The sequence below is a fragment of the Lissotriton helveticus genome, chromosome 12, assembly GCF_964261635.1.
Source record: "Lissotriton helveticus chromosome 12, aLisHel1.1, whole genome shotgun sequence".
Classification (NCBI taxonomy): Eukaryota; Metazoa; Chordata; class Amphibia; order Caudata; family Salamandridae; genus Lissotriton; species Lissotriton helveticus.
In genome coordinates this window covers 231675037-232828469 of record NC_136073.1, presented here as the reverse complement: position 1 = coordinate 232828469, position 1153433 = coordinate 231675037, and the positions used below count along the sequence as shown (strand labels likewise).

General features: G+C 45.9%; 1 protein-coding gene across 1 annotated transcript; it reads right to left on the bottom strand.

Annotated features, from left to right (window-relative positions):
* Positions 1–327207: 327207 nt before the first annotated feature.
* Positions 327208–856212, bottom strand: ZC3H18 (zinc finger CCCH-type containing 18). The gene is made up of 19 exons (XM_078670778.1): positions 856047–856212; positions 817818–818455; positions 773568–773652; positions 735125–735273; positions 715348–715440; positions 696730–696881; positions 652808–652976; positions 635795–636057; positions 510840–511142; positions 477635–477760; positions 441071–441301; positions 431166–431327; positions 410478–410618; positions 391096–391104; positions 390144–390301; positions 386193–386407; positions 372042–372138; positions 368007–368100; positions 327208–328536 (listed from the first exon to the last, which is right to left on the bottom strand). The coding sequence occupies exons 2-19, from the start codon at positions 818433–818435 to the stop codon at positions 327951–327953; spliced, it is 3651 nt and encodes a 1216-aa protein (XP_078526904.1). The 5' UTR covers positions 818436–818455; positions 856047–856212; the 3' UTR covers positions 327208–327950.
* Positions 856213–1153433: the final 297221 nt, after the last annotated feature.

Here is a 1153433-nt window from a genome sequence, read left to right as displayed (position 1 = left end):
TTCTACCCTGGGCACTGTTGATATTGTATATGGTGTTGGTGGTAGGACATCTTGGTACCATGTATTTAGAGGTCTATAAGTATGGTGGTACATAACTATACCTGCAAGTCTCCTCAGGGCTGGGTGCCTGCCTTAGTGCTGTTGGGCTAAATGGATTATTGAAGTCTCAAGTTTAGATCTTCCTCGATTGAGCTTGTTTTGTTTCCTTCCCAGGTTTGCTCCTTGGCTGGTGACGGGATTGTTCTTGCGTCTGTACTACAAGCTAAATTGCTTGATTTTGTTCTGACTCAAGCGTTAGCTTACTTTCTCATGTAAAACATATTTGTAAATCTACTTACTTCCTGCTGTACCTCAAGAGGAGGTTAAAATATTGCTTCCAAGCTGCTGACTTTAGGCCTTTGATCAGTGCTTAGGTCTCTTACACAATTTATGACAGCAACTTATGCCGAGAGGCTGTGCTGAAAGTCTCCCTTCATCCCTTGATGGTAAACTTTCAAGTTCCTGCAAGACTTGTGGTTGAGGTATGAACATTTAATCATGTAAGTTTCATGTCTTGACTTCTTTCTTAAAAAAACAAAGTTAGAATATACTGTTTTAATAACCTAGGGCCAGATGTAGGTGTCTAAATACCGGTCGGAAACGGCCGAAAATACCGATTTTCGGCCGTTTCCGACCGGTATTTGGACATTGGTATGTAGGGCTTTGAAAAACATACAGATTCGGTAAAATTACCGATCGGTAAAATTACCGAATCTGTATTTTCTTATGTAGGTAGCACTTTAAACAGTGCTACAGGGCCTTTAGAATTCGTTATTTACCATGGAATACTATTCCATGGTAAATAACGAATTCCAGTGTACATGCACATCTGTGCATGTACACCTGTGCCATGTGACACACAGACATGCCCTTAGGGCATGTCTGTGTGCCACATGGCACACAAGCCAGGAACAGGGGTGCAACAGGGTGTCAAAGTGACACCCTGTCACCCTTGCAAATTCGGTAATTTTTCCGATTCTGTAATTACATAATCGGTATTTCCCATTGATTCCTATGGGCTTCAAAGCCCATAGGAATCAATGGGCAATACCGATTCGGTATTTACAGAATCGGTAAATACGGAATCTTAACGATTCGGTATTTACAGATTCTGAAATACCTACATCTCCCCCCTTCATATTTACCACTTCTTAAATACCGAATCGGTAAAATTTGGTATTTAAGAAGTGGTAAATAAGAATTACCTACATCGGGCCCATAGTGCTTAAAGCACCACAAGGACCCATTGACATAGTTAATAAATATTGTAAACCAGTGCGAAACACAGAGGCCCGGTGACTTTTTCCCCAGGGTAACTAGAACCTCTTCCGACCCTTTGCTACATCAAGGAAAAAATATGAGCATGCAACGCTGGGTGAGGCTAAGTACTAATCTGTCCCTGTCTCACGCCAAGCCTTCGTTATCCCCCACATCAACCCTGGACGGTTACTAGCTATGATGAAAGTGTGCTGGGTGGTCGAATGTCACCTTTATAGGGTAGCAAAGCTTAGGCTAGCCCTGCTCACACAAACTTTAGCATGCATACTCGTTTGCTGAGGTGTCCACTAGTCAAACAGTATGTCCCTGGGAGTTTTGGTGGCTGGGTGGTATTGCGATTCGTGCACTAGAATAACATTCACTGAGAAAGGCACACTGGAGGCCTATAAATTGAAGTATTGCGCAGGGAACTGTGTGAGCCTTAATTAAATGTGTGTTTTCAAACTGCCTCTGACGAAGGAGAAAGAATCTCTGAAACGCGTAAGGCAGAAGGATTTTAATGATCGGAATGAAAGTTCTGTTTCCTTTAAATAAAAGTTTTGGAAAATCCCTCCACGCTTGCAGAGCAGGTAATGGGAACACGGACTCCAATTCGTGCTGTAAATATATATAACCAACAAACCATATTAGTAAGTTTAATTTGGGGAATTTTCTAATTTTTTGTTTGGCGTGGATTGCACTTTTTACTGTTGCATGTTATTAGTATAAACATGTGTTAGACTTAAATGCTACATTGATCAGCAAGATGAGCCATCTTTAGGGATTTTTTTGCCGTTCCAAAATTATGTGCAATACGGTTTGGTCCAATTATTCTTGATCTAGCATGTATGCAGAATATAAACAAGGCAGGTTAACCACCATGACACAACGGAGATTAGTAGCCTTTCTCTTATCCTTTTATCCCAAAAAGCGCAATTTGCACATGATTAAATATAATGGTTTACAAATTTTGCAATTTTGCACAGTACGAAGCAAAAGTAATAATTTGCACAAAAATATATTGCGTTTTTTGCACATATAAAAATGAGATATGAAGTAGGCGTACATTTTGCACATATTTATTGCGTTGTTTGCACAAATAATTGCGATATATTTCCACATTTTCGTTTAATGCAGGCTATTATCTTAAACATGGAGTGGTTTTTATCTGTTTTTTATCTGATTTTAGGCCAAGATACTGTGAATTGATATAATATAAGCACATAGAAATTTTGATAATTGGATTTATAAGTTGTTGGTTATTTTTGGTGATCCCCCAAAACTAAGTTGCATTTATGCAGTTTAATTAACAACGCTTATTTTTAAATGAATGTAGCTAAAATCATGTTTTTTTCAATTGTCGGCTGATATTTGAATTACCAGAAAAAAAGACTACTGGCTGAGAAAATGTTAAAAAATATTTTTGCGCAGTATGTTTTCCATGTCTATGATCAATTGTGGTGTTTGAATAGCATATTTTAAAAAATGGCAGGCTAAGAATTGACAATCTGTGAGCAAGGGCCCGAAACGCATCAGATTTTCCTACTCCAAAAATAAATACCTGTGGCAGAAATTGGGAGTCGTGCTGTTCTTGGTTCGCCGAGAGGAAGTGCCGAGACAGCGTATTATTTTATATATATATATATATATATATATATATATATATATATATATATATATATATATATATATATATTTGTATTCCAAAGGCTCTGCAGCAAAGGATCACACGGCAACAGGCAAGTTCAAGGCTTGTATTTATTGCATTACAAGGGTGTATCAGCTTCCGTCATTTCCTCTCCTTATCCCAACGCGTTTCAGTGCTGTCTGCACTTTCTTCTGGGGAAAAAAGGGGTGTGTGTGAGGCAGTTTCCGCTATCTATTAGTAGTATAGTTTGGAATGCGCTAAGTAGCACATGATCCGTCAAGGATTTATGGGATCTGTAGTCATTATTGCCTTAAGTTCAATCCCACAGTGGGTCCCGCAAAGGCATACATATTGTCTAAGGTCGCAGGGGTCTGTTATCGACTCGCCGCTTTGTAAGGTACTTCAGTGTACCCTTGTTGGGACCCACTGTGGGATTGAACTTAAGGCAATAATGACTACAGATCCCATAAATCCTTGAGGGATCACGTGCTACTTAGCGCATTCCAAACTATACTACTAATAGATAGCGGAAACTGCCTCACACACACCGCATTGACATTTTTCCCCAGAAGAAAGTGCAGACAGCACTGAAACGCATCGGGATAAGGAGAGGAAATAACAGAAGCTGAAACACCCTTGTAATGCAATAAATACAAGCCTTGAACTTGCCTGTTGCCGTGTGATCCTTTGCTGCAGAGCCTTTGGAATATATATATATACATATATATATATATATATATATATATATATATATATATATATATGCCTAGCAGCTCCCCCAACAATAAAGTTTGACCAAACCAATGGCAAAATATGACTTGACAAACCAAAAGGCTGTCAACCAATGCCAAACCTATTCCTTTGTCAATCCTTGTTGCCTTGTGTTTACAGTTTTCAGGAAGTACCGCGCCAGCCGCATGGCCATGGCAGAGTGCCAAGTTTTCAAGGCCAGGCATTACCTTTGCTTCCTGGGGATGCGTGGGAAGAGTCAAAGTAAGGGCTCGGCTCCAAAGTAAATGCCGCTGTTGATCACCTGCACATTACGTCACAGGTGGCTGCATTCCTCTCTGCACACGACTCAGCATTCTCTCCAACAGACCAGTGCTGGGCTTGCAACACGCTGACGTCTTGTACGATTGGGAAACACTGGAAACCCTGGCATTCTGTCTAGGAGGAGCTACTGGTATCACCTAATCATGATTTAATTACCCTTTATTTTGATGGCCTGAAGGATCCTATTTGGTATATTTTTGTAGTTCTGAATATATTTTGGTTCCATTGTACGTGTGCTTTCTGGCTGGTGTGGAAAACCAGTGTGATAGGCCCACCTGATGGAATTATCTATCAAAGGAAAAATGAACTGCATAGAGATGCCAACTTTTATTTGTATTTACATTATATGTACACTGAGCCAACACAAGGAGAATGGCATTTGTGTGTGCCATGCAGCCCTAATATCAGCTATCACAAATTTCCCCCAGGACCTTAGATCCAGCGAGACCATAAGAATCTGGCTCTCTATGGCAGGATGGCTGCGGTCTATTGGAGCTCCAGACTTGCCCCCATTTTCCCCGGTGATGTGGTCCCCTCTGGCATCTTATGACTGTTGCAGTGGAGTGTTAGTGGATGAACTGGGCGCACGCTTTCCGATGGTGTTTTTGTGGTACTGCTGTGACGGAGGAACCCGCAGTGGCCTCCAAAGATCTTCCTTGTTTATTATCAGAACCCTGCTGAGTTGTGGATGATGAGAGAGGCAATGATGACTGTTCTGGTGTGGCCAAACCCCTGAGGGGAGGCTGGATGGCTAAGCTGTTCGGCACTGTGGATGTTGGACATTGGGAGAACACGGAGGTTGCTGTGTTAGGGCTCATGGCTGCCTCTTGACACTCATGGCTGCAGCCTATAGATAAGGAGCCCCTGGGGTGGCACGCTTGCCTGGAAATTAGCTTAGAAAGACCTAAAACTCCAGTGTTGATGGATGAGGCCCCTTTTTCAACTGGATCTGTTGGCCCATCTCCTCCAACGGGGCTTACGGATGTCGCATGGGGTGCTGTTTCCCCACCAACATTAGATGTAATGCAGTTACATTTTGTCTGCTGCGGTGAGACCTGGTTCCTGCATTCTCCTCCACTATGCTGTGTTTGGAACCACAATAAAATGACCGGGGCGAGAAGGGCTAACAAGGGCTTTTTTTCACACCCCAACGCATCACTGAATCTAGAAAAATTGAGTCTACTGCCGCACTCCCTGTGATTACGGAGTTGAGAATCTGCGTTTACACACTCCTTACTTCAGGTAATGCCCTTCTTGCAAATATGAGACTGGGGCAATAGAAGTAGTGATGAAAGGCAAACAGTAGAAACAATAATTGACGTGCTAGAAGGCAAGGTGTATAATCTGGAGGAATACGCTTCAATGAGTAGCGCTCTCGGGTTCCTAACATATCCGAGCTGAAGTGTTAGTGGACAAAATGGAAGGGATTCTGGCAGACCTGCTGGGTCAACAAGTGACCGAGGTTGATGGACTGGTTCAAAATGCTTATGGACTCTCCCCTAAATCAAGAATACCCACAACGGAAATTGCTGGCATGGTCTCAGTGCTGGTATGATCCGTAGGAAAAAAGTGCTGATGGGGGAGAGACATCTCTTTTTTTCCAGACTTGCATCCATTTACGTTTGCCAGAAAGATGGCCTTGTTTGAGATTAATCAGGACACAGGACCCCTGTTTCTGATTACATAGGATCCCTCCCTAAAAGCACAATCATTTGAGCTGCACTCATATGCATCTTTTTGCATTTAGAGGTTGTTAAAGAGAATCTAGGATTTATGAATTTTAAGCCTGATAGTATTCCCTGCCGGGATCTACAGAAATTGGTATAGCAGCAAAAGGTGATGGTGGAATGCTTGCAAAAGTCTTAGCTACTGCAATTTCTCGAGCTGAGTTAAAGTCTATTGTTTTTTGGCCCACTGCAGCACTCGAAACGGGAGACAACCATGTGCAATGTGATATCCTAAATTGAATTTGCCTATTACCTTTTGCCTAATGTTTAGAATATTGGTTTACCAATCTAACTTACCAGCATCATGGATTGTGCCTGTGTCTATTTTTTTGCAAGCATGTCTTACTTGGGGCATGTGGTGCTTGCTCTGGGGAAAATATAGAAGTTTTTGAAACGTCAACATAACTTTAATTAGACAAACCTTCGGCAGCCAGTTGGGATTTGTGAATCAACCCAAAAATGCTTGCCTCAAGAATGTCATTACTCGCAACAGTAGGAACCTGTGACCTAGAGAACACGCCTTATTTACCATGCTGCCTACCCACCTACCTAGGTTGTTATCCACATATAAACGAGTGAGTAACCTAGATCCTGTGGTTATTTTGAATATTAATATAGCGCAAAAGACTGAACTCATAGAGCGCTGGCACGTGTTATTAGTAAACATACCTATAACAACCAGCCTGATAGGCTGAGGATTGAGAGTACATTGGTCATAAATATCTCCTTGACCCTCCCACGCGTTGCCTCCCCTAACCTCAGGCACAGTCTGAGGCAACGACGGAGAGGTAAGGATGGGCTGTGATTAACATCTGGAGATGCTAGACAAGACTGATGAACAATGAAGTAACCTAATAAAGGGTACTCTTATAAGATTGGGGTGTCTAGTTAGTTGATAAGTGGGTGAGCCTATTGGCGAGCTAAATTTAAGGAGTAACTCTGGAGCTAAGAAGTAATGAGGATCTTGGTGTTGTGAATAAGGGCAACTTTGCACTTTTTTCACTCATAATGAGAAACCCCTCTTTTCACTTACCTTCATAGAGCGTGGCCTCCCTTATCCTGAGCTTGGTCCAGGCGAGGTGAGGTAATATCCCCTGTCACGAAGGGTGAGTAAGGTACCTCTGTTGTCCTTGATAGAATGGTACATCTTTATATTTTTCAATTTAAATACTGCCCAATGTGTTTATATTTTCCTGCTTTACATTGTAGGTGAGAATAACACCATCTGACACGGAGGAATAGAGAAATATATATCCTTTATAGTTTAATTTAATCACTTTATTGATGGTTGATGTAATTTGTAGCACGCACAAGCAGTGACAATAATATCTTTTAAGAACAGAGGCCCTGATGAAGCCGTAGGAGGTGTTTGTCCCCCTTTTTTGGCAGAAACATGTCGGCCCACATGCAGCTATTTGTTTAAACTGCATTTTTTGCACTGTTCCTGTTTTTAATATGAAAGAAGCATACAGTTATTAAAGTTTTTCACTGTATGTTTTCTATTCTAATTTTAATCTTATACTTCTTTCACTTTTGTTTCACTGCACTTAAATCCCATTGAGTGATCCCACGCATGGTCTACCGAGCGACTGCGGGCTTTGTTCCCTGTCCTAGAAGGTGGGTTGGAAGGTATCTCAATGACTCAGAGATGCCCCATCCCACCTTTTGGATGACCAAATGATAATATTATAAGATCACTTACAAGACATTGATGGGAATCCATCTCTGGACCTTGGGTCTCACCCACTTTTGCTGGGAAGAAAATGCGTTGGGCAGTATATTTGATATAGGACTCTCTAGGTTTTCTAACGAGCACCTGTAGGGCTTAGAGTCTTAAGAGATGAGAGTAGTTGTTTGACTCTCTCATTAGACCCCCAGGCTTTATGTGTTGAACAGTACGTTTATTAGGGGAGGATAGCTTGGGCAGGTCTTAAAAATTCCCTCAGACCCTCCACTACCTGTTTTGTGATTACCCACCTACCCATACAGAGGTAGCCACCTGACAACATGGATGACACCATAGAAGAAAGATGAAACAAATATTTCACATTTATAATGTTGACAGAACATCCGCAACCTCCCACTACTCCATTATACTTGTGGTACCACGATATATTTAAGTCAATGAGGTTAATCTATACTGTCCAAAACGAGAAGGCGATCGAGTCGGTCGGGATCTCTTCTCCCCCTCTCATACCTACTCTTATTAGGCTCTAGGAATATCAAATGAAGTCCACAGCTAAGACGCATTACTGTGAACATATATTGACATCTGCAAAGTAAAACTGAAATATGTGTAACAAAACCCCCACTGTATTTTCAAAACAACAACATATCCCTCGGCTTTAGGAGACCTTTTTTCTCAAATTGAAAACAATTACTTTGCAGGGAGCAGTACAGTCATTTTCTCATGAACTGGCACTGCTATTATTAGATATCCTGATGTCGTGGGCGTTAGCAGCTATAGATAGCTCCCTGTTCTTACTTGACTGATGCATTCGAGTGTAGTATGACTAACAGGACTGACTGGCGCTATAGATGAATGGGAGGTCAATGCACTTCTAGTGTATGGAATCCTCAGCATCTTCGGGGAGATTGGGGGTCTCTATTTGGTGGACTTTTTCATTCTTGTGGATGTTTATTAACATTATTTAATAAGAAAAGTCCACTAAGGGCAGATTTAGTACACCCATCATAAGGATGCTAGGGTCGAAAATGCAGTGAGACTTCAGAAATCAGGTGCGCTCTTATGTGCCTGCTTTCTTTTTCTTTACTGTGGTGCAGTGTTTGGCTTTATCTTTGATCCATTGGTAAGCTGTTGTAGTGGATGCAACAATAAATGGATATGGATTACGGCAGAACACACAGAATTCTCAGGCCAACACTCCCCCCGCCCCCCCCCCACCAACCACCCATCCAAGGCATAGAAAGCACTGTCATGATGACCAGGATGAACTGGGTAACCAGACATGTTTTTATCTGTAATAAGGACTGAGATTTTGCCCTGATATCTTCTTTGAAGGATTTTCTGAAGGTGAATGAATGTGAAAAAACTGCATCTGCCTCCTAATATGATTTCCAGTTCCAAGGAAATTGATTTTGTCATTGATAACTAGACCGGGAGCAAACTTAGTAAATTCAGGATCCAGATATATATACAGGAAAAATAGTCAAACTGATTGACTTCAGGTCTATTGTTGAAGGTATCTATTCAGCAACTGCAGTTTTACTTATTCTTTGAAGGAGGTAGTCGAGGGGTTAGACCTGGTTTTCAGAGGTATTGCGTTCCATATACTTGAGGCAAGACTGGGAAAGGAGCAGTTTTAAGTTTTCTCTTTGTTGAACTTCTGTGGCTTCGACAATAGAGAGTTAGTACTTCTTAGGGAACGACTCCCACCAGATAGTTCGAGTTTTTTTTGCCAGGTAGACGGGATGATGAAGAGCCTTATACGTCATGTAAGCTATCTTCAACTGAATCCTTGCTTCAACGGGAGACGTTTGATGTTTTAGATCTGGTGTAATGTGGCCACGCGATATGAACTACGTTAGAGTAGACCCTGTCCCCCTTCCACTGTGCTACATTACCCATCTAGAGTTTGACTATCTTCCTGATGGAACTCCACATACTAGCCCACAGGATTTTCACGACTATTTATCCTCTTCTGCTTGCTGGAAAGTTTCTCGGATGCTAAGAAACGGAGCATCCACACCATACCTGTGTCTGAATGAGGTTTTGAGGCGTGAAGCAGTGAGGTCTTGCTAAAGCGTGCTTCTACCTTTTTGCAAACTGACTCTGAAAGAATGAGATGGTTGGCTGTTGGTGCAAAATGATTTCACACATTGGGATAGATATGTTTGCGTAATTAAATAAATGAAGATATTATAGATCCAAACCTTTTCCAAGTGGCTTTGCGCTTTTGTTTGTTACTTTATGCACAGCTTCTATGAGCTTGAGCAATGATATTGAAATGAGTTGCCATAGAATTGTTTTAAAAAGTATAACCCAGTAGTTAAACAAGAGAGGTTCCTGATAATTGTATTTAATAGAGACACTAACGACACCCATATACAATCGGTGATTCTTAAGTTAGAAGGATGTCCGTAGCATAAGAGACACAAAGCAGCTTGTCAATTAAAACATTATTGGAAGCTAAATTGATATAAACTTCCTTATGTTTTCTAATTTTTTTGTAATGTTCAGCATAATTCAGTTTAATGACCAACTAGCCTCCTTAGGAGGGACAGCCATGTTATTGAGATTTGGAGAATTGCATTTTATGCATTTTCGCCTTCTCCTAAAGACATATACTCGGCAGTAGATGCCTTACATGGTGTATTTCACCAGCAAATTAGATGGTCATGCTTGAAATTCTGGTTGTGGTTTGTGGGCACAGTGTTTAATGTATTGTAAGGTATAACATCTTTGAACTATCATTAGACTTTGAGGTTTATGAACACAACTTGTTTTTGCTTGGTGGATTTTGGTTGGAGAATGCATTGGGACTTGATACCTATTGGCCGTACATATTGGGGTTTGCACATTTGAAGTTGTGAGTCTTCATTTGAACTATGTTCTCAAGTATATGCAGTAACTCGTCGTGGTTCAGAAGATGAGGGTATGTGGTTTTCTTAGGTTCGGGATAGTAACTTATGTTCGGGAATTAGAAGTGAGGTTGCCGAGTAGTGGTAGTTGTTTTCCCTATTTGCACTGTTGGTTTGTTATGCTTTGAGGCAAACTATTGCTGGTGTCAACGATTTGTTGGTGCCATATACCTTGCACGACCTGCTTATGGCTGGGTATGGATTACTTTCTTTGTATTGTCAGTGTGCAGGTGAATGAACCCCACTCCCTGGTTCTTGTCTCCAGATTATCTCTGAGGGACCCTGCTTTGATTCTTTCTATATTTCTGTCTATTAATATTTTTCATAGAGCCACTGCCCAATTTTCTCTCCAATCCAATCACCCTGTCCTTTCGCAAACGAGAGTCTTTATCCTCATCACATTTTTTCATTGCACCATGTACTCTTGGTTGTGTCAATACTGCTGCAATACAATGTCTATATATATATTATAAAGCAAATTGCGAGTGACTGCAAGCGTTCCCATTTCCTTTGCTGACTTCCTACTTCATTCCATCAAAGGGCGGTGACTCACTACTTCTTTTTATTCTTATTTGTCTAACCAGTGTTAATCCTTGTAGTGTGTGCCACCCTGCCCAGCAATCAAGAGACTGCTTCAATGCTGGTGATGCAACTGGGGACTTCACCATCCTGTGCGTGATTTGGTTTGCATTGAGCGCCGTATAAATCATCTGTTCGCTCGCTCACCTACCTCACCCTGCCAGATTTCATGTCTATTGGTTCACCCTCAGAGAAGCTTTGCCTCTTCTCTATCCGATTCCTGCAAAATCTCAGCCTCCCGCCTCCTCTCCCCATTGCTGGCTCCCTCTGTTTGCCCGTCCCACCGCATCTCTACGTTCAAGCTCTAGATCGCCTAAGAAAACAAGGCAAAAGCACATAATATTGGCATTTGATTCCACAAGAGAAAAAACAACTATAAAAACAATGTTCAAACAGCTGATAGTTAATTGCATTACAGAGACTCCCATGTTTTAATTTGAGAAGACAATCAGGAGGGACACCAATTGCTGGTAAAGTTATTGGACAGACCATCTTTTAAAACTAATTGGAAGCTGATCTAATATGACCTGTTTGCTTCTTTATGCTATTTTACGACAATGTAGCGTAACTCTCTATCCCTCATTTTAGGAAGTAACTATATGATTTGAAAGATTATTTACAAATGTTGTGTACTTTTCAGTTCTTGTAAAGCATAACGTTTGACAACTGAGAAAAACAGCTAAGCAAGTCCATTTTCTACTTCTTCTTGCCAAACCAATCCTGTTTTGTCTGCACGTTACCCTTTTTACATTTCTGCTGGAAGACATTTAGATTTTCTAATGTTGATCACCACACCTTTTCAGGTGCTAGTCCAATTTGCTTACGCTGTCTTGTTACTAACTCTCCTTTATTGAAATGTTTTCTTCTATACATTAGCTCCCTTTATAGGATTTTAGATTGATACAATTCCGTAATCTTGTAGAGCATGTGTACGATTCATGCATGCGTTAAAATGTACATTGGATAAACCTAACTAGGAAATAGTAGTGAGTTTTATATGGTAACGTGTAAAAGAAACTTTTCTAGATTTACAGGTACAGAGTGAAGGGAGAGACATCACTTTTCCGGACTGTCTCCAAACTCTACTTTTCCTTTTGGAATTTAATCCTCCAGAGCTAAACTCTAAACTTCTAGTGAGTCCTATCTACCAGCTGACAATACTCCAGACGAAGTACTTAGATCTTTGTAGAACAGTGCAGTGACCCTGCAACAGTGCTGTGTATACTGGTGAGACTACCTCCCTGTTACACCTCTCCTTATGTACCACATCATACTTCTCAATTACCTCCACTGTTAAAAAGCTTTAATGTGATCAAACATAAGCCCAACATCTCACAGCTGTTTAATAGTAATCAGAACATTGGAATGTTGGGAGCTCCATTGAAGACAATGGAATGCTCCAGGCTTCTAAAGCCCGGAGCATCAACATTCCAATGTTTGCCTTTGTTCACAGCTGTTGTTGTGAACAAAGGTCTCACAGAGCCCAAGGGGATGTCAATCCCTCCTGGCTTTGTGAGGCCTTTGTTTCACTATTTAAAACATTCTGCTCTCTAGGGGTGGAATGTTCTAATAGCCTTATAGTCCTCCGTAGTGGGCTTTACCGTCCATTAAATGCCCGTTCCCTAGTTAAAGGCTCTTGTTGAATGCTGGAACGGGCCTTTAAAGGCTGGAATAGCCCGCTACAGCAGGCTGTAAGGCTATATTAGAACCTTGAAATGTTGAGGGTTCCATTGAAGACAATGGAGTAAATTCAGGCTTATAATGGCTGGTATAAGCTCGGAGCTCCGACTTGTTTGTCTTCATGTTTCTGCTGTTTTAATTTTGAACATTCCACCCTTAGTGGGTGTAATGTTCTAATAGCCTTATAGCCCTTCTGCCTTGATTATATCAGTTGTTAAAGGCCCTCTCCCTTGTTCCTGGCCTGCGGTTTGGGCCTATAACTTGGGTTTAGGGCCTTTTACGACAAGTATAGCCCTCGGTAGAGGGCTACAAGGCTATATTAGAATACTTGAATGTTGGGAGCTACATTGAAGACAATGAAGTGGCTCAGAGCTAATAATGGCTGGTATAATTCTTTTGCTCCAACATTCCAATGCTTGCCTTTTTCTTTCTCCTTTTTTAATTCAGAACCTTCTACCATTAGTGGGTAGAAAATTGTAGTAGCCTTATAGCTATAATAGTTGTTAAAGGCCCTCTCCCTCGTTATAGGCCTTCAGATTCAGGGCCTTTGACAGCTGGTATAGTCCTTGGCAGCAGGTGTAAGGATATAGAACACCTTCTCTTTATACAGCATCATAGAGCACAGTACTGCAGCAGATACAGAGCTTAATTTGTGCTGGTGGTTGTGGGTGGAGGGCACTGGCACTCAGTTTTGGGATGGTGATTTACTTTTCTTCATCAGACTTTGATTCAGAGCAAGAGAAAGAAAGGTAGGGAAGGGGCAAAGAAGGAGGTACAGAAAGTAGGAAAACCATGAAAAAAGATGAGAGCAGGGATACAAAAAAATGCCTGCAAGATTGAGATAAAGAGAGGGGGTGTTAGAAAGAAGGAGGCATCAAGTGTATTCAAGACTAGGTAGCCATCATGTTCAACAGTGCTGAGCACGGCCTCCTGAGAAAAACATTGGGACTGTGTACTTATTTTACTGACCTCAGAAGGATGGAAGCCGAAGTAGGCCTTGACACAATTTGAACTCCTCACTTGCAAATCACTACGTTTCGGTGATAAGCCACCTTATTGGGCCAACTGACTGTTTATTGATGTTGTAAACTTTACCTACCTTTATTTCCGTTCTAAGTTTTTTTGTTTACTTTAAAGGGACCAACCAGTTGAAAGTAAAAAACATGTTCAATTACCTAATCTTACATCATCAACAATTTCCAACCATAGCAGTCCTGCAGTACCTCTTTGTGTTAGAGCATCTGTTGGATTGTTAAACCTACTCCGACATCATACACCAGATTGCCCCTTTAATTCCATGATAATATTACATTATCCACAATCTCCGACCATTGCGGTCCCAGAATGTCTGTTTCTGTTAGGACATCTGTTTTGGTTTTTAAACCTACTCTGTCATCATACACCAGATTGTCCCTTGCTGCATTGAAGCCAAGCTGCCACCTGCTAACCACTCTTCCACCTTTTTAAATGATGTTGTGATCTCCTTTCCCACTGCAATGCCTTACCTCTGACCTTTCCTACGGTCTACAACTTTTACACTGCGGTCAAAACACCGCGGTGCCATTATGACGCGTCTTTTACAACGCAAGTTGTTACCACGACTTGCGCTGGAGGGCACTCTAGACTAAGGAATAGTAGATTTACTATTCCAACACCTTCCCTACTGTACGTAGGCTGGAGTTGGAATAGTAAATCTTACTATTCCTAAGTCCATTACCCTACAGCGCAAGTCGTGGTAACAACTTGCGTTGTAAAAGATGCGTTGTGAAGTACCGCGATCATTTTGATCGCGTTGTAACATCGTACATCCCTTTCCTACTGTCTCATGTGCAGCTATGTATAAATTGAAGAATATCATACCATGGTCAATTCCTGTTGCACCACGTATATCACTTTTCTCCTTTCAGGGTGGACTAATTTTCCATCGCAATCTATCTTTTACTAAACTTGTTCCTTACCTATTTCAGCAACCATGCTCTCATTCCAAAGCTATTCAACTTGGTTCTCGTGCTGCTGGTCCACAGATAGAGCACGGCTGGGATAAAGATTTGCAAAAAAATGTTGAGAGACGAGCAATCTTTCTGATTTATGAAAATGCACTCAGTTGGCCAATTTTAAGACAAAAAAAACCTGTGATTTTGGTTTCCTATTTCGATTGATAGGGCAGTTCTTTTTGGACTGATCTCCTTGATCACAAGATACGTGACTTAGAATCAATATTGCAAGTTGGCGTCTATTTAAATATTCTAACGAGTTTCGGTCTGGAGACTGGGAATCAATCCTGACATCACTGTCCAGTCTTGTCCGAATTGAGCATCATATGGTTGTGAGAATCCTTTTACTAGAACTTAACCAAATTTCACCACGATGAAGATCCTAGTGCACAATATCCAGTATAGAAAGCTGCCCTTCCCCCATCTCTACCCATGGCATGGTCCACGGTGGTCACAATTCTGAACCTTTGAACATCAATACTACCTATGCACTGGTGTTAGTTCTTTGTAAGCTCTATTAATGGCCCCACATTAGAAGCAACAGCAAAACCTATAGCCACAAACTGTGAGCTGAACATAAGATGATTAAAAAGAAGTGATGATCTGCCAGTTACAACACGAAGCTCATGGATCTCAACGTGGACTGACTTCAGGACGAGGGTCCTTCCTATCACCACAGACATGAAAACACTCCCACATCTTGAAAACCATGCCAGTGAGAAATGTCAGGTGCTTGTTAAGAGTGATATAGAAGCCATTTTTCAAAAGCGAAGACACCAAACTGGATACTTTCCTAGGTTAATAAAAGCTCAAAGTCTTGAGTCAAATTAAAAATATATATATGTTCTTCAGCATGTGTCCAACAAGCCTTTGCGTTCAAAGGAAAACATTAAAAAAGTACATTGTGTAAGAAAGGAAGGCAAATGTATTACAGAAATAATGGGGCGTGGTTTTGGATTAAAAAATTCCTTCCTAATTTCCTATGCATTAAGACGGAAAGATGACAGAGTCTTGGCTGAATTGAGTAACCAGTAACTTTATGTTCACATCAACACCTTCGCGTCCGAGGTGTAGGAAGTCTCAGGCTTTTCCTTAAAAATTCTACAAGATTGCTGTTCTGGCAATCAAACTCTGGGTCACAAACCTCTATATTTACTGTGCTTGTATACTGTGAGACCTGACCCATGACAAAAGTAGGGCCCGTCTTCTTTTTTAGCCAGAAAAGTGTTTCACTCCAAAGAGACTCTGGAACTTCTCACTTTGTTACCTTGTCCACTTTGACAATCACAATATTCCTTTAACCATTTGCCAAGGTCCTCGTTGACCTAACTCTGGTTGGGGCACAGACCATTTAGAAAGACCAGAGTCGTTTTGGACATTATATTAACTACCCAGATGGAGGAATGTTGGTTGGTTCCTGTTGTTGCATTCCCTGTCAGGCAGGCATAGGCTGCATACAGTGAGGGTCATAATTACCCATCATCCCCTTTTCTGTGTGCTGTAATTCAGTGCACTGGTTTCATGTTGGTTTTGGAGTGACCAGGGTGAGCTGGATTTGTTTGGCACTGAAGGAATTGAATGGGATAGCTTTGTCTGTGAACCCGCAGTCTTCAGAAGTTCAGTTGTAGCTTCACTGTAGTCTGAAAGCCTGTATGCAGTTTGTGCCGTCTGCCCTCTGAATATCTTTACACGGTCAAGGTGGAACCTCATGTTCATCTTAAGGTCTTAAATAACCGTAGAGTTGTTGCCTCTTGAACTAATCCTCCCAGCACACTGACTTTTAAACAGTAGAAAGGCTGGCGATTAACAGATTGGGTTTCCCCATTTCTAATCCATTCTGCTTCCCTTCTGGCCCAACATCCCCACCTTTCCTCGTCTGGCTGGACCAATCCTGTCCTTGAATTAACAAAACCCTGTGGCTTTCCATAACTTTCACTGGAACCATCTATCCCGATTCTTCGGTTCCCATCCCAGTTCCTGGCTAGTGAGGTAGGCAGTCAGTCGCTAATGTATGGCCGCTGGAAACTGAACCAGGCCATAAGTGCCAGGGAACACCTACGACTGTAGCTTCTCATCCCTCAGCTCTTGTGAAGAATTCTTGAGCTCATTTTTCTCTTTCTGCTGCCTCCTCCTTCCGGTGCTCCTCTCCAGAACATCCTGGATCCAGCTCACAGGATGGGAAGGAGTAAGACAATAGAGTGCCCTTACAGTTGGTCAATTGAATGTTTGCTTCCCGGTAATCTTGGTTCTTCAGTGGGACCCACATTGCACGGAGTTAGGTGATAATTTGAAGTACATTTCTCATCTACATTTTTGTGTTTAGTTTCTAGGTGATACCTATCGCTATTGCAGAAACTTCTGCTGTCTATTTGGTGCTATAACTATCAGTTTGATGACGGATGTAGCAGAGATGACTCTTGGCTTCAACTAGAGAGTTTGCTGGCCAGAAAACCACTCAGGGTTGCATTGTTGGACACTAGTGGTCATGCATCTTAAAGCGCTGTATGGGGCCTTCACATGAGAGCCTGCCTGCTGGGTTAATCTTTTGTTGGAGTCTGATATTCTCCTTATCAGAATCCAACAGAAGATTGTACTGTCATACTCCTCAAATTGTCCCCATATTGTGCCCCATTTGTGACATATCCTTTATTTCTTAGAGGTACACAAAGTGCACACACAATTGTTCCACCACTTGGATGGGGCATAAAACCATTACTGATCCCCAATGAAAACAAAGGTGTAACAGACAAGCAAAAGTTAACTTCATGGACATAATTTACAGGCCTCAATCAAAGCCAATGACACTGGGGCGGTTCTGCATTGCTGATTATCTGTCCTTTTTTCCTTATAGTAATAGTGAATAATATTCTATTATTCACTGTTAGTGTAAGAAACAAGCGTTTTCAATGAAATAGGCCTCTCATTTCTGAGAGTTTGAGCTATTGGCATTGTAAATAACAATGCCTTTTATTTATGTGTTGCTTTTGAAACAGATAAATAAAAGACATTGTCATTTACAATGCCAATAACTTCATCTCTCGCAAATGTGTGCTATACATTTTTTAAAGAGCGTGTCCTGTCTGCAACAGCAGGCAGGACAACGCTATTTGAGAAAATAGTGCTCGAAGGCTGTAATTAAAGCCTACTGAGCAACAACACATGTAACAGGGGGTGTCGCCATGGGAGGTTGCAAAATGAGACAAGGCGGTACTAAGGAGGGACTACTAAGCTTTTTGACAAATGAACAGCCACATTTTACAGTGAACAATGGCACAAGCCAATGAAAAATGTGGGCAGAGAGTGGGTGGAGCTTCAAAACCCCAACCTCAATACAGCATGCCTTGCAGAGCAGCCCATGCGCTGCCCAGGATCGACCTAAAATAAATTAAGCACACCTAGCTGGAACAGGAGCTTTGATGGCAGCTGAAGTAGGTATAAATGATTTTAAATGTATGTTGTGTGCATGCCTGGGAGTAACAATGTGTTTATGTATGAGAGAGTGCATATATGTGTGAGCACGTGTGTCTGTATATGTAAGCATGTGTGTGCGAGTAACAGTAAGTTAGAGTCAGTGACAGGTAGTGAGTGAGATTGAGGCTTATATTTACTATTCTTTAAGGCAAGGCATCATTGCACTAAAGTTGCTGCACTGCCTTGCGGCAAAGAAAGAGTGAACAAATGTGGCATGTATCCTATGATATGATGCATTTTTTTTGCTAACTGTGCGGTGGTGCACTTTTGGCAGTAATGTGCCAATGCGCAATCACTTGTGCTATAGCGCAAGGTTGTGTGCTTTCTTTAAAGCATAGGTTATGTATTTAAAGGGTTCCCCAGCAGTATAAACGTTATGCTTTAAGGTTTTTCCTCTTAGTATGTGTGCTTTACAATGCAGTACACATGCAAAGTTGGAGAAACTAGGAGAAAAGAAAACATTTATCTATGCTATGTCTGCTTCAAGGAGGTCATTATTGCCTTATAGAGACACTCAGGGCAAAACAGTGATGCTGGCATACTTGTAGCAATCCTTAGCATGACAGACACCTGTGACAAAATACTGGCACTGGCACATGTTATGTTATGTTATGTTATGAGCATTTATTACGCGCACAGCTGCTCCAGCAAAGGAGCGTCCTGGCGCCCGACAAGGTACCAACATAACACAGCTTAAAAAGGGCAGACTAAAAGAAAACAAATGAGGGAAATAAAAAGGTCTTAACGGCCCTACGAAATGAGAACAGATCACCAAGGGCACGTATCTCTAAAGGAAGGGAATTCCACAAAGCCGCAGCACGTACTCGAAATGAGCGGCCGCCAGCACGGCTGCGCTTAAACCGGGGGACTACTGCAAATTCAAGGTCCGATGAACGTAAAGAGCGGACCGGAACATAGAGACACAAAAGATTCAAAAGAATCTGAGCAGGAGAGCCCTTGAGGATCTTGTGAGACAAACAGAGCACTTTAAATTGAATCCTCTGCTTAATCGGCAGCCAATGAAGAGAGCGCAAAGTGTTGGCAGCGGAACAAAACCTGGGTAACCCCACAACTGCTCTAGCGGCTGCATTTTGCACGCGTTGAAGATGAGTGATTTCGGCCTGATTTATCCCTACCAAAAGGGAGCTGGCATAATCGAGCCGAGAGATCACCGTCGCCTGCACAATAAGCTGCCTGGTCGAAGCGTCAAAACATTTTAACACAGGTCTTAAGCCACGCAGGACGCCAAAGCAGCAGGCAGCAGTACGCTTTGTGTGGCAGAAAAAGCTGAGGGTAGGATCTAACCACACCCCGAGGTTTTTTATCTCCGAAACCGGAGTCGGGGTGGGACCTAGCTCTGAAAGCCACCACATATCGCCCCAGAGTTCTGCTTGCTTGCCGAAGATCATAATCTCCGTCTTTTTTGCGTTCAACTGGAGACAGTTGGAAGTCATCCAGCTGGCGACCGCCCGTAGTCCATTCTGGAATCTTGGGGCATCCAAACCTGAATCCCCGCTGAGCGTGACCGCCAGCTGAGTGTCGTCAGCGTATGACACCATAGTCATACCCCACCGCTTGACGACCTCAGCCAGCAGTCTCACGTAAAGATTGAATAGCGTGGGGCTCAGCGAAGATCCCTGAGGAACCCCAAGATCCAGAGGATAGAATTTAGACTGAAGGGGCGGGAGGGCCACGCAAAAAGATCAGTCAGCAAGAAAGGAGCGGAACCACTGGAGAGCAGGGCCGACGATGCCAGCATCCTCCAGGCGCTGCAGAAGAATCCCGTGCGAGACAGTATCAAAGGCGGCGCTAAGATCTAATAAAGCAAGCGCCGCCGTTTGACCCGCATCGAGCACAGAGCGCAGGTGTTCCACCATAAAGAGGAGGGCAGTCTCCGTGCTGTGACCAGCTCGGAATCCGTTCTGCGTAATGTCTAAGATGTTGGCCCGTGAGAGATGGTCTGAGAGGGCAGTATTTACATGCACCTCCGCTACTTTTGCCGGCCAGGGGAGGAGTGATATCGGGCGATAGTTCTCAGGTTTGCTGGCGTCCAAGGACGGCTTCTTCAGAATGGGCATAACCACTGCCTGTTTCCACTTGGCGGGAACCGAACCAGATGCAAGCGAGATGTTAATCAAGGAACAGACCGGCAAAAGGTCGAAAGATGCCATGTCTCTAAACCAAGCTGGCCTTAAAGGGTCAGCCGGAGACCCAGACTTAACTTGCTGAGCCAGTTTCTTAAAACTTTCAGGTGTTAGGCTGGGAAAAGAGTGTAAAACATCCTGCACTGGGGGGCTGAATCATTCGGTGTAATATTTGACATAAAAGGCACAAATGGTGTTCAGGACACCTGTGGAAATATATTGGCATACTGTAGGAAATTAGTAGCATGTAGACACCAGTGGCAACATGATTAAAACTAGCACAGTTGAGGTAATTCCTGGCATAAAGGTGGGCAACTTGACATATGAGAGGGTAGCAATGAGGAGAAAATTCTGGCACTGACATACTGAGGGTAATGTTTTACATTTTCACCTATGGTATATGGATGGCATTATTAGCAAAAAATCTAGAACTGGTATATTTAATGTAATTTTTTTTATATATAGAGCAATACGAGAACACCCATATCAAAATGCTGGCCCTGGCAAAAAGATTGTTGTTTTTGACATATGGGGAGGGGGGGGGGCACCCACACCGCATTTTGAAAACCAAGATGGCGTAAACTTCTGTGCAAGGTCAGGTTTCATTGGCTTGGCAGGCCATGGAAAGATATGACTATTTGATGACTTTCCTTTCAGTGCTTATGGAATTTCAGAAAATATATGTGACAATGGTGCTTTAAAATACACTATTTCACCTCATTCTATAAAAAAATGTAAGAGGGTGCGGGTGGTGAGAAACCCCCTATAGGAGGTCCGGCTTACTAGATTTGCTCGCCTCACTACAATTCAGAGCAAGTATTATGCCCCAGAAACTTCGAAGATTAAGTCAGCATCATAATATAGGTGGTATCTAAAATAGGCAGCTGTCTGTGCTGTGTTATGGAAATTTAGTTATGTCAATTGGTGTGTTTTTACGGTCATGCGACATGCCTTCCTGGAAAAAATCTGGGTCAAAAGTCATGTAATGTTACTTCCAGTGTTGTCATTAAAGTCAAAGGGTTTATGATGTCACTTCCACTTCCCCTGACATTTGGTGAATTGACACCCAATGGTATTGACTTTCAACTACTGTAAATTCAAGACATGGTTTACTCAAAACAAGGCTGACTGAAAAACAAAAAGTAAATTATGAGGAATGAAAAAAAGTATTGGCAAAGTTTTGACCCAGCAACCGTGGCACTGAATTGTACTTTCTTTTAGGCAGACTAGTGCATGTGAATTAGCAAAATGCCATCACTGACGGTGCAAAAAAGCTTATAGCTGAATTGTGCCGCCCCATTCTCCCAAGCTGCACAATGAAACAAAATGTGAGTGACAGTTGCACAGACCTGTGGATGAAGATGGCTGATCCACAGACTTCTGTGTATATTTATGTATTTGTTTTTTTTTTTTTTTTTTTTTTTTTTTTTTTTTTTTCAAAAACCTTTATTGTACCTTCCAAGTTACACAGCGGAATGCCTACAACCCCACGGGCTGGCCGCTATAACAGTTCAACAAGCAGTGTGTAGCATGTAACTTGCCGTGGAGACACAATTGGCATTGGAGGATAAAGATGGCGATGCCACAATGAAAGGTACAGCGTTATGCAGGTTAAATCAAAAAGTATACAGGTTTTTGGGTTTTTTCTTCTCACGAAGACAACAATTAAACAGACAAAACCAAAACATCGGAATCACAATGCGATCATATGGTGAGTAGTGTTGATCGTTAACAGCTGCCCCCTGGAATGTAGTCCCTTGGTACCTCCCCCCACGCCCGCTGTCCCATCTGGTGCGAGCGGCCCTAAGAATGTGATCTCATCTGGCCCATGACCTCACACCACCCCCCCGTCATTTCCCCGTGGCAGCACGCTGTCCAGTGAGTCCCCGGCGACTAACATGCACCCCTTAATGTTGTGTCGCGGGAGTACTAGCTATCATCCTCCTCCCCTTCAGAGTCCTCTAGTTCCTCCTCTGCTAAGGGCTCACAAATATCCCCTCTGTAGGCATTCCACTTAGTCCAGATTTTGTTCCACTTCCCCGGGCAGGCCCTACTGGAGTAAACCGCCCTCTCCGTTATCATCACCCTGTCCATATTTAAGCACCAATGGTTCTTGGTCGGTACCTCAGCAGCCCCCCATCGCTGAGCAATATCTCGCTTGGCCACCATTAGACCCACCGTTGCCCAGATTTGGCCGTGTCTGGATAGATCGCTAGGTTCCCACACATTAAGTAAACACCGCCGTGGTTCGGGCAACAACGATGTCTCCAGTGTCTGTGAAATGGTGCGGAGGATCCGTGTCCAATATTCCCTGATCCGGGGGCAGTCCCATAAGGTGTGAAAAAATGTGCCCTCCTCCCCACAACCGCGAAGACAATAAGGGTGTTGTGATCTGTGTATGCGATGTAGCATAGTTCTGGTGTAGTAGACCCTGTGCAATATCTTCAGCTGTACTAGTCGCATCCGAGCCGAGATTCCCACCTCTTTAGGCGACGCTATGGCTGCATTCCACTCATGTTCGTCCATTTCACTAGTGTCTCCCTCCCATTTCTCCTTCAGAGATATCAGTGGGTCTGGCAGGTTGTTAAGTAATTTGCGATATGTGAGGGACGTCGCCCGTTCGGGCATGAATTCTGTGAGCAAGCGGTCTTCCAGCGGGGAAGATTCCGGTAGGTCTGCGTGAGGGGGTAGGACAGTGAGCAGTGCATGCTTTATCTGAATGTACCTATAGAGCTCCCGTTCGTTCAGGGTGTACAGTTCTCTCAATCTTGTGAAAGGTATTACCTCCCCTCTCTCCCAAAGGTCCCCCACCGTGGAAATCCCTATAGTATCCCATTGGGAAAAGCCCCGGCTATTTCTCATATTGCCCAAAGCTCGGGAATCCCATAACGGAGTGAGTTTCGTTATTTTCCCCTTCCAGCCCAAAGCCGCTGTCGAGGCATGCCAGAGCGTCACTGTTAGTTTGGTGGGGCCCACTAATGTACGGACTCGGCGTTGGTCATACAACGGGGCCAGCATGGTATCAGTACCCAGTTGGTCCCTGTCGGCCTGAAAGGCTGGTTCCGTTTGGGGGGCGTGGAGCCATTGGTTGATGGGTTTAAGGTGCGCTGCCCAATAGTACAGTTTCAGGTTGGGCAAAGCGATGCCCCCATCGTACCATCCCCTGTGCAACTTGGGCTGAGCAATACGAGCCGGCAAATTACCCCACAAGAGATTGGAGACCAGTGCCGCCACTCTTTGAAAGAATCTGGGAGGCACTTGGTAGGGCGTGTTATCAAGAACATACAAAAATCTGGGCAAGGCCATCATTTTATATAACGCGGCCCTGCCCAAAAGCGTTAGTGGGAGTCCCGCCCAGAATTTGACATCCTGTTTGAATCTATCCAAATGGGGATACAAGTTTTTGTCCAAAAATTCAGTGGGGTCTCTAGTCACGTGAATACCCAGGTATTTAAAGGAGGAGCCTGCCACCTTCAAAGGGCAGTCCGCCGCTAACACGGGGAGTTGTCCCTTCACGACATACAGTTCCGACTTGCTCCAGTTGATCGTGTACCCGGAGACCCTCCCATGATCATCACAGAGGTGTAGCAGGGCCGGCACCCCAGTATCCGGATCCATGAGATATACCAACATATCGTCGGCATAAAGTGACAAACGATCCTCCTGACCCTCCTTCCAACTTATTCCCTTCAGTAAGGGTGAGGTCCTAATGAGAGTGGCAAGTGGTTCCAAGGATAACGCAAACAGCAATGGCGAGAGGGGGCACCCTTGTCTCGTACCTCTCCCCAAAGAAAATGTTCTCGACATGTGCCCGTTCGCCACCACCTGAGCAACTGGTTCCGTGTACAGCAGTCTAACCCACGCTATGAAGCGGGGACCAAACCCCAACCGCGACAGTACCTCAAACAAGTAGTTCCATTCCACGAGGTCAAAAGCCATCCTGGCATCGAGAGCCAGCACCACTGCCGGGGACGGAATGGAATCTGCCCTGGCCAGTACCCCATGCAGCCGACGTAAGTTCAACGCCGTGTTCCTGTGTGGCATGAATCCGGACTGGTCCGGGTGGACAAGGGACGCAAGATGCGGTAAGAGCCTAGTCGCTAGGAGTTTGGCGAGGATTTTAGCCTCTGCGTTAAGCAGTGATATGGGACGATAGGATGAACAGTCCTCAGGTGGTTTCCCTGGCTTGGGGATGGCCACAATCGTTGCCATCCTCTGATCTGGAGGAAGTGCGCCCTTATCTAGACAGTCCTTATACATTCCTAGCAAATGCACGCTAAGAGTTTCCGGTGCCGCTTGATACCATTCTATAGGTATGCCGTTGGGACCCAGTGCCTTGCCTGATTTCAGGGCCACGATCGCCATTTGAATTTCGTCAGCGGTAATGTCCGCCTCCAACTCGTCGGACATTTCCGGCGATAAAGTTCGGATCACAATTGGCGCCAATGCTTCCCTAGCCGTCTCAGGGGCTATCACTGCTGTTGGTGTGTAGACCCCTTCAAAGTAACTTGCGAGCTGATCTACTATGTGCCGTGGGTTCGTGTACACCTGTCCCTGACCATCCTTTAATCGTGGGATTCCCTTGGAGTTCCCTTCCCTTTTGTCTAGCCAAGCTAGCATTCTCCCTGCCTTGTCCCCTACCTCATAAACCCGATCCTGAGTGTCGGTAATCTGTTTCCGTACCTGAATGCGCAAATGATCGTTGTATAGCCGCTGCTGTATGTCAAGTGCATGTAAGGAGGTTGGGGATGGGTGACGTTCGTGTGCTGTCTGCAAGGTGTGCAGTGTCAGTTCCAATTTATCCAACTCTTGTGCCTGTTCCCGTTTATGTCTCGTGATGGAGCTTATGGCTTGACCCCTCAAGACCGCCTTGTAGGCTTCCCAAAGTACCCCTGGTGAGCGCACTGAACCCTCATTCTCAGTAAAGTAATGTGTTGTCGCTCTCTTAAGGGCCTTGCGGACCTGGGGAATCTTTAGGTAGGTGGCGTGTATGGGGTAAATGCGTTTACGGGACCTTTCCTGGGAGGAGAGTGTGAGAGAGATTGGCGAGTGGTCTGAAATACCTCGGGGGTGGATCTCTATTGCGTCCACAAGTCGGAGCGCATCTCCCAGGGTTAAAAAGTGATCTATTCTCGTCATACTGCCGTGAACGGCGGAGTGAAACGTGTACTGCTGTAGAGAAGGGTGAAGGAGTCTCCACACGTCTGTTAGGCCCATAGCCGTAATGAAACGCTGTAGGCGGGGGGTCCATGTCGTGGGAGATGATGCCGGGAACCTGTCTAATTGTGTGTCCACTATGGCATTAAAGTCCCCCCCTAGGATAACCTCACCCTCGGGCAGAGATAGCAGAAAATCACCCAGCTTTGGAAGCTGCACCGAGTGTAGTGCCGGTGGGACATAGACGGATACTATATTAAGAAGCCTACCCTCCCACTGTCCCTGCAGCGCGGCAAAGCAGCCCTGATCGTCTTTCCTGGTTTGTAAAGGGATGAATTGCGAGGCCCTCCGTATCATAATGCCAGTACCCCTCGACCCAGACGTAAAACTCGAATGCACCATCATTTTGTATCCCTTCCTATCCATCGCTTTGGTAGCCCCCCCTGTCAGGTGTGTTTCCTGCAGCAGCGCTATGGTGGGTCTCTGTCGTTTAAGTGCGGTTAACACCAGACCCCGCTTCACTTTGTCCCCCAGCCCCCTCACGTTCCAAGACAATAACCTCAGGGATGAGCGCTGAGACTCCGAGGCTACGCCATCTGCCTCAGGGATCTGGCTCCCAGCCATTTGGCGGCGTGAGTTCTAAGGCATGACAAAGGGAGTGGGAGTCCTGAGCGTGTGGTACGTGTACCTGTGGTAGGACGTACGAGGGGTTCGGCCAAGGGGGCCAGTCTTCGTTCACCCCACCAAGCATCTGAGAATTAAGGTGAAAGCAACGTGTTTGTGTTGACCTTACATGTGAATTCCTAACTTTAACAAAACTTCCCTTCCCCTGTTCCCCCCTCCCTGCACCCCTGCCTAACGGACTTTCAACTGCCCGCCCCCCCAACTGAGCAGAGTGCTTAAACCTCCCCTTAACCAGTGTACTTGCGTGTGGGGGGAGAGTGTCTCCCCGATCAGGCGGCATCCCCACGTGCTTCCGGGGTCCACCCGTGTCAGAGTCTGCTCGCGGCTATTGCATATAACAACCATTGTTCAGCAGGTAATGCAATTCCAGGACCATGAGAGCGAGTCATTCTATTCCGCCTTTGCCGGTACGGCCGCGGGGTGGGGAGCCTCCCGCACCCCCCCGGCCCGACGTTTGGGAACCAGTTCCATTGTCGTCTCCTTGGCTGTGGTTGGACCGCTGGTGTCTCTTCGAGCGGTCGTCCGTGCGCCAACCCTCAAGCCAGTCGCGAGCCGCCTCCGGGGAATCAAAAAACCACACTTTCTTGTCCGCCACTACTCGCAGTCGGGCCGGGAAGAGCATCGAGTAGGGCAGCTCCTTTTCCCTCAGCGTCTTTTTAATCTCAAGGAACGTTCTTCGCTTTCTGGACACCTCGGCCGTGTAGTCTGGAAAGAAGGCAATCCGTGAGTTCTGTATCTGAATAGCAGGTGCCACTCTCGCCGCTTGTAGGATGGCGTCGCGGTCTCGGAAGTTGAACAGCCTTGCAAGGATCGGCCTTGGCGGTCCTCCAGGTTTAGGCTTTCCTCCCGGGACCCTATGTGCCCTTTCCACCGAAAAGAAGTTGGAGAGACCCTTCGGTTGGAGTCTGGTGTTGATCAGGTCCTCCACATAGAGGTCAAGAGCGCCCGTGTCCTCCGATTCCGGCACGCCTAGAATTCGGACGTTGTTGCGTCGTGAGCGCCCTTCTTGATCATCCAGTTTGTCCCTGAGAAATTTGTTGTCTGTTTGTAGCCTTTCTACCGCTGTTTGCAGTTCAGACACGTCTTCCACCAAGGATTTAGCGACTACCTCCACTTGCTTGACCCTTTCGTTGATTTTCTGAAGGTCCGCTCTTATCAATGTGACGTCCGTGGCCGTGGCCCCCACCGTGACCTGAACCTGTGCCAGCGCTGCCATTACATCTTCTAGCGTGACTTTTTTGGCGCTCTCCGAGTCCATCGTCTTCCCTGTGGATTTGCGCTGTTCCTGGGGAGGTGTCTGTTGCTCGTAAGCGAATCTGTTCAATTTAGCTTGCGCTGCCGTGAGCTTGGGCCCTCTGTTTGACATGGCCTTTCCTCCGTGGGCGGTGTGTTCCCCCACCTATACGGCAAGTCAGGGCCAGTAAAGAGATGAGTCCTGCAGCGATGGGTCCGCGACTAACACTCGGGCCCAAAGTCCCTCGTTCGGGTCTCAACAACTGTGGCCGTCCCAGGTGGCAATCGGAGGGCACGCAGTGTAGCTCGTTAGTGGAAGGCCAACCTGGGTGCAAGCAGCCGTGCTGTCCACCACGTTTGCGCCCGATGAGATGGCTGCCGGGAAGGCCAGGTGTGCCCCCTCCACTATCGTGTCAGCAATGCCTGGCCGAATGAGGGGCTACTCTTCCCACCGCCACGTGCGGTAGCAAATGCTGCTGTCTGGCGCTCTTCTCCGCTGTATCCCCGACTCCCCAGGTGCGCCCGTGGTCAGTTGTGCGCTGTGGAGCGTTGGGGGAGGGGGAGGGCTGCGCAGGACTCACCGATGGCTTCTCTGCCGGCCGCCGCTCACAGGGACGGGGGCACCCCTCTTCCCTCGTTCGCCGGTGCGGTGCCTCCGACCGCTGCGTGGATGGTGGGGGCTGCAGTATCAAGAGGGCCCGACCCTCAATATGGCGGCTGCCGTCCCCCGGGCGCCCGCCCCGTCGCTCCGGACCTGCCACGCCGGGGCTGTGGGCGAGTGTACCTCCGCCGGGCTCCGCAAGATGCCTCACCAAGTTCTGGGGGTTGAATTGTAGGCCCGGTCGCCGACAGGCAGAACGACCGCGGGTCCGGCACTTCCGCCCCGTCCCAGCCGCCGACGGCCGACTTCCGCTCGGGCTCCAGCCGCACTCCACACCGCAGCTTTCCGGAGGACAACAGGCCCCTCCTCCCCTTCGCTCCGCGAGCCGGCTCAAGGCGATCGCCTGTCCTTTCGGTCTCTGGAACGCTCCGATGAGCGCCGCAAGGGCTCTAGACACGGTCCGCCCCTTCAGACATTAATATTAGTCGGATGAAGATAGCGGATTAATGCGGGATGCCTCCTTCCCACGGGAGCCTCTCTAAGCTGCGGCCGCCATCGTTGGCTGCTAGCCACGCCCCCCCCATGTATTTGTTTTTTTAATGATTTTTTGTTCACATATGTCTTGCAAAGCAGCCAGCTAAAGCTGCCTCTAACCCAGACTTTAAAAATAACAAAGGAGATCTCTCCAGTTATTGATAGATGCTAAGCAGGAATAGGTTGTGCTCACTTACAGAGTACAAGGATTGGAAATTTAGCAGTTTAGACTCAGAGTCTTTACGGTCTCTGTTTTATTTCATCTACATCAAGACTGTGTCTGTTCTGGAACTTGCGCCCTTCTCCACCACAGTACACTAGACGCTGTTCCAAGTGCCACAGCTTTTCTTGCATGCCCTTTGGGTCGTTTTGTCAACATCTTGTGTATCTGGACTGGGGCTAAATGATGACAAAAGAAATTCTAGGGCTACTGCAAGACCTGTAGGTGTGTGCACATGAAGTTAGGATGTGCGCCCATCTGCTGTAAAGAACATATTTGACTTACAATATTCTGTGGTATTCCATTTACACATCTGAAAGAAAGAAGTCGGTGTCTGCTTACCCAGGATTTAAACTTACGACCTTCACATCAATGCAGATGTCAACAGTGTTACCTTGCTGAACCATTTGCATCTTTATCAACTTCCTTAGGGGGAAAAAAAAAAAAATATATATATATATTCCCAACACTGGTTCGAAATCATTCAAAACCGCTTTTTTGAGTGCACACAACAAAGCCATCCATGGGGTTGAAGTAGTTTCAAAAAGTTATTTATTCAAGCGCTTCCTGCAGCCAGTTTGACAAACGCGTTTCAGCGTTTCCGCCTTCATCAGTGTCAATCTGAAACTTTACTCATCTTAGTTTAAGTAAAAAACAATTGCTATGTTCATCGACATAGAAAGTTTTGTGCACTATTTACAAGTGAAAACATGAAAAGGAAAAATGGACTTGAACATTTCAATTGCGGCGGCCATCTTTGAATGGTGCGACTAGTTATAATGTGTTCTGTAAATTCTTTACATATCACTTGAAATTCATGATTATTCTTGAATACAATATCACAAACAATCCTGTATTGCGTAGATAATATCTCTATCGCCTTACACACATCATTAATGCATTTTATGGCCATTTCTCAAATACTCCTCGCATGTCAATTATCCATAATTTTTATCATTATGCCCTGAATGGGCAACGAGATCAGCATAATTCGCAGAAACATAATCCACCAATATATATTGCACAAATTCTGCAAATCCTTGTAATGCTACAATTATAAAGAAGATTTTCTTGATCAACTAGTGGGCTCAGATCTGGAGACCATACGTACACTTAACGATCTGAATACCACCACAGAGGAGATGGAGAGGGATAACATACAGCTGTTAGAGGAGACTGGAATCAGCCAAAAAAGCTGCAAAAGCAATATTCGAAAAAAATCGAAAATTATCCCGAGAACTCCATATGATGCTATAGACACTTTTCAAGAACTTGTGATTGAGGATTTGAAAAAACTGCAAACTGAGAAATTTAATGGCAACAAAAGAAATATGACGAAAAATCAATGGGAAGCAGTAAAAAAACTAAAGGAAGATGATACCATAATCTTCAAACCCTCGGACAAGGGGGGTAATGTGGTAGTCCTCAGCAGAACACAATACGAAGAGGAAGCTCTCTCCCAATTGAGAAATAAAGAACATTATACTCCCATTAAACAACAAGAATATCTGGACAGTATTTGGAAGTTCAATGAAATGATATGTAAGTGGAGGTATGAAGGCATCTTGGATCAGGAAGACTGGCAGTTCATTAAATGCGAACATCCAGAAGTGGCAACATTTTATCACCTGCCCAAGGTGCATAAAAGTAAAAACTGGCCTCCGGGAAGACCGATAGTTTCTTCCAAAAAAAGTCTTTTGGAGAACACTTCCATTTATATAGACGATTTCATATCTCCAATGGTAAAGGATCTGAACTCCTACTTGAAAGACACAAAAGATTTTTTACGTATCATTGATGGCACTAGTTGGGACTCGGAAATGCTCCTAATAACTTTGGACATAACAAGCCTATATACTTCAATAGACCATGAAAAGGGCCTCCATGCCATGAGCTTCTTTTTAGATCAAACTGGCACATGCATCAATATTGCATTTTGCGATTCCTTAATTGCGAAAAATAAGGAATCGCAATTAAGGAATTGCAAACTGCAATGCATCAAGAAATTGCTAAAAAAAATAGCGATTTCTTAAAATTCCTTAATTGCGATTCTCTAATTGAGAATCGCAATTAAGGAATACCTCCCCATCCATTCCTATGGGCCTAGAGGCCAATAGGAATGAATGAAAAGACATTCTTAATTTGCACTTCACCATTAGAAATTCGTAAATTAAGAATGCAATTTCAAGGGTGCAGGGGTGTCCAAAGGACACCCTGTTGCACCCCTGAAATATGCTTAGAAGTAAATTTTTGCACACTCACATGCCCCAAGGGCATGTGTGTGTGTAAAATGGAACTTTGAAAAATGCACTTTAGTGCATTTTTCAAAGTTTTCGCAAATTACCATAAAGGTCAACTTCTTGGTAATTTGCTCCCCTTATTTGCGAATTCGCAAAGTTTAAAAGTTTGATGCATTGCATTTAAGGAATCTCAATTTGAAATTCCTTAAATGCAATCGGGCAATTTAAGAAATCGCAATTTTACGATTTCTTAAATTGCGAAAATTACAAACATGTTAATGCATCCCAAACATGGAAATTGCATTCGCAAACGGCCGAATTTTGCGATTCGCACCATTTGCGAATGCAATTTCCTTTGATGCATGTGCCCCAAAGACCCTTAAAATTTTGTGCACAAAACTTTCTATGTCGATGAACATAGCAATTGTTTTTTACTTAAACTAAGATGAGTAAAGTTTCAGATTGACACTGACGAAGGCGGAAACGCTGAAACGCGTTTGTCAAACTGGCTGCAGGAAGCGCTTGAATAAATACCTTTTTGAAACTACTTCAACCCCATGGATGGCTTTGTTGTGTGCACTCAAAAAAGCGGTTTTGAATGATTTCGAACCAGTGTTGGGAGTGTAACAGCGCGTCTCACCACGCGCCGAGGAAGCACCCGTAACGAGTGGAGCAACGACGGGTGAAAAACGCGTTGTGGAATATATATATATCCATACTAATATAATAAAGAGAGAGCCCAAACCTTTGAGGCGGATAATCTCAGGAACCACAGCACCAATCACAACACCCAATACAGCGTTGGAAAGGGCAGTTGCAGCAGAAGGACATAGGCTATGCAGAGGCCCACCATATACATTTAAAAGGTAAAAGAACCGTGCCAGCAAAGTAGTCCCTAGTGGGCGTGTCTGAGTTGTGCTGTGGGCGTGTGCTGGGGGCATGTGGTACGTTCCGCCCTTCATGCCATGTCTCATATAGTGTGCTAATCCCACCCTGCTCCCTTTAAATACCCCTACACCTCATAATCATAACCCACCCTTACTCCTTAAAATACCCCAACATCCTTAAACACTAACCCATCTTAACCCTATAAATATACCCTGTACCCCAAAAGCCAAACCTATCCCTAAACCCTAAAAATACCCCTGTACCCCAAAACCCAAACCTAGCCTTGAACCCTATAAATACCCCTGTACCTCAAAACCCAAACCTATCCCTGAACCCTAAAAATACCCCTGTACCCCAAAACCCAAACCTAGCCCTGAACCCTAAAAATACCACTGTACCCCAAAACCCAAACCTACCCCTGAACCCTAAAATACCCCTGTACCCCAAAACCCAAACCTAGCCCTGAACCCTTATAATATCCCTGTACCCCAAACCTACCCCTGAACCCTAAAAATACCCCTGTACCCCAAAACCCAAACCTACCCCTGAACCCTAAAACTAACCCTGTATCCCAAAACCCAAACCTACCCCTGAACCCTAAAATACCCCTGTACCCCAAAACCTAGCCCTGAACCATAAAAATACCCCTGTACCCCAAAACACATACCTATCCCTAAACCCTAAAACTACCCCTGTACCCCATAACCCAAAACTATATCTGAACCCTTAAAATACCCAAACACCCCAAAACATATACCTCAGTACCCCAAAACATATACCCCTATACCCATACTTACCTTATCCAAACATTTTAAAAAACCATGCTTTTACCATTCATGCATTTACAACGAATTTTGTTGTAAATGTATGCGTGGTAAAAGCATATAAAATGTAATGCCATGCGTTCTAATGGCATTGTGGAGTCATGGTACTTTCGTAAGGAAAGTATGCGGAGTGATGGTATGCGGAAAGAAAGTTGCGGAATAATGGGTGTTTACCCTCCCCCGGTAAGTACATTGGTGGCACGGCGGCCCACATCTCCAGCAACATACTCATATTTTTTCACCACCCTTTTGAAAAATGCACAGGTTTCTCTCATTGATGGTTGTCTAAAGAAGATTCCCCTGGGAAACCAGTATAACACACCAATATGATACACCACTCTACCAATCACACTCAGCACCAAAAAGGATATCTGTAGAACACTCTCAGGTTTATTCTATCCTCGGGTGAACCAGAAAAACAAATCAAAACATACAAATGATATTAAAAAGGATAAGAAAGCAATTTATTTAAAAAAGAAAATTGGGACAACAATAGCTATATAGTTAAAAATTCATAATACAATATGAATAACAGGTTAAAAACATTACATAGAAACACAATAATCCTAACAGTGGGACAGAGCTACAGCAAGACACAGTGTAAATCAGATCAGGGAAACAGCACGGTAATAAGAGCAATGAATAAATGATTTTTGATGCAGAGAAGCTCTAGGTAGAAAACATTTTAAACTAGATACTCAAAAATGCATCCGTCACTTATCCGTGGAGTATTCCCAAATAAAAAGCATTGACGCGCTTCGGCGGGTCTCAAATAGATAACTGCCCGCCTTCTTCAGGATAACAATTTAATCTTCCCACATTGCATTATACATCTATTAAAAAACATAAAAAAGCACATCTCCAGCAACATATTCATATTTTTTCACCACCCATTTTAATAATGCACAGGTCTCTATCATTGATGGCCAGCACCGACATACACTTTTAGACACACCTCCCGCCACAAGTTCTAGAATTACGAACTTTAGAGCTGGGGAGCTACGTTCGAATCTCGGCATCAGCTCAACATCCTGTGATTCCAGGCAAATCGCTTTGTCTCCCCGTGCCTACCACAAATGAATGTGTTCTTTTGTAATGTAAATTGTGCTCATGCCATGTTGTCGAGTTCGCACTATATAATATTGCAAGGAAAAATAAAGTAGGGAAACTCGAGTTCACACACTACTGAACGCGCACTCTTAAGTGCATCAGCAGTGCACTGTGAATTGGAGCGTTTCACAGGCTTGTCACAGATAAGAAATGCTATCTAAACGAAATCCTACAAAACAATATACTACTGGCCGGCAGCAATTCATACCTGGACAACGTCGGGATGGGCTGCTAGTATATAATATTGTGATTTATAGGTTTTCAAAGCATTGATAAACAATCACAGAGGAACTTTAGTAAGTAATTCTATTACCTTTGCAGGTTCACGCTTAATTCGGTGAATGAAGCCACCTGAATCAGATGTTAATTTCACCACTCTCTCAGTTTTGAAATGTTTGAACTAAAACAAATTCCATAAAGTTCACATCAACAATTCAATCTGGTATTAGCAGGTACATAAGGTTTGTTATGAGTAGGTAAGGTGGGGGAGAGGGGGGCAGATGACCTCCAGTGAGTACACAGGGCATGTCATATCTATCATTAGTCTGCATGTGTGCCCATGTTTAAGAAGTCTGGGACAATAGTCTTCCAGCTGTTTGCTATGGGGTATCTCTGAAGTCTCTGGCATTATTCGTGTTCAGTATGGAGCTCTCTGCTAAAGCCCATTTCTCAACCTCCTTTTTCCACTTGCCGCGTGGAGGGCCCTCAGTGATTCCTCTGCCCGTGCATTTCCACTGCTCTCCTACCATCTAGTACTTATGCCAAGTCCAGAAATCTGTTCCATACTTAAACAAGCCTAGTGTGTGGGTATAACCCCGGAAGGCATGTACCGGGAGTACACGGGTCACATTTTCCATGGTTCGTTGCAGGTTGGATATCATTGTTCACCAAAATCGAACAACTATGGGGCTCCCAGACCATATGGGAGAAACCAGTGTCTGCTTGTTTGCAACGGGGGCAGCTCTTGATCTTTGTTCCTGCCATTAAGTTTAATCTTTGTGGTGTTAAGTAGGTTGTGTGCACAAAATTAAATAGTGTATATTTGTATCTTGTATTTCTCGAGCCCTTATGTGGGTATTCCAGTACTTGTATCCATTCCTTATCCTTATGTGGTCTATTAAGAGTTCCCTCCCGATTAGCTCTCAGGGTCTTTAGAGGGCTGTGCACATGGGTACTAGTGAATTATAAAGCCAGGACACCAGTTTGCGTTCTGTTCCTGATGTGCGGAAGGCATACCTGTATTAACTTCCTGCAACCAGGTTTGAAGGGGAGATTTAGTGAGGAAACTGATAAAGTGTTCTGGGGGAGCCTTGAAAATGCAAGGATTTATTTTCTTCTGCCCATAGGTTTCTAATTGTACAGTCTATGGCATATGATTGGCTGGTAGGGTGGAGGCATTCTGGTGTAAAATCTAAAACACTGACATAAAGTGCTGTGAGTTGTCACAGGATGGATCCTGATGTCCATATGCTCCTTGGTTGGAAGCCAGCACAGAAATGTAATTGCCTGGGAGAAATGGTCAAATCTCTGTGGACTGATGGAAAGGCAGTGGCAGAGCTCTGGCTAAGTTGTAGCTTAAGAATGTTTTGCAAGGATCCTCACATAATGCCAATGCAGTGGCAAAGCAAGGGCAACAACATTGCTTGGACCTGCATGAAACTAGCTGGTTGCCTGTACAGTGATTTCTGCCATATGCAAGAGGTGCCTGAGACTCCAGGTGTAGAAGAGTGACTTGGTTATAGTGTTCATTATGGCATTGGCACAATTGCCCACATGAATGTCTACTATTACTGTAGCAACTTAGGACCAGGTAAGAGTGGGACAGAAAATAGGCCCAGGCACCAAAATAAAAGTGGCCCGGTTTAGCGAATCAGATAGCTAAAAAAGTGGCCCACATTTGCAAGTCAGGACAGCTGTGAACTTGTGCAAACCTTCTATGCAGGTGTTTTGCTAGGGATGGGAGAATGAATGCACGTGTTCTTGCTGTAGTTAATGTTTGTCGTAATATCACGGAAATTATCTGTAAAAACAGGCCACCCAGACCGTAAAACAGGCCCATAAACAGCAAAATAACTCGCCCACACACTGACCTGTCAAACCAGCCCTCCTGGCACTGCCAGATTGCCCTATTTGGACTTGTGCATTCCCAGCAGCCATATCATAGAATGGAATTAGATCCACCAGCTCACAGGCTGGAAACTGCTTTTAAAGCAGGTCAGGGTGCCAGGCCTAAGGCTTTAATACAGTTGAAGTCTCTTGCAGTGTCGTGCTGGTTTGAACATTTGTGTAACGGCTGATTTTCATTTCAAATCTAAAAAAAAAAAACGGTTCTTACGGTGGAAGTGTAGCCCTAGACTTCCACGGCAGTAGTACTAGAAATAAGTAACCTTCCTTACAGGTAAGTTTGCTATGCTTTTCATTCATTTTATGTATATCCAACCAAACTCTTTGTAGCAAAATAACTTCAATTCTCCAAGAACTACATAAAGCAAATTCAATACAATAGGTGCCCCTATTAAGTGACGGCGCAGTGCAAGTGAATAAAGTGAGCATTCAGTGCACCAGTGTTATTTATAATGGCAATATATACATGTGACTGAATGATATGTTATAATGTTACTAAGGATACTCCTGATACAAGTGGCGGATAACCACAGTCAAATTTTAGAAAACAGTCCACAATAGAATTTTTGTAGACTTTTCGTCCCAATATGCTAAATTAATTAGAAGCGAGTCATCATAAGGGCATATTTGTAGGAGGCACCTACAATGAAAGAATCATGTATCAGCTTCTGAAAGCATATAGTAACAACATACAAATGCTAGGCTAGAGATGCCAAGACCTACCAGAGGAACATTGTAAAAGTCCTAAATTCCGGGATGTGTCTACAACTGGCGATGTATCACTCTCTCAGAGTACAGGGCAAGCTGAATAGACAGGTAGACATTATTATCATGCTGTGTGGTGTAAGAAGGAAAGATACTTAGACTACATACAATCGGTAGTAGCTTACCTTAATAGTAAACACAAAATCAAAAAGATAGGGAACACTACTACCCTGGGGAGTGTCAGGGTTCTTGAATGAACCCATAGGTTTGCTGCTGGAGAAGCTATTTATCTGTCATCCAAGTAACAAAAACTAGAGACCGCATTACAGGTGGAGTCTTACCACTCGGTATGTTGCTTAGTCACCCAAAATGTAGGTGGGAAATGGTAATGTAACTGAGTTCTCAATTACACCAATGTTGGACGATGGAATCATAAAACAGACAATCTTCAAGAAAGTTTGGCGTGTCCAGGAGAATCGATTTAGCCTGCATATATTAAGAAGCATCCTATTATATAAACCAACCAGACCATTCCCAGGTCAGAAAAGCCACTTGTACTTAAACTCTACTGTTGGTCTGGAAATGCGTCTGTTTCATATCAAGACTGGCCCTGAAAGTAATGGCATAAGAGGTGTGTTTTCAAATTACTTCTGAAAGTAAGATGGCTTGGGCCAGTGCTTGATATGGAAAAATATTACTGTAGGTAATCACAATCTTAGAATAGCTGTTTGCTACTAACAAGTGCAGTTTTCATTCGATATTTTTAGTCTAGTGAGAAGAGTCTATTTTTTGTATTACGGTAAAATACACAGTTATGATGGTAATAATACATAAATAAAGGTGTATGTTATTGTAATGGTACAATAGTGTTCCACTATTTAACAGGGTTCTGTGCTTTTCTTTTAATAACAATATATATTTTTTTAATTAAATGTATTTAAAAAGAAAAAAGGCCAATAGCAAGACATGGTATAATTTACGGTTACAACAGAAATATCTTGACGAGCTAACTTGTTCTATGCCCATAAAAATAGTTATACACTTTATCCTTACAAACACCTGTGCCCCTCAACCCTACCAACGAAAATATAAATGCACAAGCTCCAATAATACAGATTAGTCACCTTAATCATACCAGATGCCAGACAATTTTGAATTTGTACAACATGATTTTCTTACTAATTGGATGAATTAGATAACTGTATGAGTTAGCCTCATTTATAGTTTTGGATTAGGTCTTGTTTTACGATGATTTAGGATCTGATTACAAGTAAAGGTGCTATTAATGGCATCTGATAAATAATTTTTCCATGGGGTTTGATGTTTATCGAACGCAATAAAAAGCATCTATTACGAGTTTCTGGGAAATAACATGCAGATGTTGGTGTTTAACGTGATACGATAACTACCATATGCTTTTCCCTGTTATATTTCGGCAGGTTTAACCTGCTGAAATTTAATGAATGTAGAGTTATTTAACTCATCCGATAATTATCGGATGCGTTAAAACCAAACTCGTAATTCCTACCCATGTTTAATCAGGGGATTACACATGGGTTGGAATAATTTAATGTAATGAGCAACTCAGAAACAGGGTCTTAGTGTTTCTTTCTTAGAAGGTCAGAAGTAGTTTAAATTCTGATAACTGATAGATACATTGTTAATCCATATTCTGTGTCCAGTAATGTTGGAAGGTGCTTTGTGTGTTACAACCCTGTAACAAATATAGAAGGTACAGGTTTTACATTGAACTCTTTGACAAATAAGTAGGGAAGAGTTTTAAGTAGTGAACTCTGATACGTAAAATGAAAGAGATTTAAATTGTAAACTCTGTGACAAATACAACAGCAAGGGGTTATGCATTGTAAGAGCTTTGACAAAGGCCATAGGAATAGTCTTTACTTTGTTTAAAAACAAGACAGTCTTAGACAGATCTCTAATTTAGGCGAGGCTAGAAAGGTCTGGTTTTCATTGCACTTTTATGGTTAATACCTAATCGAATGTGAACCAAAGTCTGTTTTTTTTTTTTTTTTGTAAAAGCACTGACTGGCTATTTAGCTATTATATCCGTTGTGCGCTCTGCCGAATTCTGAGTTTCTACACCATACTACCTTTGTGGGTAAGCTTTGGGTAAGCTTGGACTACTCTACCGCAATGCTTTGATGATCGAGAGCAGACGCTGGGGAGAGGCTTGTGTGGGACAAGATACAGAGTCACAGAGCAGAAGGTGATTGTGTGTGAGCACTAAGGGTCAGGGAGGAAGGGGCTGAGACTGTTCACTAGTGTATCTAGTGCTCCAAAGTATGGTGGCCACAGGACATCAAAGGTAAACAAATTCCTACTATAAAAGTGGAAGCCTAGTAATCTCTGATTACCCAAGGACCCCATTCCCTGTAATGGAAGTACATTGTTATTGCCCACTGCACCAGAAGAAACCAGCCCTTTAACTATCCATCTCTCCAAGTGCCCGTACAGTGGCACAGTACACACTAACAGCTGCAGTTTCCATAGTTGCTGAAGTCCCATCAATAATACATCATGCCACATTTGCTAGCTGCAACAAGGCTAGTACAATGTGACAAGATGGGCTCTGGATTCCATACTCCTAAAATGGCCGTCATATCCAAATGTAATCCCACAGCAGCATATGGAGTGGGCTGGAGGGGAATTTGCATTGCATTAAACTAACAGCTGTCCCTGTGCTGTGCTTCTTGCTTCTCCCCCAGCAGTGATTGCATTATATATTGTTTTGGCCCTTGCTGGACTTCCTACTGCAGTGCTGCTTCTCAATTCAGGTGGACAATAACAGCGTTGAGTGAGATCTATTCTGAACGATGTGGGTTTAGCTAGTGCAAATATGTATGGCGATCTTTTCTGCAAAGCAAACACAAAGAGATGATGAACAGAGCGCTGAAACTTTTCAGACACTCACCCCAGTCACAGATCTGGGTTGAATCCATCAACGATCTTTAGCTCACTTTGCCACCCCAGTTCAGACTCAGCCATAGGAAAATCAGTCTTGACCCTGTGCCTCATGGTAACATTCCATCACGAACTGCCAAGCCAGGTCTTCCCTGGACCGGAAACAAGCATCCTTCGACCGGCTTCAGTGTAATACCGCTCATCAGATAGGCTTGCTTGAGTCCGGTGGCAAAGTGGGCAAGGGACTGACGTCTGGGCATACCCTGCCAACTTAAGGCGAACAAAGCAAACACAAAGAGATGATGAATGGAGCGCTGAAAATTTTCAGACACTGTGACTGGGGGTGAGTGTCTGAAAAATTTCAGAGCTCAGTCCATCATCTCCTTGTGCTTAATCATTTCTGCAGGCATGAGTATGTGCTCTCGCACAGTGTAGAGAGCTGCATAGTGTTTGCCTGGGCACAGTCCTTGCAATGCCAATCGCACAGTAAGAAACCATAGAGCCTGCCATTGGCTTTGGACAATGGTCAGAAGCACTTTCTCTTTCGGTGTGTGACTACGGAGCCCGCCCTCCGCCCAACAGAACCGTGTAGGTCTCGATACCTATTTCCCTTGCATGCAAGTATGATTTAACCGCATGAAACACGTTTTGTGTGATGTGTTCCAGCACAGTGTGTCATTTTTTCATGGGTGTGTGTTTACTACATCAGAGGGATTGAGTTAAGTAGTATCACATTTGTGGATGATTCTAGGTCCAAACCCAATTGGTTGGACTCTTCTGACATGAGGCAAATTGGATATAATTACATCTTCTTATATGTTTTATTTCTCTCTTCCTTCTAAGGATGCAAAGCATATATAGAGAAATACCATATCATAGTTTGTAAAAACCTGCTTGAATAAGTGTGAGATTGTCTACAATACTTTACAACTGGCCGGTAAAATGTTTACCAATATCTATTAGAGACTAAGTTAATAGTGGTCCTGATCTGGATGGGCTGAACCATGTCCACCTAAAGTTTAGGGGTCAGAATATACCCCATAAAAGCCACTGATCTAGTTTGTTTTTAACCTTGACAAGGTACTCATAATAAAGAGAACACATAGAGAAACCAGCAGGCAAGTTTAATTATTTATAATCCCTTACTACATAATTGCTCTGCTAAAAAATGTCATGAGCCCGCCCACCTATACTAAGTGTAGTGGGTGAGGATCCAATGATGAAGCATGCAGTGGTATCTGTGGGTGAGGATCCTACAAAATATTCTAAGAGATTTCCAGGGTCTTCCGACTACCACTCTGTAAGGTACAAGAAAAAAGTAGGTGCACCCTACCATTGTCTTGAATTTGATATATAAAGGGAAGCTGAGGCATGCAGCCGCTTCTCCCTCCCTCTCTGTGTATATGAACACTGCCTAAACAACCATCTGGGCTAGCTACCTTGCATAAAATGCTCCTTAAAGAGTTGACATATACACCGAATTTACTCAATGAAACAAAACTCCAAATTGTGTGCCTTTCCAGTTGTTCTGTGTATTTGAGGTGACATTCTGAGTCTGACTTTGTCTTTTTTTCTGTGCAATTTTCCCCTTAGAGGCCAGAACAAATATTTTGGACCGGATGCCAAAAATCCTTAATGTGCCTCTGCAGACGCTTACTTTCTTGTGGCAATAACCTGGCACAAGCACAGGGAAATCTTTCATTTTTGGCATTGCACCATGCTTGGGATTTCTATTATGTGTGTGCATATGCATGACATAGGCTGGAGCGCCACACTGTGAAGCAGCTGCACAAGCCATGAGTCGCATACCATTACAGAAAAAAATCACACAAGTCAACCTTTTATGAGCAAGGCAAGGACAACACTGAAAATGAGCGTAATCTGCTCTCTGATGAGCAAGACTATTTCGAGCAGGAAACCAAAGTTCCTGGGGGTGGAGGGGTTTTGGGGGAGTAGATGCAGGTGTTTGTCAAACGAACAGTTCCCTCTGGCGACAATGCCCACAACTTGCATAAGTAAACAATTGCCCCTGTTGCTGGTCCACATTGCAGTTTTTTTTTTTTTTAGCTCTGGCTTTACAATGAATTTGTACATATGCCTGTTGTTTACAATATATACATAGAGTAGTCTACCTGTCAGCCCTCTTCAACCATTGGGTTTTTTGCATCAGCCACCTTCAGCCACTGCTTTGAGACAGTGTCAATCTCAACCACATCTTGGATCAGCCAAGTTAAATATACATCTCTCACCTCTTGCTCTTGGCTGTTTGGGAATCATTGCACCTCTTAGGCCCTCGTTCCATTGCAGTGCATGTGGGACTGTTGTACATCTGAAATGTACATTCAATCATCAAATCAATTTGTTGTAACATACCTGCATTTTAAACAAAAAAAGAAGCCCTTTTTAGGTCGTGCCTGGGCAGCGCATGCTCTACTCTGCAAGGCTGCTGTATTAAGGTTAGGCATAGAAACTCCACCCATTTCACACCCATCTTTTCAATGGGCTCCTGTTACTGTCCTTGCGAAATCATTGCTTTTCATTTGTAAATAGGCTTAATAGTCCCTCCTTGGTACCGCCTTGTCTGCATTTGTAGCCTCCCATAACGACTGGACTTTTTACTAGTCCTAACACGGTCTGCTTTATAATTCAGTGAGCATTATTTTCTTTAATGATGTTTCCCTATTCCACCCACGACATCGCAGCACGCATTTAGTAATGTATTTATTTATATTACAGCGCGGTCCTCTTTAACTATAGCGGCCACGCTTATTTAATTATTTAATTTACGGCACGGTTTGCTTTCACTTTAGCGGCTGCGCTTTTTTTTTTAGGTTTCGCCTCGCCGAAAGCTGCGCAGCAGACTTTCGCGTAGGCGAAATCTTAGGAGTTACAGTATGGATGTTTGTGCCGCCTCTCTGTTCCATTGGCTAGCTCCATAAATGGAGGCTAGCCATTGGAACAGAGATCTGTCCGTCATGGCCGGACCAGATTCGTGGGCGTTCCCAGCAGTTTTTCGCATTTTGCCCACGTCATGCGGCGGTGGGCGTGTATTTTTTTTTTTTGGGGCTCTTGGCTTTTTTGGTTCATTGTCGAAGTGTCTTTGCAAGGAGTCGGCTGCGAGTTTGAAGTTGCCAAGGAAGGACTTTGTATTTGCGATCAGGTAAGCAGCTTTTTTTTTTTTTTATTTTGTTTTCACTTTGTATGTATACTCTGTCTCATGTTATCTCCCTGTTTTCGTATTTATGCTGCATGTTTTTCGTGTCTCGTTGCTGTCTTTTAGCCCGTGTTATGTTGGCTCTCTGTTTTCGAGTTTAAGGTAAGCTTTTGGTTGATGTATTTTTCTAGGCCCCGTGTCGTGACTTTTCTGCGCGTTTCACCGAATCTCTTTCCAGTGGTATGTATGCGTACGTTTCCTTTGACACTAATGTCTCGTGGTCGGCACCCTATCTTTAGTAATTTTAGTTAATGCGATGCGATTTTAGATAGCGCGAACAGTGCCCCTATCCTCCCGGGTGTGCTCCGATCGCAAAACACCCGTGACCGGAGTATGGGGCTAGTCAACACCCAGCCCGTTGCGTGTTGCGGCCCTGGGTGGGAACAGTATAACCCCTCTACTGTCGGCAGCCCCTGAGCCGAGGTACCTTCCGGTAATTGTTGCAACCTCTCTCGGGGCCTTCAGTTGTGTTGGGGCGGTCTGGCCTTACTCGGTTGCTCGAAGCTGGGCTGGCGATGCGAGGGGGGGTTCATATGGGGAAAGGGTGTAGCCTCACGGCCAGAGCTGCCGACTTCGGAGCTGGGACGGGCGCACTTTGAAATTGCGGTTGCTAAATTACATATGCGATTGCGGTCTGCTCCCCCCGCAGCAAAACCAAAAGGGGGGACCAGCGTCCGCAGTTTAAGCTATGTGGCTTCACTGTCATTTCAGTTCCCATGCTGCAGCGGGCTTGCCCTGTAAGCCTGCGGTGCTCTCCGTGCCGTATGCTGCAGTCGTTATTGTGCGAAGACCAGTGTGGCCTCGGAGCCTCTCAAGTAGAACTTTGCCTCCTAGCTCTCTAAGTTGGTAATGTAGCTCAGTGGGGTTTTACTGCAAAAGTTATCACAACCACATGTTTTTCCAACTATGGGATCAAATATATTAAGTACACAGTGGTGGCCAATGGTAAAATATGAGATCCGGGTGCCTGGAAGGTCAACGTGTGTAAGTGCTCGTCTCTGAAGTAACTATTTAAAATGGTGTTTATTTTGACCCTTTCAGTTCAAGTTCTGCTAGCTAGTGACCTTGCAGCGCCAAAAGCAGGAGTGAGGTTACTAGTGTGTGTTGAAGTAGTACATTTTAAGCACCATGGGATTTCCGGCAGACCGGCCCATCACAGACGCTGAATCTTGTGTCCGAACATTCTTAGAGTTGAAAACAGCACCACTCTGCTTGCCTGCAACATACCTCAATCTGGCATTCACTCAGAAATTGATCATGAATGTGTGTGTGTGTGTGTGGCTCTCTGTATGTGTGTGTGTGTGGCTCTCTGTATGTATGTGTGTGGCTGTGTGTGTGGCTCTCTGTATGTGTGGCTTTGTGTGTGTGGCTTTCTGTATGTGTGTGGCTGTGTGTGTGGCTCTCTGTATGTGTGTGTGTGGCTGTGTGTGTGTCGCTCTCTGCATGTGTGTGTGTGGGAGAGACAGCAGTGTGAGAGCAACAGCAGTGTGAGAGCGACAGCAGTGTGAGAGAGACAGCATTGTGAGTCTTCTAGGGAGAGCATGGTGTGTGGGAGAGCATGGTGTGTGAGAGGCAGCAGTGTGTGAGAGACAACAGTGTGAGAGACCTTTTATTTATGTTTTGGTTTTTGAAACATAAATAAAACGCATTGTTATCTGCAATATCATTAGCTCAAACTCGCGTAAATACGCAACCTATTGCATTGCAAATGCTATAGGTCTCGCATTTGCGAGAGATTAAGCTATTGGCATTGTAAATGACAATGCCATTTAATTATTTATTTTCAAAACCAACACATAAATAAAATTTTTGTCATTTACAATGCCAATAGCTCAAACTTTTCAAAAGGCGAAACCATTGCATTGTAAATGCTTGTTTTACAGTGCCGTCCACTTTCACATTAGTGGCTGGTGTTATTTATCTATTTAATTGGCGTGCTGCCAATTCTTGTGTAGTGAGTGGACTGGCACCGAGAGGACTCTTTGAGCCGCACATCACCAGTCAATTGAGCCAAACTATTAATTTTACAGCACGATTTGACTAAGTGCATTTAATAAAAATAGACTTTAAGTACAGTTCTGAAGAGAACTCGTGAAGTATTCCAGTAAGGTAGTGAGCATGTGCTGCAAAAAACTGCATTTCTTACATTTCTTAAGTGTTTTCATAGTACTCAGTGCTCAAATTACCAACCAGCCTCGGGTGGGTGTGTGTAGACCCTGTAATATTAAAGAAATTGCAGAAGATATTTGTGCAGGCCCTTCTCCAGTTCCAATTGTGTGAATACATGGTTTGCTCCTGTGCAGTGAAACAACGTATGTTGTCATTTGCACTGGTGTAACCCCACATGCTCACGAGTGCAATGCATTTTGCTTGGTCGCCAGTGCCATATAACAGATATAGGTGCGCACGTAAAAAGAATTTGGAGGGATGTGCTTATGTGTGTGCAAGACATGAGGGAGTGAACAATTTAGCATTGACATCAGAGCAGAGGCCCCCCTTCGGGAGGGTGCACAGTGAGACCTAGGGATTCTCCATGCTCCCTGCCCACGGGTCTTAGGTCTGTAGACCCCTTATAGCCTTTGATTAGCATGATTTCTCTGAACTGGAGAGGTGTATGTCTCTAAAAGAACATGGTGCACTCTGTTTCTGTATGTGGGCCTCTCCCTCTGGCACAATTTCCAAGTGACTCATGCGCTCCATTTGTTCTATGCACTTTTCATTTGGCACAGGGAGTCCCCTTGATCTTCATAGCTGCCCAGTGGACACATGTATTGTTCGACACCTTCACACTTTCAAATCCAACAGGAGTAGAATTTATTCTAGGATATGTAAGCCCACGCTTATGATGAGAAAGTAAACTACAAGTTCCAGAATGCAAAGTACAGAGGGTAAAACCTAGGACTGGCTAAAATCTCACACTTTATGCAGGCGGGGGGCGCTGGCATCTGTGGAGCATGCCGGGTGCCTCTTAACACTCTACATGTGCCCCCTTCAATTTTATTCATTTGGATAGAGATTGGTGAAGTTATGAAAGCTTTGATTAACCACAGTTAGCCGTTAGGCAGCTCAGTGGGTTGATCGGCTGGTGCAGAGGTTTTTGTATAAGTTGTAAATCGAGCATTCATCTCGACAAGGTTACTAAAAACCGTGCACCTAAATAAAGGTAAGCAACATATATTTTATTTAAACTAAAAGAGAAAATGTATTTGTGGTATGTGCTGTATAAGTGGTCAGGAGTTTAATTTCAGCACCCACCGGAAGCGTCACAAACATTGAACGATGTCTATGGTGTTATCCAAGACCTGTCAGGTGACTTCTGTAAAATGCATGCCTGCGGGAAGACTTGCATTTGTAGTGAGGAACGCTTTGTGGTTTGTGACTTCACACTTTTGAATGGGAAGAGAAAACACAGTGCTATCTGTCTAAAAAGCCAGGACTGTATGTAAGTGTCACACCTCAGTCACTGTTAGAGCTTAATTGTTTTAAGCAATGATCCTAGTTAGTAATTATAAATAAGTGCAGGAGCTCAAAAGTTTTGTTAGGAGGCTACTAAAACTACGAAATTCGGCAACACTAAGGTCGCCTTGTCCTGATTCCATCTCAGGCCTTTTCCTCCCCACCCCACACTGCCTGGTTCTGATCCCTCAGTCTTGCAGGTTCTTTTTAGGTCTCAGCCTGCGTAGGCTGCGCTTGCGCAGTCTCACCGGCGAGATATTATGTTTTAGAGTGTGGGGCTTGAACCCGCCCGTCTTCTCCATTGGCTGGCTTCCTAACCGGAGGCCAGCCATTGGAGAAGAGGGGAGTCGGTCCGTTTAAGCCCCGTCTTTTTGGGATTCAGGGGCGTGTTTTTTCATCTTCTTTCTCTCCTCTTCCCATTGGCTGGAATTTTACATTCCAGCCAATGGGAAGCGGAGAGAAAGAAAAACACGCCCCCCAGTCGGAAAATAACAGGGCCTTTTTCCGAGGCATTTCTGCATGACCTCGGAGAAACATGGCGGTGTGGAGCGCTCCTCTATTGTTTTTAACTGACAATGATGTGCTTTCTTTGTAAACTTCTCCATCTCTCTGTGGCCGTTTCAGCCTCGGATCATACTGTTTCTAGTTCGGATCTCTGCACTTCCCTTAGTATGTGCAATTTCAGTCCAAAACTCTTTACTTCACACACTCCTGAATTTCCCCCGGTCGGCTGTATTTACATGTAGCTCACCTCTATTTCCACCAGCCTGCGGTATTTTCCGCTCATATACCAGCAGTGCCCCCTGTCGGTGGCATTTCCAGCCTGGGCCTTAGGTATTGCTAGGTAAGATGGCCGCCGTTGCCTCTCTTTGAGGTGGCCTCGCGCAGATCTCCTCAGTGCCTGGTATTTCCAGTCCGGGTCTCTGTGTTCCTCTCGCTGTCCTCAGCTTCTCAACCCCCCCTGGGTCCTCGGGCGTGCGGGCGCCTTCAAAGGATGCCCTGTGTTTGCTCTTGGGCGGATTAGGCGCTATCTCTGAAGATCGGGCACATCGAGTACCCGCTGAGCCCGGCCCCGGTGCCAGCACAAAGGGCTGGTAACAGCTGGCAGGGCCCGGCGAGGAGGCACATGAGACTTTAACACAACACCAGCGCGGTCTTCCTGGAAGAGCGATGCCGATTAAGAGAGTCGGCCGTCACCCCTCATCTGCCCCCACCATCCTTATGGTTCCGGTAATTCCCCGCGTCCTCTGTTCTTTCTCACTACGTCAAATCCTCTGCCTGGTATCCTCACCTCTGCCCCTAATCGTTTCTCCTTCGCTCGTTCCACCACTTTCTCTGCCTTCCTTACCCCACCCCGTACCACTTTTTCTGTATAAAATTATTCTATCCCCCTTATGTCTTTTTACCCTTCTCGTTCCTTTCCCTGCAGCTTTACTTCTGCTTCTTTCTTCTCCCAATCATGCACTTTTTCCATCCTTTCTTTATCCTGTACCTTTACCCCCCGCCCCCAGTATTTTGCCGTTTCCACTTTTCATATACCTTCTGTTTTTTCCTCTCGGGCCTGCCCGCTTTCCCGCCTCTTGTGCATGGCATTTCTAAACATGTGTTTGTGAATTAAGTATTTTGAACAGTCCTGCTGTACTTGGTGTCGTGTAGGTGATACTGAGAAACTGGACAACATCTCAAGATCAAGCTTGGCAAAAAGCTTTTACAGGGCCCAGGCATAAAAAAACTACACGAGTTGCCCACTTCTACCGCACGGTGTGTAGGAACGACACACTTTCCGCATGTGTGTGTGTGGCTCTGTCTGTGTGTGTGTTTGTGTGTTGCTCTGTCTGTGTGTGTGTGTGTGTGTTGGGCTCTGTGTGTGTGGCTCTGTGTGGGTAGCTTTTTTTTGTAGGTGGGTCTGTGTGAGGGTTGCTCAGTGTGTGTGTAGGTGGGTCTGTGTGAGGGTGCCTCTGTGTGTGTGTAGGTGGCTCTGTGTGGGTGGCTCTGTGTGTGTGGGGGTGGCTATGTGGGTGGCTCTGTGTGGGTGGCTCTGTGTGGGTGGCTCTGTATGTGTGTGTGTGTGGCTCTGTGTGTGGGTACAAATGCAATATGTCTCGCATTTGCAAGAGATTAAGCTATTGGCATTGTAAATAACAATGCCATTTATTTATATGTTTTAAAAACAAAAACATAAATAAAAATAATGTCATGAGCAATGCCAATAGCTCTAACTTTAACAATGCCGAGGCCATTGCATTGTAAATGCTTGTTCAGCCCTGCTTCCACTCTTTCTCACTGTTTCCTATCTTTTTTTCTTCATCCTGCTTTTTACCGCTCATGTCTTTCTGGGTCAAAGTCTGATGATGAAAAATAGATTCTAGTCCCCCCACCTCCCTCAAAAATCAAAACCAGGAGTGGATGTAAACCACCAACCCTCTTCTAGGCTTGAGTGTTAGGTTACCACAAGACTAGAAGTTATTAGAAAAACCTTTAGCCAGTTCTTGGGGTTTATTGAACAATGCATTCTGGGAGTTGTAGTCCTGGTTCACCTTGGTTGAACCAATTAAACTGCATTTTCAGATTATTGAGATGTGTAGAGGACCTAATTGGCTGGACTAAGGTGTCCCCGATGATGTGGAGCCACGTGGTACCCCTAACTGTGCCATATGTATGGAATTGGGGCTAGTCTGAAAAAACATGTGTATTGTATCCACCAAGCGCCTTGCTCCGATAACTGTGTGCAGAACTATCATGTTTCCCAGGTACGTGCAAAACTCATCCAGTTGAGGTATATGCTTTCCGTTATGGAACATGTAGAACTGTTAACCCAATTATAAATTCAGGAGTGCAAGTCCCAGAATGGAAAGAGAAAAACATGCACTGGAAGACCTACTCAGGCATGGATGTAAATGGAAAACTTGAGAGCTTTGTGTGTGGTAAATACATCCATGGACATCATTTAGGGGGTCGCAGCTGCACTTCCTTTGCGACCCCTGGTCTCAGAGGTGGCAACATCAGTACCAGGAACACAGGGCATCTCTCCCTTATGGAAGTCGGTTGGGGGTACACTTTCATTGGTTTCAGTCAGTTTTTTTTTACTATACTAATAATGAATAACATGATATCATTCACTAGGAGATTCAACTGGCCGAAGTTAGGGGAGCGATCAAGCAGATGGCTAAGAATAAGACCCCAGGAGTGGATGGGCTCCCTATAGAATTTTATGTAAAATACATGGATATCCTAGCGCCCCGCTTAGTGGAGGTGTACAATGAAGCGGCAGAGCAGGGCCACCTGCCACAGTCCATGAGAGAAGCGCTGGTAGTCCCCTTGTTGAAGCCCGGGAGGGAGAGTAGTGATGTGACCTCTTACAGGCCACTGTCTATGTTGACGTTAGACTATAACATTTTGAGCCGAATATTGGCCTCGAGGCTGCTTCCCCACATGACTGCTCTAATTCATACGGACCAAGCGGGGTTTATTCCAACTAGGAATACCTCGGTTAATATCTGCCGCCTCATACATGTATTGGAGAGTGACCTAGATGTGAACATGCTGCCGGCTGTACTGTCGGTGGACATAGAGAAGGCGTTCCATAGCCTGGAATGGGAGTACCTTGATAGGGTGCTGGAGAAATCCGGCTTAGGGGAGCAGTTTAGGAGTTGGACAAAGGTCTTGTACTCCTTAGCGACAGCCAGGGCGAGACTGGGTACAGTCATATCCTCTGGGTATCCGGTACAAAGAGGTACAAGGCAGGGATGTTTGCTCTCGCCCCTGCTGTTCGCACTGGCGATTGAACCTCTGCCGACCCACGCTAGGACGGGGAGGGCATATAATGGCCTTATATGTGGAGGGATCCAGCACCACATTTCCTTGTATGCGGATGATCTGCTGCTGTTCTTGGAGGACGCGACAGTGGCACTGCAGGGGGCGGTGAACCTGCTCACGGACTTTGGGGCGCTTTCGGGCCTCAGAGTTAATTGGAATAAAACATGCGTTTTCCCTCTGAGGGCAGACATGCAACAACCACCACTGCCAGCTGGTCTGCTATGGGAGCGATCATGCTTCACGTACCTCGGAGTTCGGATATATTATGGTGCTGACAACATGCTGGAGGGGAATGTGGGACGCTGTATAAGGGCCTTGAGAGGCTGTATAGCGTTTTGGGCTACCCTTCCCTTTTCAGTGGTGGGGAGAGTAGCGCTGCTGAAAATGGTGGCTTTGCCTCGCTTACTCTATTACTTCCGTACACTGCCATTGTGGATACTCCCAAGGTTCTTTCGAGAATTACGTACGCTTACCATTGATTTTATATGGGGACACGGGAGGAGACGAGTGGCGCTGGATATGTTGCTGAGACCGAAATTGGAAGGGGGACTGGCTGTTCCTAACTTCGAACTTTATTATTCGGCAACACAGTTGCAGGTTCTTACACAGAATGTTGCACATGAATTTAGGGGCCCGGACCAGACCCGTGCAGTGGGAATACAGAGGCACGTTCTCTCTTATATCGTTATGCAACAAAAGCTTGAGTTACGGGATTTAACCTTAGAGGAAAAGACCCTAAGGTCGTGCTGGAATAAAAGCCGGCGGAGGGCAGGTGTAGCACACCCGTACGCGCCTGAAATCCCTCTGGGCATGTTGACGGCCTTACCGCATGGGGGTCACTGGTCCCCGCTACTGGAGTGGGAAGAACTGGGGCTTCACGTGATAGGGGACCTCTATGCTGAGGGCGAATTGTTGCCCTTTCGGGGAATGCAGGATCAATTTGGCCTTCCTGACGGGAGCTTCCTCTTGTATATGGCTGTCACTACGGCGATAAAGATGCATTGGAAGTCCGGGCAAACGGAGCCAAAGATCACGATGGCCTGCCAGTACGTGGTGATGGCGGCAGGCACCTTTAAGGCGGTCACTTGCCTACATTCTCGAATGTTGCATGAAGGATTCGAACCACTTACGGCTCTCAAGCAGAAGTGGGAGGAGAATGTGGGGAAGACCATACCGGACGCGACGTGGGGTCATATCTTGAGGAGGACGTGGAAGGGGTGCAGGAATGCTCCCTTTCAGCAAGTGCACTTTTTTGTGCTGCACAGAGCTTACCTTACCCCAGGGAAGATCAGGAAATATTTCCAGGTACGGGATGCAGCATGCCCTAGATGTTTGATGCCTGATGTAGAACTGGAACTCATGTTGTGGAGCTGTCCTAAACTGGGGCTCTATTGGTCCGAGGTGGGGGAGCTACTTAACAAGATTACTGACAGGCAGGTGGTCTACGACATGGCGACTTGTTTGTTGCTTTGGTTTCCTCACACAAAGAGGACTAAGATTACTAGTAAATTTATTGACCTAGGTCTTATGTTAGCCCAGAGGGAAATAACCTGGCACTGGAAATCGAAGGAGGGCCCGTCTAGTAGAAGATGGGCGAATGAAATGTGTAAATGGGCCTGTAGTGAAGGTACTATCAGACTTAGGCAGGCAGCCCGCACAGCTAATGAGAAGAGTCTAGAGATGGTGAGAGTGTGGGAAGACCTGGCACGAACGTTCAAAAACAGTTTAGCGAATGAAGAGGACTAAAGCGGGAGGGGTTTTGGAAGGAAGTTCCATGGTATACGCAGAAAGATAAATAAGGCTCCTATAGGTTTCTTCCTTTTGCAAATCGGAACAAATGAGGTAGGCCCACACCAGTTGAGGTTCAGGGGGAGGGTGGGGTGGGAGGGCAGGGAGACCTATTATTGATGCAAGGGCAATCTGACCTTCGAAGGCTGCGTGAGTTGATGTTTGCGTTGTGTAATTGATCTTCTTTTCCCCAATAGGATGGGAAAAAGCGAATTTAGCTCCCAGAGGGCGATTACTCCAGAGGACGAGATGGTTAGCGAGGGGAAATCAAGTTTTAATAGCGGTACGTGTTAGTATTTCCTGTTTGAGCTTCCGGACAGGTTGTTTGTTGAGACCAGGGGATGGGGCAATAAAGAAAAAGCAGATGCTAGATCTTCTGGCCGAGCAGAGGTCATTGCTTCCTTTTGCTATTACCAAGTTTGAGCACTTTCTAGCTAGCGCCGCCCGGCCTCTGGGATGTGGGCTCAACGGCTGTGTGATGATTGCTTAACGGTATATATATGGCATTTGTGAGTGGCAGGACTGTCGGAACAAACAACTGTATGTTTTCTAACTCTGCAATAAAAACACAGTTTCAAAAAAAAAAATGATATCATTCACTATTAGTAAATAATATCATATTTTTGTTATTGTTATTTGACATTTGTTAAGCGCATATATCACCGTTAGGTCTCTTAGCGCTGATACAATCTGTAGCAGTAGGTGACAGAGAGGACGAGCTGAGGGTGAGTGCAATTAAAATAATAGAGTTTTGAGGGGCTTACGGAATTTTTCATGATCGCTTTCTATTCGAAGTTGTATGGGCAGCGTGTTCCAGATAGTGGGGGTAATTTTGGAGAAAGATCTGCCGCCGTATTTGACGGCACAGGTCTTTGGTATGGTTAGGAGATGTTTACTGGCTGAGCGCAGGGTTCTGGTGGGTTGATACGAGATTAGTTTCTGCGCTAGGTAGTGGGGTCCCTTTTTGTTTAAGATGTTATGTACAAGGCAGCATATTTTAAAGGTGATCCGTTTTTTAATGGGGAGCCAGTGGAGGGACTTCAGACTGGGGGCAGAGGGCAAACGAGGGGGGAGTTTAAGGGCCAGTCTGGCTGCAGTGTTTTGCAGGACCTGGAGCTTGATTAGGTGAGCTTCATTTATGGATGCCAACAGAGCGTTCCCATAGTCAAGGCGGCTGATGATCAATCCTTGCACTAATGGCATACTTGAAGAGAGTTGTATCCATTTGAAGATTTTTCCCAGGCTGCGCATTAGCCCATAGCATGTGCGCACTACTTGGTTGACGTGGTCCGACATACAGAGTTTGGTGTTAATTGTCACGCCTAGGTTGCGTACTGCCGTTTTCGGAGGAGGGCAGGGCCCTAACTTGGAGGGCCACCAGTCGTCGGTCCACAGTTGCTGGGCCTTACCCAACAGTAAGATCTCTGTTTTTCCGGCATTGAGTTGGAGGTGGTTTGTAGTCATCCAGTCTTTAATGTCAATCAGACACTGTTTAAATTGGAGTTTTGTGTAGGTGGGATCTGGATCGAGGGGGATTAATATTTGGATGTCGTTGGCGTACAACACTGTATCAAGGCCGTGAGCTTTGATTATTTTGGCCAGGGGGGATAGATACAAGTTAAAAAGGGTGGGGCTCAGTATCTATAGGCTGGCTACTGGATGTGAAAGATCCTATTTGGACTTTCGAAGTACGGTTGGTGAGGTAGTTCTTGAACCAGTTTAGCGCAGTGCCCTCATCACCAAACTCATACAGTCGATCCAGGAGGATGCTGTGGGAGGTGGTGTTGAAGGCTGCCGGTAGGACTAATGGCACCAAGACGGCGGGTTGTTTGGCTTCGAGGGCGAGTTTGATGTTGTCAACCATCTCGAGTAGTGCCGTTTCGGTGCTGTGGGAGGCTCGGAAGCCGGACTGTGAGAGGTCAAGCAGGTTATTAATCTCAAGTTGCGCAGACAATTGCTTGTTTACTAGTTTCTCCAGTACCTTTCCGAAGAGAGGTAGGAGGGAGATGGGTCTGTAATTATTATGCACCTTGGGGTCAGAGTTAGGCTTTTTAGGAATGGGTTTTACTATGGCCTCTTTCCAGGTGTTGGGTACAGTGGACAGAGACAGTGAGTTGTTGAGTAGTTTAGTCAGTGTAGGAGTGAGGGCAGGTGCGATTTTGGATATATCTGGGCGGAGGCTGGGTCAGTGGGGGAGCCAGATTTGATCCTAGAGAGGGTTAGTAGGACTTCTTCCTCGGTAGTGGGGTGGAATTCTCTGAGGGGTGTGAGACAGGGTCTGGGGGTATCAGGAATCCTAGCTGAAGGGGGTGAGCTTTCAGACTGAGGGAAAGAGCTGTGGATGATGTTGATTGTATTCACAAAAAAGACTCAGAGGGAGTCGACCAACTCTTGTGAGGAGGTCAGAGTTGGTTGGCAGGAGGGGGGTTTGGTGAATTCTTTCAAGATTTTATAGAGCTCTTTTTGTGAGTTGGCTGCTCGGTTGATTTTGGCCCCTAAGTAGGTTTTTTTTGCGGCAGCGCAGATGGCTAGTTTTATTATCCAGCTTATCTGAGGAGCTTTGTGTGTGTCTCCGTTTGCGTTCTGCCTTTCTGGTTGCTAGTCCGTCATTCTTTAGGTCCAGTGTGAACCAGGGGGAAAGTTTGAGAGGGCATTTCGTATATTTGAACGGGTCGATTTTATCAAGTGTGGATGAGATGGCTTGTTCGAGCGACTTGGCCGCCTCATCAAGGCTCTCTGATTTGGGTGGTGGAAGGAGGGCGAAATTGGTGGTGAAAGAGTGTGAGTTAATTTTGTTCCATGGCCTGCTAGGTCGTGACTCCATTGGTGGATTAGATAGGGCTGCAGTACCCGGCATTTGAAACTTAAGGACATGATGGTCCGACCATAAAACAGGGACTGGTTGGGCGACCTTTACTTGGGGGGGAGTTAGTGAATAGGAGATCTAGGGTATGGCCTGCTGTGTGGGTGGGCCCAATTACCAGTTGGTCAAGGCCGAGAGTGTTGAGGCTTGTGACAAGATCGTCTGAGTGGGGGTCAGATGGTAGTTCAGCGTGGTAATTAAAATCCCCCAGAAGGAGGAAATTGTCTGCGGCGAGGACGTGAGGTGCAATTGCCTCCATTAAATGGCTGGTAAAGAGACTTTTGTTGCCAAGGGGGCGATAGAGTAAGGCCCCTCTCCATGTTCCTTTCTTGCTACTATTGATTTTAAAAATGCAGAGTTCTCCCCAAGACGCTTGGACAGTTTCAATAGTTTGTATGCCAGTGTTGGCTTTAAAGGCTATGCCCACGCCTCCTCCTTTCTTGCCTTTCCTGTCCAGTCTGGTCAACTGATAGTCCGAAGGGAGGGCTAAGGAGATGTCGGGTAGGGAAGCCTCGCGGAGCCATGTCTCTGTGATAAAAAATAGGTCTGGTTTCTCTGAGTCTAGTAGCACCCAGATTTCTAGAGCCTGTTTAGAGAGTGAGCAGGCATTACAGTATAGTCCTGCCCAGTTATTAAGGTGTGTGCTCCAGTGCGCGGGCCTGGCTGTGGGGTAGACACCCTAGGTTGGATGGAGTGCTTATGACCTGGTGGGCTCTTTGTCATTCTAATGGGGCTGATGTTGGCTGCACGAGGGGGCGATCGATTGATTGCGTGTAGTTCTTGGCTGTAGTATTGTATAACGGCCATGAGTGAGCGGAGGGGTGCTCGATGGAAGAACGGGCAGGGTGTCTGGCATCTGGCGTCGGCCTGGCGCTGACGGGCACAGACGGGCCTGCCTTCGGCACGCCGCTGCGTGCGTCCGCCCGGTGCCGTTCCTTTTGAGGACAAGTAAGTGGGCGGGACTTTGCAGCCGTGTGGGGGGGGTGGAGCGCTGACCTCTGACTTTCGGAGGCTCCGTGCTAGTGAAAGTGGTGTGCGTGACCTCTGCAGAAACGGCAAGCCGCGGCAGACCAGGGCAGCACTGGGGAGTTAATTAGGTGAGAGGCGCGGCGCTGTAGTATTAAAACAAGGTACAATTTTTAAAAATACAGTTTCCATAGTGCAGGTCTGATCTGTCTGCTCCTTCTAATGCTTATAGGCTGTGAGTCCGCTCGGTGCAGCTCCTTTGAGGACAAGGAAGTGGGCGGGACTTTGCAGCAGCGTGGGGGGGTGGAGCGCTGACCTCTGACTTTCGGAGGCTCCGTGCTAGTGAAAGTGGTGTGCGTGCCCTCTGCACAAACGGCAAGCCACGACAGACCGGGGCAGCTCTGGGGAGTTAATTAGGTGAGAGGCGCAGCGCGGTGGTATTAAAACAAGGTACAATTTTTAAAAATACAGTTTCCAAAGTGCAGATCTAATCTGTCTGCTCCTTCTAATGCTTATTATTATTATTATGCATATTATTCACTTTCAATGTAATAAAAATGGAGTACGATTAATTGGAATATTACTGTATGTGGCTGATGAGGTAAGTAAACAAGCATTTGCAATGCAATAGGTCTCGCAATTGCAACATTTTAAGTTATTGGCATTGTATATGACAGTGCCTTTTATTTATGTGTTTAAAAAACCTACAATAATAAAAGACATTGTCATTTACATTACCAATTGGTCAAAGTTTCTAAAATTAAAGACCTATTGCATTGCAAATGCTTGTTGATAATATTTCACTGCAAGACTTCCTGGGCCACTTTACAGCAAAACAAATTAATTACGAGGGGCGTCAAATGAGTAATGACCCTTAGTCAACCCAACTGAAAGCTACTCTGAAAATCAGCATGTATGGCACCTCCTCCGTTCCTTTCAGTGACACATTGCAAATCTACGAATAGGAATGACATATAGCTGAAAATATAAAACAGACTTGTTGACTTTGACAGTGCAAGTTTTCCATTTCATTTACTGCACCTTTATAGATTGTTACACTGTTGATGCCAATTCTTTTAAACCACAGTTTTCTTACAGCTACCTTTTTAGGTCTCCCATTAGTCAAGACCTTTTGATTTTACTAGATTTATTAGCATAATATAATAACTGTTGGGGCTTTCATCCAGCTCACTTCATCCATTGGACTGTAATTGTGTCAGTCACATTTTTGACTTACAACTAAAGTAAACAACATGGGGAAGTGGGGCAGCCCCTGGCTCACTTCACTGAATGATGCCATTTGCCATTTCGCAAGGTACACATCCAATGGCAGTGGTTGATTTTGATACAAAAAAATGGGTGGTTAGATTTGAGGGCCAGGCGACTTCCCCACAGTAACGTTTTGCAAAAAGCCTGACAAAACACAATCAGCATTGACAATGTCAAAAGGCTCCCGATAGAAGCCAGACCTATTGGCTTTGGCAATGCTTGTTTAAAGATTTTCCAAATATAGAAGAACCCTAAAATTTGTACAGCTGTTTGGAGGTCTAATGTATTGAATCTTAAAAGTATCTTATAAGGAGATGCGCGAGCGTGTCAAACAAGATGGCCGCCGCCGCAGCTGCTCCGTAAATCTAACGGCCCGATTTCTTTCTAAAAGACGATTTTTGTGTCACAATTTGAGCGCAATTGGGAGCGCTTGCCTCCTTACCTGATTTTTCGCTTCTGTGTCGTTTTATGGGCGAATTTACACAGCGGAAGCCTTGTTTCCAGCCTCCTGGTTCCTGCTCCCAGCCTTTCTCTGAGGTACTGCCTGCTTTGTGTCATCAGGGGGAGGAGTGCTGTTTAGAAAAGGGCCTGGCTTGGGCCTAACCACGCCCACAGTCCATTATAGCTGCTGCACCATTGGTTTTGAAGAGTTTTTCACTGCTCTTCTCATATATTTGCCCATTTACTCTACATTTGTGGGTTAATTTTCACATTGGTGTATTATTGACAACAAATTGTGGAATTTAAAAAAAATATTTTTTACCTCAAAATGGATAACAAAAATCCAATTAACAACAAAAGGAGGCAGCAAGTCTCTCCTCCTCCAGTCAAATCTAAGGTGGTGGAATCATCTGAACCTTCTCTTTCATTAATTTTGGATGAAATTCAAGCTTTACATATTAATACTGACACTATTGCCTCAGAAGTTAAAAGCGTGCGTAAAGATATGGCTTCTTTGTCAATGAAAATTTCTGACAATTCCATTAAATACAAGATAATAAAAATATAGTGGACTCTTTCACACCTTTAGTAGCTAAAATACTTCCTATGCATGCTCACCTTTTGGATATGGAAAATAGGAATAGACAGTACAACCTTTGCATTTTTAATTTGCCTGAAGAAGTTGAGGGTTCTAATTGTCGTTTATATCTGGAATCTCTGCTTCCTGGTCTTCTAAATCTCAAGTTTCCAGAAACATTTGAAGTGGATAAAGCCCATAGAATCCCTTCTCATCGTAACCCTCGGCATACTAAACCAAGGCAAATGATATTTAAAGTACTGCGTCATCACCATCTTGTCATGATAAGGAAAGCTGCAAGAGAAATTCCTTCATTAATGGTGAATGGTAATAACATTTTTATTCACCAGGACTTTGCAAAGGAAACGGTTGCTATACGTAAAGAGTTTTCTGCTTGTCGTCCACAGCTCAGAAGCCTTGGTTTTAAATATGGACTTTTTGATCCTTCTACAATGCGCATATGGAAAGATAACTTCTCCAAATCCTTTCAACGTCCTGAGGAATTGAGGCACTTTCTTGATCAGCAAGTTCCACCTGCAATGGATACTCATGACCCTAACACTTGACTCCTTCTTGTCGGAAGTTAATTGGCACATATTTGATTAATCTTATATTTGCGGGCTTCAGCGGTTCTGGCCATGCTTGTGGAACGTGTGTGTGTTTCTATGTTTCTATTTATGTATTTTGCTTGTTTGTCTTTCCCTATTTTCTTTTTCTCCTCTTCTGTTCCTACCTATAGAGTTATTATTCTACTCTGTATTTCAATTATGCTTTTCTTCATCTCTTCTTGTTTCTATATCTTTTTCTCTTATTCCTTTTTCTTATTCATAATGGCTACTGTTCACAATATTAAAATAGTTTCTGTTAATGTTAAAGGTTTGCGACACCCAGTTAAACGTACAAAAAGTTTGGATTACTTAGGTAGTTGTAAAGCTGATTTTTTTTTTGTTCAGGAAACTCATATTGATGATAAGATATTACAGTATATGAATAAAAAGTGGGTTGACACTATTGTATCTTCTCCTGATAATGGAAAGAAAAATGGGGTTGCTATTTTCTTTGTGAAATGGTTACACTGTCAAGTTTTAAATAAAATTTCAGATTCTGAGGGTAGGTATATAATAGCCAAAATTAAAATTCATGATTCTACTTTATTTTTACTTAATATTTACGGCCCTACGGCAGATGATCCCACTTTCTGGTCTACTATTACTACTGACGTTTTAAAGTTAGGAAATGTTCCAATGATTGTTGGGGGTGATTTTAATGTTATTGCTGACCCACTATTGGATAGGCTTTCTACAACTAGATTTTGTCCCCCTAAAGCTGTGGTTCCCAAAGTGTGCGCCGCGGCGCCCTGGTGCGCCGTTATCAGTAGCCAGGGGCGCCGCGCACGATGTTGGAAAGATAGGGTCTGGCCGCGTTTGGCCTCCTGTGCAGCAATGTCAGAAGCACCAGAGTAATAGTGCGCTATAAAAACAAAGAAAACACATGATCACACGCACACTGATGTATAAATAAACACACAAACGCCACGCACAGGCTTTATTTCCAACAAGTCAAGCCTCATTTTCTTTCTTTTCCTACACGGGGAGACCGGAATCAATCAGGGGTCAAAGACATTATGAATCGCCTGGCTGCTATTATTTAAGTTGATAATCAAAAGGTTGTGTATGCATGGACCATGCTACTACATCCCCACAGGTGGCACACCGGGTAAAGAATACTTCAATGACGGATTATCCTTTTAGTTGAATTTATTCAGGCGAGGGTTAATCCTCAACAGCAAGTTGATATTTAATTCATATCAATTATATATTCATGTTCAATCAAATTCATTTTTCAAATGAGGAACAATTAAGAAATGCGACTCCAATGCATTTCGGGCAGAGCCCTTTATCAAGGAGTGCTGTAAAGAAGGAGACGGGTAACAATCAGGTCGAGTGTCATAGAAAAACTAAAGCAAAACAGCGCACTGGGCTTAAATCATGTATGGAGGCCAAGAGGAGGTTAACGATTAAGGTGCCGATCAAAAAGAAAAAAAATATATAAGTGACGTGGCTCATGGCTAAAGGCTAAATGCGGGGTCATAACTAATGGTATGCTCGCAGCAACCATGGATATATCGTCTCCAGACCCAAAAGCCGTTTGGGTTAAATGATCGTTGTGAATTTAGTTGCTATTTATAATGTCTGTATCATGCTACATTGTCTTCTTGCCGCGTGTGTCTTCACATTTTTGATTCTTTACTTTTATTTTTATTTTCTTTCACCCTTTCATTATCATTAACGTCCTTTAGTACCTCCTTTGGTTGTTCATTTCCACCATTCCATCATGGCGCTCAAACACCCTTTTTTTCATCATCAGTTAAGTCCGTTTTTCATGTTCACACCTCTCGCCTCTCTTTATGTTCATCATTTCCGACATTGTGCCTCAGCGTTCTTGTTTGAATCCTGAACCTGCTAGTAACGCGCGGAGTTACATTGAACCCTAAGTAAGTTTTTGAATGGCACTTTGCTTAGCGCTAATACAGCCCTCCACGTCCGTTAAAGCTACGAGCACTTTGGTTGCTGCGAGCATACCATTAGTTATGACCCCGCATTTAGCCTTTAGCCATGAGCCACGTCACTTATATATTTTTTTTCTTTTTGATCGGCACCTTAATCGTTAACCTCCTCTTGGCCCCCATACATGATTTAAGCCCAGTGCGCTGTTTTGCTTTAGTTTTTCTATGACACTCGACCTGATTGTTACCCGTCTCCTTCTTTACAGCACTCCTTGATAAAGGGCTCTGCCCGAAATGCATTGGAGTCGCATTTCTTGATTGTTCCTCATTTGAAAAATGAATTTGATTGAACATGAATATATAATTGATATGAATTAAATATCAACTTGCTGTTGAGGATTAACCCTCGCCTGAATAAATTCAACTAAAAGGATAATCCGTCATTGAAGTATTCTTTACCCGGTGTGCCACCTGTGGGGATGTAGTAGCATGGTCCATGCATACACAACCTTTTGATTATTTCCTTATGTGTTTCGGACGGAGACACTACCCACGTGTGCACCCAAGACTCTCTCCAACTGTTATAACTGTTTTACAACACTGCTGTGCATCGCTTCACACCATTTATTATTTAAGTTGAAACATCTCATTTTAGCAGAGGAAGGATTATATAATTCTGTTTTATTCGAAGGGCCTTCAATGTTGTATGTAGACCAGCAAACGTCATATTGTCAGGCGTGCAAATGAAAAAATTGTACTGCGTGTATTTGGGATATGTCACAGAATAAAAAGAGATAAATGCAAGAAAGATACTAGAGAAAACGATATATAGCAGAGATAAAGGTAAACAAGCATTTGCAATGCACTAGGTCTCGTATTAGGAAAGTTAGAGCTATTGGTATTGTAAATGACACATTTTATATTTAGGTTTTGTTTTTGAAAATAGCGAAATTAATAGCTTTGTCATTTACAATGCCAATAGTTATAACTCTCGCAAATGTGACACCTATAGCATTTGTAATGCAATATGTGTTGTATTTACGTGACTTACATGTATTGATATTACAAATAACAATGCTTTTTAATTTTTTTAAATAATTAATACTTAAATAAAAGTTATTGTAATTTATAATGGCAATAGCTTAAACTTTTGTAAATAACATTTGTGAAGATTATGTTCAGTGTATTTTATTGTGACATATGTCAAATATTAACATCTTTTTGTTACATTTGTAATAAAGCTTGAAACATTGAGATAACATATTTGAACCAGTTGTTGTTGAATGGTTGCACAGATTGATGCTGTGGTGGAGCTCAGTGATGTGGTGCCACTGAGTGATGCTGTGGTGGTGCTGAGTGATGCTGTATGCTATTCTATGTTTTGTTTTGCTATCCTATGTTTTGTTTTGTTATGCTATGCTATGCTGTTTTGTTATGCTACGCTATGTTTTGCTATGCTATGCTATGTTATGCTATGCTATGTTATGCTATGCTATGTTTTGCTCTGCTTTGTTATGCCATGCTATGTTTTGTTGTGTTTTATTATGCTATGCTTTGTTTTGCTATGCTATGCTATGTTTTGCTGTGTTGGTATGCTATGCTGTGTTTTGCTATGCTATTATGTTTTGTTATATTTTGTTCAGCCATGCTATGTTTTGTTTTGTTAAGCTATGCTGTTTTGTTGTGTTTTGTTATGCTATGTTTTGTTATGTTATGCTATGTTTTGTTATGCTATGTTTTGTTATGCTATGCTATGTTTTGTTTTGCTATCCTATGATATGTTTTGTTATGCTATGCTATGTTTAGTTTTGCTATCATATGCTTTGTTTTGTTATGCTATGTTTTGTTGTGTTTTGTTATGCTATGCTATGTGTTGTTGTGTTTTGCTAGGCTATGCTTTGTTATGCTATGCTATGCTATGTTTTGTTATGCTATGCTATGTTTTGCTCTGCTATGCTTTGTTATGCTATTTTTTTATGCTATGCTATGTTGTGTTTTATTATGCTATGCTTTGTTTTGCTATGCTATATTTTGTTATGCTATGCTATGTTTTGCTGTGTTTGATATGCTATGCTGTGTTTTGCTATGCTATTATATGTGTGTTTTGTTAAGCTATGCTGTTTTGTTGTGTTTCGTTATGCTGTGTGTTGTTGTATTTTGTTATGCTATGTTTTGTTATGTTATGCTATGTTTTGTTATGCTATGTTTTGTTATGCTATGCTATGTTTTGTTATGCTATGCTATGCTTTGTTTTGTTATGCTTTGTTTTGTTATGCTATATTATGTTTTGTTGTGTTTTGCTATGCTATGTTTTTTTATGCTATGCTGTTTTGCTCTGCTATGCTTTGTTATGCTCTGCTATGTTTTGTTGTGTTTTATTATGCTATGCTATGTTTTGTTATGCTATGTTTTGTTATGCTATGTTTTGTTATGCTATGTTTTGTTATGCTAAGCTTTGTTTTGTTATGCTATGTTGTGTTGTGTTATGCTATGCTATGTTGTGTTTTGTTATGCTATGCTATGTTTTGCTATGCTATATTTTGTTATGTATGCTATGTTTTGTTATGCTATGGTTTGTTGTGTTTTGCTATGTTTTGTTATGCTATGTTTTGTTATGCTATGCTATGTTTTCCTATCCTATGCTTTGTTTTGTTATGCTATGCTATGCTATGTTTTGTTATGCTATGCTGGTGAGGGTGAGTGAGGGTGAGTGAGGGTGGGTGAGTGAGGGTGGGTGGGTGAGGGTGGGTGGGTGAGGGTGGGTGAGTGAGGGTGAGTGTGTTAGAGCGAGGGTGAGGGTGAGAGGGTTGTGAGGTTGTGTATCCTATGTTTTTTGTTATGCCATGCTATGTTTTGTTATGCTATGCTATGCTGATGAGGGTGTATGAGGGTCTGTGAGTGAGGGTGAGTGAGGGTGTGTGAGGGGGTGTGAGGGTGAGGGCGAGGGTGTGATGGTGTGTGAGGGTGAGAGGGTTGGGAGGGTGAGGGGGTGTGAGGGTGATATTCTCCCAAACCCTGATGTGCTGACCTCCTGATTAACACTCGACAATGAGTGGTGGAAAAGTGAATCAACCAATATGTGCACCATGTGCAGGAAACAAAATTGTAGAAGTGCCAATATAAGAACGGTCAACAACAGTCCTAGTGCTACAATATGGCAGTGAACCATATCAAATCAGTCAACTCAACATGGCCTTGTATGTAATAATGTGACCAAAACCCAGTGTCACAATAAACAAAAAAAGTGCCATCCATTAAGCCATCATTACCAACCGAAAATGTGGGAAAAGTAAAAACGTGTCGCAGTGCTTCCACGTGGTAATATAGGGCTCAAGCATGCATAATCGTGAAACTAAAAAGAAACGGGTGCATAGGCACTCGCATTACGATGTCAAACGGTAAACGCGAACTGCGCTGGTCTCTCGAAAGTGTTTCCAAGTCGGAGCATTAATGCTGCAAAGAAACAATGATAAATGAAACGTCACACTCTGTATTGCAAAGTGAGAGTGCTAACTCATGGATATGCCAATTACGTCAAGAAGCGCACGGCTGACAAATGTGCGGAGCACCATTTCAGTACTGAAACAACATTTGTAACGTCAGGCGGGTCAGCTGCGGAAGCTCGCCCCTGTTCCTGCACACTCGCCCCGAAGGGGGTGTTGTTTTAGGGACATCTACCAAGGGTTGACCCTGTCAATCAGGGGGCGGCATTAGCGGTGCATTACCCAGAGATCTGAAGGAAGCGGGGACAGGAAGGGCTCAGATGCACTCTGATCGAGAAAAGCAGGTTTCACTTAGGACAATAATAGTTGCCGCTCGAGAGTATTTCGTGCGTGTTTGTAGAGCTAGGCGCGGTGAGGAAATCCATGTTTGTAGAAGCGAGGCACGGCCTGCGGCCGTGAATAAGTGATGGCGGGGGGCGGGGCAGCTGAAGCCTTTGATGTGGCAAATGCTGCTGGCAGGGGGAAGCCTGAAGCGAGGCACGGCCTGCGGCCGTGAATAAGTGACGGCGGGGGGCGGGGCAGCTGAAGCCTTTGTTGTGGCAAATGCTGCTGGCAGGGGGAAGCCTGTGGGGAAATGCAAGCTCGTGCACGAGGAGCTTGTGGTCACGTGATTTCACGTGAACTGTTGAAAGTCCGGATCGTAAAAAGTCAGCTTTGTGGATGGACGGCATTAGGTCTCTCTACGAGACCTAAACAAGCATTTGCAATGCAATAGGTCTCGTATTAGGAAAGTTAGAGCTATTGGTATAGTAAATGACACATTTTTTATTTAGGTTTTGTTTTTGAAAATAGCGAAATTAATAGCTTTGTCATTTACAATGCCAATAGTTATAACTCTCACAAATGTGACACCTATAGCATTTGTAATGCAATATGTGTTGTATTTACGTGACTTACATGTATTGATATTACAAATAACAATGCTTTTTAATTTTTTTAAAATAATTAATACTTAAATAAAAGTTATTGTAATGTATAATGGCAATAGCTTAAACTTTTGTAAATAACATTTGTGAAGATTATGTTCAGTGTATTTTATTGTGACGAAAATCCAAGAACATATGTCAAATATTAACCCCTTCGATGCTCATGACGGAACGGTTCCGTCATGAGCGACGGTTGAGCTGTGCTCATGACGGAACCGTTCCGTCACGACCACACCCGTTTCTTAGAACGCTCAGCACAGCGCGAAAATTCGCGCCGCCCTGAAGCGGTTAACATCTTTTTGTTACATTTGTAATAAAGCTTGAAACATTGAGATAACATATTTGAACCAGTTGTTGTTGAATGGTTGCACAGATTGATGCTGTGGTGGAGCTCAGTGATGTGGTGCCACTGAGTGATGCTGTGGTGGTGCTGAGTGATGCTGTATGCTATTCAATGTTTTGTTTTGCTATCCTATGTTTTGTTTTGCTATGCTATGCTATGCTGTTTTGTTATGCTATGCTATGTTTTGCTATGCTATGCTATGTTTTGCTATGCTATGCTATGTTATGCTGTGCTATGTTTTGCTCTGCTTTGTTATGCTATGCTATGTTTTGTTGTGTTTTATTATGCTATGCTTTGCTTTGCTATGCTATGCTATGTTTTGTTGTGTTGGTATGCTATGCTGTGTTTTGCTATGCTAATATGTTTTGTTATGTTTTGTTCAGCCATGCTATGTTTTGTTTTGTTAAGCTATGCTGTTTTGTTATGCTATGTTTTGTTATGTTATGCTATGTTTTGTTATGCTATGCTATGTTTTGTTTTGCTATCTTATGCTTTGTTTTGTTATGCTATGCTATGTTTAGTTTTGCTATCCTATGCTTGGTTTTGTTATGCTATGTTTTGTTGTGTTTTGTTATGCTATGCTATGTTTTGTTGTGTTTTGCTAGGTTATGCTTTGTTATGCTATGCTATGTTTTGTTATGCTATGCTATGTTTTGCTCTGCTATACTTTGTTATGCTATTTTTTATGCTATGCTATGCTTTGTTGTGTTTTATTATGCTATGCTTTGTTTTGCTATGCTATGTTTTGTTATGCTATGCTATGTTTTGCTGTGTTTGGTATGCTATGCTGTGTTTTGCTATGCTATTATATGTTTTGTTATGTTTTGTTAAGCCATGCTATGTTTTGTTGTGTTTTGTTAAGCTATGCTGTTTTGTTGTGTTTTGTTATGCTATGTGTTGTGGTATTTTGTTATGCTATGTTTTGTTATGTTATGCTTTGTTATGCTATGTTTTGTTATGCTATGCTATGTTTTGTTATGCTATGCTATGCTTTGTTTTGTTATGCTTTGTTTTGTTATGCTATATTATGTTTTGTTGTGTTTTGCTATGCTATTTTTTATGCTATGCTGTTTTGCTCTGCTATGCTTTGTTATGCTCTACTATGTTTTGTTGTGTTTTATTATGATATGCTATGTTTTGTTATGCTATGTTTTGTTATGCTATGCTAAGCTTTGTTTTGTTATGCTATGTTGTGTTGTGTTTTGTTATGCTATGCTATGTTTGGCTATGCTATATTTTGTCATGTATGCTATGTTTTGTTATGCTATGGTTTGTTGTGTTTTGCTATGTTTTGTTATGCTATGTTTTGTTATGCTCTGCTATGTTTTCCTATCCAATGCTTTGTTTTGTTATGCTATGCTATGTTTTGTTATGCTATGCTGGTGAGGGTGAGTGAGGGTGAGTGAGGGTGGGTGGGTGAGGGTGGGTGGGTGAGGGTGGGTGAGTGAGGGTGGGTGAGTGAGGGTGGGTGGGTGTGGGTGGGTGGGTGAATGAGGGTGAGTGTGTTAGAGCGAGGGCGAGGGTGAGAGGGTTGTGAGGTTGTGTATCCTATGCTTTTTTTGTTATGCCATGCTTTGTTTTGTTATGCTATGCTGATGAGGGTGTATGAGGGTGGGTGAGTGAGGGTGTGTGAGGGGGTGTGAGGGTGAGGGCGAGGGTGTGATGGTGTGTGAGGGTGAGAGGGTTGGGAGGGTGAGGGGGTGTGAGGGTGATATTCTCCCAAACCCTGATGTGCTGACCTCCTGATTAACACTCGACAATGAGTGGCGGAAAAGTGAATAAACCAATATGTGCACTATGTGCAGGAAACAAAATTGTAGAAGTGCCAATATAGGAACGGTCAACAACAGTCCTAGTGCTACAATATGGCAGTGAACCATATCAAATCAGTCAACTCAACATGGCCTTGTATGTAATAATGTGACCAAAACCCAGTGTCACAATAAACAAAAAAGTGCCATCCATTAAGCCATCATTAACAACCGAAAATGTGGGAGAAGTAAAAACGTGTCGCAGTGCTTCCACGTGGTAATATAGGGCTCAAGCATGCATAATCGTGAAACTAAAAAGAAACGGGTGCATAGGCACTCGCATTACGATGTCAAACGGTAAACGCGAACTGCGCTGGTCTCTCGAAAGTGTTTCCAAGTCGGAGCGTTAATGCTGCAAAGAAACAATGATAAATGAAACGTCACACTCTGTATTGCAAAGTGAGAGTGCTAACTCATGGATATGCCAATTACGTCAAGAAGTGCACGGCTGACAAATGTGCGGAGCACCTTTTCAGTACTGAAACAACATTTGTAACGTCAGGCGGGTCAGCTGCGGAAGCTCGCCCCTGTTCCTGCACACTCGCCCCGAAGGGGTTGTTGTTTTAGGGACATCTACCAAGGGTTGACCCTGTCACTCAGGGGGCGGCATTAGCGGTGCATTACCCAGAGATCTGAAGGAAGCGGGGACAGGAAGGGCTCAGATGCACTCTGATCGAGAAAAGCAGGTTTCACTTAGGACAATAATAGTTGCCACTCGAGAGTATTTCGTGCGTGTTTGTAGAGCTAGGCGCGGTGAGGAAATCCATGTTTGTAGAAGCGAGGCACGGCCTGCGGCCGTGAATAAGTGACGGCAGGGGGCGGGGCGGCTGAAGCCTTTGATGTGGCAAATGCTGCTGGCAGGGGGAAGCCTGAAGCGAGGCACGGCCTGTGGCCGTGAATAAGTGACGGCGGGGGGAGGGGCAGCTGAAGCCTTTGATGTGGCAAATGCTGCTGGCAGGGGGAAGCCTGTGGGGAAATGCAAGCTCGTGCACGAGGAGCTTGTGGTCACGTGATTTCACGTGAACTGTTGAAAATCCGGATCGTAAAAAGTCAGCTTTGTGGATGGACGGCATTAGGTCTCTCTACGAGACCTAAACACGGAGGAAAGACAGAATCAGAGTGAATGGGAAGCTTGAAATGAGGTGGAAACGACAGAAAAAGTGCAAGAACGAGAGGAGGAATGATACAGAGGACACAGGAGAGTGAAAGGGGGAGATTAAGATGAGGGTAAAAAACGGAGGAAAGACAGAAGGAGAGTGAAGGGGGGAGCTGGAAATGAGGGGGAAACAGAAAAAGTGCAAGCAAGAGAGGAGGAATGATACAGAGGACACAGGAGAGTGAAAGGGGGAGATTGACATGAGAGTAAAAAACGGAGAAAAGACACAGGAGGAGTGTGAAGGGGAGCTTGAAATGAGGGGGAAACAACAGAAAAAGTGCAAGAAAGAGTGGAGGAAGGACACAGGAGAATAAATGGGGGAGATTGAGCTGAGGGTAAAAAACGGAGGAAAGACAGAAGGCCAGTGCACAAACTCCATAATAAAACTTGAAATGCCAATGGCATGAGGTGGGAGAGTGGGCCACCATGTCAAGTCAACCCAACAAATACAGGAACCACACAATATTTGAGTACATCCTGTATCTCGCCCTCCCTAATGTGCATCTATAAAGAAATATTTTTTGTGTTTACTTTCAAAATGAATAAAGTGCTGTAGATGTGCACCCCAGGTCTTGCCAATATGCTACTCGTCACCTTTAATTTAAAGAAAAGGTGAAAAATCATCTGTCCAGTGTTCCAAAATTTGCAATGTTAGGCTCTTCGCTTACTACTTGATGTGCTTACAACACCTCTGAGAATCACTAATGGTCTGCTGGTAGTTTGTGAATAGCTAGCTAGCAGCTGCTATCCTTTTTATCCCTAATACCTTGATTGCATCCCAATTAATTTAAGGAAGCCAATAGGAAGTATTCCCAAGGTCTTGCTTACATCTCCCCGATCCGCCCACTGGTAAAAAAAAAATTGGTGGGGAGCCATGGCCAACTGCCAATTAGGTCAAGGGAGCCACAGGTTAAAAACGTTTGGGAACCACTGCCCTAAAGTGTTTCATGCCTTTAAATCCTTTATTCAAACTACCAAATTAGCTGATATTTGGCAGCTGCATTTCCCTACTGAAAAGTGTTTTACCTTTTTCTCCAACCCCATGATTCACATTCTAGGATTGACTATTTTTTACCATCCCCATCTCTTATTCAAGCTGCAACTACTCCGGTCATTGGTAATATTGATATATCAGATCACGCTTTAATTTCCTCCGTTCTAAATATTTCCTCCACTTTCACTAAACAAAGCACATGGCGTATGAATACTGGTATTGCCCTCAATGAACGTAATAAACCTACATCATTACAAGCTATTCAGGACTATTTTTTGTTCAATCCAGAAAACGCTACTTCTATAGTTAATAGATGGGACGCATTCAAAGCTTATATTAGAGGTTCTACAATCTCTATTATGGCTCATGAGAATAAACTGTTTAACTCTTATATTAAAACCCTAGAGAAACAAATAGCAAAATTCAAACAACTATTTATTTCATCTAACGATCCCCAATACAAAATTAAACTACAAAAACTCTGCTATGAATTTAATTCTATCCTTAGTAATAGAGCTGGGGTTCAACTTGCTAAATCAAATGCTAAATTCAGGTTCAATGCCAACAAGTCGGGGAAACTCCTTGCTAATTACTTGCGTATTAAAAGAGATAAAACACAGATTATCTCTATTCGTAGTCCCCAAGGCAAGATTGCATTATCCCACAATGATATTGTTAAAGAATTTCTAGATTTTTATTCAAACCTCTATAACAAACCGGATCTTTGTGATAGTTCATTAATTGATGCCTTTTTAAATAATTGTGATTTACCCCAAGTTTCTCCTTCAGATTGACTTGGATTAGATATGCCTATCACTAATGAGGAAATTCTGAAAGCCATCAAATCACTTAAAAAAAAATCTCCTGGTTCTGATGGTATCCCTGCCGAATTTTATAAAGAATTCCAACCTCATCTTTTACCTTACTTACTTCAACTTTTTTCATATTTTGGTTCCTCTGGAACCATTTCAGGCTCTTTTGCTGATGCTTTAATTATTGTGCTCCCCAAGCCTGATAAAGATCCTACTCTAGTTTCTAATTATTGTCCCATATCCTTAATAAATCAAGACTGTAAATTATATGCTAAAATCCTTGCCTCCAGATTAGCTCCTATACTCCATTCTATTGTCCATCCTGATCAATCAGGATTCATGAAATATAGATACTCCGCTAATAACACAAGAACACTCCTACATGTTATTGAACAAAGTTCTACTCTTCTTATTCCCGCAGGAGTTATGGCTTTAGACACAGATAAAATTAATTGGCAATTTTTATTTAGAACTTTAATATCCTTTAATTTTGGTCCCTCTTTTATTCGTCTGATTTCTGCCTTATATTATGCTCCCACTGCGCGTTTATTTATCAATGGCCAAATTTCTACTCAATTTTCCCTATTTAGAGGTACGCGACAAGGTTGTCCCCTTTCGCCACTTTTATTTTTGTTGGGAATTGAACCTTTTCTTAATTATATATGTAATTGTGATGATATTCAAGGTATTACAATTAAAAATGTTACTATCAAAACTTTAGCTTATGCGGATGATGTGTTATTGTTTATTAGTAATCCAATTTCCTCTGTCCCGGCATTATTAAACATTATTGCCAAATATTCTATAGTCTCAGGATACAAACTTAATGTTAGTAAAACAGAATTTTTCCCTCTAAATATGTTGTGTACCTCTGATATGTTACCTGTGAATGATATTATTTGGCAACAAAATAAACTGAAATACCAAGGCATTTTATTTTCATCATCCTTACCTTCAACGTTAAAATTAAATAGTAATTTTTTATTGGACTACATTAAAAAATAAAACTGCTAGATGGTCTTTCCTTCATTTTACTTGGTGGGGGAGAATGGAATCTATAAAAATGAATATTGCTCCTAAAATTTTTTATTCCCTTGCTATGATTCCCACTCAATTTCCACTGACGTTCTATAAAGAAATTGATAAATTGTTATCTAAATTTCTCTGGATTAGCAAACCTCCTCGAATTGCTTACAAAAAATTTAAAATACCTAATTGTCATGCAGGATTTGGCCTTCCTGATTTTTTTCTTTATCATAAAGCATTCATATTAAAACAAAGCTCATTATGGGTTACTGCTTCCCCTGTAGTTAAACCTCCTATTTGGTTTTATATAGAAAAATCACTTGTGGATCCTTTTCCATTACCATCCTTGCTTACTATGTCTCATAAAGCTACTGTTGTACACCATTCGTCCATAATCAAATCTTCAAGATTGATATTCAATGACTTAGATTTAAATGTTGCTTCTCCGTTAAGTTCTACAATGGATTTATCAATATGGCACAGTGCTATTATTAAATTGAATATAAATATAAATTTCTGGAATCCATGGATTAAAGCTGGCATATTCTATTTTAAAGATATATTTTGTGATAATACTTTTATTCCTTTTGATAAATTACAATCGAAATTTAAGTTACCTACTACTGATTTGATTAAATATCAATTTTTATGTAATTCAATTTTAGACTCATTCCCTAATGGTGTTCCTTCTACGGTCACAACTGTTTTGATAATTTATCTTAACGCTGTTTCTAAATCTTCAAACGCTGTTTCCATATTATACAAAAAATTTGTTAACTCAGTAGGTTCCAATATCAATGTAATTTCTACATTTTGGAACACTGAGCTTTCCATTTCTATATCCAATGACTCTTGGAAAGTTATTTGGCTTAATAGTATTTCTGGTTGGTTGCCGGTGTCTCTTTATCAAACAAATACATATATTTTGTTAATTCATTATGGACCCCAATTCGTTTGCATCGTGCTAAATAACTTCCTTCAGATATTTGTTGGCACTGTAAATTACATCCTGGGTCCTTACGGCATATGTTATATGATTGTCCCATGATTATGAAATTTTGGTCTGAAGTTTGGGTCATTATATTGAAAATATTACCCATTCAAGAGGCTCTTTCTTATAAATTGTTAATTTTTAAATCAGTTGTGCTTACACACCCTCTTACTGATTCTGAAGCAAAGTTGTTTAATTTCTTAATTTCTGCTGCTCTAAAATCGATTACTTTTTGTTGGAAGGGTGCTTCGTCTCTATCTGTTTATGCTTGGTGGTCATGGATTATCTTTACAAGAAGAGGTGCCCAACTATCACTACATGGAATTAATCATAATGTGCTTTCTTATCAATCGTTCTGGTTACTATAAATTCATATTTGTTGTTATAATGATAAGTTTCACTATTGTTCTGTTTTAAATTTACAATCTGTACATACTCATTTTTGAATGTTAATAGTAACTCTACATTTCATATAAGATGATTTAACATGCACTCTCCCTCTTTTCCCTCTGTCCTTTCTCCCTCCCATGAATTTTTTTTCCCCTTGATTGACTATTATTTTATCTTAATCTAATGATCCATTATAATTTAGTGATAAATTGTATTAATCAATTAATTAGATTTTATTGCTATCTCATGTATTTATGTATTGTCTATTTATGTCACTTTTTGAAAATTCAATAAAATTATTCTGAACTAAAAAAGTGTCTTATAAGGAGACACACAAATAAGAAACATGTAACAGTTCTGCAGGGTGGTTTGTTGTTGCAAAGGGGTGCTGCTAACCTTGTGAACACCGAACAAACCCAACACAGCTTAATGAGATCACTTTTAACATGTACCTGCATTTGCAGACTAAAAGTGGTGCACCTTCTATTACAAGAAGTGTGCACATGTAGGATTATGTTCTGCTGAGCTCGGAATTACACCATTTGTCCAATAAATAAGGACATTGCATTGTTTGCTATGTTGACAAACCCTCTGTATTTGGAAACAATTTTGCATCTCTTCCCACATGAATTCTTATTAAATAATAGCCTGGTAATATTTCCAAATTATTTTTGCCTTTTCGGTTTCATATTATTTAGCAGATCCTGCACTCATAATTTTCATGTATTTCCCAAATTTATTCTAGCAGACCTGGATTTGTACGTTATCCTTCAATGATATCAGGACGCTCCAAACTCTCGTCCCCCTGCTTTCGAACAAAAATACTTTTCACATGTACGGTGCTATGCGGTGTAAAGCAAATTTGCAACACATTTTAGCGTGAAGCTCTTTGGCTCCAAAACTGGGGAGGTGCTGCGCGGTTCCGTCCTAAATGACCAGAAAGCACATGAATGTCCACATTCCACTGCTCATACTCATCACTTTTATTCAGATAACCCGGAGACCTTAAAAATGCTGCATCATTCTATGTCAGGACCCGGAGGCGAGGATTAGGCTGTTCTCTTTTCACTTTATTTTTCTCCAGTAGCCATTTTGAAGAAATCATTTACGCCATATTTCTACATTTCCCATGAACAACTGGGGGAAAAAAAACAGTCCATCCAATCATATCGCTGCCTGTAGTATAATGGTCCTTGTAACCCTACTATCTCCCTTTTTAGGTTTTGCCTGGCGAAAACGATGCGAAAGCATCATTTCACTAGGCGAAAACCTAATGAGTATAGTATGGGGCTGGGAATCCGCCCCTGTCTTCAATTGGCTAGCTCCATAAATGGAGGCTAGCCATTGGAAGACACATCTGTCCGTCAATGCCGGACCAGATTCGGGGGCGTTCCCGAGATTTTTTGGCTTTTGGCGACGTCACGCTACGTCAGCCGAAAGCCAATTCTCGGGAACGCCCCCGAATCTGTTCCGTGATTGACGGCACCCGGCACCCGGAAGAAGTCTAGGTGAGTGCTTGTTAGAACGCTGAAGCCGCGCACTGGGGTAGGGTGCAGGGCCGTTTTTACAGTGCAACCGAGCTTTCGCAGGGGGTGCAGGGCCGTTTTTACAGTGCAACCGGGCTTTCGCAGGAAGTGGTTAGCTGCAGGGTTGGACAGCTGCTCGGGCCCTTCCGTTGTTTAGCTCGAAAACACTACACCCAATGAAGAAATCAATGGCGCATCCACTTGTGTTATCTAACTGCTATCCTACCTGAAACCTTTCTTACGTATGTAAAATCCTAGGAAAAAAAGGGCAATAGGTAATTGCATCCGTATGCCGAACAGACTACCATTTTGAAGGATCGTTAGTCTTGTGCCAACACCTGCATGTTAGAATGTGTTCTTCTCTCAACTGAAGTGAATGCAGCGGCAATAGGGAGTGGAGAGTGGAGAGTGCGTGGAGAGTGCATAGGGAGTGGAGAGTGGAGAGTGCGTGGAGAGTGCATAGGGAGTGGAGAGTGCATAGGGAGTGGAGAGTGCATAGGGAGTGGAGATTGCATAGGGAGTGGAGAGTGCATAGGGAGTGGAGAGTGCATAGGGAGTGGAGAGTGCAGAGTGCATAGGGAGTGGAGAGTGCATAGTGCATAGGGAGTGGAGAGTGCATAGGGAGTGCAGAGTGGAGAGTGCATAGGGAGTGGAGAGTGCATAGGGAGTGGAGAGTGCATAGGGAGTGGAGAGTCATAGGGAGTGGAGAGTGCATAGGGAGTGGAGAGTGCATAGGGAGTGGAGAGTGCAGAGTGCATAGGGCGTGCAGAGTGCATAGGGCGTGCAGAGTGTATAGGGAGTGGAGAGTGCATAGGGAGTGGAGAGTGCATAGGGAGTGGAGAGTGCATAGGGAGTGGAGAGTGCAGAGTGCATAGGGCGTGCAGAGTGCATAGGGAGTGGAGAGTGCATAGGGAGTGGAGAGTGCAGAGTGCATAGGGCGTGCAGAGTGCATAGGGAGTGGAGAGTGCATAGGGAGTGGAGAGTGCATAGGGAGTGGAGAGTGCATAGGGAGTGGAGAGTGCATAGGGAGTGGAGAGTGCATAGGGAGTGGAGAGTGCATATGGAGTGTGGCGTGCATAGGGAGTGGAGAGTGGAGAGTGCATAGGGAGTGGAGAGTGCATAGGGAGTGGAGAGTGGAGAGTGCATAGGGAGTGGAGAGTGCATAGGGAGTGGAGAGTGCAGAGTGCATAGGGCGTGCAGAGTGCATAGGGAGTGGAGAGTGCATAGGGAGTGGAGAGTGCATAGGGAGTGGAGAGTGCATAGGGAGTGGAGAGTGCATAGGGAGTGGAGAGTGCAGAGGGCGTGGAGAGTGCATAGGGAGTGGAGAGTGCATAGGGAGTGGAGAGTGCATAGGGAGTGGAGCGTGCATAGGGAGTGGAGAGTGCATAGGGAGTGGAGAGTGCATAGGGAGTGGAGAGTGCATAGGGAGTGGAGAGTGCATAGGGAGTGGAGAGTGGAGAGTGCATAGGGAGTGGAGAGTGCGTGGAGAGTGGAGAGTGCATAGGGAGTGGAGAGTGCATAGGGAGTGCAGAGTGCATAGGGAGTGGAGAGTGCATAGAGAGTGCAGAGTGGAGAGTGCGTAGGGAGTGCAGAGTGCATGGAGAGTGCAGAGTGGAGAGTGCGTAGGGAGTGCAGAGTGCATGGAGAGTGCAGAGTGGAGAGTGCATAGGGAGTGGAGAGTGGAGAGTGCATAGGGAGTGCAGAGTGCATAGGGAGTGGAGAGTGCATAGGGAGTGGAGAGTGGAGAGTGCATAGAGAGTGGAGAGTGCATAGAGAGTGGAGAGTGCATAGGGAGTGGAGAGTGCATAGGGAGTGGAGAGTGCATAGGGAGTGGAGAGTGCATAGGGAGTGGAGAGTGCATAGGGAGTGGAGAGTGCATAGGGAGTGGAGAGTGGAGAGTGCATAGGGAGTGGAGAGTGGAGAGCGCATAGGGAGTGGAGAGTGCATAGGGAGTGGAGAGTGGAGAGTGCATAGGGAGTGGAGAGTGCATAGGGAGTGGAGAGTGCATAGGGAGTGGAGAGTGCATAGGGAGTGGAGAGTGCATAGGGAGTGGAGAGTGGAGAGTGCATAGGGAGTGGAGAGTGGAGAGTGCATAGGGAGTGGAGAGTGCATAGGGAGTGGAGAGTACATAGGGAGTGGAGAGTGGAGAGTGCATAGGGAGTGGAGAGTGCATAGGGAGTGGAGAGTGCATAGGGAGTGCTGAGTGCATAGGCAGTGCTGAGTGCATAGGGAGTGCAGAGTGCATAGGGAGTGCAGAGTGGAGAGTGCATAGTGCATAGGGAGTGCAGAGTGGAGAGTGCATAGGGAGTGGAGAGTGCATAGGGAGTGGAGAGTGGATAGGGAGTGGAGAGTGCATAGGGAGTGCAGAGTGTAGAGTGCATAGGGAGTGCAGAGTGCATGGAGAGTGCAGAGTGGAGAGTGCATAGGGAGTGCATTGGGAGTGGAGAGTGGAGAGTGCATAGGGAGTGGAGAGTGGAGAGTGCATAGGGAGTGGAGAGTGCATAGGGAGTGCATAGGGAGTGGAAAGTGGAGAGTGCATAGGGAGTGGAGAGTGCATAGGGAGTGGAGAGTGCATAGGGAGTGGAGAGTGCATAGGGAGTGGAGAGGGCAGAGTGCACAGGGAGTGCAGAGTGCACAGGGAGTGCAGAGTGCACAGGGAGTGCAGAGTGCATAGGGAGTGCAGAGTGCACAGTGCATAGGGAGTGCAGAGTGCATAGGGAGTGCAGATGCCAATAGCTCTAACTTTGGCAAAGGCGAAACCGTTGCATTGTAAATGCTTGTTCTTCACTGCTCCAGCAGCAATTCAGATATGTGCAGTCTCCTCGTGTTTATGGTTATGGTTATTGCCTTTGTATTTGCCATTGTTTTATGCGCAGCTGCTTAAACGCCGACCGCTAATGTGGTGATTGATTTTGCCTTGACCTCGGGAGCGATCTTGCTCCTATGCAGTTGTTTTATAATCTCTGCCAGCTCGCATGCGCGGTGCAATCTTATGACCGCCAGAGTGCCCTGCGCACCCTCTTTTTGTGTGCTGCGCGTCTCTTATCCCCCGGCAACCGGAACACATCAACTTCACTGTCTGATTGCAGTGAAGTCCTCCGGCTGCGGCTGTAACAGGAGGGAAGGTCTTGGCAATTACCGCTCACTAAAACGGACCAAGGTTTCTTTTGTCAGGGCAGAGTTTTGTTATGAGAGCAACTAATATTTAGCTCTGCAAGCCACCCCCTGAAGGAACCAACACCCTGCTAGGTAAGACTAGCCTAATCTTTGGAACATCCCAGGCCTTTTTTATCCCCTTAGATCACAGGGGTGCACGTTCCAATTTCTCTAGCTCCCCTTAGAAGGCTCAGACCCACCACATTACCCAATACTTGAACCTGCCTTTTTGCAGTGCCCCATGATGGAGTTTGTGGATACTGAGGACTATGTGGAAGAGGAGGAGGTTACCTACCTTTCAATTGATGTGCACTTTTGCGAAGTGATGGCGGCATCCTTCTTCAAAGCTGTTTCGCAGGTGGTAGCCCCGCTGGAGTAGATCATGGCTCTCCAGGCACACAAAGGGAAGATATTACAGGGCCACTGGTCCCCCCTACCTCCGGGGCAGCCTGCTATCCCTGCTCCAAGCCAGTCACAGTTCCTCATCAAGCACAAGCGCAGGGACGATCCTGGGGTCAATTTCGATGGTTTCTCCTGCCTCAAATAGGCGTTCCTGGACTCCCAGCCCTTGCTGGACCATCAGGTTCCTGGTCCCTTAGGGAATTCCCCAGCCATGCGTCCACTAACTGATCAGGGGCATGGGGATATCTCGCCCAATACCTTGGATGGTGATAACTCTAGTCCTTGGCACCCAATCACCAATCTATTAGCTGACACTGGCCCATCCACACACTCGGTACAGCCCTTGGAGGGTGTTTTGCTTGACCCTGATGATTTGCTACATCCGTGTTCAGCGGAGTGGGGCTCTGCACACAAAGTAGCGGCCTACATGGCAAGCCGCCTGAGGAATCCTCTTGATAAGGAGGTGAGGGGCTGCCTTAAGGCAGAATGCCCTAGGCCATCTTTGGAGGGGAAGGTGGCCGCCACTCCAGAGATAGACCCCAAGATGGCCACCTTCCTCACCAGATTTGTCCATGACCCCAAGAAGGGCATTGATAGGTCATGGCACTTGTGCCAGTATAAGCTCATAGATGTGGTAGGCCCCCTTGCGAAAATCATGGATATGGTGGAGGATGCAAAAGCCTCCACATCCCTCATTTCTCCTGACGCTGTTTCCAGCTGGGCTCAAAGGGCTATTATCTTCCTTGGAAAAGTGAACTGCTTGATTTATACCAAGCGGTGCAGATCGCTGTTGATTAAAATCGACCTCAAATTAGGAGAGCTCTCCATGTTGGAAGCAGGTACAATATCCCAAGGAAACCTGTTTGGGGACCCATTTATTTATGAACTATGCAAATATTTCAATACTTTTAACTCACTATTATGGGGCATATTCACCCCCGGGTTTTGCCGCAGCCGGTCGAGGTAGGCCGGCCGTCCCTTCCAGCAAGCTTCCAGAGCTGGTGACTCCCACCGGGGCCAGTGGCAGGACTCCAACAAGTTTGGGAACTTCTACCTGACCAAGCCCTACCCTTGCCGCCAGTGGGGCAGAGGCGGAGCCAGAGGCAGCAACTTCAAGAATGCACAAGGTGAGGATACAAGATACGGTGGGCATTCAAACTGGAGGTCGCCTGGCCCTTTTTCAGTGAAACTGGGAAAAGCTCTCCTTGGATGCGTGGATCCTTCAAAAGTAGAAGGTTTCCACATCAAATTTGATGTTTCGTGACCGCCAGCAGGTTCATGGAGGAAGAACCTCCATGATACCGCTAGCAGTCCTGAAACTCTTAATAAGCATGACGGTGCTGCAGCGGCACCGGCATGGAACGCGGTTCCTTGGCGGTTGCAGCGGTGCAATTGCAGTCCGACCACCAAAGTTATAACATGGCGGTTGGTGTGGTGGTGGCTTGACTGCCACGCACCGTGAGTCTGGCGGTCCTGGGACACAAAGGATGTACAAATCTGCTTATAAATGAACAATAGACATTAAGCTGTTCTATATGCTTAGATTGCTTATTTTTAGTCTTATTGATTGTTATTTGTGTTTTATTTTTTGACAGGTCTCCTATTGATTATAGGTGTATTATCTTCATATCTATTTTATTTTGTTGTGAGTCTACAAAATTCCTTGTCTTGATAAAGATGGCGATATAGGAGTCCATCGAAATGCGTTGACGCTTTACTGAAAAATACAGAATCTGTTTAGTGGCTAGACCGAAGAGTACTTCATAAATTGGACAATACCTGACACTATGTTGTAAAAGTGTTTTTCTTACGGATGTGTATGCCACTGATAACATAGGACAGTGTGTCTTGTGTTATGTACTCTCTCGCCTTATTAATTCTATCTTTTAGCATTGGTTTTTATAACATGTAATTAGGCCGGTCTTATGACTTTGACATAGTTGAATATTGAATATAAATGATTTGATGCATAATTGTTTTTTATACTATATGTATTTTTTAACTAATTTTTATCAATAAATTGATTTTGTACCTTTCTACATCTTCTGTTGTCAGGATTATCTATTAGGAGTATATGGTCTCACTTCCAATGAATGTGGATGGTATTAGTGACTAAGGATGAGTGGAACAGATTGATCTAATAGGTGATTCTTTTTCCAAAGGATGCAACTTTTTGTGATATTTTGATATACTACCCTATTCCTTTGGATAGAAGGGGGTTTCTCTTAATTCTTAAATATAAGGTACTGGGACAGCCAGACTCGTAATCAGGCCCTAAATATTTTATGGTGGAACAGATAGGAGAGAACAAACAATGTCACATATGAAAGCTGTTTCCTGTATCGGATTTATGTTCTACTTGTTACTTGTTATATTTTTATTTTCACTTCAACAATTGTGGTTACAGTTGTTGCCTGCAGTTTTTTCAATTTAGCAATTAGAAATTTGAGGATCCCCTTATATTTTACATCTGCCTTCCGGTCTTAGATTTTGTATCTTGGTTAGAGTCCCACTGTGACACCTGCTCAATAAATATATAGCATACATGCTTTTTTATAAGACTGTTTCATGTTGGAAATGTGTGGTTCCAGGTTTCCTGCAGTGTGAAGACACAATAAACTTTACACCAGTTTCCTGGAAATAGATTTTAAAAAACAGCAGGTACGGACTGAATGAAAAAATACAATATACAACATTTTAAGTCTTACACTAAATAAATTACTCTTTTTGGTGGCAAGGTCTTAGCAAGAGCTTCATTGAAAAACGATGCTCCTGTGTTTTTATTTAAGACAAAATTATAAACCATTGGTAAATAACATTTAGGACATCAGCTAAATATGTATAGTTTTCGTTTTTTTCAAGTAGCAGTACCGAAGTACGTGAAAATATCATGCTACCGAAATAATACATGATGCGCCACATCATTTTTCTTTAAACACATATAATAATTGTATTGTTTCATGCCACAGCATTCAGCAAACAGTAGAGCTTAGTTTGGCCTTTCATTGCCAGATAGCTCTACTGGCTCCGGGTACAATCAGTCGGTCACAGTAGCTCTACAAAGACTAATGAACAACATCAGATGATCTCACACCAATCCTGGAGCAAAAACATTCTCTCCTGGCTTCCCCACGAGGCAAGGATGGATTTCAAGATGACATGCACAATCTACAAAACAATCCATAAAGAACTACCCTTCTGCCTGAAGGAGAAACTAAAGCTCATGGGTGAGCAACGGAACAAAAAGAACAGAGAAACACGGATCTTTGAAATCCTCAAATACAAATAATCCAGAACGTCTAAACAGGAACTACTATACTTCTGCAAATATCTAAAAACTCACCTCTTAAAACTACATGTGGCATTCTAAGGTTCTGCACTTGTTGCAAGGTGTTAGAGAATGTTATGATGCAAGTCTGATCTGAGACCAGTTAGAGCCTGGCTTGCATCTGTGTAACAGCCTGTTTGTGGATGGGATCCTTTTCTGGAATAAACCTTTCTACTTCAATACTGTGTTACTGGATTCTTACACTATACTTAACAGACTGGACCTAATCCTATTTTTACTGTATTAGTCTGTACTCACTGTATATTTGTTCTTCTCCTGTTATATTTATATATTTACACAGGGTTTATGTGTCTATATTAGTTGATATAGCTTTATGTGAAGTACGCTGCTGCTCCGTGGCTAGGATGTGCTAGATAAATACATCAAATTATAATAATAAAAATATGTAGTGTATGCTTTTTAGATCAGCATTGCAGCAAAATACATTAGTGCAAAGCTCTAAGCCCTCCTTCTGACTGTGGCAGATTTTTGTGGTATGGGTAGTTTTACCAGGTTTTTTGAGTTTTGCATGACAGGCTGAGGGATAACATGCAGTTTCGGTTTTAACGACCAGTAAACTGCATGTTTCTCCCATATTTGCATATTTTCCCACATAATCCCTAGGCACATTGCCAACTCATACCTAGCTATGACATTGGGCAGGGCACAAGCACCGTTGAAATGTGATCCCTGGTTCACTGTGACACTTAGGGCCCGATTACGATGCCGTAGGAAACCGTTCCAACCCTCGGTCGGAGCCATTCCAAAGGCCTTGTAATCTACTGTTTGTATTAATTTCCGACCTACCCACTTGGATGGAGTCGGTTGGAAATTAATCCAAACAGGAATTTCAAATGGTTTACGATGGGCTCAGAGATCCCATGTCTGTTATTCGGGAAGGGGTCTGTATTCCCAAGGACCGCTCTTTCCGCCCGAGCGATTACGATGGCAGATTCCCACAGCCTTTCTGTGCCGGCCTTTCCGACACAGAAAGGTTGTGGGAATCCGACTTTGGGGCCTGTAGTGTGATAGCATGACATGAGAATAAGAGTTGTCACAATAAGGTTTATTAATAACAAGGGCCCGCAGGGACCGGGTGTAGCTGGCAGTCACCACGGGAGTCAGCTGTCATCTGTCACACAGATCACAGTGACGTCACTTAAATACACTCTGAACATTCTATGGTGACACTGAGTGACGCTATCTAAAGGAAAGGGAAAACATACTGGAAGCATAACCTTTTGCCCCACAACAAGTACAACGTGTACGACATCTCCCTTTCTCCATCAAAAACATAACATGAGTTTATTCCATAACATAGTCCTTAAACCTTGTCGGCAAGTTGATAACTCTGCCCCCTCTGGAAGACAAACCCCCAGTGAGATTTATTCCAGTGTCCCTCATGCCTGTTATCTTAGATCCAGTTCCCTCTATTTTGTTTTCTAACATAGAGTCTTCCTGAGTCGACACAATGTTCCCATTATCCACAGAACAACTTCTGGAACTGTCTCCCAATGTCATGGAACATCCTGGGCTGACACTGAGGTGCAACTGTTCTGTGCCATTAGACATGTCGTCCCATTCCAGAACACTTTCATTAAGACTTACATCTCCTTCTTCCATATTCTTCATTATTATTTTCTCTTGCCCATGTTTGAGTCTTACTACATCGTCTTTACTGCGCCATCCTTCCCCTTCTATGAACACTGCACCACCTGACGCCCTACCAATTTTCATGGGTTTACTGAGTTTAGACTCTCCTTTGTTTATCAAGCCAGGTTTCTTTACTAACAGCCAGTCTCCAGGTGCTATGCTTTTGTCTTTAGCTCTGTTTATCTTATCGGAATACACCTTGTTTTTCAATTGTTTATTCTCTATTTTCTCCTTTACCTTGAATTCTTTTTCACATACTTCTCTTGCTTCAACTGTTGCTCCTTTCCAACCACCTATTTTTGGTGTCATGATATTGTTACATTCTCTTCCCCTCATTAGAAAAAACGGTGTATACCCAGTTGCATCTTTTGGCGTATTGTTATACGCATTGATCTTTTCCTTAATGAATACTTTAACATCCATATCATTTGCAATGGCCATTTGGATTCCTTCTTTAAAGAATCTGTTTATTCTCTCAACTTGGCCATTGCTCTTTGGACTGTATAGGGGTGGTTTCTCCTGTACAATTCCATGTCTTTCCAAGAACTCGATCATTGTTCGTGATATCAGTTGTGAACCATTGTCCGACACCATGACCTTTGGCTGTCCTTCACTTTCAAATACCTTTTCAAGAAATTTTATGACCACTTCCGTTGTAACTACATTTACAAACTTGTAGCACACCCACTTGGTATAGTAGTCTGTCAAAACTATTAGGTACCTGCATGCATCAGGCAAAATGTTGAAAGGCCCTGCAAAGTCTATTGCTACTTTGGCCCAGGGCCCGTCAGGAATCTCCACCTTCTGCATTTCGTTCTTTTCAATTCTCCAATGTTTATCTGATTTTAAGCATTCCTTGCATTTTTCTACATGACTCCTAATTTCGCTGTCCACACCTGGCCACCAATAGTGCATTCTTAGAACATTTTTTGTGGCTGTGGTGCCTGGATGCCCTCTGTGAGCCATTTTTATGATCTTTTGTCTGAGCTCAAATGGCACAAAAACTTCTCCTCTTTTTAAGTAGTTATTCTCCAGTGTCAGTTCATCACTCACCTGCTGGTAAGACCTAAGTTCACTTGGGAGGTTTCTTATATATGGCCAACTGGTTTGTATATACTTTTTCACTTTGGACAAGATGGCATCTTTTTCCATACTTTCCTCCCATTCTTTGTCCGAGATTGACCCTTCGCACATAACCGTGGCATCAATGTGCGCTACTACGTATTCAGTGTCGTCTTGTTCCTCCTCTTTTTGTTCCTTTATTGGCAACCTCGATAAGCAGTCCGCCCTACTGTTTTTTCCTCCTTTTATGTGCTCAATCTTGAAATTAAATTCCTGGAGTTTAGACATCAGTCTAATCAATCTAGAGCTTGCGTTTCCATTGCCTCTACCCTTGCCATCCATCATATATATTAATGGTTTGTGGTCGGTTACAAGTGTGAAGCTCTTTCCCCACAAATAGTCTTTCAATTTATGCACTGCCCACACACAAGCTAAAGTCTCACGTTCGATTGTGCTGTAGTGGACCTCTGTGACATTAAGCTTCCTGGAAATAAAGGCAATTGTGTTCTCTTCACTTCCTTTTCTCTGGCAGAACACAGCACCTATTCCCTCATTGCTTGCATCTACAGTCACCACATTGTCCAGTTGTGGGTCATAAGGTTTCAGTGCAGGTGCATTCGCTATTTCCTCCTTGACTAACCTGAATGCTTTAATTTGTTCATCCTCCCATTCATACGCTACGTTCTTTTTCAATAGTTTCCTGAGAGGTTCCACCTTTTCCGCATATCTCTGTATGAACTTTGCATAATATTCACTGAGGCCAAGGAACGACTTGAGGGTTTCCTTGTTTCTTGGTTCCGGGGCCTCCCTTATTGCACATACTAAATCATCTTTAGGCAAGATACCTTCAGCTGATATGACATGCCCTAGGTACTCAATCTCCTTTGTCATGAATTTACACTTATCCTTTGAGACTGTCATGCCTTTCTTCTCTAATACATCTAGAACCATTCCAATCAACTTTATGTGCTCTTGTTCAGTTTTTGAATGTAAAAGAATGTCATCTTGAAAGGCTTCCACCCCTTTCATTTTCCCAAACAAGACATCCATGAGTTTCTGGAAAACCCCTGAAGATGATGCCAGGCCAAAGGGAAGCCTCACATACCTGAACGCTCCAAACGGCGTGATGAAAGTTGTCAATTTCTTAGACCTTTCTGACAGACACACCTGATGATATGCGGCTCTTAAATCGATCAGTGAAAAATATTTTGAACCTGATGTTGACTGAAGAATGTCTGTGATTTTGGGCAGGGGATGGCAGTTTACAATAATGTTTTTATTAAGCGACCTCAGGTCTACACACAACCTAATATCCCCTGTCTTTTTCTTCTTTGATACTACAATAGCAGAAACCCATTCAGATTCTTCTGCTTTTCCAATCACACCTTCTTCCTTTATTTTTCGAGCACTTCCCTCAACTCTTTCCTTATGGATAATGGTATTGATCTTACTTTGTGCTTACTTGGTATAGCGCCCTCCTTTAGTTTGATGTCATGGTTGAACCCCTTCACGCAACCAATTTCATTTTTGAACACTTCTTTGTGTTTTCAAAAACTGTTTCTAAATCCTCTTCTCTATTCTCTATACATATGCTGTTCATCCATTCCTCTCTCAAAATCACTGGGTCCTTAGCCCCAGGTACCAAAATCACCCCTAGTTGGGCCAGATCTCTCCATCCTACTAGTATCCTTCCTTTCTCTGCAACATAAATATTTGTTTCAATTACTCTTCCCTTGAAAGTTACAGTGTCAACGAAATATCCCAGCATATTTATTTCCTTTTCTCCAAATGCTTTCGGGTTTATATCAGATTCTGTCAGTTGTATACCTTTCCATTTTTCTTCAAAAAGAGTGTCAGATATAGTCGTAATGGGCGCACCTGAATCTGCAGTAAATTTTAGTTCAACCTCACCAATTTTCACATCACTGACAGGACCTTTTATCCTTCCTTCCTCTATCTCTACATATAAAACTATATTCGCGCACATTTCCTCATCAAAATTGCCTACAGTACTTATACCCATACTGTTATTCATTCTTTTGGTTTTACACAAGGTGGAATAGTGACCATATCTTTTACATTTAATGCATTTTTTACCTATTGCAGGGCAGTTTTTAAAATCAGCTAAGTGCTCATTTGATCCACATCTGAAACAGCGCAACTGCTTACCTCCCACCTTCCTTTCACTCATACTCTTGTCATACGTCTTACCATCAACCTTCTTCTTTTCCTGTAAATAAAATACATTAGTGTTATTCCCCGTTGAAGATAACTCTTTAGTGGAAATTAGAGACCTTTCTATACCCCTTGCAATGTCTATGACTTCCTGTAAGCTCGGTCTTTTGCATGCTAAGAGTCTTTCCTGCACCTTCTTTGTGTAGCAATAAAAAACAATTTGGTCTCTTATGTATACATCTGTCATCTCCTCATATTCACACTCTACTGCCAGAACCCTTAGACATGCAACGTAGTCTTCAATAGCCTCCGCTTCTTGTTGTTTTCTTTGTGCAAATTTATGTCTAGCAACCATAATATTGTTCTCCTCATCGAACTGCCTTTCTAACCTTTTCAGTGCTTCCTGATACTCATTTAAAGGCACAAATGTTCCAGGTGGACTCTCATACTCGGGCAAGCTGTCAAAAATGTCCTGACCCGCTTTTCCCAACAGTCCAAACAACAAAGAACATTTCCTTTCTGCATCAAAGGCTTTCCCATCTATTGAAACGATGTAATTTTCAAAGGCCCTCACCCACTTTTTCCACTTCATTGTGGGCTTACCAGGCTCATCCAGAAACCGAGGAGGTGCACATATGTTATTGCTTTCGGCCATGTTATTCACAATATGTTTAGTTAACTTTTCTCCTCACTGCAAACTCAATATTAGGATGGCCTCGCGTTTATTGCTTATATGCTTCACTTTTCGCCTTGCTTACTTGAGTATTGTCTGGTTTACTTATAGGCCCCTTGCCTTACCAAACGCGATGAATCATTAGCTTGCAGATCCTACGCTTTTCCAAACGCGATGTTTTAATTGCGTGTTCCAAGCTCTTTTCACTCGAATACGCACAGTTAGTCAATTTCCAAAATGGCCGCACGCTGTGCACGCACGGTGACGTGCGCTGTCCTGGACCAATCAGCTTATTCTCCCGGCATGCTTCACGCGGCACAGCTGAGGTAAATGACAGACGCCTCAACTGCTGCCTTGACACTGAAGCGCGCCGATAACTGAAGTAATACACAATCGATCTCACAGGTACAGCGGTGGATTTAAAAACTGTTACTTTTCAATTCAATTCCTCAGTCGACATGCTCATTCCTTCCATTCTGCTTGTTTAGAGTAATTAAGTCTTATTATTTATTTTACGCGCTGCCGATTTTCTTCACGTTAAGCTGTTTCTTCGATAATATTCTTCATTCGACCAGCGCTCACCATATTCCGCAGTGTACTCACTCAGTTTAACTTTATTGCTCCTCGGTCCGATCACGAGCTTAGTCACTCATTTTCATCCACCGATTTACTTCTGCAGGCCCTTGTTCCACCAGTCCTCGTCGCCAATTGTAGTGTGATAGCATGACATGAGAATAAGAGTTGTCACAATAAGGTTTATTAATAACAAGGGCCCGCAGGGAGCGGGTGTAGCTGGCAGTCACCACGGGAGTCAGCTGTCATCTGTCACACAGATCACAGTGACGTCACTTAAATACACTCTGAACATTCTATGGTGACACTGAGTGACGCTATCTAAAGGAAAGGGAAAACATACTGGAAGCATAACCTTTTGCCCCACAACAAGTACAACGTGTACGACAGGGCCCCCAGCAGGGCCCCCATTGGTGCAAGGCCTACGGATGGTGGCCTTGAGGGCACCTGTGGTTCCCCCCTGTTGATCCATGCGTCCCGTGGCAGGCACCTTGATGTCGTCCGACATCATAATCGGGCCTTTAGAAGGAAGCCATGAATATAGAGCTTTGTTGCTTGGGACAGTGGGAAATAAACCTAATTCTACTTCTGCATTCTTCTTCTCAGACTGACTCCAACCATTAAGTTAATTTTTAATCTTAATGATCAAAACACCTAAAATAGCATGTAGAAAAAGAGTCTGCAGAAAATCTATTGATCTTGTCATGCTGATAAAACACCTAGCCCAGCTAAGATATATATAGGTGTCATTGTAAAAACCTATATCATAATAAAAAGGTTTGTTTGATCTTCCATACATCAATTATTTTCAAATTTCAAATCCTGCGTTCACTTAAAAATCTACCTGCAATCTAATGGAAAGTGATTCCTTTGTAATCTCTTTGCTACTTCTGAGCTCTTTTATCCCAGGTTAAAATCAGAAATGTCTAAAGAATGGGAAACAGCAATCACAACGCGAATTTTACCACGCACTACCATTACATCGCATGCGTTACAACGCATGCGACGTAACTACGCATAGCCATTACTACGCATACCATTACATCGCATTCGCTTTTACAATGTAATGGCTATCCACGTCATTGTGAAGAAACTGAGTCTGTTTCCTCACAACGACGTGCACCGCCCCTCAGACAATGCTGAATCCGAAACCGGTCCCAGGATGCTTGTTTCCGGTCCAGGGAAGACATGGCTTGGCAGTTCGGGCTGTACTGTTCCCATGAGGCACAGGGTCAGACTGATTTGCATATAGCCATGTCTGAACTGGGGTGGCTGAGTGAACTAAAGAATGGTGATGGATTAAACCCAGATCAGTTGACTGGGGGTGAGTGTTTGATTTGTTCAATCGCTCCGTCCATCATCCCTTTTGTATCGCTTTGTTCGCCCTAAGTGTGGCAGGGTATGCTCAGACGTGAGTCCCTTGTTCACTTGGCCACTGGATTCAAGATAGCCTGGCTGATGAGGATTATGAATCCGAAACCGGTCCCAGGATGCTTGTTTCCGGTCCAGGAAAGACATGGCTTGGCAGTTCGGGCTGTACTATTCCCATGAGGCACAGGGTCAGACTGATTTGCATATACCCATGTCTGAACTGGGGTGGCTGAGTGAACTAAAGAATGGTGATGGATTAAACCCAGATCAGTTGACTGGGGGTGAGTGTTTGATTTGTTCAATCGCTCCGTCCATCATCCCCTTTTGTATCGCTTTGTTCGCCCTAAGTGTGGCAGGGTATGCTCAGACGTGAGTCCCTTGTTCACTTGGCCACTGAATTCAAGATAGCCTGGCTGATGAGGATTATGAATCCGAAACCGGTCCCAGGATGCTTGTTTCCGGTCCAGGGAAGACATGGCTTGGCAGTTCGGGCTGTACTGTTCCCATGAGGCACAGTGTCAGACTGATTTGCATATAGCCATGTCTGAACTGGGGTGGCTGAGTGAACTAAAGAATGGTGATGGATTAAACCCAGATCAGTTGACTGGGGGTGAGTGTTTGATTTGTTCAATCGCTCCGTCCATCATCCCCTTTTGTATCGCTTTGTTCACCCTAAGTGTGGCAGGGTATGCTCAGACGTGAGTCCCTTGTTCACTTGGCCACTGGATTCAAGATAGCCTGGCTGATGAGGATTATGAATCCGAAACCGGTCCCAGGATGCTTGTTTCCGGTCCAGGGAAGACATGGCTTGGCAGTTCGGGCTGTACTGTTCCCATGAGGCACAGTGTCAGACTGATTTGCATATAGCCATGTCTGAACTGGGGTGGCTGAGTGAACTAAAGAATGGTGATGGATTAAACCCAGATCAGTTGACTGGGGGTGAGTGTTTGATTTGTTCAATCGCTCCGTCCATCATCCCCTTTTGTATCGCTTTGTTCACCCTAAGTGTGGCAGGGTATGCTCAGACGTGAGTCCCTTGTTCACTTGGCCACTGGATTCAAGATAGCCTGGCTGATGAGGATTATGAATCCGAAACCGGTCCCAGGATGCTTGTTTCCGGTCCAGGGAAGACATGGCTTGGCAGTTCGGGCTGTACTGTTCCCATGAGGCACAGGGTCAGACTGATTTGCATATAGCCATGTCTGAACTGGGGTGGCTGAGTGAACTAAAGAATGGTGATGGATTAAACCCAGATCAGTTGACTGGGGGTGAGTGTTTGATTTGTTCAATTGCTCCGTCCATCATCCCCTTTTGTATCGCTATGTCTTTGTCACTGACATCGCGTAGTAATACCCGCGTTGTAATAGCACGCGTGGTATTGGTATGCGATGTAATGACATACATCCGTGTGGATCAGTTTGACACCTGTCAATTGGGACGGTGCTCAGGTCTCGTCCATTGACCACCAGGATTATTAATTTACATCTCTCTAAAGTTAACACATTTACTTAAAATAGGAACATACCGATTCACACTGCTGAGAGTTCACCTGCGCAATCGGAATTAGACTTTCCTCAATAATAAAACTTTAGATCAACATGGAAAGTCTTCCACGAAAAGGAGTTCCCTCGCCTCCTCCCATCCAACAGTGGATACCATTTAAAATACAGTTTTAAAAATATTCTTTTGTACGCACAACTGTGCTGTGAGAGTGTGATTAACATTTCATGTTTAATTAGTGGTGGTGATGTAGCTTTCTGCTTTGGTTGCTGTGCTTGTGACTGCTGTAAATTGTGGTCGGTGAGTGCTGTCTTTTGTCTGTATGTTGGATGAAACAATCTTGCAAATGCGTGGGATCGGTGTGCAGGGTGTTGCGTCGCTGCCATGGTGGGATTGGAAATCTGAGAGTTTTTGTGAAGAGTAGATGGTGATATTTGTTTACTATGTATGAGTGAACTTTATACTATGGAGGGTAACAGCAGCGGTTCTATTTAGGACCCCACTCTACACCAATCGACCCCACTCCAATCTAACTAACTGTACTCTACCCCAGTCTCCCCCCTACAATCTATCCCAATATTTCCCACTCTAATTTATCCCCCCAAGCTACCCCATTCCACTCAGTTCTACCCCACTACACTCTATATCATTCCAATCCACTCCAGTCTACCCCAGTCCACTCTACCCCAAGCTACCCACTCAATCTACCCTACTCCACTCTAAACTGCTCTACCCTGCTCCACTCTATCCCAATCTCCCAGTCTCCAACATACCCCAGTCTCCCTCAGTCCAATGTACCCCAGCTTACCCCACTGCTATCCACCCAATTTACACCTCTCCAATCTAACATACTCCACTCCAACACTTTCCACTCCATTCTGCCACAATCTACCCACCTCCAATGCAAACTATCCCACTCTAATCTACCCGATCTACCCCACCCCACTTTACCCCATTCCAATTTACCTCAGTTTAACCCACCCCAATCTACCGCACTCTGCTCCAACCAGCCCCACTCCAGTCCACCCCAGTCTGCCCCACTCCCCTTTCCCCACTCTACTTACCCAAATCTACACCAATCTACCCCACTCCACTCTATCCCAGCCCTCCCAATCTTCCCCATTCCACTCTCCCCCAGTCTTCCCACTCACCCCAACCCAATATACCCCACTCCAATCTTCTCCCTTCCAATTTACCCCACTCTACCCCACCCAATCTACCCCTCTGCACACCCCTCCGATCTACCCCACTCCGTTACAATCTACCCCACTTCATTACAATCTACCCCACTCTACTACAATCTGCCCCACTGCAATCTACCTCACTCAACCCCATTATACCCCACTACAATCTTCCCCATTCTTCCCACTACAATCTACCCCACTCTATTCTACCCCAATCTAACTCACTCAATGCAAATCCACGCTTCTACAAACTACCCCATTCCCCTCTACCCCAATCTACCCCACACCTTGCCACTAATGGTTGGTTTGCCATGCTGAACAGCAGCAACAGTGGTGTACAGCCTGGCTAAACCACATTGCCAAAGCCAGTAGCTTTTTCATACGCAAGACCTATTGGCTTTGCCAATGTTTGTTAGGCAAACGTCTCATGTGTAGGTGTTCCCCGCCAGGGAGCACTTGCACTGTACATCTGAGGGCACTAGATAGCAGCTGAAAACAAATCCTCATTTGGATTCCCCTCCATGTCACTTTCACCATCAGTTAAAACTAAACAGACATGTTCCGAATTTCTTAGTCGTTCAACAATTAAATATGAAGCATCCTTCATGTACTTTAAAAAAGGGAGGCATTAATGAAGTCCTAAACTAGAACAATTAAAAAATATATATTTTTAATGCAAAAAGCACAACAGCAGTACATCAGTGATACAATTGTCTTACATATAATCCAGTTGAAAAACACAAGAAAGTCCCTAATAGCTTGTATCTCATATATGTGAGTACTAGGCAAATAACAAGAGGTCTAACATGTACTTACAATTTTACAATCAATATATATTAGAGGGGTCAAAACAAACAAAAAGCAAGAAAATACAAAAAATTACCAATTCATAAAAATAAATATGACAATTTATTACAACACTTGGTTAAAAAAACAATTCATACATTTTTTTATTTTTTTAAATGTGTTTTTATTGCAGAATTAGAAACAAGACCACGTCAGAGGCCAGTCATTACACTTACAACATCGCAGCCTGAAGGATGACAGAAACACCATACACAGCCATTTAGCCCACATCCCGGAGGCAGGGCGGCATTGCAAAACTATCCTTCCCAGGATGATATTTCTGTGTATCCCCTTCCCAGGGTCCGGCCAGCATCACAGTTTAGTATCTGCTTTTACCCCCCTAAAACTCCCCCCCCCATGCATCAACAAGCAACCCCAAGATGCCCCAGGAAAGACCGCCATCAGCGCACATCCTGTTCAACAGATCTCGAGCCAAACCTTCCAGATTCCCTGTCCCAGATGTCCCCAGTGTGATAGCCAGAATGCCTTCCCACTATCTCAGGAACCCCCCGGTGCCCTGGTCTAACCTACATAATATCTGCCGAGAGCAATCCAGGCCGCTATGTCGAGCAACCCCCCTCCAGACCCCCTCACCCCCCCCGCCCTCCCAACTACCACTGCCGCTGCTGCCAATGCGGGTCGTCCAAAACCGTACCATCTCTGGGGCTCGCCACATACCAGGAGTCGTTCGCAATCGCTAATAGTGCATGGAATCCGCATGGACTATCACTCCTCCCCATCCTCTCCCACCATGTAATCACGCAACGCTTGCACCACCAATTCCCAGGCTCTCGCCATGTCCAGACAGCTCTCCTTGCCAAGTCTAGTAGCCTGCCGCATTCTAATAGTGCTTTCACTGCCCGCCCATTTCAACAGTTCATTCATCCACCTCCTCACGGAAGGGCCTTCTCTAGACTTCCAGTGCCAGGTTATCTCCCTCTGTGCTAACATAAGTCCTAGATCAATGAATTTACTCGTGATTTTCGTTTTTTTAGTGTGCGGGAACCAGAGAAGGAGACATGCCGCCATATCAAAGTCCACCTCCCTATCAGTCACCGCATTCAAGAGTACCCCCACTGCCGGCCAATATGACCCCAGTTTCGGACACCCCCACAACAGGTGATCCAAGTCAACCTCGGGAGCCAAGCACCTCGGGCACACTGCGTCAAGCACCTGAAAGCGCTCCGGGGTCAGGTACGGCCTGTGTAGGATAAAAAAATGCACCTGCTGAGACCGTGCGTTCCTCGTGCCCTTCCATGTCCGCCTCCGGATCTGGCTCCAGTCCGTGTCTGGAATGGGCTTGCCTATGCTATCTTCCCATCGCGATTTCAAAGCCAGCAACGGTGTCAACCCCTCGTTCAACATTCTCATGTGGAGACATGTCACAGCCTTAATAGTGCCCGCGGCCATCACCACATACTGACACGCCAAGGACACCTCCGGCTCAGCGAGCCCTACTCCCCAATGTTTTTGCAACGCCGCCACCACTGCCGCGTGCAGTAGAAAGGTACCGTCCGGTAACCCAAACTGCTCCCGGAGCACCTGATAGGGAACCAATGCTCCATCAACGTACAGGTCCCCCACCATCTGTAGCCCCAACTCCTCCCATTCTAGAAGCCTAGACCAGTCACCCCCGTGCGGCAGCGCAGTTAACATCCCCAGAGGTATCTCCGGTGCATACGGCCGAACTTTCTTTGCTCGTTTCATGCTCCTCTGCCAGCACGACCTAAGCGTCCTCTCCTCCACCGTAAGCTCCTTCAAATCCAGTTTCTGTTGCATAACTATATAAGAAAGGACGCACTTAGGGATACCAGCACCACGGTCACTCTCAGGACCCCTGAATTCCCGGGCAACATTCTGCGTTAGGATCTGCAGTTGTGCCGCTAAGTAATACAGTTCAAAATCGGGGACTGCCATTCCCCCCTCAGTCTTAGGCCTAATCAGAGTGTCCAGCGCCACCCTCCGCCGGCCCTGGCCCCAAATGAAGCCAGTCACCAGCGTCTTTAGTTCCTTAAAGATCCGCTGCGGGATCCACACCGGCAGTGTTCGAAAATAATAAAGGAGCCGTGGAAGCGCCACCATCTTTAGCAGCGCTACTCGGCCCAATACCGATAGGGGGAGCGAGGCCCAGAATGTCATGCTGCCCTTCAGTGCACGTATGCATCGCCCTGCGTTCCCCTCCAGGAGGTCAGCCGCCTCGTGGTAAATGCGCACCCCGAGGTAGGTGAAACCAGATGGCTCCCACACCACCTCCCTTGCCAACAGGGGACAGGGTGTACCCGCCCGCAGCGGGAATACACAGGTCTTAGTCCAATTCACCTTGAGGCCTGACAACCGACCAAATCCATCTAGCATATCCACCGCTCTCTCCAAAGACCGCTCAGCATCCGCCAAGTACAGAAACAAATCATCAGCGTATAATGATATATAATGCGATTCCGGCCCTTGCGCCATCCCTCCATACATGCCGCCTGTCCTCGCCTGTGCCGCTAGCGGCTCCATCGCCAAAGCGAACAGCAGGGGTGACAATGAGCAACCCTGTCTCGTCCATCTGCAAACAGGGTAGGCCGAAGATATCAGCGGACCGAGGCGCACCCTCGCCCTAGCCGACTTGTAAAGTACCCTCGTCCAACTCCGGAAACCCTCCCCAACTCCAAACCTCAGTAATACCTCGTCTAAATACCTCCATTCAAGGCTATCGAAAGCTTTCTCGATATCAACTGCTGTTAGACGGGGACCTGGAGGGTCGGCCGAGCACAAGGGGAGAGGCTTCCGGTGAGGGCCGTCTCCAACGATCGCACAGACAGGTAACTTCCCCCCCACAGATGGACACCACACGAAGATCAGATTAACACCTTTTATAGGCAGTTCTTGAAGTGAGGCAGTACGATACAAGGAGATCAGGACACGATGGTCCTCTCAATTCTAGTCTCTAGTAGGGAAGGGGGTAGCGGGACAGTCTTGGTACCTGCGGGTACTGGGGTGGAAACGGCGGTAGCTCACAATCCTCGAACTCGGCGTTCGGATGGATCAGACCGCGGCAGCGCCAGCAGGTCCCGAAGAGATCGTAGGTGGCAACGGGCCGCGGCAGCGCCAGCAGGTCCCAACGAGGATGACGGTTACAACGGGCCGCGGCAGCGCCGGCAGGTCCCACGAGGATGAAGGTTGCAACGGGCCGCGGCAGCGCCAGCAGGTCCCACGAGGATGAAGGTTGCAACGGGCCGCGGCAGCGCCAGCAGGTCCCACGAGGATGAAGGTTGGAACGGGCCGCGGCAGCGCCAGCAGGTCCCACGAGGATGAAGTTTGCAGAAGGCCGCGGCAGCGCCAGCAGGCAGGACAATAGTTCACAAGGCAGGGCTGCGGCAGCGCCAGCAGTCCGTCAAGGATGAGTTCTTCTCGGTGTCTCTCGACTCCAGGATACAACTGCCTTCCTGTTCTGGGGCTGCCTCAGTTATAGGTCTGGCGCTCTTTGATGTCCGGACCCTCGCTCTTGGAGGTCGGGAGGTCCGGGATGAGGGAGTCCAGACACCCAGCAGGGGGGTGGAGCCAGCGCCCGAGGAGGCTGGGGGTGATCGGCACCTGGCGGGAGAGAGCCATCGACACTTCTTACTCCCATTGACCTGCCAAGTGGTCCGTTCACCTCCTGGGTGGATGGTGGTGCCGGGATGTCGGGGCCTGGCCAGGCCCAGGGTTGGGGTCGAGCTGAGGCCGCGCGGCCGCGTGATGCCGTGTCCAAGATGGCGGCTGGGCCGGGCAATGGTGCTGACGGTGGCCCGGGCCCGTGACACAGGGACATCCGGGAGCAGGCGTCCCATAGGGGACGGGTTGCGGGTTGGTTCTGTGGGTAGCACCCGGAGAGCCGGTGTCTGGGCTCTGTCGTGCGGGGAGGGAGCGAGCCCGTCATGGGGCCTGTCCAACAACTGCCAATACCACGGAATCAAGAGCCGAAGACCCGGCACTATCCAAAATTCGGACCAGCCTTCGTATATTCATGGAGGTATTCCTAGTCGGGATAAACCCCGCCTGGTCCCTATGCACCAATGCTGTCATGTGCGGCAGTAACCTAGAGGCTAGTATGCGACTCAGAATCTTGTAGTCCACCGTCAGCATTGATAACTGCCTGTAAGACGTTACACTCAACGCATCCCTACCTGGCTTCAGCAATGGCACCACTAGTGCCTCCCTCATTGACTCAGGCAGGCAACCTCGCTGCTTAGCCTCTGAATACACCACCACTAGTTTTGGCGCCAGGGTATCAACAAATTTGGCATAGAATTCAATCGGCAAACCATCCACCCCTGGGGTTTTATTACGAGCCATCTGTTTAATAGCCGCTCTCACCTCAGCTAGCGTGATCGGACTTCCCAGTTCCTTGGCATCCTCACTATCCAGCACCGGCAGTGGGAGCAAGGCCAAGTGGTCGCCTATCTCATCCTTCTCCACCCCCAGGTGGCATTCATACAATCCCGTATAATATGACTGAAAGCGCGCCAGCACAGCTGATTGTGAATAGACCACCTCCCCTCCTTCTGTCCTGATACTCATGACCGGGCACCCCCTAGGCTCTGGATCTGCAAGTTTGGCTAGGAGTGCTCCCACTTTGTCACGTTCCTCATGCACCTTAACATTGTACAACTTATAGTCATAGCACCTCAACCGTTCAGTCTCAGTCGCCACCACCTCCCTCGCTTCCCCCAATCTCTCCTGCAGATCCGGCCGGTCAGGCCTCTGTCGCTCCAGGCTTCGCAACTCCACTTCCGCTTTCGCCAAATTATTCAAGACCGCCGTCCTTGCATTCGAGAATCTACCCATGCACACCCCTCTCACCAACACTTTCATCGCATCCCATTCTACCGATCGTGACGTAGCAGAGCCCTCATTCTCTGCAAAATAGCGGTCAACGCCCTGTTGAACCATGTCACTGAACACCAGATCTTCCAATGTCTCAGGCCTCAGCCTCCAAGATGGGACCGCCGACCCAGCCCTTTGCCACTGCACTGACACCAATAAGGGGTTATGATCCAATATGGTCCTAGCCAAGTACTCAGTATTGGTCACCAGCGTCGCCAAAGTGCCACTACATAGCACTGCATCCAATCTAACATGAAGTTCATGCACTGTAGAGAAGTAGGAGTAGTCCCTCATCTCCGGATGCTGTTCCCTCCACACATCAAGCAATCCCCATTTCTCCTGCCAGTCCTTCCTATGAGCCGCCAGCCTGCGAACTGGAGAGTCGACCAACGGCGGATGTGACCTGTCTAGTACCACATCCGTGATTGAGTTAAAGTCGCCCCCTAATAAGACCGGGCCAGCCAAAAAGTGAGCCAGCGAACTCGTTAAGCCATCAAAAAAACGGGCCTGATCAGAATTGGGGGCATACACACTGCACAGGACCACCTCCCTACCGTAAAGCCGACCCTCCACCGCCACATACCTACCCTCGGGGTCCACCCGCTGTGTCGTGGCTTGGAACGGAGTCACCGCTCTCACCCATATTAGCGTCCCCCTGGCAAATGCAGAATAGGTCGTGCCGAACACTTGTCCCCGCCACCTCCTCTGCAAGGCTCCACATTCTTTCTTAGTTAAGTGAGTCTCCTGAAGCATTGCTATCTGCACTCCCCGCCTCACCAAGTATGCATGCACCTTAAGACGTTTCACCATTGTCTGAAGTCCGCGGACATTCCACGTAACACATTTCACATTAGGTAATGACCCCATAATAGAGAGGTCTACACAGTGTCACCAGTAAACAATTGTCCCCCGCATTGCAGCAGTCGCCCCCCCCCTTCCGAACCCCCCCCCCAAAACACCCCAAACCCCACTCCCCAGGACAGGACCTAATAACCCAGCTTCAGTCCCGTTCCAAACCATCAAAACCACACACATACACTAATCTGTGGTCTCCACCACAGAAGGCCTTAAGGGCCGCAAGAGGGTGATAGGGCACCGAACCAGGGCGGGCCGAGCTCCCACCCCGCGCCCCAGTCCCATACTGCTCACTCAGCCCCATACCTGTCCTCAAACCAAAAGGCTGGAGAGCCAGTCCCAGCCGGCGCCCCGGAGTGTCAGAGCCATCGAAACATCACTCATTAAACATTCCATCCGAAGTCTGTGGGGTAACCACTGGACCCCCGGTACTCCCCGATTCCGACTCATCGCCTCCAGATTTCGCCCCCTCTTCCTCCGAGGCCGACCCCTCCGACGTTCTGTCCTGCTGTGATCCCGTAATGCTTGCCGTCACAGCCACAGCCCCCCTCCTGTCTTCCGCCATCTGGGCATCTTGCATGGCCCGCTGGAGTTTGTTTCGGGAGCGAATGCGCTGCGACTTCCTGATCCAGACCTGCTTTGGTCTTTCCCGTCCACTCTTATTCGTGCGGTCCGTTCCAGCACGGTACAGTTCTAACCACGACCAAGCCTCGTCCGGAGTTTGGAAGAAGTGTGTCTTGCCATCGAGAATAATCTGTAGTTTGGCAGGGAAGAGCAAGGAATACTGTAGTCCCTCTTCCCTTAGCTCTTTTTTAACTGACAGAAAGGATGCCCTGTGTTTCTGTACCTCCTGCGTGTAGTCCGGAAAGATCGTGACCTTGCTATTATCCACTTGGAAGGGACCCTGGGAACGTGTTCGCTGTATCAAGAGGTCGCGGTCCTTGTAGTGCAGCAGTTTTACCACCATCGGTCGGGGTGGTCGACCCTCCAGGGGTGGCCTAGCCGGGACCCTATGCGCTCTCTCCAAGGAGAAGAAAGGAGAAAGTCCTTCCGGCGCCACCACTGTCTTAAACCAGTCCTCCATGTACGCTACTGCGTCGTCTTTCTCGATCTTTTCCGGAAGGCCCACAACCCTCACGTTGTTCCGTCTGTTACGACTTTCCGCGTCCTCCGCCCGTCGTTCCAGAGTCGCCAAACGGCTAAGAATATCCGTTAGTTTGTGTTCCGCCGACACCACAGCAGGCTTCAATTCCAGGAGTAACTGTTCATGGTCCTTCACCTTATCCGAGAGCTTGGTGTGGTCAGCCCTCAGGAGACCGAGCCCCGTGGCAACCTGCGCAATATCCTCGTGCAGCGTGTCCTTTGTCGTGGTAATCGCGGCCAGGATAGCATCGAGACGCAAGTTCAGCCTCTGTTCCGGCGTAGCGTCATCCTGTGGGGCCCGGGCACCTCCAGTTTGAATCGAGGTGGACGCGTCGTCCTGGTCTGGCGGTGGGCCCAGAACCCCGCCCGCAGTGGCCATCTTACGCTTGGAGGACCCTCCCCTTAGTCCACCAGTTAAGGCCCTGCCAACCGCAACTCCCCCTCCAGGCACACCGGCAGTCGCTCCTTCCCGGGAAAGATAGCGGCAACACACAACAGGGCTCCCCACACCTCTGCAAAGTCCGTTCCTGTGGCCGTCCTGCGCCAGCCGTGACCCCAAAACGCACCGTCAGGCCGCGGCCATCACCAGCAACACAGAGGTCAATGCCACCAATAGGGCCCAGGGCCACTGTCCAAACCCAGGCAGCAACTGTCGTCCAGGCAAGGAGGCGGAAGCCCCCCCGGGGTCACTCACGCCGGCCGCCCGATCAGGGCGCCGCAACAGGCCAACAGCACAACCGCAGCCCTCGCTCCAGATATGCTCCACCACACAATCACCGCAATCCAGGCGGGCGAATCCCGCTAATAGAAGTGGTCCCTGTGGTCTTAGGGTGAAGTTAGGGCACCTCCCGGTCTCAGGAGCTCCGAGGCGTTGAATTGCCTCTCGAATGTCCGGGTCCCCAGCCGCTGGAGCACCGGCCCCACTGCTACCGCAGCTTCAATGTCCGCCGTCCGCCTGTGCCAGCTTATCCCCACGCAATCGGGCCACCTGCCAGCGCAGCCCCCTCCAGGCGGCTCAGGCCAGCGCTCTATGTGCGAGCTCTCCGCTCGCTACAGGCGCCACAGCTCCAGTTCCGCCCACCTCGTATAGCCTCCAGAACAGCAGGCGGGAGGGGCGCGAGGAATCACACTGACCGCAATCCGGGGGGGACAACGCCTCCAGCCCTTCGCTCGGACCCGAGGGCGTCCCCAAGCGCTTCTCCGCTGTCCACGCTCCATTCGGCGGCCACCAGTACACCAGCCGCAAGTGCCCACAGTCCTCGGTCCGCTCCGGAGCCTCACGCCGCCATCTTGCCTTTGTGCATGGCCGGGCTCCTCCTCGTCAAAGATCTCCGTCTCCTCTCGGCCCCCGAGGCACCGCCAGCAGCCAGACCCTCCACGCCGAACAGCATTCACCTCCCACGGCGAATTCTGGCTTTCAGAGGTCCCGCAGGCAACAACAACAGGATTAATGACGGGACTCGGCGCGGAGCTACACGCTCACACAGCCATCCCGGTCGGCGCCAAACCACGCCCCTTACAACAATTCATACATTTAAACATATCATATACAACAATCAAAATTTTACAGTTCATGGTTAAAGAAAACAGGAGTCGACGCTGCGTTTCGGTGATTGTCTATGATATTCACCTTCTTCAGGACGGTTTTCTATCTTAGCCCCAGGGCTAGATCTGATATCGGCTTTCAATTTCGATATGTGTAGACAGGAAAAAATGAGAATAACATTTCATGGATTCAATGTATTTGCACCCAGGGTAAATACGAATGGGTGAATGACATACATTTTAAGAGACCTACTATGGGGCCACCGTTTTTGTGTAGTGGAACGCTGGGGACAGCCTGGTATGAGGCCTATAAATAAGTCTGTTAACAGTTCGCGACTGGATAGCGACTGATCATCCACAATGGGAATCTTCTTATTAGTCTTCCAATTTTTGTAAGGAAATCTATTCTGCAGGCTGTAGGTTCTTCAATAAACCTTGGTCATATGGAACGGTCTCCTTGCACCCAGCGCGGCCTCTTCCTCCTTCAGAATACATATAATCCAGCCAGTGTGTTTACAGTTGTCTTTGAGAGGGTACAACACCACTAATAAGTGACACTCATGGTATGTCTAATACCTCCCCTCACAGCCCTCATTAAGCTTGCCACTGCCCCCAAATCTTTTCCCATTTCTTCGGGCCGCCTCTGCTTTGGTAAATAGTACGTTCTGCCAACCAATACCAATCTAGATCAGTCGGTCAGTCCTCAACATCTGGTGAGCTAGAACACAATTACCCATCTCTTTACACATATTAAATAATTACACTGTTGGTATATAAGTATACGATTTTAGGTCTCGCCTCAGTGCATGCGTGGTCTGTTGCAAGACATTTTGTGACATTAGAGTAGTTTTAGAGCCCGCCCATTACTTACCATTGTTTGGCTTCATAGTCGCGCTTATTTGTATTTGCCTGCTTCTTCTTTATCAGTTCTGTAGACTTTTCATTGTCTTCTTGTGTTTCACTCATCCCTCCATGAACACATTACTGTCTTTCCTCTGCTTGCTTTATCAGGCACACATTTTTTCTTTCTGCTTAAGCACTCTGACATAATGTGTGTTTGTTATCCAGCTACCCCCTCACGTACTTCTCCCCAGTCTGTCTTCTTCCTCCATTACCCTCGCGCACACTCTCCATTGTCCTTGTGCTTCACTCAGTCGCCTCTGCCAACCCTTAGTTGTCAGTGTGTTTCTCCTTTTTGCTTCCCCAGCCCCGCCCATCCACCCTCCATTGCTCATGTGCCTGCCCCTTCGGCACACCCTTTGTTGATAGTGTGCTTACCCTGACCCTCATGCTCACCGTCTGTTGTCCCTCTGCTTCCCCAGACCTCCCTCCATTATCTGTGTGCTTTCCCTAGCACCCCGCCGGCCTCAGTTGTCCGTGTGCTTGCCCCAGCCCCTTCTGCCTATCCTCACTTGCCTGGGTGCTTTCCACCCTCTGTTGACCATGTGCTCCCTGTATAACTCACTCCCAACCTCCATTGTATGTGTGCCCCCCACTGCCCCCTGCACCAACCCTGCTCTATGTGTTTGCAAAGTAGGTTGGGGCAACGCAATCACAAACACAAAGAATGGCGCGACACCAAATAGAATGACTCTGTGCATCTTTTGCAAGACCTGTGGAGGAGGTGTGTTGACCTCCATGCTACCGCTACCTACTTTTACTCCTAACTTTTGAGGCAATTCCAAGAATTGGACGACGATGGCTCACTCATGTAATGTGACATGCTTCATCATTTGCCACTTAGTCCCCCCCCCGGTAAGATGATAGCACCCAGGCGGACACAACCTCGGGCTGGGGCTTACCTGAGGGAGTTCTTAGATCTCTCTTTTCTGGATAGTACTGTGATCCAGTTGAGTGATTAAAAATATCTTAGGATAAACCACATAAGTATTGTTTATTCTGATGGTATCCTAGATATATTAAAAGGTTACTAAGGGCGTAACTACAGTAGGCATATATAGGTTCAATGGCCGATTTGCGTCTCTGTGTACAGGTAGATTTATGCCAACATGTTTCTGACTTTCATTGACCTATTCGCATATGGCATTCATCAGGGCTGTCTTTTTGGGTCCCACACCGCAATTTGTTCAGAATCCCCAAAGCCATAGAAAAAGAATATGTACAAGGAGAGGACCTACCTCTCAATTATGTAATATTGTCGTTGAGTAAACAACCTAGTTTGGTTGCAATAATAGCCTCGTGGTCTGTTCTGGGTGGGTCTCTCCTGTACCTGTAGTCACACTTTCGTCAAGGTAGAGCACCCATTTCATTTCCTACCGTGCACTTCCTAATAGACGACTGGAAGGCACAGGTAGGCATTTGATCTTTTTTACAGGAACAAACAAATGACTTGGACTATTAAAGCAGTCTCTGTGACTGCATGCATGTGAGCCACAGACACTTGAAAAAGCTACCTACACTCCACTCCACCACACTCCAACCGCTCTACATCATTCAAATCTACCCCTCTCCATTCCAATATACTCCAGTCAACCCCACTCCAATCTACCTCACTCCACTCTACCCCACCCCAATTTACCCCAATCTACCCCACTCTAATCTACCCCACTCAAATCTACCCAATACCACTGTACCCCAATCTACCCCACTCAATCTAACCCACTCCAATCTACTGCAATTTACCCCATTCCACTCAATTCTACCCCACTCTACTCCAATATTCACCACTCCAATCGACTCCACTCCAGTCTAACCCACTCCACTTGAATCTGCTCCGCTCTACCCCAAGACACCCCACTCCAATCTACCCTAGAGCACTCTACCCCACTCCACTCTAGCCCACTCCTCTCAACCCTACACCACTTTTCCCCAATCCCGCCTTTCCAATATACCCCACTCCCATCTACCCTACTCCAATCTACCCTACACCGCTCTACCCCACCTCACTCTACGTTGCCGCCAATCTCCAATATACCCCAGTTTCCCCCACTTCAGTGTACCCCAGTTTACTCCACTGCAATCTACCCAACCCCGGTCTACTCCACTCCACCCCAATTTACTACACTCCACCAAATATACCCCACTCCAATCTAACCTACTTCACTCCACCACTCTGCACTCAATTCTAACACAATCTACCCTCTCCAATACAGTCTACCCCATCTACACCCAACTCCAATCTACCCTACTTACCCTAATTTACTCAAATCTACCCCACTTAGCTCTATCCCACTCAAGTCTACTACCATCTAGCCAGGTCTGCCCCAATCTACCCCACTCTAATTTAGCCCAGACTAACCCACCCCAGTCTACCCCGCACCACTCCAACCTACCCAACTACAATCCACCCCAGTCTGTCCCGCTCAACTCTATACAATATACCCACCCCAAGCTACTCCAATCTACCCCAGTCTACCCCTCTCCAATTTAGCCCAGTCTAACCCACCCCAGTCTACCCTGCACCACTCCAACCTACTCCACTCCACTCCACCCCACCCCACTCAACTCTATACAAACTACCCAACCCAAGCTACTCCAATCTACCCCACTCCACTTTTTTCCAACTCTACACCAATCTACCCTACTCCACTCTCTCCCAGTCTACCAACTCCACTCTACCCCACTCCAATCTAACCCCGGTATACCCCACTCCAATCTACTCCACTCCATCCTTCTCCAGTCTACTCCACTAAATCTACCCTTCTCCACACCACTCCAATCTACCCCACTCCAATCTAACCCCGGTATACCCCACTCCAATCTACTCCACTCCATCCTTCTCCAGTCTACTCCACTAAATCTACCCTTCTCCACACCACTCCAATCTACCCCACCCCAACTGGCCACACTACAATATACCCTAACCCCCCACCCCACTATCTTTGGCCCATGCTGAACAGCAGTCACACTGGCATTATATCGCCTTTTTTAACATCCTGTTGCTGCTCCCTCTGACCCTCCCGTTGTTCATGTTACCTGTTCCCACCTTCTGTCTCGTTCTCTGTGTTGCCCACCCCGACAAGAAAACAAAGCACTATGACCACTTTCTACGTTACTTTTAGCCATGCTGTTGTACAATTTATCTATAACACATCGCCAATACCCCCTAATAGGCATGACCTATTGGATTTGCCAATGCTTCTTAGGTATGTCCCAAAAGTCATTTCCATCCATGGGCTGGATTATTGTGAGCAATGAATTGCACTAAGAAGCTGCGCAGATATATCAGTGTGCAAGAAAACACTCGACAACGCATGATTAGATGATCGTGTTATTTCCAGGTAAAGCACAAAAAAAGATTTGCAGAGAACTTGAGAAAATCTTGTAAAATAAATCAAATGCACGCCCTCCCCTCAGATGCCCTGAAACCAGTTGTGCGACATCTGTAGAGTATATATGCTCACTCTTATCTGAGTAGCAGGAAGGCTGACTTTAGGTCAGCAGCTAATTTGTGTTTTTTTTGTGAGCAATGTGGAGGGATGGAGGCCGATTGCGTGTACAAAGGGAGATCCTCCGTGGAAAAGGTTCCACTGCCTCGTCACGAACAGATACAATCTAAAATACACATTTAAAACACTTTCTTATGAATGGGCAGTTTAGAGAAGTGCAAGGAAATGATGTAATAGATTCTCCCTAAGCATGAAAGAGCATGCCCTTAGGCTCCGGAAAAGGACACTCAAATGTCAGAACGAAGACCTTTTTAAGCCAACACATTACACATCAAAAATTCCTGTAATATGCAAAGCTAGATTTAGGCAAAGGTTCCATGTGTGTGTTTCCACCGCCTGGGAGCACCTGCGGGCATCAGATTGCAGACGAAACAACATCCTTCTTTGGAAACCAAGGGTTCCCCTCCTAGTCACGTACACTATGAGACAAAGCTATAGGGACATTTTCTCAATTTCCTCTTAACTTTGTTTAAATTAGAGCCACGCAAGATAAAAAACTCGCCCCATATATTTTAAAAGGGGGGGAGCATTTTGGAAGTCCACAAATTAACAAATTTTAACTCAAAAGGAACCCTAACCTTCACACATAGTGTAAATCATTACACTCTCTGTGTATTTTTTTTTTTAATGAACGAATTTTTTTACTTAAAACCATTTGCAATACTACTTGTATGCCAATTATATAAGGTTTTAAAAAAAAAACAGCGGTTTATAAAAGAAAACATTTGTGTACAACAGTCTCGAAGCAATTAAAATACAATAAATATGTAAATATTTATGTCTGTCCATTGATGACATCACAAGGGTCTGCCAATGCGTCCTTTTACAAAGTTTTTTTGTGGCAAAAAAAAAAAAATGTAATACCTTCGTCTGATTCAGTGGGGGCACATATTACTTTTTAGGTGAAGTTAGCTTTAAACTCTCTGTGTATAAGTACCTAATTTTTAGGTCTCGGCTGGCGAAAGCAGCGCGCATGCGCTGCCTCGTCATACAAGAGGTTCAAGAATCAATACAGATTCCAAAGCTCTCGGAGGCGGATTTGAAGCCCCGCCCATCTTTCTAATTGGTTTGCGTCATGTTGCATGCAAAACGTAGGCTTCTCATTGTAAAGGAGGCTTCTTAGTCCCTCCTTGTTGCCACCTTGTCTCCTTTTGGCCCCACCCACCGGGATTTGATCTTTTACCGGCGGCGTAACACTCTCTCCTTCATTTGTCCCCACGCACTTTTTTCTCCTCACTCAGCTTTGGCAAAGGCAGCCACGTGTTTATTTTCGCATCGCACAAAGCAGGATGCAAAAGTAAACACACGACTGCCTTTGCAGTACTGCGCTTGTTTTTTCGTGGAGTTATTATATAGAAAGAAAGCCAATGCCTAAAATGGAATGACCCACTGCCCCATGCTCTAATTCGAGAAGCAAAATGTAAACAATTTAACATATCAACTGTTGAAGCCCACTGACCAAAAGTCCCTGTATGTAAGCATACTATGTATTTTTTTTTTACCGAAACATAGCAAACTTTAAAATAAGGCTTGCCTTCGTGTCCACGCAAAATGATTCTCAGCAGTTCATGTAAGCTGAGTCACTCCCCCAGAGAATAGTCAATTTGGTTGCCTTCAGTATTGCAAGCGACCTGGTGAGTGCTTCTGCTGCCATTTGTCTGTCAGGCGCCTCCCTGCTGCTCTAACTTGCCCGCCCCTACCAGGACTGATGCGACATGCAAGTGCCAGCACACCTCTTCCACAGCCGCCCTGGGGACCCCGAAAGATACTAGCATGTGGGAAACCTTAGCAGGATGAACAGGCAGAGCACCGAGGTCTTCCATAGCCGCTGAAAATGACGAAAGGGGGGACCATCAGCGCCGTGGTATCCGGGATCGTGTTTGGCGCCTTCGCGTTCCAGCATTTCAACTCCAGAAGCTGCACAGTAAGTAACAAAGTGATGCTGTTGAGTAGGTGTGTGCATAAACTCCTTAACACTATGTGTGTGGTGGGACCGCATGTTGCGTACCCTCACCCAGAGAGAGCCCCTTTCTCATTTATGCTTCACACACTGTGTACTGTCCTCGCTGTCTTCCGTATTTTGAGTTTGCAAAAATTTTGTAAATAGCCTCTCGTTAAGAGACATAAAAAAGGGACTGGTACATCTTGTCAAGATGGCGACCATCTTGAAGAATAGGGTTTTGATCCCATTATAGGCTGTGACTATTCCTGTTGTGAGACAAGGCGCTTTGTGTGCTCAGTAGCGTGAGTCAATGATGCTGTGTAGCTACACGTGTGTGCACCCATGACACTGTGAGTGTATTGTTGTGTCAGAGACACTGAGCACGTAGGGTGACTCTGCATATCAGTGATGTGCTGAGTGAATTGCTGCTTTAGTATCAGTGATATGGTGCTCTGGGGGGTTTGTGTCAGGGGTACTTTTGGCCATGTGCAGCGTGTGTGCCTGCATGTGCATGTGTACGTGATGCATTTTATGCAAAGTGTGTACGTGGTGAGACTATGATGCTTTGCATATTGTGTTGTTCAGTGTGGCAGTACAGCTGTTTGTTTGTGGGTCAGTGTTAATTAATAATGCTGTAAACATATACACAATGCTTTTTGGAGGTAATCTTGTAATGTGTTGTGAAGCCAAGCGATTTTATAGTCATTATTTATAGTCATTATTGCATTCTATTGTTTTTTGCCTGCATATTGTTATGGTTTTTATTAACTAAACAATAAACGAAACGAAACTAAATAATGCAGTGTGTGCTTTGTGTAACTGTCAATTATGGTTGTGTACAAGTGTCAGTGTCTTCAAAGTTGTTTGTGTGACTCTGTACTAATGATGGTGTAGATGTGTGACGCTATGCGTGCATGTATCAGAGGGCTGTGTTTTCGTTTTTAATGCTCTCTATGTGCACCCATGAGGTTATGTTGCTCCGTATGGCAGTACTGTTGTGTTAGTGTGTCTGTGTTGGTCAGTAATGCTGTGTGTGTGTGCATTGTGTCAGTCAGTTATGTGTTGGTGCGCCTGTGTCAGTGTTGTGAGAAGGTCTTTGTACTAAGGAAGATTTATACAGTTTGGTTTGAGTGATGCTGTGTATCATGTGTAGCTTTTTGAGCATGTGTTTCAGAGATGGTGTGTTTGTTGCGGGTCTCTCTATGTCAGAGGTCTTCAAACTTTTGGATGGCGAGACCCCCCTGTCAACATTTTGAGGCATAAGGACCCCCTCCTGACAAAAATGTCTAAACCTATAGGCAGGGCTACTAGAATTATGAGGCAGGTGAGTACAACATTTCACGACATGTGACTAAATAGTGTGGGAAGAAAATGTAAGTGATGTTATGTGATGCCGTGCATTTTGGGATAGCATTGCTTCATTATTTTGACATTTTTTACACACAGTAACACAGAGGAAAGATTTCACCCCATCAGTACCTGTTTATAACCAAAATACAGCAATTAACATCAGAAAGATTTCTAGTCAAACTTTGAGAAGGGCCTTCCATTCCGCAGGAATACCTGCTGCCAGATTAGAAGCTCACTTGGCCCTGGCCAGGAGAAGCAGGGGTCCCTAAAAACCTGGCAGTTTTGTGCAGAGCTAAGCAGTTTACCCATGCAGCTTTCCTCCACCCCTCCCTTCCATTCCTCTCCCCTAACCCCGGATCCCTCTCTCACTTTACAGGCCATTTTCTTTCACCCCTTTTTACAACATCTGAACTCTCCCCATTCAACCTCTCACTTTACCTTTAATCACCTCTTGCCATGTTGTCTTTTCACTGCCCTCATCTCACCTTTATCTCATGGCCTCTCTGGTCCCGTCACCTCCCGTGCCCCTCAGCACTTCTCATTCACCTCGTCTCTCCATTCAAATTTTTGTCTATTTGTATCTTACACCTCTCCAGTCCCCCCATTCAACTTTCACATCTCCCCTTTGTTCTAACAGAAGCCCTCACCTTTGGCTCACATTCACTTCTTGCGTGTCCATGCTTCTCTTTGGCAATTCACATTTCTCCTCATCCCTGTTCTCTTCAATCGAATTCTCTCACTCCCTTGCTGTCCTCTCTCATCCTCTCATCTCTCCTCACCAAGCATACAGGTCAGACTCTGCTTATTGTTCCCTAATTCAAGAAGGCATGAGTTGTCTGTCTCGCTGTTTTGGTGCAGGCCGCACAGTTATGGAACTTGCACCCTCCTTTGCTTTGCTCCACCAATAATCTATTATCCTTTAGGAAGATATAAAAACCTTACTCTATGCTATGTAGGTTACCCCATTTGGCTGGTTCTCCTTCTCCTTCTGTGTGTTTCTCATTTGTCTACAGGCAGCAGATGATTATTAGCCCCAGGACATCTTTTGGTAACAGTAGCGCACTACAAATGTAAATAATAATAGCCACAAGCAGGGGAGTCACTAGACCAGAAATTCGGAGGGAACTTACATTCCTAGCCAGGGCTGGCCCTAACACTGGTCGCACACGGTGCAACAGTTTTTTTTGGTGCCCCACCCCCTTTTCCTCCTTCTCCATGAATTCCTTCGCTGCCACTCACCAACAATGCACCTTTCTGACAAACTTTTCATTTTTTTATAGCGCTATTCATAGTTTACTCACACTCAGTTCTGTGATCTGCATGGTGCACGTTCTTTGTAGCAGGCACATTAACCCTCTGCAAACTGTGTGGGTGACAAGAGTGCATGGTGAGCGATGCAACAGTGCGAGAGTAGGGTGAGAGGAGTTACTGCAGGGTGAGTGAGGTGGTGTATGAATTTGGGTGCGGATGCAAGTTCAGAATGGGACGAATTAATGTATGATTACTGATGGGCTTGTTTGTGTGAGTTGCATATTGAGCAGTGAGGGGGTCAGGTGAGTGAGTGTCACATGAGTGCAGGATGAGTAGTGTACTCATGTGACTCCAGGGTGAGGTATAGGGTGAACAGCGCAAGTGCATTGTGAGTGCAGAGTGATCACAGTGAGTGCAGGGTGAGCGGGTGAATGGTGTGAGTGCATGGTGATCAGTGTGAGTGCATGGTGATCAGTGTGAGTGCATTGTGATCACTGTGAGTGCAGGGTGAATTGTGTGAGTGCATGGTGATCAGTATGAGTGCAGGGTGAGCGTGAAAGTGAAGGGCGAGAATGAGGAGTGAGTTGTCTGAATGCAGGGTGCATTCCCAGACACTTGAAGTAACTCAGCATGTCATTGACGGCGGCGTAGGGTTTAAGATCTAAGTTAAACTACTGCGGCATTAATCGGGGATCGAGGGTGGAGGAAATAAATAATGTGCTGATCCTGCAACAAACTTACAGTCCTATGGTTAGGGTTGCCAGCAGATTATTTTGATGGCCCAGCCGGTACAAAAATAAGCAGTCACCTAAAGCTGTATTTTCAGCACTTATGTGCATACTTCGAACAGCAAATATAAGCAGAAAGCACTTTTAATTGTCTTCTAGGGCTGCCTCAATGATACATGACTGACAAAGAGAAAAAAAGACAGAAAAGTCACATAACTAATGCATACATACTTTTGTATTTAAAAGTCTATTTAATGTCAAGAGGAGGTCTTTGCAGGCTCTTTAAACAAAACAGGCAGGCATTTTTATTTTGGCAACCCTACTTTATATTCCTTTTCATTAAATGCATTCTCTCACTACAGCAGTAATTGTAAAGTACAAATGTAAGGCACAGGCACAGTGGGGGCCCAGGGGGTACTGAAACCAGGAAAACAAGCATTTGCAATGCAATAGGTCTCGCATTAGGAAAGTTTGAGCTATTGGTATTGTAAATGACAATTTTTTTATTTATGTGGTGGTTTTGAAAATAGCGAAATTAATAGCTTTGTCATTTCCAATGCCAATAGTTTTAACTTTCGCAAATGTGACACCTATAGCATTTGTAATGCAATATGTGTTGTATTTACGTGACTTAGATGTATTGATATTACAAATAACAATGGCTTTTAATTTTTTTAATCATTAACACTTAAATAAAAGTTATTGTAATTTATAATGGCAATAGCTTTTGTAAATAACTTTTGTGAAGATTTGTAAATCCAAGAACAAAAGTGAAATAGTAACATCTTTTTGTGACATTTGTAATGAAGCTTGAAACATTGAGAGAACATATTTGAACCAGTTGCTGCTGAATGGTTGCACACATTGATGCTGTGGTGGCGCTGAGTGATGTGGTGGCTACGAGTAATGCTGTGGCGTTCAGTGATGCAGTGGTAGCGCATAGTGATGTTGTGGTGCCCCTGAGTGATGTTGTGGTGCCCCTGAGTGATGCTGTGGTGGTGCTGAGTGATGCTGTGGTGATGCAATAGATAGATAGAGTGAGTGAGTGCGATAGATAGATAGAGTGAGTGTGATAGATAGATAGAGGGAGGGCGATAGATAGATCGATAGATAGATAGATAGAGTGAGGGCGATAGATAGACAGAGTGAGGTCGATCGATAGATTGAGTGATGGCGATAGAGTAAGTGCGATAGATAGACAGATAGAGTGAGGGCGATAGATAGATAGATAAAGTGTCTTTATGTTGCATTGAGTAGAGTGTAAGTATGTGGCATGTAATTATGTAGCCCTGAGTGGTAATATGGGGAGTGTATGTTGTATTCAGTAGAGTGTAATTTTGTGGCGTGTAATTATGTGGCACTGAGTGGTATTCAGGGTGTATGTTGTATTCAGTAGAGTGTCATTTTGTGGCGTGTAATTATCTGGCACTGAGTGGTATTTGGAGTGTATGTTGCATTGAGTGCAGTGTAATTATGTTGCATATAATTATGTGGCACTGAGTGGTATTATGGGGAGGTTATGTTGTATTCAGTAGAGTGTAATTGTGTGGCGTGTAATTATGTGGCACTGAGTGGTATTATTTGGAGTGTATGTTGCATTGAGTCCAGTGTAATTATGTAGCATATAATTATGTACAAACGTGAGACTAGAGGATCTCTAGTCTCATCCCTGCGTAGGCACACACATGGTAGTCTTTCCTCTGACTACCATGTGTGTGCCTACGCAGGGATGAGACTAAAGATCCTCTAGTCTCACGTTTGTATATTACTAGTGACGTCGGCGGACCCTCGACGCCTCCTGGTTGAGCACCATTAAACTACTAAGAAACAATTTCGAATTCAAATATAAGCATAGCTGTGCATCAACCGCTTATTAGTTGCATATAATTATGTGGCACTGTGCTATTATGTGGAGTGTATTTATGGGAGAGGTGTGGCGCCGCGGCCAGGGCGACTGACGCTGGAATCTGGGGACCACGGTTCGATCCCCGGCTCCGGCGGCAGGTTAGCCCAGCACCATGTGACTCTGGGCAATAGCTCGCTTAATCTTCCCGACGGCCCCCAGCGCCTAGAGACACTTACGGGTGATTGTGCGCTTTACAAATGTGGTCTTTACTTTACTTTATGTTGCATTGAGTAGAGTGTAATTATGTCGCGTGTAATTATGTGGCACTGAGTGGTATTATGAAGAGTGTATGTTGTATTCAGTGGAGTGAAATTGTGTGGTGTGTAATTATGTGGCACTGAGTGGTATTGTTTGGAGTGTATGTTGCATTGAGTGCAGTGTAATGATGTAACATAATTATGTGGCACTGAGTGGTATTGTGTGGAGTGTGTGCTGCATTCAGTAGAGTGTAATTATGTGGTGTGTAATTATGTGACACTGAATGATATTTGGAGTGTATGTTTCATTGAGTGCTGTGTAATTATGTGGCGTGTACTTATGTGGCACTGAGTGGGATTTGGAGTGTATGTTGCATTGAGTGCAGTGTAATTATGTGGCACTGAATGATATTTGGAGTGTATGTTGCATTGAGTGCAGTGTAATTATGTGGCATGTAATTATGTGGTACTAAGTAGTATTTGGAATGTATGTTGCATTGAGTGCAGTGTAATTATGTTGAGTGCAATTATGTGGCACTGAGTGGTATTTGGAGTGTATGTGGCATTGAGTGCAGTGTAATTATGTGGCGTCTAATTATGTGGCACTGAGTGGTCTTTGGAGTGTATGTTGCATTGAGTGCTGTGTAATTATGTGGCGTGTAATTATGTGGCACTGAGTGGTATTTGGAGTGTATGTTGCATTGAGTGCAGTGTAATTATGTAGCATATAATTATGTGGCACTGTGTTATTATGTGGAGTGTATTTATGTTGCATTGAGTAGAGTGTAATTATGTTGTGTGTAATTATGTGGCACTGAGTGGTATTTGGAGTGTATGTGGCATTGAGTGCAGTGTAATTATGTGGAGCTGAGTGGTCTTTGGAGTGTATGTTGCATTGAGTGCTGTGTAATTATGTGGTGTGTAATTATGTGGCACTGAGTGGTATTTGGAGTGTATGTTGCATTGAGTGCAGTGTAATTATGTGGCGTGTAATTATGTGGCACTGAGTGGTATTTAGAATGTATGTTGCATTGAGTGCAGTTTAATTATGTGGTGTGTAATTATGTGGCACTGAGTGGAATTTGGAGTGTATGTTCCATTGTAGAGTGTGTGAGGGTGCAGAGTGTGTGAGGGTGCAGAGTGTGTGAGGGTGCAAAGTGTGTGAGGGTGCAGAGTGTGAGGGTGCGGTGTGTGAAGGTGCGGTGTGTGAGGGTGCTGTGTGTGTGGGTGCGGTGTGTGTGGGTGCGGTGTGTGTGGGTGCGGTGTGTGTGGGTGCAGTGTGTGTGGGTGCAGTGTGTGTGAGGGTGCAGTGTGTGTGAGGGTGCAGTGTGTGTGAGGGTGCAGAGTGTGTGTGGGTTCTAATTTTGCACAAAAAAATATAAAAAAGCAGTATTGTAGGAGTTGTGGAGGTGCGACACGAGGAGATTAAGTGGCGGCAAAGGTGTAAAAAACAAAAAGCAGTGTTGTGGTAGGGGGGCGTTAGCAACAATGTGCTCCGGACGAAGTGCCAACAAATGTGGCATACACCTGCCCTAGTGCACGAGTGCATGCTTAGACAGCCGCTTGCGCCTGCCGCAGTGCATCCTCTTACTCTTGGGATGATCAAAAACCTGCATTTCCTGAAATGTGCCAGTGAAATAAAAAAGCATTCGTTATTTCAGACTGTAAAAACATTGTTGTGCCTAAACTTTCTTAGGCTGTTGATTTAAGGCTCATAGCTGCATTGAATACTATATTATCACTTTTTAGAAATATTGTGTGTGTCCACTGTTTGCCAAATAACAACAAGCATTGACAAATGATGAGGGAGGTGTGCCTAGATTGAGTGACCACATAAGGGGGAGGAAAGAGGGAGGAACAGGAGAGGAGGGTGCAGCGGCCGGATGTGGCGTAACAGCCAAAGCAGCCGACCGTGAAGCTGGGGAACCATGTTCGAATCTCAGCGTTGGCTCAAGCATCCTGTGATTGTGTGCAAATCACCTAATCTCCCTGTACCTGAAAAAGGAATGTGTCCATCTGTAATGTAACTGGTGATCATATAAAGCGCTCTGATCCCTTCGGGTCGAGTTGGTGCTATATAACACTGCAAAGAAATATAATTTTAAATAAGCAGTGTGGTGAGCGGTATGAGAGGGTGGCTTAGTGGGGTGGCACAGGGATATTAAGTGGCGGCAAAGGTGCAAAAAACAACTGTGTTGGCTGAGGGGTTGAAAGGGCGAGATTTTGATCGATACCTTATATCTATTGATCCAAACCTCGATCTGGTCGACTGAACCTTTATTGCCTGTCTGTAAGGAAAGAAAGTGCACCTATTTCCAAGTTAGTTCACCCAAGAAAGGACTCTACTCTCAAAGATCACGGACAACTTCTAGTTTTCAAAAGTTTATTGTAAAGATATAATGAGCTGCAAATACAGGCATCTCAGAATGAGATTCACGAGATACACAGGTCCAATTACATACATGTGCTCTCGAAAAGCCCTCAGACGAGCGACAGAAATCACTAACACAAGTTCTAAAAATAGCAAAGCTATCAGCATAGACGCATATCTCTCCTTCATTTAGGTTGGAGGAAAAAACACACAGGTTAGGCGTCCCTACCCTGTTCTAGATGGTATCCCTACTTAACCAAATCCCAACCTAACAAAGGTGTCAGCAGTGAATGACCCCCAAGGGAAGTCACTCACTCTAAGTCTCTTGGTGAAAACCTAAAGTTCTCCAGTCATGACCCCTCTCTGCCTACCCATCCACTCTCTTAGGGGTCCTCAGGTCTCTGCTCTAACTCCACCCAGGGGTGCTGTCCCTAATACAAAACAGTCAACAACCTTTGAGACGCCCCTTGTGGAACGCCCCTCACGTGGTGCAACTTCAGGCTTTTTCCATGATGCTTTGTATTGGGCCTCAGACGTTAGAGTTGACCTTGCTTCTCAGATTCTTCTCCGGCCCGCTGATACCCCTTAAACATTCCAAAACCCTCCTCCATGTCTGGGCCGTCTACTGAACAGACCTCTATTCATTCATTTATAATTGGATCCCCCCTTTCCTGTTGCAGACAGATATCTGCCGCCAAGAACCCAACTCTCATAAACTTCTAAAAAGGCTTGCAACATTTCTCAGCCCAGACATGTACGTGTAAATCAATGCTAAAACATTTCAGGCCTACAATATTTCTCATTATGATTATAGCATTCAACTTCTTCATTTAATTAAAACATGTTAATACTCTTATTCTATTATTAAGTAAACAATTCTATAAATCATGGCCTATTTAATGCAATGACCAAAAACCTTAAAACAATCTGTGTCGTGAAAAGAACCACCTTCCCTTTCCCTCCAGCTCTGGCCCTGAGGCCTACCACGTTCTGCGTTTTACCGCATACCATCTTATGTTGTAACAGCTTCACGACATGGATTCAAAATAATCACGTCTAATAAAGTCATATAATGTCACACATTTCTGTATTAGTTCCACACCTACTTAAATCTCTACATTAGCTATACATTTAGGATATAATTGCAGATACTATTAGCACTCATGGCATTTCTCTTCATGAATTATGCTTACTACAGATAAGTGTGATGTACTCATACATTTATCAGTTTGCGCTCTCTCAGTTCCCCCCTTTGATGACCTCTCGGGGTCATCACTAACATTTAAACTGCAGTTATTGCTGGCATTCTCTGCGCTTCCAGAGCTCTCAGGCTCCTGTACTGATTATCTTGTATGGCAGCCAATCTCTGCAGCTGCTCTCTTTGGGCCCTTTCTGACTTTCTTGCTCTGTACCATTTGAATACCCTCACCAATCCCCACAATATTATCCCACAGATCAATATTATGATGATAGGCTTTAGAATATACCATATAAAGCTTTTTCCTAAGGTGGAAAACCACCCTCCAACTGCACTCATTCCGTGGCCCACCTTTTCCCAGACATTTTCTCTACTCAAGTCTTCGATCTCTTTGTGAATATTAGTTATGTTCTTAATAACTTTCTCAAGGGGTTTTGAAAGGTCTGGAATGTAAGTGCAACATTCCTGAACCTTCAAAGCCTTACAGACTCCGCCCTCTTTTGCTAATAGGACATCTAATGCAAGACGATTTTGAAGAACCATAGCCCTTATCGATTGCATCTCTCCTTCTACCAGCATTAAGGACTGAGCAGTGCTGGCAGACAACCTGTCGACAACTGTTGCCAGTCGTCTAATTTTAACATCATTAAGGATTATTCCCAAAAGAGGAAACATAGCTCCAAAAACATCTCCAACCATTTCTGCATCGCCTAAATCTCTCCTTCCCCTCGATGATGTCTGGCCCTCAATGATCAATAAGTCTTGTGCATGATATATTTTGGGGAAGACAATTGCCAAGTAACATGATCCATACCAGTTGTCAGGTAGTCTCACGTAAGCATTTCTTCCACATACAAAATACACATTTGGAATCACTTGCATTCCCTTCAGGAAATCCTTAGTGTAGTACTCTAAATTAAAAGCATGTTCACAGTCAACTTCACCCACGTATACATTTTCATAATACGTTTTGGCTCGGTGAAGACATAACTTTCCTCTCTGCGCTTTATCTAAAGCTATTGGACCACTACTACCCTTTCTCTTATGTGACTTCTCTTCCTCGGTCCAATCTATTTTCCCTTGTCCTGATTTCTTCAAAATCTTTTGTCTCCTGTAACGATCATCCACCTGCCCTATGAACTTCTTCTCGACTTCTGACACCTTGCATGTCAGGTTATTTCTACGGGCATGTGAAGTATCTAAGGTAATCCAAGGAATGAAGAACTTGGCCAATCTGTCTTCACTCTTCCAGTAATCCCATTTATTCATCTGCTTATAATTTGGGACTTCTGGCAACACTGAATCATAATTAGAGAAATAGTATTCAAAACTATCTCTCTCATAAAATATACTAAGCAATAAGCTACATGTAATGCCATATGTCAGAGGGAGGTGATGGTATCGAATTCCTTCATCTACAGACGCAGGCAACTGCATGCAGACGTAGCAATCCTTAACCTCCATGGCATCCACGTATTCATACAAAAGTTTAGCATAAGCATTTGACCTAAAGTCTCCTTGGGACTCGTCTACATGTAACCTGCGGGCTTCTGCAGCCAATAACGCTTTCTCTTGAGTGTTTTCCCTTTTCTCACCTGCAACAGTAGGTGTAAGCGTTCCTGCAGAACTCACATCAATTACCTTTACTTCTTCTTCATGTCCCTTTACATAAGAAATGGTTACCACTAAAGCTATTAATAATATCACTCCTACTATTAGTGTACCTATTATACATTTAGCTCTGCGGTTCGGGGTGCCGGCCTCCATTTCGTCAGACTATATAGTTCTCTCTTTATCTCCGCAAAAAGTTCTTTTCCTCTCGTTCCTTTACAGTCTCTTTTCAATCCTTTTTGTCTTTAGAATCCACACAGTTGGAGGCTGACAACCTTCTTCGCAAAAGTCCTTTAACAGTTCAAAAAGACAACCCTAGCCCTTCTCCATCAACTCAAGGGATTCCCTAAAATTCTCTGCTTCCTGGGCGCTAGGTAATCTTCTTTTTCTGCTTGCTTTATTTACAAAGTCCTTTAACAATCGACTATCAGATTTGTGGTTGCAGCTTCAATAGCATAGTTCAATATTTCCAAGCGAAGAGTGTGCTCTTCATGTGCTGTTATCGTTGTACCAAAGTCGGGGAATTGCAATTCTGTAAGAAACATGTGCTTTAACTTGCTGAGGCGGGGAGGTCTGGGGAGCACGAATGTTAGTGACCCTTCTTGTTCGACACCGGGTACCAACAATCGTATTTCCACGGTGATAATGGGCTCAGAACTAGACACCACCACCGCTCGGATCCTCCCTGTCTCCGGTTTCACAGACATTTGTCGCCAGATATGTCCACTCAGGTGTGGAGTATCTTCTGTTAGGCACACGCACTCTTCTTGACCTTCTTCGGTCCGGTGCTTCAGCGCCCTGAGCACCTTCTTCTGGGTCTGAGTCTTCTGATATCGGAGGAAGGGTTAACTCTGGAGTTGACCTCAGGCTAGAGCTCCTTCTTTGCGGCCAATTAGCTTCTCCACGTGCCCTTCTACTCCTTCTCCTTCTGGTCTGTTCTCGCTCTCTTTCAGACCTGTCAGGGTCAGACTCGTACTCCCAGCTATTTTCTCCTTCTGTAGCGTCGTCTGTTTCACTGTTGTACTGACCGTCCTCAGCTTGGTCAGACTCGTTCCCTGCTTCCGCTGGCACCTCTACAGCTTGGCTAGCCCCCTCTATGGCTTCTTGGTCCTCAGCTGGACGTCCATCCGAGAGAGGAGCTGTTTCCAGAGGTGCTGGAACCCTTTTCGTATGTGACGCGTGGATCCAATTGGGCAGGCCTCCCACCTTTACAGCTGTGTTGGTGATCAGGATGACCTGGTAGGGCCCACGCCAACGAATATCCAAGCAGCTTCTTCTCACATGTTTCTTCACCAGGACCCAGTCCCCAGGATACAGGTCATGGCACGGGCCCTGGCACGCTGGAACCTCTGCAGCCTGCACCTGAAGGGACACAGAACGCATGGCGTCAGACAGCCCCTTACAATAGTCCAGGATCATATCATCTGTGATATTTAACAATGCAGTAGCTGGAATAGATGGCAGCCTCATTGCTCTCCCCATTAACACCTCATGTGGTGACAACCCTGTTCTTCTGTCTGGGGTACTGCGAAGGCTCATTAGGACTAATGGCAGGGCATCAGGCCAACTCAGGGTCGTTGAGGAACAGACTTTAGCTATTCTGGACTTGATCGTTCCATTGATCTGTTCCACAATTCCTGAGGCTTCTGGTCGGTAACTGCAATGGAGCTTTTGGTCAATATTCAGTGCTACACAGATCATCTTCACAAGCTCGCTGTTAAAATGTGTTCCCCTATCTGATTCCAAAAAGGCCGGCACCCCGAAACGAGGGATAAGTTCTCTAAGCAGTAACTTAGCCACTGTGAGGGTGTCGCACCTACGTGTAGGGTATGCCTCAACCCATCTGGAGAACACACAAACAACCACCAGGACATAGCGAAGGCGGTTGCATCTTGGCATTTCAATGAAATCTATCTGCATTCTATTGAATGGACCTCCAGACCTTCCTATGTGACTTAGTGCAACTGGTGTTCTTTTTCCTACGTTCAGCTGCTGGCAGGTCACACAACGCTGGCACACTGCTTCTGCTGCTATTCTAAACTTAGGATTGTACCAAGTCTGTCTAAACACTCTCAGCATAGCATCTCTCCCTAAGTGTACTGGACCATGTATGAGTCTAGCCATTGGACTCACCATCTCATTGGGCAACACTGCTCTGCCGTCTGCTGAGACCCAAAAATGGGTCTCACCCATTACACATCCTGCCTTTTCCCATGTTTCCTTTTCTGAATCAGGAGCATTTTCTTGCATGGTTGACAATTCATCCCAAGTATCAACAGTTTCCAGTATCATGGCTAATTCAGTTCTTACATTTATTCCACCCACATCCACCTCTGTGAAAGAGTAACCTTGTTCTGCGCAATACCGCGCAACTTCATCAGCATATCTATTGCCTTTCGAAACAAAGTCCTCATTTTTGGTATGTGCGATGCACTTTACAACTGCGATACTTGCTGGACATTGCAATGCTTCTAACAACAAGCGCACAAACTCTCCATTGCGAATGGGAGAGCCTGAAGAAGTCATGAACCCTCTTTGAGACCATAACTGCCCGTAATCATGAACTACCCCAAACCCGTATTGGCTGTCGGTGTAGATGGTGACTCGAATTTGATTGCCTGCTAAGCAAGCACGTGTCAGGGCAATAATCTCGGCTACCTGAGCGGAGTTTACTCCTTCCAGGCACCCTGCTTCCACAACTCCTTCAATTGTACAAACAGCATACGCTGCTCTCAACTGCCCAACTTCGTCTCTTACACATGAGCCATCGACAAAGAAAACTTCGTCTGGGTCGGTCAGTGGCTCATCTACGATGTCGGGTCTGGGTTTGGTGCATAGTTCAGTCACATCGAGACAGTCATGGTCTGTATATTCATCATCATCATCAATATCATTTGGAAGTGGCATTAAGGTAGCAGGGTTCAAAACAGAGCATCTCTTGAGGGTCACGTTCTCTGCAGCAAGAATAACTTGCTCATAGCGCGTGAGCCTGCTGTTGGTCAGATGCTGTGTTTTGGTCCTGGTCATCAACAGTTCAACAGAATGTGGCACGCACACCTCTAACGGGTGCCCCATGACGATATTTTCACATCTCTCAATGCTGACACCCGTTGCAGCAACGGATTTGAGACATCCGGGCAACGCTGCGGCTACTGGGTCTAAAGTAGCCGAGAAATAAGCAACTGGTCTACGGGCATTCCCATGGATTTGGACCAACACAGACAACGCGCAACCTTCTCTCTCACATCAGTAAAGAAAAAATTGTTTATTGTAATCAGGCATTCCCAATGCCGGAGCACGACACAGGTCCTCTCGCAACTGTAGGAACGCCATCAAACAGTCTTTGTCCCATGGTACCGGATCACTCACCTCCTTGTGCGTCAGTTTTTGCAAAGGTTTTGCTTTCAGTGAAAAGTTCACGATCCACTGTCGGCAATAACCCACCATCCCTAGGAACATCCTGACCTCTCTCTGGGTCTGAGGCGCATTCATTTTCATGATCGCCTCTATCCTGTCTGGTGACACTTTTCGTTTGCCTTTCTCAATTCTGTGTCCCAAGTACTGCACTTCTGTCAGGCAGTACTGCAATTTTCCCGGGGATACCTTATGCCCATTGGCAGCTAGGTGATTTAACAAAGCAATGGAGTCTTCCCTGCAAGCTTCTTCTGTTTCTGACGCCACAAGGAGGTCGTCTATGTACTGGACCAGAACTGACTTCTGGGGCAGCACTAGACTTTCAAGATTTTTCTTCAAAAGCTGGTTAAAGATCGATGGGCTCTCTGTATACCCCTGAGGGATACGACACCATGTTAGGACGCGATTTTCCAGCTTAAATGCGAAAAGAAAATGGCTATCTTCGTCCAAAGGGATCGAAAAGAAAGCCTGGCAAAGATCGATCACAGTGAACCACTCTGCTTGGAATGGAATCTGAAACAGTATCACTGATGGATTCGGTACCACTGGACAACATGAAACGACTATGTTATTAATCTTTCGAAGGTCCTGCACTATCCGAAATTTCCCATTTGGTTTCTGTAGACCCATAATCGGGGAGTTGCATGGACTACCCACGATTTCTTTCAGTATTCCCTGTTTAATCATGGACTCGATCACGGGTTTTATGCCTGCAATCGTTTCTGGAGTCAATTTGTATTGGGGTGTTCTTGGGAACTCAGCATGCGGTTTCACTACAATTTTCACTGGGTCCACCCCTTTGACCAATCCAATCTCTTCCCCAGTGAAATCCCATACTTCTGGTGCCACTGTCTCTCTCAAGTCCCAGGGGAGCTCGTCTACTGTCAAAGTAGGGTACAGCTCCACGCATATTCTAGAGTTTGCGACTTTGAAATCTGCATCATCATCATTTGTCAGTACCTCCACTCCCTGAGGTGTACAGTATATAGTACAATTTAATTTACACAACAGGTCTCTTCCTAGCAGACACACAGGACTTGAATCGCAAACCACAAACTGGTGCTCATCGCTGTACTTCCCTATTTTCACCTGCACCGGTTCTGTCAATTGACTGGTTATTCTCCTGTTTGCGACCCCTACCACCTGTATGGTCTCTCCAGACATGGGCAGGTCTGGAACTGCAGCTGATCTGATCGTGGATCTAGTGGCTCCTGTGTCCACCAGAAATGTCGTAGGGCACCCTGCTACTTCTGCTTCCACATAGGGTCCCCTCTGATCTACCTCTAAGGCTGCCCCGAGGGTGCAGTCTTCTCTTTCCACTCTCTGTCCGGTTAATGGGTCCACATAATAGCATTCTTCCCCTTCCACAAACAGGGGCATTTGTCTATAGGTCTTACCCATACTCCCTACTCGAGGAGGTTGCGGGAACTGGGCTCGGGGAGGAGCCCCCCCCCCTTTGAGCACCTTTCCTTGGTATGGCGTCGCCCCTCTCATAGGTGCGCTCTGGACCTCTTCCTCCTCTATCTCTTGCTCTCCTATCTCTACATTGTAAGGGCACTCGCGTTTCCAATGCCCCAACTCGTTGCACTGGTGGCACCTAGTCGTTTTCTTCAAGGTAGCTATGTCTATTCTGGGTCTAAAGGTGGAACTCTCCTCATTACCCTTGTTCTGACTGTACTGCTTCTTTCCTCCGGTACCTGTCCCTTGCTGCTGTTGCTGTTGGCCCCCCTTTCCTGCTGCCTGCATCTGTACCACCATCAGCTTTTCTTTTAGTTTCTTAGCCTTGGAGTCTATCTCATCACAGCAGTACCTGGCATATCTCAGTATTTCATCTAGGGGTTTAGTTTGCCAACAAATCGAGTGTTGCTGAATCATTAAACTAATATCCGGTCTCAGTCCCAGGACGAACTTGGACACAAATTGCCCTATGTCTTTTGGATCCATTACATCCAAGCCGCTATACTGTTTAAACGCCTTCAGCAATCTCTCGTAATATTCATGAACTGTCTCTTTGGGTTCCTGTCTTGTTCGGTCTATTCTGACCCAATCTATGTCTTGCATTGGCACCTTCTCTTTCAGCCAAGTCATCACTCTCTCGTATTTTGCCATCACAATCTCGGACGGCCCATTAGTCTTGGCATCTCTCTCTGGCTCTGTTATGGGCCACTCAGCGCTAACCTTGCATGCTGTCCACAGGTCGCCTGGTACTACAATGTCAAACAGCGTGTTCAGATCTATCCAAAGGACCTTTGAGATTTTTACAAATCTCTCCACTTGCTTGTACCACTCCACTGGGCTTTCACGTAATTTGGGGAAAGAGGTGGTAAAAGCAGCTAAATCTCCCCTACTCCAAGGGACATGTACATAGTTCCCATTTGCCACTTCACGCAAAGGGTAAGCTTCTATTCCCTGCTGTCCTGGTGTCATACCAATCATGCTTCTCCTGCCGGTCCCTTTCTTGGACCACCTCTCTTCCCATTTATCTAGTGCTCTCCATGTCCTTATTCCAGTAATCAGTTCCCTTATGTGTGTTTTCAGCCCAATCGTTCTCCTCTCATCTAGGTCTCGATCTGAGTAATGTAGCCTGTGGTTACCCTGTAATGCCTTGGTTCTTGACAGATCCACCATATATTTGCCTGCTAGTTCGACTAACTTCTCATGGACTGCTCTCGCTTTTCGAGTAATGTCCTTTGCCATATACAGTATTTCATCCTGTTCATACATTTCCATTCTTTCTAAAGGCAGGGTACCATCTACCATGTCATCCAGATCTGACCTTAAACTGGAGACATCGAGTCTTTTGGCTTTTATCTCAGCTCGCAATATGTCTTTCGAAGGGGGTTCACTGGTCTCCCTACCATCCCAACTTCGAGCTCTGCGTTTGGGCTCGGGAGAGTTAATGGGTGGTCTCCCTCGCTCCCATCTCTCCAGGTCCCATGCTCGGCCATCCGATCTTGGAAGGTGATGGAACACGGGCCTGTTACCCCCACTCTCTCTCTGCCCACTCTCTTCTTCTTCCCTCCTCTCACCGCACATCTCTCTGTTATTTTCCCTCTGGTCGCTACACTCCCTTTGCCTCGTATCGCTCAGTATCCGATACGATCCTTCCTGGTTCCCCATATTCCCTGGGCTGCGCTCATTGCCGTCATCACAGGGACTATGGTGCGACCTCTCACAACTCCCATTCAGTTCTCTGGTGCCGGGCACACAGTGTGGACATTTAAAGCTGTTTCTGTACTCTTGTGCTCTCCTCTCCCCTTCTCTGAGTATTGGGCGCGCCACCCCTTCACTCCCGGGGCCCCCGTTTTCCAGGTCTGTTCTACCTCCACTCCGGGCCCAATGGGTGACTCCCCTACTCCCTCTACAGTCCCACTCCGGGCTACTCTCCCCAGCCCCGCAGTGAGTCCGTGCTCTGCTGTCCTGACTTTCCCTTTCTGCTTCTGCAGCATTGATGCACTTTTGAGCCTTCACTGCCTCATCCCACTGCTTCATGTACTCATTTAGCTCTTGAAAGGATTTTCGTCCAGATCCCCTCAGATCCATTGGCCATCTAGGGCCCCCAGGATCTCCTCCCGGGTCCCCTGCTGTGTGCATCTGTGTACTCCACTCTCTGGGTATCGGCATCTGACTTGGGGAATTAGTGGTATCGTTCCTCCTAGCCTTCTCTGCTCTTTCTCTGTCTTTCCGTACCCGTTCTTCCCCTCTTGCTCTTTCTTGGTCATATATCGATATTATAGGACCTATGGTAACAGGTACTTGTAGTGCATCTGGTAATGGGTAGGATGTGGCACTTTCCGTTTCCGGCGCTCTTTGTACCACAAACCTACCGACCACCTGCTGCACCTGACTAGGCTGGAACAGCTCTTTCTTTGGCTCAGGATCCCACTGTGAACTGGGAAGCGGTCTATGCTCTCCTGCAATGCCCCCCTTTACTCCTTCAGTATTCTCGACCTCTCCCCCTGCTTTATTATATGGGGGTGGCCTGTCTGTCAATAATCTGTTTATCAGGCTATCCTCTGTTTCGCTCTCATCATCTTCTTCTAGGGGGCTTTTATTTACTGGCGCCTCTAACACTGGGTACAGTTTATTTATTTCCAAATTATGCACTCTCCATCTTTTAGCATCTGCATCCCACCTGGCATCCTGTACTGCCCTTACCGATCGTTTCACCCTTTCTTGTCGTCTGTTCATATTCTTTTCATGCGCTGCCCTAATCCATGCTTCAAGAGCTTCAAACTGGGTTGGTCTAGGCAAGGGTCTAATTGAGGTCATGACTGATTTTAATCGATGTAACACCTCTAATCTGAACGTCCCGTACTTCGGGAACGTCAGTTCCTCGTTTCCTTCAGTAATCTTACTCCACTCTGATATCCACAGGATCGTATGCAACCCAACATTTACTGCCATGTAACGAGCTGGCGTACCCTCCGGCGGGGCTTCTTCCCCTTCATACGATCCCCGCTTCTCTTTCTTAAACAACGCTTTCAACCATTTAAAACACTTCATAATTATGCGCACAAAATCCAGCCTCGCTACTCTGTTTACTTCCTGATGACAATCCACCAATCCTGTCGCGGCTTTGCTAGCTTGGCCTATCACAGCGCGGTCTTTCTCCTGTCGGCCAATCACGTCGCGACCCTGTGTGACGTGTTCGCTAGCTGGCCTATCACAGCGCGGTCTTTCTCCGGTCAGCCAATCTCTGCGCGACACCACCTGACGTCTCTTTTCTCCGCTTCGCAGCAGCACCCCTCCTTTCTCAACTCGTCTCCCGGTTATGCATGCGTCCCATTCATACACCGAAAAATGACTACTTCCGACCAAGCGGTCACTTCTCTCGACTGTACGTCCACAGTCTATCTGTAATTGTCAACACAACTGACGAGATGTCTATCGTCCCTCTGATAGGTTGCTTACACACACAGTAACTTCCGACCAGCGTCCGTTACTCACGCACTCACTCTTACGTTCCCCCTATCTCGGTCTCTCGGGTGGTCAATGGTACCTCATGACCCCCTTCACACTAGTTGACAATTACTCTGGGTGTCCGATACACCCGAACCACTTAAGCTCTCCTTGAACTTAAGATTTCCACCGGTTGCGCGCGCTCACAACCTGTTCCACAGTCACTCTACAGACATTCAACTCCGCCAGACATTACAACATAGATACAATACAAAACACCGCAATCTAACACGCATAACCCTTTATACTCACTCTCAACCGATACTGCTGCTTTTTCTGTCTCACGTCATCCGGATCTTCTTCTGCGGGCTGTTCTTCCGATCATCGATTTCTAGGGGCCTTGGGGTAAGCTAACCTGGCCTAGGTCACCGTCCTCAAGAAGGCAACCATCCTCTATAGCTACCAACTGAAAGGGCGAGATTTTGATCGATACCTTATATCTATTGATCCAAACCTCGATCTGGTCGACTGAACCTTTATTGCCTGTCTGTAAGGAAAGAAAGTGCACCTATTTCCAAGTTAGTTCACCCAAGAAAGGACTCTACTCTCAAAGATCACGGACAACTTCTAGTTTTCAAAAGTTTATTGTAAAGATATAATGAGCTGCAAATACAGGCATCTCAGAATGAGATTCACGAGATACACAGGTCCAATTACATACATGTGCTCTCGAAAAGCCCTCAGACGAGCGACAGAAATCACTAACACAAGTTCTAAAAATAGCAAAGCTATCAGCATAGACGCATATCTCTCCTTCATTTAGGTTGGAGGAAAAAACACACAGGTTAGGCGTCCCTACCCTGTTCTAGATGGTATCCCTACTTAACCAAATCCCAACCTAACAAAGGTGTCAGCAGTGAATGACCCCCAAGGGAAGTCACTCACTCTAAGTCTCTTGGTGAAAACCTAAAGTTCTCCAGTCATGACCCCTCTCTGCCTACCCATCCACTCTCTTAGGGGTCCTCAGGTCTCTGCTCTAACTCCACCCAGGGGTGCTGTCCCTAATACAAAACAGTCAACAACCTTTGAGACGCCCCTTGTGGAACGCCCCTCACGTGGTGCAACTTCAGGCTTTTTCCATGATGCTTTGTATTGGGCCTCAGACGTTAGAGTTGACCTTGCTTCTCAGATTCTTCTCCGGCCCGCTGATACCCCTTAAACATTCCAAAACCCTCCTCCATGTCTGGGCCGTCTACTGAACAGACCTCTATTCATTCATTTATAATTGGATCCCCCCTTTCCTGTTGCAGACAGATATCTGCCGCCAAGAACCCAACTCTCATAAACTTCTAAAAAGGCTTGCAACATTTCTCAGCCCAGACATGTACGTGTAAATCAATGCTAAAACATTTCAGGCCTACAATATTTCTCATTATGATTATAGCATTCAACTTCTTCATTTAATTAAAACATGTTAATACTCTTATTCTATTATTAAGTAAACAATTCTATAAATCATGGCCTATTTAATGCAATGACCAAAAACCTTAAAACAATCTGTGTCGTGAAAAGAACCACCTTCCCTTTCCCTCCAGCTCTGGCCCTGAGGCCTACCACGTTCTGCGTTTTACCGCATACCATCTTATGTTGTAACAGCTTCACGACATGGATTCAAAATAATCACGTCTAATAAAGTCATATAATGTCACACATTTCTGTATTAGTTCCACACCTACTTAAATCTCTACATTAGCTATACATTTAGGATATAATTGCAGATACTATTAGCACTCATGGCATTTCTCTTCATGAATTATGCTTACTACAGATAAGTGTGATGTACTCATACATTTATCAGTTTGCGCTCTCTCAGGGTCAGCACGAGGAGATTGTAGTGGCAGAAGCCTAATAAACACAGAAGCAAAGAGCATGGTAATTGAAAGTGCAGCTGTAAGCCTTTCATGAAGCCAGTGCAGGAAGTAAACAGTCCACTGAGCAGCCGACAGGTGTGGGATAATGGCCAGAGCAGCCTACCTTCAAGATGGAGAACCAGGTTCGAGTATCGGCTCAGGCATCCTGTGATTGGTGCAAATCATTTAATCTCCCCATGCCTGAAAATGTAATGTGTCCATCTGTAATGCTGTTTATGTAAAGCGCTCTGATCACTTCAGGTCCAGTTTACGCTTTATAATTTTGGACCAAAAAAATATATACAAAAGCAGTGTTGTAGAAGCTGTGGGGGGGGGGCGACACGAGGAGATTAAGTGGCGACAAAGGTGTAACAAGCTGCCAGACACCCGTGTGCTGGGAGGGGGAGGGCTATTAAATGAAGTGGGATAAAGTGCTCTGATCCCTTCAGGTCGAGTTGGTGCTATATAACACTGCAAAGAAATATAATTTTTTTAATAAGCAGTGTGGTGAACGGTTTGAGGGGGTTGCTCTTGTGGCATGCGTTTTTCACTGTGGGTATTTAATTGTGGCATGCGTTTTTCACTGTGGATATTTCGGGCTGTTTTATAGTTTAATGTGGCTCTGTGGAGCAGTGGAAGAGACTGCAGGCATTTGTGGCGGTGACGGCGCACAGGAAGGAAGACTCGTTAAAGATAAAGATCGAAATGCAGAGGCCCATGAAAGGAAGGGGGCGGAGAGGAGCCGGCTGGCGCACGAAGTGGCTCACAGATGCAAATCAAAAGGCCATGAAAGGAAGGGGGCGGAGAGGAGCCGGCTTGCACACGAAGTGGCTCACATATGCATGGTGGCAAATGGAAGCATGTGCACAAAGAGCGTGATTGTGTGCGTAAGCGTAAGCGACACACAATCCGTTGGCAGCACTTACAAATGCCCCTCTTACTAAATCTCTCGCCATTGCGATTGCTTACGTGATAGGCAAGGCAAGACCTAACAAGAAGAGCTAGTAAATATGAGAATGTGGTGGGAGATGACCAAGAGGCACTGGTGATAAAAGAAGCGCGTGATTGGGAAGAGCGGCCGTGGGAGGTGGAAGGGAAGTAGGAGAGTGGTGGGGGGCGTGGAGCGGCAGACCTTGAAGTGTGATTGGGGACAGACAAATGGTGGTGTGCCGTGCACACGCGTCTCACACGAGTGCACCACATGAACTCGACGCTATCTGCTTGTTCAAGCAGTTTGTTTCCCCTGCTATAGGTTTGAGCTATTAATCCCTGCGGGATATAATAGTCGAGACCTAAAAAGAAGCCTCTGTAACCAGTTTACAAAGGCATGTAAATATGCAAATGGTCTTTAAAGACCTGTGAAAAACTCGGGCGTGCTGGAGATGACTTCGGACACTGCCCATCCGAGCCCCCAGCAGATCAAGTTGCACTGAAACAGCAGCCGGGCTGAGAGAAACGACGAGGGAGGTAGGGGGCTGAAGCCCTTGGGCCTGGCCAGAAGCATGACTGTGAAGGCGCGACCCCCTTTGCATCGCTCCACCGCCCCCCTGGGGGTCGTGCCCCACAGTTTGAAGCCCCCTGCTCTATGTGCACCAAAGAGTGTGTTGGTGTGTCTACATTGCTGAGTAATGCTGTGTGTGGGAGCGTGTTGCCACTGACAATTACGTTGTGTGTTGGTGCACCTGTCTCAGTGTTGTGTGACTCTCTATTTGTACCAGGGAGGCTGCTGGTGAGCTGCTGTGTGCGACGCTGTGTGCTGCGTAGTTCTTTCCGCACGTGAAGATCTTTTTGTGGCGTGTCTCTCTTTTGGACGCGCTATGCTTTGGGTGTGTTACCGTGTCAGGGAGGCGTTGCGCGTGTAGCATGGCCGTGTGTGGGTATTGCTGTGCGTGGGCATGTTAGTGCCTCTCTGTCAGTTGGTGGTGCCGTCTCCCTACCAGCAGCGCTCTGTTGTTATTTATTTTCATTTATGAGGCGCTTCTGTAGCTGGGGCAGCCGCCCCAAGCCTACCTTGGTGGGTCGGCATCTGCTGCTGCTGCTGCATGCGGCCTCATTCCTCTTTCCTTTTATCCTTCTCACATTTCCGTTTTCTTCAGCGGATGCCGTTTATCTTTGATGCATCATTTCCCCTCGGGAGTCTCTGTCTGCTGCAGAGCTTTGCCCCACCCCACTCCACCCCACCTTCCTCTAATTTTCCATTTCCACTCATTCCTTATCTTTCAGTCTCTGGCTCCACAACAGAATCCATCCATCCATCCATCCACCCACCCTTTCACTTATCCACGCACCCACCCATCCATCCATCCATCCATCCATCCCCACCTCAATACCCCAGTTTCTCTCTCTCTCTTTCCACCATCCCTCTCAACCTTCATTTGTCTCTCTATCCCACATCTTTCTCCTCCACTCCCCCCACACCTACCGCTTGTCCGCAGCACGTGCTATCTGCAGAGCTTCAATAAACACAACAGAGATGCCAATACTGAAGAACTCATTAATCACTATCTTTCAATGTACTTCCTTAACATGAAACCAGATTCAAGAAAGGGAATTTGGCTATTTAATAGCTTTTTATTATAAAGTTTCTTTTGTGCATTTTTCAAAATCAATACATAGTACAATAGCACTTATATCAAATACAAATGAACAATGGAGTTACTAACCATGCATTCAAGCAATCATTCAAAGAACCACACATATCACAAACGACCAAAAGCAATTCATGCATTTAAACCAAAGAGAAAAGGATTAAATGAAGTGCAATAAGACAACAAAGAAAGAGAAGAAAAAATAATAAAATAAAGTACAAGAAAGCCAAAGCCTACACAAGTTTTCAATAAGAATGAGATGTCAATCAAGGCAGTACATTCCTATGTATCAAACATTTTCTTTATAGTTCATTAACAATTTCTATTGCCAGGTAATGTACACAGGAATGAGTCCCAGGCTGAATTATTTGGAACACCCGGATACCCAAGTAGACTATAGATGGCTGGGCCTACACGTTTCGAATCCCTCTTGAAGTAGCATGGGGGATTCTCATCAGGGCCAATGGACAGAATCTGCAAAAATTAGAAAAAACAGGGGAAGATTCAGTAGGTCAACTGGTTATGGTTTGTTAAACGATACACAAAAGGAGCACATCGGCACACACTGCTCAGCAATGCGACGCCGGTCAATGACCCAGCTTACCGGGTTTGTAGTTAAAGCGGTCGCTTTACAGTGAAGATGGGAGTTGAACCATAGATGTCCTGTCCTAATTGGTGCAAGAACGATAGAGGAAAGGTTACAAGGGAACCTCAAAATAATAACGTTCTAGCGCTCGAGATGTCAGAAATACACAGGGTTTGCTACCAACCTTTAAAAAGCCTTTCGCGTGCATACCAACTGCTGGGTAGAAGACGCTATTTAAATCCGCTCTGGATTTTCCGCTATCAACGATGCCTGAGAACAGGAATAAATTTGTTTTATGCCCTATACGTTAAGAGCGCCTTACTCAATTATCAGCATGCTAGCTATGATCCCCCTCGACTAGAAGGGGCGATGGGAAGATGAATAATATTGTAGGGCTGTAAAAAATATTATAAAGCTGTAAGAATTACCACCCCAAAAGACAACAGGGATTTGAGGCTCGCTACAACCTGGGGTGTAAATAACAATCTTTTCGAAGACGGTAAGAAACATAGGCTAAGGGTTGCCATAGACCCAGATGTCCTGGGTAGTGCTCAGAACAAGCTCGCGTCGACCGATAATAACATCATAGAGAAATGAGTCTTACCAGTTAAACTAATAACGTAGCATCCGCCATATCTTGACGCAGACTTGGCGTTTTAAAGCTGGTTTACCAACTTTTTACCAACTTTTTAGGATACCCTCTATCACACAAAAAGTTGGTAAAAAATTGCAAGAAAAGGGCAAGATGGACACCAAGGGAAACCCTTTTAGAGTGTAGACCCAAACCAGCTTTAAAACGCCAAGTCTGCGTTACTACATTCTGCCCGAATGCCAATCAGTTGAAACGCATAATCGGACATAATTGGCATCTTGTAAAAAACCTAGATCCCTCCTTAAAAGAACTACCCTTATTTGCCTTCAAAAAGGAAAACAGTATAGCTAACCACATAGTCCGAGCAGCCATGCCATCTGAATCATTACCAACCTTGCGCCATCTCCTAGGGATGCCGCAGGTGACAGGACACCACAAATGTGGAACGTGCCTATGCTGTGAAGCCACAGTGGAAGGATCCCTATTCCAACATAAGGGAATCTCTTGGAAGCACAATGCGTTCAGCAATTGTAAATCCAGATTTGTAGTCTATGGGATAATCTGTCCATGTGACAGTCTCTATATTGGTAAAACCAATCAAGAAGTGCGCCAACGTATTTCCCAGCACAAGTCTAGATTAAAAAATAAAGTGGAAAATGCCCCTTTGGTCAACCATTGGATTAGGACCAATCACAAGATTAGCGACCTGAAATGGACTGTAATTTCCAAAGTAGAGAAAGATCCTAGAGGTGGTGACCTGATTTTAAAACTAGCAAAACGAGAGGCCTATCTAATAGTAAAATTTAATACAGCTCTATCAGGCCTGAATGAACTGAGTGAGATCTACAATCTATGAGTACGTACTGATCCCACTTGTTAAAGACTGAATTGTGGATTCCTAGGCCCTCAGATTTCCATTTCTATCTGATTTGCCTCGGACCCAACTATGGAATTCATTAGAATAGGTCCGCTTTCCCCCTCAGCTTTTCTGTTCTTAACCTGTGTTTTCTAGGAAACGCTTCTAGCATTTGATTAGGCTTTTCTAAGCCGTTTACCATCAGCGCTTAAAACGTGGTGAACGAATAATACGGCCGCATATGCTAATGAATGAGCCACCAGTCACGCCCTAAGAGGGAGTGCCCCCCGCCGTTGCAGCCTTAAAAGACACCGCGCATGCGCGAAAAATCAGTGCTCCGCCGAACGCCGTTTGTGAACGCGACCGCTGCATCCGACAGTAAGTTTGTCCCCATTCCCTGTGCTTTATAGCGGCTCCCCGCTTTTAATAATAATCCACTAATGGGTGTTCCTCTTTTGTCGTTACATCTTTTGATGGGGCAGAAACTAGCCGAAGACATGCCAGACTCGCCTCTATTTCTGCAAATCTTGGGAGTCACATACGAAAGACGTGATAGCCTCATCCCTTACGGTATTTATAATCGCTACCTGTGAAGATGGATGCCGTTCGCGCCTAGATCCAAGTAATAAATGAGTTTTCCTTGATTTTTATACCCCCAGCCATAATCCCTGTGAGGTGATCTAATTCAAAGTCAAGATATGGCGGATGCTACGTTATTAGTTTAACTGGTAAGACTCATTTCTCTATGATGTTATTATCGGTCGACGCGAGCTTGTTCTGAGCACTACCCAAGACATCTGGGTCTATGGCAACCCTTAGCCTATGTTTCTGGCCGTCTTCGAAAAGATTGTTATTTACACCCCAGGTTGTAGCGAGCCTCAAATCCCAGTTGTCTTTTGGGGTGGTAATTCTTACAGCTTTATAATATTTTAAACAGCCCTACAATATTATTCATCTTCCCATCGCCCCTTCTAGTCGAGGGGGATCATAGCTAGCATGCTGATAATTGAGTAAGGCGCTCTTAACGTATAGGGCATAAAACAAATGTATTCCTGTTCTCAGGCATCGTTGATAGCGGAAAATCCAGAGCGGATTTAAATAGCGTCTTCTACCCAGCAGTTGGTATGCACGCGAAAGGCTTTTTAAAGGTTGGTAGCAAACCCTGTGTATTTCTGACATCTCGAGCGCTAGAACGTTATTATTTTGAGGTTCCCTTGTAACCTTTCCTCTATCGTTCTTGCACCAATTAGGACAGGACATCTATGGTTCAACTCCCATCTTCACTGTAAAGCGACCGCTTTAACTACAAACCCGGTAAGCTGGGTCATTGACCGGCGTCGCATTGCTGAGCAGTGTGTGCCGATGTGCTCCTTTTGTGTATCGTTTAACAAACCATAACCAGTTGACCTACTGAATCTTCCCCTGTTTTTTCATATTTTTGCAGATTCTGTCCATTGGCCCTGATGAGAATCCCCCATGCTACTTCAAGAGGGATTCGAAACGCGTAGGCCCAGCCATCTATAGTCTACTTGGGTATCCGGGTGTTCCAAATAATTCAGCCTGGGACTCATTCCTGTGTACATTACCTGGCAATAGAAATTGTTAATGAACTATAAAGAAAATGTTTGATACATAGGAATGTACTGCCTTGATTGACATCTCATTCTTATTGAAAACTTGTGTAGGCTTTGGCTTTCTTGTACTTTATTTTATTATTTTTTCTTCTCTTTCTTTGTTGTCTTATTGCACTTCATTTAATCCTTTTCTCTTTGGTTTAAATGCATGAATTGCTTTTGGTCGTTTGTGATATGTGTGGTTCTTTGAATGATTGCTTGAATGCATGGTTAGTAACTCCATTGTTCATTTGTATTTGATATAAGTGCTATTGTACTATGTATTGATTTTGAAAAATGTACAAAAGAAACTTTACAATAAAAAGCTATTAAATAGCCAAATTCCCTTTCTTGAATCTGGTTTCATGTTAAGGAAGTACATTGAAAGATAGTGATTAATGAGTTCTTCAGTATTGGCATCTCTGTTGTGTTTATTGAATTGTAGGCTCAGCCTTACTGAATAGAGCCAACCCCCAGTTGTTTGTTATCTGCAGAGCTTGGCCGAGCTGCGCATTTACACAATGTACATCTTTTCCCACAGAGAACACGTTTCCTCGTAGAGAAACTCCTTCCATTGCACCCCATTAAATAAGGGGGCGCTCACTTCGATTTCTACTCGGGTCAATAAATGTACTCCTGCTTTTTGCAGGAGTACATGTACTTATGGAAATCGTCGTTGCAATGCTTGTGAATACACACAATCATAGGAGTGAGTCTCTGCGTCACGGGTCTGTGCATCCTTCATGAGCACCCTCAGCCCGGACCCTTCCTGCCCCCTCCTCCTCACTTGCCCCCACCGCCTGTCGGTCGGCAGGTGTAAATGTCCCCAGATTCAGGGCTGTGCGCTGCGCAGAGCACTTCCTTTGCGCAAGACCTACGGGAATGGGCTGTGAATGAGAAACAGACACTTACCACACGGACTCCTGGCGGTGGAAGTCACCAGCAGCTCTTTACCTGCACATGAATCAATCGTAACTTACTACAGTACCAAAAGATAACCTTGTTTTAACTTGCAGAGACAGGTTACGATCAGAGGGGGTGGGGATGTGAGACCTATTGCATTGAAAATGCTTGTTTTTTTATAGTTGTGGAAGCACTATAAAATGTCCCTCCCCCGCTCATCCTTCTGTTCTTTGGCTGACCTGCAACATGAAGTAAGTGAGGCAGTGTATTTATCATGATTTTTTGTGTTAATAATTGACTGTTGTAGATGCATGGTGTTTACCTTGGTACATGTTGATTTGAAACTATTCGTGATGCTTGATGGATGGAATTCTCTGCACCAACTGCAGATGTGCTCCCTGCTCGTGCTGGGCTGGAGTGGGGAAGCCACGTGGCTCTGGTATACTCAGGTCGTCAGGAACCACTAGTTTGGGTGCCTTGGTCCTCGGTGTTTTCGGATGCATGAAAGACTGCAAATACACAGCAAGGTTTTCCTTGGTGACTAGATCTTGTGAGAGTGGAATTTTGTTACTGAAGTTGCCGATATAAACAGGTAAAATGCTGCTACAATGCATTCTAATGCTGTTTGGCAATATGGCAGGCAAAAAGGCTACAGAAAAACGCCACAATATTAATGAGTCTAACCAATTAGAAGAAGATGAAGTCCTCCAGATTTCAAGATCTGATTTTCAGGCTTTTATTAGTGAAGCTGTAAACTCCTCCCTGACAGAACCTAGAGCTAAACAGCAGAGGAAGGAATTTGAGGATGATCAAAGTGCGGATCAAAGGGGTTAAAACTTCCAAACATCCCAATTAAGTGAGCTTCTCAAACACATAAGAGGATTTCTTGGTTCTGAGGAAGAATACCCAGTGGAGGAGGGGGTTTACTCTCAATACAATGGGCCTGCTGTGCAGAGTTTGCCGCTGCACATTGTCTGTAGGAGAGTAGGGTCTGCTTCCTATGGTCACCCCCACGTTTTGCTGTGATTCTCTGGTTTTTCGACTTTAATGTGGCTGTGCGCCTGCTAATCAGATCCACAGCCCCGATTGTTCTCTCTCTAAATTGATACCATGACATTTAGATGCATACCATATTGGTTACTGGGTCACCTTGTGATCCCCTGTGTAGTGTACCATAGGTACCCAGGGCATGGGTGCACCCTAGGCCTACCAGGGGCTGCAGCATGTATTGTGCAACCCCTGGTTTGCCTTCCAAACTGACACCACAGGTCTGGTCACACAGCCTGGGTAAGGTGGTGTAATCACCCCTTACTTAGATATAGTATACCTATATCTACCTTTACGTATAGACACATATACACCTATAAGCCACTCCTATGGTAGGCCTCGACAATCCTGGAGGCAGAGTGCTAGGTTTTATGTGAGAGGGTGCCCTAGCATGAACCTGAGCCCCTCTGCAGCTTTCGGAACCATCTCCTTATAGCTGTTCTATGATATAGCCATACCATATACTCTTAAGTGCACTATAATCCTCGCGGTTAATGCTAACTTTGGTTTGGCTTTATCAAAACATGCAGTGTAAGGTGTCAAACACTTTGGAATACTACCCCCCCCCCCGCCAATTCTGGTGGCGGGGGTAGCATTCCACCCTTCTACACCCTTCTAGAGGGAAAAGACATGTAGTTTACTGCTTTACCCGGTTAAAGTTTAACAGAGCCTCAGCATCACAAAATGGATGCTGCTGCCACAGACACGAGTCTGACCTCCCGTTGCTGGGGGAAACTCCAGCAAGGGCGGTCTGGACAATAGGTTTCCTGTCCATGGAGGTGCCAGCACCTTCCCAGACAGGGGTTTTGTGTATTGGGGCAGGGAGGGCTGCAATCAGTGAATGCATCTAGACACGGCCTGAGGCACACAAGGTGCTCCATGCATAGCCCGGTTCAAACCAATTGCTGGGGCACTCCAGCCCCAGCTCTGGCGCGAAACTGGACAAAGGGAAAGGGGTGTAACCACCCACTTCTCAGGTCCACCCATAGGAGGGACCTAGGCCCAGATGTAGGTAGCCCAATACCGGTCGGTAACGGCCGAATTTACCGATTTTCGGCCGTTACCGACCGGTATTGGGCATTTGGGATGTAGGGGACACAAAAACATCCGAATCAGTAAATGTACAGATTCGGAAACCTTACCAAATCGGAAAAAATACCGAATCGGGAAAAATACTGAATCGGTAAAGTTTCCGAATCGGTAAAGTTTCCGATTCGGTAAATATACCGAATCGGTAAATATACCGAGTCGGAAACTTTACCGAATCGGTAAATTTACCGAATCTGTAAATAAGAAATGGTAAAAATGAGTTTTGAGATGTAGGTAACCTCAGAAATACCGAAATTGCTTAAAAATCGGTATTTAAGAGTCGGTATTTACCATGGATTCAAATCAGGTGGTAAACACGTGCAGGTTATAAAAAAAGGCCCCAAAATGCAACATTTTCTCAACAATGGCGGCATTCTAGGTCATTGCGAGGCGGCTATGTCTGCAAGCAGAAGGAGGAGGGTCTGGAGGAGGGAGGAGCAGGTGTACAGGCAGAGGATCACTCTTTTCCAGTTAACTGAGCCAGAGATCCTGCAAAGGTACAGATTGGCTCCCCAAACTATCCTGGACCTTATCAGGGACCTCCAGCCACTGTTGGACCATCCAACCCCAAGGGCACATGCCATCCCACCCCATGTGCAGGTGCTGTGCAGCCTACACCTGCTTGCATCTGGGAGTTACCAGAGTGTGGTTGCTGCGGTAGGTGGGGTGTCCCAGAGCTGTCTGTCACGTTTTTTCCAAAGATTCCTTGATGCCATGCTGTAGAGAATGCACCACTACATCAGCTTCCCTGCAACGCATGCAGAACTGCTAAGGACAAAGACAGACTTTTATCAGATGGCGCATTTCCCACACATAATTGGCTGTATTGATGGTACCCACATACCAATATGCCCACCTGCTGCCACAGAGTACATTTATCGGAACAGGAAGTCCACCCACACCATAAATGTACAGGTGATCTGTGATTCTAAGTACATGATCACTGACCTAGTAGATCAGTACCCCGGGAGTACCCACGACTCCTACATCTTCCAAAACAGTGGGATCTACGCACGCCTGACAGCGGGGGAATTTGGCAAAGGATACTTGCTAGGTAACACACTCTGTGAAACTCCCTTGATACGTATTGCAAGTGGATGTGTGTGTGTGTGTGCATGCGAGTAATGTATTTTCTTCTTACAATTAGGGGACAGTGCATATGCCCTCCGGTCCTTCATCCTCACTCCCTACCTCAACCCTACTGCACCAAGTCAGAGGAGATACAACAGGGCACACAGAACAACCCGAAACATTGTGGAGCGCACCTTTGGCATGTGGAAGAGCAGGTTTCGCTGCCTCCATAAGAGTGGAGGTGCCCGCCAGTACACACCTGTAACCTGCTGCAAGATTATTGCAGCCTGTGCAATGCTGCACAACCTTGTGGTCAAGAAGGGCACAGCAGTGGAACTGTCAGATTATGAAGACCATGAAGATGAGGAAGCAGTGCCTGAACCACACGCATCTGGAGTTGCAACACCAACTGATGGCAGACACAGACGTGATGAGATCACACGCCACTACTTTTAAGTAAGTGATGAGACACAGACAGGTGGAGTTAGCACCAAAAGTAGTTTAATTTTGTTATGAGGTAGGTTATTAAATCACAAATGTGCAACAGAAAGTATTTAACTGCAATGATGTTAGTCCGGGTTCATCTCACCATGAACTGTAAAAGTTATTTCCTTCCACGCTTCCCAGTAGCACTTGTAGGTTGCTCACCCTGCTCACTCTCTTGCTGGCATGTGGCCTCAGCGTGGCGCCTGCTCCTCCTTGTTTCAGGGACAAGGGTGCTCCCCATGCTGCTCCTGCTTGTGCTTTCCTCACTTACAGGCACATCCAGAGCAGCTGTATGTGCAGTTTGGGCATTCAACAGCGCCTCAAGAGCACTGGTCATCCTGCCCATGCCCCTAGTGACCTCATTAGTGTTTTGGGTCATAGCCTCCTGCATGTTACTGCTCCTCCTGCATAACAGGGATGTGGCGGTGGCCAGGCGGTTGATGGATTTGCGTTGGCCATGTGCACGCTGCCTTTCCTTGCGCCTTGCCTCAAAATCAGTGTCTAGTTTGGTGCATAGCAGCTGCACCGAGTTGTGAATACCGCGCATCCCTGCTGCCATCTCTTTGTTGACTAGTACCAGCTCACTAATGCCCTTTCCAATTTCTCCAATGTTACTGTTCAGGGCCCTCATTTGTCGCTGGCATGCCTGGATGGATCTTCCCTGCATCCTCTGTATCCTCACCATGCTCCCCTCCAGACCACGGAACACACTTGGACCCTCAACTGGTGCATCTGCTGGCCTTTCTTGTACTCTGCGGCGTCTTGCACCACTATGGGACACCCCTGCACTGGAGTGCATAGTACCAGAGCTGACATCTGCAGGCAAGTTGTGTGTGTCGTCACCCTCAGTGTCAGCTGCTGCTGACTCCATTTCAAGGAGTGGTGCCACTACATGCCTCCTGCTGGGTTGTGATGCAGGTGTGGGATCGAGTTGTGATGCTGGCATTTCTGGGGATGACAGTAAGAGAGGGGATTGAGATCTGCCAGGGGAGGCTAGGAACTCTTGAGGCATTTCTGAGTCTTGTGCAGGAGGATGGCTACTTGATGCACCTGTGTCCTGTGGTACGTTGTAGGTAGTGGGACCTGCCTCCTGACTGTCTCCCCCACTCAGGTGGTGTGACTTCAGTCTCCTGCGAACGCCTGCGAGACGATTCACCTGTGGACATATGAGCATACATTAGCTAGGCGCTACTGTGTGACAGTCACTACAATTAAATATATGTCACATTTGCAATGTTCTCTATGCAGTCATTTCCTTAACTGGTTTGTTGGTGTGCTGTGTGACATGTTCTTACATTCACTGAATACATATCGCCTCATGCATTGGCCCTGTATAGTGCTAGCAGTACTGGACTGGGATTCACTAGCCCACTAAGGGTACAGGTAAGGATGATGGTATGGGGGGAATGCTGTGCATTTGTCTTACCTTTTTTGCTTGCAGTCCTGGCTGAGCTGTCCACTTCTCCCAGTCCGCAGACGCTTTCAGGTTCAATGGTAGAGGCCACCATCTCCTCCAGGTCAGTGAGGGGGGGTGCTGGGTTCTTGCCTCCGCCAGTTTTTGATGCCTGCTTGTGATGTTCTGCCATTTTCTTTTTTGTTTGGCTCCTGAGGTCATAAAATCGTTTTTTAAGGTCCTCTGTGTCTCTGGTGGTCACCCCAACTGCATTAACATTCTCCAAAATGTCCAGCCAGATTTTTCTTTTGGCAGATTCTGCCACAGTGAGGGACTGCCTGCCAAACAGTTTGTGGTGCACCTTCACAACTTCCTCCAGAAGGACCTGCAACTCCATGCTGCTGAATTTGAGTTTCGCCCTCCTCTCATGCTGCTCTTTTTCCTTGCTGCTTGCCATTTTCAACTTTTAAAAGTGCACCAAACCCTTTCTGCTGCTCAGTGACTCAGCTCTGCTCCAACTGCCTTTCCAGAAGCTTCTAATTAGTTGCAGCTGCCTGTATAGCCACTTCCTGGGAGGGAGGGGGGGGGGGGGGGTGGTAGCACCTGATTGGCTGCCTACAAGAGTTTCACTTTTGTTTGCTTTCCGATTCTGTATTTACCGATTCTGTATTTACCGATTCACAATGCATAGGAATGCATGGGGAATTCCGATTTGGTAAATACAGACTCGGTAAATACAGAATCAGTAAATACTGATTCGGTATTTTCCGATTGACCGATACCGAATTTTTCCGAATCTGTATTTTTTACCGATTTTTTATCTACATACCATTTACCGATTCTAAAATACCGATTCGGTAAAATTCGGTATTTTAGAATCGGTAAAAACGGATTACCTACATCTGGCCCCTAGTCAGGTAATCCAGCCCCCTTTCTTAGTATAAGTATAGGAGCTGTGTCCTCAGGACTTTAGATTATCCTGGACGAATCTTTGAAAGACATATCTTGGACCTTCGACATTCCATTCTGACTGGAAGATGGAAGACCTCTCCCTTGTGGTCAAGGAGTGACCACCCTGTGCAAACAGGCACCAACAGCAACTTTGCCGGTCTGCAGTTTCAAGGCTCCTGTCGGAACCCGAAGACTCTGCGACTCAAGAACTTTACTTTCAGACTTCTCTGACCCCGACCCACATCAAAGCTGAGACCCGTGGCGGACATGAGAGACGTGGGACTGGACATCTTGGACATCCTGCATTTTGCAACCTCCACTCCTTTTCTAAAGCCTCAGTAAGTTGTGCATTGGGGTACGAGAAGCCCCAGCCCCGAGCACCATTTGCACCGAAGTTCAGACCCCCACACTCCGCGAGTATCCCGTGGGCCCCGCCTTTACATTTGTGCTTGATGCATCTTCCCGGTTCCTTGCCCGTTGGCTAGTGAGCCCCCTGAAGACACCATCTTAAATTTAACTTACTGTCCTGGTTGCTCCAGGCTTGCTCCAGCTTCCCTAAAAAGGAGAAGCGCTACAGACCTTGCTGGTCTGCAACAGAGCCAATCTTGACATCCTGCGTGGGTTGCAGTTGCCAAGGCTTGATGGGTCCAATCCGGATACCAACATGGCAGTCATCTAGAACCATTGTGGGACAGCTCGAATCAAGCTCCTGGTCATCGTCGATGCCTCCTGGACCTCGTGGCTGAAGAGACAAACTCTCCTTCTTTACCTGCAAAGCACTCGACATCGCCTAGTTCCTTCCTGGTCACTGGCTAGTGACCCAGACTCTGTCTCCTCTGCTTTCAGGTTCTGCACATCTCCGATCTACCCTTGGATCCACGCGGACAATTTTCCTCTGGTCGCCTGCAGCACTTCTTAGCAGCTCTCCATAGAAAACGACGGACGAAACCCGACACGAAAAGACACCTATGCACCCGGCTTCCCTGGGTGAGGTAACATGAGTACTCTGGTGCTCCCATGGATGTTGACTCTCGAAGTATCCTAGTTTAAAAGGGTTCCATCCTAGTCCATCCGGAAGTGTCCTTAAACTGTAACTTTGTAACTTTTACGAACTCCATAGAAAGTCAATGGGAACCCGCGCCTGTGTTTAGACACTGCACGCGGCTCCCGTGGGTCTCCTACTTCCTAACCTTTGGTTGTTTAGTGTAGCCACAGGGACTCTACAGGCCCTAGGCCTGCTTTCTATCTCTCACGTGGTACTTATACCACTTTCTTAGTATATGGTTTGTGAGGCCCCTAGGGCATAACGTATACTGTGCAACTTATCGTATATTAACTGTGTGACTTGTATTTTTTATTTTTAACTCTGACCTCATAAAGAGTGCAGAGGGGTTGTGTTTAGATTAAATACATATATATTTGATATATACCTTGTGTGGTGTCCTTTTCATTTGGTATTCAAGGGATTATATATGGTAAAAAAAACGTGCTTAACTCGCCTACTGAAGTCTTATCCTGAAGACTGCTGGTTCATGCTACCACTAGGTTGACTTTACAACCACCATCAATAAGGGTAGATTAGACTGGTGCAAGGTGCCCACTAGAACTAGGTTATGCCAGGCTAACTTCTCACAATGTCATACAGGCAATAATGTTGAAGAGGTGGAAGGACCCTGACAAGTGATAATTTTTACAGTTTCTGATAACAAAATAGATACTTAAGGACTTAGGGCAATATGTATGAAGCTCAAATGGGTTCGCAAACGCCGAAATTCGCAGAATTTCTACGTTTGCGAACTCATTTTCGCTAAATGGTATGTATGTAGCAAATTTGAGTGCAAAATAAGGAATTGCAAATTTGCGATTCCTTATTTTGCGATTGCATTTATGGAATCGCACATTTTGCGATTCCTTAAATGCAATGTATGAAGCACCCAAGTTGTGCGATTTCTCATTAAGAAATCGCAAATTACCACCAACTTGAAGTTGGTGGTAATTTGCGATTTCTGTTACAAAAGCACTTTTTTGCATTTGTGAAGGTGCCATGTGGCGCACATACATGCCCTTAGGGCATGTATGTGCGCCATATGCGCACACATGTGAATTTCAGGAGTGCATCAGGGTGTCCTTATGACACCCTTGCACCCTTGAAATTATTCTCAATTTGCGATTCTCAATTTGCGAATCGCAAATTGAGAATAACTTCACATTCATTCCTATGGACCTCCTGGCCCATAGAAATGAATGGGAAATTATTCCTTAATTGCGATTCGCAATTTGCTAATCACAATTAAGGAATTTTAAGAAATCACAAAAAAAATGTGTTTTTTTACATACATACCAATTTGCAAATCTCAAATAGCGATTTCTAAAAAATCGCTATTTGAGATTCGCAAATCTCGATGTTGAAACATCTGCCCCTTAGATTCTAATTTCCCTCAAACACCTAAAGTCAATATCATCTTGGCTTCAATGGCATCTACATCCGCTATAGCCTCTGATGAATGTACACTACCAGCTGTGTTGGATATACAGGTTGAGGCAGCGCTCAAAAGATCATATGCCTCTGCGTATTATGCAGTCAGAGCTAATCCTTACACTGTCTATGCCACTCTGGTGCTGCTGAAAGAGGTGCAAGTATTGTATGATTGGATTCAGGAAAATGGAGACTCATCTACCGATTTGGGAAATCTGGCACAATTCCTTTCATATGTGTTTTTCAACATCTTCAACTGGTGCAGGTTTGATGAATCGCCATTTACTCTGGATGAAGTACTGGATACTTGATTCCAGTCCGAGGTCCTTAATCCAGAAACTGCCTTTTACTGGACCAAATATGTTCAGTGCAGAATTAAACAGAAGGCAACTGAGGAGAAGAAAATTCTTAAGCCTTTTAAGTTCTAATCTGCCATAAAAGTAGTTTGCTTTGAAGCGATCCGACAATCGCCAGTCAGGAAAAATATCAATTTCGTGACCTGTCCATGGTCGGGGAGCATCATTGGGCTTCCAAAACCGAACCCACCAATTTCAGAGATCAAACCGGAGGTCAGATCAAATATGACTAGCAAGAAATTGGAAGAAGGCTAAAACGTTTTTACAAGCAGTGGAATGACTGTATTATGGATCCGTGGGTCTTCTATATCAAAAATGAATGGTTATCTCAATCCCATTTCCCTTTGTTGTCCACAGGTCTCATTCACACCTACTATGTTATCAAAAGATCAATCAAAGCAACATGGATAGAAACTCTGCTAGACAAGAGAGCGGTAATTCCAGTCCGATACGCTCAGAAAGTGAGAGGGGTTTATTCAATGTTCTTTCTTGTACCAAAGGCACGTAGAAAAGTATGTCCTGTTTTGAAATTGAAGCCTTTGAACAAATATGTCCTAGTGGACTCGTTCAGAATGATTTTGAATCAACTCCTCATCCCATTAATTAGACAACACTCAACCTGCAAGATACCGGTTTCCATGTTCCAAATCACTGGGAGAGGCAGATGTTTATGCATTTCACTGTAGCAGACCAACATTTCCAGTTCCAAGACCTTCCTTTCGCCCTGGCGACTTCTCCCAAAGAGTTTACAAAGGTATTAACCACTGTTGTTGCATACTTTCATATGAGCGTAATAACTAGTTTCCTATATCTCAATGACTTTTCTGTTTTTTAAAGGCAGTCGAGGATTCGGAGTTTGTAACCAAAATGCTCCAGGAGCTGCGTTTTATAATCAACTTCAAAAAGTTCCTTCTGCAGCCAAATCAGGGCAAGTTGTTCATTGGTGCTAAGTTCGACACCCATGTTTGGCATTTCTTCCCCATATGAAGATCATGTCAGTTCAGAAAACTTTGAGACAGCGACGTCCAGGTCCTTGTTAAAGGTGCATGGGCCGATTGCAGCATTGACAGCAGTTGTGCCTTAGGCATTGTTTCATCTAAAACCCATGGGCGATCATCTGCTGGAGTGTTGGTCCCAGAGTTCACAACAGTACCAGCATCTGATTCCAAAAACACCTCAGATAAAGCAGAAATTGGCGTTGGGGTTGGGATGCAACTCTGGTCCACCTTCTGCAGCCAGTCTTTGAGCTACGGGAAGACTACGACCCCTGACCTCCGAAGATTATCTGTGACCACCGCCATTTCTTTCGTGAATTCGAGGGGTACTGGTGAGGCCAAAGGGAAGCACTGCAAACTGTTCTGTTCATTGTGAACCACAGGTAGCGCTTTTGGGCCTGCCGGGCAGGGATGTGGAAATAAGCATCCGCAAGCTCCAATGTATCCATTCTCCAGGGTCTAGAACAGACAAGTACTGGGCCAAGGTGGCCATCTTGAATGTATCTTTTTGCAGAAAGGCATTGCAAGGGTGCAGGTCTAAGATAGGGCGGAGGCCTTCATCCTCCTTCGGCACCAGAAAATAACAGGAGTAGAAGCCAGTTACTATTTCTGAAGCCAGGACCTTCTCTGTGGCTCCTTTGGTCATAAGGGCCTGCATTTCCTACTGCAAAACAGCCAGATGGTCTTCGGTCAGCTGAATTGAGGGTGGTGGAAGGTGCGGAATGGCGTAAGCCCATTAGGCTAGTTCCTGGACGCACTTATCTGAAGTGATCACTTACCAAACTGGGAAAAATGCTGGATCCTGCCTCCAACAGGGTGGGCTTTTTGTCTGGAAGGGAACACTAAAGGGGTGTTGTGGCTGCAGAAGCTGTAAGATGGGGGACTAGACTTCCCTCTGCCCCTGTTGTCCACGCTCTCTGTGTGAACCATGGCCTCGGCCACGAAATGTCTGTGGAGCCAACCAGAGTCAGGGAGGGGGTGAAACTGTTAGTGGAATTCTCATGTTGGAGTAGACAGGCCCAAAGACATAGCTGTGGCCCTGCTGTCTTTAAATATCTTGAGGTCTTAATATTTTCCTGAAAAGGTGAGTGCCATCGAAGGGCATGTCCTTGAGAGAAGATTGGACATGTCCAGAGTAGCCCAGGGACCTCATCCAGACATGTGTGTGTGTCACACTGGTGTCTGTTGCCTGGCCTAGGCATTCTTTAGTGTCCACATCTAAGTACAGATGTTGCCACATTGTGACTGTCTTTGATGGTCTGTGTGAGAGAAGGGCACAAGTCATCAGGGACCTCACGCAACACCTGGGCAACGGAGTCCAAGAATGCTTCGACAGAGCACAGGGCAAGGCTTATGGATGAGAACTTGGGCTTATCAAATGTGTTTTGCTTGAATTCATGGTCCAGTGAAGTGGTGTGGAAAGGGTTCTGGTTTATCTTTCTGATGGATCCCTGAACCACAAGACTTTCCGACATTGGATTTTGTACCAAGAAAGGCTGGATCGCCTAGAGCAGGCCGATTGAACAAAGTTAATTGCCTGTTTACTTGAGGGGCAGAATATGCTTTGCTCATGCCTCAAGCCTCAAGTAGGGTATCAGTCAGAATTCATAAAAAGGCAGAAGGGCTCTCTGCCTGTCTAACCAGATTGTAGGACCTTGGTGAGATAATTTGTGTTTACATCCATGGTAGGTAGTTGGAGATAAAAGACCCCTGCCACCCTCTGCGTCACCACAGCAAAGGAGGCACCTTCCTCATTGGCAGGCCCAGGAGTGAGACCAAGCCAGCATCTGTAGAAATTTCGAGACCACTGGCATGGTATAATTCCTTGTACCAAACGCCTGTTTATTGAGGTACTGGGTCATCCCCATTATCATATTGGTCGCTGCCTGAATGCATCCCAAAAAGATTGTGGATACTCTTTACTCTCTGCCCTCCCTGGAGGTAAGGGTAATGTGTTCGGGTCTGATGGCAGGATTCCAGTTGGAGGACCTCACAGGTCATTGGGGCCCGAAGGCATGCCATAAGAACCAGTGCCGTGTCAGAGATGCAGCTTGGCTTCTCGATGTTCCTGTATCTGCTGTGTTGTTGGCAATGGCCCTAAAACTTGGGTTGCCTCGGGACAAGAGTTGGAGTCAGCTCTGAAGAGATCAAGTTTGGGAGCGAAACCGATAGACATGTTTATGCTCTTGCGCTTTCTCAGGAGTTCAAGAGTGGTGGGAGGGGGCCAGGTCACAAAATTACTTCTTGTGGTTCATTCTTGAGTTAGAGGATTGTGACCGAGACGAAGATCTGGCACTGGAAGAAATTTGGGAGTGCTAACGGGACATAGTACTTGACCTTCAATGGTCACAGTGTTTTAGAGTCAAAACACTGGTCATAATGTGCGACCACTGTTGAATTTTACGAACTGACCCAAGCACTAGTAGGCCAGGTCACAAAATTCATATTTGAAGGAGGTTACAGTCCTACCTACATAATGAATTTTAATATGAGAAGGCCTAAATTGTGTCTTTCACTGATTGCATGCCAGCACATGGACGCATTTCAGTGATTGCATGTAAATACAGTATTTTTTTTTAAATGTAGCCCATTTTCCTTATAGGGAACTGTACTGCGTTAAAAAAAAATAGTTAACTTTTCTATAAAGTTTGTTTGAGAGTTGAAAGTGGTCCTGTTGACAATTGCCTCCTCCCCAACAAACTTTTTCTTTTTAATTCTCAAAGAGTCGGGGGTCTCATGGGGTCCCCTTCTCTTTTGTGAATGCATTACCACCCCAACTCAGGAGTCTGGAGATGTTCACTGTTTTGCAACCTGATTATGGCCCCAAAATGTTAATACATCACATCCTGGAAGGGGCATTTTCTCCAGCCCCTGCCTGGAGTAAATTTCTGGCCATTTGCATTGCAGGAAATGGTCAATTTAGACAAATGTAGAAGTTTTTTAATTCATTTTTGAATTCCTGGCAGGCGTAAGTGGAGGTATTTTCAGCCATAAACCCAGGTTTATGGTTGCAAACAGCTTTTTATTTAACACCCACAAATAATAAAATATAATACTAGGGGATCTCATTTGATTTTAATGGAATATAATCCAGCATATTTTGGCTTTTGTGTCGCAGCATTCAGCAAGGTATAATTCGGTCTTTCATTGTTACAGAGTTTGAGGTTCTGAATGGAAGGTTTACGGCTAAAAATAACTCTGTGAATCACACTTTATTTTCCAAAGCGTTTGCTATATATAAACACACAGGTGATATAAAAAAAATATCAGTGAAGTAAGGCCGCATAAGGATGTGTAATACGGTATGTTTTGTCTTTTTCATACCCCAGTATCCAACCCGAGATAATATGTCTTTCATTACTACATAGTTTCAGCTGCTTGGGGTGCATTCTGTAGTTTATTGTAGAATGTAGGACTTCAAGATGAGGTCACTGAGCAGCATACAGCTAGACCTATCTGGTTTGCTGTCTGCATACCAGGAAAACTCTCTTTTGCTAACTCGATCGCATCTCGAAAGCTCTGAGTACTGTGGTGAATTCCTAGAACTTAGTATGCTAGAAGCTGGGCCGGTCTTAGGAATTGAGGGGCCCTGGGCGAAATGGAAGATGCGAGGCCCCTCTAATTTTCATGTGACACCACATGAAGTGACATCATAGAAAACCGACATCCAGTGGCGCAGGAGGTTCGCCCCAGTGCTTTTAAGCAGTGTCACTTAAGGAAAAATGAAATTATAATATCTAAGTTATTTTATTTTTTGCTTGTTGCGGCACCTTTGCAGGAGGGACGGGGCGTGGCTGCTCTGCTGACAGAGCAGGGGAGTGAAGGAGTGGTTTGCACTCCCTAAAGTGCGCATGAACGTTTGGACGGCCATTGGGGCTGGCCAAACATTAATGCGCACTTTTCATGGTCTCCTTGCAGGCTGCATTACAGCCTGCATGGAGAACATGCCCAGCCTCCCATTCTCTAGCTGAGTGCCGATCCATGGTGCTCAGACCACTATCAGGAGGCTGGGAGTGGGATTCATCCTGCTTCCTGCCCTAGAAGTGGGGGAGAGGACCGAGAGGAGGCAGCGGTGATGGCAAGCGGCAGACAGGTAAGTGTGTGTTTTTTTAATTTCATTCCCTCTCCCCGCTCCGTAAAGTGTGTTTGTACTCAGTACGTGCAACAAACAAGGCTAAATAAGTGCAAGGCCTAGATCCTTGTGTGTGGTTGCTTAATTGAGTAACTGGATTGGATGGTAAACCTGTTGACCAACAAAGCCTGGAGAGGAGGCAAGCAAAGACCTCTGTATCTTCACAGATGATAGCAGAATAGTTTTGTGAGTTGCACCCATCTGTATAACTGTATAACGGCTGTATAACTGCAGATCAGTAGTTTGAATCTATGTGTTGGACAATCATCCTTCCAGGATCCAATATGTGATCCAATATGTGAGCGTCATTATATAGTATAATAGCAACTCCTTAGAAAAAGTGGAATTAAACACTTTTATATGGTAGTGGACAGCTAAAAATACCTTTATCACACCATTACATAGGTATTGTGTGTTTCACTACTGTGTTAATACCCAATGTGTTGTGTGCATCTTTTCACGGTATTCTTTACAAGGGCTCAGAATAACATAACCTTTAACCAGCATTGGCAAAGCCAATAGGTCTCGCCTATAAGAGCAATTGGTTTTGGCAATGTGGCAATGTGTATTTGGCATGTTGTACATTAGCGTGGCTGCTGTTCCTCATGGTTAAAAGTTAGTGCACAGAGTGAACTTGAGTGGAGTGGTGGGAGTAGAGTGTCAGACTGGATTTGATGGAGTGGAGTGTTGCAGAGTGGAGTAGGAGGGAGTACAGTGTCATACAGTTGAGTAGAGGGGAGTAGAGTTCAGTGGTTCAGTGGCGGTGCAGTGTCATATAGTGTAGTACGATAGAGCGGAGTGCCGTAGAGTGGTGTGGGTTGGAATCGGGTGAAGTGGGTTGGAGTGGATTGAGACAGTGGGTAGATTGGATTGGAGAAGTTAGGGGTGGATTGGACTGTAGAGTGAATTTGATTTAGTGGAGTGAGGTTGATTGGAGTGGATAGACTGGATTGGATTGTAGAGGGGTGGATTGAAATGGGGTGTGTTGGATTGGTTTGAGGTAGGGTGGATTGGATTAGGTGGATTGGACTAGAGTAGGGTGGTTTGGAGTGGGGTGAATTAGACTACTGGAGGGAGTGGATTGGATTGGACTGGAGGAGGTGGATTGGACTGGTGTAGTGGGGTGGAATGGACTGGATTGGGGTGAATTAGAATGTGGTGGGCTGGAGGGATTGGATTTAGTGGGTTGGATTTAACTGGGGCGGGGTGATGGATTGGAGCAGATTGGGGTGGACTGAATGGGGTGTATGGAGTGGGGTGGAGTGGAGCGGGGTGAACAGGAGTGTGGTCCACAGGAGTGGGGTGGACTAGACTGGAATGGAGTGGGGTGGAATGTTGTGAGGTGGGGTGGATTATAGTGGGGCGGATTGTAGTGGATTGTAGTGGGGCAGATTGGAGTGACCCAGATTGGATTGGAGTGGGGCAGATTGGATTGGAGTGGGGCAGATTGTTGTGGATTGGAGTGGGGCAGAATGGAGTGGGGCAGATTGTTTTGGATTGGAGTGAGGTAAATTGGAGTGGGACAAAATATTTATGATTGGAGTGGGGTAAATTGGAGTGGGGCAAAATATTTTGGAGCGGGGTAAATTGGAGTGGGCAAAACATTTTGGATTGGGGTGGGGTAAATTGGAGTGGGCAAAATATGTTGGATTGGAGTGGGGTAAATTGAAGTGGGGCAAAATATTTTGGATTGGGGTGGGGTAAACTGGAGTGGGGAAGATTGTTTTAGATTGGAGTGGGGTAAACTGGAGTGGGGCAGATTGTTTTTGATTGGAGTGGGTGTTAGAAAGGCGACCCCGGGGGAGGCAGAAGATGTCTGACTGACCACCCCTAGGTCCACCTCTCCTTCGAGAAGTAGCCGAGCGTTACCGAGAGGCCTCCTGGGTGAGGGTCCTCTCCTAGGATCGTACAGCAGAGTAATCACAACACTACAAACGGACACCACACAGGAGGTCAAATTCTTAAGCTTTTATAGATAATAAAGGTTGCTGGTTCTTGGCAGTATATACAGGCAGATCGAGGGATCCGTAAAGTCTCGTAAAGGGGGGTAAGGTAGCGGGACAGTCTCAACCGGGGAGGAAGAAGGGATACCCTACGCACAGCTCTCAATCCTCGAGCTGGGGGGTTCCGAGAGGTCGGGCCGCAGCAGCGCCAGCAGGCTCTCAAGATGGTCTCAGCGAGTTAGGCCGCGGCAGTGCCAGCAGGCTCTCAAGATGGTTTCAGCGAGGTAGGCCGCGGCAGCGCCAGCAGGCTCTCAAGATGGTCTCAGCGAGGTAGGCCGCGGCAGCGCCAGCAGGCTCTCAAGATGGTCTCAGCGAGTTAGGCCGCAGCAGCGCCAGCAGGCTCTCAAGATGGTTTCAGCGAGGTAGGCCGCGGCAGCGCCAGCAGGCCCTCAAGATGGTCTCAGCGAGGTAGGCCGCGGCAGCGCCAGCAGGCTCTCAAGATGGCTTCGGGTTACAGGAAGGATGAGTTTGTCTGGTGTCGGCCGTGACAGCGTCAGCAGGGCTTCCAGTCCAGGATACAACTGGGGTCCTGCTCCGGGGCTGGCCCAGATATAGGGCTGGAGTCCTTTGATGTCCGGACCCTCGCGCCTGGGGGCCGGAGGGGCCGGGATGATGGTGTCCAGACACCCAGCAGGAGGGTGGAGCCAGCGCCCAGGGAGGCGGGAGGGCGATCGATACCAGGCGTCCGGGGACGGCTGGGGACCATCGAAACTCCCCTTTCCTCCGGGATCCGTCGAGTGGCCACTCGACCACCTGGGTGGATCCTGGCGCCTCGATGTCGGGGCTTCGCTGGAGCCGGGGCTAGGCAGAGGCCACGTGCCCCTGACGTGGAGGTTCCAAGAAGGCGTCGGGGAAGGCCTCGTGTTCGGGCGTGATGGGCCTGGGATGGAGCTAGGCCAGTAGTGTTGATCCGGGATGGTAACCGGACCGGCAATGGTGGTCGTGCAGGGTCGGGCTGGAGGGGCTGCCCGAGGCTGAGTGGAGGGCTGATGTCGTCTGGGGCCCGCCGCGCGGGAGAGGTAGGACCACGCCATGAGGCCGGGTCCAACAGTGGGGTAAATTGGAGTGAGGCAGATTGTTGTGGATTAGAGTGGGGAAGCTTGTTTTGGACTGGATTGGAGTAAATTGGAGTGGGGCATATTGTTATGGATTGTAGTGGGGCAGATTGGGATGGGAGGATTGGAATGTGGTGGAGTGAGGTGAATTGGTTTGGTGTGGATTGTATTAAGTGGAGTGGATTGGTGTGGGGTGAGCTGGGGTGGGGTGGATTGGAGTGGGGCGGATTGGGGTGTACTGTACAGTTATGTGTCAAAGCATAATTTCTGAAAATGCACATGAGAAAGAAACTTACAGCTGGATTCATCAAAGAAAATTCGCCTCGCAAAGAATTCTTGCATTTGGGATTCATCATCCCAAATGCAAAAATCGCTAATTGCGAAATCGCATATTTGCGAGGAATTGCATTTAAGGAATCTCTACTTGAGATTCCTTAAATGCAATTCATCAACCATTTTCAATTTGCGAATTCGCAATTTCTGGGCGCTATTTACCACGAAGTCAGACTTCGTGGTAAATAGCGAAATCTCAGAAAAATGCACTTTAGTGCATTTTTCTGAGTGGTATGTTACACACACACATGTCCTTTGGACATGTGTGTGTGCAACATCTGTCTATATTTGCTTTTCAGGGGTGCTACAGGGTGTCCTTTGGACACCCCTGGCACCCTTGAAATCGCATCCTTATTTGTGATTAGCAAATTGCTAATCGCAAATAAGGAATAACTCCCCATTCATTCCTATGGGCCTTAGGCCTTAGGCCTTAGGCCCATAGGAATGAATGGGGAGTTATTCCTTATTTGCGATTAGCAATTTGCTAATCGCAAATAAGGAAGATGTAGGAATCGCAATATTTTTTGCAATTCCTACATGAATCCCGTTTTGCAAGTCCTTAATAGCGATTCCTTATGAATCGCTCTTAAGGACTCGCAAATCGGGACCATGATGAATCTGGGTGAATGTTGCTTTGCAATAACAATCCTCATCTTTTGAGAACAGTGTCCACAAGCAAAAACAAAAGGAAGCATGAGTGCAAATTAAGAAAAGAAGACTTGTCAAAATAAAAGAAACTTGACTATAGAAAATAAATCTTTGCAACCCTGCCCTGGGCCTCCCAGCACTACCTAATGGATATAACGCCCTGCAAAGGGGGCCCCACACAAGGACCTTGCAGCCTAGGCCCTAATGGAATGCTGCGAGGCCCACCTGCTCTGGGCTTCGCAGCACTGGATAATGGGCCAAGCCCCAGTGAAATGGGCCCCACAGATGGCCTTGTAACCTGATCGAGTGCTTCGAGGCCCATGGGATGGAAAAACACCTCCCCTGTGCCTCAAAGCAGCAGCGAGACACTTTTCTTAACACTGTACTGCTGTGCCATGCCAGTCTGATCTGGATGCTCCCTCCTCCCCTCAGCCACCTCTCCTTACCTGTTAATGTCCGGCTAGTCCTAGACACAAAAGAGCCTTCTGTTGCTGGGAAACGGAATACACAAAGGGCAGACAAGGTTTTTAACAGAGGTGCTGCCCCGCCCTTGTCCCGGAGAGGCGGCATAATTGCTGGCCTTGCTGCTATCACCTACTAGACCAAGCTGTTTGTTGTCTTCCAGAAAAGATTGGGGCCTGGCTTCTGGCCAGCCACTCTAAGCCAGCACTAATATAATTCACAACTGGAGGAGGAAGGCGATCAATTAATCAATACAATTTGGAACTGACCACGGTACGAATACTCACGGCTATTAGAATCACTGCCTGACATCCTTTAGGATTAATGAGGTAGCAACAGCGACAAACGAAAGATTCGTGTAAAGGTGTATTTTTTTACCCGGATCAAGTTGGCCGTTCTACGATGTCATTTTTTTTAAGTTGGATACGTCAGCTTGAAACAAACACCGATGTACATGTAGTGCACTGTTAGGTGTAAACGAGCCTTTCACTGAAAGCTTACAACCAACATGACGCGGTTTGTTGCACGTGTATGTACTTTCATAGAAAATTCAGGACAGGAAGCCAGGGATGCGATTGTGTTTATTTACATATGCGTAAGCGTGCGCACACACCCTTATCCCCCCATCCCTCAAAAAACCTTGACATTCACACATGAATAAAACACCATGCCGGGGCCGGTGGCGGGGCCCTCCTGAGAAACAAACACACTCTCGATATTATTGGAAGGACGGAAGAATGCACTGTGCTGTGCTCACCACTGCGCAGCGCTTTTCCCCAGGCCATCATCATTTATTATTCCCGCAACTGCGGGGCCGGCGGCGGGGCCCCCCTGAGCAAGAGGCCCTGGGCAGCTGCCCATACCGCCCATGGCTAGGACCGGCGATAAGTTTCTTACAGGTACGTTTAAATATTATCCCCACACTTTCCTTTCCTTCTATACTGATCCGGCCCATAGAGTTCAGAAATTAGAGATGGATGGCAAATCTTATCAGCCTAAGACAGTAAACTTTGGATGAATGTACAAGTTTAGATAAGAACCACTCAAGGTCCTTTCACCTTCATGAAGCTCTTGGAAGCAACACGTTTTAGGTCTCGCCTAACAATGCACATGCGCTGTTTCTACGAAGCGTATTGTATGCAGTAAAGGGCTTGGAGCCCGCCCGTTAATTAAACTTTGCAGGCTTGATTGTCCGCCTTTTTTAGCTGCCTCCTAATTGGCTACCTTCTGCCTTTGATCACTTCCTTTTATTTCTCTGAGCATGGACTAGATACAAATTTAATGTGTTTGATTTGTGTCCATCCTCAGCTCGTGCTGTGTTCAGGAACCTTTTTTTGCCTTTGACTTTGTTCTGGGTGACTTTTTGTGCTCAGTGCTTCCTTTTACCAACATCTTTGCGGTGCTTCATTTCTTTTGCAATTTGGCACTTTTTTCAGAAACAAACAAACAACTTGGACTTTTAAAGCAGTCTGTGTGACTGCATGTGTGCCACAGACTCTTGAAGAAGCTGCCCACACTCCACTCTACCCTACTCCAACCAATCAACCCCATTCAACTAGAATCTACCCCACTCTGCCCAGTCAACCCCACGCCAATCTACCCCACCCCAATTTACCCCATCTACCCCAATTTACCCTATTCCACTCAATTCTACTCCACTCTACACCACTCCAAACTACTCCACTCCAGTTTACCCACTCCACTTGAATCTACTCCAATCTACCCCACTCCCATCTACCCAACTCCAATCTACCCTACACCACTCTACTCCACTCCGCTCTTCCCCACTCCAATCTGCCGCCAATCTCCAATATACCCCAGTTTCTTCTAGTCCAGTGTACTCCAGTTTACCCCACTCTACCCCCACTCCAATTTACCCCTGCATAACCCACTCCTGTATAACTCACCCCAATCTTCCCCACCCCACTTCAGCCTACCTCACTCCAGTCCACCACAGTCTGACCCACTCAACGCTATACAATCTACCCACCCCAATCTCCTCCAATCTACCCCAATCCACCCCACCCCACTCTATCCTAATCTACCCCACTCCAATTTTCCCAACTCTACGCCAATCTACCCCACTCCATTCTCTCCCAGTCTACCCACTGCAGTCTACCCCAGTATACCCCACTCCAATCTACTTCACTCTATCCCACTACAGTCTTCTCCACCCAATCTACCCCTCTCCGCACCACTCCACTCTACCCCACTCCAAACGACCCAACCCCAACCTATCCCCAACCAACCACACTCCAGTCTACCCTAATCCACCCCACCCCACTAACTTTTGGGCATGCTAAACCGCAGCCACACTGGCATTATTTTGCTTTGTTTGTGGAAGAGGTGTGGCGCAGCGGCCAGAGTGCCTGACTCCGGACTACGGGGTTCACGGTTCAATCCCCGGTGCCGGCGGCAGGTTAGCCCAGCACCATGTGACTCGGGGCAATAGCTTGCTTAATCTTCCCGAGGGCCCCCATCGCCGGGACACCACTTCGGAGGTAGCTGTGCGCTTTACAAATACTGGTATTTCATTTCATTTTTTAACGTCCTGTTGCCGTCCCCTCTGACCCTCCCTTTGTCCTTGTTACCCGTTCTCACCCTCCCTCTCATTCTCCATGTTGCCCACCTCCACAAGTAAACAAAGAACTATGACCACTTTCTAAGTTACCTTTAGCCATGCTGCTGTACAATTTGGCTAAAACACATTGCCAAAGCCAATACCCCTGCATAGGCAGGAACTATTAGCTTTGCCAATGCTTGTTAGTTGTGTCCCAAAAGTCATTTCCATCCTTAGGCTGGAATAATGTGAGCAATAAATTGCACTAGAAGCTGCGCAGATATATCAGTGTGCAAGACAACCCTCGACAACGCATGATTAGACGATCGTGTTATTTCCGGATAAAGCACAAAAATTATTTGCAGAGAACTTAGGAAAGTCTTGTAAAAAAATAAACTGCACTCCCTCCCCTCAGATGCCCTGAAACCAGTTGGGGGACATCTGTAGATTAGAGTATACGGGCTCACTCTTATCTGAGTAGCAGGAAGGGTGACTTTAGGTCAGCAGCTATTTTCAGAAAATATGTGCCGGGCAGGATGCGTTTTGTTTTGTGGAACATTGTAGAGGGATGCCGCCTACGTGTACGAAGGAAGAACCCCTGCGGAAAAGGTTCCACTGCCTCGTCACGAACAGATACAATCTAAAATACACATTTTAAGCACTTTCTTATGAATGGGCAGTTTAGAGAAGTGCAAGGAAATGATGTAATAGATTCTCCCTAAGCATGAAAGAGCATGCCCTTAGGCTCCGGAAAAGGACACTCAAATGTCAGAACGAAGACCTTTTTAAGCCAACACATTACACATCAAACATACCTGTGATATGCAAAGCTAATTTTAGGCAAAGGTTCCATGTGTGGGTTTTCCCCCCCCACGGAGCACCTGCGGGCATCATATTGCAGACGAAACAACATCCTTCTTTGGACACGAAGGGTTCCCCTCCTCTTCACGTTCACCATCAGATAAAGCTAAAGAGATATGTTCGAGGCATGTGGGCTGCTAAATTCATATCTTTTGCATAGATCGCCGCCTAGTGTTGGGTCCGGATGATCGCACATTGTTGTCCTGGAAGAGTCTTTGAAGTATCCTGAGATAGGTGGCTCCTCCCCTGGACTACAGTGCGCATGGGCATCGACTCCATCCCCAGATTGTTTTTTTCCGCCATTGGGTTCGGATGTGGTCTCGACGTCTCTCTGTCGGAACCGAAAAAACGTACTTATTTAAGGCCAAAAGGCCTTCGTATCTGCGTCGGTATTGTTCGCGTGCGGTCTCGTGATTATCCCGTCTCTTCGAGTCGGAATCTGCGGAGTCGAGCTACTCTTCGGACATCGAGGCCCTCTCTTCGCGGCAAGACCCGACTTTTTCAACATGGACCGGAGTCCGTTTAAATACTGTCCCGTCTGTGGGTCCAAATACCCACATATCGACGTGCACCCAGTCTGTAACAAATGCCTCTCGCCGGACCATAACGAGGAGAACTGCATGGCCTGCTCCAAGTTCAGGTCGAAGAAAACGCTAAAGCTTCGGCGCGCGGTGCGCCTCGAGGCCCGGCGGACGGCCCCAGCGCACGACGACATCTTCGACGACCCCGAAGAGGAGGGCCTAAGCCATCATCTTCAAATCTCACCATCACCGGCGGAGGTCGAGGCCGATCCCGAAGAAAACTTGGGCCAGGACCTTGAATACGTCGATGAGGTAGGGGACGACGAAGAAGTTTATGGGGCCGCGGAAGATAGCTCAGAGGAAGAGCTATGCCCCGAAAGTTACACAGATCAGGCTCAGGTCACGGGATCGCCACTCGGCCTTACCCACGACCCTGCACCGCAAGCCACGGCCCCGCCTTCGGGCCCGGCCACGGACATACCTGCGGGGGCTACGCAGCACGGATCGAAACCGAAACTGAAACCTTCGGAATCCACTGCACCTAAAATGGCCGACGCAAAATCGAAACCGAAACCGAAACCAACGGATTCGAACAAACCTAAGATGGCGGACGTTCCATCCACGCCAGCAAAGCCTGCTACCTCATCGACTCCGTCGACCTCCGGGCCACCGAAGTCGAAGAAGACTGTCGACTCGTCAGTGCCGAAGTCATCGACAGGGGATGTGTCCTCACAGAAGGTCGTCCGTCAAGTGTCAACAAAGCCAGCTCTGGCAAAGACCACTAAGGTCGTCGAACAACATTCGGTGCCGACCGGGGCACCGTTAGGCGGACGCACGGTCGAGGCGGAATCTACCAAGACCCTCGGGCCAAAGAGCGGAGGCTCTACGCATAAGTCCAAAGACTCCGTACCTAAAGCGACGGCATCGACACCTAAGCCTACAAAAGGGCCACGGAACGTCGAGGGCGAAGGCACGTCGACGGCCGCATCGTCGGCAACAGGTGCCTCGGAGAGGGGCGCATCACAAATCGCTGGTTCCCTACAGCGTATTCGTGAGAAGGTTTCAGCGACGTCGGCTCACGCACCGTCGGCTCCGAAGCCGCTGGACATGCCTGCGAAGCCTGCTGCCAAGCTTCTATACGTTCTGCCGCCCAAGGAGGCACCGAAAGCCTTTGCACCAAGGTCGGCGCCAAAAACGTCGGACACTTCGACGCCAGGTGGAAGATTGGCTCGACAACAAGACTCAGAGGAAGAACCTGAGCATTATATCGACGCCGACACAGGCACACTGACCCTATATAAAAGGAAAATCACTTCCCAACCAGTGGATTCCTATGTCATTCCCCTAAACAAGAAGAGGCCTGCACAGGACATTCCAGCCCTGGTGGAACCTATCCAGCCTCCGCCTAGGAGAAGTCCATCACCTTCCCCCGACCGATCAGGGGGTGAGGAGGGGGAGCAAGATGACCAGTACAATTTCCCCATCAATGACTCTGATGCACAACATGACTCATATGATGACGCTGGTGACCAGGGAAGCCAACAAGTGGGACAGGACCCACAGCTCTTTAGTGCACGTGCATCCCCAACGGAGGATTCTGCAGGTTTTCATGCACTGATTGAGCGGGCAGCTGCAAATCATGACGTGGACATGCATGCTGACCCGGTAGAGGAAGATTTTCTCTTTGACACTTTTTCTGTTTCTGAAAGAACAGTTAAAACACTTCCTATGCTCAAATGTGTCCTTAGACATGCTGCTGAGATCTTTAAGGAGCCTACCAGGGCGAGAGTGGTCAACCCACGCATCGAGAAGAAATACAGGCCAGCACCTGTGGACCCAGCATATATTCGGGGACAGTTGCCTCTAGACTCCCTTGTGGTCGCAAATGCCCGCAAACAGGCGAACTCCCAGACGACGGGTGAAGCTCCTCCCCCAGACAAGGAGTCGAAAGTGCTTGAGGCAGGGGGCAAAAGAGTGGCTGCGCAGGCTGCCAATATCTGGCGTATAGCAAACACACAAGCGCTATTGGCACGTTATGATAGGGCGCATTACGACACCCTAGAACACCTTTTTCAACACCTACCTCCGCAGTTTCGGGAAGGTACCAAACTGCTTATAGAAGAGGGAAAGCTCATCTCAAACGCAGCAATAAAGTGTGCACTTGATGCCGCCGACACAGCAGCTAGGGCTATTAACACTAGCGTAATGCTGAGACGACAAGCGTGGCTACGCATATCGGGGTTTAAACCAGACATTCAAACAACAATACTCAACCAGCCCGTCAATCCTGATAGACTGTTTGGTCCTGATGTTGACACCACCCTCGAAAAGATTAAGAAGGACAACGAGACAGCTAAGTCTATGGGGGCCCTTCAGTCACAACAATTCAGGGGGAGCACTTTTCGTCGCTCAGGTGCACGCGGTGTTACCCGAGGACAAATGGCTCAACAATCACAATTTACTAAGGGTGGCGCACAGTCCTCGTACCCCAAGCAAAATAGAGGGGGTTATCGAGGGAACAGCACCAAGGGACGAGGCAGAGGAAACACCAACTCCCGTTCCTCTGCCGCAAACAAACAGTGACTCTCTGTAACTGCCCCCCGACCATTCAACACCTGTCGGGGGGAGACTCCAGCAGTTCCTGCCAGTCTGGACAAACATCACCACAGACAGGTGGGTAAGACAGCTTATCCAGTACGGTTATTGTCTGGAGTTGACATCCACTCCACCCAACATTCCACCAAGACAACGTCCTATGTCCGCAGAGCACTTGCACTTATTGCAGCAGGAAGTGGTGGTGATGCTGCAAAAAGGCGCGATCGAGCTCGTGCCAGTGGAGGAGGAAGGCACAGGTGTCTATTCCCTGTACTTCCTTATTCTAAAGAAAGACAGGTCCCTCAGGCCCATTCTGGATCTGCGCCCCCTCAACCTGTATATACTGTCAGAACATTTCCATATGCTTACGCTGCAACAGATTCTTCCCTTGCTTAACCAAGGGGACTTCCTAGCAACCTTGGACCTCAAGGATGCTTATTTCCACATACCACTACACCCATCCCACAGAAAATATCTCAGGTTCACCATCAACAACAGGCATTATCAGTTCAAAGTCCTACCCTTCGGAGTAACCACCGCCCCCAGAGTGTTTACCAAGTGTCTGGCGACAGTGGCGGCGCACCTCAGGAGGCAGAACATACATGTCTACCCCTACCTAGACGACTGGCTCGTTCAAGCAAAGTCGGAACAACAGTGCGCCGCAGACATGTCGACCACCATTCACCTCCTTCACAGCCTGGGTTTCTCGTTGAACTACCCAAAGTCGCACCTTCAACCAGCACATCTGCAACAGTTTCTGGGTGCGACAATAAATACCCTGACTGCTATGGCTCAGCCAAACCAGGTCAGGATAGACAACATCCAGTCTCTGATCCAAAGAGTCAGACAGCAACACTCGCTTCCAACGAGAGTGTTCATGCAGTTGATAGGCATGATGGCCTCCTGCATCTTCATAGTCCCTCACGCAAGGTTGCATATGCGTCCGCTCCAAGAATGTTTAGCAAATCAGTGGACACAGGCTCAGGGACAACTGACAGACCTAGTGTTGGTTACCGGTCGGGCGTACAACTCTCTGCATTGGTGGAATCCACACAACCTTTGCAAAGGCCGACCGTTCCAGGAGCCGGTGCCACAGATTATCCTGACGACGGACGCATCTCTCCAGGGATGGGGGGCTCATGTGCTCCATTACACGGTGCAGGGACTATGGACTACGCAGCAACAAAAGTTGCACATCAACTATCTAGAATTGATGGCAATCTTCATGGCGCTCAAGTCCTTCAAAGTACATTTGTGCAACAAAGTCGTGTTGGTCCGGACGGACAACATGACAGCGATGTACTACATCCAGAAGCAGGGAGGAACCCACTCGCCACAGCTGTCTCATCTGGCTCAGGGCATGTGGAAGTGGGCCATTCAGAGGAACATTTTCCTCATGGCAGAACACCTCCCGGGCAAGGACAATCAGATGGCGGATCTGCTCAGCAGATACAGCCATCAGATGCACGAGTGGGAGTTACATCCATCAGTACTCCGCCCGTACTTCCAGCAGTGGGGTCATCCAGAGATAGACCTGTTTGCCACAAGGGAAAACGCAAAATGCCAACACTTTGCCGCCAGGTTCCCTCACCCACAGTCGCAGGGGAATGCGATATGGATGAACTGGTCAGGCAGATTTGCGTACGCTTTTCCCCCAGCACCTCTCATACCGCTGGTGGCAAGAAAGCTAAGGCAACACTCGATGACACTCATCCTGGTTGCTCCAACGTGGGCACGCCAACCATGGTACACCACGTTTCTAGAACTCTCCGTGGTACCGCATCAAAGGCTGCGCCTAACACCCAGGCTCTTGACGCAGAACCATGGCGAAATTCAGCATCCAGATCCGCAACAGCTCAATCTGGCGATCTGGCTCCTGAAGTCCTAGAGTTTGGCTACCTTGGCTTGCCTCCAGAATGCATGGAGATCATCAAGGAGGCAAGGAAGCCCACTACCAGAGCGTGCTATGCTGCGAAATGGAAGCGTTTTGTCATTCACTGTACGGCCAATAACATAAACCCGCTAGATGCATCTATTCCTAACATCATTTGCTATCTGTTACATCTTTACAAGTGCAATCTAGCGTACGCTTCCATTCGGATGCATCTATCCGCCATAGCGGCTTATCTTCAGAACAGGCAGCATCTCTCTGTTTTCAAGGTGCCTGCCATTAAAGCCTTCCTTGAAGGACTGAAACGAGTCATTCCTCCAAGAACACCGCCAGCTCCGGTGTGGAACCTCAATGTGGTCCTCACCAGGCTGATGGCCCACCTTTTGAGCCACTGCACTCCTGTGAACTCCAGTTCCTAACGTGGAAAGTGGCTTTTCTTATTGCTATTACGTCACTGAGACGTGTCAGTGAGCTGCAAGCGCTCACAATCCAAGAGCCATTCATACAAATTCATCCAAATAGGGTAGTACTACGCACTAACCCCAAATTCCTTCCGAAGGTGGTGTCACAGTTTCATCTCAACCAAACTATTGACCTGCCCGCTTTCTTTCAAAACCCACAAACAGTAGCTGAAAGAATGCTCCATACATTGGACGTTAGGAGAGCGTTGATGTACTATATTGACAGAACACAACACTTTAGGAAAACCAAACAACTTTTTGTGGCCTTCTCGCCACAGCACAAAGGCAACCCTATTTCCAAAGCAGGAATAGCCAGGTGGATTGTTAAATGCATTCAAATCTGTTATCAAAAAGCAAAACGTACTTTAACAATACCCCCAAGAGCGCACTCCACACGCAAGTTGGGGGCATCCATGGCTTTCCTAGGGAACATTCCTTTGGAAGACATTTGCAGAGCAGCCACATGGGTTACACCGCACACATTTACCAAACACTACTGTGTCGATGTGCATTCCAAGCAGCAAGCAGCTGTAGGACAGGCTGTTCTCAAGACACTTTTTCAGGTTTCTGCAGCTGGCACGGGCAACCGCCGTTAATGGAGGGACTGCTATGTATTCTATGCAAAAGATATGAATTTAGCAGCCCACATGCCTCGAACTGAATATGCTACTTACCAGTATGCATCTGTTCTTGGCATGTAGGGCTGCTAACATTCATATCGCCCACCATCCTCCCCGGTGCCTGTAGCAGCTGCAGATACACTCTTGCATTCATTCATTAGCATGGACATCCTTTACACTATTTCACTCCATCTCTGCCACAATTGCTAAAAACAATCTGGGGATGGAGTCGATGCCCATGCGCACTGTAGTCCAGGGGAGGAGCCACCTATCTCAGGATACTTCGAAGACTCTTCCAGGACAACAATGTGCGATCATCCGGACCCAACACTAGGCGGCGATCTATGCAAAAGATATGAATGTTAGCAGCCCTACATGCCAAGAACAGATGCATACTGGTAAGTAGCATATTCATTTCTAAATGTCCTCTTAACATTGTTTAAATTAGAAAGAAATTTGAAACTCAGCCCATATATTTTACAACAGGGGAAGCAATATGGAACTCCAAAAATTAACACATTTCAACTCAAAAGAAATCCTGACCTATACACATTAAATCATTACACTGTCTGTATCTAAGTACCTGATTTTTAATTCAAATATTTGTAGGCGGGCTCTTCACATGTGTGGCTCATCACTTTAGAAAACCATTGCTTCTTACACAAGGCCAGGTTTCCTTTAATATATTTATACAGTGGTTTTATTAAATCTCACCTTTCTATTACTTCAGAGCGCTAAGGATTTTGGGATAAAATGAATTTCATACAGGGACGGAGAAGTTGAGAGATGAAATGGGTGAGTGGGGAACTTAGTATGATATAGTCTTCAGAAGTAGCCCCTGTTCTCCAGAGGGTTCCATCGTAGTTAAGCTTGAAAAACATTTTCAGGTGTTTCTCCTTGTCATTTAAGGACAGATGTACAAAACACCAGTCGCAAATTGCGACCAGTGTTGAATTTTGCAAAATGATCTATGTACTGAAAGATTGGGTCACAAAATTCCCATTCAGTGTGGGCCGCAATCCAACCTACCTCATGAATGGTAATGAGGTAGATCATAAATTGCGACCTACTCTGGACGCCCCTTTATTCCCAAGATCACCAAACCACCAATTCTTTGATTGCAACTAAATAAAGTAAACTTTCAGGTTTTTAAAAAAAAATACAGCCCATTACCCCCTCATAGCGTACTCCTCATCCCAGTCACAAAAATTAGAGGTGACTCCGCCTCCCTCAGACTAAAACACGCAGTCAAATCCATGATCTGAGTTAAGTTTTATTTTATAGTCATTGAAGCACTATAAAATGTCCCTCTCCCGCTCATCCTTCTGTACTTTTTACTGTTGTAGATGCATGGTGTTTACCTCAGTAAATGCTGATTTGAAACTATCCGTGACTTTAGACGGATGCAATTTTCTGCACCAACTGCAGATGTGCTCCCTGCTCGTGCTGCGCTGGAGCGGGTGAGCCGCGTGGCTCTGGTAGTCAAGTCGTCAGGAACCACTAGTTTCATTTTCATGGTCAGCAGCTGGTGTGTTTTCTAATGCGTGAAAGGATACACAGAACGGTTTTGCTTGGTGACTAGATCTTGTGAGAGTGGGATTTGGGTACTAAATTGACCGATATAAACAGGAAGAATGTCGCTGTATCGCATTCTAATGCTGTTTGACAATATGGCAGGCAAAAAGGCTACAGAAAAACTCCACAATATTAATGAGTCTCACCAATTATAAGATGATGAAGTCCTCCAGATTTCAAGATCTGACATTCAGACTTTAATTAGAGAAGCTGTAAACTCATCCCTGGCAGTATCTAGAGCTAAAAAGCAGAGGACGGATTTTGAGGATGATCAAAATGAGGATTAAAGGGATCAAAGCATCCAAACCTCCCAATTAAGTGACCTTCTCAAACACAAAAGAGAATTTCTTGGTTTTGAGGACGAGAACACGGTGGAGGAGGGGGTGTTTTAGTCTCAATACAGTTGGCCTGCAGTGGAGAGTTTGCCGCTGCACAATGTCATAAAGGCAATAACGTTGAAGAGGTGGAAGGACTCTGAACAGTGATCGTTTTCACAGTTTCTGAACAACAAAAAAAGATACTAAAGGACTTTGATGCTAATTTTCCTCAGACACATAAAGTTAATATCATCTTGGCTTCAATGGCATCTACATCCTCTTTATCCTCTGATGAGTGTACACTACCAGCTGTGTTGGATATAAAGGTTTAGCCAATGCTTAAAAGACCATACATCACTGCTTGTTTTGCAGTCAGAGCTAATCCTTACACAGTCTGTGGCACTCGGGTGTTGCTGAAAGGATTCAGGAAAATGGAGACTCATCTACCATTTTGTGAAATATGGACCTGTTAGCACAATTCCTTCCATATGTGACTTTCAACATCTTCAACTGGTCAGGTATTGTAAATCAACGTTTACTCTGGATGAAGTACTGGATACTTTATTCCAGTCCTAGGTCCTTAATCCAGAAACTGCCTTTTACTGGACCAAAGATGTTCAGTGCAGAATTAGATGACAGAAGGCAACTGAGGAGAAGAAAATTCTTAAACCTTTTAAATTCTAAACTGGCATACAACTAATTTGTTTCCAAGCATCCGATTCCAAGCATCCGATAATGGCCATTCAGGAAAAACACCCACCCATTTCAGAGATCAAAGCAGCGGTCAGATCAAATAGGACTATCAAGTAATTGAAGGAAGGCTAAACCTGTTTTAGAAGCAGTGGAATTACTGTATTAGGGAACAGTGGGTCTTCGAGATAAAAAAATAATGGTTATCTCATTCCCTTTGTCTCGTTCACATCCACTCTGTTATCAAAAGATCGAGCAACAGGGACAGAAACTCTGCTAGACAAGAGAGTGCTAATGCCAGTCCCATACGTTCAGAAAGGGAGAGGGGTTTATTCAGTTCTCTTACTCTTCCATCTGCCTTTGTTACAAGAATGTCCTGTTTTGAATTTGAAGCCTTTGAACAAATATGTCCTAGTGGAATCGTTCTGAATGATTTTGATTCTACTAATCATCCCATTAATCAGAGTACACTCAATGTGCAGGATGCCTGTTTCCATGTTCCAAATCACCAGGAGAGCCAAAAATGTATGCATTTCGCTGCGACAGATCAACATTTCCAGTTCCAAAAACCTTCCTTTGAGCCTGGTGACGTCTCCCAGACAGTTTACAATGGTATTGGCTAATGTTGCTGCATACCTTCAATTGAGCTCAATAACTAGCTTCCTATATCTCAATTTTGGTCATCAAGCTTACATCAACCTGGGATCAATAGGGTCCAAAAAAAGGACTTTAAACCAGGAAATCAGAAAATTACAAGCAAAAGACATGCCAAAGAGTGAAGACACCAAGCGAGCGACACCAAGCGAAAAATCCACACCCTAAGGGAAAAATACAAAAAAGACATTGGTTGGAAAAATCCAAACATCTGACAGAAATTTGGCAACAGCTATTAGAATCTAGAAAATCCAATAACAGGAAATTTTGGGCAGAAATCAATAAAGTAGCAAACGGAGCGGCTCATGTCCTGAATGCAAACATACTACAAGAAGATTGGGTCCAGCGTTTAGAGCAAAGCCAAGGGAACAAATCTCAAGTAAGGATTTTAGATCATCCCACTTACCAACAAAATGAAAATGTAGAAACAGATCAAGACTTTAGCGATAACTGGATCACGCCACCCCAAGTACAGATGATCTTAAAGAAACTGAGGACAAAAGGTGCGCCAGGCCCAAACAGTTTGCCAAATGGGCTCTTTAAACACGATCAACTGAATACCTCACCCCCTTGTATAACAACGCTTTTCAAACAGGAAGCATACCTCCATCATGGAGAGGGAGCATCTTGCATCCAATTTTCAAGGCAGGTGCTCGATCAGACCCAGCGAACTATAGGCTGAGCGCCCTCATCGATGTAGAGGCCAAAACATACGCAGCAAACCTCCTGAGAGCATTGGAAGACTGGGTGAGCTCGAGTAAATTTTTTCCAATCACCCAGACGGGATTTAGGCCTGGAACTAACACATCATGTAATTTTCTCGCACTAAATCTTCTTGTCGACAGAGCCAAGGAAAAGTCAACAAAATTGTACACCTGCTTTGTAGATCTAAAAGCGGCGTTCGACACAGTCCCAAGGGAGATCCTATGGCAGAAGATGGCTAACTGGGGCATACCATCGAAGTTGTTGCGGGCCATCATAAACCTATACACATCCACCTGGGTCAAGATAAAACTAGGCAATGGTGACAGAACTACAGTGAAAATCCCCACTTACATCGGCCTCAAGCAGGGATGTGTACTGGCCCCCACTCTTTTCAACATCTTCACCGCGGACCTCGATAAGTGTATTTCGGAGATACAAAGTGACCCCCCAAAGTTAGCTAACCTCAAAATAAGGAGCATGCAGTATGCAGACGATATCGTACTCTGTAGCCAGACCCCCCTGGGACTGCAACGTTCCATCACTAGGTTGCACGAATACATCATGGAGCACGGGCTGCTATTAAATTGCAAAAAAACGAAGATTGTCTGTTTCGCATCACGTACAGGGCGGCAACCTTTTAAATGGCATATCGCAGGCAACCTTATAGAGCAAAGCCTCTCCTACAAGTATCTGGGAGTAGTGGTCGACTCAAGGTGGACAGTAAAAGATCACTTACTACACAGAAAAGCTCAGTCCAACAAACTACGGTTGAAGGTGATCGCGGCAAAGTTTTTACCATCCCTAACGTACGGTTCCGATTTATTCAGAGGCAAAGATGCAAACTTCCTGAACTTACAACAGTCAGAGTTGTTTAAATACATCTTCCAGATTCCGAACTTTGTTTCACAAGCGCAAGTACGTCTGGAATTTGGGTTATTAAATCAGCATCTAGTCAGACAAGCGGCCATACTAAAAATGTGCTGGAAATTAAGAGCTGCACAAGAGGACACGTCAAAGCTCAACATGTAAGAGGCATGGAACACCTGCCACACCTTCGCGGCCTTCAAAAAAGTAGCCAACGGTGCGGCAAAACACTATTCCTGGATTGTAGACAAAGCCGAATTAGCAAAGAAAAAACACAGCTGGATGGTACTGGCCACATACGAGAGATGTGCCCCACAACCATATCTAGTCAACCATATAACACCATCCGTCCAACAAATGCTTCTACAAATACGGCTGGGAACTTACATTTCAAAAGACCAGATCCCTGCATGGAAACAAACATGGCCGTCATCTCTATGCAGACTATGTGGCGAAACAGAAGAAACTTTGATCCATATATTGTGTATTTGCCCATCCCTGACCAACCTGAGACGCTATTATCTATTACACATATTACACATATTTCGGTCATATCAAATCAGAACATGTCGGCCTGCTGTCATGTTAGCATTGAATAGTCAACAGCTGCAGACAGCTTGCAGAGCCACGAGATTTCTCCAGAAAGCGAGCCTCCTAATATTAAAAACCGAAAAAATGGCGACGAACGGCACAACACCAAAGGCCTGAAGCGCAACAAAAGTTTCAGAACACTGTCAATGTAAATTAGTTTTTTAAAGAAAAAGGACATCACTGAAAGTGGATGTATTTGTATTTAATGCCAGTTTGAACATTTCTTTTTTCCTTTCTTTGTAACAAAATTGTAAAGGTTTTAATTAACCATACGCAATACATTTTACTTACTTACTTACTGGTTATCATCTGTTTTTTAAAGGCATTTGAGAACGTGGAGGTGGTAACCAAAAAGCTCAAGGATCTGAATTTTATAATCAATTTCAAGAAGTTTCTTCTACAGCAAAATCAGGGCAAGTTGTTCATTGTTGCTAAGTTCGACACCTGTGTTTGGCATTTCTTCCCCGTATGAAGATCATGTCAGTTGAGAACACTTTGAGAGCCCTGCTCACATAATCAACAGTGACAGCCTGGTCCTTGTTAAAGGTGCATGGGTTGATGGCAGGATCCAAAACCCATGGGCAATCATCTGCTGCTGTACTGGCCCAAGAGTTCACAACAGTATCAGCATATGATTCCAATAGCACCTCAGATAAAGCAGAAATTGTGTTGGTGGCTGGTAGTAGAGAACTTATCTAAAGGAATACTACTACGTTACACTGCCTCCACTCACCTGATCACGAATGCCAGTCTTTGGGATTGAGTTGCAACTCTGGTAGACCGGGAAAGGACGGGCCCTTCGTACGAAGAGAAGAGAAATCAGCCGTCCAAGGGAACTATCGGTGATGTGAAAGGCACTCTGAGTGCTCACTGCTCATTTGGAAGACAAATAGACTACAGTCAGGAAGCACAACAGGTGACCATGTTAACTCAAGAAAAAAGGGGGCACAAAGAGTAAGAGTAAACATCTAGACCTGGTTGCGGGGCAGATATTTACCTGGGCAAAAACTCATGTACTAGCACTCACAGCAGTCTATAGTCGGGGACAGTTGAATTTCCGGCAGACAGTCTCAGCTGAAATCTACCATCATCGGTGATGTACCATCTGGCTCCCTAGGAGTTCAACCAAATTTGCTCTCACTGGATAGATCTGTTTTCACTAGAACATAACGCGATGCTTCCATTATTATTTGGTACAGAGATATGAGGGACCCAGGCTTGGGTGGTAGATTCCTTGACAATACCATGGCCTCAAGATTTCTTGCATGCCTTCACACTAATTGCCCTCCTCTCTTGCATGGACAAATTGCTTTTGGAAACCCGGGACCTCCCTTTTATTTCTCGGTCCCTGATTCATGCATCACCCCAAAACTTTCTAGGAAGGAGCTGAGGTGAATGTACTCTTTTTATAGAAATGTTTGTGAAGATTCATCAAATGGCACTGACGTTATTAGCGAAACTAGAAATCCACTTCCTATGGTGAGTAGGTCCTCACTATAACTAAACCATGAAGGCTGCCACTGTAATGTGTATGGGGTAAAGTACCCTCTGCTGAAAGAAATTCTTCAGCCCTGTTAATGAAACGAACAGTCCTTTAAGCATGTTAGAAAGACACTCATTACGGTTTTTCTTGTAAACAAAATCTTTAAAAAATATTTTCATGTATCTCCATACCACTAAATGCAAAACCAGTGTTCCTTACCATGGCTCAAGCAGTTCTAGCCTAAACCCACTAACTTCCTTTTTCTAAACTGTAAAGAACTATCATATGATCAGTTAAACAGCTATGCAAATTGTTCAGTTCCGTCCACTTCGAAAGCTTCTATATTTACCTCTTTCAGACCATGATAGCTCAAGAGTATCAGTAACTTTGCACCACAGGGAAGCGTTCATGTCAAACACTGGACCAACAGCCCATTAACAAAAATACAAGATACACTTACAATAGATCCAACACATTTTACAGGCTGTGAATCCTTCACACACCACCCTAGGTGGTTGGCTTCCCTGAGAGAAAAATGCTGACATTGTGTGTTCTTGACGCTGGTGAAAAGATCATGGCACGGTTTCTCCCCCATTCATTGAAAATACACTGCACCACCTCTGGGTGTAACTGACATTTGCGATCCGCTAGGCAACGCTGGCTGAATTTTGTTCGCTGTGGCGTTTAAAGATCCTACCAGGTGGTGTGTCACAAGACAAATTTCCAATTGCTTCAGCCACTTCCAGTGGCATAGTGCCTCCGGACACAGAGTCCACTATCCCGCCCGCCATGCTTGTTGCAGTTCCATGTGGTGGTGGTGTTATCTGTGAGCACCTGTACCACCCTCTCTTTCATGGAGAGCAGGAAGCCTTTCAACACCAAGTGGATGGCCCGCAACTCGAGCATGTTGATGTGGAGCTGGGGCTCCACCAGAGACCAGATGTCTCGGATATCTAACTCTCCCTGATGGCTAAAGCAGAAGTGATGAATCTGTCACTACTTTCAGCCCTGGATGGTGTAAGCGAGCGACGAGCTACTGACCCAATTGTGGTCCAGCAACCAACACTGTAGGTGTCTTGAAGACTCCTCTGAAATCTGCACTCGAACAGACAGATCCCCTTGGTGCTGTGCTCCATTGGACTTTAGATCCCACTGCAGACTCTGCATAGGCTCTCTGGCAAGCTTCACCAGCAGGATGTAGGAAGCCAGCAGCCCCAGAGTGATCTTCACTGAGATCCAGGACAGAGAATAAAACATTGGGATCATAACCCAAATGTCCTGCACTCTCCGTTCTGGGGAGAGAGGCATGAAACTGCACCATGTCCAGAATAGCTCTGATGAATGGGAGGGACTGCGATGGAGTCATGTGTGACTTTGGCACGTTGATAGTGAACCCCATCAATAAGAGGTTTGGCACAGTCTGGAAATGGGTGATGACCGCTTGGGACGAGTCCACCTTTCTCAACCAGTCATTAAGTTATGGGAAGACTGGGACCCCTGACCTCCGAAGATGATCTGTGACCACCACCATTTCTTTCGTGAACACGAGGGGCACTGGTGAGACCAAAGGGAAGCACTGCAAACTGTCCTGCCCACTGTGAACCAAAAATAGTGCCTTTGGATTGCAGGACGGGGATGTGGAAATAAGCGTCCTGCAGCTCCAATGTTACTATCCAGTCTCCAGAGTCTAGAACAGACAAGTCCTGGGCCATGGAGACCATCTTGAATTTAACTTTTTGCAGCAGGTCTAGAATAGGGGAGAGGCCTTCATCCTCCTTTGGCACCAGAAAATAGCGGGAGTAGGGGCTAATTACGATTTCTGATGCCAGGAATCTCTCTGTGGCTCTTTTTGGTCATAAGGGCTTGCATTTCCTGCTGCAAAACAGCCAGATGGTCCTCCGCCAGCTGAACTGAGGGTGGTGGAAGGTGCGGAAGGGCATAGCCCCATTAGGCTATTAACTGGACCCACTTATCTGAAGTGATCGCTCACCACCCTGGGAAAAAATGCTGGATCCTGCCTCCGACAGGGTGGCTTTGTGTCTGGAAGGAAACAATAAAGCGGTGTTGTGGCTGCCCAGCTGTGGGATGGGGTACTGGGCTACACTTTGCCCCTGTTGTCCACACTTTCTGTGTGAACCACAGCCTCCGCCACGAAATGTCTGTGGAACCTGCTGAACAGTTTGCACAGGTTGGTGCCGACAGTATTGGTAGCCCCTACCAGGCTTAGGAAGGGGGGGCAAAACTGTTAGTGGAATTCTCGTGTTGGAGTAGCCAGGCCCAAAGAGATATCTGAGACTCTGCTATTTTAAATCACTTGAGGGACAAATCTTTCCCCGAAAAGGTGAGCGCCATTGAAGGGCATGTCCATGAGAGAAGACTGGATGTTTCCAGAGAAGCCCGAGGACCTCATCCAGACATGCATTTTTTTTTTAAACAAATTTTTATTGACTTTTCTTCAAGCATCTTACAAACATACAGCATAAGAGGATCTCCATCATCGTGGGCCCATTTTCAGGACAAAAATCAACAGTAGTCCGTACCCTCTGACCCTATTCGAGTCCCCCTCCCCCCTCCCCCACTACCTCATCCAGACATGCATGAGTGCTTCACTGGTGCCTATTGCCTGGCCTATGCATTCTTTATTGTCCACATCTAACGACACATTTTGCCACATTGCAGCTGTCTTTGATGGTCTGTATAAGACAAGGGCACAAGTCATCGGGGACAGCAGGCAACATCTGGGCAGTGGAGTCCGAGAGTGCTTCGACAGAGCACAGGACAAGGATAATGAATGAGAGTTTGGGCTTGCCAAAAGGTGTTTTGCTTAGATTCATGGTCCAGTGAAGTGCTGTGGAAAGGGTTCTGGTTTATCTTGCCGGTGGATGCCTGAATCAGGAGACTTTCCAGCATTGCATTTTGTGTCAACAACAGCAGGGTTGCCGGGAGCAGGTCGATTGATCCAAGCTAGTTGTCTGTTCACTTGAGGGACAGAATATGCTTTGCCCATGCCTCAAGTAGGGTATCAGTCAAATGTCATAAATAGGCAGAAGGGCTCTCTGTATGTCTGCCCAGATTGTAGGACCTTGGTAAGAACATTTGTTTTTACATCCATTGTAGGTAGTTGGAGATCAAAGACCCTTGCCACCCTCTGCATCACCACAGCAAAGGAGGCACCTTCCTCATAGCCAGGCCCAAGGGTGAGACCAAGCCAGCGTCTCTGGAAATTTCCAGAGCACTGGCATGTTATGATTCCTTGTACCAACCAGCGGTATAGAGAGGTACTGGGTCATCCCCATAATCATATTGGTTGTAGTCTGAATGCATCCCAAAAAGATTGTTGACACTCTTCTCTCTTGGACCTCCAAAGGGGTAAAGGTAATGTGTTAGTCTGATGGCAGGATTCCAGTTGGTAGTCCTCAAAGGTCATTGGGGCTCGAATGTACGCCAGAAGGAACTAGTACCGTGTCAGAGACGCAGCTTGACTTCTCAAAATTCCTGTATCTGCTGTGTTGTTGGTAATGGCCCTAAAAACATGGGTTACCTCAGGACAAGAGTTGGAGTCATCTCCAAAGTAGATCAAGTTTGAGAGTGAGACCGATAGACATGTTTATAGTCTTGAGCTTTCTCAAGAATTCAAGAGTGGTGGGAGGGGGCCAGGTCACGGTTGTACTTCTTGTGGTATGTTCTTGACTTAACAGAGGCTTGTGACTGAGAAGAAGATCTGCCACTGGAACAACTTCAGGTGCGCTAATGGGACATTTTACTTGACCTTGGCTGATCACAGTGAGTCTGATGTACAAAACACTGGTTACAATTTGCGACCATTGCTGAATTTTATAATTTTACCTAAGTACTAGTAGGCCAGGTCACAAAATTCCTATTCGAAGGAGGTCACAATCCTACCAACCTAATGAATTTTAATATGAGAGGCCTAAATTGCGACTTACACCAATTGTATACCATCACATGGCGGAATTTCTGTGATTACATGTAAATACAGTACCTTTTTTGTAACTCATTTTCCTTATGGGAAACTGTACTGCATTTAAAAAGAAGCATTTTTACTTTTCTAAAAAGTTTGCTTGAGAGTTGAAAGTGGTCCTGTGGACAACTGTCTACTCCCCAACATACTTTTTCTTTTTAACTCTCAAAGGGTGAGTGGTCTCATGGGGCCCCCTTCTCTTTTGTTATTATATTACCACCCCAACTCAGGAGTCTGAACATTTTCTCTGTTTTGCAACCTTATTATGGTCCCAAAACTATGATACATCACATCCTAGAATGGACTTTTTCTTCAGACCCTTCCTGGAGTAAAATTCTGCCAATTTCCATGGTGGGAAATGGTCAGCTTAGAATTTTTTAATTCCGTTATGAATTCCTGGCAAGCATAAGTGGAGGTATTTTCAGCCATAAACTTAGGTTTATGGTTGCAAACAGCATGTTAAATTAGACTATCTTAATTTTATAATACTTTTTTTTATAATAAGTCCGAAAAATAATAAAATATAATATTAGCGGATATACCTTGATTTTAATTGAATATAATACTGCATATTTTGTCTTTTGTGTCGTTGAATTCAGCCAGGTATAATTTGGTCTTTCGTTGCTACAGAGTTTGAGGCTCTGAATGGATGGTTTACGGCTAAAAAAAACTCTGTAAATGACTCTCTCTTTATTTTCTAAAGCATTTGTTATATATCAACACCCAGGTGACACGTAATGAGGTAACAATGCGGGGGCCGTGACATCAGGAGCGGGCCCCCTGCTGCCCTTTCATCTTCCCCGGAGGACGCCCGCAGCTGGGGCAGCCCGTGATTGCCGGATCTGCAGCCTCCATCCACCTGTGTGGCCAGACCGCAGTGTGTGGATGGGGACCCGTGGCCACAGCGGACGGGCGGGACAGGTTACACAACTGGGAGAGGGTTTTAATTACAGTGCTCACCCCCTACATATTACGAAGCCGCTAACGTCCCCCTGGGAGAGCCAAGACAGACATCAGCTTTTTGTCGAGCATGAAAGCTGGGTGGAGACCTGGGGATTTGTTTTAACACCCCTCCAGCTAATGACACAGGTGGACTGTGGTGCCCAGTACAGGAGCATGGGAGCATTTAGACCAGGGATCATGTGTGTGCAGCAGTGGTGAAAGGAGGTGCAAATACTGAAGATGCTCCTCCTTTTGACTGTCTGACTCCTTTTCCCCTCTGTTCTTCCTCCGTTGGGTCGGCTCCCTGGTTTTCTTTGGACATGGCCCTCGTAACTTTTGGACTGGAACTCGTGTGCGCCCCACCATTTTGGGACCCTCTCCTGTAGTCCAACTTGCCCTGGGTGCATCTTGCCATGTGGAGATGGTTTCCATTGAGGCCCACGACCCGGGTCCGCCATTATGTTGATTCTTGTCCTTTCCTTTGGTCTCTTGATTTCCATCCTGTTGACCTCAGACATTTCTCCTACGCTGGACTGCCTTATCTCTTTCGCCCCCTCAGGTCAACCTCTCTCCTCTCACCAATCGCAGCCTCCAATTCTTCTCCCCCACATACCGCTCTCTACCCCTTTTTATTTTAATTTTATTATTTTTATTTCTCTTTTCACTCTGTAAATATGTGATATATACTTGTCCAAGCCGAATCGCTGGTAAAATGGAATCCTGTATATGGAGATAACTCTAACCACTAGTATATGTAGTAGACCTTTGTACTCACTACCATTCCTATGTGATTCTTAGAGTTTATCCATTTGTATCTCTTCCTTGAGTGACTTTACAACTTGTACATTTGCAATTTTTTCTATTTGTATCTCTTCCCTGTGTGACTTTTCAACTTGTACATTTGCAATTTTTTTTCCTGTTTGTATCTTTTATGTAACTCATGTAATCCTAAATCCTTATATATCGCAACTGGTTCTTTAGTAAAGCGCTCTGACACCTTTGGGTAATGTTCGCGCTATAGAAAATCGCACTAAATAAAAATAAAATAAAAAAATTAAGTAAGGCTACATAAGAATGTGTAATACAATGTGTTTTGTCTTTTTCATACCTTAGTATTCAACCCGATATAATATATCTTTCATTGCTCCATAGTTTCAGCTGCTTGGGGTGCAATCTGTAGTGTATTGTAGAATATAGGACCTCAAGACAAGGCACCTGATCAGCATGTAGGTAAACCAGTCTAATTTATTTTCTGCAGAACTGTACAACTCTCTTTAGCTACCTCGATTGCATCTCGAAATCTCTGAGTACTACGCTGAATTCATAGGACTTAGTATTTTTGAAGTAGATCAGATTCTCTCGGCTATGTTTGAAGAGTATCCCTACACTCATCCTCTGTTTTCCTTTCTGTCTTTACTGATCCGGCCCATAGAGCTCAGAAATTAGAGTTGGATGGCAAATCTTATCAGCCCAAGACAGTAAACTTTGGATGAATGTACAAGTTTAGATAAGAACCACTCAAGGTCCTCTCACCTTCATGAAGCTCTTGAAAGCAACTCATTTTGGGTCTTACCTAACAGTACACATGTGCTGTTACTACAAAGCGTATTGTATGCCGCAGAGGGCTTGGTGCCCACCCGTTACTTACTATTTGCTGGCCTGATTGGCAGCCTTTTTACCTGCCACCTAATTGGCTACAATGTGCCTCTTGTCACTTTCTTTTATTTCTCCGAGCATGTACTAAGTACCAATTTAAATGTGTTCGAGTTGTGTCCATCCACTGCTCATACTGTGATTCAGGACACATTTTTTTTTAAACATTTTTTCTGGCTGGTATTTTTTTTTCCTACCTTTGACTTTGTGCTCAGAGCTTCCTTTTACGAACACCTTTGAGTCGCCTCATGTGTTTTGTAATTTGTTGCTTTTTTCAAAAACAAACAAATGACTTGGACTATTACAGCAGTCTGTGTGACTGCATGTGCGCCACAGACTCTTCAAGAAGCTACCCAGGGGGAAACATAGCGGCCGGCTAACAGCGGGTCTCGGGTGTTTCGGAGTGGCGGTGTGAGCAATTGCAGGCGAGCACAGGCAGGGGATTCTCGGAGCGTTTCTGCTCATTTTTTCTCTCAGTTATCGGCTGGAGAGTAAGGCAGTGTAGTTGGGATTTACGGTAGGCGCTACTGCAGGCGGCGTCTCCTGCGGCGTCTCCCGCCGCGTCTTCTCCCCTGCGGGGAGAGGGAACTGAACCGAGGCGTGGTGGCGGCTTCAGAGGCTGGAGAGAGACTCGGCGAACTCAGCTCGTATCACGGGCATTCACTGCAGGCGGCGTCTCTTGCTGCGTCTTCCCACCATAGGGAGGCAGATCTGAACCGCTGAGGCTCCGGAGGTAGAGTCGGCGGAGTCGGCGTCCATCACAGGTGAGGGAGGACGCGCAGTCACGGAGCTGCAGGGCGGCAGGAGAGACTGTAGGACACGGGGACTGTGGCTCTTTTTTTTTGTAATGTAGCGGTAATTGCAGCAGCAGCAGCGGTATAAGGACACAGGGCATAGAGGCAAAGTGGACGAGGTGCATGGCGGCAGAGGGTGTAGATAGCCCTCGGTGTGAGGACAGACAAAATGAGTTGGTGGAGGTAGCGGGAACGGAGGAGTGTGGTCTGGGTTTAGTTGAGCCCTCGAAGCTAGCTGGTTGTTGGGGGAGAGCGGCACATGAACTTGGGAGGGGGCGCCGAGCAGCAGCAAGAGTAGGCTATAAAGGGAAAGGTGGCATTGGCAGAGGTACTGAATTAGGGACTGCTTTAGGTAAGTGTAATTTATCGACTAACAAACCCAATAATAAAACCAGTAATGGAGGCTCTTTGGACTTTAATGAGGAGCGTGGGGGTTTGTTAGAGCATAAGCAAGTAGCAGACCTAGGGGGATCTGTGGTGTCTGGATATAAATTGAGGAGTGCGGCAAAAATTACTGCAGTTCCGGATACCGTTAGAGCACAAGGGGAGGATAAGACTTGCACCCCCAGTAAGGGGAAAAATAAAAACTCACGCGAGGTTAATTTCAAGAAAACTATTAAGAAAAGAACAGTTAAATATAACAGCAAGAAACCTAATATTTTGGGAAAAAAAATCAAGACAACGCCCTCACTTAACTCTTTTTTTAAGGTTATCCCTAAAACCTTAGTATTGAAGCCCAACTTGCTAGATTCAGCTGAGACAGTGGCACCAGCAACAGAGGACGAGGGGGCCAGGGCCAGTGCCTCACCGATAGATACAAAAAGGGGGTGGTGATGGACAGAGTATCTGAGTTAATCAGAACACTCCTACCCAGTCAACAGATCAGGGCTTGATCCATCACCGTTTTTTAGCTCACTGCACCATCCAGTGCCTACCAAGCCAATTCTTCACTGGAAAGGAAACAAGCTTCCGGGGACCGGTTTCTGGCATTACAGCCGTCTTCGGCCCGGCTTGCTTGAATCCTGATGGTGCAATGAGCAAGGGACTCATGTCTGAGCATACCCTTCCACACTCATGGTGGCCAAAATAATTACAAAAAGGGGGTGGTGATGGACAGAGTATCTGAGTTAATCAGAACACTCCTACCCAGTCAACAGATCAGGGCTTGATCCATCACCGTTTTTTAGCTCACTGCACCATCCCAGTTCAGAACCTGGCTATATGCAAATTAGTCTGTCCCTGGCCTAGTGCATCATGGGAACAGGGCAGACCAAACTACCAAGCCAATTCTTCACTGGAAAGGAAACAAGCTTCCGGGGACCGGTTTCTGGCATTACATCCGTCTTCGGCCCGGCTTGCTTGAATCCTGATGGTGCAATGAGCAAGGGACTCATGTCTGAGCATACCCTTCCACACTCATGGTGGCCAAAATAATTACAAAAAGGGGGTGGTGATGGACAGAGTATCTGAGTTAATCAGAACACTCCTACCCAGTCAACAGATCAGGGCTTGATCCATCACCGTTTTTTAGCTCACTGCACCATCCCAGTTCAGAACCTGGCTATATGCAAATTAGTCTGTCCCTGGCCCAGTGCATCATGGGAACAGGGCAGACCAAACTACCAAGCCAATTCTTCACTGGAAAGGAAACAAGCTTCCGGGGACCGGTTTCTGGCATTACAGCCGTCTTTGGCCCGGCTTGCTTGAATCCTGATGGTGCAATGAGCAAGGGACTCATGTCTGAGCATACCCTTCCACACTCATGGTGGCCAAAATAATTACAAAAAGGGGGTGGTGATGGACAGAGTATCTGAGTTAATCAGAACACTCCTACCCAGTCAACAGATCAGGGCTTGATCCATTACCGTTGGTAGTTTGGTCTGCCCTGTTCCCATGATGCACTGGGCCAGGGACAGACTAATTTGCATACAGCCAGGTTCTGAAACTGGGATGGTGCAATGAGCTAAAAAACGGTGTTGGATCTAGCCCTGATCTCTTGACTGGGTGAGAGTACTCTGCTTAATTCAGAGACTCTGTCCATCACCACCCCTTGTTGTAAATAAATTTGTCCACCCTAAGCGTGGAAGGGTATACTCAGATGTGAGTCCCTTGCTCATTGCACCATCAGGATTCAAGCAAGCCGGGCCGAAGACGCCTGAAATGGCAGAAACCGGTCCCCGGAAGCTTGTTTCCTTCCCAGTGTAAGAATTGGCTTTTGTAGTCTGGTCTGCCCTGTTCCCATGATGCACTGGGCCAGGGACAGACTAATTTGCATACAGCCAGGTTCTGAAACTGGGATGGTGCAATGAGCTAAAAAACGGTGTTGGATCTAGCCCTGATCTCTTGACTGGGTGAGAGTACTCTGCTTAATTCAGAGACTCTGTCCATCACCACCCCTTGTTGTAAATAAATTTGTCCACCCTAAGCGTGGAAGGGTATACTCAGATGTGAGTCCCTTGCTCATTGCACCATCAGGATTCAAGCAAGCCGGGCCGAAGACGCCTGAAATGGCAGAAACCGGCCCCCGGAAGCTTGTTTCCTTCCCAGTGTAAGAATTGGCTTTTGTAGTCTGGTCTGCCCTGTTCCCATGATGCACTGGGCCAGGGACAGACTAATTTGCATACAGCCAGGTTCTGAAACTGGGATGGTGCAATGAGCTAAAAAACGGTGTTGGATCTATCCCTGATCTCTTGACTGGGTGAGAGTACTCTGCTTAATTCAGAGACTCCCGTCCATCACCACCCCTTGTTGTAAATAAATTTGTCCACCCTAAGCGTGGAAGGGTATACTCAGATGTGAGTCCCTTGCTCATTGCACCATCAGGATTCAAGCAAGCGGGCCGAAGACGCCTGAAATGGCAGAAACCGGTCCCCGGAAGCTTGTTTCCTTCCCAGTGTAAGAATTGGCTTTTGTAGTCTGGTCTGCCCTGTTCCCATGATGCACTGGGCCAGGGACAGACTAATTTGCATACAGCCAGGTTCTGAAACTGGGATGGTGCAATGAGCTAAAAAACGGTGTTGGATCTAGCCCTGATCTCTTGACTGGGTGAGAGTACTCTGCTTAATTCAGAGACTCTGTCCATCACCACCCCTTGTTGTAAATAAATTTGTCCACCCTAAGCGTGGAAGGGTATACTCAGATGTGAGTCCCTTGCTCATTGCACCATCAGGATTCAAGCAAGCCGGGCCGAAGACGCCTGAAATGGCAGAAACCGGTCCCCGGAAGCTTGTTTCCTTCCCAGTGTAAGAATTGGCTTTTGTAGTCTGGTCTGCCCTGTTCCTATGATGCACTGGGCCAGGAACAGACTAATTTGCATACAGCCAGGTTCTGAAACTGGGATGGTGCAATGAGCTAAAAAACGGTGTTGGATCTAGCCCTGATCTCTTGACTGGGTGAGAGTACTCTGCTTAATTCAGAGACTCTGTCCATCACCACCCCTTGTTGTAAATAAAATCACCGATAGATACCACTGCTATAGATTGGTCTGGTGTTTTAAGTCCTAACCGATATCAGCTCCTTACGACCGATATGGAGGGGGAAGACCCGGTGGATACAAGCAATGTGCCGGCAGTGCAAGGACTTGAGCAAGGACTTGAGGAAATAAATGAGATGACTGTGCCGGAGTCGAACTCAGAGGCAGTGAATGAGCTGATTTCCTCAGACTTGACTAGAGAGGAAAATTCTGATATGGCAATAATTGCCCTTTTGAAGAAACTGGATTTAGACATGCATAAGGGGTTTGAGGAGTCTAAGGCAATTCAAGAGAATATACGTGCTTCATGTTCTACCCTGGAGACTAAATTTAGTGAGCTGAGCTCACGTTTGGTAGTTTTAGAGGTTGAGGCAAAGAAACTTCAGGATTCTGTTGCAGACAATTATAGAGAGATTGAGGAAATTAAGTTCAGAGAAAGGGCGCAGGAAGAGCGAATGGAGAGACTTGAAAATATGCAGAGGCGCAACAACTTAAAGATATTGAAATTGCCGGAAGGAAAAGAAGGGACTGACATTAAAAAATTTGTAGCCCATCTGTTAAAATCTGAGCTGGAACTGGTAGAGGACGAAGAAACGATTTATGCAGACATACAGAGGGTCCACCGAGATCCTTTTAGATTAAATGCTAACCGCACCAAGCCAAGAAAAGTTTTGATAAATGTTCTGACATTTAGTTTAAAAGAAAAACATTTTGTCAGTCGCCTTGAAGAAAAAGAATCTCTTGGTTGACGGGGTTAAAATCGAGGTGAGGTCTGATCTGTCACCAGTCACAGCCAACAGGCAGTGGGAGCTAGGTAAAAGCATAGAACCACTTAGGGCTGTGGGAGCTACAGTTCAATTAAAGTTTCCAGCCTTTTTTAAAGTAATGTGGCAGAACAAGATGCACAACTTTCGGTTAGTAGAGGAGGTTGATGCATTTATTGAGCAATGTCAAGATATGACCCGGCATGCTGCCGTATAAGATACATTTTTTTTACATAGTGTTTACTATTAAGCCTGTGCTCATTGGTACAAATGTTATAATAAAATATGATGCACCGCCACGGTAAAAAACACCCACATGACCTAGGCCAAAGGGAGGATGGTAGGGTTTTCCATGGGAGAGGGGGGTTGGAGTAGTTGGGGGGGTAGGGATGTTAGGGGGGAGGGAAGGGGTGGGAAAAGGGGGAAAAAAGTCCTAAGAAGCTTAGCGACCACCAAAATATGTGACATGTTTTGTTTTAATGATCAATATGAGTGGGGCTAGTACAGAGAATTTAAAAATGTTGTCATGGAATGTTAACGGATTACGTACAAAATCTAGGAGACGAGTAATACTAAAATATTTAGAGGATTCAAAGGCCCATATCATAATTTTGCAAGAGACGCATTTGACCTCAATAGAGTGTAAGGAGGTCATGCAGGGTCAAAGGTGGGTTGCACATGGGTTCTGCACTCCGCAGACTATAGTTACAAAGGGTGTTGCTGTTTTTGTTAGAAATGGGGTCCACTTTTGTTTAGAAAATTTATCAGCAGACCCAAAAGGTAAATGGCTCATTTTAAGTGCAAGAATTGATTCCGAGTTACTAACCATAGTTGGGTATTATGGGCCACATCTTGATGAAGTAGACTCTCTGGACACTTTGGCAAGGGAACTGCTAGGATCTGCTGGTAAAATTATAATGGCTGGAGATTTCAATGCAGTGCTGGATTTCAAATTAGATAGATCTGTCAACTCACGTGGGCTCATGAATCCCAAAATGTCCAACAGAATAAGGTTGTTGATGACTCAGTTTGGGTTGTGTGATATTTGGAGGCTTAATTATGGAAAACAGTTAGGATTTACATACTATAATAAGAAATATAAGCACAAATCTCGGATCGATTATGTGTTGTTGGATTTAAGGTTACGGGATACTTTTGGCTCGTAGAGAGATATGCAAACTGTGGGTGTCCCTGTTATCCCCAGGGATCTTAGATTGGTTGCGAGCTATGAGATTCACAGCTAAAATGGATACTTTGGGTCCGACAAAAGATAAATGTAAATTTTGGTCACAATTTTTGGCACATTTTGGGTGAAAAGTCTGTTGTTTGGGCAAGGGATAGGTAGATTTGTAAATATTTCAGTCCAATGATTAAGGTCTTGGCCTATCTTGCCGGTGGTGTTTTCAACGTGACGGTGGGGTCCATCTATGCACCAATCTCTTACAAAGGGTGGCATATGTAGAGAGGTGATCATTGAGTGGCACTACTAGTGTGGTTGGCAACGGTCTCGGTATATGAGATAAAAAACCCATGGGCGGTATCGTTTGGTTAGAAATGGGTGGCGTAAAGGCTAATGAGGAAAAAAAAAAAAAGCTACCCACACTCCACTCCACCCCACTCCAACCAATCTAACCCATTCCAATTTACCCTTCACTACAATATACCACTCTCCACTACAATAAACCCGACTCTACCCCTGTCAATCCCACTCCAATCTACCCACTCCAGTTTCCCCCATCTACCCCACTCCAATCTATCCCACTCCAATCAACTCCAATTTACCCCATTCCGTTCCACTCAATTCTACTTCACTACAATCTACACCACTCCAAACTGCTCCACTCCAGTTTAACGCACTCTACTCCCATCTACTCTACTCCAATCTACCCTACACCACTCTACCCCACTCCACTCTTGCCCATGCCACTCTGACCCAATGCCCCTCTCCAATATACCCAGTCTCCTCTACTCCAGTGTACCCCAGTTTACCCCACTGCAATCTTCCCACCCCAATTTAATTCCACTGAATATACCCCACTTCTAACCTACTCAACTCCAGCAGTCTGCACTCCATTCTACCACATTCTACCCCTCTCCACTTCAATCTACCCAACTTTACCTCCTCTCCTCCAGTGTACCCCAGTTTACCCCACTGCAATCTTCCCACCCCAATTTACTCCACTGAATCTACCCCACTTCTAACCTTCTCAACTCCAGCAGTCTGCACTCCATTCTACCACATTCTACCCCTCTCCACTGCAATCTACCCTACTTTACCCCACTCTAATCAAATCTGCCCCACTCCACTACCATCTAGCCGATCCTCCCCCAATCTACCCCACTCCAATTAACCCCAATGTAACCCACCCCAATCTGCCCCACTCCACTCCGGCATACCCCAATCCAATCCCCCCCAGTGTGCCTGACTCAGCTCTATACAATCTATCCACCCCAATCTACTCCAATCCACCCCACTCTGCCCTTATCTACCCCACCCCACTCCACTTTATCCAAAATCTACCACACTCCACTCTCTCCAAGTCCACCCACTCCACTCTACCCCAATCTACCCCAGTATACTCCACTCTACTCTATCCCACGCCAGTCTACTCCACTCAATCTACCCATATCTATACCACTCCAATCTCCCCCCTCCACTCCAACCTACCCCACCACAACCTATCCCCAATCGACCACACTCTAATTTACCCTAATCCATCCCATCCCACTAACCTTTGGCCATGCTGAACAGCATTCACCGTGGCATTATATCGCTTTCTTTTAACATCCTCTTGCCGTTCCCTCTGACCCTCCCGTTGTGTATGCTACCTGTTCCCACCCTCCCACTCCGTGTTGCCCACCCCCACAAGAAAAGAAATCACTATGACCACTTTCTAACTTACTTTTACCCATGCTGCACAGCCGTATTGTTGTACAATTTGGCTAAAACACATGGCCAAAGCCAATACCACCGTATTGGCAAGACCTATTGGCTTTGCGAATGCTTGTTAGTTATGTCCTAAAAGTAATTTCCATCTATGGCCTGGATTAAGGTGAGCAATGAATTGCACTAAGAAGCTGTGCAGATATATCAGTTTGCAAGAAAACACTCAACAACACAATATTAGATTGATGATCGTGTTATTTCCAGATACAGCACAAAAATGATTTGCAGAGAACTTAATAAAGTCTTGTAAAAAAATAAACTGCACTCCCTCCCCTCAGATGCCCTGAAACCAGTTGGACGACATCTGTAGACTAGAGTATACGGGCTCACTCTTATCTGAGTAGCAGGAAGGGTGACTTTAGGTCAGCAGCTATTTTCAGAAAATATGTGCAGGGCAGGATGCGTTTTGTTTTGTGGAACATTGTAGAGGGATGCCGCCTACGTGTACGAAGGGAGAACCCCTGCGGCAAAGGTTCCACTGCTTCGTCACGAACAGATACAATCTAAAATACACATTTTAAGCACTTCTCATGTATGGGCAGTTTAGAGAAGTGCAAGAAAATAACGTAAAACATTTTCCCTAAGCGTGAAAGCACATGCCCTTAGGCATGGAAAAGGAGTCCCAAATGTCAGAAGTAACACCTTTGTAAGTCAACATATTACACATCAAAAATACCTGCGATATGCAAAGCTAGTTTGAGGCTCCATGTGTGGGTGTGCATCGCCAGGGAGCACGTTCACCATTGATCCAGCGGGCTATAGAAAATATATCATAAACTACGCTACCCAACTTCATAACCTATAAACAAAATTCTATACTAAATATGGACCCATTTATGAACCTGATATATTTTGGGCCTACTGAATCAGGTGGTCAGAATAAATCTATATACACATTATCTACACACTATATACATATTTATACATTTGCAGAAAGAATTTTGTCATTAGAATAAAACCCAACAATTTAGACGACCACCATAGGCGACGTGATCTAGCTAAAGGTAACCTACACTTCTGAATAACCAAGACCAGCTTGTTTGTCAAAAGTAAGATTTTATTTTCTAAATTATGGTATATAAGTTGAAAGTTTTATAAATGAAATTTATTTGCAATATAGCAAGCATGATGGTAAGAAATATGAGAAAAATACAATTTAAGCAATTGAATCAAATTTAAAGAAATTATATAAAGTTTAGCATTTCTAAAACCTATTTCCCTAACTGAGCTAAATAGACAGAAATTAAAGTAAAGATCTTTGAGGATTCTTACGTGCTCCACGCAAAGTCCAGCAGCACATCACCCTCATCGGAAAGTCAGAAAGCAGCAGCCAGCCCAACCCTAAGGGCATGACTTTTTATACCTTTCTACGCTAACTAAACTGGCAAAGGAAAGTTTTCAGAAATCTTCGACGTCCCATTGGCTGAGAGTGACAAGTGACATGTCACCCGATTCTTAAAAAGTTCCACAAAATCATGTCTTACAAAGACCATTGTCTCTTCCACGTGAAGCCAGAAGCTTCCTGCGATTGCAACTTTGTATTTTAGTCATCCTCGCAGCTTCCATAGCCTTTCAGTACAACTTCCGCGGATGCCAAGTTAAGGGCTGACAAAAAGTTCACTTTCGACCTTGGCCATGTCCGACAGAATGATGTCAGCTCATCAGTTTTTGCTTTGTGAATGCAGCCTCAATAAACGTTTTAATTCAGAATGGGCGTCTCGTGACTTTCTGCAGAATTATGGATCAGCTCTTTTTCTGAGGCTCAAATAACTAGGCCCAAAAAGCAGGCAACTTATGTTTTCTAGTATAAAACAAACACAAGAAAAGTATTAATGTAAGAAATAATGTATATTCTGTATCCACCCCATGGTTTACTAATTAATTTAACCCACCCGATTAATCAAAATGTTACCTAGCCAATGCAAACAAATAAAGCAGCGTTTATATTTACCAGTCTCCGTATTTCTATGAGACCCAAATGCACCTAGTATAGTAGAAATGACATCACACAGACAAGGAAAAGCAAAACAAGCACATGCTTATTTTAAGTTTGCAGCAGTTAGTAATGACAAAAACGAAAACAATAAATTATTTTATTATTTTGCACGAACAAAAAGATGCAACAAATATGCACGTTTATGAGCACACATGTTAATCCCCCCACGTGTAAAGTTTAATCTAAGTTGTATTAGTACGACATATCACAAATCATTAATAAATTTATTCATGTTATGGAAATGTGACTTTGCGAGTTTAAACAAAACCCTGTTTTCTATCTCGCTCCATCAACTCCCTCATCTGGTGATTAACAAATCACCACACCAGCACTCAAAATTTTGATAAACTAAATTTATTAGAAATTGATTCAAATTCATTTGTATCAGTAAACCTAAAAGTCTGTTTCAGCATAATCTTTGCAATTAACATGACGCTCTCTATGTAACTCCTGTAACTCGATCTCCCTTTCCTCTTCTTTTCTGAGTTTATAGATTCTTTTCTTTTCTCTTAATTGTTTCTTTCTTTTATGTAACAAACAACCTACTTTAGTCAAAATAAAAATGAATACTATTACAATCAAAGGTGCCAGAATCTTGCCAAGAATTGAACTTCCGATATTATGAAACCAGTTTTTAATTGCTTGAAACCTTTTTGAAAGTTTCCCTGTAAAATCTTCTTCTTCTAAAGGAATTATTTCTGAATGCATTTGTGTAATATTCTTAATATACATTTCAATATTTTTACTTTCATCCGGTATATATGTACAGCAATGTTGGACATGTAAAATGCCACAGACTCCTCCCTCTTTTGCTAGGAGTATGTCTAAAGCAAGACGATCTTGAATTACCATGGATCTAATAGCAATAACTTCAACATTCACTAATTGAAATCCATCAGCAGTGTCAGTTGATAATCTATCAACTATAGTGGACAATTTTCTGATTCTCCCTGCGTTTAGGGTTATACCAACAAAAGGTATTACAGCTTGAAAAATATCTCCCAGAACTTCAGTAAAAGTTTCTCTTTTAGCTCTATTTACATAATTATGAATTTTAAACAATCCTTCTGAATCTCTGTCAACATGAAACACTTTAGGAAAAACAATTCCCACATAACAAGTTCCATACCAATGGTCTGGAAGGTTGTAATAGGCTTTGTCACCACAAACAAAATAAATTCCAGGAAAGATAGGATCTTTTCCACCTTTAAATCCCCAACCTCCCATTATCAGATAAGTATCTTCACAGTTGCTTGCACCTACAAAATAATTATCAAAAAGTGTGTTATCTCTTCTAATGCAAAGCTTTCCACTAACAGGCTTGTCTATGTGAATTGCAATATTTTCAAGCATTTTGCCATTTAATTTCTCATCCTCTTTTTGCCAGAAGGATGACTTAGTCTGCTTGACTAATTCATTTCTCTTATAAATTGCTCTTCTCTCCTCAACCATATTCAAGAATTTCTTTCCTTCAGCACTTAATTTACATGTTAGATTATTCTTGTAAGCATACTCATAAGTGAGTTCGTTAGTAACAAGGAAATATTCTCTCAATTGTTTTGCTTTCTTATGCTTATTTAAAGCATTATCAATCTTAACATTAGCAAAAATTTCATCATAATTTGAATAGTAATATTCTAAACGACCAGTTTGATAAAATAAACTAGTTAATACACTACATGTAACAGCATAAGTGAGAGGAAGCATATTATATGTTACTCCCTCAGAAACAGAAGCAGGTAACTTAACACAAACATAACAGTCCTTTGCATCCATTACCTTGACATATTCACTCAAAAGCTTAGTGAATGTATTGCTTGAAAAGTCACCTATTGATTTATCTTGATGAATGTTAGGCTGATGATCAATAACTTTTGCAGATGTACTATGTTTAGTTTGGCTAACCAGAGCTTTGCTTGTTATGTTAACTTTGTGTAATTCTCTATTCATTTCTAAAGGTATAATCACAGCTAGTATTAACCAGAGCAGAACTAAAATGAGCAGACATACCAGAGTCATCTTACAACATCTTTTAAAAACAGAACATTTTGAAGTGTTCTCCTTAACGTAAGGCATTTTTAGGTTAGTTTTAGCCTCAAAAATAAAAATAAAATTTTAAAATTTATATACACCCCCCTTTTAAAATATATTTTTCTTTTATGACCCTAAACAAGATTTCTTCGACCTTATGTCATACATAAGTTTTCTTCAACTAAAACAGTTTTTCTTCGACCTTGTGTCAACTAACAAGATTTCTTCAGCCTTTTGCCAATTTAATAATTTTGTACTTCAATCATTGTCACTAATTTCTTGGATTTCGTTTTCTTCTTCACTACTATCATATATGTCAATAACAGGTGGAATTACTAAGTAAGTCCACTCAGGAGACTTGTATTTCTGGTTTGGTCTAATTATTCTCTTTCCTTTTCTCGATATCACTTCAATTTTTCTTCCAACTCCAACTTCCTTTCCTGGACTCTTTTGACTACTGATTTCTTCAACCTGTTCTATTGGCTTTTTGATCAATCTGACTCTCAATCTTCCACCAGGCCAGTAGTCTGCTTTTCTCACGTACTTCTTCTTTGGTTCAGAATTATTTGATTCTGACTTCCAAGTCCTTTTCTTTCCGTTTTCACTTCCACCTTCCACGTCACTTTCTTCAGTTTCGTAGTCTGAAATTTCAATTGACTCAGGAACTTCTCTATTCGGCAATTTCACTCCTTCAGGAACTTCACTTTGTCTTCCATCACTGGTACTCGGTAATTCGTTCTCCTCCTCTTCTTCAATTACCTCTAGCTTCCCAGATTTTGGATTTCCGTTCCTTACTTCAGAGCTTGTTCTCTGCCTTTCGATACTCTCCTGGTCTGAAATTTCTTTTGGTTCAGCTTCTTTGTCTTCAATAGAGACAACCGAATCCTCAGTTATCTTTCCTTTTAACAGATTCTCTTCACCTTCAGAATCTATTTCAATAATCTCTAAGTCTTTTCTTGTCAGATTTCCATTCACTGGCACAGTTTCCAGATGTCGACTTTCTTGTCGATCTTCAGAATCTGGAATTACTTCACCTTCTGTTCTGTCTTCTGCTTCAGAATCAGAATCATCTGTGGTATCACTTTCAACATCAGAACTCTCAGGAGTTGGTATTGGAATAGTATGACTTGGATGAATCCAGCGCTTCAATCCTCTACACTTTACAGCATTAGTAGTGATCAAGATTATCTGCCTAGGTTTCTGCCATCTAGGAGATAGACAATTCCTTCTCCGATGTACTTTCGTTCTGACCCAGTCTCCAGGTCTCAGATCATGTGTCAAAACTTTGTCATTTGATTGAGCTTCAGTTCCCACCTGATTAGACACAGAAGTTACTATATCAGATAACCTTTTACAGTAATCCAAAATCGCACTGTCATTTATGCTCAACAATTTACCTACAGGTACAAAAGCTTGCCTCATAACTCTTTCCATTATAATTTCATGAGGACTCAGACCTGTCTTTTTATCTGGTGTACTTCTTAATGACATCAAAACAAGTGGAAAAGCATCAGTCCACTTAACTCCTGTCTCAAGACACATTTTTCCAATTCTGTTTTTGATAGTTCCATTTATTTGTTCGACTACACCTGATGCCTCTGGTCTGTATGCACAGTGTATTTTCTGCTCAATGCTCAAAGCTTCACAAATTAACTTCAACAGTTTGTTATCAAAATGGCTCCCTCCATCACTCTCAATAGTGACTGGAAAACCGTACCTTGGGATGATTTCTCTGAGCATTAGTTTTGCTACTGTAATTGAATCACAATGTCGTGTAGGGAAAGCCTCTACCCATCTTGAGAATAAGCATACAATTACAAGTACATATTTCAAACAGTTGTGTAAGGGCATTTCAATGAAATCTATTTGTAACCTGGTAAAGGGACCACCCTCTCGACCAATTATTCCTGTCCCCACCACTGATTTTCTGTTTGGATTCATTTGTTGGCATGACAAACACCTTTGACAAAAAGATTCTGCAATGGTTCTAAATTTGGTATTGAACCATGTTTCTCTAAAAAGTCTGACCATAGAATCTCTTCCTAAATGTGCAGGACCATGATATAATCTGGCCATGTCAGCAATCAAGCAATTTGGTAAGACTATTCTGCCATCTTTGTAAACCCACACTCCATCTTCTTCACGTGGTCTACAATCTGATCTTAACCATAGGTCTTTTTCCTCATCATCTGCTTCGTTTTGTAAATCTCTAATCTCCTGCCATGTTTCTACAACAGTTGTTAGCATTAATGAATTTGAATCAGTTTCTGTACTTCTATTCCGATTGTAAGAATAATTTTTCCTTGCGCAGTACTTTGCTGTTTCGTCTGCGAAGGCATTTCCCTTGGAAATATAATCAGTTCCTCTAGTGTGCGCTGCACACTTGACTATGGCAATTTCTTTTGGCAATTGTATTGCTTCAATTAATCTTCTAATGAAAACTGCATTTTTAATTGGTGATCCTGTTGATGTCATGTATCCTCTCTGTGACCAGAGTTGTCCATAATCATGCACAACTCCGTATCCATACTGACTATCAGTAATGATGGTAACTCTAATATCCTTTGATATTTCACATGCACGAATTAAAGCAATCAATTCAGCCACTTGTGCTGAACGAACTCCTTCAAGACATGATGCTTCTTTAATATCTTCGACTGTACAAACTGAGTATGAAGCTTTCAAGACACCTCCTTCGGATCTTAAGCATGAGCCATCTACAAAGTAGACAAAATCCGATTCAGACAAAGGTCTGTCTTTGATGTCTTTTCTGGGTTTAGTGCAGAATTCCATGACATCTAAACATTCGTGTTCAGTCTCAATGTCATCAACAATTTCGGAATCAGGCAGTAATGTAGAAGGATTCAGATTCAAACATCTTGAAATCGAAACATTATCTGCTCCCAGTATGATTTTCTCATACTTTGTCAATCTGCTACTTGTTAAATGTTGAGTCTTACCTCTTGTCAGTAATATTTCAACTGAATGAGGCACAAAAACTTTTACAGGAAATCCCATAATGATTCCTTCACTTTGTTCTAGGCTGATACTTGTAGCTGCAACTGCTTTCAAACAACCTGGTAATGCTTTTGCAATTGGATCAAGAACTGCAGAGAAGAATGCAATAGGTTTCTTTAAATTTCCATGTCTCTGAATTAACACAGATAATGCACATCCTTCTCTCTCACTGCAATACAGTTCAAAATCTTTCTCATAATTTGGCATACCCAAAGCAGGAGCTTGGCATAAGCTCTTTTTCAGGTTCTCAAAAGATTCCATCTCAACATCATTGAGAATAATTGGATCTTTTACATCTGATTTGGTTAGTCTTTGTAGTGGTTTTGCAATTACTGAATATCCACTTATCCATTGTCGACAGTAACCTACCATTCCCAGGAACATTCTGACCTGTCTTTGTGTTTTTGGCGGTAACATTGCTTGAATCATTTTTATTCTCTCTATTGTTACTTGTCTTTTTCCTTTTGCAATTCTGTGACCAAGATATTTTACTTCTTGTTTGCAAAACTGTAGTTTCGCTGGGGACACTTTATGTCCTTCTTCTGCAAGGCGATTTAACAGAATTATTGTGTCTGTTACACAATTTTCTCTTGTCTTTGCAGCTATTAACAAATCATCAATATACTGCACCAGCGTAGACCTACCTGGTAAGTCTAAATCTTCTAATGATCTTTTTAATAATTCATTAAAGATTGAAGGACTTTCTGTATAGCCCTGAGGGATTCTTGTCCATCCAAGGGTCTTACCTTGGAATCTGAAAGCAAAGATTTCATAACTATCTGGGTGTAAAGGAACAGTAAAGAATGCATTGCAAAGGTCAATGACTGTGTACCATTCAGCATCATGTGGAATCTGAAATAGAATTACTGCTGGATTTGGAACCACAGGACAGCATGGAATGACAATTTGATTAACCTTTCTCAAATCTTGTACGATCCTAAATGTTCCGTTAGACTTTTTAACTCCCATAATTGGTGAATTACAAGAGCTACTCTTCATTTCCTTTAATACACCTTGCTTGATTAATTTTTCAATTACAGGTGTAACACCTTCAATTGTCTCTGTTTTCATTTTATACTGTGGAGTGTTTGGAAATTCCATTCCCTGTTTCAATGCAATTTTAACAGGATCTACGTTTTTCATCAGACCCATCTCATTTCCAGTAAAATCCCATATTTCAGATTTCACTGTTTCCCTTAGCTCTTCAGGTAAATCCTTTTCTTCAAATGCAGGAAACAATTTTGTTTCCTCTGCTTCCATCAACATCATTGTCATTCTGTACAAACCATCTTCCTCCATTGTTTGTAACTCAACTCCTTCAGGAGAACAATATATTCTGCAATTCATTTTACATAGGATGTCTCTACCTAATAGATTTACTGGACTACTATTACAAACCACAAATCTGTGTTTGTCTCTGTAATTTCCAATTTCAACTGGTACTGGATCAGTTAAGTCTGTTTTAATTTGCTGATTACTTACTCCTACAACTTGGATGGTATCCCCAGAGAGAGGTAGGTTTTCAATTTCCACTGATCTAACAGTAGAACGGGTAGCACCAGTGTCCACTAGAAAAGTGATGTCTACATCATTAACTTTCCCGTTTACATAAGGACCAGACTGGTCAACCTCAAGAGTGGCTCCAACAACACACTCTTCCTCCTCTCTCGGGCACCGTCAGCAATAATCATCAGAATCACTGTCTTGGCTTTCTGTTAATAAAAATTGTTGTGAAGCATTTTGCATTTGAACCCTTTGCTGCTTTTGCTGTTTTTGTGGTTTTATTACCTGTTCACATCCCTGAAATCCCACGTTTGGATTATATTTTTGAACTCCCCCACAATTCGGAAAAGGTGGTTGTGGCAACTAGTCTTGACGATTATTCACCTGTTGTTGTTGCTGTTGTTGTAACTGTCGCTGAATATTAAATTCATTTAACCCCTGTTGCATCTGTAGCTGTTGTTGCAGGTTAACACCATTCTGCATCTGTGGATTCAATAAGGGATTCTTTAAGTTTTTAGGAGGATGAGGACACTCGTCCCTCCAATGTCCAATTTCGCCACAATTAAAACAAGGTAATCTTTGTTTCAGTTCTTCTATCTTTGGGCTAAATTTCTTTGGGAAATTATTACCTTTAAACTTTCCTTGTATCTGGTTAGTATTTCCAGTTTGAACAAAATTAGTGTTCTTATTTCCCATGCTGGCAATCTGTTGCTCAGCCACCTTTACCTGAGCCCACATGGCTTTCTCCTTCAGCTTTTTCTGTTTTACTTCTAATTCATCGCTACAATATTTTGCTTTTCTCAGAATATCATCTATAGATAGTGCTTGCCATCCGACAATACTAGTTCTGATCATTTCTCCAATTTCGGGTTTTAGTCCGTAAACAAATCTATAGATAAAATGACTCATGTCTTTTTCATCTAATTTTTCATAACCACTGTATTGTTTAAAGATTAACAATAGTCTTTCATAAAAAGAATGAACTGATTCTTTTGTTTCCTGTTCTGTTCTTTCTATTTTAACCCAATCAACTTCTTTGGGTGGAATCTTGTTTTTCATCCAAACAATTACTTTCTCATAAAAATCCATTACAAGTGGATTTGGGGCACCTGTTTCTTTAATTCGCTCAGGTTCTGCTTTTGGCCAACTAATAGATATTTTGCATTCTGTCCAAAGATCAGATGGAACAACAATGTCAAAAAATCCATCTAAATCAATCCACAGAACTTTTGACACCTTAATAAATCTATCGACTTGCCTGTACCACTCAACTGGTTTCTCCCTCAATTTTGGAAAGTCATTTGTGAATAATAGAATGTCTTGTCTCGACCATGGAACATGAACATATCCTCCACCTGCAACTTCTCTCATTGGAAATTGTTTTGACAATTTTTCCAATCTCTCATCTTCCTTCTTTTTGGTCCATTTCACTCTCCATTTGTTCAGTTCTCCTAGCTTTTTGATATAGACAATCAAATCTTTAATGTGAACTATTCTTCCCATTGAGTTCAAACTCTCAATGTCACTTTCTGAAAAATCTAATCTGTAATGTTTTGCAAAATTCTTTTGTTTACTTACATCGATTTCAAGTTCTACAGCTAGATCCTCTAATTGATCATATTTATTTTTCGTTTTCCACTGAATACTTTTGCAAATGAATAGTAGTTCATCATCCCGATAGTAATTTAAACTATCTGGGCCAATTGTTCCAATTATTAATTCTTCTATATTTGCTTTTAATTTGGCCACATCAAGTTTTGGTGTGGTTACCCTAACTTCAGGACTTCCTACATCTGACATAGCACCCATTGGTGTTTTTGGAGATAAATCCTCATTAAAGGTTAAATCAGGCATTCTCGATCTAGAAGCGTTTAATTCAGTCAAGTCTGAATAAAATTTTTCAGTAGCTTTTTGAGTTTCTGTGTTTAAAGGAATAGTTAATCCATTTTTGTTTGTATCTCTTTGATCGAATACAGGCTGAACAGGGCCTATTGTTACTGGAACTGTGACAGCTTCCATGCCTTTTGTCATTCTTTTAATTAATTCTTCTTTAGACCTTAAATATTCATTATAATCAACATCCTCAACATTTCTTGTCTCTCTTGCATAATCTTTTGGAGGTTCCCTTGCTCTTGGAGTCATTGAAAAATGTCTACCTTCGTTTCGAGCATTTTCGAATTCTGATCTTCTAGGAGTTTCAGTGATTTCAATATTATTTGGATAAAGTTTAGGAGCTTCACTAATTGGAGGTGCACTCGGTGAAGTTTCAGTAGAAACCACCGGAGTAGACCATGATCTAGGAGGTCTCAAAGGCTGATTAGGCTGTTTATTTCTAGCAGTTGTATATATTTCTTCCATAACTGCATCCTCAGATTCACTTTCCATAGATTTCCCTGTAGGAGAACCCATTACCATTTCATGAATTAAATACAATCCTTCACTCATGTTTCCCTGTCTCCACATTCGCAATCTATCTTCATGAGTTTCTCTTTTCCATGATGGATTTTTAGAAGGTCTTTTAATTCCACTAGCTTCTCTTTGTAACTGATACATCTCATCTTCCCACTCAACTAAAGCTTCAAATTGAGTTGGTCTCGGTTTTGGAACAAGAGCATTCATTTTCTCTCGTAAATTTCTTAAAACCCTTACATTAAATGAACCATCATCAGGCCAAGCTAAAACACCGTCGTTTTTAGTATAGCGTTTCCAACTGTCGAACCATAAGACAGTATGATATCCGTATTCACCTTCCATGTACGCTGCAGGTGTTTTATACTTATGAAGTAGTTTACCACCTCGCGTTTCGATTTTCTTGTCAGGTGAAAATAAATTCTTAAATTTCTGAAATAATGTTGTCTTTTTCTCAACATGTTTAAAATGATAACTCATTTTCAAAAGTTAAATTTAATTCACAAAATCGTTCGTAAAATATTTCCGGGATGTTCCGCAAAACAACCAATCCGTGCGCGAAACACACCAACAAGCCAATGGCAGTTGAGCTACGTCAGTTTCCTGCTCAACCAATAAAATTGGAGTTTTTCCCAACGACCAATCAGCTCACAGGCCGTCAGAGACTCAAGAGCCAATCAGAATACAGTTTGTGACGTAGGTCACCCAATCCCAGCGCGGCTCTGTGACGTACACAGCAGCTGCGGTTTCTCGCTTCTCACTCCTGGCGCTTACCCCTCCTTCACAAAATCTTTTCACAGCGCCATTTTAAGAACACTTTTCAGTGTAAATTAATTCTTAACAATGACTTATAAAGACAACATCTGTTCGTTTCACTAATTAGGATAGTTTACATACATTCAAGTATCCACACTTCGGAATAGACGGCGCTATTCACACTAAGGATAATATTCAATTGTCAGTAGAGTAACCTTACCCCACCCTTCTAACACGTATAATTATGAACTCGTTTTGCTCTGAACCCACCGCGAAGTGAAAGTTCTAAGAGTTCCACTTGAACATAAAATACAATTCAAACTCGCACTTTTACACGGAAAATTCCCTAAATTCAAACACACATGAAATCCGTACAGGACTCTCACCTGTTTATAGAAATCATGCACCGTTAGCAAAATAACGACGTTATCCGTACAGGGCTCTCACCTGTTTATAGATATGAAACATGTACCCGTACAGGACTCTAACCTGTTTATAGATAATCATGCACCGACGCTAATTTTACCCTTCACTCAAGCTCGGAAATAACTAATACTCTCATCACAGTGAGTTTTATGGAAGGCGCTTTGTCCCTATTCTCATGCTGCTTTGATTTCTTAGAAAATCCTCACTATACAAGATTCAGACCTAGCCCTAAAACTGTGTTGCTCGGCGACAACACTATGGTACACGGCGATACCTCTTGTGATACTCGGCGATATCACTACAAACTGAACAGATGACTTGCGTGACTAATTTCTCGCCACACAATCTATACCGGTATAGCTTACAGATAGGCACGAAAAACGAACTTAACAAGTGTTAAAACATCGATCCTATTTGCATACCATGACGCAACCCTTAGCAACCAACATGTTACCTTGGTTACCCCTTAGCAACCATCAATTTCTGCTACCAGAGAATTGATCCAGCGGGCTATAGAAAATATATCATAAACTACGCTACCCAACTTCATAACCTATAAACAAAATTCTATACTAAATATGGACCCATTTATGAACCTGATATATTTTGGGCCTACTGAATCAGGTGGTCAGAATAAATCTATATACACATTATCTACACACTATATACATATTTATACATTTGCAGAAAGAATTTTGTCATTAGAATAAAACCCAACAATTTAGACGACCACCATAGGCGACGTGATCTAGCTAAAGGTAACCTACACTTCTGAATAACCAAGACCAGCTTGTTTGTCAAAAGTAAGATTTTATTTTCTAAATTATGGTATATAAGTTGAAAGTTTTATAAATGAAATTTATTTGCAATATAGCAAGCATGATGGTAAGAAATATGAGAAAAATACAATTTAAGCAATTGAATCAAATTTAAAGAAATTATATAAAGTTTAGCATTTCTAAAACCTATTTCCCTAACTGAGCTAAATAGACAGAAATTAAAGTAAAGATCTTTGAGGATTCTTACGTGCTCCACGCAAAGTCCAGCAGCACATCACCCTCATCGGAAAGTCAGAAAGCAGCAGCCAGCCCAACCCTAAGGGCATGACTTTTTATACCTTTCTACGCTAACTAAACTGGCAAAGGAAAGTTTTCAGAAATCTTCGACGTCCCATTGGCTGAGAGTGACAAGTGACATGTCACCCGATTCTTAAAAAGTTCCACAAAATCATGTCTTACAAAGACCATTGTCTCTTCCACGTGAAGCCAGAAGCTTCCTGCGATTGCAACTTTGTATTTTAGTCATCCTCGCAGCTTCCATAGCCTTTCAGTACAACTTCCGCGGATGCCAAGTTAAGGGCTGACAAAAAGTTCACTTTCGACCTTGGCCATGTCCGACAGAATGATGTCAGCTCATCAGTTTTTGCTTTGTGAATGCAGCCTCAATAAACGTTTTAATTCAGAATGGGCGTCTCGTGACTTTCTGCAGAATTATGGATCAGCTCTTTTTCTGAGGCTCAAATAACTAGGCCCAAAAAGCAGGCAACTTATGTTTTCTAGTATAAAACAAACACAAGAAAAGTATTAATGTAAGAAATAATGTATATTCTGTATCCACCCCATGGTTTACTAATTAATTTAACCCACCCGATTAATCAAAATGTTACCTAGCCAATGCAAACAAATAAAGCAGCGTTTATATTTACCAGTCTCCGTATTTCTATGAGACCCAAATGCACCTAGTATAGTAGAAATGACATCACACAGACAAGGAAAAGCAAAACAAGCACATGCTTATTTTAAGTTTGCAGCAGTTAGTAATGACAAAAACGAAAACAATAAATTATTTTATTATTTTGCACGAACAAAAAGATGCAACAAATATGCACGTTTATGAGCACACATGTTAATCCCCCCACGTGTAAAGTTTAATCTAAGTTGTATTAGTACGACATATCACAAATCATTAATAAATTTATTCATGTTATGGAAATGTGACTTTGCGAGTTTAAACAAAACCCTGTTTTCTATCTCGCTCCATCACCATCCGCTAAAGGGAAATGTTCACTTTGTTTCAATTAGAGTCATAAAAGAAAGACATTTAAAACTCACTCCATATATTTTAAAATGGGGGGGGGGGGGGGGCAATATTGAAGTTTTAAGATTAACAAATTTCAACTCAAAAGGAATCCTAACCTACCAATATATTTACGAACATTAAATAATTACACTGTCTTAATATAAGTACCTGATTTCTAATCCTGTAGCTGGAGTAACAAAAGTCCCGCCAACCTTAAAATATTTGTAGGAGGACCCCTCACATGTGTGGCTCGTCGTTTTGGAGAACCATTCCTTCTTAGGCAAGGCCAGATTTCCTTCAATATATTTATATGGTAGTTGTATAAAACCTTACCATTCTATTACTTCAGAGCGCCAAGGATTTTGGGGGGAAAATAATTTCATGCAGGGGCGGGGAAGATAAGAGTTCAAATGGGTGAGGTCAAAAGTTTGTATGACATATTTTTCAGGAGTAGCCCCTGTTCTCCAGAGAGTTCCATCCGTGGTAGTCAGGCTTGAAAAACTTTTTCAGGTGTTTCTCCTACTCATTTAGGGCCAGATGTACAAAATGCTAGTCGCAAATTGCGTCCAGTGTTGAATTTTGCAAAATGATCTATGCACTAATAGGTTGGGTCACAAAATTCCTATTCAGTGTGGGTCGCAATCCAACCTACCTCATGGATGTTAACGAGTTAGGTCGTAAATTGTGGCTTACTCTGTTTGGATGCCATCATTCCCAAGAACAGCAAATCACCATTTCTTTGATTGCAACTAAATAAAATAAACTTTCAGTTTTTTTTTAAATTCAGCGCATTACCCCCTCATCACTAAAATTTGAGGTGACTCCGCCTCCGACAGAGTATAACACACAGTCGGATCCATGATCCGAGTTGAGTATTTTTTTTATAGTCATTGAAGCATTATAAAATCCTCTTTAGCCTCTGAAGAGTGTACACTACCAACGTTTACTAAATTGTACATTCCTGTGTAATCATGCACATTACTTCCATGAAGTTAGCCTGCCAGAGCCTTAATAGCACTGTCTACAAAATAACCCCAGTCTTGAGTGTGTGGTTTCTGTGTATTCTTAAACATAACCCTGACTTGTTCAGTGGTTAAACCAAACCCATTGATGAGGGCACTCTTCAAGACTGTGTAGTTGTCATCATCTTCCTCCCTAACAGTGAGGAGTTTGCTAGCAAAGGAGAGCCACAGGATAGCTACCCACTGGCCTTGAGGGACCCCTTGTACTTTACAGACCCTCTCCAGGGCAGTGGTCCATTTATGGATATTCAACCCCTCCTGATAAGGAGGGACTATCCTGCTCAGGTTCCTAGTATAAAAGGACTGTTCCCTGATTCTAGGCTCGCTAGTGCTGGCACCATGGGGCCTTAGTCCCAAATTCTTCCTAACCTTTTGTACTTCTAGAGTCTCCTTCTTTTTAAGGCCAACTGCTCCTCCTTGAGCCTGAGCTTAGCTCTCAAGTTTGAGCAGGTGGTATTACCTTTCTAAGGAGTCCTTTCTCTTGCTAGAGATGGAGGTCACTATAGAAGTGTTAGAGGTATTGGAATGGATAGAGGAGGACCCTGGACTCTTTTGACCCTCCGAGGAGGAACAAAAGGGGACCTACCTCTAGGTGCCTCCTCTGGGTCATTTGACCAATTCTATAAGAGATCAGAGTTTACCAGTGTGGGATCTTCAGACTCCTCCTGGTCATGCTAAGAGTTGGGGTCACTGGGGTGAGCCACCCATGACCCTTCTTCTTGGCCTCCACCCGTACCAAAGTCACCCTGCCCTTCTGACCCTTTCTGGATTCTGAATGTCATACTGCAGGAGCAGTAGCGGCTCCTCGAGGGAGTGCTGATGGATGGGGGAGGGGCAGGGTGGGAGGTAGTAAACTCCAGCATATGGCCGATTGGAGGTAAGTAAATAAATAAATAAATAAAACAAATTACATTGCGCACACTGCATCGCCATTTGGCGTTGCAGCAGCGCAATGTAATTCATTTTATTTATTTATTTACTTAAAACACAGAGGAGCTCGACCAGAGAGAGAGATACAGAGACATATTTAAAATGCATACAATCGAAAGGTTGCAGTTAGTGGAGGGTATATCAACAAAGGGAGGAACCTAATGGGGCTTTTTTAATGGGGTCCAGTGTACAAGCCCAAATAGACTGTGACACAAAGGAGGTACAAAGTTCCCCAAACAAAATAGAATGGTAAGAGGAAGGGGAAAACCTAGCGTGAGAGAATAGAGGGGAAGGAGAAAGGGGGAGTCCCCTTTTCAGAACTAAAACCCTCACACACCCAGCAAGCTAGGTGTCATGCTTCATCATCTGGGGTTTGCTCCTCGTCAGAGTGGCGCTGCAATGTCTGACGGGCACCCGTGAAGGGGCTCTTTATCGGAGATCTTTTGTTCCTGCCATATTTTGCATGTGGGTATGAGGGTTCTAATAAAAAGGTGTGGATGTGTAGTCGTGAGTTATGTGTGAAATTATTAAAAAAGGTCAGGTAATCCACTGAGTACTTTAATATTGTGGTTAACTACCTTATTAAACAAGCATTTACAATGCAACGGTTTCACCTTTGTAAAAGTTAGAACTATTGGCATTGTAAATGACAAATTTTGTATTTATGTGTTGGTTTTGAAAACAGATATATAAATGGCATTGTCATTTACAATGCCAATAGCTTAATCTCTCACAAATGCAAGACCTATTGCATTTGCACACACACACAGAGCACAAACACACACACAGAGCCACACACACACACACACACACACAGAGCCACACACACACACACACAGAGCCACCCACAGAGTCATTCACATAGAGCCACCCGCACACACAGAGCCACCTACACAGAGCCACCCTCACACACACAGAGCCACCTACACAGAGCCACCCTCACACAGACAGAGCCACCCTCACACAGACAGAGTGGGGGGGGGGACCTGCACAACGAAGAGGAGCGGGGTGGGGGGGGAAACCAGCACAACCAGGAAGAGTGGGGGTGGGGGGTGACGGACACCAGCACAACCAGGAAGAGCGGGGGAGCGGGGGGACGGACACCAGTACAACCAGGAATAGCGGGGGTGGGGGGTGACGGACACCAGCACAACCAGGATGAGCGGGGGTGGGGGGTGACGGACACCAGCACAACCAGGAAGAGCGGGGGTGGGGGGTGACGGACACCAGTACAACCAGGAAGAGCGGGGGTGGGGGGGACGGACACCAGTACAACCAGGAATAGCGGGGGTGGGGGGTGACGGACACCAGCACAACCAGGATGAGCGGGGGTGGAGGGGTGACAGACACCAGCACAACCAGGAAGAGCGGGGGTGGGGGGTGATGGACACCAGTACAACCAGGAAGAGCGGGGGTGGGGGGGGACGGACACCAGTACAACCAGGAATAGTTGGGGTGACAAATATCTTTTACACAAAGGGGGCCTGAGGTTTTAAGACCAGTGTGACTGACTGAAGGACAGTGCATAAGCGGCCATTGTTCTGCTGGGAAGCCATCTCCACACTGCTGCCCATCACAACCAGGAAGAGCGGGGGTGGGGGGGACGGACACCAGCAGGACACCACACTTGCACCAGGATTGAAACCACATCCCGGCCCTTACAGCAGTCTCAGTAGCAGGGGCCCACTCACTGAGGATGCTCCAACCTCCTAATCACAAGTACATCCCGGGACAGAGTTTTGCAGCAGAATAGCGCCCCAGGGGAGATGTGAGTTTCCAGGAGATAAGGATTATAGATCTATGTATGCGCTTAGGGGTCTCGGCGGAGCCATCCTCAAACGTGAGTGCAAAGAAGGCTGAGAGAGAGAAACAGACTGTGATAACAATGGGGACCTTACATGCAAAAAAGTTGCAAACATTTCTTTATTTCAAAATGTTACACATTTAGGAAACAAAATATGGGTTTGAGAAAATAGGAAGTCAAGAAAAGGCGGGTATAGCCTGCTTTAAGGCGGACGTCTCAGACACATTGTTTGCGTTGGTTAGTGCTTGTGCTCAGATTGGGCCAGGAGATCTGCTCTGTGTGTACTCCCATCTGATCTTCATTAACCGTGGTAAACACCGTAGTGAGGTCAACCCTTCCCCCACCCACACCAAACAAGGCACCACAAGCTGCAGAGGCAGCAGCCTGGCCCTCATTGTGGCATGCTTCAGAGAGAAGACATAAAAGACGCCAGGAGAACCAGCACGGAGTGGCGTTGGGCCCCAAACCCGAAGAGCTCCTAGCTTTCCCGGACTATTTTACCCCCATTGAAGGGGAACAAATGGCAGAAAGAGGGGCCCGGGGCCCTGCAGAGCAGAACAACAGGAAGCACACAATCCAGGCATCTGTCACCTCCCGGGGAGAGGTAAATGGATTAGGCAAAGCCACAAAGGCACGGGACGTCCCCTCAAACGGGCCATTGATTAGCACGTCCACTCTAATCTGCAGCACCGTGGCCAGTCCCAAACACAGCGCAGGGGCGGCTGCATTTCAATGGCATTCCTGACAAACATTATCATTTTTAAAGCGCACACTGGCAACAACTGCGCGGGGCAAAGTGAACAGCTGGAAGAGCGACAGATAGAGGCGAGCTAAAACGGTGCGGTGCATTTTTAGCCACCGCACTTGAAATGCAAGAAGGCAACTCTTCTGAAAATATGCGTCTATGAGAAGAGAAAAAAAAATATATATATATATATATATATATATAAATATAATCCGACTCCAAACAGATGTGGTGAAAAGAGGCATCGTTTCAAAAAGAAGGAACTGGTACAATGGGCAACCTTGCAGTTGTTAAGTGGGAAATGTACAAACTCGGTGACTCACAATGGGGACTGTTGGACTCAGATGAGAGTTGAATGGATAGGCAGGCACAACTTATCATACATACACATCCTGAAATAAAACTGCAAATCCGTCCCGTTTTATGTAAGAACAGGCTTTACCCCTGACCACAGTAACCATTTGCTGGTGAAACCAGCCTGCTCGTTAATACATTATTTGGGGTTAGGTTATAGCCCCCCCCCCCCCCCCCCCCACAACCCAAAATCTCGAGGAAGTGGCCAGGCGCGGTGACCCCGGGCTCCTCTCCCACCGCAGCGGCCCCTGGTATGCATCTCGGAACATCAAAGTCCCCGATAGCAACCGGCGGTGGCGCCCTGGACGTAGCCCGGTGCGTAAGGGGGTCACTGGGGACTGGGTGCGAGGCTGGACTTCTGGAAGGGGTGAGCTAAGCAATCCAGCCCCTGACCCCGTGCCCCCTGCCTTAGTCTAGAATTCCAGACATCTGCGACGGGCAAGAGGCTTTTCCGGTTGCTTTCTTCAGGAAATGAGGGAGGTTTAATTGCATCCCAAAGTTTCGTTCCAGACTCATTCTCAGCACGTCTCTTAATAAATGCCCAGCCACGTTTCCCTGGTCACAGAGGTACATCCCAGCCTTCCCATGGAAGTGTGAAAGCAGAGCACGCTGTAAGGCGAGGCTCCGGGGTCTTACCTGCAGCTTTGAGCCGGAGGAGCGAGGAGGTCAGCAGCAGTCCGACGATAAGAGCCCCCAGGAGACCCCCGAGGCCCGGCCCCTGCCTGCACGTCAGCCACGAACAAATGATCAAAACATGCCGCCCCAAACAAAAAACAAAAAAAACATCCGCCCACCTCCAGAATGACGTTTACAAAGGGGCGGGATGAGTAAAAATCGCCGGAACGCCCACGAATCTGCTCTGGGAATGAGTGACGCATCTCTGTTCCAATGGCTAGCCTCCATTTATGGAGCTAGCCTATGGAACAGAGAGGCGGGACAAAGCCCCAGACTGTTCTCAAAAGATTTCACCTGCGCGAACGCTGCTGCGCAGCGGATGCCAGGCGAAACCTAAAAATATAAGTGAGGGAGAGATACGTGCTGGTGCTATGATCCAGCAATGTATCAGCTACCCTAAGGTCGACATGTTTCATGCATATGTTGCAATTCGTCAGGACCTAGCTGGTGAAAAACTGTACTTCACACAGAGCATAGAACTATACAACCTTAGTTGAGAACTTTGTACTTGTGCAGGCCACTCGGTCCTGCCCTCTATGATTCGACCCTAATGTAGTCCCTAGGGTGCCTCAACAGTCTGCTCCCGTGGAAATGGCACCTTGGAGTAGGTACCCTGCCCGATGCGCGGACTCCGCCTGCTGCACCTACCCCCACGAAGTTGGGTCAGGACAAGGAGCTCCTTGTCCTGACCCGACTTCGTGGGGGTAGGTGCAGCAGGCGGAGGCGGCGCATTGGGCAGGGTACCTACTCCAAGGTGCCATTTCCACGGGAGCCTTGGAGCCCTGGAGCCCTGGAGCCCTGGAGCCCTGGAGCCTCAGAGCCCTGTGGCCCCCGGGCCCTGGAAGGGCAGACGGGAGCCCTTCCGCGGAGGCTCGGGGCAGGCAGATTGGCGTCATTTCGGTCCCGGCCATCTGGTGGCCCCTCTCGCCTCGGCCATCTGGTCGCCCGCAATGCTTTTCTATGGGGCGACCAGATGGCCGGGTTTCCCTGGAAGTCCCGAAGAGGTGCCATTCGCTTCCCGCATCCCAGCCAGGGCTCCAGGAGGTCGGGCACGTTCATGCCTTGGGTCCCCTCTGTCACCTCGAGTGCACGGATTACAAGAAAGGGGGGTAATTTTCCTCCGGATTACTAGGGAGAGGGTCAGTCAGACCTCCGTGAGGTCTGGAGATTCTGAATCAGGGGAAGGCAGTCCTGCGGCCCTCCCGCCGGGGCCCCCAGGGGCCCGGGGACGCTCCAGCCTCTCAGCCCCTTGCCGATGGTCCTTTTTCTCCGAGTTTGCTCAGGCAGACCTCCGTGAGGTCCGGCCATGCTGAGAGGGGGAAGGCAGTCCCGGGTCCCGCCCGCCGGGGCCCCCTGGGGCCCGGGGACGCTCCTGCCTCTCAGCCCCTTGCCGATGGTCCTTTTTCTCCGAGTTTGCTCAGGCAGACCTCCGTGAGGTCCGGCCATGCTGAGAGGGGGAAGGCAGTCCCGGGGCCCTCCTGCGGGGGGCCCCCAGGGGCCCGGGGACGCTCCTGCCTCTCAGCCCCTTGCCGATAGTCCTTTTTCTTAGAGTTTGCTCAGGCAGACCTCTGTGAGGTCCGGCCATGCTGAGAGGGGGAAGGCAGTCCCGGGGCCCGCCCGCCGGGGCCCCCTGGGGCCCGGGGACGCTCCTGCCTCTCAGCCCCTTGCCGATAGTCCTTTTTCTCCGAGTTTGCTCAGGCAGAGCTCCATGAGGCCTGGCCATGCCGAGACGGGGGAAGGTGGCACCCGGGGCCCCCAGGGGCCTGGGAACGCACCTGTCTCTCAGCTCCTTCCCGATGATCCTTTTTCTCTGAGTTTTTTCCCTCAGTCAGACCTCCGTGAGGTCCGGCGATTTTGAATCAGGGGAAGGCAGGACCCGGGCCCCCCAGGGGCCCGGGTACGCACCTGATGCTCAGCCCCTTGCCGATGGTCCTTTTTTCTCCGAGTTTGCTCAGGCAGAGCTCCGTGAGGCCCGGCCATGCCGAGACGGGGGAAGGCAGCACCCGGGGCCCGCCCTCTGGGGCCACCAGGGGCCCGGGAACGCACCTGCCTCTCAGGCCCCTACCCGATGGGCCTTTTTCTCCGAGCCTGCTTGCCCCGGGAGCGGGCAGGCAGGGGATGCCTAGCCAGCACCCCCCATCCCTTGCGCAGGGCGGCCTGCCAGGGGATGCCCCGGCCGTACTCTCCGATCGATTGGGCACTCTTGGTCCGTTTAGGGATGGACTGCTTGGCCAGCCTCGGCTGTTGTTTCAAGCAAAGAGCTCCCACCCCGCATTGACCAAACCCGACTCGAGGGCCTGCCGCCTGGCGGGAGGCCCCTCTCAACCGAGCAGAGCGAAGGCCGAGCGGCCCCGGCAGCTCGTGCCCCCCAGTGGTCTGACTCGAGCAGGAGGGGTCGGGTGGCGCCAGGCCCTCGGATGCTGCTGCCCAGCAGGTCCGTAGGCCCCGCATGCCACACCGCCACCCCTCTCTGCCTCAGCACGTTTCCACAGCAGCTCGGAACGACCGTTCCGAGGGGTGCAGCCGCAGCCAGGCTCCGGGCACCCCTGCGTCTCGCTCAGGCTGCGCCTCGGCCCGCCTCTCCCTCCCGGGGGAGACGGCTGGGCCTGCTGGTGCCCATTCGACTGCGCCTTTCCGCACCCCTCCAGCGAGCCCTTCCGCCCAGGCGGGCGGGCTCCTTCCCCGGACAGGCTCCCGAGAGATGGAGGGGCGCTCAAAGGTTGCCGGTCGGGGAGATTGGCACGCGGTTCCCACCCCGTCGTCAGGTGCGGCTACCTGGTTGATCCTGCCAGTAGCATATGCTAGTCTCAAAGATTAAGCCATGCAAGTGTAAGTACACACGGCCGGTACAGTGAAACTGCGAATGGCTCATTAAATCAGTTATGGTTCCTTTGATCGCTCCATCTGTTACTTGGATAACTGTGGTAATTCTAGAGCTAATACATGCCGACGAGCGCTGACCACCCGGGAATGAGTGACGCATCTCTGTTCCAATGGCTAGCCTCCATTTATGGAGCTAGCCAATGGAACAGAGAGGCGGGACAAAGCCCCAGACTGTTCTCAAAAGATTTCACCTGCGCGAACGCTGATGCGCAGCGGATGCCAGGCGAAACCTAAAAATATAAGTGAGGGAGAGATACGTGCTGGTGCTATGATCCAGCAATGTATCAGCTACCCTAAGGTCGACATGTTTCATGCATATGTTGCAATTCGTCAGGACCTAGCTGGTGAAAAACTGTACTTCACACAGAGCATAGAACTATACAACCTTAGTTGAGAACTTTGTACTTGTGCAGGCCACTCGGTCCTGCCCTCTATGATTCGACCCTAATGTAGTCCCTAGGGTGCCTCAACAGTCTGCTCCCGTGGAAATGGCACCTTGGAGTAGGCGGAGTCCGCGCATTGGGCAGGGTACCTACTCCAAGGTGCCATTTCCACGGGAGCCCTGGAGCCCTGGAGCCTCGGAGCCCTGGAGCCCTGGAGCCTCAGAGCCCTGTGGCCCCGGAGCCCTGGAAGGGCAGGCGGGAGCCCTCCCGCGGAGGCTCGGGCAGGCAGATTGGCGTCATTTCGGTCCCGGCCATCTGGTGGCCCCTCTCGCCTCGGCCATCTGGTCGACCGCAATGCTTTCCTGTGGGGCGACCAGATGGCCGGGTTTCCCTGGAAGTCCCGATGAGGTGCCATTTGCTTCCCGCATCCCAGCCAGGGCTCCAGGAGGTCGGGCACGTTCATGCCTTGGGTCACCTCGAGTGCACGGATTACAAGAAAGGGGGGTAATTTTCCTCCGGATTACTAGGGAGAGGGTCAGTCAGACCTCCGTGAGGTCTGGAGATTCTGAATCAGGGGAAGGCCGTCCTGCGGCCCTCCCGCCGGGGCCCCCAGGGGCCCGGGGACGCTCCAGCCTCTCATCTCCTTGCCGATGGTCCTTTTTCTCTGAGTTTGCTCAGGCAGACCTCCGTGAGGTCTGCACAGACTGTCCCGCCCTTGTCCCGCCCTTGTCCCGGGCTTCTCCCGTGCAGCTCCCGCGCGCGACTCGCGGGGCGAGAGGTGTTCCGGTTCTTGTAGCGCCTCCGGGCCCGCTGCTGTCGTGAGGAGTGCGCGTCACAGCCCCCAAGCCTGCCGGGAATTGTAGTTCGTGTGTGGCGGCAGGCAAGTTGTGGGTCCAGCCGTTCCCCTCACGGCGTTTGAGATCGTGTGCAGTGCCGTTGCCCTCACGGCTAGCAGGTGAGATTGATGCTAAGGCCTCCCAGGAGCTCACGGTGCTCCGGCTTCTTGTAGCGCCTCCGGGCGCACTGCCGTCGTGAGGAGTGCGCATCACAGCCCCCAAGCCTGCCGGGAGTTGTAGTTCGTGTGTGTCGGCAGGCGAGTGGTGGGTCCAGCCGTTCCCCTCACGGCGTTTGAGAGCGTGTGCAGTGCCATTGCCCTCACGGCTAGCAGGTCAGATTGATGCTAAGGCCCCCAGGAGCTCGCGGTGCTCCGGCTTCTTGTAGCGCCTCTGAGCGCGCTGACGTCGTGAGGAGTGCGCGTCACAGCCCCCAAGCCTGCCGGGAGTTGTAGTTCGTGTGTGGAAGCAGGCGAGTCGTGGTTCCAGCCATTCCCCTCACGGCGTTTTAGAGCGTGTGCAGTGCCGTTGCCCTCACGGCTAGCAGGTGAGATTGATGCTAAGGCCCCCTCTGCAGCCATAAATAACTGTGCTTTTGTGCTGAAGAAAAAATGCTTGTACACTTTCCTTTACCAAACAGCAAGCCATGTTATGCAGTTTTGTTGACTCGCCTGGTGACGTCCTCTTAGTGGGTGTAGCATGTTTAGCAGTGCTGTTCCCAAATCCACTTTGTGATGACTCATACAGTGTGTATGCAGAATTAACATGCACTGAGGTAAAAAGTGCAACACTTTTTATCTCACATTTCTGTCAAATATAAAACTAAAATTAACAAGTATTACCCGTTTAAAACCTGATTAACCTAGAATTAACACACAGTTAAATTGCTGGCATTTCCACTTATATAATGTTGGTCCAGTAACTATTTTAAAAGAGCAGCATTCTTAAAATTGTGCCCACACACTTGAGGCAGCTGCACCAATTCCCCTTTTGTAAATATGCTTGGACATTCTTTCTTAACTTCTGCGCTAAAATTCACAGAGCTGCCAAAGCCATTCACCACTTCCTACACAAACAATGTATCCCTCTCTATCTTGCTTTCTATCTATTCTGCGCAGCTTACTCCTATCCACTATGCCACATAGTTCCACGAAACAAATACGCTCCACGCAATTCCACCACACAAAATTGCACAACTAACATTTCCAAGACAACCAACATATTTACACTCCACACACATCCACTACACTCCAAACAAAACACATACATAAAAGAAATTTTCATTTACAACACCAATAGCTCTAAGTGTCGTTTCTCTCTTTGTTTTATGCAAAACATTATCTCATGAATGCACAAATAAACCAGTTTGCCCAACCTCCTTTATGTAAAACCAACATCACTGCAAAATAGTTTTGCCCTTTCTAGTGTAACATTTATATAACGTGGTCTCAGCTGCCAAGAAAACAAAATCTCTGTTAGCTCTCAAGTGCTTGGCAATACTCCCTCCCCCCATCCAAAATTCGTCATCTCTCCCGGCCCGCAGCCAATGCTTGTTCTTTTTGTGACTTTGTTCCCTCTCGTCACTCTCCCCACTCTCCTCTCCCCTCTCTTCTCCTCAATCCTCTCTTCTCCTCTCTCCCCTCTCCTCTCCCTCCTCACTCTTCCCACTCTCAGCTCTCACCACTCTCCCATCTCTCACCACTCTCCCCTCCCTCTCTCACCTCCCCCTCATCTCAATCTCCCCTCTCCTCACTATCATCACTCTCCCCACTCTCTCCTCTCACACCACTCTCTCCTCTCTCACCACTCTCTCCTCTCCCACCTCTCTCTCCTCTCTCACCACTCTCCCCTCGCCTCACTCTCCACTCCCTCTCTCACCTCCCCCTCTCCTCACTCTTCCCTCTGCCCTCTTTTCACTCTCCCCTCTCCTCACTCTCCCCTCTCCTCACCCTCCCCTCTCCTCACCCTCCCCTCTCCTCACTCTTCCCGTTCTCAGCTCTCACCACTCTCCCCTCCCTCTCCTCCCTCTCTCACCTCCCTCTCTCCCCTCTCCTTACTCTCCTCTCCTCACTCTCCTCTCTCCTCCCTTTCCCCTCTCTTCTCTACCTCTCCCCTCTCCTCACTATCCTCACTCCCCCCACTCTCTCCTCTCTCAACACTCTCTCCTCTCTCACCACTCTCCCCTTTCACCACTCTCCTCTCTCTCCTCACTCTTCTCCTCTCTACCTCCCCCTCTCCCCTCACTCCCCCTATCCTCTCTCACCTCTCTCCTCTCTCTCCTCTACCCTTCCTCTCTACCCTCCCCTCTCTCCCGCCCAGCTCTCCCCTCCCCTCTTCCCTCTCTCCTTACTCTCCCACCTATCCTCACTCTCCCATCCCCCTCTCTCCTCACTCCCCCTCTCCCCACCCTCTCTCCACTTCCTCTATCCTCACTCTCCCCTCTCTCCTCACTCTTCCCTCTTTTCACTCTCCCCTCTCCTCACTCTCCCCTCTCCTCACTCTCCCCTCTCTCCCCTCTCCTCACTCTCCCCTCTCCTCACTCTCCCCTCTCCTCACTCTCCCCTCCCCTCTCCTCACTCTCCCCTCTCCTCTTTCCCCTCTCCCCACTCTTCACACTCTCAGCTCTCACCACTCTCCCATCTCTCCACTCTCACCTCCCATCTCAATCTCCCCTCTCCTCACTCTCCCCACTCTCTCCTCTCACACCACTCTCTCCTCTCTCACCACTTTCTCCTCTCTCACCACTCTCTCCTCACTCACCACTCTCACCTCTCCTCACTCTCCACTCTCCCCTCTCCTCACTCTCCACTCCCACCTCCCTCTCTCCTCACTCTCCCCTCTCACCACTCTCCCCTCTCACCACTCTCGCCTCCCTCCACTCACCCCTCCCTCCACTCTCCCCTCCCTCCACTCTCCCCTCCCTCCACTTTCCCCTCCCTCCACTTTCCCCTCCCTCTCTCCCCTTTCCTCACTCTCACCTCTCCTCACTCTCCTCTCCTCTCCTCACTCTCCTCTCTCCACTCTCCTCCCTTTCCCCTTTCTTCTCTTCTCTACCTCTCCCCTCTCCTCACTATCCTCACTCCCCCCACTCTCTCCTCTCTCAACACTCTATCCTCTCTCATCACTCCCCCCTTCACCACTCTCCCCTTTCACCACTCTCCACTCTCTCCTCACTCTTCTCTGCTCTACCTCCCCCTCTCCTCACTCTTCCCTCTGCCCTCTTTTCACTCTCCCCTCTCCTCACTCTCCCCTCTCCTCACTCTCCCCTCTCCTCACTCTTCCCGCTCTCAGCTCTCACCACTCCCTCTCTCCCCTCCCTCTCTCCCCTCTCCTTACTCTCTCTCCCTCACTCTCCTCTCTGCTCCCTTTCCCCTCTCTTCTCTACCTCTCCCCTCTCCTCACTCCCCCCACTCTCTCCTCTCTCAACACTCTCTCCTCTCTCACCACTCTCCCCTTTCACCACTCTCCTCTCTCTCCTCACTCTTCTCCTCTCTACCTCCCCCTCTCCCTCACTCCCCCCACTCCTCTCTCACCTCTCTCCTCTCTCTCCTCTACCCTCCCTCTCTACCCTCCCCCTCCCGCCCCGCTCTCCCCTCCCCTCTTCCCTCTCTCCTTACTCTCCCTCTATCCTCACTCTCCCATCCCCCTCTCTCCTCACTCCCCCTCTCCTCACTCTCCCCTCTCTCTTCACTCTTCCCTCTCCCCTCTTTTCACTCTTCCCTCTCCTCACCCTCCCCTCACTCTCCCCTCTCCTCACTCTCCCCTCGCCTCTCTCCTCACTCTTTCCCACTCTCAGCTCTCACCACTCTCCCATCTCTCACCACTCTCCCCTCCCTCTCTCACCTCCCTCTCATCTCAATCTCCCCTCTCCTCACTATCCTCACTCTCCCCACTCTCTCCTCTCACACCACTCTCTCCTCTCACACCACCCTCTCCTCTCTCACCACTCTCTTCTCTCTCACCACTCTCTCCTCACTCACTCACCACTCTCCCCACTCTCAACTCTCCCCTCTCCTCACTCTCCACTCCCTCTCTCACCTCCCTCTCTCCTCACTCTCCACTCTCCCCTCTCCTCACTCTCCACTCCCTCTCTCACCTCCCTCTCTCCTCACTCTCCCCTCTCACCACTCTCCCCTCTCACCACTCTCCCCTCTCACCACTCTCCCTCCCTCCACTCTCCCCTCCCTCTCTCCCCTCCCTCTCTCACCTCCCTCTCTCCCCTTTCCTCACTCTCCCCTCTCCTCACTCTCCTCTCCTCACTCTCCTCTCTCCCCCCTTTCCCCTCTCATCTCTTCTCTACCTCTCCCCTCTCCTCACTATCCTCACTCCCCCACTCTCTCTCTCTCAACACTCTATCCTCTCTCATCACTCCCCCTTCACCACTCTCCCCTTTCACCACTCTCCTCTCTCTCCTCACTCTTCTCCTCTCTACCTCCCCCTCTCCTCTCTCTTCCCTCTGCCCTCTTTTCACTCTCCCCTCTCCTCACTCTCCCCTCTCCTCACTCTTCCCACTCTCAGCTCTCACCACTCTCCCATCTCTCACCACTCTCACCTCCCTCTCATCTCAATCTCCCCTCTCCTCACTCTCCTCACTCTCCCACTCTCTCCTCTCTCACCACTCTCTCCTCTCTCACCACTCTCTCCTCTCTCACCACTCTCCCCTCTCTCACCTCCCTCTCTCCTCACTCTCCCCTCTCCTCACACACCACTCTCCCCTCACACCACTCTCCCCTCTCACCACTCTCCCCTCTCACCACTCCCCCCTCCCTCCACTCCCCCCTCCCTCCACTCTCCCCTCCCTCTCTCACCCCCCTCTCTCCCCTCTCCTCACTCTCCTCTCCTCACTCTCCTCTCTCCTCCCTTTCCCCTCTCTTCTCTTCCTCTCCCCTCTCCTCACTATCCTCACTCCACCCACTCTCTCCTCTCTCAACACTCTATCCTCTCTCATCAATCTCCCCCTCACCACTCTCCCCTTTCACCACTCTCCTCTCTCTCCTCACTCTTCTCCTCTCTACCTCTCCCTCTCTCCTCACTCTCCCCTCTCCTCTCTCACCTCTCTCCTCTACCCTCCCTCTCTACCCTCCTCTTTTTCCCTGCCCCGCTCTCCCCTCCCCTCTTCCCTCTCTCCTTACTCTCCCCTCTCTCCTCACTCTCCAATCCCCCTCTCTCCTCACTCTCCAATCCCCCTCTCTCCTCACTCGCCCTCTCCCCACCCTCTCTCCACTCCCTCTATCCTCACTCTCCCCTCTCTCCTCACTCTTCCTCTCCCCTCTCCTCACTCTCCCCTCTCCCTACTCTCCCCTTTCCTTACTCTCCAACCCTCTCTCCCCCTCCCTCTCTTTCCCCTCTCTCCTCACTCCCCTCTCTCCTCACTCCCCTCTCTCCTCACTCCTCACTCCCCTCCATCTCCCCTCTCCCCACTCTATCTATCGCCCTAACTCTATCTATCTATCGCCCTCACTCTATCTATCTATCGCCCTCACTCTATCTATCTATCGCCCTCACTCTATCTATCTATCGCCCTCACTCTATCTATCGCACTCACTCTATCTCTCGCACTCACTCTATCTATCTATCGCCCTCACTCTATCTATCTATCGCACTCACTCTATCTATCGCACTCACTCTATCTATCGCACTCACTCTATCTATTGCATCACCTCAGCACCACTACAGCATCACTCAGGGGCACCACAACATCACTCAGGGGCACCACAACATCACTATGCGCCACCACAGCATCACTGAACGCCACAGCATCACTCGTCGCCACTACAACATCACTCAGCGCCACCACTGCATCAATCTGTGCAACCATTCAACAGCAACTGGTTCAAATATGTTCCCTCAATGTTTCAAGCTTTATTACGAATGTCACAAAAATATGTTAAAATTTCACTTCTGTTCTTGGATTTTCGTCACAATAAAATACACTGAACATAATCTTCATAAGTTATTCACAAAAGTTTAAGCTATTGCCATTATAAATTACAATTACTTTTATTTAAGTATTAATTAATACAAAAATAAAAAGCTATTGTTATTTGTAATATCAATACGTGTAAGTCACGTAAATACAACACATATTGCATTACAAATGCTATAGGTGTCACCTTTGCAAAACTTATAACTATTGGCTTTGTAAATGACAAAGCTATTAATTTCGCTACTTTTAAAACCAACACATGAATAAAACATTTGTCATTTTCAATACCAATAGCTCAAACTTTCTTAATGCGAGACCTATTACATTGCAAATGCTTGTTAAAGGAGACCTCGAAACCCGTCTCTATCGGGCTTTGTTTTTGTTTTGTGCCCTGGCACAAGCAGTCTGTTTTTTTCCCCGGACTGCAGTGACAGCAGTGTAGTGTCGTAGAGTGGAGACAAATGACACTGACACAAGGTATGATTATGTGGGAGCTTTATTCTTTATTGGTCTGCCTTCTTTCCTGTCCTCATTCTATCTAACCTCTTAGCTCCTCCCCCGTCGCCTCCCTGCTCTCCTCCCACCTCTACACTTACTGTGCCGGTCCTAGTGCCCGTCACATCCTGCAATATTACATCTCTTCCTTCTTAAACAACTTGAAACATTTTAGATGTGTCTGTTCATGTCAGGAGAAACAACACAAGAAAAACAACATAGTTACAGTTCTTCAATGAGGCGAACGGGTCGTTGATGGAATCGCTGCGGCCGATGAGCCACCTCCTGAGTCTCCTGCTCTCCTTCACCCGGAGAGGTGGAGTGCCGATGCTCACTTCCTTTCTCAGGTGCGTCCCTTTCGATGCACTGTCAGGCACTGTCAACGCTTCTCTAACAGCGAGCGTGCATTTCGGGAAGTGCGCCACATTTCGTGTGATCCTCTTGTTCTCTGATGTAGCTGTGACCATTGTCCCTTTTTGTTTTGTCACCAAAAGTGGGCAAGCCTGATATCGACAATCTGCTTTTCTTTGATGTTCTTGCCATACCAGCACCCAATCCCCTTCCTGAATGGATGGCTGTGCAGCTTTCCTCCGACTGTCCGCGTATTCTTTAATCTTTTCCTTTTTCAGTCTGACTCTTGCTGCTAATTCTTCATGATCAGAGTTGTGATGATGACCACTGGCTATGTCTTCCCAGGCCGGTATTATTGTGCGCACTGTGCGACCCAACATTAAAGTGGCAGGACATCTGCCGGTGGTAGTATGTGGTGTGGTTCGATATGCTCGTAATACCTCATTTAGAGCCACTTGAAAAACACACTTTGAAAGTTCTTCTTGCTGAACAGTTTTTTTCAGAGTGGCCATAAATCTTTCTACCATCCCATTGGCCTGTGGCCACAGGGGGGTGATCTTCCGGTGTCTGACATTTAAGTGATTGGCAAATGCGATAAAGTCTTGCTCATTGAATGGTGAGCCATTGTCTGTTTTCCCTGCCGTCTGTATGCCCCATGCTGCGAAAACTTCATCCAACACTGGTATGGTGGTGTCAGCTTTGGTTGGTGATATGACGTGCGCAATCGGGAAACGTGAGTACTCATCCATTACTACCAAGATGTACTTCCCAGAATTCAACGGGCCAAAGAAGTCTACTGCGACATGTTGGCGACACCATCCGGCAACTCTGACATTTGTAGGGGCGCGTGGGCTCTTCTCGACTTACTAGCTGACACTGCGGGCAGTCTTTTAGTATGAGTTCAACCATCTGATCATTTGGAATGATGATATATTTGTCTCTTAGCAACAGACCATGTGAGGTGATGGACAATTCATCCTTCACGTGTCCGAACGAGGACAGTTCATGACAGTCAATTTGTTTGCTCTGTCCGGACTCTTCCAGATGTCTCTAGCTGTGTGTATGCAATGCTTCACATTTTGCAGGGTGACATCCTCAAGGATGGCATCCAAAGGAACTCCTGGTGGTTTAGCTTGAGCCACTACAAAATGGAGGTATTCCTCCGCTAATGATGGATTTGATTTGGATTTTGACTTAGGATGTCTCAACATATAGTCAGCTGGATTTGCAGCTTTTTCGGGTTTGTGAATGATAGTATAGATATACTCTTGAAGACGTAGGCCCCAACGGTCTATTCTGGGTGGCATTTTGGATTGGGGATTTCCAAAAATAGTTAACAGTTACATGATCCGTGATAAGTATAAAATGCTTTCCGTAGACGAAAATGTTCGCAGGGCACAGACTACCGCCAAGCTTTCCTTCTCGGGCTGAGAGTACGCTCACTCTGTGTCAGTTAGACTCAGACTGGCATAGGCTACGATGTATCGTTGATCACCCTCTCTGTCATACTGAGAAAATATAGCTCCAAATCCCACGGGACTCGCATCCACAGTGATTTAAATTTTCCGCTGAGGGTTGAAATAGGCCAGGTTATCGGCAGACTCAACAGAAGCTTTAATCGAGTGGAAAGCTTGGTCACATCTCGTGGTCCATTGGAATGGGTGGCCGTGTTTGGTCAACTTTCTCAGAGGATAGCTGATAGTGGCGTAGTCCTTGATATAACGTGCACAGTAGCTTACCATACCTAGAAAAGAATGCACATCCCTAGCGTCTCGAGGTCTAGGGGTATCGTTCAATGCTGCTATTTTTTCAGGATCACGTCTCATGCCCGAACCCGAGTAGATGTGTCCAAAGAACTTTAGTGTAGATTTGTGAAATTCGCATTTATCTTCATTTAAGGTTAGGTTGGCATCCAAAAGAGCATGACAAATTCGGTCCAGAGTTTTTCACCTCTGCCAGCTTCCATTTGCTTTACCTGTTCTTCCGCCTCATCTTGTACTCGCGTATTTTCTTCAATCTCATCAAGGGAATAACTTTTCTTTAACAGGCGTCTTCGTAACAACTCAGACAGACATAGTTCTATGATTCGCAGGCGAAGAGTATCTTCCGTCATGAACGAGTCATGCTCACATTACCGGGCCAAACGTCTGAGGCGCGTAATGAACGTTCTCATGGACTCATCTTTTTCTTGGGTTGCCAGATTGAATGTGTACCATTCATAATCAATGTTCCTTTTGTGAAGACATTTTCTGTTTAGAGCATCACGCACGTTTGCATAGGATGATGCAGCACCAGACGGAAGTACCTTAATAATCTGACCAACATCTTTCCCAATAAGGTTGCGTAGTCCAATCAGTTGCTGATCCTCCTTAGTCACAGGGGACCCTTTCATAAAGTCCTCAAAATCTTCTAACCATTCCTGCCAGCGAAGGCCCATTCCTCCGCCAGAAATGGCAACTAGAGGTTCCGGTGGTAGTAGAAAAGGAACTCCGAGCATGGCAGGTCCATGTCCCCCTGGCTGGGACTTTGATGTAGGGGAGTCTGGCCTGGTGCTGATGCCAGCTGAGTCTTGATGCTGAGGGGACTCAGACATAGTGTATGGATATGCGGCGTACAGTTATGCAACAAATTAGAAGAGAGGTGTCTGAATCCAGGAAGCCTCACTACACTTGACGCAGGGCACCAATGCAGGACCAGCAGCGAGGAACACAGTAGTGTAGCATTCGTACCAACTAGTATGCACAACCACTAATAGCATCACTAGTTTTTCATGCATCTGCAGCAGCAAAATGTATGTTCCGCTCCACCATTTATTCTCTGACTTTATGTTTCAGGAAATGGCATATATTCACGTCTGTATTACTGATTTAGTGTATTTTCGGCGCTTGCCTGGCTTCAGAATGGCCGCTGTACAATCCTCGCAGGGGATTGGCTGAGGCGCCTGACCTCAAGATGGCCGCAGGGGAAATCTCGCTCCTCCTCGCGAGAGTACAGGCCAAGATCAGATAGTGCCGGTAGCGCGGGAGTGAAGCAGGCCCTGGGAACCTACTTGGAGGAGGACAACCAGGCACTGGGTCCAGAACCAAGACCCCCACACCATTTTTCGATGCTCACCAGCAACGTGGGCACAGTATAGCCAGGATCCAGCGCGACAGGGGTGGGCTCCCGAGCCGCATCGATGTGGCTGCACAGCGGGAAACATCATTTACCACGAAGGCATTACCACTAATAACGTTTACCACGTGACACTTACCACGCAAACGTCTTTACAACGAGGGTGCCTTCCACGACGTCTTTACCACGGGCTGGGGGGGAGACGTGGTATTCCTTCAAGTCGTTCTGCGTGGGCTTGGGGGGGCAGGGGGAGGGGGGGCAGGGGGGGCGTGGGCTTGGGGGGCAGGGGGGGGGCTCGGAGGGGGGCTGGGGGGGTCTCCCCCCCAAAAAACAAACAAAGGAGCGGATTACTTAAATTAAAAAAACGAACTTCAGTACCACCGAAGAAAAAGGAAAGTGCCTCCCCCAAAGACGTGCCGTGTACGTGAAAATAGCAGTCCTTTTTTAGTTTTGGTAGACGTGTTTTGACGCTTGTTTCGATGGTGAATTGAAGTACGGGCTGCTGGTGAAAGACAGGAAGGTGTCAGGTAAGAAATTAATCTTTATCGTTTGTGCTTAAAGGACGTTAAAATGCGTGGTATAATCCTTCGTTGCAAATTCCAGCGTGGTAAAGCCACTTGCGAACTAAAATTCGCGTGGTAATGCCATGCGTGGAACTTGTAACCGTGGTAATATCATATATTCCTGCACAGCAAGCACCGCAGGAAACACACGCAACCGGGGTGAGCTCCTGGGTCGTGGCACAGCAGCTCCGATGCAGTGGAGCGCTCAACAGGACGTCCCTGCATAGACGGCAGGCACAGCAGGAACATGCAACCGGGGCGAGCTCCCGGGTCGCAGAATAGTACAGCAGCTCCACAGCAAACAGATCGCTCGATGGGGCACTCCTGCAACGAGTGAAAGCAGTCAGGGTCTACGAACACCCTCGTCGCCAGCTGTAGTGTCGTAGAGCGGAGACAAACTACACTGACACCAGGTATGATTATGTGGGAGCTTGATTCTTTATAGGTCTGCCTTCTTTCCTGTCCGCATTCCATCTAACCTCTTAGCTCCTCCCCTGTCGCCTCCATGCTCTCCTCCCACCTCTACACTTACTGTGCTGGACCTAGTACCCGTCACATCCTGCAATATCGCAAGCACGTGCACATGCTCACACTGCTCACTTCTCACTTGTGGAGAAGTTACGGCATGATGTCATGCCAGGTGAGTGTTGTAGGGGAAGGGAAATCCTTTAAAGAGAATCGTTTTCTCTCTGGATTTCCCTTCTCTCTTTGAAACTTGGGAGCAGCAGCATGTTCGTGGTGTCACCAGGGCTGTAAGTGGAAGCACTTCCAATATTATATACAAGCCATAGTTGCTGCCTATTTATCTTATGCAACTAACAACCATCGGCAAAGCTGATAGTCCTGACTTGTTGTAGGTATAATGTTACTTGTATCATATATCTGGATGCAAAGACAGAAACAGCAAAATACAAGTCGGGTGGCACACTTTGCTAAGCAAAGATTTTTAGCTCATGTGTTTTTAAGCCACTCCCTTCATTACATTGGCCACGCCCCTTTGAGAGACCTCCCCAGTTTAATCAGCCCACTTAAAGCCCTGAGTATCATCTAGCATATTGTAAAGAGACCGTCAGCAATTTTAGGGAGATGGAGTTGTGTGCAGACCCTTGACTAAACAAGCATCGGCAAAGTCAGCAAGTCAAGCGGACGCCTGCTGAAATATTAAGCATGGCGCTGTGTTGTTGCAAATGCTTATAGTTTAGTGTGTGCCTGGGGGTGAGGCGGTAATGAGGAGCAAGCTGCCGAGCGCCTAACAAAAGAACGCAAGGGGCGCAGCTGCTAAAAAAGTGTGATGTGCAATAAATAAATAAATAATACAGATTAAAAGGATCGAGTTGCAAAGAAAAAAGGTACGATGCAGATATAGTTACAGCGTACCGCGCTGCCAAAATAAAAAAAAATAAGGAAGATGAAAAGGTGCAAGCAAAGTGGCACCATTGCAGGAAAGCCGGCCATGCCTGCAGTAGGAGAAAATCATCAAAGAAAATAGTGCTCGCAGGCTGTGAATAAGACATACCGTGTAACAAGGAAAGTAAAAGGGCCAGTCGTCATGGGAGGTTACAAATGAAGACAAGGTAGTAGAAAGGAGGGACTGACAAGCCCATTAATGAATCAGAAGCCGACATTTAGAAAGGACAATGATACAAGCTAATTTAAAATATGGGCAGAGCTTCAAGGCCATCCCTGAATACAGCGTGCCTCGCAGAGCAGCGCATGAGCTGCCCTGGCTCGACCGAAAAAGCAAAGACGACCAACAGTGTAAACAGAATTATCAGCCCAAATATCCCGAAGGGAATGCACTAGATTCTGTCAACATTTTGTAATCCAGATTGCTCAACTACATCAACTTTAATCCCTAATTCCAATTTGATTTCTAATTCATTTTGGGTTAAAGAACTTTGTGACAAATACACCTAGCCCTTGCTTGAAATCCATCTTGTTTTTAACATCTGAATAGCTTTTGTGGTTTCTAATTGCGTTACTAAACCTGTCACTAAAGAAGACTATCAATCACCAGGTGTGGGGTTCCTAGCAGAAGGAGTGAGTTCAGTTTGGAAATCCAACCGGAAGGGGGGGATAGCTCCTATTAGGAGCAAGGGCCCTCACACACCCCAAGGGGTGTCAGGCTTCATCATAGGGCAGTTCCTCGTTGGGACGGCACTGCAATGCCCAACATGCCCCAAGCCGGAGATCTTTTCCCTGTGGTTTCAGCAGTAGAAGAAGTGGGTGTGTGGGCACTGTGGTGTATGCAAAAGAGTGAGTAGAGTGTGGGGCGGGGAAAGTTAAAAATAACTATAGTAGCTCGCTGTGTTCACTTTATTTAGCGGGTTCCATGTCATAATTAAAAACCTGTAATGCGTGCATAAAGAGATTGTTAATGGCCTCGTCAAGCGTTGTGAGTTAGGAAAGTGGTCAACATGTTTCATGCCTTGAGTGTCATAAAGATCGTGGCATTTCATCAGGACCTAGACACCGTATTAGCTACTCACAGAGGGTTGGTATGTATATATGTGTAAAAACTTACAACTATACCCTGACCAACATACACCAACTGCAACAAGGTTTATACGAGGGGATTTATAGCTGGATTGTGCAAAGTTGATTGAGTACACATCAATATCTACCTTAAAAAAATCCATGTATTCCTTCACATTGAATCACACCGTATGCACCCTGAATATCGAAACCAGAATATCAGTGGAACAGAATATTGAGGACTGAAAATCGAATACAAATTATGGACAGGCAAGTATAGATTTTTTATACCTTACTTCACATATATATATCTACATGATGTGGATATCTTCAAGGTACGTAGATGTGGCGTTAGAAATAGTAAATCTATTCTTCCCTATGTGCACTTACCTTTCAATATTCTGTCCCGAAATTCTTCTACTACGAAATTCTGTACAGCCTGGATTTGAGAAATATGCACCCATAGTGCGAAAGCTTTAATGTTTGTCACAGCCGAAGGCCATACTCCCTAGAACTTAACAATTATACAATTGGCTACGGGCCTCACTAGAGAGCTAAGAGCGGTGATGATGTGGCCATAACCTATGGTGCTCTTGGCAGCAAGTAACCAGAGGAATACATTTAAACTTGTTAAGAGACACTTTTTCCCCTGCAGATGTCATATGTAAATATCCCCACATGCTAAACTTGATGCAGACACCTGCTATTGGTCACCAGGTAGCATCCAGTGATCCCTTAGTAATGCAGGTGTGCAGGAGTTCTCACTGAAAGTGAGATACTTGGGGCTATATAGGTGCGGCCTATGCCCATGCCTTGGCTCTTTTACATGCAACATAGCACACATGCTGTGCTTGCAGCATCTCTTTCTTGATTTTTTTGTTTTATTAACTCTGTGTTTTCATATGGTCCTTTCAAAAAGTGTACCTGCATTTTCAGGCTTCAACCCTTGTTGTGACTTCAAGCACCAAATGTCATGGTTGGATCTACACCTACGGACTGCACGTTGGTCGGTGTTCGAACACAACTTTGGTGCATGGAGTTGTTCTTCGCACCCAAGGCAAACCTTTTTTTGTGCTGCACTGCCACAGTGATAGAGAGCCCCAGTCAAGCTATCTGTAGTGGAACTAGCCAGATCCGTCCTAGAGAACCCATCCTCAGAGAACCAGGAAAAGCATCACACCGATTTCTTTGACTGAAGAGGATTATGTGGTCCTTTTTCCAGTTGTCATCTTCATTTAAGCACCGCTCCAGTTTAGGCTTGAAACAGCCCCGGGAAAAGAAGGATTTGAATGCACCAAAGATGTTTTCTTCTGGGTTTGGTCTAATCCCAACTCTGACGAAAATCCAGAGAGTTTCCTGTCCCTTCTGTATCACTGCCCTAGTTTATGGATGCAAGACAGTTCATGCTGTAAGTGCTTACGGTAATGCCTCCTGAAAACCAAGAGGGGCTCTTGACACCGCATCACTGGAGGACATGACCCCCTGATGCGGTTCCTAGGGTTTGCATTTCATCAGCACCAGAACAGTTTGTGGATCCCATTAGAAAGTTCCAGTACCACTTTTAGTGCCATTGTAGCTAAGACGCAGTAGTCTATGTGGCGCCAATTCTCCTTATAGCACCATTTAAGCCCCAGTAGAAAATGAGCCCTATTCTTTCTGATTTGGGCCCCAGGGCTGAGAACGCTGCCCTTACATAGTGATTCAAGAGAAGCCAACCCCTTGCTTTCTCATCTTCCTTTCTTCTGCAGTGGTCACCTTGTCTTATAAGATGGCCTCAGGCTGACTCCTGATGTACACAAGTGATCTCGCTCTCCACTTAGCTGAGGATCTGAGCATGCCTGAGTTGGGACACTTCAGCAAGAATGAGGGACTGATGCCAAGAAGGAGCGAGTGGCGTGGGGGGAGGGAGGTGGTCAGAGGAAATGAATACACTACTGAAACAGAGGAACAACATGCTGTGGGTATATTGGCTTACTACATGCCAGTCATTATGAAGGGGCTAAACACTTTACGATGTGTACTGAAACATTTCATTGCTATTCCCTTATCTTTCCAAACCCCAGTGCCAGTTTCCACTTCTTTCTTGAAACTTCTCAGAGATCACTCTTCAAGGCTGGTTACTCCAACAAACTGAATCAGTTCTCTTGTGTGCTGTTCAGTATCTTTGCGCTCAGGATGCACCCATTCTAAGGTTCTTGAGTTTACATTTTCCCTGGCTAGGAAGAATTTTTGATACAGTGAAAGTTTATAAGTCTTGCTTTTTAACATATGTTTGTTCACCAGAGTAGGGCTCTTCGTTCACGTTTTTTCGCATTGCACAATTTCAGAACGGGTTGTTACGCCTCTCTTGTAATCACTTACCGTGCCCCTCCAACTCATGAAACCTTTCATTCAGAAACGACCGGATCTCAGTTTGGTACAAATTTCCTAATGTAGAACCCTTTGAGCCTTAACACTTATGTCCTCTGAAGTAAGTTACTGATGTTGAACAATGAGTTCCTCATTACAATGACTTCCCCAAGTAGAGTAGAAAACAACGGGCTCTTTGTGTGAATCTATTGTTTTTATCACTTCTACCGGACATTGTCGTTCCTACCCAACCAGCTTGTGGTGCGTGTTCCGCCCCTGCCTAAGGCCTAAGCCTCCCAAGGGTTAACTGATATTTGCTACCAAAAAAAGTCATTTGCCTCTCTACTTTCTCCTCCACTTCTGAGAAGAGACCGTATCATCTAGACCTTGAAATAGACTTTGTGCCTTATTTAGAGTTTGGAGGATGGTACTGTACCACAAACTGGACAGATATCCCATCCACTGTATTACAAGTTCCGTATATAATGCTCTTGTAACGTGGCAAATGGTATATTTGTTATGTTTGTGACGGGGTAATCTGTCCGCCAAGACAACCCTTCCATTTGATACACTCATTGCATCAGCTAATTGCTTGTATGTTTTGATGCCATTTTGGTTTGCTTACCATTCAAAATTGATGGGCAAGGGTTAGGTCCGTATATATTAGTCAAATGTATTGCTTTCCGTCCGCTGACTTGCAGATATTTTCCTAAAACATCCCAAAAAAAGACTTTACTATGCAAAACTTACCCACTAAATCAATCCAAATGCAGGGCCAGGTGCATACATTTATCTGAGCGAATGAACAATTTTCCTGGCGCATTTATAAATTCTCCAATCTCAAGTTACCATGCTATTAGTATTACTTGATAGTTGCATTAGTTTCCAAATTTGACATTCCAACAGTGTATCCAATGTTCTACGACTATGATTACTGAGCAGGTGGCACAACACCTGGCACACCTTTCAATATCAAGATACCTCCTTTATGAGGTGAGAGGTAGTCTGATCACTACCCTTTCTTCATTCAAGTTATCATTGGCGCATGCAACAACCAGAATAATATGATGGTCAATTTCCAGTGGTACCTATGCATGTGATTCTGATAAGTATTTGGCATTGGATGTACCATAGCATTCTAACGTGGCATAAATGCCATAGTGGCCAGGCCACTTCAGTTTATCAACGTGTTTCTTGTGAAGTGAGCACAAAATGCTGTTTTCTATCCCTCTGAGTTGAGGTAGAAGGCGTTTTGGTAAATAGACAAGTTTTATTTACTAGCGTTCTCCGATAATGGTCTTCCTTCCTACTCGCCAGCGAAGGACTAAAGTACCCGTTCTATGCTTCTGGCACACTTTTGCAAGCGCTCATTCCAAATGTTTTGCTTCACATCCTTGATCACTAAAGTGAAATTCTGTAGTGATGGTACTCGTAGAATTACAGAAAGTGCTAATGACTATATCCTTGTTACATCAATCTTAGCTCCCTCCTCCCCCCATTCGATTTTAGCACAGCACCTTTAAACATACTTTTATTTCTGTGACTTGCTCTTGAATTCAAAACGAAAACATCTTCTCCCATGATGTTCAGTTAGCTTCAGCCAGACATCTAAGGCTGCCCTGCTGGAACCAGAAGGGTCCCTCCACCTCCATACGGGCAAGAGAAAATGTGAGGTTGGTGGGTAGAGATTACGTCAACCTGTAAATGGCCCCACCAAAGTGTTTTTCCATTTCAGAAAAACTTTCTTATAGAAATGTTAATGCAGTAGCCTCAGTTGGCAGCATACCATCTTTCATTTATTTATTTAATCTTTCATTTATTTATTTAATAAAGCTCGTGATTGCCAACAGGTGTGTTGGCATTGAACATATGGGCCATACAACAAAAAGCTAAACGAAAAAAAATGAGTGATGAAAAAGCCAGGTTTTTAGTTGTTTTCCAGTGCTATACAGATTGGATTCGCAACGCAGAGGAAGAAGTTGAACCTTGATACAATGTGGGCGGGTGACGATGCAATGCTGTGTTACACGTAGCATCTGTTTGCCAATTTCAGAGGACACTCCGTTTCAACGTGAGACCCTATACGCGTCACTTCCTGTACAGCTGAGATCATGTTTTTTCCATTGTTGGACCATGTGTTACTTTCAGATAATGCCTGTTTATATTTGCAGATGAACTTCCACTTGTTACAACGCGTACACACTGCTGTTTACACACAGGCTAGTTATCGCTTTAACCAGGCACCACATTATGATTGAATTATTCCACACGACATAAGTGTCTCGTGTGGGAGTGGAAAATATATTAAATTAGACAGAGGGGACCCTGATTGCTAAGATCATTGGAACAAATGCGGAGACGGTTAAATGTATTTATTTTCCTTAATAGCAGCCTGTGCGATTTCTGACGATAGCATGGACCGGAGGAAGCCAATGAAATTTCTAAAGTGAATTATTTGGAGACACTGAATTGAATAGTCTGCAATACCTAAATAGAGAGCATTACAGCTTGGATAATGGAAAAGTGAGGTGATGCAGGTGACCAGAGAGAAGTTTCCTTAACAGCTGTCACTGAAAAATAAACATCGAGGTAAATGTATCAATCCGTTGTTGAAACGACATAAGGGTTAAATCACCCCAGAATTCATTACAGAACTTACTGGTTCAGGGGGCTGACCAAGAGAGAGAGAGCATTATATGAACGATCAAGGGGAGATAGAACCTCACAAAGTCCTCGGTTTTAACTAACTTTAGTCTCAGGTAGTAGTTAGGTAGCTAGTGCTACTTTTAAACCTCTACAGAATCACCACTCCAAGGATGATCCTGGTGTCACCTGCGTAGAACATGCAGGATAATTGAAATGTCCTCATCAAAGCGGACAAGGCAGCCACATACAGATTAAAAAGAGGTGGGCTGAGGGTAGATCCCTGTGGTACACCACTTTGCAAAGAGTGAGAAGAGGAGTGACGAAGACCCCTTAAAATGATATGAGGGCAACCAGTAAACAATTAATAAACAATCTGAGCTTGTCTGGCCAATAACATCAAATATCATGGCACACCGGGTCAAACGCTATAGGTATATTCAGAAAAAATAACTCTGCCCCCTCCCCTCCTTTTGTAGTTCATGTTGGACTTAGGGGTGGGCGGAATTTGCATAGTCACGCAACGCAAAGCTCCGCGAAACGGTAAAAAATCTCAGCGCGCACGCAAAAGTTCCGGGAACTTGCGGAATTGCTTGTTCCGCCCGTTTGAGATGTTTTTTTCCTGTACGTGAATGGTGTTTGCGTGCTCGGGGGGAAATATCTTGCAAACATGCATTTTGAAATCTCGAACAACCAAAAAATCCCGCAAAGCCACGGATCACAGAATTTCTGGCAATTCCGCATTTTCCACGTAACACAAAATTCCCCGAGCGGAACAGAATTTGCTGCCCAGGCCTAGTTTGGACTTCGCCAGTGCAACGAAAGGGGTGGAAACCTGTCTGGACAGGATCAAGCAAGGATCTTAAGGAAATGTGCTCCATAAGTTGTGTATTTGCTATTTTTCTGCAATTTTCATACAGAAAGGGAGCCAGGAAATTGGGCGACATTTCCTCAAAGCAAGAGGGTCTCGAGTTGTTTCTTTCAGTAACAGAGCAACTCAAGCCCGTGTCCACTCCAGGGGCACTACCCCTGACTCAAAACGTGTTAACAAACCGGTCGTTGAAATCGTTAACTGTAACTACTTCTCTTTCAACAGTATTCTTTATTGTAATAACTTTTCTTGCACTTATTGTACAGAACATATACGACCAAAAACTGCTTCTTATTAGAGCATGCTTTCAGCAATCTTTTAGTCACTGGCCTCTCGTTTCTTTTGTATAAACCCTTCCTCTTATTTCTGTATCTTGGCAAAATAAACAGTTTTGTACCCATTAGACAACACTTTCACACAACAGCGTTTTTAAGAGTTTGACGTGGATTGATTTTTGTTCTCTGCGGTTGCAGCCATTGGGTGCGCTTGCTCTTCTCCACAAAGGATGCCCAATTCACTGTTTAAAGAAGCATGCTCCGTTGCAATTTCAGTGACACTTGAGCGCTTTCAAATAAGCTACACAATTGAATACTACCATTTAATAGAACTGGTACCCAATAAAAGCAGATAAGAAAAATGCAAAGCTTTTGAAATCCTCATGGTGTCCAACTTTCATCTCTCTGTACCATTTGTGAACTCTACACTTTAACAGTTGGGAGGTTTGCACACATTTGCTTGACGTTTTTTTTGTCCCCTTTGGCTGCTAAGCTTTACCCCCCTAGAATTGTGAACCATTTTGGGGTATTTTGTAATCCTGGAATTTCTAAAGGTACTCGAGGTTTGTGGAATTACCTGTAGGTAACTGTGAAAATATGTATGTATTTTAAATGGTAACAAGCATTCCACAAAAAAGTGCCTGTTTTTTCCTAAAAAGGCATCAATGAAAGGTGTGCTGCGCGAAAGTCACCCTCTTCCCAGCATTAAGGTACATGCATAGCTGAATTTTAAAGAAGTTTTGGCCACAGTTGTGGCATTTTTCAAGGAGGTAACCCATTTTTACAAATGTTTGTGCTTTCAACCTACTTCCAGTTTGTGGTGGAAACTGGTGTGAAACCCAGGGGGATCCCAGAAAGCTATAGATTTCTGAAAAGTAGGACACAATATGAATTCAGAACAGGTCATTTGTGTAGATTCTCAAAGTTTTCCCAAAGAAACTGTTAAAATAAAATAAAATATCGAAAATGAGTAGAAAAAAACTGCAATTTGTGACATTTTCATCTGTAACTTCATGTCAGGATAGGTGGCATACAAAAGCAATATACCACTACGTAAGCTAGACCCTTCTTATCACAGGTAAATATAAGGTTTGTAGGTTCTCCATGAAACCAACCTACCCTGAGCAAACAACGGAGCTGCAGCTTACAATGATTTTTCTTTGTGTAACAACTATACAGCAATGTGTACAGTAAAATATATAGAGAGAAAAATGGGTATGTAGGAAACCTATGTATTTCTGAAATGTACACCAGATATTGAGTCAATGAGCAGGGGTTATTTGTACATCTCCAAATTTGTGGGGACCTATTCTAGCATGTGATTCAGAGGACATTTTTCAAAATGTATTTTTTCATATGCACTGGCTTACATTTGGACGGCATATAGTCAGAAAAATTCAATTGGTAATAACAAATGTTCTACTATTCTGTGCTCCCCTAAGTCTTCCGATAAAACTGGTACTTCACTTGGGAATCACATATTTTAACTGAAAAATGACTTTTATTTTCCAATGTGGATAGCTGTTGATTTTGGTCCCTAGCTCAGCCGGCACATAGAAAAACCTAGCAAAGCTGCACATGTTTGAAAGCTAGACACACAGGGGGAGTTCAGCATGGGGTTTTCTTACACACAAACCGTGGCTAAAAACACACATTTTCCTCACATTTCTGCGAGGAAACCTTTTGGAATTTGTAGGGATCCACACATTTCCTACCACCTGAAATTCCATCAAGTCTCTTGATTGACCCTGGTTTGATCCGATCCGGCTACGGGCACTAGGCCCAGCCACACAAGTGGGGTATCATTTGTATTGGGATAAGTGGGGGGATACTGGGTGGTCAGAATTTTGTGAATCCCTGCAGAGAAATGCAAGGAAAATGCTAAATTCTATGCAAAGTTTGAGGTTTACAGATCATTCTGGATAAAAAAACGCTGTGGGATCAATACCAGGCAAACCACACTGGACTCCCCTGGTTGTATATTTTTCAGAAATGTCTTGGTTTGGTAGGTTCTACTGGGAGGCTACTGAGCCCTGGCAAAACATCTGCTGTTACCCTTTTTGTTGATTTGGCCTCATTGCGTTTTGGACCCCTTTCTGCCATTGGTTCTAGTCCCACCCGCAAATGTCAGATATATTTTTTACTGGGAGACATGAAGGAATGCTGAGTGATAGGAAATATGTGGCTCCTGCAGAATCCAGTACTTTCACTCGCATATATATGAAGAAAATGTGTGTTTCAGCCAATGTTTGAGGTTTGCAGGGGCTTCTGGGTAAGTAATCCTTGTGGTATCCATGCAAGGCACACCACCCTGGTGTCTAGTTTACAAAAATATCTTGGGTTGGTATGTTTTCCCTAGAGACATTGTTCGCCCTAGCAGTTAAAGTCAGAAAAGATAAATATTACTGCACACTCATCTACTAATCAAGTACACATACTGGTTGTATTTGGGACAAGGGGAAGTTTAAAATGTAAATTTATTAACCAAAGATTTCACAAAAATTAAAATGCAGAAATCACTGTTAATAAGATAATTGAAATTTCATAATACTGAACCAGTTTTTCACAGCTTGTTAGCTGTAAAGCCACGACAAGGCGCAACCGCTTTGCAGGCCATTCATGCACATTTCATGAGTCACGCACTGAAAACCATTCACACCGCCATCCGCAGACCCAACACATTAGAACAACCACATCAACAATTGGTGCCATTCAATTGCCCATTACTTTTAGACAGCCACAGGACCGACACACTAATCACACCACCTGTGACTGGTGGAGTGTGTTGACTGAGGTTTGGCTGGTAGTGTGTGCTTAGTAACAAGCAACAAGTCACCACACACACACACACACACACACAGGCACACACACACACCCACGCACACTGCCAAGCGCCACTACACACACCATCAGTCAACTGCCACTGCGCGCACACTGCCAGCCAGTCACAGACACTGTGAGACAATTGCCACTATACACATCGCCAGCCAATCACCTGTCCACAGGCACTCCCAGCCAGACACCAGTCCCCATACAGTGCCAGACAGACACTAGTCCACACACCACCAGCCAGACTCCAATCCTCACACCTTTCAGCCAAACCCAAGTCCACACACAAGCTGCCAGTCCCCAAGCCACCAGCCAAATGTCGGCCCACAAACACCGCCAACCGGATGCCAAGCCACTCACACTGCCAACCAAATGGCAGACCATACACACTGCCAGCCAAACGCCAGTCCACATGCACTGGCAGCCAAACACCACTCAGAAATCACCATAAAGCTCTACATTACTTTCTTTTCTAAAACACTCACAGAATTAACAGATTTCATACACAATGCACATACAGAAAAAAATATAAGATCCATCTAAAAACACATTATTTTCAGTTTTGTTGACAAATTTAAATAACCCTCCTATTGATAGAAGATGAAAAAACATACATGATTGTATTCACACCAGATGTAACTAAACACAAACTTTTGGCAACCTGTTGTCTAAACAAAAAATATATAACCGTACAGACCATAGTCAGTTGCCTTTTACTTTTATGGTTGCTTCCAATACTTGAGTTGTTTATGGTACAGTTTCAAACGTGGACACATACCGGCCAGGATTAGACCTCGGGGCAGTACGTAGGACTCTCCTTTCATCCTCGTCTTCGGACACAGACTCTACGTTTCCAACAAGAAAAGTCTTTTTTTGGGTGTTGGAGGAATGTACTCAGGAAAGTGGTGATCTTTCAGTCTAGCCACATTTCCCTCCACTCCTATGCTAGGAGGACTTGCTTGCTCTACTACAACAAGGTTGCCTATTACCGCCTTCTGAAACTGTATAAAATACATCTTGGAATCTGGTAAACAATCTTTAAAAACAACGGAAGCATTGAAGGAGGCTAAATAAAATGTATAAACAGGCTATTTCTTGTACGAGATACAGGCTTTTTCAGAAGCACTGTAAGGTTCCAAGCTTTGATCTACTCTTTCTACACCTCCCATGTGCTTGTTGTAGTCTAGAATGCACACTGGTTTACACACGTCTGCTACCCAGTCACAGGCGCAGCACTCTAAACATGAATAGTGGTGAGCATGTGAACATCTCTTCTGTAAGAAAATTTTAATACGAGTAGTTCATTACTAAGCAAGGCACAACTCTGTCTCATCTGAAGTTTCTTACACACAAGCTCTTTAAAGTAGAATGAATTATGCTACTGTGTCCATTCTGAACAGTTCTTTAAATATTTGCACACCTGGGTAGAATTTGTCCATGTATAAAAGGTGACCTTTATAAAAAAGAAAGTGCTATGGTAAGTTCCTACATATGTTTTTTCACTGACTCCAAGAGTGGAAGGGCAACTGTGAAGGGGGAGGAGGGTTGAGGGGTCAAATAAAGAATCCCTACACCATGAAAGTATACACCTATCCAGTGGAACCTTCACACAACATAAACAGCATATTACCATACCATGCTCTTTTGCTAGGTATGTACAGTCTGAAAGCCAAACAGCCCTAGAACAGGACCAGAGATTCTTCCACAGATACATCTTAAAATGGAACATAGGTATCTGAGAAATGATCAACTAAATGGTCAAGGACAGGCCGAATTTTGAATAGAAGGTCATAATCTGGGTGATATCATGGCAATGCTGTAGCAATATCCACAACATGCATCATCTGCTGCAGAAGCAAATACCTATCTCTTTCCATGGCTGTTGGAAAAAAGCTATTGCCATCAAGGGATTAGTAGATAACTATAAAGACAATGATGGCTTACTTGGCAATCCCATCAAAAAAGTTAAGCCCCACAGATGCCTCATTTCACATGATTTGTAGGAGTCCACAGAGTAGCTGTAGAGTGGAGCTTAAGTGTGGGACTGTTGTCTCTCAAATACTGTTCTGTATGAAAATTGGTTTGTTCAATAATATCATCCAAAAACACAGCATCAGTAAATAGCTGGTAAAAATTGATAAACAAATGGTTTCTATATTAACCCTGCAACACCACGAAAGGCAGACAAAGCAGGCTGCACCATGTTGGGAGAAACTCAGGATTTAGCACTTCCAATGGGAAGGCTTCCAGCCCCTGGCTGCAAACCTTCTCTTCCATGCTGCATTACAGGTACATCAATATCCACCTCTAAATGAGATACTTCATCAGTGCTAATAGTGGATTTATCATCAGATGATTAACCTTGGACAGAAAATTCACTGCCAGAATAGGGCACGTGGTCTTCTGCCTCAGATGCAAAGTGAGTTTAAGTGCCATGTTGGGAGGCAGATTCAAAAAGCAAACTAACAACTGCTGGTTGGTCAGCCTGCGAGCAGCCGTGATTCATATTAATAAAATGGTCACAAAAAAGAAACAGACAACTATATGCAACACTGCATCAAATTAGAACTCAACAAACTGTGGCGGTATCAAATAGTAAATACAACTATTTAAATATAATGATCTGGAAAGAAACTATCTATGCAAACCACACAATGAACATTCTATTAGAAAAAGATACCTAGATGCCTCTTACTTGCCACAGACAGCTAGACCAGGGAGCAACTACATCTACTCTGCGTAGACACAGCAAGCACCAAAGATATCCCACTAGAAAGGAAAAAAGAAATTACAGTCAAGGCAGCACAATACTGATCTAGCACAAATCCAAACATGAATTTGAAACACAATAAAGCATAAGTAAATATGCTACAATCTGATAAGAGACGTCTGATACCTGGGAAATATTCTAAGGTTAGGAATCTGTGGCTAGATAGTCTCTCTACCAGATAAGGCATTACTGAAGGCAAGTAACTTGATCATTATTACAACAGTTTAAAAAAAACAATCAAGCAGGACAGTGATACTGATTTGAAGTAAACCTTGCCAGGCACATACAACTACACAAACGGCAGTTCTACTAATGTCGAAACTGCAAGCTGCCGTTGCCACCATGCAAAAGTTTGCCCTACAATAAAAAGGAGAAATAAAACATTAAGTTCACAAATGCAAATGATAACAATCAAGTTAACATTATAAAACAGAATGAAGTTTTCCACTGGGGGCAGATTGGCATCACAAACGTACAATCTGCCTCCAAGGGGGGGCACAAAGCAAAGGCAAAAATTGCCACCCCAGAGGGGAGTGACACTTATAAGAAAGTGCCCTTTTTAATGGCCATACACCCCCCACATACACTTTTTGCTCCAATGCTGATGGTTATGAATCTGTGACTCTGAAAGTGCACTGGAATCTGCTGCCCAGACTCCAGTGCCAGTGCCCTCTCCCTAAAATAGTTATGTGTAAATTGCAATCCCACTTGAAAAGGACTTTACCCCCCTTATAAGTCCTTAGGATATGGTACCAGAAGTACCCATGGGATGGATGGGAAAGTGGTCCCCAGGGCTTGCAGCACTGTTTGTGCCCCCATGAGTGACCCAAAAAACTACTGACAGCAGGCCTGCGATTGCAGACTGCAGGAGCAGTGCAAACAGCTCGAACTCGACTTTCCCCTCACCATGTGTGGCAAAGTCATTGCACTATCTCTGCTATATTCCAGTCTCCCCTAAGGAATGTTCCTAAAGCCCAGGAGATAGGGTGCATTATATCAAAGGTGTGGACATGTAATTAAGAGCATATATGAACTTATATTGTGCTCTTTACTATTAAAGGAACACTAAGTGATAGACGGTCCGTAGGATAAAATGGGCTGGCACCCAGGCAAACCCGAGGTTGGCAGCTCCACTATGGGACTGGCTAAACAGGTTGTGTTTGGTATCAAACAACGTGCCTTCTCACCACTGGCACGAATCTTGTGTCTACGGCGATGTGACATGCACCCAGGTGACTACCTTAGAGGTTGCCCACCTGGTTGCCCCAGCTTCTCTGTGCTCTGACTGGCAAACCTGCATTTCCAATGTTTGCTGCTGCCAAGACAGGATTCTGACCTCCTGCCAGGTAGCGTGATCACTCTCAGGAGTCCGGAACAACAGCTTGGGCTGGAAGGAGGTCACACCTCCCTCCTCCAAAGCAGGCTAGTGAAGTGGCAAATCAAGGCGGTGAACTTCAAATGCTGCACTGCCTCTGATATGCATCAGGGCTGACTCTCAGAGGAGGAAACAGCCCTCCCCTACCCCAGGCACATTGACACCCAGACAGGCGGGAAATTAGTTAGTCAAGAAGGTGTTCAGATCCAGAAGGGTAGCCACATCTCCAGGGTAAGCAGCTATGTTTGTACACTAAAATTACATTACTGCCATCTTTAGGAGTGACATGATAGAGGGTTCTAGGTAGATAAGGTGACCCACATCCCGAGATGTGGTCGACCTCGGGCGGACTAGCAGCCCATTGGTTACTTGCTCCCAGACCCCTATATCTAGGATTTAAAGGACACCTCTGATGCCAGAACCTCAATTCTGAACAACCTGCATCAAAGAGAATCAAAGAAGAGACCAGTGTCAGCACCAGCAGGACTTGCATAATGCATAAGACCTCTGGAACTGCCTGGTCAAGACTCGTCCTAGGCTAAATCTTGGTTCTCTCAGACATAAGGACCCTTGTGGAAGCCTGAAGCCCACTCAGTCTCCCCTGGAGTAGTGTAAATAGTCCCCTGCAAACTGCAGGCAAATTAAAGCTCAGGATATGAAGTATCACTGGCCATCGCCCAAATTTAGATGGTGAAATGCATTGTGAGAAATGTAGTCCTGCCTTCCACGAAGTTACAGGCAGCTACTGCGTTCCCTAGGACAATCGGACGTCGAAGTTACTTTCTGATCTACTTCCTGCTGCCAAGGCTAGATGGTCAGCAGCCCAGCAACCAACATCTTTTCTCGACTTTGCACCGAGAAAGAACTCCACTTGACATTCGACCATTGTCCGCAACCAACCCGCTGTGTTTTTCCCTACATCACTATTTCAGTGGTAAAAGCAGCTTCCCCATGGCTCCTATTCAGCACCAGGTACAGCCAGGACAACTCTGCACCCAAGCCCCATGGGTAAGGTAAAATTCAACTTACTGTTGTGGCTTGTTCCTGGGACCCGTATCACCTTTACCCTGCAAGGGTACCACGCAACTCGACCAGCAAGTGACCAATTGTCACTAGTGGTTTTTCCTGCTGACCACAATGATAAAAGTTTCACTGTACTATTTTGCACTTATTTTTATATTGCTTCAAAAATCAATAATTCCGGTTATATGTATGCTATTTTGTTCATTTGGTGTCTAAATTAAGAAAAAAATACACTCTGTTTTTATAAATTGGTGTCAGATTTTGCTCGAGTTTTGCCAATTATTTATTGTCCGTGTTGGTACTTTGAAATGATTAACACATTTTCCTCTAGTAAAGCCTTACTGCTCTTTGTCACACTACCAGGACTGAGCTAAGGATTTGTTAGTGTGACTCCAAGGACCATCTTTGGGGTACTGTGATAGTATTACATGGGGATGTCTAACTCCCACACAACATAATACTCCCCTTTCCTACAACCTTTACCCCAGGGCAGTTCCCCTCACATACAGAAACTTATTCCGCGGTGTCTAGTAGTTTTCTAACGCCCCGCCTGGCCCCCCCATTGGCAAATTGGCTGAAAGAAAATAGTCTGATCTGCCTCCGAGTGGGGCGGAAAACAAATAACATGGGTGGGTATTACAAGGGAGCTACCCTTGCCCAAGGGGTTGCTCCCCCAACACGCATAAAATAAATATTCCCTACTGTCTAGTGGTTTTCAGCCCCACTTGAGGGCAGATCAGCCATAAAAATGGCTGATCTGCGCCCAGTTGGGCCACAAGCAAAGGAGATGCCCATTTCAAAATAGGGGGCGACTCTTGCCAAAGGGGTCACTGCCTGACATCCATTATAAACTCGGTGGTGACTAGTGGTTTTCTGCCCCCTTGGGAGCAGATCAGCCTAAATAAAGTCCACTCTGCCTTTTGAGGGGGCGAACAGCCATAACATTATCACAAAGGTGGGGAATGACCCTTGTCCAGAGAGCTGCTCACAAAGCAAAAACAGAAAAAAAACTTTGCTGGATTCTAGTGGGTGCATTCCTGCAGCGTCATCGTGGTGCGACCTGCAATCCCATTGTAGGATTGCACGGAAAAGAGACACTGGGAAAAGGAAAACTTCACTTTCCCTTGGTGTTTCTCTTCCCAACCAATCCCACTCCAACAGAGGACTTACTTTGGAGTAGGTCCTCTTCACCAACCGTGCTGAAAGCAAATGGCTACCTGTGCTGCGCCTCTTGATGCCGTTGGCGTGCCATGCACTGATGTCATCAGATCACTGGGGGAGGGGGAGGGGTTGGCAGCGGAAGTTCTTTCACTGTCATCACCTATAAAATCGCATGGCGGAGGAGAACATGGAGGAGCGCAGACCTTCCGCCGTCAGGAGGGTGCTACAACGTTCTGGACACTTCCTCAGGACTGGAGCACCTGTGCTGAGAACGTGCCCAAAACATCCTTAGCACCTAGGAGATTATATTTAAAAAAAAGATACAAGCTAAGTTTTGTTCAGGACAAACAGCCCTTAGCATTTCCCAAAGCAAACCCTAGGTCTGTGTGTGAGTGTGGTTGTGTGTGTGGTTGTGGTTGTGTGTGTGGTTGTGTGTGAAGGTGTGGTTGTGTGTGAAGGTGTGGTTGTGGGTGTGGTTGTGTGTTTGATTGTGTTTGGGTGTGGTTGTGTGTGTGGGTGTGGTTGTGTGTGTGTTTGTGTATGGTTGTGTGTGTCTGTGTGGTTGTGGGTGTGGTTGTGTGTGTGTTGTTGTGTGTGTGGCAGCCAGTGAAGGTAGTTCGGAACCTGGGTGTTATGTTTAACAGTCATCTTACCCTGGAGGCGCAGGTTTCAAAGATAGGAGCAGGCTGTCTGGCCATTATTAGACTCTTGAGGAAAATCCTTCCACTGTTACCACCTCTCGCCCGGGTAGAGGTGGTGCGTTGCACCGTGCTCAGTAGGTTAGACTACTGTAATTCTCTGTTGTTGGAGTCTCCAAATTATCTTATGGATAGACTCCAGAGAATTCAGTCTGCGGCGGCAAAATTAGCCCTGGGGTGGCCAACAAGATCCTCCTCTTCTAGGGCTCTGGCTCAGCTGCACTGGCTCCCGGTGAGACAATCAATCAATCAATCACGGCATTTGTATAGCGCGCTACTCACCCGGGAGGGTCTCAGGGCGCTGGGGAAGAGGGTTACGTCACTGCTCGAACAGCCAGGTCTTGAGCTGCTTCCTGAAGGAGAGGTGGTCCTGGGTCAGCCGAAGGTGGATGGGGAGGGAGTTCCGAGTCTTGGCTGCAAGGTAGGAGAAGGATCTTCCTCCGGCGGTGGCTCGGCGGATGCATGGTACGGAGGCGAGGGCGTGGCTGGTTGATCGTAGCTGGCGGGTGGGCGTGTAGAAGGTCAGGCGGTCGTTGAGGTACTTTGGGCCCAGGTCGTGGAGAGCCTTGTGTGCGTGGGTGAGGAGCCTGAACGTGATTCTCTTGCTGATGGGGAGCCAGTGTAGGTCTCTCAGGCAGAGGGTTACATTCAAGTCTCTCTGTTTGGCTTTTAAAGCCCTCCATGGATTGAGCCCTGTTTGTTTACATAGGAAGTTCATGTGGCATGCGCCGGCCCGTATCCTGCGATCCTCCTCGGCTAGGTTGATGACAATACCTAGGTTCAAGAAATCTAAAGCAGGAGGAATATCGTTCGGCGTGGCCGCGGCAAAACTGTGGAATGCCCTTCCGGCTGAGCTTAGACACACCACCGACCTCCTCTTGTTCAGGAGGAGTTTAAAAACATGGCTTTTTCCGAATCCCTAGCTCGCCATCAGTTGGCCCCCATCCGATATGAGTCTGCCAGCTCCAGGATGCCTTTCTTAGGTGATAGTGCGCTTTAGAAGTGAAATAAATAACTAAATAAATAAATAAATGTGTGTGTGTGTGGTTGTATGTGTGTGTGTGTGGTTGTGTGTGTGTGTGGTTGTGTGTGTGTGTGGTTGTTTGTGTGTGCGTGGTTGTGGGTGTGGTTGTGGGTGGTTGTGTGTGGTTGGGTGTGGTTATGGGTGGTTGGGTGTGTGGTTGTGTGTGTGTATGGGTTTGGTTGTGTGTATGTGTGTGGTTGTGTGTGGTTGTGTGGTTATGTGTGTGCGTGTCGTTGTGTGTGTTGTGTGTTTATTCGTTGGTCATGAGGAAAGGCTAGGCAGGGGGTTGCTACAGACGAGGAGAGCTGCGTGGGGAGGGTTAGTGAGGGCTGCGCGGGAGGGAGTGGAGGAGCATGCTGTAAGGATTACTGAGCCATGAAAGAAGACCCGTGACTGAGGAGACAGATGGCGGCTGCGCGCATGCACGCTCGCGTGAACTCAAAACTGTAGCCAGCCTGTAGCACTTTGAAAACTCACCTACTAAATGTCTCTCCATTCAGCACATGCGCTGGCTCAGCGAGACCTAAAAAGGAAGAAAAGGAGAGGAAAAGAGTCCAAGCTAAACCGGTCACAGAAAAGTAAGAAGGAAAAAAAGACAGGAAAAGAAATGACTGTATAGGTACCTGTTGCGAACAGGGAGCAAGGAAGGGGTCATAGAGAGGAGAGACAAATGCCAGTAAGAAGAAATTTTAATGCCATTACTGCAGTAACATTGGACATTTTATTGCTGAATGCCACTTTAAGAAGAGTGATGAAGCGCACGGAGTGATAGGAATAGAGAGAGGGAGGGGAGCAACAAAATGCCAATACGTTAGGACCAGTGACTCAATGTGGTCCTTACCAAGATGTCCCCTACCCTCAACAACAAATAACTCCACTTCCACAATTTTATATGCCACAACAGCAATTTGCTAATATACCTGCCCAAGGGATGTCAGCACCTTTAGTACACACAGGAGGCCAGCCTCAGGTGCAGACTACCGCAGTGGTGAGTGCAGGGAGTCAAAACAAGGGTGAGCTCAGGGTGCAAACCCCTTTTATCATACAGCTTGATGGGATGCACCAGGGAATCCTAATTGCTCTGTAGTAGCTAGGACTCTTGACCCAGAGAAAGTACCAATGGTAGAAATTATCATAATGGGAAAGAAGCATGCTTTCTTGGTTGCTACAGGGACAACAAAATCTGGCCCCTCCAAAGGAAATGTTCAGTTGTCCTCTCCCACCATGGATACGCAGGGCTTCTCTGGTGAAGTACAGCGCATTCTGCATAAGACATATGTGCCTATAGAAGTGGCAGGAATGCAAACATAGGGGCATCTCCTTTAGTCTCCAGACTCACCAGCAAATTTATTAGGAAGAGATATCATGTTTAAATTAAACATGACAATAAGGTTTTCCTCTGATGGGTCTATGACCTGTGAAATACCAGGTCAAGCCAAATGTGGGATACATTTGCTAAGAATACCAGAGAAAATTGTGGTTGGAATTGCAGAGACCGTGCATTATATATTGCTAGCAGATGCAGAACCTAAGGTTCTGAAGACTGAGGAGATACTTTTAAAAAGATGGATGGAATTGCCACCTAGAATAATTTTCCGGAGGCAAGTTAGTAGTGACGAACTGGGACAGGTGAATACCCTTTACCTTGAGTGCATAGAAATAACCAGTAGGTGGGGCATCCTGGTGGCATCAGATAATGGTGGAGGAATTTGAAAGGTCCTGATTTTTCTTACACCTGGTCTGAGACCACAGGGCATTTCTGATTCAGAACTTTTTCAGACAATCCCACCAGGGCTGAGATAGTTTACACACACCGCACCCTTGCTACTGCGTGTTTACCATGCACAGACCACGTTACAAGTTGAACCATCCCCCTCCCATAATATTGAAGCACTTTCAGCGGTCCCGCTTTGTCTCTGGTCATCAGCTCCAGACGAGGTAGGACTGATTCTGTCTGCAAAACCATTTAAGATAAAGTTGAAGCCGGGTGCACAATTGCACCGTTTAAAACAGTATACACTTTCAAAAGAAGCAAAAAGAAGTTATTAGAGTGACAATACAAAGACTGAAGGATCAGGGAGTCCTGTATTCTTGTCCATACCCATGTAACTTCAATTTATCCTGTGAAAAAACTTACAGGTAATACTTGGATGATGGTACAGGATTTTCGCCCCCTTAATGTCATAGTATTAGCAGAGTACCTCATGGGCGAAACCCACCTGTGATATTGACTAATATACCAAGTGACTGCAAATGGTTTTCTAAAGAATGCTTTTTTTAGCTTACATTTACATCCTGACAATCACTATTAGACTGTTCAGTTTTGATGGTTAACAACTAGTCTATAATAAAAGAGAGGGACCCAATAATCCAAAGGAGCAGGGTACTAGTCTACTCTTGTCTTCCACAAGGCTATTATGAGTCTCCATCTGTGGTCAATAGTGTTGAGAGACGAATTGTTAAATTTTCAGTCAGACAGTATAGTCTTGCAATATGCAGACGATTTACTAATATGTAGTAAAATAGAATATGAATGTGTTTTGGACACTGTAAGTCTCTTAATGCTACTTGTTACTAAGGGATACAAAGTGGACAGGAAATAAGTGCAACAGGAAGTGCTGTATTTTGGCCACGTGTTGCCTGCAGAAGGCAAAAAGATAGCAGGTTCTAGAATACAAACTATACGTGATCAACCTCAGCCCAAGACAGTACAAGACATGAAAACATTTCTAGGCCTTTGTAATTTTGTCAGTGGGTATTTGATTATGCTACCATCATACAACTACTATTATATGCAATGAGGCAAGCTAAAACTGATAACAGAGACATACAGTGAACTGATGATAGTGTAAGTGCATTTCAGACATTGACACTATACAAAGATATGTTTTCTGTTCTCCGCTGCCACAGAGGATTCCATGATATCAGTCCTTGTTCAAAAATACCCGTCACCTATGTTAGTGGACTATTAGATCCAGTAATGAAAGGTCACTTTCCTTGTGAGTGAGCACTTGTGGCAGCAGCTTTTGCTGTGGAAAAGAGTAGTACTATTACAGAGGTATGACCAGTAACGCTGTACGCTGAGCACTCTCCATTTGCTGTGATGCAGAAAAGAAAAAGTACACAGACCACTCAGAGCGACAGGTTATGAAGTAATACTGCCAAATCCTTCTATCTGTTTTGAGTGAGTATACTCAGTCAATCCTGCAATTTATTTAGTGCACCCACTAGAGCCCACTGATCATGACTGTAGTGTAACATTGGAAGAGGACGATCACCTAGCACATGAGGACCCCTTGTCTGATGGCCGACAAATGTTCTTCGATAGTTCCTCATGGATAGACCAGGAGACAAGGTAAAAGACATAGAGGGGCCGCTGTTGTTGAGGCTATTGGTACAACTACTGATTCTACCTTACACACATTGCACCTCTTACCCTTACCATCCCAAGACTCAGTCCAAGGAGCTGAGTTAAAAGCATTGATAAAAGCCTTACAGCCTTGTCAGGGTCTGCCAGTAACAATATACACCGATTCAGCATAAATAGCTACCACAGTTCACTCAGTTCTGAAGAGATGGCAATGACGAGGATTTCTCAAATCTGATGGGCCACCGGTAGCACACCAACATCTCTTAGCTGACCTTATTTCTCCATTACAAATACCATGTCAAGTACCAGTGATTAAGTGCAGGCACATACAAAAGGAACAGACTTGGTGTCTAAGGGAAATGAAGCTGTTTATACAGCAGTGAAGGAAGCTAGTTTATATGCAATAAAAACATGCTGTATGCACACTTTAGTGGAGAAGCGTGGCTCAGTGGTTAGAGGCGGCAGACCCGGAAGCTGAGATCGGCCGTGGACCAGGGTTCGATTCCCTGCCTCGGCGGGTCTCGGGCTCAAAAATTCCACGGACTCGACAATTCTCGCTCCGGTGCCTACTCGACTCACGGGGTCACACTCTGCGACCCTGGGCAATAGCTTGCTTAATCTCCACTACGGCCCCTCGCGGCGGGATGCCTGGCTTTCACCTTGTGGATACCCTGCCGGGGTATCTCACAGGGGAATACCAGGACGGGTTCCCTAAGCAAGCTCTTAGATACCGGGTCGGTGATTTGCGCTATTTAAATACATGTACATTTACATTTACATAAAGTAGAGATCAAACACTATGAGTATATTTCTACAGAGGCATTATTAGACATTCAAAGTGCAGCACCACAACATGAGAAAGATCTCTGGAAATTGAGGGGGGGGAATTACTGGGTTTCCAGATCTCCTTAGTAGACCAGGAACTTTAGGTAAAGTGTAATGCCCCAGTCGCTACTTATAACAGCCCTTTAACAACTTAATTTACCAACACACAATTTTAATTATGCATCAATTAAATAAAAGCTGGGAATCATTAGTTGACGTATTCCTAGCTTCATGTCGTACGAGTTACTTACCTTCAGTAACAATGTATCTGGTAGAGAAGATTCTAGCCACAGATTCCTTAACCTAGAATTATCCCCAGGTGTAAGACTGGCTCCGGAAAAATGTTTGCCACAGCATCCCTGCGTGCTGGGGGGACGGCATCACAAGACTCCGCCCATGCGTTATCTGTGTACGTGACGTCAGCGAGGTCACATAAATCCCATCCTGGCGTGCCTATGTCAGTTTTCTTCTGAGAACTTTTCGGCCCCACAACGCGGAGCAATCAGACAAAACTGTGAGAGTATAGGAACAGTGTGCAGAAGAGGCAGAAAAATTGGAAAAAGGAATGGTGAGGTACAACACCATAAAGAGCAGTGCCAGGCACTGCAGTACCCAAAAGCAGGGAAAAGAATAGAGAACAGAGCCCAGCCCTGAGCAGCAACCCGGCCAGTACAGAGAAAGCCCCCCTTGGAGACAAAGAACATATGTAAAAACGTCTTGATAACATGTAGCAGGACTTCAACCCCTACCAATAGCACTAAAGGGGAACCAGTCCGGGACAATAAAGGAACGACAAAACTCCAAGACAGCCCCATCACAGAGTGTGACAACCCCCATAAGGAACAAAGGGCAGAGGCACAGCCAAAAGACCCCAACCTAGAGGATAGCAGAGGGTCCAGAACCCTAGTAATGAAGGGGAGAGGGAGGGGAGGGAGCAGGGTGGAGGGTAGGCCCCAACCTGGAGCAACCAGAGCATTAGGGCACAGAAGTACCTATAAACATATACTCCAATGCGCCAAAAGGGGAGGAAAAGGAACAAATAAACAGGACGAACATCCCGTCAAAAAGAGGGAAGGAATGCACTCACAGAAGACATAGCCAACCACAGGGAGGCGAGTGCAGAAGACCAAGCCAAAGGTCCTCGCAGAACGGGGAGGAAGGGCGGGCCGTGAAGGAATCTGCGGCTAGAATTGTCTCTACCAGATACATCGTTACCGAAGGTAAGTAACTCGTACATCTGATAGATTCCTTAATGTAGAATAGATACCCTAGCCATATCTAAGGGGAAGGAGGGTCTGCGAGAGGACCCCACTAGCCTGGACATAACAGAGGCCCACAGGGGACGAGGAGCCCTGTTCCCCCAGGCAAGGGGAACGCCTACAATCAGAAGACCACCGACCCCAAAGGGGATGCAGGAAAAACCAGAAAAGAGGGAGCCCATCCTCACTCAGCAGAGGAAATCAGGGCAAGGCGAAAGGAGGTCAAAGCACCCCACACCCATACAAGGTAACAGAACCTCTGCCCAAGGCCAAGGCAAGGAAGAGGAGCACCAAGGAAGAAGAGAAACATAGAGACTCCAAGGAGAAGAGGCAGAGCAATGGCAAGCCCCCTCACCGGGAACACACCCAGTGAAGAGGGCAGCCAGGCCTATCACAGCCAGAAGGCAATAAACCAGACAGAACGGCGCCCGTCAGCAGTGGGCAGGCAGAAGCAGAGAGAGTAGCTCGAGGGCACCCAGTAAGAACCGTCTAACGCTCCGCAGGGACAGCCTGCACCCGAAAGAGGGACAAGGAACCCAAGAACCATCTCATCCCCAGGGAGAAGAGGTAGAACTGCGAGCAGGACCCACTGGAAGAAGCCGACAAGGCAAGGATGACTGTCCCACCAAAGCGCCAAGAAGGTGTAGTGTAGTTCCTATATTCCCAATAGGCTCTGCGCATTGGAATAACAAACGATAGTTTAGATGTAGAACTGAGGTCATCTAGGTCTCTATTGAATATGTTAGACTTAATTAGGTATGCCAGCTAGCTCAGAGGTCACTAGAAACTTTCTCGAGTTAACAAGGAGGTGTTAACTTCCCTGAATAGACAAGAAGGGATTAGCTTCTGACAACCGCATTAACATGACAACTTTGCTCCCTCCAGAACAAGGAGTATATCTCCAGAGTCGTGTGAAAACAATAGACAGCTATTTCACTCAGTCAATCGTGCATGCATAGTTTCCCCAGAGTGCAGAGAAATAGAGAGACGGGCGTTTTCAATAAAAGTTGTTATTTATTGAGCAGTCCTCTTTCTCGTGCAAGAGAAGTGAATTGCCACAATTGCAATACTTATCATGAAGTAAAGTGCGTACAGTAAAAGGAGTATTATGAAATAATACTGTAAAAGAATTTATATGGTTTCTGAGCCATATGATACTTAAAATGGATAAAATATATACATACATAAAATCATTGACTAAACGTACTCAACTGGTGCTTCTAAGATTCGCCTACCCCGGTGTACCTAACCTAAGCCTAGTACGTGGGAAGGAGTAAGTGAGCTGCAGTTTAAGTTAAGTTAGTTTTTGCCAAGAATCTGCATCAAGAATTCTCTTAAGGATCTAATCAGCTCCGTACCTTGGGTATAGAATGAAGGAGGTCTTGTATCTCGTTTCTCAGGACTCGATCTCCCAGAAACCCGCAAGGGTGACTGGAAACACTGGGGCTGGATTTCTCGGCAGGAGAAAAGACAGCGTCTCTCTTAGTGCGTCAATGGGAGGGTCGGCTTCCATCGGCTCTCGCATCAGCTGGGCTTCGGGCAAGTAGATAGCCGCTCTGCTCCAAACCACCGTGTGTTTGCTTAAGGCAACGTTGGTATATTTATACCTGGAAGGTGCCGAGTTTGACGTAAGGTTGGACATAAGATGTCACTAAGAACTTACAGTTCTTTCTGGACTCCAGGAGTTCTTGTTCAAATCAAAACAAAAGCAGGGGGATTGCCCGGGCTGCTGGAGGCTTGGTTTGTTTAAAGAACCCGTTGTACTTTCTAGGAGTCTATGGGAGTAGCCTTGCCGTATTTGGACTGCATTGGCTATGACTAAATATGAGTATGATTCTTATGCCTTTATAAGGATATTATTTGTTATAACCACATAGGGGCATGAATCGGGAATATTTAAATAGGGTCCTAGATACGTTTACAACAAAGGCACAATGGTGCAGAAAAACAGGAAGTCGGCACCAGCAAGCACAGCCAGACACTGAGAACACCATGGAATGATGCACTCAGTGCAAAACCAGATGCCAGACGAAGACAGAGAGCAGGAAGGCAAAGAAGGGTCCGGACATGCCCAGGGAGGAGTCCGCACACACAACCCGAAAAGAAGTGGAACCAGACAGAGCCAGAACGCCAGGCCGCAGACAGCAGGCCAGACCAGACCAGGCGAACAGCGCAGCGACCCTGGAGAAGGATACCCGGGGGCGCAACTCAAGCCATTACAAGCCATCAGCAAGAGGATTGCATCTGCAACATACTGTAACACCACGGAGAACAGAGGCCCGAAGGCGACCACAGCTCCCCAGCACATGACAGAGCTATATAACAGCTACCACTGCCCCACATAGGGCATGTTACGTCCCAAGACATAGGAACCTCTTAGGAAAAATCTTCAGCAGCAGAGGACAACAGAAAAGACCTGCGAAAAAACCCGCAAAATGCTTTTCAAGCAGCCAAAGAGAAAAAAACAGAAGATTAAGAAGGGCCGGCCAGCAGCCAACAGAACCACAGTCCCAACAAGGAGGACTTGAATGCACGTGAAGCACACAGATCACACAACTGGGGCGACCCGCCCCAACGGAAGAACATCTCCCTAAAACCAGATCAACTCACAGGTCACTGAGGGGGAGAAGGAGGAGGAGGCGGAGGCCAAAGCCCTGCCAAGACCCTCTGAATGGCCGATTCCGCAGGGGCGTGGAACAAAAGAGCACCATCGAAAGGAAGGTCCACCAACCGTTCCCAAACGATCTCCGGGAACACACTGTTCCGAAGCCAGGCATGGCAACGAAGTGCAACCGAAGAAGCCATGGCACAACCAAGCACCTCCGAGATGTGCGGAGCGAAGAATAAACGCTGCCATCTAACGCATGGTGCCACAAATCAGCACAAACACCTTCCTGAGAAGCGGCAGACCCAAGGAACTCCACTGAGTCCCAAAACCAAGAAGTGGCCCTAGCCAAAACACACAGTGTGTTTAGGGCCCGCAGAGCCGAACTGGTCTAGGCTAACATATTGCGCCTCAAAGAGTCCAGCCAGCTGGCCTCTCGTGACAGGGGACACAACAGTGGCGGCAGGGAGGGAAAGGCAGTCTGTAAAAGAGGGCCTCTGGCAGAGAAGTGGAGGGAAAAACACACCGTGTCACACGGCACCAGATGGTGATGGTGCAGAAGGTGTTGGGGCACCGGGTCCCCCATGGCGGGACGACCCCAAGTCCCCAAAGGAGAAGAATGGAGGGAACCCTCAAAAGGAAGCAGCAGCTCCCTACCACCAGAGCCCTGATAAAGAACCTCCAGAAGATAATCCGCGGGGAAATGGGCAGCTGGATCACCCAGGCGCAAAATTCCCACAGCCGTGGAAACATCGTAAGCGAAGACGGCACCCACCTACTTGGGGCCCCATCGGAGGGGAGAGCAGCTCCTTGGTGGGCGACAACTGCAAGCTAAGGCAGCCTTCCCCCAAGCCAACCGGAGGGAGGAAGGGCCAGGTCCGGATAGGAGGAAGAGGGATAGAGGAGTGGGGTACCTGCAGCTCCTCCGGCCAAGACCGCGGCTGCGGTGGCAGCGAGGAGCCATCCTTAGACGACGTTGGGGGAAAAAGCCACGGCACGGCGGCCTGTCTCCACGAGGATGACACCAGCAAACGCCTAACCTCTGGAGAAGAGGAGGCGTCCGAAGATGAATCAACGACCCGATATCAGTCTGGCGCCGTAGAGTCCGCAATCTGAGGCAGGACATCGTCGTCCGGCGCCATGGGAGACGCCGGGCTGGCCTCCACCAACGCGCACAGCGCAAGAGACCGGGGCTGGGCCGGAACTGGCACGGTGAAGGAAAGGCGCCGACTCGACCCCCGACGAGGCAGCCGCCTGCGTGGAGGGACGAGAGGGACTCGGGGAGGGATGAGGTGTCCCCCGCCAGCCTCGACACATGACGGGATGAGAGGGGCCCTTGGCCGACCCCTGTGGCGCCACCAGGGCCAGCAGACACCAGCGCCGTAGCGGCGTCTCCTCGGCCTCAGACAAGATCGCCCCCTCTTCAGAGGGCCGAGAGGAGCCCAGGGATGCGTCCAGAGCCCCAGCGACCTCTCGTGACACCACAGGGACTCCCACAGAAGTTTGCGGCAAAGCAGAGGTGCTGTGGTCCGAAGGAGGGACCCCTGAAGGGCCGCACCCCAACGGCACCACATCCTCCTAACCTCGATCCGAACCAGTCAGCGCCGGGGCCGGAGCCGCCGGCGACGCAGCAGAGGGCACCGCACACTGCAAGGGATCCGCTGACGCCCCAGGAGGGGAGGGGAAGGAGGAGGAGGAGAAGCCAGCGAGGCCTGCAAAGCCGCCGCATATGACTCCATCTGAGCTCTAGTCACCCCCACACTGGAAAACGGCAGATAGGGGGATGACACGGGGGGCCGCATCACCCGCAAAGAGCCCACACCCCCAACAGGCCGGGGACCAGCCCTCCGGGACAAACTGCGACACTTACCAATAGGTGAGCGACGCTTTTGCGGCCTGAAAGAGGGACGATGACGACGACAGAGGCAGCGGCTTCCAAAGCCCTCTGCAGGGACCGGGTGAGGTGACGAAGCCGACCTGGACATCCGAGCATAGAGAAGTTTCATCTGGTGCTCTCGCCGGGACTTTGGTTTCATCTGCTGGCACGCCTCACAATCCGTGAAGTCGTGGTGTTCCCCCAAAAACCACATGCAGATGAGGTGAGGGTCCATCGCCGACATCAGGCGGCCACAAGACGAGCACTTCTTAAAGCCCGAAGGCGGCCGCACACTGTTCCCACACACACGCAATAGCGAAAGGGAAAGGCCTGAACAGGCCCGGAGTATGATCCAGATCAGCATTGCACGCGGAAAAGGAAAAAGACATCACCAAAAATGCCTTCATCCTCCATTCCAAGACCAATAGGTCTGTTCATAGACCTAAACATACTTTGTAGTTATGATACAAAAATGTAACTGATATAGGTACTTGTTAGTAGTGGTGTGTCCTTTTTCATGTTGGATTGAAGCGGACCCTGCTCCAGGTGTGATGCTGACCACACAGCCAAATTCCTGGAGAGAAAGGTCATACAGAGATGGGAGGTTCCAGCAGCAATAGGTAGCGATAATAGCAAACACTTCGCTATTGCAGTATTTCAGCAAATTACTAAACTACTAGGATTGGAACACCAGTTTACCTCAGATTACCACCCAGAGATTAAGGGAATTGTCGAGCGGATGAATTGGTTATTTAAGAGTAAAGTATCAAAGATTTGTGAGCCATTGAAAAATAATTGGCTTTATTGCCTTCCCCTTGCTCTGTATGCATTGAGAAATGCCCCTTCAAAGGATCATCGTTTGACCCCTCACCATGTTGTAACCGGTAGGCATTCTAATATTTCCATTAAACAAGATCAAATGATTTGTTCTGATACTAAATCTACATCAAAAAAGGTTTGGCAAGAAATGAATGCATACATGTTTGCCTTAAGCAAAGCTGTACAGGTTTATTCTAAACAGGTTCAGCTGCAAGAGGCCGATAGTACTGCACCACCTCTGCCTTTGTCTTCAGCATTAAGCATCGGTTCCTGGGTCTTCGTGCGAAACTTCTTGAGGACATGGAATGGCCCCAAGTTGCTAGGCCCCTATCAAGTAACAGAGCATGGCAACAGCAGTAAAAGTGGTGGGAATGCGGAACTGGGTACACCTAACTGACCTTATTACATTTTTGGCCCTATTACCACAGAGAGGGGAGGAGGCAATGATCCAAGAGTAAATGACAATGAAGAGACAGTTAAATTATATTTTTCATATTATAATGAAAAAGACCCAACCCATAGGAAAGAAATATTATGCCTTCGCAGAGCTGTTTTTATGAAACAGATATACATCCTTTGCATGATTCTTTACTTGATAATATGTAGTATAAAGATATGCATAATATTGGTACTAATGCACAAGAGTTATGAATGTTCTCTTATTCCCCATGCCATAGAAACGCTGCCTGTAGTATATCCTAAAGAAGTGCCGGTTAATATAATGAACTGTTTATTGCATTTTTTTGTGCAGAATAAAAGTACAATTACAGTCACTCACGTTAGTCCTGTCACTGCCCGAGATAATACAACTAGATTTGATACAAAGCCCTGAATTTTTGCTAAATTCTGACAGATAAAACAGAGATAATTAAAGATATTCAAAATGAAGGGAGCAGGGCAGAAATATAGTTATGTAAATTAGGAGGAAGCGGAATTGGAATGACGTATTCTAGGGAAATCTAATCTATCATCCACCTGTAGTAATTAATCTGCCAAACCACTGCCCCCAGATTGTGCAGCCGTACCAGTTTTAAGTATTGAAACATCAATATTTTCCACCAATAATAAATCGTTTACTGGAGTTAGGTTCACATGTAGGGCCATATTTGTCGGAATGGCACAGAAACAAATAGTCCTATGAGATTTGATGATGCAAAAGGATCATGTCAGCAAGTATGGGATGAAAACATACAGAGATATACATGGACTGGAACTAAAGAAAATCCTAACCCAGCTGTGAAACTAATGAAATTCTCTTTTTGCTTTCAGGGAAATGGGATTGTTAAAGTGGGACAGAATGCCAATTGCGGATCAACTGTACACAATGCTGATATGGAGGGTGGTCTTATGGATTTATTCTGGCAGTGTGGCGCTCGAATATACACTCAACTACCCCATCTCCCCCGACTGGAGTGGACCATACTCCTTGGTGACACTGCACACCCCATGTGGTAATACCAGCAAAAGGAATCGAAGATTTGCATTTGCATTCTATGAGTAAAGCATCAACTTTGCTGCCTCATCACAGAGGAAAAAGGATGGCTGAGTACTTTGGAAATTCAGTGTGGCAGAATGTGCTCAAAGAGTATAGGCTGTTCAGTGATGCCCAAACATTGTTGGGAGTCTATTTGTCCATGGTTCAAGTGAAAGCAGCTGCATGCTGGGTCCCAATTACCTGTTGGGAAGAATTGATGAAAACAACAAATGCAACTGAAGATGGCTTTAATGCATTAAAGAGGAACTATGTTAATTCAGATGTATGGTAATGCAGCATCGATATATATTAGACTTGATTACAGCGATTGAAGGAGGAGTGTCTAAGAAGATTGGCTCTGTATGCTGTACATTTATACCAGCAAATGATGAAAATGAAGGAAACATGACTCAGGCCATATTGACTTTGCATAAGTTGCATACACAAATGAAGATAGAGGGGGTGCTCCGGATGAGTGGATCACTGGCTGGTTTGACTATGTGCCATCCTGGATGTCAGGGTTGTTTAAGGCCTGGTTGCCTATTATAGTTCTGTTGCTATTGATATACCTAGTGTTTCAGATTATTTTAGCATGTTGCAAGAGGGTTAGAGATACAGTGGGAGGTATGTTTCCTATAATAAGAAAATAAAGAGATGCAAAATACAAAAGTGGGAGAAATGTACAGGGGTAGTGAAGAAGTGGTCGAAGAATTGACTAGAGAGGGGAATGAGAGGAATCAAAACCTTAATTTAGCTTTAGGCCCCAATCATTCTAGTCATTATTCTGCTTTAGCGGACTCTCACCGAGAAACTGCAAAGAATTATTGTATAAAGAAGGAAATTTTGTATGAGGCGGATTAAATGTGTGGTAAAAAGTGCACGTATAAGTTGCACATTTCTCTGATAAATAATCTACAGCCTACATTTAAAAAGGTTTAAATGCGGTCTGACTTTTAAGTGTTTTTTTTTCCTTCTGCACAATTTGTGTTTCTGGGAACCTTCGTGACTTGGAGATTTTGCAGGAAACTCAGAGCAGCAAAGGTTATTCTAAACTTAGATTTCTATAGGTAGCGTAACTGCTAGAGTCACGAAAACCGAAAAGCTGCACTGTGAGGAAGTGTGTGTGATTATGAAGTAGCAGACTGAGTGGGGAAAAACAGAAAAGCACAAAGCTTTTTCTATTGTGTTGGAGATATGGCTACTTGCCCAAATTAGCATTATAAGAATGGGCTCGCAGCGTGTGCAATTTGGGACCAACTTATTTTATTTTATTTTATGTTCTTATAAAGCGCCTGAATAGACACCCGAAGGGGTATCTCCGCGCTGTTGCTGCAAAGGGAGTGTTCTGGATAGGTATGTTATGATGATGGTACACAAGCAAGAGAGGCATTAATTACTGGGATACAAGTATGTTTTTAAGGTTTTCCGAAAGATCACGTGACTGGTAAGTGATCTTAGTTCGGGAGGCAAAGAATTCCAGAGTACTGGTCCAGCATAGGCCAGCGCACGGCCACCTTGTCTGGTCTTCTTTACTCTAGGTACCTGCAGTAACTGCTGGTTACTGGAGCGTAGAGAGCGCCCAGGGATATAGGACTGGAAAATTTCCGTCAAATATTTAGGGCCTTCCCCTATCATACTCTTGTGGATGGTGCATAAGGTTTTAAACTGGACTCGTTTCCTCACTGGGAGCCAGTGGAGTCTGATCAGCAGGGGACAGGAGGGAGTCCTCGGAGGAACGTTCAGGACAATCCTTGCTGCTGTATTTTGGATTACCTGTAGTTTGTTAAGTTGTCCCTCGTTTGCTCCAAGGAGCAAACCGTTACAGTAATCCACCCTGCTGATGACAAGAGCCTGCACTAACGTTTTCCTGTGATGGTCCGGTAAGTAGGGGAAGACTCGTCTTAACATCCCAATAGCACTAAAGCAGGTACCGGCAACTTGATTTACATGATCTTTAAATGTGAGTTGCTGATCAAGTAACACTCCCAAGTTCCTAACCGTACTCTTCGGGATAGGGACAGGGCCTAACTCTAAGGGCCACCAGTCAGATGACCAGTGTGTTGCCGCTTGCCCGAACAGCATAACCTCAGTTTTCCCTACGTTACACTGCAGACAATTTGATGACATCCATTCTGCAATGGCTCTCATGCCATCTGCAAAAGATCTTTTTATTGCAGGTGTAAGGTTTTTGAAGGGAAAAAGGAGTTGGGTGTCGTCAGCGTACGACACCGGGGTGAACCCGAAAGATCTTGCTAAGTTGGCTAGGGGGGCCACATACACGTTGAAAAGTGTGGGGCTTAAACAAGAGCCTTGTGGCACTCCCTTGTTGAGCTCCCTGTGGATGGATTTGTGGGAGCCCAGCCTAACTTCTTGGGATCGGCCAGATAGAAAGCTCTCCATCCATGCCAGAGCCCCTCCCTCCACGCCTACCTCCCTTAGGCGGTTGAGAAGCACCATGTGAGACACCGTATCAAAAGCGGCGGAAAGATCCAACAGCACCAGAATCATAGAGCTGCCGTCATCCAGTGCCATTTTGATGTTATTGGTCACTGTTTGAAGGGCTGATTCTGTGCTGTGGTTTGGCCTGAACCCAGATTGTGAGGAGTCCAGGCCATCCGTCGCTTCAAGATGCTGGGAAAGATGGGTGTTCACGTGCCTCTCCGCAACCTTGCCGATGTAGGGTAGGAGAGAGATAGGTCGTAAGTTAGAGAGGTCTGTCCATGGAGATGCCGCTTTTTTTCTTATCGGGTTCACCACCGCCTTTTTCCAGTCTGCTGGGACCTGGCCTTTCATAAGGGAGGTGTTAATCACTTCCAGTATGGGGGATCCCAGGAGAGAAATCAGAGGGCCAACCATTTTGGCAGGAATGAGGTCGTTGGGAGATCCTGATTTAATATGACTGCAGAGGGAGAGGAGCTCTGTATTGTCAATTGGAGGGAAGGATATCAGAGGAAGTTTATTGTATATTAGCGGGGTCTGAGGAGGGCATTTGTTGGTCTTATTTGTGATATTATTAGCTGCTACTATTCTTTCGTAAATAGTATTTATTTTGTCCTCAAAGAATAGTGAGACTTCATCGCATAGGGCCTGCGAGAAATCATCGGAGCTCTCACATGCAGTTGGTTTTATAAAATTCTGCAAAATTTTGAAGAGCTCCTTAGAGCAATTACCCGCTTCTGCTATCTGTTGCGTTAGGTGTTGTTTCCTAGCTAGCTTTATATTTTTATAGTACTCTGATTGGGCGTCTAGGAAAGCTACACGGCTATCCTCAGTTTTCCTTTTCCTCCATGCCTTCTCAGCTCGTCTGCATTTTTGTTTTCCTGCTCTCAATTCATGGGTATACCAACTTTCTTGCTTAGACGCAGGATACTGCTTATGCCGCTTTAAAGGAGCGAAAATGTCAATGGCTTGCTTAATGGAGACATTAAGCTTAGCTAATGCCATATCTGCTGTGTCTGTTGCCAGAATATCAGGACATGTCCAGACTTCCTGTACTTTATTGGCAGTCACTTTGTGCCATTGTCGTTGCCAGATAGAGGGGAGAGGAGCACTTTTAACAGGTCTTGTTGGAGTCAGTAATAGAAATTCTAACATGGAGTGATCTGTCCATGATATCTACTTTGCCGGGGAGCAGATTACTTTGGCGCAGTTGCAAAAGAGTAAATCAAGCATATGTCCTCCTTTATGGGTGGATCCATGGTTTTGTAGTTCTAGACCTAGGTTAGAAAGGTCCGTAATCAAAGCAGTAGATTCAGACAGTGTTGGCAGATCTACGTGCGTATTAAAATCTCCCAGGAGAATAAACTTGTAACTTCTCTTATGGTGCGGTCACTCTTCCAGCTGCTTTATTTTGTGCATATGCAATAAACATGTTTGTCCTCCCTTTGTTGCAGATGTGGTGATTAATGAATTGAGCTACATAAAGGATTTTTCCCGACAATACTTAAAATACAGAAAACCTACAAATGAACCAATTGAGCTGTTCGGTACATAGTCACCACAATTTAGTTAGCATAAAAGGCTTTACCAATAGTGCCAATATCGGCCCACTCACCAGCCCGCTCGCAGCAACATGCATGTCGCAGAAATAAGCAGACAAGACAACTTTTTGTTGGAGAAAAGTAGCTGCAGGTTTATTAGCATATACACATGCCAACAAGGTGGGTTATCTTACAGACGATCCAAAGGCAAGCCGCCCCTCGCGACCTACCACCTGATGGGCCAATTTGCAACGTGGCCTTAGCCAATCGTTGCTTAGCGGTTGTGGTGAGGAGATAGCCCCTCCCATTTCCGGTTAACTATTAGTCCACCCTCCTGCTCACGCCCCCCCCCCCCCTACGAGGGGCGGAGCGTTCAAGCGACCCCCGGTTGTACAGGTTTCCAACCGCCCATAGGATAGCGGGGCGCCGTCGCACCCCCAGGGTCCACCGCACACACTTCCTGGGGATATTAGGCCTCAGCATCCTATTGTGCTCCTGAAGAGGGTACTCCCGGGTACCTTTCCGCCTCTGGATCGCCCTGTAACTCCGCCACAGCCCTGGGTGTGGCGACCGTCGCAGCCAGGGCCCCCCACCAAGGCCGGCATACTTCCTACTATTTCTAGCTTGTTATTTCTAGGGCCTCACCCCTAACCAGCCAGAACAGTCCCAGCTAAATCGGGCAGGAGTGTCAAGGTATCCTCCCGAAGCCCCTTGCACATGGCGTAAGGTCTCCCAAGTCTAATGCGTCCTGTCTCTTCTGCCCTTTGAATTACACACAGCGCAGGACTTCCTGCGCCTGGGCTCCAGCGCCTCCCTTGACGAGCGCCTTGCCTACAGAGATTAAGACATGTCTGACCACTGAAATTTACCTGATCCCCACTGGTGGCAAAACCCACTGAAAGTTCAATGTGGTCGTTCTATCGGGTGCCGTAACATGCCGAGATGGCCAGTGCACAAAACGTAAAAAGATCCTTGGTGCACACACCAGATGTCACGTTCAGGAATGGGGAATTAAGAGTATTGGGTCCGATTAAGAAACACTGCAAAATTATGCATAGTGTCAACCTATACTGCTTGCTGAACCAGGGACTGGTCACAGATGCCTGGACCCTGCTAACCGCTTGCGACCCTGATCTATACACCAGGATGATGTCGACTAGAAAGATGGTGTGTCAACAAGGTTCCCTATATGGTGGACGGGGAGCCTCCGCTGGAACCCGTCTGTGAGCATGTCAATACAGAAATACACACCTCAGTCCAGAATACCCTTGCCTGAACCTCAAAAGGCACCTAGAGCCCGCTGCTCCCTGCAGCGCATGGCGAGGGAAACTGTCTCAGAACCACCAGACTGGGTTTTGAACACCATCACCACCACAGGCTCTAGCTAAAGATTGGCTACCTCTGACCTGGCAAGGTCTGTCGGAGGCCAGCCCCCCCCTTAGATTGACTACCTAGCCCTGGGGAAGTGAGCTTGCAGAAATCCGCAGGGGGGTAAGGACCAAAACATGCCAGCTCAGAGAGCAGAGAGATGCCCCACAAGCCGACTTCCAAGCAGATGTGCCAAAATAAGCTCTACCCCCCTGCTCCCTTCAACATAATGCACCCCACTAAGCAAGACAGTTGGTCGCGAGAGCCGACCGGTCCAAAGGGCAGGACTCGTAGACTGTCTAGGATGAACTAGATGAACCATCACATGGTGCAAGCCTGCACTCCCCACAGCCCATCTGTTGACATGGTCAATGCAGTTTAGACGCACAATAAAGAAGCCACACTTAAAGCTTACATGCATAGTCGACCACAAACTGGCCACCCATAACAGGGCTCGTGGTAAAGTTGCTATGTGTAGTATTTCCTTAGTTCAGTGCACCAAAGGGTGGCATTGGTTTAATCCTGTGGATAGTATAAATACTGATATGACCTGCCCCTACTGGGCCCTACAGGTACGTAAAAGTACAAAATACATCAACATACGAAGTGCCTCAAATGGTGCCGGGTGCCCAATAATATTATTTGGACAACTCACTTCGTGGCCGCAAGCTTCTCCATAATGCGTAAAAGGCCGTATATATTTTCGCATGGGCGACATCCCTTTTACACTGTGTAAGTTATCTCCTCGTGCCTGTCACAAGTCCCAAACGCCCCCCTTTGCCTGTCCTAGCGTTGGTCCCTGTGAAGCTTAAAACCAGCAGCCTAACCAACTGTGTATACTTGCAGTGCAGCCAAAGCAAACGTCTACATGGCCGCGTGGATGCCCACATGTGACCCCCGATATAAAAAGTAGAGGCTATAAAGTATCATCCTGAACCACAGTGGAGCCCGAGCTGGGAGGTCTAGGTGGGATCAGGCAGGAAGGGGAAAGGGTGCCAAAGCAGGCCCCAAAATTCTGAACAAATTGACAATGCCACACCATAGTGCCAATTTGCCGGGTTATAGAAAACTGGCGATGCTCTAAACAACTATGCCGTTGTCTATGCGTGGGCCAGAAAGAAGAGATAAAAGTGTGGCAATACAGGCACAATTAATCTGCAGGGCTACACAGCTTGCTCAGGCAAAGGCGCTGAGAAATGCGTGGAAGTTGGCCGCTATGCCAATGTCTCCCTATCTATACTTATGAAAGGAGCGCTCCCAAACAACAAGCCCATCTGTTGGATTAGTCAATGCTTCTTAGTGCATAAGCTAACTAAGCCACAATTATAGTTTTCGTGCATAGCCAACCAAGAACTAGCAGCCCCCACCATAGCTACCAAGGTGTCAACCGCTAAGTGGGACATGTACATCATTTCCGTGCACTAAGAGTGACATAACAAGGCCTGAATAACACTTTCTTGCCAGCCATCCAACACTCAAGCTGAGTGAGAACTAAATCAGAAAATACACCCAATTGACCAAGAAGAGACTCTAGAGGGCCAAGGAAAAGGGCTGCTTTTGTAGGTATACCCGAGCTAGAAGTGTGCCTGAGTGAAACAATAACATATATACGCTACTTTAGGGAGTCAAAGTGCCGGTATGGTAGTAAACTGCGTAGCTTAGGAGGAGCAGAATAGCACAAACTTACACAGTCAGTCTGAAAATGCCTGGCACCGTAAAACAGAAGATGGGCACCTGTAAAATATGCTTTGTGTGAAGACACCCTAGCGCTGAATGGGAAAAACGGCTTTGCCTCATCCTGAGCACGCAAACACAGTCTGTTATCAGATGGCGCCGACCAAGTCCGAGTCTCTTTAACTTCTTCTCAACCTTGTGAGAGCAAAACCCACCCCAATGGTCGCACTACCGACCCACAGTGATTGATAACCGAGCCTAGTATGCCTCCCTGCAAAGCTGCCTGCTGCGCCGCCAGGGCAATGGGTTCTACTCTTATACCATACCTAAAAGGATTCTATTAGATCAAAACTGAACCTCCAAGAGCAAGTTGGAAGAGTCACCCAATATCTCCATTACTATTAGTGAGCTGCTGCGTAACTAATGCAAACACGTAACCGTCCCCGAATAAAGAATGGAAGAACAATCTGAAATAGAAAGAGTATGCCCGGGCACTGTCGTTAACACTTCCCCAAAAGGGGCATGTAAGCGCTGGACTGTAACAAATACTAAGCTGATCCAACAGGGGCCCCCAACTAAGGTTCAAACAAGGACAACCGATAATACAACCACATGTGAAAAGTGCCGCGGATGCACTCCTGACCTGGTTTGGAAAGTATAAAAATGTGTCCCTTGTGGCGCCACCGCACCCTTATGTGACGTGGCAAGGGTGCCGATCACCCAGCCTGACCCTGTTGATTCAAACAGCCCCTAGCTGCCCTTGCCTGTCAGACACAGACCCTGCCAACCTACTGCCCAGTAGGGTGTTGGAGGGGGGGTCCCACGTACCGGATTGCTTATCCATCAGCCTGTATAGAGGCTCCAGATCGAGTAAAGCGTGTGTCACTGTTCAGGCAAGGCACCCGGTGACCCATCCCCATCTGAGAGAGTGGAATAAGAGATGCCGCTAGTTCCTTGGAAAGTGCAATACAATATTCGCTGAAAAGTGTTATCCAGGAGGCAGATACTCAAAGAAAGTTCCAGTTGACCAAAAGTGAAGAGCTTGGTCTGAATAAGGAAGAGAAAAAACATTGTAAAAGTCTCCCCCCAGTCACATACAAAATCATGTCGCAATCAAAGTTGCAAAGGACAAGGAAGCCTTCCCAGTGAGAACCTGTTGTAGGCAGTCTGCTGTATACTAAGAAATATCCTTCTACCTGTGAATGGTGCTCAAAGTATACGTGCCCATCGCTGTTCTCTTGTAACAAGCTGCTTGCTACCTCTAGCATAGTGATGGGTTCCGTTACCTGCAACAGAGCCACCAATGCCCACGTGACGTTTGTTCTGGTATTCGGGGTCCTCCAGTCCTCGCAAAAGTGTACCTTTCCTAGACTTAGAAAGCATGGAACTGCCCACGCGACCCATTTCCTGCTGTACAGCACCGTGAGCTGCCTCTAGTCGGAAAGTACACGAAAGCCACTTTCTATGTTACCTAGAAAAGGGGTAGCTCGTAGTGCTATAGTCACGGGTCTGTTCCTATTGTGAAGCGCTCAGACCCCCAGCGGGTACTGCCGCGCTAGGAGAAGGCAAACGCTTGCGCAGCGCAGGGCGGTGGAGTAGTGCCGTGTCTGGAACTGAGACAAACTCCAGATGCAAAGTCTGGTGATGACCACTGCACTAAAGTGCGATGCAGAGAATGCATCTAACTCGTACCATGCCATGTTACCTAGGAACAACACCTCGTCCCAGGCCATAAAACTGAACTAAAAGTTCTCAACCCGACGAGACACTTCCCAATTCCAATCATAGCCCCCACTAGGGTCACAGGGGAGCCTCGGAAGGAACGGTCTATACTCAATGAAAATGGAAGTATCTGCCCAGATGTTCCAGAGGTTTGAGAGGAGCAAGGATAGCCGAATAAACCTTATTTTTGTCATATGGAACGTGTGTAACCTGCACACTTCGCTTCAATCCGTAACACGCTGTAGCTATCTCTTAAGTCGCGTTAGCGCCAGGTACTCGCACAAGTACTTCAATTACCTACGTGACGTTTGTACTCGTGGTAAACTGTCTGCCCAGTCTAGAGGGCCACACCTCAACTTGTAATCTGCAACTACAGCGTGATGCGGTGAGCCAAAACGATGCTGAACCTGCTAGCCCCGCAACGAGGCCGACCGTTTAAGCGGTATGCCCCCCCAACCTCCGAAACAACGAGTGCCTAAAACGGAGCCCCACCTAGTCCGATTAGCCACCTGGAAACTAGCTGTGCGAACAGCCCGCTGTGCCTCAAAATAAAGGCCCTGCCCCCCCCCCCCCGCAGCCAAGTCGATCCCCTCCCCAGATCGGGTAAAAACCTCGAACCAGGGGGGGGGGGGGCGGGCACCGGCGAAAGACGTGTCCAAGTGGAAGGGGCAAGACGGACCGCTGCCGCTTGCGCCAAGAGAGCCCGCCTTGGTCGGAGCTCTTTAATCATGGACAACCCCAGGGCCCGAAAAGGAAAAGGAGAAACACTGACATAAAGATACCAGTTAAATAAGGCAGCACGAAGTCGGAGAAAAGAACGCAATGGACGCCACTGAAGTGAAAAGCAAATCCATCTCTCTCCGCTCCCGGTGAAATAACCACTGAACTACGTCCCCTGATGAAAGGACAGCTGCCTCGAACCTAAGCCAAATTAACCTACTGTAACAATCAGCCCGCCGGCTGGCTGGGACTCGAAACCGCAGGTCCTCATGATGAACGAGTAACGCGCGAACAGGACACGAACCTTCGGGTTGCCTGCGCATAAAATTTGCGCCCGATACAATAAGGAAGCACACATAGCATAGTCCAGAACCGGGGGAGGTGGACGCGAGTGGTAAACAACATCCTCCATAAAGAAAACCCCCAAAGAGTCATGGCATGCGCACGGTACCCCTCGGCACAATGGAGGCAAGATGGCAGGACCGTGTCCCCGTAGGCAGGAAGCTGCTCTGGTGCCAAAATGGCCCAACCCGCCGCCCTTGCCCACGTGGTCAGTAAACAGAAGCTGCACTGGTCGCCAAGATGGCCGAGATGGCCGCTACCCTGCGCCACGCCCAGGTAAGCAGTAACCCAAAGCTACCCTGGTCGCCAAAATGGCCTCTACCAGGCGCCATTAAGTGACTTAGGCTTAACATTACATAAACGTAGTCATAAATATCTGTAAGAGACGGTACTTATGCAGCTCGTAATCACAAAGTGACTCGAGGCGCAGGTAAACGCATTCCCTCCACAGCAAGCGAAACAGGCAAACCAATATCCTTGTGCATAAGACAAACCCCTATTGTCTGGCAAGTACGTTTACCCCATCGTAAAACACACAACGAACGACCGCAGATAAGCACGCTGTAAAAGTATGGACCACCAGTGTTACCACCAGGACTTATACTTGTCCGACCGGAAATTCCTCCGAGAGCTAACCCAGGGAAAAGTGCGCCCCCTGCCACCGCCACAATGGGGGGGTCCCCGTGAGAAAGTGGGGGCACCGGCAAAAGAAACAACAGATGCATGAGGTCCTGCCTCACTGCCCGGTAAGTCGCGATAGAAAAACCGACACCCCTTTAACCAGGAAAACACCTATACACGCAAGCTTGCACTCAAAGGGAGCTGGGGCCAAACCAGCTCGCCCCGATGTGACGACCGGGGAGGAGCACCCCGCTCTTTGCCCAGATCACCAACTTCAAAACGTGCCAAAACCCACGAAACTGAACCTTGCCATAAAACGAGAAAACGCCCTGCTTCAGCGGCCCGCTCTTAAGCAGGCCGCCTGGCCCAGCCCCGCCCCCAAGCTGTGTGGAGCAAGCATGAAAGGGGTAGGTAAAACGTTCACCTCCCATAAACAAATCTAGTACTTAACCAGCAGCGAGGCAGTAACGAGCAAATTCCCATAGCCTGACTGAATGCTATGAACCCTGGGTGTCCTCAACTGAGAGCTGCTCTCCTGCCCCAACTCAATGCGCCTTTCAGCCTGAACGCAACTTACAACTCTCACTACAGCGTAAACCTGCCCGTGCATCCAGCCAGCCGCAGAGCAGAGCTGGCGGAACTGCAAAGTCCTCACACTACAGGCCAGAATGGGCCTTTGATCCTGAAATGGTGACGATATCACACTGCTCAGGCACCTGGCTCCGAGTTACCCTCACTGTACACAGGCCCGACTGGACCAGTGTGTGCCCGGGAAGATCCTAAGCTGGGGGATGCGCGCCCGATCACGCAACCAGCCTTGGAAAGATGAACCACGGAGACAAAACACTCGCTCTAGGGAACGGGGCTGCGGATTGTACTAGAGTGAGGCCTAAAACTAACATTAAAGGACTAGGCCTCTGGGAAAGTCTCCGAAAAGCATCGATTCGGGTGTGTGCTAAGTGCCCCGAGTGACTCCCAAACCTTTGAACTCCCCGGCGGCCTAGCCAGGAAGTTCGCAACCAGGGGGGGGTGGGCACGTCCCAATCAAGCACAGTCCGAGGGCTGAACAACATGCTGCCTGTGCATACACCGCCTACTAAGGCCACACACACCCCCGAAGACAAGGAAGTCTGTAAAAAAGGCAGGTCCGCAGATGCGTCGGCATCGGTGCCTAGGCTGAAAGGACTGTCGCGGCAGAGTTACAAATCACAACACCATTGATAGGAGCCGCCCCTTCGCGCCAGGCTCACCGAGCCCCTACTGCCATCGCAAGAACAACAGACTGGACACACCAAAACTAAAGGGGATCGCAAAATACATGGAATGGCCTAAAGCCACGACCCCGAAGGTGTCCGCGCCATAGGCATGAACAACACACCCTGACTCACCTTCATAAACCTGACGAACCGAACGGCACAAAAACCCTAGGCGAACCGGACATCGTGTCCCGATCAGGTGGCTGGAGCGACGAGAAACAAACGGCGTCAGGGTGAGGGGACAGCGGACCAAGAGGCCGCTCGGTGGGCGGGGGAGGAATATATACTCCCCCCGCCCACCACAGGCCGGAAGTGATGCGCGGGACCCTCCGGGGTCACAAAGCGCTGGGCTGCCCCATGTGCCATCTTGTGGCACTACGGTGGCCGCCCTCTTACTTGTGTCCCCTGCGGGGACGTGTCGGTCGACCTGCAGAATAACAAATATTCTGAAAAGTACACAAGCCATTGGTTTTAGGGATACGTCACTTGTGTACCTCCCATAAACCTGAAGTACCCATAATGGCACAGGATTTGGGAATTTCTATGCATAATACTGTTTCCTCATTTGCTGAGAGTTATCCAACTAGAATCCTTCACAACTAAAGCACTAGCCAGGAGTGCATAACCGAATTAATCTCCTTAATTGTCTATTGGTCGCCAGGCCATACCACATTGTTATGTATTTTCTTGGATTATCACTCAAATATTTGCAGTGGTAATCGTCCATTTTGTCAGACAAAACATACATTAATATGACCTACGTTAAACCCCAACTAGCTAGGTATTACCAGCTTAACAGCCCTCACAGAGATTCCTGTTCCTGGATATTTTTTTTTAGAAAGAACATACAACTTTCTTTTTTTTAAGGTTCTTGGTTTTATATACTTTGTTTCTTATATTTAGTTGACAAAATTAGGCTTTTATACCCAGGCATTTCGAGGCAGTGGCATGAAAAGGGCACCATAGGTCCTCATGCATGCTATCAAATTGGGCCCCCAACAAACAGTTTGGTACTAAAGGAAAAAAGATGTTTGCCACAGAGAGCCCCTCGCACACCTGGTCCCCGGAGCAACAGCACCTAATGCACTATTGGTAGTAACACCCCTGTTTCAAGGTTGGTCTCCTCCTCAGGTAAAAACACAATTTCACTTATGTATTATTGGCTGCAAATATAAAATGCAGCTAACCAATTATAAATAAAGCACAAAATCTAACCAACACTAAGTCCTACCTCTATTCAAATCACAAACTCCCTTGCAGTTGTGTATTGTTTGTTTTTCTAATAAAAGCTAAAGTAAATAATTTAATAAGCTGAACTGTGGTCACTGAGTGCTGATATACATTAAGTATAGCCTGTATTGGTGTTTACATGTATCAGGAAAAAGCAAGACAGTTACCCAAACACCTGTGATGGAGAATCCGCAGGAAAAAGGAGAATGTTCCAAACATAAAAGCTACTTACCTTCAGTGACTTAATATCTTGTAGAGACACTGTCTAGCCGCAAATTGCTTAACTTTTGATTTTTCCCCAGGCGCCAGTCTGGATCCAGAAATTTTTCAGCAGTACCTCTGTGCGCCGGGGGATAGCGTCGTACGGCTCTGTGATGACGGCAATTTAGCCATATAAATCCCCTCGGCATGCGGACGTCAGTTTCTTCTGTGAAACCTTCCGTGCCAGAATTCGGAACCACAATAGAAACTGGTTGCGGAAACAGTGTGTCAAAAAGATCAAAATTCTTTGAAACATTAACCCCTTCCACGCTCATGACGAGCTGGGCTCGTCATGCAGTAGCCTGCTCACACGCTCATGACGAGCCCAGCTCGTCATGAATTATGGGTTTTTGAAAATCCCAGCGCATGGTCGTAAATCTGCGAGCATCGATGCGGTTAATCAAGAAGAAGCATCAAATGGTATGTTAATACCAGACATGGATTTGAAAGAACACCCCAAAGAAACAATGAAGCACAGGGCTATGTGAAACCCTGCACCCTGGTGAATAACCATCTTGTCAAAGAAGAAAACCTTACACTCCATATACGATTAATCAATGGAAATCAATGGCATGATAATAGCAAACTAAACCTATAAAAACAAAACCAAGCTGGTTATTAAATCACACCATTACATGACAGTGATAGTACCAATACAAGGTGTGATGATACCAAAGAAAGAACAAATAAATCAATACTGCTCACTGGTGTCTGATCCAGTATGAAATAAAAGACATCACCACCCTCCCAACTACACACATTTGGAAATGGATGGTATGGCAACATCTAAACAAAACCTATGTGGCCATGCCAAATGTTCTGTTAAGTCCCAACATAAGTAGAGAAAGTGATCACCGGTATATAAAACAAGTACTGAAAAAGAGTATAACCCTTACCTCATTGGTCGTTCGCAGAGTGGGGAGGAAGGGCAAGGGGTTAAGGAATCTACAGCGAAACTCTGTCTCTACCAGAGATTACGCTAAAAAAGGTAAGTAACTATTACATCTGATAGCAACATCTAGCCACAGATTCCTTAACTTTTGAATTAAATACCATAGCTATAACCGCAAACTAATCCTACGAAAGTACTTAAAGAGAATCAGCCGGTCATAACGAACAACCGACCAAATGTATTGTAGGAATAGCAGAACAAGAGCTTGGCTCTTAATAGAATCCATTATCACTGTCACAGAACATATAAATAATAAATAACCCTTCAGGCCCGAAAGCATTCGCCCTTGAGGGAAAAAGGGAAAAACCCCATAAGCACCAACTGTCAGTTACAAGACATTATCCTCTGTTAGAAAGGCGACCCCAGGGGAGACAGAAGATGAGGGGTTCCGGGAGGACTCCATGTCCACCAGATAGGTGACGGGGCTCTTGCGCTCCACCACTTTGAAGGGCCCCGTCCATTTGTCCTGGAGGGCACAAGGTTCGACCGGGGACATGACCCAGACCTGTTGGCCCGGCTCGAACTCTATTGACGAGGCGTTCTGGTCATACCAGCGTTTCATCTCCTCCTGACTGGCCTCAAGGTTGGCCTCTGCAAGTTCCCGGAACTTCCGCATCTGGTTGCGGAGGGTCAGGAGGTACCGGTAGACATCAGGCGGAGCATCTCGGACGTCGGTCTCCCAGCCTTCTTTGACCAGGCTGAGGGGACCTCGGAAAGGGTGTCCGTACAATAGTTCAAAGGGGCTGAACCCCAGGGACTTCTGGGGCACCTCCCGATAGGCAAACAGGAGGCAGGGCAGCATGACGTCCCATTTGCGGCATAGGGGCTCTTCCAGGCCCTTGATCATCCCTTTGAGTGTTCGGTTAAACCCCTCCACAAGTCCATTCCCTTGGGGGTGATACGGGGTGGTGAACTTATATGTGACCACGCACTGTTGCCACAGGGACCGCATATATTTGGATATAAAGTTTGTGCCCCGATCACTCACGACCTCTCGGGGGAATCCTACTCTGGACAAGATCCCCATCAGCGCCCGGCCCACCACAGGGGCCGTTATGGTCTGGAGGGGGATGGCTTCTGGGTAGCGGGTGGCATGGTCCACCAGGACGAGGATGAAGCGGTGTCCTTGAGAGGTGCGGGGGTCCAGGGGTCCCACTATGTCGATCCCCACTCGCTCGAAGGGGGTGGTTACCACGGTAAAGGGTTGGAGCGGGGCCTTGCCTTTTCCCCCCGCTCTTCCCGCTGGCTTGACAGGTCGGACAGGTTCTGCAGTGATTGTGCACATCGTTGCGCATTTTTGGCCAGAAAAAATGGGTCACCAGGCGGCTGTAGGTTTTGTCCTGCCCCAGGTTCCCGGCGAGGGGCACGTCGTGTGCCAGGTTTAAAAGGAAGTCTCTGAATCGTAGGGGGACCACCAACACTCGGCTGGCCCCTAGTTCGGCAATTTTCTGTTCGCTGTATAGGAGGTCGTGGTCTCAGTAGACCCAGTGGGACCCTAGTGTGTCCCCAGCGGCTTGAGTGGCGGCTTGCTGCCGGATCCCCTCGAGGGAGGGGCAGGTCTTCAGTTCCTGCCGGAATTGTTCTCGGGTGGGACCACCTTCATGATGCCATTGGACCAGTTCGGGGATGTCGCCGAGCCCGGGGAGGTCGTCGCGGGGGGGGGGCTCCGGCGGCCCGGACTCAGGGTCGGTTTCGTTCTCGACGGCGGGAGGCGGCGGCCCGGGCCACTCCTGTTCTTCAGTCGGGGCGGCCTCCGTTGCCGCCGGGGCCCGGGCTGCCATGGATCGGGTGGTGGCGCAGACCCACTCGGATAGTCCCAACATCCCCAGGTGTTCTCTCCGCTCGACTTGGGCCCAGGGAGAGCTCTCGAGGTCGTTGCCGAGGAGGCAGTCCACGGGGGCGTCGTCCTGGACGGTCACCTTAAGGGTGCTCGACACCCCCCCCCACTCGAAGGGGATTCGGGCCATCTGGCACCGGGTCTCGGAATTGTCGGAAGCCAGTACAGGGCATAGCACATTGGGTAGGATCTGTTCGGGGGTCACTAAGTGGCAGCGGACGGCCGTTACACTAGCCCCAGTGTCACGGAGTGCTTCGGTCCGTCGCCCATTTATGTTGACCCACTGACGGTATTTTTGGGTGTTGCTCGGGAGGGGAGCTCGGGGGATCATGTCTCTTTCGCCTAGACAGACTAGGGCCATGGCGGCCGGCTCCCACTCAGTCTGGTCCTCGTTGTAGGCCTCTTCTTCTTCTTCCCCTCCTTCCCCCAGGTTGGCGGCAGCGATCTGGCGGGTTGGAGGTCCGGTGGTGCCGGTACGCTGGTTCAGTGGGCAGTGGGGGTCACTGGAAAAGTGACCTGGTCGCTGGCATCTGTGGCATGTGATGTTCGGGCGGGGCCCCGGCCGTGCTGGGGGTCCCCTCTTCTGATCAGGGTCAGCGAAGTGTTATTTTGGGGCGACCCCCGGGGCGGACTCCGGGGTGGTGCAGACGGGAAGTCTCGGCTCCGGTTCTGGCCTCCTCCTCCGCCTCGCTGGCGGGGGTGCCCCTGGCCGTTCCGTCCTGATTCTCCTATCGGGGCCCGGGGGACCCGGGTGCTCACCCATCGATCGGCCTCGACGGCGAGCTTCCGTGGCTCGGTCAGTTTGCTGTCGAGTAGATGCTGTCGGAGCTCGACAAAGCAGTTGTTGGAGAGGTGTTCCCACACGATGAGGTCGAACAGCTGCTCGTAGGTGGACACCTTGCTGCCCTTGATCCACCCTTCCAGGGCCCGGCTATAAAAGTTTACGTACTCCACCCATGTGGTACCGGGGATATTTTTACAGTCTCGGAATCTCTGCCGGTACATTTCAGGAGCGAGACCATAACGGGTGAACAGGGCGTCCTTCATGTGATCATAGGAGGACATCACGTCGTCGGCCAGTTCCAGCTGACGAACTTCCCCCATAAGCCGGCACCCCAATCTTTTCGTGGTATGCGGTGCGCGGTCATGGCGACTTCGTAGGCCTTAAACCACTGCTGGATGTTGTCATTTTTATAGTACTCTTTGACGACATCCTTGGGGATGTGGACCTTCGTGTCGGTAGGAGGTGGGGGGCTTCGGTTCACAGCGGCGCCAGCTTCTTCGCTCTTGGCCTTGATCTCCAGTTCTTTGAGGCCACGCTCGTGCTCGAACGTGAGTTTCTTTTCTTCCAATTCTCTCTGTCTCCGTCTCTCCTCAAGGTCTCCTTGCAGCCGGAGTTGCTCGATGGCCATTTTCTTTTCTGCTAGTTGGAGTTCTCCTTCCAGTCGGAGTCGGGCGAGCTCCAACTCATGGAGTCGGCTTCTCTCTCGCTCTTAGGCGTCTTCGTGGGAGAGGCCCGGGTCTCTGTTGGTGGTTCTTTCTACCACGGGAGCTGCTATGGTTTCCGGGGGCACGTCTGGGACCGTGTCATCTTCAGTTCGGGGTGGCGTTGCTTCAGCCTCCACCCAGGTTTGTAGCGCTTCTTTAAAATCTTCTTTGGTGCTTAGTCCGGTGGTAGCGATACCTAAGTCTTTGCAAAATTGTTTGAGTTCTTTATGGGTGTACTCCTCCAATAGTTCCTTCTGGAACTGTAGGGATGTTCCGGCTTCTTTAGTGGTCATAGTTGCTGTGGGTCTTTGTTAGTAGTGGGCGAGTTACTCGTTGTACGATTTGCATCGGCTCGGATCCCGTCGCCTGCCACCAATGTTAGAAAGGCGACCCCAGGGGAGACAGAAGATGTCTGACTGACTACCCTGAGACCCACCAATCCTTATGGAATAGGCCGAGCGCCGTCGAGAGGCCTCCTTGGCGAGGCTCCTCTCGTACAATCGTACCTGACGAGCAAACACACCACTACCAAGGGACACCACACGAAAGTAGATACTTAAGGGTCTTTATATAAAGAATAAAGGCAAGTTCTCGCAGTAATAGGTACAAAGGGATCGAGGGATCCTTAAAGTCTCGGTATCAGGGGAAAAGGGGTAGCGGGACAGTCTGGGTACCAACTGGTACTAGGATACCCTGCGCACAGCTCTCAATCCTCGAGCTGGGGGGTGCCAGGAGCCGCGACAGCGTCAGCAGGGCTCCGAGGATGGTTCAGCGATGTCGGGCCGCGACAGCGTCAGCAGGGCTCCGAGGATGGTTCAGCGATGTCGGGCCGCGACAGCGTCAGCATGGCTCCGAGGATGGTTCAGCGATGTCAGGCCGCGACAGCGTCAGCAGGGCTCCGAGGATGGTTCAGCGATGTCGAGCCGCGACAGCGTCAGCAGGGCTCCGAGGATGGTTGAGCGATGTCGGGCCACGACAGCGTCAGCAGGGCTCCGAAGTTCCAGGTTCCAAGGACGAGAATTCTTGTTGGGATCAGCCGCGACGAGGTCAGCAGGGCGTCAACTCCAGGATACAACTGCCGTCCCAATCCAGGCCTTGCCCAGATATAGGACTGGAGTCCTTTGATGTCCGGACCCTCGCGCCTGGGGGGTCAGAGGGACCGGGATGAGGGTGTCCAGACACCCAGCAGGGGGGTGGGGCCAGCGCCCAGGGAGGCCGGAGGGCGATCGATACCAGGCGTCCGGGGATGGCTGGAGGGCCATCGAAACTCCCCTCCTCCTAGATCCGTCGAGTGGCCACTCTACCACCTGGGTGGATCTTGGTGCCTCGATGACGGGCTCCGCTGAGGCCGTGGCCGGGGTCGGGCCGAGGCCACGTGCTCGGGACTTGATGGGCCCAAGATGGAGTCGGGCCTGAAATGGTGGTCCGGGGTGGTAGTCGGAACTGCAGAGTTGGGGGCGAGTAGGGTTCGCCAGGTTCCAGGGGGGGAGAGCCGTGGGTTGTCAGGGTGGCTGCTCTTGTCGAGAGTTCGTGGAGAGTAGTGCCAGTGGAGGCGACAGCGGGTCGATGGGTGGCCGATGTTGTCCCGGGCCCGCCATGCGGGAGGGGTAGGACCACGCCACGAGGCCGGGTCCAACATCCTCTAATCCCCAAAGGGAAAGAAAACTTGTTGACCAAAAGGCCCAAGTGAAAGACAAAAGTCATGCAATCCGTATTGTTCATGATAATAAGGAAATAGAGAAAGAACTGTCTTGATAAAATCCAGAAGAGGATCTCCCAGAACTCATTCCCATTACACCAAGATGAATGAACACCAAAAGAAAGATGTACAATAATACCTCCATGGTATAAAGAATTTTGTTTTAACAAAATGACCACTCGGAGGTTACATAATGCACTGTAAAGAAGCAAAAATGACACCAAACAGTTTTGAATCTCATATAGACATTCATCAATTATGCCAGTTGTATAAAATCTGCCACAAAGAAGTATATATGGACACATTAATGTTTCACCAGAGACTCTGAGCGGCCCGACAACTCTCAAAATATTGCTGGCCAATATGAACTGCCAGACCGCAAGGATCAACAAAGCTTGTCCCACATGGCCTTCAGTGCCATGGTCTGACAGTCTGGACATAACTGCGAGCCGTGAACACGCTTGAAGCATCAAGGCTAGCAAGAAAAGAGATCCAACCACATCTCCCATTAAAATCTTTTTTTTTAAATCGTAAACCAAATATGTGTAACACATATGCACACAGCCATGTATACTCTGTATTCCTAATCGCTAAATAAAACTGAGAATTCAGTGCAAAAGTGCTTTATGTTATTGAAAAAAGAAACACACCTATTAGTGCAATACCAAAATATATTATAAAGAAAAATTGAAACATTAAAAAGAAATCACACATAAAATGAATCCTTATCAGCAACAAGCACATACAACCACACTTGTTATACAAAACAAAATGTGTTTGTTAGTCCGACAAGGATATATATATCCTTGTGCCGATATGCCGAGTGTCCAACACCATTCATAGAGCCTCAGTGAGCGAAGTCAGGATAAACTACAGCCGGTGAATCCCACACGAGTCTCATCCACCGCCCGCCCCATGGCAGGCAGTACTTAGGTCAATTAGGCCTTCACATTTTAGAAACTCGCCACTGTGGCAGCATGTTACATGGTTTCAGACAAATATCACTAACATAGGGTTCTTTGCTAAATCACTCATTCTATGATTTCTCTGACATTTTGAGTCTGTTTACTATGTTTGTCATTGATACAATGTCATCACTATTTGACTTACTGTCAGGAGTAAAGGAGCACTTTATGACATGTCGGGAAAAAAGTAGTAAAATGCCTACTCATGTTGTAACGAAATAGAAAAAAAGACTACTGCATGCATGTGCATATAAGTCACCCACTTTCTATCAGCGCACAATGTGATCAAGGCCGCATGTCTGGCAGCTGAAACACGTCATTTGGACCTTGATGTGTGAATAAACCACGTCTATACATTTTCTGTCTGTGCCCTGGTGTTGCGCCGTTGCGATGTGGATGCTTTGGCATTTCGTTGCGATATATATATTTTACACTTCAAGAAGCAGCAGCCTTGATTTTTCAAGGACTGTTAAGCACAGGGAAAATTAGATACATACCCAAAATGACAGGTAATATCTAACCTTCAGCCAGATGCAAAAAAGCATTGTAGGATAATAACAAGAAGCGCTTTCTATCAAGCCTAAAAACTCCTACCAGGACATGTATGACGGGAAACAGCTCAACTGTTTCAGACACTGCCTATCAGATAGCTTAAGATACAGAGTTCACAACGCTATGTTCCCAAAATTGAACAGAGGAATTACCTATCCCGCCCCACAAAGGAGGAGGTCACAGGCTCGTGTATTCCAAAGAATACACCCATAAACTCAGAATTTACCAGCATAACTCTTCAAAAATTGAAGCATTTATAATAATTATGCAGTCCACTCAAGAAGATAAAATGAACTGCACTGATTACCCTGGCTAAGATAAACCAGAGTGGCATTTAAATAACACAGAACCCCAAAAAGGGCATCAGAAGAGGAAAAGAACAGCTATTACCTCACAACAATAGCCCTTAAAAGAGCATACAACAAAGTCCAAGAAGGACAAAGCTCTGTAGCCGAGGGATGCCCACACAAGACAGGGTACTCAGAGAAAATGATTTAATAGCAAACAAATAGACTACGAAAGTAGCACTCTTAAAGAGCTATACAATAGCAAACCAATACTCCACGTAGAGTAAGATATACCCAAAAAAGAAAGGAACTCTTGAGACTAAGCTCCTCATCAGAGTAAAATAAAAGAACAAACCTGCTACACAGCTGCAAAGATAATCCGGAGATTAACCCCTTCACTGCGGCGGCTATTCCGCCGCAGTGCTAAGGGGGCGGGGCGGCCGCGCGTCGGCCGCATGCTGGTGACGGAACCGCTCCGTCACCAGCGTCGGTTGAGCTGTGCTCATGACTGAGCGGTTCCGTCATGGCCCGCCCCGCTCAATAGAACCCTCAGCGCAGGCGCGGAATTCGCGCCGCGCATGAGCGTTCTATCGAGCGGGGTGGGCCATGACGGAACCGCTCCGTCATCAGCACAGCGCACCCGCAGCTGATGACGGAGCGGTTCCGTCATCAGCATGCAAGGGGTTGAAATAGTCAAATCCAGAAACAGACACTCTCGCCATAAGAAAGAAGTAGTGCTTAATACTTCAACACCACAAAGTTGCAACAACAACAAAACAGGATTCAAATCCTTAAATCTAAAGATTCAAAAATGTGGCTGTGTAAAAGATAAGCAAAAGTCCTGATAAGGTCAAAATACAAGTGACCAGCTATGAGGCGTTGTATCGCAGAATCTGCATGGCTGTCAAATAAACAAACACCATCAAAGGACATATCTTTCAAGCGCTCCTGAACAGTATCGGGGAATTTCGACTCACACAACCAACCGTGTCTGCGGAGAACAACAGATCGAGCCATAGATCTGCCAAAAGAACCGGTGGCAAACATTGCCATCTCATGGCCATCTTGTGCAATCTGAAAGAGTTCCTGACCCCTCAGGAAGGGAAGGAAGGAGAAAGAGTCGCACAAAGCATATGAAGCCCTTCCTAAGACACAAGACATGTTTAACGACCTCAAGGCCGAACTAGAAGATACGAAGATATTCCAGCCACACAGATCTAATTACTTAGAATCTTTACCTGGTGGAAGTTATGGAAAAACATCAATATTTGGCGAAGTCATTGCAGCTTGCATGACAAATCCCTTAGCAGTAGGGTGTAGCGAAAGACAAGCAGGGTCATCCGGAGCAGGATGATGGCGATGGAAAATGGTACGATCAACAGGAACACCTAACACCAACCTCGCCCAAGTTCCCAGGAGAATATCACACAGAGACTTCTCATAAGGTAGTAAGGGTTCAAGACCTGTGACAACCTGGTGAAGCAGATCCAATAAAGGACCAGATGACAAAGTCACCAAAGGAAACTGCAATTTCAATACCTCAGCAGCTCACTTTATAACCTCAGCAAAAGCAGCACTAGCCTCCATCACCATTCGTGGCGGAGAAAGCAGATCATAAATAGGAGAGGGTTGCAGATTACTATCCTCACCCAATGCAGCCCAAGAACCTCCTGTAAAAGGCTGAACAAGCCTGACCAAGTGTTCAATGTCATCAGCCGAGCCACTTTGCAATGCTGGAGAAACAGCAACAGAGAGCAAAAAAACAATGGATTTAGGCCCAGATCTCTGTACTGGGGTGAATGTATGACAATGTTCTGCATTCTGTCCATCACCTGTTGTTTTTGCCTTTGTCGCCCCGAGTGGGATGGGTATGCTCAGACGTGAGTCCCATGCTCTCCACACCACTGGAGTCAAGCTATCCAGGCTGATGACGGCTGATAGCCAGAAACCGGTCCTTGGATGCTTGATTCCTGTCCAGGAAAGACATGACTTGGCAGTTCGGGCTGGACTGTTCCCATGAGGCACAGGGTCAAGGCTGATTTACACATGGCCATGTCTGACCTGGGGTGGTGTGGAGTGCAAAAAAACGATGGATTTAGGCCCTGATCTCTGTACTGGGGTGAATGTATGACAATGTTCTGCATTCTGTCCATCACCTGTTGTTTTTGCCTTTGTCGCCCCGAGTGGGATGGGTATGCTCAGACGTGAGTCCCATGCTCTCCACACCACTGGAGTCAAGCTATCCAGGCTGATGACGGCTGATAGCCAGAAACCGGTCCTTGGATGCTTGATTCTGGTCCAGGAAAGACATGGCTTGGCAGTTCGGGCTGGACTGTTCCCATGAGGCACAGGGTCAAGGCTGATTTGCATATGGCCATGTCTGACCTGGGGTGGTGTGGAGTGCAAAAAAACGATGGATTTAGGCTCCGATCTCTGTACTGGGGTGAATGTATGACACTGTTCTGCATTCTGTCCATCACCTGTTGTTTTTGCCAGATGACAAAGTCACCAAAGGAAACTGCAATTTCAATACCTCAGCAGCTCACTTTATAACCTCAGCAAAAGCAGCACTAGCCTCCATCACCATTTGTGGCGGAGAAAGCAGATCATAAATAGGAGAGGGTTGCAGATTACTATCCTCACCCAATGCAGCCCAAGAACCTCCTGTAAAAGGCTGAACAAGCCTGACCAAGTGGTCAATATCATCAGCCGAGCCACTTTGCAATGCTGGAGAAACAACAACAGAGTCTTAAAGTATTAAAGAATTAATCCCTTTGGGAAACAATCGTGATGCACACAATACTTCCTTTTCACTCAAGCTCACTTAACCACAGAGGCCACACACTAGCCAATCAATCAAAATATAAATGTTTATTCAGAAGATTTGTAAGAAGAATGTTTGAGTTCGATGGACCAGCTTGTCTCGGTAGAAGATAAGGAATGGAGGATAAGTAGGTAGTGCCTGTACCTCAATGACCATCTGGGCAGATGTTATAGCCAAGTGAACATTTGTGGAGCGGCTCGAAAGGTGCGCACATCAGAAATGTGAGAACCAGGATACGGTCCCATTGAGGCATAATAAAAGGCGTTGGAGGAAACATAATCCAGAGACTTTTTAGGAACCTATGTACAATAGAAGATTTGAAAAGAGATGGCTCATATAGCAGCCACAGAAATGGCAGAAAGGTAACTTTTCAACGTGACCAAAGCTAAGAATAAACAAAAGAACCTTGGAAAGAGGTGCAGATAGAGGGCCACAAACTTGCTCAAACAGCAGGTGTAATCCATCTTGGTGGAGGATCGCCTGGCTGCCAAGATAACAGCAGACTCTGGGTGGTCTGGTGTTCAGACTGCCCGCCAGATGATGAACCACTAGGGATATGCCCTAGTGTTCCAGCCCTGCCCAGAGGCGCAAGGCTTCTTGACAGAGGGTCCACAACCGCGCCCTGTTCGTTTCAGTCCCACAAGGCAGTAGTGTCCGTGAACACCTGTACCAGCCTTCTCCTGATTGAGAGAAGGAAGGTTTTCAATGCCATCCTGTTTGCCGCAAAGTCCAACAGATTGAAGTGGAGCCTGGGTTCCGCTGGAAAGCAAAGTCCTCTGATCTCTACCTCTCCCAGGTGGCCGCCGCAGCTTAGAATTGACACATCGGTCACAACATTCAGTTGTGTTAGGGGAAGGGAGAGGGGTCTGCCACTGAGCCAATCTTGTAGTTTGTCAGCCATCACTTCAGGTCTTTTGCAGTTTCCTCTGAGATCTGGACTATGTCAGAGAGATTGCCCTGATGCTCTGCCCACTGGAACTTCATGGCAATTGCAATGCGTGCATAGGCCAACAGGCATGAGTTACAAGCATAATGCAGTAGGCCAAAAGGCCCTACAACGTCAGGGTCATTCTCACTGAAATCCAGGATAGAGGCTGAAACATCAGTATCATATCCTGAACTTGCTGCTCAGGAGGATAGGTCTGAAACTCCACTGTGTCCAGAACAGTTCAGATAAAAGGGAGCTTCTGCGAAGGAGTCAGGTGTAACTTTGGCACATTAATAGTGAACTCCATTGAGTTCAAGTGGTTCGCCGTAGTCAGGAGGTGGGAGACAACTGCCTGTGGTGAACTAGCCTTCAACAACCAATTGCTGAGGTAGGGGAAGACTGGAACCCCTGACCTCTACAGGTGTGCTGCAACCAATGTTCCCTTTAATTTGTTTCCTCTGGATGTGGCAGTGTAAGGTCTCTGTGGGCTGCAGCCAAGGCTATGTGTGCCTGGAACCAGACTGTGCATGGGGGTGAGCACCAAATTTCACTCCAAACTTTTGCTTAAAAAGTGAAAAGACGGTGCATTTCCACACATGCAGCGCCACATGAAGGGTCTTAAGGCAGGTTTTCAATTTAGATACACACACCATGACATGAGTTGGTTACACGGGCAAGTACACTTCGGATTTAGAAAAGCACAAGACTCCAACAGTGGCACTGTTCATAGGGTGGGGAAATGTTGGGAGCCTATACTAGATTACATATATCCAATAAGTTGCACAATTACATAACATATTTACAATTTGATGTGCATGTGCAAGGTAAGGAGTAATTCCTGGATATCCCGTCACAGATAGTTTGGAAATGTGTGACATCCAGGTAAACAGACTGTGGAAGAGGCTGTTCACACAAGTCAAATGCCATGATTACATGGGTTACATGGTTGCTTCTCACGTCGATCCTTGCCATTTTTCCAGTGCTGTTTAACTATTGAGGTCACCTTTCCAATTCAGGAGGTAGGTCTTTGTCCTCATCATCAGCATACCCAAATGCTTATTCTCTAGTCTATTTCTCAATTTACTCTTTATATTGTTCATGAGGCTGAATCCTCATTCACAATCTGCACTAGATGCTTGAAATGTTGCGCAGATATCAACAAGCTGAGACACCACACTATACTGAGCAGCATTGCATACAGTGAATTATGCCATGTCTTGAAAGGTCGTAAATAACCTACCCTTTACATGTTCTGCCATCACATAGTTATTTTTTCTGTATTGTCGAACAACATCTTCTGGTGTTCCGCAATCACCCAAGACCACTTTTCAACAAGTCTTTGTGCATTCACAGTCCCAAAATTAAAATGTGATTGTGTTGCTATTGCCTGGAATACAAAGCCTGCCTGTTAGACCCGTCTGCTTCTGAGAGTCCCCTCACCACTATGATTTCTTTTGTTCCCCTGTACCTCCCAAAATTTGTCGCTTTTTATTTGTCTACCAGGACTTTTTATGTGTTGTCTCATGGGGTTAGATGTTCCTTGATGCCCAGTTGCTCACAAGGTTTGTGGCACCTATTTACAAGGCGCCTGGCCCAAACCTGTGGCATTACAAACTGGGGTTGTCAACCTGTATAAATGAACCTAAAATGGTGGACACCCTTTTTCCTCATGTGAAGTGACTCCCATTGGAGCCTTCATGAACCCTGGCCTTTTGAGGTTTTGGCGCCCTTTGTTTGGCGCGCATTTCTGACAGGAATTCCTTTATTTTCCTCAGGTACACAAAATGGCTGCTCTAGAACCCCAGTACGGTGGCTGTGAGTGTCCTAAATACCCCTCAAGAGTGCCTTGTCATTGTCACAGCCAGAGAAGGTTCTAGAACCTTCTGGCTCGTGCCAGTACCCCAGGGCACTGGCTATATAAGGCCCAGTCCCTGGCGGCCATTTTAGGATGGAGATTAGTTCAGATTTGAGAAGAAGAAGAAGGAGATTCCAGACTTGACACCAGATTGACACCTGCCCTGTTGACCCCTGAGGTGGCTGGTAGCGCAGGCAGTAGAGCAGCAAAGGGTTGCTGGCGTTGTGTCTGATTGGCGCTCCAGTCAGCTACGTGAGAAGTGATCCAGCACCTACAGCGCCTGCCCAGCGAGTACCTCATTGCCCCCAAAGACTGTGGCCAGATTCGTGTGCCTCCCCGCCCCACCGGTGGTGAACTGTGATCGATTTATCGAGTCGCGAGGCGAGAGCAAGTTCGCCGCGACCGCGATCGTCAGCTGTGCCCCCTTCGCGACAGGTGCCTCTAGAGGGGAGCTCGGACGTCTCCGAGCCCCACCAGCGTAGAGCGCTTCCTACGCAGATAGGTGAGGTGGTGCGCCGGGGCGGGGAAAGGCCGGCCTTCGTTGGGCGGGACTAGTGTCTCTGCCACTCCCCAGTGACCCGGGAGCTGTAGCTGTGGGCGGGAACCCCCCTGTATGCGGAAGTCGGAGGGAGGTCCGTGGAGTCCCTGAGAGCCCCGTCGCTAACGAGAGGAGTGCTGTGCCTGACTGAATCGTATCTTGACTGCAGCCGATGTGAGGTGGGCCCGTTTCCTCATAGTGAATGCAGCGTTGTGAAGGAACTGTGAACCGGCATTTATTTGACTGTGCGCGAAGGTTGTGTGACCTCTCCGGCAGCCCGTTCGTCAGTCTAATGACTTTGAACTGGTGCCGCCTGTGCTCAAGTGGTGCTAAAGCCCGTAGGCGCGCATAGACTTCACCGGCAAAGCAGAGATCCTATCCCGGTGACCGCCGAGTGCAAATGATGTATTTACTGTGTTTCCTTGCCTTCTAGATGTACGCGCATACGCCTTGAGTGATTATTAAAGAGTCTCAAACTTTATTTTGTGCTCAGAGAAGCCGTATACCTGGTCATTGAAAACAGCATAAACTGTAAGAGTTATCTTTCCCATTTGAAACGTATTGCAGATGTAATGATTCGAAAGTATTTAATTGGTGGCAGCGATACCAGAAGAAACATGTGGTTGTTTATGTAAATGAACCAATATTTATTCTGATATTTATTCTGATATTTATTGTGATATTAATTGTGATATTCATTCCTGAAGTTATTCTATTTATTAATACTATTTATTACCAGAACTGTATGACCAAAAGAAATGTATATGTGCTTTCCCAGACAACCCTATTTACAACAAAGAACTTTTATATAAAAGAATCGTATTTTTCTACAGCAGTGGTGTGGTGTCCTTCTTTTTGGTGTGGATGTACAAGGAGTTATTATTGGGTCAGAGCCGGCTTAACACTACAGCCTTCACTTGCCTTGTCACTTGAGCCAAGCTACCCCCTTTGTGCTGGGCTTGCCCATCGCAGGTCCAACATAAAATTGGTGCTCAGCGGGTGGGATTGCGAGCCGTGCTTGTTTTGAACCCCATAATAATTCAGTGTGCACGACAGGTACACACCCGGAGTTTTCTCCTAGCGGCCCTCCAATTCAACGTTTTGCTTTTTCCAAATTCTTTCCTGGAGGTGGGTGGAAGTGACCCTCAAAGTTCTTATCCTGGTCACCTACGTCGGGGTGGTGGTCCACACTTTTCACTGACAAGATGGAATTCGAAATGTCAGAGCTGGAGACCTATACTGTGGCACAGCTCAAGGATTTCTGTCAGGAGAGGGGAGTGTTTGTCAGGCGAGGGGCCAAAAGAGAGGAGCTCCGTACTAGTCTGCGAGCATGGGTGGAAGCACACACGGAGGGAACGGTGGAGGAGGAGGAATCGGACAGAGGTACTGTCATTGATAGGACTGCGGAATGTCCCCCGGGGGTGGGTGAGATGTCAATCAGCCCCAAGGCAACCTCACGGGAGGGCAGCAGTGTGTCATCGAGAGGGTTGTCAGAAACCGAGTTAGCTGACAGGAGAGAGGAAAGACTGTTAAGGTGGGAAATAGCAAAAATGGAGTTGGAAGAAAGGAGGGAGGGGAGGAGGTTGGAACATGAGTCCAAGCTGGAGATGGAAAGGAAAAGGATGGAACACGAGTTCAAGCTACGAGAACTCGAATTCCAGGCCCCTAACATCACTCCGAAGGGTGTCGAGTCAAAGTAATTTGCCAGGGAGCCCAGGCCCCATTTACCCAAGGACGTAGTCGCCAGTTATACCGCTGGAGACGACATAGCCAAGTGGCTGGCAGCCTATGAGGTCTCCTTAAGAGCCCATGGGATCCATGAGAAGCATTGGGGTGGTGAATTATACCGGTACATGCCTCCGACAGGTAGGGATGCCCTATTGGCCCTAGACCGGGAGGAACAGGTTAATTACCCCACCATGAAGGTGGCGCTCATCAGAAAGTTTGGGTTGACCCCCGAGAAATACCGGCAAAGGTTTAGGGGCAGCCACAAGCTGAGCTCACAGAATTGGGTTGACTTCCTGGATTTTGCTAAGAAAGCCCTGGATGGGTGGGTACAAGGTAATGAGGTGGAGGACTATCGAGGGTTGTACGACCTGATACTCAAGGAACATCTACTCGAGAAATGTCTTCCCGAGCTGAGGCAACACCTGGTAGACAGCAAACTTACTTGCCCCCGTAAGCTTGCTGAGGAGGCGGACATTTGGGCAAGTACCCGAGTGTCCACGAAGGGGACGGGAGGAGATTCTCAGAAGTCCGGACAGGGTGCTCCCCAGAAGAAAGAGGGGGGAGATAACAAGAAGCAGGAGTTCTCCAAAGGCCCCCAAAATACCTTTAAGGGGAAAAGTTTCTTCTCCACTTCTAAGGCTAACCCGCAGAAGAACCCTAATCCTGGCCAGAGTCAGCAGCCAAGGGTTATCCATTGCTATGAGTGCGGTGGTATTGGACATTATAAGGGAGACGTGAAATGCCCAAAAAAAAAGCCCACTGGAGGAAAGGCCCCGGGAGTCGCTAGTGTAGCGCTCAGGGAGGAGATGCCCTTAGTTAAGGGGGGGAGTCGGCGGGTGTCACCTTAGTGTCCCTGGGTGATCGGGAGGTGGTTCCAAAGATCCAGGTGCCCTCAAATACTACCAAGTATGGGCAATGGGTCACCATCAATGGCCATAGAGGGGAAGCTCTGAGAGATACAGGAGCCAGTATGACTATGGTAAGGAGTCATCTGGTGTCCTCAGAGCAGGTGATTCCAGGCGTACTTCATCCAGCCGCGATGGCTGACGGCAGAATGGGCCACTATCCTGTGGCCGAGGTTCCCTTTGAGTGGGGAGGGGTTGCAGGTTCACTTCGAGTTGCCGTAAGCTCGCCGTGCCAGTCGATTGTCTGCTGGGCAATGATATGGAGCACAATGCTTGGAAGGAGGTGGAATACCGGACTCATACTGAGATGCTGGGTACACCTGATTGGGCCTGTGTGAGTATCAGGTCAGCGGCTGCTCGGGAGGAGAAGTCGCGTGGGTTGGAGCCTGGAACAATGGCCCACCCAGCTGCTGATGAGGGAACATTTCGAGGACAGGAGGAGCCTGCCTCGATGTCCATGCCCCGTGAGACGGATAGGCCACCTGTGGAGGTGGACCCGGAGTCCGCGGAGGAGGACATGGTTCCGTTGGAGGACTTGCCTATCCCCGCTGAGTGGCGAGTGGAAGGAGGACCATCCAGGGAGGAACTGAGCAAGGGACAAAGGGAATGTCCCACTCTCGAGGGTCTGAGGCAACAGGCTGAAGCCCAGGCAGCAGGTAACGAGTCTGGGAACTATCGTGTTTACTGGGAGGATGGTCTCCTCTACAGTGAACCCAGGGCGCCAGTGCACGGATTGTCACGGGCCCTGGTAGTCCCACAGTGTTACCGAGCCTTCCTATTAGAGTTGGCTCATGAGATTCCCTTGGCAGGACACTTGGGTCAGGACAAGACCTTTGCCCGGCTTGTCCCCCACTTTTATTGGCCTCGAATGAGGGTGGCGTCCGACACATACTGTCGGTCGTGCGTGTCATGCCCAGCCAGTGGGAAAACAGGGACGAAGCTGAAGGCTCCCCTGGAACCACTTCCCGTCGTTGGCACCCCCTTTGAAAGGGTGGGCATCGACATTGCTGGGCCCCTAGATCCACCTACATCATCCGGTCACAGGTTTATCCTGGTCCTGGTGGATCACGCCACAAGGTATCCAGAGGCAATTCCTCTGAGAACCATTACTGCACCAGTAGTGGCCAAGGCCCTGATGGGGATCTTTACCCGAGTGGGATTCCCCAAGGAAGTTGTGTCTGACAGGGGGACCAACTTCCTGTCAGCATATATGCGGGCCATGTGGAAGGAGTGTGGAGTGACTTACAGGTTCACCACTCCTTATCAGCCACAGACCAATGGTCTTGTGAAAAGGTTCAACCAAACCTTGAAGGGTATGATCAGAAGTCTACCCGAAAGCCTGCGGAGGAAATGGGACGTCCTCCTACCCTGTTTGCTCTTTTCCTACAGGGAAGTGCCGCAAAAGGGAGTGGGTTTCAGCCCCTTCGAGCTTTTGTACGGGCTCCCTGTACCTGGACCTCTCAGCCTGGTGAGGGACTCCTGGGAAAAATCTCCCCGGAAAGTTCCCCAGGATGTGGTGAGCTACATGCTGGCCTTCCGAAGCCAAATGGCTAAGTTGTGGAAGCAAGCTTCTGACAACTTGGAAGCCAGTCAGGCAGTCATGAAAGCGTGGTATGACCACAACGCTCACCCAGTGGAGTTGGAGCCTGGCCAGAAGGTGTGGGTGATGGAGCCTGGAGAGCTGAGTGCCCTCCAGGACCGTTGGACAGGCCCCTATGAGGTATTGGAGAAGAAGGGCAAGTCTACCTATCTGGTGGACGTAAAGACCCCTCGGCATCCGCATCGGGTGTTACATGCCAATCGCCTCAAGCCCCACTACGAGAGGCCAGAAGTCATGTTGGTTATGGTGACTGACGGATCAGAGGAAGAGGACACGGAGCCTCTCCCCGACCTTTTTGCGTCTCAAGAAAAGGATGGGTCAGTGGAGGGAGTGAAACTCTCGCCAACCCTGACTCCTGAGCAGCAGGAGTAATGTCGCCAGGTCTTGGGGTCATTCGCTCCTCTGTTCTCCCTTGTCCCGGGTAAGACCCACCTGTGTACCCATGACGTGGACACAGGGGACAGCCCACCTGTAAAGTCAAAGTCTTACCGGCTGTCTGACAAGGTGAAGGCCAGTATCCAAAGCGAAGTAGCTAAGATGCTGGAGCTAGGAGTCATCGAACCTTCAAGTAGCCCTTGGTCTAGCCCGGTGGTGTTAGTTCCTAAAGCTGCCCCACCTGGCCCCACACCAGAATTGAGATTCTGTGTGGACTACCGAGGACTAAATTCGGTAACCAAAACGGATGCTCATCCGATCCCTCGGGCGGATGAATTGATTGACCGGTTGGGAGCTGCCCAATATCTCAGTACCATTGACCTCACTGCAGGGTACTGGCAGATTCCCATGTCTAATGGAGCCAAGGAAAGGTCAGCCTTCTCCACACCTGATGGACACTACCAGTTTTGCGTCATGCCCTTTGGGCTCAAGAACGCTCCTGCCACTTTTCAGCGGCTGGTGAACACGATCCTCACCGGGATGGAGTCATTCTCTGCTGCTTACTTGGATGACATAGCTGTCTTCAGTAGCAGCTGGGAGGATCACTTGCAGCACTTGCAAGCCGTTCTCCAGGCCCTGGAACGGGCTGCCTTGACGATCAAGGCCAGCAAATGTCAGATTGGACAGGGGTCGGTAGTGTACTTAGGACACTTGGTGGGCCGGGGAACGGTGCAGCCCCTTCAGGCGAAGATTGAGGCAATCATGGCCTGGAAACCCCCCAAGACCCAGACTGAGGTCCGAGCCTTCCTGGGCCTCACAGGGTACTACAGACGATTCGTGAAGGGGTATGGCACTATCGTGGCACCCCTTACAGAACTCACGGCCAAAAAGCAACCCAGGAGAGTCATTTGGACGGAGGCTTGCCAGCGAGCCTTCGACACTCTGAAACAAGCATTGTGTAAAGCTCCAGTCCTGAAGGCTCCAGATTTTTCAAAAGAGTTCATTGTCCAGACAGATGCATCCGACATTGGCATTGGGGTGGTGCTATCGCAACTCAATGAAGAGGGTCTGGATCAACCCGTGGTCTTTCTGTCACAGAGACTGCTTCCCCGGGAACAGAGGTGGAGTACCATCGAGCGGGAAGCCTTTGCGGTGGTCTGGGCACTGAAGAAGCTGCGACCATATTTGTTTGGTTCACACTTCCTTGTTCAGACAGACCACCGACCCCTTCGTTGGCTCATGCAAATGAAGGGGGAAAATCCCAAACTGTTGAGGTGGTCTATCTCCCTACAGGGAATGGACTTTCGGGTGGAACACCGGCCCGGAGTTGACCACGCCAATGCAGGCGGTCTCTCCAGGTATTTCCGCCTTAGTGTTGAGGACTCCCAAGGGGTTGGGTAGCTCTCCCCACTTTCAGCGGGGGGGACGCGTGTTAGACCCGTCTGCTTCTGAGAGTCCCCTCACCACTATGATTTCTTTTGTTCCCCTGTACCTCCCAAAATTTGTCGCTTTTTATTTGTCTACCAGGACTTTTAATGTGTTGTCTCATGGGGTTAGATGTTCCTTGATGCCCAGTTGCTCACAAGGTTTGTGGCACCTATTTACAAGGCGCCTGGCCCAAACCTGTGGCATTACAAACTGGGGTTGTCAACCTGTATAAATGAACCTAAAATGGTGGACACCCTTTTTCCTCATGTGAAGTGACTCCCATTGGAGCCTTCATGAACCCTGGCCTTTTGAGGTTTTGGCGCCCTTTGTTTGGCGCGCATTTCTGACAGGAATTCCTTTATTTTCCTCAGGTACACAAAATGGCTGCTCTAGAACCCCAGTACGGTGGCTGTGAGTGTCCTAAATACCCCTCAAGAGTGCCTTGTCATTGTCACAGCCAGAGAAGGTTCTAGAACCTTCTGGCTCGTGCCAGTACCCCAGGGCACTGGCTATATAAGGCCCAGTCCCTGGCGGCCATTTTAGGATGGAGATTAGTTCAGATTTGAGAAGAAGGAGATTCCAGACTTGACACCAGATTGACACCTGCCCTGTTGACCCCTGAGGTGGCTGGTAGCGCAGGCAGTAGAGCAGCAAAGGGTTGCTGGCGTTGTGTCTGACTGGCGCTCCAGTCAGCTACGTGAGAAGTGGTCCAGCGCCTAAAGCGCCTGCCCAGCGAGTACCTCAGTGCCCCCAAAGACTGTGGCCAGATTCGTGTGCCTCCCCGCCCCCCCGGTGGTGAACTGTGATCGATTTATCGAGTCGCGAGGCGAGAGCAAGTTCGCCGTGACCGCGATCGTCAGCTGTGCCCCCTTCGCGACAGGTGCCTCTAGAGGGGAGCTCGGACGTCTCCGAGCCCCACCAGCGTAGAGCGCTTCCTGCGCAGATAGGTGAGGTAGTGCGCCGGGGCGGGGAAAGGCCGGCCTTCGTTGGGCGGGACTAGCGTCTCTGCCACTCCCCAGTGAGCCGGGAGCTGTAGCTGTGGGCGGGAAACCCCCCTGTATGCGGAAGTCGGAGGGAGGTCCGTGGAGCCCCTGAGAGCCCCGTCGCTAACGAGAGGAGTGCTGTGCCCGACTGAATCGTATCTTGACTGCAGCCGATGTGAGGTGGGCCCGTTTCCTCATAGTGAATGCAGCGTTGTGAAGGAACTGTGAACCAGCATTTATTTGACTGTGCGCGAAGGTTGTGTGACCTCTCCGGCAGCCCGTTCGTCAGTCTAATGACTTTGAACTGGTGCCGCCTGTCCTCAAGTGGTGCTAAAGCCCGTAGGCGCGCACAGACTTCACCAGCAAAGCAGAGATCCTATCCCGGTGACCGCCGAGTGCAAATGATGTATTTACTGTGTTTCCTTGCCTTCTAGATATACGCGCATACGCCTTGAGTGATTATTAAAGAGTCTCAAACCTTATTTTGTGCTCAGAGAAGCCGTATACCTGGTCATTGAAAACAGCATAAACTGTAAGAGTTATCTTTCCCATTTGAAACGTATTGCAGATGTAATGATTCGAAAGTATTTAATTGGTGGCAGCGATACCAGAAGAAACATGTGGTTGTTTATGTAAATGAACCAATATTTATTCTGATATTTATTGTGATATTAATTGTGATATTCATTCCTGAAGTTATTCTATTTATTAATACTATTTATTACCAGAACTGTACCAAAAGAAATGTATATGTGCTTTCCCAGACAGCCCTATTTACAACAAAGAACTTTTATATAAAAGAATCGTATTTTTCTACAGCAGTGGTGTGGTGTCCTTTTTGGTGTGGATGTACAAGGAGTTATTATTGGGTCAGAGCCGGCTTAACACTACAGCCTTCACTTGCCTTGTCACTTGAGCCAAGCTACCCCCTTTGTGCTGGGCTTGCCCATCGCAGGTCCAACACTGCCCATTCCTTCATTTCATCTTCAGGGAACCTTTTTTGCATGTGCTCAAAACAAAAGGACACAAAAGACAAAATAGTCCCACTGTCGAACTCTTGTACTTCTCTGTACAACACAATCAGATCCCTTACCGTGCTGCTCCAAAAGACACTGTCCCCCAAGTACTGGTCCTTAATTTGGCCAATCTTTGTCTTGCATACTGTACAGCTTCAATAGTAGTCAAAGAACTTTTTTGGCATAGTTTCCACAAAGTTGCAAAGCCACCCAGAATGTCATTAAGTACTGCAAGGGAAATATGGTAGTTTGAGTCCGATAAACATGTCGAGCATGTAAGGTGCCAGCTTGTGCACTACACATTTAAACAACCAAGTGGGGAGCCTATTCGGGCCCGCCGCTTTCCCAGACTGCAAGTTACTCATGGCATTTTCCACTTCTTCCAGATGGAAGTCAGAATCGAACGACTCCCTATCCTCCGACCCGAGAGTTGGTAGAGAAATATCACGTAGGAATTCAGTACAGTCCGACTCCCCCCCCATGCAGCTTGAGATTGGTAAATGTTTTCGTAAGACTTGGGAAAAATTTCCGGCAGGGCCGCCCCGGTACCACCCTGTGTCCCCACTGTGGACCTAATCTCGGAAACCCAGTTGCGACACCTGTCCCTCCGTTCCAGGCACGCAATCAGTTTGCTGGCTTTATCACCCGATCATACACTCTGCGCTGTGTGGCGATTGCGTGAACCCAAACAGCGTTTTCCGAAAGGTCCCGAAGAGATTGTTCTTTGAGTTTGAGTGAGTGCTTGAGGCCACCAACAACCCCCAACTCTGCGGTTACTGTGCGCTCCAAGGCGAGTATCTCCTATTTGAGTTCCTCGCACTGGATTCGTTTTTCTTTACGTTGAGTACCTCTCGCCGCCTGTACAAAATCCCTCGCCATCACCTTGTATGCTTCCCAAAGGATACTGGCGAAGTGAACAGAACTGACATTTTCAGTAAAATATAGTTCAATGCGCTCCTCAAAGCACTCCTGGAATTCCTGAGCCCGGAACATAAAGGGATCTAATCTCGGAGGAAGGGACAAGTCGCAAGCCAGCCTGTGTAGCTGCACCGCCACCAGTGAGATGTCTGATATCCCTCTCGCCTTATAGTACCCACCCTGAAAAAGACCCGCTGAGGCAGTATGTGCAAATATATAATCCAGCTGAGCCCCACTGCCATGTGCCGCAGACATATGAGTGTATTGTCTAGACCTGGGATTGTGGCATCTCCATAGATCCACCAGCCCCAGCGTGTGTGCAAATGTGTAATAATAATAATAATAATAAAGGGATTTTTATAAAGCGCCTGGTACGCTGAGAAGCGTGTCTCCGCGCTAACTGAAAGAAATACAGACTCAAGCAGAATTAAGGAATGGACCTGACCGTGTACAGTGGACCGGGCCCTTTTACCCCAGGGGGGAGAATTTCTCTATCTATTTCAGGCATCAGTGGATCCTTCATGTCGCCCCCCAAAAGCAAAAGTCCCGGTGGGAGTTCCAGCAAAAGCTGCACTTGAACATTTTTGTGCTAACCGGTTTCAGCCTGCTTAGCCACAAAGCCTGCAAAATAAGGGAACATGGTTAGAGTCGGTGTCTATGCTCAAGAATGCAATCAGTTGTACAGTAGTGAGGCATTTCCGGCAAAACAGAGTATAATTATCTGGATTTTTCTGTTCTCTGCCCTGCCCTGCCCCTCCAAACTTATATGTAGCACTGTCCGTACAGCCTGCAATAAAAGTAAAGCTTATTACGACACATTGTGGTTAAGGTATGTTGTTATACTACAATGTACAAGATGCACCACAGTTTAACACTACCAAACAATTTCCTGTTGTGCTTGTACTCACGTATGCCCTTTCAAATATGTGTGGTAGTATCTGCGAAACCTGAAACAGAAAAAAACATGGGTAACTCTGCTAAACAATTACTGTTTTGTTCTACCTGTACTCCCGTCTGCCTGTGCAGTTGTATCGTTAGTACGATCTCACAAGGGCAGATTGCGCATCTTTTTACCCAACAACCCTCAAATCCTACCAGGAACGTAAACAGAATTACTTTGTCTTTATGGGTACTCATGCCTGACCTTTCAAATCCAAATACCCTACAGACTGCAAACCTGCAATTGAAGACAAGATCTTTAGCAAAGGCTCTAAGAGTTACAAACAATGTATGTGACTGTTCCAGAGACTCCAATAGGAAAAGCGACCATATAATTACCTGGGATTCCAATTTAGGCCAAACAGGCATGTGTGCCTGTGCTCATTATTAGCATCCATTATGCAAAACTGGTCTATAAATCTGCATTGTGTAGAACACCTTCTGTGACGTAGCTTTTCCCTGGCATTCAAACTGCACAAGTGGTTGAGCTGGGTGAACTAGGAAATTCACAATGAGGACTAAGCCGGACACATGTATTTGGTCCAGGGCCACCCGTTGTGGTTCTGGGCTGGATGCATTCCTTTTGCTAATAGCAGCACACTCTGGTGCAGATTGTGAGCCTTTTTTAAAGTATTCATGTTAATCGCAAACCCGTCATGCATCTACATGGGCTGCACGTGAATGGCACGGAGCCTGTGTGAAGACCGCAACTAATACTACTGCTCAGTAAAGTACAGCTTCACCTCCCAGTCTCAAATCGATGTCAGGTCACATGACTGGAGAGAGATGGGATCAAACTCGAAGATGAACTGCTTACACACCAATTCACTGAGCCATTAACTGAGAGAGCAGGTACGAACTTACACTTCAATGATATAAAAAGAAACACATGGCAGTATTATGTGACATCTCTTGAACCTTATTTTCATGACTCTTCAGAAGGAAAGCTCTGAGGGCCAACCACAGTGCCCTCCACTTAAACAGGGTGATACGCAGCATGGACACTTGTAGAGACCACTTTTAATTTATATACACATTGCCAGGTGGCTCCCCATGATACTAGGGAAGCATCTGAGACCACAGTTATTTAAGGCCACAGGGACCTACATGAATAAGATTGAAAAGGTTTGGGACAACAATCCCAACATTTGAAATCACATGGCAATGATTGGGAGACTATTCACAACGGAAAAAGGTTGCCCGTTATACAGAAATGCCCTCTCGCCTACCGTGGTGAGACTGTAGGCGGTGAGTAGATCACTCGTGAATACAGATCTAGTATTACAGGAAAGCCACTTACTTTATCTGTACATAGAGCAGCACTGACTAGGATGTCGACATTCTTGCAACCCCCATAGCATTGGTAGTATCGGTTTCAAAATGGCAGATAGGCACTTAGTAAGAAAGCAGTCTTCTAATGACGCCATTTTTCTTGACAGGTGACCTCCATCACCAGAAGCAAATTTAAAAAGAGAAGTATCCCGTAGCACCAAAATATCCAAAACGGGCAGTTCAACTATATTTTTAAGGTAGTTACTGGCTGGATTGAGTACTCTTTGATTCTCATATATGCATCGGGCGGTCACTCGCTTACTTAAATTTTATGTATTTCTGTACCCAGCATGTTAACAATATCCATGAAGTATATGTATTATCGCTAAAAGAGGAACTACAGTGTCATTTCTTCAATCTAAATCGATGAAGGAGTGTATGTGGGGAAGGTATGGTTCTCTTGCTTCTCCAATTGCCCGGTTGAATGTATTTAAAGCTAGGCGGATGGCTTAGTAGATATTAAGTATATCTTTATTCCTGCTTTGGAACCTAGGTCACATATGAATAGAGTTGACCCATGAAACGAACATGCAGTGCCATCACGCATTTAGAGGGTGTGTTCAAAGAGAAATAACCACCTCTCATTTCTTAAGAGGTATGTCATGAATGTCTATTGGACAGTATAAGTATTTTGCCACGATGTCATTAATGGATTAGTCTCTTGTGTCAACATATGCAAGTGTAATATGTTGAGAAAATATGTGGCCAAGTAAGAATTCTGTGTCTTAGGGTGTAGTTGAGACTATACCTAGGATTTTAACCAATGTAGTTGGAGAGCATGTCTTCAAAATACAGTTTAGTCTTTACGTTTAATGTGGATTATGACAAGTTTTTTTTTTTAATTTGTTTTACATATTGTCGTTTGAGTAGAACAGCACCTGTTATTTTATTAATAAGAGCATGTGGAGTAAATTTGTATATTCCTTTGTAGAAAAAACCCTGTCCTGAAGAAGGTGGCAGATCTTCAACAAAAGCACCGAAACGCCGCGTCGACCTTTTAGTTTTTTTTTGTGAAATGAACTGTTGATTTTTTAGTTTTTGTGAAATTAATTATTGTGTATTAATTTGTATATGTGATGTATGAAATCATGCACAAGGTTAATACCTTGTTGTTTAAAAAAAAAATTGAATCATTTTTAATCAAATATATTGACTTATGCATTATAACTCTAGTGCTCTTATGAAGGTGTTCTATGTTTTATGTTCTACAAATATTGTGTTTAGGAAGAGGAAGTGTATACTTATAGTTTTCCTGTAATACTAGATCTGTATTCACGAGTGATCTACTCACCGCCTACAGTCTCACCACGGTAGGCGAGAGGGCATTTCTGTATAACGGGCAACCTTTTTCTGTTGTGAATTTTCACCAGGTCCTTCATTGGATTTGAGGGTACCTCCCTTTGTGTTTCTTTAATGATTGGGAGACTAAAGATCCAACCCTCCATTTGGCCATAAAACTGGGTCCGGAGAGCTACTGCAGAGTATGCATATTAGAACAGACCTGAGGTACTCTAAAAATGAAGGATGCTATTGTAAAATAATTTAATGAATGAACAAGTTGCTAACTGTGCGTAACGATGTATCTGGTAGAGACATATGTTAGATGTAGATTCCTTACCCTAGAATTTTTCCCAGGCGTCAGTTTGGATCTGGAGATTCTTTCTTCAGTAGTACCCCTGGGCATCAATAGGTGGCGTTGGTCGTCTCTGAGTCCGTCGTTGGCATTGGGGGCGCCGGTATAACGTCGCTGGACCTACCCAGACGCAGCTCATGCATGCTAATGTTGGTTCTTGACACGACTTTCCATGCCAGAAGTGCAGAGCCATGAAAGGCATTGACCACTGGTGCGTCAAAACTAGGGCCCTTTAGGGGAGTCCCTATCTCTACAAATCAGTTCGCAGAGCGGGGAGAATGGGTGGTGCGGTAAGGAACCTACAACTAACATATGACTATCAGATACATGATTACAGAAGGTAAGTAAGTTGTTAATCTGATAGAGACAGTTAGTTGTAGATTCCTTACCTTAAAATAGATACCCCAGCCAAACCATCCCCCGAGGAGGGTCTGAGAACTAAGATCACACCAGAAAGTCCTGGAGGACCAAATGGACAAAGTACCCATCCCTCCAGACTTTGCTACCCAGGCAGTAGTGACTGTTAAACGTGTGCAGGGATGCCCACGTTGCTGCCTGACAGATGTCAAGTACTGGAACTCCATGTGCTAATGCCGTGGTTGCTAACGTTGCTCCCTTCTTCCAAAAACATAGCCTATTTTGATGCAAAGGACAACCATCGGGAGAGGGTCTGTTTTTGAACAGCCTGACCTTTCTTCGCAACCACATAGCCAATGATAGGTTGAACATCCTCCTGGAAGTCTTTTGCACGATCAAGATAAAAAGGGAAAGCACGCTTTAGGTCCAGACAGTGGAGGTTCTCCTCCTCCTTGGAGGGAAGCGGGGGAGAGTAAAAGGTGGGCAGAGTGATAGATTGTCCCACATAAAAAGGCGTGACAACTTTAGAAAGGAATGAAGGTTTCGTCCGAAGCACCACTTTATCCGTATTGACAATAAGAAAAGGGGGCTTAGAAGATAAAGCCTGCAGCTCGCTCACCCTGCGATCAGAGGTGATGGCAACAAGAAAGGCAGATTTGAGAGTCAGCACCGAGGGGACAGTTATGAAGAGGGTCAAAGGGAGCACAGATAAAGGTTAGAACCAGATTTAAGTCCCATTGGGGCATTACAAAAGGAGATGGAGGGAACAGATGAGTAAGGGCCTTAAAGAATCTGTTAACAATAGGAGTTTTGAATAAAGAAGGCTGATCTGGCAGCTGAAGAAAAGCAGAGATGGCTGCAAGATATCCTTTAAGAGTGCCCAAGGCAGAACCCTGTTTGGCCAAAGAAAGTATATAAAAGAGAACCTCTGGTCAACAGCCTTTGCTGTGCACCATGCCACACATTTTTTCCATCTAAAGGCATATACAGGTTTAGTGGAGGGATGCCTGGCAGCTGAGATAACACAGACTTGGGGTGGAAGGTCGAAAGTTGTCAACTGCTGCCACTCAATTTCCACGCATGGAGGTGGAGTCTGGACTGGTTCGGGTGAAGAAACCTCCCCGGCTGCTGTGACAAAAGGTACTCCAGCAGAGGCAGGCCGGTTGGAGCATCGATGCATGCTCAGAAGGTCGTGGTACCAGACTCTTCGTGCCCAATCTGGTGCTACAACAACGACTGGAGCCCGGTCACGCTTGATGTTCTTGAGCACTCTGGGCAGAAGTGGTACAGTTAGGAAGGTGTACAGGAGGCCAAAGAAAAAAGTGTTGACGAGTGAGTGCCGTCTTGGAAACTCCAATGCGCAAAACTGCTGACATTGCGCGTTCTGTTTGGAGGTGAGCAGATCTAACCAAGCCTCTCCCCACCGCTGAAAGAGACATTGCGCCACCCCAGGATGAAGATGCCATTCGTGATGGAGTAGGCAGCGACGGCTGAGTTTGGCTGCCCCCATGTTCAGGGAGCCTGCCAGGTGTTAAACCACCGGGTCATATCCTGATGTTCCAGCCATGTCCAGAGGCGGAAAACCTCTTGACAAAGGGTCCACTTGCCCCGTTTGTTGCAGTACCACATGGCGGTGAACACCTGCACCACTTTCCCCCTGAGAGAGGGAAGGAATGCTTTCAGTGCCAGTCTGATCACCCAGAGTTCCGAAAGGTTGATATGGAGACCAGACGCCTCTGATCTCAGCCTAAACCAGGTGGCTTCCCCATCCCAGAAGTAATGCATCCGTCACCACTGTTAGATCTTGTTGGGGAAGAGAGCGGGATCTGCCTCTGACGCAATCTTGGTTCGTGAGCCATCACTGCCGTTGGTGCACAGTTCCCTCCAAGATCTGGACGTCGTCAGAAAGATTCCCCTGATGCTGCTCCCACTGGACCTTTAGGCCCCACTGCAAAGCCTGCAATTGCCTTCTGGCATGATCCACCAGCATGATGCAGGAGGCTATGAGGCCCTGCAGCCTCAGAGTCATTCTCACCAAAATCTGGGCTAGAGGCTGAAACATCAGTATCATAGCCCGAATATCCTGGACTCTCTGCTTGAGATAGGCCCGAAACTGCACTGTGTCCAGAACCGCCCTGATGAAAGGGTGCATCTGAGAGGGAGTCAGGTTTGACTTTGGCATGTTGATAGTGAATCCCAGTGAATGCAGGAGATCCGCCCTAGTCTGGAAGTGGAAGACAACAGCATGGGGCAAGCCAATCTTCTACAGTCAGTCGTCGAGCTAGGGGAAGACTGGAACCCCGATCTGCGCAGATGAGCTGTGACCACCATTACCTTTGTGAACAGCCAGAGGGTACTGGTAAGGCCAAAGAGGAGCACTGTGAACTGAAAGTGCTCCTGGCCCACCGTGAACCGAAATTAATGTCTGTGGGCTGGCAGGATGGGGATATGATAATAAGCATCCTGCAAGTCCAATGCCACCAGCCAGTCTTATGGGTTGAGTGCAGACAGCACTTGGGCTAGGGTGAGCAGTTTCTCCAACCTCGGCTCTCCTCTGCAAAGTCCCTCCTTCCCATTAATGAAGCCCTTATGGACATTCTCCCAGGCCCGCACATGTGTACCGGTGCATTAGAGGATAGTTTGTCGCCATTGCTCTGCACCTGGTGGTGCAGGCATTGGCTGTCAAAGTTAACACAAGTGCATTCCTTACCACTACACCAGGCAGGGAATCCGAGAAGCTGGATACCTTCGGGAAGACAATTGTTTCTTCCACCAGTCCAGCATTGCGGTCGGTGGACACTGCATGCCTCTTGGGCCATACTCCTACACACCTTGTGGTACTCTGGTTTGTTCAAGTCCTGCCCTTATTCCCAGACGAAGGCCTGGGCTATAATCAACCTGGCCATACCTGATGACCGGATGCAGCAAAGTTCACCAGCCAGTGTGGCTTTGACACTAGGGACTTGCTGGGAAAGGCCATTACGTCCACGGTGGCACTCCGCCGCCATGCCCTTTGGGATCTACTGGCTTCTTAGGGAATGTCCTGTTGGCACTGATCGACATGCTCTTCAATAGTAAACGCCTGTTCAGCAACCAGGCTGATACAACACGCAATCACTTCTAGGATAGTCGGGAACCTCCCCAGTGCTGCACCAAACACTCCTCTTTTCACCCTATCGTGGCTAGGGTAGGCCGTCCTGTATCTGCAATATCAACCCTACCCCCAGGCTTCCCATGCCTTTTGGTGTCTGTGAATGTGGTTCCCCCAGATGACGTGGGCCTCCAAACCAGTGTACTTTACAATCCTCTCACCCCTTTAGCTTCTGCAGCCTCAAAGTCTCTTCAGCATGCCCTCAACACAGCAACAGTCTGTTGGCTGCAGGATCAGGCACCACCTGCTCCAATGGCAAACAATAACATCAAACAAGTAGTGTTGTGTAGTTCCTAGGACTCCCCAGGACCTGCAAGTTTTGGATGACCTAAACTCAGGGCCTGGTGTCCCAACCTCTTCCGGACACGCCCACAGGATATGTCAGCCATTAGACCAGCTAGCGATACAGTGCCACTACCACCCCCCTGTATCTTACAGTGGTGTAGGTAGTTTCTGGCAACCACTGAACATTACAACCCTGACTCCTCAGGGATCGTGGAAAACAGTACAGTACTTTTCGCTCAGTCACTCGTGCTCAATTATTCTCAGAAAATACAGATTGGCGAATAGCACGTTTCAATAAGTTTTTATTGGTCCAGCGTCAGTCTTGTGTAAAACATAGTTGCTGTGACAATCAGGAGACAGAAGCATACGAAAGAGATTGCTAGTACTAATATAGTAAATAGTAACATTTCTACCATAGTGCTAACAAGATGAACATGAGCAGTTCGGATAAAAAGAGTAGCACTTGCATATTCCTAAAATGCGCGCCCTAAGTAACGTGGCCTAGATCTGTATGTTTAGCATGTATATGCGTATATGTCTGTATGTAGCCAAGAAACCCCTAGGAAAGAACAATCCCCCTCACCTGATGGTAGAGAACGAAGGACCTCATCTCTGCTTCGAGGATAACACCCCGCAAGGGATGTCAGACCATTGCGAGACAAAGATCAGCATGCAGGACACCGTGTCAGCTTGGAAGGAATTATCCTCTAATTTGTAGGGGGGAATAAGGGTCTTATATACTAGAGTGGTCACCCCAGGGTTTCTTCTAGAATCCATATGTTTTGAAAACAATCATAAATGTTTTTCCAAACAAATGTGATCATGCACAGCGGGCTGTTGGCCAAGGATGAAAAAAGTGGTGACCCTTATACAGAATAATTATGCCATGCCTGATGACATGTTTATGTATGTCACGTACAAGGATCATGATAGAATACTAAGAGCCTGGTCGCGAAGAGACAGGAGCAAGCTACTACGTAAAAGGTCACCTCTTCAGAACCGTTATTGTTGTGTGAATGGGACCATGTATGTAAACAGGGGTATACATGATAGGACTAGCCTAAAGGACATGACAGTAGGTGCCTCAAATTTTCTGTCGGGATTACGCCCTGCCATTTTAGGAAACCCTTGCCACTGTCCTTATATTGGCTGACTGAGGACCTCTCCTTGCTACGTCAGAAGTGCAGACGATTTTGGCTAAATGAGCCATTGTGAGGGTGTCGGCATCAGAAAAAGGTAGTGGTGGCTTTTTCCGATACTTGCTAATTCCAAAAAAGGACAAAGACCTCTGCCGTATCCTAGATCTTCGCCCTCTCAACGCCTTCCTATGAAAGGAGCAATTCAAAATGTTCACCCTGGCCCAGGTTTTATCTGTCCTGGATCCTGGATAGTTGGAGCTCCAGGATGCCTATTTCCACATCCAAGTCCTACAGGTGTTACCTGCAGTTCACACTTGTTCAGGACCAATTCCAGTTCACTGTGCCCCCTTTTGGCCTCACGTGTGCTGGTATGATTTGCAATGTACCCTAATATGGGCCTAGGCAGTCTCCTAACCCTTCATCTACATTTACCCTGCCATTGTACTACATATTGGTTTTGGATTTTGGTTCGGACCTTTCACCTAGTTAGATGTTGCATAAATGTTGTGCAGGTTTTTCCCAAAACTAGCCTCATTTATTATGCAAGAGGATTCTCAGAATCACAGCAGGATTACCATCTTCTGCATAACTGTGTAGAAGGGCACAGTTCATGTTATGTTATGTTATGTTACGTTGTTTTTATATAGCGTACGGCTACTCGAACTGGAGTGTCCCGACGCTTTTTTTCCACCAACGGCTGATAAAAAGGTAACAACACAATAAAAACAGTAAACCACACAAAAAATAAAAGAACCATTTAATAAAGAAACAGACTAAGAGTTAAAAAGCCACGTCTTCAGGCTCCTCCTGAACTGAAGCAGATTGGGAACGCTACGTAAAGAAAGCGTAAGCGAATTCCACGCCTGGGGAGCTCGACAGCTGAAGGATCTCCCTCCAGCACAAGCCTTCCTTACCCGTGGCACCACAGCTTTAAAAAGGGATTCCGAGCGGAGAGAGCGAACTGGGTGATAAAAGTTCAACCTCCGCTGCAGGTATCCCGCCCCTGATCCATGCAGAGCTTTATGCATCAGGGTCAGGGACTTAAACAGAATCCGCTTCCTAATAGGGAGCCAATGAAGCTTCTGCAGCAGCCCCGAGGCACGGGCTCGCCTACCAAGACCGAAGATTGCCCGGGCAGCAGAGTTCTGCACCACCTGGAGGCGCTGGACCAGGTAATCGGGAAGGCCAAGAAAGAGAGCGTTGACATAGTCCAGCCTCGAACCGATCAAAGCCTGAACGGTAATCCTCCTGTGCTCTTCCGATAGTAAAGGCAAAAATTTGCGGAGCATCTTTAGGATTCCGAAACAGGTACCGGCCAGGCCAATAATGTGGGTTCGTAATGCCAACTGGTTGTCTAACTTGACGCCCAAATTTTTAGCAACCTGGGAGGACTGAGCGGGAGGATTCATGTCGGACGGCCACCAAAGCTGCCAATCCGGCTCGACGACGCAACCAAAAAATAAAATCTCAGACTTGCCCGAGTTGGCCCTCAGACTGTTCCGTTGGAACCAGTCGAAGACCCGCGCCAGGCAGTCCCGGATTCTCTCTCCATCAAACTCATGATCTTTTCTGCAGGTGAAGAGGAGTTGCGTGTCGTCGGCATAGGAGACGATCTGGGCCCCATGCGCCTCCACCAAGTCCGCCAAAGGGGACATAAAGATGTTGAATAGTGTGGGGCTCAACACAGAACCCTGTGGAACCCCAACTCCCAATGGCGGCATCTCGGCGGAGCTCTGAGAGACCCAGACCGTCTGACGGCGGTCTTCAAGAAAGGAGGTAAACCACCTGAGCACCGTCCCCCTGAGGCCGATGTCAAAAAGCCTCGCTAGAAGCGCCTTATGGGGGACGGTGTCGAAAGCCGCCGACAGGTCCAACATGACCAGCATGGCCCTTCCGCCAACATCCAGAGTCTCCCTAATAATCTCAGTTACCTCCAACAGGGCTGTTTCCGTGCTAAAATTGGGGCGAAAGCCCGATTGCGATGAATGGAGCAGATTGTTAGCTTCCAAAAAGCTCGACAGGACACCGTGGGCATGTTTTTCCGTGATCTTCGCCAGTGCAGGCAAAAGCGAGATGGGCCTGTAGTTCGCCAAAACCTCGGTGTCAAGACCCGAGTTCATCACTATCGTCATCCTCGGCCGACATGACACAGCAAGGTAGAACCCCTGAGGGTATCTTTTTGGGTATATAAGCACCATATCTTTGTTGGGGCAGGGAGAGAATAGACTTCAATGCGGACACACAGATATTCCAGCACTCGTGGTGTCCATCTCGAGACCAAGACGGGGTCCTTAGTTCTCTCACATCAGGTAATGGGTTTGGCTTTGTCCTAGGGGATTCTTGGCTATACGCCTACATACATGCCAGGTACATTTAGGTACATCTAGTTAGGGATAGCATTGTAGGAGTACAAATTATTACAGTCATGTATTTATATTCCTGCATATATTCATTGTTTTAGCACTATGATAGAAATCTATCATCTATTTACTCTGTTGGTGCTTATAACCGCATACATCTGTTTCTGTCTTATGGTTGTTGCAGCACACATATTTTATACTGAATGACGCGGTTTCAATAAATGCTTATTGACAACGTTTACAAAAGGATGATCAGCACACACTTATTTCCAAGCATGAGTAAATTTACTGAAATTATCATCATCATGAAGCAAAGTCCAAGAAATGTCATGGAGATATTTTCCATAATGTATTTGGTAATCCTTTATTCTCTTTTTATTTTATTCTTCACAGTGTAGCCATCGCGTTTCGTACCTTCTCGGACTTCTTCAGGGCTCAGTCACGTAATGCTTTTTTAGGTCTCGTCCTTTTCCATTGCGAAGCAATGGGAAATGGGGGAGAATTCAAGTGCTCCATCGGATAGTCAAACCACCGCTTTTTTCCGTGGCGTTTTCTTCGAGTGCACGTACAGGCACGCGCATTTGGCCCATACACTTTCATGGCCATCTGTTCCTGTTCCTAATGGCCCTCCCCCAGCACAGAGCGCGCATCGCGGCCGCACAGCACATCAAAGGGCTTCTCCCAGCGTGTGCTGTGCGGCTTCTCCTCCCCTAATTATGTGGCCGGCCGTACTTGTGTTTCCTGGCCGCTTCCCGTCCGATCAACTTGTATCAGTTTGCTTACATTACCATGGTTTAAGGCACACATAATTTCCTGTATCATGCCTTGCACTCCCTACCTTCTCGGGACATTCTTTGCACTTGTAATCATAGCAAACAAGGCAACTTTCGGATCAGCTACGGTCAGACAGCTATCTTGTTCGCTGTCCTTGTTTTCGACGTTTTATGTTCTCTTCCTAAGCCTTACATCAGTGACGGCCCTTCACTAGCCTTGCACACCAAAGCCTGTGATGTCACTTATATCACAGTTGCTTGAACTAGATTACCTACCCATGCCACCTGAATTTGGCACACATTTTATATTCTCTTGCTGGACATCTCATGCCGTATCGTTATTTTTACTCCTCAATTTCCACACCTGGCAGTTTCTTTTCATGCCTTGCACCATTTTGTCATGCTTTACTCTACTCATGCCTTGCAAGCCCTGAACCTATTATCTTCCCTACCCAATCTTTCCACCTGATATCTTCACATGCCATATACCTGTATTCTCCTCCTATGCATATGCACCCGTTATCGTCTCTCACATCAGGAAGGTTTTGTTTCCCATGCCTGCTCGTTGCATCAATCTCATGCTCTGCACCTGAAATGTCACATCAAAGGCTCTGTGCCACTTTCACCCACACAGCAACACAGACACACAACGCCACTCACACCCACGCAAGCCCACTATCATCCACGCAACACCACACTCACCCACGCAACGCCACTCACCCAACCAACACCACTCACACACGCAACGCCACTCATCCACGCAACCCCACTCATACTCATCCACGCAACCCCACTCATCCACGCAACGCCACTCACCCACGCAACGCCACTCACCCACGCAACACAACTCACCCACGCAACGCCACTCACACACGCAACGCCACTCTCACACACAACGCCACTCACACACACAACGCCACTCACACACACAACGCCACTCACACACGCAACGCCACTCACACACGCAACGCCACTCACACACGCAACGCCACTCACACACGCAACGCCACTCACACACGCAACGCCACTCACACACGCAACGCCACTCACACACGCAACGCCACTCACACACGCAACGCCACTCAGCCACGCAACGCCACTCAGCCACGCAACGCCACTCAGCCACGCAACGCCACTCACACACGCAACGCCACTCACACACGCAACGCCACTCACACACGCAACACCACTCACACACGCAACGCCACTCACACACGCAACGCCACTCACACACGCAACGCCACTCAGCCACGCAACGCCACTCAGCCACGCAACGCCACTCACACACGCAACGCCACTCACACACGCAACGCCACTCACACACGCAACGCCACTCACACACGGGTGCAGATTGTGGGTGCAGATTCAGAGAAAACTCAGCAGCACCACCACCATTGCAATGCAATAGGTCTCGTTTTAACGCAAATTTAAGCTATAGCCCTTGTAAATGGCAAAGCCTTTTATTTATGTTCCAAAAACCAGAACGCAAAAATAAAGGGCATAATCATTTACAATGCTAATAGTTCAGACTCGCGTTATTGCGAGACCTATTGCATTTTCAATGCTTGTTTTAATATACAGTGGCACATAGTCTCCAAAGTTTAAAAACACAAAATGTTTGTTCTGTTTACTTCTTAGATGAGTAGTAAGTCCAAAGCTGTTACATCAAGATATTACATTTTATCTGTTATTCAGACAAATGTCGGCCGGGCACCAGAGAAGGGCAGTCAGGGCAGCCATCCGCACTCCCTCCGAGTGGTCACTGAAAATAATAATAGATAAGAGGGGTACGTAGTGGCACTGTGAGCTAGCTGGTACACAGGTGAACATATCCGGGGGGGTATCTTGAATCAGTCTGAACACCAGTCCAACAGTTTATGTTGTCTAGACCCGCAGATCCTATATAGATTCATAGGAACTACACAAGATGGCGCCGCCAATGTTGGTTTGTATGGTGCTATAAAGATTTCAGAAAATGTTAGAAATACACTAACTTTAAAACTAGCAGAGTTTGGAGTCTGAGCATTAGGTGGGACCGTAACATTTGTGATCAAGGCACACGAGTCATTCAGGACGGAGGTATTCTATTCATGGGTAAAATTTCCACATGCAGATGCACGCACAAATACATTTCATTCTTAGAAGCAATCGCAATGGAGCGCACACCGTTAGCCCCTCCTTCGGGTCGCCCCTAGGGACTCTGGTACATGGAGTTCTTGAGTGGGTCACCCCAGTGGGTGCAAGTCAGTACTTGTAGAACTGATGATCTCTAGGACCGATACATGTCCCGGGTTTATGGATATCGCCCGAGACATGGCTCGGGTTTCGGGATAACTTCCCTCATCAGTAGAGAAAATAGTTAGGGGTGGAAGAGAAGGCCGCCAAACAACCGTCAAAGGCCTCGATGCCAGAACCGGCACGCAGGTGCGTCGTCCAGGAGCCCGTCGGCTCAAAGCTCAAGGGAGCCAATTTGTAGAAGCAATCGCAATGGAGCGCACACCGCTAGCCCCTCCTCCGGGTCGCCCCTAGGGACACTGGTACCTGGAGTTCTTGAGTGGTTCACCCCAGTGGGTGCAAGTCGGTACTTGTAGAACTGATGATCTCTAGACCCGATACATGTCCCGGGTTTTTGGATATCGCCCGAGACATGGCTCGGGTTACGGGATAACGTCCCTCATCAGTAGAGAAAATAGTTAGGGGTGGAAGAGAAGGCCGCCAAACAACCGTCAAAGGCCTCGATGCCAGAACCGGCACGCAGGTGCGTCGTCCAGGAGCCCGTCGGCTCAAAGCTCAAGGGAGCCAATTTGTAGAAGCAATCGCAATGGAGCGCACACCGCTAGCCCCTCCTCCGGGTCGCCCCTAGGGACTCTGGTGCATGGAGTTCTTGAGTGGTTCACCCCAGTGGGTGCAAGTCGGTACTTGTAGAACTGATGATCTCTAGACCCGATACATGTCCCGGGTTTTTGGATATCGCCCGAGACATGGCATCAGGGCCTGTGACGGTTACTTGGCGGCCTTCTCATCCACCCCAAACACTGCTCTGCTGACGAGGGAAATTGTCCCGAAACCGGGGCCATGTCTCGGGTCCAGAGATCTTGGGGATAACGAGTAACTACTCGCACCAACTGTGGTGAACTACTTTTTACTCGTCCATCTACATGCACTACATGTACCAGAGTGCTAAGGGGCGAACCGGAGGAGAGGCTAGCGGTATGCGATCCATCTTGGTTGTACTTAAACGGCTCCCGTGAGCCTTGAGCAGACGAGCTCTTGGAGACGCACCTGCGCGCCGGAGAGGCATCAGGGCCTGTGACGGTTACTTGGCGGCCTTCTCATCCACCCCAAACACTGCTCTGCTGACGAGGGAAACTGTCCCGAAACCCGGGCCATGTCTCGGGTCCAGAGATCTTGGGGATAACGAGTAACTACTCGCACCAACTGTGGTAAACTACTTTTTACTCGTCCATCTACATGCACTACATGTACCAGAGTGCTAAGGGGCGAACCGGAGGAGAGGCTAGCGGTGTGCGATCCATCTTGGTTGTACTTAAACGGCTCACGTGAGCCTTGAGCTGACGAGCTCTTGGAGACGCACCTGCGCACCGGAGAAGTATCAGGGCCTGTGACGGTTACTTGGCGGCCTTCTCATCCACCCCAAACACTGCTCTGCTGACGAGGGAAACTGTCCCGAAACCCGGGCCATGTCTCGGGTCCAGAGATCTTGGGGATAACGAGTAACTACTTGCACCAACTGTGGTGAACTACTTTTTACTCGTCCATCTACATGCACTACATGTACCAGAGTGCTAAGGGGCGAACCGGAGGAGAGGCTAGCGGTGTGCGATCCATCTTGGTTGTACATTTCATTCTTACACCTCGGATGAAACACCGGAAGAATACTGTACGTACGAGGACATTGAAGTTCGGCTGTTACCAGGAGCATATAAACTGGTTTAAAGGCGCCCTCCCACACACCACAGAAAAATTAAGACTCGGTCAGCTCAGCAGACGGAGCAACTTGGCCGGTCCTAGCTGCTTCCATGCTGCATACAGACGTTGACACATTGCCAATAGCAGACTTACGTCCACTTCACAGAGAAATAGTAAAACTTTACAAAATTTGACAGTTCGTTATGAGAACACTCACACATCAACCTACAAGGGTTACACCAGCAGGTCAACTACAAGGGACTGCAACTAAAATCACCCCACAAATGCTGAACTCGGTTATGGGAAAAATGCCCACTATACGTGAGCAAATGCCATTCTGGATAGCACAGAAAATTACACAGAGTCAGTGTTTCCACATACATGCCCACAAGAAAAACACAGAATACTGACAATATGCTTGCCGATGGGGACAGTTCCTCTGATAGAGGATTGTACCTCTTGGGGTACAATTTTCGCTGCCATCTACACCAGAACTCGTGGTATTCCCTCAATAGCTGTGATGCCATAAGTATTAAGACAAATACAGAATGAATGTGGAGCAGAACCCGCTCTGAACTCCGGCATGAAATTATTAGACAATTTTTCCCAGGTATCTACAATTATGTTAGGAAACATAAAATGGGAGGCAGCAGCAGTTGCTATATGCCAACACGTGAGGGTATGCACTCCTGCACAACAGGAGCAAAAATTACCTAAAATTATTGAAGATACATACTCCTAATTAGGTAGAGATAATTTGTGAGCTACAGCTACAAAACTGTAATGGGTAGTCCTGAAAAGGATAAATCCAAGCAAGCACCCGATTCTTCAAAAAAAGAAATATGAAAATACACAAAAGAAAAAAAAATAGATCACATTCAAGGAGCGGGTCTCCTCTACAGGAGCCCTCCGAAAGGAGGTATAACCTTAGAAATCGCGATAACATTAAAAAACCAGACAGGTATCAGGATACTGATACACATTCCTCTCGTTCCTTTCAGAGTTCATCAAAAAACTCAGAGAGGGAAAGACGGTCAGAACACAGATCAGAAGAGCAAACAAAGTCCAGAGATAAACATCGTACTTCGGACTATATAAAAAAAGAAGATAAACCAAAATCAAAACCTTAATTTAAAAAGAAAAAAGTAGCTGGCCTTAAAGTAAGAAACGCCCAGGCTGCTGAGGAATCAACTTCTGATTGGGGAATGGGCTCTGAAGATCCTAGACAGTGCAGTAGAAGTAACAATAGCTCGCCAGAACCTGATAGAATTTCTGGTGACAGCGGCGTTGAATGAACATATCACAATGGAGACACCTGATACTAGGGTAAGTGTTCCACACCAGTTATATGAAATAACACTCCAAATGGAGTGTGACAAACCCAGGAAAGTTGAAAGTCTTTTGGGAGAACCTGAGTTTTGGTTATGACATTCTTTTGGCTGAAAAAGATTGGCCACCTGAGTTAATTACGGATTGCCCAAAATGAGAAACAGTAATTTTACCAGCTTTCTCTGACCCTCGTTCCAGAATCACCAAAATACTCATACATGCATGTGTGGGCGGTAGCATTTGCTCCTGCATTAAACCGCAATCATGTAGGGTGGGAATGCAGAGTCACCTCACCATGTAATCCCAGTAAAAACTACTCCAACATTACAGAGACAATACCTAATGAAACAAGATGCGAAAAAACAAGTCAGGGAGATCTTAGATAAACTTGAATACCAAGGTGAAATAGAGAATTTCACCTCTTCCATTAATAATCCTTTGTTTTCTGTAATGAAACCCAATAATTCATATTCTCTAGTTTTACACTGCAGGCATTTGAACACATACACAAAGGCATTTGCAGTACAGACTGCACACAGTGCCGCATTGTTGAATAACATTGTGTGGGATAAATACAAAACACTAGATATCTCAAACAGATTCTTTTGCCAAAATATAGCGCCTGAAAGCAGGTATTTGACATCATTTTCAGCCCTAGGCTCTTATAGTCAATTGGGTCGACTGCCCCAAGGGTACAAGGATAGCCCTGAGTTGCTGTCAGCAAGGGTAACAGAGTTGCTTCAAACGTTTGATGAAGAGGCATTGTCCTATGTAGATGATATTCATCTGATGGATTATTGGATCACTTGACCAGGGTGAACAACATAATTTTTGGAATCGCCTCCGAGGGCTGTAAATTTAACTTTCAAAAATCAAAAATTGCTCACCTCAATGTCCTATTTTTGCAATATGATCTTTTTCAAGTGAAGGGAAAAGCCTGGCAGCTAACCTTTTAGGAAAGTATGTGCTGCTCCAACTTCCAAAGACTGAAAAATCTACAATCCATTTTAGGATTCCTAAATTTTAGCAGAACATACATTTTGGATTACACAGAAAAAGTAAAACTATTCTACGAATTAATCAGACCTGATTTTTCAGGTCACCATTGGTCACAGGAACACACAGAGACAATTCGTTCTCTAGAAGCAGACATGATAGCTTCAAAACACTTACACGCACGTAACCACCACAAATTGGGTAATCCGTGTAGTTGTGGGTCAATCCGGGTACATTTACTTAACCTTCAATGAAGACAAAACTGTACCCATTTAATACAAATCTCATCTGTACACAAACGCTGAGATGCGCTTTGCATCCACTGAAAAGATTCTAACAGCATGAAAGAAAGAGCACTGGCACAGGGGAAACAACTAATTGTCGTGACTCCAGTACAAGCCTCAGAGGTGGTTACAAAAGCTAGAGTTCCAAACACAAAAGCACTGCATTCACGATGGATACAATGGGCTAATTTTCTCACTGCAACAGATGGAGACTATAAATTTGATTCTACATTAAAAACACATGCATTTCTGCAGTACGAACAAGAATATCCTCTCCCGAATGAAACTATGCCTCTAGATCAGTATGAATACATTATTTACTCTGACGGATCTGCTCAACCTGCCAAGGGAACAAAACAGCAATACAGTGCAGCATGTGCGATTGTAAAGGGTCGTATGTGGAACAGCAAGTTTCGTCCTAGCAATACACAGACAGTCTCTAGGAGATTGCACAGCTCAGCTGGCAGAACTAAAAGCCCTAGTACTGGCACTACAAAATATGGTTCGAGAATTCCCCACACTTATTGTGAGCGATTCATTTTAATGTGTCCAGTCATATCTTCACTACTGAGGTCAGAAAGGTTTTAAAGACTCAAAAGGTTGCACAAGTTGATGTGGGAACAAGTGCCAAAGCTGAAAAAAGGCTTGCTTCAGACTTACGTGTTTCATACGCTGAGTCATCAATGTGTTGGCGTGCACATTGAAGGGAATTCATTGGCTGATGAAGCCACCAAGGCAACAGTGTGAACTGCTGCCGTAGCTGCAATCACTCGTTCAAAAACGAGTATAGACAGACAGATCATTGTGGCTGTCATTGCTTCACGCAAAAACAGTTTAGCTGTGCCAAAATATTTCGACTTAAGTACTCCTACAAGTTAGATGTGCAAAATATTCTGTATGCTCACATTCCAGGAATGGGGGATAGAATGATACATAACCTGGATCGCAGATTAGGTTTAATTATAGCTGCACATGAGAGTCTGGGTTCAGCACACGCAGGGATTTCTGCAACAGCTTCACTATTGATGGCCAGGTTTAACAAAATAGACAAAAGCATTTGTCCTTAAGTGCGGCTTCGGTCAGCAGATGAAGGGTCCCATTGTAGCACGTCCACCGTAAAAACCACTACTGATATCAGGCAGACCTCTCGCTTGTGTCTATTTTGACCACTGCGGCCTCTTACAATCTGATGGGGATTACAAGTATATCTTGGTGGCAAAGGATTTGAGAGTCTTTATAGGGACATATGCAATTGGCACATTACATTCTGACCGTGGCCTCGCGTTTAGGTCTCAGGCTGGAAGCCATGGGAAGTTTGGGTGTTGCACTGCGGTACTCATCTCTGTATCATCCAGAGGGAAATGCAAATGTGGAGAGGAAAAACGGGGTGTTAAAGCAATGCTTAACAACAAGGGTATTAGACTTGGGTGGTAGTTGGATCAATCACCTATATGGGGTCCAGAGGGCATTTAATAACATGCCAAGAAGTTCTGTAGGAGGCCGTACTCCATATGAGGTCCCATTTGGGACGAGAACGTGGATACACTACCTGGATTGTGGCAGCACAGTGGTGGATGAAAAACCATTTGACATTGATAACCGCTTGGCTATTTCACAGGAACTCAATGAATGCTGGGCACTACAAAGCAACGTCCAAGTAAAATGCACTGCCACTGGGGAAGTAAAATCAGTAACGGCAAGACCTGTCTGGATCGCAAAAGTCAGGGATCGGGTCAGAGAAAAGACAGTGGACAAGAAAGAATTTGGGCCATCTTAAAGAACGCCTGTCCCTGTCCTGGCTGTCGAAGGAACAAGAACAGTACCTCTTCCACATCTTGCCGCTAAAAAAGAAACGAAATTAGTCTCCATTGATCTGATCAAACCACACTATGTGTCCGATACTGAATAGCAGGCCGTGTGAACGCCTGCGTAGCCACTGATTTCCTCTCACTGCCATACAGGAGGTTCAGACAGAAAGACTAATAACATTTGAGGATTCTACTCTACAAACTAACGGAGTTGCCAATAATTGAATGGAAGTTGTGCCTATTGAAACTGAAGAACAAAGCACAAAAGAAAAAGATCTCAATTCGGCCTAATAACGACATCTATGTGAATATGCCTCAAAAGAAGTCATCTGCCAGTTCAACAAAACCTGCTGAGCTAGCAAAGATAGTTTGAACTGCATCTGGCTATTTAATCGATTTTGATACCTTCTTTCTGGATAAGAGTGAACCAGAGTCACCGCCAGCACCAGTTTCCTGCAAATAACAACTTCCTGATTTCTACCATTGGCTGAAAAAGACTTACCTTGTTTCACCGTGGCTACAGATTTGGAGAGAACTTGGTCTACTGTTCAGAGTCCCCTGAGTAGGTTTAGTGGCTGTCTTTTTCTTGCTTCTGAATGGACATTATCTCCCAGAACACTCTGCAGTATCACATGTGAACTTGATATGAAACTACATACGTCATCTCATCGTGAACAAAGAGACCTGTCCTTTGTGAACATAACAGTAGTTACCGTTCCTGAAGGAATAGTTTGGGATAGGGTTTCACATGATGCATTTGGTTCCACTGAACTTTTGAAAATACCACATGTATTTAAAATGTCTTTAAATGATATAATCGCCTCCAGTACATACTCTGACAATTGGGACTTTGGAATTGTAGCTAGTATGTGGTCTGATTTAGAACAATCTACTGCATTCTCCAAAAATGAAATGTATGATGATGTGTCTGATTTTGACACCATGTACTGTTACCAACATTATGGTCATCATTTTTTGCATACAACAAGTATCCCACGTAATGTTTTCACATACCACCAATGGGAACATTGCCCAACACCACCAAAAGGTGGTTCACAACCATTTGCACAAGTTTTCTTATTTTTCTCGATTTAACACATTAGATCCATGCTCATATTATAAGCTTGCATTTACATCTGCAAAGAAAAATATGCTCACCAAAACGAAACAGATATACTATGCTTCTTTTATCTCCCAACTGTCTGAACTGGGTTTCCACTTATGGAAAGACACTATAGACATAAAAATCAGTCTGGGGACTAAGGAATGACAGGTTCAGGGAACTGTGGCACTATTTAGAGCATGCCTTGTTAAAATCTAGATTGCGGCGTAAACATTATCGGCGCCATCTTGCCCCCTTTTCGGGCTCATATGTGCGCGTAAGTAGCAGCCATTTTGAATGCCATGGCCTCTCTGCCCACTGCCGATAGCCAGCGCGTCTCTCTCTCCCTCTCTGACCTCGCAAGCATCCCCGCGCACTGACAGCCCCCGCTCTCACATGCTTGGGCCATAAACCACCCCCTTCAGCGCGGCCCTGCCTCAGAGCCACATCCCGTACCCGACTAACACCTGCCTCCGTCCCTCTCATGATCACACATCCTTTGATGAACCCCCTTCCTCTGTGCCCGATTGTCCGGCCCGATCCCAGGCCATCACCTGGCCCTGCGGATGCAGTTTATTGCCCCTTACAGTAGAAAGCTGTCCCTCTTCAAAGGATCTATGACTGATCAAAGCCCCCACCCCATGAGATCCGATCAGCCGCACACATTCCGGGAATCGGCGGAATATCCAGCTGCGCGATAGTCATCACCTACTGAGATTGGGGTGGGGACTTCTACTGTAAATGTGTGTGGGAACGGGCTTGAAGCGGGGATTCCGAGGATGTCTTTCCGTACTTCAAAGTATTGTCAAGAACATGTTTCATACAATAAAGCCATAAACCTGTGTATAAGAGGCCAGGCCTCAAGAGATGCGGTTAGAGCACCTCGAGAAGATACCCTGTTGTCTGATTTGATGTGTTCTGCTCCGTCGGAATAAACTTCTGTTTCCTGCCTTCCAGTCGCCAGCGCCTGCCTCTTTGTTTGGTAATTTCGAGTGGTATGAGAGGCGACTAACGCCGGGCAATACTTAAAGGTTATCGGTTGAAATCTGCCTACCCTTTTACAGCCTCATTCCACAGCAGATTATTTTCCTGAACGACACTGTGCAACAGACGTCCTGTCTTGGGTTAGCCAAGATTAAGGACTAAAACACACCTCGTATTCCCTTGCGGTCACACTTTGAGGGATGGCAGATTTATACAGAACACAGTGAGGGTACGCTAGGTGATATCATACATGACGTTTCATACAATTCATCAGACCCCAATTGGAAGGGATGATTAGTTTGGCATATCGACACAAATAGGTGTCAGTCTACCACAGAAGGATTTAGTAACCATAGGCCTGACCTACGCTATGTACGAGAACATCTGGGAGTGGTGACATCATACAGTGTTGGGAAGTTATGCTTAGCTTGTCCCAGGTGAAACGCGTGTCCTTACTCTCAGTTGACATGATTTAAGGGATTTTTGCTAGGTCTCCGGAAACCATGTTGTAAACGCTTCTTGTACGCCATTTACAACGAAGTTTGGAAAATAACTCAACAGGAAGCCGCAGAGAGATTGAGTGAAATTGACAGTTAACTTAGAAAATGCTTTGTCATGGGTTGATAATGGAATGACCACCGCAAAACACAGGATTTATTCACTGGGCAACATTGTGTCTTCTGATATAGATATAATGGAACAGGATTTGTCCATCCTACAACATGGGCAATCAAAGTTGAGATCCATTCTATTATTAAGCTGGACACTACAATCATTGCGCTCTGGTTACGTGCCCTGGCGATACATTAACAGTATGTCTCTATTCTCCACAAAGAGATGCAAAATATACAATGCTACACATTTAAAAATTAGACCATTTCCCTTTCACAGTGGCAGAGTCACCATCCACAGAGTGGTTAATTCATGGCCATATAACATTGCCAGTAACAACTTTCCTATTTCAATATTGCCTTGAATACCAACAGGGAGGTAGGTATGAAGCTATGAGAAAGGAATCCATCCACGAATCTTGGGAACTACTGTATGGATTTAGATGCAGGAATGAGGACGCTGAAGTGTTTCAAGACTTCATTAAGTGGTTCTCTAATTTGCCAGGATATTATGCTTCACAGGGCCTGTAATGGTTCACTTGCAAGCTTATCCTGTCGTGTATAGGGATCCACAGCTGCCGTGGTTAATCCAGTATTCAGACTGCTCTTGAATGAGAGTTACTGAATGATCAAGGTTGTTGTGGGATGTTTCCAGGCATCACATATCTAGTAACAGTAAGTTCCACTGTTACTTGTTGCATGCAAGTATTGTTTCTACTGACCCACACAGTCAGGGAGGCACCGTTATGGCCTTCATTGAATGTTTCCTTTATAAGGTTTGATTCTCTGAGCTGACTGAAAGCCATGCTTTTACAGAAGGTCGTGCCCTTAACCTCAGCCGCGAGAAACTTTTGATCTACAGCTGAGATATAGGCACTGGTACGAACTAACTGCCCTTTCCATTTCGGAGAAATGGTACAGTGTCTCTTTAACACGTCTGATACAAAGAGTATTGTACACCCATTTAAGACCATAGGTTCTGCACTGCTAAGCACCTTTCAGACAGACTCGGAGTGATTCCAGCTTTTATACACTCTGTATTGGGAAGTGTTTTAGAGGGCTTCCGCTAATCCAGCTACTGGTAGTGGGTTTCCGGATTTAAGATTTTCTGCTACGTAATGGACGTCCTAATCACCAAAGAGATGGAAAAAACACTCTTGGAGCGACGTTGCCGTGATCGCATGGTACTCTATCTGGGCACCCCTCGACTTTGGGAGCTAAGCGAATCTTGGTTCCTATCATTCCGACCAGTCTGGATTGACAGTGTTCGGCCTGTTCTCTGCTGCTTATTCTGCGGACAGGAATGCTTGTTGGACCTCTGTCTAACACTTCTATCGGTGGTGCCTCCGGACGTGGATGTATTGCTGAACCTGTTAAAGGCCTACGTATTGAGGTGTCCTCGGCATATTCCAATGTTGATGTCAGCATTCTTAGAGTGCCCACGGGATGCTTCAGCTGTTGGATTGGACACTGGCTCTACTACAGGCACACAGGCTTTGGATGTTTCAAATGCTTCCTCAGCATCAGCTTTGCTTGATTGACCTGATCTGTGAGGTGGTACAGCGACCATCGTCTAAGAAGGCAAGCAGCAGTAATGTTGAGTCTCCCACACAGGACCCAAACATTTGTCTCTCCATGTGCTGAGAAGAATTCAGCCTTTTTCCAAAAGAACCAAATTCAGAATTTCAAAACAAGTGCTTTCTCTTCTTACTTTTACTGAGCACCATGGCTGTCAGATGTACTCAGTTGCTCAAACTTCTTTTAAAGGATTTCTATGGCTTTTTAACATAAATAATGGACTTATAGGGTTTACGTATTATTTTATAACTTTTTAGAAAAGTTTATTAACATTGTTTTTATGATTGATTATAAGGGCATTCTTTTTCTTATGTATATATATATATATATATATATATATATATATATATATTGTGATACATGTTCCCGTCGGATGAGGAGTGGGTGTTCTGATTCGCAATGTACCCCAATATAGGCCTGGGTAGTTTCCTAACCTTTCACCTACATTTACCCTGCCATTGTACTACAAGCCAGTTTTGGTGCTGATCTTTTTCCTAGTTAGGTGCTGCATAAATGTTGTGTGGTTTTCTCCAAAAACTAGCCTCATTTATTATGCATGAGGATTCTTAGAATCACAGCAGGATTACCACCTTCTGCATAATAACTGTGTATAAGATTCATCACTATCGTCATCCTCGGCCGACATGAGACAGCAAGAAAGAACCCCTGAGAGTACCTTTTTGGGTATATAAACACCATATCTTTGCTGGGATAGGGAAAGGAGAAAAGACTTCCATGCTGACACGAGCCGCTGAGGTCCCAGCACGCAGTGCTATGACATCCCTCACGGGGTGTCCATCTCGAGACCAATACGGGGTCCTTCATTCTCTCACATCAGGTAATGGGGTTGGCTTTATCCTAGGGGGATTCTTGGCTATACGCACAAGTTACTACTTGTGTAACGATATATCTGTAAGAGACATTAGTTCGTGATAGATTCCTTACCTTAGAATATCCCCAGGCGTCAGACTGGATCCGGAAATTTTTGCGTAGCAATACCCCTGCGCGTCGGTAGGCGTCGTCTGCGGCTCCGCGTCCGTCGTCGGCGTCGTTAGCACCGGAATGACTGTCGGAGTACTTAGACGCCGCCCATGCGCGCTGTCGTCAGTTCTGATACACAGCTTTTCCGCGCCAGATACACAGAGCCATTATAGAACCAACACTGGTGCCAAGAAACTAGGGCCCTGAAAGGGGGTGACCTTAACTCTAGATATCGGTTCGCAGAACGGGGAGGATGGGTGGGTCGGTAAGTAATCTATCACTAACTAATGTCTCTTACAGATATATCGTTACACAAGTAGTAACTTGTGCATCTGAAAGAGACACGTTAGTGATAGATTCCATACCTTAGAATAGATACCCCAGCAATACCAACCCCGGTGGTGGGTCTGCGAACCAATAATCACACCAGAAAGTCCTGGAGGACGGAACGGCCAAAGAAGCCATCCCTCCGGACTTGACTGTCCAGGCAGTAGTGTCGTGCGAGCGTGTGCAGCGAGGCCCACGTAGCTGCCTGGCAAATTTCCTGTAAGGGCACTCCCCGGCCCAGGGCAGTTGTAGTCGCCGTGGCCCGAGTGGAATGAGCCCTCAATCCAACAGGGGGCTCCTTCTTAGCCATGGAGTAACATGCCTGGATACACAAGATGATCCACCGGGAGATGGTCCTCTTGTGCACTGCCTTCCCCTTCTTAGCACCCACGTAGCCAACAAAGAGTTGGTCATCCACCCGGAACTGGCGTGTGCGATCCAAATAGAATGAGAGCGCACGTTTTGGGTCCAGACGGTGGAGCCGCTCTTCCTCTTTTGAGGGATGCGGAGGCGGAAAGAAGGTTGGCAAGGTGATGGGCTGCCCGATGTGGAAGGCTGAGACAACCTTGGGCAGGAAAGATGGTTTGGTACGCAACACAACCTTGTCCGGATGGACAGAAAGGAAAGGTGGAGTACAGGAAAGGGCCTGGAGCTCACTCACTCTCCTGGCAGAGGTGAGGGCAACCAGGAAAGCAGTCTTTAGAGTCAGAAGACGAAGAGGACAGTTGTGAAGCAGCTCAAAGGGAGCGCACATCAGGAAGGTAAGAACAAGGTTCAAGTCCCACTGGGGCATCACGAAGGGAACATGTGCGTGATGCCCTTAAGAAATCGATTTACAATAAGAGACTTGAACAAAGAAGGCAGATCAGGGAGCCTTAAGAAGGCAGAAAGGGCAGAAAGGTAGCCCTTGACAGTGCCCAGAGCAGAGCCCTGCTGGGCAAGAGAAAGAAGGAAGAGGAGAACCTCAGAAAGGGGGGCAGAGAGTGGATCCACAGTCTTTGCTGTGCACCATGCCACAAATCTGTTCCACCTGCAGGCGTATACCGACTTTGTGGAGGGCCGCCTGGCTGCCAGAATGACATTACAGACTTCAGGAGGCAAGTCAAATGGCCTCAACTGTCGCCGCTCAATCTCCAAGCTTGTAGGTGGAGACTGGACAGGTTCGGGTGGAGGACCATCCCCTGCTGCTGCGACAGAAGGTCCTCCCGAAGGGGCAGACGAATCGGGGGATCTACTGACATGCTGAGTAGCTCGGGATACCAGTATCTTCGTGCCCAGTCCGGAGCCACAAGGATGACTTGGGCCCGGTCGCGCTTGATCTTCTTCAGCACTCTGGGCAGAAGTGGTATAGGCGGAAAGGCGTACAATAGACCGCAACTCCGCTCGCGTCGAAAAGAGTCTCCGAGCGAGTGCCGCCTGGGAAATTCCAACGCGCAGAACTGATGACATTGCGCGTTCTCTTCGGTGGCGAATAGATCTAACCAAGGCTCTCCCCATTGTTGAAAGAGGCCTTGCGCCACGTCAGAGTTCAGACGCCATTCGTGATCCATCATGCGCCGACGGCTGAGTTCGTCCGCCCTGGCATTCAGAGAACCTGCCAGGTGTTGAACTACCAGGGTCACACCCTGACTTTCCAGCCACTGCCAGAGGCGCAGAGCCTCCTGGCATAGGGTCCACGACCCCACCCCGCCCTGTTTGTTGCAGTACCAGATGGCGGTGGTGTTGTCCGTGAACACCTGCACTACACTCCCCCGGACAGAGGGGGGGAATGCCTTCAGCGCTAGACGAATCGCCCGTAACTCCAACAGGTTGATGTGGGGCCGGGCCTCCGCTGGAGACCAGAGTCCTCTGATCTCCGCCTCTCCCATGTGGCCACCCCAGCCCTGGAGGGACACGTCCGTCACAACTACGTGCTCTGGGTGTGGTAGGGAGAGGGATCTGCCACTGACCCAATCGCGGTCCATGAGCCACCACCGCAACTGTCTTGCAGTGCCCCCCGAGATCAAGACGTGATCGGACAGGTTGCCCTGATGCTGTGCCCACTGAAACTTCAGGTCCCACTGCAGAGCCCGCATCCGCCACCGGGCGTGACGCACCAGTAGGATGCAGGAGGCCATCAGCCCCAGAAGCCGCAGCGTCAACCTGACCGAGACTCGGGATAAAGGCCGAAAAATGGGAATCAGAGCCTGAATATCCCGAACCCGCTGTTCGGGAGGGTAAACCCGAAACTGCGCCGAGTCTAGAACCGCTCCGATGAAGAGGAGCTTCTGAGAGGGACACGGGTGCGACTTCGGCACATTGATGGAGAACCCCAGCAAATGCAGGAGGTCGGCTGTAGTCTGGAGGTGGCTGACGACTGTCTGGGGCGAGCCCGCCTTCAACAACCAGTCGTCGAGGTAGGGGAAGACTGACACCCCTAACCTGCGCAGATGAGCTGCGACCACCGCCATCACCTTCGTGAACACCCGTGGGGCGCTGGTAAGGCCAAAGGGGAGCACGGTAAACTGAAAGTGCTCGTGGCCTACCGTGAACCGCAGGTAACGCCGGTGGGCCGGCAGGACGGGGATGTGAAAATAAGCGTCCTGCAAGTCCAACGCTACCATCCAGTCTCCGGGGTCCAGGGCAGCTAAGACCTGAGCCAAAGTCAGCATCTTGAACTTCTCTTGGCGGAGGAAGCCGTTGACGTTCCGTAGGTCCAAGATCGGGCGCAGGCCCCCCTTGCCCTTCTTGGGCACCAGAAAGTAGTGGGAGTAACATCCACACCCTACTTCTGGCCCAGGAACGCGCTCGATGGCCCCCTTGGCCAAGAGGGCCGTGACTTCCTCTTGCAGAAGTTGCAAGTGATCCCCCGACACGCGGTGGAATTGCGGTGGCATGGCTGGAGGGGTCGCCTCGAAGGGGAGGGAGTAGCCCCTTCGGACGATTTGCAGCACCCACCTGTCCGATGTGACAGTGCGCCAGTGGAAGTGGTGATGACGAACCCTGCTACCCACAGGCGTCACATGGGCCTGAAAGCTCGGACTAGGAAGGCTTGGAGGCAGGTGCTGCGGAGGGAGGTGTGGACTGGACTCGCCGCTGACCCCGACCGCCGCCGCCACGGCGGTTTCCACGGCCGCCACCGCGCTGGGTATTCTGCGGTGCGTGGCTGGCAGCACGTGTGGAGACGCCCCTTCCGTGGCCACGAAAGGAGCGAAAGGCACCCGATTGCTGGCGCGTGGCCGAGAGGCCTAAGGACTTGGCCGTAGCCCTGGAGTCCTTAAAGCGCTCCAGCGCATGGTCTGCCTTGTCGCCAAAAAGGCGACGGCCATCGAACGGCATATCCAGGAGGGTTGCCTGGACATCGGCCGAGAAATTGGAGGACCTCAACCAGGCGGGCGGCGAACCGCCACCGTCGTTCCCATCGCCCTGCCCAGTGAGTCCGTGGTATCCAGCCCACACCGGATAGAGTATCGTGCTGCATCTCGACCCTCCACAAGGGCTTGGGCGAGTTTAGCCCGGACCTCCTCCGGGCATTGTGGCAGCACGTCCGCGACCGTGTCCCACAGGGTGTGGGTGTAGCGGCCCAAGAGACACGCGGTATTGACAGACCGCAGTCCCAAACTCAGGGACGAGAACACTTTCTTCCCGAACTGTTCGTATCTCTTGGATTCCCGATCGGGCGGGGCCGTCGGGAATGCGGTCTGGGAAGTGGAGGCCTGGATAACCAGGCTCTCGGGGGTGGGATGGGTGGACAAAAAGCAAGGGTCGCCCGGAGCCGGGCGGTAGCGTCTGGCCACGTTCCTATCCACAGGCAGACCCGTGGCGGGCTTGGACCAAGCTCCCACAAGAACGTCACATAAGGCTTCATTAAACGGCAGCAGAGGCTCACTGGAGCTTGCCTGCGGTTTAAGAACCTCAGTGAGGAGGTTAGTCCTCACGGCCGCAACGGGGAGCTCAAGGCCCAAGGCCTTGGCTGCCCTCGTTAACACTACACTATAAGCAGCCCCCTCCTCCGTAGCCACGGTGGGAGGGGAGACAAATCCAGTGTCTGGCGAAGTGTCAATACCACTGGCCTCCCCAAGCTCATATGTCCAGTCCTCTTGAGACTGGCACTCCTGTGCCAGAGGGTCCTCAGACCCCTCCCAATCACCTCCGTCACCAGTCTCCTGTAACTCAGGGTCAACAGACTGGGCCTCCTCATGGAAATAAAAATCTCCAAAGGCCGTCGGAAGCGGCGCCCAACGGCGCCGGTCCGGCGCCAGAGTCGGACCAAAGGGAAGATTGGGGACAGCGCCCGCAATGGGCACCGGGGACGACACCCTCGGGGCCGGCGCCGGTGAGGTCGTGAGGTCGACCGGCGACGACCCGGATCCGGAAGCGGGTCCGGTGAGGTCCTGCAGAGCCGGGACCGAAGTCGCCGGCGGCGCCGGGGCCGAAACACCCGGCGGCGTCGGGGCCGAAGCGCCCGACCCGCTAGGGCCTCCAGCCGGGACCGCTGGGCCCGAAGGTGCCGCGGGGCCCGGCCGAGGAGGGAGGGACTTCATGGCCATGAGGTACGGCTCGACCTCCTCCGGCGTCGCGCCGTGCCCAGGGACCCGAAGGTGTGGGGCAGGCGGCGACGCTTGCGACTCTCTCGGAGCCGCGTGGGCGGTGTCGCCCAAACCCCCGGCCGCATCGTGCGAGCATCGGGGTGGGTCGGAGGAGCGATGATGCCGCTTCGACCTTTCATGCCTCTTACCTGAGGACTTGGATCCCGACGACCGATGTCCACTCCCGGAGCTGCGAGGACTCCGACCCCATGCCAGGTCCCTCGACCTCCCGTGGGACCGGGACCTGGAACGGCGCGGGGCCGACTGCCGGAGCTCGAGCCGCTTGCGGGACCGCTCCCGCCTAGCCTTCGACGTCAGGGCCCGGCAGTCGGAGCAGGTGCGGTCGTCGTGGTCGAGGCCTAAGCACTTCAGGCACCGGCGATGGGGGTCCGTGACCGACATCAGTCGGTCGCACTTCGAACAGGGCTTGAACCCGGGCATCCCTACCGGCACCGTTGGAGTTGAAGACTCGAGTAGAAAAAAGATCAAAAGTTTTAGTCAAAAATGACTAGGGGTAGAGCTTCTCCGGATCTGCGCTAGCTGGCGCGGAAAAAAGAAGAACTGACGTCAGCGCGCATGGGCGGCGTCTAAGTACTCCAACGACGTCATTCCGGCGCTAACGACGCCAGACGCGGAGCCGCAGACGACGCCTACCGACGCGCAGGGGTATTGCTACGCAAAAATTTCCGGATCCAGTCTGACGCCTGGGGATATTCTAAGGTAAGGAATCTATCACTAACGTGTCTCTTTCAGATACTTCCATACATTCCAGGTACATCTAATTAGGGTGAGCATAGTAAGAGTACGCATTATTACTGTCACGTATTTATATGCCTGCATATATTCATTGTTTTAGCATCATGTTAGAATCTATTTACTCTGTTCGTGCTTATAACCGTACACATCTGTTTCCGTCTTATGGTTGTGCAGCACACGTATTTTACATTGGAATGAGGCTGGTTCAATATTGAAAACACTTATTGAAAACGCCACCATCATTTATTCTGTGTATCTCTCTGAGACAAAGTGTGCACGAGTGACTAGGTGAAAGGTACTGTACTGTTTCCATCATCCCCAAGGGGACAGGGATGTCAAGTTTGATAGTGGCCATAAACTATTTGATCCTGGGTAAGAATGGGCACCAAGTAGCAATGTGAGCTAGCTCGTATACAGGCGAACATATCCGGTGGGGGTGTCTTGAATCAGTCTGGACAACAGTTCCACAGTTTATGTTGTCTAAATGCGCAGATCCTATATACATTTATAGGAACTATAAAACAGTGCCTCTTGTGTGTTCACAAAAGTGATGGCGGTGGTTGCTGCACATCTTTGGAAGTCAGGGATTCAAGTCTTTCCTTACCTCATCAACTGGCTGCTGAAGATGGGCTTGCTAAAGGAAGTTATCTCCCACCTCCAGACTACAGTGAACCTCCTCCATTCGTTGATATTCATTATCAACATGCCGAAGTCACACCAGACTTCTCCTCAGATGCTCCCCTTCATTGAAGTAATTATGGACACAGAGCAGTTCTACGCTTACTCTCCGGAACGGAGATCCGGGTCATTTGGGCTATGAACCCAAAGCTTCAGCCTGGGTCCTGGATCTCAGTGAGACAAACTGAGGCTGGTGGTCTCCTGCGTACTGCTGGCTCAGCACACCAGATGGCACATGCAGGCTCTGCAGTGGGATCTGAAGTCCCAATGGGTGCAGAACCATGAGAACCTTTCTGATCTGGTCCATATCAGGCTTGAAAAATCTACTCACCCACTCGTGAGTAAAATTTTATCAGGTTGAGCTATTTTTAGCACTTACTAGTCCCATCTGGCAAGTAAACTTACGCTGGAAAGGAACATGTTTCTGTTCATTCAAAAAGTGATTGAGCAATAAAGGTGCATTTAAATGTGGTTTTTAACTTGACACATTTGCTGTCTGTTCAAGGAAAGAGGTTAAGTGTCAGTTTGTCTTTTAACTATTTGTTGCTTGGAAAATGAGTTTTTTTATTCTTGTTACTAGAGTTGGAAGTTTCTGTCAAGTGTGCTGTCTGAAGATGTCAGTTATTTTTGGCTAACACATAACATTTGAATAAATGGCCTGGAAATTAATATTACAAATATTTCTAAATATATCAGGAATTACAAAAGCACCTTTTCTGTGATTAAGACGTTTGATGTAAACAAAGAGTTAAATAGGAACAAAACAGACCAGAACACTTTACTTGGTGATGTGCAAATGACACATTTGCAGAAACTCTGTTTCCAAACGTACACTATATAATGTTATCAGTAAAGCTGCATTTCAATGAAAAAGATTGTGGCCATTTCAATGTAAAATCTGCTGATTACAAATGACTTTGCTACCACTTCATGCTTTAGTTATGTATTTATTAAAAGTGATAGTTTTTAAACATGATTTGAGAAAAATTCTTGCCCCGCCTTGATGACAATGCTGTTAATGAACTAAGAGGCAAGTCAGGGGTCATGTGTATCCTTTATGTGGCTATATTTGTATTATATATGGAAAAAGGTTAGTCTATTAAATCAAACAAACGTTTTTTGTATAGCAGACATGCTAAACTTGCCGATTTGGAGGTACTCTGATAAGTGATAATGAAGAAAATGGCGGCTCAATGAATCAAAGTATTTCCCTATGATCACATCATTTTAAACCAGTTTATGGGTCAAGAGCATTACAAATAGGTAGAGTAGATTATTTAAGTCGCTAGACCTGCAGGTCTAATAAAAATGTTATGGTTTTTCGAGGCCTGCATATTTCGGAGACTGCAAGAGATCTGCTGTTGCTGAACCACAACTGGGTCAGCAGCAGTCTCCTCTTCTTCCCGACCCAGAACTGACATTGGTGACCAGTGAATCACTTCTGGGACAGGTGGCCTTCTGGGAGAGGTGAAGATTAGAGGTATCTTGTCTCAGGTGGGGTCCCTGTTCCACGTCAGTTTTCTGGAGAGAACGGTTATGCGATTGGCATGCAAAGCCTTCCTTCCATACGTCAAGGGGAGGCTGGTTCAGGTGTTCACAGACAACACCACAGACGTTGTTTTGCAACATCTAGGGCAGAGTGGGGTTATGGAGCCTATGCTGAGAGGCCTGCGCTTTTGGACATGGATGCAACGTCAGAACATATTCCTGGTTGTACAACATCTGGTGATATCTCTGAATGTCAGGACCGAGAAACTAAGATGTCTGTATCCAGTGGTGGTGCAAGGACTCTTCGGAGAATATGTCAAACTTTGGCGCGATCAATTTTCCACCAGCAAGAATGTGCAATGTTGGTGCTTCTGCACTTGGAGTTTTAAAATTGCAATCGCTTGGAGCTGCCTTTTGTTTAGAATGGGACTCTGGACTCGTGTATGAAGTTCTGCCAATATCCCATCTCCCCAGAGTTTCCAAGAAGATCAAAACCGACTGGGTCCAAGTCATCCTCATGGCGCCAAACTGGGCACTGAGAGTGTTATGTTAAAAAGGATTTGTAATGCTCTCGTACACCGGTTGGTTTCATGGCACTGGTACTAGGGGGATGCCGACCCGGAGCAGTTCATTCGTATGCTTGGATGTACAGCCACGTTTTGAGGGATTTCCTGAATCTCAGTAGGTCAGGGCTTGAACTGATTTCGACGGGGATAGAGTACCACAATCTTGGAGCCAGAGTTGAAAACCTACAACCCCCCTTGGCGTTTTAGCTCGAAAGTAGGCATGGTCAAAAGTTGGAGCTGTGCCAAGTGGAGATTACGCAAGGGGGTATAGCGAGATGTGAGGTTGTCTATGAAGTTAGGGCTTCGGGCATTCAGGGATATAAACACTAGGCAGCCAATTTTGAATGTGCAGCGTTGGGGGAAGCCAGTGCAGCTTCCTAAGAAGGGGGGAAGCATGTTGCCACCTGGGTTGTTTGTATATCAGTCTGGCTGCTTGGTTCTGCACCAACTGTAACCATTTTGTGAGGCCCAATGGTGAACCATGATATATTGCGTTAGCGTAGTCTAGTCGTGATAGGACCATGGTTATCAGGACCTGTTGCAGAGCTGCTTGGGTCAGAAGCCTGCTTATCTTCCTGATTTTACGCAGCTGAAAGAAGCAGGTGGAGAACACAAAGCCTACATTGAGTTTTAAGTGAAAGGTCATTGCTCATGGTGACCCCCCGGCTTTTCACTGAGGGGGAGGGAATAGGGGCAGGTCCAAATTAGTTTGGTCAGTAACGTGGGCCCCACAAATTGCGACCAACACCTATCAGAACCAATTCGGTTTTGCCTTGGTTTAGTTTTAAGTGGTTGGGTTTATCCAGGGCAAATTAATTTCATGGTGGACTGAAAGTCAGATATTAACTGGGAGGAGTTATCAATTGTGAACAGTAGTTGGAGGTCGTCGGCATAATTGAAGGTGACCAATCTCCTTTCCTTCAGAGATCTGATCAGCCGGAGAAGGTAAAGGTTGAACAGGTGCGGGGAGAGCGAGGAACCCTGAGGAACCCCGCACGTGGTTTTCAACTTGGGGGCTGTAAATTGGCCAATATGGACTGCCTGAGAGCGGTCTTTCAGGAAAGAGCTGATCCAGCTAAGGGCTGGGCCCTGGATGCCTGCCTCACTGACACGGTCTGCCAATATGACATGGTCGGCCGTGTCAAATGCGGCCGAGAGATCTAGCAGCACCATGGCCGGGGGAGTGCCTTTGTCAGCCTTTTCGCATAGGGAGTCCAGTACCGCTAGTATCACCGTTTCCGTGGAGTGGGCTGGACGGAAACCTGCTTGGCATGGATCAAGAAAATTTGTTTGTTCCATGAAGTTGGACAAACATTTTGCAACATGGGCTTCCAGTACCTTGGCCAGATACGGGAGCGAGGAGATGGGGCGGTAGTTTGACAGCGTCTGGGGCTCAGCCCCAGGTTTCTTTAAGAGGGGGACCACTATTGCCTCTTTGAAGGCATTAGGGACACAGCCCTGGGACAGGGAGTTGTTCAGGAGGGCAATAACAGGGTCCGGGAAGGCGGTGAAAGCCGCTTTTAAGACATGTGGGTGCAGTGGTCCATGGGTGATCCAGATCTGACTATTAACAGTAGATTGCGAAAGGTCTGGGTGTCAATGAGCGGAAAAGACTCGAGGGAGTCGGGGTTCCTGGGCTTGGAGGAGAGATTTCTGGAGAAGAATGAATGGGAATACTGGCTTTGATGGAGGCGCTTTTATCAATAAAAAAGGTGTTCAAAGAGTCGCAGAGAGCCTGAGACTGAGTGGGCTTGCTTGGTACTCTCCCTGGGTTGGACAATTCGTCTACCATTGCAAAAATGTCCTTAGCTTGGTTGTTAGAGGTTAAGATTCGAGAGGAGAAGCGTGCTGCCTTAGCTGTAGAGATTGCCTTTTTATATTCCTTAATGGCCGTTCGTATTTGATTTTTCCTTTGTGGGAGTAGTTCTGCCTCCTCTTCTTTTCCTATTGGCGGAGGGTGAGAATTTGTAGTTTTAGTTCAGGGCAAAACCATCTCTGCGCCTCATGACAGTGGGCTAGTCTAGTTTTTTTTACATAGGGCATGTTTATTGCTGGTCGCTAGGAGCCAAGCTGAGATAGTTTCCTCATGAAGGTTGATGTCAGGTGTGGAGTAGGGAACTGTGTTGGCCAGTGTGGTGTGGAAGTCGTTATTGTCAATGGAATTCCATTTCCTTGCCAGGCCCCCCTTATTAGTGGGGATTTTACTGGTGGTCAGGTTCTTGAAGGTGAATTTTATCAGGTGATGGTCAGACCATATACAGGGTGTGATGGACATTGCGGATACCATCAGATTGATGGTCCAGCTTTGGTCCAGGATGTGACTTTTATATGAGTGGCTGAGGAGACATGTTGGGTGAAGTTCATGTTGTTTAGTGATTCAGTCAACTCGGTAGATTGCGGCCCTCCTTGGGGGTAGTTTGCCCGGTAGTTGAAGTCGCCTATCAGCAGGATTCTGACGTGGTTTGTTACCAGGTTTGCGATTTGTTCCCCCATAGAGTGAGAGAACAGGGGTATGTGCTGTGGGGGCTTGCAGAGTAAGATACATATGAGAGGGCCGAGTTGGACTCAAGTTTTATCACAGCGTTATCTACTGCAGGAAGGCAGAGTGGGGTGAGAGCAGTGAATTTGAGATCCTGGTGGATGATAGCCTCTACTCCGCCGCCAATCTTGCCTGGTGGGCGGTTAGTTAGCAGAATATAAAATTCGTTAGGTAGTGCAGCTAGGATATCGGGCGAGGATTCGAGTTAGCCAGGTTTCGGTGAGCAGAAGGATGTTTTTCGGATTCTAAAAGAGTAAACATTTCCAGCTGGTGTCTGACTAGGGATCGTGTGTTAAGATTGAATATTGATATCGCCTTGCATCAGTCTTTTTGCAGTTGCCGGTGGGTTGGGCTATGGGCTGCCTGACCTCAGGGAACGATTTTCGTGGCTTGAGTATGTCATTGTGGTGCAAGCATGCAGTAATAGCACAGTTAGGCGGGAGTGAGGCAGAGTGGAGCAGTCTAAGTTCTTGGGAGGAATACTTGTGGAGTTGGGCATAGTGACTGGACGCCGGGCACGTATGGGCGCAGACGGGTTTGCCTTTGACGCGCCCGCTGCGCTGCAGCCGGCATTTGTGCCAGCTGATTGCCTAAGCCCCTCCTTTGGCCCACATGATTGGATGCCCCGGAGGGAGGCAGGAAGTAGCTGGAGTGCTCTAGATGGCGAGTGCTCAGTGTGGTATCCGTAACTCCCGGACACAGTATCAGTCCTCCAATCAGGCTGCCCTTTCGAGATGATCTCCTATGACAGCAACAGGGCAGGGTCTTGCACCCAAACCTGTGCACTCTCCTTCTTCATGCTTGGAGACTGTGCTGCAACAGTTGAGGGTCTTTCATCTTCGTGCTGAGTTCTATGGTGTCATTCTCACTGCCAGGCGACCCTCAACAAAAAACATATATGCCTGCCATTGGGACACGTTTGTGTCATGGTACTTCTCACAATAGGTTGACCCACTTTCTGCCTCTCTATCGGAAGTGTTGTTGTTTGGGTAGTCTCTGGTCCGGCAAGGCCTTGCCCTGGGCCCTATAAAAGGTTTCTTTCTGCCATTTCGTCTTTATTTTTGTGGGTGCCAGATCAGATCTGTTTGATTCAGCCACTTATTGTGACACAGTTTCTTAAGGGCTTACAGCATCGGATCCCACCTATCCCTTTTGTTATGCCTCAGTGGGACCTTAATTTGGTCTCAATGTGTTCATCATTCAAACACAGCCAAAGCTTTCCTCTGAGAATCTGATGCTTAAGACAGTCTTTTTGATGGCAATTAGATTGGACAGGAGGGTGAATGAGATTCAAGCCCTCTCTGTTAACTTCCCCATACACTAGCGTCTACTCAGACAAACTTGTTCTTCGGACTTGTGCCTTATTTCGGGTGAATGTTGTGACCCATTTCCAAATCAGCTAAAACATCACACTGCCGACTTTTGCTCCACCTCATCCTTCCAAGCAAGAGGAGAGACTCCATTGTTTGGACCCAAAAAGGGTTATCCTTTCATATTGATAGTACCAAAGAACAGCAGATGGACGTTCAGCTGTTCATTGGGTTCGCTGGAGCGAAAAAATGCAAGGCAGTGCAGAAACAGACCATCTCTCGATGCATTATACTTTGCATCAAAATCTGCTACACATTAGCTACGAAGCAGCTCCCTGAAGGAGTACGGGCTCATTCCACCAGATCCAAGGCTACTACTACTGCATTAGAATGCAAAGTGTCCATTCTTAACATTTGTTATGTTATGTTATGTTATAAAAACTTTTACAACGCGCTCTGTTTCTAGCAAGTATCCTGGTGCGGAGAGTGAGGTAGCACAGATAGCAGGGAGGAGCTGACAGTTATAGAATCAAATTAAACAGATGAGTTTTCAGCCCTTTCTTAAAGGCGGTGATGGTCGGGGCAGCCCTAAGATGCAAAGGAAGAGCATTCCAGGCCCTGTTAGGCTGTTACATGGGCGTCACTACACACGTTAAAAAAACACTACTGGCTGGACAGCCAGGTTGTCAAGACAGGCATTTTCCTGCTCGGTCCTCCAGGATTTTCTGGTTTGAACCAGTTTGCAGACCCACCTCTGGTGAGGTATGAGTTTGGTGTCTAGTCTCAGGTGAGTAATCTGCAGTTAGAAGAGTCTATCAGAAGAACAGGTTACTTACCTTTGGTAATGCTATTTCTGGTCGCAACTAACCGCAGACTCCTCACCAACCCTGCCATCCTCCCTATTCTGTGAGCCGGGCTCTTCACCTAAAGATCCCTTTAGATTCTACACCCTAGCCACCAATTATTCTGGCGTGGCTCTGCAATTTTGGTGCATAAATAGTCAAAAAAGAAACTGATGTCAGTGTGCTGTTGTAGTGCCTGAACATGTCACTTCCGACAAGCACGTCGACGTGGTGCTGTTGATGTCACATACCGGAGCACAGAGGTAAAGCTTAAGATTTTACTGATCTAGTCGAACGCCTGGGGAATATTCTAAAATGAAGAATATACAGTTAGATAGAGACTGCACCAGAAAAAGAGTTAGAAGGTAAGTAACTTGTTCATTTAACCACACCCTCACATTTAGCATCTACTATAAATGCCTCAAATCTGCAGCGGTCCTACCTTTACTTAAAATACCTACTTTCCTACCTTTACTTAAGAAAAGGCCTACTGCTGACCGTTCACTGCCTTCCAAATGCGTTCAACGCAATCATTAATTTATCAAATATGAATCTTGTATAAAGATACTAGGAATCTCAGTAGTTTTAGTGGTATAACAAGGTGCTCCTAATTGATGATGGAGCAGTGAACATGGAACAAAATGAACAAATTGTGTGCACGTAATATATACAAATAAATATATGACCGATATGGATTGTATGAGGTTATACACAGCACTGGTAATATGAATGTCTGAGATCCACAATCACACAAAAAAACAGTCCATAGAAGCAATTTTGTCAACGTTTCGACCCTCAGTGCTGACCTAATTAGTGATGGGCCATCGTCAGGACAAAGTGTTGTAGGAGTCACCAGACTAACCGTGACAAAACGATTGGCAAATGAAGAGATAAACTCCTATGTCCGTGCCTAGGCATGCGCCGTCTTGGGCATCAGTGGTGCGTGGCTTGGCAAGCCAACGCGTCCTGCACCGACATTGGGGAGTATCTCTTTATTTGCCACTAGTTTTGTCGAGGGCTTCAGAAACTGTGTTTTGAACAATGACACACTCTTCTCATATGATTAAGCGCACAGGGAATAATAACCTTGACTCTCACTTCATTTGGTATAGTATAGCGCTTTATCTTACCATTAGCAGCTTCTCTACAGTAACAAGCCAGAACATGCCCATATTGAGTCAGACATGCCCAAGACTGTAGGACTCTTGCCACAGTTAGTCTGGAGCCTCCTAAAACACTTAATCCTGATGATGACCCATACCTAATTAAGTTAGCACTGAGGGTCAAAAAGTTGACAAAATTCCTACTGTGGACTATTTTTTTAATTTGACTGTGGATCACAGACATTCGTATTATGAGTGCTGTGTTTAACATCAAACTATCCATGTCAGTCATGCACATATTTGTATATAACAGTTGCGCACTATTTGTGCACTTTCACTGCGTCATCAACAATTATGAGCACCTTGATATACCATTACAACTACTGAGAATCCTAGTATCTTTATATAGGATTCATATGTGCTAAACTAATAAATGACCTGAACGCATTATAAATCTTATTTGTGAGAATGGTTCTTTACAACTATTGCTGTGGAAGTTAAGGGTTACACTTTCTCCATAGGGATCTCTTCATACCCTAAGCATTTCAGGCTGAACCCTTAATTTGTCAATTAGTTCTTCTCCTCCCTTCAAGCCATCCCTTTGGTACCATGAGAATCAAAATTATACGCCACAACTTCACTACCTGTTGATGTACGTCAAAGCTAAGCTTGGGCAATGTCCTGTTCTTCGCCACTCAGTGACATCTAATTTAGTGTTTCTTACCATCTATATGTACATACCCTTGTACCTTTCAGCAAGAGTAAAAATCATTAATTCAACCCACTGGCACTTAACTGAACTATTACAATAGTCTATTAGTAACTTTCCTCTAGCAATCTTTTCTCCCATTTGACAATGTCTTAATCTTTGCAATTGGAACATTGTACAGCCTGGCAAAAGACACTCCCCACCCTCTGCTCGTAACAAGGCTCTCTACATGCATATAAACAGTTTTTTAAAGCCACCCTTCAACTATACCCAGATTACCTCCAACTCCCTGGTCTGTTACGCCTTAAGTGGCAATTTAAGATAAACTAATCATACGCCCCAAGTAGTCCCTAAATCACCACGAGCGGCATCTAGATTTCGACTTCCACTCGAATGCACTCCCATCAGTCATCGGAATGAGCATCTCTCTCCAAGCCTTTTAAAAAACCCTGAAGTGTAACCCCTACTCATATACTGTAAATATACTTACTGCTGCTTGTGTCTTTTGCTAGATTTAGGTATGTTCATCTTATACTGACATTACTGTTTTAACATTCACACAATGACACATTGAGTCTCACCGCTGTACTACATTATGGCCTATGAAAACCAACTAGTTCTGCTAGCTGTAGCAATATTATCTTTTTTTTACAGGGTTTCTGATGTAATGCGTTGGTCCTCAGTTATAACAAATTACATTCCTGTACTGCAGCTTACAAGTCGGTAAACTGCAATATAAAAGTACACTGACACCATACTAAGCCACAGAGTAAACCAGAACTGTTTATCAAAATACTTTATTTCTGGAGAATCTACCCACTTCATCCCCAAAAAAGACCCTCCTTGTTGGACAAACACCCTAACAATACCTTTAAGTTATTTTGTTTCCCTCTCTTTGAAAGAAATAAAACAATCTTATGTTTAAAACAAAAGACAGGCATAATTTTCATTCAAAAGTCAGCAAGAATATATATAATACATATATATATATATCTTCATTCCTTGTAAGAGTGGAAGAGAAGGAGGGGAGGAAGAAGGGTAGATATGCCAGTAGTTCACAGCAGATTTCTGTTTCTGTTTTGGGCAGTATAAAGGACTGCATTCTGAAGCCACGAATACACAGCAAGGATAGCTAAAATACAACTCATGGCACTGCTTGGAACAGGAGCAGATGGGTAAGTATCCTTTACAGAGACGTAAACTGTTTCCTCCATGCATAAGTTACAATGACGAGTCACTGAAGCCTTAAGTCTTTATACAAGTTTGCTCTGTTTCTCTGGTGCTGTGTGCTTACATATGGAGGAAGGTGATCACTGCGTTCTGAAGCTGCTTTAGCCAGATCTGCCAGCTTTTCCCCTTCTGGTTTGAAGACACTGGCTTTTTTGTACATTTTATTAAGTTTAAAAAGAACTTGCAGCCAAAATAAGACAACTCCAAAAACCCCAAAATGGCTGTTCTTACACTATTTATAAAAACAACAAATAGTCTCTCTATTCCATAGATGTTCGCTCATAGGTTCATACCCGTGTGTTATACTTTTCCTGGAATTTTTGCTCGTTTGCGAGCAATGGCATCTTCTACAGCTTTCAGTTGTTTCAGAAGCTCCTCGCGTCGCGTCAAGGTGCTGGTCTTGCTAGATTTTGCACTCGTTGATGCTACCTGCCCGGCATCAGCTGGTTTGCCTGGTACACTTGTAACCTTGCCAGGAACACTAGTCACCTTGCTGGGCCCACTTGTACTCTTGCTTGGTCCACTTATACTTTTGCTGGGCCCTCCTATGCTCTTGCTGGGAACACTTGAAAGTTTGACAGGACTGCTCTGAACTTTGACAGGTCCACTTGGAATTTTGCTGGGACCGGTTGGAATTTTGTTGGCACCGGTCAGAACTTTGCTAGCCCCACTTGGAACTTTGCTTGAACTGCTTGGAACTCTGCTGGAACTACTTGGAACTCTGCTGGAACTGCTTGTGGTTCTTGTCGGTCCACTGGGTATCTTCACTGGCCCGCTCACAGTCTTCCCTGACCCACTTGTGGTCTTGGCTGGCATGCTTGGGCTTTTGCCTGATATGCTTGTTCCCTTGCTTGAGCTCTTCGGTGGTGGCGATAACGTCCGCTTCCTATAGGAGAAAAGAAGTCCAAGCATTATTATTAGAACAAACTGGCCAGTGTGAAACATTTCACAAAGCTACTAAAACATGGAGCGCAGCCCGGCTTTATCAAATCTCGATTAGTATTTTTCTTAGTAACTGTGAAGGCAAAATTTGCAATGTCTAGAATATAATTGATTAAACAGGGTAGGAAGGTTCTGCCTGAGGTGTTAGAGACTAGAGCGGGATACACACAACAACAGGATCGTGGATGATCCTTCAGGTGAGGTGTTTATCGCAACTGGTGGAGTACGCTGGAAAGGAGGGACTCTATTAGTTGCAAACCTATAGAGTGGGTTTAAACAAAATGAAACTGGCCTATTTCCGAGACTGAACAATTTGCACATTGCTTAGCCAGGTGCAGGCATAAAAAAATAAGTTACTTTCCTGTAACTACGGTTATCCAGTATTGGTATCTTTCATAGATTCGCATGCCTGAATCCTTCCCCGTGGTCGAGATGGGAGTCCTACAATACCATAATAAAGCAGTATGTAAATACTGCCATAGGCTATAATGGTCTAGAGCCATGCTCTATATAGCCTATGTCCTATTTAAAAAAGGACCAAATGTTGAATGCAGCCAATCATCTGCTAGCACCCTCTAGAACCTTCGCAGCAGAGGCAGTTTCCCTCAGATTTTCCCAGCACAAGTGAGAAGTGAGTGTCTTAATGATTAAATGGAAACAGCCTCTACGGGGAAGGAGGGTGGGTGCAAGTGAATCTATGAAAGATACCAATACTGGATAACCGTAGTTACAGATAAGTAACTTATTTCCTTATCCAGTATTGGGGTATCTTTCACAGATTCACATGTCTGAATCACAGTAGCAAGCAGTCACATCCAATTTTTCGTTTGTCTGTTGCAGATAGTGTGTGATGTCTAACCCAAAAATGTGAGTTAATGTGAAAAAACCCTCAAGGGCTATACCTGTGCACACTGTTATGTTTATCAATGCAAGGAATATACTCTTAAAAGAAGGGTAAAATATCACTTTTATACTAGAATTTCCATATTCACACAGAATTAGCTAGGGGAAAGGAAAAAGAAACAATAGCGTAACTAATAGTACACTTAACTTAGATATGCTTTATATATTTCAATATATGCTAGTAAATGAAACCACCATAAGGACAAAGACTCTTTCCAGTGGCTAGAAAGAGGCTTACCTTAATGGAAGAGATGGCGAAGCAGCGCCTGGCCTACTGCTGCATCTGCATCCTGTGCGGATTCCAGACAGTAGTTCAGCGTGAAGGTATAGGTAGTCCTCCAGGTTGCTGCAAGACAGATCTTTCCCAAAGTCACTCCGGGCGAAGAGGGCCTTTGACGCAGCAACCGCTCTGGTAGAGTGAGCCTTTGCTGCCCTTTACAAAGATTTGTTGGCTTTGACATGACAGAACTGTATCGCAGCCGATATCCATCTTGAGATAGTGGCTTTTGTTATTGCAGTTCGTTCTCTGTCTTGGCCATAGGCAACAAATAATCGATCAGTCTTTCGAATGCCCTTCGTTCTCTGAAGATGGAACTTGAGGCAACGTTTGACATCCAGCGCATGTATTGCCTGCTCTGCATTCATTGATGGTTGCGGAAACAAAGGACATGAGTATTACCGGCTCATGGAGGTGGAATTGTGGTGCACTTTTGGGATAAATGGTGGATTAGTCCTTAGAATCAAAGTGTCCTTCTTAGATATTAAAAAAGGTTTCTTAATGGTGAATGCCTGGATTTCGCTTACCCTTCTGGCTGAGGTGAGGGCCAGCAGAAGAGCGACTTTCTAGGTTAGGAATTTAAATTCTGCTTAATTAATGGGTTTGAATGGTCTTTTCATGAGTTGTGCAAGGACCACGTTGAGGTTCCATTCCGGTAGAGGTGCTCGCATTGGAGGGAAAGTACGGAACAGCCACTGTATGAATTGTTTGATCAGGTTTGAGGCACAAAGAGAAGTGGCACTGAAAGCTCTTCTATAGCGAGAGATGGAAGCCAGATGCACCTTAACCGAAGCGAAAGCTAAACCCAATTTTGCCAAGGAGAGAAGATATGGTAAAATCTGTTGCGGTGATACATGAAGTGGACGCAGAGCACAAAAAACAGAACCTTTTCCATTTTAGTTTGTACGTCTTGTTGGTCTTCTCCGCTCTAGATTTCGTAAGGATATCTCTACACGCTTGTCAAATGTTCATGTCTCTAAATTCCAAGATTTCAGGAACCAAGCCTAAGTGCAGTGACACCAGATTTAGATGGCGCATTTGACTGTTTTCCCTGGACAGGAGAGGAGGAAACAGCTGAAGACGTATGGGTCGGGCTTCTGAGAGGTGAAGAAGTTCCAGGAACCAATGTTGCCTGGTCCACCTGGGCGCAATGAGAATCAGGCGACATCCTTTGAGCTTGATTTGGTTAGTATCCTGGGAATCAATGGGATGGGGGTAAAGGCGTAGGCATATATCCCAGACATTGCATTGAAAGGGCCCCTGGGAGGAGGAACCTACTGGCATAGGACCAGCATTTGGCGTTGATGTTTGTGCCAAACAGGTCCAGAACGGGCTTTCCCCATGGAGCAAACACTCCATCCAGCTGGAATTGGTTGAGTTCCCGTTCGTGGCAATTGTCTGTAGCTCTGCTGAGAGCATCTGCTAGCGTAATGTGTAAAACTGGAACATGCTCAGCCATGAGAGAAATCCAGTGCTCTCTTGCCCAGCTCCACAGTTCTTGTGCTTCCCGAGAAGGCATGAGAGATTCGGTCCCTCCTTGTTTGTTTACGTAGAACATACTGGTCGTGTTGTCCATACAGACCACTACAGAAGCGCCTGCTATTCTCTGCAGGAATGCCTGTAAAGATAGGAATATGGCCTTCAACTCCAGGCTGTTGATATTACTTTATGTTTGGGATTTGGACCATCTGCCTTGAATTTCAAGGTCCTGCAAATGACCTCCCCAGCCTTCCATAGAGGCATCTGTTGTCAGGATGTAGTCAGGAATGTTTTGCAAGAAAGTAAGTCCTTTTGAAAGGTTTGGGATGTGGTACCACCATTGCATTGCTATCTACATGGCCGAAGTAATCTGAATGATGCCGCCAAAAGATCCCGATGTTTGAAGCCATTGCTTTTGCAATTCTTCCTGGATAGGTTGCATTTTGAGTCCGGCTAAGGGAACCAGTATGAACACATCCCTAGTAGCGACTTGTATTTCCTTATTGAAACTGACTTTTTTTCTTCAGATGACCATAGCCAATTGTCGACTGGTTTGACGTTCTTCAGACAAGAATGCTTTGCATTAAATTGTGTCCAATCTCCTACCAGGATGGGTATTTTTTGATTGGGAATAAATGACGATTATGCAATGGTGACTGTCAACCCCAGCTTGCTGAACAGCTGAAGACAAGCCTTCGTGGTCTTGGTTGCTTGCTTTGCCGTAGGTGCCTTTGGCAGCAGTCGCCCAAGTAGAGGAAGACTTGGTGACCCTGAGAACGTAGGGCCGCGGCCACCGGCGCCAGGCACTTTGTAAATATCTTGGGTGCTGACTTGAGGCCAAAAGGAATAACTTCGATTGGTAGTGGGTACCAGCCACCGTGAATCAGAGGAATTTTGGATGCTTCCGATGAATGGGGATGTGGAATTATGCATCTTCCAAATCGAGGGAGGTCATGAAGTCTCCTTTGCATAGACGCCGCAAGATCTTGGCAGAGTTACCATCCTGAAAGTTTGCTTCCTCAGGATCTTGTTTAACTTTCTGAGATCCAAAATTCGGTCTCCATTCCCCTAACTTCTTCATAATAAAAAAAAAATGGGAATTGAAACCTTGACCTCTTTGAAGAGTTGGAACATCCTTGATAGCTTCTTTTGAGAGCATAACATTTGCCTCTTTGTGCAATAAGTGGAAATGGAGGGGAGGGGCTTCCCTGGGTGGAGTAGTTGGAGGTTTCTCTGCTAACTCCAAAGTATGATAGAAGGCAATCAGATCCAGCACCCAGTGGTCCGTTGTTATACTCTCCCAATGCTGGAAGAAACTGGAGAACTTTTCACCTACAGGAGGGGAAATGAAAGGGGGAGATGGTACCCTGTTCCAATCATTGCTTTCTCTCGTTGTCTCTGCCTTGGGTTGATCCTCTTTCGGCCCCCTTGACGAGAGAAACCAGCCGTGGAAGGTTGACGGTAGGTGGCAGTTTGGTAAGCATGCCTGTATTGTGGCTGGTCGGGCGGATATTGCGTGCCTTCTGGAATCACGTCCTTTCACTCCCCTGAATAGTATTTTCCTGTACTGGAGGGAGCCTAAAGATTTTGCTGTATCCGTATAATTTTTTTATAATGTTCTTTTTATTAGGAAAAATTCCAATAATCACAGGTATAAATTGCAGACAGTTCAATCTTATAATAGCAGGCATTGATTACGGAACTTAATCATACAATAATTCAGTCATGCAAAATGTGAGATGTTTCCCCTTAGCCATTTCCAATTTTACAGTAGGAGATATACAAGGATTTCAACGGTATGCATTCCACCCACTCCATTTTCTGTCCCATTTCTTAGGGCATCCTCTGCATTTGAATACTTTTTTTTCTGCTACCATACATTTGTCCAGCTCAGCCGCCAGACATTTATGGAGGGTCACCCTGCCACCCCCCACTTCATCGGGATGGCTCTCGTAACCAACACATAGCCCAAGGTAACTAGTAGTTGTTCTACTTCAGTAAGATTGGTTAGCTCCCAAATGTTGAGGAGCCCCAGTAGTGGAGTGAGGCTGATTGTTTTTCCCAGTGTGTCTTGCATGCGTGTGGTTATCCCCTCCCACATGGGACGCAGGAATAGGCAATCCCAAATAGTATGGTAGAGGTTGCAGCTTGGGTGACACCCCCTCAAACAAAATGCATCCTGTAACATCCCAATTTTGCCCAATGTCACCCCGGTGAGGTACATTCTATGCAGGACTTTCCGTTGGATCAACCGAAAGCGAAGTGAAATGGCTGCCTCCCTCGGCAACATTAGTGCAGTTTGGCAATCGTGATTCAGAAAGTAGACGGTCCTCAAGTGGAGACTATTCGGGAAGGTTGCTCAAGTCTGGCAGACCAGTTGTTAGAGCATGACGAACTTGCAGGTAGTGAAACACCTCCCCCTGGGCCATTTCGTATTTCTCCTGCAGTTCCGGAAACGAGAGTACCTTGCCCATCCGTATCATTTTTGATGGATAGAAGTGCCTCATCTATATGTTTCCCAAACAAAGCATCCGCATCAAACGCCATATCCAGGACCTTTGTCTGGACCTCCAGCCTAAAAGTGGCGGCTTTCAACCACCCTTGGCGCCTCAAGACTGACGCACTTGCCAATTGGCAAAACCCTGTGTTGGCTATATCCATAGCGCAGGCGACTGTTTCAGAGGCGGCCCGTTCTTCTAATACTATTTTCTGGCTTCCTGCCTCTTGTCCTCAGGAATGAAGTCTAGTAAAGAGGCCATGTCTGACTACATCGTTCTATCATAGCGGCCGATGATAGCCAACGCGTTGGCCGCCTTGATGGTAGTTGCAGCCATAGGGGAGAAACGCTCCACCATGATGTCTAGCTTATGCGCTTCTTTGTCCGGAGGGGTGGATATGGGGGAGCCGGATTCTTTGATCTCCTTTATGCCGCATGAGAAATAAAAGTATCCGGCTTAGGGTGGCCTGTCAGGCAGGAAGGCGAATCTTTTGGGGCCTGTCCTCCTTCTCTATGCGAGAGAGCACTGGTGGTATCGGGGCAGGGGGCTTAACTATCTTCACTCCCTCTTGCCAGATGTAGTCTATTATTGGTACTGTTCGCATGGACGTCTTGGCTTTCTCTTTAAAATCATATAGGAACCAATCAGTATTTTTAACCGTCATGGGGAGATGGAATCTATTAAAAGCCTTCTCCATTAAGTTATGGAAACCCCTATGTCTTCTGGAGGGGAATCCGCTGGATGGTGTGACGGAGGAGAGGGAGTGGGAATGATGTAGTCCTCCCAAGGATCTGCAGGCGTAGGTTCTGGAATTTCACCTTCTATCCTTGTCCGAGGAGGAAGGGTCAACCGGATCAGGCTCCTGTATAGGAGGGCGTAGTACTGTAGGTGTCACTGGCGAAACCAGTGTTTCAATGGACTATGGTTGAACCTGAGACAGCTCCCTGTGAACATTTTGAGATGGAAATCTTTGTTTGTATTCTGCCGGCACAGCTTGAAGGTCATGCATCAAGGACGGCAGAAGATGAGCCATCTTTTTAGGGAGAGATTCACAAGTATATTCATAGTGTTGATAATGACCTGGTGGTGCCAGATAAGGTTGATGGTATTGTTCATCTTCATAGTCCTTGTCATGTTCCTGGTACTTAACATGCAACTCTGACCGACTATGTGCCAATCCGTATTCTCAAACATCATCCTTATCTTCTGCCGACTCCTATAGGTCCAAAAGGTACGAAGGAGGCAAACGGGAGATCTTACTGTATGCTGACATTTCCGGCTGAAATTTTTTTTCCGGCACTTTAATCATCGTTGACGGTGCTGTCGGCGGAATCCTGGCCACCGCAGATGGAATTCCGGTTGCCGACGGTGTTGTTGCAATCGACGGTGTTGTCATAATCGTCGATGTCATCGTCAGCAAAGTTGCCATCGACTGTCAGTGTTGACGACAGTAGGGATGTCGACTGTATCTTTGCCGACTTCGCCAAAGAAACCTTCGTTGACTGCACAGATGGGGTGGTCGTCGACTATGATGGTGTCAACAATGCTCTCATCTACAGTATGGGCCCGGGGATGGTTACTGTCGTCATACCTGCAGTCGATGGGACCGACGAAGTAACAGTGTAACTGGTCGTCGATGATCTAGTGACTGTCGTCGACAGAGGTGTCGTTGATGGAAAATATTTTCTGTTCTGAATTTCCCTGGATCTGATGAGGAGGTTCTATGGGGCTTCTTGTCTTTCCTCACTGGAGTAGAGGAGACTGAAGATGAAGGCTCAGAGAAGACTTTAGAATCTCTCTCCTGTTTTGAGCTCTTGCTCTCTGGGGAGGGTTTAAGGTGTTTCCTGCCCTCTCCGGAGTCTTTCTCCTGAGATCTTGGTCTCTTGTGAGGCTTGGACGAACCACCACTGACGATTTCCGGTGCTTAGTGGGATGAAGCCATAAAAGCAGCCTCCCTTCTCTATTTCAGAGTTTTTGAAGAGAAATTAAGACAAATGTTGCTATGCTTTACCTCATGGGCTGGGTGGAGGCAATAATGTAGTCCTTGTGAGGATCATCAACATGGACCCTTTTCTTGCCACCGGTCTTGCAGGCATGGAAGAGTCCTTTCTCATCAGACATGATGAAAAAATCCTAGAAGGAAGAAAACTGAGTAGAACTCAGGGAGACTCCCTTCACACATGACGTGCAGTGAAAATCTGAGGGAAATTGCCTATGCTGGGAAGGTTCTACAGGGTGCTAGCAGCTGTTTGACTGCATTCAATATTTAGTCCTTTTTTTATCAAAAATGTTTATTAGCATTTTATCACGTTACAATGCAAACTGACAAATGGTACCTCAAGATAAGTGCAGAAGGCGTGGTATGCTAAGAAGACAAAAAAGTGATGTACGCCACTAGCTATATACCCCCGCCGGCATACCACAGAGACCTAATAGAGTAAGTACAGCTTCTTCAAATGAAAGGGCAGAGAATAGGCCTATACTGAAGTAAAACATACCACTCGTCCGTCTTTCTTTTGTGACAAGGTTAACCCAAAGCCTTCCAATGGGGAAGGTATCCTTCAAAGGGAGAAAGTCCCTAAAATAGAACTCCCAGGATATAAGAAAGACAAAAGAACCCCCCCCCACCTCCCCCACAATACGGGTGGCGGCTATCCAACTACAGCGCGGTTTCGAGTCATGGCATTGAAAAAGATGCATATCTCCGACTGATGGAGGGCAGACTGCTAATGGTAATCCCCTTGTAAGGAAGGCAACCAATGGGCCACATCTATATTCAAAGCTTTTATAGTCATCTCTGAATATGTCGGCCATCCTTTTCAAGGCACAGTAATTTCCATAGTCTGGAGTGCCATAATGAGATAGTGGGGACCTCCTCCTTCTATGCGGCCGCTATTGCTACCTTCGCAGTCCCAATGCAGGTCCACATAATGGCCTTATCTGCCTTGGTTTGATGTTTGAGTAAGTGGGTGAAGGCCCAGTAGAATTTCTGCTATAGTGGTCGAAATAGGGTACCCCAATATATCTTTAATTTTCCTCCCAGAAGGGTCGTATAACAGGACAGTCCCACCAAATATGTTGAAAATCACCCAATAGCCCACAGCTCCTCCAACACATCTGATGAACTGGGAAATATTTCCTTGATCTTAGTAGGGTACAGGTGCCAGTCCATCATAGTTTTTAGGTGGGGCTCCCATAGCTCTATGAAATGATTGAATTTCGTGATGTCCGACCATAGCCCCGACCATTCTCTATCTGGGATGTCGCGCTGTAAAATTCCCTCCCACATGTTCATGCAGCGGAGCCTCGGAGTGTGCATAGAAGAAGATAGTTATACAGATAGGAGATCGCTCCTTTCATAGAATCTACTTTCTGTACATAGGTTTCAAATTTTCTGAAGGGGCGAGTGGCTGCTTCGTAAATGTGAAGTGTAAGAGCCCAGTGTTTCAGTTGAAGATAGTAAAAACTTTTCAGTAGGCGCCAACCAATAACCCATCTTGCAGTTGTCAAAGGTGAAAATGTCGTAATTATGGAAGAGGTGTGTCAGCGCTCTGCAGCCCCCCTCCCACCATTGGTCAAAGGGTCCCTCCTGTAGGGCCGGATTAAAGTGGATGGGTGTATAAGGTGATGGAAATGTGGTCCAATGGTTATTGCTTGATATAGAGTCCATACTTTTAGGGTAGTCCGGGTAGGCATGCTGAGATAGGCATTCTCAGGCCTCTCCCTCCTGGGTCTCCATACGAGTTCCCAGATCGTCCTCCCTGCAATAGCTCTATCCATATGGAGCCAGTGTTTCTCCGATTCCCTCTTGGCCCAAGTCCTTTTTTTAAAGGACTTAGGTAGGCTACATAGAACATGGCTCAGGGCCATTATAGCCTATGACATTTTTACATACCTATTGATTATGGTGCTGTGGGACTCCGATCTTGACGACAGGGAATCAGTCAGGCATGTACATCTATAAAAGACACCTTGTAGTGTGTTTATCTAGGTACCTGAATCGATATTCCTATTCTTTGCCCTTGTCTGGTTATAAATCAATAATATCCCTACAACGGCATAGAAACCCTTTTTATAATTCAGTCATAGCGCATGCTGTCACATTAAGCAAGCCTATCCGACGGCCCCCAGCGCCTAGAGACCCTTACGGGTGATTGTGCGCTTTACAAATGTGGACTTTACTTTACTTTATTCCTCCAGCCCCCTAGAAAGCACACCGAGTTCTTAAACAAATCCAAGCCTCCAGCAACCTGGGAAATCCCCGCTGCCGTTGTTTTGATTTCGTCCAAGAACTCATGTAAAACACTGTAAGAACGACCAGTTCTTAGTGACATCTTTATTGACGTCTTATGTCCAGCCTTACGTCAAACCCCGCACCTTTCAGGTATAAATATACCAACGTTGCCTTAAGCAAACACACGGTGGTGATGAATCTGGAGCAGCTACTACTTGCCCGAGAGCCCAGCTGATGCGAGAGCTCACGAACGCTGCCCCTCCCTTTTGACGTGCTGAGAAAGACGCTGTCTTTTCTCTTGCCGAGAAATCCAGCCTCCGGCGTTTCCAGCTTACCCCTGCGGGTGACTGGGATACCGAGTCCTGAGAGAGAGATACCAGCCCTCCTGCCTTCTAATACCCAGGTACTGAACTGACTAAACCCTTACAGAGAATTCTTGAGTCAGATTCTTGGCAAAACAAACTTAGCTTAAACTGCTACTTACTTACTCCTTCCCACATATTAGGCTTAGGTCAGGTACACCGGGGTAGGCGTAGTTAGAAGCACCAGTTGAGTACGATTAGTCAATGTATATATGTATGGATCTATTTTATCCATTTTAAAGTATCATATGGCTAAGAAACCATATCAATGCTTTTACAGTATTATTTCATAATCCTGCTTTTACTGTATGCACTTTACTTAACTATAAGTATTGCAATTGTAGCAATTCATTTCTCTTGTATGAGGAAAGAGACTGCTCAATAAATAACACCTTTTATTGAAAACGCCCGTCGCACAAGTTACTACTTGTGTAACGATATATCTGTAAGAGACATTAGTTAGTATTAGATTCCTTACCTTAGAATATCCCCAGGCGTCAGACTTCTTGTGCCTCTTACCTGACGACGACTTCGACCCGGAGAAGTGCGGCCTACCCCCGGAACTGTGGTGGCTCCGAGCCCGCGACCTGTCCCTCGACCTCCCATGGGATCGGGACCTCTCGCGGCGCGGGACCGACTGCCGGAGTTCGAGTCGCCTGCGGGACCGCTCCCGCCTAGCTTTCGAAGAAAGGGCCCGGCAGTCGGAGCAGGCCTTGTCGTCGTGGTCGACGCCCAGACAAGATAAACAGACGCGGTGAGGATCCGTGACCGACATCAGGCGGTCGCAATCGTCACAGTGCTTGAAGCGGGGCATCCCTACGGCACCGTTCGGAGTCGAGAGACTCGAAATACAATCAAAAAGTGATCAAAAAAGTTAGTCAAAAATTGACTAGGGTTACTACTTTTTCCAGATCTGCGCCTGCTGGCGCGGAAAAAAGAAGAACTGACGTCAGCACGCAGAGGCGGCGTCTAAGTACTCCGACGACGTCATCACGGCTCCCACGACGCCGACGCCGGACGCGGAGCCGCAGACGACGCCTACCGACGCGCAAGGGTACTGCTACGCAAAAGTTTCCGGATCCATATTCTAAGGTAAGGAATCTAATACTAACGTGTCTCTTTCAGATTCTCTTTTTCTCTGCAATCTGGTGAAACTAAGTACGCACTTATTGACTGAGTGAAATAGCTGTCTTTTGTTTTCACACGACTCTAGAGATATACTCTTATTCAGGGAGAGCAAAGTTGTCATTTTTTATGGTTGTCAGAAACTAAATCCCTTCTTGTCTATCCAGGGAGGTTAAACTCCTCCTCGCTTATTCGAGAAAGTTTCTAGTGAACTCTGAGCTAGCTGGCAAAAAACTTGAGTCTAATATAGTCAGTAGAGACCTAGTTAACCTCAGTCCTACGTCTCCACTACTGAAGATATTATTCCAATGGGCAGAACCTATTGGGACTATAGGAACTACACTACATGGCGCCCAACGTTTGGTAAGGCGATAAATCTAACGCAAGACGTTAGAGTAACTCAGTCGTGCTTTTTCACACAGACCCTTTTTTTCCGTAAATACTCCAAAGACGTCTGGAGTGGGTCAAAGGTTAAAATCCGCCGGAACTTAGTAGGAAGAGATTTCTATGTATAATTTTTGGTTTATTCAACGTTGAAGGATACAGTGTTCCAAAATATTGTGCAACTAATCTTTGTTTCCTTGAAACTTGATCTGCAACAAAAACCTTCCAGTCAGTAAAATGTCAGACGGTGAAGAAGAAAGGGAGGCAGCTAGAATAGCAGCTCAACTCCTAGCGGATGACACAAGTCTCCTGCAGACTGACCCGGATGCAATACTCATCCCGGTCAACATAAGACAAGCATTGAAAATGCAATAGGTCTCGCAATAGAAGAGTTTGACCTTTTTCATTTTGCAAATGGATGAGTGGCGTTGCGTGGATGAGTGGCGTTGCGTGGATGAGTGGCGTTGCGTGGATGAGTGGCGTTGCGTGGATGAGTGGCGTTGCGTGGATGAGTGGCGTGTGTGAGTGGCGTTGCGTGTGTGAGTGGCGTTGCGTGTGTGAGTGGCGTTGCGTGTGTGAGTGGCGTTGCGTGTGTGAGTGGCGTTGCGTGTGTGAGTGGCGTTGCGTGTGTGAGTGGCGTTGCGTGTGTGAGTGGCGTTGCGTGTGTGAGTGGCGTTGCGTGTGTGAGTGGCGTTGCGTGTGTGAGTGGCGTTGCGTGGATGAGTGGGGTTGCGTGGATGAGTGGGGTTGGAATGCAATAGGTCTCGCATTAGAAAAGTTGTAGTTATTGGTCTAGTAAATGACATATCTTATTTATTTTTTGGTTGTTAAAATTGCTAAATTGATGGCTTTGTCATTTACAATGCCAATAGTTATAACTTTCGCGAATGTGACACCTATAGCATTTGGAATGCAACATGTTTTGTATTTACGTGACTTATATGGTAGCTCTGGTCGTTATGCCACATCTCTAGAGAGCAGGAGAGTGCAGCAGGGGAGAGAAGCACAGCAATGCAATAGGTCTCGCATTAGGAAAGTTTGAGCTATTGGTATTGTAAAGGACACATTTTTTATGTATGTGCTTGTTTTGAAAATAGCGTAATTAATAGCTTTGTTTTTTACAATGCCAATAGTTTTATCTTCCGCAAATGTGACACCTATTGTAACACAATATGTGTTGTGAGGGTGAGTGAGGGTGAGGTGTTGATGGTGAGGTGTTGAGGGTGAGTGAGGGTAAGGTGTTGAGGGTGAGTGAGGGTGAGGAGTTGAGGGTGAGTGTGAGGGTGAGTGTGAGGGTGAGGTGTTGAGTGTGAGGCGTTGAGGGTGACTGAGGGTGAGGGTGAGTGAGGGTGAGGGGTTGAGGGTGAGGGGTTGAGGGTGAGTGAGGGTGAGGTGTTGAGGGTGAGTGAGGGTGAGTGAGCGTGAGGGTGAGGCGTTGAGGGTGAGTGATGGTGAGGGTGAGGGTTATTGAGGGTGAGGGTGAGTGAGGGTGAGGGAGGGAGGGTTTGAGGGTGAGTGAGGGTGAGTGAGTTTGATGGTGAGTGAGGAGTTGAGGGTGAGGAGTTGAGGGTGAGTGAGAGTGAGTGAGTGTGAGGGGTTGAGGGTGAGGTGTTGAGGGTGAGGGTGAGGTGTTGAGGGTGAGTGAGGGTGATTGAGGGTGAGTGAGGGTGAGGGTGATTGAGGGTGAGGGTGAGTGAGGGTGAGGTGTTGAGGGTGAGTGAGGGTGAGTGAGGGTGAGTGAGGGTGAGTGAGGGTGAGGGTGAGTGAGGGTGGGTGAGGAGTTGAGGGTGGGTGAGGGTGATGAGGGTGAGTGAGGGTGAGGTGTTGAGGGTGAGTGAGGGTGAGGGTGAGTGAGGGTGAAGGTGAGTGAGGGTGAGGTGTTGAGGGTGAGTGAGGGTGAGGGATTATTGAGGGTGAGTGAGGGTGAGGGCTTGAGGATGAGGAGTTGAGGGTGAGTGAGGGTGAGGGTGAGTGAGGCTGTGGGGTTGAGGGTGAGTGAGGGTGAGGTGTTGAGGGCGAGTGAGGGTGAGGGTGAGTGACGGTGAGGCGTTGAGGGTGAGTGAGGGTGAGTGAGGGTGAGTGAGGGGTTGAGGGTGAGGAGTTGAGGGTGAGTGAGGGTGAGGGTGAGTGAGGGTGAGGTGTTGAGGGTGAGTGAGGGTGAGTGAGGGTGAGGTGTTGAGGGTGAGTGAGGGTGAGTGAGGGTGAGTGAGGGGTTGAGGGTGAGGAGTTGAGGGTGAGTGAGGGTGAGGGTGAGGTGTTGAGGGTGAGTGAGGGTAAGGGTGAGTGAGGGTGAAGGTGAGTGAGGGTGAGCGGTTGATGGTGAGTGAGGGTGAGGGTGAGTGAGGGTGAGGGTGGGTGTGTGGGTGAGGGGTTGAGGATGAGGTGTTGAGGGGGAGTGAGGGTGAGGAGTTGAGGGTGAGTGAGGGTGAGGAGTTGAGGGTGAGTGAGGGTGAGGGTGAGTGACGGTGAGGCGTTGAGGGTGAGCGAGGGTGAGTGAGGGTGAGTGAGGGTGAGGGTGAGGAGTTGAGGGTGAGTGAGGGTGAGGGTGAGTGATGGTGAGGGTGAGCGAGGGTGAGTGAGGGTGAGGAGTTGAGGGTGAGTGAGGGTGAGGGTTAGTGACGGTGAGGCATTGAGGGTGAGCGAGGGTGAGGGTGAGTGAGGGTGAGGTGAGGGTGAGGGTGTTGAGGGTGGGTGAGGGCGAGGGTGTAAGGGTGAGTGAAGGGGTGTGAGGGTGAGGGTGTGTGAGGGTGTGTGCGGTTGAGGGCATGTGAGGGTGAGGGTGTGAGTTGTGAGGGGTGAGGGTAAGTGAGGGGGTGATGGTGTGTGGGGATGAGGGTGTGAGGGTGAGGGTGTGTGAGGGTGGGCGAGAGTGAGGGTGTGAGGCTTATTGAGAATGTGTGTGGGTGTGTGAGGATGTGTGAGAGTGTGTGAGGGCGGGTGTGTGTGAGGGTGGGGGTGTGTGAGGGTGGGGGCATGTGAGGGTGTGTGGTTGAGGTCATGAGGGTGAGTGAGGGTGTGTGAGGGTGTGAGGGTGAGTGAGGATGTGTGAGGTTGAGGGTGTGAATGTGTGTGAGGGAGGGTTGGGGTGGGTGAGGGTGTGTGAGTGTGAGGGTGTGTGTGTGAGGGTGAGTGTGTTGTAAGGGTGGGGGGGTGAGGGTGGGTGTGAGTGAGGGTGTGTGAGGGTGAGGGTGTGTGAGGGTGAGGGTGTGTGAGGTTGTTTGTGTGTTGTGTATTTGTGTGATTGTGGTGTGTGTGCTTGTGTGTGTGTGTAGTTGTTGGTGTATCTTTGTTGTATTATATGTTTTGGAAATGTTAAATAGCAGAAGTGTGACTGTCCCATAATTATATTAACGTATTTAAGTTATTGCGTTCTAGTTTTTTTTTGGAATCCCGTACTATTTTGATTGACGTCCGTGTCAGCCAATGAGATTTCAAAATCCTCTCACGTTGCGTAACAATTTACTCGCGTCTAATTGGAAATCCCCATATTGTTGAAAGCGGGTCCCATGTAAGGAGTGTTGGCTTCGTTGTCTGTTCCGTGCATCGTTCGACAGGTAAGTTGTTTTTTGTTGTTTGTTTTGTGTGTGTATAGTGTTATGAATTATTCGATTTGTTGTTTCCTATTAGTTTTATTGGCATAGTAGTGTCTTTGTTTTGCAACGAAGGATGTTTATTTTGAATTGTCGGCTCTTTATGTATGTAATGCATTGTATCCTATTGTTCAGATCTAATTTTTAAAATGTTTGCTTTTGGTTAGTAGTTGTGTTAATAATTAGAGCAGTGTTTTTTTTGTGTAATTGTGTAGTATGTTGTATATCTGCGTGAATATTTTATATTGTTTCAACTCTACGTTCTGTTATTTCAGTTATTATTAAATGTATGTTTGTATAGCTTTTTATTTTGATGTGTATGTAAATTTCGTGCTGTGGTTTGTGATACTTCCTCTTCGTTAATAATCAATGCAATGTCTCCGCTTTGTGTTACGATGTATTTTTAAAGCAATATTGTCTTCTTATATATGCTTTCTCCATGTTGCTATCAGAATTCTGACTTATGTCCACATTACTGTAGAGTAGCGAATTTTTTTTTTTGTAGATTTGATGTAATTTCGTGTGAATAAATGCTCGTGTTATATGCGTACGGCTTTTTGTGTAACTCTTGACAATTGTGTTTAATCCGTCCCATTCCCCGGGTGAATAATGCTTATTTATTCCCCCAATAAAAAGTAGGCTGTTTCACATTTGTGTTTGTACATCCTCGTCCTCGCTTCCTGCCAGATATTTTTTCGTTGTTTTGTTGGTGTTATATTGTCCGAATCATTTTTGTTTTGTGACCTGAAGCCTGATAAACATCCTTGCATGCTGTAGCTCACATTTGGGAAGTAGATTTTGTGTGTAACGTATCTGATGCACGACTCCGTTGACCCCCTTTATTTTTAATTTCGTCCTAAAATTTGTTTATGTCTCAGAAAATGGCATAAAATTTATCAATTTGTTAAATGCACAATCATTTTTTTTAATAGGGTGGAATAGGAGGCTATTTTTTGAGTCTTTACTTATATTGTGTTTTGTTTAGTTTAATTGTATTGTTTACTTGGCTGGTGGATTAGGATGGCGTATTTTTCCTTTGGATTTTGTTTTCTAGGATGTATTTCTGTTGCGTATCTTGAGGGTGTATTTGGAGGGTGAATTCGGCTGTTAGTTTATTAGGGTGGATTAGGACTCTGGATTTCTATGTTGGAGTTAGAGTGTGGATTAGGATGGTTTATTTCTATTCTTCCTTTGGATGCTGTATTTGTGTGTGTGTGTGTGGGTGAGGGTGTGTGAAGCTGAGGGTGTGTGACGGTGTGTGAGCGTCAGTGAGTGTGTTTGCTGCATGTCTGATGCTTGTGGATGTCTGATGCTTGTGGATGTCTGTTGCTTGTGGATGTCTGTTGCTTGTGGATGTCTGTTGCTTGTGGATGCCTGATGCTTGTGGATGCCTGATGCTTGTGGATGCCTGATGCTTGTGGATGCCTGATGCTTGTGGATGCCTGATGCTTGTGGATGTCTGATGCTTGTGGATGTCTGATGCTTGTGGATGTCTGATGCTTGTGGATGTCTGATGCTTGTGGATGTCTGATGCTTGTGGATGTCTGATGCTTGTGGATGTCTGATGCTTGTGGATGCCTGATGCTTGTGGATGCCTGATGCTTGTGGATGCCTGATGCTTGCGGATGTCTGATGCTTGCGGATGTCTGATGCTTGCGGATGTCTGTTGCTTGCGGATGTCTGTTGCTTGTGGATGTCTGTTGCTTGTGGATGTCTGTTGCTTGTGGATGTCTGTTGCTTGTGGATGTCTGCTGCTTGTGATGCTTGTGGATGTCTGACGCTTGTGGATGCCTGACGCTTGTGGATGCCTGATGCTTGTGGATGCCTGATGCTTGTGATGCTTGTGGATGTCTGATGCTTGTGGATGTCTGATGCTTGTGGATGTCTGATGGTTGTGATGCTTGTGGATGTCTGATGCTTGTGGATGTCTGATGCTTGTGGATGTCTGATGCTTGTGGATGTCTGATGCTTGTGATGCTTGTGGATGTCTGATGCTTTTGGATGTCTGATGCTTTTGGATGTCTGATGCTTTTGGATGTCTGATGCTTGTGGATGTCTGATGCTTGTGGATGTCTGATGCTTGTGGATGTCTGATGCTTGTGGATGTCTGATGCTTGTGGATGTCTGATGCTTGTGATGCTTGTGGATGTCTGATGCTTGTGGATGTCTGATGCTTGTGGATGTCTGATGCTTGTGATGCTTGTGGATGTCTGATGCTTTTGGATGTCTGATGCTTTTGGATGTCTGATGCTTGTGGATGTCTGATGCTTGTGATGCTTGTGGATGTCTGATGCTTGTGGATGTCTGATGCTTGTGATGCTTGTGGATGTCTGATGCTTGTGGATGTGTGATGCTTGTGGATGTCTGTTGCTTGTGGATGTCTGTTGCTTGTGGATGTGTGATGCTTGTGGATGTCTGATGCTTGTGGATGTCTGATGCTTGTGGATGTCTGATGCTTGTGGATGTCTGATGCTTGTGGATGTCTGATGCTTGTGGATGTCTGATGCTTGTGGATGTCTGATGCTTGTGGATGTCTGATGCTTGTGGATGTCTGATGCTTGTGGATGTCTGATCCTTGTGGATGTCTGTTGCTTGTGGATGTCTGATCCTTGTGGATGTCTGATGCTTGTGGATGTCTGATGCTTGTGGATGTCTGACGCTTGTGGATGTCTGACGCTTGTGGATGTCTGATGCTTGTGGATGTCTGACGCTTGTGGATGTCTGACGCGTGTGGATGTCTGCTGCTTTTGATCCTTGTGGATGTCTGATGCTTGTGGATGTCTGATGCTTGTGATGCTTGTGGATGTCTGATGCTTGTGGATGTCTGATGCTTGTGATGCTTGTGGATGTCTGTTGCTTGTGGATGTCTGATGCTTGTGGATGTCTGATGCTTGTGGATGTCTGATGCTTGTGGATGTCTGATGCTTGTGGATGTCTGATGCTTGTGGATGTCTGCTGCTTGTGATGCTTGTGGATGTCTGTTGCTTGTGGATGTCTGTTGCTTGTGGATGTCTGCTGCTTGTGATGCTTGTGGATGCCTGACGCTTGTGGATGCCTGACGCTTGTGGATGCCTGACGCTTGTGGATGCCTGACGCTTGTGGATGCCTGACGCTTGTGGATGTCTGCTGCTTGTGATCCTTGTGGATGTCTGACGCTTGTGGATGTCTGCTGCTTGTGATCCTTGTGGATGTCTGACGCTTGTGGATGTCTGCTGCTTGTGATCCTTGTGGATGTCTGATGCTTGTGGATGTCTGATGCTTGTGGATGTCTGCTGCTTGTGATGCTTGTGGATGTCTGATGCTTGTGGATGTCTGCTGCTTGTGATCCTTGTGGATGTCTGATGCTTGTGGATGTCTGCTGCTTGTGATCCTTGTGGATGTCTGTTGCTTGTGGATGTCTGCTGCTTGTGGATGTCTGCTGCTTGTGATCCTTGTGGATGTCTGTTGCTTGTGGATGTCTGATGCTTGTGGATGTCTGCTGCTTGTGATGCTTGTGGATGTCTGCTGCTTGTGATGCTTGTGGATGTCTGCTGCTTGTGATGCTTGTGGATGTCTGCTGCTTGTGATGCTTGTGGATGTCTGTTGCTTGTGGATGTCTGTTGCTTGTGGATGTCTGTTGCTTGTGGATGTCTGTTGCTTGTGGATGTCTGTTGCTTGTGGATGTCTGTTGCTTGTGGATGTCTGTTGCTTGTGGATGTCTGTTGCTTGTGGATGTCTGATGCTTGTGGATGCCTGATGCTTGTGGATGCCTGATGCTTGTGGATGCCTGATGCTTGTGGATGCCTGATGCTTGTGGATGCCTGATGCTTGTGGATGCCTGATGCTTGTGGATGCCTGATGCTTGTGGATGTCTGTTGCTTGTGGATGTCTGTTGCTTGTGGATGTCTGTTGCTTGTGGATGTCTGTTGCTTGTGGATGTCTGCTGCTTGTGATGCTTGTGGATGTCTGATGCTTGTGGATGCCTGATGCTTGTGGATGCCTGATGCTTGTGGATGCCTGATGCTTGTGGATGCCTGACGCTTGTGGATGCCTGACGCTTGTGGATGCCTGATGCTTGTGATGCTTGTGGATGTCTGATGCTTGTGGATGTCTGATGCTTGTGGATGTCTGATGCTTGTGGATGTCTGATGCTTGTGGATGTCTGATGCTTGTGGATGTCTGATGCTTGTGATGCTTGTGGATGTCTGATGCTTGTGGATGTCTGATGCTTGTGGATGTCTGATGCTTGTGGATGTCTGATGCTTGTGGATGTCTGATGCTTGTAGATGTCTGACGCTTGTGGATGTCTGACGCTTGTGGATGTCTGACGCTTGTGGATGTCTGACGCTTGTGATGCTTGTGGATGTCTGATGCTTGTGGATGTCTGATGCTTGTGGATGTCTGATGCTTGTGGATGTCTGATGCTTGTGGATGTCTGATGCTTGTGGATGTCTGATGCTTGTGGATGTCTGATGCTTGTGGATGTCTGATGCTTGTGGATGTCTGATGCTTGTGATGCTTGTGGATGTCTGACGCTTGTGGATGTCTGCTGCTTGTGATCCTTGTGGATGTCTGATGCTTGTGGATGTCTGATGCTTGTGATGCTTGTGGATGTCTGATGCTTGTGGATGTCTGCTGCTTGTGATGCTTGTGGATGTCTGATGCTTGTGGATGTCTGTTGCTTGTGGATGTCTGATGCTTGTGGATGTCTGATGCTTGTGATGCTTGTGGATGTCTGATGCTTGTGGATGTCTGCTGCTTATGATGCTTGTGGATGTCTGTTGCTTGTGGATGTCTGTTGCTTGTGGATGCCTGTTGCTTGTGGATGTCTGTTGCTTGTGGATGTCTGCTGCTTGTGATGCTTGTGGATGTCTGACGCTTGTGGATGTCTGACACTTGTGGATGCCTGACGCTTGTGGATGCCTGGCGCTTGTGGATGCCTGGCGCTTGTGGATGCCTGGCGCTTGTGGATGCCTGGCGCTTGTGGATGTCTGACGCTTGTGGATGTCTGACGCTTGTGGATGCCCGACGCTTGTGGATGCCTGACGCTTGTGGATGCCTGACGCTTGTGGATGCCTGACGCTTGTGGATGCCTGACGCTTGTGGATGCCTGACGCTTGTGGATGCCTGACGCTTGTGGATGTCTGACGCTTGTGGATGTCTGATGCTTGTGGATGTCTGATGCTTGTGATGCTTGTGGATGTCTGATGCTTGTGGATGTCTGCTGCTTGTGATCCTTGTGGATGTCTGATGCTTGTGGATGTCTGCTGCTTGTGATGCTTGTGGATGTCTGCTGCTTGTGATGCTTGTGGATGTCTGTTGCTTGTGGATGTCTGTTGCTTGTGGATGTCTGATGCTTGTGGATGTCTGATGCTTGTGGATGTCTGATGCTTGTGGATGTCTGATGCTTGTGGATGTCTGATGCTTGTGGATGTCTGATGCTTGTGGATGTCTGATGCTTGTGGATGTCTGATGCTTGTGGATGTCTGTTGCTTGTGGATGTCTGTTGCTTGTGGATGTCTGTTGCTTGTGGATGTCTGTTGCTTGTGGATGTCTGTTGCTTGTGGATGTCTGATGCTTGTGGATGTCTGATGCTTGTGGATGTCTGATGCTTGTGGATGTCTGATGCTTGTGGATGTCTGATGCTTGTGGATGTCTGATGCTTGTGGATGTCTGTTGCTTGTGGATGTCTGTTGCTTGTGGATGTCTGATGCTTGTGGATGTCTGATGCTTGTGGATGTCTGATGCTTGTGATGCTTGTGGATGTCTGATGCTTGTGGATGCCTGATGCTTGTGATGCTTGTGGATGTCTGCTGCTTGTGGATGTCTGATGCTTGTGATGCTTGTGGATGTCTGCTGCTTGTGGATGTCTGCTGCTTGTGATGCTTGTGGATGTCTGATGATTGTGATGCTTGTGGATGTCTGATGCTTGTGATGCTTGTGGATGTCTGATGCTTGTGGATGTCTGTTGCTTGTGGATGTCTGTTGCTTGTGGATGTCTGTTGCTTGTGGATGTCTGTTGCTTGTGGATGTCTGTTGCTTGTGGATGTCTGTTGCTTGTGGATGTCTGTTGCTTGTGGATGTCTGTTGCTTGTGGATGTCTGTTGCTTGTGGATGTCTGTTGCTTGTGGATGTCTGTTGCTTGTGGATGTCTGCTGCTTGTGGATGCCTGACGCTTGTGGATGCCTGACGCTTGTGATGCTTGTGGCTGTCTGATGTTTGTGGATGTCTGACGCTTGTGGATGCCTGACGCTTGTGATGCTTGTGGCTGTCTGATGTTTGTGGATGTCTGGCGTTTGTGGATGTCTGGCGCTTGTGGATGTCTGGCGCTTGTGGATGCCTGACGCTTGTGGATGCCTGACGCTTGTGGATGCCTGATGCTTGTGATGCTTGTGGATGTCTGATGCTTGTGGATGTCTGATGCTTGTGATGCTTGTGGATGTCTGATGCTTGTGGATGTCTGCTGCTTGTGATGCTTGTGGATGTCTGATGCTTGTGATGCTTGTGGATGTCTGATGCTTGTGATGCTTGTGGATGTCTGATGCTTGTGGATGTCTGTTGCTTGTGGATGTCTGTTGCTTGTGGATGTCTGTTGCTTGTGGATGTCTGTTGCTTGTGGATGTCTGTTGCTTGTGGATGTCTGTTGCTTGTGGATGTCTGTTGCTTGTGGATGTCTGTTGCTTGTGGATGTCTGTTGCTTGTGGATGTCTGTTGCTTGTGGATGTCTGCTGCTTGTGGATGTCTGCTGCTTGTGGATGCCTGACGCTTGTGGATGCCTGACGCTTGTGGATGCCTGACGCTTGTGGATGCCTGACGCTTGTGATGCTTGTGGCTGTCTGATGTTTGTGGATGTCTGACGCTTGTGGATGCCTGACGCTTGTGATGCTTGTGGCTGTCTGATGTTTGTGGATGTCTGGCGTTTGTGGATGTCTGGCGTTTGTGGATGTCTGGCGTTTGTGGATGTCTGGCGTTTGTGGATGTCTGGCGTTTGTGGATGTCTGGCGCTTGTGGATGCCTGACGCTTGTGGATGCCTGACGCTTGTGGCTGTCTGATGTTTGTGGATGTCTGGCGCTTGTGGATGCCTGATGCTTGTGATGCTTGTGGATGTCTGATGCTTGTGGATGTCTGTGGATGTCTGATGCTTGTGATGCTTGTGGATGTCTGATGCTTGTGGATGTCTGATGCTTGTGATGCTTGTGGATGTCTGATGCTTGTGGATGTCTGTTGCTTGTGGATGTCTGTTGCTTGTGGATGTCTGTTGCTTGTGGATGTCTGTTGCTTGTGGATGTCTGTTGCTTGTGGATGTCTGTTGCTTGTGGATGTCTGTTGCTTGTGGATGTCTGTTGCTTGTGGATGTCTGATGCTTGTGGATGTCTGATGCTTGTGGATGTCTGATGCTTGTGGATGTCTGATGCTTGTGGATGTCTGATGCTTGTGGATGTCTGATGCTTGTGGATGTCTGATGCTTGTGATGCTTGTGGATGTCTGATGCTTGTGGATGTCTGTTGCTTGTGGATGTCTGTTGCTTGTGGATGTCTGTTGCTTGTGGATGTCTGATGCTTGTGGATGTCTGACGCTTGTGGATGTCTGACGCTTGTGGATGTCTGACGCTTGTGGATGTCTGACGCTTGTGGATGTCTGCTGCTTGTGATCCTTGTGGATGTCTGATGCTTGTGGATGTCTGATGCTTGTGGATGTCTGATGCTTGTGGATGTCTGATGCTTGTGATGCTTGTGGATGTCTGATGCTTGTGATGCTTGTGGATGTCTGTTGCTTGTGGATGTCTGCTGCTTGTGATGCTTGTGGATGTCTGATGCTTGTGGATGTCTGTTGCTTGTGGATGTCTGTTGCTTGTGGATGTCTGTTGCTTGTGGATGTCTGTTGCTTGTGGATGTCTGTTGCTTGTGGATGTCTGTTGCTTGTGGATGTCTGTTGCTTGTGGATGTCTGTTGCTTGTGGATGTCTGCTGCTTGTGATGCTTGTGGATGCCTGACGCTTGTGGATGCCTGACGCTTGTGGATGCCTGACGCTTGTGGATGCCTGACGCTTGTGGATGCCTGACGCTTGTGGATGCCTGACGCTTGTGGATGTCTGACGCTTGTGGATGTCTGACGCTTGTGGATGTCTGCTGCTTGTGATGCTTGTGGATGTCTGATGCTTGTGGATGTCTGCTGCTTGTGATGCTTGTGGATGTCTGATGCTTGTGGATGTCTGATGCTTGTGGATGTCTGACGCTTGTGGATGTCTGACGCTTGTGGATGTCTGACGCTTGTGGATGTCTGACGCTTGTGATCCTTGTGGATGTCTGATGCTTGTGGATGTCTGATGCTTGTGGATGTCTGATGCTTGTGGATGTCTGCTGCTTGTGATGCTTGTGGATGTCTGATGCTTGTGGATGTCTGCTGCTTGTGATCCTTGTGGATGTCTGCTGCATGTGATGCTTGTGGATGTCTGATGCTTGTGGATGTCTGATGCTTGTGGATGTCTGATGCTTGTGGATGTCTGATGCTTGTGGATGTCTGATGCTTGTGATGCTTGTGGATGTCTGATGCTTGTGGATGTCTGATGCTTGTGGATGTCTGCTGCTTGTGATGCTTGTGGATGTCTTGATGCTTGTGGATGTCTGCTGCTTGTGATGCTTGTGGATGTCTGATGCTTGTGGATGTCTGATGCTTGTGGATGTCTGCTGCTTGTGATGCTTGTGGATGTCTTGATGCTTGTGGATGTCTGCTGCTTGTGGATGTCTGTTGCTTGTGATGCTTGTGGATGTCTGCTGCTTGTGATGCTTGTGGATGTCCGATGCTTGTGGATGTCTGTTGCTTGTGGATGTCTGTTGCTTGTGGATGTCTGTTGCTTGTGGATGTCTGTTGCTTGTGGATGTCTGTTGCTTGTGGATGTCTGTTGCTTGTGGATGTCTGTTGCTTGTGGATGTCTGTTGCTTGTGGATGTCTGCTGCTTGTGATGCTTGTGGATGTCGGACGCTTGTGGATGCCTGACGCTTGTGGATGCCTGACGCTTGTGGATGTCTGCTGCTTGTGATGCTTGTGGATGTCTGATGTTTGTGGATGTCTGTTGCTTGTGGATGTTTGATGCATATGGATGCTTGATGCAGATTGCATGTCTGCTGGGGTGACAGCGTCAGTACAAGTCAAGCTCTAAGTTGGTGTGTGCTGGGACGGGCAGTGTCAGAACTGGTTGCCTCGGGGAAAAATACAAGTTCTCCCTGTAAATAAAGAAAGAGGAGGTGAGAAAGGAGGGTCCGGCTTGGAGCTGGGAAAGAGGCTGAAAGGGAGGGGAGAATGCATGGAGCGCATTCCAATGAAGTCTGTTGCGAGGCGTGGGGGGTGGGGGAGGGGAGCAGGCATATGGTGTGTGTGAGCAGCCTTTGATGTGCGAGAGAGTGGCCGTGAAAGAAGTAAACAGCAGGCATGTAATTAGGGGGGAGGAGAAGTCGCGCTGGGGTGAATACCTGAGGCCAAGCTGCCCGCGGGAGGGAGGCTGATGGCTGTGATGTGGACGCGCGTCGTGAACTAGCCTCTTGTTGCCTGTGGGAGGGAAGACGGAGGGAAGGCAGAGAAGGGGAGGGGGGAGGAGAAATGCGACACGGCGGGCAGGGGAGGGGGCGGAGCGGGGAGAGGGTGTGAAAGCAGCAGGGGCCTGGAGTGCGGCTAAGGGAACTGAAGAAATGCGACACGGCAGGCAGGGGAGGGGGCGGAGCGGGGGTGTGGGAGGAGTGCGCCTGAGGGAAAATACATGCAAGGCAGGCGGCTGGGGGCATGTGCACGCGCTTTTAAGCTCAATGCGCATGCGCATTGAGCTTGAATTTCACGGGCACTGCAAGGAATCGCCACGATTCCTTGCAAGTTGGTTAAAGACTGTTTAAGCCCCCATAGTCTCGCAAGCTCGATGCGCATGCGCATCGACAGGCGAGACCTAAAAAACTATAACTATTAAACTTATAGAAAATGGACTAACATCGAGAGGTGGTACAGTCATATTCGTAATTGAGGCACATGAATATCGGCAGACAGAGGTATTCTATTCATGGATAAACTTTCCAGCAGCAAACGCTGTCACACGTGAGTTCCACTATTACAAAATAGAGGAACCTCCGGAAGAGTACACTCCTTTCGAGGAGGTGGAAATCCCATTAAAATACCAAGAGCACCTGCTCTGGTTTAAAGGCGCCCTAAAACATAATAATCACATCACCAGGCTCGGCCCACTAGGTAGACCAGGAGCAACATGGCCGGTTCTAGCCAGCTACACACCACATCCAGACATCGAAAAAATGTCGATACCAGAACGTCTAGTCCAACTAAAAGTACTAATTAAAATACATAGACAATTAGTCCAATACGTAATGCGGACTTCAACAGTTCAACCAGCTATTAACATTCCACAGCTGACCCCTCATCAGGGGAACACAAATAAAATTACACCACAGAACATACAGTCATGTCTGGGTAAAGTACCCATAAAACGGGAACAAATTCCATTCTGGCTAGCACAAAAAATAACTCAAATAGAGGCAGTATTTCCGGATACTACCCCTGTTGGGAAACACAGAATTCTGACTATCTGTCTTCCAATGGGGATCGCACCACATGTGGTGGACTGTGACACTTGGGGCACAGTCTTTGCTTCCATTTACACAAAAACACATGGTATTCCGTCCATAGCGGTAATACCCGATGTGCTAAGACAGATTCAAAATGAATACGGTCCAGAACCTGCTTTAACTCTGGGTATGAAATTACTGAAAGACTTCAAGCAGGTCTCAGCTTTATTATTATCTAACATAAAAGGAGAAGCAGCATCTGTGGCGATCCGCCAGAAATTGAAAGAAACAGATATAGCAGAACAACCATTTGAACTTGCCAGAATCATAGAAAAATCCTATGAAGAGCTAGGAAGAGATAGTTTGGGTGGGAAACCAGTAAAACCCCAACTAACTGAAAATCCTGAAAAGATATTTATTAAAAATAATCTAAACACTCCAAAAAAGAGCTGGGATGGAAATAAACAATCCACTCCCAAAGAAAAAAGATTCCAGTCCAGAGGAAGGTCTCCTCGGCGGAGAGAAAGATCTCCGGACCAAGGACACAAGTCTCCCCAGAGGGAGCCCTCTGAGAAAAGATACAACCTTAGAAATAGGGATAATTTGAAGAAACCTGATAGATATCAAGATATTGATACACGTCCCTCTCAATCTTTTCAGACTTCCTCGCAGAAATCGGAAAGAAGAGGACGGTCAGAACACAGGGAAGAGCACGTCAAGTCCAAAGACAAAGGAACCTGCTCATCAAAGTAAAAAATTTACAATTTCCAAAAAAGAAGGTAGCCAGTATTAAAATAATCAAACATGCCGAGGATCCTGAGGACACAGCTGATTAACGGAGAGTGAGCTCAGACAATGCTAGACAGCGCAGCAGAAGTGAGCATAGCTCGCAAGATCCTGATGAATCATCTGGAGACAGTGGACACAAATGAATACATTCAGGTGGAAACTGCAGATACCAGAGTTAGCAAACCTCATAAAATATACGAAATAACATTACGTATAGAGGGAGATAAGACTAGGAAAATAAGGGGTCTATTTTGGGATAACCTCTCCAAAGCCTATGACATCCTTTTAGCTGAAAAAGACTGGCCACCAGAGTTTGTCAGAGAGTGCCCTCATGGCGAAGAAATGATTATGCCTGCCTTCTCAAATCACATTCCAATTCATAAAAAATATACACTTGCAAGAAAGTGGGCAGTAGCCCAAGCTCCTGCATTATATAAAAACCATGTTGGATGGGATGAGGACTCTCCTCCTCACAAAATCCAGTTAAAATGTCAACCAACTGCACAGAGGCAGTACCCAATTAAGCAAGAAGCTAAAAAACAGGTCAGGGAGATCTTAGATCAACTTGAATACCAGGGGGTGATTGAAACTTGCACCTCACAAATGAACAATCCTTTGTTTCCTGTCTCCAAGCCAGACGATTCATATTGTCTAGTTTTGGACTACAGACATCTAAACTCATGTTGCAAAACTTTTGCAGTACAAAACTAACATAGTGCAGCACTAATGAATAACATCGTGCGCAAAAAATACAAAACAACATTAGACATCTCTAATGGATTCTTTTGTCAAAACATAGCACCTGAAAGCAGGTATTTGACCGCTTTCTCAATAATGGGCTCGCAGAAAAATTCTGTCGACTCCCACAGGGGTTCAAGAACAGCCCAGGGCTATTCTCAGCAAGAGTAACAGAGTTACTACAAATGTATGATGATGAGGCATTATCTTATGTCGATGACATCTATCTTACAGATGATGACTTGGATACTCACTTGAAAAGAGTGAACACCATAATACTTGGGTTCGCAGCAGAGGGTTATAAATTCAACTTTAAAAAGTCACGAATTGCCCATCTAACTGTCCTGTTTTTAGGATATGAATTATCAAGTGTAGGCAAAAGCCGGGCAGACAATTTATTAGAGAAATGTGCTGTAATCCAAGCACCAAGAACGCTGAAAAACTTACAATCAATTCTAGGTTTCCTGAATTTCGGAAGAACTTACATTCTAAATTATGCAGAGAGGGTTAAACCTCTCTATGAACTAATAAAACCAGATTTTAAAACAATCAATTGGACTCAAAAACACACAGAAATTTTGAGATGATTGCAAACAGACATGTTAGCTAAAACAAAATTGCAAACACGCGATAACACATGCAACCTTGTGATCCGGGTCATCCCAGGAAGATGCGGATTCACATACCTAACCTCTAATGAGGGAGAAACTGTACCAATAGCATACAAATCACATTTGTACACAGAAGCTGAAAAAACATTCAGTATTAAGGAAAACATTGTACATGCGGTTCAAACAGCTGTAGCAAAAGAAGGAGACCAAGCCGAAGGCAGACGGATTACTGTTATAACAGCAGAATCAGCCTTTGAGGCATTAACAAGCCCATGTAATTTAACTACCGTGGCATTAAATCCAAAATGGATACAATGGGAAAATTCTATTGCTACAGACAAAGTGAAATACTATTTTGGCCCAAACATGAAAAGATTAAAAAATCTAGAATATGAAAGAGAATATCCTCTGCCAATCGACATTCTGCCCATATAACAGTACGCCTGTGTAATATATACAGACGGACATGCACAACCCTCAGTTTGGGGAAAACAAGCCTATACCGCCACATGCGAGATGGTTAAAAATGTGTGGCGCGGAGGTAAATTGAGACCTCTGGTAACAAAATCACACTCTGTAGAAAACAATTCAGATCAACAAACTGAAGTAATAGCGTTAAAAATGGCGCTAGATAATGCCGATCGCGAATTCCCAACACTAATAGTGTGCGATTCGCATTACTGCGTCAAATCATACAATAACGACTTGCAGAAATGGGTTCAAAACGGTTACAAAGATGACACAGGTGCCACAATAAAGCAAAAATCACTTTGGGAACAAGTAGTTCTTTTACAGAAAGAACTACCAAAGACTCACGTGATACATTCATTGAGTCATGAACGTGATGGCGTTCACGTTACAGGGAATTCATTGGCTGAGACAGCCACAGCTGAAGCAACTAAGCCGGCTTCCGTAGCTACAAAAAAGCGTTCAGGAAAATACATAGACGGGGAAACGATGCTGGCGGTAAAAACGTCATCAAAAGGCGACTGTGCAGCGCTACCCGTCAACTATCCACTCAATTATACATACATAATCGATGCAAACTCCGTTCCTTTTGCTCAAATCCCTGGAGTGGGGGATAGGGTAATTCCAAACACGAACAGGAGAGTATTGTTAATAGCAGACGCACATATGGGTGAGGGTCTAAGACACCTTAAGATTAAGGAATCTCTGAAAGAATTACAATCAATATACTGGTGGCCAGGAATGAGCCTGCAACATCACAAATTCGCAATAAACTGCCCAGACTGCAACAGAGATCGCAGTGGCGAACCGGACGGTGTATTGCCATGGCCCTTCGCTTAGATAGGACAATGCTATCAATATGCAAAACCCAGTAGGAATAATGCGTCAAATTAACATAAAGAGACTAGTTTCACTTAAAATGTGGACCCCAGCTCTCGGCTGATGTTTGAACTGTTATAAAAGATTTGCGAGTCTATAGCGGCATAGACGCAATTGGCATGCTACATTCTGACCAGGGTCCTGCTTTTAGCTCTCGAGCTTATAAGGAGGCCATGACCAGCATGGGCATTGCATTGCGGTAATCTTATCACTTCCTTCCTGAGGGAAATGGGATGGTGGAAAGAAAAAACCGAGACATATAGCAATCTATAACGGCAAAGGTATTAGGTTCGGGGGTTGGGTGGGTCAAACATTTAATAAGTGTCCAACGTAGTCTTAACAATCTGCCAAGAAATTCTCTAAAAGGTTTCAGTCCGTACGAACTATTGTTCGGGACTAGAATGCATATCCAGGACCTCGATAGTCAAGACTTCAGTGGTAGAAGGAAAATGCTTTGATATCAAAGATCGTTTGGCTATTTTACAGGACTTAAATGAAACAAGAAAAGACACGAGCAACATAAAGTTGAAACAACAGCCAACAGCCACTGAAGAGAAACCACCTGTCCCAGCAAGGCCTGTCTGGATTCCAAAGATTGGGGATCTGGTCAGAGAGAAAATCGCGGTGAAGAAGGAATTTGGGCCTTTTTACAGAAAAGCAGTACCTGTCTTAGCTGTCAACGGAACAAGATCAGTTGTACTACCGCCCCTTGCTGGTAAAAAGGAGAACCGAGTTGTATCCATCGACCTGGTTAAACCACAATCATGTGGCCAATAATAAGTAGTAGGCCAAGTGGACTCCCAAGAAATAGCAGAACACCAAAGTTTGCTACAAATCAAGAGGTTGAAACTGAGAGACTAATCACATTTGATAAACCTACAGTGAATCAACAAGGACTATGCAACAAAGCCATGGAACTTATGCCTCTTAAAACTCAAATTGCAACAATTCGTCAAGAAACACCTGTCTACAACGATGTAGCCACAGACTATGCTAATGAAACAAAGAAAAATCCATAAGCAATTCCAACAATTGACAGAACTGCATCAGGCTACTTCATCAATTTCGATGAATTTTCAGAGGATCCGAGCGAACCTGAGGAACAGCCAACAACAACAAAAACTTTTAAAGACAAAGCTAAAGAACTCTTTCATCAACTACAAGAAACCTATCTGATTTCCCCATGGATTGAATTTTGGGTGGTGCTAGGTGTACTTTTCCTCCTGCTTTTGCTCATCATGGTGCTATGCTTGGGACACTTCATTGAGGGAAAATATATTACAATGGACACAGCAAGCCAGAATATCAACCTGGTCCTAAAACCACACAAGTCTTCACACATCGAGAAAAGAGAACTTTCTTCAGTAAACTTCACAGCCAATCCGATACCCGGTGGGGTAGCATGGGACAAAACAGATTACGAAATATATGGCCCGGTCGAGCTCTTGAAGTATCCTCATCAAGTTAAGGTTTCATTAAGTGACTTTGTAAAACAAAGCACATTCTCTGATGATTGGGACTTTCAAAGTATTAATGATATGTTGTCAGACTTAGTTATGTCAGCAAAATTTACAGAACATGATTATTTACAAGGTTCATCAAATTATGAACAGATGTACTGCTACAATCACTATGCTAACCATTATTTGCATAAATCTGCTCAACCTAGAAATGTTTTAAATTATAATCAATGGGAACATTGTGCAACTCCACCAAAAGGTAGTTCAAAAACATTTTATGAGAAATTCCCATACTTCACAGGGTTTAACACAAGTGAAGCAGAAACGTTTTATTTCAAACTGTTAAATAAGACAGGAATGAAAACCATGCTGACAACTACAAAATTAATCTATTCAGAATTTTTTTTTGAAAAAATGAATACATTTGGTTTTGATTTTTGGAAAAATAACATTGAAACAAAAACCATCTGGGGTACCAAAGATTTGCAAGTCCAAGGTATATAATCATTATTCAGAGCCTGCATGATCCCAGAACAAATTATATTTTTGAATGACAATTCAACAAACAACCTGTCTTGGCCTAGCCAAAATTAAAGACTTAAACAAACCGTCTATTCCAAAGCAAACACCTGACAGTAATAGCACTACAGAGGTTGAGATAGACGTATCTCATATTTTAAACCAAAACAGAACACATCCTGATTGGAAAAAATGGTTGATCTGGCCCTCAGACACAAATAACTGTCAAGATAGATTCCTGAACAAAATACAGGGGTTCAAATTGACCAGGCCAGACCCTAGATACTCCCAGAGACAACATCCAGGGATAGTAACAACATACAGTGTAGGAAAACTCTGCCTTGAATGGCTACAGACATCCACACTGGCAGAAATTAAGCAACACTTAACTTTACTTAAAGAAGGTGCTGACTTGCGTGATTTCATTATGGGACCAGGCAAACAGCGTCAAAAACGTTTCATAGCGGCCTCTATATATGCAGCTTATAACGAAGCTTGGAAAGAAACTCAAATTGAACCAGCAGAGAAAATACGGGAAATTGACCGTATTAATTTGGAAAAATCACTTTCTGTTGTCGACAATGGGTTAATGACTCTGTCTTCCAGAATATATTCACTGGACAGTATTGTATCATCTGCAATCGATATAATAGAGCAGGATTTACTAATGTTACAACATGGTCAGTCCCAATTGCGTTCTATTGTACAGCTTGGCTGGACGTTACAAAATCTGCGTTCAGGCTACGTGCCTTGGCGTTTAATCAACACAGCGTCACTGTTCTCTATCTTTAACCTTACTGATATACAAATCAGCTTGGCACAAAAAGGAGCAGAATATACAATTCTGAGCATTGAAAAACTTGAGAGATTACCATTGACAATGTCAGAACGGCCTGTCACCGAATGGATAATACACGGAATCATAACTATTCTGATAACAACTTTCCAATTTCGATACTGCCAACAGTATATACAGGCAGGCCAGTATGAAAGGTTGGGTAAAGGATACATTAAGTCATCATGGAAATTACCTTACACGCACACATGTTATAGTGAAAAAGGACAGAATGTATTTCTTAGTGGTAATAATTGTGAAAAATCACTAAGTGGTATACTTCTGTGTCAGGGTATAAATCTACATGGGGCCTGTGAGGGGACTTCAAATAACCTTTCATGTCACCAGCTTGGCACACCTGCAACCCGAATAGAGCCATTCTTTAGACGGCTTTCGAACGGGAGCTACATTGTAATTGTGGACCACAGATGTTGTGGCTTGATGCCAGGAAAAGCTTATCTTGTAAGCGTTTCGTCCATGGTCACTTGTTGTATGCAAGTATTGTATCCGAACGACACTCCAGACAGGGAAGGAAAAATTTGGCCCAGTTTGAAAATCTCTTCTATTCGAATTGATACTTTAAGCAGAATGAAGTCTGTTCTTCTAAAGACGCCTGTGCCCTTGACGTCATCAAAAGAAACGTATGATCTCCAGGTTGCAAGGACAACAACAGAGATACATGCACTATTATCAACAAATTGCCCCTTACATTTCGCAGAAATGCTAAAACAAATCTTAAACATTTCAGATACGAATGGTATCCCGAGTGTATTTAAGACAATTTTTTCGGGACTGTTGACACCTTTTAAAGCAGTCCTGGGCATCTTTCCTAATTTTGTCCATTCGATCTTTGGCGGCCTTCCACTCTTGTTGGGACTCGTAGCAGGCATTTTATTTTGATACCCCTGCTTCGTTATGGCAAGCCATGTCACAGACAAGACTCCAGCAACAATGGAAGAAACGATCCTAGCTATACGCTATCGGGACCGCATAACTAAAGTCCTTGGATTAGCCCGGCTAAGATATCTGAATATGACCTGGTTTCTTTCATTCAGACCCATCTGGCAGAATTGTATCTTACCTGTGTTAAGATGTATGCTGTGCGGAGATGAATGCGTGTTAGACGTCTGTCTCGCACTACAATCAGAAGTACCATTGGATACAGATACTTTGCTAAGTCCTGTAACGGCTCATGCATCGTGTTGTCCCCAGCGGTTACCCATCCTGATGACGGCATTCGTTGAGGCTTCACCACTGCGATTAAAGGGTAGTGAAGTGCAAGATGAGAGCAGCATCAACCAGGTACGACCTTCTGTGAGCAATGCTGATCAATACATCGATGATAGCAATCATTCTCACGACTGCACAGTTGCGGCATTTTCCAACTTGGTCGAACTTTCACCTGAAGCGGTAAACTGCTTTTTTGAAAGTCAGTCTGAAATGATGTTCTCCCCTGAACAAAAAGAATAACTTTTAAGCAAACGAGCACTCAGCGTTCCCTGAACTCTGAATTTGGCCTTCAGCTTTGAAAAACAAAAGCTTCTGGAAATATTTGGAACTGTTTTGGCTTCTTCCCCTGAAAAACTAAATTATTTTTTGCCCCGATTCCAAAATATTTACTTTTTTTTTTGGCACTCATCCTCTGCTTAAAGTAGAACTATTCTTAGAGAACAGAGCTTCTATTTTTAGGAACTCTAGAGACAATATATTACCTCAGCCTCTAGCATATTTACAAATAACTGTATTTATATGTGATGAAATGGTCTCGGACTTTTCTTTTCTGTATTAAGAGCCATTTCATGTGTAATTTTCGCTAAATCATTCCGCTGATATATATGAATCCTATTTTATGAATGATTACTCTGCTTGAAATACTGTACCTATACTCATTTTTCGTGTATTTCGCATATGCCATTTCAGATGCAAAAAATTTATTTTGGGGTGGATCGGTATACACATGCACCGTTAGATATGTTTACTATTGCTTAGTTTAGTATTATGGACATGAATTCGTGGAGTGGGTGTAGTGTGTTTATCTAGGTACCTGAATCGATATTCCTATTCTTTGCCCTTGTCTGGTTATAAATCAATAATATCCCTACAACGGCATAAAAACCCTTTTCATAATTCAGTCATAGCGCATGCTGTCACATTAACCTCTTGCATGCTCATGACAAGGTGAGCTCGTCATGAGGCACACTGGAGCTGTGCTCATGACAAGGTGAACTCGTCATGTAGAATGGGATCTTGGAAATTTCAGCACCCAGCGGGAATTGCCTTAGCAGCCAAGTGGTTAAGCAAGCCTATTCCTCCAGCCCCCTAGAAAGCACACCGAGTTCTTAAACAAATCCAAGCCTCCAGCAACCTGGGAAATCCCCGCTGCCGTTGTTTTGATTTCGTCCAAGAACTCATGTAAAACACTGTAAGAACGACCAGTTCTTAGTGACATCTTTATTGACGTCTTATGTCCAGCCTTACGTCAAACCCGGCACCTTTCAGGTATAAATATACCAACGTTGCCTTAAGCAAACACACGGTGGTGATGAATCTGGAGCAGCTACTACTTGCCCGAGAGCCCAGCTGATGCGAGAGCCCACGGACGCTGCCCCTCCCTTTTGACGCGCTGAGAAAGACACTGTCTTTTCTCTTGCCGAGAAATCCAGCCTCCGGCGTTTCCAGCTTACCCTTGCGGGTGACTGGGATACCGAGTCCTGAGAGAGAGATACCAGCCCTCCTGCCTTCTAATACCCAGGTACTGAACTGACTAAACCCTTACAGAGAATTCTTGAGTCAGATTCTAGGCAAAACAAACTTAACTTAAACTGCTACTTACTTACTCCTTCCCACGTATTAGGCTTAGGTCAGGTACACCGGGGTAGGCGTAGTTAGAAGCACCAGTTGAGTACGATTAGTCAATGTATATATGTATGGATCTATTTTATCCATTTTAAAGTATCATATGGCTAAGAAACCATATCAATGCTTTTACAGTATTATTTCATGATCCTGCTTTTACTGTATGCACTTTACTTAACTATAAGTATTGCAATTGCAATTCATTTCTCTTGTATGAGGAAAGAGACTGCTCAATAAACAACACCTTTTATTGAAAACGTCCGTCTCTCTTTTTCTCTGCAATCTGGTGAAACTAAGTACGCACTTATTGACTGAGTGAAATAGCTGTCTTTTGTTTTCACACGACTCTAGAGATATACTCTTATTCAGGGAGAGCAAAGTTGTCATGTTTTATGGTTGTCAGAAACTAAATCCCTTCTTGTCTATCCAGGGAGGTTAAACTCCTCCTCGCTTATTCGAGAAAGTTTCTAGTGAACTCTGAGCTAGCTGGCAAAAAACTTGAGTCTAATATAGTCAGTAGAGACCTCAGTCCTATGTCTCCACTACTGAAGATATTATTCCAATGCGCAGAGCCTATTGGGACTATAGGAACTACACTATACTGGATAACTCAAGGGATAACCCAATTTAACCACATGGACAAAGCTTGTAGTTTACTCAAACACGAATAGGAAAATATTGAGTTAAAACAGTTAAAAAAAAAAAGATAACGGCCCTAGCATCCCAAATCTCTAAGGAACGGTACTAGACCTGCAGAGATGCTGACCCAGTTCAAATCATGACAACAGACTCAAAAGACAAGCCAGGTCCTATAGGTAACTGAACACCTACTGATTCCAAGGAGGCTTAACTGAAATGTAATGGACATAAACCCCTAAAACGTCCTGAAGCATCAAACACTGGAAACTTGCAAGACGGAACTCACTCCACAGGACTCTGTGTTTTGCACCAAAGACTTTGGTTATACCTGGCAGGTACCTTTTGCCGTGGAGGTAGTGAAGGCATACCTATATGTAGTGCAGATTCATTGAAACATACATGTGACCTATGATCTCATCCTTATATTACCTGTCCTGCCAGAAACGTACTGGTTTTTTATATAAGCTACTCAGATCCCACCCCATGGTTAATATAAGAAAAGCATGTATTGTACGCCAGCCTAGTACAAACGTGTACACCAATGGTTAGAAATATCACAAGTGTATTGGCAATAGTGAAAACCAAAAATCTATAGAAAACTAGGTTATTACATCAGTGGGTATTTTTTTTAATGCCCTGCTTAGTGCTAATTGGCAAAGGCTAAATAATTTCCCATAATGTGAAATTCAGAACTAGGTGTTGCTCAGGACCCAAAAGTTCTCTGTTCTAAAGTGTGGGACTGAATTTCACCTAAATATTTTCTCACAGTTCATTTTCTTAGTCAGTCATTCCTAGCTGAGAAGCTGCTGCACAATCGTGCGGTTAACAACATTCTCAGGGAAGTGACCTTTGGCATTTAATAACACACAAACCGTCTATTTGATGGTGACGTCCGCTTTATCCTAACGGAGCCAGAGTCATCCCTGGCGGCCGTTTGCATGTGCTTAAAGGATTACGAAAAGATATCGAGGTTCAGGATCAACACTGACAAATTTGAGAACCTAAATGTGTCTCTTTTCCCAGTGATTACAAGAACCACCTAAGAAAGAGCTGGACAGTGAAATGGGAAAAAAATGCAATAAAAAAGTGGGCATCTATATCACAAACTTAGTTGACACTTAGGCCAAGGCCAACTGGCCCAGATTAAAGGCACAGTTAATAGACAATCTGACTAAGTTGAAGGGACAATTTATTTAATGGCTTGGGAATATAAATGTAGTGATAATGAACATACTCCCTCGCCTATTATATCTATTCCTTTTGATACCTATGGCCATACCTAAAACAGAGCTGCAATTCCGTCAGAATCACATTATAGAATAGTTCTGGGGGGGAGATAGAGTGAGACAGAACAAATAAATGTTGAAGACGCCCCTGGAGAAAGGTGGTCTGGGACTTCCAGACATCTCCAAATACTACCAAGCAGCCCATTTCAGAATATTAATAGAATGGCCAATGCACAAATTTGAAAAGCGGTTGCTCTTTATGGACAGAGCGGTGGCGGGAAGGGAGGTTTAGGACCTCCCAAGGCTACTTACATTTCAAAGACCAGGATTGCTTTATCTATTAGATGTAACTTAAACAACATTTGAACTATGGAATAATATATATGACAAAAGGTCTTTCCACATCTGTAGCACAATACATACCGATCCACACAAACACACATTTCCTCCAGGTCTTGACACAGACATATTACAGAATTAGAAAGAAGGGGGTTGCCTAATGATACGTTACATGTTTCACAAGAGAAGAATCAAAACCTTCAAAGACTGTAAAAGACTTTAAAGTGCCTGAACCGGATAAGCTGCAATATTTTAAAATAAGATATTAGGTGATGCACTCAGGGTAAAGGGACCACACAATTAGAACCCTCACATCATTTGAGTACATATGACACCACAAAAGGGCTCATGGGGACGCTGTACAGAATCCTGCTGGACAAACCAGTAGACTTGAAATGGTCCTACCAAAAAGCATGGGAAAGGGAGCTGGCACAAACATAAGGAGACATAATAGCCTCCGGGGAGGAGGGAGGGCACACGTGAATCTACAGCTCTTCACACTAAAAACAGATGGCTACAGGGCAAGTAACATTTCCTGTTCGTTCCAGGTGTGGCTGGAGATACATTATAAAGCAGACCCTCTTCAATGCAGTAGTTAGCAAGTAGATGATGCACATGTTTGAAAAAGTGCTCTTTGGACAGATTGGCCAGCGAAAACCTGGCAGCTCAATGCTTTGGTTCATGTGAAAAGGTTGAAACTACCTTTGACAGAAATTTCGGGTTGGTCCTTAGAACTATCCCATCATTGTGAACCTGGATGAATAGTTCCTATACTGTAAGAACTTGAAGCTCACTAATGCAACTGAAGGAGGTGACTGCAACTTTGAAAGCCACCTTTAAAGGCAAGAGCTGTAGGGAGCTCAAAGGGAGGGTGTGAGGACCACGTTAAGGTATGGGTAACAACCAAACAATCTGTCTGGGGATGCAGTAATGCATGAACCGTTTCCACTTAGCTGCATAACAGGCATGAGTAGTAGGCTTTTGCAGTTTCCGCAGGATATCCATGCATTCTTCTGGAAGACTACTGTAGCCGAACTCTAGGAACTCAGATGCAACAATACGAGTTTTAGCTGTTTGGGATTTGGGTGTCTGAGCTGACCCGACCCTTTTGCTCAGTGAGAAGGTCTGACCTGAGCAGGAGCTTCTCATAGGGGGACTGACATCTCTATGTGCACTGAATACCAGGGTTGGTTTGCCTAGGTTGGTGCCACTAGGATAGGGTCATAGGCACCTGCCTCATCACATACAGGATGAGAAGGGAGTGGTGGAAAAGTGTAGGCAAACATCCCTCACAGGTTCATCAATTGTGCATTGCCCATGGACTGTGGATGTGGGTATCACCGTTCTACAAAGCCTAGCCGCGATCAGGCTAGATGAACCTTGTGTAATTCAAGAACTGAAGAGGGATCTCAGATGTGCAGGGCAGGTTGCTCCAGGCTGTAGGAGTGAAGTAGGAGAAGGCACAACTGTTGTATTTGGTTCTGCGTATACATGGGATGTGTGGGTGAATAGGAGTCTGGCTGAACGGAGGTGTCTGTTAGGTTCGAGAAAGTTTATGTTTTTGTTGAGGCACGTGGGGCCAATGTTGCGCAAGGCTTTGTATGTGTGCTTCAGGAGTTTGGAGGGTGCTTGTTTGTGGATTGGGAGCCAGTGGAGCTCTTTGAGGTGCGAGGTGACATTGTGGGAGGTTGAGGGTGAGACTGGTTGCAGTGTTTTATATGGTCTAGATTCTTCCGGTAAGTTGTGTTGCTTTCAGCAAAGTGTGTTGCCGTAGTTCAGCTTGATGGAATGAGGGCTTAGGTGCGGTTCTGAAGTGTTGGTGGGAGCCATTTGAAGGTCTTTTTTTAGCATCATTAGTGTGTGGAAGCCTATGATTGAGACTGCATTCACTTGGCCGACCATGAAGTTGGTTGTCGATTACTCTTCTGAGGTTCTTTGTGCGGGCTGCCAGGAGGGGGGTGGGTAGAGTTTGGCAGGATACCAGGTGAAGTCCCAGAGTAAGATGTCTCTTCCTAATATTACTACTTTCTTCTTGTCTGCATTGAGCTTGAGGCAGGTGGCTTTTATCTACCTGGTGGCTTTGGTCATGCAGGTGAAGAAATTGGTCAGGGTATTTGGTGCCTCGTAAGAAAGAGTATGAACTGGGCATTGTTGATTTCATGTGTGCAGATGGTGGCAAGTGAGGTCATATAGGTGTTGAACAGAGTGTGGCTGAATAATCATCCTTGTGGAACTATATAGATGAGGATGATGGCGTCTGAATTGAAGGGAAGCAAGGCTGTCCAACTAATACCTTTTTTAAAGTAATTCACAGAACTACCATAGCTCTTAACGCAGCCTAGTCTTTCACAATTCATCTTGCCTTAGTCAGTTTAAGAGACAAATCAATGTTGTGGCTTATTAACAAATCGAAGAACAACATTAATAAACAACCCCCCTCACAAAATGTTGTATATATGCAAGGTAGAAACAATATTTTCTGCCCGGATATCATTTTGTCTTTCCCTTCACTGGCAATGATTCACTTCTTGTGATTGTAAGTAAAATCTGGTACTTCCTACTTGTGATGCCTTACATGGCTACATCGGGTTACCTTCCACCATGGCTGGTCGAATGTATGTAATAGAAGTAGACTCCAAAGGAGATAGTGGTGATGTCTTACCTGTCGGGTGGAGTAGCTGACAATTTTGCACTCAGTCCTCTTACACGGTCTTGCTTTGGTGAGGGTGGCCTTACAGTGATCTTTCTATCACGCACTGAATGAAGAGGAAAATAAAAAACAATCAGCACTTACTGTCTCTAGAAAATCGTCTGAACTATAACGGTCAACCCAGAAAAAATACAGTCATGCAAGATGGATTCAAAGCATCTCTTGCACTGGGAATCAGACATAAGAGCTTGCACCCACTGATGCAACACTAACCTAACACAGCAACCAGAGAGCACATGTGATGGCATCTTTGTAATGTGTATGAAACCAGCAAGAATAAGAACGGCACTGTTGCTGTTTGTGTGTAGTATATTTGTATTGGCAGTGACAGATACATTTTTAGGAAATGGTCTCTAGAGGCTGGACTGTTGACTTTGGAAACTGAGGACCTGGACTTCAATTGTGGCCTCAACTCAACACGAGACTGCTCAAAATCATTCCGTTTGAAATATGCAATCTCGCTTCACTTAAAAAATTGAATCTTTGGCCACCCACCCGAGGGTCACTCACTACTGCTAGTCGGTCTGTCCTTGCAGAGTATTTATCGAGGCTACCTAAATTCACATCAAGGAACAGCATCTGAAGATTTATAGCCTGACAATGTGTCTGTGTGACAGCAGCCTCAAGTAGACAACAGTTTGGGCAAAAGCCAACCAAAACATTCAATTGTGTTCTTGAGAAAACTGAATTTAAAAAAAACTTTTCAATTTAGCTCATGCATTGTCAAAAATACCATCACTTCACGATGGTACAGAGCCTTCCGGACAAAATCAAAACTGATTGATTACATGATCTACTTCCATCTTATGTAAGTTTAAGTAAATGCGCATCCAGCAAATATAAAAAAAAATGTAGACGTTGGAGAAATTGTCTGTTAGCATCTGTGCCCCCAGCTTTGTCCTCGTTCATTTAAGAGGGGCTGTTGAAGATCACATACTTGGTTATTGGAAATCCCAGCATGGTCGTTCTCCCGGTTTTCATTTCAGCAACACATGGTATACCATTACTATGTTGTACTGCAACAGACGCAATGTGGTCATAGCAAATCATTGTGAAACCACTAAACAGTAATTGAGTCAGAGTTTCCAAGTCCAAACATAAATAAGGCTCATATTTTTAATTAAGCAGTGTCACACTAAACCTACTTCATTGAAAAATATGATCCTGCGTTAATAAAAAAAATTAAACACTACACCCAATTACCCCGACCCACTCCAACCTGTACATGCATATTGAATCCTAAATATGTTTTTTAAAATTGCATGTTACGTTAACTACTGCAACTTGGCTCCTGAAACGAAAGAAAGGAAAAATGCACAGCAAACACAGAGCTTTTCGTTTTAACACAAGTAACTCAAACTGAGGCCTACATTATCTCTACCGCTTGAAAGAACTGTTCATTTATTCCTCCAACCTCCGAAATAACCTACAGTTGCTACCTCTAAACTATATCGTTCTTCTATTCCAACCTCTATTGTATATTATTATCCCGTATGCCTACTTTTTCTTGTGTATGCCTTGTAAATGTTGCCTAGGTTACTGTACAAACTTTGTAAAGCGCTCTGATACCCACTGGTCAGGTTCGCGCTATATAAAACTAAAAAACGAAATACATTTCTTGCATACACTTTGAATACGTTTAAACCAGACACGTCTCTATGTTTCTATTGGGAAATCTCGGCCGCAGTTCTATTTAACATGTATGATATTCTTTGCTTCACAACTCGCAGTACCCATGCATAAGTTAATATGACAGGGGCTTAAATCGAAATGACAGTGTCATAAAACATTTCTGACAGGGCCATAAATCATACACACAAGAGGTCCTAAATCACAAATGGATAACCGGTCATAAATCATCTCTGACATGTATCAATCCAGTCCTGTTATTTGCTTGTCATATTTTTGACACCTTTTATTTACTGAGGCAATCATACATGCTGTTGATGGGGTCATAAAGTGTCTTGATGGCTTTTCTTAGATCGCGTGTGGGTGTAGCCTCATACTGCTGCTACCTTGTCTGTCTATATTGCGCCCTGCCCTCCGGCGGGTCTCGGCTGCGAGTGCCGTGCTCCGTTTACACCCACCTTCGGTCTACTCAACCTGCCATAAGGCATCTCCAGGTAAGCGGCCTTCCTCTGGCACACCATCTTGCCAGTGTGCTTCCTTTACCAACAAATATACCCTTTTATCCGCTTCGTCTGCATTCCAACACTGCGACAATGCTGATGCTCGGTGTGGGTGGGTCTTGTTTGTCGAGTTGCGCCCCTAATTAGACTCAACATTTCTTGCCCCTGATCCTACCCGAAAAGATCCCAACCAATCATCCTGCCTGGCCTGCCAGCACCAACTTTCATGGTAACAGATTCTGGCTTTACACACACACAGGAAATCCTATACAGTTTCCTCCAAAGGAGAGTGTGTGAGACTCCTGTATAGTTAGTAGAGGATATATTTCCGTCCTCACGTGCCATACTATTAAACGCTAAACTGAGCATGGAAGGACTGCTCTGTGCCCCATCAGTGCCACAGAAGAGCCTAGAGGCCGGCGTAGGAAAGAAATAGGTGGCTCAGCCATTGTAACCAGCTTTGAAGAACGTCAACACCACCTGACTGCATGACTTGTTTGGCATGTCCATGATGATGTGAGGTCCCAGTGTCATCATCTGGTTGTGGAGTGCAAAGTGAGCACCACCAAGCTTGCATGGACTTGCACACGGCCCTGCTCCAGTTCTGGTGTGAAGATCAGAGTAAGACTCTTTCAACAGACCGCTGGGCTGGTCCCTGTGGAGGAACGTAAAGACTTCTAATGACTTCAACAAGTGGTGGTGGTGGTGGTGGGGGGGGGGGGGGGGTACCGCCACCACAAATTAAGTACTGTACACACTCCAAAGAATATAATCAAATCAGTCTCCAATGGCCTATCTCTTGCATTAGGATATGAATAAAACATGATCTTGCATATCCAGAGAAAGATTAACATGCACCAACTTAGGAATGAAATGAGAACTGAAAACTGGGCGTAGGCCACATTCTTAGACTGAATTAGATTGGGACAATAACTTACACCATTTATTTTTTAAGTACTCTTGAAAGAGAAGGCTAAAATGATGGCACCAGGGCCTCTGGTTGGATTGAATATAGTTGCCTTTGGATGTTTAACATTGCCATTAGCAACGTGACCTCCGTTTGATACTGGGTGGGGTCCATAGATTTTCAGGTAACTTAAATATGGAGCCAGGGTTTCAGTTTCTCCTAGGTACACTTCATGTGCCTAACCAAGGTTCTTTAATCCTACCAACAGGGACATGGCCCCGTTAAACCTGTGTGGTTTCCACAGAATTTCTCTGGTGGCTCAAAGTTGCAGATATGGCACTGGTTTCTCTTACTCCTGGGTAATTACATTCAGTATGTTACCAAAGGACTGTTTTACCCACATCCTTTGTGGAAGCCACTGTATGATTTAGTCCACCCTAAAAATGGTAAGTATTCACTTGCATCAACTCACACTCCTTGCAACACTCCATGCTGAAGTGCAATGCTGATGATTCACATTCTTTGGCGCAAGTCTCCAAAATTACTATACCTCACCCATTACCTCTCTTCCTCTCTTATAGGTCAAAGTACTCTCAACATCCTTTTTCCAGCATGCAATCTGAAACAGTACCCAGGACCCCAATGCAAATATGAGCACTTCGTCACCAAGTCAAAACAAAGAAATACAATTGTTCCAAATTAAAGACTGTATGCAGTGCCTGGAACGCTCGGTGCCTCAAGGGCCCAGTACATGATGCTCACCACTTGCAAAGGGCTAACATATTTGGTAATTCTAGCTCATCTCCACAGTCCCTCAACCATCACAGTGAGAACGGGAAGGTAAACTGAGAGGTGGGGACGGGGGTCTCCACTTTTCCCAGTCACCACTGTGAAAATGGGAAAGTAAACCATGAAGGCAAGGAACGGGCTGGAGGCACAGTTGATGCTCACCTCGGTCAGGTGAAAAGTTTGCTCTTTTGGCTGGGGGAGAGGGCTGCCGGTCTTTGTCTGAAGGCTCGTACCTCTTCCTACTTCCTTTATCAGCTGCCTAGAAGAGACAAGAAAACAAAAAGATTAAAAAAGACTCCACAGTAAGGCAAATGCGTGCAGCAGACAAGCAACAAAAAAGATTGGTTCTTTGCCGCCGAGGTAAGCAGAATCACAGGATACCACCAGTGTAAAGTCACGTGTGTCACCTGGCATGCCCTGCTGCCACCAGGTGCACCCGACTTCCAAGAATCACCTGTGCAGGTTAGCAGACATGAAAATGGAGATTGGTACCTTTATCCTTAAATGACCAGTGCCGTGAACATGTCCTGAGAGATTACCTAGCTAATACACTCCTTCTCTTGGCACGCATTGGATCTGAGTCTTACTTGGTACTTTAAAAGGCCCATTGTTTGTTTTGGCACTGGTCTGGGCTCGTTCCTGTCGTCTGGAGGTCTGCCAATCATCATACTACAGAAAATAACAAAATACTTTTGCCGTCCTTGCAAGCATTACCAAAAGGTTTGTTTCAATACGTGAAATAGTTTATGCCCTTCTTTGCCTCGAATTTGACCACGTATTAAATAGTGATCTATTAACTATTGCAATGCTGGTCTTCCAGAAAAATGGTGCAGCTCAAATGTACATACAACAATCAAACGACAATAGATTAAGCGGACGGATACAAAATCTCATGGTAAACTATACAGTAGACCAACGAAACGAAAGCGATCACGCCGCCCTAACGATCACGTTAAATCTAACAGTAGACACTCGCCACACTTTACGATGCATTGGGGCATCAAATGGAGAATTTACTATCAAGAAGAATCAAATGGGGGTCAGTGCCAATTAACAAGTTAGAGAAATGGAAAAAAATATGGGCTGGCTGTCAACAAAGCGAAAACAACAGGGGCGCCATAGACGAATGGGATCGGTCTGCCCGCAACTTAGCTTCACTGCTCCAAGGAGGCACAACAAGCAGAACCCCTCCATATCCATCACACACTTTTGGACGCGCCCCAGCAATTAAAGAGAGTGCCAAACAATTAAATGCCAAACGTAGGGCCTACCAGAAAACTGGCTCAGCATCTGCCAAAAGTCTACCTAAAGAAGCCGCAAAAATCCACTCGAAGGAGGTCTGGGCCGCGAAACGCGAATGCATTGAGGCAAAATGGCTGAAGATCTTCGACTTACTGAGACCCTGTAAGTCCCAAGAGTTTTGGCGTTATCTAAATATTCTAACCCAAGGAGACAACCATAGAGAGAACTCACTTGATGCTGGCACCCAAAGAGACAACCATAGAGAGAACTCACTTGATGCTGGCACCTGGGCCGCTCATGTGAAAACATTGTACAAAGAGGATGGAAGCATAACGTTGCCGATTAAAGACCTGAACGAGGGTGGAGAACTAGACATCACTGCCCATACCTCAAAAACTTTGGATGACCAAGCACCTCCAGGAAAACCTTTAGTTCATACAACCTTAAAAAAGATCAGACACAATGGGGCACCGGAACTCAACGGCCTGCCTGGCTCCCACTTCAGGGCCGACAGATTTCTGGACGGACAACTTGACCACGTTATATGCTGAATGCCGGTTCTTGGGGGACGTTCCAGATTCCTGGAGAGGGTCGCTATTGCACCCAATACATAAGAAAGGGCCAAAATCTAACCCACAAAACTATCGTATGATCGCCTTGCTTGACATTGAGGGCAAGGCCTATGCAAGCACCCTTCTTGTGGAACTTTCAAACTGGGTCAGTACTGAAGGCCTCCTGCCCTTTTTTCAAACAGGGTTTAGACCTGGAGCATCAACAGTGGACAATATAACAGTGCTCTCATATCTAGCTCAAAAAGCTGTGTCACGACAAAGCCTGCTGCATTTTGCTTGTTTTATTGACTACTCAGCAGCTTTTGACGGCGTAGACCGTTCCATACTCTGGCAGAAGTTGGCACGCTGGAACATCGATCCATCTTTACTCCAAGCCATTCACTCATTATACTCAAGAACCTGGGTAAGAATCAAACTTTCGAGCGTATCTGCTACAGGGAAAATCGACACGGATCGCGGCCTAAAGCAAGGGTGCGTTTTAGCTCCGATGCTTTATAATCTATTGTATTGTATGTATTGTATTGTATTGATGATTTGTAAAGCGCGTTGGCTACCCAGGGGCGTCCCAGCGCTATAGAAAAGAGTGAGTTGGGCTGGAGAGGCTGGAGTAAGAGAAGCTGAGTGAAAAGTTAGATTGGAATTTTGCTGAAGAGCCAAGTTTTTAATAGTTTACGGAAGGTGAGAAGGTTAGGTTCTGATCTGATAGGGAGGGGAAGGGAGTTCCAGATCCTAGCCAGGTTGTAAGAAAGCGAGCGGCCTCCACATCTGGCCTTCCTAATGCGTGGTACTGAGGCGAGGTGGGAGGTTGTAGACCTGAGTGGGCGGGAGGGTAGATAGGCTTTCATCAGGGGGGAGTTAATAGAGGGGCCTGTACCCCAGTAGGATCGGTGTGCGATGCACATGCTCTTAAATTCAATTCTGGATCTCACCGGGAGCCAGTGAAGATCCTTCAGTCTGGCTCTGACTGAAGTTCGGCGGGGGATATCCAGGAGGATTCTTGCCGCACAGTTTTGAATGACCTGGAGTCTGTTAAGTGTAGATTGTGGGGCCCCCAGATATAGGGCGTTTCCACAATCGAGACGGGAGAGGATCAGGCCTTGAACCATAATCCGTCTTGAATGGAACGGAAGGAGGGGGAGGATTTTGCGGAGAAGTCTCATCAGCCCGAAGCAGGTGGCAGCAAGCTTGGTGGCTTGGTAGTTGAAGGTTAGAGTGTGGTCGAGCCAGATGCCTAAGCTCTTGATTTGCTCCTTGGGTTGCGGGGGGCTTCCTAAGCAGAGAGGCCAGATGGGATTGATGGATTTCGAGATGTTATTTCCAAGGAGCATTATCTCTGTTTTGTCCCCGTTAAGTTTGAGACAAGAGCTAGACATCCAAGCAGCGACGGCTTCAAGGCAGATATGTAATCTGTGATGAGAGTTCAGGGGGGGGTCCAGTGCTACCACTAGCTGCGTGTCGTCCGCGTAGGTGACAATTTTCACCCCGAATGGGCGGACGACATCAGCTAGGGGGCGTAGGTAGACATTAAAAAGGGTAGGGCTCAGGGAAGAGCCCTGAGGCACTCCACAAGTGAGGGGTTTACTGGCTGAGGTGAAGTCCCTTTCAAAGACCTGGAAGGATCTATCCGTAAGGAAAGACTTCAGCCAAATGAGTGCTGTGCCTGACACTCCTATTTTGTTAAGCTGGTGAAGTAGGATGTTATGATTGACAGTGTCGAAGGCGGCACTTAGGTCGAGTAGGACGATGGCTGTGGACCCGCCATCGTCCAAGATCCTCCGTGCCTCCTCCGTCACTGCAATAAGTGCAGTCTCCGTACCATGACGGGGCCTGAAGCCGGTCTGAGAGAGGTCTAGTATGTTGTTGGCTTCCAGGAAATCAGTGAGAATGATGTTTACATGCTTCTCGAGAAGTTTGCTAAGCCATGGCAGAAGGGATATAGGTCTATAGTTAGCGGGGTTGGATTGATCCAGATTGGGCTTTTTTAATAGAGCTCTAACCATTGCCCTTTTCCATGGAGGTGGAACAGTACCAGTCTGGAGGGATGAGTTGAGCAGGTCTTGTATGGTGGGCGAGATCAGATGGGTTATCTGGGTGAGAGCGCTGGGAGGAGCTGGGTCGATGGGTGATCCAGATTTAATCTGGCTCATGAGTTTTTCCAGTTTGTTAAGTTCTAGTGGGGGAAAGCTATTGAGAACGCAGGAGGGAGCCGTCATGTGGTCTATGTTGACGGAGTCTGAGATCAGGGTAACGGTGGGGGGAAAAGAGGAGTTGATGGTTTCTATCTTTTGGTGGAAATACTCAGCTATTTCCTCGCAGTGGGTCTGAGTGTTATTGTGATGTTTTGGGGCCTCAGGAAGTTGCAAAAGGGATTTTGCTATCTGATAAATCTCCCTAGGTTTGGAGGCTGCCTTCTCGATCTTGAGTTCAAAGTATTTAGCCTGAGCTAGATGGATATTTGCTTTGTAGTTTTTGATTGCCGTTCGATAGCTTGCTTTGTCTGCTGGAAGGTAACTGAGGCGCCACTTCCTCTCGAGTCGTTTACAGACACGTTTGGCCTCACGTAGATCACTCGTATACCACGGGGTATACCACCTCTATACACCGCAGACATGGGTCAAGCCCTGATTGGAGCCACATTAGCAACACCTAGGATTGGGCACACTAAGATTCAATTAATGCAATACGCCGACGACCTGGTACTCCTAGACTATACTAAAATAGGCTTACAAAAAGCACTTACGGCCCTGGCAACCTATAATGCCAAAAATAAACTGGTTGCCAACCCATCCAAATAAATCTAAAACTATAATCCTTGGGCAATACCCTAAGAGAAAACTGGTAAAATGGAGGCTAGGCCAGCTGATTCCGGATTGCACACAACACTACAACAACTTGGGAGTTTGGTTCAGTGAAACAGGTCGCACAGGAGTCCATCTCACCAAAATGCGTACGAAAGGGAAATGCATCACTTACGCCCTCTGCAAGCTATATGCCACTCTACACAGCCCCACAACAACGGCTATCCAAAGAGTCTTGAGGGCGAAACTAATACCATCACTTAACTACGCACAACAGGCATTTTCAGGGAAACTAGCGAGATACCTAGAAAAAATCCACTGCTTAGCCTACAAAAAGTTATTCCACCTACCCGCATGCACCAGGAATATTCTGGTGCGGTTAGAATTTAACCTGAACCAACAAAATCTGGAAGAGATGGCCTCTCTGAGCAAATACTTCTATCTTAACATGGCGGCACCAGAGAATACAATGAAGTCTATTATAAAAAGCATCTTTCTGGAACCCGGCAATCCCTGGTCAGCCACCCTTTCCGCCGCCAAAGACGTGTTGAAACTTGCAACAGAAAACTGGGACCCCAAGATAATCAAGTATACTGCTATCAAAAGTACAATAAAAAAACAAGTCCGCCTTTGCTCTCGTACTTCAGACTTGGAATCATTGAAATCAAGAGGCTTTCACGAGTCCTAAAGCGTCCCACATACAGAATACAACCCCAAACTTCATCTCACGCAGGCAGTGGGGAGACAAGCCCTACACAGGATCGTAGCGTTTAGATTACATCCTCTCCCCCTTGAAGAATTATACCCCTCCGGGTCGACAAAAATGGCGATCGTGGAGTGTCGGCTCTGCAAATACAAACGTGAGACCTTGGCCCATATCCTATTTTGCTGCCCAGCCTTGCGCCTAGATCGCAGTCTTTACCTTAGGCCCATCTTGCTACAACGGGGGACTAGAACTGTAAAGGAGGCTGTTCATCAACTGTACACATTGGACACAGTGAAACATATGGCTATGTTTGGTAAATTTGTACAACAGACTCGTATGAAGCTGATGGCCCTTCCCAGCTAAGCAATTGGGCAAGTACCTGCACTGAGCTTCTATACCGTCTGGAACTAACGGCCTAGCTCAATGAGAGCAGCTCAACTGTTGGCCGAGCTCAAAAAAGCTTTCTTGGACTTAATGATCATTGAATTTTGGATTTTATTCACAATGTTTATGGTTTTAAATCGTTCCATTTTTAAAAATGGAATGTTTTTTTTCTACTTAGTTGCTTTATTGAAATGGTTTTGAGTAACCACACAAATAAATGTATTCATTCATTCACTAAAATGTAAAGGGCCTGTGTTATACACACGTGCAATGGGCAAGACACAAGTGCCAACAGTCAGCAAAAGGAAAGAAGCAACAATCAAAACGTTTGCCTATCCTAGCAACATCGCATTGGAAATGTGGATGAACAGGCAGTACAATATCACAGTTAGTAAATACAACCTAACTGATCTTCAGCTGCAATAAGCACGAATTTTGATTAGTGATTCAGTCCCTACCAGGACTTCGTGGCCACCAGCTGGATTGCTCAATACATTTCCATTTCTACCCCATAGCGTCTGGACTCTGGACTTCAAAAATGAAGGCTGGAATGAGAAGGAACGGCCCGACCAGCCGACGAGCAGCTAAGCGGGAGGAGTGGACCGTAGGGTGTGCACCATGGTGTTCATTGCCAAGGGGGCGTGGATTGAAAGCGGGGTGCGTGATTAAAGGCAGGGTAGGTAACCTGCTTACACCTCACGGGCTCCTCCTGGGCCAGCCGTCACAGAGTCCACCACTACACACCCAGTCGGGGCATTGCCCTGCCTGCCTTGGGCTCTCACCCATCCACTATAAAGGAAGCCTCCTTCTGTCCGTGTCTTACAAAGGGCCCAACCAATCTGCGTTTCGGCAAACGGTCCAGCTCAAAGAAAGCCTAACTCACTCCTGTCCAGTTCCATCGCATTGAAAATGCAATAGGTCTCGCAATAGAAGAGTTTGACCTTTTTCGTTTTGCAAATGGATGAGTGGCGTTGCGTGGGTGAGTGGCGTTGCGGGGTGAGTGGCGTTGCGTGGGTGAGTGGCGTTGCGTGGGTGAGTGGCGTTGCGTGGGTGAGTGGCGTTGCGTGGGTGAGTGGCGTTGCGTGGGTGAGTGCGTTGCGTGGGTGAGTGGCGTTGCGTGGGTGAGTGGCGTTGCGTGGGTGAGTGGCGGTGCGTGTGTGAGTGGCGGTGCGTGTGTGAGTGGCGGTGCGTGTGTGAGTGGCGGTGCGTGTGTGAGTGGGCGGTTGCGTGTGTGAGTGCGTTGCGTGTGTGAGTGGCGTTGCGTGTGTGAGTGGCGTTGCGTGTGTGAGTGGCGTTGCGTGTGTGAGTGGCGTTGCGTGTGTGAGTGGCGTTGCGTGTGTGAGTGGCGTTGCGTGTGTGAGTGGCGTTGCGTGTGTGAGTGGCGTTGCGTGTGTGAGTGGCGTGCGTGTGTGAGTGGCGTTGCGTGTGTGAGTGGCGTTGCGTGTGTGAGTGGCGTTGCGTGGATGAGTGAGGTTGCGTGGATGAGTGGGGTTGGAATGCAATAGGTCTCGCATTAGAAAAGTTGTAGTTATTGGTCTAGTAAATGACATATATTATTTATTTGTTGGTTGTTAAAATTGCTAAATTGATGGCTTTTGTCATTTACAATGCCAATAGTTATAACGTTCGCGAATGTGACACCTATAGCATTTGGAATCCAACATGTTTTGTATTTACGTGACTTATATGGCAGCTCTGGTCGTTATGCCACATCTCTAGAGAGCAGGAGAGTGCAGCAGGGGAGAGAAGCACAGCAATGCAATAGGTCTCGCATTAGGAAAGTTTGAGCTATTGGTATTGTAGAGGACACATTTTTTATGTATGTGCTTGTTTTGAAAATAGCGTAATTAATAGCTTTGTTTTTTACAATGCCAATAGTTTTATCTTCCGCAAATGTGACACCTATTGTAACAAAATATGTGTTGTGAGGGTGAGTGAGGGTGAGGTGTTGAGGGTGAGGTGTTGAGGGTGAGTGAGGGTAAGGTGTTGAGGGTGAGTGAGGGTGAGGAGTTGAGGGTGAGTGTGAGGGTGAGTGAGGGTGAGGTGTTGAGTGTGAGGCGTTGAGGGTGAGTGAGGGTGAGGGGTTGAGGGTGAGTGAGGGTGAGGGGTTGAGGGTGAGTGAGGGTGAGGTGTTGAGGGTGAGTGAGGGTGAGGGTGAGTGAGGGTGAGGCGTTGAGGGTGGGTGAGGGTGAGGGATTGAGGGTTATTGAGGGTGAGGGTGAGTGATGGTGAGGGTGAGTGAGGGTTTGAGGGTGAGTGAGTTTGATGGTGAGTGAGGAGTTGAGGGTGAGGAGTTGAGGGTGAGTGAGGGTGAGTGAGGGTGAGGGTGAGGTGTTGAGGGTGAGGGTGAGTGAGGGTGAGTGAGGGTGAGGAGTTGAGGGTGAGTGAGGGTGAGGGTAGTGAGGGTGGTGAGGGTGAGGGGTTGAGGGTGAGTGAGGGTGAGGCGTTGAGGGTGAGTGAGGGTGAGGGTGTGGGTGAGTGAGGGTGAGGGGTAGAGGGTGAGTGAGGGTGAGTGAGGGTGAGGAGTTTAGGGTGTGGTGTTGAGGGTGAGTGAGGGTGAGTGAGGGTGAGGGGTTGAGAGTGAGTGAGAGTGAGGTGTTGAGGGTGAGGTGTTGAGGGTGAGTGAGGGTGAGGGTGAGTGAGGGTGAGGTGTTGAGGGTGTGAGTGGCGTTGCGTGTGTGAGTGGCGTTGCGTGTGTGAGTGGCGTTGCGTGTGTGAGTGGCGTTGCGTGTGTGAGTGGGGTTGCGTGTGTGAGTGGGGTTGCGTGTGTGAGTGGGGTTGCGTGGATGAGTTGCGTGTGTGAGTGGCGTTGCGTGTGTGAGTGGCGTTGCGTGTGTGAGTGGCATTGGGTGTGTGACTGTGCTGCCTGTGGCGAGTGCAAACTACAATCAATTGGCACAGATTAAAATAATATTTTTAAAACATGAGTTTATTATGCCAGTTTCAAAACAACTAGTAGTTTCACTTAACCTGCATTAACAGTAGCACTTGGAATATAGGTATTTAAACTCTTTGATGTCGCACATACGGCATTGAGTTGGGAGATCAACAGCTGAGCTGTACATTTTCAGTTTTGCGTGTAATTGTGTTATATCTAGGGAGACGGACGGACGTGAAAGTGATCGGGGGAGGAGGGGGTGGGGAGCACGTGAGTGGTGTATGTATGTGCCTAAGCGAGGTGCTTGGGAGAGCGAGGCTGTCCAGGAGGGAGGGGGAAAAGGGAGGGGTTATGGCAAGCAGGGGGCCTGATTATGGCCACAGCTTGAAGTCTTTGAAGTCTCCGCATGCTGGCAAATGGTGATGAGGCAGAGAGTCTTTGATTCAGAGTTGTACTTCTGGATTGCTTTACTTAGGGAGGAGCCAGACAAGCATGAGGGCCTTTGAAAGTCGGTAGTATAGACGGTATGTGAATGGCGACTTTGGGTGATGTTATCATACATGGTTCATGGCCCTGCACTGCAGAGCCGGCATAGCGGAAACGCTTTATTATTTACTGTCAACGAGAACTGAAGGCGAGGGTGCTAGGCAAAATGCAAATCTGGCGGGCGAGACAGTGCAGTGGCCCGAAGATGGGGGGTTGGGTAGTGTGGGGTAAACAAGAGCCACCCAGCAGCACGTGAGCGGGAGGCACCACTTGTAGGGGGTGGATGTGAAGAGGACTCGTCCCTGTGCACGCGAAAGTGAAAGCAGCGGCCGCATCAAAAGTGTGCAAATTTAAAATACAAACTGCAACGAAGTAGAGCATCAAAAAGAACCTGCTGTAGACTTACTGCAATTTGAGAGATGCTGTCGCGTGAAGGGACAAACTGAGTGTGTTACTGCAGTAGAAAGTGAAGAAAGGCAAACCAAGATGAAAAAAAAGTTAAAACAAGAATAAGACCAAAAGAGACAAGACGGAGGGAAGGCAGAGAAGGGGAGGGGGGAGGAGAAATGCGACACGGCGGGCAGGGGAGGGGGCGGAGCGGGGAGAGGGTGTGAAAGCAGCAGGGGCCTGGAGTGCGGCTGAGGGAACTGAAGAAATACGACACGGCAGGCAGGGGAGGGGGCGGAGCGGGGGTGTGGGAGGAGTGCGCCTGAGGGAAAATACATGCATGGCAGGCGGCTGGGGGCATGTGCACGCGCTTTTAAGCTCAATGCGCATGTGCATTGAGCTTGAATTTCACGGGCACTGCAAGGAATCGCCACGATTCCTTGCAAGTTGGTTAAAGACTGTTTAAGCCCCCATAGTCTCGCAAGCTCGATGCGCATGCGCATCGACAGGCGAGACCTAAAAATGGAATGGTTTTTTTCTACTTAGTTGCTTTATTGAAATGGTTTTGAGTAACCACACAAATAAATGTATTCATTCATTCACTAAAATGTAAAGGGCCTGTGTTATACACACGTGCAATGGGCAAGACACAAGTGCCAACAGTCAGCAAAAGGAAAGAAGCAACAATCAAAACGTTTGCCTATCCTAGCAACATCGCATTGGAAATGTGGATGAACAGGCAGTACAATATCACAGTTAGTAAATACAACCTAACTGATCTTCAGCTGCAATAAGCACGAATTTTGATTAGTGATTCAGTCCCTACCAGGACTTCGTGGCCACCAGCTGGATTGCTCAATACATTTCCATTTCTACCCCATAGCGTCTGGACTCTGGACTTCAAAAATGAAGGCTGGAATGAGAAGTAACGGCCCGACCAGCCGACGAGCAGCTAAGCGGGAGGAGTGGACCGTAGGGTGTGCACCATGGTGTTCATTGCCAAGGGGGTGCGTGATTGAAAGCGGGGTGCGTGATTAAAGGCAGGGTAGGTAACCTGCTTACACCTCACGGGCTCCTCCTGGGCCAGCCGTCACAGAGTCACCACTACACACCCAGTCGGGGCATTGCCCTGCCTGCCTTTGGGCTCTCACCCATCCACTATAAAGGAAGCCTCCTTCTGTCCGTGTCTTACAAAGGGCCCAACCAATCTGCGTTTCGGCAAACGGTCCAGCTCAAAGAAAGCCTAACTCACTCCTGTCCAGTTCCATCGCTAGACATAGCCCACGCTTCGAGAGCTTCGCCGGCCCCTTGTCTGTTCACAGACAGCTATTGATATTTACGAACCAGTGTGGACTGCGGCAGCGGAGGAGATGCTACAGCTATCCTCTTCAGTGCTCGCGAACCTACGGCTGCCCAGATCTAGCGGTACCGCTTCTTTTCCAGAAGTGGCGGTTCGAAAGAGTGCTGCAACAGACCAGAGCCTTCAAACCAGGTCGCAGGATGGGCTGGCCTGCAGCTGCAGAAACCCATCACGTGAAAGGTCTCAGTTGGTCCCTAGGGGAGGCCGCGATCAGTTAAAACACCGCGCATCTGAAACAAGACCGACGGTACAAGGGCCGAGGGACCTGTACACGTGGCCTCCAGCAGACAATCGTCAGCCGGCCGCTTCACACTCTCTTCCGTCCTCGATCTATAAATGGCCGAAGCACCGCAGTTTATCAGAGGAGCGGACGGTCCCAAAGTTAGTCTGCATCTGTGCCAGAGGGCGGGACTATCCGCAGTTCACTACAAATCTCAGAACAAACCTGCAGACCATCTCTCTGGCGAGATTACAGATCTCCCTCCCACAGCTATTCTACCGACCCTGCATCTGCCGATTATCCAAGCTTTCCACTGTACTTGAGCGCTCGGAAGTTGCCAAGGCAACGTGCAGCGCTTTACAACGCCTCATAAACGTTGAAGCCACACCAGTCCGTGACCAAGAGATAAGGCTGCAAAAGTAGCCTCCGGAGCTGATAAAAGCAGACACTTCTACAACTTCCAGCGGCAGGTGGAACATACTGACTGTGGTCGAGTCCGGTCCCATTCTTGCTATTGTACATGCACATCCTTTGCAAGTCGCATTCTCTTTGCAACCTCGGGGAGAGAGGGGTGAAGAACGAGAGAACAAAAGACAATGGCCAAGTTGTAGATTACATGCATGGCTTCGCTACTCTACGGTTCAACAAAGGGATCACACAATTGATTTGAAGTGTGTTTTAGCAACCAATTAAAAAAAAAAATCTAAAAACTACATACTCAAAACCCACCTTATTAAAAAGACGAATATAAAAGGCAAAATAATTAAGGTGCTGCTTTTAGAACGATATGATAATGTTCAATAAACTCGAAATAACTTTATTTGTTAAGCTTTACACATACCATTGCTGACGACCACCTGGATGGTGAGAAATTAAAATCGTAAATTCCTGGGTATTGACACCCTCCACGTTCCATCTTAAATCGAAGTGCCTGGCAATTATAGTCTGTATATTGAATTACAAAAGTAAGCCACCTGCGCGCGCACACTGCACAGAATGGACAGTACAAAGCAGAGTCCCCAAATCACCTACTGGACGGGTTGAGAGCGCTCTTCAAGAACAAAGCACAACAGCTGTCGGATTCGACATGAAAGGCAACAAGGGAAACCGGTTAGTTTCAAAGTTGGGAGGAGCAAGTGTTCTCCATTGTCAGAACATTCAAAAGACGAACCAGGCAGTCTGTGTGGACCGGGGTACTAACTCCTCCCACAGAGCCAGAAAGAAATGTACTGCTTTCACTAAGGCCAGAGGGTTGTTTGCCTAGCTGTGAAAAAGGGGCGCATTTGCCCTAGAATGAGAGGCCAAAAAAGATCACCCCTGGGTTTGAACGTTTGAGATTGTTCTGCCTGCAGGACGTCGCCCCAATAGTTGCCTAACTTTGGCCAGTGCCGGAGGAGATGGCTAAGTGCATTCGTTGCTGCACATTCCCCTCTGCAGGTGTTCGGCCTCATTGGTCCCAGTCTGATAACCTCTCTGGAGCATGATACTAGTACATAATCAATATATGCTGGGTTTCCTACCCTTTTACAGTACGTAGCCGTGCAGGACTCCTCGCAGACTCTCCCATTCATTTGTGTGGACCGCTCATGCTTGTTGTCTGTAATCTCACTATCCAAATCCCTCTCCCAATGTTTGATAACTGGGCTTTTTCTTGGGGTCACACGGTTATAATCGGTATGTAGAAAGTTGGTATTACGTGCCTACCTCTGCTTCCAGTCTTTTATCCAACGTAGAGTTTCTACGGCATTAATCAAAGATTGCATTACCCAGTGTCTAAGTGTGAAACTCTTGCGCCTCTGGTAGGCCAACGTTTTTTTTAACCTCCTCTATTAAACAGTGAGCTTTGGCCTTTGACATTCTACTCTCATTTTTTTGGCGGAGCATTGAGCCCCTGGACCTTAACATGTATTATTTTTATTTTGGAGAATTGGCTCGTTGACCAGTAAATCAATTTGAGTAGAAAAGAACCCTATTTAATCCCCCCCAATCAGGTTTCCCTTCAAATGTGCGAGTACAGTGTCATGCCCTAGCACACAAGTCTCTCACATCTTTTTACACCAATCCCACATCCAAAGCCCCCAAATTAACTTCCAATAAACAGAACTAATGAAAACCATAACAGAACATTTCCACCCAATGGGTACGTCTCCTCACTTCACCGGACTGACAGAGGTCAACAGGTCCACTCAAGTCTGTTTGCCTCTCCCTGACGCACAGGAATCCTCTGCCAGGTCAGAGCTTGCACCCCTTGCCACAACATTGCTTATTTGCCGTAAAGGGAATCAGGCTGTTGCAATTTGATTCCAGAGGATCTTTGACGTGTCTTCTCCACCAGTTCCACTGATTCTTCTACCTCTTGTAGTTTCTCCAATGTAGGTTTCTCTATTATCTTCTCTGAGGGAAGTTTCTCCTGCCTCTACGGTGCAGCCTCTGCTTACTTCGGTCATTGTTCGGGCCTGCACCTGCACCTCCCCTGCCCCCTTTCCTGATGGCCATCAAAGGAGCCTGTAGATGCGCTTCCATGTCCTTGAATACTCCAGATGGACCTTGCTTCAAGCAGGTGTTTGAAAACATCACTTTTCATTGTCCCAGGTGAAGGTCTGGAGAAACGGATAGCCGCTTGACAAGGCACCTCTCAAGTGTGACACTTGTCTAAACTCCCTTCTATGTGTTTGCTGCTACTGAGTGTCACCTATATTGCAGACCAAGCTCACAATGTTCTCTTTGTCTTCCCACAAGTGTAGATGTGTTAAAATACCTGGTGGGGCTTCCCTCTGCAGACCATTCCCGACCCTATGTGTACAGTCAGGACAAATTGAGGGGGGAACCATTTGGATCCTGGTGTAGCGGAGGAGCTTTCTAATATATATTAGACTATCTTGGCGACTACCAAAACAATTGCCATTTTGAAACTTCTACAGACTGGTTTGCCACATTTCTAGCAGATGGTTGTAACTCATTTGACGGAGACGTAGCGTTATGTATGACCTTGTAAAGAGGTGGTCCGAATATCCATCATTCTACATTTTAAAAATCCGTTGATAGTCTCTTTTGGAATAGTCTGATTTTAATTATTCTTAACAAAAATCTGATTATATCTACTGTATATTCTTTCTTAACATACTATTCGCCTTTCTATAACACAACATTGTACTCCAAAATCGAGGCCTATTTTCCTGTTGTAAGCACAGTCTAATGATAATTCACTTCCTTAGCTAGCATCATTTCAAGACATAGGGCAGAAAGTAACTCATTAACAAAAAACTCTGATTTCTCTTACCTTATTCAAGAGCGTCAACTTGATCTCTTTGTGGGCACTGAAGCCACTCTGGGTTAGTGGCTGCTGCGGTGGAGGTGGCAGTATCGGTGGCAGCAGAGGTACTTTGCTACTCTGCTGTGACTTTGGTGCTTTCGGGGTCGTTTTCTGTGACTGAGATGCTGATTCCCGTTTCCGTTTTTCATCTTTACCACCGTCTTCTTTTTTTGCTTTTCCACCTAAAATGAAATATCAGAATGATTTACATGTAGTTTAAATAGCCTCTGAGCTCATTTTAATGTATGTTGTTAATTTAAGATGCCACAAATATGTGTAAAGAAATGGTAGAGCCTGAGCTTTAATTAAATACTCCAGAGAAGAGTCACTTTTCACATGTCTTTGCGAATCTTCTGTTCCAGTGAAGGTGGCTCTGAATGTGCGGTGTTCACTGAACAAGCAGGGTCAGTGGTAAACAAGCATGAAGAGGCTTCCGGTACCGTACAGTATACACTACTGCAGATGTCCACGCACTGGCTTCAGATTATAACTACATGATTACATACATTCGATCTTATAACAAGCACAGTTAGACGCGTTGCACTCCCAGCCGAAATGCCCTACGGTAGATCGCTACATACTGCTGCATAATTTTTTTTTTAGGTCTCACTTGAGACAGTGCAAGCACTGTTAGTTTCAAGACATTTTGTTACCATACAGGGGGCTTATAGCCATTGCTTTCAGTTGGTTGGCTTCATAGTCACTCTCCTTTCCTTGCTTCTCTTTGGACAGCATGTGCCAGCTTTCCCCCCTTGCTGCATGGCCCAAGTACTCGTTCCCGGCCCAGTCTTTTTCCACTGCTTGTGCTTTCAAAGTGACTTTTTTTCTTTTAGTTGCATCACTCCAAAAGATTGCATGTGTGTTGCTGGTTGTCTCTCGCCCATCCCCATTGCTTGTCCTGTCCCACCTGCTTCCTCTCCTGTGCTGTTGGTTGCTTGCCCTGTTCCAGCTGCTCTCCTTCCCACATTGTTGCTTGCCCCATCTCATCCGCCCCCTCCTGTGTTGTTGCTTGCTTGCCCGGCTCCACATGCCCCTAGTGCTGTTGCTTGCTTGTCCTGTCACTCCTCACCCTCCAAAGCTTTTGCCTGGAGGGTGAGGTGAAGCCCCATAACAGCATTGTTGCTTGCCCCACTTCTCCCGCCAATACCAGTGTTGCTGCGGCTTCCCCTGTTCCTTTGGCCCCCTCCTGCATTGTTGCTGCATGCGTCATAATTCTCCCCCTTCAGCCATGCTGCTGCACAACATGGCTAAAAGGCTGACAAAACCATTAGCTTTCATGTAGGAGAGACCTATTGGCATTGGCAATACTGGTTTACCCTACAAACTACTCAAAGCACTACACGTATTACCAGTTAACACTTTTCACCTGTTGTAGCATGTGCTGTGTAAAGGAGATTTACATTAACTACACAGTGCCATAGACAAAATGATCAGATTCAATGCATTGCAATCAACTGGCTTTTTCAAAAGAAAGGAAAAGTGGGGCAGGGCTGGACTGCATCAGTAGACCGGAGTTTTAAGTCAATACTAAGTGCAAATAAATATTAATGGTACCTGCTGCTGCATCACCAAACTTCCAGTTCCCAATTCATTTTCACCTGGAATTGCTGCAGGGCCCCACTTCATGTAATACTAGGCATGGCAGGATCCTTAACTCTCAACGCATTTGAGTGGGAGGTACCCTGCACTACCAACCTATTCCTTTCTGTCCAATTAATGCACTGCATTGGAGGTTGATGCAGACACACAATTCTCAAACACTGCAAAAGCAGGTACTACAAGAGCCTCAACAGATTTCGAATGGGCGTTTCTATTATTTTTAGCAAGGAAGTTGTCACTGGATGATTCCTATTGCATTTCCAAGAGCTCCTACAGGGTCCCAGTGATCCAACAGATTTTACTTGGAGATGCTTATGAGCCTCACAAATGCCCAAACAGTTTCAGTGGGAGCTTACTGTTGTCTGGCACATTTCAAAGAGGGTTTGAGGTAGATCCCTCTGGGAAGAAGCAGTTGGAATTGAAGACTTGCTATGCACAATCTGCAAATCAAACCAGACGATAGCAGCCAGGCTTGATAACGGCACTTCTGTAGCCTGTGAATAGACACCGAACTTGCCCGCCACTCAAACCAGAACACAGTCAGAAATCTAAGGCAAACTCTCAGGAGGAAGGGACCTTTGTTTCTTATCAAAAGACCGTTTTGTGCGAAGATATTCAACCAACGGCACTTCATCATTCCACAAAACTACACTCTAGAAAGGACACATGATTTTGCCAGATAATGGAAGACAGAAAAATGATCCTACCTTGCACCTCATCAGGATAGCTTTCACGTGAGAATGATCAGCTTACACACGAAGATGTAAGCGAGTACTCAATGTTTTGTTTACTGCATATTTTTTTGTCTGTGCACTGCACCGAATATTTTTAGATTGAGCCTTCAATATGAACGGTCTGCTTTTTCCTTTCACGAACATAAAGGTGATTGTGCCCACAACTAAGGACAGAGTTCACCCGGGGTCGAAGATTGGCCTAAAGACCCTTCCCAGTGCCGCCAGTTCGGTCCCTGGCTTTGTGCTGGCTGGAAGCTGGGTTGCGGCGGGGTAGGTAACATTGGGCATGTCTTGGCTGCGAGCTTGGTGCTGGCCGGGATTGATAATGAGTGCTCTCTCTGTGGATGCTTAGTTTGTGTTGGGACCAGTACTGTGTTTTCGGGACATTGTGCATATAATGAAGTGTTCCATCCAAAGAGTCAGAATATTTATTATCATTTTGGGTAGTTTTAGTAATTGTCAGTATTTGTAAGGACACTGGAACCCCGGACTTTGAACCCACCTTCATTCAGGCCACTATGGCCTGATGTCTCAGCTGTGCCTCCGACTCCTCCAATCACACGTTTTACCAACTACTCTGATAGGTGTTACGGAGGAGAACTGACAGCTGGTGTAGCCATTGAGCAAAGCCTGAAAATAGCCCACCATTACGCTATGGCCATACAGGCGGGGAGAAGTGAAGACGGGTGGTACTGCCCACGTATGGAGCACCATAACAGAACAGGAACCCTGCAATTTGTCTTCAAAATGTATGATGAGCACATAGCTCTGCAGCAATAGGTGGTTGGATCAAATGTGCAAATCTGCTTTATAATACTTTAGTGAGGAGATTTTGTGGACTGTATTCAATATCTCGAGGATTGCAGGGTACACTGTGTAAAGTAACACATGCAATGCTGACGGTTGCACGCCACAGTGAATGGTAGGCCTGGGCGGTGAACTTCACTCCGTTAGCGGCGTTTGCAGAGTTTTCTGCACTTCGCACTCTGCAGAGCTCACGGAGTGCAGAAAACTCCGTTTTGCAATGTGCAGCGGAGTTTTTTCCCCGCTTGCAATTGATCGTTAAGTTCACGAGCTGCCGCTCGGGTAGAATTTCTACCCGGGCGGCAAGAATTCCAGAACAAATAGCAGTTCACACTGCACTCCGCCACTTGCGGAACTTCGCACAGTTTTTATTGTATAATCACAGAGTTCCACGTAGCAAAACTCCACGAACTACGCCCAGGGCTGGTGAATGGCAAGAGGGGGTGCCACAAGGAGCAGCAAACATCTGAAATAAAAATTAACGTTAAAAACATTCCCCTGAACAAACCCAAAGTTGAAAAAAACACAAGAAAAGCTGAAAACAATGCCCAATTATTGTACATTGGTAAAAGTCTGCATATGCAGTTCAATTCTAGTCAGGATTGTCAGGCTTTTGCCAGTTACGAACCCATAGCCGGAGTATTTTTAACCTTTTTTTTCTTATTCGTAGGCTAAATGAGAGGAAACAAACGCCGATGGACTGAAAACCAACCCCCCAAACTTGACATGTCAGAGTTCATGCACATAAAGGCAACCTGCTGACTCGAGCTGCAAAAGATACCTTTATCCTTCTTGGTCTGCGCGGGAGTTGGGGACCGGGAGCTGGCCGACGAGATGGGACTGGCGAGGTCTGCGTACATGTCCTCAGAGTCGGCGCTTCGGACGGAGCTGCTGGAGGAGGCGCTAGAAACCGAGGACACGCTGCTCACACTCAGCGACCTGAAGCACACAAACCAGATAAACAACAATCAAGAGTTGCACAGGGGTAAGAACATCTAGCGACTATACAGGAAGAGGAATCAGCCATGGATAGAGACATGTCAATACAAATGCGAAACAAAAGGAATTGCCTAAGATGGCCCACCATGTCAATTTTTACTGAAACCTGGCCACCCTGACACTCATGATTAGGGTAGTGAGCTTAGATATCGAGAAGTTTAGTATCAGGGAAATGAAACCTAAACGTATGGAAACTTGGGGCAAAATCAAAATAAATCACTAAGCTAAGAGTTTAATATCTATCACCTTTAACAGAAAAAAATATTTGTGGAAACAGGTGGCAGAAGTTGATAATGTTATGTTACATTCTTTAAGCAAATTGAATGCTTAAAATCAATTTGGTACAAATTATAAGAATCCCGCTTCCTGATTTTGTTTTCCTTTCTCCCTTATGCTTATTTTTGAGTATCTCATTAGATACATAAAAGTGGTGGTCCTGTAATAAGGAAGAGGTATGACCTTGTGTTTAGTTAGTGTGCATTTTATCTTATTCTACATAGCGTACAAAGTAATGATTTCTATTCATTTTTTTATTTCGTTATTATGGCTATCGCTTAACATTTATACAACACAAATGCATATCCTTCAATAAAGCTCGCTCTACTAAACCAAAAAATAGAAGGCAAAAAAAATCTAATCTTGCAATTAAATGGATATTTCTGTTGTACAGGCAGGGCAGGGTTATAAGATTCAGAGGAATTGTGCTACTGGACTTACATAAGTAGTCAACATACCTGGACTTCCTGTACTCGGCACACAGCAATGGAAAGAGGAGAAAAACATTTGTTTACAAATCAATTCTCTGGCATAATGCACAACATTTATACAATGCCACAAACAGAACAATTCAAATGACAACAAGGCAAACATGTTAGAATGCTAATGTCAACATATCATCAAACTTCCCGAACTCCACCTTCTCCAAGTTACTCACCATTACAGCAAGGGTCATTTCAGGACAAGTGGCAGCATCTGTGTGGTAACTAAATGCAACCAAATACCTTGAGATCAGGCACTACTGTCAATGGATGCTCAAACTGCGCCCCCCCCCCCCCCCAGACAACATAAGGGCAACACCTGCATAAAGGATCATCTGCAGGGCTCACCTTCCTCCCTTTTGGAAACCTTAAAGTAGTGTTACATTAGTTCACAATGAAGAACTCCAGGACAGGATAGAGGGGAGGGACATTTCTGAATTAAATGAAGATACCTACAATGCAGGATTTGGAATACAAGTACTTTTTCTCTCTGTGTCACAGGCATAGCTGCCAAGATTTCAGTTTGCTTCACTGAGCATTTCCATGTTTTCAGAGTACTTCTGTTTGACATGACAATCCGTCATGTGCGACACTTGATAGTGAGCAGAATAGAGTATTTGCGTTCATGTAATGATACAAGTATCAGACATAACTCATTTTACCAGTTTTGTGAGACAGTTTCTAGACCACTGTAGTAGTCTAGAAACTGCCATAGAACATCTTCAACGTTCCTGAAGTGCTCATGCAATTTGAATAACCTATCATTTGACCCACTTTTTAAATTTGTTTTAGGTCTCGGCTAGGCAGCGCTTGTGCTGTCTCTTCCAGACATGCTTTTATAGGGATATGAGCATAAAGGGCCACTCACCACCCATCTTTTTAATTGGCTCCTGTTCCTGTCCTTTGTAAATGGTGGCTTTTCATTGGTCAATAGGCTTAGTAGTCCCTCCTTAGTACCGCCTTGTCTCTTCTTGTAACCTCCCATGAGGACACTCCCTGTTACAGGTTTTGTATTGTAATTGTATTTATATAGTGCTTACTACGCCTGACGAGGCATTGAAGCGCTTTTTGTAAGAGTAGCACGCTACTCCGGAACCCATAAAGGACTAGTGGTGATTTAGTATAGTGAAATATTACATTAATTTGAGCGGTGGATATGTTAGTCTGTTTTTTGGATTCAGAAGGATAGTGCAGAGATAGAAGAGGGAAAAGGTTTGCATTATATAGAGCTTGTAACCCCCAATGAGGTGTTGAAGCACATTTAGGTGAGTAGCAAGCTACTCGAGAACCAAAAAAAGAATAGTGGTGAATTAGTCTGGGGAAATATGAAATTTATTTGAAAGGTGGACGTTACTCTGTTATTTGGATTGAAAATGATGTGTTGTTACTAGCATCTATTACAACCACAGAGCACTATTTTCTTATAGGGCTTCAGGCAGGACACATGCTTGGTCCTAATTGGCTTGAGAGGAAATGGCATACGTAGTACAACTCGGAGTATAAAACTGCCTATAGAAAGTAGATTCAGGAATATAAGAGGAAGGTCACCACTGCTAAAACTTGTTATTTTAGAACCAAAATCAAGGCCTCTCTGAACATCCCTAAAGAACTTTTTGCAACTGTAAAAAAGTTGAGCGAGTTTCCTGAACCTAAAAACACCAAAGTCGATCAAGAATTTTGTAATTCTCTAGCGTTTCTTTTCCAGACCAAAGTAAAAACAGTTTATGTCTTCTAATTCAGTAGAAGGGACGCTTGTGGAGGGAACCACCCCTCCTAATTTGAAGGGGCCAAACTCCACGGACACACTAGTAAACAATATTCTCATCTTTGAAACTTTCATCCCCCTCTCTGAAATCACCGTTCAGGCCCTTCTATCTCAAATAAGGCCAGGTTCCCCCTGGGATCCCTGCCCACCAACGTTTCTTGACTTAGTGCCTGATGTTATGGCTAATCATCTTAGAGGAATCTTTAATGAGATGTTTTTTGACCGTTAATTCCCTAAAGAATGTAAGAGGGCTTCAATTATTCCATTGTTGAAGAAACTTAATCTGGACAGCAAAGACCCCAACAACTAAAAGCCAATTTCTCGGGTCCCTTTTCCCGGAAAAAATGCAGAGAAAGCAATGAATATCGAACTGTAACTGTTCATCAAGAATAACAATCTCCTTGATGTTACAAAGTATGGCTTTAGAAGCCAAACAGTACCGAGTTGGCTTTAATCACCGTCTCGGAGGAGATCAGGCATATTTTGGATAAGGGTGGGAACACAACCTTGATTGAGTTAGACCCCTATGCAGCGTTTGACACGGGGTCTTATTGATCGTCTTTTCGCCTTGGGCATCAGAGGTAAAGCTCTCGAACTTCTAAAAATCTTTTCTCTCGGATAGAGAGCAGTTGGTGTAGCTAGAGGGGTTTAGTTCTACCCCTTTCTCTCTTCTGTGTGGAGTACCTTAGGCCTCCTCGCTAAGCCCAACTCTTTTCAACCTTTATGTTACTCCTATTGCCACTCTAACAAAGTTACTTGGCTTTACAGTGGTGTCATTTGCAGAAGAGACAAACATCGAGGCATTACTGGTAGTCCTGATGACACAGCTTCCAGATTTCATGGTTGTTTGCATGAAATTGGATGTCCAGTAACGAATAGTTTTCTTACCTGTCGGTGTAGTTTTGCAGCTTGAAGATCTTTCTGGATTCACTATGCTGTGCATTATTCCGCGGTCTTGTGGTTGGGTCCGGATTCGTAGTCTTTTTTTTTTGTAGCCCAGGTGGGCGTCGGCGTCACACCCCCTTGGGTGTATTTCCGGTGACGTCGGCATGCTTCCTGCGGAAGCTCCCACTCTTGGGCGCCATCTTCGGGTTCTTTTTTTCCGTGTTTCTTTCGTTTCCGAAGTAATGGCAATGTTCTATGAAGGTGATATTTTACCGCTTTCGTACTTTTACGTCCTTAAATCTCCCTTTTTTTTTTTTTATATATATCCACCTCTTCTCTCTCCAGCCTCATCTTTCTGGCGGAGGTGGGTGGGTTCGCTAGTGAATCCAGAAAGATCTTCAAGCTGCAAAACTACACCGACAGGTAAGAAAACGATTCGTTTTGCAGCGTGAATCTTTCTGGATTCACTATGCTGTGCATAGATTTTGTAGCGGTTTCTCATCTCTGTGGCGGCTGGGTGGAAGATGAGCGTTGGGTATTGAATATGTGCTGTAGCACCTTCTGTCCAACTTGAGCTTCCTTGTTCATTTGTATATCCACACAGTAGTGCTTCGTGAACGTGTGCACCGAAGCCCATGTTGCCGCCAGGCATATGTCTTGTATGGGTGTGTTAGCCAGGAAGGCTATTGTAGCGCCCTTCTTCCTAGTGGAGTGGGCACGTGTCCCCTCTGCCAGCTCTTGTCCTGCACGCTTGTGGCAGAGTTGAATTGTCTGTGCAATCCATCGTGCAATGGTCTTTTTGGTTACTGCTTTCCCCATGAAGCTGTTGGCGAATGACACAAAGAACTGTTTTGTCTTCCTGTGTCCCTTCGTCCTTTCAATGTAGTGCATGACTGCCCTTCTGGCGTCCAGGGTGTGCAGAGCTCGCTCTGCGCTAGTTGTTGGTTTTTGGAAAAAACTCGGTATCTGTATAGACTGGTTCATATGAAATTTGGATACCACCTTCGGCATGAAGTGTGGGTCAGTCCTCATCACAACTCTATCATTGTGTATTTGTATGTAGGGTTCTTGTAGCGTCAGCGCTTGAAGCTCCCTTACTCTGCGTAAGGACGTTATTGCAACCAGGAAAGCTGTTTTCATAGTTAGCATCTTTAGGGAGGCCTTGTGAAGTGGTTCAAAGGGCTCTTTCATGAGTTCCGTTAGGACTATGTTCAAGTTCCATGCGGGTGGTGGCACCCGCTTGGGTGGTGCGATCCTTTTCGCTCCTTCTAGGAATCTCTTCACCACCTGTGATGTGAAGAAACTCCTGCCAGTTTCTCCCCTTGTGTAGGCGACTATCGCTGCCAAGTGAACTCTTAAAGAGGATGAGCTAAGGTTCTTCTCCAGCAAGTGCGTCAGGTACTTTAGCACTGTGGAGTCCCTCTTCATTTTATTGTGAAGTCTTTCTTGTCTGCACCATATTGTGAATCTTTTCCATTTCGCAACGTAGCACTTCCGAGTGCTGGGCCTTCTTGCCTCCCGAAGGACCCTCAGGGTGCTTTCTGGCAGTCTCAAATGTGCGAACTCTATGTCCTCAGGAGCCACGCTACTAGGCTCAGGCTCTCTGGATGTAGAACCTCTCCGTTCTGCATGGAGAGTAGGTCTTTCCTCCTGCTGAATCTGTGGGGTGCACAAGGTCATCTCCATGATCTGCGAGTACCATGTCTGCCTCGCCCACTGTGGTGCGACCAGTATCAGTGTCATGTTGCTCGCTATGCACTTGTTCAGCACTCTGTGCATCAGTGGTATCGGGGGAAAGGCGTAAGCAAATGTCCCTGACCAATCTATCCATAGGGCATTCCCCAGTGACCCCTCCTCGTGCTGCCTGGATGCGAAGTTTTGGCATTTTGCATTCTGGCGTGTGGCAAACAGGTCCACCGATGGTGTTCCCCATCTGTCGAACAGGCACCTTGTCTCCTGAGCATTGAGCTCCCACTCGTGGGATGCCGATGTCTGTCTGCTGAGCCAATCTGCTTGTATGTTGTCCTTCCCTGGTAGGTGTATGGCTAGCAGGTCTATCTTGAGAGGGATGGCCCATCTCCATATCTCCTGCGCCAGCGTTGAAAGCGGGGCTGACTGTGTGCCCCCCTGCTTGTTGATGTAGAACATTGCAGTGGTGTTGTCTGTTTGTATCAACACCTTTTGTTTGTACAGTCTTGTTTGAAAGGCTTTCAGTGCAAGGAAGATTGTCTTCAATTCTAGGTAATTGATGTGCTTTGCCGCCTCTGTTGGCGTCCACAGTCCCCTCACCTTGAGCTCCTCCATATGAGCGCCCCATCCCTTCAGGGATGCGTCTGTGGTGATGGTCACTGTTGGCGTTGGGGGCGTTAGAGGCTTTCCCCTTGTTATGTTCTCCATGGTCCACCATGCCATCTCCTTCTGCACTGCGTGCGTTACAACCACTAGATCCTCCCAACCGCCTGTAGCTTGTGACCATTGCTCCTGTAGCCATTCCTGAATGGGTCTCATGTGGAGCCGTACATTTGGTACCAGGTGGATGCATGATGCCATCATGCCCATGATCTTGGTCGCAGTCCTCACTGTCCGAGCTTGTCCCTTCCGGTAGAGGCGAGTTTCCTTCACCAGCGCCCTCGCCCTCTTCTCGCTGGGGAACACCTTGCCCTGTAAGGTGTTGATCTGTGCTCCCAGGAAGATCTTCACTTGTTCCGGCTCCATTGATGATTTCTTCCAATGGATGGAGAACCCCAGGCTTATGAGCGTGCTCGTCACTGTATGTGCGTGCTGCTTGCATTTCTGGTATGAGTTTGCTTTCACCAGCCAGTCGTCTAGGTAAGGGTATACGTGTATTCCTTGCCTTCGTAGGTGCGCTGCGACTGCTGCGAGGCACTTTGTGAAAACTCTTGGTGCTGATTTTAGTCCGAAGGCCAGTGTCGTGAACTGGTAGTGGCTTTCTCCAATGGTGAACCTGAGCATGTGTTTGTGCTTTCTGTTCATTGGGATGTGCAGGTAGGCGTCTTTGAGGTCTATCGTGACCATGAAGTCCCCGATCTGCAATTGTGGGAGCACCTCTTGCAGGGAGGTCATTTTGAATTTTTGCGTTCTTATGAATTTGTTCAGGAACCGTAAGTCCAGAATGGGTCTCATTGTCTCGTCTACTTTTGGTACCAGGAAGTACGTCGAGTATATTCCTGTGTTTCTTTCCTTGAAGGGTACCCGTTCTATGGCCTGCTTCCGCAGGAGTTCCTTTGCCTCCTCCTGAAGACACTGCAGCTGCTTGCTTGCTAGTGTTTTTCTTTTTGGTTTTCTGCTTGTTGGCCTCCCCTCCAACTCTATGCAGTATCCGAATTGGATAATGTTGAGGATCCATTTGTCTGATGTGATTTCTCTCCATTTTCGGAGGTAAAATCTTAATCTTCCTCCCACTGGTGTCATGTGGTCGTAGGTGTCTAGTTTGTCCTGACCCCTCTGTACGTGCTGCCCCCTGGGATCTTTTTTGTGGGCGGGCACACGGAGTTTTTTGAAGCCACTTTGAGGCGGGCTGCTGTCCCCCTCTTCTGTTCTGTCCACGTCCATTTCCTCTCCCACGAAAGGACTGGCCTCTTTGTTGGTACTGCCAGGACTGCTTCTGCTGCCCCTGTTGAGCCTGCGAGTCTGCCTGGTGCGCTTGTTTGAAAGCCTGGTGTGATGTACCTGGCTGGTTTCCACCTCTCCCGCCGGGCCTCCGTGACGGGGTGCCCCTCTTGTTGCCTCTGAACTGCAAAGCTCCCATGGATCTTGCTGTTTCGTTATCCTTCTTTAGTTGACTGAGCTTTTCATCAACTGTTGTTCCGAAAAGCGTGTCGCCGTTGAACGGTGTGTTCAGGATGCTGTGTTTCACCTCCGGTTTAAAACCTGAGATCCTGAGCCAGGCGTGTCTCCTTTCCGTGACACCCATCATCATGAGCCTGCTGGCGGTGTCTGCCCCATCTAGGGCCGTCTTAAGGCAAGAATTTGCCGCGTTCTTCCCTTCTTCAACCAGTTTTTCGGCCTTCTGCCTGGCATCCTGGGGCAGGTCCTTCACCAACTGCCCCAGCTCCTCCATGATCTGGTACATGTGCCTGTTTATCAGGGCGTTGGAATTAGCCATGCGCCAGTGGGTCACGGCATTCCGTTCGATCCTTCTGCCCACCAGATCCATCCTCTTGCTCTCCTTATCCGGTGGTGGACCCGAGGTAGTGGGTACGTTAGCCCTCTTCCTTGCTGTGGCCGTGATAATGGAGTCTGCGGAGACCGTGCCCTGAATGTAGGCTGGGTCCTTTGAGGAGTGTTTGTACTTTTTCTCTGTTCTGGGAGTTACTGCCTCTTATGTTGCGGGTTCCCTGAATGCTTCCTTCCCCTGAGCCAAGACGCTGTCGAGCATTGGAAGGTACTGGCTCCTTGTTTGTGTTGGGAGCAATGTCTCTAGAAGGAAGTCTGCTTTCTGCTTCTCTTCGTCGAGCTTGAGCTTGAATGCTGCTGCGGCAGATTTTATCACCGAGTTGTAGGCCCCGATGTCGTCCGGCGGCGAGGGCCTCGAGGGGTATGTGTCGACCGCCTCCGCCGGGCTGTCGGTGTCGACATTTATGTAATCTACCTCCTGTAGGTCAGAGGGTGCCGACTCTGCGTCCGTCCTGCTGTCCTCTTCCTCCCCATAGTTGTATCTATCGTAGGGATTCTCGTACCCTTCTAGGTCGTCGACCACCTCGACGTCCTGGTCTTGTTCCTCGGCGACCTCGGCGATCTAGTCTTCCTCCTCGACCACCTCCACCACCGGTGGCTTGGTCTTGTGAAGGATCGTGAAGGCTTTCATCTTAGCATCAAAATCTTTCTTCCGCTGCATGATGTTCTCCATTTCGGCCTCGAGGCACCTTCTCTTCTTCTCCATCTCGGCCGCGTGTTCCGCGTCGTATGGATCAGCCGTTCTTTTCGGCGGTTGGCTCGGTGCCGGGCTTTTCGGTGTCGAAGCTTTCGATGTCGAACCGGATTTTGGGTCTCTGGTCGTCGTCGTTAGTTTAGGGTCTTTCTCCCTCGGCGCCGATCGATCCTTTTCGGGGACGATTTTCGACGTTTTCTGCTGATCAGCAGCTCTCGGCGCTGGGTACTCCTTCTCGGAGGATCCGCTGGGCCTGTGAGTAGTTGCGGACGCCGCCTTTTTTGGCGTCGGCGCTTTCGGGGTCTTGCCCTCGATTTTTCGAGACTCAGAGTCTCTCGGGTTCTTGGGTGCCGAAGAGTCTCCTACCTTATCAGAAGTCTTCGTGTAATCTGTCTCAACGACCGTGTAGCTGTCGTCTTCGGCGGCAGCGTTGTCTTCTTCCTCGGAGGACATCCCCAGCTCGTAGAGGGACGGAGTCGGGGCCTTCCCTTGCAGGGTGGCGTGCGCTACCCTTTGTCTCTCTCTCACACGAAGGGTCTTCGGGGCGAAGGCGGAGCAGGCGTTGCAGTCCCCGCTTTCGTGATCCAACGGTAGGCAAAGATTGCATACCGGGTGCTGGTCCTTCTGCGCGTACTTGTGGTGGCAGTTACGGCAGAACTTGAACGGCGTGTTGTCCATCATCGAGCGTCCAGGGCCTCCCTGGTCGCGTGTTCGTCGACGGTCGTCGAGGATCTCGATGAAAAACGCCTTCTCCTTGCTGATTGTTCGTCGATGAAGCCCCCTGGAGTCTTCAGATGACTTCTCCTTGTGTTTTCTGTCTTTTCCTTTCTTCTTTCTCCAAAAATGTCTGGAGCCCAAACGGGAACGATCCAGACCCGACCGCGGAAAAAAAGAATCTGAAGATGGCGCCCAAGAGTGGGAGCTTCCGCAGGAAGCATGCCGACGTCACCGGAAATACACCCAAGGGGATGTGAAGCAGACGCCCACCTGGGCTACAAAAAAAAAAATTAAAATAAAAGACTGCGAATCCAGACCCAACCACAAGACCACGGAATAATGCACAGCATAGTGAATCCAGAAAGATTCACGCTGCAAAACTGTCAAGTTGAATTTGAGAAAAACAGAGGTTCTACTTTTTGGATGGGACAGATCTTTCTGGACACCCAATAGGTGGCCGCAGGAAATGGGAGTTCTTCCTATCCCAGTCACCAAGGTAAAATATGTAGGAGTTTATTTTGATGACAAACTTTCCATTGAAGGCCAAGTGAACGCTATAACTTTGTACTGTTTTCTTAGGATATAAACTTAGGAAAGTTTTACATTTTATCCCTTCTCACCTACACAAATCTGTAGTTTCAGCACTCATATTGGCAAAGATTGATTACTGCAGCGCACTCTTTTTCAACATGCAATCAAGATTTTGAAACAAATTGCAGGTTCTCCAAATTGCGGCGGCACGCCTTTTGCTTTTTGTCCCAAAATATCGATCAGTATTTCATGGCTTGCCATTATAGCATTGGCTTCCAGTCGGAAGACTAATTAAATGTAAGTCCCTCTGCACTGCCTTTAAAGCACTGCATGGGTTTGGTCTGGATTTATTTTACACTAACATTTCTTTGATATGTCCCGAACAGGCAGTTTCGATCGCTCTTCATTGGCTTTTAACCCAGTAATCCTCAGGGCCAAGACAAACTCTTGGGAACGATGGGGAGGGAGGGAAGAAGGGGAGGGAGAGTTATAAATTAAAATTTCATTTAATCAGATAAAAGTGCTCGTCCTGTCTGTTTTGTGAAATTTTCTGTAATGCTCATGGATTGGATTGTGCTACCCATGTATACCTATTCCAAGGGCATTGGATAATCTAGATGACGCAAGTGCTACTGCAATGAATTCAATGTTTGATATTCATGCTTGTTCTAGTGTGGAATGTTGTTGTTTTTTGCCAAATTCGTATACAGGACTGCAATATGTGACGAATACAGTAGCTTTTCCTGATAATTAGTAGGGTCATTTCTTCTGTCCACAAATTCTATCTGACATAGCAGATGCTTGAGATTTTTCGCATTCCTAAACCACATTTCTGGCACAGATGGCAAGTCTGTATTTATTGATGGGTTAATGGTCAGGCCCTCTAGAGTCTTTTGAGCATCTTTTTAATGTAATGATGTCCACTATGAAAATTAGTGAGAAACCAGATGGTGGGTTTCGCCAGTTTGTTCTTGGTATTAATGCCTGTTATTAGCTTTATTCAGGGTTTGAATCTACTTCTTTTAATGTTTGTTCCAAATCTGAGTGCTGGTAACTGCTTGATTCTGGCCTGTCCATAAGTTCTCGTGTCCTTTCTTTGAAGACTTAATGTATGCTGCAGGTACGTTTTGTTCATAGAAATCCACCCGAGGAATGTGGTTGTTGATGATTCTTGGCGAAGCAAGTGTCCGATATCGATACTGAGTTGGCAATAGCTTCTTTCATGTGGAGTTTTGTTTGAATTTGGTTGTGCTTGACTTATCTGGTAAGGCCAATTTGTTTTACTTGAGAAGTTTGAAGTTATTTTGATAACCCATTTGCTGTTGCCCAACATTTGCAGGTAGCTAGTAAGGGCTGTTTGCTGGTCCTTGCCACATGCACAGGATTGGGGGTTGAAGAGATTTTGTTGTCTTCAAATGTTAGTAAACCCAGCATGCATCATCCATCCCATTTGATTTTTAATAAATGAAGGATTGTTTAGTAGGGGGTGCTAGCAAGTTGGTATCTGTGAGTTGTCTCTGTGCCTCTTTTATATAGTCAGGGTGGAGTAGGAGAACATTGTCCTCCGTTTTTCAGCCTCTTCAATGATGCTTTGTGGATTCCATATTAGTTTTTGGATTGCCTGCTTTCCACCCTGTTGATATTAGGGGCAAACATTGCATTTTTTCTTATACCGTACAAATATTTTAGGCCTGGGCATGAAATTCCGCTCCACTTGCGGAGTTTTTTTCCACTCCATGCGAGTTCTGAAAAATTACGCTGGCCGAGTTTTTTTCCTTGCTCGCGCTGGCCAACATTAAGTGAACGAGCGAGAAAAATCTTACTCCAGACCACCTTTCGGCGAGATTTCGCAACGCGCTTGGTTGTGGATGGCCGCTACTGCTCGCTTTGAGAAACCTTTTGCTTGCGTTGAGGAAGATGCCGCTCGAATAGAACGTTTAATCGAGATGCAGAAAGAACCAGCGCCCTCTTGCGCTGCGCATGGTGCCATTCGAGCTTATTTTGCAGAACGGACAAACACTGGGTGCCAAAAAGTAGCGCGAACGGTGTGACCCACTGCACTACGCAGAGTGCAGAACTCCATATAGCACAGTGAAGTTTTTTTGGTCACTCTGCGAACTCCGCCAAGGCCTAAACTTCTTTTTGCACGTCCTTAAGGACAGCTACATAGAATAGGTCTATTGTGTTGCATGCAGGGAGTTGTGGTGAAAAAGGGATTTTATTCTTGGTAATGTTTGTCATGGTATGGGAAGTGTCAATACCCGGCTTCATAGCAATATTTAGAGTTGATTTGTTAGTCTCAATGGTTGAGTCCGATACAGTAAATATGAGGTGGATGCCCATGAAATCTCTCACTGCGAGTGGGAAGGTGACTGGTTGCGATGTTGCATATATTCAAAGAGGCTTGTCATGAAGAAAAACAAATACGTTTTAGTTTTCATTTTAATATATAGGTCTATTTTGGTGTTTGTTACACAGTGGGCTGTGGGGCAACATTTTAGAACACTGGCTTTGACCCGAACTTGGCCAGGTTGATTTGCAGAACATGCTGATTCAGAAGACCGGTTGTGATGTGAAAGTCTTCTTGGGTTGTTGACCTTCATAAGCTGTCTAGGTATGCAAGAATGAATATTTTGTGTTTTCTCTGAAATGCTGCTATAACTGCTAAGCACATACAAGATTCTTGAAGCGGACTTCAGTTTTCAAAGTAAAGTGTGTATCTCTGCCCTGAAAAACTCCGGAACCTTCTGTCCTTCCTTGGTACTGGAATATAGAAGTATGTGTTCTGGAGGACTACCGTAGCCATTGAATTTCCATGTTCCAGTCGAGGGCGTATTTGATGAAGAGCTAGCATTCCTACTTAAGCCCCTTATTTCGGACCAGGAACTATGTACAATAAATGTCTTTTCCGCTCTGAACAGGTTGAAGAGTTTTATTGCCTTTCAGGAGTATTGCTGTTTATATTAGCAGCTGTTTTAGATTAAATGTGGGTGGATTAGCCGGTGGAGGTGTCCTGAAACAAAAAGCATTACCATTCTCTACAAATAATCCCCACTCATTTATCATTGGTTATGTTTTGCCACTTGTTCAGATGAAACATAAGACTTCCTCCCATTAGAATAGTAGAACTAGGAGAGGGAGCTGTTTTGAATCAGATGAAAAATCCCAGCTTAGTTGGACTGCTGAGAACTCCTACTTCTGGCTGATGTTCTCTGCTACAGAGTTCACTAATGTCGATGTGGCGCTGATATTGCTCCGGGTAAACCACTGCGGGATCTGAACACTCTGCCTGTATTAAAATCTTCTGTTCCTCCTGTAGCAGTACTTCCTTTCTTGGTCTCTTCTTGATCTATTATCTTTAACGTTTCGGTCTCTTATTTCATCCTTTGGATCTAATCTTCGGCATGTGGTTTAAAGAGAACTGCATGGAGAAGGGAAGATTCATTATCTTCTTTTGGGCCAAGGGTGACCACCTGACCATTCTTAACATGGATCATTCCTTATTTCAGACGAATGTCTATTGCCCATGACCGTTCCTATAATGGAAGGCATTTCCTGTAATTTTAGAGCTTGCCAGGATGTGCCCCTGCCTTGTGCCTTTTCAGTTTATTTTGTCTGAGCTTCCTTCAGAGATTTCCTTCCAGGTAGGGGGGGTTTGTCAGCACCAGCCCCTTCTTGATGGCTTCTACTTACTTGCTTGTGTTTTTGGAGTCAAAGAAGTTGAGCAGGGTTTCACAAACATTGTAAAATGCTCTGTGATTTACCCGCATACTTTAAAAACATACTTTCAAAGTTACTTTGTTTGCATGGATGCTTCTCTGATTCACAAAATAAAGTTTAAAACACTGGCCGCTCCATACCCAGGGTATTGTTAAGGAAATACTCACTAAGCTGTTAAATGAGGATTGTAACTTCTGACCATTTTACTTAGGGGCTGGAATTCTGAATTGGGTAGAGTTTACCGCATGCAGTAATTAATGGATGTGATCAAGTCTGTGTCCTGCCTTCAATTTTAGCAGGCCAACCCTGTGGAATTCAACAGGACAAAAAAAAAAAAAAAAAAAAAAAAAAAAAAAAAAAAAGAGTACAGTATTTATTATGACATGCAGATTTTAGTACTCACCAACATCTGCATTCTATTCCCCCTAAACGCAGCATTGGAATTTATAGCACTCAGTAAATTCGAACCGAAGGTAGTCAGGCTTTATCAGGGGTGATAAATAGCACTACGCCCTCTGGCCAGGAACTGGTGGTAATCAGGGACTATACCACAGGGGGAATAGTACCGTTTTTTTTCTCCAAGGCATAGTTATATTCTTAAATATCACCTGGTTTACTAATGCAGAATGATCTTACTTCCTATGAGTTTTATTTAGGCTAAGGTATGCAGAATGATTTCATTTTAGAGGGCAGTATATCCAATGTGGAAAAAGGATTGTTTTGCGTCTGATACCATCATTCATGAGTAGCAGCAGTGCAGTTATTCCTCACATACAACTAACTATCATTCATGGTAAGAAGGCAGAATACTGTGGCAACTGTCCCTTATATCAGCTATCAAATTTTGATTAGCGTGTATATGGTTTACTTGTTTTTTCATCTTAAATATGCATCAAATGTTACATGTGAATATTTTCCTAATACTGCTATGTATTATACAAACCAAAGAACAAACCTATTTTGACTTGATTTGTGTGTAATATCTACTTACTTTCATGTCCTTGCTTGAGCTCAGATGCGTTTGTAACATTGACATCTTGTCCTAAATTTCTGTACTGATTTTTTACCATTCACCCTGATTTTTTTAATGCCACTGCCCAGAATTTGCCTGCATTCCAGACAATCGCCCTTGATGAGCCTCATTCTTTAATGATATTAGTCTCGGTCAAAACAATTAAGGTTTGCAAAGTTGGTCATAACCTCTTTGAAGGCCCTAACTTGAGAAACACCTGAGGCTCATATTGGTACTCATGTTGGTATTCTTACCCTTTATGAGGCTCCTCCTCTTATTCAACTACTACACACACCTCTAATAGTGCAGTTCGAAAGGCAGTGTCATACACTTGCTAGTGGTCACGGACCTCAGCTTTCAATTCAGGGTTCAGAAAGTGCTTTGAAATTTTTTGTTGGCGAATGTAGGAAAGCCAAAATCGGAAAAGGAAATTCGGCTGTTGTCAGGGCTGGCATTGCGGTAGTCGTCTTCCCATGAGGTGGCTGCATCCGTACTCACTGCCGTCAACATTAGTTGAACTGAGATTGCTGTTGACGAGGAGCGAATGGTCACCACAGAGATCGCAGACTGTGTTGTCAACTGTACTGTAGTCCACTGAATCTTCTTGGCCGTCAATGAAAGGATACTGCCAGATGACTTTGCTGGTGAGGTATCCGTCAACAGGATAGTGGTAGTCAACAAGAGGACCTCCCTCACTGACACTGGAGCATTAGTTGTCGACGAACTTCTGGTAGGACTTTATCAGCACTGAATTTTAATGCAACTTTTGGGCAGGTAACTTTTTGCTTTATTTATATGGCTTTTCTGTGGAATACTTTGTCTTTTGCTTGGAGGGTGTGGCCGCAGGCGAACATAGGTAAATTATAATTGGGAACGCACTACATGCTTCCTTTTTGGTTTCACCTTTGAGGAAGTGCTTTTTGGGGCACTTTCAACGCAATCTTCCCCAGATGAGGGGGGCATGCACTTTAGAAGGGGGAAATCGTCTATTTTCCAGTAAATACAGAACCAACCTCCTTTGTTGTTCCTGAAGCGCCTTAGAAGGGAAAGACTTACAAATGTCATGGCGAGACGCTTTGTTGTGGAGTACAGACAATAAATAAACTGAACCTGCAGACTGTCAGCATAGATGATCTTTTGTTTGTAAACGGAGTAAGACTTGGAAGGATAGCTATTTTCTTTCTCAGCTTAAGTGTGAGCTGGTGACAGGCAGCAGTCCCACCTGGGCCTGTAATGAGGAGAAAAATTACAGAAAACCCCTTAAAAACAACTAACAGTTTGATGAAAGCTGAAGTAAGGGCAGGCTGAAATCAAACGACGACAAAGATTACAGTGTAACCAGAATAAGGTGGACCATATGCCAAAGCAGAGCTCTTCACAGGGACTCCCTAACACAGAAGAAGGAGTAGAACCAGACCTAAGGTGACTTCCATGGGAGGAGTAAAGACCTCAGTACTTCCTTATCATTGGCTGAAGTTTGGGTTGCTTCAAATTAGGTTAATGTGTTAATACGCAAAACATTGATTTTGCCCCTATATCCATTTTAGCACAATTTAATGTTATTTAAAGTCACCTGGGATTCCCAGTATGATAGCGGATAATGATTCAAACATGTGAATCTATGACTGAACTAATACTTGAGAAAGTATGAATACAAAGATTGACAACTTTTAAAAAGGCACCTGTGCAGCCTATAAAATAAATATCCATGTTGACTTGTTATTCCTATTTTGCCAACTATAGGCCGTAAACGTTTTTTTATACCACTATTCTAACTGAAGTTCGTAAAAGAAAAAAAAGAAAAACAAGAAAAAGAATAAAAGATTTTTTTTAGAAACTGGATGTCTTTAAAAGCGTATACATACTCCCTTACAACAAATATAAGTGGGCATACTTCAGGTTTATGTCATAGGCAGCAGTGCATAACGTTTTCAAATCAGACGCACATCTAACTTAGAGTTTTAAAACTGGTATTTGAATGCAAGGACAGGTTCAGATTTACTTCTAACACCGAGGCCTATCCTGGAGCTTTGAATGGCTCTTTTAAGCGCATCGTACATAGTTTGCTCCAAATGTGAAAGGAAAAGGCTTCTCTAATGGGGTCACATTTGGAAGATGGCATTTGTGTGTAATTTACAGCTAACAGACGCCAAATATCAATGGAGCAGCAAAAACACAATTTCCCGATTTATGAAAAGGCATACACAGAAGGAAATGGGTTAGCAGTTGCTCGTAGTCCAAAGATTCAGATACCAACTAACCATGGTCCAAGAACCAAAATGTTCTAGTGGAAATGCAGCAAATGATAGATCGCATTAGAAAAAAAGATAGATTTTATTACACACCACCTCTCCCAAAAGTCAGATGATTGATTATTTTACACTTGCCCTCACCAATATAACTCATTGAGCCCCTATGGGTTGTATGTAATGAATGGCACTGTGCTTGCAGCATAAACCTGTACAAAAGGGGGTGGTAATGGACGGAGCATCTGAACCAATCAAACACTCACACCCAGTCAAAAGATCTCGGTTTAATCCATCACCGTTCTTTAGCCCACTCTGCCACCCCAGTTCAGACATGGCTATATGCAAATCAGTCTGACCCTGTGCCTCATGGGAACAGTCCAGCCCGAACTGCCAAGCCATGCCTTCCCTGGACCGGAAACAAGCTTCCGAGGACCGGTTTCTGGCATTACAGCCGTCTTCAGCCCGGCTTGCTAGAATCCAGTGGCAAAGTGAGCAAGGGACTCATGTCTGAGCATACCCTGCCACACTTATGGCGGCCAAAAGCGGTACAAAAGGGGGTGGTAATGGACGGAGCATCTGAACCAATCAAACACTCTGGATTCAAGATAGCCTGGCTGATGAGGATTATGAATCCGAAACCGGTCCCAGGATGCTTGTTTCCGGTCCATGGAAGACATGGCTTGGCAGTTCGGGCTGGACTGTTCCCATGAGGCACAGGGTCAGACTGATTTGCATATAGCCATGTCTCAAATGGGGTGGCTGAGTGGGCTAAAGAATGGTGATGGATTAAACCCAGATCAGTTGACTGGGGGTGAGTGTTTGATTTGCTCATACGCTCCGTCCATCATCTCCTTTTGTATCGCTTTGTTCACCCTAAGTGTGGCAGGGTATGCTCAGACGTGAGTCCCTTGCTCACTTGGCCACTGGATTCAAGATAGCCTGGCTGATGAGGATTATGAATCCGAAACCGGTCCCAGGATGCTCGTTTCCGGTCCATGGAAGACATGGCTTGGCAGTTCGGGCTGGACTGTTCCCATGAGGCACAGGGTCAGACTGATTTGCATATAGCCATGTCTGAAATGGGGTGGCTGAGTGGGCTAAAGAATGGTGATGGATTAAACCCAGATCAGTTGACTGGGGGTGAGTGTTTGATTTGCTCAAACGCTCCGTCCATCATCCCCTTTTGTATCGCTTTGCAGCATAAACCTGGCACGATTTCCAGCTTTGATAACAGAGGTTGGCAGCAGTGTTGCACATCTCTTACTCTGCTTGCATGAACTTTTGGCCTACCGGCCTTTTTGTTCACACTGTGACTCAGTGTTGATCTTCCTAACTCTATGTATACATGCATGCGCATGTATGAGGAATGTGATACTGCAAACCTAGCCAAAACGGCAGCAGGGCGCTGCTCTGTGCTTTCTCACACAACTGTGTGCTGAGAAGCTTGGTTACTGTGCCACCTCCAATATTTCCACTAAATTGGTTGCTAATAGGGACCCATCTATTCCATCTCTTTCAAGTAGGAGGTCAGCATGCAAGTCCTCGGAGTGAGAATAAAATGGTATTAATATTCAAAGTATAGTGTCGTTGAGTCGTTAAAGGTCATATTGGAAGAAAATTAGTAAGAAACGAGAGGATGCTGTGGACAGAAAGTTAACTGCAGTTAACCAGAGCGTTAGCAGACTAGAGGTTCCTGCCTATTTTGTTTAATATCCAGCTATTTCTGTATGCATATTAGATTTTGTAATTTTTATAGATTTTGAACAAAAAAATTGGCTTAAAACAGATCATGGTAACCAGAGGGCCTAATTCCAATGGAATACTAAACATTAATGTGGGTACTGAGGTAAGTTCTGGACAATTCAAAACTAATACTGATGACATACCTTTGCATACAACGAGATACCTGAATGAGAGGCATATGCACAGTCATTGATCATGCTGAAACTAGGCTTTATGAAAACATTTGAGATTGACGACAAGCACTAATGGTAAACCTTATCTACACTCAAAAGTTCACACTACAGAAAAGACAAATAAGAAACGGTAGGATACATTCCCTAAACTGGGTATAATGGTTAAATGATCCATTCCTACAGCAGCTACTATCTTATGCAATAGAAGGAGAACAAGAAGTGTAAACTGAGAAAAAAATATTTCCATTGCCTTACAGTTTGAATTTTTAAACGAAAGCAACATCATTTATGTGTAATTTCGCTGCTTTTTCAGCATTATTTGTCCCATTTTGAAGATTTCCTAAATGTTAAGTTTGGATAATTCTAATAGGATGCCTTTGTCTTAGCAGCGACAGGCGGTTATTTCAACATCCATCTCACATAAGACAATTGGAAGACAGGTCACCTCGACAGACATCAAATTCTTGGCTTCAATTTGTACATAACATCTTGAACACGGCTATAGAGTTGGTCATTATGGAGCACTTAAAGTACTAACCATCTGCATGCATCCCACAAAGCTCATATACGTTCAAAATAATTCAGATGCAAGATATCGAGATATACATTACTATCAAGAATAAAAATTTTGCACATCATATTGATTACAAGATCAAACTGTCTCTAAACACATGGAAACCGGTCCATTAATTAATGAGGGCCGATCAAGCAAGCAGTAAATTGGTTCGGGTACCTCTTCCTTGATCTGACTATCAAACTCGTAAGACAAGACTTAACTCAAATCCAAAAATATCCAACAGGACCACAGATGTTACTTTATATATCACTTCATCTACCAACCTCATACCCAGCAGGTTACACCAGTGTCGGTTGGACACTGATGAGAACAACCTAAGCATATCACCACAGGAACTTTAAGACTCCAGTATGTGATGAAAAGAATGCTGTCCGAGACATATCAGCGTTATAAAGGTAGTTTCTACAAATATATATATATATATATATATATATATATATATATACACACACATACATATATATATATGTGTGTGTGTCGCAGAGCTTCTATATATCAAAGCACAATGTCGTATAAAAAGTCATTTGTTTAATCATTTATCATACTGAATTTTGATGCAGTGCCATATATCATATTAATGCACGATTCTCAACATCGCAAAATGCCTGTGGAATAATTTGTATGCATTAATGAAAGATGTACCATCACTCAACAATGTGTCCGAATGTGTGTCATAATTATTTCTTCACCATCATAGCACCAGCTTTCAGTGGATATTTCTGTGATGCAATTTACAGAGATGGGGCCATTATTAAAATATTTGAAAGCTAGAGGTTGGTTCGCTTCTCGTCTCTATTAATCAATCTCAGTTATTTTTGTTTACGTATAAACTAAAGAGCAGTCAATGGGGAACTAATAAACGTGGCACAGGATTACCTCACGCAGTGCTGTTTGGTAAATGCAGTCATTACCAGCTGCCCCACTTATTAAACCTAAGAATGGAAGGACACCCCCTAAATCGGCGAGGGGGATAATTTGGTGCAACATTTCTCATCTTCATTCATCTCTTAGTTTGGAACCATTGATCATGAACCTCTGGTGTGCCCACTTGCTAGAATGATACTGGTTGAAAAGAAAGCAGAAAGGATTGCTTACCGAGACTTCTTGGACCCTGCTGGAGATGGTGTTACTGAGGATGAATGGGAGCGAGACCTTGAGCGAGAACGAGATCCTGAGCGGGAACTGGAGCCACTGTAGCTGCTAACACTACCAGTCGGGCTGCCACTGACCGTCCGCCTAAAAGCAAAACAAATATGATAAATACTGGGGTCAAACTGTAATATGCATTTTTCATGGAATAATGCAAAGGTGCAAAGCTATCCAACTGACCACTGGCAATGAATGCAATGTGAACATCACAGTCATATTTGCCTTTCAGTGCTTCATGGTCCTTCTACAGTTTTGGCTCTGTAGCTTGATTATGAAACTGTAGAAATAAGCTGTGCCTAATTTTTTTCTTTACTTGAGAACAAGGAGCATTGCGTGTGCCCAAAACTCTGCATGTTCCACAATCTTTTTAACAATCACCTGTGGTTTTTAACAGCAAACATGAGCAAGACTGTTTTATGTCCCTTAGCTACATGGATATGTCAATTTAATCTTTTAGAGTGGACAAAAAAACCTCTACTTCACTGTGCGTGCATCTTCGTCACAAAACCTACTCACAGAAAATGCTAAAACAAACATAAAAAATAGAGTTATCTTTTTTTATCTCTGGTCACACATGTAAGAATCGCAGATGCCTCCTCATAATATCCCCAGGAGACTCTCACCACCTCCACAAAAGTTGTATAGCCACATATATGAGCCACCTCTGCGTGCCTATGTCAGTTACTTCTAACTTTTCTGCGCTCTCAAGATGTGGCTCACCTGTGACAGATTAGAGATGACAGTCTGCCAAATATTTGGACCTTCGTATCAGTTATGAAAGTACACTCCACAAAATTTGAAGTAGGGAGGAATCTGTGGTTAAATAGAGTATCAGCCAGAAGGATTAGGTTACTTGTAAGCATCTATTCCTTGCAAGTAGCGCTATAGATTCACATGCTCTGCATACTCCTGCCATCTAATGTTGGGCTCGGACATCAACTTGTTTTTCTTCTGGAATCAAGCTATCCTGGCTGAAGAGGGAGAAACCCCGAAACCTGTCCTAGGATGCTGGTTTCCAGTCCAGGGAGGACCTGGCCTGGCAGTTCGGGCTGGACTGTTCCCATTGGGTGCACGGTCAAGACTGATTTGCATATGGCTGGGTCCAATCTGGAATGGCATGGTGATCAAAAAAAACGATGCACTGAGGCCCAGATCTCTGTACTGGAAATAATGTATGACATTGTTCTGCATTCTGTCCATCAATAGTTATTTTTGCATTTGTCACCCCGAGTGGGACAGGCATGATCAGACGTGAGTCACGTGCTCTCCATGCCACTAGAATCAAGCTATCCTGGCTGAATTGGGTGAAACCCCGAAACCGGTCCTAGGATGCTTGTTTCCAGTCCAAGGAGGACTTGGCCTGGCAGTTTGGGCTGGACTGTTCCCATTGGGCGCAGGATCAAGACTGACTGACATTAACTTGTTTTTCTTCTTGGAAGTCTTTTGAGTTCCGAGATACCGTGATGACTCCTCTTCTAGGTATTGCGCATGGTCATTGGCTCCACATTCAGACTGTTTTAAACACACCAGGTGCAGATATAGTGGAGCCAGAAAAAGCTTTTAGTAAGGACTATGCGCTGTGAATGTAACTTAATTTAATATATGAATTATCTAAATATTTGGAAAAATCAATAACATCCGGGGAGCTGGGTGGATGCATGTGAATCTACAGCACTGCATGCAAGGAACAGTTTCTTACAATGAAAGTAACAATCCATTTGTAGCATGTGGGGTTGTAGATACACAAGCTATGTATAAGCTTGATAGCAGTTCTCACCACACAGTTGCTAGTCACTGGGTGTTGCATATGTCTGAAATAAAGTTCTCAATACGATTGTTATATGTGTTCCTGTTGGCATACAAGAACATCCACACAATAGTGTTTTTGGTGAACGTATGTGGGTTTAACCAAGTAGCAGCTTTGCAGATTTCAGCTATAGGGATGTTACCCAAGAAAGCTACATAAGTACCCTTCATCCTAGCAGAATGCGCCTTTGGGGGAACTGGTAGGGTTCACGTTGCCATGGCATAACAGGTTAGAAAACCTCTAACCAATTCATCTACTAATACCGGTTTTGGATATGGCATGACCCTGCCTCGGGTTAGGAGAGGCTACAAACGATTGTTGTGTTTTCCTAAAGATTTGGTTATATCAATGTAGTATAGTAATGCTATATTAACATCGAAAACGTGAAGTGCTCTTTCAGCTACCATGTCTGGATTGGGAAAGAAAACTTTCAGCTCAATACTTTGATTGAGATGAAAAGATGCCAACTTTAGAAAAAAACTTTGGACAGGGTCTTAAGACTACTCTGTCGAGATATACTTGAAAGATGGGCTCTTGAAGAGTGGGTGCTTGCATTTCACTAACTCTTCTCAGCAAGGTAATGGTCACAAACAAAAGCAGCTGTCCATGAATAGCATTGAAGACAGGAGTTTAAGGACTCAAAAGAGGGACCCACGAGCCTGGTTAGTACCACATTAAGAATCCACACTGGAGCAGAGAGTGATCTTGGAGGAATAACACTTTTTAAACCTTCCATTAACGTTTTCCCAACTAGAATTCTAAACATTGAACAGCGTTCTATGTTTTTTAGGTATGCAGCAGAGGCTGCAGGCTAAAGACATAGATGTGTAGGCTAGGCCTGATCTTTGAAGCTGTAATAGGTCTCAAGTCTCTACCAGATAAGGTGTTAACGAAGGTAACTTGTCAATCTGATAGCGACATCAAGCCCCAGATTCCTGACATTTGAACAGATACCCAAGCAATATCATCCCAGGGGAAGCACTGTGGAAAGGTTTTAGACCAGGAAGTCCTGAAAGATAAAGCGGCCAGTAGTGTCTGGCACACGTGTGCAGAGATGCCCACGTGGCCGGTTGGCAGATGTCAGAAACCAGGATGCCACGCTGAAGAGCCCTGGTGGCTGCCTTTGCCTTTGTAGAATTGGCCCTAAGACCTTCAGGAAGTTGTTTCTTCACCAAGGCATAGCATATTTGTATACAGAGGATGACCCAGCGTGAAATGATCCTCTTCTGAACTGCTTGCCCCTTCTTTGCTCCAACGTACCCTACGAAGAGTTGGTAGTCCGGTAAAACGATAACACTCTTTTTGGGTCCAGACGGTGGAGACGCTCGCCTTCCTTGGAAAGATGCAGAGGTGTATAGATGATACTACTTCAGGCAGAAAAGATGCCCTAGTGCGAGGGTACTACTTTGTCTGGAAAGATGGTCAGGTAAGGAGGCTGAGATAACAATGCCTTTGGTTCGCTCACCCTCCTGGCAGAAGTTGCCACTAAAAAGGTTGTTTGGATAGTGAGCAGCGGGAGGGGAGAATTGGGCAGAGGTTCAAATGGTGCACACATCAAAATGGTAAGAATAAAATTAAGGTGCCATTGGAGCATAATAAAAGGTGCAGGGGAAACATATGGATAAGCCCCTACAAAATTATCTGCACAAGAGGTGATTTAAAAAGAGATGGCTCAACAGCAGCCGAAGAAAAGCAGACCGGGCCGAAAGGTAGCCCATCAGAGTGCCCAGAGCAGAGCCCTGCTAGGCCAAGGAGAGAATAAAAACAAGAACATCTGACAGGGAAGCAGAGAGGGCCAACAGACGGTTCTGTACATTATTTACAAAATGTTTGCCATCTGCAGGCATATACCAACTTTGTGGAGGGATGCTTGGCTGCCAGAATAACCTCACAGCCAGAAAGGTCAAAAACGGTCAACTGTCACCACTCAATCTCCACGCTAGGAGGCGGAGAGTGGATAGGTTTGGTTGGAGGACCCTCCCCTGCTGCTGTGATTATCGAAGATCCTACCTAAGAGGCAACCTGACGGGAAGATCGATGCTCATTTGGAGAAGCTCGAGATACCAGACTCTTCTTGCTCAGTCCGGAGCCATGAGGACGAGCACTCTGGGCAGGAGTGGTATAGGCGGAAAGGCGTATAGGAAGCCTGTGCTCCACTCACGAAGAAAAGCGTTGCTGAGCGAGAGCCGCCTTGGAAACTCCAGCAAGCAAAACTGCTGACATTCCGGATAGAGGCGCCAATCGTGATCCGTAAGGCACCGCCGGCTGAGTTTGTCTGCTCTGGCGTTCAGAGACTTGTCCAGATGTTGAACCACCAGAAAAATACCCTGTTGTTCCAGCCAAGAGCAGAGACGCAGGGCCTCTTAACAAAGAGTCCACAACCCCACTCCACCTAGTTTGTTGCATTACCACATGGCGGTAGTGTTGTCCGTGAACACCTGAACTAGCCTTCCTTTGAGAGATGGTAAAACTGGCTTTCAGTGCCTACCAGATCACACAAAGCTTCAACAGGTTGATATGAAGCTTTGCTTCCAGAGACCAGAGGCCACTGATCTCCACCTCTCCCAGATGGCTGCCCCAACCCAGAAGGGATGTATCCATCACTACTGTGAGATGTGGGAGGAGAAGAGAGAGGTGTCTGCTCTCTGACCCAATCGCGGTTTGTCAGCTGCTACCAACGCAGGTTGTACGCCGTTCCTCCCGCAGTTCTGAAAAAAGCAGACACAGGCCAGGTTGAGGGGGCGAGGACCAGTGACTTGGCCGTAGCTCGCGAGTCCTTGAAGCACTCAAGCGCTGCATCTGCCTGGTCTCCGAAGAGACAGGGGTCATCAAAGGGCATATCCATAAGATTAGTTTGGGCATCCACCGAAAAGCCAGACATCCTCAGGCAGGTGTGGTGCCTAACGGCCACCTTTGAGGAAGTCGATCTGCCTAGCGAGTTTGTCGTGTCTTAGCCAGATCATATGGTAGGCTTTGCTGCATCTCTCCAGTCTGTAATAGCTTGGGAGAAGAAAGCCCAGCCCTCCTCTAAGACTCTGGGTAGTACTTGCGCAACAGTCTCCCATAGAGAGTAACGGCCCAAGAGTCGTGCAGTGTTTACTGACCACAAGGCTAGGCTGGTGGAAGAGAACATCTTCTTATTGAAGCTGTCCAGCCTTTTGCATTCCCTACCTGGAAGTGCAGAAAGGAATGCGCCGTGGGAAGTGAGGGCTTGGACAACAAAGCTCTGTGGGGTGGGTAGAGAGGAAAGCTGGATCACCCAGGGCGGCGGTGACTGGCAATGGTTCTATTTACAGGAGCCCCTGTGCTGGGCCTGGACCAGGTGCCCAGTAGAACATCTGTAAAGGCCTCGCTGAATGGCAGCAAGGGTTCAGAAGAGGATACACTAGGCTGCAGGACCTCCATCAAGATGTTAGGCTTGACTGCCACCGTAGGAAGCTGCAGGTACAAGACCTCTGCAGCCCTACGCACCACCATTGCGAAAGAAGCTCCCGCCTACGTGGCCAGCTTAGGGGGGGGGACAGGATGCCAGAATCTGGGTGTCAGGCCGCTGGCATCAACCAAGTCCTCATACCAGTCCAGGTCTTAAGTGGGCTGTGGGATTTCTAAGGGATCCTGCTGCCCCTCGCACTCTTCATCATCCATGCCTAACCCTTCAGAATAGGACAGGTTGAACGTCATGGAGCCGTAAGGCTCGGTCGGTGCTGGTCTAGGCGTCGGTGGACGCCCGATCGGCTTCATGTCGTCTGCAATGGCGATTGGGGAGGCGCTGCTGATGCAGAGGGCCTCAACGTCAGTTGTGGGCCACGGGAAGGTCACAGAGGTACGACCAGCGCCGGTACGGATTAGGAAAGGATCCAAGCGGCCAGAGCTGTGGCCGTAGAGCCCACAGGATAGCCTTCAGCTAAACCTGCGGGCCTTAATGGCGCGCTGGCAGGGCCAGGCAACCCAAATATGGTGCACATGGCATCATAAAGCTATTTTAATTGGGCGGGAGCCGCTTCTGGCCCCAGAAAGAGAGGGAAACACAGAGTCGACCCAGGCACCTGCTACGTGGATCGGGGCCTCAAAGGATCAGCATCCTCAGTCTCATCGCGTGATGGACAGGGTGAAGTTGAAGCAACCTTGGACTTCTTGTTCTTTTTATAGTGCTCCTTACCTGACGGCGATTACTTTGAGGAAGACTCTGACCCCACAGAGTGGTGCTCGGAACTTCCTCTCGACTAAGATCCGACCTACGTGGTACAGGGTCGCGATCAGCATTAGGGACTGCCCCCTCTAAGCCTTCGGCGAGATGGCCCGGCAATCGGAGCACGACTGTCGTGGTTGCGCTCCAGGCACCAGAGACACACCAAATAGGGGTCTGTGACCGACATGGCGCAGTGACAGGTGCTGCACGGCTCCAACCCTGGGGGCTTCTTACTAGACATCCATAGCACACCAAAAGGAGTCGACAAAAAGTCTGTCAAAAAGCTCTTTTTGATGGATCTAGCCTGTCTGGCATGGAAAGAAAACAGTTGTGAACACGCCAGGGTGGCATCAATATTGATGACGCAGACATCATGATGATGAACACGACGCCTAAGACGTCATGCTGAGTTAACAGATGTCACCTATCAGCATGCAGGGGTACTGCTATCAAAAATCTTCCTTATCCAGTCTGACGCCTGGAAGTTCGAAGGTAAGGAGTCTGTGGCTAGATGTCTCTATCAGACATAATCATGAAGCAAGCTGGTCACTTTCATCAAACTAACAAAAAAAATGAATATTAAATATTACACAGCCCATCTCACATATTCTTATTAGAAAACAGGAATCTCGAACTGGGACTAAAATCACTGCATGGCTGTTAGAAAGCCAATCTTTTAAAAACATTATACTCGATCTGTCTGGTGAGGCCTTCATTGAAGAATCACCATCCACTAACCTAATCCTGGACTCATCCTTAAACAGCAAGGGGTAACCAGCCAGTGATACCAGTTTTAAGAGGATTCACATTCACAATGGACTGACACACTGCAACTCTGACAAGCCTTTCTGGTTAAGGCAGTTGAAACCACTTTGGGAAATTAAAGTTTGGACTAGCAAACCTTTCATCCAAACTGCTGCCTGCTCCCTCCACTTCCTTCCTTCAAATCATTTTATCCACTTCTATTTCTACCTACCACCCGCCCCCAAACCATCTGTGGTTTATATATCAGTCCCCTTGACACTAATAGCGCCCTGGGAGCCTCTTCCATTCGACTCATGCGGCTATTTACATAACTTTAGTTGGCTCATTACGATGTTTACTTTTAACTTTTTTATTATGTATACTTTTAATTTTAACTAGGTCATTTGTATAAATAATGTACCTCAAAGTCTGAAACAGCTTGCTGAAATAAAACATTGAAAAATATTGGTCCCCTCTCTTCCAACATTAGTATCAAAATGTTACTTATAACTAGATGGTTACCATCCTAATTTTCACCTAAATTCATCTGGGACTATGCTCGGACTTCAAATTATTGAATAAGTGAAGAATTTCCCTGTTCAAGGATTCAAGAAGCTGGCACTCACCGCATGAATGGAAGGGATTTCCATGTTACGCAGTGTGGGCATAGGAGGGCAGAAATGATGCAGTCCTGGAGATAAGAAACAGTCAAACTATTGCAAACAGCATGAAGGTTCACTGAACTTCCCTAAAGCAGTAGAAAAATGCCCCAATGACAGCAGCAAGTGCAAAATGAAAGAACTGGAAATACCACACTATTTAATCAATTACTAATTCCAACTGAGATCAGAAGCGCACATCAGCGGAAGAGGGCATTCTGCGGAAATCCCCTTCAAGTAGGCTCTAATGTTGGTGGGCTGGACGGGAAGGTAAAGCGCAAATGAGACTTCCCACGACGCTGTTGATTCTCATGAAATAGGTAGCATGTGAAGACTTCAAAGGTGACCTTGGAAAACATTAAAAAAAACTAACACAGCGAGGCAGTCCTACCACAGCGAGACAGGCAAAACAATAGTTGATACCTAGGCTCGGTACAAAAGGTGTCTAACAGCATAAACAGAAATACTACAAAAGATCCTCTCTCTACTTACACGAAGCGATCTAATGTGAGCTGAAGAAGGACAGCGTACTAAGTAGAAGCTTGCATCGAGTGCAGGCTCGTTTTTCTTCAGCACCTGGCCTTCCGTTTTGAGTGATGCAAACGGAGCATTTTATCAAGCATTACATTCATCTAACACAAGGTCATTTAGCCTAGTGTGTGTATCGCTGTAGACACTAGCAGTTTGGGCAAATTTAGTGTAGGAATACAGAGCTTGCAGAAGGTGCTAAATGGGGCTGCATGAAAGGTATAGTCTACCACAGCACTATATGGGCTAACTGGTCAAGATTAGCACCTCTGCACTGAATACCCAAGCAGCACTTTGAATGTCAGTGACAGAGAGCAAAATAATCACCTTTTTGTTTAACAACATACTTTTTATGTGAACTGTCAACATGGCACGACACTTAAAATCCACAATTTGGTGAGGTGCTGGAATCGATAAGTGTTTGCTTTGCATAGTCGTTCTAGTGATATTCAAGTGTGTTTAGCTTAAGAAAGGGAAAGACTGGAAGGCACTAAGGGGTTCTGAACACTTGGCGCCGCTTTTCGGTTGCAGCTGAAGCAGCCTCTTTCTGGAGGTGTGCTCTTTGCCATTTGTTTTTGTTTAATGCGTCGCTGTAACATCACTTACTAACCATTTGACTGGTTAAAAACAAACCGGCATTTTACCAATTGTATACTCAGTTTTTTTATGTGTGGAGATTTTATTATTTCAGCAAACATTACAGAAAAATAAAAGGATACAGTTCGTATATCAGAATCGTCATCTCTACAGTATCATGTACATGACAGACAGTGACATGGTACATTTCTAAACAGTACATTACAATTTATCATTAGGACAAACATCAATTCACTGGCTATCATGAAGAGCCTCTGGGTTTCCCAACAATTATGTTGTAAGGGAAGTCTTTATGTCCTTCGACCATGACGTCATAGGTAGTGCCAATGACTACATTGCTAAGGTGTCTCTGCAATATACCATATCTTTCACCATCGCTCATGTTCTAGTGCATGGTGTTGACCCCAGTGTATAGCCACCAGTCTTTTACCCACCAGAAGCGCAACTGCCACAAATCGGCGCTCCTGAGGTTTCAGCTACTTAACTAAACCCAACAAACATAACTGGATAATGCAATTCAGGGAGTCTGTCGTTATCAAGCACAGGTCCAGCACCACATTTCGCTAAAAACCCGGACCTCTGCAAAACTCCATGCAAGATGTCCAAAATCTGCATCTTGTTCCCCACATTGGACATTGTGCGTCTTCACGCAACCATATCTACAGAAATGGGCAGGTGTAACGTACATTTGCTGCACGTATATAAAATGTATAAGGTGTAGATTGCAGTTGAGGTAAGCATTCCCGTGTGTGTGTGTAGCAAAATGCCCAGTCCTCCTGCGTCAGGTGTGTATCTAGCACAATATTCCAACGCGCCAGCGCTGTTTCTAAGGACAGTGAACTATCTGCCTGTACGGCATTGCACAATTTAGTCACCAAATTTTTGCGTGTTGGACTAGTATTTATATCTGGAGTGCACCTAGTGCAGGGGGCTCCTCAAGAAACGATGGATAGAGGGCTCTGACTGACTTTTTTTTTTACTCTGTGGGCCACTACATATATGATTATTACTGGTAAGCATATGGCTCACGTGGCTACTTAACTTGCTGGGACTAAGAAACGAGAGAGACAAGCATTGAAAATGCAATAGGTCTCGCAGCATTAGAGTTAGTGCTTTTAGAATTGTTTATGGGTTTTTTTTGTAAATCTATAGCATTTTGTTTCCTGTAGCCAATGCTAAAGAATTTCAAAAAAAAAAAGCCATAAACATTTTTAAAAGCTCTGAAATGCAGTCTGAAATGCTGGATATATATTCAGTACAGATATACTATATTGTTAATGAAGACATAGGATATAATATGTTGTACTGTATACACACAATTAGATGGGAACGTGCTGTGTGTGTCAGCGATTGAAAGAGACTGCACTCAGAGTTGCTGTGCGCATCAGTAAACACCATACACATATACAATAGCACCACACCCAAACAGAGCCTCTCTCAGTCTGGTAGTGTCCCCAGGGCCAGAAGGGTCTTCAACCCATGCTGTCTCCCCTGGACATCATGCTTGGGGACTTTAGGGCTCTGATGCTAAAAAAATAAATATATAAATATTAAAGGATTTATGAAGTCACGTCACGTGCGGGCGCCCAGACTAGCAGTGTGTTTCAATAAAAGAGCCTGCGGCATGCTGAATTGGTTTCTATAGGTGGTCTTCATAATAATAGCTGACTGGCGTCCTCCCCCCATCCCCGCCTAAACCCAGAAGCCCCTCTTCATCCGCTAAGGAAGTGGTGAATAAAAAAAGTGAAATTACGGCCAGCGCAAGCCATGAATAAAAAAAGTGAAATTACGGCCGGCGCAAGCCATGAATAAAAAAAGCGAAATTACGGCCGGCGCAAGCCATGAATAAAAAAGTGAAATTACGGCCGGCGCAAGCCATGAATAAACAAGTTAAAAAACAAGAAGTGGGCAAAGAGGTGTCACCAGGGAGACGGGGAGAGGAAGGAAGAAGAGGGAACGTGGAAGGAAAGTGAATGCAGCAGGGGGCGGAGCGGATCGCTTTGAAGTACGTTTTCACAGATACATGGAAAATCACTAATTCCTGCACATTACAGGGGGAGCGGATCCCTTTGAAGCATGGCCTCGCGGCCGTGAAAGAAGTGTGTGTTAATTAGGGGGAGGAGAAGTGAGGCCGAGTGCGCTGGGGAAGCAACAGCAACAGATGCTTTAATTTGAAGCTCTCGGAGGCAGGCGGCTCGGATGATAACACCGGAGGGTGGTGGCAGTTATGCCAGTGAGTGCTGGGAGCACTGGCTGTGATGCTGGTGGCAGCAATGCTGACGGCACTGGCGCTGCTGCTGGCGAAGCTACCACGGATGCTTGCTCCAACACTGTTGATCCTGGTAGCACTGTTTATGGTATAGCTAGTACTGCTGGCAAAGATGCTGGGGTACTGGAGGTACGGATGGTGGCAGCACTGCTGGTGATATAGGCAGTAAGGCTGGCGGTAGGGGTGCTGGTGGCACTGACAACGATGCCGCTGATGGTAAATATGATAAGGGCAGTGATGCTGTGGAATACATACGGAGAATCCTGCTGAGAGGTATCTGAAGGGTAGATGTACTGGCAGTGAGGCTTGCATGCTGGTGGTCGTGGCACCGATAATACTGCTGAGAGGCGTCTGAAGAGCAGTGGTACTGGCAGCGAGGCTGTGGAATAAATACTGATAATACTGCAGAGACATATCTGGAGGGCAGTGCTACCGGCAGTGAGGCTTTCGGCAGCGACAGTAACAGTGAGGATTGCACGCTGGAGTCAGCGGCACAGAAAATACTCCCGAGAGGCAGTGGTACTGGCCTCAATGAAAGCATGCTGGCTCCTCTGATAGTAGTGGTACCGGTAATGCTGCTGAGAGAGATGACCGGAGTAGTGTTACTGGCAGTGACGGAGTTGGCAGCAGTAGAAGAGAAGCGTGCACTGCCGGCAGTGGTACTTCTGAGAAAAAGCATTAGGGCAGTGGTAAAGGCAGTGACGTGTTTGGCAGTGGTAGTACCAGCAGAGGTGTGTGCATGCTGGTGCAGGTGGCAGTCGCACTGCTGAGGGAGATGGCAAGGGCAGCGGTGCTGCCAGTGAGGCGTGCATGCTGGGGGCAGTAGTTGTGGTACTGATAATACTTCTGTGAGACATCGTAAATACAGTGGTACTCGAGGTGACGCCGTTGGTACCGATAGTGGTAGTACCGATGCTTGCATGGTAGTGGTACTGCTAGTAAGGGCAGTGGTACGGGCAGTGATGCTTTTGGCATTGACAGTACTAGCCGCGATGGTGGCAGCAGTACTGCTGAGAGAGATCGTAAGTGCAGTGGTACGGGCAGTGACGCTTTTGGCAGCGTGATAGTAATAGCGGTGGCAGCAGTACTGCTGAGAAAGATGGTACGGACAGCAGTACGGGCAGCGGCGCTTTTGGCAGCAAGAGTAGTGGGAGCAACGCTTGCAGCGCTGGCGGCGATGCTGCTGGCAGTGATGGGGATGACTCCGGTGCCAGTAATGACACTGACATCCAGGGAGACTGGCAAAGGGTGGGGGTGAGGCGGGGGGGAGGTACTCACGTGGGCTTCTGTGGGAAAATTAAGCCCTCGGCCCCCAGCGCGCACAGGGACAGCAGCAGGACCATGGCCGCCAGCGAATAAGTGCAGGAAGAGACGCGGCTCAGAGACCCCGGCAACGTCATCTTTCCAACAAGAGCAAAGAACAACAAGCCTTTCACCGTAACACGGCTGGCAGGGGAGGGGGCGGAGAGGGGAGAGGTGCGACACGGCAGTAGGAGGAGGAGGGGGGAGGAGGAGAGTAGGGGAGGCACGGCCTAGCGGCAGGCAGGCAGGGGAGGAGAGGAGGAGGGGGGAGGAGAGTAGGGGAGGCACGGCCTAGCGGCCGTGCAATCAAGTAGTGAGGGGGCGGAGCTGGGGGAGGCTGTGAGAGAGAGTAGGCAAGGCAGGCGGCTGGGGGCATGTGCACGCGCTTTTAAGCTCAATGCACATGCGCATTGAGCTTAAAAGTCACGGGCACTGCAAGGAATCGCCACGATTCCTTGCAAGTTAGATAAAGTCTGGATGAGCCCCTATAGTCTCGCTTGCTCGATGCGCATGCGCATCGACAGGCGAGACCTAAAAAAGGTAATGGAAAAGTAATTGACTTGCCAAATGGAGTGCAGAGACCACTTCGGGTAAAAAGAGTGGAATGAGTGCAAAGAACTAATTTATCATGGTAGAAAACTGTAAAAGGCAGACGAACTGAAAAGGCCCTAAAGTTCTTCAACCCAGCGAACAAAAGTAACCACTAGTAGAACTGTTTTTACAATCAGACGTCAAACTAGGCAACTGTGCATTGACTTGAATGGAGATGACATCAAGAAAGTCAAAACATGGTTGTCAGACCACTGAGGAACAGTACATTTTGTGGGAGGGAACAAGAAAAGCTAATCTTTCAGAAAACGCTACACAAGTGGAAGTTTAAACAGTAAAGATCAAGCAGCCACATGAAAGCAGACAGGGCTGTCTTGGCCTCTAACCACAGATAGGAAATCACAAAACCTCAAATAGATGAAATTTAAAGAGGCTGATACCTCACACATTCCCTCTCACACTACTGAACAAACATAGTCCAGCAGCGTACGCAAATGGATTCGGCAGCAGGCTTCCTGGCCACCGATATGATTACAGCAGCCACATCAAGCACAAAGGAGAATCTGGTTAGACTGGCACCGCTCAATCTCTACATGAGCAACCACAACAGCTGTAATTGTATCCGAGGACAGGACCATTCTGCTGCAAGAGCAGTTATGCATAAGAGAGGAAGGGGTAGCCTCCTTGTCTAGTCTGGGGTGAACAGGATCTGCTGTGCTTAATCCTCTTGCACCTTCTACAGGGCTCTTGACAGAATAGTCAAAAAGAGTACATCAGGCCTGAGACCAGTTAAAGAGGAAGGCATCCCCAAGGAAACCCTTCAGAGAGAACTGCGAAGCACAAAACTGGGGACACTTACTGTTCGGAGCAATGATGAAAAGAACCATGAACGGAAACCCAAATCTGGAGAATACTGCCTCAATCACCTCGGAGTGTACCTCCTACTTAGGGCCTTCCAGTGGGAGACAACTTAATGCATCTGCCGCAATAGTGAGGGAGCATATCAGGCGAGTCCCCAAGGGAAGATTCCTGGTTCTTGCACCTACTTCCCCAAATTGCTTCTACTTCGAAACATAAGATCAATGACCTGACATTCTGCTGGCTGTTGGGAAAATTGATTGTAGCGATGTTATCTGAGTGAATTGTTACATTGTTGCCCGAGATGGAAGAGAAAAAGACCTTCAGGCAGAACAAGCACATTTATATATGCAATTGCTGTGCTGAATAATAATAAACAGTTTATAAAGCGCCTGGTAACACCTTCCCGGTGTGTCCCCGCGCTAGTAAGGAAGAGCTAGACACTTTAGCATAGACAGCCCGCCCCGACGTGCCCCTATAGCCTATACAGGTGCGTTTTCAATAATGCTCTAAACTAGACTTCCGCGCTCTCTAGTCTCATCTCCAGAGGAAGCTTATTCCAGCTGCAGGCAGCCATTACACTAAAGGAGCGTCCTCCCATTCTTGATTTATTAGCCCGCTGGACCACCAACTGGCCCGATCCTCCCGAGCGAAGAGCCCTCGAGGGTTCATATCTGCACACTAGGTTATCCAAGTAAGAAGGGGCCCTCTTCCATACAAAACAATGGCACATCAGGAGGCATTTATATTGGACTCTTTTCTTAACCGGCAGCCAGTGCAGGGTGTCCAGAGCCCGAGTGGAGGCCGCTCTCCTAGGTCGTCTCAGAACCAGACGTGCGGCCAAATTTTGTAGGACTTGTAATCGCCCCAAACTTTTCTCGGTGGCCCCCAGGAATAACACATTCCCATAGTCCATCCGGGAAGTAACCAGCGCTTGAATCAAGGTCCGTCTAGCTGGCAGGGGGAGTAGGTCCAGCGTTTTATTCAATGTTTTCAGAACACCAAAGCATTTACCGACTAGTCGTCGGATATGTCCCTCATAAGACAGGGTGGGATTAACCCACACCCCTAGGTTTTTTGCTTCCTCACATGGTACCGGGGTGGGACCCAGACATGGCGGCCACCACTCTGATGACCAACTAAGACTATCTCCACCCACTATCAACACCTCTGTTTTAGAGCCATTCAGTTTTAAGCAGTGGGAGTCTATCCAATTAGCCAAAGCCTGCATACAGGCCTTAAAGTTGGATGCTGTCATTGCAGGGGCTTGGGACAGAGATAACAGCAGTTGGGTATCGTCGGCGTATGATACTAATTCCACTCCATACGCCTGAACGATCCCAGCCAGGGGGGGCCATATATAAGTGAAATAAGGTGGGGCTCAGGGCAGAGCCCTGAGGCACCCCTGGTCCAGTGCCATTTCAGCAGAGCGGGCAGACCCCAGTTGGACTTGGAAGAAACGGCCCGTGAGGAATGACTTTAGCCATCCCAAGGCAGCCCCGGTTACACCACCATCGCTAAGACACTGCAGCAAGATGGAGTGTGCTACAGTGTCAAACGCGGCACTGAGATCAAGCATCACCAGTGCCATGGTGTGCCCAGCATCCGCTCCCTGTCTCAACGTTTCAGTGGCTCTCAGAAGGGCCGTCTCCGTCGAGAAGCCTGCCCGGAAGCCCGACTGAGAGGAGTGAAGAATCTCAGCCCTCTCCAGGTGATCCACCAGTTGACGATTTACGACCTTCTCTGCCACTTTGGCCGAATAGGGAAGCAGAGATATAGGTCTCAGATTTTCAAGAACCTCCATACCCACATTCGACTTTTTCCTGATTGGCAGGACAATAGCCTTCTTCCAGTCGGCCGGGAGCTGTTGGGAGGTGAAGGAAACGTGAAGCACCTGCCTAAGCAGGGGTTCAAGTACCTCCAAACCCTCAACCAGCACCCTGGGAGGCGCAGGGTCGCGCGGGGAGCCTGATTTTACACTGCGGCAGATACTACGAAGGTCTTCCGACGGGGGATAACGAAATGCTCCAATCTCACCGTCAACCCTCCCCGCCCCAGTGGTTCTATAAACTCGAGGCCACTAGCAGGTTGTTCAGAAAAGGAAGCATAGATATTCTTGACTTTCCCAGCAAAGAATTCAGCCACCCGGTTACAGAGTGACGGGGCGTTTTGGCTCGGTACCTGGGATATTTCTTTAAATATTTTAAATAACTCCTTCGCGGAGTGCTCTGCCTCTTCTATCCGCGTGTGGTAATATGCGGCCTTGGCCCCTCGCACTTGCCTTTGATATTTCCTCATAGATAACTTGTAGCCATCCTTACTCCCAGTGCAGGATGTCAGCCGCCAACTGCGCTCCAGCCTCTTACACTCCGATTTAACCAGCTGTAACTCTGGAGTAAACCAGGGGGCGGTCCTGCTTCTTTTACTACAAGACTTAGAGCTGCTTAGTGGCGCCGTGGAGTTTAAGGCATTTAGAATGCGCTCTTCCAGCTTAGAGTTCGCACTCTCAATATCCGCACCTTCCAGCGGACCCCCGCTTAGTATACGTATATTAAAACTATTCTGGGAGAACTGCTTCCATTTGCGACACAAATATTTTTTTGTGTCAGCTATGTTCTTCTCATAGACTGGGCTAATTATCTCGAAGGGAACTAAATAATGATCTGACCATGGAATCGGGATTGGGGTATCCACAGTCACACCATCCCAGCTAGCAAACACCGGATCTAGTAGGTGACCGAGTGTATGCGTAGGGGAGTCGTTTTTCAACTCAAGTTGAAGTTAGAAAAAGAATGTCTAGCTTCTCATCCAACAGGAGATCCCATATTTGAATGGTGTGCTTACTCAGAGATCGACAGTTCAATAAGCCCCCTTTAACTCTCCGCCCATCAGCACAGCCGGCGGGTTCCCTAATGCGTTTAAAGGAGCAGTAGGGGCAATCATGCAATGCCATCGCCTCCATAGATCGTCTGCAGGGGGTTTTTAGTGGTGGGCATAGGTCACGAAGCTCCTGACTATCATAGTGGATGGGGACTCGCCCAAAATGGGCAGGGATTGTGGTCCCTAGCCCCGACCGGTCGCGGACGGGCGCAGACGGGCTTAACTTAGGCGCAACTTCGGCGCGCCTTCGTCGCGCCCGCTGCACGCGTCCGCTGCGCGGTCGCGGTCCCACACACATAAGTAAGCAGACGGAAATTAGGAGGGAGGGGCAGCTAGAGCGCTGACCTCCCTGCGTTGAGCCCGGAAGTGCTGGGCTCCTCCTCACCCTCCGCAGCAAACGCCCACACTGGGCGCAGCAAACGCCCACACTGGGCGCGGCAGAACGGGGCGGGAGTCAGGAGGTTAGTAACCCCCCCGGACTAGTATATCAGCCCCAGAAATCGTGCAGGTAAGTTAGCAAGCAACGCTGTAAGCGTAACAGTTAAAAATGGCCAGTTAACACACAAGCGGAGGGGGCCTGCCACTGCCACCGGCTAGCTCTTCTGACACAGACCAAAGGACTCAAACCATAAAGTCACCCAGATGAGCACACCAGCCGAGTGAATGGGTGTCTAACCACAGAATTCTGAGCTTGTAGGGGCTAAAAGGGCGACCACTCAGGAGACTGGAAGGACCCATCCACCAGTGAAGATTCTAATGCACTGACTGGAAGATCTGCACTTGAACTGGGAGGGTCCCTTGGGGTAGATGAGGAGAGCCAGGGGCACACATCAGTCTCAATAGCTCAAGGATGACCGGACTGGCTCAGAGACAGCATCTTTACCTGGTCTTGCTCGACAAACCAATTCAAAAGGTGGAAATCTAGCAAAGGTCCCCAAACTTCTTCGTGGCCAGAAAAAAGGGATTGAAGAGCACGTTAGTGAACAGGCTATACAGGAAGTGAGTTGGTATTGCTGGTAGAATAGAAAGGGAAGAGAATAACCACTGCGGATCAGCTGAACCATGCAGTGATTTGCCACCACCAACCTCCAGGTATGAAGTGAAAGTAGACCCAAATGAACAGGGGACAGTGACTGTTAGTTTCAACTTCATCTTAGGCACCAGTGCCAGAAGCCTGAGAAGGCATGGCGTTTGGAGTAGTGTCGGTCAGAGCCACTGGAATTGCAAAACCCGCAGAATGTTCCCATTGGGAGTGTTCAAAGGGGTTGTGGGGGCCATCCTGAAAACCCATGCAGTCAAAGTTATGGAGAACCCTGGTTTCAGCTATTTATCTACAGACGGTTCATCTGATGTCAAGGAAGAGTCCAATTCAGTAAAAAGTGTTGAGATTCTGAAGGTTCCGGGCAATGGGAGCGCTTCCTCATGGAAGAAGAGGAATTCTTCTTACTGCACTTTTTGTGGGATGATCTCTTAGGTGAACTCTTCCTTCAGCCACAAATAATTTTGCCGCCAATTCCCTTGTTTACTTTTGGTGCATGGTGGTGTAGATTCACAGATTATGATGCCATGTCACCATCCAAAACACCACATACAGTCATCATTAAGGTCCAAAATGAAAATGTTATGTATGCATCATCTGCAAGGCTTGAAGCCCCAAGCCCTTTTAGGAGACATTTGACCTAGTCTCTGTGGGAAGCTGAGAATGTCATCGTTGAAACACAGTGTGCTTTGAACCGTGTTGAGAAGGTGCGTAAAGAAAAAAAAAACAGAATGGACCTTTGTGCATTGATGGGTGCCCTGTGTACTTGTTGGTGTCACATCCAGAAGTGGATTCGCAGTTGGAATAATGAATTATGAGCTGTATTAATTGAACTGTGCTGCTCACAGGTTAGTCTTCATTATAGAAATCTTCTTTGAAGTCAAACACTGAATATCTCCACCCTTAATGCAAACCTACCTGAAATCAGTTCATTTTTAGAGACTTAGTTCTTAACTGATTCGCATATTATTATACATGTGGGGAAAGGGGTAAGCCTTTTAGAACTTCTATGAAGAATCCCACTACAGAGCAGATGGTATGTGACTCAGTGTGCTGGCAGGAGCACCCAACCTCCACCCTCCTGAAACACAAAGGTGGAAGATAAATGTGTTGCTTGAACAGTAATAAGGAGAAGAGCTAGTGTAAAGCAAGAGACTGCATAGTGCTAATGGACACAATCGGGGATGAGCCTGGAGGCCATGCGTTTGAAGAGCCATATATCCTGGACAAGAGCCAATGCACTTCTAGAATTTGCATTCGAAGAAATATCTTGGGGCTCTGTGCATCCTTTTTCTCAGGATTAACTGTCTCCAGGATATGTTTAAAGACTGTGATTGTGATAGTAATGTTTAAAGGCATTTGCACAACCTTTAGATCCTCATCTTTGTCACATTTTGACTAAAGGTAGTCAAAACTGTAGCAAGAGCATATCGTAAGCAAGACATGCATTAGGCTGAAGAAGAATCTTGCAATGTGAGATTCACCTTGCGTACAAGACCCCTCTCTTGATGGGGAACAGCCGCTTGAGTGGTGATGTACTCTCTTCTTTCTAGGTAACTTAAGAATGTGTGGAAACATTCTTTTTGTAGGTTAGTTTCTGTGAAACTAGTGACTTCCTTAAGGGCAGGTGAAGTATACTTCTGACCCCTGGGTCTTGTAGTGACTGGTCCTTGGCCTGGAATTCTCTTAAGTGCCTTCTACTTGTTAGGCAATTAATTACTAACCAGCATGTTGAAGCCACACTCAACGACAAAAAGTTATTCAATGCCAAGTGCATCTTTGACATCAAATGGACTCACAACTCCGAAGGATGAACAGGCAAACATGTCTCAAGTGAGCTCTTCTTTGACTTTAACACTCGAATGTTGATTAAGGGTTTAAAGAAGGTCCTGATCAGGTCCCTTTGTCTCAGATGTCCCTCTTTGGGAAAGTCAGGGGCAGGGGTGGCATGCTCCGAGATGGAAGAAGTGTCTTCTCTAGGGCGATTTGAAAGATATAGCTTTGATGAAGAATACCAGCGAGATAGTCAAGCTTGCAGTAAAACCTGTTAACTCTGTCTGTCCAAGACATATCTTCTGGCAATTTTTGGTGAAAGAAAATACCTCAACTAAATGACTCAGGAAAACGCCATAACAGAAAAAAAACAATGCAGCTTTCAGATTTTTTCCTCTTGCAGGAATGGCACATTACAAATTGTGAAGGCATGATTTTTGTGGACCGTCACAGAGAGCAAAAAAGAGGCAAGTAAGGGACACTTTAGTGCCAAATGACTTTAGCTCACATGACAACAAAAGAGTGGAGTCAAAACAATACAGGTTGAACACCTGAAACATTTTATTTGGGAAATATATGTTTTAAAGGGCGGGTAAGAGACCAGTGCTTGTATATCTTATTCATGAGTACAAAGAAAATGACTAAGATTGATTTTCACCTGCCACAATTGTGTCTTAGGGTGCAATAGGACAGCTTGCTTAATTAAAGGATAAGTGTTCCATTTCCTTGTTGTAAATGTTAGAGCTTATTCTCTAGCACTTATTTTCTTTTTCTTTTCCAAATAAAGAGAACGGCTTGGATCAGTTATTTTTTCCCCCCAGTTCGGCCTACTTACTAATGGGATTAAATGTAAACCAAGGTTTCTTGCACATAATGTAGTATCTCTTTGTAATAGTGCAATCATATTGAAATCATATTTAAGTACGAGGGAACCATACAAATCTGTAATCCTAATACATTTTAAATTGTATTATAAGTAGGAGTATCTAAAAAAACTGTGCTGATAATTTGAGTCCTTTCTATTTGCCTACATATATAATTTTTGTTTGCGACTCTCGTACATTTCCTACAAGGCAACATTATTTTCTGATCTTCATGGTAACACCGCTTTGAAGTAACAATATTCTAATACCATCTGCAAGAGTTACTGTACAAAAATAAATAAATCAAGAAATCACCCTTATTGCACTAATCCAGTGCTACAACTCACTAGCATGGTCCTTGTCTTGGACGAAGATGTTAAAATAAAGAAATCCATCAAAAATGTAATCACCAGGCCTCTTCGTACTAGCATGGTAAAAAATGTAAATCTTCTATGTAGTTGACATAGCAGTACGAGTGTTGTAAATATATTTTCTGCTCAAAAGAAAATACAGAAATTAAAATAAACACATCTTCTGCTTCCTCCTATTGACCAACATACATAAGTTTCAAACTCACCTTCGAGGAGGAGTTTTTGGCTTGACTTCCTTCTTTCTCCCTTCTCTTGTATCTGAGAGCGGAGGGACTTCGGGTGGAGGTGGTTTTGGGGGTTTCACAACTGGCGTTGGTGCAGGCAATGTGGCAGGCAATGAAGCTGGCTTCTTCACAACAGGCTTATCTCTGTGCAGAAGATGAAAAGCCAAAACTGAGGACTGGAGTTCTTCCCCCACTGTTTGGGGTGTTTTTGGTAACTAAGTCGAAATACCATTTAACAAGACAGATCTGAATATGAAAGGGCTTTAAAGGGCTATATCTCTGGAGAGACTATACTTTCAAAGAAGGTGTGACATGTTCAGAATCAAAGTAAATGATTAGGGTCAATACACCACTTCACAGGCATTATCACAGGATGCTTTACTTAAATAATTAATGAAAGTTCCAAAGTGTATGCTGACCGCTACAATGTACTTAAATGACTTGTCCTTGAGAAAACCTTTGCTGTAGTGCATCCAATCCTTTGAACATGCTTAATGGCAACTTGTTCGGGTACATCCCACACTCAGAAACTGGTTGTTCTGGTAGTTTCAAGTTTTGCACAAAATATTATGCTGCAAATCTCTCAAAAGAAACCTGTGCTTAAGAACACACACATTAAGAACTACAGAATCTGAGATGCAATTCAGAATGAAAAGGCAGAAGAATAAGAGGTAAATAGAGACAAAGGGTTCTGCATGGTTAACCTTATGGTTTGGGGAATTTAACAGCACATTTGCTAGTTTGTTTACACTTTTGTTAAGACAACAGACCGTTGAAGTTAAAGCTAGTCATAGTCCTACAACTAGTTATCAGCCTCCCCTAACCAGAAGTTACACATCGTATAATTCAACCAGTCATAAACTTGGACCTGACAAGGTGGCTGGCTCCAACAAGGTCTGCTTTTGTCGAAGGGTTGTTGTAGCAGAGTCTGGGGTCATTAGCCTATCAGATCGCGAAATCGCTAGCAACCATGGATAAGTCTCTTCAATCTCTGGGCTCTGGCAGCAAATAAAGTTGCTAAAAGGCATCTCCAACCCAATGCAATTTTCAGCCACATAAATAAATGAAGCCCGAACCTCAACTTGGGCTAAAAAAAAACTAAAATGAAAGTAAAGATCAATATATCCTCTGATTGGCATAGTAAATCCAACAATAACGAATAGTTTCTTACCTGTTGGTGTAGTTTTGCAGCTTGAAGATCTTTCTGGATTCACTCTGCTCTGCATTATTCCGCGGTCTAGTGGTTGGGTTCGGAATCGTATGCTTTTTATTTTTTTTTCCTTAGCCCAGGTGGGCGTTGATGTCCCACCTTTTGGTGTCCTTCCTGTGACATCGGCATGCTTTCTGCAGAAGCTCCCACCCTTGGGCGCCATCTTCGGATTCTTTTTTTCCCCTTTGTGTTCTGTTTCCGAATAGTATGGCAATGTTTCAATATTTTGTTTCACCGCTTTTTCCTTCAAAAGTCTGTTTAATTCTTTTTCATCATTTTCACCACCTCTTTCTCCAGTCTCATCTTTCTGGCGGAGGTGGGTGGGTTCGCTAGTGAATCCAGAAAGATCTTCAAGCTGCAAAACTACACCAACAGGTAAGAAACTGTTCGTTTTGCCGCGTGAATCTTTCTGGATTCACTATGCTGTGCACAGACTTTGTGGCGGTTTGTTATCACTGTGGCGGCTGGGTGGAAGATGAGCCTTGATTTTTAGGTCTCGACCTAGCGTACACTGCGCAGCAGTGTTGGCGCAGGCCGAGATTTTATGTTATCTCAATACTGTGTATTTGAACCCGCCCCTTCTTCCATCGGCTAGCTCCATAAATGGAGGCTAGCCATTGGAAGAGATGGGTGTCAATTACTCTTTCCCCCGGATGGATGCGATTCGTGGGCGTTTGTGTCTTTTTTTAAGTCCTGCCCCTTTTTTTGTCATGGCATTCTGTGGGCGTTTGTAAACTTCTTAATCCCGCTGTGGGCAGGCCCTGCACGGCCTCTCCCCCCCCCCCCCCCCCCCCTCGCCTCCAGATGGGTGACACCCCCCGGGCAAGTGGCACAGCCCGCACCGGCCCGAGCCCTGCTCTGATAACATGTACAAATCGGCATTTAGTTTGTTTTTGAGCTCGCGGTGCTCTCAGTATCACGCAATGTGTAGAAGTGGGGGAGCCGAGATTATACACCGGCTGGATGCGACTCGTGGGCGTTTCTGTGTCTTTTTTTTAAGTCCCACCCCTTTTTTCGTCATGGCATTCTGTGGTTATTATTCAGTGAATGTGTTCATGTATTTATTGGCGCCTAATTGAAAATACTGTAGGGTTGTGCTGCATCCTCAGCTCTGAGCTGTGACTGGGCAGTGCAGAAGATTTGAGACAGAGACTTATGCTGGAGCTGAGCCCCTCCAACACACAGCGCCAAAAACGGAGCGAGAGTCAAAAATACCACATGTACTAATCGCTATAAACATGGCTGCCATATTGAAATAGTCTTTCTTGGGTGTCGCTAATTTGAAATAGGATAACGCTTATTCAAATCATATGCCCATTAGGGATTTATGTGATCTTTTTTTATTATTTTTCAGCCCGTGGCAGTACGAAGAAGAAATGCACCATTGTTTCGTTCTTGCAGTTCACATGCCTCTTTTATCATCTAAAATACATTAGTGTTCTTACGTTGCCACTTTAAACATAAACATTAGGCCATGTTGTACTCTAGTAGAAAGTTCCTTCCTCGTAGCCACTGCCCTCGGTTAACGTACACACATTTATGTTTTGAAAAGATGTGGATGCAGCACCATTTTGTTCTTTAATTTGAGAGGTGGCAGTGCTAGCATATATCTTCAAGTGTAGTCCTGTAAGATATTAGAAAGTCACTGACATGTGGTATCAGCATTTTCAGCACGTGCTGCAGGCAGAGAGCTGGAGTAGACGGGCTGCTCCCCGGCATGGTTATTCCTCGTAGACTAGAGAAGAACGTGTAAATAAAATCAAGCATTGGCAAAGCCCATAGGTCTGGCGTTGCTTCCAACCTTTTGTTTTTGCGAATGCTTACTTTTTTTGTTGGGTTTTGTAAAACTTTATTTAGATAACCCTTTTTGCTTCATAGATCTTCAAAAAGCCTTCACCGAGCCACTAGTTGCTGAGATTACAGGACCTTACTTTTTCTAAATCAGTGCACATCGTGCAGGAGCTCTCAGTGAAGTTAGCCAATGGCTGAAGTGGGTTGACACGTTGCACTATTGCTGTACCAGTAGTGAATGAAAGAAAAATGGGAATGACACAAAATTAGATTAATGCACGAAGGTGACTGGTTTAAGGCACCACTAAGCAAGGCCTCCTTGAATTATGTGGCGGAGGAGGACCAAATTATGCGACATAGTTGACTAGGTTAGGCAGCCAGAAAAGCTATTGGCAATGTAAATGACAAAGCCATTTATTTATCTGTTTTCAAAACCAACACAAATAAAAAAATTGTCATTTACAATGCCAATAGCTCTAACTTTTGCAAAGTCGAGACCGTTGCATTGTAAATGCTTGTTGAATATGTGTTGAAGCACCTTCTGTCCTACTTGTGCTTCTTTGTTCATTTGTATGTCCACACAGTAGTGTTTTGTGAACATGTGCACTGAAGCCCATGTTGCCGCCAGGCATATGTCCTGAATGGGCGTGTTAGCCAGGAAGGCTATTGTTGCTCCCTTTTTCCTGGTTGAATGGGCCCGCGGCCCCTCTGCTAGTTCTTGCCCAGCTTGTTTGTGGCATAATTGTATTGCTTGTGCGATCCATCGTGCAATTGTCTCCTTAATAACTGCTTGTTCCATGAAACTGTCTGCGAATGAAACAAAAAATGTTTTTGTTTTTCTGTGATCCTAGTTCTCTCCAAGTAGTGCATGACTGCACGTCTGGCGTCCAGAGTGTGCGGTGCCCTTTCTGCGTTTGTCGTTGGTTTGTGGAAGAAACTAGGTATTTAAATAGTTTGGTTGATGTGGAACTTAGACCCCACCTTTGGCATAAAGTGTGGGTCCGTTCTCATCACCACCCTATCGTGAATCCGGTCTTCCTCGACGACATTCTCGACGAAGAAGGAATAATTAAAGATGAAATAGTAACACTATAATAGCAGAAGATACAAAGTATCGCAGAAGATCCCAGAAACCGTTAGCGTCGACGACGCGGAAAAAAGAGAACTGACGTCATCACGCCGACGTGGGTCTAATAAGGAGTCGCTGACGTCAGACGGAGTCGCGCGCGATGCCGTGCTCCTGTGACGTCGTCCACGCCGGCGTGCTACGAAGAAAAAATTCCGAATGTTGCTGACGCAAGGGGGATATTCACAAGGTGAGGAATCCACACGGCAGATGTATCTATCAGAATTTGTATGTAGGGTTCTTGTAGCGTTAACGCCTGTAGCTCGCTCACCCTGCGCAGCAAGGTGATTGCCACCAGGAAAGCTGTTTTCAAAGTTCGCATTTGTAGGGAGGCCTTATGGATCGGTTCAAAGGGCGCTTTCATGAGTTCCGTCAGTAATAGGTTGAGGTTCCACGCTGGTGCTGGTAACCTCTTTGGCGGTGCGATCCTCTTTGCACCTTCCAAGAATCTTTTTACAATCTGTGAAGTAAAGAAGCTTTTCCCTGTCTCTCCTCTAGTGTAAGCGACTATGGCTGCCAGGTGTACCCTTAGCAAGGATGAGCTCAGATTAGCCTCGAGCAGGTGCGTGAGGTATTTAAGCACTGTTGAGTCTCTTGTCATCTTGTTGTGCAGTTTTTCCTTTCTGCACCATAGTGTGAACCTCTTCCATTTGGCCACGTAGCACTTCCGCGTGCTAGGTCTTCTTGCCTCTCGAAGTACCTTCAGGGTGCTCTCAGGTAATTTAAGGTGTGCAAACTCTATGTCCTCAGGAGCCAGGCTGCCGGGCTGAGGCTTTCCGGCTCTGGATGCAACACCTCTCCGTTTTGAATGGAGAGTAGGTCTTTCCTTCTCCCAAATCTGTGTGGTGCACTCTGTGTCAACTCCATAATCTGCGAGTACCAGGTCTGTCTGGCCCATTGTGGTGCCACCAGTATCAGGGTCATGTTGCTCGTCCTGCACTTGCTGAGTACCTTGTGTATCAGGGGGATAGGCGGAAAAGCGTAAGCAAATGTCTTTGACCAGCTTATCCATAGGGCATTCCCCAGTGACCCTTCCCCTGGTTGTCTGGATGCGAAGTGCTGGAATTTTGCATTCTGGCGTGTTGCAAACAGATCTATCGATGGTGTTCCCCACCTGTCGAACAGTCTCTTTGTCTCTTGGGCATTGAGCTCCCATTCGTATGAAGCCAATGTCTGTCTGCTGAGCCAGTCCGCTTCCACGTTGTCCTTCCCTGGCAGATGAATCGCCAGTAGATCTATTTTTAGCGGGATGGCCCATCTCCATATTTCCTGCCCTAGTTGTGACAGCGGGGCTGATTGTGTTCCTCCCTGCTTGTTTTTGTAGAACATCGCTGTTGTGTTGTCTGTCTGGATCAACACTGTTTGGTTGTACAGCTTCGTCTGGAATGCCTTTAGTGCGAGGAAAACGGTCTTTAGTTCCAGGTAATTGATGTGTTTGACCGCATCCGCTGGTGCCGACAGACCCCTTACCCTGAGTTTTTTCATATGTGCTCCCCATCCCTTCTGGGATGCGTCTGTGGTGATGGTCACAGTTGGTGTTGGTGGTGCTAGAGGCTTCCCTTTTGTTATGTTTCCTTTGTTCCACCATGATATCTCCTCATGCACTGCGTGCGTTACAACCACTAGGTCTTCCCAACAACCTGTAGCTTGTGACCATTGGTCCTGTAGCCACTCCTGGAATGGTCTCATGTGGAGTCGTACATTCGGCACTATGTGTATGCATGAGGCCATCATGCCCATCATCTTGCTCGCCGTCCTCACTGTCAGAGCACGCCCCTTCTGGTAGAGGCGCGCCTCCTTCAACAGTGCCTCTTCTCGCTGGGGAACACCTTCTCATGTACGGTGTTGATCTGCGCACCCAGGAAAACTTTTACTTGTTCTGGGTTCATTGAGGATTTTCCCCAGTGGATGGAGAAACCCAGGGCCATCAGTGTATCTGTCACTCGCTGTGCGTGCCGTTTGCATGTCTTGTATGACCTTGCCTTTATTAGCCAGTCGTCCAGATAAGGGTATACGTGGATCCCTTCCCTCCTTAAGTGTGCTGCGACTGCTGCAAGGCACTTTGTGAATACCCTTGGTGCTGATTTCAGTCCGAATGCCAATGCCGTGAATTGATAGTGATCTGTGTTGATGACAAATCTTAGCAGATGTTTGTGCCGCCTGTTCATTGGGATGTGCAGGTAGGCATCTTTGAGGTCTATGGTGACCATGAAGTACCCGCCTTGTATCTGTGGAAGGACCTCTTGCAGGGACGTCATTTTGAATTTTTGTGTTTTTATGCATTTGTTGAGGAACATTAGGTCCATGATGGGTCTCATTGTTTCGTCTACCTTTGGTACCAGGAAGTACGTAAAGTACACCCCTTTGTTCCTCTCTATGGGAGGTAGAGGCTCGATAGCCTCCTTCTGAAGGAGTTCTTGTGCTTCCCTTTGAAGTAGCTCTAGTTCCTTCTTTGCTAGTGCTCTTCTTTTTGGTTTTTTGTTTGGTGGTGTTCTTTCCAACTCTATTCAGTATACGTACTGTATGGTGTCGAGAATCCATCTGTCTGTAGTTATTTTCTTCCACGCCTGGAAGAAAAGGTTCAGTCTTCCTCCCACCGGTGTTGCGTGCTCTTGGATGTTTAGTCCAAACCACTCCTCTTTGTTGTATCTGTGCTCCACCCCTGGAGTTTTTGAAAGGGTGTGCACTAGTAGCGTGGCAGAGTCACTTGGAGGTGGTTTGTTGTCCACCTCTTCTGTTGTTTCCACGTCCATTCCCCTTCCCGCAAAAGGACTGGCCCCTCTGTTGGTATTGCCAGTGTTGTTTTTGCTGGCCTTGTTGAGTCTGGGTGTCGCCCTGGTGGGACTGGTGGCAAGTCTGGTGCGACGTTCCCGGCTGGTTTCCCCCTCTTCCGGTTGGTCTCCGTGACGGGGTTCCTCTCTTTGTTGCGCTGAATTGTGAGGCCGCCATGGATGTTGCGGTGTCGTTGTCCTTTTTCAGCTGGGTGAGCTTTTCGTCCACTGGTGCTCCGAACAGTGTCTCACCGTTGAACGGGGTGTTCAGGATGTTGTGTTGCACCTCTGGTTTAAAGCCTGATATTCTGAGCCAGGCTTGTCTCCTTTCCATGATGCCCAGCATCATAAGTCTGCTGGCTGTGTCTGCACCATCCAGTGCTGTTTTTAGGCATGAATTTGCCACGTTCTTCCCCTCCTCTACCAGGTGCATAGCTCTTTGCTGGTATTATTGTGGGAGGTGTTTGACTAACTGGCCCAGTTCGTCCAGGATCTGGTATTGGTGCCTGTTCAGCAGGGCGTTGGAATTGGCCATGCGCCAGTGCGTTGCGGCATTCCTCTCGATCTTTCTCCCTGTCAGGTACATCCTTCTGCTCTCCTTGTCTAGAGGTGGTCCCGACGTTGTCGGGACATTGGCCCTTTTCCTTGCTGTTGCCGCAATGATGGAGTCTGCAGTGACCGTTCCCTGGATGTAGGGTGGGCCCTTGGGTGAGTGCTTGTACTTCTCCATCCTGGGTGTGACGGGTTTACAAGTCGCAGGCTCTTTGAAGGCCTCTCTCCCTTGTCCTTTGATGCTTTCGAGCATTGGCAGGTACTGGCTCCTAGTTTGTATTGAGAGCAGTGTTTCCACGAGGAAATCCGCCTTCGGCTGTTCCTCCTCGAGTTTTACTTTGAACGCTGATGCTGCTTTCTTGATGACTTCATTGTAAAGTCCAATGTAGTTTGTATTGAGAGCAGTGTTTCCACGAGGAAATCCGCCTTCGGCTGTTCCTCCTCGAGTTTTACTTTGAACGCTGATGCTGCTTTCTTGATGACTTCATTGTAAAGTCCAATGTAGTCAGGCGGCGAGGGCCTCACCGGATACGTGTCCACTCCCTCTTCTGGACTCTCGGCTTCGAGGACCTGCCACTCTAGGTCCTGTGTGTCCAAGTATGTAGAGCCTTGAAAAGTCCTCTGGTCGTCATCTTCCTCCTCTTCATAGTAGGGGGTCTCTTCTTCCCGATATTCCAGATCTTCCTGGCTTTCTGACAGTCCTTCGACCTCGAACTCTTCTTTTTCCTCGACGACCACGACCACTGGTGGCTTCGGCGGAATTGTATACGCTTTCATCCTTTCGTCGAAGTCTTTCTTTCGCTGCAGGATGTTCTCCGTCTCTGCCTCGAGTCTTCTCTTTTTGCTTTCCATCTCGGCAGCCTGTTCGGCGTAGATAGGTTGTGCCCGTCTCTTTGTCTGGCTTGATGGCGCCGAGACGGGTTTCGGCGCGGAGACTGGTTTCGGCGTCGAGACTGGTCTTGTGTCCTTCGTCGACGAGGTCTTCGGCGTCGAGCGTTCCTTTTCGTGGACGCTTTTCGACGACCTTGGCTGGTCGCCGCCCTTCGGCACCTGGGAATCCTTCTGTGAGGATCTGCTGGCCATGGGTGTTGCTGCGGACGCCGGAGCTTTCGGCGTCTGTGCTTTCGGGGTCTTGCCCTCGTTTTTTCGAGAGTCTTGGGCAGACTGTCGAGAGTCTTTCGGGCCTTTTTGGGGAGTCATGTCTCCTACCTTTTCTGGAGTCTTCGTATTATCGGTCTCTACGACCGTGTAGCCGTTGTCTTCTTCGGCGACGTAATCCTCCTCGTTGGTCGAGAGTCCCAAGTCTCGAAGGGACGGTGGTTGGCCCTTGCCCTGCATGGCGAAGTTAGCTCTTCTTTGCCTCTCTCTCACTCGCAGGGTCTTCGGCGTAAAGGCGGAGCAGGCGTTGCAGGCCCTGCTTTCGTGGTCGACCGGCAGGCAGAGGTTGCAAACTGGGTGTTGGTCTTTCTGCGCGTACTTGTGGTGGCAGTTCCGGCAGAATTTCAATTGCGTTCAGGGGGCCCCCTGATTGCGCATTCTCTTCTGGACGTCGAAGTTCCTCAAAGATCCTCTTCCTTCGTCGTCCTCTTCGATGATGTAGTCTCACTTCGTCTTTTCAACTCTTTTCTTCTCAAAAACTTGTCTTTTGGCTTCTCTTTTCTCCAAATCTCTGGAGCCCTCTCGGGAACGATCCAGACTCAACGGCGGAAAAAAGAATCTGAAGATGGCGCCCAAGGGTGGGAGATTTCACAGGAAGGACACCAAAAGGTGGGACGTCGACGCCCACCTGGGCTACGAAAAACCCCCACAAAAAAACAAAGAAAAGACTACGATTCCGGACCCAACCACTAGACCGCGGAATAATGCACAGCATAGTGAATCCAGAAAGATTCACGCAGCAAAAATATACTGCCTAGTTGAAAATGTAGCCTTAAGACATGTCCTGGTCATGCCCACGCTGCTGGTACCATTAGCAAAACTAGTGCCTATTCAGCCCTTTTAGGGGTCCCAAATTAGGTTTCAGTCATTGTCCTCGTACTCCATATTCTGGGCAATAAATAAAATTCCCCTCTTTAATCTTCAAAATCCCCTGAGCTTCTGTCTCAATATGCTCTAAACCTCCCTCAAACAATGTGTTTTCAAAGACACACATATGCGATGACTGATCAATTACGTAGAGTAATTAACCTGGTTATAGGCTCAAAGAGCCACTTAGGTCCTCTGCGGATGACTCGGGACGGATTCTTCCTCAGGTAAATAAAACCAGTCCCACATCTAGAGTGAAAATGCCAAACTGCACAATAATTTGTGGCTATTAAAAAAAAAGAAAAAACTAAATGAAACATGACACCACAAATATCCTAGAATGCGGTGTATTAAATGGAATAGATACATTTCAATCCTGCACCAGTAACTAGAATTGCTGATAGTCTCCTACCCTTTAGCAGCAGGAGCAGGAGCAGGAGCAGCAGCAGCAGTAGGAGCAGGAGGATCAGCCGCAGCAGGAGCAGCAGGAGCAGTTACAGCAGCTGCAGCAGCAGCAGGGGCAGTTGCAACGGCGGTGACAGGTGGGGCCACTGGTGGAGCAGGATTACTTTTAGGTTTGACATGGGCTCTGTGTGGAGTTGGCGATGGGGAAGGGGAAGCAGATGTGGAATAGGATCCGGACCTGAAATGAGAACAAATAGCACTCAGTCATGACACTGTGTAGACGAAGACATTTAAGAAAGAAAAACAGTATATTCCTTCTAAAAGTAATTTGATACCCTAGCATATTTTTTTCAGGATTCTCCTGGGACAAAAGTTCATGCACTGAAATTTCCAAGACATTTTGTTTACTTACAAGGGGTGTAGGGCTTACCATTGGTTGGGGCCGCCCATTGGTTGGCTTCATAGTTATATATTTCCTTGTTTCATTTTAAGTCAGTATGTGCAGTTTCATTACCTCTGTGTGTGTTTTCCCTTCCATGGAGCATGGCCAATGTACTGCTTCCTGTACTTTTTACTTTCCGGTGCAGCACTCCATGAGAGCTCATATGTTTGCAGGCTGTATTCCACCTTCTGCATTGTTGCTTGCTTGCACCGTCCCATCAGCCCCCTCCTGAGTTGCTGCTTGCTTGCCCAATCCCACCCACACCACTTCCACATTATTGCTTTCTTGCCCATAGCGCCCGCCCCCTATGTAGTTGTTATTGCCCTATTCCTCCTGCCTGGTTGCTGCCTGGCCTATCCTTCCCTCTCCAGCCTCCTCTCCTCAGCCCCCTCCTGTATTGCTGCTTGCTTGTCCTCTCCCTCCTGCATTATGTCTTGCTTCTCCTGTCTCAGCGACAACCCGCTTGCATTGCTGCTTGCTCACTTGCCATGTCCCAACTGGCCCACACCTGTGTTCTTGCTTGCGTTTCCCATTCCACACGGCCCCCTCCTGGAATGGAATGCTTTCCCTGTTCCACTCACCCCCCACGTGTTGCTGCTTGCCTCATCACACTCATGCCTCACACACATTGCTGCTTGCCCCATTGCACTCACCCTTATGCATTGTTGCTTGCCCCATCACACTTGCCCCATGCGCTGCTGCTTGCCCCATCGTACAAGCCCCCTGCACTGCTGCTTGCCCTGTCCCACTTGTCCCCCAAACATTGCTGCTTGCTCCGTTCAACTTCAACCCCGAACACTGCTGCTTACCTCGTCCCACCTGCCCAACTCCTGCATTGTTGCTTGCCCAGTCCATCCTGCCTCATTATTGTGAGCTGCCCTGTATCTCCAGCACTGTTGCTTCTTGCCCCACCCCTTCTTGTTGCTTGCCCTCTCCTTCCCATGCTGATGTTTCTTTCCCCATTCTTGCCACCCCTTTCTCTGCATTGTTGTTGTTTGCTCCATCCCTTCCACCCTCTCCTGCGTTATTGCTTGCCTCCTCAATTCCCACCAGGAACAAAAAAGCACAATGATGAGGCTAGCAATAGGTTTAGCCATTCTGTGCTGCTGTACAACATATCTAAAAGACATTGTCAAAGCTAGTAGCTCTCGCACAGGCAAGACCTACTGGATTTGCCAATGCTAGCTGTAGATGAGCAGTGAACATGACTGAAAACATTAGTTTTGTATCCAGAATTTTCAATAAGGTTTGACATAACCTATATGCCCAGGAAACTGTGTCTTGGGGTACACCAGTCTTTTTAACCTATATGCCTAGGAAACTGTGTCTTGGGGTACACCAGTCTTTTAAAAATGTATTGTATTGCTTGGACAAACTTCCAAGATGACACCCGAAATCCAGGAATTAATGTTGTCCTTCCACTATGTTTAGCACGAGAAGTTTGATAGACTGCTGGTTGTGTTATCAAGGCTGCCAAGCCGAAACACATCATGTGTTGTCTTTGACGTAAATAAAGTCAGAAAATAAATATATATATAATAATATACCTATATGTGTTTTTCCACTAGAAAGGTTACAGGGACGTTATAGCTAGGTTCACATTTTACATACACTAAACCATAGAAATTCAGCAGTTAGAGTTCTCAAGTAACTGTATCTCAAATAACTCGTACACTAAGTTAGTTATAACTCACCCTCCTGCCATGCACATTTTTCTCAATAATTTTACAGCAAACATTGCAGAGATATTATCAATGATGTCATAGAAGATGTTATGAGTGTTGTAATATGTGGGGTAGTTGGCACTGCATGGCAAGGGGAGAGGAGTTGGCCTAACAGCTAGGGCGGTCATCCTCGAATCTGGGGAACTGGGTTTGAGTCTCGGCAATGACGCTGAACATCCTGTGATTCTGGGCAAATCACTTAATCTCCCCGTGCCTAACAAAAACAAGCATTTGCAATGCAATAGGCCTCGCATTTACGCTGGTTTAAGCAATTGGCATTGTAAATGAAATTGTCTTCTATTTATACTTGGAAAACCAAAACATAAATTAAGGGCATTGTCATTTATAATGTCAATAGCTCAAACAGCATAAATGCGAGACCTATTGCATTGCAAATGTTTATTCTTTTTGCTTTGTCGGCCGGTGCTGGTGTGCTGTGATAGCCGAAAGGAGCACTTCGGTGCGTGCACGTTGACAGGCGTGGAGCCGATGGCGCAGGGGGGAGGGAAAGTGAAAGTAACTGCAGGAGGTTTGCAAGGGAGACAGGAGATGGGCACAGCGTCTAACTGTATGTGGTGAACGCGCGCCTCCACATATCAGATCCGGCCTGCAGCCTGCGCGTGCCCATCTCCTGTCGCCCTTGCAAGCCCTTGAAAGGTATGGGGATAGCATTATGTAAGATTTGTAAAAGGACTGCAAACAAAAAGTAAGAAATAGGCGTTCAAGTGTTGGTAAATATAGAAATGTACTGTTTGACGATGGGCACTTTTACCGACTTTTTTGTTTACTTTTGAAATGTTAGCGCTGGGCCCGTTTTTTTTGTGGTGTACAGCAAGTTCAGCACTATATTTGCTCAGAAAGGCATCAGGTTTAGCTTAATACTTACAATGCCTTTGTTTGCAGAAAACATTGGTGTTATTATTGCACTTTTAAAAGAGTTGTTTGTAGGCGTGCTTTTTCCCACAAGTCAGTCTTGGGAAATGTACTGTTTGACGGTAGGCACTTGTATTGAATGTTCTTTACGTTGTAAGTTTTCGCACTAGGCCTGTGTTTTTTGTGCTGTACAGCAAGTTCGGCGCTTTGTTATTTGCTTACAAAGGTACTAGTTGTAGGTTAATACTTACAGCGCCTTCGCTTGTGCAGAACATTGATGATACCATTGCAGTATTAGAAGGATTGCTTGTAGGCATTTAAGATTGGTCGACAATAATACTTTTTTTGGTAGTAATGTAGTACACTTGCTGCCATATATGCATATGTAAAGTGAATACTTAATATGGCAGATAATACTAGTGCAATATGAAAGCACGCTCGAATTGTGTATGTGCTTGTTACCAAAACACATATGGCGCCGGTTAGTCGGACACTTTTCCCCACAACTGCGAGTTTCTTCAGTACAAGTCTGAAGCTGAAAGGTGAAACAACAAAGCAGGAAGCTCATTCACATGGCGCCAGCTATACACATGGCTACCCCCCCCCCCCCCCCCATGGTGGTAAAGTAACACCTCACAGCATCCTGAAAAGCAGTAAATAACTTGCTTTTACCAGCTAAGCCAGTACAATTAAGGCAACAGCACGTGCCAGGCGCCAACTGTAAGTGTGCAAATTTCTCCGTTATGGACATACAAAGTCACTCACAGCAGATGCTAAGAAGCAGAAAATAACTTGTTTTTATCAGTTAATTCACTGCAAATAGGCACTAACTTGCTTTAAACAGCAAATCTTTCCAGATGCTTACTTTTATTATTTGTTAGTGCCTTGTCACAAATTCAAACAATGTACTTTATTACCCGCACTTTGTTAAAACACACTTTCAGTTTTCAGATTGCATTCTCCATGCACGTGTTGCTTACTGAAGCCATGGTGTTAGAAAGATGCCACTTGGCCCATTATATAACACTTGGTAAAAGAAAACATAAATAAAGGCGGATTTAAAGCGCATATGTACGAGTCAATGTTTTTACCGCATGCTAATAAACCATTGCAGTTTGCATTTAAATCGTTTTGTTTTTGGCGCTACTGACAGTTTGAAAAAGAAATCACTAATATCTGCGAATTTGAAGCGCATTCTAACTGCACACTTCCATTGGTAGTGTGCTTGTTAGTAATATCTACTAAAAAAACAGCATTAAAGTACACTGCGTTTGTGTGACGCACGAAAAGATTCCAAATCATTAATGGGCATTGCCTATGAAGAGTAGACTGCGATTGTGTGACGCACGAAAAGATTTCAAATCATTAGCTGACATTGCCTATGAGCGAGTAGACCGTGTTTAACAAATTAAGGATACTGCTTACTAATCCGAAAAAAACCCGAAATAAAGCTGCATTTAAAGCACACTCCCATTTCTGAAATGGCATAGCGAGATTTCAAATCATTAGTGGACATTGCCTATGAGCGAGTAGACTGCGTTTATGAGCAAGTAGACTGCGTTTAACAAATCGGGGATACTGCTGAGAAACCGGAAAAAAATGAAATAAAGCTGTATTGAAAGCACACTACCATTTCTAAAATAGCATTGCTCCGTGCACGCGTTGCTCACTGAAGCTAAGGCACCAGAAGGACGGCACTTTTTTTTACTATACGCCTGTTGACACTTGCTCAAAGAAAACACAAACAAGACATGCTTGTTAGCAAAGAACACTTCAATTTCTTGTTACTGAAGCTATGGCGCCAGCTAGCCGCCAGTTATTTCCTTTCCTGAAAGTAGAGGCCGTAAATCTTGCTGAAAACGCTAGCTGAATATGTTTAAGAATGAAAGTAAAAGTTACAAAAATATATAAACGGCAACAGTTCACAGTCACAATGGAGCGCGCGTTCAAGTGCGCGTCCCGATCCGATCCGGCCTGCACGTGTGTTGAAAATGGCAATGTATGTGTACATAAGCGGCGTTCATTTGTGTTCACTGTACCCCTTGTTGTAAGCAGAACGAATAATTACGAAACACTGACTGTGTTATCCCGCCAGCATAAGACCCATGCACATATGTACACGACAGCTATTTTAGGCACCATGGCCTCTCTGACCGTTTGCTAAACACCCGACACCCCTCCCCGCGCGCACTGCTCGTGCAACGGCCACAAGACCCTCTCCCTCTGCGTGACCCTGCTCTAGAAGTAGCACTCCTGCTTGACCCACACCCCCCCCATTTCCTCCCAGGAACACCCTTCCCCTCAGCTGACAACCCCCACCCCCCCGGCTGCACTTGGCCTCTCGACCCGGTCCCAAGTCCTAAGACCAAGCCTCGTGGATATACATCCCCCATGCACCCTGACCGCCCCCGCTCTCACATGCACAAGTCATGAACCCTCCCCTCCCGACTGACTCTGTCTCTGGGAATCACACCCCGCGCCTGACCAACACCTCCTTTTCTTCCATGAATACCCCTCCTTTTATGACCCCTTCCTCTGAGCCTGATTGTCTGCACGGACCGTTGGTCATCCCTCAGCCTAAGGACACAGTTTATTGCCCACTACTGTATGCACTCGCCCCTCTTCAAAGGGGGCTACTATTGATCATGACCTCCCCACCCCCTGAGATTCGATCAGGCGCACACATTCTAAAGGAATCAGCAGAACACTCAGCTGCGTGACAGCCCCCTCCTATTGTATGGAGGATAAGGGCCCCTACTGTAGCAAGGTGTTGGAATATCTTCGTACTTCACAATGTCTTGATTGTAATGAAGGATGTCTGTGCCATAAACCTGTGTATAAAAGACGAAGCCTCAGAGAAACTTGTTAGAGCACCTCCTGAAGACACTATGAGAGTGTCGGAAATGACAGGCTCTCCTCATGAGAAATAAAACTCTATTCTTGTCTTCCTGCTTCCAGTGCCCGTCTCTTTATTTGGTAATTATCTACGATGGGAACTAAGAGGCGCCTTGCGCCAGCAGCCTGGGCATCCGGTGCGTTATGGGCTGACTTTTCCTCAATTGGCGTCCCAACGCGGGGTCCATCAGCGACATAAGGTCCGGTAAGAGAGGTCCAGACGATGGGGTGAACATCTAAATGATTGGAGTATACCTGCCTTGAGAGGGCCCTCGTCCGGCTGCCGATTGAATGAACTTCACCAATTCCGAACGGACCTCTCTCAAGTGACCTATTGTCCTGACTGGAATCCCACAGGAATGCTGCGGTAAAAACATGGAGAAAAGAGAACGATCGGGCGCTGGAAAAAGGAAGGCGAAGAACTGTCCACACGGTCCGGTCCGGTCCGGTCCGGGTAAGGTTAAGTAGGACGTCTTTACGTCTAATTGGTAGGATGGCTTTATCCATCTGATTGATTGATTGATTATTGATATTGGAAACGGTATTTAGGTACTGGTATTGTTCATTGATTGGTTCATTTAGCCTTGGGTGCTGCTTGAAGCATTGGTCCTCTTGGAGACATTCTCTGTTTGCAAACAGCGACAGATAGGAACGTCTCTCTCTCTTTGCAAATAGTGAAGGATAGGTAATGCGGACTTTTGTCCCCCATTGTAATCCGTCATGCCTATCTTTTCTCCCCATTGATTGTTTGTTATCGGTTTTTATCGATTATTGCTCTTTGAGACATTCGCTGTCCACAAACGGGGAATAATAGGAATATTCTGTCTCCCTTTGCAGATAGTGAAGGATAGGTAATGCAGACTTTTGTCCCCATTGTAATCCGTCATACCTATTTTTCTCCCCATTGATTGATTGTTTGATCGAGCATTGAATTGTTCGAAGTTGGTTCTCTTAAGGATCTTCTCTGCCTACAAACGGGGAAGAATAGGAATATTCTCTCTCCCTTTGCAGATAATGAAGGGTAGGTAACGCAGGCTTTTGCCCCCATTGTAACTCGTCGTGCCTATTTCGTTCCTCATTGATTGATTGGTTGTCCGAACATTGACTGTTTGGAATTGTTCTTTTTGGAGGTATTCTCTGTTTGCAAATAACATAGAAAAGAAATACTCTGTCTAGTCTTTGCAAGTAGTGAAGGGTAGGTAATGTGGACCTTTGTCCCCCGTTGTAATCTGTCATGCCTATCTACTCCCCACTGATTGATAAACCAGTTCCACCCGGACCATTTACTAGAGGTAGGTCATCTGGCCCGACCAGAGAGCACCCCTAGTGGAAAGGACATATGCAATAATAACAAAGTGATCACTGTATCCTGTTAACAGAAACTTTAGCATGAAACAATCTAGAAAGAAAGGAATAGGAAAACGAAATCAGTAGGCCACTGATGAAATTTTTATTAAATAACGAATAAGGAAACGATAACAATACTTAATGATAAAACATATGATTGTCCTAGAAACAAGAAACGTTAGAAATAAGCCCGTAATAAGAAACATGAAAATGATAAGAGAAGCCAAGCTTGACATTGCGACGGCCACGAGGCAACGAGGCTTCATCGCCCCTCACTGCTCCAAACATGTCTGTCCCACCGCCTGCCACGCCCCAGTAACGGCAACCTGGGAAAGATACAAGTCAGCAGACATCCGCCCCCATTCTGGAAACTCCCAAAGTGCAACAGGTTTGCGGCTACGCCCAGCCGGAAGACGAGATCTTCAACACATGTAGGGCGGGTCCTGCTGCCAGCCGTCGGCCGGAGGTCATCGCATGAGGTGGGCCTGAGGGGAGGCTGGGGCCGACGGGATCCGGCCGCGGTGGCGGCTGCGACAACCCTGGAGAGTTGCAGGGGGGAATGTCCATGCCCCCGACCCCCCCCCCTCTCTCAGACAGTCTGGACCAGCTTCCATAAGAGGCCTGGGGGTGGAGAGGCCACTACGCCAATAGCCCGAAGGCGGCACCACGCGCCAAGGTCTGTCCCCCGGATGAACCAAGGGACCCGTTCCTGGGGCCGTGGCGAAGAGCGTCCGGCCGCCATCAACCGGAGGCCCGGCCCGAAACGTACTAGGCGCCACTTCTATAATGGCTGCGACAACCCTGAGGGGGGGGATGTCTTGCACATGCCTCCGCCCCCCCCCCCCTCGTCCTCATCACCTGGTCCGGCCATAACAAATGTCAAGCGAGACGCCGTGGGGTGCACCGGGAGGGAGAGGCGGCGCGAACGAGCCTCTCCCCCCTCCCCAGGTGAAGGCTCCCCAGCTGCACCCCCAACGCTCCTCGCACCCGGCAAAGGGTTCGTCCACTGTGGCGATGCTGCAACGCCTCGCCCGGCAGGTTGGAGCCCGTCTGCTCATGTGACCCCGCGATTGCCGGTGGCTGCCGAACTCTCAAAATGGCGGTCGACCTTGCAAGAGCGGGCCCAGCATGAAGGAATGGCCCGGTCACTTGTTGACTCCACCATCATATAAGTTCTCCACGACCTTGAAGATTCTATGGGAGCCGCGGGGGCCTCCGACCCCCGCAGAAACCCCCGATGGGGAATGACTGCCATGATTGCCCACGGAACGATGAAAATGTAGCCGCGAGACGTTGGCTCTCCCATGCCGGCGCCAGCCTCAGTTTGAATGACTAGAATCCTGCAGACTACAGTTCGGATCAGTTCCGGTGAAAACCCAGTATGACCCGGTAGGAAAATTGTTGCCTCCCTCCCCCCTTTGACTGATGGTTCAGACCACCGATCCTTTCTTTTGCCCTTTAACGGAACTTTTGGGCTGCCGAAAGAGGCTCTGGGCCAACCATGAGTTAGCGGAGATTTAGACTATGCCTGGATCTGCCTGACTGCACCCAAAATGGCGCCTATGCAAATGAAACTTTCAACTCCTTGTTGTACCCCGATTGTTCAGCCCTGGTGTCATGAGATATGTATGCAGTGGATTGATATAGGACGTGTACTGATTATATGTTCGGACAGTAAAATTGATATGGGATGTGTACTGTCAATTCGGACCATGAATTGATATGGGATGGGTACTGGTTATATGTTCGGACAGTAAATTGACATCAGATGGGTACTGATTGAACATTCGGACAATGAATTGTTGTTAAGTTTTGGCGCCTCATGATTATTGCAAATTCAAATTTCAACACTTATGATACTCGCTCACACTGAATTCTCAACATGATTTTATTGCACTTGTCGCCCCACGGGGTTGTAGGCCCGTATTTGTGCACCGACATTCTTATTAAAGATTTTTGGAAAAAGCAAACGTAGTTGTCACGCGTAGATTGATAAGTTTCGAATAAATGATCACTGTTTCCGATATAACTAAAATGCAGGTGAAATGACTCAGCTCGATTAGTTAAGGGTTAAAAGATATAATATATAGAGATATTGCAGATATGAAGGGTCCAAGTGTTAGTTGTGTATTTTCCCTTTTTATACAGCCAAAAGCGACCGCTAAAGATCCTGGTATTTAGCCTATGCTTTATATACTACCTGTATAAGAACAGTCACACTAACGGTCCACCTGGGCTTGAACGCCCAGTTGGCAGGGACTGCATCCTGTGGAGATAGGCCGAGTATGCAGTAAGTAAAAGCCTTTCTGGGTTTATGCGCGCTAATGTGTCTATCAATGTAGCCCCTGACCCCTTCTTTTTTCCTCTCTCTCTGCAGGTCACATGGGAGTGTCGATTAATGTACGAAAATGGTGATCTAGCGGACGAAGAGACGGGAAAGAGGGTTTGATCATGGTACCTAACCGCGACAAACTCCGAATAATGCAACCAAAAATGACGTACAATAAGAAAACAAGTTACTTACCTGTAACTTTGGTTCCCCAGTATTGGTAACTTTCATAGATTCCCATGCTTTGTATCATTCCCCGTCGTCGGACTGGGAGTCTCGGTAATAAAAAATATCATAGTAGTAGGTACAAAAGAGAAAGGAAAGGCCTAGGCCTCATTCCCTTTTGTAACATATCAGCCTCTTTTTGTAAAAGAGACCAAACTCTAGGCGTCAGCCAATCAGAAGAGCCTCACCCTTAGAACCTTCCTGAAGGAACCTCAGAGCCTCAGATTTTCGTATCCGTAGTGTGCTAGACACCATACTTGCTGAAGGCTGAGCTTTCCCCGGGGAGGTGGGTGGGCGCATGGGAATCTATGAAAGTTACCAATACTGGGGAACCAAAGTTACAGGTAAGTAACTTGTTTTCTTGCCCCAGTATTGGAACTTTCATAGATTCCCATGCTTTGTATCAGAATAGCAAGCAGTAAACACCATAAACACATTTTGTAAAGCAGTATACCATAACATTAGCCAGAAAATTACAAAATGTGTCACCCATGGAAGGTGGGATAGAAAGGAAAGCTCACCCATCACTTGAAGAGGTTTCTCAGGACAGCCTGGCCCACAGCCGCGTCATCCTGCTGCAATGACTCTAAGCAATAATGCTTAGTGAACGTGTGCACGCTGCTCCAGGTAGCAGCTCTGCAGATGTCCTTGATATGTACCCCCGCAAAGAGGGCCGTAGAAGAAGCCACTGATCTCGTCGAGTGAGCACGGATCTTGCCCACTAGAGGTTTTCCTGCTAACTTGTGGCAATGCAGAATGGCACTTGAAATCCATCTCGAGATCCCCTGCTTAGACAAAGGGAGACCTTTGTTTGGACCGCCGAAAGCAATGAACAATTGTGAAGATTTTCTAAAGTCTTTGGTTCGGTCCATGTAGAACTTTAGACAGCGTTGCAAATCCAGAGTGTGCAATGTCTTTTCTGCTGGAGTGACTGGGTTCGGAAAAAATGTCTTAAGTATGACCGGCTCATTTAGGTGAAAGTCAGTGGGGACCTTGGGAATGAACCTTGGGTTCGTCCTTAAGATGGTAGTGTTCTTTTTGAACTGCAAAAACGGTTCTTGGATAGTTAGGGCTTGCATCTCCCCCACTCGCCTCGCTGACGTGAGGGCCAAGAGTAAAGCTAACTTCCATGATAAGAATTTTAGGTCTGAGCGGTGAATCGGCTCAAAAGGTCCCTTCATTAGTTGAGCCAGAACTAAGTTTAGATGCCATGTTGGAGGAGGAGATCGCACTGGCGGATAGACCCTGAACAGGCCTTTGAGGAATTGTTTGATAATTCTTGCAGACCACAACGAAGGACCAGAATCAGATCTTCTGAATCTCGAAATCGCCGCTAAATGAACCTTGATAGTAGAATGGAACAGATTAGACTTAGCTAGCGAGAGTAGGTAAGGTAGGAGCTGATGAGGTTTTGACGTGAAAGGATCAATCTTTTCTTTTTTGCACCAGATACAGAATCTTTTCCACTTTAGTCTGTATGTTTTGTTTGTGGACGGAGCCCTTGCCTGAGAGAGGATGTCTTTGACCTCATTGGAAAGAGGAACATTCATGTATTCTCGCTGGTCAGGAGCCATGCAGTCAGGTGCAACGATCTTGGGTCTGGATGCCAAACTTGTCCTTCGGACATTGCCAGGAGATCCGGAACATCTTCCAGCTTTATCGGAGGTACTAGCGATAGCAGATGGAGCTCGGTGTACCAGAATTGTCTTGGCCATGCCGGGGCTATAAGGATGAGCTTGCATGGTTCCGTCCTCATTTTCCTGAGGAGACGAGGAAGCAGGGGAATCGGTGGAAATGCATAGAGAAACCTCCCCGTCCAGGCTATCGATAGGGCATTGCCCAATGAGCCTTGGTGATGGAACCTGCTGGCGTAGGCTAGGCACTTTTTGTTGGTCGGCGTCGCAAAAAGGTCCACCTCTGGTGTGCCCCATTTTTGAAAGAGTAGATCTATTACTTGTTGTTTCAGCTCCCACTCGTGACTGACTGAGGCGAGCCTGCTCAGCCTGTCGGCGCCCTCGTTGAGCACTCCTGGTAAGTGCTCGGCCTTTAGAGAAATTCCGTGAAGAATTGTCCATTCCAGAATCTGTTGAGCCTCTCGCGACAAGGGGAGTGACCTCGTCCCTCCTTCCTTGTTCACATAATGCATAGCCGTGGTGTTGTCCGTCCTGACTAGCACCTGTGAACCCTGGAGACGCGGAAGAAAGGCTTGAAGGGCTAGCCTGATCGCTCTCAGCTCCAACAGGTTGATGTGTCGCTTTTGGTCGCTTGGAGACCAATGGCCGCTGACCTGCAGGTCCTGCATCACTGCTCCCCATCCCTCCAATGACGCATCCGTCGTCAGTATGTGAGGTGATGGAACGCTTGCGAAGGATAGACCTTGGCATAAGTTCTGCGGATTCGACCACCAAAGCACTGCCTCCTTCATCTCTCGAGTGACCATTACTTTGTCGTCGAACGATCCGTGCACTTGCTGCCACTGGAGGTCCAGTTGCTCCTGCAGGGGGCGCATCCGGAGCCTGCAGTGCGGGATCAGGGGTATACAAGATGACATCACCCCCAACAGCGACTTGTAGCTGCGTACAGAAAGACACTTTTTTCTTTGAAGGCTTCCTGCTAATCTTTGCAGTTTCTGTACCCTTTCTCGAGTAGGAAATGCCTTTGAGAGCCGCGAATCCAACATCGCTCCCAGGAACCGCGCTGTCCGTGACGGCAGCAGCGTGGATTTCTCCATGTTCAAGGTGAGACCCAGATTTTGGAACAGAGTGGTGCAAGCCTGCACCGCGTCCTGCGCTAATGCTCTGGTCGTGGCCTTTAGTAACCAATCGTCCAGGTAAGGGAAGACCTGGAAGTGGTTTTTCCGCAGAAATGCTGCTACAGGTGCCAGCACCTTCGTAAAAATCCTTTGAGCAGAGCGAAGGCCGAACGGCAAGACTCTGAACTGAAAATGGCTCTTGGCTACTGTGAAGCGTAGGAACCTTCTGTGCGCTGGGTGAATCGGGATATGGAAGTACGCATCCTCCAGATCGAGTGTGGCCATATAATCCCCCGGGTTGACCATTTTCAAAACGTCCTGTAGGGATACCATCCTGAAGGACAAGGAGATGAGATAGGCATTTAGCTCCCTGAGGTCCAGGATGGGATGCCATTTCTCCTGCGTTTTTCTCACCAGGAAGAACCTGGAATAGAAACCGTGGCCCAGTTGATTGGAGGGGACCGGCTCTATCGCTCCTTTGCGGAGCATTTGTTGTACCTCTAGCCGCAGGAGATGCAGATGTTTTGAAGGGATGGCTGATGGGGGTCTGGGTGGAGGGACTTCCGTAAACTCCAAAGTATTTCCCCGTCTGATGATGTTGAGCACCCAACGGTCCGATGTAATTTGGGCCCAGTTCAGAAGGAATTTTGACACCCTGCCTCCAACTGATGATCTCTCGGAGGAGGGAGCAGTAGGCAGAGCCAGAAGGCCGCTATTGGCGTTTGGACGAGTCTCGTCCACGGGCAGCTTGCTTGCCTTTGTTGTAAGGCCGTGAATAACCAGAGGACTGGCCCTGCCTTTGTTGGTATGACTGGCGATTCGGCTGGTACCCAGAGCTGTTCGAAGAATAGCGCTGTTGTTGGTATGCACCTCTGTAGGTGCCACCTCTGCCTCTTGTGCCCCTAAAAGGAGTTTTGCGGTACTGGAGTGTTCCCAGCGATCTAGCTGTCTCCGTGTCCTTTTTGATGTCTTGCAGCGTGTCGTCGATCAATTTGCCGAAGAGTGCCTCGCCATCAAAAGGTAGATCAAGGACCTTGTTTTGGATTTCTGGCCGAAACCAAGTCGCTTTTAGCCACCCTTGGCGTCTTAATACTGCCGCTCCTGCCAAAGCCCTAAAGGACGTTGTGGCAATGTCCATGGCACAGTCTATTATCTCCATGGAGACCGCTTCACCTTCTTGCAAGGTTTTCTTGGCTTCCAGCCCGTTTTCTGGTGTAAGCTGATCCAAATAGGGAGCTATATCGCACCATAACTGGCGATCATATCGTCCCAATATTGCCAAAGCATTGGCGGCGCGAACCAGAAGGCTAGCAATGGATGAAAATCTCTTGCCTGTGTTATCCAGCCGTCGTCCATCCTTGTCAGGAGGGGCTGTCAAGGGAGCAGAAGGGTTCCGTGATTTCCTTTGCGCCGCTTGTGAGATTACAGAGTCCGGTTTGGGATGACCTGTCAGGGCAGCCGGTCCATCCTCCGGCGCTTTATACTTTTTGTCAAGGCGCGGTAGCACAGGGACCACCGTCGCTGGGTTTTTCATGGTCTTCAAACCCTCCTCCCATAGATGGTCCACAATCGGAATGGACCTCGTAGTCTTGCGGTGAGTGTCTTTAAAATCGTACAAGAAACAGTCTGTGGTTTGCGCAGGCAATACCAACTTAAATCGGCCGGCTGCACGTTCCATCAGTTGGTGAAAACTGCCAATGTCAGCAGGAGGAGAATCACCTAGGTCCTGGTGGGGCGAAGCTGGATCCAGGATGATGTAGTCATTGTATTCATCCCCTTCCTGATCCGAGTCCTGATTATCACCGGATGACGCATCCGTATCATTATCATGATCCCCATCCGGATCATCCGCTGTTCCAGACGCAGCCTGGGGCACTGGCCGCTGTGGTTGAGGAGGAGTCTGCACTGGGTGTACAGGAGGGACAATTGAAGAGTGGTCCTTTACTGGTGTTGACGGAGTAGACCTCCTCGGCGCTGGTCGCTCGGCCTTGGACTTGTAGTCTTGCAACATCTTGTGCAGGTCATGCAGGAAGGACGTCGGGACTGAAACCATGTCTTGTGATTCACAGTCCATTAAGTGGTCTGTTTGTGGGTAGTCACCTACACCTTGTCCATATGCCTCCTCTGAGTCCGTCTCTTGACTTTTAATGAGAAGCTGAGATGGGCTATTCGCATAATCAAAGCCATCCTGACCGTCTCCCTCAGAGTACTCCTGGTCTAGCAACATCGTTGGGGGTAATGAGGTCACCCTCCTTGGGGATGTCATTTCAGGCGTGATCCTTGTGAGAGATATTGTTACCCTTCTCTCTGCAGCCAGTATCGTTGGTTGGTCCGTCGACGCCGGTGAAATCCTCGTCGACGAGATAGGAATAGTAGATGTCGTCGTCGACGCCACCGACGACGAGCCCGCCGTCGATGTAGAAATTGTTGTCGTCGTCGAAGCACTCGTCGACGACATGACCGTCGTCGACACCGTCGTCGACGTCGTCGTCAGTACTGCCGTCGTCGACACCGTCGTCGTCGATGTTTTCTTCGTCGACGATGACTTCGCCTTCGTCGACGATGTCGTCGGCATACTTCCCGTCGACGCCGCAGTCGTCGAGCTCTTCGTACACGACGACGAAGCTTTCGTCGTCGACGCTCCCGCCGACGAGCCCGTCGACGGGACCAATTGGATCTTGGGCTTCATTTTCGTCGTCGACGGAGCCACCGTCGACGAAGTCTTCGTCGTAGAGGACTTGGAACTCCTCTCTGAAGAGTGTGAAGAGGGTCTTTTGAAGGCTGGGTCTGTCTTCTCACCCTTAGGAGGCGAAACCAGTTCTGCCTTGCCCGACCCACTGTGGTGGGGGGAACCTCCTGAACCCCGGCCATCAGACTCCCTGGGGGTCTTCTTTGAAGCCTTAGAGGGGCGCCCAATAGAGGAAGATGGGGAACCTCTACCCCTTTTCACTGACCTTCTAGAGGAAGCACAGGACGCCGATTCCTCCTCATCACTGGAAACTCCATGTTTCCTTTCCTTCTGCCTCTGCAACCATGTAAGAAGCCTCCCAGCATGATCTCTCAAGGTCTTGGTGGAGAGAGTGCGGCAAATCTTACAGTCCTCTGCCTTGTGATCTGGATACAGGCAGTAGATGCAATCCTTGCGTTTGTCTTCCACAAACAGCCTTTTCTTTCCACAGGTGGAACAGGGCTTGAAAAGGGCTTTCTTCTTCTCAACCTCAGACATTTTGAAGAAGAAAGAGTTTCCTGAAGAAATCTGAAGAAAATTCTGAAGAAATATCTGTAGAAATGAGTTTTAAAGAGTAGAAATAGAGCAAAGCTCAATGGAGACTCCCTAGCACAACGTGCGGTAGAAAATCTGAGGCTCTGAGGTTCCTTCAGGAAGGTTCTAAGGGTGAGGCTCTTCTGATTGGCTGACGCCTAGAGTTTGGTCTCTTTTACAAAAAGAGGCTGATATGTTACAAAAGGGAATGAGGCCTAGGCCTTTCCTTTCTCTTTTGTACCTACTACTATGATATTTTTTATTACCGAGACTCCCAGTCCGACGACGGGGAATGATACAAAGCATGGGAATCTATGAAAGTTTCAATACTGGGGCAATGAATACATTCCTACGTTTGACTAAATAGGCAGACCCTCCAGCTTATCGCGATTTCGCGATTTGCAAAAAAATCGCGAAATCGCGCGATCTCTGCAAATGCCGCGATATTTGGCATAAAACCCGCGAAATTTGCCGTTTCCCGTTTCCGCACCCATTTTTCCATTTGATTTGCGGCTTGCGCGGCGAGAAGAGAAGGAGCCAGGAGGTCGAGGACGCGCGAGGGAGAAGACCACGGCGGCCGAGAGAGGGAGAAGACCACGGCGGCCGAGAGAGGGAGAAGACCACGGCGGCCGAGAGAGGGAGAAGACCACGGCGGCCGAGAGAGGGAGAAGACCAGCACCACAGCAGCAAGAGGGGGAGAGAGCACGAAGCGGCAGCGACACACAGGAAGACTCTTCCTCATTCCTCAGAGACTCGCAGCAGGAGGAAAGCCGGCCGGCGGTGAACAGAACACTGACAGGTACCGTCCGTAGGCAAGTTTAAAAGCAGCTGCGTTAAGAAGCGCTGCCCGGGTGGGAGGAGGGCAGTGGAGATGTGGAAGAGGAGAGAGGGAAAATCTTTTATTGCAGGCCTCGCCCGGCCTTGGGTAAAGTTTTTATTATTTATTTATTTATGCATTTTTATATAGCGCGGACTTTACCTGAAGGCGTCAGAGCGCTTCACATTAGGAACAGAGATGAAACATAATGAGAAACCTTACAAAAGGACAGATTGCAAAAACATACGTTACTTACATAAGGTAATAGTGACATTTGTGAGCAAACAAAATACATGAGGTAGTAAAAACTGTGAGCAACCAAAAATACATGAGGTAGTAAAGGTAATAGTGACAATCGTGAGCAAACAAAATACTTGAGTAAAAATTGTGAGCAACCAAAAATACATGAGGTAGTAAAGGTAATAGTGACAATCGTGAGCAAACAAAATACTTGAGTAAAAATTGTGAGCAACCAAAAGTACATGAGGTAGTAAAGGTAATAGTGACAATCGTGAGCAAACAAAGTACTTGAGTAAAAATTGTGAGCAACCAAAAATGCATGAGGTAGTCAACAGTGCACAAGAGGAGATGAAAGTGACAAGTGTGCAGTTATAAGAGAAAACAGAGTATAATTTGAGGTATAGTACTGCAATAAGTGCTAGACACTCAGGCACAGGAACAAGCGTTACGTGGGCAAGGTCAAACAGTAAGATATCTGTGCTTGGTGTTGCAAAACCCCCAAAATAAAATGCCGCTAAATGCCGCTAAATTTCCATTTTTGTGCCGCTAAATTTTCATTTTTGTGCCGCTAAATTTGCCAATCCATGCCGCTATATCCTGGGGGGTCTGAATAGGGAAAGTTTAAGGAATATTCCGAGGTAAGGTTTACACAAGTATCCTCCGCCGAGAGGACTAGGAATATTGCCAATATTTAAAAACCTACTACCTCCTTTTTCGCATCCTCATAGACATGTAACTCAAAGCTGCCCCATTGTTCTCCAACTGACACCGACTATTGTCTCAGCCTGGAAACACATTTGCTAAAATGACTCGAAAATACCACCGTGAGCATTAGCCCGACCAGGTTAGTTCATGACCAAGTGACAGAGACGTAAGTGTGTGCAACCACAACCTCCAGTAAAGGCAGCCGACAATAAAAAGAAAAGAAAAGGTAAAGAGAGCTTAGGATGCTGAGAATGCGCAGCGTACAGGAAGAGATCATTTTGGCCAATAACTGTTCTATGTTTTGTCTTGGGTTTTTGTATATAATACATGTACTGTCTCCCCCGTCTGAGTTTGTGTGTACGTGATGCATGGATCTACGTCATCCCTCTGCCTGTGTTCCCGTATTACTTAACCCCTGCTGTTCTGTGTTGTATGTGCGCTGAATGGCCCATTATTGTACACGTCTCTCTCTCTCCCTCTCTCTATCTCGCTCCATGTCATACGTGTACAGAATGGACCATTTAGAGTGCGGTCTCTCTCTCTCTCTCTCTCTCTCTCTCTCCCTCTACGTTGTGCCCCCCCCCCCCCCCGGCACAAAACTTAATTGAGTTCCTCGAACACAAAGGTGTTCAGCAAAATTGACCGAAACCAAAACGATTGTGACTTGCCATATTACTACCTCTCCTTTCTGCAAAACGATAGAACCCGAGTTGGTAACGAAGGAAAGGACAGGTAAGACGACGGATGTCCCCTAATCTGGCCTTTTATGGGGGGACTATAACGTCAATGGCTTTCAGTTTTTCGGTTTGCTAAAAATGCAATTCCCAATGCACCGATCACTTCACCCCTCTGCACTTAAGTGCGGATGTCCAAAGCGCCCCGCTTCTCCCGATTGACCCCAGCTCCCTGTCCAAAGCGTCCCCGTTTCCCCCGATTAACCCAAGCTTCATGTCAGCTACCCTCGAAACGTAATTGATGACCTTGATTAACGGTCATTCCCCAAGAAAACCATGTTTAACATCTGCCCCCCTCCCCCTTCTTCATGACGATAACGCCCCTGCTTGCAAGAGTTAGCCGACCCCAAAGGGAAATGTAAGATTGTCAGTACTTGGGTTAAAAAAGAAAAAGGGCGAGTCTCTACATAAGGACTCGATTTTGAGTTTGATATAATACACTGTGTATAAAGGTCCAATTTCTCTCCACATACGTCGCGAATGAACGCCACACAGGTTTATGAATTCAATAGCAATGCACTCCTACAGACTCCATAAGTGACGACTTCTGACTGTGACCGATGAACTTATCCCCCACCTACATAGGATTGGGGACGGAATTGAGATGTATAAATGTCTTCTCCTGCCAGTTTTTTCTAAAAACTTGTTTTGTACCCATTCAAAGATACAATAACCGGAGGAGAGGAGCTGGACGTGACGCACAGCCTGGCCACAGATCATGAAGCACGTGTGACCGCGACCAAAGGTGGAGCCACCGAGCAACGAGACGCGGGACGAGGCACCACTCTCAAAACTCGGCAGATTAAGAAATGAAGGGCTGCCTTGAAGCCCTCGACTTACTGACCCACTCGTGCCTGAAGTCCCCGTCCCTTTTTGAGCCCGACTGATGGGTCTGCCTGCTCGTCATCCTTTGGCCCATTTGGTCCCTTGGTGTGCTCAGAGATCTGATCCCACTCCTCCCTCTCTTCCCTCTCTTCCCTTGATTATTCAACAACATCACCCTTTTCGCATAAACTTTTGACTATAAAATGAGGTTTTGCCACGGAAAAAGAAAGACACGCAGGTGCCCAGCTTGAGGCACCCCTAAGAAAATAAGTTAGGAAACAGGACTGTGATCTAACAGCAGAGGACTGATCGCACCCTGCAACGTGTAAGGATGAATCCGAGCTGGACCTATAGCTCCACCGCCGGTGCTCAGCAGCGCCAACAAAAGAAGACGGACTCTGTTAAAAGACATTGCGACAAAGACCCTCCCCCTTTCCAGAAGTTTCTACCCACCCCTTGACTAATTGCTTGTATCAAATTGAATCCCTCCCTCAACCATTTTGTATTGCCTTTTAAAATGTTTCATCGGTCACTCATGTATTTAGTTTTTCAAAAGTCTCTTATCGTACTGACAAGACCCGAAGGTATCAGAGCACTTTCTACTGTATGTTGATGCCACCGGAGAGAAAGTTGGAACATGATTTCCTTTATTAACCCCGACTAAGTATTATACCAATCTCTAGACTTGTATGAAGAACACAACAAATATAAATTCACATGTACCGCATTCTATTTATCGTATCGACCGTATATAGAATTGAACTTGCTTATGTAAAAAAGCGGCGACTGTTGAAAATGGCAATGTATGTGTACATAAGCGGCGTTCATTTGTGTTCACTGTACCCCTTGTTGTAAGCAGAACGAATAATTACGAAACACTGACTGTGTTATCCCGCCAGCATAAGACCCATGCACATATGTACACGACAGCTATTTTAGGCACCATGGCCTCTCTGACCGTTTGCTAAACCCCCGACACCCCTCCCTCGCGCACTGCTCGTGCAACGGCCACAAGACCCTCTCCCTCTGCGTGACCCTGCTCTAGAAGTAGCACTCCTGCTTGACCCACACCCCCCCATTTCCTCCCAGGAACACCCTTCCCCTCAGCTGACAACCCCCCCCGGCTGCACTTGGCCTCTCGACCCGGTCCCAAGTCCTAAGACCAAGCCTCGTGGATATACATCCCCCATGCACCCTGACCGCCCCCGCTCTCACATGCACAAGTCATGAACCCTCCCCTCCCGCATGACTCTGTCTCTGGGAATCACACCCCGCGCCTGACCAACACCTCCTTTTCTTCCATGAATACCCCTCCTTTTATGACCCCTTCCTCTGAGCCTGATTGTCTGCACGGACCGTTGGTCATCCCTCAGCCTGAGGACACAGTTTATTGCCCACTACTGTATGCACTCGCCCCTCTTCAAAGGGGCTACTATTGATCATGACCTCCCCACCCCCTGAGATTCGATCAGGCGCACACATTCTAAAGGAATCAGCAGAACACTCAGCTGCGTGACAGCCCCCTCCTATTGTATGGAGGATAAGGGCCCCTACTGTAGCCACGTGTTGGAATATCTTCGTACTTCACAATGTCTTGATTGTAATGAAGGATGTCTGTGTGCCATAAACCTGTGTATAAAAGAAGAAGCCTCAGAGAAACTTGTTAGAGCACCTCCTGAAGACACTATGAGTGTGTCCGAAATGACAGGCTCTCCTCATGAGAAATAAAACTCTATTCTTGTCTTCCTGCTTCCAGTGCCCGTCTCTTTATTTGGTAATTATCTACGATGGGAACTAAGAGGCGCCTTGCGCCAGCAGCCTGGGCATCCGGTGCGTTATGGGCTGACTTTTCCTCACGTGCCCATCTCTAGTCTCCCTTGAGAGCCCTTAAAAGCATAGTCAACGACCATAGGTCTTGCAGCTACAGCGCTTCGCGCTGCGTCGCAGGTGCGAGACCTAAAAATGAATGTACCCTCATGTAATGCAACTGGTGCTATGTAAAGAGCTCTGATACCAGATTCGGGTCAAGTTCGCGCTATATAAAACTCTTTAAAAAAAAATAAAAAAAGGGCGCAAGTGTTTTAGTTACTGGACATAACTAACTATAACTGCTGAATTTCTATGATTCTGTGTGTATAAAATGTGAACCTTAGTATAAAGTCCCTGTAACGTTTGTTATTTTAGTGAATTTGTATGTTTAAAAAAAATTCTATTTACCAACTCTAACGTTCCTGTATCCTTTGTTTTTTCAGAGAGTTTCTTGGATTTTTTAACAAAGTAAGGAATAAGCTACTTACCCAGTAAGCATCTGTTCGTGGCATGTAGTGCTGTGGATTCACATGCTCTGCATACTTCCGCCATCTAGTGTTGTGTCCGGATGTGTGCAAGACAAACTGACTACCCATCTGGGTTATAATGCGCATGGGCATCAACTTCATTGTTAGATTGTTTTCCCGCAGGCGGGTGAGAATAGAGTGAAAATAAGTATCAGTAAAGAGATGTCCATGCAAATCAAGTAGTGTAAAGGAACTGCGACGGCCACAGGTTTCCGGGGAGGAGGGTGAGCACATGTGAATCTACAGCACTACATGCCACAAACAGATGGTTGCAGGGTAGGTAACATATTCCTTTCTGCATAGATTGTAATGAAGTCTCTCACCAGAAGCAGTGGTTATACTGTGGGTGTTGCAGTTGTTTGCAAGAGTGCATAGAACTGCCTGTCCTACATTGGCTTGTTGACATGATAAAATATCCACACAATGTTTAGCGAAAGTTTGTGCTGTAGACCATGTAGCTGCCTTACAAATATCAGCTATTGGGATAATGTCCAGGAAAGCCATGGAAGCCCCTATCTTATGAGTAGAGTGCGCTCTAGGGGGTGTAGTGAATATGCTACTTACCAGTATGCATCTGTTCTTGGCATGTAGGGCTGCTGACGTTCATATCTGTAGCATAGATCGCCGCCTAGTGTTGGGTCCGGATGATTGCACATTGTTGTCCTGGAAGAGTCTTCGAAGTATCACGAGATAGGTGGCTCCTCCCCTGGACTACAGTGCGCATGGGCATCGACTCCATCCCCAGATTGTTTTTAGCCATTGTGGCAAAGATGGAGTGTAACAGTGTGAGCGATGGCCATGCTAAGATAAAGTGTAAATTCTGCAGCCGCTACAGGCGCCGGGGAGGAGGGCAGGCGATATGAATGTCAGCAGCCCTACATGCCAAGAACAGATGCATACTGGTAAGTAGCATATTCAGTTTGAGGCATGTGGGCTGCTGAATTCATATCTGTAGCATAGAATATATAGCAGTCCCTCTATTAGCGGTGGCCGCCTGTGCCAGCTGCAGACGTTTGAAAAAGTGTTTTTAGAACAGCCTGCCCTACAGCTGCCTGCTGCTTGGAGTGCACATCTACACAGTAGTGTTTAGTAAATGTGTGTGGGGTAGACCATGTGGCTGCTCTACAAATGTCTTCCAAAGGGATATTTCCGAGGAAAGCCATGGAGGCCCCCAACTTACGGCTGGAGTGGGCTCTAGGGGGGACCGTTAAAGTGCGCTTAGCTTTTTGATAGCAGATTTGAATACATTTAACGATCCACCTGGCTATACCCGCTTTGGAAATGGGGTTGCCCTTGTGTTGTGCAGAAAAGGCAACAAAGAGTTGTTTCGTCTTCCTAAAATCTTTGGTTCTATCAATGTAGTACATCAAAGCTCGTTTGACGTCCAGAGTGTGGAGCATTCTTTCAGCCACCGTCTCTGGATTTTGGAAGAACACGGGCAGTTCAATCGTTTGGTTGACATGGAACTGCGAAACCACCTTAGGAAGGAATTTAGGGTTAGTGCGCAGCACCACCCGGTTTGAGTGAATTTTGTATGAATGGCTCTTGGACAGTGAGCGCTTGGAGCTCACTAACACGTCGCAGTGACGTAATGGCTATTAGGAAACCCACTTTCCATGTTAGGAACTGAATCTCGCATGAATGTAGAGGCTCAAAAGGTGGAACCATCAGTCGGGTGAGTACCACATTAAGATTCCACTCAAGAGCAGGAGGGGTCCTGGAAGGAATGACACGCTTGAGCCCTTCTAGAAAAGCTTTAATGGCAGGTACTTGGAAAAGGGAGAGATGCTGCCGGTTTTGGAGATAAGCTGCAATGGCGGATAAATGTATCCGAATGGAAGCATATGCCAGATTGCATTTGTAAAGATGCAACAGATAACAAATGATGTTGTGCGTGGACGCATCAAGCGGGTCAATGTTGTGTTCCACGCAATAAATGACAAACCGCTTTCATTTTGCTGCGTAGCATGCTCTGGTGGTGGGCTTTCTTGCCTCCCGTATGATATCCATACAGTCAGGAGGCAAGTTGAGGTAGCCAAACTCTAAGACCTCAGGAGCCAGATCGCCAGGTTGAGCTGTTGCGGATCTGGGTGCTGAATGTCGCCATGGCTCTGCGTCAAACGTCTGGGTGTGAGGTGCAGCCTTTGATGCGGTACCACGGAAAGTTCTAGAAACGTGGTGTACCATGGTTGGCAGGCCCACGTTGGAGCAACCAGGATGAGCGTCATCGAGTGTTGCTTTAGCTTTCGTGCCACCAGCGGTATTAGAGGTGCTGGTGGAAAGCGTACGCAAATCTGCCTGACCAGTTCATCCATATCGCATTGCCCTGCGACTGTGGGTGCGGGAACCTGGCGGCAAAGCTTAGGCATTTGGCGTTTTCCCTTGTGGCGAACAGGTCTATCTCTGGATGACCCCACTGCTGGAAGTACGGGTGGAGCACTGATGGATGTATCTCCCACTCGTGCAGCTAGTGGCTGTACCTGCTGAGCAGATCCGCCATCACATTGTCCTTGCCTGGGAGGTGTTCCGCCATGAGGAAGATGTTCCTCTGAATGGCCCACTTCCACATGCTCTGAGCCAGATGAGACAACTGTGGAGAGTGTGTACCTCCCTGCTTCTGAATGTAGTACATGGCTGTCATGTTGTCCGTCCGGATCAACACGACTTTGTTGCACAGATGTACTTTGAGTGGCTTCAGCGCCAGGAAGATGGCCAGTAGCTCCAAGTGGTTGATGTGCATCTTCCTTTGCTGTGTTTTCCATAGTCCCTGAACTGTGTAGTGGAGCACATGAGCTCCCCAACCCTGTAGAGAAGCGTCCGTTGTTAGGATGATTTGTGGAACAGGCTCTTGGAACGGTCGGCCTTTGCAAAGGTTGTGTGGATTCCACCAATGCAGAGAGGTGTATGCCCGACCGGTCACCAACACTAGGTCTTTTAACTATCCGTGAGCCTGATTCCACTGACGTGCCAAGCACTCTTGAAGCGGACGCATATGTAGTCTCGCGTGCGGGACTATGAAGATGCAGGAGGCCATCATGCCTATCAACTGCATGAACACTCGTGCTGGAAGCGAGTGTTGCGGTCTGAATTTCTGGATCAGCGACTGAATGCTGTTGATCCTCACAGAATTTGGCTGAGCTGTGGCTGCCAGAGTATCTATTGTCGCGCCCAGATACTGCAGCACATGGGCTGGCTGAAGGTGCGACTTTGGATAATTCAGCGAGAAACCCAGATTGTGAAGAAGGTGAATGGAGTGGGACATGCTGGCAGCGCACTGCTGGGCTGACTTTGCTTGGACAAGCCAGTCGTCCAGATAAGGGTAGACATGAACGTTTTGTCTCCTGAGGTGCGCTGCCACTGTCGCCAGGCATTTCGTGAACACCCAGGGTGCTGTGGTCACTCCGAAAGGGAGGACCTTGAATTGGTAATGCTAATTCTGAATGGTGAATCTGGGTATTTTCTGTGTGACGGATGTAGTGGAATGTGAAAATATGCATCTTTTAGATCTAATGTTGCGAGGAAATCCCCTTGATTGAGCAACGGAAGAACCTGCTGCAGCGTGAGCATATGAAAGTGTTCTGAGAGAATGTACTGGTTCAGTGGCCTGAGGTCCAGAATGGGTCGCAGGGACCCGTCTTTCTTTGGGATCAAGAAGTACAGGGAGTACACTCCCAAGCCTCTTTGTTCCACTGGTACGAGCTCGATTGCACCTTTTTGCAGCATGACGAGTACCTCTTGCTGCAATAAGTGCAAATGCTCTGTTGACATAGGACGGTGCCTTGGTGGGATGTTGGGTGGAGTGGACGTTAACTCCAGACAATAACCGTACTGAATACGTTTTCTGACCCACCTGTCTGTGGTGATGGATTTCCAGACTGGCAGGAACTGTTGGAGTCTCCCCCCGACAGGTGTTGTATGGTCGGGGGGCAGTGACAAGGTGTCACTGTTTGTTGGTGGCGGAGGATCGGGAGTTGTTGTTTCCACGACCTCTGCCCTTGGTGCTGTTGCCGCGATAGCCGCCTCTACTCTGCTTGTTGTAAGAGGTTTGTGCACCACCTTTCGTGTACTGTGTTTGCTGGGACATCTGGCCTCTGTAAACACCTCTATTGCTTGAGCGCCGAAAAGTACTACCCCTGAACTGCTGGGACTGGAGAGCCCCCATGGACTTAGCAGTCTCTGTGTCTTTCTTTATTTTTTCCAGGGTGGTATCCACCCCAGGGCCAAATAAGTGATCAGGGTTTACAGGCTGATTGAGGATGGTGGTTTGGATCTCTGGTTTGAACTCGGAGATTCTGAGCCAGGCCTGACGTCTCAACATCACACTTGTATTAATGGCCCTGGCCGCGGTGTCTGCTGCGTCCAGCGCACATTTAATAGAAGCATTTGAGATGAGCTTCCCTTCCTGAATGAGCATCTCCGCTGCCTCCTTATACTCGTCTGGCAAGTGTTGTAACAGGGTCTCAAGTGTATCATAGTGCGCCCTGTCATATCTGGCCAGGAGGGCCTGAGTGTTTGAAATACGCCAGATATTGGCCGCTTGAGCCGCCACCCTCTTCCCTGACGCTTCTAGCACTTTAGATTCCTTGTCAGGGGGAGGAGCATCACCAGTAGTTTGTGAATTCGCCCTCTTCCGGGAATTAGAAACAACGAGAGAGTCCAACGGCAACTGGCCCTTGATGTATGTAGGGTCGCCAGGTACCGGCCGATATTTCTTTTCAATTCTGGGGTTTATAACCCTGGCACGTGTGGGCTCTTTAAAGATGTCCGCAGCATGTTTCAAAACCCCCTTCAGCATTGGCAGAGTCTTGATAGTCTTTTCAGATGTGGAAAATGTATCAAACAGAAAATCCAATTCAACAGGGTCAGCATGCAGCTGGACGTCGTGATTTTTAGCTGCCCTCTCAATTAGAGCATTAAATGCCGCTGAATCCTCAGTAGGCGAGGTTTTAACAGTATATACTTAAGTGTCCGGGGCAGTTTGCGGATCCCCTGGGTCCCCAGCATCTGCCCATGAGTCATGGTGATCTTCAGGATCAGTGTCAGCAGGGAAGTTGTACTCTTCATCCTCTCCTTCCCCAGCCTCCACATCAGAGTAAGTGGGTGAGGTTGGAGCAGTGTCTTGAGGCCTTGGATAAATAGGTTCAATCAGAACTGGGGAATCCGTAGAAGCCTTTTTCCTCTTCAAAGGAATGGTGTAGGACTCCTTAGGCTGTGCCGGCGTGATCTTTAGCTTGTAGATGGAAAGTTTACCGGTGTCGGCGTCGATAAATTGCTCCGACTGCTCCTCCACCAGGTGTTGTCGGTGTTTTGTTCCGACAACTGCAGGTGTTGGCTGCGGTCCCGTGGACACCTTCTTGGGCGCGTCGTCGACCGTTCTGGGCGCAAATGCCTTCGGCGCCACCTTCGGCGGCAGCGTGAACTGGATCGGCGCCGTCGACTTTGGCAGTTTTGCAGCGGGCTTCGGGGTGGAAGTGACCTTCGGATCGCCCGCGGAAGCCTTGTTCCTGATGGGTTGCAACGAGTCCGATACCTGCTTTGTGAAGGATGCGGACGGTTTCGTCGACCCGACAGGTGTTCTCGATCCACCAGCATGTGCAGACTCGAGAGCGACATTACTTTTGGCCTGGTCCGGGCGACATGCTGGGTCGACAGCCTTTGGAGCTTCAGGTCCTTTGGTTGTGTCGACGGCCTTTGGCGCCGATGGTTTCGGGTCGGTGGGCTTGACAACCTTTTTTGGCACCTCAGTCTTCGGCTCGACGCCCTTGTGCGACTTCGGTTCGACGCTCTTGAGCGACTTCACCGGATCGACAACCTTCTTCGGCTGGCCCGACGTGTCCGAAGACGCGGAGGCAACCAAAGCTACAGGCGTCTTCTGTGTCGACGGCGTCTCGATCACTTTCGGTTTCGTCGAGACCGAAGCTTTCACTTTCGGTTTCGATTTCACCAATGGCAGCTCCGTAGGAGGGACCGTAGCCGGGCCCGTAGGCGAGACCGTGGATCCAAGATCTTGGGTAAGGCCATGTGGCGATCCCTCGACCTGAGCCTTAGTGATTGTTCGAACTGGGCATAGCTCTTCCCCTGAGCTATCTTCCGTGGCCCCACAGGCCTCATCGTCGTCTCCTACCTCGTCGACGACGTCTTCTGCATCGAGCATTTCTATGTCTGCGTCGTAGTTGGAGTCGATCTCCGCCGCTGGAGTGGAAATCGGCTCCCGATAGTCCTGCTCGTCTGCTTCTTCCCCCTCGATAATGTTCACCGGGGCAGGGGCCATCAGCTGGGCCTCCTGGCGCGCCACGCGCCGAAGTCGAATCGTCTTCTTGGAGCGAAAACGGGAACAAGCCATACAGTTGGCTTCGTCGTGATCCGGCGACAGGCACGTGTTGCACACCGGGTGGACATCGATGTGGGGATACTTCGAGTTGCACACGGGGCATCTCTTGAACGGGCTCCGTTCCATGTTGATTCGTCGAAGTTTGGCTGCGTTGACTAGGCCTCAAGCACCGAAGATCCACGCGGGTCCTCTGGAAGTCCGACTCAGGAACTGAGCCGGAACAGAGCTGGGCACCGAACGCAACAATACCGACGATATAGGAAAGGCCTTCGGGCCTAAATAAAGTTTCTATCGATTCCGATCTTGAGTAATCAAATATGCATCCGAACCCAATGGCAGAAAAAAACAATCTGGGGATGGAGTCGATGCCCATGCGCACTGTAGTCCAGGGGAGGAGCCACCTAACTCGTGATACTCCGAAGACTCTTCCAGGACAACAATGTGCAATCATCCGGACCCAACACTAGGCGGCGATCTATGCTACAGATATGAATTCAGCAGCCCACATGCCTCGAACTCAAAGTCCTTTTAGCTTCGGCATAACATGTTTGAATGCATTTAACTATTCATCTGGATGCACAGTTGCATCAAAAGGATTCATTTGTTTACTGCGACAGTAGAAAACAAATCTTTTCCCATTCACTGCGTAAGATGCTCTAGTTGTAGGTCTATGTGCTTCTTTAAGAATGGTCATACATTCAGGGGGAAGATTAAGGTATCCAAATCATATGACCTGAGGAGTCAAATCGCAAGGCTGAGCTCCTTTGGATTTGAGTGCCAGATTTGTCCATGGTTCTGAGTCACAAGGTCTGGGTTGAGGGGAAGCTTCTGGTCAGGAACTACTGAGAGTTCGAGCAGAGTAGTGAACCATGGTTGGCAAGCCCAAGTGGGAGCTACTAAAATTAGGGTGAGAGACGTTTGCCTGAGCCTCTGAACAACAACTGGAAGAAGAGGGAGAGGCAGAAAAGAGTAGGCAAATATTCCTGACCAGTTCATCCCTAGAGCAATGACTTGGGATAGTGGGTGTGGAAACCTGGAGGCAAAGTCTCAGCATTTTGCGTTGCCTGCAGTTGCGAACAGGTCTGTGAAAACCCCCACTTGTAAAAGTATGGGAGACGGACTTGTGAGTGGAGTTCCCGCTGGACTTGCTTCTGCATCCTGCTGGGAAGGAAGGCAAGGTGGCTGTCCATCCCTGGGATGTGTTCCGCCAGCAGATAGATGTTGTGACATATTGCCTAACGCCAAATCATCTGAGATAGGCGTGATAACTGTAAAGAGTGAGCCCCCCACCCCGTCCCCATTTTGACAACCTTACCTGCCAGGTGAGTTAGAAATACTTTCAATGATAGCTGAACAGCTTAAAGCTCAAGGTAGTTAATGTGGAGACCATGGCGATTAGTATCCCAGAGACCATGAACTGTGAGATCCTGAAGGTCAGCACCCCATCCTGTAAGGAATGCATCCGCTGTGAGAATGATCTGGGGAACAGCGTAGAGGAATGGCACCCTTTTGACAAATTGTGTGTTTCACCACTGAAGAGAGCGATGAGCGTGACTGTCCACCAACACTAGATCTTGTAGCTGATCCTGTGATTGAGACCATTGGTGCACCAGACATTCTTGAAGAGGCTGCATATTTAGTTGAGCATGTGGCATGATGGCTATGCAAGATGCCATCATGCCAAAGAGTGTCATAACTGTTCTAGTTATATGTTGGCTGGGTCGAAGCGTTGGGAAGTATTGAATCCTGGCCATATTTGGGTATGTCAACTCCATTGTGTTGAGCATGGCATGAAATACGACTGTATATGTGAGAGCTGAAGGTGAGATTTCTGTAGGTCAACAGTAAATCCCAGTTGCTGTGGAAGATGAAGAGTAGTTTGAGTGTGTTGTTGACTCAGGAGCTGTGCACTGGCTTTGATGAGGCAGTTGTCTAGATATGGTAAGACATGAATTTTCTTTCTGCGCAGATTTGCTGCTACTACTACGGCTAGACCTTTGGTGATCACCCTTGGTAATGTAGTGATTCAGAATGGAAGAACTTTGAACTGATAATGCCTTCTAGCTATAACAAATCGGATCTATTTGCGATGAGCTGGGTGGATTGGAATGTGGAAGCAAGCATCCAGGTCTAGTGCTGAAAAAGTCGCCTATCTGAAGCAATGCAATTACGGCTTGAAGAGTGACCATATGGAAGTGTTCTGTTAGTATGTAATGATTTAAGGGCCTGAAATGTAATATAGGCTGTAGTGAGCCATCTTTTTAGGGAATTAGAAAGTACAGGGAGAAAACTTATGTACTTTGATGTTGAATAGGAACGGGGAGTTAAAGAGCCTCCACTTCCTGTTTGAGCAGATTTTGATGTTCTATGGAAAGATTGTGTCTGCGAGATAAAATGTTTGAAGGTGTGGTTAGGAGCTCTAGACAATAACCATGTTGGATAATGTCCAACACCCATTGATCTGACGTTATGGTTTTCCTGGAAGGGGAAGAAATGTTATTAGTCGTCCCCCGGCAGATGTTAAGTGGTTGTGGGGAATAAGTAGAAAGTCACTGCTTGGAGGTGGAGGGGGCAGAGCGCGTTAAGGGAACACTACCTCTACTTTTAAAATGCTTTCCTCTTTAGGGGAGGTTTGATGTTGCCTAGAGGAGGAGGTAGAGGTATCAGGTGTTGTTTTGATGCTCTGTTTGTAGAAGGGAAGCCAAAAGGAGCCACATGAAGCAGGGGTTTGTAGCTACTTCAGCCTACCTTCATTTTTTCTAATGCTTGTCCCAACTGGGGACTAAATAGATGCTTTTTTTTTTTAAATCAAAAAGTAAATTCAATAATGTTTGTTGCACTTCTGGTTTGAAACCAGATTTACGTAGCTAAGCATGTCTACAGAACAAAACACTTGGTGTGACTCCCCTGGCGTTGTGTCCGCTGAGTCTAGGGCACATTTAAAGGAATTATTAGAGATTCCCTCATTTGCAATCTCATGACCTTTTTTTATATTCTTCTGGGAGATGTTGGTGGAGTTCCTCCATTTCATCCCAATGGGCCCTGTCGTATCTTGCTAACAGGGTTGTTGGAGTGTTAGTGATCCGCCAATGACTGGAGGATTGAGCTGCCACCTGCTTCCCTGAAACATCAATAAGTTTACATTCTTTTTCAGGTGGCCGAGCACACGCTAAGGATTGAGTATTGTCTCTTTTACGAGCATGTGATTATACGTGCGCGCACTGGGTCCTTGAAAATGTCAACAGAATGTCTAAGCATACCAGTAAGCTTAGGCAGGTATTGACATGCTCTATGCGTATTGGATAAGGTTTCAAAAAAGAAATCCTTCTGAATAGGGTCTTTGTGGAGGGGAATCTGGTGATAGGCTGTTGCCCTAGAGATGAAGTCTTGGAAAGATTAAGCTTCATTGGCGGGTGATGGTCTGGCCGGGTAGAGATCTTGGTCAGCATCGGGGATCAACATCAAAATGATCCCAGGGATCTGTGGGCTGTGGATATGCATACTTTCCTACCCCACGATAATTGGTGGAGACCCTTGTGGTGCAAAGTCTTCTCGTTCACCATGTGAATGGTGTGGTGAATGAGGTGGTGGTGGTGAAAAGGGTGATGGTGGTGGAGAAGGAGGAAGAGGACGATGCATTGGGCTGGTTGCAATGTACTCCTTTTTGGCAGGTACTGGTACATCTGTGGACTCCACAAAGTAAAACTAGCGCTTAGATGATTTGAACGCTAAGTGCACAGGCTGAGCTCAAATAGAGCCAGTTCGAGGGTGTATATGGAGCTTTTTCTGCTTCGGATCAAGCTGCTCCTGCATGATGACCTAGAGGATGGGTTCCGGAAGCAACTTCAATGTGGACGCTGAATGTTTCAGTGCCGAAGCAATTTTTGTTTTTTGAATCGAAGAAGTCCGAGCTGAAGGCGGTGGAATCGGGTTGCTCAGAGCTGAAAAGGCAGATTGTCGACAGAGTGCCGAGTCCGATCAGCAGGGGGGCGCAGGTGTCAATCCTTCCTCCTTGCCAACCTTTATGTTTTATTGTTTCCTCCCAAAGAGCAGGGACCAAGTACTGTATCTTTATGCTTTGGTTGTTTATCTGCTCGTTTGAGGGACTATTTTTTTCCTTGGCTATCAGCTCACGTTTCGGTGGGTGTATTTCAGCTTAGGCGACCAAAGCTGCAATTCCACAACTAATTCCACAACCAACAATTTGGGGATCCGGACCAAATTTCCTAGCGCTCTGCTTTTTAGTTAAATTGGTAGGGGAGCACCTGGCCACAGTCCCCTTCTATCTTTTCTCCACTGGATTGAAATTGGATGCTTCGGCTCCCTCCTTGTTTCAGGGACATTGGTTGGTTTTAGTTTTTGTTGGGGTGTTTGGGGTGACATCACTAGGTCGGAGTTTTTTGAGGTCTTATATATCCGGGCAGATGGGTAGTTTTTATTGCTAGATGGAGTTCCTTCCTGGGCTGTGAGGCAGCTCTCCCAAACAAGAATATCACAGGATGTCTTATTCACTAAACAAATCGAGGGTTCTGACTCGCAATGTTAAAGGGCTTAATAGCCCAGTTAAAAGATGATCTAGCCTCTATTACCTCGAACATACACACGCTGACATTTGCTTCTTGCTGGAGACCCACCTAGTGCTGGCACTGGCTCAGGTCTGCAGTCTTTCGTCAGCAATATTTCTCCTAAGCACGGAAGGCAGCAGGTGTGCAATTTTATTAACCCAATCTTTCAGAGGGAAACTGGGGTCCAAAATAGTAGAAATTAGAGGCCGCCTCCTGGTTTTTCGCAACCATCTGGGCATACACTCATTGAGAATAGGATCTCGGTACGCCCCCAACGATGGACAGGAACAGTTTTTGCAGAGGGCAGTGGCAGACACCATGACAACACAGGACAGGTGGGTGGTGCTGGGGTGGGTGGGGTCCTTAACCTGATTCTCAATAATAAGTTGCACCGCTCGGCCTCGAGGCAAGGTGTGGCTGGGGCTATGACTGCAGGGGGGGGGGGGGTGTTCTATGGCTCTAGGAGATGGGACTGAGAGGTCTTTGGCGAGATAAATACCCATTAACGTGAGATTACACCTTTTATTCCCAGCACATAAATCATATGCCCGGCTGGACCACTTCTTAGGCTTTAGGGAGGTGCAGATGGCAGTCAACTCGGTGGAGATAGAACCACGTTTACCTTCTGATCATGTGGCCATCTTACTAGACCTTACACTCCCGAGTAGCGACTCTGCCACTCGGACCTGGCGACTGCGAGAGTCACTTTTGCGTAGGCTGGAGGTGGTCCAGCAAATCTAGTAGGCAATTGAGGATTATCTGCAGATTAACTAGGCCCCTGGTACCCCTGTCTGAATTGTCTGGGATGCGTTGAAGGTAATCATACGTGGGGAATTTATTGCAATTTCTACAGCGGATAATAAAATACTAAGGGATAAGCAAGCACAATTACAGCAGCAGCTTCGGGAGTTGGAACACATTCATTACTGCACAGGGGCCCCTAAAGTGTGGTGTCAGAGTCCAGCCGGAAACAACAAGCAGGGCTGGATCTGGATAGCACAGAATACTCCCTTTTACGTCTTAAACACTCCTTTTAAGTAGAAGGGAACAAATGCGGGAGGTTATTGGCAAATAAACTCAGAGCCCAACGGTAGGCCACTAAGGTAGACGGAAGAGGAACCCTTGTGGATGGCGATGACCCTATGACGACATAGTTTGGGGAATTCAATGGAAATCTTTATTCTGTGCAGACGCTCCCAGCGGCTAGTAAAAAACACTTTTTTGGCAGACTCCAATGCAACCCAGACAAAAGAGCAGGCAGAGGGGCTAGACAATCCAATAAGGATTGTACAGGTTATATCAGTGATTTTGAGGAAGAAACTCCTAAAATCACTGGGCCCAGATGACTTGCTGGCAACCATTAAGGTCTTCTGCTCATTCGTAGCTCCACTTCTTACTAGAATATTTAACTCCATCATGTGTTCCGCCTCGCTTCCTCCTTCAATGACGACGGCCTCCATAGTAGTCCTTGTGAAGCCCGGCACGGACAAGTGTCAGTGTTGGTCTTATCGCCCCATTTCCCTCCTAAATGTTGACGCAAAATTATTCACAGGCTTTTTGGTATCCAGTCATGCACCTTTAATGCCTGGATTGGTGGGCCCTGATCGAGCTGGGTTTAGCCAGAACAGAAATCACGCAGATAACACAAAACGGATTTTACATCTTATAGATAGAGCCATTCGTTCCCAGAGAGAAGTCATTCTATTTTCGATCGACGTGGAGAAGGCGTTTGATCGTGTTCAGTGGCCCTACTTAACAGAGACACTGGCATATTTCGGTCTTGGGGAACGGTTTCGCTCCTGAATTTTTAGTGCCTATGGGGAACTGAAGGCCTTTGTAAGAGTCAATGGGAGTAGCTGAGTCCAATTTCCCATATGTTGCGGCACACAGCAGAAAAGCCCCTTGTCTTCCCTGCTGTTTGCCCTCTATATGGAGCCAATTTCCCAGAGGGTCAGGGATAACCCATTTGGATCTGAGGAACATGTTATTACACTTTACGCAGACAATGTTGTTGTTTGCCTAGACAACGCCAGACAGGCTCTTCCCAGCTTATTGGACGAGATGCGCCATTTTGGAGCAGCATCTGGATTTTATTTAAACCTGGCTAAATCACTGGCTTAGACCTCACGGTCTCGCCCACCAGCAGAGACTATCTGACTCAGAACCACTCGATCCGGTGTGCTTTGGGTTCTCTCCCATACCTCAGTATTCAACTGGCCCCAACCATTGCTCAGGTCACAACTCTCAACTATCAGGACCTGACTAGGAGGGTGAAGGCCGATTTGGCATGATGGCAACTATATCCCCTCTCCTGGTTGCGATGGGTCGCCGCCCTTAAAATGACGATCCTACCCAAGATTTGATACTTTTTTCCAAACACCCCACATACAGCTTCCGTCAGGGATGCTCCAGACTCTACAAGATGCGCTACAGCATTTCGTGTGGGCTGGCAAGTGACCCAGGATGAAACGCTATCGCAGTTGGCAACCCCCGGTCTAGGACGGTCTGGGAGTCCCTTGCCTACTACATTATTTTCAAGCAGCACAGCTTCGGTATTTGGTGGAGTGGTCCGCCCAAAGTCAGAAAAGGCATGGTTATTCATGGATAGAGCACTGGCAGGCACAGCTTTATGGAAGGTTCCTTTTTTGGCCAGAACTCACCGCACTACAAGTCTGTACCTGTCCTTGGTCACTGTGTCTACCTTGAGGGCATTAAATAGTCTGGTGACTCTGTGGCCTTACGTCGTTCCTTTCCCCTTTAAATCCGGCAGTGGGAAAAGAGGACTTTACTCCAGGTCTGGATAGCACCCTGTTCAAAGCTTGGCAACAGGCGGGATGCCTGGCCATATGTCACTTCTTTAATGCAGAGGGCCATATCCCGTTTGAATTCTTGCGCACAGACTTCACGATTACGGATGGGCAACCATCTCGGTACACGCAGATCAGACACTGGCTTATGCAACTGGTAGTAGGAAGAGCTGCACAACGGAAATTTGAGCGCGACTTCTTTGCAAGGACTCAGATAAGCACCTCATTACGGAACTGTATGGGATGCTGCGGAGTGGGAACCTCGGGTCGAAGTCCCCGGCGCAAGTACAGTGGGAATTGGAACTAGCAGGCAACTGTCCCCTAAGGAATGGCAGGACATTTACTACCGGACACAACACACAACTTCTCATATGTCTAGCTTTGAGACGGCAACGAAAATTGACACATACTGGCACCTAACCCCGGTTCGCCTGCACAGAGGGAATCCAGCAAGTAGCAATAGGTGTTGGAGGCATTAAGACTCCTCCAGAACATTGGTACATGTCTTGTGGGAATGCCCCAGACTTGCACAGTTTTGGAATGAGATCCTGACTGATATAGAAACTCACTTTAATACCAAACTACTCAGATTCCTCTTATATATCATATTGTGACTTCCCAACCCACTCACATATCCACTTAAATACCAGAGGGGCTGATATATAGCTCTGGCACTGGGGACAGTACATCAGTCAATCTTAGTTTATTGGGGAACAGACAAGGTTCCGTCCCAGCAGAATTGGCTAAACCGTGTTTGGCATATCCTGGGGATGGAGAGGCTTTCTTTAAAACGTACGCAGCCCCAGCAGTTAAGGGGTCAATTTGCTAAGGCTCATGAAGTTCCTTTGCTTGTTTGCATGTTGTGCATACAGTGTATCATAACTGTGTGGTAAGTTCCATGTAATGGAGAGTTTTGATGGAAATGACAGTTGGAGAACCAATTGACTCCCCTGTGACCGAGAAATTAAAGGCAGACTTAGTTGCAGACATTCAAGAGAGTATCCCAAAAATGTTTTAGTACAGCAAGGCATTCGTTCGTTTGTAAGCTGTTAAGAAACAGAGGCTTAAGTCTTGCGTAGTCAACCTTCACCTGCAATTTTGGCATAAGCTACGAAAAAAAAAAAAGCTTTCACTTTTACAACCCTGTGGGATCATCTCTAAAGATGGATGAAAAAGTTCAGACAGTATTACAGTAACTAATTCATATCTGGATAAAAGCAAGAGGGGCATAATAGACTTGTGCAAAACTAAACTGCAATTATTTTTTCATTAACTTATAAACTATGTATAGCACATACATTTATCAATATAAGAAAAACAAAATTAGGATACCATTTGGGATCTGCATTTTGAGGACATTACCTGGATCTGCTTCCTGAGAACGAACTTCGCCTAGATGATCGACTTGAGTAGGAACTGTAGGATGATGATCTGGAGTTTGATTGTGAAGACCCAGAGCCGGAATAAGATGATGAATGAGAAGACGACCTTTAAAGGAGAGAAAGAAAGGCAATGAAACATTTACTCTCAACAGTGTACACTGATATTGCTCAAAGGTGACAGAAAAGCGTTGCCAGCAATCTTAGCAGTCAGTGAAAGAGTATTTACTTGTTTATTTTTTTATAGTGCAAACATGACCCTTGCGGGTATCGGAGAGCTTTACAAATGTACAGAGAGCAGAATAATAACAATATTAATTTTATATTCAAGAAAAATGCAGGATAAGGTAGTATCCAGAAAATGAGGGTATGCTTTACGATGTTCAGAGAGTAGAAGTGATAAACCAATAAAAACAAAAGTATCATAGTCAAGGACACTGCAGGATCAGGCAGTTTCGAGAAAAGGGAGGGTAATGTCAGGACTGATAAGTCGAAAACACAAAGTAGTCGGTAATCCATAGTCATGAGGAATCCAGACGGGCCTCTTATGATCTAGGAAAGAAATGTGTTCATAAGGAGTACTTTGACTTCTTTATTGACGGATACAGTTGAGTGATTAATTTTGACATCAGGGGGGAAAGGTGTTCCAAAGTCTCGGGGCAATTACAGAGAAAGATCAGCAAGGTTTTGGAGCTTGTGGACCTCTGTCCTGAACCACCCTTTGGGAGATGAGTAAAGATTGGTACAATAATGATATGTTTAAGATATGTTATTTTGACCATGCATTTATTGCTGGATGATTTACAAGTCATATGCAACAGGGCTACACATAATTTGAGAATAGAAAACTCTGCTTTGGCTTTAACATGTCATCTTCCTTATTGGTCTGAAGCTTTTTTTAATATTTCTTTTTTTCCCACCTACATGAGAAATATTCAACAATAAAAACAAGTGCAACGTATATATGTGCATCATCTTTACATTAATTAAGCCAAGTATACATTACCAGACTCCCACTCACCATCCCAAACCCGCATTTACAGTATATAAATATTGAAGGCAATACATTCTGAAGTTGGTGTGGTACTTAATATGTTCAGATTCGTAACAAACCATTCAGCGCATTTGTGATATGCATATTAAGAACAATTTCATAAGGTGTAGGTGAGCTTTAAACACAGCATTATCGATGTGCTGCAATGATATGCATGTTCTTAGGTAAAGAGTACCATGGGATGGAAAGGCAGAGAAAATGTTTAGTACAGAAAGAACTGGACATCAAAGTACTATATGCACTACAGAATTTGTCCTACACTGCTATACTGTATAACAGACGTGCATTTTGCAACAAAGTGCCATATCTACCATTAAAGGTCAGCTCCAATATTATAAGACCACAGCTAAAGGGCTTTAACAAGGGAGTGAGACTGTAATGGCCAGTATAGCCCACTAAGGCAGTCTTTAAAGGTATTAGAATGTTCACCCACATAAGGGTGGAATGTCCCAATATAAATAAGCATTTGCAATGCAATAGGTCTCGTATTAATGAATGTTTGAGCTATTGGCGTTGCTAATAATAATGCAACACCAATAGCTCAAACTTTCAGTAATGCAAGACTTATTGCATTGTAAATGCTTGTTATTATTAACAGAGAAGCAATTACAATTTAAGTAAGAAGAGATCCTGTCATTGTAGCTTTTGTGAACTTCCAAAAGGTCTCTAACTGTTTCACAGGATTTCAAAGGCAGATGATTCGTATTTGTGAGTACTTGGGGTGTATAGCAGAGGCAAAGATGCAGACTCGAACTAGAACACCGAAGTTTAAACCACAGTTTCTCAACTTGGTCAAAATGTGTGCTCTTGGGCGAATCCTGTATGCCTTGTGCCCCAGTTCACTTCCAAATGTGTGCTCTCCAAACCTCCCAAGTCGAGGTGACCCCAACACGCTGTCTCTCTCACAATGGCCCCCAAAAGCTCCCAATTGTAAATGTGTGCGCTTAGCCCCTCACAGTATGGAATGGTTTAAAGGGAACGGTTGGTCCCTGACAGGTTAACAGGCACCCAGATTCACTCCGTGTGCTTCAGCCTCTTACCGGCGCATCCTCAGAAACGCTTAAACTCAGTTCTGGGAATAAAGAGGGCGGAGTCCATGGGGGCAGCTATCTTCTGCCAGTGAGTGCTTTCGAGGAAATACGGCTGGAGAGTGTTTGAGATGGAGGAGCAGGAGAAATGAAGGAAGGGAACGAAAGAGGAGGTAAACAGCAGAGGGAGGAAGAAAGCAGAAGTTCGCGGGGGAGTTGGGTACATAGAGTTAACTATATAAGAGAGACCAAGAATCCGCTTTAAATGAAGGAAAGCATTGGTTGAGAGGCACACGGTTCAGGGATTAACGTGATCATTCCTCGGTCATCATTCCTTGTGACGTTGGACGCGAGGTAGTGTCCTGACCACATCATGTACAGCATCAGATCACGTAGAACTACACGAATGACCTTGTCCCCACAAAACATTTTGTATGCATGGCTCCCAAACCCCTAAATCGGCAGATATTCAGTTGTAACCAGCCTGTTCCCAGATACATGCCAGCGATGACTTAGTGGCCCCGAAACACTACAGAAAACAAACGATGTCTGGCTAATTTCAAGGTACAACAACTTTTTGAACATTATCTGGTAGCTTCAATCTTTACAAAGGCATATTCTTTACACAAATATGGATACTTATACAATCTTTTGGTAATCATATTTCATTATACAAACTAAAAAAGCCAATTTAGCAAGTTGGACAATAAAATCAATAAGCAAGCAAAACAGAAAGCAGCTCCACATCCGGCCTGGGGGGGGGACCTGGGAGGGCGAGGGCTGCCCGCGCATGCGCTGTACCGGGAACTTTCGCGTGTTCTGTGCGGACTTCAAAAGCCGCCATACTTTAATGAGTGCTGCAGGGCTCGTGCGGCCCAGGGAGGGGGCCGCCCAAGCCCCCCAAAAAAAAGCAGAAGTCCGGCGGGAGCCCAACCCACCTTCGTGAATGCCGCAAAGTGCGGCCAATGCAGGATTTCAGGCGGGGCTCCTGTGAGCAAGACGGAGCCCCACGTGGTACTGCAGTGAGCCGCTGAAGACACGAGACCAGCCGAGAAGCAGCGCAGTCCCCACAAGAGCTGGTAAGTGGGGCATGCTGTACGTTTAAAGCTCGCCGTACTTAGAGCTCACGCACGCATTAAAAAAAAAGCAATTGCATGCTGTATGTTTAAAGCGTGCGTGCGCATAAAAAAAAAAGAAATTACATGAGCCTGGTGAGGACGGAAGGGGGACAGGAGATGTGCACGTCACGTGTCTGTACGTGCGTTTTCACGGGCGCGTTCACGACCTCCAGTCGCCCCTACGCATGCCCATCTCCTGTCTTCCTTCCGAGGCAAGTCAGCAACAATAGATCTCGCTGCCGACAGCACTTTTGCGCTGCGGTTGCCAGGCGAGACCGAAAAAGGTTCTCCTGTGGGACACAGGGATTTCAAACCATCACTGCTCTGATTCTTCAAAGCTTCTGCTTTGTATGTTTAGCAGTTGCCGACGCGCACAGAGCAATGATAGTTAACAGTCATGCATGGGCAGCAGTAAGCCTCAAATTCTACTTTTGCTCTGCCAAACTACTTTTCACAGCTTCGTGCACCACTCGGGACCCAAGGAAGATTCTCCCTCTTCTTGAGGCTCCAACAACATTGTGAACCACCGGAGACGTTAATGCTGTTTTCCCTCACCGACAGCCTCTTCCCTGCAAGATCTACAAATCCTGAGGTGACGCAGGGGAGAGAGAAAAAGACTCGGATTATAAAGTCAGGGATTGCAGTGTTGACAGCAGCTGCTCTATACCAATGTTTAGAACCTGCTGTTACTTTATTGTCTTCAATGGAGCTGTCAACAGTCCAATGTCCTGTCAATTATTATAAGGCTATTTCAAAATGTCCGAAGCAAATATATACATATTACCTACTGGTGGTCGCCAGTAGGTATATATAGTTAGAATTTTCAAAAATCCCATAGAGAAAAAATCCTATGTCTAATAACTTTGGCGTTTGTGGACGGAATTGGCTGAAATTTTCAGGAAAATGGCACATTTTGTTTCTGAGCAGCCCTTGAAAATTTGGGGGGGGTTCGTCAAGGGGGGGCCGAGAAAAAAGGGGGGTCCCAAAACGTGTTTTTAACATTGAGTTTTCCATAGGGCGGTTGGCCTCACTTTTAGCCCGAACGGCTGAATGGATTTGCACGAAACTTGGCAAAATTGTAGGGACTGGTAGCCCGATGTGCCTTTTGTAGGTCTCAATATATGTGCTCCAGTGGATTTTGAGAAATTAACGTTTAAAAAAAGATATATATCTGTAACAGCGGACCGGGCAGCGTCCCAGGACGCGTACTTTTCGCGCAACGGAGCTTTGTGAAGCGAAGCTGATTGGTTCTCCGGCGTCTGTCAACATTCCAAACAGTCCGTAGCGGCCGCCATCTTGTCTCTCGGTAGGATCGAGAGACAAGAGGAGGCGAAAGCGAAGGGGCAAATGACCATAAGGGGGAATAGTAGATCCTCGCTGACCCCCTAGGTTTGATGTGGAGGTTTTAAAAGGGCCCCGCGGGGCAAAAAAAAAAAATAATAATAATAATCGAACGGCTGAATGGATTTGCACGAAACTTGGTAAAATATTAGGGACTGGTAGCCCGATGTGCCTTTGCTAGGTCTCAATATATGTGCTCCAGTGGATTTTGAGAAATTAACGTTCAAAAAAAGATATATATCTGTAACAGCGCTCCGCTTCGCGTACTTTTCGCGTTACGGAGCTTTGCGAAGCTGATTGGTTCTCCGGCGTCTGTCAACATTCCAAACAGTCCGTAGCGGCCGCCATCTTGTCTCTCGGTAGGATTGAGAGACAAGAGGAGGCCAAAGCGAAGGGGGAAATGACCATAAGGGGGCATAGTAGATCCTTCCTGACCTCTTAGGTTTGATGTACCATTTTGCCAAGTTTGGTGTAATTCCGTTCAGCCATTCAGGCTGTAGACGTATGTAAATGTCCTATGGAAAATTGCATGGGGAAAACACATTTGAAAGTGTTGAAATTTAGAACCAATTAAAATGTTACTTTGGTTTTGTATTTGTGTGTGATGAAAGTTAATTGGTTATGTATATATGTCAAATGAGAGGAAACCACAGCCATTTTGTGATACTACTGTCTGAGGTACATTTGTGAGGAATTTTTGGTGGTGAATTTCTGGTGTTTGATTTACACAGTACTAACACTTTTCCTACTTTTAAAAAGGTGAGTTGTTAATTTGTAAGGGGAACTATGTTGTACACTTGAAGATAATTTGAAAAATGTTTTCTGTTATTTATTTGCAGTCCTTCTGTTATACTAAATACTTGATAAAGTTAGTTTTATATTATGTATTACTAAAAACGATAAATGAAAGTGATTATTTTTTTCTGCAATTTACAGCAAGCAATTTCAAAATAAAATGGCTCACAATGAAGAGACCGTGGCAATTTCTTTTGAATTGTCCACTACATTGATTGAAATTGAGAGCACCAATAATGAAATATTGTCACAAGGAGGACATGACTTGTATGATTCCATTAGATTGATTGAAATGGACAGCACCAAGAATGAAATATTGTCACAAGGAGATGACTTGAATGATTCCACTACGTTGATTGAAATTGAGAGCAGCAATAATGAAATATTGTCACAAGGAGGAGATGACTTGTATGATTCCATTAGATTGATTGAAATGGACAGCACCAATAATGAAATATTGTCACAAGGAGATGACTTGAATGATTCCACTACATTGATTGAAATTGAGAGCACCAATAATGAAATATTGTCACGAGGAGATTACTTGAATGATTCCACTACATTGATTGAAATTGACAGCACCAATAATGAAATATTGTCAGAAGGAGGAGATGACTTGAATGATTTTTTGGATCAATCTCTTGATGGCGAATTTATCGAGTGTTTGGAGACCATAGAGTTACAAGAATCATTATTGCAGACTTTTCATGAGGACATTGCTGATGAGGACATGTTACTAGTTCTTTCAAATTTAGAAAATTCTGAAGAATACATTTATATTTAGAAATCAAAAATTGTTTGAGACATTATTCATTTTTATTTTTAATTTATGAGGTTGTAGCGAAGTGATTGTAGTATAAAATGAGACTTATAGTATAGAGTGCAACATTTTTATGTTACATGGTAAGTTTACTCATATTTACTTCCCTTCTGCCACTATATTATCTCCAATGTGTATTTGACATCTCTTCTTCATCTCCGGCCTCCTTTCTCTCACTGTGTGTCTCCGATGCATCTTATCGCTGCTATTTTGTGTAATTACAGAAGAGAGTAAAATAAAATAGTTCGGAACGTGAAAAGGGGGCAAAGTAGAGTACTACTCACCCCCTAGGCCTTTTTAGGCGGTCCCAAAAGGATCAGTTTCTGCTTTCCTGAGAGATTATGGTATGAGTTCCATATACCACAATAACTTGCATTACAACATGCAAGATATCTATCTCCTATTACCAACTTTTGGAGATATTCGCGCTAAGCGCGAATATCTCCAAAAAGTAACACCTGCCCTGAGCAGTTCTTAGCCATGTTATCCAATGGGAGGTGGATAACATGGCTAAGAGCATTAGCTCGGTAATGTATGAATATCGCTGAGTTTTTAGCGATATTCATGCATTGCGGCCGTTTATTATCGCATTTGTGATAAACCTTGATAATAGCAAGGTTTATCTTCGATAATTTCTGACGATGCTTAGCGGTAAAAAATTCGTTGGTAAGCATCGTTAGCGATAAATATCGCTTAACTTTGGTAATATGCCCCAACGTCTGTTAACGTTCGATTCGAAGGAAATGAGGAAGTGTTGAAAAACATTGTCTGCGCCATCTTGCCTTTTTTGAAATGCCACACTTTTGTCGTGCACGGCAGCCATTTTAGATGTCTTGACCAGACCCACTCTCTGCACGCTGTCGATTCGTAGCATGGCTCCTCACCCTCGCAAGCATCTTCCCCAGGCACTGGTCACCCCCGCTCTCTGTCTTATGCATGGGCAATAAACCTCCCCCCATCTGCGCTGCTCTTCCCTGAGAATCACACTCTGTGCCCGCCCGACACCTCCCTTTCGCCCTATTCACTACCGCACCCTCTGACACTCCTCTTCCTCTGTGTCCGATTGTCCAGGCTATCAGCTAGCCCTGCAGATGTAGTTTATGGCCCCAGCTGTAAAGAATCACCCCTCTTCAAAGGAGTTATAGTAGATCAAGGCCCACACCCGATGAGATCCGTCACACCACACGTGTTCCTACTATCTGAAAACTATCCTGTATTGTGATTGGGGAGGGGACCGAGCCTGAAGCGGAAGATTCCAGGAATGACTCTTTGTACATCAAAGTTTTTACAATTATGTGTCACATTAAAAATATATAGCACTCCAACAAAGTAGTAGGAATATAAAACTTTAATAACATATAAATATATACAACAAAACAAAAACAGTAAAAACATTTAAACAACGAAGAGACCGTGGCAATTTCTTTTGAATTATCCAATAGATTTATTGAAATTGACAGCACCAATAATGAAATATTCTTGTCAGTAGCGGTCTGTTGTGCGAATAGTTCCAAGGCAGCAGAACGCGCTGAAATCTAGATGGCACGAAAGTGATGTCTAGCAAGTTGCCGCCCAGCAAATAACGGCGTGGGGCGCCGCGGGGGTGAGTGAGTCCAGTAGGCACCACAGCTATTCTTACCGGCATTGCAGAATTACTGCTGGGGACAATGCCTGTGCTGTAGCAGGGTCACAGCAGAAACAAAAAGGATTCTGTTGAAGATGTTGTTGGTTTTCAATTTGAAAACAGTTCTGGTGTCAACTGCTATGCTAATGTAGTGGTTAATGTTTTGTTTTCTCTAGAAAATGTAAAAGAGGGGGAGGCAGTCCAAAGTTCCGTTAAAAGGGCAAAGGAAAGGATCGGTGGTTTGAACTATCAGTCAAAAAGGGGAGGGGGTGCAACAATTTTTCCTACCGGGTCACACTGTGCTTTCACCGGAAGTGAGGTCTGCAGGATTCTAGTAATTCAAAGTGAGGCTGGCGCCGACGTCCCGCGGATACAGTTTTGTCACTCCACGGGTGATCATGGCAGTCATTCCCCATCGGGGGTCGGAGACTCCCGCGGCTCCTCTAGAATCTTCAAGGTCGTGGAGGACTACGGTGGTGGAGTCAACCAGTGACCGGGCCATTTCTTTATGCTGGGCCCGCTCTTGCCAGGTCGACCGCCATTTTGAGAGTTCGGTAGCTACTGGCGATCGCGGGGTCAAATGAGCGGACGGGCTCCACCCTGCCGGGCGAGACGTTGCAGCATGGCCACAGTGGAAGAACTCTTTTCCGGGCGCCTGGAGCGCTGAGGGTGCAGCTGGGAAGCCTCCACTGGGGAGGCGGGAGAGGCCTGTTCGCACCGTCTCTCCCTCCCAGTGCACCCCACGGCGTCTCGCTTGAGATTTGTTATGGCCGGACCAGGCGATGAGGACGAGGGGGGGGGGGGGGGGGGGTCGGAGGCATGTGCAAGACATCCCCCCCCAGGGTTGTTGCAGCAATTATACAAGAAAGAAGAAGTGTCCCGTCCGTCTTCGGGCCGGGCTTCCGGTAGATGTCGGCCGGACGCCCCTGGCTCTGGCCCCATGAACGGGTTTCTTGGTTTATCGGCTGCAGCCGGATCCCGTCGGCCTCGGCCCCCCGACCGTTGGTGGCCGGACCGGAAGAGCATGTGGCGGGACTACCTGCAACTCTCAAGGGCCACCGCGGCCGGACTGGGAGAGAGAGGGGAGGGTCGAGGAGACATTTCCCCCCCCCCTGCAACTGTTCAGCGTTGTGAAGGCAATCCCCTGGCCGGGTCCCGCTGGTCTCGGCCTCTCCTCCGGCTACACCCTACGTTAGGATCTCCTGGCCGAGGCGTGGCAGCAGGACCTGCTTTATATGGGCTGCTCCCGGCTGGGCGTAGCCGGAACCCTGCCCCACCTTGGAAGTTTCCAGAGTGGGGGCGGATGTTCTACTGACTTGCATTTTCCCTAGTCTATCGATTTTTTTGGCGTGGCAGGCGGTGGGACAGCGAGGGGTGATTTGGTTTCTCTTACTGTTTTTCTGGTCTCTCACCACTGGCATATTTTAACGTTTTCTTGTTTCTAGGACATTAATAGGTTTTATCATTACGTTATGTTATCGTTTCTTTGTTCGTTGTTTAATAAAAGTTCATGTTCATCAGTGGCCTACTGATTTTCGTTTTCCTATTCTTTTCTTTCCAGGTTGTTTCATGCTAAAGTTTCTGTTAACAGGATACAGTGATCACTTCGTTATTATTGCATATGTCCTTTTCACTAGGGGTGCTCTCTGGTCGGGCCAGATGACGTATGTCTAGTAAATGGTCCGGGTGAAACAGGTGCATCAATCAGTGGGGAGTAGATAGGCATGACAGATTACAACGGGGGAGAAAGGTCCGCATTACGTACCCTTTCACTACTTGCAAAGATTTTCCTACGTTTATTTGCAAACAGGGAATACCTCCAAAAAGAACTAATTCCCAAACAGTCAATGTTCGGACAATCAATCAATCAATGAGGAATGAAATAGGTACGACGTGTTAAAGGCTTGCGTTACCTACCCTTCACTATCTGCAAAGGGAGAGAGAATATTCCTATTCTTCCTCGTTTGCAGGCAGAGAAGATCCTTAAGAGAACCAACTTCGAACAATTCAATGCTCGATTCAAACAATCAACAAGGGGTACTGTGAACACAAATGAACGCCGCTTATGTACATATGCATTGCTATTTTCAACAGGTTGTTCCTAATGTTTCTATTTTAGCGAGGTCAAAAAGAGATCCCATTAGTGGCCTACTGATTTTGCTCGATTCCTTTTGTTTTTTTACACGGTTTTTCGCTATCTGCAAAGACTAAACAGAGTATTTTGACTTTGTGCTTGTTTGTAAATAGAGAATGAACCAAAGAGAACAATCAATCAAATGGAGAGAGAAGCAGGCACGACGGATTACAAAGGGGGCAAAGGGCTGCGTTAACTACCCTTCACTATCTGCAAAGAGTGAGTACTCCTAATAGAAATGAGGGGCAGCATTCAAAGCAGATCAGTGTGCATAAACACGAAAATGTTTTTACTTACCACGTACTTGACATTCGACAGCTTATGATATTTGCTATTAAAAAACCATTGAAATTCACTGAAAAAACCATAGGTTATAGACCATATATAGTTAGGAATTAGCATTTAAAAAACCTTATTTTACTCACACAAAACCATTGAAATTCCATATATAGTTAGTTGCACTAACTATATATCGCGCACCCGCAATCCACTGCTGATGATGTCACATATTACATCATTCATGACATGGTCAGTGACATCACTGATGACATCACTGATGACATCTCAAATGACATCACTGATGACATCACTGATGACATCTCATTTGACATCAATGACCACATCACTGATGATATCATTCATGTGACAATACAATGCATCTCCTCACATTTTAATATAACCTCTGTTTCACCCAGTGTTAAAAAGAGTATAATTTTTGAAACCATTGACACACCAATACTAGTTACTACATACGCACTCACTGATTGCTACGTCTACACACACCTTCACTCATTCACCCATACAATCATTCATACATACAATCACTCATCTTTACAACACTATCATATGCACTCATACACCTATACAGACACTCACAGTCTGCCACTCATCCATGGAGTTACTTACACACCTAGTCAGTCCTGTAAAGAATCAATGAGACTTCCATTTTCTTGTCTATACAGTTAAACATAGAGCACCTTACATTTTCAAACATGTACTAACACATACTTACTTTCTTATACAATCATTGATACAAGTACAGATTGATCTGCACAGAGTCACACACCTCCCAGCTAGCCACACACACACACACTCAGTCTCCCATACAAATACTTGGGCAATCAATCAATAACCCATATAGTTACTCATATAGCTACTGATCAACACATGCAGCAGTTTACAGAACAACAGACATAATGATGCACAAATTAAGACAGTTTAGTCACTAACCCATGCACTCAGTGAGACACATTTAATCACTCACTCATACATTCAGTCATGCACCTACTAAATCCTTCGTCCAGACACTTATACATCCACTCATTCTTCAATATGTAAGACATATTTTAACTTTACAGAATTATACAGTCACTGGATGTAGTCATCAGTGATGTCATTTGAGATGTCATCAGTGATGTCATCAGTGATGTCATTTGAGATGTCATCAGTGATGTCATCAGTGATGTCACTGACCATGTCATGAATGATGTAATATGTGACATCATCAGCAGTGGATTGCGGGTGCGCGATATATAGTTAGTGCAACTAACTATATATGGAATTTCAATGGTTTTGTGTGAGTGAAATAAGGTTTTTTAAATGCTAATTCCTAACTATATATGGTCTATAACCTATGGTTTTTTCAGTGAATATATATACATACATACATACACACACATATATATATATATATCTCCATTCTAAGCCCCCGGTCGGGCGTTGGCGCTTCTTCCTTGGGGTGGTGCGCGTTTTATATTTTCCTTTATTTGTGCAAGTGGGAAATGTAAGCAAATCCAGAGTGCGTGCACATTCAATCTTTGCCGTGTGCGAAATGTGGATGCATGTAATATATAACATTTTTAATTAAGGTCACAAATAAAAGCAATTAGATAATGGTATGGATGCATAATGAGGCAAGACTTGTGTAAGTTAATAAGTTAATATTGCATTTGCTAAAGAATAAGTTACTTACCTTCCGTAAGAAACATTAGTTAGTGATAGATTCCTTACCTTAGAATTACCTCCAGGCGTCAGACTGGATCCGGAAAGTTTTCGTCAGCAGTACCCGTGCGTGTCGGTGGGCGTCGTCGCGTGGCTCCGCGTACGTCGTTGGCATCGTAGTCGCCGAGATGACGTCACTGGAGCTGCTAAGACGCGCCCATGTGCGCTGACGTCAGTTCTGTACACGACTTTCCACGCCAGGAACGCAGAGCCATGAAAGATACTGACCACTGGTGCATTGAAACTAGGGCCCCGGAAAGGATGACCTTAACCCTAGAAATCAGTTCACATAACAGGGAGGATGGGTGGGGCGGTAAGGAATCTATCACTAACTAATGTTTCTTACAGATATATTGTTTCCGAAAGGAAGTAACTTGTTCATCTGAAAGAAACATGTTAGTGATAGATTCCTTACCTTAGAATATATACACCAGCAATACCAACCCTGGTGGTGGATCTGCGAACCAAGATCACACCAGAAAGTCACGGAGAACAGAACTGCCAAAGAAGCAGTCTCTCCGGACTTGACTGTCAAGGCAATAATGCTTAGTAAAAGTGTGCAGCGAGGTCCATGTGGCTGCCTGACAGATATCTTGCAAGGGGACACCACATCCCAATGCAGTAGTAGCTGCTGTCGCCCTGTTAGAAGGGTTGCGCAACCCCACCGGAGGTTCCTTTCTAGCCAGAGAATAACAGGCCTTGATACACAATCGGGAGGTAGTCCTCTTGTGTACTGCCCGGCCTTTCTTGGCGCCTACGTAGCCAACAAAGAGCTGGTCATCCTCCCAGAACTGTTGTGTGCGATTCAGGTAGAATGAGAGCGCATGTTTCGGGTCCAGACAATGGAGCCACTCTTCCTCTCTGGAAGGGTGAGGAGGCGGAAAGAAAGTGGGCAAGGTGATAGTTTGCCCGACGTGGAAGGCAGTAACAACCGTTGGCAGGAAGGACGAGTGCGAAGCACAACCTTGTCCGGATGAACAGACAAAGGGAGGCTTACAGGAAAGAGCCTGGAGCTCACTTGCGCGCTTAGCGGAGGTGATGGCAACCAGGAAAGCAGTCTTCAAAGTTAATAAACGAAGAGGACAGTTGTAAAGTGCCTCAAAAGGAGCGCACATCAGATAAGTAAGAACCAGATTCAAGTCACACAGCGGCATTACAAACGGAATAGGAGGGAAAATGTGAGTAATGCCTTTGAGAAATCTATTTACAACAGGGGAATTGAATAGAGGGCTGATCAGGGAGCTGAGAAAGGCCGAAATCGCAGAAAGGGAGACTTTAATAGTGCCCAGAGCAGAGCCCTGCTGGACCAGAGAAAGAAGGAACAAAAGGACTTCTGAAAGAGGGGCAGAAAGGGGATTCATAGCCTTTGCTGTGCACCATGACACACATTTGTTCCACCTGCAGGCATATACCGATTTAGTGGAGGGACGCCTGGCTGCCAGAATGATATCACAGACTTCAGGAGGCAATTCAAATGGAAGCAACTGTCGCTGCTGAATCTCCACGCATGTAGGCGGAGGACAGGTTTGGGTGGAGGACCGTCCCCTGCTGCTGCGATAGAAGATCCTCCCGAAGAGGCAGTTCGATCGGGCGATCCATGCTCATACTGAGTAGCTCGGGATACCAAACTCTTCGAGCCCAGTCTGGGGCCACAAGAATAACTTGGGCCCGGTCACGCCTGATCTTCTTCAGCACTCTGGGTAGAAGTTGTATAGGTGGAAAGGCGTACAATAGACAGCAGCTCCACTCGTGACGAAAAGCGTTGTCGAGCGAGTGCCGCCGTGAAAATTCCAATGCGCAGAAGAGAGGACATTGCTCGTACTCTTCGGTGGCGAATAGAACTAACCAAGGCTCTCCCCACTGTTGAAAGAGACCTTGCGCCACCTCCCAGTGAAAATGCCATTCGTGAGCCATCATGCACCTGCAGCAGAGTTCATCCGCCCTGAAGTTCAAGGAACTGCCAAGTGTTGAACCGTCAAGGAAATGCCTTGAAATTCCCGCCATGTCCAGAAATGCAGAGCTTCCTGACATAGGGTCCAAGACCCCACCCCGCCCTGTTTGTTGCAGTACCACATGGCGGCGGTGTTGTCTGTGAACACCTGCACCCCTCTCCCCTTCACAGAGGGAAGGAATGCCTTCAATGCAAGTAGGATCGCCCGGAGCTCCAGAAAGTTGTTATGGTGCCTGGCTTCTGCCAGAGATAAGAGATCTCGGACCTCTGACTCTCCCATATGGCCGCCCCATCCCAGGAGGGACGCATCCGTCACCACTGTGTGCTCCAGTTGGGGAAGGGAGAGGGATCTGCCGCTGACCAAATGTTGGTTCGTGAGCCACCACTGCAACTACTGTGCAGTGTCCTCCGAGATCTGGACGTGCTAGGACAGGTCCCCTTGACGCTGTGCCCACTGGAACTTCAGGTCCCACTGCAGAGCCCGCATATGCCATCTGGCATGATTGGTCAGCAGGATGCATGAGGCCCATCAGCCTCAAGGTCATCCGGACCAAAACCCAGGACAAGGACCGAAAGATCAGAATCATAGCCCGAATGTCCCGGACTCGCTGTTCGGGAGGATAAACCTGAAAATGCGCCATGTCCAGAACCGCTCCGATAAAGAGGAGCTTCTGAGAGGGAACCAGGTGCGACTTGGGCATGCTGCTGGAGAACCCCAGCAAATGGAGGAGGTCGGCCGTAGTCTGGAGGTGGGAGACGACTGCCTGGGGCGAGCCCGCCTTCAACAGTCAGTCGTCGAGATGGGAGAAGACTGAAACCCCTGATCTGCGCAGATGAGATGCGACCACCACCATCACTTTCGTGAACACCTGAGGGGCGCTGGTAAGGCTGAAAGAAGTATGGTGAACTGAAAGTGCTCGTGGACTACCGTGAACCGCAGGAAATGCCGGTGGGCCGGCAGGACGGGGATATGAAAATAAGCGTTCTGCAAGTCCAATGCTACCATCCAGTTTTGCGGGTCTAGGGCAGACAAGACCTGAGCAAGTGGGAGCATCTTAAACTTCTCCTTCCGGAGGAAGCGATGAATGTTCCGAAGGTCTAAGATAGGACGCAGGCCCTTGTCCTTCTTTGGAACCAGGAAGTAGTGGGAGTAACAACCACGACCTACTTCTGTCGTCGGAACGCGTTCGATGGCCCCCTTGGCCAAGAGGGCCGCAACTTCCTGTTGGAGGAGTACCAAGTGATCCCCCGACAAGCGGAAGTACCGAGGTGGCATGGCTGGCGGAGTAGCCTCTAAGGGGAGAGAGTAGCACCTTCGGACTATCTGTAAAATCCACCTGTCCAAAGTGACGATGCGCCAGTGGGGGAGGGGATGGCAAATTCTGCCACCAACTGCCGTTTGATGGGCCTGAAACACCGGACTAGGAAGGTTTGGAGGTAGCGGCGGCAGGGGAGGTGGTGGACTGACGTGCCCGCTGACCCAGTGACCCACCTCTGCGGACCCAGGTCTGTGGCTGCACCGATACTGTTGCTGCGCAGGCCTGTGGCTCTGAAACTAACGTGTTTGGGCACCCCTTCCTTGTCCACGAAAGGAGCGAAAAGCAGAAGCGGAAGGAGTGCGTGTGGCCGAAAGGTTTAAGGACTTGGCCGTAGCCCGTGAGTCCTTAAAACGCTCCAACGCACTGTCTGCCTTGTTGCCAAAAACGCAAGTGCCATCAAAGGGCATGTCCATCATAGTGTTATGGACATCCCCAGAAAAGCCAGTTGTCCTCAGCCAGGCGTGGCGGCGTAGCGCCACGGTCGTGGAAATCGCCCTGCCCAGTGAGTCGCCGGTGTCAAGGCCACCACGAATTGTGAACTTGGTTGGTCTCTCCCCTCAGCAATAACTTGGGAGAGCACCGTCCGGGCCTCCTCCAGACACTGAGGCAGCACCTGCGCAACCGTGTCCCACACAGAATGGGAATAACGGCCCAAGAGGCATGCAGTGTTCACAGACTACAGCCCTGAACTGGCGAAAGTAAAAAATTTCTTCTCAAACTGTTCCAGTTTCTTGGATTCCCTGTTCAGAGGGGCGGAAGGGAATGCACTTGGGGACGCAGAGGCTTGGACAACCTCACTCTCAAGGGTTGGGTGTTGGGAGAGGAAAATGGGGTCACCCGGGCCGGGTGATGGCTTTGGGACACGTTCTTAACCACAGGAGCCCCTGTGTTGGGCCTGGACCAGGTACCCAAAAGAACATCCGAAAGTGCGTCATTAAAGGGCAGCAGCAGATCCGTAGAGGAAGACGCTGGCTGGATCACTTCTCTCAGGAGGTTAGTCCTGACGGTCACCGTAGGGAGCTCGAAGTGGAGCGCCTCGGCTGCACTAACACCATAGAATGTGTACCACCCTCCTCCGTAGCCACGGTAGAAGGAGACAGTGCGCCAGGTTCTGGAGTAAAATCCATGTCACCTGCAGCCTCCAAATCCTCTTTCCAGTCCGGGTCTAACTCCCATTGGTCTGCAAGAGGGTCCTCAGACCCCTCCCAGTCCTCCCCTTCCTGACAAGCTGGCCGGGCAGGCAGAGAAGAGGGAGGCGGATGGAGAAAGGGATAGAAATTCCCCATTGGAGCTGTTATCGGTGTCGATCGACACTGGTTCGGCGCGTCTCCACGTCGGGGAGGAAGCAGAGGACGGCCTCGGCCAAGGAGCCGCCCGACGCCGGTGCTTAGACGTCGATAGAGGTCGTACGAGGCCACCCGATATTGGCTGGGATCCATGCATGGATCCATAGGGGTTTCGCGGCGTAGACATTGTAGTCGTCAACGAAGCCGGGGCCAGAGCCGGCGACGAAGAAGAGAGAGGAACCCCAGACGGACCCACGGGGGCCAAAGGCGTTCTGGCAGGGCCCGATGTGCCAAAAAGGCAGGCCATGGCTGAAAGGAAGTCCTGTAGCTAGGCCGGGGCGGGTAGGCCATCTGCAACTGCCCTAGAGCCGAGGCAGTGGCACCACCCGCACCCTCAGCCATGTCACGTGACAGGCTAAGGGAAGGCGAAAGCGTGACAACGCTTCTTCGACTTCCTGTGCTTCGCCTTACCTGACTCCGAGTGCGAAGACTTCGACGAACGATGGTGGTAGTAGTGGGGGCGGATCTGCGACCTGTTCATTGACCACCCACGGGACTGGGACATTGAAAGGCACGGAGCCGACTCCCGGACCTCCAGCAACGTTCGGGACCGCTCCCGCAAAGTTTTCGGAGCCATGGCCCGGCATTCGGGGCCCGACTTGGAGGCGTGGTAACGCCCCAGGCAGTAGAGACACGCACGGTGCCGGTCCATCACTGACATTGTGCGGGGACAAGCAGTGCAAGATTTAAAACTGGGCATCCCTATACACCAGGAATCAAAGACTCAAAAAACAGAGATAAAAGTCCTAAAAAGAACTCTGTCAAAAAGTAACTGGGGGTACCGCTCTCTCTAGATCTATGCTTGCTGGCGTGGAAAAAGAAAGAACAGACGTCAGCGCGCGTGGGCGCATCTAAGTAGCTCCAGCGATGTCATCTCGGCGACGACGACGTACGCAGAGCCGCACGACGATGCCTACCGACGCGCAGGGGTACTGCTGACAAAAACTTTCCAGATCCACTCTGACTTCTGGGGGTAATTCTAAGGTAAGGAATCTATCACTAACGTTTTTCTTTCAGATATAAGTGATACACCTTTAGAATAGAGCTAGGATTTTGCTCCAAAATTCAACACAGGAAATACCTTACAAATTAAATGTCAATCTAACAGTCAACAGGACCGGGTTAACGTCTCACTTCTAAACCTCTCAGTACAGGTATCACCGGAGTGTATCCAGTGGTTTAGAGATACAGTATCACCTTTACAGATTTTGTCTTTACTTCAACTTTTTGGGGCAGTTTTTATCTTCTTTTGCCTCACTTTTTGGTGCTTCTAGCCGGTCACCTTGAGCTTTGGTGAACCGCCACCTGGTGGCTGCTCCCTCTGCCTCCTGTCATCTGAACACTGCCTCCTAGGTAAGGCTGAGCTACTCAGCTCACACTCTGTATAAACTGAATCAAGGAAAGCCTTTGCCTCTTTGCTTGCAGGCTGCCTACTGTTGTTGAAGGCAGTTTCCCCTGCTTCCACCACCTCTTCTCCAGTCCTCTCCCCATCTCTGCAGGAATATTGTGCTATTGTCCTCACAATGCAGCCTCCTATCCCTCCCTACATTTCCACCACATTCTGCTCTTCTAAGGACTCTACTGCTATACCACTGAAATGCTTTCTCATTTATACCCCATCCTTAAGTGAACGTGTTTTGGAAATTCATGCCAATACTCCAGACTTGCTTTTCAACTGAAGCTTGACTTAAACCAAAATCTCCTCCTGGCGAAACAATTGTGCTTCCTCTCGGTTAAAGATACTCAAAAAGGAAAGAACCTATAAGCCTGTTGGTGTAGTAGCTATCATACATTGTTTCACCCTTAAATGTTTCATCTTTGCCAAGGAAAATAGCTGGATTGAGTACCTTCAATTTAAAATCTGTTCTCCCATCTCCAGACCCAGTGAGGATGTCAATACCTAGCTTATGAAGTGCATTGCGTTATTTGGGGGAAACCATTACACAGGTACTCAGGCAGCCCAGTAAACAAAATCTCTTACAATGACCAGGAGGGTAAGGCTATAGGGTTCTAAAACGGAGTTACTACTCAATAAAGGTAGTGTCCAAAAACACACTTTCTTGCCCACTGCATCAATTTTTTTTTATATTTCTGATCCCAGGGTGTGGAAAAGGAAAGAGGTAGAATTGACCTTACAAGTGAAGGTCTGCACCACAAGGTTCTCTGGAGTAGGGTGTACTGGAAACAAAGGGTCACCAAACACTGGTCTATGGTGCCTAGCAATTGGGTGATTCATTGCAGGAAAATAAAATAGTTTTGACCAAGTTGTCATGATTAGGGCAACTAAACCTTGCTAAATGCCAACAGAGGTTCTGAGCATGAGGTTCAGTTTACAAAATCTGTTAGGAGATGAGCTTTGGTCACTTAAATGGGAAGTGGTCAATCAAAATCTTTGGATGCCCTATGACACACCATTGCAAATGATGCACCTTCAGTTCAGGGTTCAAGGACAAAAATACTGTGGATTCAGAGGTGGTACCTGGGATGCAGCATTTTGTAAGTCAAGGGTAGGTCATAGAATATTATCTGCCCCCTCATTATTGTCTTTATGCTGGGGCGGCTAAAGGCCTTGTATAGTACCAGAGTCAGATTAAAAAATAGCCTCCCATCCTCCAGATGTGCTACTGACGTCTAGGTGAGGGTTGCAGCCGAATCCAGGGTCAGAGCCGATGGAAGAACTTCACATACATATATATATACACACACACATATGTGATATATATATATATATATATGTGTGTGTGTGTGTCAGGCTGGGTACTGACTAGGCCTTGGAGGTAAATTCCGCTCCGCTTGCGGAATTTGGGTAGTTTTGCGTTCCGCAGAGTATGCGGAATGGCCAACAATTCCGCGATCCGCGACTTTGTGGAATTTGTTGCTTGTTCGCGCTTTCAAAATGCGTGTTCGCAAGATACTTCTCCCTGAGCACGCAGACAGCGTTCGCGAACAGGAAAAAAGCATCGCGAACGGGTGGAACAAGCAATTCCACTTGTTCGCAGAACTTTTGCGTGCTCGCAGAGATTTTTTTACCATTTCGCGGAGCTTTGCATAGCGTGACTACGCAAATTCCGCCCACCGCTAGTACTGACCAATTCAGGACTTGATTGCTGCTGAATTCTATTTGCTCCGAATAAAAGCACTTATTTTTAACAACGAGCTGTGGTCCGTACCTGTTTTCCCTGTGACGGTGGAGCAGGAGTGTAATATTATATACATATACATATATATATACATATACATATATATATATATATATATATACACATATATACACATATATACATATACATATATATATTACCTACTGGCGGTCGCTATAGTTAGGACCTAGTTTTCATAGGAAATCCACAACATTCTATTTGGAATAACTTTGGCGCCGGTGGACGAATGTTCGTGAATTTCTCCAAGAAAATGGCCTGCTCGGTTCCGCTCCTTCCCTGAAAGTTTGGGGGTGATTCGTGAAGTGGGGGCCGAGAAAAAAGGGGGGCTTCCAAAACGTATTTTCCCCATGCAATTTTCCATAGGGCCCTTTAGCCAGGGCTACAGCCCGAACGGCTGAACGGAATTCCACGAAATGTGGCAGAGAGGTAGAGTTCTGTTCGCAGATTGTGCTTTTTTTTAAATGGTGTAAATCCGTTCAGTAGTTTGAGAAAATTGCAAGTAAAATCATAGCGATATCTAGAGTCAGAGTTCAGTACGCATACTGAAATATGTTCTATTACGAGCGCAAGCTGCATGCTGATTGGTTGTGAACTGTCTGTCAACACTCGAGTGTTGGCGGCCATCTTGTGCCTCGCTCGAGCCGAGTCACAAGGAAACAGTAAAACAAAGTTGAGAAATAAGGGAAGGGGGTAGGGTAGAGACATTCTGACCCTCTAGGCTTGCTCAGGGGGTCGTACATGGATGTTTAGGCTCTATTTTTTATTTTATTTTTTTTTAAGAAAAATCGAGGCGTACACGTATATAAATACCTACAATTACGAGCAGGAGCTGCATGCTGATTGGCTGTCAATACTCCAAACCAGGACGTGTTGGCAGCCATGTTGTTTGTCGGGAGAGCAGTCACAAGAAAACAGTAAAACAAAGTTGAGAAATAAGGAAAGGGGGCTGAGTCTATATATATGAGAATAATTTGGTATGCTAGATTTGTAAAGTGCCTTGCTAGTTTTGTGTGTATAGTGAGAGCATGAAACATCAAAGTTATCTTGAATACTGTGTCTGTTCAGAGTGATTGTCGGAGGTTCGAGCCAAAATACATATGCAGCTGTGTCCACCTTTGATACTTGCGCTTTTCATAATGCATTGTGGAGGCAAAGTTACACACAGTTGGAGAACATTCATAACTTGATAGTTTGTGGAGCACTGAATGTGATCTATTACTGCGGAGTACCAGAGGTATGGGTCTGACCATGTAATCCTATGAGACTTTCTGTAGTTATAAACTAATCTGCTAGGTAGGGAGGGTGAAATGTAGGTATATTTTAAATTTGTTTACCTTTAGTATTATAGGATGCTTTTTCCGTTTGTATCTTATAGAATAGTAACAATGCTGACAACCTTGTTTGTGATAATATGTTTGGTTGTATTATCTAAGGTACTGTGCATGAGATTTTGGCGTAAACATTTCAAAGTTGCACGTTTCTTTATTTACATCTTGTATTGGACTGGTGTAAGAGTATAATGAAAGAGTGCTATTGTTATCCACGTTACTTCATGTAATCTAAGTGGCATGTTCTGGGTTGACTAGTCATTGGTGTTTTTGTTGTAGGGCAGTGGTTCCCAAACTTTTGACTCCTGAGGACCCCCCATAGAGTCACCACTGGAAGCTGGGGACCCCCAGGCAATTTGTAAGATTTAAATTTCAAACATTAAAACCGTAATTCGGAAAAAATTAACACATATGTGCACACAAAACAAATACTCAAATTACTAATGATTTTAGTGGCATATTTACAAGCCCCTATCACCATGGGAACATCACTTTCTGCGAGTTTTCTGTGGCGATAGGGGCTTTGCGTTATTTACAAGCCAACGTTAAGCCACTTAACGTGGCTTAACGGTCCCTTGTAAATAAGACTCCCTTTGACACAACGCCTAGCGTGAAAGCGGTGGGCAGTGCGTGTTGTGGTGGGCGTTTCCTCTGTGACACCCATTGATTTTGAAACTGCTGCCTATTTACAAGAGCAGCGTAAATGGGAAGCAGCGCCAAAATTAAGGCCAGGGAAAACCTGGTCTTAACTTGGCAAAACAATGAGAAGTGCTTCATTTCTCCTCGTTTTTGTAAAACGCCTTGGATTGTTTATGTTCAGCAAAGCGACCCTTCCTGCACATAAACAATCTTTAAACAAACAAAAAAAGACATTTTGAAACTTCCATGTGTGATGCATTAAGCAGTACACATAGAAGGGACAAAATGACATTTCAATATTGTTTATGTGCAGGAAGGGGTACCTTCCTGCACATAAACAATCTTCCTCTATTAAATGTAGCGGCAGTGCAGGGGAAATGCAGGGCTGCACCATATTCTTGTAAATATGGTGCAGCCTTGCGTTTCTGAAGTAGTAGAGTGTTTTGTGAAGCCAAGGAGGCTGGTCTGGAGAAGCACAAACTCAGGATTCATAACATAACACAGTGGTTAGCATTGACTTTAACATTAAAAATGTATTTCCACCCAAAGAAACCTTTTTAGAAGCATCAGGATACTGAAAGACTGAAAAAAAGTATGTCACTAACTTCTACCTTGCAGTTTCCAAGCAGTTGTTTGATGACAGTTTTTTAGTCACTGTCCTAGATTACGATTGTCACTTATGAACTGCAGTGTAACAAAATAATCTCTGTGACAAAAGCTGTAACCCACTGACCGATGCATATCAAATACTGTTTTTTAAAATGTATGGTACACTTCTTTGCAGCAGGCATATTAACCCTCTGTGTTACATTAGTTCAGTCACAGCTGTCACTGGACAAAACTCTCATGTCTCTCCAGCAGGGAAATCAATCACTGTTGTTATCTTGACATTTTTATTGTTCTTTGAAAACTGGTAATTAACCCGTTCCATGCTGCCGTCGGCCTTTGGCCGACGGCTGCACTACCTCCCCAGTGCTGCCGTCGGCCAATGGCCGACTCGGCCCCGCCCGTTTTGCGGAAGTGCCGCACTTCCGCAAAATCGCGGCCGCCGTTAAGGCGTTAAACAAGATATTTTGCAGTGCTTTTAAAACTGCTGCCTGTGGACCTCCTGGGAATGTGTGAGGGAGTCATGGGGGTCCCCGGACCACAGTTTGGGAAACACTGTTCTAAGGCGAAGAACCAACGAGTCACTGATTGCTAGTCTGGTAGGTTGTTTGTGTAGTAAGGTGGGTTTTGGAACACCGTAATACACTGAGGTCCTAAGTCTTTATGCACAGTTCTGTGTATGAGCAGAATTCCTGGAACAGTATTTACAACAGAAAGGCTCGATGAAGGGTTGCACTTTGAATATGAATATAAAATAGAAGAATAGTTGATAATCACAGTTAAGGAATGCAGCAATTAGATGTGTGTATGTGTGGATGATGTGTACATTGAGTGGAAGATGAAAGACTTGAAGAATTAGAGAGGTTGTAGAGATGCAAACTTTCCATTTCTTTGTAAAGGAAGTGGGTGTTTAGTTTTCCAGTGCATATATACATTCACTGAAAAAAGCATAGGTTTCAGGCACGTTATAGTTAGGAATTAGCATTTAAAAAAACATAGAAATTCAGTGAAAAAACCATAGGCTTCACCCATGTTATAGTTAGCTGGACGTTTCTCTCATACAAAACCTTTGAAATTCACTGAAAAAAACCATAGGTTTCAGCCACGTTATAGTTGGGAATTAGCATTTAAAAAACCCTTAGAAATTCACTGAAAAAACCATAGGTTTCAGCCACATAATAGTTAGGAATTAGCATTTAAAAAACCTTAGAAATTCACTGAAAAAAACATAGGTTTCAGCCACATTATAGTTAGGAATTAGTAGCATTTAAAAAACCTTAGAAATTCACTGAAAAAACCATAGGTTTCACACACGTTATAGTTAGGAATTAGCATTAAAAACCTTAGAAATTCACTGAAAAAAACATAGGTTTCACACATGTTTTAGTTAGCTGGACATTTCACTCATACAAAACCATTGAAATTCCCCTGTTAGAGTTAGTTCAGCTAACTATAACTCGCGCGCCCGCAATGCACTGCTGATGACGTCACATATTACATCACTCATCACATGGTTAGTAACATCAATGATGACATCACTGATGACATCATCCACTGAATGTGTCTTTCTGAAAAATAAATATTTTTATATATGTATATCTAAAGGTCGATGGAAGAATAAATAGCTAAATACGTGTTTAAATGGGTGTTTTTTTGTAAATTTCATTGTATAACTGACTTATTAAGTGTATGTTAGTGAATACATGTATTAGCGAGTAATGTTTAAATATGTAAATATCTGTATCAGTGTCTCACTGTGTATAAGTGGCTGCATGGGTTGGTGAGTAGCTACACGACTGTCTATATGGGTTATTAGTTGTTTTTTTGAGTATCAGAATGAGTGTCTGTATGGTTTGGTGGCGGGTATTACTTAGGGCACAGATGCATGAATGAAACTTCAGAACTTCAGAAGACGAAGCACCAGAAGGTGCTTGTATGCTTGGTAGAACTCAAAGCATGTCAATGGACCCCGGGAGCCTTGCAACCAGCAAACTCCTCCACTGCTGCCATGATTTCATCAGCATGTATTGGCACAGCAAGGTATTCCTGTGGCAGCTTTCAAGCCAGATCAAAACCACCTCCTCTTGTTGTGACTACTCTTCCGGCCACATTTGTGAGCTGCATGATATTGTTTGGCTTTTGCACACGCCTCAGCATCCAGGCCAGCGTCTGTCCCAGCCTTTCACTATCACCATATTGGTGAGTTTTGGCCTTTTTACCCATGTATAATATTTTTCGGTCTGCCAGATCTCTGCACTTCTTTGGTAATTTGTTTGGGTTTTTATGGCAATCATCTGACGTAATCAAGGGTGCTGTGGGTATGCGACTTTCAGTTGCCACTCAGTAGAATCTAGTCGGGCACTGATATATCGGAGTATGCCTACCCATTTTGAATGCACAATGCCCCTTATGTAGGCTTTGAATGTATGCCAGAGGGTTGTGTGATCAACGACAGCAATGTGTATTTCATCCCAAAGTACAAGTTGCTTACCTTCGGTAACGATGTATCTGGTAGAGACGATTCTAGCCGCAGATTCCTTAACGTAGAATTATCCCCAGGCGTTAGACTGGATCCGGAAACTTTTTTGCCCAGCATCCCTGCGTGCCGGGGGGACGGCATCACGCAACTCCGGCCAGGCGTTGTCAGCGTACGTGACATCAGCTAGGTCACAAAAGTCCCACCCTGGCGCGCCGTCAGTTTTCTTCGGAGAACTTTTCCACGCCACAACGCGGAGCCATCAGACAAAACTTTGGAATTATGGGAACAGTGTGCGAAATAGCAGAAAAATGGAAAAAGAATGGTGACGAACAGCACCATAAGGAGCAGTGTCAACACTGCAGCAGCCAAAGAAAAGAGAAGAGAGTACTGCCCTGAACAGCCATCCTGCCAGGATGGGGACAGCCCCCTCTGAAGACAAGGAACCCATGCAAAAATGTCACGACAACATACAGCAGGACCACAAACCCCACCAGGAGCAATAAAGGGAAACTGGTGGCAAGACAAACAGGAACGACAATCCACCAGGGGAACCCCAGCACAGAGTGCGTCAACCCCCGAAGGAACAAGAACAAGGGCACGGAGAAGACCCCAGCCCAGAGGGTAACAGAGGGACCAGAACCCTTAGCAACCAAGGGGAGAGGGAGGGGAGGGAAGAAAGAGAAGGCAAACCAGAACCTGGACCAGAGCAGAGGATCACAGGAGAACATATAACTCCATCCTCCCAGTGTCAAAGAGGAAGAAGGGACAAGAAACAGAACAAATCGTCCCGTTAAAAGAGAAAAAGAAAGCACTCACAGAAAATACAGCCACCCACCGGGAGGCAAGTGCAGAAGACCAAGTCAAAGGCCCTCGCAGAACGGGGAGGAAGGGCAGGCCGTGAAGGAATCTGTGGCTAGAATCGTCTCTACCAGATACATCGTTACCGAAGGTTAGTAACTCGTACATCTGATAGAGACTACTAGCCGCAGATTCCTTAACGTAGAATAGATATCCTAGCCATACCAACGGTGAAGGAGGGTCTGCGAAAGGGCCTCGCCGGCCTGGACATAACAGAGGGCCCCACAGGGGACCAGTCCAACAGACAAGGTGGGGAGACTCGCCCCCGCAGGCAAGGGGAAACCCCACAGCAGAACGCCACAGTTCCCACAGGGGGCAGGGGAAGAAGAAAGAGGAAGCCCATTCACACACAACAGAGGAAACAAGGCAAGGCAAGGGGAGGCCGAAGCACCCCACGTCCTTTCAGGGCTACAGAACCCTCCAGCCAAGGCCAAGGCAAGGAAGAGGAAAACGATCAAACCAGAGGCTCCAAGGAGGCAAGGGAGAAAGAAGGAAGAGCAGCCCAGGGCACCCAGGAAGACTGGCAGACTGCGCCCAAAAGAGGTAGGAACACAAGAACCCTCCCAACCCCCAAACAGCGAATATGAGGGCGAAGAAGGACCAAACACACCACCGAGAGGGGTACGCACACATGACCCAAAGGAAGCAGAACCAGAGTCACAACGCCAGGCCACTGACAGCAAGCCAGACCTGACTAACAGCGCGGCAACCCCGGAGACAGACACCTAGGGGTGCCACACAGGCATTATCATTCAGCAACAAGGAAAGAGCACCTGTAAGTACATAGGCGCCACAGAGAGCAGAGACCTGAAGGCGACCACAACTCCCCAGCGCTTAACGAGCTATATAAGAGCTACCAGCACCCCTCATAGGGTATGTTAGTCCCAACATGGGAACCCCTCTAGGAATAAACTTCTGCAGCAGAGGACAACAGAAGAGCTACTGGGAAAAAAAACGGCAGAAGGCTTGTCAAGCAGCCAAGAGAATAACAGGAGGCCTAGTCTCAGTGCCAACCTGGTGTGAACAACCTTCAACAGAACACTCACACAAGAAGGACAGGCCAGCAGCCAAAAGAGCCACAGTCCCAACAAAGAGGACTCTCAGGCATATGAAGCACACAGACCACACAACGGGGGAGACTCGCCCCAACGAAAGAACAGCTCACAAAATCCAGATCAACGCAGGTCACTGAGGGGGAGGAGGAGGAGGAGGTGGTGGTGGTGGTGGTGGTGGAGAAGGAGGAGGCCGGAGCCCCGCCAAGAGCTTCCGGATGGCCGAGTCTGCCGTGTTGTGGAACAAGAGGGTGCCATCAAAGGGAAGATCCACCAGCCGCTCCCGCACATTCTCCGGGAACACACTGTCCTGAAGCCAAGCATGGCGGCAAAGGGCAACTGAAGAAGCCATGACACGGCCAAGCACCTCTGGGATGTCCATAGCGGAGCGAAGAATAAACGCCGCCAGCTCCCGGCCACCTAACGCATGGTGTCGCAAGTCAACACCAGCACCCTCCTTGGAAGCTGCAGATTAAGAGGACTCCGCCAAGTCCCACAAGCAAGTTGTGGCCCCAGCCAGCACGCAAAGTGTTAAAGGCCCGCAGATGCACGCTGGTCGAGGCAAACCTATTGCGGCCCCAGGAGTCAAGCCTGCGGGCATCCCAGGTGGGTGGAGCCAACAGCAACAGAAGGGAAGCAAAGGGGCAAGAGGGGGCCACTGGTAGAGGGGTGGAGGGAAAGACATTCCGGGTCACGTGGCGCTGGCAGGTGCAGAAGGTGTTGGGGCACTGGATCCCCCGTGGCGGGACGCCCCCAAGTCCCTGTCAACGAAGAATGGAGCGAACCTTCAAAGGGGAGCAGCAGCTCCCTCCCACCAGAGCCTTGGTGAAGTACCTCCAAAAGATGGTCCGTGGGGAAATGGGCAGTCTGATCTCCCATGCGCAAAATTCCCACAGCTGTGGAAACAGAACGAGCGAAGGCCGCACCCACCTCTGTAGAGCCTTGCGGCGGAAAAAGCAACTCCTCCGTGGGGGACGGCTACAAACTAAGACAGCCATCCCATAAACCAAGCAGAGCGGGAAAGGGCCAGGCCCGAAAAGGAGAAAGAGGTGCCTAAGAGTGGGGGACCTGTGGTTCCTCCGCCGAAAAGCGCGGTGACAGCAAGGAGCCGTCCTTTGATGATGTTGGGGAGAAAGCCACGACGCGGCGAGGACGACACCAGCAGGCGCCCAACCTCTGGGGAAGAGGGGAAGTCCGAGGACGAATCCACGATCTGACGCCTGTCCGGTGCTGTACAGTCCACAACCTGGAGCAGGGCGTCGTCATCCAACACCACAGGAGACGCCGGACAGGCCTCCATCCCGTCACACGACGCCAAGGACCAGGGCTGGAGCCGAGGTGGTCAAGGGGCGGCGCCGGAATGGCACTGACTCCACCCCAGACGAGGCAGCCGCCTGCATGGAGGAACGAGAAGCACCTGGAGAGCGACAAGGAGTCCCCCGCCAGCCTCAGCCCATGGGGGGACGAGTGGTCCACCGACCCCCACGGCGGCGCCACGGCCGACTCGACCTCCGGAGAGGCAGCCGCCTGCATGGAGGGACCCGGGGACTGACAAGGAGCCCCCCCGCCAGCCTCGACCCCTCTCCGACAAACTGTGACACTTACCCACGGGGGAGCTATGCTTTTGCAGCACAGGAGATGGATGAGGAAGCTGAGCGAGGTGACAAAGCTTATCTGGACATGTGAGCCGAGAGAAATTTCATGCGGCGTTCCCGCTGGGACTTCGGTTTCAACCGTTGACATGCTTCGCAGTCCGTGGAGCCATGATCCTCCCCCAATCACCACATGCAAATGAGGTGAGGGTCCGTCGCTGACATCCAAGTGTCCAAAAGACGAACACGTCTTGATGCCCGAAGGTATCCGCGCACTGTTTCCACAACACACGAAAGATCAAAGGGAAAGGCCTAAAAAGGCTCAGAGCATGAATCGGATCTGACGTCGCGGACGACGCCTGGGCGGAGTCGCGTGATGCCGTTCCCCCCGGCGCGCAGGGATGCTGGGCAAAAAAGTTTCCGGATCCAGTCTCACGCCTGGGGATAATTCTACGTTAAGGAATCTGTGGCTAGTAGTCTCTATCAGATAGACCTGATCATGTAGTGACTCTATATGGAATTTCCACATTGTGTAACTAACTACCCGAGGTTGCAGGATGGTCATCTCAAGTAACAATGGTGAAAGATCGGAAACAGCTCAGGGCAAATGGTCAATTTTGTGTACCCAGGGGTTAACATCTGTGGTAAGCAGCCAATATTCAATTGTAGTTTATGTGTAAAGAGGGTGCAAGTAAAAAGAGAAGACCTGTGCAGATGGGTTACATCTTCGCCACATGTAAGAGATCACACATCTCTATGACCTCCCTTAGGGTATGAATGGATATGGGTCTACAGGTCTTTGGCAGTCTGCTATGATCCAGGGCCGGGTCCAAAGTGAAGTTGAACTCCCCTCAGGATCCTCTCAACTCCCGGGGTCTGCTTGCGGTGTATTCAGTTCTCTTCTCGAAACAAATTGCGAGAATAAATGTTGGGCGCATATAGATTTACCAGCAGTACCCTGTGGCTATATAGTAACAGCCTGAGGATGATTTAGCGACCCTCATGAGCCATATGTTGTTTTAGCAACCGGAGGTCTACGTGTTAAAAGACACACTACCCCGTGAGTAGAAGCTGTAGGAGGAGTAGTACCGATTGGTACCCCAATGGCAAGCAAAAGTGGTAAGTAGTGCCAGCGACATGTGCATTTCCTGGAGCATTGTCAAGTCCATTGCGTGTCTGTTAGGGGTTACTTACCTCCCAGATATCCACTGTCATGTTAGGCTAAGTCTATGTGGCCTATTGAGCGTATTTGTGTGTTTTTGGTATATGAGAAAAGCAGTGGTGACCTGCACTCCAACAGTATACTTGCTTACGTGGCACCAGTACCGCAACTGTAAAGTCAGGGTAGATGGAGACAGTGAATGAGAGGGTTCTGTTCTTGCACCAGTCTCAGCGTAGTGACCCAGTATCAGGAGTTTGAGAGTCTTCCAATCAGCAGGCTTTGCGATGCACCAGGTGAGTGACTGGGGCCAAGCAAGCAATGCGCACGCTCCACCATGAATAGCTCAGAAAAGGATGAGTAGCTCAGAGAAGGAGTTCCATCCAACTAGATCAGACAGCAAGGTTTCTACAAATGTGTCCAGTCGCCCCATGTTGGGTGCTTCAGCAATGCCTGTGATGTGGATATTGTTCCATCTGGAACACGCCGCCAGGTCATCCTTCTTGACTGCGATCCGTGCCACTGGATTTTCCACCTTCCGAGATGCGTCTGTCAGCCCCTTACATCCTCTTGTTCTCACGATCCAGGTGGGATTTGACTGAGTGAATTTTGCGGTTTATAGATGCCAAACCTGCCCTAAGCTCCACAAGGATAGTATATGTCATGGAGGTCCCTCTGCGCCAGAGGCCCAGTGTGCCATAAATATAAACAGGGCAAGCCTCAGGCGTGTTAAGTTTATTGAGGAGTGCACCGGTTCCCCCAAGCACAGGTTCTAAATCCTCCCCCATCCTATCACGGAAAGAAGGAGGTGCAGGCAGCCCCAGGCACGAACTTCCCTTGTCATGGCTGTGCTTCCGGGGCTCACCGGAGTGTGCAGAGAACCTATCGATGCTAGACTCGTGCCCCCGCTAGCAAGTGGTCGGTGCCCGACCCAGATAAGTCCAGCAGGGCCCCGAGCTCACACCTGCTGCAAATACAACCTGGCATCTGCAGGATAGTGTCCCACCATCATGGATTGCTATAAATATGCTGGAAGGGACACTGGAGCACCACTACATGCTGCCATTTTGGCAGCAGGCAAGGAATGCCTGGAATTTATCAATGTGAATCAGTTTTTAATAATGAAATCATATTGCAATTTGAGAACGGTTTTGAAGCAATTGGGCAAATTTGTGTTTATCATGCCGGTTTACAATGTTGGAGTTGGAAGTAGCTTGTTTGCATCATTATGTAAATTTGACCATGAAATACATTTTTAAAAATTAGGAGAAAAAAAAGAATAAATAAACAGTTGGCCAAGACCACCACCTTTATGAGGTTCAAAACAGTTGGCCAAGGAAAGATAGATGTATCTATAGATATATATATATATCTATAGATACACATAGATATATATGCACTTCGGAAAATAAGGCTTAATTTTTACTAAGCACATTCTAATAATTCAATCTATAAATGTTCTCATAATTCTCAGAGAACCTGCTTATTAGATATCTCACTGATGAGTTACAACAGCCCTGGGCTATGCGAATGGGAATACATTTGAATCACTAATACCGGAGATGACCCCTGTTTTGACCTAGTTTACCCTCTACGCCAAACTTCCAAAATACTTTCCTATAACTGAAAACATCTCTTCAATACTTTTATGTTCCGATGCACAGATGCAACTACAGCAAAATGAGTTCATCATACAATGTTAGTTTGGAAGTCCCTAGTGCATTCTGTCATTTCTAAACTATCTAGTGAGAGGTTCAATGTTTATAGCAAATGGTAATGGAGATAAAGAACACCACTGTCAGATGCATATTTCAATCATAATCAATCCTACACATTCCCCATTGAGAACAAGCACACTGGGTGTATGGGCATTATCAATTTGGTGAACTGAGAAGGGAAGTTCCTTCTTTCAGCATAACTGTAAGATGAACAAGTTACTAACCTATGGTAATGAGTTTTCTGGTTGATGTAGTGTGTGACCGCAGATTCTTCACCTTTAGAATATTACCAGGCGCCAGAGTGGCTCTTAAGATGTTTTCAGCAATGCTTCCTGTGCTGTTAGCCTGTGCCATATGGCTTCACAGTGAGTAATCTGAGATTAGAAGTACCCATCACATAACCCCAGTTCACCACGTTGAAGGCATTCTCAGTATCCAAAAATAAAACCTCTAATTTTGTTGTCCAACTATAATCAAGGCCGCTTAAAGATAGTGTGTATTAGTAGTCAAGATTTGCCTGGAATAAACCTAGTTTGATCTGGATGTATAAATACGGACATCAAACTAGTCCTCTCATTAGAACTTTCATAAAATGTTCGAATCAGAGTTTAGCCATGGGATTGGCAGACATGATCTTCAAAACTCAGGATACTTATCTGGGTATAAATAAAGTTACAAAGCTTCCCCATTAGAATGGGGATGGTATCTACTTGACCTGAGTACATAATGCACTAAACAAACCTGCTAACTTTAGGACTATTGCTGGTGTATGTAACTGATGGCTTTCACAAGGCAAAACATCCTTTGTTAGAGGTGTAGTTACCAGAATTCAGGCTATTGCATAAGTTCAGAATTCTTTTCTTGTACTTGACTACATTATATTAAATAACCTGCTATTCAGCTTTATGATTCTTAATATGTGGACCGTAGCATCTAACAGTACCTACCAATTTGTTGGAAATCCACTTGCTGAATTTTCTTGCTGTTGACTATCAGGGGATTCTTCACCTTCATCACTAGCTCACAACAGTGATAGTAAACAATATAAAAAACAGAACTTACAGAGCTTTGTCAACGGAAGTTAAGATCAGTCTTACAATAAGAAGGACTAATTCCTCAAAGACTAAAGAAGCCCATCTAAATGTTCCACTATTCGCTGCAAATTGCAGAGAATTGCTTGAAGGAAGTATATGCTTTTTATAGTAGGTGAAGGTTTGTATTTACGAAAATGGGATTTGGATTAATTTTGGCACTGGTCGCGGCTAAAGATTTCCTCATGAAACTATCAAAGGTGTAGGCAAGTGTGCTTAATATTTTCTTATTTTTTAGCTACAAAATACAGGATCAAACGTTAGCTTTGGGGAATACTACTTGTAAAGCCTCACTAGCTCATTCTGAAACTCTGATCCTACCTCATTAACCTTTCTCCTAGAAACTGGTTGTGCTACAATCTCCCACTACCAAATTATACTTACCTTACAGTATGGAAACCAAAAACAAATTAATTATTATATAACATATGAATCATCATACCAGTATGGCAACTTTTAAGTAAGTAAAACTTTGACAGGCTTCTGGCCCCCTAGGGCAGTCGAGAGCAGATTAAGGACAGCCATTGCATGCCCCAATATTATCTTTTTTACCTAATAATCTAGCTGAATGATCATCCAGGTCTTCAACTGCATTTCGGGAAATCAGGAAAACAACAGGGAACATAACTAACGTTATGAATACTATTGCCTGCCAATGCTACCTGGGACAACATGCTACATAGGTGGTTATATAACTGAGACAAACAGAATCAACTACATATTGCTTAATCCCTGTAACATGTTTAATCCCTGATATACTGAAATTCCAGTAAGAGGTGTAAGGAATGTAATCCATGTGAAGGTTGGCTAGGATCTGCCCTGGCTGTTCAATTCACCATTATTGAAGTAGGAATATTTTCCAGCTGAGATAATAAGCTATCGTAAAGACCTAACTAGAGACTTCAGTAGTAAGAGTAAAATAACTAGAAACTTGGATTAAGCTTAGACCATCAATATTTTTCTGGAAACTTTACCTAGAAGAATCTGAACCAGATCCAGAAGATCCAGAAGTCCTTCGACGCCGACGACCCCTGCTCGGAGAGGCAGACAGCCCAGATTTCTTTTTGGGGGACTTGGATCGGCGCCAGGGATCCTTCCATTCATCTGCTCTTATTTTTGACGATGTTTTTGTTGACAATGCTGTGGTGGTAGTGGTGGTGGCTGTGGTTATGGCTGTATTGGTGCCTACTGCTGTTCCTGGTACAGATGCTCCAGTCGTCACAGCTTGCGTTGTCAATGCTACTGCCCCATCTTTTTTGACTGGTTCAACTGGACGGCTAAAAAAAGAAATGTCAAGGAAATATTAAGTCTTCTGCTTCATAACCATATCTTCGTATTATAAACCAACAGCAGCATCCTATGAGGCCTTAATAGGGAGTACAGTGGTCATGAATCCAAATGTTAACATTCAAATTAGGCATGAAGAAAAACGCAGTTGGGACAACACTCAAGATTTGTTTCTTTCCATCTAACAACCACATGATAGAAGGCCCTGGTTAGCCAACCAACAAAACTAAAAACAAAAAGTATTCCCTTTTCAATCACGTGTGCGATGCAATTCCATGTGTTAGGACCTTTTTGGTTCCAGTGGTACAGAAACTGCGCCCATTTTTATATATTTAGAAAGTTTTTTATAGTGCAAACATGACCCATGTGGGTATCAGAGCGCTTCACAAATTTAGAGGTAGCAGAACAATAAGAACAATAATTTTATATTCAAGAAAAATACAGGATAAGGTAATACCCATAAAAGGAGGGTAGGCTTTACGATGTTCAGAGAGCAGAGGAGATAAACCAATAAAAAAAAGTATAATAGTCAAGGAAACTGCAGGATCAGGCAGTTTCGAGAAAAGGGAGGGTAATGTCAGGACTGATAAGTCGAAACCAATGAGATCGAAACGCCGTCTACCTCTATTCACAACCAAAACTTCCTCTTTATATTGAATCAATTGGAGTTTTGTTCTATGTTGTCAATGTGATGTATTTTTAATATCACCAACCACCCACTTCACGCACTTTCACTACTTGTGTGAGCACCTGAACTACACCTTGTAATCATTTGACTCTCCATTTATGACGTTAATAAATGTGAGATCACTGCAACCTTGTGTCCCTACATATATTGTGCAGCAAGTACTTATTAATTATTTTTGTTGCCCATCTGATTTAATCTCCTTCAGAACAGGCACTGCAAGACGCTGGTCCTGCAAGGCAGCCTCGGTCGCCTCCGGGGTCAGAGACTGTGTTGAGGGTACCCCGCTGCCACCACCGGACGGGAGGCTTCCAGGACTGCAGGAGGGCATGGTGCGGGCAACAATGGAAGGCTGCTTTTCGCTGGAACAAGGGCGCATTAACCGGGAGAGTAGGAGGCATAACAGCAGACCTCCGACGATCACGCAATCCTGCTGCAATCACCGGTCGGGTAATCGCTCGCCAAGTGCCCCGACAATAACCAGGAGCCAGGAGTCCGGAAGGTGAGGAAGCAGGGGGGGGGGGGAGGCGACTGCCAGTGGAGGAGTTCTGGGCATCCCAGTGAAATACTGCAGGAGTCACGATTACTGGAGGGCTCACCGGCCGATGATGCATCAAACCTGTGGGGTTGAGTAAGATGCAGGGGAGCCCGGGACTCATCAGTACTGGTTTCTAGCCGTTGGAGTGCAGGGAGACCACAAATCTGGTCACAGGGAGGCAGAAACGGCACTCTTATGGGCCCGCCTGACCCCAAGATGGAGGATGGGTCTCCCCACATGAGAAACCATGCAGGAGGCTTCCCTGGTGCTATTAAAGGGACATGGGAAGAATAATGAGGCACTCTGAAAGGTTCTGGGAAGACTTGTGGACACTTCAAGTTCAGTGAGTCATCGGAGCACACAGCCTATGCCTGACCCTAAGATGGCCACCTGGGCTGCTTTCGCCTCGGGAAGTGTGGGGTGCATATCGGGGGCCACACCTTTACAAACATGTCTGTCACCCACCAACACAAAAATGGATCCCCTGGCAATCGGAGGGGATACGTGCATCGATATCCTGGCGCCCAAAAGCGAGCAACATGCGGAGAGTCTAATTGAAGCATGGCCAAGCCCAAAAAACACCCCCAAAAAAACAGTAGTATGCAGTAAGTTTTCAGAGCCTACAGGGACACGAGAGACAACAAAGCTGCGATGTAGTCACCCCACACTGTGATTGCTCCTGAAATACTGCCTGTACCTACCAAAAATGATGGCCGCAACAAATACTCCTGCGTCTCTCCTGACCTTTTCTCCCTACTCCCTACCCCTCTCCACTCTACTCCTCTTTCCTGTTACTGACCTTTACCCTCACCTTTCCTGGCCCTTAGTCCCCGCCCTGTTTACCTGTTTATCAATTTTCCCGCGTCAATTGGGATCTAGCTATTTTGTCGGAACCCCGTTGGAGCTACCTGGTTTATCTATAGGGGAGACAGGCTGGGGATTCCCTCCTTGGACGTCACCTACCCAGTCGGACTTTAGACAGACTTCCTTTCGTCTCTCCTGTCGTCTCTTCCCGCATCCTCCCTCTATATATGTCTCTCCTTCCCTCCTCTCTCAATGTATTAAGACTGAACTATTTTGTCTGATGCCCCATGGAGCTACCTGGTTTAGCTATAGGGGAGATGGACTGTGGATTCCCGCCTCGGTCGTCACCTACCCAGTCGGTCTTTCGACAGACTTCCTTTTAGTCTCTCCTTGTTCGTCTCTTCCCTTCTCCTCCCTTTCTAACCTCCCCTGCCCCTCCACTACTTTTCTCTTTCCTTTCTCTCCTCTCCTAATTGTATTGATTATTTTGTGATTCATTGTGTAATTGTTGATCTTTTTCTGTAACATTGTTGATTCTCATGCAAAGCACTCTGATAACTTCGGGCCTAGCCAGCGCTATATAAAACTCTTTAAATAAAATAAAATAAAATAATGCATACCTCAGTTAGTGTAGCCTAAGGCTACCACAGGACCGTTTTGGGCCTCAGTGGGGGAATATTCTAGGGCAAGGAATCTGTGGCGAGAACTCTCTATCAGATGCTCTATTTTTCTCATTTGGAGCATTAAAATGTATTATATCTTGTATATCTAATGGAACAAAGTAATTAACCAAAATACCATAACCATTTGTGCAACAGTTTGCAGGTCCCCGTTTAATTTGATATCTGTTGTCCCAGCGAACACTAGCTTGGATTCAACATCCCCATCACTTAGTGAGATCTTCAAAAGCATCCAGGATGCAGCTGGACCCCCTACAATATCTTTCAGCGAGGTAACAGTGCCTCCCCTACAGGGAAGCTATGCTCAGATTTTAGGGAAATTTGAAACTCCGATTAACTAAAGGCTGTAATAACTGCCAGCCACTGGTCTGCCAGGGTGTTCCAGCAGAGGCCTCTGGGCTCTTCTGTCCTGAACACGCCCCGCCTCTGGTCAGCCCCAGTGCTGCACTTCCCTCTTTAACCTACTATGGGGTGGACCCTCCTGGGATCTCCAGTGTAAAGAAAAGGGTTTCCAGGCTACACTCCAAGCCAGATCCAAACATTTGCTACTAACCTTCCTTGGTTTTTATTTAGCATATAAACCAAGCAAGCAAATTATTACTGAATGCAAAGTCCACCTCTTCAGCGCTCTTTCCAAGTCAGTTATGATCCCAATCCAAAAGCAAGCAATCAATGGACAGCTCCAGACCATTTGGACGAAGCCACCATTAGCACGAGCATATCTGGAATGCCTAAACTCATAGTATCTGTGTGCATAATGGTACTGAACCTGTGGGGTATTAGATATGTGGTATGCAAATAACTGAACTTCATAAAACTAATTGGATATTTTTAAGACTTTATGGAAATATTCAAGATTCTGTGCCAGTTTTTCCCACAGAACTGCCAACCTATTTTCTCTTCCCACATTGTGCAGCCAGTAAGTTAATAGGGACTATGGAAATTCGTGTGTTATATAGCAATGAGATTAGTCTGCGACTATTACCACAGGTAAGAAGAATCTGCAGTGCATAATTGGTCTATTCCTCCAGGTTAGGGACTCTCAAGATTTGGTGCAATGACTTCACTATTGCTCAGTAGGCTAAAAAGTGTGTGTCAGGCAGTCTGTGCTTATTAACCACACTATCCACACTCCTGAGCATCCCTTCTCAGTATGAACCCCAATGGTCTCAATCTCCACGGCTGTCCAGTCACTAAGTAGTTTGGTGGTGAAGAGGCATCCAACTGTAGCTTAACCCTCATACACTCACATAACACATTTGCTAAGGGTTTTACCCATCAACTGCTTCTATACCACTGAATAAACCAGTGTTTACCAACTGAACAGGCATGGAATAACTGAGGGGTCTGTCACACACTGCTGGCCAATCGAAGAACTCTAATCTAGTACACCGCTGCAGCTGCCAACTTATTACACACTATGCCCAAATCTTCACTCTTCCCAATGACAGTCATATATGGGATGCTAGTAACAAAGCGCATATCTGTAAATCTCCCCACTATGTCTGCACAGAACCAAAAACCTTTAAACAAAATACCAAGTTCTGCAACCCAGTGCAGTTTTAGCTAAGTAGACTATAATCATAAGAAATACCATAAAGGCATCCCCAAAGCTGCTAAAAGCTACCAGCTTACAGAAAACCATACACTGTGCATCTCTCGGTCATCTCTCCAACTATCACACTGCTAAGTGCTGCATCTCATAACATGATATCCACATCTTGGTGGTCATCATGCACAATGCGAAACACTTCCCACTAAGGAACAACAAATAAAGACAGCACTCTCCACCACACAGCAAGCTTGCCACATATGCAGGCAAGTAGTTAGTTCTGTGCTCCACATGGGGTAAGTAAGCGCTATATAAATGCTATGATTCAGTGTAGGGGTGCATCTCTGGCGAATGTGGGATGAAGCCTCTGCCCACTTGTATCCAGTGTTACAGGGCTGTGGGCTTCCACTAAGGCACAGAGAACCAATCCAACTTATGAAGCAATAGCACAACTCTCGAACACAGAAAAAATGCACCATAGACTTGCGACACAAGTGGTGCAAACTTCACCACCACAGAGATCAAATACAGCTTGGGAAATAAAAGCACAGTAAACTTCACATACATGCAGAAGAGATACAGTAGAGGCAGATACAAAACCCCAAGAACACACCCATCTGCACCACACCACTGTACCCCAACTCCAGATAAATGCACTGATAATGGGTTGAACGTTACTCCCTAATTTTAAATGTTTAGAGAGAGGGTTTTTTTGGGGGAAGCACAAAACACCTTTTCTTTTCTGGTGTGAAGGTTCTTGAGTAGGGAACAATATTGTAAGACCCACTTACATTTAAACTATGTATTTCTTTAAATTCCCGAACAATAAAAGTTGCATTATTCATCTTGAAACCTCCACTACAGATGAGGGAGTTAAAGAACGAGTGGCTTCTTGCAAATGTCACTGTTGTATTCACCTTTCTGGATTTAATAAAGATCATCTGGCACTAGCTCTCTTCCAAAGCAAGTAAAACCACTTCTTACAGATAGTTTCTTCAGAACTGCTGGCCAAGCCTTCTCACATCTGGATGCTGGTATTGACCGGCTCCTTGGCATCCCAGACTTCACAGCAGCAACCCTAAGGGCATCCTACCTCATCCACGGCCTGAAAAATTATATGATCACATCAACCAATCCTGATGGAATAGCATTGACTCCCCTTCAAGGTTCACCGCATCTTCAAAGCTAGCTGCATCATTTACAAAGTCATCAGAACCAACACCACTTCTCTTGCTGACAAGCTAACCCATTTCTGGTGATTTTCGGCACAAACGTAACCAGGAAGCCATCAGACAGCAGGCTAAGCAGTGTTAAAAGAAAAAAAGAAGACAGCAGCCTTATTTATCTATGCACCAAGGATCTAAAACAAGATCCCCTTTATCCATCAGGACTGCCATAACATCGCCCCAATCTAGGATAAAATTGACCTTCGCCACAAAGCACTTTTTGTCCACAAACCAGCTGCCTCTCCTGTAACTCTGAGTTTATGCTCGTCTTGACCCTGGGCAGTACTCTGCGGCCTTTTGACTATGTTTGCACTAAAGAAGAGCAGATTTCTTACCTTCGGTAACAATGTATCAGGTAGAGATATTCTAGTTGTAGATTCCTTACCTTCGAATTTCCCCCAGGCGTCAGTTTGGATCCGGAGATTTTAGCAGTACGCCTGCGCGTCACTAGGTGGAGTCTGTGGCTCTGCGCCAGTCATTGGCATCGTGCGCACCGGAAATGACGGTGTAGGACCTACATAGATGCCCCCGTGCGCTGACGTCAGTTCTTAACACTACTTTCAATGCCAGAAGTTCAGAGCCATGAAACGCACTGATCACTGGTGCGTCACAACTAGGGCCCTTTAGGGCACTCCTATCCCTAGAAATCAGTTCACAAAGCGGGGAGGATGGGTGGGGCGATAAGGGATCTACAATTAGAAAATGTCTCTACCAGACACATCATTACCGAAGGTAACTAGCTCATCTAATTGAGACTTCTAGATGTAGATTCCTTACCTTAGAATAGATATCCCAGCAATACCAACGACCGAGAATGGTCTGCGAACCAAAATCACATGAGAACATTTTGGAGGACCGTACAGGCAAAGTACCCATCCAACCGGACTTGGGTGTCCATGCAGTAGTGTGTAGTAAACATGTGCAGAGATGCCTACGTTGCCGCCTGACAGATATCCAGGACTGGGACTCAGACTGCTAACGCAGAGCTTGACGTTTTTGCTCTAGTAGCGTGAGCACATAACCCCACAGGAGGTTCCATCGTTCTCAATGCGTAGCACAATTTAATGCAGAGGACAACCCATCAAGATATGGTCCTTTCTGCATTGCCTGACCCTTCTCGGCATTTTCATACCCAACGAGCTGATCGTCCACCCGGAGTTCTTTGGTACAATCAAGATAGAAAGATATTGCACGTTTTGGGTCCAGGCGGCAGAGTGTCTCCTCTTCCTTGGATGGATGTGGGGGTGGGTAAAAGGTGGCAGGGTAATTGATTTTCCCACACGAAAGGGTGTGACCACTTTAGGGAGGATCGAAGCTTTTGTTCAAAGCACAACTTTATTTGAATGGACAGACAGATAGGGAGTCTTGGGTGATACAGCCTGGAGCTTGCTAACTCTGCGAGCAGAGGTGATAGCAATTAGGAATGCAGTCTTAAGCCTGAGAGGGAAATTATGAAGAGGGTCGAAGGGAGCACACATAGGACAAGTCAAGACCAAATTTAAATCCCATTGGGGTAATATGAAAGGAGATGGGGGAAACAAGTGAATAAGACCCTTAAGAATGAATATGCTACTTACCAGTATGCATCTGTTCTTGGCATGTAGGGCTGCTGACATTCATATCTATAGCATAGATCGCCGCCTAGTGTTGGGTCCGGATGATTGCACCTTGTTGTCCTGGAAGAGTCTTCGAAGTATCACGAGATAGGTGGCTCCTCCCCTGGACTACAGTGCGCATGGGCATCGAATACATCCTTAGATTGTTTTTAGCCATTGTGGCAAAGATGGAATGCAATAGTGTAAACGATGACCATGTGTAAGTGTAAGAAGAAGAAGTCTGCAACCGCTACGGGGGCGCCGGGGAGGAGGGCGGGCGATATGAATGTCAGCAGCCCTACATGCCAAGAACAGATGCATACTGGTAAGTAGCATATTCAGTTCGAGCCATGGGGGCTGCTGAATTCATATCTATAGCACAGAATACATAGCAGTCCCTCCACTAGCGGCGGCTGCCCGTGCCAGTTGCAGAAGTTTGAAAAAGTGTTCTAAGAACAGCCTGCCCTACAGCTGCCTGCTGCTTGGAATGTACGTCTACACAGTAATGCTTAGTGAACGTATGTGGTGTAGACCATGTGGCTGCTCTACAAATGTCATCCAAAGGAATATTGCCTAGGAACGCCATGGAGGCCCCCAACTTGCGAGTGGAGTGGGCCCTTGGGGGGACCGTTAAAGTGCGCTTAGCTTTGTGATAGCAAATCTGAATGCACTTAACGATCCACCTGGCAATTCCTGCTTTGGAAATGGGGTTGCCTTTGTGCTGGGCTGAGAAGGCAACAAAGAGCTGTTGTGTTTTTCTGAAATCCTTTGTTCTGTCAATGTAGTACATTAACGCTCTTTTGACATCAAGAGTGTGGAGCATTCTTTCTGCTACTGTATCAGGGTTTGGAAAGAATGCGGGCAGTTCGATGGTTTGATTGACATGAAACTGCGACACCACCTTCGGAAGAAACTTAGGGTTAGTGCGCAGCACAACCCTGTTGGAATGAATTTGAATAAATGGCTCTTGTACAGTGAGCGCCTGCAGCTCACTAACTCTCCGTAGAGAAGTAATGGCAATGAGAAAAGCCACTTTCCACGTCAGAAATTGAATCTCACAGGAATGGAGAGGCTCAAAAGGTGGGCCCATGAACCTGGTGAGGACCACGTTGAGGTTCCACACAGGAGCTGGCGGGGTCCTGGGAGGGATGACGCGCTTCAGCCCTTCCAGGAAGGCTTTAATGGCTGGCACTCTGAAAACAGAGAGATGCTGCCTGTTTTGGAGATAAGCCGCTATGGCGGATAAGTGTATCCGAATGGAAGCATATGCTAGATTGCATTTGTAAAGATGCAACAAATAGCAGATGATATCAGGAATGGATGCATCTAGCGGGTTGATACTGTGGTCAGTACAGTAAATGACAAACCGCTTCCATTTCGCTGCATAGCAAGCTCGGGTAGTGGGCTTTGTTGCCTCCCGGATGATGTCCATGCATTCAGGAGGCAGATTAAGGTAGCCAAACTCTAAGACTTCAGGAGCCAGATCGCCAGATTGAGCTGTTGCGGATCTGGATGCTGAATGTCGCCATGGTTCTGCGTCAAAAGCCTGGGTGTGAGGCGCAGCCTTTGATGCGGCACCACGGATAGTTCTAGAAACATGGTGTACCATGGTTGGCGTGCCCACGTTGGAGCAACCAGGATGAGCGTCATTGAGTGTTGCTTGAGCTTTCTTGCCACTAGCGGGATGAGAGGTGCTGGTGGAAAAGCGTACGCAAATCTGCCTGACCAGTTCATCCATATCGCATTGCCCTGCGACTGTGGGTGAGGGAACCTGGCGGCAAAGCTTTGGCATTTGGCGTTTTCCCTTGTGGCGAACAGGTCTATCTCTGGATGACCCCACTGCTGGAAGTACGGGTGGAGCACTGATGGATGTATCTCCCACTCGTGCAGCTAGTGGCTGTACCTGCTGAGCAGATCCGCCATCACATTGTCCTTGCCTGGGAGGTGTTCCGCCATGAGGAAGATGTTCCTCTGAATGGCCCACTTCCACATGCTCTGAGCCAGATGAGACAACTGTGGAGAGTGTGTACCTCCCTGCTTCTGAATGTAGTACATGGCTGTCATGTTGTCCGTCCGGATCAACACGACTTTGTTGCACAGATGTACTTTGAGTGGCTTCAGCGCCAGGAAGATGGCCAGTAGCTCCAAGTGGTTGATGTGCATCTTCCTTTGCTGTGTTTTCCATAGTCCCTGAACTGTGTAGTGGAGCACATGAGCTCCCCACCCCTGGAGAGATGCGTCCGTCGTCAGGATAATCTGTGGCACAGGCTCTTGAAACGGTCGGCCCTTGCAAAGGTTGTGTGGATTCCACCAATGCAGAGAGCTGTATGCCCGACTGGTCACCAACACTAGGTCTTTCAATTGGCCTTGAGCCTGATTCCACTGACGTGCCAAGCACTCCTGAAGCGGACGCATATGTAGTCTCGCCTGCGGGACTATGAAGATGCAGGAGGCCATCATGCCTATCAACTGCATGAACACTCTCGCAGGAAGTGAGTGTTGTGGTCTGAACTTTAGGATTAGCGACTGGATGTTGCCTATCCTCACTGTGTTTGGCTGAGCCGTAGCCGCCAAAGTGTCTATCGTCGCGCCCAAATACTGCCGCACATGGGCTGGCTGGAGGTGCGGTTTTGGATAGTTTAGCGAAAACCCCAGACTGTGAAGAAGGTGAATAGTGTGGGACATGTCGGACGTGCACTGCTGGGCCGACTTTGCTTGAACAAGCCAGTCGTCCAGGTAAGGGTAGACATGGACGTTCTGTCTCCTGAGGTGCGCCGCTACTGTCGCCAGACATTTCGTGAACACTCTGGGGGCTGTGGTCACCCCGAAAGGAAGGACCTTGAATGGGTAATGCCGGTTGTGGATGGTGAACCTGAGGTATTTTCTGTGGGAGGGGTGGAGTGGGATGTGAAAGTATGCATCCTTGAGGTCTAAGGTTGCGAGGAAGTCTCCCTGGTTTAGCAATGGATGAACCTGTTGCAGCGTTAGCATGTGGAAATGTTCTGAGAGAATGTACTGGTTCAGGGGCCGTAGGTCTAGAATCGGTCTGAGTGACCCGTCCTTTTTTGGGATTAAGAAGTACAGGGAATATACTCCTGTGCCTTCTTCCTCCACTGGCACGAGCTCTATTGCGCCTTTTTGCAGCATGGCAAGAACCTCCTGCTGTAATAAGTGCAAATGCTCTTGTGACATAGGACGGTGTTTTGGGGGCATTTTGGGTGGAGTGGCTGTTAGCTCTAAACAATAGCCGAACTGGATAAGTTGCTTGACCCACCTGTCTGTGGTGATGGACTTCCACACTGACAGGAACCGCTGGAGTCTCCCCCCGACAGGTGTTGGGTGGTCGGGGGGCAGTGACAGGGAGTCACTGCTTGTTGGTGGCAGAGGAACGGGAACTGTTGTTGCCTCTGCCTCTGCCCTTGGAGCTGTTTCCCCGGTATCCTCCTCTACTCTGTTTGGGGTAGGATGACTGCGCCCCACCTTTGTTGAACTGCCTCTGCTGTGACATCTGGCCCCTGGTAACACCTCGATTGCCTGAGCAACAAAAAGTGTTTCCTCGAAACTGCTGGGACTGGAGAGCCCCCATGGACTTGGCAGTCTCAGTATCTTTTTTAATCTTTTCCAGGGTTGTATCTACCTCTGGACCAAATAGCCTGTCTGGGTTGACCAGTTGGTTGAGGATGGTTGTCTGTATCTCAGGCTTGAACCCTGAAATTCGGAGCCAAGCCTGACGCCTCAACATTACGCTAGTGTTGATCGCTCTTGCCGCGGTGTCAGCAACGTCAAGAGCACACTTTATAGCCGCGTTGGAAATGAGCTTGCCCTCTTGGACAAGCATCTCAGCTCCCTCCTTGAACTGTTCTGGCAGGTGTTGCAACAGGGTCTCTAGGGTGTCATAGTGTGCCCTATCTTATCTGGCCAACAGCGCCTGCGTGTTTGAGATGCGCCAGATGTTGGCCGCCTGAGCTGCTACTCTCTTCCCTGACGCCTCCAGCACTTTTGACTCTTTGTCTGGGGGAGGAGCTTCACCCGTGGTTTGGGAGTTCGCCCGTTTGCGAGCATTAGAGACCACCAAAGAGTCCAGCGGCAACTGGCCCCTTATGTATGTTGGATCGCCAGGTGCCGGTCTGTATTTCTTCTCAATCCGAGGGTTAACAACCCTTGACCTTGTGGGCTCCTTAAAAATGTCAGCAGCATGCTTGAGGACCCCCTTTAGCATGGGAAGAGTTTTCACAGTTTTTTCAGCAGTGGAGAAAGTGTCGAAAAGAAAGTCAGCCTCCACAGGGTCAGCATGCATATCAACATCATGGTTCTTAGCTGCCTTCTCAATCAAAGCATGAAATGCTGTGGAATCCTCGGTGGGAGACGTCTTGACGTTGAACACCTGAGGGTCAAGGTTTGCCTGCTGATCCCCTTGGTCACCTGCCTCCACCCACGAGTCTTGTTGCTCATCAGGCTCTGTGTTTGCTGGGAAATGATACTCTTCATCCTGCTCCTCCCCATCTTCACCATCAGAATAGGTGGGTGAGGGTGTTGCACCCCTTACAGGTTGTAGAACTCTGGGTTCAACCAAGACAGGTGTGTCCTCTGCAGGCCTTTTGTGCTTTAGAGGAATCTTAAATGACTCCAAGGGCTGTGACGCCGTAATCTTCCTCTTCAGGAGCGTCAGTTTCCCTGTGTCGGCGTCGATATACTGCTCCGACTGCTCTGACAAAGAGTGTGGTCGACGCTTCAAACCCCCAGCCGGGGGAGTCGACTTGGACCTTTCCGGGTCCGTGGGCACCGACCGTGGGGCAAAGGCCTTCGGCGCCACCTTGGGTGGTAACGTGAAAGGATCGGCGTCGAAGCCTGCGGCGTTTGGACAGCTTTCTTCGTTGTGGAAGGTGTCTTCGGTTCCGACGCAGACGCCCTGTTTTTAATGCGTTTGAGGGAGTCAGAGACCTGCTTCGTAAAAGAAGCGGATGGTTTCGTCGACCCGACCGATGGCCTCGGTCCCCCTCCAGGGGAAGACTCGGGCGTCGACGCCTTCTGCATTTCCGATCGAGGCGCCGGAGCATCTTTCGGCGGTGCGCTGCGATCTTTGAGCACGGCCGTGGACGTTGACGCCGACGACTTCGGCCCGGCAACCTTGACCTTTGGCGTCGGTGTTCCAGACTTTGGCTCCGCGCCCTTTGTAGCCGTAGTGTCGACAGGCCTCTCGGCTTTCGGCTCGACGGCCTTGTTTTGAGCGGCCTCGACCGCTTTCGTGGGCTTTGGGTCGACCGCTTTGCTCGACACCGAGTCGACGGCCTTCCGTGAGCTGGGCTCCTTGACCACTTTTGGCGCCGTGGAAGCGGCGACATCTTTCTTCGGCTTCGAGGCCTCCGAAGACGACGGCGTCTATGGGGGAGCAGACGTCTTCGGTTTCGATGGCGTGTCGGCCATCTTTGTCTTCGTCGACACCGATGGTTTCAGTTTCGGTTTCGATATTGACAATGGCGGCTCCGCAGAAGTGTCCGTGGCCGGGCCGGAAGGCGGGGCCGTGGATATTGGTGTAGGGTCTAGAGTAAGGCCGTGTGGCGATCCTTTGACCCGAGCCTTAGTAAAAGTACGAACGGGGTATAGCTCTTCCTCCGAGCTATCTTCCATGGCCCCGTAGGCCTCTTCGTCGTCCCCTACCTCGTCGACGACTCCCTCCACGTCTTGGCCTTCGGCGTCCGCTTCGTAGTCGGACTCGACGACCACCGATGGAGGCGAAACCTGAAGTTGAACCTGCTGCTCGTCCGCTTCTTCGTTGACGAAGATGTCCACTGGTGCCGGAGCCGATCGCCGGGCCTCAAGGCGCGCCGCGCGCCAAAGCTTGATGGTTTTCTTCGATCGAAACCTGGAACAGGCCATACAGTTGGCCTTGTTGTGATCCGGCGACAGGCATTTGTTGCAAACCGGGTGGACGTCGATGTGTGGGTACTTGGACCCACACACGGGACAGTGCTTGAACGGACTCCGCTCTATGCCGTCGAAAGTCTTGCTGCGTCGACTGGGCCTCGATCCCCGAAGTCACACGACTCCCGGGAGATCCGACTCGAAGAGTTGGAGTAAGTTGGGCACCGAACGCAAACAATACCGACGGTTCGAATAAGGCCTTTTGGCCTGAAAAAAGTTTGTTTTGATCGATTCCGAACCGGAGTTAACGAAATCACATCCGAACCCAATGGCGGAAAAAAACAATCTAAGGATGGAGTCGATGCCCATGCGCACTGTAGTCCAGGGGAGGAGCCACCTATCTCGTGATACTTCGAAGACTCTTCTAGGACAACGAGGTGCAATCATCCGGACCCAACACTAGGCGGCGATCTATTCTATAGATATGAATTCAGCAGCCCACATGCCTCGAACACTGATTTACAATGGGAGATTTGAACAAAGAAGGCTGACCTGGAAGTCTCAGAAAGACGCAGATAGCCAAAAAGTAACCCACAAGGATGCTCAAAGCAGAGCCCTGCTGGGCCAATGAAAGTATGAACAACAGAACCTCCGAAAGAGGGACAGAAAGGGGGTCAATAGCCTTTGCTGTGCACCATACGTATACTGTTTTAGTGGAGAGATGCCCGGCTGCCAAGATGACATCACAGACTTCGGGTGGAAGGTCAAAAGCTGTCAACTGCCACCGCTCAATCTCAATGCAAGGAGGTGGAGATGGGACCTGTTAGGGAGAAGAACCGTCCCTTGCTGCTGTGACAGAAGATCCTCCAGAAGGGGCAGTCTGATCGGAGGATGAATGGCCGTGCTCAGAAGGTTGGCACACCAGACTCATGACCAATCCGAAGCCACAAGAATGACTTGAGTCCGGTCGTGCTCGATCTTCTTGAGCACTCTGGGCAGACGTGGTGTAGGCGGGAGGACATAGGAAGCCGAAGCTCCACTCGCGATGAAAAGCGTTGCTCACCGAACGCCGCCTTGGAAACTCCAATGCACAATACTGCAGACATTACTGGTTCTCTTTGGAGGCGAACAGATCTAACAAAAGCTCTCTTCACCGTTGACAGAGACCTTGCAACATCTCCGGATGGAGATGCCATTCATCATCGACCAGGCACAGAAGACTATGTTTGTCCACTCTAGCCTTCAGAGAACCCACCAGGTGGTGAACCAGCAGGGATATGCTGATGTTTCAGCCATGTACAGAGGCGGAGAGCTTCCAGACACAGGGTGCACAACCCCACCCTGTTTGTTGCTATACCACGTGGCAGTGGTGTTGTCCATTAACACCTGCACTACTTTCACTTTGAAAGAGGAAAGGAATGCCTTCAATGCTAGTCTGATCGCCCGGAGCACCGAAAGGTTGATATGGAGACCGAACTCCACCAGAGACCCGATGCCTCTGATCTTCGCCTCTCCCAGGTTGCCGCCCCATCCCAGAAGTGATGCATCCGTCACCACTGTCAGATCTGGTTGGGGAAGGGAGAGGATCTGCCTCTGACCAAATCTTGGTTCGTTAGCAACCACTGCAGGTGCTGCACAGTTCCTTCCAACATCTGGACATAGTCAAAGATTCCCCTGATGCTGCGCCCATTGGAACTTCAGGTCCCCCTGAGGAGCCCTCATGTGCCATCTGGCATGAACCACCAGCAGGATACAGGAGGCCATGAGGCCCAGCAGCCTCATTCTCAACTAAATCCAGGATAGAGGCTGAAACATTTGTATCATAACCTGAATATCCCCGACTCGATTCTCGGAAGGATAGGCCAGAAACTGCAGTGTGTCTAGAATCACTACAATGAAAGGGAGCGTTTGAGAGGGAGACAGGTGTGACTTCGGTATGTTGATAGTGCACCTCAGCGAGTGCAGGAGGTCCACAGAAGTGTAGAGGTGGGAGACGACAGCCTGGGACGATCCCGCCTTCAACAGCGAGTTGTCAAACTAGAATACAACTGGTATCCCTGATCTGCGCACCACCGCCATCCCTTTCATCAACACCTGATGAAAACTGATAGGGACAAAGGGCAGCATTGCGAAGTGAAAACCCTCGTGGACCACCGTGAACAGTGAGTAACATCTGTGTGCAGGCAAGACAGGGATGTGGAAATAGTGTCCTGCAAGTCCAACGCTACAATCCAGTCTCCTGGGTTTAGAGAAGAAAGGACCTGGGCCAAAGGGAGCATTCTGAACTTCTCCATCCAAAGGAAGAAGTTAAGTGTAGGAAAGTAGGATCTGCTTTTGTGGTTACCCCCACTTTTTGCCTGGGGCTATACTGTTTCTAACTAGTCTGACTGGGATCCTGTTAACTAGAATCCCAGTCTCTGCGCTTTCTCCCCTAAATTGGTAATAGTACGTACTTAGGTACCTCCCAGATTGGATATTGGTGTACCCTTTTAAGTCCCTAGTATACAGTACTGGGGTACCCAGGGCATATGTACCCCAGGGGTCTACCATGGGCTGAAGCATGTATTATGCCACCCATGGCAGACCACTCAAACTGGAACTACAGGCCTGCCATTGCAGCCTGTGTAAGCTGGTGCTAGCACCACTTACGAAAAATATAGGTTTCCATATTTCGAAGGTCAATGGACTTAAAACCTATAAGTCACCCCTAAAGCAGGCCTGAAGGCAGGGTGCTCGGTTTTAAGTATGAGGGTGCCCCTGCATGAGCAAGACACCCCTACAATCTTCAGAGTCTATTCTTCCGGGTTGTATGTGCCTTAGCCATTAGGATACATAGAGAGGCCATGCACCATTACGCGATGACCATCTCTAAACTGGCTGAAATTAACCCGGTCATGTTTGGTATCAATGTGACCACCTCTCAGACAGGGATTAGTGTATTGGGGTCGGGTGGGAGCGCTTGCCAGTGCCACTCAATCTGCTTGAGGGGCAAATTTGGTGCCCTCCTTGCATAGTCCAGTTCAACAATGAAACATGTTGGCGAGTGGTGTGTGGCTTTATAGGTAAAAGCCATGCACAGCATTTTAATTAGATAAGTCTGCACGAAAGAACAGAATAAAGGTCGCATATACGTGCAGGTTATCCTATCTTTTGTTTGTGTGTTACACTGTCTGTATTGTATGTTTTGCACACGTTTTTCCACTGCACTTTATTTGTATATACACATTTATGTTTATTTGGACACATTTCATTTAAAGCTTGATGACTGCCGATGATGAGAACAGGGCAACTCTGGTGAGTACCTATCAGGTTCCCCGTTGGTGGTTCGCCCGTGAGGGGTCATCTTGCTTGCACACATTTTTTCACTAATACACTTTGTAGTATGGTGTTTAGAGGTCATGACTGTCTGACAAGGAACTGTGGCTTAATTTAAATTTGGCATGATTATGATGTACTCTCTACCCCGGGAACCTTTGGGAAAGGGGAGTTATTTGAAAAGAAAAAAACTTTTTTTGTACATCCATTAAAGGAATTAAGAATAGTGCCTCAATTGGACCAGGTCATTGCAGTTTGAATGACTTTGTGAGTGGAGGGCGACCTGGGTCCTTTCTTCCTTCTGTGCTCCTTTTTGTGTTGATAGTCCAGTTCAAACCAGCTCAGGGAGCCGTTGTCTCCCGCTCTGGCGAGAAACTGGACAAAGGACATGGGGCTGCCTGACCTCTCCCCTAGGTGGAAACCCTGAATCGTCCCAACCCTTTCCTTAGGGTACTTAAGGGCTTACCTGAGGGTGGGTCCCTAGATTCGTCGTGGGACAAGATTGCATTTAAGACGCCACTTTTTCTTCGACTGTGTGGGCACTCTGGACTTCGCTCTGGGCATCTAGACTGAAACTGGGAAGATTCCGGCTGTTTCTGGTCTCGTTGCGCTGCTCGTCTGCTGCAACGTCCAGGCCTGTGCTCCATACAGGAACCTTCCATGGCCTATGGGCATCCAAGACACCTGAAGGAATCTCCCTTGAAGTGAAGGAGTCACTTCCCTGCATCTGCAGGCCCGGTACGAAGCTGACCGGTCTGCTGATCCTGGGCTCCCACGGACTCCGAAAGGCTCAGCAACACGGGTATTGGTTCTTCATATCCCTCGAGGTCTGCCCTGTCCTCTCACCAAGTTTGAGGCCAGTATCCCTCGTCGGAGCCGCAGGGACCGAACCACTGTGCACCGCATCGACTTGCTGTTGCAAAGGCTTGTTGGCTTCCTTCCTCCAAGCATCTCCTGTGACCAGGATCTTCGTCCTCACAGCATCACTTGCACCATGGACTTGTATCTTTGGTGAGCTGCTCGAGGTCCTCTTGCAACTCCAGTGCCTCCGGCCTGTGGGTCCTCTTTAGGGTCTTCTTTGATTTCAGTAGGCTCCCCTGATTGCTCGGGGCCTGCTCTGACTCTCCTGCTTGTGGTGAGTCACCTTGACCTTGCTGGTCCCGACACTGCACCTTCTTCGTTTTCCACGTTGTTTGCAGTTGTAAAGGCTTGTTGGTGCTCCCGACAGACACCGACTCCATAACTCTCGACATCCGATGTGGGACAGCTCGTGAACGGCCCCTGGTCTTCCACAGCGCGCTTGGTCCGTACAGCTGCAGCTTCAAAGTCATCGTCAGCTCTCCTGAACACTCTACTTCGGTGGGCATTAGTCTTTCGTGCTTCCTCGTCACGACCAAGTGGCATAGACTCTGCTCTGCTTGCAGGTACTCTTCATCTTGAATCCACCTTTGGGTTCCCCAGGACACATTCACCTTCCCGGCAGCGGCATCTTCCTGAAGTCCTCCACTGAGTTCAATGGCAGTTTCTGACACCACTTAACACCTATGCATCCAGCATCCCTGGTGTAGGTATCCTGGTTCATAGGGTATCCACAGGTGGGGTGGCTCTCCAACCTTCGGTCTTCTACTGTGTTTCTTCACAGTCCAGTGGGAAGGGTCCTTCTTTACAATTGCAACTGACCCATTGATTTGTATTTAACCTGTGGTCGTGTTCTCACTCTGCACACAACCTCCGTGGGGTTCCTGGTAACTTACCTCCGTGGGGTTCCTGGTAACTTACCTCGGGTGGTTCCTTGGGTCCCCGGCACTTCTACGTCTTCTGGGTATAGTCTTGGGTATAGTCTTGACTTTAGTCGTGGTTCGCATACCACTATTTTAGTATATGGTTTGGTCTCCTCTGGTGACCACTGTGTATCTGTGCTGCTTAGCTGTTTTTATTGCAAAGTTTTGTGTGCATTGTGTACATCTCTGGTTAGGGGACATCTTTATAGTGAGTGTCTTATAATAAATACTTTGTTTCATAAATAAACTGTGTGGTTCTTTTTCACTTCATTTATTTCAATAAGATTATGCTCTAGTAAAACAAGCTGCTTTACACTCTTTCTGGACTAAGCCTGAAGGCTGCTCTCCAGAGCAACAACTTGGAGAGTATTCTAAGGTTGTCTAAGACCACTAAAATCACCATAAGGGTTGTCTGAATTAGTGCAGAGTATTGAAATACATAAGTGTGCACCATATACTAAGCCAGCTTCTCACACGAAGGGTCTGGAGGTCTAGGATAGGACGCAGGCCTTTGTCCTTTTAGTAGCGGGAATAACAACCATGTCCTACTTCTGGCACAGGGACCCTCTTCATGGCCCCCTTGGCCAAGAGAGCCATAACTTCCTCAAGGAGAAGTGCCAAATGATCCTCCGGCCTACAGTCGTAGGAGGGTGGCATGGAGGGAGGTGTAGTCTTGAAGGGGAAGGAGTAGCCCCTTCTGACTATCTGCAGAATCCACCTCTATGATGGACTGCCAGCAGAGGTGATGGCGAATCCTGCCTTCGACTGGCTGATGGGCCTGAAATGTCAGACTAGGAGGGTTTGGAGTCAGTGGCAGAGGGGGAAAAGGGTGGACTGGCCAGACCGCTGGCAACCTGACACACGAGGACCTTGGGTTCCACTTCCACGGCCACGCAGAGGGGGAAAAGGGTGGAACAGCCAGACTGCTGGCAACCTGACACACGAGGACCATGGGTTCCACTTCCACGGCCACGCAGAGGGGAAATGGGTGGACTGGCCAGACTGCTGGCAACCCGACACACGAGGACCCTGGGTTCCACTTCCACAGCCATGCAGAGGCTGGACAGCTTGCATGACTCAGTGGCTGGGCTGGAAAGGACATGGCTGGGCGCCCCTTTCGGAACCAAAAAAGGCAGCCTGAGGGAGACGGATTGGAACCGTGGGGCCCAAGGATCTGGCCGTAGCTGGAGATTCCTTGAAGTGCTCAAGTGCAGAGTGAAAAGGCGAGTGCCATCAAAAGGCGTGCCCATCAGAGTAGAATGGCCATTCACTGAAAAGCCAATAGACCGTAACCAGGCGTAGTGTCGCAATGCTACCGAAGAGGTAACTGTTCTCCCAGTGAGTCGGTCGTGTACAGTTCACAACGAATGGTGAATTTCGCTATCTCTCTCCCGTTCACAACTGCCTGAGAGAGAACGGTCCGGGCCTCCTCCGGGCACTGAGACAGCACCTGCACAACCGTATCTCAGATGGTATGGGAGTATCGGCCCAAGAGGCAAGCGATATTTACAGACTGCAATGCCAAGCTAGAGGAAGAAAACATCCTCTTCCCAAGATGGTCTAGCTGCTTGGATTCCCCATCGGGGCAGAAGGAGGAAATGAACATTTGGAAGACGAGGTTTGGACAACCAAGCTCTCAGGTGAAGGATGTCGTGTAAGGAATGCTGGGTCGCCCGGAGCAGGGCTTTGGTGGCGAGCGATTGTCCTGTCCACAGGAGCACCTGTGCTGGGCCAGGACCAAGTGCCCAGAAGGACATCAGTGAGGGCTTCATTAAAAGGCAAAAAAGGTTTGGAGGTAGAAGCCGCACGAGGATGGAGTCGACCCTGACCAGGGACATGGTAACGTCAGGAGTTTGCCGACAATATCAACTTTGGGGAACGTCAAGGTGGAAAGACAGACGTCAGCCTGGATCCAAAGGGCTCCTCCAGGGCTGAAGCCACCGGTGTCGAAGGCCTGAGGGTCCCAACTGACTTCACAGTGTCCAAAGGCGCACCAGCGAAGCCAGACTGCCCAGAGATGAGGTGCAAGGCCTAATAAAACAGTCGCAATCTGGCAGGAAACGCTCCGGCTCCCAGAAATGTGGGGAAGCACAGAGTCGTCTCTGAAAGAGGCTCTGGGGACAGAGGCCTAGAGCGATGATGCTCTGTGTCCCGCATCGCGTCAGCCGACGGACAGGGCATAGTCAAAGAATGCCTATGCTTCTTTGACAACTTCTTGAGCTTTACCTAAGCGTATCTTAGATTTCAATTGGGACGAAGGGTGCAGGCTCCGCGACTGTTCTCTGGGCTTTCCTCTCGACCAAGAATGGGAGTGACACAGAACCGAGCGCCAGGCCTCCAGCAGCTTTCGGGACCGCTCTCTTAAAGCCTTTGGATTCATGGCCTGGCACTCAGAGCCCGACTTTGGGTTGTGGTAGCGCTCCAAGCATGAGAGGCACACGAGATGAGGATCCGTCACGGACATTGCCCAATGACAGTATCCGCAGGGTTGACAAAAGTTGAAAAAAGATAGCAAAAACCGGCTAAGGGGTAGCTCTCTATGGATCTGTGCTTAGGCTTGTGCAGAAAAAGAACGGATGTCAACGCGTCCGGGAGGCGTCTATGTAGGTCCTGCGACATTATTTCTGGCACAAACTACGCCGAACACTGAGCCGACTGACACCACCTAGTGATGTGCAGGAGTACTACTAATGAAAAATCTCCAGATCCAGAGTGACACCTGAGGGAAATTTGAAGGTAAGGAATCTACAACTAGGAATCTCTATCAGATATACCACATACATATATAGATATACTCCATAGCATGGGTACTCAAAAACATTTCCCTGGGGCCACTAAGTTTAGTTTGCGATGTGACTGAGGGCCTCACGGATGCCAGCAGGTTTCTCCACTTAATCAAATTGTGTGATCCTAGTAAAATTTGTTATTTCACTTTCCCATTTTCTCTTCATTATCACACAAGGACCTCAAAATACATGACTTGAGGATGTATGCTGCATAAAGCCTTCATCTGAGTTTAATTTAATAAACTATAATGGTGTTTACGTATAACAGAAATCCAGGCCACCCAAAGAGCACATAACTGGCTTGCCTAGAGGTTCACTATTGACATTGTTATCAGGGTGGGGTGAATAATGAATGTTTCTAAATTTATGTTTGAAATCTATCACCTTAAAAAAAAATACTTCTGAATGCACTTATATAATCTGATGAATTATGGTGAAAATGTTCTGGATGTGAATGAAATACACTTGATGAACTTTGAACAGACTATCATACTTTTACACTTTTGCTGCAAGATGTATTTAAAAACGAAGGTATTTTTAAATTTAGGCTGTGCAGGACACACTAGTTACTTCCTTTGTTTAACTTAAATTAACCTTTAAAACAAGCATTTACAATGCAATGGTCTTGTCTTTGTTAAAGTTAGAGCTATTGGCATTGCAAATGTCATGTTTTTCATTTATTGTTTTTTTTAAACCTATAAATATATGGTATTGTTATTTACAATGGCAATAGGTAAGCATTAGAGTAGTAGAGAGTAATATCTTAATCTCCCACAAATGTGAGACCTATTGCATTTGCACCCACACACAGAGCCACACACACACAGAACCCCCCACACACACTACCCCCCCACACATAGAACCCCCTACACACAGAGCCACACACACACACAGCCACACAGAGCCACACACACACAGCCACACACACAGCCACACACTCACACACAGAGCCACACACACACAGAGCCACACACACACACACAGAGCCACACACACACACACAGAGCCACACACACACACACAGAGCCACACACACACACAGAGCCACACACACACACAGCCACACACACACACAGAGCCACACACACACACAGCCACACACACACACACACACAGAGCCACACACACACAGAGCCACACACACACAGAGCCACACACACACACACAGAGCCACAAACACACACACAGAGCCACACACACACACACACAGAGGCCCACACACACACAGAGGCCCACACACACACAGAGGCCCACACACACACAGAGGCCCACACACACACAGAGGCCCACACACACAGAGCCAGCCACACACACACACACACACACACACACACACACACACAGAGCCACACACACAGAGCCACACACACAGAGCCACACACACACACAGCCACACACACAGAGCCACACACACAGAGCCACACACACAGAGCCACACATACACACACAGAGCCACACATACACACACAGAGCCACACACACACAGAGCCACACACACACAGAGCCACACACACACAGAGCCACACACACACAGAGCCACACACACACAGAGCCACACACACACACACACATACACAGACCCAGTGATTTAAAAGGTTATGGAACAGAAGTTCTTGGTAGAGGTGCCATAACGCCACTGGGAAAGTGCAAGCTGTTCTCAGTTGGAAGCAGGTCCTCGAGAATAAACAAACCTTCGTGGCGCAACCTTCAACCGTTAGTGGCTTAGAGTCAATAATGGGAATGGGATGTCTGAATAGGAAGTCAATCCACAGTCTCAATTATCACTTTCCTCATTCTTTTTTAGGGGGGGGGAGGGAGATCTAGGTTGCAATCCCCCGTAGGGTGCCATCTACCTGATAAATCTCTGCACCCGAGTTCCCATCACAAACACGTTCTATATCTCAGTCTTTCAGTAACTCCCGCTCTAACGATTTGAGAATCATGAAAATTCCAGAGGGAAAAGAGGGAGAAGATCCACGTAAATTAATTGTACAACTATTTCAACAGGCTTTCCCTGAGATTACCAAATGGAACTGGGACAGAGAAATAGAGCGGGCACATAGGCTCCCATTTAATATACTTTCACAAACTGGGGTATCTAACATTAAACCTAGGCCCTTTTTGGTAGCGTTCAATAGCTTTTTGGCTAGGGAAGATGTATATTTACATACACGTCCTAACAAGAAAAGAAAGGGCGAAGGCTTTGAGTTTTTTGCAACACCAGATTTTTCTAAGTACACAATGGAGACTCGATGGCAGCTACGACAGATGGTTTTACAGTTCCAGAGTAAGGGGGCGCAAGCTTACATACTGAATCCTGCTAAACTCAAAGTGGTTTATAAAGAAAATTCCCGCTACTTTACGAATGTGGTGGCTGCAACGGAATATTTGATTGGTATGTAGGGGGAAGAGGGGTCATAGAGCTCCAATTGGTAAATCAGGATTCTAATCAATAGGGGTGTTTTCTCTTTTTTCTCTTTTTTGGCTAGTATGAGTTTATTGATTGAATAATGGTATCCCTGTGGGGGGGAGGCTGGAGGTGGGGAAGCTCCACATCCAAGGACTATCAGACCTAAAGTCTCGGTAAGAGGGTGGGGTAGGGGAGAAGTGGGGTGGAGGGAGGGTTGCACAGGGTGGTGGGATGTGCAAGGGGAAGGTAGCACGGTGGGGGTAAAAAGGGGAAAAAACCTTAATGGGGACAAAAAACATCACAGGAATGAAAAGAAGCTTGACTTAAAGATTATGTGTTTTAGGAGCTTCTTGAGTATAATAAAGATTTGCATCACAGTTTGGATTGTTAAGACGAATCTCTATGGCTCGAAGTATTAAAATAAGCTCCTTTAATGTGCCTGGCCTTAATAACGTGAAAAAAGGAACAGGGTTGCATCGGAGCTTCGCTATATCCAACCAGACATTGTATGTCTCCAGGAGACTCATTTACCGTGGAGCAATCGATTTGTAGTAGGCGATTTGGGTTATTCTTTAATTTGTGCATCACAACAGACTACTCTGACTCGGGGTGTTATGATTTTAGCAAAATCACGTTTATGTACAATAATCCGCACCCTAACAGATAAATGGGGAAGATGAGTTATTGCAGAGATAAAAATCAAATCTTCTCATATAACTTTGTGCTCAGTATATGGGTCAAATTTAGATGAACCGGAAGTGCTAGTAAATTTGAACATGGAACTAGCAAACTGGGCAACTCCGTTGATAATATGTGGAGACATGAATATTAATCTAAAAAACACGGAACTTGCAGGAGGTCCTGATAATTATGATGGTCGGAAACCACGGGTCTTCAAGGCTCTATATAATCTGGTAACAGATCATGGTCTGGTAGATACCTGGGGCAATTTAAAATCTGCATTGCCTGGTTATACTTCTTATTCGTTTCCAAAATGGTTCGATTAGATTATTTTTTCTACCCTTTATCGATATTAGCTGCAGCGCATATTGAATTATTTCCTAAAGTAACATCTGATCATGCACCTATTGTGCTAAGCATACCGGATTCCTCAACTGATTTTGGTACAAGATCTTTCTCTTTTGATAGGAAATTATGTCTAGATGCAGGGTTTAAGACGACTATGGTAAACTGGATAACCGAACTAATTAATTTTAATGTAGATACTGCTAGTATTGAAATAGTCTGGGAAACATTTAAAGTGCGTTTCAGAGGAGAGGTGATGAGTTATGGCAATTTTCGATTGAAGAAACTAAGGGGGGAAATGCAAGACATATAGGTTATTAAAAACTTCTGAGGAGAACGTACTTTTGGAAATTCAAAAAAGCAGTTCCCAACGAAATATAGTAGCTGCGGAGGATAAGGTTGCTAGATGTCGAGCTAAGATAACGGGAGTGTGGAGTAATGACAATGCGAGAAAGTATTTGGCACATAAAAGACACATGCATGAATATGGCGAGGCAATTGGCAGAGCATTGGCCTTACGGCTTAAGATGCAATCAACTTCTAGGTCTATATCTAAGATGCAAGATCAATATGGTAACTTACAACAAGACCCAGATAAAATCCTTGATATACTCCAACAGTACTATACGGAATTGTATACACAACAAAAAATTGACAGAACAACCGCAAGATTTGATTTAGGGGAGTGTATACAATTGAACGACAACGATAGGGAATGGTTGGATAGTCCATTTACTATGGAAGAACTGGAACTTGCGGTTAAAAATCTGGCAAATGGTAAGGCAGCGGGACCAGATTATATCCCCGGGGAGGTCTATAAATTATTTTTTGAACAATTAAAATATATTATGTTGGATACTTTTAGAGCTGCACAGAAGGGAAATTCACCTAAGTCATGGAACGATGCCCTGATCGTTGTGTTCAGTAAAAAGGGTAAATCTCCAGAACTTCCGGGATCATATCGTCCTATCTCTTTACTAAACTGCGATAGTAAGCTATACTCAAAATTATTAGCCAATCGAATTTCAAAAGTTATAACTCCATTGGTCTCATTAGATCAACATGGGTTTATTCCTAAACGAGGTACTGTGACTCATATAAATAAAGTTATTACTTTGATGGATATTGCTCAGGCTGAAAAGCGTGCACTTGCTCTAATACTACTTGACGCTGAGAAAGCGTTCAACCGCGTTGAATGGCACTATTTTTATGGGAGGTCATGAGAAAATCTGAATGTGTTGATAATTTTTTGACAGCAATCCAGGTACTATATTCAGCTCCAAATGCAAGAATTGCTGCAATGGGGAGGAAATCCGCACTGATCAGTATTACAAGAGGTACGAGGCAGGGGTGCCCCTGCTCCCCATTATTATTTGCTTTATTTATTAATCCTTTATTAAATAGATTATCCAATAGCCCTTTAATTAAGCCATTCATAGCGCAAAATATTGCACACTCGGTATTCGCATATGCGGATGATGTAGCAGTTATGACTGTCAACCCAGGTGAAGCATTAATAGAGATTGAACGTCTGGCTTTGGAATTTGGCTCAATATCAGGCTATAAGTTAAATTCTGGGAAGACTCAAGTACTATGCACTGAGAACATGCGGTTTAGTGATCCAAGAGTTGTATCCGAACTAACATATCTTGGTATAATAATTAAAATTTCTATGGAAGACATTGGGAAAGCCAACTGGACTAGTACATTTCAACACATTAAACAGTCATTAGATAGGGGGGAAGATTGCAATTAACAATTATAGGAAGAGGGAATGTAATTAAAATGAGCATTTTGTCAAAAGTTCTTTATATGTTTATAGCTATACCATTAGAAATTCCAGTTCAATATATACAACAGCTTCAGTCCACTTGTGCAAGATTCCTATGGTCTCCCGGAAAACCTCGAAGGGCAATGAGATTGATGACTCTCCCGGTTGAGCGAGGCGGTCGGGCTATTCCTGACTTTATGCTATATTTCTAGGTTTGCTTTTTACAAAGAATGCGATTGCTACTAACAGGGGAATTGATGGAGGATATGTCAGAAGCACCATCTATATATTATTTATTGTTGGGAATTTACGCCAAACGCAGTCTATTTAAAGAGCTAGAGGGGAATTACTATAAGAGAACACGTTATAAGGTATTGGAATCAGCTTTTACAATATGGAGAAGGGTGGCTAGAATGATTAATATTGAGAAAGTGTCATATTATACTCCATTTAATGCAGAGAAAATATTTCCTTTTTTGTTTCAGGACGGGGTTGCTTTAGAATGGACACAGCGAGGGATAGCGCAAATTGGAGATTTGTTTGAACTGAATGGGTCACTTGTTACTTACGAGAGATTGACTCTAAAATATCAATTGACCAAATCGTCTTTTTTTTAAATATCTTCAATTAAGAGATTTCATTAATAGAAGGCATATTTGTGTTCGGATCAGTCCCGTAGTAGAGGCGATTCGCAAAGGGGAGAAAATTGGGGTTTTGTATAATATGTTAATGGAATATAGACCAGATGACTTGCATAAGTTTAATTTGTATTGGCAGGGTCAGTTGGGGGAATCTTCTTTACTAATAGAAGATGCATTAAATATGTCTAAGGAAGTTTTCCTACCTGCTAATTTGAAGGCTCAATTCTTCAAAACTATATTTCGCTTATATTATACTCCAGAGCGTATGATGAAGTGGGGCCCACAATATGATGGGAAATGTTTTCGATGCAAATCAGACAACGCAGATAGTATTCATATATTTTTTAGTTGTTGTAAATTACGTCAATTTTTGAATCATATGGAACATTTTCTTTCTATGATTACAAAAATCGATAGTAAAAATTTCTCCAGCTTTGATGCTTTTGGGTATAGGTGAAAATGTGAAACATGGAACTGCTTTATTTAAATTTAGATATTTGCTATTCGTGGCCATGACTGCTGCTCGCCTCTGCATCGCTTCTGACTGGTTACAAGAAGAACCCCCTGCATTTGAATTTTGGCGTTCGAAGTTGTATAATCTTTTTGAATTGGAATGGAGTCTTTATGCTTTGAAAGGGGCTAGGAAACGGCAATTGGGAATGTTAATCTGGGGTGCAATTCAAGAACATTTAGAAATTTGAAACGCTAATTATTTAATTTTAAAGAACATAATATTGTTGTTTCATGAGATATGTATATATTGTGTCTTTTTCTGTGATGATGACTTGTCCCTACGGGGGAATAATAATACATTTTTTTTTTAAACTCACGCTCTAATAATGCATGCGGTACCCTCAAACATTGCACCGACATGTTGCTCCCTCAGCCCCTGCAATCTCTCTCACCTGTGGGAGCGCTGTCCAGGATGCGTAGGTCATAAGCTCCGGAGCAGACGTAGTTGGCAGCAGTGCCGTTGTCCTAGACCACCACCACCTCCTCGGGGCTCTCAAAGCTGCGCACGGTGCCGATGTGTCCCTAGCCGCTGTTCTGCTTGCCCCACTTCCAGTCGGGCCCACAGGAGACACGGGTGCCCACGCCCTCCACCATCCCGCGGTTTTTGCTGGAGTTGCTCATGGCTGCGTCCACCGAGGTCGGGTCAGGGGCTCCTTGCGCTAGCCTGCGGCCCGGGGCGCGCGCAGCGATCGCTCGGTGCGAGAGGGTGCTGCAACCCAAAGAGTCCCGCAAACTTTCCAGCTCGGCAGCCGCGGCCCCTCTGCCAGCGTCTCACATCTGGGGGATCATGCTGCTCTGCGGAGCAAGCAGTTTCTATGACCACAGGCGGCCGCCGGACAGGGGCGGAGCGGGGTCGCAAGGAACACATTTGCATACACGCGGAACAGTAAGATAGAAGAACTCCTACAACTTAGATTTTAAGTGCATCATGTGGCTCGAACACCGGTCTATAGCGTGAGTTTGTGTGTCACAATAAGGCCGTGGGCTCAAGCCCCTGTGGGTCTGCGCGAGCTCTCATCCGCCAGAGTTGCATAAATGAATGTTATATGGAGTAGTATTAGTACAACCTTGTGCTTGGTGGCGCTTTGCAGGCGCCACGGAAATTATTCTCACATGTAAATTTTGCAGTATAAATTCAGTAAATGCATGTTTCCGCCCCCATCGAGCTTTCGCTATGATACGTAATCAACGAGCCCTCGAAAAGAATCCTGGTTCAGGGCCAGCTTGGGAATTCTTACCCGTGTTTGACCTCTTTTTTCCTGGAAGCCAAGCATGTGTGCTGGTGCATTTACCCCTGAGGTAAAGGAGCGTTTATGTATACATAATCATTTCCGGTAAAATGGCGTCTCAACCAACCTTTGGAGTTAACCCTGTGCCAGAAATGTTCTGTATTGTGCAGTCTCAACAGCAGTTAAGGTAGCGGGGTGCTTCCGGTTCGTGCTCCGACGTGTCTACATACCTATCCCACTATCCACTGACGTTTTTTGCACTAAACTGAAACATTTCACCACTTAACGATTACTGACTTCCCAGACATCAAGAAATGAAACAAATGCTACGACGAAATAATCCCCTACAGTAAAATACCTTCCGTCTTTCATATTCCTTCAGTGCCACGCCATGAACACCACCATCTTCCTCTGAGGTCATGCAGAAATGCCTCGGAGAAACGCCCTGTCATTTTCCGACTGGGGGCGTGTTTTTCTTTCTCCCCTCTTCCCATTGGCTGGAATGTAAAATTCCAGCCAATGGGAAGAGGAGAGAAAGAAACAAAAAAAACCACACACCTCAATCCCAAAAAGACGGGGCTTAAATTGGCTGGCCTCCGTTTAGGTAGCCAGCCAATGGAGAAGAGGGGCGGGTTCAAGCCCCACTCTGAAAAAAACAAGATCTCCCCAGCGAGACTGCGCAAGCGCAGCCTACGCAGGCCGAGACCTAAAAATGAGGGTCTGTTAATTTTGTAAACTTTGCACACTTTGCCACTGGATTCAACCTGGCTGAGGAGGGGTGTTACCATGAAACCATTCCCAGGATGCTTGGTTCCGTTCCAGGGAGGACCTGGCCTGGCAGTTCGCGTCAAGACTGATTTGCATATGGCTGGGTCTGAACTGGGGTGGCAAAGTGAGCTAAATTAAGATGATGGATTTAACCCATATCTAATAGTGAGTGGGGGCGATTGTCTGAAATGTTTCAGAGCACCGTTTATCATCTTATTGTGTTCGCATTGTCTGTTAATTTTAACATCTTTTTAATGTCATCCCACAAGAAGGCCGCCGGGTGAGGAGCTCTGGACGGGAGCTCCTCCGACTGGGGTCTGCCTTTGGCACTTGTCCTGGGATTTTCTCGCCCCTTCTGCCACCCACTCCTGCGGGGGATCAACTGACTGTCTGAGCCCCCAAGTCCTACATGAACATTCAGAGCCATTGCTGAGTCGAGCCCTGCTTACGACGGGCTGTGCGGAATGTATGCGGATGTGGTTTTGCAGCATTGGTGCCCTCCCAAAAGCGACTAACAAATTGGTACCGGCACTCACAGTGTTGGCGATGTGGCTTGGCGGAACAGAGAGCACTTCTGAGAGCATGTGGTGCTTGGAGATGTATCCTGTGATCTGCGGGACGGACATCGGAGGGAGCCTATGGCCGGTCACTGTGCCTCCACTTCTGAAAGGCTGGACTGAAAGGAGAGAAATGCCTCGAAATTGGGGGCATGTTTTCTTGCTTTTTATGACTCAATGAATGTTACTTGTGAACAGCCTGACTTCAAAATGGCCACCATGGACTTAAGCATTGGAAAGGTATGGAATGAAACTACTGAAAAAACTACCACTGTAGGAGGGGAGTGGCTGGGGCAGTGACGACACCCCCGGGTGGAAACCACATACATTATACAAACCGGGGAGCCCGAACCACATGGCCGATGTCCTGTGGAGCTGTTTAGGCAGCTAAAGAGGAGATTGTCTTTGGTTTCACCCCGCGGCCGTCACCTACCCAGCAGGACATTGGACATAGCTTTTCCTCGTCTCTCCGCTGTTTCTCCACCTCCCCCCCCGCCTCCTCCCTCCTTGTTCCTGTGGCTGCCTCCCTCTCCCAGACTAGCATGGCTGGACTACACATTTGCTCTCTTTCCCCTGGACGACCCCCACACCCCCTTAAGTCTCCTTTTGGCCTTTCCCCCTTTGCCTTCCATGCCCCACTTTCGTTTGTCTTGGTTATGTTGTACGCCAACAAACTCATGTTATTGTTTAATCACTGTTTTTCTCCTATGTCATACTTCCTACTGTAACTTTTGTAACTTGTAATTCGCTGATCCTCATGTAAAGCGCTCGGATACATCCGGGTCTGGCCAGAGCTATATAAAACTTTTCAAATAAAATAAATAAATAAAATGTTGGTGCTGAGTCGAGTAAACAGCAGCTCAGTGCTTCTGTTGATGAGGGAGGCCTCTAGGCCGTACATTATCACTTTAGTGTAAACCTTTTTTCCATACTACTGTAAAATATTGTCCTTCAGTCACTCAGAAAAGTAACTAGAGGGGCGTGGCCAGCAGCCAACGATGGCGGCAGCTTAGAGGACAGGCTCCGTAGTTGAAGCGGCCTCCTGAACAATCAGACTAGTAATCCGCCACAAGAACTATCGCCTGCGGACAGGTACTGAAGCCCAGGACCGGGCGGCACACACGGAGACCGGCGGATTGCGAATCCGACAGCGAGAAGTGGAGTTTGCCGAATGTTTCCGACCAGGCCGTTGAAGCAGGCGTGAGCTGGGGTACTGATTGCAGCGGTGAGCGGACAGGAAGTGAGGCGTGCGGGGAGAGGTCTCGCCGGAAGTGCCCGCTCGGGACCGAGACCCGGAACACTGAAAACCCATCACGACACTGACACCACCGGAATAAGGTTATTCAGTTGTGGAGGTCCGGGGCTCTTGGGACACGGCTGGAAAAGGTTCGGGAACTCACCGACTCCCCGAACGGACCTTCAAACGCGGAGATATCCGAGCGGACGCACGGATCGTGGGCGCCATTTTGACCCGGGGGACCCGGAAGATTTGGTGACAGCACGGGCCTCGGCGGGAGCGGGCCGCCGAGCCGGACCACGAAGAAACGTCCACTACACTGTGAACTCCCCGGTGGGGAGGAAGGCGGACACAAGAACGATTCCCTGACGGCGGGAGCACGAATAGGAGGAAAGACGCATTCCCGCCTGCCTTATTCCAATCACTGACCGAAACCCTCTATCCCTCAGACCCGGACTTGATATCGAAGAGCCCCACAGCACGTTGGGAGTTAGGGTGAGAAATTGTGCCCTTAACTCGAGGGTCGGGGTGGAGGAGACCGCAGCGCGGCGCTGTGGCACTGCGTGGGGTGAGAAGTACCTCACAGCACCGCTTGAATGGACTCATGGTGACATCGCGGTGATACACGCAGCAACACCAACACTATCACAGACCCTAATACTAACAACCAATGCAGTTGGGGGACAGGAGAAGAAAGGGCAACCTGAACTGCACGCCCCGAGGGAGCGAGACCGGAGGGTCACAGCAAACCACCGATTGATGCCACTTTGCCCTCAGAACCTTAAACGCTATTTTAATTAGGTGAAGAGAGGAGTGAGGGCTTCGCCCACCGCAGGTTCAGCGGAGCAGCGACTGTGCAGGGTCGACCCCCGCACTTCCAGAGGGGTCCACAAAAGGGTGGGTTCACAGTAGCCTTTGCACCAACAGAGACTCGGCGCTATACGAATTTACCCCTGAACACCAACACGAGGGTAACCACCAGTATGGCCGGGAAGGTGACGAAAGGCGGAGCCGCGCAAGCCCGGCTGGAAAAATATGCATATGATAAGGCTCCCTCCTCTTCGCCAGATACGAAAATGATGCAGGGCAAAACAGTGGAAGCGATGGGAAGCAAGAAGGCGACAATAGATGATGTCATGAAGGCCCTAGCTCAGGTGCAGGTGGGATCGATATCGACCGAGATCACACTCCTACGAGCGGACTTCCATAAAATGTCGGAGAAAGTGCAATCGATAGAAGTAGTAACTAAGTCATTGGTGGAAGACGTCTCAGAACTACAGATAAACATGGAGCGGATTACGAGGGAGAATAAGGATCTACGTGATAAGCTGGACGATCAAAAGGGACGCTCAACACGGAATAACATCCGTATTATCGGGGTTCCGGAATCGGAGGGCATGAGAGCCATGGACCTCTACGTAGAGGAGCTAATCCAACAACACCAGCGACCTAAAGGTCTCTCTGCCTTCTTCACAGTCGAGAGGGCACATCGGGTTCCCGGAGGCCGACCGAAACAAGGCGCTAACCCGAGGCCGATCATCGCCCGCCTCTTCAATTTTAGGGACAGGGATGCAATACTACAAGCGGCTCGGAACTCGCCACCAGTTCGAATCCAAAACTCCACGCTGGCGTTCTTTCCGGATTATACGGCGGAAGTGGCACGGAGAAGGAGAACCTTTTTCGAGGTGAAGAAAGAACTCAGAGCCAGAGACATTCCTTATTCAATGCTCTTTCCGGCCAAACTCAGGATAGTAGCAGACAATAAAACATGGTTTTTTGACACTCCGGAGACGGCACAGGATTGGCTGGAGGGTTGGAGAACAACGGCACGGCCGCGCCGTTCTAACAGACCGACCGGAAACAGCAATGGAGAATCCCGTCCGAGCGCCCAAGCCTCGGGAGGAGAAACAAGCCAACGCTCGCCTCTGCACGGAATTCAAGAAGCGGATGATACGGAAGAACAATGACTTTTCCAGACTGCCGTTATAGCTTAACTGCAGCACTGACCAGGTGTGTCGCCATGGACACTGGGCGGAGGACCTCCGTGACTGAGAAGGGAGGCCGCTGACTCCGGAGGATCCTTCACCCCAGCGTGCAAGTACTATGTTTTGGGATGGGATCAGGCACTCTGCTGAGTTGGGGGGGCGGGCAGTTCTGAGTCCGTTGAGCAGGGGGGCAGGGTGGGGGGAAGTTGGGGGGGGGGGGGAGGTTTTGCATTTTGAGAATGGTTTTACTGATTTAGATTGGACATATATGGCATGTTCGCACCACATAGCAGGAATCAGACACAACGATCGTGCTCAGTTGGGGCGACACAAAGATACATCCACGCACGGCACACATGGCACACACACCACAAGCTGAGACGGAGGGAGAGGGCCCGGGATTGAAGCGGGTATCACCGTTGTGTATTATGACATGGAATGTACGGGGATTGGGGGACAAGATCAAGCGGGGACTGGTACTACAGAGTATAAGACGTTTTAATACAGCCTTGGTCCTATTACAAGAAACACACTTAACGGGCACAGCTACGCGGGCCATGGATAGGAAAGGGTACAATATGATCGCCCATTCAGAATTCACGAAGGGGTCTCGTGGTACGGGAATCCTCATGCACCGCTCCTCAGGGTTCATTGTTAAATCCACGAAAACAGACACACAGGGTCGTTTTGCAGCTGCGCATGGTCAATGGGAGGGGAGGCCGCTGAATGTGGTCTCGGTCTATGTTCCGCCGGCGCTGCATGCGGTGGCTCTCCCTGACTTGGGGAGGTTTCTGCTAGAATTACCGGAAGGAGATCTTGTCTTAGGAGGGGACTTTAATACGGTGGCACACAACACATATGATAGATTCCCAGTACGGACACAAACCCCTGGGCTGCATGGCTTCCTGGAGGCACAAGGCTTGGTGGACCTATGGAGGCAATTACACCCGGAGGCACAGCAATATACCCATCACTCGGCGGTCCATGACAGCCTGTCACGGATCGACTATTTTTTAACACTAGGACACAATGCCCTCACTATCAGTGACGTACAAATTAGACCTAGGGGTATTTCTGACCACTCTCCGCTGACACTGACTCTCTCCAACCCTGTACTGACAAGAAAACGTGTTTTCCCGATCTACCCGGGGTACCTTCAAATACCACAAATAACCAAAACACTGAAGGAGGGAACGAGGTCATATTTTAACGAAAATGAGGGGACGGTAGAGTCTCCCACTATTTTATGGGAGGCCTATAAAACGGTTCTTCGGGGGCAAGCTATCTCAGCGATTGCACGACATAAGCACACACATCAACAAGAACTTTTAGACCTTGAACACAAATTGGCCACGGCCAATAGAGACCATGAGAACGAACCGACGACGGCCACACGACACAAACTCCAACTATGCCAGGGGAGCCACTCTGACCATGTACGCAGCAGGGTGATAAATGATATAACTAACACAAAACACAGACTGTATGATGTGGGCGACAAGGCGGGTAGACTCCTTGCCTGGTTAGACAGGAAAAGAGATGGACAAAGGGCCATTTTACATCTGAAAGATCGTACGGGTGTGTTGCAGACCCACCCCTCGCTGATAGTTGAGCTCCTAGCAGATCATTTTCAGGAAGTGTACACCCCCGAAAATGAGGTGACTCGAGAAATGGCGGAGACATCGCTCCTAAACATACCCACTCGCACCTTGTCGCAGACCAGCATAGACGACCTAGAAATAGACTTGACCACGGAGGAGATTCAGATGGCTATAACAGCCTTACACTCAGGAAAAGCCTTAGGCCCTAACGGAATACCGATAGAATGGTACAAGACAATGTCAGAGACGATCTCCACACCCCTACGCAACATGTTTAAGGATAGTCTAGAGCGGGGGCACCTACCGCCCGACCAACGAGCGGCGACTATAGTGACAATCCCACAACCCGGCAAGCCACCGGAGGACTGTGGCTCATACCGCCCAATCTCCCTCCTCAACGCCGAGAACAAAATCTTGGCGAAACTACTGGCCAACAGGCTACAGCCACATTTGGTGCATCTAATACACCCTGACCAGTCAGGGTTTATGCCGCATAGGAGCACGGCGATAAACCTCAGACGGCTGCATGGGGTGATGGCACGGGCGCCGCTGTTAACGGAACCGGCGGCAATCCTCTCGCTAGATGCCAAAATGGCATTTGATCTGGTAGAGTGGCGCTATCTTTTCGCGGTTCTGGAACACATGGGTTTCGGCCCGAAATTCGTAGCATGGATTAAGCTACTATACCAAAAACCGACGGCGCGAGTGACGGCGAATGGCCGTCTCTCAAGAGAAATATCATTGAAAAGGGGTACGAGACAAGGCTGCCCACTCTCACCGCTATTGTTCGCCCTGGTCCTGGAACCTTTGGCTACTGTCATTAGGACTACTCGATTGCTACGAGGAGTGCAGTGGAGTGACGGGTGGGAGGACAGGGTGTCATTATATGCCGATGACATGCTAATATATCTGATGGATTTACCTACGGGGGTGCCGGCGCTGCTGGCCTTGTGCGAACGACACGGGCTGACCTCGGGCTATAAAATAAACTGGGCGAAATCGGTGCTCTACATGATAAACGGCGCGCCACCGGTTCTGTCGGATGATTGTCCATTGCTAGTGGAAGACGTCTCTTTCAAGTATCTGGGGATCCATATTACGCGGGATCATGACACATTTCAGGAACTGAACTTGCGACCATTGCTCGTGAGACTGAAATCAGACGTGCGACATTGGACAGCTCTCGCCCTGACTTTGTTAGGCGGGGCAGCGCTGTTCAAGATGATGGCGCTGCCCCGCTTCCTTTACGTCTTAGAAAATACACCGGCGATAGTTCCACCACCATTTTTTAGACAAGTCTCGTCTCAGCTGTCGGGCCTGTTATGGGGCAACAAACCAGCGAGAGTGGCACATCTAAAGTTGATCAGGGACTGGTATAGCGGAGGGATAGCCCTCCCAAACTTGGAACTGTACTATTGGGCGGCTCACCTTAAGGTGGTCAACCAATGGTTGCATGGATCACGTGAGGACCCAGCGTTCATGGCGGATAGGCAGCAGCTAGGCACTGCCACCCTTTTGGCACCGCTTTATAACAAAGGGATGATTAGAAAATTGAGAGGCCCCACTAGGCACACCGTGACAATATGGCATAAAGCCCAGTCGCGACTGAAATGGGAGGGTGTGATTACACGCATGAAACCTTTATGGGACTCCAAAGTCTTGGGTAATCTAAGGAATAGCAAGGGCTTTGACCAATGGGACACCATAGGGATCTCTACGGTTGGGGACATGTGGACAAGGGGTGGAGTGGTGGCATTTGAGGCCCTCAGGGAACAATACGAGTTGAGAGTCACTGAGACATACCGGTACATACAGATCCGGCACGCATTACTGACGGCGTTAGAACCGGGTATGACGGTCCCGGAGTCGGCTCCGTTAGAAGACCGACTATTGACAGAACGCATAGAGGCTAAGGCTACTTCTCTCACTTACCGTAAATTAATAAATAACATGCCCGACCCACTGCAAAAACTGAAAGAAACATGGGAGGAGGAGCTTGGGGACTTGGATGAGGAGAGTTGGAATGCCGCGCTGGCATCTCCCAGGAAGGCCGGCATATCGGCACGTTTGCGGTTGGTTCAGTTTAAAATATTGCACCGAGTCTACTATACGCGTGTTATGCTACACAAAATACACAGAGCCGACCACCCGCACTGCCTGAGACAATGCGGAGCACAGGGTACACTATTTCACACTTTGTGGGATTGCCCCAACATCATGGTTTACTGGCGGAGAATAACACGCACTATGGCACAAACCCTACAGGTCCCCATTACACCTGACCCCAGGATATGCCTACTTAATGTATGGGGCCCGAACAACTTGACGACGTATGGGAGACAATGGGTGGTCATCGGCAGGATGTTGGCGAAGCGTGACATAGCGCAGAAATGGGGAGCAATGGAAACACCTACCCTGACGCAATGGTGTAGAAACATGGACATGGTGATGTTAACGGAGAGGGCGGTGTATCAACAAAGGTCTAACCCACGTAAATGGAATAAAGTATGGCTCTCATGGAACACATATAGGGGGGATATATGAGAGCCTCTACCAGAGGGAGAAGACATGGATAGTGAGGGGGAGGAGGAAGAAGTAGAATAGGGGAGGGAAGGGAAGAGAGATGATGCTCAGCGTGGGAACGCTCTACAATGACCACGACCGCTTGATAAGGCCATGGAATAAATAGATTATGGGGTGTGACACACATGTGGTGATGTAGTTCCTCAGTAATGTGATGATGACTATGATGGACATTGCCAACTATCCAATCATTAAAGTTCTCAGTTAATGGTTAATGAAATAAAATGAAAGTTGCAATTTCGAAAGACCGTGGCTGAATGTTGAAGCCACATTTAAGATTGTCTATGGATGTAATCATGTTACTAACTATGCAACAATAAAAACAATAAAAAATAAAAAAAAGTAACTAGAAGATTGCTCCTTCACTCCCAGGGAAAACTGTACCCCAGTAACAATGTCTTACTTCCTTCAGACTCGCCAATACTAAATGGTCCTTCAGTGCAGGCCTTTCTCCACTCCCAGAACAAGAGATGATCCTCCTGCAAAAAACCTCCGGGACAGCAAAAAAAGCCACAACAAACAGATGACCATGCACTGCATGGATAAAGTGGTTAGTGTTGTAAGCCTAAGAAAGAAGTGCTTCATACGAACATTATGTTATGTGCAAGGCTTTCGAAAACGTTTGCCCTTAGTATAGAGGGAGTGAGTGAAAAAAACGGAAAAAGCTAAAACATTGCTTTCACACCAAGCAGCATTTGATTGCCACTTCACTTATTCCTCAATAAAGCTACACAACGTGTGTATATGTATTTACAAATAACTTACAAAAGTAACGTCTAACGTGCAACTATGTTTTGTCTGTCATTTCTTCTAATTACTTTACTACAATACGACTGAAGTGTTCATTCACTCAAGCCAGAACTGAAAAGCATCAAGGCATGGTCATTCAAGCTGCTTACAGTACAGCACAAGATGTGATTAGTAGGCAAGCACTTGACAAATCTGCGTTTTAGCACCACACTCACTGGTTTATAGAACATCAACATGAATATAAATGTACGACTGCCTTTTTAACACAAATACTTAGAAGAATGTAGCAAGATAGGATTTTTAACCGAGAGCACGAGCAGTTCTCTGTTTTTTGTCAGACTGTTTAGAGGCAGAGTGAAAATATGGAAAGGGTCATTTACTTGTGCAGCAAGGCTTAGCATATCGTTAGGGAGTTTACATACTCAGATGAACATGGCCACATTAGCCACAAGGACCGAGCCGACGCTGCTTCCCCTTAGGAAAGGGATGAACATTACATCTCAAAGCATTAACCGTCCACAACCCAGCTAGCTACCCCTCCAGTCACTGGTTAACGTTATGCTCGTGTTTGACCAAGCACAGCGCCCCGCGGCCTTTTGGCTAGGGTTGGAGTTATAGGAATACAATGAGCGTTAAAAAAAAAATCACTAAGATCAATAAGTGATTTAAGGAAAGTGGGAACGTGAAACCTGCACCCGCCCGGAGGCGAAAGATCGACAGCATCAAGTGCACAATTCTTGCACAAACGAAACAAACCGGTCGGTGCTTGCTGCGTTTGGACCACCTTGCTCACGTTTCGGGGTCAATTAGCTCTGTCCAGGCTGCCAGGCACAGGAGAGAGGCCGCACGGCAAGTGTAACTCGATGCTCAGCACAGACGAGTACACGCTTCTGAAATATAACCCATCGGTCACCAAGGTGCTTTAAACAGAGGAAAGTCCGGCCTGCTTATAAACGAGAGTTCGTAAAAAAGCCGCCCCCTGGGACCTGACTTCCAAGCACACACAGCACCAGGAAAAGTCCCGGCTTAGCCGTGATACAATGGTCGTCGCTGTCACTGGGGAATGCACAGCGACTTTCCCCTTTGTGCAAGGAGCAGAGAGATCTCCCACTAATCACTAAATCTGAGCTGAAGGCCACAGCGTAGCTGCAAACAAACTGCAGGTCAGCCACCCGAGGCAACATGACGCGAGGCAACATGACGCCAGGCCACCCCAAGGCACTCGTGCCTCACGGGTACGTGCATTAGGAAAAAAAACACCAATGTCGCGATACTGGGAGAAATAATGCGTTCAATGAACTAACGTGGGTTGTCTCTGAAAGCACATAAGCCACATATAAGATCTAAAACAATTGTCTGAAACTCGGGTTTTTTCAAGCCAGATACCCTTTTACAACACTGTTGACTAAGTAAAAAGAGTAAAGGGCACCAAAATAAAAACCGCCTTCCCATACGTGCCCAGGACCAAAACAAATCTGTTTTAAGGTGAGCCAGGCACAGGGCCAAGTTTGTCAATGCTGCTGCAACCAGGCGACGTCAGATTCGGATTGCAAAACGTTTTATCATCACAAAGACAATACACATCCGCTATATGTAATGACTTCCTGTGCTCACCGCACCCAACAAGAAGACAAGGTGAAGTCCAACATTAGTCAAGAAGTAAGTGATAAAGGATAGGTTCACAGAGAGAGAAAGAGAGCAGGCAGGGCAGGTTGAGTTCTTCTCCATTTTCTCTTAATTATTTACACAAACGTTTGTTGATTTTTTCGTTTCACCATAATGGAAAAGACAAAAGGAGAAACCTAGCTATTTATGGCCAACGAAAGGCAAGTAACCCCCATTTTGCCTTGGTTTTTGTTCTCAACATATTCACACACTTCCCTCTGGTCCATGCTGTTCTGAGTTCTAGTGCTAATTTTTCACGCTGCTTACAAGCGTCACCCAGAAGATAAGTCAAGTCTCCACAAAGGCACAGCCTGCGTCACCAACGCTACATTTATTCATGGAGCAACACAGGCGAGGGAGAATACCGAGAAGATGTCACAAGGAAAAGATAGCAGAAAATCCCCCACAGGCTTTTAAGGCGCTGTATGGACCCGGTATGAGACAAACATTTGACTTGCCTACTGCCTAGAAATAAAGTTTCAAAAGATATCAATAAATCAGACAGGCATTTAAGGTTTGACTTAAAAAAAAAAAAAAGTTTAGTTAGTCTAAAGCTGGATTTCTAAGGGAAAGGTAATCCATAACTTGGGTGGGAGGGGGGGGGGCACTGAATGCACATATTTTAGTTTCAGTCCTCCTAGAGCATGAAACTATTACACAACATTTATTTGAAGACCTCAAATTTCTTCGAGGACTATACCAGGATAAAGGTTTATGTGGATTTTAAGGAGCATTAACACATAAAATCAAGTTAAACACAGAGCCTTAAAACACATTGTTTCTCAATGAGCAGCTAGTGTACATGCTCTAAAACAGCAGACAGGTGTACTAACCTGTATGCTCCCATACCCCTCTGGCACCATGATGTTGGCTAGTTTGCAGTAGTTTCATCAAGCCCTCAGCAAGTCTTAAATACAGGGCTTTGCAATAACCTAGCCTTCAGCCTGGTAAAACTACTAATGTCATTTGTCACCCTTTCTCTGCAAGACCAGGTGTGTTTAAGGCTTTGAAGCCTTTTTGTTTTTAAAATTAAGAACATCCTGAGGTCACTGCAGCCAACTGATGTTTCAAGATTGGCATCAATTCTATTCCCTGGTTCTTCATTACCTTCACTGACAAGGGACACTGTCCCCTCTCCTTGAGCTAATAGTTACTGCTTCAGCGGACTGTTCTCCTGCAGTTAAAAAAGCCTGTCTTTTCTGAGTTTAGTTTGATTTTTTTCCCCTCATGAAATTATTGCTTCTCTAAAGTGACACTGTTTGAATATGGCTTCTATTACCACAAGTATAACATTGGAGGCCAGCTAAAGGATGATGGCCACCAAAGGGACCACAGACTTTGAAAAGTAGGGAGAAAGCCCCGGGACTCCATATTGAGTAGAGAAAAGTCTGGAAGATGATTTAAGTTCAGTTTGATAAAGAAGACGTATACCACTTGATAGCAGTAATAGCAATTCAAATCCGCAAAACTCTGGAGATGAAAATACTGTGGTTAACAGTGCCCAGTGCAGGTGACAGATTTAATACAATTTAGACACAGACACCGTTGATATTGTCAGACAGTCTGAGATCATCTATCATAGCAATTAAAGCTGACTTAGTATTCACAGGTGGTCAAAAAACAAACTGGGCATCAGCAAGGATTGCCAAACTCCTCTAACAATGGTCACAGTTGGAGAACCGCATGCTTTTCAGGTATCCGTCATGGCCACCAGGAAGGAAGTAGGATACAATCTAACAAGGACAGCTGGGCTGGGTCCAAGCCAGTATATTTTCCTCAAAGCAGTACTGCTGCTTCTTTGAGGAGAGGGGAAACGGTCCCTACTCTTAATGAGGTCAACAATATGTCCGTTAAAAAAACCAGAATCCATTCCTACCCTCACAGCAGGGGTAAAGAGAGAGAGAGCAATGAGTAAGTGCAAGAAGACAGTATATGCTAGAAAACTACATTGCTCATGAAAGGGTCAACTGACTAGACCATGCTATCCATCGCATGGTTTTAGCAATGATTAGCGTATATATTATTTTTGTCACTTGTAATTTATGTCAATGTCACTATCAAAGCAAATGAGTTTTTATTTGTTGGTATCTTATCAAACTATTGCTACATTTACCACCCCATTCTCTTTTTACACATTTTCAGAGTGCTTCCCGGCATACATAACCATCGGATGATCCTTTCACCTATCTTTTTCTTTACCTTGCATTCTGTACTTAACCTAAAAGTTTAATAAAAACATCTTGTAATTAAAACAAACAAGCTTTGGCAAAGCCATTAGGTTTGGCTTTGGCTCCTAGACATTTGGCTTTGCCAGTGCTTTTGTCATGGGCATTGAAAGCTATTTTTTGAGGTGACGGACAAAGGCCGTTTCCGGCTGACGCGCGTTGTTTTTAGGCTAAAAATTATACGTCTGGAACTGGTGTGCCACCTCATTCTTGAAAGTGAGGAGCGATTCACGGATATTTCGTGGTTTACTGCTGCCACTGCTGGCACAAACACAAAGGTCCAAGACTAATTATCATACATGAAATAAATATATACTTGCAATCGTTATTTACATTTTTTGGAACCTTTAGATAATTGGCTCATGTCGTATCAATCAACCAACTACTATTAGATGTATGCAACAACCGACCAAAAAAGACAAAAGTTTTTGAGAGATGGAGTTTAATAAGTCACTCCATCTTATTACCTCAGTTGTATGTTTTACTTTCTGGATTTTTAACAAATATCTGTACAAAGCAAAGTAGTGTGTCCAAGGACGTGCAAGAAGGGAACGTGCTTGGGTGATAGGAAAGGGTGAATTGAAAGCATTAAATTGGTGACAGAGTAAGTGCTTCAATGGCTTATGAAAGACTGAGGTAGTTACTAGTCAGCCAATGTTGCATTTTTGACAAGGTGTTATAGAGGGTGCTGATGTCAAGAGGGGAGGTAATATTCATGTAGAGTTGAGTATCATCTGCATACATGTGATAGGAAATGTGAGAGAGTTTGAGGATTTCGGTCGGAAGCTCCATGTACAGGTTGAACAGTGTCTGGGAGACAGTGGAACCTTAGGGACGCCTAGTGTAACTGGCGACTAATCGGAAAGTATTTGATTGATTAGCACACAGTAATATCTGTTGTGGAGGAAGGAGGAAAGCCATTTAAAAACAATATTGGAGAGACATCATCTTGTGTTTTAATGGTTTCAAAAGGGTTTCATGAGTCCCAGTTTCGAACACCAATGACAGGTCAAGAAGGATTAGTAAGCGGGATTCATTCTGATCAAGTGAACAAGGTAATTGTCAACTTTGTGTACCAGGGCAATTTTGGTGCAATGGCCTGGTCTGAAACCGGATTGACATTGGTCAATGAGGTGGAATTGCTCAATGTGGTTTCGAAGCTGTATGTGCACACATTTTTCTAGGAAGTTTGAGATAGGGCAGTAGTTGTAGGTGTCAGACTGGTCAGCGCCAGTTTTTTGTTTTTCTAAAGATTGGAGTACCTAGCAAGATCAAGCTTTGTTACTATAAAAACTCTGCGACCCATTTTCCCCTACGTGGGATTCCCACACAAGGCCAGGCTGCCATCTCTCTTTTTCTGTCCAAACTTGATTACGCCAAAAGCCTCTACTATGGACCACCTATAACAACTGTGAAAAGACTACAACGGAATTAGAACTCAGCTGCCAGACTACTTTTACACATAAAACCGCAAGCCCACATCTCCCATGCCTTGAGAGCCCTACATTGGCTACCGGTTGCCAGAAGATCCACATTCAAGCTGCTTTGTATCATCCACAAAGCATACATGGAACAGGACCGCTCTTCACCAGGAATAAAATCACAAAATACATTCAACAAAGCGACCTCCGCTCTAGAGTGGCACCTCGCCTCAAAATCCCACAGTACAAGACAAAAAACAATGGGTGGCACATGCTTCCCTGTTCAAGCAGCCACACTATGGAACTCTTTACCTCCAAACATAAGATCCACGAATAACCACCTTATCTTCAGAAGACTACTCAAGAATTGGCTCTTCCCCACATAACCACCATACTCAAAGAAATATACAGCATATCCTTCTGTATATAAGCATTTATTTGGAATATAGATGTGCAGATACATATGTGTTGCTTTGCATAAACCTGTATAATAATTAGGTTTTAAAAGATAAAGATTTTAGTTAGTTCTGCTACTCAAATGTAAATATTCTATGTTTAACATATATATGTGATTGCATAAATAAGTAAATCTTTTATCATAACTATCTACAATTGCTTTACTACTGAATTCCAAAAAAACATTAATGTAAATGACAGCAACATTTGAAAGTCTGACTTTATTAAATGCAACTTTAATCTACATATATTACATTCCTTGTACATAGAGGCACGTGAATAAAACAGAAGGATGGTGTTTTGGGCTGATTAGAGCCTTAAGAAAGATTCTTCCACTGCTGCCTGTCTCGGCCAGAGCACTAGTAGTGCAGGGTGCAATCTTAAGTCGTTTAGAGTATTGTAATGCCCTGCTGCTGGAATCTCCTAAGTACTTGATCCAACGTTTGCAACGGGTTCAAAACATGGCGGCAAGATTAGCTCTAGCAAAACCGCGAGACTCGTCCGCATCACAATGCCTGGCTGAGCTACATTGGCTACCAGTGTTGCAAAGAGTACAGTTTATGTCATTGTGCATTGGGTTTAAAGCCTTGCATGGCCATGGAACAAAACCTCTGCAAGAAAAACTACGCTGGTACATTCCTACTAGACATCTTTGCTCTTCTTTGGCTGGGTTGGCGAAAATTTCTAGATTCAAGAGGGTCAGATTGGGTGGCTGTGCCTTCAGCATTGCTGCAGCAAGGCTGTGGAATGAGCTACCACCTGATATTAGACAGTGTAATTCCCTGTTGCTGTTCAGAAAAAGGATTAAGACATGGCTGTTTCCTAGAATTTGATTCTGTCCTCTGATTACGGTCTTTCCTCATTATCTGTCCCTGTCTCTCTGACTAATATAGGTCCTCTAAATCACGTACTGTAGCGCCAGGGTACCCGTGGGGTGTTTGTTGCGCTTAATAAATTCTATATACATACATACATATATACCTTCCATGCACTTCTGTATATTTATATTTATTACTTTGCTTCTAATTCAGCATATTCAATGCACTACCTATATCTTTTGCAATATATCCTCTACCTCCACTCACTCATCTCAAACCTCATTCCACTACTCTCCCCAATGCACTACCCTCTTACTCAACCTATTCGGTTCTCAGTATATCCTCTACCTCAACTCTGACTCCTCTCAAACCTTATTTTACTACTCTTTCCAATGCACTACCCTATTTCTTACCATATGCCGCTCTTAATATCTCCTCTACCTCGCAAACCCCATACCACTACTATGATCCCCCCAAAACCCTTTCTAAACTCTTCCCTCCTCTAGCCTTCCTTGCATCATCTCATACCTCTTTTACTATTCAGATCTCCCAACCAAGCCTTTCTAAAACTTTCCCTCTGACTTTGTCCCCCCTCCACCTCCTCTTTACTCATTGCAAACCCCCTCCTACGGCTATAAACTAAAAAAAAAGAAATTCTGGACGCTTCTTTTTTCTATCCCTCCCCTATTCCTTTTACAATCCAAATAACAGACTAACATGCCCACCACTCAAATCAAGTTAATTTATTATTTTCCTACAGTAATTCACCACTAATCTTTTTTGGGGGTCCAGACTAGACAGCTACTCACCGAAAGGTGCTACAACACCTCATCAAAGGAGCAAGTGCTATATAAATGCAAATCCTTCCATCTTCTATCCTTTCCAATCCAAATAACATACTAACATGTCCACCGGTCAAATTAATTTCATACTTCCCTAGACTAACTCAACACTAATCCTTTTTTGGCTCCTTAGTGTGCTACTCGCCGAAAAACACTTCAACACCTCATCAAGGCTATATAAATGCAAACCTTTTCCTCTTCTATCCCTCCACTATCCTTCTCAATCCAAAGAACAGACTAACATATCCACCGCTCAAATTAATTTCATATTTCACTATAGTAATTCACCACTAATCCTTTTTGGATTCCGGAGTAGTGTGCTACTCGCAGAAAAAGCACTTTGACGCCTTGTCAGGGGTAGGAAGCGCTATATAAATGCAAATAAAATACAATACATCCAATTTTTAGGAATTTAGGAACAGAGCCGTGTATCGGAGAAGCATTAATAATCCTAGTCCATAATGGGAGTAGAAGGTGACTGGGATTTTTGAGAGTTTGGCAGGAAGGGGATCGTTGATGTTGTTGGAGTATTTCAGAGAAGTTAGAAGCTTTGAGATGCCACTTTCATCTGAGGTTTCTAAGCTTGACCAGGTGGCATTGTTTTTGGTTTGTGGGAAGAGGTTAACTGGCCTGCTTCCTGAACGAGATTCAGGTGGGGGTGCAGATGGTAAGAGTTTCAAAGCGTTCTGGGTCTCTGTGTTGATTAGTCTGGTTTTCTAGGCAAAGGAGAACGTAAAATCTATACGTCTCTTTGAATAGAGACACTAATAATATAAGAATAACGGATGTAAAGGTTGGCCTTGTTGGCCCTTTAACCCAGTTGTTATTCAGATGAGAGCGATGAACAAGTTACTTACCTTCGGTAACGCTTTTTCTGGTAGATACTATATCTGCCTGTGGATTCCTCACCTTGTGAATATCCCCCTTGCGTCAGCAACATTCGGAAATTCTTTTGTAGCTTCGCGCCGACGTGGATCCGGACGTCACAGAGGCATGGCATCGCACGCGACCCCGCTGACGTCACCGGCGCCTATAACAGGCCCACGCCGGCGTGATGACATCAGTTCCGCCCTTTTTTCCGTGCCCTCGAGGCACACGGACGGACCGATGACAGTAGAAATATACACAGTATAGAAAACAAGGTAACACACACAGTGTGAAGCAAATGCAATAAAACATTTGAAATAAACATTTCCATGACAATAAAATAACACATCATAGAAACTCTGGCATAGAAGAGTGGACAACGGGGAGGCGGGTGGGTCAGTGAGGAATCCACAGGCAGATATAGTATCTACCAGAAAAAGCGTTACCGAAGGTAAGTAACTTGTTCTTCTGATAGATACATCTGCCGTGTGGATTCCTCACCTTGTGAATAGAGTCCCACAGCAGTCCCCACTCCCGGAGGAGGGTGTCCACTCTGCTATACCAGTAAATCATGGAGGACAGAGCGCGCGAAGTGGCCGTCCCTCCTCACCTCGGTATCCAAGCAGTAGTGCTTCGCGAAAGTGTGGAGGGAGGCCCAAGTCGCGGCTCTGCAAATGTCCTCAACAGGAACACCTCTAGACAAAGCAGATGTTGCAGACTTCGCTCTAGTCGAATGTGCTCTAATACCCTCTGGAGGGTCCTTACCAGCCAAAGAGTAGCAGATCTTAATGCAGAGCACGATCCACCTCGACAGAGTCCTCTTATGGACCGCTCTTCCTTTCTTGCAGCCAGCAAAGCCAACGAAGAGCTGGTCGTCCATTCGACAGTCTTTAGTCCTGTCCAAGTAGAAAGACACCGCCCTCTTGGGGTCAAGACGGTGTAACCGCTCCTCCTCCTTGGAAGGGTGAGGGGGAGGATAAAAGGTAGGAAGGGTAATGGACTGACCAAGGTGGAAAGGAGTAACCACCTTTGGCAGAAAAGCAGCCCTGGTCCTAAGAACCATTCGTTCAGCATGAATGGTCAGGAATGGGGGCTTGGAACTAAGAGCTTGAAGCTCACTTACCCTCCTTGCCGAGGTGATTGCAACGAGAAAAACCGTTTTCAAGGTCAGAAGCCTCATGGGACACTTGTGAAGAGGCTCAAAGGGAGCCCCCATCAAAAATGTCAAAACTAGGTTCAAATCCCACTGAGGCACGACAAAGGGTGTAGGAGGGAACCTATTAGTAAGGCCCTTCAAAAACCTTAAAACAATGGGAGACTTAAAAAGAGAAGGCTGGTCAGGCAAACAGATAAACGCCGACAGCGCAGAAAGATAACCCTTCACCGTGGCAACAGCAAGCCCCTGCTGGGCCAGAGAAAGGGCAAACTGGAGCACATCAGATAAATGGGACCTCAAAGGGTCTATAGATTTCTCCCTGCACCAAACAACAAATTTAGACCACCTATAAGAATAGATGGACTTAGTGGAGTCACGCCTGGCTGACAAAATGACATCCACCACATCATGAGGGAGAGAAAAAGAAATCAGATTGCCCCGCTCAATCTCCAGGCATGAAGGTGTAAGGTCTGGAGGTGGGGGTGTAGAACCTGCCCCTCCATCTGAGAGAGGAGATCTGCCCTGTGAGGGAGACGGAGCGGCGGGTGAGAGGAGAGGTGGAGAAGGTCTGAATACCACACCCTTCTCGGCCAATCCGGGGCGATCAATATGACTTGGGCCCGGTCTTGGCGAATTTTCCTCAGAACCCGAGGAATCAAAGGTATGGGAGGAAACGCGTAAAGGAGTTGATTTCCCCAACTCAACTGAAACGCGTCCCCCAAGGCTCCTTGCAACGGATACTGGAGACTGCAGAATGACGGGCAGTGAGCATTCTCGCGAGTGGCGAACAGGTCCACCCGAGGAGTCCCCCACATCTGAAAGATGTCGCGAACCACCTCCGGGTGAAGCCTCCACTCGTGGTCGGCAGAGAACTGCCGACTGTCTGCACGAACGTTCAGAACCCGGCCAGATGATTTGCCATCAGACAAATCTGATGGTCCTGAACCCAGGACCAGAGGCGCAGAGCCTCTCTGCAGAGACACTGCGACCCCACTCCTCCCTGCTTGTTGACATACCACATCGCGGTCGTGTTGTCCGTCAGGACTTGAACCGACTGACCGCGAAGGGAAGGGAGGAAGGCCTTGAGCGCCAAACGTATCGCCCGCAATTCCAGAAGGTTGATGTGAAGCAACCTTTCCTCCGGAGACCAAAGACCCTTGACCTCCAGATCCCCCAGATGAGCACCCCAACCCAGGGTGGATGCATCCGATATCACTGTGGCCACCGATGGAGGCAGTTGGAAAGGCTTTGCTTGAGACAGATTGCCTTCCACGCCCCACCAAGACAGATCCGCCGCAGCTTCTCTGGAGATCCTCACTGACTCCCTGAGATCCCCGTTGTGCTGATACCACTGCCTGCGGAGGCACCACTGGAGTGCCCTCATGTGCCAGCGTGCATGGTTGACCAACAGAATGCATGAAGCCATCAGACCGAGCAGGCGAAGAACCTTCAAGACTGGAACGACCGCTCCATTGAAAAATAAAGGAAACATCTCCTGTATGTCGCGAATCCTTTGAGGAGGAGGGAATGCCCGACATACAGTAGTGTCCAGTACCGCACCTATGAACAGGTTGCGCTGTGAGGGCACCAGGTGAGACTTGGGTACATTTATCGAAAAACCCAACCTGTGCAACAACTGAGTTGTCTCCTGCAGATGATGGAGCACCTTCTCTGGCGACTCCGCTTTGATCAGCCAGTCGTCTAGATACGGAAACACATGAATCCCCGATCTTCTGAGATGAGCTGCCACCACCGCCATCACCTTGGTGAAGACTCGAGGTGCAGTAGTAAGGCCAAACGGAAGGACCACAAACTGGTAGTGCTGTGACCCAACCGTGAAACGGAGATACTTTCTGTGCGACTTCAAGATGGGAATATGAAAATACGCATCCTGCAAGTCGATCGACACCATCCAGTCCTTCTTCCAACAGCGCTTGAAGAACCTGTGCAAGAGTGAGCATTTTGAACTTTTCCTGCTTCAGGTAAAGGTTCAAAATCCTGAGGTCCAGGATTGGCCGAAGTCTGCCATCTTTTTTGGGGATCAGGAAATACCGGGAGTAGCACCCCTGACCCCTTTCCTGCTCTGGAACCACCTCTATCGCACCCTTTCGGAACAGTGCCAGGACCTCTTCCTGCAGGAGAAGCAGGTGGTCCTCCGAACAATAACCCTGGCAAGGAGGGTAATTGGGAGGGAATTCCTGGAAAGGAAGAGCATACCCATTCTCTACAAGATTGAGAACCCAAAGATCCGATGTTATAAATTCCCAATCTTGTAGAAAATGAGTAAGCCGACCCCCCACTGGGCCCACATGATCCGGAATGGCGGATCTAGGGCTGCTTTGCTGCGTTGGCCGGGGGTTGGGAAGGAGAGGAGGAGGAGGAGGAGGAAGCTTGACGACCTCTAGGACGGGATCTTTGTCTGCCCCTGTACGACTTGTACAGAGTATTCTGCTGCTGCTGAGGCTGCTGCTGGGATGATCTATAAGATCGAAAGGAAGATCGGCCAAATCCCCTGAAGCGTCGCCCGGTAGTACCCCTGGACTGAAGGCCCAAAGATTTTGCAGTGGCCCTACTGTCCTTAAAACGCTCCAAGGCAGTATCAGCTTTTTTTCCAAACAGACCTGATCCATCGAAAGGCAAGTCCATTAACGCAGACTGGACATCAGCAGAAAACTCTGAAGATTTGAGCCAAGCAGCTCTCCTAGTAGCCACAGAGGAACCCATGACTCTTGCCACCGAGTCTGCGGTGTCCAGACCACTCTGGATGACCTGTCTCGCAGCTGCTTGGGTGTCCGAGACTACTTCTTGAAAATCCTTCCTGTCCTCCTCAGGAATCTTTGGAATAATCTGTTTGACAGAGTCCATTAAAGCATGGATATATCTCCCCATCAGACACGTAGCATTGGTAGATTTTAATGCCATACTGGCTGACGAGAAAACCTTTTTTGCACTTTGGTCCTGTTTCCTGGATTCCTTGTCTCCAGGAACCTGTGGAAACGCTCCAGCAGATTTCTTAGAGCAGGCAGCCTGCACTACTAAACTCTCAGGCAGAGGATGCGTTGTTAAAAATGCAGGATCTTCCGGTGCAGCTCTATACCTCCTCGCCACCGTTCTAGAAACCGCAGGAGCAGATAAGGGTTTTTTCCAGACTTCATAGATAGGTTCAGACAATGCCTCGTTGAAGGGCAACATAGGTTCGATCACAGATGAGGGAGAATGAAGCACCTCCGTTAAAATATTAGGCTTATAATCAACCGTAGTTAAAGTAATGTTTAGCAAACTCGCTGCCTACTTAATGACAGTGTGGTAAGGTACCACATCCTTAGTTGGAACATTTGATACAGAAGCTAACTCCCATTCAGGCGATAGCTCAAGCCCACTGGCCTCGCACAAGTCTTCAAAGGGATCCTCAGAATCCTGCAACTCCCCTTCTTCAGTATCAGAATACCCATATTTCTCCTCTTCTAGAAGTCTCTGGGCCTTCCTCCGAGACCTTTCTTTCCCAACCGAAGTCAAAGGATTCGGAACCGACTCCGACGGGGTCGGTGCCGGCGTCGAGCCCGAAGTCTGACGAGGTCTCTCGACACGAGGTCGGACAGAATCTTGCCTCGGAGTCGCGGGTATCGGCGTCGATGGGATCGGCGTCGATGGAGCCGGCGTCGTGCGCTCCGGCGTCGTGCGCTTCGGCGTCGACGACACAGGTGGTGTCGGAAAATGCCAATGCGGTGGTAGAGCCGGCATAAAAGGCATGAAGGGTGCAGGGGCATAAGCCTGTGGAACCCCTAAGTTAAAAGCCATAGGACCCGTGGGACCAACAGGTGCACCAGACGGGAACATCGCTCTTGAATATACACCAAACATGGCGTTCAGGAACTGGGTAGGATCCTGACCTGGAGTCGGAAACTCAGGATATGGACCTCTTGGATGTTCCTGGGGAGGCGGAGTCGATACGACGTCGACCTCTTCTTCGGGCGCCGGAACCGGAGTCGATGAACCATCAGGTGCCGGAACTTCGGCTCCACCAGCCCCCTGCTCCTCACCTTCATCCTCCTGACCAGAAGGATTGGTTGGCATCGGAGAATGGACCTGTTCTTGAGGTTCGGGAGAATCCGGATGCGAAGCCTCTTCGTGTTCAGACTCCGAAACCTCCACTTCTTTACCCATGAGTTTGACCTGGGACTTCGGTCTTGAGCCAGAGTCCTTCCCAGAGCGATGACGTGACTCATGGGTCCTCTTCCTGTGCTTCTTCCTCGATGACTTCGAAGTGTGAGCCGAGGATGACTCCGAGTGCGACCTCGAACGAGACCTCGACCTCGATTTCGACCTCGATCGGTGAGATCGAGATTTCGATGACTTCTTGGCTTTCTTGCTCTTGAGTTTCGCCACGAGGAGCTTTGTCTCCCTCTCTCTCAAGGCCTTCGGAGTCATCTTCTTGCAGCAGGAACAGTCCTCGACATCATGGTCGGAGCTCAAACACCAGACACAACACTCATGAGGGTCGGTGATTGACATGGTCTTGCCACATTCATCGCAGGCTTTAAACCCAGTCTTCTTCGACGACATTTCGAAGAGAATGAACAAAGACACAAATATAAGAAAATAGTAACAAAGTTACTGTAAGCTACTACACGATCCCTAAAAACCGGTAGCGTCGACGACGCGGAAAAAAGGGAACTGATGTCATCACGCCGGCGTGGGCCTGTTATAGGCGCCGGTGACGTCAGCGGGGTCGCGTGCGATGCTGTGCCTCTGTGACGTCCGGATCCACGTCGGCGCGAAGCTACAAAAGAATTTCCGAATGTTGCTGACGCAAGGGGGATATTCACAAGGTGAGGAATCCACACGGCAGATGTATCTATCAGAAGTTCGAGTTGACTGATGCAAATGGAAACCCTAAGATTTATTATCTGTGTTATTGACAACTGCCCATCTTCAATATTATCTTGTGTATGCCTGATTTACACCCAAAATAAATCTCTTCCCCTGCTCAAAACAGAAGAAACCTCATCACCCCCTGCATGGAGCTGGATGTCACACCAGGCACTACAGCTATCCGGACAGACCTCATGTTAAGTTTTAGTTTTTGCTTCAGCATCTTGATAGGTTGAAATTATTTTAGATAATGGACGCTACTAAGAAAACATAAGTGCTAGGGATAGCAAGGGTCAATAAGCACGTCTAGTGACATGCTTCTTTGAGACATGGATTAGGAAGCCAATTGGGGGATTCACCTATTTCCTAGCCAACCAGCATCAATATGGAGATTCTGGAAATAGGCTAAACGCCTTAATGAACAAGTTACTTACCTTTGGTAGTGCTCTTTCTGGTGGATACTCTATAGAACCGCAGATCCCTCAACTTTAGAATATATTCAGGCACCAAATTTAAACAGCATGACTCCTGCACACTGGTAGTGCAGTCATGCAGCTCCTTCTCATAAGATGTATCAGAATTAGCAGGGAGACCCCACTTCAGACTAGAGCCACAAAGCTTACAAATCAAAGTAGAATATTTAGATTTTAAATGCTCTTTTGTTGGTGCCGAAACTAACTGCATAAATTGTCTGCAAATCACAGCATGAAAACTAAGTCACTGTGGTTGTTGGAACTCTGCATGTAAAGGAATGTGCATTGCTGCAGGACACACGTGCTATTTGGTTATCCTCTAGGGCTGTGTGACAACTGTAATTCAATTATTTTTGCAACACTTCCTCAGTCTTTCCTACAACCACAGCAAGGTAAACCTAACCTATTAGCACTGATTCCTGCCTGCATCATAGGACTTTCCAGACCTCTGTTCGTTAAAAACAAAAAGCAGAGAGCATTGGTGTGCTTCTTTAGCAGGCAAAACAATTTCTCAGACAAATGTACCGAAGTACATATGTTATATGAAGGGGAGAAGGGATGCACTGGCACAGCCTGTATCACTTATTATCATGGAAAGATTGTTTAGATGCTGATTAAAATGTAAGTGCCAAGATCATACATTCTGCACTATCTGAGAATTCACTAAGAGACAATAATAGCTTCTATAGAACACACGTTAATATGTGCTTTTGCATTTTATTTACGAAAGTATTTGCCATGCTCTATAAACTTGTATTGTTCAAACTGCACTAACCTTGAGAACCAGCATCAGTATAACGAATCACCAGCCTCGTGGTCTTATTCTGTGGTCGGTTTACATTAATTCCTTTTACTGAGATGCAGGACGGCACAAGATTGACATGTTGGCCTTCGCTTCCTGCGAAGGCCAGAATAACAAAGATGAGCATCAACCCAAAACAAAAAGCCATCCTAGTAGGCATTCTTATCTTTTGAGCATTTCTTTCGTCAAACCAATTAGTGGTAGTTTTAAACCACTGTCATTACACACAGATGATGATGATGAAGCACATCATTTTGTAAAGTATTGCTCTATTTGTGATAAAATTCGAGAAAGCAGTCCCCACACTACAGATGCAGACTGACAAAAACAATCTTTACACTATTACCAATCTTGCTTTATACCACATTATAGCGTGGCGACACCTGCTTTTCAAGTTAGTGGATGAAAAGACCCCATCCTCACTAATGAACTACACCACCCCCTCAGGCTTCTGAACCTGCTCAGCCGCTCAACATCCTTTGGCATTAGACCATCAAGCAGTGATTCATACCCTGAAAAGGCACCTGGGCTCTTTTGACATTTACAATGGTTCAACACTTACCTTGATAACTGCCACTACTTTTTAGAGATTGTGATCAAAATGTCCACATCTAATCTACAATGCCCCAGGGATCCAAACTCTCTCGCCATCTTCAGTCTGAATATCGAAACACAACACTACGAGCATCCCTCACCTACAAACTTAAGATCCATCTCAATACTGCCAGCAACACTCAACTCTTCCTTAAAATCTCCCTGACCAAAGAAATTCAGATACTCAAAGCCTGCCTCCAGAAATGGATGTCATCTACTTATCTAAAGCTCAACCATACAACGACAGAGTTCCTCTTATTCACCAATAACTACAAACAATATATCCAAACCTGGCTATCAGTCAAAAATACAAAACAAACCTAAGCCAGCTCTGTTAAAAGAACACTATCCTCAATCCCTACCAGATGAAAAAAGGCTCACCAAATACCTAATTCTCTATAGCAAACATGAATCTCTAATGCGGAGTATACTTTATAAAATTACTGTTACAAAACAAACGCTTCAATATACAGTGAGCAGATGCAAAGCTAGAGCCTGTTTCCAAATAGGCTAAGCATTAAAATAAATTTTTTAACTAGTATTCAGTATACAACCAAATCACAGTGCTATGGTACAAGGAGTTAGTTTACAGAACAGGTTTAAGGCCATGTTAAGCCATTGTTAAGAGTACAACTACCAACAGTTGTGCAGCAGTAAAATTGAAAATTTCATGGTGCAATGGTATCAGACAAGAGAAGATGACGTGATATGAATATATCAGACTGAATCTAAACACTAAAACATCGGGCGTTCCTGTGGTCGGGGAAAAGAATGATAATATCCATCAGATGGTCAACGATGTAGAAGGACGAGTTGAAGCACAAAGAAATGAACAAAATAGATTCATCCCACGACTCAGGAAAACCCAATGCACTTCAAAGGAAGAAGGCATGGTTCTGAGGCTATAGTGTAATAAATAAATACACACGTCTCAACAATTCTAAGGCTATAGTGTAATAAATAAATACACACGTCTCAACAATTTGTCCATCAGACAGATGTGCAATCAAGCAAGACCTCAAAAGGAGACATATCGGCTTGCATCACTAGACACAAACATGCCAGCAAAATGTGGCAGTGAGAGCTGGAGTGGCCATGAGCAGAGTCCCAGTGTATAAACGACCAAGGCAGTGCAATACAGCAGAGGAGGGTGGACCCGAAAGTCGGGAGGGAATGGCAGGAAGTCATCCATTTCACCCCTCCTACAATGCAGAGAAATCGGTGGCTTTTTCATTGGAGGGAATTGAAAGTCTCTGAATAGAGGGTGTTTAACCTTTTATCTTCTGCAGATACTGCTGAATAGCAACTGGAAGCTAGGGAACCCAAGCCAAGCATACGATTTGAACCTCAACAATAATACACGAATAAGCACAAGCTTTATGAATTCAGGACATTTACTTCCCTCTGGAATTTCGTGTTTAAAAAAAGAGAGAGACTGCACATGGGCATAAGACTTTCGAATTCAAATCAATAGGTAATCATGTGAAATCAACCTCTCAGCAGAAGGGGTGGAACAGAAGTGGTAACTTGATTGGCACTGGTCTCACAGTAGCAATCGAGCTCAACGGTATTGTGGACTATCTTAACCGTTCCCCCACCGACGCCCCGATTTTGGCTGGGCAACGCGTACCTGTCCTCATGTTCGCGGACGATGCGTTGATAGTCTCCAGGACCCCGAGTGGGCTCCAGAAGGCTGTAAACGCGTTCGGAGAATTTTGACAACTCCGTGGACTTGAGATAAACACCTCAAAAACCAAGTTCATGTGCCTGAGTCAGCGGAAAACCTTCAAAGGTACAATTAGTTTCAATGGAACTCCACTAGAACAGGTAGAGGCATTTACGTACCAGGGAATATCTCTCCAGAGCAATATGGGCTGGAAAAGCCATATTGATATGGCTGTTCTAAAATTCCATCAGCTAGCGGGTGCCTTAGTTACAAAGCACAAAGCTTCCTTTACAAAGCCAATTACACCTGCCCTAGAGATTAATAATATGAAGGTCATAAGTGCCTCTTTGGATAGTTCTGAACTTTGGGGGTTTAACAATCTAACCCAACTGACAACGGCAGAGAACAAATTCCTACGTTGTCTAGTGGGGGTACCCCAAAGTACTCCTACCATTCCGCTTTTATACGATCTCGGCAGGAAAAAAGTTGAGGATATAGCACGGTTACGGCCCCTATTGTATTGGAGGCGTATCTGGACAACCCCAGAACTAGCACATTACGCCCTTGCACTAAAGGATATCATTAGGGCTGACCGTTTTCATCATATCCAATGGCTTAAAGAGATAAGGGGCTTACTAATAAAGTTGGAGCTAGATCATCTTTGGGTAGATGCAGACGTCCCAAGCTTCCCGTCAAAACCAACTTTGAAAAAAATGTATTGGGAAAGGATTTGGATGTCCACCCATAGTACCTGTACAAACACTAATTTAACAGGACGGTTCCTTGATTTTAAATCTCGCCCACTCTGTGAAGCCGACTGGGATATTATAGAGAGTCCGCTTGACCGAAAGCTGTTTTTCCAGTTTAGAGCTGGAACCTTACCTGTAAAAGCCTTCAGTTGTAAGTGGTCGGCAAATTGGGATGACAAATGCTATAACTGTAAAAATCTGATTGAGAATATATCCCATATACTGTTTGTATGTCCCCTCTATATATGCCCTCGTAGCAAGTGGCTAAAACCAATATGTATTAACATGGGCACCCGGAGATATATTGAGGCCTTACGGATATTGGAGACTGATTGCTCACCTTGCCTAGCGATTGCAGTTGCCAAATTCTTAAGGTGGGCCTGGATCATTCGCACCCGCACTTTAAAATCTCTTGATTCTAGCCAATGATTTTTTCTAAAGACTCTCAATAAGATGATTTATCATATCTTTGTACACATCAGTTTTTTAAAGAAGAACCTATCTTTTAGAACATCTGTTTTTAACCTGTAAATGACAGCCTCAAGATTTAATAACTTTTTAACATTGTATTTTTATTTTGGTTAGTATTTATAACGATTATGTCTATTAATTGTAAGAGGAAGTATAATTTTGCTTTTGCTTTTATGACATGCTGTCGAATAAAGCTTTTGAAATGCTTTGCTTGCAATCGAGCTCCGTACAGACAAAGCTGAAGACCCAGTAATTCCGTAGTGTCAATAGGCAGGACCTGCATACTAGCTAGAAGAGCAGGTGGTCATTATGCCAGAGTATTGTGCTGCCTATTGGGAAATTGCATTTTGCCTTAGAGAGTAGTTCAGCTCTGCTGAAAATCTCAGGCATGCCTCCTTTACAACACGAGAACTGTAGGTGCTTAGAGTCTGCAAGTGCTTGTCCCTATAAAGCAGTGGATGAGAGAATGGGCAGCCTGGAAACGACTTTGGGGAAGTTCACCTAGGCAAACATGCATAGAGCACTGAGCTTTTAGAGCCACTGGTTCTCTAAGAGTGTAGGTGTGTAGATTTACTAGAAAATCACAAGCAATTCAACAGGGTTTCTAAAAAAGTATAGGTGGAAGCATGTTATCACAAGCAATTCAACCGTGTTTTAGTTAGTTCAGGTGGAAGAGTGTCTGAATGCAAAGAGGGACTGTGATCTGTCATGAATTAGTAATCAGCTTCGAACATAATTTTTTTTTTTTTTTTAGAGTGCTTGAGATTATTTTCATCAAACATACCTTTGATTTTATCGAAAAATGTAACAAACATTGGGGAGGCGATACAGTAGACTTTAAGTAAGCACTGTTGCTTGACGAAACTCGTAGGAGGAACCACCTTCATGCCGCTATTTTGCTCAAAATGCTTATGATTACTGACAGAAAATAGAAGTTAGTGGACATAAGGCTCTGTATAATCTGGGGCCCACGGACCACATTAAACGTACAGTGGTTCTGCCACAACACACCTAACAAAATCAAGAATTTTTTATTTCTTATACAATTAATGGGAAGAGCACACAATTTTCTAAACATGTCTTGTTTAAAAAGCACAGACCAATTATGTTGATTTCAATGTAACCGAAATGTATATGAGGAAATCATGTAGATTTAGAATACAGGATATATACACAAGGTCAAAGTGATAACAGGGAAGTGGGGTGTGAGATACATATATCACAACAAATTACATATGTGTACAAGACATTATGTTACAACATTACATACAGGGAATCTCAAAGTGACCTAGAATGGCATTCTTTTTGTTTTAGTCATTTTGGATTGTGATGCTTTTAGTTATTCGTCGAAGTATCGACCCTGGTATAAGTGCTAGTTAAGAGCGTCAGACACGAGTCTTCTTCAGGATGAAGAGAAAAGGGTATCTTGTGTATAGCCTATTGAACTTTAGATTCCAGTAGCGTATGAGATGCTTATTATTGCTAAATCCTGTAGATCATGAAAATCTTCTTGGACGAGCATTCAAACCCTCTGTGGTCGCATTATCATTAGCACACAAAGGTTGTCAAAGAAATACGGGCGCGTGGCCACCTAATCAATGGGAGATTCGGCACCTTCTGCTCATTGATCCTCTTGGATCATATATTCTGTGGCACCAAAAGGTTGTGACAGTGTTAGGGGCACTCAGCCGCCTAAATAGATGATTCTATTAAGGGGAAATCGGTAAGTTGTGCACTGTTCTCCTCCTGCGTGAAGTGCTCAACGTAGTCACCTTGGTGTGGTACACAGCAGGGGCACTCGCGCCTCTTTGCAACGGTGGGCTCCTCAGAACCCGGAACGATAAATTTCCATGGATTCTTCGTGCTCGTAGTAGCGTAGCACCCAGCGCGTCTTTTCAGAGATGTTAAGCACGACTGGCATAGAATATTTAAGGCGGAACTGTTCTAGAACAGCCGTAAACAGGCAGTACTTAAAACTCATTCTGAAAGCCATCATTTTGTTAAACTTTAGTGGGCTATCCTGACTAGCACCTCGCCTCAGATTAAGGCCTTCACTTTACTGCGAGGACATAAGCAAACTTCTGCTAGAGCTGCACACTAGGATGACACAAGGAATGGAAAGGATAAGAAACCAGACTGTGTACCTGTAAGCAGTTTTGCACAATAGCTACTTGTTGGACTTGGCCCTTCTGGCAGGTTCACCCCTGAACTTTTTGCATTTGAACTCTGAAATACTTATAATGATTTCTGGTCTTTGCACACTTTAGCACTGTGGCGCGGTGTGAAGTGTGTGCGCCCTCTGAGTGCGTGTGCGATATTGGCCTGCCCTCCCATAGGAATGCAGGGGGAATGTGTGTGTCCATGTTAGTTCCTGATGCGTGCGGAGTGCAGGTGCGAGTTTGGTATGTGCGGACTCGTGTGATTAAATGCTGCGCAATGATGCGTACGGCGTGAACGTGTCTAGTGTGGAAGTGCCACTTCTAGAAGTTGGCATGTTTGTGTAATTTGTGTCTGGCGTGTGATTGGCTGGAGCTGGCTGGTGAGCCTGGCTCCAGGAGTCAGGATGGGTCTGCCCCGGTGGTGAGTGTTGAGATTAGCATGCTGATGGGAGAGAAGGGCTGAGCCCATCAGAGTGCTCCCAAACCAGCTGCGTCTGGTTTTGCCCCCACCCTGCACCTTTAGACAAAGGGATTTTCTGCATAAAATGAGGCTGTGACCTCATGTTCAAGGTTCTTGTTTCCCGAATCGAATCTACCAGGAGCGTGCTGCTGCTGGGGCCCAGGGGAAGGCTGGCCTTCCTGGGCCCTGCCCAGTCCCTGGATCCCTGGAGGACTTCTTCTTTGGACCCTTTTTGCTTGGACTGGTAGGGCTGCCAGACTTTCCCTTGTTTTCCCCAGTGGCTCTGTGGAACGGGAGTTCTTTCTCCCCTAGCACCTGGGGCGCTCCTTCGCCATTTTTGCCCGTTTATTTCCGCATTTGAATTAGCAGGAGCCTACCCTGCATTGTGCCCAGTGCGCAGGTGCCCACCCTGCGTCTTCGTTTTGTTGATATCACTTCTTAAGGGTGCCAATCCGTTTATGTGTTCCTTAGCGGGTGCCCACCCCGCTTCTACGTTTAAATTTATGCCCGAGGGTACCTACCCCTCATTGTGTGCCGAGAATCACCGCCGCAGCCCGAGCGCGTTAAAAAACAATGGCCACCGCGTCCGCGGACTGCCTGGTTGTGGGCAGGGCCACCGGACGGAAGTCCCGAGTATGTCCCGGAAGCGGTTTCAGAGAGAGAGGAGGTCGGGAGCCCACACCGCCTCCTCAAAACACCTGGGAAGAAGCGGCGTCCTCCCGCGGCCCGGGGCTCCAGTGAGTCGAGAGAGGCCCGGGGCCGCCGGCAGAGAGGAGTAGAGGTATTGCGGGGCTCCCGTGTCCTGGAGGGAGTCCCGGCAAAGAAGTCCCGCACCGTCGACAAGACAGGAGCCGCCCCGTGACCCCCGAGTGAAGCCGGTAAGCTTAGACGGGCGGGGGGGCGAGAGACAGAGTCAAGGGCGGCCCCGGCCGCCCCTACAATCGGGGGCAGTTTTTGTCAAGGAGCTAGATGGCTTCCCGTCCCCACCAACAGCCGTATTCGAGCCCGAGAGGCTCCTGGGGTCATTCACTGATTTCGAGTCCCCAGAGAGGGACTCCAACGTCCGGCCCCATTTATTTAGAGCCCACGAGGCTCCTACAGGATTGGGCATTGTTACTTCGAGCCTGAGAGGCTCCACCAGTGTGGGGGCATTATTGTATTTTTAGGAGCCAGAGTGCTCCAGTGGGCCTAGCTGTTTACGAGCCTAGAGGGCTCCCATGCACACAATATGGATTTCTAGAGCCAGAGGGCTCCACCCTTTTGTGCAGTCTTTCTACCTAAGGGCTACAGAGAGCCCCTGCCGCATTTTGCGGATTCTCAGCTGCCCAGCAATTAGTGGGCAGCTGCACCGTTTAGGTTTCTTTCTTTTAGGGACATGTGTTCTTCTGGACTTAGGAGTGAGTCGCACTCCTTCATCCCTACCCTGGCCTTCCCCAGCTGCGCAGCACTTAGTGCCAGCTGCAGTGTTTAGGCCCTGTTCTGTCCCTGTCCCCAGCTGCCCAGCAAGTAGAGGGCAGCTGCTACGTTTAGCTTTTGGCGCAGTGGCGCCACCTGGACCTTGATGTGAGTCATGTGCGAAATGTGATTTCTGCGCTAAATGTGATTTACGTGATACTATGATTCATGCGCTAATGCTTTGGGTGTTAGGAAATGTACTGTGTGTAGTATGCTTTGCGCACCCTGTGTTCTGACCCCTCTGAATGTGTCTCTATGCATCCTGTGTAATGCTCCTGACCTATACCCCTAAATGTATTTTCATGCTTAGGTGGTTGTGTTTCCTAGTAAAGTTATGCTAGTGAGTTCATGGTTCCCTGCGTAATATTTTCCTATGGTGGTTAGGGTTGCGTAGGTGGTACTTACCTTTTACTAGTGGTTACTGATTGAGTGATACATTTGCTATTTGGTGCTTAAAACTATCTCTAAGGGCTTGATACTGAGCTTGCCCCCTGACCAGAGTCCCAGGACCAGTGGACTCTATTGTGCCTTCCCTGACAAATTGCTGGGACTTGTCTGATCTCCTTGGGCTGCTGGGGCCTCGCCTGAAGTGTGCCTCGCTCACTTCCCTCGGCAGCCTGTGCCTGGCTGCTCCCGCCTTGAGCCCCCACCGCTCCCTCCAGGAGCCGTGCCTGCTCGGCCGGATCACCCCGCACCCTGTCCTTGGCTCGGCAGCCTGTGCCTGGCCGCTCCCGCCTTGAGCCCCCACCGCTCCCTCCAGGAGCCGTGCCTGCTCGGCCGGATCGCCCCGCACCCTGCCCTGAGCTCGGCAGCCTGTGCCTGGCCGCTCCCGCCTTGAGCCCCCACCGCTCCCTCCAGGAGCCGTGCCCGCTCGGCCGGACCGCCCCGCACCCTGCCTCGTGCCCTCCTCTGAGCCCCACACCTAGGACGCCCCAGCCAAACGCTTGTAGCACGCCGGCCGCCCGCTCAGGCCTACTGAGGAGATCACTCGCATTATCCCGCGCAACCAGAACGGAAGGTACGGTCCGTATCTGCCGCCAGTTATTATATGTTCTATGTTCTAAAAGTGTTACTTCTACAAAGTGCTAATTCTGCCAAAAGCCAGTTCTAAAAGTGCTTATTCCTGACAGTGGTCCAGGTGGCCCTGTCCCATGTATATAATCCCCTGTAAATTCTGCCCGTGCCTCTGGCACATTGTAAAGTGTGTGTTTACTATCTAATGTGTTTTGTAATACAAAGGCTATTTTTACATATACCTTGTGTGGAGTTCCTTTTGTGGGGGGCCTGGGATGTTGTTGCTGGTGGGTGCGTGCGCAAATACTTAACTTACATTTCCCCAGGGATCAGCCTTACTGCTCGTGTCATGTTGCCTAGAGGGTGAGCAGGGGTCATCTTTGGCATGTAACTCCCTTGCCCTGACTAGAGTGGTGGTTTCTGCCTGGCTTTGGCGCAAGCCTCAGCCAACTGGAAATCCCATTTCTAACACTACTATTTCAGCTTGCCTTCTTCACAGACAAAAATGACTTAAAAGGCTGACTAGTGAGAATAAGCACCTCACTGCTCCCTGATCACGTTTTAGTTCCCAGAAGATAGGGGGAAACATGCACCAGAGCATCCCTGCTGGTCAAAACAGCCACGTAATTATGTTGCTAGCGGACTATAAATGTTTTCATAAATCAAACTACATCTGGAGATTGCTACCGTTCCACGCAATTACACGGAACTTTAACATGTCAGACTGCAGTGCTATTTCATTTATTGCTATCTTTAGGATTACAAAAGAACTTATTTTTGTGGAATGCTTCCTACTACAGAAATTACCAACTTTTTGGACAGCATATATCGGATATATTCCCTAACTCGATAGAGCTGGTTCCACTGACTTGGAAGGTTATAAGGTCAAGCTCCTCCCCCGGAAATCAAGAGTGTGGTCTCCGGGCTGCAGAAGGGTCTATATTATTGCAGATTTTTTAGTATCAGATAGTGGAAGATAGATGTCACCAAAAGTCTGCCAGCATGCTGCTGAAAAAAATATGACAGGACTTGTAATAAGTGCCCCCGAAGTCCTAGAATAGGTTCAGCTATCGACATATGTATGCAGCTGGCATGCTAACTGCATAATAATAAGTTTTGAGTACTAGATCACCTGAGAAAGCAACAGTGTCAGAAACGATGGTGAACGGTCTCAAGGGGATCCGAAAAAGGACTAAGTTTGATATTGTATTGTATTGTATGGCACATTTATAGAGCGCAACTGTCACCCCACGGGTATCCTGGCGCTGTGATCCTCAATGGCCTGAGCACGATATTATAGTGGCAGCTGTAATTACAATGTCCTTGGGAAAAGATTAGTTTTTAGTCCCTTTTTAAAAGAGGATAAATCATCCATGCTTCTAAGAGACAATGGCAGCGCGTTCCACAGCCTTGATGCCGTATAGCTGAAAGAACGACCACCCATTCGCATCCTCAGGATCTTAGGAACTACCACCAGGTAGGCTGAGGCAGAGCGAAGGGATCTAGTAGGGGTGTACCAGGAGAACAGCTCCTGCAGGGAGATCGGCCCCTGACCGTGGAGGGCCCGAAAGACCAAGCAAAGGGCTTTAAAGTCAACATGTTGGGAGACTGGCAGCCAATGAAGATCCGTAAGTGCTGCGGAGGAAGAATCAAAGCACAGACGAGAGAGTGCCAGCTTGGCGGCAGAATTCTGCACCCGCTGCAGTTTGCCCAACAAGGTTATGGGTGCCCCAGAAGTAGTGCTTTGCAGTAGTCAAGTCTGCTTAAGATGATACAACGCACTACTTCTGGTCTGGCATGGGCCGGGAGCAGGGGAAGAATCTTCCGCAAGGTGCGGAGCAACAACATACAGGTGGACACCGTTTTATTCACAAAGCCATCCAGTTGGAGATTGGGTTCGAGCATCACCCCTAGATTCCGAACGAAGTCTGCCGCCGCTACCGTACCCTGAAAAGAGGGGGGCCAGAAATCCTGTGGTAAAGGCCGGGAGATACGGTCCATCGAACAGTGCAACACCTCGGTCTTAGAGCTGTTGAACTGTAAGGAGTTGTTGCTCAACCACTCCGCCGTGGTGGTCATACAATGGTGGAAGGTCTCCTGTGACACCGCATTCTTACCTTCAAAGGAGAAGATAAGCTGGGTGTCGTCGGCATAGTTGGTGACCGCTATGCCGAAAGATTTAATTAACTTGACCAAGGGGCGGAGGTAAAGATTGAATAGGATGGGACTGATGGCCGATCCCTGAGGCACGCCCTGTTCTACCCTTTTGATGTTAGATTTAAAGGGTGGCAAGGCGACCACCTGGTATCTGTCACCAAGGTAGGAGAACAGCCAGTCCAGGGCCAAGCCCGACACCCCAGCCTCCTCCAGCCTCCTGACTAAGATGGCATGGCTGAACGTGTCGAACGCTGCCGACATGTCGAGCAGCACTAAAAAGGCTGCTCGACCTTGGTCGGCACGCGAACGAAAGTCGTCCAATACGGTCACCAATGCAGACTCTGTCCCATGGGCTGGTCTGAAGCCAAACTGCGCCACGTCCAGGCAAGCATTGGTCGCTAGGAAGTTGGACAGGTGTTTTGTGGCCAGTTTCTCCAAGATTTTAATCGGGAAGGGGAGCAATGAGATGGGCCTATAATTTGCTGGACACATAGGATCCAGCGTTTCCTTCTTCAGGAGCGGGGAAACCACCGCAAGCTTCCAGCTATCCGGGACCCGGGCGGAGGCTAGGGACTGGCAACAAATCGCATGGAGAGGAGGAAAGAGCTCGTCACGGAACAATTTCCAAAATTTGTGCGGGAGTGGATCAAGGGGAGAGCCTGAGGTATGATATGGAAAGGGAGAACAAAATGTTCGAGTTGTCTGAGAATACGGGATAAATGCTTAGGACAGCTCAAAAAGCATGGAAAGTAAAAGAGGAAGGCCGGGTGCCAGAGACCCAGTGTGATTTTGACAGTAATAGGGAATAATCTTAACTTCAGCTGTAGGGGACTGGAGAGGAGTCCATCCTGAACATTACAATTCGGATATTATGGCATGCTGCACTTTAGAATGTCTTCATTTATTTAAGCCTGTTTAAAGGGGCCCAGGTTGAAAATAAACAGGGTCGCTGGAGATTGTCTTTTGTAACTGGTCAAGTTTAGAGTCTTTAGAGGGAATGCTGTGCAGTGGAAATATTACTCTGTACCTCAGATATCAACGACAATGTTCAGGGGAGTGAAAGGTGGGGGCAGCCACAAGATATCACAACAACATTTCTGTCTCACATAGAACTTCACCGTTAAGGGCATGGTAAAGAAAAAATATCAGATAACCGGATTGGCTCACATTTTTCCCCTGCCCACCATTACTAGCATGTCTGCCAATTACAGAGGGTCTGCAGGTAATCCTGCACACTTTACTTGAACTGCTAAAAACGACTGGTGTCTTTGGCAAACTTTTGATGCAGAGACTTCTAAAGTAATAACCAACAGAAGGTATTTCTAGTGGTTATCAACAAAAATAAACCACGCCGCAGGTTTAAAATGTACTTAGATTGACCAGAATTAACACGTGTGGTTTAATTGCAAAGAAAAAATGTCTAGTTTAGTAGCAGCATGAACTGATTTTGAGTGTGAACTCAACTTGAAGGTATTGAAGCGCTTTTTTCCTAGCAGCTCTGTATGTTGCATTACATTTAATAAACAACTAGCTGTGGCTAGTGCTTAATGTCCCTTTATATTCAGCGTGTGTTAAGCACTTCACTTGTGGCACAAACGTGTGGAGTGCTTCCCCCACTTTGGCAGAAGTGTGCAGCTTGTGCAAACCACTTACCCCACTTCAAAAAGGAAACAGGAGCTTTCTGAAGATGGTGCATGGTGAGTCCTCTGTCTGCTTCTGACCAAGATGATTCCAAAGATAAGTGCGCACTCCATACTTTTTAAAATGATCAGCATTTAAGATGGCTGGCATTCCATTGGAACACACAACTATTATGGATTCCAAAGCAGCCTGGCCATCTTTTTTTGCTTTGGGGAATTTAAACTAAATGCTTGAGTTCATGCTGCAGACCGCACCTCCTGTCATTCTAAGGGGGGTGGGATGCTCGGCTCCAAAGAGGTGCCACCGTGATGAAAAGGTGAGTTGCAGATCCCTGTAAAAATCAGCAAACTTAGTATTTTTGACAGAAGATTCCAACCACTCGCTAAAACGTCACTTCTGGTGATGCCTGCGCACCAACACTGGCTCTCACACCACTACTGCAACATACTCACACCACCACATACACTTCCTACAACCAACACATATACTATAACCTTGCACAAGCGTGTTTCGTTTGCTTTCAGCACTCTTTAGGAGCGCATGTCTTTTTTTTGGTCTTTACTTGCCATCTGCTGCTTGCCCATTCACATCCCTGCCCCCCCTTCTCTATGTTACTCTTCCAACCAAATGCTTTTCCCCCTCATTTGTTTACATCCCCAACACCCAGCTCCTCCATCGCTGCTTCCTCTGAGCCTCTTCCCACTGCAAACAAAACAAGCATTGGCATAGCCAATAGGTCTCGCTTTTGGGTCCTTCTAAGTATTTTCTGATGGAGTCATTTTTTTAGACCCCCCTCTCTTCTTTCTCTCCCTCTCTCGCTCCCTCTTCCCACCCCTCCTTCCCTCACTCGCTCTCTTCCTTCTCTTTCTTTTTCTCCCTCTCTCCTATTCCCTCCCTCCCCTCTCTCTTGCGCCCCCACCTTCTTACCTCCCCTCTCTGCCCCCTCTCTCGACCCTTCCTTCTCTCTCTTGCTCCCTCTCCCCTTCCCTCCCTCCATCTCTTGGCCCTTCCTTCTCTCTCTCTCTCCCTCCCTCCCTCTTTCCTCCCTCTCTCTCTCTCTCTCCCACTTCCTTCTCTCTCTCTCTCCCTCCTTCCCTCTTTCCTCCCTCTCTCTCTCCCTCCCCCCTTCCTTCTCTTTCCCTCACCCTTCTCCCTTTCCTTCTTGTCTATCTCTCGTATATTCCGTGCTTTTCAGGCACATTTGCGAAATATACTTTTGTGCCCTCTCTCTCTCTCTCTCTCTCCCACTTCCTTCTCTCTCCCTCCTTCCCTCTTTCCTCCCTCTCTCTCTCCCTCCCCCCTTCCTTCTCTTTCCCTCACCCTTCTCCCTTTCCTTCTTGTCTATCTCTCGTATATTCCGTGCTTTTCAGGCACATTTGCGAAATATACTTTTGTGACCTCTGTATGTTGCATTACATCACCAGGCACACACACCAACAGCCATCAGTGCACACATCAATTGTTAACGCATCCACAATTAACTATTGTAGCAATCCCAGTATGGCGCACTTTACTTTTAAACATATCCATCTAAAGCGCAGCATGCCACCATTGCTACAAAAAATAAACAAATTTTTTGGGCCGACAATTTATTGACTTTTGTTGCAATTGGTGTTGCAATATTTAGCACTGCCAATAGCTCAGACTTAATTAATGCGAGACCTATTGCATTGCAAATGCTTGTTTTTTAAGCTCCCTCATTTTAACCCCTTGATCCTGATACAGAGCTCACACTAGCAGTGCGCTACTGAAATGGAGGTACTTCATTAAGGTTGGTATGTGTGATACATATGTAACACACATTTGTGCCACAACTAATTTATACAGGATGATAATTGGATATTGGGACCACTAAATGTAAACTATGTGCATTAGGTGCATTCATTAACTGAAATCTTTTACTATGGTCAGGGTCTGTGACAAGCATGAAAATACACAGATCTCTAACAGTAGGTGCATTTAGCAACAGTTTTGTGACTGGGATTAAAACTCAAACCGATAACTCTGAAGTTGCCTCAAGTATTAGTACCAGTCAACACCAAATGACATCTATAACTCAAGTTAGGAACAATCATGTGGCATATAAATCATATTTTAAAATATGAAACAATTGAATTAACTGTACACTGTGGGTTTTTTATTTTTTATTTATTTAAGTGTTCGGTCTTTGAAAAAAACCATTATACCACGCCAAATTAGCAGCACTAATAAAAATTGATAGAATTTTAAAATAGTTAGACTTTGTTCTACATCTAAAGTGCAATTAACAAAATTATTTTAAAATTGAAAAAACAATGTCATTACAAAAACCCATATATAAAACAGCTTATTTTCTTTACAAGTTTTTTTGTATTGTTCCAGTAATTCTGAGAATCTGTTGGGACTCCACATGATTTTGACCAATTTCCTTTAAATACAGATTTTAAAGTTTTACCCCCCTGCAGACTAAGGGGGCTAAGGGCCCACCAAGCCAGGTGGTTACTGCTTCTCTAGTTGTTCAAAAGTTCATGTTGTTAAATATTTCTTTTAATAAAATCTTTCTTTCTTTTAGTAACATTGGGCATGCGTAGAAAATATGTTGAAGTGATTCATATTTATAATGACACAGTCTGCAGTCTCGGTTTTGCCTTTGATCTTTCCATGAAGGGATGAGATCCTTTGTTTCCCACCTGCCGAAACGCAGTCTCATGAATTGATGTTTTACGGTTAAAGAGAAATAAGCTGATAAATATTCCTGAGGCTTTTTTGTGCCATATGAGCTGATCCCCGTACACTGTACACTGTGGTTCTCCAGTATTGACATCTTACATAGATTCATATTCTAAAATCTTCTCCGTGATCATGGTGGGAGTCCCACGGAAATAATAACAAGCATTGCCAAACATAAGCATTGAGAACCATAGAGAAGCCAAGTGACATTGGTAACCAATTCACATTGTTTTATAAGAACCAAATGTCAACCAATTAGAGCACAGACCTGGAAGAAAACTTCTCCTGCATAGTCACCACGCCTAAGATCTCAAGCACGAGTGTACAAAAATAAAGCGTAAGAGTTATTCGGATGGTGAGACCCAATTGGAGGAGGGAGGGTCGCATATGAATCTATGAAAGATATCAATACTGGAGAACCACAGTGTAAAGGCAGGCAAGTAACTTGTTTCTTCACCAGCATTGAATCTTTCATAGCTTGACATGCTTGAATCAGATTAATAAGTAGTATAGAGAAAAAGAGAGGAGGTGGCTATGGCAAACATCTCAAAGAAAATACCATGCTGTAAATGCCAATAGCATTTCTTTTTCCAAATAGAAAACTTTAAATATAAAATGTGAGTTGATAGGTCATAAAAAACAGTAATCCTTTTCAGAAAAGGCGACATAAGACCGCTTGCCCAACTGCTTCATCTGCTTTCCAAGACAAATCCAAACAATAATGCTTAGTGAAGGTATGGACATTAGACCATGGTGCCGCTCTGAAAATGTCCGGTAAGAAAACCCCAGCAAACATGAGGCCACTTTTCTTGTGGAATGCGCTTTAACCTTCTCACCCAGTGGCTTTCCCCGCTTTGTCATGGAAAAAGGTAATGGCAGTAGTTGATCAGATTTTCTGAAAGTCTTTTTTTCTTTCTACATAAAATTTTGATCATCATCTGCCGTTAAAAGAATGTAGGGATCTTTTAGCTGTGGTTGAAGGTTTTTTTAAGAATGCAGTCAAAACAATTGGCTTGTTCAAGCAAAACAAAATTGGAACTTTTGGGATGAATTTGGGATTAGTCCTTAAAATCACTCATCTTTGAATTGCAAATATGGTTCAGTAACTGTAAAAGCTGTGGTTACCCAATTGTCAGACGTAACAGGCACGAGAAGGGCCATTTTCCACGATACATATTTCATGCCTGTCTTATAGATAGCTTCAAACAGACTTTTTATCAATTGTAAGTAAGGTAGAATCCGTTCCGGAGAGGATGCAAAAGGATGTAGATTGTGATCTGCACACATATCGCAAAATCTTTTCCATTTTGCCGAATAGGATTTAGTCAAGGCATCCGCTCGAAATTGCTCTAGAATTGCCTTACATTCCTCTGGTTCAGTCAATGATACGAATTCATTGTTATGAGAAGTCAAGCTGCTAAGTTGAGTGATTGCATCTCTGGATGAACTATACGACCTTTGCTCGTGGAAATGAGGTTCACTGTCGGTTTGAGTTGAATATGTGGACATTCTGATAGGAGAAGAAGCTCTGTGATCTAATATTACCATGGCCAGCTATCAGAATGAGGCGGCATGGTTCTAGTTTCATTTTTTAAATAACCTTGGGAATTAGAGGAAAAGACGTAATCGAACATTCTTGTCGATGGCCAAAAGAAATTAGTTTCCACAAGATTTCCTCTGAGAAAATCTACTTGCGGACTCTTGCATTTTTTGTTCTGAAGAGTTGCAAAGAGATCCAAATTTGGGGTTCCCCAAATTTTGAAGCAACTGTTGATGATTTAATTCCCTTTTGTGGAATTGTCTAGTACTTCTGCTCATAAAATCTGCCTATTCGTTCTCCACTCCAGGGATTTGCTCCACTTGTAAGGAATTGTTGCGAATAAGAAAGCATTCCCATGGGGGCGTGGCTTGGCGCCCGGCGAGGACGGCAGCGCGGATGTGAGCGCTCCCGGTCGCTCGGGGATTCCGCCGCTACCAACTCACCAATTTCCCCTGCAAATCAGTTTTTCTTGAAGCGGAGACCACAGCCCACGAAGCGGTTCCAGGCGCAGGCTTCCTTAAGCGCCGAGATGGTTGGTTTCAGCGAGAACGCAGCGGACGCGGCTGAGTGAGAGTCGCGCCCGCCATTTTGTTTCAGTCAGCGCGGACTGCGGCGCATTTCTCACCCGACCATGCGAGTTTCTCTACGACGCCTGGGCACTGTCAACTCCTTCTGGTGAGATTTTCTTCTGCATTTTTGCCTCAATGCTGAATAGGTTTAATGCGAGCTGCTCTTAATGAAGCCAAATGAGTTTTTTCAGCGTTCAGCATGTCTTGGCAGCCATTTTAAGTAAATCGAATCTCCTCTCCTCAAATATCCTGTTGGTGTTCCTGGACTGAGTCACCTTTGTGCTGGAGGCGCTGTTTTTTCTCACGCTCCTATACTCTCAGGGCAGCTTTCAAATTGACTTTTACGCGTTCTCCACCCCCACCACCCATATATTCTTGATGCTTCTCACCTGAAGACCCCTTTCTGTCTCACACAGTGAACTGGCTGCAGCTCTACTCATCTTTGTGACTCTTTGGCGCTATTACATTCTGTGCAGTCTTCTGCTGTCTCTCAATAAGCAGTACCTATCATCGGACTTTATCTTTCTTGTTTTTCCTTACCAACGATTCACTTCTATTTCACTTTTATGGATAAGAAGACATTCTCTCGGGCCCCCAAAAATCCGCGTCGTGTCTTCATCAAAAACTCCAAAGTCTTCTCTGCGTTGGCACACCTTGAGGCCTCTCAGAATCTTGTCACTCCAATGTCGCAGTCATCTGCGGAACGACCTATTCAATCTTCAGGGAAAATCACGACGAAACGTCTTAAAAAAGATCCTCCATCGCCAACAGGGTCCGCATCGGCTGTCTCTATGGAGCTGTTATTGGAAGAGATTCGTGCTCTTAGGCCCTTCATGGAAGAAACCAATTCTAAGTTGCAAGTTCTTACCGACAATTGGGCCCAAATGGATGCCAGAGTGACTACAGTGGAACAATCTATCACTTCTCTCCAGGAGTCATCCTCCAAGGTATCACACATGCAATCTCAGATTTCCTCTCTCCAAAAACAAGTTGAAGAATTGGAAAATCGAAATAGGCGCAATAATCTCCGTCTTTACGGCCTGGCGGAGAACTGTGAGGGGACTGATCCTATTGCCTTCTTCAAATCATTTTTACCCAAGCTCCTTCATCTACCTGAAGATACTGCACTTAATATCCAACGTGCGCACCGGTTGGGGCGCCCCCCTTCTACTTCCTCTCCTTCTTCACGGCCAAGAGGTGTCATCATGTACTTCTTGGAATACACTGACCTCCTCAAAGTTATTTCAGCAGCCCGCGCCACACCTCGACTGCAATGGTTAGGCTCTAACCTTTTCTTTGCACAGGATTACGCAAGAGCTACAGCTACTCGACGCAAGGCCTTCCTGGACATGCGACCAGAACTTCGCGCCATTGGAGCCAGATACGGTCTTTTCCACCCATGCCTATTCCGCGTGACCTACAACAACAAGACTACGACATATGAGGATCCTGTCCGTCTACGAAGCTTTTTGAATGCAACTCAAGCCTCCGATATGGACTTCTCCAGCTCCTCAACAGCCTTTCCGCCATGATTTCTATGTGTTACAACTTGCAATTTCAGTTAATTTGCATGCTTGTCGTGCAAGGTTAAACGTCTTTTTGCTTGTTCTTGTTATGATCTCAGGCGGCTCTTGTTCTCATGTTCCCCTGTTCTCCCCCTCATTTCCCATCGTATTTCTTCTCTCCATGTTCATTACTTAATATTGTTTACTGCCGCCTGTTTATGTACCTTTTTGCTACTCATTATTGCCTTGCTCCCACCCTCTTTCATGCGTCTCACTCATTGTTGTCTTTCCTCCCTTCTCCTTGCAGGTTTTACCATATGTTTGGCGTTATTCCCCCGACCTGTTGGTTCGTTTGCATCGGGCGCTTGCTTCCTTTGCCTGGTGCTCCCCCCTCACTCATCTCCTCGCGTACCCTTTCCCTGGTGCTCAATCCTCCCCATCTCTACCCTCCGTAAGTATGTTCTCCCTTTCCTCCCAGATGTTCATTTTCCTCCTTGTATCTTGTTTGCTTTTCTGTCTCCCAATTTTCTCTGTTTTACAGGTGTCTCTTCTTCTTAGTTCTCGAATACTCTTCTTTTGTTGTCTTATATCTATTATTCTGCCTACTTCTTGGACTACCTCATCCTCTCCTCTACACATCTCGCTTCTACTTTTCTTTTCCTCACCCTATTTCTTCTTCCTTCATCCTTTTACTCTCTATTATACTGTTCTGCTTCTTATTGACTCTCTTATTCTTCTTGGCTTCTTAATTCTTTGGATCTCTTTTGCACTCCCTTCTCTCTCTCTGGTCTTCTTCTTTTTCTTTGACATGGTGTGTCCCTGGACCACCTTCTCATTTTTTCCACATCTTCTTTTTCAGTACTTTTTTACTCTCTTCTTTTCCTTCTCTTTTTTTTTTTTCTCTTCTTCTTTGATATGATATGTCTCTTAAAATAATCACTTGGAATGTTAAGGGCGTCAACTCCCCCATCAAACGACAAAGAATCTTGTCTCATCTTTCTCGTTTAAATGTGGACATTGCTTTTTTACAAGAAACCCATCTGTCTGCTGAAGAATCTGTTAAGCTGAAAAGAAGCTGGGTGGGTGATGTTTATTTTTCCCCTGGGGATGGTAAACGCAATGGAGTTGCTATCCTTTGTCACAAAGCTCTTTCTCCTTCTATGATTGCTCAAGAGTCGGATGCTGAGGGCCGCTGGACTTATGTTAAACTCTCTATTAGGAATGTTCCGGTTTCTCTCCTCAATGTATATGCCCCTACCACTGGTGATCCCACTTTCTGGCATTCATTTTCCCAACATGTCACCAGATTCATGGATGATAATTTTATTTTAGCGGGAGACTGCAATCAGCCCTTGGATCCCTTTTTAGACAGGAACTCCAAAGCACATTTTATTCCTACTAAACCTCACAAATCCTTTTCCCACACCATCTCCCAACATAAACTCACCGATGCTTGGCGTCTTTGTAATCCGAATCTCCAAGAATTCACCTTCTACTCCCCATGTCATCATTCCCAATCTCGAATTGACTACATTTTTGTTACTCACAATATTGCCCAAACTCTCTCTTATGCGGAAATAGGTCCAATTTTACTTTCTGACCATGCCCCCACATTAGTTCAATTGAATCTCTTACCCAAATTAACAGGTCCTAAACGATGGCGTTTCAACAATTCTCTTCTCCTCGACCCCAAATTTACTACCGCCTTCACCTCTTTCTCCCATGAATTCTTTGCCCTAAACGATGACTCTCCTGTTCCCAAACATACTATTTGGGATGCCTTTAAAGCGGCAGCGAGGGACTTTATCATTAGCTTTGTTGCTAAAAAACGTAGAGCTGCTCGAGAAGCTACTAAAACCATCCTTCTAGACATTAAGAAACTGGAGCATTCTTATTTTACCTCCCGTTCACAGCCAACTCTGACCGCCCTCATCAGCGCTAAGATGAAATTCAACAAAAAATCCACTGATGATGCATCACTATATTTATTAAAATCTAGCGCCAAGTTCTATGGCGGCAAAAATAAGGCTGGCAAGATCTTAGCCAATTATTTAAAGGTGAAACATAACAAACTAAACATTGAATCTATCTACGACAATGACTTAAACCTTAAACACACAGACGCAGACATTCTCACTGCATTCTCTACTTTCTATAAGACCTTATATTCTTCTGAAACTCAACCATCCTCCCATTCACTGGACACTTTTTTTTCCAACATCCAAAAGCCATCACATTTTCCACTTGACCTTTCTCAATTAGAACACGATGTATCCCAAAAAGAATTACTCAAAGCACTTCAAGCCCTCCAAAAAGACAAAGCTCCTGGGCCCGACGGCTTTACGGTAGAATTTTTTCTCCACTTTTCTAAGCTTCTCATACCCAGACTCCATTCCCTTATTGGCACCTTCCTTTCCTTGGGTTCCTCCTCTGGCTCCTTTTCAGACGCTCATATCTGCCTCATACCCAAGGAGGGGAAGGATCCTCAATACTGCAAGAATTACAGACCGATTTCTCTGGTCAATATTGATTACAAAATTTTTGCAAAATCCCTCGCAGCTCGACTCGACCTTCTTCTTCCAGACTTATTGGGTGAAGAACAGTCCGGCTTTGTCAAAGGCCGATTTATCACTGATAACACAAGACTCCTCTTTAACATTCTCTCTAAATCTCGCCCTTTATCTCACCCTCTTGCGGCCATTGCTTTAGACGCTGAAAAAGCGTTTGATAGAGTTGAGTGGACTTACCTGTTTCATACCCTCCAGTGGTTCGGTTTTGGCCCTGTTTTTATGTCTTTAATTTCGCTACTTTATTCTAACCCGCGCGCAGCGGTTTGTGCTAATGGTCAACTTTCTTCATTTTTTGCTTTAAACAGAGGCGTTCGTCAAGGATGTCCCCTGTCTCCCTTTCTTTTTAATTTAGCGTTAGAACCCTTCCTTTCCAAGCTTCGTCAAAATTCCTCTATCCATGGCTACCAACTACCAGATTCCCACATCAAACTGGCTGCTTATGCGGATGACATTCTGTTATTTGTCTCCAACCCTTCTGTCTCCATTCCTGCTTTTCTTACTGAAGTCCACGCTTATTCCCAAATCTCTGGTTACAAACTTAATAATGATAAATGCGAGATCCTTCCTTTAACCAAATTTACTTTCAAGCCAGATTTTGCTGCCTCCAACTTCACATGGAAACCTTCCCATATCAAGTACCTTGGAATGCATGTTGCCCCCACCATCCCAGATACTGTTTCCTTGTGTATGTCCAAATGTGTTCAAAAATTGATAGATCTCACGTCCAAATGGCACCCCCTTTACCTCTCCTGGTGGGGCCGTTTGGACACTATAAAAATGATGCTGTCTCCCATTGTTTTATACACACTCTCTAATATTCCGGTCCCTATCCCATCCAAATTTTTTAAACAGATCAACTCCATTTTAACCTCCTTTCTCTGGAACAAGAAGAAACCACGAATGTCCTTGGCACGCTTGATTCGTCCTAAATCAGAAGGTGGGGTCAACTTCCCTGACTTCCCAGCCTACCACAAGGCGTTCCAATTGAGACAAGCCTCTTTTTGGCTCCAGGATCCTGATACTCCATGTCCATTATGGGCCAAACTTGAACGCCTTCTTCTATCCCCCTTCTCTTTTTCCGAATACCTCTCCTTCTCTCGCAAACCTACATCTGTTTCTACCCCGATTCATAAGTTTACCACAAAACTACTCCTCTCCTCCTCTCATTCACCCCCTACCACTATTGCCGATTTCCTATCCTCCCCCATATGGCATAATACCTCCTTACTCATCCGAGACAGACCCTTTTTCTGGAAATCTTGGCACACTCGGGGTCTGCAATGGATTTCCCAACTTTTTTCCGACGCTTCTTTCTTACCTTTTCATGAACTTCGTATCCTCTTTGACCTACCCACCTCCTTCGCACGCAAATATCACTCGCTTAAAAATGCAGTTCTATCGAAATATGACCTCCTCGCTCAACCCAACCCTCCTTCTTCCTCACCCACACCCGCTATCTCGCTCCACTCCTTTTTACGCACTGCACCAAAGGCTACTATTATTTATAAATACCTCCACGCTACTGGGACTCCAAGACCTAAATCCAAAGTCGAGGAATCCTGGGAGCATGACTTGTCTGTATCTTGGTCAGTTCCCTTCTGGGACAAAATCTGGATCAAACTCCGCAAATCTTCAAGAGCAGCAACACTCACTCAGACTTTATTCTTTATTTACAATAGACTCCTCTTCACACCCTCTGACCTACACAAACGCTTTCCCAATACTCCTCACACATGCTGGTCTTGCTCCTCTCCACAAGCTGACTTATTCCACATGTTATTTTTATGCACTCACGTTCATAGTTTTTGGTTACAGGTATGGGCTCAACTTAATGTGATTTTTCATACTTCCATCCCTTTCTCCCACACACATATTTTTATGGGTAGCCTCTCCTCTTGCTGGGATGATGTTGACTTAAAACCCCAGATTATTGACCTTTTACTTGCTGCTGCTTTCCAACAAATAACAGTTAACTGGAAGGATTTCTCCAAAATTTCTTTCAAAGCATGGTGGTTTAATGTCTGCCATAACCACAGACTCGATACCACTCATGTTTTCCCGGCATGTTTGGCTGTTAAACGCATGGACTTATGGACTCCAGTTACACTTTATTTGGACTCTTGCAGTAAACGTCTGTTTCATCCACTGCCCTCACAACAAGAAGTTCCCAAACCCCCCTGAACGCTCGATACATTCCATATATCCTTCATTGTATCACTCTCTTAATTTTTCTAAATGATTTTATGATTGCCATATTTTACGCTCATGCATGTTTCCGTTCTCTCTTCCTTATTTTTCATTTTGTACCCATATTTCTTTTTTATTGCAAATGCATTTGTACGTTTATGCCCTTTACGGGTCTTTTAACTTTGTATTCCATTGTATTTTGTTTTGACACCTGTCTTTATCTTTTTATTATTATCAAATAAAATCCTTTTGAACTTAAAAAAAAGAAAGCATTCCCATAATTTTTGGGCTTGTGTAGACAAGATCATCAATTTTGTTGTTCCCTGTTTGAGGAGATAGAACATGGTTGTAGTATTTTCCATTTGTTCTAAGACAATGGAATGGGTATTCTGGGAAGAAAGGATTCAAAACCTAAGAAAACTGCCTTCAATTCTAAAAGGTTGATGTGCATCCTTGTCTCCTGAGAAGACCATTTCCGTGAAGGAGAGCTGTGGGAGGTAATTGAGATCCAGCATGGAGTGGAGAACAGTAATGCTTTTATGAGACCGAGTATGAGAGATCTGATGGAGAGAGAAGGGGTTTTGTCAATGCCAATCTGCCTGGGATAAGTTTGCCGTACAGGGAGGAGTTCTACTTGAAACGGCAGTAAGGAGGCCTGGACAGTTGCGGGACAAGAGATGAAGAGAGACAGCCAACAAAGCCAGGTAGTCTCAATTCTACACAGACACCCACAAAAACGCACCCTTCACACACGCACATATCCCCTATCTGAAGTAGAACCCCAGCATGCAGTCGCAGCCGGTGCAGAAGGGAACCAGGCATGGACAGAAAACTGAGTATTCAGGAGCTGCACAGTTTGTTGCTGAAGGTTGCTGTAGGGAGGTACAAAGCAGGCTGACAGCGCTATGGCAAGATATTAGTATCTGAGTCCAAGGGCGTACCAAAAGATCACAGTGGTTTAATGAGAGAAGAGGCTAAAGAAGCATAGGATCCTCTCTTGTGCACTTCGGACAGTCCTGCTTCATGCCAAGAGAAAAAGATGGGTTGGAAGAGGGAAAAAAACCATTGACAAAACCAATCGGCCTGATTTTTTTAAGCTACTGGTCCTAGCCAATGTTGTGCAGGTCCGTCAAACAGCATGTTTTTGTCAATGCTGCACAGTATTAGACAAAATAAAAAAATACAATTCAAAATGTTTTTTAAAAAGGGTGGTGAAATCAGTAGCTGCGTCACTTTGCAGCTGTGTGCAGGTGTCCTCATGCAAGTGCATGCAAGTATCACCACACGAGTGCTCCTATGAAATGATGCGGGCATCTTTTTCTTTTTTTTATTTACTGATCTGGATTGCAATTTTTTTTTATTTTTATGACATTTTATTTTAATTGCCACAAAATAACTTTTTATTTTAAAGGAGGTGGGGTGGGCAGCAATATGGTGCCTAGCTCAGCAGGAAAAAAATATATAGTATTCAAAATATATATCTTGCTTTTTTAATATTTTAAAAGAACTGAAGAGGCAGGGGTGGGCAAGGAGTTGGAAAGATAAAAATAAAGCCAAGTGAATGGAGGAGGAGAAAAGCAGAACACAAGGGAGAGCAACACAGCGATGGGAGGAGAATACGAGGGAATGAGCAATACGGTGTGTGGGGGCAGATAATTTGTGGGCAAGGGAGATTCACACAGCAGAGTGAGTATCACACAAGTGATAGTTCAGGGGCGGAGGCAATCATGGGAGAGATGGAAAACACATACAGTCTGATTGCATGTGTAACCAAGCAGAAAAAAGTAGTTCACAAAAAGTAAGCAGTGGAAGGATACAAATCAGCCAAAAGGATCGTGGATCGTATATACTCCAGGGGAGGGACAAGCAAGCAGAAAGCCTTCAAATTAGAAGCAAATGAGACCGACAATAACGCCAATTAATGGTAAGCAATTGGAGGGCTTACTGCCTGCTGCAAAGTTTGGTAAGTCAATGCGCGGTCTAGTAGGTAAGACCTAAAATGGGGAGGGAAGCAAAAGCTAAAGCACTTTAGAACAAAACATAAGCATTCAAAACTTCCAAACGGGAATTCTCTATGCATTTAATTCCCCTCAGCCAAGTAGATTGTTTTGGGACGCCATCATAGGAGGGTGCACACCTCAACACAAACACAGCACACCTTTTAACGCAGGAAATAGCCGAAAGATAACACAACTCTGCTTCACAGTTGAATACAGTGAGGCAAACCACTACGCCTTAAGGGCAAACAAACCTTCACAGGCCAGCATGTTTTCCCGCCACAAACTGAGGAAATAGCACGATGGCTGCAAAGCAGAATAGTATTTGATAAAAACACGGACATCATCAGTCTAATTTTATTGGCTTTTTCTGAATTTACATCACCCTTTCGTTTCCCTTCCACAAACACTCGATCAAGAAACGCAAACTGAATGCCAAAAGTCAACTATTTGTAATGTGGAAAAGGAAGGTGCTTGACAAAATCAGCGGTAAACTTGGAAATAAACAGGTATACAAAGTGACAAAAGCGTCCTGTAAAATCAGACGCATCTTCTTTCGGCGACCGACAGGAACACAAGCGCTAAATATAGTTTTAAAAAAAAGCTGGGACTGTCTAAAAATAAACTAATGTAATCTAAACTGCGGTGACGGCAATTAGTTCGATTCCAGAAGCATGAAAAGTAAATATTATGTAACTATCCCTGCCCACTCAGACATGTCCACAAGAAGGTCTATCTTTAGTACAATTTTAGAAAAGCTAAAAATAGCAAGTGGTGCGATACATAAATAGCTCAGTGACGCACAGTGAACTAATTTAAGAAATCGGTGAATTCCCACTCCTGACACCAACTGTATACAGATGTTTGTAGCACGTTTGCCAGAGGGCAATTTGCCTGAGTGCAGAACCGGAATTTAAGTTAGCTGACTGAGGTTAATCGTGATGATGAAATCTTCCTGGCAAACAGTCGGAGAAAAAGAAATGTTATTTCACCTTCAGAAATACACAATTTGTTAAATAAAAAGTAAATGTTATGCTAAAAAAAATACAGTTTCTTGTGGTGCTACGGGCATTCACATCAACACAGCCGACCCCAGTAAACTGGGCGGCTTAACGTTCCCTCCGATTTCTCCCAGCGTCTCCTTCTCACCAGAGCCTAGCTACACTCTTCCCCTTATGGTTCCATTCATTTTCGCTCCCTGCGACTGTTTAATTGCATCCCGTGCGCCACTTTGCCCCTCGACCAACTCCTGCCACAGGTTCTGTTCCCCCTGAAATTGCTCCCAGTGCTAATCGATGCTTCAGAGCAGCCATTTTGTTCGCAGGAACCTGGTACTGCTGCGGAGCACGCGGCACCTTCTGTATGCGTTTTATTGAAGCCTGAATATCTTCTATCTACTTAGAAGTCATCTTAAACGATCGGCAGTGCTCATTTGTGGAGTTTATGACACTCCGGTGCAAGGACTGTTTCGGCCAATTCTTCACCATCATTTTTGAGGATGAAATGCTATAACACTTTCACCTGGTAAAATACACCACTTTATTCTGGCCAATTCAGAGTTTGAAATTAACGTTTTATGATGTTATTTCAGTCAGCGAAGTTATGACACACCATGCTGTCCCCAGCACAGTCTTCCAGTTCTAGCATACCTCTCACTACTGCTTCGTGCCCCTCTGCCTGTCTTAACCCATACCAATCCACTCTGACCATTTTCATTCCGAACAGCAATCAAGAGCTCGACTATTCACGGATCTCAATGCACTGAAGCCGAACCATTTCAATGGAATATAGTATTATATCCCATTGCATCAATGGGTGGTGGACAACTGACCTATGAAGTTGGGTAATATATCCATGATAAGATGGAAGCTATCTGGATAGTGCGTGATATAGGACTTCAGTTGTCCATTTTTTGTCAACCTTTTCTCGCTGGAGGTACTGGTTTCCTTGCTGGAAGCGATACCCTCTATGCTGGAGATTCAGGTGCCTCCATTAGCCAGGACAATTAACTTCTTTAAGAGTATAGTGGATGTTCTTGAATAAGGGTCCTACGCATCAACGTCAACCGGTCGTTCTACACTAAGCCCTTTATCCGGATATCTGTTCCTAGCCTGTTGAGGAGGAGGTCTACTGCAGAATGCGGGCCCTTACTTTTGCTTGCATATGAATAAAACAGTTAATCCAGAAACCTCACAATATTCAATTATATAAAATAACATACCTAGCGGATAATAATTTAAAGGAACCTAAAATCCTCAATATAACTGCATCCTGTAGATGCTCATGTACGTCTGCAAACTGAACACTTGTAGAGTATGTGGAAAATCTTGGTAGTGAGGGGAGCCATTAGACGTCCAAGACCTATTCGCTGCAGTCCACGATTTCTTAAAGGCCTAAAAGACCTGTATGAGTATTCTTCCTTACCGTTGCCTTCACATTGCACCTGAGAAGACACAATCTCACTGAAGGAAATCTACCTAGAGATGGACTGCATTGCTTGTTTTACCTTTGAAACCCAGTCCTGCCAATGCATTAATAGATTACCACCTTTTTATTTAATGGCTTCCCATTCAGGGAGGACAACTGAACAGAATCCGATAGCCTGTGACACTTTTAGTAAAATCAGTGTTTAAATGTCCTCTTCTGAGAAGAGAGGTACAAGGAAGATAAAACCAACAAATGCCTATAACTAACGGATTCTAGTAACTCTGAGACTTCAGGTTTGACCACTGCAGCATCTGACGTGGGACACAAGACTTAGCAAAATGTTAAACAGGGAAAATAGATGGTAACACCTAAAGGGACTGTCACTTGGCCACAGTTTTCATCCCATCATCTTGCTATGTAACTAGGATATATGCTGTGGAAGGTCACTGGGTTCTGCACAACTGGTGGCAGTCGCTGCTGGGCAAGCACAGTGGCTCTGCAGCGATGTTGTGACTTGAATAAAACCTGAAGAATTAAATCTGGTTCAATGTGGAAGATCACCACACAAAAATACCCAAACTATCACATTCTTGTTGCGACAAGGGGAGAAGTCCCCATTTCTGTCTATATAAATAAAATAGAAAAAAAACGGAAAGGGTTCAAAGCAAAGTCAAATACAGCCTTTGGCCACTGCACTGGGTGGTGCAACGTTTTAGATCTTTTCAAAGTCTAGAAAACAATGTTTCTATACTTTTGCATTTGTTACTATATGTTTTACATGGCCACTCACCCGTGCCAGCTTTGCCAATGGCACTCGATTTTAAAGGCATCCCAGCATTGGCAAAGCTAAGAACAGTGAAGGAGATGGCTGAGGGGAGAAAGACAGAAGAAAGTAGGCTGGGTAGGTGTTGAGGACAACAGACGACGCAGTGAAAGAACCTCTAGCACATCACCAAGGCCACCACCTAGAGTGATATGGAGGCGCACCATCGGTGGAGATGGAGTAAGTGAAATTGAGTGAAGGGGGCACACTTTAAAGAAAAGCAAAAAAGACAACACACAATATAGCGATACGTTAAAGCAGTAAGTCAAAATTCCCATGAGCTTAAATAACTTTGGGTTAGGTTGATCTTTCTAAGGGAATTTAACGAGTTTAACACTGCTTGAAATGATCATGTCATCCCATGTCTGTCCCCCCAACATCTCTCTCTACCCCTTATCTTCACAGTTGCGCTTGGAAGTGGCTTTACAGCCTTCTCGGGTAGATATGAGTTTTAATGAGTGTGCAAATGACGAAAATATATTGCTTACTTGGAACTGAAGTTATCTAGTATTGGTATGATTCATAACTGCTTGAACTATTCCCTGTAGTTGAAGCGGTAGTCCCAGGGTACTATAACAAAGCGGTATGTTTAACTAACATAGGCTATACTGGCACTAGGCCATAAGCTTAGTAGCCTATCAGTGTCCTTTTTTGGTTGTTGAAAGGACACAACTAACTATGACCAATCGGGTGGTAGCACCCTCTAGAACAATCCCAAGAGGCTGATTCCCTCAGATTTTAAAGCACAATTGGGAATAATATATGTAGTCATTAGGGGAGCCTCTTGGGACGAGGGTGGATCGCATGTGAATCTATAAAAAATATCAATACTGGATAACTGATAACTTCAGTTACAGGTATGTAACTTATTTTCTTATTCCGTATTGGATCTTTCATAGTTCACATGCTTGAATCAGAATAGCAAGCAGTATTGTAGGTCATTGAAATACCCTTAGAAGCTGGTGGGTAAAAATAATAGTTTTGTAGCGTTTTCCGCAATATACCATTGTCTGGAACATCTGACTTGAACATAAATAAACTTCTATATTTAAAGAGGATCATCTTATTGGAATAAATGGCGTAACACCGCCTGGCCTATGGCTATGTTGCTTTGCTGCACGGATTCCAGGCAGTAATGCTGTGAGAATGTGTGGGTGCTCTTCAACGTCGCATCACAACATTTTCTCCAGCAGAATGCCCACAAACTGAGCAGGTGAAGAGGACACTGCTCTTGTAAAATGAGTTTTAGCTTTTCTCATTAAGGGTTTGTCTGCCTTGGATTGGCAAAACTGAATTGTTGCTGAAATCCATCTTGCAATCATAGTTTGTCACTGCTGTGCCTTTTTTTTTTAGCAATTGATCCAGCACACACGTCAGTATTTTAGAAATCTGTTGCACTAATGATCATTCAACACAAGTCAAAAATTATTCAATGAGTTGAGTAGCAGAGTCCTCAGATGTTTTTTGAAGTTTTAATCTTTATTCATTTCTTCAATCCAGTAACCAACGCGTTTCGTCCTCCACGGACTTCTTCAGGGCTACAAACAATATATATGCACATATACACAAAATTAAATTATATACAAGGAATGTAATACAAAACATTGACTTTCACATCTCAATTACTAATGACACGTGAAAAAGAACCACAACCTCAATCTTCTGGCGGTTGGTAAGGTTGTTTTATACCAAACCCTGTTGAGTTCCAATTACTTAAATAACATCTATTTACACAATATTAACACCTATTTACAAAATTTATCAAAAACACATATCAAAAACACATCATTATGCATTCTGACTCAGCTACTTGCTTAATTTCATAACCTAATGAGTCTGGGAAGTGGTGGGCCTATCAACCTCATAATTCTAGGAGTTGTGGGTAGGTAGATACCATGTATGATTCATACTGGACAGTAGGGATCACTAGGGGTATAACCGGGTAAGTTCAAGAATCTATATGAGAACAGTTTAACAGCATAAACCTATAAAGTTGACTTCCCAAATGTTGGACAGTTGGAAACACTAGACAGGTAGGATCAAGGCTCTACATGGAAACAGTTACACCGCTTAAACCTTTAAAGTTGGCTTACCAGTCGGAGTGCGCTCTTCTCAATTTTTAATCAGGTGACTTTAATTTCATCCAGAGTAGGCTCCAGGTTAAAAACAAATTTATTCTATAGAAATAGAATTGAAGCCTTATTACTATTTCACATATTGTATGACTATTGATTCAGCGAGTATTATTTGTAATTAGAGTGCCTACCGTTTATTTTATGAAGAGACATTCCAATTTCATTAAGTTTTGTATAGTGAGAGTCAGATAGCCCAATAGTAACAATCTGAAAAAATGGAAAGAGAGAGAAAAGCTAAGCGCCTTTATCTATAACTTTGTAAGGGATAAAAATGCTTAGGCTATCCTATGGCATAAAAATCATACATGCCAACTTTTTACTTTGCATCTAAATATATCTTTATTGACAGGTTGAAATCCCATGTCCTGATCCTACATTATTTCAAAACTGTTGTTTAACATTTTAATCAGTATATCCCCAGAGGCTCGGTACTCAGCGTCTAATAGTTGATCGTAACGCTAATATGTCATTGCGCCGACCAATCTATCTCCCATTTTTTGTACAATCCCATGTTTTTAGAAAGTTCTGTATTTCAGAAGAACTACTCATAGAGTTAAAATCGATATGTGGGGAGAGAGAGCCGCCATGTTGTAACATCACATCCCACCTTAGTATATCAACCAAAGCGCCTAAAAGCATGCTATAATGGCTCCAATATTTATAAAAGAACCACAGAATTTGGTGACATTAAGCCCACCATGTTATCTTAAAATTAAATTATAGAACATTATTTCGAATTTTTTTGGAGAAAGCTGAAATAACAGCCTTTTGGACTTACTTTTAAATATGGATCAGGCCGGCTCCATCGCGTGGCGTCTTCTCATGTGATGTCTAAATCACCGAGAAAACCTCTCGTCTTTAAATAGCGAGTGAAATTAATAAATTGCTAGCACCTGCAACCTATTTAGACCGGAGGGGTAAAAAGGTGCAAGAGTCGAGTTTGTGCGAGCGCCATCTTAAGCGGCCCGACTATGTCAATTTTTAAACCTATTCTTATTATATAGGGTCGTGCTTCGTGCAAGTTAAAATTATAATGTAACCTAAAAATAATCTTATATTCTATTGCTCGGTCGCCTATTACCTTGGAAGTTTTTTTTAAATGGGAAAAGAAATTGGGAGAAATAAACATATATCATGTCTATTCTCATAGATTATTATACTGTAGGTAATATGATCATTTATTAACATATCAAATTATCTAGATAGTTGTGTACCAATGTTCGATATTGGCGCGATAGCTCGTATTTGAGGGCCATGATGGTTTGGGATAGAATCTAAAACCTTATTTTATAGGCGCCATCTTTGAAGATTTTTGATGGCATTCGCTTAAGTTAACGCAGTCTGCCTGTTTCCCTAAAGCTTTATAATGGGCGCCATTTTATATTTCGCGATCCCTCAGGTTAGAATGAAAGATGGAAAGTAAACCAGGCGCCATCTTTCAATGTATTATGTTCACGTTTACTGTTGCTATTAGAACAGTTTCCAAATCTTGACACTGGCGCCAGTACACGTTAAAGTTTATAGGAGATACTATTAGCACAATTTCTGTAGCTCGACACTATCGCCAGTAAACATTGAAGTTTAAAGGGTACGGGAAGTAAGACGGACGCCATCTTTTAGTGTCCAATGTTCGTGTTTACTGGTGCTGTTAGCACTGTTTCTGAAACTTGATACTGACGCCAGTACACATTAAAGTTTATAGAAAATACTAATAGCACAATTTCTGAAGCTCGATATTGGCACAAGTACACATTAGGGTTTAAAAGAGATGGGAAGTAGACCGGGCGCCATCTTTTAATGTCTAGTATTCGCATTTGTTGTTGCTATTATCACAATTTCTAAGGCTTGACAATGGCTCCAGCACCCATTGAAGTATATGAGTTACAAGTCCCCAGCAGTTGAAACTTACAAGAAGTTTCAACTTCTATTTTGTAGACATTCATTACTCAGGACGATTGTCACTCAAGACGGTTGTTGTTGGAATTACAACCGTATTTACAAAAGGGAGGAAGATATCTAATCAGGACATTAACCGAGAAACGATTAGAGGTAAACTGATTTTAAAGAAAATGGTGCATTTCTGTATTTGTATTGAGGCCATGGCTAGTTGTCCTCAGCCTACAAATCCAGCCTGCCTCTGCCTTCCTTAAGAGCAATTCTCTGTTTCCACCTCTTTTTGGAGCCTGCACCTGTTCTATTGCATGGAACCAGATATTTCTTTCATTGGGGTGGTTTTCTTGTATGTGTGTTGCTACAGGGTATTTAGCATCAGTACTACGTATTGCTCTAATGTGTTCTTGAACTCTTATTTTAAGGCATCTGATACTGCTGCCTATGTAGATTTTATTACAGGCACATCCCAGAGCATACACTGTATGCGTGGTGTTGCAATTGCAGAATGACCTGATTTCATATTCTTTTTTAGTAATGTATTGAAATTTCAACTTTTTATTTAAACCGAATTGACAAACATTACAATTCCCGCAAACATAGAAACCTGCCGGTTTTGTTGTCAACCAATCGGTATTGCTTACAGTCTTTTCCACCGGTGGGTTTCTAGGTTTGCGGGAATTGTAATGTTTGTCAATTCGGTTTAAATAAAAAGTTGAAATTTCAATACATTACTAAAAAAGAATATGAAATCAGGTCATTCTGCAATTGCAACACCACTCATACAGTGTATGCTCTGGGATGTGCCTGTAATAAAATCTACATAGGCAGCAGTATCAGATGCCTTAAAATAAGAGTTCAAGAACACATTAGAGCAATACGTAGTACTGATGCTAAATACCCTGTAGCAACACACATACAAGAAAACCACCCCAATGAAAGAAATATCTGGTTCCATGCAATAGAACAGGTGCAGGCTCCAAAAAGAGGTGGAAACAGAGAATTGCTCTTAAGGAAGGCAGAGGCAGGCTGGATTTGTAGGCTGAGGACAACTAGCCATGGCCTCAATACAAATACAGAAATGCACCATTTTCTTTAAAATCAGTTTACCTCTAATCGTTTCTCGGTTAATGTCCTGATTAGATATCTTCCTCCCTTTTGTAAATACGGTTGTAATTCCAACAACAACCGTCTTGAGTGACAATCGTCCTTAATAATGAATGTCTACAAAATAGAAGTTGAAACTTCTTGTAAGTTTCAACTGCTGGGGACTTGTAACTCATATACTTCAATGGGTGCTGGAGCCATTGTCAAGCCTTAGAAATTGTGATAATAGCAACAACAAATGCGAATACTAGACATTAAAAGATGGCGCCCGGTCTACTTCCCATCTCTTTTAAACCCCAATGTGTACTTGTGCCAATATCGAGCTTCAGAAATTGTGCTATTAGTATTTTCTATAAACTTTAATGTGTACTGGCGTCAGTATCAAGTTTCAGAAACCGTGCTAACAGCACCAGTAAACACGAACATTGGACACTAAAAGATGGCGTCCGTCTTACTTCCCGTACCCTTTAAACTTCAATGTTTACTGGCGATAGTGTCGAGCTACAGAAATTGTGCTAATAGTATCTCCTATAAACTTTAACGTGTACTGGCGCCAGTGTCAAGATTTGGAAACTGTTCTAATAGCAACAGTAAACGTGAACATAATACATTGAAAGATGGCGCCTGGTTTACTTTCCATCTTTCATTCTAACCTGAGGGATCGCGAAATATAAAATGGCGCCCATTATAAAGCTTTAGGGAAACAGGCAGACTGCGTTAACTTAAGCGAATGCCATCAAAAATCTTCAAAGATGGCGCCTATAAAATAAGGTTTTAGATTCTATCCCAAACCATCATGGCGCTCAAATACGAGCTATCGCGCCAATATCGAACATTGGTACACAACTATCAAGATCATTTGATATGTTAATAAATGATCATATTACCTACAGTATAATAATCTATGAGAATAGACATGATATAAGTTTCTTTCTCCCAATTTCTTTTCCCATTTAAAAAAAACTTCCAAGGTAATAGGCGACCGAGCAATAGAATATAAGATTACTTTTTAGGTTACATTATAATTTTAACTTGCACGAAGCACGACCCTATATAATAAGAATAGGTTTAAAAATTGACATAGTCGGGCCGCTTAAGATGGCGCTCGCACAAACTCGACTCTTGCACCTTTTTACCCCTCCGGTCTAAATAGGTTGCAGGTGCTAGCAATTTATTAATTTCACTCGCTATTTAAAGACGAGGTTTTCTCGGTGATTTAGACATCACACGAGAAGACGCCACGCGATGGAGCCGGCCTGATCCATATTTAAAAGTAAGTCCAAAAGGCTGTTATTTCAGCTTTCTCCAAAAAAATTCGAAATAATGTTCTATAATTTAATTTTAAGATAACATGGTGGGCTTAATGTCACCAAATTCTGAGGTTCTTTTATAAATATTGGAGCCATTATAGCATGCTTTTAGGCGCTTTGGTTGATATACTAAGGTGGGATGTGATGTTACAACATGGCGGCTCTCTCTCCCCACATATCGATTTTAACTCTATGAGTAGTTCTTCTGAAATACAGAACTTTCTAAAAACATGGGATTGTACAAAAAATGGGAGATAGATTGGTCGGCGCAATGACATATTAGCGTTACGATCAACTATTAGACGCTGAGTACCGAGCCTCAGGGGATATACTGATTAAAATGTTAAACAACAGTTTTGAAATAATGTAGGATCAGGACATGGGATTTCGACCTGTCAATAAAGATATATTTAGATGCAAAGTAAAAAGTTGGCATGTATGATTTTTATGCCATAGGATAGCCTAAGCATTTTTATCCCTTACAAAGTTATAGATAAAGGCGCTTAGCTTTTCTCTCTCTTTCCATTTTTTCAGATTGTTACTATTGGGCTATCTGACCCTCACTATACAAAACTTAATGAAATTGGAATGTCTCTTCATAAAATAAACGGTAGGCACTCTAATTACAAATAATACTCGCTGAATCAATAGTCATACAATATGTGAAATAGTAATAAGGCTTCAATTCTATTTCTATAGAATAAATTTGTTTTTAACCTGGAGCCTACTCTGGATGAAATTAAAGTCACCTGATTAAAAATTGAGAAGAGCGCACTCCGACTGGTAAGCCAACTTTAAAGGTTTAAGCGGTGTAACTGTTTCCATGTAGATCCTTGATCCTACCTGTCTAGTGTTTCCAACTGTCCAACATTTGGGAAGTCAACTTTATAGGTTTATGCTGTTAAACTGTTCTCATATAGATTCTTGAACTTACCCGGTTATACCCCTAGTGATCCCTACTGTCCAGTATGTATCATACATGGTATCTACCTACCCACAACTCCTAGAATTATAAGGTTGATAGGCCCACCACTTCCCAGACTATTTAGGTTATGAAATTAAGCAAGTAGCGGAGTCAGAATGCATAATGATGTGTTTTTGATATGTGTTTTTGATAAATTTTGTAAATAGGTGTTAATATTGTGTAAATAGATGTTATTTAAGTAATTGGAACTCAACAGGGTTTGGTATAAAACAACGTTACCAACCGCCAGAAGATTGAGGTTGTGGTTCTTTTTCACGTGTCATTAGTAATTGAGATGTGAAAGTCAATGTTTTGTATTACATTCCTTGTATATATTTTAATTTTGTGTATATGTGCATATATATTGTTTGTAGCCCTGAAGAAGTCCGTGGAGGACGAAACGCGTTGGCTACTGGATTGAAGAAATGAATAAAGATTAAAACTTCAAAAAACATCTGAGGACTCTGCTACTCAACTCATTGAATAATTTTTGACTTGTGTTGAATGATCATTAGTGCAACAGATTTCTAAAATACTGACGTGTGTGCTGGATCAATTGCTAAAAAATTGTTTGCTAGAACTAGTTTCTTGTCTTAGGAGATCTAGGGAAAGGAATCTCCGATCCGTGTCACCACACAATAAATAAGGCTTTATACAGGATAAGTGCAATTGTGCTGTAAACCCCTTTTCCCATTCTTTTGTATTTTGACTGCTGTGCCTTTACAACCTTGTCCATAAGCTACAAGTAGCTGGTCAGTCTTGCGAATGTGCTTAGTTCTATGAAGGTAACATTTGAGACTCTGTTTGATGTCTAAAGTATGAAGATCCTGCTCAGCCGGTGTGGCTGGTTTGGAGACAAAAGATTTGAAGGATGACAGGCTCATTGAGGTGGAATTGTGAAGGAATCTTTGGAATGAACTTCGGATTTGTTCTGAGAAGTACAAAGTCATCTGTGAAACCAAGAAAAAGGTTCTTGAGTGGTAAAGGCCTGCATCTCACTAACCCTTCTGGTAGATGTGAGAGTGAGAAGAACAACTTTCCACGTGAGAAACTTTAAGTCAGCCTTATAGATGGGTTTGAATGGCTGCTTCATTAGTTGCTAGAAGACCATATTACGATGTAATAGAAAAAGGATGAGCTCGCACCAGTGGGAACACTCTGAGAAGTCCTTTCATATACTGCTTTATGAGCCTTGTAGAGCAGAGAGATGGAGCCTGGGCATGGCATCTGTACCTTGAGATTGCAGCAAGGTGGACATTGCTGAATAAACTAGGCCTGACTTGGCCAGAAAAAGAAGATAAGGTAGGATCTGTTCCGGCACAGCGTGTTTTTTCCAGACACCAGTGATCGAATTGTTTCCACTTTAACTTGTAAGTTTTGATCATGCCTTCCATTTTAGGCTTAGAAAGAATATCTTTGCATTCTTGAGTGATATATAGGTTCTGAAACTCCAAGAATTCAGGGCCCTTGCATGCAAGTGGAGAAAGGCTGGCTGCAGGTGATATATCGACCTTGGTTCAATGTCAGGATAGATGGCCCAGGTGGAAGGCAAATGGGCCTGGTCTCCAACATCAAGAGGAGCTCCAAACACCGGTGTAGACTGGGCCTCTTGGGAACGATCGATAGGAGACAGTAGCGTACTGCCTTCATCGTGGTGAGGACTTGGGAATCAGTGGGAAGGGGAGAAAAGCTTATGCATAAAATCCCGGACCAGCACATCGAAACGGCATTCTCCTCACAACCCTGGAAGATGGAATCGAGTGGCATGGAACTGGCATTGCTGTCCATCGCGAAGAGGTCCAGTGGTGGTTTACCCAATAATAAGAATATTTTGTTCAGCTGGTTTTGGTCCAGTTCTAATTTGTGGCAACTGTCTTTGGTCCTGCTGAGGGTGTCTGCTAGCTTGTTGTGGACTCCAGACATGTGCATGGCCTTTAAGGATATTCGGTGGGCCATGAGTCAACCCGACAGCACTTGAGTTTCTTGACATAGTGTTCAAGATAGAGTTCCTCCCTATTTGTTGATGTAATACATGCTAATCGTATTGTCGGTACAGACCAGCAGGGAGGATTTTGCAATCCTTGTGAGGAAAGCCTGCAGGGTGAGAAAAAGTTCCTTGAGCTCCAAGTGTTGATGTGAAGAGACCTTTGACTTGTCAACAACCCTCCCTGGATTTGAAGGTCCTCTAAATGGCCTCCCCAGCTCTCCATGGAAGCACCGGTGGTGATGATGAAATTCGGTACTGGTGGTAGGAACGTGTGGCCTTGAAAGAGAGAGATGTGGTATGTGAGACTACCATGCCAGCATGGGTACCATTCGAGGAGTAATGGATAGCAAGTCCTCGAAGGACGATTCTGACTATCCATTGAAGCTTCATCCTCTTCTAATGGCCTAATCTTGAGGTGTACCAACGGGACCAAGTTTATTGCGCAAGAGATCATGCCTCGGAGCGACTTGAACTGTCTCACAGAAACGTACCGTTTACTTCCACGTTTTTTAGCCAAGTGTGCTAGCCTTCCTAGTCGGTCCTGGGAGAGGACGGCCTTGCTCTGTTTCGTGTCTCGATCACTTCGAGAAATGTCATAGTCGGACTGGGATTGGTGGAGGACTTTCGTCAATTAACAGGGAGGCCCAGTTTGAGAAAAAGGGAGAGACAGGACATTACCACTCTGGCAGCGTGTCCTGGGGTTGAAGCTTTTAGCAGCCAGTCATTTAAGTAAGGGAATGCCTGATGACCTTGTTTCTGGAGTGCAGCTGATACCGGGGCTATGCACTTGGTGAGTATATGAGGGGCTGGCTTGAGGCCGAAGTGAAGGACCTTGAATTGGTAATGGGTACCAGCTACCGTGAATCGAAGATATTTGCAGTATTTGGGATGGATGGGGATATGGAAGTAAGAGTCTTCCAGGTCTAGAGATGTCACAAAATCTCCGCTGTTATGAAGATGAAGCATGTAGGAGACAGTTACCAACCAAAAGGATTGCTAGCGGAGGTATTTGTTGAGTTTCATGAGATCAAGGATAGGCCTCCACTTTCCTGATTTCTTGCATATAAGGAAAAATGGTAACAGGCTCATTTCCCTTTTTGAGCAACCAGGACGTTCTTTATTGCTCCTTTGGCAAGCATTAAGAAAGCTTCTTTTCATAGTAAGTGAAGACAAGAGTGGGTGCGGTGCCCTTGGAGGAATGGTTGGTGGCTTTTCCGTAGACTCCAGGCTATGGCCATAGGTGACTTGGTCCAATATACATTTGTCTGAGGTGAAGGCTTGTCAATGATGGAGGTAATTAGATATCCTCGCACCTACAGGATGAGAAGGTGGTGTAGCTGGTACCTGGGCATGGTCATGGTTTGCGGCCTGTGTTGCGGCTCTGAGGTGGTGGTCGTTTGAAAGACCCTTGCTCAGAGAAACCTGCTGTGGAGGATTGACGGTATGGCTGTTGTCGATAGCACAGCCTGTATTGAGGACAGTAGGACTGATACTACTTGTAGATCTGGAATCCACCCCTGTAAGAAGAGAACTTGTTCCCACGCATTCCCCGAAAGACCACCTTGCAATAATGGAGGGTGCCACGGGATTTGGCAGTATCAGGGTCTGTTTTAATGGCAAGAAGAGCATTGTGAGAAGTTGGCCTGGTAGGGGATGTTTCCAATTCTGGAACCACCTACTACCTGACCAAACAATCCCTTATGGTGTCTGGTTGTAAGTCAACCTTATTAGACAAGCTATCCTAGGGGTAGCATGGACTAAGCAGCCTAAAGGCTTAACTTAAGAGGTCGTGTTAAGCGAGCTGTTTTACCACATACAATCCTGTAATACCAAATGAAAGGACACCACACAAGTATATATTATAAAAATATATGTGTTTATTACTAAAAACAATCCCCAGTATTCTTTATGAATAAAGGGGCACAAGCGTTAAATCAAAAAGCACTGTTTAAACATACAAGTTGCACAATTATGGATGAGGGCGGGTGGCCACTCAAACCATATACTAAACAAGTGGTATAAGAGAGGCCACTCGAACAGTGGTTAGGCCTAGGGCCTAGGGAATCGCTGGGAGCAGTCGGGACAAGCAATGCTGAAGTCGGGAATGGCCCTCGGGATTCGGGAGATGTGCGGAAAGCGCACGCATGCACCAATGTTAACCAATGGTGCGTAAAAGTCAAAGAGTTAAAGTTAAAGGACACTTCCGCTGAACCTAGAGATACAAAACTTAACACACAGACCCTAGAGGTGTGCACCAGTGTGGGAACACCGGCGGAGCAAAGTTACCTCACCCACAGGAAGCGGGTGCATAGGGTCGAAGTGGCGTCGGGTTTTGACACGCAGGCTCTTGGTGCTTGAAGCTGAAAGGGCTGCAGGCGGGGTGAAGATGAAGTGTCCGGTGGAGTCCAAGGGTGGACTCAAGTTGTAGAGTACCTGAAAGCAGAGGGGACAGAGTCTGGGTCACTCAGCAGTGACCAGGGTGGAACCAGGACGGAACCAGGCAATGTCGGGCGCAATCAGGTGGTCGTCGAGGAGCTTCTCTCCGCTGTCACGTGGGCTCTGGGGCATCTGCGACGTCCAGGAGCAGGTCACGATCTGTCCCACGCAGGCTCTCACCGTCGGTGCAGTCGGCTTCCGGTTTGGAGCAAACAAGCCTTGGTAAGAGCAATCCACGCGGGATCGGAAGATTGCTTCTCACTCGGACCAGGAAGGTCAGAGTCGGGGCTCCTTTTCAGGGGAGCTGGTGTGGGTCTGGAGCAACCAGAATCACAAGTCTTCTTTTGTAGTTCGTCGGCACAGGGACCACAAGCCAGCTGGCAAGTGACCGGGCCAACGCGTTGAGCCAAAATGTGCCAAAGGGCCCCACGCAGCACTCGTCGAGTGTGGAGGGCTGAACTTCGGCTCAGGAGTAGCTCAGGGTGGGGGCTTCTCAAACCCCGGTGCACAGCTTCGAGGGTCACTCGTGGGCTGCACGGTCAGCGTCTCGTGGTCAATTCAAGATGGCGTGCCCCACGCATCCGGTCGCCTCCACGGGTCTCAGCTTTGCAGGGACTGTGGATCGGGCTGTTAGAAGCTGGGCAGGCTTGATCTCGTCGATCTCAGTCGCTCGAGTTCCGGCGGGAACTGCAACTAAGTAGACGTCGAGGGCTGGATGGTGCCTGCTGCTGCAGGGTGGTCACTCCTTGACCACAAGGGAGATTCTTCGGGCTTCCAAGTTGAAATGGGAGTCCAAGGGTCCAGAGTTTCGTTTCTAATGTTTCTTCCAGGAAATCTGATGTGCATTGGCACTGCTCCCACTCTTATTCGAATCTGGTGGGCGTGATTACCTGCTAGGTCCCCTCCTATGGGTGGGACCCAGGAAGTGGGTGGATACACCCCCTTCCTTTGATCCAGGCCGCCCTGGCACGAGGGCTGGAGTGCCCCAGAACCGGTTTGGCCGGATTATGCAAGGGGCAGCCTTGTGCGCCCCAAGCAGTGTCTGGTTTCTTTCAAACCTCCCTGCTACAATACACTATCTCCTGTCTGGAGGGCGGTGACACCCTCCTGTGACAGGAAACCCTTTGTCCAGGACCCCCTTGACTGAGTTTCGGTCAGCTCCAGGGGTCCAGACATTTGTCTGTGGCAGAGGCATCCATTTTGTGGATCTTAAGGTCTTTGGAGAAATCAACCGCATTAAAGCAAAGTAACATGTCTTACCCCTCTAGAGGGGTGGAATGCCATCCCCGTCGCCAGAACTGGTGAGGGGATGGTATTCCAAAGCGTATGACACCTTACACGACATGTTTTGATAAAGCCAAACCAAAGTTGCTAAATAACCGCGAGGATTATAAGGCACTTAATAGTATATGGTATGGCATTATCCTGAAACAGCTTAGGGATTTGTTCCCGACGGCTGCAGACAGGCTCAGCTCATGCTAGAGCTCCATCTCACATAAAACCACGCACTCAGCCTCCAGGATTGATGAGGCCTTTCTATAGGAGTGGCTCACAGGTTTACATGTGTCCAGATATAGGTTTAGACATAGGTATACTATATCTAAGCAAGGGGTGTGTACACCACCTTACCCCAGCTGAGTGATCAGCCAGTTGTGTCAATTTAAGAACCAGCCAGGGGTGGCAAAAGATATGCTGCAGCCCCTGGTAGGCCTTAGTGGCTCCTGTGCCCTGTGCACCTATAGTGCATTCTACAGGGGCTGACAAGGAGTCCGTTTCCCAATTGGTATGTGCCTATAGCACATGTGTCAGTAATTTAGTGAGAGAACAGCAGGCTGGGGGTCTGATCAGCAGGCCCACAGCCTCAGTAGTCGAAAACCAGTGAAGCAAAAAGCAAAAATTTGGGGTGACCATAGGATAGCAGACCCTACTCTCCTACACAACCCCCCCCAAACGCAGGGACATTAAACTAACCTTGACCAGATAAGTCTTCATGTTCTAAGTGGAAGTACCTGGAGAGACCATCTGCATTACCATGGTCAGTCCCTGGGCGGTGCTCCACTGTAAAGTCCATCCCCTGTAGGGAAATGGACCACCTGAGTAGTTTGGGATTTTCACCCTTCATCTGATTAAGCCACAAGAGGGGCTTATGGTCTGTTTGCACCAGGAAGTGAGTTCCAAACAAGTAGGACCTCAACTTCTTTAATGCCCAAACCACAGCAAAGGCCTCCCTCTCAATGGCTGACCAACGTTTCTCTCGGGGAGTCAGCCTCCTGCTAATGAAAGCAATTGGCTGGTCTTGACCATCTTGATTAAGTTGTGAGAGCACAGCTCCCACCCCCAACTCAGAAGCATCTGTCTGAACAATGAACTGTTTGGAGTAGTCAGGACTCTTTAGGATAGGTGCAGAGCACATGGCCTTCTTCAGGTCTTCAAATGCCTTCTGACAGCTAACTGTCCACTGAACCTTTTTTGGCATCTTCTTGGATGTCAAGTCATTTAATGGTGTCACTATAGACCCATAGTTCTTCACAAACTTCCTGTAATACCCAGTCAATCCCAAGAAGGCTCTGACTTGTGTCTGGGTAACTGGAGGAGCCCAGTCCTGTATGGCCTGGATTTTGCTCTCCAGTGGCTGGACCTGGCCTCCACCAACTAGGTGGCCCAGGTACACAACCTTACTCTGCCCTATCTGGCACTTAGTGGCCTTGATAGTTAGGCCTGCCTTTTGCAGGGCCTCCAAAACTCTCTTCAGGTGGATCAGGTGATCCTCCCAGGTGGAGCTAAAGACAGCAATATCATCCAGATAAGCTGCACAAAAGTCATCCAACCCAGTAAGGACTTGGTTCACCAACCTTTGGAAAGTGGCAGGTGCATTCTTCAAACCAAAGGGCATTACCACAAACTGATAATGTCCACTAGGGGTAGAGAATGCTGTCTTGGCCTTTGACTCCTCAGCTAGTCTGATTTGCCAGTAGCCAGCTGTCAGATCGAATGTGCTCAAAAACTTGGCAGAAGCCAATCTGTCAATGAGCTCATCTGCTCTTGGAATGGGATGAGCATCTGTCCTAGTGACAGCATTGAGACCCCTGTAATCCACGCAAAACCTCATTTCTCTCTTTCCATCTTGGGTATGAGGTTTTGGCACCAGGACTACTGGGCTGGCCCATGGGCTCTCAGAGGGCTCAATCACTCCAAGCTCTAACATCTTTTGCACCTCAGCCTTGATGCAGTCTCTGACATGGTCAGGTTGCCTGTAGATCTTATTCTTGACAGGCAGACTGTCACCAGTGTCCACAACATGGGTACACCAGTCAGTCTGGCTGGGTGTGAGTGAAAACAAATGCCTGTGGGCCTGCAAAACTTGTCTGCAGTCCATCTGTTGCTGGTCAGTGAGGCTGCCTGCCAAGGCTACTCCATCAACTGAACCATCATCAGGGTTCTGGGAAAGCAGGTCTGGGAGAGGGTCACTCTCTTCCTCCTGTTCCCCATCTGTGGCCATGAGCAAGCTCATGTCCTCCCTGTCCACAAATGCTTTCAAGCGATTCACATGGATTACCCTGTGAGGGCTCCTGGGTGTTCCAAAGTCTACCAAGTAGGTGACTTCCCCCTTCTTCTCAATAATAGGATAGGGTCCACTCCATTTGTCTTGGAGTGCTGCTGGAGCCACTGGCTCCAGTACCCATACCTTCTGTCCTGGTTGGAACTCTACCAGCACAGCCTTTTGGTCATGCCAAGCCTTCTGCAATTCTTGGCTGGCCTCCAGGTTTTTGGATGCTCTTTCCATGTACTCAGCCATCCTGGAGCGGAGACCAAGTACATAGTCCACTATGTCTAGTTTGGGCTTTTTGAGAGGTAACTCCCATCCTTCCTTCACCAAACACAATGGGCCCCTTACAGGGTGGCCAAACAAAAGTTCAAAAGGGCTGTAGCCAACCCCCTTTTGTGGGACCTCTCTGTAAGCAAAGAGCAGGCAAGGTAAAAGAATGTCCCATTTCCGCCTGAGCTTCTCTGGTAATCCTTTTATCATGCCTTTAAGGGTCTTGTTAAATCTCTCCACAAGCCCATTGCACTGTGGCTGATATGGGGTGGTAAACTTATAGTTTACTCCACATTCCTTCCACATTGCTTTCAGATAGCTGGACATAAAATTAGTCCCTCTATCTGATAGTACCTCCTTAGGAAAGCCCACTCTTGAGAAAACTGCAATGAGGGCCTTTGCCACCACAGGTGCTGTGGTGGTCCTTAGGGGAATAGCCTCTGGGTACCTGGTGGCATGATCCACTACCACCAGTATGAATCTGTTCCCAGATGCTGTTTGGGGGTCCATTGGACCCACAATATCAATTCCTACTCTCTCAAAGGGGACCCCCACCACAGGTAGTGGTATTAGGGGGGCCTTTGTTGTGCCACCTGACTTACCACTGGCTTGGCAAGTGACACAGGAGCGACAAAACTCCTTGACATCCTCTGACATGTGAGGCCAGTGAAAGTGTGGAACAAGCCTGTCCCACGTCTTGTTCTGGCCTAAGTGTCCTGCAAGGGGAATATCATGGGCCAAGGTAAGGAGGAATCCCCTAAACTGCAGAGGTATCACCAACCTCCTGGTCATGCCAGGCTTGGGGGCTCTAGCCTCTGAGTAAAGGAGTCCCTCATCCCAATACACAGTATGGGTACCTTGGGCATCCCCAGCAGCCTCAGCAGCAGCCTGCTGTCTGAGGGGTTCAAGGGAAGGGCAATCTAATTGAGCCTGCCTCAGGTCTGCCCTTGAGGGTCCCCCTGTCCCCAGAAACTCAACCTGGTCAGGTTCAAGCTCCTCAGAGACAGTCTCCTCTTGGGCTGCAGAATCAGTTTCCTCTGAAACCTGATCCTCAACCTGGGGCAAGGTGGAAGGCGAGGCCTTTCCTCTCTTGCTCCTTCTCTTGGGTTGTGGCTGGTCTATTGTCTCAAGATCCACCACTGGTTCAGGAAGGCACTTCTTAGCCTGAGCCCTTGTCATGGCAAGGACATGCTCTGAAATCCCTAGCATTTCTGCATGAGTCCTGTACTCCACTTCTGACCATGCTGAGCTTTCAAGGTCATTGCCTAACAGACAGTCTACTGGTAGGTCTGCACTCACCACAACCTTCTTTAGGCCATCAACCCCTCCCCAGGAGAAGTTCACAACTGCCACACTATGGGAGGTAGTGGAGTTGCTGGCGTTGGTTACTAGGTAGCTCTCTCCTAGTACAATCTGTCCAGGGTCCACAAAGTCAGGTGTCACCATGGTGACACTGGCACATGTGTCCCTGTATGCTTGAGCCAGTTTCTCATTTATTAAGGGAGTCTGCCTGTATTTGCCCAGGTTAGTGGGGCTTACTGCAGTGGGCAACTCAATGTCCACATCATACAGGAGAACTGCCTGTGTAGGGACTCTGACTAGGCCAGATCCTACTTCAATACCCAGGGTCAACCCAGCTACACCCTTGGACTGTGTTCCACCACTGCTTACTGTACTTGGGGTTGCAGTTGCTTTAGGAGCTGTAGTGGTGGGAACTGGATTTGCCTTGGTGCACTCACTGCCCCAGTGTGAAACTGATTTGCAGGTATTACACCAAGGTGTCTTAGGACCTTTGTTCTTCTTTTTCTTGTTACCATTTTGGGAACCACCCTCCTTACTATTAGTTTGGGGGCCTGAAGACTTCTGGTCTTTTTCTTTATCTTTCTGATTCTGATTACCACCCTTCTGGTCTGTTTTCTTCTGGTCACCACCTTGGTTCTGGGGTTTCTGCTTAATCCTTGTTCTGACCCATTTGTCTGCCTTCTTTCCCAATTCTTGGGGAGAGGTCAGATCAGAGTCAATAAGGTATTGATGCAACAGCTGGTTTGTACAGTTATTAAGGATCTGTTCTCTCATCATAAGATTGTACAATCCTGTATAGTCTGAAACTTTACTTCCCTGCAACCAACCCTCCAAAGCCTTAGTGGAACACTCAACGAAATCAGTCCAGTCTTGAGTCTGTGCTTTCTGGGTGTCTCTGAACAACAACCTGTATTGCTCAGTGGTTAGGCCAAACCCTTCAATGAGAGCACTTCAAAACAGAGTAGTTTTTGGCATCCTCAGGTCTAACCGTGAGGAGCCTGTCCCTCCCTTTCTCAGAAAAGGAGTACCACAAAATTGCAGCCCACTGATCCTCAGGAACCTGCTGTACCATGCAGGCTCTCTCAAGAGCAGTCATCCATTTGTGGATGTCATCCCCTTCTTTGAAGGGGGGCACAATTTTGGTCAGGTTTCTATTATCATAGGCCCTGTCTTTTTCTCTTGGAAAATTGCTGCCACCAGTGGCATCTAAGCCACTTAATTTCTGCTCTCTTGCCAAGGCAAGTTTAGCTTGAGCTAAGGTGAGTCTAGCTTGACTCAGGGCTACCTCCTCTCTCTCTATCTGGAGTTTGACAGCCCTCATTCTAGCCCTATGCTCAGCTTTCTGAGAAGCACTCATGCCTCTCTCTGAGTCTCTGGAGGCACTAGAAATATGAGAGTCCCCTGAGGGAGATCTCACTCTTCTGTTGCCTGGGAGAATCACATGTTGGGTTCTGGGGAGGGGCAGGCCCTCTCCATTCCCCAGTAGGTCCAAGTTGGCCTGGCTAAGCCTACCAACTGGAACCTGGCTACCCTGATCCTGTACTTCCAAGTCCTCAACCTCTGAGTCCTCATCTTCATCATCCTCCTCCTCTTCAGGGGGATCATCTACAGGGGGGTTCCCTCCATTTCCTGTGTCTAGGGAAGCTGCTTTTGCCTTCTCTAAGTCATCCTGTTCTAGGATTTCTACCAGGATTAGGCAGGTGGGGCTTCTGCCCCTTTTTAACCCTCTTGCTTTGCACAAGGCAATCAAGTCTCTGCGGGTTAACTTGTCATATCCAAAAGTTGCCTGGGTAGGGTCAACTGTCACAGGACTAGACCCTGAGGCCTTTCCTGTGTCAGACATGGTTACTAGTGAGGTGTAAGTGGTGCACTTACCTACACTAAGTGTTTTCCTACTGGACCTTGCTAGTGAGTTGTAGTCAGGGGTGTGCTACTCCCTTCAACCTACAACTACTAAGTTCAGTAGAACTTAATATGCTAAGCTTTTGATTTTATATGTACCTAGAGGTACTTGATGTGATCTTTCAATTTGATATAAAGATTGCAATGGTAAAACAACAGCAAGCTCAAATCCGCACCGCTGCTCACCAATGTGAGAAGTTGGCCTGGTAGGGGATGTTTCCAATTCTGGAACCACCTACTACCTGACCAAACAATCCCTTATGGTGTCTGGTTGTAAGTCAACCTTATTAGACAAGCTATCCTAGGGGTAGCATGGACTAAGCAGCCTAAAGGCTTAACTTAAGAGGTCGTGTTAAGCGAGCTGTTTTACCACATACAATCCTGTAATACCAAATGAAAGGACACCACACAAGTATATATTATAAAAATATATGTGTTTATTACTAAAAACAATCCCCAGTATTCTTTATGAATAAAGGGGCACAAGCGTTAAATCAAAAAGCACTGTTTAAACATACAAGTTGCACAATTATGGATGAGGGCGGGTGGCCACTCAAACCATATACTAAACAAGTGGTATAAGAGAGGCCACTCGAACAGTGGTTAGGCCTAGGGCATCGCTGGGAGCAGTCGGGACAAGCAATGCTGAAGTCGGGAATGGCCCTCGGGATTCGGGAGATGTGCGGAAAGCGCACGAATGCACCAATGTTAACCAATGGTGCGTAAAAGTCAAAGAGTTAAAGTTAAAGGACACTTCCGCTGAACCTAGAGATACAAAACTTAACACACAGACCCTAGAGGTGTGCACCAGTGTGGGAACACCGGCGGAGCAAAGTTACCTCACCCACAGGAAGTGGGTGCATAGGGTCGAAGTGGCGTCGGGTTTTGACACGCAGGCTCTTGGTGCTTGAAGCTGAAAGGGCTGCAGGCGGGGTGAAGATGAAGTGTCCGGTGGAGTCCAAGGGTGGACTCAAGTTGTAGAGTACCTGAAAGCAGAGGGGACAGAGTCTGGGTCACTCAGCAGTGACCAGGGTGGAACCAGGACGGAACCAGGCAATGTCGGGCGCAATCAGGTGGTCGTCGAGGAGCTTCTCTCCGCTGTCACGTGGGCTCTGGGGCATCTGCGACGTCCAGGAGCAGGTCACGATCTGTCCCACGCAGGCTCTCACCATCGGTGCAGTCGGCTTCCGGTTTGGAGCAAACAAGCCTTGGTAAGAGCAATCCACGCGGGATCGGAAGATTGCTTCTCACTCGGACCAGGAAGGTCAGAGTCGGGGCTCCTTTTCAGGGGAGCTGGTGTGGGTCTGGAGCAACCAGAATCACAAGTCTTCTTTTGTAGTTCGTCGGCACAGGGACCACAAGCCAGCTGGCAAGTGACCGGGCCAACGCGTTGAGCCAAAATGTGCCAAAGGGCCCCACGCAGCACTCGTCGAGTGTGGAGGGCTGAACTTCGGCTCAGGAGTAGCTCAGGGTGGGGGCTTCTCAAACCCCGGTGCACAGCTTCGAGGGTCACTCGTGGGCTGCACGGTCAGCGTCTCGTGGTCAATTCAAGATGGCGTGCCCCACGCTTCCGGTCGCCTCCACGGGTCTCAGCTTTGCAGGGACTGTGGATCGGGCTGTTAGAAGCTGGGCAGGCTTGATCTCGTCGATCTCAGTCGCTCGAGTTCCGGCGGGAACTGCAACTAAGTAGACGTCGAGGGCTGGATGGTGCCTGCTGCTGCAGGGTGGTCACTCCTTGACCACAAGGGAGATTCTTCGGGCTTCCAAGTTGAAATGGGAGTCCAAGGGTCCAGAGTTTCGTTTCTAATGTTTCTTCCAGGAAATCTGATGTGCATTGGCACTGCTCCCACTCTTATTCGAATCTGGTGGGCGTGATTACCTGCTAGGTCCCCTCCTATGGGTGGGACCCAGGAAGTGGGTGGATACACCCCCTTCCTTTGATCCAGGCCGCCCTGGCACGAGGGCTGGAGTGCCCCAGAACCGGTTTGGCCGGATTATGCAAGGGGCAGCCTTGTGCGCCCCAAGCAGTGTCTGGTTTCTTTCAAACCTCCCTGCTACAATACACTATCTCCTGTCTGGAGGGCGGTGACACCCTCCTGTGACAGGAAACCCTTTGTCCAGGACCCCCTTGACTGAGTTTCGGTCAGCTCCAGGGGTCCAGACATTTGTCTGTGGCAGAGGCATCCATTTTGTGGATCTTAAGGTCTTTGGAGAAATCAACCGCATTAAAGCAAAGTAACATGTCTTACCCCTCTAGAGGGGTGGAATGCCATCCCCGTCGCCAGAACTGGCGAGGGGATGGTATTCCAAAGCGTATGACACCTTACACGACATGTTTTGATAAAGCCAAACCAAAGTTGCTAAATAACCGCGAGGATTATAAGGCACTTAATAGTATATGGTATGGCATTATCCTGAAACAGCTTAGGGATTTGTTCCCGACGGCTGCAGACAGGCTCAGCTCATGCTAGAGCTCCATCTCACATAAAACCACGCACTCAGCCTCCAGGATTGATGAGGCCTTTCTATAGGAGTGGCTCACAGGTTTACATGTGTCCAGATATAGGTTTAGACATAGGTATACTATATCTAAGCAAGGGGTGTGTACACCACCTTACCCCAGCTGAGTGATCAGCCAGTTGTGTCAATTTAAGAACCAGCCAGGGGTGGCAAAAGATATGCTGCAGCCCCTGGTAGGCCTTAGTGGCTCCTGTGCCCTGTGCACCTATAGTGCATTCTACAGGGGCTGACAAGGAGTCCGTTTCCAATTGGTATGTGCCTATAGCACATGTGTCAGTAATTTAGTGAGAGAACAGCAGGCTGGGGGTCTGATCAGCAGGCCCACAGCCTCAGTAGTCGAAAACCAGTGAAGCAAAAAGCAAAAATTTGGGGTGACCATAGGATAGCAGACCCTACTCTCCTACAAGCATCATCTAAGTGCTTGCCAAATAGCATGTGTGTCATATGTTGTGTCCAATGTCATAGACTGGACCTCAGGTCCATACAGGAGGTCTCTGAGCCATCCTTGGCGATTTTCTTGCCAGCTCTATAAATTCACACAGGAAACAGTTGGACTGTTTCGCCGACACGGAGATGAAATCTGGTTGCCGCTCTCTTCATGAGTTTATGGAAACCAAGGATATCATCTGGAGGCGAATTAGCAGGATGCTGCGGGGATGGGGACAGTGTTGGTAGAACGTAGTCATTCCATTCATCTAAAGGTGGCAGTGTGTCCGGGATCTCACACTCTTCTTTTTCATCATCAGATTATGATGGATGATCCCTCAGTGTCGCTGCTACATGGGAGGCAGGTGTCTTGCTAGGGGCAGCTAGCAGAAGGAGAAGTGCTGGTGCCAGAGGGGTGACAGGCTGAGGTGGAGCACGTGGTGCTGTTCAGGGGGTTGCGGAAAACTCCTCCAATCGTCTGTGACCATTGCCTGGAGGTCTTTCATCAAGAAAGCAGGAAGATGTGCAGTATCTCGCTTAGGTGCAGGGTCAGAATAATATCCACAGGGATTGTAATGTCTTGGAGGTGGAGGATAGTGATAATGATAGTAATGTCCTTTCTCCTCATAATCCTCATCTTCCTCCTGGCATTAAACTCCTCCTCGTACAGTCAACCGCCGGCTCCTTTCCCTTCTTTTTGTACATCTCTTCCACTTCTTCGGGCTCCCTCAGTGATCAGGGGTGACCCGAGGTGAAGGTGCATAATGCGCCACAAGTGACAATGTACTAAGGGTGAAAACAATGTTTTGGGCACCATTCTCCGCTTTACCTTCATGTTTTGGGGGTGTGGAGGGAGGCGGGGGGGGGGGGGGGGACAGTGATGTTTCCAATCACATGAACGTTACAGTGATTAGATTCATTTAAACTGGCTTGGAACAACAATACAAAGTCTGCCTCCATACCATGGTTTCCTTAAGGCTAAGGTTTTCAAAAAGGAATGCCGTTTCACTTTATAAAAATCTTCCCGGATTGTGCACCTGGCAGGGATGTTCTGTCTATTGGTAAACGAGGAAAGCTCACGAAGGGGGCCGACCTCCCCAGTGATCCCGGCCCACCGCGCGGATGCACTTTATATCAGGAGCTTAGATGAAGAAGGGTGTGGGTAGCCATAACAAATTGGTTAATTGTGCTGAAATGTGGTTCTCGTCGGTTTCTGTGCTTGACATTTGTATAGCGCAGTCGGGCGTTAGTATGGCATCGCAGCACTTCTAATAAATGAGATCATTTAAAGTGAATACTTACAAGTAAAAGCATGGAGAGGAAGTCTGGGATCATAACGGGCAATAGCAGTCCCCGTTGCCGGGTCGCCGGATTTTGGGGACGAGAGGGCAGCTACGGAAAAGGAAGGATGTTAACCACCGATCTAGTAATCGCTTACAGGGAACGCAATGGAGACTCGTTTAGAAAAAAAAATAACAGCGAAAAGACCTAGTCATTAGCATATCCATGTTACTGAAGAGATGGCATTATTTAATCCTACAAGTGTGCAGTGTGTCTGATTTTGAAGAAATAAAACACCCAGAGTAGCAGGAACGGAAACAGATTGACAAGGAAACACTGCCACCGTGTGTTCTTCACGAGAAACTACGAGCATCTCCGGTTACACCAAAATATCCCACTGGGCATCTGGAGGACAAATCACATTCGAATTGATCTTTTGCCGTGTAAAAGACCTGGTTGGTTTATGGGCCAAGTGCAGCCGACACAAGGACGTGGAGCCGCTGCTCGCTGTTGGGCCCCCAGAGCGCGTCATTCCGGTTAGACGCTCGGATTGACAGCTAATAATGCACTTTAAGGAGACTGCTCTGAATGAAAAACAATTCACGAGTGCGCCTTGAGAACCACCGCTTTCAAGGTTATTTCACAATGCAATACACTGCACATTTTATGTAACTCATCTGTAAAACAAACTATACTTAAAAGTGCTCTTAGCGTCCAGCATTTACGTGGGATTTCGAAACTTGAATCTGCGAGTAAGGTTTGAACACGGTAAGTGTTCCAACTACAAACGATAATCCTGTTGCAGGTCTTCTCGCCACTCCATACACAGGCTAGTTCCCTTAGTCTTAAGTGAAGTGCTTGGAAGCCCCGAGAGGCCCTCGAAGCACTCCACCTCCCTCTCGGGAGACCTGCCTTCTGTTCCTTCCTCCCCAGTGTTTAGAGCAGAGCGTCTCCCAGCCGAGCTGCCGCGTCTGAATGCTGCCTGGCCTCGTCTCTCCATTCAGAGCCCTGCCCCTCTGGAGCCGGGCATGAGGGATGCCTGCTTCAGGGTGGCAGCCGTCCACGCAGGCACACAGCTGCATGCTACCAGACTGGCCGCGGTAACCCCAGCTCCAGGGCCGTTTAAGGCTGCCCAGATAGCCCACCCCCTCCCCAGTAGCTGCTTCGGTCTCCACCGGTGCTCAGGGTCCACTGATCAAGGAAGCCTGGGGTCCTCGCAGCGCCCACCGCTGTCCCTCTTTCCTCGCCGCTGCCCTCGGTGATGTAAGCGAGAGACACGGGCCTCCTGTGCTCTTGAACGACGGCTTCCTCTGTGCAACCTGATATGTGCACTTTTCAGGAGTACAAGGAGTGTACACCGATGAAGCATGCGTTGGATGTACCGACCAACAGCCATGACCATTGGTGTGTGTGTGTGTGTGGGGGAGGAGGGTGGAAGGCAAGGAAATTATGTGCTGCTCGTGATTGAGAACAGGATCGTCTGCCTGTAAGGGAGTATTAAGAAGGTACTGAGACCCGGCTGGGTTTTAACTCTGGGCCAATACACCCATTGCATCCAACAAGAAGCACCCCCACCGGTTACTCTTCTCGACCAGTCCACTTCCCTTCCTGTTGCAGTGCATACTGCATTAGATTCCTAGCTCTGTCTCTGTCTGTAGGTCCCACAGCACTACTGCGCCCCCTTATTATGGATATGCCCTTGAGATCACACAGTGCAGCCATGAAGCAGGTGGTCCAAGCTTCTCTCCAATCCGACTGCAGAGGCTGGGCCATTTAAACGGGCACCGCCGCCTCTCGCTTGCCTTCCTGACAGCAGCTTCCCTTAAAGCCATCCCCGAAGCCATGGGCACACGACATTAGGCCGATGGCCACCCACCCCCGCAGCCTTTGGGTCACCACGGATTGTGAAGAAGGGCACAAGCCAGAGACCTTTCTAGTTCAGCTGTAAAGACTGATCGGCTGTGACGAGCCGAGACGACACCAATCTGACCTTTCATGGGAAAGAACTGTTAATGTGTTCATTCTTTGGAACCTAGGATTGCCACAGCTAAATGAACGCATTTTTCCACGTAACAGACCGCGTTAGAAAGAACTACAGACATGCAGTACAAATGTAACAAACAGCCAGAACACGTCATACAAAAACAAACACACAATGTCCAAAGCAGCACATACAAGCCACATACCTTGCAACGTCACACAAAATTGTTTACAAACACTTGAATTTGTCAATCAAATGAAATGCCACCAAGCTGTAACTCAAGAATATCCCACTCTCCAACATCATTCAAAATAATATTAGTGACCAACATGACCGATTAAACCGCCCCCCGGAATGGCACTGTCTCAGGGTTGGCACACAGCATGACTTGCACCACACATCGAACAACTCACAAGGTATGACGATATACTACATGTGCCATACAATGCTAACAACACGTTATAAATGATCACAATTTGAATCTCACTTGCACGTTTTTGCTTTTTGGTTCCTTTTAACAACAAAGCCCATAAGCGAACGCTGGGAATATTAGCCGAACCATAAGGATACATTCTTTAAAACGTTCACAGTTCAAGCAGCTTAATTGCGCACACAAATAACAACTAGGCATTATTAATGTTTACAATTTTACGCAACTGCATTCCTGTTAAAGGACTCCTCAAAGAGTATTCACTATACATATTGCACAGGACCATTATGTTTGCATTTTATCGAGTGAATAAAACAATTTAAACATCGCCAATATATCATTTAGTTCACCATCTAATAAGAGAAGGATTTTGCTAACAATTAACACCAAATAACATGTATCTGATCAATTTCTTTCAATGTTAAAAATTGCATGTACACTTGTCCTCAAACTATGCTGGAAACAACATCTATCATTAGTTAATGATTTAGAATTCAGGTTGAAAGCCCCAGAGCCTTGCTGTGATGTCAGACACAACTGCATGATCACATCCTGATGCGGGCACACTGGGTGAGTAACACAGCAGCACAAAAGACTGTATGGCAGAGTACACGGAAGGAAGCTATTAAAATATGCTCAGTCCTAGTGAGAAGCCGAGGAGCTAAGGTCGGATTCAGCACATTTAATGACAGCTTTAGGCAAACTGCAGCAGGCGATGCATCCTCTTAATCTCCAGACCGACAGTACAGAGAGCTCTAAGTAAACATTCAGCTGGGACAGAGAAACATTAACAGTCACGTGCAACTCTGGTGGGTGGAAATGCGATGCCAATGAAACTGAATAGCAATCTCTTCTTAATACTGTGGATACAGAAGTAATGGTTAATTGGACTCCTGGTTCTGCACTGTAGGAATCTTCATTGGATCATAAATGTTAGAATAATTCTCTGCTGCGTGTATGGACCCTGGAACACTTCATATTATATTTGTTCGATATGTTGCTAATGTCTATGTGTTCAGACGATCTTCAACACCCCTCAGGAGACTACCAAAGACCAGGCTTTTCCGAAGTTTAGACTGCTCGAACACTTGTCTCCAGACTGCGTTGTACCCTGCACAATGTAACAAGCATTTGCAATGCAATAGGTCTCGCATTAGGAAAGTTTGAGCTATTAGTATTGTAAATGACACATTTTTTATTTATGTTTTGTTTTTGAAAATAGCGAAATTATAGCTTTGTCATTTACAAAGCCAATAGTTTTAACTTTCGCAAATGTGACACCTAGAGCATTTGTAATGCAATATGTGTTGTATGTACGTGACTTGCATGTATTGATATTAAAATAACAATGACTTTTAATTTTTTTAAATAATTAATACTTAAATAAAAGTCATAGTAATTTATAATGGCAATAGGTTAAACTTTAGTAAATAATTTTTGTGAAGATTATGTTAAGTGTATTTTATTGTGACGAAAATCCAAAAATAGAAGTGAAATAGTAACATCTTTTTGTTATATTTGTAATAACGCTTGAAACAGTGAGAGAACATATTTGAACCAGTTGTTGTTGAATGGTTGCACAGATTGATGCTGTGATGGCGCTGAGTGATGTTGTGATCGCGAACAAGTGATGCAGTGGCGTTCAGTGATGCTGTGGTGGCGTATAGTGATGTTGTGGTGCCCCTGAGTGATGCTGTGGTGGTGCTGAGTGATGCTGTATGCTATGCTATGTTTTGTTTTGCTATCCTATGTTTTTTTTGTTATGCTATGCTTTGTTTTGCTATCCTATGCTTTGATTTGTTATGCTATGCTGTGTTTTGTTATGCTATGCTATGTTTTGCTATGCTATGCTATATTTTGCTATGCTATGTTATGCTTTGCTATGTTTTGTTATGATATGCTATGTTTTGCTATGATATGCTATGTTTTGTTTTGTTACGCTTTGCTATGTTTTGTTTGGTATGCTATGCTATGTTTTGCTATGCTATTATATGTTTTGTTTTGCTATGCTATGTTTTGTTTTGCTATGCTTTATTATACTTTGTGCTTTGTTTTGTTATGCAATGTTTTGTTATGTTATGCTATGTTTTGTTATGCTATGCTTTGTTGTGTTTTGCTATGTATTGTTGTGTTTTGCTATGTTTTGTTTTGTTATGCTATGTTTTGTTATGCTTTGTTTTGTTATGCTATGTTTTGTTATGCTATGCTGTTTTGCCATCTTATGCTTGTTTTTGTTATGCTATGCTATGCTGTGTTTTGTTATGCTATGCTATGTTTTGTTATGCTATGCTGGTGAGGGTGGGTGTGTGAGGGAGGGTGAGGGTGTGTGAGGGTGAGGGTGTGTGAGGGGGGTGAGGGGGTGTGAGGGTGAAGGGATGAGGAGGTGTGAGGGGGTGTGAGTGTGTTTGAGGGTGAGGGTGTGTGAGGGGGTGTGAGGGTGAGTGTGGCTGAGGGTGTGTGAGGGTGTGTGAGGGTGTGCGAGGGTGTGCGAGGGTGTGCGAGGGGGTGTGAGGGGGTGTGAGGGTGAGGAGGTGTGGGGGTGTGAGGGTGTGTGTGTGATGGTGTGTGAGGGAGGGTGAGGGTGTGCGAGGGTGAGGGTGTGCGAGGGTGTGCGAGGGTGAGGGTGTGCGAGGGTGAGGGTGTGTGAGGGTGAGGGTGGGTGAGGGTGAGGGTGTGTGAGGGTGTGTGAGGGTGTGTGAGGGTGTGTGGGGGTGTGAGGGGGTGTGGGGTTGTGAGGGGGTGTGGGGGTGTGGGGGTGTGTGTGGTGTGTGAGGGTGAGGGGATGTGAGGGTGAGGGTGTGTGGGGGTGAGGGCGTGTGGGGGTGAGGGTGTGTGGGGGTGAGGGTGTGTGGGGGTGAGGGTGTGTGGGGGTGAGGGTGTGTGGGGGTGAGGGTGTGTGGGGGTGAGGGTGTGAGGGTGTGTGAGGGGGAGGGGGTGTGAGGGGGTGAGGGTGTGTGGAGGTAGGGTGTGTGAGGGTGTGTGAGGGTGTGTGAGGGTGTGTGGGGGTGAGGGGGGTGAGGGTGTGTGTGTGTGTGAGGGTGGGTGAGTGGGTGAGTGGGTGAGGGGGTGAGGTGGTGTGGGGATGTGAGGGTGTGTGTGAGGGGGTGTGAGGGTGAGGGGGTGTGAGGATAAGGGGGTGTCGGGGTGAGGGTTGTTGTGAGGGGTTGTGGGGGTGAGGGGGTCTAAGGGTGAGGGGGGTGAGGGGGTCTAAGGGTGAGGGTGTGTGAGAGTGAGTGGGTGTGAGTGTGAGGGTGAGGCGCGTACTTGTGCTGGTTTTCTTCTGGGATTAAGCCTCTCTTCATTCAGATGCTGCCTGTGAGCCTGCTTTCAGCCTTACCTAACGGGAGGGGCCTTGCTGTGTCTGAAGGTGACAATGGTAGTCCTTTAACCCTCAGGAACCTTGTGGGTTCCGACGTCAACATAATTCAGCACTCGGACATTTCACCTCACAGACCCCACGCCAGACGCATGCTTTTTTAAACGACTCCAGCTAGATGCCCGCCTAGTTCAGTGCCTTAATGCAGGACGAGTTCGTCTTATGTTCGAAATAGACCCTCTCTTGTGCAGAATAACCGCTCACGCTTCTTTAACAAGCGGGGGTTGGTGTGATTCCTTCCCGTAATCACGGGGCTGTCATTGAAAATTGGGTTACTCCCATACAGACAGACCTCGGCAAAGATAACAAGAACCAGCCACTGAAGTGTCTACATTCTGAAACGGCCCACTTCTCACTTGGTATACAGCTACAGCAGAGAAAGCATCGTTAACAAGCTCTTGGCATTTCTGTGGGGAGGGGGGGAGAAATGCGAGACAAAGTACGGCCGGCCGTGGGCAGCAACAGCAGGGGTGACTAATTAGGGGGAGGAGAAATGCCTGAGTAAATGGCAAGCTCGTGCACGGGTACATAAAAACAATGGCCTTGGGTAGTTTAGCTGAGACCAAACGAAAGGTGGTACGCAACGCCTTCTCCTAAATGCCCCTAACAGTACATCTCCCACTCAAAGGGCAGCAAAGCGAAATCAAAACACACATATTGAAACTGCTCTGGAGTTTCGCCACCACAACAACATCAGCAAAAATAAGCACTCTCACGTGGCGCTAGGGCTCAGCATTCCAAAAGTTGTCATGATAATGTTTAAATAACGTCTTTAATTGATGGAGGTCTCTTCACAGCTTGCTTACACAATGCAACCAAACATACAGAAAGCAAAGGTACTATAGAGTTTGAGTTCACATAACCCGCCAGACAAGATGTGATCGCTCTTCAGGTAAAATCACATCAGATAGGCATGTGCAACCCAATCCATCACTATGACGAACGACCACGTGCATTTAAAGTACGCACACGGATACAATTCATCCCCAAAAATACAGCAGGACACAATTCCCACATGAGATCTCTTTCCACGCGAACAGCCCTGCCTTCTAATTCATCCAGCAGTTCAGTTGAGCCAATAAGAAACTCCAGGTGAGGACTGCTATCTAAACCAGGAGTGATGATTGAAAGAGTAGGGTTAGAGGTGGTTGAATTTCACCAGCCACGATGTTGTATAATTATTACATCGGGTCCGTCAACACTGCTGCGCAGCTCCAAGATCGCCCGTGTGTTTCATTCTCCAAAGGCCCGCGTTATCAGTTGAGCAATTACTCGCGGAACGCCAGACTCCCGATTCTTGGAGCTGCGCAGCAGTGTTGACGGACCCGATGTAATAATTATACAACATCGTGGCTGGTGAAATTCGACCACCTCTAACCCTACTCTTTCAATCATTATTCGGTGGAGCATATTACCGATCATACTCTGATACCCTATGCCACGAATTTAAGAGATGCAGCCGCGTCACGCTGAGTCAAGGCATTAATGTATATGTCCTGATGATGATCCCACATTCTTAGGGGATCGAAACGTCGTCGACAATTTGCACTTGATGATTTGCATTTTTTCATTTGATGAAATCACACAAAGTGTATTTAACTGTCTGTTTTAATTGTGAATATTGCCCAGACTTTTTTGCTTTTGCCTTGCATTTAACTGTTTCCTTGTTTGTACTCATGTGGTAGTCGGACACAGGCTGTGTCTCACTTGGAAATTGTCTAGTAACCTCTTTTCATTTTGAATATAATAAATTACTAAATATGTCCGGCTGGACATCCAATATAGATTCCAATTTTGGTCTATATTTATTGTTGCTTGGCTATCTATGTTGAAATTTGGGACCAGTGTTTTTTGTAACAGTAATTACTCCCAAGGTCCCAGACCTATTGCTACTTTGGGGTCCCTTGTCTTGTGCAATAATCTAAACCAGGGGCAACTTGTTCCAGCAACAGAGTCTGAAAAGGTTTGTTTTTCATCAGCCAAGACAAGGTAAATAGGTCGCTTCTCAGTAAAAGCACAGGGCTGGAGCAGCATTCCAGAATGTCTTCTAGAGGCAGGAGTCCATCACAGCTCAGTAAGAAGTCAGCAAGTAAGTCATATTTTCTGCTGCACGAGGAGTTTGCTTTTTTAAATACATGCTTCTGATGTTTTCCACATGATCAGCGTTTCCATACTTTTAAAGCTCCAGTTGAGACAGCTCTTCTTTTGAAGATCCGTGAACAGAAGCAAGCAAGGAATCTGACTCGTAAAGTCTGGACGTTATCCCTTGAGTGACGCAGGGGAGGTAGCCGGCTGGACACAGCCAGAAAGGTAGAAATACTAAACATCAGCCCGTACATTTCAGTGAGTTGCAGCCTCCTGTGTGTAGAACAGTGTGAGCAGCGCTCAGGCTTTGGTGCAGTTCACCAAAACTTCCACTGAGACTAACTCTGTTGACGAGGGGTAACTATTACCAACTACAAAACTGCTGCCATTTACACTCTTAGTATTTAACCATAAAAAAGAGCAGGCGATGCGAAGGGCTGTACATTTTATTTGGTTTACGGCTCATGAATGTTTTTAAAGTCACCTGATCATGAAACGCTAAGCAGTACTGTACAATGGGCAAATAAGTTAAAAAGTTGAAACTGCATTCTTACTTTAGAGGTTTTGATTCGTTTATGCTGGAAGCAAGGAGCACGGGGAGCAGGGAGGGGCTGGAGAGGTGAGGGCACAGAGAAAAATAAGCAAACAAATCCCCCCGGCCCTCACTTACCTACCTCCGGCCACAGAAACGCTGGAGCACGCATACCGCAAGTCGGCCTGGAGCGCGCCTCGGAAGAGACGCGGGAGGACAGGAGCGTGACGCCGTGAACGTGCACGTTGGCGTTCCCGCGCGTTCACAGACCTGAGTCGGCTCGTGCCCAGGTCTAGAGCGGCTCGTGCACAGCTCTGACTCCCTTGGGACCTAGCAAGGAGGCTATAAGTCTTGTTGGCGGCAGCGCTTCGCGCTACAACGCCAGCGAGACCTAAAAAGGTAGTAAACGGCTAACACTGAGGGAAAAGCATAGCATGATAGGCTTACATTGATGAAGCTAGAGAAAAAGCATCCCGCCTCTTTAAGACCACAGGAGCTTCCAGCAGTTCTAATGCTTTGAACTGGCAGCTGCCTCACAGAGTCTGCTCTTTTGCAAGAGAGCCATGGAGATGTGAAGCAAATGACACAATTGCTGTTTAAAAAGCACAAAAAAGCAGAAGCTGGAGAAGCCAGAGGGTTGTTTATGACTTCAATGGAGATTCATAGGATGCAGAACCAGGAATCCAAGCAACAAACCCGTCTGCGTCGCTGGATCTTCATTGATAGCCGTAAACGTTACAACAGAACAGGACGCTTCAAAACAAACCCTCTCTCTAGCATTTCAAGAGGGCAAAAGAAACAGGTATTGCATTCCTAACAGGCACTGGTAAATCGTGGCCTGATTTTTGGTCCAATCATCCAAAAAGATTTCACCCGGTGGCCTGATCAACCTTAGCATCTAGATTTGTGTCAGAATCTGGAGAGTAATGCATTGTGAAGACATACACTGATTTCCAGGTGGCTGTCTTGCATATGTCTGTGAAAGGGATATTTCTAGGGCAAGTTGTGACGGCTCTTTTAACCGTACTGTATTGGCCCTTGATTTCCCTGGTAGAGGTTTAACATCCAATTGGTAACAAATGGATAGGATACTACAATCCAGTTGGCAATTGATTATTTGTAATGTGGCAAGTCTTTGGTGAACATGCTCAGACATAATAAATGAAGTACTGATTGACTTACAAAGTGACTTAGTTTGGATGATAGAAGGGTTTGTGATTTTATTTAGACAAAGCGTGAAGGGCACGTTCTGCTAGAGCAAATGGATTTGGAAAAAAGATAGGCAAAGCATTGGTATGGTTGATGTCACATTCTGACAACTCTGGATAAAAAAAAGATGTGTGTTCTCATCCCCAGCCTCTTTGAGTGAAATACTGAGTGCAGTTCAATAGATAAATGGGTTTGAATTTCACTAACTCTATAAGCAGATGCTTTTGCTATTACGATTGTGTTTTCCAGTTAAGATGCTGCCATGAAGCCTTGTGGATAGGTTCAAAGGAAAGTCTCTTAATTTAGACAATATTAGATAGAGTTCAGACTCGGTCCTGACTAGAGTGAGCACTTTCTTCAGGTCTCCTAAAAATACTTGATCTCGGGGCGCTTGAAGGAGGACACCAGGTTTGGACTCCTTCCATATTCTGTAACTATAGCAAGATGTACTTTGAAAGATGAAAACTACAGCTTAGATAGCACCAGACAAATTTGATTTGGGATTAAGACTTCCTCCTGACAGCGGATATTACCTATTTAAATTAGTAAAACGTCCTTGTGGAGGGTCACTTGGCCTCCCTCAGTATGTTCATATGTGCTGGGGGCACATTTAAATTAGATTGTCTGATTACAGGAGCTATGCTGCCAAAATCAGTGATCTCAAATTCAGATCAACAATTTGTCCCTGCAGTCTGGTCAGTAAGTTCCGTGTGCATGGCAACCTCTTTCGTGGCCGGATGCACAAAGGCACCATCATTGCCTCAGCCAGTCAGGTGCAAGGATTATTGTTGCTCAAGTCTTGCGGAGTTCCAGAACCACAATTGGTATTAGTGGTCCAGCAGGAAAGGTGTCCAGTATGTCATCGATCCACTCAACTAAAAGGCATTGCCCCAGGAGCCTCCTTCCAGCACTTGGAACATGAAGTCTAGGCATTTTTTTTGTTTTGCCTGTTGCAAAGAGGTCTACTGATGGAGTTCCCCACTTATTGCAGATGTGCTGAAATGCTTCATCATCAAAAACCCATTCATGGTTTTCTCCGTACACGCAACCAAGAAAGTCTTCTTGTTGATTCAGAGTGCCTGGTATAAGCACTTCCTTCGATGTGAGAGCTCTGGATACGGCCCACAAGATGTTCTGAGCTTTCAGCAACAGCGGTCCCTACATGTTCAGGTAGTGCATGGTCCTCGTACTGTCCATTAGGATGAAACTGGTGCTCATTGCCAGAGACAGAAGGAAAGCCTTGATGTACCTTCTTTCAACCCCAGCAAGTTGATATAAGAGCTCTCCTTTTCTGACCAACAACCTTGTACTTATGGCTGACTTAGACGAGTTCACCACTCTGAAGTTATGAGGAGTTGAGGTTATCATCGTCTGTTACCAAAGGACTGCCTTCCAGATGTATCACAAGGCTGTGATGGTGTTGACTTGTCCTTGAACGACTTACTCTGCAATGTACCCCTGGACTTGCTGCTGGTGGTGGTGCTGCTGCGGATGAGGCCAGTTAGGGGATTAAAACCTCTGAGGGTAGTAGCAGCACTGTTTAGGCTTGTACTGGGACCTGAAGAATCTCTTCTTTCTTCAAGCCCTACCACCTTCATAGTTTCTGCCTCATTTTTCATTTTTGCCATCTCTCTTCCAAATTTTGACCAAGTAATGAGGAATCTGAAAAGGGGAGATTAACAATCTTCATTTTAATGTCTGGCCTGTGGGTGTTCAAGCACAGTAATGGTAATTTTTTGAGGAAAAACTCTATGGCAACACACGGTTTTCACCAAGTCAGCTAAGTCCATGTCAGAGTTTTGACTTGATTAGCAATCAAGGAGCCTTCTCTCATCTCTTCAAAGTCCTGCTGTCTATAGGCAGGGTAGGTCATCTATAAATGTCATCCCTTCTCATATCTCTCTGCTGTACCTTTGTGTAGAGTTATTACACTAGCGAGCTTCAATGCAGTAGCCGATGTGACGCAGAACTTCCTACCTGTGGCATCTATGCAGGTGCTATCTCTGTCCTCTGACGCAGTAGTTTCTGGGGCAAAGGTAGGTGGTCGTTTTATCAACTGGACTATTACCGAATCCACGTTCTACAATAGCGGCTAATATTTTTGGGGATAGTGTGGTATTGCTGTCCTTTAGTGTGGCTGGAGTCAGGAATTTCTCCTCAGCAATCTAAAGAATGCCTGGATGGGAAGCCCATATGTGTGTCCCATGCTCGCCATGACACTGGATTTAAGCTATCCTGAATGATATGGGGTGATACCCCGAAACTGGTCCTAGGATGCTTATTTCAGGTCTAGGGAGGACCTGGCTTGGCAATTTGGGGAAGACTGTTCGCATGGGGAGCAGGGTCAAGACCTATTTGCATATGCTAGGTCCAAACTGGGGTGGCATGGTGAGCACAAAAAAGGATGGAATTAGGCCTAGATCTCTGTCCTGGGGATGAATGTTTGACATTGTTCAGCAGTCCATCTATCAATAGTTTTTTTTTCTTCCCCAATTTGTCAGCCCAAGTGGGACGGTGATGCCCCAACGTAGATCCCATGCTCGCCATGCAACTGAATTTAAGCTATCCTGGCTGAAGAGGGGTGATAACCTAAACCGGTCCTCGGATCAGTGCTCAATTTAAGCCAATGGTTTCCAGTGCTTGGCACAGGCACCTAATTATCTACACCAGCACTTATGATAATCTGCCACATGGCGGCACTGTAATTTGGACAGGAGCACTACAATAATTGTTTATTAATTCAATACACATCTTAAATAACTAATACCCGCCACCCAAGCCATCCGTATAGCTTAGGGGGCCTAGAATATCCTGAACTGTCACACTTCCAAGAATGTGTTGGTCGGTAGTTATGTTGGTACTGTTATTGTAGAACTGGCAGTGGCACTGGGTGGTCCAAGCTGCAGTGGCCTCTTGACGAAGGCCTTGGCACCTAATGTTTTACAAATTAAGCACTGCCTAGGATGCTTGTTTCCGGTCCAGAGAGGAGCTTGCTTGGCAACTCAGGTTGAACTGTTATCATGGGAGCAGGGTCAAGAGTGACTTGCATATGGCTAGGTCCAAATTGGTGTGGCGTGGTGAGCAAAAAAACATGGATTTAGACCCAGACCACTGTTCTGGGGGTGAGTGTTTGATATTGTTCAGCATTCCCTCCATCAATTTTTCTATTTGCATGTGGACCCAGGGTCGGGGCACATTTTGGCAAAGCCCTCTGTAGTAACATCACCATTATTATAGATACTGCAGCCAACAGCATATCCATAGGGATATTACCTTTGGTAGCCCCACCTCAAGAGTATGTCATGGAAGGAGGTGAGATCGTCAGACAAGACTCTTGAGGGTGATGCAGCAGGAGATATAAGAGTGGACGATGTGTAAGTATCATCACCACCAAAATTTGACTACGATGGAGACTCACAAGGAAATCTGCTTCTTTTGCAGAGCTCTGGAATGCACACAGAATCATTTCTCCCTTGAAGAAAGGTTGGTAAATAATGGGGTGATCCGGAAGTCCATGGTTCCCTAAGTGGCATTGACATATTTCTGATGGATGACATAAAAGGTAGAGACTATCTTTGGTGGTTGTGGTACGTTTAAATGTTGCAGTTGGTCCTGAGCCAGGATGACAAAAGCATGGAGGGCCCAATAGTAGCATTGCAGGTTCATCAAGAGACATTCTTAGACTCTTTCTTGGTGCTGGAAACACAGACAACACAGGAAACGTCAATGTTGATCGTGGCAATGTCGGAGTGGTGCGACAGCGAGTCCAGTTTCGGGAAGTGTTGTGGTGATGTTGAGAGTTTTCACTGTATTAATAGCAAAGAAGGTACTTTATCATCACCAGTGGGGAGAGCTTCAGCGTGGAAGGTGACACTGTCACCATCATTTCTTGAGGAAGTCTTGGAGGATCTATGATGATATTGATAGGTTACCGTCGATAAAGAGCCACCCTTTGATGGTGAGCACATGAGGGACAAACCCTCTGACGGTGTGATCTTCAATGTCAACGAGAAGTGTCTTCGAAACTGGTGATGCCGAAATCTTCATTCACCTTCGCATGCCCTCCTCACTCTAGATTTTGGACATTTTTACATTGTGCTGGCTGTTTTTCAGCAGAGGTCCAATGGAGGAGGTTTTACAGCCTTTTTTTTAAATCTTTCTCTGCTCTTCCGTCGCCCTCATTACCTCCAACTTACCTCAGTCTGATGCCTTTGAGCTTTCAAAGTCCTCTTAATGTTCTTTCAAAAGTCACATTGCATCACTTAACATGAAGAGGGAAGACCCACTACAGAGTCTTCAAGTGGGTTAGAAGCCAACTTCTTCCTTCTGAAGGATGTACATTTCATAAAGAGGGAGGGCAGTTCAAGATAAAAAATATTATGTGGTAAGTAGGAAAAACAGGTTCCCTCAGTACTTAAATGGTAAAGATATTTCACATAAAAAAGAGGCATGAAACCTCCACTCTATTCTGGGTTCTCCACTGTATTCTGGGTTCTTTATCACAACTGTAAAAAACGGACTGACAGACAACAGCGAGTAGAGAGCATCATGGATAGTGGAGGACCCTGCAGTCTTAAAGGGAGAGGTTGTTTTTATCTCAAACTTCTTTGATTAAGTCCTATCAGGCAGCACGTTTCTATCAATGTTAGAAATGTACTCCACATTTTACATTATATATGTTACAAAGCAGTTGTTGTGTATCGATTTAGATTCTGTATGAATTTCCGTTTCATGCCCTTATATAGGTATATTTCGCATTGCCCTTATATAGGCATAGAAATCCAGTCCTTATTTAGGCATAGTCCATGCTACCCAAATACAGGCATGGCTATTTCCATCCGTTCATCTACGTCACAACGAGTTCTTGGAAAACCAGACTCTTCAGCCTTGCTTGGATATTGATTTCTCCATGAACTCATTTATTATGCATGAACATCTATTCCTTAGGGTTTCCTTCATGACGTTCATATGCCCGACTTCCACGTCAATACTGGCATTCCTAAACACCTTCAAGGTATAAATATACCTTCACTTGCTATGGTAAAGCACGGCGTGTTTCGGTGCAGTCCGACTACCTACTTGCACGACGCAGCTCGCCACAGCAAGTACCGAAGGAAGCCAACTCCCCAGCTGACGCACTCACTAGACGATGTCATCCTTCTACTGTGAATCCAGCTCCAGTGTTTCTGACTTCCCTTGCGGGGTGTTGGGAAATCAAGTCCAGGGAAAGAGATACCAACCTCTCTCATTCTAAGGTATGGAGCTGATTAGAACCTCGAGAAACCTTTGGCAATTCTTGGCAGAACTAAACCTATGCTAAAACAGCACCTACTACTTCCCTAGTACGAGACTTCGGTACACTGGGGTAGGATTATATAGAAGTACCAGTTGGGTTCAGACCTGGCCATTCGACCATTACACAGTGCCTGAACCTATATTTGATAATAAGCAAATACACCCTGGCTAGACAAGGAACCGTCTACATGGCATTTATGGACTTGTCGTCCGCTTTTGATTGTGTGGACAGGAGCTTACTATGGGCTACTTTGTTGAGAATGGATGTGGAGAGGAATCTTGCTAACTTCCTAGCCGATCTGCATTCGGACACTAGAGCTAACGTCCGTTACACTCAAGACCTTAAAGTAACGGACGAATTTTGAATAAACCGGGGAGTTCGTCAAGGATGCATTTTGGCCCCATTCCTCTTCAATCTATATATCAACGAATTGGAGGAATTTCTTTTAAACACTGAAGCAGATTACCCCTTTGTTGAGCGCAAGGGGGTGCCCGTGCTACTTTATGCAGACGATGCTGTTCTTATATCTAGGACAGCAATCGGTCTTCAGAAGTTACTAAATTCCTTCTTTAAATTTATGGAGTCACGTGGCCTAAGCATTAACAATTCCAAGTCCTATGTCATGAAAGCAGGAAAGGGTACCCGGAAAACTGATTCCTTTAGTATAAATGGGGAGAAAATCCCCTTAACTAATTCCTTTTCATACCTTGGGGTCCTTTTAGATCATAAATTATCGTGGGGCCCCGCAGTGTCTAAAAAGAAGGGCGAAATCTTACGGGTAAATGCGGCCATACTTGGCTTTGCAAAAAAAATCGGTAATTGCCCTACGGCCGCATTGCTCAAACTGTACCAGGCTAAAAGTGTCGCAGTTGCCTGCTATGGAAGTGAGCTCTGGGGCTATTGTAAGATAAAAGACCTAATGGTCACAGAAAATAACGTCCTGAAAAAGATACTGAGGTTGCCAAGGGGTACTGGGAACTATTCTGTACATGAGGAGTTAGGGGTCCCCTATTTAGGTGATAGAATAGCAGTAAGCCCGGTTCTGTGTTGGTTGAATTGTTGGCTTAATACCGACATTCCACTCACACATGCCCTGCTGAAAGAAGCCTTATTGTTAGACGGGAGGTTTAGAGTCCCGTGGGTGAAGTATATAAGGGATTGTTTGTCGGCAATTGGCCGTCCTGATTTGTTTTATACTCCCAACTTGATCAAAAAATCTGATGTTACCTCGGTAAAAAATGCTCTACTATTGTTAAGATGTACTGACAGAGAAGAGGTTGAGATACAGAAGGACAGTGTTAGGAAACACTTACTACTAAAAACCTGTCCACAAATAGAACCTTATTTGACATGGCCTATGACCAGATATGAACTGTTTTTACTAATAAGGTTCCGTTTTGATTTATATCATCTCCTACTGGCGGTACCAAGTGGGGCACAAAGGGGTGAAGTGTTGCCAGCTTGTGGCTGCGACGGAAAGTCTCCTCAAGATCTGGCCCACTTTCTTTTTATCTGCCCTTATTATTCCACCCCACGGAAACTATACCTTATACCGTGCCTTAAAAAACTGAATTTTGTACAAATTAAGCCTGCACTTTACTACCTACAACTACTGAAATGTGACTGTGCCTTTTTTGTCTGTAACTTTTTAAAAAAAGCCATCTGTTTTAGGAAAAGTATGGATGGATAATTATGCTGCGAACGTTTTAGGTGTTTTTAAATAACACAGTAATTTATGTTCTTAACTAAACACTGCTCATACCTATAGTGTCCGCTGCATGATCCTTTTCTTTGTACTGTATACTGTGTCTCTTACATGTCATATGCAATGAATTGTCTGGAATGCTTTTTAATGTGTACTTATGAATTGTACTTTTATGATTGTATTACTTACAATCGAATAAAGAATTTTGAATTTGATTTGAGTATTTTAGCCTGTGTTATTTATGTATATATTTTTATATATGTCCTAGCAACAGACAATGCTATTACAGTATTATTTTATATTACGGTTTACGTTGTACGCATTATACTTCGCATTCTGTCTAATGATTGGAGTAGTTCATTTCTCTTGCATGAGAAATAAGACTGTTCAATAAACCCTTTTTATTGAAACGCCCGTCTCTCTATTTCTATGCAACTCTGAAGAAAGGAAGCATGCCCGATTGACTGACTGAAATAGTTATCTATTGTTTCCACGAATCTGAAGATATTGTTACGGTTCTAGGGGAAACAAAGTTGTCATGTTTATGCGGTTGTAAGAGACTAATCCCTTCTTGTTTATTTGAGAAAGTTTCTAATGATCTCTGAGTTAGCTGGCGCACACACACAATTAGGTTTAATATACTCGATAGAGACATACTGACCTCAGTCCTAAGTCAAATCTAAAGTGTATGTTATTCCAATGCGCAGAGCCTATTAGGGATATAGGAACTACATTACACAGTCTTGAGATATGCTTTTTTGGCTTTTTATTTTTTATTTTTTGGAAAAATATGTTTATTGCGGAAGACATAGAAGACATCATCAAGCAAATCTACGCATAGGCACTGCCAGGTGAAATAACCAAGGCATCATACAATAGAATACACAGCCACTAGGCCCACAGCCCGGAGGCCGGGTGGCGTAAAGGTGAGAAGTGCCACACGGATAAACATACTCGTTCGCCAAAAGTACTAGGGCATCAATGGCAGCCGCTGTTTTCTGTTTATACCCCCTGCCACGTCTTCTATTGATCCCGTCTCCCATCCGTCTGTACGGATACATTTTTCCAATAGAAATACAGTCTAACAATTAGCAACAGAACAAGTCCCCCCAATACTTGGCATCATTAACAGAGGGCTTTTTATTTTTTTTAAAGGATTTTGGATTTTTTTTTACCTTTAATGGGCTCCTGAAGGGTGCTGAACATTATATGCATATATAGAAATTAGCACCCTCTCAATGAAAATATGGACACATATATTGAAGTTTTCTCAGGACCACACTCGCAGCAACAAATTATTCTAATGTTTACGACTATTAATGATGACCCTACGATGTAGAAAGCTCATTTGCAATGGTGCTACAGGTACACTTCCAAAGATCTTCATTCAAAACATTCCCTCTTTACCACGGCTCTTAAGGTAAAAATGTTACACCATATATATGTGTGTGTAAAGTGCTTATGCTTTGGCATGAACAAAGCAAAAGGAAAGAAACCCACAGAGCACAGAAAAACCCTGGATATTGGAGGCAAAATGAGAACAGATCCAATTAATGCGGAACTGAGCCAAGAGAATTCGTACATCATGAGAAATGGCTATTAAGACGATGCATATCACACAGAAACAGTACAACATGGGTCTATGAAGAGAATATACTTAGGCATACAGTTTACAAGGACTAGCCACACACATGTACAACAACTCTACCCCCACTAATCACCTGAAGCAAGCCCAAACTCAAGCTGTGAACACCAGACTTGAGTGAAGAAGCACACAAATACGCTAAACACTAGCGATATGGCTCACTCCATACAGCTGAGAGACAACAGCCTGGCTCTACTCACTAGAGGAATCTGGATAAAGCCTGGCCAACCAAGTATAGGAATAGGGCCAGGTCAAACTTAAACAGACAAATTCAACACAGATCAGGCAGTCGAAAAATGTGTGAACATTGGTCTACTGTGCCACTGAAACACTCTACTACTTAATTAGACTGCATTGTGAGATCTGCTTCACAAAAACAATGTATCTTTATGTCCTACCCAAAGCTCAGGAGTGTTCAACAACTCCAGTTCTACTAAATTACACATCCACAGAAAAGCACTTCTAGGACCACAGGATAAAAACCAACACCTAACATAGTTAGTTTGTAGGTCAACTGTCAGCAGTAAAACAGTACAAGACAATAAAACTCAGCTCTCAAGTCACATGAACATTGAATGTATTTTAAAGAACACAGGTTCAAAGAGAAGAAGCTGCTGAACAAAGATATTTTGATCAGGCAACAAACATGAATATATCCAGAAAAAAATGCATCATCTTTGACATTGTTATAAAACACCTTGGAAATGCATCATCATGTGCCAATGCAAGTCGAAGATAACAGGAAAGAGGAACTAAGCCGGTCCCTATTCCTAACACATTCCAATTTTTACAGATCCAACTTATGTACTTGGGCCCTGGCCGCACGCTTTTAGGTAAATTCTTTTCTACATTCAAAACATATGAGCATTTTATTGCACCAAAAATCTGAAAAAAATAGAGGATTTCTTTGACAAACCAGCAGAAAATCTTTGTGTAATATTTAACACTCTTAGCATTACTGTTGGTAAAACAGTTTTGTCTAGTGTAACAAAACAAGGGGTAAATAAAGATTAAACTATCACGAAAAAATACCAGATGTCATTGCTTTGTTCAACTAATATCAAGTTACAACTAGGAGCAACATTACAAGCGTAGCATTTCAAGTGTGGACAGTCACTTACTTTGGTAGCAGAGGTGATTTTGGCTTTGTTTTATCTTTATCCTTTTCACGCTCTTTTTCTTTCTCCCTTAGAGCCTTATCTTTCTCTTCTTTCTTGGCTCGCTCTCTCTCCCACTCATCTTTCCTCCGCTGGCGTTCTTTGTCTCGTTCTCTCTCCCTTTCTCGCTCTCTCTCCCGCTGCCGCCGTTCTCTCTCGCGCTCTCTCTCTCGTTCCCGTTCTCTCTCGCGCTGCCGATTTTCCCTTTCTCGCTCCCGCTCCCTTTCCTTTTGAATCACAAGAAAACTTCAGATTAGAGGTCACCATACTTAAAAAAAAAAAAAAAAAAGTTTACAAAATACTCAATTTAACATTTGAAACAAAATTACTCAATTTAAAGAGTGTGCATGAGATAGATTACTTAGACTTGTACAATCTCAAATTTAACATTTCTACAAGATCAAAGTTATTAAGCCCAAAACTATTGCCTTTTTAGTTTTATTTGCTTACACGTTTTAGAAGATATAAGATAAGGCTACTGTTAGGTTCACAAGGTTGTGGTGAATTGTAGGGTATCTAATGTTGAAGTTAAATGGCCTTAGGAAAAGACAATTAGTCAAAAGTCGCCGCCTGGATTCACAGAACTACTGACAAACTGAGTAATGAGTCATTCCAAATTAAGGGCAATTTGAGTGTTGCACATAACTTTAGCTACGTCTTTGCTGGAAACATTGTAACGCTGTTGGGGCTTTCTCCTTTCTCTGGTCAGCAGCAATAGACAATCTGCCTGACAAGGAGGAGATTACACACAGGGTTTTCCTGTTGTGCACTTTTAGTTGGATGCCTCATATTTCACAACCTCAGGAGTACGTCAGGAACTCTAGAAACGCAATACCCCATACTATCCTTAATGCAATCAAAACCTTTTTTCAAAGCGTACCTATTTTGGGCATCTTCAACACGTTTTCCAGCTGTCACCTTTACTTTAAGGTGTACAACAATCTTCTTTCTGAGGATCCAGTATAGACTGTCTTAAACTTGCTAGATCAGTTCTTAATTTCTAAAAGAATAAGTGCTGCAGCTCTCGTTGGGAGGCTACTGCAGCTTGCACCACACGCATTGCCGCTGCCAGCTCGGCCTATGACAGTACATACACAGCTACTGACCACCCCACTCTTACAAATGTGACAATTCATACTATTCCAGATCCCAAGAGCTATAAGAATGGCTTGGGAGGCAGGTATTAGTCATTGAAAATGTAAATTGAACATATAAAACGTCTGTTATGCTCATACCTAAATTAGCCAGACGGGCCACCATGTGGCAAACTTTTATAAGCCCGGGTGCTGGCAATTAGGTGCTGGTCGTGGGCACCAAAAACAACAGGCTCAAGTTAAGCACTGTGCTAGATTAATAGTTTTGGTAATACATTATTTTATGTGGACTACATGATGAAATCAACTTAGTTTGCCAGAAGTGGACAGATAAAGTTTTCTGCAGTTTCATGGATCAATGTTTTCCTGAGGTATTCTCCAATTGTGCACCACATTAGTCTTTCAATCCTGGTCACGATTAGTTCATATTCTGTGTTCCCTGGCTGTTGCCTCTTTCTAACTGAGGCATAAAACGTTGTATTTTATTTAAAGAAACTGTAGCTGGTAAATAATGTTTGCACTCGTTGAATGTATAATCTTCCCCTCAAGAAATGTGTCAGATTACCATACACGGATCACTCCACCTTGTTGTGTCCAGAAAACACAGAAGTAACTTCCTTGTTAAAATGAACAGACATCAGTAGTTAAGGGTATGGAATGGATGAATCAGTGAATTATAGAATTTATAACACATCACTATCTATCGGTCTCTTGGTCTTCATTTAATGCCATGAAGTGTCAATCCTGAAGCAATAGCTTGGTGACTGTGTGCATTCAGATTGGGTGGGCTGTCTTATTCGCAGATTTATAAAATAAATACGAGAGGGTCTTGTCATGTCTGATCTGCGTTTAGCTTGAAAGTTGCATGTTCCTTTCAAGTGAAGTCATTCATTATGCACAGGCTAATAATTTAGGAACGCCACATTTCCCCAACACTTGGAGCTATAAGAAGCTTTCCTGAAGCCCATGTCTTTTTCCCTTATTGTACCAAACGTAATTTCTTTCTTCTGTTACTACTGCAAATGTGACGGGGTGATTGAAATTCTTCAGGCTTTAGATATTTTGCGAATCCTCGCTCACAATGCACCAGGGAAAGGATTCTACCTCAGTTGATTTTCCCCCAGTGGGTGAGTAATGAAAGAGGAGGGTGGCTCCGTAATGATAAACATCTTAGATTATAGCTTGCTTCCGGGAAGGCATGAGTCTACAGCACTACAAGCTACAAATAAAGGGATGCAGGTTAAGAAACACTTTCCATCAGGAGCACGTGCTTCTTTAGATCACTTACTTTGATCGTCTGAAAAGCAGTATTCTGCGATAAAATGGTAGCCACGGAGCAAATGATGTAGATGTTTGGAATAAGTTTCCTAACAGAAGCCTCTTGACAGGCCTTGAATGTGTGTGTGTAGCTGACCATGTAGCAAGTTTGCAGATTTCTGCTCTTGGTAGGCTTTTTAAGAAGGCCATAGATACTTCTTTCTAGTAGAATTTGCCATGGACACTAAATGCAGTGTGTGCTTAGCCTTAGCACAGCATGGTTATATGCACATAACTATCAATCTCGCAATATCACCCTTGAAAATGGAATTTCCTAGATGAGGTTTTGCGAGAGGCTGTGGAAATAAAATAATCAACCACAATCTTCTGAGGTAGTGCAACAAGGAAGGACATATCCCATGGCAGAAAGTGAATATCACGAGAGTGCAGTAAGTCACAAGAAGATCATACAAGTCTTAGCAGTACTTTTATGTCTCAAGTAGGGGCCAGTGGACTTCTAAGAGGGATAATTCCTTTAAAGCCCTCCACGAAGGCTTTAATCATGGGCATCTTGAACAAAGAAGTGTGTTTTCTATTTTGCAAATAAGATGCTAAAGTAAGCTGCCACTATATATAGGGTAAGGGGATTGATTCTGTTAAGGGCATCAGAGGCTGGAATCTATGTAACAGTGTACATGCAATAATACCTCTGCGACCATAAATTTACCTACAACTTGCACGACCTAGGATTTAATTCATTACCTACGCCAATGTTCAATAACTGAACATAGAACTTATGTCAAATGTACGCCTGTGGTAGATAGACATTAACTACATCTCTATACTTATGTAGCAATGATCAACACAACACTTCAATTTTATCTTTTTCAAAGCAGTACTTTACTTCATATTCTCAAATTTCTTAAAAAACAATCGTACAAATCATTCTGCATTGTTTGCTTACTAATATGATAAAGACTGTCCTATACAATCATTTTTCGTGAAGTATATACAAAGATAAAAAAAAGGTGCAAAAACATAAATGAAACATTGTTACTATTAAGAATTCTAGGATTCTATATGTCCTACTCAATTCTATTGCTATATCGGGAAACCTTAGACTCAAATTCTCCTCGATAAACTAAAAATGAGTGGCCCATAGGGATCTATGCTCAGAATGGATTTAGCCTCCTCTTCAAATGTTTAGTTAGACCCTCTTTAGTTTGCTAAACATTATGTATCATTTTGACTTTTTATCTTCTGAGTCATGTGAAGAAAGACAGTGAATGGGGTATGTGCCGACGCGTTTCGACCTTCGTGCAGGGGACCGAGAGGCTTTTTAAGAAGGTCTTCCTCAGGGCTGGGACTGTGAGTGTAGGACTCGGTGATCTATATTGCTGGGCACATTTTTGAAGCATGTCCTTTTTTCTGTTCCTCGTGGAGGTAAAGGAGGGGTCCTTGTTGTTTTCTTGTATCTATATTGCTGGGAAAATTTCTTGAAGCTTGTCCTTTTTTCTGTTCCTCGTGGAGGTAAAGGAGGGGTCCTTGTTGTTTTCTTGTATCTTCAAGGAGTTTGTCCGAGGTCGCAGGATTTTTGTTTTTTCTTCTGACCGGGAGACGCCCATCCGAACATCTTTTCGGGTTGTTTCCTTTCCGGATCAATCACCACAGCAGCTAGATGTAATTGATGGTAAGTGTATGCTAATCAGGTTTCTGAAGATGTAGCGGGTATTAAATACTATCAGGCACAAATACAGCGATGGACAGATCTTTTTCCATTTTGTAGCATAACATGCTTGTGTGGTCAGCTTGTTTGCTTCACACAGGGTTAGCATGCACTCCGGAGGTAGTTTTAAATATCCAAACGCTAGGACCCTAGGAGCTCAATCTCTAGCTTAATTTCACAGAGGTTTGGATGTCTGAACTAACCCTTGTGATGAGTCAGGAGGACAGTTCTGAATGTTAACTTTTCACGCAGATGGACTGACATTTCCAGAAGCAGTGAATACTATGACTGTCTTGATCATGTTTGTACAACTATAATGAGAGGCATGGATGTTTGCTTCCTCACTACGTATGAATTAGAGGAAGTGGAGAAACAGCGTAAGCATATATCCTTGACCAGCGCATCTACTGTGCATTGTCCATGAACTAAGGATGCAAGTAACTGGAGGCAAAGTTGGCCATTGTGTTTTCGGCGGTGGTAGCTAAAATGTAGACTGGGGGTGTTGCCAATTTTTGAATATACAGCTGAAGTACAATGAAGTTTATATCCCAATCATGTACTTATTGATGCATCCTGCTAGGTGGGTCTGCAAAGTCGTTGTCCACACTGAACAGAAGCTTCAGTATGAGCGGAATGTGACTGTAGATGTCCCAATGCCACATACAGTTATCACTGCCCAACCTGGTTTATGAATGTAGTACAAGGGGGTCATGTTGTTCATCTTTGCTAGGACTGTTTTCTTAAGAATAATTGTGTAACATGTGTTGAATGCAAATTAATTTGCATTGTGCTTCATATAATTAATGTGACAACCCTTTCTAGTCCTAGGACCCTGTATAGTCAGGTCACTGAGATATGCTCCCAACCCCATGAATGAGGAGTATATGGTAATGTCACAAGTGGTTGAGCTTCAAGCAATGGCTTGCCCAGTGAGAAGTATATTTCTGATGTTCTATTATTTGAGACAATGCTGAACTCTGGGCTCCACCAACACTAGATCTTCCCATTGACCGGCCACTTTTGACCATTCCATTAAGACACTCCTGTAATCGGCTAATGTGCAATATTGTATGCAACACTATAGCTATGCATGAAACCATCATCCCCAACAATTTAATAACTGTCCTCACAGTTACAGGACGTGCAGGCTGAAGAAGAGATAGTAGCCTTTGGAATGTCATTAACCTTCTCTTCGTTTGGGTAGGCCTTGCCTATAATGGAGTTAAACACATTCCCTGGAAATGGCTTTATATGCTGTGGGTAGAGGCGCTTATTTTTAAGACAATGATACACTGGCTCGGGGGCACCCTGGCAAAGAAGACCCTGTACTTCCTCTCACAACAGTTGCTGATGTTGCTGACTGAATTTGTGCTGGTGAGATAGTACGTTTGCTAATGTGGAACTCGAAGTAATGTCTCTGCTGAACGACGAACATGAACCACATATCTGAGGTGATTTCCTCACACTGTGGGAGGAATAACCAGATTCTTCCCTTGGCAGGTGGTGGGGGGTCGGGAGACAGTTTCTAGTCATTTCCTAGTGTGGAGGAGCCCTTTCCAAAACCATATTGACCCATTCCTCTGCATTTCCCTGATAACCACCTCAACCATATGGTTTGGAGTGTGCCCTTCTAAAAACTGATTGCTGCTGATGGTATCCTGGGTGATGTACCAGTCTTTGCACATGCTTGTATGGTACTTCGGATATTCAGTTTTCAGGGACTGGATTTGCAGGCCACCCATTGCTTTGGCAGTGTTAGTATTCTTGGCAAGCTAAAAAAAAAAAGACACCGTCTACTTGAGATGTTGAACAGTAGGTTTATGAGATGCTGCTGAGCCTTCTCCCAGAAAATGAACACTCGCAGTCACGTGTGACGGTGGTTAACACTTGTATTGGCCAGTTTCATCCAGGGAACAACTAATATTGGCATTTAAAATTATTTTTGCCTCTCTTGCAGATGCCTATGATAGGTACTTTAACAGCTCCTTCATTTCCTCCCCGCTCTTGTGGAAGCGGGTAAGCAAGACTATTCCCCAAGGATAGGTGGATGTAGATCTTGTGTTACATGACAATGGGCACCTCAGGGAGCTCGATGGTAGGGGCCAACGAAGTTAGTGTCGATGTTTTCCTAGAACCTGGCATTAGAGACTATTTCTGGTCTTGGCTTCTGAGTCAAGTCAGTATTGGCTAGTGCCAAGGCACGGAGACTTTGCATCGAGGCTACTGCAGAGGAGAGGAGAACGCTTGCTGTAGACGGGCCCGGTGGTTGTGGTTGAACCCAGAGGTCAATATCTCTTGTGGCCAATCTTGACGCTTGAAGGCAGACTACCTCTGCTTGAAACTATGTCTGAGGGTAATCCAAGGAGGGTCAGGCGTAGACTGAGATATGGCGATTTATGGTGTGGTCTTTGTCCTGGGTCCCAATGTTTCCTGTGCATGAACAAGCGGTTTCCCTATATCATTGCCCTCGGAGGAGAGGGTTTTTTGGTGTTCTTGAGCAGCGGTATACCAGATGGTCAATTGCCCTTGTTGTAGGCTCAGTTGATAATCTTGGAGCTGAGGGCTACAGGCATGTCGTCGAGCATCAAAACTGCATCATATTGTGAGCCGAGTGACATTCTCTACCAGATGGTCTTTCTATTCTTGAAGGTTTTGGACGGCGGACAATTGGATTTCTTGTGGTCTCGGGGAAGGTACAGGTTGCCCACTTGGTGTTTAGATTACACTTGGGGCAGAACTGAAAAGGTGTAACCTGCACATCACTCCCCACTAACAGACATTCTCGTATGATCTTACTCCTGGAAACTGCTCTCACAGTTTGATTCTGATACACAATTAATGCATTTTGTACCTTTTTTGTAAAGGATTCAATTGATAAAACGAACTGCTGAGAGGAAAAGGAGGACCCATGACTAGATCTCCTGTTCAGCCACATTTTATTTTAGTGAAAGCTATCCATGTGATCATTTTCCAGGATGTATTTAGTAAAATTCAAGCCAACACTAGTAAACCTAGTGCATTTTCTATAAAAGTCCAACTGACCTCCTCATTGTCAAACAGCAGCAGCACAGCCAGTAATTATTTATTTTTTATTTTTTCCATACAGTGGAGTCCAGTCATTTTATGTACATTTCCAAACACCGGTTTAAACCACACATAATTTGGTTGACCTGGATGCTCCAGCTTTGGACGAATCACCATGCAAGTAGAATATCATTACCGATAAGTGATAGTAGTGTATAAGAAGTAATTGGCAGGCCCATTTTCTAGTTTAAGGAGTAGTGATATATCTACTTAGGCCAATAAGTCAGTGAAATACCAGTCAGTAGAAAGTAGGTATATAAGGTGTTCTAAGGTGCCTAAAAATACTCCCTATTGCAAAGTGCAGTGTAAAACCAACATCTGGCTGACCTTAGCTTCTCTGGTGTCTTCTTCGTTCTTTCATAATGGGGCATCCGGGTGTGACTAAGCTGGGAGCTAATCATTAGCCATTTAAGAAAGCCAGCATCTACATTCTGATGATGGAGTTATCCAAGCCATCAATGTTAAGAATCGATACACAGGTTCTGAAATACTATGGTGTTACACTCTTCACTTTGCCTTAATGTCCATTTTGCGTTTCCTTGTTCTTTTAGGTACATTTGCTTCCGTTGCATTAAGTGATACAGACACAACTTTTGTCACAACTTGATAATGCTACTTCTGGTCTGCTGGATTGAAAATATTACTTTTACCCCTAACTTTTGCATTACAGTCGCAAACACTGCAGAATAGTGACAGCTTCATGGATCAATTTGAAGTATTCTAGCTTCAAACATTTTTTCTTGATCCAGATTACTTAAGTTCTTTCAGAAAGGCTTAACCAGGCATCAAATGGCCACTTCAGAGCACCATGAAAGTAATAAAAAGCAAGGAACAAGATTGAGGTTTGGAGGAAAGAGGGTCGATGTTGTGACGCACAAAGACTAGAGAGGAACAAAGAAGAACTTCAGTAGACTTTATATGCAGACTGAAGAAAGGGTACAATAGTTTTAACTTGGAGGGTTTTAACATAGGGCAGAATAAATGCACTCATTAACAAGGTAGTTTCCAAATCTTTCCTGAATTGATTTCTCAGCCTGGGTGGCAGAGTATTTAAGAGAAATGGTCGCTGGACTTTTAATATGCTTTCCTTAGAAAATCAATTTCTTTGGCATAGGTTAACAGAGTTGTGATGTGCAGGATGATTTCAAATTCTCCGTTGGATGATATGGTGAAGATAACGGTTAAAAATATTTGGGCCACACTAATGTGATGCTTTAAGGGTACGATCTTAAATTGCATCCTGTGATTGGTAGCCAATTAAGATTCAAAATGAGGTAGGTCAAAAGTTCTTGAGATCAAGGCAGATTCTTGCTGCTTGGTTTTACATTTTTTTGATAGTTTCTGTAACTACGATTTTGGTGGCATGCATAGATGCTACTGCAGTAGTTTATGCATGGTAAAGCAAGGCTCTTGTTAGTTCAAAATTAAGAGTTGACATGAGGAGAGGTTTACTTCTCCTTAATATTGAAAACTGTCAGTTGTCGCTCTTAACCAAAGCGTTTCAGCTTCTCCTGAAGGCCCCATAAGTTAGATGGAAGTCTAAATGACTAACTTTACTTAAAGGTAAGAATGGAACCTTTCAAGCACTGACAAGACTATGTTGTATTTGGAAGAAGTTAGGAACCTTATTTGTGGTGTGGACCACAAAGTGACCAGACCAAGATATTGGGGAGGCATTAGTGCTCATAATTATAAGACGCCAAACAAATATCAAATAGATGGACTGGCCATCAATATCTGCAGAGCAGTGAATCACTTAATTGAATCCTAAAAAGTCCATGTTATCAATTAAGCAAATTGCCCGGCTGTGTATAGCAACTAAATCAACCTAGAGATTGCAGTCTCCCATAATTCTAACTTTTTTGGCTAGTGACTGAAGATGCAGGGAGAAGTTCAGGAGCATTTTAGTCACAAGCCTTTTTGTCAGTGCAGTAACAGCAATTCATTTACTCCTAAGCAGAACATTGTGTGTGTAAGTTTTACAGTAGTGAGAGGTCTCCCGAGAAGAATGCGGAAGGGGTCTCTGATCCCAAATGTATGTTTGGGGAACCAGGTCATCAAGTACCCTACCAAGGAAGCATTAGTTAAAAGTGCTGACTTGGTGTTTGCGGCACATTTAGGCAAATATTGATGGGGAAGTGTAGCCTGACTGTATTTACCCATTCTTGAAACCTCTGTCCTTACGGATTTACTTAGTACACAATAAGAAAGAACATATTCCTATGTAGAATGACATGCTTAAGAGGAAAAGGTGTTGCCAGAGAGTCACTTGTGTCATACATCTTACAAAGCAAAGTTCTTCTTTGTTACTGAAGAGGTCACATGTCTGTGTCCTTTCCAACTTCCTACTTTACATCAGATTAAAATCCAAACAAAATATGATCTCCCTTGCTATAAATTCAGAAAGCAAATGTCGGAATGAAATTATAAAATGTAATAGCAGGAAAATGAGCATAAGTGGGCAGTATGGCTTCACCATAAAAATCCCTGGTGTGTGGCCCCTATACACTCCCTCCATTCTTGAAAGTATGCCTTTAGAAATAATGACTGCAGTCCCTGCTGGTTTACTTTTAGACACTGAATAGGGAACACGTACATGGCAACATAGAATGATCCCACTGTTAAAGAAGTATTTCTTCAAGAAGACAGAACTAGAGTTATTTACCAAATCACACACTCTAGATTTGCAAGGGCAGACCTCTCACTTTTCATGCTATTTTTATTTATGCCTCACCTTCATTTCTCGTGTGTCTGTAGTCAGGATTTTGCCATACATGTTCCTATGTGTCTTTCAGCCTGACTAGTAGAGCTATGTTTTGACCACCCGTCAACCACAACACAGCAGCTCGTCTCAAGGCAACACAGTGAACTTTGAAGAATAAACAAGTGCGAAAGCCATGCAAAGAAGATAGGCCCATATGTACTTCAGTTACCTTTCATTGAGCCTCTTAATGATTGAGATGAATTTATGTGTCTGTTCAGGATTGGAGGACACATCCTTCCTATCCGGCAGACTCAATTGAAGCCTATTTCAAAGTCCAGCTGATGTAGTATGGCCTCTGATAGATATTAAGCAGAAGAGTTGATACTACTATTTTAGAGAGCACCTGAAGATTTTGATTTCTGATTTCATCAATCTCACCCTATATTCTGGACACGGTATGCTGTTTAATAAGAGTAATGTCTTGCATTTTCATGTGTTTAGAGTGTCTCACGACCTGAGTCTACTGTTCAGTCACCTCCTTCCTATCACTTCTGTCATGCATGCCTCTGCTTCTGTTTCACATATCCCTACGTAGAATGATGTGCAACTAAAAATGCTCTTCCCCAACAGCCATTTAACTATATCTTCTAAGAGTAGCAAGGCAGAACCAGAGTTCCCATTTAACCACCATGATGCCGGCAGACTGATGCTAGCCTGTAGGGTGCCACATCTCAAATTCAAAGATTAAACAGCACTGTGTCTTTTTTTAATCTCTACCTGTTCCTTCAGTTTCAGGTTTGGTTTGCCTCTGCCACTGCATAGCAAGACCTAATGTTACCAAATCTTTAAAATATAGAGAGGGTTTTCAAGACTTACAGAGGAGTATATCTCGGTTGGCTGTTGGAGGAGTCATTTCACTTTCTATAAAGTGATCTCATTTGAATGCATGATGAATCATTTCACATCTGAAATGTACATTCAATCACCATACTAATTGTCATATTCAATTATTTATCTGGGTTACATAAATAAAACAATCCATTTCTGCTATGTTTCCCCCCCAGGATTGGCAATGAGATTATGCTGGGCTTAAAAATAATAAAAAGCATTGGGTCTCATGCTGTGGAAGAAGAGAAAGCAAGATGGGGGTCGTGTATAATTTGCTCGCCTGAACTTATAGGTTTCTTTTGTAGAGTAAATAACACAAGTCTGGAAAATATCTTCCGCGTACGTGGGTAGACACACAAATTAGCAAGGATGCAAATGGGTAGAATGACCCTCTACTCAATACCACATCTATATAAATGTTAGAAAGTTGCGTCAATGACTTACACATATGCAATAAACAGCAGTGTTTTGAATTGTGTTCCCTGACTGGAGCAAACGTCTGTAGTTTGTTTGCTGCAGGCCTTCGGTCTACATTTATATTTATATTCATATAATCACGCATATAATCGTTTGAAACATTTTTTATGTTACATAATTGATGGAGAAAGTTTCCATTACTTGCACTAGATGGTATTCTGAACTTTTTCGGTGACTGAGCGCCATTTGGCAAAGGGAACATACAGACAAATATTTTTGTCCTTCATTTCTGATATGCCTAAAAATGTATTCCACCTTATTTGAAGGTGAACATTTTTAAACATATGCCATCTACCTCTGTGTCTTGTTTATTGACATCTAGAAGGCAATACCCAAGCCCACATCTTATTTATTCTGTAATAATCTGTCTAATCACTTGCTTTGTGCAGGTTTACATCTAGGTCTTCATTGTGGGACAGGTTTGTCCACATAATTTTGTATTTCTTGGTGCAGTGTACTATTTGCTTGGCTAGGTGTTTGAGTGAATCCCACAAGGCCGGTAAGCACTGTGCAAATGCTACAATATAATATGTCACATGAAACTAATGCTGATCCTGCTACAATTTTACATCCCATCCTCAGACAGTATGCGATCTTAAAAAGCATCCCCCTACTATATACTCAAAGATGCATGAAAAATTAACCTGGATATGAAACTATAGATTTTTCTCCATGTCTGCCTCTGTTTTATTGAATGGCCTTTCCGTATTCCTTTGCATGCCTACTCTCTCAAAGTGCAGCCTACTCTCTCTTGCATGTTTGTCTGCATTTTGACAAATCTTCCTCCACCTCATTTCACAGAACACAAACTCTCCTTCTTTAAACCCATATCCATGCAAACCAACAATAGTTAATTAACTCTAGCTTATTTATTCACCCCACCAATAATGGTTTTTAACTTGCATATTCCCACTATTGGTATCTTTAATCTACCTTAAAGATACTGGAGTAAATGCATGACATGTTTCCACTGAAAGCTCTATGCTAATCCCAATAACCAACAATATTCAGTGATCAGCAATGATCATTAACAAGTCAAGTCAAAAAGGCTTTATTTCGATAAAAACTTATCATAAAAGCTTCACAGTAAAAACACACAATTTCATTTTTTTTAAAAGAAAAGGAGAATACAGAAATTTGATTACATTTTGCCTTTAAAATCCTAATTTTCAGATAAAAGAAGCATATCATAAATAATTAATTAAAAAAGAATTAAACATTTCCTTTAAGCCTTTTACTTCTAATGAACCAGGCCCATGATAAGAATTTGGAAAGGGCACAGACATACAATGGTCGAGAGTCCGACATTAAATGCGTAGTGCCTCAATGTGATGCCCTGTCCCTAACAAGCGGCACAGTTGCTTAAGCCATCTTCTTCTTGGTTGGGCATACTCCTGGCACTCAAACAGAAAATGTGCCACTGACTCTTTTCTGGATACACAAGTGGGGCAAAACTCTGTAGTCTGTGCTGGCGGTTTCCACCGAGATGTGAAAGCATGCAGAGGGAGGGTCCCAGTCCTGAATTTAAAATAAAGGGTCCTATCGAATGGTCTCTCAATGATATCTAAGTAGAGTTCCCGAATGGGCAAGTCCTTGAATTTCAAGAAGTCCTCCGTAAGTCTGCCCAATGTACGGTTAGTACTCCGTTGAGTCAAAATCCAATTCCAGTATAGACTCTTGAGTGTTGCCTTTGGGGGAGAAGACCTATTTGCCCAGGCTCCACTTAGACCCAAGTTACACAGAAGGGCTTTCATGTCTCTCAGCCATTTTATTCTGTGCCACCCCAGTAAAGACATTACTTCAGAGAGCCCTTTAGCATATTTGGCAAGCTCCGGGACTCGCCACAGCCGGGCCCATAAAAGTAAGGGCCGGAACTTTGCCAAATCTCCAATAGGGCGGCAACCTAAATAAAGCATTAATGGAACCATAGGTGTACCCTGGGGAAGTGACATAATGGCCCTAGAAAACTTCCTCTCAGATCTTGACAATTCGCTGATGTTACATGAGCCCCATAGCTCTGCCCCATAAAGAGCAGAGCTAACTCCCCTTGCTGCGTAGATTTCAATAACGGGGGCTATAGGTCTAATAGCACAGGAGCGCTGCTCCTTCAGGAGAGCCCCTGTTACCCTCTTGTGGGCTAGCAGCATTTTGTCTAAGTGAGGAGCCCACTGCATATTGTGCGACAAACGGATGCCTAGGTAATCAAATACATCCACCCTCCCCAAAGGTACAGCGTTCAACTGTGGGAGACGCAAAGATTTTTTAGGGGGATTCATCACAAGATATTTCGTTTTATCGGTATTGATTACCAGGCCCCGTTCTGTACAGAAAGACTGGAAATTATTGAGAAGTTTTTGGAGACCCATTGGGGATTTAGATAACAAGAGCGTATCATCCGCAAAGAGAAGGGTGGGGATACGCTCCCCTGCCAGGGATGGTTCATCATTAACATTGAACTAGTCACTATCCTTTGGTTCTGGAGTAGGGTAATACCCGCCATAAAGCACTGCAATGTCTTGTCAGGTGTAGTAGGAGCTACATAAACAAAATTACAATACAATTTTTGCAAGGAATATTTGGAGGAGAAATTGCCTGATGAGAGCCCTGGGTTGGGGCACTCCTGAAGCGCAAACCAACTTCTAGATCATGCCAAAATATTAAAGTGACAGGCATTCATAGCTTCATTGATTTTCTTGCTGTCCTCCAAAATAGTGTAGCTGTAGGGTTCGCTGATCTTTTTATGGTGATCATGAAAGAAAGTGATTTGAAAGTTTTCTAACAAAAGTTGCATCTTGCAGTGATGCTTTACACTTCTCTAATCTCAGTGCTACAAACCTTCTTACCAGTGGCAAAATATTTAACTTTGCTAACTCCAAGAAGTCAACTGTAGGCAATAAACTCTAATAGTATAAACATATCTAACTACGAAACGCCTCTGTGAAAATCTTACAGTAAATGGATAGAAATTTCTAGTTCAATTCAACACTGTTCATACATATACTTCTATGTTATTCGTTTTAATGATTTCAATTGTAAAAATTTAAGCAGTTTAATAATATAAATCTTATTCCTTGAGAGGCTTTAGGCATTTAATGTCCTCTGGAGGAGTGTAATGGACAAACGGTGTCTTCATATGCAGACGATGGTATAATCATGTACATTGTGCTAAATCTTCCTTTTAAGTCTCACATGGCAAAACGTATTCTAAAGTGATCAATGGGTGATTCTATCAGTGCTAATGGTGGTAAAGGATGCCTGCTTCGCTTTCTTCAGGACAAAGACACATCACATATATTGTCCAGCACTGGTTAAAGTGGGCATGGAGGTTTGCTGCTGAGATGATAGCTTTGCATGTCATCCCCACTTGCTAGGAGCCAAATGCGACCGTGTTCCTCATGTGCCAGGTCAGCCCATAACTGGGCTAACTTGGGCATCAGTTCGCAGAGTTTGACAAACTATTCAAGAAGTCTCTAGTCCAGAGCATTGGCCTGACTACATGGTGTGCCAAGACAAACCTTTCTTTCTACACAGCTACACTGCCTTGGCTGAACGATCCAACAATCTCTGCACAATGCAGTGCCATGAATCAGTTATCGAAAACAATTATGCACAAGTGTCTAGCCACACAAATCTCTTGATTAATGTTGGACAATGCTTTAACAGAGATTCTCACTGAACAATTTATTTATTTATTAGAAAGTTTTGTATAGCGCGAACAAGACCCGTGGGTATCAGAGCGCTTAACATATAGGCGTATGCGAAAGACATATATATCAAACAGTTATATGGGCATCGGAACGAATAACATATGAAGGCGTAGGAGAAAGACATACATATCAAACAGTTATACAGACAACAAATATGAGGTAGATGATAAGAGGTAGATGATAAATATAGTCAATGGTGGATATACTTCTATCACAAGTAAAATGTGTAAGCAAGTATAAATAGTGGGTCATTGACATTTCGTGACTAATCTATTCTAGGTAGACATATATATCAAACAATTATACGGACAGCAAATATGAGGTAGATGATAAGAGGTAGATGATAAATAAAGTCAGAGGTGGAAATATTTCTATCAAAGGTAGAATGTGTAAACAAGTATGATGTTTAGGTCATTGTCAGTTCGTGACTGATCTATTCTAGGTAGTGTATTTCTTCATCAGAAAGCTCTTTACTTCTCGCTTAAATGATGCCACATTTTGGATCTTCCTGATGATAGGAGGAATTGAGTTCCATATTCTGGGGGCAGCTCCTGAGAACGCTCTGTCATAAGTTTTTTTCTTGTGGAAAAAGGCTGGCCGTAGTAGAAATTCTTCAGTACTCCTCGCTGGTCGATTCCCTCCCGATAGCTGGATTTTCTTCGCTAGGTATCCTGGGGTGTTGTGGTGTAGCGCTTTATGGGTGATACAAGCTATCTTCATTTGGATTCTTGCTTCATAGGGTAGCCAACTTAAAGCTTTCAAGTGTGGCGATATATGGTCGTATTTCCTGGATCCGGTGATAATTCTTGCCGCAGCGTTTAGGCATGCTTTCAATGGTGCTGTGGACATTTTTGGTAAGCCCGCTAAGGTGGTGCAGCCATATTCAATCCTAGAGATAACTAAGGATTGGATAGCCAATTTGAGATCCGCCTCTGAGATGAATGGTTTCAGTTTTCTTAAGTAGTTCAGGTGGAATCGAGCATTCTTGGCCATTGAGTTGATGTGGGCTTTCATGTCTAGATTCTCGTCCAGAGTGATTCCTAGAGATTTCGCTGACTTGATTAATGTTGGGGTGCAGTTTAGCGCAGTCACCACTTTCGTCCACTCCTTTATTTCCGTACGGCTCCTTGCTGGTGAGATTAGTAGGAACTCTGTTTTGTTGGCGATAAGCTTCAGTTGGTTGGTAGTTAACCATTGCAGAGCCATTTTTAAAGCCTTGTTCACTCGTTCCAGGTCTTTTAGGGAAGAGATCTTTAGATATATTTGCGTGTCATCTGCATACATGTGATACGATATCTGTGCTTTTTGGAGAATTTCTGTAAGCGGCTCAACGTAAAGGTTAAACAGATCTGGGGATAACGTTGATCCTTGAGGGACTCCGATTGAAATAGGGCATGGAGGTGAAATTGACTGGTTGACCAGGAATCGTTGTGATCTGTTCTGTAGAAAAGAGATGAACCATTTCAGCACAATTCCTGACAGACCCATCCTGTCCCGTAACCTGGACAATAATGCTTCGTGATTTACGGTGTCGAAGGCCGACGACAGATCGAGGAGAATCAGTAGGCATGCTTTGTTTTGGTCAAGTGCCTGTAGCGCATCGTCAACAATATGGAGGATCGCTGTTTCAGTACTGTGCCCTGCTCTGAATCCTGATTGGCAAAGCAAAAATAAGAGTTTATGGAATGCTCACTCTTTTCTTTGAAAAATGTCAATGTTTCATCAAGCCGTAGCATTATGTAAGCATTTAAATGAAGAACAGCAAATTACAAAATGACATTTGGAGTTAGTGATTGGAGTCCTACATCAGTATGCATGAAAATAAACCCACAGTGGGAAAGCATCAGATTGTTAACATCAGATTAGGAGAAATCGGCTAACAGAAGAGAACCACTAAAATAACTACACAAGGAAAGGAGCAATATGACAATTTATTGTCATAACAAAAGTAACCAGCATCTGCTAACCTATGGATTTTTCTGAAAGCAATTATGGATTACATCTTTGTTGACAATCCCGGAGCTAAAGCTCAGCACTTACCTTTTTTTGGACATTGACTGCTGCAGCTGCTAAATTTGCCCGATATTGATATGGTGCATCTGCATACTGGATTCGAAAGTTTTCATATTGAATTCTAAAGTTTTCATACTGCCCGCCTCTCCAGAGTCTCTCCATATCAGGGTCACCATATGCGTCTGCATAGGGATCACTTTTGCATAAAGAGAAATAAGAACATTTTAGACATAAGACAACAAACCTATACATATAGTGAACTTTGTAAAATAAACAAGTTATTGATCTTGGGAACCTTTCTGTTCTTTCACAGGGATGTTCTTTCACAGGGATGTTCACAATACTCGCAAGCAGGTCCACTAATACATAATGTAACATACAAATTAAAGCTAAAAGGTCACAAAAGATGCAGCATCTTATTGTGTTACATGGAAAAAAAGTTAAGTCATCTATCCCAAAAACTCTAGAATCACCTACGCACATAGGAGCAATTGCAGCAAAACATTGTGAAGGTGCTCCTTGGAATGGAAACTTGTAGAACGCACAGAAAATCTGATAAGACTACGAGCAAAGGTAGAAAAACTTAGGGCACCCAGCTCCGGCCATCACTTAATCCTCTCCGCCTCCTGTGACTGGCATATCCCATTGAGGATAGCTGGTTCAAATGAAGGTCTAAAGAAAGATCTGTCCAGTGCTGCAATAAGAAAAATAGAGCTACGAAGAATGGGACTTCATAAAATGAGACATATGTAAACCATAATCAAAACTTAGAATAGTGGGTAATCAGAAAAGATTGGAGACTAAGGGCCTCATGCGTAGTGGTAAGTTATTTCTCGTAGTAATACCAAGCTCAAAAATCCTGATAACTCAGGTACTAACAAGGTGTGGCGTCATTGCTGGCACGTGTAATGACCAGGATTTTCCCTCTTTCCAATCAGTTTTATCCATTCACATTTCACCATCCTTTTCATGGTGAAATTGTAAACAGCTACATTTTCAAGTTTTTGGCAAATTTTCTCAACTCCTAAATTCTAATCAGGCTCAAACTACATCTTCTGTAATCTACAATCTACTGAAATCTATTTACCTGAGGACCTGCCATCAAAGAAGCAATAAAGAGGGTTCACACAGTCTTCATCAAAACAACTTGAACCTTTCATATCTATTTTTTTGACATTTTTATTGCATGTAGAATATATTATGAAAGGAAATGCAAAATAAATACTTAGTACAATTAAAATGTCCAAAGTTCACAAGAAAGCTCATTTATTTTTTCTGTTTACAGAAATGCCTATCTAAGAACAAAACCTTATTTGTAATATTTAAAGGAGAAGACGAGTCAAACTTTGGTGGAATGAACATTGCTCAGTCCTATAAACAAAGAAGCATTGGCAAACAGATCTCACCTTTATAATGAGAGTGCAAAGTAAGCGACCCTGCCAATGCTGGTTTGTAAGTATTGTTTAGAAATGTTGAAAAAAATATCAAAATACTGGAAGGGAAACAAACATCATAGTATTTCTAAACTGTATATTGAGTTTAATATTTTCAATATTTATAAATGGCTTACATTTTTTTTAATGCATTTCACTCAGAAAACTGAACAGAATTAAAAAAGATTCATGAAGTTTAACCCCTTGGTTGCTGGGGGCGCGCACAGCGCCCCCATGCTCATGACTAGCTCAGCTCGTCATGAGCCACGGTGCTCCGGTGCTCATGACGAGCTGAGCCCGTCACAACCACTCCCGTTTAATGGAACGCTCAGCACAGCAGGGGAATTAGCCCAGTGTGCGAGCGTTCCACGGGCCATGACGAGCTCAGCTCCTCATGAGCACCGGAGCACCGTGGCTCATGACGAGCTGAGATCGTCATGGGAGGGATTAAAGTAAAACGCCTGCCAATACCTTATTTACTTTCGATCCAGTCATCTGATCCTCTGCAGTAGCCCAATAAGCGCTTCTATGGGCTGACAGGATAAAAGACATCCTCTACAGCCATGTCACTTTTAAATCTTCTGCCTCAAACGCCACCTGAGTGAGTGCAACTGCCGACACGCCCCCCAGCACAATAAAAACCCTTGTATGACAAAGCCTGAGCATTTCTGCAATATATAAAATGCTGGAGATAATACAAAAACAACCATTAGATGCTGCTCTTTTGTCATACCCTGGCAAAAATATACTTGTTGCTATGCTTTTACATACCAGCTGAGCGGGTTGAAGTAGTGGCGTATTGCCAGGGGACAGGTATTTTCCGAAGGGGTGGTTGAGGGAGGGGGTAGGTAGAAATAAGTCACACAATGGAGAGCGCAAAAAAAATTATGCCCTCTTTGGGAGTTCCGAGTGAAAAAGAAATATAGCTTCCTCAATGTAAGTAGTGGGAGGATACAAATCAACCTTTCAAGAAGGTGGTAAAGAAAACATGCTCCAGGGGTGGGACAATCTAGAAGAGGAAGGCAAGCATCAAATAATAAGAAAGAAGATAAGAGTGACATTAAGCCAATCGATGGTAAAAGAATTGGATGAATCCATTGAATCAAAGAAAAAGATTCTAGGCAGACAAGGTCAACCGCTCAAAACCAAACAACAGGTTAGAAATCTGAGAGACATCAACATTAATCATCCATTAGCAATAATCTTCTTCCGCCACCCCCTAACAAGATTAACCTGAATGACGTTACCGATTATATCCTCACCTCGACACATATTTTGACACAATTGCACTAAAGCGACTCAGAAGGATTCTGATCAAACAGTCCAAACCCTGGTGTAATGGCTCCCTAAATGAGGAACGTTGCAAACTAAGGTTACGGACACACTATGGAGAAAGTCACCCTCCATTACAAGCCTCAAACAGTTAAGGATGACTAGAACCTCATAAAACAAGCATATCAATATTGCCAAAACTGATCACTTCAGGGCACAGCTTGACTGTCAAAAACAGAACCAAAAAACTATTAGAAATCATCAAACAACAAGCTAACCACTCAACTCTCTGCACCCAAGATCTCTTGACCCAGTGGGGAGGACTTCTCAGCACACTTCACTGAAAAGGCAAGAAAAATGTAACGAACTGCAACGCGCCTTACCTCTTATGCTGCTTCTGACCTCCCTCTCACCTTCATCTTGGCTAACGGTAGCAAGAGCACATACTTCGTACCCCATAGTTTACCATCCAAAAAACAATGCATCATGGAATTCCTTTTAACTTCCTGACGTGGAGCTACTCCAATCTATGGCTTTTTTAAAACCTTCAAATCACTTCAAAGATCCTCTACCCAACAAGTTTTTAAAATAACTCAAATCTGCCATTCTTCCACTCTGGTCCCCGACTATTCATGAATCTCTTGTGCAGGGTAGTATTACTGATAGTTTCAGCTCCTTGACCTATACCAGTTAGCTTTCAGAGTGGGTCACAGTACTGAAACAGCCCTAACACAGATCGTTGATGACGCCTTGAGATCTCTTGACCAAAATGTACCCTGTCTACTGATCCTTCTTGATCTGTCCTCAGCATTTGACATGGTCAAACATGAAAACCCGATTGTTGTTCTTCAAAAAAGTATGGGGCTATCAGGCCCGGTCATAAATTTGTTTGCATTGTTCCTACGAAACAGAATGCAAAGAATCAAAGTTACTACTCCTTTGCAACCAGAACCCCGGTCATGATTGGAGTGCCTCAAGGTTCCAGTCCCACCCACGCTTTTCAACAAAATGTTTAAACAATTAAATGATGTAGTTTAAACATTTCAATTAAACATAGCAACAACTTAACTAGAAGCAGAGGCCACTTTAAGATCACATATGTCCTTCATTAAACATCTCTGTACACACTGTAGCAGCAACAACAAAAAAATCAACTGATTAAAGAGGGTTTCTGTTAAATTCAGTGTAAAATTCACGTCAATCATTTTAATAAGAAAAACATTGTCCTAGGTTACCACAACTATCCTGAAGGGGTGTGTGTAGGTGGGGGTATTTGGGGTGTGACAGCCCCCTAATAAATGGATTCCAGTGTGTGTAAGGACTTTCAGTCGGGTTAGCAGTGTCTGTGGTCGGCTTTCCACTTGGATTAGCAGAGACAGTCATCTCTACGAAAACTTTGCAGAGATTGTATACACCCACCCTCCTGTCCCCTCTCACACAAAACAGGGCAAGAATAAACAAAAGGACTGGATGTCTCTTACGTAGTGCAGAGAAGCTTTATAAATTTAAGACAATTTTCATCCATTTTGCGATTTCAATGGCAGTGATGGTTGGGAAATTTGTTTCACGGATAACAGCATTTGCCAGTAGCAAGTGTGCAACTCACCGAGCCAACCTGTTGGTTATTTGCAACGTAAGACAGCGTGTGTGAGGCACTCTGTAAGGGAGTATCTGTCAGAGAGTACTGGAGCCATCCACCCCCAGAGCACTGGTGTAAGAAGCTGTGCTGGCCAAGTGTTTGGTAATTTCCAAAGTTTGAAAGCTCAGCTCTCCAAGTAGGTGGGTGAGATGCCATGCCTCATTTCTTCTCTCCCAAGATGTGGCCGCGCCACCCTTTGAGCGAAAGGTGCAATTTGCTAGCCTCCGGTGATACTCTGAGGTAAGTCAGGCTATATTCTTCCACATTTCTGCGGTATAGGGAGTGTGTAAGAGAATGGGGATAGGTTTACTTGCCAATACTTTCAACTTATTTTTATTGTCCAGGTGGAAGTTATGCAGGAGAATGGAGCTACGGGTCCTTCTGCTATTCTATTACTCCCGAGTGGGTGATTTAAATGAACAACGTCATATATTTGCGTTTTTCCCCTGCACACCCACACTGTGCTGAACAACAAATATTCTCACCTATGTTCTTTATCTCCGAAGTTCGAAAGAATCCATAATCAGCATTTTCGAGTGAAGGGGCGGCGGCGCCCTCTTTCATTGGTACACGTGTAAACGTCAATATGGCAAATTCTAACTTTACTAAAATTCCACAACAGTTCTTATACGGGAGGGAAACCTCTATAGCTTCCTTTTTGTAATTTTCCTGATGTTTTCAGGGTTAGAAGACAAACTGGTTTGATTACGTTTGAATGGGATTTACATGCTTTCTCCAAAACTCAGTTACTTGGTACGTCATTTAGTTTACAGGACATTTTTTTAGAAGTTATTTGGCGGACAAAATGTAGGTCTCTCCTGGGGAAGAGGCGCTTCAATAGAGCTGGCAGGGTGGGGAATCGCTGCCCATCACAAACAGGGAGGCAGTGGGGAAACCGGAATGCACTTTCCGACAATGAGAATGCCAAATGTTTATTGCGGGGAGCAGTACGATTGAAGTTGCCTATTTCGGGCCAGCTGCCAAGGCGTACCCTTATGCCAGGATACAGTGAAAGCCACAGAGGTGGCCAGCAGCTGAGTTGGTACCCCTGCAGCCTTTCCTGTGGTGGTCCACATGATTTTGGCCGTGACCCATTAATACATTCAAAGCTTAAGTCCAGCTTTATTGTCATTTGGAATAAGTCCATCTGGTCCACGCATAGTTTTTTTCTGCTTTAATTTATTTGAGACCTATCAGCAGATTCATCATCATCATCATCCTCATCATCAGAAAGGTGATGTAGAGGGAGTAAGGACTGCCTGGGAGAGAGATCTACAGCCTGGGTAAGTGCATTGCTCATCTACCTGTCGAAACAAGTGTTAAAGTCAATCGGTCTCGGCTTTGAGACCTACTGGCTTTGTCAAAGGATTTTAGCCACATCCATGATGCTGTGGAGCATTGCTAAATCTGAAAAAGCCTATTATGTGTCAGGCCGTGTCTCTTTCTTTGGTACGCACGCACCTGCAAAATGACAAGATATGGGGAGCTTCGTGGAGGGCATGGGTGGGGAGCAACACGAAGGCCGCACGTAAGGCAACACAGTGAGAGCGGGGAAGAAAAGCAACAGGCAACAGTAAAGGAGGGCGCAGGGTTGGAGTGAGCAACAGAGCCTGGGATGGGGAGATGAAATAATGGACACCAGGGAAGGAGGGCTCAGGTGGGGGAATGCAACACTGAAGGACAGGGGATGGAAGCAACAGAGGGCAGGGATGGAGAAGGAGAAGTAACAGGCAAGATATTATTGTGGAGCAGGTGATGCAGCAGCCCACATGTGAAAAAGCAACAGTTGGGTGGAGGACACGGGGAGAAGCACACAGGGAAAGTGAGAAACAGGGGCCGAGAAGTACATGATGGAACTCATCTGGAAAATACATGCACTCTTGTGGTGTGCTTATTCAAAAAGAAAAGTTAGTGTTTGAAAAGCAAGTAGTGGAAGCATATAAGCCAGTCCATCAAAAGACATGTCATGAAGTTTTGCTCCATGGGATGGACAAACATAAGATTGACACAATGGGACACAAATAAGAAAAACTAAGAAATAGGCAAATGACTATGACCAGAAACCTAACCAATGGTAAGCAATGAGTGGGCTCCAAGCCCCTGTATGCTCTTGGTAAGCCCACAATATTTTTTTCACAACCAGACCCAGTGCTATAAGGTAGGCTCGACCTAAAAATGCCTTATCCTTGGCAAAATCAAAGTTGTTTTTACCACATTTTTTTCTGAGCTTTTGCCATCTTCCTGCAAGGGTGGGGCATGGCCTGACGAGTTAATAGAGCTCTGTATCAGTCAGCTGGCTTTTCTAAAGAGCTGGGGCTGCATGCCAATTCCTGGTTATTGTCTCCTGCCAAGTTGTTTCATTACAAACTACACAAGAACTGATTTCTCCTTTCAGGGACTTTGTTTTTCTTCTGAAATAGGATGGTCAGTTGCCAGCCCCTGCGCCATCAAGCCAGGAAAAGAAGGAGAAGGACTGAAAACCCCAACCTTTATTTGGATGGCAGGCTAGTATTGCAAAACAGTGAAAACAGCCTGAACACGACCAAATAAAAAACACAAGGAAGGGAAAGGGAACACACCGAAAAAAAATAACCAGTGGTACCCAGTGGCCTGAACACTACCTACTCGGGAGTTATATCCAAATCTAAACCTGTGGATCTAAACGCTTCCCTTTCATACATTTGTTATACCTTCTACTGACTTAAATAGGCAATGGCTTTTGAGCTAACATGGCAGTTTAAGGCCTCACTTACAGCTTTCTCCCACTCTCATCATACCATCTCAATCCGTTGAGGGTAACAAAGATAGAGTGGTGATCACCTAGTATATATTGTCCTAGAATTAGCTCACTCCTCGGGTTTAAGTAGCAAATGCATTTGTCAATGAAACTTTATCAAAATATCACTGCTACACATTATTACATGTATGAGTAATAAGGAGACCAGTTTCTCCATTCGAAAGTTTGTTTTTTGTTCATTTTATTTCCATTTCATGCTTTCATTATAAAGCGAGAAGCAAAATAGCCAACAAGTGTTTCACCCTAGTCTGGCACGCAGGCCTGAGGTTGTTTTAGGGCTGGTGTATACAATTTTGTAAAAACACACAGAAAATGTTTTAGAAACCAAATTCCCTAGTAAAGAGTTGTTGGTAGAAGTCAAGTGTCACTGCACAAGTGTGCAAAGAAAACCTCCTTCCAATTTGATATTCTTTGTAGGCATACTTGTGAAAACACATGAGAACTCCTATTATAATAAAAATAAAACTTTGGTCTTAGATCCAAGACTAAACCATTTCTCATCGAAAATCATAGCTGGTGGTGAATTATCAGATCATGCACATTTGCGAGAGTGACTAGTTGAAAGGTGCATCTAAATCCGGTGTCCATTTAGAATACAGGCATATGCACAAGAGGAAAGATAACAAAGATTACTGAAGTGCTTAAGTCAAAGTTTTGAAATAAGAGTACTGATAATGTAATCATAGCTTGGTGTACCACTTGGTACTGAATTCCATACCTCCAGTGTACGAGATGAATCCCAACCTCGTGTGATCAATGTCCATAACCCCACAATGGTTGCCACTCTGTGGGCAAATAGGGAGAGGATAAAGTGGGCACCAGGTATAACAAGCATTTGCAATGCAATAGGTCTTGCATTAGTGATAGTTGGAGCGATTAGCTTTGCAAATTATGTTTTTCCCCTGTAAAAACATCCCTGCAATAGCAGAAGTAAGAAAAGCAAATGGATGAAGCAAGGAAAGGGTGCAGTACCACAGGCTGTTACTAGGTGTGCGTGCAGTGCCTAATGTGGCTAATAGAAGTCCGTTTACAACTCCACAGTGACACCTAGTAACAGTCTGTTGTACTGGTCCCTTTCCTTGCTTTGTGGATGGGGAGATGCAGCGCCGAAGCTGCAAGTAAAAGCTCAAGAACGTAGTGTTGTGTCAAAGAGAAGAAAGTCCTGGTAGGTTACTGAGCCTCTGGTCAGGTACTTTCCCATCTGGAAGTTTTGTGTTTTTTTTATTCATATGTTGCTGCCTTTCCCTTGCCTGCAGCCACTGGTGAAGAAGGGAAAGCCACCGTCTGTCTCATCACTTGACCCACCTGGCTGCGCCATCTTGTCGCACAGAGGAGAGGTGGTGGGGGGTGATAAAGCTGGGTATGTTCCCTGCCCATGTCCCCAGTGGGGCGAGGCAAACACTAACTTATTCTGGCCTTTTCCACAGAGCTGTACAAATGCTAACAATCAATCAATACATTTATAGAGAGCACTACTCACCCGCGAGGGTCTCAAGGAGCTGAAGGGAGAGGGGGGGCGCTACTGCTCGAATAGCCAGGTCTTGAGGTGTTCCCTGAAGGTGAGATGGTCCTGGGTCAGTCGTAGGTGTGCGGGAGGGAGTTCCATGTCTTGGCGGCCAGGTAGGAGAATGATCTTCCTTCGGTGGTGGCTCTGCGAATCCGAGGGACGGTTGCGAGGGCGAGGCTGGCGGAGCGGAGCTGGCGGGTAGGAGTGTAGAACGAGAGGAGGTTGTTGAGGTATTCGGGGCCCATGTCGTGGAGCACTTTGTGTGCGTGTGTGAGGAGTCTGAACGTGATCCTCTTGTTGACGGGGAGCCAGTGCAGGTTTCTCAGGTGGGCAGATATGTGGCTGTGGCGAGGGATGTCGAGAATGAGTCATGCGGAGGCGTTCTGTATGCGCTGAAGTCGTTTCTGAAGTTTGGCTGTGGTTCCTGCATAAAGGGCGTTCCCGTAGTCCAGTTGGCTGGTGACGAGGGCCTGGGTGACCGTCTTTCTGGTTTCTGTGGGGATTCACCGGAAGATCTTTCGGAGCATGCACAGGGTGTTGAAGCATGAGGATGAGGATGAGATGGCGTTGACTTGTTTAGTCATTGTGACTGAGGAGTCCAGGATGAGTCCCAGGTTGCGTGTGTGGTCCGTGGGTGTCGGTGCAGTGCCCAGCACTGTGGGCCACCAGGAGTCGTCCCAGGCGGATGGGGATTGTGCGAGGATGAGGACCTCCGTCTTGTCCGAGTTCAGTTTCAGCCGACTGAGCTTCATCCATTCCGCGACGTCTTTCATTCCTTCCTGGAGGTTGGTTTTGGCGGTGGTTGGGTCTATGGTGAGGGAGAGTATCAGCTGGGTGTCGTCGGCGTAAGAGATGTTGAGGTTGTGTTTGCGTGCGATGGCAGCGAGGGGGCTCATGTAGATATTGAAGAGGGTTGGGCTGAGCGAGGAGCCTTGAGGTACGCCGCAGATGATCTTGGTGGCCGTGGAGCTGAACGGTGGGAGGCTGACTCTCTGGGTTCTGTTGGAGAGGAACAAGGTGATCTAGTCCAGTGCTTTTCCTTGGATCCCAGTGTTGTAGAGGCGGGTTATTAGGGTGCGGTGGCAGACGGTATCAAAGGCGGCTGAGAGGTCTAGGAGGATGAGGGCGGTTGTCTCCCCGTTGTCCATCAGGGGCATGATGTCGTCGGTGGCTGCGATGAGGGCTGTCTCGGTGCTATGGTTGACTCGAAATCCAGATTGGGATGGGTCGAGCGAGTTGTTTGCCTCGAGGAATGCAGTCAGCTGTTTATTGATGATCTTCTCGATGACTTTAGCCGGGAAGGGAAGAAGAGAGATGGGGCGGAAGTTCTTGAGGTCTTTAGGGTCAGCTGTGGGTTTTTTCAGAAGGGCGTTGATCTATCTCTGCCTGCTTCCAGCTCTCTGGGAAGGTGGCTGATCCAAAGGAGTTGTTTATGACGTTCCGGAGGTGGGGTGCGATGATGGTGTCGGCTTTGTTGTAGATGTGATGGGGGCATGGGTCAAAGGGAGAGCCAGAGTGGATGGTGTTCATGACGTGGGTGGTGTCTTCTGTGCTGAGGGGGTCCAGTCGCTTAGGGTGGTGGTCGTTGGTTTGGTGATTGGAGGCGGAGTCTGGGCGTCAAAGCTGTTGTGTATATCTGCGATCTTGCGGTAGAAGAACGTGGCGAGGGAGTTGCAGAGGTCTTGCGACTGTGTGATGTCGTTGTTGCTGGCGCTGGGGTTGGAGAGCTCTTTTACGATGCTGAAGAGTTCCTTGCTGTTGTGGGTGTTGTTGTCCAGCCGCTCTTTGAACGATGTCCTTTTGGTGGTGCGGATCAGCTGGTGGTGTTCGCGAGTGGCGTTCTTGAGGGCTGTCATGTTTTCTGTCGTCCGTTCGTGGCGGCAGGTTTTTTCGAGAGTACGGCATGATTTCTTTGAGTCTTTGAGGGCGTCGGTGAACCATGTGGTTTTTCTGTTGCTGGTCTCGTCTGGGGGGTTCTTCAGTGGAGCAAGGTTGTCGGCGCAGTTGGTGATCCACTGTGCGAGACTGTGAGCTGGGTCGTTGGTTTCAGAGGTGTCGGCTGGTGGGTTCTGGCTCAGTGATGTGGTTAGCTGGTCCGTGGTGACTTTGCTCCAGCATCTGCGGGGGATCTGTAGCGTGCGGTGGTGGGATGTGGTCTTCTTGTAGGTGAAATGGATTCAGCTGTGGTCGGTCCAGTGTAGTCCGGTGGAGTGTAGTCCGGTGGAGTAGCTGAAGGAGACGTGGTTGCTAGCGGAGAAGATGGGGTCCAGCGCGTGGCCGGCGTAGTGGGTGGGGGTGTTCACCAGTTGCTTGAGTCCGAGGTTGGCGAAGTTGTCGAGTAGGGTGGTGGTGTTGTTGTCATTGTTGTTCTCCAGGTAGAAGTTCAGGTCCCCTAGGAGGATGTATTCTGGTGAGGTTAGTGCGTGCGGACTGACGAAGTTGGCGATGGTTTAGCTGAATTGTGTGTGCGGGCCCGGGGGTCTGTAGATGAGGGTTCTTCTGAGAGTCGGTGTGGATCTGGAAGTGTAGGTGCTCGGCGGTGGAGAGTGTGTCTTCGGCGTTGGTCGTGACGCTGATGGTGTTCCTGTAGATGATGGCGATTCCTCCTCCGGTTTGGTTGACGCGGTCCTTCCGGGTGATCTTGTAGCCGTCCGGGTGGCTATGGCGATGTCGGGGGCCGAGGAGGCATTCATCCAGGTTTCCGTGAGGAAGGTGACGTCCGGTGTTGTTGTGTCGAGGAGGTCCCAGAGTTCGATGGCGTGCTTGTGGATGGGGCGGGTGTTGAGGATGCACTTGAGGTGGTTGTTGTTGATGTTAGGTCCGGCGGGCGGGGTGCAGGATTGGAGGCAGGTGAATTTGCAGGCTAGGCAGGTGAAGGGTCCGTGGGTGCGTTTCGGGGTGGCTCGGTAGCAGGCGGTTGGTCTTCCGGTGTTGAGTGCGCTGAGGGCGGTGGCGGCGTATGTCAGTCCGGTACCCTGGCTCTGGCAGTGGCCAGGGGTTCTGGCGCTGTCCAGGCGCAGACGGGCTTGCCTTTGGCTCGCCAGCGGGGCTCCCGCTGCGCGCGTCCTCCTGCTACAAGCAAACAAGTTAAAAGAAGTTTCCCTGGTTCTCTGAAGACCTGATGGGCAGTTTGAAAAACAAACACAAAAAAAGTGTCACGACGCAGTACCTCCCTGAACTATAACAAACTGAATGGCACACGTTTATATTTTTGATCTGGGGGGGTGAAAGATTGAGTCAGGTTCTCATGGAAGAGAACGAGCGGGGAAGCCTACAGCCTTCTGCAGCAAGCACAAGAAGCAACTGAGCTATCTTACACAAATTAAATCTCCTAGTGTACACCGAGTTGCCCTCATAAAAAGTACTCAGCTCAAATGCACTTAATGCTGTTAAAAGTGCAGTTTACAGACCTGGTGACGTGCTCATATGCCAAAGCTATGGAAGACTCAGGGGATAAATTATAATCATGATGAATATCTGGATAGGCAATGTTGAGAATAAGCAACATTTTAATTAGTAAAAAAAAGGAAGAGTGTTTGGGGGCGTGGCTAAGGAGCAGAGTATGGCGGACGCGTGTGATTGCAGCTCCGCGCCGGCCCAGACAATTATAAGCACAATCCCAAGCAGCTGGAGACCGGGGGACGCTGCAAACCTGCCCGGTTGGTGCTGTGATGCTGGAAAGCTGGTCCCTGTCTTTTGGGTGGCTGTAGAGAGTCTGGGCCCTCGGAGGCTGCTAGTGATCGATGCGGTCAAGATGGCGGCAGGGCCTGATTCACGCAGGAGAGCGGAGCGGCGTTTGGGCTCTGCTGAAGTTCGATCTGCGATTGCGGGCTCGCAGGCGGCAGCCCACAGCGATTTACAGTGCCATGTGCAAGGTGGCTGGAACACGGAGACTGTATTGGCGCATAGGTACGGGGCTACACTGCGCTGTGGCTGTCGGTGGCAGTGTGCAGAGCATGCAGGGTCATTTGAGCCCGGTCGGGCTCGAAGATTATGGCGTAGGCTACATCACCAGCCTTACTGCTGAGGCGGAGCCCAGTCCCAGGACCAGTGATTAGTAGTGGAGGGACAACGGTGGACTGCGACATGCATCGTGTCAGAGTGTTGCCTGGGCAATTTTCTGAGTCACAATTTTTGACCCTATGGGGGCTGGACAACAGTTTTTGGAACTGGCCGCTGCCACCTAAAAAGATAATCTGGGCCTGGGGCACTGAGGAGACCAGAGTACGCCATACCCTCTTCCTCTGGGACTGATTGGAGTAGACCGGGCCCCCATGGGGGCTGATGTGGTGGCCTAGTGGATATTGAGACTGAGCTGGCCCGTGGTTGAGCTGTGGAAAGTGTGCAAAGGGGCCCAGTTCCACCTGGATTGGGTCAATGGCTCTGGACCGCAGTGGGTTCTCCTGCAGAAGACGGGAGCTACGAGAGGAGGGGGCATCCCCGGACCTCCTGGAGAAAAAGGCGGAGGATTGTCAACAAAGGAGTGCAACGCTTGCCCTGGACTCCTGTGGGGGCAGAGGTTTGAGTGTGGAATTGGCCCATAGAGTAATGAAACCCCTATCTAGGGAGCATCCTGGGAAATAGTGGTGTTTGGATTCCCCGACCGCCATAGTCCAGGGGCGGCTGGTGACATCTGAAACTGGTGAGGCGTGGGGAAGGGGCCGCCGGAGTGTGGAAATGGGGAGGTCTGAATGCATATCGGGCTGCTGTTGCTGGTGAGAGAAAGCAATCATAGAACCCCCCTTACCCCCAACGCAAACACAAACTGTCTTATTACACTCTACAGTGTGCACCAGGGTCAGTGTAGGTTGATGGTTGAAGTGTCCTACAGACTCGCGAGAGCCACCCTTCACACCTCAGATAAGCATTAAGAAAAACAGAAGACTTCAGGGATAGCAAGAGAAAAACTGGAGAGGGAGCGATACGGGCGGGTAAAAAATAAAGGAGAAACCATGGTGAGAGCAGGGATAGAACAGAGAAAACTGCAGACAAAAAAGCAGAGAACGGAGCGCGGGGAGAAGGGATGGAGTTAGAAAGCAAGAACCATGAAAGCAAGAGAGAAAGAGAGGTTGGTTGGGGAGAGGTGGCTGAAGAACAAAATGATACAACGGGAATAAGAAAGGAGACAATTTATTGTGATAAGTGGTAGAGAATACCGGTGAAGGGCTTGGTCGGGAAAAGGAAGGGTTTAAAGGCCATTTGGACTCTGAACGTTAATTGATACTAACTAATTGAAGCTAAGTACGTACTTCAATAATTGCAGCATCCATTTACTTTTCTTGTCATGCAGTGCAGTGATTGACGCCGCTCGCGCACCTTCGAATTCTGCTGTCCAAAGAGATACACTTTTGGAGATGACCCCCACCCTCCCCATTACCCTCAATGTCTGCAGTGAACCCCCCTGGCCCTCCCACCACCACACACACACACACTTTCCCACTTTCTCCTAAAGACTTGGAGGAACAGAGAGGCGAGCTCCAAACACAATGAGGGTTTGAATCGGGGAACATCCTCTCCTCTGCTTACACGGGGAACCCAATCCCCGGCGCAGAAACGGGTCACCACAACTCATCTTCTAGGTCAGCCCGCAGATTCCCCTCACTGTTTGAACGCGGGGAGAGCCCCCCGCAGTCGCGGCTCGTGGGGGGGAGTGTTGCGCGGGGGGGTGGGGTGGGGGGGGGGGGGGAAGCGGTGTTGCACAGGAGTGGGGGGAGGGGGAGGGGGGGGGAAGGGGGTATTAAAATGCATTTTCAAAATCCTTATCCTACCCGAGGTCCTGAGCTGGTCCGCGCCGCCCAAGTCCGTCCGTTGGCGCCTACAGCCCCTCTCAGCCAATCCTGGCGCTGCCAGCAGCGCCAGGGCACGGCTATTCTTCGCCCGCCGCACGTCCATTAGGAGCCCAAAGGGCTCCTAATGGGCATGCACAAACAAGTCAAAACACAAGTGCTCATGAGTGGGCACGGTGCGAAAATTTGCCCTCCGTCCCCACTCATGCGCACTTGTGTTGTGCTGCTGCCTGTTGCCCCCCACTGGTCTGACAATCATGTCAGTCAACATGACGCCAGACCGCCCACCCCCTTCAGACTCTGAAGTGGTGGGCGGTCTGACGTCGTGGTGACAGACATGATTGTCAGTTCTCCCTTGGCCTCTTTGAACTTAAGTACACTAATTCAGTTTACTTAAGTTCAGAGATGCCGAGGGAGCTGAAGGCGGGGGGGCTACGCCCCCACGCCCCAATGAATGCACCGTGCCTGCCATAGTCCTAGTCCGCAGGGTGCCTGGCGGGCCTCGGAGCGTATTGCTGAGCTGCCCTTTCTCCCCTGACGAGTCTTCTCGGCCGTGTGGCCTCACTAGCACAATGGGAAAACCTTGAGGTCGTCAAACTGGGGCCCACATGACCTGGATGATGGTGCTCCAGAGCAGACTCGGCCTGTCCTGGAAGACCCAGTGTAGCTGAGTAAAATATTGGAGGCCATAGCGGATACAAAAGCCATCCTCCACCAGGACATCAGAACAGTAGCGGTGGGGCTTGGCCTCCTGCGAGAGGAGCATAAGAAACTCTCCGAGAGGGTGAAGCAGACCGAGTCCAGTCTCACCGTTATAGCCCCCGTCCAAAAGGCCCTGGAGCAGCAGATGGGGGCCCTCATGGACAGAGTGAGCGTATTGGAGAGACGGGCTGAGGACGCGGAGGGGCACAACAGACGGAACAATGTCCGAGCCCTGGGGCTCTAGGAGGGTGTTGAGGGCAGCGACATGGTGTCCTACTTAGAACAGTGGATGAAAACCGAGGGTCGACCGAAGGGTGTCGACCTTCGACACCCTTGAAAGGCCCCACAGAGTCCTGGCCAGGCCGCTGGCGCCGTGGTGTCCTCCGCGGTCAGTGGTGGCCCAGTTGCTTTACTTCCGGGACAGGGATACACATCTGCAGAAGGCGCGTACGGAGGGCCCCCTATACTGTTAACAGCAAAGTTTTCCTCCTCCCGGACTATACCCTGGAGGTGCAGAGGAAGCAGACCTTGTTCCTGGAGGTCAAGAAAGCATGGAGGGAAGAGGGTCTCCAATATTCTTTAATGTTTCCAGCCGAAATGCGGATCCTCCTGGAGGGTGACACACATTTTTGAAGCAATCCCGAAGAAGCCTGGGAGTGGCTGGAGTCCTACAGGGCTCTGACCTCCCGGCCCACGGGCACTGGATCCGAGATGAGGAGAAAGCCAGAGCTAGGGAAATTCGCTGGGAGAAAGCCGGAGATAGGGAAATGCGCTGGAAGGTGTCCCCTCAGGGGAGCTCCTAAGAAGCCAACCGCCTCGCAAACAGAGAAGGAAAGAGCTGCAGTTCTCCAGGCGGTGGCGGCATCATGCAAGACAGGAGTACATCGAGGGGGTGGGGGGCTTGCACATCCAGGGACATGAGGAACGCCGACTCCAACACCTCACAGTGACATCGTGAAGCTGCTGGTGGTAACACCGAACACGGCTGATGAAATAATCTGAGACGGTTTTAACTTAAAGGCGATCCTGGATAGTTAGCCACGGCTGGTCCGGCGCTGGCGGACCCTAGTCTCGAGCTGACCTGAAATTGGAGGGGCTGGCGCACTCAAGACTGTTTGTTTGCCAGATCAATGATTTTACTGGTTCACCCCCCACTGAGGGTCTTCCTGGGTTAGGGCCTCATCAAGGGCTATGTGTCACATGTCGTTTGGGTGACTGTTGTGTCAGGCTGCCCTGGGGTTTGTGAGTTGTTCAGACTGGGGGTTTATCTGTTCGATTTTGTTTGCTTTGAGGATTGCAGAGGAGGGTGGGTGTACAGGAGGGTGAGCATGGGTGGGGGTCCACTCCCAGTGGATGTGGGGCGCAGACTTGTGGGCATGGCAAGCACACCTAATACTGTAAGGTTCCTTACATGGAACATTCTGGGAATAGGAACAATGGCCAAACGCCACAACATTTATTCCTATCTGCAGCGTAGAGACGTGCATGTTGCATTCCTCTAGGAGACCCACCCTAACAGGGTAGAGGCTGAGTGGTTTAAGAGGAGATGGAGAGGGCAGATTTTTCCTACCAATTTCTCTGCCTTTGCTAGGGGGGTATTAATTGGGTGAAGCCAGGGATCCCCTTTGCCCTCGAACACTCCTGGCTCGATCCGGAGGGGCGGTATGTCCTACTTACGGGGAGGTTAGCGGGACAGGAGGTGACATTAGTCAATATATATACACCCAACCAGGACCAGGTTGGCTTCCTGGAGTCTTTTTCTGCCCCATTTGCTCTCCAAATGTCTGGCCATCTTATTTTAGGGGGGGGGGGGGGGGCTTTAATTGTGTTGCTGAAGTTGCGATGGATAGCCCCCATCCCCGGGAATTCCACCTCACCGTACGGCAATGGGTTTCCATACTTGAATGTCACACTGGGGTCTTGAGGATACGTGGAGATTGCAACATGTAAGACAGAAAATTCTCTTTTTTCTCACCGGTGCATCAGGTACATTCCAGGCTTGACGCACTCCTTTGTTCACTGACCTTTAATAGCTCTGTCTCGCATGCTGAATATCTGGGGCATACCCTGTCAGGCCATAGTCCACTTCTTATACTGTATCAACCAGCTGGGAGGTGCCTTCCGGTTCCCACATGGCAATTAAATGCGTCATTACTGGACGATGCCTCCTTTACGGCCTCATTGCTTACACTAATTGAAACAAATTTCCCTATTAACACTAGTACAGTCTCCTCTCCTCAGATGGAATGGGAGGCATTTAAGGTGGTCGCCAGGGGCCACTGTGTGGGTCAGGCAAGGGGGGCTCACAGGGAACTGCGTCGGGAGCTTCTGGAATTGGAAGATAACATTCGCAGACTTGATCATCTACAGGGGGGGAACAAGGTGTCTCTACAGAAAACATGGGAACGCTATAATGACGCGCAGGGCAAGCTGCGGTGCTACCATTATAAATACTACTTATACAGAGTGCAAAGGGAGGAGGGAAGAGCGGGACAGCTATTGGTGAGGCTGCTTAAACCGGAGTTTGGGGGTGCACCCATCACGCAACTGGGCTTGGACTCGGGAGATGTGGCATATGATCCAAAAGTAATCAATGGCTCATTCCAGATGTATTACGAAAAACTATACGAGGCTCCGACCGCGGTCCCTTTCAGGATAAACAACACTTCCTAGATCCCCTACAGCTCCGAACATTAGAAGATGAAGCTCGGGAAGAGCTCGGAGACCCAATTACGCTGCAGGAAGTCAGGGCCATCATTGTGGCGTTACCATGCGGTAAGTAGCCGGGGCCCGAAGGCCTTCCGGCTGAGTTCTACCAGCATTTCATTGACATACTAGCCCCATACCTTGTTGTGTTATATGCAGAGGCGTATAAGGGGGGGTGGGCACCACCCAGACGGTGCTTGTGATCCCTCTCCCAAAGTCCAAGAAACAAGGGGCTGGAGTGAGGGACTACAAGCCTCTCTCTCCATGCTTAATTTAGATTTCAATATTCTGAGCAAGGTGCTGGCAGGTTGGCTACTCCCGCATATGAAGGCCCTGATCCAACCAGACCAAAACGGGTTCATCCCATCGCGCAACACCTCATACAACCTCCGTAGACTTTACTCTGTATTGTATCATGTCGAGGCACCGGCCCACCGTCGGGCCTGTCAGTGGACTTAGAGAAGACCTTTGACACAGTGGGCTGGGAGTATCTGTTTGAGGTGATGCTGTGAATGGGCCGAGTTAAGACAGGTAGAACCATTTCTCAGCAGTACAAGATAGACTGAGGGTCTCGACTGGGATGTCACCTATCCCCGCTCCTGTTTGCCCTGGCCATTGAGCCTCTAGCCGAAAGGTTTCGCCTTGGGTGGGTGGGGCTGTGACTGATCCTTGGCAGGCAGCGACACCACATTTCTCTGTACGCAGATGAACTATCGGAGGTGGTTGAGGGTGCTGCTGAAGCTATCCATATTCTGGATGACTTTTCTCAGCACTCAGGGTTAACAAATCCAAGACATACCTGTTCCCGATAGTGGGGCCGGTGCCCAGACCAGAGACGCTGCAAACCGACATTCTTTGGGCGCAGAACACCCTTAAATATCTGGGCATTCACATTTATCATGATTTAGTTGACCTTAGGGATGGAATCTGGGGCTGGCCCTACGTTCACTTCGGTCCTGCGTACATTTCTGGAGCACATTACAGCTACCCATTATGGCGTGGTTCACTATGTCCAAAATGGTCATGGTGCCCAACGGTTGTACTTCTTAGTAAATCTTCCAGTTTTGATGCCAAGCGGTTGGTTCCGCCTCTTGAATGCCCTTTTGCTGGAGTTGGTGTGGGGAGACTGGCATCCCAGAGTGTCCCTATCAATTTTTCAACGCCCGATGATGGAGGGTGGCTTAGGGGTCCAAAACTTTGAACGTTATATGTTGGCTGCCCAGCTTGCAGTGGTTAGCACAGTGGGTGGAGGGTGTAAATGAGGGAGGTACATGTCGGTTGAACCCGAAATCTGAACCCAGCCTGGTGACGGTGAAACTGCTGCTGCCGACTAGACCTACCCTTTATTGATCCCTGCTGCAACGTACGGCTTTCCAGACATTGAGAAGATGTTCGGGAAGGAGGCAAAGGCCTGCCAGGTACTCTCCCATGCTGCCTCTAGGGGGGCTGCCGCACAGCAACCCACAATCTATATTCACGAGTGACTGACTGGGGCGGTGGTCCAAAGCTGGGCTGGACAATGTTGGGGATTGTTATTCAGGTAAAACACTGATCCCATTTACGGAGCTTGTTGAGAGCTGCAGGCTTCCCCCCGGGTCAGTACCTACAATATGAGGCGCTGGCGTGCACATTTGCACAGTTATGGGCAAAGGAAGGGAGGAGCCTGATAAGCACCTAGTCCTCCCCGCCTTGTTCACACTAGGTACTGCGGGTCACTTGGTGAAAAGGTTATAGGTCGCCTTAATGAACGCTTCCAGCACTCCCTAGATGGGCTATGGGTAAGATGGGACAAGATTGGGGGAAGGGCTCTCATCGACTGAGTGGCGTAAAGTGTTGCGACACCACAAAAAGGTCTCCCAGAAAATCAGCTTAAAGTATATTCAATGTAATTACACGCACATGACATATATGACCCCCCACCGGTTCAACGTGACTTCTGGAGGGGAAGTGCGACAATGCCCAAGGTGTACTTTTCCAGATGCTGATTTTCATCACATGACCTGGGAATGCCAAGGACTGCGCCCTTTCTGGGAGGCAGTGTTGGTCAAAATGAAGACGGTGTTGGAACGGGAGTTGGCTCCCACGATACAGGTATGCCTGCTGGGCCTCTTTCCTCGCCCTCCTAAGCACATACTTGGGAATCGGTTGATTGACCTGGCACTGGGACTTGCCAGGCGCAGTATAGCGATGGAGTGGAAATCGGCGAGGGGGCCACAGTTCACAGCTTGGAGTAGGGATTTGATCGTATGGACTGGAGCAGACGGCAGAACCCTGAGTTGGGAGGAGGCTCGGGGAATGAGAAGGCGCCCAATTGCTGGGCAGTGGAGAGGGGCTCTGGCCGAGTGCGAGAACCCTGTTAGCGCCAGTGGGAAAGAGGATGGACCGGACCATGGATCACAACCGGGTGCCATTGCACAGAATCATTCCTAGGGATGTCTTGGGACTATGGGGGTCTGACACTCGGGGTGGGGGGTGCATAGGTGCTTCAGCCTGCTTTGGACTGGGTAATAGAACACAGATGGGAATTCACGGTGGTGGGGCTTCTACAACCTTTCACCCCCCCTCGCCCCCATCTCAGGACCTGCTTGCGGGCCATGCCTGCTGTAATTTCCCTGGGATTCCACTGATGTGCAGAGGAGTAGCGAGTATGTGTTACAAGTTACTTTATGTTTTTCTTGTTTGGGTTCCTTTGTCTTTCTTATTTTTCATTAAAATGTTGTTTTCTCCATAAGATAGCTTGAGCTTTGCTTGTAGTATGATATGAACACAAACTTAAATATTATATCCACGAGCTAGACTAACTTTTGATACCTACGCATATAAAAGATGTAAATTCACAATAATAGTGGAGGAAGCATTGGTGAATGTAACCACTACTTGACGATGTAAGTAGCCTTTCAAACTGTTCTGATTAACGCAATGGCTGCTGGACGAAGCGCCCGGTGATTACTGTATACTAATTATATCAAAAGTATGAAGGATCGCTGGAGGTGCCAGTGCATTATCATTGTTAATCTTGCCATGCATAACTTGGTCTCTTTAGACATTATGTCCTCCTTTGTTTCTGTTATAGGTATCCTGTTTGATGATTTGAATAAAATGGCAATAAAAGGATATTTTTTAAAAAAAGGAAGAGTGTTTGGTCCCGATTTACAGCTCACGTCAAATAAAGATTGAAAGAATTCAAAATCTGTGAATATTGTAAGACATGGAAGTCTAGACTTTCTCCTGGCACATACACGGCGACTCCAGATGCGGCTCACCCAGTTCCTACCTTGATCTTGTGCAGGGCCCTCTCCTCCTTCAGGATCTGAATTCACACCGTGATCCCCCTCTTGTGGTATGCCTGGCTCCAGCATTCCTCCGACTTACACTCCATCTGGAAGTAGCGAATATCTTTGCCTTTCAAGAGATGATTTCATTTTCCGCTCGGGAGGGCAGGGTGAAGGGAGGAAAGAGATTCCCCTCTGACTCGGGGCAGCCAACAGAGAGACAACTGCCGATGGTGCTCAGAGGGATGGATTTATGACCAGGCATGGCGGCATTTAGTTACATTATTTGAGTAGAAAAAGCCCATTATTTTCTAAAATGAAAACCTATGTAAGTTTATGACGAAAATGTTAAATACTACAACAGGCCTCCGTAGTAACCGCTGTAAACAATAACACATTTGTAATGCAATAGGTCTCGCATTTACGCGAGTTTGTGCTATTGCCATTGTAAATGGCAATGCCTTTTATTTAGGTTTTCAGTTTTAAAACATTAATAAAAGGCATTGTCATTTACAATACTAATAGCTTATACTCTCGCAAATTCGGGACCTATTGCATTGCAATAAAGGGCCTTCTCGAACGCTTGTTAAATTGTAAATATCAAAGGAAGAGACGGCCTGCGACATCTTCAAAGTAGTGATAAATAGTGCAGTGAAGAAGATGTGTAAGTGTTGTAAATCACACAGACACAAAGTGTGAAGTGAGAGTTACATATGATCCAAGCAATAAACACTAACAAAGCGCTCCAACACTTTTCGCACTGTGATTACATGGTCACGGCTCAGGAGGAAGAGCAGGATGGGGGGTGGGGGGTATTTCCTGCCCTCTCTGTGATTTGAGTGTGCAGTGTGGCATTGCTTAATGTCATTGCTATCATTAGCCTAATAAACACTCCAGCCATAGTAGGGCCCTGACTTTACCTCCTGGTGCAGGATGGGCCGTGCTTTATGGCATGCATGGAGGGGACGGAGGGATGGTCTCTGCTCCAGCTCCGGCCTTGTTCAGTGCCCCTGCTATTACTAGCGAGCGAGAGGCCCTGAGGTGGTGGTGGTGGTGGTGGTATCGGTGGTGGTGGTGGTACTGGTAGTGGTAGTGGTACTGGTACTGGTAGTGGTAGTGGTGGTGGTACTGGTGGTAGTGATAGTGGTGGTACTGGTGGAGCTAGTGGTACTGGTGGTGGTGCTGGCAGTAGTGGTTCTGGTGGTGGTGGTACTGGTGGTTGTAGTACTAGTGGTGGTAGTAGTGGTGGTGGTACTGGTAGTGGTGGTGGTACTGGTGGTTGTGGTACTAGTGGTATTGGTGGTGGTACTGGTGGTGGTGGTGGTACTGGTGATGGTGGTACTGATGGTGGTGGTGGTGGTACTGGTAGATGTGGTGGTGGTGGTACTGGTAGATGTACTGGTGGGGGTACAGGTGGTGGTGGTACTGGTGGTATTGGTGGTGGTACTGGAGGCAGTCTTGTCTGAACAAAGGTGCGCAGCTGCTATTAAAGTGAAAGCGCAAAATGGGGCACATTTACAAATAAAAGCATTGTTTCTCAAGTCAACAAACAAATGCTTTAAAAAAAAAAAAAAAAAGTACCCCATTCCGCGCTTTCACTTTAAGAGCGGCAGTGCACCTTTGTTTAGACGAGCCCAGTCTAAAGAAAGTAGTGTGCAACCATCTAAGATAAAACAAACAAAAGAAGATGATTGATGGAGCGCTGAAACTTTTCAGACACTCACCCCCAGTCACAGATCTAATCATTCATCCTTCTTTAGCTCAATTCGCCAACTCAGTTCAGACTCACCTATTTGCAAATCAGTCCTGCCCCTGTGCCTCAAAGGAACAGTCCAGCCCAAACTGCCAAGCCAGGTCTTCCCTGAACCGGAAACAAGCATCTTGGGAATAGTTTCGGGATAACACCTCATAACAGCCAGGCTAGCTTGAATCCAGTGGCAAGGTGAGCAAGGGACTCACGTCTGGGTATACCCTGCCAACTTAGGGAAAACACAACATACACAAGATGTTGGACGGAGAGCAGAAACATTTATGACACTCACCCCCCAGTCACAGATCTGGGTTGAATCCATCAGCGTTCTTTAGCTCACTTCGCCACCTCAGTTCAGATCTCTGTACTGGGGTGAATGTATGACATTGTTCTGCAAACTGTTAGTCAATTGTTCTTTTTGCATTTATCACCCCGAGTGGGATGGGTTTGCCCAGACGTGGGTCCCGTGCTCTCCATGCCACTGGAGTCAAGCTATTCTTGCTGATGAGGGGTGGAACCGCGAACCAGTCCTAGGATGCTTGTTTCCAGTCCAGGAAGGACCTGGCCTGGCAGTTCGGGCTGGACTGTTTCCATTGGGCACAGCGTCAAGACTGATTTACATATGGCTGGGTTCAAACTGGAATGGCATGGGGAGCAAAACAACGATGGATTTAGACCCAGATCTCTGTACTGGGGTGAATGTATGATATTGTTCAGCATTCTGTCTATACATTATTCTTTTTACCATTATAGATAAAGCCCGGAATGGGGTGCTTGTTTAAATAAATTTAAAAAAGTAGTTAATGAATAATTGCATAAAGGCCTACAGTGTAATGAAACTGTAGTTGGCCAGTGCTCCTGGCTGCAAACGGAAGTGATGTATCTGGAGCACCGGTCAATAAGGAGCCAGTAAACAAAAGCGATGGAGCTATGAACCAATAGCAGACAGCAGCTGAAATTACACTCTGTAGAGTGTTTACAGGAGGTCTTGCAGACGGCGCAAGCGATCTGTTACTCGACCTAAAAAAGTGAAGACATAGGAAAAAAAAACCTATGCGGCCGCGATTGGTGCTGCAAATAAAGCAAAGGCGCAGCCGCCACTGTATCATCGTGGCGTGCCATTTAAAAAAATAATAAGGGGAGTCTACTAATGCCTGTTGACCAATGAAACGCCACAGTTTCCAAAGAACAATGACACAAGCCAATGAAAAATATGGACAAAAAGTGGGCAGAGCTTCAAGTCCAAACCTGAAATGCGCATGCGCTGTCCAGGCTAGCCCTAAAGAGGGGACCATCAGGCCCACTCTTGAGTACTCTCCCGGACCTCTGGATACAACATGTGAGGATTGTGGTTTATTATATGTTGTGCTTTCGTGCCCTAACTGTAATAAACGGATGCAACCATCCTGTGTCCAGTCAGGCCCATTTGGAAAACCGATGTCTCAACCCTGCATACGGTGGCTTCAAGCAGCAAGGCTTAAAAAAAGGAACTAGTGTAAATCATTTAGACGCACTTAACAGAATAAGTCCCATTGCATGCAAGTGGTCTGACACAAATTTATAAAAATAGATATTTTTATGAATATTAGATACTAAAACCAAATCCACCAGAGGATTGCAGAGATATAGATATCCAAGTAAAACATAAACCTCAGCTTTTTAGTCCAAAGCACAAAACAAGCATTGGTTAGCCTAAAGTTTTAAAGATTTGTATGTGACTACTCTGCTCTGGGCAACACATTTTAACAGGGAGAAGGTCAGGGAGGTCAATAAAGGATATTTGGACAGTTGCCTGGTTACCAAAGCAGTGTTAAGAACAATACCACACTTTACACAAGGACAGCCATAAACTATAATGTTATGTTATTTATTTTCTTCTATAGCGCGCGGCTACTCTGAAGAGCATCCCGGCGCTTTGGCGAAGAGAACTGGATACAGAGTGACAACACAACAACTACAAACTGAAGAAAAGCCAAAGAAACCCCTATGCAGAAAAAAGCCACGTTTTTAATTCCTTCCTAAAAGCGAGAAGGCTATTTGCCCTTCGTAAAAACAGAGGTAGCTCATTCCAGCCCCGTGAAGCCAGATACCGGAAAGCCCGGCCTCCAGTTCTGGAACGCTTGATGGCAGGCACAACCATTTTAGCCAAAGAAGCAGATCGCAGAGCCCTGCTAGGCAGATAAAAAGAAAAGTCCCAACCAAGTCATCTTGATGCTGAGGATACACGGTAGTGAGGATACACAAACGTGAGGATGCTCTGAGTGCGTTGTGGTTAACAGGGGCCTTCCTGGGACTATTCCTTGGATTACAGGAGTTGGAATCACTCAAGCCTTCTTTGAGACAGCAGAAGTCCAGGTACTATTGGGCTACTAGTCTCAGCAAGTCCAGCAGTTTCCTTTGGTGTGAGCTAGTGTTCATCTTTGGTGACCAATCTACACTCTGATGACTCTTCTGTGTCCAGCAGACTTTGGTGCAACTTTTGAGTGCAGGGGAGCGGTCTTCTTGGTTGCAAGTCTGCGGTTAGCAGTGATTTGATTAAAGTGGCAACCGACCAGTCAGAATAGGCTACTTCAGCTTTTATGGCCCTGGTGCTGGAACAAGGAGTCAGCCGACTTACTCTGGAATTCCACATTTCCTGTTTGTAGCAACATCCACAAGTCAGGCACCATAGGCACAGTCCTCTCTTCACTAACCCAAGGAGCAGGAGGAGCAGTCCAGCAGTTGGTGAAGCCTCTCTTGCCAGGTCCAGAAGTCAGAAAGGCGGTCCCTCGTCGGTACTTTCTCCAGTCCACATGTGATCTGAAGTTCAAGGTGCCAGTAACACCATAATTAAGCCCAGAAAGTGCCATGAGGGGGAATGAAGCACTCAGTAGCCATGGGGCTGCCAGGTTTCCTCCTGCCTTATGACTAATTCCGGTTATGTGTGGCACCTTATAAATCCCAGAGTGCACTATTCTGCCCAATCCCAGGATTTCTGAGCCCCCTTTCGGCGGTGGGACCTTGGTAGCTCACCCTAGAGGTGTGGCTGCACCCCCCACAGAAAACCAGTTTGGCAACTGATTTCCCCTAACTGTTCCTGCTGCTAGCATGTCTATTTGAACAAATGGTCAGCCTCACTCAAGTGTGGTTACCATTTTCCCATCAAAGGATGTCTGGTGGGCAGCAACTGTGAATGGCTACCAGATAAACTGCCTGTTGGACCTGCCCTGAAACTGCTTGAGCCCTCCTGGTCTCTGCTGCAGTGAGGTCTTGAGCCCAAGAGGTGCCTCCCAGGTCCTGGACACTTGCTGTGACATTAGTTTAACTCCTTGAAGAAATGGAGAAACCTGAAGTTTTGGGATCTTTATGAATGGGCCAGTTTGTGCCAAGATCCATGCCAACAGCCAATGAGAAGCACCAGTGAATCAGAGCCTTCGAGTTACAGGGACAGCCATAGCGAGATCTGAGCTACAGCATCGACAGCCCACGGTGACCACCAACACGAATCTCCAGCTGTGACCGTCCATGACACCCGGCCTGCTCTTCGCACTACAATGATGATCAAACGCAGCACTCTTGTTGCTCCTATCGGCCTCCTCAGTGAACGTAACTCTTCACTGTGGACTGTACAAGGTAATTTGTGCAGCAGTACAAACTTGGTCCCTGTATCAAGCCTGCACTCCACTGTGGGCGGCCTGTACTTGTGACTTTCACCTTGTCTCAAATGACCAGATAACTGCGAGTGGCTCTTTGTGCTTTTAGGGGCTTTACTTAACTGAAATCTTCAACTTGCATATCTCAGATTCTACCAACTCAATTTTTAATGTTTTGGTCTCAAATAATTTATTAAAATATACTCAATCTTTCTAAATCAGCATGGGAGTCATCTTTTGTTGTGTTTTCACTTCATTACTTTTCAAGTGCTGCACAAATACTTTACAAATTGCCTCTATGGTAAGCCGGTCTTATTTAATACCAGGCTACCAGAGTGTTTTAAGTATATAATGTACGTCTATTAATTATAAAATGTGGTTGTTTAAGATAGTCTGAAGTAATATAATTGGTGGCTGTAATGAAACATGGCAAATGGTGTTTGCAATGGGCATTTCTTGTGTGCTTAGAAGGGTTTATTAGCTAAGCATGTGCCTTGTATTGTGAGTGATGCTCAATAAAATAATCTAATAAACGAAATAAGTAAACAAATAAATGCATAGAGCCACAATGTAATTTACCACATGCTTATTGACACTATATATTACCACTTTCTTTTCAATGTTACAATGTTATTGCTAACCCTGGGCGAAGAACTACGCTCCGTTCGCGGAGCTTGCGGAGTTTTGGCAACTCCGCGTTCTACGGAGAACGCGAAGCTGTCGATTACTCCGCGATCCGGTGCGTAGCGTAGTTCTCGCGCGCTGAATAACATTATCGCGTGCGCCGGGGGTAAGTTCGCGCGATATTTGACGCGATCACGCACTTTGGAAATAAGGGAACGCAAGCGGGCGGGACAAACCTCTTGAGTAACTTAGCGCGCTAGCTATCTCGAGCATGCAGGCAGCGCCCCGAACACGCGCACCGCGCTCCCGAAGACGAAAAACGGCGCGCGAACGGGTCTAGCAAGCTACTACGCATGTCCGCGGAGCTACGCGAAGGTCGCGGAGTGCAACTGCGTCTTCGCGTAGCTCCGCGGAGTGCGGCTCCGCGAACTACGCCCAGGGTTAGTTATTGCATGTATCCAGAAAAAATGCTAATATATGATTGAGGGCTATATAACATATCCAAGATTGCCTCCAAGGGATGCTTAAATGATGCAAAAAACACTATTTGAATGTGGTAGATGTTTCAACATGACTTTCAACACTAAATATTAAGTACGGAAATATGGATGGGCTCCATAATTGAATCTCGAAAAGGCAATGACATGACTCTCACAGACCAGAAATTCACACTTATAATAAATCTGTCAAAATGCTTTAGATATTCTTTGGGTTTTTTATTTCTTGTTGTGGTTCACCATAATGGAATTCTCTCTCTCTTCCTGTATTACCTCATAAAAAAGGTTCTGCATGGGCAGCCAGGCACCTTTTCCACTCCAAGAAAGCTGAATGATACCAGTACTTAATAACTGAATTGACTGTCAGCCAAATTCTCACTCTATGATACACCTAAATCATCTTTAAAGTCTTTAAAGTTCTGAAGCTAAACATTCCAATCTGCCCAAAAGACAAATTAAAAATCTTACTTTCTTAAAGAATATGGTGATACAAAAGCACAAATATGGAAACTTCACCTTGTAACAAGACACTCTCAATGTCAAATTCCTTCATGGATTTTGCTTCAGACATTTTTAACCCTATACCTAGAGAGATCAGAAAAATTCCTTTCCTATCTTTGTTGAAAAACAGATAGGAAAGCAAATTGCCTCCAAAAGTACCTGCTCTCTCTTCACTTCTTCTTTTAAATTCATCCCTTACTTGCCCTCTCACAACTGTATCCGTTTATTACAGCTTCCCCTCAAGCTAAAACCTAAAAGTAATATCCAAGAATTCACAACACACTACTGTATAATCCCCATGTCCAAAGGTTGGGGTTCCTGTCTCTTATAAATAGAATTGTAAGGAAACTCAGTCAAAGTATCCACACTGTATTTTTCCTCTTCCACTTGCTGTATCCATATCTCAGAGTGTATCCAGACACCCACACACATCTGCATCTCTAAATGTGTTAAATGTTATCCTGAATGTCTCTTACTCCTCCACCCCATGTCTGTACATATCTTTTCTTGCTGCAAAGTGCTCTGGTGACTGCTTAATTCCTCGCACTACATAGAAACATGAAAATAAGAAAATAACATTTTTAACATGCAAAAAAAAAAGAATCTACCTCTTAGCATTTGCAGGACAGATAATTACTTGTATCAACTTTTTAAACTAATGCAAAACCAGTCATGGCAAATACAACTGAATGGATACAACTCTTTAAAACGGAATTGTAAACTATTCCTTAAAACAGACACTATCCCTTTAAATATTCCAGAAGTTCTACTTTCCCAGCATTACTTGCAGTCTCATTAGCAATTTGTTTTTCACCCTCTGAGCTAGTACCCTCAAAACACAGTATCCTTTAAATAGACTACTTTTGATACTTTGATACTTTTGATACATGTTTACTTTTGCTTCACTCAACGGGCACTTCCTTGATTCGTCAAGACATTTTCTGAAGGTAGAACTCATTTTACTCCTGGTTTGGTTCCGAGCATTTCACTTCTCCCTTGATTTCTCAGTAAACTGTAAGAGCCATACTCACAAATACTCTTCTTGTGGGGGTAGTGGTCATGAAGCTATGTGAATAATATTTGTGTCATCTGCTTTTCTGATTTTTATTGCACCAAAAACAGTAAACTTGATCTTGAGACATTTGTTTTAAACACCTAAGTAAATAGTTTTAATATAAAGGAATGAATTCCACCTTGGGCTGCACAGGGTGTAAAGCAAAACAGTAAGAGCAGTAGCTCTCTTGTCCCTCCCTGATGCTGCATTTTGTCTGAAATAGCCTTCAATATCTGCTGCATTTTTTAGCACTAAAATGTGCACCATTCATTTAAACATTAAGCCACCTTTATTACTTGCCATCAGCTTCCACTCAGGAGGGCAGATATAAATAAATCTGGGATTCTTTCCCAGCTGTGGGTCAATCTTATTGTTAGTGCTCATTGTGAAATCACCCTCTATTTGGATGATGCAACCCAGCAAAGTGTATAAAAAATACCTGAATATCCTCTTCCTTCCTTCCCATATTGAACATTGACAGTGCCCCCAATTAAGATAAGACCAGTTAGAAAACCCCTTTTCTTTTCTACAAGGTTGAAAAGCAGCACAAGTTTAACTTTAAAACCACATTAAATACCCAGTTACATTTCTGATAGACTCAATAAAGAAACAGTGAGCCTAAAAGGAGAGTTTACAGACATTCGTAACATAAATGATGGTAGCCACCGCCTCCTGATGCTTCGATCTCCTTATGGTCTTTTATATGAAAGAATGGGGAGAAGCGATAAAGTTTTACATTTTTCCACTTTTCAAAGATCTCAGGTGGAATGCAGCTTCATCAAGGCTCCGTTTTGAGTTTATTCCACTTGTTCATTTGTCATCCTGATCACAAATTGAGATACCAGAGTTTTCAAGACAAGCCATTGTTCGAACCGTCCATGGAGCCCTTCACAATGATTCAGCACAAAGGCTCACAGCAGTTAGATTCTGCAAATGCATTATTTCAACATTTGGATGTTTTTGAGGCACTTTTAATTGTGCCTCTATGTGATCTTCTATTTTCTTCATCTGTTATCCTGTATTACTTATTCTGGAGACTGAATCTTCATTAGAATTCACGGCTTTAATGTTTGCTTTCAGTACTTTAGTTATTTAGAACTTTTACATATAACATATTTGTATGCCGTCTCATAAATGTTTAAAGTGCGGTGCTATTTTTTTTTTTTTTTTTTGAGAGTTTTATATAGCGCGAACTTGAACCGAACCGAATCAGTTATCAGAGCGCTTTACATAGCACAAGATTCCCTGCTTCAAAACGTCAGAAATTATTGCTAAAGAGCACACATTGCAAGTTCAACCCTTCTAGTGGTCAAGCCGTTTTTAGGTAACGTGAACACATTAATTTCCATGGTTTTATATCGAACAATGTATCTGTGTACCCACCACAGCATGCCCACGCTGGTCAGTGCTGGTGGACTGGCCAACAAGACATTGTCTGTTTTAAACACCACCAAGGCAGGAATGGCTGTACCAGGCTTGGGCAACGGGCGGGCGTTTCCCTGGGAGGCTGGAAAGATGGAAAGCAGGTTTTGTTAGTGGGGCTAGTTCTGTAGCAGTGCAGCAGTTTTAAAAGCACTGCAAAGTTTATTGAATATTCAGCAGTTTTCCAGAAACAATAAAAGTTTGAAGTTAACTCTGTTAATTTATTAATGTAACTGCTGAATAGGGATAGGAGTTTTGTTAGTGGCAGTTTTCAGTTATCTAAGGAACCATGTAGGGTTAATATGCCTGCTGCAAAGAATATGTACCAGGCATATCTAAGCACAAGATTTTATGTGGGTTACTACTTATGTCAGAGATTTTGTTGATACTGTGCAGTTCATAAGTATTTTCTACTGAAACCTAGGGTCCATACCAGAGCCAGATGAAGACAGTAGGGGCCAATCATATCCCTGCACCATCACCAATTGCCTGTATGTAAGTGACTAGCTCATGCACACCAGATTATCTACAAATGGCAGCCATGTCCTAACAATTGGAGCTTCTCGGGCATGGCTGCCATCCACCCTCAACGCACACTGACGGGAACATGGGACATATACAGTAGTGCGGATCCACCTTGCTCTCCTGCACAGAAGCAGTACAGCACTGTACAGAACGGAGGAGAAACTGCCTGCGGGTGTCAGAGATGTGTACCCCTACCTTACTGTGACCCAGATCTCATACCTGCAATGCAGGATTTGGAACTCGATGCTTGTGGCTGCTTGAGGCCACTCTGGTGCCCCAGCCCTCCTTAGTAGGGCACCCTTTGGAGTGGAGGGAGCGGGTTAGACAAGTTATACCAGCAGAGGCCTGTCTGCTCAGAATTTCTCAGAGCAGAGTCACTCCTACTGGGTGGTCTCAGACCTCAGAGGCTGGGCAGCAGTATTGGTAACATAGCCACGCTCCCCCCACCAGAGTAAGCCCCCCGCGCCCCCAAAGTTCCAAATTAGTGCAATATCCAGAACAAGATGGACTCATAAAGGGGAGCACCTTGTGGTGCTCCAAGACGCAGAGAGTGGCTCCCAAATTGGACCCACTCACACCCAGGGTGGTATAGTACTTTGGGTGTGAGTGGGTCCAATTTGGTTTGTTATGTTTGATTCCTCATATCTACAGGGAGGCTTTTTATTCGATTATCAACGTATTAACCCTCATCACTTCAAGAAGTTACGTCTTTCTATGTGTACAACTGATGAAAAATTATTGGATGGAGAGATGTTTAATGGCCGATCCCTGCATTAGGCTATCATTGATTTAACAAAACGTCTGCGTTTGTTTTACTGTTATCAATCTATAAACAGCTTGTTTTACCCATTTATAACAGAAAGTGAACACAGCAGCCTACAGTTGGAAATCAGCACGGATAGATTGTGACCTTTAATTAATCAGGTGTCATCCGTGGGATAATTTACCTTCCAAAGCAGATGGAGCATTTCCTAAAGTTAATACTTTGACAGAGACCAAGAATCTTTTTACTTAATGAACATTTGGTGTTGAATTGCTGTGGTCGTTAAAAGCGTGGAGCAACACTTTCTATGTTAAATGATATCACAAATTGGGGGTCAAAAGCCCTCTTCTTTGTGCAGTGGTGGGTGATAATTTCCCCACCACCAGTTTGATATTCAACACACAGTGTGTTGTTGAAGATATCCTTTATGGTGGCAACAGCACAGTCAGACCCATAGTTACTTGTTTCTTTGCGCTTCGCGCTGCTCTTTTTCGGACGACAGGCATCTAGTTTCTTGCGCGCTCTCTGAGGGGCAATATTTAGGTGAGACTCTTACCCTGCACCATAATTGTTTGTCACCCCGCATTTGGTGGGATTTAGGGCGCTTCAGGGCGTGATTGGGTCCGTGACTCCACCGCATCGCGGCGATTTAGGCCGCCATCTTGGGTGAGGGTGACCAGGTGAGTGCCGATTAGCGGGCGCCATCTTGGTTGGGGGGCTAGTGTTCACATCGGAGGACTCCCGCGTCTGGTGAAACGCATAAAAATTGGATTCCCCTGCTGGCAGGTCAGACTTTACTGACTACAGCGCGCTTGCACATCGTGCTGCACTGCGAGTTTTAATAATTTTAAATTACTTGTTTCTTTGCGCTTCGCGCTGCTCTTTTTCGGACGACCGGCATCTAGTTTCTTGCGCGCTCTCTGAGGGGCAATATTTAGGTGAGACTCTTACCCTGCACCATAATTGTTTGTCACACCGCATTTGGTGGGATTTAGGGCGCTTCAGGGCGTGCTTGGGTCCGTGACTCCACCGCATCGCAGCGTTCTAGGCCGCCATCTTGGGTGAGGGTGACCAGGTGAGTGCCGATTAGCGGGCGCCATCTTGGTTGGGGGGCTAGTGTTCACATCGGAGGACTCCCGCGTTTACGGCTATTTAATATGCATATCCATCAAGCGCGCAGTGGGCGCGCCGATGGCGCGCCGGAGTTGCGCCAGACGTAAGCCCGTTTGCGCCCGTTCACGCATCGATCGCGACTAGCGCTAGCCACGCTGCCTCTGCAGCAACACACCGGCTAATCTACTCTAGAGCAGAGCTCTGTGAGCTCGGTCATTGCCCTCCTGTAAGTAACTTGCCGGCCTTGACGTCTAATAACTCAGCGGTGCTGTCTTGCGGGTTACTTAATGTCCGGTCTCTTTGTAAACACCATGTCTAAATTGCACTCTTAATTGAATCCTATGGGTTAGATGTGCTCTTTCTTACAGAAACTTGGACTCGAGCAGACTGCGAGGTAGAACTCGGGCTGGCCTGTCGTTTCGGGATATAAAATCAGGCATAACCCTCGTAAAGGGAATAGAGGGGGAGGCATAGGGTTTATATTTAGGGACACTCTGGATCTCTCTCAGCTCGAGGTAAAGAGGGTTCAAGGATTTGAACTTATGGGTTTCTCTCTCAAAGGACAGCAAGGAGCATTGCACTCCGGGCTGTTATGTTACAGACCTCCGGGTAATGCACTGTCCAGTCTACCTGATCTGATTGATCTAATCTATGATCTCTCTAATACTCACTCTAGACTGCTTATTTTGGGGGATTTTAATCTATGGCCAAATGGGCCGATGGACATAGCTTATAGGGAACTGGGCCAGGTGTGTAGCAATCTTCAACTGCAGCAACTAGTACTCTCTGACTCACCTGAAGGGCCATGCTTTAGATATGGTTTTCGCGGAAGCCACGCAGGTTGAGATTAGGGACATAGTTACTCAATGTTGGACTGATCACGCTTTAGTCCTTTTTTCCCTAGGTCTCCCTGCCAACTCTGCGCGAGAGCGCAGTTCGGGTCCTGCCAAAACTAGCAGACAATGGTCTAAACTCCTAAATAGCGGTGTTCTACCTACTCTGCTTTCAGGAGGTTTTTCCTTAGAGGGGAATGTGGAGGCGAGCTATTCAGGCCTATGTATGCAAATTACTAATTCGCTGGACAAACTGGCCCCCTTGCGGAAATCAAAAGATAGACGTAGGCCTACCATGCCGTGGTACTCTAACGATCTTCTCCATACGAAAATAAGATTTAAACAGGCAGAAAGGGTGTGGAGAAAGCATTATGCAGAGCCTGCCCGATCCCTCTATAAACAAGCGCTGCTGGACTACAAAGCCCAGATTAAGCACGCGAAAGCGAAACATCTAGAGGATATGCTATTACAGGCGTCTAATAAATCTCAGACCCTGTTCAAAATAGTTAAAGATCTTTCAAAGCCGACATGTGCGGCAAATAACATTCCTGCCTCACAGTCTCTCTGCGATACTCTGGCCGATGCGTTTGAGGACAAGATTGCCACCATTCTGAGTGGACTCGCTAGTTCGGGCTGCTCATGTCCCCAGCCACCGGCTGCTTATGTACCTTTATCTCTCTTTGATTACCCAAGGTTGGAAAGCTTTGTCCTCCCGCCGTTTGAGGATTTTTGTTCCCTTGCAAATGGGTGTCCTCGGGTTCTCCTCTTGACCCGCTACCTCACAAATTTTGGAAACTTTTTCAGAAGGAGCTTTTCCGCCCCCTCTACTCCATCTGCTTCCAGTCCTTTAGCACTGCTACGGTGCCGGAGTGCTGGAAGTTGGCTGTGGTCTCTCCACTCTTGAAGAAACCCAGACTTGATCCCACCTGCCCGGTGAATTATCGGCCAATTTCGCTGCTTCCCTTCCCGGTTAAGATCATGGAAAAATTGGTGACCCAGTCTCTGTCCAGCTTTTTGGAAAAGAACATCTGTTTGGATGTGGCCCAGTTCGGCTTCTGGCCAGGGCATGGTTCGGAGTCGACGCTGGCGGTTGTGTTGGATGATTTACGATCACGGGTCGACACTGGTCGGGCAGCCTTTTTAGTGCTGCTCAACATGTCGGCCGCATTTGACACGGTCAGCCACTCCATCCTTATCAGTCGGCTGGAGGAGATTGGGGTAGCAGGACTGGCACTAGATTGGCTAACTTCATATCTTCAGAATAGACACCAGGTGGTGGCTTTGCCTCCTTTTAGGTCTGGGATCAAGAGAGTAGGGCAAGGTGTACCCCAAGGGTCAGCGATTAGCCCTATCCTATTTAATTTGTACCTCTGCCCTTTGAATAATCTTATCAAGTCCTTCGGCATCTCAGTGATCAATTATGCTGATGACACTCAGCTTATCTTCTCCCTTGAAGGAGAAGGCGCTGTGTCTAAAGAGACTTTTCAACAGTGTATGTCTGCTACGGCTGACTGGCTGAGAACCAATTCTCTCCAGTTTAATGGCTGAAAGACTGAGGTACTGTATTGTTCATCTGATTGTACCCCGCGCTCACTACCGGCTAATTTTTGGCCATCATCCTCTATGGGCACAGTCGTGGCGGCGGATTCAGCCCATAATCTGGGAGTCATGTTTAGCCCCAATCTGCAGATGGATGGTTTTGTTAACAAGACCATCTCCACTTGGATGCTGTTATTACGCACTTTGCGTAAAATTCTTCCATTGCTTCCAGCGCAGACTAGGCCAGAGGTGGTGCGTGGCATTATCCTAAGTAGGATTGATTATTGTAATGCCTTACTCTTGGGCGCACCTGTTACTCTGCTTAGTAGGCTGCAGCGCATTCAAAACATGGCAGCGAAGCTTGCTCTATCTAGGCCACGCGTGGCTTATTCTTCCCTAGCGCTAAAAGATCTTCATTGGCTACCTGTTCAACAACGAATCTGTTTTAGAGCTTCCTACCTGGCCTTTAAGGCATTGCATGACCAAGAACCTGTCGTGCTGCAGAAACTTTTTCTGTGGTATCGCTCAGCAAGACTGCTTCGCTCCTCCTCGGCATGTCTGGCGGTGGTTCCGAGAGTTCGGGGATTGCAAATGGGTGGCTGTTCTTTTAGATACTCAGCCGCTAAACTCTGGAACTCCCTCCCCCTCTCTTTGCGGAGCTTGGGGGATTTGCCATCCTTCAAAAAAGGTTTAAAAACCTACCTTTTTCCTAGAACAGTATAATGTGGTGACTGCGCATCTGGTTTAGTGGAGTCAAAGCGCCAGGATACCCTTTGGGTGACAGCTTGCGCTATATAAGTGTACAATACAATACAATACAATACAATACAATAGTTTGTTTCAGATCCTTCATACTTCGAAACCTTTCAACGCTTTGCCTACAAAAAGTAAGGTTCTCAGGACTCGTCCTTATTTTGGTCTGAAAGTGCTGTTGGAGTGACATTCATACAAGAGCCATAAACTGTTTTGATATAGCTTATTCCTACACCACACTGCATAAAATTACAAAGTATTAAACTCCACACAAGGGTTGGGTGGTGTTAGGTTGAAGGCATAGTTTGACTTCAGAGTTTGTGGAAAAGTCCACAAAGTTATGATTATTTTGGGATTTACAAACTCCTCTAAAGTCCTTCCTATCCTGAAAGCTGTGAGTTATTCCAGTAAACGTCCCATGTAACCGTTTTTAACTCTCGCTTAGGCAGCGCTTACGCTGCATCTTCGAGACATGCTGTATTCAGGTATGGACTTGAAGCTCTACCCACTTTCCAGCCATCTTTTTAATTGGCTCCTGTCACTGTCCTTTGTAAATGGTGGCTGTTCATTGGTGAATAGACTTAGTAGTCCCTCCTTAGAACCACCTTTTCTCTTTTTGTAAGCTCCCATGAGGACACAGACTGTTAAATGATTGTTAATCGGTATGGTTCAATTACAGACTTGGAGCACTATTTTGTTGATTGTCTTTCTCCTCCATGCAGTTGCGAACACACTCTCTCGCAACAGTTTCTTTTTTCCCCCTTCATATAACCAGTGTGGTACGCCTCAAAAGATATAATGGAGGAGAGTCTGTCTTTTGTTGTTTGCAGTTCGGCAGCATGTTTTTTTCTTCCTATTTTTTAACTTTTGTTATAATGGCAGCACCCGCAATTTAGCTTTTAACGTCTTAAGCTAAAGCACAGGTGTAGCAATTGCTTCAAAAGTAAAGAAATAGAAAAATAAAATTCACTAGGCCGCCATTTTTTCCTATTTGTTTACTTTTGTTAGAATCAGGGCACCTGCGCTTTAGCTTTTAACATCTTAAGCTAAAGTGCGGGTGCTGTGATTGCTCCAAAAGTAAAGAACGAATAGTTTCTTACCTGTCGGTGTAGTTTTGCAGCTTGAAGATCTTTCTGGATTCACTATGCGGTGCATATTCCGCAATCTGGTGGTTGGGTCCGGAATCGTAGTCTTTTTTCTCTCTTTTTTTTTGTCGTAGCCCAGGTGGGCGTCGACGTCCCACCATTTGGTGTACCTTCGGTGACGTCGGCGTGCTTCCGGCGGAAGCTACCACCCTTGGGCGCCATCTTCGGATTCTTTTTTCTGTCTCTTTTTCTTTTCTGTCTTTGTAGTGAATCCATGGCTATGTTTGTTAATCGTTTTTCAACGTTAGTATTCCACGTACCATGTAATTGTTCCAACTTGCTTTCTTTTCCATCTGTTTCCACCCTCTTTTCCAGCCTCATCTTTCTGGCGGAGGCGGGTGGGTTCGCTAGTGAATCCAGAAAGATCTTCAAGCTGCAAAACTACACCGACAGGTAAGAAACTATTCGTTTTGCAGCGTGAATCTTTCTGGATTCACTATGCTGTGCATAGATTTTGTAGCGGTTTTCGTTACTTTTGTGGCGGTTGGGTGGAAGATGAGCGTTGGTTGTTGAAAATATGTTGAAGCACTTTTTGCCCTACTTATGCTTCTTTGTTCATCTGTACATCCACGCAATAGTGCTTAGTGAAAGTGTGCAGTGAAGCCCATGTTGCCGCCAGGCATATGTCCTGAATTGGTGTGTTGGCCAGAAAGGCAATTGTTGCTCCTTTCTTCCTGGTGGAGTGGGCCTGTGCCCCTCCTGTTCGCTCCTGGCCAGCTTGTTTGTGGCAGAATTGAATGGTCTGTGCGATCCATCGAGCTATGGTATTTTTAGTTACTGGTTTGCCCATGTAACTGTTTGCGAAGGACACGAAGAACTGTTTTGTCTTCCTGTGCTCCTTCGTTCTTTCAATGTAGTGCATCACAGCCCTTCTTGCGTCTAGGGTGTGGAGCGACCTCTCAGCGCTTGTGGTGGGGTTTTGGAAGAAGCTAGGGATCTGAATACTCCGATTCATGTGGAACCTTGACACCACCTTTGGCATGAAGTGAGGGTCAGTTCTCATCACGACCCTGTCACTGTGTATCTGGATGTAGGGTTCCTGCAGTGTGAGAGCCTGCAGCTCACTCACCCTTCGTAGCGAGGTGATTGCTACCAGAAAGGCCGTCTTCATTGTCAACATTTGCAGTGATGCTTTATGGATGGGTTCGAAAGGTGCTTTCATGAGCTCCGTCAGTACCACATTTAAGTTCCAGGCCGGTGGCGGCATTCTTTTAGGCGGCGCTATTCTTTTCGCTCCTTCCAGGAATCTTTTTACGACTTGGGATGTGAAGAAGCTTCTCCCGGTTTCTCCTCTTGTGTATGCCACAATAGCTGCCAGGTGCACCCTCAGCGAGGATGAGCTTAGTTTAGCTTTAATTAGGTGCGTGAGGTACCTTAGCACCGTGGATTCCTTGGTCAGTTTCCTTTGGAGCTGTTTCTTGCAACACCATTGAGTGAATCTTTTCCATTTTTCCCCATAGCACTTGCATGTGCTGGGCCTTCTTGCCTCTCGCAGCACCCGCAGGGTGCTCTCTGGTAGTTTTAGGTGTGCGAATTCTAAGTCCTCAGGAGCCAGGCTGAGAGGTTGAGGCTCTCTGGCTCTGGGTGTAGAACCTCTCCGTTTTCCATGGAGAGTATGTCTCTTCTTTTTGAGAACTTGTGGGGTGGCCCCTGCGCCATCTCCATTATCTGAGAGAACCAGGTCTGTCTGGCCCATTGTGGTGCCACAAGGATGAGCGCCATGTTGCTCTTCATGCATTTGTTGAGAACCCTGGGGATCAGTGGTATCGGGGGAAAAGCGTAGGCAAATGTTTTTGACCAGCTTATCCATAGGGCATTCCCCTGGGACAGTGCCTCTGGTTGCCTGGATGCAAAGTATTGGCATTTTGCATTCCGTTGTGTTGCAAATAGGTCTATTGTTGGGGTGCCCCATTTCCTGAATAGACTCTCTGTTTCCTGACTGTTGAGTTCCCACTCGTGGGACGCTGAAGTCTGCCTGCTGAGCCAATCCGCTTCTACATTGTCCTTCCCTGGCAGGTGTATGGCTAGCAAGTCTATTTTTAGTGGTATAGCCCATTTCCAGATCTCCTGTGCCACGTTTGACAGAGGGAACGATTGAGTTCCCCCCTGTTTGTTTATATAAAACATCGTTGTGGTGTTGTCTGTTTGTATTAGCACCTTCTGGTTGTACAGGTGTTTCTGAAAGGCCTTGAGGGCTAGCAACACAGTTTTCAGTTCCAGGTAGTTGATGTGCCTGACTGCATCTGTAGGGCTCCACAGACCCCTCACTCTGAGCCTGTTCATGTGTGCGCCCCACCCCTTCTGGGATGCGTCTGTGGTGATGGTCACTGTTGGGTCCGGTGGTGTTAGAGGTTTCCCTTCTGTTATTCTCTCCTTGGTCCACCACCTTATCTCTTCCTGCACCCTGTGCGTTACAACCACTAGATCCTCCCAACTTCCTGTAGCTTGTGACCATTGTTGTTGCAGCCACTCTTGGAGTGGTCTCATTTGCAGGCGTACATTGGGGACCAGGTGTATGCATGATGCCATCATCCCCAAGATCTTGCTCCCAGTCCTCACTGTCAGAGCTCGCCCCTTCTGGTAGTGATGTTTCTCCCTCAACAGACTGAGCGTTCTCTTCTCGCTCGGTAGGACTCTGCATTGGACGGTGTCGATCTGGGCTCCCAGGAAGATCTTCACCTGCTCTGGTTCCATCGAGCATTTTCCCCAGTGTATGGAGAACCCCAGGTTTGTTAGCGTTCTTGTCACCTGTTCTGCATGCTCTTTGCATGTCCTGTAACAGCTTGCCTTTACCAGCCAGTCGTCGAGGTAGGGGTACACGTGTATCCCCATTCTTCTTAGATGTGCGGCCACTGCTGCGAGGTATTTGGTGAACACCCTTGGTGCGGACTTTAGGCCGAACGCCAGGGTCGTGAATTGGTAGTGATCCTGGTTTACTGTGAACCTTAGCATGTGCTTGTGCTGCCTGTTCATGGGGATGTGCAGGTACGCATCTTTGAGGTCTATTGTAGACAGGAAGTCCCCTGCTTTTATTTGTGGGATGACCTCTTGTAGGGACGTCATTTTGAATTTTTGAGTTTTGACGTATTTGTTCAGGAACCGTAGGTCCAGGATGGGTCTTAGACTTTCGTCCACTTTTGGCACTAGGAAGTAGTTTGAGTACACTCCCTTGTTCCGTTCTTTGAAAGGAACTCGTTCGATGGCCGCTTTGAGGAGCAGTTCTTGGGCTTCCTCTCGCAGTAGTTGCAGCTCTTTTCCCGAGTGCTGTCTTTTCTTTGGTTTTCTGTTTGGTGGCCTCTTTTCTAATTCTATGCAGTATCCGTACTGCATGATATTGAGTATCCACTTGTCTGTTGTTATTTTGCTCCACTCCTGGAGAAAAAATCTTAATCTTCCTCCTACCGATGTTACATGTTCCTTTGTGTCTTGTCCGTGTAGCCCTCTCCTCTTTGTTTTCCCGTGCTCCTCCCCCGGAGGGTTTGGGTGGTGGGGCACCTTCTCTCTTCTGAAGTCACTTAGAGGGGGGTTGTTCACCGCCTCTCCTTCTTTGGCCTCGTCCATTTCCTCTTGACCTAAAGGACTGGCCCCTGCTTTGGTAGTTCCAGCCTTGCCTCTGCTGGCCCTGGTGGCCCTGGTTGTCACTCTGTTGCCCCTGGTGGAAACTTTGGTGAGAATCTCCTCGCTGATTTCCACCTCTGCAGTTTGGCCTCCGTGTAGGGGTGCCCCTTCTCATCCCTCTGAACTGCAGGGCCCCCATGGACCTTGCCGTCTCGTTGTCTTTCTTCAGTTGGGTGAGCTTATCATCAACTGGGGCTCCGAACAGTGTTTCACCGTTGAAGGGTGTGTTCAGGATGTTGTTCTGAACCTCAGCTTTGAATCCAGAGATCCTGAGCCAGGCTTGCCTTCTTTCTGTGATGCCTATAGCCATCAGTCTGCTGGATGTTTCTGCCCCATCCAAGGCTGTCTTCAGGCACGAATTGGAGATGCTCTTCCCCTCTTCCACAAGGTGGGATGCCCTCTCACGGTATTGTTTCCGGAAGGTGCTTGAGCAACTGTCCCATCTCCTCCCAGTGCTGGTATTGATGCCTATTCAGGAGGGCGTTGGAATTCGCCATCCGCCAGTGCTTTGCGGCGTTACTCTCAATCTTCCTGCCAGTTAGATCCATCCTCCTGCTTTCCTTGTCAGGTGGGGGTCCAGACGTTGTTGGGACGTTTGCCCTTTTCCTGGCTGTTGCAGCGATTATAGAATCTGCTGTGACAGATCCCTTGATGTAAGCTGGGTCTGGAGAATTTGTATTTCTTCTCCGTCCTCGGCGTTACTGATCTGCACGTAGCCGGGTCCTTGAAGGCTTCCTTCCCCTGGTCTGTGATACGCTTGAGCATGGGCAGGAACTGGCTTCTTGTCTGTATGGGGAGCAATGTCTCGAGCAGGAAGTCTGCTTCTGGCTTCTCCTCTTCCATCTTAACCCCATAGGCTGCTGCCGCCTTTCTTACCACCTCATTGTATGCCCCAATGTCATCCGGTGGTGAAGGCCTCGAGGGGTATGTTTCCACCGCCTCCTCTGGGTTTTCGGCCTCGATGTCCTGCCATTCCTGGTCTTGGGCCGTCGAGGAACCTGAGCCGTAGCTTGACTGCTGTTCCCCGTAATCCCCTTCTGTATAGTAGAGGTCTTCCTCCTCTTCGTGCTCCGAAGGATCTGGGGTTTTCGGCAGCTCTTCGACGTCGAACTCCTCAGGCTCCTGTACCTCAGCGACGGTCGTTGCCGGCTTCGAGGGGATCTTGTAGCTTCTCATTTTTTCATCGAAATCCTTCCTTCTCTGAAGGATGTTCTCCATTTCGGCCTCGAGCCTCTTTCTCTTTCTCTGCATCTCTGCGGCCTGTTCGTCATCGAGCGTTTCGGCCGCCCTTTTCGGCGGCGCCGTCGACGTCAAAGCTTTCTTTGGCTCCTTTTCTTTCGACGTCGAAGTCGAAGGCCCTCTTTCGGGTGCTTGCTTCGATGACCTTTGCTTTTCGCTGGTCTTCTGCCGCCGGGAGTCCTTCTCGGAGGATCCGCTGGGCTCTTTTTCGGAGGATGCAGCTTCGGTCGTCGATTTGTTCGACGCCGGTGCTCCCTTCGAGGCTTTGGGCTCAGACTTTCGAGAGTCTGCCTCTGGCTTTCGAGGCCCTGTGTGAGTTTTCGGGATCGTAGACTCTCCTACCTTTTCAGGCGTTTTCTTATCGGTCTCAGCGACCGTGAAGTCATCTGGGCCTTCGGCGATGTTGTCCTCGTCGTCTGTGGAGAGGCCAAGTTCATAAAGCGTCGGGGCTTGGCCCTTGCCCTGCATCGTGTGATGAGCCGTCCTCGGTCTTTCTCGAACTCGGAGTGTCTTCGGCTTGAAGACGGAGCAGGCGTTGCAGTCTCTGCTCTCGTGGTCGATAGGTAGGCAGAGGTTGCAGACTGGGTGCTGGTCCTTCTGTGCGAACTTGTGGTGGCAGTTCTTGCAGAATTTAAAGGGCGTCTTGTACATCCCTGCGCTCAGGGGGCCCCCTGTGTGTGCATTCCTCGAAGTACGTCGAAGATTTCGAGATTTTCTCCTTTCTTCGTCGTCTCCTCTCTAAAGGTCCTCTTCTCCCGATCTTCTCAGGTCTTCTCGGTTGAAGATTTGCAGTATTTTCTCCTTTCCTTCTCCAAAACTTCTGGAGCTTCACGCGACGATCCAGACCCAACGGCGGAAAAAAGAATCTGAAGATGGCGCCCAAGGGTGGTAGCTTCCGCCGGAAGCACGCCGACGTCACCAAAGGTACACCAAATGGTGGGACGTCGAAGCCCACATGGGCTACGACAAAAAAAAAAAAAAAAAAGACTACGATTCCGGACCCAACCACCAGATTGCGGAATATGCACAGCATAGTGAATCCAGAAAGATTCACGCTGCAAAATTTGAATTTTTTTCCCCATTTATTTTGAAGCAATCTACGAACCGCACTTTAGCTTAAGATGTGTAAAGCTAAAGCACGAGAGCCGCGATCCTTTTGCAATGCAATAGCTCTAGCATCACTGGAAGTTTAAGCCACTGGCGTTGCATTAATATTAGCAACACCAACAGCTTAAACTTTCAGTACTGCAAGACCTATTACATTGCAAATGCTTGTTTCAGGATGGGAAGGGGAACAGAACACCCCCAACTTTGTGGGGGGAGTAGGATTTTTTTTCCACTTAGAAAATGTTTTGGACTTCCAGGGCCCTCTTGGAATAACAAAGAAAAGAAAACCAGCACTGGCAAAGCCAATATGTTTGGATTTTATGTGCCAAAAAATGATGCGCTAGTATAGTAAAGCAAACAAAGAGGGCTACAGTTTTAAAATAGTTCCTTATGCATTTTAAACCAATTAAAGTTGTAAGACAATGAATAAAAGAGATTGGTAAACGAAAGCCGAAGTTTGAATCAAACCCCACTCTACATATATAGTTAACAATAGATCAGTTTGACAGCGGTGCTGTCAAAACTCAGACCTAAAAATGTGCAGTTGCACATAGGGAAGCATTTCATCACTGCCGAGTTGCACCCAGTCCATAAATCTGCAATGAGGAACTTGTGGATTTCACATGACACTTTTGACGGAACTGGCATGTTCAAAATAAATTATTATGACCATATAAACAACTTTTCTTAGAAAAGAAAATTTAAAGATCAATGTTTTACCCTTGATCTCTTGCAGTGATGCGATAATTCCATTCCCTGAAAACATCATTCTCCTTGTCAAACTCACGATCATCTTCTCCTATGGTTACCGTAAGCCTCTTTTCCTCGAAATCTGGCTCTTGTTCTTTTCGAAGTAAGGCCTTTTTTAAAACCTGAAGACACAAGGTACAGGAACCATATAAGAGAGCTTAGCACGGAGCAAAGCCAGGTTTCATTTATTTGTTAGTGTTTGATTAGGCCCGGATTAAATTTAAATTACATTGGCAGAATGTGCATAATTTCAGTAATTCCACAAAGCACTTGTGACATGAAATCCTTCAAACGACACCAATTCATGCAATTCCGCACCATTCGTGGTAAAAATGTACAGCAAATGCACAGGAACAACAGAACACAAGTGTGTTGTAGCATGAAATAACGGATTTGCATCCCACTTAAAAATATGTAATTTTCGTGAAATTTTTCCAAAAGATTCCATTATTAGAAAAGAGCAAATTATCGGAGTTTTGCATGTGCCTAAATTTGATCTCAGCTTATTGGTGTTTTAAACATTTTTATGAGGCAGTTCATTGCACAAAACATCCCTGCCTAATGCCACAAAAACAGTATCTTCTGGGCTAACTTCCGGCTTGAACAACGCAGACAATGCCATGCAGAGCCGAACAACGCCACCTTTTTTCAGATTCAGTCTGACGCCAGGGGAGCATTCTAAGGTAAGCAATCTGCAGTATCAGATTATCAATTTCTTCTTACTCAACACCCAACACCCTATACAATGCGGACAGTCCTTTTGCTCCACAAATGACATTTTCCGATGTTCTATTTTTTTAATAGCTAATTGCAGGCTGAAAGATGAAGAAAAACAACTTTTAGAGCATTTAAGACCTCTCGATCTCTTTAAACATGCAACTTTTGTCAGAATGTCTGCCTTCCAAATGCAGGCTTTTCACTTGAAAGCATCATTGCTGGTCACTAGCCCACCCAACACTTCCACATTATCTGTTTTGAACAAAATGCAAGTCATTTGGTTCGCTTACTTTAAGGTTCCATCTACCTCCTGTCAATCCCTTTCATTGCCAGAAAACATACATGGTTCTCCTTTCTGCAGTAGTGCAAAGGAAGGCGAACATTTAATTCGGACAGCACATTCATTTTTTCCAGAACACATTCACTTTACACGTTTACAATTTGAGACAGGAAAATGAAGCGATATGCTTCAGATTACACAATTTTGCATCGGTTGTTGAAGCCTGGATCAGAGAACATCTGTTAAAACAAGTATCATTCAAGGAAGGGAACGCTATAAAGGGCGATTCCTGTTTTAACTCGCTTGCTGTCCAGTTTTCCTGAATAAAAGACCCCAACAACAATTCAATGCTATTTTCTTAATGCCATTCAGCCAAGTCAACCTTTAAACTACGTTCCCTCCACAAGGTTGTTCAACTTGTTGACGATTCTGTCTTTCATGGAGAATGATATCAAAGGTTTTACTATGAAAGATATTGTATTGTAATTGCATTTATATAGAACTTACTACCTCATACGAGGCGTCTAAGCGCTTTTTCGGCGAGTAGTACGCTACTCTGGAACCCATAAAAGGATTTGTGGTGAATCAGTATAGTGAAATATGAAAGTAATTTGAGCGGGGGATATGTTAGTCAGTTATTTGAACTTAGAAGGATAGTGGAGGGATAGAAGAGGGAAATGGTTTGCATTTATAAAGCACTTGCAATCCCTGATGTGGTGTTAAAACGCTTTTTCGTCGAGTAGCAGGCTACGCCGGAACCCATAAAGTGTTAGTGGTGAATTAGTATAGTGAAATATGAAAGTAATTTGAATGGAGGACATGTTGATCTGTTATTTGGATCGAAAAGGAATAGTGGAGGGCTAAAAGAGGGAAGGGTTTAGATTAAAAAACATTTTGTTTTAAGAGTTATTATCCGTTAGGGTGGCGGGGAGGAGGTGGGGGAGAGAGTTTGGGATGAGTAAAGGAGAGGTGGAGGGGAGTTAGTATAGGGAAATATGAAATGAATTTGATTCATGGACGTTAGTCGGTTATTTGGATTGAAAAGGAATAGTGGAGGGATAGAAGAGGGAAGGGTCTAGAATTTTTTTGGGGGGAAGTTCATAGCAGTAGGAGTGGGTTTGGGATGAGTAAAGGGGCGGTGGAGGGGGAAGAGCCAGAGGTAAGGGTATAGAAAGGCTTCTTTGGAAGATCTGAATAGTAAAACAGGTATGAGATGATGCAAGGAGGGGTAGAGGAATGAAGAGTCTAGAAAGGATTATTCTGAGGATTATAGTAGTGATATGGGGTTTGGGATGAATGAGAGAATGGAGGTAGGGGATATATTGATAGAGGTATAGGGTGAGAAAAATGGTGGCTGCTTGAACAGAGAAGGATGTGCCACCCATGTTTTTTTTCTTGTATGTTGGGATTTTGAGGCGAGGTGCCACACCAGAGCGAAAGCTCCTTTGTTGAATGCATTTGGGGAGTTTATTCCTGATGAAGAGCGGTCCTGTTCCATGAATTCCAAGAGAGATGGTAACCTGGACCTTGAGTAGAAATCCCAGATGGGGAAAGATTTGTTGCAGACTTTATAGTAACAAAGCTTGATCTTGCTAGTTTGTCCACTTGGGCATTCATTAATAGCTTGGAGCCCATGGCCATTCGAGGTTTCTTACTTCCATTGATACTTTAGGCAGTGTTCCCAGATCATCAAGTGGCGAGCTGGTCATAATTTTTCAATTTGCCACTAATGAGTATTTCTGTTTTGGAAGCATTCAATTTGAGATAGCCCCACGTCCTTCATGGATCCACGGCTCTGAGCAGACTGAAAATTGGTGAGTTACCAATGTCTTTGGGCATTGTGGTTGAAGGAGTATTTGCTTGTCATCTGCAGAGTTATAGCACGTGAGGTGAAATTTATAGATCCGTGCCGGTAAGGATTTCATGTAGATGTTGAAAAGCATGGGTGAGATGAGAGCACCTTGAGGGACCGCTGCTTTTGTGAAGTATGTTTTGGCCGAGAAAGGGGGGTATGGATGACAGTTTTGTTGCGGAGGTAGGATGTGATCTAGTCAAGAACAGTCCCCTCTATGCCAGCTTCGTAGAGTCTTTGTATCAGAGAGTCATGGCCAACCGTGTCAAAGGCAGCCGAGAGGTCCAAGAGATGTAGTGCAGCAACCCCGTTGCGGTCAACTGTTTTTCTTAAGGTCATCCTAGATGGCAACAAGGGCAGATTGTGCCTCTTCCTGGACGGAATCCCATTTTGGAAGGTGAAAGTATGGCAATATCTTTAATGAACTGAGAAAACTGGGCAACTGCTGTTCTTTCTATCAGTATTTCCAGGAAAGGTCCATTTGTAATCGGTCTGTAGTTGTCCGGGTTCAGCAGGAAGTTGTCTTCAGTAATGGGCATATGTATGACTTTTTAAATTCTTCTGGCAATATTCCCGTAGTTAAGGAATTGTTGATGATTCTTTGTACTGGTGTGGCAGAAGAGGTTGATAGAAGAATTGTCTGGAATGTTTGTGGTAGACAGGGGTTAGAAGGGCTGCCATCAGGCATGCTTGCTTTGAACAGGTCCATAAATTCATTGTGTGAAATTTGTTGGAAGCAACGGACAAGCTTGGTTATATTGATTGTTGGCTGGATTGTTGTTTTGGAAAAAGGGTTGGTGTTGGTGCTTTGTCTTTATTTTAAATAGGAGTCCAACGTGTCTGCGTTGGCCGTGTCATGATTTGCCAGTTTGTCTGTGAGACCTTGAGTAACCGGATGAGCTCCTTCTAGGCAAGTTGGTTTACAAAATACAGCGTGAATTTAATAGAATTCTTTATTTCCACATTTAGCATGTGGAATTCTGTCTGAATAGTACTTTTTTTTAATGTGTCTAACTGGACATTGGCAAACCTTGCAGCTATAGCTACTGTAACTCACTTCTAGTTATTCATGTATTTTTCCTGTTTACAGAATTCTATTAGGTTTCGTCAGTGGTGATATGCTGGGGTATACATATGAGACTCTAGCATGCTCTTATTTTTAGGTATAGTTTAACAGTGGAAGTAACTGCAAATGGATAATGTTACTTACCCAGTAAGCATCTGTTCTTGGCATGCTGAGCTGTAAATTCACATGCTTTGCATACTCCTGCCATCTAGTGTTGGGTCCAGAAGTTTGCAAGTTGTTTTTTGTAAGAGATGTCTTTCCTAGTCACGAGGTAAGGTGACTCCTCCTTTCGGTAATAGTGCGCATGGTCATCGACTCCATTGTTAGATTGTTTTCCCGCAAGAGGGTGAGAATAGAGTAAGTATAGAGATATCCATGCATATAAATGTATAATGAAGAACTGCAACTACAGGTACCCGGGGAGGCGAGTGGGCGCATGTGAGTCTACAGCTCTACATGCCAAGAACATAAGCTTACTGGGTAAGTAACATTATCCGTCCATGGCATGTGTGCTGTAGATACACATACTTTGCATAGACTAGAAAGCAATAGCAGTAGCGGGGGCGAACCTGTAGATGTTGCAGTTGTTTGAAATAGTGTTTTAAGTACTGCTTGGCCTACATTAGCTTCTTGACGTGCTAACACATCATCATAAACAAAGGGGGGAGGTAGAGGCGAAGAGAGCGGAGAGCTAACACATCTACACAGTAGTGTTTGGTAATTGTGTGTGGTGTGGACCATGTAGATGCTTTACATATGTCAAATAGAGGAATAATACCTAAAAAAGCCACAGAAGCCACAACTTAGCAAGTGAAATGCACTCTAGGGGGTATGGATAAAGTTCTTTTAGCTTTAGAGTAACATGTTTGAATGCATTTAACAATCCATCTTGCAATACTAGATTTAGAGATGGGATTGCCTTTGTGAGGTGGAGCACATGCAACAAACAGTTGTTTTGCGAAAATCTTTTGTCCTATCTATGCAGTACAATAAAGCTCTTTTAACTTCAAGCGTGTGAAGAGCGCATTCTGCTACAGAATCAAGTTGAGAAAAAAAATACCTGTAACTCAACCGATTGGTTTATATGAAAAGCAGGAACCACTTTGGGAAGGAATTTAGGGTTGGTGCGTAGAACTACTCTGTCTTTGTGTAGATGAAAGAAGGGTTGTTGTAGGGTTAATGCCTGTAGCTCACCAACTCTCCTCAGTGATGTGATCGCAATGAGGAAAGCATCCTTCCATGAGAGAAACCATTAGGGGCACTTGTGCAATGGTTCAAAAGGTGGACCCATAAGTCTTGTGAGAACCATGCTGAGATTCCAGACTGGGGCAAGAGGAATTCTTGGTGGTATTATTCTTTTCAACCTTTCCACAAAAGCTTTGATTACTGGAACTCTGAATAGTGACAGATGTTGCCTGATCTGCAAATAAGAAGCTACCGCTGCAATGTGCAAACAAATAGATGTATAAGCTAGTCCAGTTTGCTGTAAGTGTGATAGGTAACAGATAATATTTTGTATAGAAGCATCTAAAGGATTGATTGACACTCTCGTCCCCGGGGATTCCGACAAAGTCGGTGAATAGGTCCTGGTCCTGGAAGAGTCCGTGCAGGACCGTGATCGGCGCCACCCATGGCGCCGTCTCGACCTAGTGGAGGATCTGTGACGACTCCTCGATCTCCCCCTCCGTCCGGAGCGTGATCGCGGCCTCCTTGGCTTCGGTCGATCCGCCGGTTCCACAGGGGCGGGCGACTTTGACTTGGCTGGGGCCCTCGGCCGAGAGGGGTCCCCTTGGGAGGAGTCGGATATCGGGGCAGTGAGACCGACCTCGGAGGAATCGGAGGCGGCTTGTCTGCCGGCAGTTGAGGTAGAGGACGCGGTGGAAGTGGAGGCGGAGAGGGAGCTCACGGAGGAAGCCCTCTCGGCAAGGGAGGAGGGGGCGTAACGGACTTCTGCCTAGAAGGTGTATACACCACTGAGTACACCGAACCCGGTGATCCGCCTTCCTTTCTAGGCTGGGTCGTTGGCGAGTCGCCCCTAGGCACCTGGCGCCTGCTAGACTGACTCCTGGCGCCAGAGCTCCTCCCGCGCCTTCTGGGCGTCGAAGAACGGAGACCGGATGGCGAGCGTCGGCCCCTCGACGACGAGCGTCTTTTCCTCGACGGCGACAGTCTGCGCCTCGACGGCGACCTCCTGCGCCTCGACGGCGACCTCCTGCGCCTCGACGGCGACCTCCTGCGCCTCGACGTCAATCTTCTCCTCGACGTCAATCTTCTCCTTGACGTCAAGGATCCCCTCGACGACGACCTTCTCCTCTTCGCCAACGGTGAACGGCGGTGTCGCCTCGACAGCGAGCGCCTAAGCCGGGCCTCTCGACGTCGATTACTCGACGACGACTCCGACTAGGACGACATCGTCACCAGAGATCGACGGTGGTCTGTTCAGTTCCCTCGACGACGAACGTCGACGCCGCTTCGACCCAGAGCCCTGGGGAGACGGGGAACAGACTGCAGTCATCCCTCTCGACGCCGTAGTCGGTGCAATCGACACAGACGGAGAAAGGGGACGCTTGCTGGTCTTACTGCCCCTGGGGAGCCCCCCAGATGCCTCAGCATGGGCAGAGGAAGCCCCTCCAGACCCACCTTGCGCCTTCAGCTTACTGTCCTCCAGGCCCTGAAGTCTGATCTTCATTCTATCCCTCAGGGTCCTGCTAGAAAAGCCAAGACAAATGTCACACTCCTCTGGGACATGAGATGAGGGAAGGCAGATGATACACACCTCGTGTGGGTCCGATTTGGCCTTCTTCCTGGAGCACTCTGGACATTTGTCGAATAATGCAGGCATATTGACAATCAAAGAGTGCACCAAAAGACAAACAGGAAGAAAAAACACCAAAGTACTTGAGAAAAGTATTCAAAGAACTTGAAAAAAGTGAAAAAAATCACCAATAAACCCTTGAAAAGGGAGAGCTCAATGCTCCAGGGTCCTGCTTGCAGGAGCCGGAAAAAAAGAACTGAAAGTAAAAGGGACCTGCAGTGCATTCTGGGATACTGTGAAGTTCTGGAAAGTTCTCTTAAAGGCACAGTATCCTGTTCTGAGCCACATAATGGCAGCCTATGGGGCTTGTCTGTCCATGTCTTCCTCTCTATCATTCCAGAGGGTTTTTGCTGTTAAAGCAAGAGAAATCTGGACAGGCTGTGCTGTTTGTGGATTTTTGGTGGAATTTCTAGTTGAAGTACTGGACAGTGTAGCCTGTGGATATAGGCTGCATTATCTGTCTTTAATTCTCTCTTAAGTGCCTGTGCATTTCTGCATTTTTCGACACCTTAAGAGATTATTGTTGATTGCTCCGGGGTCCACGCACATGGGCGGGACTATTCACTAGATTATGACTATACACAGAGATCCCCTACTACAGAAGCCAGATTTCTCCATGGTTCTGTGCGAGGAGACTGGAGGTGAGGTGGAGCTTTTGATGTGGAACTAGTGACAGCTCTAACAGGGTGGTGTACCATGGCTGACGGGCCAATGTAGGAGCTACTAGAATCAGTGTGAGGGAGGTTTGCCTGAGCTTCCGAACCGTACACGGATTGAACGGGAGAGGCAGAAAAGCATAGGCAAGTATCCCTTACAAGTTCATCTATCAGGCATTACCCTTTGAGAGCAGGTGTGGGAACCTGGAGCCGAAGCTTGGACATTTTTTAACGTTTTCTGCTGTGGCGAATAAGTCTATCTGTGGGAATCCCCATTGTTGAAAGTACGGAAAGAGAACTTGGGGATGAAGTTCCCACTCGTGGATTTGCTTTCTCCTTCTGCTGAGACGGTCTGCAATTTGGTGGTTTACTCCTGGGAGGTGTCCTGCAAGAAGATAAACCTAGTGATGGATCGCCCTATTCCAAATGGCTTGAGCGAGTCTTGATAGTTGGAGAGCGAGTGTCCCACCCCTGCTTTAGCACATAATACATTGCTATCATGTTGTCTGTTCAGACTAGGGCAGTTTTGCCTATGAGGTGATTTTGAAAAGCTTTCAGCGCTAGAAAAACTGCTAAAAGCTCTAGATAGTTGATGTGGAGGTTTTTGCGTTTGTTGCTCCACAGGCCTTGTATTGTGTAATCTTGGATATGAGCACCCCAACCTGTCAGAGATGTGTCTACTGTGAGCACGATCTGTGGAATAGGGTAGATAAAAGCCCGTCCTTTTGATACGTTTTGTAGGTTCCACCACTGCAGACAGTGATGGGTTCAGCCTCCTACCAACACTAGATTGGTTAATTGACCCTGCGACTGATTCCACGGACATGCCAAGCACTCTTGTAGGGGACGCATGTGAAGTCTTTGCAGACAGTGATGGGTTCAGCCTCCTACCAACACTAGATTGGTTAATTGACCCTGCAACTGATTCCACGGACATGCCAAGCACTCTTGTAGGGGACGCATGTGAAGTCTTGCATGGGGTACAATTGCGATGCAAGACGCCCTCATTCCCAGCAGTTGCATGAACACACTGACTGATAAGGCTTGGTTGGACTGAAGTAGTATCGTAGCCTGAATATTGTGAATTCTGGCTACATTGGGAGAGGCTAGAGCTTAGACTGTGTCTAAAGTGGCTCCTTGGTAAGGTCCATTTCCTCCCAGTGTGCTCTGTAGTACCTGGCTAAAAGGCCCTGTGTGTTTGCAATGCGCCATTGATTTGCAGCTTGAGCAGCTATGCGCTTGCCAGAAGCATCTATTAATTTAGACTCCTTATCTGGTGGAGGAGCATCCCCAGATGTTTGGGAATTAGCCCTCTTACAAGCATTAGACATTAGCAGTGAATCTAATAGCAACTGACCTTTGATAAATACTGGGTCTTTTGGGGAGGTCTTATACTTTTTGTCTACTCTAGGAGTCAAGATGCGTGCTCGTACTGGGTCCTAAAAAATGTCATTAGCGTGTCTCATCATGCCTTTAAGTATAGGGAGTGTTTGTGACGACCTATGGGTGGATCCTAAAGTCTCAAACAAAATATCTTCTTCTAATGGTTCTTTGTGCATTGCCACCCCATGATATTGCGCAGCCCTGGCAGTGAGTTCCTGATGGGATACATTGTCGTCTAGGGGAGCAGGCTTGGCTGGGTAAAGGTCTGGGTCATTATCTGCTGGAGGATCAATTGTATAATCCGTCCATGGACTACTGGCAACTGTGCCCCCCCTATCATCAGCATCATAGTCATCATGGTGAGTTTGTGGAGCATCCGGAGGTGGGATTTGCAAAGTATTTGCAGGTGTAAAAGGAGGTGGGGGAGGGATGATGTTGGTAGATGAAAAGGACTGGTAGCAACAGATTTTCTCTTAAAAGGGATTTTGTATGAAGTATTCTCAACAGGAAGCTTCTGTTTCTGAGGCAGCTTGGTATGAATATGACCAGTCTCAGGGTTAATATATATTGACAATTATTTATTGCATGATTTAAAAGAAAACCTTTGCAAAGTACAAAAGATAACATTGTGACACTTGTTAAATTATTAATAGATTAGGTTTGGTAAAATGGAACCCTAGTTCCAATAATACAAAGTGCCCACCCCTCTCATGTCCGAGCTCTCTTGTGGGTACACTGAACCCCGGGTGCCTATGGGAACAATCCCATCAGGGCAATTATAGTCGTGGTCAAGATTGTGTTTTAAGTCCCAAAGTTGTCCAGCCTGTTCGCCCTTCCCTTTTTAATATCGGTCTTATTTTGGTGTTTCCGACAGTTACGTGTCTAGGCAGACTTCCTGCTATTATAGAATACCGTGGATCTGCACCTCTAGCTGAGGTTGGGGTAGACATCTCCCCTGATTTTTTTGCTACACGGTCCAAAAACTTCACCAGGGCACAGTTTAAATGTGTGTTCTGTGTGTCAAAGCAAGCCAAAACTGCAGGTCTGCACGCTCTGACTTCCTTCTCGTTCCAGGCCCTCCGTAGAAGGGTCCTTCTTTCTTTCAAGAGACTTGGGAACAGGCACAGAACGTGAGTCATGTCTCCCCTATGGTTGCCACAAAATCGGCATTGTTCCTGGGCTTGAACTCTTTTCCATTTGGGAAGATGGCACGACAAGTTGATTACCCCCAATTTTAGTCTTAAGAACTGAAGTTTGGTGTGTGCGTTGAAAGGACAAGTTAAGTAACTCTGAGGTGTCAGCTGGTCATACGATGTGAGCGTCATCCAACCATGGCTTCTTCTTGCAAGGCTCGCCTTGTCTTCCATAGAGGAGAGATTTTTTGCACTTATTTGTGCTAGCCTTTTAAACTCATTTTGGCCAACGTGTAGGTCCCAGACTTCACTCAGGCCTAAGGTTTTTAGCCCGCTTGACAAGTAACCGTGCCCTACTAGCCATCGTTTTGTATTCAAATTGGACCATAGGTGTTCCGCTAGGCTGCCCTCTTTCGATGACCTCAGCTTGTGGCAACACGTTAGAAAATTCATCATTCTGCCCAGCGATTGTTTGCAAATTTCCAGTTCCAACCTAATTTGTGCCGGTGACGTAAAGGATGGTAGCTGGAAGACTGTTCTAAAGATCTTAACTATAATTTTATATAGTTGGTTGCTGTCCAGTACTTTTAGCGCCTCGCTTCCATATGTTAGGGTTGGAATGACTTGCTTGGGCCACCTGAAGTGTTGGAGCGAATGTTGGGCCAAATAGTTTCTTGTGGATAGATCTGAGGGCAAAAGCTAGCGCTGTTCCTTTCTTTTTTTGCTCTTCCAGATGGCTTTTGTATCTTCCATTGTTATCAAAGAAGACTTCTAAATACTTATGGCTTTTAGATTCTATGATGCTTTCCGAGTTTAGGACCCATGCCATCTTCTTTGGCCTTCCCGGGCGAAACGCCAAAATTTTAGTTTTCTTATTATTTATCTGAAGCTCGTTTTTGTTCGAGTAAGCGGCAGTTGCGTCCATGAGCCTTTATAAACCTATCTTTGTGTTGCTTAGGAGGACCACGTTGTCGGCGAATAAAAGGTTTGACAACTGTAGGCTGCCCAGTATGGAAGCATGAGCATTAACTGTATTTAGGGCTTCTGGGCGATCCAATAGAAATAAGTTAGAAAGTGTAGGGGCCAAAACGCATCCTTGTTTGAGACCTTTTGTTGTAAAAATTGGTCGTGACAGTCTGGAACCGTCGCCAATCTTTATCCTGACCCATGTGTCCTGGTGCAGTAACTCTAGAGCTCTTAGTAATCCATTGGGATGTTCAGTGCAAAGAGCTTCTGCCATAATTTAGCCCTATTGACCTTGTCCAACCCCAAACTATAATCTATAAATCCCATATAAAACGGTCTGGTACTAGACTCCGTCTTGTCTATCAGACACAAGAGTCATGAGGTTAACCGCAGTGCCAGTTTCACTTGTGAATCCAGTTTGATTTGGAGGGATTATTGAATGTTCCTCGGCCCATTCCCGCAATGAGCTCAGCAGGATCCCTGCAAAGTACTTTGCTTCATTATCAATGAGAGTGACCAACCGATAGTTCTCTGGGGATTTTGTGTCCCCTCCTTTGAAGATTGGAACTAGAATTGATCCTTCCCAGGAGGGTGGAATGATGTTCTGTACTAAGATGGAGGTAAAAAGTGGGGCTAGCTTCGAGGCCCAGAAGGCCGGATCCTCCCTAAAGAAGGTCGGAGGAATACCACCTGGTCCTGGGGCCCCATCTTTCCGACCCTTTTTTATCAGCCTTTCAATTTGGTCCTCTAGGATTTTGCTGTGCTCGGTGCCGTTATCCTGATCTTGTCCCTCTGTTTTCTTTTTAGTTGTAGGATTTTTGTGGAAAAGCTCTTCCATTGTTAGCCCTTTATTAAAGCGGTCCGGAGGGGAGATCAACTCTGTCAGAGCGTTGGTGTCCATTGTGCCAATGATCTGATTCGGGGAGTGATCTTGTCGGTCGTTAAAGTGGCTGTGCAGGAAGGAATGCCACTCTGACTCCAGTATGTTTGATGAGGCGACTTTCGGGGCTCGACCCCCAAGGCTATTTATGGTAAGACAGAACCTCGCAGAGTTATTTGATCTTATATCTTGATATAGTTTGGCCCAAAAGAGGTTCCAGTGAGCCCTTCGATGTGCTCTCTTGGCTTTCTTTAGAAGGCAGCGAGCTTCTCTCAATCTTGTTATGATCAATGTGTCCATTGGCTTGGTTTTTAATTTCCTCCATAGCAGATTCATGCTTCTTTTTGCCGATTGTATCACCGGATCTCAGGAGATCGACTGTTGGGGCCCGTCGTTTTTGCGTGTCTAATTGGCTTTGCGTGTCTGGCTGTCAACTTGCTTACAAAGCTTGTCCAGTTTGCAATTTGATCTACAGTTGACCTACAGGTGCTCTCTATCATATATTTTGCTTCCATTGATACGTGCTGTAAGTTGTTCACTGAGTATTGATACGTTTTAGCTTAATCGTAAAGCTTTCAGAAGCCAGTGCTCCTACCTCAGCATGTTGCACCAGACTGGTACTAAGCGAGAATTCCTGAGGAATGTGATCGCTTTCTGGTCGGTTGGCAAGCCGAAACGCAGTTACTTCATTCAAAAGAGAAAGGTTGACGAAGGTGTAGTCAATTAACGATGCGCCAGTATTCGATACAAATGAGAGGCCAGGTGGCTTATCAGGAGAGAAGCGCCCATTCAGGGCTCTGAGGCCTAGATGTTCTAAATTTCCTTGTAAGATACGGCCTTTCTGATCCTCCTTGTGCCATCCGGGACATTCCTGTGGTGGTATGGCCCAAACACTTTACTGTGATTTTATGACCTCATTTTTATGTAGGTCTGACATAAGCCACATGTTAAAGTCTCCAGATAGCATGATGTCTGGGTTCGAACATCTTGTTCTCATTCTTAGCACTGTCGCTGGCAGCTCGACTAAAAGGGTTTGCCTAGATGCAGAATTTGGGCGGATGTACACGTTCAATAAGATTATTGTCTTTAGCTGACCTTGGTGGGTGCTAAAGGAAATTCCCACAGACTGGAGGGAATGGGAAGGGCTTGCAAGGTCCCATGATGTGATTGCATTGTTTGTTGATATGTAAATAGCTAGGCCACCACTGCCTCGTCCTGACGATTTCGTTTTGATCGCTGGAGTGGGGTGAGTTTTAAACCCTTCCAAGTGCTGCGGCTCCGCGAGCCATGTCTCCTGTATTAGGATCTCAAATGACCGTAAGTAAGAGATCGTGACTTCATCTCCCAGTTTTTTTGATAACCCATTGATGTTCCACGAACAAATCCTGAGTGGGCAAACTTCTTCTGCCTTCCAATTGATGTTTTGTCAGCGTAGCAGCCTAGTTGAATTTAAAGATCCCGCCAACCATGACCATGTGCAAGTTTGGCCCAGTCCCCTGTTTGATGTGTGCTGGCCATCTCTTACTTTTAGTTCTTCAGAGTCGGGGATGGGCGTTTTGTCCCGGGCTCCCCTCAGAACAGAGTAGACCTTCTTCTGTTCTGCTCGCAGGCGCTCAGTGATTTGGGTTTCCTGCAGAACGTGAGGGTATCCTGGTTCCCTGCCGGGGAGTATGGTGATGCTGGTTGAAGGTTTCCGAGTGACTTAGAATGTTATTCATTGCCTCTCTCGAGCGCCAGGTGACCTTTGTGGCTTCGTTCGTTTGACCCTGGCTTGGTGCTAAGAATTCTATTGAGGTGATGTCCTGCGAAGTTACAGCGTTAGACAGGCCAATGGCTTTTATCAGTTTCATAATGTTCCCACGATTTAATATGTTGCAGTTGCCTCTGGACTTATACTCTGGATAGAAAAGTGTGAAGGATGTGGCACCATGAGAAGGGGCATTATCAGCCCCAGGTGATGGCTCAGGTCTTAACGCACAGTGGGTTGAAACAGGACCTGTCAGAAGCCCAAGGGTTTCCTCCTTCATTACTTTGTGCGCTGTTGTAAAGGCCACCTGTTCAGTACTCTTGAGATTTTTTGGGATGCAGCACGTCCGATTTCCGCTTTACCACCTTTGTCCTGCATCAAAGTAGAGAGATTGCCCTGGTGATCATTAAGCAGGCAGCAAACTTGAGCTTGGTTGAGTGCATTGGTGCTGCCCGGCAGCTCTGTAAGCCTGGTGCGCCTTTTGCCTTCTTCCTTTAGCAGAGACGTGGGGTCCGTGAATGCCAATTGGATGTTAGAAGTTGGCTCAGTTATCCCCCTTTTCTTGAGTGCTTCTGGTCTGCCCCTGCAATTTCCTTATCCTTCTCAAGAGATAGGGAGCCAGTCTGGTGATTTTTGGGACTGTCGGGTGGAATTGTTTGGGGCTCTGTTTCCTTGGTTGCCTTGTTTGTGCTTATTGGGTTGTTTTGCCCGATTGAGTCTATGAGTGTTAAACAGTGGGTTAATATATAGTCTCTTTTGCTGGGGATCTGTTTTCGGTGGGGTAATGTCTGAATTCGGATCCAAAGGGACATCTTTTGGTTGCAGCGCCAACATTTTTGGTGCTGGCGTCGACGGTGATGACATGGGCTGGTCTTTCTGTACGGAAGATTTCAGCTCCGAAGGCTGCTTGGCTTTCAGCATGGAGGATTTCGGCTCAGAGCCAGGTTTCTGTTTGGAACCGGAGGACTTCGGTTCCGGCGAGGACTTCTGCTGACTCGGTACCGAGCCGAAAGGCTTGACTGGCTACTTCGGTGCAAGGCCTGGAGGCGGGGCGTCAGAAACGTCATCTCTATGCCAACCTTGGCCAGAAGGCAGAGGTGGTGCCGAAGCCTTATGCTTTTTGGGAGTGATTTGAAGGAGCAAGGGGGTCTTCCCTAGTCACGTCAACATGTCCCTGCGGCAGTTCTTCGGCATCGAGGTCTATCTCGAGCTCCGAGTCGGAGTCCTGCACAGAGAATGCTTCTTCCTCCTCTGCTGCTGATGCCTCAATGTCTTCTTGACCGGAATCTTCACCGAAGATGTCCGGCGTGTCTTCGATGCTCTGACGCTGCATCTCTTGATGTCGAGCCAGACGATCTTCAAAGGTTTTCTTCAATTGAAACGATCTGCATGTGTTGCAGACTTCTTCTTTGTGCCCCGGGGACAAGCACATGTTCCACACCCTGTGTGAATCAGTGTGCGGATACTCTGCATGGCACTGATGGCAGAATTTGAACCGTGTCCGTTCCATTGATCGGACACGGTTATGCCAGAAGGCCGTCCTGCCAAGCTTTCCTTCAAAAAGTACATTCAGAGGACCAAAAAGATACGCGGAGAAGTGGGAAACGTGTACGAAACAATACTTTCAAGGATAGAGAGGTTTGTGAATTTAGAGGAACCCGAAGAGCGTGTTCGAATTGGAGCGCAGCAATACACGTCCAAAACTGAAAAACAAACCATGTAGTTCATGACCATGCGCACTATCACCGAAAGGAGGAGTCACTTTACCTCGTGATTAGGGAAGACTTCTTCAAAGAAAAACAACTTGCAAACGTCCAGACCCAACACGAGATGGCATGAGTATGCAAAGCATGTGTATTTACCGCACACATGCCTCGAACATATCGTTACCAATTCCTTAAAATATACGGAGTGGGCTTTGGCTATGCCAAGGAGAACCTCTCCCTATCACTTCACGCTGATTGTTTAGGTTATCATTCTGTCTTCATGAAGTGTTTGCAATAGAATGAATGAAGCATTATTTTATATTTTAAAAGCACATTGACTCATGACACTTTGAATTCTTTATCTCATAGATGCACTGTATTAGCTTGCAGAACAAACCAGACTAGAAACTATGTAGTACAGTCTTAAGCAGAGCAGTGATGTCACATCACAGGAGCCAGTTCCTCATAGACCGCGGGCAAGACTTTGCTGGATGGAATGCCCCAAGAAATGATACGCGTGCCTTACGAGGGGCATTCGCTGAGAAATATCCACCAACGCAGTGCACATGCAGAGCATGATGGTGATGTTTTCCTTTTAAAGCTAGTGGTAATAGGAAAAGAAGACAGTCTGCATTCCTGCAAGTGGAGGTAGTAAAAAGGATGATTTCTGTATAATAAATTAAACCACCATGAAATTGTCAGAGAAGGTTTGTGACAGTAGGCCTGCTCATGAGGATTCAGCAATTAAAGTGATAGTGCCTATCAAAAGATTCGGTAAAAGATCCTATCAATGTTCACCAAGGAGGGAGGAGGAAAAGCAGCAACACATTCAGGTGAGTGCTATTTGCCAACCTGAATTACTGCACCTGGGTTTTGAAACGCACAGTTACATATAAACGGCTGTTTAATAAAATGCTTTGAACACTTTGTTTGTACACTTCATTGGTGTTGTACAAATCATTGGTGATGAACCAATAACAGGTATGTACCAGAAGCACTCATCATTTTAAAGAGGTCAGACCAGATTGCGCTATTGTTTTAGAATGAGACATTTGAGAAACTGTATTTATGAAAGGATTTGAAAACAACAAATTTAGAATTGTTAATGTAAAATAAAATTATTCATCAGTACAAGCAAATAGCTCCACTTCGACCCATTTCCTGACCGCACTGAGGAAGTAAGGAAAGTGAGTGATGCCTGCCCCTTTTTAAAAAAGTTTGTTTGCAATTCCCTAAAGGAAAGTGTTATGACGTTTGATTTTTAAATGATCCATTTTACAGCACAATAATCCAGTGATTTGGTCAGAAAATGACAAGCTTTTCATGCATTCTATAAGGTCACTCCACGAATAATTAAAATTAAAATACGTTCCACCTCCTAAAGTTACCTTTCATGTGGGGTTTTGGTAGGTCTGGGTGCCCAAAATAGTCTGCAAATTATGGGAACCCATTTTACATTTTCGGGCGCACTAAAAAAAGACTGCACTCAAGATGCATTTATGAAACATTCCAATATTCTATTACTTTCATTATGCCACAAACAAGTTTGAATCTCCACAAGTGTATTGTGAGGTTCATCGCCCCCAATGAAACCTACCTAATGCAATGGTAAACATTTGAGGCATGAACAAAATGATGTCCAGAATGTCTACAATAATCCAATGAGGACCACATTATGCCAGGCCACAATAATGCTTATAATGCTCTCAAAGTTATGAGGTACAAAAGGGGGTGTTGATGGACCAGAAACCGGTCCTCGGAAGCTTATTTCCGGTCCAGGGAAGGCATGGCTTGGCAGTTCGGGCTGGACTGTTCCCATGAGGCACAGGGTCAGACTGATTTGCATATAGCCATGTCTGAGCAGGGGTGGCAGAGTGGGCTAAAGAACGGTGATGGATTAAACCCAGATCTTTTGACTGGGTGTGAGTGTTTGATTGGTTCAGATGCTCAGTCCATCACCACCCCCTTTCGTACCGCTTTTGGCCGCCATAAGTGTGGCAGGGTATGCTCAGACGTGAGTCCCTTGCTCACTTTGCCACTGGATTCAAGCAAGCCGGACTGAAGACGGCTGTAATGCCAGAAACCGGTCCTCGGAAGCTTGTTTCCGGTCCAGGGAAGGCATGGCTTGGCAGTTCGGGCTGGACTGTTCCCATGAGGCACAGGGTCAGACTGATTTGCATATAGCCATGTCTGAACTGGGGTGGCAGAGTGGGATAAAGAACGGTGATGGATTAAACCCAGATCTTTTGACTGGGTGTGAGTGTTTGATTGGTTCAGATGCTCCGTCCATCACCACCCCCTTTCGTACCGCTCAAAGTTATGGGACATGGGACAGGGACAGGGACATTTTATTAATGGGCCATCACCACAGAATGCCCAAAATATACCAAGGAGGGACACATTATACCAAGTTCACCAACCTGAAAGTAAGGGCATGTACATCACATCTTCAAGTCTAGCACATACAGTCAATTCTTGTAGCGCTGGGACGCCTCAGGGTAACCGTCGCGCTTTATAAATTGTCATTTCATTTCATTCATTCATTCATTTCATTTCATTCTATTTCTTGGTTTCCCTCACTTGCAAGTTCCCCAGTTTCAACATTACCTGAATCGGTATCTCTATTGCTAAGTTTATTTCTTTTACTAATCAAACTTTTACCACCATCACCTCTTCCTTCATAGGCTTTTCGATGCTCTCCAATTAAAAAGTTTCTCCTATTAGTTTTTAACTGATCATCTTCTTTAATCACACTACCTCTAAAGTCAACCATGTCTTAATCTCTAATTTTCTGCTTTTGTGTCTTCTTTCAATTCTTTGTGTTGAACAGATTTATTATTCTTTCTCTTTGTTTGCTAATTTAACTTTTTTTCTTGATGCTCTATTTTCATCTTATTTATCCATTTTTTGTTTTTTCTTCCATCATCTTTTTTCATCCTCCTGTCTAGTGCAACTTTTCTTTCTGCCTTTTTAACCATCTTACTATAAATTATTTTTCTTTTGTTTTTTTTCTAATATCCTTTACCTCCATTTGCCTATGCTCTGCAATTTTAGATTTTTTAGTTTTTTAAATTTTCTGTTTCACTCATTTCACCTCTGTCTCTTGATTTTTATGCTCCTCTTTCCACCTTACTCTTTCTTGTTTTCTTTCCCGTTAAGCACATGGTTCTACAATGCGGTTAGTAGTTTTAATAACGGATTTAAAAAGGTCTCTGTGAGGTAAGTTTCCCACAAGGTCTCACACCCTAAGCAAGCTGCACACTTATATCTTTGCAACACAACTCGCTTGCACCAACATAGCATATTAAGAGTCATACACAACAAACATGAGTAAAGTATGTCTATAAACACAAGTGTTCAAGCAGTATACTTTCAAGCATTCCTTACCTCTTTTGCATGCCTAAGCCCTCGCTCCCATGCACTCTCAGCTTGGGGTTCGGGTGGTGGGACTGGAAGGAGCTCCTCAGCAGCTGGTGTCCCCTATCAAAGGGCAAAAGGAACAGAGTAGTTTAAAAAAATTACTATGAGAAACCTTTGTAATTCTCAACTCAATTGCAACAGCCAGTGAAGGGGTCAAATATGACTAATTCAAAAGTGGAAAGAGAGCACCCAAGCAAAAAACACAAATAACCTAGATTTTTAAACAAAATACAAAATCCCAAACAATTTATATGGTTCTACCAAAAGTGGGCTCATCCAATTGTCTTTTCTAGTAAATATACAGAGTAAATGAAAAAGCAGTATTTTTAAATACATGTGAATAAAATGAAAAAATGATCCACACAGGCACCATGAACATTTTTACTAATGTTCAAGTCAACTGCTCCGAGGTGTGTTAGAGCCACTTCCAGAGAAACAAAATTATCCATGTAAATTTCATGAGGCAACTGATGGTAGTTACACCAGCCCCATGAAAACTATTAATTTACCGCTGCATGTTCAACAGCTACCTGTCTTAGCATCTAACGTCAGACAAGAATTCTGTACTTGAAAAGATCTTGAACTGTTATAAACGGATCACAGTAGCCAGGTTAAACTCTAAAGTCACAGCTGTTCCTACACTCTCAAAACTTCTGAAAGTATTCATGTTTACTAGCACTAACATCAAGGAAACTAGTTAGCATATGAACACATTCTTCAACAAACTGGCAGTCCTAGCAGCAACATAAGACCCTGGCACAGACACAGAGAACCTGCTCTGCAATTTCCACCACACTGTCCACATTACATCAGATGCCCTTCCTGCTTAAATCTGTCCGGAGAGAAAACCAAACTATTTGCACAATGGTACAGCTAGATTAAAAGAAAATAAATCAAGAACGTAGATCAAAGGAAACCTATTGGCACCAAGGCTGAATGCTCAACTCACAGCTGCTTAATAGAGAGGAAAAAGCTGCTTACTACAAAGCCATCACTTGCAAGGCCTTAAATTAGAGCAGGGCACTCTTAAAAGTGATCAAGCCCTGCATTAATTCAATCCAACAATCAGCCACTCAAGGTAAATAATGTGTCTGTTCAACAAAAGTTAACGGCATAACTGTATGTCACATGATGATTACTACTACAACTTGCAGAGCACCCAAATGATTCACATTCAATATGCCGTTTACTGGCAATCTGCCAATACATTATTATCTCTGAATGTTGCATCTAACAAAGGTGACATTATCCCATCATCAGTAGCGATGGGTATTATGGTGAAGTCTTTTCAACTAATACCCAATATAGTCAACGAGTCCCTCACCCAGTGAATCTTCCCAAATGTCCTCCCAATCAAATAATTACTTTTCTCCATGAAGATTAAGTGGGGCATCAGTGAACCTCAAAATTATCATACAATCATTCACTGATTATTGATGAGGAATATAATTGAGAAGACATTCTTTTCAAGGACCTAGACTCGCTGTATCTGTATGTAACATGCCTGGGATGGCCAAGCAGGCTGGGCCCTGGGTTCCCTGTATCAGTATAACTGGCCCTAGTTTAGCAGCTAACAGTGCACTTGAGAAAAACATCATAACATCTGTCCCGGACAGAACTCAGATATGCTATGAATGGGGCTCACACTAACACATCCCCCGACAGAGCATATTATTATTATATTATGGCGTCTTGTGATGGCGCTGTCTTGCACACAACACAGTTACAAGCTTAAAAACTGGCTAAATGCTTGCCACCTTAATGGTGCAACCACACACAAACGCACATCCAAACTGGCATCTAGGCTACAGAATGGGGAACGATGCCCCAAGACAAGGATCTAAAGAACTGCAATAGATTGTGTACACCCCAGTAGAATGAAATAAAGGGCAATGGTTCTCCAGCGCTCACATCCATGCACACAATACCCCAGACTGTTACAAAAGAGAATATACACAACCACTATTAAAAATACTCCACCAATAAACACTTTAACCCACAACAAACTTCCCAGCCACTATTCAATATGTGATTTGTAGCCAAACTAACACGTTACCTACCTTTGGTAATGCATTTTCTGGTATAGACGTAATCTAGCCGCAGATTCTTTACCTTTGAATTTTCCAGGCGTCAGACTGGATCCGGAAGATTTTTCTGCGACAATTCCCCTGCGCGTCAATAGATAGCATCAGCTGGCTCCTCATGACGTCGTCAGTGCCGTAGTGAAATACGCATCACTGATATAGGCACCACCTTGGCGAGCTGACGTCCGTTTATGTTCTCTACTTTTCACGGCAGGAGCGCGGAGGCATGAAGTTCATTGACATTGATGTGTTTTGGAACAACTAAGGACCTGAAAGGGATGAGCTCTGACCCTAAAAACCTGTTCACAGTGTGGGGAGGATATACAGGTCTGTAAGGAGTCTGCGGTTAGATTATGTCTCAACCAGATAAGGCGTTACCGAAGGTAATTAACTAGTTCATCTGATATAGACATCTAGCTGCAGATTCCTAACCTCTGATTAGATACCCAAACAATACCATCCACAGAGGGACTGCGAACAAGTAAGACCAGAAAATCCTGCAGGACAGAGCGGCCAAAGAGGCCTTTCCTGTGGACTTGACTGTGAAGGAAGTAATGCTTGGTAAACGTGCAGGAATGCCCATGTTGCTGCCTGACAAATGTCCAGGATTGTAAGCCCACCTTGCAACGCTGTGGCGGCAGCCTCAGCTCTGATGGAGTGAGCCCTTAAGCCTTCAGGAGGCTGCTTTTTGGCAAGTGTGTAGCAAATTTCGATGCAAAGGATGACACATCTGTAGGAAAGTGGGTTTCTGTTGCAGTAACCCTCCCACTTGTTGCCGTATTTCTGATACACTTTGACCTGATGTGCCTTGGGTGCCTGCCAATCAGGTTGCCACTGCCTGTGTTCTTTCCCCAAACTGTACCTTTGCCCCTCTGGGGACATGTAAGTTCCTTATAACAGGTACTATGTGCACTGAGACATGGGAAGGCCTCCAGCACTTATTGTGCCAGCCTTAGAGGTAACTAACTAACTAACTAACTAAGATGGGGGAGGCGAGGTGAAGCCCACTCTTCCATCTTGCAGTTGGCAGGAACTCTCCAATCAGGGTTAGGGCTTGTGCCCACTCCCCTCCGTGGGGTGAGCACACCAATGGTGTAGTCACCCTAGGGTCAGTAGCCCATTGGCTTCCTTGAGACCCCTAAAACACCCCCTAAATGCCCTATTTAGGGGGCAGCCCTGAAGCCAGAGGGCAGATTCCTGCAACCTACGAAGGAGGACGGAAGAAGTCACACAGCAGAGGAGACTACAGAGCAGAACTGACTTGGCCTCAGCCATACTGGCACGGCTGCAGTTTCCAGAGATCCTGCACCAAAAGTCAACTTGTCCTGCAGCCAGCAACCTCCAGAGCCCCTAGGAGGACTGACTGCCTTCTACAAAAAACAGATTTCCTGCTAACAGCAGGTCTGTTCACAAAGAAACTCCAAAGAAAAGCTCTAAGCCTGCTAAGGACAAAGAAACCCAATGCCTGAATCCACCACTGCACCAGTCGACTACGGCAAGAGTCCAAGAGGCCCACCATTCCCAACGAGGTCAGCAAGCGCTCCAGAGTCCGAGTCCACCGTGGGTTAACACCTCCTGAACTACCCAAAGTTGCCTGCAGCCTTTGCACAGAAACCCCCCCCCCCACCCCGAGTGGCCCGGTAAGGTTAAATCTGACCTCAAAAGGCACCCCTGCGCACTGGAGAAGAGGTGCACCTACGTCCCTGAGCCCTCCAACTTATCTGCCCAGCTGTTGGGTCCTCCCAAAAGACTTCCTGAACATAGCCTGCAGCCAAAATCCAAAACAGGCAACCTCCATAGGATTGCATTGGGCTCCCGAACCCTCATAAGCACCCTGGACCCGGCCGCTCCAACGTCGGTGGTGGTGTGGACTTAGTTCTGACCTGGGACCCCCTTTGCCCTGACCTAACCCTAGGAGCTTGGCTCTACTGCCTAACAATGGAATCCTGCACTCTGCACTCGGCCGCCCTAGTGCCGCTGGTGGTGCAATTTGAGTGTCTATCTGAATATGGGGGGCCCTTGGTTCTAACCCCCAAAAACATTCATGCAGGTCGTCTACTTATCTGCAAACCAATTAACTTCTATTTCGCTATAGGAACCAATGTTACAAGTTTTGTTCCTAAAAAATATCTTTTGAGCGAATGTTTTGTATGAAACTTATATGCATCAACTTAGGAATTGTCGTATTTACCTGCAAGTGACAAACTCTAGTGTACGATATCTCGGCATATCACCTCAAGTACTCAACGTAACTGAAAAGTAATCTTACTGTATTTTGAACTGTTTCAAAAGTAATACAAACCTGTAATCGATTCCAAAACAATTCACAGTTACATTTCTGTGTGCCTTGCATTTAAAAGTATTTCTTACTTGCCTGTGCCAAGACATGCTTGGTTCTACAAAATAAAATATAAGCATACTTTATACTTCCCAATTGGTCTGGATTCAGTTTTGGAGTGTATGCCATCAGCCTTGTTCGAATGAATACAATAAATGCTTAACAAACCCTCCTGATAAGGCGAGCTGCTCGCCCACACTGCCACAAAGAGCTGTTGTCTAATTTAGCCTCTGCTATACCTCTGGGAACTCCCTGGACTCTGTGCACAATATACCTTACTTTGGTATAGGATATACAGAGCCAGCTCCCTACACCATTGTGATATAGTCCTCCTCTGCACCGCACAACCTTTCTTCCTTCCAACCTACCCTACGAAGAGTTGGTTGTTCACTTGAAACTCTTTAGTACGGTCAAGGTAGAACGACAACACTCTTTCTGGGTCCAGACGGTGGAGCCGCTACTCTTCTTTAGAGGGATGGGGATGTGAGCAGAAAGTGGGCAAGGTGACAGAGTGCCTCACATGGAACGGTGTTACCACTTTCGGGAGGAAAGAGGCCCTAGTACGAAGCACCAATTTGTCAGGGAATATTGTCAGGCAAGGAAGATTGGATGAGAAAGCCTGCAATTTACTCACCATCCTGGCAGATGTGATTGCCACTAAAAAGGCTGATTTGATGGAAAGCAGCCGTAGGCGGCAGTTGTGCAAAGGTTTGAATAGAGCACACTTCACAAAGGTGAGAAACAAACTAAGGTCCCACTGGTGCATAATGAAAGAAGAAGGTGGGAACATATGTACAAAACCTTTGAGAAATCTATTTACAACGGGGGATTTGAACAATAAGGGTTGGACTGGCGGACTCAAGAAGGCAGACAGGGAGGAAAGGAGCCCCTTCAGAGTGCCAACAGCAGAGCCCTGCTGGGCAAGGGTCAATATAAAAAGCAAAACATCCGAAAGGGAAGCAGAAAGAGGGCCAAAAGACTTTTCTGTAAAATGTAATACAAATTTGTTCCATCGGCCGGTGTACATGGTCTTTGTGGAGGGACACCAGGCTACCAAAATAACATTACAAACTTCGGGAGGAAGTTGAATGCTATCAACTGTAGCTGCTCAATCTCCAGGCAAGAAAACGTAGAGTTGACAGGTTCCGGTGGCAGCTCCTTTCCTGCTTCTGTGACAGAAAATCCTCCTGAAGGGGCAGCCAGATCGGAGGATCCATACTCAATTGGAGAAGCTCGGGACACCACACTCTCCTTGTCCAGTCTGGAGCCACAAGAATGACTTAGGCCAGGGGGCGTGGCTAACCGCTGAAGATGGCCGCTTGATCTAGCGGCTCTGTCACCTGAATGCAATCCCCCTGAATATCCATACATTATCTGGCAAGTGGTGGCATTCTGCGACCGTTTAGCGGGAGTCTGCCGCAGGGACTACCAGTGGTGCTAAACGTATGCTGGCTCCGAGCGATACTGGCAGAGTTGGCTGTTTGGTGAACATGAGGCACGGTGGTCGTGCTACATCAGCATCAATTCTTCACTGCACGCGCAGAGGGCGGCATTTGCTGCTGTGCTGGTTCGGCCGCGGCAAGATTGAGTAGAGGTGCGTCCTTCCTGGGTGAGGCAAAGCGCACCCATCTGATTCTGTGACTGTGGTGGATAGCAGTGAGAAGATCGGCGGAACGCCCCCCCCCCCCCCATCCCAGCCAAGTTGCGATGCCACCTTCAGCCTGGGCACCTCAACAGAAGGACCCAGCATAAGCGGGGAAAAGTTTGCACTCAGAGGCTGCAGGGCAATACTGAGGGAGAGTGGTCGGGACCGGATCCCCTACTAGACTACAGTAAAGTGATCCCACACTGTTGTGTGGCTGGAGCCGATTGCTGTGGCTGGCCCTGGCTACCTTCGCCCAGCCTCGTGGTGCTGGCGAGTACAAGAGGAGGTAATACATAGTGAAAAAGAAAAATTAAGTTTCCTGATAGCCCGTTTGAGAATTGCTTCCAGCCTTCATCCGCACATAAGGCTGGCATATTTGAAGGGTGCGTGACTGTGGCTATGGGCACTTTTGGTGATTAAGGGGACTGCAATGCTCCTGGAAATCTTGACTGCTGGGCTGCAAGAGAAATCACTTGCTGGTGGCAGCCTGTATGGAGGGAATCTCAACATACACTCTTCAACATTGCAGGAGTGCTTAATACCTACAAACCACCGGATGTGCACGGCTCGTGAAACTAACAGGCTGCATACAGTGTGAAGTTACACCCACTGGCAGGCGGCAGTGAGACTCGCACGGGCCCAGGCTTTCCCCACTCTCGACAGGTCCTACTCTGCGCGCACTATGACTGGCAGCAAGGGACAACGGGGCACTTCCCAGATGAGACTGGATAAATGTATGTGCCCTAAAGAGCCTGTCATGCCGAACGACTGGAGTCCGCACAACACTGGAAAAGTGAATTGACACCACCACAATGGAAGTCTCTCTGCTGCAGGTAGACCTTCGGAGCGTTAGCACAAGAGTTCAGGAGGTGGAGGACTCCAGAACATCCTTGCATCGTGAAACTTCAAAACTTAAGACCCAAGTAAGTGGGTTAACAGCCAATAAAATACTGGAAGCTCACCTGGAAGACTACGAAGGTAGATCACGCCATTACAATGTGCGTATACTGAGAGTTCCTGAGCGGGCTGAGGGACCTACTGTGGACTTATTTGTCGAGGAACTCATTCTTAAGGAACTACAACCATGGGGTCTCTCCAAATATTTCTAAGTCAAACAAGCGCATATGATTTAGGGCGGATGTCCAAAACCGGGGTCCCCCCCCCACCACCATATTATAGCCTGTATATTTAACTTTGGGACAGAGTTGTCCTGCAGACTGTCTGCTGTGCCCCACTAGTCGCATATGAAAATGCAATGATAACCTTTTTTCCACTCTGACTTAAAGTTAACGGGTAATGTTGCTTCCTCATGTGGGGGCTCTTATCTACAATTGGCCATAGGTAAGATGATGATCTGTTGTGTTGGGGGTGCAGCGGGAGCTATCCCTGCCAAGCCAAGCTCTCCCGAATGGTAAAGTTAAAGTTAGGGTGGGGCGACGGGTTCTCTGCAGAGCTGGAGGGACTGGCAGTTTTGGGACAGTCATGCAGGGAGGGGGGATTTGGGTTTAGGGGAAAGGGGTGAAGAGTATGTTTGAAGAGTTTTGTCTTTCTCCTTTTTGCATATTTTGGCACCATTCTTATGAAAAATGAAAATCGACATTCCCAGAGTACAGCATTACGTTTATGCCAAGACCGAGATACTGTACAATATCACATTCCACACAATTAAGTGATGAAAAGGCACCATATGTGATCTGAAGCTTTGGGCCATGCAAGTAGGCAGTCATATAATTTTTTAGGTCTCGCGACCTATCAATGCGCGCAAGCGCATTGAGCGGAGCGAGAATTCAAGTGCTCGAAATCCTCGTGAAACCAAGGGCTTCTTGCGCTGCGGTTTTGTTTAAGTTCACGTGAATCACGTGAGCAAACAAGCACGCGCATCAGCCTCCCTCCCTCCTAATTGCATTTTTTTTAACGGCCGCCGCACAGCACATCAAAGGGCTTCGCCCAGCGTGCGCTCTGCGGCTTCTCGGCTTCTCCTCCCCTAATTATTCATGGCTCAGTTTCCCGGCGCACGCATTTGTTCACATTTTTTTCGCCGCTCTCCCCACTCGGCCCCCTCCCCTGCCCGCCGTGTCGCATTTCTCCTCCCCCCTTCCCCTTCTCTGCCTTCCATTCCGTCTTGTTTTAATTTATGTTCCTTCGTCCACACTATTTCCTTTTTGGGTCTGCCTCAGGCTTGTGTGTACGCATGTTCATGCGCTTCCCTTCTTAATATTTTTTTTTTTTTTTTAACAGCTGCTCTTGTGCGTACAGTTGTTAATTAATTGCAGCTCTTGCAGTTGTAAGCTATTTTCTAAATTACTTTTTTTTAAATAAAAGGAAGTGTGTGTAGCTGTTTGAACTGCACAAAATGTGTTTATTTATATACTTTTGGACACCACGCGGCTTTTATGTTATCAGCACGACACCCGCTTCAGGGACGCTGCACTTCAGATCATTGTCTTCTTTCCTCACCAGCGCTGGGGGGGAAGGGACATGGCTGCTTTGTTTACATTCCTCCTGCTACTGCGAAATAAAATGAACAAGCATTGGCATAGCCAATAGGTCTCGCTTGTGGGACCTTATAAGTATTTAGTTTTGCAGCACAATATCCTTGGTGCAACAAGGATATTGTGCTGCAAAACTAAATACTTATAAGATCCCACAAGCGAGACCTATTGGCAATGCCAATGCTTGTTTAGACTTGGGAACTACCAAGGATTTAGAGTTGTAAGATCGAAGTGTCCAGTTGGGTACATACCACTTGAACTTCTGAGAGAAATAGGACGGTCATAGGTTACGTAGAGCTTTGTAAGCAATGCATAGTGCTTTAAACTTTACCCTGCTTTTCACTTGCAACCAATTAAGTTTTTTGATGACCTTTCTCACCAAGATAAACTTGGGTGTGCATGAAAGTAATCTTGCAGCAGCATTTTGCAACACCTGCAGTTTTTTAGGTGTTGTTGCTGTAGATTCAGGTATAGGTTGTTTCAATAATCTAGTCTTGTCGTAACAAACATTTTTGGGAAGTAGGAGGAATAGAATTTAGGATCCTCTTGATCTTTCTGATAATACAGAAGGATGATGATGTTAAAGCGTTCACCTGACTAGGAAAGGAGTTTATTATCTACAATCACTCCCAGATTTTTAGTGTCAATCTACCTAGGTAAGCAGCCCAACTCTTCCAGGCACCAACTCTGGAACCAGAAAGAGGGATCATTTCCAGACTGCACCACCTCTGTTTTATTGGAATTCAGTTTTAGGCAGTTACTGCTCATCCAGGTGCTGACCGCTGTCATACAGTCATGAAATTTTTTCCGATGGTACTTGGCTGATTTGCAACCGCCACTACAATCTGAGTATCGTCAGCGTATGAAGTTAGAGCAAAGCTGAACGATTTAATTATGGGTGACAGTACGTCAACATAACCATTAAATAGAGTAGGGCTGATGGGAGAACCCTGGAGGACTCCACACGGAAGATGAAAAAGTTCTGACTTGAAAAGTTCTAAGGCTACAAATTGCTTCCTATCTTCTAGGAAGTATCTCATACAATTGAGTGCTGGCCCCTGAACACCTGATGGCTGCTAATCGTTCCACCAAGACTGTGTGGTGGACTTTAATAGAACCCTATGTGATAATGCGGACCTTTGCTCCCCTAGGCAGGGGACGCTCACCCAAACAGCCTTGGCGGACTTCACCCTCGCTCTGGGCCTTGCAAAGAACACATAATCCTGGGTCATGGGGCTATACTTTTCCATTGGGTGCCCACAGTAGCCAGTCTCAGATAGACTCTTCACGCAGGCCAACAATATGTCCTGCTTCTGTGATGTTCAACATATGACAAGAGGAATTTCAGCCAACTCCCCAATATGGACAATTTATAGTTCTGATAGCTCCCAAACTTGACGCACCATATTCGTTAAGCCCCTGGAGCCTTAAGATCCAGAAGGTCCGGGGGGGTTTACCCCAAACCACTAAGCACTATTTTGCAGAAAACAAGTTATTGGGGAGCTCTGCGCAAATACAATTGTCTATAAATAAAGAGAATAGGGCTACAATAGACAAACTGGAACGGGACCGCACTGTACTAAAGAAAAAGCTAGCATTGAGCGCGACGGAGACAATACACACCATTTGAAACTCAAACAGCGAGAATATAGTGACGAAGGCTGCTAAGATTAGATATAAAACAGTTCAACATTGGATTTATGAAGTAGGTGATAAAGCAGGGAAATTTCTAGCATGGTTGGATAAGCGTGAGAGAGCTAGCCACTGGATAGCTGACATTTGTGCGGCGGACAGGGAACATCAAAGCATTCCCCAAGAGATAGCGGAAGTCTTTGCGGACTATTATGCCCATCTCCACTCCCCTGCTAATCCCAACACGATTACTGACTTGTGAATTACTAGCGAACTTAACTCTCACTGCACTCTCAGCGGATGACCAATCCATTCTAGAGAAGGAACTTATGAAGGACGGGATAGAACTGCCATTGGTAACATTCAATTGGGGAGGCGATGAGACCGAACGGCCTCCTAATTGAGTTTTACAAATTCATTTCTACTGATGTCACTCCCCATCTGTTATGAATGTGTGAAAAAAGCTGCACAATGAGTACTCCCTGGCAGATCAAATATTAGCATCCATTGTAGTACTGCATAAACCATGTAAAACACAGGATCAATGCGCCATCTATAGGTCAATTTGACTTCTTTATGCAGAGGCAAAGTTCTTGGCAAAGCTTCTGTCATCCAGACTGTTACGGATAATAACCAAATTAGTACATCTTGACCAATCGGGCTTCATGCAGGCAGAAAAACTGCTCTTAATCTGCAGCGTCTACATGGAGTGCTGGGTCGCCCAGATAAAATTCAAGACAACGCTGTGGTTATGTCACTGGATGCATGCATGGCCTTCGACATAATGGAATGGCCATACCTTTTCCCTGTGCTGGAGCACATGGGCTTTGGCTGTAAGTTCCTGTCTTGGCTGACAGTTCTATATTCAGAGCATGAGGTGCATGTAGTGGTAAATTGTCGGACATCCTGAATCCTCCCTTTGCTGCAGGGAACCAGGCAGTACTACCCGCTCTCACCACTTATTTTTGCTCTGATCCTTGAACCATTGCGGGCCTGGGTATGGATGCATCTGTTGATACGGGGCCAGAGATGGGCAGAGTGAGGAAGACAAAATATCCATTTATGCTGATGATATTTTGCTATACTTAGCCACGCAGCGTTTCTCCATTAATAGAATACATCACATATTTACTCAATTTGGTGCACACACCATTAATTGGTCTAAGTCTGCAATATTTGTCCTTTACAGAAAGAGCCTGCCCTGCCATGTGATTGTGAAGCACATATAGAGCCGGAGGGATTCCAAAGCCTCAGCATCCAGGTTACTGTGGGTTCCATGCTATTTTAGATGCAAAACATACATAGCCCCTTACAAAGATTAAAACGTGATGTCCAACACTGGAGAACACTGCCACTTTCACTCTTGGGTAGAGCGTCCCTCTTCAAAATGATGGCACTACCGCTTTTCTTATATGTACAATATAATACACCATTCTCAGTCCCCCGCACCATACTCTTAAAAAAAAAAAAAAGAGAGTGTGAGGTCCATGCTTTACTGTGAGATGATAAGGCCCCTCGTATTGCTTTGACAAAAAGGACTAAAGGTTGGTACGATGGTGGAATTGCCTTGCCGGACATATATAAATATTTTTGGCCGGCACAACTTGTAGGAAGCTGGCTCTGTAAATACTATACCAAAGTAAGGTATAGTGTGCACAGAGTCCAGGGAGTCCCCAGAGGTGTAGCAGAGGCTAAATTAGATAAGTACTAACAACTCTCTTTGTGGTAGTGTGGGTGAGCAGTTAGGCCTATCAGGAGGGTGTGTTAAGCATTCATTGTACTCACTCAATGAAGGACTGATTAAACTCAACCAGAGACAGAATCCAGAACAATTGGGTAAGTATAAAAAAAGGTATATTTATGTTTTATTTCTAGAACCAAGCAGGACTTGACACAGGTAGGTAAAATGTACATGCATGTGTAAAACTCTACAAGGTAATGAAACTGGGAATGGGATTGCAAATCGTTACAGGTTTGTATATGCTTTAAAACAGTTTAAATTACACAGTTATTACTTTTGATTACTTTTCAGTTCCGTGTGGAACATCGACTACTCAGGTGGCATGGCTAGATACCCCACTGTGGATCCTAGAATACAAGGTAAGACTTTTTCAGGTTTTCAATATACTTTTCTTTTCATACAAAAAGTTCAGCGCAACAAAATATTTTTAAGAACAAACTGGTAACATTGGTTCCTATGGGAGAGAAAGGATAAACGCCTTACGAGTGAGAAATTTGGGGATTAGGACCAAAGTTCCCTAAGGTCCATTTGGGCACTTGAGTTGCACCACCAGCGGCACTGGGGCGAGTACACCCCCTATTACGCTACGCTCCAGTGGGATGGGGGCATGAGCCTTTTCCTAATTGGTTGGGTCCCCTCATCTCCATGGAGGGGACTGAGATGTGTGCTTCAACTCGCTTCCCCCACCTGAGGCGTGGAGTTGGAATAGGTGGGCACACCTCTCCTGCTCGGTTGTCCTGCAGATTCTCCCGCCCAAAGTGGGGCACAGCAAAAGGCAGGGACAGCTTCCAAAGGCGGCAGGCCTTTGAAGCTTCCCCTCACTTGGATCTAGCCCATCCTGGAGGAGGAGGCATGACACCTCAGTCCAGGATGGCCTTAATTTCTGGGACCAGAGAACGGAGGCTCTCTACCCAGGGGTGCAGAAACCAGTCTTGCGGTGGCAAATGGCAGGTAGCCATTTAGGAACCACACCGGGACTGGTCATTTTTAAGGGGGAATTTCTAAGTTGCCCTATGTGTACATTTTACATCAGAGTGGGTTTAATGTGCTGAGAAGTTTGCTACCAAACTTCCCAGTGTTCAGTAAAGCCACTATGGAGCTGTGGAGTTCGTAATGACCAACTCCCAGACCACTGCACTTACAATGTCTAAGAATGGGCTTAGACACTGTCGGGGTACAGTGCTCATGCAACTGGACCCTTACCTGTGGTCTAGTACACCCTGCTAGAGGGCTGGCTTACCTAGGCCCCACAGGCAGTGGATTGAAGGCATGGCACACTGGGAAGTGTGCCATGTCGACTATGAACAATAGTTACTTACCTGTAATCTTTGGTTCTCCAGTATTGATGTCTTTCATAAATTCACATGCCTGAATCATTCTCCGTCGTCGGAGCGGGAGTCCCACGGTACATAAAAAAGCAATAATTAAGCACATAATAACCAAAAACCTTGGTAGCATGAAACCAGGAAGTAAAGTAGCCCAAAGCTACAAGGAAAAAAGTTCGACATCTATGACTATCATAGTCATTATACATAACTCAAACTGCAGCCAATCAGGCGACCGCACTCACCAGAATGTTCTCCTCAGAGGCTCAGGCTCTCAGATTTTCTCGCACAAGAGTGTAACCAAGAGATAAGAGAATAAACTAGCCTCTGAGGGGAGGTGGGCAGGTTGCATGTGAACCTATGAAAGACACCAATACTGGAGAACCACAGATTACAGGTAAGTAACTATTGTTCTTCTCCAGTATTGGGGTGTCTTTCATAGATTCACATCCCTGAATCAGAGTAGATAGCAGTACCCAAATAATGCTTGGAAGATGCTTTTCGTAACATAAACATGTGTATAGAAAACATATGCAATAACATAATAAGAATGCTATAATTCTGCATAAAGACATGCAAGCTTGCAACCATAGGGCAATGCTATATTAGGCATGATAGTAAGCGTCTGAGAAGCAGTACAGAGGAGGAGGGAAGAACAGAGGCTCGCCTTATTTGAAAAGATTGCAGAGAACTGCTTGTCCCACTGACGCATCAGCACTGCTGGCAGCGTCCAAACAGTAGTGCTTGATAAAAGTGTGTCTGCTGAACCAAGTTGCTGCTCTGCAGATTTGTTGTAGAGAAACACCAGCAAAGAGAGCAGTAGAGGAAGAGACGGCCCTCGTAAAGTGTGTTCTTGGAGTTGCTTGCAAAGGTCTTCCAGCTTGTTGATGGCAGAAGTCAATAGCAGCAGAAATCCAACGAGCTATGGTCTGTTTTGACACTGCATGTCCTTGCCGTATTTTTCAGTAGGCAACCAATTATTGATCTGTTTTACGAATGGTAGAGGTCCTTTGTAAATAGAACTTGAGACATCTTCTGATGTCAAGGGTATGCAACGTCTTTCCGCAGGGGATTGCGTATTAGGAAAGAATGTCTTTAAAATGACTGGTTCGTTGAGGTGAAAGTCAGAAGGCACCTTCAGCATAAAACTGGGATTCGTGCGTAGCACCACAGAATTGGAAGTGAACTGCAGAAAAGGTGAATTTATGGTGAAAGCTTGAAGGTCACTGACTTCTAGTTGAAGTCAAGGCCAGTAGTAGAGACACCTTCTAGGATAGAAATTTGAAATCCACTCTATGAATAGGCTCAAAGGGGTGCAGCATGAGCTGCGCTAGTACCACATTGAGATGCCAGGATGGAGGACGACGGACAGGAGGAAACATTCGAAATAGCCCTTTAAAGAATTGTTGTATTATCCTTGTCGAGTAGAGAGAATTGAACCATCTTGTCGGAACCTTGAAATGGCCGCCAAAAACACCTTTAAAGGTGTAACATCTGCTCAGGTGTTGCGTGAATCGGGTGAATAGTGGCTGATTGACACCATATGCAGAATCTTTTCCATTTAAGTCTGTATGGCTTTATCGTGGCAGGCGCTCGAGCATTAGCCAGAACTTCCTTGCAATCCGCAGGGTTATTTAGATGAGCGAATTCAAGGTGCTCAGGCGCCAGGCTGCTAATTTCAGAGAGGCAGGGTCCGGGTGTCAAATTTGACAGCTCTGAATCGACAGGAGGTTCGGTATTGGTCGAAACTAAATGGGATCGCATTCTGATAGGAGGAGAAGTTCGGTGAACCAGAACTGGTGAGGCCACCTGGGGGCAATGAGAATTAGGCGACAAGGTTCTCTCTTCATTTTCCAGAGAACTCTGGGAACCAATGGTATCGGAGGAAAAGCGTAAGCATATATTTGCGAGGGGAAGCCAGCTTGCAAAGAAACAGCATTTGCTGTTCTGGTTGGTCGCAAAGAGGCCTAGATCGGGATGACCCCACTCCTGAAAAACTCGATCCACTGTCGGCTGATGTAGGTCCCATTCATGAGTGGATACCGTGGTCCTGCTGAGGGAATCAGCCAGGACATTGGAAACTCCCAGTATGCGAACTGCTGAAAGATTGATCCTGTGCCGTATTGCCCAGTCCCAGATTTCTTGGGGTTGGTGAGAGAGAAGAGCAGATCTTGTGCCTCCCTGTTTGTTCAAGTAATGCATACTTGTAGTATTGTCTGTCCGGATCAGTACTGTGGCTCCTAGAATGACTGTTTGAAATGATCTTAGAAGATAGCTTGTAGTTCCAGCAGGTTGATATGCCACTTCCGTTGTTGAGGGCTCCATTTTCCGCTGACCGTCAGCCCTGGAAGATGTGCTCCCCAACCCTCGAGGGACGCATCTGTGGTGATTGTAAAATTTGGCGCTTCTTGTAGGAATACACATCCCTTGTCCACATTCCTTTTCTGAGTCCACCAGAGGAAGGCTTCTCGCATCAGAGGAGTGACCTTAACAAGATTGTCGAACGATCCTGAAACTTGTAACCAATGGTGGTTCAGTTCTTCTTGTAGGGGCCTCATCCTGAGGCGGCAGTTGGGTATTAAGGGGATGCAAGAAGAGATCATTCCTAAAAAGGACTTTAACTGGTGGACTGAAAAGGACTTTTTTGATCTTAACTTGTGAGCCAGTTTGCAAATTTTTTGTTGCCTTTCGTTTGAGACAAAGGCCTGAGTTAGTTGTGTGTCCAATATTGCCCCTAAAAACGTTTGTTTTTGCAAAGGAATCAGATGGGACTTGTCGAGGTTGATAGAGACCCCGCGGCTGAAATAGGGACAGACATCTCTGGACCTGGGTGTCTGTGTCCGAAAAAGAATTCGCCTAGATAAGCCAGTCGTCTAAATAAGAAAATATTTGAATCACTTCCAGACGGTGGAGCGCCGCCACTGGTGCTAGAATCTTCGTAAACACCCGGGGTGCCGACAGTAGTCCGAAGGGAAGGACTTTGAACTGGAAGTCCCAGCCAGCCACTCTGAACCGCAAGCAATTTCTGTGTCTGGGAAGGATCGGAACATCGAAGTACGCATCTTGAAGATCGAGGGTGGCCAGGTGATCCACTGCCGACAGAAGTTGAAGGATTTCTTGAAGCGTCAACATACGAAAAGACCATTTCCATAGGTATTTGTTGAGGGAGGGAAGATCGAGAATGGGACGCCATTCCCCCGATTTTTTCATTATCAGGAAAAATCTTGAATAAAATCCTGTTCCTCTCTGTAACTGAGGGACTCTCTCGATTGCTCTTTTTTGTATCATCAGATTTATCTGGGAAAACAGCTCCCTGAGATGAGCTGGAGGTGGGCATTTTGGGGGAAAAGTTGGAGGAAACTTTTCGAATTCTAGAGCATGGCCTCTGGCCACGATGTCGAAGACCCACTTGTCCGATGTTATTGAGGACCAGTTTGAGTAAAATTGGGAGATTCTTCCTCCAACCTCTTACACGAGACTGCGGCAGAAGCGGGTGCAGTTCTCATTGTTTCTTAATTGAATCACTTCCGCGGTAGGAAGGCTTCCTTTTATTTTGTGAATAGGCAGTGTTACGTTGTCCATATGACTGCTGTCTTTGTGATTGGTATCGTTGATTTCCTTGATACGATTGATAAGATTTCAGTTGGCTGTAGCTCCCTCGATTGGAGAACGATCCACGTCCTTTCGCAACCCGAAAGGGCGGCTTACGAAATTGAAAAGTACCGAGAGATCTGGCCGTCTCGGTGTCCTTCTTGATGGTTTGTAGGGCTTCTTCTACGTGTTGGTCGAACAATGCCTCGCCATCAAATGGCATGTCAGTTACCATTTGGTTCAGATGCTCCGTCCATCACCACCCCCTTTGTACCACTTTGTTCGCCATAAGTTGGCAGGGTATGCTCAGACGTGAGTCCCTTGCTTACTTTGCCACTGGATTCAAGCAAGCCGGGCTGAAGACGGCTGAAATGCCAGAAACCGGTCCTCGGAAGCTTGTTTCCGGTCCAGGGAAGGCATGGCTTGGCAGTTCGGGCTGGACTGTTTCCATGAGGCACAGGGTCAGAATGATTTGCATATGGCCATATCTGAACTGGGGTGGCAGAGTGGGCTAAAGAACGGTGATGGATTAAACCCAGATCTGTTGACTGGGTGCGAGTGTTTGATTGGTTCAGATGCTCCGTCCATCACCACCCCCTTTTGTACCACTTTGTTCGCCATAAGTTGGCAGGGCATGCTCAGACGCGAGTCCCTTGCTCACTTTGCCACTGGATTCAAGCAAGCCGGGCTGAAGACGGCTGAAATGCCAGTAACCGGTCCTCGGAAGCTTGTTTCCGGTCCAGGGAAGGCATGGCTTGGCAGTTCGGGCTGGACTGTTCCCATGAGGCACAGGGTCAGACTGATTTGCATATGGCCATATCTGTACTGGGGTGGCAGAGTGGGCTAAAGAACGGTGATGGATTAAACCCAGATCTGTTGACTGGGTGTGAGTGTTTGATTGTTTCAGATGCTCCGTCCATCACCACCCCCTTTTGTACCACTTTGTTCGCCATAAGTTGGCAGGGCATGCTCAGACGTGAGTCCCTTGCTCACTTTGCCACTGGATTCAAGCAAGCCGGGCTGAAGACGGCTGAAATGCCAGAAACCGGTCCTCGGAAGCTTGTTTCCGGTCCAGGGAAGGCATGGCTTGGCAGTTCAGGCTGGACTGTTCCCATGAGGCACAGGGTCAGACTGATTTGCATATGGCCATGTCTGAACTGGGGTGGCAGAGTGGGCTAAAAAACGGTGATGGATTAAACCCAGATCTGTTGACTGGGTGTGAGTGTTTGATTGGTTCAGATGCTCCGTCCATCACCACCCCCTTTTGTACCACTTTGTTCGCCATAAGTTGGCAGGGTATGCTCAGACGTGAGTCCCTTGCTCACTTTGCCACTGGATTCAAGCAAGCCGGGCTGAAGACGGCTGAAATGCCAGAAATCGGTCCTCGGAAGCTTGTGTCCGGTCCAGGGAAGGCATGGCTTGGCAGTTCGGTTTGGACTGTTCCCATGAGGCACAGGGTCAGACTGATTTGCATATGGCCATATCTGAACTGGGGTGGCAGAGTGGGCTAAAGAACGGTGATGGATTAAACCCAGATCTGTTGACTGTGTGTGTGTTTGATTGGTTCAGATGCTCCGTCCATCACCACCCCCTTTTGTACCACTATGTCAGTTACCATTGCCTGAACCTCCTGGCGAAAAATTGTAGCCTTCAACCAGCCTTGCCTCCGCAGAATGCAGCCCCCGCTAGCTGTCTGAAACATGTGGATGCGACATCCACAGCCGAATCTATAATCTCCGCAGAGATACGTTCCCCTTCCTGTAAGATCTTTAGAGCTCCAGCTTTTGAAGGTTCTGGTAACATGTTGACATATGGTGAGATGTCCGACCACATTTGTCGGTCGTACCGACCCAAGATGGCTAGTGAATTAGCCGCACCGACTGTTGTCGCTGGCATGGTGGAGACTCTTTTTCCAATTTGAGTCTAACCGTCTGCCATCTCTGTCAGGTGGGGTTGTGATCGGAGAAGAAGGATTCGTCTTTGAGCATCTTGTACAATTACATAGTCAGCCTTCGGGTGACCTATGAAGCATACCGGTGAATTGTCTGGCGCTTTATACTTCTTGTCCAGCCGGGGCAAAACTGGAGGGATAGACGCAGGAGTTGTCAATACCTTGAATCCCTCATTCCAGATAAAATCTATAATGGGAATTGTCAGTATCTGCCTACTTGGCTGATCCTTAAAATCTTACAGGAAGCATTCATCTTTCTTCGTTTCCATGGTAGGAAGGAATATTTGAGTTGCCCTTTCCATGAGGAGGTGGAAGCCTCCGATATCCGCCGGAGGAGAATCAGTGGGAACTGGAGTTGAAGGAGATGGAGTTTGGATTTGGAACTCGTCCCACTCCGACACTTCACCTTCCTCTCGTTCATCATCCGATGAATTTGCATCAGGAGAATAATGCGATGGTACCAGCGAAGGCGGTCTAGGAGACCTGAATGCTGAGGTGGAAGCTTAAGGAACAGGTGTCGGTGGAACGCCTGATCTGGAACATCATCCCTGGATGCATCAGGATCACCCCAAAGCGGTTATAATTTAGGTAAGAGTTGAAGACTGACCTCTTTAAAGACTGAAGCTGTAGATAAAACTGCTGAGTCAAACCAATACCATAGAAAATGTACCAGGTAAGTTGTCTATGATGAAGCATGCCATATAGAACTATGTAGATGAAAGTCAGTTTAAAAAAACACAGGAGTTTGGCTCTCCAAATAGCGAGGCCCCTTTGTTTACATTGAGGTTAATTCTAATTATACGACATTAACCTTTACCTTCTCCGCTTAACCAAGTTGCTTCTTAGAAGCTTGCAAGTAATCTAAGTCTGCAAACAAGCACTGCACAAATGATAAATTCATTATCCCAAAAACAATAAAAAAAACTAAAAATCAAGAAAACGTACCCATTGGTTTGCTGGCAATAGGGCTGGAACACCAGCAGGAGGTGCACAGTTGCCAGCGAAGGGATCCTGCTTGGGTATAAGTGAATAGCTTCCTTTATCATTCATTCCAGGGTGGAGAAATCTACAGTCCATTCCCCATGTGCAGTTCCCTAGAAAATAAAGATACCTAAATTAGGGTAACATTAGGCTTTCAACAAGACTCCAGAGCTTTTGCTTAGCCTTCAACAAAAGGAAGAGCTACTTTCCTGTAAGAGTAATGTTGCCGCCACAATTTATTTATTAGCTCTATAATATCATGCAAAGCACCTCAAATGTTTGTGTAAGTCTTTTTTGTGACTTATTTGTTTCAATTTGAGCTGCAATTATATTTCCTTCGTCCTGCAGCCCCAATGCCATCTTTGATTCCATTCTGCAGCAGAAGGAATTGGAAGAGGATGTAGCCTTACGGCTATAGTGGTCGACCGCAAAGCTGGGGAACCGTGTTCGAGTTTCAGCAACGACGCTCAACATCCTGTGATTCTGGGCAAATAACTTCATGTCCCAGTGCCTAACAAAAAGGAATGTGTCCATCCGCAACGAAAATGGTGCTCATGCAAATCGCTCGGATACCGGATATCTTCGGGTCTAGTTTGCGCTATATTAAAACTTTTAAAAAATCAAAAAAGGAATGAGTGGCATGGTTGATTACTTTATAATGAATGAGAGAGCCTGCAACTCCAGATAACACGCTTAAGCAGGAGAGCTAGTAAGGAATTAAACCAAATTTACCATCAGCATGGTACATTCTTTACAACTGTATAATGGAAAATGAAGTAGTAAAGCAGAAAGAGATATTATACTTATTCATATGGTGCTAAAACTGCACTGAGGCAACCAAGTTGGGTGCTTCAGAATGTTGTTGCTAATTTCTCATGAGGGGAGAAGGACTTTTCTACCATTGTTTTCTTAAAGCCACCAGATTTGCTTCAGTTTAGAGATCATGGGGGGTTTGCTCAGGTAAGGAGCTTAGGTGAAAAATAATGTTGGGGTGTGGCTTTCTTATTGCCCAGGACATATTGTTTGGAATCAATGGCAACAAGTTTTCAAGTTTATTTTGTCCACTGGACAAGAAGGCCAATCCAACGCTGCACAAAACGATTCTGCCATTTTATAGTACCACAGAATGGATCTGTAAAACAGGATTGTCTTCCACTAAGGAAAGTTTAGTATCCCAAGGTTCAAGTTGTTCAATGGGTATATAGGATTAAATAAAGGAAAACCATTATTATTAATTAGGGTAGCACTCACAATATTCAGATTTTATAAGTGGTAGTGGCTTAAGAATAAAAATGTGTGCACAGGTCAAAAAGAAACAATTTGAGGATATTTAGAATGATCCCAAAATGCCACCGGATTATATACAAATACACATATAAGCAGGACAGTAGGATTGACAGTGGTTTGCTTTTGGAATATAATATGCACACAAAAATTGCAACTTGAAAAAAAGGTTTTGCTAAACGATTGAGAAAGTTTAAATACAGAGGTATCATTTGGCAAAAAGTGCTTCATGCATACCAATATTTAAATAAAGATGAGAAGATGAATAATGACTGTAAAATCATTATGGGTAACAAATACATTATGTGCCCAATTCTAAAAGAAAGATAGAAAAGTTCACTCGCCTGTATAAACTGGAGCAGATTCAAGACTTTTAGCAATTTATGAGAGTTTGCAGAAGTATGACTGAAAATGGTACTTCTTAAAAACATTTGAATTCCATGAGCAAATGTAAACAAGTACATTACTGCAGGTGAAAATATGCTCAACAATTGCAAATTAATTTTCTTTACATCTCCCTTTTTCCTCATTACATAAAAAGTTGTACTCCTGCTTTTGTCAGGAGTATATTTCCAACCCATACTAGAGTAGGCAGAGATTTGATCGGAATTGGTGAATAACCGTAAACATTAGCTTGTGCAGGGGGGTGACAGACCCCTCACTTAAGCAGCTTAAGCGGGGCTGCCAGCACGTTCCATGGACAGTTGTTTATGGGCCCTCTCATCTGACTGCAGATCGGATGATAACGTGCTCACAAATAAAACGGTTATGCAATAAATTACAGAGGGGTGTGGCAGGTGGACAGACAGGCCCAGAAAAGGAAAGAGAAAGAACAAGCATTGGCAAACCCAATAGGACACGGCCCCGGCGAACGACACTCAGCGGATGCAGAGTTCCTACATCCGCTGTTCTCCGGAAGATGTCCTCCTGTGGGGTAAGTATTCGATCAGTCTGCAAGTGGGGGTTATTGCATTGATCCTGATACCAGTCCCTCATCTGGGCGATGGTGCTCCCACGGCATCCTCACTTCTTCAGTGGGGGCTGCACATCTGGTTGCAGTTCTTGATGCTTCCTGTTACCGGTGATCCCCTTCGTCATACAGGGTCACTGTATCCTCAAAGTACACGGGTAGTGGTACCGCCTGACCTAGATGGTCGTGAGCCATTTCCACACAAGGCTACAGCCCTTACCGCACAGCAGTCTTTTCACATTGGCACCTCCAGGCATACAGGGACGCCGGTTCACCTCTATGCACGGGCTCCAGCCCGATCAGCGCAGCCCAACACACAGGAGCCCTCATCTGGCCCACAGGGTCTTTCTTGTAAACGGGCAACGACCTGATCCATGCACAGCCCTCTCCTCACACCTAATAACAATCCCCAGCACAGGTTAAGTTTTAGACACAAGAATGACAGCAGTAGCAATAGTAAGTCAAAACGAATGTACAACAGAAATCACAATAGGTTTTTTGTTTCTTTATTTCTTTTCATCCGTTTCCCTTTAAACTGATCTTAGTCAGCCAACACGTACACTCGAGGTAACGCTATTTGGCATAGGAGAGTTCTGATATGAATGAACACGAGGACTAACCATAATAATTGGTGATCAATATACGAAGAGATTGAGAGTTACCGCAATAACTATTTACCTACGCCGGAGGATCGTGTGGCTAGGAATTATCATCACACACAAAATGGTTTAAAACAAGAGACATTAGAGCCTTGGAAAAGTTGCGGGTGTATACCTTCTGGTGCGACGAAACACGAAAATCCTCAGAAAAGCAGTCTGTCACAGTAGGAGCGACTACAAGGCAGATAGCCAGACAATACATGCCATGGGAGTGACTTTAGTTTACACCCGAGTATCAGCCGCAGTGACGTGTATCAAAATATTATCTGAGGGCCCCAGCCCTATCCTTTATGATTCTCTTTTCGCCCCATCTTCTTCCAGAGATGTGCCCACGCCCCTTCGTTGTGACTTTTCACTGAATCAAAGAGTGCCCTTTGAAAAGTACAAAGGAAGCCTGATTATCCACTCTCCAGTGTTTGTCTCACTCCGCTCACATGAATGCAGCGATACACAAATCTGTACAGGCGGGATTTCCCTGCCTCCTCTCTATATTTAACCATGCAGGTCTGGGTCTCCCAAAGTGAAACCCAGGGCCCTCCATGTGTTGTACCACAGACAGGTACAATACACCAGTGCATGTATACAACTCACACACACTGCACAGCACTGTATCATTTATATACTGTGCCACTCAAAGGCACACATACACCCGGCACAAGCACTAACCATGAACATACTGCTCAGCACTGCATCATCCCTTTAATGTACCCTTCCCAGGCACACATACACACAGGTGTAGTTGGACCACGCCTGAGCTGTGCAGCACTTCACAACAAACAGTTTAAGGCCAGGGCGAGTTAAACACACAGCAGCGGAAAATTAGTAAGTCTGTAGGCCCCAACTCCAGTGGCACAGGTTAACAAGCATTTGCAATGCAATAGGTCTCGCATTAGGAACGTTTGAGCTATTGGTCTTGTAAATGAATTTTTTTTATTTATGTGTTGGATTTGAAAATTACGAAATTAATAGCTTGCCAATACTTTTAACTTTTGCAAATGTGACACCTAAACCATTTGTAATGCAACATGTTTTGTATTTACGTGACTTAGATGTATTGATATTACGAATAACAATGGCTTTTAATTTTTTTTAAATAATTAATACTTAAATAAGTTATTGTTATTTATAATGGCAATAGCTTAAACTTTTGTAAATAACTTTTGTGAAGATTATGTTCAGTGTATTTTATTGTGACGTAAATCCAAGAACAGAAGTGAAATATTAACATTTTTTGGTGACATTTGTTATAAAGCTTGAATCATTAAGAGAACATACTTGAACCAGTTGTTGTTGAATGGTTGCACCGATTGATACTGTGGTGGCGCTGAGTGATGTTATGGTGGCGCATAGTGATGTTGTGGTGCCCCTGAGTGATGCTGTGGTGCCCCTGAGTGATGCTGTGGTGCCCCTGAGTGATGCTGTGGTGGTGGGCTAGATAGAGTGAGGGCGATAGATAGATAGCTAGAGTGAGGGTGATAGATAGGTGTGCGTGGGTGTGGTTGTGTGGTTGTGTGATTGTGTGATTGTGTGGTTGTGTGGTTGTGTGTGCGTGGTTGTGTGTGTGTGGTTGTGTGTGTGTGTGGTTGTGTGGTTGTGTGTGGTTGTGTGTGATTGTGTGGTTGTGTGTGTGTGTGTGTGGTTGTGTGTGTGTGTGGTTGTGTGTGTGTGTGGTTGTGTGTGGTTGGTTGTGTGTGTGGTTGGTTGTGTGTGTGGTTGTGTGTGTGTGGTTGTGTGTGTGGTTGTGTGTGTGTGTGTGGTTGTGTGTGTGTGTGTGGTTGTGTGTGTGTGTGTGTGGTTGTGTGTGTGTGTGTGGTTGTGTGTGTGTGGTTGTGTGTGTGTGGTTGTGTGTGTGTGTGTGGTTGTGTGTGTGTGTGGTTGTGTGTGGGTGTGTGTGTGTGTTTGTGTGTGTTTGTGTGTGTGTGTGTTTGTGTGTGTGTGTGTGTGGTTGTGTGTGTGTGTGTGGTTGTGTGTGTGTGTGTGGTTGTGTGTGTGTGTGTGTGTGTGTGTGGTTGTGTGTGTGTGTGGTTGTGTGTGTGTGTGGTTGTGTGTGTGTGGTTGTGTGTGTGTGGTTGTGTGTGTGTGTGGTTGTGTGTGTGTGTGTGGTTGTGTGTGTGGTTGTGTGTGTGGTTGTGTGTGTGGTTGTGTGTGTGGTTGTGTGTGTGGTTGTGTGTGGTTGTGTGTGTGGTTGTGTGTGTATGTGTGTGTGGTTGTGTGTGTGTGTGGTTGTGTGTGTGTGTGGTTGTGTGTGTGTGTGGTTGTGTGTGTGTGTGTGGTTGTGTGTGTGTGTGGTTGTGTGTGTGTGTGGTTGTGTGTGTGTGTGTGGTTGTGTGTGTGTGTGGTTGTGTGTGTGTGTGGTTGTGTGTGTGTGTGTGGTTGTGTGGTTGTGTGTGGTTGTGTGTGATTGTGTGATTGTGTGTGTGTGTGGTTGTGTGCGTGGGTGTGTGCGTGGGTGTGTGTGTGGTTGTGTGCGTGGGTGTGTGCGTGGGTGTGTGCGTGGGTGTGTGCGTGGGTGTGTGCGTGGGTGTGTGCGTGGGTGTGTGCGTGGGTGTGTGCGTGGGTGTGTGCGTGGGTGTGTGCGTGGGTGTGTGCGTGGGTGTGTGCGTGGGTGTGTGCGTGGGTGTGTGCGTGGGTGTGTGCGTGGGTGTGTGCGTGGGTGTGTGCGTGGGTGTGTATGTGGTTGTGTGTGTGGTTGTGTGTGTGGTTGTGTGTGGTGATGTGTGTGTGTGGTGATGTGTGTGTGTGGTGATGTGTGTGTGTGGTGATGTGTGTGTGTGGTGATGTGTGTGTGTGGTGATGTGTGTGTGTGGTGATGTGTGTGTGTGGTGATGTGTGTGTGTGGTGATGTGTGTGGTGATGTGTGGGGTTGGGTGTGGGGTTGGGTGTGTGGTTGGGTGTGTGGTTGGGTGTGTGGTTGGGTGTGTGGTTGTGTGTGTGGTTGTGTGTGTGGTTGTGTGTGTGGTGTGGTTGTGTGTGTGGTGTGGTTGTGTGTGTGTGGTGTGGTTGTGTGTGTGTGGTGTGGTTGTGTGTGTGTGGTGTGGTTGTGTGTGTGTGGTTGTATGTGTGTGCGTGGTTGTATGTGTGTGCGTGGTTGTATGTATGTATGTGTGTATGCAGTTAGAGAAGGATGTATGTGGACGAGAGCAGCAGATCAGCACAGCAGAAGAGAACAGGGAGTTAAAGCAGGAGGAGGGTGGAAGAGAGCAGCAGATCAGCACAGGAGAAGAGAACAGGGAGTTAAAGAAGGAGGTGGGTGGAAGAGAACAGCAGATCGGCACAAGAGAAGAGAACAGGGAGTTAGAGAAAGAGGCGGGTGGAAGAGAACAGCAGATTAGCACAGGAGAAGAGAACAGGGAGTTACAGAAGGAGGTGGGGTGGAAGAGAGCAGCAGATCAGCACAGGAGAAGAGAACAGGGAGTTAAAGAAGAAGGCGGGTGGAAGAGAACAGCAGATCGGCACAAGAGAAGAGAACGGGGAGCTAGAGAAGGAGGCGGTGGAAGAGAGCAGCAGATCAGTACGGGCGAAGAGAAGAGAACTGGGAATTAGAGAAGGAGGTGGGTGGAAGAGAGCAGCAGATCAACACAGCAAAATAGAACAGGGACTTAAAGAAGGAGGCGGGTGGAAGAGAGCAGCAGATCGGTACAGGAGCAGAGAACGGAGTTATAGAAAGAGGCGGGTGGAAGAGAACAGCAGATTAGCAGAGGAGAAGAGAACAGGGAGTTGGAGAAGGGGGCAGGGTGGAAGAGAGCAGCAGATCAGCATGGGAGAACAGAACAGGGAGTCAAAGAAGGAGGCGGGTGGAAGAGAGAAGCAGATCAGCACAGCAAAAGAGAACAGGGAGTTAAAGAAGGAGGTGGGGTGGAAGAGAGCAGCAGATCAGCACGGGAGAAAATAACAGGGAGTTAGAGAAGGAGGCGGATGGAAGACAGCAGAAAGATTATCACAGGAGAAGAGAACAGGGAGTTAGAGAATGAGGCGGGAGGAAGAGAACAGCAGATCAGCATGGGAGAAGAGAACAGGGAGTTAGAGAAGGAGGAGTTAAAGAAGGAGGTGGGGTGGTAGAGTGAGTGTGGTAGAGTGAGTGTGGTAGAGTGAGGGCGGTAGAGTGAGGGCGGTAGAGTGGTAGAGTGAGGGCGGTAGAGTGAGGGCGGTAGAGTGAGGGCGGTAGAGAGGGCGGTAGAGTGAGGGCGGTAGAGTGAGGGCGGTAGAGTGAGGGCGGTAGAGTGAGGGCGGTAGAGTGAGGGCGGTAGAGTGAGGGCGGTAGAGTGAGGGCGGTAGAGTGAGGGCGGTAGAGTGAGGGCGGTAGAGTGAGGGCGGTAGAGTGAGGGCGGTAGAGTGAGGGCGGTAGAGTGAGGGCGGTAGAGTGAGGGCGGTAGAGTGAGGGCGGTAGAGTGAGGGCGGTAGAGTGAGGGCGGTAGAGTGAGGGTGGTAGAGTGAGGGTGGTAGAGTGAGGGTGGTAGAGTGAGGGTGGTAGAGTGAGGGTGGTAGAGTGAGGGTGGTAGAGTGAGGCGTTCAATCAGAATTTGGGGGGAAACCTTGTAAGGAAAACATCACATAGGAAAACAGTAGTACATAATACCCCAATTCTGTGTATCAAAGAACAGTACACATGAATACAATAACACCATGTAAGGAAAATCTAGTACATAATCCCCAAATCCTGTAGGTTAAATAACACTACACATGAATACAATTTAATGAGGGAGGTTGGGGGTCGTGGCTTGAGCAGCCATCATGGTGGGAGTGCTCTAAGTGAGCTATGCTCTTTGCCCCGTTTATCCGGTGATTATTCTACTATGAGCCCTGCTCTGTGCCCGCAGAGTCCCTTCCCGTGCTTCCTGACTGCCCTGCTGTGCCTGAAGAAGAAGGCACCACTGCGAACAGCATTGTGGCAGGACTGGGGTCCCCATCTACAATGGCTGGGAGTTAGGCTACGGCCCGAGAGGCAAGGCTGCTGGCGCTAAGCTGCTGACATCCGGTGCAGAGAGGTGAGGAGGTGGAGCCGATTCCCGGCTGCAAACTGCAGAGTGGTGATCTAGTGGGCCATGGACTGTGATGCCCTCTGGTGCCGTGACACCCCTGGCTGCCCCCATGAAGCTGCGGGGGTGGTGCGATGCGGGTGTGTGGTGGGAGCCAAGTGTGGAGCATTCTGACGCACTGTGCTTCTACCGTCTAGTACAAACTGCCCGAGGGGCCTGACTTAGGTACTGATGGTGCTTCTTGTGCTGCTGTACCCATGGACACTGCATGACGCTGGCCCTTATCTTTTTGAGTGCTTTGACATTAGCTGTGGTGGTACTAGGTTGGCATACTGACTTTAACTGGGATTGCCCACCCCACCACCTGTGTCACTTGGCTCAAAGCAGCACCGGCCCAACTTTTCTATGCACAGACCAATTCTGCGTGAAGAAAATAAAAGTGAGTAGCCGCGCTCGTGAGAAAGCACAAATCGTGGCCGCAGGAAGAAAATAAAAGTGAGCGGCAGCGCTCGTGTGATAGCACGGAAGACAATGAAACTGACGGCACTTAAGAAAATGAAGCTGATGCGGTCGCGGGAAAAAAATAAAAGTGAGCGGGAAGTGATCGCAGGGATGCGCTGCACGTAAGAAAATGAAACTGATGGCACGGAATAAAATGAAACTGATGCGGCCGCGGGGAAAACAAGCTCTCAGCATTGCTGTGGCAGGGGGGGTGGGTGGGGAAGGGGCAGCCTGAAGTCTGATGCGAGGCACAGACAAATGGTGGTGCGTGATGTGCACGCGGGGGAGCGCCAGCCTTTGCAAGTCTGATGCGAGGCGCAGACAAATGGTGGTGTGACGAGGCTGGCGATGGCGTGCACTCGCATAGCTCACATGAACTGTACGCGATCCGCACGTTTGGTAGAGTTTTTGAACTGCCTACTATAATCTCGCCTATCTATCCCTGCGGGATATAATAGTGAGACCTAAAAAGGAGATGTATACTCATACTGTTCTCTACAAGGTATGCTCCGACCACTGCACTCGCGATGCTTAACTCCAGGTGAAGGCAGTAGCCTTCCACCACTGTAAGCGCAGATCTTTGGACGGCCCCTCCTGGTTCAACAAGACTGCAATCAGTGAGACAGGCCGATCTCATGATGCACACGCTTGATCAGTGTTTGCCTATGACAACAATAATCAGCATTAGGGAACCAAACATCAGTACAGTTGAGCACTCAGGGAAGGGGTGCACATCCAGAACCATGCAGAGGACTTTTCCGTCCAACACCGATATTCAGTAAGGAAAATGTTACATGCCCAGTAAGCATCTGTTCGTGGCATGTAGTGCTGTAGATTCACATGCTGTGCATACACATCTAGTTGGACTTGGGCGTGTGCACCTACTGTAGACAATGAGCATGGGCATCAACTCCATAGTTACAATGGTTTCTTCCTACCGGAGTGCGAATATGTAGATGGAGCATATAGATACAGAAGACATGACCATGCGAAATAAAGACTTAAAGGTAGGAGTATTTGCAACTGTCCTCTGCCCAGGGAGGAGTGTGGGTGCATGTGAATCTAGAGCACATGCCACAAACCTATGTTTACATGGTAAGTAAAAAAAATTGTTACTGGATGTGTAGCTTTAGATACACATGCTGTGCATAGACTGTAAAGCAGTCCTCCCCAGAAAGCGGTAGCTTAGCCTGAGGATGTTGCAGAAGATTTAAACAGTGTGCATAAGACAGCCTGCTCAACTATCTTGTTGTCTAGCTAGGACATCCACACAGTAATCTTTAGTACAAATGTGAGACGTGGACCAAGTAGCTGCTTTACAGATGTCAGCTAGTCATATATTCCCCAAGAAAGCCATCAAAGCACCTTTTTTGGGAGTGGAATGTGGTCTTGGAGCTATAGGTAGGGGCCTTGTAGCTTTGGCATAACAACTTTGAATACACTTGACAAGTCAACGAGCAAATACAGCTTTGGAAATGGCCTGCCCTTTGTGTGGCTCGGAGTAGGCAACACAAAGTTGTTTTGTATTACAAATCTGTTTTGTTCAAATCCACATAATACATTAACGCTCTTTCGGCATCTAAGGTATGCAAGATGCATTCGGCTACAGACTTTGGATGTGGCAATGAATTGATTGCGATGAAAAGCAGAAACCACTTTAGGGAGAAATTTGGGGTTGGTTCTCGGAATCACCATAACCAAATTAATCTGGAAGAAAGGCTCCTCTAGGATGAGTGTGTACCTCATGGACTCGCATAAGGGAAGCTATGGCTACAAGGAAGGCTACCTCCCAAGAAAGTAACTTGAGCAGGAAAGAGTAAAAAGGTTCAAAAGAAGGGCCCATGAACTTAGTTACGACAATGTTGAGATTCCAAACAGGGGACATCCCGGGAGGGATAACCTGTATAAGCCCTTTCAAAAATGCCTGAATGACTGTTACCCTGAAGAGGGAAGTGTGCTGCCTATTTTGTAGGTAACCAGCTGCAGCAGCCACATGTAACTGATTGGAGGTGTAGGCAAGGCCAGACTGATTAAGGAGGTAATAGACAATTTCTTCAACTGACGGTGCGAGAGAATTGATATGTTCTGAAACGCAACAGTGCACAAAATGCTTCCATTTGACCATGTAGCAGGCCCTGGTAACAGGTCTTCGTGCTGTGAGAAGAATGGACACACATTCTTCTGATTGTTTGAGGTAACCACACTCCATGACCAAAGGAGCCAGATAGCAAGATTAAGCTGTTGAGGAATGGGGTGCCATAGTGCCCCGTGGTTTTGCATGAGAAGGCCTGGCCTGTATGGAATTTTCTTGTGAGGAACCAGGGAGAGTTCCAGCAGAGTAGCGTACCAAGGCTGTCGCGCCGTGGGTGGGGCTACAGGGATGAGAGTGAGGGACATCTGCTTCAGCTTGCAAACTATAGATGGAAGGAGAGGCAAAAAAGCATTTGCAATGTAATAGGTCTTGCATTAGGAAAGTTTGAGCTATTGGTATTGTAAATGTCACATTTTTTATTTATGTGTTGGGTTAGAAAATAGCTAAATTAATAGCTTTGTCATTTACAATGCCAAGAGTTATAACTTTCGCAAATGTGACACCTATAGCATTTGTAATGCAATATGTGTTGTATTTACGTGACTTACATGTATTGCTATTACAAATAACAATGGCTTTTAATTTTTTTAAATAATTAATACTTAAATAAAAGTTATTGTAATTTATAATGGCAATAGCTTAAACTTTTGCAAGTAACTTTTGTGAAGATTATGTTCAGTGTATTTTACTGCGACGAAAATACAAGAACAGAAGTGAAATATTAACATATTTTTGTGACATTTGTAATAAAGCTTGAAACATTGAGAGAACATATTTGAACCAGTGATGCTGTAGTGGTGCTGAGTGATGCTGTGGTTGCGCTGAGTGATGCTGTGGTTGCGCTGAGTGATGCTGTGGTTGCGCTGAGTGATGCTGTGGTTGCGCTGAGTGATGCTGTGGTTCCGCTGAGTGATGCTGTGGTTCCCCTGAGTGATGCTGTGGTTCCCCTGAGTGATGCTGTGGTTCCCCTGAGTGATCCTGTGGTTCCCCTGAGTGATCCTGTGGTTCCCCTGAGTGACGCCGTGGTTGCGCTGGGTGACGCCGTGGTTGCGCTGGGTGACGCCGTGGTTGCGCTGGGTGACACCGTGGTTGCGCTGGGTGACGCTGTGGTTGCGCTGAGTGACGCTGTGGTGGTGCTGAGGGATGCATTCTTGGGCCTTAGTGATGATGTGGTGTTGCTGAGTGATACTGTGGTGGTGCTAAGTGATACTGTGGTGGTGCTGAGGGATGCATTCTTGGGCCTTAGTGATGATGTGGTGTTGCTGAGTGATACTGTGGTGGTGCTAAGTGATACTGTGGTGGTGCTGAGTGATGCTGTGGTAGTGGTGAGTGTTGCTGTGGTGGTGCTGACTGATGCTGTGGTGGTGCAGAGTGATGCTGTGGTGGTGCAGAGTGATGCTGTGGTGGTGCAGAGTGATGGTGTGGTGGTGCAGAGTGATGCTGTGGTGGTGCAGAGTGATGCTGTGGTGGTGCAGAGTGATGCTGTGGTGGTGCAGAGTGATGCTGTGGTGGTGCAGAGTGATGCTGTGGTGGTGCAGAGTGATGCTGTGGTGGTGCAGAGTGATGCTGTGGTGGTGCAGAGGGATGCTGTGGTGGTGCAGAGGGATGCTGTGGTGGTGCAGAGGGATGCTGTGGTGGTGCAGAGGGATGCTGTGGTGGTGCAGAGGGATGCTGTGGTGGTGCAGAGGGATGCTGTGGTGGTGCAGAGGGATGCTGTGGTGGTGCAGAGGGATGCTGTGGTGGTGCAGAGGGATGCTGTGGTGGTGCAGAGGGATGCTGTGGTGGTGCAGAGGGATGCTGTGGTGGTGCAGAGGGATGCTGTGGTGGTGCAGAGGGATGCTGTGGTGGTGCAGAGGGATGCTGTGGTGGTGCAGAGGGATGCTGTGGTGGTGCAGAGGGATGCTGTGGTGGTGCAGAGGGATGCTGTGGTGGTGCAGAGGGATGCTGTGGTGGTGCAGAAGGATGCTGTGGTGGTGCAGAGGGATGCTGTGGTGGTGCAGAGGGATGCTGTGGTGGTGCAGAGGGATGCTGTGGTGGTGCAGAGGGATGCTGTGGTGGTGCAGAGGGATGCTGTGGTGGTGCAGAGGGATGCTGTGGTGGTGCAGAGGGATGCTGTGGTGGTGCAGAGGGATGCTGTGGTGGTGCAGAGGGATGCTGTGGTGGTGCAGAGGGATGCTGTGGTGGTGCAGAGGGATGCTGTGGTGGTGCAGAGGGATGCTGTGGTGGTGCAGAGGGATGCTGTGGTGGTGCAGAGGGATGCTGTGGTGGTGCAGAGGGATGCTGTGGTGGTGCAGAGGGATGCTGTGGTGGTGCAGAGGGATGCTGTGGTGGTGCAGAGGGATGCTGTGGTGGTGCAGAGGGATGCTGTGGTGGTGCAGAGGGATGCTGTGGTGGTGCAGAGGGATGCTGTGGTGGTGCAGAGGGATGCTGTGGTGGTGCAGAGGGATGCTGTTTCGCTTTTTACGGTATGGGGTTTTCCCCCCCGTATATTGTTTGCGAACTAGAAGGAAAAGACAGTGTGGCATTTTACCTTAAAGCATGTGGGAGAGCAAGACAGACTTATAAATGGCTTCTCGGCACCAATAAATTAGTCAAAATGAAAAAGCATGCACATACTTTGTAATAGACTATCAACACGATGTGGAATGAAACGATTGTGGTCGTTTAGTAAACAAGAGAAAGGAACGCTGCCTTTCTATTGGCACACGTTTTATGTGAATTAAAAGGTAGCATGTCTCGCTCATAAACGTGATGTGCTGGGAGAGCGAGAACAGTCGCAGTCTTGTAAGCAGATATTAACGATTTTTGCGCTGCTGTGCAATGTGCATTCTGAAGTACGGGGTCCACTCAGGAGAGTAATAAAAAGGCTCTGAGGCAATGTTAAACTGAAAGAGCCCGGAGGGTCCTCTCTCTCGGGTCGGGAAAAGACAAGAGTTAACTTTTGGTGGGGACTCTGGTCAGCACCATCGCTCACTTGACGCCATGAAGCAGTCTTCAGCACGCGGCTATTCAGCACGCTAGAGCAGCTGCAAACTCTGCCACTCTGGGGTGATGGAGCAATGGGTGGGAGAGAGAAGCAGGCGATTAGGAAGAGCAGTTTAAAGTTTTATCAGAAGACACAGCTCTGATACAGTGTGTGTGAACCACTTCCGACCGCAGAAGCTACGAAGCATCAATACTGCATGATAATCTCATCACTGAGACACTTAAAAATATCAATGGGTGAAGTAAGTGCTGCTGTATGTATATCCGTAATATAGGTTAGCAGTGCCTAGAGCCTATTCAGTGCGTGCTCTGTACCTCTTTGATGTTGTACTGAACTACTTTGGTGACGGGTTAATTTGAAAGCTATGAATAGCAACGTTAACCCTACATCTTAAGTAAATTAACTTTCACAAATGGCGGCAACAGGCAAATTCCGTAGCCGAGGCAGGATATCGACAAATGGTGGTGTGACGTGGCTGGTGTGGCGGGGGAGCGGAAGGGATTGCTTTTCATCAAAACACTGGGATGAAGAGAAACGGGTATGTGGTAGAGAAAAAATGGTTTATCAGCAAAACTATAGTATTCAAAAGGATGACAATGACTTTGGATGCATTTTGGTTTATGTAAGAGATTTTGAGCAGTTTCTTGAAAACGGTGTTTTTATACCAAAAGCATGTTAGATGGTGGGTCAGGCTCGACTTAATTAATAAGAAGCGTGGGCGAGAAGGGAGGAGGAATGCCGAGGAGCCAAGGACCCAGATGGGGAGGAGGGAAAGGCGAGCAGACTTCAAAGGGATGGGCTGAAAGGGATGGGAGAATGCACGGAGCGCATTCCAATGAAGTCTGGTGCTAGGCGTGGGGGGCGGGGGAGGGGGAGCAGGCATATGGGGTGTGAATGAGGCCAAGCGCGCGCCTGGGGAAGCTTAACGCTGCAGTACACAACATGCATTGTGAGAAATCCGCTTGGTCAAGAGAGTTTGTTCTAACACAATAGTTTCGAGTAATAAATTACTCGACCTAAAAAGCGTAACCAAATATCCCTGACCAGATCATCCATAATACATTGCCCATGGACCGCGGTGTGGTAATCTGGCAGCGAAATTTGAATATTTTGCGTTTTTTGCGGTGAAGGAACCCCCACTGCCGAAGTAAATTAGTAGAATCTGGGGATGGAGTTCCCATTCCTGAACTTGTTAATATGTCCTGCTAAGCAGGTCGACCAAATCGTTGTCCAGATGCAGAATATACTGCATGACCAACTTTACCTTGTGATGATTCGCCCACTTCCAGATGCCCTGGGCTAAAGCAGTCATCTGGGGCGAGTGCGTGCCCCCTTGTAGGTAAAACAAAGCTGTGAGGTTGCCCGTATGGACTAAAATGACTGTTGTGAATGACTGAAAGAAATGATCGAACAGTAAATTGTATAGTCAGCAATCCTAGGTGGTTCATGTGGAGGCCCTGCTGTGTGGTTATCAACAAGCCCTGGATTGTGCAATCTTGGAGATGCACTCCTCATCCGGTGAGCGAGGCACCTGTGGTGATGGCCTCTTGCGGAACTAGCTCTAGTAAGGGCCATCCCTTTAACAGGTTTTTGGCATTCCACCACTGCAGAGAATGATCACTGTGCCGCTAGGCACTTTTGTAAGGGATGCCATCATGCCTAGCAAAAACATTACAGTTCTTACCGTTTCCTGATGATCTGGCTGAAAAAGAGGTAGCAGATTTTGGAAAGCACTGACCATGGCCAGATTTGGGTAAGCTTTCTCCACCATTGAGTCTAGGGTAGACCGGAGTATGGGTTGTGCTTGGAGGGCCTGAAGGTGAGGTCTGACTATATTTAAGGTGAAGCCCAGCTTGTGAAGAGTTGGTATGGTTGTATGGTTGTTTGCATGCGTGCCAGACATTGTTCTATATTGCTGCTGATCAGTCATTTGAGGTAAAAGAATATGTGGATGCCACCCCACCCGAGGTGAGCAGCTACCACGGCTAGACATTTGGTGAAGACTCTGGAGGTGGATGGGACCCCGAAAGGCAGCACCCTTGAACTGATAATGGTTTCCACCCACCACAAACCGCAGAACTCTTCGATGGGCAGGGTGGACGGGCATATGGAAGCAGTTGTCTTTCAAGTCGAGGGCGATCAGGAAGTCACCTTGCCACAACAGAGGGATGACATCCTGAAGAGTGAAAGTATGAGCCTGAGGGAGCCATCTTTCTTGGGAATGAGAACATACAGGGAGTATACCCCTCTGCCACGATGTAGTGACGGCACCGGCTCGAAGGTCCCTTTGGCAAGTGGCCTTTGAGGAGATTTTGGTTTTCCGTGGATAACTTGTGTGCGTGCAGAGGAATATTGGGTGGGTTTGGGTAAGTTGTAAACAATATCCATCCCTTAGATGTCTAGAATCCACCGGTCGGAGGTCATTGCCTCCCATAGGTGCAGGAACCCCTGTAGTCTGCCATCCATAGATGTTGGATGGCTGGGGATCACTGTTTTAAGGCAGTAACTCCTTTGGGAGCTGCCCCATCATCTCTGCCACTGTTCCCTTTATACCAAACCATACAGTTCAACCTTATGAAAAGCTGCTTCCCAGTCTATTACGAATGGTAGGAGATTGAGTTGTATGAGGATATGGTTTGGCCGGGTACAAATCTGGGTCAGTGTCAGCTGGGGGATCTACCTGGTAGTCCTCCCAAGGATCAAGAGCCTGGGGGTCATACGGCAGGTCATAAGGCGACCGTGGACAGTCCTCACCCCCTGCATGATAAGAACCCTGTGGGAAATATGTGTGTAGGTCCACGGGCCGCAAAGGGGAGGTAGGAATAGGAGGGACGGAGAAGGCGACTTAGAAAGACCAGGAACTGATGGAGTGTGCATTTGTCGTGGCACTGAGGATTTTTGAGCGTCAACTCTGAAGGTGGGATGAGGGCCTACTCAAAGGTAATTCTCCTCTTGTAAGGGACAGAGTCCTTCAGTGACTGTACAGGCTGTGCCAATATCTAGTCAGTCACCGGTTGAATGTGAACCCTCTGCTGCCCGGCGTTGGGCTGGTCGGTTTCCTCCGATGATGGCCTGGACAGAGCCAAAGCAGGTTGGCGCCCAGAATGCCCATAGGCGGATCTCTGCTCCTAAGATTTAAACTTCAAGTGCGCTCGAGAGGGCGTCTTTGGATTCAGTACCGTAGGGGTAGTCGATGTTGAGGGGCGAGGCTTCACAGCAGACTTCATCACCAGAGGTACTGAGGGCGGCCGGTCCTGTTAGGTAGTTAGGTGCCGACCATGTCCCTAATGTAGTGGTGACCTGGAGTCATAAGATGAGGCCCGGGAGCTCGAGGTGGGTGCCTCTGAGAGATAATAGATAGCACCACTCACAAGTGACAGACTTTGTGCAAATCTGCCCTTGGGTACTTGGCGTGGAAAGTTGGGTAGAACCAAAAAGGAGTTTGTTCTATCTCAAGGACATTGTGCAAGTGATGGGAGAGCCCCAAAGTGGAAATTTCTTCAACCACGATATGGACTCGAAGAAGCATCCACAGGTGGAGACCGACGAACAGCAGGATTGTTTGGACCGAAGAGGAACAATGCTGAAGTCCTGGCAAGAATGCCTGACCTCGAAGAACAATCTGTCTATGGAGCCGAAAGAGCATCCTAGAGGAAAGAAGGCAGCAACCGGCGTGCTCAAGAGGCTGAGATAAAAAAAGATGGTGGTGCAAAACTAAAAGAATGCGCAAACACAAAAGAAAAACCCCTATTGTGAAAGGATACCCGTATTAGGCCAATACTCCAGTGGAGGAGCAAGACATGACAAGGTAAGACATAGAATGCAAATAAACCATTGCGAAGCAAGCTTTTGCCAGCGACACTCTCCTCAACCAATCAGCAGTGAGAGGCAGAATAAAAGCCCACATACTGAAAACAGCATGTCCTCTGAGCAGCGTATTCGATGCCTAGGCTCGACCTAATAATGACTGCAGGATTTCAAAAACACGAATAGTGAAGCTCCCTCTAGCATTAGAGATATGATCTCCCCACCATTTAGAGCCTTTGAAAGGTCATAAAAATAGTAAATATATTTGCTGATAATTTCTCTTCTGCTTTTTCACTTATCTTTTTCATAGTTATGGTTTCATAACAGCTAGAGTCGATTTACTTTGTGGTGCATGAATTTACAAATTCATGAACACAAAGACCAATGAAGTCAACAGCAGCGCTAAATGGCCAAGTCCAATTATCAATACACAGAATAAAAGACCCCATTACTATCAAAACAATCTCATCCAAGTAGTTTACAGACCTACATTAAATACAATACAAATAGCATTAAAATGAGGCAACATCAACGCAATTCATCCAATAAAAAAAACACACACAGTAAAACTAGTATGCTACCGCACATACGCATGAAGACAAAATGCTAATTTTAAAAACATCTTTGACCCTTTAAAATACCAGAAGCCTAATCACTTTCATTGTGAACAACAGATATTTGCAAAGCGAATAACAAAAGTAGGTCTGATTGGTACATTTATCCCAGAAAAGGTATAATGAAAAACTTTTGTCAAGACACTTGGGGTAGCAAATGAATTCTAAGCTTAATCAGAGACCTTCAGCGAGCTGGGCGGCTGTGACTCGGTTTCATACGTCAGAGAAACTACATGTTCCTAAACACCCACCACAGTAATTCATACTCTAGGGAAATGAAGACACTTATTTACAGAGATATGAACAGTGCTTGCCAACAGGACAATTACGACTTGCTGAAAGCTTCCAACGCCCACAAGAAAGCATACAGAGAATCGGTCATGAAATGATTTACCTACTTGAAAGGAATCAGCTCTTATTTAAGAAAACACATCAAGAATATACATTTGTTTCCAAAGTCCCCATCTACCTTCATGAGCAGTAAGGAGCAAACAAGTCAACTTGGATTTCGCTTCCAATTATAACAGGATGCAAACCGGATTGTCCAAAGCTAGACCCCACCCTCAGCCCTCCCATGCTATTAACAACTTCAACAGGCTCCACTCTACTAGATATTCTTAAAGTCCTGGCTAAACGGTAGGTAGTACTCGCTCAAAGTACATGGCACCAAAATTAAGGTATTGGTTAAGAGCCATCACCAATTGCAACATCACTAAGGGACTTCAAATGAAAGGGCAAAAGACCAGGGTATGAGTGAGGTTAACTCCGATACAAACATGTCTCCTATATCTAGATGGCAAACCTAGACCCAGAGACTATTAAGACCTTGTTCACTAAAAGGGGGGGGGGGGGGGATACACAAATTATATGAAAAGTGCAATACAACAACACAATCTGCAGCAAGTACATCTAGCAGTGAGTTTAGCAAGCAGTTGTATTTACATGAAATGTTTCCTCATGAATTACTTATGCTGAACTGGGACACATATTGGTCCAGCACATTTCAGATGGTGACAACTAGCAGTTCTGCTGCAGGGGAAATCCATTTGGCTAGCCAGAACATAGTAGAGAACAAAATATGGCAATCTAGAATATGCCTATCTGTGAATATCTGCTCAAAATAGGTCTAACAAATAAAAGTTAATGCTTTTATTTGTTAGACCTTTTACGATCTAAGCGCCCACAAGACTACAACAAATTGAAAACAAAAACATGGAAGAAAGTACGACAAAACCTTTTGCGGAAAGCTCCCATAGCAGCTGCTTTCCATATGTAGCCTAGAGTAGGATTTGGAGGGCTGAAATTCGGTTATCTGCCCCTCCTTAAAGAATAAAAGAGATCAATCTTGCAGAAAACAGCATTTCCATTCCATCAGAGAAAACTGAATTCTTATTTGATGAAGGGCAAGTAGAATCCACTACATAACCTCTCTAATATGCATATGAACATCTTTAGAAAAATTATATACATGTATCTTCACTATAAAATGTTCTATGATTGTTCGACGCTATGTTATACTGGCACAATTTCAAATCAAAAGTGTTTACTGTTTTACTGATTAAACTTTTCTCCTGTGTGGCTGATTGGAGACTTGGACAAAATGGCTAAGAGTTAAATCTAGAAATAGAATACGTCTCAAAGTTAGGCGGTGCTTTTAGACTCCACAAGGAAATACCGGAACAGTAATTATTCCCCAAAAAGGAACCTCTAGTAGTCTGTAGCAAGGACATCTCTCTTTTACACAAAATGACTCTGGCTGACGTTGAGGGTTTTCAAAGACTTCGGTACCTTTAGGAGACAAAGCAAAAAAAATAAGTGAAAAAAAAGAATTAATGTGCAGCTCTAGTCTGGTGGGAATTAGTTTAAACGCTCCGAACTACAATCGAGAACTAGCGCACTCCCAAAACAGCTGCAGAATGCTTGTGCTGGTAAGCTGTGCACAGTGAACATTTAAGACTGTAGGCGCTGGTCAAATGATGCACCAACTAAGACTGCATACAGCTATAAAGGCCATCATTGAATTATTTAGAGGTGAGCTTTGGGTAGTCATGAGTGGTATAAAAAACCTCGAGTTCAATAAAACGCGGCTATCTTGAATTTGGTAAGGCCAATGCAGACTGTACGGGATTGGGGTTTCTTTAAAAAATAATTTTTAAACTGCGTGGCAGTTCGGCTACTTCCTGTGAGAAGCTGTCAACACCTGCGGGATAGGGAAAAGTCGGGTCAGTATTATTGCCATGAAGCAGCCTCCCGAATCCTATGTGCCTCTCATAAGAGCAGACGTGCTAGATTCCTTAAGTCAGCTCCATAAATGGAATGTACCAGTAAAGCCTGAATGAAACAGGTGCATGAGTAATATTACATACAGATCTTATATATGTTACTTTTTTTAAAACTTATTTTATTGGTTTTTTTTTGGACAACATAAGACACGCTTCACACTTCAATTACATATTAGGTATCATACTCACAGTATACCCTCGCTACTGTAACTGAAGCATATTCAATCTGATGTTGAGTTCATGCAGTTACATTGATAAAACAATCTGCCCCGAATTCTCAAGAAACCCTAACTCCCATCCTCCCTCCCCCAGTTGCAGATACCAACTAACACCAGCATCTTGAATATAGTGGAGTTTTACCGTGAGCCTTGCCTTCTTCTGACTGTGTTCTCATGACTCCCACCCTTCTACGCTGGTCCAGGATTAAGATTGGGCATTTCTGGATCAGTTATGCGATCCCACCTCCCCACCCCTGATCTGTTGCTCTGGGTTCCTCTGTGGGGATTCCCCTTCTGGAGATGACTCCCCCGAAGCCAGCTCCAGCTCTCTCAAATTATCTACCAACATCTCCCAAACTCTGGCTCTCTCTATTGAGCAGATTCCCCGTCTGGCATTTCTAAGGAGTACTCTCCCCTCACAAACTGCCACCTTCTCAAATTCTCTCTTCCAGGTTGGGATTCTGGGTCCTACAAGGGACTTCCATTGACATGTAATCTCACACTTAGCTAAAATCAAGGCCAGGTCTTGGAACCTGGTAGTGACCCATGTCTTGGAGTTATGTGGAAATAATCCCAGGAGACAATGTGCCGGGGAGCATCTGACTAGTCTCTCTATTATCTCGCCAATGGTGGCAGAAATTATAGTGCACGAGTTCCATAATTCTGGACATGCCCAAAGCATATGGAGGAGTTCCGCTCCCACCTCTCCACATCTCCACATCTCAGGCACTTTGCATTGTCTCTCCAGAAGAATTTGTTAATTCGTCCCGGAGAGAGGTATGCCATATGAAATATGAAAAAGTTAATTAGCCGGAATCGGGCATTTCTCCAAGTCCTAGGGATTCCCATCAATATTTTCTCCCACGGTTTGCCTTCCAGGGGGATATTCAAATCCTCTTCCTATCTATCCCATAACGGGGTCAGTGGTTGTAAGGTGTCTCTGCCAGGGCCCCATAGAGACATGTAACTGCTTCAATCCTACCCCAGGTTGCGTGGTGTGGAGGCTCAGTCGTTCCCCAGTACACACGAATCACTGCCACGATCCCCGCATGTAAGAAGAAGATAAAAGCCTGTGGGGCCAATTATATCCCTCTCTGAAGTCTTCGAAAGGTATGAGCTCACCGCCTCTATACAAGTCTCCTGGTCATGTCGCCTTTACTAACAACCAGTCACAGAGGCCGTCCCATGGAGCACCACGGGGAAGCACCCTCAATACTGTTACATCTAGGTCAGGTGAGTAGTATACCCGGGTATGTATCATTCGGAGGCAGCGTCACCAACGGCGCCGTGCCACCCGCACAGACTCGGAGTCCTCCACTGAGGCTCTGTCTATTCTTATTCCTAGCCCTCCCTCAAAAGACAGGTGCTGGATTGTTTTCAGGGCCACCCATCTACGGTCTGAGCCTCACAAGAAGGTCGACGTTAATGAATAAGTCCATGTGCCACCTAGGGGGACTCAATATTGGGTGCACAGTAAAGAAATAAAATAGTCGCAATAGTGCCGCCATTTTTAGTAAGGCCACTCTCGCCACCAAGGAGAGCGAGAGACGCCTCCAGAACTCCATGCTGCCCTTCAGGGACCTCAGAGCCACCACGAGGATCACCTCGAGTAAGTCCGCACTGGAGTGGTACATTTTAACTCCTAAATATTCTAGAAATCTGGGTTCCCATTTAAGATTCCCCAGTCTGGCAGGGGGGGGGGGGGATTCTGTTAGTTGACAGCGGAAAAAGTTTGGACTTTTGGCAATTAATTATTAAACCGGACATTTCGCAAACTCCGCCATCAAAGCCTTAGCACTTGGCAGGTCTTCTCCCAGGCTCCCCAGGAAGAGCAGGAGATCATCAGCATATGGTATACACTGTTACTAAGCCGAATCCCCCAGTATCATACTCCTGTGCGGGTCAAGAAGGCCAATGGCTCCATGGCCAAGGCGAACAGCAGTGGAAAACAAGCATTTGCAATGCAATAGGTCTCGCATTAGGAAAGTTTGAGCTATTGGTATTGTAAATTAATTTTTTTTTATTTATGTGTTGGTTTTGAAATTAGCGAAATTAATAGCTTTGTCATTTACAATGCCAATAGTTTTAACTTTCGCAAATGTGACACCTATAGCATTTGTAATGCAATATGTGTTGTATTTATATGACTTAGATGTATTGATATTACAAATAACAATGGCTTTTATTTTTTTAAAATAATGAATACTTAAAAGTTATTGTAATTTATAATGGCAATAGCTTAAACTTTTGTAAATAACTTTTGTGAAGATTATGTTCAGTGTATTTTATTGTGACGAAAATACAAGAACAGAAGTGAAATATTAACATCTTATTGGGACATTTGTAATAAAGCTTGAAACATTGAGAGAACATATTTGAACCAGTTGTTGTTGAATGGTTGTATAGATTGATGCAGTGGTGGCGCTGAGTGATGTTGTGGTGGCGACGAGTGATGCTGTAGCGTTCAGTGATGCTGTGGTAGAGCATAGTGATGTTGTGGTGCCCCTGAGTGATGCTGTGGTGGTGCGGAGTGATGCTGTGGTGGTGCAGAGTGATGCTGTGGTGGTGCGATAGATAGAGTGAGGGCGACAGATAGATAGAGGGAGGGCGATAGATAGATTGAGGGAGGGCGATAGAGTGAGGGAGGGCGATAGATAGAGTGAGGGCGACAGATGGATAGAGTTAGGGCGATAGTTAGAAGCGTGCACTGACGTCTGATGGTGTGTGTGTGAATGGTGAAATTGTGCACTGACGGCTGGTGGTGTGTGTATGCCTGGTAAAAACGTGCACTGATGGCTGATGGTGTGTGTGTGTGTGCCTGGTGAAAGTGTGTGTGTGTGCCTGGTGAAAGTGTGTACTATGTCTGTTGGTGTGTGCCTGGTGGAAGCGTGCACTGATGGCTGGGGGTGTCTGTGTCCGGTTAAAAGGCGTGCACTGATGGCTGGCGGTGTTTATGTGTGGTGAAAGCGTGTACTGATGAGTGATGGTGTCTGTGCGTGGTGAAAGTGTGCACTGACGGTTTGGTTTTCAGTGTAGTTGTGTGTTTGTTGTGTGTGTGTTTGTATGTGTGGTTGTATGTGGTTGTGTGTGTGTGGTTGTGTGTGTGTGGTTGTGTTTGTGTGTGTGGTTGTGTGTGTGGTTGTGTGTGTGGTTGTGTGTGTGGTTGTGTGTGTGGTGTTGCGTGTGTGGTGTTGCGTTTGTGGTGTTGCGTTTGTGGTGTTGTGTGTGTGTGTGGTTGTGTGTGTAGTTGTGTGCGTGGTTGTGTGCGTGGTTGTGTGCGTGGTTGTGTGCGTGGTTGTGTGTGTGGTTGTGTGTGTGGTTGTGTGTGTGGTTGTGTGTGTGGTTGTGTGTGTGGTTGTGTGTGTGGTTGTGTGTGTGGTTGTGTGTGTGGTTGCACTGTAAGGCATTCGCGAGCGTGGCAGTGCTTGAGTTCACACCTTTCAGTGAGAGGCTTTGGGGAAGAGGTGTGCCAGAAAAAAACCTAATAGACGCCAGATTGCAGCGTAATGTGTACTAAAAAAGATCAGCCTAACAACAGTGTGTAAAAGACAATACATAAAAAAAATAGTTGTCTAACAATTAGGTGGGTTGGATGGTGGTGTGTCTGCCTGCTAGAAGCGTGCACTGATGGCTGGTGGTGTGTATGCCTGGTGGAAGCGTGCACTGACAAACGGTGGTGTGTGTGCCTGGTGGAAGCATGCAAATATAGCTGGTGTTGTGTATGCCTGGTGAAAGTGTGCACTGACAGCTGGAGGAGTGTGCCTGTTAAAACGCGCACTGGCAGCTGGTGGTGTGTGTCTGCCTGGTGAAAGCGTGCACTGACGGCTGGTGGTGTGTGTCTGATGGAAGTGTGCACAGACAGCTAGTAGTGTGTGTGCATGATGGAAGCATGCACTGACTGGTGATGATGCCATTTGGACACTTTGAAGTATTTAGCCATGCAGCACATTATCCTGGGTGCTACACCATCTACTGTTACTTCAGGTGCATTGGTTAACGACCACACACCCAAGGAAGGGCTTCCGTGCTTTTTAATGAAAATATGAAAAACGTTGTGTACGTGTGTCATATGAAAAAAACAGTGGAAGTGAGAGACAGGTAACAGGTAAAGGGACGTCGCTACCAGTGATGCAGCAGGTCAACTGCAACCAAATTGCACACGAAAAACGATATTAGATGTTCGTTACCGACCTCACGCTATATGCGGAGCACATGTGGCTTGATTGCCATATGACTAAGTAAAAACTCACATGGACAAGGAATTAGTGCATCAGAAGTTCAATATGATGAATCAAAAAGTTCCACAGTCAGAAGGGACAACGTGCTTTACCCTGTGTCTGTTGTATCTTTAGCCAAGAATAAAGAAAGAATATAGAAATTAGTCTTTGTGGACTTTATTGTGCATTGCTTACATTGAAAGTTTGCACTTCCTCGACCGTGATTCAGAAATAAAGTTTTGATGTTTTTTACTTTAAAACTAGGGGATACTTGGGCCGTTTTCCTTCCTTGCACATGTGCACATTGCAGTGTCTGAAAGCCCTCAGTGCTCCGTACGGGGCTGTCACATACCCAGCTTCAGGTAGGAAAGCACTTGGGGTGATTCATTATTTAGGGATGGTGTCTGCTTCCGGAGCGCGCTGTGAAACGACCACCTGCCCCTGCTGGCTGGACGAAATGTCGAAGAAAAAGCTAATTTCCGATAAGCATGCTGCAAGTGGTGTCAGCTTGAAGGCAGAGCCATGCTCTGTGAGAGGATGTGTGGGCAAAGAGGGTGGGGGCGCTGCGGTGACTGTCTGTGGGCAGAAGAGAGGCAAGGCCTCTGCCCAAAATCCTGCCCTGAAGGGATATCCCGGGACTGAGAATGAGAAAAGGCCTGTTCAGGGGTTGGGGATCCCCAGAATGAGAGAATACAAGGCGAGAGGGGAAGGAGAAGCGTGCAAGGAAAGAGGGAGTAAAGGTCTACTGAGAGAGCAAATATTGAGAGGCTGAGAAGGGGAGGACATGAAAATAAAGGAGAAACAAGGGGTATAGAGTTCGTGCGATCTGAATATGCAAAGGAGGTGGGGTGATGTGAAGGGAATGGACAGTCCAAAGATAAAGAAAAGGAGAGCGGGAACATATGAAAATAGTGGAGGGAACGGGCAAATAATAAAAAGGGAAACGCAGAAAATATGAAGTGAGCAGAGGGAAGAGTAAACCAAGCATTTGCAATGCGATTGGTCTCGCATTACTAAAGTTTGAGCTATTGGCATTGCTAAATAATGCAACACCAATAGCTCAAACTTTAATAATGCGAGACCTATTGCATTGCAAATACTTGTTTTATCTAGACTGGAACGTACTTTTTATCACCAGACTGACCCCGAGCAAGAGAGAGAAAGACAGAATGGACTAGTAAGCGAGATCGGAGAACGGTGACAAAGGGAGAAAGAATGGATGAAAAGCATGAGAGTGTGTGTAAGAGGGAGAGGGGGTGGGGCTTGGAAGGAGAAAGAGGTACGAGGTTAAAATCAATACTAGGCAGCCTTAGTAGTAGGAGTCATTGGTATTTGGTGACCCCGGTATTCTGCAGCAGCGCAAGTGGGCTCCCAAGAAAAGCTTTATGGCATAACATATACTATTTTTCACAAATAAAGAAATGGTGATGAGGATGGGTCAGTACTGTCATTAGCCTCCCGTTACGTTTTTATTTAGTATTCACTCTAGGTAGGCCAGTGCACAGAAGAGAACATTACTGTATGTACGAAGATCCCAAGTACATACAGCAAATATTGTTAAATGTCCTAAGTGTATAGTTCCTTAAAGGTTATAGTAGCAACCAAGTGGAGCTCTTGTGTGGGGCATGGTAAGTACAAAAGGAATAGGTGCTTTGTAATGTGCTAGTGAAGGACCACAAGTTCCTTTATACTGTCCCCAAGTGTCCTGCTGGCTAGCAATTCACAGAGTGTATAATTCTCAGAAGTGCTCGATATCTTCTTTACTCTTCACTTAGGTTGAAAAAAAGTTTATACAGGGTCACTCACATCTACCAGTTTTGGAAGAATGCGTGCCCATTTATAATTACGATCTATTCATTGCAAATCAGTATATAGCTGGTTCCAAATTTAGATTGTGCTGGATTCAATATTATGCTGGCATTTATATCCACTACACAGAGGAACAGAAGTGCAGTAGTGCATAAGAGAAATGAGAAGGGAGTGGGACTGCTGAAATTGACTGTGAGTCCGTTTACCTTCATACCTTTTAGCGGTTCTTGCAATTAGTCACACCACTCACATATAGGCACACAAAGGAGTGACTGGAACTCCGGAAATAAGAAAGGATGGTGGTTCCTTTTGAGGAAAACCTCGCTGATTATTACCCAGAAAGAACAGTAGTTCTGAAGCTTGACAAGTATGTCCGGGGAGGGCTTTAATGGAAAATCCCATTCTAACATAACAAGCACGAAGATCATATGGTAGGTGTGGCCTACAAGGCACAGACATAAATAAGAAAATAAATAAGTAAACAAATCTACAGATAAATGGCAACCTATAACTAAACACGCCACAGTGAGACTGCAAAACACAAAGCGAAACAAATGGCAACCGGCTTTACTCTACTCATCTGAGTACCATCACTAGTTGTCGTCCCATGGAAAAGTGGCTTCAGGCGTTATTCTGCACGTAAATAGGCAATCGAAATCCAACAAGCTGTCTTTGAGAAATCTTTGCATTCGTAGTAGGTTAATATTTCAAAAACCAGTCAACTGAAAGTAATATCAGACATTTAAAACATAACAACCCTTGCTTAGGAGGTGGTGACAGTCCTGCATAGGAGAGTCGGGTAATGGGACGAGAGCTACACATTCTGCTTGTGCAGTCCTCTGCTAGGTCTTTACGACGCTGGTTTCAATATAATGTACTTGTCATGGTCCTTGAACTTGGAGAAAAAATTCATCCCAAATTTTCTACGGGGAGCTCATTTTTAAAATAATGTTTTCTTTTTAGAATGTGAACCTGTGACCAAGTAGCTTGAAATTGATTTTATATTCACTAAAGATATTGTTGGCACTTGTCTCTGTTTTGGGCCACATTTCCAGGTTTATCATCTCTTTGCTTTGAGCAAACCTAAGAACTATTCTGCAGCAGACATTTTCTTAAGACTTGAGCAAAAAACACAGGCTACACACACACATTCTTCAATTTAGATGATGTGGGAGTTGTAAGCGCTGTATGAGAGCAACAAAGCCAATGTAGTTAGAGAACATTGTGCATGACTCCATTCTATGCAAGTTGAAAGTTCACAGCTAAAGATGAACACTGGAGGAGCCATCAAGCTACATTACCAGTTTTCAGTAACAAATTGGTCCAAAATGTCTTGGTAAATTACAAATGAAATCACGATTCCTTCAAAATATTTCATTTGATATGTTGCTACCCGCCAGTAGTGCATGCACATAATGTGCTCCAAAGTAGAAATAGCTTAACCAAAGTGTCCAGGAATTATGTAATTAGCAGGGGTAATCAAAACCTCAAACTGCCATACACACATATCCTGTAAATTTAGAAAGTTTTCAGTCATGACAGGACAAAACAGCGATTTTTATGCATTTTCCGAAGATGCCAGTAACAACCAGAAAATATACGTTTCAACAAAAATGGTGATGCGCATGACTACACATTTTTAATTAAAAGGGTGCATCCGCAATATTTGTTGACTGCAACAGAGTATGGCTACAGACAAATGTGGAAAACCGTTAGGTGCCACTTATTCCATCCAGTGAATGTATGTATGCTCTTTTATGTAAGTGCTGAGAAATGTTAATTGATTACACTAAGCGTCAGGTGTCTCTGCACTTGGGATGTTCGAAGTTTGCGAAAAGGAGGCTTCAAGGTTGGACAAGCCACACAATCAGTCAGTGGCATGTGGGCTAGTCTGAAAGTCAGTGTGTGTGTGTGTGCCATTTTCTTGTTGGTTGTGACCTTGTTTTATGGTCTGCGAGACACTTTTATTTTAGTGTCCGGACCTATTTTCTGTCCCAGTCCAACCCTGGCCGACTTGCAATTGATGGAGTGTTCAGTAAGAGACACTTGACATCTGGGAAGAGGATAACTTGATCTCCCATAAAACTGTGGAGTTAAAAAAAAAAATTGTATGGGGACATACAGCAGGGAGGAGAACTGTGCATTTTCAGAGATATTCTACACTAAATGTTCTCCATGCCAAAAAAGCTGGACCGTGAGGCTGCTTTAACGTGTCACTGCAAACAAATTAAAGTTAGGGACAAGAGTCGAGTAATAATAAAAAAGTGAGAAACTTCGAATGGGTTACTAAACTAATATGATTTTATTAAGTAGACAACGTATTTGCTGGTCGCAAGTGACAGTTTGTGACACGATTGAATGCACCAAAAGCGCCGAGCGTTTTTATGAAGGCGCCCTAGGATGGGCAACTACACTCACAACAGCACCCAGATGCCAGGGTATGTCAACAGCCCTCCTCGCGCAGGTGATGCTGCGTCTCCTCCGGGCGGGCGTTGCCCTCCCCCCTGCGTCAGCAGCGCCCGTGTGGGGCGGCGGTTGCTGCCCTCCTCCTGCGTCAACGGCGCGCACTGGGTACTCACAGTTCAGGTGCTTCTTCTTGGGGCCCAGGATCTCGTGAGTGGCGGCCTTACACACCGTCTTGGTGACAGCCGAACCCGCTACGATGTGCTGCGCCGCCGTGATGCGGTCCGTGATGCTCTGCCCGGACATCTGGTTTCCCCCTCCCGAGGTCCGCAGCCAGTGCGAATACGGTTGCGCGGTTGCAGAGGGGTGGGCGTGCCCGTCCCTCATCTCCTAGATGGCAGGTGGGGGGAGGGGGGGAGGCGGCGGTGTGTGTGTGTGTATGTGTGTTCCTGTGTGTGTGCGCGTGTGTGTGTGTGTGGGGGGGGGGGGCGGCGGCGGTGTGTGTGCGCGCGTCTGTCTGTGTGTGTATGCGCGTGCCTTCGGCCGGCCTGCGTAAGCGCGTCCACAGACCCTGATCGGCTCGTGCACCGGTCTGTACCACTTGGGAGGGAAAACAACAACTATAGGTCTCGCTGGCGACATGCGTCGCCAAGTGCGAGACCTAAAAAGGGCACAGTTTCCGCTGGACACCCATTCCTGTTGCCAAACTGACCCTGGTGACAATCACTCTTGAACTGCCCTTAACAATCCATTATCTGAAAGAGAATGAAAAATAAAGTGGTGGGAGTTTGGCAGCAGGTAAATTTATTAACAGAATTGCAGCTTGGTAAAGCAGGAGCAGCAGAAGTAAACTGCATACATACCAACAGACTCACATCAGGATTTTCCAAGCCAAAAATTGACTGATGTTAGCAGTCTCCCATTTGAAATTGCTTCGGTCAATGGGAAAATAAATCCCACCGTATGGAACTAGGCTATTATATATCGAGTCGTATATGAGTCGCGAGCTCTGCAGTTAAAAGAAAGCCTGTGACATTAAAAGATAAACAAGAAACGGGTAGTACAGAATAGGACAAAATAGGAGTCGAATCGAAATGTGTGTGAGAGTGTGCGTGTGCGTGTGTGTGTTCCATCGTTTTGCCTGGCCAGACCCTTAACCGCTTGCACTTACCTCTTGTATGTTTAAGGGGGGGCCCCAGCGCATCAGTCTCCTGAGTGGGATAACAGTCAGGTATTACCTAATAATTTCTTCTTCCTGTCTCAATCGAGTGCTGTATATCATGGTATAAACCCCCATGAATACCCGATGTAATCCCTCCTGTTGATATAGTATACGTTCCTCAGTCTCCACTATTTAAAAGTATCAGGAAAGCCCCTCCAGACTGGGTTAGCCAACCAGGACAACAGACATCCGGTCCGTCACGCTCTGCATGTGTACATTCCATGTATTTTTAATAGTCAAAGTTGCGCAGCCGTTCCATCTGCTTGTCCTCCTCCTACTTGGCATCTAGTAAGGCCTGCCTCAACTCTGCATGTCCTGGTCTTTGCACATCTAGTGTACGCAGTACCTGGTCTGCGGTCTCAAGGTCTGTCTCGAGTGAACGCCTCACTCCAATAGAGGTCGCAAAGCATTTGCCCCGAGTACTACTTTAAATGCATCTCACTCCGTCAGTTGCGAGTTAGTCGTGTTTGCATTATCACTAAAGTAGTTTGCAAAGCATTCTCTGACTTCATCAAGTAACACTTGGTCCTCTAATGCCTCAGGTTTGTGGCGCCACGTTGGTATTTGATGGAGCAAATGTCCCCACCGCATGTGTAGAAGGCCGGAGTGTGCGTTAAGTATGCTAATGATTGGATCTGGGTATGTTTGTCCAGGGAGCATAGGAAAGTGTGTAATCCAACCTTTAGATCATGCACCGGGAAGTAAAAGGAAAAATCCCTGCTCTCCGGGTTCAGGCATCTCCAGGGGTCAAATTAATCCCCATCTGCCCTGCCAATGTGTGAATACCCTCTTTTTCTTCCGGGGATCAGCGAAGTAGTTAAAGGCGCCTCCAATAATTACAGAGTGCAGAAGATAGGCCACCAAAATACCTGTAAATTTGTCTAGGAATGTCCCCTGATCTGAATTAGGGCCATTATGCTTACGATCGCTATCTCCCGGACATCTAGCTGGCCTTTTACTGCCACATACCGGCCATCTGGGTCAATCGTCTCCCCAGTACACTGGAACAGGACCCCCGCCCTAATCCAGATCAATGCCCCCCTGGCAAGTGTGGAAAACTGTGAGGTATAATTGACCTCGCCATCTATGCTTGAGACCTCCCCCTTCTTTGCACACAGGTGGGTCTCCTGAATTAGGGCTATGTGAGCTCGCCATTTGTTCAGGTGGGAAATAATTTTATACAGCTTAGACATAGCATGCATCCCCCGGATGTTCCATGAAATAATCCTTTAAGGTTGAGGACCAGCTATTGGTGTGGGTCAAGTGTAATCTAAGCGGGGGCCAGGAGCATCACTTAGGCCGCTGCATTTTCAGTGTCTAGTCTACGTGCTCTGTAACCCCCTTGCGTCTAAACCTTCAACACAACCCCAATTCCGCTTCCCCAGGACTAGCGATAAAACCCTCCTCATCCAAACATGCAAAAATAATGCCCAAACTTTGAGCTCATGTGACAGAGCATGCCTTCTTCGCATCTGCTGGATCCGTTGTCACAGTGCCGCCAACTTCTCACCCATTCAGTGAATAGATCAGAATATGAGTGTCCCCATTACAGGTACACCCCCCACCCGCCATTCAGAGTTTCCTCATGTGGTTGTTCCCACCCTTCCGCTCTTCCTTCTCAGTACTTGCGGTTCTGGGAGAGTGTCAAATGATCTCGTCCACCGTGGCAGGAGTGACTATTGGGGAAGGTGCTCCACTGGAGCCAGGTGAGCTCAGGCATGCTTCTGCCGCCATGGCTTGCTCTTGTTCCTGTTGCTTTTTGGCTCTAGAGGGGGCCGCAGTAGATTACGTTCTCCACTATGTTGGGTGGCCCCCCACTTCCGTTGTTCCAGAGGAGCACGTCCGGGCACTTGGTGATCAACCCATCCCATCCCCATGACTCCTGCGGTGTGCTGAAAAAATAAATTAGTTAATTAAAATATCGGGTACCCGAAGAGATGGCTTCCCTTGGTCTCACCGGAAAGAGCATTGATTACTGGTCTTCCATTTGACGCAGCTTCTTCTTGACCGCTAGGAAAGCGCTGCAGTTGGACCTCCCTAGAGAAATCAGGGAAGAATCTGACCGTGCTATTGTCCATCACTAGAGAGGGGGTATTTCTGTGGGTCCTGTGCGAGTATGTGATCGCTGTCTTTATAAAACAAGAGGCGAGCCACCTCTGGTCAGGGCAGTCCTCCAGGAGGAGGAGGCCTCGCAGGTACTCTATGGGCTCTCTCTAATGCAAAATACAGGGATAAGCCCTCCGGAGCTACCTCCTCCCCGAACCATTTCTGTAAGAAGGTCACCCTGTCCCTTCCTTCAACCTTCTAAGCCGTCTGAGTCGCACATTGTTGCGACAGGACCTGTTTTCAGGGTCTTCGGCCGTCATTTCAAGCATCTTCACTTGTGCTTCCACCGCCCTCAGTCTGTCCACAGTTGTGGTTCAGATCGGTTTCAGGCCCCCCAAACCTGTTTCAGCCACAGTTACTCGCTCCACCAACCGGCGATGGTCGACTCTTAGGAGGCCCATTTCCTCAGTGTCAATTTTGTTCTCAACGGTCAGCCTCGAGGCCGATATGGCCTGCAGAATGTCTTGCAGCGTGGGTGCTGCTTGTGCATCATCTTGCAATGAGTTGGAGGGGGCCGGCACCAAAAGATCCTCAGAGTATGTCAAGCTCTGGGAAGGGGAGGAGGGGGTGGGGGAGGGCGATATCTCTCCTTCTGCTGTCTTCCCCATTTTTTCCTTCGTGTTTGCCTGAAGGTTATCGGAGGAGCTTTCTTCTGAAAGGTCAGCCTTTGGGCAGCAATCTAGCAGTCTCAGTGGGGGGCCCTACCCAGCTGCCAGGGGCCCTCCTCCCTGGTAATCGCTGTTGCTCAGGGTTGCGTGCTGACTCAGTCCCAGCAATCCCGTCTTATTTGCAACTTGATCAGGTGCGGTCAAGAGTCTGGGTGTACCTTGCCTATTGGCCCCCTCCTCCGTCGGATCGAGTAGTTGCCAGTGACTGGTATCTGCTGCCTTGTGCCTGTACTTGGGTATATGCGCCTTTAGTACGCCTTAGGGATTTCCAGTCTGTCTGGTAGCAATGTGGTGTATGTAATATGTTACTTAGCCACAGATCATCCATTCATATTAGTCAGCCCAGTAGCATATGGCTGTGGAAAATGCGAATGTAGGTGAAAACATATCTGTGAAAGGAGACACTGATGCCTACAGCATATTTTTCTACTGAAGGGTGATATTTGCTCCAGAATGACACATGCTCTTAACAACTAAACCCCACCTCACGAGAGCACCTCAGATTTTCCTCCTTTCAACAGGTTCCTACTCCATTTATTCCCACCTCAATTTCAGCTCCAGTATGAAAATTGTAGATGAATGACTAATCAAGTTATACAAAGATAAGCAAAACTCATTGCCTTGTCTGGAGCACTGTAGTGAGATATAGAGACGTCTGATACCTTAATGTAACGCCGTATTACGTTTTTACAGGGCTACCAAAAGAAGTGAACAACACAACAGCAGAGCTTAAAGTGGCTTTGTATAAAGTTCAAAATAATCCCTGAAGATTACCACAAGAGACTTCTGCGAAGAGGTGTAACAAATGAAACAGAAAACCGGCGTGTGTTTGAGAAACTGTGGAATAGCAATAATGAGGGTCCAAATAGAGAACTGATAAAATCAAACTACTATAGGCTTGAACTGAATTGCTTTGGCGCCCATAGAAAAGATATGAAAGTGACGGGGAAGAACAGTAAGATCTGGGACAATTTGTGTCGCAACAATACATTTGTCACTGAATTGAAAGCAAAAATAAAAAAGCAGATTCTGCCCTAGTAGGTTTACTGAAATTATACAAAAATGGATTTGGGAAGCAGAAAAGTGGTTGCTAAAGTAAAGTGTAAAAAAATCCCTTTGTCCTATGGTGTAACAATACATGTGATATAAGCTGCAAGTTATGGATTATCATTGGTCCTTATGAAGAGTAGGTGCACCAAAACTCAATAAAGGTGGTCTCTCAACTGTATCTTATTCCTCCTTAACAAGTATCTACTTGCAACGTAGTCATTCTAGCAGGTGCTGCATCATGTCAACAACTGTGTGTGGGCACGCTCACAGATGAGTTGAAGAAAGCCCAGACCAGGTTTAGTTCCATACTAACAATTACTAAAACTGCCCTAAGATGTCAACTCTCTCACACTGAAAGGAAGAGAATACATGTTCTTGATATAATGGCAGTCTAGGAATCAGAGAACACTACATGATGAACTTTCATGGAGCAAATGATACACTGCACAGAAATTTCAGACTTACTTGATGTACACGTTGCACACTTGAAGATTTTTAGGTCTCGCCCATGCAGCGTGCATGCGCTACTTAGGAGGACCTTTAGCCGTTGCTCTGCTCTTTTTGGAAGCACATACTCGTGCTTGTGCTGGCATCTACCTTGCGGGAGCAAGCAGGGGCGCGCCACAAGCACGGGTATGTGCTTCCAAAAAGAGCAGACTGCGCGCGCATGCATGCACCACGGGTACGGGGCCGCGCCACACTCCCTCGCGGTGGTTTCTATTTTTTTCGGTCTCCTCATTTTTTTGGGGGATGGCTTTGTTTCCCTATCACTAGGGCACACTCCCGCAGTTTTATCTCACTCCCTGGTAGTCCTTCTCACTCCTTTCTCCCACGCCACCTCCCTCTCTCCGCCGCAGTGGTCTCTCCTCGTCCCTTCTTCACTCTCCAATCCTATCTTTTCTTTCTCTGTCCCTCCGCTCTCTTTTTGCGGTCTGCTTTTTTTTGTTTCACATTCTGAATCTCTCCCTTTCATCTTCTTTTCGCCCCTCGTTTATTTTCTTTGAAACATCAGATGTTGTGTGTTTGAACTTGCTGGTGCGGCCTCGATCTTTATCTATCTTTTTCTGCTCATTCCGATCTTCGGCGGCGTCTCTTGAAGTGGCCTCTTTCTGTGCTTTTTTCCCCTCAGTGTCTGTACTATCCCACGCCCTTTCTAGCTTTCTAGTTTAGTTTAGTTTTTGCTTTTATAATGCGCAACAGCTACCCAAAAAGGGTTTCCTGGCGCAAAGGACAAGTCTGTGCTCAGAGAAGAAGAACAGGACAACACACAGTTTATCTGTCAAATAGCCAGGTTTTTAAAGACTTACGAAATTGGGTATAGTTCGTCTCATTGCGGAGTGCTGTGGGTAATGAGTTCCTGGCTAATTTGAAGATGATGAACCTTCCTTGGGTAGCAGAGCGGAGATTTCGAGGAGGGAAGTAGGGACTAGCCAAGGCTTGAAGATAACAAGGAGCACAGCAAGATTTAATTTTGTGCATACAGCTCAGAGCCTTGAACTTTATTCGATTTTCGATATTTTCGATTTTTAACCAATGTAGCTTGCGTCGATAGGTTGAAATGGAAGTGAACTTTGGGACTCCACAAGGAAGTCTGATAGCAGCGTTCTGTACCGTCTGTGGACTACAGATTTGTTTGAGCCCAGATAGAGTATGTTTCCATAATCAAGCCTAGATGTAATTAGGGCATTGACTACGGTTTTTCTGGTAGATTCTGGAAGCATCCAACAGATTTTCCTTAACCATTTAAGAACGGTGAAACAAGTCGATGCGACTTTGACTGATTGGGGATGCATGCTGAGTTGGTCATCAATCGTGATGCCCAGATTTCGAACTTGGGGGGGAAGGGGAAGGAAGATCACCCATTTCACAAGGCCAATTCAGGGGGTTCCAGAGATCTTTGTTTTTTCCTAACACCAATATCTCAGTTTTTTTCTCCATTAAGTTTGAGAAAATGTTGCTGCATCCAAGATGCTATTTTGTTCAAGCCAATTTTGTGAATAGAAGGAGTGTCTATGTTATGTGAGAAGAGGGAGAAAATGATTTGAGAATCATCGGCGAAGGAGAAAAGGGATAACCCAGAATTTTCTGCTACCTCAGCCAGTGGTCTTACATACAGATTGAATGGCAAAGAGCTGAGGATGGATGCCTGTGGCACCCCGTGCGCAAAAGAGTGGATTTCAGAGCAGGCTATTTGTGAGAAGACTTGAAAAGTGCGATTTGAAAGGAAGGCAATATGCCAACTTAAAGCGGGTCCGTCAATACCCTGTGATTTTAGTGTATTTATTAATACAGCATGGGCCACCGTATCAAATGCGGCGCTTAAATCTAGCAGAATGAGCGCAACGGTGTCTCTATTGTCTAGGTGGTAACGTATGTTTTCAGTGACCCCAAGTAAGGTGGTTTTGGTGGCAAAACCAGCTCGGAAACCGGATTGGGATGGAGGAAGTCCATGTGTTGTTACGTACTGCGTTAGGTGTGAGTGAATATGTCTTTCCAGGATCTTTGAGAAGACAGTAAGTAGAGATATAGGATGGTAATTACTGGACATATATGGGTCAGTATTTGCCTTTCTACTACTCACTCCCTATTCACCCCTCGTGCCCCCGTCTTCTTCTAACTCCTCTGCCCCAGAGTCATGAGATCAGATCTCTTAACCTCTTCCCGCCGCCCCCCCCCACCCCTCCCCTCCCTCCAAGGAGCTTGCTACCTTGGGATAACCTATGGCCATTCTCTGGGATACTCCAAACAGTGCTAAGAGACTTTGCATAAGGCGTGCAAGGTGCTATAAGAAAACCACATAACAAAACACATAAGAACATTTTTAAAAAAAGGAAATTTTGATTGGTGCTGTGTAAGCTGCTCAGAACCCACCATGGTTGTTTTAAGCTTCCTAAACTCTTACGAGGAAATAATAATTAAATTGCACCAGGGGGGCACAGGATACACACAACGTACAGTGCTGTAATTCAGTGCAATTATGCCAGAGGAGACTATGCATCATTCCAAACTTGCAAACATAAAGGGGCATATTATTTAGGGCCCTATCTCACATTTTATGGCTTTAAAAGCCACAAGGAGGTGCTAACAAGCAGTAGCACATGTTAGTAGCCATTCTCGAGATGCGTCACCTCGCATCGCTAATGAGATGCAAATTAGGCGTTTATTTTCAAAACAACAAAGAAAATATCGCTAACTGCACTACTCTGTATAAACAAACCGGCCCAGGACACCCAGAGCGATATAAAAAGCAGCACTAACCGCGGTTATCCCCGTAAGCCAACGTCTGAATAAATATATGACTTAGCTATATTTATAAAGGGAGGTGGATTCTAAGGCTAAGTCCAAATCTCCTTATTACCAAGGATTCCCTAATCGCTGAAGTTGTATCGCTGGATTTCCAGCGATGTTCCCTCATTTCGCCACTATCGCCGGATTTTATATCGCCGTTGAGATAAGCGTGTTATCTCGGCGATTAAATCCAGCGATAGCCGGCGTCAGACAAAATCACACTAAGCGTGCTCTGCGATATTTAGTTAGTTGATAATATGCCTTAACGTTTGTTGCTGGATGTTCGCAGAAAGCCATGAAGTCAGATCTTCGACACATTCAATTTTAAATATTTGCAGCCAGGTTTATTTTTCAGCGCTGCCCGCGTCTGTTTGCTTCAGAAACTTTGCATTGTATTTGTCTTGGAAATTAGAGAAAGTAATATTTAAAGCGGCGGCGCGGTTTCCTGGCTCCAACCATTTGTCAGGAAGATTGGATGCCCGGCATTGCAGCGCCACACACACAAATAAATGACTCTGAAAATGTAAAACAACAAGCATTGGCATAGCCAATAGGTCTCGCCTTTGGGACCTTATAAGTGTTTAGCCATGCAACAGTTAATATTGTTGCAGTAGGATATTGTGCTGCACAACAAAATATTTATAAGGTCCCAAAGGCGAGACTTATTGGCTATGCCAAAGCTTGTTTAATTATTTTTGATGAGTGAAGCTTAATGTTTAAGTCAGAAAAAAAGGAACATGCAATTGTTTTTGTGTGCAACTATGTACTGATTGAACCATGCTTACTAATTGACCTTAACTAAGAAAGCACATTCCTCATTACACAACTGTCCAGATGAAGTTGGCTTTAACATATGATGTGCTTTTTGTAACAACATCCCAACTCATGGGACAAAAGAATAAAGGCTGGATGTTCAGAAAATCATTTGATTAAGAGTTCTAGTATAGCATTTGCCAGTTATCAGTGGTTTATCGCATATACGCGACAATTAATAAAAGTAAGGCGTGAACCGCTGTTAACTTAGTTCAGTGCTGATTTAACCCCTTCAGCGCTGATGACAAAGCCAGCTCGTCATGGGCGTTACCTGCGCTACGCGCATGACGAGTTGGCTTTGTCACGTAACGCGCGATTTTCGAAATTTCAGCGCACAGCGGGAAAACCCGCTAGCGCAGTAGAGGTTAACACAAGTTGTTTCTATATGTATAATAATAGATGGTTCAAAGCACATCTGGTTCTACGTGCAGTGTGTGGTTACCTTTCATGAAAAATCGACAGGTGAGCCGTGGCCTCACCTTCCTGTCACTGGGGTCCTTAACTTCACCTTCTTCCAGGTCATCATCCTGTGAATCACATAAAGGATTATAACAATGACTAAACTGGGTAAGCTTAATGTTAAAGCTGCAGATATTCCAACAGCAAACAATATGTTGGTTTAAGGGTAGGGTTAAACTGTACCTTAAGAAAAGGTCCAATGAATTCTTAGTTCTCCACCATGAAAATCAACAAAGAAGTCACAAACAAACAGTTCTGCTCATGTGCAGTGTCACAGAGAGCTTTACAAAGAGATAATGCATGTGCAAAAAAAGCATTAACTATTAGACACTCACACAAATGCATACAGACATAGAAACACACACCAAAACAGACTCCTCTCCCTCTAAATCAGCAGGTTAGACTAACCACATGTTGAAGCCACATATAATTAGTAAACCCTATTTGTAGATATGGGTGACTGAGCCATCATTATCCAATGTATTTGAAAGAAAAAGCAAAAGGGCATGAAAAACCTATTGGGGCAATATAGAGGCTTAAAGCTGAATAGGAATAAAAAGTGCCTTTCTAAGATAGCCAGCTACAAAGTGTCCCACAACTTTGTTTTTAAGGTGATACTATGGTTCATTTTGATGGTATAGCTGAACGATTTAACTTATAAAAATTACTATACTCTGGCTAAAGCCAGGGAGAAAGGTGGTTACAGATTTCTGTTACAATTTCCATGATGGAAAACTAGGTAATTGTACATTCTTCTTCATTGAGCGATCGTCAACGATAGTCAATTCAATTCAATTCAATTAAGCTTTATTCAACTTTAAGTTGCAAAATCATAAAAGAATACATCCTTTCAAATATGTACAATAAAATGTATCTATACAATTAAAATAGAATTAAAATTACAGTATTACAATATAAACAAGCATTTACAATGCAATAGGTCTCGCAGCATTAAAGTTTGAGCTATTGGCATTGTATATTACAATGTGTTGCATTAATTTGTTATCAAACTCTGAATAGTTTTATAAAGATTGATTGCAAACTGTCAAATGTTGCTGAATAGTAAGCAACGTTGTGAATAATATTGTTTGCTAGTCATCCTTGGGTACCAGAGTACTTCACTTGAGGCAGAGGTATTATCTTTAGACTACAGGTGCCGTTGCCGCTTGAGCTAGAAACAGGGCCAGCCACTCTCTACTCTCTACTCTCTACTCTCTACTCTCTACTCTCTACTCTCTACTCTCTACTCTCTACTCTCTACTCTCTACTCTCTACTCTCTACTCTCTACTCTCTACTCTCTACTCTCTACTCTCTACTCTCTACTCTCTACTCTCTACTCACTACTCACTCACTACTCTACTCACTACTCACTACTCACTACTCTACTCACTACTCTACTCACTACTCTACTCACTACTCACTACTCTACTCTCTACTCTACTCACTACTCTACTCACTACTCTACTCACTACTCTACTCACTACTCTACTCACTACTCTACTCACTACTCACTACTCACTCACTACTCACTACTCACTACTCACTACTCTACTCACTACTCTACTCACTACTCTACTCACTACTCTACTCACTACTCTACTCACTACTCTACTCACTACTCTACTCACTACTCTACTCACTACTCTACTCACTACTCTACTCACTACTCTACTCACTACTCTACTCACTACTCACTACTCTACTCACTACTCTACTCACTACTCACTACTCTACTCTCTACTCTACTCACTACTCTACTCACTACTCTACTCACTACTCTACTCACTACTCTACTCACTACTCTACTCACTACTCTACTCACTACTCTCTACTCACTACTCTCTACTCACTACTCTACTCACTACTCACTACTCTCTACTCTCTACTCACTACTCACTACTCTCTACTCACTACTCTCTACTCACTACTCTACTCACTACTCTCTACTCACTACTCTCTACTCACTACTCTACTCACTACTCACTACTCTCTACTCTCTACTCACTACTCACTACTCTCTACTCACTACTCACTACTCACTACTCTCTACTCTCTACTCTCTACTCACTACTCTCTACTCACTACTCTCTACTCACTACTCTCTACTCTCTACTCTCTACTCACTACTCTCTACTCTCTACTCACTACTCTCTACTCACTACTCTCTACTCACTACTCTCTACTCACTACTCTACTCACTACTCACTACTCTCTACTCTCTACTCACTACTCACTACTCTCTACTCACTACTCACTACTCTCTACTCTCTACTCACTACTCTCTACTCACTACTCTCTACTCACTACTCTCTACTCACTACTCTCTACTCTCTACTCTCTACTCACTACTCTCTACTCACTACTCTCTACTCACTACTCTCTACTCACTACTCACTACTCTCTACTCTCTACTCACTACTCTCTACTCACTACTCTACTCACTACTCTCTACTCTCTACTCTCTACTCACTACTCTCTACTCTCTACTCTCTACTCTCTACTCTCTACTCTCTACTCTCTACTCTCTACTCTCTACTCTCTACTCTCTACTCACTACTCACTACTCACTACTCACTACTCACTACTCTCTACTCACTACTCTACTCACTACTCACTACTCTACTCACTACTCACTACTCTACTCACTACTCACTACTCTACTCACTACTCACTACTCTGCCCTCACTACTCTGCCCTCACTACTCTGCCCTCACTACTCTGCCCTCACTACTCTGCCCTCACTACTCTGCCCTCACTACTCTGCCCTCACTACTCTGCCCTCACTACTCTGCCCTCACTACTTACTACTCTGCACTCACTACTCTGCACTCACTACTTACTACTCTGCACTCACTACTCTGCACTCACTACTCTGCACTCACTACTTACTACTCTGCACTCACTACTCTGCACTCACTACTCTGCACTCACTACTCTGCACTCACTACTTACTACTCTGCACTCACTACTTACTACTCTGCACTCACTACTTACTACTCTGCACTCACTACTTACTACTCTGCACTCACTACTTACTACTCTGCACTCACTACTTACTACTCTGCACTCACTACTTACTACTCTGCACTCACTACTCTACTCACTACTTACTACTCTGCACTCACTACTCTACTCACTACTTACTACTCTGCACTCACTACTCTACTCACTACTTACTACTCTGCACTCACTACTCTACTCACTACTTACTACTCTGCACTCACTACTCTACTCTGCACTCACTACTCTACTCACTACTCACTACTCTACTCACTACTTACTACTCTGCACTCACTACTCTACTCACTACTTACTACTCGGCACTCACTACTCTACTCACTACTTACTACTCGGCACTCACTACTCGGCACTCACTACTCGGCACTCACTACTCGGCACTCACTACTCGGCACTCACTACTCGGCACTCACTACTCGGCACTCACTACTCGGCACTCACTACTCGGCACTCACTACTCGGCACTCACTACTCGGCACTCACTACTCGGCACTCACTACTCGGCACTCACTACTCGGCACTCACTACTCGGCACTCACTACTCGGCACTCACTACTCGGCACTCACTACTCGGCACTCACTACTCGGCACTCACTACTCGGCACTCACTACTCTGCACTCACTACTCTGCACTCACTACTCTGCACTCACTACTCTGCACTCACTACTCTGCACTCACTACTCTGCACTCACTACTCTGCACTCACTACTCTGCACTCACTACTCTGCACTCACTACTCTGCACTCACTACTCTGCACTCACTACTCTGCACTCACTACTCTGCACTCAGCACTCACTACTCTGCACTCACTACTCACTACTCTGCACTCACTACTCACCGCTCTGCACTCACTACTCACCGCTCTGCACTCACTACTCACCGCTCTGCACTCACTACTCACTACTCTGCACTCCCTACTCACCACTCTGCACTCACTACTCACTACTCTGCACTCACTACTCACTGCTCTGCACTCACTACTCACCGCTCTGCACTCACTACTCACTACTCTGCACTCACTACTCACTACTCTGCACTCACTACTCACTACTCTGCACTCACTACTCACTACTCTGCACTCACTACTCACTACTCACTACTCTGCACACTCACTCTGCACTCACTACTCTGCACACTCACTCTGCACTCACTACTCTGCACACTCACTCTGCACTCACTACTCTGCACTCACTACTCACTTACTACTTTTTAGTTCCATCTTTAGTGCCCTTTAGTATTCGGTGGTGAGTGTACAGCCTAGGAGGAGGCAGTGACCCCAGGGTGGGACCACTTCAGGCCTCTGGTGAAACTGGAAATCCCTGTGTGCCATATGTCTTCAGTGAGAGGCCTCCAGTAGCAGTTCTAAGATAGTGAGTTTGACTGATGTGAGATTTTTTTTTACCCATCCCAGAAAAGCTATCTTTGGAGATAAGTCTATACTTAGGCCAATTATTTTGAACAGAGTATGTTTCCCCCTGCTAGATACACAAAGTACACTTCATGAGCTCCTCGTGTATCAACGGTTATCAAGTTAAGCCACTTTGTGTAGTGTTACAAGGGTGTTATGTGGGGCAGGTATCAATAGTGTAGTAGTCAGCTAACCTGTTTGTGAACGAGCGTATTCCCACAGATCAGTATCAGTTAATGGGTTGTCGAAATCGTGCTCTCAGCCCGCTCTGATGTGAGTTGCGCAGATGGGTTTATCTCCTGCATTTCCCTTTATATATTGGTGTGTAGCTTCCTGGGGTTTTTAACATTGCTAGTTGGAGGTGTCAAGAATTCTCCTGTTCCCAGGGGAAGTTGTGAGTTATCTGTTTACTTATAGATTTTTGCCTACGAAACAAACATGCAGAGTGATGTTAACATTTCAAAGGGCAAGCAATTTTAAAGAGACATTGGGAGGGCAAACACGGAGAAAAAAAAACAAGTAAAAGAACAGAGTAAAAATAGGTAGAGAAAAGGGGAGAAGAATAAAGAGAAGTAACGGCAGAAAAAACTGAGTGGGGTGTGATAAAGAATAAATGCGGAACATAGTGGACAATGCCAAATGGGAGGAAAAGAATATATCACAGTATAAAGGAAGGAATGAGAGAAATCAAAAGATAGTTACCCAGGGGAAGGGTGAAAGGGGAGGCTGCAGACAAAAGGAAGACGCTTGAAATGAAGGGCAGAAGTAAATACAAAGAAAGCAGAGGGAAAATGCAGAAATCTTGTGTGCTACAGGGAAAATATGAGTGGGATACAAGCAGACGGGTGATACGCTTAATGCACAGTAGTGTATGCAATCGACGCCCTACATCTCTAACCCTGGTGAAATAGTTCAGTGGTTAATATACTGCCTGCAGCCTTAAATGTGTAGGCTGCAGGTCACACGCCGACAACTCTTTGGTACCCCGGGGGTGTCAACTAGAGCTCAATTCTGTTTTTCCTTAGAAGTCCTGCCTCCTCGTGCTTTTGTCAGTCAGGCCCTCGAGCGCGCTCTCGTTTCTCCTCCCTCCTCCCGCAAGCTCGGCCCCTGCCTCCCACCGCTTTCCTCGGCAAGCCGCTCGGTGCCGCCCCCCTGCAGTCGGTGGAAGCGCACTGCAGCTGCCCCACTCCTCTCGATGTGAGCCTCCCGGCGGAGCTCGCTCGCTCTCCCGGTTCCATTTCCGTGGGATCTGTTCCTTCACATCTCAGCGCGCATCCGGCTCGGCGCCGCTGGAAAGGTAAAGCCGCAGCCGGAGCTTGGGAGGGAGCTGGGCTGATGTTCGGGGAGCAAGGATAGACAAGGGATTGCCCCAGGGGTGGAGGCGGGAAAAGAGGACACACGCAATGTAAATAAATCCACTTACCGTCATCTGCAATTTCACGAAGCACTTCCCAGGTGACAGCGCCTGGCCGCAGCGCTCGTTCGCGTGTCACTTTCAAATCGCCTCCAAGGCGAAGCGCGCAGCAAGGACTGTCTCCTGGGAAGCACACATGCCGACAAAAGGGGCTCGGCGGAGACGCGCTTCGCGCGGCTAGCCGAGACCTAAAAATGGGGAAGACCCAAGTGATTATAGAGGGTATCACTCCGCGCTATTCAACCATTTAAAATATTTATAATTTCATTATATACATCTTTGTACTCATTGATGAGGTTTCAGCGCATTTGAGGGTAAATACAACCTCGTTAGGATATTCCTTCCGTTGGGGTTATTGCAACTTATAATACTTAATTGAAACACTTTATAACCAGTAAGTTAAAAATTGGGTATGGCAAATGACTCAGGATTATGGGGGGCAAAGCTCCTTTAACAAGGGAGGGACGTAGTAACCCACAGATATATAGATGCCTTAAAATTCTTAGTCCCTCTTGCTCATTCTAAATTGTTACCTCACGAACTAAGAGAGGTTCGTGATAAAGTTTTTCCCATCCTATGTCAGGCAAAAACGTTTTTACATATAATAGCCACCTAGATTTGTGAGAATTCTCCATGGCCATAGAGTCTGAAATTATCGTTTGTGAGAGTGTGGCTTTGTCTGATGACCAAATACGGCGCCACAATAAGAGTGGTTGAATTCTCACTATATCAGACACCTGGGAGAGTCCCAGCTCTATGTGACATGAAAAAGTGGCCGTACTCTTTTGGACCGATAAGAGGTACCTTAGGAAAGTGTTTTCCACCCTCTGTAGGGCGTCTGTTATTACGTGACCCCAAACACCTGTCCCATACAGTGCCACCGAGAGACATTTGGCTTTATACATCTTAGCCAATTCCATGGGAAGTCTCTTCCCCAATTTCCGTGGAAAGTTAAGGGCTGCTGTGGTTCTAATGAAAAGGAGTTTCCTGGTTTCGATTGCGGGTTTCCAAGTAAGTTTATCATCAATCATTACTCCTAGGTAGGGGTATTTTTGTGTGGTCGCTAGTTTTTCCTGGTTTAGATATATACTCCTAGTTTTACGTTTATGTCCTATCCCTGCCTTCATGACAAATGTTTTTCCGATGTTGATATTTAGGCCCAGACTTGCCATGAAGGCGGAATATCTATTCAGTGCCCTTTGAAGTTCAAGGGGAGTATGGGCTAGTATCACCGCGTCGTCCGCGTAGAGCAATGCGGGGATCGGGCGGTTCTTTACTATCGGAAGGTCCTGGCACCCCTTAATCATTTCCTTCTCCAGACCGTTGGTATAAAGTGTGAAGAGGAAGGAGGCCAGGACATAGCCTTGCCTGACACCCCTCTCCACTTTGAACGACGCGGTTAGCTCTCCCCCAAGCCCATACCTCACCCTTGCAGTCGCATCTGAATACAATTCCCTTAAGAAGGTTACCAGGTTCGATTGGACCCCCATCTCAGCAAGGACGGACCACAATTTAGCGTGACAAACGCAGTCAAACGCTGCTGATAAGTCCACGTAGATCATAAAGAGGGCTCCTCCTTTGATATTAAAATATTTATCTATCAAAAGTGATAGATTAAGGGTATGATCAATGGTCCCCAATCCCTCGCGGAACCCATATTGGAGATCTGATATAACCCTGTCCTCCTCCGCCCAATCTTGTAGGTGCTCAAGGATTACACGGCCCGCCACTTTGCCAATGGAGTCTAAGAGGGAGATGGGACGATAACAGGTTACCGACCCCTGGTCCCCTTTTTTGAAAATAGGGACCAAAATTGACTTAGACCATGACTCCATGAGACCCACCACACATGATGCGTTCAAAACCCTAGTCAAAAGAGGAGCCCAGAGTTCCATCTGAGCTTTGAAAAAGTCTATAGGCACCCCATCTGGGCCTGGGGCCTTCCCACTATTACTTACTTTCAAAGCTTGAACCACCTGATCTACTGTGATTACCAAATTGATGGGATAGGGGGTGGAAGCCTGAACATAGGGTTTTGCTTCATGGGTGTTTACGACCTCAGTCGCACTAGAAAAGATCTTAGAAAAGTGCTCTATCCATTCTTTTTCATCAATGGCTACCTCTAATCTTGGTAAATCTGTGTCGTTATTCAAAAAAGGGACTTCACTACTAGCCAGAAGGCGGCACTGTTCTTATGTGTGCAGCTCTCATGGAGTTGGTCCCAGAGTTGCTGTTTTAACTCGGTTTTTCCAGTCTTTATTGCGGAATTGTATATTTTCCTTAAGCTAGTGATCTCATGAGGGACCCTGTGTGTCTTCCGCAAGACCTGTTTCAGCTTTGAATAGGCTACCGTGCAACTGTGGTCAAACCAACCCTTCCTCTTCCTTGCTGATCGATTACCTTTTACCCACAGTGCTTTATTTATTGCTTTTATCACCTCATCGAAGTTAGCAATAACCTCGACATCTGGTGTATCCAAATCCAAGCATTTCTGGATGGGAAGGATAGTATTTGCTATCACTGTTTTTGTGGTTTCTACGGGGTCAATCTTTCCCCATTTTAGCGAGTATCCATTAAGCCTCGCCAATGACAAGTTGTTTTGTGTTAAGGTTCTAGCGAGGCTAAAGTTAAAGTTTTGTGCCATCGGCAAACCAACGCTAAGGGGGTAGTGGTCGCTCAGCGCAGTTGTGTGTATGGTTAGTAGTGTGTCTGTGTTCCTAGGTCCATTGGAGACAAGAATGTGATCAATGGAACTTTGGAAGCCCGGCCCATGAAAAGTGGCAGCCATCACTGTATCTGTGGTGGTAGGTTTGTTTGCTATTGCCAGGTCTAATTCAAACATGATTTCGTTTAGGCGACCTAAAGTCGTATGTTTAAAGTCTAAAATTGGGTTATTGCTCTCATCATGGATGCCACAGGTGTTTCTGTTACTATCCTGGCAAGGGCCCAAGTTAAAGTCTCCGCCCCAGAGGATTATAACTTTTGTTGGTATCCTCCTTATTTTAGACAATAGTAATGAGCCAATAAGGGTTATTAAACTAGCTGATTCTCCCTCCGAAAGATTATTATAAAAATTTACCAAGAGGAAGGTATCTGTTTTATTTAGACAGATTCAAGGACCTGGAAGTTGGGTTCCAATTTAATGGGTTTTATTTCAAGTGCTTGTAGGTCGTTAAGCCTCCCCTTGCTCTCCCTGATAGACTTCTTTGAGCTGGTGAGAAGTAAGTTTTGTAACCTTCCATATGGAACTCTTCTACAGCCCAGGTCTCCTTGAAGCATAATATTTTAAACCTGGAGGTAAAGTCAAGCCAAACATTGTTTGTTATTTTAGAACGCTGTCCTGCAATATTCCAAAATAGAAAATCCAATTGAGAATTATTTCCTTTGCTGTTACACCCCTCGGTAGCTGTAGGTAATATTTGAGCTAGTTCTGTAATAAATGAATTTGGTAACCCCGAAAGAGGGGGCAACTGATTATGGCCTGTATCCCTAACCGGGGAGTCTCCATCCTGTTCTGGTGCATATATGGGCCTAGGATCACCCGTACTCGGTTTTAAAGGGGTATTGACTTCTTTTGTACTGAATCCCGTTGCCCCATCAGATAAGTCCAAGTCATGCTCTGATGCTTGTACGGGCTTAGGATATCCTATGCTTTTTTCAAAAGGGACTTTGGGATGATTACTAGTGTGTTTTCCCCTAGGATTAGTGTCTATGGCTCTCTTCATGTCCTTCGGTGAGGAGAGTCCATCTACTTCCTCCAACCCCGAAAGGGGGACAGAACGATTATAGGTGGGGATATTAAAGGTGTGCCCTTGCATGTTGAATAAAGGCGGAACTCGGGGAATCTGGGAATTACTCAAGTGAGCCCTGGGGTAAAAGTATGTCAAATCATACAGTATGATACCATTGGTCCTTGGAAGCAACACAGAGGGCAAGGGAAGCAACACAGAGGGCGAGGGAAGCAACACAGAGGGCGAGGGAAGCAACACAGAGGGCGAGGGAAGCAACACAGAGGGCGAGGGAAGCAACACAGAGGGCGAGGGAAGCAACACAAAGGGTGGGGTTGAAGAAAAGCAAACAGGCGAGAAAGTAACACAGAGTTAGGGAGTGAAGCACAGATGAGAAAGTAACAGGGATAGAAGCACATGAGCTCATCATGGAGGTGAAGCATAAGGATGAGAGAACAATACGGAGTGGGGAGGGGAAAGAAACATAGTTGGGAGAAAGGTGGAAAACACACGCACTCTTGTGGAGTGCTTAAGATACAAGAAAAAAGTAAGAAGTGGAAGCTTGTAAACGGACACTGCTCCAGGGGATTTACAAACACAAAATGGACAAGGTTAGACATTGAATTAGGATGCAAATGAGAGTGACATTAATGCTGACCAATGTTAAGCAACAGACTGGCCTCAAGCACCTCTATGTTGTTGGCTAGCTTACAATATTCTTTTAAAACCAGCGCTCAAGACCAAGTAAGGAGCAAGCAGAGAAGTAGTGGACTACATCACATTTATAATGTATGAATACTGATATGTAACATTCTGATTAGACATCACAAAACTGAATTGTGTCTTGGTGCTCTTATTGTTAGCAGCTCAACTGTGCTAGGTTCCTCAAATTCAGGAGGATGGAGGTTAAGTGGGCCGAAATTAAGTTGGAATTCGAGACCTGCAAATTACAAACCTATCACTTCAAAAGTTGGCCAATGCATCTTCACACATAACTGGGGCTCACTTACAAAGAAAGCAAAATTAGACATTGCTGACAGTGCTGATGCTGGACCTATTTTGTCCTTTCAGATTTCAGCCAGGGGCACAGCATCCCAGCTCTTCTCTTGTTGACTTAGCAATTCCCACCTATAGCCGCTCATCTACATCACAAGCTGGCTTACCTCGGTCTGTAGCTGGATTGGACTGATGAAGGGAAAGGTAATAGGGGGAGGTGCGAAGAGTCGTCAAGAATGGAACTTTCTGTGACAGGTTGGAACAATTACGTTCTTGACAGGGATGATGTAAACTTTAACCTATTTTATGGAGCTTCTGGCCACAGAACGTTTTTTCTACAAGCAGCAGCTATCTCATTACAATTGCTTTAACTGATGGAGGCAAAAATTGCACTGCATGTCAATGGAAGCCATGAAACTAATTATTAGCTTCTCATCATTATTGTTCACCCAAGACCTGAGAACTACAAAAACTAGGGTCTAAGTGGATGTTGGGTAGTTCACGGACTTGGCGATGGTAGTTCACGGAGCACACCAGTCTAATCAGAAACAAAGGATACACAAGTCATAACTATAGAAGGCTTCTCCATGATGATCAGACACAAATCCCAGCTGATGGTGCTTAGCCTTCTCCGGCAACAGATGCACTGGGAAGTGATGAGCTTTAGCTTCCCTTGTGAGATGCCTTGCATATGGGTCACTTCTACACTTACAAACATCAAGAAAGGAGGTAGTGGCATCTGCACACTCCCTTAGGTGTAATCTATGCCTGTCCCGGTTAAAAGCTGCAGTGGCTCCTGCAAAAGTCCCTAAGCTATGGGGTGGAGTGAATTACAAGTCTTTGATGACATAAAGAAGGTCATGGGGTAACATCATAAGCCACAAAATAGAAAGTTAATTGGTTTGTCATTGTAAAAAAAGGGTGGGAGTACACTGCCTCACAATCCAGCATTCAGTTTGCCCCAATGCATCACAGTAACTGCAGTGCATGATAACACTTCAGTGACAGTCTTTAGTTTTGCAACCTTGTTGGCGCAGCCAGTGCTGTGTATCTCTAGACACATGTCCAACTTCAGTAGAGAGCAGATCATTGTCATTGTAACCTGCACCAGATGTATTGAAGAGGTGCAATTCTAGACTTTTCACAGGGCATTATTTACTTTGATACGCTACACAAGGAATTATATAATGCTTTCTTAACACTAGGTCAGTAAACACCAATAGGCAACACAGTATATATTTGGGTAGGCTGGATTGTAATAAAAACACACATTGGAAAAGCCAAATGATCTTGCCTGTATGAGGGTCAGAGGGGCTAGGGCAAACAGGCAGATGGAGAAGTACACAAGGAAAATAGCTAAAAAAACATGCATTCTTAGGCAGTGCACAAACCAAAAGACAAAAGTAGCACCTGAAAAACCAGCATGGAAGAACGGAAATAATGTGCCCATGCTCCAGGGGAGGCACAGACACAAAAAGAAGAAAAACGCCTATAGCAGCTGACCAGTGCAAATCAAGCAAAAAAGAATGATAAATAAGTCACCATTATAAAACACAAAGGCACTGCACGTAATACCTGAAAAGGAGGCAAAGTGAAATAAAATGATTGCTTAGGATCACACAATTTAGTAACGCGGGGGAGCCAGTACTGATCCAAGGGCCTCTGGTTTCACACTGTGCAATTCAGCCACAAGATAGGTATCTTTATCTTTCTCATTTCACATCAAAAGTAATGCTTGGTCACTAATTCTTAACGTAAGAGGTTAGAGCGTGGGTAGAAGACAGAAGCCACAAGAAGTCTCAGCTCGTTTTGCGCTTGAGGATTTTGTGAGTGGAATAGGAAACTGCTTGTTCTCTCCCTTTGGATAAAATGAATTGTTGGGGAACACTCCTGTTTGCTTATCACATACATACTATGAGTGTCTATTTTGATTTTTCTCATCTCCGGTAAAAAAACAAGCACTGGCGTTGCCAATAGGTCTCGCAGTATGAAAGTTTGAGCTATTGGTTTTCTAAATGACATTTTTTTTTTTGTTTTGTGATTTACAATGCCCATACTTTTAACTTTTCCCATTCGGAAAGTTTGAGCGATTCGTATTGTATTGTATTGTATTGTAAATGACACTTTTTTAATTTATGTGTTGGTTTTGAAAATAGCAAAATTATTAGCTTTGTCAGTTACAATGTCAATAGTTTTAACTTTTCGCAAATGTGACACCTATTGTATTGTAAATTAGATCTTATTTCAATAACATTTAAATTTGTGTCTGCAATTACAATGTGATACAACCTATGTCCATCTAATTCTTTCAAAATGCCATGTGCCTCAAATATAAAAGACATGCACTGTTTATTCAGCACGTTTTATGCTTTTTTTTGTCCCAGTGAACACTCCGAACTCTATCATTGGCTATTTAGTCACACAAAAAAACGAGCATGCATTCCATCTAGACATTATTGACACTATGCAGCTCTGGGGCCTAGCATTTGGGCTTAAACAGCCTCTGAAAACTGAATCCAAGGGACTGTTTCGTTTGGCAGGAGGGAAATATAGCACCAGCTATGGGATTTATTACGCTGGCATTAACTTAGCCTAACAAGTCACTTGTGTAACATTAATATTTAAATGAGCCTGTGTTAAAGTTTACACCAGGGGATCCCCGCTTCAAAAGGCTCAATCGAGTATTACAGGCCATTGATTTGCTGGCACTGCAAGGACCAGCGGGCAGACCCCACTGCAACACACTGGGAAGAGAACTGAAAACAAATATCTGAACAGCGCACGATCAAGGCAGAGGCGTCGCGGCTGTTCGCTCAGAAGCAAACTGCGTTTTTAAAGGAGATTATGAATTTGGCAGCGTTCAGCCCTTCAAATCCTATAAGTAATTTTGACTACATCTATTGCCGTTTTTGCGGCTTTCTGCAGCCTTTGTAGTCCGGGAGTTAAACGCGTGTTTACTGCACACATTTATTATAGCAATATTCCACTTGGTAACAATACTTTTAAACCGTCTTAATATCAGGTAAACCACAGAACCAAATAAAGAATAAAAATAACGTGTGTGCTGTTGTTCAGTGGGTGTGCCGGTTTCTACTTAACCAAGCATTGAGTAGCCGGCTCCAGTGAAGGCACTCATTAGCCGGGAGCGCCTTCGGTTTCACTCGGTGTCAGACACATGTCACCCCTTGAATGGGCTGTTGTGGTGCACAAGATATGGAGCCGATCGATACGTGTGCAAGCTTGATTTAAAAACAAGCTAAAACCGGGAAAGCAAGAAAAAATAAAGCAGAGGGGACAAGGAAAGCCGTAGGGGGGCAGGGGGGGGGGGAGGGGGGAGGGGGGGGGGGTCGCGAATGCGAACGAGGGGAGAAGTGTGGCAGGCAGATGGCTGCGCGGAGGGAAGCCGGATGGGGGCGGGAGAGCCTGTTGGGGGGGGGGGGGGGGGGGGGGAAGGTATAGAATGACGAGCAACGTGATGAGAAAGGGAGGGGGAAAACAAGAAAACAATGGGAATCGAAAACTAGAAACGAAAGAAAAAATGACAAGCTAAAACTGGTGTTGGAAAAGCGGAAGCGCCGTAACACACTGATATAATGTGCGGTGTTGGAAAAGCAGAAGCGTTGTAAGATGTAGTAGCACACACGCAAAATGAAACCCCGCAATTTGCCAAACTGTAAGCAGCTGTAAAAGCGAAAGCGCTGTAAGACGGAGGGAAAGGCAGATAAGGGGAGGGGGGGAGGAGAAATGCGACACGGCGGGCAGGGGAGGGGGCGGAGAAAGCGAAAGAGCCGTAGGCGACATGGTAAAAAATACAAGCAACATGAGGTCTGGTGTGGGGAAAAGAAAAAGCGCCATAACACACTGATACAATGCCTGGTGTTGGAAAAGCGGAAGCGCCGTAACACACTGATATAATGTGCGGTGTTGGAAAAGCAAAAGCGTTGTAAGATGTAGTAGCACACACGCAAAATGAAACCCCGCAATTTGCCAAACTGTAAGCAGCTGTAAAAGCGAAAGCGCTGTAAGACGGAGGGAAAGGCAGATAAGGGGAGGGGGAGGAGAAATGCGACACGGCGGGCAGGGGAGGGGCGGAGCGGGGAGAGGGTGTGAAAACAGCAGGGGCCTGGAGTGCGGCTGAGGGATCTGATGTGCACGCGCTTTTAAGCTCAATGCACATGCGCATTGAGCTTAAAAGTCACGGGCACTGCAAGGAATCGCCACGATTCCTTGCAAGTTAGTTAAAGAGTGGTTAAGCCCCAATAGTCTCGCAAGCTCGATGCGCATGCGCATCGACAGGCGAGACCTAAAAAGGGGCAGAGAAATATATTAAGAAAAGGATTACCCAAGAGTGCACAATTTGTCACATTGAAGGTGATACAGGACCTTCAGATTCCATCGTTTTCCATCCAGCTCATTATACAGCTCGGTGTAAATGGTTCAAATGGTGAGAATCAGGGACTACTCTCACCATAGAAATGTCACTGTGATGTGGAACCTGCTCATACATTAAATACAAAGCACACAACCAGCATATCTTGGCAAAGTAGGAACGCCATGATAAACGTTAAGTCTTGTAGCGCTATGGCTAAAACTCTACCACTTTCAGATGTCTAGTGGTGGCGGTTGAACATTTGAATCTGGCCACCTAAGTGAATTGCAAAACGATTTGGGGGTTTTCGTCAAGGATTTTTTTTTTAGCACTTGCTACCTTAACATAGCATGTTTAGAATTACTCCTAGTAAGAGATTAAAGACATAGGGAGATTGTGGGATCGAAGATAATATTGCATTCCAGTTCAATAATCAAGTCCATTCCTTTGCACACTTGGCTCACCAAAAGGTATCAATAGCAAGCTGAGAATGCTTACCCCAGGTTGCAGTAGAATGACAGACTCAGATGCCGCATAACAAAGTATTGCCAAATCTGTGACTCTTCTAGAGCCTAGCTGTTTAATTGAGAAGGAAATATGGAAAGAACACCTAAAAAAAATTCAAGGACTCATTGTCTACACTATCTTCCCATCCACCAACCCGATTGTTGTTATTTATTTGAAGATTTGTAGAGCGCACAGCTACCCAACAGGGTTTCCCGGCTCTGAGAAGCAGGAGCAGGGAGGTTGATGAAGGTCAGTTGGCAACTAAGCCTGGCTAAAAAGAAAGGTCTTAAGCTTTTTCCAGAAACCCAAAAGAGATTGACAAGTCCTCAGTTCCAGCGGAAGGGAATTCCACAGTATTGGCCACAGATATTAAAAGAGCGGCCACCCATCTGGGTCAACTGAACGCTAGGAACTGAGTAGAGGGAGAGACGAGCCGATCCTAGATTGCGAGTGGGATAATATAATAATGCTTGACAAGGTTACGTATGTACCCGGGGGCCAAGCCCTGTAGAGCTCTAAACATAAAGCAGAGAGCCTTGAACTCGATAGGCTTACTAACTTTGAGCTAATGAATATGCTGTCGCAACTGGGAAACAGAAGTGTAACGAGGCAACAGAAAAAGCAACCACACCCAGATACAGTACATTCCCGTAATCCAAGTCTGGAGATCACAAAGGCATCCAAGACCGTTCTTTGAGCAGCTGATGGAATGAGCCAGAAGATTTTCTTTAGCCACTTAAGAGTCACAACGCAGGCAGAAATGACTCCCAAGACTTGGGCAGCGATAGAAAGCTTACAGTTGATGGTAAATTTAAAGTTCTTAACCTTGTGGACCGGAGCCGGCAAAGGTCCCAGAGATAAAGGCCATTGGCTGGCTCCCCAGAGTTCGGGATTGTTCCCCAGGAAGAGAACCTCCATCTTAGAACCGTTTAGTCATTGATGGTATCAATGTGGCCCTCTGTCACATCATAGACCATACTTCATGACTCCTGGGAAAATGCTTACAAGTGCTCGTGCTATAGACAATACTCTTCAAGGTGACCCCCAGGTTTATAAGTAGTGGCCATGTGGGAAGTGGTGCACTGAAAACTAAGAAAGCTGTAAACAGGTTGCATTTCTTAATGAGCTGGTGGCGCAACAAAATTAATATATAAACACATAAGTATATACATATATAAATACACTGAAGAACGCTCAATTTCAGAAGGATCTGCACATGTGATCAGGAAAAATGCCATCACTCAGAACGGACCCTATGCCCCATGTTCTATGCTGTCACAGGTGGAAACAGAATGCGATTTACACTCAAATGCACATATGGTTGAAACTCGAGGGCCCAAAGTCCCTATATTTATACAGGTATTTTACTAAGTTTTTTATTTTATTATAAGAGTCAGTGTGAGAGCTAAAGCCGTCAGACCATAGCTTCAAATAACTTAAAATACTTCTAAACTTAACACATACAATTAGAAACACGTACACGAAATCTATAGTTGGCACTACAATATACAGCCTCCTCCTTAGGCACCGAACAATGATTTTTCTATTCCCAGAGATTGTTGCAAGGGGGTAACAAACACAAATAACCTTGCCCACTACAGTAATCGGTCAAATTCCATGAAAAAACAAAATGTATTCTTACAGGTTTTAGCACATTGTAATAACAATCCATAGTGATCTATTGTATTTAACATTTTTCACCATAAACTTTTGCCATAGCTTTTTGTAATAAACAGTGCAGCTAGTTACTTCCCTTCGGTAACAATGTATCTGGTAGAGGCGATTCTTGCCACAGATTCCTTAATGTAGAATTAAGCGTGAGACTGGATCCGGAAAACTTTTCTGCCACAGCACTCCTGCGTGCCGGAGAGGGGGGGGGACGGCACCACGTGACTCCACCCTGATGTCGTCCGCATTTGTGACATCAGCGAAGATACACAGTCCCACCCCGACGTCCCTACGTCAGTTTTCTTCGGAGAACTTTCCGCACCACAACGGGGAGCCATCACAAACAAAACTGTGAGAATACTGGAAAGGTGTGCGAAAACCCAGCTATACAGAAGGTGAGGAACAGCACCATCCAGATTAATGCCAGTTACTAAGGCACCAAGTCATGGAATGAAAGAATAGAGCACAGCTACTGTAAGCAAGTCCGTAACCAACATAACAGCCTCTTTAGAGGCAGAAGGCATGTGAAAAAAAGGTCACAGCAGACGAAGAAGTCTGCAACCATCGCCCAGAACCAATAAAGGTTTCAAGCCAGAATGAAAGAGCCGTGACAAGTAAACCCTCAACTACACCAGCAGGGGGGGGATCACATAAAAGATCTGAGGGGTGAGACTACCCACAGACTCCAAGGAGAGGAGGCAGAAGCACGGCAAACCCTCCACCAGGAAATGTACCCAGTGCAGAGGGCAACCGAGCCCGTCATAGTTCGAAGTAAGCAGACAAGACAGAATAGCGCACTAGCAAGAAGGCAGAATAAGAACGTAACCTCACAAGGACCCCACAGGAAAAGAAGCAGAAGCGCCAGGTCCCAAGTCAAGGCCTCCGGCCACGGAACAGAAGAGCAGGTGGGGCAGCAGCTGCCAAGCGCCACAAAATTAAACGCCCAGACCACGTCGGGCTCAGAAGAAGGGGAAGGCTTTCAAAACGCCCCAAGCAACCCCAAAGGGGACCGCTCCGGACAGAACCGATCCACGAGATGTGCGATCAGCTATAAGATAAGAGGAGAAACAAGTAGGACAGACCAGGCCGACACACAGGAAAACTATTCCCTCAGAAACACCAGACAGAGGACCAGAGCAAACAGCAGGCGAAGTGCAAAAAACACCACAGCACAACACCTCAGATGGTCAAGTCATGCCCCAGTAAGGACCAAAACCGCACCATCGTAATGCAGCAACACCAGGAGCGCGAGGACCCTGCAAGGGGGAGATAGCTTAAAGTTTTGCAAATGCAAGACCTATTGCATTGTAAATGCTTGTTAATATATGGGAGCATTTTTACAACCATGCACGAAGCCCTTTATAAATAAATTACTGAGAACCATGTCAATCCTCCATGGTGGGATTTAACTACGCTACACCCTTGCACTGCAAGTGGTGCACTGTAGAACCACGGAACTAAGCACAAGCCCACCCTGGTAATCCACCATTAGGCTGCGCAGTTTTATGTAATTCCTCAAACACGCACTGTGGTTTAGCACATACTTTATAAACGGTGGCGCTCCCCATCCCACTTACCCCCCTCTGCTGTGCACTGTGCATGCCTACTCTCTTTAATGATAGGCTTGTGGCTAACTGTAATGCAACTGGTGCTGATTTAAAGAGCTCTGATACCTTTGTATAATGTTTGTGCTATATAAAAGTGCAAACAAATAAATAAAAAAAGCTTACCTATACCACGTCCGATTTTTTTCTGCTATGCGCATGCCTTTGGGTCCCTGTACTGAATAACTGCACCTGGCTGTGGGAAACCTCCATGGCAGGAACAACGTGCTGCGGTCCCCAGTTCCGGACTTGCTCCCCTGTTTTGTCATTGTTCCAAGTGCCCTTTCACGGGTTGTGGGACATGCTCCCCAGTTCTGGACATGTTTCCGAGTTTCATGCAGGGGTCAGTGGACATGCTCCGTAATTCTGGACATTATCCTCTGTTGTAAACATGGGCCCCCGAATTGAGGACATATTGCTCACTTCTGGACATGCTCCCAGTTCCAGACATGCACCCCCTGGACTCACCTGTGCTTTAAGGGACCCCCTGCCACACCACCTGTTCCGCGGCCCTCCCCACATACCATCCTTCCCTGCTTCCATTTCCTCCCTGTCCCAAAATACGTTTAATTAACTCCCAGCTCTTATCCTTTCACTATCTGAGCTCGTAAAAACGTTCTTTAAACACAAATGTTGTGGGTGACATCTGCTAATTAATTAACCCCCTCCCAAGGAAGAGAAGCCCCCGATTTATGAGCAGATAAAAAATATGTTTCATGTGACAAAGGTGAAATAAATTCCTCCAAAGTGGCATGAAAAGTTGCCAGTCAGAGGGACGATCGCCCATCCATCAGCGCTGCAATGAAAGCGCCAGGGGGCGGGCAAACACTCATCTGCGCCGTTGAGCGGTCACCAAACACGGGCCTTCAAAACTATTTCAAACTCCCTTTGTGTTCCTTCATCTCTACACTCCATTTCGTAGAGCATGTGGATCTCGAGTAGTTTTTTTAGGAAATTCACAAAGATAACCCTGTGCACTCCTGTCTTTCTGCAGAGCCCGGTGTAAATAAACATCAGTGTGTGCTCTTCTAACCAGAACACACTTGGGTGTGACCCCTGTGACACAAAGTGCCCAGCTGCACCTTGGTGGTAGATTTGCACCATAGATACCCCCCAGTAATACTAAGTGCCTCTGTAAGCGCGGGCATCCTAAACACGGGTGGTAGTCCTGGTTGCACGTGCACGGTGTGAAGCAGATGGAGCAAATCAAGGTTTCATTAAACGCGGTACACAGGGAACTTTTCCATTACTTCGTAACAACAAGCACAAACCCACCGAGCTATCTTAACGCACTATTGCCCCCTTGTCATTTTAAATCAGAACATCTGCAAGATAGAAGCGAATACTCTGGCACAGCTAAATAGAACAAGAACTAGCGATAGCTCCAGATTTTGCATCCCACAGTGAATATGTGCTTTTTTACATCTGATAGACCTGATTCCACTCCTGTAAAATATAAATTGTTAGATGATCTGAAGAGATGGAAAACTGTCTCCCTGGCAAATAGCATCCTTAATCAACAACACTGCACTCACTCTGAAACAAGACATCAGCGTTTTTTTCATTTAGTTGCTTCCCCAGGAAATGGATCCAAGAAAACACAATCCTGCGAGTGGTATGCGTGCGTGCGCGCGCCACACCGAGACGTGCTTTCAATTATCGCGCCCGTGTCTGGGCACGATAATTGAAACCACATGACGGCCGGTGCGCGTAATAGACACCAATAGGCGGCGGGCGGAGAAATGCGCCTGCCTTTGGCCAATTGCGTGCAGTCTTTCACAAAAAGACGCACGCAAAGGCCAATAGCATGCCCCAATAGGAAAAGCACACGCTCGTGCGATTCCTAGCTCAGTTTATGAAACCCCCTACAAAATGTCTCGCGCTGCACGAGTAGTGCTGCGCACTGCAACGCTAGGCACAAGACCTAAAAAAAGGGGACTGAACCAGCAGGCAACTGAAGAGAGGGACCAACCAAGGACCCCAAGGGCACAGTAACCCTCACAGAAAGTGTAACAGCCCAAAAGTAAAAGCAACTGGGATAACGCCTCCCACCAAGACCCAGAGGATCAAAATATAACCTACTGAGGAGGAGGAGGAGGACGGAGCCCCGCAAGAAGACACTGAATGGCAGAGTCTGCGTGAGTATTAAACAGCTGGACCCCGTCAAAAGGGAGGTCGACCAGATGCTCTGTAATATTTTCAGGAAACAAAGCACCCCGTAGCCAAGCATGGCGACGGAGAGCCACAGAAGTGGCCATGGTACGGCCAAGAGCATCGGCAACTTCCAAAGCCACACGAAGAATAAACGCGCCCAACTCTTTACCAACCAACACATGGCACTGCAGATCGGCACGGGCACCCTCATTAGAGTCATGAGAAAGAAGGGACTCCACAGAATCCCACAGGCTGGAAGTAGCCCTGGTCAACACACACACAAAGTGTTAAGTGCCCGCGAGGCAGCGCTGGAAGAAGCGAAGACATTACGTCCCCATGAATCTAACCACCGGGCCTCCTGAGACGGAGGAAACAACCACACAGGCAAACACGGAAAGGTGTTTTGCAGTAGAGAGTCTTGAGTAGAAGGGTGGAAAGAAAGAAAGACTGGGTCGAGCGGAGCAGAACGATGGCGATGCAGTAGTGCCTGAGGCACCAGATCGCCAGTGGCAGGGCGCCCCCACGTCCCCATAAGAGAATTATGGAGTGACGCTTCAAAAGGAAGGAACAACTCCCGTCCACCAGAGCCCTGGTGGAGAATCTCCAAGAAGTTGTCTGTAGGAAACCGAGTGACTAGTTCATCCATCTTCAGAATACCAGCAGCCGTGGAAATAGCCCCAACGAAGGCAACACTGGCCTCAGTAGGGCGCCGCGGAGGGGAAAGTAATTCCTCCGTGGGTGACAGTTGCAGACTGAGCCGCTCATCCCCAAGTCCAGGGGGAAGCGGCCAGCCCCGGAATAGAGGAGGATCCACAGAGGAATGGGGAAGGATTAGTTACTTACCTGTAATCCTAGTTCTCTTCCAGGGGTATCCTCATCAGTCATAAGCATTAGAATATTCCCGCCCATGCGCGGGACCCCGAAAACAATATATTATATGTGCCCCACATATATATATATATATACATATATACATATATATACATACATACATACATACATATATATATATATATATAGTCAACACGTTGCCTCCCACGAAGCCCTAGGAGGCGAGTTCGCACACAAACATATGGCAAAATCCTTTTATTTTCTGGATGCACGGACCAAAAAGCATTTCCCTACGCGTTTCAGCATGAGCCTTGTTCACGGGAATCCGTTGCTTTAAATCGGCACTGTGGTATGTCCCACCAAGCTTTAATTACACCGCCCTCATTCGGCCCGCCCATATTGGAGCGGAGCATGGTGGTACCAGTAGTCCCGAACAAAAATCAGTCCTTGAATAGGTTACATGGTCCGTATTATAACATCATTACTGATTGGAATATGAAAGTATGCATTTTGCAAATCCACCGAACACATCCAATCCCGACTTGAAGATGTGGACATATTTGGTGAAGAGCCAACATGCGGAACTTTTCTTTGACCACCACCTTGTTTAGGAGGCGAAGGTCCAAGATGGGTCTGAACTTGTCCTCCTGATCTTTTTTGGGGACAAGAAAGTATCTGGAGTAGACTCCTTTTCCCCTTTGAGAGGGAGGCACTTCCTCGATGGCTCTTTTTTGAAGAAGAGTCTTGACCTCTCGTCGGAAGATTCAGTTGGTACGGACGAGACTTTTTTTGAGGTATGGGCTTTGGGATCGCACGGAAACTTAGTGCATATCCATTGCGCAGTATATTCAGCACCCAACGATCTTTTGTGATGCTGACTCACTCTGACAGATGTTGCGAAGCACTTCCTCCCACTGGAGTGGGCAACGGCGCCAGAGGAAGCCACTGCTCAGGCTTTTCCTCCTCTCGGTGTAGAAGAGGACTGCTGATGACCTCCTCTACCCCTGTTGGATTTGCCTCCTCGAAACTGGGTTTTTCCCTGATTTTTGTTCTGGGACCACTGAGGGGTTTGAACCATCTGTTGAGCCCCTCTGCCCCTGTTGGATTTGAAGTGTCGTTTGAATTCCTTCTTCTTCTCCAAACCGACCGCTTTCACCGTGTCCAGTTCGGTCTTCATCCGGGTCATTTCCTCATCCGCGTGTTCCCCGAAGAGAGAGGACCCAGAGAAAGGAAGATTCAAGATGCGTTGTTGAGCACCAGGTTTCAGGCCTGTTAAGCGTAACCATGAAGACCTTCTGGCACATACTCCATGGGAATCAGAGTGTGCCGCCAACACTGCACTGTCCGCCGAGGTGCTTATCATTTGATTAGCCACCAGACAGCCTTCCGTTAGTGTCTCTTCAAAGTCCTTTTGGTCCTCCTTCGGGAGCTTGGCTTTGAAACGCTCCATCGAGTCCCATAAGGCTCTGTCATATCTTCCCAGCAGCGCGGACGCACTGGATACCTTCCGGGCAAAAGCGGCAGCATTACAAACTTTGCGACCCCATGAGTCCTGTGTCTTACTGTCCTTATCTGGTGGGACAGAAGATGAAGGAGCGACTGCTTGGGTCTTCCGAGCTGCTGCCACAATCCCAGAATCTGCCGGTGGATCAGATTTGACAAAGATTGGGTCTGAGTCAGCAGGCCTGTATTTCTTTTGTATACAAGCCGGCACTGCTCTGATGGTCGCAGGGGTGAGGAAAACGTTCTTGACTGGTTCCATGAGCCCCGGGACTAAAGGAAGTAACGGACGGAGAGAAGATTTTTGGTGTAATGTCTCAAAAATTACTGTGGTAGTCACCTGCGGGACAGCCATTGCAATATTTAATTTCTGAGCCCCTCTCTGCAGAACATCTAAATAAGTATTGATGTCGTCCACTGGAGAGACTCTGGAGATAGGGCTATCTGTGAGAGTAGGAGAGTAATCTCTTCTGGAAGATCGGGTAGATGAGGTAGAAGAAGTGGAAGGAGTTCTTCTACTCCTGCGATGAGAACTGCGTCGCCTCTCGCGCAATCTTCTAGAACGTTCTTCTCTTCTTGGAGAACGAGATCTTCTCGGACGTTTCTCTTTCTTGGAGAACGAGATCCATCTGGTCTCCTTTCAGGTGAACGTGCTGCCTGGGAGGACTGACTGTCTACCTCTGCAACCAGCCTTTGCAGCGGAGATCTATGTTCCGGGCTGACGTACCGCCGAAGGCGTTCCGTAGCCCCTGAGTCCTTCCAATTCTGCAGTGGTGCATACCATCTAGGGGACAGCCTCAACCCATGAGCCGAAACCTCTGACCGACGTGGAGGGGATTTACTGACAGGACTTCTGGTGTTTGAAGATGATCTGGAGGAACCAGAAGACTGTGAAGATGAGTGATGTGAAGCTGATTCTGTAACAAGAATCTCTGAGTGTCTCGACGTCGATCTCTCCCTCATCGTCGATGCGAAGAACGACGGTCCCTCGACGTCGAACGGCGCTGACTTGCCGACGATGGAGCTTTGTCTCTCGACGTCGAGCGTCTACGTGACGACGGCGGAGGAACTCTGGACATCCCCGACACCGAACGTTGACGAGACCTCGAAGGAGATCGCCTCTTCAGCACCGATCGACGCCTGGTTGTCGACGGCGGAGGGGTCTTGGTCCTCGACGCCGATCGTCGCCGAGTTGACGACGGCGGAGGGGTCTTGGTCCTCGACGTAGATTGTCGCCGAGTTGACGACGGCGGAGGGGTCTTGGTCCTCGACGCCGATTGTCGCCGAGTTGACGACGGCGGAGGGGTCTTGGTCCTCGACGCCGATTGTCGCCGAGTTGACGACGGCAGAGGGGTCTTGGTCCTCGACGCCGATCGCCGCCCGGTTGACGACGGCGGAGGAGTCACTGGCCTCGACGCCGATCGCCACCCTGTTGACGACGGCGGAGGCGTGACCTCCCTCGACGCCGATCGTCGCCTGGTTGACGACGGCGGAGGGGATTCCGTCGACGGAGCTGGCATTCTCGACGTCGGTGACAAACCTGATCTTCTTTTCGACGGCGAGCCCGCCGTCGACTGACGTTTTTCAGTTGGAAAACTTCCAGAGATATATTTCTTCAGCGCCGAGCCCGACGTTGAAGTTGAAGGACGTGAAGACTTGCCTTTAGAAGGACTTCTGGCCCTCTTGGTGCCCTTCTTCACTGGAGATCTTCCTCTGGAGGACCTTTGGGCCAGTCCATAAATGCGGTTTCTTTCTCTGTCCTTGAGAGTTCTCTCAGACAGGCGTTCGCAATGTGGACAGTCCTTAGGATCATGATGATCAGGCAAGCAAAGTATACAGACATCATGGCTGTCTGATTTTGCCTTCTTGTTGCCACAAGAAGGACAGTTGTCAAAAAGAGAAGGCATTTTAAAATAAAAATGCCACACAAAAAATGTCTAAAAGACAGAAACTTTACTTGACAAGATGTTAAAAGTCAAAGTAAGTCCAAAAGATAGAAAATAGAAGGAAATTTCTGTCAGAAAATCCAGAAATGAGTGGAGCTGTTTTACCAGGGTCCTTCCTGAAGGAGCCGGAAAGAACAACTGACCCAACTGTCACCCCTGAGGCATGATGGGATACTGGGGGTCATGAGTGCCTTAAAGGCGCGGTGTCAGTTTTTTGTGGCATGCAGCTACAGGTTAGCTTTTCAGTCTTGTTACACTGTGTGTTTGCAATGCAGCCTGGGAGCTTTCTATGCTTCCAGTGAGTTATAAGAATTTCTACTGCTTTCTAAGCATTAAAAACAGTTTCTAAACAATCTTTGGTGTTGTTTCTCATGCAAATGTTCATGTATGGTGGAAATTCTTTACAGCATAATTCAGCTCTACTGTTTATTTGGAGATATATATATATATATCACATATATATATATATATATATATATATCACATATAATATATTGTTTCCGGGGTCCCGCGCATGGGCGGGAATATTCTAATGCTCATGACTATTGATGAGGATCCCCTGGAAGAGAACCTGAGGGAACCAGGGGAGGGCGGAGAGGCCAGTGGAGAAGCCAGACGCAAGCAACGGAAAGAAGGGTTAGAGGATTTAGGCCGTGGGAACGGCGAGAAGCCTTCCCTGGAAGATGCCGGTGAAAAGGCAACAACACGGCGCCCTGTCTCCGGGGAGGATTATACAAACAGATGACAGACCTCTGGAGAAGAAGGGACCTCAGGAGACGAATCCAGAACCCAACGCTGACGCGGCTCTGTAGAGTCCACCATGGGCGCCTGAGCGGTGTCGACTGGCGCCGGAGTAGGCCTCCGTGTCGCCGGAATGACTCTTGCCACCACGTGCTCTCCAGGAGAATGGGGTGAGGTCGACGCCGGAACAGCGAAGGAGCAGCGCCGAAGCGGCGCCGGCTCAACCTCAGACGGGGCAGCCGCCCGCGTCTAGGTCCGAGAGGGACTCAGAAAAGCGCCCCAGGACCCGGCCTCCAACGGAGCCGGGAAAGGAGACTCCCGGCGCCGAAACGGCGCCGGCTCGACCTCTGGTGAGGCAGCCACCTGCTCAGAGGATCGAGGAGGAATCGGGGACAAGCCTGGAGTCTCGGCGATCACCTGCGACACCACAGGGAGCCCCGTAGGGATTTGCAGGGAAGCTAGGTGCCGAAGAGGGGAGCCCCGAAGGACTACATCTCGACGACGCCACACTCCTACGACCTGAAGCCAAAACCTTTGGGGCCAGAGCTGCCAGCGACACTGCGGGAGTCCCCTCGCAAAGCAAGGGATCCACAGACGTCACAGGAGGTGGAGGAAGGGCCAAAGAAGCCTGTAGCGCCAAAGCATAGGCTGTCATTTGGGCCCTAGTCGCCTCTGCACCAGGAAACGGCAGGTAGGGAGGCGACAGGACTCGGAGGAAACTGAAGGACCTACCGGCCGGTGAGTCACCCCCAAAGGGCCGCGGCGACAGGCGATTCCTCAGACGAAACCGGTGGCTCGTCCGAGGTAGGGGACAAACGCTGGGACGACAGCAACCTACACAAGCGCGCCGACAGCAACTTCATCCGTCGCTCCCGTCGTGATTTAGGCTTACGGTGCTGGCAGGCGTCACAACTCTCCGAGTCGTGGTGCTCACACAGGCACCACATGCAAATCGGGTGAAGGTCCGTCACCGACATGGGACGTGCACAGGGGGTACACGTCTTGAAGCCCGAAAGCATTCGCACACTGTTCCACGTAATGCCAAAGCGTGAAAAAGAAGAGAAGGCCTGAAAAAAGGCGAGGATCTGGATCCGCGTTGCTGAAAAAACTGACGTAGGTGCGCCGGGGTGGGACTTCTGTATCTTTGCAGACGTCACGAACGCGGACGTCAGGGCGGAGTCACGTGGTGCCGTCCCCCCCGGCGCGCAGGAGTGCTGTGGCAGAAAAGTTTTCCGGAGTCAGTCTTACGCCTGGGGATAGTTCTACGTTAAGGAATCTGCGGGTAGTAGTCTCTATTAGATTTAACATTTGCAATTAACCAATCAGGTCTTCAGCCTTTATCATAAGCTTGTCACCATAACCAATACTGCCCTAATGGGCTAAGCAAAAGCTTTGCTAAATGGCAACCACCAGGCATACATGCAAAACATTACACATGTATACAAATTACTCTCAAAATGCAACTCGTAAGTTGGCCTAACAAGGATTCTCACAGTGCAAATTGTCTATCATGAGGGTCTGTCAGGGGGGTAATGAACACCAAAACCCTTGTCACCCACGGTAATCTAAGAGATCACCTGCAACAAAATACCAGAATATGGGCTTTACCACCGTATAGTAACAATCCACCCTAAAAGGCCTACTGGCTTTAACATTCACAATAAACATACTGCATTTCTCTTCAGGTTTCCTAATAAACAGATCAGAACCACGGAATATGACAAAATATTTCTGACGAACCATATAAACCTAGATCAGCAGCTTGTCACAATAAGCAGTTCCGGCCCACTGTATTGAGCATATAATTTACAACAAGGAAGCCATTACGCATAATTAAAAAAATATAATATGACAAAAATATACAAAACTTCTCTGAAGAGGTTATACCAAGGAAAATCACATTGTAAATGTTCTACTCCGAGGAGTTGTCAAGAGATTGTATCCAGAACCAAAACCTGTATCTATCTAAAATGGCATCAGATCTAACTTTTTTTCAGTAATGACCCAATCAAGCCCATAGCCAGTGACGTTGGGTTGTCTAAACAACCACTACGCTACCATACAAGATAGTGATAAAATTCTAAATATTTTCAAAATTACAGCTGCAAAAGAATACACAAGTGCTCTTAAGATGCCCTAACAGGGAATATCATGACCGTTTTATCAAGGGGAATTTTAGAAATACATGGGAAGCGGTAGAGTACCGCTTCAGCAGGGGGACTAATAAAAAAAGGCTTTTGTACTGTGAACTATATGAATACGAAAAAAAGTGTCTGGTCCACCCAGCTGCTGTTTGCCCGTGTAATATTGAATTTAATCGGGATATCTCAATCTGTGGGATAAGTTAAGAGAAAGATCATTGGTACAGAGAATCAAGAACGGGGGTGCTTTCTTAACATTTTGTGCTCTGTATTATATATTGACCCAGTCACAGGTTATAACGGTCAGTGCAACGGCTTTTGACAATTATATAATACAAAGTTTAGCTTACAGTAACAGATTCTACAAGCCGATATGAATGGAAGAAAGTGGCTTTCCACAGCAGAGGAGGTAGGGAAAATATGCTCATATTCTCCAAGAAGATTTTGAAAGGACAGTATTGTGCTCACCTGAAGCATAGGCTCTTCTAATTGGAGGGAATATTTTGATAGCCCTACCACAAAAACCTTAATCACCAGAATTGTGAAGCTGATATAAGAGAACCTTTTTCTTCAGGCTGTAATAGTAGAAAGATACTCCTCACAGAACATCAGAAAAGAACTTTAAGCCCATTATGGTCAATAGGAGGAGATGCAGTGGCACTACTTCCACTTCACATGGGTTGTTTCTTGCGATCTATATAAACACTAATAGCAGAATTCTCTTACATTATGCACAGGGCTTTTGTTTGAATCTCTCAGTACCTCGATTATGCCTTGGGGCAAATCAAATTTCCCATTTGGTAGGGGTTCATGAGCAAAACTCAAGAATGGGAGGCTATGATGGAACACCTTGCCTGTGATAGGCGTTAATTTCAAGTCCCGCCCCCTTCGTACATTATGCTTATGAGTTAGCGGAATGTGTCTAACTAATTACTTGCATTTACGCATTTACATTTATGTTCTTATTATTCAGTTATTCACTTATGTGTTTGATATCATTTCAGTGTTCTTAGCTTAGCCTGTGTGCCACCATTTTGAATCATTTCTCTCTATGCGTGCAAACTGCACTTGCTCATCCCCCTCCCGTAGGAATAGGAATAATTCCTCATGTCAGCATATTTTCCTTCCTTGGTTTACTGTAGCTGAAACTCCTGCTAACGAAACTCCTTATCAGGCCGTTCTCATGTATTGGAGATGTAGCGGCCTGGCTCTGTGTCCTTGGGAGATGATAACAAGTGTTGCTATTGCAGGTGCAGATGCCTCTTGTATGAGGCCATTGTCCACGCTCTTGCGGGACCAGTATTTTTCCATTATGGGCGTGTTCTACTCTGCCTTCTCGTATTATAATGTATCACCATGATGATGTGAGGCAGTCCTTCTCGACACACTCTTAGGGGTGAGGTCGATATAGGGCCCTCTCATATGGGAGTTTGTGGCCTAATAAACTTGCTTTGGTTATTCTTCTCCACTGTCCGGCTGACTTATTCTTGGGTAACTATAGGTGAGTGAGGTAAGTCACTCAGGTGGAATTTAGCCACGCTTATCAGATGGCGCCCGAACAGGGACTCCGCGATTAGGACCTTTCTCACCCATAAGCGGGTAGCAGAAGGCCAGAGACCCTCTGGTCGGCACGGTGGGCTCGGGTACCCACTTGATGCAGAGCTTGGTTCTCGCAGCGCTGCCCCGCCCTGCTGATCGGAGGAGGTCTCGGTTCATGATCCTACGCCGGAGTCCAGAAGGCGGAACTTTGGAGCTGACCGTGTTGGTCCAGACAGCCGGAAGTGGAGAACGGTAGAGGTCGGTACCGCGAACAGAAGGTAAGTGGTCCGACTGGTGGTTGAAGGAGCCGGAGAGCTCCGTGAGACCGGTGTGTCTCTGGTGATTGGAGGAGCCGGTGTGCTCCTGGGGGCTAGTGTGCTCCGGGGAACTCAGAGTGCAAATGGCGCTCTGACAGGCTTGACGGAGATTGGGGAACGTTGGTTTGTAGAGATCCGACTGGATAATACTGCAGGTTGGTGAGCGGCTTGCTACGTGAGGGTTTTGGGCTCACCCGAACACCTAAGACGGTGGTTTGCGGGAGAGTGCCGGATCCCGCGTGGTGTGGTGCATGCCGATTTGTAGTGCTGCCCAGGAGACGGATTGGTTCCCCAGCCTCGGAACAGCGGGTGTGAGCTGTTCGGTCTGCGGTAGGGTCCAGGTTCCCCAGGACTTGGTCGACGGGCCTTGTCCTATTTTGGTACGACGTGTTTTGGTGTGGATTCTATGTACTAAATATATGTATATCGAAACTGTGAGTGTGACCTGTCGGTAATTGAGTATATGAGTGTGAGTTTTTGTGCCGTTGTGTGATTGTAGGAGAACAAGATGCCGTGTTTTAGTAAGTTGCGGTGTTTCGGGTGTTGCGATGAGGTTTCCGATGTTAGATTGGCGGAGAGCCAACCCGCTCCGGCGGAGGGTTCTCCGAATTTCGACATGTATGTCAAACATGGCTTACCCCCCATTTTGTTTTCCACTTTGTGGCATAAGTATACAAAGGATAATGTGGATTTACAGTGGCCTTTACTGGGCTCTTTTGACAGAGCAAAATTAGATTATTTACAAGACAGATTGTTTGCTAGGCGCAGCCGTCAAAGTATGTTTGATTCTTTACGGATGTGGCAGAAGGAGGCACGAGAACGACATATGAGGGAGGAGAAGGTGGCTCTGAAGAGATCGGCACAGACCATGGCGCAGAAGGCTAGGGAACATACTATGAAAGAGAACGAGCTGCGGATTGAGCGCGCAGATAGGCGTTTTAGGCTATTGGACAACAAGTGTTATGTGGTGAAGGAAGAGGACATAGATGAGATGGAGGATATTTTGAACACCCGACCCCCTCCCCCATATGCTCCACAGCCCCTGTACCCCGTGCTCGGAGATTCCGCCTCACAAGCGGTCGTTTCAGTTCCCCAAGTCAGTGCCCCTCCCTCGTCCGGCGCACCTGCTTCCGCTGCAATAGGACAAACTTCCCCCTCTACCACTGCACCCTTGCTCCCTTCCTCGGTGACGAGCCCTGCGTCTGCTGCGCTATCCCCGGTGCTCTCCGCTGGTCCCGCTATCCCCACTGTTTCTGCCAGTGCCACCCCCCAGAGTACGTTGCTAACACCCATTAGAGGAGCGGGAGGCGGACTGTTTACTCAGGTACGGAAGTTACTTACGCGTGCTAATGTTGGATTGGATGAGAAGACCATGGTAGCTAATCAAGCTTGTCAATGGGCCAGGAATAATATTTATTCACTAGAGGATATTTGGTCTACTATGAAAGATTATGAGCCTTTGATGCAACAGCATGCTTTGTGGCACATGTCAACGACACTAATAGCGCTGTGGGAGCAGGGATATGGTGGGGAGGCGCCAGCGATTCTTCGTGATATTAAGACTCATGCTTATAGAGCTAACACTGGAGTAACAGAGGTGCTCCGTAGTTTGAGGTACTTGTTGGAATACAGGAATGAGTTAACAGCGGCAGGTGAGACCCATTTCCCTGGGATACATCCGATGCGTGAAGTGCACCCTATATTTCACCCTGAGGTACCCGAAATAATAGACCCGACAACACAGGTAGTGACTAGAGCTCGTATAGATGCTCATTTTCAAGAACAATGGGTGTATACGCCCTGGAAAAGGAGCGAAGTGCTAGCTTTGAAGGCGCAGTTACCCGACTCCAGGAAAAATCCAACAGCTTATTACAAAGAACTAACGGAGGCAGCTTCCTCAACAGTAATGACTTTAGCCGATATTGAATTATTTTTTGGATTATTGGTTCCTGTGGATGTGTGGAGACAAGTGAAGGGTTCGGAACATAGAGAGGAGTTGGGCGGTACTTGGGAAGAATTTACAGATTGGGATAAGGAATGAAAGCCAGGTGAGAAGCCGAAGGCTGAGATATTAGCGTTACCAGGGCGTATAATTAAATATATGCACTCACTCATCCCCCCCAAGAAGGTAGATTGGGATAAGTTAACGGCTTGCAGACAGAAGAAGGATGAGGCAGTTTCAGATTTCTTCACCCGTTTTGAAGAAACGTTTATGGATTTTAGCGGGCAAGATATATCTCAAGATGGAGGGCTACGTCTTTTTGTTAACAGATTTGTTACGAATCTGATGCCAGAAATATCGGCCCGACTGCAAGCGTCAGAGAGTACATGGACGACCTCTACCCCCTCAGGGATTTTGAGCATGGCCCAGTATTATGAACATAGAGAAAATGAGAATAAGGACAGGCAAGAAAAGAAGGCGAAAGATTTAAAGACAAAGGTTTTGTTGCAGCAAGTGGAAAAGGGCAGAGGACGGGGTGCCCCGCCTGTGTCGATTGGTCGAGGAAGTAGTTACGGAAGGGGAGAGAGGAGAGAGCGTTTAGGACCCAACCAGTGCGCTAACTGTAAACAGGAAGGGCACTGGTTGAAAGACTGTCCACTGCTACGGTCCAATGCTGGACCTGGCGGAGGACGGGGTCGGGGAGATGTGAATAAGGATACTAGACCGTCCGAGGAGGGCAGGAGACCGGGAGGAAATTATTTTGACGGAGGAAAGGATAGACAGCATTTTCAGAGGGAAGGTGAGGGCTGCAGGGATCGACAGTTCTACAGTGATGCATACGCTATGGATGATTTGACAGGATTTTCCTATAACTAGGACAGCGTAGGGCAAAGTGAGGGACCTGTTTCTGTGGATGTTGACCAACGTGGGACTTATGTAAAGGCAGATTTGTCGGGATCCCATCAGAAATTTTTATTGGATACAGGTGCTACGAAAAGTTCTGTAGCACGTTCCCAGGTTCCAGGGGCGGCTCTGTCTGGCAAGACTAATATTTCAGTGGGTTTCTCTGGTACCCCAGTGGTTAGCCCCATCTCTAAGCCCCTAGCACTTACGATTGGCCCCTTCACTGTTGATTCCTCCTTCCTTTTGACTTCAAATTGTGGCGAGAATTTACTGGGTTTGGACCTGTTGAAAAGGCTGAACGCTACAATTTACTGTTCCCCAGATGGTGTGTACCGCACGTTGGGCCCTTCCGTTGCGCGTGCGCAACAATGTTTTTCAAAGGAAGAGCCCCTCCCGGTTGAGTTCAGGGATGTCCCTGCGAGTCTGTGGGCCAGCAGCGATACCGACGTGGGAAAAATGGACATTGCACCAGTGTCCATAAATGTTAAGGTGGGGGCGAAGCTACCTCGCATACCCCAATACAAAATATCCCGGGATGGAGAGAAGGCTTTGTTGCAGATAATACAGGATTTGATTGGGTCAGGGGTAGTAGAGGAAACTGACTCAAATATTTGTAATAGTCCAATTCTCCCAATACTTAAAAGACCCTCAGGTGAGGCAGGTGAGGGTGCACCGGATGTCTATCGTTTTGTGATTGATTTGCGTCACATTAACAAGGTGGTTGAGCCCCAGTACCCAGTGGTTTCTGATATTACTACCATTTTGACTATGATACCTCCCTCGGCTAAATACTTTTCTGCGCTGGACCTTAAGAATGCGTTTTTTAGTATACCTGTGCATCCAGATAGCCGTTACCTCTTCGGATTCTCATTGGCTGGACGCAGTTTTAGATTTTGTAGAATTCCTCAAGGTTATACAGAGAGTCCCAGTATTTACAGCCAAGCATTAAAAGCACAATTGGATGATTTGGAGCTCCCACAGGGCAATGTCTTGTTGCAATATGTGGATGATATTCTCATTGCATCCGACAATGAGGAGGGATGCCGTGAGTCTACCGTTAAATTGTTACACCATTTGGCTTGTAAGGGACACAAGGTGTCTCTCCCTAAATTCCAGTATTGTCGACAGGAGGTCACCTACCTCGGTCATCTCCTATCGAAGGACGGGAGAAGGCTGACACCAGAGCGCGTCAAGGCGATAACTAACATGGCAGTACCTAACACACAGCGAGAGGTGCGCGCATTTTTGGGCATAACATCGTACTGTCGCCAGTGGATACCTAATTATGCTTTACTAACAAAACCCCTTCTGTATCTGACTACCAAAGAAGTGCGCGAGCCCCTACCTTGGACCCCTGCATGTCAAGAAGCATTTGAGTTACTAAAAACTGCTCTATGTTCTTCACCTGTTTTGGGAACACCTGATTACCAGAAGCCTTTTGTACTCTATGTGCACGAGGCGGAAGGTTGCGCGTTGTCTGTCCTAACAGGATTTTGGAGGGAAACAGAGACCGTGTGCTTACTTCTCCGCGATGCTTGACAACGTGGCAAGAGCGCTTCCGAGCTGTCTAAGGGCTACAGCGGCTGCTGCAGTCTCGATAAGACAATCGGCAGGGCTCGTACTGGGTTCAGCTCTTACGGTAATGGTACCACATGCGGTGGACATTTTGCTGAACAGAACACAGACGCAGCATTTAACTAGTGCTCGCCTGACTGGTTATGAGATGACACTATTTGCCCCACATGTAACGATAAAAAGATGTGCTACCCTGAACCCAGCCACGCTACTGCCTTTTCCCTCAGATGAGAAAGATGATGAAGTGCATGATTGCCTGTTCCGCACAAAAGAGGAAACAAAAGGAAGAATAGATTTGACGGATAAGCCCTTAGATGACCCGGACGGGGAGCTGTATGTTGATGGGTCTTGTTTTAAACTAGCAGACGGTACCACAACAGCAGCATACGCAGTCACGACCTTACAAACAGTGGTGGAGACTTCTAGAGTCCCGTACAACTCAGCTCAAGCTGCAGAGATAATAGCGTTGATGCGTGCATGTGAATTGAATGAAGGGTTGGACGTGAACATTTACACTGACAGCCAATACGCTTTTGGCGTGGCTCATAGTTATGGGAGACTGTGGGCGGAGAGGGGATTTTTGACATCACATGGACAACGAATTCAACATGGCCCATTGATATTACGACTGCTGACAGCCCTAACACTTCCCAAAAGGTTAGCAGTAATAAAGTGTAGTGCACATAAAGCGGTGGTGGATGACGTAGGGCGGGGAAACGCGTTTGCAGACCAAACAGCTAAGGAAACTGCTAGGACAAGACTCCCACGAATGTTTGTGGCTGGACCAGCTAGATGGGTACCGGACGTTAACATGTTTGCAGACACTGTACAGAGTGTGCGGAACATACAAGAGAAAGTGACTGAGGAGGAGCTGAAAGAATGGAAGAATGGAAAGGGGCAGTTGGATTCAGATGAATGTTGGACGGATGTAACGGACAAAAGACGATGGTTGTTCCCGAATGCATATGTCCTCCCAGTGGTGACAATGGCTCACGGACCAGCTCACATAAGTGCCAAAGGAATATGTAAATTATTAGGCCCAGTGTGGAGTAATAAGAACATTTCCAGGGTGGCCACACGTTTGGTACAACAGTGCATGATTTGCTTACGACACAACCCTGGGAAGGGAACACCCGTCCCTGTGGGCAATTTCGCACCCCCAACATATCCCTTTGAAGTGATACAGATGGATTACATTGAAATGGAGAGAGTGAACAACCTTAAATACGTACTCGTGGTGGTGTGCGCATTCAGTAGGTGGGTGGAGGCTTTTCCAACAAAAGACTGTACAGCCATGTCGACAGCTAAGATGTTGATTAAGGAGTATTTCAGTAGGTACGGGTTACCTAGAGTGATCTGGAGTGATAACGGTACATCCTTCAATGCTGAGCTGATGAAACAAATATGTAAGGGATTGCAAATCTCTCAAAAATTCCACGCAGCCTTACATCCACAGGCTGCGGGTTTAGTTGAAAGATTTAACGGTACATTGAAACTGAAAATGGCCAAGATACGGGAAAGTACAGGGCTGCACTGGCCAGATGCTCTCCCCCTTGCCTTACTTTCCACACGAGTCACAGTGAATTCTAAGACAGGTGTCTCTCCCCACGAAGTTGTATTTGGTAGGCCCGCCAATGTGTGGGGTGTTCCTAGACCTAAATGTTTCTCAGAGATAGAATATCCTATGTTGACAGACTACTTGTATGCTTTGACTAAAGATCTCCATTCTGTTCACCAGCAGGTAGCAGACACACTGAAGCCGCTGCCTGAGGGGCCCGGCCACGGCATCAACCCAGGGGACTGGGTAGTCGTCAAGAAGTACCAGCGGAAGTCCTGTTTGGAGCCTAGATGGTCTGAGCCGCGGTTGGTGCTGCTCACCACCCGCACCGCACTTCGAGTGGAGGGTCGAAAGGCGTGGACGCATGCTTCCCACGTTAAGAAGGTTCCACTACCTTTGCCCTACGATGCATGGGTAAGAGGTGGCATTGCAGATCACGAAACAGAGTCCGTGCCTCAGTATCTCCCTTTTTCTGATGCTTTGCTGATCGGGGAGGAGCACGACAAGAACGCACAGAAGCCAGCCCTGAGTACGAGTAGCGTGGCTTCCCTTGGTCACAGTGTCCAAACGACCGAAGCCACCTCTTTCCAAAACGACCCACCAATTCTGTTCTCAGATCCCGAAGTGCGAGGGAGCACTCGCTATAACTTGCGGCCCAGGAAACTGAGGCAAATGGACTGAGCACTGGAAGAAGGGCTGAGATAAGGGACTAGGAGTGGACTATATTCGATAGGTTAGCATAGCAATAGGGATGGACTGCTAAAAGGAGCCCTGGTGCACTTCTGAGACATTACTGAATGGAACATTAGAGTTACATGCGGGCCCAAGTTCTGTGCTCCTGAGTCGCTACAGTTGTGTGACTCCATCGAGGGATTAGGGTTTCGGAGATTGAAAGCCTGCCTATGAGGCTTTAACGGACATAGGGAGAAGAGCCCATTTGGAGGGTGAAGAACCCCTCTGGCCGGTTTTGGAGTGTCTGAACTTTTAGTAGTGCCCCTAGTTTTTGAACTTTTAGGATATCCCTTGCCTCGCTCTTTAGGAGACATGTACCCTTTTGGCCGTCCGATCCCAGAGAAGGAACAGCCTTTTGCTGCTCCTCGCAGACCAGAACCAGATTCACCATGGCGTGCCTTATCACGTAAAAGTAAAATTGTGGTCATTGTGGTGCTCATTATTGTGTTCTTGATAATGCTTGGAATACTGTTTTTTCTGGATGAAGCTTACCCCGTCCACAAATTGGTTCCTACCCCTTCTCCCTTACCGGAACACAATATGGTTACTGTTGATTATGGTGAACAATGTATGAGAAAAGGCTATCGTGATAATGTTTTTCTAAAAACACTGCATCATGCACATGCCGTATACAATGTGACAGATTGCTGGGTCTGTGGGTTGCTTCCTTCTGCCGCATATAAGAAGGACAGGTTGCTGGCACTTCAATTGACTCCTGTGAATAGCTGTGTGGGCTGGTACACCCTGATAGGTATGGTAAAGTTCTTTCAGCAGCCTGATTCTCTGACCCCACGACTCCCTGGTAGTGGGTCAACACTGACAATGCGAGTACGCCCTCTGCCCCCTTCATCCCTTGGACGGTTATTTACTGATGGACGTTTTGACCAAACATTCTTAGAAACATGTTCGAAGGTGGACAGGTTTCTGATACCCAATGACACTGACAAGGTACGAGAGAGTTTCTTACAGTTGAACTCTTCTCTAGTATACAGACGCCCTCCTGCAACAAATAGTAGTGGTCATTCCCTGGTGCCCCTAGCAGTAGTGGGGCCTTCGCCTTATTTTTGTATTCAGGGTAGAGGTCCGATAAAGGTGGGTGACAGTCTTTGTAATGTAACTGCCTCGATTCGCCTGACCCTTAGTCCTTCACTCGTCACCCCCCCCAAATGTCTATTTCGTATGTGGAGATAATGGGTATTTGTGGTTGCCTGAGTGCTGGGGCGGGACATGCTACTTGGCGTATCTACTTCCTCCCGTTTACGTGGCACCTTCGGATTATCATAAGACACATAGGAGGTTTGACATGGTACAAGGACAGCGGAAAAGGAGGGAAATTCAGGTTGATGACGTAGATCAAACAGACACCTCTGGACAGCAGTTTACAGATTTCTCTAAGGGCCTGTTGCCATTCTGGGGTCCTATCTTTAACAGTAGGGCCATCAGACGTCTTTCGAGGGTAATGGAAAAGGTAGTGAATACTGAAGCTGACATTGCAGCTAATATGTCTCTGGAGATGCAGGCTATGAGATTATTTACGATCCAGAATAGAATGGTGCTTGACGTCATCCTGGCGGATAGGGGTGGAGCTTGTCGCGTCATCGGGACGTCTTGTTGCGTGTATATTCCTGACTCCGCCCCGACAGTTAATTTGGCTGTGCAGAAACTCCATAGGTTAGCTGCCGAACTTCATCAAGATACTGGTACTTGGTCCTTACAGTCATGGTTGTGGGTTTTTTTCTCCTCCTGGGGTTGGAAAATATTCATGGTCATTGTAGGTATTATAGGTTTCCTACTATCATGCTGCCTCTGTGTTTACTGTCTCCCCCCTTGTTGCTCAATGTGTGCCAGCAATATGAAAAAGTCTAAGGGCCCAACAACACAGTATCCGGTATCCAATGATGTTGAGCTTGCTGATGCTAATTGGATGATGTTTATTCATGATGATGCTCTAGTTTAGATATGACTTTCCAGCCCATAGATTTTGCTGTAAAGGCCCTCCTTTTGGTTAATAAATGGAAACAAACGTGTTTCTAAAAGGAGGGTCTGATAGGCGTTAATTTCAAGTCCCGCCCCCTTCGTACATTATGCTTATGAGTTAGCGGAATGTGTCTAACTAATTACTTGCATTTACGCATTTACATTTATGTTCTTATTATTCAGTTATTCACTTATGTGTGTGATATCATTTCAGTGTTCTTAGCTTAGCCTGTGTGCCACCATTTTGAATCATTTCTCTCTATGCGTGCAAACTGCACTTGCTCATCCCCCTCCCGTAGGAATAGGAATAATTCCTCATGTCAGCATATTTTCCTTCCTTGGTTTACTGTAGCTGAAACTCCTGCTAACGAAACTCCTTATCAGGCCGTTCTCATGTATTGGAGATGTAGCGGCCTGGCTCTGTGTCCTTGGGAGATGATAACAAGTGTTGCTATTGCAGGTGCAGATGCCTCTTGTATGAGGCCATTGTCCACGCTCTTGCGGGACCAGTATTTTTCCATTATGGGCGTGTTCTACTCTGCCTTCTCGTATTATAATGTATCACCATGATGATGTGAGGCAGTCCTTCTCGACACACTCTTAGGGGTGAGGTCGATATAGGGCCCTCTCATATGGGAGTTTGTGGCCTAATAAACTTGCTTTGGTTATTCTTCTCCACTGTCCGGCTGACTTATTCTTGGGTAACTATAGGTGAGTGAGGTAAGTCACTCGGGTGGAATTTAGCCACGCTTATCACCTGGGAGGCTGAAGAGGAGACCCGAAGTAGCCCAGCAGCCTCATCTGTGCCAGCTTTGGCATTTTGAGACTCGTACTGTAGTTCAGTCTGATCTTGATGAGTAAACAAAATTCTATCATGCTGATCTAGCACCAGATTTCTCATTTTATTGGGTCCCTAAGCTTTGACAACTGCTGGAGCCTTTTGCCCATTAACCACACCATACAGACTAAAACGTCTTGTATAAAACTGCAATTTAAAAAAAATGAAACCAACTATGATAGATAGACTAACCTAAAACCAAGTCCGAATACAGGGCTGACATAGAGGTACTGCATGCCTTAACGAGTCAAATCTGAGGCAAAAGAAGGGGTACAAATGGGCCCAGCATGTTACATTTCGACTAGAATAGAGTGAAGTAGTCTGAAAGCAATAGTCAGGCAGCCCTACCTGAACATCATTTACACCTAGGTCATGTTCCACAAAATAAACAGGAGAAGAAGTCTTAAGCAAGAATTAGGTGTCATGAGGCAATCAGATCTATGGTCAGCTTGGTCGTGTTTCTTTTACACAATAAGTAGCTACCGTAGTAGTGACAGCTTGTCTTTCAACATAGAGAGATAGTGGGATGCATTTTGCAGGCTTTACACCATGTGCAGCCCTGCAGCCATAAAGCTGAAAGTAGCGAGGGTAATGTGGGCAATGTGGCTCTTCAGGAGCACAGTTTATCTCTGCTCAGAGATGGCCCTCAATTACAACTTCATAAGAGGCTCATTTGATTAGTAAAATAATGCAATGGGAGTACAGGTTTTATAAATAGGAGAGGTTGACATATTTGAAAAAAAATCTGAGGGGATTTCTCGGATTGGATAAGAACACATGATTAACGTAAATGGTCTACAATGCGACTCCAAGATGAATCAAAACTAGATGAAGACTGACACTTTGCTACCCTTTTATTCCTGTGTGCAATTTATCCATTTGCTATTTATGAACTTACAGGATATATTTTTCTATTGTCTTTAAAAAAAAATTAAGGCAAGTTAGGCTTTTTTAATTAGTAAAGAGAAAGTTCTCTCTAATCCCACAATGAAGAATTATTGGGCACAAATAGGAGACTATATATTTGTACTCCTAAAACGGAGTAGAGTAAGATTGCCAATTTTATACATCAAGTAACAATGTTTTGCCTGCTTACCACAACACATCCCTCCCCACACCACCAACAGCCTCATAGGTTTTGGTATAGCGCAACATTCAGGGTTCATAGTGCAGATTGCTTGGCCACTTGGTGTTTCAGTCTTTCGGACTAGAGTGATTTCTGCGATCTGATAGTCTTCCAAGCTGGTTCTTCAATAACTAGCCTTTGGTAGAGTGGCACTCCTAACATTATACAGTATTCCCTGCTGAATGTAGACAGAACTGGCGCTTGGGGATCTCAGCAAGCGTAGCCAGTCAAGATTATGTATTTCTGCAACTGGTTAAACTGCAGAACTCTCTACACTCTGTGATTCTAACATCAACCAGATGCACATTTTACAATCTGCAGCCTGCAATATCAGTTGTATGACTGGATTTTAACAAACAGTCTTTTTGTTAATATTTCCTACAGATAGGGTACATATTTTATTATCACAACTATGATTTAAATGATACCCCAGATAGTCAGTCTTAAAACGTCTCTTGGCACTGTCCAACTATACAAATCTTCAGGGCTAATTATACTTATACTGATACAGACCTTGACCTACCCCCCAAAAATTGTTTTCAAGGTTAGAAATTGTTTTTAAGGATATTAACAGTTAATAAACACTTAAGCTACAGAAATGAATACCTTCAAGTTCAAATTAAGTCAGCCTCCTAGCTAAAAGAATAAGATACATCCTCTATGTATCAAGTGAATCACAAGCTCTGCATTGTCTTGGCATTCATTCCAAAGGTACAACTTACAATTACCAGTGGCCATACTAAGATGATAAACACTATCCACATAAAACAAGATATTGCCTACTTTTTAATTTAGAACATTCTACTATCAGTGGGCGCCATCTTGAATGGAATGAAGGCATTTCTGCCTTGGGCTTGTCCTTTGTTAAATGCCCTCTTTGTATGGAATTATCAGTTCCTCGTGCCCCCGTATTGGCTTATAGGAATTACAATATATCTTTGAAGTAGATACGATCTTTTCCTCTACACCTTCCCAACGTGGATGCCGGTTGCATCTTTCACCACTATCCTGTTGAGGAGAGATTGCCTGAACTTTTATTCTTGACCATTACCTTATTCTCTTTTGAACCCGACCGGGTTGGAATTATCACCGGTGCAGGGATTATACATACCGTCTACCACGACTTGGCCCTGAAGAGTCGGAGAGCACTGTTTCTCTGACGAAACACGTGTCGGCTGACTGTTCTCTATGCCAACACACATTAAAAGAAGCAAGAAAAACTACAGCGAATATTGTCTTGATGTATAGAATACTTACATACACTGTTCAACTTTGACTATATGTGTGCACAGGACTGCTGCAATAAGATGATAAACACTATCCACAATAACAAGATATTGCCTACTTTTTAATTTAGAACATTCTATTATGAGTGGGCGCCATCTTGAATGGAATGACTACATTTCTGCCTTGGGCTAGTCCTTTGTTAAATGCCCTCTACCACTTTTTAGACTCTAGTCCACAACATGTAATCCTGTTTCATGACTTTTAACATCCAGATTAGTCTTCAGCAGCAGACTATACTCCTATTGCGTAGCATTTATACCAATCAGATTAAAAATGTATACTAGGTGAATAATATAGATAAACAGTTAAAGATTTGACTGCCCTAGCTGGATGAAACCGTCACAACTGAATTTAACTCCGAGTGTGTGTTTTATTTGGAGTCAAAGACACACTATATGTGTAGAAAACTACATTTTAATGTACAGTTTGAGGTGAGTACTTTGCCCTCCCTGAGGAGCCATTAATAATTAGGGAATATATTTTTTAATCAGCCCAAACGTTAATAATGTCTGTTACACTTTAGAGTGTAAGATTTTTCAGGCATAGATGATTACAGTGTACTGGTTATAGTGTACCAATGTATTTAATGGTGAAACGTAATGTACAAATTAAGTTAACATCTGACTGGAGCAATTTATTCTGCCATACAACCGTAACGCACTTCACCACAATGTGTTAACACTTAGTAAATCACTTCTTCTCAAGGACTTATCATTCCACATATGTCATAGACCGGGGACCTATGAGAAGGTTAAATATCAATAACTATATACATTATTGCAATGGACCTACATTCACTAAAACTTAATATTCCATACACAACTTTGCCATCGTGAAATTTAAGTGATGCAATTTTTGTGAAGAGATGCACTCTAGTGACTATGAGGGTCATAAGGAGAATCTAGGAAAGGAGCCATGGAGCCCCAGGCTCTTCATACCACAATTGGAATTATTTTCTCTTCCATTGAGTCTAAGAAACTGATGGGCACTATCAACAACTAAAATCAACTTCTTGAATACAAAACCTTATAAGCTTATATGGAGCAGAACGCCCTCGAAGTGAGACTAGGCAAAAATATGATTGGAATTGGTTTTTCTTTCTCAATTTTTAGTTTTAAATCATTAATTGAATGGAATTGTAAGGCATTCGCATCATGCTGTAAAGGATGTTCGGCTGATGTGTGATATGTGCTGTGTTTCTAGATTTAAAATAAAAACGTTAAGTTTTATAACTGAAAACAAGTTCTACTTTTATAGTTGGTTATGTAAAAAAAAAACACATTAATATTGGAAAATAGACATTTACATTCTGTAGCGCCACACTCGCATGAGAAAGACCCACGTTATGAAATGCACTACTGGTGTACTTCAGACAACGCCTACCTGCATGCTGCAAAATGTTACGCAAATGTTGAAGAAAAAAAAATCAAATAGTTTTTAATCAACCAATCAATGATTGCCTTTTTGGCCAGTGATTTCATGGACAGTAAGTCTACAGAGGGACTCGAGTCATTTTGGGATTTAGTGTTTGTTCCACTTTATAGGAAATTAGATTTTCACTTCCGAATAGGCATTTCACCCCTTAGGGTGTTTACATTAGGATGGGCTGGAAATGGAGGCAATTATTGCCCTATCTGTGACTCCCCAAGAGAAAGCCTCACCCACGTGTTGTATGCATGCCCAGTTTACTCATTCCCACGACAAACTTGGATTGCACCTATATGCAGGTTAATAGGTACACGTAGTCATCAGGAAGCCCTTTGTATTTTAACATCAGATTCACGCCCAGTATTGTCTATTTCCATTGCTAAATTCGTGGGTGCTCCGTAGCAAAGCCCTTCGCTGTCCTTCCACATGATTCTATTTATATGTACTGTATTTGGTATGTACTGTTTGGTGCTTTATTAATACTCTGTTTTAATGGCACTGTTCCATCTGAACTGATAACCAACTGTGTACATATTATGGTTTATTGACAATCAATGAACAGATCGTGAACTAACCAAAAATATCTGTAATCACCTATGTATTTCTTTATATGATCTATCTTACAATTAATTTTAATATTTTTTTATTTTAGATTTACTGCAAATAGATTGCACTTTTATGGCCCTGGTGGCCGAAATAAAGTGATTTTGATGGACTGATTGATTGCCTGCCTTTTTATTTAAAATACCTAAAAAGAAATGTGATAGTAGCAAACATGGGCAAATACAGATATGTAATAGATCTGAAACTCTAGAATAATAGGTTGCCAGTTCATCCATCATATTGTAACAATAGGGTAAGCATTCAGAAAAACACATGCATATTACACATCCCTCATTTGAATATGCTTACTTGCTTCAGAGAAACCAGTTGTTTTTGGCATGCTGAACCCTGTTACCTTAATCTACCAGATTAATACTTACATCTAGCTCTCCTTCATCGATTTCCCCTTCATCTTCCTCTTTCTTTTTTTCATTTTGTCCTTCAAGATGTCCTTGGTCTTCCTCACTTTTTTTGCTGGGTTCCTTTTTATCCCCAGGTGTCTTGTCACTTTTTTCCTTATCATCTTCCTCATCGTCCTCATCATCCTCATCCTCAGCTTTTTCAATCTCATCTTCGGGTGCAGCAGTGCTTTGCTCATCAGGAACCTCTTCATCATAGTCCAGCTCATGCTCATCTAGTTCCCGTGTCACAGAGGACGTTTCATCCATTAGGTCATTTTCTTTAAGTGCCCCTCCTTCCTTATGGCTTGGAGAGCCCTTAGGGTCCCTGCTCTGTTCATTATCAGAGTCCTGAGACTTGGTTTCACTGAGACGGTCCTCTTCATCTGAAGGACAGTCCTTTCCAAGCTGAGGAGACACTTTGTCTTTTAATTTAACTTTCTCTTCCTCTTCCTCCTCCAGGCCGCTTCTTTTCTTGTCCTCTCCCTCCGGGTCCTTCTTAGAGCTTTCATCGCCATTTAGATTGTTACTATCTGAGAGAAGCTGTTGCTCCACTAAAGGACTCTGGTTATCTTGTTTTGGGCTCTCGGGCGTATCCATCTGTAGGTGTAAGTCTATGACTAAAACAAACATAAAAAGATTTTGTTTAAATCAATGCATAGGCAAATACTGGATTATTTCACACAGAAGTCCTTGTGAAGCAATAACATGGAAGTACAGTAATTTAAAAAAGTTAATGCACCAAAGAAAAGGATCTTTCTACTCCAAGAAACAAAATAAAACACCAAATTCATTATTACATAGCCATTTTACAGAAATTCTGTTTTGAAAGAGCAACACTCGAATGAGTCAAGGTATAACTATTAAACTGGGGGTGGTATCCTGATACTATCTTACTAATAAGTCAATTATTCATTCAGTAGAGTCGTCATTCTTCCTGCGACAAGCACAGCATTGCAAACAGAGCCACCCAACACACGTTTGCTGCCTTTCAGTCCCAAAAAACTGCAGCAGAAATATAAAGTTACATCACTCTATTTTGTTTTCTTCTGCTGTAGTGCAAAGTATTACATTGAGAAGCATGCCAATCTGTCTCACTTCCCTTTAAATACAAGAAAGACGGTTTGAACCCGCCCATGCTTGTTTAGTCTTATGCATGTCATTTCTGGGTAATCAATTGTTTGTGACCACTAACACACATAGTCCAACTCAAGGCATTCTGACAAAAGGTAGCACACTTACGGGCAATGCCAAGAAGGTATCCAGAAATTAAAAGTTCTCATCAATTTTGCCACAATACCCCAAAAATGTTTTTTCTTTTAAATCAATGTTTCTACCATCTCTGATGAGTTAACCTACAGCAACATACTCATCTGGCTTTTCAATGTAAATTGAATCCTCACCAATGTGACTTAAAACTGCCTACTGGCAGGTAAATATCAGAAGACCAAGTTGGTAGATAGTTTGCAAGCAAGTGATGACAGAAAGGCTTTTATGCTTATTCTAACTGACCTCTGACAAAGCGTTCCATTTCATCTTAATACATCTCAGCTCGTTGAACAATGCCAGATAACTACCCAGTGTTTTAAGGTCTAGGCCAGTGGTTCTAAACTTTTTGACTTCTGTGGGCCCCTATTTAAACAACATCGGAATACAGGCAATCCCTATGAATAAATATTGGAATCCGGAGACCTCCATTGGGTCATTACTGGAGGCCAGGAATCCCTGCCTAAGTAATTTAGAGTATTTGGGCCACAAAACAATACACAAGTGATGAAATATTTTATTTAATTCACAGACAATATTCAAAAATCATACTTTTAATGGGTAGGTTGGAGCTTTTTTTAAATTCAATTAAGGCAACCTACTGTTCAAACAATATTCTGTTTGATGCACTTGAACTGTCCCACAAACCAATCTAAGTGTACAGACTTAATTTTGACCCTTCAATTTGAAATTCCTTCACTGCAAAAGCACTGTTAAGGCAGAAAGGCCGGAAGCAATTTGGTGCCTAGACATCTGCTTCGGAAAAAAATTCATTAAAAATACAGCATGGGAGTGCTAAGAAAAAGAGAGCAGGTAGGTGGTAGGTGGAAGCAGCATGTGAGGGAGAATAATTGAAAGTTGAACTCTTGGGAAGCTCACAAGTGCTGGGAGAGCAAAACAGAAAGCAGAAGATGGGGGGTGGGAGGGGTTGTGGGGGTGTGGGGGGGAGAGACGAGAACAAAAGTGAGCCAGCACGAAAAACCACATGCACTTTCAAATAGTGCGTAACCAAAAAGAAAAATTAGTACCAGATGTAAGCACTGAAATTGCTACGCTCAGGGGCGGGACAAACACAAGAAGAAGGAAACTTTACACAAGGTAACAAATAAAATGTAAGCAAATGAAAGGGACAGAGCCAATTAATGGTAAGCAATGGGTGGGCTCCAAGGCCACTGTTTACTGACAATAGCTATTTTCGCTTATGCCGTCAGGTAGGCTGGAACTAAAAAGTCGCAGAGCAGCACGATCTGTAAAATTTGAATCCATTGAACTATGCTATGTCAGGGAGCCCAAAGTATAATGAAATGCAATAATAAATGTGGGATAAAATGCCTGCAAGAAACATGGATTTACACATTCCACAGGCAGGAGCGGTATAATTTTGTTAAGTATTCGCCCATAAAAAATGCTTCCCAGATTTTTTGTATTCAACCCGAATGTGTCGGCCATCATCCGGTCAAAATGAAGGTGAAGAAACATAATACGACGCCTTAAAATTAACCCTAAAAAAAATACTATCTGCGTATCATATGCATGAGTTATCGGAGAGATACCAGAGCTGTATATTAGATCTGGCACCGGTCTATGCTAAAGAAAGGATGAAAGCCAGGCTCACAAACACCTACTGAACAAAGATGGATATATGTCATGACTTTACAAAAGAGTGTTGCTTCCATTGTCTAACAGCATGCACATACTATCGATACGGCCAAGAGGTGGACCTTTGTACAGTGCACAGACCAGTAACCTGCCAGACATATATAGACAATACTGCAAATATTTTCCTTTGTACTCTTCCGGAGAAGCATATTTATTAATAATTATAGGGAGCGTCTGTTGATTTGTCTACATTAAAATACAATATAATCTCAATGTATGGGTGAAGAAAATGAATAGAAAATTAATGCTAGGCAAAAGCCCACCAGCTGTGATTTTTAAAGTAAATATATACTTCAATAATAATTTAATATTTCTTTCATAGTCATATGAAGCAACTCAGAAAGTGTTATGTTATCTTTCACGGAGCAAAGAGTTAACAGGAGAATACGGTGTGACCCGGCATTTCTGGAACACTGTGACAGTGCCAATTACCAGGTAACAATTGTTGCAGGATAAACATAGTTGACTTGAAAAGGGTTACCAGCACTTTCATAAGTCCTCAGTGACGCTTCCCTCCAAATTAATATAGGAAAGCTATAAAAATGCAGAACGTCCAGGCATCCATCTGTTAACTGCTTACCTGATGTTTAACACCCAAAAATCCCAAACAGGATAACCGGGCAGCGGCATCCTCCAGCTCCTTCATGGAGCTTTTGCAAAGATGTGAATGTCACGCACAGAAAAAAAAAGGATTAGAAACAAACCAGACCTGGATTTGCATTCTAAAATTAGCCCAAAGACCACTCAAACTAAAATATAATTTGTCTGATAAGACAAACACACAAGGAATGGCGGTCTTGATCCCATAATTTTACTGATAAGAAAAAAACAAAGCAAACTTCAAATACACAATGCATGGTGGTCTTGAGCTAATGACAATAAAAAAAGGAATAAGTATTAAAAAAGCACAGCATTGTAGGACGTAGTGTGACCAGGATAACTGATAATGTATAAATTCCCTGATATTTCACGAAAGGCACCAACTAACATTAAGGCTGTTGTAGTGGATGATCTATTACTGTAGCAAAACTTGCAATAAACAATGAAGTGACGCCAAGGCAGACCACCATTTAGGTCATTCACCATGAGATCTAGCACATTTGAACACACAAAAAAAATATAGTTAACCGTAAATTGTTGTATACAAATGCTGAACCTGAACAGCAAACGCAATTAGTTAAGATTATTCCTATAACAATCTTGGAATTTTGTTAACAATTCTTCACATGCATGGCTGCCAAGTGGCCATACACTAAGTGAAAGACCTTCAGGAAGTCCTGACAGTCCAATACCACACTGCTTTCCGGCACTTGCGATTTCACTACTGACATAGTAACAACACACTCCAAAATCCCATCAACAGGTTTTCTGCCACCGTATGGTTTTTGTACCACTGGCAGGAGGAGCTTATGTGCCCAAAGTGACGGGGATATGTTGAGACTGATGTAACCAGCTAGAGACAATGGTGCATATGAAAACAAATCTCTGGAATCCACATCCGAAAGCGGTAAGCATTGCAGAGGCACCAATCCAAACAGGTGAGGATAGTTTAGCGAACCCACAAAAGTGACAGCCAGGGCTCAACCCGATAGACCACCCCTTCATCTAGCAGCACACTAGACAAAACCTCCACCTGAAGATAAAACAATAATAATGATTACCAATACACACCTCATTTAACTTGGTTTATAAAGCAGCCAAATATAGTCTTATCTGTACCATAGCATATCGCTCACTACAAATGAATGTACTCTGAAGCTATAAAGCAGCAGCGGTTTACAAGAAGCAGACAATCACATGAGATGCTTCCAGAAATTTCAGTATGATTATTTGGAAATTACCATTTTATCATGTTAATCATCATAGGGCCATATGACCAGAGATTAGACACATCTAATTAGACCAAAGAGTGTTCATTCATCTCTGAATTACTCTTGAAATGGTTAGTTCAGTTTAAACAGCATATTGGGTCGTTGTATTGAGGGTACAGTAGGATGTCTTCGTGAAATTGTAGCAGGATGCAAGTCCTAAATATTAAATAATCAAATATGCATCTCACAAGAGAATAAAAGCTGATGGAGCATGTGTTATAGACTATAGTGGGGTAATAAGCATTCCTCAGGACTACTGCAACCGTACTAATTTGGGAACCATGAAAGTGTATACATGGATGTGGGCACCTTTTTCGTGGTTTGGAAGAGCAATCTTTCCTGTACAGATCAAAACAAAAAAAATGCTATATCACAAAGATATAATGCAAACACTGATGACGTAATACAAGACACCAACTATTTTCGTTGTGGTCAGTATTGTATTAAACGTCTGGTTAGGGAAATCTGTATTTTATTTTTTTAAGAGTTCATAAAGCAATGTGTTGCGTGCATAATGATTGATGCTGCTAGATAAAGAGGCTTTTCAGGCACCAGTGAGAAATCTATCAAACACTGTGTATCGCTCAGTGATTAGGAGGCCATAGAAATGTTCATCGCATAGAATGAGAGTTGTAAGGATCAAAAAGACTGCACTTGTAAAACTGTAATTAACTTGTATCTTTTGCATGCCATTATTGTGCCTAAATGCACATAGTGGGAATGAAATGAAATGAAATGAAAAAGAAATTTCTAAAGCGCACTGCGGCCAAGCGGCTTCCTGGCGCTAAGGAACACATCAGTATCTGCCGAGAGTCCGAAGGGGATTAGCCGGGAAAAGCCTGGAGAAAAAGAAAAGTTTTGAGAGCTTTACGAAAGTGGGAAAAGATAGGAACAGAGCGAATGGAGAGAGGGAGGTTGTTCCAGATCTGGGGGGCCCGCACTGAGAATGCTTACAACCCTAGTTCTGTTCATGTACAAACAGAAAGGCTTCTGCAGCGTACTGGTGCCGACTGATGGTGGTCGGAAAGCAAAACAGAGCACGACCTGGCCAGCTTCAGGACACATTAAATAAACGGTAATCTATCTGCTCTTAAGTGGTCAAAATATCTGCTGCATTTCTAATGTCAATGCCTTTGTGTAAAACTTTTCAGTGCCAAATAATGACAATATATTGTGTGGAATAGGAACTTATTCATTCTGACTCATAATGCCATTCTCCCTTAAATACAACTTAGGGTGCCATGGAGACTTTAGATATTGGTTGCAATTTGCATCAGCGTTCAGTAAATGAGGAACATTAAAAAAATGTAGAGAGAGGTAGTGGTCACGGTAGAGAGAGGGTGCTGTATGTGAATTTCAAACACTGACTAAACCCCACCATGCGAACCAAGTTGTCAGTAATTATGTATCGCTAAGACTTGCCAGTCAAGGCCATCACTGACCTATGTATATCGCACTGGAAATGGTGTATCCATCCCTATTTGTCACTACTACTTTCGGACTTTTTGCATTTGGACTGCATGAAATCAGTAAGAGTGAGTGAAATTGCATTATTTTTTTCCTGGGAAATTTTGCAAAAGTCTACAAAATTACAGTTTGAAGGCAAAATGTGGTTTGCCGTTAATTGTATGACTTTTTCCCCCCAATACGCATGAGTATATTAAAACAATACAAATATATCAGCAAGAGATTGGTTCGAGCGAAAAAAAAGTCTCTTGCTGAGATGTCTATGGGAACTGGTCTCCATGTGCAAAAATTACAAAAAAACAAAATTGTGTAATGTGAAATTCATTAATTACGCATGTTTTATCAGTATGGCCAATACTTTGACTAGACCTAGTAAATCACATGCATGATTATGGACCAACCAAGTTAATTTTCACCATAGCTGACCTAATGAAAGCGGGACATCAATTTGGTAGTCTATTTCCACAGCCAGATGCCACTCTTAAAGTCAATGATGTAAAATCTTATTTTCTCACGAATTATGCCTATGTATTTTTTCCAAAAGTGTACTTACAAAGATATGTTATATTGTTTGATTTACAATTTGAATGTTTCTTCTAGAAACAAGATGTTTTTAGAGAAAGGTACAAATCCTTTGTTGGTGTAGTCTTGTTACACACCTCATAACTGGTAATCATGAAATATCCTGTCACAGGTGGTAAAACGCAGAAGATGTGTTAAGCAGCTTCATTTGAGGTGGTGCACCTAAACTCCAATAGCTACCAGGAAGTATGCCTATGCTTTCCCACAAAGTTCTTTTAAAAGCCCTTAGCTGACAAGAGAAAGTGAAACAATTCTCTAGGACTCCTGGAACAAGAAAGTCACAAAGAATTCCCTTGAAAGGTTAAATAATGACTTGATCATTCCACAGCCATTAAGGTGAGAAATAATATGGAGTTACGATGCATCCCAAATGAGTGACTGCTGTAATCCCTGGCTTCCTTTCTGGCTGGTCATACCCATAGTGCTGAAAGATGTGGTGCTGCCCAGTCAATGTGTCCTCCATTGTTTTGAGAAGTACTGTTAATCAAGCACCGTGGCATTGATCAGTTCACCTGCCACCACACTCTTCTTGCATGACATTTCTAGGTAGTCCATATAGAAACACAAGCGGGTGAATAGCTCGTACCTGGAGAAAAAAAAAAAAACAACTACACCACCAGATAAGTACCAGACACCTGCATGTGGCTATAAAGTTTTTTTGGTCTGCTATTAATTATCATCTGTAAAGAAATTGTGTATAATAGCTAGTGTAGACATTTTAATATAACAGAGAAAAGACAAACAAAAAAAAGACGCCTCTTTATGACACACTGCATCACCAACAACAACTACTCATTATGATTGCAGTAACAGTATTTTAATTTTATGGTGAATGGTTAAGGTTATACTTCAACATCATTCAGAGGAAGGGCAATTTTATAACATTTGGCTTTCTTTTCACAAAATGCACCACTGCCGTGTAAAAAAAAAATCAGAGCTAAAAATACGTGTGCTTCCACGTCACCTCGGAAGTCGCTGATAGTGTTATTTGATGTTTTAAATTCTTTCGGGAAGAATTCTGGCCTCGTAACTAACTGGTCTAAGTCTTGTGTATATGTCTTTTCGGGTGAATCTCCTCCCTTGCCGCGTGGTTGTCCCATACAGGTGGTGCAGGCAGGATTTAAATACTTGGGGGTCTTTATTGCCCTAGATCCTGTGGTCCGCTATGAACGTAACTTGCTCCCCCCGCTTCAACGCCTAAGGACTGATGTTATGGCATGGTGCAAACTTCTGTTGTCCCCCCTCGGACGAGCAGCATTATTTAAGATGATGTCACTGCCCCGGTTCTTATATGCGTTACAAAATACATTTGGCGTTATCCCAGCGAGCTACTTTCGAGAGGTGGAAAGTCTACAGAGACAACTGATATATTTTTTTTTTTTGCAGAGTTTTATATAGCGTGAACTACAACCGAACCGAATCAGTTATCAGAGCGCTTTACATAGCACCAGTTACATTACATGAGGACACACTTTCATTTTTGGGGTGATATGGGGCGGGCGATCCCGCATTGCCCTTGCCAAGCTGACACTCCCCTGGTACGATGGTGGAATCGCACTCCCAGATGTTAGGCGCTATTATTGGGCCTCCCAGCTGGGGGCAATCAATCATGGCACGTATGGTCCTGCGTCTAACCCCGCGTTTGAAATGGACAAGAGGCTGTTGCCTGGCGGGGATTACAACAGGGCGCTCTATACAAAATCTGCCGGGAAGATGCTCACAGGTCCAACTAAGATAGCGGTGCAAGCATGGTATCGTGCAAATGCTGCAATGGGATGGAAGGATAGATTGACTCGAGCGACTCCACTTTACGCATCCGAGAGGCTTGGCTCCCTGTGGAATACAAAAGGCTTTGATAGGTCGGACGCGATTGGTATATGCAGAGTGAATGATGTCTGGGTCAAGGACAGGGTCAAGACTTTTGAGGAGTTGAAGGTGGAATACGAGTTGAGTGATAGGGAGTTTTTCCGTTATCCGCAGATTCGCCAGGCGCTGACCTCGGTTTTTCCGTCGGGTACCACTATCCCGGAGCCATCCCCACTTGAAGACCGGGTACTGGACGGGCACGTCCCCGACAGTACAATCTCGCTGATCTATAAAAAGTTGATAAATAATCGGGTTGACCTCTTAGACCGTCTCAGAGAGGCCTGGACCGGCGATGGTCTGGAGTTGGACGATGAAGACTGGCAGTCGGCGGTATCTTCGCCGAAGGAGGTTGCAATTCCGGCTCGTCTCCGGTTTGTGCAGCTTAAAATCCTCCACCGGATCTATGTGACTGGTCCTCGCCTTATTAGTATGGGATATTCCTCGGACGGGATGTGTAGGCGTGGATGCGGCATACTAGGCACTTTTCTCCATATACTCTGAGAGTGCCCGGCGGTTGTGCGTTATTGGAACCGAGTACATGCGGTTATGGGAGAGGTCATGGGTGTTGCGTTGTTGCCTGAAGCTAAGAGATGTTTGTTGAATGTTTGGGAGCCGACTGACTATGATGGGGCTCAGACTCAGTGGGTGACCCTCGGGAATATGATTGCCAAGAGAGATATTGCGCAATTGTGGGGATCTCAGAGGCCGCCCACTGTTCTGGCATGGAAGGAAAACATGGACTGGTGTATGTTTAGAGAGAAGACAACATACGTGGCAAGCCCCGAAAATGGGTGAAAGTCTGGGGCCAGTGGAACTCCTATCGAGGTGAAATATGTACACCTCCCTTCACACAAGTCGAGACCACTCCACCTTCCCCCTGACCCGACATTCCTACTACTGTTTCAGCTAAAATGCCTTCTGACTTGCAATTCCCCTTGCTTTCCCCCATCCTGTATTGTTGATTGTATCAAAGTTGTATGCTTTCCTTCCTCGCAGGACGCTTCACCGTTTGTAATGATTGTATTGCCTTGTTTCTTTATTGTTTATGTTTTAAAATTTTAATAAAAAGAAATATAAAAAAAAAATACGTGTGCTTCGAAATCGTGCCTGGAGATTCAGTTCTCTGGATGAGCAGGGCCAATCATATCGACACAAGAAGAGCATCGGCGTGACAATGAAGGAGAATTTTGTTTTGGAAGAAACAAAAGTCAAACCCCTGCAGTTCTTTGCAGTCGATTAGTTCAGTTAAGTCTGATATCTATAAATGTGTGGGGAGCCACAACCTGTCACACAGAAGAGTAATGTGCCTGAATGAGGCAGCAAGCTTTCACACACGAACAAGCACAACAACAAGCTCAAGTTTCAACATAGTCTTCCAAACATCTATGTAGAGTATGTTCCCTCAACGGAAACACCAAGACACAAAGGTGTACACTAATGCAAAGCAAGAGAGATGGAAGTGAGGAACAATAACCCTTGGCCTTGTTATCAGACTTTTGTTTCAGACAAGTGTGGTCCATATATGGTGCTACATCAGATGTGGCAGTGTTCTCTAAACTCAGCTCTGAATAACAAATGTGAGTCACAAATCTAATTATAATGCAATCCAAAACTACAGATAATCCTACCATAACCACAGGTGACAAAGACAGATGGAAATAAGAAGAGTAGGTCCATGCCAAAACTGAAGTAGTTGTCAGGAAACTGGAATTACATCAATGATTGTAAAAACCTTACAGAACAGCTTGGGTATTGAGAGCAAAAGAATCTAATCTCCTGTGGGAAATTAGCAGTGCTAGAAAACAAGGATGCAGAGTGCCTCACAAACTCTAGGGACACCTTTATGAAACCTAACCCTGTGTCGCAGACTCCTTGGAAACCAATTATAGACAAATGAACACCCTTTTTATGCTTACATTGTATCAAACAAGGCAAAGGTATGCTTCATGCAGATCTGCAAGAATGTTATCTGAAATGCTCTATATAGCTGCCCGGTCCAAATGCAAGTATGCTTTTCAGAGTGCAGGAATGTTCAAAGAAAGACAGAACAGAAAATCCTTACTGTACAGTGATGTCAAAATATTTTCAAAGAATGAGCACAATTAAAAAGAAAATGGCCTCCCAAGATATTTTGCTGGAAGGGCATTTTTCAATATGTCTTTCTGCCCGACTTACCAAAATGATCTAATTTGTTCGTTTTTACAAGCCTTGTGTGTTACAGATCTTTTCTAGAACCATTTTTGGAAGGATGAAAGACTATTCAACCGCAAACTTTTAAAGTTTTTTAAAAAAAAATGTTTTATCTACAAGCAGTCTAACTCGTGAGAGGAGCAGCAACGTAGATGACGAAGAGTGTGTATATGCACTTTAATGTCAAAAAGATAAATGGGCAACTTGACCTTTGAAAAATCTGATGAAAGTCCCTTGTACTGTACAACATGTCACCATAGTGGTGAGATGCCAATGTTAAAACATTCAACAGATTTTCAGTTTGTTTATTTTTTAGTGGGAATTATTATATATTGAATTTTAAAACTGATGTAGTGTAGTAAAAATCAGACCACCAGAAGGAATTTCAGATAAGTAAACACCACATTTCGAACAATGTTGATTATGTAGAAATTATTAGTATTCATGAGTGGCCTATTACAGTCATCGACATTACTCATTTTGGAGTTCAATTTTCCATATTAGCTGCTTGGTGCTGGAATGAATGTTCACATGAAGGGGACCATAGTTGTTCCAGATGCGCAAGCACGGGGTCTGTTTCGGCTTCTTTGTTTTCATTCTGAGAGTCAGTGAGATTACAGTCCACCACTGCATGAAGGTCTGAGGTCCCAATCTTTCCAGTAGGTGACCGCTGAGCCTGATTCAGGCGAGGTCACCCCCACTCCGCTGCTCCTGCCCGCTGCTGCTGCCTCGCTGCCGCCTCGTGGGACTTCCCCCCCCCCCCCTCTGCTGCCTCGTTGCTGACTCCAGTGCCGCCTCTGTGTTCTCCCAGTGTCAGCCTTTGACTCCAGTGACGCCTCTGTGATTCTCCCCGTGTCAGCCTTTTGTCGTGTGAATAGCCTTTGCCTCCTGTGCTGCCCTACCTTTGTGTTGCCTTTTTCGTTTTTGCCTCTGCCTGCCTTGCCTCCACTACCCCCTGCTCCCCCCCTATGCTCACCTCCCCCTACCTTGGGTGCCGCTCCGAGCCGCCGAGCCGCCCCAGTCCCCCTTCCCGCCACAGACCTCCGTCGACCCCGCCCCCCTCCTGTCCATTGGCCGCCCCGCTCCCGCCACCCAGCTGACCCGCCCTCCCGGCTCCTTCTTATGACGCCCCCAGAGCGACCGCGCAGTGGGAGCAGCGAATGAGCGCCGAAGGTGCGCCAAAGGTAAGCCCGTCTTCGCCCGTCCGCGCCTGGACCGCGCCCAGTGCCAGGATCCCTGGCCCCCACATACACCAGCCCACCCGCCGGACCTACCACGCCACCGAACTCTACGCACTCAACGCCGGCCGAACCCCGGATTGCTCCCGAGCCACCCCGAGACGCACCCCCGGACCCTTCAGCTGCCACTACTGCAAGTTCACCTGCATCCGGACCTGCACTACACCTGCTCCGACCAAGACGACCAACAGTTGCAGCCACCTGAAGTGCATCCTGCTCAACACCCGCTCCGTCCACAGACACGCCGTCGAGCTCTGGAACCTGCTCGACACCACAGCCCCAGACGTCGCCTTCCTCACGGAAACCTGGATGAACGCCTCCTCAGCGCCCGACATCGCCATCGCCATCCCAGACGGCTACAAAATCATCCGGAGGGACCGCATCAACCAGACTGGAGGAGGCATCACCATCATCCACAGGAACACCATCCGCATCACGACCAACACCGACGACACCCTCGCACCCGCCGAGCACCTGCACTTCCAGATCCACATCAACCCCAAGACCACCCTCAGAGGCACCCTCATCTACAGACCCCCGGGACCACGCACACAATTCAGCGAGGACATCGCCGACTTCGTCAGCCCGCACGCCCTCCCCTCCGCTGCCTACATCCTCCTCGGGGACCTCAACTTCCACCTGGAGAACAACAACGACCGCAACACCACCGCCCTGCTGGACAACCTTGCCAACCTCGGACTCAAGCAACTGGTGACCACCCCCACCCACTACGCCGGACACACACTCGACCCGGTCTTCTCATCCAGCAAGGACATCGCCTTCAGCCACGCCACCGGACTCCACTGGACGGACCACAGCTGCGTCCACTTCAGCTTCAGAAGGACCACGATCCACCACCACCAACAACAGGTTGCACGCAGAAGCTGGAACAAGATCACAGCCGACCAGCTCGCGACCTCCCAGAGTATGAACCCTCCCACCAGCGCAACTAACCCAAGCCAGGCGACCACCAACCTCACGAAGTGGATCAGCAACTGCGCAGACGACCTCGCCTCTCTGAAGACCCCGCCTAGCAGACCCGGCAGGAAGAAAGCACCATGGTTCACCGACGAACTCAAGAGCTCCAAGAAGAGCTGCCGAGCACTCGAGAAAGCCTGGCGCAGAGACCCAACACCGAACAACATGACTGCCCTCAAGCTCGCCACCCGAAAACACCACCAACTGATCCACGCCACTAAGAAAACTGCATTCAAGGAACGACTGGACAACAACGCACACAATAGCAAGGAACTCTTCAACATCGTTAAAGAGCTCTCCAACCCCAACGCCGGTAACAACGACATCACCCCTTCGCAAGACCTCTGCAACTCCCTCGCCTCCTACTTCCACAACAAGATCGCGGACATACACAACAGCTTCTGCACTCAACCGACGCACGCCACGACCGAACCACCGCCCCCCACCACCGCCCCCCACCACCGCCCCCCACCACCACCCTCCACCACCACCCTCCACCACCCTCCACGCCTGGACCCCTATCAGCACCCAAGAGACCGTCCGCACGATGAACTCCATCCACTCCGGATCTCCGACCGACCCCTGCCCTCACCACGTAGTCAACAAGGCCGACGCTGTCATCGCACCCCACCTGCGGGACATCATCAACACCTCCTTCGACACCGCCACCTTCTCGGAGAGCTGGAAGCACGCCGAACTCAGCGCTCTACTAAAGAAGCCATCAGCCGACCCCACCGACCTCAAGAATTACCGCCCTATCTCGCTGCTCCCGTTTCCTGCAAAAGTCATTGAGAAGACCGTCAACAAGCAGCTGGCCGCCTTCCTCGAGACGAACGGATCCCTCGACCCCTCGCAGTCTGGCTTCCGGGTCAACCACAGCACCGAGACCGCCCTGATCGCAGCGACCGATGACATCCGAGCCATGCTCGACAACGGAGAAACAGCGGCACTCATCCTCCTAGACCTCTCCGCGGCCTTCGACACTGTCTGCCACCGCACCCTAGTGCAGCGCCTCAGCAACATCGGAATCCAGGAGAAGGCATTGGAGTGGATCATCTCCTTCCTCGCCGGAAGGACACAGAGAGTCCGCCTCCCCCCGTTCAGATCAGAAGCCACCGAAGTCATCTGCGGCGTCCCTCAAGGTTCCTCGCTCAGCCCAACCCTCTTCAACGTCTACATGAGCCCCCTTGCAGCCATCGCACACCAGCACAACCTCAACATCATCTCCTACGCCGACGACACCCAGCTGATCCTCTCCCTCACCAACGACCCCGCCACCGCCAGAGCCAACCTTCACGAAGGGATGAAAGAAGTAGCCGAATGGATGAAGAACAGCCGCATGAAACTGAACTCGGACAAGACGGAAGTCCTCATCCTGGGATCTTCACCCTCCGCCTGGGATGACTCTTGGTGGCCCTCCGCCCTAGGCAGCGCACCCAAACCAACAGACCACGCACGCAACCTGGGCTTCATCCTGGACTCCTCCCTCTCCATGACCAGACAAGTCAACGCCGTCTCCTCATCGTGCTTCAACATCCTGCGCATGCTACGTAAGATCTTCCGGTGGATCCCCACCGAGACAAGGAAGACGGTCACCCAGGCCCTCGTCACCAGCCGTCTGGACTACGGCAACTCCCTCTACGCCGGAACCACCGCCAAACTCCAGAAGAGACTCCGGCGGATCCAGAACGCCTCAGCACGACTCATCCTGGACATCCCCCGCCGTAACCACATCTCCAAACACCTGAAAGACCTGCACTGGCTCCCGGTTAACAAGAGAATCACCTTCCGCCTCCTCACCCACGCACACAAAGCCCTACACAACGAAGGCCCAGGATACCTCAACAACCGCCTCAACTTCTACGCTCCCAAACGCCAGCTTCGATCGACCGGCCACGCCCTCGCCACCGTCTCCCGCATCCGAAGAGCCACCACAGGGGGAAGGTCCTTCTCCTACCTCGCCGCCAAGACCTGGAACTCCCTCCCGACTCACCTCCGCCTGACCCAGGACCACCTCGCCTTCAGGAAGCAGCTCAAGACCTGGCTGTTCGAGCAGTAGCGGACCCTCCCCCTAGCGCCTTCAGACCCTCCGGGTGAGTAGTGCGCTATATAAATGCTTTGATTGATTGACTGATTGGTGATTTGTTGGAGTGCAACTGCTGTCAACAAGTCAAACAACTTTAACTTGTTCTTATCTAAGGGCTTGCTAGAGATTAAAGACATAACTAGGAGGACCCTTAGTAAAAGATCCCTGTTTGGCAAGAACGTGGATATTATGTCCTTGGGGATTCTGTTCAAGAAGGTTTCCAGCTTAGGATAGGAAAACTGTATGTACTTGATGTTAGCATTCGTTTCAGTACAGCACCCATAATTTAAAATAAATAAAAATCGCTGAATAGAAAGATCTTATCTATGTAGGAGGAAGAAAATCATGTGCATGATAGATGTGAGCTTAAAACAGTAACTGACTTTCTCCCAAACTTGTTCAAGGACACGGTCAGTGACGTGTTAGGAGAGGTCAGCTCTGGTTCAAGCAGATTTGAAGCCGAGAGGCCAACAAAAGGAGTGCCTCTGTCGTCTTTGTAGATGGTAAGAGGTCATGATGGAGGCATAGCTGGAGAATGGATTGTTGGTAAATATTTGCACACAGACCAATGGTGCAACCCAAAGGACCTGGGTAACTTATGATACAGACAAATAATGGTCCAATCGGAAAAACCAACAAGAGGCATAGAAGAACTGAATATATCAAAATATCTCCTACCACTATATGGAAAAGAAGAACAATCTTGTAGATTCAATCAACGGTTACGAGGCTAGGGCAGCAGACAATATTCTGTATGGTAAATATTTGCAAGCAAACTTGTCTTTAAACCACACACAGGTTACAGCTTTGTGTCGCATGATCTTTTGGTACATTTTCTCATCTATATTTTCCAAGTTACAACCTAGTTGAATGGTGCGGAAAGGAATTGGAAGAGTTTGGTTTGAATAGCTGACAGTGTACTGTCCGTCCGCCCCCAAAACAGCTGAGGACTGATATTTCATAAGTTATAACTGCCACAAAGAGTTGTTTAGTTATTCGAATTTGAAGAGAACATGGTGTTTACTATGTAACATTTTGGGGTTTTTGTGGATAGGGGGACCGGAATAGAAAATTTGGCTTTCCTGCTGATGATGGAGGGAATAAATAGGGAGTTGTATTGGGTTTGTGAGCGAAGATTTAAACTTAACCCAAGCAACAGTTGTTGGTTGTTGGGGGATGGGCATGGGCAATGGCACCCAATGCTGAGCCGGAGCTAGTCTTATTGTATTGATACCTCCAAGGTGCATGGTGAGCTGAAGGAGAAACGGTTGGGTGAAGGGGGGAAATCAATTACCAAAGTTGGGCCGGAGGTTATCTTATTCCATCTTGATAAGTACTAAAATTGGGAAATTGATAGCTTAGAGGTGCTTAGGCAGATGCAGTTTATTTAGTGAGAGTTTATTTAGTGAGATTTTCATCTGCCTACATTTAAAGAGAAAATATCTGAGCACTCTGTTGGCATCAATGGAAAAAGTGAGTGTGGAAAGCTTATGGAAAACATGGGAAGAGTGTACAGAATGAGCGTAATGGGAATCAGCGTTTATTTGCGTTCAAGCCAGCCCCTCAGTTTCAGAAAAGACCAGGTGGACTTAAAAGAAAATCTCTTTTATTGTTTTCATTTGGTTTAAACTGGTTCAAGCATCTATTTGTTTAGAGAATAAAGTTCCCAGTTAGATTATCTGGCAAGGGCACCATTTCAAATTGCAATCTAACAAATGGAGTAACAGGTGTTTAAGCATAGCTTTGAGAGGTGGAGAATTTCAGTTTGGTACGGATTTTGTTTGCAGCCTGAGAGGGAGACATGTAACTCTAGTTCATACATGAGTTTGAGAATAGAATTGTTAATGAGCAAGATTAGATGTCAGCATACCCTGAGAGTTTAAATTAGTTGGACCTTTAATCTCTTTCATTGATTGGTTATTATTGTGCTCACTTTCCACTGCTCATGTGCTAAGATGAAGAAAGAGGGGAGGATGGGGCACCTTGGTCTCTGGTACCTCTTGTAAGGTTGAAACTACCAGATAGTAAGCCATCGCTACACCACTGATGCTTGTGGGCTGGCATATAAAAGTTAAATGTAGTTTAATAATTTTGTGGGGTCTATGCCATTAGAGTGTATTAAAAAGTAAGGGCCACTCAACTCTATTGGAGTCCTTATCCAATGCGATTGGTTATCAAGTGTTATAATCATCTGATTTTGCTTTGGAGAGGATGTTGGTTGGAGTCTAATGTAAATTCTTTTTTGTCTGGGTAGGCTACGTGCCAAACATCTGCTATGTTTTCTTACTCTAATAGTTTCTTCAACGCCTCTTGAAATTTGTTGGGGGGTATCTTGTAGATGATTTTCTATCCATAATGGCATTACGTTAAATACTGAAGTCACACCTAAGGGTCGGTTTTGTTGATGGGGGTATATCTAATGACTTGTATCTCCTTCGTAAAGTGGAAGCATCCGGGGATGGGAGCATAGACAGTAAGAAGGTTGTACACTCCAAATCAAAAGATAGAGAAGGAGTATCTTTCAACCTTTACCAAAATCAAAACAGAACACATCATACGCATTCTGACCTCAATCAAATCAGGAACTCCACTGGACGCTGCACCCTTTAACATCCTTCTCAAAGGCGTAAATTTCATCTGCTCTGGCCAACATACTCAATCATTCACTAGAGACCCCCAGGGTACCCCCAGCATGGAAACATGCCTTGCTGAAGCCACTCTTGAAAAAGACGACACTAGATCCCTCACTATGTAAAATTACAGACCCATATCCCTTCTCCCATGCATCAGTAAAGTTGCAGAAAAATTCTTGAATAAATCCAGCTCTACATTCCTATAGGATCAGGAATTTCTGCATCCTACTCAAACAGGCTTCTAGGCAGAAAATAGCACGGAAACAGCCTTGTTATCCGTAACCGACGAGCTTAAAATAATTTTAGCCCCAAACTACACAGCTGCGGTCATTTTCTTAGACACAGTGCCGCATCTGATGCAGCATCCCACACATATTTTATTAATAGATTGGAACAAGATGGAATTAACGGCACAGCTCTAAAATGGTTAGCCTCATTCTTAAGGAACATAAGCATTCAAGTGTGCGAGAAATCTTTCTGCTCAGATACCGCATCCTTGGAACATGGGGTACCTCAGGGGTCCTCCTTAAGCCCTGCTTTATTTAATTTCTATGTGCTGCCTTTGGCAGATATTAGAACAGAATATGGGTTTTCAACAGTATCATACGCTGATGATACCCAAATTATCATCTCCCTAATATCAGGTACAGGAGCACTTTAGACCCAACTTAATGCATGTCTAAGAGAGGTCACTGACATGCTGCCCAGGAGCAATTTGAAACTAAAGGGATACAAAACAGAGGTCCTGGTAGTCGTAAACAACTCCACTCTATGGATGGAACTACCGTGGCCGGACTATTTAGAACTACCACCTCTTAAAGTGGAAATAAAACTTTGGGCTTCTGGACGGACAGCCATCTTACCATGGAGGTCGAAGTAAGAAAACTTGCTGCCTCCTGTTCAGGACTTCCTCCGGACACTAAGGAAGATTTTGAGCTGGCTCCCCCGTGTCACTCGAAGAACCATGGTCCGCGGTCTTGTCTTGTTTGGACTACAGTACCTCAGTTTACATTGGAAGCTCCAAGTATGTGGGCAAGCAATTACAAGTAGTCCAGAATGCTGCAGCGCGCACCCTGTTCAAGATGCCGAAGCATCACTTGGTCTCTTCCTCCATTGGAACTGTTCATTGGCTATCAGTATGCAAAATAATTACATTTGATCTTTGTCTGGCCCGTAGAACAATGCACAAAAAAAGTTCTCGCCTAATTCAGAAGTTGCCAACACCCTATATCCCCAAAAGATTACTATGCTCCACACACTAGAGACATTTTTGAGTACCCAGAATTAAGAAAGCCAGAAGTGTGGGGGGGGGGGTTCTTTTGTTTACCTGGCGTCTAAACTCTAGAACGCCCTGCCACCATTCTTAAGACTGACTAATGAAGAAACCAAAATCAGGAAACGTCTCAAAACTCACCTGAGTGATATACCTACTTTACCAACTATGTAGTGGACATGACCTTTAGTACTGGGAGGCCAGTTGGATTGCCATGCGCTTTATGAACGCCAAGAATAGCATCTGATGATGGCATAGGCGTTCACCCACTTGCCTTGTTTGGTAGCAGTGTAGATGACTTCCAGGTTTTAAGTATTGAAACTAATCCATTGGATAAGAACTACAACTTAATTCTTTTTCTGTTCTCCTTGTGAGAAGACATTCTCTTGCCCATTTATTTTTTAGCTTTTTATGCTTTAGGCCTTTAATGGATGAGGGAAATGTCATAACCCAACGTATGTAGTCTGTAAGGATTTTCTACCGCATGATGGGTTGTTTATTCTCTTAACGTCCCCAACATCTTACTAATTGTGAGGCATGCTGATTAATAACTGTGGGAGCCAACGGCTAACTCCAAGAACAGATTGTAACAATATTAGTGATAGGGGCATTACTCAGTGAGTGGCTTTCAGAGAGCTGAAGGTTTGAATACACTACAAGGTCATCAATGGGACTATTTTATTAGTGCGCAATTGTTTGTGTAGTTGTTGGCTAAATTGTCTCTACTTCATAGAAAGTTAGAGCAGGACGAGGACAACGGGACAACGGGACCAGGAGTAATGAAGATTACCAGTCAGTAATAGGGCATTACCCCCAGCTCCCTCTTCTCCCATTCATTACAAGTGAGAATACCCAAGCTTTACACTGGCATTCATTCACAACAAATTACCAGGACACAGAGGTACAACAACTGCCAGTGATCTTTTTTTTTTTTTAGAAATACAGAAGCATGAAGTCAGGAGCTCACAGCCTGCAACATCCCCAAACTAAAATTAGTATTACCACCCATCAAATTCTGGATCTGATAATGCCGCACGAACCTGTTAAAGGATGCCCAAGTAGCCACGCTACAGATCTCAGACAGGGAAATCCCCCTCACCTCAGCCTAAGGGCCACCACCCCATGAGTAGAACGACCTGTCACCCCAACAAGAGATGGGGAAGCCAAAAGGGAGTAAGCCAACTCATTGACCTGCCACAACTAAGGACCAATGGACAAAGAAAAAGCCTTCCCACCCCGAGAGAATACACCAAAAGATCAAACGGGGAGTGAGACTTCTGGAAAGGACAAGTCCGATTCAGATGGACCCATAAGGTATAACTGACATCCAACAAGGACCTCTGAAAATCATTCTCCGATAAACTATCCCTGCGCAAGGCAGGTAAGACCGACTCCTGAGAACAATGGAACTGTGAAGGAACCTTCGGAACAAAAAAGGAATCCAAATGCAAAACCACCCCATCATCAGAAAACGACAGGAAAAGCTCCCTTGCCATCAGAGCCCCCAACTCACCAAGACGCCTGGCTGAAGTGACTGCCACAAAAAAAAACACCTTAAGATCCACCTCAGCCAAAGGTTTGAACGGAGCAGCCACCAATCCACGTAACACAAGGGGAAGGTTCAACAGAGGGAACGAGGGCTTCACCAAAGGACAGGACTATGAAAAACTCTGCAGCAACCGGGAAACCAGTAACTACAGTAACAAAGGACCCAAAACAGTAATAAATGTACTCCAGCACAGAGCTGGAGTAAGTCCAGCACCACACATAGCAAACCACTGGTACTGAAACACTCTTCCAAGAACAAAAACGCAGTGACAAAAAAAAAAAAAAAACTCATATGAAATGTTAAAATAAACTATATTTAAACTATTTAAAAACAAACATTTAAAGATTACAAATGTGTCTATAACTAAAACATTATTTTAAAATTGTATTAACTTTTGTTACATTTAAAAAATAGTGTAACATTAATATTTATTAGAAAATCATATTGCTAGTTGATTTTATACATTTAATCTAATAATCAACTTTTTTTACTGTAGGTGGAAATGTAATATTCAAATTAATTTAATATGTTCAGAATAATAAAAATTTTAATTTCTATGTTATTAATGCTGCATTTTTTATATTGTTCTAAATTTAAGATAAATATCTAAAATGAACATTAATATTTAACAAATATTTTTCTCTTTTAAAGTTTACAAGTTTATTAAACTTTTCCCTATACTTTACCATGTGGAGATTTCTGCCAAGTTTACTGACCGCCAAATGTGGCTGCAAAGGCAATACTAGCAGTAACTTTACAGTAGTATTTGACATTTTTACTGACTACAAGCCCTATTATGTTTGAATAACTTCACACTTATAAATGGTAAATTGCAAAACGTAGTAAAGTTACACAAATTCGTAAAAGCACATTTACTTGTAGTAAATTTACACATGTAGATTTACGTTTGTAACTATACCCCATAAAGTGTTTGTTGATGTGCCCCATAAGTACAAATATGTTACATGGGAACATCTGGTCTGTAGATACGAGATCTATTGCACGACCAGTTTGAAAAACATTCATCTTAAGTTGGTTTTTAAACTTGGATACAGAGTATTTACCAACCTTAACACTATTGAGTAAACCTAGTTTCAGAACCCATAGCTCAGCTTTAGTACAAAGCCAATACTTACATTCTTTCGGCAAGAGACCCTGAAGACCTGAAACCTTCAGAAATTAATATATTATACAGTGGAAGCATAGTGGTATGTTACAGTTATGTTGCTGAAAATTACTAAACATGCGTTCACTGAGGGGTATCATGGAGCTGAAGAGACAAGTAGGTGAATACCTGTAGGCAGAGTGTTAGTTATAAGCTTGCCTAAATAGCCAGGTCTTTAATGATTGTCTAAATTCTGAGTAGCAAGATGCAGTTCTTATCTCAAGGGGTAAAGAGCTCCAGAGGTTGGGAATAATGACCGATAATCTGGCGCCACCCAGTCTCTTCCTGTTCAATTTGGGAACTGATAGGAAGTTCAAATGAGCAGATCGTAGTGCGCATTTAGGGGTGTTATTGTGGAGTCAAGAAGTGATGAAGGAGTTAAGTGTTTTGAAAATGATGCAGCCTTCTCTGAAAGTCCTTTGTTTTACAAGCAGCCAGTGGAGGTATTTCATGAGGGGATGATGTGGCATTGTTTGGGTTGTTTATAAATTAGACGGGATGCCTGGGTCTGGACGATGTGGAGCCTTTTGATGAGGCATTTGGGTAGGCCCACATTTATGTAGCTGGCGCAATCAATCCTAAAAAGAATGAGGGCGATGCTGGCTTGGATAAGGGCTTTGAACGTGAGGATTTGTGGCTTCATGGATAGTTAGGTGTCGATTGTCACACCAAAATTTTAACTATTTCGTTCCATTTGGGGGTGCCTCCTAACTCGGGTGGCTAGTGAGTCGGTCCATTATGCAAGCCTGTTTTTGGTGATAATAACCTCTGTTTTTTCCACGTTTAACTTCAAGTGATTGCTGGTCATCCAGTTGCGGAACACACTCCATTTCTGTTTCAGAAAGTGGGCCTTCAATTGAGTCAATGTTTTTCTCCACTAGCAGTCACTATAATCAAGCCATATGTACTGTTTTGGGAATTATTATTATTCAACACATTTATTAAGTGCATAGCTACCCGAAGACATCCCAGCACTAGCGGCAAGACCGAGAGGGGCTAGGTAATTTAAAGAGATGCATTTTGGAACAGCTATGTTTTAAAGAGCTTTCGAAAAGGGAGGTGACAAAACTCTGATCGAAGATAAATAGGAAGAGAATTAGCAGAGTCTGGCTACGCTGTACGTGAAGGACTTTTCTCCACATCTCACCCTTTTGACTTCAGCCCCTTAGTGCGCGCGACGGCCGTTGGCCGACAGAGGCAGCTATCTCCGTAGTGCTGTGCACGTCCATTGGCCGCCGCGGCCCCGCTCACTCCACGAAACCGCGGCACCACGGCGGAATTGCCGCCGCGTTTAGGGATAACTGCCAAATTTAGATAAGCTGAAAGTAGACATTTTGTGGGGTGGTAGAAGGTGATGAGGCAATCATTGATTGATGGGCCCTTCCCCCATAAGGTTTTATAGGCTATGCAAAGAGACTTGAACTTTATTCTAACTGAGACTGGAAGCCAATGTAAGGTCTTTAAAGCTGGCTTAGCCAACTGAGTTTTAGGAGTACAAAGCAGTAGCAGAGCTGCACAGTTCTGAACGACTTGGAGTTTCCTTATCGTGGAATTAGGAGCTCCTAAATAAAGAGAGTTCTCATAGCCCAAACGAGAGAGGACCAAGGACTGGACCATGATTCTTCTTGCTCTCATGGGAAGGAGGGGTAGGACTTTCCGCAGGAGTCTGAGAGTGCCATAGCAGGTCTCAGCCAGAATTCACTGCCTGGGGCTCGAATTTAAAGGATTTGTCCAGCCATACACCTAGGCTCTTGATTTTAGTATTGGGAGTAGGGGCAAGACACGTTGGCCTAGCTAATTTAGGATCCATACTCCTAGAATAGCCCAGGAGCATTAGCTCGGTTTTCCCTCCGTTACGTTTGAGACAGGAGTGATCCACCCAAGACGAAACTTTCTCTAAGCAAGCTTCCAGGTCGGATGGAGGACTCTGGTGGTGGTTGAGCGCAACCACCAGCTGTGTGTCGTCAGCATATGTGATGATTTTAATCCAGTATGGCAAAATAATATATGTGAGCTGTTTCATGTAAACATGGAATAATGTGGGGCTCAGGCATGAACCCTGAGGGACTCCACAGCAGAGCGATAGGCTCTTAGAAACAGAATCTCCTGCAAATAGCTGGAATGACCAACCATCTAAGTAGGACCCGAGCCAGGTTATAGCGCAACCAGAAATTCCGACCATGCTCTTAGATGGAGGAGGAGGATGGCTACGGCTCCTCCCCGATCAAGAATTCTCTTGGATTCTTCAACCATGGCCAATAGAGCAGTTTCAGTTCCATGTTGAGGGCGGAACCCAGTCTGTGAATAGTGCAGGAGTGTGTGGGTTTCTAAGAAATTGGAGAGGATCGTGTTGACATACTTCTCTAGGATCTTACAGATCCCAGGGAGGAAGGAGATAATGCGGTAGTTACCCAGGACAACAGGGTTTATGCTAGATTTGTTTTTTGCCGAGCCTTCCCCATGGCGTGCTTCTATGGGGCTGGGACTAGGCCAGAAGAAATAGATAGGAATGAAAGCACTATGTCTTTGACTTTGAGTTTGAAGTGTGGGGGTGCTGGATCAAGAGGAGAGACAGATTTTAGTAGGGAAAAAATTTCCGATAAAATATACAAATTCATGGCGGGAAATGCTTCCAGGAAGTACTCAGTGAAGGGAGGAGTCTTCTCCGTTAATAGAGGATCAGTGGGGCATGTGGAGCCAGAAAACGCATCATAAATGTCTTGAATTTTTCCGTAGAAGAATTCTGCAATTTCATTGCATCAGGCAGGCAAGACACTTTGTTGTGTGTCTATGGGTGGTAGCTCTAGGAGGTTCTTTGCAATGTGGAAGATTTCCCGGGGAGCGTTAACTGCTGAGGTAATTTTTCCTTCATAGTAGAGAGCTTATGCTTTCTTTATTTTAAACTGGTAACATTTTATACATTCTCTAGATTTTAATTTACTTAGTTCATTGTAATCCATCCACCACTTCTTCTCCAGTCTTTTACAGCTTTGTTTTAGTGATCGGAAATTAGGCGAGTACCATGGTGACATTTTCACGCTCACCTTTTTGTAGCTGGAAGTAACAGGGATGACTGTTGAGTGAGGACTATATCCAGTGAGTAAAGTGGACCATAACTACAACAGAGCTGGGGTCTGATTTAGGCTTAAAGATTTCAAGAGTAGCGATCCAGGATTCTACAGAAAGCTTGGACCGTGGATGTTCTCTCCTATTAATGGGATCAATAGTGGTGGGTTGAGATAATGACTTCAGTTAGATGGGAATAAAAAAGTAATCAGACCAAGGGACAGGTGGCAATACCTACACCTTTCCTAATTTCACGATCTTTTCTCTGAATATTATGGGGGGGGGTTGGATCAGGTCAGGTTCAGACTCCTTGTGGAGCCAGGTTTCTGTTAAAAACAGCACATCTGGTTGTTCATCCTCTAAAAATATGTTATGTTCAGCGGAGTGTTTAGGTAACGATCTACAGTTGAGTAAAAACATTTTATAAGTATGAAGCAACTGGATTTTGCAGTATCTTCAGAGCGGATTACAACCTAAAGGAGCACTGGGTGCAACAGGAGTCGCCCCTCAATAAACACATGATGTGTCGGTAGTTATCTTCACATGAGCTCCTTAGCTGTAATAATTGAGTGGAGTAGGAATAGGAGTGGGCAGTGTTACCGGAGGCTCGAGGGGCAGGGATTGTGGCCTCTGGCCCCGGCCGGAATGAAGTATATACATTCATTGGTAACTTAAAAGACGATCCCCTTAGTTGCAAATAAGGAAAATTAAAGCATGCACTGCTGGTATGACCAACAAACTCTTCATCGCTAGAAGAGAAGCCATTACAGCTACTTGTCCACAAATGCTACAAGACAGCAACATTACTTAAATTGTGCCAGCATGGTGCCATATTGCCAAACGCTTAACAAGCATTGAAAATGCAATAGGTCTCGCATTTACTAGACTTTGAGCTATTGGCATTGTAGACTACAATACCTTTTATTAATGTGCTGGTTTTTTAAACAAATAAATAAAAGGCATTGTCATTTACAATGCCAATAGGATAAACTCTCGCAAATGCGAGACCCATTGCATTGTAAATGTGACAACCTGCTTTCATCAGACTGCTCAGATGCGCTCACACACAAACACATTGAAGTGCACTCGGATAACTCAATTAGACGCAAGAGTCAAATTAAAAAATAACGCATTAAAAACACCTCAATTTCATCCCAGAGACGTTTTAACTGAAAAAGGCTGAGAGTGTCGCTTTTGGGAGGTGACGCGCACACACACACAAACACATTGAAGTGCACTTGGATAACCAAACTAGACACAAGCGAAGAAAAATCTGTCAGGCACTAAAACCATCTCAATTTCGTCCCGAGTATGTTGTTCGGGAGGTAAAAGCACCTACAGAAACGGAAATTGTTTTTACTGACTATTATATAACAGACCAAGACTAAGTTCCTGTGTGTTTATAAAAAAATGAAAGTGCAAATGAATTACCTTGAAATGTACACTTCTTTGTGTGTTATTTCTGGGATGCTGCAGCAGCTGCGCTGCCTAATAACTTCTCTGCACTGCATGTCTTTCTTGCCGTACCTCTCAATTTATGCTGTTTGTGTTCAGGCATCCCGGTCAGAATGCTGCTTCCACCCTGCGCCTCCTCGCAATTAACAGAGTTACAATAACATCCCCATTGGCAGGAGATTAACCCTCCTTGAGAATTTGATGACAGACTACGGCACACCGCAGGGGCTCGTGACCCTCAATCAGTTGATTCGGTGTTCGAGTTTAGACTGTCTGGGGACCGCGTGGCTCGAACAGGCAAGGTATCGACAGTGTTAAAAGTCCTCAGTGGACTAATGCATCCACTGCCCTTAACAAGTTTAAGCTATTGGCATTGTAAATGACTATGCCTTTTATTTATGTTTTTAAAACAAAAATAAAAGGCATTGTTATTTTTAATGCCAATAGCTCAAACTTGCATAAATGTGAGACCTATTGCATTGCTAACTCTTGTTTTATTGTAGTGTGGCACAGTAGTATCATATTGCACGGTTTATCATATTATAGTGTGTCATGCTATGTTATTGTATGGCGTGGTATGCTGCGCTATAACACAGTGTAGTTAGTATTATATACTAAGTTACCTTATGGCTTGTTCTAATATGTTAGAGTATGGCATGACAAGTAATAGCAGCCCGTGGTATACTACGTTGTGCGTTGCTATGGTATGGCATGCCACGTGACAGCATTGTCTGAAACACTATATTATAATACGGGTGGCGTATAATATGTTGAATATTTGAATCTTAGTAATTACTGTGTGTATGTACTTTGTCTTTATTGTGCATGTGCATGTATGTCTTCGTGTTTGTATGTATGCCTGTCTGTTTATGTTCATTTGTGTGTGTGTGTGTGTGTGTGTCTGTATTTATACTTGTGGTGGTCCAGGACTTGACTGGCGTGTGGTTGTCTAGGACTTAATTATGTCTGAGCAGATGTATTTGTATGTATGTGTGTGTGTTCACAGGCGCACTGTGAGGCTCACCAGTCACAGTGGTGTTTCTAGCAGTGACAGAACAGAAGCACAGAACAGGACAGCCTAACAGAAGAATATAACATAAGAAGCACAACACAACAAAAGCATGTAGCAAAGGTAGCACAACAGAAGCATCGGATAACACCCACATCATATAGAAAGAAACAATCTTTTATCCTGCAGTGCTTCTTGTCGGATATTGTCATCTGTAGTTTCGTGCTGCACAGCGCTATAATATCAACTATTGGTGATGGCGCTATATAAACAGTTGAATCACCTAGTTTCTCTTTTCGGTGGTGGGGTAGGTGGTGCATCCCTCGAGTCAGGCTGGCACTAGGCTTGCATAGTTCCGAAGGGACTGCTCCCTGTTCAGCGGTCTCTGATTTCTGCCAATGGAGGCGGCAGGAGGCGTTGCTGGTGTCCGCAGGAGGGCACATGCAAGGCGGGGGCGGAGGCCGCCCTCCAGGGGGATATCAGTGTCTCGCCAGCTGAGCCGCCTCCTGCAGCAGCCATATGGGTCTGGATAAAGAGGGGGCAGACGGAAAGAGGGGGCAGTAACAACAGCATGGAAGAGGCCGGAGCGCACGGCGTGGAGAGGGCACAGGGGGAGCAGGAGGCAGAGGGCAGGAATGAAACAGAGGAGGGCTGATGGTGCAGTGTGAGGGGGTGAGACGGATATGAGCGGGTATTGAGGAGTGAGGGGAGGCTCACTAAAGAGATAGTGTAATTGAGTAAAGCGCTATAGCTTAATGGGAATGCAGAGCGAGTGGGCGCTATAATATGTGAATGAGAGACATGGTGAGTGTGCTTATGGGGGGCGAGGGTAAGCCCACTAGAGAGGGTGCAGATAGATGGGGAAAGCGCTATAGCTTTAATGGGAATGGTGAGCGAGAGGGCGCTGTATGTGGAAGAGAGACAGGCTGAGAGTGTTTGGGGTGAGGGCGGGCCCGATGGAGAGAGTGTATGATAGGTCAGTGCAAGGGTGGGGGCCCAGGGAGAGGCGCGTGTGGGGGGGGGGGGTGTTAGGGCTGAGAGAAAGGCCTATTTTAACTTGCCTGTGCGTGAGAGTCCCTCCTGCTGCGAGAGTTAACCCTTCGGCTCCGGTGGTGCATTTCATCTGCACTCAGCAGCCGTGTGAGTCGCATCCCCATGCGGCGTGAATGCTTCCTTCCAGGAGCCTGGGGGTGAGAGGGCAACTGAGGCTGCCAAGAAGGGCTCACTGGAGGGACAGGGAGGAAGGGAGAGATGGCTATGACTAAAAGGGGGGGGGCTTGGAGGGCGGTAGAGGCACTGCTTGAAAAGAACAAGGAAGAGGGAAAGAAAGGATGGAGGCTGAAGGCACGCTGAAGGGCGAAGAAGGCGAGGGAGGGAGGAGATCGAGAAACGTGTGAAGCAGGGGGCGGGGGTAGCGGATACCTTTGAAGTGAAGCTAAGCTTCACTTCAAAGGCTTGTTGGCACAGCGCACGCTGGGGGATGACTGTGGGAGGGGGGCTGGTGTCTGTGCACGAGCTTTTTATGGCAATGCACATGCGCATTGAGCGAGCTTTCACGGGCACTTCATGGAATCGCCCGATCTCGGTAAGCTCTGTTTAAGCCCCTTTATATCGAGCTCCCGCTCTCAATGCGCATGCGCATTGAGATAGGTCGCTCGACCTAAAAAGGACTCCTACTAGCAAGATAGTTTACCTCAATTTTTGCCTGTTTACTATAGAACCAGTCTTCTCAGATATCTCATCAACATATAGCAGTAAAAGTTAAATCCCAAGCATGCTATGAAGAAGCTGAACTCAGGGAGAATTTCACTGAGAATCAAACTTAATACTAAACCAAAGTCAACAATGTATACATCATTAATAATGGAGCAAGGGTACTGACCTGCTTCACAACAATTGTCTTAGGCTGATACACATTTTCCCCAGCTGAACCATGCCCCAGTTATTATGGGACAAAGTCTTGACACACTTTGAAAGTTCATCGGGTATCCTGATACTGTGCAGTTTTGCACTTAGAAGATCCTATTCAATACAATCTAACAGTCTTACGATTACTGGAGTAAAAGTGTAGACAGGGGCTGCGATTATTAACCACCATCAGAGCCACACCTATAAGTACCATGGTGCTTTGTAAAGCACAGAAGGGGCTTCGGAAGCCTGCTTGAGGTAATGGTAAGAAAGCATTTTAACTTTCTATGTCACTATTTTGGTTGTCATTCAGTTTTAGCAAATATTTTGCTAGAGGGCTGATCACCACCAGCAATCAGTAATTGCCAGAAGCCGCAGTGTTCCATTTCTATACTAGAAACAATGATGATTCCACCAAAGCATAACTATCAGCACTGACACTTAAGTGCTTCACTGGTCTACTCACCAGGAACCACTATTTTTCAAGATGTTAAGAGTTCAGGTAATTCTTTGAGCCAAATTACAAGGGAACAGATTTGCAAAGCAGGAACTATTCATGCTAGACACATGTACTGGAATAATCCTGTAATTGCACTTCACCTTACTGACAGGAGCCCTAAAATATCTGACTTCCAGAGCAATTAACATGAGTATTAGTACATGTTTATCACTCACCAGCTTCCAGGCTAACAACTTCCAACATTTTTTGATATGTCAGTGATGTGGTTCCTGTACTGCTCTCAAGTATAACCTCATGCTAGGAAAATCCCAAGTATTTACGACCACCCTCACTTTTTGACTAAATCTGGACACTACAAAAAGGATAATCAGAGGACATTGTAGTTAGGTGAAAATGTATTTTAAAAAGGTACAGTTTAGCCTAAAAATAAAAATACTTTTATTCACCAGGTATGGAGAACTGCGGTAGCACAAATTAATAAAAAGAAATTCTTTTCAATTTGACACTAGAGGGTGTACCTCCTGGACTCCCCCCACACAGGCCAGAGGGTCAGGGTGACCTTACCCTGTCCGCTTAGTCCTTATTTTTGTTTTCAACGACATGGAGACAAAGTCATGAGTCTTAAAATGGCGGCTTCAACTTTATCTTCATGTTGCGACCAGCCGGTCACTTAGAGCTCGCTGTAACAGTACTCTGCTGTAGTACCTCGTTGAGAGATATTTATACATTTTGAACCTTAAATTCTCAAAAACTACTGTGCAGACTTACACAAAAACACAAAAAGCATGCTTTCTTGGCAAAGACTTAGATTTCTGGCTAATTTGCTGTAATTTCGTTTAGACGTTTTTGCTGTAGCACCGTTTATAATTCCTATGGGAAAAAATCTTCTGAGAAGCTGATGTGCAAGAGCCTTTTTTGGAAAAGTTTTGTGAAGAGTCGTCAAATGGCACCAAAGTTTTTAGCATACCGAAAAATAATTTCCAATGAAAACACTGCCATAACAATAACTACACAGAGGCAACCACCACAGAGTGAGTGTATATATATATATATATATATATATATATATATATATATATAATCCAACAGTCAGCATTGGAAGGGATTTGCTGGGGTTTTACATCCCCAACAATCGTTCTTGAAGTAAGCTGTTCGTTCAAGGTATTAAAACAACAACAACATGTTTTAAATAATGTGTGTCCGTGACTGTTCCCCTTTGGACAATTTATTTAGTGCACCACAATTCTGAATGAATTTAAGAACTTTTCAAGAAATGAAGCACTGTCTTTTGAATAAAGAACTGATTTACTCTTTGTGGTGCACTGTGGGATTTGAAGGCACCTTACAGTCACGTGTTTCTAGATTACTTAAAATGCCTGCATGGAAGCACTTTGCCATCGCTTCCTGTCCGTGAACAAGGCCGATGGGACGCCGAAACATGTTGGACCAAGGAAGCATGTATGTGGCATTACTTTGAAATAAAAAAACTTCCGTCTTGAAATGGGCCTCTACCTGTTGCTTGAATTCAACGGGCTTCTCCATGCCCGTCCAGAGGCCGCCCTGAAGGGTTGGAGGCTCCCTGCTCGGAGGTGTTTTTTGCTTGAGAGAATATATATATATATATATATATATATATATATATATATATATATATATATATATATATACACACACACACACATATATATATATATATTCCAGAAAGCATGTGATTTGTAACTGCTTTTGTAGTGTGTAACTGTTACAGCATTTTTTGTTTAAATGTTTTGCTGCTGCAATATAAACAAGTCCCAACTTTATTCCGTAAGCCAATTTCTAAGCATGCAAAAAAAGCAAAATTTGGTTTAAGTGGATTGCTGGCAATGTCTTACATTTCTGTACAGCAAGACCTGAAATGTTGACCTAAGGTTTCTGCATACAATGTAAATATCTAGTAATTACAGATCTGATTTCTATGTTGGCTCAATGTCACCAAATTACAAAGAACTTAATTTGCCACAAAGTAAAAATATTTTAATCAGTGGTCAAAAAGTTAGGAAAATAAATTAGACAAATACAGTTAAGTTAGCAAATTGTGTATACCAACATTTATAAAAATTATATAGAGAAACCTCCAGCCATCTGCAAAACCATGCATCCATCAAAACTTCTATTAAATGGACATCGCCATTAGCAACTTTTCACTCATCCAATACTCCACTACATTTACTTAACTATGCACAAAGATAAACATTTTTACCTCTTTATCCAAATTGATTGCTTTACTTGTTTGTGCTTTTGATAGCTAAAAGACAATGTTCTATTTAGCACAAAGGGCAATAATTACTCTCCATATAGACAATACGCAGATTTTCTGAAATCTTGCACCAAAGTAAGGTTAAATCATAATTGATTGAAAACGGGACAGCAACAAGTCCAAAGGTAAGAAATGTGTTAATTAGAAATATGAAAATCGATGGACCATTTGCTTTGATTCAAAACTGGGAACCTCATCGCTTTTACCAAAATGTAAAATTGTGCTTCTTACTTCCACATCCCTATAATGTTTTATACTACACTCACACCTGGTTCCTTTATTCGTGAGTTTTTAATTGCTGCATAAGATGACTTTCTGCAGAGAGCCGTTTGTGTTTACATATTCCTTGCAGAATTCACTTGGTGCCCAGGGACTGAAAGTAATAAGGTATTGTCTTGGTTTAATACTGTTTAATTGCTTGCAATCATAGCATACAAGACGAAAGATGATCCTAATTAAAGGATAGCAGACAGACAACCATTACAACAGATTTTACATTGTGCGCTGCAACCCAGTTGCACTGTTTTCACTTATATTAGATTGTCAAATTGACTTGACATAGTAAAAATTCCCTAAACTGCATTTCCACAATAAACGTATTATCTTGTTTATATCCGGACATGCAGCAACAACAAAAAAATGTTAAATAAAAATCCAAGGGCTTGCAATCATCTTTTCCACCTTTAAATTACCTTTGCCTTTTTCTCACTCAAGTACGTGTGTCAGGTCACCAAATCACACACGTTCAAATAGGAACCCTATCTAGAGGAAAAGTTTAAAATGTACAGAAGCAACTTTATAAAACCTCCAAAGTACCTACATTATGTTAAACCCAGCGAGGGCACCAAAGGTAGGCAAAAAAGAAGGAACATGTATATTAAAAAGACAAAAAGGTGGCACTGCCAATCTAAAACCATGGTGGGTTGTTGTGTATTGCAAGTCTAAACTCCTTATGTAGTGTTTTCCTTTCTTTTTTATTAATTGTTTTCTGTAGCGCAGACTTCACACATCTTCGTTTTTAGAGCACGTGTAATGCACTTTAATAGATGTGTAGAGGAAGCATAAAATGGGTTTTTAAAACAAGACTAAGAAATGCATTTAGTGGATCAATTTCAGAGCCACTATAGAAAAGAGTAAAAGAATCACTTTAACTAAAACAATTTAGGGTAGCATTACCCTTTAGGTGGTGACACAAAATGCAATGGATATCTGTGTGATCATTTCAAGTCAATAGCATACCAATATAAATATCAAGCAAATACATGGTACAGGCGTACTAAGAGTAATTGCTTTGAAGAGTATCAAAACCAAGCAGAAGGATGCCAGCAAGGCATAGCCAAGTACAGCAGAGGGCTAAACAAGATAAATGTCCGCTATGAGGCAATTATGCTCAGGAAATTAGAAGAACAAAGGCATTGTGAGAAGAACAGTGAGATTGGGTAGTACTTGGCTAATAGAATAAAATAAGATTATAACAGAGAGCAGAAATAAGGATAGTATTCAATCATCTAGAAGATGTTTCTCAATTAGCATGCATCTGAATGCAGAAAAAAAGTGAGGGATTCTGGATATGTACCACAAGAAAGTTCACAACCGTGGTGCACCGCCTTGAAGAGATCCGCACATGATGCATTTCTTCTTGAAACGTGGATGCAGAGTCTCTTGTTTTTAGATCATAGTGTTTGTGAACTTACAGAACCAGATAACTTATCGGGAAGGGAATCGAGATGTTGATGTGTAAAGCTTTTTATTTGCAACAATCAGTTCTCATAGTGCTGCAATAGCCAGCCATTTGATGATACCAAGACTGGGCGTCATTGGGCACACTTTAGGTTGCATTCAGAAACTGCAAAGCAGCAAGGACCACAGCTCTTATGGAAGCTAGTAAGCACTTAGGTAGGCAGGTGAGGAGAGCGGATGTGTAATCAGTAAGGAAATTACCACAGCGTATACTGATTTTAACTTATGTCAGCAGGTGAAATCTTTTCAGTTATGCCATGGCTTGTATATGCTTCTAAAGGTGGATGTTTTCATCCAGGAATAATCAAGGGCTTTAGCAGTTGTGGTAAGTTTAGGTGTAATATTAGCACTGATCACGTGATCAAAGTCTGATATGTCTGTTATCCACCATGATACATCAAGAGAGAGAACTATATGGAAACACAAACAATTATATTGCAAGTCAAAAGTACAGTTTGAAGGAGAGGGATCCCGCTACTGAAAAAGTATGGGGCCAGCAATTTCCAGTGGGGCCCGAGTAGTCTGAATTGAAACACCTCCACTGAAAGCATATGTATTTGGGGAATTTTCAGTAGCTGTTTGTGTCAGTGAGGCAAACAGCTCACTGGAGAGTAAACACACACTTAACCCAACACTGCAACTTGTGAACTTGCCCTAAAAATGTAGATAATCAATGATGTAATATAGGACCCTGCAGTCCAGATCAGCATACAACATTCTAGTGGCCTCCTGTTCATGACCACGGATCTTTATAACCAGGCGTTGCAGGGAGGATGGGGGTCCTTTTGCAAGGTTGTGATCTTTTTTTTAATGGTCGAGTCCTTTTTTTAGTACACTACTAACAGCAAACTCAAAACCTGAAAAATGTTAGAAACTGAAAACAAATGCCACAGTGAACAGATATACATGGCACTACCCAGCACGCAATAGGTACTCATCCAACATCACTGAAGAAACCTACCATGGCTCAATAAAGAAAATCACCGATTATCACAAATTTGAAGTGAGCCTTTCCTGGCACAGGAATGCAATTACATTGGGCTTTCCCGCACTGGGGACCTGCAATCAACCGTCTTGCTGTCAAGTCTAGATTTACACCATTTGCTATACTGTAGAATGCAACCTCGTATCAGTTCAGAATGCGGATACTGTTGGAGTAATAATTCCATAAATGCCTACTTACCAGGTATATTCTTAGAAAAGTGGTGACACTTTTCTAAAATATTTGCTTCTTAAGCAGCCGTACTTTATACACTGTTTACACATACTGCATACAAACCCAAAAACACTATCAACATTGTTGCAAAACATAAGTCAAACATACTAGATAATTTCCTATCCTCTAGACTATTAGATAGCCAGGAGTTGAAAACAATATGACAGCGTCAGGGCAGGCACAGGAACCAACTGCAGTCCTGAACAATTTCTAATTAATCGAAGTGACGCTTCACAAGAACAATTCTATGTAGAACAATGTAGAACAAGAACAATTCTATACAAGGTTATTGCATCACCAATGCTGATACAAGAGCTAGGTGAACTTGAGGAGGATGTCCAGCATAAAGCGTATACCTGGGGAACCAAGTTTACAAAATTATTGGTGGGATCTCGTACACACGACTCAATTTTGAATTTAAACTGGGAAGAACTGTGGGTGGGCCTGGAGTGTGGTGGGCTCAACCATTTGTGTGATATTATGCAATTTGGTCTATTTTTAAGATTGAACTTGCCTTTAGTGTGTCCAAATCCCTGTTCCCGACTCCCCAGCAAACACTGCTCCTTTGCTCATAGAATACTCGTTCTGCCCTTTCACACTACCCTCTTAAACTCGTCCATCCCTCTGCTCACGGTCCCTTCAGCTTTAAAACTGTCTCATATACCCCCTCGTCCGTCTGAACATTCACTGTCCTCACAGCTTCTTGCTAGATGGCATAGAGAATAAAGCACACTCTTTCAAAACCTCTTCCATAAGTCTGGAACTTGTACTTAAAGTATTCAGTCATCCCATATGATTCACAAAAATTACTTACACACGTACAGACAAAACAACAATTAACACAATAAATGTGGTTCAGCCTAATCAATTGTTTGCCCAGCATCCTTAAAGAAAATGTTAAATGCATACGGCCACTTTGAGAACCCTAACTGCACGTTAAATAAAGATATGTAGCACCGATTTCAGCACTGACTGCATATTGAGAATAGCATCGTATTTAAAAGGTAACTGCTGAACGACCCAGTCCGTCTGCCCAATAAGCGAGTTGTCCCTAAACAAGTCCCATTGCGATTGGGCACACATTCATGTATTCACACGCCTCTAAAACAAGGGGGCATGCTAAAAAAAAAACTTCCTGCCATCACTGACAGTCCCATGGAGTGTGACCTATTCAGACATGCCAACCCTCCCGATTCAGGCGTGAGACTACCGATTTGAGGGCTAGTCTCCCGCCTCCCGATTCCTGCAAGCAAAAACCCGATTCCTCAAGGTTTTCAGCTGACAGGCCTTGGTGTGTAACGTGCTAATTCTTCCCAAAAATGTCAGAGGGGTGATGCAGGGGCTAGGAGGGGTGAAAAACAAATTGAGCCTCATTAACAAGCGCATGGTCTTTTAAAGACCTGTGAAGTACTCCGGGCGGCTGTGTGTGTGCCCTCTTTCAGGGGCGGGGAGGGGGGGTGAATGCACTGCCAGCAACATGCCAGGCCAGGCAGTGTTCAACACTTGCATCACCTTTTCGTGCATTTGCGTTTCAAATGTCCGATCCTGCAGCAGCCACTTCCAAAGCCCATACATGACAGTAACCCGATTCAAGGCCCCATTCTCCGGATTTTTTTTTTAAATCTCCCTCTTTGCTCTTCTGAAATGTTGGCATGTATGCCTATTAGCCAAACCCACACTTCCTGTCGCCACTCGGTATGAAACAGCAGTCGAGCACCCCGCAGAATAAAGGGAAAAGAACACATCAGCTAAAATATTGCCAGGTACCAAGCCCCAATGCCCATAGAAGTGGGCGTCAATGACATGTGGGCGTCCATGACATGCATGCGTGAAGGCTCAGTTATAAAAGTATCAGCTGCCACACTGGAGGCAAACCGTCATTTTGTGCAGCTGTAGTTGACAAGGGGCGATCTCCCCTTCCACACCCCTTTACACACTGGAGTACATTGCTTAGCACCATCCGTTGCACACAGTGAAACCCTCCCAGCCACCAGCAGTCACACACCAGAGGACCATGTCAGCCTCAAGCCGTCACACACCAAAGAATCCCGTTAGACACAGACGTTACAGGTCGGAGAACCGCGTCTGGAAACAACGTTCACACTACACCACATTCACTGCACATTCACAGCACTGCCGTGCTGCTGCACACTGTGGAAAACTTGACAACGCTCAGTCATCCCATCATAGACATTTCGGTCTGGTATCAGCTATTAATTACAGTATATGAAAAAATTACTCGCCATTGTCCGACACACTGTAGGAATTTGTGCCTTGCAATAAGCCATTACAATGTTGGGAATTCCGCTAGCATAAGCCATCTCAATCCAGGAAGCCCCATTTAGTACAAGGAATGACACTAAATGGAACCCCTTCAGGCACCAATCGGACACTAACGACCGCTGCCAGAGTCAAGCTGTGACACTAGGCGAACTCTGCCTTGCAGCAACTGCCACCTTGGTTATAGTGCTGCTTGCCTTTCATACTAGGTGGAGCACTCCCAGCAGCCGCATCACCCGATTGACCTGGGAGGATAGTTATCGTTAATCTATTACACGGACTGCACAAATGGTAATTATATACTGAGCGAAAGTCTAGTGCCATGATCCAACCCCTCTGCCACTTTTTAAACGATGCGTCTTGACAAAAATGACACAGGGAGTAATAAATGGTACAATATGTTCACGTCTCAGAAAATAACGAACCCCCCAATCACCTGGAGAACTTGAGAAAGGGTTAATGGAGCAGGTTCTTGTCAAGGCACACGCTTCTCACGTATGGGAACGGTGGAGTATCAATGAGGTCCCCAGCAATACTGCCCCGGGGAGATTACCTTTTCATCCTCTGTTACTCTATCTGCTTGCCGCTAAAGGAACACAACAGTAGGTTTTCTAGATATTTTTGACAGACCCACATTATTACAACCCCTTTAAACAGACACACCCACTCCTTCGATTACCACTACCTTAGCTTAGTTCCTGTCTACCAAAAGGCCTTCCTCCATACCCCATTTTATTCGCGCCTCTGTGCCCAAAGTCCTCTCCCTCTCCAGGCAGTACACATCTCCTCTTTTTGCTCTTACAGACATACTCAACCACCTACGTCCCCCCATCTACTTTGTCCGAGATGCTCCCCTTGCCTACAACAGCTTGTTTCCCCAAGTCCCAGCAGGCCTCCTGTCTAGTTCCTGGCTGCTCGCAGTCCTGCTCCAGAGCCTTTCTGTGTGCAGTCGCCTTACCTGGCCTCCCCTGCTGGCCTCGGCGGCAACGCTGTCCAAGCGCAGGCGCTCCAGACTCTGGGGCGCGAGGCTAGGGGGGCAGTTTGGAACGGGCTGGCGGGCTCGCTCTACTCTCGCAGACCGGCCATGTCGTGACGTCGTCAGTGCGCGCCGCACCGTGGGAACCACTTCCTGCCTGTGCGCCAGCGTTGTATTGTCTAGCCGTACAGTCTCTATGATTGTCTCAATGGTTCTTGGTCGGCCAAAGTTCGTCTGTGATATCGGCAAGGCGCAGTGCGCGGGCAGCTGCTCAACGAGAGACTTTACTTCAGGGCTACTTCGTTGTCGGGATCTGAGGGACACGACTTAACCATATTTATTTTTATTTCAAGTCAAACAGTTCATCTAATTTGTATGGAACGACAACCTTCCCGGTTTGCTTAATTCAGACGACTGAAGTGCTTCAGGTGATGCGTCCATACATGCCAACATTTTGGAAGAGGAGCGTGGGATATTTTTACAAAAATAATCGGAAGAATGTATTTCTCCCATTTATTTCCATCGCGGCCTGCATGGTCTATTGGCATGTATGTGACTTGCAATTGTGCGGCTTCAGGATTGTACATCTGAAATTCAAATATACGTTTTTTCCATACCTGTTAGAAGCACAGAGAAATTGCAATGGGAGACAGAGAAAGTGTGCCTTACTTACAGAAGCAGGTTACTTTCAGTGCATAATCCGACTCACACAAGACCAGCTTATGCCATCTGAAGCCTGCAGAGGAATTGGGAAGTGGGAGACTTGCTTTGAAATCGGTAGTCTGCTGCCTGAATCGGGAGGTTTGGCATGCATGGAGTCAGTCTCCGGTCCTGTGAATCTGAGAGGGGAAGACGACTAAACAAGAAACAGTGTGTCTTTAAAAAACAGTTATTAAAAAAACAAATTGCACTATATACACGTAGCATCCTCCCAGAACCGCTATAGTCCTAGTGCTCATAGTCTTAAAGACTACACTCTCCCTTTGTTAAATAAAAAGTCCAAACAATATTAACATCATATTTCCTCAATGAGTCGTTGAGGTGTTCGCACTGATCTGCCAGATCGAGTGGTATGAGATAGTTGAGGGGTGCATTCATCATTCACCGATGACATGGGCTCAGATGCTTGGTCTGGACATTCAGGCGGGGTTGCCTCGCTCACGATCTCAGCAGCAGACAAACACCGAGGCACATGTCTAAAGTGTGACAATTCATGTGTGATAGACTTTCCATGACGATGTGCGATCACCATGTGTCCTTCAGTGTTTACAACTCAGAGGATCAAAAGCAAACCAAGTGTCCGTTTTACGCTTCCGTTTTTTGAGCAGTTCTCAGTCCCCTTTACTGAAAACCGTTTCCTGGCCTCCTTGGTATCGATCAGAATAAGTTTTCTTCTTGCATATTCGTGTCTGTGACATGAACCGTGTCATTGTTTATTGATCTGTCCAATGCCCAATGTGGTAGTTTAGTTCTGATAGCTCTCGCAAGTAGTAAGGTTGGCAGGCCTCTCACCGGTGGTGCAGTTGATCAAGAGGGACGAAGGGCTTGACTCATGGCTTGTTTCACATTGATTCTTTCCATTGATGTTTGCTGAACCCCTCTTGTGAGAGTGGACATAAACCGTTTGATAACACTTTTGACCTGAGGTCAGAGAGGCATACTTCTTGGATGTTTTATATTGCGTCGAACAAGAAACGCCTTTCATTCTTTGCTATTGAGAGGCGAGTCATAGTCAGATTTGAGAACAGCGGGGAAGCCCCACGCAGAAAAGATGTCATCAAGACGCTCAATAACTTTGTCATGGGTTGTCGATGATAAGTATTCCACGTAAGGAAAAGGTGAGCATCAATGACTACCATGAGATGATGTCCTTTTTCTAGGGGATAAGAAATCAACAGCCACACTACACACTTCCAGGAATGCGAATGAAGGTCAGACATGGTCAGTGGATGCTACGTCACTTTGGGAAATAACCATTTACACAGATGGCACACTTTCAGATCTTTCTCAACTTGTTCATTGAGGCAAGGGAACCGCACAATCTCTTAGTGCTCTTTAGGTAGTTGTAATGCCACACTGTCCTTAATGGGCCAGCTCAATTACTTGCTGTCATAGGCCCTTGCGGATGACGATTCTTGAGCCTCTTAAAACAATACCCTTTCGGGTGACGGGTAGTTCATCCTGTACATTTTAGAAAAGAAACATAGCAAACAGTCAATTGCTTCCATGCTTGAGTTGAAATTAAGTCTTTGTAGATAGTCATGTTCTTATCTGTACTAGTAGCAGAAATAATCTTTTCAATTGATAGGACTGCTGGCGTGTTGGACCTCACAATGAAGTTGATATACTTGTAAGCGTCTTTGGATGTCGAACTGTGGCAAAGTAGCAGCACTCGTGAGAAGTTCTCAGCAGGGTTTTAATCTTTCCCCGGCTTGTGCACAATTTCATAGTCATACTCTTGTAGTTGCAACCTCCACGCGAGGGGGTCTCAGCCTTTCGGTTTCTAAAGATAGTGAGAAACGCCTGCTGCTCTATCATAATGGTGAAATATTTTCCATGCAGAAACACATGAAAATGTTCGCAGGCCCACACTACTGTCAGACTCTCCTTTTCCGGCTGAGAATAGGCACATTCAGTTTCAGACAATTTTCGACTGGCATATGCCGTAATGTGTCTCTAAGTATTTGAATGACCATTGTCTTGAGCAAGATGGCCCCCAGCCCTACCTGGCTTGCATCTATGGTGATCTCAGTATGTAGTTTGGGGTCAAAATAGGCAATTTCAGTTGCGTTCTTAATCACATGTTTTATTCTTTTGATTTTTTGGACACATTCAGGTGACCACTGGAATGGGACATTTCACTTTAAGTCTCCCGACGGGGAACTCACTGTTGCATAGTCACAGATATACTTTTAGTAGTAACTGGCCATGCCTAAGAAGGATCACAGCATGGCTACATCCTGTGTGGGCCAAGCAGATAACAGTGCTTTCACGTTATCTGGGTCAGGAGCCATTCCCCCATCAGGGAATATGACCCCAAATAATTTAAGTTTGGTCTTGTGAAGCTCACACTTTGCTGCATTTAGAGTGAGGCCTGCTAAAGCAGGCAACTGACACTTGTGTGAGAGCCATGTCAAGCTCCTTTCGTGTTGTGCCAAATACCACAATGTCCTCACTAATTAAAAGCATGTAAAAAGTCACATAACTGTAAATACTTAAAAACAAGCATTTGCAATGCAATAGGTCTCACATTTGCGAGAGTTTGAGCTATTGGCTTTGTAAACGAAAGTGTCTTCTACCCATGTTTTATGTTTTTTTGCAGTGAGTGTATGTGACGTGGAGTGGAATTATGTGGGTTGAATTGGAATTGTTAGTTGTGGAATTGTGTGGTGTGTAGTGTATTCATGTAGTGCAATTATGTTGCATGGTGAATAGATAGGGTGAGAGCTGCAAAGAATAGATAGAAAGTAAGATACAGAAGGATAGGTAATTTGAGCCAGAAGGGGTGAAAGAACTCCAGACAGGGAAGCAGAAAGTTGAGAGAAAGAAGGGGAGAGCAGGGTATAGATGCTTATAGAGGTAGCTTATGTGTACGCAGAAGACACCTTAAGAAGAGAAGGAGAGCGGTGGTTTCAGGGATGGAAATCTTGAAAAGGCATGGGAAATAAATTGTGATTGAAGACCTGAAGTGAACCATATGAAAGAGGTGGGAGGAGTGCATTAGACCACAAGAGAGAGGTGTGTGTGAGAGAGGGAGAGATGATTTGTAGCCAACGCTAATGAGCAGTAAAAAACTAAACTGTCCTGAAGCCATCAATAGGACTGCTCTAGCTTTCTCAGGATGAGGTTTACCTGTTCGGTGAACCCACCACTGATCACTAGACCACTCTTAAGCTAGATCAACCTAATCAATCAATACAATTTCAACATAATTGTCCTATATTAGAATAGGTATGAAACTATACAAAATCCCTTGTACATCGAAACAAATTAAAAGACTGCTACATGCAGACATAGTCAAGAAACTGACGAGGGTCTTTCTGAGAACTTTTGCAGAAATATTTATATACTATTTATAGGATTGCCCAAAACCGTGCCTGTTCAATTCAGACTGAAATCACTTTGTTGCATGTGAAAAGCAATATATACGTTCCCATTGTTTTACAGGCTATAGCTAAGCAGAACATTACAACATGCAGAAGCAGAAATGTTTAACCAAAACCAAGAAACAGTGTCTTATTACGCTGTAATGTATATGTTTTTAGTGTCCTGAAAACATCTGCAGGGATGCAAGGTTCTGGTTAATATAATCTTGCCCTGTCCCCCCGCAAAACAAAACAGGCTTTGAAGGTTAGCGCTAGAATTTTCAGCAACATAAAGCCCCAGTGATATTTTTCTAACATTGCCATGGCACATCAATATGATGGTTGTAGCGGAAATCCTGGCTAAACTAATCCAGATGCTGGTAATATATTTTCGAACTTGGAAATGCTTTGATCTGAATCGGGATACTCAGAAAATGCCATTCTTTCCGCATCAATTGACAAAACAAATGATCAGGCTTGTTTATACTATCTCGAAGCAATTGTGAACTGGTCCATGTTATGGATACTTTTACTCCGGCCTTTCGGACTTCAAACAGGAGAACATTTGTGCTGAAATTATTACATAATAGAAACAGATAGTAAAGCTGTGCCATCTGCATTTACTGGAACAAAACCAGTAGAGACATGGCGTGAAATAATCACTTGATAATATTTGAATCCCAGAGACTGCGCAATCACTGCGGAAGCATGTTACTGTTAGTCAACGCAGCAATCGTTATCTTTTAAATACAATATTGTAGGTTATGTTGAACGTGGGGGGTAAGACAACAAAGCTGTTTCGACTCAAGCAATACAAAATGTTCAATGTGCAACATGTAATTAGCTTTCTACTTATTTATTGTAACTCACTTTTTCGACGGCTTTTCTCCAAAATGTAACATGGATTGATCTCGAATTTACTGCCACCGCCTGGCTCACAATTTGATGTTTCCTTTCTTGAGGTTATCAAAGCATCGCACAGATGTAAGCAGTGAGCCGCACTGCCAACGCATCTCAAACGAGGAACAGAGGACTAAGATTTAAGGACACACACCTCCCATTAAAATGTAGTGGAATGGCACTTCACAAAAACATGAATGTATTCAAACAATAACACAAAGGCTACATAAGCCAACAGCAAAGGTGTGTGTGCAGAACACAGCGGATTTTACCGTGCAACGTTCGGTTTCTTTTAACTTTGTGGAGGATAAACGTTAACGAACACACATGAACCTCGAGGAGCAAAAACAAGAGTTAGGGTTACTCGGTTACATCGTGCAGCAGGGTAGTACAGCCAAGAGTATGAGCCAAACTTGCAGATCTATTATTAACGTGCTTTCTCTTATCTCCTCATCCATCGTCGCCAAGGCTGCTCAGGGGCTCGCTGCTTTTATGGTGCTCCTGCAGTCATAAATGCAGGGAGCGGGCAGTAAGTAAATAGTACACACCGTGTATCAACCAAGTAAAGGGGCCAGTAGTCATGGGGGATAGAAATGACGACAGGGCTGTACTAAGGAGGGAATAACAAGCCTCATAATCAATCAGAGGCCAGCATTACGAAGGACAAAGACACAAGCCAATGGGAAGTATGGGCGGGGCTTCTCTCCCGTACTGAACTACCCCAGATCTTCCCTAGAGCAGCGCTTGCGCACTGACTCTAGACTCAACCTGAAAAGACTGATGTGGAAGATCGAAGGAAGTTTGGAAGAATTTTTTTTTGTAAAAACCAATATAGTCCAACAGGTGCCCAGCCGTCTTCACCCCAAGATTTGCCCAGGCCTTACCTGCAGGATCGAGGAAAATAGATGGAAATTTGGGATTCCCCCATAGTGTGTTGTTTGCATGTAAGTTAGGTAAAGAATACTTAGAACAAATTTCTCCCCAAATTCGTATGAAGTCTTAGATCATCTTAAACTGGACCCGCTTAAAGTAGTTAGGATCTGTGAGGCTATGAAAAAAGAACCTGGCATCTGACCCTAATGCCAGTTGATAACTCAGTATAGAAAGATCCAGATCATGATCCATAAGCAGATTCCTGATACGGTGTCCAAAGGCTACCTTAAAATAGAGCTTAAAGTAAGGTAGGTGAACCCCCTGACTGTATGGGAGTTTCAAAAAGCGAATGGCTCTCCTGGCCCTCTTATAGGCCCATATGAAGCTGCCAATAGCTCCCTAAAGCCCTTTAAAAAATGAGTCCGGGACCCTGTATGTGTGCACAGAGCAGATAGTTTTGGAGGACTGTGACATCTTATCTTAACTATACAGGGCACCAGGCAAGGCTTTGATCGGAGCCTATATCAGATTTTCATCGCTTACAGTGCTGATAATTGTTCACTGCTGGCCTCAAAATGGAGTAGGGCGCTGTAGGAAACCATTTTTTTGTTGCAGTATTCCCCCACTTTTTGTCTGGTGTTTGATGCAACTTTGACTGACGTGCACTGGGTTCCTGCTAACCAGGTCACCTAGGCAAGTGTTCCTTCCCCAAAACAAGGCAACTGGTCACTGGACACCCAAGTGACCAGGCCTGTAGTACTTCTGTAAGTAACAGTAAGTGCTACCTATTGTACCTAGGGCATAAGAGCTGCAGCATATATTGTGCCACTGTAAGGGACCCAGCACCAAACTCATACATAATGCCACTGCAGGCTGCGTGACATGATGCTCTAAAAAGTAAAATCGCAACATGGGAGCCTCCTGTGAGCCATGCCCCCTAATATTTTATGTACTATTTGTAAGCCACCCCTACAGCAGCCCTGCAGCCCTAAAGCAGGGTGCATTATATTACATGTTTGCATGAGCAGATATGGCCCTGTGATGGCCAGTTCAATTACTGACAGTATAAGTGAACAGGGAAGCCATCTTAAGGTATTTACTGAGCACTGGTCAAAACAAGTCTCCCAGCTACAAAATGGCTTAACTGAAACCTATAGTATCAAACATCTTGCATTAATAACCCCACACTAATTCCAGTGAAAGATTTATTAACACATCCACCCATAGAGTACCTTAGAGGTACCCCCTAAGCCCTACTACCCTTCTAGTGCACTGGCTTACAGGTTCAAAGGCCTCTACTGCCTATGATATGCAACCCAAGGCTTCCCCAGATGGAAGCTGCTATACCCTGCTGTGGGCCCATCCGGCCTCAGGACAGATGGGAAAATTAGCTAGGCGAGAGGTGTGTTGCACAGCCAGGCTGGACACACCTCTAGGGCGAACAGTCTGAAGTTTGGAATTCCACCATCTCTTGTGTTTTGGAATTCGGAATTCTGGGACAAGGTGATGCTCACTCCCCAAAGGATATGGTCATCTAGGGGGTGTAGCGACCCCAGGGGTAAGTAGCCCATTGGCTGCTATCCCTCACTCACCTTAACGCCCCTCAATTGAGTATTTAGGGGCCCCTGATACAAGGACCACAGATTTCGACTGACACAAAGAAGGAGAGAACAAAGAAGACTGCTGACCCAAGGAGCACGACTGACTTGGCGCCAACCCTGCCAGCCTGCCTGCTGCACCGACCCTCATAGAGCAACTGACTTATCCTGCCTCTGCAGAATCCAAGAAACCCAAAAGGCTGGCAGTGCTTCACCAATTGCCAATGAAACTTCCTTGGAGTAGATGAGCTACTCCCTTGCAGCCTCAGGCACCAAAAAAGCAATGCCTGGTACACCGATCTCCCGCCCATGTTGACTACCAACATAGAAGCCACTCAGGAAGAGGTAGCTGTGCTCCTACAAGGGTCAGATCCATCCTCCCTCCAAGTGTGGGGATGCCATGACTGACCGGAGCCGCACAACACCAAGGCCTGGGGTACTGGACCCTTGCAACAACCAAGGCTTGTTGTGACCAGACTGGGCACCAATGCAGAGGAAAACCGACCTGCACATCAAGGACCTCCAGGACAGTGAGGCCCACAACGAGAGTGTTCCAGCTGCCCTGTTTGCCCCTTATGTAGAAACCAAAGACAAAGAATGATTCCTCCACCCAACACCACAAAGCACCCCTGTACCTGCGCCCCAGAGCCTGAGTAATGATGTCTTGTGCTCATGTATAAAACTAAATATATATATATATTTTTTAAAAAAAGCTTGTGTAACAGGTTGAATCATTTGGTGTATAACATCTTGAAATATTTCTGCAGCCAAAGATACTCCAAAACATAGGGCCTAATTACGATGGCAGTTGGTTGGATGACCGACCGCCATCACAGCGGGAATGAGACTGCCTGACAAGAAGTCGGTGGTCCCACCTGCCATATTACAATAAGACTGCGGTGTAAGCTGTCGGAAACGGCCTATTTCTATTGTGGCTTGTGCTGCGGCCCAGGAAAAGCGCCACAGCACAAGCTGCAGTAGAAAAAGGCACTTTGTGCACATCCATGCATTGTGTGCCAGACACCACAGTTCACCGTGGGCCAGGCACTGCAATGAATGGATGTGTGGGGGGGGGGGCCTTTCCAGGCCACGTTACAGTGGCCCACGGGTGACGGGAGCCCTGCTTTGGGCCCTCAAAGTCCCTTTCCGACAGCTTTTAAAGGCTCTTGCAAAAGGACATCATAATCCTGATGACGGTGCCTGTACAGTTACCTCCTCCATTCAGGATCACGATTCCGACCTCTGCCCTGTATGGTTCAGTAGATCAGACAGTTAAGAGTCCGACCACCTTCATCAAAATGCGGCAGTCGGCCAAAGTGCTGTCTGTCTTTGGGACCGATACCGATGGCCTGTCGGTAGGAGTCCCACCGGCATTGTAATGATGCCCATTGTCTTTTGTATCAACATTAGACAAAAAAGTAGCAAAGTACCTGCAATTTTTTTCCAGCTCAAGTTGATGGTATCCCCTGTCAAATCAATGCAGGAGAAGTCTTTGGCTCTGTTTAATTGCATGATCATGCCTGCCATGTGGGGACCAGGATGTCTTTCTCTCTTTCTCTGTTGGCGTGGAGCATTTCAACACAAATGTGTACTGCACCTTAATTGTCCTTTTTTGACACCCCTACTATGGGGGAAACCAATGGCATAGGACCAGTGGAGCATTCAATAATGTGGCGCTTCAACAGTTTTTCTAGTTCTTTCTCAACGGCTTCTTGCAGGTGAAATGCAACTCTGCGATACCGTTAGGCAACATGATGAATGTCCTCATTGATTTAAAGTAACACTTTCATTTTCTTGAGTATTTCTAAACCATGAAACGACGACAGTAAGTGATGCTCAATCTCAGACTGAGTATGAAGGTTGTAATTTAGAGATACAAGTCCCATGTCAGCAACAATGGCAAAGCTGAGGAGGCATGTACTGGATGAAGTTCCATGAAGAACATGAATTGGCACTTGCACTGATGTTGTCTTGTGTTTCATGTGTGCTGTAGGAAAGTAGGATCTGCTTTTATGGTTACCCCCATTTTTTGCTTGATGTAATACTGTGTCTGACTAGTGTGAGTGGGTTCCTGCTAATCAGGACGCCGGTCTCTGTGCTTTCTCTCCTTTGCGAGGCCCTCGGTGGTCCCGGTACCAGTCTTCCAGACCTGGACAGCAAGCTAGGATTGCTGCCAGCCAGAGACACGTTTTTGCCCTCCTGCTGCTGAGCCAAGCTAAGGCAGGCTAAGGCAGAACAATAGGTATCCTGTCACAGGGAGTTGTGACCACCTCCCAGATAGGGTTTACTGTATTGGGGCACGGTGGATGCGTTTGCCAGCACCACATAGTTTGCGTGCAGGATACACTTGGTACGCTCCATGCATAGTCCAGTTCAGGAAGCTGTTGGACAGGGGAGTATCCTCCACCAGGTCCAGCCCCTGTTTAGGGAGAGACCCATGAATCGTCCCAACCCTTTCCTTAGGGTGTTTAAGGGCTTACCTGTGGGTGGCTCCTTAGATTCGTCTTGGGACAAGACACATTTCAGACACCACTTCTTCAACCATCTGGGCTCTCTGGACTTCGCTCTGGGCATCACAGCTGCAACTAGGAAGACTCCTGCTGCTCCTGTTCTTGTTGCCCTGCTCGTCTGCTTCAACGTCCTGGCCTGTGCACCATACAGAAACCTTCCAAGGCCTGTGGGAATCAAAGACACCTGAAGGAATCTTCCTTGAAGTGAAGGAGTCACTTCCCTGCATCTGCAAGCATCGCAATTAAGATGACCGGTCTGCTGATCCTGGGCTCCCACGAACTCCGAAAGGCTCAGCACCACAGGTTGTGGTTCTTCTCATCCCTCGAGGCCTGCCCTGCTCTCTCACCAAGTTTGAGGCCAGTATCCCTCGTCGGAGCCGCAGGAACCGAACCCCTCTGCACCGCGTCGACTTGCAATTGCAAAGGCTTGTTGGCTTTTTAAAATTGCAACAACAACTTACCCATTGACTTGCATTGAGCCAGCAGTCGTTTGCCCACTCTGCACACGTCCTCCGTGGGGCTCCTGGTTACTTATCTCGGGTGGTTCCTTAGGTCCCCGGAACTTCTGCTTCTTCTTGGTATAGTCTTGTCTAGAGTCGCATACCACTATTCTAGTATATGGTTTGGTCTTCCCCTGATCCTGCATCTGGAGTGAGTCCCAAAATTCCAAGAAAGACAAAAAGAAACCTTGGTGGTACCTTTGTAAGGTGAAGACCCATTTGGCAAGGGATGCAGATTGTCCACAGCCCAAGGTGACTACTACTACTACTGCCCATAAGGCACCTGCTCCCCCTAGCACAAGAACAAGTGGCAGTACGGCAACCAAGGGATTAGTGGGGTTAACCTTCGGTTCTGAGATGGGTTCTGACTTAGTCCGAACTCCAGCTCAGGCTTTTCTGGTCTGCGATGGTGGCAAAGATCTTGCCACCTTACTAGTTAGTCCCATTAACTTGGGCAAGAACAGACAACAGCCTTTGATACATGGAAAAGAGGCAATGGCTTACAGGGACACGGGCCAGTGTCATTATGGTGACAGAGAAACTTGTGTATCCTGATCAGATGATACTTGGACAAATTGGACAAATTTACCAAGTAACTAACACTAGCGATGTCAGGACTGACCATTCCTTGTCACTTGTGAATCTCAGCTGGGGAGGGGTAACTGGACCTAAGAAGATTGTGGTATCTCCAGACCTACCTGTAGATTGTTTGTTGGGCAGTGATCTAGAAACTTGAGCCCGGGCTGAAGTGGAGTTCAGCACTCATGCAGAGGTGATAGGCATCTCTGCCAGTGTCTTTGCTGTCACCAGGGCTCAGGCCAAACAGCTCACCACTGACAAAGCACTGTATCCTGAAAGAAGAATGGTCCAGGTGCTTCCCAAGAGAAAGAGCAGGAAGGGTAAGGAATTGCCCTCCTCACAAACTCCCAGTGAAGATCAACCTCCTAAGTGCGATGATCTCAGCCCCTGTGAAGGAACTGTCCCCAAAATAACTTGGGCCTGGCCAGGCAGAGTTCTTGGCGCATGGGGACCTTCCAGGGCAGATTTGAGTTTGGAGCAGCAGTCCTGCTTCTCTCTTGAACCCATCAGACAGCAAGCTGCTGCTGAGGAAGCAGGGAATATCAATGGGTCCCATAGGATCTATTGGGAAGATGGACTCTTGTACTCTGAGGTTAGAGACCCCATGCTTGGTGCCACCAGGAGGTTGGTGATACCCCAGAAGTTCAGAGGTTTCCTCCTCTCCCTGGCACATGATGTTCCTCTGGCAGGACACTTAGGGCAAAGCAAGACTTGGGAAAGGCTTGTGCATCACTTTCACTGGCCCCACAAAGGCCTCCTTAATCCCACTCCCACTGGTTGGCGTTCCCTTTGAGAGGGTATGGGTTGGCATTGTTGGTTCCTTGAACCCTCCTACTGCATCTTGGCACAGTTACATACTAGTGGTCGTGGACCATGCCACTAGGTACCCAAAGGCCATTGAGAAGTGAAATATGCCAACTAATGAAAGTCTCCACAGTGAAAAGTCCTGCGCAGACACCTCTGTTGATTTCAGACAAACCATTAGCTACAGCTCCGGTAGTGGCCAGGGCCCTCCTGGGAATCTTTTCCAGAGTGGGCTTCCCTAAGGAGGTTATAACAGACTGAGGTTCAAACTTCATGTCTAGTTATGTTACTGCCAAGTGGAAAGAGTATGGAGTAAACTACAAGTTTACCCCACATTACCATCCACAGTGCAATGGGCTTGTTGAAAGGTTCAACAAGACCCTAAAGAATATGACCATGGGACTCCCAGAAAAGCTTAGGCGAAAATGGGATGTCTTATTACCCTGCCTTCTCTTTGCCTACAGGGAGGTTCCTCAGAAGGGGGTTGGCTACAGGCCTTTTTTCAGCTTCTGTTTGGACATCCAATTAGGGGTCCCTTGTATGTAGTGAAGGAAGGTTGGGAGCAACCTCCTAAACAGGACATTGTGGACTATGTCCTTGGCCTGCATTCTTGCATGGCTGAATATATGAAGAAGGCCAGCAAAAACCATGAGGGAAGCCAAGAACTTCAAAAAGCTTGGCATGACCAAAAGACTGTCTTGACTGTTTACCAGCCAGGTCATAAAATGTGGGTGTCTGAGCCTTTGGCCCCAACTGCTCCCCAAGACAAGTGGAGTGGCCCCAACACCCTCCTTGAACAAAAATGTGAGGTCACCTACCTGGCTATGTTATGTTATGTTATGTTATGTTATGTTATGTTATATTTAATTTGTACAGTGTTCAGCTACTAAAAGTGTCCCGGCGCTAATTTTTTTTTTTAAAAAGCAATGGGTCATGGAGACACCTAAGAGCCAGCGGTAACAGGTTCCAGTCCAGGCCAGCTTTGCAGACAAAGGAATTACCGCCTACCCTATGGCGATTGAACCGAGGATTCTGCATTAAAAGTTGATCAGATGAGCGAAGTTGTTGAGAAGGTTTATAAAAGACGCATCTCTTTTGCAAATAGATAGGGCCTAGCATATAAAGAACGCGATGGACAATGGCCAGCATTTTAAATTTAATGCGGGACTCCACAGGAAGCCAATGCAGGGTACGTAGGTGGATTCGCACACTCTGTTTCAAAGGCAAACCCAGTAGCAGTCTAGCGGCCGCATTTTGGACCACATGCAGTTTCCTAGTCAGATAAGCAGGGCTGCCAATCAAGAGGGCATTGGTGTAGTCTAAGCGGGATAAAATCAGCGCCCGGACCACAGTCTCCTTAGCGGACCTAGGTACTCCAAGAAGGCCCCATAGGGTACTTCATGTTAATCGCCTGAAACCTTTTGTTGACAGCGCTTACAACGGCTTGCTCATGGCAACTGATAAATAAGGGACAGGACGACGAGAGTGACCCTCTTCCTGATCTCCTCTCTAAGAATCATGATGATGGATCAGTAGATGGAGTAGCCTTGGCAGGCAGTCTCACTGATTATCAGCAGATTGATTGCAGGCAAGTCCTTAATCAGTACAGACATATGTTCTCACTGACATCCAGTCAAACCACCTGGTGTACTTATGAAGTGGACACAGGTGACAGTCTACTTGTGAAGAGTAAAATCTACAGACAACTTGACACTGTGAGTGACTGCATCAGTACAGAGGTCCAAAAGATACTGGAATTGGGGGTCACTGAGCCTTCAAATAGCCCCTGGGCCAGCCCAGTGATCCTTGTGCGAAAACCTCACACCAAAGGTGGAAAAAGAGAAAAGAGGTTTTGTTTGGACTACAGAGGCCTCAATGCAGTCAGTAGGACTGATGCCCATCCAATTCCCAGGACAGATGAACTCGTTGATACTTTGGCCTCAGCCAAGTTTCTGAGTACATTTGACCTGACAGCTGGTTACTGGCAAATCAGACTAGCTGAGGATGCCAAGCAAAAAAACAGCATTCTCAACCCCTAGTGGACATTATCAATTTATTGTGATGCCCGTTGGTCTGAAGAAGGCACCTGTCACATTTCAGAGGCTGGTGAATAAAGTCTTAACAGGTCTGCAAGCCTATAGTACAGCATATCTAGATGCCATAGCTGTTGTTAGCTCCACCTGGGAGTATCACCTGGTCCGCCTCAGAAATGTTCAAGAGGCCCTGCAGAAGGCAGGCCTCACTATCAATGCCACTAAGTGCCAGATAGGACAGAGCAAGGCTGTGTAATTAGACCATCTGGTAGGTGTAGGCCAGGTTCAACTATTGGAGATCAAAATCCAGACCATTGTGGATTGGGTTGCTTCCACTACTCAGACTCCGGTCAAAGCTTTCTTGGGCCTGACTGGGTATTACAGAAGATTTGAAAAGGGATATTGGTCCATTGTGACTCACCTGAATGATATCACATCAAAGAAAATGCCCAAGAAGTTCGGTGGACAGTAAGCTGTCAAAAGGCATTTAATGACCTGAAGCAGGCCATGTGCACTGCTCCCATCCTGCAAAGTCCTAACTACCCCAAAACTTTCATTGTTCAGACAGATGCATCTGAGATAGGGGTAGGGACTGTGTTATCAAAGCTTAATGCAGAGGGCCAGGATCAACAAGTAGCTTTTATCAGCAGAAGGTGGACCCCCAGGGAGAAACATTGGTCAGCCAATGAGTGGGGGGGCATTCGCTGTGGTCTGGGCCCTGAAGAAGCTGAGGCCATACCTGTTTGGCACTCACTTCATTGTTCAGACAGACCACAAGCACCTCTTATGGCTTAAACAGATGAAGGGTGAAAATCCCAAACTTTTGAGGTGGCCCTTTTCCCTACAGGGTATGGACTATACAGTGGAACATAGAAGTGGGAGTAACTATGCCAATGTAGGTGGACCCTCTAGATATTTCCACTTAAAAAATGCAGACTCAACTGGGCAAGGTTAGTTTCATCTCCTTACAATGGGGTGGGCGGGGAGGGGGATTTGTGAAGGAATGTAGGATCTGCTTTTATGGTTACCCCCACTTTTTTGCTTGATGTAATATGTTTCTGACTAGTCTAATCGGGATCCTGCTAATCAGGACCCCAGTCTCTGTGCTTTCTCCCCTAAATTGGTATGGTAAGTACTTAGGTACATCCCAGATTAGACACTGGTGTACTCTTATCAGTCCCTAGTATATTGTGCTAAGGTACCCAGGGCATAGGTACACCAGAGTTCCCCCATGGGCTGAAGCATAAAGTAAAGTCCACATTTGTAAAGCGCACAATCACCCGTAAGGGTCTCTAGGCGCTGGGGGCCGTCGGGAAGATTAAGCGAGCTATTGCCCAGAGTCACATGGTGCTGGGCTAACCTGCCGCCGGAGCCGGGGATCGAACCGTGGTCCCCAGATTCCAGCGTCAGTCGCCCTGGCCGCGGCGCCACACCTCTTCCAAGCATGTATTATGCCACCCTTGGGAGACCACTCCATTTATAGCTACAGGCTTGCTATTGCAGCTTGTGTAAGCTGGTGCTAGCACCACTAATGAAAGATATAGGTTTTTCTATATCTAAGGCCACTGTACTTAAAACCTATAAGTCACCCCTAGAGCAGGCGTTTCAATACTGAAGACAGGGTGCTCGGTTCTAATTGGGAGGGTGGCCCTGCATTAGCAGGACACCCCTACAACCTACGAAGTCCATTCTCCCGAGTTGTGAGATAGCCATATAACCTATAGAGGGGCATTGTGCATTACGAGCTAACCGTCTCGAAACTGGCTGTAATTAATCCTATCCTGTTTGGTATCAAACATGTTGGAATCATAGCCCCACACCGTAAGCTGTGTGGGAGGTATTATTCCTTGCACCGCAAAGCTCCTTTGGGAGGCCCTCAGTGCTCCCGGTACCAGTCTTCCAGACCCGGACAGCAAGCTAGGGCTACTGCTGGCCAGAGAAACGTTTCTTCCCTCCTGCTGCTGAGCCACGTTTGGGCATGGGTAGGCAGAACAATAGGTATCCTGTCACGAAGGTGTGACCACCTCCCAGGCAGGCTTTAGTGTATTGGGGCAAGGTGGGGCGATTGCCAGCGCCACTAGTCTGTGTGCAGGGCACACTTGGTGCCCTCCATGCATAGTCCAATTCAAACCAGTTCAGGGAACCATTGCCTCCCACTCTAAAGCGAAACTGCCCAAAGGACCGGGGAGTATCCTCCCCCTTGTCCATACCCACCTTAGGGAGGGACCCCATAACCGTCCCAACCCGTTCCTTAGGGTATTTAAGGGGTTACCTGTGGGTGGGTCCCTAGATTTGTCGTGGGACAAGATGCAGTTCAGACACCGCTTCTTCAACCGTCTGGGCACTCTGAACTTCGCTGGACTGCACTCTGGGCATCACAGCTGCAACTAGGATGACTCCTACTGCTCCTGATCTCATCGCCCTGCTTGTCTGCTGCATCGTCCATGCCCGTGCACCATAAAGGAATCTTCCTAGACCTATGGGCATCCCAGACACTTGAGGGAATCTCCCATGAAGTGAAGAACCGGTCTGCTGATCCTGGGCTCCCACTGCCCCTGAAAGGCTCAGCAACACAAGTGGTAGTTCTTCTCATTCCTCGAGGCCTGCCCTGTCCTCTCACCAAGTTGTAGGCCAGTATCCCTCGTCGGAGCCGTAGTAACCGAAACCCTGTGCACGCGTCAATTTGCAGTTGCAAAGGCTTGTTGTCTTCCTTTCACCAAGATCTTTGGGCTCCAAGTAGCCCCAACCTCTAGCATTTCCAGTGACCAAGATTTTCGTCCTCAACACATCACTTGCATTGTGGGCTTGCATCTTTGGTGAGCTGCTCGAGGTCCTTTTGCGACTCCAGTGCCTCCGGCCTGTGGGTCTTCTTTACTGTTATCTTTGAATTCTTTGGGCTCTCCTTATTGCTCAGGCCTGTTCACCCCTGCTTGTGGTGAGTCTCCTGGACCTTGCTGGTCCCGACATTGCACCTTCTTCAACTTCCACATTGGTTGCAGTTGCCAAGGCTTGTTGGTGCTCCCGCCAGACAAAGACCCCTCAACTCTTGACATCCTATGTGGGACAGCTTGTGTACGGCTCCTGCTCTTCCACAGTGTTGCCTAGTCCACATGGCTGCAGTTTCAAGGTCACCGTCAGCTCTCCTGCAACACTCGACATCGATGGGCATTCGTCTTCCTGGCCACCTGGTCACTCCTGAGTGGTATAGACTCTGTCCCCTCTGCTTGCAGGTTCTTCACATCTTGAATCCACCTTTGGGTTCCACTAGACACTTTTACCTTCTCCAGCAGCGGGATCTTTCTGAAGTACTCCAATAAGTTCAACTGCGGTTTCCGACACCTCTTCACACCTATGCACCCTGCTTTCTTCGTGCAAGTATCTTGGTTCCTAAGGTATCCACATATGGGGTGGCTCTCCAACCTTCTGTCTTCTACTGGTTTTTTTCAGGGTCCACTAGGAAGGGTCCTTCATCTTTAAAATTGCAACAGCGTCTTACCCATTGACTTGCATTGGTACTGCGGTCGTGTTCCCACCCTGCACATGGCCTCCGTGGGGCTCCTGGTTACTTATCTCGGGTGGTTCCTTGGGTCCCCGGCACTTCTACGTCTTATGGGTACAGTCTTGACTCGAATCGTGGTTCGCATCCCACTATTTTGGTATATGGTTTGGTCTCCCCGTGGTGACCACTGTGTATTGCGTGCTACTGTTGTGAATCTGCTTTTCACAAAAAGGACAGATTCTAACTGCAACATCCCCTTAGGCTGAGGCAAGACCCAGCACTCACTCAAGGCAGGGTACTTTTTACCACTGCACCCTTTAACAGTATACACTTTGAGCATATAATGAATGTCTTACCACCCCTGGCACAGCAAAGACTTCAACACAAAACAGACTCTCTCTTTTTAGAATAAGGCTTGGGATTTATTAAATAATATGCTCTAAATAAAGGCTGTCTCAGATGCCAAATGCATAAGATTCAAATATATGTAGCAAACTATAATCTAAAGGCATGAATCAATAACTGAACAAACTATAATCTAAAGGCATGAATCAATAATAATACTAATTAATAAACAAGCAATAACTGATAAAAGATAAGATACACTGGACATCCTACAAGAGATCAGAAAGATATATATATATAATATTATATATATATATATATATATATATATATATATATATATATATATATATATATATATATATATACACATACATATATATACATATATATATTCAAGCTCCGCAGTCAAAAAGACAAGATCAGCACTCGCAGTAGGTAAAACCCGCTAAGGTTTATTGCACACAAATATCAAAAACAGACGCGTTTCAGCACTTGCCTTCGTCAGTGTCCATATATATATATGTATACATAGCAGAGGATTACTCTGAATGTGCACCTCCCACACCACAAATAAACCACCTCACAATGGCAATAGCCAAAAAACTTAATACATCACCTGATGCAAACACTGCCCACTTCTGGTCGGGGGGAGTCTTCACACAGCCGGCGATCAGAGCTCAGCAACCAGGGTTTTTTCACTCCGAGATAGACACAGCTGCCCTCGCTCAGATTCCAAACTCCCAATTTCTCAGCCTGCAACCCTCATCTTTAAACACACTAGAAGATTCGCGAAAGACCTCCTCCCACTGCCAGAGAAATTTTACCAGAACTGGCCTAGTTCCAAGCAAGCATCCTTTGGCAGTAAGGAGCTCTCACGTCTCTTCCTCCATTCTCACTTCTTCCAGCCTCTATCTTGACGAAGCTCTCGCAAGGCCTTCCAGAGTACATTAAAAAACACTCACTAGAAAAACAGAAAGACCTTGAATGTGAATAACCCAAACAACTTGCAAACACCTCTGTGCACACAGCAGCAAGGCAGAGTCATTCAGCAAAAAGACATGAGGCCATTTCAAAGCCAATAGTAAGCACCTATAATTCTCATCCACACAACGTACAAACACCACTGTGCAGACAGAAAAGTTTGAAGCAAGGTAAAGTCATAAAGCAGAATGACATAAGGCCATGTCAAATCCATTAGTAAGAACTCATAATTCTCACTAATGCACAATACAATATACATTCCTGCACAACTGCTTATAGCATCACATACTTCATCCTTCAATGTACAACACCGAGCACAAGTGTACACCACCGCCCACAACACTGCACTTTGAGACCAAAAAGTACATTCCACACCTCTCTCTCACTCGCATGCCTTCAAATGCACATCCCACATGCTCTGCTCTTGGAAAGACTGTTCCATCTCCATAACAGCTCCCACTAAAAGACAGCAAGATTACAGGACAGAAGAGAAGCAGGCATATGCAGGGCCATCCTACATTAAGGCTAGGGTAAAATACACTGAAGTCAGTTAAAATAGTGGTGGTTGAGGGTCATTATAGGGTGCCAAAACCACATGAGTGGCCGGACACACACTTGACCCCATTTTGACCTCCAGCGACAGAATTAAATTCAGCCACACCACAGAACCCACCTGGACGGACCATGCCATCATACAGTTCATCATATCTGACACCCAGCACACCATCACAAAGCGTTACACCTCCGCCTACCATAGCTGGAGCAAAGTTACCGGAACTTGGTGGAATCAGGCCCTCCTCATCAACCAACATAAAACCTCAACAGACCTTGACCAGGGCGTCCATAAATTCTCCACCTGGATCACCAACTGTGCCGACAGAGTCGCCTACCTGAAACGTACACAGGGCAAAAAATCTTCAAAACAAGCCAGCTGGTTCACCCCAGAGCTCAGGAGCACAAAGCGCAACTGCTATGAAGAACCCTGCCGACAGAACCACCTAGAAGGCAGCCCTCATCAACTATCATCTGCACATCAAGAAAGCCAAGAAAGCAGCCATCTCTGCCTGCATTGCCACTGCAACCAACCACACTAAGGGACTCTTCAAAATGGCCAAGGAAATCTCCCACCCAACAGCCAAAGAGAACACCATCCACCCTGCCCAAGATCTCTGCGACACCCTCCCAGACTACTTCCACAGCAAGATTGCCACATCTACAGCAACTTTGAACCCCAACCCACCAACCTGGACCCCAGTGACCTCAACCAGCTAGCGAACACCAGCCAAATGATCACCACCTGGTCTCCGCTCACCGCCCTGACCATCACATCCATCATGTCTTTCATCCACTCCGGGGCACCAACCGACCCCTACCCCCACCCCCTCTTCAATCTCGGCGTGAACCGAATCAGCACTGACCTTTCCAGGCATATGGAAATACTTGAATATTAGATCCCTCCTAAAGAAACCCTCCGCTGACCCTAGCGACCTCGAAAATGATGGACCTATCTCCCTGCTCCTCTACCCAACCAAAGTACTGGACAAAGCTGTCAAACAACAGCCACCTGAATTCCTGGAACAAAACCACCTACTGGATGCCTCACAATCAGGATTCCGGGCTGAACACAGCTTTGAGACTGCACTGATCGCTGCCACAGACTACATCAGAACTCTCCATGACCACGGAGAAACTGTGGCCCTGATTCTCCTCGACCTCTCTGTGGCATTCAATACCATCTCCCACAGCACCCTCATCAACAGACTCCATAACATCAGAATACTGCAAGATGCCCTCAAGTGGATCACCTCCTTCTTTACAGGATGCACAGAGAGCATCCGGCTGCCTCCCTTTACCTAAGCAACCTAAAACATCATCTGCAGCGTACCCTGAGTATCATACCTCAGCCGCACCCTATTAAACACCTCCCTGAACCCCCTCGCAGATGTCATCAGATCCCACTGCTTCAGCATACTCTCATACAGAGGTGGCACTCAACTTTTCTTCAAGCTCACCAAGGACCCTGCCAATATCAGAACCAATATTTCCAACTCCATGTCCAACATAGCCAACTGGATGAGAGACAACTGCCTTAGAGTCAACTCCGACAAGACAGAAGTACTGAGCTTCGGGAACAACACTTCTGCCTGGGAACACAGCTGGTGCCTAGCCAAACTTGGACCCACCCCCACATCAACAGACCATTCGCACAATCTATGGATCATCCTCAACAGCCAACTGACCATTAAACAGCAAATCAACGCAGTCGCCTCCTCCTGCTTCCACACACTCTGCAGAATCTTCAGATGGATCCCTATCAACACCAGAAAGGCCCTCCTCACCAGCTGCCTCGATTATGGCAAGAATGTATGCCAGCATCTCAACCTAGATCCTCAGAAGATCCTAGACCTTACAAAATGCCACAGCCATACTCATCCTGGACCTCCCCAAAGAGTCCCACATTACCCCCACCTCAGAAACCTTTACTGGCTCCCCATACAGAAGAGATGTCAGTTCAAGATCCTCACTAATGCCTACAAAGCCATTAATGATCAAGGACCATCCTATATCAACCATCGACTGAACTATCCTCAACCTTATAGGCGCCTGCGCTCCTCCTCTCTAGCCCTCGCATACATCCCCCGCATCTGCTGCAGCTGCAGTGGTGGCCGTTCTTTCTCCTACATTGCCTCAGGCCTGGAACGACTTGCCTCTCCACCTCTGTACAGCACCCTCCCTGGCTGACTTCTGAAAGAGACTCAAGGCCTGGCGTTTTCGACCGAGACACTGCTCCCCCAGCACCCAGATACACATAGGGTGAAAGTGTTGCGCTTTACAAATGCAGATTGATTGAGTGTTTGAAATAGCTGCTGTTATAAGCGCAAAAACTATTTGTGGTGTTATGGTGTAAACTTCCTCCATCGGGTTGGAAGTGGGCAATATGGGCATGGAATGCTGTATTAGTTTGTGGTCACCCACACATGTACATGTTTAGTGGGATTCACAAACTATATCCAACTCTTTGCCAACCTATAATTGTTCAGGGGGTTATTCATCTCAATGGAAGCTGTAAATTCCTTTCAAAGGGGGAAAACAAAAGAGTTTTAATGGGAAATGAGGCCTACAGTATAGGGTTTCTCCATGGAGAAAATTATTTTTCTGTGGTGGTGAAAAAATAAGTTCATTTGCACTTGCTTGTTTTTTTCAGATTAGAATAGTCATATGCATATTTTAGCCTGAGAAAAAGAAGTTTTGAAATGTGTCTAGGATTATGGCTGAAAAACTGGAACTGACGCAAGATTCTAGCTTAAATGGAAAAAGCTATCTGAATTCCAAATAATTTTGAATCTGCACCCTTGTGAAGTAGCAAACTTGCGGGTGCAGATTTACAACTGATTTTGAGATTGTTGACCCTTATGTGCACAGTATCTCATACTGTTCCACATTTGGGGACACTTTAGTTTCATACTTCACAGGCTGAAGACAATACTTCTGATAGAGCGCGCAGGTCACCCGACCAATAATTTTACCATACGCACACTTGGGCCCATAAATTCAATTCACCATACTCATTTAATCGGGTAACCTACACCCTACTACCAGTAATTCAAAAAACAAACTAATTCCTATACCTTAGTGTGAACGGGATGCGGTCCCTACCTCGAGTGACCCGTCGCTTCCCTCGAGGTCCCGAGCCTCGCGGACCGATCCGACGGCGTCCCTGGCAACCCGGACTCCATGTTTTTCTCCCTCATTGCAGGACCCGACCCGGAAGGACGTGACACCGGAAGGACTCCCGAGCGACCCCGGAAGTCCCACCCCCTACCCGACGACGGAAGAAGAAAAAGCAGTAAACGAAGACGGCAACGTGCGCGGTGAGCCCGGCTCATGGCAGAAGACAGACAGCAGCGCCCCTGGAAAGCAGAATGGAGAAGACGGAGAAGACGACGAGGTCTGGACCGAGGACTGGTGGAGTCCGGTGGAGGACGCTGGAGAGCGGCCGTAACTCAAGGGAGAGTTACGGCGGGGCATGTGAGTCCCCCTCTCCTGGCTCCCAGGCGGACCTGTATATTTTGTAAATAGAGTACCCCCTCACTGTGTAGCACCCCTAAGAGCACTGTATATATATATATAGCACGGCCCGAGTCACATAGAGTAAGGAACCCCATACCGGAACCCTCACTTAGTCCACCTTCTTCCTTCCCGCTCGGATACCCTCCCATCTTCCTCCCTACCGTCCCCTTCCTCACTCTCGCTTTGACCTCCACACAACCCTGGTGATTGGTGACAGTACTCTGATAGTCCTGTGCTTAAGGACTAACCGCCCTGTTCTCTCTCCCCTTCACTCCGAGGACCACCTGACCGGCAAGGAGAAGAAGGATCAACCCTAACCCCAGAGGCGTCGCGCAAGACCCTTCCAGAACCATCCCTCACCCGAAGACAAGAACCCGGAACACCACCTTCATCCCTACCCTCTGCTTCTTTACCTTCCACAACCATAACTGTGTACTGTAATAAAGACTGCTAAGTCATAGCACACTATATACGGCCTCCACGCCTGTTATTCCGGCCCGCACACATCCCACGACTACACTTAGACTTACCAATCCTTGTCATTTGGTACCTGTGACAATAATGGATCAGGGAGCTAGCTGAAAAGATAAGCAGTCTAAAATAACATTTATAACATTTGTACTCTTTATAATAACCACAGACTCGGGAAGTTTTGAAAACCTTTATCTAGTTTTCTTCAAGGTTTGAAAGCATAAGGTTTACAGCGAGCAAACTATCGATAACCAAAATCATGAAAAACGTATAACCATGTAAAAGATATATGATTCCAACCATTTAGGAGTCTAAAGGGAAGGTAAGAACAGGGAACATGCTGATAAGAAACTCACATGAATCTTTATTAGAAAGGTGTTTCTAAAGGACGGGAAAATAAGGAACATGCTAGAAATCAAAGTTTGAGTACCACTAGAAAGGTGGATAAGGAAAAGGAACTTGATTTATAATGACGAAATTTTGAAATAACTATGTAGCTATAGGGAAGGTAAAAATGGAACACACTAATAATTCAGAGCAACCACTTTAGTTCGGCTAAAGGAGGGTAAAGAAAAGGAACATCTATATTTCATGAACAGTATTTCGCAATTGACTTAAAGGATGGGGAAAAATGGAACATGCTAATAAACAACTAAAATATGAAACTTTATTATTGTCAGAACAGGGAGGGTAAGAAAAAGAACAATGTGCAAATAAGACTTTAGCTCTTTCAAAAAAGGCAAGGAAAGGACGCAAGTGTGTTTCCCTCACAGATTTATATTTACCTAGAACGGTGTGGAGACGAACCCTGGCCACGGGTCAGTTAAGGAAAAAGAAACCCCAAGAAACGCAGTTGCCAGTAGGCCAGCATGTGCAGAATGGAAACGAGGACAGGAAAACCAGATTGGGATCAGGACAGAACCCCCAAAGTTGAGACCAGCACCCGCAGTTCAGTTGCAACGCCTGCGCTACCCCCTCTCTGCAGCTATCAGTCAAAACCCCGATTGGGTTATCGAATTCCCCAGCAAAGTGCTTCGCCAGCACTTAAGGTTCCCAAACCCCCAATTGGGTCTGTGAGTCTGTCTGACAGAGTGCTCCGCAGCACCTCTGTTCTCCATCAGCTATTGAGTGCGTTGGGTCAGTGACAGGTCAGCTATTCGGACAAGTCGGACAATTTCTCTAGCTAAACCTAGACTAGTTATACTATTTTCCAGGTCAGTGTACCACCCCCCCCAATGTTGCAAGTGTAAGGATCCCCAATTTTGATTGGGCAGAAGAAAAGGACAGGTCATCACACCACCTAAGATTTGAGCTTTCTCAAGCCCCTCATTAGAATTTTTCATACACGCCCATCGAATTTTGGGTTCACATGACATATGCCTTATACATAACAATGGTGAATTTAGCATTGCATGCAATGTATTTTGTTGGGTACAGTTCTGCTTCTCCAAGTAGGTGAGGGTGTTTCTTCCCAGGCGCATCTTGGCTGGGACTGCCATCTGGCAAAGTTCCAAAGGTCATTGCTGTGGAGACTCGCAGATCTCGCACAGACTCAGTTTCAAGCAAAATTCAAGCAAAATGGAGTACAGCAAGGGACAGCAGGCCATGTTTCGTAATGTACCATGAAATGGAAAAGAAACAGTTTTAGAATACAGAAAAAATTAATACACTGTATACCATGAATCTCTACTCTATACCCATTACTTTATAATAAACTATAGCATTAGGGTTAATGCAGAACGAACAGCATAGCAAAAGCAGCACTGCAAGCTTCTCGCATGTGAGAACACAAAGCAGCCATTTTAGCTCTAGTGCGCAGATGCGAACAGATTCCCTCCAGAACAGCGAGTACGTCACGTCACATGGGTATGACCGACGCATGCGCAGTCGAAATTCCTGCGTAGCAGCAGCCATTTTAGGTTGCAAGCGTATTAGGATTAGTAAACACATAGGAAAGCTTCACTTGGACACCCAAAATGTCGAAAAAGGGCAAATTAATAAGACAAACATATTGATTACTTAATTAAATGTTATTTGAGGTTCATGAATTCAAGCAAGTCGCTCTACATGCGAATCCTTGCTCCATCACCTCCATATGTTTGCCATGAAGAAGCAGAATATAAACAAAACAAAGAAGGGGAGTCCAAGGGATCTATAGATATCAAGTTTCCCAAATCCACCTGTGTGTAAGCAATCCAGTCCATGTTTTTCTTTGGACTCTAACAGTTCGGATGTTATACGTACACAAACAGGACAGCAAGTTCCAGAATGCAAGGTAATCCCTGTTTGTATGAGCTAGTCATACGCAGAGCTGGGAAACGAGAGCACTGTATTACCAGCAACACAGGTCAGCACACGATGGCCCTGTTACTCAGAAGAGGATTTAGCAGCCTGTTCAAATACTCACTTTGTTGAGCACCAGTTGAAGAGACTTATCAAGTTCTCATATTCGCACCCTGCCGTCGCTGCCTCGCCGCCTCTTTCGTCTTCTGATGTATATATAAAAATAAAATGAAACCCTAACTATTATTTACGCACCTTGAACAAACTTGACGATATATTACTTGGGTGCTAGTGGTAAGGATTATTACTATTTTTATGAATTCTTTAATTAGCTATTTTCAATTCGGTGCACGGAAAGGGACATTCAAATTGTTGTACCAAAGATAGACACTGGGTGGCGGTGCTACTCCAGAGAAACGAATTGGATTGCTCAGTGTCTTAATACATGGGATATAGGTATCGTCTGTCCGTTTATTAACATTTTCACGTTTGTGTAACTGTTTGGGTTTCCTTAATAAGAACTCCAATTCTCTTGAGACTGTATATTCGGCATGTGACGATATCAAATTACCAATCGTTTTTGGTAAAATTCAGATTACAATGATATTTGTATTAAATTAGGGATTCACATCATTGGACGCCAATCAAAGTGAAACAGGAACCCAACCATATCATTAACAGGCCGTCCTTGCATGTTTCTGCTTACACTTAACAAATGACGTAAAAAGCAGTGTTTTTTCAATTGGTTTTTTCACTATACTCGGGACCACTGGAATTATGAGTCAGGAGAAGGCCAAATTAAGCGGAAGGGTTGAGTAAATCATGCGACCAGAAAAGGCAAATTATGTGGCATAATGCACCATATTTTGTGATCTAATTACTTGATTATTTCGTTATTTTTAAACTTGGTAAGACTGTATGGGCATTGGTTGCAGCTCATTATTACCAGTTAAAAACCCAAATATAGTACAAGCAAGAGAAAGCGGACCTGTCCAGCTTTGCAAGGGCCTTCCACTGCGCTGCAACACGTGTTGCAGCATTTTTAGTAAATTATGAAGCGTTTGAGCTAGAAACAATTTTTTGGGGTTAAAATCTGCATATTATGCAGCAAATGATGGATAATGTGGCAAGTCTACAATTATGCGGCAAGTGCCGCAGACACTCAATGGCAACATTTTCAGTGGCTCTGACTATACTACTATACTGGAGATGAGACAGATCTACAATAAAAATCTGCAAGCCAGAAAATAGATCGGGAGATCCCAGACGGAGGGTCTGGCCTGGTTCTAAGAGCCAAACCATGAGCCAAGCTATCAAAATATTCAGTATGTAACTTAACACAAGAGACACAGTCTAAAAATATGATAAACGCTTTAAAATGTTAAAAGGTGTGTTTCTGTAACAATTGGAAGTGTTTTAATTTAGTACATTATTTATGAACCATGGAATAGGTCGTTTGTCATTTATTTTACATATTGCCAAAATTGTAGGCTATATTGCAGTTATAGATAGTTTAATTTAGCTTTGTGGGAAATTAGTTTGTTGGTTGAAGGGGGGATCCTTGTTCAAGCAACAGCCAGATTCCTTGTCATGGTGAACCACAAAAATCTCTAGATTAACCTGTGCTTAACCCTCTGTGAAGAAGTAATGCAGCACACCAGCAGAATTAAAGTGAAGACACAACACAAGAAAACTCTCACACCAATTTAGACAAAGTAGAGTACATTTTAATACATTATTTGACACCAACATTACAAAAATCCAGTCAGTAGAACCGGATTTATGGATTTTTAAAGTTTTTAGTAAAAGCTAGCCCTTCAAAGATCAGAGTGCCAACTGCAGACATCTAGTAATGATAGACCGAGTCAAAGTCTAAAAATATGGCCGACCGCAATGAGTGCAGGTCACATACAAGAAGTGAATTGGGCTTGGTTGACGCTCACCAGTCCTCCCTCAGTTCTCGGAGCAAATTTTAGTAAAAACATTTCTAAGTCTCAAGTTTTGGATTTTGACTGTCTTGGCACCTTTAATGCCACAACCAAGGGTCCAAGACTGGAAGGGTACCACTTAGGGGTTCAGGACTCACTCAAGCTGGGTCCAGCTGCTGGTTCAAGATGGTGGAAGCATGTTATGTCCCTGTGGTGCTGAACAGAAGACCAGCAAATTAGCCCTTGGAGCCACTTGTAATCTTGTGTTCAGGCAAAGAAGCAGGGCTTAAGCAGCAGGGCAGGCTTCTAAGGCTCCAGACAGGCTCTAGTCAGCAAAACAGCCCTTTCGGGTGCAGCAGAGCAGTCTTGTGGCATACACAGCAGGCCACAGCAGCAGCCAGTTTTCTGAAAGTCCTTCCGCAGGTCTAGAAAGTGAACTGAAGTGGGGGACTGAGGGCCCTTTTTTTGTACCGGTGCCTTCTTTGAAGTAGGAAACATTTCTAGAGGTTTCTCTTTGAAGTACTTGGAATTTCCTGCTCTGGCTCCAAACAAGATCTAGGAACAATGCAGTGGTGACAATCCATTTGTGTGAAGGCAGAGCACAGCCTATTCAGTTGCAAGTGGAGCTGTGCCCAGCTCTGCCCCTCAATCCTGCCAACTAATGGCCCATTCAGGTACACGTAATCCATCTAATGTGTGACTGTCCCCAAAGAATTAACAAAGTCTAACTGCCAAGAACACCTAGCCATGTGACCCAGGGGATGATGTAGGTTAGGTACCATAAGGCTATGGACAAGCAAATGCTAACTTTCAAAAAGTGTCTAGGTGAACCTAGTGCACTACTTAGGTGTCACTTATTAGTGTACTTTACTATATACTACTGTATCAACAGTGAAATGATAATACATGTATTTTCTCAATAGTTATCCAAAAAACGAATCAATTAGATACAAAATAACAAACAGATCATAATGAGCTCCAAATAGTTGAAAATCTGCGTAATCTATTTCTGTGTAAAGCAGATCAACTTCAAAATCAAAAGATTGTAGTAGCTTGAACTCAGCATACATATACAAATTTCAGAAGTTCCCAATGCATTGCGGGCTTAAATGTAGAACCCTACGTCAGGGTAATCTGTAACAAGTACATAAATATCACAATTACATAATCATAATAGCGTGTTCGATAATTTTAGCTGACAAAGGCTCAAACACATTATTTTTATAGATCAGGGGTGTCAGTATTAGAAAATAGCACCTCTATGGTGAAGCTAGAATAATGAACCTAAAAGTAAAATATAAAAGAAAAGTACTAGTGCTCGTAAACCAAGATGAGAAAAAAGATTAGAAAAAAGAAGAAACCTACTCCAGATAGTTAAACACCCAAAGCGTGAAAGCAATGCCGAGTAAGCGACTGGTTTTAAAAAATGTATGGCCTTGAATGTACCTGAATGACAACTCAACAGAACTAAATAGTTCTGAAGAAATCTCCGTGGAATATCGCGATGTGTATCAGCCTACACACGATTAAAGTGAAAAGAGGTACAAATGTAAATGCGTGACTCTATTATGAAAAAAACAACTGATATATCAAGCTGGCTTAAAACAACTCTGTACCTGAAAGTTTATCTTGCGTGCGAAGAGAATGTGAATAGAATCAGCCGATTTCACTTGATGCGCGTGCATCTAAAAGTACAATGCGCGTATTTAGACACTACAATAAACTATATGTCATAGCTGTATGTGCAATAAAACTGTCTATATATCTAGAGGCTTACCAGAAGTTCGGGGAAAGAAGCACGAGGATAGCTGCTACCAAGTTAGATGCCAGTCACGGAAAAAACGTCTATTTACTCGGCCGTTTGTAAATGCGTTACGCGCATAAGAAACCCAATGGATAGTCGCCATAGTTAAATGGTGTAAAATGTTGGCGATGGTGCGAAAATTAATAAATGCATATAGATGCTGGTAAAGCATGAAGAAAAAGAAATAAAAACGAAAATACGGAAGAACGAAAATAAAAGTAGCGAAAATAAAAGTGAATATGAAGTGAAGAAAGTCAACTGACACCCACTTAAATATTGAACATGAAATACAAAAAATACAAAAAATTAAAAAAAATCACATACTGTGTTGGTGACCTATTCTAATACATAGTGCTTCTGGTCTAAACAATTAAAACGTATGTGCAGCCATAATATGTAATCCTCATTCATAGACTATGAATCTAGACAATCGAATATATCTTGATGCAACAAGTCATATATTTACAAAAAGCAAGACAGTTCAAACTTATTATTCAACCCTGTGGGGGACAAAGTCTGCATATGCCATATCCAGTATGTCTCTCGTTGTAAAAGTAATTTGGACATGTCTCTATCTTGGGATACCTCAATTTTTTCTAACACTCCAAATCTGAGCTGTGCCACGGAATGATGTGCTGACTGCCAATGTTGTGCCAAAGGTGAACTCAATGTGTTGGTTTGAATTCTACTCTTATGTTCTGTGATTCTAGTTTGAAGAATTCTCTCAGTTTTCTCGATATACAATAGATCACATGGACATTTTATAACATTAATGACATGGTGACTGTTACAATTTGCATTGAAATTCAGTGTTATTTTTTTACCCATACGGGGATGGTTTATGCTATTGCCAGGAATGACATTATTAAAATGCAAACAGTTCATGCATCTAGTCATACCTTTATGCTTAACATTCTGTGATTCAGGGCATTTGTTCAAAATTTCTTTAAGATTTCGCAATCTTTTATATGCAAATTATGGAGGTTCAGAGAACATACCTTTAAAATCTGGCTCTGACTGAAGTACATCCCATCTTTTGAGAATACAACTTTTAACCAGTGTGGAATGAGTTGAACAAGTTGAAACAAATACTTCCCTAGATTGAGATGAAGAAGCAGTCATTTTTTTGCAAGAGATCTTCTCGATTTAAAGAAGATGTCCTGCGTTCTGCTTGATCTAGGACTTGTGGGGGGTATCCTCTTGCAAGGAATACTTTTCTAGCTTCTTTGATGGTCTGCAGGCCTGTGAGAAGTTGGCCTGGTATATGATGCTCACTAGTTCTAGTGATCACCTTGTACCATGCCAAGCAACCCCCTTGGTGCAGGTTGTAAAGTCAACCTTATAGACAAGCTATCCTAGGGGTAGCATGGACTAAGCAGTCTTAGGCTAAACTCTGTAAAGGCATGTGAAGCAAGCTGTTTTACCATACACAATCCCTTGAATACCAAATGAAAGGACACCACACAGATATATATTGAAAATATATATAGATTTATTCCTACAAATATCCCCTATACTCTTTATGAGCACAGAAGCAAATGCGTTAAAACAAAACACAGTTTAAATATACAAAAGTTGCACGAATATGGATGAGCCCTAGGGGCCACCTAAACCATATACAAAAATAGTGGTATAAGAACCACTATGGGGAAAGTGAAGAGGCCTAGGGCCTGGGGAATCGCTGGAGCTGTTCGAGACTAGCAGTGATGAAGTCGGGAAAGGCCCGCGGGACTCGGGTGCAGTGCGGAAAGTGCACGCACGCACCAATGTAATGTCAATAGTGAGTAAAAGTTACAAAGTTAGTTATTAAGGAACCTTCCGAGTGACCTAGAAGGATGAAACTTTAGACACAGACACTAGGGGTGTGCACCAGTGTGGGAACACTGGCGTTGCTGAGTTACCTCACCCACAGGAAGCGGGTGCACAGGGTCGAAGTAGTGTCGGGTTTCGTCACGCAGGTCGATGGTGCTTGAAGCTGAAGATGCTGCAGGCGGCTCGATGTGAAGAGTCCCGGTGGATCCAAGGGTGGATCTGAAGAGGCGAAGACCTGAAAGCAGAGGGGACAATGTTTAAAGTCACTAGCCAGTGACTACCATGGAACCAGGAAGGAACCAGGCAATGTCGGGTGCAAACAGGCGATGTCGTGAAGATTGTCTCTACAGCCACGTAGACACGAAGAGGTCAATGACGTCCAGGAGTCGGTCACGAGCTGTCCCATGTAGGCTCTCGCTGTTGGCGGTGTCGGCAACTTTATTGGAGCAAACAGGCCTTGGCTAAAGCAAGCCACGCAGGAAGTGATTCAAGCTTCTCACTCGGACCAGCAAGGTCAGAGCGGGTGCTCCTTTTTAGGGGAGCAAGGGCCAGTCTGGAGCAACCAGACCAGCGGTGTAGTTCGTCGTTTTCATCGCCAAGATGGCCGCTAGCCACGTGGCAAGTGTCCGGGTTGGCGCGTCGAGTGGCACAGTGCAAAAGGGCCCCACGCAGATTGTGGAGATGCTGGGGGGCTGATCTTCGGTGCAAGGGCTGCTCGAGGTTGGGGCTTCTCAAACCCCAAAGCACAGCGTCGAGGATGCCTCGGGTGCTGCGCAGTCAGCTTCTCGGGGGTCTTTCAAGAGGTCCGGTCCCACGTCTCTCGGTGCCTCCACGGGTCCCTTCTTTGCAGGGACTGTGGATCGGGCTGTGAGAAGTCTGGGAGTCTGGGTCTTGTCAGGCTCTGGGCTCGGGCTCCGGAGGGAGGCGGCGGCAAAGCAGACGTCGAGTTGCTGGATGGTGCCTGTGTTCACAGGGTGGCCACTCCTAGGCCACAAGGGAGATGCTCTTCAGTCTTCTGTGCAGCAGAATGTCGAAGTCCAGTCGTCTTCTTAGTTTCAAGTTGATTCAGGATGATCTGAAGTCTCAGGACACAGCTCCCACTCTTATTCGAATCTGGGGGGCCGGATCACCTACTAGGTCCCTCCTCTGGGTGGGACCAGGAAGGGGAGTGGTTACACCCCCTTTCCTTTGTCCAGTTTCGCGCCAGGACTGGGGCTGGAAGGCCCCAGCACCGGTTTGAACTGGCCTATGCACAGGGACACCTTGTGTGCCCCAGGCATGTCTGATTCTATTCAGCCCTGTCCTATCCAATACACAAAATCCTGTCTGGGGTGGTGCTAGCACCTCCCAAGGCAGGAAACCCTTTGTCCAAGCTGCCCTCGCTGGAAGGACTCCCAGCAACAGGAGGCCAGACTTGTGTCTGTGGTGGCAGCATCCATTTTGTGATGCTAAGGCTCAGTTTAACTTTAACCGGGGTTCATGTTAGGTACATGTCGTGTCCCTCTAGAAGGGTGGAATGCTACCCCCGTCGCCAGAATTGGTGAGGGGGTAGTATTCCAATTCGTACGACACCTTACTCGACATGTTTTGATAAAGCCAAACCTAAGATAGCATTTAACCGTGAGGATTATAATGCACTTAAGAGTATATAGTATGGCAGTATCATGAAACAGCTAAAGGACATGGTTCCGAAAGCTGCAGACAGGCTCAGCTCATGCCAGAGCACCATCTCACATATTTCCAAGCACTCTACCTCCAGGATTGATGAGGCCTTCCATAGGAGTGACTGATAGGAACATATGTGTCCATTTTAGGTTAGGTATAGGCATACTACACCTAAGTAAGGGGTGGTTACACCGACTTACCCCAGCTGAGTGATCAGCTAGTTGTGTCAAATATGGAGGCCAGGCCAGGGGTGGCACAATACGTGCTGCAGCCCCTGGTAGGCCTTGGAAGCACCTATGCCCTGGGTACCTGGGTACACTGTTACAGGGGCCAATAAGGTGAACCAGTTCCAATTTCGTTATGCACCTAAAGTACATGGGTAACAATTTAGAGAGAGAACAGCAGGCTGTGGGTCTGATTAGCAGGCCCACAGCCACATTAAGTCATAAACCAGTGAAGCAAAAAGCAAAAATTTGGGGTGACCATAGGATAGCAGACCCTACTCTCCTACACTACCCCCCCCCCCCAAACGCAGGGACATTAGACTAACCTTGGCCAGTTGTGTCTTCATGTTTTAAGTGGAAGTACCTGGAGAGACCATCTGCATTACCATGGTCAGTCCCTGGGCGGTGCTCCACTGTAAAGTCCATCCCCTGTAGGGAAATGGACCACCTGAGCAGTTTGGGGTTTTCACCCTTCATCTGATTAAGCCATAAGAGGGGCTTATGGTCGGTCTGAATCTTGAAGTGAGTGCCAAACAAGTATGGTCTCAACTTCTTCAGGGCCCACACCACAGCAAAGGCCTCCCTCTCAATGGCTGACCAACGTTTCTCTCTGGGGGTCAGCCTTCTGCTAATGAAAGCAATGGGCTGGTCTTGACCATCTACATTAAGTTGTGAAAGCACAGCTCCCACTCCCAACTCAGAAGCATCTGTTTGGACAATAAACTCTCTTGAGTAGTCAGGACTCTTCAGGATAGGTGCAGAACATATGGCCTTCTTCAGGTCATCAAATGCCTTTTGACAGCTTACTGTCCACTGAACCTTTTTGGGCATCTTCTTGGATGTCAGATCATTAAGAGGAGTCACAATGGACCCGTAGTTCTTAACAAACTTCCTGTAGTACCCAGTCAGGCCCAAGAAAGCTCTGACCTGAGTCTGGGTAGTTGGAGGAGTCCAGTCCTTTATGGTCTGAATCTTACTCTCCAGTGGTTGAACTTGGCCTCCACCCACAAGGTGGCTCAAGTATACAACCTTACTCTGCCCTATCTGGCACTTGTTTTTATTTATTTTTATTTTTAGGTTCTTATAGAGCGCGTAGTCACCCTCGAGTATCCCAGCGCTGAAACCTCGGACTCCTAAAGGAAGGGGCAGGGAGAAGCTACAGAAGTGTCAGGGGAAAAGGAGGGTTTTGAGGGTTTTCCTGAATCGTAGGAGGTTTGGTTCAGCTCTGAGACTCGGGGGGAGCGCATTCCATTTTTTGGCTGTATTAACTGAGAAGCGGCGGCCGCCTATGCGGGCCTTCTTCACCCTAGGGACAATGATGAGGTTTCCCAGTTCTGATCGGAGCGCTCTCGTCGGTTTGTATGGAGTGATCCAATTTTTCAGAATAGGGGGGCCAGCGTTGTGCAGAACCTTGTGGGCTAGGCACAGGGCCTTGAAAGCGACTCTTTCCCTCACGGGGAGCCAATGAAGTTTCTTCAGAGCTGGTTTGGCTGAAGTTCTTGCTGGGGTGTTGGTGAGTAGGCGAGCTGCGGCGTTCTGGGTCTTTTGCAGAATTTGGAAAGTGGCTTCCGGTGCTCCAAGGTATATGGCGTTGCTATAATCTAGCCTGGATAGAACTAAGCCTTGGATCAGCAGTAAACGGGACTGGGATGGTAGTAAAGGGAGCACTTTTCTGCATGATCTGAGTAGGCCATAGCAGATGCCAGATGTTTTCCTGGCCTGTGTCCTGAAGGAGAGATCTGTCTCCAGCCATACTCCCAGACTCTTGACCTCTGTCTTGGGAGTAGGTGGTTCACCCATACAGGCGGGCCAGAGGTTGGAGGGGAGGCTCCTCGTTTTGTGGCCTAGGAGGAGGATCTCTGTCTTTGACCCATTTAGTTTGAGGTCAGAGTCACTCATCCATTGATGGACGTTGGAGAGACAGTCTCGTAGATTGGAGGGCTCTAGCTTGGGGTGGGAGAGTGTCACCACCAGCTGGGTATCGTCAGCGTAGCTGACGATGGTGACTCCGAATGGTGAAACCAGCTCCTCCAGTGGGGCCATGTACACGTTAAAAAGTGTGGGGCTCAGTGAAGAGCCCTGAGGCACTCCACACCGGAGGGAGATAGAGGGGGAGCGGCTTTCTCCTTCCCAAACCTGGAAGGAGCGCCGGGAGAGAAAGGATGTGAGCCATTTCAGCGCGCTGTCTTTCACGCCGATGTTATCCAGGCGCTGGGTTAGGACCTGGTGGCTGACAGTGTCGAATGCGGCGCTAAGGTCTAGGAGGACCACTGCCACTGATCCTCCTGTGTCGATGATTTCTCTTGCCCTCTCTACGGCAGCAAGGAGGGCGGTGTCGGTGCCCTGGCCTGGTCTAAAGCCTGTCTGGGAGCTTTTGAGGAGATGGTTTGCTTCTAGAAAATGAGATAGCCTTTTATTTGCCAGCTTCTCCGCGACCTTGCCTATCCAAGGGAGGAGCGAGATGGGTCTATAGTTGGAAAGGTCCGTGGGGTCTAGTGAAGGCTTCTTGAGTAGTCCTTTGACGACAGCCTCCTTCCAGCTTTGTGGGACTTCTCCTTGGACAAGCAAGATGTTGATGAGGGCAGTAAGTTTCGCTATGATGGTCCGAGTGATGTCTTTAGCGAACCGTATGGGAACTGGGTCACTGGGGGCGCCGCTTTTAGTAGATGCTAAGGTTGCTGCCACTTCCTCTTCGGTGACTGGTCCGAATGAGGCTAACTGGGGTGCATCAGGTTTAACAGTGGAGTTCCCTAACGAAAGAGGTGAGGCCATGGCTTTTTCTGCGGTGGCAGAATTGGTAGTCGGAAGGGAGGAGAGGATTTTTTTAATTTTATCGTCGAAAAAATTGGCCAGGTTGGTACATTTTTCTTCGGCTGCTTTGGGGTTCATGGGTATCTGCGGGGGGGCTGGAACGTGAAGGAGCTCTTTGAGGATAGAGAAAGTCTCTTTAGCTGAGCAAGAGGAGTTCTTTATTTTTTCCTCATAGAAAGAGCTTTTTGCGTTGTGGAGGGCTAGTTTGTAAGCTTTCATGGCTGTTTGATAGGCGTCTTTCTCCATCGCTGATTTGTTTTTCCTCCATGTACGCTCTGTCTTTTTGCACTCCCTCCTTAAAATGTTCAGGGACGGAGTGTACCAAGGAGCATGGTTAATCCTTTTTACATGCTTAAGGGAGCTGGTTAGTGGGACAAGGCTGTCTAGGGGGTTGGTGAGCCAGCTGTTGAATTCTCTGTCGGCGGTATTAGGGTCGGTTGGGAGGGGTTTAGTAGATTCCCGTAACCTCGCTTCCCATTCTTCTGGTTTTAACTTATGCCAACGTCTAGTTTGTATCCTGGTTTTCTGCTTAGGAACAAAGGTGGGCTGGAGGGACCAGTACATGGGGACCAGTAAATGGTCAGTCCATGGGAGAGGAATGGGGTCTTGGGTTTGGAGGTTCCTGATGTTGGTGAAGACTGGGTCAAGGAGCTGTCCTTTCTCGTGGGTGGCTTTGGAATTCTGAAGCAGGAGGTCAGCTGACATAAGGTCTGCTTGAAGGTTGGCGGCAACGTTATCCGTCGGGTCTAAGAAGTGAAGGTTCAGGTCCCCTAGGAGGAGTAAGTTAGGGGTTGATATTGTTTTTAGAAGAATGTGGTCCATCAGGGTGCTTGAGAAATCACCAAGCGATCCTGGCGGTCGATATACCAGGAGTCCCGATAGAGAAATGGTTGGGGAGATCTGGAGGGTGAAATTGCAGTTCTCACAATCCTTGACCGTGCCGCCGCTGATTCTGCAGCTGAGATGATCTTTATGGAGAATGGCGAGCCCGCCACCTCTTCCGACCGGTCTGTTCAGACAGCAGATTTGGTAGCCGGGGGGGGTTGCATTGACCAAGTCAAAGTCGTTGTTAGGGGTAAGCCATGTTTCAGTTAGGAACAGGGCATCTAGCGAGAGGGTTTGGGTGAGGAGGTTTATCTCGTGAGAGTGTTTTACCAAAGACCTGCAGTTAAGGAGGGCGAGACGGAGCGTTTGGCAAAGTTCCGTGGCTTCAGGGGTGTCACAGAGAGTGCATCCTGTGAACGGCGTGTCCTCTTCAAGGATGAATTCACACTGTGGAAGTTTTTTTGTATTCCAGATTCGGAGCGTATCCGCGGAGTAGGAAATGCGGTTCTGTGAGTTGGGCATAGTGGCTGGGCCTTCGGCCGTCTGGGCCCGGACGGGCCCAGACGGCTTGCCTTTGGCGCGCCTTCGGCGCGCTGACGGCGCGCCCGCTGCGCCCGTCCGCTGCGCGTACGGTAATTGCACATCTTTAATGTGTAGGAGAAAGGGGCGGGTGGGCGTGGCCTCAGAGTGGGCGTGGCCTCTCTCCCTCGCCGTCAATGGCGGCAGAATTGTTTGTTTCCTGGTTTTAAAGTTGCAGCGAAGGGGTCGCTGTTTCGGCGATTCTGGCCCCGCTCCAGTGGTGGCAGACGGGCGAGTGAGTTTTTAAAATACAGAAATTTAGGCAAGTTGTGACATAGAATACAATTTTTAAAAATAAGTGCTAGTCTCCCGGCTTCCGCCTCAGGAGGTGACGAGATTCTGGTTTGTGGCGCTGAAGGCAGCGTTTATATACAATGATCGGCGGGTGGGCGTGGCCTCAGAGTGGGCGTGGCCTCTCTCCCTCGCCGTCAATGGCGGCAGAATTGTTTGTTTCCTGGTTTTAAAGTTGCAGCGAAGGGGTCGCTGTTTCGGCGATTCTGGCCCCGCTCCAGTGGTGGCAGACGGGCGAGTGAGTTTTTAAAATACAGAAATTTAGGCAAGTTGTGACATAGAATACAATTTTTAAAAATAAGTGCTAGTCTCCCGGCTTCCGCCTCAGGAGGTGACGAGATTCTGGTTTGTGGCGCTGAAGGCAGCGTTTATATACAATGATCGGCGGGTGGGCGTGGCCTCAGAGTGGGCGTGGCCTCTCTCCCTCGCCGTCAATGGCGGCAGAATTGTTTGTTTCCTGGTTTTAAAGTTGCAGCGAAGGGGTCGCTGTTTCGGCGATTCTGGCCCCGCTCCAGTGGTGGCAGACGGGCGAGTGAGTTTTTAAAATACAGAAATTTAGGCAAGTTGTGACATAGAATACAATTTTTAAAAATAAGTGCTAGTCTCCCGGCTTCCGCCTCAGGAGGTGACGAGATTCTGGTTTGTGGCGCTGAAGGCAGCGTTTATATACAATGATCGGCGGGTGGGCGTGGCCTCAGAGTGGGCGTGGCCTCTCTCCCTCGCCGTCAATGGCGGCAGAATTGTTTGTTTCCTGGTTTTAAAGTTGCAGCGAAGGGGTCGCTGTTTCGGCGATTCTGGCCCCGCTCCAGTGGTGGCAGACGGGCGAGTGAGTTTTTAAAATACAGAAATTTAGGCAAGTTGTGACATAGAATACAATTTTTAAAAATAAGTGCTAGTCTCCCGGCTTCCGCCTCAGGAGGTGACGAGATTCTGGTTTGTGGCGCTGAAGGCAGCGTTTATATACAATGATCGGCGGGTGGGCGTGGCCTCAGAGTGGGCGTGGCCTCTCTCCCTCGCCGTCAATGGCGGCAGAATTGTTTGTTTCCTGGTTTTAAAGTTGCAGCGAAGGGGTCGCTGTTTCGGCGATTCTGGCCCCGCTCCAGTGGTGGCAGACGGGCGAGTGAGTTTTTAAAATACAGAAATGTAGGCAAGTTGTGACATAGAATACAATTTTAAAAAATAAGTGCTAGTCTCCCGGCTTCCGCCTCAGGAGGTGACGAGATTCTGGTTGCCTTGATAGTGAGGCCTGCCTTTTGCAGAGCCTCTAGCACTTCCTTCAGGTGGACCAGGTGATCCTCCCAGGTGGAGCTAAAGACAGCAATATCGTCCAGATATGCTGCACAAAATTCATCCAACCCAGTAAGGACTTGATTCACCAACCTTTGGAAGGTGGCAGGTGCATTTTTCAAACCAAAGGGCATCACCACAAACTGATAATGCCCACTGGGGGTGGAAAATGCTGTCTTGGCTTTAGACTCCTCAGCTAACCTGATTTGCCAGTAGCCAGCTGTCAAGTCAAATGTGCTCAAATACTTGGCAGAAGCCAATTTGTCTATGAGCTCATCTGCCCTTGGAATTGGGTGTGCGTCTGTCCTGGTGACAGCATTGAGTCCTCTGTAATCCACACAGAACCTCATCTCTCTCTTTCCATCTTTAGTGTGAGGTTTGGGGACCAGAACCACTGGGCTAGCCCAGGGGCTCTCTGAAGGCTCAATGACACCTAATTCCAGCATCTTTTGTACCTCAGCCTTGATACAGTCTCTGACATGGTCAGGCTGCCTGTAAATTTTGTTCTTCACAGGAAGACTATCACCAGTGTCCACCACATGGGTACACCAGTTAGTCTGACTGGGTGTCAGGGAGAACATATGTCGGTATGACTGCAAAACCTGTCTGCAGTCATGTTGCTGATGTTCAGTGAGGCTGCCATCTAAGGCCACACCATCAACTGAGCCATCCTCAGGATTCTGTCTGAGTCAGCAGGTCTGGGAGAGGGTCACTCTCTTCCTCCTGCCCCTCATCTGTAGCCATGAGCAAGCCCATGCCTCTCCTGTCAACATATGCTTTCAGCCTGTTAACATGGAGCACCCTGTGGGGGCTCCTGGCAGTTCCTAGGTCCACCAAGTAGGTAACCTCTCCCTTTTTCTCAAGGATGGTATGGGGTCCAGACCATTTGTCTGGGAGTGCTGCTGGGGCCACTGGCTCCAAAACCCATACTTTCTGTCCAGGCTGGTACTCAGTCAAGACAGCCTTTTGGTCATGCCAGGCTTTCTGTAATTCCTGGCTAGCCTCAAGGTTTTTGGATGCCTTCTCCATATACTCAGCCATCCTGGAGCAGAGACCAAGTACATAGTCCACTATGTCTTGCTTGGGCTTTTTGAGAGGTAACTCCAATCCTTCCCTCACCAGACATAGGGGTCCTCTCACAGGGTGCCCAAACAACAATTCAAAGGGGCTGAAGCCAACCCCCTTTTGTGGGACCTCTCTGTAAGCAAACAGAAGGCAGGGCAGAAGGATATCCCATCTTCGCCTGAGCTTTTCAGGTAATCCTTTGATCATGCCCTTCAGGGTCTTGTTAAATCTTTCAACAAGCCCATTGCATTGTGGATGATAGGGAGTGGTGAACTTGTAGTTGACACCACATTCCTTCCACATAGCTGTCAAGTATCCTGACATGAAGTTTGCACCTCTATCAGATACTACCTCCTTAGGAAACCCCACTCTGGAGAAAACTCCAAGTAAGGCCCTGGCCACAACAGGAGCTGTTGTGGTCCTAAGTGGAATTGCCTCTGGGTACCTGGTGGCATGGTCCACCACCACCAGTATGAATCTGTGCCCAGATTCTGTAGGGGGATCCATTGGTCCAACAATGTCAATCCCTACCCTTTCAAAGGGCACCCCCACCACAGGTAGTGGTATCAGGGGGGCCTTTGTGGTACCACCTGCTTTGCCACTTGCTTGGCAGGTTAAACAGGAGCGACAAAACTCCTTTGTATCTTCTGACATGTGAGGCCAGTGAAAGTGACAGACAAGTCTGTCCCATGTTTTGTTCTGGCCTAGGTGTCCTGCTAAGGGAATATCGTGTGCCAAGGTAAGAAGGAAACCCCTAAATTGCAGAGGTATGACCAACCTCCTGGTTGTACCAGGCTTGGGGTCTCTACCCTCTGAATAAAGGAGCCCATCATCCCAATTAACTTTATGGGTACCTTGAGCATTCCCAGCAGCCTCAGCAGCAGCCTGCTGTCTGAGGGGTTCAAGAGAAGGACAGGATAACTGAGCCTGCCCCAAGTCTGCCCTAGAAGGCCCCCCTGTCCCCAGAAACTCAACCTCATCAGGTTCAAGCTCTATAGGGACAGTTCCTTCAGGGGTCTCAGAATCATCTTCCTGTGAAGGCTGATCCTCACTTGTAGGCATTTGGGAAGGCCCAGCCTTTACCCTCCTGTTCCTTGTCTTGGGAGGTACTTGGTCCATTGTTCCAGGATCCAAGACCTGAGGTTCAGAGAGGCACTTTTTGGCCTGTGACCTGGTCACAGCAAGGACATGTGATGATATCCCTAACATCTCTGCATGAGTCCTGTACTCAACTTCTGACCATAGAGAGATCTCCAGGTCATTGCCCAACAAACATTCTACTGGGAGATCAGCACTAACCACAACTCTTTTTAGGCCAGTTACCCCTCCCCAGGAAAAGTTAACAATTGCCACACTATGTGTAGTAGTGACATTGCTGGCATTGGTCACCAGGTAATTATCACCTGGTATGTACTGTCCAGGGTCCACAAAGCTAGGCGTCACCATAGTGACACTGGCACATGTGTCCCTGTATGCTTGAGCCACTTTTTCATTAATCAGAGGTGTCTGTCTGTACTTGCCCAAATTATTGGGACTGACAGTAGGGGAAAAATCAATCTCCCCATCACAAATCAGAACAGCCTGTGTGGGGATTCTGACTAGGTCAGAATCTCCCTCAGTTCCCAAGGTGATACCCACTACCCCCTTAGTCTGTGGACCAACACTGCCAACTGTACTAGTCGGTGCAGGTGCCTTAGGGGCTGCAGTGTTGGGGGCTCCACCCTTTTTACAATCACTTGTCCAGTGAGTGGTGTTTTTGCAAAAGCTACACCAGGGTTTTCTTTGACCTTCTTTCTTCTTCTTCTTGGAAGTTTGGGACCCACCCTCAGTATTAGTTTGGGGCCCTGTTGAAGACTTCTGGTCTTTAGCTTTCTGCTCCCCACCCTTCTGGTCTGTTTTCTTTTGGTCACCACCCTGGTTCTGGTTCTGGTTCTTTTGCTTAACTCTGGTTCTAACCCATTTGTCTGCCCTCTTTCCCAATTCTTGGGGAGAGGTTAGACCTGAGTCAACCAAATGTTGATGCAACTGCTGGTTCTGACAGTTATTTAAAATCTGTTCTCTCATAAGCAAATTGTACAATCCTTCATAGTCTGTAACCTTACTTCCCAGCAACCAGCCCTCCAGAGCCTTAGTGGCACATTCAACAAATTCAGACCAGTCCTGAGTCTGTGTCTTCTGGGTATCTCTGAACATTAACCTGTACTGTTCAGTGGTTAAGCCTAACCCATCAATCAGAGCACTCTTCAGGACCAGGTAGTTTCTAGAATCCCCATCACTAACTGTGAGGAGTCTGTCTCGGCCTCTACCTTCAAAGGAGAGCCACAAGATTGCTGCTCACTGTTCCTGAGGGACCTGCTGTACTTTGCAAGCTCTCTCAAGTGCAGTCATCCATTTGTGGATATCATCCCCAACTTTGTAGGGGGGCACAATCTTACTCAGGTTTCTATTGTCATAGGACCTGTCTTTATCCTTAGGGATAGTGCTGCCACCAGTGGATCCTAATCCACTCTCTCTAGGCTGCCTTGCTCTAGCAAGTTTCTCTTTGGCCAGGGCAACTTCTAATTCTTGCTTCTGGATCCTAAGTTCAGCCTCTCTCATTTTGGCCTCATGTTCCCTTCTCTGAGGGCTAGTCAACTCCCTTCTGGAGTTGCCATGAGAACCTCTAGAAACATGGGAAGTATTGGATTCACCTGAGTGATTCCTCCTCCTCCTATGCTCCTGGTTAAGTCCATTTGGGGGTCTGAATGGGTTGGACCCACCTTCAGTCCCAAATAAGCTTAGGTTAGCCTGGTTAAGCCTGCTGACTAACACCTGGCTATTTCTCTCATCACCAGACCCACTTTCCTCCTCCTCCTCCTCTTCTTCCTCATCCTCTGGCTGAGTATCTCCAGTGATCTGGTCTTCCTCATCTATGTGGATAACAGGGGCAGGGGCATCAGTGTTTTCTTCTTCAGAAGGAGAACCTCCATCACCAGTCCCTGAGGGGCCTGGCTTGGAGTTCTTTAGAGCTTCAGACTGGTCTAAAAGCTCTCTGAGGTGTCCTGCTGTAGGAGTAGGACCTGTTTTGATTCCTCTCATGGAACACAGCTGCCTCAGTTCCTTAAAAGGAAAGATAGCAAATTTGGATGGTGCCCTTTGAGGGTCACTCTCAACAGAGATGGGTCCAGTGGATCCCTCTGCTCCAGACATTGCTCTAGTGTGGTGGATGTGTTGCAATCTACCTACACTTGTGTTTTCCTACCAAACCTATCTAGTAGTTGTAGTCAGGGTGTGCTACTCCCTATCCTCTACAACAACTAAGTTCAGTAGAACTTAAGTTTACTAGTCTTGTTTTAGTGTACCTATCAGGTACCTGTATGATCTTTCAAATGATACTCTCAAAGATTGTAATGGTAAAACAACAGCAAGCTCAAATCCCAATCCGCTGCTCACCAATGTGAGAAGTTGGCCTGGTATATGATGCTCACTAGTTCTAGTGATCACCTTGTACCATGCCAAGCAACCCCCTTGGTGCAGGTTGTAAAGTCAACCTTATAGACAAGCTATCCTAGGGGTAGCATGGACTAAGCAGTCTTAGGCTAAACTCTGTAAAGGCATGTGAAGCAAGCTGTTTTATCATACACAATCCCTTGAATACCAAATGAAAGGACACCACACAGATATATATTGAAAATATATATAGATTTATTTCTACAAATATCCCCTATACTCTTTATGAGCACAGAAGCAAATGCGTTAAAACAAAACACAGTTTAAATATACAAAAGTTGCACGAATATGGATGAGCCCTAGGGGCCACCTAAACCATATACAAAAATAGTGGTATAAGAACCACTATGGGGAAAGTGAAGAGGCCTAGGGCCTGGGGAATCACTGGAGCTGTTCGAGACTAGCAGTGATGAAGTCGGGAAAGGCCCGCGGGACTCGGGTGCAGTGCGGAAAGTGCACGCACGCACCAATGTAATGTCAATGGTGCGTAAAAGTTACAAAGTTAGTTATTAAGGAACCTTCCGAGTGACCTAGAAGGATGAAACTTTAGACACGGACACTAGAGGTGTGTACCAGTGTGGGAACACCGGCGTTGCTGAGTTACCTCACCCACAGGAAGCGGGGGCACAGGGTCGAAGTAGTGTCGGGTTTCATCACGCAGGTCGATGGTGCTTGGAGCTGAAGATGCTGCAGGCGGCTCGATGTGAAGAGTTCCGGTGGATCCAAGGGTGGATCTGAAGAGGTGAAGACCTGAAAGCAGAGGGGACAATGTTCAAAGTCACTAGCCAGTGACTACTGTGGAACCAGGAAGGAACCAGGCAATGTCGGGTGCAAACAGGCGATGTCGTGAAGATTGTCTCTGCAGCCACGTGGACACGAAGAGATCAAGGACGTCCAGGAGTCGGTCACGAGCTGTCCCACGTACGCTCTCGCTGTTGGCGGTGTTGGCAACTTGATTGGAGCAAACAGGCCTTGGCTAAAGCAAGCCATGCAAGAAGTGATTCAAGCTTCTCACTCGGACCAGCAAGGTCAGAGCGGGTGCTCCTTTTTAGGGGAGCAAGGGCCAGTCTGGAGCAACCAGACCAGTGGTGTAGTTTGTCGTTTTCGTCGCCAAGATGGCCGCTAGACACGTGGCAAGTGGCCGGGATGGCGCGTCGAGTGGCACAGTGCAAAAGGGCCCCACGCAGATCGTGGAGATGCTGGGGAGCTGATCTTTGGTGCAAGGGCTGTTCGAGGTTGGGGCTTCTCAAACCCCAAAGCACAGTGTCGAGGGTGCCTTGGGTGCTGCGCAGTCAGCTTCTCGGGGGTCTTTCAAGAGGTCCGGTCCCACGTCTCTCGGTGCCTCCACGGGTCCCTTCTTTGCAGGGACTGTGGATCGGGCTGTGAGAAGTCTGGAAGTCTGGGTCTTGTCAGGCTCTGGGCTCGGGTTCCGGCGGGAGGCGGCGGCAAAGCAGATGTCGAGTTGCTGGATGGTGCCTGTGTTCACAGGGTGGCCACTCCTAGGCCACAAGGGAGATGCTCTTCAGTCTTCTGTGCAGCAGAATGTCGAAGTCCAGTCGTCTTCTTAGTTTCAAGTTGATTCAGGATGATCTGAAGTCTCAGGACACAGCTCCCACTCTTATTCGAATCTGGGGGGCCGGATCACCTACTAGGTCCCTCCTCTGGGTGGGACCAGGAAGGGGAGTGGTTACACCCCCTTTCCTTTGTCCAGTTTCGCGCCAGGACTGGGGCTGGAAGGCCCCAGCACCGGTTTGAACTGGCCTATGCACAGGGACACCTTGTGTGCCCCAGGCATGTCTGATTCTATTCAGCCCTGTCCTACCCAATACACAAAATCCTGTCTGGGGTGGTGCTAGCACCTCCCAAGGCAGGAAACCCTTTGTCCAAGCTGCCCTCGCTGGAAGGACTCCCAGCAACAGGAGGTCAGACTTGTGTCTGTGGTGGCAGCATCCATTTTGTGATGCTAAGGCTCAGTTTAACTTTAACCGGGGTTCAGGTTAGGTACATGTCGTGTCCCTCTAGAAGGGTGGAATGCTACCCCCGTCGCCAGAATTGGCGAGGGGGTAGTATTCCAATTTGTACGACACCTTACTCGACATGTTTTGATAAAGCCAAACCTAAGATAGCATTTAACCGCGAGGATCATAATGCACTTAAGAGTATATGGTATGGCAGTATCATGAAACAGCTAAAGGACATGGTTCCAAAAGCTGCAGACAGGCTCAGCTCATGCCAGAGCACCTTCTCACATATTTCCAAGCACTCTACCTCCAGGATTGATGAGGCCTTCCATAGGAGTGACTGATAGGAACATATGTGAACATTTTAGGTTAGGTATAGGCATACTACACCTAAGTAAGGGGTGGTTACACCGACTTACCCCAGCTGAGTGATCAGCCAGTTGTGTCAAATATGGAGGCCAGGCCAGGGGTGGCACAATATGTGCTGCAGCCCCTGGTAGGCCTTGGAAGCACCTATGCCCTGGTTACCTGGGTACACTGTTACAGGGGCCAATAAGGTGAACCAGTTCCAATTTCGTTATGCACCTAAAGTACATGGGTAACAATTTAGAGAGAGAACAGCAGGCTGTGGGTCTGATTAGCAGGCCCACAGCCACATTAAGTCATAAACCAGTGAAGCAAAAAGCAAAAATTTGGGGTGACCATAGGATAGCAGACCCTACTCTCCTACAAGGCCCAACTCAGGATTTGAGTTTTTTCATTTTATTCTCAGAAACTGAGAGAAGGGCAGATGGCGTTTAAGTGGCCATAGGTGGATGCTCTGATAGAGCAAAGCATTATTTCGATCAGTGGATTTCTTCAAGACTGTAGTTTCTATGTGAGTGCCTGAGCGTCTGAGTAAAACATCAAGAAAGGATATGCTTTGTGATTCAATTTGAAATGTAAATTGAATTCGAGGATTGACAGCATTGAGTGCAAGAATCTGTGTCTCAAGTTGACTACGTCTCCCTTTCCAGATGATAAATATATCATCTATAAAACGTCTGTATACCATTAAGTTGGTACTCCAATTGTCGTCAGTCAAAATGTTCTCTGTTTCAAATTTGTACATGAAAATGTTCGCATAGCTGGGGGCTCCCGAAAAGCCCATCGAAGTTCCATTAGCTTGAAGAAAGAACTGTTTTTTTCCAGTGAAAATACCTATGGAGCAAGCAGAAATGCAGAATTTCTAGAAGAAATACCTTATTGGCTCTAATTTCATTTTGTTTGAGTAAAGCCCATTCGATGGCTTCAATGCCTTCAGTATGGCGAATAGACGTGTACAACTACACTACATCTATGGTACACAACCATATTTGGTCACTTGCAGAAAGATTGATAGTCTTTAAGATGTTGAGAAGATGTGTCGTGTCTTGAAGATATGACGGACTGGTTTGTACAATGGGTTGAAGAAACTCATCTAAGTAGCGCCCTAAAGGTTCATGTAGAGATCCACTCCCGGAAACAATAGGTCTCAACGGGGGGTCATTCAGATGTTTATGAATTTTTGGGAGCAAGTATAGACTCGGTCTACGAGGAAAACGAGTAAATAGGTATTCTTTTGTTTTAGTACTAATCCACTTCATTTCTACGGCATGTGTCAAAATGGAGTCCAACATAGTTTGAAAAGTTTTAGTGGGATCTTCAGATAGCGGTAAATATGTGGAAGAATCCTGCAACATCAGGTCAATCTTACGCTCATATTGGCTATAATCCATCACTACCAATGCTCCACCCTTGTCTGCTCTAGTGAAATGTAAAGAATTCTTAATTTGTAAGTATTTCAATGCAAATCGTTCCCCAGTATTTAAGTTAGCTTTTCCTCTACTAACATCAGGTAAAGTTGCTAAGTCTTGTTTAACAAGTGCTTCAAACATATCAATGGTCTTGTGAGATATGGAAGAAACAAATGTACTCTTGGGTTTGAATTCTTGAAACTCTGATTGTTGAGATGAAACTGGTTCAGGTGTGATAGTAGAGAAGAAGTATCTTAGTCTTAATTTCCTAATGAATTTGTACAGCGCAATTTGAGATTCTAGACTGCTAGTGTGATGAGTAGGAACAAATGAACTCCCTTTTTCAAGAACTGACAATTGATAATTGGTGAGTTTCTTAGATGAGATGTTTACAACTAGTGTATCTTGCGTCGGCTTCCGCTTGTTTTTGTCGAATCGGTGACCTCTACGGGTTTTGCGGATTCGACTATTGCCTGCATAGGTGGTTGATTTCATCAAGTTTATAATCAATTGTGTCACGGCGAAATTTTCTAATCTTACGTTCATGAATTTCCTTTGCATAAACATCAAGTTTATTGTTAATCTCTTCAAAGGTAGTGGACCATACATCTGCTTCCATGTTAGAAATCAAATTACTCTGTAGTTCTCTAATTTCGGCTTCAAGACCAGTTAAAACTTGACTGAGCTCTTCAACAATTACCAAAATCAAATCTAGTGAACATTTATTTAAAATCGCATACCATTTTTCCATTAACTTTTTATTCATTTTAAAGAGCATAGGTTTGATGGCCAGGCGTAACCCTCTCGGTATGCGACTAGCTTTGTGATACTGAACCAGAGTGGTAGCGTGCAGACGCTGATTTATTTCTCTACGCATGAGGCATTCTAACTGACAAAGTTGTTGTTGAACAGAACCAGAAGAAGTATCAAAAATTCTAATTTCTTTTATGAGCCCATAAATGTCAGCGGCCTCTGAAGAAGTATAAACCTTAGTTTGAGCTCTATTTTCTGTTAGATGCACGACATAATTATAACAATATTACACCAGGCGGTGCACTTGTATAGCTGCTAAGCGGAATATTGAAAATACAAGTAAATTAGGCGCAGCTGATGTGCACTCTTTTAACTAATTCAAACTTATATACAAATATGGCTGTGAAATATATTTAACAATCTTCTTGGTGTGTGTGCACCGGGTGAGGGGTTCGGCAACCTCCTAATTCAAATGAAAAAACAAATACCTAGATAGGTATTCGCCGTGACACAATTGATTATAAACTTGATGAAGTTTATTCGTGGGCCGAGGTTTATGCTCAAAACAGAACTTGGCAAAAACAAGGCACAACTTAATCAGAAGAGAGTTTAGCTTCCGTTACAGACACACAATTGTCTAGACCCCCTGTAGCAACTGCCATTTCTTCTAGTGAAGCTCCCATTGCTGGTTCGAGCACTACAAAGGTCTCTTTTTTAGAGAGTTTAGCCCAGCAGCAAATCAGCCACCTACGCAGGCAATAGTCGAATCCACAAAACCCGTAGAGGTCACCGAATCGACAAAAACAAGCGGAAGCCGATACAAGAAACACTAGTTGTAAACATCTCATCTAAGAAACTCACCAATAATCAATTGTCAGTTCTTGAAAAAGGGAGTCCATTTGTTCCTACTCATCACACTAGCAGTCTAGAATCTCAAATTGCGCTGTACAAATTAATTAGGAAATTAAGACTAAGATACTTTTTCTCTACTATCACACCTGAACCAGTTTCATCTCAACAATCAGAGTTTCAAGAATTCAAACCCAAGAGTACATTTGTTTCTCCCATATCTCACAAGACCATTGATCTGTTTGAAGCACTTGTTAAACAAGACTTAGCAACTTTACCTGATGTTAGTATAGGAAAAGCTAACTTAAATATTAGGGAACGATTGGCATTGAAATCCTTACAAATGAACAAGTCTTTACATTTCAATAGAGCAGACAAGGGTGGAGCATTGGTAGTGATGGATTATAGCCAATATGGGCGTAAGATTGAACTGATGTTGCAGGATTCTTCCACATATTTACCGCTATCTGAAGATCCCACTTAATCTTTTCAAACTATGTTGGACTCCATTTTGACACATGCCGTAGAAAGGAAGTGGATTAGTACTAAAACGAAAGAATACCTATTTACTCGGTTTCCTCGTAGACCGAGTCTATACATGCTCCCAAAAATTCATAAACATCTTCATGACCCCCCGTTGAGACATATTGTTTCCGGGTGTGGATCTCTACATGAACCTTTAGGGTGCTACTTAGATGAGTTTCTTCAACCCACTGTACAAACCAGTCCGTCATTGCTTCAAGACACAACACATCTTCTCAATATCTTAAAGACTATCAATTTTTCTGCAAGTGATCAAATATGGTTATGTACCATAGATCTAGTGTCGTTGTACATGTCTATTCCCCATACTGAAGGCATTGAAGTCATTGAATGGGCTTTACTCAAACAAAATGAAATTAGAGCCAATAAGGTATTTCTTCTAGAAATTCTGCATTTCTGCTTGTTCCGTAGCTATTTTCACAGGAAAAAACAGTTCTTTCTTCAAGCTAATGGAACTTCGATGGGCTTTTCGGGAGCCCCCAGCTATGCGAACATTTTCATGTACAAATTTGAAACAGAGAACATTTTGACTGACGACAATTGGAGTACCAACTTAATGGTATACAGACGTTTTATAGATGATATATTTATCATCTGGAAAGGGAGACGTAGTCAACTTGAGACACAGATTCTTGCACTCAATGCTGTCAATCCTTGAATTCAATTTACATTTCAAATTGAATCACAAAGCATATCCTTTCTTGATGTTTTACTCAGACGCTTAGGCACTCACATAGAAACTACAGTCTTGAAGAAATCCACTGATCGAAATAATGCTTTGCTCTATCAGAGCTTCCACCCATGGCCACTTAAACACCATCTGCCCTTCTCTCAGTTTCTGAGAATAAAACGGATAAACTCAAATCCTGAGTTGGGCCTGCATGCCATCAAAGAAGCTAGACAATTATTCCTTGCAAGAGGATACCCCCCACAAGTCCTAGATCAAGCAGAACGTAGGACATCTTCTTTAAATCGAGAAGATCTCTTGAAAAAAAGTACTGCTTCTTCATCTCAATCTAGGGAAGTATTTGTTTCAACTTTTTCAACCCATTCCACATTGGTTAAAAATTGTATTCTCAAAAGATGGGATTTACTCCAGTCGGAGCCAGATTTTAAAGGTATGTTCTCTGGACCTCCATTATTTGCATATAAAAGATCGCAAAATCTTAAAGAAATTTTTAACAAATGCCCTGAACCACAGAATGTTAAGCTTAAAGTTATGACTAGATGCATGAACTGTTCACATTGTAATAATGTCATTCCTGGTAATAGCATAAACCATCCCCGTACGGGTAAAACAATAACACTGAATTTCAATGCAAATTGTAACAGTCACTATGTCATTTATGTTATAAAATGTCCATGTGATCTATTGTATATCGGGAAAACTGAGAGAATTCTTCGAACTAGAATCACAGAACATAAGAGTAGAATTCAAACCAACACATTGAGTTCACCTTTGGCACAACATTGGCAGTCAGCACTTCATTCCGTGGCACAGCTCAGATTTGGAGTGTTAGAAAAAATGGAGGTATCACCAGATAGAGACATGTCCAAATTACTTTTACAACAAGAGACATACTGGATATGGCATATGCAGACTTTGTCCCCCACAGGGTTGAATGATAAGTTTGAACTGTCTTGCTTTTTGTAAATATATGACTCGTTGCATCAAGATATATTTGATTGTTTAGATTCATAGTCTATGAATGAGGATTACATAATATGACTGCACATACGTTTTAATTGTTTAGACCAGAAGCACTATGTATTAGAATAGGTCACCAACACAGTATGTGATTTTTTTAAATTGTTGGTATTTTTTGTATTTCATGTTTAATATTTAGGTGGGTGTCAGTTTACTTTCTTCACTTCAAATTTACTTTTATTTTCGTTACTTTTATTTTCGTTCTTCGTATTTTAGTTTTTCTTTCTTTTTTCTTCATGCTTTACCAGCATCTATATGCATTTATTAATTTTCGCACCATCGGCAACATTTTACACCATTTAACTAGGGCGACTATCCGTTGGGTTTCTTATGCGTGTGTAGTCTCCTTTCTGTGTCGCGTAACGCATTTACAAACAGTCGAGTAAAGAGATGTTTTTTCCGTGACTGGCGTCTAACTTTGTATCAGCTATCCTCGTGCTTCTTTCCCCGAACTTCTGGTAAGCCTCTAGATATATATACAGTTTTATTGCACATGAAGCTGTGACATATAATTTATTGTAGTGTCTAAATATTCGGCATTGTACTTTTAGATGCACGCGCATCGAGTGAAATCGGCTGATTCTATTCACATTCTCTTCGCACGCAAGATAAACTTTCAGGTACAGAGTTGTTTTAAGCCAGCTTGATATATCAGTTGTTTTTTTCATAAAAGAGTTACGCGTTTACATTTGTACCTCTTTTCACTTTAATCGTGTGTAGGCTGATACACATCGCGATATTCCATGGAGATTTCTTCAGAACTATTTAGTTCTGTTGAGTTGTCATTCAGGTACATTCATGGCCATACATTTTTTAAAACCAGTCGCATACTCGGCATTGCTTTCACACTTCGGGTGTTTAACTATCTGGAGTAGGTTTCTTCTTTTTTCTAATCTTTTTTCTCATCTTGGTTTACGAGCACTAGTACTTTTCTTTTATATTTTACTTTTAGGTTCATTATTCTAGCTTCACCATAGAGGTGCTATTTTCTAATACTGACACCCCTGATCTATAAAAATAATGTGTTTGAGCCTTTGTCAGCTAAAATTATCGAACACGCTATTATGATTATGTAATTGTGATATTTATGTACTTGTTACAGATTACCCTGACGTAGGGTTCTACATTTAAGCCCGCAATGCATTGGGAACTTCTGAAATTTGTATATGTATGCTGAGTTCAAGCTACTACAATCTTTTGATTTTGAAGTTGATCTGCTTTACTCAGAAATAAACTACGCAGATTTTCAACTATTTGCAACTCGTTATGATCTGTTTATTATTTTGTATCTAATTGATTCGTTTTTTGGATAACTATTGAGAAATGACATTTATTATCATTTCACAGTTTTTTTTTTTGCTGAAATTTTTATTAAATTCAAGACATACATAAACAAAGAAAGAAAAATAAACACAAGGCAGTACAGTAGAAATGTGTCGCTACGGCGTTGGGGGAGGGAGTACACTAGCAGTTCAATCGACAGGGCCACAAATTGCGGAAGGGGGGGGAGGGAGACCAGGAGCAAGCAAGAACACCTAATCAATAGTGGAGGAAACAATAGGTTGGGAGGAAGATAGGTCGGTCTCAAAGTCCGTAGGAGTGTGGAAAAGTAAATTTTGCCATGTTCTGTGTCCCTACGTGTCATCCATCATATGTTATGTGTGCATGATTAAATATGCATATGTATTCCCCATGTTTGATTAATGACGCAATTACAGTTGTGTCCACCTCTAGTATGCCAGTTTCCAGTCCTCGTGAATACTACGAATATCAGGCCTATGTAAAGTAATGTTGCCACGTTTCTCAGTGTGCACGTTATTCCATTATAAAGTCCCCGTTTCTAGGCCTCAAAAGGGCCTGGACATCAGATTCAGCTCCTGTCTCCTGAAGTCCTCGCTGAGGAGCGATACAGCCCCCACCTGTATCCCCGACCCTTCACTTACTTCCTGCCTCGCAGTGCCCGGTGCAGCTTGGCTCTGCCTCTGAGTCTGCCAAAAGTATGTTATAGTTCCAGTTATCAGTTCAGTCCTCCTTCTCTGCATTCCTAAGCTACTGAACTGCATCAATAGTTTCCGTCATTGTCTAGCCTTCTCGTCTCCACGTTAGAGAAATACTGCATTCAATGGTCATTTAATATTCTTCATCACGCACTACATGTAGAATAATGCATGGTCCAGTCTTAGAGTCAAGTTAGCCTTTCCCCTCCTGACTTCTAGTTTATATCAACATGTTCCCTAAACATCAGATACTAGATAGGGTTTAGGTACATGTCGCTCCGACCCTCCAGACTTTAGTCTCTGCTCCTAGCACAGAGTTCATAGCCCCCAGCTTCTCCTAGTAACACGTCATTGTCAGTTTGCGCGCACCACCAGGTTAGAGGTCCCGGCTCCTTAGGTAGCCCCCTCCAATGTTTCCGCCCCATTCATGACATATTCTGTTACGTTTGCACCACATGTCTATGTATACGCCCAGTTACACCTACTTTTCCTCTTATCTTTCGCGACTGCTACGCGTCACGCCTTCTGCTCCACCCACTGCTACGCCTACTGCAATGTAATGCTATGTGTTTGCGTTATGTATATAAGTTCATGTATTGTTATTAAAAGTTAGCGCGCTCATCCCAGACCCAGCCCCAGCAGCTGCTGGGCCTCTTTTCCCCTGCTGGGCCTCTTTTCCCCTGCTGGTTGTCCTGTCCCTGTCCTTATGCTGTAATAAACCTGCAGAAACTCCTACTACCTCGAATCTTGACTCTTATTTATTGAGCTATCTGTTATGATATATGCCTAGTCAAAAATAGGGTATTATTTATTTATTTACCACATAATGGCGCCCGAATAGGGACTTGCCCTTTCCCCACGCGTCGGTGAAGCCACGCCGACCCCCTGACCCTCTGCAGCCGTGACGGAACCATACCGGCCACGTGCAGATATTTCTGCTTCAAGTATCCCTCAGGCCCACGGAGGAGACGGAGGAGGCGGTCCAGCATCCAAACGAGACGGTGGAGGAACGCGGCGAGTCCCGACCAGAGCCCAAGCCAAGAGTCCAAGGTCCGAGGTATCCGGAGGCCCACCCGTAACTGAAGTCCGAAGTTCGTCGTCCGTCGTCGTAGCAGTCCAGTCCAGTCCAAGGCCTTCCGTTCTTGCTGCCCGGTGAGTACCATTACTGGGGTAGTATCTAGACAGGGTCAATCTAAATTGACTCTGGTCCGTGGGTAGGTGGTACCCAGGCCCACAAACGAAGTGTTCACCTAGGTGGATACGGGTCTTGATGCGTCCCTTTATGGGACCGGTATGTTCCGTACTGTTTCAGCAGTGCATCCAGTAACTCTAGTCTGTTCCGTTCTCGAGAAAATTCTTGTGTTTCTGTTCTCAGTATTCCAGGTAATATTTCTGTCCGAACTGTAATGTTATGATGTTGTTCAATGTATTTCCAATGTCGTGGTATGCCTGAATTGTTTTCCCAATTGTTATTGTTCCTCGTCTATTGTATTGTGTTACGATTCAAGTTTACAATGTCTCTCTTTTCGAGATTACGTCAGTTAAAAACTAGAAAGGGTTTGTTAGAAGAAGCAGTTCCTGTTCCGCCTAGGGACAGTCCAGGTCACTTTATGTATCAGAAACATGGCATAAGCGCCATATTGTATCTAGATTTATGGGTAGATTATACCAAACAGTTAGAAGAAAAGTATAGATGGCCCGTATCGGGTACATGGGATGCCGAATGCATCATGCGAGTAGAAGAAGCATTATGGAAAAAGAAAGCCAGACAGTCACAGAAAGACGCCATCGAGTTATGGCGCAAGGAAGCTCATAAAAGAACCGAAAAAGAAATCAGAAAGTCAGAACTAAGTAGAGAATCCCAAGAACGAGCCCAAGAAAGAGAATTAATCGAGATAGGTGAACGAGTCAAAGCCGAGCAATCAGACAGAAAGAGGCATGCCCTTATTAAGGGTATGTATCCTCTTCTTGCCGAAGGCTTGCCAAAAGCGACCCCAGAGGCATCCAGTAATTTCCCGCCACCATTAGTTCCGACCAAGCTACGTCACAAACCGACCGCAGCTGATATTTTTATTTCGTCCTATCTGGACGACACAGTCCCCGAATATGCAAATCCTGTTCACGCTCCGCCAGTCCCTGTAAATCAGGTAATTCCTGCTCTTCCAGACACCGGGGTGCCCTTAACAGCCCCCCCGGGTCAGCCCGCAATACAAGTCCAGCCCACGTTACAATTACCGACCTTGCCAGGACGAAAAGCATCAGTTGATGATTCCAGTTTAGGGGCCGCAGGGGGAGGTCTTCCTCAAACCCCGCCGCCACACAAGCATTTATCAGCACTCGAATTACATGCTCAAGCATCACAGCGTACTCCTAAAAGTAATAAGTCTGTTGCAGAAATCAGGCAAACCCTTGGCGAATGTGTCTATGACCCAGTTCCAGGCGAGTTTAATATGGTTTTATATTCAGTACGCGTAAGGAGGGTGACCGAGTATCTAGTCACCCTGCCGAATATGAAAGAAGATCTAGACAGAATATATCGTTTCATCCGTACAGGGGATGATCCAGAAAGTATTAGTGATGCCATGTCTCAAAGGAAAGCCGAGATTCAGCGCATGATATTAAAGTTCTTAATTAACTGTCTAATAAGAGAACAAGATTACCCGTCTAAAGATCCAGCCGAAATGAAAACTCTAACAAAGTGGAGTGATAATATAGCCGAAGGAAAGCACAATACCATTAGTGCCATGGAGAGTATGTACAAGAAAATCCGTAGAGAGATAATAAAGATACACGAACAGCGTAAAGCAGCACAAGTAAGCGAGAAAGAAAGTACTTCTGATCCTGAAGAGGAAGACGACGAGAATACTGCCAGAATAGCGTATGTAGGAAAATCTAGATTTCCAGATCGCCATTTACGTCTAGAACCCAAGTCTATTTTCCATCATCCAGCACCAGAACAAGGTTCCCTAGAACAAGTATTTCAAGCTACCGATCACATTCTGAAATCACGAATCGGTTACAGTGAGTTAAGTACTATGCATGAACAAGAACTAGTCCGATCAGCAGTCCGATGGATTACTGATTCTACCACTTTTCCAGACGAAATAGTGGCACAAATGTTTCTGAAATTGCCCCCAACCGAGCAGCGACTGGTGGGTATGTATATGATTCAGCACCTCATTACTCTGTATGAGGGTCAGCACTCTGATCCAGGTCCGTTACATGATATCCTGAATGAGTTACTCCAGTATAAATGGAGAGGTCTAGGTACCGATTTAATTAGTGTCACTCTAGAACAACGTCACAAATATAGAACGTTCTTGAACCCGCATTTTGTTCATGTCTCACCCCCAGAAAGTAAATCATTCTACATAGACAGACAGAATCCGTTACGAGAAGTCCACCCAGTTAAAGGAACGGGTGGCGAAATGCAACGAGTGTTTGTATACACTCCAATCACAAAGATGGAACTCCTTGAAATGAAGAAATTAATTCCCTGTCATGACAAAGATCCAGCAGGGTTCCATAGAGAATTAAAAGACATGCTCCGTATGGGAGAATACACTTACCCAGATATCATTAAAATGTTAAAGGTCCTGTTGCCCGCAGGGGTGTATGAAAAGCTAAAGGAAAAAGAATGGGAGGTGGGAGAGAAAAAGATCGATTGGACAGTTCTAGAAGCTGAAGACAAGGCACGAGTACCAGGTACCGGTCTTGGAGATAAATGTAAAGAATTACCAGAATTATTGATTCAAGTTTTACCCAGATTATTAACAACTAGAAAAGAAGACTGGGATGCAATCTCAGCCTGTAAACAGAAGCAAGATGAAGATATTAGTGATTTTTATTCTAGGTTTGAGAAATGTTTCAGTATCAACAGTGGTCTCAAGACAAGTAGTGAGTCATACCCTCATCTTTTTGTTACTAAATTAGTCGAGAATTCAAGCCCACCAATTAAAAACCGAGTTTTGAAAGTCGAAAGCACCTGGCAAGCTAATACTCCGTCCCAGATGCTCCAGATGCTCCAGTATCACCAGAATAGAATCAGGGAAGAGCAAGAACACGAGAGAAAACGTATGAAAGACACAAAAATGAAAGTGCTAGTTGCACAATCTGTTCCTCAAGACAGTCAGAAGAGGGGTCCGAATCAAGCCAGTCATCCTGCAGCTCCCGTTAAAGGGAACTGCAATTATTGTAAACAGCCAGGTCATTTTATAAATGAGTGTGCAGTTCTGAAACACAACATAGCTACTGGTAAGACTAAAGAAAGACCACGTCCGCCTAGACAAGAACAAGTTTCACAGACTCCTCAGCCACAGAATGCACCACAGACAGTTACAGTACCGCAGCCTATCGCTGCAACACAGCACGTTACATCACAGATGTACCAGTATGCACAGTCTGAGTATCCAGAGTACCAGCCATATTCATGAAACAGCCTAGAGAGGGAGGTAGGCTTGCCTCTTATCGAGATACCTGTAGATCAAGAAGGTCCCTATGTTCACAGTCAAGTATTAGGGAAAGACAGAAAGTTTTTGATTGATACAGGGGCAAGTAGGACCACAATTAGTCATGCCGAAGTTCCAGGGGCTCCGCTCTCAGGCTCAAGAAATGTTTCCCTTGGATTTTCAGGAAAGCCCATCGTTAATGAAATATCAAAGCCAGTTACTCTAGAAGTAGGTCCATTGTCCCGTACTACTGATCTGTTACTTACTAAGTCATGTCCAGAAAACCTATTAGGCATTAAGACACTGAAAGAATTAGGTGCAGTCATATGCTGTTCCCCAGAGGGAATACGTCTGTTCCTACGTGACTTTAAGGGTCACTATGTATTACGAGATTTTGATTCAAGACTGTCTAAAGTTCCGCAGCATTTATGGGCGCAAGGTCCAACTGATGTAGGTTACATGCAAATCACACCCTATCGTGTGACTCTCAAACCAGGTGTAGTGTTACCACGAATCAGGCAGTACAGATTGCCACCTGAGGCTGTAGCAGCCTTATCCAAAATTATTGACGAGCTCATCGCTCAAGGAGTAGTTGTAGAAACTGACTCCAATGTATGTAATTCTCCGATCATTCCAGTTATGAAACGTACTGATCCTAATGCACCCCCAGTATATCGATTAGTGATTGACTTACGAGAGCTTAATAAATGTATTATTCCACAGTACCCAGTTGTCCCAGACATCTCTTCCCTATTGACAGCCATTGATTCCGAAGCCACGTTCTTCACAGTAATAGACCTCAAGAATGCATTTTTTAGTGTTCCAATTCATCCAGACAGCCAGTTTCTTTTCGGATTTTGTTTAAATGGAAGGAGCTATATGTTTACACGCGCTCCTCAAGGTTTCACAGAAAGCCCTAGTATTTACAGTCAAGCACTCAAGAGACAACTAGATAACATTCACATGCCAACTGACACTGCCCTGCTCCAGTATGTCGATGATCTACTGATCACAGCCCGTTCTGAACGTGCTTGCGAGCGAGCGTCACTTACAGTCTTGTATTTTCTAGCCGAGATGGGGCACAAGGTGTCCCCTTCAAAGCTTCAATTCTGTGTCCAGCAAGTGGTATACTTAGGACACTTGCTGTCCAAGAGGGGTAGGCAGTTGACACCAGACCGTATCCAGTTGATAGCGAGTCTTCCCCAGCCCAGAACCCAGAAGGAGGTACGTGCCTTTATCGGCCTTACTTCTTATTGTAGACAATGGATTCCCCAGTATGCATTTCTAGCCAAGCCACTGATACAGTTAACGACACAGGAGGCAGCCGTATCGACTGTCCTCCCTTGGACATCTGAACATACACTTAGTTTCAACGAGTTAAAGAAAGCCCTATGCCAAGCTCCAGTTCTAGCTACACCGAACTACAGTAAGCCTTTTACACTTTTCGTTACTGAACGCGAAGGTACAGCATTATCTGTTCTCACACAAGATCAAGCAGGACAATACAAGCCCTGTGCTTATTTTTCTAGCACATTAGATCCAGTCGCCCAGGCGTTGCCTGCGTGCCTCAAATCAGTTGCAGCCACAGCACTAGCTATCAGACAAAGTGATTCCATAGTTTTAGGACACTCCTTGACAGTACAAGTCCCACATTCAGTAGAAGTTCTTTTGAACCGAACACAAACTCAGCACTTGACAATTGCACGTTTAACAGGTTATGAATTGACACTGTTCCAGCCACACATAGATATCAGACGCTGCAACATTTTAAATCCTGCTACACTGTTACCATCAGTTAGTTCAAATCCAGACACACATGACTGTGTGGAAGTAGTCAACATTACGACGAAGCCAAGACAAGACCTGACAGACATTCCGTTACCAGATCCTGACCTGACACTTTATGTGGATGGTTCATGTATGAGAACTAGTACAGGAGAACTAGTCGCCGCGTATGCAGTGACTACTGACACCGAAGTTATTGAAACACACCGTATTGACACTCTGTCCGCTCAAGCAGCAGAGCTAGTTGCTCTGACACAAGCCTGCATACACGCCAAGAACCTGAAAGTTAATGTTTACACAGATTCACGTTACGCATTTGGAGTTGTACACGACTTCGGAGTGCTCTGGCAGGAGAGAGGTTTCATGACTTCTCATGGAACTAAGATTCAGCATGGTCTCCTCATTCAAGCTCTGTTAGATGCCATACATTTACCGACATCTATTGCTATCATGAAGTGCAAAGCACATACGAAAGTTACTGACATTATTTCTCAAGGTAACGATCTAGCAGATCGCACAGCCAAGCTTACAGCACAGACTCCAGACATTCAAGCTAATCCGACACAGACACATGCTCCAGATCCGATTACATGTATGACAGTTAAGGACCCTACACAAGATGTCATAGATATCCAGTTACATGCTACTCCCGATGAAATCAAGAAATGGTCTGAACAAGGAGGGGTCCAGACAGATCAAGGATGGTTAACGAAGGGTAGAGCCACATGGTTTCTCCCCGACTCTATGGTTCAAGTCATTATTAATACCGCACATAGTCCAGCACATTTAGGAGAAAAAGCTATGTTAGACAGTATCCAGAACATTTGGTTCAACAAGCATTTACGAGCTGCAGCCAAGCAGAAAGTCCGTACCTGTATGATATGTTGTCAGTTTAATCCAGGTAAAAGTGTCCCGGTGGAACAAGGTGGTTTCCAGCCTCCTGACCACCCTTTTGAAGTCCTCCAGATGGATTATATTCAGATGGAGCGATGTCGAGGTTTCAAGTATGTCCTTGTAGTTGTATGCGCTTTGTCCAGATGGACAGAAGCATATCCAGTCCCAGATTTCACAGCCGCGACCACTGCCAAGCAGTTGGTTCGTGAATTCTTCCCTCGATATGGACTCCCTAGAGTCGTATATTCTGATAACGGTCAGCCATTCTCATCTGAACTCATGAAGCACGTTTCCCTGTTATTAGGGTACCAGTGGAAGTTTCACTGTGTACGCCATCCTGAAGCAGCCGGTCTAGTCGAGAGACATAATCAGACTCTGAAAATCCGTATTGCAAAAGTGTGTAAAGATAAGGGTGTGGACTGGCTAGTAGCTCTACCAGTCGCTTTATTTTATATGCGCATGGTCGCACATTCCAGATCAGGTCTGTCCCCGTATGAGGTCGTATTCGGCCGCCCCCCTAACATGTGGGGTACTCCTAGACCCCGAAGTATTACTGATGTTTCATGTAATATGCTGACAGATTACCTAGCTTCCTTGATGTCTGCCCTCAACTCATGTCGTTCACAGGTTGCCGCCGCATTTCCAGACAATACCGAGGTGGCACCGCATGAAATCATTCCAGGTTCCATGGTGATGGTCCGGAACTTTGACAGATCAAGTCCGCTGGAGCCTCGATGGAAAGAGCCCCGTCAGGTCCTCCTCACCACCCGTACAGCCGTGAAGTTGGAAGGCCGAAAAGGATGGATACACCTTTCTCACGTTAAACTTTTTAAAGGACTGAAACCCGTCTTTAAAAACATTTCCCAGGATTTTAAGGACTGCCAAAATATTGCTCTTAAGGACTGTCCCGCAAAAGACATTGATACAATCCCTCCCTTGGTAGAGAAAACTCCGCAGCAGGAGTATAAGCATAAACTACGGTCTAGTAAAATAAGTCAGTCAGTTTGATTGTATAAGTCCTCCCCTAGGTGAAACGGTTAGACTGTTTCTGACATGTATAAAATAGACCCCCATAGTGAGAGAGTCAGTCACAACTCAATTCAATGTATCGTTTTTCTGAGTTTCATATTATTTCTCAGCATTATGATTTCCTGCACTAGTTACGCATTTTTCCTGTATTTTCCAGTTCCTCACGTAAATAAGTCTGCTAGTGCTACAGCAGAGCACACGTTTAGTGATCTGCCTCCTCACGAATATTCTTACCGCCTCGCTATGCGTAATAATTCATTTATCCGCATGTTACATTACTCACACCAGACCAGCAATGCCACTAATTGTTGGGTGTGTGGTCGACTCCCCCCTTTCCAGACCCCGAAGGGAGTTCTGCCACTTTTTCCTTATCCATTCTCACATAATGGTTCGTGTGGAGCATGGTCCACGTTAACGTCATCCTCAACAGATATGTCTTTTCTTAACAGTACATGTTTCCCAGACAAGCAAGGTCTCCCCCATAGAACAGGTTTAGATCTAGAAAATGAAGTATACAATTTAGGTAATTATTCTTCGAATTTCATGGTCCTGAATGTTCAGTCTGATACTACTCCAGACTTACCTGCTATTTCAGTACTACCAGTCAAAGGCGAATTATGTGTCCGAAATAAGGGTTCCGTACACGTAGGACATAGTGAATGTACTACTATTGTCAAGTATAGTGACAGTGGGAAATCTATTTTCAAAGCTTCACGTCATTCATATTTTGTTTGTGGTCAAACTGCATATGTTCGTCTGCCCCTCGATTGGGAGGGAACCTGTTACATTGCCTTCCTACTGCCACCTGTTTTTCTAGCCCCACCTGACTACCATAGGAATTCCTTCCTAGTACATACTAGACACAAGAGAAATCTCCCGATTGTCGATTATACTGAAACTGCTGCAGAACAATTCATTGATATAGATAAAGGTGTGTTCCCTTATTTAGGTACAGTTGTAAACAGTAAGCTAATCCGTAGGTTAACAAGAACCCTTGAAGCTGTAGTAGATGAGACTGCCTCTGCTCTAGGTAACTTAACCGAAGAGCAATCCTTTATGAGAATTGTCGTTTTACAGAATCGTCTCGTCCTTGACGTCATACTGGCCGATAGGGGCGGGGCCTGTAGAGTCATCGGATCTAGTTGCTGCATTTTCATTCCAAATAACGCGCCGTCTGTTTATTCAGCTATAACCAGACTCCATAAAATTGCCCATCTGTTACACCAAAATCCAGGCACCTGGACATGGTCCGGTTGGTTCTGGAATATGATTTCCGCATGGGGATGGAGAATATTGTCCTTTCTAGGTATTGCAGTAGCGATCATATTCAGCTGCTGCCTCTGTATACAATGTGGCCCTGCGATTTGTGGCATTTGTGCTACCTCTTGTATTCCTAGTTCCAAGCCCCGTTCTAAATCCCGTTCCAGGATAATTCGAGATGAACAAATGATACTATATGAAATGATAGATGGTATCATGAATATTGATGTTTCCTGATGGAAACGTAGTGACAAGGAGGGAATGTGGAAAAGTAAATTTTGCCATGTTCTGTGTCCCTACGTGTCATCCATCATATGTTATGTGTGCATGATTAAATATGCATATGTATTCCCCATGTTTGATTAATGACGCAATTACAGTTGTGTCCACCTCTAGTATGCCAGTTTCCAGTCCTCGTGAATACTACGAATATCAGGCCTATGTAAAGTAATGTTGCCACGTTTCTCAGTGTGCACGTTATTCCATTATAAAGTCCCCGTTTCTAGGCCTCAAAAGGGCCTGGACATCAGATTCAGCTCCTGTCTCCTGAAGTCCTCGCTGAGGAGCGATACAGCCCCCACCTGTATCCTCGACCCTTCACTTACTTCCTGCCTCGCAGTGCCCGGTGCAGCTTGGCTCTGCCTCTGAGTCTGCCAAAAGTATGTTATAGTTCCAGTTATCAGTTCAGTCCTCCTTCTCTGCATTCCTAAGCTACTGAACTGCATCAATAGTTTCCGTCATTGTCTAGCCTTCTCGTCTCCACGTTAGAGAAATACTGCATTCAATGGTCATTTAATATTCTTCATCACGCACTACATGTAGAATAATGCATGGTCCAGTCTTAGAGTCAAGTTAGCCTTTCCCCTCCTGACTTCTAGTTTATATCAACATGTTCCCTAAACATCAGATACTAGATAGGGTTTAGGTACATGTCGCTCCGACCCTCCAGACTTTAGTCTCTGCTCCTAGCACAGAGTTCATAGCCCCCAGCTTCTCCTAGTAACACGTCATTGTCAGTTTGCGCGCACCACCAGGTTAGAGGTCCCGGCTCCTTAGGTAGCCCCCTCCAATGTTTCCGCCCCATTCATGACATATTCTGTTACGTTTGCACCACATGTCTATGTATACGCCCAGTTACACCTACTTTTCCTCTTATCTTTCGCGACTGCTACGCGTCACGCCTTCTGCTCCACCCACTGCTACGCCTACTGCAATGTAATGCTATGTGTTTGCGTTATGTATATAAGTTCATGTATTGTTATTAAAAGTTAGCGCGCTCATCCCAGACCCAGCCCCAGCAGCTGCTGGGCCTCTTTTCCCCTGCTGGGCCTCTTTTCCCCTGCTGGTTGTCCTGTCCCTGTCCTTATGCTGTAATAAACCTGCAGAAACTCCTACTACCTCGAATCTTGACTCTTATTTATTGAGCTATCTGTTATGATATATGCCTAGTCAAAAATAGGGTATTATTTATTTATTTACCACAGGAGGGGGGGTACATATATCACCACGGTATGTGTTCCACTGATTCCAGATCGTACCCCATTTACGGGGCGTGCCACGGGCAACATAAACTGTCTTCTCTCGAAACATGCACCAATCCATATTTTGTTGCCACAGCAGAACCGTCGGCGGCCTCTGAGCACCCCACAATTGGGCAATATCCCTCTTAGCAATCATATTACCCAGGGTCACCCAGCGTAGCTGCGCGCCGCTGTAATCATTCGGCTCCCAGACATTCAACAGGCATCTCCTCGCCTCAGGCATTGACCGCACACCCGTGACCTCACTCATAACCTCATGCACCCGAGACCAGTAGCGCATCACGGCAGGACATTCCCAAATAATATGAAGAAATGTACCCACGAGACCACAGCCACGCCTGCACAGACCATCCACAGAGAATCCCATACACACCAGACGGGGACCAGTCACATACAGCCTATGAAGAATTTTGAGTTGCACAAACCGAAGGCGCGCCGGGATCGCCACTTCCTTCGGGGAAGAGATCGCTGCCTGCCAGTCCTCATCATCAAGTTCCAGACCGTCACTGGTCCAGACCTCTCGAAGATGACAGAGGAGGTCAATCCTGTGGTTGATCAATTTTTTGTATATGAGCGAAATCGTACTGTCCGGGATGTGCCCGTCCAGAATCCGATCCTCCAGCGGGGACGCCTCCGGGATATCCGTGCCAGAGGGGAAAACAGATAACATGGCATGTCGAACTTGCGCATAACGAAAAAACTCCCTATCATTCAAATCGTACTCGGCTTTCAACTCCTCAAACGTCTTGACCCTACCCTTGGTCCACACATCACTCACCCTGCTGATGCCAATCACATCCCACCTATCAAAGCCCTTCGATTTCCAAAGGGACCCGAGCCTATCAGACGCGTAAAGCGGAGTCGCACGAGTCAGTTTGTCTGTCCAGCCCAGAGCCGCCGTCGCACGATACCACACCTGCACGGCTGTCATGGTGGGGCCCGTGAGGGTCTTGCAACCAGACCTCTCGTACAGCGCCCTGTTATAATCTCCGCCGGGCAGCAGCCACTTGTCCATTTCAAACGCCGGGTTTGGCGAGGGACCATAAGTACCATGGTTAATCGCCCCCAGCTGAGAGGCCCAATAGTATCGGCGAATATCGGGAAGCGCGATGCCCCCGTCGTACCATGGCAGCGTCAGCTTCGCAAGGGCAATACGGGATCGACCCCCCCATACCAATCGCCTCTGTAGACTCTCGACCTCCCGAAAGTAGCTAGCAGGCACCGCGTCAAGCGTGTTTTGAAGCGCATAAAGGAACCGGGGCAGCGACATCATCTTAAACAGTGCAGCCTGTCCCAGGGGGGAGAGGGGGAGCTTGCCCCATGCAAGAACATCAGCGCGAAGGCGCTGGAGCGGGGGCAGCAAATTGCGCTCGTAACGAAGTACCGGGTCCAAGGTAATAAAGATCCCCAGATACCGGAAGCCGTCCCGCACCACCGAAATAGGGCAGCCGCGGGGCAAGAGAGGAGCCTCGCCCGAAAGAACGTAGACGCACGACTTAGACCAGTTGATGACGAGGCCAGAGTTTTTACGGAAGGAGGTCAAGACGTCGAAAAGAACGATCAACGATTTCCGAGGCGACGTGAGATACAGGAGGATATCTTCCGCATACAAGGACACCCGGTCCTCAAAGTCCGAGTTCCATCTAATGCCCTTCAAGGATGACTCCCATCTCAACCAGGCCGCCAGTGGTTCCAGAGCGAGGGCAAACAAAAGAGGAGACAAAGGGCAGCCCTGGCGCGTCCCTCTGCCGAGGGCAAATGGGGTGGAGACACGGCGGTTGACGACCACTTGTGCTAAGGGATCGGCATAAAGCAGTTTCACCCAATTAATAAAGTTCGGGCCGAAGCCAAATTTAGAGAGGACCGCCCAAAGATATGGCCACTCCAGCGTATCAAACGCCATAGTGGCGTCCAGAGACGCCAAAACAGCCGGTTCGCGCAACGTCCCCGCCCGCGCGAGGACACCATGCAGGCGCCGGAGGTTCAATGCCGTGTTGCGGTGCGGTATAAACCCGGATTGATCCGGGTGAACCAGATCGGTAATAACAGTCACCAAGCGGTTAGCCAGCAATTTAGCCAGGATCTTCGGTTCGGCATTGATCAGCGATATGGGCCTAAAGGAGGTGCACGGTCGCGTGGCTTACCATCCTTATGAATCACAACTATGGTGGCCAACCTTTGGACAGGGGGAAGGGAACCCGACTCCAACGATTCCAGGAACATAGATCGTAGATACGGAGCTACCGTATCCGGACGGAGCTTGTAGAGCTCAATGGGGAGCCCATTGGGGCCCGAGGCCTTCCCCGAGCGTACCGAGCAGATGGCAGTAACTACTTCCTCCACTGTGGGAGGTGCCTCGAGGAGCCCCCTCTCAGGGTCCGACAAACAAGGCAGCGAGAGGTCTCGCAGAAGTAGCTGGGAGTCACACTCGGGTCGATCGGACACGGGGAATACACAATCCCGGAAATAATCTGCAAAACAGTCCACAATGTCAGCGGGGTCAGTGAGACTCACTCCTTGCGCATTCACAACCACAGGGACCACCCGACCCGCGCGCTCCCTCCTATCCAGCCACGCAAGCAACTTTCCAGCCTTGTCTCCCACATCGTACAGACGCCCCTGCTGTTCCCTGCCCATTTCTTTTGCAGCATCCGTAACCAGTGCTCTGTAGTCAAGTTGTTTAAGACTCAGGAGGTGCAGTCTATCCGGGGTGACCTCGGATCCCAACTCCCCCACGAGGACAGTGATTTCGCTCTCGATCCGGACAACCCCCTCCTGTTTAACCTTCTTAGCATTGCTAATCAAGGAGAGGGCGTGGCCCCGAATCACAGTTTTGTACGCTTCCCACAGTGTAACAGAGGAGGAGACGGTGCCCACATTATCAGCAAAATAATGGTCAAGCGCTTTAATCAGTTCAGCTCTCACCTTCGGATCACGGAGATACCAGGGGTTAATCGGAGCCACTCGGCCCTCAGTCCCTAGCTGCGTATCTATGACTAACCATAATGGGGAGTGGTCCGATATACCCCTAGCAAGGTGTCTTGTCTCCCTTATAGAGGAAGCCTGTGAGGAGGGCATCAACACGTAGTCAAGTCTCGAAAGACTGCCATGAGCCCCAGAGTGGAAAGTGTACTGCGACTGCCCCGGGTGGAGCAGGCGCCAACAATCAGTGAGCCCCAGGGTGTCCAAGAAGTCCCCCAGCCAAGATTGAGACCGTGCATTTTCCCGGGGAGGGTAACGGTCACACATCCCCGACACTACAGAATTGAAATCCCCTCCCACTATAAGCTGACCCTCGGGGACCCCCAGGAGTACACTTCCCAGATCGGCAAAGGTAGTGGCCTGCAGACCAGGCGGGACGTAAACAGAGAGCAGGGTGATGACATTCCCCTCCCAGCGTCCCACAATGGCCGCGTAGCGACCCCTATCATCAAGGATAATGTGGTCAATAGCGAGAGGGAGGGAGCTCCGTACCAGAATGCCCGCCCCCCTAGAGCCAGAAGTGAAACCGGAGTGGGCCAGGAGACGGTACCCACGCATATTCAGTGCGTGGCATGTATTGCCAATCAAGTGCGTCTCCTGAAGCAACACCACATCAGGGGACAAACGCCGCAACAGTTGTAAGACCACTCCCCGTTTTATCCAGCCCGTTGACGTTCCAACACAACAATTTAAGTCCCCTACCCCCCATCCCAGAAACCAACCCCGATCCCACCCCACGCCAGACGCAACACTATGTAGCAGGAGTACATCAACACTATGCCTTGAAGAAAACAAAAAAACACAAACTGCACCCCCCCAAACCCCAAAACACCCCTGAACACCTCGCCCCGCACCCTGCACCCCTGCGTAAGACTCAAAAGCCACCCCAACTTGCAGTGTGCCTGTCGCCCCATCATACAACTAATCTACGAAAAGAACCCCTGAGGAGGAAGACTCACCCACCCCCCGCCCACACCCCGAAAAGATCAAACATTAGCAGGCAGTAGTGGCATAGCATCAAACCACAGCTGAAAGTCAATGCGGTGGCCCGGGAGCCGGCGCCGCTCCCTATTCCTGCTCCACCGGGCCGCCCTCTGCCCCTCCGGAATGTCCAAAGTGTTCAGAATGTTCCTGCCCAGGGGCCAGCGTGTCAAGCCAGTCACTTGCGGTCCCAGGATGGTCGAAGAAGAATGTCCGATCACTGTACACCACACGTAGTCGGGCCGGGAAAAGCATAGTGTATTTCATGTCTCTGTCTCTCAGCCTCCTCTTCACCCCTTGGAATCCGAGTCTTTGTTTCTGCACCTGCTGGGTGAAGTCTGGATAGAAACTGACCGTAGAGTTTTCAAAAGCCAAAGGACCAGATTGACGCGATGCTTGGAGGATCGCATCCCTGTCAGGAAAATGGAAGATTCGAGCAATGATGGGACGTGGACGTGGAGTGGCTCCCTGCTTAGGCGGGCCTCCCGGTATCCTATGCGCACGTTCCACAGCAAAGAACTTACTGAGGCCTTTAGGCGCTAGGTGGTTCAGAACAAGGTCCTCCACCAGCAGGTCCACCGAAGAGGCCTCCGATTTCTCCGGGACACCAACCAGACGGATATTGTTCCGCCGTGCACGGCCTTCAAAGTCCTCCAAGCGCCGAGAGAAATAGTCATTGGAGGCTCGCAAGTTGCCGACTTCTGTCTGTAAATCGGAGACGTCGGTAACGAGGCTGGATGTCTTCAGGTCGAGAGATTTGACCTTCTCGTTGGTTTTCGCAAGATCAGCCCTGATCAGGGTAACATCGATGGCAACCCTGTCCAGCTTGTGAGACAAGGCCTCATATTGTTGACCCAATGTGGCCTTCATGCCAGCAATGGCGCCCATGACGTCTTTCAGCGACAAGTCCTCACCCATGGAGGAATCCTCCCCGACATGAATCGGGGGTTTGATCGGTCCACCCGGGGAGCCTTTGACGAGGGTGTATCTGTCCATGACGTTAGACTGCACGGCACCCCTGAGGTTCCGTGACAATTTTAAGTGATGTTTTTCGACTCGCACGAATATGGTCGAGTCTGGTATCTAAGAACCGCAAATGACGAGTCTAGTAAGTGTGCGCAGTTTCGTTGTGCTAACTTAAACCGTTCGTTTGATATGCGGGTTTTTCATCTGTACCCACGGGTTCCATCTTAGATACGGCATCCATTTTGTCTCTTGCCCTCAAGTAGCCAGCGAACGGACACTGTCCGCTTCGTCACCCTGGGACTCTCAGGATATTTGTGGAAGACACATGTACTTTGTACGATGAGGGGGATGATACTGTAAGGCAGATGGCCCCGCTCGAGGCTCATCTTGCCGTCCGGTTTATTGTCTCAGCCGTGCATCTCATTAGGCACGTCCCTTTGATGCCTGTATCTCGTGTTTCCCGATACCTCCCCTTTTACACTCTTTTCAATCCCCCACTGTCTCCATCTTCCTCTGCACCTGTCCTTGTCCCTATTTCAATCTGTTTTACTGCCGATTAGAATTCACTAATGTTGGGAAGATGGGTTTTTACAGTTGGGAACCGCCAAATGTTTCCGCACTTATGTTCCGGACCTTATGTGTACCAAAGTGACCAAAGCGACCCCTCTGGGGGATAATTATGGGAACCAGGTTGTAAACTTTTGTGTACCATGTTGTCCTATGAGTAAATTCTGTATAAAAGGAGCGATCCACAGAACCAATTTGAAGCAGTCTCCCCAAGTTGCACGTGTTGTACTTGTTGTGACTTCTGTGTTCCCTGCAGTAAATAAACCTTGAATCTTTGACGCCGAAGGAAGTGTCCCGTGTCTCTGTAGTTTGTGCGCCGAAACAGGTATCCCATGAAGGTTATAGGTGTTGTTCCCTGGCACCGCTGGTACTGTTAAAAAGTCCAGTCCTTCAGTTGGCGCCCAACGTGGGGCGACTTCAGCGGTACCGGTCCGGTCCAAAGCCTGATGATCGTGAGGAACTTCGTGTGAAATCTCCGAGGGAAGGTGCACCCCGCTTCATCGATCCTGTTGTCGAAATAAGTGGCCCGAAGTTTTTCCCTGCGAAGATTCCCGCCTCCTGATGGCTGCAATGGACCGATGCCCTGACTGTCGACCTGTCTTCGACGCCCGGCGTAGACCTTATGTACAAGCGAGACGATAGACGGGCCTTCCTGGTGACGCCATTGAAGTTCTGAGTTAAGTATTTGTGGGTCGCTCCCAGTCCTTAGTGGTTGTTCTAGCTTTTTGAAAGCTTTGTGGTTAGCCTTTAAGGCTTTGTGGTAATAGCTCACTGAGCTTTGTAATAGGCTCCTCAGGCTTTGTGGTTAGCTCTCCGAGCTTTGTAATAGCCTTAAGGCTTTGTTGTATTGCATGGTTCCATTGCATTTGTGGTTCTTAGTATTGGTCCTTAGTATTATTTGACAGTTGCAATTGCCAAAAACCGAGGGTTTTGACTTACACGAGGTTTTATTGCTTCGGTAATCCTTGAAGTTTGATACTAGGTTAGTGTGCACGATGCCTAGCCATAGTGATTTGTTTCGTATTTTCAAATGTTGCGCAATGGATTCCCGGTTGGAGGACTCGTGTCCGATACCTCCAGTTGGAACTCCGATACATGATCTTTATAGTCCACATGGGGTGGGTCCTATAATATATAATGATTACTGGATCCGCTATACAAAGAAAGACGGTGACCTTAGATGGCCGCCACATGGAACTTTTGAACTTTCGATTTTAGATAATCTTGAGGCTAAATTATTTTTAAAGAAAGCTAGGCCAGCTATGTTTGATTCCTTTCGGATATGGCGTAAAGAGGCCAAGCAGAAAGAAATCAAACAACTTAAAAAGAATCAAAAACAAGAGTTCGTTCCTGTAATGCAAGCTATAAAAGAATGTAGACAAGACAAAGAAGAAAAAGACATGGAAATCGCTACTAGATTGCATCACATGAAAATAGATAAATGTTACCCAGTTTTACCGAATAATCTAGAAAAGAAAGAAGAAGATTTGAAGGAGGATTCCTTGTTATCATACTTGATGAAATCACCACCTCCTTATGTACAGGGTGCTACTGCTCCTGTAGCTCCTCCTATAGCTCCTCCTGTTGTTCCTCTTGTTGCTCCAGCGGCTGCGGGCCAGCCCGCTGTTAACCCTACGTTTGTTCCACCACCTGTTCTTGTTCCTACTGCTCCTGTACCTGTACCTTCGCAGACTGTTGTTTCTGCTACTCCAACTACCTTGTCTGTTCCTACTATGCCTTCCTTCACCTCCAGTGTTGTTGCCCCTGTTTTTCTTTCTCCTTCTGTTCGTAAGCGTGTTCCTAATTCTGTTGCTACTCTTTATTCACCTCTTTCTGGTCCGTTATTTTCGTCTGATTCATCTGAAACTCCTCAGAGACGGAGTCAGATCCCTAGTGGTAGGGAGAAAGAGACGTTAGTAACAATGGCACATAGGTGGATAAGACATCCTGCTAATTACACTCCGCGTGTAGTCTTTGATACATTTTCTCAGTTTAATGAGCCTACGCAGAGATTCGTATTTGAGGAGATGTGTAACTTTTTGAGAGAAGAATGGTATAGTGATGATGTAGATGATGTACCGGCCGACATAATTGAACTTCAGAGTCACTTTTCAAACGGTATGATTATAGGAGACGATGTACGACGTGCAGTGGAACGCTTATTAGCATTCAGATCCACAGCACATTCTCGGGTATCATTAGATGATACCACTGAGAACTGGAAAGCGGTTCCTGGTCAGTATCCCATGAGAGAAGTCCCGCCACTGTGGGTGCCTGGAGATCCGCAAGCTAACCCTGCGGTTTTACCGCATTTTCGAAGGGTGTGGATACATCTTCCATGGAAACGATCGGAAGTTTTGCAAGTGAAGCAATCCTTACCCGATCCGCGTAAAAATCCGGCTGGTTATTATAAGGAGTTATCACAACTGATAGAAGCTTCTATTATGAATATTGCCGACATCGACATGTTGTTTGGCAATGTTGTACCGCAACCAGTTTGGGCTAAAATTCGTCAAGCCGATCACGCAGTTGAATTAGGGGGGGATTGGGTTGCACTGCTAGCAGCTGATGCATTACAAGTCGGTGGGGCCAAGCCTGAACAGCTGATTTTGGATTTGCCTCAGAAAATCATTACGCTCATGAAAACTCTCATGCCAGCGATGAAGGTGAACTGGGATAAGTTATCAGCTTGTAAGCAAAAGAAAGACGAGAGTGTCTCAGATTTCTTTACAAGGTTTGAGGAAGCGTTTGTCGACCACAGCGGCCAGGACATGGGCGCTGAGGGAGGCCAGCGGTTATTCGTTGACAAATTCGTGTCAAATTTGCTGCCTGAACTAAGCAACAAATTGAAGAATTCAGAGAGTGCGTGGGCAGTTTCAACCCCTGCGCAAATACTAGCAACGGCTCAGTATTATGAGAATAGAGAAAAGGAAGAAAGTGATCGTGTAGAAAAGAAAACGAAAGAACTCAAAACAAAGGTTTTGTTGCAGCAAGCATACCCTCCACGATCAAACCAAAATGATTCGCAACAGCAGTATCGACCACGAGCACAGCCCGATAGGACACAGCCGCGCTCTGACAACTTTGATTCCAGATTTTCACTTGGGTATAATCAGTGCGCATATTGTAGGAAAGAGGGACACCTAAAATATGATTGTCTTGCCTTACGGGACCGCCTGAATGGTGTGTCGACACGTGGAAACCGTGGTGGTGGTCCTCAACAGGCACCACGTGGTAGAGGTCGTGGTTCATTCCACAATCAGAGTGATCGTTATCAAAATCAATCAGATGCAAATAATTACTTTGACCAGCGAAATGCGGGGTCAGTTCGATCTGCACAGTATAATGTGGATGATTATTACGTAGAGCACGAGACTGTTGTAAATGACCATTACTAGGACAGCCAACGACAAAGAGAGGGAGTAGTGTCAGTTCCGGTCGATCAGAGTGGGCCTTACGTTGCAGTGGCTACATCGGGTGTAGTTGAGCCTTTTCTGTTAGACACTGGTGCGACGAAAAGTTCCATCATGCATTCAAAACTCCCTGGCGCACCTTTGTCTGGCTTAACGAATGTTTCCGTTGGATTCTCTGGCGCCCCTGTTAGAAACCCAGTCTCTAATCCTTTGCCTCTTATGATTGGACCTCGTGAGCTAACCGCTCCACTGATTCTATCTACAGGTTGTGGTGAAAATCTTTTGGGCCTGGATTTGTTGAAACGATTATATGCAACATTGTATTGTTCCCCCGAAGGAGTGGAACTTACATTGGGACGGAGAGTGATCTCTCCCATGTATTTATCGGTTGATAAATTCCCACCGGAATTGAGTTCCCTCCCTGCGTCTCTATGGGCCACAGGTCCCAATGACGTGGGCCTGTTAGACATTCCACCCTATGTGATTCAATTGAAACAAAATGCGCGATTACCGCGTTTACCTCAATATCGTATTTCTCTGGAGGGCGAACGAGCGCTGTTAGCAATCATTCATGATCTCATTGGAAAGGGTGTTGTTGAAGAAACTCGTGGAAATGTATGTAATAGCCCTGTATTGCCAATTTTGAAACGAACTGACCCAACTAAACCTCCTGTATATCGTTTTGTAATAGATTTGAGAGAGGTAAATAAAATAGTAGTTCCACAATTTCCTGTGGTACCTGACATTACAGCTTTATTAACAATGATTCCGGCATCTGCCTCCTGGTTCACAGTGATCGATCTAAAGAATGCTTTCTTTAGCATCCCAATTGCACAGGAAAGCAGAGACCTATTTGGATTCTCATTAGGAGGTCGCAGTTTTAGGCTAAAACGCGCTCCACAGGGCTACTGTGAGAGTCCGTCAATCTACAGCCAAGCACTTAAAGGTCAGCTTGATGCCTTTTTATTACCAACGGGTGCAGCTTTGATTCAATACGTGGATGATCTTTTAGTGGCAGCTGATACAGAAGCTATTTGCAAAACGGCTACAGTATCATTGTTGTACTATCTACATGACTTACACCACAAGGTATCGCCTTCAAAGCTACAGTATTGTTGTCAAGAAGTTACCTATCTAGGTCACTTATTGTCAAAAGAAGGGAGAAGGTTGACCCCAGAGAGAATTGCAGCGATTTCCCGAATGACTGTGCCAAAAACCCAAAGAGATGTTCGTGCCTTTTTAGGTATTACGTCCTACTGCAGACAATGGATTCCAAATTTTTCATTGTTGGCGAAACCATTGATAGCCCTTACATGCAAAGACGTTTCATCCCCAGTACCTTGGTCTGAAGAATGTCAGAAAAGTTTTTCTGAATTGCGTGATGCGTTGTGTTCGGCTCCTGTGTTGGGCACTCCTGACTACAGTAAGCCATTTACACTATACGTTCACGAGAGGGATGGTTGCGCGTTGAGTGTTTTGACACAACCTTTTGGTGGTAAGCAACGCCCATGTGCCTATTTTTCTTCGACTTTAGACCCAGTAGCAAGAGCCTTGCCAAGTTGCTTAAGGGCAACAGCGGCAGCTGCGGCGTCCATTCGACAGTCCGCAGGTCTAGTCATGGATAATATGCTCACGGTAATGGTTCCACATGCAGTCGACACTCTATTGAACCGAACGAAAACTCAACATCTGACGAGCGCAAGATTGTCTGGATATGAGTTGACGTTGCTGGCCAGTCATATACGGATAAAACGGTGTAATGTGTTGAATCCAGCAACATTGCTGCCGATCGACACAGAATCAAGTGATGAAGCAGTACATGACTGCTATCTCAAAACTGAAGAGGAAACTAAGGGTCGCATTGACCTAAAAGATACTCCATTGACAGATCCCGATGGTACTTTGTATGTGGATGGTTCTTGTTTCAAGTTACCGAATGGTGATGTGACAACTGCATATGCTGTAGTTACATTGAAAACGATTGTGGAAAGCGCAAGGTTAAGTCAGAATTCGGCTCAGGCTGCTGAGTTAATTGCTTTGACGAGAGCGTGTGTGTTGTCTAAAGATAAACGGGTGAATGTGTTTACAGATAGCCAGTATGCGTTTGGTGTGGCACATAGTTTTGGACGACTGTGGAGAGAGAGAGGATTCCTTACGTCACATGGTACGAAGATTCAACATGGCCAGCTTGTAAATGATCTTTTGGATGCACTTACGTTGCCTAAGCAAGTGGCAATTGTTAAATGCAGTGCGCATCGTAAGGTGACGGATGATGTTGGTCGTGGTAATGCGTTTGCGGATGAGACTGCTAAGGAGACTGCCCGGAACCTTAGCACTCGAATGTATGTGACGAGTTCGGTTAGGTGGCCTGCAGAATCAAGTATGTGTGAGAACACTATCGAGAGTGTGAAAGCAATTCAGAATGAGGCCACCGAGACTGAAAAGGCGAAGTGGAAAGAAAGTACGGGAAAGTTGGATGCGAATGGTTGTTGGACTGACTTATCGGAACAGAAAAGATGGATGTTGCCTGATGCGTATGTGCTGGCTATTGTGACTATGGCACATGGGTTAGCACATATTAGCGCGAAAGGTATCTGTAAATTGCTGTTTCCTGTGTGGAAGAATGATGGTATTACGAAATGTGCTGAACGCTTGGTTAAGAATTGTATGGTGTGTTTGATGCACAATCCTGGTAAGGGCACTCCCACTCCACCTGGCCATTTTGCCCCTCCTGCGTACCCTTTCGAAGTTATCCAGTTGGACTTTATCCACATGGAGAGATGTAATAATTTGAAGTATGTGCTGGTTGTGGTGTGTGCATTTTCTAGGTGGATTGAGGCCTACCCCCTTAAGGATAATACGGCTTTATCCACGGCAAAAATTTTACTCAAAGAGTATTTTTCCCGCTACGGAATGCCTCGGGTTGTGTGGTCAGACAACGGAAGTGAGTTTGTTGGGAGCGTGATGAAGAGTGTGTGTCGCGGGTTAGGGATTGTACAGAAATTCCATAGTGCCAATCATCCTCAGTCAGCTGGTTTGGTTGAAGGGTACAATGGCACCCTTAAACTAAAACTAGCAAAGATTCAGGCTACGACAGGTCTTTCGTGGCCTGACGCTTTACCCTTAGCATTGCTGTCAACAAGGGCAACTGCACACTCCCGAGTAGGGCTCAGTCCCTATGAAATAGTGTTCGGTCGCCCTGCCAATGTTTGGGGGGTCCCTAGACCGGGTGCCTTTTGTGATCTTGAGTATCCAATGTTGATCGATTATCTTCATGACTTGACTGCTAAACTAAGGTTAATTCACCAACAGGTTCACGAAGCATTGCCGACACAGACGGAGGGTCCAGGCCACCAGCTCCAGCCCGGAGATTGGGTGGTAACGCGGACTTTTTCGCGCAGGAACAATTTGGATCCCAGGTTCACTGGACCCTATCAGGTCCTCCTTGCCACGAGAACTGCAGTTCGTCTCGAGGGGCGGAAAAATTGGGTGCATGCCACCCATACCAAGAAAGTCCCCATTCCGTTGCCAGCAGACTCGTGGGTAAGGAAAGGCATTGCATCAACTGAAACCGAAGGATTGCCGGCGTTTGTACCTTTCAGCGACGCACAACCTGTCGGAGAATCCTCAGTGCAGCAAAAAGGCATTATTGAACACTTGTCATCAGAAGACTCAAGACCAGAACATTTAGCTGATCAACAGGGCGTTGTCCCTTCAACGGATCTATTGTTTAACGAACAGACACGTCCTGGGAAAACCCGATATTTTTTGAGATCCAGCACTAAAGACTAATAAAAAAACCCGTTCTGTCCGTTTTCCATGATCAGTTTGAACACTCATACTATTGTAATTATTTGGTATATATTCATTGAGCTTCGTTCCTTACACTTTTTGTTTCCACAGCTGAGAGACATTTTTTTTTTATATATATATATTTGTGAAATAAAGGCCGTAGGGCCGCGCGTGTACTTCCTCCTGGTTAGTAGGTCTTGACGCTAGGTTAAAGACCGTCGATTTCTGGGAACTCCTAGGAATTGACTATTGCTACACAGAACGAAGTGCGTCAAGAAACGTTGCGGACGGTCATAGGGAATGGCATTTTCGAAGCTGATGGACTTGGAAAGAGCTCAAGCACAAAGATTCAAGCTGCAGCAACTCAGTCGTACCAAATGTTTTGTGTTCCAAATATTCGTACTGTTTGTGACTGTTTCTGCGTTATTGGCGGGTGGAGTATATTACACGATGTCTTACTTCTTGCCCTCTATCATACCTACTACTACCCCTGACTTTAAACTCACCTCCACTGTTTCTCCTCATTCTTTTCACATTTTACCTGAACACGAGCAGGCTAGACGTGCAGAATTCCGCAACAATTCCTTTATTCAGCTCCTTCATCAGCATCAGTTAGTGGTTAACACTACTAATTGTTGGGTGTGTGGGTTGATGCCGCATACTACGGATAAGGGAATTCCATATCTGGTGTTACCGTATAGCTCCCAAGGGTCTGCTCGAGCATTTCAAACAATGTTTCAAAGCGCACTGGGTTTCCACCCCATTCGAGAACCACGTTCCCCCTACTCTGGTCCTACCTCGTACCAAAAATCTTTGTCTATAGCAATAGAGGATTTAGATACCGATATCTATGATCCCTCGCTTATCCCTGAAGAAGAGGTACAAGCCTATAGGGTCCTAAGTAGAGGCGAGTATAGTGTGTTCACTGGTGAAAAACAGTTTAAAAGCTCGCCTCCGATATGGGTCGTACCCCACACTGGCAATTTTTGTTTAATAGGTCGCGGCCGTAGATCGAAATCCCGACTTGGAGAGAGTGCTTGCACTGAAAATTATATTTTGCCAATGGTCTCGTCCCCTGTATTTTTGGCTGCCAAGGGTACATACTTTATTTGTCATGATCGTGCGTATGCATGGTTGCCCTCTGACTTCATGGGCTCATGTTTTATCGCAAACTTGTTGCCTCCGACATTTACTGTAGATGCAGATTATCACAAAACTAGAGTTGTGAGAGGCGTAATTAGCGAAGAGGATACTGCCGGTCAAGAGGCAGGAGACTTTTTCAAGGGTTTCCTCCCATTTTGGGGACCTATGGTAAATAGTAGGAACCTGAGACAGTTGACTCGAGTGGTAGAATCGACAGCTAATATTACTGCCAGTGCCCTTGGTAATATCACCACAGAACTTCAGGCGGATAGACTTATGACGTTACAAAACCGTATGGTTTTAGATGTGATCTTAGCAGATCGAGGTGGGGTATGTAAGGTGATCCATTCGAGCTGCTGTATTTTCATTCCTGATAACGCTCCGACTGTCTATCAAGCCATCTCGAAGTTGCATAAGATCTCCGAATCCATACACGTGGATGTAGGGGATTGGACGCTACTTGGATGGTTTTGGGGCCTGATGTCGACTTGGGGTTGGAAGATTCTGACGATCATTGGAGTCGTTGTAGTGTTCGTTGTAGTGTTCCTGTTCACGTGTTGCCTTTGCGTGCAGTGCGGTCCTGCCTTATGTGGCCTCTGTGCTACAACGTGTATGAGACAGCCACCTGTTACCAAAGGGTCTCGGTTGGACAGAGCTATGCTACAGCAACATCTCGAGGGTCTGATGAATATCGAATATGATTCCGACTAGTGCTTGCCTACATGAGGGCAAAAGGAGCGTCTGAGGTTCCGTGACAATTTTAAGTGATGTTTTTCGACTCGCACGAATATGGTCGAGTCTGGTATCTAAGAACCGCAAATGACGAGTCTAGTAAGTGTGCGCAGTTTCGTTGTGCTAACTTAAACCGTTCGTTTGATATGCGGGTTTTTCATCTGTACCCACGGGTTCCATCTTAGATACGGCATCCATTTTGTCTCTTGCCCTCAAGTAGCCAGCGAACGGACACTGTCCGCTTCGTCACCCTGGGACTCTCAGGATATTTGTGGAAGACACATGTACTTTGTACAATGAGGGGGATGATACTGTAAGGCAGATGGCCCCGCTCGAGGCTCATCTTGCCGTCCGGTTTATTGTCTCAGCCGTGCATCTCATTAGGCACGTCCCTTTGATGCCTGTATCTCGTGTTTCCCGATACCTCCCCTTTTACACTCTTTTCAATCCCCCACTGTCTCCATCTTCCTCTGCACCTGTCCTTGTCCCTATTTCAATCTGTTTTACTGCCGATTAGAATTCACTAATGTTGGGAAGATGGGTTTTTACAGTTGGGAACCGCCAAATGTTTCCGCACTTATGTTCCGGACCTTATGTGTACCAAAGTGACCAAAGCGACCCCTCTGGGGGATAATTATGGGAACCAGGTTGTAAACTTTTGTGTACCATGTTGTCCTATGAGTAAATTCTGTATAAAAGGAGCGATCCACAGAACCAATTTGAAGCAGTCTCCCCAAGTTGCACGTGTTGTACTTGTTGTGACTTCTGTGTTCCCTGCAGTAAATAAACCTTGAATCTTTGACGCCGAAGGAAGTGTCCCGTGTCTCTGTAGTTTGTGCGCCGAAACAGGTATCCCATGAAGGTTATAGGTGTTGTTCCCTGGCACCGCTGGTACTGTTAAAAAGTCCAGTCCTTCACCCCCCCCAGAGAGCCGTCTTGGTCTTGCGTTTTTCGCCCTCAGGTCTGGTGGCCATCTTGGATATCGTGCCCCGGAGGGTTGCCTGAGACCTGGTAAAAATGGCTACACTCAGTGCGCCCGCAACTGGTTAAAAGCAGAAAGTGGCCACCCAGGCAGGTCCGCAAATGCCGAGATATGGTAGGGTGGAGGGCAACCGAGGGGGGCCGGTCCGGACAGAGTCAGAGAGGTCGCAGGGTGAGAAACGAAACCGAAAGTAGACGACCGGGCCGAGGTGACTCAGGCGATCCGTTGTTGTTCGATTACTGTCCGGCTGGCAGAGAAGCAGAGCCGGGGTGGCACCAGGGAGCAGGCCAACAAGTTTCAGAAGTCTGTAACTTCGGTTCCCGGAGTCCAAACCGAAATCTGGAAACAGATAAATGATCAGCAGGGCTGTGCCACAAATGACCCGTTCTCTAAGTCAGGATAGGGTACAGGATAAACGACGGAGGTGGCGAAGGTCCGGGAGCCCTGTGCTCACGCGACCATCTTGGTTGCGCGCGAAGCTCCTCCCCCTATCATTTCACTGTTGATACAGTAGTATATAGTTAAGTACACTAATAAGTGACACCTAAGTAGAGCATTAGGTTCACCTAGATACCTATCTAGGTATTTGTTTTTTCATTTGAATAAGGAGGTTGCGGAACCCCTCACCCGGTGCACACAAACCAAGAAGATTGTTAAATATATTTCACAGCAATATTTGTATATACGTTTGAATTAGTCAAAAGAGTGCACATCAGCTGCGCCTAATTTACTTGAACTTTCAAAAAGTGGCATTTTCAAAATTGTAATTTAAATTCTGACTACCATTAAAGAGGATTTTTAATTACAATTTCAAAATCAAATGCCTATCTGTCCCCAATCAAAATTGAGCACTTATTAAATGTAATAAGGCAGTCCTAAGTTATCCTATGGGACAGGTAGGCCTCGCAGTAGTGAAAAACGAATGTACGAGTTTTTCACTACTAGGTTTTAATTACAATCCACCCTGCTCTATGGTCTGCATAGGGTCTACCTCGAAGGGGTGACATATGCAATAGACGAGAAGTTTAAGGGTCAGTAAGTGGGTTATATTGCCAAGTGTATTTGGCAGTTCAAAACTGCATTCAGGTTGGCTGCAAAGGCAGGCCTGGAACATGTTTTACCGGGGCTACTTAATGGGTGGCACAATAAGTGATGCAAGTCCACTAGTAGCATTTAATTTACAGACCCGGGGTATATGACGTGAGTACAAGCACTTCAGCATTGGTTAGCAGTGGTAAATTGCACAGAGTCATAAGACCAAAATAACTGAGTGTCAGCGAACAAATTTAGGGACACAGGCAAAACGATTGGGGTGACCCTGCAGAGAGGGCCAGGTCCAACAAGTTTATTAAATATTTACACGTTTAGAATAGTTCACACACTGCAGGAATGTGTTTTTATTAACATACCTACACTAGGCCATAACTAGGCCTCGTATCCATTTTGGATTACCTGAAAGAGATTCTGTGATTTGTTTCTCTCTTTCCCCACACATTCAAAAATGTGCACATTGAAGTTGCTTTCTGCTCTCTTCAGCAAAACCATGTATGTAGTGAATGTTATAATATATGGGTCAACCCACTAGTACTGGGACCTGGGTAGTCAATGGTATATGAGGAGGGGTCCCAGATGGAACAACATATAACACACAAATTCAAAATTTGAAAAATGACAAAATTACCTCATCCATATAAACTTCAGAGAATGTTATTTAATATACATCCTCATTTGAAAACTAATTACCATGTCTTTTACAATAATACAGTTTAAAGCATTTCATGATAAGCCCAGAGAAAAGCGTGGAGGAGGGAGTGAGGAAAGGAAAATTGTGCAACATAGGTTTAAATTAGTCATAGAGGAATAACATAGTATGTGGTCTCATCAATATTTGCACATGTAGTGCCACACTAGACATATATACATTATCATGTATTTATTCATGTATTAAAATAATCCTATCCTGTTAATGGCTGGCACAGTCACAAATGATCCGTTTGCTAACAGGTAAGAACAGATAACGGTGTGTCGACGTTTCGACCCCAGTTGAGCAGGCAACGCTATTGCCCTACAGCGGGGTCTTCCTCAGGACAGGTGATAGTGGGGTGTGGGGTAGTATAAAAGGGCACCTATAAAGGAAAAACTAAATTAGAATTGATATATTCTTAAAGGAAAAACTAAGGGCTAATTAAAGCCACACCAAATTACCTACACGAAGCACGGCGATTCTAATGGCTCCGTCTGATATCGTAGTTGGGCCGAGGGCTCCTAACACCAAGAGAGCGTGATCCTAAAAATAAATTAGGCTTTTATGAGATAGTGGACCGCACTTAGCTGTATTCCACACAGAACCTTAGTTAATATAAGCACAAGTGTTTGAATTGATAAAACATCAAACACTACCCAGCCGGGTTAAAAACATTAATTGCAAAGTCAAACAACGGAGAACTAACCAAACCTGCCAACCTCAGGACTGGCCTTAATCATTCATGACATTCCTTACTCAGAACCAACCAGTGTGACACTAGTCAGATGCTCACCTATTGACGCTGCGGGGGTCCTAGGTGCTATCTTACATGGAAACCGCTTCCATTACTGAAAAAACGTCTCATCTGCAGTAAACAAGAGACCGAGGGAATTGTTTTAGAACATATCTATCATTACGTAATGACATCTACAGCCACAACTCCGTTGTTTACTCACCAACGTAAAGGTAAAACAAGCAGAACCAAATGTCTTGTTCACAATAACTTCGCACTTCAAATTGATTGTTGGAAAACGAGACTGAAGGCTGCCTCTCCAAAAGCGATAAACGCTAAAATTACTTCTCGGATTTCACATGTGTCCCTGTGGGAAAAGAAAAACAGGAGGATCGTTTTAAAATTAACATTGGCGACCTCCGCATAGCCAGGGAGAAATACGACTGAAGGCGTTTCCATAGCTTACCCAAAATGAAGATATGAGAGCGGGATGAATCCTCGCTGCTCACCAGCACATCACTCCGTTTACATTTTTTGTATGCTTCTACATGTTTGAAAAGTAATAAGATTGATGGATAGGAGGTGGTTATAACACTATTTTGAAACTCCTTTATAGGTGCCCTTTTATACTACCCCCACACCCCACTATCACCTGTCCTGAGGAAGACCCCGCTGTAGGGCAATAGCGTCGCCTGCTCAACTGGGGTCGAAACGTCGACACACCGTTATCTGTTCTTACCTGTTAGCAAACGGATCATTTGTGACTGTGCCAGCCATTAACAGGATAGGATTATTTTAATACATGAATAAATACATGATAATGTATATATGTCTAGTGTGGCACTACATGTGCAAATATTGATGAGACCACATACTATGTTATTCCTCTATGACTAATTTAAACCTTAGTGGAGAAGTGTGGCTCACTGGTTAGGGGAGGCAGACCTGGAAGCAGAAGTCAGCCCGGGACCAGGGTTCAATTCCCAGCTCGGCGGGGTCTTGAGTCCTAAAAATGTCCATGGACTCGACAATTCTCGCTCCGGTGCCTACTCGATTCACGGGTTCACACTCTGCGACTCTGGGCAATAGCTTGCTTAATCTCCACAACGGCCCCTCGCGGCGGGATGCCTGGCTTTCACCTTGCGGATACCCTGCAGGGGTTATCTCACAGGGGAATACCAGGACGGGTTCCCTAAGCAAGCGCTTAGAAACCGCTCGGTGATTTGCGCTATATAAATTCCTGTACATTTACATTTACATTTACATTTAAACCTATGTTGCACAATTTTCCTTTCCTCACTCCCTCCTCCACGCTTTTCTCTGGGCTTATCATGAAATGCTTTAAACTGTATTATTGTAAAAGACATGGTAATTAGTTTTCAAATGAGGATGTATATTAAATAACATTCTCTGAAGTTTATATGGATGAGGTAATTTTGTCATTTTTCAAATTTTGAATTTGTGTGTTATATGTTGCTCCATCTGGGACCCCTCCTCATATACCAATGTATGTAGTGAAGGCAACTTTCCATTGAGTCGCTACACTCAAGGCCTTTTCTGCTTTCTAGGGTTATGGAGTAGAATTGATTTTTTTTTAATAGTTTGTCACTGTATTTTTATGCAACAAACTTTGTATTGTCTCATCCGCAACTCCGGTGCTAAAAGTTTATTGAATATTTTATTTATTTAGAAATTCGTGTTAGGTAATGTTGCATAAATGAGCATTTTGATTGGTTGGAGCAACGTGGATGTTGCGTATTTTATGCTTTTCATACTTTTTTTCTCTGTGAATTTTATTATAAAAGCTGCTGTTTTTCGAGATGATCCATGACGCTGTGTGCCCTGGCTCTCTGAGGCTCAGCCCCTGCCGGTCTATCGCGCAATTTAGACTTAGAATTATTAGATATATTCCCTGAAGGTGATCCTATGCCAGACCGCCTTCATTTGATAACTAATTCCCAGATTTACCTGCATTTAGACAATCTTTATATTTGCCTTTTGTAATGTTTTATTAAAGTTTAATAAACCTTCATGGAATTCTAATTTGCTGCAGGCTCTTTTGAGTCTTTATTGCTGGAGTCCTTATTCCAAGTTGTAATGTTGATTATTCGCTGTGTTTGGCCTGGGCCCCATTGCCTCATGCTCTATTGAGGTTAACACCGGCCCATCTTGCGTCAAAGCTTAATCTAATAACTTACAACACTTCTAATATAGTATTTATCAATGGAACATTATTTTAGCCCTTTAAACTCTGCACAGCAGAGTTTCTTTTACAGTGCACATACTGATCTGATACTCTAAACTATGATAAGGAAGGAGAAAGAGGCACTGTGAAATAAAGTAATCGCAGTGGATCACACAGTTTGATCAAGCAGGGAAGCTGGGATTGGTCCCAGGTTTCCTGGCTTTACTCTGGCTTGGTATCTCCTCTTTCCTGTTTTACACCAATGGACACTGCTTTGTGTTTAATTCTTGAAGGCACTAAATAAGTATATATCTGTAGTATCAAATGTTAAATCAAGCTCACATAAGAAGTATATCGAGAAATAAGTGATACGTTAAGGCGAATCAGGGCATTCTATTTGTATGTTAATATCACCAGTTTTCTCCGGCTTAACAAAGAGAAAATTTCAGGAGCACCACAAACGCCTGAATGCCTCAGTGTAAGCACTTGCATATTTCACAGGACTTCGCTGAGACAAAAGTGAAGTGCAGAGCTGGATACACACTGACTTTCACATGGCCCTCTCACTTGTGACTTCAGGTTTTTGGATTTGTTCTTATGTTCTGGGAGTAGTGGCACTGTTTCAGGTGGGCTGAATGTTAAGATGCTTTGGAGTGCTGTGAACGTGCTTGGAGAAGGATGAGAGGCTAGTTATTTTTCACATCATCCCATAACACAACATAATGTTTATAAATCACTAGCGTAACATCGCTCTCCAATTACTTTCATAGCAGACAATGGAGTGTTCACTATCAGTTCAAACTGAAACTCCCTAGTGTGCAATCAGAAATGTCAAAATACCCCAGACTGGGCACAGGACTATTCAGTACTTCAGTATCTTTCAGTGGCATCTGCACTGCCTGTTCATAAGCCCCAACCGAAACAAACAAGCATTGGCAATGCCTATATATCTGGCTTTAAATGAATGTTGTATGGTAATGTGAAGCATGACAAGCAGATAGCATGGGAATAGATATGTATTTGTGTGAAAGCAAAGAACTGTAGAATAATATTTGTCTAAAAAGTCAGGTGATAATTGCACTTACAACATAAGAATCCATGTAGGAAAATGACTGCCTTCCTCACATCTGTGCTGCTGCCAGAAAATAAACAACATACATTATCAAACTTTAATAGCACTCAAATATCATGTGTGGGACCCTGAAAGTTCAAGCTTAACACCTTCGCTGCGGCGGCTATTCCGCCGCAGCGCTAAGGGGGCGGGGGGGGGGCCGCGCGGCGCTCACACGCTGGTGACGGAACCGCTCTGTCACCAGCCTCGGGTGAGCTGTGCTGATGACGGAGTGGTTCCGTCATGGCCCCGCCCGCTCAATATAACGCGCCGCGCAGGCGCGTCGGGCGGGCCATGACGGAACCGCTCTATCATCAGTACAGCGCCACCGCGGCTGATGACAGAGCCGTTCCGTCATCAGCATCGATGTGGTTAAGATAGCTGGATAAGTAAACAAAATTATCCCAGCCGACTGGAGGGCAAGCACTTTTTTGTGGAAGCACACAACACCTGTCTAATCAAAATATGTACTCCCGGTTCCAACATGTAGGTGGAGTCAAAGACCCTCTCTAGTGATGGCTTTGTTGAGAGTAGCTGAAGGGACAAGAAAGATTGTATCGTTTTTTTCTCGAGAACCCAAGAGGGCCTTGATTTGAGCCAGACTTGAGCCTTGAGTGACTTGCTCACCTCTCTTTATATGTGTATGCACATACAGTCTAATGCTGTCAGCAACTTGCCCCTCACAGGTTCTAAACTCAGAGGGCCCAATTCACAAAACTTTCATGAAAAGCTGAAAATATAAGCATTGTACATTTCATCTACAAGTATGAATCTACATTTGAGCTTTGCATTGAGCTCTACACTGAAACTGCAATGCTGTGTGGCACTGCAGTTACAATTGTATGCAACACTGTAACACGCAGTTTTATTTAGTTCTAAATTACTGCAGCTTTCCTCATGCATAGAACTAAATAAGATTAGATGATGAAAACCAAAAAACATGACTTCACAAACATCGAAATAGGACTAAACTTTTATATCACGAAGACTGTAGAAACTCTTGTTTGATAGCACCCAAAAATGTAGAAAACTCACCCAGTGATGCAATAAAGGAGATCATTAGAAACTTTTATACAATTATCATCTGTAGCATCTGTTTTAACTAAATTATTTCAGCTAGGAAATGCTAACTAATTCTGCGCTGGAACGCATGAAAAACTGCCTCCATTTGTGTTCGGTCAGCCTCTCTGAAAACACCAACATGTCCTAATTTTATAGAATTTTACAGGGACAGACAGTCCTGCCAAGCACCACGCATCAGGCATTAGAGTAACGCATTTCAGTGTTGTGCTCCGCATCACTGCACTGAAATGCCTTGCCACGCATAATGCATAGCGCCTCAGCTCTGCAAGACAAGCCGTTTTATTAGCGCTTAACTCAGCAGCCAAAACAAAACTGAGGAGTCAGTGGCAGCGTGGCATACGCTGCAGCTCCCATGGGCTTGGGGCTCGTGCTCTGCTGCTTAATGCTGCTACAGTGTATCATAATGAAGTTAAATTCGGAGATTGTATTCCTGCTGCGGCTCACAGATGAAGTCTTGTCGGTAGTGCGCAGTGGCTACTACCAAGACATGATTACAGTCCTGTCAGGTTGTGTGATACAACCCTGATTCAGGGGGCGCGGACTAGAATCCATGTACTGCTGCCGGAGACAGTTCAGTTAACTTGTGGCTAGGCAGGAGGCTGGGGTGCTAATTTTGAGTCTAGCAGTTAGGGTCCGGAAGAATGACAACTTTGAATGGAGTTGAACGGTGTGGTGCAGTTATGGGAAGCAGCAAATGTCAGCTTGTGAAGCCTCATATTTTTTAAAACGGGGAATAGAGTATGTTCAGGTTTGAATGCTTTTCTGACTGATTTGAGCCCTGCGTTTGTGGTGGGAGGTGATTGAGGCATGTCAAAATGTTCGAATTTACGAGTCGTGATCTTTTGATACTCAATGCTCCTAAGTGACGTTGTGTTTGTGAGGGAGGTGTTATGGTACCATACTCTGGTAAGGAGGTCACTTGCGAATGGGGGGGAGGGGAGAGAGGAACTGCTATATGCTGCAGTGGAGGGGTCGGTAACCTTTATCGAACTCATCCTCCTGACAGCCGGACCAATGAGGTTTCAGGTTGTGGGATCAATTTGAAGTGCAAGGAGCCCACCTTTATACGGTCTTGGCGTAGTGAGTGCGAAGGAAAGATGGCTACGCCATGTTTCTATTATCCCCCGGAATTATCTGTGCCCTATGGTTTAGGGGAAAATGGACAGGTTTGCTTTAGTAGTGAAGGGGTGCGGGTGTACTGTAGAGACGGTTCATCTTTCCGAGCCTTCTCCCTCATGCTGCTCTGCGCCCACAGCCGCTGGTCCAGGATGTACAGCATCTCACAGCCCAGGTTCATCAAGAGAAGCAGCACCATTCTTATGGACATGGTGGTTTTTGTGGCTCTTTTGGGGTAGACAGACAAACACACAGCATTAATTTATAGATGGGGGTTCTTGCAGAAGGCTAGACTTAGTCCAGAGTCTTCCTGACAGGGCCTCTTGGTCTTACTACATGCCACATCACAGTTGCCAGGCTAACGCAGACAGCAAAGACCAATCGGTGCCCACATCCTCCTTCAGATTCGTGATGTGCTGCAGCACTTAAATCGGAAAATGTCTGGAGTGATATATTCCGCGGGCACATAGAGCGGTCATATTGGTTCGGGTTTAAGATTGAAAATGACTACGGCTCTCTAATCAAAGCCTAAACAGTTATCCTTGTCTCATAAATCGTGCCAACATAGTTTTCTGGACGAACAATGCAACAGTAGGATTTCTCACATTGTTTTTTTTTTAACTCTTTTTATTGAGAAATAGGCATGTAAACAATTAGAGCACAGCATTGTTCAGATAATCCTAACACACATTGCGATAAGACATCAAAAGCTCATTGTCACAGTACAATATGAATGTCGTCTGGAGTCCCATACTATCAAACTTCAGCGGCATTATCATCTCGGCTCCTCGGAGGTTCACTTATATCCCCCCACGGAACATGTTCTATGGCCCCCATATGTGTGACCATTTCTTCGGGCACCCCCTGGAGACATAAATGGGTACTTCCGTCATATATATCATATACATATATATATCATATATATCACATGGTACACCAGTCCATATCCCTGGCCCAGTCAGCAATTTGAGATGGGTTTGGAGCCCTCCACAGTCGTGCGATATTCCGCTTGGCCACCATGAAACCCAAAGTAACCCAAATTCTCTCTTTTGCACTAAGGTCAGTGGGGTCCCATTTGTACAACAAAATCAATTTGATGTTGCATTGAATCTGCTGTCCCAATACCTCCTCCATCATGAGTACCACCCTCTCCCAGTATTTCTGAATTGTCACACACTCCCATAGTGTATGGATAAAGGTGCCCACTTGTACACATTGTCGTGCACAACCACTATCTTGGCCGTAGCCCACATGGATCAATGAGGGTCCTGACAAGTATGTTCTAAGGAGGATTTTTAGTTAGGATGTCTTACATTGTTATGTGGCAGGCTCAATTTGCAGAAAAAGGAACACTGTCACAACTACGTTGTTCTCAATTGGTATAAAATGGGTTAAATTTGTGTTTTTTGAGTACCTAAGTGTGAAATTTACTGGGGGACGTTTCGAGTGACACAAACATTGATTTTGTGCATTGCAGTATATGAAGTGTGCAGTTAAGGGCCTTGATTAAAAGGGAAAAACAGAATTCATACATGCAGGGCCAGCTTTAAGGGAGTGCACAAGCACCAGGCGCTCACCTCAGGGGTCCTATGTTTAAAAATAACCTATCGGTTAAACGCATAAGCTGCAGTTTTCTGTTTGTCTGGAAGTTTTCAGGCAACAATAAAAGTGTCTATATGACTTGGTGATTAATGCTTCTGCTGAAGAGAGCTGAGTTTTGTCTGGTGGCAGTTTTGACTCATCATAAAAGTAGCGCAGAGGGTTAATGTGCCTGTTGCAAAGAACATTTACCATGCAGATGTGGAGTCCCGATGCTCTCCTGATTGATTGCAGGCAGGGGAAGGGGACCAAAGGCTAGCAATCTGTTTTAACTTGTTTTTCTGCCGGCCTGCCTGTCAACACTAGGCAGGCACCAGTGAGAAGAGTTACTACCAGTATAAATCCAGATGAGTGTCAGGTGGAAGGAGGACAACAACATAATGGGTGCTCCTTGTTGCTGCCAGACTCCCCCAGTATCCAAGAAATTCTGGATTCCCCCACTATAGGAGAAACACCAACTGTAGTAACAAGGGCACAGAAATCCAAACAGACTAGTGGAGGTAGCTCTGCCCCATTGGGTAAAAAACGAAAGGGACAGATACCCAAAAGACCCCGTAAACAGTATATATCTAAATCCCCGGTAAAGAAGGGCACGCAAGAAACCACTGAGATAACATCTGAACTAGCGAGTGAGTTAAGTTGTGATCCATCACCGATAGATATAACATCCACACAAATGGCATCGATTACACGCCAGGGCATGGAGGAAAACTTCTGGACCAAGCTGGAAGTAATGATGAATGCTCACTTACAACCTATCCTACTTAAATTGGCTGACATTGAAAACCGGTTATCATGTATAGAGAGCCAACACTTAAACACCTGTGTACCACAAGCTGAATCAAGATCTGGCTTAAACAAGCAAATGGGTAAAAATAGAAGTGGGGAAGTAGCTACATCAAACTGCCCGGGGCAAAAAATGACACAGCTTGGGATCCCTAAGGGTCACTTAACTCCCCCTGCGGATGTAGATAGCTTGCCCCAGGATGGGAACAAAAGTAATAAATCCCATGAATAAGGACAAACCGGCAGGGGAAAGAACCCCTCAAAATGAAGGTAGCCCACATCAGATCACTGCTGCAGAATGTTCCCCATGCCATTTGCCTGTTAATAGTCCAGATTCAATCCTAAATATGCCACCCCAAACTACACCTTACATTGTTGTTTTAGCAAATGTGCGCCCATTAACCCAGGGGAAGGGGAAGAATGGCCGTCCTTGAGGAATAAATCAATGTACCTCGTAAATGCTAAGACAGGAATTAATAGTAGTGTCCTGTTTTCAGAACTCAAGATGGCACGAAGGGTCGAATGAGTTGGATGAAGTAAGAAATCACTTGAGGGGGACTGCATAGTTTTAACCTTTAGGTCCCCAGGGCTGGTGAGAGCTATAAACAACAGGTTGTTCGATCAAATCATGGATAAATCAAGAATCATGATTTTACCGTTGGGGTTCTTTTACCGCCCTCCTTCATGGCAACCCAAACCAATAGGAATAGGGTGTCAAAATATAATTAACCAGCAATCACAATGTCCACCATGGTATCAGGTAAACCGTTTTGACCCTTTGAGTACCCTAACAGAGGTCGATTGACTACAAACAGGGACCCTTATGGAAAACGATGCCAAAGATATGACTGCTTTTCCATTATGTAATGGGAACATTAGCAAGCACAATCATAATAAAGACAAAACGTGGGGTTTGGTCTAAGACCATGAAGATAACCAGGACACCATACATGCTGACCAAATGGGTGAACGGCTTAGTGCAAGTAAACATCCAGAGATAGTAAAAAATCAATCTGATAGATGTACCCTTCGCTTAATCTCATGGAATGTGGCGGGCATCTCACGAAGATTACGGGATGAGGTATGGATGAAATATATTAAGTCCTTTGACATCATTTGTCTTCAAGAGATATGGAGCAGAGCTGACCCATGTCTGGACGGATATTCTTCATCTATTGTCCAAGCTGAACCTTCACCGGCTGGGAGGGCAAAAGGTGGCCTAATGACTTCAATTTCGGTTAGATATAAGTCACTAAAAGTAGATAAAGTAATGGCCTCTCCATGGTACCAATTGATTTTGATTACTAATTTACTTCTTGTCCCTTTGCTTCTAATCAATTGGTATTATAACATTTTTGACACGCAGACTGCCCTTATTATTGATGGCTTACAGGTCGAAACAGCTAAAGTGACCGAAAGATTTTCCCCTTTGTGTATTATGTGGTTGGGGGATTTTAATTGTAGTACATGTTATCAAAGTGGGACCAAGGCGTGTGGTCTACTTGATATTAATGAACAACCACTTGCATACTTTAAGCACACTATACAGGGCGATGCATTGAACAATATTATTGTGGTAAATGATCTCTGCATACTAGATGTGTCGACTAGTACTTTAACAGTACCAATTCCAACTTTTCAAGGGATTGGGGGACAAATGAGTGTAATCAATTTTGTGCTAGTTTCTAGTAGGTATGCTCATCTTATTGATGATTTTAGAGTAGAAGTAAATCCTGCTAGTGACCACAATCCACTTGTCCTATTGTTGAGTACTGTGGGTGACAGGGAACAGTTTTCTGAACAACCTATGAAATATAGCCAGAATAATGGACTTAAGCTAAAATGGGATAAGGTTAATCCTAAAAAATGGAAGGAAACTATCTTCAAGGCTAACCGATTACAAGTAGCCACTTGTTTAACGAATAGCCATAAGCCGGAATCGATAGTCCAGAATTTTGAAGTTCTTTGTGAGAGTGTGGCCAAGCACTTATTTAAACCTGCGGGGAAGGGTGGCACCCGAGACAACAAATGGTTTGATACTGAATGTTCTGCAGCACAAACACTATTGAAAAAGGCTTTACATAGAGTCCCACGGGATAAGGCAATGGTCAAGAGAGCAAGAAGAAACTATAAAGAGACCATCGAAAAAAGGAAATTGGAATTGAAAAAATTAGCCTGGGATGACCTTGAGAAAGCCTCTGACTTAAGGGATAGTAGGTTGTTTTGGGAGGTTATAAATCGACCCTTCCTTAGTAACGAAAATAGGACCTTGATTATGCATATAACAGGGGAGGACTGGGAGTCCCATTACTCCAGGATTTTTAATCCAAAGGGTATCACCCTGATAAACGAAAGCGAGGACGAAATCCATCTTAATATTGAGACTGCACTACAGCTTAGTCTCTCGCTTTCCTTGGGTGAGGTAGAGGAGGCCCTGAGAAGAGGTATCCCACTGAAGGCACCAGGTCCTGACGCTGTACATTTGGATTTGTTTGAAAGTAATCTTGTAGTTTGGGTACCCTTGTTGCTTAATGTTTTTAAGGCTATTGTTGTGGGGCGTATTCCATCATCTTGGAAAGAGGCAGTAGTTGTGCCAATTTTCAAAAAAGGTAATAAAAGTGACCCCTGTTGTTATAGGCCAATCTCCCTAATAGTCGCTTCTTGTAAGCTATTGGGGAGAGAAATATTGGCCCGCCTAGAGACATGGGCAGACTCCTCTGGACTTTTTGTAGATTCACAATATGGTTTCAGAAAAGGTAGAGGGACAACGGAGCAGTGTCTCAATTTGGCCCTGATTATGGGTAAGTACATAAAGGCTAGGGGTGTTTCCATGCACCTGGCCTTTATGGACTTATCCAGTGCTTTCGATACTGTGTGTAGGAAGAAACTGTGGCTAATAATGGAGTCTATGGGTTTTGAAGAACCGTTGGTCCCTTTGCTACGTAGATTACATGCTGCTACCTCCGTGGCCATTCGATACGGCCCAGGGGGTGAAAAGACAGGGCCCATTCCATCAACCGAAGGCGTCCGCCAGGGCTGTATTTTGGCCCCTTTTTTGTTTTTAGTTTACACAAATGGTTTAGAAATTTGTTTGTTGGAAAAAGGTTTGGACTTTCCTAAAATAAATGGCAAACACATACCTCTATTGTCTTATGCAGATGATACTGTGTTAATGAATTTAACTGCAAATAGTATGCAAATATGTTTGAATGCTTTTAATGAATTTATGTGGGTTTAGATCTAAAGGTTAACTTCACAAAATCATTCACAATGGTTTGTGGTCCAAGTAGGACCAAAACCCGTAAATGTGTTGTGGATAATCTGGTTATTGAAAAAGTTCCACATTTTAATTATTTGGGAAATGTTTTTAATAAAACCTTGAATTGGGCCCCTCTAATAACAACATGGGTACAAAAGACAACCAGATCGATAGAGGCCCTTTTCCGTTTTTCAAGTAAACTAGGTCAAAAACCAATTGCTGAGTTAAAGACATTGTATGAATCTAAATGCTTGCCTGTCGCAATTTATGGAGCAGGGGTATGGGGATACCACAAAAGTGCACAGATACAAATTATGGAGAACAAGTTTTTAAAACGTCTTTTATCAGTTCCAAATAGTTCTCCTAACACTTTTTGTCACTCCGAGGTAGGTCTGGACTTCGTAAGCGACAGTATTCATGTGTCCCCATTGCTCCTATGGGGGAAAATATAGTCCTCTGAAGATCTGCAGTTTTCAAAAGAAATTTTAAAAGATTGTGTAAATTTGGACAATGCCATGCAGATCCCATGGCTGTGTTATGTAAAGGAAACCTTTTTGAAAATTGGTCTTGGTGACTTCTTTGATAACCCAGATTCTATTAAATCAGATACAAAGATGGTGATTAAGAATGCATATCGTACTATATTAGGCTTGTCCAAACATGAAAAATATCCATCATATCAAGCAGCTATACCACCGCAACAATTCGATTTATCTTTTACTACACATACGCAATGGCGTTTTTATCTGACTAGATTTCGGTTAATGCACTGCACTTTCTAGAGGCTTTTCCGAAACAAGGGGGTTGGTGTGAGAGACTACCCCCTTGCCCATGCAATAATGAAGCTCAACAATGCACATTGCACTTTGTGCTTTTTTGCACACTCTATAAAGCCCTGAGAGATCGTTTTATTAAACCCCTCTTAAGGGAAATGAGACCTTGTAACTTTAAGGAAGGCTTTGAGCACTTAAGATCATTACAAACTGCTGCTATATGTAGCTCTATGCTCAGTTTTATTAGATCGGCAATTTTAATCTGGAATTGCTATTGATATTATGTTTTTCTGTTAGGATATATTGAGTTTGTCATTGAAAGTTACTGAAATTTCACAGAATTGATGATCTATATGAATATATTTTACTATAATATACAAAGTTCTGGCAGTTGTCCTGTAAATGCAGGTGGGTTTGGTGTGAGAGGCTAACCCACCTACATAATGTGATGATGAAGTTTTGTCAATGCACAGTGCACTTTACATTTGCTCATTTGCTTCTTGAGGGATATTCGATCCTGACTACAGATTAACTGAGATTTCTATAAATTGTTTTTAATGAAGTTTTATGCTTACGTCCTATTGGATTGATTTTTATGAATTTTTTATGAATTAATATAATATCTATAGGTATTGTGCTTTTTGATATACAGTGTTTAGTGTTTGTGTTTGAACCTTTGGATATGAAATACCATTTGTGAATTTGTATGTCAAACTGTATACTTTTATGATTCTTTTTTTTGGAATCGAATAAAGTTATGACTGAGAGAGTTACTTGTCGTAGGGCCTCATATCTTGTTTGGAATTTGCGTGGGTCCCATGTGGGACAGAGTGGCCCTGTTGTGATGCTCTAAGCAGCATCCGTTAATTACGAGGGAGGAGCCAGGGGGCCAGTCGGCAAAGGATGGCTGAGGCAGAATTTTTATTTATTTATTTGTTACATTTGTTAGGCGCACAAATCATCCCTGGGGGGATCTCTAGGCGCCTTTGCAGTGGGTGGGGTCAAGCTGTAAATGGAGCGCTTACTGAATAAATAACCATGTTTTAGAAGCTTTGTAAAAGAGGTAAAGACAGAGCAGGCTCAAATCAATAGGGGTAGCTCATTCCAGTCATGGGGGGCCAAAAAGGAGAAGGAGTGGCTCCCAAACCTGGTAGTTCGAATGCATTTAGGTTATTGAAGTAATAGATCACTAGATCTAAGCTGACAGGCTGGGAAGGATGACTGCAACTTGTGCCTAAGGTAGAGTGGACCTTTTCCGTGCAGGGTCTTCCAAACCAAGCGGAGAAGTTTAAAAAGGGCACACTTTTTGATCAGGAGCCAGTGAAGGGAGCGGAGAGAGGGCTCCGACAGTGACTAGGGGGGAAGATTTAGGACCTGATGAGCAGCAGAGCTCTGCACCATCTGAAGCCTGGCTAGTAGGCTTTCATTGATACCCACCGAAAAGGCATTGCCATAATCCAGGCGACTCATTATCAGTGCATGTACCAAAGTTTTCCTGGAATGTATAGTGGTCCATTGAAAGATCTTTTTAAGTAGTTGCATGAGGCCAAAACAGGTTCCAGTGACCATTTTGACATGCTCACTCATAGTGAGATTGTCATCAATGAGCACTCCTAGGTTCTTTGCATATTTATTGGGAATAGGTGGAGGGCCCAGCTCCGATGCCACCAGTCAGCTGACCAGGCTGTGTGTGCTTTACCGAACAGGATAATCTCTGTTTTAGTCATGTTCAGCTGTAGACAGTTGTTGGAAATCCATGCGGCTACTGTCCGTATGCATTTCTTAAATTTAGCTTTGGTCAGTGTTGGGACATAGCGATGACCAGTTGTGTCTCATCGGCATAAGAGATGGTTTTAAATCCACATGTTCTTATAAGCCTTGCCAGGGGGGGCACATACACATTGAATAGAGTGGGGCTCAGAATTGAGCCCTGTGGCACCTCCTTGTCAAGGATTGTGGATGCTGATGTAAGCTTACCCAGCTGGAACGAGTTTGTAGGTACTAACAGAAAATCCTTTAGCCACTCAAGAGCTTTACCCCTGATACCAAACTCTCTGAGACTTTGTACTAGGAGATGATGGGAGATGGTATCAAAAGCAACTGAAAGATCCGTAAGTACCAAAATGGCCGAGGATCCCTGGTCGAGTGATAGTATCCGTTACTTTTACAAGAGCAGCCTCAGTGCTATGAAAGGCACGAAAACCTGACTGTGAGGGGTCCAGCAGATGATTAGTATCAAGGTATGACACTAGTTGGGCATTGTTAGACCTGTCAGCCCTTTGGGTGGTCCCTCCTGTCAGTTATTTATTTTGTCCCCTTTTTGCCCCTCACAACCTTTCATTTTTGATGTCCACTAGATTTTTCAGGTGTTGACCAGGGGGGTTAGGTGCTCCTTGACCCCATGGTTCCTCTCAGACCCAGAAATCCCTCCTTTTTCTGAGGTAAAGCCTAGATGCCCAAAATGGTGGACAGTAACTGCCATAACGGACCCTTTAGGAGACAGGCCCAGAATATAGGAATGCTCTAGCACCTTCCAGCTGGTTCTGGAGGCTTGAGGGTAAGCCTATACAAAGGTCAGAACTAGGGAGGCCATTTTGTAGAGAGTGAGAGAAGGTTTGGAGCGGGAGTGCAGTGAGGAGCTTAGACTATTGTGAAGGGAGGCTAGTGCAGAGTAGGAGGGTTTGACTTCCCCTTGGGGCTGCTACCCCCACGTTTGACATTACCCCCTGACAGTGGATCTGGCCCTGCTGACCTCCACCGGGAGATAACGCTTCTTCTACCCGTTAATTCCACTGTGGGAAGATCTGGACTGGTGTTAGGGTGTCAGGAAGTTAAGGTGCGAAGGGGAAGAGGACTTTATCCCTATCAGTATCCCCGTGACCTTGGGCGAATTGCCTCGGAAATCCAACCCCCTTTCATCCCGATAACCCTCCCCGGAGCTTGCCTGCCAACGCGGGGTTTTCATTCCCCAACTGGCGTACCTGGTGGTGTTACCGCGGCTGTCTCTCAGCCCCTGTGGTGAAGTGGTGCCGGACCTGCCGGAGACTGGTTTCCAGGTCGGGCAAGTGTGGGAAAGGCGCCTACCGCTGGAGTGCTCGTTCCGTGGTGGAGTGAGATCCCGCCTAGCGCTAACGAGGAAGAGCGCCTGTAGGCGGGACAAACCCGAAGGAGGACGACTGAGGGGAGGTTCTTCGCCTCACAGCGAGCGGAAGGGAGGAGACTCCAGGAGTCAGCTTGTACGTCGGAGACCGAGGTAATCCCCTTCCGTGTGCCAGCCGCAAAGGGCCGCCCAGCTGAGGAGAACGTCTGAAGGATCTTCGAAGACACCGCCTGCCTGCCTGAGATCACCGGACCTTCGGTTGCTGCCTCTGGTACCAAGTAAGGTGGGGGATTGGGCTTGCGAAAGGCTAGACAGTGCTTGTGTGTCTTCAATTGAGCCAAGTGGTAATTAGCCTTTTGCTCCCCTTCCTCGCCGGCTGAAATCGGAAGACTTGAGGAAAACCAGAGAACAGGAATCGAACTAAACTGGAGGTACTAGAACCATACCCGGGAGTTCTAGGCTAAATTGAGACTAGAATCTATGCTGTGAGGTACGAGAAGTCACTACTCAGCAAGGAGACCAGCTCCTCTTCCCGGTAACTGATTGAATACGAGGTTGCCCCTTTAAAAGAGGGGAGGGAGAATCCCTTCTGGGAAGTTCAAAAGCTTAATTCTAGGGGAAATTGATTCTCGACCTCAGATGAACATGTAGAGATTGTTCAGACTTAAATCTACAATTAGCGTACTAGACAAACAGTTGATAAAATTCTTTCTTTTCAGAGAATTACTGCCTTGAAATAATATCGGAGTCTAACTTCTCTTTCTTTGTCTAGGAAATGTACTGTTGCAATGAATATACTTAATCCACAATAGCATAACCTGAACATAAGGGTAGAATTGTTTTTGCATCTTGTACCCTAGACTTCTTATGTGAACCCAAAAATAAGTGTAATGGGAAAGTAGTCTAATGCTGATTCATTAGAATAAGTGCAGCAGCGGAACTAACTTAAGGAAAGATAAAGCTTTTCTACTTTTATAAAAATTAAGGTGTAGTGTCATTTTTGGATGGATGGGCATTGAGTTACTGAGTGGGTGAGACGTAAACTCAACACATGTACCTTGGAGTTAGGCCTCCTTGCTTAGTGTCAAGCTACCCTATGTGACTTGGAGATCCCAGGTCCAACAGGCATTTACTTAAGACTCTAGAATTTTGGAGACAAAAGGAAGCAGAGAGATAGGTCTATAGTAAGCAAGATTCCGCAGGTCTGCTGTGGCTTACTTAAGAAGGGGCTTAATACAGGCTGCCTTCCATTTGCAAGGGATAGTGGCCAACCGTAAGGAGAGGTTACATAAATCTGTGATGGGCTTGTGCAGAATGGGCGACAGAGTAGTGATCATATAGGGGGGGGGGGGTTTGCGGGTCTGCGGGAGACCCAGGTTTTATGGTATTATTTTGTGTGCTTGAGTTTGGTCCTCTGTCATCAGAGTGAAGGATTCCAGAGTGCAATACTGCAGTGCCCCTTGAGGTTCCTGGATTATAGAGGCTGCATTGTTAGTAAACGAGCTGTAGATGCTGTTAATTTTTTGTTCAAAGTAAGCTGTGTGGTTGTTGCAATGAGATTGTGACACAGGTATTGTATGATTGCCACTGCTGGGGTTCGTGAGTTCTTTGAGAATTTTGAAATGTTCCTTAGATGGTTTTTTTTGCAGTTTGCAGAGTTAATTCTCTCCACTCTATGAGTTCTTCTGGCCGAATTGTAGTATTTTAGACGCAGGAGGTTCTCCGCGCATAATAATACATCCGGTATCATTTAGTGTGATTGAATTTATTGTTTTGCACATTTTTCATTGCAGTAGTGTATTTCAAGGTCCTGATGAAAGCCAATAGGGAATGCCCCTATTAAATGGCAGAAACATGTTGACCACTATAGCATCTAATTCTGACAGTTATTATGTCAAACTGTCATACACTCTTGTTTTAATATTGACACCATGATTGTTCCCTATTAAAATTTTTCCCTGTTGTCATGGTAGCCAATTTTAACATTATACACTTATTTGTTTTTCACTTTTTTTGCACTGCAATTAGTATCCCACACCATTTTTCACCCATAATTTGGTATTATATGGTTGGATCCATCGCTGTTGGTCCTAGAGAAGTGGAGAATAACACTATTCCAACAGGTGTATCTCCCTATCTAGATGACTATACACATATAGGTCCCAGATGATGATGCTCCGCCATTTGGGTGGGCTGATGGGATTCATTTCCTGTACTTGATGACACATACATCATTCCTGACACATAGTTTTTGCATTCTACCTTTATTGCAGCACAGACCACTGACAGTCATTTATGTTTGTTTCTATACGGGATATGGGGGTGTAGACTGTCTGTTGGGTCTATAAATATTGACCTCCCCTTACGACCCTTCTTCACATATTTTGTTACGTATTTTAAATACGTCCTCAAGGCAGCTTTATAGGCAAGTTTTCCTTCATTGGTTTTAGATTTCCTCCATTTGCGTTCTAGTCTTCTCACTGTGGCTTTCTCCTTCTTCTTCTGCTGGCCCGTCCAGCAACACAGAGATGTCCCACTAGGCTGTGCAGCCCAGGTCCAATGTATTCCTGCCTCAGCCAGTGTGCCCCAGCCTGGGCCACTTCCTCGACATGTGTCAAAGAACACTCCTCTGAGCCCAGGAGAGATCTGAGCAGGTGTTGCTTTACCTGCATCACAGTGCCACCAGTTACAGCAGAGCGTAGCTCCTCTATTCAGCAGCTGTGACTCAAGACAGACTCTAACTTCATGATTGCTACTACAGCAGCTGTTGCTGCTAAAAGGAGTGTCAATTCTGATATTTATATGTTTGCCTCATCTTCATTGCTTGATTTTGCTCGCAAGAAAGTGTCACTCATAGTCATTGAAATGTCACTCATAATTAAGCTGAAATTATGAAAATGTCACACATAGCACTCTGAATCCTTGACAGCTGTGGACAGATGATGAAAGACGGGACTGTCCCAGCAAATCGAGGGACCTGGCCATCCTGGTACTAGAGTGACAAATGTACTCCGAACAGAAGTTACAATTCTTCTTACTATAACCGCTTTCAAACATGCTTCCCTACCTCGGTGGGCAGTTTTAGCCGGCCCACTTATCTTACAACAAACACATTATCTGTAGACATTTAGCAGAAAACGTTTTCTGCTTGGTGCCAGTGAACCGACTCAGTATGTGCTGGACAAAATAATAACTCACCACACAGTGCACTTTTCCCGTCTCAATAGAAAACCATTCTTTAATGGCGGAGAGCAGAACACTTCAGATTTCAGTCTCAATGCGACCTGGAGCTCACTCTGGGAAATATTTGTTGAATTCTAAGTAGGCCAGGTTGAAATTCCTGAAATTGCTCAATTTCGTGTGACATGCATTTTTGTAAATCTCGCGTTGTGTGAATGTGCATAATTTTGCCACGGAGACTCGCGTTGTGTGAATGTGCATAATTTTGCCACGGAGACTGCTTCAAACAAAAAATTGACTTGCTGAGAGACATTTTCTGCTTAAACCAGAATGTGTCCTCGTGTGAAGCAAGTCCTTTAATAAACGGGCAAAACACATTTCACATTAAAAGTATAGTTTTGCATATTTTCCATGACATTTCACTAAATGGGGTTTGATTCGATTTTGCAATGTCTTTATGTCACAAAATATAGTAACATAACTATATTTCTTTCTCTAAGGTCTTTCAGTTCTTTACTCTTTCATTTGTCTTTGCCACTTTAGGCAGAATTTAGTCAGATATGTTATTGAACATGTACTTGATATACTATTGTAATCTGCGTTACTTTTTATATTTATACAAAAGTCTAATTCTCTGCACAAGACAATGAAGCAACTGCTGAACAAGAGGTGCTGAACAAAAATCGTCCTCAGTCATGATCTGCAGGAGGTAAACAAGGTAAACAAGTTGCCTGCCCATCCGTCCTTAGTAGAGAAGGGAAACAGTAGAGGAGAAACAAAAGGAAAAATAAGTTTAGTGCTGGGGAGTTCATTTAAGCAATACTATTAAAGGAAATGTACTGACAAGCTAGTATCAAGTGTGAGAGAGGTGATGTGCCTGAGGCAAAGATGATGGACCCTACCCTGTTTATAGTCAATTACTTCTGAGAACGCCCAGTCCTATGTCCAACATTGTTTCAAGCTCCTTCTCGCACAAAGTCAGACATTTCACCAGAAGCGCTTTACTCTGTAGACTTGCACAATATGAATAAAAAGAGCCAAAATACTATCCCACTAGAATTGTCATTGTATTCCATAAAGCACAAGCAAAGAATTCTAAAACACAATACGAGTTCAGAAGAAATCTGCACATTTTACCATATTTAAGTGTAATTTACATCACAATCAATAATGCTTAAATGGATTAAAAATCAACACCATGTTGCTGAAAGAGTAATAAAAGAAATATTTATGTGCTCATTCATATTAACGAATGGAAAGTTCCAGAAAACATTTGCTGTAATATACAATTGTCTCAGTGTGCGGTCAACAGCACCATTCAAAGATGGCCACTTTATTGCACATCACAATATCTTCATTGTTTAAGTTAGAAATGCCAAATGCGTATTTATGTTAATGTTTGGCTTTATATTGTGCGCTCTGCATAACTTAATTGCTTCTGTGTGTTTGAGAGCGCCGTCTTCCACTGCTGGGCTTCTGGCTATAGAAGCGGACACAGGCCCTGCTGTGGAAAAAGAAGCATTGGTTACAATTAGACCACAGCAGAGCAGTCTTAACAATTATATCATAAACATGTTTTTTGTTCAAGTTAATTTATTTATGCATTTTTATATAGCACAATCTTTACCCAGAGGTGTCAGAGCGATTTACAATAGAGCTTTGAAGTGACAAGTTCACATTTACAGAAATACAGCAGGTACAGAAGAGGGAAACTTGACTAGAAAAGAGATATACCTGACACACATTTAAATGGAATTGCGGTCCAAATGTGTTTTGGGGAGTGCCAAGCCCTAGAAGGCGCTCTGTGGGGTGGAGTAAAGGATTGGCTAGTGTTGGATAAGGTGTGTTTTAAGTTTTCACCTAAAGAGCATGAGGTATGGAGCAGTACAGATGTTTGTGAGACGGCTGTTCAAGAGGTGGAGTGCCACTCCATTGAATGTGACTCTTTTCTATATGGGGAGACAGTGGAACTTTTTGACTTATAAAGCTTGGCCTTTTTTCTTCTGAAGATGGGGTGGTTGGTGCAATTTGAGATTACCTATTATTTGATCTGCCAGGAGTGTGTTTCCGTAGTTGGGCAGCAGTTGACCAGTCTTCCGACCGCCATTGCATGGTTTTCTGAGATGAGTTCTCCTGAGTAGTTTCTGGTTGAATAATTTCAATTTCTTCCCCTCTTAAGTTGACGGTTATTGGGGGTGCATCCAGTTTTTAATGCCCCAGAGCCTATTTGATAAGTAGTGAATTAGATCGACTCTTGTGACTCGCCTAGGTATATTTATGTCTCATCATCATGACAGTGGGTGTGGATGTGATGGTCACAGGGAATGTCTATATAGGGTTTCATTTAAATATTAAATAGTAAGCAGGACAGAGTTGAGCCCTGTTGCACCCTGCAGATAACAAGAAGTATAGCAAAGGAGAGGTCGCCAAGTCTTACATTTTGGCTGTGGTTGGATAGGAAGGAGGCGAACCATTTGAACACTTTCTCCGAGATGATGGTCATAGTTTTAGAGTGTGGGAAGGAGGACTTTGAGGACTGAAGTGTTAAAAGAGCCCCAGGTAAAGGAGTATCAGAACGCTGATGGCGTTCATGTCCAATACGTATATGATGTCATCCCGCACAGAGAAGTGAGTAGCCTCGATTCTGTGTTTAGGGTTGAAACCTGATTTGTTGAAGTCCAGGAGTTTCAGAAGTTCACTGGAGGCGGTGGAGTTTTGTACAACTTTGACGAGTTCTCTGGGGTTGTTGGAGGCTTCAAGTAACCATTGTGCCTAATAAAGAACTTTTGGATTTATGGATGAATCTATAGTTCCTGATACATGCTTGTTTGATGTTGCCTATGTAGGTGGAGAATTCTCACGAGACAGATTCTTTTCTTCATCAGTGGTTGCTGAATTCAGTGTATTTTTCTTTATAGAGGGGCATTCATGTGTGGACTGTCTGACATATGGCATTTATAATTGCCTCAATGAGATCCTGGACTGTCATAATTTCTGTGAGGCTTTACCATGGATTTCTCTTCTGGTCCTTACGGGCTGTAGCTTGAGAGGATTCTGGAGTGTTTTTTCTTTAGGGTTTTTTTATGCAGAGCACTGTGATTTAAAATGAGATGCTGGGGATGGTTGGCGTATTTTTCTAAAAATGCTGAATTGATTTTTCTGGATTACTGCTATTCCTCCATCACTTCCAGGTAGTCATTGTGTCAATGGTAGACTATGGGAAAACACCCAGTAGCGGCCGGTGGTGGCAATGCAGCGCGCGCAATGAAATGCGCTTTATTAATTTATTTGTTTACTTACCTCTGTTCGGCCATCAGCCGTAGTTTACTACCCCCCATCCAGCTCCTCCCCCGACCTGCCTCACCGCCAGCAGCACTCCCACCTCCGGCCGCTGCTGAAAACACCTCAAAGATGTTTATATTACTGTAACATCATTATAGTCTCTTTAAATTGGAATACATATTCTAATTAATAATTCTTGGGACCTAAATTTCAGAAAAAACAGTGTAATAGGTAACCACCATATATCCATGAATATTACATCTTCAGGGAATTTCAGTTTATTATTATTGTGTCTTCTTAAGAGAAAATAAAACACTTGTTAGCCAATGACAAATGATAACTGGCAAGTACAATCAGGAGGTGCAGACAACGGATCCATGGAGCAATTCAAAATTATAATGGGCTACTCTGCATGGCATTGTGACCCCTGTCCTTCTAAGGACAGGGATCGCAATGCAGACGCATTGAGTATGCAATGCTGGAATAAAGTTCTTCGATACTAAGCAGGCCTCTGACCAGCATTCACTGCTTAAATGAGCCAACCAACTGGAAGATATTTGGAAGGTCCCTTTGTACTGTGTGGAATTTAAAAAGCCCTCGCGACGCCAAGGTTTAGGCTGGTTGCAGCGCAAAGTAAAGCACTATGGTGCAACCAAACTTAATGTGCAAGGAGCCCACATCTCAAAAATACTGCCCAAATTCAAAATGTACAGCAGTTGAAGGTTATTGGCTATAGAAGTTCTCTTATTTGTGTCTTGATAAAACAACAGCGCATCCTAATTTTTATTCTTGAGTTATTAAAAAATGCATGGATTCTCAATGCAAACAGAGACATGAAAAGAAATTTTGCTGCAATTAAATCTTGCAAATTGACTATTTATATTATAAAACAACAAGGGCACCCAAGTAAAGTCAACCAGGGACCTTGAAAAAAAATTATTTTAAGCAACAACGGTCCCTAGAGAAGTATGAGATAGGAAATCAGAAAAATGAATATAGACTCAATCGACGCTATATTAGGTCGACATGTCCAGCACAACAGAGGTCTAATATTTACTTATAAGTAGATAAGCAGTAGTTAAACATTAATACATAAAATGGGACACAAGCTTGTGTCCTACTTAACCAATAAATGACAAAACAAAACAGCACAACAGGGGGCTCAGGCAAAGCTTGTGGTTTGTTACATGGAAACAATTAACAGTGTCAGAGAACAAATCGCGAAGAACACCTTTACAATGCTAAATGCAGATTTGTGTGCGTATAATGTGTTTTAGAGTGTCAACGGTGTTTCGATCCATTGGGGCAGTAATGTACTGTTCATCATCAGGACATGGAATATTTAAGCCTGTTGAGTAGAGCCTTACCCCAGGAGAGGGACCCATTGGTCCCTACCTTTTACCTACCGGTAACACCCCTAAATCTAGTATTTAGGGACATCCCTGAACCTTGCCTCCTCAGACAAGAACCTGCAACTAGAAAAGAAGAAGAAGGACCGAACAGCTGTGCCGAAGCTAACAAGAGGAAGACGCCCACTGACTTGGCCCCAGCCATACCGATCTGTCTCGACCTCGAACCTGCTCCTGCGAACTCCCGGTGTGTCCAGCAGCCAGCAACGTCAAAAACCTCGGAGGAACTGCCTGCCTTCAACCACAAAGACTTTGTCTCCCGTGAACACCGGATTTGTTCATCTGCAACCTCTGGTTCCTGCCCGACACCGCAAATCTGCACCACTCTGCACCCGCCGTCTTCGCCCCAGTTTGAGTGGGCAAACACCATGAGTAGGTCCCCCCGGTGATCCTGACTCGAGATCCAGCGACCCCTAACATGCCTCAAACGTCCAGCTGATGCCTGCAGCCTAAATCCAGAAGCCCCCCTCAACCGCGACCAGGAGCTGATAAGATCCGACCCCAAAAGGCACCCCTGCACAAGACGCCCTCCGGCCATGGGTAGCCAAACCGAAGGTGCCTAACCAACCCACAAATTACCTCTTGAAGTGGTGGTAGCACCCAGAAGCCCTTTGTCCCCAAGCTTGCAGTGCCTTTGCAAACCGGAGGTTCCCCATTGCAAACAACAGGGCGCCCGACGTTGAAACAGCACCCTGCACCCGGCCACCCTAGTGCCGCTGAGGGTGCACCTTTGGTGCTTCTTTGTTTCCCCTTTTACCCTGAGCTAAAGTCCAGGAGCTTTGCTCCCACGACCAAGTGGCCTGCTTACCTGGTATTTTACTGAAAAGCCCATTCAAGTCTATGTACTGCATTTACAAAGTATTGCATTTCTCTGCAACCATACTGCAAGTCAAAACAAAGTGCATATGCAATTACAATTCAAACTGTTTACAAACAGCATTACTTCTGTAAAGTATGTATTGCTTACCTGTGCCAGGCTTGCTTGGTTCTAGAAAATAAAATAACTAAAAGAATATTTTTATGCAAAACACTTTTTCTGAGTGTGTGAATTCATTTGCTGACTGAGTGTGTACAACACATGCTTAACACTGTCCTCTGATACTGCCTTACTTCTCGACCGCACTACCTCAAATAGAGAGTGAGGTGCTATCTAACTTTGCCTCTGCCTACCTTTGAGGTTCCACTGGACTCTGTGCACACTATACCTCACTTTGGTACAGTATATACACAGAGCAAGTTCCTACCCTATACAGTTAAGCAGGAGTATATGGCATCTTGCTTGTGAAAAGTGAGAGGGTTCTTGAGTAAAAATATAATTCTCATTCCTGAGGGGATCATTTTAAAGTTGGTAAAACAAAAACAAATATTTTTTCATTTTAAGTCACACAATTTTATTTTATGTAGCCGAAGTTTTGTTATAGCTGGAAATTCAATAAAATGAAAAGAAGTAGTTGTTAGACATCAAACTAAGTATTCATCTTGTGGCCCGCCACTTATGTGACTATATTACAAGGGCACGGAAGGTGAAATCCTGGGTAGAGTTTTGAGTATCAGTTACTTATTATTTTTTCTGTTGGAAATATCTGCCTGGTTAACGGAAGCAACACAGACCAATGTGCGGCTTGCTGGGTGGCTAGGGTGTACAGTTTTGGTTTATTAGACTTTAGTAACTTTCCTCCTAGTAGAAGCTGGGAATCATTGTTAGCCATTTGCAACTTTATTTTTTCAGTTGTAGTGACCTCTAATGTTGAAATTGTTCTTTTTATTGTATTTCCAACACTTTCTATAGATTGCTTGGGGGAGCGTGGATGTTACAGCATAAAAGTAATGATTAAACTTCCAATGGACGAATTTGGTTTGAACAAGTAATTCCTCATTTGTGTTATACCAAGTAGCATCCATAGCTGTGAGAGATCAGTGGTGCTGTGTAATGATTAAGGCTCCCAGCTTTCTATTTTAACAGATTTTTACAGATAAAAAACAGACAGAAAATATTGTTTTTCTTGACTGTATTTATTTTTAAAAGTGGAATAATATTGAAAATTGGACCATTTGTGAGTGACTCTATGTGCTGTTCTTGATAAATTCTAGGCCAACAGCTGAGCAGATAGACATTATGGAGAGTTAAAAAAAACTGGATTAATTTTCCTTAAATACAGGCATATGTTAACAAATATTTGTATATAATGCCAATATTTACCTGTGGGTGTAGTGTTTTGTTATATTTGGCTGCTTAATTGGCTAAAACATGATAGATAACAAAGTATGAGTGAGTGTTTATCAGTTAAATAAATGTGGAAATATTCAATTTTATTTCTCCATTTATTTACAAAACGCAAAATAAATATGAAAAAAAACCCAATAAGACGGACAAAATGAATGATGGATAAATACAGACTGAAATGTTAAAAAACATAAATATCATAAACGTGGGAGCCATAGTCCTGATTAATAGTTTGCTGTGGCTCACACCAGCCATTGTAGCGACTAAAGCTTCAGTTTCATTATTAATATTGGTCAAGCCATTTATCTTCCTAACGTGAAAACATTTCTATCACCTGAAAAGTTTGCTTAGGGCACAGAAAGGAGGTTAGCATTGGTGTGGGACATGGGCAGTGAAACAGTGATATCTATATGAGATTTTTGTATAACATGAACCAAGTCAAAAGGAGGTGGAGCACTGTACATTGTCAAATGCAAAGACACAATCCACCAGTAATTTGAGTGTATAAGACCACTATATTGCATGTGTTATATCACTTGACTATAATTATCCATCCGCTTCTTCCATCTTACATTGTAAAGTAAGTGTATGTGGAAGAAAAAGTACCAATTACAAACTTTTCCCCCAAGGTACAAATCAATGTATATAAGAAAAGTAATTAAAGACTACCTTGTAATGTTGTTGTAAGTAATGTAGTGGGTGTCATATTACTGCAGGGTGATATTATCAGTTCAGAGAGTGAAAATGGACTGTTAGTGTGTTGTGATGTAGTTCTTTAAAGAGGCGCGTTTTAAGCTCTTTACTAAGTTGCAGCAGGGTTAGGGTCGTTCCAGTGGATAAACAGTTGTTTTTCCAGATCCATTGCGCGTAGACTGGGAAGGCCGGATGCCTTCTTTTACAGATAGACAACTTTAATTGTCTTGCCAACTTCATGTAAGCAGAATAAAATCATTCAGAATACACATATGTTTACAAATATAGAGAGGGTTTTGGGTCAGCCCTCTTCATCTATTGGTAGGTTAAACTGTCATTCACATTTTGCCTCTGCTCACCATAGCTTACAACATGGGGCAATGAGTCAGCAATGAGTCAGCATTTTATTGTCATTGGTTCTACTGCACCGTGAATGTAAACACTTTGCATGATCATTTGGGCACATACCCTTAAAACAATGTGCACTTCAGGGGTTGTTGACCAATACTTTGCCAAAGCCTTTTCTCTCCACTCATTATCATGTTTGTTGTTTGTATTTTATTTTAAACAAGGTTTTCAGCCTGCTGTAATTCAAGGCCAATGGTGGCCTTTCTCTGCACCAATAAGAATCATATTTTTATCTGATGTGCACTAAAATTAAAATAAATTTCTGTGCCTGACTGCCCGGGATAGTACACATACTCATCTATTAAAATTATATATAATGGTTAATATTTTTTAATTTAAATTTTTTATTGCAAGTAGCTGCCATGTTTAGGTAGGTTTTCTTTTTGGGCATATGCCTGCTAGATAAAATCAAGTTGCACTAGCCTGCCAAGGCCAGATATATTGGTTTTGCCAAACTTGTTTCTGTGATGGTGCTGGTTCTTTGTGTGGGTTTGAAACTTCTTGACAGATATTGACTGGCCGGCAACCAATCGGTAAGTTTACAGTTACTGTTATTGTCTATCTCTTGAATCTAATTGAGGCACTTGGGTAATCTGGGTTGGGAGAAGATAAGAGATAAAAAGTAGGAAGGGATTCGTATAAAAAGTAGGAAGGGATTCGTAGTTGTCATCGACAGAGTAAATGCAGTGCAAGGAAAAGTAAAAAAAACATAATATCCATGGTTAAAATAGACCAAAGAGCCACAACATGTATGTACAAGAACATCAATAGATGCTCAATGTGAAAAACTTGCATGTTTTATTTTAGCTCTTGTTGAAAAGCAAATGATAGCATTTGTAATAAAATCGGCAATATTTATAATACAATCGGCAATCATTAGAAATAATCCACAGGAAAGACCATTGCATTTTGAAATCAGCATTTAAAACTCATGCGCTAAAGCATATGAAATATAGGTACAGCAAAGTGGAGTCTTACAGCTTGCGGCTATGTGCCCCTGTTCTGTGCCCACATACATGAATCCTTTAGTTTAGTGCACCCCAAACACCGAATCGTCTCTTGCCACTTCGATAATAGATGTTATTGCTAATTAATTCAATTGGTTGTGTGGTATGGACTTGAGGTGGAAAAGATTAATCCACCCTGCATTGACTTTCATCTTTGACCTCGAAGTTACTTCCTGATCTCTACTGCACATGATCAGGCACTGACTCTGCATAGGCTCTTTTGCTCCTCGAGTGACACTAGAATGTCAGAGAAGTTGGCAAATTTGCTGTAGACTGCTGCACCTGTGGTTCAGTTCTACACAACTGTTATAGCTGTATACCGGCCATTAATGGCCCGCTCCAGCGTTAAAGGCCTGTTGTAGAGATTCTGCCCAAAAAAAGAACTATGCACAGGATTATAGGCCCTTGGTGTATGGGGCCTGAGTCATCTTACCACCTTAGAACCCATGAGCCCAGGACCGACTAGCTATAGTGTCTCACTTGCTCTCCTACTCACTTACAGAGAAACAAATGATTAGACACACCAAAACACAACTCTCCCAGATCTCTCAGGAATTACGGTAACACTCTTTCGCTCACTCTCTTGTACTTGTCCGCAATACGATCTGACAGAGACACAAAATGGTTAAAGATATTTATTTTAACTAACGTGCCCTAACATGCAGTATACATGCCACAACAAGCAGGTAAATGCATTGCACAAATACAGTCAGCATAGCAGCTAGTCCATATATCATGAAGGGAGATGTCATCATGAAAAGACAATAGAGAAAAGACAGTAGAGCCTAACCTCCTTCCCCTTGCTAAGAAGTAGTATTATTATATATTTGAAAATCTCTGGGGTTTGTCAGCAAACCCCACACCTTAGCCTATAGATGGTAGATCTACATCATAGGTGCTGTCTCGCTCTTCTCCCTGGAAAGGTCCCTCTCCCAGTGTGTGCTACCTATTCGTGTATTCTAATAAAACCAAAGTACGCTGTCCAAACAACAGCTGCATCGATATGTTTTGTCTAAGGGCTAAGGCCTGGCCAGAACAAAATAACAAGAGGCATTGATGTTCGACGTTGCTCACAATGTTCATTCAAAATCCCAGGAACCTGCAGAGAGTGTACACAGCGATGAGTTCTCATGTGAAAACAGCCATATAAATTATTGCAAGAATAAAGTCATGTAGTAACGTGCATAAAGCAGCATGAACGCTGCAGCGTGCTCATGCTAATGTAGAAAAAACGACAATGTCCCCATGGGCCATGTGACAGACCAAAGCAGAAGGCGAAGGGAGTGGACCTTTAATGCCCGATATAGCCCAGTTACGGAGGGCTATAAGGCTATTAGAACATTCCGCCACTAGAGGGCAGAATGTTCTAACAAATACAGCAAAGGCCTCAGTGAGCCGGTGTTGATTTAAATCCCCTCGGGCTCCATGAGGCCTTTTTTTCACAGCAACAGCTGGGAATGACAAACACTGAATGTTGACGCTACGGGCTTTTACCAGCCATTGGAAGCCTGGAGGACTCCATTGACTTCAATGGAGCTCCCAACATTCCAATGTTCTAATAATGTATAGTTTGCTTAAAGGGCCATCCAATGAATGATATCACAGTAGACCTCTAAACCTGGGGTGGGAAAAGAGATTTTATTTTCTACACTGGATAACCCCTTTAGAGTTTAGTGCAAAAGATCACCGAAACAAGGAGAGTTGTTGACTTCCACAAGAGACCTTACACCTGCTTTGGTGGGTGGTAACACTGCTCCTAAGTCCAGGTTGGTTCTCACAAACAGAAGTGGAATGTGCTCTTTTTAAGGTGAGAGTGGAATGCATAGTTCCAAACAGATTTGACATTTTTGTATTTCAACAAAGTGTCAAATTACACCAGCTCAAACTGTGGTAATAAAACATAATGATTTTGATTATGATCGAATTTAAGCTCTGCTTTGCACTGGTCTTTAAAAAGGACTGAAGGGTGAACCAACTATCTTTAACTGTAATGGCTGCATGTCAAAAGATCAAGTATGTCTTTCAAAAATATTGTAGGCAAAATATCGACTATTTCAATCTCACGAAAGCTGGTAGTAATAGTATATACATTTAAATATAGATTTGCTATTATTGACTTCACCTCTACATAATGTGATCATATGTATATAAATATATATGTGTGCATACACACACACACTTTGTAGGAAACTGGGTTACAGGTTGAGGGGTAAAACTCTACTTAAGCAGCAACGACAATTCTTGTCAGCGTGAAACTCAAGCAAACCCAAATTAACCTGTGCTCAACCCTCAGGGTGCTTGGTACAAGAGCAGCCTGATGCTTATGTTAGAGCCGATGTGCAAAGAACTTATTAAGTACACAAACAGTAATAAAGTGAAAACACAACACAAGAAAAATCCCACACCAATTTCGAAAGTAGAGTACAATGTAATAAATAATTTGAGACCAAAACTACAAACATCCAATCAGTAGAACAAGAGCTATGTTATTTGAACTTTTAAAGCAGAAATAGTGCTTAAAAGCACAAAGCACAAACTGTGGTTACCTGGTCATGCCGGATTAGGGCAACATGCCGGGTCAGTGCAAAATTACAAGCTCAGGGCAACTGGGATGAAGCATGGGCTGGACACAGGGACCAAGTTAGGCTTGCTGAACAAAGTACCATAAATCCTGGTTGCGGAGTGATACGAGGTCCCTCGTCGAGGATGCGTCACACAGGGGAGATTCCGTGGAGCTGTGGGCTGTGATGTGATGTCCTGTGTCGTGGAGGCATCTTGCAGTGGTGGTTCCAAGGAGCTGCAAGTTCGATCCAAGGTCCTGCTTTAGGGATGCGTTGTGCAGCTGTGTTTCCAAGGAGCTGCAATGTGAGGTACAGTGTTGGGGATGCATCGCGCAGTGGTGGTTGTGATGCGAAGCTGTGAGGAGATACGTTGCCCTGTGTTGGTTCTGCTAAGACCCCTGCTGGACTGGCAGAGCACCTTCAGGCCGTCTTTCAAGCATCCAGGACTGGGGTGGCACCTCTTGGGGGGCAAGACTCAGAGAAGTCACAGTACAGGTGCTGGGTTCAAGGTGTCTCGACCCTTCTCTGTCCCTGAGGCTCTGATCAGGAGGCCTGCTAACTAATCCTTGAAGTCACTCTGGTGGTCTTGGGTTCAAGATGTAGGTCCAGTCCATCCCACTCAGGCAGCAGGACAGCAGAGTAGCAGCGGAGTAGCAGTCTTTCTTGCAGCAGAGCAGCAGAGCAGGACAGCAGTCATTCTGAGTCTTCCACAGGTACAGATGTGTACTGAAGAGTTGGATCTGAGGACTACCGTATTTTCCGGCGTATAAGACGACCCGGCGTATAAGACGACCCCCTACTTTTCGTGATAAAATGTAGGTTTCATGCTGTACTCGCCGTATAAGACTACCCCCACTTCCAGCGCAGTCCAACGCAGTCCTGCATAGCCATTTTGAGAGTTTATTTTGGGCTTATTAGTGATTCTAGTGCTCCGTGTGGGTGAGCAGTAAGGCTTTATCAGAGGACAGTGTTAAGCGTTTATTGTACACACTCAAAGACTGAACTCAAACAAATTGGTTGTATAAACATATTGCTTTAGTCATAATATTTTTATTTAGAACCATATGAAAAACAGTCACTTGTAAACATGAGGCTGTTTGTCATCAAACATGTACGGTAAACATAAAACAGTGCAAGTGGATTAAACTTTTCATAACTCCAAGCGATTTTTACAGGATTTGCCGATGTTCCCTTTAAAAGCCTTCAAAATCCTCCTCTTCATCTGATCTCATAAGTAAATCAATGAGATCTTGTGGTACATCTGTAAAGCAGTCATCGTATGGATCTGGTAATTCCGTATCAGATGGTGTGGTCTCGGCTTCGCCTTCCTCTTCATCTTGCCACAAGTAGTCGTCCTCCATACCATCTAATGAATTTGATATGCCACACTTCTTGAAAGACTTTATGACTGTTTCTGCATCGATATCATTCCAGGCTTTTATGACAAACTTGCACAAAACATCCAACTGTGGAGCACGCATGTTTCCTCCTTTTGTGAATATTTTTTCACCGCTAACCATCCACTCATTCCACTGTTCTCGGATGCGATCTTTAAATGGCTTGTTTAGGCACACATCCAGTGGCTGTACTAACGATGTCAATCCTCCAGGAATAACTGCAGCATCTGTTTTTATTCTTGCCAGCCTTTGCTTGGTGCTTGGAGTTAAATGAGCCCTGAACATATCCCACACCAGTAGACTACGTTTTTGAAGAAGTCCACCTGGCCGCCAGCTCCATACATTATCAAGCCATAGCTTTACCCCTTCTTCATCCATCCAGCCTTTTTCATTCACATGTACAAAACAACCAACAGGAAACTTGAGTTTCGGCATTGTTTTTCTTTTAAAAATAACCATTGGTCTCAGTTTGGCGCCATCAGCTGTGCATGCTAGTACCACTGTAAAACTGGACTTCTCATGTCCTGTTGTTTTTATTAAAATTGGTTTTTCACCTTTTGGATGGACAGTTTTGTTTGCAACCATATCAAAATTCATTGGAGTTTCATCCATATTTCCAATACTACTTAGCGCATAGCCATGTTAATTGCGCAGCTTAATAACGTAGCGATGGAAACTATGTATTTTGGCATCAAGATCTGCAGGTAATTTTTGTGCAATTTTCGTCTTTTGCCTCAATACCAGATTATGCCTTCCCAAGAATCTAGTACACCAGGATACAGTGGCCTTAAATCTGTAGCTGAGATCTGGGTTAGATTTGGCCCACTGAAGTGCAAACAAACGTATTTTATTTCGTGTCACTACATAACCGCTTTGGCGATGCTCATGCACCATGTCTGCTACATGTTTTTCGAGTTCTGGCCAATGTGGGGTGCCTCTTCTTAATGCACACTTACCCCATGGCATACTCCTTAATGCTTTTTCATTTGCTCTCCAGGCCCGAACCATCTTTTCTGTGACTCCATATTGTCTTGCAGCAGCACAGTTATTATGTTCCATGGCAAAATTTACAACTTTAAGTTTGTAACTGGCTTCATATTTCTTTCTTCTTGCTGCTGCTGGAGCCATGATGGGTTCTTGACTGTCAGCCATTTGAATACTGTACTGTATGTACTGGTGCTGTACAGTATGAACAGGTACAGAGGCTGGTGCTGACTGCCTTTCCTGTTTGCAACAACCAACCAATCACAGCAAGTGCTCTACTGGTACTGGTACCGGTACTTCCTGTGCACACTGCATACAAACTCACACTACAGGCCCTCTCTAAGCATCTCCTTTCTTTATTCAAAAGAAGGTACCGTAGGTACCTACCTTATGTAAGAATTAAACATAATAATTGAAGGTTGTATAGTCATATAAAAACCTTTAAAAGAAATGTAGTAGTGTGTTTTGTAATTCATTACATGTACCATGCTGTAAGAACTGCTGCAAAAACTGCCATCGGGAACATTCTACAGTCCCCTTTCTATGCCCATGGACTGAGGAGATCATGTGGTATCCTCCCCTTCCGATGAGCGTGGAAGGAGAGCACATGTGGAGGAGCGCCATCTTAGGTGCCTCAGCGCTGGCTGCCTGTCCTGCTGTCTCGTGCTGCTGCCTCGTCTGCCTGGGGATGTGAAAGCGGTTGGACCGGCAGTCTAGGTAGGACTCACGGCGCCATTTGGCCTCTGGCTGATGAGGGGCTGTTATCGTGTTGTTGTTTCAAGAACCCCCCCTGCAGATGTAATTAATTGTCTGGCCAGTCCGCATCCCACTGAGAAGAAATGCTGTTGCTCCTCCTCAAGCAGACGTGTTTATTTTTTAATCAATTCAGTGGCGCTCTCAACATCCTGTTATTCTGGGCAAATCACTTCATGTCCTAGTGCCTAAAAAGAAATAGTACCGTATGTCCTTTTGTAACATAACTGGTGCTCGTGTAAAGCGCTCCGAACACCTTCGGTTCGAGTTCGCGCTATAAACTGCAACAACAAAAACATACCGCCTAATGGACATGTGTAAAATATGCAATCCGCTACTTCTCAGAAACTGGTTCCTCCAGTTTAAGGTGGCAGACTGCCTATCAAATTGTTTGATCATTTTTTGAGATATTGCACGCGAAGACATCAATAGCCTCGCGCCTGTTGCGTCACACGCAGGGTACCTTCATATTTTCAACACATACCGTATTTTACTGTCCGTGCTGCAGGAGCAATGGGCTTCTGCACTAACTACCAGTGGCGGGAAGTCGTTTCAACAAATAAACGCTCTCCCCCCAGCTCTGCACAGATTACCTGCTTTCATCTGCGGGGAATACAACAGGAAAACATAGTCTGCGGCAAAGGGGGTCCGCGCCATCACCTCACATGTAACCGGTACTCACGACAGCATGAAAGCGGGCTTTAATGCCTCACACATTCTGTCTGATTTAGAAAAAAACACATGGAAAAAATAACATCAATTTTGGCACCCGGCGTATAAGACGACCCCCGACTTTCCAGAACATTTTAAGGGGTTAAAAAGTCATCTTATACGCCGGAAAATACGGTATTTAAACCTGGTGTCCACTATGAAGTGGGAGAAGCTTCTAGAGTCATTCTCCTACAGAGGTGTGTGGAATTTCCTTCCTGCTTGTCCCGCCTTATCAAGTCAGAAATGGACCATCCAGCTAACACCTATCCCCCTTTGTCTCACTGTCTGGGAGCAACACAAAAAGAAGACCACCTGCCAGCTAATGTGACCGAGGATAAAGACTCAAGGCAAAACTTTCTTAAAGTGGCATTTTCAGAATTGTGACTTGAAATTCAACTTTTCCATTAAATATAGCTTCAAATTGCAATTCTTTAGAGACCAAACTCGATATTCCTACCTGCTCCTAATTGAAAGTTATCATTTATTAAATGTAATAAGGTAATCAGATATTATTCTATGGAAGAGGCAGGCATTGTAGTAGTAAAAAACAAATTTAAGAGTTTTTCACTACCAGAACATGTAAACCTTAACAGTACATGTCCAATTCTTTAAATACACAGCACCCACCCCTATAGGCTGATTAGGGCCTACCCTAGTGGTGACTTCTATATATTAAAAATATAATTTTAGGCCTGGCAAAAGGTTTGCTTTACCAGGTCAAAATGGCATTTTAAAACTGCAAACCGAGCCTGCAATGGCAGGCCTGAGACATGTTCAAAGGACTACTTAAGTGGGTGACACAACAAGTCCTGCAGCCCCTCTGTAAGCATTTAATTTACAGGCCCTGGATACATGTAGTACCACGTTACTTGGGGCTCACAAGTAAATTAAATATGCCAATTATCTGTAAGACAATTTTACCATGTTTAAAGGAGACAGCACAAACACTTTACCACTGGTTAGCAGTGGTAGAGTGTGCAGAGTCCTAAGGCTAACAAAACAGAGTTCAGCAAAAAACAGATAAGTAAGGCAAAATATTTGGGGCAAGACAACCCTAATGCTGATGGTTCTAACATCTATCTTCACACACACAGTTGTGCAGAGAGTAATATGTTAGTTATCACCATCGTTACTGTTGTCAGGGGCCCTGACTAAAAGCACTCACACACACACATGCAGAGTCACCACTGCTTAGTTATGGTTCAGACGCACATTGCAAACAAACAAACTTTTTGTTTTACAATACCTTTGACCACATCTACAGATCTGCACTAAATTTGCCAATTGCTCCGCGTAATCAGCTAAGTTCCAGCATGCCAATTTCCCTGCAGATGTGTGTAGGGGAAAAAACGTTGTGGGGGGGGTATAAATGGTGTGCTTTACCATTTTACCTTCCACAGAAATTTTTCTTTGCTCCTATCGACAAAACTGCAGAAATAATTTTTGTATATATTGGTCATTATAGCTGCAGAGTATTTGCCGATCCAAAATTTAGAAAAAAAAATGAATCAGATTGTATAATGGAGCTTTTTCTACAATCATCTTTTTTTGCAGTGCTTAACTTGTAAAAAAAGAAAAAGAAAAATACGCAACAGGGCCCTTGTTAGGAGGCCACCCTAGCTTGTACCACCCATTGCTAGTGCCAGCGCTGCCAATCACAGTTGCTACACAACTACTAACTATCACACTGCTAAAGTGTGACAATTCAGACTGTTAAGGCCTCCAAAGATATAAGAATGGCTTGGGCGGCAGGTATCTGTTGTTTTTAAAATATACTGAATTTCTAAAAGACTATTGTTATGCTCATCTCTAAATTACACAAACAGCACCACGATGTGGCAGCCAGCAAAAGTGCTGGTGTTGACAATTAAGTGACAGTGCCTAGCATGGGAAACTACAGGCTCAAATTAAGCATGGTTTGTGGCGCCGATGAAATCTCCATACAAGTGGAAATCACCTAAGAAGTCCACCACAGTGGTATCAAACAACCTCATTCTAAAATGACAAAGACTCTGTTGATTTATATCTTTGTGAAATGTTAGCAACAAAATGGCTACACAGTGATCAACTTGATGCCTTGACTGATCTAACATGACATGTGCATTTGAAAAGCACATGTTCACCCAAGGGTATCTTGATGCTGAATAAGAGACCCCCTTTTGTACCGCTTTTGGCCGCCATAAGTGTGGCAGGGTATGCTCAGACGTGAGTCCTGGCTCACTTTGCCACTGGATTCAAGCAAGCCGGGCTGAAGACGGCTGGAATGTCAGAAACCGGTCCTTGGAAGCTTGTTTCCGGTCCAGGGAAGACATGGCTTGGCAGTTCGGGCTAGACTGTTCCCATGAGGCACAGGGTCAGACTGATTTGCATATAGCCATGTCTGAACTGGGGTGGCGGAGTGGGCTAAAGAACGGTGATGGATTAAACCCAGATCTTTTGACTGGGTGTGAGTGTTTGATTAATTCAGATGCTCCGTCCATCACCACCCCCTTTTGTACCCCTTTTTGGCCGCCATAAGTGTGGCAGGGTATGCTTAGACGTGAGTCCCTTGCTCACTTTGTCACTGGATTCAAGCAAGCTGGGCTGAAGACGGCTGGAATGCCAGAAACCGGTCCTCTGAACCTTGTTTCCGGTCCAGGGAAGACATGGCTTGGCAGTTCGGGCTGGACTGTTCCCATGAGGCACAGGGTCAGACTGATTTGCATATAGCCATGTCTGAACTGGGGTGGCGGAGTGGGCTAAAGAACGGTGATGGATTAAACCCAGATCTTTTGACTGGGTGTGAGTGTTTGATTAATTCAGATGCTCCGTCCATCACCACCCCCTTTTGTACCGCTTTTGGCCGCCATAAGTGTGGCAGGGTATGCTCAGACGTGAGTCCCTTGCTCACTTTGCCACTGGATTCAAGCAAGCCGGGCTGAAGACGGCTGGAATGCCAGAAACCGGTCCTCGGAAGCTTGTTTCCGGTCCAGGGAAGACATGGCTTGGCAGTTCGGGCTGCACTGTTCCCATGAGGCACAGGGTCAGACTGATTTGCATATAGCCATGTCTGAACTGGGGTGGCGGAGTGGGCTAAAGAACGGTGATGGATTAAACCCAGATCTTTTGACTGGGTGTGAGTGTTTGATTAATTCAGATGCTCCGTCCATCACCACCCCCTTTTGTACCGCTTTTGGCCGCCATAAGTGTGGCAGGGTATGCTCAGGCGTGAATCCCTTGCTCACTTTGCCACTGGATTCAAGCAAGCCGGGCTGAAGACGGCTGGAATGCCAGAAACCGGTCCTCGGAAGCTTGTTTCCGGCCCAGGGAAGACATGGCTTGGCAGTTCGGGCTGGACTGTTCCCATGAGGCACAGGGTCAGACTGACTTGCATATAGCCATGTCTGAACTGGGGTGGCAGAGTGGGCTAAAGAACGGTGATGGATTAAACCCAGATCTTTTGACTGGGTGTGAGTGTTTGATTAATTCAGATGCTCCGTCCATCACCACCCCCTTTTGTACTGCTTTTGGCCACCATAAGTGTGGCAGGGTATGCTCAGACGTGAGTCCCTTGCTCACTTTGCCACTGGATTCAAGCAAGCCGGGCTGAAGACGGCTGGAATGCCAGAAACCGGTCCTCGGAAGCTTGTTTCCGGTCCAGGGAAGACATGGCTTGGCAGTTCGGGCTGGACTGTTCCCATGAGGCACAGGGTCAGACTGATTTGCATATAGCCATGTCTGAACTGGGGTGGCGGAGTGGGCTAAAGAACGGTGATGGATTAAACCCAGATCTTTTGACTGGGTGTGAGTGTTTGATTAATTCAGATGCTCCCTCCATCACCACCACCTTTGGTACCGCTTTTGGCCGCCATAAGTGTGGCAGGGTATGCTCAGACATGAGTCCCTTGCTCACTTTGCCACTGAATTCAAGCAAGTCGGGCTGAAGACGGCTGGAATGCCAGAAACCGGTCCTCGGAAGCTTGTTTCCGGTCCAGGGAAGACATTGCTTGGCAGTTCGGGCTGGACTGTTCCCATGAGGCGCAGGGTCAGACTGATTTGCATATAGCTATGTCTGAACTGGGGTTGCAGAGTGGGCTAAAGAACGGTGATGGATTAAACCCAGATCTTTTGACTGGGTGTGAGTGTTTGATTAATTCAGATGCTCCGTCCATCACCACCCCCTTTTGTACCGCTTTTGGCCACCATAAGTGTGGCAGGGTATGCTCAGACGTGAGTCCCTTGCTCACTTTGTCACTGGATTTAAGCAAGCCGGGCTGAAGACGGCTGGAATGCCAGAAACCAGTCCTCGGAAGCTTGTTTCCGGTCCAGGGAAGATATGGCTTGGCAGTTTGGGCTGGACTGTTCCCATGAGGCACAGGGTCAGACTGATCTGCGTATAGCCATGTCTGAACTGGGGTGGCGGAGTGGGCTAAAGAACGGTGATGGATTAAACCCAGATCTTTTGACTGGGTGTGAGTGTTTGATTAATTCAGATGCTCCGTCCATCATCACCCCCTTTTGTACCGAATAACAGATGTTTATCGTTACCCAACTCAATGACACTCATTTTATCAACCTCAGAAGGATGAAAGGCTGAGTGGCCCACTGGGATTTGAACCTGTGACCATGAGGTCAAACACAGACCCCTTTAGTAGACTCATTAATCCACTAAGCCACCAAAAGAAAGAAATAATTGAAAAATATCAAATAATTGACAGGCACCAATTCCAGAATGATAAGCAAAAAATGGTTAGGGGTTCTGCCCACTTAACCCTCCCGTACCTGAGCAGGAGACATCCAAGGATGAAAAAGTAGCAAAAAAAGGATACTGAAGGGATTAATCCTTTTTTAATTTTCCAACAAGAAACATCTAATTATCTTGTGAAACACAAATAGAGCATTATAAACATATGTAGGTAAATTCATATACACACATATGAGCGGACATCTAGGGAGGCACGACAATCAACAATCTATATACACAATATCACATATACATCATATACAAATATACAAACCATTTACAATATCAACAAACATTTATCTGTACCCTGAATTCAAAAGATATATACAAATATATATACACCAATTTAAGTAAATGCCTCCTCCTAATTTGCAATGGAGTGCACAACAAAGGGGTAGTCCCAAAAGGAAAGCACCAGGGGGTTAGAACATCAACCCAATCTCAAATTCTATAGGTGCAAAACAGAGACAAATCAAATCTTTTTAAGTTGTAACAGGGGACTCCATTGAAACAAAAGGTGTCGACGCAGTCGCGGTCGCGTTTCAGCCAGATGATGTAGGCTTCATCAGGACATGGGTACTCTAATCTTGACGGTCCTGGCCACCCCTATGGCCAGTATACCCTGTAAGACCACCGGGCCACCCACATGGGTGGGGTGGGGGGCGCTATCTTAGCCCAGGTACTGCAAATAATACCTTGTATATATAATATGTCCGCTTGGAAAAGAGGTAGAATCCAAACATGCGTGGCTTAAATCACACGGTCTCTCTCAATTATTCGGGTGACACGAACAAACAGTGTTCACCTCGGCGTTATTCACTCTACCGGGAATACCAATTCCAGAATGAACAGAGAAGAGCAAAACTCGAAGATTATGATGAGATGTGGAGCCTTTGAGCCAAGAGACCTAATAATTCCCAGGCTTCTGTTTTTGAAATTTGTACCGCTGAAGTGCTTGAGCACCTGCAAAAATGCAGCACTCAGAAATTAACATCTATGATGTACTAATAAAAGGTCTGAGGGCTTGCAATACGTAAGTTACTATATTTAGTACTTTTTTAACATTTTGGTTATGACTACATTCATCCATCCTTACTTACTTATTATAGCAAGTTAGAGCAAAAGCAGGGAAACTTGTACTAGTGGTCCATAGATCTTCAGACTGGTGTGGGTGGTGACCTATAGATCTATCTCTGATTGAACAGAGGTTCTGAGAATCAGACCAATATCACCCTGTGCCTACTGCAGATATATGTTTAAAAGAAAATACCAAACAAAACTTGCCACTCTGGCCAGTTCCTTAAGGCCTCTTTCTACCTTCACTCTTATGGACACAGACCAGATGCTATGTAGAGGTGAAACCAAGGAGGCATTCGGGCAAATTAAACACTCCGATCAATATCCAGTGAGTTAAAGAGTGTTTAAAAGAAAGACCCATGACCACAGACATCCATACAATTCAAGCTCAGCTATTGCTGACTCCCCAAGCAGAAACCCTCAAGAACGTATCAACACAGACCATTAATGGAATATAGCAAAAAACACGAAGAATAGAAAAAGCATTGGTAACACACATACAACGAATGAAAGCAAGGTACATATTACATGATCCCCTTTTTCCCAATAAACTGATAAAATTTGTATAATACATATTTAACATTTTGATAAGTGGTTTGATCACCCGAGAAAACCTAGTCATAACATTACTTCATAAACTTTCACTATTCTGTGACAAATACCCACTTTCTCTAGAATTCATCTGGGAGGAAGATGTGGCTCCTGTGTCATTTGTATGATTCTGGAATGGATGTAAACGCGTTAAAATTGTTGCCCAGAGCTTTGCCCTTCTTTATTTTTGCTAACATCTGTCATCAACATGAAATCATCCGAATTGGAATAAGTCTGTGAATATATTTCAGCTTGTTCTTTAGAAATAGGCACCACACAAGTGTTGTTCTGCCATCCCTTGCCACGAAGGGGAGCAGAAGCCTTGCTGGTTCGCATGACCCTTATCGGTGTTGTATAGGCCCTGGGCAGTGAACTCCGCTCCATTCTTGGAGTTTGCAGTGTTTTCTGCACTCTGCGTAGCGCAGCAGAAATGTTTCCTTGTTCGCTCTTGCTAGCGGTAAGTTGGTGAGCTCGGGCATTCACGCAGAAAGATCTGTGTGAATGGTAGTTCGCGCTGCACTCTGCCACTTGCGGAACTTTGCAGAGTTTTTTTGTCGCTTCGCGGAGTTCCACAGAGCGGAACTCCGCGAAATCCACCCATGCCCAATGTTGAATACTTTTGGTCTTTCATTACAATGAAAGACTTCTTAATCAACACCTAATCCCCAACTACCATATCTAGGTTTTTCACATGCTTCCTGTTGTCGAAATTTCACTTTTCTCCCTCCTGGCTTTGCTCAACTCTTTCCCTCATTTTTTTCTCACAAATATTTGTCTCCAACTCTATTTGTTTGAACCAAACTGGGATGAGTTTGATTCTAGATTCCCTATCCCTTAATATTGGAATGGAGAAATACCTGTTGTCATCTGAGATGTAGTTAAATAAGTGCAAGTTTTCTGTTTGAGTTAGTTAAAAATATATATGGTCCTGTCAATAAGGCAGTTTCCAGACCTTTTCACCCTTTACACAATTAGCCCTTTCAACAAGACCATTTCCTGAAGGACTATACAGGGTCACATACAAATATTTAATGAGACAAAATGTGTACCAATTACAGTGACTATTTCTTAGGCGGTTCTTGTAAAAGGAAAGCCTCATCTAGAAACTCGATAACATTCTTAGTATTAGGTGTTTCCACAAAAAAAGTAAAACGATTTTGAAAAATAGTCAATCAAAAAAATAAGATACTTCTTGTCTCCAGGAAGAAAATGGAATGGGCCTGAAAAATCCAATGCAATCTTCTCCCACGGTTCTTGAAGAATAGAAACTGGGAAAAGTGAATTGATAGCCATTTTCCAGTGTTTAGAGAGAGTTAGACAGCTTTCAACTAATTCCGCGTCTGTCACGTGGGCCTCTAGTTTTGAAGGTACACACACTGATCTCTCGACGGTGCTGGATTCCAGCATTTGGTGGCTTTCCAGTTTATTTTCTTCCAGTTAACTTCACATTATAGTCTCTTGATCAAGGGGAACCAATTATTCAAATACATCTTCTAGTCATTCACCACTTAACACTGGTTGCTAACTTTTTCTGTCCTGATGATGACCATGTTTACATTTGTTTCCATAGGGTCGAAACGTTGACAAATAAACTAGTGAACTGATATGAACTATAATGATGATGATGTATATATTGTACTTTTATTTTGAGTCATTTTGAAAATCATTTTTATCAGCCCTTAGTATTGTATATATGTTGTGTATACTTTGTGTACAGAATCAGTGCCCAACTTTTCACAAACGTCACTATTTACCCTCAATGCGATGTTAGGTTAGAGCACTTGCAATGTAATACAATATGATAAAATGTGTCTTTGTGCACAGTAATTAGACAGTGAATAAAAATATCAGTATAATCTTATTAAAAATTTTCTAACTATAACTTTACCCAGGATGTTTTGGCCCAAACTTCCTCTGAAGGAACCATTGTTTCTCTCAATGTTTTCCAGTGTTTGTCAGACACAATACACTGCGGACATTCAGCAATAATGGCAGAAACCTGCTGATCCATATTTGGCCACTAGTAAACAAGACGTAACGTTTTACAAGTTGCTGTAATACCCAAGTGTCCCTCATGAGCATTGCTAACAATACATTTTTGCCATTCATAAGGAGGAACAAATAATCGATTTCTTAAACATATTCGACCTTCCAGTGTGAGTTCTGAATAGACTTGATGTGAGCCCCTCAGATCATTAGCTAGGTTCTTAGAAGGTGACCACCCATCTCTGATGAACTTGAAAACATTCTGTAGCACCAAGTCATGGGATGTTGCAGTTCCCCATTCATCTTCAGTGATTATTCCTTTACAGTCTAAAATAGCATAATCAAGAACTGCTACCACACACTCACTCTCATTATCCTCATCACACCATTCATGAGAAGGCCGCACCAAGTGGGAAAGGCAATCTGCCCTAAAAACATTTCCACCTTGTTATACTTGATTAGGGTATCGTACTCCCATAGTTTTCAAAGCATGCGTACCAATTGTGCTGAAGGTCTACCCAATCTATTACCTCTCAAAAGATAAATCAAAGGTTTATGGTCTGTATGCACATCAAATGACACTCCTCACTTATAAGTTTTACATTTCTGCACCACCCACACACAAGCCAGCGCTTCAGGTTCAAATCGTGCTATAGTTGACTTTGTCATCTTTGAGTGTGCTTGATGCAAAAGCAACCATGATTTCCTAGCTATTCACTATATGTCCAAAAACTTCCCCTCTACCCTTGAAACTGGCATCAACCGTAATAAAAGACTTCCCACTGGGCATATAAGGACCTAATGCAGGTGCATTAACCACTAACTTCTTGTAGTTTTCAAATGCATTGATCACTTAAAACGGCCCATCATCTTCTACTGAAGAGGCAGACCCTACAAAGAAAGTGTTTAATGTGGTCCTTAACTGCAAGAGGCAGGGCCATGCAAAGTCCCCAGTGAAAGCCCTCCATTGACTAAACGTCATGAATTACATTTGAAATCTTTTGCTTTCCTCGTGACCCTCTGGTTAGAAGAACCGGCTACACAGTGAAATTGGCACCACAGAATCAAACCAGCAAAAGAAAGGGAGGCCGAGAAGCACCATGGAACAACAATACGATCACAAAGCATGCAGCCCTGGAACAACCTAGACCAACCACTCCCATCTGAAACAAATAATCAAATGTCCAGGGAAGAGCTGAAGCCTGGATGATCCATACTAGCATCAAATGAATATGTGACGTTATAACGCCACATATTACATTGCGGTAGGTAACAACGCAGACGTTATATCGTCCGCGTTGTTACCACGCATGGCTTTACAACGCAAGTCGTTTCTACGACTTGCACTAGATGGCACTCTGGACTTACGAATAGTATAAATTACTATTCCTACTCCAGTTAGTGCAACATCAAGGAATGTGTTGGATTTAAAATCCAACACATTCCCTGGTGTGCAACGCCATCTAGCACAAGTCGTTGAAATGACTTGCAATGTAATGCCATGCGTGGTAACAACGCGGAGGATGTAACATCTGCATTGTTACCAACGCACGTGGTAGTGACAGCGTTGTAAACGCTGTCTCCCGCGTCAAACTGGACCGCTGTGCAATGGGCCCACCCAGGTTTTCATTATCAAGGGGCCAGGCACTCAGAAGAGCCCCGTTGGATCAGTTCCATGCCTAGCTGCCCTGCGCTCCCTTAGTGGTCCACAAGGCCTAACTGGCCATTCTGCAAAATTCCTCGGCGAGCTGAAGTCTAAGAGGCTGCTCGCAGAACTGGATGGAATGCCATGACCCAACCTGGGAACCAAGAAAGCGTCCATTGCCCCAATCTGAAAACAACCTCCTACAATGTTGAGCAGGTTTGATAATTTTGCTTGGGCTGATTTTGGTTTCTTTGTTCAGGCCCAGGTAGTTCAATATAAACAACTCTGCATCAATCACACAAACTTGCTTATCTCCTCCCACTTGACTAGAGACTTGCGAATCTCGCCCAGATATGCCAACTCCAGTAACAGCCAACATATGAATCTTTGAAGAAAGAGTCATGCTTAATTTGTTAAAAATTAAGTGCCAGGGCCCTTCTCGGAAGACCACTGTAGCCTGCACTACCCATACTCTGCCAGCGCTGCCGATGACAGTACCAACATAACACCTATTCATTGTACTCCTAAAAGTGTGACAATTCAGACTATTTCAGGCAACACAGAGCTATAATAATTGCATGAGAGACTGGTATTGATCATTTTCAATGCTTATTGACTAAATAAACACACTTGCTGTGCTCATCTCAAAATTAAAAGACAACACCACCTTGTGGTGGATTGTCACTAGAGCTGGTGGTGACAATTAAGTGCCGGTGCCAAGCACGGGAAACCCATGGCACAAATTAAGCACCGAAAAAAGAGAAAGGTGGTGTTTTAAGGGACCATACAGTCTAGAGAAAAAACAGTTCTCCTTGCCTAGTCCTGCATCTCTAACAAACACCTGCAATAAGAGTTATAAATTGTTGCTTTGTTTGATGATGTCAAATGGGGTTCTGAGATCCACTGTGCCATCTTCACCAGATGGCCCCTTCAAAGATAATGCAAGCTGCCATATATATGTAATCATTTACTAAAGGCGTTTTTTAAACCTGAAATGTTTACATTAAAATGTGCTTTGAAATCGCTGTCAAGACCTTTTTGCTATAATCCTATTGACGCAGGGGTGTGCCCCTACACCTAGAAGAACCTTCAAACTTCTCCACCGTGTCAGAAGGTAGTAAGGATGCTCCTAGCTGCACTGTCCTACAATGATTATAATCCAAAACAGTCTAGAGGGTGATAGTCCCCTACCATAGTAATCACTGGATCTATAGACTTCTAAATATAGATAAACACTTGCCACATACTCTTAATTAGAGGTGTCCATGCCATGGGGTGTTGTGTGGTGTGCACAATAGACAGGGCCAATGGCATTTAGGGACTCTTACCCCACTGTTTATATAATAAATCATTGCTTCCTAAGTTATAGATCTGACCAAAAATGTTTCTAGCTCAAACGGATCAAAAGTTACTAAAAACGAATCACAGGTGGCACTGTACAAAGGCACAGCCACTGCAAAGATTAACTGTTCACTTTTTAGTTTTTGATTGCTGTTAATCTGGTACTAATGAGATTAAACCTTTACTCAGAACTAATTGTTATCAGTGGCAGCTCCTCCGCTAATGGGGAGGAGAGTCGCCCCACTGCTCAAAAGGAAAATAAAATGATAACGTAAAGTTATTATAATGTTATTTTTCCTATTGCAGTCAGTGGTGGGGCGGGGCTAGCCAGAGCTGGGGGAGGAGCGGTCTGCACTCCCTAAGTGCTCATGACTGTTAAGAGGGCCGGCCAAACAGTCATACACACTTTACATGTCCCCCACCAGGCTGCATTACACAGTCTGGTGAAGGACATGCACAGGCTCCTTGTCCCTGTTTGAGCACCGAACCACGGCACTCAGACCAATCACAACGCTGCATTGCAGCATTGTGATTGACTCAAGAGAGCCTGTGTACCCGGGTGCTTCCTGCTGCCAGCCGGGACGGTAGACAGGAAGAAGGACATGGACAGGTAATTCCTTTCTTTTTTTTTTTTACCCCCCCCCCGCTGCCCAACTACCCATTGGGTAGCAGCTGCTATTGATTGTTATTAAAATGACAAAATAGAAAAAGAATAGTATTACAGAGAGTAGCTCATTAGGCTGCATAATTCGCGTTTTCTTTCTGCATAATCTAGTGATTCAATCCTGCCGCATAAATGTATCCTTCCTCACAACATGATTGCTGGGTCCTGACAATAGTTCAAAATTACACTACACAAGGGGCAGATGTACGTGGGAAAGTATTTGAGATTACCAAATAGCAAATTTCTGCTGGTAATCATAAACACTCATGTAGGAATGCGTGTTTATTACTGTTTGCGATTCCAAAGTGGGTCACAAATAGTCCTACCTTATTAATCCTCATGAGGTAGGTCTCGGTTTGTAACCCATTGGGAATCGCAAAAATCAACAGGACGGTAGCCTGCTGGGGTCAGCAGACCACCATGTCTGTGATTGCTTTTCTTTTTTTAAAAACATATTTTATTCATCAATTAGCAATTACAGTGCAGGGCTCTGTACTCCAGAGAAATCTGCCAAATCAGACATATGCGAACATGAAAGCAATTGACATTTTTATAAGTAAGATCAAGATGCATAACAATGGCATGCTGAATGATAAAAAAAAATACCCCCCCTAACTACCGCCCTCCCTCTCCCTAACCCCTGAGATCGCACTGCATCCGCTTAATCGTGTCCACAGCCTAAATAACAAACAAAGAATCTCACCCAGGAAGCATGTATCCCCCACCCCCTCCACGCACCTGGGCAGTACTAGCGACTACTCCAGTGGATGAGTCTGCTGGCGGCTCTAACCATAAGCCCTGATAGTCCGCCCACCGTTTCCAAATCTTATAGTGCTTGCGTGGGCATCCCCTGGCCACAAAGATGGGCTGCTCCAACCCATCTGTGATTGCTTTTTAATAAAGCAATGTTCTTTTCTTTTTTTTGCAGCCTGTTTTCCTTAAAGGAAAATGTGATGCATTACAAAAAGAAATATGAAAAGTCTTCTTTTTATTTTTTAAGAGTAGGCAGTAGCCAGTGGGAGGTACTGCCTCCTCTTAAAAAGTGTTTTTACAAATATTCACAAAGGGGAAGGAGTCTGTTGGGGACCCCTTCTCATTTTCGAAATGGGTTACCACCTACTTGAAGTTGGTCCTAGAGGGGCACATGTGCGACCGGTTTCAGCAGTTGGAAATGGAGAATTGGGCCGTTAGAGACACTAAATGCCTTTTGGCATGTACTAACCCTATTTTACGAGTCTGTAACCTATTACCGACTCGCAAACTAGGGTTTGCAAGTTACCATTGAGAAGGGGCGTGCCAAGGACGTCCCTTCCTAATAGCGAGTCACAGGGGGATGTATAATTGTTTTGTGACTGGAATGCAGTCGCAAAACAATGACAGTTTATTGCCTACTTCAAGTAGGTGGTAAACCAGTTGCAAACGTGAAGCGGTCCCCAGGGGACCCCTTCCCCTTTGTGAATGGTAGCAAAAACATTTTTTAAGGGCAGGCAGTGTCCCACGGACCACTGCTTACTCTTAAAACATGAAACAGAAATGTTTCATTTTTCTGTTCGAAATGCATCCAGTTTTCCTTTAAGAAAAATGGGCTGCATAAAAAAAATGTTGCTTTATTTAAAAGCAAACACGGACTTGGTGGTCTGCTGTGCCCAGCAAGCCACCATCCCATAGTTTTTAGTGATTCCCAATGGGTCATAAATTGCGCCCTACCTCATGAATATTTATGAGGTAGGTCAATTGTGACCCGATTGTGAATTGGTGAATGTGTCTGAGACACATTAGTACATCGCATTTTTTGACTTCCTAATTGCGAGTCGCAAAAAGTTGCAATTAAGAACTGACAAAATGTTTAGTTGTACATCTGACCTAGTATGTACATGTTTTGTGACCGCGTTTCGATCGCAAAACATTCACAAATATAATTGCGATTTGGTATTCGGAAAGGATGACCCAAATACTCCCCTTTCTAATACCGAATCGCAAACCCAATTTGCGATTCGGTGATAGGTTACCAAATCACAAATCGGGCCTTTACGCATTGAAAAAGGCCTGTTTTCAGTCGCAAACGGCCCTATAGTGCGAATTGGGCCGTTGCGGATGAAAAAACACCTTTGTACTTAGGAGGGCCCTAGATTTTCTAGGTTGGGAAAATAAATTTAGCTATTTTGGTTTGAACTACTTTGAACCACAAGAAGGCGCTCTAAGACCACCTGTGGCATTTCAACATGTATTAGTACGCAGAGGACATTTCGGACTATGGTGTAAGAAAACAGGTTTAATGTGGTCTCCAGAGGTGATATAATAAAGGCAGGGCTTTAAGTGGGATGAAAAAACTGGGGGGTCTGTCAGTGGGGCATGGCCGATGGGCGTGGCTTGAAAGCACATAAGCTAAAAATCTGTGCTTACCATACATAGTGTGCCGCCCGCCTGGTATTTTGCTGGTTCTGTCAATGCATCCTGATATATGATACAAGTAACAATAAACCTACAAAAGCCAGGACTATTAGCTTTTTTTTTTACAGAGTTTTATATAGCGTAAACTTCACCCGAAGGTATCTGGTATCAGGGCGCTTTACATAGCACTGGTTGCGTTACACGAGGACACATTCATTTTTGTTAAGCACGGGGAGATTAAGTGATTTGGCCAGAATCACAGGATGCTCAGTGTCATTGCCGAGACTCAAACCCAGTTCCCCAGTTACGAGGTCGACCACCCTAGCCGTTAGGCCAACTCCTCTGGTTTTTAGCTGCATAAGATAAATAAGCAACAACTATGGCTTCGTTGTAGTTTAATATTGAAATGCTTCATTTCTGAAATGATGACACTGTGAAAGAACTAAACCGAGTCTCTTTTAAGCCCGGTAGAGACCTGTCTCAGCGCCTGCTTTTTAGGAACTGCTGGTGGTGAGCACCTGCAGGACCCGGCCCACTTAAAGCCCCGATTAAAGGTATAATTTCTGTAAGACCGCATGAAGTTTTTGCTTGCTAAAAATACTCTACTTGCTGTAGGAAAACATTGCCGTTTGATTGCTGTCACTTCTGAGATGTTTGACCAGCTAATGCTATGAAACTGCAAATCTGCGGAATTAAGATATTATTTTTTGAGATTGCGAAAGATGCTTGAGGATGTGAATTTGCAGAAAGTGAGTGAATAAAAGAGAGGAGCCATGCGTGAACGAGAAGGTAAGCGTATTATTATTTTTTTTCTTTTACATTTGTATGGCGCACAGCTACCCAAAAAGGGTTTCCCGGCGCCGATGACTCTTCTATGAACGGTGGTAAAGGTAAAGGCATTTATACTTATTTCTGGAAGAGCCAGGTCTTTATATTCTTTCTGAATCTGGCGTAATTTTCTTCCTTGCGAATATAGGGGGGGAGTTTGTTCCACAGAGAAGGCCCTAGTACAGAGAAGGATCTACCTCCTATTCTTGCCAATTTGAATCTCGGGGTCGAAAAATTTGCTGTGGTCTGAGAGCGCAGTTCTCTTCCCGGGATGTAGGGGGTCGCTAGGGATTGAAGATACTTTGGTGCGGTGCCGGATTTGATCCTAAACATATAGCTCAGGGCTTTGAACCTAATGCGGTTTTCTACCCTGAACCAATGTGGGTCATTCAGATGTTTCGACACACTGGCTGTTTTTGGAATTTTACAAAGTAATCTTGCAGCCGAGTTTTGGACCAGTTGTAAACGTTCAATGACTGCTTGATTTGAGCCCAGATAAAGAATGTTGCCGCAGTCAAGCCGAGATGTAATGAGTGCATTGACTACGGTCTTTTGCGTTGCAAGGGGCAGCATCCAGAGGATCTTTCTCAACCATTTCAAGATGGTGAAACAGAGGCCAACCACTTTATTTGCTTGAAGTTTCATCGAGAGGGTATTATCGATGGTGACCCCCAGATTTCTTACGTGGGTAGCAGGGGTGGGGATACTGCCTAGCTCAGAAGGCCAATGGGAGGCGTTCCATAGATGTTTGTTTTTTCCCAGGAGGAGGATTTCGGTTTTATCACCGTTTAGCTTCAGCTGGTTAGCAGACATCCAGCTGAAGATTTTTTGAAGCCCTTGTTTAAGGGTGGACGGGGCCGTAGGCTTAGACTCTGACAGTGAGAAGACGATTTGAGAATCGTCTGCGTATGTCATTAGAGTGAGTCCCGCCCTGTCAGCTAAATCAGCCAGGGGTCTGAGGTAGAGATTAAAAAACAAAGGGCTCAGAATGGAGCCCTGGGGTACACATGTGGAGTTCTAATCGTGTCCGAACAAGCGATGGAGGATGAAATCTGAAAAGTTCTCTGGGACAAAAAAGACTCAATCCATTTGAGTGCTTTACCCTGTATACCATTTCTCCCAAGAGTGGCCAGAAGTTTGGTGTGAGAGATGGTATCAAATGCCGCACTCAAATCAAGCAAAATGAGTGCGACTGTCTGGCCATCATCTAGGAGTTTCCTGATGGTTTCGGTTACTCCCAGCAGAGCTGTTTCAGTGGAGAAACCCGTTCTGAAACCAGACTGTGACGGATGGAGGAGGGAATTTGCTTCGGTGAAGAGAGTGAGGGCGGAGTGGATGTGTCTTTCAAGTAATTTTGAAAAAAAGGGGAGGAGTGATATGGGTCGGTAGCTTGCAGGTAATTCAGGGTCTGCTGAGGGTTTTTTCAAGAGCGGGCATACCCTCGCGTGTTTCCAGAGTGATGGAACTGAGGAAAGCTGAAGAGAAGAGTTAAGAGTTTCAGCAATGATGGTCAGGGCTGGGTCATCCAATTGTCTGAAAACAGTGGCGGGTAACGGGTCGCAGGGGGAGCCAGATTTGATGGTTTTGAGGGTAGATTTCAGTGATTCCAGGGTGATGTGAGGCCAATGATCAAGGGTGTTAAAGTTCGTTGAACACAGGGGCATTTCCTCTCCAGGGTCATGTGCAGGGGTGTTCCTGGTGATATCGGAAATGATTTTCTCAATGTTGTCACTAAAAAAAGACGCACGGTCTTGGCATTGTTTCCTATCCAAAGAGCGAGCTGTAGCAGCCGTGTTTGCGCCTGCAAGGTCTTTGACTGTATTGAACAGCGTTCTTGCCTTGTTTGGCGCAGTGTCAATGGTATTTGCCACGTAAAGGGCACGTAAAGGGCACGCGCTTTAGCACATGCGGAGTGATATTCATTCCTGGCTTTGTGGTATGTCACTTTTTTGTCGTGGGCATAGTCCTTGCGCCACTTTCTTTCTAGAGATTTACATTTTGATTTTTCGATCTTCAGGGTCTCATTGTCCACGGGGCTGGGGGACGGTGGGTGTTACTTTTTAGCCGAGATAGAGGGAGGCAGTTTTCGCCGGCCTTTACAAGCCATGAGTGTGTGGACGTGGCGATACTTTCCATATCAGGGCCAGGGGCCGGGGGATTCATAGCTAGCGTTTTGTTGAGTTTTTCCACATCCAGCAACTTCCAGTTTCTCATGGAAGATATAGGGCAGGTGTTGTTAGATTGAGAGGGTGTTGGCAGTTTTAGGCAGAATTGAACAAGGTGATGGTCTGACCAGCAAGTGGGGGTCGTGTTAATCCATTTCAGTTCAGGAATGTTGGAAAAAATAGGGTCCAACAAGTGTCCTGCACGGTGAGTAGGCCCAGAGTTAAGTAGCGTTAAATTCAATGCTACTAAATCATCCAGTAAATTATTGCATGCCACACTAGCGGGGTCGTCGAAATGCAAATTTAGATCTCCCAGAAGGGAAAAGTTTTTAGAGGAGAGATGAAAAGGTGTGATGTAGTTAGCCAAGCTTGCTGCCCATGTATTGGCATTCCCAGGAGGTCTGTATATTAGGATGCCGGAGACTGTAAAGTTGGGGGTAAGAGTTATTTTGAAAAAAGCCGCTTCACAGTTAGGGATACTGACGGGTTCCAGCTTGCACGTAAGTTCTCTATGGAAAATAATAGCAATTCCCCCGCCCACTTGACCCTTGCGATCTTTCCTAACTATGGCATAGTTAGGGGGGAGGGCAGTGGCTATGTCAGGACCCGCACTTTCGTGCAGCCACGTTTCAGTTAAAAATAAGGCACTGGGATTGTTATCTAGTAGGAGGTTAAAAATGTCAAATTTGTGCTGCGGTAAGGATCTACAGTTAATACTGTAGAACGAGAAATAGTGGGTCCCTTGTTTTGGTCGCTGTTTAGGTGTTTGACTGCGGAGACTAGGCTCAGGGTAGGGCTGATAGTTAGAAAGAGTAAAATTGCAGTTACAACAAGTGTTAGTTGCAAGTTGTGAAGGCGATAGTGTAGTACAATTTTTATGTTTATTGGGGCGCAGGGCCCTTAAAAAGGCGGCGCTCATACCTGTGTTTTTCAGCATAGGTGGGGTATAGCCCCGTGCCCCATGCCCCGTACTGTCCCGGACGGGCCCAGACGGGCAGGTCTTAGGCTTGTCTTTGGCGCGGCTCTGGCGCGATCGCAGCGCGTCTTCGCTGCGTGTCATAAAGGGCATCAGGCTTATGTAGAGGACGGGCTGTTACTCAGCTCCGCCTCTACGTGCTCGGCCAATCAGTGCCTGCCTCGGCCGTGAAGCCGGAAGAAGGTACCTCCCTGCGCCCTCCACACAAACAAGCCTAGCGCTTGCGGTGGACCGGGGCAGCAGGAGTGTCGAATTCCACAGTGGTGAGTCAGAATAGATACAAAAAACAGTAAAGTACAAAGTGCAGATTCTTAAAATCAATCGGCGCAGTGCATTTAAAATTTGCTCGCGCTACCTAAAGCTCAGATCGTTTAGTGCGCATCAGTTTAAAAACAGGAAATTACATCAATTGGTATGCAGTGTAAATCGGAATATCATTCACACAGCAGAAGTTTTTGTACAGCTCCAAAATGCTTCACCATTCACATTCGTGCATGCGATTGTCATCAACTTAAACAAAACTAGAAATAACCATGACCATTTCGAAAAAGGTCATCAAAAAGAATATTCTGCTTAGGACTTTAATGATACTCCCTGACTCAATGGTATTCATTCTTTTTGATGACCTTTGAAAGATGAACCTCTGCAAGTAACACGTCTCTGCAGCTGACACTCAACCCACTGAGCTATCTGTCTGGCATCCTAACCTAAATACAATTTCACAAACCAATAGGGTATAAGGAACTACTAGGCGCATATATGACAAATGCACTATAGGCCCTTATCTCTCCTGAAACTGCAGCTCATGTTATTTTGCTGGTGCTCCGAGGGAGTTCCGGTTTTAAATTCATTATTAAAGCCCATTCTTCTCTCCTCTTTTTACACAAGCCCGTGATTAAGGTGTTCTTCTTACCTCGTACCGGTGGAGCCACCTCCTACTTGGCACTGCCCGTACCATTACTCTTAGCCCTGCACTCAGCACAGGACGTGTCATTTCATTGGCTGCACTTCATAGAGGACCTCTACCATTCCCACGGAGGAATTCATTTGGCTGAGCACGTGTTTTTGCACTCAGAACTGCTCTTAGCAACACACTTACCATTGCATTTAGGACTGAACTCAGACTAACCCTTGCCACTGTACGTGAGACTGAACTAAGCATAGTACTTGCCATTGCACTTAGGACTGAACTCGGCATAGCACTTGCCATTGCACTTAGGACTGAACTCAGCATAGCACTTGCCTTTGCACTTAGGACTGAACTCAGCATAGCACTTACCACTGCACTTAGGACTGAATACAGCATAGCACTTGCTATTGCACTTAGGACTGAACTTAGCATAGCACTTAGAAATGAAATCAACAGGGGATCTGCCATCACATTCAGCACTGCACTCTGCATTGCATGTGCCAATTTAATTAGGACTGCATGTAGCAGAGCACGTATCACGACACATAGATCTGCACTTTACATAGTACTTGCTAGAGCTCAGGACTGAACTCGGAATATCAGTTACCTTTGAACTTGGGACTGAGCTCAGCACAGCAACTGCCATTCCAAGTAAGACTTAGCCCAGCCCAGCACAACAGTTGCCAGGGCACTTGGGACCGAACTCAGCATAGTACACTTGCCATTGCACTTGGGATTGCGCTCAGTAGAAAACTTGCCATTGCATTTAGGGTTGCGTTGAGTAGAACAGTAAGGTGTTGCACTTAGGACTGGGTTCAGTAGAGCATTGCCATTGCACTAGTTAGGATTGCCCTCAGTAAAGCTCTTGCCATTGCATTTAGGATTGTGCTCAGTAAAACACTTGCCATTGCACTTAGGATTGCCCTCAGTAGAACACTGCCATTGCACTTAGGACTGCGCTCAGTAGAGCACTTGCCATTGCACTTAGGATTGTGCTCATTAGAGCACTTGCCATTGCACTTAGGATTGTGCTCAGTAGAACATTTGCCATTGCACTTAGGATTGCCCTCAGTAGAGCACTTCCCATTGCATTTAGGATTGTGCTCAGTAGAGGACTTGCCATTGCACTTATGATTGCCCTTAGTAGAGCACTTGCCATTGCACTTAGGACTTTGCTCAGTAAAACACTGCCATTGCACTTAGGACTGCGCTCAGTAGAGCACTGCCATTGCACTTAGGACTGCGCTCAGTAGCGCACTTGCCATTGCACTTAGGATTGTGCTCATTAGAGCACTTGCCATTGCACTTAGGATTGCCCTCAGTAGAACACTGCCATTGCACTTAGGACTGCGCTCAGTAGAGCACTTGCCATTGCACTTAGGACTGCGCTCAGTAGAGCACTTGCCATTGCACTTAGGACTGCGCTCAGTAGAGCACTTGCCATTGCACTTAGGATTGTGCTCAGTAGAACATTTGCCATTGCACTTAGGATTGCCCTCAGTAGAGCACTTCCCATTGCATTTAGGATTCTGCTCAGTAGAGGACTTGCCATTGCACTTATGATTGCCCTTAGTGGAGCACTTGCCGTTGCACTTAGGACTTTGCTCAGTAGAACACTGCCATGGCACTTAGGACTGCGCTCAGTAGAGCACTTTCCATTGCATTTAGGATTGCCCTCGTTAGAGCACTTGCCATTGCATTTAGGACTGCCTTCGGCATTGCAATTAGGACTGCAGGCAGCAGAAATTTTGCAATCATTCTCAGGATTGACCTTGGAATCGCCCTTGCCAACTCAGCAGAGCACCTCTATTGCCCAGGAGTGCATCAGCAGAGCATTTCTATTTTAATCAGGAGTGCACTCAGCAGAGCACTTCCATTATAATCAGGAGGGCACTTTAGCTGAACACTTCCATAATAACCAGGTGTGCACTCTGCAGAGCACTTCTATTATAATCAGGAGTGCACTCAGCGGAGCACTACCATTATAACCAGGAGTACACTCAGCAGAGCACTTATATTAATAAGGAGTGCACTCAGCAGAGCACTTTCATTATAACCAGGAGTGCACTCAGCAGAGCACTTCCATTTTAACTAGGGCTGAACTCGGAATCGGCCATTGCACTCATCTCGGCACTCCACTTTGCCACACATTGCATTTGATGTCTCTTTTGACACTGCCTCTTGACAATTCACTGACATTGCAGCTGGCTTTGAAGCTGGCTGTGCGCTCGGAGGGTCACTTGACTTTACACTCGAGGATGGCCAGCCAGCAAATTAATAATGAGCCCTAAGTTACAGCCACAAACCGAACCATCTAAATACTTGCCATGTAAAGTGTGAACTTACATTGAGTAAAAATATCGTTAAAAATGTCTCAAACTGTACAAATATTTTATTTCTTTTATTATGCCGAAGCTTTTCACCTTAGTATATTTACATTATATCTCTACATTTAGATTATAGCTCTGAATTGAGTGTCATTTATTAAAAGCAGTGGTTTCTGAACATTATTGTATAAACCTTTATGCCCCCCACCACCGGACGACGATGCAATGAATTAACCAAATGGCAAGTTATTTTTTTAAGTGCGTCCTATATATTGCTATCAATGGCGGGGCAACATTATAGCAATTACACCCAACTCAAGTGAGGCTTTTGTACTGCGCATACCCTAAAGCGATGTGTTTCAAGGTGCTGTTTCACATGATTAAGGAAAAGGAGACACAGTGAAGAAAGGAATTGCCTAAAATCACACAACTTCATCAAGCAGAGACGCCGGGATTAATCTCGGGTTTTCTGTTTTCACATTGGGGAATTCAGCCACTGGATATATATCGCCTTTTCTCTCCGTTTTTTTGAAAAAATTAAATGTTAATGCTTGGCGTTTAAGTTTTTTTAATCAGTGTGCTGAGTTGAATAAATACCCACATCACATGGTAAATTAAATTGACACAATCAGCTTTCATGAGCAAATTACAATGTTATTGAAATCTAAGGTACGGTAGGTACTCCCATTTGATGGTAATATCACCGGTTTCCCCCGGCTTAACAAAGAACAGATTTTAGGACAGGCTCAACACCTCAGTGGGGGCAATAATTACGCAAATTATTTAAAAAAAAAATACAGATCAATAGCAGGGGCGTAGGAGACACTAAAATTCTGGGGGGGACAGGGACAACCTTGTGAACTTCCCAGTGACCCTATACAAATCACCGCCAGTTAAACAAATACAATTGCATACTTTCGAAGTGAAATATCAAGAAAAGCAGGCATGTTGTCACAGTTTGCATGTATGCTTGTTTGTTATTTCACATAGTAATCAGACCAAATGTTAAAAAAACATGTATATGAATCTTGCATCTTCATGCACCAAGCGAACAAAGGTCACGGACTTAGGGTGGGGGCATCGTGTTTGCAAGTGCATTATGGTTTGAAAAATACCTGCTGCTGCATTCCTGGTCTCCAGCAATTTTAAGGCAACAATAAAAATGTGAAGATAACTTTGGTGATTAATGTCCTTTATTGAGAGAGAACGAAGGTTTGTCTAGTGGAAGTCTTGACTCTTGGTAAGGTAGCCACAGTGGTGTAATATGCCTGCTGCAAAGAATGTGCACCACGCAGATTACAAAATGCATATCATGTAAATAGGTCAGTGAGTTGCTGCTTTTGTCTGAGAGATTCTTTTGGTATTTGCAGTTTATAAGTTAAAATCCTAACATAGAACAGTGAGCTATTAACCATCATCAAAGAACTGCATGAAAACTTCAAGGTATAAATTAGAGCGTTATGATTTTTCCCCAGTCTTTCCTTATCCTAATGTTAGAAAATGGGTTCATTAGGATAGAAATCAATTCTGATTATTAAAGAGAATCCCACAACCATGGTGTTATGTTTTAAATTCTGAGTTTGTGTTTCTTTAGTGTTGCAAAGCCATCCTCTGCCCCTGGGCCCTCTCCAACGTTTTGCTGACTGGTACTGGTGGTACCTGACTGACCCTGGCCTCTGCCTGAACCGTGTTATTCTGAAAGAGACACCTAAAGATACTGTGAAAACACCTACATACACTAGGGTGCACTATGGGTTAGGGTACCCCTATGATTGGCATGGCCTCTCCTATAAGGCCCTAGTACATAATATGGCAGGGAGATTAGAAGTACCTTTAAGTCCCTAGAATATAATAGGGCATGGCAGTTTTGAGGCCAGCAGCCTTTTCTGCGTTTGCATGTGTGCACTGCTGAAGCCTGGGGTCAGTTTACAAGTAGACCTGTGTTGTAGGACTGCTTTTAAAATGAAAATTGTGCCCAAACTCGACTTTTCGGTTTGGGGAACTTGCAAATTGATCAACTACAATGCTGGGGCGAAAATAAGTTACGTGGAAAAATGTTTTCCACTTAACTATGGCTGTGTCATATTTGCCACATAATACATCATCTGCTGCATATTCTAACGATTTGACCAAAAACAATTTTGTTGCTCAAACGGATCAAAAATTACTAAGAGAAATGTGACTTATGTTGCTGTGAAGTGTAGGGCCCTTTGCAAAGGTTGACTGGTCAATCAATCAATCAATCATAAAAATTTGTATAGCGCGCTACTCACCCGTAAGGGTCTCAAGGCGCTGAAGGGGGGGGGATCGCTACTGCTCGAACAGCCAGGTCTTGAGTAATTTCCTGAAGGAGAGGTGATCCTAGGTCAGCCGTAGGTGAGTGGGGAGGGAGTTCCATGTCTTGGCTGCCAGGTAGGAGAAGGATCTTCCTCCGACAGTGGTCACCTTTCCCACTGCTGCATTTGTATGTTACACAGGTACTAATGAGGCAAAAGCTTTGCAGAGGCTGTTAGTATGAATAAATATGTCAAAATAATAAAGTATCATAAAATGCACTGCATTACGCTGCAGCCTTTTTATTGTTGCATAATTTAGTCAACACTGCAACATCTTTTTGGCCTCCATTGCTGCATAACTCTAGTGGCCCGAAAGCAGGCTGCACATGTTAAAAGTGTTTGTGCATGAAGCAGAGACCATGAAGTTTGCAAACTTAGAAGCTGATTACGATGGCAGGAGGACTTCAGTCCGTCCGCCATCGAATCGGGGAATGGGACCACTGGCCTTCAAGGTGGTGGCCCCACGATAGGCATTACAATGTGACCACCACTATGGCATTCGCAGTGCCTATCTTTTACAGTGCAGCAGGTGCTGCTGGCTGCATCATCCGCCGCAATGTGAAAAAGGACATGTTACATATATCACTGCACTACGTGGCAGGCACAATCAGGTGCCTGCCACATGGTGCAGTGATATGTAGGGGGGCATCTTAGATATCCCCTGGGTCCCATGTCTGGGGGCTGAGGGGACAGCGGCCTGCTACGGGCCCCCAATGTCCCTTTCCACCAACTTTTCCATTGCGGGTGAACGGCCATGGATAGGCTGGCGGGTAAGGGGTATCTTAATCCCTACTGTGGTGGCTGGTAGGCACCACCAGCATTGTAGGAACCACGAGCCCCTCCGCCGCACTGGCGGGCTCAAGGCGCCAGTTGGGTGTGTGGCGGTGGTCTTTCCGACCGCCAGGGAACCACCCGCCATTGTAATATTGCTGGCGGTAATGCAGTCAACGATGGCGATGGAACCGCCACTGACGAGGTGACGGAGCAGTCCCACCACCATTATAATCACCCTCTAAGTTTGGTGTGCATGCAAATCCTTCATTACTGATCCCTGGTGAGTTGCACCACTACTGCTAAAAAAGGCCATTGGAGGTACCAATGGGTGCGGTGGACTGGCCTCAAGGATCTTGTGACCTCAGTGACAGTCACTGTCGATGGCGTGTCTAGGGTGTGCTTCTTTGTATGCCTGCTCGCAAGACTGGAGGTGAACTGCAGTATGGATTGTGGTGAACAGGCCTTCAAGGTTAACTCACACTTGCCGCCATTAGGGTCCACCTACGGGTGTTAAGACACCAGGGCTTCTAAGGTCTATCGGGCCTTCTAAGGTGTAGCATCGAAATGAGCTCTGTCAGGAGTGTGGTCTGGTGGACTGGTCATGAAGGCTGAAAATGGTGCTCAAGTTCCAAATTCAGCAGCTCTGGCCAGAGTGCCACATCCTCTCCCACACTGAACACCACACTGCCCCACTGAGAGAAACTTGCACTGCCTTAAGCTACAACTCAATTGTGCTGCAACTAAATTTAAAGTATGCACTAGACAACAGTAACATGCTGCCTGAAAAAAACAAAGAACACCCTGGAAAAAGCAAACACTCATAAGGAATGCAAAAATAAGCAAAGCATGTGAAATGTAATCAGGAACAACATGGTTACCTTAATAGTTTTAAACTCATTATTCAGAAATCAGTAAGTGATTTTGCCTGTAAATTTCAGGACATGGCTACAGGATCAGGCAGGAAGGGACCCGTTTCAATGTCCATTGCTTATATCCTTTCAAAATGTAAGCAGTTTGGTTTAAAAAAAGACCACATCCCCGAACACAGAGCCACAGTACACATTTTATAAGCTAAAATAATTACAACAGTTGAAAACGATCATATTAAACGTTTCTACTCCACTCATCAACCAGGTATTGCAGTCCCTATAGGGATGGTGCACTTCCCCACCATGGAAAAACAATGTTCTTCAAGGAAAGAAGAAAAAAAGAAAGTAGCGCTTTCACTGGCAAACTCTGTAAAGCGGCGCTAAGGTGCGTGTGGGTGTAAATAACAATCTGGCCTGTCTGCTGACCACTCTGTATCGCTTTATTTTGGTATTTAATCATTTTTTCTCTCCGTCCTGAGGTTTTTCTTTGGAGTTATAAAACGATCAGCAAATGAGGACATTTCCAGCTGAAGTGTTCTTCCTATTTTGGATCCATTTCACAGGGAAACAAATAAAGACAAAGAGAGGCAAGAGAGAGAACGTAAGAGCTGTCTCTTGAAATCAGAACTTAACTAGGAGGGAGAGACAGAGACAGAACGAGATAGAGGAAAAAGAAAGAGAAAGGGGGGGAGGGCCGCTGCCAGAGGCAGATCAGGACTCAGGAGAAGTTGACACTGTGCTTCTCTGGGCATGAAAGAAAAGAGACAGAGTTGTCTTCCTTCTCTGCCCTTCCCAGGACGCTGAGCCTTCCTGCCGCATAACAAAGGGTAGAGGGCAGGGGTCCTCTTTGACTCTGGGCAGGCCAAGTACAGGGCCATTAGGTAGCGCTTTCGCGCGCTAATGGCCCTGTCAATAACAAAAGGGAGAGGGGAAATTCTTATGTCCCCCCGTGTCCCCCCCACTTTAAAATCTGGGGGGGGATATATCCCCCTCGTCCCCCACACTTCCTACGCCCATGATCAATAGAAATCATCAGAAGTGATGTGCAGAGACTTTCACTTACAGCTCGCACTGCAGGCTGATTTCATTGGTCACTACCCTTTGGGCCACTGGTGAGGTGTCAGCGGGTCAGACAGCTGCTTGTCAAGACCCTGCAAAGTGCTGTGAAAGTGCTCACAGTGACCTAGCATAATGTCCCTCTCTGAGCACTTTCACAGCACTCACACGGATATTCACCATTGATCTGTTTCCATTGCCCGCTTCTCGGCGGCACCTCTGCAGGACTGTAGGGGGAGCTCTGAGCATTGGCAGGAGAGTGCCTCGAAGGGTCCAAGAGGAGCCAGGCATCAGGCTCAACGTGGATGAAGCCACCAGTTGCATGCTCACCTCTGAATTACACCCCGTGGCACTCCTAGCGTTGCACTACGTGTTGAATGTGGCGTTGCTTTCAGCGTTGCGTTCGGTAACAAACACGACACTGCATTTGATACTGCACTTTTTTTAAAATCACAACTAGTCACTTAACTTGACCTTGCTTTTGGTCCAAACTTGCTGTCCGAATTCGTGTAGCACGGTTTTAAAATTTTGATTTCCACTTGACATTGCACCAACATTCCACTTGGTGGCGCACGTGGCATTTCATGTGACGCCTGTCTGTGCATTTCACTTGGTGTTGCACTGAGCATTGTCTCAGCAGCGCGGGGCATAGTTCTCACGTTGAACTTGCTATGCACTGAGCATTACACAGGGATACATTTCGAGTTGCTCTTGATGTTGTAATGTCATTGCGCTTCATGGCACACTAGACGTTCTGCTCGACATTCAGCTTGTCAATGAACCTAACATTACACATGGATTTGCACTTAAGCTTGCCCTTGGGGGTCACACTTGTCTTGCACTAGTCGTTGTTCTCAGCTTGGCACTGCCCTCAATGTTGCTCTTGTCATTCCAGTTAGTGTTGCACTTGACATCTTTCTCGAAACGGCACTTGCCATGCAAAGTGGTGCTGCGGTTATCAATGACGTGTGTTCGTGTGTAACACATTTTCACTTCTCTCACGCCGAGTATGTTCTCTGGTACTAAATGCAAGGCTCTGACTTTAGATTGCAAGTCTAAGATCTTTTTTTGAAAATGATGTTTATACATACGTTGTTTTTGTAGTTCCCACTATATAAATGAATTGCTTCCAGGCACTTTTGTGAGCCTCAATATCATTAAAGCCTTAAGAGTCACTGCATACAGATTGTCACTAAAGATGACTTTTGAGGTTCACTTTGGTGTGCAACCAGAATATCTTAGAATACCATCTGACATAAATAATGTGGGATAAATACTTAATGAAAATGTTGCATTCTTGAAGTTAATAATATAGCCTTATAGCATGCCGTAGGGGGCTATACTGTTCATTAAAGGCCAGCTCCAGCGTTGAACAAGGACTGAGCAGGACTTTAATGCCGGTATAACCCAGCAATGGAGGGTTATAAGACTATTAGAACATTCCACCACTAGAAGGCAGAATGTTCAAACAAATAAAACAAAGGCCTCATGGAGCCAGAGGGGGCTACGTGAGGCCTTTGTTCACAGAAACATCTGTGAACAAACATTCCAATGTTGATGCTCCAAGCTTATACCAGCCATTAGTAACCTGGAGCACTCCATTATTTTCAATGGAGCTCCCAACAATCCAGTGTTCTTATATAGTCTTAGAGCTCTCCACAGTGGGCTCCACGAGGCATTAAAGGCTCGTTGGTGATGGCCTTTAACAAGGGAGCGGGCCATTAATGGCCAGAAGAGCCCACTATGGAGTGCAATAAGACTATTAGAAAATTCCACCACTAGAGGGTAGCATGTTCTAATTTAAAAACAAAAGGCCTCACAGAGCCCGACAGGGTTGAAATCCACCCGGGCTTCGTGAGGCCTTTATTCACAGCAACAGCTGTGAACAAACATTGGAATGTTGGAGCTCTGGACTTCTAACGACCATTATAAGCCTGGCGCACTCCATTGTTTTCAATGGAACTCCCAACATTTAAAAGTTCTAATAGAATATATGCACGCAATGGTATGATATTTTTTGCAATATTCTAACTAACAACCTTCAATATAGCCAAATGCAGTTTGTTTGTGGTGAGGGACTTTGAAACCATACAACATAGCGCAAGGCAGGAACGAGGTTGAGCGTGTGGGTTTGAAGGACTTTATGCAGGCGATCTTCGTGTTTGATTAGCCAATAAACATATATTTCTAAATCCAGGGATGGGGGAGCTGTGAGCCTGAAGAAAGACTGGGTGCAACGCGGGACCAGTTTAAGCAGCAGGGGTAAGAAGTGTCTATTGAGGCTTTCCTGGAGGACTGAGGCCAGATGTGGAGGTGATGTCTCTACAAGCATTCAGACAGATAAGTGACAGTCCTGGCGAAAGCTGCCAAGAAACTGCAAAGTAGGAGAGTGCGAAATTCACATAATTTCCTTTTGGCTAATTACACAAATTTCAGACACATTATAACAAATTATGCAAAATGAAGATCTGGCGTTTAGCACTATGATTCAGTGCAAAATGCACCCTTGTGTCCAATGGTTCCCAGATAAGTCATACTGATGGCTAAAGGAGGAGCCCGGGGTGTAACACAAGGGCCTGTATTATAAATGGGGCACACTGTCCCTGTTTGTGCCGCGGCACACCCTTAACTAGGTGCTCTGGGCGCAAAGAGGGACAGTGCACCCTACTGATGATAATGTACTGCCTTCAGGACAGCCACGAACGTGTGGTGCCCTGGGAGGAGGCACACTAGTGAAAGATGGGCTCGCTGATCAAAGCAGCCAGTCTGCTTTTCACAGTGCAGACGGCCTAAACTTTCAAGGGGGGCAGTGTGGGCAGTGAGTGACTGTACCCACCAGGAGTGGGATATCTACGAGGTGCAAAGGACCCCTTTCCCCCTCCAGTGGGGAGCCCTCAGGGGTGCTATGATTGTGCGCCACCACTTTGTGGTGCACACTCAGCGTGCCCCCGGACAGCCTTTTTACTTCTGTGCCCAGGTCCATAATACGTCATGGGTACAGAGGCATAGTGTTTTCCTCATTTGCATGGTGCCCCTATGCAAATGAAGGATTGGCCCGAAGGCGAGAGCTGTTGAGAAATCGAGTGCAAAAAATACTCAAGTAGATATATCTGTCTTTGTTCCTGGCAATTGGGAATAACAGGAGAAAATTGTCTTTGCAACGGGTTTCAATGCACATTAACCCTAATGCACCCTTTTGTACACACAATTTCATTTAATGTTAGACAGGGGGGAAATTACAAGAGTAACAAGCATTGAAAATGCAATAGGTCTCGTCTTTGATTACGTTAAAACCATTTGCTTTGCTAATGGTATTGTATAGCAAAGCAAATTGCTTTAACTTAATCAAAGGCGAGACCTATTGCTTTTTTAACGCTTGTTCCCGGACTGCAGTGACAGCAGGCATATCGATGTGCGCGTGCTCACACTGCTCACTTCTCACTAGTGGAGAAGTTGCAGCATGGTGTCATGCCAGGTGAGCGCTGTAGGGGAAGGGAAAGCCTTTAAAGAGTAATTTTCTCTCTGGATTTCCCTTCTCTTTTTGAAATTCAGGAGCAGCAACATTGTTGTGGTGTCACCAGGTCTTTAAGTGGGCGCTTTTTTAATAATAAATACATACCATAGTTGCTGCTTATTTTTTTTATGCAACTACAACCATTGACAAAGCCAATTGTCCTGACTTCTTGTAGGCATGATGTTACTTGTTGTAGGTAAGATGTTACTTGTTGTTTCATACATATGGATGCAATGACAGAAACAGCAAAATACAAGTCGGATGGGACACTGCTAAGCACAGATTTCTAGCATACGTTATTTTAATCGACGCCCTTAATTATATTGACCCGCCCCTTTGAGAGACCCTTCAGTTATTTCATCCCACTTAAAGCCCTGGCTGAATGGGACCCCATGAAGGACCAGTGGGTGAATGGAGGGTTGCCTGCCCCTCCCCTGCAATGCTGTGGTCTACATTACGCCTATGCAGTGTGCCCATATATATATCGAGTGAGTGACCCATCCCCGAAGGGTCTTGAGATCTATGCAACACTGTGTGGTGTTCTAGGCGTGTTCTATCTTACATAACATGCACCTTCAAATGACCCTGCAGGAAAATTGCTTGAGAGCTGGCGGGACAGTGGAGAATGTACAGTGAGACCATTGGCTAGAGACGATGACAGAGGGGAAGAAAGAACAGCTTATTCCCCCTGTCACTCAAGTACCAGATTTTTGCTTATTGACTGATCTGTGTGAATAGCGAATGCTGCCTTGGGCCGTTGCTCATCCACAATGGCGCGCACCACGGACGAGCATATTGTGTGGCTTTCAAATTAGTGACCCAGCGCTCATCAGCTTGGCATGGGGTAGCAGAGCATCTATTACCTTATTTAGCAAGAGTGAGCATATTTTTACCACAGCTATCTCTGATATTCATCGGTTCACGAGATGTAATCGTTTCTGACCACAAGATTCCTGTTGGTTCAGGAAAATGAGTGGTTGACCTGTGGTCACGAGAGGCCTCGGAGTCGCTGGTTCCACTTTCTCAGTGCACATAGGAAGAAGCATCAGCCGGATGTAAGATGCCATTCAATTGTCATCTTCCAAACTTATTATGCGCTATAATCACCCACAAAAGTAAATAAACACAAAAGCATCTTAGGCAGGGTAGCATTTAAGACAGGTCAGGAAAGGCATGCTTTCAAAACTTTTTCGAACGGCAGTAATTCCGGTTTCAGTTTCCGAGCCTCTGGGAGGTGGTTGGCCGGGAAAGTGAAAGCGATCGCAAAAGCCACGCTAATTAAAAGCACAGATGAAGTGGCATTTTCGTTGCTATGGCAACTAAATAGCGTGGGACTGTCCACGGTCCCTACAGACACACGCATGCTATTTGCTATGGACAAATGGTGAGAGCAGCCATCTTTGCCCATGCAGACGCGTGCATGAAAGCCCTCGGCAGAATTGATTCCAAAAGGTACTTGCAATGGCGAGGGCAGCGCGTGCGCTGCTTTTGCCAGGCGAGACCTAAAAACACCTGAACTGAGTACAATTTTAGCAAAAGCCGTCATTGTAAAAACAGGCAAAACATGGTTTTGTGTCCCTTTTTACAAGTATCAAGGCATTCAAAACGAGGCTGAAAGTAAATTGCAAGGTCATTTAAGTAATGGCGCAGGCACACCTAGCTTTTTGTCTGACGCTTGAAGCACCCGATGTGCGCATTTGCTGAACTGTGTTCTTTTTTGTTTTTTCGTACATCTGCAGCAGTTTCTGCGTACCCCATGCCATGCTATAAAGAATCTTCACATTCAAAGCTTTCGTCTAAAAATATGTACCGAAATATAAGCGATTTACTTCCACTTCATGTTGAAGCACTTTAGAACGCACCAGACAGACAGTGGCATCTGGGGACCACATATGGGAACTGTCAGAATAAAAGTCTACTGTAGAAAAGCCAGGTGTTTATAAAATCTACTCTTCTTTCAATCTCTGTGTAACCATTGAGCTGCGGACAGGCACCAAGGTGTCATTAGTGCAGCAGGTGCAGTTGCACCGATTCCAGTGTGAACGGGCCCAATGCACCTCAAGGCAGTTTTTTACTACCCACCTGTTGCCCAGGGGGGCTGTTTTCCATGCTGGTATTTTGTTTAAATCTGTTTTTTTACATTTTGTTCATTTTTCATACAGTAACAAGGCAGACTATCACAGTTTGTATTACATATCGTTGCAATTACTTCTGCTGGATATACATCTCATAGTTAATGTAAATATTCTAGGGCTACTTCAAAAAGAAAAAAAGTAAAGTATAAAAATATATTTATCCATACGTTGTCCTTCCTCTTCCTCTTTTTTTGCAATACATACCTGTGGGAAAATGTTATCTTTTCATACCCTATACGTTTGGATTGCGCCCAAGTAATCTGAGCACAACATTCAGTGGTGGAACTCCTGATGAAGGCTGTCGAAACGCGCGTAGAGTCTTTATTTGGAAACCACCTAAAAAGAACTATACATTCAGTAACCCACCATGTATTTGCTACATCAACTGTGAATTAAATTAGACAATGTTAGGAAGATCGTATAGATCAATATGATCTGTTGAATATAGTATGTGTGTGTCAGAACGAATGTAGTTAGAATGTTGGTTATGTGTCAGTCTCTGAAAGACTTCTGTTTTTCTATTTTCATAACATATGTTTTATATGCACAAATAAGGATTTGTCAAATTGAATAAATATATTTTTATACTTTTCTAATCATTAGTGTCACTGTTGTTTTTTCTATATATATGTTTTGAGAGATCTTTTTGAAGTAGCCCTAGAATACTTACATTAATGTAATTCCCTGTCTAGGTGTACTTCTTATCCTTCTCAGGGGGGGGGGGCTTTTTTTTGCAATTATACATCTCATAGTTTACAGTTGTTTAGCATTGACCTGAGCCATTCTATGCCAGCTACACTGAGTTCGTACATCGGGTCTAGGCATGATTTTGCTGCGTTTACTCTCAGCAGTGACAGGGCAGCTAAATCTCCTAAAGTGTGCGCTAGCAAGGGTGGGATCACTCTGACGTCTTTGATATCTATTAGAAGATCATCTGCATATAATGAAATTATGTGTATGTGATACCCTAGTGGGATACCCCAATCCACACCTCTTGCCCGAATAGCCCCTGCCCGCAGTTCTATAGCTAATGAAACAAGCATTTACAATGGAAGGGTTTCGCCTTTGGAAAAGTTTGAGATATTAGAATGTAAATGACAAAATTTGTATTTATGTGTTGGTTTTGAAAATAGATAAATAAATGGCATTGTCATTTACAATGCCAATAGCTTAATCTCTTGCAAATGCGAGACCTATTGCATTTGCACCCACACAGAGCAACACACAGAAGCCCATGCACCCACACAGACAGAACCACACACACACAGACGGACGCAGACAGAAAAGCAAACACAGAAAGGGCACACCACACAGACTCTCACTAGCAGGCAGGCACGGGCAACAGAAAAGTACAGGGAAAGAGACAGATGGATACACGAACAACCAGCTCCAGAACACACCGTGCCGGAAATGGAAGGTCCACTCTCCCCCCTGACCAAGAACGGACTGTGTGGGTCACACTTCACTGGAGACCTCTTTGCCAATATGTGACTGAGTTCGCCCCACCTCTACTAACCATTCAGAGGCATGTGGCGTACGGTGGGTGGGGATGGAAGGGGGGGGATGCGAGTCAGGGGGGGGAGTCAGGGAAGGGTGGCAGTCATGCTTAAAATAATGATTAGCAACACAAGTCAAGTCAAGTAAGTAAATGTATAGATTACTAAAACTATACACGTACACACCTTCTAACACTGCCTTTCAAGCTGGATCATTAATCAAGTGATTTAATTCCTTCTCAGCACTTCAAAAATAGATGCATAAAGACGAGGTCCGAGGCAGATCACTGTCGGAGTCAACAAAGTCGCACTTACTTTTGTACCGGAGGCATGAGAATGTAAACACGGGGCATCTTAAACGTACAAAATGCAAAGAGAAACAGATAAAGAGAATAAGCCAAGTTAGAGCTGTTGGCATTGTAAATTACAATTGTTTTATTTATGTGTTCGTTTTGAAAACAGATAAATAAATGGCATTGTCATTTACAATGCCAATAGCTTAATCTCTCGCAAATGCCACACACACCCACAGAGAGCCCCCCACACACTCCCACACAGAGCCCTCACACACTGTGAGCCCCTCCACACACCCACACAGAGCCCTCCACACACCCACACACCCACACAGAGCCCTCCACACACCCCACCCACACAGAGCCCTCCACACACTGCGAGCCCCCCTGTGCAACTTATACACTGTTGTTAGAGATGAACCGACCGCATAGCTAACCAACAGGTGTAAAAAGGACTTCAAAGGTGACAGACTGGGGAGAGAGATGATGATGTAGGAGTGAGAGAGAGAGGGATTGTTCAGATAAAAGAGGAGTGTGAAAAGGGTTGTACACAGCAAGAAGTCTGAGAGGGAGTGTGTAGATAATGGGTAGGTTTGAATGGGAGAAGCTCTTTGTGTAACATCAGGTGTACAAGGGATTGTACAGGCAACAAACAAGTGTGAAAGGGGCTGCAAACATGGTGAGGGGTGCATGGGAGAATGAAAGTCACATATGGTGAAGAAACGTGTAACCCCCCCCCCCCCCCTTGTGTTGCTCTAGGCTCTTGGAGAAGAGGGAGAGTTTGAATGTCATCCTCGGTTGTACAACCATCCAATAGCGTGAGGTCAGATCTGCAGATTGGTGACGCGTCCCAGCACTTGTGAGGCAGCAGTTACACGCATGTAGGTTTGTGTGCATGGATATATCCACAAACAGGCGAGCACTGCACACACAAAGAAGTGAACACTGAACAGGGATGTAAATGTGTCGCCTCGTATCTCCACGGCATAAACCCCTGTGGGCAGCACAGGGAAGCAGAGAGCACAGCGGCTTTGTGGAAAAGCATATACGGGACTGTGGTCTGTTTGTGGTGTGTACATGTAGCGTGACTAGCATCTGCCCAAAAGGAGGTGGCTGAAAGATCCATACACGGGTACTGCGCGGGGGGAGGGGGGGTTCACCTATGAATGCCATGTAGAAGTGCCCCCAGCCTGCCCTCCACAGCGCCTGGCTCACCTTTGGACACCAGGTACATGCGCCCCCAGCCCCCCGGCTCACCTATAGACACCAGCTTGATGTGCTCCCGGTCCAGGAACTCGAGCGCCACGGACACGTTCTCGAGCTTCATCTGCCGGAAGTTGGGCCGCTGGTGGTACTTGCGGTACATCTTCTTCTGGCTCAGCACCTCGAGCAGCGCGATGAGCTTCAGGCCGTCGGCCAGGTCGCGCTGCAGGTCCCCGATGTGGGGTCGGGAAGGCCGCAGGAAAAACATGAAGCACACGGACAGGGGGGGCGGGAACGGACAGCGGGAGGGGGGTCGGGAAGGCCGCAGGAAAAACATGAAGCACATGGACAGGGGGGCGGCGGGAACGGACAGCGGGAGGGGGGTCGGGAAGGCTTCCTCCGTTGGCGGTCGGCCGCCGAATGGCCAAAACAAACCTGGACGCCCCAAAAAAATAAGCCCCGCCCACGGCCGCGATGACGATGCGAAAAGGGTGGAGAGGGAAAGAATCGGGAACGCCCACCAATCGCCTCGGGAAATGACGGACAGTTCTCTCTTCCAATGGCTAGCCTCCATTTATGGAGCTAGCCAATGGAAGAGAGAGGCTGAACTAAAGCACACAGTGTAACTCAAAAGATTTCGACCTGTGCCGAAAAGCTGCGCGGCGCAGCTTTTCGCCAGGTCGAAACCTAAAAAGGAACAGGGATAGCGAGCACCTCTGCCTGGTTCCTCGTCCCACCCTGATCGGAGCAGAGATGCTAGGCCCTCTCTGTCCTCATGCTGTTGGCTCCCTATATAGTAGTATGATCATGCAAATGAGAGTACCTCCAAGCCCATAGCAGAAAATAAATATTTCCATTCTAGATAGTCAAAGGCCTTCTCACGATCCAAGATTTGGCATCCTGAATATTGCGGTCGACCAGTGGAGTATGCAGCTACTCCAAAAAATTGCCTCAAGTTTAAAGAACTGTTGCGGGTGGCCACAAACCTGTTTTGGTCAGCATGTATCAGGGTTGGAATTAGAGGCGCTAAGCGGTCGGCCAATACTTTCACCAGAATCTTATAGTCTGTATTCAATAGAGCCCAAAGTCGATATGAGCCCAGGTCAGTGGGTCCCTATCAGGCTTTGGCAATGAGACCAGGTATGCTTCGCGAAGTGATGAGGGGAGGACTGACTCTGCCAGGGCCGCAGTGTACAGGGCTTGCAGCTGTGGAGCCAGGGACGCAACATATGCCTTGTAGTATTCAGCAGGCAACCTGTCAGGTCTATGGGTTTTACCTGTCGCTAGTGTCGCATTTCGGGTCTGGTGGCTCAGTGGACTAATGCGTCCACTGCAGGGGCCTGTGTTTCACCTCATGGTCACAGGTTCAAAACCTGGGGGGTCCACTCAGCCTTTCATCCATCTGAGGTCGATAAAATGAGTATCATTGAGTTGGGTAACAATAAACATCTGTTATTCAGTGCCAGTATACATAAGGGTGAACGTGCGCTTTACAAATACACATGTTATGTTATGTTAATAGCCTTGCGGACCTCATCTAAGGCTAACGGTGTGTTCAGTACCTCGTGTTGCTCAGGCACGATTGCTGGCAGCTTCTCTGAGCTTAGGAAGTCGTCCAGGCGTGCCTGATCATGCTACACAGTGGACTAGTACAGAGCCGCGTAGTGCCTTGTCATTTCAGGATGCATTTCGTGTTGTGTATATATGATGTGCCTCGTGCTTGTACGCAAAGCATGTATATGTTGATGAGGTGGTTCCTGACACAATAACCATGCCAGCAACTGACCAGCTCTGTCCGATGTTGCAAGTGTGCTTGCAGAGTGTGCTGCCTAATTCAGACATCTGAGCCTCTCCAACAGCTTAACATGTTTACTGTGCGCATGGTCTAGTCGCTTTGCGTCTCCTGGGTGCGTCACCTCTTCTGCCTCATAGCACAAGAGCTTGCGTTCAATCCTGCTAACAGCCTCACTTAAGTGTTTGTGAATGTTTCAGGTGAGCCCGAGGCTGTTCCCCTGATAGTGACTTTGAAAGCTCCCCCTTGTTAGGCTAAAAAAACTCTACTGTTGCGACGCCCAGACATGCCTTTAACGCTGAGGCTTTTAGCGCTGCCAGTTGGAGACGCCAGATGGGGATGGGCAGGGGCCTACGTCCCACTTAACCCGTTTCCTGCATCGAACGTTCAGCGCCAGTGCTGAACGTTCGAAGATACGGGTGTGGCCGCGTCGGCCGTTAGACCTGCGCAGCACCAGGGAGGTAGCTCGCGCGACGTCCAACGGCCGACGGCAGCAGCGAATGTGCTGAGGGTTGTGATCGGAGTGCGTTCGCCCGAAGTATTCTGTCTGTCCAATCAGCAGAAGTAATAAAGGCGATACCACTATGCAATCTAGTCTGATGTGTAGTCCATGCACAGGAGAGTAAAAGGAGTATTTGTGTGTATCGGGTTACGGGCGTGCCATATATCTATCAGGGACCAGTGAGCGAGCCAGGCAGTCAGCGTCTACACATTCTTCAAAACTATGGTGCGCATTAGACGGGGGAATGCTCTGTCCAGATCAATATTAAGGACAGAGTCGAAGTCACCTCCTATCAGCTGGGGGATCCCACACCATCAGGGCAGAACATCAGATAGTTTACGTAGGAATGAGGTTTGTTTAGAGTTTGGGGTATACATGGGATCCACCAGGACATTGCGGCCATTCAACCTGCCCTTTGTGATCACATAGCGGCCCTCCTCATCCCCTTCCACCTCTTCTACTATATATGGGGTCCCCGCTTTTAACCATATTAGGACCCCCTGGCCTGCGATGAGTAATTGGTACTAAACACTTGCCTTTGCCAGTGTCTGCGGAGGTGATCCGCTTCCGTCTTCGTTAAATGGGTTTATTGTAAGAGTGCGATGTTAATGAATCTGCGCTGCAGGCATATGTATATAGAGTAGCAACATGTCGGTGTGTGTATGCCTCTCACATTCCAAGTAACAATGTTTACTCCTGTCATGTCGGGAATTTGTTGTGACTCTCGCTGCTCATAGGAAATGCCCTTCTATAATATGTTTCAGTACTCAAGTGCAAGCGTGCATGCTGAAATCGGGGGGGTTGCTTTGTGCTCCATGGGTCTAAAAAGAAAAACGTGGGTCTTAACGTCATGAAAGCGGACCCGGAACGTGGACCTGCCCATACTGTATCGTCCAACAGCGGCAACTACCAAATGTACTGGTGTCTGCTGAGGGGGTGCGTGTGATGTAGTGTCCACTCTGAATTACCCCTATTGTGACTCCTGTGTAGTGCTAAATGTGCCTTATCATTTCTAATGGTGTCTTGTGGCCTATTGTGGCGTGACAGTGCCACTCTTCTTGGATTCTGTATCTGAGCCCGTATAGGGTTCTAACCGTAACCCCTGTGGCTCAAGGACTGATCCCTGTTAGGGTGGGAACACCCCACTGTGCCCAATAAGGTTTGCGGGGTGCCTGAGCAGCCGCATATCATCTTGCACCCAGTCATATGATATCGTCCAAGGTCTGTGGCGTGACGACAGGCAAGACCGGAGATTTCAGTCTCCTAGACCACACAAGAGTAAGGTCCTCTTCGTTCTGGGACCTGGTTGACTCCACATCTTGGTTTGAGTTTTGTGTCGGGTCTCAGATCGTGGCAGCTACATTGAAGGCTTTTCTCCTTTCTTTTATGATATGCTCTAAGTTGGGGACAGCTGTTGGCAGATCAAGGCGGTCCGCTCCCCTGCTTCTGCCTCTGAGGCAACCCCTTTTTTCGCTGTGTTTCTCTATGCCACCTCTCGGCAATGTGTGGCCCTCTGCTAAGCCAGCACTTTCCAGCTGCAGCCAATCACAGCCTTCTGATGGCATGTCAAAGAAGCTGATGATGCCCTTTGCATTACTCATAGCGGAGCCAAGAATAATAGAGAGTAGTGTATGTCTGACTCAACGAGGTGACATTTCACAGCAAGGAAGGAGCTCCCCTGCCTCTGCACCTACGCCGTGTAGTCAGGAAATAGCATGATCTGGGCATTTTGGATCTTGATTTCTGACAGTTTGCATGCTTTTCTCAGGACGGTGTCCCTGTCTCTATAGTTCAGTAGTCTAAACAATTGTGGTCTTGGATTTGCACCCAGTGGCGGCTTACGGGCTGGCACTCTGTGTGCTCGTTCTTCCACGAAATGAGGTGACAGTGCATTCTCAGGCATCAGGTCTTTCAGCCAGTTTTCAACATAGGCCTCCAGAAGGACCACAACTCTTATATTGTTCCGGCGTGAGTGGCCCTCCGCATCTTCCAGTCTATCCTCCATGGCGCTCACCCTGTCCAATAGATTCTGCAGCGCTGTTGCATTTGAGTGAGTTGTTGGCTGTAACTCTGCCAGGGTGTGTTCATTGGTGGGGACTTTGTCCGCCAGCTTATGGTGGTTCATGCACAGTAATGTGAAGTCCGACGTGACTTTGTGCGCGTTTGGTCGAGGGTTGCTCCTATCTTCTCAACAGCTTTCAGCACTGTGTCTAATTTGGTAGCTAGCACGAGGTGCAGCATCTCTTGCCTGTTATTATCAGTGGTCCGGTGGGCCGATGCAATCAGTGCCCCGATGCAATCAGTGCCCCGGGAATCCACCCCGTTGGCTATCCTAAATTCTGCCGCCTTGTACAGCGCGGCATAGATCACTCAATTCTAATTCTGGAGGGATCCGCTCGGGGCTCGATCTCCTTGCCCGCAGGTCGCGTCGATCCCATCGGAGTGGTAGCTGCTGCCTAAGGCCGCGCTGGTGTGACACTACTGATGAGCAATTGTAAAGATGTCATGGTGCGGGAAGAGTATGTCCTGGGAGCCCGCTGTTTCTTGGCTCACTATCTGCCTCATTCCCCCGTAGCGCCCCCCAGCCAGGTCCTTCAGTTATGTATCACAGGCGGGCCTAGGCCCAAACCAGACCCTGGACCCGGCCCAGCTCCTCGTGTCTTGGACAACTCAGCAATGGCGCAGGCCTCACCTTTGATCCACAGAGGCACAGGCATCATCTCCAAAAAATAGCCATCTGCCGTCTCGTTCCGCCCAGCCCCATCAGTCCCACGTGGGCCTCAGTCGAAAATGGTCGCCACCACTTCCTACTTCCAGGCATTCTAAATGGTTGTTGGGTGACGGAGTCGGTATCCTACCACTGCGACAGATCAGCATGCTTGCGACACCAACTCGGGTACATGTTCTTCCCCCTCCTGCTCAACGCAGTGTCCCGATGGGCGTGTGTCCTTTCCGACCCCCGGGCCTTCTCTGATTCCTACAGCATCTAGGCCGACCCTTCAGGCCTGAACGCATATGCTGTCACACCACGCTCGCTCTGACCTCAGTCCGGCCATGTTGCACCACTCTAAGCTGCGGTGGACAGCGCCGACTGTGGGTCTGCCTCCTCCTCTTCACCATGCAGTACCGTTCCCTCCAGTTCCCGGCCCCAGTTGCCGTGCAAGGCACTTATGTGCCCCCAGCTCTGTGCTTGCTGAGTTCACCCACTTACATCACCCGCAGAAGGTTCGCTTACGGCAGCACCGCACACCACTTACTGAGACACCAGTGCTGGGAGTGTCCTCGCTCTTGACAGCGGTTAAGTCATTACCATTCACAGAGGATTATGCAGGATAATAGTGGTGGGATGCGGAGTCCTTCTAAGGTGCATTCACCATCTTGGCTTGCTAGCCACGCCCCCCTTCCATGCTTGTTATAGGACGCAACACACTCCTGCTATGCCATTTGCTGTAAAGCGGTCAAAGACAAGTGTAGGTTGGTTGTGCATTAAACACTGAAGCAAACAATGAATAAATACTTTAAAAAAAATTAACAACAATAAAGAAAACTATACCAGTTGATTATTTGTTGAATGTAAAAGCAAATGAAGCTCTTCCAAAGCTCTTTGTCCAGACCCCGGTCTCAGTCCTTATACTTTCTCCAATCTCCACCCTCCCTCCAGGCACATTGCAGGTCTCCACAATGAGGCATCGTGCTCCCTTCCATCCAGCCCACTATGCCGCTGACTGCGTGACCCGCAGGGGAACATGAGCAAGGCAGCGCGATAGTGCCATTAGTCGCAGCACCAGCCAATGCAAGTGGGGGGGGGGCAGAGAAAGGACGTAGCGGGCTCCCGGGCCCTCCCCGTGCCCACCGGACGCCGGCCAAGGGGGTGGGCTCACCTGTTGGGAGGGGCGTACCCCTCCCCTATTTAACCACAGCTCGCCCTCGGCCCGGCCTCTTTGCAAGCTACCCGCCCGCGGCCCTAAGGACATTAGGTCATTGATTGGCAGGGATAAGGCTACCTTAGAGGTGGTACAGAGTCTGTTAGGCAAGCTGAATTTTGCAGCGCGAGTCATACCGGCCGGCAAGGTTTTTTCCCGCAGGTTAGCGAAGGCTACAGCCAACATAGGTAGGAAACACCACCTGGTGCGCCTCGGTCCTGGTCTGATAGCAGATCTGAAAATGTGGGCTGAATTTTTAGAGAACTTTAATGGTACAGTGATTTGGAGGGCACCATGGGAAAGCAGCCAAGAACTTTGCTTGTTTTCAGATGCATCTGGTAGGGAAGGTTTTGGTGTTATCTTTGGTGAAGAGTGATGTGCGATGCGCTGGCCCAATGCGTGGCGGAAGAAGGGGGTAACAGCAAACATAACGGTTCTTGAACTTTTTCCCATAGTGGCAGCAGTGCATTTGTGGCCAGGCGGGCTTGGCAACAGAAAGGTAGTCTTTTGGTCAGACAACATGGCTGTAGTTCAGGGCATCAATGGGCTATCAGCCACTTGTCCCTTGGTTCTGAGTTTGCTCAGGGAATTAGTTAGGGCAGGTCTGCAGAATAACACTGAGTTTAGGGCAAGACATATTGAGGGTGTTAAGAATGTGGTAGCTGACGCTCTCTCTCGCTTTCAGTGGCTCCGTTTCCGAGAGGCCTGGCCGCGGGCGAGGGCGGCGATGACACCATTCCCGGCACCGCTGTGGCGACTCCTTCGGTGGGGGAACGATTGAAGAAGATGGGCCAACGATCCCTGGCACAGGCCACCCGGAGAAGATATGCTGCACAGCTCACTACTTTCAGAGCAGTGATAGTGTCCTTAGGAGCAACAGCTTTGGGTCTACGAGAACAGGTTGAGATTTTTGTGGTATGGGCCAGGGAGACTGGCAGGACACATTCATGGGTGTGCGGCCACTTGGCAGCCTTAAAGCATGACACCAGACTTAACGGGGCGGACGACCCCACTTGTTCCTTCAGGGTAAGGGCAGCACTCAAGGGGTGGGCGCGGGAAGAGACAAGGCTAGCCGACAAGAGAGCTGCAATTGAATTCCCTGCACTACAGCGTATGATAGATGCCCTGCCAACGGTCACCAATTCTCCATTTGAAGCTCAGCTTTTTTCAACAGCCTTCTGCCTGGCATTCTTTGGCGCCTTTAGGGTGAGCGAGTTAGTGGCCAAAGCCAAGAAAGATAGATCTGGGGCAGCGTTGGATATGCTGGACGTCTGTGCTAGAGACACCCTGGTGCTCCACATCCGCAAATCCAAGACTGATCAGGCCGGGAGGGGCTCAACAATAGTGCTTCAGGCGCTGGGGGATCCCAGATACTGCCCGGATGCCACGGTCAGGGAATATTTGAAGATCAGGCCACTCTTAGCTGGGCACTTCCTCATGCATGCTGATGGGTCACCACTAACCAGGTTCCAGCTGGAACGCATTATGGAGGCAGCCCTGGCCAAAGCTGGGCTCATAGGAGCGGGTCTGAAATTCTCAAGTCACTCCTTTAGGATTGGAGCGGCCACAGCGGCATTCAAGGCAGGGATGGGGGCAGAAGGAGTCAAGAGGGTAGGACGATGGTCATCCACCTGTTTCCAGCGTTACATTCGTCCTTAGAAATAGCAGCAGATGGAGGGTGGGAGTTCTGGATGTCTCCTAAGATGTGCGCAACATGTAATTATGCCTGATGTTCCCTTCCACGCCTTTCCTTGAGCAGTGTATACCATTCAGCCATGCCTTTTTGCAGTGAACTTTGTGTAGTGTATACCATTTGACCGAGTGTTCGTTTACATCTTTTCAGTAAACGGTGTGCAGTGTGAACTATTAAACCATGTGTGCTGACAGTACGGCGTCCTTCTCCCCTTTATTTGAATGGTATTTTGTTCTCTTTACAGCTGATTGCTGCGTGTGGGTGATTGGACATTCTTATGTTGCCAGATTGGAACGTTGGGCAGCACTCAAGAAGTGGACCCGGGCTTTCGCACAAACGCAGATCGTATGGTTGGGCCTTCCGGGAATGAAATGGGGCAACTTGAGGTCCAAGCTTGATCAGCACCTTGCACTAAGGGGCGGCCCCCCCAATGTCCTCATCATCCACTTGGGAGGGAATGACCTAGTCACATTTGGGAGAAGGGCCCTGATTCAGGTCATGCAGAGGGACTTAGTAGCAGTGAGCAACAGGTTATGAGCTGCTGAGCTTCTGTGGTCAGAAATTGTCCCCCGTAGAGAATGGAGGGGAGCTAGATCTCCAGCAGCGATAGAGCATTTCCGCAGGAGGGTCAACAGATCCATGCAGAAGTTCATGGAAAGGAGAGGCCTGGGTTTCATTAGGCATGCACTCATACAAGAAAAGACCGAAGGGTACTTCGATAGAGACGGGGTGCACTTGTCTGGTTTAGGGATGGGTATGTTCCTCCTGGATGTACAAGAGGCACTAAGAACGGCAGGTTGTAAGTAGCGGAGTGGGTGGGGGGCTCTGTCATCGACGGGGGCCTCCCCCAGAGCTGTGGCAGAGTACAGGGCGATCTGGAGGCCGACGGGTACAGTAAGGGTACCTCTGCGGCAGAATGGTACAGTAAGGGGACCTCTGCATGGCACAGTAAGGGTGTCAGAGCCAAGGACCAGGAGCCGCAGGAGGTTCCTGGATACCGCGACGGCGCCCCGTTAGTCCTTCAGGTGGTCGGGGGGCCTGAACCAACCGGGGGTGTGCCACACCGCTCCGCCCTGACAGGGGGGCGGGAGTATAACGAAGATGGCAATGTGCTGCACCGTCAGAGCATCGACTCACCGTGCAAGACGGCTCTTTAGGCATGCGGGTAAGCGAGGGGCTGCCTGCTTTGGATCGCCTGTAAGATGACCCACCTAAACGCCATACGTTGTTGTATGAAAATAAACCTGCAACAGTTCTTTCCCATAACCAGGTGTCCAGAGTATCATTTGGGTAGGGATTGTGTGGTGTGTGAACAGGCGGGAGCGGATGACGGTGTGGGTACTATGCTCTCTCTTGCTTCTCCCCCATCCGTCTAGTGGTCTGTTCTAAAATTTAAATAAGTACATTCCCTGACAGCGCCTTGATACTAGGCTACGGTGATACAAGCACTGTACAAATGCCCAATTACAGAGGTGTCCAACAAAGGTCCAGGAAGGCCAGGTACATATGAGCATTTCAGGATAACCCCAAGTAAGTGAGTTCTATTTAGAGTAACTGTGTCTAAATGTATCGTATATAAACAATGTGATAATCTGGCATAGATCCTGAATTCCTGGATTTATGCTGGACATGGCTTCCTTACATTATATCGTAATTAACGCATAAGAAAGCAATTCAGTATACAGTGTGAGCTGTGCCCAAGATCACCATTATTAATGACATTAATAATTTGTTCGCATGAAGTGTGGGGTTCTTTCAGCGCTGAGTACCTTTGGTGGCATTCTTACAATGGACCCCAAATACTAAACTGTTTATTCTCTTTCGACATAAAATTGCATTTGCCAGCTGTACACGATTTACATAAAAACAATTCATTAGGAACACCTGGAGGTGGTGTCATCTAAGGCTTCCACTGCACATATTTACATAATCCATTTCTCCTGAACGCCAGGGTCGCATTTATACAAACACAATTTGCCGAAGTTGCTATGTATTGAAAAATCTTTACATGTAGCTGTTGCCACTAATGCGCTTCTCCAAGTTTTATTATATTTTAGGTACTAATTTGTATGTATCTTTTTATGTGGACCTCCTTGGACTTCCAAATCTTAATAAATATTGAATTGAATTGCCTTTATAGTATACAACGAGCAGTTGCAGATTTATAATTCTTGTTCTTGACTCTCTGAATAAGTGTTTTCTTGGCTGTTCTGGCCCTCTTCCTACACAGAGGGGCTTCTGATAATTCACCCCTGACTCTTCCATTTCGGGGGAGTGAGAGATGATGGGGGCCACTCGCCGTAATTGGTAGTCCACAGGGACAGGTCATTGGCCTTGGGGCCTTTCCCACTGCTTCCATCGACTTTGCCTCTGGTGGAGAGAGAGGGAACCTCCCAATCTAGTAAAACAAGAAGGGAAGACAAAGGGACAGGATAACACGAGTGCAGGGGGCAGAGGGGCTCTCACAACCGAGCCACATTGGACCTCTGAACAACAGGCACAAGGTCAAAGGGACATTGCAGCCAAGACTAATAGGAACAGGGCTTGGCAGGTAGGCCCAGACCTGTTCTACTAGATGGAGGCAGATACCTAAGAACCCAGGGAACATGCTTCAATTAGAGCCTAGATCAGGAACAAACAACCCCAAAGGAGACCCAGAAGACCCCTAGGACTGCACTAGAAAAACTCAACACCTTGGTTGTTTGGAAGGGTGCAGGACAAGTTGCCCTCTAATAACAACACTGCCATGGTAGACTAGGCGGGTCACAAGATCTGAACACCCACTGCGAACAATTAGGCAGGGACAACACTACTGCACTCGACATTCACACAGGCTCACTGGAAGGTTTCAAAACCCACCCACTTTACGGAATAATCTGTGGGGTAATCCTCACCCTCCAATCCACCCATCCACACCAGTGTGTTTAGGGAACAAAATCCACCCCAGACAGCCTCTGCTTCAATTAATGACAACTCAAGGATGGTGTTTGAATAAAGCGCCAAGAGGCCAAGTAAATGTCAAATACTGCTAAACAAATGTGCCCCAGGGTCACATAAGCGAGTGATGCTAGAGAGATCCTTGCCTTGGTGAACAGATTTTTGAGCTGCAGCAAAGCATCTCTTTGAGTTAATTCCCTGTTGCACATTTTGCCTTTGTGTCTCTTTACAATTTCTGCAACACACGCGTTTCTGCCCCCCCCCTCCCCCTCCGTCTGTTCGTGCCTTTGTCTTGCTCTTTGCTGAATTCTTTATTTAATGTCCTCATAGGAATACTTCTGCTTGTTCTGCGACTCTTCAGAGGGATGACATTTTCCAAACAGCCTTTTAATTGTCTCACGATCTTAAAAGGCTTCACTCCTTTTGATGGTTTCCTCCACTTAATCCATTTCTTGTGTACCAGCCCCTCCACGTGGATTCACTCCCTAAAGAAAAAATATAATAGGCTAATTTTGATCAGATTCGCCACAGCTCTCCCCCCCCCCCCCCCACACACACACACAAATAAATCTCATTCGCACACAAAAAGGCTTTTAATGTGGCATAGAATACCTTCAATATTCCTGAAATACTGAACCCTTTATGTTGGTATTTGAATCGGAGTTTTCGTGCTTTTTCACTAGTTTCCGCCGAGTGGATTTCCTGGAAAGTACAAAAGTGCAAGCCAAGAGTGATGTACTCTGACACATGCTGCGCGCATGTCATCGTTTTCCGTGTTCAGTTACTTCGTGCATGGACATCATTTTGGGGTCTCCAGGGGTCGGCGGTCGCAGCTGCAACCCCTGGCCTGCCCCTTGCTACCCTGGCACTGCTTTTGCGACCCTTCGCCTCAGAGGTGGCAGAATCAGTGCTTGGAGCACAGGGGCAGCTGTTACTAATGGACGCTGGCTGGAGCTCCACTTGTCTGGTTTCTGTCAATTTTTTTCATTATACAGATAGTGGATAATATTATTCACTATTAGCATAATATAATAAAAATGGAGTACATTAGCTGGAATGTGACCCTATCTGGAAGCTAAGGTAAGAAAAAAAATGTTTGCATGCTTGCCGTTAAGGGTGTGTTCATGTGCACGAGAGTGTGTGAATGTGTTAGTGTGTGTAAGCATGTGTGTGCGCGCGTCAAAGTAAAGATCAAATGGGGTGCAATGTCACTTCCACTACCCCAGGCATTTTGGTGAATTGGCGTCTATGACTTCAGACAACTATTTTTTTTATTTTTATTTATTTAATGCGATTTTATATAGCGCAAAGTTTACCCGAAGGTGTCAGAGCGCTTTACATAAGAACCAGTTGCAAAACATAAGGACTAATGATTACATGCGTTACATAAAGGATACAAACAGGAAAAAAATTGGAAATGTACAAGATGTAAAGTCACACAAAGAAGAGACTGGTGATTAGAGTTATCTCTATATACATAGGTAAGGGCTACGGATGGATATACTCTAAGAGTCACATAGGAATGGGAGAGAGTACAAAGGTCTACTGCATATACTAGTGATTAGAGTTATCTCTATATACATAGGTCTCCTGGTTAAAACCTAAGGCAATGTACCCAGAGATAGACATTGCTTCTGGTCTTCTTCTAAAGCTGATGTTTGTCTTGTGAAGCAAGATGGCAATGGCTGCATACTACTTAATCAATGTGAAGGTAAACACCCAGGCTAACTGTTGAACACACACCAGCTATGTGTACCACTGAAAATTTCCCAAAGTTGAAAACTTAAACCATAACATAAACAGACATATTGATATCAAAAATAGTATTTAATAAAAACAAAGATAAATCGGTACAATATAAATATACAATTATAATAACTTATTGGTGCAAAAATGATAAGTTTGACTCAAACCCGACAGCCACAATAACTGTATAAAGGATATGTATCAGTGTCTATCCAAATTTGTTTTAAATTTATGTTTCCTACAATTAGGAAACTTATCATTTTTGCACCAATAAGTTATTATAATTGTATATTTATATTGTACCGATTTATCTTTGTTTTTATTAAATACTATTTTTGATATCAATATGTCTGTTTATGTTATGGTTTAAGTTTTCAACTTTGGGAAATTTTCAGTGGTACACATAGCTGGTGTGTGTTCAACAGTTAGCCTGGGTGTTTACCTTCACATTGTTTATTTTCCCTGACCCAGGATTTTTATCCTAACCAGGGGGCCCTTGTTACTTTACAAAATGCATACTACTTAATACCATGCAGAACATTTCTCTTCTCTACATCTTTGTGGCTATACTTTCCTGATAGGGACAAAGGCTTCCATTTACCAATTAAGCAGCCATTTCACTTCCTTACTGGAGTGTGTGAAGGGTTTATTAGGCAAGAATATTTCAGATGTTCATGGTTTTCCTTCGTTCATGTCGTCGCTTACTTTTCCACTGCAAGGTCGCAATTTTCTTCATGGAGACTAGCTGGTGCTACTATTTAATTACATGTTTTCTCGCCAGATACCTTTAAAACCGTTTTCCTTGTGACTTTGAAAATTAAAGTATCTTGTCGAACTTTTTTTCCTCTACGCAACTTTAGAGGAGTATGAAATTCCCAATTTTAACTTGAATGCGCATACGTAGAAAACATTCTATAGGTACTGTAGTATTCACAAGAATTATGGTGACTTTGCAAGAGAAAATGTTTGTAACTTCGTACATTCCTAGATTAAGGGCCTCAGTAACCACATCTGCCTTTGCCTAAGGGGTGTAGTTACCATTAGTGCAGCAGTTCAAGTGGCACCGGGACCCAGAGCCCTGAGGGACCAGTTGAACCCTGATAATTGCTATATTTTATTACCCAACAGCAGTCAAAGGGTAATTTTCCTTGTTTGAACCAGATCTCATGGCATCTTTTCTACACTACTACCTTCCATTACACCCTAAATACTCGGATTACAGCTGCTACATTTTGATGGCTCTTCCTCACAAAATATTCATCATTTTTAAGTTGAAATGGAGCAGTTCTCGGCTGACAGAATCACAGACCTGTCTCAAATCACGAAACCCTGCGTGGATCTACCTTTATCAAGAACGTACTCTTCCACTTAGTAGCATGGTCAAGATTTGAAAATGCAGCTCTGTATCCTGCCTATTTCAATGTGTCAATGCCGTATCTCTCTTTGTTCAGTTAGCAGCAGCAGAATCCATTTAATTACCATTATGCCCAATGCCAGGAAGGTGAGGGTCCCATAACTTGTTCGTTCTTACCTCCTTTCTGTCAAAAAATTGGAATTAAGTACATTTCCTCCATGTGTCTAATATTTATCCAGTTTTACAAATTGATTCATTTAATTTGCAGCACTTTTCAACCTCTAATGTAGGGATTGACATGTAATAGAATGCATTGACGTGGAAAGGCTCTTTAAGATTCTGGTTGGTGTATGTATGTGTCGGGGGTGCTTCTGCTGAAAACCCTGCTCTTCTACCCTCAAAGCTCATGGGAGCCAGTGCAGAATAGAGAAGTGGGCAAAAGCCAGCCTATATGCAAGGGGGACCCGCCACAGAATGCGCGTGCAGCACCTGCGCGCGTGCCTTGCATTCCCTCTGGTGGCTGTTCCGGTTTCTGCTAAAAGAACTGCCCCACAAGAGATGCAGCCACACAGACCTGAGGGTTATTTTGCCCCTTGGAACTGTGCGGCTCTGTTTAAATAAACTGACAATCACATTTTCGTGAATAATATAGGAGTATTTGAGGAGGAGCATGGAAGTGGTGCAGATCTGGCAAAGCAAATTAAGAGAGCTGGTAGGAGTGCGCACAATTTAATTGCTACCACAATGTTTGGGCAAAAATTAATTCTTTGTCAATTTCATGAAGATTTGAAACTCATATTTATTTTTAAACTGTGCCTTTGAACAAATTCTTCCTTTTATGTGACGAATTTCTCATGAATTTGTAGATTTTTGTCCAGAAAAATAAGCAGCAAAAAACACTTTTCAAGTTTCACTTATTTTGCTGAAAATAATTTCAGGTTGAGTTTTTCCCCCAAATGTAATCTACTGAAAATTATGGTTTTCCATACAATTTCACAAAGTGTAAAGGAAGCAATTTCATATAACCACATTGCTTCCCTAGACTCGATAAATAGACATTATCCAGTGTGTACAGGTATACCTATCTCAGAAGATGTACAGTGGCCTCTTTAAAAGTGATTGAAATGTGGGGATCACAGTTAAAAAAGGGGTAGTGCCACGTACAATGGCCAATCATGAAGATTGTGGCCATGTGTTAGGGTGTGTACACACACGCATACACACGCATACATATAACACCATTTAAACATGTTATGCAGACCATGAATTAAACACTACTAAGGTCTGTGGAAGGGGTAGTGGTCTTCTCTCCCATTCTCCCCTTCACACCACCTTTTTTCTGGAGTCTCTCAGTTTAGACACTTATGTCTTTTTTCTCCTGATATCTGTCTGAAAACCTCAATCTTCATATCTCATGCCTCATCTCATACTTCTTTTCACTCTCTGCTTCACAGACTTCCATGCATCTCCTTCCCCTCACCTCCCCCACACTCGATGCACCCGCTCACCTGGAAGCACTGTCTTTTCTTTATCTTTTACCCTGGCAATATTTTGACATTTGTGCACCACTTTCACATGCTTTCGCATAGAATTACACGTACAATTGGCACATATGGCCATTGCTCTATTCGCTTTGCAGAGAGGCCAAGGATTGGACAAGGATGTATTTTGGACCTCTTTATGACCCACTGATGGGCGCTGTAAGAAATTCACTCTACGTTGGGCCTGAACTCCACAGCTGTCAATCACAGTCCATTATAAGCACCCACCCACAACCTGAACTGACACAGATGAATAGAGGCAGCACTTGTTTCAGTACACACTATACATAAACATTATGTTGCATCAACAAAATATCCAGAAACACAACATCCTGAAACAATCAGATACTCTTAGGGCATTCAAGAGTAGGGTAACCCGTTCGCTGCACCCGTCGGCCACCGGCCGTCGCGAGCGCTACCTCCGAAGTGCAGCGCACGTCCACTGGGCGACGAGGCCCCGCCCGCGCAAGAAATAACCCGCACGTGGCGGAATTTACACCGCGGTTAACGGGTTAAAAGTGAAATATAAACAGGCTGAGAGGACAGGGAGTGGTTTTGCTGCCTGAAGCAGTCATCAGGTGGTGGAGCACAAGAGGGGGCTAGGACAGTTATAGAGGGGGCACCAGACCCATTCCCCCTCCACCTCCCTTAGAGATAACACAACAATTTAAACCAAATTTAGAGCATTGCAATGTTGGAGAGCTCTGCTAAATAAAACAGAGTGGCAGCAGACCCCTCTGTGTTTACCACTTTTATGGACGTTGGCTTCAACATTCAATTTCTTGCCTTTGTGTTCTTTTTTGTATCTGAGAAATAATTACCCTTTGTAGGTGTAATGTTTTAATAGCTTTGTAGCCCTTCTGCCTCAGGCTGTACCTATTGTTAAAGGGCCTGTGCGTTGATATTGGCCCCAGGCCTCTAAGTTAGGAACAAAGCCTTTAACAAATGGTGGGACCCTGGGCAGCTATCAAGCACTTTCTTTATTGTCCTGCAATAATACTGTGTCCAGAGCATCAACTGGCAGCATATTGTCACAGTAAGTATATGTAAGGATGTGTACATTTTCTGTTCTTAACTTCACATCTACTTGCCTTGATGATATATTTATATATTACGGATACTGCAAAATTAATTGAAGCATGACCGTCTTTATAAGGGGAAAAAGGAGATTTTGGCAGGATCACATAATTTCATGAGGTGTGAAAGCCTTGATTCAGGGGCCGGTCTCCAGTTGTTGAAATTGTCATCTTATCACGAGAACAAATATTTCTGTTTTCTGATTCTGCTCACAGGTCTTTGCCTGGTACAGTCCAAAAGATTAACCCATTGTCTGGTGTATGTTTGATAAAGTGGGCACGGCCAGATCAGTAGAAGTTGTGCTTTTGGACACTGCAGTGATCAGTAGAAATTGTGCTATTGGGCACTGCAGTGCTGGTAAAGGATATATGTTCTAGAAAAAATAACCTCGATGACTAGATCACAAAAGGACATCTTTAGACCGTATAACTGTACTTGCCAGAACACATAAATATGCGTTGTGTAGTGTTAGAAATGTTGAGATATATAAAGGAATTCGTGCACATTTACCACTCTAAAAACCCTCTTTTTAATCACCAGAACAGTTAGCAAATTCGTTTTGCAATGGCCCATTTAACCATCAACTCCACAGCAGTAGGCTTGCACACTGTGGCACTCTGACAACCAGGATCTTGTGTAGAAGTTGGCACCAGTCTGTTTGGAAGACAAAACATTAGGGAAGTGAGTATGGCTGTGTAACAGGGTCGGGACGGGAGGCACAGAGAACTGGTGGACCCCTGACCCTAACTCCCCTCCTTCCCCACAGACTGGCACAACGAGGGCAGAATGGGGAACAACGCAGGAACAAGACGAGGATTACGAGGCGAGCGCCTTTAAGTGGGCGTGTGACGACTACAACGAGACCACGCCCCCAGATGACGGAGGAGGCCCTGGATGGATGAAAGGGACGGAAGCTCTGTATGCGGCGTGTGACGTCACCGCGGAGGAGAAAGAAGGAGACGGAGAAGAGAGACCGGAGGCGAAGCGAGGTGAAGACCAAGAGGACGGGAGAACCGAGAGCGGAGGAGAGCCAGGAGGCCAACGACCCCGTGAATCGCCGTGCCACACTCCCGAGGGAGGAGTGTGGCTTTCTCAGGTACGGCGGCGTTGGGCAACCTGGGTGGGGAGAAAGAGCGCCCCCGTGTAAATAGTGTAGATACCCCAGTGCGTACCTTTCCTGTGTCCTTTTCCCTTACCTCCAAACCCCCTTACCCTTCCTCCATTCCTCACAACACTCCCCCCCCCCCCCTCGTATGCACGAGCACTTCTGGAGTTGTATCACGGGTGCTCCCTCACAATCACACGGTCCTGCTTTGGGAAAGACGGTATCAGTCGTGAAACTAACGGCTTCCCTCTGTTGGTCTCCTTTCTCCTTGGGCTCCGGAGACGCTGCACTGTGGAAAAGACGACGTGAAGACACCCCGGCAGCAAGACACCACCACCACGGACAAGCTGGAGTTTGCAAGGGAGAGACTAACGTTTAGAACCAGGCGCACTTTAACAATAAAGACGAGTTTAAAGAAACATACTGGTCTGCTGCCTGTTCCTGCTACAACGCCCGTTCCCAGCACAGCGCCCTTTCCCAGCCCCCCTCCCACAGGCTGTTCACAAGGAAAACCCAAATGAGACAAAATATTGTGTAGTGTATCTTTGGCATTTATTAACTGTTGGTCCCGACACAAACATGCAGTGACCAGTGCAAGCTGATGGGGAAATACCAGCTGGATGGCAAGCCCACTTCCTGTTCGATTACCAGCCCATAAATCAGCACTATTGTGCAAAATGTTTGTGTTGTGGCAAAATTCACAAGTGTACTTGGTGCATTTGATGCACAAAAATGTCTGATGATAGTTAACTTAGTGCATCATTCACACTGGCCGAAGTTGAGGAGGCTTTAGTCAGGGTAATCTGTATGAAAGCACCATGCCCCAATGGGGACCCACTAGACCTGTTTAAAAGAAACCCCAATCTGTGGGCACCCTTGCTCACAAATGTTTTTAAAGCTGTGGTGATTGGCCTCATCCCAACAACCTGGAAGGAGGCCATTGTGGTCTCAGTGCATAAGAAGGGCATCATGAGTGACCCTGTCATAGGCTATTTTCACTAATCAATGCCATTGCTAAGGTATTGGGGAGGGTCGTCCTTGCGCGCCTTGAGACCTTGGCAAACAGAACAGGGATCATGTCTAGATTGCAATATCGTTTTAGAAGGAGGATGGGTACTACAGAACAGTGCTTCAATTTGTCTCTGTTTATGGGCAAGTACCTGAGGGCAAGGAGGGACTCTATCCACCTGGTCTTCATGGACTTATTCAGTGCCTTTGACACCTTTAATCTGGAAAAACTGTAGGGACTGATGGTGAAAATGGGTATTGAAGAAGCCCTCATCTCCCTCCTACGTAGGTTTCATACTTCCACTATATTTGCCATAAGATACGGCTTTTGGGGGGAAAAGACTGGGCTCATAGCCTTCACAGAAGTTGTTCGGCATGGGTGCATTTTAGCCCCATTTCTCTTTTTATTGTACACTAATGGCTTAGAGGCATTTTAACAGAGAAGGAATTAGATTTTTCTAAAATTGGAGGCAACCTGGTCCCATTGTTATCTTATGCAGACAACACCGTGCTAATGGCTTTGGCAGCCATGGTTCGTCTGTTTATTTTATTCACCATGTTCATAATGCTGGGTACACTGCTTTGTTTTAATCTGCCTAATAATCGCAGCTCACTCTTTCTATGCAACATTGCAATTGTTTCAATAAATGTATTGAAAACACTAATTGTAACTTTCTTGTGTTTACAATGGACATGCAGAAGTAAACAACGAAAAGGTAGATCTGTTTCCACAATACCTCTGGGGATCATCATGTCATGTTCAAGGCTGCCAAAATCAACTGCCACCCCAGGAAGTTTAGGGGTTCAGATGAGGCACTGTGAGATAGCTAGGAAGTTGGCCACAATCTCTTATGGAGTAGATGGACTCAGTCCCTGCACTCTGATGTCCTGTCGTTCTAATACACAGTCCTAATTCTTGTAGTGGGAGTCTTATAACATAGCTCCACCAACGTTCTTAGGTCAGGTACTTATTAAACGGGTCTTCTGAGTAGTTCTTGTATGTGCCCAAGGTACCCTATTCACCTTAAATGGAGATGTCTGTGGTGTTAGGGACAAATCCGCCTCACTATTATAGGAAGCACCAATTTTTGGCTGAAGGTTGTGGAAGCTTGAACCTTTAAAAGGATACCCCACTATAGTTATTCCCTCCCTGAATTTCATTCATTAAAATTAAATTAAGTTTCCTGCTAATTGAATATCTAGTGTTACAGTACACCTAATATTACATGGGATACAAAATGGGGGTGGAGATGTTGCAATTGTGGTTAGGCTCACAACGCTTATAGAACTGAAGTATTTCACTCATAGGTCACTTTTCCAGCAGTAAATGGTCACACACATACATTTCACTATTGTATTGAAACTATCTTACTAGGCCAATACAGGCCTGATAATGACTTAGAAATACCATGTACATATCAGGAGCATCAGACGAGGTTCCAAGGCGCCCTACCACATACATTAAACAACATCAGACTGAGTCCCCTCAATAATGTAAGGGCTACATGGCCAGCACTAGCCGGCTACACACCATATCGAAATTTAGCACAGCTTAATCAGGGTGATCTACGCACTCTCTATACTTGCCTAATTTGACTATATAGACATTAAACAAAGTTGTTATGCATACAATAATAACTGCCTCAGCAAAGGCTGTTCAAGCTGTCCAGCCACAGGTAGCCGTGCCTGTGATTATTCTTGTAACTATTAATGCTATTATGGATAGAATTCCCACCAGACAGGAGGAAATTCCGTTTTGGATTGCACAAAAAACAAATCATCTTGAAGCAGTGTTTCCCCCTACTGTATCCCAGAAAAAACATAGAATTCTCACAATGTGCTTACCGCTTGGAATGGTTCCCACCATTGATGGCTATGCCAAATTAGGTACAGTTTTTGCTGCAATATATACCATAACCCATGGTACACCTTCACTAGCTGTTTTGCCGGAAGTGCTAAAACAGATTCAAACCGAATATGCAGCAGCCCCTGCCCTGGATTTGGGGCTAAAATTAATTGGCAATTTTGCTACAATATTCTCAAGTATATTAAACAATATCAAAGGAGAAGCAGCAGCACTGGTGATACGCCAACCCATTGTGCTTGTTGCGGTAGCAGACCAGGAGCATGAATTACTGAAATTTATTACGGACACATATACATCTATAGGTCGAGATGAATTGGGGGCCAGACCAAATAAGTCACAGCTCAAAGGTACATCCAAGAAGGACAATACCAAACAAGCACCAGTCTTCTAAAATTGTTGGTACAAACAAAACAATAAAGAAAAACAAAATCACAAGGTGGATGTCCGCAACAGAAGACTTCTGATCCATGTTACAATTTACATAACCATACAGCCTGATAGGTATCAGTACACTGATACATGACTTCTTGTTTCTTTCAGGACTCATCAGACAAATGATCAGAGAGAAATGGGGCAGTCAGAGCGCAGGCAAGAAGAGTATGTGAAACCAAAAAAGGACTCACAATGCTCGTCTGACATCAGCATTAAACAAGCATTTGTACTGCAATAGGTCTCACATTTGAGAAAGTTTGAGCTATTGGCATTGTAATTGCCAATGCCTTTTATTTATGTGGTAAGAAAACCCTCAAAGTACAAATTGCTTTTTTTTTTTGGCACTGTTGTGGGCAGGTTTTTAAAGCACATAAACAAAAGGCATTGTCATTTACAATGCCAATAGCTCTTTTATGTATTATTGTTGGAGCTGCTTTATGAATGTTCACATATTTACAGCTCATTAAGTGAAAAGTTATAGCATGTTCAGACATTAACTTCAGTCACACAAATATTGAAATTGCAAATCTTGCTCAAGGCAAAGGTCGATTAACATCAGCAACAGTCATTAAATATTCCAACAATGTTAAAGTCTGCACTCGGCAGTCACAAAAACACAATTTTACCTTGTCACTGACTTTGCCTTTTCCCCTTTTCTCCTATGACTCCAAAGCGGTCCTGGCAGTACAAGCGTTCTATTGGGGGGGACCTAATTCTTCCAGCAATCGGCAGAGTGAAGATGCGTGGACTCTAAGAAGGGGTGAAACAACAACAAAGCCCGTTAACAAGAAAATGGTCTTTTAAAGACCTGTGAAGAACTTGGGGGCGGTGGCAATAAGACGGACGACAGGCCACAGACAATAGCTCAAAAACTGTCTCTGTGTATGCCTGGGAAGCTGTCTCATCCTGGGCTGACACACGTTGGGTGGGGCGGCAGGGGGGTGGGGGGGTGGGGGGGGGGGCAGAGATGAAAAATGACCCAGAGATGGCAATAATAACAAGGGGAACCTCGGGACTGCGCGAGCCTGCAGCCCGACCCCTCTTATTTTTAAATCAATATCGGAAAAGTGGGGGTGCGCAGGGAAAAAAGGGATGTGAACAAATTGTCTGTTATATTTTTCAATAAGAAAATTAATATATCAATGGACTTCAGGGGTCATGGTTATCACGAAGATCTCAATCAGCCGTGATGTTTAATTTAAAGGGGTGGGGGTTGCTGATGGGTGGGGTGCACAGCACCCAGGCGCTAATACGCCTTGTTGCATTTTATATTGATCACTTTACGACGGAGATGGGGACGTAGCTGGATCAGTTGATGGAACATAAGTGACCTGGTTGCAGACCGGCACTCATTGTAGAGCAGGAGGTATCAGGAGGCTACGTCGCCCCATAGAGATACGCGCCACCATCGTTATCATTGCGGCCATCGCTCACTAAATATAAATCCGCCTACCACCGTTGCTACAAAAAAATCACAATAGAAAGGCTTTTACTGCGCTTTAAAGATTCGCCTCTATCACCCCGATAAACTGTCCGTTTTAATTTCAAACATCAGCGCAACCAATCTGGCAGCTTAACTGGCGCTTGAACCACTAAGAGAGCGCTTACTAAACTGAGGGTATTATTGTCTCATTCATACAAACTCTTGTGTATTTAAGTACCACCCTACATCGCCATTAACTTTATCACGTGAACTTCTGGTGAAACTTTTCCAAGTTGTCCGTTGCAAGCAAGAGCGATTACAACGCCACTACTTATTCAGCTTACGGAGAACACGCAGTCCACCTCTGAAATAAACCCTGAAGTAAAATTAGATTCGCTGGCTGCCGGGTTGCAGGCTAATCGAGATTGATTATATGATGGTAATTTCCTGATGAAGACACGCACTGTGTCGAAACGCGTTGAAGAAACCATCACCATTTAATCCTCATTATCTATCAAGATATATGTTTCGTGTGTATTTTTGACATATTGTAAAGTGTTATTGATTTTAAACTCACTTGATTTTCTTATGGAAATTATTAAAATTTGTTACTTTTTTTAATCCTTTCTGTTAAGTTTTATTCATATTTTACTGATTTACATTGCCTCGTCAAATCACATCTTGCCGGGAGTGTTCCTTTCATTACATAAGTGACCTGCAAACATTTTTAAAGCCCAAAAAGGTGACTGGAGTGCTGTGCAAGATCTTGGACATGTGATGTCAATTCGTTTATAAAGTAACATTGGTATCACTCAGTAAATGACATCCGGTGACCCCTGACCCCTCCAGAACATGGCCTTCAACAGATTATTCCAACAATAATAATAATTTAGAAAGTAGCAGGGGTCTGCTCTCGCATCTGGTCTCAGCTTACCATGGCCTGCGTGCTGCGTGCCTCCGATAAGGCTTATCTGCAGCCCATCACCCCTTGGAGGCGGTGACAGGGACCCTCCGCCCCACGGCTCACACTTTAAAGGAGCCGCTGCCCTCGGGTGCGGGAGATTAGTGGGCCCCCGGGGTTTTTATTACTGAGGGGGCCCTGCAGCGCAAGTGGCTCTGTGAGCACCGCAGGAGGGTCCCTCTGCATGGATTCGGTGGGGAGCCGCATACAGTCCGTGTGCACCGGTGCATGACCCCGAGTGTCTAACATGCGTGTCCGCCTCTCTAGCTTTTCAGTGGGGCTTCAGCACGACCTCCGATTACAAAACTGCAAATGAGAAGTCTATGAGGAGACCACCCTAAACTATGAGACACACTAAACGGATGAGAGACAGGCAATTCTGCCTGCGCTAAACAGTGACTGCGAAAACCAATACAGCATGGAAGGAAGGCTGTGAGTACAGACTATGTCTCCACCCTGTTGCATGTCAAGCACAGACTGACAGGTGAAATCTGTCCGTCATGGGCAGCAGCCGTGGGAGGTACTCTCTGAAAGGCTGTTTGAATCAAATGGTATTTTCATTTTCTTGGGCCTCTTCTGCCCTGTGAGATGTGCAGAATGTGTGAGCGCTGGTCTGAGCGTTGGTGCACGGAGCACTGTGGCCGCTACCCGGTACAGCTGCCACAAGCCCTGTACTCTGCCTCCTGCTTCTGTTTACAGCTTCTGGCACAGCCCCGCTGTGTTTGCGCCTCTCCCTGATGCCCCATGGCAGGCACCAGCTTCCACCTCTCAGTGTGAACACGGGGCCTGCTGTGCTGAGCCCCGTGCGGCATGCCCACGGGACCCCTGCATCAGGTGTACTCTGGGTGTGGTGTGCTGAGCCTGCCGCTGCGGTGCACCCGGGTCCCACGCTTTAATAACAAAAGTGTAGACAGTTTCCAAACACAGCGTGTTAGGACACGCTGTGTTTGGAAACTGTCTATGCTTTTTTTTAGGAAAGCGCGGGGCAGACTCTGGCCTTTTGTTTAAGTATTGCTGGTAATCGGAGCCCGTGAAGGGGCTCAGATTAACAGCAATACTTGAACAAAAGGCCAGAGTCTGCCCGCGTCCTCACAGCACACAAGAGCTGTGACACAGAAGGCAGAAGGGCACAAAAAAGAAGGGGAAAACGAGTGAAACAGAGGGCAGAAGGGCACAAAAAAGGGGAAAACGAGTGAAACAGAGGGCATAAGGGCACAAAAAAAGAAGGTGAAAACGAGTGAAACAGAGGGCAGAGGGGCACAAAAAAGGGGAAAACAAGTGAAACAGAGGGCAGAAGGGCACATAAAAAAGGGAAAAAGAGTGAAACAGAGGGCAGAAGGGCACACAAAAGAAGGGGAAAACGAAGGAAACAGAGGGCAGAAGGGCACAAAAAAGGGGAAAACAAGTGAAACAGAGGGCAGAAAGGCACAAAAATAAGTAGAACAGAGGGCAGAAGAGCACAAAAAACAAGGGAAAAACGAGTGGAACAGAGGGCAGAAAGGCACAAAAACATGTAGAACAGAGGGCAGAAGGGCACAAAAAAAGAGTGGAACAGAGGGCAGAAGAGCACAAAAAACAAGGGAAAAATGAGTGGAACAGAGGGCAGAAAGGCACAAAAAACTATTGGAAAAGAGGACAGAAGGGCACAAAAAACGAGTGGAACAGAGGGCAGAAGAGCACAAAAAGAGGGGGAAAACAAGTGAAACAGAGGGCCGAAGGGCACAAAAAAAAGGGGAAAACAAGTGAAACAGAGGGCAGAAGGGCACAAAAAACGAGGGGAAAACGAGTGGAACAAAGGGCAGAAAGGCACAAAAAACGAGTGGAACGGAGGGCATAAGGGCACAAAAAACGAGGGGGAAACGAGTGAAACAGAGGGCAGAAGGGCACAAAAAAGGGGAAAACGAGTGAAACAGAGGGCAGAAGGGCACACAAAAGTAGGGGAAAACAAGTGAAACAGAGGGCAGAAGGACACAAAAAAAGGGGAAAACAAGTGAAACAGAGGGTAGAAGGGCACAAAAAAGGGGAAAACGTGTGAAACAGAGGGCAGAAAGGCACAAAAACAAGTAGAACAGAGGGCAGAAGGGTACAAAAAACTATTGGAACAGAGGGAAGAAAAGCACAAAAAACAAGGGAAAAACAAGTGAAACAGCGGGCAGAAAGGCCCAAAAAAAAGAGTGGAACAGAAAGCAGAGGGGAACAAAAACGAGGGTAAAACGAGTGGAACAGAGGGCAGAGGGGCACAAAAAAGTAGGGGAAAACGAGTGAAACAGAGGGCAGAAGGGCACAAAAAAGTAGGGGAAAACGAGTGAAACAGAGGGCAGAAGGGCACAAAAAAAGGGGAAAACAAGTGAAACTGATGGTAGAAGGGCACAAAAAAGGGGAAAACGTGTGAAACAGAGGGCAGAAAGGCACAAAAACAAGTAGAACAGAGGGCAGAAGGGTACAAAAACGAGTGGAACAGAGGGCAGAAGAGCACAAAAAACAAGGGAAAAACGAGTGGAACAGAGGGCAGAAAGGCCTAAAAAACTATTGGAAAAGAGGACAGAAGAGCACAAAGAACAAGTGGAACAGAGGGCAGAAGAGCACAAAAAAGGGGAAAACGAGTGAAACAGAGGGCAGAGAGGCACAAAACAATGGGGGAAACGAGTGAAACAGAGGGCAGAAGGGCACACAAAATGAGGGGGAAACGAGTAGAACAAAGGGCAGAAAGGCACAAAAAACGATTGGAACAGAGGGCAGAAGGGCACAAAAAAAGAGTGGAACAGAGGGCAGAGGGGAACAAAAACGAGGGAAAAACGAGTGGAACAGAGGGCAGAACGGGCCAGTTTAACCAATTCATGTGATGGCGTGCTTATCCAATTTGCAAACTGCCCTTAAGACCCTTATTGTGGCGCTGTATGTGTTAAAATGCACCATCTTTTCACTTTGTAAAGTAAACGTTTTGAGTGCCATTTGGTGCAGCAGACACGCGCGGTTTGGTTCCTTGCGCACATAACCATGGTTGCAGCGCACAGAGACCCTCCACTGCCACACACAGATGAAAAAAATTAGAGGGAACATTAGTCACAAGTGCCGTACTCTGCCTGCTTCTGTTTACAGCTCCTAGCACAGCCCGCCGTGTTTGCGCCTCTCCCAGATGCCCCCTGGCAGTCAGACACCAGCATCACTTCTGGTGTTATTGGGGGGGTAGGTACGTGTTTTCTGTTTGTCCTACATTTGTAATGGGGTGGGGGCATTGCATCCTTTGCTCGTACAGGTACCGTTCCGGGTTTAGGCGAATACCTCAATGCCTCCAGTTATTCCACAGACTCCAAGCTGGCCACTGTGGTCCTTGAGCCTCTGCAGACCCCTGTCCACGGAATGATATCTGGAAATGGAGGCAGTAGTGCGGTGTAGTCTCCCCCTACAACCACCAGGCAAACTCTGTAAAATGCCGCAAAGCGCATATTCCCAGCCACGGACGGGAAAGCTCCTGGCAGTGCCGTGGTGGATTTTACGATATTTGCGCTGTAAAGTCTTCATGATGCAGCATATTGTATTTAAAAATGTTACCATCCTCTCCCTCCTGCAATTTACATGTAAAGTCTTCGCCTAATTAACAACCCTGCAAACGCACCCACTGTAACATTTTGGAGGGCGGTCCTTTCAGCTCAGAGCATTCATTGGGTGTTTCGGTCGCTGCAACAGCTCCTTGCCCTAGGTACGTTTTTAAAAAGAGACGAGAAGAGCCATGCTATTTACATTTCCGCATGCAAAGATTTCAGCCCGGAGAAACCAGAGGATCAGTCTGGTTTGATCAATGGAGATATGACAAATGTGCAAAGAGTTGAAGTGAAGAGTGTGCACATTTAGTGCTGTGACGATCCCCCACACATGGTTCTGGTGGAAATACGCCACCGTTTATGTATAGATGAAGCTGTGCTTTCAGTGTATTATCAAGCTGTGGCGCTTTCACTTTGCAATAGCTGCTGCCCCACACAGAACTCGCGGGGTGGAGCGGCAGCTATTGTCAAAGTGAAAGTGGTTTGCAAAAATAAACACGGGATGCCATTGCCAAACGAGTGCTTACCAACTAGTTAAAGGAGACCGTGTAACGCCGCAAGCAAAAGATCCAGTCTGGGTGCGCGGGGCCAAAAGGAGACAGGGCGGTAACAAAGAGGGACTAAAAAGCCTCACTGACAATAGAAAGCCAGGGTTTAGCATGCACAATGACGCAAGCCAATGGAAAGAAGGGGCGGAGCCTAGGCTCCACTTCTGAAATTGGCTTGATTACAAGAAGCCTGGCAGAGCGAGCAACGCATGCGCTGGAACGCTAGGCGAGACCTGAAAAGAAGAGAAACTTCCACAACAAAAACCCCAATTCAAAGAGAAGAAGGTTGCAGGAATTTTGGCTAAATACACCATACATATTGAAACAAGTGACTCTGCTAGACAGCGCAGCAGTGGTCACAATTTGTTTGTCAGAATCTGTAAGAGTTGCTGGATGCAAAAGCAACTAGCAACTTCATAAAAGTTAAAACCGCAGACCAACATGTGAGCCTTCCTGATCGACTTTGCAAACTAAACATACAAATTGTGGGTGACATAATGCGGACCATTAGGACAATATTCTTAGAATACCTAAAACGGAGCTATGACATTCTCTTTGCAGAGGTCGATTGGCCCCCCAGAGTTTGCAAGAACAGCCCCACAAGTAAAGGAGGTAATTTTACATATTTTCTCAGCACTTGTCCTCAAAGAGGTTAAACAAACATATGCCACAGAATGGATTCTTGCACAAACCCGGAATTATACTGCAACCATGTATGCTGGGATAAGGATTCGCCTTATCACATTATACCCATAAGGTACAGCCAGCAAGGGCAACCACAATACCCAATTAAACGTGAAGCAAAAGCTCCTGTGAGAGAAATTCTCTCACAACTCGAGTACCAGGGTATTATTGAATCCTGCGTTTCTCCTATGAATAATCCTTCATTCCCGGTAGCTATACCAGGTAATTCCTACTGCATAGTCTTAGACTAGAGACATTTAAACAGTCATGCCCGCACATTTGCAATTCAAAATTCACACATTACGGCTGTAATGAACAACATTGTCCATAAAAAATGCAAAACAACCCCGGATATTTCCAATGTTTTTTTCTCCCAAAACATAGCGCCTGACAGCAGTGAATTGACAGCATTCTCCAAACTTGGCTCTCAACGTCACTTTTGCCGACTCCCTCAGGGATATTAGAACAGTCCTGGACTGTGTGCTGCCCAAATAATGTCAATTAAATATGGTATTGACCCAGAAACATTGTCATTTGTTGATGATATATATATATATCTAACAGATGGTGACTTAAACATACCCTTAGCCAGAGTAGATCACATTGTATTGGGATTTGCTGAATACATCTACAAATTTCATTTTAAAAACCGCCCAAAATTGCCTTTCTCAGTGACCTATTTTAAGATAAGAGTTTTCAAATGAGGGCAAGAGTCTTGCCCCACATTTCCTAGATAAATGTGCTCTTGTAGAACCACCAGATACCATTAAAAAATTGCAATCATTACTACGATTCTTCAACTTTGACAGCATATATATACCAGATTATGTGCAAAGCATAAAACCTTTATACGATTAAATTCTCCCTGATTTCTCCAGTCCACATTGGACATAAGAACATATACAAATACTCAGATCACTTCATACTGAAATGCTTGCATCAAGACACACACAAGTGTCAACCAAACCCATTTGGTCATCCATATAATCTCAGGTGCCATTGGCTTCACATTTGTCACATTCAATGAAGGTGACAGAGCTGATTGCAAACAAATCACATTTATATGTTAATGTTGAAATGCTTGTTGCATCCACTGAAAAAATTCTGACTGCAGTACTTATGGCTGTCATTAAAGGAAGATCACTGGCTCAAGGGAAAGGCATAATTGCCATTACTCCCGTCCGAGCCTTAGAGGCTGCTATAAAGGCCAGCATACCTAATGCGAAAGCCTTACATCCTAGATGGATAAAATGGGGTCATTTCCTGATGGCTACTGATGTAGACTATGTTTCTGACCCTACTTTACAAACTTAAGAATTTCTCCAATATGAACATGATTACCCCATGTCCAGCAACATTTTGCCTCTTGATCAATACAAACACATCATATATATTGATGGTTCAGCCTGCTGTAGGCACAAACACCAGTACTCTGTGGCATGCGCTGTGGTACATGGTGTCATGTTGGATGGAAAATTCCACCCTCCAAAAACTTTTACACAGTACCACAGGGATTTGACTGCACAACTGGCTGAACTAAAAGCATTGATTCTTGCACTAGAGAATACAGATCCTGAATTCCACACACTCATAATTTTTGATTCACATTACTTTGCCAGGTCTTTTAATGAAAACTTACATTATTGCCACCTGAAAGGATTTGGAGACTCCTAGGCTAATACTATCAAGCACAAGCTGCTTTGGGGAAAGGTTGGCACAACTTAAAGACAGTATGCCACAGGCTCATGTGATACTAACATTTAGTCACCAGCGTATTGGAATACACGCCCTAGGGAATTCATTGTTATAGTCAATGAGGGTGGATGAAGATATTATGGTTGCCGTAAATGCTTTGAGCAACAACGCTCCTTTTCTTAAAAATATCCAGCAAAATACTCCTATCACTTAAGTACCCAAAATATTATTTTTGCCACCATTCCTGGGGTGGGTGATCATGTGCTTCCCAACCACAACCGCAGGTTAGATTTATTCATAGCTGCTCAAGAGGGTTTAGTATCTGCCCATGCTGGTGTGGCGGCAACAATTTCACTATTATAAAAATTTTATTGTGGCATTATCTGTACAAGTAGACTAAACAATATATCCTTAGCTATAACATCTGCCAACAAATTAAAAGTTGCACCATTGCTCACCCACTGCAGACATCCCTCTTTGTGCCAGATTATGAGTTTGGAGGTCCTGGAGCAGATTGCCATGCCAGCGACTTCCTCCAGGACTGCCAAACTGAGCTGATGGCCGCCCCCCAGATTATGAGTAATCTCGCGGTCTGGCAGGCGGTCCTTTGGCATTCATACAGTGGTGCCTATTGAAAAAGACACCGCAATGGGAATGCCAAAGCCCGTTTGTACCTGGCATGGACTATAAAGTCCTTGCTGTCCAGGAAGGGGGGTGACTTCACACATGGGGGCACAAGATGTGCCCCACTGGAGGCACACCATGGCCCTGAGGCAACAGGGGACCCTTAAGGGCCCCCTTTGTTTCCTCAATGCCACAGTTTTCATGGCAGCCTCACTGCCATGAAAACTGTGGCAGTGAGTAAACTCTCAATATGCTTGGCGGTGCTTCAATGGTGCTGCCAGCATATTAGAGCCTCTCACCGCAGCACCATTGCCATGGGAACCATGATCCTTGGCAGTTGCGGCAGGCCTGTGGTGGTCCCACTGCCATATTTGTAATACAGCAGGTGGATCACCAGTATGGAGGTCCAGGAACCACCATTACTGTTTCGGCGGTCTGATGGACCGACAAACTCGTAAACAGGCTCTAAGTATCAAGCAAACTGCTCCAATGCATGTACCTAAACCATTGCAGTCCTCTAAATTCAGATGGTGCATTTAAGTTAATTCTACATGCTGTAACTTCTTGCACCAGATTCCTATGGGTGTGGCCACAATGAGCGGTTGATGCTCGCACTGTTTTTAAATATTTGCAAGTCTTCATAGGGCCATATGCAGTAACTGCATTCCACTCAGACCAGGGCCCTTCTTTTGCCTCTACGGCTTACAGGGATACTATGACAACCCTGTTGTGTGGCTGTGCATTATTCCCCACCCTATCACCCTGAGGGAATTCGATTATGGAGAGGAAGATAGCATCTGCCTAGGCGATCTTTGGGTGGCCAGCCCCTTTTTGTGGTCCTGTTTGACATCCAGATGTACGTTCTAGATCTTGACAGTCCTGGTGCAGTGGCAGCAGATACACCTTTTGACTTAAATGAACGTTTAGCTGTGTTACAGGAATTACAAGACCTCCAGGAGGAACGGTCTAATGACCTTTTTAAAAAGCATGCTACTGATGGAGTGAAGGAGCAACAAGCACCTTCTGGGTGGATTCCAACAGTTGGGGGTCTAGTTTGAGAGACAATTGTAGTAAAGAAGGAGTTTGATCCACCTGATCGTGCACTGATGCCAGTCCTAGGCATTCAAGGTAGACGAACAGTGATTTTGCTACTCCTTGCTGGTTGTAAAGACAAATGACTTGTCTCCATTGATCAAGTAAAATTACATCATGTGGCCAGTTTTACACAGTAGGGCATAAGGACTCATGGGTGGCTCCCTGACCCCTCTCCCTACCCTACAGGAACTTCCTCTACAAGTTTTAACCAACACCAACACTGTTTCTCCCTGGCTGGGGAGGGCTGAGAAGGAACTATTGTTGATTTCTGTTACCGCTACAAATAGAAACCATACATTAGATGGGAGTATACAGCTTGCTTCTGGTACTTCTAACAACACAGTTGTTTAAGATGAACCACCTCTGGAGGTTTCTACCAGTTCTCTTCTGCCAACTATGGCTTCTGTTTTTAAAAAGACTGCTTCTGCTTATTTTGTTGATATTTAAGATTTTATTCTGACTCTTCTGACACTTCACTACCTGGTGAATTTTTTCTTTGGCTGAAATGCACTTATATGACCCCTCCATGGCATTACATTTGGATTGCCATCTCATTACTTTCCCTATTCTTTGGGTTAGATTTGTGAGTGTTTTCTTATTGCTAGTAAATGGACACTATCTTCCAGAATGCTCTAGCGCAGAACTGATAGTTGAGGTGCTGAAGCCTCATTTGTCTTTTCCACAAAGTGATAAGGGACCTGTCCCTTGTGAACATTTTTGCCTTTCCAGTACTTAATGGAATTTTTCCGGATAAGGTAACCTATGATATTTTTGGTTCTACAGAGACAAGGCAGATTCCTTACATCTTTAAAGTCGCAATGGGCAATGTGATTACCCCTGAACATGTTTCTGATGATTGTGGTTTAAAAACAGTAACCTCAATGCTCTCTGACCTTGAACATTGTAATGTATTTGAAAGTGAAGATTTGTATCTCAGCTCTGCTAATTATGGAGAAATGTTTTGGTTGTCATCACTATTCACATCATTACTTACATAGAGCTGGTGTTCCACGTACAGTTTGTAATTTTATGCAAGGGGAACATTGCCTGACTCCTCCAGTGGGTAGCTCCAAAACATACATGGACACATTTGCACATTTTTCTGGTCATAATCCTTCAGATTCTCTTTCCTTTTATTTTAAACTTACCCCTTCACAGGCAAAGAAAACTATGCCTACCCAAACAAAATGGATTTATTCGGATTCATTTATTTTCCAACTGGCCCTAAAAGGCTATAACTATTGGAAAGAGACAATTGATTTAAAATCAGTTTGTGAAACAAAAGTTTGGCTATTGTAGGGCACAGTCACCTTATTTAGAGCCTGCCAGAATACAGTTTACTTAAATAAGACAGTACAGCAGACTACTTGATTGGGTCTAGCCAAACTTAAAAAACGGAATTTGCCTAAAATTCCCTGATTTGCCTTTTTTGATAATTGGCAGTATTTGGTAAATTACACTGAGGAACACCTCAATAGTAATTAGCAAAATGGTACATACAACTCAACACTTTCAGGTCCTGACTGGTGGATATTGTGGCCAATGGACACAAATGGTTGTCATGCACATTTTTTTAACTCTACACAGGGTTTTAAAGCTAGCAGACCAGACCCTCGTTACATCCAGTTCCAACACTCAGGGTGGATTACTAGCTAATCAGTAGGAAAGTTATGCCATTAATGGTTGCAACATTCCATGTTGTCTGCAGTAAAAGAACATCTTTCTCTCCTTTTGGAAGACATGGATTTGCAAGATTTTTGTTAGGTCCTACGTCTCCGCCTTCTAAAAGATTAATTTATCCTGCCTATAATGAAGTTTGGAAACTATGACAAATGGAAGTTGCTGCTTGTTGAATTCGAATTGATTAAGCTAATTTAGAAAAAGCATTGCTGTTGTTGATAATTGCCTGAATAAGTTGTCAACTCATATTTACAGTTTGATAAACATTGTATCATCTGTAACTGACATTATACAAAATGCGATATCTTCTTTATACCATGGGCAGAGTCAGCTTAGGGTGATTATGCAGTTGAGCTGGACATTACAAGCACTGAAATCTCACTGCGTGCCATGGCACATTTGAACACCACAGATTTGTTTTTGCCTTTTAATTTAACATGTAGCCAATATATATATATATATATATATATATATACATATATATATTTTTAGAGTTTTATATAGCGTGAATTAGGCCCGAAGATATCAGGTATCAGAGCGCTTTACTTAGCACCAGTTGTGTTACATGAAGAAACATTCATTTTTGTTAGGCACGGGGGGATAAAGTGATTTGCCCAGAATCACAGGATGTTGAGCGTCGTTGCCGAGACTCGAACCCAGTTCCCCAGCTTCAACGTCAACCGCTCTAGCCATAAGGCTACATCCTCTCTCAAATGAGTCATGGCTAAGAAAGACGCTACATGTACACTGATGAACATCGAAAAATTAGAACAATTGCCTCTCACAGTAGCAGAGATACAGTCAGCAGCATGGTTAATACATGGGGTGATCTCATTACCAATTTCAACGTTTCATTTTACATCTTGTATGAAACATTTTCCACTAGGTAGATATGAGTCTTTAGGGGAGGGTTTTGTCCACGAACTGTGGTCCTTGACCTTCGATTACAAGTGTGTTAGTGGGGAGCAGGAGGTGTTCCTTAGTGAAACGAATGTGAATCTTCGCTCGGCCACTCACTCATTTGTAAAGAGGTGACACTGCACGGGGCATGTAAGGCTTCAATGGACAATCTGGTGTGCTACTTAACCCCTTGGCTGCTGGGATTATTCCCCTGCTGTGCTGGGGGATGGGGGAGGGGCGCGCACAGCTCCCCAATGCTCATGACGAGCTCAGCTCCGCATGAGCCACGGTGCTTATGACGAGCTGAGCTCGTCCCGACCACGCCCTTTAATGGAACGCTCAGCACAGCAGGGGAATTAGCCCAGCGTGCGAGCGTTCCACGGGCCATGACGAGCTCAGCTCACCACGAGCACTGTAGCATCGTGGCTCATGACGAGCTGAGCTCGTCATGGGCATGGGAGGGGTTAAAGGGAGTACCAGCTTCTTCGATTCATCCAGTCATTAGATTACTTTTGAATGGAACTTAGTTGATGTTTAGTGGTCAAAGTTGCTGTGGGATGAGAGCAGATGTCCCATATGTGATTTTGGTCTCCTCCAGATAGTCACATGTTGCAATTCTGTGCTATTTCCTCTATTGAACACTGTTACAGAAGTTAGTTTATGGCCTTCCATTTCAACCTTGAAGGTTAACTTTGACAAATTGAGCAGACTAACTGCCTTGTTGTTTCTGAAGGACGTGCCACTTACATCTGCCTGTGAAAGCTTTTAATTATGAGTAGTAAGGTCATCCTTAGAAATTCAATTGTTGCTATGCACTAACTTGCCTTGGCATTTCAGTTAACTTGTGTAACGCATCTTTAATGCCTCTGACATAGCTTGTGTGGTGCACTTTTTTAAAGCGGTTGGGTATGACTTGGTCAGCCTGTTTCAGTCCTATATATTTGTCAATTTGATGCTAGTATTAAGTTGTGAGAGCATTAACCTTTCAAATGCAGTGGATAATCCATTGATGTCTACCACATTAGCTCTTTATTGCTGAAGATGTCAACAGGTCATCCACGACATTGATCAAGAAAATGCCTCTGGTGCAAGCACCAAAACAATGTTCTTTGTAAAACTCCAAGGGTTTGATTATGATGTCATCCAAAAAAGGCTCAGAATGGCATTTGATTCATCTGAATCCGATTCGGAACCCGCCTTTTTGACCGACTCAGACACTTTTCCCAACGCGCCATTACGATGGCTGGAAAGCATTCTGACTGTCCGACTCGGTTCTGAACGGCATTGGGAGGAACTGAGTTGGTCGGAGTCGAATCATAGTGGTCTATGGATCGCGTTAACAGCTGAGCGATTTCGATGTCAGATTCGGACAGCCTTTCCGAATCAGTTGTTTCGAGATAGATTGCCTGTCGAAATCTGAATTTGGAGGCCCATAGCAGGCCCCTTCACACTGGGTACGCAGAATCGGGCCTATGGGTCCCCCCTCCCCATGCATGCACAGTGTGGCAGGAACCGTAGGGTGCCTGCCACAGCATGCAGTGGTCTCCCCAACAACCCCTTTTGTCAATGGGAGCATGTGTTCTCGTTAGGAAAATAGGCTCCCATTGAAGTCAATAGGAATCCGACCAAACAATGTTGGAAAGCATCATAATCAGTCGGTCGGACTCGCAGACCCGATTCATTAGGAAATGATTCCAAACCCGATTTGGTCAGAAGAGTTTCCTAACAAGATCGTAATCGGCCCCCAAGTTGGGGTGTGAGGTAAAAGCTTCCCTCATGTCCGGAGTTTAATTTTATGGTTAGTTATGATGCCCAGCATGCACTATGTGCTGACATCACAATAAACAAAGTGAAAACAGACTACGCCATTATTCATGGTCTGTTTCCAATTTGATCAGTGGTCAGGGGGCATAACTCTGCCCGCGTGCACAGATCAAGAAGGGGGATGCACTGCTGAAAAGTAGACAATCTCCCCTTCCATCTCTGCCTCTCCCTAGTAAATCCCTGCTTGGGAATTGCACCTGGACTGAGAATTTCAAGCAGGGATCCACCCACTAGACACAAGTGAATTTATCAAATGTTTGATGTTTGCAGGGCATTCTGGGGAGGAAAATGTAGTTAAATGTACACAAGTCACACCACCCCGGACTCTCCTAGGTGTCTAGTTTTCAGACATTTCTGGGTTTAATAGGTTTCCGTGGATAGTAGCTAAAGTTTGAGGTTTGCATCATTCTGGTTTGGAAAATATAATGGAATTCATCCAAGTCACTACCCTGAACTTCCCTGAGTGTCCTGTTTACAGAAAATGTGTCCCTGAATGGTTGCTGAGTCCTGGCCCAAATACAAATTACAAAAATTTTTGATTTCAGATAGCAAAAGTTTGATGTCTCCATGTTGCATTTTTCGGCCTTTCCTGTGGCAGGAGCAAGACTCTGCAACACAAGTGTGGTACCTTTTTTTTTATCTTGGGATAACACAGAATAGTCTAACATTTGTTATTATCATTTGAATTTCTCTTTGTTTTTGGCTTCCAAAGGGAAGCCATCATGCAAGAAAGAACAAATTTTGCAAAATGCCCCCTTACTCATATGATAGCATGATTAACCCCAAATTCAAAGTTGCACAATTCCTCACTATTGATAAACTATTCATATACTCAGTATCTTGGGCATATATACATGTATAGGTTTCCTCCATATCCATTTGTGATTAAATAGAGTTTACTATTTGAATTTTAAGCATAGTTGGTACTCAATGAAAGATTGTTATGATTATAAGCTGCAGCTCAGTTTGTTGACTTTGGGTATCATGCATGTGACCTTAATGTAATTTCAAAAATATCAATTGACACAAATTTCAAGTACAAAATACTGTGATGTCAAAATCATTGTGGGCATAATATTGCATGTAAGACTATCATTTTTAGGTACTTTCAATATTTGTTAAATATATTTGCATATAATATTGTTTTTTTTATTATTTCCTTAGTGCTTTATTGGTTTGTGTTATACTTTGTTATTATTTTAATGCTGTGTTTGTAAATCTTTTTCATTATAGATTATTTAATTTTTGATTAGTAATATATTTAAAGATGTTTTTTATTTTTTTTTATTTATTGCTGAGTCCTTGGCTTTCCTGGGGAATAAGGTGCAAAGTTTTTAAATATTTATTTTGTAATGAGTTTTAAATAGTTTACCAAGCAAATGGTAATACAATGCCAAACTGAATATTAATGATGTGAATTTGGAATTTACTTCATCAATTAGTAACGTCTCAGTGCAGTTTCTGGATGTAGAAGTTTACATTGATAAACAGAACAACAAACTAGAAACCAGACTGCATAGGAAAATCACTGCCGGTAACACGTTGTTACATGCCTCGAGCAGTCATCCGCAACATTTAATACGCAGCATCCCCTATGGGGAGATGTTGCGCATTAAGCGCATCTGCAGTACTGAAAATGAATGCAAATTAGCTCAAGAGCAGTGCAGATTACGCTTTTTGGAGAGGGGTTACGGTCGAAAAGTGGTGGATGAAGCCATAACAAAAACCACTAGACTGACCCGAGAACAACTCTTAGGAAACTGTCCAGAGAATAATAATGACTCAGCTGAGAATCAGCCTAAAATAAATGAAAAAGTACAGTGTAGAGCCATTGTTACATATAGCCAACAACATGCTGAAATACGTAAGATCTTTTCACGAAATTGGAACTTGGTCCAAGGGGATCCCATAATAGGAGATCTAGTAAAAAACAAACCTGAGATCACCTTTAGAAAATCTCCTTCGCTAGGCAATGCTATTGTCAGTAGTACCATGGACGTTCCCAAAAAATGGTGGGAACGAATTACAGGCTTTAAGAAATGCCAGAGCTGTAAGGCCTGTAAACATGGCATAAATAAAACCCATTTTATCAGTCCTTTCCATGATACTCCCATTGCCATCAGACAGAAATTGGGATGCAAAACCGAGTATGTTGTATATATACTACTGTGCCCTTGTGGCTTACAATATGTTGGGAGTACTCGTCTCCCTGCCCACAAGCGCATCCTCCAACATTTACGAGCGATCATTGGGAAAGATCAGTCTTACCCCGTGGCTAGACACTTTGAGAAACATCACCAGAGTAATTCAGATCTTTTAAAGTACTATTTGGTAGATTCTGTATTACCCTTAAGGAGGGGAGGAGATAGAGATGGGAAATTACGTCTCTTAGAAACGCGCTATATCCTCGAACTAAATAGTAAACAGCCTGGGGGACTGAACTGTAGTGAGCATCTTTATACATGCCTCTGATCATCTATGGTTCAATAAATTGTCTTGCCGGTACCAGTATGTCTTATGAGCAGAAAAATTTCATTGTATATATGTATATTAGGCAGCCTGAATGTATCTGTAATCCAATTTAACAATAGGTAGAATTTTAATGCACTCTCACTTTACTAAAGATCTTAACTAATGACCCCCAAGGAAGCACACAGTAGAATGTGGGAATTCACGCAGATTCGAGGTCATCAAATGGAGAGTTGTTTGCTTGTTTTATACCCATTATGGTATTATACTATATCGAATCAGGAATTTTATTCCCATGTAATGTATCACCACCTACATATTCTAGGCCGCATACTTATATTTAATGTCCAAATAATCAGAATAGGCAGACGGTATGTTTACCTATAAGAATAATGAGTCTGCTATTCTTAGTTTCCTTTATATAGAAAACTAGGGACAATGGAGTATTTGTAAATATGGTGTAAATATATGAAATTTAGAATATATTTTTTAAGGAAACGAAATTTTCTTTTTTATGAAATATTCTTATTGGGTTTTTCCCTTTTATATATATGCCTGCCTATTTTCCTGAGTAATATCTGAGGAGAGCGACAAAAAGAATGTACATACATAATGAAGTGTCATTTTTGGATTCAAATGTATATTTTAACTTGTAAACAATGTACCACTAGAGCACTATGCTCAAAACTCCGTTTTTTTCACGTTTTTTTCACTTTTTGTGAATAGATGTATATCACTTTAAATTTTAAAGGTTATAGTATTGACCATGTGACTTTCCACACTATTTATGTCACTTCCTTTCTTCTTTGCATGACATGTGATCAAGCCTCGGCTGAGGCGAAACGCGTCATGGCGACTGGTGGGCTGTTAATCACGCAATAAACTCACTGGAAACGAGAGCACCGAGTTTGTGGCTTTTTTCAATTTTTCGTTATCAACGGAAGCGGATGCCGAGTTGGTTTCGAACTAGTGTGAATATATATATATATATTACCTACTGGCGGTCGCCAGTAGGTATATATAGTTAGGATTTTTTCTCTATGGGTTTTTTTAAAATTCTATGTCTAATAACTTTGGCGTTTGTGGACGGAATCGGCTGAAATTTTCAGGAAAATGGCACATTTTGTTTCTGAGCAGCCCTTGAAAATTTGGGGGGGGTTCGTCCAGTGGGGGCCGAGAAAAAAGGGGGGTCCCAAAACGTGTTTTTAACATTGAGTTTTCCATAGGGCGGTTGGCCTCACTTTTAGCCCGAACGGCTGAATGGATTTGCACGAAACTTGGCAAAATTGTAGGGACTGGTAGCCCGATGTGCCTTTTGTAGGTCTCAATATATGTGCTCCAGTGGATTTTGAGAAATTAACGTTTAAAAAAAGATATATATCTGTAACAGCGGACCGGTTAGCGCTCTGGTTCGCGGACTTTTCGCGCAACGGAGCTTTGTGAAGCGAAGCTGATTGGTTCTCCGGCGTCTGTCAACATTCCAAACAGTCCGTAGCGGCCGCCATCTTGTCTCTCGGTAGGATCGAGAGACAAGAGGAGGTCAAAACAAAGGGGGAAATAACTATAAGGGGGCATAGTAGATCCTCGCTGACCCCCTAGGTTTGATGTGGAGGTTTTAAAAGGGCCCCGCGGGGCAAAAAAAAAACAAAATAATAATAATCGAACGGCTGAATGGATTTGCACGAAACTTGGCAAAATATTAGGGACTGGTAGCCCGATGTGCCTTTGCTAGGTCTCAATATATGTGCTCCAGTGGATTTTGAGAAATTAACGTTGAAAAAAAGATATATATCTGTAACAGCGCTCCGCTTCGCGTACTTTTCGCGTTACGGAGCTTTGCGAAGCTGATTGGTTCTCCGGCGTCTGTCAACATTCCAAACAGTCCGTAGCGGCCGCCATCTTGTCCCTCGGTAGGATTGAGAGACAAGAGGAGGCCAAAGCGAAGGGGGAAATGACCATAAGGGGGCATAGTAGATCCTTCCTGACCTCTTAGGTTTGATGTACCATTTTGCCAAGTTTGGTGTAATTCCGTTCAGCCATTCAGGCTGTAGACGTATGTAAATGTCCTATGGAAAATTGCATGGGGAAAACACATTTGAAAGTGTTGAAATTTAGAACCAATTAAAATGTTACTTTGGTTTTGTATTTGTGTGTGATGAAAGTTAATTGGTTATGTATATATGTCAAATGAGAGGAAACCACAGCCATTTTGTGATACTACTGTCTGAGGTACATTTGTGAGGAATTTTTGGTGGTGAATTTCTGGTGTTTGATTTACACAGTACTAACACTTCTGCTACTTTTAAAAAGGTGAGTTGTTAATTTGTAAGGGGAACTATGTTGTACACTTGAAGATAATTTGAAAAATGTTTTCTGTTATTTATTTGCAGTCCTTCTGTTATACTAAATACTTGATGAAGTTAGTTTTATATTATGTATTACTAAAAACGATAAATGAAAGTGATTATTTTTTTCTGCAATTTACAGCAAGCAATTTCAAAATAAAATGGCTCACAATGAAGAGACCGTGGCAATTTCTTTTGAATTGTCCACTACATTGATTGAAATTGAGAGCACCAATAATGAAATATTGTCACAAGGAGGACATGACTTGTATGATTCCATTAGATTGATTGAAATGGACAGCACCAAGAATGAAATATTGTCACAAGGAGATGACTTGAATGATTCCACTACATTGATTGAAATTGAGAGCACCAATAATGAAATATTGTCACAAGGAGGAGATGGCTTGTATGATTCCATTAGATTGATTGAAATGGACAGCACCAATAATGAAATATTGTCACAAGGAGGAGATGACTTGAATGATTCCACTACATTGATTGAAATTGAGAGCACCAATAATGAAATATTGTCACGAGGAGATGACTTGAATGATTCCACTACATTGATTGAAATTGACAGCACCAATAATGAAATATTGTCGGAAGGAGGAGATGACTTGAATGATTTTTTTGATCAATCTCTTGATGGCGAATTTATCGAGTGTTTGGAGACCATAGAGTTACAAGAATCATCATTGCAGACTTTTAATGAGGAGATTCCAGATGAGATGATTGAAGAGGAAATTACTGATGAGGACATGTTACTAGTTGTTTCAAATTTAGAAAATTCTGAAGAATAAATTTATATTTAGAAATCAAAAATTGTTTGAGACATTATTTATTTTTATTTTTAATTTATGAGGTTGTAGCGAAGTGATTGTAGTATAAAATGAGACTTATAGTATAGAGTGCAACATTTTTATGTTACATGGTAAGTTTACTCATATTTACTTCCCTTCTGCCACTATATTATCTCCAATGTGTATTTGACATGTCTTCTTCATCTCCGGCCTCCTTTCTCTCACTGTGTGTCTCCGATGCATCTTATCGCTGGTATTTTGTGTAATTACAGAAGAGAGTAAAATAAAATAGTTCGGAACGTGAAAAGGGGGCAAAGTAGAGTACTCCTCACCCCCTAGGCCTTTTTAGGCGGTCCCAAAAGGATCAGTTTCTGCTTTCCTGAGAGATTATGGTATGAGTTCCATATACCACAATAACTTGCATTACAACATGCAAGATATCTATCTCCTATTACCAACTTTTGGAGATATTCGCGCTAAGCGCGAATATCTCCAAAAAGTAACACCTGCCCTGAGCAGTTCTTAGCCATGTTATCCAATGGGAGGTGGATAACATGGCTAAGAGTATTAGCTCGGTAATGCATGAATATCGCTGAGTTTTTAGCGATATTCATGCATTGCGGCCGTTTATTATCGCATTTGCGATAAACCTTGATAATAGTAAGGTTTATCTTCGATAATTTCTGACGATGCTTAGTGGTAAAAAATTGGTTGGTAAGCATCGTTAGCGATAAATATCGCTTAACTTTGGTAATATGCCCCAACGTCTGTTAACGTTCGATTCGAAGGAAATGAGGAAGTGTTGAAAAACATTGTCTGCGCCATCTTGCCTTTTTTGAAATGCCACACTTTTGTCGTGCACGGCAGCCATTTTAGATGTCTTGACCAGACCCACTCTCTGCACGCTGTCGATTCGTAGCATGGCTCCTCACCCTCGTAAGCATCTCCCCCAGGCACTGGTCACCACCGCTCTCTGTCTTATGCATGGGCAATAAACCTTCCCCCATCTGCGCTGCTCTTCCCTGAGAATCACACTCTGTGCCCGCCCGACACCTCCCTTTCGCCCTATTCACTACCGCACCCTCTGACACTCCTCTTCCTCTGTGTCCGAATGTCCAGGCCGGTCCTAGGCTATCAGCTAGCCCTGCAGATGTAGTTTATGGCCCCAGCTGTAAAGAATCACCCCTCTTCAAAGGAGTTATAGTAGATCAAGGCCCACACCCGATGTGATCCGTCACAGCACACGCGTTCCTACTATCTGAAAACCATCCTGTATTGTGATTGGGGAGGGGACCGAGCCTGAAGCGGAAGATTCCAGGAATGGCTCTTTGTACATCAAAGTTTTTACAATTATGTGTCACATTAAAAATATATAGCACTCCAACAAAGTAGTAGGAATATAAAACTTTAATAACATATAAATATATACAACAAAACAAAAACAGTAAAAACATTTAAACAACGAAGAGACCGTGGCAATTTCTTTTGAATTATCCAATAGATTTATTGAAATTGACAGCACCAATAATGAAATATTCTTGTCAGTAGCGGTCTGTTGTGCGAATAGTTCCAAGGCAGCAGAACGCGCTGAAATCTAGATGGCACGAAAGTGATGTCTAGCAAGTTGCCGCCCAGCAAATAACGGCGTGGGGCGCCGCGGGGGTGAGTGAGTCCAGTAGGCACCACAGCTATTCTTACCGGCATTGCAGAATTACTGCTGGGGACAATGCCTGTGCTGTAGCAGGGTCACAGCAGAAACAAAAAGGATTCTGTTGAAGATGTTGTTGGTTTTCAATTTGAAAACAGTTCTGGTGTCAAATGCTATGCTAATGTAGTGGTTAATGTTTTGTTTTCTCTAGAAAATGTAAAAGAGGGGGAGGCAGTCCAAAGTTCCGTTAAAAGGGCAAAGGAAAGGATCGGTGGTTTGAACTATCAGTCAAAAAGGGGAGGGGGTGCAATAATTTTTCCTACCGGGTCACACTGTGCTTTCACCGGAAGTGAGGTCTGCAGGATTGTAGTAATTCAAAGTGAGGCTGGCGCCAGCATGGGAGCGCCGACGTCCCGCGGATACAGTTTCGTCACTCCACGGGCGATCATGGCAGTCATTCCCCATCGGGGGTCGGAGACTCCCGCGGCTCCTCTAGAATCTTCAAGGTCGTGGAGGACTACGGTGGTGGAGTCAACCAGTGACCGGGCCATTTCTTTATGTTGGGCCCGCTCTTGCCAGGTCGACCGCCATTTTGAGAGTTCGGCAGCTACCGGCGATCGCGGGGTCACATGAGCGGACGGGCTCCACCCTGCCGGGCGAGACGTTGCAGCATGGCCACAGTGGAAGAACCGTTATCTAGGTCGTTCCGAAACTGTGCAGCACTGTAGTTGTTAGGATGCCACCGCCTGGAGCGCTGAGGGTGCAGCTGGGAAGCCTCCACCTGGGGAGGCGGGAGAGGCCTGTTCGCACCGTCTCTCCCTCCCAGTGCACCCCACGGCGTCTCGCTTGAGATTTGTTATGGCCGGACCAGGCGATGAGGACGAGGGGGGGGTCGGAGGCATGTGCAAGACATCCCCCTCCAGTGTTGTCGCAGCCATTATAAAAGAAAGAAGTGTCCCGTCCGTCTTCGGGCCGGGCTTCCGGTGGATGTCGGCCGGACGCCCCTGGCTCTGGCCCCATGAACGGGTTTCTTGGTTTATCGGCTGCAGCCGGATCCCGTCGGCCTCGGCCCCCCGACCGTTGGTGGCCGGACCGGAAGAGCATGTGGCGGGACTACCTGCAACTCTCAAGGGCCACCGCGGCCGGACTGGGAGAGAGAGGGGAGGGTCGAGGAGACATTCCCCCCCCCTGCAACTGTTCAGCGTTGTAAAGGCAATCCCCTGGCCGGGTCCCGCTGGTCTCGGCCTCTCCTCCGGCTACACCCTACGTTAGGATCTCCTGGCCGAGGCGTGGCAGCAGGACCTGCCTTATATGGGCTGCTCCCGGCTGGGCGTAGCCGGAACCCTGCCCCACCTTGGAAGTTTCCAGAGTGGGGGTGGATGTTCTACTGACTTGCATTTTCCCTAGTCTATCGATTTTTTTGGCGTGGCAGGCGGTGGGACAGCGAGGGGTGATTTGGTTTCTCTTACTGTTTTTCTGGTCTCTCACCACTGGCATATTTTAACGTTTTCTTGTTTCTAGGACATTAATAGGTTTTATCATTACGTTATGTTATCGTTTCTTTGTTCGTTGTTTAATAAAAGTTCATGTTCATCAGTGGCCTACTGATTTTCGTTTTCCTATTTTTTTCTTTCCAGGTTGTTTCATGGTAAAGTTTCTGTTAACAGGATACAGTGATCACTTCGTTATTATTGCATATGTCCTTTTCACTAGGGGTGCTCTCTGGTCGGGCCAGATGACGTATCTCTAGTAAATGGTCCGGGTGAAAAAGGTGCATCAATCAGTGGGGAGTAGATAGGCATGACAGATTACAACGGGGGAGAACGGTCCGCATTACGTACCCTTTCACTACTTGCAAAGATTTTCCTACGTTTATTTGCAAACAGGGAATACCTCCAAAAAGAACTAATTCCCAAACAGTCAATGTTCGGACAATCAATCAATCAATGAGGAATGAAATAGGTACGACGTGTTAAAGGCTTGCGTTACCTACCCTTCACTATCTGCAAAGGGAGATAGAATATTCCTATTCTTCCTCGTTTGCAGGTAGAGAAGATCGTTAAGAGAATTAACTTCGAACAATTCAATGCTCGATTGAAACAATCAACAAGGGGTACTGTGAACACAAATGAACGCCGCTTATATACATACGCATTGCTATTTTCAACAGGTTGTTCCTAATGTTTCTATTTTAGCGAGGTCAAAAGAGATCCCATTAGTGGCCTACTGATTTTGCTCGATTCCTTTTGTTTTTTTACACGATTTTTCGCTATCTGCAAAGACTAAACAGAGTATTGCGACTCTGTGCTTGTTTGTAAATAGAGAATGAACCAAAGAGAACAATCAATCAAATGGAGAGAGAAGCAGGCACGACGGATTACAAAGGGGGAAAGGGCTGCGTTAACTACCCTTCACTATCTGCAAAGAGAGAGTACTCCTAATAGAAATGAGGGGTGGGGGGCAGCAATCAAAGCAGATCAGTGTGCATAAACACGAAAAAAAATATTCTTACCACGTACTTGACATTCGACAGCTTATGATATTTGCTATTAAAAAACCATTGAAATTCACTGAAAAAACCATAGGTTATAGACCATATATAGTTAGGAATTAGCATTTACAAAACCTTGAAAATTCACTGAAAAAACCATAGGTTATAGACCATATATAGTTAGGAATTAGCATTTAAAAAACCTTATTTTACTCACACAAAACCATTGAAATTCCATATATAGTTAGTTGCACTAACTATATATTGCGCACCCGCAATCCACTGCTGATGATGTCACATATTACATCATTCATGACATGGTCAGTGACATCACTGATGACATCACTGATGACATCTCAAATGACATCACTGATGACATCACTGATGACAACATCCAGTGACTATGTTTCTGTAAAGTTAAAATATGTCTTACATATTGAAGAATGAGTGGATGTATAAGTGTCTGGACGAAGGATTTAGTAGGTGCATGACTGAATGTATGAGTGAGTGATTAAATGTGTCTCACTGAGTGCATGGGTTAGTGACTAAACTGTCTTAATTTGTGCATCATTATGTCTGTTGTTCTGTAAACTGCTGCATGTGTTGATCAGTAGCTATATGAGTAACTATATGGGTTATTGATTGATTGCCCAAGTATTTGCATGGGAGACTGAGTGTGTGTGTGGCTGGATGGGAGGTGTGTGACTCTGTACAGATCAATGTGTACTTGTATCAATGATTGTATAAGAGAGTAAGTATGTGTTAGTATATGGTTGAAAACGTAAGGTGCTCTATGTTTAACTGTATAGAGTAGAAAATGGAAGTGTGATTGATTCTTTACAGGACTGACTAGGTGTGTGAGTAACTCCATGGATGAGTGGCAGAGTGTGAGTGTCTGTATAGGTGTATGAGTGCATATGATTGTGTTGTAAACATGAGTGATTGTATGTATGAATGATTGTATGGGTGAATGAGTGAATGTGTGTGTAGACGTAGGAATCAGTGAGTACGTATGTAGTAACTAGTATTGGTGTGTCAATGGTTTCAAAAATTATACTCTGTTTTTAACACTGGGTGAAACAGGTTATATTAAAATGTGAGGAGATGCATTGTATTGTCACATGAATGATATCATCAGTGATGTGGTCATTGATGTCAAATGAGATGTCATCAGTGATGTCATCAGTGATGTCATTTGAGATGTCATCAGTGATGTCATCAGTGATGTCACTGACCATGTCATGAATGATGTAATATGTGACATCATCAGCAGTGGATTGCGGGTGCGCAATATATAGTTAGTGCAACTAACTATATATGGAATTTCAATGGTTTTGTGTGAGTAAAATAAGGTTTTTTAAATGCTAATTCCTAACTATATATGGTCTATAACCTATGGTTTTTTCAGTGAATTTTCAAGGTTTTGTAAATGCTAATTCCTAACTATATATGGTCTATAACCTATGGTTTTTTCAGTGAATATATATATATATATATATATATATATATATATATATATATATATATATATATATATATATATATATATATATATATATATTACCTACTGGCGGTCGCCAGTAGGTATATATAGTTAGGACTTTTTCTCTATGGGATTTTTGAAAATTCTATGTCTAATAACTTTGGCGTTTGTGGACGGAATTGGCTGAAATTTTCAGGAAAATGGAACATTTTGTTTCTGAGCAGCCCTCGAAAATTTGGGGGGGGGTTCGTCAAGGGGGGGCCGAGAAAAAAGGGGGGTCCCAAAACGTGTTTTTAACATTGAGTTTTCCATAGGGCGGTTGGCCTCACTTTTAGCCCGAACGGCTGAATGGATTTGCACGAAACTTGGCAAAATTGTAGGGACTGGTAGCCCGATGTGCCTTTGCTAGGTCTCAATATATGTGCTCCAGTGGATTTTGAGAAATTAACGTTCATAAAAAGATATATATCTGTAACAGCGGACCAGGCAGCATTCCAGTTCGCGTACTTTTCGCGTTACGGAGCTTTGTGAAGCGAAGCTGATTGGTTCTCCGGCGTCTGTAAACATTCCAAACAGTCCGTAGCGGCCGCCATCTTGTCTCTCGGTAGGATCGAGAGACAAGAGGAGGCCAAAGCGAAGGGGCAAATGACCATAAGGGGGCATAGTAGATCCTCCCTGACCCTCTAGGTTTGATGTGGAGGTTTTAAAAGGGCCCCGCGGGGCAAAAGAAAAAAAATTAATAATAATCGAACGGCTGAATGGATTTGCACGAAACTTGGCAAAATTGTAGGGACTGGTAGCCCGATGTGCCTTTGCTAGGTCTCAATATATGTGCTCCAGTGGATTTTGAGAAATTAACGTTCAAAAAAAGATATATATCTGTAACAGCGCTCCGCTTCGCGTACTTTTCGCGTAACGGAGCTTTGCGAAGCTGATTGGTTCTCCGGCGTCTGTAAACATTGCAAACAGTCCGTAGCGGCCGCCATCTTGTCTCTCGGTAGGATCGAGAGACAAGAGGAGGCCAAAGCGAAGGGGCAAATGACCATAAGGGGGCATAGTAGATCCTCCTTGACCTCTTAGGTTTGATGTGGAGGTTTTAAAAGGGCCCCGCGGGGCAAAAAAAATAATAATAATAATAATCGAACGGCTGAATGGATTTGCACGAAACTTGGCAAAATTGTAGGGACTGGTAGCTCGATGTGCCTTTGCTAGGTCTCAATATATGTGCTTCAGTGGATTTTGAGAAATTAACGTTCAAAAAAAGATATATATCTGTAACAGCGCTCCGCTTCGCGGAGATAAAATTATCTCTGTATTACCTAGCTGTTGCTAACACCAGTTAGCGACCGCTAGTAGGAGATAGCGACCATCTTGGGCCCCACTTTGCATGTCAGTGATATTTATCACTAATGACATGCAAAGTGGGCATGCCAAGATGTTAGCGACTGGAAACAGTCGCTAACATCGCTATCTCCTATTACCAACTTTTGGAGATATTCGCGCTAAGCGCGAATATCTCCAAAAGCTACCACCTGCCCTGAGCAGTTCTTAGCCATGTTATCCAATGGGAGGTGGATAACATGGCAAAGAGCATTAGCTCGGTAATGCATGAATATCGCGGACTTTTCAGCGATATTAATGCATTGCGGTCGTTTTTTATCGCATTTGCGATAAACCTTGATAATAGCAAGGTTTATCTGCGATAATTTCTGACGATGCTTAGCGGTAAAAAATTCGTTGCTAAGCATCGTTAGGGATAAATATCGCTTAACTTTGGTAATATGCCCCAACGTCTGTTAACGTTCGATTCGAAGGAAATCAGGAAGTGTTGAAAAACATTGTCTGCGCCATCTTGCCTTTTTTCAAATGCCACACTTTTGTCGTGCACGGCAGTCATTTTAGATGCCTTGACCAGACCCACTCTCTGCACGCTGTCGATCCTTAGCATGGCTCCCCACCCTCGCAAGCATCTCCCCCAGGCACTGGTCACCCCCGCTCTCTGTCTTATGCATGGGTAATAAACCTCCCCCCATCTGCGCTGCTCTTCCCTGAGAATCACACCCTGTGCCCGCCAGACACCTCCCTTTCGCCCTATTCACTACCGCACCCTCTGACACTCCTTTTCCTCTGTGTCCGATTGTCCAGGCCGGTCCTAGGCTATCAGCTAGCCCTGCAGATGTAGTTTATGGCCCCAGCTGTAAAGAATCACCCCTCTTCAAAGGAGTTATAGTAGATCAAGGCCCACACTCGATGAGATCCGTCACAGCACACGCGTTCCTACTATCTGAAAACCATCCTGTATTGTGATTGGGGAGGGGACCGAGCCTGAAGCGGAAGATTCCAGGGATGACTCTTTGTACATCAAAGTTTTTACAATTATGTGTCACATTAAAAATATATAGCACTCCAACAAAGTAGTAGGATTATAAAACTTTAATAACTTATAAATATATACAACAAAACAAAAACAGTAAAAACATTTAAACATTTTTAGGGAAAAAGAAGGAAGTAGCCGTCGGTTGTGCGAATAGTCCCAACGCAGCACAACGTCCAGATTTCTGGACGGCACCCAGGTGATGTTGCCTGGGTGCCGCACTGATTTCGGTATCCGGCGTGGGGCGTCGCGGGGGGTGGGTCATCAGTAGCGGTCTGTTGTGCGAATAGTTCCAAGGCAGCAGAACGATGGCACCAAGGTGATGTCCAGTAAGTTGCCGCCCTCCGAATAACGGCGTGGGGCGCCCCGGGGGGGGGGGGGGGAGGTGGCGTGAACGGGCCTCTCCAGGTGGAGTCTCGTCTGTTGTAGTGGGGCGCCCCTTTACCGTTTCAGTTGCCATTCCGTCCGCTTTTGGTCCACTGTGTCAAAAGCCGCAATTCAGCTGAGTTGCGCCCACTCTTGCGGTGCAGCGATAGGCGGCTGTCACAGGACTCTCAAAATGGCGGCAGGCTCTTTCCTTTTTGGGCCTGGTCCACTGAAATGGCCCTGGGACACCTTGGAAATCGGACGCTTGTCTGCTAGGTCTTGGACCCCATTCTCGAAAGCGTCCCCTCCGCCTTGAGGATTCAACAAAAGTTTTGGGGGCCCCCGACTCCTGCAGGCTTCTGGTGGGGAGCGGCTGCCATGATTGCTCGCGGAATGACCACGACGGAGCCACGAGATGGTGGTGCTTTCATGCTGACGCCAGCTTCAGTCTGAAACATCCAGAAACAAGGTGGGGCTTTCATCGTTTGGGAAAAAAAAAAAGTTTTCATCCAATGAAAAGTGTTATTTTTAGGTCATATGATCAAGCCTTCCATCTTTAGGAAACCAAAAGTAAAATGAACCAATGAAAAGTTTTATAAACAAGTCACATGACCTGTTATGCGGCATAGGGTATAAAATGCGGAGAAAATACGTTGGCACGTGAGGCGGCGTCAGTAGCGGACCGATGTGCGAATAGGCCGAAGGCAACACAACGCGCCAAGATCCGGATGGCACCGAGGTGGTGTCCAGCAAGTTGCAGCACTGGTGTGGCCATCCTACAATGCTGAAAGTCGGCGTGGGGCGCCCCGTTGGCCGGTGAGTTCGCGTCAGTAGCGGACCGATGTGCGAATAGGCCGAAGGCAGCACAACGCGTCAAGATCCGGATGGCACCGAGGTGGTGTCTAGTAAGTTGCCGCACTGGTTTGGCCATCCTACAATGTTGAAAGTCGGCGTGGGGCGCCCCGTTGGCCTGTGAGATGGCGTCAGTAGCGGACCGATGTGCGAATGGGGCCAAAGGCAGCGCAACAATATTTTCCGAATAGAAGACACCACTGGGCGCTGAGATGCCAAGATCCGGATGGCACCGAGGTGGTGTCTAGCAAGTTGTCGCACTGGTGTGGCCATCCTACAATGTTGAAAGTCGGCGTGGGGCGCCCCGTTGGCCTGTGAGATGGCGTCAGTAGCGGACCGATGTGCGAATGGGGCCAAAGGCAGCGCAACAATATTTTCTGAATAGAAGACACCACAAGGCGCTGAGATGCCAAGATCCGGATGGCACCGAGGTGGTGTCTAGCAAGTTGTGGCACTGGTGTGGCCATCCTACAATGGTAAAAGTCGGCGTGGGGCGCCCTGTTGGCCTGTGAGATGGTGTCAGTAGCGGACCGATGTGCGAATGGGGCCAAAGGCAGCGCAACAATATTTTCTGAATAGAAGACACCAATAGGCGCTGAGATGCCAAGATCTGGATGGCACCGCGGTGGTGTCTAGCAAGTTGCTGTACTGGTGTGGCCATCCTACAATGCTGAAAGTCGGCGTGGGGCGCCCCATTAGCCTGTGAGATGGCGTCAGTAGGGGACCAATGTGCGAATGGGGCCAAAGGCAGCGCAACAATATTTTCTGAATAGAAGACACCACAAGGCGCTGAGATTCGGTTACCACCGAGGTGATGTCTAGCAAGTTGCCGCACTGGTGTGGCCATCCTACAATACTGCTCCGAATAACGGCGTGGGGTGCCCGAAGGGGGGGGGGGAGGCGGCGTGAACGGGCCTTCCTAGGTGGAGGCTCGTCTGCTGTAGTGGGGCGCCCCTTTACCGTTTCAGTTGCCATTCAGCTGAGTTTCGGCCGCTCTTGATGCTACAGCGACAGGCGGCTGCAACAGGACTCTCAAAATGGCGGCCTGTTCTTTGGATTTGGTCCTGGTCCACTAAAATGGCCCTGGGACACCTTAGAACTCGGACGCTCGATTTTTTTTTCCTTTCCTCTACATGCAAAAAAAGGTAAATGCCCGGTACGTTACACGCTTCATCTGCCACGATGTACTCTCCAGAGGAACCGAAAAAAAATATAGTTATGGTAACTATACCATGCATCGTCATATGGAGAGGTGGCACCAATTAATTATAGTGCTGCATAAAAGAGAGATTTGGAGGAGAACCCCCGACCTGCCAGTACATTCATCAAAGAAGTGGCACTGACAGCATCAGAGGCAAGGGAAACGGTCCCAAATATTTAGAAGAACTTTGGAAAGATTAAAATGACATGTTTAGATTGTGGCAAATTAATTTCATGTGGACAGATGAGTGTTACTCTAATAAATACAGCATATGAACATCATCATAGTCGATGGTTGGTAGAGACATTTTGACTATATCCTGGACCTGCCCGTCCTCGTCCAAAATGGCGCCAGAATAAATGGGACTCGTAACTCCTTGTTGTGTACTGGTTGCAGAACCTTGGAAAGATTAAAATGACATGTTTAGATTGTGGCAAATTAATTTCATGTGGACAGATGAGTGTTACTCTAATAAATACAGCATATGAACATCATCATAGTCGATGGTTGGTAGAGACATTTTGACTATATCCTGGACCTGCCCGTCCTCGCCCAAAATGGCGCCGGAATAAATGGGACTCGTAACTCCTTGTTGTGTACTGGTTGCAGAACCTTGAAATCACGAGATACGTATGCAGTTTTGAAGCACATGGCGGGCGGGGACGAGAATTGATTGAATATTTCGACATCCCTATTGATATTAAGTTCTGATGTGTTATTGATTACTGTACTATTGAAAGTTCGAATTAACGTCACCCATGGTACTTGCCCGCAAATGTATATCTAGATAATTTTATTGTAACTGGCCCTGTCGTATTTTAATTATAAAATGTACGTCCACCGATTCCGCATCTGTTAGACACCTTAGTTCTTGCAACCTAATGGCCCGCCCGTTACGTTCCTCTACAGTGTAAATGTCTACTCATCATATACGATTACAGTTTGCTCCGTGGCCGGCCCACGTGGTTATAGGCTCGTATTTGTGTAATGAAATTTTCACAATAAAGGTTTTTAAAAGAAAACATGGTAGTAGTATATACATTGGTAAAGTTTTTAATAATAGTCACTGTTTTAGAATCATTAAAAGGCAAGTGAAATAAAGCAGACCAATTACATGAAGGGTAAAAGGTATAATACGCAGGAACGCAGTAAAGATAAATGGTCAAGGGCTGTTGTGTTTTCTACTCCTGCAACATAAAGTGATCGATAAGAATCTCATATTCAGGCGTATCGGCGACTAAGACAGCAGGTCGACCCTCTTTTGCTCAACGGCTCCGTCATGGGACGAAGAAACGCCCTTTTTCTCGAAAAAAGAATATATTTTACTTGCAGGACAGTTGTAAATTTTCCGGGAAAGTACATTAGCCTGGAACATTATAACATATATTTAAGAAAAAATAATGTTCGGAAGTAATAAAAAGCGTAATTTTTAGGTCATATGACCAAGCCTTTCATCATTAGAATAAGAAAAGTAAAATGAACCAATGAAAAGTTTTATTAACAAGTCACATGACCTGTTATGCTTACGTTACGCGCGGCGCGTCATATGACGCATTACGCGACAACGCAGGTCCAGAATATAGTCAAAATGTCTCCACCAACCAGCGGTCGGAACACAACCCCTTTCAGCAGGCTAAATAGTTCTGTTAAATGACAACAGAAGGGACAGGCAACAAGAACCATCAGTCAAAGAGGGGAGGGCTAGTTCTTCTCTACCGGGTTACATTGGGGCGCTACCGGAACTGATCGAATTGGTAGTCTACAGTGTTTCTGGATGTTTCAGACTGAAGCTGGGGTTAGCATGAGAGCACCACCATTTCGTAGCTCCGTCGTGGCCATTCCGCGAGCAATCATGGCAGCCGCTCTTTATCGTTATTTTGGGCGGGGTGGGTGGCGGAGCCGAGCTGTATTGCAGCCATCATGGTGTGGAGTTCAGTTCATCTCACTAGTTTCGTATTTGTCATGAGGGGTTGTTCTTAATGTTTCTATTTTAGCGAGGTCAAAAAGAGATCCCATTAGTGGCCTACTGATTTTGCTCGATTCCTTTTGTTTTTTTACACGATTTTTCGTTATCTGCAAAGACTAAACAGAGTATTGCGACTCTGTGTTTGTTTGTAAATAGATAATGAACCAAAGAGAACCAATTCTAAAACAGTAAATGCTTGGATAACAATCAATCAAATGGAGAGAGAAGCAGGCACGACGTATTACAACGGGGGCAAAGGCCTGCGTTAACTACCTTTCACTATCTGCAAAGAGAGAGTACTCCTAATAGAAATGAGGGGGGGGGCAGCATTCAAAGCAGATCAGTGTGCATAAACACGAAAATGTTTTTACTTACCACGTACTTGACATTCGACAGCTTATGATATTTGCTATTAAAAAACCATTGAAATTCACTGAAAAAACCATAGGTTATAGACCATATATAGTTAGGAATTAGCATTTACAAAACCTTGAAAATTCACTGAAAAAACCATAGGTTATAGACCATATATAGTTAGGAATTAGCATTTACAAAACCTTGAAAATTCACTGAAAAAACCATAGGTTATAGACCATATATAGTTAGGAATTAGCCTTTACAAAACCTTGAAAATTCACTGAAAAAACCATAGGTTATAGACCATATATCGTTAGGAATTAGCATTTAAAAAACCTTATTTTACCCACACAAAACCATTGAAATTCCATATATAGTTAGTTGCACTAACTATATATCGCGCACCCGCAATCCACTGCTGATGATGTCACATATTACATCATTCATGACATGGTCAGTGACATCACTGATGACATCACTGATGACATCTCAAATGACATCACTGATGACATCACTGATGACATCTCATTTGACATCAATGACCACATCACTGATGATATCATTCATGTGACAATACAATGCATCTCCTCACATTTTAATATAACCTCTGTTTCACCCAGTGTTAAATACAGAGTATAATTTTTGAAACCATTGACACACCAATACTAGTTACTACATACGCACTCACTGATTCCTACGTCTACACACACCTTCACTCATTCACCCATACAATCATTCATACATACAATCACTCATCTTTACAACACTATCATATGCACTCATACACCTATACAGACACTCACAGTCTGCCACTCATCCATGGAGTTACTCACACACCTAGTCAGTCCTGTAAAGAATCAATGACACTTCCATTTTCTTGTCTATACAGTTAAACATAGAGCACCTTACATTTTCAAACATATACTAACACATACTTACCTTCTTATACAATCATTGATACAAGTACACATTGATCTGCACAGAGTCACACACCTCCCAGCCAGCCACACACACACTCAGTCTTCCATACAAATACTTGGGCAATCAATCAATAACCCATATAGTTATTCATATAGCTACTGATCAACACATGCAGCAGTTTACAGAACAACAGACATAATGATGCACAAATTAAGACAGTTTAGTCACTAACCCATGCACTCAGTGAGACACATTTAATCACTCACTCATACAGTCAGTCATGCACCTACTAAATCCTTCGTCCAGACACTTACACATCCACTCATTCTTCAATATGTAAGACATATTTAAACTTTACAGAAACAAAAAATCACTGGATGTTGTTATCAGTCATGTCATCTGAGGAAAATTGAATTTTGCCTTGTCATGTGTCCCTACGTGTTCCCCATTATATGTTATATGTGCATGATCGATATGCATATGTTTCCCCCCTTGACCGAATAAAGACGCAATTATAGTTGTGTCCAACGTTAGTATGCCAGTTTCCAGTCCTCGTGAAAGCAACGAGTATTAGGCCTATGTTGCCAACGTTTTACATTGTGCACGTTAATTCATCGAGTTGTCCCCGTTTCTAGGCCTCAAAGGGCCCGGACACCAGATTCAAGCTCCAGTCTCCTGAAACCACTCCGAGGAGCGATGCAGCCCCTCCCGCATCCCTGACCCTTCGCTTACTTTCTGCCAAGCAGCGCGGTGCCCGGCCTGGCCTGCCTGCCTGTCTGCCAAGAATATGTTATGCCTCTAGTTATCAGTTCAGCTCCCCGGCTTCACATTCCTAAGCTAACGATCCGCATAAACATCTTCAGCTATAGTCTAGTCATCCTGTCTCCATGCAAGAGAATTACAGAATTAATATCCATAGAAGATTCATAGCACACGCAATACACGAAGAATATATGCATGCACCAGCCTTAGTGTCAAGTAGCCTTTGCCCTGATGACATTTAGATTCTATCAATATGTACTCCAAACACCAGATACCAGATATGCTATAGGCACATGTCGTCCTGACATCCCAGACTTTAGTCTCCTCTTCTAGTGTAGAAGTCAGAGCCCCCAGCTCTCCCTAGTTACACGTCATGGCCCGTTTGCGCGCACCAGTAGGTTAAAGGTTCCAGCTGCCCAGGTAGCCCCCTCCATGTATCCACCCATTTATGACACTTCTGTGACGTTTTCATCACATGTCTACGTGCACGCCCTGTGCACGCCTTCTTTGTATGCCCATTTGTTCTTATCTTACGTTTGTCACTTGTTACGCCTACTGTATGTACTGCAATTGTAATGTTTTCCTATATATACTATGTAATGTTGATGAAACGTTGCAGCTGCCATCCCTTTCCATTGCATGCCACTTCATGGTCTTTAGGCTCGAGCCATCCGATTAAAGCCATTTCCGACTCAGATTCCACGGATCCTGCCTCTTATTTATTGAGCTATCTGTTTTGGTTAATGTATAGAAAAATAGTACCGGTAATTAATTATTTATTTACCACATAAATGGCGCCCGAACAGGGACGAGCCCCTTCCCCACGCGCCGACGATGTAACGCAGGCCCCCTGACCCTTCTACAGCCGTGACGGAACCTCTACCGTGCACGTGCAGATATTTCTGCTTCAAGTCTCCCTCAGGCCCACGAAGGAGACGGAGACTGCGGTCCGGCATCCAGACGAGGCGGTGAGGAAGGCGGGTCGTTCCGACCAGAGCCCAAGCCGAGAGAGCAAGGTCCGAGGTATCCGGAGGCCCACCTGTAACCGAAGCCCGGAGCGCATGCGTAGTGCGTAGCAGTAACCAGACGTCGTAGCAGTCCAATCCAGTCCGAGGCCTTCAGTTTGCTTCCCGGTGAGTACCGTTGCTGGGGGTATCTAGACAGGTGTTCATTAATTTGTGCCCGGTCCGACGGGTTTGGGTACACAGATCCGGTCCGACGTGTTCACCTAGGTGGATACGGTATGACGTGTCTCTTTAGGAGACCGGTATGTTCTGTACTGTTTTAGCAGTGCATCCAGTAATTCTAGTAAGTCCGTTCTCGAGAAGTTCAAGTATTGTGTTTTCAATGTATCAGGTAGTATTCTGTTCGAACTGTTATTAATGTGTTCTTGATGTTTTGCTATTTATTACTGTGTTTTCATTGTGTATTGTATTCAAGTTCTAGTACGGTTCAAATATGCCGCTGTTTTCGAAACTACATCAGATAAAAACCAGAAAAGGGTTACTCGAAGAATCAGTTCCTGTCCCTCCACGGGACAGTCCTGGACATTTCATGTATCACAAGCATGGCTTAGATGCCATACTGTATCTAGATTTATGGGCTGATTACACCAAGCATCTTGAAGAGAAATATAGATGGCCTGTTTCAGGAACATGGGATGCCGAGTGCATCATGAGAGTAGAAGAAGCATTATGGAAAAAGAAAGCCAGACAGTCCCAGAAAGATGCCATAGAGTTATGGCGTAAAGAATCTCATAGAAGAACCGAGAAAGAATTCAGGAAAGCAGAATTAAGTAGAGAATCCTCAGAAAAAGCCCAAGAAAGGGAATTAATCGAAGAAGGTGAACGAGTTAGAGCAGAACAGTCAGACAGACAGAGAAATGCCCTTATTAAAGGTATGTATCCTCTTCTCGCCGAGGGTTTGCCGAAGGCGACCCCGGAAGCACTCCATAATTTACCGCCACCCTTGGTTCCGACTAAGCTGCGTCATATACCGACTGCAGCCGAAATTTTTCTTTCTTCCTATTTAGACGACACTGCCCCAGAATATGCTAATACAGATCCTACCCCGCCAGTTCAAGTTCAAGTCCAGCCCCCTGTTAATAATGTAATTCCTGTGCCTCCAGTCGTTGGTCCTGTCCATGCGCCAGTCCCCCAGGATCAACCCACATTACGTACCCCTACGGTACCAGTCACGTTACCAGCAGGCGCACATCCAGTATTAATTGACGATTCCAGTTCAGGAGGGGCAGGGGGAGGTGCTCCTACCACCCCGCCTCAAACAAAACGACTGACCCTGAGAGATGCAGCGTTACAACGTACGCAAAAGTGGCTACGTATGAAGCACTCAGGAAGTTCCTTACTGATTGTAGATATGATTCAGTGCCAGGCGAAGATCACATGATATTATACTCCGTACGTTTACGACGAGTTGCAAACTTCTTGATTACTATATCAGATATGAAAGAACATTTAGACAGAATATATCATTTTATCCGAACAGGGGAGAACCCAGGAAGTATTCACGAAGCTATGGCACACAGGAAAGTCGAGATTCAAGGCATGATTTTGCAATTTCTGATAAATTGTTTAATAAGAGAACAGGATCATCCTGATAAAAGCCCAGAAGAGATGAAAGTCTTGACAAAATGGAGTGACAATATAGCAGACGGAAAACACAAGACACAAAATAGTATAGAAACCATGTACAGAAAGATCCGGAAAGAAATTATAGATATACACCAAAAAGAGAAAGCAAGAATAGTAGCAGACAAAGAGAATGATTCTTCAGATGAAGATGTAGACACCGAGAATCCCAGCAGAATAGCGTATGTAGGTAGAACGAGACTTCCCGATAGACACACACGCCTAGATTACAAGAAAGCTTTTCCTCCTCCTGTACCGGAACAGTGTTCTCTTGAACAAGTATTCCAGGCTACCGATAAAGTTCTGAAATTACGAATAGGTTACAGTGAACTTAGTACCACGCATGAACAAGAACTAGCCCGATCAGCAGTCCGATGGGTTAGTGATTCTGCCATGTTTCCAGACGAAGTAGTGGCTCAAATGTTTCTGAAACTGCCCCCAGCCGAGCAGCGACTGGTGGGTATGTACATGATCCAGCACCTCATCACACTGTACGAGAGTCAGCATTCTGATCCAGGTCCCTTATACACTGTATTGAACGAGTTACTCCTAAACAGATGGAAAGGTCTAGGTACCGATTTAATTAGCGTTATTTTAGAACAGCGCCACAAATACAGAACGTTCCTGACTCCGCATTTTGTTCCTGTTTCACCTCCCTTCTACATAGACCGACAGAATCCTTTACGAGAAGTGCATCCAGTTAAGGGAGAGGGGGGTAATCTCGTACGAGTATTTGTTTACACCCCTATCACGAAAATAGAACTTCTAGAAATGAAAAAGTTAATACCCTGTCACGATAAAGATCCAGCAGGGTTCCATCGAGAATTAAAGGATATGCTCCGTATGGGAGAATACACGTATCCTGATATCATCAAGATGTTAAAGGTCCTGTTGCCTGCGGGCATATATGAAAAACTTAAAGAAAAAGAATGGGAGGTGGGAGAGAAAAAGATAGATTGGACCGCATTAGAGACTGAAGATAATGCACGAGTCCCAGGTACTGGTCTTGGGGATAAAGCCAAAGAGTTGCCCGAACTATTAATACAGGTCTTGCCAAGATTACTAGCCACGAAAAAGGAAGATTGGGATGCCATCTCAGCCTCTAAACAGAAACAAGACGAAGACACTAATGATTTTTATTCCAGATTTGAGAAATGTTTCATTATTAATAGCGGTCTGAAAACAAGTAGTGAGTCGTATCCACATCTTTTTGTTACCAAACTAGTTGAGAATTCTCTACCGCAAGTTAAGAATAGAGTATTGAAAGTCGAGAGTACTTGGCAAGCTAATACCCCATCTCAAATGCTCCAGATGCTACAATACCACCAGAATAGAATCAGGGAAGAGCAAGAACACGAAAGGAGATGTATGAAAGACACGAAAATGAAAGTACTAGTTGCACAGTCTGTTCAACCAGATAGTCAGAAGAGGGGTCCGAATCAGACTAGCCATTCTGCAGCTCCTGTTAAAGGGACCTGCAATTACTATAAACAGCCAGGTCATTATATAAACGAATGCGCAGTTCTGAAACACAACATAGCTACAGGTAAGACAAAAGAGAGACCACGTCCTCCTAGACAAAAACAAGTTCCGCAGAGTGCCCAGCCACCGCAGAACGCACAACAGACAGTTACAGTACCGCAGCCTATAGCTGCCACACAACACGTTACACAACAGATGTACCAGTATGCACAGTCAGATTATCCAGAATATCAGCAGTATTCATGAAACAGCCTAGAGAGGGAGGTTGGCTTGCCTCTCATCGAGGTTCCTGTAGGTCAAGAGGGTCCCTATGTACACAGTCAAGTATTAGGGAAAGACAGAAAGTTTCTGATTGATACAGGGGCAAGTAGGACTACCATCAGTCACGACGAGGTTCCAGGGGCTCCACTCTCAGGCTCAAGAAACGTTTCCCTGGGATTTTCAGGAAAGCCTATTGTTAATGAAATATCGAAACCAGTTTCCCTAGAAGTTGGTCCATTGTCCCGAACTACAGACTTATTGCTTACGAAATCCTGTCCAGAAAATTTACTAGGTATTAAAACATTGAAAGAATTATGAGCGGTAATATGCTGTTCTCCAGAAGGTGTGAGATTGTTTTTACGTGATTTTAAAGGTCATTATGTGTTGCGTGATTTTGATCCAAGATTATTGAATGTACCACAGCATTTATGGGCGCAAGGTCCAACTGATGTAGGTTGTATGCACATTACACCCTATTGTGTCACTCTGAAACAAGGTGTTGTTTTACCACGGATCCGACAGTACAAATTGCCACCTGAGGCTGTAACAGCCTTATCGAAAATTATTGACGAGCTCATTGCTCAAGGAGTGGTTGTAGAAACTGACTCCAATGTATGTAATTCTCCTATCATCCCGATTCTTAAACGTACTGATCCAAATGCACCTCCAGTTTATCGATTAGTGATTGACCTTCGAGAACTTAATAAATGTATCATACCCCAGTACCCTGTGGTTCCAGATATCTCTTCCCTATTGACAGCCATTGATTCTGAAGCTACGTTCTTTACAGTTATTGATCTCAAGAACGCATTCTTTAGTGTCTCCATTCATCCAGACAGCCAGTTTCTTTTCGGATTCTGTTTAAATGGAAGAAGCTATAAATTCACACGAGCTCCTCAAGGTTTCACAGAAAGTCCTAGTATTTACAGTCAAGCACTTAAAAGACAACTAGACAGTATTCACATGCCAACTGACACTGCCCTGCTCCAGTATGTCGATGATCTATTAATTACAGCCCGTACAGAACGTGACTGCGAACGTGCGTCACTTACAGTTTTGTCTTTTCTGGCCGAGATGGGGCATAAGGTGTCCCCTTCGAAGCTACAATTCTGTGTCCAGCAAGTGGTATACCTTGGACACTTACTGTCCAAGAGGGGTAGACAGTTGACACCTGACCGCATCCAGTTAATAGCACATCTTCCACAGCCCAAGACCCAGAAGGAGGTACGAGCTTTTATCGGCCTCACTTCTTACTGCAGACAATGGATTCCTCAGTATGCATATCTAGCCAAACCACTGATACAGTTAACGACACAGGAGGCAGCGACATCGACTGTCCTCCCTTGGACCCAGGAACATACACTTGTTTTTAACGAGTTAAAGAAAGCTTTATGTAATGCACCTGTGTTAGCGACACCAAACTACAGTAAGCCTTTTACACTTTTTGTTACTGAACGTGATGGTACAGCATTGTCTGTTCTCACACAAGATCAAGCAGGACAACACAAGCCTTGTGCTTATTTTTCTAGCACATTAGATCCAGTAGCCCAGGCTCTGCCTGCGTGCCTCAAGTCAGTTGCAGCTACAGCTCTAGCTATCAGACAAAGTGATTCCATAGTGTTAGGACACTCTCTGACAGTACAAGTTCCGCACTCCGTGGAAGTTCTTTTAAACCGAACACAGACTCAGCACTTGACAATTGCACGATTAACAGGTTATGAACTGACACTGTTTCAGCCACACATAGAAATCAGACGCTGCAACGTTTTAAATCCTGCTACATTGTTACCCTCGAGTACATTGAATCCTGCCACACATGACTGTGTGGAAGTTATTAACATTATGACAAAACCAAGACAAGACTTGACAGACATTGCATTACCTGATCCCGTCCTGACACTTTATGTGGATGGTTCATGTATGAGAACAAGTACAGGAGAACTAGTAGCCGCGTATGCAGTGACTACTGAAACTGAAGTCATAGAAACACATCGTATTGACACCCTGTCTGCTCAAGCAGCAGAGCTCATCGCTCTGACCCAAGCCTGCATACTAGCCAAAAACCTGAAAGTAAACATATACACAGATTCACGTTATGCATTCGGAGTCGTTCACGACTTTGGAGTACTCTGGCAAGAAAGAGGTTTCATGACCTCTCATGGAGCCAAGATTCAGCATGGCCCCCTCATTCAAGCCCTGTTAGAAGCAATACATTTACCAAAAGCCATTGCCATTATGAAGTGCAAAGCACATACGAAAGCCACTGACACCATTTCTCAAGGTAACGATCTAGCAGATCGGACAGCCAAGCTTACAGCTCAGACTCCAGACCCTCCAGTTAACACGAACAAGACAGATATTCCAGATCAGACTACTTGTATGACAGTTAAAGACCCTACACAAGATGTACTAGACATACAGACACATGCTACCCCAGACGAAATCAAGAAATGGTCTGAACAAGGAGGGGTCCAGACAGATCAGGGATGGTTGACGAAGGGAAAAGCCACATGGTTTCTCCCCGACTCTATGGTTCAAGTTATTATTAATACCGCACATAGTCCAGCACATTTAGGAGAGAAAGCCATGATAGACAGTATCCAGAACATTTGGTTTAACAAGCATTTACGAGCAGCAGCCAAACAGAAAGTACGTACCTGCATGATATGTTGTCAGTTCAATCCAGGTAAAGGTGTTCCGGTGGAACAAGGTGGATTCCATCCTCCTGACCACCCTTTTGAAGTCCTCCAGATGGATTATATTCAGATGGATCGATGCCAAGGTTTCAAGTATGTCCTCGTAGTTGTATGCGCTTTGTCCAGATGGACGGAAGCATATCCAGTCCCAGATTACACTGCCGCGACCACTGCCAGGCAGTTGGTTCGTTAGTACTTTCCCCGCTATGGTTTGCCCAGGGTCGTGTATTCAGATAACGGCCAGCCATTCTCATCCGAACTCATGAAACAAGTATCTCTTCTGTTAGGGTACCAGTGGAAGTTCCATTGTGTACGACACCCCGAGGCAGCTGGCCTCGTCGAGAGACATAATCAAACTCTGAAAATACGCATTGCGAAGGTCTGTGCCGAGAAAGGCGTAGATTGGTTGGTAGCTCTGCCAGTCGCCCTTTTTTATATGAGAATGGTCGCACACTCCCGTTCAGGTCTGTCCCCTTTCGAGGTCATTTTCGGTCGTCCCCCGAATATGTGGGGTACACCAATGCCACGTAAAATTACAGATGTTGACAGTAATATGCTGACAGATTACCTGGCTTCCTTGATGTCTGCACTACTCTCTTGTCGTTCACAGGTCGCTGCTGCCTTTCCAGACAACACGCAAGCGAAACCGCACGAGGTCGTTCCAGGCGATTTGGTGTTGATAAGAAATTTTGATCGTTCAAGTCCGCTGGAGCCCCGCTGGAAAGAACCGAAGCTTGTTCTGATGACCACAAGGACTGCAATCAAAGTGGAGGGCCGCAAAGGCTGGATTCATTCCAGTCACGTTAAACGATTTCATGGACTCCGTCCAAAGACTTTTTTCAAAGACTGCCCCGTTCTCAAGGACTGCCCAGACATTGACTCTAAACTTCCCCTGTTAGAGAAAACTCCGCAGCAGGAGTATAAGTTAAAGCTACGGTCTAGTAAGTCAGACAGTTTAATTGTCTAAGTCCCTCTCGGGTGAAGCGGTTAGACTAGGTTCCTGACATGTATGAGATAGACCCCCATAGTGAGAGAGTTAGTCGAAACTCTAAGAAAATACATTATTGTAAAAATTTACGCAGTCGATGCGTAATCACGTTACTGTTTATGTTATTTCTGAGTCTTACAGTTACATGCATAAGTTATGTTTTACATGTATATTTTCCTCCTATTGATCCACATGTACATTTGTCTTCTAATGATACAGTAGAGCACACTTTTAGTGACCTACCTCCTCACGAGTTATCCTACAGACTTGCCATGCGCAACAATACTTTTATTCGAATGTTACACTATTCACACCAGACTAGCAATGCCACTAATTGTTGGGTGTGTGGTCGACTCCCCCCTTTCCAGACACCGAAGGGAGTTTTGCCACTCTTCCCCTATCCGTTTTCACACAATGGTTCGTGTGGAGCATGGTTTACGATAACGTCATCCTCAGATGATAAGTCCCTTTTGAATAGAACATGTTCCCCAGACAAGGAAGGACTTTCCCATAGAACAGGGTTAGATCTAGAAAATGAAGTATATGATCTAGGTAATTATTCCTCGAATTTCATGGTTTTGAATGTTCAGTCCGAGACTACTCCAGATTTGCCTGCTATTACAGTCCTACCAGTAAAAGGCGAATTATGTGTCAGAAAGAATGGTTCAGTACATCTAGGACATAGTGATTGTACTACTGTGGTCGAGTATAGTGACAGTGGGAAATCTAATTTCAAAGCCTCACGTCATTCGTATTTTGTGTGTGGTCAGACCGCATATGTTCGTCTGCCCCTCGATTGGGATGGAACATGTTACATTGCCTTCCTACTGCCACCAGTTTTTCTAGCCCCATCCGATTATCACAGAAATACACATCTAGTACACGTTAGACATAGAAGGGAGATCGAGTCCCCAATTGTCGATCAAACTGAAATTGCCTTAGAACAGTATCAAGACTTCAATAAAGGTTTCTTTTTCTTCATAGGTCCTGTCCAGAATAGTAAGCTAATACGTAGGCTAACCAGAACCCTTGAGGCAGTAGTGAATGAGACTACTTCCGCTCTAGGTAACTTAACTGAAGAACAATCTGCTATGAGATTTGTCGTGCTTCAAAATCGTCTCGTCCTTGACGTCATATTGGCCGATAGGGGCGGAGCTTGTAGAGTCATCGGATCTAGTTGCTGCATTTTCATTCCTAATAACGCACCGTCTGTTTATTCAGCTATAACCAGACTTCATAAAATAGCCCATCAGTTACACCAGAATCCAGGCACCTGGACATGGTCCGGTTGGCTCTGGAGTATAATATCCGCCTGGGGATGGAAAATATTGTCATTCCTAGGAATAGTAGTAATGATCCTAGTCAGTTGTTGTCTATGTTTACAATGTGGCCCTGCGATTTGCGGCTTGTGCGCTACCTCTTGTATTCCTAGTCCTAAGTCCCGTTCCAAGAAAATTCGAGACGAGCAAATGATGCTATATGAACAGATAGATGGTATCATGAATATTGATGTTTCCTGAAGGAAACGTAGGGCACAAGGAGGGAATGAGGAAAATTGAATTTTGCCTTGTCATGTGTCCCTACGTGTTCCCCATTATATGTTATATGTGCATGATCGATATACATATGTTTCCCCCCTTGACCGAATAAAGACGCAATTATAGTTGTGTCCAACGTTAGTATGCCAGTTTCCAGTCCTCGTGAAAGCAACGAGTATTAGGCCTATGTTGCCAACGTTTTACATTGTGCACGTTAATTCATCGAGTTGTCCCCGTTTCTAGGCCTCAAAGGGCCCGGACACCAGATTCAAGCTCCAGTCTCCTGAAACCACTCCGAGGAGCGATGCAGCCCCTCCCGCATCCCTGACCCTTCGCTTACTTTCTGCCAAGCAGCGCGGTGCCCGGCCTGGCCTGCCTGCCTGTCTGCCAAGAATATGTTATGCCTCTAGTTATCAGTTCAGCTCCCCGGCTTCACATTCCTAAGCTAACGATCCGCATAAACATCTTCAGCTATAGTCTAGTCATCCTGTCTCCATGCAAGAGAATTACAGAATTAATATCCATAGAAGATTCATAGCACACGCAATACACGAAGAATATATGCATGCACCAGCCTTAGTGTCAAGTAGCCTTTGCCCTGATGACATTTAGATTCTATCAATATGTACTCCAAACACCAGATACCAGATATGCTATAGGCACATGTCGTCCTGACATCCCAGACTTTAGTCTCCTCTTCTAGTGTAGAAGTCAGAGCCCCCAGCTCTCCCTAGTTACACGTCATGGCCCGTTTGCGCGCACCAGTAGGTTAAAGGTTCCAGCTGCCCAGGTAGCCCCCTCCATGTATCCACCCATTTATGACACTTCTGTGACGTTTTCATCACATGTCTACGTGCACGCCCTGTGCACGCCTTCTTTGTACGCCCATTTGTTCTTATCTTACGTTTGTCACTTGTTACGCCTACTGTATGTACTGCAATTGTAATGTTTTCCTATATATACTATGTAATGTTGATGAAACGTTGCAGCTGCCATCCCTTTCCATTGCATGCCACTTCATGGTCTTTAGGCTCGAGCCATCCGATTAAAGCCATTTCCGACTCAGATTCCACGGATCCTGCCTCTTATTTATTGAGCTATCTGTTTTGGTTAATGTATAGAAAAATAGTACCGGTAATTAATTATTTATTTACCACACATCAGTGATGTCATTTGAGATGTCATCAGTGATGTCATCAGTGATGTCACTGACCATGTCATGAATGATGTAATATGTGACATCATCAGCAGTGGATTGCGGATGCGCGATATATAGTTAGTGCAACTAACTATATATGGAATTTCAATGGTTTTGTGTGGGTAAAATAAGGTTTTTTAAATGCTAATTCCTAACGATATATGGTCTATAACCTATGGTTTTTTCAGTGAATTTTCAAGGTTTTGTAAATGCTAATTCCTAACTATATATGGTCTATAACCTATGGTTTTTTCAGTGAATATATATATATATATATATATATATAAATATATTGTTAATATTTAAAATAATGTATATTGTTGTTTTTTTCCAAATATTATTTTAACTTGTTTTTGGGGTTGGTGTTTAGGTTTAGTTGTCTGGGGTGTCTTTTAAACATAGATTGATAATGTTTCTAATTGGTAAATATTTTGTAATTACATTGTATTTATAATCTTAATTGTTAATGTAGTGCTTATTAATTATTCTTATACATTATATAATGAACAAAATATATTTCATTAATATACTGGTTAAAATATGTTTTATGTTAACTTTTAATGTTGTTTTAAAAAATATATATAGGACTGGGAATAGTAAATCTGAGCCTTTTTAGAGTCCAACACATGTCCTACTGTCAATAATGCTGGAGTTGAAATAGTATATCTTGTCCCTCCAAAGTCCAACACTTGCCCCACTGTTACTCAGGTGGAGTTGTCATGGTAAATCTGGTCCCTTCAAAGGCCAACACTTTCCCTACCGTTGGTTACACTGGATTGGGAGTTATAAATCACCTACAAAGTCAAAGACTTTCACTACTGTTGCTCAGGTTGGAGTCTGAATAGTTAATCTGACTCCTCCATAGTCCACCACTTTCCCTACTATTGCTTGGTTGGAATGCTACAAAGTCCTATACTTTATTATAGTAAATCTGAACCCTCTCAAGATTCAACACTTTCCCTAATGTTGTTTACATTGGAATGGGAATACTTTATCTGACCCCTCCAAAGTCCATGATTTTCTCTACTGTTGCACAGGTTGGAAGGGGAAATGTAAACCTGACCTCTTTAAAGTCCACTTTTTTCCCTATAAATGCTTAATTCGGAGTGGGAAATAGTAAATCTGATCTCTCCAGCATAGACACTTTCCCTAATATTGCACAGGCTGGAGTGGGAATAGTACATCTGATCGTTCCAAAGTGTAACACTTTCCCTACCGTTCCTTCAGTTGGAGTGGGAATTGTAAATCTGACCTTTTTAAAGTCCAACACTTTCCCTAGTGTTGCTTAGTTTGGAGTGGGAATGGGGAATTTGAGCTCCACCAGTGTATTGTTTTAATTTTTTAAAGATTTATTTTCGTGACTTCATTTTGATATTTTTTTAAATGATATATTTTTGAAGTGATGTAAATTTATCAAGTCATTTTCAAAATGTAATAGTGTTATCGTTTATGTATTTTGCAATTTTTTACTATTTAGTTTTCAATAATTCTCAATTGTTTGTATTTGTGCATTCATGTGTATTTCACTATTGTATTTATTTATACTTTATTTTTATCATATTTTACATTTATTTGAAAGTATATAGTTGTATTTCATATTTGTAACTTATAAAACGTAATTTTAAATTTGTTATGTTGTGTTTTGTTTTTTAATTTTCTAAGTTAACTTTTTTGTAATGTGAATCCAATATTTAAACTTCTATATACGTCCAGTGTTTGTGTTGTATTTTTGTTGTTGATATTCTTTATATATCATAAAAAGCAGATATAGCCGATAATTATGTTCTCCATAACTTTCGGTTGATATTTTGTATCACAATATTTTTGTTGGCGATATTCTACCATACAACTGGTATCATGTGTTTTTAGACAACCAAAAAATACTATAGTCCACTGTGATCACAAGGGTCTGATGGACATAACAGTATATTACTTTTGTAAATCAGCCATCAAGGCAAAAAACTACAGATGAAAAAAATGTTGTCAGCTATTCCTATTTTCTCTCATTTTTTTACATTATTTTTTTCAGTTGATTAATTTATTTTGGTAAGCCACAAGCCATTTCTCAAAACTTTGAGTATTGTCTACATTGTCTACATTTCAGAAATGTGCAGCTTTCGGGGTTCACCTATGGGTTTCATATTTGTTTCCACCACAAACTGCAAATAAGCTGAAACCACAAAGATAGGAAAAATGGAGTACCACTTAGAAAAAAATCAAAAACAGTGGTAAAAAGGTATTTTCTCAACTATGGCTGGAAAGAGGGTGATGTTAGCACGGCAAATCTTTTGTTGAGTCCATTTATACACAATAAAATGCCTTCTTGCACAACACCTTTTCCCTTTTTTCTCTCACATCCTCTAAGTTTTGCTTTTTGGCTGTTTTCATAGTTTGCTCCAGGGCAATCCATAAACCCTGGTTACCCTTAGTTTCCCCAAAATGTGGAAAAAAAGGTTGCAAATTTGGCCTGGATCCTTTTGTGGAAAAACATTCTCGAGAGTTAAGTGCAGAGAGTTCCAAACATTAAAAAAGGGAAACCACTGGGTTGGAAACAGCATCAGAGGGTCTTGAAGAAGTTTGCCATAAAAAAAAAGCACTGGCTTGACATTATATTATTAAATGTCGATGTTGTGCATTACTGTTTTTCTAATTTATGGATTACAGCACCTCCCTGAACCAGGCTAGGACAGTTCTACCTAATATTAATAGGGGCACTTTACTTTATCCCCAGCATGAGCATCTGGGGTATCCAAGCCTCAGGACACCAGAGGTGAAAGACTCCCACAGACGCTGTTGAAGCAGGTAACTTTTGACTCCCCCGGGACCTTCTGACCAAGACTACACAAATAAATAAGGAAGGCGTTTTTATTCCTTGTCAAAAACCATAAGAAGGGGCTTTACAAAGTGGATTCTCTGAAGAATGCAATAGGAAGGTGTTTTATTTTGTGAACCATCTATCAAACACAATAGGAATGGATTTTACATTGTGAACGTCAAGATAATCATCATAGGAAGAGGCTGTACAGTTTGAACTTTGTGGAAAAATGCAATAGGAAGGGTTATTTTCCATTATAACATTTCTGACAAATGCAATAGGAAGAGGTTTAGTACAGAGGTCCCTTATTTGGTCGGGACACAGTAGCTGCATCATATCTCTAGAGGAAGACTTATTTGTAGGTCAGTGTATACTTTGGGTCTGCCTCAAACGTTTGATGGATGTCTCTAGGATCATATGGTCATGGTCATGTTCATGTTAAAGCCAATAGGATTACTTTGTCGATTTCTGATAGGGATTACAAAGGCAGTAGGCCTCCCATTTTACACTGTGAATGACTCGACAAAGTCTGTAGGCTAAACCTCGCTGATGATGAAAAGCTTTGTGTTGCAATTGGCCCACATTGTGGCATTGCTTGTTTTTAGGGCTAGAGTCTATTGGTGTGCACATGTTACCTGCTATCACATAGGTAAGAGGATTTGAGCAGTTTTATGTGGTTACTTGCCCCCTGCTAATTGAGTGCTTGATTTGTATATTGTGATTCTGCGAGGCCCCTTTAGAAGGTATGCATTTACAATGCCTTTCAGAATCTTGTTAATAATTGTGATTTTGTGTGTAGTATTCATTTGCGCGTTCATTTGAGTACCTTTCCACTTTAAAGAAGCACTGGATGGTCATTCACTTGTTAGTTTTGTGTGTTGCTGAGTTTTGATTTTCTAGTCACCATCAACTCTGTGAGTCAACCTTGAACTGCTTTGCCTCATTACCATGAGATCCAAAATCCAAAAGAGTCTTAATTATAGGATTAGCCAGTACCATCCACGGCAAACTGGAAAATGACAAAAGTCTTTTACCCCTCCAGGCACAGTACTACAGCTTTGGGTTACTGAAAAACTATCCAAGCCAACCTAGAAGGAATAAAAGCAACTCCTGACGCAAGTGTTTTGCTCTCATTAGAGCTCGCCAGACAAGTATAGCTTTGTCTCAACACAAGGGGGCACTCAGAATGAGTCAAAACCTCTTGTTGGAGTGCATCTACAACACCAGTAGCAATTTAAATCTACCCATCTCAAATGTCTGTTTCTCTAGCTGAGCTACATATATAGGGCTTAGAGAAATTGTAGCTCAGAATTGAGCTACATGAAAACCAAAAAGGAAATGACCCAGAGATTTATAGCCAGGAAATATCCATGAAAAGCTCTTGACGCAGCAAGCATAAAAGCTGATGGTGTAACCAGGGACGAAATCCTATATCAAAGACCAGGCCAGGATAACAAAAACACGAATGAGCCTATCTGGTTTATTAATAAATTCAGTAGCCAAGCGGCACAATTGAGGAAGATTCTGAGAAGTAGATGGATAATCCTCAAACAAGATAATGTACTAAAAGACAATATAGGAGATATACCTGGTGTTACGTTCAAACGTAACCTATCCTTGAAAGATGTACTTGTACACAGTCACTTAATGCAAGCATTTTCTAATTGGCGAAACCAAAGAAAAGGCTTAAAAAATGCGGCATTGCAAGGCATGCAAACACAGCAAGAATGTACAGGAAGTGACACTTGAAATTATTTAAATCCCTAAATTAATAACATGTAAGATGGACTATGTTTTATATGTGATCACGTGTCTCTGTGGCAAGTGGTACATAGGCTCCACCACCTGCCAAGTCCACGAAAGGATACAGGAACATTGGAGAGCGATTACTAATAGTGACTTAAGCTATAGGACAGCTAGGCATTTTAAAGAAATTCATAATGGGGATTGGACAAAAGTGAAGTATTCTGGCCTCAATGCCATACCTAGACATCCAAGAGGTGGCATTTAGGACCTCCACCCTTAGAATATTAGATTCCCGATATGTTCTGCAGGCGAACTGTCTTATACCAATGGGAATTAATAATGATGAAGAACTGTATACACATCTGTAAATGAGGATTGACCTTTCCCGTAACTTTCACTGTCCCAAACTTGTTTTTAACAATAAGTTGATTCATGTCATTAACTTGCATGTACTTTAACGGCAGACTCCGGTTGTTGTGTTATTTATGAAGTAATATCAAACGGCCTATTGGGAATCTGTGTGATAGACAACTTGTTACTTTGTTTTGCAGAACAATGGAAGCACCTGCATGACACTGAGCACTGGTGAAATGGTACATAGGGAGTTCAACCTGCACAGAGGAGGTTCTACATTTGGTGGAAACCTTTTTCTTCATCATAGTGGAAAAGGGTATGATCGAGAATGAATCGAGAATGAGGTATGCAGTTGGTGGGATAGGGTCCCAGTTAGTGTACCTGAACTAGATTGATTTGTAATATGTCGTGATTTTCTAACCCCTCTTTTTATAATGGTCAAATAGATTAGGATATAGATTATTAACAGATAAACAGCACTCCTGAGGCGGAAGCCGGGAGCAGACCTAATTTTAATATTTCGAGTGTCACCTTTTGTTTGTATTTGCTGTAAAAACTTACTTTTATTAAGAGCACTTGCTGATTGACAACCCTCCTTTGGCTAAACGCTGCACAGCGGATCCTAACGCTGCGAGCAGATTTGGGCCACAACAAACATCCTGGGACGCCATCGCCGGCGCGCACATAGGCCACGCCCCTTCGAGGCCACGCCCCCCCGCACCTGTACAAAAGGCTCTGATTGCTAGCGCTTTTTGATAAACTGTATTCCTGAGGCGGAAGCCGGGAGCAGACCTAATTTTAATATTTCGAGTGTCACCTTTTGTTTGTATTTGCTGTAAAAACGTACTTTTATTAAGAGCACTTGCTGATTGACAACCCTCCTTTGGCTAAACGCTGCACAGCGGATCCTAACGCTGCGAGCAGATTTGGGCCACAACAAACATCCTCGGACGCCATCGCCGGCGTGCACATTGGCCACGCCCCCTCGAGGCCACGCCCCCCCGCACCTGTACAAAAGGCTCTGATTGCTAGCGCTTTTTGATAAACAGTACTCCTGAGGCGGAAGCCGGGAGCAGACCTAATTTTAATATTTCGAGTGTCACCTTTTGTTTGTATTTGCTGTAAAAACTTACTTTTATTAAGAGCACTTGCTGATTGACAACCCTCCTTTGGCTAAACGCTGCACAGCGGATCCTAACGCTGCGAGCAGATTTGGGCCACAACAAACTTCCTCGGACGCCATCGCCGGCGCGCACATAGGCCACGCCCCCTCGAGGCCACGCCCCCCGCACCTGTACAAAAGGCTCTGATTGCTAGCGCTTTTTGATAAACAGTACTCCTGAGGCGGAAGCCGGGAGCAGACCTAATTTTAATATTTCGAGTGTCACCTTTTGTTTGTATTTGCTGTAAAAACTTACTTTTATTAAGAGCACTTGCTGATTGACAACCCTCCTTTGGCTAAACGCTGCACAGCGGATCCTAACGCTGCGAGCAGATTTGGGCCACAACAAACATCCTCGGACGCCATCGCCGGCGTGCACATAGGCCACGCCCCCTCGAGGCCACGCCCCCCGAGCCCCCTCTCCAACAATAAACATGTGCATTTGGAGGAAGCGCAGCGGACGAGCGCAGCGGGCGCGCCTAAGGCAAGCCCGTCTGCGCCCGTCCGTGCCAGGACCGGCCCAGGGCCAGCAACCCTGGACCTTTCCAATCATGCAACTCTGTCATACTCCAGGGACTCCCTGCTCCTACTGAACCAGCCCCTACAGCCTTCCTGTTGCAACATCCTTACAGGCGTGAACCAGTGCACCCAATGTCCTAACTGTTCATTCAAATTCACCCCAGCTCTGAAGAACCAAATCCCCCCGACAACCATTAAAATGGGTCTGTTAAATTGGCGCTCCTTACCCAAACACACCCAGGAAATACATATGCTATTAGAAGAGGAGAAACTTGAGATCCTGTTTCTCACAGAAACTTGGCTCAGACCAGAATCGGATTTCGACATTGTCCAGGCCCTACCTCAGGGCTTCCTACTGCAACAACTAGACCGAGCGAAAGGTAAGGGAGGAGGTATTGCGATTATCTATAACAACCAATTTACATGTCGTTTTCACGACAGCCCTATACTGAACTGTGAAAATGTTCATTTCAACATCCAACTGTCCCCTTGCAACTCCCTCTCAGGAGTCCTCATTTACCGACCACCAGGGCCCTTGGGCCAAATCTGCAGCTCCCTACTAGAATTTTCAACTGCTTTTTCGAGCACGTCGTCTAACATGTTAATTCTAGGGGACCTTAACATTCACTTTGATAAGGACAATGACGATAACGCCACAGAACTACTGGCAGATCTAGCAACTCTTCAGCTTCAACTCCAGAATAACCAACCTACTCACAGGCTCGGGCATCTACTTGACCCTATCATATGCAACATCGATGACCTTAAAACCAACGCCCGATCCCTCTGCCCTGGTCGGATCACCTATTCATCCCCTTCAGATGGGAAATACCTAACATCTCTTCCCCCAACAAGCCCTCTGTTGCTCCCACGCGTCCCTGGGCCAAACTAGATATTGATAAATGGAAACAAGCCTTAGAACTCCACAAACCAATCCACGAGTCAGACCCTATAAGAGCAGACAAGAAGTTCGCCGCTTGGATCGGAAACTCTCTTAACAAGGTCCTTCCAAAAAAACCGCACCTCACCTCCCATAAAAAAAACCCGGCCCCATGGTTTACACAGGAGACCCGCCACTTAAAAAAACTCTGTAAAAAAGCTGAAAGAACATGGCGGAAAGACTTCGACCCTGAGCGCAAAAAAGACTACAGACTGTCAATTCTTGCGTACAAAAAAGCCTTGAAAAATGCACAAACTGCCTTTTTCCAAGAGAAAATTAGCTCAGCATCCTGCTCATCAAGGGAGACTTTTCACATCGTTAAACAACTCCTAAAAACCCCAGAACCGTCAGGATCTGTCGAGCCCTCAAATAACCAATGTGACAAACTGGCCGCCTTTTTTGACCAAAAAATCCAAAATATCTTACAAAAACTTCCCCCCCTTCCCAATACGAATCAGCCTCCGGCATCGGCAGAACAGTCCAAAGCCCCCTGACTCGAGACTTGATTCATTTACCCTCATAAGCCCCGACACCCTGGCGCCGATTCTCCAGTCACTCAAAGTGGCTCACCTTCAGACCCAGCCCCAGTCAAAATTTTAAAACTGGTAACACCGACTATTCTCGAACCACTGGTAAACGTAATCAATGCCTCTCTGACCAACGGAACGGTTCCCCCCAGCTGGAAGAAGGCGAAGGTGAGGGCTCTGCTGAAAAAAACAAATCTGGACCCCCTTAACCTTTTCAACTTTAGGCCAATATCCCTCCTGCCTTGCACCAGCAAGATAACAGAAAAATTCATAAACTGTCAGCTATCCAATTATCTCGAGACCAACGAACTATTAAAATCCTCACAAACAGGTTTTCGACCGGGTCAAGGCACTGAAACCACGATGCTGACGGTGGCCGAGGAGGCCAGGAAGATCATGGACACAGGAGGATCAGTGGCAGTGATCCTCCTGGACCTAAGCGCGGCCTTCGACACGGTCAACCATCAGATCCTGGCCCAGCGGCCTAGCGATCTTGGGATTTCAGGCCTCGCCTTATCCTGGCTGAAATCATTTCTGCAAGACCGATCATTCCAGGTGATAGAGGACAGCTATTCATCCAAAGAGACCCCTGTACGTTGTGGAGTGCCCCAGGGCTCTTCTCTGAGCCCTACACTCTTCAACGTATATATGTCCCCCCTGGAACAGGGATACCCCACACGGGATAAAACTTCAAACTTACGCAGATGATACACAGCTGGTGGTTTCCCTCACCCAGCAAAAAAACCCCAAGATAGACCTTCACTCCTGCCTGACGGACATCGTCAGCTGGATGGATAGATCCCACTTAAAGCTCAACGGCGACAAGACGGAGATCATGGTGATGGGAAACCAAGCCCACCTCCTCACAGACTCCCTCTGGCCCCCTTGCATGGGTAAACCTCCAACCCCTAAGCCCGAGATTAAAAGCCTCGGTTTATGGCTTGACAAAAATCTCACCATGCAAACCCAAGCTAGAAAAACTGCCGGAGTCTGCTTTGGTCTTCTGCGATCCACCCGAAAAATCCTACCTCTACTCCCCTTCCAATCAAGGAAACTTTTGATACAGGGTCTCATCTTGTCAAGACTGGACTACGGCAATGCACTCTACCTGGGTGCACCTCTAAAAGTCACCACCAAACTTCAAGGAGTTCAGAATGCCGCCGCCAGGATCCTGACCAACACCAGGAACCGCTGCTCAGCCAAACCAGCCTTGCGAGCTTTGCACTGGCTACCCATCATGGAAAGAGTGCAGTTCAAATCACTCTGCCTCACACACAAAATTCTGAATGGGAAAGCCCCCCCCATACTCAGAAATCTGGTCACTCCCTACACCACCTCTAGACCCCTTCGATCATCCAACGCCAACCTTACCAAACCACCCAAGATCCTCCGAGCACGATCCGGAGGCCGGCGTTTTTCCTACAATGCGTCCAAGATGTGGAATTCCCTACCCCCTGACCTCCGTGCCCAACCCAATTTTCTGGCATTTCGAAAATCCTTGAAAACATGGCTGTTCCCGTGAGCTTCTCTCCCTCTCTCTCCATCAGTACTTGTTCAGCGCTGGGATGCTCACGGGCAGCTATGCGCTCTAGAAATCCGATAGAAATCCGATAACATTAACATTAACATAAGTTAACACCATATGGAGCACACCTGAATAACCATACCACACCAATTATTGAGATTAGGGCACTGACCCATACCTCATTGCTCATGGTATACCATATAGGTACTATACCATAATCTATGTACACACAGTGTTGCTTAACCATGTATTGAAACATAGGGTACTATACCTTGAATTGTCATGTTTTATTAAATTGGTTGTGGATTTAGATACAAGTGTTAAATACATGACTGTTTGTCTTCTATTATGCTCAAGAAAGATGCAAACCGGAATACTGATTAATAATAAAAAATACACATCTGTCCATTACCATAGTAATGCCATAGGAAACGAATATTACTTTGGAGCAATCCTATTTTTCTTGTGTGTGAAATTATAATATACAAAAAACCATACTTTGCATGATGCATCAAATTGTTTTGTATTCAAAATATTGACCTGACTAAAGAACATGCAAATCTGTTTACTATTTCTGTTAAAGACATATCCTGTGTGACGTGCTATTTATTCCTGGTGCTGGAAAACTGTGGTGATGTGACCAAGACCGTAACAGGTCGAAACGTGTAATTTTCATTTGCTTTCAATAAATCAAACTTGGAAAAGAAGCTCACATAGTTGCACAGAAAAGAGTTACCCCTCATTGCATTATGGGACTGGTGGTCCCATAATGCAATGAGACTGCTCATCTGAGTAATCATGGAAATAAAAGAAGGGGATGTACTGGTGATGTTTTGTTTGCCGTTATTCAAACTAAGGCTGCTGCCCATGAAGCGTTTGCCCGAAACGTGTTGGCAGTGGAGAATTGAGGGGCTGTGTCTGTGAAAGCTGCTTTTGCCTTTGATGCGATTACCTACCTGAGTGTGCTTTTCCATCGAGGGGTAACTCTTTTCTGTGTGTGTATATATATATATATATATATATATATATATATAAATATATATATATATATATATATATACCAATCCAGCCCGTCTCCAGTGTGCTTGCCGCACAGAAAGGCACGCAGACAGCGAAATTAGCACTTCGAGTCAAGTTGTTCTTAAAGCTGCTGAATTTTATTTCACAACATGTGGGTGAAAAACTGTCATCAGACGCGTTTCGGGCACGTCCGTGCCCTTGCTCACTGATAATCGACAGACAGCGTACACTCATTTTTAAAATCACACATTTGGCGCCAAGATTCAATGATAGTGAAAAGAGTGGAAGGACTACCTGAGTACATGAACTGCTATGGGGATCACAATGCGGGCGCCATTTTGTAACGATGCATATACTATTACCAAACCAATGTAACACGTGTGGCAAATAATCCTTATTTTCGAAATATTAAAATACATATCTAAAAATTATACAATTATACATATTATTTGAGTTCTGCACAAATGCCTAGTCTATGCGTATATTTCATATCAAAAATGCGAATATCGAGGTACTGCCCTTGTGTTAATATTGTTAATAATATGCCCGCAGTTACCCAAAGAGATACGTGTCTGCATCCGATACTACAATACCATCGGTCCCAATGCGGGAACCATACCGGGAATACAAGCCCATATCGCCGTATCAACTGTTAACATTTACCATGTACAATGACATTGGTTTTATAGGGAAGGGAAAAATGTGCAAATAGTCCATGCATAAAAATGTATCTCTGTGCAAATACGCCTATGTGCAAAAAGCATTCATATATTAATCAATTTCACATTCATTTGAATAAAACTGATATATATACATCCAAGTACATTAAATGCATCCTGCGTATCTAAACATGTTTCTTATGCATCAATTATGGGCAAAGACCACACAAAAAGAATTCCCTTATGATACCCACTGATTGCTATATCGAAAACAGACTTTGCTATATGTATCATAGTACTGCCCTCCTCTCTCAGCATATCTAAGGTCCCGGCTATGTGTGAAGATTATTTGCATAATATGTGTGTCGCTAAGCTGGGTGCTCTAAATGTGAATTAAATGCCTATGAGAAAAAAGAGATATAAATCTTATTGTGCAAAAGTGCTTGTGCATAACAAGTCTGTCAAAATCGACTGTGGGGGAATTTGGGCCATCTCACAATTTTAATAATTCATACAATTAGATGCTCCAATGCTGCTGCGGAGTCATGTTGGATATAGGATCTCTACCTAATGATCCAAACCCTCATGATAAATGAGTCCTGCTATGGTCAGCATCATAAAACATTATGGAGGTCTTCTCCCATGTTGAGGCCTCCCGGACTCTTGCTGTTGAGTAATACTATGTATCGTGACTCTAATTGGCGCAATTTTTTCTCGTAGTCACCCCCTCTTTTGTTGGGGACCACCGTGTCTATGACAAAATATGTCAGATGTGCCAGATTTTTATTATGCACAGATTGAAAATGTCGAGCTACCGGGTAACTCTGATCTGCATGCATAATGGCGCGCAAATGCTGTAAGATACGCTGGTGCACTGGTAACTTTGTGCTGCCAACGTATTGTAAATTACAGCTACATGTAAGGACATAGACGGCTAGTTCTGTGCGGCAAGTGTTATGGTCATGCAAGGCTATAGGGTTGGCTTCAAAAGGAGTTATATAAGATCTAGTATTAACTCCGAATTTGCAGGCTCTGCAAGAACTGCAGCGAAATAACCCATTACGGGGGGATAGCCAGTCTTTGGTCTTGCTGGTTTCGGGACTGCTGCTGACCAAATCATTTCTCATGGCATATGCTCGTCTAAATGTGACGGTTGGAATTTTGGGCATAATGTCTCTGAGAACTTGGTCCGTCAAAATGATGGGCCATTGTTGCTTGACAATTTTGGTAACTTGTCTAGCTTGGCGACTGTAACACGTGATGAGCCTGAGAGCATTGATATCTTCTATTTGTCTAGCATTTGTTGTTTTCTCCCTGTTGGGGTTCAACAGTTCCTGTCTGCTCAGTGAATTGGCTTTCCTCATGGCTGACTCTAACAGGTTTGGATTATAACCACGACTGATGAGCCTTGCTTTAGCTTCCTGCTGACATTTTTCCCTTAACTCAGGGCTGCTGCATGACCTATGGATTCTCAGGAACTCCCCATAGGGGATGCTTCTGATGGTATGCTGCGGGTGAAAGCTTGCCGCGTGTAAAATAGAGTTGCCTGACGTTTCCTTCCTGAATAGGCTAGTGACAATCTTCTTGTCTATGATGTCTATTTTTACATCTAGGAAGCTGGCTGTAGTATTACTGATGTTAGCTATGAACTGAAGATTAGTTGGTTGACATTAATTGCCTGCACAAACATCCTAGCAGATACCTCTGTCCCTCTCCAGATGATACACACGTCATCAATATAACGCCAATACTCCATCACGTTATTAAGCCAAAACGCCTCGTGTTCCACCCTGAGGACGCGTTCCTCCCACCAGCCCACGTGGAGCCCCGCGTAGCTGGGGGAGAAACACGACCCCATGGCGACGCCCCTCTCTTGTTTATACACCTCGTTGTTAAACAGGAAAATATTGTTGGTTAGACATTTCTCTGTCATGTGTAATAACATTTTACTGTGATTATACAATTCAAAAGGGCGTCTTTCTAGATAATATTTCATTGCACGAAGACCATCATTATGGGCTATACTCGTGTACAAAGTCGATATATCCATCGTTATCAACAGTAACTCATCAGACCAAGTACACTGGCTCAATCGATACAAAAAGTCTGTGGTGTCTTTAATGTAGGCCGGTAGTGCGACCACATATTCTTGTAAAAAGAAATCGATGTACTTTGATGTGTTTTCAAACACACTATTTATAGCGGACACAATTGGCCTGCCAGGCACTGGTGACTGTTGTTTGTGCACTTTGGGTATGAAGTACATGTTTGGCAGAACAGGGAAATCTTTTTGAAGTAATTTGAATTCATCTTTGCTCAGGAGGCCTTCACGTTTCCATCTATATAGGTCTGAGCGTTAGGAATCATTAATCTTTCTGGCAGTGGCCATGTCAATCTTAGAATAACAGGAGATGTCTCCTAAATGCCTGTTTGCCTCTTCAATATATTCTTGCTTACCCCACAAAACCACATTGCCTCCCTTGTCCGATTTATTGATCACAATTCTTTTATCATCTTTCAGTTTTTTCATAAGGGAGGTGTAGGGTCGTGTTTTAACGTTGGGTTTGTTACGAGACTTCATGGTCTTACTTTGCAAAATTGTGATCTCCTCTATTACTCGATCTGAAAAAACATCTATTGCATCCCGTGGCATGCTCGGATTAAATGTTGACGATGGTTTAAACGGGCTCTCAGCTGGTTGATTGATGTTGATCCCCTCCTCCGTAGCCACTTCTTGAGTGCTATTATTGCTGTTATCATCGTCTCTCAAATCATGTAAATCCCGCAAAAGGCCTACATCTCTTATTTGCACTCCAGTTCTCTCTGCTACTGGTGCGACCCCTGATTTTTTCTTTGCTTCCAAACATGTTTTTACTGCATAGTACTTTTTCAGTTTTATTTTTCGTATGAATTTGAAAATATCAATCCGGGTATTTACATAGTTGAAATTACTCTCCGGACAATAGGACAAGCCAAGAGCGAGTAGTTGTTTCTCTGCTTTGCTGAGGTCTACGTCGGTGAGATTGATTATTGTGTTCTCATCTATACTTTCTTGTTCTTGTTGCGCCAGAATCTTTTCTGTTGCTTTCCTTTTTGAGGCTGCGCGCCGGCGTCGCTGTTTCCGTCGTTGATTCCGCCTTTGCCTTGGTTCGCATTTGGGTTCCTTGGACGAAGTGACGCCTGCGTTGCAATCTCACGTACTCCATTTCTTCTCCAAGAGTCAGTTGACCCAAATCCCCTTGTTTTGCACCTGAGGTGCCTTCATCTGAATCTTCTTCACTTGGAACTAAACTCGCGTCTGAAATTGACGCTTCAGGGTCACTTATGCCTGCCTCTGCGTGCTGAACTGTGGCCATTGGTTTTGGTATGGTAGTGCTGCGTTGGTTCATTAGATGGTCGTACTTGCGCGCAAAAGTGTAAATGCGCCCTTGTTGGTAATCTTGCTGATCACGGGCAAATGTATATGCTTTGCGAGTCTTTATTACGCCTTCCTGCTTCCTTAAGCGTTCTTTCATTTCGCTAATTGTTTTATCTATGTACACTCTGTCTTTGTTGTACATCTCTTTGGAAAGTTCGTTATTGATACGTACTACTTCATCCAGATTAACTTGTCGGTCGATCTTAGCATATTCAACCAATAGGCAAAGCAAACGCATTGAGGCTTCCAAGTTATATTCGGCCCAGTATTTTAATAGGAGGGGGTTGGGGGTTTCGAAACAAGGCACCAACATGATGCGGAGTCCGCGTGGAACCCGCCCAACTTCTTTGTATTTTTCGAGAGATCGTATCTCCCACCATTTGGTGAGCTCCCCTCTGCTGTTCTTTTCTAAAGCCTTCAGCAGCGTTTTGACATCAGAATTTTCATTTACATCCATTTTTTTGTTGTGAGATTTGCCTTCTGCCCCCACCGTCGGCAAATTTTGAAAAAGCTCCTCAAAAGCCTCCTCACACTCCCGCTCTTCAGACATTTTACCCACACAGGTATGTTGTTTGCTATTTCCACAGAAAAAGGGGTATAGCTCATCAAACCCCTATAACTCGCCTCCGTGCACCTCCCCAACTTGGTCTATTCACCAAAAATCGCAGCGTCTCTCACCGTGGCAGCAGCTTCCCGGGAAACGTCCTCCGACACTCAACTAATATATATATATATATGCAATCAACTCCTTGCTTCTCCTTTGGATAACACAGAGCACGGACCACAGGTAAGGTGCAGATTTTTCTTTATTGAATTGAGACCACTCTCAGTGCTGGCAGCATAACGCGTTTCGGCACTCCAAGTGCCTTGATCACATGATGCGCTTTGCATATTACATCACATATATGTATACCCATACAACCAATGAGTTGCTTTCACTGTTTTTTTCTTTCTCTTTTTCATTTTTTTTCTCAGTTTGTAGTTTTTTTTGCATTTTTACCTTTTCTATGTTATTGACCATTACAGTGACAGGTGCCTATATGTGCAAAATTCAGCATGGAAATAGACAACATACTGTTGTTGGGAGTTTTGTTTCTTTGCATGCCAAATGGCTTAATAACTGCATAAATACCATATTGTGCAGTGTAAAAACTCTTTTTAGTTTGTTCACGTCCAGGTCTAAATACCATGGCGTTTTGTAATCACATATTAATCACATATGTATGTATGAATATAACATTGGTTAAAATTCTACAATACTTTGATTAGAAATAGATTATACAAATTATTTTATTAATATATTATTCTGCTGAATATTTTTATTAAAAAATGTGTGATATACCCTTAAATATCAGAATAAAATCCCTATTTAAAAAAAACGTGTATATAAGTGTATAAAACAGTGTATAAAACATGTACTAAAATTGTGTAAAAATATAATGTATGTATGGAGATTGTTTTGTAAATGAGTTAATTACAATATTTACATAATCTGTTTGGCGAGATTTTTCTAAAGTGCAGCTAGATAATTTTTCACAATATTTCACAATTTTTTGCAGTTTTTCAGAGACAAGTGTAAAGATCCTTAGTAATGTTGAGGCCTCCCGGCAGTTTGGTGTCTAAATCTAGAATGTATCTCGTTTCCAACCTTCTTAGAGCCTTTTCCCTATCCCCTCCTCTCTTGTACGGTGGGATAGCATCAATTAAAACATATTTCAGCTCTTTGGGGTCTGCATTATGCCTCCCCTCAAAGTGTCTCGCCACAGGGTATGCTTGGTCTTTGTTTTTGATGGCCCTGATGTGTTGCAATATACGTTTGTGTTCCTGTAGTATTGTACTCCTTATGTATTTAAGGGCACAGGGACATTATAAGACGTATATCACAAAATCAGATTTGCATGTTAGGGCTTTATCCATAGGTTTTTCTATCGTGCTGAAGGGGGTAGTACAGGATGATTTATTAACCCAGTGTTGACATGCCTTGCATGTTCTACAGCGGAAAAAACCTTTCCTTTGTGATAACCAGGTGTTTTTGGGCTGAATGTTAGGATCATTTTTTACTAGGACATCTCTCATGGAGGTAGCTCTAGTATAACTTATAGATGCCTGTTTAGATAGAGTATGGCCAATGATTGGATCATCTAGAATTAAAGGCCAATTTTTTCTGATGATCTTTTTTATTTGCTTATCCTGTTGACTATATCTGAGGATAAATCTGAAGGCGGAGGTTGTCGATGATTGTTTATCTTTCTTATTTGCCCCTCCCAACAGATCTTGTCTAGCCTGTTCTCTACTCTTTCTAATTGCCTGGTCAATACATCTATTTGAATATCCCCTAGCTTTGAATCTGCTGGCACAAGCCTGTTGTGCCGTCTTTAGTTCATCCTCCTGACTACAGATCCTTCTTAGACGTAGCATCTCCCCATAGGGGATGCTTTGGATAAGGGATTGAGGGTGGAAACTGCTGGCATGAAGTACTGCATATCCAGCGGTTGGTTTCCTATGTAGTTTGGTTTCTAATTTACCGGCCTCGATATAAACCTCTACGTCTAGAAAGTTGATGGAGGTTGGACTAATGTTTGATGTAAAATGCAGATTTAGCTTGCTTGTATTCAATTCTGTAATGAAGTGTTCCGCTTCCTCTACATTGCCCTGCCATATCAAAAACAAATCATCAATAAAGCGCAAATAGCATTTGATGTTGACCATAACAGTTGCAGTATGTTGTTTCATAAGTACCAGCTCCTCCCACCATCCCATATGCAAACAAGCATAGCTGGGGGAGAAGCTGGCAACCATGGCAACTCCTCGCTGTTGTTTATACAAAGCATTTTTAAAAAGAAAAAAGTTGTTATGTAAACAAAATTTAACCATGTTGAGCAACATTTTGTTATGTTCTATGTATTCCGGAATCTTTTATCCTAAATAATACTGTAGGGCTCTAATTCCATCATGATGATTTATAGATGTATATAGTGCAGTCACATCTAGAGTTATTAATGAGTAGTCTTCTTTCCAATCAATAGGTTGAATTTTTTGGAGGAAATCACTTGTATCCCGCACATAGGAAGGCTGCTTTTGTACCATTTCTTGAAGGAAATAGTCTACATATTGAGAAGTCTTTTCCAGCAAGCTGTTACGTGCCGATATTATGGGCCTCCCGGGTGGTTTTTGGGCATTTTTTAGGATTTTGGGGATAAAATAGAGAATGGGGGTCACAGGTTTTTTCATTTTTAAGAAATTTAAATTCCTCCGTTGTAATTAGACCCCCATTTCTCCAAATTGCCAATTTCATATTGTATGTTCCATACGTGGCAAGTAATTCCATATGGTCACTTCTCCGGTAGCATGCTGTGTCTGACAACTGGGTCAATGCTTCTTGTGTATAATCTTCTTTTTTCCACAATACAAGATTGCCTCCCTTATCAGCATTCTGAATGATTACATCAGGGTTGGTTTTCAGTTTTTTGATCAGCTGATGGTATTGTAATTCAGCCCTGTTAATCTTGTGTTTTTGTGCTCTTTGTACTCTATGGTTGAGTTTTTAATCCCTTTGACCAGTTGCTCTTGAAAGATATCTATTGAGTCTCTCAATGTAATTGGATTGAATTGTGATACTGGTTTGAAGGGTGTGGTGGGTGTAATCCTTGTGGCTTCATGAATAGTGCTGGTGTTGGGTTCTTGGGTAGCGTTTTCATTTGCTAACTCACATAGATCATCTAGGAGAGATTGTTCTGTGTCAGTGAAATTCAGTAAAGAAGGACTGTTCAGGAGACTTGGTTCTATTGCTTCTTTCTCTTTATTTTTGTTTAGAAAATGGTATTTTCTAAGTTTCAGTTTTCTTAAGCTTTTAAAGACATCCATCCTTGTGCTGGGATAATCAAGTATATATACACACAAAAAAGAAGTAGAGAACCCTGGGTAGCTCCTAGGTTTAGGTGGAGAACAGCTCCTAAACAGAGCACCCTACAACCCCAGCAACACTAACCTCAAATGTCTGCTTTTTTGTCAAAGTTTCTAAGCATAGGATTAGCACAATGCCATCCACACCCAGATAGAAAAGGACAAAGTATATTGTCATTTCTACAGCAAAGTCTTTAAGCATACGTTTAGAACAGTGCCATCTGCACTGAGCTGTAAAATGAAAAAAGCCTTTTACAACTCCAAGCAAAGTACTACCCAGAGTTCTCTGCTTCTTTTTTACATAATTTATGCAGCACTCTATGCCTGAAAGTGTATTGTTTTGATATATGGAATATATCGACCCCCCCCATACTTTTTTCTACCTCTACCCACCATTTAACCCTAAAATCACACTTCTCTCCTTTTACCTCTACCCACCCCTTAACCATAAAATAACCCTTAGCTATTTTACCTCGGTCCACCCTTACACGAGAAATCACGCTTGCCTACCTTTATACACATGTAAATCATCCCCATTCTTTAAAAAAATGTAATTACTTTTAAAAACTGCATACATACGTACCTGGGTGGAAAGTACTGTGGAGTAAAGGATACATGGTAAAGATAAATCCCTATTATATATGCTTACCTGCTTGGTAACGACTGCAGGGTTAAGGGAATGCTGGGTGAAGGTACCCCCCCAATGACATGTTCGCTCTTTGAAACATAGTTCTACATGTATCAAATGAAACCTTGCATGGGCCCCAACTTCAGATGCCTGGAAATAAACTTTTCAGAGCGTGAGAGGAGGAACATGTGAACACATTTCAACCCAACCAGCGTGGTAAACAATATGCAAATTATTAGGCCGCTTTGCAATTCAGATATGAAAATGTGTCAACAAAGTGGCTGGGTCAGGCTGAACCTTTGCTAATGCTACAGTTTGGAGCACCTGTGTTGCTATTTTCAGAAAGTCTGCTTTGTTTGGTCTGTCTTTCCAACAGAAACTCTCTCCACAGCAGCAGACAGAAAAGCATAGCAGCAGACAGAAAAGCACAGCGGCTTACTGGGTGTGAAAGAAAAGCACGCTCTACCTGGAGTGGGAAAAACTCCATGAGATGAGCGGAATTTCACATCCAGGCCTACTTAGCACTGATGGATACGTGTCTTGCCCTATGTGCAGTCTCTTATGGGAGACATCCTTTACAACGCAACTTTTACCACGCAGTGCCTTTACGACGCAACTATTACAACGCATATCATTACAACGCATTGCGCTGGGGGGCGCTCTAGGATAGGGAATAGATTTAATTTACTATCCAACACCTTCCCTACTATCCACGGGGACTGGAGTTGGAATAGTAAATTAAACTATTCACTATCCAGCACCCCTTAGCGCTATGCGTTGTAACAGCATGCGTTGTAAAAACTGCGATGTAAAGGCATGCGTGGTAAAAGCATGCGTTGTAATGTCATACATCCGTCTCTTATTGTTAGCATCATGAGGGTGCCGCACCTTGGTAGGTGTAATACCCTCTTCTGTACTGCACCATACATCAGCGGCTAAGTGGCAAAAATCACTTGGCACTCTTGCTGTTGAATCAAGTCCATTTTCTTCAGACGGGATTCCTGTGGCGTTTCCTGAACACCAGCAAATGTTGCCACTTTCCAATGGATTACTAAGGTAAACATTCCAAACCTCTAACATTTTGGCTTGGTTAAAGCTACCAGAGGCTCCATCTAGAATGCCAATCTGTGAGATGTCCCTGGAGTGTCTCTACTGCTTTGTTTTCTCTCCCATTAACCACAACATTGGCTGTAAGCCCCTGTGCTATAGCCAGGGCCACTGGAAGTATGTGACTGTGTGGCATTTTTTGCATAATTACATATTTGACGTATTTCACACATAATTCACCATCTGTATAATCTTCAGATTTTAACAAAACAAATTGATTCTAGCTCAATCGGTTCGAAAGTTAGTAAAATCGCAGGGACAGCATTGGGGGCAGTGGAAGGCCTTTGCCAAAGGCTGACAAGTCACCTTTCTTTTGCTTATTACTATATTTGAGTCTTAAACTGCCTCTAATGAAGTGCAACCAAAGTCCGGAAAGAGTAAAAAATGACAAATTAATGAAGTAATACTATCACAAAATGTGTCGCATCAAGCTGCATAATTGACCTTTTCTTGGCCAATAATTTACTTAATCATGTCTCATACTTTGCCCATCACCTGCCGCATAATTCCAGTGGCCCTGGCTATAGCTCTCTGTTCAACCTCTGGAGAGTGTCGCAGGGAGCTGTCCATTCAGAACCAACAGGCAAGGGGAGGCATCCCCGGGTAGCCGCTCTCTCGTCCCGGTTCTATCCCTTCAGCACCACCCGGAAGGACACGAGAGGCGTCAGAGCAGCCAGCCTCCTTATGGAGCTGTCCCTTCAACACCACGGCGTGGGACGAGAGAGGCCTCGTGCCTGCTATGCTCCTCCTCGTCGAGCTATCCAATCAGCAGCACCGGGTGAGAGAGCGGGCCCTCGGGGCAAGTAGGGCTCTTCCTCTGCCTGGATGTCCCTTCAGCAATACAAAGTATGACACTTGGGGCATCGGGATACTCACCCCTCCCTCTGTCTCGGGACACTCCCCTCGTCATCGGAAGTTCAGGAGGTAGGCCGTGGGCAGTGACACACATTTTCCTGAGGCTCCCTCATTAGCATCACCGTGCAAGAAGTTCCGAGGGCACCAAGTCTCCTGTTCCTGGAACGGTGTCTTCAAAAACAACCACCCCCGGAGTGAGGGGTATTTTTATTTAGTCAACACACTCTCCAGGGAGCTCTCCTCTCAGCACCACTTGGCGTCGTAAAGGAGACATTGGGCCAGTTACACCCTGCCCGAACGGAGCTGTCCTTTCAGCACCGGCCCCAATAAAGAAAGGACCGCTGAGCATCCTGCCACCACCTGCGCAAACTGCCCAATCTTAACGACCCCTCCGAGAGCGAGGGTCAAGACCAGCCGACACCCTAGCCCCAGCCCCCAAGACCTGCCCTTCCACTCTTCCGAGACAGGGGGGTTCCCAGAAGAGCAGCCCTCTTCTGGAGCCCTCTCAGTAATACAAAGTGTATGTGTGCACCGTGTGCATGACTCAGTTGTATATTCTCCCCGTGGAGTCCACAGGTAAGTGCACCTGTTTCTCCCTGGGGTTTGAGTACCCTTTAAGAGGTCGTGGGTTTGTTGTATCCCCGCGTGTCCTTGGCAGGCTCGGATTGGGACAGAAAATTGTCCCGGGCACCAAAATAAACATGGGCCTTATTAGTTAATCAAATAGCTTAAAAAGTGGACCATGTGAGCAAACTGGGACAGGTTTGAGCTTGCAAATACACACGGTGTAGGTGTTTTGCAAGGTATGGAAGACTGCATGGGGTGTGAGCTTGCTGCAGCCAATGTATTTTTAATATCAGGGAAATCAACAATAAAAACTGACCCAGCAGACCATACAACAGACCCACAAACAGCCAAAAAAGGAAATACACTCACCTGCCAGACCAGCTAATCGTGCAATGTCTGATTGCTCTATAGTCCGGTCCGACCCCGGTCCCGGGTATAGGTGTGCACCCTTTGTAGCACTCCCGGTGTCACCATGGGTTTGGTGTACACAGTGTATGTTCCAAGGTGGATGTACTCGCTATGTATAGCCAGCATAGCCACTTGCATATGCATCTCTGTGGTACTGGGTAGCCTGTGCATTCATAGAGAGCATGTAATGTGGATCGCATCCTGTGTATTCCTGGGGTTGGTGAACCACGCCTGTATTCCAGGGGTAGCTGTGTTCCTGTGTATCCTCGGGTAGATCCTCCCGGGGAAGCTGTAGCCTACCTGTTTACCAGAGGTATTTTACCATGGGGTATCCTCGGGGCTGATGCACGCACCGTGTGACCTTGAGGTGGGGGTAACCAGGGAACCTCATAGGTAAGTGTACACCCAGTGTAGTCCAAGGGTGAGTTTAACCTCAGTGTTTCTAGTGTGATAGTGTTTGGCGTAGAACCTGTGCATCCCAGCGCGAGTGCACTGCATGGGAATTCAATACTTCGTGAAATTCCCGTGTATTCCTCACTTGAGTATACTACTCCGTGTGAAGTCCATAGGTAAGTGTTCTCCCTGCTTCTTCCTAGGATGTCTGTACCCTTTCTGCATCTCTAACCTAGGTGTATTCTCAGTTATCCGTGGGGGAGCTGGTGAGCCTAGTGTTCGGAGTACCAAAACGTGTACTGATGTGGTTAAAGACTACGAGACCATGTGGGGAATACCCCCGGTGTGTACATAGGGTGGGTTCAATTCTGCCCCTTGGGATGCTTACACCCTGTACATCCGTGAAGTTTCTGCATCTCTAACCTAGGTGTATTCTCAGTTATCCGTGGGGGAGCTGGTGAGCCTAGTGTTCGGAGTACCAAAACGTGTACTGATGTGGTTAAAGACTACGAGACCATGTGGGGAATACCCCCGGTGTGTACATAGGGTGGGTTCAATTCTGCCCCTTGGGATGCTTACACCCTGTACATCCGTGAAGTGAGTGTTGCCTCTGGGAAGAATGCACCTACTTTATATACCGGACATAAGCTGTACAGTGTACAGCATGTGTATCCCAGTGATAGGTTACACAGTGTATACCCCTGAATGAGTGTGTGTGACTGCTATGTATTTGTATACCGGAATACCCCTGTGGCAGGTTACACTCAGATCAGTGCTTAATTTATTTTGACTTTTTTTTTAAAGTGCCAGGGCTCTGGTCTGGAGGCCACTGCAACTTGCATCACACATTGCCCCTGCCAGCGCTGCCAGTGATAGTAACAACACAACTGCTAGCCATCGCACTCCTACAAGTGTGGCAATTCAGACTAATCCAGCCCCTCAGAGCTATAAGAATGGCTTGGGTGACAGGTAATAGTCATTTTTTTATGCATATGGAATGAATAATTAACTAGTGTTGTGGGTATCTCTAAATTAGCCAGGCAGATCCACCATGTGGCAGACTGTCACAAGCGCCGGTGTTGACAATTTAGTGTGATGTCCAGCACCAGACGCCAGCGGCTCAAACTAAGCACTGCTTCAGTTCAACCTTGAGGTCGTGTGCCCCTATCCTTTGGAGGGTGTACCTATTAGGTAGAGGTTGGATACCAGGACTGTCACTGTGCCTCTAAGACAGGTTACACCTGAGGCGTGTGTACCCACTATGCATGCCTGGTCCTTTTGAACACCCAATTATATCAGTGAGGTGAGTGTGCCAGATAACTCTCTGTGATATCAAAGGGGATGATGGATGGTTTGAGCAAATCAAACACTCACCTCCAGTCAACTGATTTGGGTTTAATCCATCATCATTCTTTAGCCAACTCAGCCACTCCAGTTTAGACATGGCCATATGCAAATCAGTCTGACCCTGTGCCTCATGTGAACAGTCCAGCCCGAACTGCCAAGCCATGCCTTCCCTGGACCAGAAACAAGCATCCTGAGACTGGTTTCGGGTTCATAACCCTCAACAGCCAAGCTATCTTGAATCCAGTGGCAAAGTGAGCAAGGGACCCACATCTGGGCATACCCTGCCAACTTAGGGTGAACAAAGCGATACCAAAGGGGATGATGGACGGAGCGTTTGAGCAAATCAAACACTCACCCCCAGTCAACTGATCTGGGTTTAACCCATCATCATTCTTTAGCTCACTCCACCACCCCAGTTCAGACATGGCCATATGCAAATCAGTCTGACCCTGTGCCTCATGGGAACAGTCCAGCCCGAACTGCCAAGCCATGTCTTCTCTGGACCAGAAACAAGCATCCTGGGACCGATTTCGGGTTCATAACCCTCATCACCCAGGCCATCTAGAATCCAGTGGCAAGGTGTCACCCGAGGGATGAGACTCCGCTATGTATACCGGATACCCCTGTGGCACGTCACACCCAGTGTAACCCTGAGGGGTGTTTAATGCGCTATGTATGCCAGATAACACCCTGTGTCACCCAAGGGGTGTGTATCTGCTAACTATTCCGGATACCTCTGTGGAGGGTCACCTGTGTCACCCGACGGGTGTGTGCCCGCTATGTATGCTGAATACCCCTGTGGCCGGTCACACTCTGTGTCACCGGAGGGGTGTGTGTCCGCTATGTATGTCGGCTACCTCTGTGGGGGCTCACCTGTGTCACCCGAGGGGTGTGTGTCCGCTATGTATGTCGGCTACCTCTGTGGGGGCTCACCTGTGTCACCCGAGGGGTGTGTGTCCGCTATGTATGTCGGCTACCTCTGTGGGGGCTCACCTGTGTCACCCGAGGGGTGTGTGTCTCCTATGTATGCCGGATACCTCTGCGGCGGGTCACCTGTGTCACCTGAGGGGTGTGTGCCCGCTGTGTATGGTGAATACCCCTGTGGCCGGTGACACTCTGTGTCACCGGAAGGGTGTGTGTCCGCTATTTATGCCGGATACCTCTGAGGCGGGTCACCTGTGTCACCCGAGGGGTGTGTGTCCGTTCTGTATTCCGGATACCTCTGTGGCGGGTCACCTGTGTCACCCGAGGGGTGTGTGTCCGTTCTGTATTCCGGATACCTCTGTGGCGGGTCACCTGTGTCACCCGAGGGGTGTGTGTCCGTTCTGTATTCCGGATACCTCTGCGGCGGGTCACCTGTGTCACCTGAGGGGTGTGTGCCCGCTGTGTATGGTGAATACCCCTGTGGCCGGTGACACTCTGTGTCACCGGAAGGGTGTGTGTCCGCTATTTATGCCGGATACCTCTGAGGCGGGTCACCTGTGTCACCCGAGGGGTGTGTGTCCGTTCTGTATTCCGGATACCTCTGAGGCGGGTCACCTGTGTCACCCGAGGGGTGTGTGTCCGTTCTGTATTCCGGATACCTCTGCGGCGGGTCACCTGTGTCAGCCGAGGGGTGTGTGTCCGCTATGTATGCCGGATACCTCTGCGGCGGGTCACCTGTGTCAGCCGAGGGGTGTGTGTCCGCTATGTATGCCGGATACCTCTGCGGCGGGTCACCTGTGTCAGCCGAGGGGTGTGTGTCCGCTATGTATGCCGGATACCTCTGCGGCGGGTCACCTGTGTCACCCGAGGGGTGTGTGTCCGCTTTGTATTCCGAATACCTCTGTGGCGTGTCACCTGTGTCACCCGAGGGGTGTGTGTCTCCTATGTATGCCGGATACCTCTGCGGCGGGTCACCTGTGTCACCCGAGGGGTGTGTGTCTCCTATGTATGCCGGATACCTCTGCGGCGGGTCACCTGTGTCACCCGAGGGGTGTGTGTCTCCTATGTATGCCGGATACCTCTGTGGCGGGTCACCTGTGTCACCCGAGGGGTGTGTGTCCGTTCTGTATTCCGGATACCTCTGCGGCGGGTCACCTGTGTCAGCCGAGGGGTGTGTGTCCGCTATGTATGCCGGATACCTCTGAGGCCAGCCGCGGCCGTGGAGGGAGTTGCTGTGGGGCAGGCAGGCGGGGCGGGGAAGGAGCAGGGTTGGGGGTGATAAACACCGGAATATGGATGATTACAGTTAAGTAAACAATTAAATTAATAAAACGAATTACGTTCCGTGCCTTGCATCGCAAAATGCAATACAGGACGCGCTACGAAATTCGTTTTATTAATTTATTGTTTACTTACCTGTATTCATCCGTATTCCGGTGTTTATCACCCCCCACCCTGCCCCTCCGCCGCCCCGCCTGCCTGCCCCACCGCAACTCCCTCCACAGGCCGCTGCTGTCTGAGGCGGGTCACCTGTGTCACCCGAGGGGTGTGTGTCCGCTTTGTATTCCGGATACCTCTGTGGCAGGTCACCTGTGTCACCCGAGGCGTGTCACCTGTGTCAATGAGGCGGGTCACCTGTGTCACCCGAGGGGTGTGTGTCTCCTATGTATTCCGGATACCTCTGTGGCGGGTCACCTGTGTCACCCGAGGGGTGTGTGTCCGCTTTGTATTCCGAATACCTCTGTGGCGTGTCACCTGTGTCACCCGAGGGGTGTGTGTCTCCTATGTATGCCGGATACCTCTGCCGCGGGTCACCTGTGTCACCCGAGGGGTGTGTGTCTCCTATGTTTGCCGGATACCTCTGCGGCAGGTCACCTGTGTCACCCGGGGGTGTGTGTCCGCGTTGTATTCTGGATACCTCTGTGGCGGGTCACCTGTGTCACTCGAGGGGTGTGTGTCTCCTATGTATGCCGGATACCTCTGCGGCGGGTCACCTGTGTCACCCGAGGGGTGTGTGTCTCCTATGTATGCCGGATACCTCTGCGGCGGGTCACCTGTGTCACCCGAGGGGTGTGTGTCTCCTGTGTATGCCGGATACCTCTGCGGCGGGTCACCTGTGTCACCCGGGGGTGTGTGTCCGCGTTGTATTCCGGATACCTCTGTGGCGGGTCACCTGTGTCACTCGAGGGGTGTGTGTCTCCTATGTATGCCGGATACCTCTGCGGCGGGTCACCTGTGTCACCCGAGGGGTGTGTGTCTCCTATGTATGCCGGATACCTCTGCGGCGGGTCACCTGTGTCACCCGAGGGGTGTGTGTCTCCTATGTATGCCGGATACCTCAGTGGCGGGTCACCTGTGTCACCCGAGGGGTGTGTGTCCGCTTTGTATTCCGAATACCTCTGTGGCGTGTCACCTGTGTCACCCGAGGGGTGTGTGTCTCCTATGTATGCCGGATACCTCTGCGGCGGGTCACCTGTGTCTCCCGAGGGGTGTGTGTCTCCTATGTATGCCGGATACCTCTGCGGCGGGTCACCTGTGTCACCCGAGGGGTGTGTGTCTCCTATGTATGCCGGATACCTCTGCGGCGGGTCACCTGTGTCACCCGAGGGGTGTGTGTCTCCTATGTATGCCGGATACCTCTGCGGCAGGTCACCTGTGTCACCCGGGGGTGTGTGTCCGCGTTGTATTCCGGATACCTCTGTGGCGGGTCACCTGTGTCACTCGAGGGGTGTGTATCCGCTTTTCATGCCGGACACTCCTGTGGCAGCCCACACCCTGTGTCACCCGAGGGGTGTCCCCCCCGTTGCCCCCCCCTCCACACACACACACTCTCAGGGTGATTCACCATCTCCTAGTGTACGTCGATGCGCGGGGCGCAGCGGTCCCTCCCACAGCCTGCGCCGGGATGAGACCCGCAGCGGAGAAGCCCCCTTATAACTGCAGCCTCCGCGCCAGAGGCTCGCAAGAGCGCATCGCGGAGGGAGAAGAGAGCGGAGCGGATCCTGGGGAGAACCTAAGCACCCCCCGTCCCCGTCCACATGGGAGTCTGTCCCTTCAGCGGATGCCCGACCGCACACCCCTCAGGTAGGTGCACCTGGATAAATTGGACATGCGCTTTCGTCTCCTTGTCGATGTGCAGACGAACCCTTGGCGGCAGTTTTATTATTAATCAATCATGGAAATACTCCGAATTAATCGCTGGCAGGCATTGTTCCACATGTTGTGAGCTGGAGGGCATTGTAAATCGTAAAGTTTGTAATCAAGCCGGTATTCTTAACCACTCCCAACATTGGCAGAAATTGGAGCTGGGGACACACGGAAGTGAAGTATTTTGCCAAAGATCACTCTGTGCAGTTCAGCAGGGGAAGCCGGGATTGGATCTCAGATCATCCTCATTCCACAGACAGTAATTTGCGCGCTAGACCCAGCGTCATCCGAAAGTGATGGGTTTTATGGAATGCAGAACAACAGCTCGGGGCAGTCCCTCACTGTGTCATTTATTTAGCAGATGTGGTATCTGAAGAATTGGATGTAGTGTTCGGTTTTGTAGCGAAATAGGCATTTATATAGCGGTGGCACCACAGTGGGTCATCTGGGCGCTTTCTAGACAGAGGTTTTCGGACTGTTTAGATGTTGGGGTGGCATCTTTATTTGTTGGCACATCTTTTGGGGTTGGCGGCTCGATGTGCGAAAATAATTTAATCGAGAACTCTGTAGAGGTGTTCTGCACCCCCCACCCCCCCCACCCCCCCAATATAGGCGCCTGGATGTGGTGGCTGGAGAACCATACTTCTCGTCTTTTGTACTTTCGCATGGATGATCATTGGTTAATTCATTCAAGAGGCTGACACACTACGAACCGATCTAATGCTCCTCCAGGCGTTTTCAGTTGAAGTGTTCCATCCATTCATCCATTCATCCATCCATCCATCCATCCTTCCTTTCACACATACACCATCTTTCCATTTCACTCATACAAGCATCTTTCCCTTTCACTCTTCCATTCTAATATCCATCCTTTCACTCATTCATGCATGCACCTGTCCACCCACCATCCCATCAATCCATTCATTCTCCCTTTCACTCTTGCACGTTCTCTCCCTTTCCCTCTTTCACTCCTCCATTCTTCCATGCATCCTTTCACTCATTCATCCACACATGGATCCATCCACCATTCATTCATTCCATCCATCCTCGCTTTCACTCATACACCCTCTCTCCCTTTCACTCGTACACCCTCTATTCCTTTCACTCTTCCATTCTTACATCCATCCATCTTTTCACTCACTCATTCATCCATGCATCTATCAATCCATCCTCCGTCCATCCTCGCTTTCACTCATACACCCTCTCTCCCTTTCACTCGTACACCCTCTATTCCTTTCACTCTTCCATTCTTACATCCATCCATCTTTTCACTCACTCATTCATCCATGCATCTATCAATCCATCCTCCGTCCATCCTCCCTTTCACTCATACACCCTCTCTCCCCCCACTCGTACACCCTCTATTCCTTTCACTCTTCCATTCTTACATCCATCCATCTTTTCACTCACTCATTCATCCATGCATCTATCAATCCATCCTCCGTCCATCCTCCCTTTCACTCATACACCCTCTCTCCCTTTCACTCGTACACCTTCTATTCCTTTCACTCTTCCATTCTTCCATCCATCCATCATTTCACTCACTCATTCATCCATGCATCTATCAATCCATCCTCCGTCCATCCTCCCTTTCACTCATACACCCTCTCTCCCCCCCACTCGTACACCCTCTATTCCTTTCACTCTACCATTCTTACATCCATCCATCCTTTCACTCATACACCCTCTCTCCCTTTCACTCGTACACCCTCTATTCCTTTCACTCTTCCATTCTTACATCCATCCATCTTTTCACTCACTCATTCATCCATGCATCTATCAATCCATCCTCCATCCATCCTCCCTTTCACTCATACACCATCTCTCCCTTCCATCCACCCTTCCATCTGCCAATCCATCCATCCTCCCTTTCCCTCATACACCCTCTCTCCTTTCCATCCATCCTTCCATCTGCCAATCCATCCATCCTCCCTTTCCCTCATACACCCTCTCTCCTTTCCATCCATCCTTCCATCTGCCAATCCATCCATCATCCCTTTCCCTCATACACCCTCTCTCCCTTTCACCCATCCATCCATCCATCTTAGATTGTTTCATTCTTTCACCTGCCCTTCCATCCACCTGTTCACTCGTGTATTCAATTCTTCCGGAGAAGCAAAAGAAATGTATGTAACTTAAGCAGCTGAAGGCGCAGACGCCTTGGGGGGTACGGACGTTTCCCTAGTCCAGCAGCGCAGTGTCCCCCGGAAGGCGAGGCAAAGGGGCTCTCGAAGGTTCCTGCCGCTCAGAACTTCTCCCTGTGAATTTGATTGTTGACGTTCGTGGCTGAGGGTCACGAAAAGGGGTATTTGTCTCACACAGTCCTGAACCTCGGCAGTGCCGGGCAGAGAAATGTGTGCAGGGACAGAGTGCTGCGAACAGCACAGTGCTGTGCAGAGAACTCTTAACCCAGGCGGTGCCTGCAATGAGAGTGCTGTGCAGGGACTGCACTGCGAACAGAAGCAATGCAGTGCAGGAGGAGAGTACTGTGAACAACCCGGGGGCATGCACATAACTCTCAACCCAGGTTGTGCGTGCAGAGTGCGGTGAACACAGACAGTGCAGTAGAGGGGGAGGGTACAGTGAACCCAGGCAGTGCATGCAAGGAGAATACTGCGAAGAGAGACCGTGCAGTGCTGAGTGAGAGTGCTGTGAGCAACACAGTGCCCTGAAGAGACCCAGCCCAGGCAACGCGTGCAGAGAAAGTGCTGTAAATACTGATAGTACAGTGCGTAGAGGGAGCACTGTGAGCAGTACAGCGCCTCGAAGAAAACTGTCAACACTCACAATGAGTGCAGGCAGAGTGTTTTGAGTGCAGTGGGAGTGAGAGTACCATTCAGCGCACCCTCCAACCCACAGGCAGTGCTCCATGAATACAGGGCAGTTCAGACCAGGGAGAGGGTAGTAAGAACCTCGCAAGTGCGTGCAGTGGGGTACTGTGAATACAGGGCAGTGCAGTGCAGTAGAGGCAGAGGGTGATCTGAACCTCGGCAGTGCGCGCAGGGAGGGTGCTGTAAATACTGGACAGTGCAGTAGAGGCAGAGGGTGCTCTGAACCTGGGCAGTGCGCGCAGGGAGGGTGCTGTGCATACAGGACCGTGCAGTAGAGGCAGAGGGTGCTCTGAACCTGGGCAGTGTGTGCAGGGAGGGTGCTGTGAATACAGGATAGTGCAGTAGAGGCAGAGGGTACTCTGAACCTGGGCAGTGTGTGCAGGGAGGGTGCTGTGCATACAGGACCGTGCAGTAGAGGCAGAGGGTGCTCTGAACCTGGGCAGTGTGTGCAGGGAGGGTGCTGTGAATACAGGACAGTGCAGTAAACGCAGAGGGTACTCTGAACCTGGGCAGTGCGTGCAGGGAGGGTGCTGTGAATACAGGACAGTGCAGAAGAGGCAGAGGGTACTCTGAACCTGGGCAGTGTGTGCAGGGAGGGTGCTGTGAATACAGGACAGTGCAGTAAACGCAGAGGGTACTCTGAACCTGGGCAGTGCGTGCAGGGAGGGTGCTGTGAATACAGGACAGTGCAGTAAACGCAGAGGGTACTCTGAACCTGGGCAGTGCGTGCAGGGAGGGTGCTGTGAATACAGGACAGTGCAGTAAACGCAGAGGGTACTCTGAACCTGGGCAGTGCGTGCAGGGAGGGTGCTGTGAATACAGGACAGTGCAGTAGAGGCAGAGGGTACTCTGAACCTGGGCAGTGTGTGCAGGGAGGGTGCCGTGAATACAGGACAGTGCAGAAGAGGCAGAGGGTACTCTGAACCTGGGCAGTGTGTGCAGGGAGGGTGCTGTGAATACAGGACAGTGCAGTAAACGCAGAGGGTACTCTGAACCTGGGCAGTGCGTGCAGGGAGGGTGCTGTGAATACAGGACAGTGCAGTAAACGCAGAGGGTACTCTGAACCTGGGCAGTGCGTGCAGGGAGGGTGCTGTGAATACAGGACAGTGCAGTAAACGCAGAGGGTACTCTGAACCTGGGCAGTGCGTGCAGGGAGGGTGCTGTGAATACAGGACAGTGCAGTAGAGGCAGAGGGTGCTCTGAACCTGGGCAGTGCGTGCAGGGAGGGTGCTGTGAATACAGGACAGTGCAGTAGAGGCAGAGGGTACTCTGAACCTGGGCAGTGCGTGCAGGGAGGGTGCTGTGCATACAGGACAGTGCAGTAAACGCAGAGGGTACTCTGAACCTGGGCAGTGCGTGCAGGGAGGGTGCTGTGCATACAGGACAGTGCAGTAGAGGCAGAGGGTACTCTGAACCTGGGCAGTGTGTGCAGGGAGGGTGCTGTGAATACAGGACAGTGCAGTAAACGCAGAGGGTACTCTGAACCTGGGCAGTGCGTGCAGGGAGGGTGCTGTGAATACAGGACAGTGCAGTAAACGCAGAGGGTACTCTGAACCTGGGCAGTGCGTGCAGGGAGGGTGCTGTGAATACAGGACAGTGCAGTAAACGCAGAGGGTACTCTGAACCTGGGCAGTGCGTGCAGGGAGGGTGCTGTGCATACAGGACAGTGCAGTAGAGGCAGAGGGTACTCTGAACCTGGGCAGTGCGTGCAGGGAGGGTGCTGTGCATACAGGACCGTGCAGTAGAGGCAGAGGGTGCTCTGAACCTGGGCAGTGCGCGCAGGGAGGGTGCTGTAAATACTGGACAGTGCAGTAGAGGCAGAGGGTACTCTGAACCTGGGCAGTGCGCGTAGGGAGGGTGCTGTGCATACAGGACCGTGCAGTAGAGGCAGAGGGTGCTCTGAACCTGGGCAGTGCGCGCAGGGAGGGTGCTGTAAATACTGGACAGTGCAGTAGAGGCAGAGGATGCTCTGAACCTGGGCAGTGCGCGTAGGGAGGGTGCTGTGCATACAGGGCAGTGCAGTAGAGGCAGAGGGTACTCTGAACCTGGGCAGTGCGTGCAGTTTAACCTCAACGAACACAGATACGACAGAGCAGTGAGAGGGCACTGTGAACACAGACGGTGCAGTGCAGGAAGAGTGCTGTGAACAGAAAATTGCAGTGTAGGCCGGGCGTACTGTGAACAACATAGTGGCATGCAGTGCACTCTCAGCCAAGCTAGTACATGCAGGGACAGTCCGTGCAGTGCGGGGCAAGGGGGTGCTGCGAAGAACAACACTGTGCCTTGCAGATAACTCTGTACCTGGGCAGTGTATGCAGGGAAAGGGCTCTGGACACAGACAGTGCAGTGCAGAGTTATAGTGCTGTGAACAACAATATGTAATGAAGAGAACTCTCTACATAGGCAGTGAGAATGCAGTGAACACCGACGTTGCAGTATAGGGAGGGGTACTCCGAAGCGAAGCAGTGCAGTGTGTGGAGAGTGCTCTTAACAAAGACAGTGCAGTGCAGAGAGAAAGTAGTTTGAACACTACAGTGCCTCACACAACACTGTCAAACCAGGCAGTGCATGCACAAAGAGAGCACAGTGAACGCATGCAGTGATGTGCAGGGAGAGAGAGCTGTGAACCTGGGGAGTGCTGCCCAGGCGCTGAGTACCACGAACCCAAAGAGTGCTGTACACGGTGAGAGGGTTGTGCGCCAGGAAATATCCAGGATGAGGGCACTGTGCACCCAGCAGTGAGGTGCAGTGGAGTGCTGTGAACAGAGACAGCGCAGTGCAGGGAGGCCATAGCGCCATACAGAGAAATGTCAACCCGGGCAGTGCGTGCAGGCAGGGAGAGTGCTGTATTCACAGCCCGGGTGGTGCAGAGAGAGAGGGCTGTGAGCACAGGCATTGCTGTGCAGGGAGAGTGCAGTGAACAGAGACAGAGCGTGGAGAGAGTACTGTGAACAACACGGTTCCATGCAGACAACTAGCAACCCGGGCAGTGCGTGCCGGGACAGTGCTGCGAGCACAGTGCACGGGGATAGTACTGTGAGGAATACAGTGCCATGCAGTGACGTCTGAACGCTGGCAGCGGGTTCAGAGAGAGTGCCTTAAATACAGGGAGCGTGTTGTGAACTCAGACAGGGCAGGGAGAGTGCTGTAAACAGAAACAGTGCACAGCACAGACCCACGCAGCGCGTGCAGTGAGTTAATACTGTGAATACAGGAAGTGATGTCACAGTCACACGTAGAGTTTACTGTGATCTCAGTGAATGTGGTGCAGGGAGAGTGCTGCAAGCAGAAAGAGTGCAGTGCAGGAAGAGTTTTGTGAACAAAATAGTGCAATACGCTGACCTGTGTGTGTACCCAGGCTGTGCATGCAGGGAGGGAGTGCCGTGGAAAGAGGCAGTGCTGTACGAGAAGACACTGACGTGACTCTAGGCAGTGCAGGGACAGCAGCGGCTATTGTGAACACAGAAGCGCCATACAGGAAACGGTGACCCCATTGCATGCAGGGAGAGGATGACTGGGAAGCCGACCATCGGTGTGAGCGGGAGAGGATTGCCAGCACGAGTAGTGCTGCACAGGCGGAGAGTACTGTCATGAGTAGTGCTGCTCAGATGGAGAGAACTGTGAATACGTGAATACGAGCAGTGCTGCACAGGCAGAGACTTAGGGGCTCATTAGGATGGCGGACGGAAGAGCCACCGCGGCCCTGGAGTAGGCGGAAAAAGCCTTTTCCGTGTCCGCCTGCCGCGGATACTCCGTCCGCCATATCAGGATAGGAAAACGTGTCAAATTTCCGTCCGCGACGGAATAGCACGCTCCGCCGCCGAACTACACACGAGACCGTGGCGGACGGAACACATCCGGATGCCCCGCCGTACGTACTGACGTCGAAGACCGTCCCCCAAATCAAGATGGCGGAAAATACACATAAAACCGCAGCGGAAAAACAACCTGTCTGAACACGGCGGAATCCCCACTGCGAAGACAGGTGACATAGCAGAGATACCCACCGCAAGCTGACCAACACCATGGACCCAGCGCTACACGCTTTCCCGATGCTCTTCGCGATCCACCACGTCCTAGTCATGGCCCACCATGGACGACGACGCAGGTAAGGCACAAACCATTGGCCGTCTGCAGGGGAATACCAGTAAGGGACGTGACGTAGGGAGGGGGAGTGTCATGTTACCGAAACCACTGATGAGAAGCAAATACAAATACACATTAGTAGTACGCAAGCAGGAATGACAACGACAGACCACGAGACCTGATAGACTACCTTTATTGTACAAAATAGGGGTTAAATCACAGTGTATGCGTGAGCATGGGCAAAGTGGGCACCACAGCAGCTACATCATTGGCAGTCAACGAGAGGGCAGTATGCAGTATCAGAGCATCAACAGGGCATTGTGCAGTACAGAGCAGGTACATCATAGGCAGGTAACGAGAGGGCAGTATGCAGTATCAGAGCATCAACAGGGCATTGTGCAGTACAGAGCAGGTACATCATAGGCAGGTAACGAGAGGGCAGTATGCAGTATCAGAGCATCAACAGGGCATTGTGCAGTACAGAGCAGGTACATCATAGGCAGGTAACGAGAGGGCAGTATGCAGTATCAGAGCATCAACAGGGCATTGTGCAGTACAGAGCAGGTACATCATAGGCAGGTAACGAGAGGGCAGAATGCAGTATCAGAGCATCAACAGGGCATTGTAGAGTACAGAGCAGGTACATCAGAGGCAGCACGTGAGAGGGGCTAAGTGCATCAACAGTCCATTGCACAGAGCAGGCCCATCAGAGGCAGCACGTGAGAGGGGCTAAGTGCATCAACAGTCCATTGCACAGAGCAGGCCCATCAGAGGCAGCACGTGAGAGGGGCTAAGTGCATCAACAGTCCATTGCACAGAACAGGCCCATCAGAGGCAGCACGTGAGAGGGGCTAAGTGCATCAACAGTCCATTGCACAGAGCAGGCCCATCAGAGGCAGCACGTGAGAGGGGCTAAGTGCATCAACAGTCCATTGCACAGAACAGGCCCATCAGAGGCAGCACGTGAGAGGGGCTAAGTGCATCAACAGTCCATTGCACAGAGCAGGCCCATCAGAGGCAGCACGTGAGAGGGGCTAAGTGCATCAACAGTCCATTGCACAGAGCAGGCCCATCAGAGGCAGCACGTGAGAGGGGCAGTATGCAGTATCAGAGCATCAACAGGGCATAGTAGAGTACAGAGCAGGTACATCATAGGCAGGTAACGAGAGGGCAGTATGCAGTATCAGAGCATCAACAGGGCATTGTGCAGTACAGAGCAGGTACATCATAGGCAGGTAACGAGAGGGCAGTATGCAGTATCAGAGCATCAACAGGGCATTGTGCAGTACAGAGCAGGTACATCATAGGCAGGTAACGAGAGGGCAGAATGCAGTATCAGAGCATCAACAGGGCATTGTAGAGTACAGAGCAGGTACATCAGAGGCAGCACGTGAGAGGGGCTAAGTGCATCAACAGTCCATTGCACAGAGCAGGCCCATCAGAGGCAGCACGTGAGAGGGGCTAAGTGCATCAACAGTCCATTGCACAGAGCAGGCCCATCAGAGGCAGCACGTGAGAGGGGCAGTATGCAGTATCAGAGCATCAACAGGGCATAGTAGAGTACAGAGCAGGTACATCATAGGCAGGTAACGAGAGGGCAGTATGCAGTATCAGAGCATCAACAGGGCATTGTGCAGTACAGAGCAGGTACATCATTGGCAGCACATGAGAGGGCAGAATGCAGTATCAGAGCATCAACAGGGCATTGTAGAGTACAGAGCAGGTACATCATAGGCAGGTAACGAGAGGGCAGCATGCAGTATCAGAGCATCAACAGGGCATTGTGCAGTACAGAGCAGGTACATCAGAGGCAGCACAACTACGTGTCCCTACCAAACCGTCACAGGGACCACAAGAGTGCCACACAGTTCTCAATGGACACACCATGTGAACTAACATTTGAGTGAAGTGTACAGCACCTCACATCACAGAATCAGGGGGACTGCGTGAACTACCTGCCTCGGACACACTGGCAGCACCAGCAACAGGAGTGTGAGACACAGCCACAGCCCGAGTGACACACACATGGGCCACGGACCCAGACACACTGGCAGCACCAGCAACAGGAGTGTGAGACACAGCCACAGCCCGAGTGACACACACATGGGCCACGGACCCAGACACACTGGCAGCACCAGCAACAGGAGTGTGAGACACAGCCACAGCCCGAGTGACACACACATGGGCCACGGACCCAGACACACTGGCAGCACCAGCAACAGGAGTGTGAGACACAGCCACAGCCCGAGTGACACACACATGGGCCACGGACCCAGACACACTGGCAGCACCAGCAACAGGAGTGTGAGACACAGCCACAGATGTAGTCACTGACACGTGAGCCACTGACCCAGACAGACTGCCAGCACCAGAAACAGGAGTGTGCAACACAGACACAGATCTCCTAACTGACACGTGAGCCATAGACCCACATACCCTGCCAGGATCTGCAACAGGAGAGGGCACAACTGACACTGTGCCACCATCTGATACATGAGAGTCAACTGCACCAGCGCCACTGGGACTACTGAAATGATGAGCCACAGGGCTGTATGGGCCAGGAGGCAGGGTGGGCCTGGGAGCTGGGGATAGCTCACCTAGAGCCAAATCGGGGTTGGCAGGTGTCAATGGTGTGTGTCTGCGTTTCTTAGGGAGGTGTGAGTGCACCCTGGACAGGACAGGACTGCCAAGTGGTGGGGACTCCAAAGAATCACCACCCAGCATAGGTGGAGCAACTGCTGCCGGGGATCTTGTTTCGGGGGACGTGCTGGAGCCTGCCTGCCGTTTGCTCTGTGCCTGCCGCCTGGACTCGGAATGATGTGTAATGGGGGATGCAACAACAGGGGACACCCTCCTCTGCTTGTGACTGGCCTGGATGGGAGTGGAGGTATGGGGGGACTCCGCCGCGGAGACATCAGTTTGGCGTTTAGTAGAAAACATCAGCCTCAGTGATGTATGCCTGTCCTTGATAGCGCCATTGTCCATGCGAGATGCCTTGTCCGTAGGATGTGCCTTATCCTTAGGTGGAGTGTTGTCTCTGGATGTAGCCTGTGCCCTGCTCGCCGCCCTGTTCCTGCCAGCAGACTTGTCGTCTGTGGTGCACCTGTCTCCAGCAGACACCTGCTCTCTGTGTGTGTCCCTGCCCTTGGGAGTGGTCCTATCCACTGCTGTGGGCCTGCTCTTGGGAGTCTCCCTGCTCTTAGTAGGTGCCTTAGTCTTCTCACTGTCCTTGGGAGTGTCCCTTACCTCTGCTGTGGGCCTGCTCTTGGGAGTCTCCCTGCTCTTAGTAGGTGCCTTAGTCTTCTCACTGTCCTTGGGAGTGTCCCTTACCTCTGCTGTGGGCCTGCTCTTGGGAGTCTCCCTGCTCTTAGTAGGTGCCTTAGTCTTCTCACTGTCCTTGGGAGTGTCCCTTACCTCTGCTGTGGGCCTGCTCTTGGGAGTCTCCCTGCTCTTAGTAGGTGCCTTAGTCTTCTCACTGTCCTTGGGAGTGTCCCTTACCTCTGCTGTGGGCCTGCTCTTGGGAGTCTCCCTGCTCTTAGTAGGTGCCTTAGTCTTCTCACTGTCCTTGGGAGTGTCCCTTACCTCTGCTGTGGGCCTGCTCTTGGGAGTCTCCCTGCTCTTAGTAGGTGCTTTAGTCTTCTGACTGGCCTTGTCCAAGGAACAGTCCATGGACATGTGAGTATCCCTTGCCTTGGGAGTACCTTTCGTGTTGAATGCCTGTGTAGCTCCGGAAGGCATGTCCCCCAACAACACTTGTGGATCCTGTGTGTGTACTCCAGTGCATCTGACGTCGTCTACGTGAACAGAGTTAGCTGATCTAGGGGATGGGGTCTGTGCCCTGCGTGCCCTGACGTGCTGTCTGACGCTGCTTCTAGTGCAATAACCTGTATTTGAGTCCTGCTCAGAATAATCACTACCCCCTGAGACATCCAGCGGTGTAGATGGTGAAACAGAAGTAGCACCCTGTTCGTTCGACTGTACTATTGCAGACGACACACTGCTTGCCAATGACTGCACTGTCCTGTGTAGACCTGCAAGATCGCCATGCATCCCTTCCATGAATGCCACCACCTGCCCCAACTTCCTATCATGGTCCTGGAAAGCATTTGTCATATTGGTCTGCCCCACACACAGCTGTCGCAGCAGATCAACGGCCTCAGCACACAGTGCATTTTGGCTCACCGTGGCAGGGGCAGCGGTGCCTGCACCGAACGCCACTCTGCTCCCCCTACTCCTCCGGCCACGAACAGTACATGGTGCAGTTGGCGGAAGTGTGGGCCCTGTGTGCTGTCTTACGACAGAAGGTGATGAGTGCCCACTCCCAGTCTGTGTCAACAGTGCAGGCTCACCACGAGTGTCCGACGAGGAGGACGATGGTGTCTCCACATGCGAGTCCTCAGGGACGGTCCTGTCCCCCTCTCCGGCGCTGGCCTCCTCCGTGTCAGTCTGCGTGTGTGCGAAGTCTGAGCCGGACTCATTTCCTCGGCTACTCTCCACCGTCTGTGGCTGAGTGTCCTCTGTCAAAGCTGAAATGCACAGAAAAGATGTGTGAGTCATGGGCACACTCACGTACAGAAGGAACAGGATAGCCAAATCACATAGCAGACAAAGGTTTAGGAGCCCTCATCCTGCACATGGCCCACCCCTACCAGTCATCCTCACATTTTCTGCCATGGGGCCATGGACCACTAGGGGATGTGCTTTTACACTCAACTACTAAGCAAGTGGCGTGTCAACATGGCGGACCTGGATGTCAAATGAGTACCACCCAATGGGACCAAAATGGCTTCACAGGCATACATACGCAACACGGAACTCAATAGTGTGTCTGTGCACCAATACATGCATAGCACTCACAAGTTTCCTACACAGACAGTATGCTCACCGCTAGTTTGCTGTTGATCGGCACTCAGACGTTCGGCCAGTTCAGGATGCGTCACTGCAATGATACGGTGCATGAGAGGGGTCATGGAGCGTCGGGACAGACGGGGCGTCCTTGGAATCAGGCCCAGTGTTACTTCCGCTACATTCTTGCTCAGCCTGGAAATGTCGTCCCAGCGTTTGTGGCAGTGTGTATGTCGTCTGTTGCACACCCCCAATGCCCGTACTTCCCGTGCTATGCTCCTCCACAGGTCCTTGCGAAGGTGCAGCTTGACCTACCATGATGGGAGACAAAAGGGTGTAAGTCAGTGGACAGGTGGCCTGTCACACACATAGGGGCAAGACGTTACTGTCAGCAGCCATGCACAATCAGGAACATATGTCTAGCCCACACTACACAGCTAAGATAGAAATAGGCCTGATCATTTGGCCCCCTCATGCACACCAACATGTCCCACACTGCACTTACCACCCGTCCCGGTGCGCCGTAGAGGCGTCCATAGTTGCGGAGTACACCGTCCACGAGGACATCAAGCTCCGCGGCGGTGAAGGGTCGAGACCGGATCTCTTTGCCTCTCGACATGGCAAGATCACGGAGTATGGCACTAGAGCAGCAGTCGGTGGTCAGCTCAGCAGCAGCAGCAGGTCGAGGTGATGGCACTAGAGCAGCAGTCGGTGGTCAGCTCAGCAGCAGCAGCAGGTCGAGGTGATGGCACTAGAGCAGCAGTCGGTGGTCAGCTCAGCAGCAGCAGCAGGTCGAGGTGATGGTCACAGGCAGCAATGGTCCCCAGGGTAGGAAGTTTCATTTTGGCCAAGACACATATATAGGGCCCTCAGCACGTGTCAGTGGCATACGTCGCCAGCAATTGGTCAGCCCTGGAAGCGTGATCGTGAAATGGGCCAATGACTGGCCCTGTTGTAGCGGTGCACAGCTTCCGCTACTTGCGATTGGCCGTATGCGGCCAGCGTCCCTCTTCCCATTGGCTGCATGTGCAGGGACCGTCACGGGCCCACATCGGCAACCGCACGTGCAAGCCTCAGGCACGGATGCTTCAGTTGCAACAATGTACTATCACTGGCGCCTCCATGGCGGTGCACGTACACAGCGGGGGAGGTGCAGGCCTATACACCCTGTAGATGTACTCAATGGACATGCCAGTTCATGACCCCCCTTACAGTCACCTTGCATCATCCACCGTACACCGGCCGGAGCGGCCGGCCCTTCCACTACCGCCGTGCCAGGCCCTGCCCAGGACCGCCGTGCCGGCCATGCCAACCACCGCCATTGCACGGCCCTTCCACTACCGCCGTGCCAGGCCCTGCCCAGGACCGCCGTGCCGGCCATGGCAACCACCGCCATTGCACGGCCCTTCCACTACCGCCGTGCCAGGCCCTGCCCAGGACCGCCGTGCCGGCCATGGCAACAACCGCCATAGCACGGCCCTTCCACTACCGGCGTTCCCTGGCGGTCCGTGCAATGGCGGTTGTTGCCATGGCCGGCACGGCGGTCCTGGGCAGGGCCTGGCACGGCGGTAGTGGAAGGGCCGTGCAATGGCGGTTGTTGCCATGGCCGGCACGGCGGTCCTGGGCAGGGCCTGGCACGGCGGTAGTGGAAGGGCCGGCCGCTCCGGCCGGTGTACGGTGGATGATGCAAGGTGACTGTAAGGGGGGTCATGAACTGGCATGTCCATTGAGTACATCTACAGGGTGTATAGGCCTGCACCTCCCCCGCTGTGTACGTGCACCGCCATGGAGGCGCCAGTGATACAACATTGTTGCAAATCGACCATCCGTCCCGGATCCTTGCACATGCACTTGCCGGTGTGTGGGCGTGACGGTCTGTGCACGTGCAGAAAATGTGAATGTCGAAGGCGGCCCGCGTATGCCCAGACGTAAACAGCGGATGCAGTGCACCGCCATGGCGTGGTCAATGTTAGCATCTTAGCCGATGATGCACCTTGTACCATTGTCTGCAGCTGCCTGCTCACGGTTGTGTGCGTGATTGCGTGGCTACACATGTCATGCTCCATCCCATGTGTGTCCATACCATGGGCATCGGTGAGCCACAAGTGTCCATCACGTGTGCATGTCCACATCGGGTAGTACCCTACACAATTTTGTCGTACCTCACATGTACACAGTAGATCCCGTATGTATGGGCACCTGTGAATCAGTTGTCAGTGAGTGGTATGTGTCAGATGATGACTATGGTGGGGGTTCTGTTGTGTACTGTACATGTGTGTTGCCTATTGTGTCCCCATGCATGTGATGTCTGTATGCCCACCATTCCTGGTGTTGCCATTGGTGCATCATGATATGGGGGGGTGGGGGGGTGTTTAATTTAGTATGTGTGCATGTACTTACATGTGTGCATGTGATGTTGGGCCTACACATGTGGGTCATGTCACATGTCTGGTTGGCAGTGATGTTGAGGTGAGACAGTGTGCATTGCACATGTTGCTAAACATCATGTTGCTAGTGGATGCACATTGTTGCCACGTCGATCCATGTTGTCCTGACAATCAGAGGAGTCACACATATGACAAGCATACACTGGATACTACATGTTGGTAGAGGGCGTTGACATGTGATTGAGGTGCACACACATGCGTTGTATGTGATTTGACTTCCATTCCATCTACTCCCACACAGGAGGGCTCCAAATGTCCATCGCCCATACACTGTGCTGGAGGATATGGTGGACGAGGAGGTGATCCGGAAATTCAGGCTGGATCGCCGTCGATTGTTGGAACTTGTGACCCTATTGTCTCCTCACCTGCAGCCGCGAAGAAACTATCCAGGTTCCATGACACCCACGCAAAAGGTGATGGCGGCACTCCATTTCTTTGCAACAGGCACATTCCAGTACACAGTTGGAGATGCCGGGGGAATGTCACAGGCCATGTTCAGCACGGTACTCCGGGATGTACTGACAGCCATGATGCTGTACAAGCATGACTATATACATTTCCCTCAGGCGGCGGACTTGGCAGCGGTCAAAGCTGACTTCTATGCCCTGGGTCGTATACCACACGTTGTGGGTTCCATTGATGGCACGCATATCGCTCTCATTGCACCACGGGCACGTGAGCAGGTGTATAGGAATCGGAAACACTTCCATTCCCTGAACGTGCAGGTGGTGTGCCAGGCCGACAACATCATCTCACATGTGTGTGCAAGATTCCCTGGCTCTGCACATGACGCCCACATCATGCGGAGCAGCATGGTCCCCCAACTGATGGCTAATCTGCGTCCGGCACAAGCGTGGCTTGTTGGTGAGTATGCTGTGGTGACAGGAGTGATATCTGTGTGGCATGGTGTGCCCCACAATGCAGGTTGTGATGTTTCTCTCTCTCTCTCTTCCACCAACACAGGCGACTCGGCGTACCCAAACAGGCCTTGGCTGCTCAGTCCCTTACGCAATCCCACTACAGCTGGAGAAATGAGATACAATGATGCCCATGGTAGGACACGTCGAGTGGTAGAACGGACATTTGGCCTGCTGAAGTCTAGGTTTCGGTGCCTGGATAAGACTGGAGGGGCCCTGCCTTACTCACCAGGCAAAGTATGCAAGATCGTGATAGCGTGCTGCATGCTTCACAACCTGGCTGTGCGCTATAACATTGAACTGCTCTTGGACCCTGATGAACTGCAAGTTCCTCGCCCTCCCGACCCAGCCATGTCAACTGATGAGGATAGTGGTGAGGAGGAAGGTGTGGACCAGAGGCGCCAGATCATTGATCGCTACTTCCCTTGATTGTGAGTGTGCTCCTCTTGTGCTGCTTGGGTATGCCCTGTGAATGTGTGCTGGTGTTGTGGCATAGTGGTGTGCTTCATCTCTGTGTTCTGCTATGTGATGCATGCATGTGTGTGTGTGTGCTAAATTGTGGCCAATGCACGTCTCCATGATGTGTGTCGTCTCATCCATTACTGTTGTGATGCGTGTGGGTTGTTATATGTTGCACTGCAGTGTGTTCTGATGAGTGTGATCATGTTTCCTGACGTGTCTTTGCGGTTTCTATTTTCCCTAGGTCACTCCCGCAGCGCCATGATTCTGTACCAGTTGGATACCTGTACCTAGTAACATCTGTTTCTGATGCATTCATGTGAATAAACATGGAGGCAACACATGATTGAGTGAGTAAGTGGCTTTTATTTACAAATTGTGCATGGGTGTAGGTGCATATTTACAAATGAGTGAAGGGGTGGGGGAGTGAGAGTAGAAGGTTATGGCAGATGAAAATTCCGTGCGGACACCACATAGGGTGGTGTCTGCCTAGTACAGCAGGCCTGTGGCAGGTGGGACCGGATAGTTGCCAGGGTGAATGGCATGCGCAGGTACTGGTACAGTCATTTTCTGTTCCTCTTGGAGCGTGTGGCAGCTGCTTCCACACTGCTGTCGCCCACTTCCTGCCTCGGACGGCCCCTCCGTCTTTGTGCCGGTACGGAGTCAGCTGGTTGCGCTGGGGCATCGGGTACCACATCCGCCGCAGGTGGCGGTGGCGGTGGCGTTGTTTGTGGCCTGATTGTCCTGGTGAAGATGTCCACTAGTTGGCCAAGCCGCCTCTCAATGGCCCCCAACATTGCAGTGTTATCTACAAAGTCCTGGTGGGCCCGGTCTGCCTGTGCCTGACCACGTTGGTAGCTCACCTCCACCCTGCCCAGTGCCTCCAATGACTGTTGCACTGGATTGGGTGTGTTGGTATCCTCCCGTCTTCTTTGGCGTATGCTCCTGCCTGCCGGATCTGGACTTGCATCTCTGCCTTGCCTCACACTCTCCCTGCGTGGCTGGCATGGCGCTGGCACGGCGTTGGCCGTTGGGTTGGGCAGGGTGGCAGGGGCAGGAGTGGTGGTAGTAGTAGTGGTGGTGGTGGAGGTGGTGCTGGTGGTGGCTGTGCAGGTCACAGTGGCCGGTGTTGTCACAATGGCAGAGGCCGTAGTTGTTGGTGCAGGGGTGACCTGGGAGCCAGATGGCCCTGGCTGGCTGCTTGTGCCGGGATCATCCTCTGCCCCGGAGGTGGCTGGCCAATCGTCCCCTGAGACGTCTGTGATTGGCGAGTCTGGAGGGCGGGTGTTGCTTCCAGCTGTCAGATTAGGATGACCTGCAAAACAAAAATGTGAGGATGAGTAATGTGGACTTGACAGGTTGTTTTCACTTTTTTTGCCGATTCTGTCTGCACTGGTACTCACCCCACCCACCACCACCACCGCCATCCCTATGGACATGGGGGCCTGTTGGGAGTTGTAGTTCCATCCCCTCACACCCACCACCACCGCCATCCCTATGGACATGGGGGCCTGTTGGGAGTTGTAGTTCCATCCCCTCACACCCACCACCACCACCACCACCGCCATCCCTATGGACATGGGGGCCTGTTGGGAGTTGTAGTTCCGTCCCCTCACACCCACCACCACCGCCATCCCTATGGACATGGGGGCCTGTTGGGAGTTGTAGTTCCATCCCCTCACACCCACCACCACCGCCATCCCTATGGACATGGGGGCCTGTTGGGAGTTGTAGTTCCATCCCCTCACACCCACCACCACCACCACCACCGCCATCCCTATGGACATGGGGGCCTGTTGGGAGTTGTAGTTCCGTCCCCTCACACCCACCACCACCGCCATCCCTATGGACATGGGGGCCTGTTGGGAGTTGTAGTTCCATCCCCTCACACCCACCACCACCGCCATCCCTATGGACATGGGGGCCTGTTGGGAGTTGTAGTTCCATCCCCTCACACCCACCACCACCACCACCACCGCCATCCCTATGGACATGGGGGCCTGTTGGGAGTTGTAGTTCCGTCCCCTCACACCCACCACCACCGCCATCCCTATGGACATGGGGGCCTGTTGGGAGTTGTAGTTCCATCCCCTCACACCCACCACCACCGCCATCCCTATGGACATGGGGGCCTGTTGGGAGTTGTAGTTCCATCCCCTCACACCCACCACCACCACCACCACCGCCATCCCTATGGACATGGGGGCCTGTTGGGAGTTGTAGTTCCGTCCCCTCACACCCACCACCACCGCCATCCCTATGGACATGGGGGCCTGTTGGGAGTTGTAGTTCCATCCCCTCACACCCACCACCACCGCCATCCCTATGGACATGGGGGCCTGTTGGGAGTTGTAGTTCCATCCCCTCACACCCACCACCACCGCCATCCCTATGGACATGGGGGCCTGTTGGAGTGATTTCGACGTTGGTGAGTATGTGGACTGCATGCATGGGTTGGGGTCTGGGAGATGTGTCTTCACAGTTGTGTGAGGCACACCATGTAGTAGTGCTCGTGGTGCTTGGTTTGTACTTACCAGCCTCTTCTCCCTCAGGAAGTCCATCAAGGCTCTCAGGGTGGATGATGGTCATCACCTTGTCCTCCCACTCGGTGTAGGGTAAGGGCTCCGGAGGGGTTCCACCGCCGGTGTGATTAGCCCGGAGATGGTTCTTGGCTCGTATGGCTTTGACTCGGGTCTTTAGATCGTGCCACCGCCTCTGGATGTCCTGCTTCGTCCTCGGGACGCTCCCGGAGGCATTCACCCTGGTGACTATCCGGTCCCACATGCTGTTTCTCCTGGCTATGCTGGTCTGCTGCACTAGGGCCCCGAATAAGTGGGGTTCCACACGGATGATCTCATCTACCATAACCTTCAACTCGGTGTCAGTGAATTTGGGGTTTTTTTTTGGTGCCATGGTGTGTGGTGCTCGGGGTGTGGGTTTGCGTGGATGGGGAGGTGCAGGTGTGTGGTGTGTAAGAATGGTGTGGTGGAAGTTTGTGTGGTGGGTGTGTTTGGGTGTGGGTTGTGTGAATGCTATTTCTCTTTGGTCTCAGTTCAGTGGTGTGTCCTGCTAGCAGCTATGCTGTGATGCAGAGGAGTTGTGGAGTGGGTGGGAGTTCTTTTATGGTGTGTGTCTAGACCGTGTCTGAATGGGTATTGGCAGTCAGGTGCTAGGTGGGAGTGTTGCCAGGTGTGGATTGTGTGGTGCTTGGCGGTGGATCATTGTGTGTTGTGATTGGTTTGGATGTTTGCGGTGGGTGGGCGTTTTTTTTCGTGTGTTTGGTGATTAACTTCCGTGCCAATGTATGGCATTGGTTTGACAGTAGGGATGTTGTTTGTGTTGTCGTTCCGCTGTGGTGCACGGATTCTCGGTGCATTTGTACCGCTGCGGACGTGGATGGCGGTGACTACCGGGGTACTTGCGGAGTTATCCTAATAGCGGACACGGACATTGCGCAGGTATCGCGGGGGTGGTGGATGTATTCGCGGTCATGTGCGTACGCGGCGGTCGGTGTTTTTACTGTTCCGTCCGCCTGCCGCGGACTCAGGTGTACTCCGACCGCCGCGGACGGGGATTGGTGTGCTCCGTACGCCGCGGTCGGCGTTTTTTGCATGTTTTATCCTAATTGCTGTTGCGGATTTTCCGCGGACAGGTCCGGAGTATCTAGCCACCTTCCGCGGCGGACGGTACACGTTTCCGTCCGCCATCCTAATCGACCCCTTAGTACTATTATTTGTGGTGCTGCAGACGCGGAGAGTACTGTGAACATGTGCAGTGCTGCACAGGCAGAGAGTACTGTGCATGCGAGTAGTGCTGCACAGACGGTGAGCACTGTCACGAGTGGTGCTGCACTGCACAGACAGAGAGTACTGTCACACGTAGTGCTGCACTGCACAGACAGAGAGTACTGTCACACGTAGTGCTGCACAGGTAGGGAGTACTGTCACGAGTAGTGCTGCAGTGCTGCACATGCAGAGAGTACTGTGAATACGAGTAGTGCTGCTCAGAAGGAGAGTACCATGAATATGTGTAGTGCTGCAAAGGCCGAGAGTACTGCCACAAGTAGTGCTGCACAGGTGGGGAATACTGTCACGAGCAGTGCTCCAGGGCTGAACAGGTAGATAGTACTTTGAAAACAAGTAGTGCTGCACAGGCAGAGAGTTCTGTGATGAGGGGTGCTGGTCAGGCAAAGTGTACTATGAGCACGAGTAGACCTGCTCAGGAGGAGAGTACTGTGAATACTAGTAGTGCTGAGAAGGCAGAGAGTACTGTCACTAGTAGTGCTGCACAGACGGAGAGTACTGTGAATACTAGTAGTGCTGAGAAGGCAGAGAGTACTGTCACTAGTAGTGCTGCACAGACGGAGAGTACTGTGAATACTAGTAGTGCTGAGAAGGCAGAGAGTACTGTCACTAGTAGTGCTGCACAGACGGAGAGTACTGTCCTGAGTAGTGCTGCACAGGTAGGGAGTACTGTCACAAGTAGTGCTGGAGTGCCGCATATGCAGAGAGTACTGTGAATACGAGTAGTGCCCCACAGGCACAGAGCACTGTCATGAGTAGTGCTGCACTGGTGCAGAGTACTGCCATGAGTAGTGCTGCACAGGTGCAGAGTACTGTCATGAGTAGTGCTGTACAGGCAGAGAGTTCTGTGAACTCGAGTAGTGCTGCACAGGTGGAGAGTACTGTGAATACAAGTAGTACTGCACAGATGACAAGTACTGTCATGAGCAGTGCTGCACAGAGAGTAGAGTCATGAGTAGTGCTGCACAGGCAGGGATTACTGTGAAAACGAGTTGTGCTGAAAAGGCGGAGAGTACTGTCACAAGTAGTGCTGTACAGGTGGGGAGTACTGTCATGAGTAGTGGTGCAGTGCTGCACAGGCAGAGAGGACTGTGAATGGGAGTAGTGCTGCACAGACGGTGAGCAATGTCACGAGTGGTGCTGCACAGACAGAGAGTCCTGTCACAAGTAGTGCTGCACAGGTAGGGAGTACTGTCACAAGTAGTGCTGCAGTGCTGCACATGCAGAGAGTACTGTGAATACGAGGGTAAACAGACAAAATATCGACTACAAAATATCGAATGGACTTAATATCGAGTACAAAATATAGGCAGGACAAAATATCGAATGGACAGAATATAGACATCAAAAATATCGTTTTGAAGGTAAGTAATGTAATATCGAATTTTAAAATATAGATAGTCAAAATATGGAAGTACATAATATAGATTAATAAAAATATCGACATTTTAATAATATCGAATTTTTTATAGTGTATTTTATGTATTAAAGGGTTTGTTATAATGTAATTTAATTAATGAATTTAATGTTATTTAAATTTTGCGTAATTATTTTAGTCTCGGGTTGTGGGTTTATAGGGGAATAGGGTGGGAAGTAATTTAATTATAATTAATTAAATATGTAAATTTATTTTTTGGTATTTGTTTATATCTAATTGTTAATTCATTTTTATTTTGTAATTAATTACATTTTAATTGCCAATTAATTTTATTTAATTGATTCATTGATCATTATGTTAATTTAAGTAATTTAATTTCTGTAGCGGGTTGTGGGTTTATAGGGGAATAGGGTGGGAAGGAATTTAATTATAATTAATTAAATATGTTAATTTATTTATTGGTATTTGTTTATAATTAATTGTTAATTCATTTTTATTTTGTAATTAATTAAATGTTAATTGCCAATTAATTTTATTTAATTGATTAATCGATAAATATGTTAATTTAAGTAATTTATTTCTGTAGCGGGTTGTGGGTTTATAGGGGAATAGGGCGAGAAGGAATTTAATTATAATTAATTAAATATGTTAATTTATATATTATTTATTGTTAATTAATTGTTAAATAATTGATATTTGGTAATTAATTAAATTTTAACTGACAATTAATTTTATTAAATTGATTAATTGATAATTATGTTAATTTTACTAATTTATTTTATGTAGTGGGTTGTGGGTTTATAGGGGAATAGGGTGGAAAGTAATTTAAATATAACTAATTACATATGTTAATTTGTTATGGTATTTATTAGATTTTAATTGTTAAGTAACTTTTTAATTACTAATTAATTAATTGTTAATTTGTAATTAATTAGTATTAATAGATAACTAATTGTAATGATAAATTTAAATTAGTATTATTAATAATTCATTGTTATATTATGTTAAATTGGTAATTGCTTTTAATTAATTTTTTATAGATATTAATATATATATATTTTTTAAATAATATATGAAGTATCTACTTTCCCTACTGTTGCACTCACTGGAGTGGTAATAGTAATTTTTACCCCTACGCTATCCAACGCTTTCCCTACTGTTGCACTCTTTGGAGTGGTAATAGTAATTTTTACACCTACGCTATCCAGCGCTTTCTCTACTGTTGCACTCTCTGGAGTGGGAATAGTAATTTTTACCCCTACGCTATCCAACCCTTTCTCTACTGTTGCACTCTTTGGAGTGGGAATAGTAATTTTTACCCCTATGCTATCCAACGCTTTCCCTACTGTTGCACTCTCTGGAGTGGTAATAGTAATTTGTAGCCCTACGCTATCCAACGCCTTACCTACTGCTGCACTTTATGGAGTGGGAATAGTAATTTTTACCCCTACGCTATCCTACGCTTTCCCTACTGTTGCACTCTTTGGAGTGGGAATACTAATTTTTACCCCTACGCTATCCAACGATTTTCCTACTGTCGCACTCTCTGGAGTGGTAATAGTCATTTTTACCCCTACGCTATCCAATGCTTTCCCTACTGTTGCACTCTCTGGAGTGGGAATAGTAATTTTTACCCCTACGCTATCCAACCCTTTCCCTACTGTTGCACTCTCTGGAGTGGGAATAGTAATTTTTACCCCTATGCTATCCAACGCTTTCCCTACTGTTGCACTCTCTGGAGTGGGAATAGTAATTTTTACCCCTACGCTATCCAATGCTTTCCCTACTGTTGCACTCTCTGGAGTGGGAATAGTAATTTTTACCTCTACGCTATCCAACGCCTTACCTACTGTTGCACTTTATGGAGTGGGAATAGTAATTTTTACCCCTACGCTATCCAACGCTTTCCCTACTGTTGCACTCTCTGGAGTGGGAATAATAATTTTTACACTTCCGCTATCGTACGGTAATAATATTGGATATTTTTGAATTATATTATGTTACTATATATATATGTTTTAACAAATATGATTGTAATTTTTTATAACTTTAATTAATTATTTAATTATTATAAGGTAATTTAAGTATTTTTAAGTTTATTTTAGTAATTAATTTTTAATATTAATTTAGTTTAACATTGTTTTTAATAAAGTCAATATTTTTATAAACTATATTTTTGTAAACGATATTTTTTACTCGATATATTTGTACTTACCTGTTTGTAGATACAAAGTCGATATTCTGTCTGTCGATATTTTTTCGCCGATATTTTTGCTAGTCGATATTATGTCCCTCGATATTATGTCAGTGATCCGAATACGAGTAGTGCCCCACAGAGTACTGTCATGAGTAGTGCTGCACAGGTGCAGAGTACTGCCATGAGTAGTGCTGCACAGGTGCAGAGTACTGTCATGAGTAGTGCTGTACAGGCAGAAAGTTCTGTGAACTTGAGTAGTGCTGAACAGGTGGAGCGTACTGTGAATACAAGTAGTACTGCACAGATGGTGAGTACTGTCATGAGCAGTGCTGCACAGAGAGTAGAGTCATGAGTAGTGCTGCACAGGCAGGGATTACTGTGAAAACGAGTTGTGCTGAAAAGGCGGAGAGTACTGTCACAAGTAGTGCTGTACAGGTGGGGAGTACTGTCATGAGTAGTGGTGCAGTGCTGCACAGGCAGAGAGGACTGTGAATGGGAGTAGTGCTGCACAGACGGTGAGCACTGTCACAAGTGGTGCTGCACAGACAGAGAGCCCTGTCACAAGTAGTGCTGCACAGGTGGAAAGTACTGTCACGAGTAGTGCTGCAGTGCTGCACATGCAGAGAGTACAGTGAATACGAGTAGTGCTGCACAGGCACAGAGTACTGTAAACATGATTAGTGCTGCTCAAGCAGAGTACTGTGAACAAGAGTAGTGCTGTTCAGAAGGAGAGTACCATGAATATCTGTAGTGCTGCAAAGTCCGAGAGTACTGCCACAAGTAGTGCTGCACAGGTGGGGAGTACTGTAACAAGCAGTGCTCCAGGGCTGAACAGGTAGATAGTACTTTGAAAACAAGTAGTGCTGCACAGGCAGAGAGTACTGAGAACACAAGTAGTGCTGCACAGACGGGGAGAATACTGTCATGAGTAGTGCTGCACAGGCAGGGAGTACTGTCATGAGCAGTGCTGCACCGGCGGGGAGTAATGTGAATACGAGTAATGCTGAAAAGGCGGAGAATACTGTCACAAGAAGTGCTGCACAGTCAAGGAGTACTGTCCTGAGTAGTGCTGCAGTGCTGAAGAGGCAGAGAGCACTGTGAATACAAGTATTGCTGCACAGGTGCATAGTACTGTCATGGGCAGTGCTGCGCAGGCAGAGAGTACTGTGAACTTGAGTAGTGCTGCACAGGTGGAGAGTACTGTGAATACGAGTAGTGCTGCACAGACAGAGAGTTGAGTCATGAGTAGTGCTGAAAAAGCAGAGAGTACAGTCACAAATAGTGCTGCACAGGCGGGGAGTACTGTCACGAGTAGTGCAGCACAGGCAGAGAGCACTGTGCATATGAGTAGTGCTGCACAGACAAAAAGTACTGTCATGAGTAGTGCTGCACAGGCGGAGAGTACTGTGAACACAAGTAGTGCTGCGCAGGCAGAGAGTACTGTGAACACAAGTAGTGCTGCTCAGGCAGAGAGTACTGTGAACATGAGTAGTGCTGCACAGGCAGAGAGTACTGTGAACACGAGTAGTGCTGCACAGGCAGAGAGTACTGTCACAAGTAGTGCTGCACAGGTGGGGAGTACTGTCACGAGTAGTGCTCCAGTGCTGCACAGGCAGAGAGTACTGTGAATATGAGTAGTGCTGCACAGGCACAGAGTACTGTCACGAGTAGTGCAGCACAGGCAGAGAGCACTGTGCATATGAGTAGTGCTGCACAGACAAAAAGTACTGTCATGAGTAGTGCTGCACAGGCGGAGAGTACTGTGAACACAAGTAGTGCTGCGCAGGCAGAGAGTACTGTGAACACAAGTAGTGCTGCTCAGGCAGAGAGTACTGTGAACATGAGTAGTGCTGCACAGGCAGAGAGTACTGTGAACACGAGTAGTGCTGCACAGGCAGAGAGTACTGTCACAAGTAGTGCTGCACAGGTGGGGAGTACTGTCACGAGTAGTGCTCCAGTGCTGCACAGGCAGAGAGTACTGTGAATATGAGTAGTGCTGCACAGGCACAGAGTACTGTCATGAGTAGTGCTGCACAGACAGAGAGTACTGTTATGAGTTGTGCTCCACCGGCAGAGAGTACTGTGAATATGAGTAGTGCTGCACAGGCGGAGAGTCGTGTCATGAGTAGTGCTGCACAGGCAGAGAGTCGTGTCATGAATAGTGCTGCACAGGCACAGAGTACTGTCATGAGTAGTGCTGCATGGGCGGATAGTACTGTCATGAGCAGTGCTGCACAGGCGCAGAGTACTGTCATGAGTAGTGCTGCGCAGGCAGAGAGTACTGTGAATACGAGTAGTGCTGTATGGGCGGATAGTACTGTCATGAGTAGTGCTGCACAGGCGCAGAGTACTGTCATGAGTAGTGCTGCACAGGCAGAGAGTACTGTGACTATGAGTAGCGCTGCATGGGCGGATAGTACTGTCATGAGTAGTGCTGCACAGGCAGAGAGTAATGTCTCGATTAGTGCTGCACAGGCAGAGAGCACTGTCATGAGTAGTGCTGCTCAGGCAGAGAGCACTGTCATGAGTAGTGCTGCTCAGGCAGAGAGCACTGTCATGAGTAGTGCTGCTCAGGCAGAGAGCACTGTCATGAGTAGTGCTGCTCAGGCAGAGAGCACTGTCATGAGTAGTGCTGCTCAGGCAGAGAGCACTGTCATGAGTAGTGCTGCAGAGATGCAGAGTACTGTCATGAGTAGTGCTGCAAAGGTAGTACTGTGGAGAGAGTGCACTGTGCGCACGGGCAGTACTGTGAAGAGAGTGTACTGTGTGCCCAGGCTGTGATGGGCCATGTTCTGGTCCTTTCACATGGAGAGGGCTTTGCCTGGACAGAGCGCTGCCATCACAGGCACCTCCCTGCAGCAGCGAGTGCCGTGAGTAAAGGTGATGGTGCACAGGAAGAGAGAACCAAGTCAGTACTGTGCAAGGACGGGATTTTTTAGGTCGTGCAGGGAGAGTTATCAACACACCCTGGACCCAGGTAGTGCTGAGTAGGGAGGAGGTGCAGTGATCGCAGGAGGGCCTGTGCAGGAGGAGACGGATCTGTGCAGCTACACAGAGATGTGCCGCCTAGATGAAATACTTAGGGGGTGATTATAATGGCATCGCCACCGCATAGCTGGCAGTGGAGATCCACCCGCCATCCCAACCACATTTGCCCCCCCCCCCCCAGCCCCCCTATCTTACCATGGCGGGGGGAACCGGAGCGGATGGAAAGTCTGTCTGCCGCTTTTCCGCCGATTGGCAATCGTCATGATTGCCAGCCGGGCGGAACTCAGTCATAATATGGTGCCGGTGCCTGGAAAGCACGGCCATCCATATTATGATGCCTGGCTGTTAAGGCCTTTCCATGACGGCAATGCCGCCATGGAATGGCTGGCGGGAATTGCTTTGGGAGCCCCTTACCGGCCTCAGGGAGGGTGGACGGCTGCACTTGGGGGTACCCCCATCATTGCCATGCACAAGGTGGCAGGCAGTGCGCAGTGACTACCACGTTGTGCATGTCAATCCACAAAATCTTTTTTGGCATTGGGGCGGGTGCTGCTCAGAGCAGCACTCGCCGCAATGTTAACAAAACAGAATGCGACCGCCAGAGTGGTGGGCGCATCTTAATTGGTGGTGTGGGACTGCCGCACCCCCGCACCGCTGGCGGCTGGTCCCAACACCGCTAGGGTGGCGGGCGGACTTCAGTCCGCCTGTCATCCTAATGGGGCCCTAAAGGTGGGCTTAGCTGTGCAGGAATGTCAAGGGACCCCTCAGCTGTGCAGTGCAGGACTGCTGAAGGACGTTAAGCTATGCTTTGCATGGGTGCCCATGTGAGCATTATGGTGTGCAGTGCATGAATGTTGAAGTAGCATTACTCAGTGATGTGCGAGGGTGCTGAGAGACCTTTTGCAGTTAGCAGATCTCACAATGCAGTTGTGAGATCTTTGAATTGTGCTGTGTAGTGGTGCTGGCGAAGTAGTAGGCTGTGCTGTGGAGGAGTGCTGAAGGAACATCAAGCCAAGCTCCAAATTAGCGCCACGTGGCATTGAGCTATCCTGTGGAGTGCTGAGGAGCCTTCAGTCATCCTGTGGAGGACTGCTAAGGTGCGTTCAGTCATCCTGTGGAGGAGTGCTAAGAGGGTCCAGACATCCTGTGGAGGAGTGCTGAGGGGCGTTCAGTCATCCTATGGAGGTGTGCCGATTGGCATTTAGCCTTACAGTGAAGGGGTGCTGAGTGGTATTCAGCTATACTGTGGAACAGTGTTGAGCAGCATTCAGTCATACTGTGGAGGAGTACAGAGTGGCATTCAGTAATGCTGTGGAGGATTGCTAAATGTCGGACAGGTGTACATTGGGTGTGTGCCAAGTTGCATTCAGCTGTACTTTGAAGGAGTTCTGAGTGGCATTCAGTTATACTATGGAGGAATGCTCGGTGGTGTTCAACTGTACTTTGGACGAGTGCCAAGATGCATTCAGTTGTACTGCGGAGGAGTGCTGAGAGGTGTTCAGCTGTACTGTGGAGGGTGCTGAGACAGAATATTTACTTGGAAATGTGGACTTATACATATATTGAGTTGGAAATATTGTAATTCAGAGATATCGACAGCAAGGATATTGTGGTCAAGAATATCGAATGTAAGGTAAGAAATATCGTTAAAAAAATGTAGAAGTCATTAATGTTGGGTGCAAAAATGTAGATGTTTAAAATATCGATTTTTTAATTAGTATTATTTATTGTAGTTTATATTTTAAATGGACTTGATCTATGTGTTTTGTATAAGTATTGTTTATGTTTTTTAATGTGTGTTAAATTTTTAGTAATTACGAATTTTATTTTAATTAAATGTTGTATTTTTTTAGTTCCCTAGCGGGTTGTGGGTTTATAGGGGAATAGGGTTTGAAGTAATGTAATTATAATAAAGCCATTAATAGATTTTTTATTTATTTAATCTAGATTTTATCGTGTTAGTTGGGGGAAGTAATTTATTTGTAATTATTAATTGGTTGTTGATTAATATTAATTAATTAGTATATAATTATTTGTGGTAATTGTGTAATTTTTTTGGTGCAGGTTATGGGGTTTACAGGGGTAAAGGGTGTGAAGTAATTTATTTTGATTCATTAATAATTAGTTGTCCATGTATGTTAATTAATAGATTGAAAATCAATTATGGAAATTGTGTTTATCATTTTAGGGGCAGGTTCGGGGGTTTATGGGGTAAAGGGTGGGAAGTAATTTATGTTTAAATAATTAATAATTAGGGGTCCATTACGATTTCGGGCGGATTGCCTCAGCCAGTCTGGCGGAGGCAATCCGCCCGACATCGCAAGCCCAAATGCCCCCGCCATATTAGGATGGTGGGGGGGATGGCGGAGGTGAAAAACACCGCCCGCCTGTTTTCTGCCCCGGTCGCCTTGCGACCGCGGCGGAATGGGAATAATATGGTGGTGTTGTCCAATGGACACCGCCAGCCATATTACGATGCAGAGCTATAGGTGCCTTTCCACGGCGGCAATGCCGCCACGGAAAGGCAGGCGGTGTTTGCTGCGGGGGCCCCCTGCGGGCCCCCCTGGTATAGGCAGAGGTGGGGGAGGACAGGGGGGGTAACTATGGTACCCTCCCACATTTGCATATGCAAAGCGTCAGACACCGCGCGGTGCCTGCCCCTTTGTATATGAAAATGCGAAAAAGCATTTCTAGCATTGTGGCGGGCGGTGCAGAGTGCACCGCCCACCACAATGCTAAAACTACAGGATGTGCCCGCCACTGTGGCGGGCACATCCTAATTCCCCCCACGGGACCCCCGCCCTTATGGCGGGCGGTCCCGTTCTCCGATAGGGTGGAGGGCGGACAATGGGGCCCTTTGTTGTTAATTTATATTAATTAATTAATTGATACCTAAGTACGGTAATTGTGTGATTTGTTTTAGGTGTGGGTTGTGGGGTTTATGGGGTAAAGGGTGGGAAGTAGTTTATGTTTAATTAATTAATAATTAATAGTTGTAAATTAAAATTAATTAATTAACTGAAAATTAAATATGTAATTTGTGTAATTCATTTTAGGTGTGGGTTTTGGGGTTTATAGGCGTAAATTGTAATTAATTAATGTATATTTAATTAGGGTATTTGTTTATTTTTGTGGGTGGGCTTTATTCTTATAGGGGTATAGTGTGGGGGGTAAATTAATTTTACTTACTTTACAATTAGAGGTTAAATACTATTAGTTTTTAAATTGAAAATAAGGGTTAATTTTGTAATTCATTTGTTTATAGTTTAATTTTAACTGTGGGTTGTGGGGATTATAGGGGTAAAGTTTGGGAAGTTAAATAGTTTTAATGCATTTTTTTCATTAACAAGCTTTCTTTAATTGGTAATTAATTATGTTAGTTAAGGGAGTACATTTTTTAAATTGAGATTTTGTGAATTGTGTGGTGTTATTGGGTAGAAAATAAAAAAAAGTACATTTATGTAATAATTAATGTTTTTGTTTCTAAATAATATTTAATTACAAATGTTTATTTGCTTGGAAATAGTTTTTTATTTTATTTAATATAATATTTGTAGGTATTTGTTATATATATATTTAACATGGTAATATATATATTTTTAATTTTTTAATAAATACATTTGCATTTGAATTTTTACAATATTTATATATTTTTAATTTATTTTGTTCCTTAAATATTTTTATTGTTGTTAAAATTTTGTTTGTTTTTAATTTTGAACTGACTGGATTAAGAATAGTAATTTTTACCCCTCCACTATTCAACACTTTCTCTACTGTTGCACTCACTGGAGTGGCAATAGTAATTTCTACCACTCCGCTATCCAACTCTTTCCCTACAGTTGTACTCACTGGAGTGGTAATAGTAATTATGACCCCTCTGATATCCAACACTTTCCCTACTGTTGCACTCACTGGAGTGGGAATAGTAACTTTTATCCTTCGGTATACAACACTTTCCCTACTGTTGCACTCACTGGAGTGGAAATAGTAATTTTTACCCCTCCGCTATCGAACACTTTTCCTACTATTGCACTTACTGGAGTGAGAATACAAGTTTGAAGATTTTTAAATAGCCTAATGTTTTATCCTATAATAGAATGTTTTTTTCAGTAGATTTTATGTACATGTATATATATATACATATGTATGTACATTTTTATATCATTTTAAAATTATAAAATACATAAAAATGAATAGTTTTTTCATTTTTTTAAGGAAATTTATATGAATTATTATGTATGTGTGTGCAACTTTTTTTATTAAGTTTATTTATTCTATTTTTTTAAATTTATGTTAAATCTACTTTATTTTTCATATTTATTTTATTATTTTATATATTTAATATGTATTATTTTATATATATATATATATATATATATATATATATATATATATATATATATATTCACTGAAAAAACCATAGGTTATAGACCATATATAGTTAGGAATTAGCATTTACAAAACCTTGAAAATTCACTGAAAAAACCATAGGTTATAGACCATATATAGTTAAGAATTAGCATTTAAAAAACCTTATTTTACTCACACAAAACCATTGAAATTCCATATATAGTTAGTAGTGCTAACTATATATCGCGCACCCGCAATCCACTGCTGATCATGTCACATATTACATCATTCATGACATGGTCAGTGACATCACTGATGACATCACTGATGACATCTCAAATGACATCACTGATGACATCACTGATGACATCTCAAATGACATCACTGATGACATCACTGATGACATCTCAAATGACATCACTGATGACATCACTGATGACATCACTGATGACATCTCAAATGACATCACTGATGACATCTCATTTGACATTACTGATCACATCACTGATGACATCATTCATGTGATAATACGATGAACCTCTTCAGACTCTAATATAACCTTATATACACTCAGTGTAAACAGACACTCACAGACTGTCACTCATCCATGGAGTTACTTACACACCTAGTCAGTCATGCAAAGAATCAATCACACCTCAATTTCCTCAACTATACAGTTATACACACCTTACTTATTCAAACATATACTAACACATATTTACTCTCTTTTACAATCCCTGATACAAGTTCACAATGATCCATACAGCCACTCACACATTCACTGACTCTTATGCACAGTTATTTATATATGCCAATTCTCACATGTACTGTGTTTTACATATGTACTTACTTTGACATGTAGCACTGAGATATCCATTCACTCACCAATGCACTCATGCACACAGTCAACCACCCATACAGCTGTTTCCACATGCACTTTTGAACCCATACATCTAGTGAATCAACTGCTCACACATCTATGCACAGAGTCATACACCTCCCAGCCACCCACACACACACTCAGTCTCCCATACAAATACTTGAGCAACCAATCAATAACCCATATACTTACTCATATAGCTACTGATCAACACATGCAGCAGTTTACAGAACAACAAACATAATGATGCACAAATTAAGACAGTTCGTCACTAACCCATGCACTCAGTGAGACACATTTAACCACTCACTCATACAGTCAGGCATGCACCTACTAAATCCTTCATCCAGACACTTCTACATCCCACCTTTTTTAGGCAGAGGCTGGGGCAGAGGAAGAGGGCGCAAGCGAGGAGGGCGAAAAACTGTCCAGTGGCAAGACCAATCAGCTGCTCAGACAGCGGTAGAGACCAGGAGCACAACCAGGGGCAGGAGAGTCTGATTGTGAATTTGTCTAATAGAACTTTAAGTAGTCAGGAAACGAAAATCCTTGAAAAAGGACTAGGCTTTGTGCCCACTCCTATTCCTGACAACTTCACCGAAACCTGTGAAGTTAAGCAACTCTTCAGAAAGGTGCGTCTCCGTTCCTTTTTTGCAGATAAACCAGAACAGGATAAAACAGACACTGGTCTACGTAAGCCATCTACTTTCACTCCATCAGATTCGATGGTTCCTCCAGAAATCCTTGCCTTTGAGAAAGCAGTATTGAGGAGTCTAGATAATAGACCTAACAATTCCTCTTACACGAATTTGTCCAAATCTGAAAAACAGGCTGTGGTTGAACTTGGAAATGATACCAGCATAGTGATAAAACAGGCAGACAAAGGTGGGGCTACTGTGATCCAGAATCTTGTTGATTACGACACAGAATGCAGACGCCAACTCGCTAACATCTCCCACTATAGACCACTCAATACTGACCCCACCAAACGACTCATGACCACTATTACCAGCCTTGTACTTGAGGGCGAGACAAACGAGTGGATCTCCAAAAATGAAGCAGCATTCCTAGTCACCACAGACCCGGTCATCCCTTACTTTTACACCCTCCCCAAAATTCACAAGGGTGTCACTCCAGTACCAGGGAGGCCCATAGTCTCCGGCATAGGCTCCCTACTTGAGCCCCTGTCGAAATTCTGCGACTTCTTTCTGCAACCAGTGGTGAAGAAAATCCCATCTTTCTTACAAGATACTCGGGATGTCCTTCGACTCATTGAATCCCTGGAGGGGAGGGAAGGTGTGGACCTCCTCCTCACGATGGATGTTGAGGCGCTTTACACCAATATCCCTCAACAGGCCACTCTGGACGCAGTTGAGTCCACTCTACTGTTGGAAGACTGGTCTTCTCCAACACCGGTTTCATTTATCATGGCATGTGCATCCCTAGCTCTGACTGAGAACTTCTTCCAATATGGTACCCAACTCTACCATCAAGTCCAGGGGACCTCGATGGGTTCTACCTTTGCTCCAAGCCTGGCATGCATTTACATGGCTACCTTTGAGGAAAGAGTTATCCAGTCTGCACACAATCCTTATCGTGAAAACATCACTTTGTGGCGCAGGTACATCGACGACATCCTGGTCTTCTGGAAGGGTGACCGTAGTACCTGTGAGGCATTTTGCAGCTGGATCAACCACCAAAATGAATACCTCAAATTCACGGAAACTATATCAACCACCACCATCCCTTTCCTGGACTTATGCATTAACCTCAACCCCAACGGCTTGAGCACAACTCTGTTCCGTAAAAGCACTGACAGAAACAGCCTCCTACTTTTCCAGAGCCATCACCCACGGGCCCTGAGGGATAACCTGCCCTTTGGCCAATTCCTCCGCATTAGGAGGAACTGCTCGGACACTGTAGATTTCCAAAGGGAGGCCACCCTGCTACAACACAAACTACAAGACAGGGGTTATCCCACCAGACTAATAAAACAGTCACGGAAAAGAGCCTTGAATAACCCTAGGTCAAACCTACTGGAAGAACACCATAAAGTTCAAGACGAGTTGATAACGTGTGTGACCTCGTTCACTCCCAACTCAACATTCCTCAAAAAGACTATTAACAAACATTGGTCAATTATCAACTCGGGAGGGTTGGAAATTCCTAAACCCAGATTCGCATTTAAGAGAACTGCTAATCTGAAGGATGCCTTAATACACACCCGCCCGAGACATAACAACAGTGATAACCAGAGGAGATTGTGGGACCTTCCTCCAGTGGTAGGCCACTTTCCCTGCGGAGGATGTGCGGCATGCCCTCAGACATCACAATGCAAAGAAGTAAGATTGTCTGATACATTTCGGTGGCAACTACGCAAGCATACCAATTGCAACAGCACCAAATGTATCTATATGATCACTTGCCCTTGCGGCAAGAACTACATAGGCATGACCATGAGGAACATAAAAGTAAGGATTTTAGAGCACAAGAGCAATATCAGGTGCCACAAAACACATACCAGACTATACGAACATTTTTGCCAGAATAACCACACGGCAGACAGTCTCACTTGGTTGGTGTTAGAAGCCCACCCAGCCATTTCCAGAAAAGCCCTGTTCAGGATTGAACAAAGATGGGTCCATCGTCTTCGATTGGACCTTGTTGGGTTGAATGACTCCGTCCCATGGGTATCTCTAGGAACATGACCCTGTGACCTTACCTCATGCTATGCCCACTACTAGTTATGACATGTCTATAACTGGTTCTTTGGTTTGTGGAGACCAGCTGACAATCCACCTCCTGGCCAGTTGGACTCTCGTAGTCATCTGCTCTGCCGCCCAGCCTTGTTAATAGGTTAGCCATCATCCTACTTCCCAACCCACATCCATCTAATCGCCACCACTTTAAGATGGCCACTATAGCCACCAGACCTTCTCCTAATAAAATCGCGCTTTAGACACATGCGCAGTGATGGGTGGGGGAAGTCCCTGGTTCCGGGCTAAACAGGGTCCGATTTGAGTTTCTAAACCTTAATTGTTCCGGGCTAAGCAGGGTCCGATTGAAATTTCTAAACCTTACTTTTTGGACACTCGCAGTTATCCGGTCCACCGCACAGTCCTGTGAGCGGTACAGCTACTATCCTGCTTTACTTACAATGCGTCACCATTCCAATATGGCAGCCATAGCCAACAGCCCGATCCTTGGTTAATCTCCCTTTACGCTGCGCATGCGCTGTCCCCCCGGGGGGGGCGGCCCCTCACCAGAGGATGACGCCGCGCAAGACAATCTCAATGGCGCTTAAATATCGTCCGCGCAGAGAGAGCATTACCAGCTGCTCTGCGCCATAACCTAGACGCTGTTCGTGGGGTAGGTGATACCGTTTGGACTGCTGCCGCCGGAGGTGAGATTTTTTCTAAGGTAGACGCGATTGTTCAACAACGTCTGACCAGGTAAGCTCTTTCGTCAACCCCCTGGGTGGCCCAGGAGTAACTGACTCCCTGGGTGGTTGTCTCCCGCTGCACTCCGGTGCAGCACGCCCAGCTAGTAATACGGGGCGGGCGCGGCTACCTTGCCCGGCGGCCTTGCCGGCTCGCGTTGGCCCCCTGAGGCTGTGTTCGGGGTTCAGCACGGGGAAGGCGGGCACCGGCCTGGATGTCCGCACTCGCCTCTCTGATGTATCCCTGGCCGGTTGTGGCAGTGGGAGTCACACCGGAGGACTCGCTTGCTTAGGGCTAGCAGGGAGGCACTCTACCTTACCCCGTTTTGGCAGGCCAATTGGGTAGTCCACACCTACCGGCCAGCACCCCAAAATATTATTGCGACGAGACTTTATACTGTCCACAAAACTATTGTCTCCTGCAAAATAGGTACTACACCTCCCCAGCCAGTCCCACGGGAGCAGACTGAGAGGTCCACCAGGGATCCGGGTTAGGGTAAGGTTTCCCTGATTATATTCCCCAGAGTGTATAGCACTATACTATGTTGTTTCTTCATGCCTAATCAGACCGACACATGTAATGGCTGGTACTAATCTATCACTTTGATGGTGTGCCACTGCTAGCAACATTTATGATCGGTTTTTCAATTCGCACAGTTATTGTGGGTGTGTGTGTGCTCACTATACTTACAGGGTGATAATCACTATCATAGCAGCTGCACTGTACTATGTTTTTTTAAACAAACCTTATCTCATTTCTACAGGCTTTGCAAACTGCAGCAGGACTGACTAGCCTGCATCTTGGTATTTATGACTACAATACGGTCATATACCTACCTGCAAGTTTTAACCCTTCACTTCTGTATATATATTTGTCACTAGCATTTTTCACTGTGTGGTACGATCCTGTTTAGGTCCTGAAGAATTGCCATCAGGCAAGAAACATGTCGACCGTTAATTGAGGGTAGTAGTCCAATTGAGCCTAGTAGTACTGGGGTCATTGTCTCTCCCCTCCCACACCACCTTTCTCTGTTTTTAACCAAGGGAGTCTACTACGAGAATAAATTTAATATGTGGATTGACTCACCTTTTTTAACTTAAAACCCACGTCACGACCACACTCCCCAGGCCCTCTCACACACATGCACCATATGGCGGGAACAAAAGATCTCCGATAAAGAGCCCCGGTTTCGGGAGCCCGTCAGACATTGCAGCGCCAGTCTGACGAGGAGCAGAGCCCATATGATGAAGCATGACACCTAGCTTGCTGGGTGTGTGAGGGTTCTAGTTCCAACTAGGGGATTCCCCCCACTCACTAGCACACACACACCTCTCTGTCACTCTTCCCGGGGAACTTTTGTACATCCCTTTGTGTCACTTCTACATCCACTCATTCTTCAATATGTAAGACATATTTTAACTTTACAGAAATACACAGTCACTGGATGTTGTCATCAGTGATGTCATTTGAGATGTCATCAGTGATGTCATCAGTGATGTCATTTGAGATGTCATCAGTGATGTCATCAGTGATGTCATTTGAGATGTCATCAGTGATGTCATCAGTGATGTCACTGACCATGTCATGAATGATGTAATATGTGACATGATCAGCAGTGGATTGCGGGTGCGCGATATATAGTTAGTACTACTAACTATATATGGAATTTCAATGGTTTTGTGTGAGTAAAATAAGGTTTTTTAAATGCTAATTCCTAACTATATATGGTCTATAACCTATGGTTTTTTCAGTGAATTTTCAAGGTTTTGTAAATGCTAATTCCTAACTATATATGGTCTATAACCTATGGTTTTTTCAGTGAATTTCAATGGTTTTTTAATAGCAAATATCATAAGCTGTCGATTGTCAAGTACGTGGTAAGAAAAAACATTTTCGTGTTTATGCACACTGATCTGCTTTCAATGCTGCCCCCCCCCTCATTTCTATTAGGAGTACTCTCTCTTTCCAGATAGTGAAGGTTAGTTAACGCAGGCCTTTGCCCCCGTTGTAATCCGTCGTGCCTGCTTCTTTCTCCATTTGATTGATTGTTATCCAAGCATTTGCAAACAAGCACAGAATCGCCATACTCTGTTTAGTCTTTGCAGATAGTGAAGGATAGGTAAATGCAGACTTTTGTCCCCATTGTAATCCGTCATACCTATTTTTCTCCCCATTGATTGATTGATTGAATCGAGCATTGAATTGTTCGAAGTTGGTTCTCTTAAGGATCTTCTCTGCCTGCAAACGGGGAAGAATAGGAATATTCTCTCTCCCTTTGCAGATAGTGAAGGGTAGGTAACGCAAACCTTTAACACATCGTGCCTATTTCGTTCCTCATTGATTGATTGTTTGCCCGAACATTGACTGTTTGGGAATTGGTTCTTTTTGGAGGTATTCCCCGTTTGCAAATAAACGTAGGAAAATCTTTGCAAGTAGTGAAAGGGTAGGTAATGCGGACCTTTGTCCCCCGTTGTAATCTGTCATGCCTATCTACTCCCCACTGATTGATGCACCTGTTTCACCCGGACCATTTACTAGAGATAGGTCATCTGGCCCGACCAGAGAGCACCCCTAGTGAAAAGGACATATGCAATAATAACGAAGTGATCACTGTATCCTGTTAACAGAAACTTTAGCATGAAACAACCTGGAAAGAAAGGAATAGGAAAACGAAAATCAGTAGGCCACTGATGAACTTTTTATTAAATAACAAACAAAGAAACGATAACAATACGTAATGATAAAACCTATTATTGTCCTAGAAACAAGAAACGTTAGAAGTAAGCCCGTAATAAGAAACCTGAAAACAGTAAGAGAAACCAAGTGTGACATTGCAACGGCCACAAGGCAACGAGGCTTCATCGCCCCTCACTGCCCCAAAACGTGTCTGTCCCACCGCCTGCCACGGCCAAATAACGGCAAACTGGGAAAGATACAAGTCAGCAGACATCCGCCCCATTCTGGAAACTTCCAAAGTGCAACAGGTTTCCGGCTACGCCCAGCCGGAAGCAACACATATAAGGCGGGTCCTGCTGCCAACCGTCGGCAGAAGATCATCACGTAGTGTGTAGCCGGAGGAAAGGCCGAGGCCAATGGCACCCGTCCAGGGGGATTGCTACGACCACCCTGGAGAGTTGCAAAGGGGGGAATGTCTGTGTCCTCGACCCTCCCCTCTCTCTCCCAGTCCGGCCACCATCAACCAGAGGCCGAGGCCGACGGGATCCGGCCGCGGTGGCGGTAACCCTGGAGAATTGCAGGTTAGACCCTCTCTCTCCCAGTCTGGGCCAGCATCCATGGAGGGCCTGGGAGTGGAGAGGCCACTGCACGAAAGGCCCAGGAGAGGCACCACACGCCAAGGCCTGCCCCGCCGGATGAGCCAAGGAACCCGTTCATGGGGCCAGAGCAAAGGGCGTCCGGCCGCCATCCACCGGAGGTCCGGCCCAAAGACGGACGGGACATTTCTTCTTTCTTTTATAATGGCTGCGACAACACTGGGGGGGGATGTCTTGCACATGCCTCTGACCCCCCCCCCCTCGTCCTCATCGCCTGGTCCGGCCATAACAAATGTCAAGCGAGACGCCGTGGGGTGCACTGGGTGGGAGAGACGGTGCGAACAGGCCTCTCCCGCCTCCCCAGGTGGAGGCTTCCCAGCTGCACCCTCAGCGCTCCAGGCGCCCGGAAAAGGGTTCTTCCACTGTGGCGATGCTGCAACGTCTCGCCCGGCAGGGTGGAGCCCGTCCGCTCATTTGACCCCGCGATCGCCGGTAGCTACCGAACTCTCAAAATGGCAGTTGACCTGGCAAGAGCGGGCCCAGCATAAAGAAATGGCCCGGTCACTGGTTGACTCCACCACCGTAGTCCTCCACGACCTTGAAGATTCTAGAGGAGCCGCGGGAGTCCCCGACCCCCGCAGACACCCCCGATGGGGAATGACTGCCATGATCGCCCGTGGAGTGACGAAACTGTAGCCGCGGGACGTCGGTGCTCCCATGCTGGTGCCAGCCTCAGTTTGAATGACTAGAATCCTGCAGACCTCAGTTCCGGTGAAAGCACAGTGTGACCCGGTAGGAAAAATTGTTGCACCCCCTCCCCTTTTTGACTGATGGTTCAAACCACCGATCCTTTCCTTTGCCCTTTTAATGGAACTTTGGACTGCCTCCCCCCCCCCCCATGGCGCCTCACGCCGTTATTTGGTGGGCGGCAACTTACTGGACATCACCTTGGTGCCATCCAGATTTCAGCGCGTTCTGCTGCCTTGGAACTATTCGCACAACAGACCGCTACTGACGACCCACCCCCCGGGACGCCCCACGCTGGATACCCAAATCAGTGCGGCACCCAGGCAACATCTTCTGAATTTTCATAATTTGAAAGAACTAGTAATATGTCCTCATCAGGAATTTCCTCTTCAATCATCTCATCAGGAATCTCCTCATGAAAAGTCTGCAATGATGATTCTTGTAACTCTATGGTCTCCAAACATTCGATAAATTCGCCATCAAGAGATTGATCAAAAAAATCATTCAAGTCATCTCCTCCTTGTGAGAATATTTCATTATTGGTGCTGTCAATTTCAATAAATGTAGTGGATAATTCAAAAGAAATTACCACGGTCTCTTCATTGTTTAAATGTTTTTACTGTTTTTGTTTTGTTGTATATATTTATAAGTTATTAAAGTTTTATATTCCTACTACTTTGTTGGAGTGCTATATATTTTTAATGTGACACATAATTGTAAAAACTTTGATGTACAAAGAGTCATCCCTGGAATCTTCCGCTTCAGGCTCGGTCCCCTCCCCAATCACAATACAGGATGGTTTTCAGATAGTAGGAACGCGTGTGGTGTGACGGATCTCATCGGGTGTGGGCCTTGATCTACTATAACTCCTTTGAAGAGGGGTGATTCTTTACAGCTGGGGCCATAAACTACATCTGCAGGGCTAGCTGATAGCCTGGGACCGGCCTGGACAATCGGACACAGAGGAAGAGGAGTGTCAGAGGGTACGGTAGTGAATAGGGCGAAAGGGAGGTGTCGGGCGGGCACAGTGTGTGATTCTCAGGGAAGAGCAGCGCAGATGGGGGGAGGTTTATTGCCCATGCATAAGACAGAGAGCGGGGGTGACCAGTGCCTGGGGAAGATGCTTGCGAGGGTGGGGAGCCATGCTACGGATCGACAGCGTGCAGAGAGTGGGTCTGGTCAAGGCATCTAAAATGGCTGCCGTGCACGACAAAAGTGTGGCATTTGAAAAAAGGCAAGATGGCGCAGACAATGTTTTTCAACACTTCCTCATTTCCTTCGAATCGAACGTTAACAGACGTTGGGGCATATTACCAAAGTTAAGCGATATTTATCCCTAACGATGCTTAGCAACGAATTTTTTACCGCTAAGCATCGTCAGAAATTATCGCAGATAAACCTTGCTATTATCAAGGTTTATCGCAAATGCCATAAAAAACGGCCGCAATGCATTAATATCGCTGAAAAGTCAGCGATATTCATGCATTACCGAGCTAATGCTCTTAGCCATGTTATCCACCTCCCATTGGATGACATGGCTAAGAACTGCTCAGGACAGGTGTTACTTTTTGGAGATATTCGCGCTTAGCGCGAATATCTCCAAAAGTTGGTAATACGAGATAGCGATGTTAGCGACTGTTTCCAGTCGCTAACATCTTGGCATGCCCACTTTGCATGTCATTAGTGATAAATATCACTGACATGCAAAGTGGAGCCCAAGATGGTCGCTATCTCCTACTAGCGGTCGCTAACTGGTGTTAGCGACAGCTACGTAATACGGAGATAATTTTATCTCCGCTTTCTTGGCTTTTAAAGCCAAAAAAGCGGAGATAAACCCCCTTGATAATATGCCCCGTTATCTCTCCCACACTACCGGTCCCCCTGGGCTTAAACGCCGAGATGGTAGGGACTGCATCCCGTGGAGATAGGCCGACACGTCACTCAGCAGAAAAACAAGTCTATAAACATACAATAAGTTAAAAGTCAATCATTCTTCTTTCCTTGTAGTACGCTCCCCAGTCCACTTCCCGTTACGCTAACCGGGCGCACCCCACCAAAAAAACAAATTTTTTTTTTTTGCCCCTCCAAAAAGAACCAATTTTTGCACTCTATACTATAAGTCTTTTTTTATACTACAATCTCATAAATTAAAAATAAAAATGAATAATGTCTCAAACAATTTTTGATTTCTAAATATAAATTTATTCTTCTGAATTTTCATAATTTGAAAGAACTAGTAACATGTCCTCATCAGGAATTTCCTCTTCAATCATCTCATCAGAAATCTCCTCATGAAAAGTCTGCAATGATGATTCTTGTAACTCTATGGTCTCCAAACATTCGATAAATTCGCCGTCAAGAGATTGATCAAAAAAATCATTCAAGTCATCTCCTCCTTGTGAGAATATTTCATTATTGGTGCTGTCAATTTCAATAAATGTAGTGGATAATTCAAAAGAAATTGCCACGGTCTCTTCATTGTGATCCATTTTATTTTGAAATTTCTTGCTGTAAATTGCAGAAAAAAATAATCACTTTCATTTATCGTTTTTAGTAATACATAATATAAAACTAACTTTATCAAGTATTTAGTATAACAGAAGGACTGAAAATGAATAACAGAAAACATTTTTCAAATTATCTTAAAGTGTACAACATAGTTCCCCTTACAAATTAACAACTCACCTTTTTGAAAGTAGGAGAAGTGTTAGTACTGTGTAAATCAAACACCAGAAATTGAGCACCAAAAATTCCTCACAAATGTACCTCAGACAGTAGTATCACAAAATGGCTGTGGTTTCCTCTCATTTTTGATATATACATAACCAATTAACTTTCATCACACACAAATACAAAACCAAAGTAACATTTTAATTGGTTCTAAATTTCAACACTTTCAAATGTGTTTTCCCCATGCAATTTTCCATAGGACATTTAGATACGTCTACAGCCTGAATGGCTGAACGGAATTACACCAAACTTGGCAAAATGGTACATCAAACCTAAGAGGTCAGTGAGGATCTACTATGCCCCCTTATGGTCATTTGCCCCTTCGCTTTGGCCTCCTCTTGTCTCTCGATCCTACCGAGAGACAAGATGGCGGCCGCTACGGACTGTTTGGAATGTTTACAGACGCCGGAGAACCAATCAGCTTCGCAAAGCTACATAACGCGAAAAGTACGCGAAGCGGAGCGCTGTTACAGATATATATCTTTTTTTGAACGTTAATTTCTCAAAATCCACTGGAGCACATATATTGAGACCTAGCAAAGGCACATCGGGCTACCAGTCCCTACAATTTTGCCACGTTTCGTGCAAATCCATTCAGCCGTTCGATTATTATTATTTTTTTTTTTGCCCCGCGGGGCCCTTTTAAAACCTCCACATCAAACCTAGGGGGTCAGGGAGGATCTACTATGCCCCCTTATGGCCATTTGCCCCTTCGCTTTGGCCTCCTCTTGTCTCTCGATCCTACCGAGAGACAAGATGGCGGCCGCTACGGACTGTTTGGAATGTTTACAGACGCCGGAGAACCAATCAGCTTCGCTTCACAAAGCTCCGTAACGCGAAAAGTACGCGAACTGGAGCGCTGCCTGGTCCGCTGTTACAGATATATATCTTTTTTTGAACGTTAATTTCTCAAAATCCACTGGAGCACTAAATATTGAGACCTAGCAAAGGCACATCGGGCTACCAGTCCCTACAATTTTGCCAAGTTTCGTGCAAATCTATTCAGCCGTTCGGGCTAAAAGTGATGCCAACCGCCCTATGGAAAACTCAATGTTAAAAACACGTTTTGGGACCCCCCTTTTTTCTCGGCCCCCCCTTGACGAAAACCCCCCAAATTTTCAGGGGCTGCTCAGAAACAAAATGTTCAATTTTCCTGAAAATTTCAGCCAATTCCGTCCACAAACGCCAAAGTTATTAGACATAGAATTTTCAAAAATCCCATAGAGAAAAAATCCTAACTATATATACCTACTGGCGACCGCCAGTAGGTAATATATATATATATATATATATATATATATATATATATGTATGTATATATATATATATATATATATATATATATATCAGAGCTCCAAGGTTCCCACCTGTGGAGACACACTCTGACATCCACTGCAGCAACATTCATGAGGTAAAAGCTGGATCGGGGACGGATACAGTTTACAGCATGCCTGTGGATTCACTATTTTTTACAACTATATTTTTTACACCGCCAATTTTGTTTCTTATTATTTTTGTACTTACCTGTTTAAATATAGGGAGTCAATATTTTTGTATTCTTGCGTTCAGTTATACTGTGGAGGAGTTCCGATTGGCGTTCAGTTATACTGTGGAGGAGGGCCGAGTGCCCTTCAGTTATAAGGTGGAGGCGTTCTGAGTGGCATTCTGTTATACTGTGGAGGAGTTCCGAGTAGCGTTCAGTTATACTGTGGAGGAGTTCCGAGTGGCGTTCAGTTATACTGTGGAGGAGTTCAGAGTGGCGTTCTGTTATACTGTGGAGGAGTTCCGAGTGGCGTTCACTTATACTGTGGATGACTGCTGACTGGCGTTCAGTTCAGTTATTCTGTGGAGTAGTGCTCAGTGGCGTTCAGTTGTACTGTAGACGAGTGCTGAGTGACGTTCAGTTATACTGTGGAGGAGTTTCGAGTGGCGTTCAGTTATACTGTGGAGGAGTTCCGAGTGGCATTCAGTTATACTGTGGAGGAGTTCCGAGTGGCGTTCGGTTATACTGTGGAGGAGTTCCGAGTGGTGTTCGGTTATACTGTGGAGGAGTTCAGAGTGGCGTTCAGTTATACTGTGGAGGAGTTCCGAGTGGCGTTCACTTATACTGTGGAGGAGTTCAGAGTGGCGTTCAGTTATACTGTGGAGGAGTTCCGAGTGGGGTTCACTTATACTGTGGATGACTGCTAACTGGCGTTCAGTTCAGTTATTCTGTGGAGTAGTGCTCAGCGGCGTTCAGTTGTACTGTGGACGAGTGCTGAGTGACGTTCAGTTATACTGGAGAGGAGTTCGAGTGGCATTCGGGTATACTGTGGAGGAGTTCCGAGTGGCATTCAGTTATACTGTGGAGGAGTTCCGAGTGGCATTCAGTTATACTGTGGAGGAGTTCTGAGTGTTGTTTGGTTATGCTATGGAGGAGTTTAGAGTGGCGTTCAGCTGTCCTAGGGAGGCCTGCAAAGAGAGCATCACGGCATGTTGTGCACGTGTAACAAGTATGGATGAGCTGTACTGAGCAGGGGGCTGAGGGACCTTACACATTGCTCTGCTGGGCTACTGATAGGGCATTAAGCTGTACAGAACTGATGAGGCGCTGTGTGAGCACCCAACAGATTCTGAATGAGCGCCCTCTAGTGTTGAAGAAGTAAATTCCTTTGTTGAGGAAGTACAGACTTAGGGAGAGGGAATCTTCCATTGTGGCGAGGGTGACAGTGATGAGGATAGGGTGACCAACCGTCCGTAAATTTCACGGACAGTCCGTAATTTTGGCCGTCTGTCCGTTGTCCGTGAAGGATTCTTTAACGGACGCCATTTGTCCGTCATTTTAGCCGGGCCCTGGACGCCCCACCCTAAAGCCGGCACAGTTTGCCCTCACCTCCCTTCTTGACTCTCATGCAGTAGCAAAGGTCAGATACCCAGCAGCATTGGAGAGGCCCAGCGGGATTGTAGCCCTGACACCTCCAGCCCTTGATGAGCTGTTAAGAGGTGCTCGAAGGTGACTGAGAGGAGGGGCTTCAACTTCAGGAGCAGGGACATCCATTCAGATGCAAACAGCCCTGAATGACTCATGTCTCTGCAATTTAGAGGGGCCTTACACATTCCATTTCTACCCAGGGCCCCAAACATCCTAGACTCCGCTCAGTCACATTACACCGAGGCAGCATGTGCTTCTCTTCACCGAGCTTAATTACTGTCACTAAATTGTAAGCAAACCTAGGTTCTTCAAACATGTAGTCTATAATGTAATACAATAAAGAAAAGGCACAATCGCACCCACACTAATTAACAACGTATGGAGGACCATCAGTTCAATCAGTTCTCTTAGATTATCTCATGTAAGTACTGTACATCACAGTGGGGGATGGCATTTTGGACAGAGAGCCTCTTGTGCAGGAGGGGGCGAGGAGCCCAAGATGATACTAGAATACTACATGCCCACCCCTGTGCCCACCCTGGTGGATCCTGTTCCTGGGCGAGTAAGTAAGTGAAGGGATGGGTGGATGGCTGGATGAATTAGTGAAAGGGTAAATGGATGAATGAAAGAGTGAATAAATGGATAATGAGAGAGGATGGATGGATTGATGAATGAGGGGAAGGATGGATGAGAGAAAATGTAAATAGCTGGATGTATGGGTGGAAGGGTAGCTGGATGATGGATGAGGGGAAAGATGGATGAGGGGGAAGGATGGATGGAGGAATGGAGGGGAAGGATGGATGGATGAGGGGAAGGATGGATGATGGATGAAAGGAAGGATGGATGAGGGGAAGGATGGATGAGGAGAAGGAAGGATGGATGAGGGGATGGATGGATGGGAAGGATGGATGGATGGATGGATGAGTGGGTGAACGAATAGATGGATGATGAGGGGAAGGATGGATGGAGGGGAAGGATGGATGGAGGGGAAGGATGGAGGGGAAGGATGGATGGATGGAGGAGAAGGATGGATGGATGAGGGGATGGATGGAGGGGAAGGATGTGTGGATGGGTGGATGAGTGGGCGAAAGGATGGATGGATGGATGGATGATGAGGGGAAGGATGGATGGATGGAGGGGAAGGATGGATGGATGAGGGGAAGGATAAATAGATGGGAAGAATGTATGGATGAGGGGAAGGATAGATGATGGATGAAAGGAAGGATGGATGAGTGGAAGGATGGATGGATGAGGGGAAGGATGGATGGATGAGGGGAAGGATGGATGGATGAGGGGAAGGAAGGATGGATAGATGGATGATGAGTGGGTGGGTGGAAGGATGGATCGATGGATGAAGAGGGGAAGGATGGATGGATGGTGAGGGGAAGGATGGATGGATGGTGAGGGGAAGGATGGATGGATGATGAGGGGAAGGATGGATGGATGATGAGGGGAATGATGGATGGATAATGAGTGGGTGGGTGAAAGGATGGATGGATGGAGAGTGGGTGGGTGAAAGGATGGATGGATGAGGAGTGGGTGGGTGGGTGGATGGTGGGTGGGTGGGTGAAAGGATGGATGAGTGGTTGGGTGGGTGGATGGTGGGTGGGTGGATGGTTGGGTGGATGATGGGTGGGTGGGTGGATGAGTGAAATGATGGATGGATTGATGGGTTGATAAGTGCAAGGGTGAATGAATGGACGTATGAGTGAAAGGATGGATGTAAGGATGGATGAGTGAGTGAAAGGGAGGGTAGATGGACAAAAGGATGAATAGATGTGTGAAGGAGTGAAATGATAGATGGATGAGTGATAGGGTCAATGGATGGATTCATGAGTGGATGAGTAGATGGATGGATGGGTGGGTGGATGGATGGATGGATGGAAGGAAGGAAGGTTGGCTAAGTGAAAAGGTTGATGGAGAGAGAATTGGAGAATGGATGGATGACTAAAAGAGTGGATGGGTGGAAGGATTAGTAAGTGAAAGGATGGCTGGATTGGTGAAAGGGTAAATGGCTGGAAGGATGAGTGAATGGATGGATGGGACGAAGAGTGGATGGATAAGTGTACAGATGGATAGGGTGAAAGGGTGGATGGATGGATAAAGGATGGATGAGTGAAAGGATGGATGAAGGGATGGAGGAGTGAATGATAGATGGAAGGATACATGATGGATAGGTTTGCAAATGGTTGAATATGTTTGGAAATGGCTGGGCTTACATATATACTATTGCGCGACCTCTGAGGTGTCTGTAAAACTTACCTATTGTCCTGAAGTTTTGTCCTGAATTTTGACCTCCTGTCCTGAATTTGTGTCCTGAATTTTGACCCTTTATCCTGAATTTTTACACTCACCGTCCTGAATTTGCACCAATGCCAGTTGGTCACACTAGATGAGGAGCGAGTGCTGGGTTGTGAGGAGGGATCCCCTAGTGATGGGGAGCGAGTGCTGAGTTGTGTCAAGGAAAACCTAGCTTTGAAGGGAGAGCGCTAAGATGTGTGGAGAGATTGCTTGGCCCTGAAGAGAGAACTCTGAATTATTGGAGGGATCCCCTTGTTATAAAGAAAGAGCCAGTTCTCTTACTGACGGGGGCCCTACCTTCATCCACAATACTCTGCCAGACTCCTCCCTTGTCAATGCGATGCTCTTGTTCGTCATTACATTCAGTGCTTAAAATGGAAATATAAAACTGCAGGCACTCACAGTCTCAGAGACTCTGAGTACCTGTTTCGTCGCGATAAGTGTCAGTATTTCCCCATTAATGGTACCGCACTAATGCTGAGAAGGGCTGAAAATGACTGCCATTTTAAAGCATTAGAACCATTAGTTATGACATGTATTTGTGTTTTACATTTAATTCAATAGTTGACACAGCGATGGTTATGGTTTAAAGTGGGGTTAGGATAAAGGTATGTCGAGGTGATGTATTTTACTTTATCTATAGACTAGCGAGGTATTGGGGGACGAGGTATAAATAACAAGTTAGCGGTACTGGACGTAATGGCACTAGAGGTAGTGGCGTGTACCCCCCACAGATCTTAGGGAAAGCAGATATGCGCTGAAAGAGCTCTCAGCTGTGCCGGTGGAGCGCGGAGATGCGCGGAGAAATCCCCGATACCGACGAAGCGCTCACCTGTCGAGATGGAGCACGCAGCGTGCTCAGGAAGCACGCATGTGCGCTGGGGGAGACAGCAGAGGTGAGGTGACAGACAGCCGAAAGGAGTATGACTGTGCAGGAATTGCGGGGACACGAGCTGTGTGGTGTAGGGTTGGTGAGGGAACACTCGCCTGAGCAGATTGATGAGGGATTCTCTAGCTGTGTGGTGTATGGATGGTGAGGGAACACAGACACCTGTGCAGGTTGATGAGGGATTCTCTAGCTGTGTGGTGTATGGATGGTGAGGGAACACAGACACCTGTGCAGGTTGATGAGGGATTCTCTAGCTGTGTGGTGTAGGGTTGGTGAGGGAACACTCGCCTGAGCAGATTGATGAGGGATTCTCTAGCTGTGTGGTGTATGGATGGTGAGGGAACACAGACACCTGTGCAGGTTGATGAGGGATTCTCTAGCTGTGTGGTGTATGGATGGTGAGGGAACACAGACACCTGTGCAGGTTGATGAGGGATTCTCTAGCTGTGTGGTGTAGGGTTGGTGAGGGAACACTCGCCTGAGCAGATTGATGAGGGATTCTCTAGCTGTGTGGTGTATGGATGGTGAGGGAACACAGACACCTGTGCAGGTTGATGAGGGATTCTCTAGCTGTGTGGTGTAGGGTTGGTGAGGGAACACAGACACCTGTGCAGGTTGATGAGGGATTCTCTAGCTGTGTGGTGTAGGGTTGGTGAGGGAACACTCGCCTGAGCAGATTGATGAGGGATTCTCTAGCTGTGTGGTGTATGGATGGTGAGGGAACACAGACACCTGTGCAGGTTGATGAGGGATTCTCTAGCTGTGTGGTGTATGGATGGTGAGGGAACACAGACACCTGTGCAGGTTGATGAGGGATTCTCTAGCTGTGTGGTGTATGGATGGTGAGGGAACACAGACACCTGTGCAGGTTGATGAGGGATTCTCTAGCTGTGTGGTGTATGGATGGTGAGGGAACACAGACACCTGTGCAGGTTGATGAGGGATTCTCTAGCTGTGTGGTGTAGGGTTGTTGACGGAACACACGCCTGTACAGGTTCATGAGGGTCGGTGAGGGAACGCAACCTGTGCAGGCTGATGAGGGGTTCACTAGCTGTGTAGTGTAGGGTTGGTGAGAAGACACACACCCAAGCAGGCTGAAGAGGGATTTGCTATCTGTATGGTGTAGGGTTAGTGAGGGAACACACGCCTGTGCGGGTTGAGGGATTCGCTTGCTGTGTGGTGTAGGGTCGGTGAGGGGACACACACACCTGTGCAGGTCGAGGGATTCACTATCTGTATGGTGTATACATGGTTTGTACACATACATGTTTCACGAGTATAGAGCCTTAGGTTTAAACACATAGGAGTCATACGAACTATATAAGTTCCGAATCTCAGAATTCAAACACATACATGTTCAATGGGTTTATACGTGTAGAGCCCATGGATGAATCTACATACATGTTCCTTGAGTTGGTTCCGCGGGTAATATACTTCACTGCTTTACAGACCCTAGGTATATGCATTGCTCACGTCTGTGACATTACAACCCATCCTGGGTTAACTTTAACTTTCCATGATGATAGTGTCAATAATTGTGAAGAAGAGGCGGATCTGATAGGTGAAACAATGCCCTGAGATTGATCACTTCTAAGGCATTCACTTTTCAGTTTTTACTGATTTTTCTAGATTATTACAGACACAGAACAGTGTGTTTCCTGTCCGTATTACATTTCAAAAGCAGAAAATCATCAGAAAGGTGAGCTTTTTTTGCGAGAGACTTCCCATTCTGTCTTTTATGACTTCCAGGCAAAAGCTGAGGAGATAAACAGCATGGGGAGTTATAATACAGGAAGAGATTTCCTTCAATACAGGCATATCTTAACATACATTTTAGTATTACGCTAATATGCACCTGTGGGTGGAGTATTTTGCTGTATATGGCTTCATGATATGCAAAAATGCAAAAGGCATGCACGCATGAGTGCACGTCTGAGAGATAAATAAATGTGTAAGTTTACCATTTTACAAAAACATGTATTCTCAAAACACCAAAAAATGGACAAATACCAATAAGATGTCCAAAAAATGAAGATGGAAAACTCCAAACGGAAATGTTAAAAAACATAAATACAATAAAACAGGGAACACTAAATTTACTTCAGACAAGGGCCGTTCTCTTTAGCATACACCAGGGCCCTGGAATAAACCAAAACCAGTGTGTTTGTTAAAAGTTGTGGTGCTTGAAGAATGTATTCTTCTAGCAGCACTGCCTGCCCCTGACAAGAATATGTTCTTCTAGCAAGATGGTGTGACTCTAACCTGTCTCTCTGTGGCTCTTATGAGTCTGCACGTCTCTGGCAAGGCTGCGTGCCTTTAACAAGATGCTCTACTGCTTGTTAAGTATGGGCGGAAAATTCATTCGGCTCGCGGGATTTGGGAATTTTTGGCAATTTTGCGATCCGCGAATCGCGTGAATTTGCCCCAAAAACGCAATTCGCGAGTTGGCGGATTTTTTTTTCTTGTTCGTGCTTCAAAAATACAATCTCGCGCGCGGCATTGACTTACCATGATTCTGCGTTCGCTGATGAGTTTTCCTCCCTGTTCGCGTGCGCTGTGAGATTTTGGTAGCTGGCCGAGAGACGCAGCGATCGTGAACACGTCATTGTGACCCGAAACAGGAAATTGCGAACGTGAATACGTCACTGCAACCCAAAACAGGAAAAAGGCATCGCGAGCAGGCTGGTTAAGTGGAAACAACATATTTGCGACCGATGGGACCGCATGCGCAAGTTCTCGTTCCCGAACTGGTAAAAAAATCTTGCGAACTCACAAAAAAAAATTCACAAGCTCGCGGAATTTGGCAGATTTTTGCGAATCGCGATTACGAATTTGCGCAAATTCACAAATTCCGCCCATGCTTACTGCTTGTGAGACTATGTAACTGAGGCAAAACTGTGTAACTCTGGCAAAGCTACACGCCTTTAGCAAGACGCTCTACTAATTGTGAGACTGCGTACCTCTGGCGAGACAGTGTACGTCTGACAAGGCTGCATGCCTTTAACAAGACGCTCCATTACTGACTGTCTCTCATGAGAGTGTATGCCTCTGCTGGAGTACCTCTACCTAGAATGTCTGTCCTTCCTAAGAGTGCATACTTTTGTAGGAGTACCTCTACCTAGACTGCCTGTCTCTCACGAGAGTGGATGCCTCTTTAGGAGTACCTCTACCTAGGCTGCCTGTCTCTCACGAGAGTGGCTGCCTCTTTGGGAGTACCTCTACATAGACTCCCTGTCTCTCATGAGAGTGGATGCCTCTTTAGGAGTACCTCTACCTAGGCTGCCTGTCTCTCACGAGAGTGGATGCCTCTTTAGGAGTACCTCTACCTAGGCTGCCTGTCTCTCATGAGAGCGGCTGCCTCTTTGGGAGTACCTCTACATAGACTGCCTGTCTCTCATGAGAGTGGATGCCTCTTTAGGAGTACCTCTACCTAGGCTGCCTGTCTCTCATGAGAGTGGAAGCCTCTTTAGGAGTACCTCTACCTAGACTGCCTGTCTCTCACGAGAGTGGCTGCCTCTTTAGGGGTATCTCTACTTAGGCTGCCTGTCTCTCACGAGAGTGGCTGCCTCTGCAGGAGTACCTCTTCCTAGACTCCCTGTCTCTCATGAGAGTGGATGCCTCTTTAGGAGTACCTCTTCCTAGACTCCCTGTCTCTCACGAGAGTGGATGCCTCTTTAGGAGTACCTCTACTTAGGCTGCCTGTCTCTCATGAGAGTGGCTGCCTCTTTAGGAGTACCTCTTCCTAGACTCCCTGTCTCTCATGAGAGTGGATGCCTCTTTAGGAGTACCTCTACCTAGGCTGCCTGTCTCTCACGAGAGTGGATGCCTCTTTAGGAGTACCTCTACCTAGGCTGCCTGTCTCTCACGAGAGTGGATGCCTCTTTAGGGGTACCTCTACTTAGGCTGCCTGTCTCTCGCAAGAGTGGATGCCTCTTTAGGGGTACCTCTACCTAGACTGCCTGTCTCTCACGAGAGTGGATGCCTCTTTAGGGGTACCTCTACCTAGACTGCCTGTCTCTCACAAGAGTGGATGCCTCTGCAGGGGTACCTCTACCTAGGCTGCCTGTCTCTCACAAGAGTGGATGCCTCTTTAGGATTACCTCTACCTAGGCTGCCTGTCTCTCACGAGAGTGGATGCCTCTTTAGGGGTACCTCTACCTAGACTGCCTGTCTCTCACGAGAGTGGATGCCTCTTTAGGGGTACCTCTACCTAGACTGCCTGTCTCTCACGAGAGTGGATGCCTCTTTAGGGGTACCTCTACCTAGACTGCCTGTCTCTCACGGGAGTGGATGCCTCTTTAGGGGTACCTCTACCTAG

Coding starts and splice junctions, on each gene's coding strand:
- ZC3H18 (XM_078670778.1), bottom strand. CDS start 818,435: ATGGATACGCCCGAGAGCCCAAAACAAGATAACCAGAGTCCTTTAGTG. Junction 410,619..431,165: donor CCAAAAACTCCTCCTCGAAG/GTGAGTTTGAAA, acceptor TTTTGCTTTTAG/GCGGACGGTCAGTGGCAGCC. Junction 372,139..386,192: donor AGTTGACGCTCTTGAATAAG/GTAAGAGAAATC, acceptor TGTCTCTTCTAG/GCAGCTGATAAAGGAAGTAG.